The sequence below is a fragment of the Halichoerus grypus genome, chromosome 6, assembly GCF_964656455.1.
Source record: "Halichoerus grypus chromosome 6, mHalGry1.hap1.1, whole genome shotgun sequence".
NCBI lineage: Eukaryota > Metazoa > Chordata > Mammalia > Carnivora > Phocidae > Halichoerus > Halichoerus grypus.
This window is the reverse complement of record NC_135717.1, coordinates 105059081-106212513: the sequence shown is the minus strand read 5'-3', so window position 1 is coordinate 106212513 and position 1153433 is coordinate 105059081. Positions and strand designations below refer to the sequence as shown.

At 36.1% G+C, this 1153433-nt stretch overlaps 3 protein-coding genes, 2 long non-coding RNA genes, 4 other non-coding genes and 1 pseudogene across 13 annotated transcripts; 5 read left to right on the top strand and 5 right to left on the bottom strand.

Annotated features, from left to right (window-relative positions):
- Positions 1-215244: 215244 nt before the first annotated feature.
- On the bottom strand, positions 215245-215365 carry LOC118529587 (U6atac minor spliceosomal RNA). The gene has a single exon (XR_004914198.1). It is a non-coding gene; the product is annotated as a U6atac minor spliceosomal RNA (small nuclear RNA).
- Positions 215366-225018: 9653 nt separating this feature from the next.
- On the bottom strand, positions 225019-227675 carry LOC144382127 (uncharacterized). The gene is made up of 3 exons (XR_013448541.1): positions 227600-227675; positions 225286-225674; positions 225019-225184 (listed from the first exon to the last, which is right to left on the bottom strand). It is a non-coding gene; the product is annotated as an uncharacterized LOC144382127 (long non-coding RNA).
- Positions 227676-245366: 17691 nt separating this feature from the next.
- On the bottom strand, positions 245367-256650 carry LOC118529580 (dol-P-Glc:Glc(2)Man(9)GlcNAc(2)-PP-Dol alpha-1,2-glucosyltransferase). The gene is made up of 3 exons (XM_036082450.2): positions 256327-256650; positions 254915-255112; positions 245367-253251 (listed from the first exon to the last, which is right to left on the bottom strand). The coding sequence occupies exons 1-3, from the start codon at positions 256507-256509 to the stop codon at positions 252196-252198; spliced, it is 1437 nt and encodes a 478-aa protein (XP_035938343.1). The 5' UTR covers positions 256510-256650; the 3' UTR covers positions 245367-252195.
- A 4219-nt stretch (positions 256651-260869) lies between these two features.
- On the bottom strand, positions 260870-740538 carry LOC118529579 (uncharacterized). 2 transcript variants are annotated; one of them, XR_013449142.1, is made up of 4 exons: positions 739420-740538; positions 370099-370178; positions 359827-359892; positions 260870-260939 (listed from the first exon to the last, which is right to left on the bottom strand). It is a non-coding gene; the product is annotated as an uncharacterized LOC118529579 (long non-coding RNA). The 2 variants fall into 2 exon arrangements; XR_013449141.1 differs by lacking the exon at positions 260870-260939 and adding an exon at positions 338990-339115.
- LOC118539818 (nucleosome assembly protein 1-like 1 pseudogene) lies at positions 509997-511579 on the top strand (annotated as a pseudogene).
- On the top strand, positions 738883-805940 carry SYT10 (synaptotagmin 10). 4 transcript variants are annotated; one of them, XR_013449139.1, is made up of 9 exons: positions 738883-739331; positions 756972-757329; positions 771089-771656; positions 793451-793571; positions 796489-796660; positions 799256-799385; positions 801474-801706; positions 802086-802230; positions 802383-805940. XR_013449139.1 is itself a non-coding variant. In XM_036091828.2 (7 exons), exons 1-7 carry the CDS (start codon positions 739181-739183, stop codon positions 802452-802454), a joined length of 1572 nt encoding a protein of 523 aa, XP_035947721.1. In that variant the 5' UTR covers positions 738885-739180; the 3' UTR covers positions 802455-805940. The 4 variants fall into 4 exon arrangements, 1 of the variants encoding a protein (XP_035947721.1); XR_013449138.1 differs by having other exon boundaries at positions 801474-802230; XR_013449140.1 differs by lacking the exon at positions 801474-801706 and having other exon boundaries at positions 738884-739331.
- Positions 805941-816604: 10664 nt separating this feature from the next.
- On the top strand, positions 816605-816677 carry LOC118535508 (small nucleolar RNA SNORD112). The gene has a single exon (XR_004917212.1). It is a non-coding gene; the product is annotated as a small nucleolar RNA SNORD112 (small nucleolar RNA).
- A 148394-nt stretch (positions 816678-965071) lies between these two features.
- On the top strand, positions 965072-965178 carry LOC118530815 (U6 spliceosomal RNA). Its single transcript, XR_004914820.1, has one exon. It is a non-coding gene; the product is annotated as a U6 spliceosomal RNA (small nuclear RNA).
- A 1437-nt stretch (positions 965179-966615) lies between these two features.
- Positions 966616-966722, bottom strand: LOC118530814 (U6 spliceosomal RNA). Its single transcript, XR_004914819.1, has one exon. It is a non-coding gene; the product is annotated as a U6 spliceosomal RNA (small nuclear RNA).
- A 48772-nt stretch (positions 966723-1015494) lies between these two features.
- On the top strand, positions 1015495-1015819 carry LOC118530812 (NADH dehydrogenase [ubiquinone] 1 beta subcomplex subunit 1). The gene has a single exon (XM_036084483.2). The coding sequence runs from the start codon at positions 1015559-1015561 to the stop codon at positions 1015730-1015732; it is 174 nt and encodes a 57-aa protein (XP_035940376.1). The 5' UTR covers positions 1015495-1015558; the 3' UTR covers positions 1015733-1015819.
- Positions 1015820-1153433: the final 137614 nt, after the last annotated feature.

Sequence of the window (1153433 nt, the reverse complement as noted above, 5' to 3'; positions counted from 1 at the left end):
GCAATAAGGAATTTTTAAAAGTCTGTACCTAAACTGAATTAGATTAAGAGTTGGAGACTCATAATCTATAATTAGAAGTTTATGTTTTGGATGGTTTTTCTTTTTGATAAAGTTTTTTCTGTGCTATTCCATTTTCCTGGATTCAGATGGATGGTGGATGGTGGTTGTAGCAACATGGGAATGTAAGTGGGTGCTGAAGTTAATAGTATTTAGCTGGGATTGACTGTCTGTGTTTGTGTGTGTGTGTATGTGTGTATAAAGTATGAGGCGTTGCAGCAGGTGCAGGGAGAAGTCAAATAGAAGTCCAGATGGCTGCCCCATTAAAAAAAGTCTTAAAAAGAGGGAGAATCTGCATATAAGTCATCAGATGAAAGCAAGAAATCTAAACAAGATCAAAGATGAAAATGGAGTGTTGGTGATGAAATAGGCATAATTTTTCCTGGGTAGCTGGCATGACTTTTTACAAGGAAACATTAAAGACATGGACACTTTCCTGGTACTGATCTGAAGTGCCTAATTTCTACTCTGCCATTCTGCTACCTATCAACTCAAACTCTACCCATCTTTGATAGGTTGGGTTTAGTTATACTTCCTCAACAAAGTATTCAGAAATGAAAAAAGTCGTGGTTCTTAATAATGGCTGCACAATAGAATCATTGATGAGGTTTTTATGTTTGTTTTGTTTTTAATTCCCATGTCCATACGTAACCCCAAACAAATCATATCAAGCTCTCAGGAGGTGGGTTCTGGGTTTTTTCGTAGTAGGAGTATTTTCAGAATTTTCTCAAATGCAGTAGGGGGTAAAATTAGATGTCTGTGATCTGCTTCTTCGAATTCCTACAACTAAGAGTACATACCATAGAATCTGATGATAAAGTACATTTTCTTCAAGTTTCCTTTAATAATTGTGTAGTTCTCTTATACTATTAATCAAATTGTAAGTTACTTTGTTCTGAGTCAGTGTTTGTCTTTTTAAATTTTCTTTTAAATAACATAGCATAAGGTTGGATGTGAATAATACTGATTAATTGGCTGAAAGAATGAATGGCCCAAGTAAGGAACAACTATTAGCCTATGTTTGATGATCTTGATCCAGTAATCTTTTCAAAAGAAAGAGTGCATTTTAAATCATATACACTTAGTTTAATGGTCTTAGAATATGCAGTAGAGATGGCTATCTGAATCTTAGCATCCATTTTTCTCCTTTTGCTATGATAGTAGAATCTCTGATTTTTAGCTGAAGATATGGCTCCCCCCTAAGCAAAAGTTGATATGTCCCATCTTTTCTTCTAGCTTTGTATAATCATGTAACCAAGATCTGGCAAAAGGTACATAGGCAAAAATGTGAAGATATATGCTCTTAAGAGACCATAGCATGTTTTCTTTGCCTCTTCTTTTGGAATCATCCTGTATTTTGTTCCCTGGAATATAGATTTGTGAGATTGAAGCTATGTATGTAAGTGTAACTTGAGAGTAAGATATCTGTGACATCTTGAGGAGCCCTATTAGTCTTAGATCACTGTCCAGGCATTTTATGTAGGAGAGAAATAAACTATGTTATGTATGTTCAATGTTATTTTGATTTTTATTTGTCACATGTAGATAACCTTAATTCAAAAAAAAAAAACCCAACAAACTCAAACTTCAAAGTGGGGTGCGGCACACAACAGAGTCTAAAATATTTGACATTGTCAGGTATTAAGCAGAAAAGGTACAGACTTTGCAGATTGGAAAGCTGGCAAAAATAATGTAGTTAAACTGTTGCCATTAATGTCTTGAAAGGCAGTCTACATATCCACTGAAAAATAATAGGAAAAATTTAATATGTCATCTATGTTGGATTCTTCTTGTCTCAACAAAGTAGGGATGAAAGAAAATACAGCTATGCTAAAACAGGCATTTTCTATCTATGACCTGCATTTAAATTGAGGGAGAGCCTGTAACTTGAGGCTGTGTCTGGTTAAAAAAGCCAAGTACTTTGTATTCTAAATTGAAACAGTTATATGAGTGGTGGTGGAAAATGTTTAAGAGGTGATGAAGACTGAAACAGCTTTTTAAAGTAGCTTCCTTTAATTCTTTGCCAAAAATGGAAGAAGCAAAAAGTGAATTAAAGATTTCACCACCCTGCTCAAATCTGTGGTTTCAGATGGTCTCAAGATATGTTCAATTTAAGTGAGAGAGAAGGGACTGGGCAGAACCCAGTGGTCAATAAGTAAGAGGCTAGAGTTTCCAGGCTAAAAAAATGATGTCTAATGAGATCTTTGGAATTAGTTACTCGCACATGGAACAAAGAACTCAGTTGTTTACTATATTTTTGAGAGAATTATTTTGCTAAAGAAATCCAGCTTTGGTCTAGCCTGTTAACTCCTAAAGCAATCCCTTAATCCTCAACCATCTGACACCACTAGGTGATGAAAGTGTGCAGGTCTCAAAGAAACTTTCTAGAGGCAGGTCAAAGGACTGTGGGAGTCAATGGAGAAACAAGGAACATCACCCCGGAGCATAAGCCAGAAGCTACAGATGGGCGGCTCTCCAAGGAACTTATTCCTCTTAGAAGGAAGTCTTTGTGATGCCTGCCGATAGAACGTTGATAATGTTAATTAAGAATCAGTGACCGCATGCTTTCCCCATTCTCCTCTTTTCCATATGCAATTTTTTATTGCCCTTTTCTGTACTGCTTTAATATATTAAGTAAAAGGCTAAGTTTAACTTAAAGGATGGTCAGAAAGAGACAGTATTGAATTAAATGGAGAGGAATATACATCAGCCCAAATCCTGGGTTTGGGGCTGGAAGCAGTGAGAAGATGAGACATTGCGATGTTATTCTGTTATGTAAGGAGGGAGTACTGCTGAGTACTTTGGAGTCCAAGGAGGCTGATTGTTTCAGAATCTAACATTTGTCCCTCAATATTCATTATCTAACTTTTTGTTCCTAGAATGTCTGATTTTTAGCTGAGGTTTCTTGAATTAAAGACTATGTTTCTTAGGTTCCCTTCTGCCTAGGTATTGGCATGCAGCCAGTGACGCACAGGCTTAAGTGTTTTCCCTAAGGAAGAACCCACTGTTCTTTGTTCTTTCTCCCTCCTATTTCCTGGATTACTGATGTTGCTTCGTGGTCCATGAAGTCAAGCCTATGCACAGAGTTTTAACAACATAAAAGATAATGGGTCCTTGAAACTATAACCTATTTGGATCAAATTTTGGGATGTTTATGTGAGATAAAAATAATCTTCAATGTTGCTTAAACCATTGTTATTTAGGATATATGTCAATAACTACTGAATCTGATGCTAATTAATGTAGAAGACATCCAATTCAATCATAGTCAACCCACTAGGAGTTTAACTTCAGAGAGAAAAGACTTTGATTTATGTCTTGATTTATCCCCAACACTTAGTACTCAATAAACTTAATTGAATGAATAAATGAATGCATAAATTAATGAAGAGACTTTACACTTAATACTAGAAGTCCTTCTATTATATAAGTAACAAGGAGGAATACAAATGAGGTACAGTGTTCAAGCTGTCATAATCCTGGGGACCTCTTTCAGAAATTTCTATAATATTGCTGAATTGATGTTGCTTAAAGGATGGTGTGTAGCCTTGAATTCAGTTCTCTAGGTGTGATTAAACTAAGTCTACAATTAATCTATGACATTGTTATAGACCTACACTTTATATCCTTATTCGTACATTTTAAGAGATTGTGAAGTTTTCAGGATAATGGCAAAGTATTTCATTCCAGACAGCGTGGAATCTCAAACTTCAGAAAACATTAGAGCAAATTAATATGTTTATTAAAAAGTCACTATTCAGTCTCTGAGACTCCAGTCTTCGAGACTCTCATTCTGTTGATTTGGTATGTGGTCCAGGATTCATCATTTTAACTAGTATGCAAGGTAATTCGGTTAGAACATGCTTAGAGATATAATTCTATACAGAACAATTTTTATGGGATAAATGTTTAAAATGTAGCATAGATATTTTAAGTATTTCAATAGACTGAAAATAATAAATTATTTTTTGAGAGAGAGAGAGCACATGCGCATGAGCAGGGGAGAGGGGGCAGAGGGAGAGAGAGAGAATCCACGCTGGGCAGGGAGCTGGTCATGGAGCTCTATCTCACAACCCTGAGATCGTGACCTGAGCCAAAACTAAGGGTCAGACACTCAACTGACTGAGTCACCCAGGCATACTAGGACCTGCTGATTTTTAGAGTTTCTGGTTTTAGCCCTGCTGATTATAAGAACTTGTGAAACTCTGTCCCTCAGGTTTTCAATGCCAAATGTTATGGGGATTCATCTTCGGTGTGTGGGCTCCTTGTGCCTGGGGTGCCTCGTGTGCGGGTCAGTTTCCCCTCTCTGTACCTGCAGGGTCCTTCTCTCCCTCAGATAGTTCAGTGGGTCCATTTAGCTCCTCGCCTGTCTCTATCCTTTCTGCCCCCCTCAATGTGGCCTCTTTTCTACATTTATGTGTGGAGTCTATTCTGCCAGTCCTTGGGTCATTTTATGGGTTACTTACACTTTTTTGCTGTTATCTAGTGTATTCATGGGACCAAGCGAGCTTAGAGTCCTCCACCATCTTCCTCAGAAGTATAGAATCAATAGGAAATTAACACCTCTCCTATACAGTTCCAGTAATATTTACAAATTTCTACCATGCTTTTTCCAGATATTCCCATTGAAGAGCTCTATCTAATATTTAGTACCCAACGCTTTTTATACAATTTAAGATTATGCAAAGATACATCTCAAATACACACATATTTTATAGATTGAAAGATTGTTCTTGTCTCTTATGTTCTGCTATTTTTCTGTGTTTAGGCAAAAGTGCTTCTTTTCCCTGCATATTATACTTAAAAAATTCTTGATTTTGAAGAAGTGTTAAATTTTAGTTCTTCCTTTTAGGATGGTCTGCTTTCCCTTTAAAATTATATTCTCTAATATATCAAAATTTGTCAGGATTTATCTCCCACATGAAGACTTTCCTGAATAACCTAGGAGAACAGTCTACAGTCTTGACTGTCACTGAAGCAACTTAAACTATCTGAGCTCTATTGACCAAATCACAAGTTATAAGACTCAGTTCTGCTTGGTTTGATTGTATATGTACCCTGGATTAAGCACTGCTGCATTCCATGTAACCCTAAGAGGCACATAATTAAACTTGAAGGTAAGTAGGAAAAATATTTTGTGGGACTATCGGACAATCAAACTGGTTAATCAATTGATAGCTGAAGGCAGTTTAGCTTTCCATTATCTGTGGGAGTAAAAATAAGACCTTCAAATAAAAAATAAGATACATTATCTGCAACTTAAAATATATTAAAATATCTGCTCTCCATAAATCACAATGGAGCAAAAGGAAAATGCTATTAAAAAGTAGAGCAAAAAACAATGCTATAAAAAGTAGGACCCCCCCCCAAAATAGGGTCTACTATCAGCTTATGAAAAAAAACTTTGATTATCAAGATGATAGAATTGGTTTCTAATGAATATCATTGACCTTTTTGCTAGGAAAATTAGCATTAGGAATCTAATTGTTCCCCTCATTTGTCTCTTTTTGCAATTTCTGTATTGAAAGTTGTATATTATTGTTAGGTTTTATGTGTTGTGTTCTTCCTTGCAGTTAGTTTGTTGTTTTATTTTATTTTTTAAAAAATATTTTTTTCTGCTCTGCAACTTTTTAGCTATATCTTTCTGCCTATTCAGTCTAATGGAAATAGATTGCTTCTGAGATGGAAGAGTTCTGGAAGCTTTAAAGAATGCTAGACTGCCTCAACTTTGATAAGCAACTGTAGCTTTTATGGTATTAGGAGCACTTTGGATTAGCTCCAACAAGCTTACCATAGTTTCAGCTGAGGTGACCTAATCACAGTTACTACCCCTTTTTAAGACTGATAAGGTGTTGTTTTTCAGGGTGCAACATGTTACCATCCACTAGACACCTCAAAAAAGGAAAATGGCAGCAAGTAAAAGAGAAAGTGATGTCTGTTCCAATCACATTAATGTTTTTCTGAGAGCATAGAGGTCCTATTGAAGATACAGTGCCAGCAAAGAAATTTGGTTCTGGCTCATCACCAGATTTTTTCATTTTCTGGGACATTCATAGCTGTCAAAACCAAACCAAAAACCTATTTCCAGAAAAAAAAAAAAAAAAAAAAACAAGCAAACCCTTTTGATATAGCTAAAACATTACTACAGAGAAAGGAAAATTTTGGTACTCTCACATTTACTAACTCTTTACTTGACTATTGTTAGTTACTAACTAGAACCTTCTGCTCTTTTTGGCTTTGTCATTATTTTATGTATATCCTTTGATTTTTTTTCCACTAAGTGCATAAAAATTATATAATGCAATATTTTTTATAAGAAAATGATTATGAGAGGGGCACTTGAGTGGCTTAGTCGGTTAAGCATCTGACTCTTGATCTCAGCTCAGGTCTTGATCTCAGGGTTGTGAGTTTGAGCCCTGCACTGGGTGTGGAGCTTACTTTAAAAAAAGAGAAAAGAAAATGTTTATGAGAGAGAAAAAAAATGGAAAAAAGCAAAATGTCCAACAATAAGGATTCAGTTGCATAAATTAGGACACATAAGTATAGTTAAATAGTCTTGAGCCAGCAAAAATGATGCAGTAGAAAGTCAATGACATATAAATATTCTAATTATAGAGTGAATAAAGGAGTTATATGTGGGAAACCTAGTTGATGCTATTCTGCTCTGTACTGTTAAAAAGAAAAACAAAAAAACTCCTCCTACAAATCCAGTACTTCTACAGGAAAAGTACTGAATTCAAAGAGAAAAATACATTAGGAAATTACATGGCCAAACTCACCAGGAAGAAAGAAATGGGATTTTCTTATTGCTATAAATGAAGGAGAAACATAACAGCAGAGCATTAGGGTGTTACTGAAGTAGCTCAGAGGTATGGGAGCTGGGATAAAGTTGACAGATTGGAGTATTGTTGCTCACATTGGAAGAGGAGCTGTGGTTTTGGCTTCATGTAAGGTAGTTGATTGGAATCAAACCCTCTGCAAAGTTAAAAAAAAAACAAAACACACATGCACACACAAAAGCTGGATGCCTTTATTGGCTACAATGTCCGTGGAAATTGGATTAGAAAAACCACAGATTCAAGAAACATGCCAATTACTCAGATCCATAAATGGAAAAAAGTAATTGTAGAGAAATGAAAATCCCAATCCCAAATCACATGCTCTGATGTTTGAGTGTTTACTACTCATGAGGTAGGAAGCCAAAAGTTAATAAATTAACACTGGTCTCAACAAAGGCTACTGCCCACAATATATGAGACTCCCACAAAGAAAATTTACCTTTACTGAAGATGACATACAATAATTCAAACTATGCACGAAAATTATAGTGCAAGAAGAGTCAACAAATGCAAAAAATGTAAAAATTAATATCTAAAAGGCTAAAGATAAAAACAATATAAATGTAACTATCAAATATTAGTGTTTAAAGTTATTAAAGAGATACAAAAAGGAATAAAGCCCACAATGAGAGCAGTATAGAAATAAAAAATAAAAAAAACCTAAATGGGCAAGAGAGCCAAATCAAATCTCTAAAAATGACAAATACAATTAGCAAAATTAAGAACACAATGGACATATTATATGGAACATTAAATTCAATGGAATAGGGATAGTAAATTTGAAAATAGATTTAGCAGTTTATGTAGAATGAAGTACGATGAGATAAAGAGAAAAAATACTTATGGACATGAAAAATAGTGCATGAAAATCTAACATCCAGTAATAGGAATTCCAAAATTAGTAATAAAGAGAAGGTTGGAAATACAATAGTCCGAGACAAGGTAATGGCTGATGCCTTTCTAATACTGAATAGTGTTACTAGTTTTCAGATTGAAGAAGCTCAAAAAGAGGGTCAAAACAGATTCATTCTTATGCATCTCCTCATGAAGGATAAAAACCACATGATAATATCAATTAATGCAGAAGAGGCATTTTACAAAATTTAAAGTCTGTTTCATAATAAAAGCACTCAGTGAAACTAGGGGTAGAGAATTAACCTTAAAATAGCAAAAGCCACTTATGAAAAACCCAGAGAGAACATCAGACTCAATGATAAAAGACTGAAAGCTTTTCTTCCAAGATTAGACACAAGGTAAGAATCCTCACCTTCACCACTCAATCTCCTTACTAGATGTAGGTCTATTCAGATTTTCTGTTTCTTCATGATTTCTTCTTCGTAGGTGTTGTATTTCTAGGAATTTGTTCATTTCATTTATGTTATCCAATTTGTTGATGTACAATTGTTTATAGTACTTACTTACAATCATCTTTTTTTCTGGAGAAAGAGTAGTAATGTCCCCACATACATTTCTGATCTTAATTATTTGAGTATTCTCTCTTTTTTTTAGACCATCTAGCTAAAGATTTGTCAATTTTATTAATCTTCAAGAAGAATCAACTTTCGGTTTTATTGATTTTCTTTATTTTTCTATTCTCTGTAAAATCTATCACTGTTCTAATCTTTATTATTTCTTTCCTTGAATAGCTTTGGATTTAGTTCATTCTTCTTTTTCTAGTTCCTTCAGTTGTAAATTTATGTTGTTGATTTGATATCTTTCTTCCTTTTTCATGTAAGCATTTATAGCTGTAAATTTTTCCTTTAACACTGCTTTCACTGTGTCACATAAATTTTGATATGTTGTGGTTTTGTTTTCATTATCTCTAAGTATTTTCTTATTTTCCTTGTAATTTCTTCTTTGATCCATTGGCTGTTTAGGAGTATGTTGTTTAATTTCCATAAATTTATGAATTTTCCTGTGTCCCTTATTGATTTCTTTTATTATTATTATTTTCTTTATGTTCAATTAGCCAACATACTATGTTCAATTAACCACCATTAGTTTTTGATATAGTGTTCAACAATTCATTAGTTCTGTATAACACCCAGTGCTCATCACCACACATGCCCTCCTTAATACCCATCACCTGATTTCTCATCCCCCCATCCCCCTCCCTTCTGTAACCCTCAGTTTGGTTCCCTGAGTCCAGAATCTCTCATGGCTTGTCTCCCTCTCTGATTTCTTCCCATTCAGGTTTCCCTCCCTTCCCCTGTTGTCCTCCGTGTTATTCCTTACGTCCCACATATGAGTGAAACCATACGGTAACTGTGTTTCTCTGCTTGACTTATTTCACTCAGCATAGTCTCCTCCAGTTCCATCCACGTCAGTGCAAATGGTGGGTATTCATCCTTTCTGATGGCTGGGTAATATTCCATTGTATATATGAACCACATCTTCTTTATCCATTCATCTGTTGAAGGGCATCTCAGCTCCTTCCACAGTTTGGCTATTGTGGTCATTGCTGCTATGAATATTAGGGTGCATGTGCTCCTTCTTTTCACTATATCTGTATCTTTGGGGTAAATAACTAGTAGTGCAATTGCTGGGTCATAGAGTAGCTCTATTTTTTTTTCTATTTGAACTTTATTTTTATTTTTTTTCTTTATATTAACATATAATGTATTATTTGTTTCAGGGGTACAGATCTGTGATTCATCAGTCTTACACAATTCACAGCACTCACCATAGCACATATTTTCCCCAATGCCCATCACCCAGCCACCCCATCCCTCCCACCCCTCTCCACTCCACCAACCCTCAGTTTGTTTCCTGAGATTAAGAGTCTCTTATGGTTTGTCTCACTGATATGTGGAATTTGAGAAACAAGGCAGAGGATCATAGGGGAAGGGAGGGAAAAATGAAACAAGAGTAGCTTTACTTTTAATGTCTTGAGGAAACTCCATACTGTTTTTCAGTGGTTGTACCAGCTTGCATTCCCACCAACAGTGTAAGAGGGTTCCCCTTTCTCAACATCCTCACCAACACTTGATAAAAAGCTTTCGCACAGCAAAGGCAACAGTCAACAAAACTAAGAGGCAACCCACGGAATGGGAGAAGATATTTGCAAATGACATTACAGATAAAGGGCTGGTATCCAAGATCTGTAAAGAACTTTTCAAACTCAACCCCCCAAAAAACAAATAATCCAGTCAAGAAATGGGCAGAAGAAATGAACAGACACTTGCTAACAGACACATGAAAAAATGTTCAACATCACTAGCCATCAGGGAAAAACAAATCAAAAGCACAATGAGATACCACCTTACACCAGTTAGAATGGCAAAAATTAACAAGACAGGAAACAACAAGCATTGTTATTGATTTCTGATTTCATCCTGTTGTAATCAGAGAACTATTTTTCTATGATACTTCTTTTTAAATGTATTGAAACTTAATTTGTGCCCATATTAGTCTACACTGGAGAATATCCCATGTGCACTTGAGAAGAATGTGTGTTCTGATGTTGGGTAGCATTAGATTTGCTTGTTTTTTTTTCTTCTAATCCTCTATTTCCTTACTTATCTTGTTTGTCCTATCCATTATTGAGAGTGATGTATTAAAGTATCCAACTACCAATGCAAAACTATTCCTCCCTTCAATTGTGTCAGTTTTTGCTTCTTATATTTTGATAGTTTGTTATTGGTGTGCAAATATTTATAATTATATCTTCTTGTTGCATTGAACCTTTAATATATAATGTTCTTGTTCTCTTGTACATTTTTTAAATTTTAAAGTCTATTTTGTTTGATATTTGTATATTCATCCCTGCTCTCTTTTGGTTACTATTTGAATAGAATATCTTTTTTCCACCCTTTCACTTTCAGTCTTTTGGTGTCTTTCAATCTAAAGTGAGTCTCTTGTAGACAATATATAGTTGGATTATGTTTTTGGTGTGTTCTTTTTTTTTTAATCTATTCTGCCAAGCTCTGTCTTTTGGAGAGTTTAATCCATTTATAGTTAAAGTAATTACTGATAAGAAGAAATTTACTTCTGTCATTTTGCTATTTGTTTTCCATATACTTTATAGTGGTATTTTGTCCCTCATTTTCTGCATTTCTGTCTTCTTTTGTGTTTAGCTGAATTTTTGTAATGTTTTTATTCTTTTCTCACTTCCTTTTATGTATATATTATAGCTATTTTCTTTGTGGTTACCATGGAAATTATATTTAACATTCTAAAGTAGAACACTCTAATTTGAATTTAAACCAGCTTAACTTTGATAACATGCAAAAACCTTGTTCTTATATATCTCTAGTCCCACCCCCATTCAGTTATTGAAATGACATCTTTAGGGGCGCCTGGGTGGCTCAGTCTGTTAGGTGGTTACATTCAGCTCAGGTCATGATCCTAGGGTCCTGGGATCAAGCCCCGCATCAGGCTCTCTGTTCACTGGGGAGCCTGCTTCTCCGTCTCCCTCTGTCTGCTGCTTCCCCTCTTGTGCTCTCTCTCTCTCTATGTCAAATAAATAAATAAAATCTTTTTTTTAAAAGAAATTACATCTTTATATATTGTGTCCAAAACATAGATTATATATAGTTTTCTTATGCTTCAGTCTCAAATAAAACAAAATATTTTTTGTAGAAAACAAGAAGTGAAGTTACAAACCAATTTTACAATATTAATAGCTTTCAGATAAATAATTTTTAATGTATTGATCCCTTAAATAATGTAGAAAGCTAAAAATAGAGTTATAAACCAAAGTTACAATAATGCTAGCTTTTATGATTGCCCATCTATTTGCCTTTACCAAGTCTTAATTTCTTTATATGACTTCAAAGGCCTCTATAGCATCTTTTTATTGCAACCTACAGGACTTCCTTTAGCACTTCTTGCAGGACAAGTCCAGTGGTAGTGAACTCTCTCATCTTTTGTTTTTCTGGGAATGTCTTAATTTCTCCCTCACTTTTTAAGGATAATTTTACTAGATAGAGGATTCTATTTACTCTTGTGATGCTTATAAAGAGACTATGAAAACTAATAGATCTGCATTAAAAAGTATAGTGTTGTTATGGATAAATGATGCTAGTACATTTGAATTTTTGTTAGCTTCTAAAATGAGTTCTTCAATAATAGGGATTTCAGAGACTTTCTATGCCAGGCTTTTTATTTATTTATTTATTTATTTATTTATTTATTTATTTTTTTTTTTTTTTTTAAGATTTTATTTATTTATTTGAGAGAGAGAGAATGAGAGACAGAGAGCATGAGAGGGAGGAGGGTCAGAGGGAGAAGCAGACTCCCTGCCGAGCAGGGAGCCCGATGCGGGACTCGATCCCGGGACTCCAGGATCATGACCTGAGCCGAAGGCAGTCGCTTAACCAACTGAGCCACCCAGGCGCCCTATGCCAGGCTTTTTAAATGATGGGGTGAGTCAAGTCATAACTATATCTACAGATCATGTCAATGAACCCTGCTATGTCTCATCAGTAATGTGTTCCAAGCAAAGAGCTGAGCCCCAGATTTTCACTGATCCCTAACTGAGTCGGGATTCTTAGTTTGACCAAATGTGTGTAAACCAAGCAAGATCTAGAACAAGTCACAGTTCATCTTACCCCAAATATTCCACTGCCCTTTTAGTCTGACTTGGTGGGATACCCAACAAATCGCTGGCTGAGAGCCAAAGTAAGCACTATGAAAAGGCAAACATTATTTTTTTAACCCTGAGGCATTTATCTTTAGTGATTATTTCCACCTGGCAGAACACAAACCTCTGTGAAAGAAATAATCCTGCTGCTGCTAAGACCAGTTAACTATGACACTTGTCAAAGATCACAACAGCATGCAGAGAGATTTCTTTATTTCTTACTTTATTATAGAGGAATGTGGATCTCACATTCTTCAGAAGACATTATTTTAAAGATTAAGAGGCTATAGTTTTCAACTCAGACTTTAATACAGTGCAGGAGAATATATTTAGAAAATTCCTCTGTTTATGGAATCCAACACACACACACATAAAATCAAAGCACAAATTCAATGACATTTTCCTCTAATGTGACAAGTCTATGTTGCATAAATTACCAGAGGGAAAAATTCCAAATCTATGAATAGCATAATAGGCTTTCATCTCTCTTTTCTTTCAGTAAGAATCTTCTTGTGAACAAAAAGAAGTGAACAGTAATTCCTGTGAAAATAAGAAACTTTATAATCTCTTCAACCTGTTCACAATTGGAAAGATTGCATGATAGGTTAAAGGACAGGAAATTATTACACCCCCCCATATCTTCTTAATATATTCCAGGGAACCACAGAATTGTTTATAATTTGTGAAAATGACTATAGTGCAAAAAACATAATCATCTGTAGTATTCTTCTTGTTTTAAGAGTGTAATAGAGCTAATGGTCATGTACTTTATATTCAAGCAAAATTTCATTATTAATGAGTGTTGGTGAAAATAACAATTATTTATTGAGTACTGCTTGGAGCTCAGCACTTTCTATACATTCTCTCTAATCCTCACAGAACCTTGTAATGTGTTATGGTCAGCATTTTACAGTGAAGAAACCGATTTCTTCGATGTCATATAATTAGTGTCATAGTGTATCAAGCAGTGTTACATGTGGGAAATAGAAAAATTCCAATCAGAAATAGATTCAATATAGAAAGTAAAGGTGTGTATAAAATTGTTGAAAGAGTAGGAGAAATGCAAGTCTAGGTGCTAACCTAGGACAGCTGGTTTTCAGATCACAGTGCTGCAGCTGTGATCAGAGAGGAGAAAGCTGTGATTGGTACTTCTGCCATTCTGGCGGACATCATAACTGCCTCACATCCTGTCACATACTTTGTGCAGTTAGAACACCTTTGTTAGCTATCACAGCCACTGTAAAATGGTCTCCATCTCATTCCTACTTTCTAAAACCTATGTGAATAAATCTCATTGGCAAAACCAAGAGTACATGTAGAAGTCTAGCTGTAAGGGAAAAGTACTTTAACCTAACACTCCCTGCAACACAGAGGGAAATATAGGACAAAGGGTGAACAAATGTGCTCCTGCTTCATAGTACAGTGAACTCCTCTGTTTGCTTAGCATTCATACATATGTTTTTGTCAATAAAGTTTTCAATGCCAACAGTAACAAATTAAAATAAATAAACACTCTTAACTGACAGAATACTACTCTCCCATGTAACTTACACTATCCTCAATAGGCAAAACAAAAATTCCTTCTGTCACTGTGTTTTTCTTAGAGTTGATGTTCATTCTTACTCTATCTCTATGACCATTACACCTTGATATTCTATAATCTGAGGGTTAAATTAAAAATTTTACCATTCCTGGCTTTCTTCTGTATAAATTAGTAAGGAAAATGGAGAGGGGAAATACGTTTGTGATTATATACATAAAACAAGAAATAAACTATGAGTAGCTCTTACGATCCTTGATTTCACAACGGAGCACTACAGGAAATTAAACTACTAAAAATAGAGCACCCAATGTAATATAGATATGGAGCCACATCAGGCTTCTTGGCAATGGCAATGGCAATGCTATGCCTTGGAGACACCATGAGTAGCTGTCTTACATAGACCAGAAAGCTGAGGGGGAGAGAAAGATAGATTCCCCCAGGCCTATTTCTAGAAGATATTCCTGGCTTCTGATCTCAGTGTATTCACCTTATAACATCAGGAACTGAGTCAAATATATCTTCTATGCATGCTGGCAGGTCCAAAAGAAAAGAATGATGGACAGAATTCTGTATGTTCAGTTCTCCAGTTCCAAAGGCTCCCTTCCTTTAGGGAGGAGCAAATTGGAAAGAATGATGGAAACTCTCCATTTAGTTCAAAGAGTGGAGCTTCCTACTTCAGGATACAAATGAGGCATTAGTGCAGATGAGGAGAAAATGATTCTTGTATATCAACTGTAAAAGCAAAATTTCACATGCAAATTTTAAAGACAAATTATCTGCTAATATCAGTAGTGCCATTAGTAATCTGCTGAAGGAACACAGAGACTATGACTTGGTGACTTTCCTGTATAGTAAAGAAAAATGGTGACTTAACTGGCGTTAAGACCGCAGGATGAATGTTATATTTTTAATTAATTAGCAAGGCAAGATTGATAATTGTATTACATAGGGGATACTTTAAGAGTACTGATTACTATAAGATTTTTTTTTTCAAATAAATTTGCAAAATGTGCTACGGTTCTTAAAAACCTACCATAGGCCTACATCTCTTTTTCTTAATAGTTCTTTGGGGTTTAGATTCTTTGTATCTCTAAACCAATGCTTATGAAATAGCTCTCAGTCTTCAGTTTATCATAAAAATTTCTAAACAATTATACTAGCTGGAATTCTGCCAACTCTTATCTTGAAAAAGCTTTTTCCCCCCATTCCATTTCCCATGAGCGTAGGCTGGCATACTCTTGGATACTTTATTTTTTCACTTATGACTTGGGACATCCTGTCCCCATCCTCCTTGACATATATTCAAAGAATCAGTGCAAATTCTTGCCACCAGTTTTAGTACCTTTAATACCTACATTGATAACATCTGTAACCCTCTGTCTACAGACTAAGATCAGTCATCTTCATTCTTTAGCACTGAGATAGATGCTTTATAATCTGAAATTATAACATCTGGGTGTAAGTAACAGTGTATTTATTATTTATTTTAAATGAACTAGATATGAGCAGAGAAATAATGGAGAAAGAGGCTTTCAGCTCTTGCTTGCGAATTTCAAGAAAAATGAAGTCATACTGTGAAGCCATGATTTCTACCACCAATTACACACATTTTGTTGCAAATAAAAAGAGATATGAAATCTACGGATAATAATGGAGATCAATCAATTTCTTTATACAGCTCAAAGTAGGAAATATTGTAAATTGATGCCTCTCATCAAGGAACTGTTCTGGTACTGATGAGATATTCATATATTTCCCTATCAGATTTACATGCACTGCTTTGGCTTTATCAAAGGCATTTACTTGACTAGTTCCAAGGACACTATACAGCAACAGAGAGGCTCTAACTGTCTCCACACAATTTCAAAATTCTGTTGATTAATCCTGTGTGTCAAGCAACTATAACACTCCCAAACAGTTCTAATGTTTCTAAAGCCCTTACCTTCATTCTAAGCAACTTTCTAGCCATTCATTCCTAGCCATTCGTAACAACAACAAATCTTAAAAATGTACTGCCCAGAAAAAGCAGGAAGCAGTGATATATTTTAAAAGAATGAATAGATAGTTGGCTAGCTTGATAACTAGATGGATGTATAGGTAAGTAGATAAATAAGTTTGATAGGGAAATAAGTAGACAGATAGATGATAGGTAGGTACATACATACATAGATTAGATTTACTGGAGAAACTTTCACTCACCAAAATGTAATGGAGGATGTCATTAAATTTTTCTTGAGAAAAAGATTAGTGAATTATTTTGGGTGGATGGTGACATGGTAAGAGTGAGTTAATTTTCCCCAGATATCCATTTCTTCCTTCTTTCTTGATAATAGAACCCTCAGGTTTTTTACTGGACTGATAGTTGTCCTAAAAATTTTCCAGGTTCCCTTGAAGCCATTGTGTGACCAGATAAGAAATATTGGAAAATGGAATTAAGCATAAGTATTACACGCAATTTCATGGGAAAAGTCTTAAAGAGAGTTGGGAAAGGTCATTCCTTTCTTTTGTCTTTTTCTCCACTGTGTTGATTAGAATACAGATGTCTGGAGTTTGGGCAGTCATCTTGAAACATAGACTAGGAGTCAGGCACTGCCAATGGCTTAGCAACAAGGTTTGGGAATTTTGATCACTGTCACCATGGTGTATCATACCAGCCTGAGACTAAAATAAGAGATTTCTCTTATGGAGAAGGAAATAAACTTATATCTTCTTTAAGATCTCGCTATTGTGTGTCCTCCATTACAGGCAGAATAATGAAAGCCTGACTAATATTGTGGGTTGCTGTAAACATATTCAAATAGCAAAATATGATCATAAACTGTCTTCTAAGTGTGGATTTCTGACACTTGGAATATCCTTTCCAAAAGTGCACAGTGCTGGGTGTGGGTCTATAAGTTTTGAGTCAGAAGCCAAAAGAGCTTGAATTCTTTGCATAATCAAGAAAAGAAAACTTTTAAGTTTTGGAGGAAAACAGAGGGGTGGAGTAAAGAGATGGAGAGAAAGAGAAATAACCTTTATAAATAAATCCAAAGAAATAAAAACAAATGACAACACAAAAACATAAAGCTTATGTGGCCAGACAATTTTGAGATTTTACAAAACAAAGAGATTTTACAAAACAAAACTGTATAATAAAGACTTTTAATAGATTTTAAAAAACAAAACTTTATAATAAAGACTTCTAATATGTTTGTTTTGGCTGTGCTATAAATCTTCCTATTTTTCCTCACAATCATCTGTGAAATCTAGATAGCTCACTAAGATGCGTGTGTGTGTGTGTGTGTGTGTGTGTGTGTGTGTGTATGTGTGTAGTCTTTTTCCTTTTGAGTTGAAAGCATAATGAGTCTGAGCAAGATGGAATCTGTATGTAAGGCGACAATAGACAATGATTTAGTTGAGTCACTAATACCGGAAAAACTCTTCATTTTCTTTTCCTTCCTATGCCACTCAACTATGAAGTTCTTGAAGAGAGGAACTAGGTTTTGTTTAATCTCTATACATATCACACATAGCGAGTATTGATAGAGAAGCTGTCCAAGTACTATGGTCTATAAGCTCTTAATGTAAGGGAGATGAGGAAAATCAACAGAAGCAAGAGAGGACTGGTCAATCCAGTGTAAGGAGAACCAAGTGAAGTTTGTGTGCCGGAGGCAATGGTGAAGAAAATGTTTTACAGGAAAAATGGCCAGTAATGGGAAATGCTGCTGATAAGGCAAATAAGATGAAAACTGGAATTAACCCTATAAATTTGGCAAGTTGGAGATCACTGGGGACCCTCACAAGCACAGTTTCAGTGAAATGGAAAATAGTTGGACTGGACAGCAAGAAAGAATGAGAAAAGAATGAGAGATAATGAATATAGACAATCTTTTGGAAGAATTTTGCTATAAATGGGAGCATAGATATTGGACTATAGCTGGAAGGGGACCTGGGATCAAGGGAATATTTGCTTTTTTAAGATGTGAAGAATGATAGCATCTTTTAATACTCATGGGAATAATCAAATGGAGAGGGAGGAAGTAATGAGTAGGGAGAGAAAAGGGAGACTTGTGTTAATAGCGACCTTGAGGTGGGAGTGGAATCCAGTGCGCAACTTGAAGACTTAGTCCCAATAGGAGCATGGGTCACTGACGCACAGCAACGGGGGGGGGGGGGGGGGGAGGGTATAAAGATACAAACGCAGATGGTTCGATTGCAGCAGCATGTGAAAATAGCACATATTACATTTGAAATTATTTTAGAGCTATCTCTTCCATTAGATTTCAAGCTTTCTCTTAGTTTAGAAAATATGTGCCTAATCCATCACTGTATTCTCAGCATAAAGAATAGTAGCCAACATTCAATAAGTGCCCGATAATGGCTGAGTGAATGAGTAATGCCTACACCTCTCCCCCACATACACACTTCATTTATATCATGCTTCTACCCGGTTAGGATGTGAATATTACGTTGTAAAGGTCATCATTCTAGGAATTCTAAAATTCTAGGCTATTGCATTTCCCAAATTCCACAGAATATTCATTATATATGAGCAAGATAAAGCTTTCTGATTCCCTGCCATGTTTACAACTCTCTGTTAGGAAAAAAAAAGGCCACAGATGTTTCCTCTCACATTTGTACCACACGAATCCACTTCCTGGTCACAGTGAATGGGCATTGGCTCTGCAAGAGCTCTCATCTGTATTGATGAGAAGAGGGCATCTGTATTGGATGTAGCTACCAAGTACTCAGGTTCTCTTCCTCTTGAAGTACATGAATGAAAGACACAGAAAAATAAGGCCAAAGCCAAAATACCAACAGAGAAGGCACTAAGAAGAAGCCATGAAATAGCAGTGTAGGTAAAATAGGTAGAGAGCACCTGGGTCACGGTAATGTTGGTGGCACTAGAGTAAGGAGCAAGGGATGTCTTCTGAGGAGCTTGCTGGGTTCGGAGGATTCCTACAGTCACTACCGCAATCTGAATGATAGTTCAATGTTTTACATCTAGCTGTGCAACTCCTTGCTCTTCCTTCTTGCAATAGCACCCTTTGAATTAAGTTAGTAAGAGCGTGACTCTGTCGGTCTTAAATATACTATTACATATTATTTATGCTGAATTCTGTTTTTCATGGTACATTACCTTTGGTGACATTATTTAGCTTTATATTTTTGTTATGAATATCTAAATTATGGTCAGATCATTCAAATCATAAAGTTTGTGAAGATAGAGCCGGTGTCCAGTTAATTCGAAACATGGAGTATATGGTAGAGCTATATAGGATAGTTATAGATTTACTAAATATGTGGGCATTTTTGTTATTTAAAGTAAGCATTTTTATTCTTAGATAGCTGTTACTAAATGTATAGATTTGTATGAATAATACATTTCAACTAGAAGATAACTATTATTTTAGTTAAGTAGCATTTAATTTTTAATTAAAAATTTATTTACTTGTGAAATCATATTTCTAGTTCCTGACTGCTTATCAGAACACACAGATTAATTGCTCATCTACATCTTCCTTTTTTCTTTAGGACTTCCTGCTCTATGTTTATCTACTTTAATTTTATCCAACCAAGATCAAACATGGCCTGCTGTCTTGAGCTTTCAGCTACTATATATTAACTCTATCATGAATCCTCCAAAGAACTCTCTTTATGTCTGCATTATGGCTTTTAATAGTCCTTTTCAAATATGGGATTCAATTTCAATTTAATTTTGAAGACCTTGTTAATCCTCTGTTGTTTCTCTCCAAAGACTAGGATTCTCTTTCCTCCCCCCTTTGATCTTTCAAGAACAATTGAATATAGTAGAGTAGATTTTTAACAAAAATTAATAATAGTTTTGACATTATTTTTGATATTGATAATGACTTTATATAACTTCGCTGCCAAGAAGCTGGCAAATATACTTGCAATTGCTTGTTCCCAGCTTGGCCAGGAACACCTTGCAAGTCTATTTCTAGATCAGTTAAGTCAACAGTGAAAATCTTTTTATAATATTTTGTTGGGTTCACTTCAAAACATACTATGAAAATTCTGAAAAGTATTCTTTGGTAGTATATATTTTAGAAAGAGGTGGCCAGGGTAAGATAAAAATGGTTTGATAGGAGCATTTCCTTTATGTGCCAAATATGAAGAAGAGGAATTTGGTAACTGTTTAACTTATACTTAAATCTGTAGATCTTGACTGGAAGGGGACTTTCTTAACGTCATTGGATACCTCAAATCCTGGCCTCCTTTAAGCCATATGTTGTTTACAAGTGGGGCTAAAAAAGTTTCCATTACCAGGTATGTGAAGCAGAATAATGGCCCTGCAAAGTCCACATCCTAAACCTTGGAACCGATGAATATATTAGGTTACATGGCAAAAGAGACTTAAGGTTGCAGAAAAAATAGGTTTTCTTATCAGCTGACTCTAAAATAGGGAGATTATCCTGGATTATTCAGAGTGGACACAATATAACACAACGGTCCTTAAAAGCAAAGGAAGGAGGCAGAAGAGAAAGTCAGAGAAAGAGATGTGAGAATGGAAACAGGGTTAGAGACTTGCTGTGTTGCTGGCTTTAAAGGGAGTGGAAGGCGGCCATGAGCCAAGAAATATGGGTGGCCTCTAGAACCTAGGAGAGAAAGCAAAGAAATAGATTTCCCCTTAGCGCCTTCAGAAGGAATGCAGCTCTGTTAACACTTTAACCTTATGAGGCCTGTGTTGTACAAAACTGGCAATAATAAATTGGTGTTGTTTTAAGCCCCTAAGTGGTGATTTGTTATGGCTGTATATATAGGAGCCCAACACACCAGATGTAGCAGGAAAGTAGTAATTCTTTGTTACTAGAGTATTTATATGGTGTGTTGGCTGGCTATCTTCACGTTAGTGGAGAAAACTTTGAGTCCTGGGTCGCTCAAATATTAAAATTCAAAAAATTCAAAATTCCCAATTAGCATCAAGAAAGGATGGTTTTAAGTGGAAATACAAAGGCACAAGAAATATGACAAACTAATCACAGTGGTTTGGTACGCACATTCCCCCATGTGCAGTTACCACATGAATTTCCAGCACTCCAAACATACCAGTTTATCTGGTTTATGCCAACTTTGGCTCTCTTGCACTGCTTTTAACTGCACAAACTGTTTTTCTAGTTTTTCACACTAATCACCATTATTTTGAGGGAAGATATTTATGATTTGAAAATCTACATTGTCCACAGGCTCTCTTCTCTTTGAATTTCAGGGTCTTGAACTGTTCTCAAGTTAGTCCCATTGGGGCCATGCGTCTGCCTCCCTGAGATCTTTTTATTTGAAAAGTAAATCTTGTGCTTTTATCAGATACAAGGTCTCTCCTTATCATTAATTCCTGGATTTTGTATCAGAATTATATGAGTTACATTGGAAAGTAAGGCCATTTTAAACCGTAAAATAATATGACAAACATTTATTGACTACTACCTCTGAAGCACAGTACTAAGTCCTGAAGAAACGAGAATAAATATGATATGATACATTCTGTCAAGGAGCTCAAAATCTAATGATGAGGCATGCAAATTATTTAAACAAGTATAGAAGTGGGTTAATTGGGACGTGCATAAAGTGTTATGAGAAAACAGAAAATGAAATAGGAAGAATTAGTAGGAGTTCTTCCATTGGATCAAGAGAAGGGGCATTCGAAGCTAAAGAAAGCACATATATCATGGTATTGGACGCTTGTGAGGCCATGGAAGGTTTGCAGAGTCATACCTAGCAATAGGGTTTGTAGTGGAGAAGAAGAAAGAAAACACCCTCTCCTTCCTACCCCCCAAAAAAAGAAAAAAAAGAAAACACCCAGATAAGATTCTGAATAATTTTATCTCTTTCTTAGCTTGAATATTCTGTGAAGTAATCCTCCCTCTGAAATTCTGTTGGCCACAGATGTTCCACCCCTATGTTCAAAACTTAACTGAGAAGCCCTAAATATCTCATGCTAATTTCTAAAAGGAATGAAGTGAGTCATCATGTTGACACCATTCTCTCTGTGCTTGTGTCTTAAAGAACTACTGCTTTTTCAAAGAAATCACTGCAGAATAATCCAGGTTATTTAAAATGAGGATACTCATGATAGTGTCCCTAGAAATTAAGCAAGTTAATGAACATGTAATATCCTTTTATGAGCCCCTCTCCATGATAGAAGATAATTATTTTTAATTCTTCTGTGAAAAGATAATCTTCTCCTCAACTGAGAAAGTGGAGCAGGTCTATTAGGTAATGTATTTATTAAGAATAATATTTGCCTCCAAATTATTTAAGATATCAGAAAGTGATGAGTTAGGTTTGATGTGCTTTAAGAACATTTAACACTGTGAGTCTGTATTACTTTTTATTTTATTTTATTTTATTTTTTTAAAGATTTTATTTATTTTTTTTGACAGAGAGAGAGAGAGCACAGGGGGAGCAGCAGGCAGAGGGAGAGGGAAAAGGAGGCTCCCCGCTGAGCAGGGAGCCCGATGCAGGGCTTGATCCCAGGACCCTGGGGTCACAACCTGGGCTAAAGGCAGACGCTTAACCAACTGAGCCACCTAGATGCCCCTGTATTATTTTTTATAGATCATTTTTTAATTGAACCAAAGGAGAGGGCTCTCAGGTATTTTGAAAATCCACAGATTAAAGTTTAAGTTGACATTCAAGATTTTTGGCTAACTTGATACCATTTGTTGACCATGTACCACATACATTCAATGTTTGTGGTTTGCCATGTATTACAATATTTAAACCTCACTGGAACTGAATCAGTTTGGTATTATTCTTCCAGTTTTAGATTAATATACCAAAGCAATATAAATATCTTCTTATCAGTAGAACCAAAACTTGAACACGTGCTTTTGTGTAATTGAAAATGCTTTCTACTGCTCTGCAGTCTCATTACAAATAAAGTTATAAGTCTTTGGCCTTAGAAATCCTTATTACTTATTTTTTTCTTGTTCTTAAACTATGGATGAAAATACCTAATTTCTTTTTTTTTTAAAGATTTATTTGTTTATTTGAAAGAGAGAGCATGGGTGCGCAAGTAGGGGGAGGCGCAAAGGGAGAGGAAGAGAGAATCTCTAGATTCCCTTCTGAGTGCAGAACCTGATGCGGGGCTTGATCTCACGACCCTGAGATCATGATCCAAGCCGAAATCAAGAGTTGGATCCTTAACTGATTGAGCCACCCCAGTGGCCCTCCAATTTATTTCTTAAAAAAGATTTGGCTTTGTATTTTCCCAACATCTTGAGAAAGTATAAAAGTCACATACATGTACATATTCAAATAGCAATTCTGAAGTTTACAATGTACTTCACACTCATTTTCTGACTTGAGGGAGACAGAGAATGTGTCCTCATGCCCATTTTAAACCCAAGGTAATTGAAACTCCAAGACATTAAGGGGTGAATTCAGGTTAAGGAGCCAGTCTTCTGCTTTTTCAATCACCTGACAGTATCTTCATGGTAACATTCACTTTGGAAATGAAAATAAATCAGTCACACCTCCTCTTGGTTGTAATGTGAGCTCCCTGCTCTCTGTCAACTATCTGGCTGTTGTACTTGAAATCTTAAATGCATTTTTATCAAGGTTAACAATGAATCTGGGTTGATATGGAAAAGTCTATTTTCCCTTCTATTACTTGCATTCTGGTGCTGGTGGGGTATATATTTATTTATATTTATATATAAAATTAGAGTTTAACTCTTGTTTATGAGGCATCCTTAGTAAATTTGAGTTCCTTCTATTTTCCTCATATGAACTGAAGACACAAAACAAAAGCCAGCCCGACTGCAAGCTAACACATAGATGGTTTCCTTGGTAACACGTATGTGAAAGACTACAAAATCTCCCCAATTTCCATTCCTCCTTTCACAGAGGCTGTTCAGACTGCTAATATGGGTGTGTCTGTGTGACAGCAAGCCATTTTATGTGAGAGTAAGTGCTTGTAACAAACAGGGTGAGGGCAAGGGAAAAACAATATTTAGCCAAAAGCAAGTACATAAGAGAAATCAACTCTCAACAGTGAGTATGAAGAGGGGGAAACATGAAGCCAAGAGATCCAATTTTGAGTTCTTGTAATGTGATGAAAAAACACTTAAATGACTGTAACAGTACATGAAAGAAAATGATGTTGTTCCTAAAATGAAGGTCACAACCCAAATCTATTTGTGTTCTATTATTTGCCATGTTAAACAGCGGTGTGTTCTGGGGCTTACTGTGCCTAAGATTTTCTGTACATTATTTCAATTAATTCACAGTTATCTCAAGAGGAAGATGATCCATTCTTCAGGCTGGATAACTGAGCATTAGAGAGGGTAAGGAATTCATCTAAGATCACTCCACCAGGATATGGTGAGGCCAAGACTTCAACCCAAGTGTCTGACTCCACGGCCAAACTCTTTTTATTTATTTATTTATTTGAGAGAGAGAGAGAAACAGCATGAGAGGGGAGAGGGTCAGAGGGAGAAGCAGGCTCCCCGCTGAGCCTGGAGCCCGATGTGGGACTTGATCCCGGGACTCCAGGACCATGACCTGAGCCGAAGGCAGTCGCTTAACCAACTGAGCCACCCAGGCGCCCTCCATGGCCAAACTCTTAACCATGAAGTAACGTTCTTGCCCCAGAGCTCTGACTGTGGTGACGCCAACAGAAGAAGACAGTGTCCTTGAGGTCTGTCTGTGAGATCGTCACCTGCTTCATTCTTTCAGGGTAGTTCTAAGATCTTATTAAATATTTGAACAAATTTTTAAAAACCTCCTTTTCTATGATTATGAGGCCATAACGTCATCATTAAGCATGTTCTTGGTAAGCTACAGCAGGTGGAGGACAAATGCAATTCATTAGGATGAGAATGAAATAAATTATCTGTTCAGGTGTTTGAAAGGACAGGACAAGATAGAGTCTAACTCATATATATGATATGAGTTATATATTATATATATATATATTTAAGTTGACATTCAAGATTTTTGGCTAACTTGATACCATTTGTTGACCATGTACTACATACATTCAATGTTTCTGGTTTGCCATATATTACAATATTTAAACCTCACTGGAACTGAATCAATTTGGTATTATTCTTCCAGTTTTAGATTAATATACCTAGGCAATATAAATATCTTCTTATCAGTAGAACCAAAATTTGAACAAAACTTGAACACATGCTTTTGTGTAATTTCAAATGCTTTCTACTCAAATATATATATATATATATATATATATATATATATATATATATATGACAGAAAGAAGATCTAGGAAGTCAGGTGGAACACTACTAGCTGGAATGACTCTAGATCTGAGCAAGAAAGATGCTATTTTGTTCTGGTTTTGAGAACAGAAGTAGAGATGGCTACTCACTGATTAGTTCCCCTTTTCTAATTTTACATATAGGCATTTTTCAAGTAATCTCATGTAGAAGTTCTTGTCACAATGAACAAACAGGTATTCTGTAAAATCACCTGTTAAAAATAACAGCTTATAAAGAAAAATGAGATTAGATTAGACCACTCAAAGCTTATGCAATTATAACCAGTGAGCTAACCAAATTAATAACTCTCCCAATATAAGATTAAAAGTTAAAAGAACATTCATTAATAAGGATACTTTTAAGTTAATAAATACAAAAATATTACAGCAGTTACTTGACAAATAATGTAAGTGAAAAAAATAAGATAACTTAATGGAAGATTGTATAAGATAGGATTGCTGCTGTTGAATTATAGAAACAAAAGTGAAAAGCAGAGATATTGGTATTTCTTATTTTTTTTCAGTGTTCTCTCTTGGAAAATATTTCATAAAAACTAAAAAATAAATACAAATTAAAAAGGAAGTATAAATAAAAGTAATTTTGTTGGAAAAATATATGAAAATAAGTATATACCCCTTACCACAGATTTAATCAGAACACCTTTGCCATCATCTTTCTAGAGATGTTGCAAATTTATTTAAACCATCCTCCATATTAAGAAAAAAAAGGTAAAAAACCAAAATAAACCAGAGAAAGGCAAGAAAAAATGGTAGCTCCTTTGTTTCCCTAAAACTTCCCTGATCTTTCTCAGGAGCCACTGCCAACTTTCTAAGTAGAAGCAAACATACACACACATACAATTAGTTGAACCAGTTTCAGAATTTCATCCAATCTAACGATATAAATGACGATTCTGGTTAGCATCATTGCTCTGGATTGATTGGTCAGCTGACAGAGAGCTCCCATCTCCCCGTGCTCCTTTCTTAAATGACATTGCTCCATAGGGGGAGGGAAATACATGATATCAAGGCATTCAGTGGATGCTTTGGTTCTGTGCTGATATGTAATTGAGCTCTTGCTGGCATCTTCTGAGGTACACTTGGGCTGATTGAGTACCTGGTGTGATATTGTCATTTATAAAAAGAAATACATATTTGTTCGTCATCCCCACTTCTAGCACAGAGCTTCTAAAACCCTTGAAGAAATTCCAAGGTGTCTTTGGTTTTGTTAATGAGGTGACTTTTGGAATGCCCCTAAATCACCTAAGGATAAAGGCTATTTGCTAGGAGAACCAAGCCTGTGATTAGAGGGTTGGAACTTTCAGTCCCATATCCTTGACCTTCCAGGAGAGAAGAGGGGTTAGAGGTTGAATCAGTTGCCAATGGTCAATGCTTTAATTAATCGTGCCTATGAAATGAAGTTTCCCTAAAAATCTGAAAGGACAGGGTTCATAGAGCTTTTAGGTTGGTGAATATGGGGAGATTCTGGGATAATGGTTCTCTAAGAGAGAGCCTGGAACCTCTACACCCATTCCCCACACCTTGTCTTATGCATCTCAGCCCTCTGGATGTTCATCTGTTGCTTTATCATATCCTTTTATAATAAACTGGTAATTAAGTGAGTGAATATGTTTCCTGAGTTCTGTGAGCTACTCTAGCAAATTAACTGAACCCAAGGAAAGGGTCATGGAAACCTCTGATTTATAGCCAATTGGTCAGAAACATAGGTGACAACCTGGACTTGAGATTAGCATCTGAAGTAGGGGGGCAGTCTCGTAGGACTGACCCTTTACCCTGTGGGATTTGACACTATTTCCAGATGGATAGTGTCAGAATTAAGTTAAATGGTAGTATATCCAGAGTGCCTGGGTTGCTCAGTCGGTTAAGTGTCTAACCCTTGATCTCAGCTCAGCTCTTGATCTGCGGGTCCTGATTTCAAGCCCCATGTGGGGCCCCATACTGGGCATGGAGCCTACATTTGAAAAAAAAATGTTAGTATACCCAACTGGTGAACTGGTGCTAGACCATTGCTTGTATGTGTGGGGAACTTCCCCCCCACCCAACACAATGGAATTGAGTCCAGAATCCTATTACATGGGTATTCTCTTTGCATGGCTACTGAAGTCTGTGGTTGAGAAAATAGTGGTACTTTTTTTTTTTCTTGTCTCAGCCATAATTCAGGAGACTTACCCTGCTGACTCCCCATCCTTTCTCTTCCTTTTGCCCTGAAGATGCCTCGGAGTATCCACCGTATATTTAATGAAGCCCCTGAGCTGCGGTGTCAGTGCCATAGTCTCTGTGGATAGTACTGTGCTTTCCCCCACTGTGAACTCTGGCAGGCCAGCTGGCTCTTAATTCAACATGCAGACTTGCAGGAAATTGAAGAAGAAGCAACTGGGCAAGAGACACCCTCTCTCTGCCTAAGTGTCCTGAAGTTGCCTCATTTCCATGGAGGACTTCCTGGTACAGATAGTACCTTTCCTTCCAGAATCATACATCCAATTTCAGGGGAAAGTACCTGCCTTGGGCATCTCCCTAACATACTGAACAGCCCTCCACCTCTCTAGGCTGAAATCTGCCAAAGCAATGCACCCCAGGTTTTCCTGTCTCTCATCCCTGTCTCCTCTCATTGCATAAAAAACCCCTTGGCCAGAAGCATCAGCCTTCTTCTTCCTCTCTGGTCAGGACTGACTTCTACATTATTTTGCTCTCCTTGTTGAGGTGGCAGGTGTCCCCTCTGCCTTCTCTTAAACTCTGATGAAAGAGTAAATCAAAACCTGCTCATGGATAAGGAAATACTATTTGAAATATATATTGAAAATAGCTGCAGGGCGAAAGTAGCCATTTCACATTTTTGCTTCCATCTAAACCTTTGTTTGAAGAAAGACTTGGTTTTGCAGTTTAAAATTTTGATAAAGAGACAGATGAATGGAACTAGGGAGTGTTGAGGGAGAGCAAATACTAGGGGAAAGAATGATTTTTAGCAACATATGTAAACAACATAGTAGCCTTGTGAAAATACAAATGAATGATTCAGACAAGGGTAGTCAGGAGTTACAATTTAGATTGCAGAGAGAAGCATAAATATGGTTAATACCAGGAAATAGAGTTTCAGAGAGAACTTTAAAGCACTGATGTCCAGAAAGATTCTCTGTGTATTAGAGGCTGGATGACAGTGGGAGGTGTAATAAAGAGAATGAATAATAAAGATTTGTAATTAAATGTTTGGCATAAGAATGTAGTGATAGAGAAATCTAATCATCTTTATAAAATATTAAATTATTATATTCATCTAGTATTTGTTAAAAATGAATAAACACTTAGGTAAGATAGCCAATTGTGAGATGTACATTTCATTTGTGAGTGCTTAGAATACAATGTAAGATGTAAAAAAAAATGTAAAAAATGTAAAAAAAAGAAGAAGAAGAAGAAGAAGAAGAAAAGAAAAGCCGGATTCCTGCTATATAATCAGGGTTTCTTCTTCACAGACAGGGATAGCATGCTGCATTGGAAAGATAATGTTAATAGGTGACGGAGACAAAGCAGGACCTCTCTGTTCCTGTTTTGCCTCTGCTTTTTTTCTAGCAAAGAAATTAGACTAAAATGGAAAGAATAGGAAAACATTTAAAGAATAGGACAAATGTTGTAGAACAGAACTTGAAATCCAAATTAGCCAAAGAATGGAGAAGTAACCCCTTTCAAGGAATTAAAATATCTGGTTCATGTAAGAGACTCTTAATCTCAGGCAACAAACTGAGGGTTGCTGGAGTGGTGGGGGGTTGGAGGGATGGGGTGGCTGGGTGATGGACATTGGGGAGGGTATGTGCTATGGTGAGCGCTGTGAATTGTGTAAGACTGATGAATCACAGACATGTACCCCTGAAATAAATAATACATTATATGTTAATAAAAAAATTAAAAAATTTAAATTTAAAAAAATCTGGTTCTGATATATAAACGAATTTGCTGAATGAATTAGCAAAGCTCATTGTTCAGAGTCACCACAGCAAGTTGGGAAATCACCAAAAATGAAAAGGACACCAGAAAACGATAAATAAAGGCAAACTCATCGTCAAGGCCAGGAAAATGCCTGGTATCACTGTAACAAAACCATTATAGGGTGGGTTATAAAAGCAGTATTTTTGATCTCCTGTATGAATATGTGACAAAATGTCAGCATTTTATCATTGTCTTCCTGGAAATTATTCATAAGCAACAAAGAGATGTGAAACAAAAATATAAAAATCTATTTTAGGGGGAAAAACTAAGAGTCAACTAAAACTCTGGATTCATAAACAGTTGATGAAGGGAAGCAGAATTTGCCACCCTAAAATATGTCTCTGGCATAACGATTATCTTGAGCTGGTTATTTTTAAGAAATTACACACAGGAGAAGCTCTGAAAACTGAATAAAAGTTACACTTTTGTAAGAGACATTTACATTTATAAGTGAAGCCTCCATTTGTAAGGGTGTCTCTCTCTCTGTACCAGAAAGAGGAGGATGTCCAAATCTCTAGAAACTGTTATCAGTGGATAAGAAACCTACCCAAGTCTATGTAACACCATACCCTTGTTTACTGTACTTTTTGTGATAGCCTCCCACAACGGGTCTCCATCCCCCTCCCCAACATCTTTCTTTTGTCTTTAGCCGGAGATAGTATTTAAGGTAGTGATTTGGGCCATTATGGACAGTTACTCTATTTTCCTGAGTCTCTCCCATATATAGAGGAGGTAGACATATTATGAAACTTCTATTTGTTTTTTTCCCCTCTGTTAATCTGTCTTTTATTATTGGGAGGGGCATCTTAGCCAAGGACCTGGAAGGGTAAAGGGAAATTATTTTTCCTCCCCTATACTGGAATAATGTCCAAGAGAAAAGAAATAAAATAGGTCAGCACATGAAAGAAAGTGGAGAAAAAAGACTTGATTGGGAGGAGGTGGTGGCTATAGATTTTAGGAAGAACAAAAAAAATCCCCTTACTGAAATTGCGAAGCATACTGAGGTGTGAAGCCCAAATCCATAGTAAATGACATCAAGAACAAGAGTAACAGAAAGGAGTCTTCATATTAGAGGGTAAGAAATCCATGGCTACTTATCCTTGTTGGCTATATAGGAGAATGGCTAAAAATTCTTGTGCAAACAATAGTCATAGGATATGGCTCATTGCCCACATGAAACTTCTGAAAATAGCTGAGTGAGAAAGAAAGAAAGAAAGAAAGAGAAAAGAAAGAAAGAAAGAAAGAAAGAAAGAAAGAAAGAAAGAAAGAAAGAAGAAAAGAAAGAAAGAAAGAAAGAAAGAAAAGAAAGAAAGAAAGAAAAGAAAGAAAAAGAAAGTCCTTAAAAGAAGAATAATAAGGAAAATGGTGGGGGATGCCGAACAAGAAAAGAAAATGTCAGATGAAGGATATTGTGGCGGTGGTTGCCCCTAAAACCTTACCCCCCCCACCAAAATCTAATCCCACCTATTTTTTAGCAAAAGAATTCTAATTTATAATGACACATGGTCACCCAGCTGAAAAACTGCAAAGCCCAGTTTCCCTTGGCCCCTAGACTGAGTTTGGTGAAAGAGATATTAGCAGAACTACTAGGTGGGACTTTTAAATGTTTAATTCAAAGGAAAGTGGTATCTTTTCCTCTCATCCTCCTGGTTGAAGTTCTGCTCAGGATGAGGTGCAGTGAGTTAGAAGGACCCTGGGTAACTACTAGTTTTGTGGATCCTCACCAGCTGCAGGCTGTTTACCACCAACCTTTTTTCACATAAGTGAGGAAAATTTTTATTTGAGGCCACTGTCATTTGGGGTTTTCCTGCTACATGCAACTAGAAACAAATTCACAGCAGAACAAATGTTCTGATGGAACAGATTAAAAAATTGCCAGGACTTTGTTTATTATTTAAATACAAAAAATAAACTGAATTAAGCAATCACCTCTACGAAATCAGTGTATAAAGCAAAAGTGTAAATTCTCAAGGGAAAAAAAAGTGATATGACAGCAGGAGATGAAAGGAGTTGGCATAACTCAAGAAAAAAGTAAAAAACAGCAATGAAGCCATCCCAAAATAGGGACAAATTTTGAGGATCACAATGAGAATATGCATTTCAGAAAAAAGTTAAAAACAGAGGACAATATAAAATGAAAATAATAAGAGTTAAAAAGAATTAGAGGAAAGGCAATAGATACGAAGATCAGTGAGATTAAAAAGTACTCATAATTGATGTTCAGTGAAGTTAACTAAATAATTGAAAAGAACAAATATTTGAAGACCTAACTTCTAAAATAAAAGAGGATATGAATCACATATTGGAAGTACCGTGTCCCGTAAAAATTTACCTGAAAATTAACAAAGACACACCCTGGTAAATATAGTATGCTTCAGAGATAATGGTGTCATCCTCCAAGCAGCCAGGTAAAGAGATAAAGTCACTTATAAGTAGAAAAGGGCCAGGCTAGTTTCAATCTTCTCCATGACACCATTAAACACGAAGGCAAGTAGAGGAATACCTTTGAAATTTCCTAGAAAAGAAGGCATGAGCCAAAGATTTTATAAAAAATCTAATTGTTTTTCAAGTAAGGAATGTTATGGATCAACGATGTGATCATCTAAGAACCAGGTAAAAAGTTGTTTTTATGGGCCTTTCTTAAAAGAATGAGCTTCGGGCGCCTGGGTGGCTCAGTTGGTTAAGCGACTGCCTTCGGCTCAGGTCATGATCCTGGAGTCCCTGGATCGAGTCCCACATCGGGCTCCCTGCTCCGCGGGGAGCCTGCTTCTCCCTCTGACCCTCCCCCCTCTCATGTGCTCTCTCTCTCTCTCATTCTCTCTGTCTCAAATAAATAAATAAAATCTTAAAAAAAAAAAAAAAAAAAGAATGAGCTTCATCCAATCAATAGATGATTGAGTAACTCTGTCTACAATGGAGATATAAATACATATGTATTTTGGGAGAGTGGGACATGATATTGCTAATGGTACGAAACAGAGGAAACGCATTCTATAAAGCTTTAGGTATAAAGGTAATATTAGAATAAAAATTGAAAGCTTAAGATAGATACACCGCCACCCAAGCAATGGGAACATAGTAAAAGATTTTATTAAATCTATACAATGTATTTTAAAAATATGCTACAAAGAATATTTACAAGTACAATAGAGTAGCACAACATTGTGAGTATGCTAAATGTCATTGAGTTGTTCATTTAAAATGGTTAATTTTGTGTTATGTGAAGATAGTAGAAATTTTGAAAAAGTACAAGAGAATGGAGACCAAACATTTCTGTCCTATTATTTAACATAAACAAGCTACGTTTACTTATTGAAAGAAAAAAAAATCTAGATGGATCAAAAATAAAACCTAACTCTAATAAACAAAAAGACACTCTAAGGTAAAGTGTGTCAAAATGATTGACAGATGTGTACTAGAAAACTGAAGACAAGGAATCATGGTTTTCATATCAAGTAAAGTTTAATTGAGAGCAAAATGCATTACATGAGGCAAAGTAGAAAGCTTTATAATAACAAATGTTGTTAACATATTTTCACGAAATAGCATGCCATCAACATTCATAAAGGAAAAATCTCTGAGATATAATGAAAAATAAAACAAGGATATTAATAATAGAAATTTTTGGCTCTTCTCTTAGTCCATGACAGTCCAGGTAGACAAAGAAAAAAGGAAAAAATGAATGCAGATATATGTGATTTATTACATAAATAAAATAGTCAGCATAGTTGATATATATTGAACTCTGAACCCTGACAATTCCACTATTCAAAGAAATTTGAGATTAATTTAAAAACTAGGAAATGAAGACATGGAAAGCTGAAAGTTTTTAAAACTTTCTCTTAGACAATTATTTAAAGTGAGAATCTAAACTGAAATTTCAGAATATTAGAATATTATAATTATTATTAAATATTATAATAATGAAAATATTATACATCCAATATATGGAATCTAGTAAGGCTGTCCTCAAAGGAAAATTTGTAGTTTAAGGTTTAAATGTAGCTTTTAGTAATTACAAAAAGAAAGAAAATAAATGAATTATGCCTCTAACTTAATGAAATTTGGGGGAAAATAATGAAAAAATGAAATAAAAGCAAAAAATAAAAGGATGAATTAATAAATTGCAAAAGAGAAAATTATACCACACATAAATCCGAAAATTGTTTCTTAAAGAAAAATAAAATAAAGCAATAATAAACAAATTCTAAATGTAGAAGTAACAAATACACAAAAGAAGTGATAAGGATAACCATAACCATATCAAGAGTCAAGAGATTGATATACTCTCTTTATGCAAATACATTTTATAAGAAAAATGTCAAAATTTAAATGAGAAAAAAGATCAAGAATGATTATGTTTATTATAATATGTTTATTATAAGTTGAGAAATTTGTTAAAACGCCTTGTCCCATGCCTTTCCCAAGCACCACGGGCCCAAACTGTGGCACATTGACTTAAACAAAACTTTTGAAGAACAAATAATTCCAAAGTTATTTAAAATCATCTCTAACAACAAAAAAATTTAAAAACTAAAAAAATAAAATACCTCTAAAACAGAAAAAAAGAAAATCTTTCAAATTCTTTTCACAAAGCCAAAATAATTTCAATGTCAAAACATAAAATAATTCAACAATAATAACTTCACATGTAAATACAAGTGCTAAGATCCTAAATATAGTATTAGTAAACTAAAACATGTTTCAAGATTCTGTAGGGGCATTCAAAAATTCAATATTTTTAAAATTAAATAAAATAGAGTAGATGAACTTAACATGAAAAAGTATATTAATCTCAGATTAAAAGCCAACATCACTCTTAAAGTGAAAACACTAGAAACATTCCAATTAACATCAGGAGGAAAAGTAGAATATTTTTTGCCACTCTTGTTCCTTATCATTGTACTGGAGGTATTAATCAAATGGATTAGAAATATAAATAAAGTATTGTTATAAAATTTTGAAAAAAGGATGTGAGATTTTTACTAATCTTCAAATGATTTATTTATATTACAAGAAAATCACAAGGGAATGAAAACAACTTTCACTTTTGTTTCCAAAAATGAAACAATTATAAAAATGTAAGAGAATTAAGAAATCATGAATAATATAAATGAATTAATAGCTTACATATATATAATTGTGAGTTAGAAGAAATAATGGAAGACCTTACACAATAACAGCTAAAAGATAAAATGCTTAAATATAAAAAGGATTGTACATGATTTACAGACAAAAACTAATAAGCTCCTAAAAGAATATTAAAAAACAGAAAGCACCCATGTTCTTGGATAGGTAGATAAGCATATAGTTATGTCTAAATTAATGTGTACATTTGATACAATTCTGTTTCAGTTCCAAATGTGTCTTCATTTGCTATAGATAAGCAGATCTTGCTTTAATATGGAAAATAAACAAGTAACAATAGGCAGAAAAATTCTGACAAAAATGAGAAAAAAAATGAAGGAGTTTAGTCCAAGTATTAAATAATAGTTTAAATTCTGAAAAATTAAAACATTGTAGTACATGCACAAATTGATAGCACAATGGAACAGTGGGGAAAAAGTAGAGTATATATGCATTGAATTTAGTATATGAAAATAGTAGTGTGTCAAAGCATAAGAGGAAAATGGGTTACTCAGTGAATGATGTTGTGACAAATTGCCGCTAGAAAACAAGCAGGAAGTTGGATCTATATCCAGTTCTTTTCTTGAGGAATATTTCAAATGGGCCTGTGATTAAATTGTACAAAATATAACCATTAAAATACTAGAAGAATCCATAAGAGATTTCTTTTATAATCTTGAAGTAGAGAATCTCTTTCTATGACATAAAACTGAAGCCTTGAAAGAAACATGTGGTAAATTTGAATACATACAAATAAAAACTTTTATGTGAAATCTGGGAAAATCTTTGCAGGTCATATAACTGATAAACATCTAATTTTTTGAAAATACAAAAAGTTGGTGGAACTTACTAAAAAAAAAAAAAAAAGACCAAAGGCAAAGACTATGGGCATAAAACACCCAGAGAAAGATACACAAATGGTTCCTTAACACCTCTAGAGCTATTCAACAAGTTTTTAAATAAGAAAGATGCAAATTAAAGCTATACAGACATATAATATTTTACCTAAAAGAATGGGAAAGATTAAAAAAATGTAATAAGCTCTTGTGATCATAAGGGTGTAGGGAAACAGAAATTCTCTTGCATTGTTGGTGGGATTATAGATTGGCTGGGGGGAAGTTTGGCTATAGCTATCAAAATGACAAATGTACAACTTAGGACAAAGCAATTCTATTTCAAATTTCTACAGATATACATATGCAAAATGGTGCTTGTGTAATGTTTTTTCCTGAAGCATTGTTGATGATGGTAAAATATTAGACAAAACAGAAATGTCGTTAACATAAAAGAGGTTAAATAAGTTATGATACATTTAACCAATAACTTAGTATTTAGGAGGAAAAATGAGTATGGAAAATCTTCAAATAAGGATATACAAAGTTCTCCTATATATAGTTCAGTAAAAAAGCAAGATGTGATTGTGTGTGTTTAATTTCTATAGAAGAATAGGAAGAACACACACAAATTAGTCACACTGGTTTTTCATGAGGAGGGAAACAATTTGCTATATATATCCTTTATCTTTTCTGAATTTTGAACCATGTGCATATATAGGCTAATACCACCCCCCCAAAAAAAATTATAAAACAATTCACAATTTATAATTACACAATTTAGAAAAGAAGGCAGTGAAAACAAGGACTTACTAGCACACTAAGGACAATTCATATCAGACTAACCACATTTCTTTTAATACATTAATTGACATTTTATGGGACTTTTATAGATATGTTGTAGTAGGACTCCATCTCTCTTTTTTTTTTTTTTAACAAATCACTCATGACATCTTTAGGCATAAATTAAACATATGCAGTACATGGCACTTGAGTAGATTCATAACCGGCTACAAACCCTACAGTCAATGACAAAAAGTTTCACCCCTGTGGTGATTGATACTAACCACAAGAGAGTTGTGAAGATCCTTTCCCTTAACAGCTTGAGCTAACATGAAGATTGCTAAAATGGCATCTGTCAAAATCATCTTAATAGATTGGAATAATGTAATGTTTTAGTTTGTGTCCTCAAGAAGCAGACACCAGGAAGGAGGGGCCTAGATGTACAAGGCTCTTGGTGGGGGGTGGGGAGGCCTATAAAAGGTAAACAGGGGGAAGGGAAGAGTAAGCAGTTAGCAGCCTCAGAACTTGATGCAGGTCTGAGAGCGGTGAGCAGAGAGGGGGTAGGAAGGAGGACTGGGCAGGAAGTCTCAGATAGCAGTGTGAGCCCAGAAAAGCTTCAGCCAGGACTGTGGCCCTCCAACCAAAGTCATCTGCTAGAACAGTCCTGCATTACACAGGAACAGGCCTGAGCCAGTGTTTCTCACTGTGTCCAGTTCTTGGGTGGAAGCAGCCTGGAGGAAGTCCAGCCTTTCTGAGAAGTGGTGTTGGGTTCAGAGAAGTGGCAGTTACTTCCCACAAGGAAGAAGTGAACGGTGCATTTTCATTGCCACCGCGACCCACTCCTTGTCAAATTTACTTCTCCGTGCACATTCAAAGGCAGCCGCTCCACGATTCCTGGGGGCCTCTGTTTGTGAGGGGGACTCCAAAGCAGGTTATTGGGGTGAATCAGAGCTCTGACACTGCACATGTTTCTTACCCTCAGCTCTGACTATAGCAGGTGCTGTGACCTCCACTCCATTCCCGAGAGATCTAACACATTGATAATCATGCCATTTTCAGAATGGGATTTCTGCATGTGACTTTTTACAGTTAACATTGCCCCAGGGATCACCTGGGTTCTATCTGTATTCTCTCCTGTACCCATTGTGAAAATGTGGCCTTTCCTCTGCCTACTGAACGAAATCAAGCAGCCAGGGCAAGAGGATGACATTCCTTCTTACCCGCTGGTCACTGGCAAGGCATCCAAAGTGTCCTGGCAGTAGCAACAGATGGTGGTTCAATAAGGACATCTTCTGTGTCACTTGGCAAGTGTGCATTCCCTTTGGGGGTCAAGACTTGCACCCCTGCAGAGCTCAGAGCTGTAGAAATGGGAAACACAAAGTCCTCCAGTGGATCACTGCGAGCAATGGAGAATGGGCCGCTTCTACTTCCACCCCTCTGGGCCTAGATCCAGGTTTTCTGCTGACTAGGGGCACAAAGCCAGACACAGGTTTCTGGTTTAATGCCTATCCTTCATCCTGTGGGATAACCCAAGGCTTGCATGCTCATGGGCCCACCCCTGCACCTCCGTCACTGTGGAGTGACTCTTTTGATGCCATATTGTATGGGATTCCAGGTCTGTGTATTAGGCATTCCTTGAGCTCCTTCATAAGTGGTGTTGGATGATGTGCTTTGGTCAAGAAAGGCAATCCGTACATGCAATAAATATCTATTCCTATGAAGATAAACCTCTGCTCCTTCCAGGTCATAAGGGCCCCAATGCAGTCAAATTGCCACCAAATGACTGGTGCTTGAGTAATAATGTCATATTAGAGGCTTAGCATTGGTCTCTGTTGCTGATAGGATGGCATTTCAGAGAGACAGCGGTGGTGAGATCCATAGTGAGAGTCCAAACTGTGGGGCTTCTTTATCTCTTCTTTCTCTATCACTGTGGCCACTCCACTTCAGTCCTGTTCCTTTCAGGCCCTTGATCAGAGAGTCATACCATTGGCTGCTGCCTAGGAATCTATATTCTCACTCAAGTCACTTCTTCCAGAGAAAGTAGATGACCAAGTACTTGTAGCTCTGATTTTCTCTCTCTTCATTATTTTTATTTTTTTAAAGATTTATTTATTTTAGAGATTAGTGAATTAACAGAGATATAATAGGGATGACCATCTCTGTATTTTTGTCTTTTTGATGATGGCATTAATATCTGCCATTCCTCGTAAGGTGCAATATTGTTTTTAATTTGTTAGGCTACAGGTGTTGGGGAGAATTTTAGAGATTTCCTCTTGGTCTTCTCCACTATGATAACATTTATCCCACAGGCCAAGGACCCAATGGGTTGTTCCAACTCCCTAGTACATCAGTCCCAATTGTATACTCAGACACTGGAAAAATGACTGCTGTGTAGCTTCATAGTTACAATGGACCCAATATGAACTGGAAATAAATGTCACAATGATGCTTTTGGACTCTAGATACTAACGTCAACTCAGGCCTTGTATACAATCGTCCTCTAAATGTCTGGGGAGTCCCCTTTCTACAGGATGCAGTTACTCAAATAAAAAGCTGTAGGTTCATATGGCAGAAGGACCAAGGGGGTCATTACCATATATACTTTATTGCGATATATACACAGGGTTGCAGGGTCCTTCCTCCTAACAACCAAGCTACCTCTTCCATCAATGGGAAAGAGTTCTTGGAGGGGGGTTGCCAACTGTTGCCTTGTCGGGGGTGGGGGTGGAAGCTCTGTAGCATCATCTAGCTTGGAGAAAAGCTAGCTCTTACTCAAGAGGAGTTAGTCACCTCTGCAGGCCCTGGAGATTTTGCAGGCCATTTCTGCAGGACCATTGGTTTTTTTGGAGTCAATAACCCTAGAGGCAATCATCAAGATGTCAGGACATCAGATCAGGGCTCTGACCTTGGCATAAGAGATTTATCTTGGCTGAGAAGCCTTGGAGCTTGGCATCTCTATCAAATCCAGAGTGTACTTCTTGGCTGTAGTCCCTCTTCCTCACTTCGTGGTGTTCCCCTCAGCTGGGATGTTTTCCCAGGTCACCATCCGTGAAATCTTCGGGAATTAGGCTGTGACTTTGAGCCAGGAACTAGCCACATTCCTTACCACTAAGGATGGCTTCCTCTTTGCCCACAGGGTGGCAAGTGAGCCTGGTTTCCAAATCCCATCTTACTGCCTGGTTTCGAGTCCTGTGAGAAGCAGATACCAAAATAGAATTGGGTTGCAAGAGCGTTATTCAGAGGAAACAGCTGTTAACAATAAAAGGGAAGCAGCATGCTTAGGCAGGGAGAGCTTTCTGATCACAAGGCAAATCTGACAACTGCCAAAGGAGAGGAGCAGGAAGGATTAGATAGGAAATATCTCAAGACTACAGCAAAGTTCTAAGAAAATTTTGGCCAGAGAAGGAGGAGTTCTCAAGCTAGAGTCACTTGCTCTCCAAGAGTCACTTGTACCCCAATCATTTATTAGTACCCTAGTCATTTACTCAGAGCAGCGATAACATGACCTCTGTGCAAATGCATTGGTGGATCCAGATGGTAGAGGCTGGAGCTGTCCCAATCCACTTTGCTCCCCACAGCAAAATACCATCGTGGCACATTTTCATGACTGCCACATGCACCAAGTGTAACCAAGTGATATTTAACTGGGGTAATAGAAAATCTTAAAATTTGGTTAAAAAATGAATTCTATTATTACTAGGGGACAGAGTTGTGATAGAAACGTAGATAAAAAGGTCTGAAGATTCCAGCCCCTCATGTGTTACATGGCAAAACAGTAATAGAAAGTACTCCCTTAAGGGGAATTGGCACCTTACCCTGCACTTGTTGGAATACTGCATCTGATTCCCAAAGAATAATAGCCCTATTGTTTCTCATACTCTCAAGATCCCATCATGGTTTGTGGTAAGTTTTCAGTGACAATTAGACTATATACAGAAGAGAACAACATGAAAATTTTGTCCAAAAAAAAAAAAAAAAAACAGTTGAAGGAAGTGAAATAGTTAGCTAATAGAGAAAATAATACTTTCAAATATTTGAAGGCTGTCTTATAGAAGAGAAGTGTGCTTTGTTTTACTTCAAGGAGCAGAATTAATAACAACGAGAGGTAATTACAGGAAGGCAGATTACGGTTCAGTCAAAGAAGAATCTCTGTAACAAATAGAGTTATCCAGCCTTTGAATAAACACTTCAGTTAAATACTAAGCTCCCCATCACTGGCTGGATGACCACTTTTCAGGTGTTCCATTTGATTCTTGCATTTGGAAAAGACTGGGTGTGGTCTATAAGTTCCATAGAAACCCAAAGATTTTATGATTCAGCAGTTTAAATGTACAGGAAATCACAAAGCTTTACTTGAGTTTTCCTATTTGGTTCACCGTAATCTTAGGAAACTTCTGTAATAGAAGAGCTTGAAATATTAAATGCACAAAAACTATAGAATTAAAACTTTCCTTCATTGTGTGAACAATTCACATACACTTATTACTATTGGAATATTGGCCTTTTGTGTTTTATTTTATTATTTATTTATTTATTTATTATTTATTTTAAAGATTTTATTTATTTATTTGAGAGAGAGAGAGAGAGAGAGAACAAGCAGGGAGAGGAAGAGGGAGAAGCAGACTCCCAGCTGAGCAGGGAGCCCGATGCAGGGATCGATCCCATGACCATGGGATCATAACCTGAGCTGAAGGCAGAGGCTTAACCAAATGAGCCACCCAGGTGCCCTGGCCTTTTGTATTTTAATAGCATTTTTCCAGAACATATTTTTAAAATTGTTTAGTACATTTTATAAATGAGAAAATAAGCTCTGACTTGATTACATTCACCCATCAATTTAGGAGTGGAGCTGGGTCTATATGCTGACATAAGATTTCAAATCTAAGTGAATGTGTTCCCACAACATTGCTATTACTTTCATCTTTCTCAGGATCAAAGTTCTTATTTGGATAGACTATAATGGAGCCAAAAATAATAAATAATTCATTCACTTGAAAGTAATGAATAATTGATTCCTTATTAGTTTAACCTAATTCAGTATGTATTAAATCAGCACCAATTTTGTGACCAAACATTATTCTCAGTACTATAGGGGGGGGACACATTTTTTTCCTTTTGCCCTTCAAGTGCTTACAGTTTTTTGCTAGAGAGATGAAACTTACATACAGAAACATTTAGAAAAAGAAATTACTATACTTCTTAATTTTATTAAACTTGTTAAATAAATTTTTAAGTACTATGACAGATTTTAAAAATTATTTTCTCGTGCAGGTTAAAAGCAAACATACATGTACTGGGCCTTTTGTTCATTTATTATTTTTAGTCCAAACCTTTATTTTTCTTGCAATTGCCATTCCCTCTCCCTTCTGTCTTGCATCTATCTAGTTTCATAGCAGCAGCCATTTTTAAAGGTGGTCTTTCCTCTGGCCATTTGATTTGTCTAGCAATTGCCATCTAATCCATGCATACCAAGCAGATAGCTTTCCTGGAAATGTTGGTGTTAGGGATGAAAGAGTTAAATTAGACCCTCTCCCATTGGTTGAAGCTGGAACTGGAAAACGCAAAGCTGAGCCAGGCTGTTTTCCACCATGCAGAAGGAATAGCACAGAGAAGAATGAGAAGGAAACACAGAGAGAAGCAAGGATAACAGATGGAGAATAGCCCTCAGCACTCCGGTTCCAAATTCCAATTGTTCTAGAGGTTGGATTGCAACAGGTTCCCTCCTCCTCTGGTAGTTTGGTTGTTCAATTATTTCTTGGATTTTGTAAAATGCTTCCCCTCTCCCACATTCTGCCAATAAATTTTCCTTTTCACTGAAACTAGTTCAAGTGGGGTTTCTGAAATTCACAACAGGAAGAGTCTGAACATATAAAATATGAATGAGAAGACAAAGCTGGCCCAATATATGCCACATACACAAGTAGAGACACTGGATTGTTGTGGAAAGATTGCTGACTGAGAGTGAAAAGGCCTAGGTAATGGCCCCAAGTCTGCACTGACTAGGTAGGCTTTGATCCACCATTAACTTCCTCTGTTGTCTTCTGTGTGAAGTCAAAAGATTGGACTTTTAAAACTCTCTTGAAAAACTTTCAGGGTGCCTGGGGGGCCCCGTCATTTAAGCGACTGCTTGGGTCATGATCTCAGGGTTGTGAGATTGAGCCCTGAGTGGTGTGAGGAATCCACACTCAATGGGGAGTCCAAGTGACATTCTTTCCCCCTCCATCTCCCTCTGCCCCCCCCCACTTGTGTGCTCTCTCACTCTCTCTAAAATAAGTAAATAAATACAATCTTTAAAAAAAAGAAAAGAAAAACTTTCTTCAAATGAAATTGTAAGGGAGGAGGAGCAAGATGCAGAGGAGTAGGAGACCTAAATTTCGTCTGGTCCCAGGAATTCAGCTAGATAGAAATCGAACCATTCTGAACACCTACGAACTCAACAGGAGATCGAAGAAAAGAATAGCAGCAACTCTCTGAACAGAAAAGTGACCACTTTCTGGAAGGTAGGACGTGCAGAGAAGTGAATCCGAGGCAATATTTGGGAAGATAGATGGTGAGGGAGGGGGCCTCCATCAGCCGCTTCCGGCAAGTGATAGAGCAGCGGAGCACAAAATCGGAAATTTTAGAAGTCGGCTCTGTTGAGGGACATCGTTCCAGTGGCTAAGCAGGGGGTGGAACCCTCACTGGGACAGTGTGGTCTTAGGACCCTAGGTCACAGAAAGACCTGGCGTGCCTGAGTGCGGCAGAGCTCCCAGGTATCCGAGCAGGGAAGCCAGCTGCAGAGATGGAGCCGAGGAGTGGGCTCTCAGCTCGGGGTTGCCATAAACCATGATCCGTGGCACAGTCAGGCCACTGCTCTTCCAGCAGGGACCCAACAAGCGGCAGATTCGGGGATACTCCCCTTCCTCCCCCCAGGAGGAGCAGTGTGGGAGTGCACCGCAGGGATCTGCTGGGTTTGGAGACTCCAAACGGGGTCAGGTGCCAGAGATAGAAATGCTCAGTCACAGGCCAGGTGAGCACAGAGTGCCACTGGAAACCAGGGAGACAGGGATGATTGACTGCTTTTCTCTGGGGGCGCACTGAGGAGTGGGGTCCTGAGTGCTCGCCTCCTCCGGGCGGAGATTGGGAGGCCACCATTTTCACTCTCATCCTCCAAAGATGTACGGAAAGCATGCAGGGAACAAAAGCTCCCAAGAGCAAACCTGAGCAGATTACTTAGCCCGACCGGGCAAGTGCAGGGCAATTCCACCTCCGGCAAAGACATTTGAGAACCACAGCAACAGGCCCCTCCCCCAGAAGATCAGCAAGAACAGCCAGCCAAGACCAAGTTTACCGATCAATGAGAATGGCAGAACTCCAGCACTAGGGGAATACAGCACATAGAATTCATGGCTATTTTCCCCATGATTCTTTAGTCTTTCAAAGTTAATTTTTTAAATTTTCTTTATTTTTTTCTTTTTCGATTTTTTAAATTTTTCTTTTCCCTTTTTTAACCAACATCTTATCAATTCCTTTTTTTTAAATCTTTTTTAATTTTCATTTTTAGAGTCATATTCTATCCCTTCGTTGTAGTTAACCTTATTTTCTGTATATATATATATATATATATATATATATATATATATATATATATATAACTTTTTCTCTCTTTAAAATTTTGGGATACCGTTTCTTCTAACAGACCAAAATATACCCTAAATCTCTAGTGTATGGTTTTGTTCTAGTCTCCTGCCTGATCACATTCTCTTTCTTTTTTTTTTTAGTTTCTCTTCTTTCTTTTTCCAACCAACTTCTTATCAATTCCGTTTATAAAATCTTTTATAATTTTCATCTTTACAGGCATATTCTATCCCTTCATTGTATTTAACCTTATTTTGTACATATATAAGTTTTTCTTTCTTTAAAATTTTGGGAGGCAGTTTCTTCTAACAAACCAAAATACACCCAAAATCTAGTGTGTTGCTCTGATCTATTCAGCAGCCTGATCATTATCTTTTTTCTTTTCTTTCCCTTTCTTATCACCCCAGTTTCAGGTCTCTTCTGATTTGTTTAGTGTATATTTTTCTGGGGTCATTGTTACCCATTTAGCATTTTGTTCTCTTATGGATCTATTCTCCTCTGGACAAAATGACAAGACAGAAAAACTCACCTCAAAAAAAAGAACGAGAGTCAGTACCGACTGCCAGGGACCTAATCAATATGGACATTAGGAAGATGTCAGAACTAGAGTTCAGAATGACGATTATAAAGATACTAGCTGGGCTTGAAAAAAGCATGGAAGATACTAGAGAATCCCTTCCTGGAGAAATAAAAGAACTAAAATCTAACCAAGTTGAAATCAAAAAGGCTATTAATGAGCTGCAATAAAAAATGGAGGCTTTAACTGCTAGGATAAATGAGGCAGAAGAAAGAATCAGTGAGATAGAAGACCAAATGATGGAGAATAAAGAAGCTGAGAAAAAGAAAGATAAACAACTACTGGATTACGAGGGCAGAATTCGAAAGATAAGTGATACCATAAGATGAAACAATATTAGAATAACTGGATCCCAGAAGAAGAAGAAAGAGAAAGAGGGGCAGAAGGTATATTGGAGCAAATTATAGCAGAGAACTTCCCTAATTTGGGGAGGGAAACAGGCATCAAAATCCAGGAGGCACAGAGAACCCCCTCAAAATCAATAAAAATAGGTCAACACTCTGACATCTAATAGTAAAACTCACATGTCTCAGAGACAAAGAGAAAATCCTGAAAGCAACTCGGGACAGGTGTGTAACCTACAACGGTAGAAACATTAGATTGGCAGCAGACCTATCCACAGAGACCTGGCAGGCCAAAAAGGACTGGCATGATATATTCAGAGCACTAAATGAGAAAAATATGCAGCCAAGAATACTATATGCAGCTAGGCTGTCATTGAAAATAGAAGGAGAGAGAAAAAGCTTCCAGGACAAACAAAGACTAAAAGAATTTGCAAACATGAAACCAGCCCTACAACAAATATTGAAAGGGGTCCTCTAAGCAAAGAGAGAGCCTAAAAGTAACATAGACCAGAAAAGAATAGAGACAATATACAGTAGCAGTCACCTTACAGGCAGTACAATGGCACTAAATTCATATCTTTCAATAGTTACCCTGAATGTAAATGGGCTAAAAGCCCCAATCAAAAGATACAGGGTATCAGATTGGATTAAAAAACAAGACCCATCGATATGTTGTCTGCAAGAGACTCATTTTAGACCCAAAGACACCCCCAGATTGAAAATGAGGGGGTGGAAAACCATTTACCATGCTAATGGACATCAAAAGAAAACTGGGGTGGCAATCCTTATATCAGACAAATTAGATTTTAAACCAAAGACTATAATAAGAGATGAGGAAGGACACTATATCCTACTTAAAGGGTCTATCCAAGAAGAAGGTCTAACAATTGTAAATATCTATGCCCCTAACATGGGAGCAGCCAATTATATAAGCCAATTAATAAAAAAATCAAAGAAACACATTGACAACAATACAATAATAGTAGGGGACTTTAATACCCCCCTCACGGAAATGGACAGATCATCTAAGCACAAGATCAACAAGGAAATAAAGGCTTTAAATTACACACTGGACCAGATGGACTTCACAGATATATTCAGAACATTCCATCCCAAAGCAACAGAATACACATTCTTCTCTAGTGCCCATGGAACATTCTCCAGAATAGATCACATCCTAGGTCACAAATCAGGTCTCAACCGGTACCAAAAGATTGGGATTATTCCCTGCATATTTTCAGACCACAATGCTTTGAAACTAGAACTCAATCACAAGAGGAAAGTTGGAAAGAACTCAAATACATGGAGGCTAAAGAGCATCCTACTAAAGAATGAATGGGTCAACCAGGAAATTAAAGAAGAATTAAAAAAAATTCATGGAAACCAATGAAAATGAAAACACAACTGTTCAAAATCTTTGGGATGCAGCAAAGGTGGTCCTAAGAGGAAAGTATATAGGAATACAAGCCTCTCTCAACAAATTAGAAAAATCTCAAATATACAACCTAACCTTACATCTAAAAGAGGTGGAGAGAGAACAGCAAATAAAGTGTAAACCCAGCAGGAGAAGAGAAATAATAAAGATCAGAGCAGAAATCAATAAAATAGAAACCAAAAGAACAATAGAACAGATCAACAAAACTAGGAGCTGGTTCTTTGAAAGAATTAAGATTGATAAACCCTGGCTAGACTTATCAAAAAGAAAAGAGAAAGGACCCAATAAATAAAATCATGAATGAAAGAGGAGAGATCTCAACCAACACCAAAGAAATACAAACAATTATAAGAACATAAGCAAATATATGCCAGCAAATTAGACAATCTGGAAGAAATGGATGCATTCCTAGAGAAGTATAAACTACCAAAACTGAACCAGGAAGAAATAGAAACCCTTAACAGACCTATAACCAGTATGAAAATTGAAACAGTAATCAAAAATCTCCCAACAAATAAGAGTCCAGGGCCAGATGGCTTCCCAGGGGAATTCTACCAAACATTTCAAGAAGAATTAATACCTATTCTTCTGAAACTGTTCCAAAAAATAGAAATGGAAGGAAACCTTCCAAACTTGTTTTATGAGGCCACCATTACCTTGATCCCAAAACCAGACAAAGACCTCATCAAAAAGGAGAATTACAGACCAATATCCTTGATGAACATGGATGCAAAAATTCTCACCAAAATACTAGCCAATAGGATCCAACAGTACATTAAAAGGATTATTCACCACGACCAAGTGGGATTTATCCCTGGGCTGCCAGGTTGGTTCAACACCTGCAAATCAATCAATGTTATACAATACATTCATAAAAGAAAGAACAAGAACCATATGATCCTCTCAGTAGGTGCAAAAAAAAGCATTTGACAAAGTACAGCATCCTTTCTTGATTAAAACTCTTCAGACTGTAGGGATAGAGGGTACATACTCAATAACATAAAAGCCATCTATGAAAAACCCACAGTGAATATCATTCTCAGTGGGGAAAAACTGAGAACTTTCTTCCTAAGGTCAGGAACATGGCAGGGATGTCCACTATCACCACTGCTATTCAACATAGTACTAGAAGTCCTATCCTCAGCAATCAGACAGCAAAAGGAAATAAAAAGCATCTGAATCAGCAAAGAAGGAGTCATACTCTCACTGTTTGCAGATGATATGATACTTTATGTGGAAAACTCAAAAGACTCCACCCCAAAACTGCTAGAACTCATACAGGAATTCAGTCAAGTGGCAGGATATAAAATCAATGCACAGAAATCAGTGGCATTCCTATACACCAACAACAACACAGAAGCAAGAGAAATTAAGGAGTCGATCCCATTTAAAATTGCACCCAAAACCATAAGATACCTAGGCATAAATCTAACCAAAGAGGCAAAGGATCTGTACTCAGAAAACTATAAAACATTCATGAAAAAAATTGAGGAAGACACAAAGAAATGGAAAAACATTCCATGCTCATGGATTGGAAGAACAAATATTGTGAAAATGTCTATGCTACCTAGAGCAATCTACACATTCAATGCAATCCCTATCAAAATACCATCCACTTTTTTCAAAGAAATGGAACAAATAATCCTAAAATTTGTATGGAACCAGAAAAGACCCCAAATAGACAGAGGAATGTTGAAAAAGAAAAGCAAAGCTGGTGGTATCACAATTTCAGACTTCAAGCTCTATTACAAAGCTGTCATCATCAAGTATGGTACTGGCACAAAAACAGACACATAAATCAATGGAACAGAATAGAGAGCCCAGAAATGGACCCTCAACTATATGGTCAACTCATCTTTGACAAAGCAGGAAAGAATGTCCAATGGAAAAAAGACCGTCTCTTCAACAAATGGTGTTGGGAAAATTGGACAGCCACATGCAGAAGAATGAAACTGGACCATTTCCTTACACCACACACAAAAATAGACTCAAAATGGATGAAAGACCTAAATGTGAGACAGGAATCCATCAAAATCCTAGAGGAGAACACAGGTAGCAACCTCGTCGACCTCAGCCGCAGCAACTTCTTCCTAGAAACATCACCAAAGGCAAGGGAAGCAAGGGTAAAAATGAACTATTGGGACTTCATCAAGATAAAAAGCTTTTGCACAACAAAGGAAACAGTCAACAAAACCAAAAGACAACCGACAGAATGGGAGAAGATATTTGCAAATGACATATCAGATAAAGGGCTAGTATCCAAAATCTATAAAGAACTTATCAAACTCAACACCCAAAGAACAAATGATCCAATCAAGAAATGGGCAGAATACACGAACAGACATTTCTGCAAAGAAAACATACAAGTGGCCAACAGACACATGAAAAAGTGTTCAACATCACTCGGCATCAAGGAAATACAAATCAAAACCTCAATGAGATACCACCTCACACCAGTCAGATTGGCTAAAATTAACAAGTCAGGAAATGACAGATGTTGGCGAGGATGCGGAGAAAGGGGAACCCTCCTACACTGTTGGTGGGAATGCAAGCTGGTGCAGCCACTCTGGAAAACAGTATGGAGGTTCCTCAAAAAGTTGAAAATAGAGCTACTCCACGACCCAGCAATTGCACTACTGGGTATTTACCCCAAAGATAAAAATGTAGGGATCCGAAGGGGTACGTGCAGAAGAAGATAGTAGGAAGGGAAAAATGAAGTAGGTGAAATCGGATGGGGAGACGAACCATGAGAGACTATGGACTCTGAGAAACAAACTGAGGGTTTTAGAGGGGAGGAGGCTGGGGGGATGGGTTAGCTCAGTGATAGGTATTAAGGAGGGCACATATTGCATGGAGCACTGGGTGTTATATGCAAACAATGAATCATGGAACACTACATCAAAAACTAATGATGTAATATATGGTTACTAACATAACATAATAAAATAAAATTAAAAAAAATGAAATCATAAGGATAAAGTAACACATTAAGCAGATGGAGGAGAGGGGCGATGAGGCAGTGGCAGATCATCTCTGTTACCCCAAAGGGCCCCATGGAGCCATTAGAACAAAGAGCAATATGATGTCTAAGTCCTAACTTGTCTCTAATATCCTGTTGTTTTTGTTTTTTTCTAATATCCTGTGGTTTAAAGAATAAAACACATAAAGCAGTTTTAGTTAGACAAGAAAAACTATCGGTTACATTCAAAGAGGGAAAAGCAGAAGAAAAATTCTAGGGTGGAACCAGCAGCTGATTATACTCAAATGCTGCTTTCGAGAAGTAAGAGTTCTGGGGGGAGTGAGTCCGGTTCTCCACTGATGGCCTATTAGTCTTCCCTTTACAGATCTGCTGAGCTTTTTCCCCCACCCACCAACTGTGAAGAAAAAATTTCTGATAATGTAGAAATGGGATCATCTCTGTGAGAAGCAAATGATTATTATTATGCTAATTCCCCTATCAAAACTGAGAAGGAATTCTGAGGATGAAAATCAGTTAAAAGGATAAAAGAATACAGTCAAAACTGAAAATCAACCTTTGGATCACAGAAGAAAAACCAATTGGTATTCTCCTGCTGATATTCTCTAATCGAATTTATCTGACCATAAGTGCACATTGATTTTCTCTCACTGATAGGAAGAGTGCCACATATGTTATTTTGAAAATTATATACAGAAAAGTGGTTTTAGTTCTCAGTTTGTAAAAGCAAACATTCTTCAGAGTAAATAGGTCTGCAAAGCTTCACATCCTGACAGATTAATTTCCCTACGTGAGAGATGCTGTATCTAATTTTATTCTGTGTGAAAGGTAATCTGATCCTTACTTTTCAGTCGATTCCACAAGTGCCCAAGCATATTTGGTTCCATTCAGGTAGCCTGGAAACTTCAGTAGAATAGTTTCTTTCATGAGCTTTCAAATCATCTGTGCCTCACTGTTGAACTGGGATAGTAATACCTTGTGTTTTCAATTTTTCCAACATCTTTTCTCACCAATGTTACCAGTTGGTAGGTTTGTTGTCAGGTATGCTGAAGGTAGTGGAAAGTTTTAATAACCTTTTCGAAGCAATATCCATAAGGCATCAACAGTCCTTTTTAAAAGATGGTAAAAACTGCTGCAGAAGGAGATTGAGTATAATGCCTAAGGTTCAACGACAAAATCTGGGCATGGTTTAGGTTTTTAATTTTTGCCTTTGAATTTCCACTTGATTATATTTGACCTTCAGTTAATTTTTGGAAAAGTGAAGCTGTGTTAGAATTTTGACGCTTGAGACTTACTTTTTTCATATTCTGTATCATGGTCGATGTGCCAAGAGTCTGTCAGGTCAATAAGTCAGTCAGTATTTATAATACTGTTGACAATCTCTGAACTTGGTGCTCAGGGGCATAAAAATGAACTTATTTGTAAATAGCATATAAATGTAAGGTGTTCATATTACATACATGCAGTAAGTGTATTTCTTTTATTCCAAGATGCACACATTTTCTAGAATGTTTCAAACAGTTCCAAAATTGGGAGATGCTTAAGACTGATGGTGTTAGAAAGTTGCTGTTAGTCAGATAGCAGTTACAATACCTCAGTGATTGAGTCCAGGTGGAGAGTGTTCATAAGCTTCCATTGTAGTATTCTTTGAATGTCTCTGTATGTTTCAATTTTTTAATAATAAATACTTCGGGAAAATCTATTTAATTAAATTGAACAACCTTGTTGTGCAATTTAACTAAATATATCTTTTTAATGAAGATATTTTTGGCCAGGGGACAATGTTTTAAAAAGGTGGATATCAATAGCTCTCAGTATTTTAAGAAAATTTGGATTCTAGATGTAAAGAAATTCTAGAACTACATTAACCATGTTTTTGTTTCTATGGTATGTAAGACATAATTTTAAAAGTCTAAAAGAGTTCTTTTGAAAAACATAAAATAACAACTCTCAGTGATAAGAAAAAATTGTGTCAAAGGTTAGTTGGCAGTGATTTTAATTTTTAAGATTTATTTATTTATTTTAGAGAGAGAGAGAGAGAGTTGGCAGAGAGACAGGGAGAGAGAATCCCAAGCAGACTCTTCGCAGAGCATGGAGCCCAACACAGGGCTCAACCCCACAACCCTAAGATCAAGACCTGAGCAGAAACCAGGAGTTGGGTGCTTAACTGACCACGCCACCCAGTGGCCCCCTCTTTTTTTTTTTTTTTAATTTCTTAGTGGTACTGAAATTAATGGTGAATTGCACAATCAAGCATACCTTAAATTTGATAAAATATGCTTAGTAATACTTCCAAAGCTACATGTCAATAAATAATTTACAGCTTTAACTTTGTATGAGTGCTAAATAAATATACTAGCTAACATTTAGTGAACATCTAGAATGTGCTAAGGACTCCACGTGTCATTTTATTGAGTTCTCAAAATAAAACCTCTGTGTATTATTTTCTCCATTTTACAGATAAGTCAACTGAGACTCAGAGAGACTGGTGACTTGCTGATTGTTCTATAGCTAAGGATGTAATAGAGCCATCATTCAAACTCAGGCATATGTGTTTGGAAATCCTATCCCCCACTAAATAATAGAGACTTTCCTGCAGTGAGGGGAACAGAAAAAAATAAAAACCAAAAGTACAAAAACAATAAAAGTGTTTAAAATCTCCCAAATAATTAAACTTGTGCTGTGGATAGAAGGCAGAACCATCTTCAAGAAAAACTATGTGGGTAAATAACGCTTTATACTTTATTTATTTATTTTTTTAAGCTTCAACTTTAAAAGTCACCTCTAGGACAGTAAGCAGTTTGCAAAACTGGGCATACATTAGATTTATCTTGTGTGCTCTTTAAAATTACAGACTTCTGAGTCTGACTCCTGTAAACTCTGATTCAGTAACTTTGTAAAGGCGCTCCAGGGACTTTGTCTATTTGAAAGTTTCAAAGGTAAATTTGGCACATAGTCAGGTTTGAGAACCTCTGCTCTGAACAGAAGACATTACATGAATGTTAAGAGAGCTTGGATTCACATTCCAGCTCTACCATGTTCTAGCTGGGAAGCCTTTGGCAAGTTACCTTGTCACTCTGTGTTCTGGTATTTCCATCTCTAAAATGGGGCTAATAATAGTACATACTTTATAGGGTAGTTGTGAGGATTAAATGCATTCATGTATGTGATGTTCTTAAAACTGTCTGGACATTGATTAACAACGTAATAGTTGTTGGCTACTGTTAGGTGGTTAGCATTGATTATCTTCTTTTTTTAAGATTTTATTTATTTATTTGAAAGAATGAGAAAACAAGCAGTGGGGAGGGAGAGAAAGAGAGGGAAGCAGACTCCCCGCTGAGCAGGAAGCTTGATGAGGGGCTCGATCCCAGGACCTGGAGATCATGACTTGAGCTGAATGCTGGCGCTTAACCAATTGAGCCACCCAGGTGCCCTGCATTGATTATCTTCTTTATGTACCCACAGATTACTGGAAAGAAACCAATGTAAAACAACAAAATAAAATAAATACTGAGGGATTTCTACTTCCAATTAAGATGGAGTAATGGAAACTGTATTTACCCTCCTATCTGAAATGAACAACAACAACAAAAAAGCCCAGATAAAATATATGAAACAATGGTTTTCAAGGTATTGAACAGAAAATAAAGGACAGCAATCCCTGATTGATGGAAGAAAATGAAGTGAGACCCATGATTGCCCCAGCTTACCGACTGAAAGAGTTTTCTTGCCATGGTGCAACCTGGTGGATTCTCCAAATTTTACAGACAAGGCTGAGAGTCTAGGAAAAAAAGGTGACTAGAATTAGTAAGACAGGATACCGAAGAGAAGAGAACTGTACAGAGAGAGAACTCCAGAGATCAACAGATGGTCTATCTCAAGTCTTCAACCAACGACTAGTCAGCATGTATGTTTAGGAAGTTACCTGAGGACCAGGAAAGAATAACCACAAAAGATTAGAGGTAATGGTTCCTAGTTCCCAAACAGGATCAAAAATAGCATATGCTCTCACCCAGCAGAGAAGGAAAAAAATGCATGATTCATGCAGGCTTGGTAGAGTACCAAATAAATCTTAAAACAAACCCTAAAGGATAAAACTTTTCCAAGTATCTTATCTGCTTCCCAGATCAAAGCACATGAATATTTATAGGAATAAAAAATATCAAGGAGACAGCAAGATTAAATTGATAATGTCTATTATACATTGAAAAGTTAGGAGATGTGATAGTTAATTTTATGTATCAAATTGACTAAGCCAAGGGTGCCCAAATATTTGGTAAAGATTATTCTGGGTGTGTCTATGAGAATGTTTTGGGGTGAGTTCATCATTTAAATTAATAGACTAAATAAGCATTCTAGAGAGATTGCCCTTTCTAATATGGGTGGGCCTCGTCCAATCAGTTGAAGGCCTGAATGGACCAAAAAGGCGGATCTTCCCTCTGAATAAGAGGAAATGGGACATTTTTTTTTCTGCCTTCAGATTTATACTAAAAACTTGGCTCTTTTTGGTTTTGAGCTTGTTGGTCTTCAGACTAGAACTACACCATCTGCTCTCCTAGGTCTCCAGATTGCTGACTGGAGATCTTGGGACTTGTCAGCCTCTATAATCACATGAACAAATTCTTTATAGTAACTCTCTTTGCTATATATATATAGTAATATATATAAAGGTATACATATACATCCTATTGATTCCATTTCCCTGGAGAACCCTGACTATACATATTTGGTACTGAGAATGGTTCTAGAGGAACAGAATTTTAAAGATGAGTTTTCTGAATTGGTTCTGAGTTTCTGGATTTGGTTTTCTAATCTGATTAAATTTAAATATATGAATGACTACATTTCTGGTAGTAAAGAGAGCACTGATCATCCTAATTTCCAAATGCATAATTGGAAAGGGCATGCTCAGCACCTGGGATAATCCCCATATTGGTTCGCTGACCTGTGGAGTGAGCGCTACTAGGTAGGAAAGGTCAAGTGGAAGCCACTAGAACTGCTTCTATCTAGGAAAATAGTAAACAAAAACAATAGCACATGCTGGAGGGATTATAGAGATTAATGCCACCACCAAGGACTTGAAAGTTGCAGCAGTGGTAATCCCCACTCCATTCTCATTCATCTTGCCTATTTGGGCTGTGCAAAAGACAGATAGATCTTGGAGAATGACAGTGGATTATTGCAAGTTTACTCAGGTAGTGACTCCATGGCCCAAATGCCCATGGTCCCTTCTCTTGCTATACTGTTCTCTTTCCCCTTTCCTGCTATACCCTGCACCCATGGCCCCATTCCTATGATCAGTTGAAAGAGGAAGAGAAGACTCTCTGAGCCTGGTTTACAAATGGTTCTGCATGATATGCAGGTACTACCCAAAAGTAGACAGCTGCAGCATTACAGCCCTTTTCTGGGAAAACTTGGAAGGACAGTGGTAAAGGGAAATCCTCCCGGTGGGCAGAACTTGTAGCAGTGCACTTGGTTGTTCACTTTGCTTAGAAGAACAAACGGCCAGATGTGCCATTATATACTGATTCATTGGCTATGGCCAGTGGTTTGGCTGGATGGTCAGGGACTTCGAAAAAATATGAATGAAAAATTGGTGACAAGGAAATTTGGGTAAGAGGTATGTGGATACACTTCTCTGAATGGGAAAAAATTGTGAAGAAATTTTTGTCCCATGTGAATGCTCACCAATGGGTGGTTTCAGTAGAGGAGGATTTTAATAGTCAAGTGGATAGGATGACCTTTCTTGTGTATGTACTAGGAAACCTCTTTCCCCAGCCACCTCTGTTATCATCCAATTGGCTCATGAGCAAAGTGATGATGTGGCCAGAATGAAAGTTATTCATGGGCTCAACAACATACTCTATTCACCAAGGCTGACCTGGCTATGGCCATTGCTGAGTGCCCAACCTGCCAATCGCAGAGACCAATACTGAGCCCTCAGTATGACACCATTTCCCAGGCTGATTAGTCACCTACCTTGTGACAGCCTGATTACATTGGACCACTTCCATCTTAGAAGGGGAAAAATTTTGCCCTTAATGAAATAGGCAAATATGTACTCTGGATACAGATTTACTATCCCTACATGCAAAATTTCTGCCTAAACTACCATCTATGGATTTACAGAATGCCTTATCTGTTATCATGGTATTCTATACAGCCTTGCTTCTGATCAAAAAAACTCACCCCATAGCAAACAAAGTGAGGCAATGAGCTCATGTTCATGGAATTCACTGGTATTACTATGCCCCCACCCCCATCCTGAAGCCGCTGGCTTGATAGAATGGTGGAATGGCCTTTCAAAGACTCAGGCACAGTGCCAGCAATACCTTGCAGCCCTGGGCCAATGTTCTCCAGAAGGCTGTATAGGCTATGAATCAGCATCCAATATGGAACCATTTCTCCTAGAGTCAGGATGTACAGGTCCAGGAATTTAGGGGTGGACATGGAAGTGGCATCACTATTACCTCTAGTGATCTACGAGCAAAACTTCTGCTTCTTATTCTTGTGACTTATGCTCTGCTGGCCTAGAGGTCTTAGTTCCAAAGGGAGATGGTTCTACTAGGGGATACAACAATGATTCCATTGAATTGGAAGTCAAGATTGCCACTCCACCACTTTGGGATCCTTATGCTTCTGAATCAAAGGGCAAAGTAGGAAGTCACTGTGCTGGCTGGGGACGGTGATCCTCAATAAAAAGGGAATATTGGACTGCTACTCCACAATGGAGGTAAGGATGAATATGTGTAGAATACAGGAGACTCCTTAAGAAATGTCTTAGTATCACCATGCCCAGTGATTAAGGTCAAAGGAAAACTATAGCAACCCATCTAGACAGAACTAGTAGTGGCCCAGATCCTTCAGGAATGAAGGTTTGGATCAATTCACCAAGTAAAGAACCGTGACTAGCTGAAGAGTTTGCTAAAGACAAAGGGAATTTAAAATGAGTGGTGGAAGAAGGTAGTCATAAATATCAGCTATGACTACATGACCAGTTAGAAAATGAGGACTGTAAGTGTCATATTTCCTCCTAATTTTGTTATAAATATGTTTGTGTGTATGTAGACACATATATGGCAATATCTTTGTTTTCTTCACTATCTTATTCCCTTATGATATAAGTGTATTGACTTAACAGTAGTTAACTATTGTTAACCTTACAAAATAGTATTTAAGTTACAGTATATCAAGGAGAAGGGTAAACATCACTCAAGGACCTTACATGGGGACCCTTCTCATGGGGAAGGAGTTAGTGTATTTTGATTGCTCTCAGGATAGTTGTATCATGTTAGGTGGAATTATGGCTTTATTACTATCTTTGTTTGGAGACTAAGTATGGTTTAAGATGTGTATGGGTGTCAAGTTGACAAGATGTGGACTTGTGATGATTACTTTTGTGTGTCAACTTGATGGGGCCACAGGATGCACAAATATTTGGTCAAAGATTATTCTGCACAAGGGTGTTATTGGATGAGTTTAACATTTAAATTCATAGACTTGGGGTGCCTGGGTGGCTCCGCTGGTTAAGTGTCTGCCTTTGGCTCAGGTCATGATCCCTGGGTCCTGGGATTGAACCCCACACTGGGCTCCCAGCTCAGCAGTGACCCTGCTTCTCCCTCTCCCTCTGCCACTCTCTCTCTCTCTCGAGCTTTCAAATAAATAAATCCTTTTTAAAAAATTAATTCATTAATTGACTGAGTAAAGCCGATTGCTGTCCCTAATGTAGGTGGTTCTCATCCAGTCAGTTGAAGACCTGAATGTAACAAAAAAGGTGATCCTCCCCTGAATAAGAAGAAATTTCCTCCTGTTTCACTGTCTTCAAGATGACACACCATTTTTTCCCCTGCTTTTGGGCTTAAACTGAAACACCAGCTCTCCCTGGGTCTCAAGCTTGCTGACTTTCCACCATTGACTCTCTTGGGTCTCAGGTTTTTGGACTTGGACTGAAACTCTACCATTGGCTTACTGGGTCTCCAGCTTGTTAACTGTAGATCTGAGGACTTGTCAGCCTCCATAGTATGTAAGCCAATTCCTTATAATATATTATATATGTGGGATATATATCTGTGTGACATATATACACTTACATATATGTATGCTATTTGTTCTGTTTCTCTAGAGAAAACTGATTAATACATCAGTCATACAAAGAAACAGGAAATTATGATTCATAATTAGGATAAAACTTAATCAACTGAAACTGACCCAGAAAAGGACATTAAAATGGCTATTATAACTACTCTATATACTCAAAAATTAAGTAGCAAAAGACATAGAAGATATAAAAAATTCAAACTGAACTTCTAAATTGTGACATGGAAAATGTATTGGATGCAATTAGTGACAGATTAGATGATGTGGAACAAATGCAGAAAAAGAGTTTCTAATGCAGAGCAATAGAAACTATCCAAAATGAAACATATAGAGGAAAGAGATCTAAAACTAAGTGAACAGAACATCAGTGAACAGGAGGACAATTTCAAGCAAACTCATATAAATGTAATTTGAGTTTCTAAAGAAGAGAGAAAAGTGAGCATGGAAGAATATTTGACAAAATCTTGGTTAAAATTTTTCTGAATTTAATGAAAACCGTAAACTCAATAATTCAAAAAGCACCCTGAAAACCAAGACTAGGAAACATGAAAAAAAAAAGAAGACTATATTAAGACACATCATAACCAAATGGTTCAAACACTGTGATAAGAGGTTTTAAAAGCAGCTGAGTCTGGAGGGTGGGGGCAGGGGACACACAGAGAAGAACAAAGGCTGATAGCAGATTTCCCATAAAAAACACCCCCAGCAAGAAGACGGGGAGCAATAACTTTAAAGCACTAAAAGTAAAAACACTTTCAACCTAGAATTCTATACCCAGTGAAAATTCTCCACAAAAAATATGAGTAGAAAGGAAGTTCTTTAACTTGATAAAGGGCATCTATGGAAAACCTAATGTAAATATCATACTTAATGGGGAGAGACTGAGTGCTTTTCCTTCAAGATCAGGAACTCACCGTTTCTGTTCAACATTGTACTGGAGGCATTATAATGGAGGTTCCCAGTGTTGCAACAAGCAAAACCAAAAAAAAAAAAAAGCATCCAGATCAGAAAGGAAGAAGTAAAGCTGTTATTACAGATAACGTGATTGGCCATATAGCAAATTTGATAGAATCTATAAAAAAAACTACTAGAACATACATTTCAAGATAGAAGACAAATATGCAAATATATTAATATTTCTATAGACAATGAAACAAAACAAATCATCAAATATTGAATTAAAACATCATTACAATAACATAAAAATATGAAATGCTAAGAGAAAAATCTAACAAAAGATATGAAAGACCAAGACACTGAATATTACAAATATTTCTTAGAGAAATTAAAGAAGAGATATACTGTGTTCTGGGTGGAAAAACAATATCATTAAGAGCTCAGGTCTCTCTAAATGATCTAGAGATTCAACTATCTCAATACAAAGATCAGTAAGGTTTTTCTTGTTTTTTGTTTTTTTTTGTTTTTTGGGTTTTTTTGTGGAAATTGACACAAAATTGCAAAACTTGCTTGGAGATGTAAATGACTAAGAATGGCCCAAACAACTTTGAAAAAGAAGAACAAAACTGGAGGACTAATTCTACTTGATTTCAAGACTTATTATAAAGTTTTAGTAACCGAGACAGTGTGTTTGTAGTCATAATAGAAAACTATTATCAGTGGAACAGAATAGACACTCCAGATATACACTCACACATGTAAAGACGATTTTTGGCAGAGATGCAGAGGCAACTCAGTGGCTAAAAGATTATCTTTTCAACAAAATGTGCTGGAAAAACTGCATTGACAAAAATAAAACAAAAACAAAAGATCTTTACCTTGCGACATATATCAAAATTGAATAAAAACGGATAATAGATGAAAATCTGCAAGCTAAAAACTATAAGAAATATAAAGAAAACATAGAAAAAAACCTTTGTGACCTTGAGTTGGGCAATAATTTTTTAGATAGAATACCAAAAGCATGATCCATAGAGAAAAAAATGATAAATGAGACTTCAATTAACAATTTGTTGCCATTGTTTGGAAGACACTGCTAAAAGCATGAAAAAAAAAGCCACACACTAGAATAAAATATTTGCAAACACATATCTGATAAAGATTTTGAATCTAAAATACATAAAGCCTTCTGAAACAGTAATAAGAAAGCAAACAATCTAATAAGAAATGAAAAAAAATTGACCAAAAAATTCATCAAAGAAGATATACAAATGATAAACACATGAAAAGATGTTCAACACCATTAGTCTTTAGGGAAGAATAAAATAATTACACTCTTTTTAAAAAATATTTTATTTATTCATTTGAGAGAGAGAGAGAGAGCAGGAGGAGAGGCAGAGGGAGAAACAGATTCCCACCAAGCCTGGAGCCTGACTTGGGGCTCGATCCGAGGACCCCGGGAATCATGACCTGAGCCGAAGCCAGATGCTTAACTATCTGAGCCGCCGAGGTGCTCTTCATTACACTCTTATTAGAATGTCTAAAATTGAAGGGACTTGGCCATAGCAAGTGTTGGCAAGACTGGAATGGAAAGTTGCTGGGATCTTTGTACATTTCTGGTGACAATGTAAAATGATGCAGTCACTTTGGAAAATAATTGATCAGTTTGTTAAAAGTCAAACATAATACTTACCATATGATCTAGCTGTTCCATTCCTAGACATTTATGCAAAATATATGAAGGCATATAGCCATAAAAAGACTTGTGCAGGAATGATCATGACAGCTTTATTTGTAACAGCCCCAAACTGTAAACAACAGGAATGTCCACCCACAGCTGAAGGTTTAAACAGTTGTATTTATACATTGTAATACAGTGTATTCAATATATACAATGGAATCTTATTCTGCAATAAAAAATTATTACACTATTGTTAGAGGCAATGGCATGGATACCTCTTGAAATAATTATATTGAATTAAAGAAGACAGACAAAAAGAGCAAATATTGTGTGACTCCATTTACGTAAAATTCTAGAAAATGTAAAATAATATATAGTGATAAAATATTTCATAATTTGTCTAGAGGATGAGAGGGAGGGATGTAAAGTGGGAGGAGGGAATATAAAAGGGCATAAGGATGGGGTGCCTGGGAGGCTGTTGGTTAAGCGTCTGACTCTTGATCTCAACTCAGGTCTTGATTTCAGGGTCATTAGTTCAAGCCCTGAATTGGGCTCCATGCTGGTTGTGGAGCCTACTTAAAAAAAAAAAGATGTGAGGAAAAATCATAATAGCCACTGAAAGTTCATACTGAAACCAACATGAACATCTTGTAAATAGGCTGATTGAAAACACACAAATCTAATTTTCTCCATCCCAAAATGCCATTTTAAGCACAGAAATTGTTTTGTTTTGTTTTTTTCCTTAGTAAATCAATAGATAATGGGAGAATAGGAAAAGAGAAAACAGCAGAAAAAAATTTCGGAAGCTGGAAAACAATGGGCAAATGGTAACTGACTAGCACATCTAAGAAAGGACTTAATAGAAATTTCTAAGGCCAAGATTCAATTAGTTTATAGCAAGAATCCCCTAAGGACTGAAAAAAAAAAAAAATAGTGACACTGGTTTCCACTGAAAGAGGAAATAATGGAGGAGGTAGATAAGGTGCACTAGTTAACAATTTAAGAAAGAATTGAACAATCAGATCTCTTCCCTACCTTCCACACAGCCAGGAGATTTCTCACACTGAATAGTTTCTTTCTTTGGAAGATAGAGGATTTTTGTTTGTTATTTGTTTTTGGACTTGGTGACACCAAGCACAATTGATGTCTTATGTTCTGTACTATGAACAAAGGGGTTTAGGAAAATGTGTGCAGACTAGATTCAGAGACCCACAGACTACTTTTTCAACTCAGCTCCAGATCATTGGTAGATATGTTTATGCCTGCTTGACAGAACATTTGGAAAAGTCATTTTTAGGGAATATAATCATTCCAATGGATGACTTAAAAATATTTACATCAAGATTTCATAAATAAATAAGCCAGTCTAATCTTCCTACAGTGAAACACATAGTTGACAAGGCTCCAACACAGAGCCTTCCAAACAGCACTTTTTTGTCCCACATTCTTAAATATGAGCATATAAAAAGGAATTGTCCAACGTTTGAGGAAGGCATTAATATGAAAGAGATGGACCAAAACAAATAAGTAGAAACAAACAACAAAGACACAAGCAAGCTTGAGAGATGTGAGAGAACTTGTAACTGTGAAACAAACAAAAAGATGAAAATCAGGAACATTAGTTATTTTGGAGAGAGGATCTGGGGATTTAATGGGTTCTTAAATTTTCAACCAGTTTTCTTTATTGTAGTTTCTTCTGTTTTCACATGTTAAGAAAACCAGGTGCTGCTGATTCCTAAGATTTGGAAGGAATTATTCAGTATAAATTGGGTTGGACTTGCCTTTTATAAATTCTTATTAATTATTAGCCTTCTCAAGCATCATAAACCAATTACTATTTGTCCATCAGCTTTCTATTGTCTTTTCTTTTTTTCTTTTTTCTTTTCTCCTCTCCTCTTTTTGTTGTTTCAATTTAAAAATATGAATCCAGAAATGAAAATGTCAGTAGAAGTAAATTATAGAATTGACTCAGGATACCCAATATTTGAGAAACCTAGGGGAAGATACCACCTATGAAAGAATTTAAGAACAAATTGCAAACCATAAGGGCATGATTTTTTAGACTCAAAGGGTCTAGCAACACACGGTGAAAATAGACTTACACCAATACACATAACAGGAAGACTTTAGAATTCTGGGGACAAATAGATGATGCTACAGGTTTCCAAAGATGGGAGAGGGTAGTTAACATAAAAGGTAATTTGGAATCAGGGTGATTTTGCAATTCTTAATTGTAATGGTGGAAACTAGGAGAAAATTAATCATTGCTTATATAATTCAGAAAACAATTTAATCTAGAATTTTATATGCAGGCAAACCACCCATCAAGTGTGAATGCAGAAAAAAGCTATTTTCATGTGTACAATATTACAAAAAATATTACCTCTTATCCATCTTTTTCGTGAAGCACTATCAATATGCTCCTGTAAAATGAAAGAATAAACCAAGAATGAGAAAGACATGGTAAACAGAATATCCATGACAAGAAGTGGATGAAGATGTATAATTGAAAAATGGTGAAATCACAAGATGATGGCTATACATCAGACTCAAAGAATAATCAGTCAAGATTATAACTGGACCATAGTATTGTTCAAGAGAAATGTTCCCTGCCCCCCCAAAATAGAAGTGATAAGATTACCTCATGCCTTTTATTTTATTGTCATGAATGGATAGCTAAGAATTACTAGAGATTTGAGAAAAGTCCAGAAATACAGAAGCTAAAAGTAACAAATAAGAAAAAAATCTCAGAAAGAGAGTGCATCCACAAAACCAAACATCATTTTATTTCTTAAGAAAAATAGTAAGAGAAGTGACAAAGATTAAGACAAAGTTCTTAGAGAATAATCCAATTTAAAAATGGGCAGAAGACACGAATAGACATTTTTCCAAAGAAGACATACTGATGGCCTACAGACACATGAAAAGAAGCTCCAACATCGCTCATCATCAGGGCAATACAAATCAAAACTACAAGATATCACCTCACACCAGTCAGAATGGCTAAAATTAACAAGTCAGGAAACGACAGATGTTGGCGAGGATGAGGAGAAGGGGGAACCTTCCTACACTGTTGGTGGGAATGCAAACTGGTGCAGCCACTCTGGAAAACAGTATGGAGTTTCCTCAAAAAGTTAAAAATATAAGTACCTTATGATCCAGCAATTGCACTACTAGGTATTTACCCCAAGAATACAAAAATACTAATTCAAAGGGATAAATGCATTATCTACAATAGCCAAATTATGGAAACAGCCCAAGTGCTCATCAACTGATGAATGAATAAAGAAGAGGTGGCACACACACACACACACACACACACACACACACACTAGAATATTACTCAGCCCTAAAAAAGAATGAAATCTTGCCATTTGCAATGACATGGACTGAGCTAGAGAGTATTATGCTAAGCAAAATAAGTCAGAGAAAGACAAAGACTATATGATTTCACTCATATGTGGAATTTAAGAACCAAAACAAATGAGCAAAAGGAAAAAGAGAGAGAGAGGCAAACAAACAAACCAAAATAGACCCTTAACTATAGAGAACAAATTGATGGTTACCAGGAGGGAGGTAGATGTGGGGGGGGCACTTAAGGAGTGCAATTGTTGTGATGAGCACAGGGTGATATGGAAGTGCAAATCACGATTTTGTACACTTGAAACTACTATTACACTGTATGTTAACTAACTGGAATTTAAATAAAAACTTAAAAAAGGACAAAGTTCCTAGAAATTTTTAAAAGAACTAATTTTTTTTATCTAAAAAAGGACTTGATAAATCTGCCAAAGAATTTTCACAGAAAAGAGACAAAAAAGACCAAGACATTTATTATAGAAAAAAATAATAACTAGGGAAGGATTCTAGGCAATCCAAAATCAGAATAACAAAGGTAAGAAAAATTATCAAAGAATAATACAAGAAAAATTTCTGTAACTGAAGGATGTGTTTCTAGATCACAAAGTGGCCAACACAATAAACAAAATATGCACATATACTTCCTACCCAGAACTCTGGAGGATATAGAGAAGTTTCTAAAATGCCTTCAAAGAGAATAACAACAACAACAAAATCAAAACAAGAAAAATAAAAATCCCCCTACAAACCAAACAAATAAAAACCAAAAAAACAGAAATCAGATTGACCTCAGAATTTTAGTAGAGAGTATTGCAAACCCATTGGGTCAGCTGTGAATAGTACACACACAGAGACGCATACATTCGCATGCAATAACTATCTGTATGTTTTTAAATTTTATTTTATTTTATTATGTTATGTTAATCACCATACATTACTCATTAGTTTTTGATGTAGTGTTCCATTATTCATTGTTTGCGTATAACACCCAGTGCTCCATGCAGTACGTGCCCTCCTTAATACCCACCACCGGGCTAACCCATCCTCCCACCCCCTCCCCTCTAAAACCCTCAGTTTGTTTCTCGGAGTCCATAGTCTCTCATGATTCGTCTCCCCCTCTGATTTTCCCCCTTCATTTTCCCCTTCCTTTCCCTAATGTCCTCCATGCTATTCCTTATGAATAGCTATCTGTATTACAAATAAATACTATATGGTCATAATGTGCTAACCCAGATGGGTCAGCTGTGGAAAATAGTTACGTGACATGGTGATTTGTATGCTGGTTATTGAAATAACAAAAACTTGTAAAATAATTTGGAAAATAGGGGAGAGAAAATATGGATAGGATGGAACAGTGCTGAGTATTTCTCTTCTCTGGTAGACTACCAATGAATTATGTCTAGAATTGAAAAAAAAAGTATTAGTTCATTTTGGAAAATGAATGTAAATATCAGGAGGTTAAAAAATGATTTCCTCTGGATAGTGGGGCTCAAGAATAGAGAAAGGTGCTTATTAGGAGTTATTAGAAGCTTTGTAGTAATATTAATAAAACAAATTAAATTGATTTGAAGATAGGCATAACAAGCATTATTCATAATAACCCCAAAGTAGAAACAACCCACATGTCCATCAATTAGTGAATAAATAAAATGTGGTGTATCCTTACAATGCATATTATTCAGCCATAAAGAGAATGAAGGACTGATATGTGCTACAGCATGATACAGACACAGCTACAAATGAACCTGAAAATATGCTAAGTGAAAGAGGCTAGATACAAAAGGTTGTATTCCATTTATATGAAATGTTCACAATAGGCAAAATCCATAGAGATAGAAATAGATCAGGGGTTGAATAGAGGAGGAAAGGGAGAATAACTGCTAATTGGTATGGGGTTTCTTTTGGGGATGATGAAAATGCTCTGGAATGAAATAGTGATGATGGTTGCACAAGCTAATGAATACACTAACAGTCACTGAAGTGTACACATTGAAATGGTGAATTTTCTGCTATGTAAAATATATCTCAGGGAAAAAATAAGTATGACACAAAAAGGAAGGTTAAAGAACAATGATAGTCCAAGTTAAAGAGTGAGTCATGGGTCAGGAAAGTAAAGGGAAACTTTCTAGAAAGTTGGAGAGAAGAATTGCATATAAAATAATATGGACAAGAGCATGAGTCATGGAGAAATCCAATGTTCAAGAATCATGAGAAAGATACCAAGGGCTGTTCAAAGTTTGAGGATGATGGAAAGGAAAGGTGAGCAGATGAAGTTAGAGTTTCAGAGTTCACGTCTGAAAAATATTTAGTGCCTGACTGACAAAGGCTTCTTAGATCATTAGAAGGATTGGGATTTGAATTTATCAGGCACACAGCACAGGTGAGATGTCCACAAGGATGAGAATGGCTGGGGGCGAGCAGACTGATCAAAACCACTTTAAAGGTTCACTGATGAAATAAAGGGAGTTTGGATGCTGTGGAGGTGAAGCCATCACAGGGGACAAGGTTCAAAGTATGCCCTATTCCATGAGCAGGAGTAGTTAAACCTGAATTCATGAAACTAAAGTGGTATGGTTTGACTTGGGAGGTAGAGAGGGAGGAAGTACAAGATGACCGAGGTTTTTAACTAAGAACATTGGAGAAATATATTTTAGGAGATGTTAGTAGGCAGAGAAGGCTGAGACAGGTATAAAGATACCAAGTTTGTTTAGGAGATGAAGTTTGAGGTACTCTGGGTTTTCCAGTGATTTCTCCCTTACATCTTCAGTATATTTTGATTAACATGTTTCCTCTAACATGAGGGAGGCTTTTATTCAGCATAAGAGTGAATGGGTGTAAATGAAACAGAAAGAAGTGATTTTTTATTTCTGTGGAGTCTCCGTATTTTATCATTTAGGATGGAATTCTCTACATCTGTATTATACTGATGCACAGAGGATTACAGGATGTTAGTTTGCAGTTTTAAAAATTTAAAGTTCCTTCTGCAGCAAATCACCATTTAAAAATGATCTTGCATCTTATCTAGTACTTTGTCACTGTAGGTATTCCACTTTTGCAAGGAAGCTGAGGTCCTGAAAATTCAAAAGACTTTCTCAAGGTTACCCATTTAGTCAGGGGAGAACAAAGCCTCAGTACAAGTTGTTTTTTTGTTTTTTTTTTTTTTTTTTGGTTTTAATCTCCTAGACTAGTGATTTTCTTAGTATGCTACTCTGCCTCCCTAAAAAGACTAAATACATTGGGTAAAGAGCCATGACTGAGATGGCCCAGCTCTGGTAATGTGTGACTCTTGGCAACTGCCTCAGACACGCTGAGAATCAGTTTTCTTCCAATAAAATGAGAATATTTACTCAATCAATATTGAGAGGAAACTTTGAGATTCCTCTTAATAAGCTTTCTAATTAGAGATCTCTCTCAATTTTTATTTTGTTTCATTTTGCTTTGTTCTTGTTTTGCTAGCCATCCACACACACAAAAAAAAAATCAACTCATATAAAACAGATATTTGCCAGGTGTCTTTCTGACAGATGAGCATTATTATATGAAATCACATGGGTATGTGTATATAAAAATATGTCAGACACAGTCAAATCTCATTCCTCTCCTTAATTTTCTACCCTCTTTATTATTTGAATCTCTTTTTTCATCATTCTGGCACCTTTCTCTTTAGGACAAATTTTCTGAATTATAAGCAACAATTGCAGAATGTGGGCATATTTTTCACTTTGATGGGTCCATATAATTTATACCTTACAATATTAAGGCCCTATTGTATTTAAAAAGATTTCTATTCCTTGTGATATAGTCAAGAAGATATTCTGAAGCCATATGGTAGATCAGTTTGCCAACTGTGGGATGATATGCAAGCACTTTGGCACTTTCTTTAATAGCAATATTAACATCAATACCTGGAAAATGATTTTTAGCTGGATCCTCTTCTTCAATATTTAGAACGCTATGACAACACAAGGAGCCGAACTATCATTACAGCATCTCATTTCTCAGCTCTAAGATTTGGCATTTTCTTCTACACGAGGCAAGTGAAACATGAAATGAAAGTAGAACCCATATACAGATTGAAATAGAGAAATTGCCTCAAACCAAAGCAGAAGCAGATGGGAAGGCCCCAGAGGAGCTTTATCCTAAAGGGAAAGGTACAACCTGCCATTCCCACTTACTGTTGCACAATTGAACGCTAATTAGGATAGTCTATTTTTTGCAAAAGCTTTCAAAAAAAAATACCTGTGTTAAAAATATTGTTCTCTTCGATGGACTCTGAAAAACAAACTGAGGGTTCTAGAGGGGAGGGGGTGGGAGGATGGGTTAGCCTGGTGATGGGTATTAAAGAGGGCATGTTCTGCATGGAGCACTGGGTGTTATGCACAAACAATGAATCATGGAACACTACATCAAAAACTAATGATGTAATGTATGGTGATCAACATAACAATAAAAAATTTAAAAAATATATTGTTCTCTTGTCTTTTTTAGGAAATTTTTTTTTAAATACTGCTAAATTCACTTATGACCAAGTGAAAAGTATTTGGTCCCTCCAGACATGTTAATGATTATTGTTCTGATTCCTATACACTTTTATTTTATACCTTGGGAGATTAGGCAGATATATAAAAAGACATTGCTTCAACGTCTTTGACATCTTTGGGGGTCAAGTCTTCATAATTTATCCTCTATATCTTCTGATCTAGTCTCCCCATTATGTTTACACCTACCTCCTCCCAAATAGCCTTCTCTTTTGCCAGAATGATCTTTTTAAAAGCAAAATGTTTGTCAAGGACTTTTTCATGTCTTACTATTACAAATCATCCTACGTTCATTCAATGAACTAATACTTACCAAATGCTTCCAACTCTTAGGATCCAGCTGGGCGGTATAGAAGACAAAAAATTAGTAATACAGTATTTTATTTCAAAAGATACAACTTAGTAATAAAACTCAAACAGCTACCAACGTCAACATCAATTTGACATTGTATAGTACCTCATTACTAAAAAGGCCTCCTTTCTATTAGTCAGTCTGATTGTTACAGTCTGGTAGGAGGAGCAAACAGAGGCATTCATTCATTTATGCTCTCCATACATATCATTGAGCGCTCACCATATGTCAGGAATTGAAGTAGTTTCTTGGGATAGAAAAAGGACAGCATGCACATTCTTTAGGCGTTCAGAGATCAGCTGAGAGAAAGAAAAGGGCAGACATAACAATAGTGCACTGTGCCAAGGGCTCCATGGATGCACAGCAACCTGCATGAACTTGGAGGACAGGCTCACTCTGAGCTCTACTCCCCAGTAATCGCGGGACTTTGAGGAGGATATTTAACTGCCTCGAGCCTCAGTTTCACGTCGGTAAAATGCGTCTACTTCGTATAGCTTTTATGAGGACCAAATAAGGTTCATCTGACACATGAACCAGTAACTAGCTTGTCACAGCTCCAGGAACATGCCAATCTACTTGAACGATTTCTCTCTTTCCCCAGCTCCTTCTCTCTTTAAGTGGTTTGTCCCAGCTCTTAAAATGTCAGACATCTTGCAAGATGAACTGCGGCATGCAATGGGGTGGAGAAAGAGAAACAGCAGAAAGCAGAGTCGAAAGAGCCCAGGGAACCATCCATCACAAAGCCATCCTGCCTGAACGTGAAAAGCCCAATTCCCTGAGATTCCGGCAACACTCGTGACTGAACACCTTGCTTTTCTTAGCCAAGTAATAAATACGCACGCGCCCTGTTTATTCAACTGACAACAGCCAAATGAGAAACTCCAGATTGAGAAGAAATAAAAACCAGGAGCTCTCCTCTTTTGATTGAAACCATTATTAATAAACATTTGCGGGGCGCCTGGGTGGCTCAGTCCTTAAGCGTCTGCCTTCGGCTCAGGTCATGATCCCAGGGTCCTGGGATCGAGCCCCTCATCGGGCTCCCTGCTCCATGGGAAGCCTGCTTCTTCCTCCCCCACTCCCCCTGCTTGTGTTCCCTCTCTCGCTGTGTCTCTCTCTGTCAAATAAATAAATAAAATCTTAAAAAAAAGATAAAAAATAAAATAAACATTTGTGAAGACCCAGTTGCTCTCAAAAGATCAGAACGGGTATGATTCGGTGTAAGCAGCTTGCTAGAAAGATTGTTCTCTGAGCTTGCAAAACCAGCAATCAATGAAAGTAAGAGAGTTGAAGGAGGCAGAGATGATGAGTGAAAGGGTCAATTTGCTCAGGAGGGTAGGGGGTAAAAACCTGACGCTGCTAAAATTCCCAGTGACATAAAAATTGCCACCAAAAAAGAACAAAAGAATACTGAAGTAGCTTGTTTCTGATGTTACTGCCTGCTCAGCCTCTTAGAGGGAAAAGAAAAAAATGGATTTTTAAGATTAGATTTGCAGAAATGAGAAATAGAAAAAGGGATAAAAGTCTCTCTCTCTTTTTTTAAATGATTGTATCCTGTTTCTTGAACTTTGCTCTAAGTTCCTGGAGGACAGCGATCATAGATCTCCTTCCAGTTCTCTGCCGTGTCTGGAAGAGGCTGCCAGAGTAGGGGTTCGACTCTAAGTTCTGTGGCTAGCTGTACATAGAAGAGAAGCAGAGCGGAGGACCCCAAATGTTACTCTACTAGGAATTTACAACGGCGTTGCTTTTTCTATAGAAAAGGAATAACGACAAGAAACAGAAAAGAAGCTGCAATCTTGTTACTTCATTTCACGTAGCATAGAGCCTGGCCCCCAGTGAATGTTTAATAAATCAGTGGAGGGAGCCACTGCGAAAAACAACAGCACGGAGGTAAGTGGACAAGTGACACTGCGTTCCTGTTGCCTTGATAAAAAGAAGCATCTTCCTCGCACTTCAGCAGGCGTCCTGGCGGCGGCAGATGCACAGCAGAGGTGCGCGCGCAGCTGCGTTTTCTTCAACTAGGTCTGCGGAGCTGCAGGTTCCAAGCCGCGACCTCCTGAAGGGCGTGAGTCACCTGTTCTACCTCAGTGGCTAGCACCCCACGGGGACCTTGACAACACCTGCGGAGTTGACTGAGTCATTGTTTGTAGTTTTCCTGTTCTCGTCTCTTTCTTATTGCTCAGGTTCTCCAGGTTTGTTTACCTGAAAGCGCCTCCATTTACCCCAATCAAAGACCTCAAACAAAAAGTCCCACTTTATTGAGGTTATGTCTTTGTAGGATTTTTGCCTGCCTACCCTTCCTGGTTAGAACATGATCTTTTAGAGAGGAAGTATCCTGTGAGATATGAAACGTGGATTTGCCATCTACCTACAAAACCTCACATAGCAAAAGCCTTGAGTTTAAGATGCGTTCAGGCTAGATTTCAGGCCGGTCTGGGAGCCTCAGAAGGACTGTTCGGGAGATGTTATAGGGCAAAGATTCAGTTACACGAGGAATCAAGTCTTTTTGATCATAGAGTTTATTTGTTCAACCAATATTTATTGAGCACCAATTGTGTGCAGTGTTCCAAGCTTTGTGCAAGGCACAGAAGGCCATGATCTCTACCCCTAGATAGAGAAAATAGACAAGAGCAAATTAAGTAAGCTTTTCAAAGAATACTATGGAAGCATATTATGGGGGCGGGGGGGCGCTACCCTAGTTTAGAGAGGTAAATCAGAGAATACCTCCCTAGGACAATTAAATTTATGCTGAAACCTGATGAGTGCGTTGAGTTACACCAGTGTGGGTCAAAGAAAGGATAATGGTTAAGAGTGGAGGGGCGGTTTTGAGGGAAACATGATGTCTGTCTTATAGGTCATCTTCTGGATTAGCTTGTTTGGAGTAACATCTGAAACAAGTGCAATGTAAAAAAAGGGGGGGGAGCCGGGGGAGGGAATTGGGGGCTGCTAAAATCTAGAAAATGTGGAGCATCTGCATGTTGAAAAGAACCAATATCTATGGCTTACATGTTGAAAAGAAATTATTGCAGTGGCTTGTAGCTAAGGGACACGGTGTCATTTCTTTAGAATGACTAGACTTTATGTGGATACTAGTGAGCAGAAGGGCTCACATTTAGTAAGCAGACGTGGCATACAGTTACCACAGCAACAAGTCAAACAGGTACAAGGAAATAGATAAGAAGGTAATGTGATGACCTCTGTGGAATGTCCATGGATACTCCCAGAAAAAGCTGGGAGAAATGTGAGACTATCTAGAACTCCTATGTGGAAAAGAGTGGATAGTGTGATATCATGCATTATGATTCTTACACTAATTCTGTTGGCATAACTGAGGCAGACAGGTTTCCCTTATTACCCGTAGACTTTGGGCAGCTTGTCTTCATATTCTGTCACCAAAAAACCCCTCTTGGAACTTGTACATCATTGCGTTTTGGGAGTTAAGAGTTTGGACAGATGAGCTAAGTGAACCAACATGGAGAGTTCTCCTTTATTTGCTAGCATCTGGTTTTATTGGGGGAGTATTTAGTCCCTAAACTTTGTGGGAGGAGTATTTAGTCCCTAAACTTTGTGGGGTAAACCAGTTAGTCTCTGATTTTTCTACTACTCCCCCTACCAGATCCCAGTATATGGCTGGCCCTCTTATATAGGTTTTGCTGTCCTCACAAATGTGACCCTGCTGTGATAAGCAAAACACACTCAACAAGATGCTTCATGTAAAATGGCGGAGATGTTTTAGCAAGTAGAGAGTGTCTGTGAAGAAATGTATTAAATCTGTCATGCTCTAACTACACCTCTTATTGCTTCAGTCATTGTCATAAATATCATACTAATGAATATTTTAGACTTGGAAAGCCATGGAGCAAAGGGGATTTATGAGAAAAATAACAAAGTCAATGGTTGAAGCAGAATGCTGGCTAAGTGTCCTGGGCTTCATCTGAAATTTTGTATTGGCTCTGCCACATGAAATAGGATATACCTCAGTTATAGTATTTGTAGAAGGCCTAGATTACAGGTAAAAATCCCATTTTAATGAATGTCATCATAATATCCAGTTCTATATGTTTAGGTAATTTTTACATTTTGCTGGCAGCCTGCAATGCATATACCTAATTGGTGTGGGCCCAATGGCCATTTTTGATGTAAAAAATCTTCTTTAAGATGTATATTCACATGTTTCTGAATATTTTGAAATCATCTTTAATAAAATAATACTTGTATTTCACAACTTCATTAGAATACTTTTACTATGTTAAATGTTCCCTCTAAACATGGGGATTTTAAAGGTTCTTTTTGTCTCTCAGGCATAGTAATGAAAGTGGGGAAGGTATTTTATTTATTTTTAAAGATTTTATTTATTTATTCAGGTATTTGGAGCACAATCGGAAGAGGGGCAGGGGGAGAGAGGAGAGAATCTCAAGCAGACTCCACCCTGAGCAGGGAGCCCAACGAGGAGCTCAATCTCACAACCCGGAGATCATGACCTCAGCCAAAACCAAGAGTTGGATGCTTAACCAACTGAGCCACACAGGCTCCCCTAGAGAGTGGGGAAGGTATTTTAAAATTATTTTTATTTATTTTCTTACTTTGATGTTTGCCTTGGTGGAATTTATAAAATAATAGCTTCACATTTGGAACCAAACCATGAAGTGACTGATGCTTAAGTGCTTCTAGTCCATTGCAATCCCCATTGCCCAGAAATTGTATCCCCTTCATTGGTGAATTTCCTGTACCTAGCACAGAACAATTATTAATGTTAGTTGAATGATTTAACAAAAACGTGTAAGTCTAAATCTTCCAATGGGGGCACCTGGGTGGCTCAGTCAGTTAAGCATTTGCTTTTGGTTCAGGTCATGATCCCAGGGTCCTGGGATCGAGCCCCGCATCGGGCTAGGGAGCTAGCTCAGAGGGGAGCCTGCTTCTCTCTCTGCCTGCCACTCCCCCTGCTTGTGGACTCTCTCTCTCTGTCTCTCTGACAAATAAATAAATAAAATCTTTAAAAAAATAAATAAATCTTCCTATGGACAATAAGTTATTTGATGGCAGGAACTTGAAAAGAATCATTGCTTTCTGAAGTACTGTGTTGTGAGCTTGGCTTAGATTAGACATGGCATTAATAAAGCAACTGTGTTTTGTCTTCACACAAAATGACAGTAGCTCGTGATGTGATTTATTTTATCGATCCAAGGACAGATATACTTTGCCAATATGAAACAAGTTGTGTGTAAGTCTGTGGAATGCCACCAAGACAACATTTGGAAGTAGATATTAACACCAAGGCTAGAAAACCCCTTGCACTTTGCCAAGAAATCGTTCCTAATGTTTGAAAATAAATTGCACACTTAATCATTGTGGTTATCTTCTATAAACTATAGCTATAGACTCCTTTTCATAAATGGATATAATGTAACAACCTTTCTATGTCCTTGCAACCATCTCCAATTCTGGTTGAATTTACTTTGAAATAATTATTTCATGCAATCATCATTTCCCACCTGTATTAGCAGAGCTCTTGACTTCAAGGTGATCCTTCTTTTATACATGCTCTGTGATGTAGCCATTTTTACTTTTTAAAAACACAGTGCTTTCTCTCTCATTCTCTCTCTCTCAAATAAAGAAATAAAAAAAAAATCTTAAAAAAATAAAAAATAAAAAATAAAAAATAAAAAAAATAAAAACACAGTTACAATGATGTTGTCATCTACATGCTTAACACATTTTATTACCTTCTCTGGTTTTGCTCTAAGAATTAATTCCAAATATATAAACACACATTCATCTTTTATGATTTTTCCCTTACCTTTACACACACACACACACACACACACACACACACAGACACACACCATATTCCATTCACCCCAGCTCTTCAGGAGTAAAGGCACAAAGAAAGGCAAGAAGTACTCCCAAAAAGCAACCTTCAGACGAGGGGAAGAGGCTTTTTTCCCCTAACAGATTTATTTAGTAGGTCCATTTAAGAGAGGCACACTTGAAGAGTGTATTTCAGTTAACTTCTCAAAAAAGACATCTAACATATTTTATAGATGAATATGTATGTATATATGTATATATATGTTCATGATGAGGTCAAATTTATGACAAATAAAAGTTCTCTGAAAAACTGACAGGAGTTTGGGGATAACTCGGCAGAACTAGATGCCACTTTTAGAAAAATAACTAACATTACACCCATCTTTATATAAAGTAAACAAAGCTCTGGGCTTCCTCTCTCCAACATATCCAAGCAGGGCAGCTAGCAAGGATATAAATGAGATCAAGCTGGATGTGGGGAATGACAGTAAACTGTTATAAAAGTAGTTGAAATCAGATGTTTATTCAACAAATATATAGCAATCTCTTATTATGTGCCAGAAACCTGGTTATGATGAATAAGACACTGTCTTAGTCATCTGGGAGCTTATAGTGGTATGAGAGATATGGACAAGTAATCAGCCAATTACAGGGATGTAAGATAAGTATTCTGAGAAAGAGAAGTGCTGTGAAAGCAGGAAGGGGGACCACATTATCCAATCTTGGGAATATAGTAAAAGGATTTCTGAAGGAGATTTTAAAGAGCAAGTAGTTATTTGTTGAGCCTGATGTGAGGAGAGACAGAGAAGTACCCAACAGAAGAGGCGATAGATACAAAGGTCTGTCTGTAATCCCAGGAACCGAGAGAATGGCCAGCATACTTGGTTCGTTCAGCCTTAGCTGTTTTTTTTTCTGAATGTAAATTGCTCACAAGAAGCAAAATGGCTCCTAGGGAATATTTGCTCTGCAGGGACTGTCTTTGAGGCAGTAGTTGAGGAGCTGGCTTGGGTGAGGAAATTTGTGAAATTCTGAGATTTGGTGTTGGGAAGCCCATTTGGATGTCATGATAAGCTATCTTCCAACGTGGTCTTTACCAAGGTTACCCTTCAAGTTCCCATTTGCCGTTTGTTTTATTCCTCCATTTGTTCAATATCTGAGTGAAAAAAGACTTTCTCAGAGACCTCCAGTAAGTCCAAAATTTTTAAAAAGCACTTGGGAACTCCACTAATTCTGTGCCTAAGCTCTACTCTTCTTCACACAGTTACACGTGAACACCCTGGACTTGATTGGGAATTGATCCTGGGATCAATTCCAGCTTCAGCAGAAAGCAAAAATTTGGCTTATGGTGGAGACAAAGGGAGGGTTAAATTTTATTGACTCTAGGTTCTGCTGACTTGCTTAGTAGCAGACTCTCTGCCTTAACTGGGATTTCAATATTTGTGTGTATCAGTCACATGGACACTTGTCTGGGTTCTAACTCGCTGCCTTGCCTGTATTGCCAATCCCCTGGCATTTCTCAGGTTTGGACCACTTCCATATTTGCTCCAAACATTTGCTCCTAGTTTTTTCCTACTCCTCCTGAGACTGACTTCTGCATTCCATCACTCCCACACACCTGGCATAGTACAATTGGAGACATCAGCTGTTCTGTTGCTTCTTATAAAAGACAGTGTGGCAGAGAGGGAAATACCAGGGAGTTTACTGCCAGAAATATCTAGTTTGGAACATTTTACTAGTTCTATGACCTGAACAATACTAATGGCAGCTATAAATTACCGGGTGCCAACTATATGCTGGACATTTGCTAAGCTATGTTCTTCTTAATATTTGTTAACTGGATGTAACAGTATTGCAAAATAGGTATATAATCGCCATTCATAAGTGAGGAAGCCAAAGAGGCTATGAATTACACATGCATGCTTTACCATAGTTCCTGGCACATAATAGGTACTCAAAAAAAAAAAAAAAAAGATCGTTTGTCTTGACTTCCCATTTTATTTTAATTTTACAATCATTTTACATTTAAGAGATTCAAAATTATAATGATAAAAAATAAGTGCTCTTCTGACCCCATTTACCCCATCCCCCTTAATTCCCTGTACAAAATCATTTTTTTATTTCTTGTTTACCCTTACACTATATATTTATGCAAATATAAGCAATATATATGCATGCATACACACACATGCACACATAATTTTCCCACCTATTTTCATAAAATGTGGTATAATAGTCTCTGTAAAATTTCACTATGTCTTTCAGTTGCAAAAGCTTAACATCTTTGTGTCAACCTTGACTTCTCCGTAACTCTCAACATCTAATATTTTAAACCTAACTCTCAACAGCTAATATTTTAAACCTCTCATCTACCTTCAAAACATAAATATTATGACCACTTGTCACCTCCTCCACCCTGGTCCAAGCCACCATCACCTCTACCCTAGATTAACAGCAAGAGTCTCCTCCACTGGTCTCCATGCTTTTGTGCCCGACCCTCCACCATCTGTTTTTACATTTGTCAGAAAACTCTTTCAGATTCTAAATTAGATCATGTCTCTCTGCCACTAAATCTAACTAAACTGTGCCCCATCTAATTCTGAGCAAAATCTACAGTTATTATACTGGAGTGTCTGTTTTCTATTGCTGTGTAAGAAGCCACCCTCCAAAATCTATTGGCTTAAAAACAACAACCATATATTTACTCATGATTTTCTAAGTTGGGTTGGGTTCAGCTGGGAAGTTCTTCTGCTGGGCTTGCCTGAGGTCACTCATAGAGCACTTCTCCGGGATTGTTGGCTGGGATGCTTCAGTTCTTTTTCACATGGGCTCTCCAGGAGGATTCTCTGGACTTCTGTGCATGGCCCAGTCATTTCAAGGGTTCAGGAGAGCAGGTGTGAAAGTGACAAGGGATCTTTTTTGAGGCTAGCCTTTAGAACTCAGATCACATCAGTTTGCCACAGTCTAATGGTAAAAGCAAGTCCAAAACTACAACTTCGATTCAGGCTTAGCAGAAATATTCTTTTTAATGAAAAACTTCCATAGATGACATGTCAACATAAAAGACTTAATCCTATAAGTGGAGTTTCAAATTCTGTAGCAAATCAGCTGGGGCATTTTCTTTTCAAGGCATCCATTCCTTAGCACCGCTCCAATCTGACAGGTTGCTTGTACTCAGTCTACAAGGATAGTAGCCTTCTCTTTTCTTAGATAAGTATGGCTATAAGTAAGTCAAATGTGTTTTGAGTGCAATACAATCTACGGTATATTAGTATGTTCAAGTGCTTGCTACATATAAAGCACATGTGAAGTATAATTTACTCACCGCTGAAAGATGGCAGATCCAAGACTTGGATGTAGATGCTCTGATTCTGAACTTTCTGCCTGTAATACTTTTCAACCTGGAATAGCTAGTTCTCTCCAACTGATAAATTTTACTATGTTTTGCAGATTTTTTTTTATCAAAAGCTAATTGACTATCCAGATATCAGCATCTGCCTACTTTAAATCTTCTATTCCCAGTTAACAATTCAAATTGGTAGTAGAAAGATTAGAATTAAGTAAGATTTCTGAAATTACATGTGCATCCCTAGCTCTCAATCTGAAATTATTTCACTTACAACAGTTTTCACAATATAACTTTTAGAATATCTTTCCTTTAATTTGTGATATAGATTTAGAAAACCGAAGCAAAAGAGTCTTTTGGGGGGGTTGTGGTTCTATTTACGTTATAGAAGGAAGCTATATTTTCTTAAGTTTTTATTTAAATTCCACTTAGTTAACATACAGTGTTATATTAGTTTCAGGTATACAATTTAGTGATTCAACACTTCCATAAATCACCCGGTACTCATCACAGCAAGTGCACTCCTTAATCCCCATCCCCTATTTCCCCCATCCCCCCACCCACCTCCCCTCTGGTAACCAGCAGTTTGTTCTCTATAATTAAGATTCTGTTTCTTGGTTTGCCTCTCTCTCTTTTATTTCCTTAGCTCGTTTGTTTTGTTTCTTAAATTCCACATATTTTAAGAAAAGAAGACATCATTTTCCAAGTCTTTAGAAGTGCGTAAGTGCATATACTTCTGAATAAGCCAAGGAATCAATTTATATTGTGTAAATGATGTAGTTGAAAGCATTGTCTCCTGGAACTACTGGAACAGAGAACACACAATTCAAGCCAGAGGTGGATTCTAAAAGACACACCAGCCCCCTGAACATCTCACCTAAGGAGTGAGTTTACTCTCTTTCAAGATTCACAAGTGAAATGACTAATTAATTCATTCCAAGATTAAAAACAGTACTGTTGGTTTGTTTGTTCAAAATGAATGAACTTAATATAGCTAATACATTTTAGAGCTTTGGAAAGCTAGCTTCATTTTTAAAAAATTATTGTGCATAGTCTTTTTTTTTTCCTATTTCCTTAATGACTAAGATCAAGGGACATCAGACAAGACAAACTTAGAAAAACAAGTTGGTATCACACTGAGAGGCACCACTTTTTCCTGCACCTGTTCTACAGGTTTCTGGGAAATTAACTACAGCAATTTCTTAAAGCCATAAGCACAAAAATTTTCACAAGAACAACCATAAAGATATATGTTAAAGAAGAACGGAGTTAATAGGGCACACTATAGAAGACCTTTATGTTAAAGATTTCCTTTTGTGAATAAAAATGTATTGATTAACAAACAGGCTATGTTGGCCAAAAAGGTAATAGAGCTGAATGAGAGAAGAGGGTATGGCAAAAGCAGTTCAGAACAAATCTAGCAAAAGACATACAATGCATATAACTTGATAATCACACATACCTAGCATATGAGTTCAAATAGATATTATTACTTTCATACTTATTTTTTAAAAGATTTTATTTATTTATTTATTTATTTATTTATTTATTTATTTGAGAGAGAGAGAGAGAGAGAGAGAATGCAAGTGGGGAGGGGGGCAGCGGGGGAGGAAGAAGAAAGGCAGACTGGGGCTGAGCATGGAGCCCATAGATCCAGGACCTCAAGATCAGGACCCGAGCCAAAATCAAAAATCGCAGGCTCAACCGACTGAGCCACCCAGGCACCCCACTAAAAAATTTTTAACATTAAAAAAAAAAAACATTTTAAAACATATTTTTAAAAGCAACTGCTGCTGATATCTGGGATTACTTTAAATGAGATTCTGTCTTCTTTTAAGTTGAAAGGAAGATGTTTTATATAAAAGTAAATAAAACGGACGCCTGGGTGGCTCAGTTGGTTAAGCGGCTGCCTTTGGCTCAGGTCATGATCCCGGGGTCCTGGGATCGAGCCCCGCATCGGACTCCCTGCTCCACATGGAGCCTGCTTCTCCCTCTGCCTCTGCCTCTCCCCCTGCTCATGCTCTCTCTCTGTGTCAAATAAATAAATAAAACCTTTTTAAAAAGTAAATAAAGCACATAAAATATGAAAAACTACAGCTCACCATTTAGTAAATGTCAGAGAAATATATTATAGTATTGGAAATTTTTACCAGAATTATGATCTAACATGCCACTTGTTAGAATATGGATGTAAAGTACTCAAAAGAAATGAAGATATAAGAAATTGAAACAAAAAGAAGGTGGGAAATGGGCCTTTGAATTGAGTATTTGCAGATTGTTAAAGACAGGTTTATTTTAGTTGCTCAAACATGTATATAACCTAAATATTTTGTTGCAAAGATCAAGACTTTTTACACTCTGGCGACTCCTGCTTATAGAAATACATGTAATAACAAAACAGAGCATAATCAAATTGAAACATTAATATATTCCATGAATTAACAAACACATGTAGATTTTGGTTCACTATAATTTCAGGCCTTGTCATTACAAATTTCATCACAACCAATATTTTGAAAGAATAAGTCGCCTTTTGAAAGATAATGATTTTTCTGCACAACAATAAGGGGACCAAAGAACCTAAATAATCTTTCTTATTCAACAATTAATAGTTCATTGCTAATCCAGTGATAAATTCTCTCAGTTCCTCATCAATGAGCTAAATGTTTCGGTACTTTTAAAGGTGATCCTATTTTATAACTTCTCCCAGTTTGCTCTTGAGTTTGACCAACCATTCCCAGTCATATCCTTTCAATTCCTGACAAGTGGAGAGAGTTCTACAGTGAGACAGAGTGAAGACTACTTTGCCAACTCCACGGTACACAAAAGATTTGGATTATAGAATAAGGATATAGAGTCCAAAAGAGCCCACACACGTGAAATTTTGAGTATGTAGCCAGAGGAATATTACTACCATGTAGATGAGGTTTCAAAGCCAAGGGGTTTATTTTAAAGTTTTTTATGTACTTTTATATACTAGCAACCCTTGAATCTGCCTCTCTCTTTTTAGACAAATTTTAAAATTCAAAAGAAGCTAAAGCTGATCTTTATACAGAATATGTCTTGATTTTGAACTTATCCTTTACTTATGCAACTCATAAAAATAATTATGCTAAACATTTCATTATTTTGGAATGCTCAGATTGCGTTTGAGAATATAAAAAGGATTCTCAGTTCTGTTATCTGGGCCTGGATTTGTCAACCTTCCCACACAATCAGACAAATGAGTGCATAAACACATAAGTGTTGGGTTCTGTCAAAATAAAGTGGGAGGTTAGTTCCGGAGATAGAAATCCTCCTTAGGGAAATACTACTCTGACAGTATTGTGAAATCCAAATTTGGGTATGATAGAAGAGTGTTTGACGGACTTCAACTCTGAAAGTGTTACTGAGGCAGCAGAGTGATTTAACCAGTTACCAGCCCTGTGCACAAACACACAGAGGATTTAATAATGGAAGTGTATATCTCACATCACACTGAAATTACAAAATCAGTTTCTAAATGGAAAAAAAAAAGTGAAACAATCAACTTTGATTTAAATGTACTGGTGGCCAGGTAAGAAAAGGATATGCAATCCTGCTTTTCTGGAGTTTGAAGAACCTGTAGATTCAAGTAGATATACTTAGTTAAAGAGTACAAAATGTATCCAATGCAGTGATTAGCGGAGAGAGAGCCCCGAATAAGCTCTTTCTCCAACCACATGGCACTGTTCACCAGAATCCTCTCCAATCCCCAGTGACATTAGCTCTGTTTTTCAGACCTGGATTCCCTATCCCACTCTTCTTTTCGTTTACATTTCTCCAGGCTTCTGATTTTCAATAAAAAATTCCAGCCACTCCTAAGCATATCATTCTGGTCCCTCTGTGATCTCTCTCTCTTTAGAAACCCCAACATTGTACCAAAAAGAGAACTTGACGTTTAAAAGGCATTCAATAAATATTTTCTAAATAAAAGTATAAACAGGCACAGCACTGTACAAAGTGATCTTATACGTAAGTGTATTTTCGACACTGAGGGCAATCCCGCATGCAGGGGTAGGACAGATGTTATTCTTTCCTTTTACACTGGCTACCTGAGGCTCAGAGAACGTATGTTTTATCCTGGTTACACTAGAAAGAGCCAAGCCAGGGCTGGAATACAGATTTCGCAAACCTAGTGTAGTTCTTTCTTTCCTCCTCTCACTTGTCCTTCAGGCTGGATTATTCATATCCTAAAGTTGCAGTGACATATTCTTTCAAGAAGGTAGATATTCTGAGAGTCTTAATTTCACTGTTGAATTTTTAGGGGGCAATCAAGTGATTTAAATAGACATATTAGGGGAAATAATTCAAAATTTCCATGATTTCAAGAAAGGATACATGAAAGATTGACTCTGGACATGCTTTTAGTTTTTCTCTTCCTTTCTTCTCATCACCCCCCTCAACACACACACACACACACACACACACACACACACACACACACACAATTGAAGACATTATTTGGCCCAGAAAAGAACCCAGGAATTACATACAATAATAAAAATAACAAAAAAAAAAAAAAAAAAGGGAAATGAGAAAAAGGAACCCTAACTGCCTGACAGGGAATGATTTCTATTTGGGTGTAGGGTATCCTGGGAAAGACCCTGAGGTAACTCTAACTGCCACAAAAGAAAATAAAGATAAATAAGAAACAATAACAATAAACTAATGGAAACATGGTTGTGTGCCAAGTGAAATTAGCATAACAAAGCTTTCTTCATGTTAGTAGGGAGGCAGAGAAGGAAATGTCTGATCTTGCCTGTTTCAATCCCATGTTTGCAAAAGGGAAATCTGCTTTTTCACATAATCCACCTTTTTTATGAAATCCCAGTCAGTTTCCATTTAAAAAAGAGGACTATTTGAAAAATAGATCTACATAAATATAGAATAACCTTTTCAAACTATGTAAAATCATCCACCTGGTCTATTTATTAACATAAATATATACAAAGCATAGCCAACTTCAGGAAAAGCAAAAAACCCAAAAGAGCAGGACTAAGTGAACAAATAGACGACTGACAAGGTTTATTAAAAATAATGTTTCCTAGATTAAAAACAAGTCTAACAAACAGTATGACCATAATTGAAATGTAACTTATAATTTGAAAAATCTTAAAGAGCAGGAGGTCTAAGGAAAAGAAATAGAAAATACAAGAAAATGTTAAGAAAGGTAAAGGAGTAATTCAGGAAGTCAAAAGCCATCTACCAGTTTTAAAAGAACAAAAGAATTGAAGAAAATATATTAGAAAAATATTAATACTAGGAAATTTCCAGGAGTTAAGGAAAAGAATGAATCTTTAGAATTAAATTTTCGTTAGTTGTGAAACAGTATAAATAAAGGCTCACAACCACAAACCATGTTTAAATTTCAAAACTTTAAGGATACAAAGAAAATCTTAAAGCCCTTCGCACACGAGGGGGGCATCTTACCCACAAAGGGGCCAAAATCGAATTGTTATCATCAGTGTCACTTCTAAAATTGAACTACACTGGTTTCAATTCCAATTGTATCACTTCTTTGTCGTACAACAGTTAAAAACCACTTATCTTTTATAAGCCCCATTTTCCTTACTTGTAAAATAGATAGTAATAGAACATACTTTATTATATTGTATTTGTTTTAAAGAGTAAGTGATATCATCAATTAAAGAACTATGTATAGCAACCCTGCACTTTGTAAACTTTCAATAAATATTGTCATTATGGATAAGTCAGTGGGGAAATGTTTTTAAAAAAACTGAGGGAAAATACGGTATTGTTTATTTGAAAGTTGCTAAGAAAGTAGATTTTAAAAGTTCTTATGACAAGAAAAATAATTTTTAACCATGTGAGGTGATTAATGTTAACTAAACTTATTGTGGTAATCATTTAACAACATATACATACATCAAATCATTATATTGTACACCCTAAGTTAATACGATGTTATATGTCAACTCTATCTCAATAACACTGAAAAAAAAACAACAAAAGAAGGAAAATAATTTTGAAACTAAAATTTAATAAGCAGCCAAATTATTATTCAAATATGAGAAAAAGAAAATGATGATTTTAGTTATATAAATGCTCATATAGTTCAGCATTCACAGACTCTACCTGAAATAATTCCATAGAGATTAATGATCTCAAGATAAAAAATGAATCCAAAAGAGAAAAAGACATGGGATATGTAGGATACAATAAAGTAGCAAACTCAGAGTTGATATTTCCAAAGATAGAAGACAAAAAAATCAAACCTTGGAAGAAAGGAACCAAAAGGCCATTGAAGAAAGGACGATACACATGGAGGGTCTAAAATGGAAAGGCAGAATATAACCAATCGTCTCTAAGAAAAATATAGAACAATTGCAAAGAAAAAATAACCAAAGACTTAATGGAAAAAAATTTTTCCTAAATGAATGAAAATATTTCAAGTCACATGCTCCACCCGCTGAGCCAGCCAGGTGCCCCCCTATTAAGCTTTTCGATCTCTAGGTATCCATCCTAGAAAATATGCCACATACACAGAAAGACTTGTACAATAGTTCTCATTGCAGCATTCTTTATAGTTATGAAAAATTAAATATATTCCAGATGCTCATAAAAAGGAAATTGCTAAATAAACAACGATATATCTAATTTATGTAATACTCAAGCACTTTTACATGAGACATTTACATAAAAACAAAATAAAGCCACATATCTAGATATGTTATGCACACATAAAGAAATATAAGTGGCTGAAAAAAAACCAGGAAGGGCAAAGACCAAATTGTGAAGTGGTTACTTGAAAGGACAGTGGAAGGGTCAAGAAAGCCGAAGGGATGAGAGGTCTGGGAGAACTTCGACAATTTACTACCCATACAGCTACTTCCATATTATCTAAATTTTGTGCAAAGGGGACTTTTCAGACTTTATTGTGTGGTAGTCTTATGATTAAAAATAAAACCAAGCAAATTCTCTGTCATGAATATGTTCTGTAATGGATGATAAAAATTTTTATGATAATAATTGCTTTGCTCATATTGGTAATATTATTGTACATAATTATTATAATATATTTATTAACATTAGTCTAGTTTTTTGTTTGTGCTAAGGAATGTATATGTATTATTTCATTTAATCTGCAAAACCACTCTGGGATGATTGTCATCCTTGTTTATAGATGAGGATCCAGGGACTTGGAGAGGTTAAATAACTTGCCCAGAGTCCTACAGAAAGTATGTGGCAGAACAGGGCAAGGGTCACATGTCAAAATTCTTCTTTTCCAAAGTATTGCCTCCAGGCTCTTCTAGTTTTCAAAGTTTATTTGGAACCAAACCCAAATGTTACACAAAATTGTATTCCTACATATGTAGGAGAACTAAATAAATGTCTGTCACGTATGACTTGAAAAGTGCATAAGAACGCTTACCCTATTTTGCTGGATATATTCTACATAACATGATTAAATGCAGATCTTTTAGAGTGTCATAATTTTTCTCTATTTTAATAATGTCATTACAAAGATCAACAGTTACATCTACACAAAACTGAACTGCAGTTGGCTTTTCTCTCTAAAACTTGATAGTTTTAACCTGTGGGTTTCAGCAGTAAATTAAATGTACAAGCTTTAGAATTACACTGAATTTTTCTGATATTCTTAGATAAATAATGAGACTCAGAATTAATGCTTTCATTTTTCTAAGCTATTAGGTTTAGGTCTGTTATTTCTCATAATAATGCTTTGGTAATAAATTAGGTTCCAAACTCTTTATCTTACCTACACTTAGTTGCAATGTGTGGTATTTGTTTTGTTTTGTTTTTCTATTTTATACTTGTGCATTGCTTTAGAAGAGCAATAAAGAAATATTAAAAACATAAATTAAGGCAAACACAAGGCTCTGGAGGATTTTCCAATATTAGATTTGAACACATTTAAATGAAGACCATGTTTCAGTTTGGATAGAACCAAATGATGGAAAAGGAACAGCCAATTTATATTCACCCAGTGGCCTCAAGTTCAGGTTCAAATATCTGAGAAGACACTGAATATTGAGTCATCAATGAAACTTTTGATTACTAAATGCTTTCTTTCTCATGAATTTTTTCATGTTGCACAACAGAACCAGTGATTATTTCATAAGCATTAATTCAACGTGTTTTCCTTCCAGTACAATGCTTTTACAGAACTACAACATATGTATACATTGCTTTCTTGGTATTGATGATTGGTTTCTACTGTATTTGGGCATTTTGCTGAGCCCCATGACAAATCTGCTGGCTGGCTGGGATCAGGGTTTGCACCCGTAGTGACGGACAGCACAGAGCAAACCAGTTCCCAGAGATTTTCATGAATGACTTGGTCTCATTAGCTAGAAACTGAAAACGAATTGAATCACTTCCCAACAGTATGACTATTCTCACTAGGATAATTTCCTCCTTGAAAGGAGGGATGCTTTTTTTTTTTTTTACTTTCCCTTTTTCATTTTTCTATCTCATCCAGGTAAATGGAAAATATATTTACTATAGTACTCTTTAAACAAACCCTCCTTTTGCTCTTCTCTGATAAAATGGAGCATCATTTCCCCCAACATATTCTGAATTTATAAGACCCATAAAAGAATATTACATTAAATTTCAGTTTGACAAATGAACCAAAATTCCTAAGTTAGGTGTTGTGGGGGTGGAGGGGGAAAAAAATCAGACTTTTCTCCTCTTTTTTTCCCCCTCCTCTTTCACCTCACATTTCTTGGAATAAAAGATCTAAAAAAATTAAAAGTTACATTTTACAAATGAAGAAGAGAACTTAGGGTTTTAAAGTATGTGGAAGAGAGGAGAAAGAAAGAAAAAGAGGGTAACTTAAGGGGCCTGACCTAATACTACTAAGGATAACAATATTAACTCATTATTTTAGATTGCATTCCTTTGTTGTAAGAGTGTTTAGCTATGTGCCAAAAGCCTATTAGCCAACTGTGATATCGGTACTTTCTTCACATTGCTCTCTGCTCATAGGGAGTCTGCTTCTCCCTCTCCCTCGATCCCGCTCGTGCTCTCTCGCTCTCTCTTCACAAGTCCCAGAGACAGAAGAATAATATGAAAAACAGTCTTCTACAGGAACAGCAATGACAAATCTACAAATTTGTTTTCTGAAAACAAATTAATTTTTAAAAAATGATAGAAATTCATTAGTGTTTGATTTTCTAAATTTAGTATATAAATGGGGCCAAAAGAAGAAAGCAGAGTGTGTGTGTGTGTGTGTGTGTGTGTGTGTGTGTGTGGGTCAAGAGTGCATCTGTACCTGTGATGATGCTCTTCTGTGTCAGAACCGTGCTTGGAAATGGGGATAGGAAAACACAGAAAGTCCCTGCATTCAAGTCAGAATACAAAGTGGGTCATACATGTAAATAAGTGTTTGTAGCAAAGCGTATCCATGGCAAAACAGGTGCGCACATGTGGTTCATTAGGATTTTAAAGGAGAGAGTGATCTAAAAATGTTTACTTGGAGAATTAACATGTTAAGTCATTTTTAGTGAATTACATATTAACTTCCATTGTACAGCATTGCAAAAAACCTAATGAATCTTGGCAGGAGCTACAAATTATTTTTAGGAAATGAAGAGGTGAGTTTGGGTAAGTCAAAATCAAAATAAAAAATTATCTGCCGCCCCCAAAGTAATGCAATAAGAGGTTTCAGAAAGGTGTTACTGAATCGAGAAGATGAAAAGATTGCTTGCAACTGAGAAATAAGAAAGGACAATGCAGGGGGTGTCATTTTGCTCTGAATTTTAGAACTGATTTAGATTTGTAAAACTGAGAAAGACGACTTCCAGGCAGGGAGATGACCAGCAAAACATACAGAACTATAAATTACTGTGTATGAATGAACAATAAAATAGTCCATTTCATCAAATTAAAGGATACATAAAGTAGCATAGTAAGGAATACACTTGGAAAGGTTAAAGTGAAATTAAGTGGTTTCTGAATATTTTTTCTATTGTGGCACTTAGCATATACTCTGATTATAGTATTCGTTATATTTAATGTAATTATTTGTTTACATATTTTCTTTCTAAGCTGGAGAGTTCCTCAAGATTAGGGACTGACTCAGCATTATTAAAATAATATAACCCAGCTTAGTCCCATGAAAATTACTGACCACTTACTATAAGCCAGAGAGTGTTAAATGCACTAAAAAGGTAGGAGTGGGGGAAAAAATAGAAAAGAAGTCTGTATTTGAAGAATATAGGTAATGGAAAAAAATGATTAAAATACATTTCAGAGGTTGGAGAATTACAATTTTAAATAAGAAAGACTTCACTGTGAAGATGACATTTGGGCTAAAACTGAGGGAGCGAGATCCATGCAGCTATTAAACAGGCCACATAAAGGTGGGAGAGAGGACGGGGCTAGTAACTTCCCAGATATTTTTGAATAGTTTGAGGTAGGTGAAGAGGGATCTCCAGAATTTGAGGGTAAAAAGACACAATAGAGTTCCATACAAAAGATTTTGGAGAGAAAGACGGAAGGAGGAATACTAAGTAGAATAACACCTTTTCAGACAATAGCATCACATCCTAAATTAGTTGTGTCCACTGAAAAGTACTAGAAACAATAACTGATTTGGTAGCAAAGACCACTGCCGGTGCCCCAGTTATGATCTCTGTAGTTCATTTCCACTAAAAGGGAGCAGGGCTCTTGAGGAAATGGCTGATTTTGGGTCTGGAACAGGACGTGTACAACTTAAGCATGGAAACTTTGTCTTTCCAGAAATGGAAGAAGTTAAAATCTATTGGGCTTATGTCAAAATGGCTCAGGAACCAACTTCAAGAGGTTCCCACTGGGGCGCCTGGGTGGCTCAGTCGTTAAGCGTCTGCCTTCGGCTCAGGTCATGATCCCAGGACCCTGGGATCGAGCCCCACATCGGGCTCCCTGCTCCGCGGGAAGCCTGCTTCTCCCTCTCCTGCTCCCCCTGCTTGTGTTCCCTCTCTCGCTGTGTCTCTCTCTGTCAAATAAATAAAATCTTTAAAAAAAAAAAAAAAAAGAGGTTCCCACTGACAACTATGTGACAATTTGAGAATCCGTAAGAATAATAACTTCAATAAACTAAAACACAAGAAATATATTCATAACGATGAGCAAATTGAGTTCATATTGATTAAAAAAAACCTCATTGGCTACTTAGAGGTTGTTAGGAAGGCAAAGATTTTTAGGAAACATATTAGTTACATAGTAGTTGTTACCAAACGTCTGTAAATAAATGAAAGAACACTGTTTAACTTTCTTGTGCTTTTGTACCTCATGATACCAAGTAGTTGAGGAAAGAAATTTTCTTTATAGAAGTATTCCAGGTGAAAGATAAACAAGGAGTAATAAAATTCAAATATTACCACTTTGTAGACTCCTAATAAAATATGGATCTAGGCTATGATTACTACCGGCTTCTAAAGTCACAGCAAGAGAGATCAGTGAACACTTTATACCTCTGATAGGAAGTATACCACCACCTATGAAGTATTCTTGCCAAAATATAAAACCTTTATTATTTCACACCTCTACATCCAACTACCAATATAAAGGAAATTCTGGGCAGAAGAGCATGTTAAATCCCACCACAGGAATGCAAATGGAAAACTCCAAAATGTGGGAAACTCTATGGGACAGTGTACCTAGCTTCTTCAACAAAAATTGCAAGAAAATACAAAAAGAGAAGAGAAGAGAATCTAAAAATTAAAAGGAACTGAAAAGGCACATTAACTCAAGGGAATACGTAGACATTGTGTGAATCTTGATTTGAACCCTTATTCATTTATATTTGTATATATATATATATATATTTTTTAAAGATTTTATTTATTTATTTGAGAGAGAGAGAATGAGAGAGAGCGAGTACATGAGAGGGGGGAGGGTCAGAGGGAGAAGCAGACTCCCTGCTGAGCAGGGAGCCCGATGCAGGACTCGATCCAGGGACTCCAGGATCATGACCTGAGCCGAAGGCAGTCGCTTAACCAACTGAGCCACCCAGGCGCCCCTATATTTGTATATATATTTGTGTGTGTATAGATAAATACTTCACACATATTATATGTAATATACATCTCATATATGCATATACATAAGATATATGCATATAACACATATGTGCATAGATAAGATACACATATACATTCAAGACAATTGAGGAAATTTGTATATTGTTTGGATATTTAATGTTCTGAAGAAATTATTGTTACCAGTTTAGGTATGATTATGATATTGTGGCTATGCTTTAAAAAACACTCCTTAACCAGGAGAGAAATATGTTAAAATCTTTATAGATGAAATGACATGAAATGAGGATTTTGCTATAAAATAAACCAGGGGCTCAAGAGTGAGGAAGAGGGTAAGGATATACATGAAACGCATGTGGTCATTACTGAAGACCGCTGTCGCTGGGTGATGGGCATTTGGGGATTTCTCAAACTATTCTATTTTTGTGCATATAGTCTTTAGAATTTACTGATACATCTTTATACAAAATAAAGATATAATAATATCTTTAAAAGATCTATTAATATTAATATATTAATATAAAAATTAAAAATAAAAAGTATTTCCCCTGGCTATTGGGCCGAAAATATATTGGGGGATCAGAAGCAGGGAGTGAATTAATTAGGATGGTGACTAACACTGGTGGAGTAAGGGAAACTGGTTAGTCTGGATCTATTTTGAAAGAAAAATCAGCAGGGTGTGGTGATGTGAAGTATGAAAGAAAGGGAGTAGTCAAGAGTTTGGGGTCTGAAAGTGGAAAAATGTAGCTGCCATTTACCAAATTGGGAAAAGTCCAGGAGGAGGTCTCAGGTGTGAGAACGATGGAGAGTAAAGCCTTGGACACCACAGGTTTGTGATGCCTGTTGAACACCCAGGGAGGCAGCGGGCTATACGAGGCTGTTACTTCAAGGCAATCAAACGCAGCACTGTCTTTCAGGCCAGCCTTAATAACAAAGTTCTTAGGCTGAATTGTCTATATGTTGTAGGACCCAAATCTGTTATATGACCTGAATCTTCTTTGCACAGACTGCCATTCCCAGTAAGGGCAAGGTCTAGGATATGATCCACGGTATCATCTACACTTTTTTTGTATGCAGTTCTTGAGTAAATTCACTAACACTCAGCAGTTTGGGAATATTTGCCTCCAGGTATTTTGACTATAATAACAGGTTTTTGAATAGAAAAAGGAGTCAGAGAAGAGCAGAATGTTGGATCAGTCAGGAAATTCACATTTATCTCAAAGTGTCCGAAATTGCAACTATCTCCATTCCATATCTGGACACGCTCATATTTCTTAAAACTGTTTGTGCAAGTGCTGCATTAAGACCTTTAAAATAGCATTTAACAATGGTTGTAAATAATATATTTGCTGATTAGAGTGGTGCCTCACTTTGGGAACATTTAACCAAAACCCAAATTTATTAAATGTCTTACCTATGAAGTAAGTTATCTCACTTGTGAAGTGCTTACTACTTTATAAATTATTTATTCTTTTGTTGTTGTAAAAATTAAAAAGTAATATTAACATAATGGTAGCAGTAGAGGCTGTTTGAAAGATACATTTTCTGATGAAATAGCTTCATCTGGGAAAATGATTTTATTCTTTGCCTAATCACATATATATTTTTTCTTAGTTTCAGTCATAGCATGATATGCTTCTGTAACCCACATGTTCTTGTAATAATGTAAAATAAGCATACTTCTAAGATGCTATGTAATCTTCTTCATCATTATTTTTAACACAACATAACCTTGAATCAAGCAGATATTAGAAGAACTAATAGTTTTCCCGTTAGATATTTCTGCTATCATTTCCTCTAATATTAAAAACAATGCTACACACACACACACACACACACACATTCATGCAGGTTTTTAAAAGATTCTCTGGGATGATTTTCTTTAGTATATATTTTCCACGGTGCAAGTACTTAGCAGTTATAAAAGTGTTCATGGAATTATCAAATTATTTTCTAAAAGGTCATGACAATCTATACTGCTCGTAGCAATGCATGTCTGCCAATTTAACTATACCCTTATCAACCTCAAGTATATTGTTAAAATATGTTTTAGTAATTTTAGGTATTAACCCATTGTTTTTGTTGCATTTATATGCTTAATTGTGAGATATAACCTTTTATTATTGTTATTATTATGTTCCTCTTGTAAACATGATTTATCTCGCCCAGATTATCTATTGGAACTTTAGCATTATTTTTCAACAACTTGCATGACCCATTTATATCAATCTTTGTTTACACAATTGTTTATAAAGTATAATTGTTTTCCAAATTATAAAATTTTAATTTTAGCAAGGAACTAGTCATTGAACAAAGGAGTCATAATTTGCTTTCTTCATCATGTAAAACATGGCCCTACTAAAACACTATGTTCATACACAACTTTTATATTCCCAGCAATTGTAAAGTATTAAATATACCATTTACTCTATCATCTATTAGGTAAATTTAGCTCAACAATCACAATTATGATGATGATGGCTAAAACCGATGGAAGACTTAGTAAGTGTAAATCTCCTTCATGTAGTGAAACTCTATTTAATTCTCACACCAACCCTCCGAGTTAGGTATTCTTCCTACTAAACGGGTCAAGGTTCTCAGGAACCGAAGAGGTAGGTCAGTAGATTCTGTGCTTCAGTAAGCACTTACAGGATAATTAGATAATGCAAAAATCATTTTCTTCGGAGGAAAACGTTAAAAGGATTTTTATTCTGGCGGGTCAATCTTTCGTCCTTGAAGAAAGAAAGCAGAATTTGAACTGCAGGAATCTCGCTCTCTTCCGGTGAGGATTCACTCCCTGGCCGTGACAAAGCCTCACCCTCGCCCCCATTCCTGTGTTTCACTCGGCAATAGCTGTTCCTCCAGCGTCTTCATTTACAGACGCATCGCTTCGTTCTGCGGGATGTGCAGTCAGCAGAGAAGTTAGATATCATCTAAATCAGAGTCTCGGAAAGACTTTGAGGTCGGCCATTTACCATGTAAAACATCCTCATTGAGGTTCTTTAGTTTCTGTTTATAAACAAAGCTTGCAGGCGGAGACTGCTCACACTTCACAATTCTTTTCTCTGGCTTATCTGGAATGAAAAGTACTGACCTCAAAAATGAGTGCGACCGAGCACTGACAGGAAAAGAAAGAGAAAAAGAAGATTTGGATCTCTTGATGTCACCGGGAGTGAATGTGAAATGCACATGTTTAACTAGGACTTTGGCAAACTTGTCAGATAAGCGAACTCCTTTAAATAAAATAGCTCTCTGAGGCTCCAGCTACTTTACGTAGATAAAATAGCTTGAAGACCTCTTTTCATTTGTATGAGTTGCCAAATACTGTAATCCAAAGTCAGATATTTATAAAATATATTCTTTATTTGAGACTGAAGTTCATGCTCTTTTGTTTCTTTCCTTTGGCTGAGAGCATGCTGGATACTTTTGCAGTAAGTGGAATTAATTCTTTCTGATCCATTACTGTTGGCATATTCTGTGCTGTACACAACGTCAATGAGGAGGCACAGTTCTTGCCTGAATACCTTTCATTCTGTGTTAGACACAATGACGATATACTTTGTCCCGGTCCTGATGGTATTTTTATCCTACAGTGTGGCATGAGATTGTCATTTGATGTGGTTCACGCCCATGGTTTCCTTTGCTAGACAATTGCTAAGTGGTGTTCTGGGGACACACTGTGTGGAGAGTCCAGAAGAGTAAGAAGACCGTGTCTGAAGTTCACATGGGGAGCCACTAGGTCATAAGTGATGCAGCTGAGAATATGTGAGAAAAACAATTGGGCAAAATGAAAAGGAAGCATCACAGTGGAGTTGGAGCAAAAAGAAGGGGAGTTTTCCTACCAGATGATGAGGCAAGAAAAATCCGATTCAGAGGATATTATTTAGTTTTGAGCAAACCAAATGGCAAAATAATGCGAAAGTTTTTGGAAGTTCTGACTTTAGCAGAATTTCAGATGCAGTTGGTTAAACACTGTGTCCTGATGCTTGTACTTTTCCTAAGAAGTCCTGAGCAGCCATATGCTTCTGAGTTCCTTAAGCTCACTCACCTGCCTCACTCTCAACTTAATTACTTCTGCCCATTACATAAAATATCTCCATTCAAGAGTGCTAAGCATTTTTACACAGTTCTCATTATTTTTTAATATTTTAATTTCCATGATGGATATTGAAAAATTATTTTTTAAAATTTAATTATTTTGATCAAAACAATGTGTGCTGAGTTAGAAAGTCAAACAGAAGAAAAGCCTGCCTTGAAAATCAGAACTCCTGTGCCGCACTCCTCCTGTCACTAATGGCCACCCCCCCAGATGGTAAAGAATAATTTTCAAAAAGTAATAAAATCACACTCTCATCAGTTATAAAATGAACATAGATCGAAGATTCAATTTAACTCATTAACTAATGAGGAGACCAGTATAAAGAAGACTCCCCCAAAACAAATACACAAGACCATCAGAAATTATTTGCATTGCTATGTTTCCTACAAATTACTTCCACCTCTACAAGTAAAAGACAACAAAAGATACAAACCCTATAGGATCTTATAACCACAAATGATACGCTTTCAGCAGTGCAGAATTCTCTATTGAAGTCCCCTGGTGATTTTTGGCAATTTTTTTTTAAGATTTATTTATTTATCTTAGAGTGAGTGAGAGAGCACGAGCAGGGGGAGGAGCAAAGAGAGAGGGACAAGCAGACTCTGCACTGAGCCTGGAGCCCAACTCGGAACTCGATCTCATGACCCTGAGATCAGGACCTGAACCAAAACCGAGAGTCGGACACCTAACCCACTGCACCACCCCGGCACCCCTTTGGTCTATTTCAAAGTCTTTCGCAATATTCCCTTACAGAGACTAGCACTTCTTACTCTTAGCTATTCTAGTATCTACTTCCATATTTGAAAATAGCATAGTTAAATGGTTCTTCTGTAATGGCTCAAGTTTAGATACTCATTTTTGACTTCTTTCTATCGAAAACAAGGATTTCACTCTTCACACATGCTTTTATTAGCCTACCCCAATAATTACATTAAAGAGTTCACTCATTTTATTAAATTTATATTCATCAGGACAAGCAGGCACTGTTCATCGTGGAGCTGGGTAGTAGAATGTGACTGGATGCCGTGTCTTGTACTTTTGCTGTTGGCATGACCAGTAGTTTACTGTGGTTGCTGCTTCTCCTTCACTTCCTTTTGCCCCCTTCTCCTCCTCCTTCTTTCTTTCATTTGCTTAGCTTTCTTTGCTTATCTGGCTAAATCTTCCCAAATCTTCTAATAACTTATTACTTACTTTTAATTCCTAATTTTCCACCTGGTTAAACTTGCTAGGTAATCCAAGCATCCTTTGTATATATTTCTCCCCTCCTCCTCATTTTACTTCTTCTCTGATTATTCTTTTTTGTTCTGAATCCATTCCTCCTGGAGGCCTCCATCTTACTGCCAAATTTTGGCTGACAACTCTTTAGGCTGCTGTACCACTGGGTTTCTGGGACTTCTCTTTGCAGAATACTGAGGAATTCTCTTTACCTATTTCCTCTGCTACGTTCTCCATTTCTTGGGTTCCTTGACTTTCTCTATATTTATTTGCACCTTTGACTTGATGGAGTCCGTTCTCCATTCAGGTTCCATTTGAGACCTTGTACCACTGAAGACTATAGTCTCCCCTTATATTTGGTTGATAGTTTAGCCGAATATAGATGTCTAGGTTTTAAAATCATTTTCTTACTAATTTTAAGGCATTGCTCTAGTATCTTCTAGATGCATTATAGCTGTCAGGAGAATTGGTTCTATTCTTATTCTCTGTCCTTTATATGACCTCATTTTTCTATCTGGAAGCTTTGAAAAGTCTTCAATTTGTTTCAATATTTCACAAAATTGTGCCTTGGAATGGGTCTTTTTCTCATTTAATACTTGAGCACATAGTGTTCTTTTATTCTGCAAAAATATGCCCTTGGGTTCTAGGAGATAACCTTGCATTTTCACCCCTCTGTTTCTATTATTCTTGTTCTTTGGAATCGCTGCTCTTCAGATGCAAGATGTTATGGATGATGCTCTAAGTTTCTGATCTTCTCTCTGCTATTTTACATGTGTTCTTCAAATTACTTGCCAAATTTTATTTACCTTAAACAATTGTGTATAGTGATTTTAATCCAAGTGTTCTCTTCCTGGTTTTTCTTCAGTTTTTCTATATCATCCTCCTCTTTCCTTTTTATAAATGCAATAACATGCCTACCAAACAACATTAGTTATAATATCGACTCTTCCTTCTGTTATTTACTCTTTCTTTTTGGTGATTTGGTTGTGACTGTTATATTCCACCTCTTTTACGGTAGAAACTTTTTCTCAAATGTCTGGTGGCCCTGAGCTGAATTTCATACTTAGGACTAAGAGATGACAATCCTGATGGGAAACTCTGTGTGCATTGATTGAATGAATGAATATTGCTTCGGTTCCTTGAGATCAGAGATGGTGTGTTATTTCTAGAAACTCTACCACCTGGTACAGTGCCTGGTAAATGTTTGTCTCTGACATGAAGAGAAGAGTTCTCATTAGAGGGAAGAAAAAATAATAAAGGAAAAGAAAAACAAAGGACATATGGGCTCAGGTAGCTACCATGGTTTCTTTCTGGTTAGAAGAGAAAAGTGCTTTGAAACAAGTGGAAAGTGACTAAAAATAAAAACCTTAAATAAATTCTGCCAGCCAGGAATCCTGAAAATCACACATACATTTTGTTCACTATATATATATATATATATATATATATATATATATATATATATTTATATATGTAATTTCTTCTAACTTTCCAAGATTCCCTTCGTGTCATTTCTCACTTTGTAAGTCCTGCCATTGAGCCCATTATAGCTGTGTGACAGTCCTATGCCTTCCCTCTGCTCCTCAGGACTTTACTTCATGAAAGAGAGATTAATCTCTCATACCTTTGCATTTTGGTTTATCCATTTCTCTTAGGTTAGTTAAATTTTAATGTTTCTTCTGGAACTAGAGGCTTAGCTGTTAGCTGAAGAATTAAAAAGCTTTTAGGGGGGATGCCTGGGTGGCTCAGTCGGTTAAGCATCTGCCTTCAGCTCAGGTCATGATCCCAGGGTCCTGGGATCAAGCCCCACATTGGGCTCCTTGCTCTGCGGGCAGCCTGCTTCTCCCTCTCCCTTAGCTGCTCCCCTGCTTGTGCTCTCTCTTTCTCTCCGACAGATAAATAAATAAAATCTTTAAAAATATCTTAAAAAAACAAAAACAAGACTTTTAGGGAATTGGTGAGATAAACATTTGGAAGAATATGGGGTCCCTGACATCATCCTAGGTAATGTGCTTACTTTGCCTACATGTGAGACTGATGATACATGGAGACATAAACTCTCCATGGTGATCTCTGAGGCAGAAAGGAGCCAGTCCTGCCCATGCTGATAGTGCACCTCAGAACTGGTCATTAAAAAAATACTTTGCAAAATGTATTTTATTTTTTAAAGATGTTTTTATTTTATTTTATTTTATTTTATTTTACTTGAGAGAGAGAGAGTACAAATGGGGGGAGAAGCAGAGGGAGAGGGAGAAGCAGACTCCCCACTGAGCAGGGAGCCCAATGCGGGTTTTGACTCCAGGACCCTGAGATCATGATCCCAGCCGAAGGCAGCCGCTTAACCGAGTGAGCCACCCAGGCGCCCCAAAATGTATTTTAAATTGTCCCCCTCTCAACATCACATATCCATAAACTTCTTTGCCAGAAGATTTCAGAAAATAAATTTCAAAAATTAACACATAAAAGACTGGAAATGAGCTGGTCCTTTAGCCCAAGTAGTATAGAAATACAAATACTGAGCAGAACCGGTTTTTGGAAAAGGAAGATAGGAAGGTGCTTCACCTATTCATGACAGGGCCAAAGAGAATAAACGTAAGTAGATATAATCTTACAGGGGAATAATTAGGAAAGTCAAAAGAAAACTGAGCAGAACATATTTTTTCTGAAGATAACAAGCAAAATTTCTCAGGGAAATGGTAAAACGTCATGTGCTGAAAAAACGTAAAATTATTCTGAAGAATGCACTGGAAATTGTACAGTAAGAAGTAATATTATCTTGAAGATAAAATGAAACAAAATTTATTCACTCATTTTCCTCTTGTATTTATGATTTGATATCACAACTTGAGTGCTTTTGCCTGATAACCACTCTATCACTGTGCCTCTAGACCTTTCCCTTGGCTTAATTCCACCACATGAAGGATGAGAAGGGGAGCAGGGCATGGAGGAAGGACTGTGGTAAGTGGAACTAAGGAAACCTAACTTGTTTGGTAATTTCCCTCAACCACAGGTAATTCAAAATAGAAGAAATGTGTGTTTTTGCATTCAGAATCCCATCTGGCTTGCCCTTCATTTTATTATGAATACAAATCTGGGATGGCTAATGTGCAATTCCAAGCAAATATTTAGAAGTGGTTGAAGTTGTAGAACCATTGAAAGTATTTTGTTTTTCGGTAGAAGTCCCGACAAGTGTTAAAAAAGTCACCCTAGAGAACTCTCGGTAGTTTAATTGTTAAATTATTATCTATCAGACACTTAGCATCATGTCACAGATCTCCTAAAACTTGCCTTAAGGTCTCAATTGGCTCCTTCTTTACAAGTCGCAAATGCTGGAATCTTCTTCAGAAAACAAATCTCCTTCTGAAAAAAAAAAAATTGTTTTCCTTTTGCTCTTTCCCGGAAAGAGGAAGCTCTTTGGGTCTCCACAGCAGTGGCACTCCTCTTGTTTCACAAGCTCTTTTGCATGTGTCCTTGAGTTATTCTGTTCATTCTTCCTTTTAGCTTGGGGGAGAGCATGCAGCAGAGGTAGCAGAGGGAGGCAAGTGTTGTTGGCTGTCACTGGCTTGGCATCAGCTGCATTTCGTTGGAGATCAGTACAGGTCCCCATCCAAATATTTTACAGAAGGTCTATGAACCTCAAATTACACCAGGAGCAAGGGTTTTCTGTATGTTTGATATGACCGCTCATGCGGTGGCCCAAGCTGGGACACTCTCATCCATGCCGAAGGTGTCCATGGGCTCGAATGATGGACCCCAGCTTTATAATACTATTCTAGGAGTTTTATGATGCCTTAAATCACAGACTCAGTTATCACTGGGAAAGAGATAGGAATGAACCAGGATCCCAATGCTGGAGAGCCAGGATTCATTGAAAAAAAAAAAGGCACGAAATAGCTTGTGAAAGATGATGAGACATTGGCCAGGCAGGAAGCTTCGGCTGAGTCTATCCCGGGCAAGGGAAGTGGTGTGGGAAAAGCTGGGAGGAATGAGGCAGCAGGGCACACTGAAGGAGACGAAAGCAGTTTGATGAGGCTGGAGAGCAGAGTGGTGGAGGCAGCCGGCAAATAAAGAGGCTAAGTAACTGACACAGAGCTGCTGAATAAGTACAGCAATGGTAAGAGGCCGATCATGCAGATCGACATGGTCTTGGAGAACAATGGTATGTTAAAACACTGAAACGTTTCCAATTGACAAACACATATATATATTAAAATCACATAGCCTATATATGTAATTTGTATAGTTTCTAATATAGAATTTAGCTCATTTAGAAAATAAATTGGAACGTAAGCATTTTTTTTTTATTTTTATTGATTTATATGTTAACTGGTAGAACCATAAGATTTATTAAATATTTTTAATATCCCCCATGCCTAACCATACCAGGAGAAGGGTGGTGGAACCTCCACCATGCCATCTTTTTTTCTTTTAAACACAGTAATATATGTGCACTGGTAACCCCTCAAATCTTTTTTAGAATGGCTTGTAAGGAAAAGCAATACTCTTCACAGAACTTTCCTAACCCCCAGTCTCCTTTCCCATCCCCTAATCTGCTTCTTTATGACAAGCACATCTAACTGTTCTCAAGTGAGACAATAAATAGAAAGAGGGATTTATGCATAGATGTTAAAATATATAAAATTGTTTCATGTCTGAAAATCAGTGAGCTAAAACCTTTTGCTTCATCATATCAAAAATAATCACAACATGGGGGGAATGCACACAGAACCATCTAGTGTGGATGAATGTGCACGTGTTGGTATTTAGGACTAGTGGAAACCAATATGTTCCCTTGTTTCAGAGGGAACTAACATTTACTGAAGATCTATTGTGGACCAAGAACAACATGAGGCATTTTATATTTGATTTTTTTTTTCATACTTGTCATTATCACATAAACTGGACCTTGTCTGGACATATGGAGGTCGTAAAACCTGTTCATTATGTAGTGAGCCATTATTGGATTGTCAGTCTATCACCTAATTTCTTAGAATTGTTCCACCTTCCACCTTTATCCACATGGTCAAAGAATGTTTCCACAATTGGTTGATCTCATTCCTCTCCCTAGGACCCTCATCCCCCTCAAAGACTGCATGGCTTCCCCTCTGCCAGCCTTGTTCCCCCAGAGCTGGACCATTTCCCACAGCTGCCACGTGAATGGCAGGAGCCTGCTACATACAGGGGATCTTCTCACATTCTTCCCTCTTCTCTTGCATTATGAAGAGAAGTTGCACCTGGGACATCTCTTATCGACAATCTTCATTCACAAGATGGGACATCTGTATGTTGATCATGGCAAAACATGTCACCTGAGGAGCTTTCTATCACCCAGCTACCTTTTCTGGATCTAACCTCTGTAGCTGAGGTCCTTTCTTTTGATCTGTCCCGCATCCTCCACTTAATTTTGGCTTTTCCCAATGCCCTCTCAGCCTGCAGAGACTGACCTATAAGAATGCTTCACATTCAAACTCACCCAAGTCCCATCAAACAGAAGCTGCCACTTCTCAAATGCAAAATGTATTGTTTTACTTGTATTTTCTCACAATTAATGATCATGTTTATTGCTAGTTGTTGACTTTTCTCTTTTGAATGGCCTGGTCTTCTTTTCCTACATGTTATTCTGATTAACACATCAGAGTTTGTTGGTTGACACATTTCCACTAGGGTTTGTTAATCTGGAGGAAGGCTGCTGTCTTCATGTGGTATTTGTTTTAGGGTGTGTGTGTGTGCATGTGCCATGTTCCCTTCTTGATTTTAAGCTTCTGGAAGATAGGAGTTTTGTGCTTTAAATGATGCATAGCTTATATGATGATCCAAATGCACAGGATTAGTATTCTTACCATTGTTGTACTTATTTAGCAGCTGTGGGTTGGTTAGTGTGTCCCTGAACTGTCTTTGGCATAAGTTTCCTTATGTGTAAAATAAAGTGTCTTGTCCTCTAATTTCCCCCCCAGCCCAATCCTTTACCATAAAATTGTTTTGCCAAAAGACATTTATGAGCATCATCAAAGTCCAAGGTTTAACTACCAACTCAGAACGACAGTGGTTACATATTAGGCTTTTCTATTATTTACGTGTTTCTTTTAAAAGCACCTCATTTTCTGAGCTCAGGATTCGTCATCCGCCCCCCCCCCCCGCCCCCCACCCAGCCCCTTGCACACTGCACTTCAAGAAACATAGTTTCAGTTTTGCTGAGCTACTAAGTGGGTAACTTACAGGGTTTGGGCTAACTGATAAGCACGAAGTAAAGTTGCTGGTGTGAAAAAAGGAAAGAAAAAAAAAAAACCTGTTTCTCCTTGATTTCCTCTCATAATCCTCCTGAGAAAAATTTCAATCTCCAGACAGACTGGTATAAAGAACGAACTTTTGTGAAGACAAAAACACCTGCCTGAGACTAGCCAAACAGATTGTGCAGTTCTGCTCTGTGACTGCTGCGGGAAGGAGGCTTGGAAACTGCTCATTCAATCAAGAACTGTTTAATGCAGTTTGACAGATTTCCAATATAAATCAGGCTACGTTACTATTTGGAAAAAAAAAAGAGAAAATCCCCGGCACGGAGAGTCATAGTTTAAGAAGGAGTGACAAACTGAAAATCTTGCTGGAGCTGCTGATGAAACTGAGAGTTAATAGATCGAGTCTCCAACCGAAGCAAATCTATAATGAATTGGGAGAGAGTAATTACAAAAGTATCTGATGAGGAGAGCCAGGAACTGCCACTACATACAGAGGCAATTCATTTGATAAACTGAAAATTCCACCAAACTGGCCTACACTTGTCTCTTCTTCAGAGTTCCAGGCCCCAAACCAAAAAGTAAATGTTTGAGTTAGGAAATATAAGATTATAAAACCACTGGAGAAGTCATGACCCAGGACCAGGGATCAAGGAAGAATCATAAATGAAAAAGTAGACTTTTTCTAGACAAAAATGTAGTTGTATCTCAGACTTGAAGGTAGAAGAGCCAAAACTGAATTGTCTGTCTTCTGTTGATTAGCAAATACCTTAACTCAGAAACTGCAAATCCAAAGGTCAAATTGATATAAGTGAATGAAATGGGCCAAGTGTAGAGGTGATAGGGTCTGGGATGGACCTTATAGCACAAACCCTGTCTCAAAGGGGCAGCTGCTACTTGGTTCCAGCTAGCCATAGTTAAGGCTATCTCTGGCTCCAATATGCCAGCCCCTCTGAATTCGGAGAGAAACCAGGAACCCACTATTTTTAGGTGAAACATTCAAATTTTAGCTGTTGGCCTAAATTTAAAATAAAGCAAAAACACTTTTTGAGTCAAAGCAAGGATATCTGTGGCTCTCTAGTTAGTGACTGCTCCAACTTCCATGATCTTCATGGACCTTGTCCATGATAGGGATAGCACCTGCTTCACAGGGCTTTTTGCAGAAAGAAATTTCTAGATTTGAAATTGGTGCGTCAAAAATTTTCATGTTTTAATACTTTTGATGTTTATTGTCGTATTGCTTCAGAAGTTGTTAAAGAATATATATAGTCCCACCAGCAGCATATAAAGTAACCATTCTCCAGGGGCACCTGGGTGGCTCAGTCGGTTAAGTGTTCCACTCTTGATTTTGGCTTGGGTCATGATCTCAGGGTGGTGAGATCGAGCCCCATATGGAGCCTCCCCCTCGGGGCTCCATGCTCAGTGGGGAGTCTGCTTCTCTCTCTCTCTCTGCCCCTCCCCTTGCTCATGCTTTCTCTCTCTAAAACAAATAAATAAATCTTTAAAAATAAATAAATAAATATATATAATATTAAAATTACATTTCTCATGAGTTGGCTGTGTATTCTGGGTTCTTTTTTCTGTTGATTGATAAAAGTTCATTGCATATTTGTCAGATGTCCTGCAAATATGATTTTCTCCTAATTTAGAATTTGTCTTACAATTTTGTTAAGGATGTATTTTTTGCCATAAAGAAGTTTAAAAATCTTGTTTGTTTATTTTGTAAATGAAATTTATTTTGAAAGTTCCTGTGCTTTCTAGCTTTAGTGATATATTAGAAAGACCTTTCTCATCTAGGGGTGCCTGGGTGGCTCAGTTGGTTAAGCGGCTGACTCTTGATTTTGGCTCAGGTCATAATCTCTGAGTCGTGGAGGGTCATGAGATTGAGCCCTGTGTGTGGCTCCCACGCTCAACACAGAGTCTGCTTGCACCTATCTCTTTGCTCCTGCCCCTACTCGCGTGCACGCTCTCTAAAATAAAATTTTTTTAAAAAAAGAATTTCTCATCTAAATTCTATTTCTAAAACATATTTTCCTACAATTTTGGTTTTAGTTTTTACATTTAAGTTCATCGTTTTTTATATTTAAATTCTGTTCTGTTGCTTATCTAATTTATATCTCTTGCAGGACCACACTATTTTCATTGCTAAGATTATAAGCAAAGAGAGAAAGAACTAAACATTTCTCACTTCAAAATTTCCTGACTTCCCAGAAATATATACTTTTGGGTGAACTACACAAACACTTTCTTCAGTCAGAAAAAGTTCCTTTGCTATTTTCACTTAACAAATTAATTCAAAAAGTCATATCTTTATAGAGTTGAATCTTCCTTGCCAAGAATAAGTTATATTTCTCCATCGCAGAAATATTTATGCCCCTTAATAGATTTTCATACTTTTCTTCATAAGGCTTGTATATGTTTTCATATGCATTTTTAAATGAAGATTTTATTTTTGAGAGAGAGAGGGAGAGAGAGCCCAAGCAGGGGGAGTTGCAGGCAGAGGGAGAAGCAAGCTCCCTGCAGGGGAGCCGGATGTGGGGCTCGATCCCGGGACTCCAGGATCATGACCTGAGCCAAAGAAAGACATTTAACTGACTGAGCCACCCAGATGCCCCTCTTTCTGTATGCATTTGCTGAGTGAGTTGTTTTGCTTTTTTAATGGCATTTTTTTTTTTACAATTTCCATTAAAATTTTTTACTGGTTATTTTTAGTTAATAAAAAATAACTTATTTTTGAATATTAATTGTGATATTCATTACCTTATTAAATTATCCTAGATTTTCCAGGTATTCAATAATATCATACCATATGGATATAACGATAATTATGCTCCTTTCTACTATTTTTAAAACTTTAATTTTATGCTCATATTTTTTAGGAGAGAACTGTCAAGCACCTTGTTCTGAATCTTCATTTTAAATCATTCTTGCACAAATTGAATGGCTTCACATGCATATTCTTTTTTGGGCCTAAATTAATCAATGGATAGTATAATTGGTGTAACCATACAAATGTCTTCCAAATATATGGAAAGCGATTTCAATCATATGTTGACTACTTATATTAAAATTTTGTAAAATTAATTATATTTATCATTCATGATCCAGTAACTAAAGTTATTAATTAGTAAAAGAAAGGAAGAAAGATAGATGGAAAGGCATATTTTTATACATACCTACATATATACATATATATTGCCTATATACATACACATAGAGTCCCTTTGGTACTCAGTTTCTTAATAAATATCATTCAAATGGCTCTTCTTAGTCATGTAAGCGTAAAATGATAAAATTATCTTTGTTTAATAAAGAGGAAGTAGACAACTGCTTCCCTATCTCCTCCTCCTTAGGGTGTGTACTTGTGAAAATGATAGGCCCCCAAGAGGCTTGAACTTGTGATTTCACCATGCAAGGTCATGGGCCTTTCAGATCTTTGGAACTGTAAACACATGCTTCCAAAATTAATTCATTTTGTCATGAGCCTTACAGGAGACAACGCAAGGTGCATCTACTTATCTTACAAGGAGATAAAAGAAGTTTTTGTGGTTCTTTCTTCTGCTTTACCTTGTAAATCTGTGTGAAATTCTGCCCAGAGTTTAAACTCACTTTCATGCTAACTTACATGCATATAAAAATGACAATGCTTCCCAGTAATAAATTGTGCTCTTTGTGCTATGTAGGAATGGAGAATTTTTTTGTTTGTTTAACAATATTGTTTTATAGTCCCAACCATTGATAAGATATGAGTGCAGTGCCTTTAAATCAAACATCGTATATATGAGTAACTTATGGAATCAGAACATCAGATCCAATGAACATTATTTCAAATGGTTCTAATATAATAATCTAATAATATCTAATAATAAAATAATAATGTATATAAAATTAATTTTACTTTCTGATATTCATCTTTCTTTTATAATAATAATGATTCTTTATAATGTTATTATTGTGTAAATATGCACATATCTTCCTTTTAAATTTGTCATAAAAAAAGCATAAATATGGTCTGCCAGATTTTCTGTTCCAGGAAATATTATTAAAAGTTAATGATGTGTTTTCCCACAACACTAATTCAGTACTTTCACAAGCCAAGGCAACATCATTATTGCTGAAATCCGTATTTTATCTTCTCAACAGAATTCCTTTTTGCCCAGGAAAATGATTGAAACTTCCAAAGCGGTGCCAAATTCAGATGAACCCTGTGGATCACATAATAAAATTTTAATTTTATTCATTAAAATAAATGCTTGGGAGTACTCCAAAGAAAACCAAAACTATCTGGGTGAGCTTAAAACAAATGAGGAGAAAAATGGAATTACAGGAAGAATGATTAAGGATTAAAAGAAGCTAACTCTGCTCTTTTGATCACTTTGGGACTTTTGAGGTATCATCTTGAGATCATCTTGGAATATGGCTCCCATGGTGAATCTGATGGATTTAATACAGACAGTTGCAAATTTGCAGTAGTTTCTGAATGCCATCTCATTAAGTGATATCAAGCAGAAACATGTTTTTTCTCTGGATAGCACTTTTGTTTTCTTTTTGTTTCCACTCCTTTCTTTCATAATTGATGAAAATAAAGAATGCATCTCAGAATAAAACACTCTTAAGATACAAAGTCAGAGACTCACAATTGGGAAAAATAATTTCTTAAAATGGAGCTAACTAGAATTCGCTCATGCATGAGATTGATTAGCTGACCACCCATATCTCTCAAGAAATAACACTTGAAAATATGATTTATGTGTATACGATTAATGAGGTGAGTGTGTACCTCTCAATATTACCAGGCAATCAGGAAACTGTCAATTCAAATATAATGAGTAAAATTAGTATAAAGTAAGTTGAAATCCTGGAAATGACAACAAGCCTTGGAGACACATTAAAGTGATGGAGAGGATTTTTGTAATTAGAGAAGAGACACAGACTGTCGTGTACTAGAAGTGCTAAAATTGGGAACCCTGAGGAAAAAATGGTAATTTTGTATTCCCCCCTTGCTGTCTAGAAATTGTCTTCACTGAGTGGCTGGCTGACACTCGGATTCCTGTTTCCTTGTTAAGCAGCCCTTCAGGAAATGGTGGCCCAGGAGGTTACCATAACTTTGTAAAAATATTTCTTCAAGTCATCTGAGCATCTTTTTACTTACTGATACTTTTCCTCCATTGTTGGGGGAATGGTCTGGAAAAGAATTCTATACTTGCTGACATGTACTTTTGGTCCCTTTGGCAGCATTTACTTCAGAGAAAATAACCAAGTTGTTGTTTTTTTGGCTTATGAATAAAATTCATTTGGGTTTGTTGAACATGAATCAGTCTTTCAGGGTCCAATCATCCAAATCTTAATAAACTAGTACTGAGTAATGGAAGTACAAAATAGCAATGAAAGATCTACGTAGAACAGAGACCCCGCCTCTGCAACTCACCCCTCCCCCCTACACACACATAAAATAATGCCTAACACATATAACACTAATTGCTAGGTACTACTCTAAGCCCTTTTCTTAAAATAATTCATTTAAAATGTAAAGCAAGGGGCGCCTGGGTGGCTCAGTCATTGGGCGTCTGACTTTGGCTCGGGTCGTGGTCCCAGGGTCCTGGGATCGAGCCCCACATGGGGAGCCTGCCTCTCCTTCTCCCACTCCCCCTGCTTGTGTTCCCTCTCTCGCACGGTCTCTCTCTGTCAAATAAATAAATAAAATCTTAAAAAAAAAAATAAAACATAAAGCAACCTTGTAAGTTCCTTACTAAACTTATTATCATCCCCACCTCACACATGAAGAAACTGAGGCCAGTAAGTAGTGGAACAGAATTCACACGTGGCCAGCTTGCACACTCTGCACTAAACCAGAGGTTTTCTTAGTTCTACAGAGCAACCCTCAGTTGTGTAGAATTCTCCCTCTTTTCGTGGGTTTGCATCTGTGTTCTGCTTTGTCTCTTTGGGAGTCGCATAAGTTGTGGGACACCAAAACAATATTTGATAATAGTCTCCTCTCTGCTTCACAAAATAATCAAACCCTTTTTTTTGGTTATCTTTTTCATGACAGAAGCTGTGGACATAGAGCTCATATCAATCTTTATAGGTAACTCCCACCTTTCTTTTGAGAGCTTCCAAATCCTTGCAGTTCTGATTGCTCCTGGGACTTTCTGCAGTATAGAAACTGACGTGAAGTGTTGTAAGAATTATTTTCTATAAGGTGATCCCACTGACTCTACCTTTAAAATATATCCACAACCCAAACATTTATCACCACGCCCACTGCTATCCCTGGTCCAGGCCCCCATCACCTCTCCCCCCATCTGCTCTCATGGCTTTCTGGCTGGTCTTCTTGCATCTGCCCTCACGTGCTGGGGCCACGGCCGCAACACAACAGGCCCTGCGATCCTGTTAAAAACATCGGCCTGAAGGCATCATCCCTTCTCTCCAAACCCTCCAATTGCTCCTGAGTGCGGGTCTTTCCAGGGATTTACATGGTCTTAATGTGGTTTTATCTTCAATTCTCTCCCTGACTTCATCTCCTATCACTGTTCTCTCTGCTCTAGTCACATTGAGCTCTTGATTACTCCTGCATATGATTAGCACCTTCCTGCTTTAGGGTTTTCCCACTGGCTGTTTCCTCTATCTGGAACATTCTTTTTTTTTTTTTTTAAGATTTTATTTATTTATTTGACAGAGAGAGAGACAGCGAGAGCAGGAACACAAGCAGGGGGAGTGGGAGAGGGAGAAGCAGGCTTCCCGCTGAGCAGGGAGCCCGATGTGGGGCTCGATCCCAGGACCCCGGGATCATGACCTGAGCAGAAGGCAGACGCTTAAAGACTGAGCCACCCAGGCGCCCCTATCTGGAACATTCTTCTGATAAATATGCACATGGCTGACACCTTCTTTCAAACTGCAGGTATCTTCTCTATTAGGTTTACCCTCACTATTCTATATAATTTCTTAATCTCCCATTTCTGATCTCCAGCACTCCTGATAGCTAGCCCTCACCCTTCTCTACATTTTTCCCATGGCAATTATCATACTCTCTTTTTTATTATGCTTATTGATTATTGTTTGTCTCTCTCCTCCTCAAACTAGAATATAAACTCCATGAGAGCTAGAATCTTTGTCCATTGACTTTTATATCCCAAACCCTTAGAATAGCACCTTGCACATAGTGGGTGATCTATCAATTTGTTGAGTGAATGAATGATACTAATACAAAAGTAGTGATATTTTATTGGTGCTTACTTGTTCCTGAAGAGTTCTAAGCATTTTAACTCTGTTACTTCTTTAAATCTTCACAGCAAACCTGTGAAGTATTAGCATTACTCTTAGTTCATAGAGAATAAAATTGAGGCACAAATGTCTACCAATTAACAATTAAAATTAACTGGGGACGCCCGGGTGGCTCATTGGTTAAGCGTCTGCCTTCAGCGCAGGTCGTGATCCCAGAGTCCTGGGATCCTCCCGCACTGGGCTCCCTTCTCAACAGGGAACCTGCTCCTCCCTCTGCCTGCCACTTCCCCCTGCTTCTGCTCTCTCCCTCTCTCTCTCTCTCTCTGACAAATAAATAAATAAATAATTTTAAAAATAATGAAAATTAGCTGAATTTATGCTAAAGTGTTGATCACAGAAATAAAGAAAGAAAAAAAGATAATTATCACCCAAGATTTCTATATTTCTGGGTCCTGGGCCAGAAAAATGTTGATTTAAATAGTCTCTTTTGATTGATAAAATTTGACAATGATTTAAAAATATTGGAGTGAAGAATTACTATATATTAAAAACAGCCTTATTCTAATCTAGATCTTTGGCTTATTCCATAGACTTGACCAAGGAGTGCTCTAGCCAAAAACTTTCTGCTAACTTACATGAAGATAAAGGCACACAGTATTAAATAAAAAGGAGCTTTTTCATGCTATTGTGCAAATACAAAATGCTTCAATTGGCAGATGTAAATTCAACCTTTAATTTGTCTGTAGAAGTGAGGAGTTATGAACTATAGAAATAATAACGATATTATTATTATTTAAAAAGCAGCGTTCAGTTTACCAAGTACCTTCATATATGTTCTCTACTGTTTGTCCTTACAGTAAGTCCGTGAACAAGGTATTATAAACATGACTACTCCCATTTTACAGATCCAAAAGCACAGGCTCAAAAAACTGACATTGTTTTTCTAAGGTCACACAATTAGCAGAATCAGGATTCAAAATCAATGTTCTTTCCATGAATCAAGCTCACAAAGACTCTTAGAAAATAATCTGAAATACATAACTGTATTTCCTGCCCCAAGTTATAGGTGGAATATCTTAAAACTGGTAAGACTTTAAAATCCCAAAGCATAGATATCGACATATATTTATTGAAAGGAGGAAGCCAGGAAGTGAAGCCAGAGGCACCCGGAGAAGATGTAGGTAGCCCAGGTATTTTCTCAGTGGCGGAAGGGATGATGACAGTGATGGTGATGGTTTGTGTGGGAGGGGCAAGTGAAGGTTTAATTGTTGGGTGTCAGCGTGTTTGGCTCTGCCTAAAGAACTGACTAAGAACATTCCCAATCTGTCATTCTGACTATTTGCCAGGTGCAATTAGGGAAGGGAAGTTCTATTTCTTATTTGCATTCATAAATAGCATAGGACTCAGGAGAAACTGAGATTTCTGCTGCATGCATATAAGAAAATACTGCTTGTGCAGCATCAAAGATGTTATTTCAGAACACCTGGGAAAGGAACTTGTTCTCTGCAAAAGAAAGAAAAAATTCCTTTTCTTCAGAATACTGAATGCGTGAAAAATTTCTGTCCTACTTATCTAAGGTGTCTTTAGCACCTTGTCATCATCAAAGCATTGTACCTCTGACGCCACACTTGCAAAGGAGTGGTATGAAATAAACTTCTGAAAAGAGGAATAATATCTTGATCAAGACATATGCAGCATTATTATCCATATTCTGCATAATGCATGTTTTTGTCCATCAGAGCATCCCATTGGCAACAAAAGAGCTGTATCATTTTGTATGTGTTTGCTTTTTAACATCTAATATAATAAAGAGGGTTACTGAGGGACTTTCTAAGATCTTTCATTATAATTAAAGTACTGTTGAAAAAATCTTTATTATTCTGTATAATATGGGTTGGTTTGTTCCCTTCAAATGAAAACCATTACAAGTTAGAGTTTATAAAGTGAGCTGAAAAAAAGTAAGAATAAATGCCATAGGCTTCCTTTTTCCTTCCCTTGTGGAGTTGCGGGGAGCAGGAGGCATACTATCGTGGGGTCTCAGCTTGCGTGCAAGCTCAGTTGTGCCTGTGGAGATAAGAAAGAGTGAGCCCCTCCCCACCAGGATCTGAGGCAGTCCTTCCACAACCTGAGATCCAGAGGCAGGTCGTGAGTACAGCAACTCGAGGAGTCCCTCTCATCCCTGCTCCTCCCTCACTTCTAGTAGGATGACATGACATATATCAGAATGTACAAGTTGCTTTTCAGCAGCTCTGATTTCCCTTAAGGCTGTTTGTCTCCATGGCTCAAAGTATAGGTCATCATGATGACTCATTTTAATGTGTAGTCTGTGATCAGGCCTTGAAATATTTCCCACATGATTTTAAAAATATCATAGGCAACCTACTTTGTGGATTTCATCAGGAAAGCAGTGGGCCCTTTTAAGAAGCTTTCAGAATTCTTCGTTTACACAGTAGTATAAATTTTCCAATATCAGAAGCTCCCATGTCCCTACTTCAGAGCTTCCCATAAGAAGTGCTGGTGTGGGAAACTGGAAATGTGATTTCAGATTATGTGACCTCCAGCACCTTTCTTTTTCCAAATCTTTACAGAAAGCTCAGGTAAGGCCCACCTGCTGTGATGAAGAAAATTACATGGCCTTGAACAGAGGTTCTTAACCTGGGATTCCAGGACATCTAGGAGAGTCCTTGAATGAGCATCAAGAGGTCCACCAGCCCCTGAAATTGTGCATGCATTTGACCATGTGCATTTTTGTGACATCTAAAGCTTTAATTGAAATCTCAACGGGGACTGTGATTCCAAATATGCTAAAATCACTGCCTACACTCTATGTTTTGAGCAATATGCATTTCTAACTTCTTATTCTAGACAATTACAGATGAGAGAAATAACCGAGTATTAGTGAAGAACAAGAGCAGATGTTCTCATCCTGCCCTAGACATTTCCTCTTATTTTTTTATAGCCAAAATCAGTGAGGAATACAATTGAAATCTGCCAAGAGAAGACAGAGAAAAAGAGAAAAAAGAAAAGCAACTTCGATTCACTTATAAGAAAATGGCATGTTACTCAAGAAATGTAAATGCTTACTATTTCTAAGTAATTCAAGCTTAAGTGTGTGAACAAGAAAAATGAATCAGTTTCTGTTTCCTCCAATTTATTATTTATTCAGGGAAGGCAAAATGAGTGTTGTGATCATCACAACAGCAAAAAAGTCTGTGACTGCGTGTGGAGACAGATGTCAACTAGACTTACTGTGGTGATCACTTCACAGTGTATACAAATATGGAATCATTATGTTGTATACCTGAAACTAAAGGCATGTTAGATGTGGATTATACCTCAATTAAAAAGCAAAAACAAAAAACGAATCAGTGTTGCGAAACATTAACTGCAAATATAACAGAGTATCTGTGTAAGTCTGCTTGGGCTGCCATAACAAAGGACTGGGAGGCTTAAACAACAGGAATGTATTTCTCACAGTTCTGGAGACTGAAGGTCTGAGATCAAGGTTCTGGACTGTGTGGTTTCTATTGAGGCCTTTCTTCCTGGCACTCTGACAGCCACCTTCTCCCGACACCCTCACGTGGCCCTTCTGTAGTGCATGTGGAGAAAGCAAGCTCTCTGGTGCCTCTTCTCATGAGGCCACAATCCTATCAGACCAGGGCCCCACTCTTAGGACCTCATTTAACCTTAGTGACTTCCTGATGAGTTCCCTCTCCAAATATAGACACACTAGAGGGTTAAGATTTCAACATATGAATTTGGGGTGAATACAAACATTCAGTCCATAATAGATTTGTGATAAAAAAAAAAAAACATATATATATATATATATATATATATATATATATATATCTGGGTGAATACAAACATTCAGTCCATAATAGATTTGTGATAAAAAAAAAAAAACATATATATATATATATATATATATATATATATATATATATATCTGGAGCAAGCAACACAGGCTATTAAAATAGCTAGAGAAAATTTTCTGTGGAGGGGATGGTCTCCATTTGGGCTCTTAAGGGTGAGTTTATTTCAAAATATTCTTTTTATTTTACGTTTATGGTTTTCTTTCTAGAAATTTTGATATGTTTGAAAACCTTTCTTTAATAAGAACTCCTCAACAGTTTCCATAGAATACTTTTTTTTTTAAAGTGCCTCACTTTTTAGATAGAAGCCACATTAAAAGATTCAAATGTCTAAAAATACTGTTTGGCAGGGGAGATGAAATATATTAGGAATAAGCTCCCCATATTTCCAAAATTAGCTGTGTGTTTGTATGTGTGTGTAAACATGCACGTGTGTATATAAGCATGCAAATGCCATTTCGCTTATATTAGCTTTTAAAAAGTAGAAATCTTGGGGTGCCAAGGTGACTCAGTCGGTTGTGTCTGCCTTCAGCTCAGGTCATGATCTTAGGGTCCTGGGATAGAGCCCCACATCAGGTTCCCTGCTCAGAAGGGATCCTGCTTCTCCCTCTCCTTTTGCCCCTCCTCCCCGCTTGTATGCTCTCTCTCTCTCTCATTCTCTCTCACTCAAATAGATAAATAAAATCTTTTTTTAAAAAGTAGAAATCTTGTTGTATGCAAAATTTAATTTGTGCTGAGCTCAATTAGGATAATAATTTGTCCATTTATCCAATGTTCAAACTAGTCGTTACTATTATTATTATTAGTCGAGGACATATTATTTTATAAACAAAGAACAAAGTATGTAAGTGGATGAAACACAGTATAATTCATGAGTATAATGGTTGAAGCATGAATGCCATGAGGAGAGGACATAGAATATAAACCAAACATCTGATGACGTGGAAAGCCTGGTAGATGAGATGGCACTAAATCTGGTGTGAAGGGTGGGAAAGGGGGAGAAACAGCGCATTTCAAAGAGAGGAACACTTTGAAAAGCAAAGCCACAGTCATGAAAGTCAGCCTTGGGTAAGACATTTCATGCCTTCCAGCTGTAGAGAGCTTCATATTCTATGTATATGCCCCTAATTTACAACCATATGCAAAACAAAGATAAAGGCTAATATTATGACTCTTCCATACTTGTAGTTTGCAGTTAAATGAACTATCTACAAATCAAATGGCATAGGTTCAAATCATAGTCTTGATATTTAACCCCTCTGGGCCTATTTTTTTTAATCCTAATTAAAATGATGATTAAAAACTGGAACATACTTTGCCTTATTAAGAAAGTGAAATTTGAGCAAGAACTTAAAAAAAGTAGGTCATTTGACAAATGGATGTTTGAGGGAAGAGTGTTCCAGAAAGAGGGAATACTACAGCCAAGGCTGTGTCTTGTGTGTGCATGGTAAAATGCTAATGTGACTGGGGCCAGTAATCAGGAGAATAGTAGGGGGAAATGAGTGAGAGAGGTAACAGAAAACAGATCATATAGGGCCTGACAGACCATTGCAAGGACTTTGGTGTTTACTCTGAGTGAAATGGGGAGCCAGTGTAGAATATTGAGCACAGGAGAGACAAAGTCCGATTTAAGATTTAAAAGGATCACTGTGTTGAAAATAGATGGAGATAGAATTTGGGGGAATGAACAAAGTAGAAAATGGAGAACTCATTACTAGGCTATTACAGTAATCCAGGCAAGACATTTGGAGACTTGGACCAAGGTGATGGCAATGGAGGTGAAGAGTGGACAGGTTCTAGGTGCATTTTGAAGGCAGAGCCAATAGTAGTTCTTTATGGATCTGGATTTAGAGAAAAAGAATACAATCAAAAATTACTCGGGGGGCAGAGCAAGATGGCGGAGGAGTAGGAGACCTGGATTTCGTCTGGTCTCAGGAATTCAGCTGGATAGGGATCAAACCATTCTGAACACCTACGAACTCAACAGGAGATCGAAGAAAAGACTAGCAACAACTCTCTGAACAGAAAAGCGACCACTTTCTGGAAGGTTGGACGTGCGGAGAAGTGAATCTGAGGCAATATTCGGGAGGATGGATGTCGGGGGAGGGGCCTCCGTCGGCCGCTTCTGGCAAGTGATAGAGCTGCGGAGCACAAAATCGGAACTTTTAGAAGTCGGCTCCGCTGAGGGACGTCGTTCCAGTGGCTAAGCGGGGGGTGGAACCCTCGCGAGACAGTGTGGTCTCAGGACCCTCGGGGTCACAGAAAGCGCAGGGGTGCCTGAGTGCGGCAGAGCTCCCAGGTATCAGAGCGGGAAAGCCGGCTGCAGAGACAGAGCCGAGGCGCGGGCTCTCAGCTCGGGGTTGCCATAAACCATGATCCGCGGCACAGTCGGGCCACTGCTCTTCCAGCAGGGACCCAACAAGCGGCAGATCCGGGGAGACTCCCCTTCCTCCCCTGGGAGGAGTGGCGCAGAGCGCACCACAGGGATCTGCTGGGTTTGGAGACTCCACACAGGGTCGTGTGCCAGAGATAGAAATGCTCGGTCACAGGCCGGGTGAGCACGGAGTGCAGCCAGAGACCGGGGAGACGGGAGTGACTGGCTGCTTTTCTCTGGGGGCACACTGAGGAGCGGGGCCCCAAGTTGTTGGCTCCTCCGGGGTGGAGATTGGGAGGACGCCATTTCACTCTCGTCCTCCAAAGCCGAACAGAAAGCTTGCAGGGAACAAAAACTCCCGAGAACAAACCCGAGCAGATAACTGAGCCCGGACCGGCAAGGGCGGGACAATTCCGACTCCGGCAAAGACATTTGGGAACCACGGCAACAGGCCCCTCCCCCAGAAGATCAGCGAGAACAGCCAGCCAAGACCAAGTTTACCGATCAATGAGAACGGGAGAACTCCAGCACTAGGGGAATAATGCACATAGAATCCATGGCTTTTTTACCATGATTCTTTAGTCTTTCAAAGTTAATTTTTTTAACTGTCTTTTTTTTTTTTTTGAATTTTTCTTTTTCCCTTTTTCAACCAACATCTTATCAATCCCTTTTTTAAAAAACATTCTTATTTTTCATCTTTAGAGTCATATTCTATCCCTTCATAGTAGTTACCCTTATTTTTGGCATATATATATAAGTTGTTCTCTCTTTAAAATTTTGAGATAGTTTCTTCTAACAGATCAAAATATACCCTAAATCTCTAGTGTATGGTTTTGTTCTACTCTCCTGCCTGATCATATTCTCTCCCTTTTTTTTTCTTTTTTTTTAAATCCTCTTCTTTCTTTTTTCAAACAACTTCTTATCAATTCCTTTTATAAAATTTTTTATAATTTTCATCTTTACAGTCATATTCCATCCCTTCATCATATCAACCCTTATTTTTGTACATATATAAGTTTTTCTTTCTTTAAAATTTTGGGAGGCACTTTCTTCTAACAGACCAAAATACACCCAAAATCTAGTGTGTGGCATGGATCTATGCACCAGCCTGATCATATTTGATCATATTCTGGGTTTTTTTGTTTTGTTCTGTTTTTGTTTGTTTTTATCTTTTTCTTTTTTTTTCTTTCTTTTTTTTTCTTTTTCTTTTTTCTTTCTTTCCCTTTCTTTTCCCCCAGCTTCAGGTCTTTTCTGATTTGTTTAGAGTATATTTTCTGGGGACATTGTTAACCTGTTAGCATTTTGTTCTCTTAATAATCTATTCTCCTCTGGACAAAATGACAAGATGGAAAAAATCACCTCAACAAAAAGAACAAGAGGTAGTACCGACTGCCAGGGACCTACTCAATACAGACATTAGTACGATGTCGGATCTAGAGTTCAGAATCATCACTTTAAAGATACTAGCTGGGCTTGAAAAAAGCATGGAAGTTATTAGAGAAACTCTTTCTGGAGAAATAAAAGAACTAAAATCTAACCAAGTCAAAATCAAAAAGGCTATTAATGAGGTGCAATCAAAAATGGGGGCACTAACTGCTAGGATAAATGAGGCAGAAGAGTGAATCAGTGATATAGAAGACCAAATGATGGAAAATAAAGAAGTTGAGAAAAAGAGAGATAAACAACTACTGGATCACGAGGGCAGAATTTGAGAGATAAGCGATACCATAAGACGACAACATTAGAATAATTGGGATCCCAGAAGAAGAAGAAAGAGAGAGAGGGGCAGAAGGTATATTGGAGCAAATTATAGCAGAGAACTTCCCTAATTTGGGGAAGGAAACAGGCATCAAAATCCAGGAGGCACAGAGAACCCCTCTCAAAATCAATAAAAATAGGTCAACACCCCGACATCTAATAGTAAAACTTACGAGTCTCAGAGACAAAGAGAAAATCCTGAAAGCAGCTCGGGAGAAGAGATCTGTAGCCTACAATGGTAGAAACATTAGGTTGGCAACAGACCTATCCACAGAGACCTGGCAGGCCAGAAAGGACTGGCATGATATATTCAGAGCACTAAATGAGAAAAATATGCAGCCAAGAATACTATATGCAGCTAGGCTGTCATTGAAAATAGAAGGAGAGAGAAAAAGCTTCCAGGACAAACAAAAACTAAAGGAATTTGCAAACACGAAACCAGCCCAACAAGAAATCTTGAAAGGGGTCCTCTAAGCAAAGAGAGAGCCTAAAAGCAACACAGACCAGAAAGGAACACAGACAATATACAGTAACAGTCACCTTGGGCGCCTGGGTGGCTCAGTTGGTTAAGCGACTGCCTTCAGCTCAGGTCATGATCCTGGAGTCCCGGGATCGAGTCCCACATCAGGCTCCCTGCTCGGCGGGAAGTCTGCTTCTCCCTCTGACCCTCCCCCCTCATGCTCTCTCTCTCAAATAAATAAATAAAATCTTTAAAAATATATATATATATATATACAGTAACAGTCACCTTACAGGCAATACAATGGCACTAAATTCATATCTTTCAATAGTTACCCTGAATGTAAATGGGCTAAATGCCCCAATCAAAAGACACAGGCTATCAGATTGGATTAAAAAACAAGACCCATCGATATGTTGTCTGCAAGAGACTCATTTTAGACCCAAAGACACCCCCAGATTGAAAGTGAGGGGGTGGAAAACCATTTACCATGCTAATGGACATCAAAAGAAAGCTGGGATGGCAATCCTTAAGTCAGCAAATTAGATTTTAAACCAAAGACTGTAATAAGAGATGAGGAAGGACACTATATCCTACTTAAAGGGTCTATCCCACAAGAAGATCTAACAACTGTAAATATCTATGCCCCTAACATGGGAGCAGCCAATTATATAAGGCAATTAATAACAAAAACAAAGAAACAGATCAAAAACAATACAATAATAGTGGGGGACTTTAACACCCCCCTCACTGAAATGGAGAGATCATCTAAGCAAAAGATCAACAAGGAAATAAAGGCTTTAAATTACACACTGGACCAGATGGACTTCACAGATATATTCAGAACATTCCATCCCAAAGCAACAGAATACACATTCTTCTCTAGTGCCCATGGAACATTCTCCAGAATCAATCACATCCTAGGTCATAAATCAGGTCTCAACTGGTACCAAAAGATCATTCCCTGCATATTTTCAGACCACAATGCTTTGAAACTAGAACTCAATCACAAGAGGAAAGTCGGAAAGAACTCAAAGACATGGAGGCTAAAGAGCATCCTACTAAAGAATGAATGGGTCAACCAGGAAATTAAAGAAGAATTAAAAAAATTCATGGAAACCAATGAAAATGAAAACACAACTGTTCAAAATCTTTGGGATGCAGCAAAGGCAGTCCTAAGAGGAAAGTATATAGTAATACAAGCCTTTCTCAAGAAACAAGAAAGGTCTCAAGTACACAACCTAAACCTACACCTAAAGGAGCTGGAGAAAGAACAGCAAATAAAGCCTAAACTCAGCAGGAAAAGAGAAATAATAAAGATCAGAGCAGAAATCAATGAAATAGAAACCAAAAGAACAGTAGAACAGATCAACGAAACTAGGAGCTGGTTCTTTGAAAGAATTAACAAGATTGATAAACCCTTGGCCAGACTTATTAAAAAGAAAAGAGAAATGACCCAAATCAACAAAATCATGAATGAAAGAGGAGAGATCACAACCAACCCAAAGAAATACAAATAATTATAAGAACATATTATGAGCAACTCTATGCCAGCAAATTAGATAATCTGGAAGAAATGGATGCATTCCTACAGATGTATCAACTACCAAAACTGAACCAGGAAGAAATAGAAAACCTGAACAGACCTATAACCACTAAGGAAATTGAAGCAGTCATCAAAAATCTCCCAACAATCAAAAGCCCAGGGCCAGATGGCTTCCCAGGGGAATTCTACCAAACATTTGAAGAAGCATTAATACTTATTCTTCTGAAACTGTTCCAAAAAATAGAAATGGAAGGAAAACTTCCAAACTCATTTTATGAGGCCACCATTACCTTGATCCCAAAACCAGACAAAGACCCCATCAAAAAGGAGAATTAGAGACCAACAGCCTTGATGAACATGGATGCAAAAATTCTCACCAAAATACTAGCCAATAGGATCCAACAGTACATTAAAAGGACTATTCACCATGACCAAGTGGGATTTATTCCTGGGCTGAAGTTTGGTTCAACATCCGCAAATCAATCAACGTGATACAATACATTAACAAAAGAAAGAACAAGAATCATATGATCCTCTCAATAGATGCAGAAAAAGCATTTGACAAAGTACAGCATCCTTTCTTGATCAAAACTCTTCAGAGTATAGGGATAGAGGGTACATACCTCAATATCATAAAAGCCATCTATGAAAAACCTACAGCGAATATCATTCTCAATGGGGAAAAACTGAGAGCTTTCCCCCTAAGGTCAGGAACGCGGCAGGGATGTCCACTATCACCACTGCTATTCAACATAGTATTGGAAGTCCTAGCCACAGCAATCAGACAACAAAAAGAAATAAAAGGTATCCAAATCGGCAAAGAAGAAGTCAAACTCCCACTCTTTGCAGATGATATGATACTTTATGTGGAAAATCCCAAAGACTCCACCCCAAAACTGCAGGAACTCATACAGGAATTCAGTCAAGTGGCAGGATATAAAATCAATGCACAGAAGTCAGTGGCATTCCTATACACCAACAACAAGACAGAAGCAAGAGAAATTAAGGAGTCGATCCCATTTACAATCACACCCAAAACCATAAGGTACCTAGGAATAAATCTAACCAAAGAGGCAAAGGATCTGTACTCAGAAAACTATAAAATACTCATGAAAGACATTGAGGAAGACACAGAGAAATGGAAAAACGTTCCATGCTCATGGATTGGAAGAACAAGTATTGTGAAGATGTCAATGCTACCTAGAGCAATCTACACATTTAATGCAATCCCCATCAAAATACCATCCACTTTCTTCAAAGAAATGGAACAAATAATCCTAAAATTTGTATGGAACTAGAAAAGACCCCGAATAGCCAGAGGAATGTTGAAAAAGAAAAGCAAAGCTGGCGGCATCACAATTCCGGACTTCAAGCTCTATTACAAAGCTGTCATCATCAAGACAGTATGGTACTGGCACAAAAACAGACACATAGATCAATGGAACAGAATAGAGAGCCCAGAAATGGACCCTCAACTCTAGGGTCAACTAATCTTCAACAAAGCAGGAAAGAATGTCCAATGGAAAAAAGACAGACTCTTCAAGAAATGGTGTTGGGAAAATTGGACAGCCACATGCAGAAGAATGAAACTGGACCATTTTCTTACACCACACATAAAAATAGACTTAAAATGGTTGAAAGACCTAAATGTGAGACAGGAGTCCATCAAAATCCTAAAGGAGAACACAGGCAGCAACCTCTCTGACCTCAGCCGCAGCAGCTTCTTCCTAGAAACATCGTCAAAGGCAAGGGAAGCAAGGGCAAAAATGAACTATTGGGACTTCATCAAGATAAAAAGCTTTTGCACAGCAAAAGAAACAGTCAACAAAACCAAGAGACAACTGACAGAATAGGAGAAGATATTTGCAAATGACATATCAGATAAAGGGCTAGTATCTAAAATCTATAAAGAACTTTATCAAACTCAACACCCAAAGAACAAAGGATCCAATCAAGAAATGGGCAGAAGACATGAACAGACATTTCTGCAAAGAAGACATCCAAATGGCCAACAGACACATGAAAAAGTGCTCAACATCGCTCGGCATCAGGGAAATCCAAATCAAAACCTCAATGAGATATCACCTCACACCACCCAGAATGGCTAAAATTAACAAGTCAGGAAACAACAGATGTTGGCGAGGATGCGGAGAAAGGGCAACCCTCCTACGTTGTTGGTGGGAATGCAAGCTGGTGCAACCACTCTGGAAAACAGTATGGAGGTTCCTCAAAAAGTTGAAAATAGGGCTACCATATGATCCAGCAATTGCACTATTGAGTATTTATCCCAAAGATACAAATGTAGGGATCCGAAGGGGTATGTGCACACCGATGTTTACAGCAGCAATGTCCACAATAGCCAAACTGTGGAAAGAGCCAAGATGTCCATCGACAGATGAATGGATAAAGAGGAAGTGGTATATATATACAATGGAATATTATGCAGCCATCAAAAGGAATGAGATCTTGCCATTTGCAATGACGTGGATAGAACTGGAGGGTGTTATGCTGAGCAAAATAAGTCAATCAGAGAAAGACATGTATCATATGACCTCACTGATATGAGGAATTCTTAATCTCAGGAAACAAACTGAGGGTTGCTGGAGTGGGGGGGTGGTGGGAGGGATGGGGTGGCTGGGTGATAGACACTGGGGAGGGTATGTGCTATGCTGAGTGCTGTGAATTGTGCAAGACTGTTGAATTACAGATCTGTACCTCTGAGGCAAATAATGCAATATATGTTAAGAAAAAGAAAGAAAAAAGAAGAAGAAGATAGCAGGAGGGGAAGAATGAAGGGGGGGATATCGGAGGGGGAGACGAACCGTGAGAGACGTTGGACTCTGAAAAACAAACTGAGGGCTTAGAGGGGAGGGGAGTGGGAGGATGTGTTAGTCTGGTGATGGGTACTAAAGAGGGCACGTTCTGCATGGAGCACTGGGTGTTATGCACAAACAATGAATCATGGAACACTACATCAAAAACTAATGATGTAATGTATGGTGATTAACATAACAATAAAAAAATTTTAAAAAAATTACTCTTAAGTTTTTTGACCTAAGCAACCAGAGGACTAAAGTTGCCATATACTCATGTGTGTGTGCACATACACACATACATACTCATATATATGTTATATATGTATATACATTATACATAGTCTCCTTATATATACGTACATATATATATGTATGATCCACTGACTACTCATAAGGTGATTGCGACGACATTAAATGATTTGGCACATGTAAAGCCCTTAGAATAGTGTTGGCATATAACAAATATCCAATAAATATTAGCCATTTCTCTCCATGTTTGCCTAACTCTATGTCTCTTTAGGGTCAAGTTAGTTATTTTCTTGTGGGACTTTGACTCATGACTAGCTTCTGGATTAGACCAAAGTTACCATGTGACCTAGAAATTCATCCTCCTGAGTGGAAAAGAAACTGTAAAACTTTTCTTTAAGCTGTATTTCATGGCAAATCTCTCAGAAAGAGCAAAAATTCACCTTCAGTGAGAAAATACAGGTGCCTTCCAGATAATAGCTCATAGGCTGCTTCATCTATAGAACCCGAGTTTCACTGTCAACATCACAAAGGATTAGGAGAGAATGTGGGTGTTACTGTGGTCAGAAGGGAGGCCCTGACATGAGCCAAAAGATTAAACTGGAGCTGCAGGAAGTTTTGCAGCTTTTCACTTGAACAGAAAATTGAGAACTCAAAAAACTGAAAAACTCAAAATTTGAGGATCCAAATAAGCTGAGAAAAATGTCAGCTCCCAATCACAGACAACTAACATGGCCATTTGAGATCTCACCTGTATCTTAGGAATAAACGTATTTGTTTTTAATATGTATTTGTATTATTTATGTCAAATGAAGCCATGTTTTTCTCCCATGCCTAGAGAGAGGTAGCTGTTTTAAAATCTTACATGGGAAGGCTGTGAATAACTTGACAAAATGACACAATGCTTGGAAACTTCACACACACGGTGTTGGTTAGATAAACACTACCTCAAAGCTAGCAGGAAGGATCGGGGCACACTAGAAGGTTTTTATGAGGAATAGCTAGATCAAAACTAGTGTGTGCTTTCTATAAATTAATATAAAATCAGAAGTAAGAAACTGACCCCAATTTGAGCAATGTGGAAAAGGAGCTGCAAATCAACAGCCAGCTAAAATTCATCCCACAATAGACATGAAACATTATTAAGTTGCAGAAGAAACCCCCAAAACTCTCTAGTTTTCCAGTGATAGGTATATTAGCAGACCTGCCTCCTAGGCAGTTTCTCCAGACTGTATAACTCTGAATCACATGTTTTTCTCTTGACATTTTACTATCATGACAGGGGGTAAATTAAACTTGAACTACCTGCAATAGTAGATTTTTGTTCAGGTAATTAAAGATAACAGCTGGAGTTTTGACTTCTATTGACATGTGTAGGAAGAGAAAGAAAAATGATCCTTGACCAACATGCTAGAATCCCAGTGGGGGTAAAGTGGTTTCCACAGGTGTAATGATTAATCTGAGCTCAAAAGAGCTCTTGATTCTCTTACCTCTCTGTGGATTTGATAATTGTATGTTTCAAAATATTCAACTATGACTGAGTTTACAAATAACATGGTCTTGTAGCAAGTTTGATCATCATGATTTATTTTTTAAATTTTCTGTGTCCAAAGAATTTAGAATATTGGCTTTAATAACCAACCTGGATGACCCAAAGCACCAATCAATACTACCCATAAACCTCATAAGTAGGACTATGAATGTGTCTTTTTCTGCAGTTATAGAAAAGAAAAGAAATACAATGTTAACGTTAACAAGAATTTACTGTTCTCTTTCCTCCTTCTCCCTCTCACTCCTTTTGACATCTAGCATTTCAGTTTTATTTGTATAATTAATCAGATGGTAAAGAAAGTCAGAACACCAACCTGATTCAAATAGATGGTAGAACAGTGACACTGGAGTGAGGGCTGCCTTCTGGGTCATCGCCTTGCTGTCATCAAAAGCAGCCCATCGACCACTTCATTTTAATTACAGCTCTTTGGGACTATTTTGGTGCCAGGGAAGATCCTGCACTTGTTTTATGAGGAACATGATTAAAGTTGTCATTCCTCACACATCCAAGTGCATGAAAGCAGAAAAGAATTGGTTGCTTTAGTTTCCTATTTAATTGAGACCCCCCCCCCAAAAAAAAGATTAAATGTAAGTGAAGTCTATACAAATGTTTGACCTGCAAAATGTTAGGGATTCTTTGAGGTGAAAAGGGTTGTGTAAATGTAAGTTGTTATCATTGGTTTTCTCAACAAATGGAGAAAAATGTTTGGGAAACAGATGATGAAAAGGAGTGAGTGTTGCTGTGCTCTTGGTTGAATGTTCCCTTGACCCTGATGCTTCCCACGTCTTCAGCATTCCCATACAAAAGTCAGCCCATTGCCAGATTGACATGTGTATGACTGATGGAAATTATTTACGCTACGTTTTGCGGCCATTGTGGTTAGTCTGCTCTAAGGTCAGCTGTAACAATGGGAGTGTTGCGCACTTTTCAAGGGGAGCTGTGAAGGTCAAAGCTTCTGGTTTCCACCATAGAGAGATATTTTGAAATTTTTGTTTTATCATGCTTATTTCAAAAAGCACCAAGAAACTTAAATATCTCCAAATAAGAGAAAGATCATGGAAAAGGTAAAATCGTACTTGCTAAGAATATCAATATCCAAACAAAATGACAAGCAAAGGAAAATTATAAAGTATCATCATTCCGTAAATTTAAATTAAGCACTGACTAAATGTTATTTAGTTTTTAGACGCAGCAAACACAGATGAGTTAGACAAGGTCCTGGCCCGTGAGAATATAACTCTTTTGAAAGGTATGCATTTACGTTTTATAAAAGGAGAAAGAATTAAAATCCGAGTGGCTTGCGTTTAAGGTTATTTGTTGTTTTGACTAAGGCAGAGACTATCACTACAACTTTCCAATTACTGCTTTCCCACCAGGGGAGAAAAAGGCATGAAGAATGCATTTAAAAAAAAAAAAAATGACTCAGGAGGTAGAAGAGCCAAAATAAGAAAACCTAGGGTCAAAAATTCCTTTTCAACATGGGATTTGGTATTCTATGGTAAATAGGTCAAGAACTCTCAGCAAACAACTTCAGGGTCAATAAAACATTTCTCCTGGTCTACAGACTTTAAATGTACTGACTTCTTTTCATCGCTCTGTAAAAAAAAAAAAAAAAAAAAAAAAAGTGATGCTAGTTTCCGATTGAATAAAGGTATGTGGTAAAGATTCATAAATTACTGTTTCTCTTGGTACCAGCAAAAATGACACTGATAAATAAGGTTAGGACCAGTAAAAAACATTGCAGGCCAGAAAACATTTTGTTGGTGATGCAGTTAAAGAAAACTGATCTCAACAAGATCCAAGTAATTAGTCATCACTGTACCCTTGTGAGAGGTGTGACCTAAAAGTAGCATGCTCCTCATCTTTCTAAGTTCTTCACTGAATCCAAGCGGAGGTCAAATTTGAACTTACAACGTCTATTTTCCATACTGCTGCATTTGCTGAGGAATTCAGCTATGAATTTAATGGTCCACATATTCACACAAGTCAAGATTTGAACACTTTGTGCATTTACTCGCTTGGTTACTTTCAAGAACCCAGGTCAAAAGGATAGCCAAGCTCAGTTTCCTTCTTACTTCCAGCTGACATTAAAATGCAAGTCACCCAGTTCTTATGTTCTCCATGTTTACTAACTATATACATAGTTGGTTGGCTTAAATAAATAAACCCTTACTTGTACGTATAAATACATTTTAGGTACCCTCGTGGACCCAGGTAACTCAACAAGATCTCTCTCTCCATCAGCCAGTTTGACAGATCCAATAGTTAGATGCGAGATCAGAGTGCCTGCATTGTCTGCCTCGTATGCCTAAAATGCTGTCATCACATGGTAGGTGTTTTCTTATTGCCTATGATAAAATGAAGGTTTCCTCATTTCATTAAGTGGTTTGGAGACTGATCAGCATTTCTGGCAAGCTATTATTGAGGACGAAGGGCAGCTGAAAAGAAGGCCATGAAGGAAAATTACTACTCATACTATTATAACTACGACCACTACTGCTACGAACTAAGGGTAATCGAGTGCTTACTACCTTCTAAGTGTTGTACATATATTATCCTATTTAGTTCTTAAAATAACCTTACATGGTGGGTATGTATCATCCACTTTACAAATGTGGCAACTAAGGCACAGTGAAGCTAATGGCCTTGTCCTCGATTACAATAGAGCCACTAAATGATGGAGGTAAATTTTCAGACATAGGAGGTCTGGCTCCACGCTTAACCTTATTTTGCTTAAATCATTTGTAATCTATTTGATTTTGGCACCAAATATTAATAAGTATCCAGAACAATTGGTTTATGAAGAATAGAAACAGAGGACACCAGGTTTTTCTTCACATTTTTTCCCCTGGACTAGCCCGCATTTCATAGGGAAGGATATGTGTCAGGTAGGCAGTGCAGATTGCTCATCTCTAGGCTCCTACGATATTGCTCAGAGCAAAGGCAAAGCAATATTTGGGCTTTTTTTCTGGTACCAGAATCATGACAGGGAAGCTAAATACACTCTTTCTCATCATTTCCTTGGAAAAGCTACAAATAGTTCTGCCCAAAGCACATAAAATTGGGCTAACTGATCATTAAGTGATTGTTGGGGCCTCCTTCGATATGAGGGTAACGGAGACAAGACTCCACATGGTGAAGCTGTGAGAATAAAATACTTTAAGAGGAGGAACTACTACATTCTGTTTTTTTTTTTATTTTATTTTATTATGTTATGTTAACTATCATATATTACATCATTAGTTTTTGATGTAGTGTTCCATGATTCATTGTTTGCATATAACACCCAGGTTTTATACTCCAATTTCCAAAGTCAGTGAAACCAACGAAATGGCTTCCACATTTGTCAGATTCTGAAAATGAGGTCTCCATCGACTGACTTGCCCAAATTCACCGAGTTAGCTGGTGTTAAATCTGTGTTTAGACCCAGATTGGGACAATCCCCAATCAGCAATCTTTCATAAAACAATTTAAAAGATATATCTATTTATATCCTCTTGGGCACTTGGCATTATATATATATATATATATATATATATATGATTAATAAGATGGTAATGTGTTTATATATATATGATGAATAAGAGGTCAGAAGTGGGCCTTTATGTGTGGCACTCTGACACTTCTCTCTCCCTCTCCTCTCATACTGTGAAATTATTTGCTTTTGTAATGCTGATTCTACTTGTATCAAATACCAGAGTAACATACTGTCACTTCCCAAAACCTTCTAGCCAGAAAACTGGAGTCCAGGTAAACAAAAAAAACAACAAACCATCCTTAGTTTTCAGTTCCAAACAGAAATCAGATTGTTGACTTAAAATTACAAAGACAAAGACATATATCATAACAACCTGAAGTCCACAGTGGCATTAAGAATAAATGTTAGTACTAGATTGTAGGATGCAAAGTGAATGTTGGTCTCAGGGAGCTAAAAACCTAATGCAATTTAATTTTACAGCAGAAAATTCACAGCAGGCGCTGTAGGCAATTAAAGAAACAAGTTCCTAGGGAACCATCTCAGACACTGAACCTCACTCAGCCTATCAAGATAGGACATGAAATTACTTTGATTTGAAAAGTCATGATGGGGGGCGCCTGGGTGGCTCAGTCGGTTAAGCATCTGCCTTCGGCGCAGGTCAGGATCCTGGAGTCCTGGGATCGAGCCCCGCATCGGGCTCCCTGCTCGGCGGGAAGTCTGCTTCTCCCTCTCCCACTCCCCCTGCTTGTGTTCCCTCTCTCGCTGTGTCTCTCTCTGTCAAATAAATAAAATCTTAAAAAAAAAAAAAGAAAGAAATGTCATGATGGGAATAGGCACTTATTACAAGTCATGAAAGACTGGAATGTCTAATTCCAATTCTGACATTAAGATCCATTTAGATATGGCACTGCTTAATAATCTCGTCTCTAAAACCTGAAGAAGAGTTACTAATTACTCTGTACCTCAAACCATTATAGATTCATACAAGCATGGTGGTTTAATAATGGTAAAATATATTCAGAGAATGAGTCACTCTCCACTCATCTCATCTGTAGCTGGTGGCTCTGAAGAAATAGCGTTTAATAAAATGCAGGAGAAGAGAAAGTAGAAAAATATTCCTCTTAGTCACCATTGGTACTTCAGGATTATGGGCTTCTTATTCTTTTTTTTTTTAATTTTACTTTTTTTCATTCTCTCTCTTTTTTTTTTTATTCAATACGTGCCCTCTCGGGCTTCTTATTCTTAAAATATTTTGCCAAGGAACTATAGTCATCAACATTGATTCACTTCCAAATTCTCAGTAGCTAGTTCTACTTGGGCAATTTATGACCTTCTATTCTTCCACACAGCAAAAGAGAACCAAAAAAAAAAAAAAAAAGGAAAGAAAAACAGGTGATGTATACAGTTTTTAAATGGAGAAGGTAGATGTGGGAGGTAGAAGATTATTCTTAGAAGAAAAAAAAACAACTTTAGTTTCTCCTTATCAATACTTCATCTAAAGTTTATCCCATCATTCTTTCATTCTGAATCACAAGTCTATAATTTATTGTCTTCAAAACACTTAGGTCTATTCAAAATTATAATGATTTGTTTACATATTATCTTCTCTTTGTACTCACTTGAAAATTTGATCCTTGAGAGCCATGGACTTTTAATTTTTTTTTTTTACATTGTTTTTCCAGTTAATAATACCAAGAGTAGAAGCTCAAAAATGTATTGAGTGAACGAACAAACAACACATGAATATTTAATGCATTCAAGAGAAAAATTATGTCACAAATGAGGCTAATAGTTGCAAATAACCTCAGTCCTCAGTTTAAAAAAAAAAATTGAAGTTTTAGGATTATGGCCTCAGTTTCTTACAAACTAATACGTTGGTTTATCATGCATTGACCAACTAGAAAATATTTATATTTCAAATACAGTTAAATTTTATCATATCAACTCAATTGAATGTTATGATGCTTTTAAAGTGTTAAGGTGAAGCCTTATGCAGCTAAATGGAAATGTGTACATACTATATTGTTAAGTGAAATAACTACAGCGGAAAATTTTTGCCTATTCTATAAAATCATAGGAATGGAAAGGAAGAAAATTAAATTTAAGTGGTTACCTTTGTTTTAGATGGTGTTGCTCAGGATGATTTCCTGTTTTGTTTTGTTTTTTTAACTTGTTAGTTTTGCAATAAAGCTTATTTATAAGTCAATCAGAGAAAGACAATTATCATATGATCTCACTCATATGTGGAATTTAAGAAACGAAACAGCATAGAAGCATAGGGGAAGAGAGGAAAAAATAAAACAAGACGAAATCAGAGAAGGAGATAAACCATAAGAGACTCTTTTTTTTTTAAACCATAAGAGACTCTTAATCATAGGAAACAAACTGAGGGTTGCTGGAGGGGAGGGGGGTGGGGGGTGAGCTAACTGGGTGATGGGCAGTAAGGAGGGCATGTGATGTAATGAGCTCTGGTCTTATATAAGACTGTTGAATCACTGACCTCTACTTCTGAAACTAATGATACATTATATGTTAATTAATTGAATTTAAATTAAAAAATGCTTATTTATATTTTAAAATATTGGCATTAAAAAATTTTGGGGACCTGTCCCAGGCTAATTCAGCATTTGAGTTTGCCATATATCTAGGATTTTCTAAAATCTCCAAAATTGACTACTTTCCTATATATTTCTCTAAGCAAGATAACTGTTGCCTCTCATTTTGGTTGACTAACAACTGACATTTACTTACTGCTCTCAGTGTATTTTTCACACCATGATTAACTCCATGACTGCCTCTTTCCACTGATAACTCCCTCCCCATTCTTTCTTTGTCTTCTTCCAAGAATAGCTATCACAAACATTATCTCCTTAAAGTCAGCATGGAAATTATGTATGTGTGGGTTTATGTGTGTGAATGTCGAATAACAAGGGAAAATGTGAAGAGACACCTGCCCACAGAAATAGAGCAAACCCATATAATTCTTTCTCAAAGAACTGTTCTCAACTTCAAAAGACACATATTCTTTTAACAATCAAAGATTCACAAAAACGAAGATATTTTCTAGCTATGATAAAGATGTTACAAATACTGCACGTTTGGCATTATCATATCAAAAACAAATCTTTTTCACATATTATCTCCCTTTACAGAGAAGAAGAGAGAAGTAAAGCAAGTATTCATTAGTTTTTAAAAAAATGGTTTTACTAAATATATGCACAGGTTTTATATTGTTCCTGTTCCCTCTACCCCATGCCATTGAATTTCTTTTTCTTATAGATACTGTATAAATGCATTCCTCTAGTACTGACCTCTTTTTTATTCTTTAAAGCAAGATTAGTTAGAGCATGCTGTATTTCCATGATATTTTACAGTAAGCAGATTTTGAAATAAGTGGACATACATGATTTTATGAAGCACTTGATTTGCACTCTCAAGAAATCTTATTATAATTAATATCACTATGGATAATTTATCTTCAAGACGGTTTAGGGTGAAATATTAATGTTGCTGACTGAAAAATCAAGGATTAATCATTTTGAATGAAATTATTCTGAGACAGCTGAAAGGACTCTTGAACCCTTGATGTACTTCTGTGAAGGATGCCTTCAAATGAAGATGGGGTGAATTTGAGCTCACAAGGCTGCCCACTAGTTTAATTAGTGTTTATAGTTTTCTGAGAAGAAAATAATTGACATTCATACTTGCCAAAAGGAAAACTGAAACACCAAAGAATAAACTTGAAAGAAAGTCATAATTTGAATAAATCATGGCATTCTGTGGTTCTGTCCCTTAACCTATCAGCTTCTTGGGGGCAAGAACTATACTGACCTACTAAATAGCACCTAATATATGACTATGTATATCTTAGATCCCCAATGACTACCACTTATGATAAGGATGATGCTTCCTTCGTGGAACTATACCACCTAATCAGTTCTGTCATACTCTCCTTACATTTCCTCAGCCTCCTTTTCTTTGCTCTATACTCCTGGCAGGTAATATTAAATATCCTCCATCATTATACCATGTAGTGGGTTAAACGATGTCCCCCCCAAAACATATGTCCATGTGCTAATGTCCAGATCTTGTGAATGTCACTTTACTTGGAAAAAGGGTCATTGCAGATGTAAAATTAAGGATCTTCAGAAGAGATCATCCTGGATTACTCAGGTTGGGCCCTCATCCTATGACGAGTGTTACGAGACAGGAGAAGAGAAGACACAGACACAGAGGAGAAGGCCATGTGAAGATGAAGGCAGAGACTGGAGTTAAGTAGTCATAAGTGAAGGAATCCTGAAGCTACCAAAAGGTAGCTTCTAGAGCTTTTGAAGGGAGCCTGGTTCTACTGGTACCTTGGTTTCAGACTTCCAACCTCCAGAACTGGGAAAGCATAAATTTCTGTTGTAAACCACCTAGTTTGTGGTAATAGCCCTAGGAAACTAATACAAGCCACAATGATAAGTGATGGAGAAAAGGTTTCAAGAGCTAAAATAAGAAATATTTTAATTCTAAGCTCTAAGAATTTAATTTAGGCAATATTCCGAGAAAGAATAAAGGATGATATGTAACAATGTAAAAAAATAGAGCTACATTTTGATAAATTGATCTGTAAACAGAAGTAGATGACCACTTATTCAGTTGGTTAGTTTGTCTCTTCAACAGCTACTAAAGTACTAACAGGATACTTAGTGTATTCAAATAATGTTTTCTCATGCCTCAAGTTTCTCTGGTTCTATGTATACAAGACAAAGGTGTGACTATAGTGACTAGAATTCTCTTTTTGAACTGCAGGGGAGGAGTTATACACTTCTAGGTTCTTTGGCTGGCTTAAGAACTCAATTGACATAAGACAGGTTATTAGGAGAAAAAAAAAAAAACCTTAAGTTAAATACATACGCATGGAACCCCATAAAGATATGAGTCTCAGAGATGGCCAGATGACTGAGACTTAAATAACATCCTGAGATAAGGAAAAAAAAAAAGGAATGGGAATTTGGAGTTTCTGAAGGGTAGGGAAGGGGAAGTGATTAAGGAAAGGTGAGAGGAAAAAATATTTTTTAAACAAAAGTTACTCTGCCATGCAGAAAAATCTCTCAGGTGCAAAAATAATCTCTGGTAAAACTTAGCTCTGGACTGGCCCACTTTCTCACAGAATTTCTTTTATAAATGTAGATTTTCCCCCCAAATGAGGAAATACACTTTCTTTGGCAGTTAAGAGGAAGGGAAAGAACTTTTCCTTAGTCTACTGGTCTTTGCCTTCTGCTCAAAATATTTCTCATGCCTCAGTGGCATATTTTGGGGTAGCATGTTCGGAACCACTTCACTAGTGAAGAAATAAACATACTCAAATTTGCTTTGAGGTGGGAGGGTTCAGGGTTAGACTTGTGTAGAAAAGCTGGAGGTGAAGAAGTTGATTCTTTACTATGTAAAATGTGTATGGTTTAAGAAAATGGTCACTTGATGTTATGCCTAGAAAAAGGCATAGAGATAGATACCTATATATTTTAGAATATAAAGCCAAAAATTATACTTATTAAAATAAAGTGATTTCTCATTTACAGGAAGCTTTCTCATCACTAGGAAGTATTTTTTTTTTTACTATAATCATGATCTTTATTTATTTACAAAATAATAAACCCTTAACCAGCCACTCTAATGGAGGGAGTGAGTATACAGATAGTCCAAGCCAGTGGTTAATCAAAGAAACCATTGGCAATTTCTCTTGGCAACAATAATAGGCATAATGGTTGTAGCTTTGAGAGGCAAGAGACCCCAGCTGTATCTGTTTAAGCTTGATTAAAATCTCCCCATCAAGTATTAACTGTTCAAGTTGAGTCCAGAGACATTTCCCCAAAGGCTTCTCTGGCTATGATTTTCTTGCTGTGGTCATTTATCAGGAAACTCAATTTCTAACATTTTAGATCTCCCCTGCTCTGAATCCCGATGTTGAGAGTACAGCTGTGCAGGGCACCTGCTGATCATTTGCCATTTCATCTGCTTATTCACCAATTACCTCCATATCATAGTGGACTTTGCCACTGGATCTTGAACTCATTATTTAGTCCTCATTTTACTATGTTTTTGTGGCTTACTTTTGAAAAAAAAATTAAGATATTGTCTCTTTTACTTTTTACTTTAAAATGGCAAAAACTAACTCACAAGCAAAGATATTTGTCAAGACAGTCTATCCCTTAATCCCTGGGAGGTGCATACATTTTCCTCTAAATCTTACTCCCCGCCTCCCCCAGGACCCTATGCAACATTTCCCTATTCTATTCCTAGCAAAGTCTTTGATACATAAACTAGCCCTTAAGGAAAAGCTGACAACATTACTGGAAACAAACAAACAAATGAACCAGATAATTCAGAGGAACAAGAGGCCACATTTCCCCCTCAGGATAACAAGTTCAGCTCCAGTCATAGTTCAGCTGAATTACTGAAGGATATTATTTTTCTTAGAGCTCACATAGTGTGGTCTCTTAAAAATAAAATGAATGATTTAAAATCTGTACAACTCTTCAGAGTCTATTAGGTGTGACAGAAACACAGAGATTCCGCAGTGACTAATGTAGTACATAATTATAAATATTTCAGCAACTCCAAAAAGACTCCAACATGCAATGCACCAAGTTATTGAAGTTCCTCTTGTTGAAACACTCATGTTCTGCCAAAGTAGAATCAGAAGGCCTACCTTGAGATCTAGGTTGTCTCAATCTATTTTTTCTTAAAAAGAACAAAGGAGAAGATTTTGGAGACTGGGATTATGATTTGTATGGGTTTTAGACCAAATAACTGGAAGGAGTCCAGTATTGATTAGTTACTCCAACATAAAAAGAAGAAGAACCACATCAATCAAGACTTATCAAGACAAGTCAACCAAGACTTGATTGGATCCTATATTTTTTCAATAAGAAAGTAATTTCCTCATTTTCTGATAATGAACTTCAGTGTCTCAAAAGGAAATAATCTGTCTGAATCCAATTTTAGGAAGATTTTTCTATATCTTTTCTCAACTCAAAGGTAATTAGAATCCTTCTATGAGCATATTGAGTCCCTGTAAAACATTCCAAACCAACCTCTAGGATTTGGCTATTGTTAGATTAAGTTACATAGAATTACCTCATTTGGGTCAAAAATAGTAAAATATTGGCAATTTCACGTGATTACTTCTTATTCAAGTAAACTACAGTCCCCCTTCTTCATATAAGGGCCTAAATATTGTGCTCTCTGCCCATTTATGGAATGTAGATAAGTCTCAATTCTTTTAATGATTATTCCTCTTCAGATCTCTCTTCTACAGAGATCCTTCAGTTTTACTGTTTCCAACCACAATATATAGCAAAAGTCCAAACTGATATTACATATAATCTAATATCTATATAGTTGATTTAACAACTAGTCAAAGAAACAATTATCCCTCATGTGCTCTATGTTGAGAATTACTGGGGATAAATCCAACACTTGATCAGAAACTTCAGTTGCTCCTTTTTCATTTAAAATTTGTTGTTCCGCCATTGTTGGATATTTTTGTGTTTTATGGTATGATTTCTATAGAGTATACTTCTCAATTATTTATTAATTATTGGTTAATACCTAAGACCACTTTTTTTACATCAAATTCAATTATATTTTAACTTTATTGAAATATTATATGCATATTAAAAAATTCATATAATTGTACAACTCAATGCATTTTTAGGAATTGAACATATCCATTTAGCGGAAGGAGAGGAAAAAAATTTCTTTTCCTTCCTTTGAGGTTGTTTGGCTGCTCTAATAATTAAATTGACATAAAACAGATTAATGGGAGAAAAAGAAGCCCCACAAAGATATAACATTCAAAGATGGTCAGGTAATTGAGGCTTATTTTATACTATCTTGAGCTAAGGAAAAGCCTGGGGTTTCAAAGGGGAGGAAGACAATTTATAGGAAGATGAGAAGAGCAGATGGTTGGTAATCAGATGTTTGCCATACCATGCAGTTAAGTCTTTTAGATGTAAGAACTTATCTCTGGAAATAGCTCACTTTCTGGTACAGTTTCCCTCTATAAATTCTTTTAGACAGTTAAGAAGGAGATAAAATTCTCTTCCTGAGTCTGCTGGACCTTGATTGCCTTCAGTTCAAAATAATGCAAATGCCAAAGTGGCACATTCTGGGGTGGCCTTCTCTAACCTCCCACATAGCCAGCACCCAGATCAAGAAACAGAATATTACATTTGCATAAGAATAATACCAGCATTTCCCAAAGACCTTTACTATCACCCACCCTCAAGTGTCTTGCATCCTGACTTCAAAGCATAGATTGGTTTTGCAGATGTATGTACGTTGTATAAATGAAATCTTGGAGTATGTACTCTTGTGTATGGCTTCTTTTGCTGAACATTATATTTGTGGGATTCATTCATACTTGTATGTCTAGTTGTACTTTGTTCAAAAATGTTGCTAAATAGTGCTCCTTAATGTAAATATACCTAATTTGCTCATTCATTCAAGTGTTTATGAACAGTTAGGTAGTTTTCAGTGCAGGTATATAGTACTGCTGTGATAAATTCTGATATATATCGAAAAGTGAAATTGATAGTTCCTATAGTATGGGAATTTGCAGCTTTAATAGGTTTTTCCAACCAGTTTTCCAAAATTTTGGGTCAATTTATACACTCATGAAAAGTGTATTTGAATTCCAGTTTCTTTGTATCCTTGTAACATACAGGATTTTCTACGGTTTTTATTTAATCCAGTCCAGTGAGTATGTAGTGATATTTCATTGAAGACTCATAACTGATGATAAGTCCATTTTCATATGGTTATTGGCCATTTGGATACTCTGTTTTGTTTTTCTTCTGTCTGAAAATGCATTTATTTTATTTTTATTTTTAAAAATACTTTTATGGGGTATAGAATTCTGAATTGTCATTTATTTTCTTTCAGCATTTTGAAGAAATCATTTCACTTTCTTCCACTACTACTGCTGAGAAACCAAGTGCCAGTGATATCATTACTTCTATAAAGGTCATGGTTGTTTTTCTCTGTCACTTTTAAGATTTCCTATTTGTCTTTTGTTTTCAAAAGCTTGACAATGATATATCTAGGTATGATTTTCTTTGTCTTTATTATAATAGATTATGTATATTTCATGTCTTTAATGTTAAATCTGTAAGTTATATAAATGTTAAAAAATTTCAGCTATTATTTATTTTAATAAAACTTGTGCTCCATTTTCTTCCTTTTTCCTCCCTTCTGTTACTCTAACTTCATGCGTATAAGGACATTAGAGGGTTTTCCACATGTCACCTATGCCTGTATGTTTTTCCATTCAGTTTACATTATGTATTTTAATCTAAGTATTTTTTATTGATATGTCATTAACCCTGTCTTTTCCAGCACCACTGTTATTAAACCCCTGCACTTAGTTCTTAATTTTAGACATTATATTTTTTCCTTTCTAGAGTATTTATCTATTTGATTCTTTTCTACAGATTCCAATTTGCAGGTAAAATTTTCTGTTACTTTAAGGTCTTTTCCTTTTAATGAATGTTTACAAAGAAATGAGCACTCACTCAAATCAAGAAATAGAACGTTATCAGAAGCCCAGAAATTCCTTCTTGTCTATTTTCAGTCACTATCCCCCAAGACTGACCGCTAACACTGCAGGGTTTTTTGTTTTGTTTTCTTTTGCTTTGTTTTGCATATTTTTTAACTTATGCAAATGTAGTCTTAACAGCATGTATTCTTTTGTGTTTGTCTTCTTTGTCTCAACTGTGAGATTCGTATTGTTGTGAACTTGTAATTTCTTTGTTGTCATTACTGTGTAGTATTTCATATTTATCCATTCTACCAATGGATCTTGAGTCACTTTCAATTTAGGGCTCATCAAAATAGTACTTCTGTAGATATTTTTGTATATATTTTTTGGTATACATACGTTGGTGTAGAATTGCTGAATCATGAAGTGTGCATATTTTCAGCTTTAATAAATAATTTTCCAAAGTGGTTTTGCCAATTTTACATTCTCATGAGTAAAGTGTGAGTATTCTTGTTGTTCTTCATCAACTCTAGGTATTTTCTATATTTTTCCTTTTAGTCCTTTTAGTGGGTATTTGGTGGTATCATATTCTAGCTGAATTTGCATTTTCCTGATGACTAATGATATTGAAAATGTTTTTTACTTCTTTTGCCCATTTGGATATTATTTTTAATAAAGTTCTGTTATTTTGCCCATTTTTTCTATTTTTTGCCTTTTTCTTATTGACTTGTAAGAGTTCATTTTATTCTGGTTAGGAGCCCTCATTCAAATATTGCAAATATCTTCTCCCACTCTGTGTCTTGCCTTTTTGGTATCTTAATTTTTTGGATGAACAATAGTTCTTAATTTAGCTATGGTATAATAGATTTTTTTTTTGGTTGGTGTTGTTTATGCTCTATTTAAAAAGTATTTTGGGGCGCCTGGGTGGCTCAGTCTTTAAGCGTCTGCCTTCGGCTCAGGTCATGATCCCAGGGTCCTGGGATCGAGTCCCACATCCGGCTCCCTCCTCAAGGGGAAGCCTGCTTCTCCCTCTCCCACTCCCGCTGCTTGTGTTCCTGCTCTCGCTATCTCTGTCTCTGTCAAATAAATAAATAAAATCCTAAAAAAAAAAAAAAAAGTATTTTGCCTTCTCCAATGCCATAAAATTGAGGGAATGTTTTTTATTAATTGAAAATTTTATTAAGATAATTATAGATTCACATATAGTTATGAAAAATAATACAGTGATCTCTTGTACACTTTTCTAAGTTCTCTCCCAATGGTAACATATTATATAATATCACAAATAGTATATCACAAGTAGCACATTCATTAATATGATGCACCAGTGATAACAATCCACTGATCTTATTAAAATTTCTCATTTTACTTATACTCATTTGCATGAGCATATGAGTGTTTATTAAGTTCTATACAATTTTAGCACCTGAGTAGTTTCATGTATTCACCACTGAATAATCCCATAACCACAAGGATTCCTTGTGTTGCCTTTTTATAATCATACCTACCTGCTTTTTGCCCCTCCCATTATAAAATTAATTAATTATAATAATTTCATATAAGTGACTCTACATTCATTGTTTGCTTTCTTTTGGATATTGGCCATACCTGTTGTCATGTCTCATAATTCTTTATTATGTGCCAGCCATTGTGTATAGAACAAGTATAAAATTTCCAGATGATACTTTCCATCTGAGAGGATATCTCTTTTTTTTCATCAGGCAGATAGAATGAAGTTGCTGATCACATCAATCCAACCAAGGGTTGGCGTTGAGATGAAATTTTGGTAAGACTACTAAATTACCTCCAGATTACCCCTGTTCTTAGGCCATAGTGCCTCAAAATTTTATGTGGGAGCCTAGCAGATATGCAGCTCTGCTTTTCAGATGTTTTCAGCTTAACTCTGTAGCTTCATTACCTAAGCAGCTTCAATATTTAGCAAAAGTTTTAGGAGAAATACAAGCCATATTTTTGAGATCCCATGAGCTTCCTTTCCAATATTATCATGCTAGCCCCGCACAAAGTCTCTTCTGGTTTTTATATTCCATGGCAAAGCCTTCTGCTATTTACTGGGCCTGAGTTATTAGCCTTCAGCCATGCTGGTAATTAGTAACTGCCCATAGGTGAATAATGATTGTTTATCCCTGTCTTAATTCACCATTCCCTTTAGGTCAGTGGTTCTCAAAGTGTGGTTACCAGACCAGCAGCTGCACCATTACCTGGGAAATTGTTAGAAATGCAAATTCTCAGGGGACATCTCAAACCTACCAAATCAGAAACTCTGGTTTTGGGATTTAGCAATCTGTGTTTTAAAAAGCCCTCCAGGTGACTCTGATATACTCCAGAGTTTTTCAAAATTTATGATTCAGTAGGTTTGGGTGGGGCCTCAGAGATTTTGAGCAAACATTCAGATGATGTTGACACTGCTGGTCTGTAGCCAAACTTTGAAAACCATTGCAATAGAATTTCATAGCGTGTCTGATTTATTTTCAGACTCCCTCCCCAAGCTGGTCTTTGTTAGTTAGATGGAATGAGATTTTATTTGGCCTTTTAGATTTTGGTCTAGCTCTTTATGCTTTTGTACAGCCGCAGAATTCAGCAATGTCATTGGAGAGAAACCAATGTGTGTTTAAAACTCTTCCTCTCCAATGTTGTCATTCTAGTCTTGTCCAATTGCTTAAAGTTTTGCTCATTCTCTTTTCTTAGAAAGCTTCCTTCTGCCAGGCTCATAGCTAACCCACTCCCATAATTGGCAAAAGTTCTTAGGGAATAAAAGAGCTTCCTTGAGTCTTCAAATCATCCTTAATGTTTGTCCCCTCTGGGATTTTAGCCCATTGGTCTTTGTTGTTACCACAGCTCTCTGGTACTTTTTAAAAATAAGATTTTTATCATATATTCCATTTTTTCTAGCTGTTTTCAGCAGGAGTACTGCTCTGTCATGACCTACATGCTATCCAGAAAAGGAGTCAATTTTTTAAATTTCAAATTTATTATTGAGTAATGTGTTAAATGTATGTGATATAAATTTAAACAAAAACTATAGAAGGATATAAATTGGAAATAAAATCTTTCAAAATCCACAAGCCAGTTCTTTTTCCATGAAACAATACTGTTATTGATTTCTTATGCATTCTTCTCAAGATACCTTAATTATATACATTATGCATGCATGCACACATATATATGCATTTGTGTAGATACCTTTTCTCCCCTACATTGTTCATAGCATGTCCTGCATTTTGTTTTCCTTACTGAACAACATATTTTGCAGAACTTTCCATCCCAATGCCTCATTTTCAAGTCTTAGAATTTTCTATGACCTCAAAAATTTCCTTTGAGCCATTTGTAGTCAATCTCCACTCCTATCCCCATAGCCCTAGGCAACTTCTGATCTGCTTTATGTCTCTAAAAGTGTTCTTTTTCTGGGTATTTCATATAAATGGAATAATATACCATGAAGCCTTTTTTGTCTGGTTTCTTTCACTTAGCAAAATGTCTTTGAGGTTTATCCATGTTGTAGCATGTGTCAGTGGTTGGTACTTTTTCTTTCTAAATCATAATTTTATGGTCATACTGCATTTTATTTGTCCATTTACCAGTTGATGAGCATTTGAGCTGTTCATATGAATCTTCTCATACAAGTCTCTGGGTGGGTATAAGTTTTCCTTTCTCAGGTCACCTCTTGGTTTAATTATTTCTTTCCAGTTCTCCAGGCTTCTATTCAAGGACTAAGTGTTACAAGTTTGGTTCAGATTTACTGCCCACAAGGATTTTGCAGAAATGACAGTGCAGTGGGCAATTTGCATGGGCTTGGGATTATTGTGAAGGGTAAATTGCACATCTGTAAGTAAGGTAAATTCAGACATTTACAGAACTAGTCAAGGAAGAATTTGTAGGCGTGACAGATAAAGAAAAGAGATAATTGATAGCAACAACTGTTCTTACTATTTATGCTTTAGATTCAAGATTTTACAATTGCCATAGTAATCTCATGATACTGGTTAATTACCACTTTTAAAAATTATAAAACTAAGGATCATGACTACTAATAATTTGCTAAAGATACCATAGCTAATACATGAGAAAGTCAGGATTTAATACTAGTTCTGTCATGCCAAAATTTTCAAAGTCTTCTCAGAACTTTAATTCACTTATGAAAGAAGATTAATAAAGTATATCTTTAGTTGCAATATCTGTTGTTCAAAAAATAATTGTTAAATTAATGAATGCCCCAAAGCCTGAACAATAGCAAAAAAAAAAAAAAGAAAAGAAAAGAAAAGGAAAGAAAGTTAAATAAGATCCTGGGTCAAAATTATTACACAACTTCATGTTATATTAAATATTATACTTTAACAACTACAGAATTCTAGAGGGTTATGGGATTTTCTCATTTGCAAATGAGAAAACTGACATTCTTGAATAATAAGATCAGTACAAGATTACACATAACCTACAATAGAGCTGATATTAGAACCTAAAGTTCTAGAAACTCAGTCAAGTGCTGCCTGCAGTGTCCTGTCTCTGATAATAAATTCTTCATATGAGGTTCACCATGAACTCCAATTGTATTTGGAAGATAATTCGACATAAGAAAATTCTAGTTTAACAAAAATCTTGAGAAATGCTTTAACATTTAAAATATATGGCCAGAAATCCTAGGTATCTTAAGTATTTCATTTCTCTAACAATTTTTTTATAAGCCAAAGAAACCCATTTCCTATAAATTGAGGTGAGCAAGTTTTGCTTTAACAAAGTATCATCTGGGTTCTTATTAAGAAAGTCCTTGGAGAGCTAAGGTTCAGACTGTATCCTGAGGAGTTAATGCAGAGTATCAGGTTATTTCATTACAGTGTTTGAAACACTGAGAAATGCTAGGCCTTATTAGTCTTTAGGCAATGATCCTGCTTTGTTATGTTTTTATTTATTTATTTTTTAACCAGGAATGTCAGGAGATTCATTTGTGAAGGCATTGAAACAATCATCTGAAACTGAAAACACTGGTGTTTTTCTTTTACAAATGAGCAACCAGGGACATTTTCTTTGCTCTCCTCTTGAGCGGTGATTGAGGGACATCTGAGGAGGCCAGCATGCAGGAGTCTGCCTAACGGATCATTTGTTTCCAATTTTTGGAGCACTGAGACAATCACAGTGATTGTAGCTCTCAGAGTGCAGACTTTTCTGTTCTTGTGCAGTAATAATGCGGGCATGCATTAGTCATCTTCACCAGCTGATATCTTACTTGGTATTCCTGCCTTGACATCATTTTAATTAGCAGGACAACCACGAGCAGCAACTCTTCCTCCTGACCAGTCCAAAGAAAAGAGGGCAACGAACACTAAAACTCTTACAGTATCACCTCCACCAACAGAAATGAATGAAGTAGGGGTGGGGACATGCATGAATCTACAATGAAACAAAAAGGTAAAAAACACATCATATTTGATATCTTCAAGTAATAGGGGTTTAGAGGAATAAGCAGTTAATTAAGGATAAGGATAAGAAATAAGGATAATTTCAATAAGATTGTTCTCAGGGCAAACAAAGTTGTTTAAGTTTAGATTTCCTATGTATGGGGAGATGGATAGTTTAGCAATTTCAACTCAACTGAGCCATGAGAAGCATTCTTCGAGAAAGCATTCTCTCTTTGGTCAGTAAATACTCCCTGAGTATAAAGCCTAAATGAGAGGGATGGGAACCCAGTTTAAAGATTTTTTTTTTTTTTAATTTATTTGAGAGAGAGAGAATGAGAGAGAGCAAGCACATGAGAGGGGGGAGGGTCAGAGGGAGAAGCAGACTCCCTGCCGAGCAGGGAGCCTGATGCGGGACTCGATCCAGGGACTCCAGGATCATGACCTGAGCCGAAGGCAGTCGCTTAACCAACTGAGCCACCCAGGCGCCCGGGAACCCAGTTTAAAGTAAGTAAGAAATCTGAAGATAATTAGAGGAAATCTTTCAATTTTTAGAATTTTATGTAAGAAGACTATGTTAAGCTTCTTGAAATTGTAACTTTAGAATCTTAAGCTAAAGCCAAGCACTCCTCTAGTCAATGAAATTTCCCTTTTCTCCTTCCCCCTAGTAATGCTGTTGAGTTTTCTAATTTACCCACTTTCTTTTTCTTTTTTTTTCGTATTTTTTATTGTTCTCAGTGACATATATTGGCAATCAATAGATGAATCAATCACCATCAAATATTTATTGACAGGCACTGATGATAGGGAGGAAAATATGGTCTTTGGAGTCAAAAGTAGTGGATTAAAGTCCCTACTTGCCATTATCTGCTTGTGTGATTTCAGGTACTAATCTCTTTAAGTTCCTCATCTGTATGACCGTGAAGCCAAGGAAGAAGTTCGGCCTCTTATGGTTAATGTGAAAATCATATACAGCATAACAAGACATTTTAAATATAAAACTAAGTAATTAAGATCTATGATGCATATTATAAAATATACTTTTATGTTTCAGTTTGGCTAAGCTATCATGCCTAAATGATCAGACACTAGCCTACATGTTGCTATGTAGGTATTTCATGGTGTGATTAATGTTTTATAATCAGTAAACTTTACATTAAGTAGATTACTCTCCCTAATGTCAGTGAGCCTCATGTAATCGCTTGAATGTCTTAAGAATAAAAACTGAGGTTTCCTAAAGAAGGAATTCTGCCTCCAGTCTATAACATAAAAATCCTGCCTGAGTTTCCGGTCTACTGGCCAGCATTACAGATATTAGACTCAAGAGTACAATATCACCTCTTTCCTGAATTTCCAGCCAGCCTGCTGATCTGTCCTATAGGTTTTAGACTTGTCAAACCCTAACTGTGTGAGCAAATTCTTTAAAACGAATCTCTCTCTTATTCTCTCTCTCTCTCACACTCATATAATATGTATGTATATATATATATATATATATATATATATATCCATCCAGACATCTTTCCTTAGGACATACTGAAAACTAACAGAACCAAACCTATGTGATGTCATCAGCACTATTTATCTACAGGCCATGTAAAGAGAGTTGGGGGCTTCAAAGAATTAATTGAAGAAGGATGTACATGCAAAAAGGAAATACTGAAGGCTTTTGGGTTTGGCAACCTTGGTACTTACTACCTTCTATATGAGGAGGGTGTGGGAGAGCTTAATGAGTGTTTGCAGAAAATGGGGAGGGGTTATCCTTTGCTTCTCATCTGGAGATTCCGGAGGTAAACAGCTTTTCAAAATACCCCACACAATTAGGATGACAAAAGGCCGTAGTATAGACTACCTGAAGGCCATGTGTGGATGGATGGCCCTATGGCCCTTAGAGAGGGTACAAAAACAATTCTGGTGGTACTACATGTAGGAGAAAGGGGATTGAAAGAAGCAATGAAACCATAGGGCTGCCAAGATGGGTGACGGATTGTATTAATCAGAGTTCTTCAGAGAAACAGAAGGAGTAGGAAATCATATACCATCTATATCTATATCTTTAATCTATATATCTAGAGAAAGAGAGAAACACAGAAATCAACTGGTTTTGAGGAGCTGGCTCATGTGGTTATGGAGACTGAGAAGTCCCATGATCTGTTGTCTGCAAGCTGGAGACCCATGAAAGCTGGTGGTATAATTCAGCCAAAGTCTGAAGGGCTGAGAATGAGGGGAGCCCATGGTATAAATCCAAGCTTGAGGGCTAAAGAAGACGAGATGTCCCAGCTCAACAGTAAGGCAGGAAAAAAGGACAAGTTTCTCCTTCCTCCACGTTTCTGTTCAGGCCCTCAACAGATTGGATGATGCCTAGCCACACTGGGGAAGGCAATCTACTTTAGTGATCTACTGAACAAGCCCATAAAAACCCCTAGATTTAGAAATCTGGTGGCAACCCTCTCAGGTCCCTTCCCTCCTTGGGAGCTTTGTACTTTCACTTTGCTATCACTCAGTAAACCTTGCTTTGCTGTTCACCACTCTATCTGGTCTACCTCTTCATTCTTCAAAGAGGCTTGACCAAGAACTGCAGGCACTAATGGAGAAAAAATCCTGTAACAAAAGTAAGCACAGTCCTAACCAAACATACATGTAGGCACAAAGGACAAGTCACCAGCACCACACAGAGACAGTGAGCTAGGGAAGACCAGAGCCATCTACTAGCAGCAGTCTAAGACCAGCTCTCATCAGAGATAACTTGCTCCCAGTCTTACCCTGGCTCCATCCACTAAAGGAGTTAAACCTTGGAAAGGGAGTAGGGAAGAGATATCTTCTGGCTCCCCATCTTTTCCATGAAAGCAGTCAGTATCATCGCTCCAACCAGGTATTATAGAAGAACTATTACCAGTTTTAAAGGTAACTGGTACATTTCAGTAATGGAAGAGAATTGGGAAGTTTGGACTCTATCCATGATGTCTATACTTGCAACAAAGCTGAGTTGAAATCAAGTTTTAGAGAAAACTAAACTGACTTAACATTTATATTCTGAGTTGGGAATTCTTAATAAGCTACACAAGGTAAAAGATAATATATGCTACACTAAGTAACACCTTATCTGTATAGGTTTCTTTCCAGTTACATAGTACCTTCAATTATATCATCTCACAAGAATCCCATGAAATGTTATTTGTTTTTAAAGTTTTTTTGTTTTTTAAGATTTCATTTATTCATTTGAGAGAGAGAGAGAGAGCATGAGTGGGGGGGATGGGGAGAGGGAGAGGGACAAGCAGACTCCTGGCTGAGCAGGGAGCCCCATGTGGGTGTTCGATTCCAGGACCTGGAGATCATGACCTGAGCTGACGGCAGACACCTAACCGACTGAGCCATCCAGGTGTCCCGTTCCCTCTCTTTTAAGATGAGGAAATTGTCTCAGTGATTAACTGACTTGCCTAAGGTCCTAAAGTTGCAGATCTAGGACTAAATCTGGTCCTACCACAAGCTTTTTTCTGCTGCACCAGGTTTAATACCACATCAATTTTCTGAAATAATGGAGTCTATTGCTGAAAAAGACTAGTCCTACATTCCTCAGTACATTTGCCAGAAACCCAGAGTAACTATGACATTACTTGTTTCCAACCACAAGGGCACATTAAGAATGATCAGCATTTCTAATAACAACAGCTTTTCATTAAACCTTTATGTTGAATGCTTTGTATGCATCATCCCATCTAACCACATTAACATACTTAATGCCAAATTGTTGGATATGTGAGTTTTTCCTTGACCTCACCTTCCTGCCTCCTCCCTGTCATCCACAATCAAACGCCTCAGGTACATAATAGAAGATGAATATATGTGTTTTGAATATATTCATGAAGGATTAATGAAATAATAGCTATGAAATTGACAAGCAGAATATATTGACTTTCACCCTACCATTTAATCCATCAAGCAAGCCTTTACTTTTAAGTACTCAGCGAATATTTGTTGTAAGAATTTATAAATGAAACATGAATTACAAAAAGAAATCTATTCTAAGGATTGCCCAGAAGAAATCTACATTATTTTCATTTTCAGTATCAGAAGATCATATTTTTTTAAGTTGGTTTTATCCCCCTCTACTAATCTAAGACTTTAAATAATACAATTATCAAAGTCACCATAACTCATTCTATGATTCCATATTCATTCTTTGGGCAAGCGAACATATATTTTACTGAATATATGAAAAATATCATTATTCATGGAATAAATTCAGCACACTCTTGTACCAGCTTTTGCCAATCAAATTGTTTTTCTCTATGTATAACATGGTTTTTCTTCAAGTGACTTAAGCCATTTGATTTTGTTGCTCTTTGTTAAAATGAAGACTTCTTGGTAAGAACCATTTTTAATTCTCTAATTCAGACTAAATTATTTTTGTAGTTAGGCTAGGTTCGGCTTCAAGCAAAAGAAATTTAACTCTGGTATAAACAATGAGGAAATTCATTATTTCACAAGAGGCAACCAGAGGGAAGGCAAGTTTGCAGGTTGGTTGATTCAGCAGGTCAATATCTCATCAAAAACCCAGGTTTGTTTTGTTTTTTGTTTGTTTTTGTCTGTCCAGTCTGCTGGCCTCAGCCCAGACTCAATTCTAGATCAAGAGCTCCTCTGGTAATGGAAATTAAGGTTGCAGACTTTACAAAGGATACAATGTCTTTATGATGCTCTGCCAAGGCTTTGCCTCCCTGACCTCTTCTCACTGGACCGCCCCTTCCCCACCCTCTGTTCCAGGTACACTGATCTTTATGCTCTGCCTTTGCCTTGGGCCTTTACTCTGGCTGTTTTCCTCAGTTTAAAATACTTTTGCCTCACATCACACATCCTCTTGGCTAGTTCCATCAAATCCTTAAAGTCTTTGCACAAGTCTTACAGACTTATTTTAACCACTTTATTTAATTAGGTCAGCCTACCTCTGATCACTCTCATCCCCATGCTCTTTTGCTTTTATTTTATGTGGTATGCATCACTTTCTAATTTATTATATAGTTTAGCTATTTATTATATCAGTTGAGTATTGTCTGTCTCTTCTGAGTGAATGTAACCTCCACGAGGGCAATACTTTTTGGTTTATTCATTAGTGTATTGCAAGCACCTAGAACAGTCCTTAGGGAATAGTAGGTACTCAAGTATTAGCTGACTATTGTTGAGTGAATGTTTATAAAACAGCTGTCTGTAATGATGAAGTCTGGGCACTTTTTGTATATTTATAGGATGAAAATAGAACTGGCTTCTCCTGTTCTAAAGAGAACAAGGGAGCTTTTTTTTTTTTTTTTTAAGATTTTATTTATTTATTTGAGAGAGAGAGAGAGAGAGCACAAGAGGGGGGAGGGTCAGAGGAAGAAGCAGACTCCCTGCTAAGCAGGGAGCCTGATGTGGGACTCGATCCTGGGACTTCAGGATCATGACCTGAGCCGAAGGCAGTTGCTTAACAAACTGAGCCACCCAGATGCCCTACAAGGGAGCTTTTTAAAACAAGGGTATTTAGAACAAGAAAGCTATCTCCGAAAGGACAAGCAAGACTCAAGCTAAATGTCATTGGCTAGAAATTAGCTTACATACCTTTCCTGAACTACTCCCATTCAGGAAAAATAAGATTACTGAGATTGGTTTAAATTAATCTGCAGTTTGGAGATGGGTTAAACTCATTTTCACTAAATCACATGGGCTTTATGAGGAAGAGATGAATACCTGTACAAAATTCAGATTTTAGGTAGAGGAGAAATGATACCAGTGAGGTAACCACCTTTGCCCACTATGCCTCTGATTGGCACCCTTACTAGTTCCTTCTCTCTCATAGTTCTTATTTCTGTTATGGTCCCTTACACAAATACACCTTGGGATTATTTGTTGTTCCAGTTTTTCTCAACCTTGGCTACATATTACAGTCATCTGCAGAGTTTTCAAAACTCTCAGTACCTAGGCTGTACCTCAGACCAATTAAATTAGGATCTGGAGTGGTGAGACAAAGACATTTTTAAAGCTCCCCAGGTAATTCTGAAAAATTGAACTGGACCAGTTAAAATAGAGTAGGAACATTTTATTCAACACTTTCGCAATAGCGGGGAGAGATTGACCTCAACTCCGCGGAAGCAAAAACTGGGGATTGCCGAAGCACTAGAATGAGCTAATGGAAAATGACTGGAGGGTGTTTGGTGGGGCAGTTGGTCAGTTAGATTAGGCTACCAATGTTTGCTAATTGTTGCTTATTGAAGTTAGGTTCCTACTCTCCCAGAGACTGGGAGATGGCGGTGCCATCTTGTTGATGACACTTCAGAGGGATGGATCCCAAGTCCTTGAGAAAGGTATTACTAGACTGTAGAAGATTTACATCTCAAAGTGACAGAAAGAATTTACAATTGCAAGTTTTCTAAAGTAATCACTCTAAAAAATGGAGGGTCAGGGGCCTGTCATTAGGAAGAAACCTGTCTAAAGCTTAATCAAGCTGAGGGGGGCATTAAGTCATCTTGTCAGTTCCAACATGCAGCCATTTGAGAACCACTGCTCTCTTTTCTCTTCCTCAATAACCACATTCATTCGGTTGTTGAGTCCTCTTAATTTTATCCTCTGTAGGTAAAATTAGGTGGATGTAGTCTGATTCCTTCTTGCCATACACTTATGTCTGGGCTCCTGAAAAGGACCCCAAACTAATCTTCTTAATTTGGTTATTTCCCCCATCCAATTAAATGACAAATTACTGCAAGAATTATTTTACTAAAATATAAATCTCTTTAGTTATTTTCTTACTTAAAATCCTTCAGTGCTCCCCATTATCCTCAGGAGATCTTCATACCCTCCCAACATGATTCATGAGGATTTTATGAATCAAACTCTGTCTTCCACATTATCTTCTTCTCCAGATTCTTGAAAAGTCAGTATTTGCTTTATGTTTATATTCAATTCCAACTTCTTCAAGAAGTCTTTCCAGATCCTTTCCATACTCCCATAACATGTGTCATTATTAACAACAATGATCATCATCTGTCTTGCATCCTGTTTTCTATGTAATTGTTTGACTTTCTCCTAGGCTGTGAGTGCCTGTAAGGTAGGCACCTCTCACCCCCACCGTGCACCTGGTTTTTAATCTCCACACTCCCCTGCCTCCAAGACTGCTACATTTGTTAAAAATGAATGAAAGGTAATCTGCCATTGTACCATGTCCCCTACAAGTGATAGATCTGGAACTTGCACCCAAGAAGACTGCTGCCAGAAAGTGTATTTGTCACCCAAATCTGTATGGTTCAGGAGTGAAGAAGACATGAAACAAAGCCTAGGCCGACATATAATATGAATGAGTAATCAATCCTTGTTGTTGGGTCCATTTGTCATTGAAGTGTCACTTAACGTAAACTCATTGAGACAACTCTATTTTTTTTAGTTTGGGGGATGGGGGGTGGTCTATTTATTTATTTATTAAGTTTCATGGTGGTTTTGGCTTTTGTGTAAGTAGTAAATTCTTACTGCATTGTTATAAATGAACTTACAATTCATTTCATTAATGTATTTGTTTTATAAATAATAAATGAGAATGTTCCTATAAACTAGTTTTTATTTCTTTTATATAGAATTTTTAAAAATTTTAAAGCATCAAATCTTAGTAGTGACTAGCTCAGTTAAAGGGTGTTCCTGCTTTTAAAAAATTTCCAGGGTAGCCTACTTACCAACTGTCTGACTCTACCACTTTATAACTAGCTAATGGACTCACAACTATAAATGGTTCACTGGGGGGAAAGCAGTTTTTTATATATGAGAGTTTTAAAGTTATGTCAGAAAGTTCACACCTTTACTCTTGGATTGGCATTGAACTTGAAATTTTGCCTTCTCCAAACTCGAAGAGAAGCTGGCCTAAGTCAGAAAGGTAATTGCCATAGAATGTGCTAAAAGAGAATAGCCTCTTCAGCTTTTATCTGTGAGTTCACTGGTGGTGACTAATTCTATTCTGCTAATTGCTGTCAAAAAGAAATGCCCCTGTTCTTCTGCCAACCTGGGCAAGACTGACATATTTCTTGGCTCAGGCTCACAATAGACTTTGTAAGAAAACTTCCTGATCTCTCTTGAAATCAATCTGACATAGAAATATATGGTTTGTAGTTAGATGCTGTATCCTGCTATAGATACAGATCGTTCTCAAATACCACTAGTCTGTAGAAAGGTTTTTTTTTTTTTTTAACATTTATCGACATGTGAAAGTACCTATGGTATTTTGTTTACCTACTTTGTTGACTTCTTTCATTTTGACAATGAACATTTTCTTGGCTTAATTATTTCTTTTGTGAAAATCTGGTTCTCTCTGCTTCATTCTAAATGCTCTTTATTTCTAGGAGACAAAGGCTTTGAAATCAAAATCTTTAAATACTGTCCATGTGCTAGAAAGTATTTTTTTGAAAATTATTTTGCTTGATTTTAGTCTGAGTTGGAGGCCTCTACCCTGGTATAATTCAGCAGCTAGAAGAATAAAGTAATAGTTGGATGTTCACTTCTGTTAAAAATTTTCACTGTGATATTTTACTCTTCCATTTTATTGGACTTATGAATGATATATTCTCACTCAGAATTAAGTATAAAACATATCTGAAAAAAACATGAATTAATATTTTGAGTGGCCATCATTGTCTGTTATCTGTATGTCAGCTCCCTATTTGTTCAAGTAACTAAGAAGTGACTATACACATAGTATTTTCCCCAGAATTCCATCTCCTCTAATTAGCAATTCCCTCTCATTGTCTCCATTTTCTCTATGTGGAAGAAATCTATCAGGTGAACAACTATTAAATGAACTTTGTAATTTCCATATCTGTCTTCCATGTATCTTACCTTTTTTAAAAAAATTATTTTATTTCAGATCAATTATATACTATTCAGCTATGTCAGTTTTGCTATTGAACCATGAAAATTTATAGATTTAACTCCCAATCTCTAATGAGTCTCTTTTGTACATAATAGCCTTTTTGGCATAAATGGCATATTCTTCCTGTTCCTAAAAAAATTATAATGGGTATAAACTCTGTACTTATTGTTTAATTAACACTGTCCCTTCAGGTGTAAGTTCTTATATTAGTTAAGTTTGAAGTCTCTTTTATTCCTTATGTTAGTATTCTTCATGTAGTTGGTGATGCACTCATCATTTTAATTGATGTTGTATGTTAGGCTGTTTGTTGCTGTGTTTATGCAGCTTACTTTGTAAGGAGAGAGGGGCTCCAGTCTCACTTGTACCCTACACTATTCCAGGGATAGTGACTAATTGACTGCTGGGTGGTTTACTTCCATGGCTCATCTTCTGGTTTTTGGTTCTTTATGTTCTTCCCAAATATCATCAACCATCGGGATCTCTGCCCTGTGATTCATCCCTAAGCTCCCACATTTCTCATTCTTGTGTGGACAGCTAACCCATTACTGTCTGGTCCACTTGGAGTTAGGAATGTGTCAAAGAGAGATGCACAGCAGTTGGAAGCCTTGTGTATTTTCATGGCAGAATACCAATGAATCCCCTTTGATTACCTGAGTTTTCTCTTGCACTTTGCACCCACCATTTCTGTGGCAATATATATTTTTCCCTGCACATTCCAGCATTTTTCTCTTTCATATAATAATGTCTTTCAGTATTTCAATACCTTTGCAGGTTCAAGTTCCTGCAAATCGTCCTTCCTCTTGTTTTTGAGCTGCTCTGACTTTTTACAAAGGGGGAGATTACATCATGTGCCCATTTCACCATGCTACTTATTTTTTAGATTGTCATCAAAATGAAAAAAAAAAATCTCATATACAACTTTCTGACCCCTGAGGTCATGTCCTCTGATCTAGATTTTTAAAAACACTGCCCCTTACCACATGATTTGGGTTGAAATAGCACACTGTTGCTCTCCTGATATTGGATTCATTTTGGTACCGTTCTGACAAACATCTCAAAGCAAACCGGAAAATACTCTTCTTGTTCTTGAAAAATCTGCTTTGCCTGCATATCAACTTCTGAATCAGAGCAGGTGTGAAAAGCACAAAGCAGGCCAGTTTGCACAGATGGTATGGAGGTCACGTGGAAAAATATTACATTCCCCTGAGTTGACAGTTGTGGGGAGTGTGAAAACACCAGTTATAATACCTTGCTAATAATCGGTTTTGTATCATTTCTGTGTAGCCGGTACCTCTCCCAGTAACATTGTCCTTTAGACATCTAATAGCTAGCAACAATGCGTTACACAATATTAGAGCTTCTTATCATTATAGCCAGGGATAGTTGGCTAAAGAGACTACTTAAAAGGGTAGAAATAGTAGACCTAATTCAGTGAGTTATATGAAGGCATATAGTACAGTTTTTCATTACCAGACGAATAGCACTGCATTAATTATTAAGCTAGGATTCTTAAGGCAACTGCCAAACTGATGTATTGAGTTGCCAATACAAAAATGAGCCATTTATAATTAATTGTCCCTAAAGCAATCCTTTAAAAAATCCACACATTTTCTTGGATTTATTAACTGAGTTTATATAAAGTCTATCAATATTTTCATTTGGTAAAAACTGGACACAAAACATATTTTACTAGAAACATGACTCAAAAATTACATGGTACCAAACTACTGAAATTTTAAAAATGTAATTCTCATTTAAGAAATGACATCAGAGCTTCCCAGAATCATTTACAATTTACACACTTGCATTAGACTCTTCGTACTTTACTTTATGTACTTTCAGGTCACATGCTCTGAGGAGCGCTGCCTTTTTGGCTGAACATCATGGGTATTGTTAAGCATCACAAGAGTCCTTCAGTTTCAGAGCTATATTAAGCTCCAAAACCTACTTTTGGAGGCCATCTATGTATATTCTTGTTACAACCAACATTTACCCGTCACCAGAAATTATTCACTATGGGGGATAGAGGGGGGATAGATATCTCATCAAGTTTAAGTGGAACATAAATTAGTATAAAATCATTCGGGGCATAAAAGTAATCTTGGATTTCTATATGGTATGATAAGGGGCAATCACACAGTCTAGAAACTAGAATTCAAAAGGAAACCCAAAATACAAAATATTTTTACTACCAAGTATGGATAATACCTACCATTTGAAATTGGTACTTTCACTGGCCAGTCCATCCATCAACTCATACCCTTAAAGAAAATTTGTTATTACCACATCATTATCATTATTCATCCAACTGTATTTAGACCTAGAGATTTTGTGGCAAGCTCACAAAACCTGATAAAAAATACAATAGACACTTAAGTCCTACCTGGTGGCATCCCTGGTATCTATTACTGCTTATTTAGCTTTTCCCATGGAGGTCTGTTAAAGGTGCAAGACTATAAATGAGAGACAAATGTTTTGTCTTTTATTAAGAGAGGCTTACTAAGTTGTTCATCTGCTCAATTTTGAACCAGTCTTTAGTTCACTGAGCACATACTCTGTTCATTCAAAAGTGCTTTAATACCGGTTTCTTGGGAGAGAGAGAGACATTGCTGATACCTCCTGGCATTTTTTCTTAGATGACTTGGAAAAATTTGTAAACCTACCTAGTGTCAATTCCAAAATAATACTCCTAACATCAGGATAAATAGCAAACTTCTCAAATGGTCTCAATCACCTATCATTCTTCTGCATTTGGACAGCCTCTGAGAGCACAACCAAATGGAATGGAAATGGATACAGCAACTGGACCGATGTAAATTTTATCTTATTTCCACATCTTACTAGCTGTGTAACTTAGTACAAACTGCTTGGTCTTTCTGGGCCAGTTTCTAATTCTGAAAAAATTAAGTCAATACATACTTTTCAGGTATGTGTGTATGAGTTTTGGGGGTGGGGTGGGTAAAGTAATAGCTGCAAGAACTGTGCAGCTATTTATGAGCATTGTACACAAAATCTTTCTTGATGCTCACAATACTCAGAATACCCCATTTTACAATGAAGGAAACCAAATTCAGAGGACGAAGAACTTGCCATAAATCCATGAGCAAGGAATTGTTGAAGTTGGCATCTGTGTACAGTGCCCTCACAATTTACCTCTAATCTATCCTGTATGTTTGGGCCGTAACTCCCAGTGCAAAGAAGTTTAAACGGCCTCTGCTTTGAACTACATAAGAAGATTAAGACCACTGGATCTAAGTTCCAAGGGCCATAATAATACGTCCAAACTGACAGTGTTTGGAGCCAAGTAATAGAACTATATTTCCGCCAAATGAAACCTTGTAGCAACATCAGAGGACCTATGGGACTAAGAATTTCTCATGTCAGGGTCAGCAAATTATACAAGAATGTAATTTAAACACAAAGGCAGAAAGAGACTAAATGAAGTTTTGCACATAGATGTGCTGTTTGCTAGTAAAGAATGTGTGCCGTCTTTGTATCTGGACCTTCCTCAGGCTGGTTCTTTAAGACAACTTTAGGATTTAAGTAAAGTTATCCCATTTTAGAGATGAGGAAACCTAGAGTCAACAGTAACTTTCCCAAGGTCAGAGTGTGGTCAGTAATGGGACCAGGCTCTTTGCATTGAGCCATCAGGTACTAGATAAGAGCTCTGGTTTGTTTCAGCTCAGGACTAGCTACAGTCTTGGTCAGTAGCACCAGGGGTTAGCTTTTGCAAGGGCCTAGCAATCGTCTTGCATTTTCTGAAGGCACTTTAATTATATAGCAAGAAAATCTCTACTCACTTTGAACTCATCTTCAATCACCTTTATTGTTCCGACCAGAGGTTTATCTAACTATTCATGAATTTAGTTTTACCTGCATGTTTTCTGAGTGGTAGCACATTCCAGAACTTCTAATGCCGCCATGCAATGTTTTCTTTTTGGTTCTGAAAATTAATTTATGGTGCTGATGTGAAGGTAGGGTGGCAACTAGGACAAGAAAAAAATAATGAAATCAGGTGATAAGGGTTCTCTCCAGGATTTAGTCCTATTACGTATATTAGAAAATAGTATGAACTAAACCATTCCTAAGTTGGAGTCCTTGGAGATTTATTTGTCTGTGGAAGGACTCTAGAAGGTTTGCAATCCTCCTGACAGTAAAAATTATGTGTGCATTTACATATGTGCAGTTTATTAGGGCGATGTTTTGTGCCAGTCTCAGCCTATCAATAATCAATGTTGTGTCTGGACTCGCCCTTGTGGTTCTTATTATGGTTGCAAGATGCCTTTCAGCAATAACTATCAGGAGACTTGGGTGAAAAAGTGTTTATTACTTACAGGACCTAGAAATTACACAGCCCACCTGGGGTCACACAGCAAGGTTGTGAGTGAAAAAAGAGCACATGGGCCCAGGGTTCTGCTTTTATTGCAATGGAGGATGAGGGCCTAGGGTTTCACAGGCTCATTCTTTATTGGTCGATTTATAGCATAAGAGTGGGAATTTAAAGCACCAGAAGAGAAAAGACAAGTGACTCAAATGCTCAGCTATCAAACTCAACTAAAATCTCTATAACAAAGAGCCTCAATATGGGAGGTGGCCTGGCCCTTTATCTAGTCCTGTGGCTGGCCATGTGTTTATTTGAGATAGTCATCTTTGAAGTGAATGTCTCAGCAATCGTAGTTTAAGTCAGGTATTTGCATTACAAGAAATAATAAAATAAAATAAGTAAACACCTAAAACAACAGCAACAATAAAACAACTCTCAGGGCTTGCAGCACAGGTGAGGAACCAAACATAATGAGATTCTCAAAAGGACACAATTCTTTATTCACTGAATTGACACGTATTTGTTAGCTACAATATGAGCCAAGCACTGTGCTAGTTCCAGATTTATAGTGTTGACTTAAAGAACTCCAAAGCATCTGCGATTGTACTCCACTTGCTAGCTCACCAGCTAGCTTGCCGCAGATTCATGGATGCTGACAGAAGGTGTAAAACTCTTCAGCCAGAGGAAAAAGGCAATTTCTTAGCCACAGCAATATCATTAGCCAACCTGTAAGCATTTGTGCTGGTCTCTCAAGCCTGGCTTCCCGGTGGCTGCCGCAGAGAGCGTCAGACGGCAGGTGCACACACAGCCGAGTGTGTCACAGGAGAGGAACCCTGAGATTAGGGAGCCCAACTCTTTAATTGGGCAGGAAGCACGTCTAACCTTTGCTCTAGATGAAGACATCCATATCGTAGTGGATGGTAAGAAAATCATGATTCCTGCCTGGGGGAAACTATATCTTCCAAGGCTCATGGAGCAAAGGCAGTTGGTGTTCCTGCCATCAGGATGTTCAGGGACTTGAGACACTCATGGAAACTTGTCCCCCAAGAGTGACCAAAAAAGACATGCTGCCCGCCCTCATGGACCTTTTCTGTCTGGCTGTGTAAACAAATACAAAATAAAATATATAATTATAAATTGTGATAAGAATTGAGAAAGAAAAAGAACAGCGTGCTATTAGAAATAGAGGAGTCAATCAGAGAAAGACTCTGTATCATATGATCTCACTGATATGAGGAATTCTTAATCTCAGGAAACAAACTGAGGGTTGCTGGAGTGGTGGGGGGTGGGAGGGATGGAGTGGCTGGGTGATAGACATTGGGGAGGGTATGGCCTATGGTGAGCGCTGTGAATTGTGTAAGACTGCTGAATTACAGACCTGTACCCATGAAACAAATAATACATTATATGTTAAAAAAAAGAAGATAGTAGGAAGGGAAAAATGAAGGGGAGGAAATCAGAGGGGGAGACGAACCATGAAAGACTATGGAGTCTGAGAAACAAACTGAGGGTTCTAGAGGGGAGGGGGGTGGGGGGATGGGTTAGCCCAGTGATGGGTATTAAGGAGGGCACATACTGCATGGAGCACTGGGTGTTATACGCAAACAATGAATCATGGAACACTACATCAAAAACTAATGATGTAATGTATGGTGATTAGCATAACATAATTTAAAAAAAAAAGTGGGAGATGCAGCTGAAAGGTAGAGTCTATACTTGAAGAGCAGTAAGAAAGCCACTGAAGGGTTTAACTGAGGAGTCCAGTCATCTGATTTACATAGTAAAAGAAGGCTATGCTCCATATTGCATGCCTAGGAGGAGAAAATGGTGGGAGAGAGAAACCACAGGGGAAGCTGCTGGATGATAGTCGTTTGCCAAGGATGATGGCGGAAGCAATGGAGGTGAGTGATGCTCAGAGCTGTCTTCCTGCTTTAACCTCCTATTTTCAGCCTTTAAAAAAAAAGTTGAGCTTATTTTCATTTTTCCATTTCCTTCCCAGTTTTGCAGTTTACTACTGAAGAGACATAGTAAACCCTAAGAGAGGCTAACTCACACTAACGTGGGATCTGCATTGGGATGATTGTTAGAATGTTATTGTAGACCCAATTTGCTGAAAGCTATGCTGGGTTAGAGCCAATTGGTAGAGATTTTTGGCTTCCTGTGGCCAAAACTAAGTATTTTACATCATTATATCCCATTATGTAAATGAATTAATACATGAATGGATGAAGACATGAAGGACCTGTAGTCAGAGGATTTGATTTTCTTGTGAAAACTCCAAAGAAGCAGAATGATGGATCCCCAACCCCAGACTTGGTGCAGATATCAAGACTGATGATACAACACTCACATCACGAGGGCTTGAAAGATTTATTGGTCACATAATGAAGTTTTCTGGGCAGAGCAGGGCAGGCCTCTCAAGCTGGTCCAAAAATGTCTTGAGAGAACAGGGCAGAGAGACTGGCTTGGGGTTTTTACATGATTAGTGGGTGGCTGGAGTGAAGGTTCCTGGGCATGGAAGAAACACTGGGACTTTATTATCAGCTTGCCAGATGTGGAGCAGAAAAAGAAAAGGGAGGGCTGAGACTTAAAATCTGTCAGCAAACCTCAAAAAATGGAGTCAGGCTCTTTATTACACTTGTTTAGTAGAACAAAACTTGAAAGAAAGCAGGAAAATTATGTGTGTTTAATGGGGGATAGTAGTGTTCACTAAATATAAATATAATGTAGATATTTTTGTTATTAAATTTATGGTTACAGTTTATGTTGAGATCAAATATCATTCACAATACCTTTACAATAAATAACCATCTTGCATACTAAAGTTAATCTTGCTAGCTAGAGATTAGTTTATTAAAGACAAAATTATGGTCATTAATTTCTAAAACAAAATTATATTTGCGTTCAGTAAGGGGCCTGTATTACATGTCACTATCTTACTGCGGGCACTAAGGAGCACTGGCAGGACTTTCAACCTAAACACCAGCACATTGTACTCAGGAAATTTGGATAGAGGTTAAAAGAAGAAGAAGAAGAAGAAGAAGAAGAAGAAGAAGCTCTAGTGACATCTGTTCCCCAGAGCTTAATAATCAAAGCAGGCACATTTTAATAGTTCACCTTTTTCTGAGTAGTAAACAGATTTGGCAGGACTGGAACAAATTGGATGTGTCCATCATAATCAACTGAATAAAAGGCAACAATTGGAGGAAAACGCTCACAAAGAAGACAGTGTATAAAATTTTGGAGGAAAAATAAAAAATATTTAGGAATGGAACATATGCTCAATTACAGCCTAAAAATGGACAGAGAATAATTGGGTGGAACATTTCTTACAGCACATTTACATATTTGAAAAACAAGACCTGCATTTCTTTCGAGGACGAGGTTGTAATGGTCATTTGTATTCCTACAGCAGTGAGACCATCACAACCTGTGATTATTCAGGATCTGATTTTCTAGTTTGGGAGCTATCCACTCCCATTGCTTCTCTCTCTTTCTTTTTGCTTCCTGTCTTTTGGCTGCTTCCTTGCTCATTAACATTTATTTAGTGGCAAGTGTCTGGAAATGGAATAATAAAGGAAATGAAATTCAAATGAGTCTGTTGGCTACCTACTAAACATATCAGCTAATAGGATGAACTAGGGTAGAGGTGATTATACCCATCTGCTAAAATGATTTCACTTTTCTATGCTATCATCCATCAATTACCACAGATAATCAAGAACTAGCTGCATGTAACTGAACAGACTGTTGTCTGTTTATCAGGCAGCCTACAGACTTAGAAACACTCGTTTCAATGATTGTGTCATGTTGGAAGAAGCAAAAATACAAGTGCCTAATTGCAAATCTATCAGGTATTAAAGATACATATCTTTAGGGGTGCCTGGGTGGCTTAGTCTTTAAGCGTCTGCCTTCGGCTCAGGTCATGATCTCAGGGTCCTGGGATCGAGCCCCGTATTGGGCTTCCTGCTCAGCAGGAAGCCTGCTTCTCCCTCTCCCACTCCCCCTGCTTGTGTTCCCTCTCTCGTTATGTCTCCCTCTGTCAAATAAATAAATAAAATCTTTAAAAAAAAAAAGATACATATCTTTAAATAGATATAGTTATCATAGTAAATTGGAAATCTGGTGATTTTGTAAACTTTTATTTAGCATGAATAGTAAATGGTGCTTGTAAATATGTGTATGGAGAATACCTTTGCTAGAAGAAACACTATTTTCCTACTGGTATTTTATGCAAGATAATCAACACTTGAAGGTAAGATTAGGTACCTATCACTTGACTTCTTTTTTTTTTTTTTTAAGATTTTATTTATTTATTTGACAGAGAGAGACACAGCGAGAGAGGAAACACAAGCGGGGGAGTGGGAGAGGGAGAAGCAGACTTCCCGCAGATCAGGGACCCCGATGAGGGGCTCGATCCCAGGACCCTGGGATCATGACCTGAGCCGAAGGCAGACCCTTAACAACTGAGCCACCCAGGCACCCCCTATCACTTGACTTCTTAAATACCTAATAGATTTTTCCCACTATTGAGAGGCACTGAGAAGTAAAATTTTAAAGACTAGGAAAATATATCCTAAAAAAAATGGGTTCCACGAGATTCAGCAAACACGTTCCTTGGTATTTACCCAAAGGAGCTAAAAAGGTTTATCCTCTCAGAAACCTGCACACAGATGTTTATAGCAGCTTTATCATAATTGCCAAAACTTGGAAGCAACCAAGATGTTCCTCAGTAGGTGACTGGATAAATAAAATATGTTACATCTAGACAAGGGAACATTATTTACCACTAAAGAGAAGTGAGCAATTAAGCCATGAAAAGACATGGGAAAATCTTAAATGCATATTACTAATGAAGAAAAACAAACAAACAACAATCTGAAAAGGCTGCATATTGTTATGATTCCAAGCATATGTCATTCTGGAAAAAGGCAAAACTATGGAGACAGTAAAAAGATCAGTGGTTGCCAGGGCTGGGGGAGGAAGGGGAGAGAAAATTAGGCAGAGCACAGAGAATTTGGAGGGCAGCAGAAATACTCTGTATGATACTATAATGATGGATACATCTCATTACACATTTGTCCAAACCCATAGAAAGTACAACACCAAGAGTGAACTCTAAGGTGACTATAGATATTGGGTGAGGATGATGTGTCATTGTAAGTTCATTAGTTGTAACAAATGTACCACTCTGGTGGGGGACATTGCTAACGGGGGAGGCTATGCATGTATGCGGGCGGGAAATATATTGAAAATATATTGAAAAATCTTCTCAAACTTGCTGTGACCCTAATACTGCTCTAAAAAAATAAAGTCTTTTGATTTTTTTAAAGTCTTTTTAAAAAAGAAAGATTGTTATAAAATGGTGCCACTTGTTAAGCTTTTATATTTTAAATTTAATATTGTTTAATATTTTGACTTAAAAAGATGTATAAAAGAGTAATAGAAATTATGAACATGGTAAAATTTTTTCTTTTTATTATAGTCTCCGTCCTCTTCCACTTTACTTACCTATTTGAAAGATGTCATTCCCCTCCCTTTTTCTAAGTCTTCAGCATATGGCTCAGCTATTTATCTATTTATATGAAGAAATGAAATCCCACCTCTTTTCACTCCTCCAATACTTCTTCCAGTGGCAAAATCATTTTACTAAAGATTTTAGACACCCTTTTTGAATTTGGCTTGTATAGATTTTGAAATTAATTTACATGTAATATCCAGATTGATAATCTTATTTGATTTTTAATTCTTTTAGGGGCTACTAAACACCTTTTGGTTTCTTTAGCTTCTCTAATCTATTTGAACAATGTAGCTTGTCATTAATGCCGTAGACCAGCAGCATAAGAATAACCTGGGAGTTATTAGAAATGAAGATCTTGAGGTACCATAAGAGATGGAATGAATAAGACTCTGCATTTTTACAAGATCCCCTGGGGACTTATTTTCATTCTGAAGTTTGATAAGCATTAATTTATGCTGTACTTCTACCATGCTCCCAAAAACTATACCATAGTGATAATAAACACAAGATGTCAATCCAAATCATCAAACCAAATTCTGGTTTTACCACGTTTACTCCATGACCCTGGGAAAGTATTTTAATCATTTTGTGCCTCATTGTATTCATTCATAAAATGAATTAATAATTATGGCTGGTGTAAAGACTGAATGAGATAAGGCATATAGTGTATTAAACAGTCCTGGTACATAGTAAATAAATAAGAAATATTATAGTAATGCTAATATTCTCCTTCTGAATGATTCAATGTTCTCTTTCCCCAAATGCTCACAAGTCTCTTTTATCCAAAACAACTCCCAACAATGGATAGATTATCCAGACAGAAAAACAATAAGGAAACATTGAACTTAAACTACATATTGGATCAGATGGACTTAACAGATATTTATAGAGCATTCCATTCAGCAGCAGCAGAATACACATTCTCCTGACACGCACATGGAACACTCCTAGGAATAGATCATATGTTGAGCCACAGAATAAATCTCAATAAATTTGACAAGTTTGAAATCATAACATGTTTCTTTTCTAGCCCCAAAGATATGAAAAAAAAAATCAATTACAAAAAGAAAACTGGAAAATGCACACATATGTGGACATTAGACAAGATGCTCCTAAACAACCACTGAGTCAAAGAAAAAACAAAAAAGAAATAAAAAAATATCTTGAGACAAAGAAAAACAGAAATACAACATGCCAAAACTAATGGGATGCTGCAAAAGCAGTTATAAGAGGGAAGTTCATAGTGATAAATGTTTACATTCAGAAAAAGGAAGGATTTCAAATAAACAATCTAACTTTACACCTCAAGGAACTAAAAAAAGAAGATGAAACTAATCTCAAATTTAGTAGAAGGAGGAGAATAAAGATCTGAACAAAAATAAATGAAATGGGCACAAAAAAGATAATAGAAAAGAACAATGAAACTTAGAACTGGCTTTTTGAAAAGGTAAACAAAATTGACCATTATTTAGCTAGACTTACCAAGAGAAAAAGAGAGAGGACTAAAATCAATGAAAATATAAATGAAAAAGGGGACATTATAACTGACATTACAGAAATAGAAATGATCATAAGACACTACTAGGAACAATTATATGCCAACAAATTGGACAACCTAGAAGAAATGGATATATTCCTAGAAACATAAAAGCCTGTCAAAATCATGAAAATTCAAAATGTGAACAGACCAATTACCAACAAGGAGACTGAATTAGTAATCAAAAACCTCCCAAAAAAGAAAAGCTCAGGACCAAATGGTTTCACTGGTGAATTCTACCAAACATTTAAAGAAAAATTAATACCAATCCTTTTCAAACTCTTCCAAAAAACAGAAGGGGAGTGAAGACTTCCAAACTCATTTTATGAGGCCATCATTACCCTGATTCCAAAACCAGATAAGAACACTATAAGAAAAGAAAATTACAGACCAATATCCTGGAAAAACATTGATATAAAAATCCTCAACAAAATATTAGCAAATGGAGTTTAATAATAAATTAAAAGGATCATACACCATGACCAAGTGGGATTTATTTGAGGGAGGCAAGGATGATTCAACATCTGCAAATCAATAAAGGTGATACACCACTTTAACAAAAGGATAAAAGTCATATATTTATCTCAAAAGATACAGAAAAGAATTTGACAAAACTCAACATCCATTCATGATAAAAACTCTCAACAAAGTGGTTATAGAGGGAATGTACCTCAAAAGAATAAAGACCATGTATGACAAGTCTATAGGTAATATCATACTCAATGGGAAAAATCTGAAAGTTTTTCTCATAAGATTAGGAATAAGACAGGGATGCCCATTCTCTCACTGAGTCAACATACTACTTGTAGACCTAGCCAGAGAAAATAGGCACAGAAAAAGAAATAAAGGCATTTAAATCAGAAAGGAAGAAGTAAGACTGTATTTGCAGATGACATGATATTCTATAGAAAACTCTAAAGAATCTACCATAAACAGAACTAATAAATTAATTCAGTAAAGTTGTAAAATACAAAATAAGTATATAACAAGCAATTGTTTTTCTATACATTAATAACTGTCAGTAGAGAATATAAGAAAACAATCCCATTTACAATTGCATCAAAAAGAATAAAATATTTGGAATACATTTAACCTAAGATATGAAAGATCTGTACGTTGAAAACTCTAAGACATTGATGGAAGGAATTGACAAAGACACAAATAAATGGAAATATATTCTGTGCTCATGGAGAATGGGCATCATAGAAGTGTTGATAGCTGGTAAAAATTATTGTTTTAAGACATATTATTGACTATAGGTAAGAAACTACTGGAGAGAGAACTTAAAAATGTAGGCAAAGAAAGACTAGATGAAGAAAGAACCTAAAACAAAGAAGAAATTAAGGTCCAGGGCATAATTTTTAGTGAACAAGAAAGGAGTTAGATTTTCTTCTGATCTAATCCTTTTTTAAGTGTGGGGCTAGGAATTTGAATAAACCCATACCTGTTACTATTGATTTTCTTGAAGGACCATGAGTCAGTCATTTGCTAAGAAAGAGAGGGATAAAGGTGGGTTAGGAAGCTTTAAGGTGTGTTAAGTTTTTGGAATAGCCATTATTGAGAATTCAGGAAGGAGAGTACTAGGATCTAACCAAAAATCCACAAATGGGACTGTGGCCCAGCTGAATCTGGAAAACATATGATAGTGATGGTACCCCTCCATGTGTTTAAAGAAGTGAGCTTGCACAAAAGATAATTAATGGAAGGCATTTAGAATTTGCAAAGGAATGAAGTCTATGATACATTCTTGTATCTACAATGTGGTTATTCTGATCTGGAGGTTTGCTAAATTCTAACACACTTCTTAATTTCACATGCAACTCATTTGGACCCAGAGATGGTCTAGGAGCTGTGGTCATTCAGTCACCTTACATTCTTATTTGGAGAATAGTCTGTTGTTTTCTAATTGGTTTGATATTAAACTGAATTGAATGGGATCTCAAACCAAATCTGAGTTATCATTTTGCCAATATTCAAACCCAGAGGAGCCCCCTGTGACTTGGCTTAGTTTCAGTAGATAGGAATGGAAATCGAGACATGCAGAAAGGGTAGACTAAGAAGATGTGGGGTGACTAAGGGTTGGAAAATTCCATGAGGTACAAGAATGGGTATGGCCAAAATGAGGAAGGGAGAGATCCAGGAAAAGAGAAGTTGGTGGCCAGAATGTGAATTATAGTTTAATATTTTAAAAGTGACTTTAATTGACAAATACATAGAATTGAGCAGTTGAAGTGAAAAGAATATTAAAAAGTTACTGGAATTTAGAGGTCAAAAATCATAGAAACCAGAGCATTTTGGATAAGTTTACCACATGGATATTCACTCAGGATGATAGGACTTTCTTTGGTATTTAATTTCTTTTTCACTGTAGGCCAGATTTATCTTAAAACTTAAATAAATGAATAACCAAATATTGAATTTTTTTCTTTACCTAATTTCCTCTACTTTCTTTTCGGAAGCAGGAAGGTAGAAAGTGTTGTTTTCCAAGTCAAACATAGAAATCCTTTATTCTTGGCTAATGGAAACAACACAGCACACATCTGGAACTCCTAATCTTTACTCATCTGGAAGACGCTACTTCCACTTATTATATCTTCTTTATATCATCAGGTGTTCTCTAGATGGTACTATGCTTTTAAGTACTCCAAATCATTAATGTAAATCTCAAGGGACCTTTTCTAGACCAGCTTTATGACTGCGATGCTAATAAAGTCATTATTTGTACTTATTAGCTTTTTTACTTCAGATTAAAGAAAACGTCATTTTTATTTATGCAAACTATTGCTCATTGACTCACTTTTCATCTGACAATTTGCACCCAACTTTTAAAAATGTGAACATCTTATTACTCTCTCATGCCATGGATCTACGTAGGCCTATTTTTCTCACATTCTCTGTAGAGAGGCTGAGAGCAGTTTTGTCATTGTGTTTGCCATCTCCCTCACTGCCAGTTCGGCATTATTCATAGTGAACTATAGCACTGAAAGAAGTCAGGTCCAATACTCACACATGCTTTGATTGCATTTCATTTTCATTTTCTTTTTCTTTTTTCTTTCTTTCTTTATTCCTTTTTTTTTTTTTAAGATTTTATTTATCTATTTGACAGAGAGAGAGCCAGAGAGCACAAGCAGGCTGAGCAGCAGAGGGGGAGGGAGAAGCAGGCTCCCCGCTGAGCAGGGAGCATGACCAGGTGCTGGATCCCAGGACCCTGAGATCATGACCTGAGTCAAAGGCAAATGCTTCACGGACTGAACCACCCAGGCGCCCCTCTTTTTTCTTGGGGAGGTGGGGACAGAGGTAGAGGGAGAGGGAGAGAGTGAATCCCAAGTAGGATCCCTGCCCAACATGGAGCCTCATGCAAGACTCGATTTCATGACTCTGAGATCATGACCTGAGCCAAAATCAGGAGTCAGGTGCTTAACTGAGTCACTGAAGTGCTCCAAGAAGGACAAGTCTTCTAAAATGCCTATCTGAGAGCTTGTGAAGCAATAGCAGGGCTGTGAGGGAAGTCAGACGGAGAGTGGTGGGTTGTGGAGAAAGTAATTGATGTAACTCCATGATTCTGGAGTCAGGAGGATCACTCTGTAGGCCAGCAAGTGTGGGGTCAGTTGCTTTTAAACTGCTATACCCAGCTGATTTTGCAACTTTGACTTAAAATCTTGAAGCTATAAAGCTCATGACTGGGGCGCCTGGGTGGCTCAGTTGTTAAACATCTGCCTTCAGCTCAGGTCATGATCTCAGGGTCCTGGGATCAAGCCCCACATCGGGCTCCCCGCTCGGCGGGAGTCCTGCTTCTCCCTCTCCCACTCCCCCTGCTTGTTCCCGCTCTTGCTGTCTCTCTCTCTCTCCTGTCAATTAAATAAATAAATAAAATCTTTTAAAAAAATAAAAATAAAAAAAATAAAGCTCATGACTTAGAGCCTGGGATAAGAGCTGGAGTTTCAATCCAGTATCAACTAACTTATTAACTTTGGGGTCAGAATATCTTCTTCCTTTTTTTTTAGAGGTATAGTCGGAGAAGGGGCAAAGGGAGAGGGGGAGAGAGAGTCTTAAGCAGACTCCCTGCTGAGCAAGGAGCCAGATTCTGGGCTTGGGGGCTTGATCTCACAACCCTGAGATCATGACCTGAGCGGAAATCAAGAGTAGGAGGCTTAACCAACTGAGCCACCCAGGCGTCCCTTGATTGCATTTCATTTTCATATGGATCTCTGCCTATCAAAACAAAAACAAAAACAAAATCCTTTTTCCAAGAGCTAGATCAAATTCTCCCAACTACTTGAAGCCTTTGCTCTTTCCCATTGTCCCACATATTCTCCCCTTCCTTTGAGCTACTCTGTTTGTTTAGGTCTCTATTAACAATTGGATCATGTATTCAATAAACATTCACCACCTCTTACCTGCCAAACACGTGTTAAGGACTAGGGGTATAAAGAGGAAGATAACACAGATCCTCCCTCAAGGAGGTCTTAATTTATTAGGGTAGATCAATATGTAAACAAGTACTTGCAGCATATTTTAAATGCAGTTATTAAATCTATCATTATATTATAATTATTTATATAACTATATTATTTCTCCCAAGAGGTTATAAGCTCCTGAGGGCAGGGGTTCTGCCTACTCAAGTGGTATCTGAGAGTGGCTAGTATAGTCTCTGGCCAATGGTAGCTAATCAGTAAGTGTTCAAGATCTAATTTTACCCTTAATTAAATGAATTCATTGATATTTTTCCACATAAAACATCTTTTCTAACATGTTGAACTACCCAAAAAGCATTTTTTTATATCTTTATGATTCAGCGACTATACTCCTTGTTGGAATAACTACTATACAAGTTACTCTGCCTTCACGTCTTCAGCATTCTTGGTCTGTGTCTCCCCACCTTCTGTGCTCTGACCCAACTTACATGTTCCACTTACGGGTTTCACTTTCATCCAGGTCTCAAAGTGCAGATCATTCCCAGTCCTAATATCCTAGTCTACCAAAATCCTCTACCAATGGATCACAAGACCTCTAGTTCTGCGACAGCTCCCGTGATGGGAGACACAGTTGTTACCTCTCTGCTTCCATCCCCCCCGCCCATAGTCTATTCTATTCAGAGCTGCCAGGGAGCCCTGTATCTCCAATAATGAAAGCAATTTATGGCATATAGCAATTAAATGAAAGAATGAATTATAAGGCAGTCTTTTTTCATTTCTAGACAGTTCTAGTTGTTATTCAAGGTTATAAAATTATAGAGTAAGAATATACTTTAAAAATATTCAACTGGCTTTATTATAAAAGTACAATCTGCACATGGTAAAAAATTAAAATTAAAACAGGAAGGTATCAAATGACTGTAAGAGGGACTTTTCCTCACTCTTGGCCTAAGTCGGATTTCCCCTATGAGCAAATTATGATTCTATTTTCCCCTTTACTCACTCTACTCCTAAAGAAATATCATACTGGGAAATTCGGTAATATAGGCAAATTATCATCTTGGTAAATTTGACAGGAATGGATAGGCATGTTTGGGTTATTTCTACTCTCCTTTCTGCTCTGTGGATCTGTCCATCTTCAAGGAATAAGCTGTCCACTGTTTCTCCAGGGTGGATGCATCCGCAGGTCGTAAAAGACTGGGATGGGGAGACATGGGTAAATTTGTCTCTTTCTGATATTCAGTTAGCAGATCTATTTGAGTTTCACACTCCGCAATTTACTCCATTCTGACCCAAATCTGTATGAAAGTGAGGTAGTTTTTTCCTCCATTATTTTATTTCTCAAATGACTAATGGCTTTGGTGGGGAAGAAGAAATCTATTTATTAGAAATCTCTTTGGAGACTCTCAACAATGATAATAACTTACTCAATTCCAAACATGAGTCCTATTTCTGAGTTAAAAGCTAACATGTACTTGCATTCATTTCCAGAAAAACGTATATAAATGTATATACACACATTTATATTTATACCACTTTTTTATACAAGTAGGATCATTAAGGTCACATTATCTATTCGTTCATCATTATGATTTTACACTGAATATTATATCTTGGAGAGCTTTCCATAGTAGTCGATATAAATCTACTTTAATATTTTTTAGAGTCACATAGTGTCATAGTGGGTCATTATTGTATAATGGGCTCCAGTTAATTGACCCACTGGATAAAGCGTCCATTCCATTGCTTTCATTTTGAAAAGCCACAATCTAAATCATGATCTGATATATTTTACCACAGCAATGCCTGACCTGGTTTTTGTAAATTTATCCTTTCCAGCAATTGCTGGCAGTTCATGCTACAAAATCCTTCCCTACACAACTTCTTTTGTCTTACCCTATTGCATGTAGCTATTTATCTCCTCCAATTATCTTTTCCAAATACCTCCTTTAATCTCTCAAACTTTCTCTGAAGCTGTAAAAATATTATAATTAGAAAGATCCCCTCATCAAACTATTTTAATTCCTCCCCTCACAGTATCAGAGTAAACAAAGATCTTTTTTAAGGGTAAGATCCAGATCTTAAGCATTTTTGTATTTCTTATCATAGAGAGAAGAACATAATAGTTACTCATTTTCTTCAGAAGGAATATACAAATTCCATAACACAGTGTTTCCTCACCTCTTCTTTGCATTTTTAAAATAGCTATTAATATAGAAAATGTTAAAATTGCTAAAAGTATCAATGAACCTAATACAGTTGCATTTTATTAATTACAATATCTACGTACATTTAAAATAAATTGTGCCTACATCTGGGAGGTGTATACAGCTTACCTATCCCATGCTTTATATCCACAGAGTTATTATTTTAGATTGATATTATCCCCGGGAAAGTCCTGCAACTGGAATTGGGACTAAGGATTTACAACTTCATTCTTTAGTTTGTATAACTTTTCAGTAAGGGAATTTCAGTAAGGGGATTTTGAGACTATAAAAAAGGGTATATACAAGTAATAGCAATAATAATAGCAGACCTTCTTGAATGCCATTTTATAATTTTATTTAATCCTCACTATCAACCTAAGTGTTTTATACTAATACCCACTCTATGAGACAGGCTTTACTGTTCTCAGTTCTCTTTTACTGAAGAAGTAAATAAATCTTAGAGATGTTATTGATGCATTAGCAAGTGGCAAAATCAAGATTTGCACGTAGAGTCATTTGACTTTTAAAACCCATACTAGACGGGAGAAGAGAAAAATGAGCTCCCTGTTAAAAAATGTTTTTAAATATTTAAAGATGTGTTCAAAGAGCTCCATATCTAAAAAACAAAATAAAACATGTAAGAGGAAGAACTAGATAAAATTAGAAGTTCCTAGAATTTATGTGAAGTTCCATTTGTTTGGGCCCTAGCAAAGCATGTCATATAGTTAGGCATTTAAAGAGAGGTTTGAGGCTTTATCTATTCATGCTTAAATCATTTTTAGCAGCAAAAATTTAAATGCCATCAGTGTTTTTCCAAAAGGAGTTATCGATCAACAAATTTTAAGAACAAAATGTGTAAGGCACTTTGAATAATAGTCTGCATTTGGGAAGGGTCCCTTTAGTCAAAGAATTTTTAAATTGATTGAAAGGTTATGCTATACTTTTAGAAAGATTTCTGTTTTACAATTGAAGTGGGAGAGAAGCTCAGAAGAGGCTGTGGCCTTGAGAGACTCTTCCGTGGAACAAACGGGTTTTGAATTGAAACTTAGAAGGAGGCTGGGCATAAGCAAAGGCATGTAGTCAGATTAGGAGAAGCAAGGCGTATTTGAAGGATGATTTGAATAGGGCAGCAAGAACATTCTTGAGAGCAAGAGAAGAAAATATAAAGAGGTTGGTGTACATTTTTATCCCAGTTAGGATTATGTCTGCTGCTGAGCAGTCATCTTCAGCTTTCTCCTTCTCATTTGTCCTTGGTCCACGACCAGGAAATTTAAAGTGATTTTTGTATTAGGACGAGCAAAAAACCAGAAAGTTAGCTAACCTATAAAAAGTACAATGGAATATTACTCAGCCATAAAAAAGAATGAAATCTTGCCATCTGCAATGACATGGATGGAGCTAGAGAGTATTATGCTAAGCAATATAAGTCAGAGAAAGACAAATACCATGTGATTTCATATGTGGAATTTAAGAAACAAAACAAAGGAGCAAAGGGAAAAAAGAGAGAGAGAGGCAAACGGAAGAACAGACTCTTAACTATAGAGAACAAACTGATGGTTACCAGAGGGGGCTGGGTGCGGGCTGGGTTACATAGGTGATGGGGAGTAAGGAGTGCACTTGTGATGAGCACCAAGTGTTGTATGGAAGTGCTGAATCACTATATTATTGTACACTTGAAACTAATATTACACTGTAACTGAAATAACTGGAATTTAACTTTTAAAAAAGATTACCAAAATAAAAAAGAAAGAATTACACGGCTAACATAGGCATGTAAAAATTATATTCAGGAAAAAAAAGTTATATTCACCCAGGTCACCTAGACGGGCAGATACACTAATTAGATCACTTGGATGATTACTGTAATTTCCACATCTTTGAATTTATGTAGTGCAAGTTGTATAATCGAAGTGTATTTTGAGATTAAAAAAAATTCCATAACCCTTTCCAAACCTAACCACAAATGACTTTTGGATTTTATACTGTACTGCATTATCCATTCACCCTCTCCTATCTATAATGTAGATTTTGGAGATCTGCCTGCATATTGAAAATGAAAATGTTTCCCAAAAGGAAAAACAAATAGCTTTTTCCTAACAGCACCACTGTATTTTTATATCCTATCAAGCAACTCTTTTTTTAGCTTATAGTTTTGTGAAACATTTGCTTGCAGAATAGTTTCTTTTTGGCTTCCCATGTTGCAATAATTAGAAACAGTGGTCAGTTCAGGAGAGCCTGAGGTAATCATGGCTTTCTGGAAGCAAACTCAGAGGTACCATTATGCCTAGCAGGTGTCAAAACATGAGAGCCAAACTCAGGAGCCACAGAGGCACAACTCTTGGCTTTGTTTTCTTGGTTAATGGGGGCTACATGGGTGTGCATTGGGGGGTGTGTATCGGAATGGCAGTAGGTCTCGCTTAAAAAAACAAAACAACTACAAAACTATTTTTCTTTGTGGAGAGGAAGTTTTACTTCAGATTTCTGCTTATCTTGGCACAGGAAGCCAGGCCGGGTTTACCAGGGAATCATTCACAACACTGGCATTATGTACCCACCTGAGCTCACAAAGTGCATTTCAGAAGCCCAGATGGGCACTCTTAATCACCGGTGTGTGTAATCACCAGCATGTTCAGGGGATATATGGCACCATGCCTCACATTCCTTTCTTTTGTTGACATTTATTGACTTAGGCCTTTCAAATGTCCTCAGTCTCCAGCCCAAAAATCAGACTCCTATTTGTGTCATTGTCGAAGTATGGTTTTGAGTTGGAGAATCATGCACTTCTGCCCTTTCTTGCTTTTTTCCCCAGCATAAAAAATTTAAAAGTGTCACCCTATGAGGCATTCAACATTGTTGCTGTCAAAATAAATGTTGTATAATTCCTTTTCAGGATTATTTATTGAACTGACATTTCACTCTTTTCCTTCCTCTTTCAGAAATGATAAAAGAGTGTGACATGAAGACTCGGATAATACATGATACCATAAAATATACATTTATTGATCTATCCTATTAAATGCTGACAGGATGAATATGCAAATTGGACCATGTCCAGCCTACATGACAACAGAACTCTGACCCACAAGCTGCGCAGCAACCAGTCCAGAATCGTTAGGACATGGTCAGTAACTGCCAGTCTTCTTCATTTTTTTGCTCCTACTTCCGGCTCAGAACTAACTACAGAAAGCTAAATATGCTTCCCTAATCAATTACATAGAACACCCTACTGCTAGTGAGTGGGCCATCAGCTTCCCCAGGACAACCACCTACAACCACGTCCAGTTAAGTCATATTTGAAATCTTCCCTTTTTCATTATAAAGTTTTGCTACCCCGTAGCCTGCCTTTGAGTCTAGACCAAATTCAAATGATGGCTGACTCCCTTGTTATAGCAAACTCTGAGTAAATAGCCTCTGTATTTTCTCATTTGAATTGTTTTTGTTTATGTCTACAATGTTTTCCTCTCAAGGCCCTGATCATCTCAACATACGGTTGAACAACCCTATAGGTACCTTAAAACATGCATTAGTTTTTGAAACTTTCAGACACCAAACATACACCATCCTTGTCCTAGAAATAATCAGACCAAAGTAGTGAGAGACATAGTAGCTAAAATGTATCTTTATGACTCTGACTTGTGCTACTGGGTTCTACTGAAATGTTAGTATCAGATGTTTATTTTGGGTTATACCAAAAAAAAACAAAACCAAAAAACAAAACCCAACAATAACAAAGCAACCGCAACAACAAAACAAAAATTTAAAAATCTATCCTTTATTTTTTTTAAACTGTTCTTTTTTTAAAGATTTTTTTATTTATTTGACAGAGAGACACAGCGAGAGAGGGAACACAAGAAGGGGGAGTGGGAGAGGGAGAAGCAGGCTTCCCGCGGAGCAGGGAGCCCGATGGGAGGTTTGATCCCAGGTTTGATCCCAGGACCATGGGATCGTGACTTGAGCGGAAGGCAGACACTTAACGACTGAGCCATAAAAGTCAAAATCAGTATGTATGTCAGGAGCTGTGGTTTAATGCAGTGTATGGCTTCTTGAATACCTCTAATTCTATATTGCTGGAATTTTAATTAGACTACAATAAAAGGATGCTTCGTTAAAGGTTTGCTTATTCTTTTCTTCATGTTATTTCTTGATGTGGCATCTTTGTCCATTGGTCTTGCCCTATTTATAAAACTCTAGTATCCACAATATAACTCTCAAGTTTTATTAACAGATCGTGTTCATTCTCAGCAGGAATTGTACTCAATGAAATTTTGATATAGTTCAATTCTGTACTGTGGCACTCATGGTCTCTTCTGTGTCCTTTAACCTGCCCCGTCCTCATATTTTCTCTACTTCTATTTGAAAGCCTTCTCTTAAAAGATCTGATAGCTAAGTGACATTGCAGTATGACTGAAAAGGTTGATTATGGTAGACTTTAATATGTTGTTATATTTGATAAGAAAAAATATCTTTAGGGATTTTGTCTTTGTGTTTAGTAAGTACTCAATAAATATATTTTGAGTGTGCAAATGAATGAATATAACAACTTATATAAATATCTAACTATTGAGACTTTCACATTTTCATTGAATAGAAAGGAAAAGGTTTCTAGCACCCCATATATAATGTTATGTAATCTTCAAATTTGTTCAGGAATAAAATCAGATAAATTCTGATTCAGAAGACTCTTCTGTGACTCAGGGCATTTTATTTATTAGTGGATTTGTAAATTTTAGAAGTAACCCTCATTTGTAGATGATTATATCTATAGTGGGTCTTGACTAGTTATATTAATGAAAATAACCAATGTTTAAGAATAAATAAAAGTGTAAATGATTTTTAGATATTTATATTAGGCTTTCAGGTGCTTGCTAGTGTATTTTTAAATGAAGTTAAAATTGGGGCACCTGGGTGGCAGTCGGTTAAGCATCTAGCTCTTGGTTTTGACTCAGGTCATGATCTCAGGGTCCTGAGATCCAGCCGCACGCTGAGCCCCGCGTTGAGCCCCATGCTGAGCATGGAGTTTGCCTTCTCTGCCCCTCTCCCCCACGTGCTCTCTGCTTTCTCTCTCTCTCTCCCTCTAAAACAAATTAAATCTTTAAATGGAGTTAAAATTTATCAAGCTTAGAACTTTAACTCTTTGAAAATTTTAACCATGCTTTTCAGATTTTACTGTGTAGGTGAATCATCCTGACCCTGCCTTAGCTGCATCCATCATTTTCTTCAGAAACGCACTGTATCACTGCTGAGATGAGTGTAAAGAACCAAAGTATAAAACAGGCTCAAGCTCTTTCTTTCTCCTTGCCAATTTGGGGAAGTGATTGTATTAGCTTGAGAGCAACCTGTATTTATTGAATTACTAAATGAACAGGCTAATTGACTGTTGGTAAGGAATTGAAAAAATATTTTTTTCAGTAATAATATACTCAGGAGTTATAAAATTATAGAAGTCCAGACATGGAAACATTTGGAGATAATCTAATAGAGATCCTTCATTTCATGGTAAAGGAAGTAAAGAACAATTGAGAATTGATTGGACATTGAAAATTATCTGAGAGATAAAACATGGAGGAACCCGCATCCCCCCAGCTACCTCCCCTCCAGCAACCCTCAGTTTGTTTCCTACAGCTAAGAGTCTTTTATGGTTTTTCTCCCTTCTGATTTTGCCTAAGGATTTGAAATTTTTTGCAACCATCCATCAAGCTTATAGAGGACTTGCTTGGAAATAATGCTAACAAAAACATATTAGCATTAACACATTTTATTTTTTTAATTGAGATGTAATTGACATATAACATTATATTAGTTTCAGATGTACAACATAATGATTCAATATGTATATATATTGCGAAATGATCACCATAATAAGTCTAGTTAACATCCATCACCATACATAGTTAGAAAAATTTTTTTCTTGTGATGAGAACTTTTAAGATCTACTCTCTTAGCAACTTTCAAATATAAATACAGTATTATTTTAGTCACCATGCTGTATATTACATCCCCGGGACTTATTTATTTTATAACTGAGGTTTGTACCTTTTGACCTCTAAAAGAGGTCAAAAGGTACAAACCTCAGTTATAAAATAAATTTTATTTATTTTTTAAATGATAATTATTTTATTTATTTTTTAAATGATAATTATTTGATATAGAACTCCATGTCTGGAGTTCTATAATTTTGCCCTCCCCTACCCTCCCCCCATTTCTGACAACCACCAATCTGTTATCAGTATCCATGAGCTTAGGTTTTTTTGTCTGGTTTTGGGTTTTTTTTAGATTTCACATATAAGTGAGATCATACAGTATTTTTCTCTGACTAATCTCACTTGGCATAATGTCTTCGGGGTCCATCCCTGTTACAAATGCCAAGATTTCCTTCATTTTTGTGGCTGAATAATATTCCATTGTTTATGGATATCACATCTTCTTTATCCATTCATCCAGTGAGGAACACTTAGGTTGTTCCCATATCTTGGCTATTGTGAATAATGCTGCAGTGGACATGGGAGTGCCAATATCTCTTCAGGATCCTGTTTTCATTTCCTTTGAATACAGACCCATAAATAGGATTGCTGGATCATATGGTAGCTCATTTTAATTTTCCTGAGAAATCTCCATCCTATTTTCCATAGTAGCTGCACCAGTTTACATTCCCACTGACAGTGCACAGGATTCCCTTTTCTCCACATCCTCACCAGCATTTGTTATTTTCTGTCTTTTTGATAGTAACTGTTTTAACAGGTGTGAGGGAATATCTCATTGTGGTTTTGATTTTCATTTCCAGGACAATTAGTGATGTTGGGCACTATCTGCTTTGGAAAAATGTCTATTCAGGTCCTCTGCCCATGTTTTTTTCCATCAGTTTTGTGTGCGTGTGTGTAACACTTTTTTATATACTGAGACAAAGTAGTGATCTCTCTTAACCTCCTTTTCAATGTAAAAGAGAGAATGGATGTAGTAAAAAGGTCCTATCAACATCAGAGAGATGATAGGAAGAAATGTGAGCTCCTGAGAATAATAACTAGGTGAATTTAGGTCCAATGTCTAGTGTTTACAGGGCAGGGCATTCAAAGCTGTTTACTGAATAAAATGGGTGTTTAAAAAATAGTATTTTCACAATAAAAATATTTTGAACTCCTTCAAAATGAATGGAAATTTCTAGAGTGATGTTAGCCTTTCTACAATGATTGAATTGTAACATTGTCTCTCCTTTTCCTATGTCTCCCTAAGAAACCTGAAGTTGTCCCAAAGAAATTATATCAAACAACATTGTCAAGGAGATAGCTAAAACAAAGAAGGGGGGAAAAGGGGAAAGAGATCATTTAAAAATAAGTAAAGAAATTATTTAATCATTAATACTCTAGAATTAGATACATTCCAAAAGGGAGGAGGAGAGTTAGAGGGTAGGAGGGAAGGGGTATATTCTCTCTTGAAAAGACAAGTTGAAAATCTGTTTCCTGAAAATTTATCTTGGTTAATGTGCTATATACTTCTGTGCCATATTAATGTGCTATATATTGTGGAATTCTCTAAAATACCATACTCAAATATACTGAGTTGATAGGAGGAAAAGATAAGTAAACTGAACTTGGACTCGGGAGTAAAATTCAGAAGAGAAAAAAAAAAGAATTAATGGAAACTTATTGGCAATCACCAGAATGCTGCTCAAAACTTTCCTCCTTTCAGTCTAGATAAATGGAACACTTTCCTGGTTACCTAAAAGGAAAAAAATCAACTTCTATGGTTCCTTTTATACTTTTGTGCACAGAATGAACTTTTAAAAACATTCTTATTCATTTATGAGGTAGCTATTTTTCACCTCTCTTTTCCTACTATAGTCTTAAAGAATCCACCTTGGAGAAAAAAAAATCAGTTTTGTATGCCAGTGTTCCAATGTACTCAAATACATTTAAGAAATGTAATTTTTTACGGCTTGCTGCCCAGGACTGAGGGATATAGAGCAAAAGATTAAGACTGTATTGCCCTGATTTTCAGTTCTTTAGGTGTAAAGGATGATCTGAATGGATCAAAGGGCCCCTGTGGGAACCATGCAGGAGACAGACACATTATGTGAAATCCATCACTCATAAGCCAAGTGTCCATTGCAAGCATGGCTTATTCTAGGTGCCAAACGATCCAACCAGCCTTGGGAGGTGTTATCAGTTTTGATGACAGACTGATTAAATAAATTTAGAAAATCCAGCTTAGCACACAAGCTTCACATATTTCAGACTTTCACAAAGATTATGTCCTCCTGAGAAAGCTTTTTCACCCTTCTCTAATAAGAGAGGATAATACTACAAAGGTATTTTGACCTACTGAATTGCAAAATTATTAAGATCCTTAGATCTGAAATTTCTCACCATTGTAAAAAAAAAAAAGTATTTAGAAAGAGAGATTCACACTCAAAAATACTTGAAATAACTTTACAGCTAGGAAACAAACAAAAAGAATGCTTACCTAGATATATGTGACTTTATTATTATCCATAATAAAAATACAAATTCATATGAAGAAGTTCAAGAAGAGATAATAGTATATTATGGAAATATTTGATTCAAGTTCTATAATAGAAATATTGAATAAAAGAACATTTAGTTTACTGTTAAATATTCTGTGCAAAGAGAATAGCATGTACAAGAGCATAACAGAGAATAAGTTCACTGTATGGTTAGAAAGCTATGAATTATTTGATATAGACTGCAATAACTCCCACTAAGAAAAAAAAAAGCAAGATTGCATCTGCAGGACTCTGATATATCATGATAATTTTGGTCTTGGACAGAAAAAAGAAAAAGAGAGTCTTTAAAGAGAGAGGCACTAAGACTGATAAGAATTTTATTTATTTTTTTAAAGATTTATTTTTTTTTGAGAGAGAGAGAGTGTGTGTGTGAGCAGAGGGAGGAGCAAAGGCAGAGGAAGAGACATCCTCAAGCAGACTCCCCGTTGAGCATGGGGCCCTTCGTGGGGCTCAATCCCAGGACCCTGAGATCATGATCTAAGCTAAAATTAAGAGCTGGATTCTTAACTGACTGAGCCATCCTGGCACCCCTGACTGATATGAATTCTAGAAAAATCATTTAAGTGATAGAATAGATTAGAAGGAAATGAGACTGAAAGAGGGAGATTAGTGGAGAAATTTTTGCAATAAATATGTGGGTTGAATTATAAGGTCTTAAACTACAAGAATAGTAAAGAGATATAGGAAAGGTGCTGCATATAAGAGATGATAAAATGCAGGTCATAGGTCTTTCTGATTATTTGGTTGTAAGAGGTAAAAAGAAAGTGAGAAAACAAGAGTGACTCTAATGTTGTGCTTGAGGAACTGGGTGGATGGCCATACTTGAGAACGATGTTGATTTTCATTATGAAAATATAAAATTCACAGTGCCTGGGCTGTAGACATATCCAGTAGGTGATCAGAGATAAGAACTAAGGAAAAAAATCTGTGGTGGAGAATGAGTACTAACATATCTGTATTTGGGAAAAGCAATGGGCATGGATGAAACTATCCAGCAAGGGATTATAAAGTGAAAAGGAGTCACATCAGAGGAGTGGAAAGAGGACTTAATGGAAGAAAATTGGATGCAATAAAGAAAAACTAGAAAAAAGTAATGGGCCAATGCTTCACATAGGTCAAATAAAATAAAGTTGATATTTTCCCATTGGTTTCAAGAGGTAGAAGTTGGCAGGGACATTTTCACCAGAGATTGTGGAGGGCTAAAGTATGAAGGGAAAAGTCATATCATAAGTACCTAATTAAGAGAATTAAATGCACTGATACACACAGAATATTTAAATGCCTGATATATTGCCTACTCACTGAGCATTACGGATGTTACTGTTACTGAGTAACTTGGCTGAGAAGTGTGGAGCAGTTTAAGATGATAAAAGGAATAAAGAACAGAGTGTTTTGGCTTTTTTGTTGTTTTTCAGGGTTCTTTTTTTTTTTTTTTTTTTTGGTGTTGTTGCTGTTGCTTAAATTAGGAGGGACTTGATGTAAGAAAAAGTATTCAGGAGGAAGAAGGGGGTGGAGGTGGAGAAATGGTATAATTAATGAGGAAATTGAAGTTGGTGGAAAGGGATGGGATCCAGAGCTGAGTTCAAATTATTATCGTGAAAAAAAAATAGAATGTCTTTGCATTGAACTGCGGAGGAAGGAGAGACGGGTGAACAGAAAGAAATATGTTTGGGGCGCCTGGGTGGCTCAGTTGGTTAGGCGACTGCCTTCGGCTCGGGTCATGATCCTGGGGTCCCGGGATTGAGTCCCACATCGGGCTCCCAGCTCAGCGGCGAGCCTGCTTCTCCCTCTGACCTTCTCCCCTCTCATGCTGTTTCTCTCTCTCTCACTCTCTAATACATAAATAAATAAAATCTTAAAAAAAAAAAAAAAAAGAAAGAAATATGTTTGAATGTGGACATTACAGGAAACTGAAGTTCCTCTCCCATGGCGGCCTCCATCGTCTACGTGGGGTCACGAGTAAAACCAAGACAAAGAAGATATCACAGCAGCCAGAAGACTTTTAAATCTACTCACAAATGTTGGAGATCGAAATTAGCAGAGTATCTTTTGCCAGATGAAGAGTGCCTTAGCTAAGAGCCTTGGTTTTCTTTCCTCTGTCTGAGAGAACAGCGTGTGAGAGAGAAAATTCGTTTGTATAATCATTAGGGCAACTTCACATATCAAATGCACTGACCCATATACATGTGACAGCTATTTTCCAGTTGTTAAAAACCTCTCACTAAATGCTTCTCTGCCTTCATTTCAGACGTTTTGCCTGTGTTCTCTAAGCTTTATTTAATCATCATTATTATATCTCTTCCCAAAGTTGTCTATTATTTTTCTTTTTGCTTCTCATTATCTATTTTAGCAGAGATCTTTAAATCTTGTTTTTATTTTCCTGGTAGCTTATGGAATATCTGTCTTTTTTGGGAAAGGTGGTTGCTCCTTTGCTTATATTCTTCTCTAGTCAACCAGTAGATATTTTACAGCTATGTTTGAAGGAGACTGTTCTCCATGTATTATGCTTATTATGTACACTTTGCTCTCTTCAGGACAAGCATAAGGTTTTTAGTCTGAGGTTATATACAACCTGGATGTTGTTTCTAGGAAAAAGAGAAAGTTTGAGGCAGTACAAAAGAGATCCTCATTTTATCAGACATATTAATAACATACAGAAATTACTCTGGTTATCTTACCAAGTTGTACTATCCATTGCTAACTCAGTGAAGTCTTTGAAACAGAGAACATTACTTTTTGTCTGCTGATGTACCTTGAAAGGTAACTGAGGCAATTACTGTTTGAAGGCCTGAAAGGCCCTGTGAAGAGGTATGCCTTGGGATGCCTGGGTGGCTCAGTCAGGTAAGCGTCTCTTTGGCTCAGGTCATGATCCCAGGCTCCTGGGATCGAGTCCTGCATCGGGATCCTTGCTCTGGGGGGAGTCTGCTTCTCCCTCTGCCTGCCGCTCCCCCTGCTTATGCGCGCACACTCTCTCTCTCTGTGTGACAAATGAATAAATAAAATCTTACAAAAAAGAGCTATGCCTTCCTAGGCAAGAAACCACTTTTTAACAACATACTTTGATAGTGACTTCACAGAGGCACCTAAGGAAGATATAAAAGAAATATAAGATTAACAATCTAAACGGAAAAGAGACTATAAAAATTAGCTTATCTATACAAGGACATATATAAAAGACATTTTAGAGGTTATGTAACACAAGTTCTTGTAGTATCCCCAAAGTAGTAGTTAGAATTATTTCCTAAGGATGTAAAGTTTGAATACAGTATCAACTGAAGAAAAGAATAGCATGAATTCATAGAGAGTAAGTGACAAAGAAAGACAAAGACGCAAGAATAATAAACAAAAGAGAGAGAATAGATTTGCTTTTTTGATGTTATAATAGGTGACATGAGGACTCAAGAAAATAAAGTAGGGGGGTAGTTAAGAAGCTCAAGGGTGTGTACCAGGTAGACTGGGCAGTGAGAATCCACTGGTATGTCTAGTATGAGTGATCCAAATAGTATATGAGGAAAATGATTCTCACTTTAAGAATAGAATAAATTGAGGGCGCCTGGGTGGCTCAGTCGTTAAGCTTCTGCCTTCGGCTCAGGTCACGATCCCAGGGTCCCGGGATCGAGCCCCGCATCAGGCTCCCTGCTCAGCGGGAAGCCTGCTTCTCCCTCTCCCACTCCCCCTGCTTGTGTTCCCTCTCTCGCTGTGTCTCTCTCTCTGTCGAATAAATAAATAAAATCTTAAAAAAAAAAAAAAGAATAAATTGAAAAGATGATAAGTTGGAAGTTAAGAAAGTGAAACACTAGGTGGTGGATATCAAATGGCTGTCACAAATGTGAGGCAACTATTAGAAATGAAAAAGCATGGAGACCATTGTTATCTGATATTTGTGGAGGAAGGATATACAAGATGGATGATGAATGGAACATGGTGATAAAAGAGAAATTCACACAATCATTTCTTCCTTCCTCCATTCAATTACTTATTTCTTCATTTATCCAATCCTTAATTAACTAAGAAAATTTTAGATTACTACAAAGGGCAAAGGATTAGAGTAAGATGACAAAGACTGAGTACTGACTCCTGACTACATATAAGTCTCTCTTTTTAAAAAATTATTATTATGTTCTATTAACCAACATAACATATAAGTCCTTTAAAATAGTTTAATCTGAAGCTTGGTTTCTTTATCTATATTGTGTTAAAGATAAAATTTTTCAACCTCTGAGGATCAAATTAGATATTTGTAATAATTCACATATAGTCAAAATGCATTAATTCAACAAATGTAAATTCCAGTTTCCATATAAATATAAGATTTGTGAAAATATTTTGAAGAGCATAGACTCCCAAATAAAATTGGTGTATGTTATTCTTGTTATTTCATTACATACTCTGGGCACAGCATGACAGTAGGTGCTGAAGGGAAAGTAAAGTAGGATAAAATTTGTTCTCTGCTCTTAAGGGACCCAGGACAAATGTGTATAAAATAAGTGAGTAACAGTGCAAATCAGTATCTGATTAAGGGCAGCAAAGAGACATAAAGGCAATAGATGCTTAGAGTTTTAAGGTCTGCGTTCCCTGGAAAGGGCATATTAGCAGTCAGGACTTGAATTAGGGATTCAAGGACAGATAGAATTTAATTAGGTAGATCATTGTAAAGTATGATGATCTTGAAGATCTTCCTTAGATGCCTTCAGGAATGGGACTTGTTTACCTTTTTTAAAAATTTCATTTTCAAGACTAATCAAACAATGGATATTTACACCATCTCAGAAAGTGTAACCCAAACTATCATTAGGTGGGACTCACACCAAATATATCTACACTTTGTCAAGGACTTAAATCAGAAGAGAAAAAGGTCTCCTGGTCACCCAAGTTAAAGTCATTAACTGATACCATCTTATTCTTGTCCTGACAGAAGCATAAAGAAGAGCCTTTGTTAGAAATAGAATGCTAAATTCCAATAGAAATGTCACAATGAATTTTTCTAGCATGAGGCAAAGTGCACTTTAAATCATAAAACATTAGTAGAGACATGGTGTCATCACAGAAGTTTTACTGTAAGAAAATTAGTGTTCAACTTTTAATTAAGAATGGTTTCAAAAAACGCTTAGTGACTCAGTTAAAACAAGTTCGCTACTTACATCAATAGCATTGTTATCCAATGTACTATTTTGAAATTATGTAAGGACTCATCATGGGAGCTCAGTCTTATTGTGTTGCTGAGCAGCAACTTCCCTTGTCGTTCATCTGACAAGTTGGCAGGAAAACTTTAAGATTGAACTTCACTGTTTTTCATTTAAAAAGAATTTGGGAGACCAGCCAATTATTCTCTGTTCTCTACTGAGTTATTATTATAGTACATAGCTAGCTATTTTCTCTCTGTTGATACTGCAAGGAGACCATTTCTTCTTAGGAAATCATAACTAGAATTTAATATTTTAAAGTAACAGTATGTTTTGTTTGTTTAAAAATGCAGAAAATTTTTCTTCTAAAATAAGTCTATTGTGCTATAGTTCAAGGATATAGTGAATAACAAAATTCTTCTTAGCTAATAATAAACATGAACATTTATTTGGTACTTACGACATGCTGTGTTCAATATTAGGCACACTGGTTTTTATTAGTTCAGGTTTCTGCCTAAATATCACCATATCAGAGAGCTCTACCTTATTCACCTTAACTCCTCCACCCCTAACTCTTGATCTCCTTTCCTATTTTATTTTATTCATAAGACTTTTTTTTTGCCAACTAATATAGCATATGTAATTTGCTGAATTAATTACATATCATCTGTCCACTCCCTCTAGAGCTACCATAGGGAGCAACATGTGGCTGATTTTTACCACAGATTCTTCATAACAATAAAAGCAATTAGGTATATCATACCACACAATATTAGCTGAATGAATGCATGGTAGATAAACATTAGTTGCATTATATGACCCAGGTTAATTAACCAAGGTTATGGTTTCAGTATCCAGGTATGCCAATTAGTTCTGTAATTCATAACAGTTATAAAGTATATTCTTAAAGTTGTATCATAAAATTGTACCACTGACACAAAAACACAAAGAACATCAGCCAAATGTTATGAGGCAACATTAACCTCTTTTTATTGCATAAAAACTTCTAAAATTAACATTTTTTCGAATATTATAAGAATAATCTATTAATTATATTGATATAATAATATAATTATGAATTAGGATGGGTGGTTCTATTTTCTGCATTAATTCTCCTACAGGATGTTTTATTTGGGGGGACATTTGACTTTAGTGAGAAACAATTGAAGTAGTAATAAGGAACTGGCCCCCAAATAACCTCTACAAATATTATCCCATTTGTTTTAGACAACTAATAGATACTAGCTGTTAATTTGTTCTAACTGATCCTCAAGATCCACATATTTAATATTTGTACCATTTCTACTGCTCTTTTCAAACTTTTTTTAAAATTTTATTTACACATGTTCTCTTGAAGAGGAATACAGTATATGCTCCTTATCTACTAATATTTAGACGACGAAAAGAGGACAGAGATCACTTAAAACTGGCAAACCTTCCCTGACAGCATATCCTGCTCCTACTCTCTCTTCCTCACACTGTAGACAAGATCCTTTAATCGGAACTAGCAGTCAAGCGTTGTGAACAGTGACTGTCAAACATTAGATGAGCAGAGAGAGAAAGTGTCACCAAAGACCTGGGTCCCAGGAAAAGAAACTAGCCGACCAAAGAACTAATGCTGAGTAGAAAGAATAGAAAATAACACAAACCAAAAGTTAAATGAAGTATAACAGCTCTCCTAATGAGATTTTGAGTAGATATTAAATTCACGAAAATGAAATAACTAAAGATAAAGAAATTAAAATATTTTAAACGTCTCATTAGTTGTCCTTAATCACAAATACGGATATAGCTAAAGAAAGAAGTAGTCAGCTGGAAATGAACTTGAAGTTTTTTTTTCCCAGTACAAGGTGCAAATGTATAGATTGATAGTGTAAAACAAAATGTTATAAACATGAAAGACAGAATCAGAAGTTCCAAACCCCATATGAAAGTATATATAGAATTCAAAATAGAGAAGGCAGAGGAGTAAATAATAAAATAGAAAAAAAAATCTATGCACATTGAGAATGTAGCTATTTAAATAAAAATGCTCTTTAAATTATGTGAGCAGGAGTTGAAAAGAAAAGAGCAAGAAAGCAAGCAAGAAAGAAAAGACCTGGCTAGAATTTGCCTAGCTAGCCTGCACAATTGTGTAAACTAGTTCCATTCGGTAAAACTCTAAATATGTATCTCCCACTGTTTTTGTTTCCCTGGTTGACTACTGACTGGTACAGATTTTGGAACCAAAAGTAGTTATAGAGAGGAGACAGTGGTAGGCTGAATAATGACACCCACCTTCCACCAAGATGTCCATGTCCTAATTTCTATATTGATACAGAGAAAACTAAAAGATATTATGACACTATTTTGTGCACCCTCAAACAAGGAAATATAAAGCCTAAATGAAACACATAGTTTCTGAAGAAAATATAGATTTTAATTTGAAAATTTGAAAAAGCCTAACTCCACAGATGAAGTAGACAATTATATCAAGGATCCAGATAATGAAAAAATATAGTCCCAAACAGGTTCAAGGTAAATTCTAACCTTGAGGAAAGATACTTCAATTGTTAGATAAATTTTTTAGAACATAGGAAAAAGAGAAAACTTTCCAATCATTTTTATGTAGCAAACACAGTGTTGACATCTAAACCTCACAAAGATAGCTCAGAATTAAAATAAATTTATAGACCAATGTCACTTAAGAATATTGAGTCAAAAATCCTAAATAAAATATTAACTATTTGACTTCAACATCACATTAAGCAAACAAGTGTAATTTATACCATGAATCTAGGGATAATTCATTACTGTATATAATCATATTACTAAGACTAACAGGGAAAAAAACGTGATTATTTCTACAGACTATGAAAAACAACTTGACAAAGTTGAATAATAAAATCTCCCAAGGAAATGGAATGAATGGTTGTTTCCTCTACTTTTGGATATACATACCTAAAAATCCAGCATCTTTCCTAAGGTGATTTATAGGCAAAGATGTCCAATATATCTACCAGTATTTAACATTCTACTGGAGAAATTAGCCAGTACAATTAGATGAAAGAAAACAAATGAGAGCATGGTAAAACTGTACATATAGTTGTCAGTGACGTGATACTATGTCTGGAAACTCTTAGAACAACAATGATAAAATAGTAGCATCATATAAACAAAGAATAATCAGGCAGAAGATATAATGGAGGAGAAAACTTCTTTTAAAATGGAATGAAAACAGGTAAAAACCAAAAAGATTTTTAAACTTATAGAAGAAGGCAATAAAATATTTCCAAGAAAACCACAAAATTTGACTTCAGTAAGTGGAAAGACATTTTATCAATAGATTAAGGTTCTCTAATTTATAAATCCAATGTTTTCCCAATCAAATACTAATTAGTTTTGTCCTGGAGGTAGACAAATTGATATTAAACTTGACATAGGAAAAATAAAAATGCACAAATGACTAGAAAAATACTGAAAAAGAAAAGTCATAGGGGAAGAATTATCCCTACTGTATATTAAACATACTACAATGGCTCTATCATTAAAACAGTGTATCCTGGTACCATAAATGGACAGACCAATGAAACAAAATAGAAAGTTGACAAATAGACTCAGTATATGATATAATGGACTCAGAATGTACATATAGAGTTAAGACAAATCTCATATTCCTGTGGAAAAAGTGAGCTTTTAATAAATGATGTTAGGGCAATTGGTTAATCATATAAACAGGTCAAATTGATTCTTTCTCCAGTGCATACATAAGAATAAATTTCAAAGAAATCAGATATAGAAACACTAAAAAAATTAAAAGAAACAAATCAAGTATTAGGGAAAAAACATGGCTAAATTCCTCTATTAACTAAATATAAGATAGGTTTTCTAGGTTTCCTTTAACATGTAGTTTGATATATGAAAAAAAAAGGTATAGTTGAAAATTTAAAAAGAAAACATCAGGGGGCACCTGGGTGGCTCAGTCCGTTAATGGTCTGACTCTTAATTTCTGCTCAGGTTATGATCTCAGGGTCCTGGGATGGAGCCCTGTGTTGGGCTCCATGCTCAGTGGGGTCCCCTCTCCCTCTGCCCCTCACCCTGCTCGCTCTCTCACTCTCTCTTTCATGCAGGCATGTGCTCAAATAAATAAATAAATCTTTAAAAATTTAAAAAAAGGAAAAGAAAACATTAGGAGAAAATAGGGAGAACACTTTTATTATCTTGTGTAGAAGAATTTTTTTTTTAGCAAAACTTTATAACCATAAAGAAGAAACATACAACTTACATAATAAAAGTCATCATAATTAAGTTATGGAAATGCAATAAATTGAGAAAAATATTTATAACATGTATAACAAATAATTAATACCCAGAATATACAAAGGATTTATTTAAGTCAGTGAGAAAATCCAAGAGAGAAAATGGGCAAATGTTATGACTAGGCTTTTTACAGAAAAAGGAACAAGAAACATATAAAAATATTCAATTATGCTCATAATTAAAGAAATACAAATAAAATAAAATGAAATACTTTAACCTCCAAAAAAGATTAACAATATTTATATTGATGAAGTATGGCAAAATATACATACTCATGTTCTTTTGGTGGGATTATGGAAAGTAAAAGCCCTTTGTAATAATTTCAACAAAATTTAAATATGCATATGTCTTTCTATCTGAAGTTCCTTTCCTTGTTATCTAGAAGAAATTCAGTATTTCTGTGCACAAGTTTACTGTATATCCAAAGTGTTCACTCTAGTATTTTTGCAACTTCAAAATTCTTGAAATAACTCAAAGATGGTTACATTCTAGACATGCAGACTATAAAATACACAGCAGCTATTTAAAAATAAGGCATTTAATCTATATCAGTGATATGAAAATATCTCCATATATTGTGAAAAGTGAAAAAAGCGGGCCATAAAACAAGTAATATAGTGTATCACTTATGTAATAAAACGAACAATTGTATGTAAATAAGTATTTCCACTCATGTAAATGTATTTAAAACAATTTTAAGGATGCACAACAAATGACTCACAGCCACTACTTCAGGTAGGGTAGTAACTTGGGGTTTCCTGTTAGAGGCTGAAGAGGGATGTTCATATTCAACTCTACTTACATCTGCATTTTTCATGTTTTGGGATAATGATATATCATAAAGTTTAAAAAACCATGTAGTGTTTTTTTCAAATCTTCATATAGCTCTCTGATAGTGGTTAAGTTAGTCACTTTATCCTCCTGCCTGGTCAGAAGCACATCCAGTGATTTATTTACTACTTATTCATTCAATTTATTTTGAAATGTCACCACTTGTCACATTGCCCAAGCAGTGCTACTAACATTTCTGTGTGACTGGTTAGCCTAGTTGGCAGAAGTACAGTGCTGAAAATGTTAGATTCAATATTTGAATATACATTTTTATTTTAGCCTATTTTGTTTATGTTCGCCTATTCCAGAAAACAGGTTGTGCTGTTAAGTTCTAACTTCTTCAAAGATGAGATCCGCCCAGACCATACTCCCATTATGTGCTACTAGTCTCAGGGAAAAGCTACTTTAAAGGCCATGGCTGAGTAATAGAAATGGATTTAACTGATACAGAGAACAGGTGCTGGGATCTGGGTATGCAAAGTAGAGCAAAAGAGACCTGGCTCTTTCCCTCATAGTTTATAGTCCAAAGAGACAAATAATCAGATAAAGAATTATAGGAAAGTGTGACACATATGATGGCATGAAAAATACAGTATAATCTCGGAGTACTAACAGTCAAGGGGGTCAGGGAAGTCATCCCAGAGGAAGTCATATTTAAGGTGGGACAAGAAGAATGAGTGAGAGGTAGGTGTAGACTTGGGGATGGTCTATGCATCTCACGGTAACCATTTCCTACCAAATGTCAATAAAACCTCAAACACTTAGGTCTTTCTTTCTCTCTCTCTCTTTTTTTTTTTTTTAGGTTCAGGTGTAGAATTTACTGATTCAACATTTGCATACAACACCCAGTGCTCATCACAAGTGCCCTCCTTAATCCCCATCCCCTCTTTTACCCATCCCTGCCACCCACCTCCCCACCTCCTCGTAACCATCAGTTTGTTCTCTATAGTTAAGAGTCTGTTTCTTGGTTTTCCTTTTTTTTTTCTCCTATGTTTGCTTGTTTTGCTTCTTAAATTCCACACATGAGTGAAATCATACACTATTTGTCTTTCTCTGACTGACTTATTTCGCTTGGCATAGCTCCATCCACATTGTTGCAAATGGTAAGATTTAATTCTTTTCTATGGCTGAGTAATATTCCATTATGTGTGTGTGTGTGTGTGTGTGTGTATATATATACACACACACACCACATCTTCTTTATCTATTCATCAGTCGATGGACATTTGTGTTCTTTCCATAATTAGGATATTGTAGATAATGCTGCTATAAACATTGAGGTGCATGTATCCCTATTAATTAGTATTTTTCTGTCCTTTGGAACACTTAGGTTTTTAATATTGCCCCAGATATTGTCTTAGTCCATTTGGGCTGCTACAACAAAATATCATTAATGGGGTGGCTAATAAACAACAGAAATTTATTTGTTATTGTTCTGGAGGCTGAGAAGTTCAAAGATAAGATCAAGGTGCTGGTTGATTCCGTTTATGGTGTCATCTGCCTTCCTGGTTCATAGATCACGTCTTTTTGCTGTAACTTCACATGGCAGAAAAAGTGTGGGAGCTCTCTGGGGGTCTCTTTTATAAGGGCACTAATCCTGTTCGTGAGGTCACCCTTGTGACCTAATCACCTCCCAGAGGCCCCACCTTCAAGTACCACCACAGTAAAGATTAGGTTTTAACATATGAATTTAAGCAGGGCAGGAGACACAATTATTCAGTGTACAGCACCAATCAAATATTACATGACCAGCAAATGTATTGTAGTTTGGGTAATTTTGTGATAATTTACATTGTAAACTTTTTTAAAAAGTCTGCAAATCGTAGGGAATACATATTTGTTGAAATATGAGGAACTATCGGAATTATACTAATATAATAATTAGAAAAAGACTTCCAGAAAGAGGAAGAGATCCTTGATCACTGGCTTCTTATTAAGTATCAATGCTTGCTTGAAGAGTATGTGGACAGTGGGAGAGGAGATTGCCAAAGGCAGAATATCAGGTGCGGTGTTTTTGTTTTTGTTTTGTTTTGTTTTCAGATTTGTTTCATTTGATTGTCTTTTATTTCCACAGTGCTAAAATGTCTGTCCTCTTACCAAATACATCATAACATGCCACTGTGCTTTTGTGAACACTGTTTGTATTGTCAGAAATGCCATTTCTCTACTTTTCTAGTTGGAAACTCCTATTGATTTTTTTTAAGACTGAGCTCCTGTGGTGTGAAGCTTTCAGTCAAGGCAATACTATTTTCTTATGATGCTTTTTGGTGCCTCTATACTTAGGGTGCTTAAATGTCCCTGTTTTCTGCTAAATCGTAAGCCCTATGAGTAACGTCAGAATCTATGCCGCATTTACATTTCAATCTTTAGTGCCAAATGGCGCCTGGCAAGTAGTCAATCTATAAAGAAGAAAAGTAATTATATTTCAGGCTTATATTACTTAGGAATTAGATTAATCACTCATATCTAGAAGCTGTAAAACCTTGCTGGTATCTTGCCACTGCCATTGGGACTTCTGCAGTCACCCAAGGCTGTCTAGCTGAGGTAGGTATTTGCCTTGTATTTCCTAAGAAATTAGTCACCATAGGCTTTTAACTTTAGAAATATCACTGTCTGCTTTGTGAGACATGGCTTAGTCCAACACTGCAGGCCTTTACCATGCCTTTGAAACTCTCAAAAAACAAATTCAAAACATTATATTAAATACATTCTTTGTGTTTCTCTACCTACCTGATTAACCAGTTCATCTCTAAAGACAGGAAATGTCCTCGCAAGGAGTCTGCTATGCTATCTGAAAAGTTGCTAAAACATCCACACTGTATGGCCCACTTTTTTAAACTGTAAACCATATGCTTGAACTGTAAGCAACTGAATAGCTCTCTAGTCCACCAATTTTAAAACCGTGAATTTACAATAAATGCTTTTCTAATAAATGATTTATTACTATAGGAATATTCAGAAATGATATGAATGTTCAACTGCAGAAAATTAATTGAAGTATGCCATATGAAGGAATATGGTCCACTCATTTAAAAATAAGGTTATAGATCTCAAGGGGTGCCTGGGTGGGTCAGTCGTTAAGTGTCTGCCTTTGGCTCAGGTCATGATCCCAGGGTCCTGGGATCGAGTCCTGCATCGGGCTCTTTGCAAAGTGGGAAGTCTACTTCTCCCTCTCCCACTCCCCCTGCTTGTGTTCCCTCTCTTGCTGTGTCTCTCTCTGTCAAATAAATAAATAAAATCTTTAAAAAATAAAATAGATACATAAAAAATAAAAATAAGGTTGTAGATCTCTAACTTGTGACTGGAAATGTGCACCATAAAAATGACATAAATATTAAATGATGAGGTAGATAATTCTTTTGAAATTGACATTGCATTTTCAATGTTTTCTAATACAAATACTATATTTGTGCATTATAAGTAGAGTGATACAAAAAAATAAAGAAAAAATCTCAGAAGATAGAATTTGGGATAGAGAGATACATATGAATTTTATAAACATTGAGGTACTAGTACCAATAAGATCTAACATTTCTGGTGTTTTATTATGTATCACTAATTTTTCTAAACAATTTGCATGTATGTATTTAATCCTCACAACAAACCTGAGAGAGGTACTATTTTATGTCTTCTTATACAGAAAAGGAAGTTGAGGCATGGAAAGATTAAGAAAACAGCTTAGAGTTAGAATTTGAAACCAGAAACTCTTATTTCCAGAGCCTAAACTCTTTTATTTTTTTTAAAGATTTCATTTATTTATTTGACAGAGAGAGAGAGCACAAATAGGCAGAGCAGTAGACAGAGAGAGAGGGAGAAGCAGGGAGCCCGATGTGGGGCTTGATCCCAGGACCCTGGGATCATGACCCGAGCCAACGGCAGACGCTCAACCAACTGAGCCACCCAGACACCCGCAGAGCCTGGACTCTTAACCCCGAGTCTATGCTGTGTCAATTGTAACTAAAATGATGAGAGTTCAAGAAATCACTCAAAGAACTTAGGCAGTGGACTAAGGATAAAACTTTGGGGAAACATTACTAAAACAAAGGGAGAAAATGTGTAACCCACAAAATAATCAACAGCAACAAAAAAACTGTTATAGAAATACAAAGAAAACTAGATATGTGAAGCCAATGAATCCAGGGCAAAAAGGAATTTTTCTAGAAGAATCAACCTGTCCTATGCTGTTGAAAGGTTAAGATAGGGATAAAATTGCCCATGGATTATTCTCAGTTGGTAGGGTTTTCTTGTTTGTGTTTTGTTGGAGTCGTGATGAGAGAAGTCAGGCAGCTCTAGTTTGAGGAACACATGGGAAAAAAAGGAAATGAAAAATTAAAAATAATTTAATATTTTGCTAAATTAAAATAAAAAATAATAGATAATAAGGGACAGAAAATTGTGCCTATAAAGAACATGCTCAGGGCCAATTTTCTTCACTTTCTTTTTATTTCATTTTTTTGTGTGTGTGGTAAAAACACAACATAAGATCTACCCTCTTAAATATTTAAGTGCACAATACAGTATTATTAACAATAGGCACAATGTTGTACAACAGATGTCTAGAACTTACTCAACTTGCATTGCTGAAACTTTACACGCTTTGAAGAGCAACTCCTATTTCCACATTCCACCATGCCCCTGGCAACCACCACTCTATTCTAAGCTTCTCTGGTCTTGTTTTAAATATCTCATATAGGTGGAATCATGCAATATTATTCCTATTATCACTGGGTTATTTTACTTAGCATAATGTCCTCATAGTTCCTCCATGTTGTCTTGTATTACAGGATTTCCTTCCCTTTTAAAACTGTGTGTATATGCCACATTTTCTTTATCTATTTATCCATCAGTGGACATTTAAGCTGTTTCCACATCTTGGCTATAGAAAGTAGTGCTGCAATGAATATAGGAAGGCTAATATCACTTCAAGGTCTGGATTTCAATTCTGTTGGATACATTCCCAGAAGTGGGATTGCTGGGTCATATGGTAGTTCTATTTTTAATTTTTTTCAGGAACTCTCACACTGTGTAACATAGCAGCTGCACTATTTTACATCCTCACCAACAGTATACAAGGATTCCAGTTTCTCCATATTTTTGCCAACCCTTGTCTTTTGTCTTTTGATAATGGTCACTCTAACAGGTGTGAGATGATATTCCATGTGATCTTGATTTGCTTAGTGTCATTGAGCAACTTTTCATATACCTGTTGGCTATTTGTATGTCTTTTTTTTTTTTTTGGAGAAATGTCTATTTCAGTCTATCCCAGTCTTTTGTCCATTTGTGAATTGAGCTATTATTTTTGTTGTTGATGATGATGATGATGCTATTGAGTTGTAGGAGTTCCATATATATTTTGTAAATTAACCCCTTATCAGATATATATCTGATATATTACAATATTTGCAAATATTTGCTCTCATTCCATAGGTTGTCTTTTCACTCTGTTGTTTCCTTCCCTAGGCAGAAGCTTGTTAGTTTGGTGTGGTCCCACTTTTCTCTTCTTGCTTTTGTGGGCTGTGCTTTTGGTGTCATATCCAAGAAATCATTACCAAAATCAATGTCATGAAGATTTTCCTTTGTTTTTTACTAGGAGTTTTACAGTTTCAGGTCCTGTATATAAGTCTTTAATGCATTCTGAGTTAGTTTTGTGTTTGGTGTAGGATAAGAGTCCAATTTCATTCTTTTGCATGTGGGTAACCAGTTTTCCCAGCACCATTTGTTGAAGAGACTATCCTTTCCCGATTGTGTATTTTGGTACCCTTGTCAAAATCAGTTGGCCATATATGTATAGATGTACTTCTGGAGTCTCTATTTCGTTCTATTGGTCTATATGTCTATCTTTATGCTAGTACCCTACTCTTTTAATTGCAGTAGTTTTTAAATATATTTTGAAATCAGGAAGTGTGATGCCTTCAGCTTTGTTCTTCTTTTTCAAAATTGGTCTGGCTGTTTGAGGTTGTTTGCAGTTCCATATGAATTCTAGTACTATTTTTTTCTATGTCTGTTAAAAATGCCATCAAAATTTTAACAGGAATTACATTGAATCTGTAGATTACCTTGGATAGTATGGACATTGAAACAGTATTAATTATTCCAATCTGTGACCATGGGATGTCTTTCTATTTTTTAGTGTCTTCTTTAATTTCTTTCATCGATGCTTTGTAGTTTGCAGTGTACCAGTCTTTTGTCTCCCTAGTTAGGCTTAATCCTAAGTATTTTATTCTTTTTGATGTTATTGTAAATGGGATGTTTTCCTAATTTCCTTTTAACATAGTTCATTGTTACTATTGTTAGTGACTTTTATGTTGATTTTGTATCCTACAATTTTACTCAATTCATTTATGAGTTCTACTACTTTTTGTTACATCTATTACACTATTTTAATAATATACAAAAACTTTGCTCCAATATAGCTTTATTTTCTCCACCCTCCTTTTTAAGAGTATTATCATACAAATTACATCTTTATACATTATAAGCCCATGAACACAGTTTTATAATTATTGCTTTATGAAGTAGTCTTTTAAATCAGATAGGAGATGAGTTAAAAAGAAAATATACATTTATAGTGTCTTTATATTTATAACTTCATAGTTTCATTACTGGTGCTTTTTATTTCTTTGTGTGGACTCAAGCTATTGTTTAGTGTCTTTTCATTTCAGTCTGAAAGACTCACTTTTATTATTTCTTGTAGGACAGATCTGCTAGTGATAAATTCTCTCAGGTGTTTTTGCTAATCTAAGAAGTCTTGATTCTTCTTCCTTTTTGAAGGACGGTTTTGCTGGATATAGAATTCTTGGTTGGCAGTCTTTTTCTTTCAGCACTTTGAATATGTAGTCTCACTGCTTTCTGCTCTCCCTGGTTTCTGATGAGAATTCAACTGTCAATCTTCTTGACAATCCCTCAGACATGATAAACCCTTTTCGTCTTGCTGCTTTAAAGTTCTGTTTTTGTCCTTGGATTTTGACAATATGGCTATGATGACAAAGTCTCTGTTCAGCTAGCTTATTGGTCAGCTCATAATTGTTGGTGATGTCCTTACATTCTTTTAACAAATTAGTTTTCTGGCCTTTGCTGAAAACCTGTCTGTGTGTGTTGGAGTATACCTTCAATGCTCAGGTCATTTACATTAGTCTTCACTTCCTGCTTCTACAGGAACTCAAGTTTAACCAGAAGCAAGAGATTAAGACTCTGTTAGGTTGGGGCACCTGGGTGGCATTAAGCATCTGCCTTTGACTCAGGTCATGATCCCAGGGTCCTGGGATGGAGACCCGCATGGAGCGCCGCATGGAGCCCCGCATGGAGCCCTACATGGAGCCCCACATCAGGCTCCCTGCTTCTCAGGGAGCCTGCTTCCTCTTCTCCCACTCCCCCTGCTTCTGTTCCCTCTCTCACTGTGTCTCTCTCTGTCAAATAAATAAATAAAATCTTAAAAAAAAAAAAAAAACTCTGTTAGGTCTTTCCTGGCAAGTGCATAGCTCTACTCATGTGTGCAGTCTTCTAGATCCCCTGGAATATTATATTATTTATATTCAATTTATTTTATATTATAATAATATATTATAGATTATACTTATATATTTATTTTTATTTATTTATTTATTTAAATGATCAAAGGAAGCAACATGGAAAAGGGGATAATTCTAAAATGAAGGAAATCACCATGAGAGAAGTCTATCAGCCTGTGTGAGACTGAGAAATGTGATTATAATGGTGTTATGAATGTGATTTTAGGTATATTGGTAGTTATTTTTTATTCCTCTGACCTTGCCCAATTTCATCCCTAGAGCCTAAGCCCCCTGAGAAGAAAAAGAGCAGAGTACTCAGAATATTTAACAAAATTTTAACAAGTCCCTATTTGGAGGAATTTATGTTATCTCAAATAATTTAACATTATAGATAATGCTGAAATAAATTTTCTTGTATACACATAGTGTTCAATTTTCCTATTATTTTTCAAAGGTATGTTTTCAGATATAGAATTATTCAGTCAAAGTATATTCTTATGTTTTAAAGCTTTTGATAGAAGAAACCTTAAAGAATAGGATACCAACTGGAAAGAATACCAATAGCAATGTATGACATTATGTTTTCCAGAAATTAATGCCATATTGGGAATTACTATTATTTGCATTCTTTACAAATATAATAGATGAAGTATAGTATCACATTTTAAACTTCATTTCTCTGGTTAGTAGATGTGGATACACATCTTTTCAAATAATTTATTAGACTATTTGGGTTTCTTTTTTCCAAACACCCTAGATTTAAGTGTTCATCTTGTCCTAGATGTGATGTTTTTTCTTTCACTCTATGATCTCTTCACATATAAAAGATAATAAGACATTATAATATACACAAGAAGACATTATTAAATACATCACACATATTTCAGGTTTTTCTATATTTATAATTTGTCTTTTATTCTATTTTAAGATTGCTTTTATTTGTTATTTTTGTTTAAATGCATGGTGCCAGGGTAGATTCTTACAGAAACCCCCCACGTAAAGACTAAAATTATCTTTATGCTAGAACATGAAAACTTTTCCCTGTTTATGGGACTAGAGAATATTATAATTATTTTTTCTAGGTAATATTTGCCAAAAAGCATTGTTCCCCATGTTAACTTAGTTGCATGTTTGTGTTGAGAATCATGAGCAAAATATGTAAATTGGATGCCTTTGTTTAGATCTGTTTCGAGAGATGATTTGTTTAAAGAGAGGATTTGCTTACTTTCTAATAGGATTGCCTAGCTGGGAACTTTGCATAATATAATGGGATTAATCCCTGTGAAAGCTCTGAGTAGATTTTATTATCAGTCACAACCTCTGCCTTTCCACTGTATCTAAGAAAGGGATTAAGACAATTTCTGCAGTTGCATGAGAAGCTGCTTAGTTATAGGCTGCTGTCTGAATCCACATATGCCCATATACGCTCATATAGTGCAGACCTACACAACACACAACACTTCCTTGAGCTGTTGGTTACTCCAGATATGAGTAAGAAATAGGAATCCAGAAAATTAAAATTTTCTGCATTTGAGTAAACAGCAAAAGCAATGTAGGGATAGATAATTTTTGGGTTTTAAAATGAATAGAGATTAATGGAATATGTTAAACACTGATCAGTTAATGTCTTTTATATTATGTAATGTGTATTTCACTGTAACTAAAATGTGATTGAGGGGTGCCTAGGTGGCGCAGTCCGTTAAGTGTCCGACTCTTGATTTCGGCTAAGGTCATGATCTCAGGGTTGTGAGATCCAGCCCCATGTCGGGCTCTGTGCTGGCCGTGGAGTTTGCTTGAGATTCTCTCTCCCTCTGTCCCTCCCCCTGCCCTACTATCTCCCTCTCTCTCTCAAATAAATAAATAAATCTTTTTTAAAAAATGTGATTGAACCCAAAGAGTGAACACATCTTTATTTAGGACAGAGTCAAACTTCCATACTATGGTGGAAAAAAAATTCTACACAAAACAGAGGTGTATATGGTAAATTTTTTTTTTAAAGACTAGTCTTCTACTTTTTATTTGTCAAATACAAAAAAAAAAAAAAGCTTCATTCTGTATAGCACTTATTATGTACCAAGCATTATTCCAAGTGCATTAAACATATCAACTACTTTAATTCTCAAAACACCCTGTGAGGTAGGCAATATCGTTGTCCTTATCTTAAAGATAGGAAAAGTGAGGCACAGTTAAAAGTTCCAGCCCAAGGTCACAATGCAGGTAAGTTTATCAATGTTTTCCATTATGGTTTCTTCTTATGCTAGTGTTTTTAGAAGATGCATTCACTGCCGGATTACATACATACTCACCCATTTCTTCTATATCTTTTTGCTTTCATTATTACATTTAACTCTTCATTTCACTTAGAATTTATTCTCAGATGGTGTGAGGAAATTATCAACTGTATTTCATTAATTCTAAGATATACACTTGTCAAATTTTAACATCTCTGAAAGCAGAATTCCTTTTAAACCAGTGAGGTCTTACCATCACTGACAGGCCATAGTCTTGCTGGACTCTGTCTGGTAATATCAAGACAGTGTCAACATCACACTTGAGGATGAATGTCAGAGGCTTGGAAGAAAACATGAGAAACAATAGTTAGAACATGCTTTAAGAAATGCCATATCACCAAATATCTAGATTGAACAGAGAATACTACTGCATGAAAAAAAAAGAAAACCACATAGATAGGGGCACCTGGGTGGCTCAGTTGGTTAAGCGTCTGACTCTTGATTTTGACTGAGGTCGTGATCTCCGGGTGGTGAGATGGAGCACCCCCATCAGGCTCCACGCTGGGATTGGAGCTAGCTTAAGGTTCTCTCTCCTCCTCTCTCTTTGTCCCTCCCCCACACTTTAATATCAATAAATAAATAAATAAAAATAAAAGAGCTGGACTTTGGGAAAACACTTATTCATATCTTAACTGATTTATTGCATCTGTACTTAATTTTTGTATTTACAGACAAAAGTGATATATGATTAAAAGTCTATATCTAAGTCTAAAATAACTCAAAAAATATAGAGCATCAACAAACTTTTTTTTTTTAACAGATGGTAAATATTTTAGTCTTTGTGGGCCACACAGGTTCTTTTAAAAGTATTCAGTATTGCTATTGTAGTGCAAAAGCAGCATGGACAATATGTAAATGAACGGACCTGGCTGGGTTCAAGAATTTTTTTTTTTTTTTTTTTCAAAAACAGGCAGTGGCCCAATGTTGTCCAAGTAACAAGTCTATGTGATAGAAAAGCATTTTGTTTTAGTTTATCAGCTAACTTTTTTTTCTCTTAGTAATATATAAAATAATGGTGTATTCCACAGTATTGACTTCTTTTTCTCAGTTTTTAAAATGTAATCAGTAAGTTGACAAGTATTATTTATTTAATTACTCTACTTATTTGGGATGCCATCTTTACCAAAATCAGAATATAAAATCTCTTACATTCTAAGATTTATTGGGGGGCTTTCCTATTTGACCCATTGATATAATTCTCTATTCTTAGTGTAGGAATATACTATTTAAAATATTAAAATATTACAAGATTTTATTTTTTAGTGTCCTATAATATCTCTTCCTGATAGAAATTATCTTCTATATTATCAACTTATTCTTTCCAATGAACTTTAAAACACTTAAGTTGAAAAAAGGTCATTAGAACCATGTTTGATATTACATGAAACCAACTCAATTAGTGAGAAGACTTAAAATTTTTAGTGGTCAGTCTCTCTGTCCAGGAAATCAAGTATTTTTAAGACTCTGGTAAGAGATTATGCTTAATTCAAATAGGCCCTATATATTTTCTTATAAGGCAATTTCTAGATATTTAACATTTTGGGAATTATTAAGAATGGAATATTTTGTATTCCATTATATTTTCTAGCTTGATTCAGTTGCTATATAATAGAGCTACTAATTTTTGTACCATTTTTAATCAACATCTTTGTATTAATATCTCTAATTATTTTCTTTAATTTCTTCTTTTTAGTTTTCTAGGATTATTGCATTACAAGACAAAATCATAGTTTTGTCTCTCCTTCTTTTCTTCTCTCTCTCCCTCCGCCCTCCCTCCTTCCTTCCTATCTTTAATTGAGATATATTTAGTATACAACATTGTATAAGTTTAAAGTGTACAACATATTAATTTGATACATTTATACTGCAAAATGATTGTCATTGCGGTGTTAACTAACACCTCTATCACATCACATTATTATCACTTCCTCTAGTGTTGGGAACAACTGGAATTTAGTCTCTTAGCAAGTTTAATATTTATAATGTAGTTTTGTTATCTATAAGCACTATACTGTATATTAGGTTTCCAGGAATGATTTATCTACTAGTTGCAAGTATGTATCCTTAAACATTTCTCTCATACCCCCAGCCTTGAGGCCTTGGTAACCACAATTTTACTGTCCACATTTACAATTTTGTTTTTGTTTTTTACATTCCACATAGAGGAGATAATGTACAGTATTTGTATTTCTCTATCTTGAGTTATGTCATTTACCATAATGTCCATCCATGTTGTTGCAAATGCAAAATTTTATTTTTTCATAGCTGAATAGTATTCAGCTATATTTATATTTATATATATTTACATTATAAATTATATTATATATATCACAATCTTCTTTATCCATTTGTCCATTGACAGACACTTTGGTTGTTTCTGTATCTTGGCTATTGTGAATAATGTTGCAATTCTATATAGAATTATATATATATGATATATATTATATATATATATATGATAATCCCTTATGAAATATGTGGTTTATAAATATCTTCTCTCATTCCATAGATTGCCTTTTCATTTTGTTGATTATTAAGACTTTTAGTTTTAGGTATTCTCACTTGTTTATTTTTGCTTTTGTTGCATGGACTTTGGTGTCATAGCCATGGAATCATCGCCAAGACCAATGTTAAGGAGACTTTTCCTTATGTTTTCTTCCAGAAAGCTTATGGTTTCAGATCTTACATTTAAGTCTTTAATCCATTTTGAGTTCATTTTTATGAACACTAAGATAGAATACCTGTTTCATTCTTTTGAATATAAATATCCAGTTTTCCCAACATCACTTATTTAAGAGACTATGTTTTCTCCATTGAGTATTCTTGGTGCCCTTGTCAAATATTAATTGTTCATATAGGCATGGGTTTATTTTGGTTGTTAATTCAACACTGCTCAGGTTCCCTGGCTCTGTTTATTTTTATGCCAGCACCACACTATTTCAAATAACTTTGTAATACAGTTTGAAATCAGGAAGTATGATGCCTCTAGCTTTGTTTTTCTTTCTCAGGATTGTTTTGGTTTGGGTTTTTGTTGTTGCTGTTGTTCCATACAAATTTTAGGACTTTTTTTCTATTTCTGTGAAAAATGCTATTAGAATCTTGATAGGAATTGCATTCAATTTATAGATGGCTTGAAGTAGCATTTTAATACTAGGTCTTTCAACTCATGAACATGGGATATCTTTTCATTTTTGTGTCTTCTTCAGTTTCTTTCATCAATGTCTGACAGTTTTCAGTATACAGATCTTTCACCTTACTTGCTCTTCTCACTGGATAACTTCACATGGCCTGTCATCAAGTTCATTGATTCTCTTTCTACCTAGTCAAGTCTGTTTTGAATTTCTCTGTTGAATTTTTCAGTCATTTTATTCTTTAGCTGTAGGATTTCTGGTTTTATTTTTAATGGTTTCTATATCTTTGTTGAATTTCTCATTTTGTTCATGCATTGTTTTCCTAATTTAGTTTAGTTGTGTGTCATAGTGTTCTTGTATTTCATTGACTTTTAAGTGGATTTTTTCTGAATTCTTTTTCAGACAGTCCATCCATCTCTATTTTTTTAGTTCTGTTATTGGAGGTTTATTAGTTTCATTTGATGGTCATGTTCACCTGATTCTGCATGATTGTTGACTCTTTGCATTGCTCTGTGCATTTGAGGAGGCAATCTCCTCTTCCAGCCTTTAAAGGTTTGCTTTGGCATGAAAAGATCTTCATTGGATGGGTCATTTGGACAGGTGGAGCTTGCTATCGGAGTCCCTAGTTGGGTGAGGCTCATGAGTCCATGCTCTTTAGTCAGGGGGTTGCTGCTGGCTGGGTTGTGTGTTTGGTTGGGCCAGCTGGCTGGGTTCCACATTCGTGAAGGACTGCTGGATGGACTCTCTGATTGAGCATGACTACTGGTTATGCTCTGCAATCAGATGGGACTGTTAACTAGGATCTGCTATCACCTTTGGTCAGGCAAGGTTGTAGGCTGTGATCCCTGGCAAGGTGAGGCCACTGGTTGGACTTCATGATTGAGCAGTTCTGTGGACTGTGTTCTGCAATTGTTTCTGCTTGAGAGGGGTCTCAGACTATGCTCACTGACTGTATGGTGCCACCGACCGGACTCTATTCGAGCAGGACCAGAGGCAGTACTCCACTATTAGATGAGGCCTCAAGCTGTGCTCTGCAATCAGGCACTGCAATAGGCTGTGCGCTGTACTTGGGCTGGACCACTGGTTGTGATCTGCTTTTGAAAAAGATCACTGGGTGAGTTCTGTGGTTGAGGGGGACCTCCAGGTGTACCCTGCACTTGGGTGCAGCTAAAGACTGTGCTCTGCAGTCGGGTGGGGTCACTATCAGGACTCACTGTCTGCAGGCTGTGTTCAGCAACTGGGCAAGGCCTTAGGCTAGGTTCTGCCTCAGGGCGGGGCTATAGCCTTGGCTCTGCAGCTAGGTGGTACTGTAGGCTGTGCTCCAAGCTTGCCTAAGGTCCCTGTTCAGGTTCCCTCTTTATGGCAGACCAGAAGCCATTCTTAACAGTTGGGCAGGGCTGCTGGCTTGGCTCCCTGCCCAAGTAGGACTGTAGGATGGGCTCTGAAGCTGTCCAGGCTTCCTGGTTGTGTGCAACTGGAGCCTATACTCACAGTTGGGTAGGGCTGCAAATTTGCTTCCCTACTTAGCCAGGGTCATAGGACAGGCTTCATGGCTGTTATGACTTATTGGCTGGGAAGCCAAATCAGGCAGAACTGCCAACTGAGCTCCTTGGCCAGATGGGGCAACAAACTCAGTTCTGCAGGTGGGCAGATCCAGTGGCCATGATCACTGCTTGAGCTCCACTGCAAGCATAAATGTCATCCATCAAGACATGAGCACTGGTTGCTGTAAGCCCCATTCCTCTTCTCTGTCTCTATCTGATCCCAAGTGGTCAAGCCTCATAGATTCTCCCAATGATCTCCATGAGGAGAAACCTGAGTAGCCAGACTGGGAAGTGTCCTGCAATGGTCGGGGATCTGAATGTCCATCTTGGACTCTCATTTCCCTACAGGAGGAAAAGTAGGCCCAGGAGGGCCCTCTTGGTGCAGTGCTATACTAACCTGGGAGAGGGGCAAGGCAGTCAGAATGTAGTTGTTCTTCTTCCCTTTCTAATGCAGTCCTTCTTGGTCCCCGTGGTCCAGGTTCTGGGATTTTTCTGGTGTCTTACTTATAGGTAGTTGCTAGTTGGTCTTCTTATAAGAGAGACTGAAATCAGTAATGACTTTTGTCACCATCTTGGTAACATCACTCCACTGTCTTTTCACTTTCTTGATTATGTCCTTTGAAGCACAATTGTTTAAGTTTGATGTTGTCCAATTTTTCTAATTTATTTCTTTTGTTGCTTATACTTGTGTCATATTTAAGCAACCACTGCCTAATCCAAGGTCACAAAGATTGGTGCCTATATATTTCTATAAGAGTCTAGAAGTTTTAGCCCCTACATTTAGGCCTTTGATACATTTTGGATTAATTTTGCATATAATGCAATGTAAGGTTTCAAGTTCTTTCTTTGGCATGTTGCTTTCAGTTGTCTCAGCACAGATTTTGGAAAAGACCTTTCTTTTTCCATTGAATTGTCATGGCACCCTTATCAAAATCAATTGACCATAAATGTGAAGGTATATTTCTAAACTCGCAATTCGATATTTTTCAAGATTGTTTTGGCCCTTCTGGGTTCCTTTCATTTTCATATGAGTTTTAGGATCCTCTTGTCAATTTATTCAAATAATTCAACTGGGATTTTTATAGGAATTGTATTCAGTCATAGTTTGTTTTTTTTTAACCCTGATCCTCCATAGCATATGTAACCTTAACATACTTAACATACTTTGTTTTAGATTCTAGTTACTTATGAATATAGTTCTATGCTAACTAGTTGTGTTACCCCCTTACTAGATTGTAAACCCAATGGCAGCAGAAGCTATCTTTTATTCTTTAATTTCTTGAAATTTTTCAAATATCTTTGCAAAAGCAGATATTTTAAAATATTTAACCTGCATAAAAGTCTACTTAATATGATATTTTCAGTCTTCTTAAAGGTGGGCTTGATTAGATCAATAGCTAATTTGATCAGTTCCTGTCAAACAAGAACATGACCATTTTGGTTTTGCAATAGATATGCTGTAGACTTGGGAAATGTCATTCTTTATGCTCTGTCTCTATGCTTATAAATTTCACTTTGAGTACAAGCCTTGTTCAAAACTGCTCTTTTATTTCAGTTATTTAACTGCTTTTTACTTTATAGCCAAATTGGCTATAAAAAAAAAAATGGGCAACACACATATCACATTTTTTTCAGGAGTACAGAGAAATTTCAGTAAATGGATATAAGCATATTTTTAAATGGTTTTAAGATAGAAAAATGCAGGTGGTTGGGCATTGGTTATGATTCATGAACTATTCATAAACAGCAGGAAAATAATAGTTACTCTATATATGCCATCTCTGGCTAGGAAAGAAAAAAAAATGCAGTCTGTGTAATAATTCTCCAGCCAAAGAAAAATGGGTGTCACTTTTAGTTTTTAATTGCCACATCTGTTTTTTTTTTCCATTTAGTCATGGCATTATACACAATGGGACATGACTTAATGACCAGCAGACATAATATGAATTATTTTCAGCTCACAGAAATGTTGCCAAGAGACTCCCATGCATGGAGTAAATGTTCATAGAGTTTTTTAGACTGTAACCAGCTCTAGTTCATCTGTACCACTGTTAACACTGAATTACTTGACATGTCTCTAATTAAAACGACCACAGTGGTGTTTCTAGTCAAAAGCAACCACAATGTGATCGGTGTGAACACACTTTTGCCCAGTTTCTGATTATCAGATGGCAATGCAGACCCAGCTGGTGTAGAGGCCTTTATATCTGATCTTCTGACATTGAAAATGCCACACACTTCCTTTGAAATCAACATATGCCTGACTAGCTATCAACTGCAGTAATTATGCAATTTCAGGAATTTTTTTTAAACTTGTACATCTCGAACCACCTATTAAAAATTATTTTGTTAGTCAAACAATTCCTGTTGATGTGCATAATTTCATAACTTCTAAATTCATTTATCCACAAATTTCTTCTGTTCTTTTATATAGATATGTCTTTAGCTATTTGCAAGTAAAGGATTACTAATAAGAAAATAGATAAACCCACAGGTGTAGTTAAATATAAAATCTAACTCAAGTTGTAACCAATATACATTAAAAAGTTAGTCATTGCATATTTCTTGACTTCTTGATGGAGGATATTATTTTTTTTTACAGTGTTTACCACTTACTGCTATTCATTAGTATAGTCAAGGCTCACTAATATGTCAATATCCTCCCCAGCAAGCCCTAGCCTTGTGAATATACTCCAGTTTTCTTTCCTTTTGGATATTTGTCCATTCTCCACTGAGACAGATTAGTCAATTTCATTCACTTTACTTACATGATACCCTAGTACCCACGTGCAATTAAAACCTGGTAATTCTGTGATCCATTTTGGCTCCTCCCTGTTGCTGTGTGGCCTTAGGCAGCTAGGAATCTCATTGAGCACCCACTCCCTCTTCATTAAATTGAAGATAACATGAACTTACCTCATAAGGCTTCAAGATTTAAATGAAATTATGTAAATAAAAGAATTTTTGTATTACAATTGGTATTGTCTTTCCTTTATCAACTGTCTTTATTTCTCAAATTCTACTGGAAAGTAGTCTGTTAGTTATTACTCAGGCTCTCTCCCTGTTTTAAGTTCAAATGTATAGGTGCTTGAACCACTGCAATGACAGTTTTGACCCACTGACTGTCCTTAAGGAGCATTACACAACTGTACTGTATTTGCAAAAACATACGAGGCCAGGGCTGGATCTTAGTGTTTTCAAACTCAATAGTTGTTTTATCTGCTTAGACTAAATCAAACTTGGGGTTGTTTATTCACTATAACAAAGATTGCAGTGAACTACTGGATAATGATGATTTCATTTACATTGAGAAAAATAATTGCCAAAGGGGAACAGATACTCATTTCTCTGACCATCATATTCTTTCTCTGTAAGAAACTGCATGGGAAGTCAAATTATAATCACAAGACCTCTTAGAGATTCTGGAATCAGAGCAGAGGTTGCTGGTGCTTTGATTGCAGTGCCTAATGGCCTCCAGGTTTGACAGGTGGATGTGCTCATTTCCACAAGTGCACCTGCCTCCTAAACAGGACTGGTTTGTTCCTGCCCCAAGCAGTGACAGAGCTGCCATCTAGCATAATTTTAGCAAGTACCATTTACATGACAGTCTATATAAATGATGCGCCCTGGATTTGTGCAACAGTGGTCACGATAGAAACCCTTTTCCCTACATGGGATCTTAATGTGCACTGCCAATCTATTTTTCCTTGACCCTTTGTTAATGTTGTCACTGATGGCCAACTCCCTTTATGATAGACCCTTCATATTTCAGATTTTGCATTGCATTGCCTTTGTTAATTTATTAACTTTATCATGTTGCCGTCAGAAAAGCAACCTTCTAAAATGCTTTAAAATTATTTTTACAGAAAACATTTTATTTCATATGACATTTAAAATTTTTGATAAGCTGTGGAATTAGCCTGCAAAAGAAATAGTGCTGAAGCTATAAAGGTCTTAAAACTTTCTTGCACTCAATCATCTAAACTTCTCTTAGCCAAATCCACTTAAGCTGTTCGCCAGGAGAAAGACAAAAAGGTGCCTTTTGTCTTAAGGGGAATGGAGGACTGGTTGCCTTGATATTACTTTATATTTTCCCTTCTTTTGCTCCTGATTCTATAATGAGCTAAAAATGGGAAGCACTGTATTCTCTTCCCTGCCATCTTATAGTCTGGTGATGTATGTGAATAGCTTTGGAAATCCCTGCAGTAAGTAAACCTGCTTGCCTTTTTTTTTTTAATATAGCATTTCCCAAACTTTTATGACTTTTTCCCAAACTTAGGACTTTTTTAATAAGATCTATTAATATCCTTCAGCATGCACTTGAAAACTGGGACCTCTTTTCCATTCATTTCTACAGTGAATATTGCTGACATCAAAGTAAAGGGAATCACAGTTTTGAGAGACAAATTATTATATCTCTTATTAATGTATGTTATATCTTAACTTAAAAGGAGCAGTCTACCGCTACCCCAGGTTCTGTGCTGCATTTGACCCTTGTAGCTCTGTAGACTCTGTTCAGTCTCAGCTGGGATGGGTACTCTAGGAAGACTCTGACGAAGCTCCAGATACTGGATGCCAAAGGCTTAGGTTGCATCTCTTATCACTACACATCAAAAATCAACCCACTGCGAATTAACCGCCCTGATGGTGGGCATCTCCCGTTGATTTTCTCTCTATTGTGGAGCCCCTGTGGTTGACAACCAATAACCAAGAACTGATTAATTTCTTCTTTCTCAAGTCTCATTCTCTCTCCATAGACACGCTCAGGTGTGCGTGTGCGCACACACACACACACACACTTTCTCTCTTACGCTATAAAAGGACGACAGATTTTTTTTTTATAATTGGATTGGAAAGTATTATGACAAGAAAACTTTAGTAAATTTCTGTTACACACATTCACAGATTTTTCTGTCATGACAGTCTCATCTCCTTAGGAATTTTATGTCACTTTAAATAAAAATATCCCCAGAATATTTTATGACAGGGTTTTTCTGCATGAATACATTCACTCAAATATTTTAATTATTTGTTTACCAAGACAAGTTTTATAACTTTCAGGTTTCTAGTTTAACAATCCCAAGAATCTCATGGTATCAGTTTATCTAACCAGCCCAGATATTTATTTTTTCTAAAAATACAATGCATTTCCTCTATCTTGTAGCACAGGCCAGGAAAAAATACATATATATTTTTTTCTTTTCAGTCCCTCCCTTTCCTGAGTGAGAAGGATCAAGGACAAAGCAAAAAGCTATCATGTCAGAGATGAACTGCTACAGAATGCACAGAAAATTTTAAAAATGGAAGGACCTCTAGAGAAGGAACCATGCATCTCACAGCTTAAATGGCTCTCAGCCTTGCACCTCTGTGTAAAAATAGCACCCTTAATATCATGTAGAGGTCAAAGCCTTCCAGCATTTTTTCCCTTTTCTTTAATCAGCATAAGATCCCCTTGCAGTATAGTACATAGGTAATTAAAGCCATTTTTCCCTATGTGTAATGGAGCCTTATATTTGTTAAGGTAATTTGTAAAGTGGTGTTGTAATATGGTCTTTAAGAAGACCCCATAAAAGATGAAAATAAAATATTTGACAATTACAAATGATGAGATCGTCTAAATCAGGGTTCCAAAAATGGAGCTAAGCATCAAAACATCCCAAGAATTGTTCCAACATCCCAAAAACATCCTTTGCAAATCGAGATGATTGCTGCTGGATTCCTTACGTTTTCAGATGTAAAGCTTGGAAGGCACGTTTCCTGGATGTGCCTGTAATATCCTGTACTGTGCTTTATCCCCGACCTTACTAAAGTGATTTATGGAGACTGTCAGTTCCTTAAGAGCACAAACTATACAATAAGCACCTTTGTATCCTGATGCCAAACAAAATGTCCAGTATTCACAAAACGTTCTCTCAATTAATCAACTATGAAGTTCTGCCACCCTCACCATCACCACCTAAAGCAAAATAGGTGATGCTGCCTTTCTCCTTTCTTTTACCTTCCAGGACATTTCCTGGTTATTCATTCAAATCAGATTTAAGGTCATGGAGCTTGGGAAGACTTTGATAGAATGAATATTTATTGAGACTCTACCTAGCAGCCGTGCTTTACATGTGTATCCCACTTAATCCTTCCACATAACCTTATTTAAACAATGCAAGGGCTCATTTTATAGGTGATGAAACAGATTCAGAAAAGCTTAAATAGCTAACACTAGCAAAGCAGGGGTTTGAGTCAATCTGTTTAATTCTAAAGACTGGGCTTTCCTTAATACTGAACTGTATCCTTTTGAAATATTTCCTTTCATTTTATAGACAAAAGAATTGAGGATTAGAGATACTTATGGGCTGACTAAAGCCAGATGACTGATTAATGTTGTTCATTACTAGAATTCTGATTTACAAATTAACAACCCAATGGGATTTCCACTGGACACAACATGAGAATAATCACTACAAGCTCTGTCTCACATCCTGTTATGGTGCCTTATAATAGTGCCTGAAGACTGGAGTTCTAAGACTGAGATATGGTGTGGATGTTGGTTTTTCTTGTTTGTTTTTTTGTGGTAGAAGAGGTAGTGATGATGTTATTGGTGTTGGGGAGAGGAGGGGTTGGGAGGCAGTTATCCTTTGCTGCTCTCAAAGTAGCCTCTTCTTTCCCAGGATTTATGACTTTCTCTGATCTTCACCTTAGTTGACTGAGTTCCACAGGACTTTGATATTGATAGTCATTTCCAGTATGTACTGTTTGAGATGTTTGTCTGTGAGTATGTATACATCTTCTATAGGTGTACAGATAAGGAAAAGGGAGAAAGGGAGAGAAAGGGAATGAGATTGTATAAGGAAGAAAAGACCAGATGCATGGGAACCACCAGTGTTCTACAATGAAAAAGTCAAGACTTAAATTCAGCTAATGCCAATCATGTACGGTTTCATGATTTGTAGTGTTTTATTAAACAAAATCACCAATGAAGAGAAGTTTAGCTAAATCTATTATTTGAAATGCTAATGATTTTGATTTTCAGTGTTCAAAGGAGTCCCTCTAATCAGCCGAGAAAATTTGTTCTGTCCCTGTAAATAGTAGGTACAATGCTTATTGCTGCTCCTCTTATTATATAAAGATAAGCTGAAATTATTCTTTTAAAATAGGTCTATCACTTCTTGCTGGCCCTAGTTTTCTAACTATAGAATGAAGGAGCAAAGTTAAATGATGTCTGTAGCTCATTTTTGCTTTAAATTTGTATAGCTCTAAGTACAATATTTTTCAAACGTGAGGAGTATAGCAACATAGAGGTTAAGATTGTAGCTTTGGAGACAGACAGTCTCAGTACTGCCCCTTTCTAGCTGAGGGAGTTCGAGAAGTTACAGGCACACCTCTTTTTATTGCACTTCACTTTATTGAGCTTTGCATTTATTGCATTTTTCACAAATTGAAGGTTTGCAGCAACACTGCGTCCAGCAAGCCTAACAGTGTCATTTATCCAACAGCATTTGCTCACTTTACGTGTTTGTAACCCATTTTGTTAATGCTCGCAATATTTCAAACTTTTTCATTATTATTATGTTTGCTATGGTATCTGTGATCCATGACTATGACTCCCTGAAAGCTCAGATAATAGCTAGCATTTTTCAGCAATAAGGTATTTTAAAATTAGGGTATGTGCATTTTTTTAGACATGCTATTGCACACTTGATAGACTACAGGAGAGTGCAAACATAACTTTTATATGCATTGGGTAGCCAAAAACTTCTTCATTTGCCTTGCTTTATTACAGATTTCCTTTTTGAGGTGGTCTGGAACCAAACCCACGTATCTCTTGAGGTTAGCCTCTTTAGAGGTATAATCATCGTAACACCATTTAGGCAATTGCCCAAACTGGGAAATTTATTCTTAATATATATATTAAGATATATATATTTATATTTTATATTTATATCTTAATATATATATCCCTTAAACTTACCTTCTTCAACATTCACCCCATTCCCAAATCCTAGCAATTCTATACTCAACTTACATCTTGAATCCATTCTGTCTGTTTTTGCAAGGGCTGCCATAGCAAAGTACCACTGGGCAGGTGACTTACACAAGAGAAGTTAATTTTCTCACAATTCTGGAGGCTAAAAGCCCAAGACCAAGGTGTCAGTATGGTTAGTTTCATTCCATCTCCCTCCTTGGCTTGCAGATGGCCACCTTCTTTCTTTGTCTTCACACTTTCTTCCTTCCATGACTCTGAGTCTGAGGCTAATCTTCCTATAAGGACATCAGTCACATTGGATTAAGGCTCACCCATATGACCTCATTTTAACTCAGTTACCCCTTTAAAGGCCCTATCTGCAAATACAGTCACATCCTGAGATACTGGCGGTTAGGATTTCAGCATGTGAATCTTGGTGGGACACAGTTTACTCTCTAACACGTCTATTTGTCTCCATCCCACCGATGCCATCTCAGACTAAAGTGCCGTCGTCTCTACCAGTACTGCTGTGATACATTTCCAGCACATCATCTTATAGCCGCACATTTATTCTCCACACGGCAGCCACAGGGATGTATTTTTTTAAATTCTGTATCAGATCATGTCAACTGTTACGGCTTGGGTTCCATCAGCACAGGAGGAGTTCAAGTATTTAAAAAGATCTAAATAAAATAGCAATTCCTATTTAAAAAAAACCCTTAAAGTGCTTATTAAAAATGCTTCAGTATTTACTCTAAAATAATTTAAGATGCAGAAAGTATCTTGTGTGAAGAATCAGGGGTTTAGAGAAATGAAAGCATCCACTCTTAGTGCCAATGAACATTGATAAAAAACACTTCAGCGTGAGAACAGTTCAAAACCTCATTCCGAAAAATCTATAGGACATCATGCACCATAACTTCATTCATCTTGGTTGTTTTCTTTGTCTATTCTCTTTCTGCTGTCATTGTTAAGTGAGTGGCGTCCAAATATTCCCTACTGGTCTTCCCATCTTTCCAGAGCCCCAACAAACCATGGTAGAGATGCACTTGGTCTAACAAAACAAACCTATCATCCTCTTTGCCTCCGAAATTTGCTCCCTCCTACCACTTTCCCATTTTTTCAGTGGTGCTGCCTGGAATCAGTTTTTGATTTATTCTTCCCCAGTTGTCCATGATGTCTAATTGCCAAATACTGTTGCGTTTATATTTACTTATTTCTCCTCTAACATCACCATCTTTCTTCTCGTTCTGACCCTAGTTATCCCTCTTCAGGGTTTATGCATGGTTAAATCAATCCACATCCACCCGGGGCACCTGGGTGGCTCAGTTGGTTGAGCGACTGCCTTCAGCTCAGGTCATGATCCCAGAGTCCCAGGATCGAGTCCCACATTGGGCTCCCTGCTCAGCAAGGAGTCTGCTTCTCCCTCTGACCCTACCCCCTCTTGTGCTCCCTCTCTCTCACTCTCTCTCTCTCTCAAATAAATAAATAAATAATATTTTTTTTAAAAAAAATCAATCCACATCCACCCAATCTCTTTCTGTCTCAGTTTTTCACATCAAAACCTGTGCAACAACCATATTTAGCACATTTTTTTAGCCTATCCATCCTCTGGTGAAATGAAATTGTAGTAGAATACATAAATAAGTAATGGAGAAAACACAGGGCAGGACCCCACTCACTTGACTGCTCTAATGGACAGTATCTCCAGAGTGATTTTCCAGTTGGGATATTCCTGAAGAATGGGGCCAATTCTTAAAATTGATTGTTGCCCTTGTCTTTAGTTTTGTGGTTTTGTTTTTATCTCTCACAATAGCTAGGCAGTACTTTGGTCATAGTGGTGTTTTGAGGAGAAAGATATTAATCTATTAGTATCCACAGGCTCTTGCAACTCTGCACTCAGTAGGAAGGATCCGGTGTTGGCTACTAGGTTTAAATTATACACATTAAAGTAGACAGTGAAAAAGACTAATGAAGAGCCTATAGAGGCTATTTGCGTCTACCTGGCAAGAGATCCACAATTACTCACCAAGTAAAGAGATAAGAATTGTTATGGAAAAGAGGAAACTAGGAAGAGTTGAGGAAGATGAAGATATTTATGAACTGAGAGTGAAACAATTTTTAGAAACTTGAAGTAGAGAAGGAAAGAATCTTAATCCTTTGATAAAATGCCTGTGACATATTGGAGATAAAGGGAGAGAGAGAGAAAAGTTCTAAAAGTTTATTTGTATGCTATGAAGGCAACCACCATGATTTTTTAAAGGAAAGCAATAAAAATATAAAATTGCTTTCAATTATTTTGTTTGATGCTGGATTGATATTTCTTTGAATGTGACTCCAGGACAGGCTTGGGCATCAGACGGTTCTGGTGTCATTTTGAGTTACAATGATGATAATGTTCCAAACCCGTTGTTTGATTGCTGTAGCAATTGTTAAAATTCAGAAGCATGATTCCCAGTCTTTTTGCTACTTCTATGAAATTTAAATGCATTCAATTTTCCCTTTTATTACCTAAAAATACCATCTTATGCAGCCTCAGAATGTATAATTATAATAATGCATACATGAACTGCTTTTCCTAGGTTACAAAAACAGTGTGCATTCCTAACATCACTCATCCTGAAAATAATTAGGTAAAATATGTAGGATAGATATCATCTCTGTTTTACAAATTAGAAAACATAAACTATAAAGGCAAATAACCTTTCTCAAGTTCATGAAAATAGGTAGGTAGAAACTGGCAGAGTGAAAACTAAAATTTTGTCTTCAGATTCCAATTTCAGGGTTCCTTAGTGGCTTTATAATCCTTGTGTATATAGAGAGAAACACAGAGGTTTGTTTTTGTTTTTAGTTTTTTGTTGTTTTTTTTTTACATTTAGCTTATGCTTTTCCTTTTCATTTTTCTCTCTTTTTTAAATTTTCTAATTTTTAAAAAATTTATTTATTTGCTTGAGAGAGAGAGAGAGAGCATGCAAAGTGAGGGGAGGAGCAGAGGGAGAGGGAGAGAGAAACAGACTTCCCGCTGAGTGCGAGGCTTAATTCGGGGCTTGATCTCAGGAGCCTGGGAGAGTGACCTGAGCCGAAGTCAAAAGTCAGATGCTTAAGCAACTGAGCCACCCAGGGATCTCCAAATTTTCTAACTTGATAGAGGACTCAGTGGACAGTGGACTGTACGCACTAACCAGCTACGAGACTCGGAAGACACTCCCTGTTGGCTCTCTCCTGCTGCCTAGTACTCTTCTGAAAGGAGGCTACCCCTTTTGTAAATTTTGCTTAGTCACCTCATAGCTCTGCTGCTGGGACACTGTGCGGCCTTGGGCAAGTCACCAATGGAGTTGACGTCTCCAGGTATTTGTAAGGATCTAACGTGGTATCAAAGGATGTGACAGAATAAACATTCAAAATATGTAAGCAGGCAAGAGCATCTTTTTATTTCATTTCTTTCTCTAATCAGTCCACCCCAACCTGCCCATTCACCTTAGTCTTTCATTTTAATCCCAAAAGAGCAAGCTACAAAAAAGTACCAGCGTTTCCTTTTCCTTCTTCCTCTTCTAGTTCAACCAGTTAAATTTTGGCTCATTTGAAATCGTCCAAATTTCATACATACAGATAATTTGTCAAAATATTAGCTCAGTATGATCAAAGACATCAGTTCAACATTGTAAGACAGAACAACAGCAGTATAATGTAGCTAGCTAACTTAAGTGGCCTCAAATTCAGAGTAATGTAGAAATAAAGAGGCAGCTTCAGCTTTGGCATTTTAAAGCTACCTTTACTGCAAGTGTTTTTATATGATTGTGGTTTAAAAAATTATATATATCATTGTTTAGTTGCTTCTTTTTTTTAATAGCATGATGAATCAAGATAATTTTCTCTGCAGTTTCATTTTCTGGAAGAATGCAGAATGGAGCACCTTTTAAAGATTTTATTTATTTATTTGACAGAGAGAGACACAGCGAGAGAGGGAACACAAGCAGGGGGAGCAGGAGAGGGAGAAGCAGGCTTCCTGCGGAGCAGGGAGCCCGATGTGGGGCTCGATCCCAGGACCCTGGGATCATAACCTGAGCCGAAGGCAGACGCTTAACGACTGAGCCACCCAGGCGCCCCCACAACACCTTTTATATAAGGCAAATTGCCTAGTAAAATTCAATCACTTGATCCAAGATAATCTCATGATTGATAAACATAGAACAGCAGATATTATAAGTTATTGCAGGAAATTAATTTAAAAGCTTAGAGCAACCATTTTTACATTTTCTGATTCCATAAAGTTTAAGAGCATTTATTGATCACCCATTGTGTGCAAACTCTATGACTAAGTGAATTAAGTGTGGAAAGAGAAGTGACACAAACCTTCTATTATCTCACTGATGGTTAGAAAAAAAAAAGGGTAGGATAAGAAGAAGAAAAAAAAACATGGTAGAGATAATGCAGGCCATATGAGAAAGCATGCAATAATCATTAAGGGACTCTTAAAAAAAGGAGAGATCACATTCCAAAATTGGGAGGAAGGCAGTGACCAAGAACAGCTGGATGCAGACTAGATATTTGAATTGGAACCAGAAGAAAGCACAGTTTCAACAGAGAGGTTGGTAAAAACTTTTTCAAGAAGACTAGCATGAGGCCGGAAGGGCACAAAATCATATTTAGATTAATAGGAAATCTTCCTGTTTATTCTGTTTAAGCCAAAATGTGTGAGAAAGTTTTTGGAAGTAATGTATGGAGGCCTTGAAAGCCACATTAGGGAATTAAACTTAATGTCATAGTCAATAAGGAGCTGCGTGATCAAAGCTCTGCTTCTGAGAGACTAATATGTCAAGTGTAATTAAAATGAATTGAAAGGGAGAAAGGTGTAGAAAACTAATTTTGTTTACATGAAGGTAATAAGAGTCTGAGATAAAAAAGTGAACACTGGGGGCACCTGAGTGGCTCAGTAGGTTGAGCGTCTGACTCTTGATTTCCACTCAGGTCATGATCTCAGGGTCCTGGGATTGAGCCCCGCGTCAGGCTCCCTGCTCATGGGGAGGCTTCTTGAGTTTCTCTCTCTCCCTCTACTCCTCCCTCTACCCCTCCCTCCACTCAGCTCTCTCTAAAAAAAAAAAAAAAAAAAAAAAACACAAACAGGTGAACACTGAATGTTAAGGAAGTAACAAAGGTGAGAAATAGTAAAGTGGCAAAATTTACAGGACTTTGAAATATAGTATACATACTAAAAAGCATGCATATATTTTGTTTACTCTCAAGTGTACATAAACTATCATAATTTTCACAAACCAGCACCTATATCAAGGAAGAGAATATCCCCAGATTTCACTTTCTATCTCCACCTTTATCCATCTTACTGCTCTTTCACAGCATAGATTATTTTCAATTGCTTTCATGTTTTACATGAATACAATTACCCACAATATTCCTTTGTGTCTGGCTTCTTTAACTCAGCACCATGCTTGTGATATTTATCCACATTTTTGTATGTTGGCCCATTCTTATTGCTGTGCAGTGTTATATCACATATATGAACCGTAATTATTCACCCATTCAACTGCTGGTGGGCATTTGGGTAGTTTTTAGTTTGGAGTAATAACATATAATGCTGCTATGGACTTTTGTGTATATGCCTTTTGGTGAACATACATAAAATTTCCATTGGATGTATACCTATGAATGGAATCCCTGGGTCAGATGTATGTAGCTGTAATAGATAACACCAGTTTTCTGAGGTAGTTGCAGCAATTAATGCTCACTTAGCAGTGTATGAATTCCAGTTGCTCCGTACCCTTTCCAATACTTGGCATTTTCTATCTTTAATGTTATAGTCATTCTGGTGAGTATACAATAGCTTGTTCTCTTGGGTTTCATCTGTATTTCCTTAAAATAATTAGTAGAGTTATCATATATATTTTTTTCTCATTTGGATGTCCTATTTTGTGAAGTGATGAGTTTCTTATATATTCTCGATATAATTCCTTTGTCAGATATATGTATGGCAAATAAGTTCTCTTACTCTCTGGATTGCCTTTTGACTCTGTTAATTTTACCTTTTTTTTTTTTTAAGATTTTATTTATTTATTTGACAGAGAGAGACACAGCGAGAGAGGGAACACAAGCAGGGGGAGCAGGAGAGGGAGAAGCAGGCTTCCCGTGGCGCAGGGAGCCCGATGCGGGGCTCGATCCCAGGACCCTGGGATCATGACCTGAGCTGAAGGCAGACACTTAACGACTGAGACACCCAGGTGCCCCTTAATTTTACCTTTTGATGAAGAAAGGTGGTTATTTTTAATATGGTTTGATATACCAATTGTATCTCCAATAATTAGTGTAATACCATGGTTAGATGCCACAAAATGCATAGCAATATCTTAACCATAAATGTTTTGTATTAGTAATTAGGACCTTCCCATCCTTTTCAAGAGTTCTACCCTCTCCTTTCATACAACACCCATTTAACAGAATTTTGCCAGTAAGGGAGAAGACATAAGTGATTACTCCAAGTTGCGTACTCTGAGTGATCTTGAGGTTCTATTAACAGAATCAGGTAAGTCAGTAAGAGATGCCTTTTTATTTATTCATTTATTTAAAGATTTACTTATTTATTTGAGAGAGAAAGGGAGAGCTGCGCGTGCATGCAAGCACCGGGGGTTGCGGAGGGGGGACAGAGGGGGGAGGGGCAAAGAGAGTTTTAAGCAGCTCTATCTCAGGACCCTGAGATCATGATCTGAACCAAAACGAAGTCAGACACTTGACCGACTGCACCACCCAGGTGCCCCAAGAGATGCCTTTTTAAGGATAAAGTCAATTTTGGTTTGGGACACAGTGAGTTTGAGGTATTTATAAGACATTGAAGTAGAAATTTCCAGTAGGCCTTAGACTTTAAAAAGAGCATGCTAGTTGAAACTGTGGAATTGGTTGAAATTACCAAAAGGGAGACTATAGATACAAGAACATGAATGGGAGCAGAATCTTAATATATGCCTGCAGGTAGTGGTTAGAGGGGGATATTACAAAACTGTATCTCCAATTGTCTGCTAGATTTTTTTTTTTTAACCAGAAGTCTCATTGTCACCTCACACCCAATGCAATTAAAATAGAACTCATATTCTCCTTCTATTCCCCTGCTCTTTCCTCCCCTTCATTGGAGTTCACATTTCTGACAGGTTTAGCCCTGGTTCTTCTAGTCACTCAGACACTAAGCTTTAGAGTCAACAGTAACCCCTTGGTCTTTTTCGCCCCTTTGGTTAGTCGTTAAGGCCTATTACTCCTTTCATTCATTCCTTAATTCTATTTTCCTTGATGTTTCCTTAAACTATTTTATTGGTCTCTCAAATAGATTCTCAGACTTTGGCATCTTACCCACTTTTCTTTGTTTGCAAAGCATTTTTTTAAGTTTTTGATTATTGAGCCAAGCACCGTGCCAAGTGCGGTATATAAATATATCCTTTAATTTTCATACAATCCTATGAGAAAACTGGGGGCTTAAAGTGTTTAAGTAACTTTCTGACGGTCATACAGAGCCAGGGTTCCAACCTAGATACATGGAAACCTGAAGTCATCTGTTAACTTGTATCATTTTCTTCCTCCACACAACTACCACATTAATAGTCCTAAAACCTTTTTCACATTTTACCTCTTCTACATCCTTCTTTACCCATCTGATAAAGTGGTAAAGAGTTTTTGGCTGTATGCAAAGCCCTCTGTAAAGATGACTTCTACCCATTTCTCCAAACTTTCGTTAATCATCTGTTCTGGTAAAGCTGACATGATCACACCCCCTCTCCCACCCCTGTAATATGCAATGCGTTAGAATAGCATCTAATGTCACACTATAGCCCTAGAATGGTTACTCCCCATCCCATCCCTTGCAATTTAAAATAACTATGTTACATCTCTCTTATGTAAACTATAGCTACTTAAACCATTAATGCAGGGGTTTTTTGTTGTTGTTGTTCCTGTCATTAAAATTTTACTTTTTCCCTAAAGAATAAAATTATTTTTTTTAAGATTTTATTTATTTATTTTAGAGAGAGAGAGAGCGTGTGCACTCAGTGGAGGGTGGGAGGGACGAAGGGAGAGTGAGAGAGGGAATCTCAAGCAGACGCCCTGCTGACTGCAGAGCCCAGTGCAGGGCTCGGATCTCATGACCCTGCGATCATGACCTGAGCTGAAATCAAGAGTCTAACACTCAACTGACTGAGCCACGTAGGCACCCCAAGAAAAAAATGATTTTTCGTGGCAAGTTCCTTTATTATTCTTTGAATGCACAAAATTATAAGTTCTAAGTCCCTTTTACAAATGTTTAGTCTATAGTAATGACTGTAAGACATACTAACTACCCAGTGGTATCATATTCACTGTATTTTTTTTTATCATAAATGAAGACCATAAAAGTCTTTGTACCAGCCTAGCCACCTTTCAAAGTTGGATACATTTATAATTTTTGGATAAAGAATTTTCCAACTGACTTCAAGCCACTTGATGGTAACTATAGTTGCATGACAAATTCAATTCTAATTTTTAAAAATAATATTTTTAAATATACTAATGCCTTATATCTCATGTCCTCCTTTAGCCATTTACTTTCCAATTGATTGCTACAGATAAATTTTTGTCAAAACATATTTGGCAGTACTTTTTCTTGGTAAAACCACACTATTGTTCATGATTATAACAACTGAAATATCTATGAGCCTGCTATCCTAACAGTTATTCGTTGTTTGAATTACATTGCAAAGTTTGACACATGTTGAACGCTACATTTTCACTACCCTATTTTTTCCATTTAATCTTCAAGCATTCCAGTAACTTCTGTGTTTTTCAAAAATCTTAAAGATACATTATTTCTTTAAAATAATTGGTAGGTGTGCCTGGGTGGCTCAGTTGGTTAAGTGTCTGACTTCGGCTCAAGTCATGGTGTCAGGGTCCTGGGATCGAGACCCATGTGGGGAGCCTGCTTGTCCCTCTCCCTCTGCCCCTCCACCCTTCTCCACACCCTGCTCATGCTCGCTCTCTTTCTCTCTCTCAAATAAATAAAATCTTAAAAAAAATAAAATAAGATAAAATAATTGGTATGTATTTTTCTACTACTTTAGAATCTAAGAGTGGAAGATCCCTCATGAGATGAGAAAATGAAGACCTACCGTGGTGCTATGCTCAGAGTTTATAACTTGTTAGTTATAGAACTTGAGTTTCTTCAATTTTGGTCTAATTCTTTTTCTGTTAAACACACTACTTTTTGTTTTATATTCTTAACATATTTTTTAGAAAAATACAGTTTGAAAATTCAAAAGTTCCTGCAAGTCTTATTCTTCCTACAGTTGACAGCAGCCTCAGCACTGAGCCTTGATACTCAGAAGCAAGTGCTCTTAACCACACGAGCTCTTTCTTCTGTAGTCCCGTCTCTTGCTCTAATGCATGTAACTGCTTTCCCTTGATTTTTCAACTCAGATACATGGTCTGTAGAATTTTGCCTCACACAACACACACGTTCCTTAAGTCCCTAGCCTTTCAATACTTTTATGTCAGAATTTCTGTTAATATCATTATTTCCTGTTTATATGCAATTATTTTTCAGAGCTGGAATTTGTAGTTGTCCCTTTTTAAACTGGTTAGTTTGGTATATATCTTTCACTAATTCTTTCACTCAATTACTTTTGATAGTCAAACACATCAATTATAATCTCATTAATGGCCCTGTGGGGTTGTTTTGGGTACATGGGTCAAGAGTCTAGCTAAGCTACGCCATGGCGTTGCTGCCTGAGCATCCATTGTATTTGGTCAGGCAGCATTCAGTGACTTTAAACTGGCACTAGCCTCCTCACAAACCTGTGTGCCCTAACAGCAGCTATTGTGGCTCTCGTGAGCATTGCAGTTCAACAACACACCACAAGAGGAATTGAAATACAGATTATTACTCCCAGGTCCTGGAGAAAGTACTTTAACTACAGATTATTACTCCCAGGTCCTGGAAAAAGTACCTGAAAGACAGATTATTACTCCCATTTCCCGGAGGAAGTACCTGAAAGACAGATTATTACTCCCCGGTCCCGGAAGAAGTTCCTGAAAGACAAATTATTACTCCCAGGTCCCAGAAGAAGTACCTGAAAGACAGATTATTACTCCCAGGTCCCGGAAGAAGTACCTGAAAGACATATTATTACTCCCAGGTCCCGGAGGAAGCACCTGAAAGGCAGATTATTACTCCCAGGTCCCGGAGGAAGTACCTAAAGACAGATTATTACTCCCAGGTCCCGGAAGAAGTACCTGAAAGACAGATTTTTACTCCCAGGTCCTGGAAGAAGTACCTGAAAGACAGATTATTACTCCCAGGTCCAGAAGAAGTACCTGAAAGACATATTATTACTCCCAGGTCCCGGAGGAAGCACCTGAAAGGCAGATTATTACTCCCAGGTCCTGGAGGAAGCACCTGAAAGACAGATTATTACTCCCAGGTCCCGGAGGAAGTACCTAAAAGACAGACTATTACTCCCAGGTCCCATAAAAAGTACCTGAAAGACAGATTATTACTCCCAGGTCCCGGAGGAAGTACCTAAAGACAGATTATTACTCCCAGGTCCCGGAAGAAGTACCTGAAAGACAGATTTTTACTCCCAGGTCCTGGAAGAAGTACCTGAAAGACAGATTATTACTCCCAGGTCCCAGAAGAAGTACCTGAAAGACATATTATTACTCCCAGGTCCCGGAGGAAGCACCTGAAAGGCAGATTATTACTCCCAGGTCCTGGAGGAAGCACCTGAAAGACAGATTATTACTCCCAGGTCCCAGAGGAAGTACCTAAAAGACAGACTATTACTCCCAGGTCCCATAAAAAGTACCTGAAAGACAGATTATTACTCCCAGGTCCTGGAGGAAGTACCTAAAGACAGATTATTACTCCCAGGTCCCGGAAGAAGTACCTGAAAGACAGATTTTTACTCCCAGGTCCTGGAAGAAGTACCTGAAAGACAGATTATTACTCCCAGGTCCAGAAGGAGTACCTGAAAGACAGATTATTACTCCCAGGTCCCGGAGGAAGTACCCAGAACACCTCCAGTGGCTACAGGGGGAGGTCAAGGCTGAGTGCAGACGGAAAGAAAGGGTCAGGACCAGGTGCACTGTCTCTGTTAGGGTGAGTGAGTGGGTGGAGTGCTTTGAAGTTCCCAGGCTAAGGCCAGATTGGTCAACTGAAACCAAAAAGAGCAGGATTTTGGTAAACCACAGGGGGTCGTATCTAAGGAGTGCACAAAGGGAAGGCCTGGGATGTAGGGGAGAATGTCTCCCATGAGGGTGAAGGTGGTTGGAGTTGTCATACCAGATCTTAACACTTAACACTCTATAGGCTGTTATTTAGGGTATGGGCTCAAGCGAGGCATATTGTCAATTCAAGGCCCACACAGGCCACTTGGCCACAGGAAATGGATGCTAAGAGAAAAATATTATGGAATAATTTAGCTAAACTCTCCATAGCAGTGTACAGAGTCACAAGTAAATATAAATATAACTTCCCCAACAGAACTTGTGATCAACATTCTCTCCTGTCTCCCAGTGTCTTCCTCTTCCTCTTTGGTTTACCAAAACTCCACTCTTTTGGTTTGGATTAACCAATCTGGCTTTAGCCTGGGACCCCAAAGCACCCTACCCATAGACCCTATTAATGGCAGCACCCCAGAATCCTGACTTTCCGTCTGCACTCTGCCTTGACCTTCCCATGTGGCCCCTGGAAATATGCCAGGACTTCTTCCAGGCCCCGTGAGGAACCAACTTTTCCATTTCATTTCCTTTTGAGTCTGTTGTTGAGCCATGTCTCACCGTCTGGCATCCTGTGCACCACTTACTAAGTGTTAATTTGATAAATTCGTAACATAATTATTTAAGTAAACTTTTTTTATTTTAAAACAGTTTTAGATTAATAAAAAAATTGAGAAAATAATATAGAAAATTCCCAATACTCTATACCCATTTTCCCTATTATTTTATGTTACTATGGTAAATTTGTCACAATTAATGAATCAATACCAATACATTTATTCCTTACATAGTAAAGTCCACATTTTATTCGGTTTTTTTTTTTTAGTTTTCAGCTAATATCCTTTTTCTTTTCCAGGATCCCATCCAGGCTACCACCTTACATTTAGTTTTCATGTTTCTTGGCTCTAACAGTTTGGCAGATATTTATTGTTTTTGATGATCTTGACAATTTAGAGGAGTCCTAGTGAGATATTTTGTAGAATGCCTCTAAATTGGGATGTGTCTGATATTTTTCTCATGACCAGATTAGGGTTATGGATTTTGTGGAGGAAGTCCAAAGAGGGTAAGTGTCATTTTTATCACAGCGCAGCTAGGATACATACTATCAACATGACTAATCAGTATTGATGTTCACATTGATCACTGGGTTGAGCTAGTATTTGTCAGGTTACTCTACTGTAAATATGCTCTTTTTCCCCCTTTCTGTACTATACACTTTAGAAAGGATCCACTATTATCAGCCCACACTTAAGGAGTGGGGAGTTAAAAAAAAAAAGTGTGTGACTTTATAGTCTACTTCCTTGAGGGTGGAGTATCTACATAAATTATTTAGAATTCTCTAGACAGGAGATTTATCTATTTCCCTCCATTTATATATATTCCGTCATTTTTATCAGTATAGACTCATGGACATTTACTTTACACTTTGGGTTATAATCTAATATTACTTAATTTTGTCATTCAATTGTTTCAGCTTTAGCCATTGAGAGCTCTTTCAGCTGGCTCCTCTAACTCTTGGTTCTTTTCATTGGCAGATGGTATTAGAAACCAAGGACTGCTTATTGCTACTGGAGTCTCATTGCTTCTAGGTTTTCTCAGCTGACAGAGCAAGGAAGTATATGTGTGTATACTAATCTGTGTATACAGGTCATACTCTATACATAGCCATCTGTGCTTATGTTAAACTAAACATGAGTTCATACTGTTATCTCCAGTATGATCCCTCTAATTCATTATGACATGGATCATCCTAGCCTCCACTGTTTGCTTATTTAAGCCCTCCATAACAACAGTAAGAAAACTTATTCCCACCATCCACCATTTATTTACTATCTCAATTCCAGTATCCATGCATAGTGGTTTCAGAATTGCTAATCCATACGCCCCCGTGAGAAACTTTATCAAGTAGAATGCAATGCTAATGTTTTGCTGAGTCTTACAGACAATAGTTATTTCCAAATTCAGAACCTTTTTCCTCCACTCCCTTCAGTGAGGTTGTTTCATACACTTACAATATAGTTAGTCTTCTGTCAATTCTGTATTCCATCCTGAGATTCCTGACCTCCTAAAGGACTTTTTAAAATTTGCATACATCAAGGTTCACTTTTTGTGCTGCAAAAGTCTGTGGGCTTTGACAAATGCATAGGGTCCCTTTCCACCAATAGTGTCATACTCGAGAGAGTTTAACCACCCTAAAAAACCCCCGTGCTTCACTTATTCAAGGTTCCTCCTTCTTATGGCAACCAGTGATCTATTTTTCACGTCTGTAATTTTGCCACTTCCAAAATATCACCTAATTGGAATCATACAGCATGGAGACTTTTCAGACTGGCTTTTTTCACTTGCCAATAAGTATTTATGTTGCATATATGTCTTTTCATGGCTTGATAGAGCATTCCTTTTTCATTGCTGAACTGTGTTACATTATGTAGATATATTTCTGTTTTGTTTTTCTATTCAGCTATAGAAGAGCATCTTGGTTTTTTCCAGTTTGGGGCAAAATCTTCTATAAATATAAATACTTGTGTGCAGGTTTTTGCATGGTCATAAGTTTTAAAACTAGCTGGGTAAATAGTAGTGCAATTGCTAAATTGTATGACAAGATTATGTTTAACTTTGTAAGGAATTGCCAGTCTTCCAAAGTGGCTCTACCATTTTGTATTCTTACCGGCAATGAATGAGGTTTTGTGTTGCTACACATCCCTGTCATCAATTGGTACTGTCAGATTTTGGTATTACAGATATTTTAATAAGATGTAGTGAGATCTCATTGTTGTTTTAATTTGTATTTACCTACTGATAGATGGTGTTGAGTATCTATTTATACGGTTATTTGCCATCTGTATGTCATCTTTGATGACATGTCTGTTCCTAGTTGCCCATTTTTAAATTGGGTTGTTTTCTTGCTGACCTTTAAGAGTTATCTATATATTTTGGATACAAGTCCTTTATGTAATTTGCAGATATTCTCTTCCAGTCAATGCTTTTTATTTTCATCCTTTTAACAGTGTCTTTAGCAGAAATTTTTGTTAATTTTAGTAAAGTTCAACTTACCATTTTTTCTTTGCTTTTGATATTATATATAAAAACTCATTGACAAACCCAAGGTCAAGCAGATTTGCACCTAGGTTTTTTCTTCTAGGAAATTTAGAATTTTAAATTTAGGCATCTGAGCCATTTTGCATTAATTTTTATGAAAGGTGTATGATCTGTACGTAACTATTTTTGAAAAGTTTGCTTGTGTGGCTGGTTCATGTAGCAGCAATGAGTTCTTTTCAATCTCCTTAAGCAGTGAAAAAGTTTGGAGTTGAATTTTTCTCTCTGTAATTTAACCTTTAGCATGAAAGCATTTTCTTGGATGTAATATTCTTTGCCAGTCCAAATTTCTGTGTTAAAATTTAGAGGCACTAGACCCTTAAAAACTTTCTGTATCTTGAATTTTGTAGAAAATTTCTAGCTTTCTGCCACTAAGAAGAGGAGTGTTGCAGAAGATGAGAAGGACCTTTGAAATATCCTAGATCTTGTTTAGAAAGATGTTTCCTCGAACCAATTAACATATAATTATGAACTAATACCTATAATTATTTAAGTTTTAATAAAATAATTTATTGATCATAGTTATTTTGTAGTCAGCATTGTTAATGACAAATGAGATCTTTTTAGATTTACTTAAGATATTATTTTTACTTATTAAAAAAACATTGCTTTTGTCAGTTAAGTTACACAGATTTTTAACTAGAAAAAAATGTTTCGCTGAATATACATAAGGTAGTTGGTGTTTGGAACAGTAATTTTCTCCCCATTTTAGGAAAAACAAAATAAGTACTGTGGGTAAATTTATAAGTGAATTAGGAAAAAGCTCGGATTTCTAATTTCTACCATAGCATTTTCAAATAGGAAATCCTGCAGAAAATTGTTATGATATTGGCAGCATGGAGTAGGATTATGGGCAAGGGAAGAGAATAGTGTGTCTTTGATCAATCAAGAGGATGCCTCTGAAGGTTCCTAAGTAAGAATTTTCAGCAATCTCCCAGCCAGTAGCCAGAGCATATGCCTTTTGGTGCTGCGGTACCAAAGCAGCCTTTTGGTAGCTATTGAGCCTATACATGTTGAGTGGGGAAAGCAATCAGTATAGAGTCGGTATCCTTTGAGAATGCACACCTTTGCAAAAGGGTATCATTCCAACTTTGTGCAATGCTGTTTTAACTATTGGCATGTCTCTGAGTGCTAAGCATGCCAGGGACTGAATTCTGAAGATACAGTATCTCAATTTATTCAAACGTCACTGGATTGGAACTTGACCTGGATATAATTCTCTCCCTTTTACCAAAATTGAATTTAGATATAAATGATTTTCTTTTTCTTTTTTCTCCTTTTTCCACCACAGAATAGAAAACCTGATGTAGTTAGTGTCTGGCATCAGCGATGAGTTTAAGAAACATTCTCTTTGACAGAGACTTCATTAGTGCCTGTCCACTGAGAGAGAATATATGTAAGGGAGTACTTGCTTAGAAGATTCCAACTTGTGGTAAATCTGATAGGAAACAACTCAAGTATAAATCATTGCATTACAAGGAAAACAACTCTAATTACCATTTATACTTATGCTTAATTTTTCAGTATGTGAGACATACTAAAGTGTATGTATGAAAGTGTACCAGCTTGCTGGCAAAAAAATCAGTTTTCAGTCAATTTTTGAAAGAATCAACAAAAATAAGAAATTATTAAATTTTGACATAAGTGGGTCACCTTTAATGCATAAAAGGATGAAAAGTAAGATAGGCCAAGAAGAAGAAAAGAAGAAGAAAAAGTTGGAGGAGATCCAGGGAAACAAATGAGCTTGCCACGTGATAGTAATGGAAAAGTCACAGGCTTGAGAGCACAACTGTATATTGGTTTCAGCTCTGCTGCTAAATAGCTATTTGATTTTAGGCAAAGTGATCACTTTTCTTGGATTCAATTTCTCCTTTTGCTCCATGGAGGTCACAACATCCGAGATTTCTTCCGCTTTCATCTTCTATGAATTCATAAGATGAAATAACATAGGTGAAAACATTTTTATAAATACAAAACTCTATGCAAGGGCCAGGTGTTATTCTGACTGATGAAATTTCCTACCTGAAGCGGAGACCGGGGGCAGATTTCACAGCTGTTGCTGACAAGTGTGGAGAGTCTATGTGCAGCTCTAACATGTGCACACCCTGCTCCAGGCTGAACCTTGCAGGCATGAGGAGATTCACACTCAAGTGCTGCTGGACGCATGATGCCAGCCACGGCTGGATGCCTTCTCAGAAGCCTTCTCAGCGTTGCACACAGGGTGAGGACAGGCATGTTACAAACCTTGATTCTTGTAACCCTTTCTCGAAAGCAGACAATCTTCTTAGCAGAGTTTTACTTCCTTTAGCCTCTGAAAGGACTAAAGAGCTTCTAGGCATCCTCGCAGATCGGCTTTCTTCAACTGGCTTTTGTAGGTTTGCATCAGCAGCCCCATAGATTAGGACTACATCCTATAAGAAAAAATGATGGGCATGACCCAATCAGCTGTCATTTACCAGTGTTCACACACATAGCCTTCATCATCTGAGAATGCTAAGCTCATGACGCAGTTTAGGAAGGTTGGGAAAGTGACAAAATAAACACTTTTGAGGCAATTTTCTGTTTCACTTTGTTTCCCTAAGCTCTTCTTTTCTCCCCCATGGCTTTGTAAAAGATGCTTTTTAAGGACTTCTGGGAGAAGATGGTGGAGTAGGAGGACCCTAAACTCACCTTGCTGCATGGATACAGCTACACAACACCCACATAAGTGTAAATAACCCAGAAAAGGATGTAAAGTATGACACTATATACCTAAAACATGGGGGGAGTAAAAGTTTTTTCAGAATGAATTCAAACTTCAGTTACCATCAACTTAATATAGACTGTTATATGCACAAGATGTTGTATATAAACTTCATTATAACCACAAATAAAAAAAAACTGGTAATAGATATGCAAAAAATTTTTTAAAAAGTTATCTAAGTATATCACTAAAGAAAAGCAGGAAACCATGAGAGAACAGAGCAAGCAAAGAAAGGAACAAAGAAGAACTACAAAAGCAACCATAAAACAAGTAACAAAATGGCAATAAGTACATACCTATCAATAATTAATTTGAATGTAAATGGACTAAAGGCTCTAATCAAAAGATGTAGTGTGATAGAATGGATAAACAAGCCCCATCTCTATGCTGCCTACAAGAGACTCATTTTAGGCTTAAAGACACATGCAGATTGAAAGTGAAAGGATGGAAAAACATGTATCATGCAAATGGAAGTGAAAAAGCTGGAGTAGAAATACTTAGACAAAATAGACTTTAAAATAAAGACTATAATAAGAGACAAAGAAGGACAGTACATAATGATAAAGGGAACTATCCCAAAGTAAGATATAACGATTGTAAATATTTATGTACCCAACATGGGAGCACCCAAATACATAAAACAGCTAATAACCAAACATAAAGAAATCAATACTAATACAATAATAGTAGGAGACTTTAACACCCCACTTACATCAATGGATAGATCATATAAAAAGAAAATCAACAGGAAATAGTGCCTTTGAAGGACACATTGGACCAGATGTATGTAACAGATATATTCAGAACATTCCATCCTAAGACAGCAAAATACACATTCTTTTCAAGTGTACATGGAGCATTCTCCAGAATAGATCACACATTAAGCCACAAAACAAGTCTCAACAAATTCAAAAAGATTAGTCTTATACAATGAATCTTTCTGACCACAATGCTATGAAGCCAGAAATCATCCAAGAGAAAAAATCTGGACAGAACATAAATACATGGAGGTTAAATAACATGCTACTAAACAATGGATGAGTAAACCAAGAAATCAAAAGGAAATTAAAAAAAAATACGTGGAGACAAATGAAAATGAAAACACAATGGGCCAAAATCTATGGGATGCAGCAAAAGTGTTTCTAAGAGGGAAATTTATGGTAATGCAGGCCTACTTCAAGAAGAAGAAAAATCTCAAATAAACAACCTAACCTTACACCTACAGGAGCTAGAAGAAAAGAACAAATAAACGAAACCCCAAGCCAGTAGAAGGAAGGAGATAATAATAAGGATTAAAGCAGAAATAAACAAAATAGAAACTAAGAAGCAATAGAACAGATCAATAAAACCAGGAGCTGGTTCTTTGAAAAGATAAACAACACTGATAAACCTTTAGCCAGACTCATTAGGAAAAAAAAGCGAGGACTCAAATAAACAAAATCAGAAATGAAAGAGGAGAATAACAACTGACACCACAGAAATACAAAGGATTGTAAGAGAACATTATGAGAAATTATATGCTAACAAACTGAACAACCTAGAAGAAATAGATAAATTCCTAGAAGCATATAATACATTAAAAAAATCACTTACCAAGATCAAGTGGGATTTATTCCCAGGATGCAAGGATGGTTCAATATTGGCAAATCAATCAACATGATATATCACACTGACAAGAGAGAGGATAAAAACTATATGATTATTTCAATAGATGCAGAAAAAGCATTTGACAAAGTACAACATCCATTCACGATAAAAACTCTCAACAAACTAGGTTTAGAGGGCACATACTTCAACATAATAAAAGGCCATATATTTAAAAACCCACAGCTAATATCATACTTAATGGTGAAAAACTGAGAGCTTCTGCCCTAGAACAGGAACAAGACAAGGATGTCCACTCTCTCACTTTTATTCAACATAGTAATGGAAGTCCTAGCCACAGCAATCAGACAAGAAAAAGAAATAAAAGGCATCCAAATTGGTAAGGAAGAAGTAAAACTTTCACTATTTGCAGACGACATGATATTATATGTAGAAAACCCTACAGACTTCACCAAAAAACTACTAGAACTGATAAATGAATTCAGTAAAGTCACAGGATACAAAATCAATATATAGAAATCTGTTGCATTTCTATACACCAATAATGAAGCAGCAGAAAGAGAAATTAAGAAAACAATCCCATTTACAATTGCACCAAAATAATAAGGTACCTAGAAATAAACTTACCTGAAGAGGTGAAAGCCCTGTACACTGAAAACTGTAAAACACTGATGAAAGAAATTGAAAGATATTCCATGTACAAACTGGAAGAACAAATATTGTTAAAATGTCAATACTACCCAAAGCAATCTACAGATTTAATGCAATCCCTATCAAAATACCAATAGCATTTTTCACAGAACTAGGATAAATAATCCTAACATTTGTATGGAACCATAAAAGACACTGAATTAGCCAAAGCAATATTGAAAAGGAAGAACAAAACTGGAGGTGTCATAATCCCAGATTTCAAGATACACTACAAAGCTGTAGTAATGAAAACAGTATGGTACTGGCACAAAAATAGACACATAGATCAACAGAACAGAATAGAGAGCCCGGAAATAAACCCATGACTATTTAGTCAATTAATCTTTGACAAAGGAAGGAAGAATATGTAATGGCAAAAAGACAGTCTCTTCGATAAATGGTGTTGGGAAAACTGGACAGCTGGATGCAAAAGAATGAAACTCGGCCACCTTCATATACCATACACAAAAATTAACTCAAAATGCATTAAGGACTATAAAAATCCTAGAAGACGGTGCAGGCAGTAATTTCTTTGACATCAACTGTAGCAACATTTTTTTACACATAGCTCATGAGGCAAGGGAGACAAAGGAAATATAACTATTGGGACTATATCAAAATAAAAAGCTTCTGCACAGGGAAGGAAACTAGCAACAAAACAAAAAGACAACCTACTGAATGGGAGAAGATATTTGCAAATGATATATCCAAAAAGGGGCTAATAACCAAAATATGTTAAGAACATATACAACTCAACACCAAAAAACAAATAACCCAATTAAAAATGGGCAGAAGACATAAACAGACATTTCTCCAAAGCAGGCATATAGAGGGACAACAGACATGAGAAAAGACGCTTAACATCACTAATCATCAGAGAAATGCAAATCAAAACCACAATATCACCTCACACCTGCCCAAGGCTAAAATGAAAAACACAAGAAACAAGTGTTGGCCAGGATGTGGAGAAAAAGAACACTCATGCACTGTTGGTGGAAATGCAAACTGGTGCAGCCACTGTAAAAAACAGTGAGGAGGTTCCTCAAAAAATTAAAAATAGAATTACCGCATGACCCAGTAATTCCACTACTGGTTATACACCCAAAGACTACAAAAACACTAATTTGAAAAGATACATGTACCTTTATGTTTATTGCAGCATTAATTTACAATAGCCAAAATATGGAAGCAACCCAAGGGTCCATCCATTAGATGAAAGGAAAAAGAGTTGAAGATGAACGGGATAATACTCAGCCATAAAAAAGGATGAAATCTTGCCATTTGCAACAACATGGATGGACTTACAGGGTATAATGTAAAGTGAAATAAGTCAGTCAGAAAAAGACAAATACCATATGATTCCACACTAATGTGGGATGTAAGAAACAAAGCAAACAAAGAAAAAAAGAGACAAACAAAAAACCAGACTCTTAACTATGGAGAACGAATTGATGGTTACCAGAAGGGAGCTGGGTGGGGGGGATGGGTAAAATAGGTGATGAGGATTAAGAGTACATTTATTACAATGAGCACTGAATAATGTATAGAAATTTTTGAACTGTATTGTACAACTGAAACTAATACAATACTGTATGTTCATTATACTAGAATTAAACAAACATAAATAAAAATAAAAGATGCTTTTTACTTAGTGAAGAGGCAATAATTTTGAGGATAAATTATCAAAATGATATTTAAAGATCAATTAAAAGTTTACTCCTGTCTATCCAGTTTATCTCCTGCCCCTTATAGACAACAAGGAATTAGTTGCTTCCCTATGTATTCAGTGTTTCTTTGTATCCAAATGAGTGTATGTGTGAGTGTCTTATTTCTCCACTTCCTTACAGAAAATGTTGCAAACTAAATACACTTGGGTGCTTCTTGTTCCCCCAAACTTTTCTAACATAGTCTGCTATTTAGGCACTCTGTAATGTTCAGGTCACATGATCCCACTTACAGTAAGCAGAAAAAGCCAAGTCTGATTCATTGAAGAGGTTATTCTCCTTCTGAAGAGGAAATTAAATCCTATGTAGCAATTTTAATTTTAAAGTAAATTTTGGTGCTGTGGCATAGCCCTGACCCTAAGCAATAATCTCATCTCACTGTTCTGGAACATTCTGTTGGCATTTGATATCCTTAATATCCCAAATAATTCATCACATAAAAGTACTTCAAAAGTTTTTGTTGAATTCAGTTAAATTTAAGAAGAAACTTGGCTACTTTGCTTGTTCCTCTTTTACTTAATTTTTTAAAATGAGAAGATAAGAAAAGTAGCTTTGAACTTAAAACTAAGTAATAAACAGTTGGGGAGAGGACAGAAGTTGTAAAATTGAATGTCTGTTTTTCCATCTATCCATCTATCCATTCAGTCAACAAGAATTGTAGCTACTGCTATATATTCCAGCAATGACTCCAGGCCCTGTGGCTATAGCAATGAAAAAAACCAAGTTCATGCCAGTTTGAGGCCTATATTCTAGTCCCTGGCACATTCTGTCACCCCAATGTGTCACCTGACACATTGTGTCACATATCACATAATCTCATTCAGATTATTGCTGTGCCCTTTATCTCACATCCTTGCTTCTGTTCATCCCCCCATCTGCCTGTACTCAAAATAGTAGCCAGACTTATTCTATTAAAAACATAGCTTAGTTTGGCTATTGTGGACATCGCTGCTATAAACATCGGGGTGCACGTACCCCTTGGGATCACTACATTTGTATCTTTGGGGTAAATACCCAGTAGTGCAACTGCTGGGTCTTATGGTAGCTCTATTTTCAACTTTTTGAGGAACCTCCATACTATGGAAAGAGCCAAGGGTGCCTGGGTGGCTCAGTCGTTAAGCGTCTGCCTTCGGCTCAGGTCATGATCCCAGGGTCCTGGGATCGAGCCCCACATCGGGCTCCCTCCTCGGGGGGAAGCCTGCTTCTCCCTCTCCCACTCCCCCTGCTTGTGTTCCTGCTCTCGCTATCTCTGTCTCTGTCAAATAAATAAATAAAATCTTTAAAAAAAAAAAAAAAAAAAAGAAAGAGCCAAGATGTCCATCAACAGATGAATGGATAAAGAAGATGTGGTATATATATATATATATATATATATATATATATATATATATATACAATGGAATATTATGCAGCCATCAAAAGGAATGAAATCTTGCCATTTGCAACAACGTGGATGGAACTGAAGGGTATTATGCTGAGCGAAATAAGTCAATCAGAGAAAGACATGTATCATATGATCTCACTGATATGAGGAATTCTTAATCTCAGGAAACAAACTGAGGGTGGCTGGAGTGGTGGGGGGTGGGAGGGATGGGGTGGCTGCGTGATAGACATTGGGAAGGGTGTGTGTTATGGTGAGCGCTGTGAATTGTGTAAGACTGTTCAATCACAGACCTGTACCTCTGAAACAAATAATACATTATATGTTAAAAAAAAAAAAAAAGAAGAAGAAGAAGAAGATAGCAGGAAGGGAAAAATGAAAGGGGGGAAATCGGAGGGGGAGATGAACCATGAGAGGCTATGGACTCTGAGAAACAAACTGAGGGTTCTAGAGGGGAGGGGGGTGAGGGGGATGGGTTAGTCTGGTGATGGGCATTAAAGAGGGCACGTACCGAATGGAGCAGTGGGTGTTATACGCAAACAATGAATCATGGAACACTACATCAAAAACTAGTGATGTAATGTATGGTGATTAACATAACATAATAAAAAAAAGATAGGTCAGATCAGAGCATTCATGCTCGAAACTCTAATAGTTTCTCATGCCCTTCGAGTAAAAACTGAAGTCTTTATGATACCACAAGACCTACATGATCTAGCTCCTTTTCTTCTTTGTGAAACCACATAATACTAAATTAAAATAAAATATAATGATAGTAAAGACCATTAAAAAATTAAACAGAGTAATATGTGGCAGCATTTCTCTTTCCACTGAGCAATATTAAGTACTTAGTACACATAGATTACTGTTTAAACTTCAGGTATGAGAACAGTTATGATTGAACACTAAGTACAGGCATTGGCTTAAATAACCATAAATTTCCTTTCACAAGGGCATCTTTATATTTAAGGGAAATGAAAAGTTTTTGTTGTTTTTGCTGAACCATGCTTTTGTTGTTTTTGCTGAACCATTGTCCTACCTAGCCATTAGCCAGAATAAGCCAGAAATCACAGCAGAAAAAGAATTAATTGACAGTGGTAGTCCTAGACAGGCTGCATTGAAGATGTTTGAGTTGCTCCTCTGGCATTTCTCAGAATTCAGAGACAGCCTCAGTAATGAAATAATTAGATGTCTTATAAATCGTATATATATATCATAGCCTTATAAAATGCTATTTTGTTCTACAAACCAATGAAAAGATCCCAACTATACCTTTTTAATCATACCCGTAAGAAGGATAAAAAGGGGTTGGCTTCATTTGTTTACAAATACCGAGTCAGATATTAAATGCCAGAGACAAATTCCAGCCAACTGATGAGAAGACTTTCAGATTCTAATGATTTATTTTCTTCCATGTAACTTTTGGCAGAACAAATTATACTGCTAGAATTCCTAAATGATATATGAAAAAAAAAAAAAATTTGAAAACAAATTTCAAATTCTTGAAGGAAGTACTTCACACTACTCATCACAAATGTATTCCAAACTCTTTTTAACACATGCTATAGTCAAACTGTAGACACTCAAAAATATCTATTGAATGCATGAATCAAATGGACAAGTGTAAGTCCTTGTATATTTCTTAGTAGAAAGGAAATGAAGAGTCAGGACCACCTAGGATATTTTTAGCCCTATGTTTAGAACAGGAACCTTTTTTTTTTTTCCTTTGGAATTCCTTCCTGTTACATGTGTTTAGTCAGTGCTTTAGTCCCGATGAAGTAGCAGAAAGAGCAAGATAATCCTGAGCTCATATCATGGCATCATGCTTACTACTGAGTGAGAGACCTTACATAAGTTACTTCTGTGTATCTTTGCTGTCTGTAAAATTAGGCTAATATTATACTGTTCACAGAAACCTGGTGAGGATTGAAGGAGATAACGGCATATAAATCTCAGAGTCTTTGCCTTGCTGTTATTGGAATACTCTTCCTTTAGCTATTTCCTTCTTCACATTCAGGATTCAACACAAATATTTTCTTCTCCAAAATGCCCTTATCTGTTTCAAGTGTCCCCTTCTTTACCCCTCTCTGTCATATCACACTTTTAAATTTTTCTTCATAGCACTTAGTATTATCTCAAATTATCTTATTCGCTGATTGTGTTCTGCCTTTTCTATTAGAACATAATTTCCTTGATACCAGGGACATTGTCTCCCTAGTTCACTGCTCAGTTGCCTGCTCTGAAAATAAATGTATTGAATGAATGAATGACAATTTCTAGCCCAGAGATGTAAATCAAAACATGTTAATCTTCTCACTCTTCCTGAGGGCAGGGCCAATATTTGACATGGCTCAAAGCATATAGCACATGATCAATAAATAATTTGGGAAAAAATAGGAGAAATTTCGGTACTATTAGAACCTCTAGACACATGCCTACAAATATGTCCTTTAGTATCTTGTATTAATTTTGATTTGCACAAGCATGTATAGAGAACAAAAAATTGTTCTCTTCTTAAAGTGAACCCATCTGGCCTTCCCAACACCATCTCTATACAAAGTTGGGTAATAATGTCTCTTGAGGTTATAGACGAGTAATGTCTTCAGCCAAAAATTCACCTCAGATTATCAGAGTTTGCTTCTTTATCATTGTTTATGGTATCTTAAGAGCAATGACTAGTTTCTAAAGGGATTTTATTTTCTCTTTAACTAAGAACAGTGATTTAAGAAAAAAAAAAAGGCATCGCTCTTGGACTTGGTGAAAAAGCCCAAGAAGTGAGCGAGACAGCGTTGTTAACCCACACAACCTCTTTCTAGCCTCTTCATTGATAACAAGAGTTTTTATAATGAGGAGCTTGGGAGGTTCTCTGTGGCTCAAATAAAATAGAGAAGCTACATATCAGCTGACAAAAAAAAAAAATCAAAGATAAAAAGGAGTTGACAGGAAAATTAACTCCCTTGTTTATGGAAATTTAGCTTGCTCCACAATACCATATTTCAAAAGGTGCAAAATCCTGTTGCTCTATAATTCAAAGAATTTGCTCTACAATATGGAACTTTAATCTATAAATTACTATAAGTCATTTCACTACTTATGAATGTAGTACGAAGTACTTGTGCTGTTTCTTCTTAGAATCACAGTAAAATCAGTACCCTTTATAAAATTGATAATGCCCACACAAGGAACAAGAAATAACACAAAGCTCAAATAGGGCTAATTTTGATTATGAAGGTGAAATGAATCCATTGTAGTTTTTGACAGGTTTTTGCTTTACATGATCATTTACTCTCCAGTCTAAATTATATTTAGTCCTTTTATTCCCCAGCTATCCAGATAAACTTGAGGTTAATTGTTTTCTAATTCTGAGTCCTAAATTGCATGTTTAAAAAAAAAAAACTGATAAATGTATTTCAAATTCAGTCTTTTCAAAGAGGAACCCTTGTTGGTTATATAGAACTACAGAAGGGGTCTAGTAGAAATTTGGGAAACATCCAACCACTACTTGCCCAAAACATACAAACCATGGCAAACTGACTAGAGCATCACCCCTGGAGCAGCCTTCCTTATATTGAACTGTGGCTCTTCCACTTACTAGCTGTGCGAATTTGGAAGTTATTTAATCTTTTTGTTCTTCATTTCTTTCATCTGTAAAATGCACATAATGCAGAATTATACCTACTTCATATGATTGTCTCCAATAGTTCCTGTGAGAATTAAATTACTTAATCATGGAGAGCTCACAGAACAGTACCTGGCATGCAGTAAAATTCAATAATTTGTATTTAATGATGATGATAAGCTTCTCCAGCTCTGGAGCCAGAGTAATCAAAGGTAATGGATGGCAGAAACCTCAGTCCAAATCCTTCCTTCCCTGTGATCGCCAAGCTGATATGATATGAACACAGGAGTCCTGCTGGTCATTCTTCCTGCCTGAGTGGAGAAATTTGGCTGCAGCAGGAGAGAGTAAGTTAACAGGCAAAGAGAAATAGAGATGAGACCAAGATGAGGGAAAAGAAATTCTGAGGCCCAGTTCTAACCCTGAGGTTCTAGGAAGGGCTCAGATTCTTGACCTTCTTTCTTCGATCTTCCAATAAATTCCTTTTTGTTTTACTTTGTTTTTGCTTAAGTTGGGGTTGTTTTTGTTACTTACAGATGATAGCCTCTCATTGGAGCACGGGGCTAAGTAATGAAATGGATGAAGTGGGCAGAAAGATCACACACTTATGTAAGGCTTGCCAGACTTCAGTCTAGCTCCAGAGCCCGTTTCCACCAGGCCATTTCCTGAGGATCCTTTGACATTGGCTTCAGGGACAGAAGGGCCGCATTGAATGCCCTCAGGAAAGTAGAGGAGGAAAAAAAACCACAAAGAAAAACAAATAGGTAGTCTATGGCTCTATGATAAAGAAACATTTTCTGTTTTTGTTTTTGTTTTCCAAGTACGTGGCTTCAGAATTCTGAAAATAATTCCAAGAAAGGGAACTCCAAAATATTTAGAACACAGAACAATCATTTCAATAAAGGTAGACCCACAAGGGGACTATTTTTAGATAGTTACTTAGATATATACATATATAACATCAGCTATTCACTAAGGTCAGTGTAATGAATCTTTTAAAATATTCTAAGAGACGGGGCGCCAGGGTGGCTCAGTTGGTTAGGCGACTGCCTTTGGCTCAGGTCATGATCCTGGAGTCCCAGGATCAAGTCCCGCATCGGGCTCCCTGCTCGGCAGGGAGTCTGCTTCTCCCTCTGACCCTCCTCCCTCTCATGCTCTCTGTCTCTCATTCTCTCTCTCTCAAATAAAAAAAAAAAAAAAAATATTCTAAGAGAAAAATTTGGGGTTCTGTTGACAGTAGCAATCTACTCTTTTAGGACAAAGTTCAAGACTTACTGATGATATTATATATATATATTTGTACTTGAGAGATTGAGAATCATATAATTCAATGTTATATAGCATCATCTGAGCCTAATGTCTAAAAATGTCTAATTTCTCAATCCATGAACCAAAAAATATGAACTGATAATGAAATGTCTAGAATAAGTAAGTTTATATATTATAAAAATAAAGTATTTAATATCATGGAGCTGAGCTAAATTGCCAGATTTGGTAACATAAGAGAATAGAAACATTTGCAGTTTAATCTACCAACAAGTTGTTTAATATCAGTTGTAATTACGAACGAATTAATACTTTTAATTAATACTTTTAAAAAGACAGCAACAAACAGCAGCAAACATAAAACAAGCAGAGACTTGAAAATTGCTTGTGCATTGTGACTTGCCCTCTCTTGCTGCTCTTGGGAGCCCTGACAATGCTACTCTACGAAAGAGCACAAGCTAGCCTACTGGAGACATATGGCCCAGTCATCCCAACAACCCCAGTGAAGAGTTAGCTACCTTCCTTGTCAAAATAGTTCATCTGAACTTGTGAGTCAAGCTGAGACCAGCAGGAAATCACCCAGTTGAGTCCAGTCCACATTGCTGACTTAACCAGAATCATGAGCTATATAAATCGTTGTTGCTTTAACTATTTTGACTTTCTTGGATATTCCCTTTATGTTTTGATCTACAAGAGTGAATAAAAAGGTATTGATTATGAATGTAAAATTTTACAGAATTGCTTAATAAAGATTATAACTTCCTATTATATCAAATCATGCATGGGTTAAATTATTGTGATTTAAGTCACCTTTTTAGAAAGCACAAGAACATTCTCATTAATTATAAGAATTGTCTATTTAAATTGGCAAGGCAAGTAACATAAATGAAAAATTGTATACCCAAAGATGAGTGAACTGTTTTGCTTTGTTTTGTTTTTTGTTGGAACACAATTATGGGAAGATGGCATCCAATAACATCCCTATTTATTTATGTAAAAACAAAAAAAACAAACAAAAACCTTTTCTCCCGCAGCACCAGGAAATATAACAGCAAAAATATTACATTCACATTCAAGCAATAGAAGATCATTATGCATACAAATTAGAACAAAATTAATGCTGCATCATTACCATTATTTGACATGCCTTGATTTGAAAAGAGAAAAATTTAGGTATGATGGTCCACTATTTGAAAAGTATCAATGTAAAGAAAATATGTAATATTCAAACTAAACCTCAGTGACTCAGAGCTCCAACACATCTCCAGAGAGAGCTGTGAAATTGGCTATCTGAAGAATTTAGCAATGTAATTGAGTGACAAAGGATATTGTTTTAAAATGGGGTAATGACAAGAGAAACATGGGCTGCAAATACAACTGTTGATGTTGCAAAGGGCAGTGCTTTTTATCTTTAGTCTCAATGTCCTTTCTAGAAATGGTGCCTTGATTTTCTACTATACATTTACATGCAAGAGTATTTTAATTTTAAATAGTATTAGACAGACATTCACCGGGGATTTGGTCAAATGTTTTATATCATTGTGAATCGCCAAACTGATACTGTAATTCTAATAATCAAAAATACAGGATTTTCTTTTTATAGTTACTACACACACAACATACACATTTCTAAGTAAATGTTTATTTAGAACATTACTTATTTCCCAATAAGTGGTAGATATGTTTCTAAATAGTATATATGTAGATATATATTTCAAAATAAATATTTCAACAATTATATAAGAGGAATATTCTAGGTGTTAATAATATAAATATTGCTATAAATTGAATTTCTGTCACAGGATCTTATATGTCATTTTTATTTTAAACTAGGGAGGCATTCTACTAAAAAATATATTGGCCTCTAAGCATCAAGGTAGTTGAATGTCAGATAAAAGATCAGGAAAAGAAAATTCCATAGAATGTTGCTAGATTTAAATCTGATTAGAGTTCTATATTTAAAGAATATAAAGTTGTTCTAGTTTGGTATCCTTAGGCATCTAGTTATTCATATTTATTCAAGCAGTCAGTCAAAAACAATTTATTGCATATTTGCTGTATAAATGCTTGACATTTGTGAATACAACAGACACAGTCCTTGACTACATGAAGCTCATACTAGTCTGGTAAGGAATAAAGACAAGGGAGCTGTCAATTTCTATGCTGTGAAGACGACTATGAGAAAAATAGAAAAATATTCAGTTATGAAGGGAGCAATGTCATGGAAGGCTTCCTGAATATATCTTCTTATATCTTACTTTCTCATTTGATATTAAATTATACATACTTTTACAGCAATGAAGAGTTTCAGGTACTTAACAAATGACTATTGATTGATCCAGTAATTATATTTTTATGGGGCCCTAAGAAAAAACTTGGAAAATATAATCACACATACACATCTAAGTTTATTACCATAAAATGTTTCTGTTTGTTATAAAGAGTGGTATATTCCTATACTGGATGAATCCATGGATGTTCTTATGAGAGCAGCTCTAAGAGGACTGCTTCTGAATAAGGTTGGTGCAACATGTGACTTATGTTCTTAATGTATCCAACCCTGTTATGGAGGCCATAATTGACTGGACCAGTAATTGGTATTGAAGTCAAAGGAGATTATTTATGATCATATTGAGTTCTAGCATGGTTCAGAGCGAAAGCCTGCCTATTGGGTACATTGTGAGTGGGAGCAAAAGCAGACAGATCCAATTTGAACCGCTGTGGGTTTTGGTGTAGGGAAGGAGATAGAGGACCTGGAGAAAGTGGATATTTTGAACTCTGGTTTTATCTCCAGTGATGTTGAGCTGTTATCAAATGAGGTTTGCTATACACTCCTCCTTTATAAGCACTGGGACTTACAGTAACAGATGATATAGATGGAGAGACAATATCCTCTCCTAATTTATGTTTCTTTGTCCACTCTCAATGACTCCCCTTAGCTCTTCCTTACGTCATTAAAAATCTCAACTAATGTGGGGTGCCTGGGTGGCTCAGTCAGTTAAGCGTCTGCCTTTGGGTCAGGTCATGATCTCAGGGTCCTGGGATTGAGCCCCGCATCGGGCTCCCTGCTCTGCAGGAAGCCTGCTTCTCCCTCTCCCACTCCCGCTGCTTGTGTTCCCTCTCTCACTGTGTCTCTCTCTGTCAAATAAATAAATAAAATCTTAAAAAAAAAAATCTCAACTAATGTAATTTTCGTCTTACATGCTTGCCAGTTATTTGCCATAATGAGCTACTTTTCTTCCAAAAACTGCCATTTATTTCTATTTGATAAGAATTTGCTAATAAAGGAAAACTGGAGTAGGAAGAAAGTAAAATTATACTAATCCCTTATAGTATAATGATAAACATTTAACTGGGAATTTACTAAGAAAAATAACAGTACATCTGGAGTACCATAGAGCACATACTAATAAATTTATGATCTTCCAAACTGAATTATTTATCTCTTGAGACTGAGAAAATATCATTGGATGATAAATAGCCCATGGAAGTTTTCACGTATATCTATGGAAAAACTAACATAAAGAAAGAGCCACTATAATATCAAATATTAAAAAACACAGAAGACCCATAAATAGTCTATCAAGTCACATCATATATCACTGAAAACCATTTGGAGACTTGCAGAAACTTCCAAATTGCATTTATTTCATCTAAAATGAATGACTTTTTAAAGCATTCACTTCCTATGTTACTCATATAGCAATACAAATACAATTGCTTAGCTTTCTTCCCTTATCAAGGAACCAATTCTATAGAACAGCTGTCCGAGAATGGGGGACTTCTTGTCTAATGGCCAGATAGGAGGGAAACAAGAATTTCCAATCAACAAAAGCTTTTGGGAACTATTATGTAATCATATATATATATATATATATATATATATATATATAAATCACACACACATCACACACACACACACATATATATATATATATATATATATATAAAATTTCACAGGAATGAAAGCTGTGTTTATAAGGTCCAAGGTCCAGGTTTGATTGGTATTTAAAATGAAAAAAAAAGTAGAAAATATGATTTTTCACATATTCTTAATAATGGGGAATGAAATGCAGTTGTAATTACCTGATTCAAGCTTGCACTGGTCACATTTCCAAAATGCTCCCCAACAAAAATAAGCAAGTAATATTTGCCTAAAGCTAAACGTATTTAAAGAATGTCTTTCAAAAGTAATGAAAAAAATCATTAGTATTTGTAAATTGTGTAGGTATAGTTCCTGGTACACTAACAACTGGAAAGATGTCTAAGATTGCCACCTTCAGTGCAATTGCGGGTAATGCATTTTGAAAACAAGATTAACAAAAAGGGGATTAATAGTTGCCCAGTACAGTTATGCCCACTAAAGAACTAATATTACTCTGAATTTTGTGCAAGCAGAGATCAGTATGGCCTTTCAATCCAGATCCTATTATATTCTTCTTCCTTTTTATATCAGTATTCTTTATGCATTCCATAAGAAATGAGCCTCCTGAATAAAATATTTTAATAAAGAAATTCTCAACGTCAACAATATATGAAGAAATGTTTCTTCTCTGGACTACCCTTTCCTGGTAGCCCTTAATTTTTCTTCATCTTCCTACTTCACCTTCTTCCTTCTTTGCCTGGCAATGTTCCTGAAGTTCTCATGCTCATCATCCCCAGAAGTATTTGTATATATATGTAGGTGGGCAGTGAGGGGGGTGTGGGTGGGGGAGATGGTGATGGCTGGAGGCTTGGAGGGGACACACATAGATATTCTCATAGGATACTAAAATGTTAATGCTTGATTAGCCTTAATGTGTTATTTTCCCCTGTATTATTTCAAAAAGGGACAAAATCCTATGATCAAGGCATAGATTTCTAGATGGGTTAATTAACAATTGCTCTCCTAGATCAGAAAGGTCTCCCTTGCTTGTGGATCTCCCCAGTCCAAGGGCCTCCTTACACCTCTGCAACTTTGCAGTGTATTTGGTCATACAGTCATAAGACCAAACACATACACAGGCATCACTTAACGTTAACATTCCAGATCAGGCCAGGTTTCTTAATCTACATTTGGTTCTTTCACCATATTTTTAGAGACTGACAGATTGTAAAGGAAAGCACACTGACCAGTACTTACTGAGAAAGACTGATATAGTTCCTGCTCCCTCTCATGAAATGTTTCTCCTGAGAAGACTACATGTCTCCTCCTGGCTTCAAGACCTTTCAGGCCAAATGTTTTAGGGTGCCCCCCTCAACCTCATGTTCCTTATTAAGAATGCTCTTCTCCAATTAAGGAATTGACTCCATTTACAATAGCACCAAAAACTGTAAGATACTCAGGAATAAACCTAACAAGAGAGGTAAACGATCTATACTCTAGAAACTACAGAACACTTATTTTTTATTTTATTTTATTTATTTATTTGACAGAGCGAGAGAACACAAGTAGGCAGAGCAGCAGGCAGAGAGAGAGGGAGAAGTGGGTTCCCCGCTGAGCAGGGAGCCCGACACGGGGCTCGATCCCAGGACCCTAGAATCATAACCTGAGCGGAAGGCAGACGCTTAACCGACTGAGCCACCCAGGCACCCCACCTACAGAACACTTATGAAAGAAATTGAGGAAGACACAAAGAGATGGAAAAACATTCCATGTTCATGGATTGGAAGAATAAATCTTGTTAAAATGTCTATGCTACCCAGAGCAATCTACACTTTCAATGCAATCCCTGTCAAAGTACCATTGACATTTTTCACAGAGCTGGAACAAACAATCCTAAAATTTGTATGGAACCAGAAAAGACCCTGAATCACCAGGGGACTGTTGAAAAAGAAAACCAAAGCTGGGGGCATCACAATGCCTGACTTCAAGCTATATTACAAAGCTGTGATCATCAAGACAGCATGGTATCAGCACAAAAACAAATAGATCAATGGAACAGAATAGAGACCCCAGAAATGGACTGTCAACTCTATGGTCAACTGATCTTCAACAAATCAGGGAAGAATATCCAGTGGAAAAAAGACAGTCTCTCCAATAAATGGTGCTGGGAAAATTGCACAGCCACATGCAGAAGAATGAAGCTGAACCATTCCACACCATACACAAAGTTAACTCAAAATGGATGAAAGGCTTAAATATGAGACAGGAATCCATCAAAATCCTAGAGCAAAACATGGGCAGTAACCTCTTCAATATTGGCCACAGTGACTTCTTTCAAGACATGTTTCTAAAGGCAAGGGAAACAAAAGCAAAAATGAACTTTTGGGACTTTGTCAAGATAAAAAGCTTCTGCACAGCAAAGGAAACAGTCAACAAAACTAAGGGGCAACTCACGGAATGGGAGAAGATATTTGCAAATGACGCTACAGATAAAGGGCTGGTATCCAAGATCTATAAAGAATTTCTCAAACTCAACATCCAAAAAAAACAAATAATCCAGTCAAGAAATGGGAAGAAGATATGCACAGACACTTCTCCAAAGAAGACATACAAATGGCTAAAAGACACATGAAAAAATGTTCAACATCACTAGCCATCAGGGAAATACAAATCAAAACCACAATGAGATACCACCTTACACCAGTTAGAATGGCAAAAATTAACAAGACAGGAAACAACAAGTGTTGACAAGGATCCAGAGAAAGGGGAACCCTCCTACACTGTTGGTGGGAATGCAAGCTGGTGCAGCCACTCTAGAAAACAGTATGGAGGTTCCTTAGGACATTAAAAATAGAGCTATCCTATGACCCAGCAATTGCACCACTAGGTATTTACCCCAGAGATACAGATGTAGTGAGAAGAAGGGGTACGCACACCCCAATGTTCATAGCAGCAATGTCCACAATAGCCAAATTGTGGAAGGAGCTGAGATGCCCTTCAACAGATGAATGGATAAAGAAGATGTGGTTCATATATACAATGGAATATTACTCAGCCATCAGGAAGGATGAATACCCACCATTTGCATCGACATGGATGGAACTGGAGGGGATTATGCTAAGTGAAATAAGTCAAGCAGAGAAAGACAATTACCATATGGTTTCACTCATATGTGGAACATAAGGAATAGCTCGGAGGACCACAGGGGAAGGGAGGGAAAATGAAAGGGAAGAAATCAGAGAGGGAAACAAACCATGAGAGACTCTGGACTCTGGGAACCAAACTGAGGTTTACAGAAGGGAGGGGGGTGGGGGGGGATGAGGTAACCAGGTGATGGGTATCAGGGAGGGGACATGTGGTGATGAACACTGTTATACACAACTAATGAATCACTGAACACTACATCAAAAACTAATGATGTATTATATGTTGGCTAATTGAACATAATAAAAAAAGATGAATGCCCTTCTCCCTAGTCCCTGTACCATATATAACAGGATCTAAGGAGGTGCCACAGGGCAATCCCTTCATCTTCATCTTCTGGCTATCTTCTCTCAAATAAGAACTTTTTTCCTCCAGCCCCAGCCCCACTTACTATAGGGTCTGTTTGTAGGATGCGTGCTCTCTTTGCTCCTCATTGCATATAGCAAAACATTGTTTTCTACATAAAAATAATCTCAACTCCTTTGAAGCACAGGCCGTCATATTATACAGATTTAGAGAGATTCAGTATAGCACCCTGTGTAAAAGGGCAGGTGATCCTGGAGCCGCACTTCCAAGATATGCAAAGTTTCAATTCCCTGTACTTCAATTTCCTCATCAATAAAATGGGGATAATAGCATTTGCCTCAGTTATTATGAGGCTTTAATAAATTAGTCCATATTTAAGACTTAGACTAGTGCCTAGTGCATAGCAAGTGCTCCATTAATGTTGGTAACTATTGTCATCGCCTACTGCTCAAGTGGGATAATCTTACTGTGCAATTTCTGTCCATGCCTTTATTGTACCTGGAATGTTTTTCACAATGTCTTTACCCATGCCCATAAAATACAGTCTCAAATACGATTTTTCCCATGAAATACATTTGTCAGATGTAATTTCTATTTCCAAGTCAACTCCCTAGCTTTATACTCCACCTTAGTTATTATATTATACTTTGCATTAGTTAGCCCCCAATTAAAAGGTGAGCTACTCTTGTCTGGAATAGATTAGTCACTTTTGTGTTTTTGATACAATTCTTACATAAGGGACTTTCAAATAGCCGTCGGATTTAATTACAAATTTTATGACTTACTGTATCAGTGGACCATATTAGAAGTCTGTAACTTACTGTCCCCACCCAACTGTTTTTAGGAACTCTCCTTTTTAGTTCTTCAAAGCAGAAGTAACACCCCAACTTCCTTATCCATAAATAGACTATACATAATACATGACAACTGTAATCAAGACAGTTCCTGGGCAGGTAATGGCAGAGGAACTTTTATCATATTAACTCTTCTACAGATTGATGAACTTAAAAAGGAAAAAAAAAATCTATTTAAAAGCACTGAAGAGCAAACAAAAGCAGGCAGGAACTGGATAGGATTTGATCATTGGAAGATCCCACTGGGTGAGATCCATGCTTATATGACTTTTTCTGAGCCCAGGAAGCTGCACATCACTGGCTGGAAGTATGAGAGGATGGTGTTTAAGGTGGCTAAAAATTAAGGGAAATCCTGGAAAGGAGGGAGACATAGAGGAGGAACCCCCAAACCTGTATATAAGTTGTTGGCTGACATGTAAGTGGGGGAAACTCCAAGAAGCCCAGCAAAAAGAACTGGACATCTAACAGAGCAGGGATCTCTTCTCCTTGCCACAAGTGATCAAAATTTGGGGTTTGAGTCCTGCCAAGTTAAAGGTGTTTGGAAAGCATTCTGGGCTTTCTAAAGACCTACGCTAACAATGAAACCCAAACCTCTACAAGTTCAAGGTGATTGTCTAGTAGTTTAACTGCCTTCCATTACTATGAGTATAAAAGGAAGATTATATACTTATCCAAGCTAGTGATGGGCACTCATTACAGATGCTTACAAATATTATCCAGTTCTATTATTTTAAGACTAATAAAATGTAGGATTGCTGGGTAGTAGGCAAGGAAAAACGGCTAGTAGTACAGAGTGAATGAGCCACTGCCATCCAGTTTAGAATTAGAGAACATGTTAAACAGACCCAATTATTATAAAACATGGATTTATTTACAACAAAAATGAAACCATGATATCTGAACAAACTTTTTAAAAAGGAAAACAAAAGTCTGTCTTTTATTCTTGTAAATACATTTACTTAAAAATCAGTTTTAAATGACATAAACCCACAATATAATTGCAGAAGTCAAATAAACTTTTCCATTTTACAGCACGGTTATCTAAGAAAATATAAAACTTAAAAGCATCTACAACATGTATTTATAGGTTTTTTTAAAAAGATTAAGCTTTTCCAGTCAAAATTTTAAAAATTCCGAAATATGTCATGTTTGACTGACAATTTGCTTCCAAACGGGAGTGTCTTTGGAGAAACTAAGTAATAATTTTCAAACAACTATGTTCCTCTATTTGGTAGCTGGAATCATCTAATTAAAACAAAGGTCTTTATTTCAATGTAAATATGGCTAAGACTCCAGTCCTGAGGGGTTTTTTGTTTTTTCCCTCCCTTAAATTCATTAGTACATACATATTTCACTCTGAGACACCATCACCAAAACAGAAATGGAGGATAACATGGCAGATGGAAGATTATCTGCCTCTGGAATAGCCAAAATTAGTGTGGGCCTCATATTCCTGACTTATAAAAACAGGGAGTATAACCACATTCCCCATGCTTTTCTTTCTAAAATGTTATTATTTGAAGGTAGATTTGATTTTGAAGGTAGACTCGATGCCCTTCACCCTTCCCCCCATCAACTGATAGCAGTTAATGTGGATTCTGGAGTCAGCCTGCCTAGGTGTGAATCCCAGCTCAGCCAGTTATTTTGCAACCTTGGGCAAAGTATTTAATCTCCCTATATTCAGTATCTTCATGTGTAGAGTGAAAATATTAAAAACAGTACTGATCCCACAGGGTTGTTATAAACAATGTGGGTAAAGCACTTAAAACAGTGGCTAATACAATGATATAGTAGTTTTCAAATATGTCACCATCATCATTTACTGACTGTGGGAAAAGATCTCGTCTACACCATATGAAGTAAAGAATGCCATATGGGAAGATATATCAGGTTAAATCACCTATACGACAGGATTACAAAACACAAAAATGACTGTTTTTTACATTTACCTTAGCTTCATATAATTTAGAAAATATTGTGAATAAACATTATAATAAATAGACATGGAGACTATAAATTACTTTGTAATTCAAAACAAAACTATAAAAAAAAAGTTAACACAGATTAAGAAAGTTTAATTACCAGACACTCAGAAATGTAGTACAATATCACCACCTAGTGGATACTGCATTTAAAAACATTTTATAGATAGTGCTTGCCCTATTTATCTTGAGGAAAATCCTTTTCAAATAGAAGCACATTCTCTTCACTAATGTAAAGGGGATTTAAAAAAATAGAAAACAAATTTAAACTATATTAGCAGTACTCTTAAACACTATAGCTAAAAATACCTCCTACTAAGTTGTGTATCTCAAATTTATTTCTAAACAAGGTAGCAGTTAAAAGTACAATTTTTGTTCAGAAATTTAAAATATATTAAAGACAGCATGCAATTCACCAGAAATACTTCACCATGACTTACCAATAAATGCAAAAAATATTAGTTGTAACTAACTTAATGAATTTCAAATCACCGGATTGTGAGGCATCTTAAAACATTTTACTCTACTTACTATCTGAATCTCTTCTGAATCATTCCTGATAAACAGAAATCTTGCCAATGAGTGGGGAAACTTACTTTTTTTCTGGATCCATTCCCAGACAGAGACTAACAATTAGAGAATTTTTATCTGTTGAAATCTGTTGGCCCTTGATATAAACTTCGGGGAACAAAGACTAGTCCAATCCTTCTTCCAAATAATTATTCTTCAATTATGAGAGCTTATCAAGTTGTAGGATCCCTACTTCTCCAAGTTAAACATCCTATATATTCTTTTAAAAGCCCTTTCTCTTACAACTATCTGTTTGTGCTCCTTTAAACAGTTGCTAGCATTTTAAAAAATGACTACATACAATAAACAATAGGTCATGAATGTCCTGGCTAATGCAGAGTAAAGACAGATTACCACCTCTCTCTCCATATTTTACTTCTCTTAATGAAAAATTTTCTCACTGAGGCAGTCTCAGTTGAAAACTCACAGGCTTGGGAGTCAAGCCAGTCTATGTTCTTAAGTGACAGCGCGGACTTTGGGCTACTTGCCTGATCTGCCTTAACTTTAGTTTCTCCAGTAGTCAAAGAGAAATCAGTATCTGCTTCATCAAAATATGAGTAGGATCAAATGAGACAATGTTTTATAAATCAGCCAGTATAATGCCTAGAACACTGCAGGTGCTCAATAAATTATAGCAATTATTAGTTATCATTAGTTTTCTTCCCTTACTTCCTCATTTTGTATGTCCCCCCAACCCCAATGGTTCAACTGAACTGAATCATGGTAAAGTTCCAGTCAGTTTGAAAAAAATCAATACAACGCTTAATATTTAGCTCCTCGGAAAAATACCGAATCACTTTTTGTCTGATGGTGATACACTGGGCTCAAATTTAATTAACATTAAATTCATCAAATGCCCAATTTTTAACAAGCAAAATACAATATCATTGGATTTCTTCACTGTGGCAACACTTCTTACCCTAATTTCCAAATGTTAAAGAATTTAGTGTTAGATTCATGGGTAAGTGTTAAAAAATATATCATCTATCCATTTTTATTATAATTTTCTCAGCTATACAAGTTTTAATATATTGGAAATGTTTGTCATATTGTCCACATTTAAATACATAAAAAAGTACCCTAAATAAAAAATGACAGTTATCCCTAAAGTACTAAAATGCAGCCTAACTAAAATAACACAAATTATTCATAACTGGTTGAAATCTGTTCCCTTAAAAGTTTAATAAGCATCAGAAGTTTTACTGCTATTATATTTTAATGGTTGAAAGTTACTTCTTTTTCTTATTTTAAATAAACAGCAAAAATTTTGAAATCACATCCTATTATAAATAACAACATATAACATATTTACAAGTAGATACATGTGTAAGTTTTAAACACTACAGTAAATAAAAAAATTTAAAACTAGGTCAGAAAATTTAAGCAGAAAAAGTTTAGGATGGCTTTCATTATGAAGCATGTGATTTATTTCCTAAAATTAGCTTATGGTTATATAGTATGTTTTTTCTAAGACGTTCACTTCATTCTATACTAAAAACTTCATTCAGTACACATTTATTTGACATTTACTATATGATATATTTATGAACTTTATGGATATATGGCGGGGGCTGAATTATTTTTGAAATAAGGCTAGACACATGTCAGGCTAGAATAACCAGAGTCAGGACAAATCTGTTCTCATTTGAAATGAGGACAAAAGATTAAATCACTTGCTTTACTGAATCTAAAGCCACAAATACAGAAATCCTAACTTTCATGTTAGGTGCTTTTTCTACAAGCCCATGGTTCCTAAGTCATATTTAAATTTCCATTCAAAAAAGCTTTCTCATTATTTGCATGATACTTCTTTCTTGTTTCCCTTAAGGAAATTCTAATTGCCTCAAAGATAATAAATGCTCTCTAACCTAATCAACGTGAATTATTTTTCACATCAACATTTTACTTAAATGCTTATCTAAAATAAATGTCCACTATTTAGGGAGTATAATAAAAATGAGGATGTCTTTTCTTCTCCTCACTTGTCCTCAGACAATTATCAAAAAAAAAAAAAAAAAATGTCAAGCACAGTGGCAGTTAAATTCGAACTAGAAATATACTACATTAAGCTATTTACCTATTAGAAATAAACTGCATTAAAGCTACTTATATTAATGTACTTCATGATAGACTAAGCACGTTCCAGAAATAACTTTAAGAAGAGGAGGAAGAGGCCAGACAGCTCACATAATTTAAAAACATAGTTAGATACATTAAAAAAGTTTCTAGGTATATCCACTAGAAGAAAACATTAATAATATGTGAGGAAACACACAGCACACTGCAAGCTTACTAACGTCATATAAAGGAAATACTTTTTATCTATGGAATTTCATGTAAGGTAGAAAAAGTTCAAAAGGATTTATTACAAGGCTTAAAAATGTATGGACTAAATCTTTTTAGGACATTCTTTAAAATAATTCTACTTAAAGACTTTAACAGTAATTACAAGGCTCCACAGGCTCTTCAACTTACCGATAATTTTTTTTAAAATAATCTTTTAATCAAGAAATTCAATTACGTTTAATTTTTTTAAAAATTAATGTCAAAAATACATATTTGATAATTCTTGAAAAATATTCAAAAAGCAAATGCAACTTAGGATGTTTCTAAAAGCTACGCTCCACAGCACCTTTTAATTCACAGTATTCTTTTCTGAAATGTTAAGTACTATATTTTATATACTTTATGGAAAATGTGGAAGGTTAATGTTTCCCTCTGGGTGTGGATTTCCTCCAAACAATCTCTTAAAATAGCAGGAATTCAACACTTACAAATGAACTGGAACAGTGATTCCCCCAATCTATGGAGTGGAATGGTTTCCTCACGTTTGCCAGAATGGATTAGAGGGAAAGTTTGTGCGTCTCAGAAATATTCCTAATCACAAAAGCCTTGCATTAATAATAACAGATAAGAAAGTTATTTTGACATCCCGGAACTCAGATCTCCATTATAAAATAATTTCTTTGTGTTTTCTTATCTAATTACCAAAAAACAAAATGAGTAAAAACATCTGTCAACAATCACTGTTACAACTAGAGAGTCAATCTACTTTCTAAGTACTGAACAGAGTACAAGACTGCCCTGTACTTACTACTCAAGACTATACCTGTAATTTTCACCTGCACAATTTTATATTTGCAAATGAAGAATACTTTCCACATCTACCCACTGTTTAAAACCTAGAGAAAGCACAATCTAACACTGAAGACAAAGTTATTTGTTTACAGTTATTTTTAAGTTTACAAATGTAAAGTGAGATTAAAAGATAAATTGTATTCACAGTTCTAAGTTTGCATGTCAAAGTTAACATGTCCAAATAATACTTTTCTGTTAACAGAATGACAACCCAATGAATGTACATTGAACAGTAGACACAGAATCCAAAGACTCACACAAAAAATCCTATCCAATCGGCTGCTCCCTAATCTACAAAATAAGACTAGATCAAGGATTCCTTTTAATTCTAACTATTTTGGATAATGGAATCAAATACCAATTACCCTTTCTTTTGTAATTATGTTATCTCAGAATTACCTTTCAGTAAAGACATAATTTAAAATATCTCAGCAAAGAAATTATTTCCTACAAATTTTATGAGGTTTATCCTAAAATATCCTTTGGTAACTTCAGTGGGTGAAAAGTATCCCACAAAAAAGTTTACTCAGAACCTGTAAATGTGCCCTTATTTGGTAAAAGGGTCTTTGTAGATTTAATTAAAGATCTCGACATGAGACCATCCTGGATTAGGGTAAAACCTAACCCAATGACATCGTCCTTATAAGAGAAAGAAGACCACGTGAAGACAGAGGCAGAGATTGGAGTGCTGCATGTGTAAACCAAGGAACAGCAAGAACTGCAGACAGCCACCAGAAGCTAGATTCTCCCTCAGAACCTCCAGAAGTAACCAGCCCCGCCACCACCTTAATTTTAGACTTCCAGCCTCGAGAGCCATCGGAGACATTTTTTTAAGCTACCAAGTCAGTTGTTATCTGTTACAACAGCCATAAGAAACTATACAGTAATGTATTTCAGAAAGAAAATCCCTTTTAAAAGGTATTATCATCAACACAATTTATCTTTGGCCATCATACATTTCATACTAAGAATTAGTGAAAGGGGGGCGCTTGGCTGGCTCAGTCAATAGACTGTGCCACTCTTGATATTGGGGTCATGAGTATGAGCCTCACACTGGGTACAGAGACTACTTAAATAAATATTTAAAAAAAAGAATTAGTCGGGTGCTTGGGAGGCTCAGTGGGTTAAGCGCCCAATTCTTGATTTCAGTTCAGGTCATGATCTCAGGGTTGCGAGACTGAGCCCTGCATTGAGCTCTGCACTGGGCATGGAGTCTGCTTAAGATTCTCTCTCTCCCTCTCTTTCTGCCCTCCCCTCCCCACGCCCCTCCTCCAGCCGCTCATGTGTGCATTCTTTCTCTCAAAAAAAATAAAATAAAATAAAAATAAAAATTAGTGAAAGGGCTTGATCATTTTTAGACTTTTAACAAAAATCAACAACTTAATTACAAGATCAACCTAGATGAGCCTCTAATTTATAACATTTATTATCTATGTGAGTCTATTTTGCCTTATGATTAAAATTATATTTACTGAAATGTTTTCTATAACTTTTCATACAGAAAATGTTTTCTGTAACTTACTGAAACGTACTGTAACTTTTCAATCAAGAATATTACCTGATCATTTGTAAATTTTTTCAAACACTTTGTCTGCTATTGCTTTCTGAAGAAAATTAATAAAAATAAATAAGTTTCAGTACTATAAAGCTCAGTTTTCTCAAACTTGTACCTGTAAAATGTTTTCAAACTTTTTGAGTGGCCAGCAGTACCAAAGAGGTATCATGAAATAACCGTAAACAATTTCATTTTCCATTATTCAGGCTTCGGAGCAAGTCTTAAACACTTCTCAGTTCTTTACCACTTCCTTTGATTTATTATATATGTTTAAAACACATATATCTGATGTTTAAAACACAAAAAATCTGATGTGATCTGTGGATCACCACTGTGCCCAAAAGAAAGTCCATAATTTTTACCTGTTCAGTTGTTCACTGTGGAGATAGTCTAAACAGTCAGTCTATTTTTAGAATTCAAGATATCTCTGATGTTACCACATAAACCTCTGAATGTCCTGACTATTTGGCCACTGAAAAGTCTTGTTCAGGAAGACATAAAAAGTTAGGAAATTAACAACTGCATAGCAACCCAGTTCACAAACAAGCCTAGATATAGGTGGCAGAGGTATGTTAAGCCTATAAATAACATAAGGTAAAATGAAGTAACGAAATTCTAGCAGTTTCTGAGGTACTGTAACAGTAAACAAGCATATGAAAAACATTAAATTCCAGAAAACTGACTTTGATTTCAATGAATCAGCTATACTCCAACCAGCAAATATATATATTGGAACTAACAAGTATTTCACAATTTCGTATCTTTGAAAAACTCTTTTCCATACATAGAATGTATAATGTCTATTATCTGCGAGCAAGTATTTATGAGCATAAGTGAATTTCCAAACTAAAAACAGAGAGACTAAGGTAATCATAAAAAACTGAATTCTACGTTTCCAAACTAAGAAAAGAAAAGCCCTAATTTTGCTAGGAGACAGTAGGTGAGGAAACGAAAAAAAGAGAGTAAAAGAGAAAAAGTAGAAGAGCTGAGGAAAATGTAGACAGGCTTCATGACTACTTCGATCGCCAATAACAATCCCACCATTAACAACTACAAAAACACAAAACAGAAACATTAGAAGGAGGTAGGGCCAAGTCAAAAGGAAAAGCATACTCAAATTCTTCAAGGACATGGAATAAGCCAAAAGAAACTGAAAAATTTTCCTGAATTCTGAAAATGGTCCTTTAATGGGGGGAAGCCGCTCTTCCTTTTTCTTTTGTAGCTCTGTTTTCCAAGCTTCAGTTAATTTTTGTGCAATGAGGTTTCCTGCGCAGAAGACAGCCCAGATGATATTAGTTTGACGAAACATGAAGCCACAAAATCCAAGCAAAGCTGAAGTTTTATGATTTCCATAAAGACACATCAAATAGGCAAAAAGAGTAAAAAACATGGATCCTGCTTCTGTATAATAAAGGAAGTTAAAAAAATAGAGTGTGGGAAATACCGCTAATGTTAACGTTGACAAGATTCTCTGGACACCTGAGGCAGCCTAAGGGGAAGAGAAAACAATGTAAAATTATTTTCACAATAAAACAAATATGCCATTTCTACTGAGCTAACAAAGAGATTAATTAAAAAAAAACTATCTGAATCTTAAGTAAAATTATTCAATATTAATTTTATTTCTAGTTTTACAGAAACACAATATACAACTGTAAGGATGCTTTCTGATACCTTTTAGTTGTATCAATAGGTTTGGAAGCCATGAAGACAATACGTGTGTATGCCAAAGCTTCTATGTCCTGAAATACTTTGAGTCATTCAGCAAATAGTTAAGGAGTTACTGTGTGGAAGACACTGAACTAAATTCTGTAAGGAACATGTTGATGAACGGGACTGAACTTAAGTCTTAGTGCCGCCAATGAGCATTCATTTAGCCATCATCATCAATTTCTTATCAATTTCTTTTAAAGATACCCCTTCAAAAGTCTACTTGAGAGAGAATGTAAATATGTATATAGCATTTATACTACTATACCCAATGATCTTACTGTTTCATGATGAACTTACAGAGTTTTTCCTGAAAATAGTGGGCCCAGTCTAAAGTTAAATATCTTATTTTGGCATTTCTCACAGACTATTTCCCATTTTGAAAGCATTCTTATCTCCTGAAATTTTTATCCTCCACAGTATTTAAATCACCAAATCAGACCATGCCATTCTCTTGGTTAAAATTCAAGGCTAAAGTTCAAATCCTTTCCATCACATATAAGGACATTCATGACTTCACCCCTATCTACTTATCCAGCCTCACAACCTTATACTTTATAATCTTGTGATTCCAAATAGCAATTCTCTCTGCATCTAGTTGCTCAACTCCTTTCTACCTTTGCTTATGTTTTTTCTCCTGTCAGGATTCATTCCCCATCCTACAGTCCTGTCTGTTCATCAAGATTCAGCTCAGGTACCACCTTTTCTGTGAAGTCTTACCCAATGCCACCCATACATCTTCCTGCCAGTCAGGCTGCAAAATAAGTGCTCCTCTACTCCTCCTGTGTCCTCATAGCATCTTTTACCTATCTCCCTCTCACAATTTACACTATTGAAATCATTTAAGTTAAAAATAATTATTATAATTACTATTTATTGAGTCCTTACTATTCTATCGGGCATTGTTCTAAGCACCTTCCATTTATTAAGCTCCTGTAGACCTTACAGTCCTGTGATGCAGATTCTGTATCATTCCCATTTAATGGATGAAGACATGGAGTCACTAAGGGTAACCAGCTAAAAGTAACACAACCTGTAAATGGACAGAATTCAAAGCCAGGCAATCCACCTCAAAATTCCTGAGGTAAATACAGGTATTCCTCTGTCTTCCCTAGTGAAGATAAAAATTTGGTAAGAAAAAAAATGCCTTATTTATTTCTGTGGTCTTAGTGCCTAGCACACATAATAAGCACAATAAACATTTACTGAACTCATCTGATTCACAAATATTTACTTTAGGTTTTACAAATAAATAAGTTATTCAAGTATTTAAATATAAATTTCTTCTAAAATGGGGGTAGGGGGCTTGCTTTTTATCTTAACAAAATATACACATACACTAAGAGTTGAAGATACTTTTCACCCCATCTCATAAAACCAATTTACCAAAATTGTGGACCTGACCAAATATAAATTTGTAATAAATTATTTCGGAAACATACCTTGTGCCTGGGTTGTACCTTGCGGAAAAGCAAATAGAGTAAATAGAAGTTGCCTACACTGAAAAGAAGATTAACAAATCTGAGCATTCCGATGGAGCAGACAACATGTTCCGACCATCCAAAGATCCAACTGGCAGGTTTGACCACTCCAACTGACAGCAGGTATAAGCCAGGTAATGTAGTAATCATTGGATCCCACTTAAAAAGAAAAGGCCAACAATGAAACAAGAGCAAGATGAAATACTGACAGGACCGACACAAGGAGGTCAAGCTCAAAAACACATTCTGGGAAGTTATTCTGTGACACGCTGGTTAAATAAGTCCTCAGCAGATGAAATGTCTCCTGGAAAGAAAAGTTTTGCTTGTATTTTGCCTCTGTACCTGTTTTGTGCAGAGGTCTCTGTAACCAGTAGACAACACTAACTTGGTATCAGTTTCCATCTCCAAGACCTACCCTCAGAGACTCTGAAGAGTATTTTGGTGATTAAATTCCAAATGTTCCAGTTTTAAAGTGTGGAAGCATTGGCTGGAACTCTGATGCATCAATTTTGGAGAGAAAGAAGCATTTAAAGAGATCAAACCACATGCTCTATGATAGCTAACATGTACTGAGCCAAGAATTGTGCTAAATCCTCTGTATTTAATCCTGCAAAATGTCCTATAGTAGATCCTGCTATAACTGTCATTCTCAGATGAGTAACCTGAAACTCAAAAAATGTCCAAAGTCAGGTAACTAGTAAATAACAGCACAAAGATTTAAAATCAGGTCTTTAACTACAGACTTTTATTTTTAACCACTATTCTATATTGCTTTCCCAAAAGAGTAAGGATAATACATCTACTTTTTTAACTCTATATTTACATAGCCAATCGTATGTTCAAACATGATGCCACTTCACTGGGTGCCAGTTTATCCAGTTAACAAAAGGTTCTATAAACACCAAGGATGGAATTAATGGAACTTGCCATTTCTTGGTGGCTGAAAATTCCCCCCATTCCCCACGGTACCCCACAGTGAAGCTCCTGACAAGTGAACTAAAGTGAAGTTTTCTGACATTTCCAAGGGGCAGCCCGTTGCCTCTGATCTAGGGATTGGGGAAGAAAACCTGGGAGAGTTATTATCAGCTACTAAGAGGGAAACGTATCGTGTGTCCGGGTTGTACCCTGCGGTAAAGCAAATACATTAATCTCCCAGAACATTACTTCCTAGGACATAGATCTGCTTCTGTTCATTCATTAAACAAATACTTCACAGATCTCAGGGACAGGAACAAGAGATTACCCAGCTCCTATTTCGAAGCTGGAAGGGTAGATCGGTGGGACCAAAGGGATAAGGGTGGAAGAAAGTAGTGCGGGGGGTGGGCTGGCCCTCTCCGGCCTGTCCTAGGGTGGGGACAGGTTGGGAACCCCACCTGCGAGAGGGAGAAATGGCCCTCACAGTAGCGCTGCGCCTGCGGCAGGTGGAAGATCTCGTCCATGTAGGGCTCTCGCAGCGCCCGGCTGAAGGCGGAGAAGAGGAGACAGGACACCAAAAAGGTGCAGCTGAGGGCAGCCGAAAAGTAGTAACCCTCGAGCTGCGCCATTCCTGCCCCCATAGCCACAGCCCAAGAACCGAGTCCTGGAAAATCTGTTCCGGGTTCTCGAGCCTGCAAAGTCGAGCTGGAAACTCGGGCTCGAAATGGGCGCGCAAGGCGGGACTGGCCGGACAGGACTGAGCATAGCCGGAAAGCAAAGGATGCTGGGAGAGCGCGGACCCTGAGCTTCCGGAAGGATCCGGTCACTGTTTCCGGAGTGACGAGTTTAGGTAACGGACCGGGCTGTTGGCCTGTCAATCACGTTGCGCAGGGCTCACTGGAGTGGTCAGAGCCACCAGGAGGGGCGGTTTTCTGAGTCCACGGGCGCCGGAGATTCGCGGCTTGACTCTTTGAAACGAAAGCTGCAGCTGCTTAGCCCTCAAGTTGCATTTGGCTTTTTTCTTGCTCGTTCCCATCCCTTACCAGGAGATGGCGTCGCTCCCCCACGTTTGCAATCCCCAAGCCCTGAAAATTTGCACATTTCCCCCCAGTTTTTCTCTCATGCGATCTGAATTGAAACCTGTGATTCCAGGCATTTGATTTCATCAGATTTGGAGGGTGGAAGGAGAGCGTTGGTTATGGAAGCTAAGATTAAGACTTTCAGATTAAAACTTGAAGGTCCGAGAGGCCCTTCACTGCTGAATGAACTTCCTAATTAGAGGATTTTTTAGGTTAAAAAAGAACTCTTTCAGAATGTGGATACTCTCAAGGGGATTTAGTTAAATCGGCAATCATAGCGCACCCTGATAACCAGATTGCAGTACTGCATAGGAGTTGGGGAAAGCAATTATTTTAGGATTTGGGGTGTTTAGCCTTTTCTGTGCCTGCAAGTTTGATTGTTCTTGTTAATATCTCTATCACAGTATTTTATTTTTATTACTAAATAATAAGCATTGGCAGTTTGTATCACTTATATTTGTAGTCCCACTGTTAGGAGTTAGTTGGACAAGTAGGTAGTCAGGGCCAGGGTCCCCAAGAAGAAAATATGGAGTCCGGACAGCTAAAATAAAACAGCACTGACATCCTGTTTTGCAGTTTGGACACGATGGCACTAACATTTTGCTTTGCAGCCTTTGCAGAAATGACTTCTGCAAAACATCCTAAAGTAAGACAATTAACCACAAAGCATTTGTCAGTATCACGGCCAAGGGGCAGTTAAGACCTCAGCCCCCAGATGTCAGAAAAAAAAAAAAAAAAAGGACCATCAGCGCAGAGATACTAACCTAACAGGTAGACAGATACGTGACCAAAGCCCTGATTGGCACTACTCAGCACACCCTGATTGCTTAAGAAGTTCTGCAAAAGAGCTCATAAAAACCCCTAAACTTCGAAACTCTGAAGGCAACTCCCTCAGGCCCCCCTCCCTCTTGGGGAGCTTTATACTATTGCTCAATAAACTTTGCTTTGCTGCCCACCACTCTTCCTCTGGTCTACCTCTTCATTCTTTGAAGCAGCGTGAGTAAGTTTTGTCACTTACCCACTTTGGGATTACCACATTTCCAGTAACCTATAAATGCTTTTCCAAGGTCTGCCACTAAATCAAGACCTAATAAACTAGCTATCTCTGGGGATTTTGATGAAGTAAGTTATATTTTATTAGGCTTATCTTTAAAAACTGGATCACCATTCATATTCACCTTGTATTCTCTGTTCAGGATTTCAACCCCAATTTCCCAAAGATATTTATTTTGTGGAAAAGAGTTATCACCTTGAACATCAATTAAGTTCTCTATTTTGTGCTGTCTACTTGAATTATGATATAAAAAGTTAGGCAAAGGGCACCTGGGTGGCTCAGTCGGTTAAGCACCTGCCTTCGGCTCAGGTCATGATCCCAGAATCCTGGGATCGAGTCCTGAGTGGGGCTCCCTGCTCAGAGGGGAGTCTGCTTCTCCCTCTCCCTCTGCCCCTGCCCCCGCTGGTGCTCTCTTTCTCTCAAATAAATAAAATCTTTTTAAAAAGTTAGGCAAAAAAATGGGGGCAATCTCTGTTGGAGTTTAAGGATAGGTGGTGTGCACAAGAAATAAACATTTGTTGGTTTCAGCCATTCAGATTTCGCATTTATTACTGCCATAAAACTTAGCCCATCCTGATCAATTCTGACATTCCTGATTTGATGACTCACATAGTATTGTGCGTATGAACTCTGCGTGGAGCACTCATTCTCAGTGAGTTTTCCCAACGATTATAATTCTAATAGTTGAGAAATTTGTCTAAGTACCATCTTACTTTGAAGTGATAGTCCAAGTACCATTCTTCTTATTATTAAATGCTTTTCACTTGCTGCTGAACCAAAACACTGACCACCTGATAGTCATAGTCATGAGATGGCTTACTCAGTTCCAGGTGACAGCACTAGCTTCAGCAGGATACTGCACCTTGGGCCAAGATTATAGATGAGACATTCAAAAAGCAGCTCGAGCTTTTTTTAAAATTATTTTATTTAAATTCAATTAATTAACATAGTATCATTAGTTTCAGATGTAGAGTTCAGTTATTCATCAGTTGCATATTATACCCAGTGGTCATTACATCCTCATTACCCCACATGCCCTCCTTAATGCCCATCACCCATTGACCCCATCTCCTTCCCCCTCCCCTCCAGCAACCCTCAGTTTGTTTCCTATAATTAACAGTCTCTTAGGGTTTGTCTCCCTCTCTGATTTCATCTTATTTTATTTTTCCGTCCATTCCCCTATGATCCTTTGTTTCATTTCTTAAATTCTACATATGAGTGAAACCATATGATAATTGTCTTTCTCTGATTGACTTCTTTTGCTTGGCATAATCCCCTCCAGTTCCATCCATGTCATTGCAAATGGTAAGATTTCATCCTTTTTGATGGCTGAGGAATATTCCATATATATATATATCCCCCATCTTCTTTATTCATTCATCTGTCTGTGGACATCTGGGCTCTTTCCATGTTTGGCTATTGTGGACATTGCTGCTATAAACATTGGGATACAGGTGCCCCTTCCAATCACAACATTTGTATCCTTTGGATAAATACCTAGTAGTGCAATTGCTGTGTCATAGGGTAGTTCTATTTTTAACTTTTTGAGTAACCTCCATACTGTTTTCTAGAGTGGCTGCACCAGCTTGCATTCCCACCAACAGTAGGAGGGTTCTCCTTTCTCCGCATCCTTGCCAAATTTGTTGTTTCCTGACTTGTTAATTTTAGTCTTCTGACTAGTGTGAAGTAGTATCTCATTGTGGTTTTGATTTGTACTTCCCTAATGCCAAGTGATGTTGAACATTTTTTCATGTGTTTGTTGGCCATTTGTATGTCTTCTTTGGAGAAATGTCTATTCATGTCTTCTGACCATTTCTTGACTGGATTATTTATTTTTTGGGTGTTGAGTTTGATAAGTTCTTTATAGATCTTGGATATTAGCCCTTTATCTTTATAGATCTTGGATATTAGCAAATATCTTCTCCCATTCTGTAGGTTGTCTTTTGGTTTTGTCGACTGTTTCCTTTGCTATGCAAAAGCTTTTTATCTTGATGAAGTCCCAGTAGTTCATTTTTGCTTTTGTTTCCCTTGCCTTTGGAGACGTGTCTAGCAAGAAGTTGCTGTGGGCAACTTGAGCATTGAGGCCAATTTCAACATATTGATGAAAAACATAATTGTTTTATTTATTTATTTTTATTTATTTACTTATTTTCTTTTTTTGAGAGAGAGAGAGTACACAAGCAGGGGGAGGGGCAGAGGAAGAGAATCTTAAGCAGGCTCCATGCCCAGCATGGAGCCCAATGTGAAGCTCAATCTCAATGACCCTGAGATCATGACCTGAGCTGAAATCAAGAGTCAGATGCTTAATCAATTGAGCCACCTAGGCGCCCCCCAAAATAATTTTCATAATTAACCAATAAATTAATTAAAAAGAAAACATTTTGATATAAATGCATTAGCCAGTATTATAGCTCTTTACTGAAAATATCTTGAAGGTATGATGTAGGGTGACCGATCTTCTTGGTGTGTTGAAGACTTTCCAGTTGTAGCCTTGCAAGTTCCAGGAAATCCTCCAGTTCCAGACAAACAGAGATGGTTGGTCAGTTGGAAAGTTATATACAAAGCAAAGCAAAACTTCCTACATATCCTTTATAACAGTGGTTCTTAAAGTGTGGTCTCTGGACCAGCAGCATTAGCATCACCCAGGAACCTATTAAGCAATGCTTGAGACTTACTGAAACAGAAACTCTGGGGGTAGAGCCAAGGAATCTGTGTCTTAAACATTCATTTAAAAATCAATTATTATTTTCTTAAATTCTCAGGTGAACCTGATGCATGTCTAAGTTTGAGAACACTGCAGTCCTCTACATTACCTTTGCTCTTCTGGTCACTTGTGCTGCATTTTCACCTCTCTAGGATCTTTTCTTTGTATTTTTTCATCACTTTTTTTTTTTCCTCACAGAGAAGAATTTAGCTTATCCAATTCTTCATCTCCAGGCTGAAAAACACAAAGTTCATTGCCAAAAAATATAGAGATTCCTTCCTCCTCAGCAGGTGGAGAAGAGAATTTTAATACTTACAATTTAATATTTTTCTATCATGTATAGTCATACTCAGACACATCTAATTTTTCTTTTCAAAAATCTCTATGTAAAGAGGAACTGTTCTTTTTGGAAAAATGAGTAGCTAAATAGTCCTATAGTTATTGCTGCCAGTTAAATGAGAAACATTCCAGGGAAAAGAAACTTCACAAAGGCTTTTGCCTTTACACTATACAAAACTTAAGGAAACCATAAAGCAATTATTAAATGGATTGAGCTATTATATTGATGAAATCACAGTACCATTAAATCAGCCGAAGTGAAAAAGTTAAAAGGAAGACATTAACAATTTATAATTTTACATTTTTAATAAACACATATGACCTTACTAATTTAAAAATTTCAGAGTTTGGACTGAGATTTATAATACAGTTGTTATTACTGAAAAGACACTTATCCAAGTTAAGGTGAAATATTGAAGAGGTTTTCTGGGGCGCATGGCTGGCTCGGTTGGTGGAGCGTGTGACTCTTGATCTCAGGGTTGTGTATTAGAGCTCCACATTAGGTGCAGAGATAGCTTAAAGATAAAATCTTAAAAAAAATAATAAAAATAAAATAAATTGGAGATCCTGGAGCATTTTTTTTAAAATAAATATTGTAGAGGGTTTCAGTTTGCATGTTTCCCTTTTGGTTTTAGAGGCAGAAGTAGAAGAAGATGTGGGAGCACCCTTATGCTGATCATTTGGTGCCCTGCACCAATTGAAAGTTTGGCAGGCATTGAAAATATCGTTCTTTAATTATTTGTATGATATTAGTGTAGTGAGAACAGAGATAACTTGAATTTTCATTAATAAAATGTAAAGGCAGAAACCCTCATTTAGACTTGATTTTCACTGCACAAAGCAGAGATGTTGTGGGAGAGTTCCTGGTCTCTGGTCCCCCTTCTCCTTTTAAGTTTCCTTTTGGTCTTTTTTGTTTTGTATTGCTTTTCTGAATGACACAATAAATCATATTAAAGGAATTACAATGATTTAATACAATAAAGTGAAATAGTACATTGTTTATTACTGTCTCAAAGGTTTAGTTTCTGTAACTGCCAGGTTTTGATGACTGATGATGCATCTATGCAAAAATGGTTGAAATATATCCGCGTATTAAAGAAGTGGTTTTTCAAAAACTTATTTCCACTAGAGGGTGCTGACAACTTCAGCAGAATCAGGACCAATTTATTACCTTTTCTAGACTGATTCCAGTAGGGTTTTAGCTGTGTTTATTGATCAGCACTCAAAATCTGCCTAACAGGACTGCCCACCCAGGTTGGCTGCTTGTAGTTTTTAAAGCTCATTATTTTCGGTATGAGTAGTTCATTACCATTATTTTTTTGTATTGAGGTTCTTTAGCATATGTAGTTTGAGAAACATTCTAAGTAAGTGCAAATTTAACTCAAAAAAAAAATTAAAAAGATAAAAAAACCTTTGTGGTATGTCCAGAAGATGTAAAATGGGACTTACTTTTAACCTAGTAACTTAAGAAATATAATGTAATATATATCTAAGCATAATATTTCCTTTTGGCCAACATCATTTAATACAGTATTCACCACTCAATCTAAAATTTGCCCTCTCTGTTATTTTTGAGAATTCAGTGCTCTGTGAGTGAAAGGTTGTTATCAAGCTAGCCTAAACAAAGGCGGCTTTTGGGTAAATGGCAGATTTTGTGTTTTCTCTCCTGAACATGGGTACTCCGCAGTTGCAGAGAGAGGCTGGTGACAGTTCGGTTTCTCCCCCTCTGCAGCCTCTTGGTCAGATGGTTCATTGCAGTGAAAGCAAAAGCTGACCAAATTTCTCGGAAAGTGGGCGTGTGCTGGCTCCAACGAGGCAGGACCAGCTATCAAATCTGCTTGTAGGTGGAAAGCGCTCTTTTTCTCTGCCATTGGGTACGTCTCCCGGCCAGCGCCTTTACGCTTGTCCTGCTCCCGAGCAGATGCAGTGATATTCTTACAGTACAATTGACAAACCTTGTCACCAGCTCTGCGGGCAGAATGTTTTTTTTAAGTGGAGAGAAACTGAACTGTTCCTTCTGGACCTCGAATGCCATCGGTCCTATTATCACTGAAATAGCAATGATGCTGTCAGTCAAAAAGCTAAGTTTTATAAAACTTACATTAATTACTGCAATTTAAAATATGCAGATATAGGATCTTTTTAAAAGAAATAACTTGAAGAAATAAAACAAATTGGTTTTATTGAGATAGAACTTATACACAATAAAATGCACTTTTTTTCTTAATTTTTTTATTGTTATGTTAATCCCCATACATTACATCATTAGTTTTAGATGTAGTGTTCCATGATTCATTGTTTGTGCATAACACCCAGTGCTCCATGCAGAACGTAAAATGCACTTTTTTTTAAGTGAACAATTCTATGCCTAATCCTTCATAGGTACCAATACAAGTCTCCCAGAGAATCTCTTCATGTGCTAATTAGCCAAACTCAAATAGCTGAATCAAAGATAATTAATATGCTAAATAGTTGGTCAAAATATTTCGATTCAACTTAACCAATTCACAAGCATATCATTTCCCAATCTGATGTAAATATAACAGCTTTCCTAAAATATTATATGCTTTCCTTAATGTAGAATATTCAATTATCGTAAATGTGTTTGCACTAATTGCCTGCACAAGTTTGTAATCAACTTACATTCAATGCCACTGACCTAGGCAAGAAGCCCTGGAAATATAATTTCTGTGGAAGGATATTCTTTTTTCAACCTGTTTCTTCATGATTTCACTATTAATGTCTTTTTTTTTTTTTTGACACGTCTTCCATAAGTATAAGGCCAAGGTTGACAGACATTTTCTGGCAAGATCCGGATAGTAGCTATTTTCAGTGTTCTGGCCATATGGTCTCTGCTGCAACTACTTAACTCTGCTCCTATAGTGTGAAAACAGCCATAGACAGTCCATAAGCACAAAAGCATGGCTGTATTCCAATAAAAATTTATTTACGTAAGCAAGTAACAGGCAGGATTTGACTCACTGATTATAGTTTGCCAAGGCCCCCAGTAAACCTAATAGTTTCCAACTTACTTATTAAGATTAAAATGTCAAAACAATTCTGTAATGGGGATATTAGCAATAAATAATCAGGGCAGCATTCAAAAGCCTATATAGCCTATGAGCACCAACAGCATTATTTCAACTAAGATTAACTACTGTTTACAACCTGGGGTAATATAAACACGTATTCTTTCCTCCATCCCAGCCAGAGCTCTATGAATGTGCTACCTTAGGACAGTGAATCTATTGGGAAATAGTTTAAGGCCACCAATAATTCACCAATTCATTAAATCTTCAACTATACTTCTGCATTAGAGAAGAAGCTTATCTAGGTCATTGAATCTCTGAGTATTTCTCACTGAGAAAGAGGGGGCTGTTTTTCTAAAAAACAGAGATTTTGGGACCCCCTCCTGGCTTGTTGGGCTGTAGCAGTGGTTCTCTTACTGAGGATTCCTTGTTGAAAGGCACGTTAACTAGGGTCAGGAAAATAGTGAGCCCTGATCAGCTGGTGCTGTCTGAATCCTATGTTTCAAAAGGTGAAACAGCATGTAAAATGAACTTGCAAGTGAAGCAGGTTCTGCAGATCAGGAAGATGTGCATGAAATTTTTTTAAATACTTGCTAAGTGTTATACAGGAGAAGGTTATATGGAAGATCAGGTTTTCAAAGCTGGTGACATTGGCTTATTTTACAAAGATTTCAGCAAACATACTTATATAACTCAAATGGGATGGATTTTGGCTGACAAAAATGCTATGACCAGAGACTTGCAGGTCAGTATTTGTTAATTCAGTATTTGTGGTGACTTTGTAGAGCATAACTACCAGGAATAATGAGAATCAACTGTTTATCACTTTAAGCAGAAATATTAAAAGCCACTGCCCAATTAGCTTCTTGTTTTATTCCCTCTGCCATGAGAATGTCAGGACCTAAGTAGGGACTGTTTCTTAGGCCTGAGTTCTGAAATGGGAATGCACAGAGTAGAGTCACAGTAGCCAACCCCCAGCTAGCTACATGCAGTATGAATGAGAAATAAATGTTGCTTGAGGTTGCTGCTGCTTTAAAGCTACCTAATACAGTGTACTTATCATCTTGCCAAAATTATTTATCAGTGAAAAATTATTTATGTAAACACTTGATTAAAAAGTAACATGTTCTGTGTCTTACACAGTGTCAAACACACAGTAGCCCTCCATAATTATTGAATGAATGAATAAATGGATGAAATAAATAAAAGAGAACTAGGAGATATCATAGTATATAATATCACCCACATTTGTTTGGGAAGGATAAAAGTAGTTCAAGTGACTGGGGCTCTTTTTTCCTCCCCATTATGCAGTCATCCACACCTTCTTGTGCAATGCAGGCCACGTTCCTAAGACATGATGGAGAAGATTGGAACAAACTGATTTGACTACATTGGACTCGTGGTCATTAGGGCTGCTTTTGAGTCTGGCAGAGTGGATATTGTCTCTATTAGTGACCCCTTAATTGACGGCAACTTCATGGTCTACATGTTCCAGTCTGATTCCACTCATGGCAAGTTCAGTGGGTGGTCAAGGCTGAAACATGGAAGCTTGTCATTAATAGAAAGCTCATCTCCATCTTCCAGGAGCAAGATCCTGCCAAAATCAAATGGGATGATCCTGGTGGTGAATATGCTGTTGAGTCCACTGATGTCTTTACCAACTTGGAGAAGGCTAGGGCTCACTTGAAAGGTGGAAGAAAAAGGGTCATCTCTGCCTCTTCCACTGATACCCCCATGTTTGGAATGGGCATGAACCCTGAGAAGTATGACAACTTCCTCGAGATTGTCAGAAATTTCTTCTGCACTACCAAGTGCTTGGCCTTTTTGGCCAAGGTCATCCATGACAACTTTGACATGGTGGAAGGACTCATGGCCACAGTCCATGCCATCACTGGATGGCCCCTGATGGTCCCTCTGAGAAGCTGTACCTTCAATAAAGTACACTGTACCCAGTCACAGACAAACAAACAAAAACAAACAAAGTCTCTGGGGATTACTTGAGGATATGGGAATAGATTGGGTCCTGGAATCATCATGAAGCCATTTGTCCAACTCTGTGCAATACCATTTGCCCAAGAATCTGGTACTAATTCAGTCTAGAAAATAATTTGGTGAAGCTTGAGTGAGTGATGAGTCTTGCGCTTGATGTGCTTCCAGTAAATATTTAATAAATATTTGTTGATCATAATGCCATTTTAAATAACATTTCATGAAAAATGTATCCTGACTTATTAAAATAAGGAAATAAACTAGAACCCAGGGAATACCCCATCAAGATTATAATATATCTTTGATGAGCAGATGAGTGATTTAAAAATTCCATGTTACTAAATCAAGGCCACAGCAACACAAATTTACTTAGTTCATTTATTTTTAAGAATACATTTTAGCTTTGAATATTTATGACAGTTTTAAGTATGCTCACAATGTATTACCTTGTTTGGAAAGTATAATTAAATTTCTGCTTTGGGAGATATTGATATTATTAATGTGTCAGGATAAATCTGAAAGCACGGTGTGAAAATGGGAGCACTAATAGCTTAGTCCAAATCACTGCCTTTCTGTTTGAACAACTTTATTTTTTTTAAAGATTTTATTTATTTATTTGAGAGGGAGAGAGAGAGAGAGAGAGAGTGCACATGGGCGGGGGGAGGGGCAGAGGGAGAATCAGACTCCTCGCTGAGTAAAGAGCCCGATGTGGGGCTCGATCCCAGGACCACGGGCTCATGACCTGAGCCGAAGGTGGATGCTTAACCGACTGAGCCACCCAGGCGCCCCTCTTGGAGCAACTTTAAACATTATGTGTATATGATGAGTCACATATCCAGAAGAGTAAAAGTTGATGTAAAATCCACCTCCTTGGGACAACCACCATCGTCTCCTTTCTCGGTTTTGCAGGCAATACCTGCACTATGTCATTTATTTCACACCTGACATCTGGGAAGAATAGTAAAAAGTAGCATAACGTCTTTTATTTGTGTCTTAAAAGGTTTTCCTAGACACCGTAGTTGTTGCAAGCCCAGAAGACTTTGTCAGCCCAAACTGGACCAATTACTATTACTATAAGGAGAACTTATAACTGTATTTTTATCCCTTTTATGTTCTTTAAGTTTTACACTGACCTGTTAATTAAAACAATTCTAAAACGTTGTAGTATTTGCTTACTAAATCAATGAATTACTGCAAGTATAAAACAGAATCTGAGCTTTAACTATTTATTTTATTGCTAAAGAAAGTCCATTTGTAGAATTTTGTTAAAGGGAAAAAAAACTTCATGTGAATCTTTGAGAGACTTTGATACATAGTCATTCAATAAAACAGGTGATTAATATATTAACTATAGAAGATAAAACTATTTGACAAATTTTTGAGAAAACTAATGCAGCTGCAAAAATACTCATAAATCAGGTTCATTTATTCCCAGGATTAGAGAAGCCCTCCCAAAGATGCTCAGGCTTATAATAAAGAACAATAAAATTTAATTAGATATCAAAAAAAGGGGGGGAGGAAGGAGTGAGGGAGGAAGGAGAGCTATTGAGAGAGAGCAGCATGTGAAAAGGTAAAGATGTATAAAAACATGAAAAGTTTGAAGAAATTCATTCAAATTTGATTTTCAGGAGAAAACTATAGAGAAATAAAAACATTTTTAACATAGGCCATTTGAATCCCCGCCATGTGTGTTAATATATCACTTGGTGTGAGGACATCAACATTACTCCAGGTGCCAGGATAAGTGACAGCATACCAGCTCTTTAAGAGTTATTGGTTCTCAAAAGTATTTGGTTTGTTTTTTGTTTCTTGTTTTTTGTTTTTATTTTGTTTTGTTTTGTTTTTCTAGAGAGAGAAAGTGCAAGCAGGGAAGGGCAGAGGAAGAGGGAGAGGGAGAGAGAATCTTAAGCTCAACACGGGGCTCTATCTCTTAACCCTCAGATCATGACCTCAGCCAAAATCAAGAGTCAGACACTTAACCAACTGAGCCACCCAGGCACCCCAAAAGTATTTGTATTTTCCATGCTTTATTGTCCACAGTCATGCTCACTTTACTGATCTTTCAAGATAAATCAGATCAAACTTTGGCCAAAATTGATGTCGTTAAGAGAAGTATAGCTATTTCTTATATACTTTTCAGAAGTATATAAGTATTTTCTAAGGAAAATGGAATCTTTTAAAAGATGAGGACTGAGATTACCTCTAAGTCAACACTTTATCTGTTTTTGAAAGTAAATCTGTGCTAATGGAAAGCATCATTTTCCAGCATGAATTAAATTATTGTGCTCTATGTTTCCTGCTGGAGAGAGTAGGTTCCTGGCAATATGATGTTACATTTGCATGTTGATAACGCACAGTTTTAGGCTGTTCCTTTCAAATTCAGAGAAATACAAATATATTTTATCAAAGTATTCTTGAGATATATATATATAAATAGTCCGTTATATTTTGCGAAGCACATTTATGGAGCTTCCAATAAAATCTGTAATATTTATAAATCAAGCAGCCAAGTAACAAAATATCTTACATTTCATAAAGTAGGATACATGCATCTGGTTCATCATTGATAAGCTTATCTCATTTTCCCAGAAGGACATCAATAATCTATAAGAGTTGTTTCTATTACAGGAAGATTCTTAAATACCAGCATGTTGTATATAATAGGATACAGATGAAATGCTTAGATTCTTGTCAATATAGTCTTAGGAATATTTTGTTTGTTTGTTTTTAAAGCAAATTTACAACAAAAACAACACAGGGATAGTTTTTCAAATTATGTAATAATTTCATGTGTGAAAACAACACAATAACAAAAAAGAGTTAGGGTTCCTTTATAATCAAATACCCTAGTTTAATTAAAGAAGGATTCAAATTTTAAAATATCAATTTGTATATAACTTGCAGAAACAAATTTATTCAGTGAAGCTAGTAGATATGTAAAGACATCAGCATTAAAAACAAACATTCTTGGAACACTTGATGCTTCACTAAATTCTATGAAATTTTTATTGTGACAGTGTCCACTCAGTAAGAATACAAAAGTAATCTTAACCTAAAACTTGATGGCCATTATTCACAGCATACCAATAATTCTAATTTGATTTGCTTTCAAATTTACGTAGTGATTTCTTCCGTAGTCCCCTTTTAGCCATAATATGGGGTGTGATGTCTCAAATAAGGCGGTTTGAAGAAGTTAATGTAATTATGCAAGAGGGTAGACTTTATAACTTCAAGTCTATCATTATTTACAATAAACACGGTGGGAGAATAATGAGTTATGTGAGAAGTATTTACTGAAACTATATTAATGTAATGTTTACTAAAGAAAAGGCATATATATATCCAAATTCCTATTCCAAGGTGTCTACTCCACCACAAAACTTTTTAGTTTTGAGACATAACTTATATACCCAGCTTTATTTTAAAATAGGGAATTCTATCTTTCAATAAGTCTTTATTAAGCACTAAGATTAAGGGAAAAGCAGTTAACGAGATAGGAATGATTCCTTTACTCATGGCCTACCATCTATCATAGTGTCTTTCAATCCCTGATGGTTAGTGGATGTCTACTAAAGATATAGAATTCCTCATAAGAGTTTAAAATTTTTTTATTTTAATATAAAAAGAAATATATAAATGTAAGTATATTCTAAATAAGTGCCATCCAGGACTTTCTATGGTAATGAAAATGTTCGGTCGTATGCTGTTCAACATGGTGGCTACTAGCATGTGTGGCTATTAAGTATTGAAATGGGACTAGTGTGACTGATGAACTGAGACTTTTAGTTTTATTTAAAGTGATTTAAATTAAAATTTAAATATTCATATGTGTCTAGCAACTACTGTACTGGAAAGTGTAGTTTAGATGCTCTTGGAGGTGAAGAGTGCCATTTGAACTAAGCACTTCTGGGTTGGGTTTTTTGTTTGTTTGTTTATAATCAGGCTTAACCATGTGAAGCCCAAATAATATCATTGCCTCCCATCCTACTGATGAAGGTTTCCAAATATTTTAAATATTGAAAGATGGTGGGAGTTTTCAGGCATCACAAACTGGTAAATAAGAATGCTTACTCAAAAAGTCCAACGCATAGTAGCAAGTATGCAATTCAGGTTATAAGTAGTGATTTATGTCCATTAAAATAGCATTAACTCCCAAATTAAATTAGTATCAATAAATTGAAGCATGGACTTTTAAAATTGATTATTTAATTTGTAAACTTATTTTGTGTATGAAGATTTATTTATTTTAGAGAGAGAAAGAACACGTGCATACACACACACACACACACACACACACACACACACACACACGGGGGAGCAGAGGGAGAGAATCTCCAAGCAGACTCCCTGCTGAGTGCAGAGCCAGAAGTGGGACTCATGAGATCATGACCTGAGCGAAACCAAGAGTCGGATACTTAACCGACAGCCACCCCAGGCACCCCTACTTTGTGTATTTGTATAAGAGCTATAAGCCAAAGCGGTTTGCCTAGTTTTATGATTCACCTATTTAAATAACAATGTACTTTAAACAATTTATCAATACCGAAGAGACCATTTTTTTCCTTGAGAAGGTATCATTAATCACTCAAAGTTTAGGAGCACTAAAGAGTAGCAAATTATATGTCAGTCATTATCCAACCAGTTTTATGTATGTATGAAGCTTACAACTTAGGCAATTTATTTGAAATCCAGTAGTTGATGAATGATGGATTCAAGATATAAATACATATTCTTTTTTCTCCAGAATAGCATACTCAGTGTGATTGGTAAAATAATGGCTCCTCCAAGGGTATCCACTTCCTAACCCCTGGAACCTGTGAATACGTTACCTTACATGGAAAAGGGTAACTTGCAAATGTGATTAAGTTAGGGATTTTAAGACAGGAAGATTATCCCAGATTATATGGTATCCTGGATGCAATCACAAGGGTCCTTTTAGATGGAGGGGGAAGGTCAGAGTGAGAGAAGGAAATGTGACACTGGAAACAGAGGTCAGAGTGAAGTGAGAAAGAGACCACAAGCCAAAGAATGCAGGTGGGTACTAGAAACTGGGAAGGTTAAGGAAATAGATTCTTCCCTAAACTCTCTGGGAAGAATGAATTTCTGCTAACACCTTAATTTTAGCCCAGTGAAACCCATCTCAGACTTCTGACATTCAAAACTGTAGGATAATGCATTTTTGTTGTTGTTAAGCAATTAAGTTTCTAATAATTTGTTCCAGTGGCATAAGAAAACCAATACAACCAGCTTATTCAAACAATGCCTGCAGATAATAGCATCCTTAGAAGGTTGTTTAGGGTCCATTTTCATGTCCCTCAGCCCAACCCCTTCCTTCCAGCTTAAGTGGCAATAAGGGGGAATCTCATTCAACCACACTTAGGACACTCTCACAGAGAATTTCTGATAAATGCATTCTTCTCCCTATCATTCTATTTCCAGTGGTGTTTCATGGCTAATTAATTATAGATTGGATATATCTTTGAAAGCATTTAGCTTAACCACATCACAATCTGGCTCCACTTAAGTTTTTATCGGAAAACAGAACAGAATTAAATAGACGCTTTTGGTCTGGAAAAGAAGCTGGAAAATGTAGGATGTTGCAAAGAGGTTGTACAAATGGCCAACAAAGTGCTTGATATCACTAATCATCTGGGAAAAGCATATCAAGACCACAATGAGATTATCACCTCACACTTGTTAGACTGGTTATTATCAAAAGGAGAAAAGATAACTGTTAGTAAGGATGTGGAGAAAAAGGTGCCCTTGTACATCATTGGGAGAAACGTGACATTTTGCAGCTGCTATGGAAACAGTATTGAATGTCCTTCAAAAAGTTAAAAATGGAACTATCATCTGATCCAGGAATCCCACTTCTGGATATTTATCCAAAGGAAATAAAATTAGGATCTAAGGAGGTATTTCTACTCCCATGTTCATTGCAGCATTATTCACAATAGCCAAGATATGGGAACAACATAAGGGTCCACTGACAGATGAATGGATAAAGAAAATGTCATGTGCATATATACAAGGGACTATTTTGCAGTCTTTATAGAGAAAAATTCCTGACATTTGTGACAACATGAATGAACCTGAAGGACATTATGCTAAGTAAAATGAAGCAGACACAGAAAGACAAATATGCATGATTTCACCTATATGTGGAGTCTAAAAAAATTGAATTCATAACAGTAGAGAGTAGAATGTTGGTGCTATGGGATAAGGGATGGGAAAAATGAAAAGATGTTGGTCAAATGATTCAAAGGTTCAGTTATACAGGATGAATAAATTCTGGAGATCTAATATATATAGAATAGTGACTCCAGTTAACAATAGTGTATTTTATACTTGAAATGTGCTAAAAATAAATTGATCTTAGGGGCTCCTGGGTGGCTCAGTTGGTTAAGTGTCTGACTCTTGATTTTGGCTCAGGTCATGATCTCAGGGTCCTGGGATCAAGCTCAGTGTCAGGCTCTGTGCTCAGCAGGGAGTCTGCTTGAGATTCTCTCCCTCTGCCCCTCCCCTCCTCAAATAAATAAATAAATAAATAAATACATCTTTAAAAAATAAGAATTGATCTTAAATGTTCATAACCCTATGAGGTTATGGATGTGTCAATTAGCTTGATTGTGTTAATCATTTCACATATCATATATATATGTATATATATATATCAAAACATCACACTGTACACCTTAAAATAGACAATAAAAATATTAATACTTGTCATAGGTTGCTGAAGAATTTTAATGTTGATATAGGTATCACAGAAAATGACTTAATTATATATATATAATAGTTGACAAAATAAAATAAAATACCATTTAATACCTCTCCAATAATATTCTGTACATCAAATTTGCTGATTCATGTTTTACTGGGAGAGAGCAGCATCTTTTTCCTACCACATACACTTAGTTCAGTAAATGGTGTAATCGCCCTGCTAGTCTCATGATGGTGCTATTTCCTGTTTTTTCACATTCAAATTTTAATTTCTCTCTAATGTATAGTTTTTAAGAATAGGAAGGAAATCTGGATTTATTCATTATAAATATATATAATCAAAACTATTTTTACTTTATTTAAATGCATTCAAATAACTCTATTTGTAATAGGGAAATAACAAAATCACTTACATGTACAAAAGTCCCAAATTTACAAAGCTGATGAGTTTTTGATCTTTACATAAAACCTGCAAGATTGGCAAAACAGCTAGAGATTACCATTTTACAGCTGAAAAACATTTGCGTCTAGAAATGTCAACATGCTAAAGTCATGCAAATGATAAAGTGGTAAATCTGTGACTTAAGCCCAGTTCTTGGCATTTCCATCACCCAGATTGGTTTTTTGGCTCATTGGTGAGCCAGTTAGTAAAATGCGACAAGTGCTCCTGACACCTAGAAAATTAGAATTGTCCATTTGGAGAAACAGTTGGTTTCATTATAGAACTCTGGGTAGGATATTAGGGAAGGAAACTAGCAGTTGTGTTGGAACTTAGATATGAATTTCAAAAAGTTAGCAACTTGAGAAGTTCACCTTCCTTAGGTTTTATCTCCATCATTGAAAAATTTCTCATATTTGAACATTCTATATAACTTCTAACTGGCTATTCACTTGCATGTTCTGATGTCTTTCCTTGCAATTGCTGATGGATGTATCATCTATGTAATACTTAGTAATAGGTCCGTGGCATTTGAATATTATCAGATTTAGTCTTCATAACAACACTCTGAGTTACATATTATTTTTGGCCTAGAATCTGACACTCAAAGATCGAAAACCCTGCACAAGCTTCTACAAGAAGGTACCGGCCGCCTCACAGTCTTTCTTTCCACCGTAATATTGTCCACCACTAAATTTGAAGTGAGTTATTGACTTTTGATGATAGATCCCTGCAAATCAAGTAAAAGAAGATCCCTCGGAGAGGGCATGTATTGTTTCTTTTCTATAAAACGTTCCCTTCCTAAGTGACAGCTAGTGACTGATGTGAATGATCTCTCCATGTGATAAGAATAACAAGTAATAGAAGAGTGTTTTAAAGAACTGCCAGGGCTCCAGGAAAACCTTTAACCAAAGCCATAACAGTGGACAAAAGAAGGACTGAATGTAACCCCAGTAAAGATGACCACAGAGCCAGCCAATGAACAAGGAAGCGCTTACAAATAAGACAATGGCCCAAGTTAGACCCCCCCTTAAGCACTACTGGCATAGGGGAACTTTGCCCTGGAGGAGGGTACACATTACAGCATGACTCTCAACATGGCATTGACAGGAGATTGAGGAGCAGTATGGTTGAAACAGGTTTTCGGAGATAGAATCATACTTTGGAAGGCATCTCATTTACTTGATACATTTTGATTCCCAAAAGTAACCTATATGGATTCTTATTTCTGTGCATGGCTTGAAAGTAAAGGTCACAGTCACACAAAGTGTTGTCTGTTTTGTTCTCTGATGGATTCTGATCATACAGAATAGTTTGGGCACGTTGTAGCCTCTAAGTATACGTGTTGAATGAATGGATCAATAACTCACCGTATGTGAGCAGCCTCCAGTACCAGAAACAGGGCAGTGCATTTGTTTAACACGTGAATGTAACATCTACTTTCAGAACAAATCTAGAAAGCTGTAGAAATAATCTAACCTAATTTCCTCATTTGATAAATAAAAATGAGGTCCAGGGGCACCTGGGTGGCTAAGTTAGTTAAGCTTCCAACTCTTGGTTTCCGCTCAGGTCATGATCTCATGGGTTGTGGTATCAAGCCCTGTGTCAGGCTCCGTGCTCAGCAGGGACTCTGTTTGGAGATTCTCTCCCTCTGCCCACGCCCCCCACTCTCTCTCTCTTTTTCTCTCCCTCTCTCAAATAAATGAATAAATCTTAAAAAAAAAATGAGGTCCGGAGAAAGGACATGGTTTAACCAAGGTCACACAGAAGCCAGAAATCTAGGCAAAAATAGAGAAAATAATTCTCAGTTCCCAATTCAGGTTTTGGGTTTTTTGTTTGTTTGTTTGTTTGTTTTAACCCCTTCCTTTTTATTTATGACATAACTGGACAACATCTATAAATTGGTTAAAGGAGATTTCTAGAAAAGAAGCAGAAACTAATGCTTGTATAAACATCAAAAACTCAAGCCAATTTCTGGTTGCATCCCCCTTTTTTCCCCCAAAGCTTTCTCTCAATGATGGCTAGTATGCTTCTGTCTCTACTGCCTCATTTGTGTGTTATATATGGGGATGGCGTGAGATTATCCATATTTGTGTTTACTCTTCCCTCTTTGTAATGGAGTAGAACAATGTAGATTGTCTTGATTTCTGGAATAAAATTGGGATTTACAGGAGGTAGAACAAACATTTGAAGACTGCGTTTGCACAGTACATGACTTTCCGCTCACCTCTTTGTCTCAGATGTAGTCAGTTACTGTTGAATGGAGCTGTGGGATGTACATATGCCTGCATTGTCCTTCGCATGTTTGCCTGATGTTATTTGTAAAAACCTAGGCTCCTGAATGGAGGGTGACCAGGAGAACACTAATGACTATCTCTGCCATGTCACCCACAGTATACATTCAGGTTGATTGCAAAGTTTTAGTAAATCATACAGTTGTGGAACTAGAATAGCATAATTGGTAGGACTGTAGGTTTTGAACTTAAGACAAATCTGGCTTTGAAATAAGCTACCCATGGTGCTTATGGACATGTGAACAAATAACTGCATTATGATGTATGGTAAGTATTATAAGAAAGACTCATACATAACAAAACAGGAGACAAATGTTGGCGAGGATATGGAGAAAGGGGAGCCCTCTTACACTGTTGGTGGGAATGCAAACTGATACAGCCACTCTGGAAGACAGTATGGAGGTTCCTCAAAAAGTTGAAAATAGAGCTACCCTATGACCCAGCAATTGCACCACTAGGTATTTACCCCAAAGATACAAATGTAGTGAAAAGAAGGGGCACATGCACACCAGTGTTCATAGCAGCAATGTCTGCAATAGCCAAACTGTGGAAGGAGTCCAGATGTCCTTCAACAGATGAATGGATAAAGAAGATGTGGTTCATATATACAATGGAATATTACTCAGCCATCAGAAAGGATGAATACTCACCATTTGTATCAACATGGATGGAATTGGAGGGTATTATGCTAAGTGAAATAAGTCAAACAGAGAAAGACAATTATCATATGGTTTCACTCATATGTGGAATATAAGGAATAGCATGGAGGACCATAGGGGAAGGGAGGGAAATCTGAAGGGGGGAAAATCAGAGAGGAAGACAAATCATGAGCGACTATGGACCCCAGGAAACAAACTGAGGGTTTCAGAGGGGAGGGAGGTGGAGGATTGGGGTAGGCAGGTGTTGGGTATTAAGGAGGGCATGTGTTGTGATGAGCACTGGGTATTATATGCAACTAATGAATCACTGAACACTACATCAAACACTAATGATGTACTATACAGTGGCTAACCGAACATAATAAAAAAATAAATAAAATCACACACACGTAAAAAAAGAAAGACTCACACAAAGTATAACATTATGATCAAATATGAAGTGATTAATTCTGAGGAGAAGTAGTTATCAGGAGGAAGTGATATTTGAACTGGACTTTGAAGGATGAATAGGAATTCACTAGGAGAAAATTATGGAGCAAGATATTCCAGGCAGAGAAAATGGGTTGAACAAAAAGGACAGAGGTACAAAATTGTTTGAAACACTCAAGGAACAATGGATGGTTCAATATTGTTAGTATGCACAAAATGAGTTCTGATATGTCAACCAAGTTAGACTGCAAAGAGCCTTGTAATGGACTAAAAATACTGGTTTTCATTTTGTCATTTTCAGATAATTCAATTTTAGTGAGTATTATGCCTTTCAATACAAAACATGCTACACAGAGGCTCATGCATTGTTATAAATGTAGACTTTGTGACTATATATATATATATATATGCATGCAAATGAATATGCAGATAAAGATTTAGTGTCTTACACAGCCTTAAGATCTTGGTAAATATTTTTTTGAGTAGCTGAAAGGGCAGGAAATACATCTAGAAGACACTCTGGCTACTAGGTTAGCTCATGGCTTTTCTCCCAGGTCCTGTACCTGCCAGTAGTCTTTTGATTTTCCAGGAAGCTTTCTGGAAAGTCTTAACAAAGATATTTGGCATGTGTACCTATGCTTTAAAAAAAAATAGCAGGGCCTAGAATGTATTCATCTCTATAGTGACCTTTGTTTGACTGGGGCACAAACATTGAGGCTAATCTGTTTCACTGAAAATGAGGAGCTCAGAATGCCATTAGAAGAAAGAGCTCAGCCTCAGGCCACTCTGAGTACAGACGAAATGCCATCCAAGTACAACATGTTTCCTTGGGATCAGAATGTGTTAGACCTTGGGCAAAAATAGCCAACCCATCTGCTCTGGGGAGGCCTGAACCAGAAAATCGGAGAAACAGTATGTCAGACTTAAACCCAGGTCAGTGGATGGAAATCATTCCTGAAGCAAAATGATATCCTATGCCTACAGCTCAGACTCAGTAGACAGGAATTGTTTTGTTTTGTTTTTTTAAAGATTGTATTTATTTATTTTAGAAGAGACAGTGAGTGCGAGCAAGCAGGGGCAGGGGCAGAGGGAGTGAGAGAATCTCAAGCATACCCCCTGCTGAGCACAGAGCCCACCATGGAGCTCGATCTCAGGACCCCAAGATCGTGACCTGAGTCAAAGTCAAGAGTCAGTTGCATAACTGACTGAGCTACCCAGGCGCCCTGTTTTTTATATAGATAAAACATTGTAAGTGTTTTCTGTGCCAGATAGAAGCAGAAAACGGAAAGAATTCATCCATGTTTTAGGAAAAGCTCATCTTGGGCCACTGCAAAATAGACAATGTAGTTACTTTGTAAAACACTGTGTGCATTATTAATTGCATGAAAAGTGAATATGTGGGCATGTAACAATGTTCATGAAGTGATAGTGATGATGACTGTGAGGATGTTTGCCTTTGGTGTTCCTTGCCCAGCCTCCTGCTCCAAAGGGGCCTTGCCGTCCTATCACCTTGTTCCCTCAAATCAAAGTGTGCATACCTCATTAAATGGCCACTCTCATCCTTAGTGCCTGAACGGGTAAGCGATTCACCTCTAAACATGACATACTACGTCATCAGCTGCAGACGAGCTCTTGTACAGGATGTTCACAGAGGAATAATGGGAATTTCGAACACCATGCCACATCCAGCAGGAAGTGTGTTGTAACAGACCAGAATCTTGCTACGCAAATTGCGCTTTGTGGACCAGCACCAATAACATCGTTTGGGAACTCATAGAAAAGCCCCATCTCAGCCCCATCACAGATCACTAAAGGTGATTCATAAGCATATAAAAATTTGCAAAGTACTCCTTTAGACTTTATGCATTTAGAGTCCCTGGCCCATAGTAGGCACTTGATATGTGTTTATTTTTTGTCCTGACAGGTTTTGAAGACCTAAGCTTTTGAAATCCTAGTATCAGTTCTAGGGCTGAAGACATTAGCTGCTTTCTAATTAGGAAGAAAGGAAAAAGAAAAAAAAGAAAGACAGAAAAGAACTAACCCTTAGGAAGCCTCCATTTGTGGCAATGTGGAAACTAAAAGTTTTTGTAAGAAATCTTACAAGTGGGGGTGCCTGGGTGGCTCAATTGGTTAAGCCATCAACTCTTGGTTTTGGCTTGGGTCATGGTCTCAGGGTCGTGAGATGGAGCAGTGCATCAGGCTCTGTGCTGGGCATGGGGCCTGCTTAAGATTCTCTCTCCCTCTCCCTCTGCACTCCCGAACCATGCTCTCTCTCTCTAAAAATAAAAAAGAAAGAAAGAAAGAAAGAGAAAGAAAGAAAGAAAGACAGACAGAAAGACAGAAAGAAAGAAAGAAAAGAAAAGAAAAGAAAAGAAAAGAAAAGAAAAGAAAAGAAAAGAAAAGAAAAGAAATCTTACAAGTGATACGAATGATTCTGTTGCATCTGTTTAGTGCCCTATATTCCAGAAGGTAACAGGCCATTTACCCAAAAGCTATAAACTACACTTAATGTTCCTGGAAAAGCCTGGACAAGGCACAAAAGCATAACATAGCATGTTGTGTTTAGAACACTAGTGAGATGCAGTAAACCTCATGGGGAGAAGAAAATCAAGGCTAAGAAAAACGAAGGGACAGGACCATGAAAGGATGACTACACTATGTAGGATGTCTGGAATTTGGAGGATCCTGGTGGCAGGGCGTGTGCTTCAGGGGGTCAGGTGTCTTTTTGGAAACTATTCTGATAGTACTGTGGAGTATTATAGGAAGGTGAAACTAGAAACCAGGTCAGTTTGCAACATATTTTAATATTCAAGGTGAAATGTAGTTAATTACATCTGAGTTCTGGTAAAGTAATTACAATAGAAGGAAAGAGATGTTTAAAAATTTTTTTTAAAAAATTAAAAATAAAATAAGAGTGAGTAGAAAGTTATTAGTGACCATGGATACATGGTGTGGGGGAAAGAAGACTCCCAGGTTTCAGCCTTACATAAAAGAATGTTGCCATTTATTAAAATAAGGTCTAAGAGAGAAGAAAGTAGTTTTAGCTTTAAACAATTTGGGTTCAGCATACCTATGGCAAATCCATATAGGACAATCTAGTGGATAATTGAATGCATAAGTCCAGGTGCAATACAAAGATGTAGCTGATTATGTGGTATATGCTATAGGGTAAGTGACCTAAATCAATCCTTGGTCTTTCCTCTAAATTATCCGGCCGCTTCTTTATTCTGGCAGCATTTCATTACCTTCTCCAATGTTCTGCTTGCCAGGAGGATGTCAGAACATGTAAAGTGAGGCCCTGAGAGATAGGATAAATAACTCCGCTATTTCTTAGGTATTTGATTTTGGAATGATGATTTCAATTTTGAGGTCCAGGGTCTTCATCTTCAAAGGGCATTATGAGGATCAAATATAAATAAAGGGGCTCCTGGGTGGCTCAGTCTTTAAGTGTCTGCCTTCAGCTCAGGTCATGATCCCAGGGTCCTGGGATCGAGCCCCGCATCGGGCTCCCTGACTGGGGGGAAGCCTGCTTCTCCCTCTCCCACTCCCCCTGCTTGTGTTCCTGCTCTCACTATCTCTCTGTCAAATAAATAAATTAAAAATAAAATAAATAAATAAATACAGATCTTCTTTGACTTATGATGGGGTTTCATCCTGATAAACCTAACAAAAACCGAAAATATCGTTAGTTGAAAATGTATGTAATACACCTAACCTATGGAATATCACAGCTTAGCCTTGCCTACCTGAAACGTGCTCAGAACACTTACATTAGCCTAGAGTTGGGGAAAATCATCTCACACAAAGCCTATTTTATAATAAGGTGTTAAATATCTCATGTAATTTATTGAACACTATACTGAAAGTGAAAAACAGAATGTTTGTATGGGTGCAGAATGGTTGTAAATGTATCAGTTTCTACCCTTTGGGTCCTGTGGCTGCCTGTCAGCGGTGGCCGCTGCCCAGCACCACGAGAGAATATCATACGGCATATTGACAGCCCGAGAAAAAGATCCAAAATCAAAATGCAAAGTACGGTTTCTACTAAATGGAAATCACTTTCACACCATCATAAAGTCAAAAGTCATAAACTGAGCCATCATAAGGAGGGGGCCATCTATATGTGGGATAGAGTGTATAGAATAGTGTCTGAAAGTAACCGGTGCTCAAAAAAGCTGGTTTTCCTATACCACCCTTTTTCCCCCCATTAGTTGAGGTGAGTTAAGTAGCCTGTCAGGAAATGGTCACTGATCTGCTGCCTGATTACTCTCAGAAGAGCATTGAGTGAATTCTCTCTCCCAAACACATAGTGTATCCTGACACTTCAAAGAATATCTTTTTCAAGGAGGAATAATTTAGGTGGAATCCTAATGTACTAGAGAATAATACTCCATTTTATAACATTGGAGCCAGAGGTTTTTTCTGATTTCAGTTGTGCCCCCAACTAACTGAGTACTCTCAAACATCCCCCTTGGCTCTCAATTTCTTTTCTGAAAAAAAAAAAAAATGGCTGTGGAATGACTCCACATCGTTTGTCCATCTGAAATAATATGAGTAAAATGACATTCAGTTCCTGGTGTGTAATATAAAATGATAAACTTCAAACAATATCCATCTGATGAAACCTTTTGCTGTCCAGGTTCTAGAAGCTGTTGAGTCCCACATATCATTGACATGTTTTGCAATCGCGAGAACTAATTAGTGGATGAGATGTCTGAAAGAGTTTATTTGCCCGGGCTCCTAGTGGTGCTTTCTCAAGGGAAGCTTGATTGGTTTGAGCCTTGGATGATGAACAGACTTATTTCCTGCTGTGTTCTTCGGCATGGTCTGTTTCCTGTTCCAAATCCTACACACTAGATTGGTGGATCTCAAAGTCTAGCATCTGGGCTAGCAGTATCATGAAATTACCAGGGAATTTTTTAGATGAAAACTCTCAGGTACCAACTTAGAATTACTGAATCAGAGTAATTGCTGTCAAGTCCAGGAATCTGTGTTTTAAGAAGCCCTCCAGGTGAATATAATGCATGCTGAAGTTTGAAAACATTTACTTTGAATCTTCTTGGTCACATCCACCAGTGGCAGCATCGCTTGGAGCTTGTTCGAAATCTCAGGCCCACCCCAGACATGGTGAATCAGATCTGTAGTTTAAAAAGAGACCCCAGTGATTCATATGCACATTAAGGTAAAAAGATGCATGGGCCCAGAAAGAAGCATCATTACATGTAGACAAGCAGGTTATTATACAATAGTATAATAAGAGGGATTCTAAATGCTTACAGCTGTACTCTATTTAAATATTCTAAGATTATCCTCATACTGACCATACCAACTTACAGTTCCTACTCAAGCACTTTTTATTTTTTTAAGTTTTTATTTAAAGTACAGTTACGGTAATTTTATATTACAGTGTAATATTAGTTTCAGGTGTACAATTCAGTGGTTCACTTACAACACTGGGTGATCATCACAAGTGTGCTCCTTCATCTCCCTCACCTATTTAACCCATTCCCCCACGCACCTCCCCTCTGGTAACCATCAGTTTGTTCTCTATAGTTTTTAAAGGTGAGCCTTAGAAAATTCACTAAGATGGACTTGGAAGGACATTGCTGGCATTCTGGTCTTACACAATATAAGTCTGACCAATCATTAACCTTTACTAATAGAAATAGAGATAGTTATTTCAGTCTCATTGCTATGTATACTCAACTGTATACTGTATACTGTTGAAGTTGCTTCTCCCTACAAATACCATAAGTGAAACCTGTTGATCATACAAAGCTTTTTTCTAATTAACTTGTTAAGAGTTACTGTGTCATTGTTTGTCAAGGAAGAAGAGTGTTTTTTAATCATTGAAACATTTTATATTAAGAATTCTACTTATAACTGGGTGTTATATGCAAACGCATCATGGAACACTACATCAAAAACTAATGATGTAATATATGGTGATTAACATAACATAATAAAATAAAATTAAAAAAAGAATTCTACTTATGTATGAATATCATAGGAAAGATGACTTTCTCTTTTTGATTTGTCAGATTTTTCTTCCTTTTATCCTAAATTTGGTAAACAAAATATTTCTTATTATGGCTATGAGTTAATTAGAATTTGAGACTGTCAACAAATACATTTATTTCTTTATGCGTGATTGTTTTATCATCTGCATTTGATAATTTCAGTATCTGAAGTCTTTTTGGTTCTACTTGTCTTTCAGTTTTCTTCTGGTTTTAACTTAAAAACTCAAGTTTTCTGTGTTCTCCATTATTTTTGAATATACATTAAATATTGCATGTGAAAAAATGCAAGAGTGATTTGAAGTATATTATGAAGGTAGTTTCTTTCAGAGAACATATCCTTTGCTTCTGTCAGGTACCAGAGAGCATTACCAGTCTGCAACTACTTAAACCAAGTTTAAATTTGAGATTCCTTGATCCAAGAAAGTCAAATGTGTGCCCAAATTCCATGTAACAGCTCTCTCGCTTCTAGTTTTCCTTAATCTTGAAGGTACAGCATTTTGGAAGCCTCAGTTCATTGTGGAGATGGTCTGTTAAACTGGTTCTGAATTCTAACCAGGAAAACATATGTCCATGTTTCTTTATTTTAATATATGAATGTTCTTTCTTACTCAGAATGACCTCCCTCTACCGGCTGCATGAGATATGAATTGATGATTGTAACTCTAAAGTAAAATAGGCTTTATTGAAGCAATGGCAGAAAGGAGTTATAGCTATGGAAAGAATACAGCTCTGGAATTTAGAAATGTAAGTTGTAGTCTTAACTGTCACTAACTTGATGTGATCTGGACAAAGTATTTAATCCCCTAGGTCTTAGTTTCCCTTTTTTTATAGCTTGAAGTGGCTTGCTGAACTATTAGTAAACATTCTTGGAATAATAATGATACACAAACTTTATTGATATAATATGTGAAAAAACTCTGCAAAGTGCCATACAAGGATTATGTGTATTACATCATTTTAACCCTTTAAGAACCAGTAGAGTAAGCAGTCTTATTATTATTCATGTTTTACCAACGAAGAAACGAAAACTCAGAGATTATGTAATTTTCCAAATGTCATATAGTTAATATATGCCAGAGTGGGGTTTCAAATAAACTGTTTGACTCTGAAACCTTTGTATTTCACTCTCTTATACTCTTAGCAGGGTTAAAGGCCACCTCATTTTGGTGACCCAAAAGGGTGACCAAATAATACTGCTCACTATAATATCTCCTGAAAATAAAATGGTATTTATAGTAAAATGCTAATTATATGAGCAATGCAGAGGTATTCAGGAAATTCGTCAGTTTTCCTTTTCTTCCCAGTTCCTGTGAGTCATTGCTCTTCAAGTGAAATATAATGCCCTCAGGTGAAAAGCTAACTTTGTTAGAAAAACACCATCAGCCATGAGAAATTGTGACAATAAGGTCTCTCCTGTCAAGTAGTGCTTTTGAATTAGATACACAAGGCCTGGCCACTGTTGAGTACAAGGGAGTCCAGCTGCCTCCCTTCTTGCCCTAGACATGTAGCTCTGCATACTCACTGTTACTCACTGAAAGCCAATTAGTATTTGCAACCTGAAGCATCCTCTTCGGGAACGAATTGCAAACTGGATAATTGGCCAAAAGAACTCAATGTCATTCATAAATTTCATGCTGCTTGGTGTGACTAAGGAAGCTAAATGAATAACTGTAATTAACAACAAATTATTTTTTCCTAACCCATATCTTAAGCTTAAAAGTCCAAGAGCCTCTAAGAAATTAATACATTAACATTCTTTCTTGCCAATCTTCCTTCTCTTGGAAGCTGTGTGATATACAAAGAATGTACATACATTTCCTGGTGAAAGACAATCTGCACCCATGGGTGAGGGAAATGAAGAATTAAATAAAAAAAGAAGTCATTCTTCAAGGTAGAGGCAGAGAGTGACTAACAACAGAAAAGCCAAAAGTGGATAGTGATTCATTACCAAAAACGTCAGTAGGGTCGTGAATAATGACTGACTGCGTTTGAAAGTAAAGTCTTTAAGATCATTATTTGGGCCTAAAAACCAAGATTTTAGAATCTTTTATGACTCAAGATTGGTGGCTCAGTTGGTAATAAAATATACCATGAGGTCCTTTGTCAAGATGAAGCAAAATGGAGTGACCAGAGATAGGAAATGAGTTATCAATTGGAAAAGCACAGTAAGGAGTGCCTGGGTGGCTCAGCTGGTTAAGTGTCCAACTCTTGGTTTCAGCTCAGGTCTTGATCTCAAGGTGGTGGGTTCAAGTCCCATGTTGGGCTCTATGCTGCGCTTGGAGCCCACTTAAAAAAAAAAAAAGAGGGAGAGAGAGAGAAAAGTAATACCAAAGTATATTCAACTCTGTGCTTCTTTAAAACTAAGCACCAGTTAAAAACCACCAGCTGTTCCTCAAAAGACACATCTTGCTAATTTAAATGATCTTAGATCTTGTTGCTCAAATACAGTAATGATTAATTCTTCCCTGGTTTTTGAGGTGCTCCTTATAGTCTTCATATCCTGAGAGAGCTTGGTGATTATCAGGGAGGGCAGTATAACTGTTATCTCTTGCATTGTTGAAGTTTGTCATATTTTATCTCCAAGAAAACAATCTGTTGGTTTCTTGTAGTTTTCAAAAGGAGTAAATCTATGCAATTATGCAGAATTCAATGTAACTGGAAGGTCTTTTGGTCCTCCTCTCCCCCCACATTTACCTCAGGCTTATTAATACAGTACCATACTCAAAAAGTTCTGGGAAAAATGGCTGTAGGAAGTCTGAATAGTTACATCTTTTTGTTCCATTTTGGAATTGTTACTGTTGTTGCCTGTTTTGTGTATAAAGTTTTCATGGTGTTCAGCTGCTAATAGTTACTTCCACAGCAGCTCATGAATTTTTAAATGTGATGGGGATGATTTCCTGATTTTTTAGGACTCTGCCAAAAGTCCTTAGTGACTAAGTTAATCAGATGATAGGAGATCTGATCAGATGCTTGGGAGGGTCAATTACCAAACATAGCCTACTTGTACGTTGCAAAGCATTGACTCATGGGTAAAAAGACATAAAAATATATCCACAATTGGCCTTGTGGCTATATACATCACAAAGAATGATTTAAAATATTAGATAAATTATGAGATAAAAATCCCATGGATAGATATACTAGATTATAAACATTTATTTTTCTGCCAATCTACTTGTCATATAGGCAAAGAACTTTGTCCATTGAAAGTGAATGATTTGCCTGAGCAATGCATGGACAGATTATTATACTCTATCTTCTGTTTCCTTGCAAATATTAGGGCTATATATAACATCTTAAATATTATATTTTATCTAGATATTTGTAAATATTTTTAAAAAGTCATCCTTTTCCTATATCCTTCATTTAACAATTTGACCTATCTTTCCCAAAGTTTCTTCTTAACACAGTAAGATCTATGCCTTGGAAGATAGTGGAATTCACATTGTTTCGTATATGATTGTGACCACAGCAGAAGATTGTATAATGAGATAATGTTGTGTAGGATAGTGTGAAAAGGGCCAGACGGAGGAAAGGGGAATGAAGCACAAGATGAGGGAGAGACCATCACCTTTTGAAGAAAAACTGAACTTTTCCCAGACTCACATTATGGATGAACACTGGCGTGGAGAAGCACTCCGAGAGAGACTGCGTCACCGTGAAGATCGACTCAAGGCCCAGCTTCGACACTGTATGTCCAAGCAAGCAGAAGTGCTAATTAAGGGGAAGCGGCAGACAGAGGGCACGTCACACAGCTTGAGAAGACAAGTGGATGGTTCAGGGGAACTGGTCACCAGCACTTCTGGAGACTCCACATCGTCACCCGGTCTGTCTCTGTAGACAGAGTTTTCCGTGGCCGAGAATGCTCAGCTTGGACCAAGCCAGAGCTCCTTCCAAGTTCTACAGTGTCTGTCACCATTACTAGACAGTTACCGACACTCACGCCATCCCCAACTCCTGCTCGCGGGGAAAAGAACTGCTCGGCCGGATGAGGAAATCTCTGAGGAAACCCCTTCTCTACCACCTCACTGCAGAACTGGAGGCCGCTTGGTTTCGCTCCAGATGCGGTGAACTCCGACGCTGCACCTCGGCTGCAGCTCGGCTCACTGTGCTGTGAATGCCAGGGTTTCTGTAAATCACATGTACATAGGGGAAGAGTTGTATGCAGTGTAAACCTGGATGGCTGGGGGGTTTGTTTTTTTACTTTTGAAATGTGTTGCCGTAAAACCAGTGATTGGAATTGCAAATTTGAGGCTATAAATTGGTAAAATCTATAGCTACAAAGAAAAAAATGTACTCAAGCCCTTCTTCATTTATAGTGTCAAATTTTATTTTCGGATTTTATTTAAAATCTCTTCATATGAAAATAAAAGATAAAATAGTCTGTCAAAAAAAAAAAAAAAAACAAGATCAGTGTGGGAACAGCATAGTACAATTCTCAACGATATCATACCCATGAATGTCTTTATTATTAAATTAATAATTTGTTTTGATACTAAATCTATTCAAGAATTCTCAAAATGTTCAGATTTAAGTACTATGATACTTTCCTTAATTGATGCTGAGATATGAGAAATTTAAAATCCTTTTGTTATTTCTACATTTTTTTTTTCCTCTGAGATTCTGAGAGTCTAAGAAAGGTCAGCCCAGGAAATTGTTAATAAAGCACTTGAAGTTGACAAGCCAGTGTGATCAGTGCTCTTGGAAATAGCTGGTTAATTTGCATCTCAGTAGGTTTCAGAAGGTCTAAGTGATTTCTTTGCAATAGAGTGGTTGGGATCTATTATAACCTGGTCAATTCAAGTTTGAAGATAGGCATAGAAACCTTTGCTTTCAATTCAATTTAACTTGACCTTTCTCGGTATAAACAAGAGGGATTATTTTCAAAAAAGTTTTTTACAGAGAGAAATAAGTCTAATGGAGGCATTTTCTAAAATCAGAATACATTTAAATCAGTGAAGCTACATTGAAATAACAATTACAAAACAGATATTGACTTATTTCTGTGCTTCATTATCAAACTTTATTTTCAATCTAGTTTCACCAGGACATCTCTGAAGCTAGAATTTTCCTTCCTTCCTTCCTTCCTCCCTCCCTCCCTCCTTTCTTTTTCTTTCTTTCTTTCTTTCTTTCTTTCTTTCTTTCTTTCTTTCTTTCTTTCTTTCTTTCTTCTTTTTTCTTTCTTTCTCTCTCTCTCTCTTTCTTTCTTTCGTTCACAGCTTTATGGAATATAATTGAATATAATATGCTGCATATATATGAAAAGTACAATTTGACAAGTTTTGACATGTGTCTTATGACTCATGAAACCATGACCACAATCAAGATAATAAACATATCCATCATCTTCCAAATGTTTCCTCATGTCCCTTTAAAATACCTCCCTTCTCCCCACCTGCTCTTTCTCACATTTCCAGGCTACTATTATTCTGCTTTCTGTCACTATAGCTTGGTTTGCATTCTCTTTAATTTTATGTAAATGGAGTCATACAATATGTACTCTTGTGTGGCTTCTTTTACTCAGTGTGATTATTTTAAGATCCATCCTTTTTTTTTAATCAATGGTTCACTCTTTTCTTATTGCTGAGTAGTATTCCAGTGAATTGGTGTGCTTTTTTTTGTTATCATTCACCTCTTGACATATTAGTTATACTTTATTTTATTTTAATTTTAATAAAGCTGCTAGGAACATTTGTGTACAAGTCTTTCTGCAGACATATGTTTTCATTTTGTGGGAAGAGGTGGTAAATATCTAGGAGTAGGATGTCTGGATCATATGTTCAGTGTATATTTGACATTTTAAGAAATTGCCAAATTATTTTCCAAAGTGGTTGTATTATTTTACATTCCAACCGTAGTGGATAAAAATTTTAATTCCTCTACATTCTCACCACTGTTCACTTTCTGTGAGCAGCCTTCTTAATTTTAGCCATTCTAATATGTATGTACTGGTATACCATTATGCTTTTTATATACATTTACCTAATGAGCAATGGTGTTGAGCATCTTTTCATGTGTTCATGTACCATTCATATATCTTCTTTGATGAAGTGTCTTTTCACATCTTTTGAACTTTTTTATTGGTTTGCTTGTTTTCTTATTATTGAATGTAAGAGTTTTTGTATATTCTAGACACAATCGTTTGTCAAATATATGATTTGCAAGTGTTTTCTCCTATAATAGTGTTTTTTGAAGAGTTGAAGATTTTAATCTTGATGAAGTTCAATCAATCAATTTTTTCTTTTTTTTTTAATGGGAGAAGCGCAGTCTCTTTATTTTTTTAATTTTTTTAAAAAACTGAGTATAGTTGACACACAATGTTACATTAGTTTCAGGTGTACAACTGAGTCATTTGAGAAGTTGATCATACATTATGCTGTGTTCACCAATATCACTGACTATGTTCCTTATGCTCTACTTTTTATTTTTGTGACTTACTCATTCTATAACTGGAGACTTGTATCTCCCTCTCCCTTTCACCCATTTTGCCCAATCCCCCACCCCCTCCCCTCTGGCAACCACGAGGTTGTTTTCTGTATTTATAGCTCTGATTCTGCTTTTTGTTTATCCTTTTTTTTTTAGATTTCAATTATGGGTGGAATTATATGGTATTTGTTTTTCTCAGTCAGACTTATTTTGCTTAGCATAATGCCCTCTAGGTCCATCCTTGTTGTGTTAAATGGCAAAATCTTGTCCTTTTTTTTTTTTTGGACACTGTATTTATAAATATATAAATATAAATATTTTTATATATACATTGAAATAGAAAATCTGAACAGACCAGTCGATCTTTTCTTTTATGGATTATGATTTTTGTGCCATATCTAAGAAATCTTTGTCTAATTCAAGTTAACAAATATTTTCTCATATTTTCTTCCAGAAGTTTTTAAACTTTAGGTTTTACATTTAGATACATTTAGTTTTAGTTAATTTTTAATACAGTGTAAGGTATGTATTGAAGTTCTTTTTTTTTTTTTTTTGGTATGTGGATATTTAATTGCACATTATTTGTTGAAAAGACCACCCTTTTTCAGTTAATTGTATGTGTACCTTTGTGGAATACCAGTTGTTTACATGTGATGGGTTGTTTCTGAAATCTCCATTCTGTTCCATTGATGTATTGGTCTGTCTTTAGGCCAATGCCCCATTGTATTGATTACTCTAACTTTTAAGTGTTGAAACCAGGTAGATGTAATCTTCCAGCTTTGTTGCTTTTCAAAGATGTTTAGTTTCTTTTGAGCCTTTTGAATTTTATAGTCTAGCTACTTTGTTCTCCCTGGATTTTCAGCTTTGTCTGCTGGGATCTGCCTGGGTTCCCCTACTGTGTGTTGTATAATGGCTTTCATGCAGTATGCTTGGGGAAATCTTAGGCTCACCTTTTTTATTTTCCATATCTGAAGAATCACTGTCATTTTTGTCTTGTGTTCAGTGTCTTGAAACTGTTGTTCGAAGCATTATGTTCATTTTTGTCATTGTTGAGACGGGATAAATCTAGTTTTTGTTATTCCATCTTGGACAGGAGAGAAAGTCTAAAAGAATCCCTTGGGCCTCTTCTAAATAAAAATTTTTTTAGACTTCTTTTTGACTTGAATAAGGACTTACCTCTTTTATTTCTCAGAGAATTGAAGTGGAAATTAAGTCAGGTAGTTTTTATGTATAAAACTTTGCATTATATTGTCTAACACATAGCAAACCCTAGATCATGTTGACTACTACTATAGTTACTAATAATACTAATAGTAATAGTACTAATAGTACTAATGTGACTACTTTTTTTGCCATTGCTTCTTTTACCACTATTACCCTCAAAAGAAATCTGAGCTTAGATGTTCTGTTCTACTTTGTGAAGTAGGTTTCTTATTGCAGACTGACTCAAACCAGGTCAACCTGAGCCATCCTTCAACAGGGTCAGACTTAGACGTATTACTATAGCTTCTATTTTTTTCTGTGTTTTTTTTTTAAACAGAACTTAATAAAAGGCTAAGACTAACAACAAATATGGGCAATCCTTGCTTTTTCTTTCTACATTTTATCTCTCCAGTCATCTAACCATTCTTACAGTGTGTCTAAATGCTACTTTTCTCAACACATTCCTAAACCGATCCATAAAGATGAATTCAGGCTAAACAATGCATGCACATGCCGATAGATGATTCATTGTTTGAAATTCTATCTTCTACCAAATATTTGGGAACATTGGTAAAAATTTCAAATCTATACTGAAAGAATGTTATGGAACAATTGAAGTATAGGAAGTTTATTTGACACGAGACAATATTCAGCTTTTTGTTTTTAAGGAGGTAAAGCATGGTATAGCATAGTGATTTAAATTTTTTTTCATTTATTTATTTATTAAGATTTTATTTATTCATTTGACAGAGACACAGCAAGAGAGGGAACACAAGCAGGAGGACTGGGAGAGGGAGAAGCCGGCCTCCCGTGGAGCAGGGAGCCTGATGTGGGGCTCAATCCCAGGACCCTGGGATCATAACCCAAACCAAAGGCAGATGCCCAATGACTGAGCCACCCAGGCACCCCAAATTTTTTTTTCTTTTAAAACAAAAGCAAAAATGAACTATTGGGACTTCATCAAGATAAGAAGCTTCTGCACAGCAAAGGAAACAAGAAACAAAACCAAAAGGCAACCTTCAGAATAAGAGAAGATATTTGCAAATGGCATATTTAATAAAGGGTTAGTTTCCAAAATCTATAAAGAACTTATCAAACTCAACACCTCAAAAACAAAGAATCCAGTTAAGAAATGAGTGTAAGACATGAACAGACATTTCTCCAAAGAAGACATATAAATGGCTAACAGACACATGAAAAGATGCTCAACATCACTCACCATCAGAGAAATACAAAACAAAATCACAATGAGATATTACCTCACACCTGTCAGAATGACTAAAATTAATAACACAGGAAACAACAGATGTTGGTGAAGATGCAGAGAAAGTGGAACCCTCTTACACTGTTGGTGGGAATGCAAACTGGGGCAGCCATTCTGAAAAACAGTATGGAGATTCCTCAGAAAGTTAAAAATAGAACTACCTTACAATCCAGCAATTGCACTGCTAGGTATTTACCTGAAAGATACAAAAATACTAACTAAAAGGGATACAGGCACCCCAATGTTTATAGCAGCATTATCCACAATAGCTAAATTATGGAAAAATCCCAAATGTCCCTCAATGATTAAAGGATAAAATGTGGTGTGTGTGTGTGTGTGCACACACAGTGGGATATTACTCAGCCATAAAAAAGAATGAAATCCTTCCATTTGCAATGATGTGGATGGAGCTAGAGTGTATTACGCTAAGCAAAATAAGTCAGTCAGAGAAAGACAAATACCATATGATTTCACTTATATGTGGAATTAAGAAATGTAAGAGATGAACAGAGAAAAAAAAAGAGAGAGGGAAACCATAAAACAAACTCTTAACTATAGAGAACAAACTGATGGTTACTGGAGGGGAGGTGGGTAGGGGGATGGGTTAAATGGGTGATGGGGGTTAAGGAGGGTATTTGTGCTGAACACTGGGTGTTGTATGTAAGTCATGAATCACTAAGTTTTACCCCTGAAACTAATGCTACACTGTATGTTAACTAACTGGAGTTTAAATAAAAACTTGGAAGAAAGAAAAAGTCTATTCCTTTATTCAAATAAAATGTTATTCAGAATCTTTCTATATCATTATCTAGATCTATCTATCTATCATCTATCATCTACTATCTATCTATCATCATTAAAGTGGAGGTGCTTTAGTGGAAATAGGGTGGAAAGTTCAAGATGTGCCCTTTTACCCCCTTCTAACCAGCCCCCACTTCCTTACAAACTCACTCTTTTTCTTTCTTCTGCCCCTAAAGCACTCTATGGAGCACTCTAAAGATTTTTGATGTGTAATGTACACAAAGTTCAGGTGCAGTCAGAAGTGAGTTCATACTGGGACTACCTGCTACCTATATGTCTTGGGAAAAGTCACTAAACGTTTTCAACTTCAATTGCCTCATTCATAAAACAGGTGTAACAGTGTAAGGTTATTTAAAAGATTAGAGATAAATTATAAAAAGCAATGGCATATAATAGAGCTCATCTCACTAAGCTTTTTATTAGGTTATGATGAGAACAAAAGGGTGGATGAAACATTAATCTGAAAACTCTATACATTTCAGGATTTCTCTTTGACATGTCTCTTGGGCATGATGATGTGTCTGTCTTTCTCCTAAGGGTAACCCCAGATCGTCTTTGCTTAAAGGAGGTTTAGGAGAGTTGGATGTAAATACGTTTAAATTGTATGAAAGAGCTTTTGTGAAAAGACTTTTTTTTTTTTCCAATTCAACTTTTTGGATGAAATGTCCAATAAGGAATGACTGAAAAAAGATGAAGTTGTAGTTACCAAAATGGGACACTAAGAATTTGTAACAAGGTGGAGGCAAGCAAAACCCAGGGCACCTGGGGAGGGAACACTTTAGACTCCTGGAGTGACAGGGGCAGAGGCTTTAGGAATATTTGTCTTTCAGAAATGGCTCCTGGAGCTCTCCACAGGAGAGAACTGCCCGTGCAACTCTTCTAACCTGCTGCCTCATGTCGCTTTTCCCAGCTGCTGCAAGCACTTCGAATTCAAGCAAACCATCCCTCTCCTGAAGCCTTTCATGGTGAAAGAACATGGGATGGCCCAGCTCCCGCTCTTTCCACAAAGAACATTTCCGGATGTCAGTACCTTGAGGGACAGATGAATAAGCATCAGCAAGCAGGACTGCTGGAAACTGACTGCCCCCAGGCAATGCCTTTGACAACAATGGCTGAACTGAGCTTGAATTACTGGGACTAAGCTGGAAGACCAGAAGGAGGTCACATCAGGGGCCATATCAGGACACTTGGCCCCACTTGGGGAGGACTAAAAATTGCAAACTTTTTGTTTCCAACAGTTCCATGCGTGCCCTCCAGGACTGCTGTGTGAGGAAAAGACAAGCATTAACTTGCCTCTCTCTTGAAAACCCCACTATTTATACCTTGGTGTGGTTATCAGAAGTATTCCAGGAAAACACCTGGTAGCACACATACTCTTCAGACATGTACTCTGTGGGAATTTTGCCTATGGTGGGCATTATTCCATTAGAAAAGTTGTGTGAAATTTGTTCCTGACCTTTGCTGAAGTAACATTATACCTTATAGGTCAGAATTGTTTGGATAATAGAATTTGCCCCAAGATATTTACCCTACAGACAAGGGTGAAGTCTCTGCAACTTTTTAATACATCTGCTATACCTGGCTCTATGCCTTAGGCTAGATAAACAAGAAACTGAAAAACAAAGCCAAAATCACTATGTCAAGCCAAACATTTATTTTGATGATCTTGCTAAAATAGCTTAATGAAGCAAAAATAGCCAGGTGGGAAATCAGAAGACAGCCTTTAGTCCTATATGTGTTATTATTTGTGTGTTTGGATGACTTTAGCCAAACAATTGAATATCTCTGAGACTTAGTTTCTCCATCTGTTGAATAAGAGAATTGAGTTAAAATAATAAAATCTTTTCCTTCAGATAAGATGTTTTCTGATCCTCTGACTGTAATATGGCCAAAGTTGCAGAACCATATTATCAGTGAAGTTATCAATAGTCAGTCTTTTAGGAGGTGAAAATATTCTTGAAATAGTCTGTAGGGATGTCTCATCTCATCACTTCTCCAATTAGCCCATGTCAATATCTTACAGTGCACTCTATCCATCGGCATGACTGGAATTGCCTGACAAAATAAATTAAATATTTCTTAAAGTGAGGGATAAAGAATATAATGGAATAGAGAAGAGTTTGTCCAAGGTTTCTATGCAAGGCCTTTCAAAATGAAATTTGTTTCATTGAAATGAAATGAATAGAATGAACATAGTGGCAAAGAGGAATGATATTTCAGGAAAGTTCCCTATTTCTCTGGAATTGATTTAATTTGAGCAAAAACAGGTAATTAAAGAAGTCTGTACCTTATAAAATTTGGTATAAAGTTAACAAAATTTTACAATCCCTAAGGTTTATGGAAAGGTACAATTATTACTATTTTAGGTGTTAGCTAACATTAAGATTAAAGTAAATCCTAATTATTGAATGTTCAACTAAAAAACCTTGTTATTTAGCAACTTTCTGATCCGATATAGTCTTAATATGTACTGTTCATTTGGGAATAAGTGTCATAAAGGTAAATGCATTGTGTCATAGTGATTGCTATCTGGATGATGGTATATTGTAAAGTTAAATTGGAAATGCAAGAAGCAATTCAATCACTGCTCTATTTAAAGATTTGTTTTGTTTATGATGAATAAACAAAAAGCAGAAGTATTCCTATAAATACAGAGAACAAACGTGTTGGCCAGAGGGGAGGGGTGGAGGATGGGCAAAACGGGTGAAAGGGAGGTACAGGCTTCCAGTTATGGAATGAATAAGTCACAGGAATAAAAGGCACAGCATAAGGACTATAGTCAATGATATTGTAATAGCGTGGTTTGGTGACAGATGGCAGCTACACTGGTGGTGAGAACACATCATGTATAGAGAAGTTGAACCACTATGTTGTACACCTGAAACTAATGTAGCATTGTGTGTCAACTACACTAAAAAAGTTTTTTTAAATATTTTTTGTTTAAAAAATACCAATTTTGATTCAGTGTGGATTCATATGATTATAGTGACATCGTTTGTAATGACATTTTTAAAATGAAATTTATGTGTTTAGAGTTGAACTAACGATTTTACTTTTGACAGAAGGGAAAAAATGTTATCCATAGTAAGACAGCATTAAATTATAAATAAGCACTTGCAAAACAGATAATCCATGAAAATTTATTTTATTCAAACATTGTTATCCTATGGATGGTTTGCAATAAGAAACAATGTTCCAGGCTAAGAAATTGGTTTATTAAATGGGCAGGCCCACTCCAAACTCTGGAACTTCTGTTTATTTCCATTGCTCTATGTTCAATCCCTCAGTGCCAGGCCACCAAGTGACATAGTCACTTTCCTTAACAAAATGTCTCATTGCAATAAAGTCTATATTAGTTTCAGTCATTAAAATGAAGCAAAATATTGTTTAACCAGAGTCTATTTCAGAATCTTGTTTTATTTTATTTTTTTTTAAGATTTTATTTATTTGACAGAGAGAGAGACCACAAGCAGGGGGAGAGGGAGAAGCAGGCTCCCTGCTGAGCAAGGAGCCCTATGTGGGACTCGATCCCAGGAGCCTGGGATCATGACTGGAGCCAAAGGCAGACACCTAGCTGACCATCCAGGTGCCCCCAGAATTTTATTTTAATTTTCTTTGTTTAAGTGTTTGTTAAAATGAGAGTCAACTGTCAGATAGTGTTCCATCAATTTTCATTTTCACCTTCCAGTCACTTCCACATAATACTATCCTTATTGGTATCTTTATTCCCATTAGAAGGCAATAATAAATGCATTTTTCTAAAAATGACTTACACAGGCATACAAAAATGGGAAATTGATTCAAAAGTAGATTTTGCCAAATGTATCACACACGTATTCACCATCAGTGCCCTAAAAATCTTCCGGACTCTGGCCTCTATCCCACCTAACCTTCTCTCTCACTAATCTTTTTCACTGTCTCCATGGTTTTGTCTTTTCCAGAATGTCATGTAGCTGGAATTATAGCAGTATGCAGCCTTTCCAAATTGGTTTTTTTTCACTTTGTAATGTGAATTTAAGATTCCTTCGCGTCTTTTCATGGCTTGATAGCTCATTTCTTTTCAGTGCTGAATCATATTCCACTGTCTGGATGTACCACAGTTTATTTATCCATTCACCTACTAGAGGATATCTTGGTTGCTTCCAAGATTTAGCAATTATGAATAAAGTTACTATACACATCTGTGTGCACACTTTTATGTGGGAATATATTTTCAACTCTTTTGCGTAAATACCAAGGAGCATGATTGCCAGATCATATGATATGAGCATGTTTGGTTTTGTAAGAAACTGCCAAACTGTCTTCCAAAGCAGCTATACCATTTTGCATTCCCACCAGCGATGAATAAGAATTCCTATTGTTCTGCATATTTGTCAGCATTTGTTGTGGTCAGTGTTTCAGATTTTTATCATTTTAATAGGCATATAGTGGTATCTCATTGTTTTAATTTTCAATTTTCTAATGACATATGATGTGCATATTTCCATATGCTTATTTGCCATACGTATATCTTCTTCAATGAAGTGTCTGTCAAGTCTTTTGCTATTTTTTAATTAGGTTGTTTGTTTTCTTATTGTTTAGTTTGAAGTGTTCTTTTTATGTTTTGGATAACAGTTCCTTATCAGATATGTCTTTTGTAAATATTTTCTCCAAGTCTGTGATTTCTCTTTTCCTTGAAAATTTATGGTATTTTGACCAGGGGAAATAGATTTGTGCAGTGGAAATATCGACTACATTGATGAGTAGTGTCATTGAGGAAATTCACTTGGCATTATAGAATTAGCTATACTTATATTTTCATAAAGATATCTTCATTGTAAATCTCATTTTTAACTTTCAAATGATGGTGTTTGAAGTTTTTGAACACATCATTGGTCAGTGTATTTAGTGTGGAGACACAAAATCTTGTGCTTGTCCATTTCTTGGCACATCAGTTTGAAACATAAATGTATGTTTAATGGCTGTGATTTTTAAAGTCACAATTTGTATTCTTTCATTTTTCCCAATTTGTATTTTTGGTTCAATACTGAATCAAGATCAAGAGGCGTACTATTTACTACTATCAGTTCTTTGTAGCTAAAACTGTTACTGCATTGGCTTTCAGATACAGTGTTTCTTACTCTCTTAACAAAACTTCCACTGCTCTCCATGTTCATACAACCAATGCTCCATATACCAGCTCTTCCAAGGTACATCATAAATCTCAAAGTGATTGTTAATTGTCTTAATCAGCATGGGCTGCCATAACACAATACCATAGACTCAGTGGCTTAATAGAAGTTTATTTCCTCACAGTTCTGGAGGCTGGCAGTCTTGGATCAGGGTGCAGCATGATTGGGTTCCGGTGAGAGCTCTCTTCCTCTTGCAGATGGCTGCCTTCTCACTGCATGCATCCTCGTGTGGTGGAGAGAAAGAGAGAGACAGCTCTTTCTACCTCTTCTCATAAGGCCACAGTCTTATCAGATTAGGGTTCTACTCTACTCTTGTGACCTCATTTAACCTTAATCATCTCCTAAAGACCTTTTCTCTACATCTGGTCACATTGAGGGGGTTAAGGCTTCCACATAAATGAATTTTGTGAGGGACACAATTCAAGACATAGTACTAATCAAAAAAATTATCTTTCATTGTGTCATGGGCATGAGTTTTCATCGATAAATGACAAAACAGAGTGTTCGAGGGCTCCTTTCTCACATACACCAAAAACTGAGTTATCTAAACTCAACACATTTATTAAATTGGGCAGCTAATGCACAGACATGGAAGTAGGTGCTTCTCTTCATTGCTTGTCCTAGGGATTCTGCCACAACAAAGAGTATCTTTCATTACAGGAATTTTGCTGCATGTTTGATTTGCTTTTTCTTTGAGCACATTTGCCTTTAACTTTTTTTTTTTTGGCTGATTTGACATGCCTCTCAGAATTAGTACTAATTTTTGTACTGAAGACCACAACCTTGAAAGATGTCCTATACTTCAGGCTTTTTTCTGTTTTTAGTGACACATTTTATCAACTTTATAATGAAAAGAATTACCTTGCGCTTTATTGTGAAAATAAATTAGCTTATTAGAGAGGTCAGTGTACAGTGTTTGTTTGAAAATGACATGAAAACTTCAAGGGTTTCATGCCATTATCCACCTACAAATAATAGACGGGGAACTAGTAGTAAATGTACCATGAATTCAGTAACATTCAAATTTTAAGTGTTTATAATGGTACTTCCTCTTTGCCATTTCATTTTAGCTGTTTATACAAAATCATCAAATTTATAAATTCATTTGTCCTTAAACATCCGAATTCAGATCTGCATGTTATATTCATGGTGAAATTATGTTAATCTTTTACATGTATGATGGTTGACATAGTATTTTAATATTATTTTTAAATATATTTTTTTGAGATTTTATTTATTTACTTTACAGAGAGATAGAGAGCACAAGTAGGCAGAGCGGCAGGCAGAGGGAGAGGGAGAAGCAGGCTCTCTGCCGAGCAGGGAGCCCGACGTGGGGCTCGATCCCAGCACCCTGGGATCATGACCCAAGCTGAAGGCAGCTGCCTAACCAACTGAGCCACCCACGTACCCCGACATAGTATTTGATACAATATTCATTTTTAAGCTTCATGAGTTTGAATAAAATGTAAAATTACATGCACATAGTAAGTACAATGTAAAATTAATTTCACTTTCAATACAACATATGTTCTACTCATTTTTATTTTAATTCATAATCTATATGTGAAGACATAACATAACCCAATAAAAATAATTAAAATTCAATGTAACAAAACTAAAAAATTACATTAAAACATTGTGGAAATATTAGGTAAGATGAACCACACCCTGGGAAATTTATGTAGCCAAGACCAACAGACTGACACATCCTTGAAGTACGTGCCCATCTTTAAAAGTGTGACTATTTCTTAGAGAAAACAATGTGCTTTATTAAAAAGAAAATTATTTTTATATTTTAAAATTGTTAAACTTATGTAAACAAGGGGCACCTGGGTGACTTAGTTGGTTAAGCGGATGCCTTTGGCTCAGGTCATGATCTCAGCATCCTGGGATCGAGTCCCACATCTCCCTCTGCCTGCCACTTTCTGTGTTTGTGCTCTCTCTCTCTCTGACAAATAAATAAATAAAATCTTTTAAAAAATAACTTATGTAAACAAAGTGGTTTTATTTACCTGTTTGTCTGAAACTGCCAAACCACTCACTGCCAGTACAAATTGAATGTCAATCACTTTCACACTGAGTGTTAAAAACCAACAGTCAAGTAGGTTTGTTGGTAAGCTTGGAGAGGACTATAAGAATACAGCATCTTGAAGATATGGAAAACAAAAGCCACATCCCTCAAGTTCCGCCATTTCTGAGTTCGAGAAAAGGCAATTAAGAGGTGTGAAACTTAAAGGAGTTAGACAAAAGTGACGGTTGTACAATGATTTCATTTCTCAAGCTCTTTTTGTTTTGGAAACCCATCTACTTACCATGCCCCTCCCAAGAAATGCAAGTGATCTGAATGAGAAAATATTCAAAATGTTAATGGAATTTATGGGCATGAAAATAAATATGATAATAATAAAATGAATGAGAATGTTATAAAAAGTTTAAGCTAAAATCAATCATTAGCTATTCTCACTTTGCAATGTTAATCAGTAGAAGTCTCAGTCTAACCTAAGATGACATACCTTAGTTACATAACTTAGTATTTTCAATTCGCTGATTAAGGAGCCAGCTGCTTTAGCTAACCAAGACCTCCAGCAATATTTTCCCTGGTTTACTTACCTTTTAAATTAACCAATATGAGTTAAGTGATGCAATCCCAAGCAAGTTTATTTTGTTTCCCACTTTACTCATTTGGGCTAGTAATTTCCTTGCTCTTAGGTAGAAGTTTAAGCAACCATCATGACTTTTACGGCTTTGAGGGGATCAAAAAACAGTCTCAGTTTAATCATTAAAATATGCAATCTTGTGATTGTCTAAACTTTAATAAAGGCCTTTTCTCTTTTCCAACCCAAGCCACCTGGAGATGAGAATTCTGGAAGGTGTTAAACTCTAATCTTTATCTTGTGTGTCTATTGTGTGTATTGTAGAGATTTCCCTTATTATTGGGAGGCTTTCTTAGGTGGTTCTCTTCACCTGGAGGAATGCATTTCTTTTCTGGAGTGTTACTTTTCTCTTCCTCATCCTTCAAGACAAGTGGAAATGCACTTCAGCTTCTCTTTGCTGAGTTCTCTATGCCCTTCAGGAGGCCCTGTCGGCCAGGACCTAAGACCATCTCACTCAGGCTATGTCTCTTAATGGTGTCCTACCTTGTTCACAGAAGACACTCATGTTTTATTGATGTGACAAGCTCTAGTGGTACAGCCTGTCAAACTAAGTCACCTCTCCTTAATCTCATCCATCAGGTTCCAGCAGTCATTCTCTTACCATTTATATTTTTTATCTGGAGTGAGATATCAGTCTACTCAGGCCTCAAATGCAGGGGATACATATCAGGTTTACTGATTATTATGGTACCTAGAGCCTCCTGGCTTCCATTATTTAGAAACCTATGCATGTTAACTTTTTTTTTCATACTTTTAAGAGCCACCTCAGCAGTGAGTTTATCCTATTTCCTGGGGCCTTGCTAGGATGTTGAGTCCCATGTCCTGGGCAAGTGCTCCCAAATCAATGAATTCTTGTGTATCTAGTCTTAACATTCTGGCCCCCTTTCATAAAGAGTCTTCAAAATCAAATGCCAGAAGTTCTCCCTCATTATTTTTTGGTGAAAGCAAGCTAATTCTTATAATTCTTTAGGTGTATATTTTCTTTCCTTCTTATCAGGCTTAGCACATTTCTGGCTAGGTTATACTGGGATTTAATGTTTGTTATTAGTCTAGCAGCCAGAAGAGGATGTGGGAGCAGCTCCTGGGGGTGGGGCACCTGCTGCCTTGTGGGAAAGGGGCTCCACTAGAGAAGAGTGAGATACTTCTGCAAGCCCAGAGGGTCTAGGGTAGTTGCAGAATCAACATCCTTGAGACATGCATGCAGGTAAATCTGTCCCGTGTTCCAATATCCCAATCTTTCTTGACAAGTGATATGAACTTTGCATAACAGACCTGACTTGGTGAGCACTCAAACATCTTAGAAGCTCTAGAACTTTAACAATTAGGTCTTCAGTCTGTTGTGTAAGTATGTATGTTCTTGTACTGCCGGAGGTACCCTGTTTTTCATAGTTTGCCATAAAACTGATTGCTAAAAGCCCTCAGTCATTTTCCCTCTGCAGTGAGTCAATAGCAATAACCAGTCAACTCCACTACTTTTGTAGGCATTGTTCCCCCCACATTTGTTAAATGCTTGCATCACTAATTCTGAGAGATTTATGAAACTCTAGGTATAATATGAACCCAAATGGCAAAAGATGGCCCAGATTTAGGGAAGAGGCCATTCTACTTACCTTTGGGTAGAAATGACAAATGCATTGGGAGCATACATGAAAACCTCCCTTGGGATGGAGAGTATTCTTTGTCATCATGGGCAGTGACAGTGATAAAGCTTTCCAAGTGGTTTTACATAATATAAAAGTAGGATTATGGGTGTCATACTTGATGCATTTCAGTGACTATATCCAATAAATGATCTTGAGGTTCAGCTTAGGTATTCCCAGAAATAAAAGCCAAATTTTACATGGGATTAATTTCTGATATTCAAGATACTGAGCTTGACAGTGTGTATCAGTCAGACTCCAGAAAAAAACAGAAATCACTCTATGTATTCTGAGTATGAAGGATTTTAATACAAGAAATTGGAGGCTTATGTAAATGTTGGCTGGGATGAGGAATCAGAGGTCAGGGAATACAAATTCAATTTGAGCACCAAGCTGGGTGATTCTCAAGAGGTCACCTAGAAACAGCTGGGAATCTAAGAACCTCTGGGAACCTCCCACTGATTATCTCAATTTGCAGTACCAACTCAAGTGATTAGCAAGAATTTGCTACCGTCTGTCCCAACTACACTGCAGTGGGTGAGTTGCTGGAAACTGTCAGAAACTGCTGCAAATCACATAACTGCCATCTGCCTGCTTGTCTGCCTACAACTCTCTCTTTTGGTCCCACCTTTGGAATTTCATGAGAGGGCCTCTCATTGGCAGTTGCTAACTCAGAACTACATGGGGAAGAGGATTCAGGGAAATTCATTTAGAGACAATCCTGGCAGGGAAAGGAGGTGATGTTGAATTAACAGAAGACAGTCCCCTGCAGTATCATAATTGAGGCATAAACAAAAAGCATCACATCTTATTATTATAAACTGATGAGTTGTAGGACAGTTGATTTACAGTTATAGGCTCAATGAAAGAAAGGTGTTATGGTATTGGGAAGTCTGTATGGCTCTTCCATTTTCTAAATTGGAATCTTGGACTATTAATTGAGTTTCTTCATCTGCAAAATGAAGAGTTGGAACATGAATTCTCTAGGGTAACTTCTAGTTCTAAACTTCTGGGTAATGAACTCTAGTACAATCTTCAAATACTTTTGACCATTTATTTTGAGCCTTTTAAATGCCATGTCACAAACCGTGCTAATCTCACACTAATGATTATAGTCAAATTCTTTCCAGACCTTGGACTGTTAGGATCAATCACCAGTAGTCTGGCCTCATAAACACTTCACAATCCTGTTAACATCTCTTTGATAAGAACATCTCCTCCCTAAAGCACTTTATATGCATAACCCCTTTAGGACAAAGAAGATGATTCTGGAAATTCAGAGACCAACTGAATTGGCACAATACAGTTTGAAGTAACATAGTTATAGAGATGCTATCCCAGCATTGTATGAGTTGCAAACAATGCACTTTGTTTTCTTCAGATTCTACAAATCCTTAATCGCCTATTAACTTTATCTTCTGATTCCTCTATCATTTCCTTTAATATTAATTGAATTTTAATATATACTCTTTAGTGGTCATTAAAAGAAAATTTTTATGGTGTTTGGAGTGTTTATTTGTGGCTGGTCAAACACTATCATCTTCACACAACTTGACAACATGTTTATGAGTCAAAACTTTTTGCCAACGCACAAACTGGACTGTAAGAAAAAGGCCTTATAGGAGTAGACCACATACACACATTTCATGTAGAATAATGTGCTTCAGTAGTAACTGAGAGCTTTTTTGCAATCTGTACACAAATTCTTATTGTCTGAGAGAGTGCCATGGAGTTTGAGGTAATAGGAGGTAAGAGCATACAATTATACCTGGGCATGTATGTTTTGGTGTGTGTGTGCATATATATGTGTATAAAATACATAGGGTGACAGTAAATGTGTATACGTACTGTGAGAGCCTGCCTGAAATAGCCTACCATATTCTTTCATTTCCTTATATCTTCAATGGCTTGGCTACCCATCTTGACAGATACTTCCTACGACTGTACCCATATCTGGGGCCAAGGAGTTGGAGGACAGAAAGAGAAAAAAGGCAAGGGTGAGGCAAGGGTCTCTATGCTCTTGAGACCATAGTTCCTCTGATTAGAGAAGAAATTTCACTATCTCTGAGTGTTAAGTGTCAGTTGCCCCACTGCCAATTCTGTTACTGCTATAGCCATTGATTTAAAAGAAGTGATGTTTCTTTGACAGTACTTTTTTTTAAAAAAATGTATTTATTTATTTGAGAGAGAGAGATAGAGACAGAGAGCGGGAGAGCAACAGAGGCAGAGGGAGAAGCAGGCTTCCCGCTGAGCAGGGAGCCCAATGCGGGGCTCAATCCCAGGACCCTGGGATCACGACCTGAGCCGAAGGCAGATGCTTAACTGACTGAGCCACCCAGGTGTCCCTTGACAGTACTTATTTAAAGAACGATACTGTTGAAAATTTCCAATTTCTAGTACATTCACCATCTCTCATGAAATCTGACACTTGTGGAAGTTATGTTTTGATTTGGCACATGGCATGTTCAGTGATGGTTATTGGCTTTGTAGTACAACATATGGAGAAGAAACACTGGACACAGAGCAGATGACCCCTCCTTCTGTTTTGTAGCGTAGTCTAGTCTCATTTTCTGTGAATGTGGTTAGGTAGAGTTATTTGTGCTGTATTGGGCTTTGTTTTTGGTCTCATTTGGTGGGGTTGGGGTGGGCTAAAGCCATAGGAAGAAAAATGTGAGGTATGTGTCCAGTATGTGCTATTTTGTTTTTGTTTTGCAAGAAGAGTTGAACTCTTTTTGATAACAAGAGTAAATGGTGGAAAAGGGGGGAAAAAATCCCTATGGGGATTGCCTGGAGGCTGGAATCCTAGAAAACAGAGAAAACAAATGATGTTCCTGGGAAGTTGTCTAAGGTATCATACTTTGGCTCTTCCTCCATGTGGTCATCTTTTCTCTGAGAAGTTTCCATATCTCTGCCTAAATAAATTTAAGAATTACAGGGATGAGCCCAAGACTACATAAACAAATTCATAGAGTCACTCTCCCGGGCTCCCCTTCTGGCTTCTCCAAACAGAAAACTGAGTCTGTAGTTGCCCCTCTCTGCAACCTACTTCCTGCAACTGCACCCATGTCTGAGGCCATGGGATGAGAAGACAAAACGAGAAACAAAAGCCATGCATTTTGCCCATTATCTTGGGATCACGGTGCCTCCCTAAGTTATTCCAATTTCATTGGGCTGGTTATTTTCATTTGTGGCCTTGAATGATTAAACTCTGCTTTATTTTTATTCAGAGCATTTATTATGTTTATTAGATTATTGGTTTGAAATTTGAGACTCCTCTCCCCCAACTTCCCACTCTATAATGTGATCTCTCTGGCGACAGAAAGTGTATTCAATGCTGTATTCTTAGCATAAGGGACAGTACACAAATCTTAAAATGCTCAAAAAATATTCTTTAAAAATAATGAAGAAATTAATTCCCAGAGAGAATGAAAGAATTGCCCTGGACTTTTGCTCATGGCCCAGTTATGTCAAATATATAACTCTTCTCCTGAAAAGTGGTATCAAAGAATGTAGGAGGCCAGAGAAGTCCCTTCAAGCTATGGCTAAGCAAATAACTTTTCAATTATAAATTAATGAATGTTTAAATTTTAGATATGGAAAAAGATAGGTTGAGAAATTCCTTAACTCACACTGATAGAAATTTCACTACATGTATTAGTTATCTATTGTTGCTCTAACAAATTACCACAAATTTAGCAACTAAACCGAACAATTTTTTTTATCTCACAATTCATAAGTAGGTCGTAAGTCTGGCACTGTTTTCCCTGGGCTAAAATCCCAGTGGTAACAGGACTGTATTCCTTTCTGGGGGCTCTAGAGAAGCTCCACTTCCTTTGTCATTTGAGTTGTCAGAATTCAGTTTCTTTTAATTGTAAGACTAAGATTACCATTTCTTTTCTGGCTGTCAATTGAAGGCTGGGCCAGCTTCTAGAGACTACCACATTCCTTGGCTTGTGTTCTCCTTCCTCAATATTCAAAGCCAGCAATGGTGGGCAAAGTACTTCTTACACTTTGTATATCTTCTACTACTTCATCTTTCCAACCTAGGCAGAAAGTGCTTTCCACTTTGAAGGATTCATGTGAGTAGATTGGGTCCACCTTGATAATCAAACACGCAGTCTCAAAGTCCAGTTACCTCAATCACATCTTCAAAGTCCCTTTTGCCATGTGATGTAACATATTCATATTTCCTAAAGATCAGGGCATGACCATCTTTGGTGGGCCTTCATTCTGCTGATCACACTATAGACGTGGCTTTTTAAAAAGAAGGATGACAGAGTTAATAATTAAATTTAAATGTTCAGGTCATTAGTACTAACTGTGGATAACTTTTATTATGGGAAGTTGAAGCATTTATTCTTAAACAAGAAATTTGACATTCTGGAAAGAACTGTGTCTTGGAGCTCTGTGATTTGTGAAATTGAATTTTTTTTTTCCAAAACTGATTCTCAGACGAGAGAGTCTCTGAAACAATTTTCTATTCTTTCTGTTAGAAAACATGAATTCCAAGTGGAAATAAAAAGTACTTAATTGCTATATAAAACTTACATTGGTACAATACTGTGTGCTTCAGAAATCAATTCATCTAAAAGATACCATCTTGCTGGTCTGAAACTAATTGAAATAAAATAGAAGAGTGACAACATGCCTAAAACAATGATTATTAAAATGTTCTTTCTAAGGCTTGATATCTTGAAAAAGAATTTATACCTAATTATATTTAAATTTTACTTTAAAATCTTCACTTAAGGATATGGCTGTATTGGCTCTTGAGTTGAGTATGTTCCTAGAGAGCACCCCACTGACATTCTTTCCAAATCCATTAAAAAAACTAAAATTTAAAAAGCTGCTGGTACCAAGTTTTGGTGAGATTGCCATAGAGCATTTCCTTGGTGATTAATGAAGTAGATCATATTTTAATATGTTTTTACCTATTTAGGTATCCTTTTATAATCTTATACTACTTTTATACTATTATATGTAAGTAGTCCATTTTATACTACTACATGTAGTTTGCTTTAGTGATGACTAATCAAGATCACACAGATGATGTCTGCTTGGTATACATCAACCCCAACATTGTTGCCAGTGACCTATACTGTGGTCAAGCAAGTGGACATTGTCATTTGGATACCTATTTGGGGGTAATCACTTTATAAATAACCGTTTCAATCATGTCTGGTTTCAAGATGAACACGAGAACTCCAATAAATGTGACCCCTAATTGTGTAATCAGCAGGTTAATACATTCAGGTTTGGTTTGTTCTTCTTTTGCTAATTCTTGAGGTGTAAATTTAGGTTGTTTATTTGTGATCTTTCTTTTTTATTAATATAGGTGTTTATCACTATAAACTTCCCTCTTAGTACTGTTTTGAAACTATCTCAATCAAATGAAAATGAAGACACAACATGCCAAAACTTATAGGATGTAATAAAAACAGTACTAAGAGGGATTGATAATAGGCATGGATTCTTAGGTCAAGATGGCATATAGGCATCTCTCAGATCTAAGTCTCCTGTGATTATCTATAATACCATCATGGAAAAGTTATTTGCAGCTTTGTGGATTGAATCAAAATTCCTGCAGCCCTGTCTGCTACTATGAATGGGATGATGGAGGCAGAAAAGTCTCATAATGTGATAAAGAATTTGTCTTAATTATGAATGCTAACCAATTCTATACCATTATGGATATAATGGATCATCACAGAAGAACTATAGAAAGACCCAAATTTGTAATAAATCAGCCTTCCTTCTATCTACATTAACTATGAAACTTAGTAGAGGACTAAGTCTTAGGCAATATTAATCACAGTTGTACAAAAGACCAACTTCTGATGATATTCCTGTAAAGTTATGAAGGCAAGACTGTTCTGGATGTGATGCCTTACCTATTACTCAGTTGGTTGTGACAATATTGATGTCAATTAGATTTGTGGATTAAAAGGAGTGAAGACAATTTGGGGGTCAGGAAAAACATTTATGGCTAATGGGAAGTTCGTATTTTTAAAAATGTTTTAGGGCTATTGTGGAAAGTAAATGTGTAATTAGTCATCAAATACGAGTTAGTCACTACTAACTCATTGTCAGAATGATACAAGTCGTAAGAGTATTAAACTCAAGGCAATGGCCTTTTTAGGATTTTGGGAAGTGGATGCAGAGATACTTCTCAGGGATGCCTAGAAACTAGTAGAAACTGGCTCTAATTTCCCAAGAAGACAATGTGGCTTTGATGATGCAGTATTTGATTCAAGTTAAAATAGAGCCTGACATTTTAATTTTTATTTTATTTTTGTTTTTTTAAAGATTTTATTTATTTATTTGAGAAAGAGAGAGAGAAAGAGAGAGGGAGAGAGAGAACAAGCATGGGGAGAAGCAGAGGGAGAGGAAGAAGCAGACTCCCCACTGAGCAGGGAGCCCCATGCGATACGGGGCTCAATCCCAGTACCCTGAGATCATGACCTGAGCCGAGGGCCAACGCCACCCAGGCACCCAAAGCCTGACATTTTTAAGCATTCTATGGACAGAGTCTTTATGTGTAAACCCCTGTTAGGAATTTTGAGGACCAAAATATGCATGTGCATCTGTATGTTTGTGTGTGCATGTGTGTGTGCATGTGTACATGTGGTCTCTTACCACCAGTCCTCCCACCCTTGCTGAAAAGCTTTTCTCAATACAGGTCATAATTTTTAATTAATTTCAGTGGAGCATTTGATATTTAGTGTTTTCGTTTTTGCTGTTTTAGATAACAGTGAATAAGAGATAAAATTAAAATAAACCAATACAAAGGGAGAAACAGGGCTGAAAAATACTCAAAGTCTGAAATTTAAGCAGAGACAGCTATGGAAATCTACACTGTAGACAAGGTGAGTGAGTAAATAAGTTTATGGGAGAATGAATGGAAGAGGATGGTCCGTTAAAGCGTGTGTGGAGGAAATGAAGTGGTTCATGGAGTTGAGAAGAAAAGATAAGTGAAACAAGGCAATTAGCTAGAAGAGAATATGAACTCTGGACCAAAGACTGTGTGATCAGCAAAGGACCCTGAGGATGCCAGTTGTGTCCTGTTCTCTTTGAATGTATACCTTTACAGAGAAAAGGCTTGTTTTAAGTTTAAATTTTTGAAAGTAATTATAAAAAATACCTTTAAAATATGTCTGCATCTATTCAGCAGCCAAATAAAAATTAAGGTTGCTAAATTGAAGGAAAGAGGTAGGCATACCAATTGAGTGTAGATCTCCATTTCTGGAAGAACTTTGGAGTAACGATCAATAGGAGCTACTGTTCATTGAGCAACACCATTTATGCGGTGGGTGCTCTGATATATGATTTTAAATCTTTGAACAAACACTGACAGTGATGAAGTTAAAACCCTGAGAGCTAAAGCAATGTTATGAGTGTTTAATGTGTCAGCTCTGGTATTAGACTGGGTTTGAACCCTGCGTCTCACCATTACTTTGTATGTGGCACAGAGTGAGTTCCTGAATCTCTGTGTTTCAGTGTTCTTATCTACACGTGGAGATAATAATAGTCCCTAGATCAGGACTCCTATGAAGATGAAATCAGATAGTATTCGTAAAACATGCTTAGTACATTGTCTGGCATGGAATAAGTACTATATAAATGTTAGCTACCAATATTGCTGCTGCTGATGATGATGATGATGATGATTTAGAGAAAGAGGAAAACAGTCATCTAAGGTTACAATGTGACTTGGCAGGGAACCCGAACTCTTTCAATTGGTGCCTCCCTTATAAACACATGTTTCTGTGTCCTTTTTCCTACTGCTGTTGTGATAAAGTCCAAATTCCTTGATAATTAGTGAAGTTTACTTTTTTAATGAGGCTTCAACGATGTCCTTCAGTCACCATCACTCATCATGTCCTTACTCTGATCTACTTGATAATTCTCAAACATAAACTTCCCGTCTCTATATCTCCTGTCATTTTTGTCCTTTGTTGGAGTGTCCTGCCCTGTCCCTTTATATAATCTGGCCAATTGTTATTTATCCTTTAAGACATAACTGTCTTAGTCAGAGATTGTTTGGATGCAGTAATAGAGACTCCTTTAAGTTATATTTCATGAAAATTGTTAATTTTTTTAAAAGAATTTATTTCACGGGTGGGGGGTAGAGCACAAGCAGGGGGAGTGGCAGGCAAAGGGAGAGGGAGAAGCAGGCTCCCCGCTGAGCAGGGAGCCCGATGTGGGACTTGATCCCAGGACCCCAGGATCCTGACCTAAGGGAAAGGCAGATGCTCAACCATCTGAGCCACCCAGGTGCCCCTGAAAACTGTTAATTTATTGGGAAAACACATGATGCTATCAAACAGAACCTATGGGCAAGAAGTGTAGGGGGATCTGAGAAGGACTGGGGTCAGAAATTGGAAATGGCCTGGAATGGAAACTCTTCCCCTTTCTCTCTCTGTGAAGTTAAATGTCCATTTCCTTTCTTCCCTTCAATGTCTGCTTCATTCTTGCCTGTCTCAGAGATTGGGCTCTGTTTTTCTCATGTACATGGTAGATAATAGCTCCCACAGGCAACATATTCTCTCATTCAATTGATAACGATTACATTTCTATTTCCAAATTACAATCTCTTGGAAAGACAAACCAATTACTTGAACCGGGGCCAGGTTTCTACCCCTGTAGGACTGGGAGCGGCATGGTTCTTTACTCAAAAGTGTCTCCTTGATGTAAAGGAAAGTTTGCAGGGATGCAATGTGTATAGGTCTGGCAGGAAGCCTGCATTTATCTTTTCTTTAGTGAAATTGAGAGAAAGGAATTTCTAGTCCTGAGAAAAACATGAATGAAATTGTGAAAGTAGAAAAATCAAAAGCTGTATACATGGAAGTCTAAAGTAGGACTCTTTTTCAACATTCCCGTGGTGATTCAGGGTCTTTTCTGGATCCATACAAATTTTAGGATTGTTTGTTCCAACTCTGTGAAAAATGTCAATGGCATTTTGATAAGGATTGCATTGAAAGTGCAAATTGCTCTGGGAAGCATAGACATTTTAACAATGTTTATTCTTCCAATCCATGAGCATGGAATGTTTTCCCATCTCTTTGTGTCCTCCTCCATTTCTTTCATAAGTGTTCTGTAGTTTCCAGAGTACAGATCCTTTACCTCTTTGGTTAGGTTTATTCCTAGGTATCTTATGGTTTTTGGAGCTATTGTAAATGGAATTGATTCCTTAATTTCTCTTTCTTCAGTTATATTATTAGTGTATAGAAATGCAACTGATTTCTGTGCATTGATTTTGTATCCTGCCACATTGTTGAATTGCTGTATGAGTTCTAATAATTTGGGGTGGAGTCCTTTGGGTTTTCCACATAAAGTATCATGTCATCTGTGAAGAGAGAGAGTTTGACTTCTTCTTTGCCAATGTGAATGCCTTTTATTTCTTTTTGTTGTCTGATTGCTGAGGCTAGGACCTCTAGAGCTACCCTCTGACCCAGCAATTGCACTACTAGGTATTACATACATGTACAGATGTAGTGAAAAGGAAGATACAGATGTAGTGAAAAGATACAGATGTAGTGAAAAGGAAGGGAACATGCACCCCAATGTCCCTAGCAGCAATGTCCACAATAGCCAAACTATGGAAGGAGCCGAGATGCCCTTCAACAGATGAATGGATAAAGAAGATATGGTTCATATATAGAATGGAATATTACTCAGCCATCAGAAAGGATGAATACCTACCTTTTACATAGACATGGATGGAACTGGAGGGTGCTAAGTGAAATAAGTCAAGCAGAGAAAGACAATTATCATATGGTTTCACTCATATGTGGAACATAAGGAATAGCATGGAGGACCACAGGGGAAGGGAGGGAAAACTGAATGGGAAGAAATCAGAGAGGGAGACAAACCATGAGAGACTCTGGACTCTGAGAAACAAACTGAGGATTACAGAAGGGAGTGGAGTGGTGGGATGGGGTAGCTGGGTGATGGATATTAAGGAGGGCATGTGTTGTGATGAGCACTGGGTGTTATATGTAACTAATGAATCATTGAACACTACATCAAAAACTAATGATGTACTATATGTTGGCTAACTGAACATAATAAAAATTTAAAAATGAAGTGGGATTCAATAAAATTTTGTGATTACTTAGGGTCTGTAGAAGAAATAAATGAGAAATGAGGTGAAAAATGCAATTATATAAATTTTAAAAGCTTGCACTGAAACAAAAATATCTTGGTTTTTTTTGCAACATATTTTACAGGGACACATTCAAGTAAAAAGATACGTATTAAATACATTAACATGGCTCCTTCTGGAATAGGAAGGGGAATAAAAATGTAGTATGAGGATAATGGGAAATATTCAATACATTGTTGAGATGCTTCAAGTTATATTACATTGTTTTCCTTTTTGCCTAGAACATGATATATTTTATAATATGTCCTTTATAATAAAAGTTCACTAATGAATGACATTCAATGAATCATGAGATCAAACACTTGCATTTTCGTCTTATCTGTGTGGAAATAAACAAAGACTACCCAAATGAGAACAAGCCAAAGCTATTTATTCTGAGCTTGCTAATAGCAAGAGAGTCAGCCACCATCATGTGTGTTTGGTGGAGATTCAAAGGCAGGCAGGGGGAGAGAAAGACTTACATTGGATAAAGAGGAAGTCTTCAGATTTGCTCTGATTGAAGGGTATTAGTATGGGGAAGTTGTAGGCAATGTCCCTAGAAGTGGAGCATCCTATGTGATTGGTTTGGAGAACATATTTGGCTTTTACTGGTTGGCCCTAAGTTGGAAGTGGGGGCAAAAATTGAGGAAGCTGTCAGTTATTAATCAAGTCCTGGTTCTTTGATCTGTTATAGGGATTATTGTTAGGTTTCCTAGACCGTTTGCTAGAGATGGTGGTCTGATTTCCCAGAAGTCTGACTTGTAGAGAGCAGGTTGATTTCCTGGGCTGGTTACTGCATATTGTGGGTCAGAGTTCTATTTTTACATATGGTTGGGCCTTTGTGTATCTTCAGTCTCTCATTTGCAAGGGTAATTCTATATGCTTGAGGGTACAAAAGGGATCTCTTTTTTTCTACACAGGTCCTTTATAGAAGGCTACAAGGAACTCTTTTTTTTTTTTTTTTGAAGATTTTATTTAATTATTTGAGAGAGAGTGAGAGAGAGAGAGCACGAGAGCATGGTGGGAGGCAGAGGGAGAAGCAGACTCCTTGCTAAGCAGGGAGCCCGATGTGGCGCTCCATCCCAGGACCCCGGGATTATGACCTGAGCCGAAGGCAGATGCTCAACTGACTGAGCCACCCAGGCGCCCCTACAAACAACTCTTAGTTATCATAAGTATGTTGAACAAATTCAATATATAAGCAGTTGTAAATGAGAAAAACCCTATTTTAATAAACCCTATATTACCCCTAAATTTTCCTATGCCTAAAACTTTACAAGCATAAGAGTATCATGCTAGTAGTAACAATAATTATTTAATTATCTCCTGTCCTTATACTCTTGTAAAATATTTGTTATTGTTCTCTAAGTGTTATAATGTTAGAAGTTCCTGCTTGTTGACATTACTAATTATACTTTCCCTCAGCCAAACTCAAGGCCATTTTGTTTAATGGGTCAAGCTTTCTGAAAATTTCTAAAAAATCTTCTAAAATTTCTAAAAAAATCCTTCTCTATTTTTTAGTTGGCCATACCCAGGTAAGTGTGTGCCCCATTTTCTTCTGAAGCTGGAAATTGTGCTATATATAAATCAAACACTCATAACCAAGTCAGTGTGAATGAAATGGAATTATTCTGCCTTTGTTGCTGGATAATCATCTGCTAAGTGTGCTCACCTATGCCGTGCAACGTTTGATGCCTTTGATAACTCTCTTGAAATACTTTGATTTCCAGAATAAAATACCCTTTTACTTTCCTCTTAGGAATCTGTTTCATCACCACGAACAAACTGCCCATTCTTTGTTCTTTCCTTTGTCATCTGTGGTTCCCAAAGTTCTAACCTTAGAAGTCTGCTCCTCCTTAACCCTATTACCCTAAGTGATGGCTCTGTTCCTGTGGATTCAATAACTGCTTATTTGCCAGTCCCAAACATCTATGTCTTATAGACTGTACTCCTATATCTCCAGCTCCCCATTGGGTATATGTTTTTGATGTTGGAGTAATCTAATAACTGTCCTCCTTTTTAATTGTTTTCACCTGGGGGTTTGTGGGGGCGCAAGAGAAAAAAACTTAAGGACCCATGTGGAAATGAAAATACAACTCTTGAGTTTAGATTCAAGCTTTCTGGTAATTTCTAACTGGAGAATGTGGCAAAGTTCCCATTCTTTTTTTCTTCTGCTAGCCTTATCTTTTATACACACACAGATACACACACAGACACAGACACACACACACACACACATACACTTCCTGCCCTCAGGCTAGAAGAAAAAACCATGACCTGTCTCATATAACCTGTCTCATATTCCACGGAACAGAGGAGCAGAGAGAAAAGAGATAAATCTTCATTAAATTCTGATTTTTTTGCCCCATCCTATTAATTTAATCCAATGGATGTCAAACCCTCTCTAACTTGGCAAATGGATAAGTTGTTTCTTCACACACATGGAGAAATATTTCAGGAAGGAGAAGTGAAGAGACAGAATAGCATTGCTCTGGTACTAATCTATCTCTCAAGAAAACATGAAGAAAATTAGTTTTCTACCAGCACTCTTCAATTGGATCTTCTAAAGGAACTTCAAATTCAACAGACAAATTCTCAGCTTTTCAACATCTCACCTCAGCCTTCTCCTCCTCCAGATCTCACTGACTCTGTGAATACGATCACCCTCCAATTATGTAACTGAGAGTTAAGAAAGGACAGAAATAGGCAATTCCTCTTTTTCCTACATATATTGCAACATATATTAAAGTATTTAAAATAGAAAGGGAAACATAGACCTTCTTCTTGGCAACAATATACCTTTTGCAGAAGATGCTCTGCTATTTCATGATGCCAGTTGAACCTCATGGTTGTCATCAATCATTTGATGGCGGGGTAGTCACAAATTCGCACAGTGATGTCTGCTACTTGTTCCTCTATACCCTCCAGTCTCATTCCTGGCTGCCTATTTTTTAGAATTCCATTTTTCCATCTGACCAATAGTAACCTCTTTATATCAAATAGTTTACAATATACAAGAATGCTCAAAAGTATGTTTAGAACGCATACTTTTCTGTGAACTTTAGGAAATGGATGAATGACTTACAAGTCTACAAAGAGTAGAAGATTTACAAGCATCATTTCTACTTTAAATACCAGGTTCTTGTTGAAGACTGAATATGAAAATAGTTACTCTAAAGTTAATATGACCTCCTTACACATGCAAAAAATCATATTCTCTAGGAATTATAATTCTTAGAATTTCAAAGAACACAACAACATATTTCACAGAAATGCATTAGATTTTATCACTTATTTTACTTCTTATCTTGGGTAAAAATGTATTTCAAAATGTATCCATTTTAAGTATAAGCTCTTACTATTTGCTTCTGTACATATACAAAAGGTGGCTTCGACTTTTTCCATGAAAATCATTTTCTTTAACACTTCGCAACCATTATAAATTAAGAATTATAAGATCTGTAATAAGTTAGAACTTTTTATGAAAGCACCAATGAAAATTCTTGATTATAAAACAGTTTAAATGTACCAGCGTTCAAAGTATTGCTTTTTGTGCTAAAGGAATAAGAACTTTTCTTCACTCTTTTTTTTTTTTTTTTTTTTGCTGACTATAAGGGACTCAGAAAACAAAGAATATTTGTAGCGATAGTAGCTAATATATATTATGTACTTCATATGTGCCAAGCATTGCACTATGTACTTCACTCATAAATTCATTTAATCTGATAGGAGTAAGACGTACCAGCTGTGCAGTCCTTATCCTGAAATCCTTGGGGCCAAATGTGTTTTGAAAAATAGAGGTTTTCAAGTTTCACAAAGATAATACAGTGCATATATTGTAGATTATGCAATACCTAGAAGGGTTTGGGGCAGCACTCCATAATCAAACATATTAACATTCCAATAGAAAAACTTGTAAGTGTTCAAACGACATGGGAAGATGTAGCTGTAAATAACCAACATCAGCTCAGCTTTGTTCTTGCTGCCAAATGAGTTTGCTCCAAACTTAAAGTTTGCAGTTTTGAAAATTTTTGGATTTTAAAATTATGCATAAGGGATTGGTGACCTGCATTTTATAGATGAGGAGAATTGAGCTGCAGAGTTATTAGGTGGTTTTCCAAGGTCATAGGGAAAGCCAGAAATTGAACCCAGGCAGTCTGGCTCCAAAATCTTTTAGCCTCCATGGTCTACCACCATCCCCTGAGGCTGGACGACTTACCTTGTCATCATTGTCTCCTATTTAGAAATAAACCAAAGACTTCCTTTCAAGAAATTTGGATTTAAGTTTAAAAGGGTGAATATAAAAAGTCACTGTTAAAAAGGTGAAGTCACATTGTGTTTCATTTTGGATTCTCCCACTCCTTAAAAATCGGTTCCACAAGGTTAGGCAGAAGCTCGTGAAGTCACATTTGGTGGCATGATGAGGAGAACTGATTAAAGACATTTTCTACCTCAAATGTCCTTAGACCCATTTAATGTTTTTAGTCTCATGATTTGAAGTTTTCTTTTTTTAAATTTTATTATGTTATGTTAATCACCATACATTACATCATTAGTTTTTGATGTAGTGTTCCATGATTCATTGTTTGCATATAAACCCAGTGCTCCATTCAGTACGTGCCCTCTTTAATACCCATCACCAGGCTAACCCATCCTCCCACCCCCGTCCCCTCTAGAAGTTTTCAAAGGTATATTCTCCTTTTCTCTTTTCTAATCTTTCCAACTTGTATTGAAAAGACTGAATATTTTTTGAAAAAAATCAGAAGAACTTAGAAACGTCTTTTTTTCTTTTTCATTTCCTACAATTTATTTTCAGGGAAGCTAAACAGGGTTTATAGAATTATGTACAAGAAAGCCTCTTTTCATGTATGTTTTCTCTGATGCAAAAACCTATATGGTGAAGTAAGAGGATCTCTCATGAGGACAAAGGGCAAACCCCCAGCACAGCCAACCCTATCTGGAAGTGGTATAAATTCATGGATTAATGGGATATTTTGAGATTGAATAAAAGTCTTCTCCTGGGGCACCTGGGTGGCTCAGTCGTTAAGCGTCTGCCTTCGGCTCAGGTCATGATCCCAGGGTCTTGGGATTGAGCCTCATCAGGTTCTCTGCTCGGCGGGAAGCCTGCTTCTCCCTCTCCCACTCCCCCTGCTTGTGTTCCCTCTCTTGCTGTGTCTCTGTCAAATAAATAAATAAAATCTTTAAAAAAAAAGTCTTCTCCCCATACAAATTGTAATAATTCTGGTCTATCCCCAGTAATTTAATTTCTTACTGTTAAGTAATTTTATGACTTAGAAGGCAACATTATGACCTGAGAAGCAGCCCATTTAGAACTTTTATAACTTGGCATGGACTGGTTGTTCAGTTATCTCAGTTTGTCAAAAAATATGCCTTAGTTAAAAGAAAGACACCTTACCCAAGAAGGGTATTTTTTAAAAAGATTTTATTTATTTATTTGACAGAGAGAGACAGCGAGAGAGGGAACACAAGCAGGAGGAGAGGGAGAGGGAGAAGCAGGCTCCCCACTGAGCCGAGAGCCCGACATGGGACTTAATCCCAGGACCCTGGGATCATGACCTGAGCTGAAGGCAGACGCTTAACAACTGAGCCATCCAGGCACCCCAAGGAGGGTAGTTTTTAATGGGATGGAAAACATCTTGAACTGGAACTGCTACATGGGGGGCACAAGGAGGAAAACATTATGGATTTATATTCCTTCATAGGGCAGAACTAGAGTGTACCTGTTTTTCTAGGTTATTTTCTTCACCTGTCAAGGAACTTTCTTATTGAAAGGACTGCATTTTCTCTTGCACACATTATCAATACTCGGTAATCAACACTCAATTTCTTTATAAATAGACGTTCCTGTCCACTGGTTTCTACTGCCATTTATATAAAGAATGGAAAGTGGAGGGTGCTGGCTTTGGGCAAAAGATTCCTAAAAATTGAGGGGTTTTTTCTGGTTGATAATCCACTTTGAAATTCTCCTGCAGTTGTTTGAGTTAGTAGTTGTTTTTATATTAGGCTTCAAACCCAAGCTGGGTTAAGACTAATTTAATAGGTTCTTATTCTGTAGAGAAAAGTGCATACCTTGATTTTCCTTTCTGGATAGCAGAATCTTGATACAAAGTTGGTTAGAGTTTACTTAACTTAGTTATCTAGCTGACACCTAATGGGAAAAGGTTTTATAACTGAGGACTTTATGAAGACAGTAAAGGATATATGTAATGGTGACCAAATCTACATTATTGTATAGTCAGCTTGAATGTAACTGTATACAACAAACCACATAAGCATTATGTGGGTTCTGATAGGAATGATAATCTCTCTTCATTATAAATTATGAAATCTCGGGGCACCTGGGTGGCTCAGTCGGTTAAGCATCTGCCTTCAGCTCAGGTCATGATCCCGGGGTCCTGGGATTGAGTCCCACATCAGGCTTCCTGCTCAGTGGAGCCTGCTTCTGCTTTTCCCTCTGCATGCCGCTTCCCCTGCTTGTGCTCTCTCTCTCTCTCTCTGCCAAATAAATAAAATCTTAAAAAAAAAAGAAATTATGAAATTCCTTTGCCAAGGAGTAACTAAAGAAAGTGATTCTACTCTGATCCATTTTTATTTTTTCCTTTTCCTTTTTTTTTTTTAAACATCTAAGTTCTGTTTGTTCTTTTATATGTGATACACCCTAATGCCTTGCTGGTGACATTAAGAAAGATCACCTCTTTGATATTATCAACTACAAAGTGATCACATCTTTTTATGTAAATGAAATACAAAATTTTAAACACAGAATTGCATAAACTGGATTCATTTTAAAAATAAATCATTTTCCCCTTTGCTATGAAAGTAGCACATATTTGTTATAAAAATTCAGATAAACAAAGAGAAGATAAGAACCACCCATACTGTATGTATCTTTCAGATTTTTAGTGGATCTTCTTGTACATAAAATCTTGAAGCCACTCTGTATTCTGTTTCGTACCCCTTGTTTTTCACTTAATATATCACGAGTCTCCTTCCTTTTCAAAATACATAGTTCTATGACATCTTTAACAGGCGGATTGAAAGTCATTTAAATAACCACTATTTTCGAACATTTAGTTTGCTTTCTTTTTTTTCCTATTATAAATAACACTGTGGTAATTATCTCTGCAATTGAATATCTGGGCACATACGTAATGATTTCTGAGAAATGGATTTGCTAGATGAAAAGGAAAACATGTTTTAGGGCATATTTCACAGGCATTGCTATATTGTCAGCTGTTGTTCAAAAACACTGCCAGACGCTATTTTTCATTAGCTTCTGCAACTGCGTATTTTTGTATATGTGAAGGTTTTTAATCTAAGTATTCTGATCATAGCCATGGCATTCTTCACCTGCACTGCAGTGTGGGGCATTTTATGAACTTCTGTCTCCTCAGTTGGAAACAAGGAAATTTATTTAAAATATTACCCTCTGGATAGAGCAAGGACCCTGTTAACACTAGATGCCACAACCCAGAAAATGTGCTTTTAAATGCTTTACAACAATTCGTGTGGGCAAAGCTTGCACAATTCAGAATTCAGTTCAGGTTCTTCATCCCCCTAATTTCTTCAGACTCGAGGTGCAGGAGCTTCACATTCTCCTGGTCATTCTAAATCTAAGTCCCCATCTGCCTGAGTCTTTCCATCTCACTCATGCCTTTCTTGTAGGGCATTCTGTCTTCTCTCTTCCGCAAAGATCCAAATGTGGAACTCACCCCAGTTTTCATCTATTTAAATACTGAATCACTTATTTACTCATCCAGTAAATATTTCTTGAATGTCTAGCACGTGAAAACACCAGTTCTACGGTACTAGAAATATGGCCATCCCCCCCCCAAAAGAAACCCCTGTTCCATTGGAGCTTGTACCCTAGTGGAGAAAGATGGGAAATATGACAGAAAATAAGTGAAACACATAATGTATCAGGTACTGATAAGGACTATGTAGTAGTTTTCTAGGGCTGTCATAACACATGGCTCCAGTGTGTGCCTCTCTATTAACATGCCCTCCGCCCCCATCAGTACCTCAATTTTCCTTCTACCTTTCTTTTGTAAGAACAACTGGCATTGGATTTAGGACCCACCCTAAGATGATCTCATCTCAACATCGTTAAGTTAATTACATCTGCAAAGTACCTTTTCCCAAATAAGATCAAATTCACAGGTGCTGGGGGCCCGAGTGGCTCAGTTGGTTAAGACACAGAACTCTTTGATTTCAGGTCTGGTCAGGATCTCAGGGTCGTGAGATCAAGCTCTGTGTCGGGCTTCATGCTGGGCGTGGAGCCTCCTTAAGATTCTCTCTCTCCTTCTCTCTCTGCCTCTCCCCCATCTCTGAAAAGAAAAGAAAATTCACAGGTTCAGGAGAGACATAGCTTTTGGAGGGCTACCCTTTAACCCACTACAGGGGTCAAAAGAGTGTGTATGTATGGAGGAATTATTTTTTTAAGAAAATTTAATTCCAGTGTAGTTAATATACAGTGTTATCTTAGTTTCAGGTGTATAATATAGTGGTTCAACAATTCTATATGCTACTCAGTGCTCATTAAGGTAAGTGTACTCTTAAGTCCCTTCACCTATTTCACCCATCCTTCCCACCTCTTCTCTGGTAACCATCAGTTTATTCTCTATAGTTGAGTCCAGGTTTTTGTTTGTTTGTTTTTGGTTTGTCTCTTTTTTTCCCTCTGTACATTTCTTTCTTAAATTTATGGAGGAATCAATTTTAAATAAAGTGACAGAGGCCTCAATGAGAAGATAACGTTTGTTTAGAGACCACAAGAGGATGAAAAGCAAATTGCGTGGATGGATATCTTTGCATCCCTCACAGAGGAAATACCCAGAAGCTAAAGTGTTTTTGGTATGTTGAAAAGCCAGAAGGCCTGTGTAATGGTATCTTCTCTGTATTGTGGACTCCTAGATACTGAAATGATGATGATGCTAACAAATACATGTATACTGTTCCCCTTTTAACTGGCAGTATACCCCAACTTTCCCTACCTTTTACCTGAGACTTTTCAGCATCTTCATTTGCATGCCCAGAGCCTAAACCATACACCGGTTCTCTGGATCTCACCTTTTCTCCCCAACCAGTTTTTGTAAACAGAATAGAGTACTAGAGATTTGTTTCTCTGCTAACGTGAATTATGGTCTTTAACCAACAACAATTTGGTTTTAAACAAAATTTTTCCCTTTACATATAAATATTTTAAAATATTAAAAATTTTAAAAGTTTTCTGAACCCATTCTGTGTTGTCATGATGCATTTTTGCCTTTGCCTCCTCAGCTGCCTCAAAGTCTACTGTTCTTTAAGACATGTTTTCTTGATTCCAGATCTCTTTTGATTCCCTTGACTTAGTTGTCCAAAATCCAGTATAACACCCAGCCTCTGCCATCACCACTATTCACTCTATCCTACTTATTTCTCACCTCTTCTCATTGGTATTTATTTGAATCCCACTGTCACCTCACCTGTGCTAATTACTCCTGATTACAACCTTCACTCACACTTTGTTTCCCATCTTACAGGGCCATATTACCTCTATGGCATTGTAGGACTTCAGAAGAAAGTGATATTGTTTGGTTTCCCACCTGAAATCTCTTTAGGCTGAGCCTGGTTCCCTCCTTCCCCAAAGTCAAGTAGTCCTGGACTAGGAGATACATATGAACAGTAGGTCGTGGCCAAGCATTGAGAACTCCACTTGTAGTTCACATATCTTTGACCACGGTATCGAGAGGCCCTTGGTGAATTTGGTTCTTTTCCTGTATCCCAAATTTACAGTGACTGAGATTTTGCTTCATTTCTCTTGCTCCCGCTAACACTATTTCTGCCTGCTATCTCAATTCTGCTTAGTAGTCTTCAACTCAACTAGCCTCATTCTCATCCCTGACGACCTATGTCTCAGCTATAACTCTCTGCTAATGATAAGCTAGCCACCTAGAGTGCCCTTTGCTGATTTCCTATCACCTAGACTTTGGTCATCACACGCCCTACCCCTACTTGGCTAGACAGCTTGATTTTCATCTCCGTTCAGATCTTTTGTATTATTATTCCCTTGAGGTCTTTATTTATGGTTTTCTTAGATTCATCGCTCAGATAACAAAATCCTGTCCTTGCTGACATATGCAGAAGAGCCCTCTGTTCATTCTCTGGTGTGCCTTATCAGTACTCAATCCTTGGTGCAGAAATCTATTATATTGCTATATTCCATCTTTAAATTTCTTCAATATTCCTTATTTAAAGGACAGCACAAACACTCCATTCTTATGACTATTAAAAGCCTATTTTTCTAAAAGTCATTTTTGTTTTTGTTTCCCTTTGACAAGTGAATCACGAACATTCCTATTCACTGACTAATTTAGCAAGACAAGTCACTTTACTATTGTCTGCAAATTTCAACTGATTATTCAGTGTAATGGTGTTTTTTGACTTAAATGAATAAAATGTTATTCACTTCAAAAGCTTTTAGAAACATTTGTTTATTGTTATTTAAAAGACTGTAAGCTTGGGCTATAAATATGCTTATACTTTAGACATTTTTTCTTTAGGTTAGTTAATTTTGTTTTACCTTGGAGTATTCTTGTGACTGCAGTTATACCGAAAGTAGTATTGTGGAATACTTTTCTCTCTTTTTTTGTAAGCTGAGATGATAGCTCTTAATTTTACCAAATACAGTGCATTTTGAAAGCCACAACATTCTTTTAGTCTATTTGCACTAATAGGAAAATAATTGGTGGGCAAGGAGATGTCTAGGTTTTTCACCCAACCACTATCTTTTTAAACCCATAAATAAATGAATAGCAAGAGGTACAGGATTTGATTTATGTATCTAGTTATAAAAATTCAGTTGGATTTAATAGTCTTTAGTAATAATATCATAAAAGCCCATAAGATGGTATTTTATTTAGATTTAGATGCATGTAACAGAAACCCAACATGACAGTGGCTCAGACATGATGAAAGTTTATTTCTCTCTCTCATAAAAGTCTAAATTTTAGATAATTCAAGGCCATTATGGTGGCATAAGAGTATCTGGGTATCCAGACTACTCCTAGATTTCCCTGGTAGTATGGCCTTCACTGTAAAGTTTCAAAGTAGAGACAGCTCCAGGAATCACATCCTGGTTCCCAGCAGCAGCGTATGGAAACAGGTTGTCAGGAACACACCCCCCTTCCTGTTAAGGGCATGGTCTAGACATGTTATATGCCACTTCCAATCGCATTCTGTTAGTGACAGCTTGGTTATGTGACTATACCTATTTTCAAGATCTTTATTCTGGCTAGCCATGTACCTATGGATGCCCATCAGTTTATGACATAGTTGAAATGTTTTTATTAATACAATCTGTATGGATATAATTTTTATTGAAATGAAGCTCACTAAGACAGTGGTACCCAAACCTTTCTTCCAACCAAATGTGAAACCCAACATATGAACTAGAGAAAGCTGAACTGTCTGATTAAAATGGAGGGCACAGGAATGCCACCCATGTCACTCACATGCCCCTGCCCCTGTCTCCCCCATAAACACACTCTCACAAAAGAGCCTGAGGCTCTTAGGGCTTCATGGATCAGTATGTAAAGCACTATTTTAAAGTTTTAAATAGATATTGATGTGAAATAAAGAATATATTTTGAGTGTTGTTAAAAAAATCAATAGGCTTTGCTAAGAAGAATATAAATGATTTTATTGAGGGCAAGAAAAAACTTTAAATAAGATTGCTTCAACTTTTGGTTAAATACTTTATTTTCCAAAAGATATCCATATTACAATCACCTCCTTGGAGAGTCAAACAATATTTTTTATGAGCAAATGGCGACAATACTATCTCTGAATTGCAAAGCAATTATTAATTCATATTTATCAAATTCCTATTCTGAGGAATTTTGTAATTTATATTTGAAATAAAAGGATTTTGCAATTAAAGACATAACCGGGCATTTAATTAAGGGCTTTTCTGTGTCAGTTATTGTGCCCAACTTTAAGAAATATTTTCTATTTTATCCTTAAAACAAATCTGCAAGCATGCCAGGTAAATGAAGTGCTGCTAAGCCTAACTTCGAATCTGCAAATGCAATAAAGTCTTGCTTTTATGATTTTTTATAAGCAATTTTATTATAGGAGAGGAGACTGATTCTGTACTATAGCTTTGCTATACATCAACAGAGAATCATAATTATTGAACCACTTGTTGGGAAGGGACCTACGGTTCAAGTCCAATGACCCATCCAATGTTTACATATACTCTGATGGGGTCCAAGCCATTAATGAGTTCTTCCATGAGTGGAACTTGATTTAAAGAATAAATACATTATCACTGATGATGTGATTTTTCTTTTTGTGTTTCTTCACTATTTATTTATTTATTTACTTTCTGGAAGACCAAAATTATTATTGTTTCCTTAAAAACAGGTAGAGGTAAGACTTGAAGACAAAGAAAATATTAAGTTACCAAACTTGCTTATATTTGATTATGAAGAAAGTGCTGCTAATTATTTCATGATCTTAATCACAGATGGCCTGGGGGAAAATTGCTTGGGGATAAATTTAATTGTGGCTTGAAGTAGTCACAGGGAAGGTAGCCCAGTACTTGGATTTTTATAGATCCCTAGGAAGGTCTCCAGAAAACTTAGAAAAAAGTTTTACAAACTCATTTTAGCTATGGGGCTCCTTTTCTGTCAGTCTACTAGAACATTTTCTAGCAAATGAATCATGGGAACACCCTAGCAATATGACTAGGGTGGTAGAATACAGAGTTAATTTCTGACATTAGAGCAACCTGGGAGGGATAAAGTTTGTGTTAGTTTTCTATTGCTGCTGTAACAAATTCTCACAAACTTGGTGCCTTAAAATAACTCACATTAATTTTCTTATAGTTCCAGAGGTCAGGAGTCTGAAATCAGTTTCTCTGGGCTAAAGTCAAGGCATCAGTAGGGCTGTGCGCCCTTTGGAGGTTCTAGGAGAAAATTCATTTTTAGAGACCACTCACATTCCTCAGCTCATGGCTTCCTTCCTCCATCTTCAAAGTCAGAAACAGCAGGTTGAGTTTTTATCACATTACATTATATTTTCATTTCCTCCCTTTTCCACATGTAAGGACCCTGTGTTTGCATTGTGATCAAATGGATAATCTAGGAAAACCTCCCTGTCGTAAGGCCATCTGATTAGCAAACTTAATCACGTCTGCAACTTTAATTCCCTTTGAAATTTGCCATGTAATCTTACATATTCATAGATTAGGATGAGGATTAGGATGTGGATTAGGATGTGATATCTTTGGGGGGCCGTTATTCGGCCTACCACAAAGGTTTTTTGGCAATGTATTAGTTTGCCAGGACTGCCATAAGAAAGTATAACAAATTGGGCAGCCTAAGCAACAGAAATTTATCGTTTCACAGTTCTAGAGGCTAGAAGTCCAAATCAAAGGGTCAGCAGGGGTGGTTGCTTCTTGAGAGCTGTGAGGGAAGGGTGTGTTCCAGGCCTTTCTCCTTGGCCTAGAGATGGCTGTCTTCTTTGTAGGTCTCTTTACATTGTCTTCTTTCTATGTGTGTCTCTGTTTCCAAATTTCCCCTTTTCAGAAAGACATCAGTCATATTAGATTAGAATCCATCCTACTGACCTCATTTTAACTAGATTCCCTTCATAAAGACTCTCTCTCAAAATAAGGATGTATCCCGAAATACTGAGGGTTAGCACTTCAACATAAGAATTCTGAGGGGACATAATTCAACTGAGAATAGGCAGGATCTCTAAAACCTCACCCAAGAATGATACAAAGTTCTTAATCACATTATATGTTGGAACTGAGTTTTTTTTTTTTTAAGATTTTATTTATTTGAGAGAGAGAGTGAGAGAGAGAGAGTGCACGAGAGGGGGAGGGAGAGGGAGAAGCAGACTCCCACTAAGCAGGGAGCCCAACTCAGGGCTCGATACCAGGACCCTGGGATCATGACCTGAGCCCAAAGCAGACCCTTAACTGACTGAGCCACCCAGGCGCCCCAGGAATGGAGGTTTTAAGGAAGAAATGTTTTATTTTCTGATCAGATTTACTTAAATAAGGAGGGGGAGAAAGCACTGTTATTTTCAATACTTCTCCTCAGCCAACTTAAAACACTCTACTCACCTGTCCCTCTAACTTAATAAACAACAACATGGAGCCATAAAGTCAAATTAAGATCCCACTGTGCTAGAGTATTTGCAAGGAATTAGCAATAAAAATCTAGGTAGCAAATGTACAATTACTTAAAATATAGTAGAAATGTTGTCTACATAGTTAAGTGCCTGCAGTCAGTTCTGAAATGTTAATCGCTCTCATTAGCAATGTTCTTGTTTCCCTGGAAAAATGGTAGTGTTTACGCCCTCACATAATACATTAGCATCTGTTTTCTTTTCGTTTCTTTTTCAGCCCTCAAAGAAAAGAGAACTGTGTTAAAACTCTTTCCCCCTCTCTGCGAATCCATCAGTTGTCAACGGAGGAGGGCCTGTGCACTGCACAGTCAAGCACTATGTTCCATGAGCATGAAAACATTGTAAAAGAGCAATGAAACTTGTTGCTTGCCCTGAGAAATCAGCTAAAGGAGTGCGGTAAATTGGAACAATTGAAAGGAATATGGGATCCTTCCCACCATCACAATATAGTGCCCCCATATCTCTGCAGGAAAAGAAAAAGAAACTATATGCAATGTGGCACAAAGATGTATAAATCCAACCTCATTAATATATCTACTCTTCCCTTATTAGATTATGCCTCCTCCATCATGCTTTCAGGAGGAACAGATACTGTGGAGGAGGAGGAGGGAGAAGATAATGCTTGTAATCTAGCTTTTTATTAACGTGTGAACATCCAACACACAACCTGCCTGACGTGTTTCAATTAAAACAAAATTAAAATTCCTAATTAAATAGCTAGTACAAATGAACCTTAGTCCAATGGTGTGAAAGCCAAACTTTTAAGGAGAGTTGTGCAGCTAACTTCCAAAGGTTAGGTTAGCAGGTCTAGAACAGCTATTAATTGTAAAGAAAGCTGAACGTAATTAATTATAAATTAAAGTTGTTCAAGTTTAGCTTTATTAATAACGTGAAATAGGGCATCATGAGTGAAAATCAGTAGAAATAAATGCCTGGGGTTGGAGTTCTGTTCAACTTCCAAATAACAAATGAATTCCAACTCTTCTTACAATAGGTAATGTAGGATTCCTCTGTATGGTACCCCAAGCTGACAGAGTTCACCATGTAACAAAGTCAGACATCTCTGTTATAGGATAATACCATTAGCTAATTATGGCTGTACGAAGAAACTTGACTAAAATGGACTTACATTTTCAAGGGAGAAATAACTTGTTTCCCTGCCCTTGGCTTGGCACCATAAACACAATTCTATTTTTCTATTTTTCAGAAAGGATTCTTTGATCCTGGACATTGACATTTTGTTTGCCACTCTTACCAGATACTTAACAATTATATTTATAAACTCGACAAGAGATTTTAGAAACTGGCTGAGAGCCTATGATGGGGAAATTTACTTCATTCTTCTTGCTTTTGTTTTCTTTTCATAAGAAGGCGATTGTTCCTTGTAAATACCTTCCTTAACTGCGTATAGCCCCAGGGAGTCCATGTAGTCACCGTGACCTAGCTAGTTTGGATAATGGGGGCTCTGGTGTCAGGCAATATTCAGAGCAGCCAGGGCCCCATTGTCACCTCCTTTCACTTCTGCTTGCCATGGCTAGAAAATAAAGGGCAACAGTAATTACTTCTCAAAAGGTAGGCACCCGGGAAGGCATTTTTTGGTGATAGTGAAAGGAAGTTAAATTAATAAAGATATACCTACAGAAAAATAGAATAGAATTGGAAAGGCCAAAAGAAAGTTTATTTTAAAAGAAATAATACCTCTTTATTTTTTTGGTCCTGTTCAAGATTAACAGTTCTTTCTCCTGGTTTCTTAAGCGGAAACAAACCCTATTTCACTCTTATAAAATACCGCCCCATCTATAACTACAAACATTCAGTGAGACATAAATTATTGTAGGTACACTTGTGGCTACAACACATGATTTTTCTGTAGTTATTTGAGATATTATGATAGAAAGAAATACTCCCATTTGGGGTCATGATAATAATCCTAGGAGAATACCCATGGATGGGTCAGGCTTCTCCACCCTAGACTAGGTTCAGCCAAGAGCCTCTTCACTTTGTCAGCGGAGATTGTGCCAGTTCTCATGAGTCATGTGGAAACCACAAGGGTCCTCCTTGCAAGGGTTCAAGGAGCCTAATCTCCTCTCCTTATTATCAGAGGGTTGAGCTTACAGGGAAAGAATATAACATCATTTTTCTAAATTGTCTGTGCTTGTAAAAATACACAATCCTAAACTAACTCCAGTATTACAAAAGATTTTTAAAAAGTCTGAGTGTATATAGCTAGCAAAAGTGGCAAAATCAGGTCTGATGCTTCCCACTGAAATAACACGAAGGCATATTGTTTATCATCTACAATAACAGTTACTTTTATGTGTTTCATTTTTTCCTCAAACCACTCACAAGCACTGAGATAATACTATCTAAATATGGGTTCTAGAAAATAGTACTCTACTGAATGCAAAGCTTTGACATACCAGATCATAAATAAGAAAAATATGGAGTCTACCCAGCTGTGTAATAAAAAAATCTTATTAGAAATATATATATTACCCTCGTGTATTGCTCATGAATATGCACATTAATTTTTTATAGGATAAGTATTAACATGACCTAAATTTACATGTTTGTCTTACATCTGCCCCTGCGGTAGTTATGATGTGTCAAATGTGTTGACATTTGTGAAGGCTTTAAGAATGAGGTAAGCTGAAACTGTTATTAAACAGATATTCAAAATGTTAATTTGATTAATCGAAGGAGGAGGATCTAAGTAATTAAATATCATTACATTACATCTTTCCAGCTTTAGGTGTATTTAATCACCTGTAGGGAGCTTGCAGCCAACTCGTATTCTCTGTGGCAGTCTTATTTGTCAGGGTATACCTATCTTTTCTTAAGTCATTCGGTGGACTAATTTTCCTGGGGTGGGTGCATAAAGAGAAATGGGTCTTTGAGTAATTAGTCTTCAAAGTCACACATTTTCCTTGAATGCATGGCCAACATCATGCCTCTATGTGTTTGCTGTACCTAGTTCTGTGCCCTGATCAATAAATATTTTGTCAGCCATATTTTGTGATCCAAGTGATAAAGTTCAAAGAGCATGTTGCTCAGGCGCTATGTAAACAGTCACCTTATATTATTTAGATTCTATTAGAAGATTTTGTTTATGTGTTTCTTTCTTTCTTTTTTTGAAGATTTTTATTTATTTACTTGAGAGAAAGAGAGAGCAGAGAGGGAGAGGGAGAAGCAGACTTCCCACTGAGTAGAGCACCCAACACGGGGTTCTATCCCAGGATCCCGAGATCATGACCTGAGCCAAGGCAGACCCTTAACCGACTGAGCCACCCAGGTGCCCCTGCTTGTTTCTTTTTAATAAATCACAAAATGCTATTTATAATAGGGTTAGAGAATGTTAAGGCAGTTGGCAAATAATAAAGATAGGGCTTTGAAAATCATGGCCAACAAAACCCAGGGGTTGCACAAACCAAAGCTGAGTTGGAAACAAAAGTAAAATGCTGTTGTCGGTCACTTTAGCTTTAAAGGTGCAGTGACCATGTTATTGAAAATTCATCTATGGCTCATGGCTGGGGGTCATGTAAATGTATGAAAGCATATATTAATAAAAATATAAATAAGCCAAAGCAAGATTGCAGTTGCAGAGGCAGAACTGAAAACTCTTTTGCAAATGCTATCACATAAATAATGCCATTTTACAGATAAGACATTTCTTGTAAAAATCTCTTGACCCATGAAGTTTTTGAAATCAAGGATTAATTATTTTCTTTTTGCTCCCAGACACTTGTCAGTGTGACTGGTTGGGTTGGGTTGGTATAACTCAAAGGCATTATTGGTATTTAGCTTCTCTTACATTTCACTATGGAGCATTCTGGTTTGTGTCTTCTAAGACTCTGTACTTTCCCTTTCTTTCCTGTGTGCCAGGGAAGAGGAGGTGGGACCCAACCACAGAAATAAGAATGAGGAATTGTGAAAAACAGCTACCACCTAGTGAACACTATTAAGTGCAAGTCACTTGGCTAAGCAGTTTACATAAACAAACACATTTTGTCTTCAGGTATTGTGATCTATCTTTGACAGATGAAGAAATGGAAATAGAAGCCCAAAGAGTTCAAGCAACTTGCCACATAACAAATACCTTATAAATTATAGTCAGGATTTGAACTGACGCTGGTCAAATTCCAGAACATATACTCAACTGTTCCACCTTTCTCCTAATACAGATCTTGTTCCTCATTTTAGGCATTGACAAGCTAGAACAAAACGGTTCAGTGCAACCCTTCAAAGTGTGTACTTAGAGCACAAAAAATTATTCTGATCTAAGGAGGAATCCATACCTCCAGGCCCAGAAGAAAGTGCTTGAGGGACAATTAACAGCTCAAAACTTTTTTCTCTAATTCAAACTATGGGAGTCTGAAAAAATTTCATTACAGTAAGATTAACATTGGTGAGAGTTGTAGGTTACTAATGATCTGTAACACTGTTGCTCATATGAGAAGCTCCTGAAACTAAATTATAATTTTCTGCCAATGAATCGGGTAGCCTACAGGTCCGCTAATTTTGATTTAAATTTGGAAGGAATAAGATATATTCTTTAAGTTGCTTAGTAAATTTAAACAAGAGAATAAAAATTGAACTTTACCACTTGCTTAAAGTTACCATCACTGATGGGATTTGGTGTCTGCGTCTAAGGCTGTGAGCCCAAATCTCTTGTATTTCTTTCTTTCTTTTTTTTTTTTTTTAAAGATTTTATTCATTTGACAGAGAGATAGAGAGAGAGCACAAGTATGCAGAGAGGCAGGCAGAGGGAGAGGGAGAAGCAGGCTCCCCGCTGAGCAGGGAACCCGACCATGTGGGGCTCGATCCCAGGACCCTGGGATCATGACCTGAGCCGAAGGCAGACGCCCTCTTGTATTCATTTCTATTAGAGGTCCTACTGGAAGCTGCAGAACTATCAAGATAGGGATGCTTTAGTGCACAGTGAAAAGTATGAAAGGCTCTTTGCCTTTCAAGGATGTGTGGACATTTGGGAAGGTGATGCTTTATTCCTCCCCACCTTGAAAGTGTGGAATAAAGGAATAAAGACTATTAGCATTTTATTATATCTCATATACAAATGGAGATTTAATTCTTACAAGGAATTTTAGTTGAGTTAGACGCTTGAAAGCTTACCATGGGCATGGTGATAAAATTTACCAAGGTGGTGATAGACAAGGATGGGAATGCTGGCAATGACAGAAGCAGAATTCTCAAGCCAACGTATAGGGACTTTAAAATGTAGCTCAGTCCTCAGGATTATTGCTAAGGAAACATTAATATCACAGCTCTAAAGGTGTTAGAATCATTAAGATAGTGTTTCATAATAAAATACTAATAAATCATGGAGATCATTGTGACCAGAGTGACAGTATTAACCAACATCTAACATCTAACCCACTAATGACCTAGAAAATGATTATTTCTACAGTGATATTATTTTATTCCAGACCATATATTCAATTTCAATTTTCACTTTTTCCTTAGTACCCTGAGAATGCATTCAGGATCTAAAATTGATAATATTGCAGCTACTTTTTGTAAGGGAAAATAAAATAGTACCAGTTCGGATGTTAGTCCTTTTTGTCCATACTGTGTGATGTACTTTGACAGAAGTCATTGCCCATGATCAGTCTGGGCTATGTAATAAAACCCAAATGAGCAGGGTGAGCTGGGGATGGAGGCTGGGAAAACCAGAATCCAGCCCTTGTAGTAAAAGTCAGGATATGACCAGGGTCGAATACCAGATTAACATGTCAAGATTTATTAGCTCCAAGCAGGTCAAGTACAACTTGGAATGCAGCCATGGCACCGTAATTATGAATGACTGACTCTGGGCTCACTGAGAAGTTGGTCTCATGTCTCATATTTCACTGCCACTCCACCTCCACTCCCATGCCCTCTCACATCTTTGTATTTAGCCAAAAAGTTGGAAAGCATAACTTTAATCTGATCATCTTTCCTTAGTCTTATCTAGAGTCTTAATACCATGTGGGTTTGACCTAAGGTTAGAAACTTACAATGTGGTTCAAGTACATGATTTTATAACCACTGAAACTGAGGCCTAAAATTTATATTTCCAAAGCAATTAATTTATGATAAAGCTCTTTAATGTATATTTTCTTAGATTATTGTATAATAACTCTAAAAGATAAATACAGTAGATGTTATTACTCTGATAATATAGATATGCAGTTCAAAGTACTACGGGATTTTGTTTTATATTTTATAGATGATAAAAAACCAGGACTCAGATTTTGGTCTTTTGATTTCAAGCTTAGTGCCTTTCTATGATATTTTATTTTTTGATGTAATGGAACAGGCATTGGCCCAAGATTGGAGTGACCACGTCAGGACTCTGTTTCCCAGCTCAGCTCTATACCACATACACAATACCACACATCAGATCCGCAGCACAGCCTTGCTTGGGAACTTGTCTGAAATGAAAATTCTTGGGCCCCATGCAGGCCTACTGCATCAGAAATACTGGGAGAATACGTATTATCTGCATCTTAATAAACTTTCCAGGTGGTTCTGATGCATATTAAACTTAGAAAATTGACATTATATATTATAATGATTTTCTATCTTAGGTCTTTATAACAACAACAAAGTTTTTGTTTAAATCACTACATCCAATCTCTGGCAGAAGAATTGCATGTGTATACATTTTACCAGGCTATTAATCTATGCATGAATATTTATGAAATAATGATGATATTACACAGTACAGTTTTCATATTAGCATTGTTTCTCCTCAGTAAAGAATTTGTAGCTGCTCTTTGTATAGCTAAAGTCCAGTTTTAATTTTTCTTCTCTCAGTTTGCTGGTCCTCAATTGTTTATGCACAGTTTCCACTGGGATATCTGTTTGTTGCTTTAGTGCCTTTTTCTTTACAAAGAACATTTCTTAATCTTTGCTTAAATACCAAGTTTGCAACAATTGATTTCCATGGAGGATTTTGCTACTCCCCAAAGGACGATGCAAAATGCTGGCTATTTGCTTTTCTTAGCTAAAGAAGCCTTTCTTTCTCTTTCCTTCTCTCTCATTTCCAGCTTCTCGCTCTTATATGTATGTCAAAAACATATGTATGTTTTTATTTTATAAAATTAGGGTAATACTACATTTACTGCTCTATAACCAACATTTTAAAACTTCACACATTATATTCAATTCCATGTTCGTACGTGTTTTTATAAAGAAAAACTACATTCACATGATATTTTAGAGCATAGTTTTTTTTAAGATTTTGTTTACTTATTAGAGAGAGATCTCGAGAGAGCACGAGTGGGGAGGAGCAAAGGGAGAGGGAGCAGACTCCCTGCTGAGCCAGGCGCCCAATATGGGGCTCAATCTCAGGACCCTGGGATTATGACCTGAGCCCAAGGCAGATGCTTAACCAACGGAGCCACCCAGGTGCCCCAAAGCATATATATTGATAAGTATTAAGCATTACTCAGATGAGGTCATTTAGGTTATTTCTCAAGTTTTTGCTTAGAAGATAACAGTGATGAACAACTTGCTATGGAAATATTTAGGGATATTTCAGATTGTTTTCTTGAGATAAATTCCTAAATTCATGGAATGGATCCCCCCTGCTTGTGCTCTCTCTCTCCGTCAAATAAATAAATAAATAAAATCCTTTAAAAAAAAAGGAAATATGAACCATTTCATTTTACATTTAAATTGATTAAACTTTAATTTCATTTTAAAATTCAATTGCATATAGGCAAAAATGACTTTCTCATTTTCTATTTCATGGGAGGGGTTGAGAAAATTTTGGTAGTAAAAAAAATATGTATCTTGATACCTTCTCTGGTGTCACTTCACCCTGATCACAGATAAAATTTGATTCTTTGTTTACTGCCTGAGCCAAGCTAAAGCCAAATTATGAATAAAGCCATGGTATGGTTGCTGCATTCATACTGCTATGGCAGCTAACCGTCCACACATTATTTCACCCATGAGTCTCTCCAGAATCAGCTGATTTCAATATTTCTAAGAAAACCATGGTGGCACTTGATGAGGAATAATAAGAGGGAAGCCTAACAGCTGAAATCAATTGAAAAAACCAAGTATGCAATGCTTTGGAAAGAAAGTGAGAGGAGAGGGTGGGGTGCCTGGGTGGCTCCATTGGTTAAGCATCCAACTCTTGATTTTGGCTTAGGTCATGATCTCAGGGTCATGAGATTGGGCTCCAGCCTGCTTAAGATTATCCCTCTCCCTCTGCCCCTCCACCACCCGCCCCTCGCCCCTGCTCAAACACCCTCTTTCTCTCATAAAACAAAAACAAAAACAAACCAACCAACCAAGGAGATACGAGGAGGCTTTGGAGAAATGGCTGCTGGCCAGTAGAGCAAAATCGGGGGGGAGAAGGAAGGGAAGAGATGGGACTCCTGGAGCACGCCCAGAGAAAACTGACACTGCACTTAGCTCAGGAAGAATGTTTGGGTCCAGGTTGGGTGGGACAAAACTCTGACCCTTCAAGTCTGCAGTGAGAGTTAATGATTGACTTACCAAGAACTAACCTTAAAGTTGGGGGAGGAGAGTGTTTTTAGTGAGTTCAATGACATCTGCAAAATCCTTTGCCGTGTAACTTAACACAATCTTGGGAGTAATATCTCATCACATTCACAGGTTCTGCTCACATTCAAGACAAGAGGATCATACAAGGGTGAGAGGCATTGGGGGTCATCTTAGAATTCTGTCTCAGGTGGTTCCTAGGGCCATGCACCATTATATTACCTAATTTGATACCATCTGTGAGGTAGATATTAATATAAGTCCCTTGTTGCAGATGATAAAACTGGGGCTCAGGAAGGTTAAGTAACCTGCCCAAAGTCATTCAGTTTATTAGTGACAGACTTCAATCTGACAAATTCAATCTGTCAGATTCTAGATCCTGTATTGTAGAACTTCAAATACTGGCAAGTTCTCTAAAGTTCTGTTGGTGAATCAAAAAGTGTCTGAGGCCCTTGAAATGCTATGAATTAAATATGACCTATTTGTAATTCTACCTCTATCTAAAGATACCAATGTTATTAATTTCATAATTAATTCATCACATAAAAGTTTGACATACAGAGGGAACTGGGAAATATCTGTAGAGAAAAATGTTGATATGTCAAAGATATCAACTCCCTTAAAGTGACAATCAGGAATTAGAGCTGGAAAGAAGTTTCTTGGATCTTTTTACCTCTAACAATAAATAGGGTTCTTTATAAATGGACCCCGATATCATCCATTGTTTTCTAGAGTTCCTTTGCTATTTATTTTCTCTATAGGAAAATTATTTTAGCTTACTGATATTAATCCTGTATCCCTCCAGCTGTAACATCAATTTCCTTTGGATTTTTACCGTGGTAGAGAACAACTACATATGAATAAAAGTTTCTAAAGTGGGGCACCTGGCTGGTTCAGTTGGAAGAGCATGTGACTCTTGATCTCAGGGTCGAGAGTTTGAGTCCCATGTTGGGTGTGGAGATTACTTAAAAATAAATAAATAAACAAACTTAAAAAAAAAAAAAGACTGGCTATAATATTTTTAAAAAGTTTCTAATCAGAAATAAAATGGTTGTATAACACTGGTTATACTGATAATTCATTTGTAATTTGTATGTTTAAATCTTTCAAATCTTTTCATTAAAAATTAGAATGCAATTTTTTAATATTTTAGTGTAAATTGTAGCTATTTTAACAGAATACTGTACAATATACATTTCTGACAAAGACCCTCTTGTATATGTAAGTAACACATTCTAATTTAAAGAAAAGTTAAGACTATTTACTTTGGAGGGGCTTCTGGTCCTGAGAAGGCTGTGTAGTCCTTATAGGTAAGTTCTGTGCTAGGCTTTAGGAAGAAGTGTTCCCTTCCACGTCTTTCTTGAGTTTGCCATTCTTTGATTCCTCTTGCCATCCATGAAATAAAATATTGAGGATCAAGAGCAGGGATGTTGGGGGGAAGAAGGGTCCAAGGAGGACTAACTATGTATGGCCCAGCTCAAGATATCCTGTGAGCATTTGGGGGTCAAAAGAAGTTAATAATAAATGGTGACTTAATCTGGAACTTTCCCCTCTCTATCACCACTTAATCTATGTGTTATGAGTGACTAATTATTATTATTTATTTACTCATAACTTCATTTCTGTAGGTTAGGTACTCCTTGCTTTTTCTATTTGGCTTAGAAAAACACACATCGGTATATTTATCCGTAAAAGTGTACATGTTTTTCTGACAATAAATTGTAAGGTCCTTGGAGAAAGGGACTGTATCTTTCCTCAGTTTTCCCTACAAAATGTAGTTTAGTGTTTTATGTGTAATATTTACTGAGCAAAGATTTAATATTTGGTGGATTAGCGAATGATTGATTCCTCCTCTGGAATGTCACATCCCGTTTGCTTTATTTTCCAACAGCACGCTGACATGCAGGTGGAGCTCATCTTCTGACACTGCTAGAACTGAGTGAGAAGCTTTAGGACAGTGACTTGAGCCCAGAAAATGTCCTCTACACCTACATAGAGCAGGTAAGGGGCATGTGAGTGAAACTGTGATCGACAAAGCTTGAGAAGGGAAACTGCTTATCTAGATGAGGGAAACCTCAGCAATTCCTGGGGGTTCTAAATATAATGATCTGACTCTTACAAGAGTAGTACTTGGTATGAAGAGGTAGTTCACTGAAGAGGGAAAATGTTATTACATGCCTAGACATAAGATCTATGAAAGACGTTTTAAGGACTCAACTGGAGAAGGAAGAACAATACCTTAAGGAAAATCGACATTTTCCATAAAATATTTAATCTTAACAATGAATTTAGGTAAAGTAAAAGTTTGTCACATATTTAAAAATTTGGTAGATTATTTCTTAAATTTTTGAAAATGTTAATTATTTCCACTCGATTCCCTGACTAGTGATCAACTTAACCCCCAAGCAGTCAACTTGAAAATGTAAGCTGCAGTGCTAGAGAAGAGCCATGTTCAGAGTTTAGCTGTAGCAGAGTAAATGCATGAAACCCAAGACTAGAGCAGCTAAGAGGTAGGCTAGCAGCGATATCTTTTAGCTGATTAGACTACGTACTTGGAGGAGTCTGGGAAGATTGCCGTGTTTTCAAGATACAAGGCAAACTTCCAGAGGTAAAAGAAAAGGACAGATTAAAGGTACATTGCAGTGAGTGGAGCAATGCCTAGGAAGCCCTAGTTCCCACAGGAGAGTTGCCACATCCTGTGTCCCCCATTGGGCATTTCACTCAAACAGGGGTCTCTGCTGGATAATTTATAAGTTCTTGTGTGATAAATGAGAACTCTAGAGGGCATAAAATAGCTAACACCTTACCACTAATCAAGGCGGTGGCACCAAACTGTATTAGTGGTCATTGCATTCTTCGTAACAATACACTGGCAGGTTTTGTTTTTTTTTAATAATAACTTTTAATACAGAAGTCTTGACCACAGAGTCTCAGAAGGACTGATGCAAAGAAATAATTATGTGAGTGTTGAAAGAAAGAAATAAAGCAAAACAAAAGGGAAAAAGGGGGAACAATCTAAACATCTGTCAAGAGGGGTTTCATTATATAAATTGACATACTCGAGTAATAGAATAGTCTGGATTCACTTCAAAGGGTGAAATATTTCTATAAGTGCTGACATGGAAAGGTGTTCACGATATATTTTAAATTCAAAAGCACAGATTTGAGAACAGCATATGAAGTATAACAAACTTATTTTTATATATGCATATTAAATCTTACAAATGATTGGAAAATAAACTGATGGGTAGATTTAAGGAGGTAGATAATTGACTCAATATAAAATAAGTGATATTTGTAGATGTCAGAAATTAAAATGGGTCATCTTAGGATAAAGGAAGACATCGTTTATTGCTCAATGGGGATTTTTAGAGAGAATAGGGATGACCAGGTATGAGGGGTTTTTCAAGGCTTGACTGGATATCCTCTAGAACTCTAACCAAACTATAATTCTATGAAATGAAAAATTCACTATTCAAGAGGAAACTTGAGCCTGAATAGTTGGCCTTAGTAGTTGTTATTTGAACTTAATATGCTTGGAAATTCCAAGTCCTGCCTGCTTTTTGAAAGAAATGATTATTTTAGATTTATTGTATCATCCCTACTAAAAATTTAAAAAAAATTATAATAGGCATCGTTTGTGAGTGTTTTTTCCTAACTGGTAAATACAGTGCCATGAAACTCTCATATCAGTCATTCTCAATGTGATTTTTAAAACATATCTAGCTCCTTTTTTTTCCCTCTAGAAATGTACTAATTTTTAAAGTATGGTTTCTCTGTCTTTAATAATGGAGGCTTAGTACCTACACTGAGTCCCCAGGTATATTTAATAAACTTGTTGCCTCTCTTTGAAGGTGAATGTCTTCAATTTTTAGAAGCTTTTCTTATTTTGTACAATAAAAATATTTTCCTACATAACATACTTATTTTTTCCCAATATTTATTAGTATTTTAGATTATACTTCAGTGATAAGAAAGACAATGCAATATGGCCAATATTTGGGAGTCAGGAACCCCTGTTTTTAATATGCTACACCCACCATCAAATTTCACATCACCATCAAATTTCACCTTCAAAATAACATCAGTTTGAGATTTTAGCATGATTTAGAGCCTTGTGTGACAACACTGTACAGTTAATAATTCTACCATAGTTTTACAGGAGTCAGTGTTTTCTCATCAGGAAGCTATGAAGTCTAGTTTGACCATTCTAATTTACACTTCCCTGAACCCTTTTCCCCCTTTTCTTGACACCCCAACCCCAAGCTCATCCCTTTCTGTAAATCAAGATGTTATTATAAGATAAATGACCTTATTTACTAAAAGTATTTCTCTTACCCTCTCTCTCTTCTCCTCAGCTCATCCTCCCCTTCTCTGTTCCACAAATTGATTATGTGGTTAATGAACTCTTTTTCGGAAGCATTTTTGCAGATGGACTGGAAACCTTTCATGATCTATTGGAAGTTAATGCTGCGGAGAGGGCAAAAGCTCTAGTTATTTTTCAGAAACTTTGGTCCCTAGGGGATGACTTCTTTTTAAGTTTTGTGACCTAATATTTTAGAATGTCAATTATTTTTTTTTTAATGACTGGATAGAATGGTCCCTGGGGAGGTATTTGAAAACCTGTGCTTTGGCTTCAGTCCATTAGCATACTAGTCATTGACTTTTTATCATTTCCATGACCTATAAAATGAGAATGGGAATCTTACCTTTTTGTAAGAAATAAATAAGATGACAGACATGGGAACTGCCCTGAAAATAAAGGTATTCAAACAATACGACTATTACTGTCATTTTATAACTACTCTAGGATATATATCACTCTATACTCATATCTCATATATATAAAGAAGCACAATGTGGAGCACTAGTGTGATATTTTATTTATATAAGATTAAGTTTGTAATACTGTTTGGATGAAAAGAACATTTATAATAAAAAATTACCGAGAACAATTGCAATTTATCTCAGTTTTATCTCTTCTAAGTGTTCATCTATTTTGTTTGCAAAATATGAAGACAAATCTATATCCAGATCAATAATCATAAATGGTAATATTTAAAATTCGTTTTATACTGTCAGGAAACCCATCAATTAAACTAAGTTGACAAGAAAAGATTTAATTTGAATCAGACCCAACATGAGTTTATCCAGTATTAATGGACTTCTAATAGGTTCAATTTGCTATATCACATGTTGTGTGTGTGTGTGTGTGTGTGTTAAATTTTAAGAGCCAAGATGTCCATCGACAGATGAATGGATAAAGGAGATGTGGTATATATATACAATGGAATATTATGCAGCCATCAAAAGGAATGAAATCTTGCCATTTGCAACGACGTGGATCGAACTAAAGGGTATTATGCTGAGCGAAATAAGTCAATCAGAGAAAGACTTGTATCATATGACCTCACTGATACGAGGAATTCTTAAACTCAGGAAACAAACTGAGGGTTGCTGGAGTGGTGGGGGGTGGGAGGGAGGGGGTGGCTGGGTGATAGACACTGGGGAGGGTATGTGCTATGGTGAGCGTGGTGAATTGTGTAAGACTGTTGAATCACAGATCTGTACCTCTGAAACAAATAATACGTTATATGTTAAAAAAAAAAAGAAGAAGAAGATAGCAGGAGGGGAAGAATGAAGGGGGGGAAATCGCAGTGGGAGATGAACCATGAGAGACTATGGACTCTGAAAAACAAACTGAGGGTTCTAGAGGGGAGGGGGGTGGGGGGGATGGGTTAGCCTGGTGATGGGTATTAAAAACGGCATGTTCTGCATGGAACACTGGGTGTTATATGCAAACAATGAATCATGAAACACTACATCAAAAACTAATGATGTAATGTATGGTGATTAACATAACATAATAATAAAAAAATTTTTAAATATTGCTAGGTTAACTAAAAAAAAAAAAACCTTGAATCAGATTTCTGCAAGATGTACATGGCATTTCTATGGAACTACCAGATTCTGAATAAAACAAAATTTGGAGCTTCTAAGAAAGTTTACTATCCAACTTTTAGACAAAAACAAGTGGAGAATCGGTTCTAATTAGAACATCTGGTGAAGGCCTATTCCTGTCGTACATACCTGTCTTAGATTCAAATGTATCCCATCTATCTGTAAATCATTCAGAGAGGGAATTGAGAGTTTTCACTGAGCTCACTCTGGAGGCCACTCTTGGTAGTGAGACATTTGAGATGAGGGAAGGAAGCAATTGTTCTACAGATATGGGGACAGAAGCAATTGTTCTACAGATCTGGGGAAAAATGAAGTGATTGATTCTTGCTTAGACAATCTATTCAACCCAAACTGTTAACCCAACATTCATTAAGTGGATTCTCTCTTTCCTGTGGAAGCCCATGGTAAATAGCATAACATTTCTACCTCCTTGCTGAGATAGTCAGAGAGCTGGGTCTAGGGGAAGAGGAAATTTGCTAATCAATAAATACATTTCTGCTTCACTTCACCTGACTCAAGTTAAACTTCCAGGCAAGTTACAACCAAAGAGGTCTTCAGGAATATAAATAACTTCACTAGGTTGAAATATCCCAATACCTGGGTGTAAGGTACTGCCTCTTTGGGAGTCCTTAACTCAAGAATTTCAAGCATCAGAGAAAATAGTTTCTTTCCTATCTTAATACTGGCAGTGTGTTGGAGACAACCCAAATGTGGCATTCATGGGCCTGGTATTTATATGGGTCTAGATTTATATGGGTTTCAGATCAAAGGAAAACCATGAAATGAAGAGAGTGATTTTACCCTAGAGATTTGGGTCTTAAAAGAAGGAAGGTGTCTCTTCAGTTGAATAATCCCCTTGATTCATCAAGGAGAGATCTACTCCATGAACCATCTATTTGTAATATTTCCCAAATATTCTATGGCCTCTCAACATAATTATGTGTTTGCCTGTTGGTTTGTTTTAATTTAGATTGGCTGCCCTAGGGACACAAAAACTCCCCACTGACACTCTAGCAATACACAATGAGGATTCCCTTCAATGGGATTGTGTTAATAGGGTGATAGTTTTCTTCAGAGTCAGCTGCAATGGGGTCAGCACAGCTAATCAATGAGCCAAGTGTGGTGATGCAGCCATGGGTGGTTCTTTCTAAGTTTATAGCTTTTCTATTCTTCCCAAAAAGAAGATGTAAAGAAAGGGTTTTTTGTTTGTTTGTTTGTTTGTTTTTTGTGGGGGTTTTTTTTGTTGTGTGTGTGTGTGTGTGAATATTGACTGGTAATGGTTTTGTCTTTGAGAGTGTGGGCTTTAAACTAGAAACATCAAGTTTATCTTTGGAGCAATTATTGGCATTGCTACATGCAAGAAATTTCTACATGGATTTGTACCAGCTGTCTTACATGTAACAGTAAGGAGACTTGGTTACACCTCAAATAGAAAACATTCCATCCTCCAGTCAGGCACATCTAACCTGGGAAAATTATTTTCCGCTGTCTTCTTCTCTGTGATCATATTAAATGAGTACCATTCAATCTTGCTTGAACAAATGACTGTTTAACCACTTTGACATTCTTGAATTCTGTTGATTTTCATTTTATAAATTAATAAACTTTAATTTTTTAGAGCACTTTCAGGTTCACAGCAAATTGAATAGAAAATGCAGAGGGTTCCCATATATCTCCAAGTCCCTATACACCACAAGCTCCACTATGGTTGACATCCCATGTCATAGTGGTATATTTATTTTAATTGATGAATCTACATTGGTACAGCATTACCCAAAGTCCAGTTTACATTAGGGTTCACTCTTGGTGTTATACATTCTATGGGAATTGAAAAATGTATAATGATATGTAACCACCATTGTAGAATCATACTGAATAATTTTGCTCCCTCAAAAATCCTCTGTGTTTTGCCTGTTCATCTCTCCCTCCCCTCTAACCCATGGCATCGACTAAACTTTTTACTGTCTCCCTTTCCAGGATGTTATATAGTTGAAATCACACCATATGTAGCCCTTTTCAGATTGGCTTCTTTCACTTAGTAATGAGCACTTAAGTTTCCTCCAGGTCTTTTTATGGTTTAGTGGCTCATCTCTCTCTTTAGCACTGAGTAATATATATTTTTCTTTTTTCTTTTTTTTAACACTGAAAAATATTTCATTTTCTGGATGTGCCACAGTTTATTTATCCACTCATCTCCTGAAGGACATCTTGGACATACTTTGTAAGGGTTTCTTTTCCCCCTCCCCTGCCGGTAGCTCAAGAGGATTTTTCTCTGATTTTCACTGTGAGGACCTGGTAGAGCTCCTGGAAATAAACTCACAGAAGTGTGGATCCTTGTCTGATTGGGTCCTCCTGGAGTTTTTAATTCCCAGACTTGTCTACATGGAGCCCTCAGCAACTTGACAATTACAGTTCAGATTTTCCTATCCCAGCATTGATTCTTATGCAGGTTTCAGTTCATAGGTTTCTGCTTCAGTAAGCTATGATTCTCTGTACCTATCTATCTGTCTCCCAATTTTTCAGGTAGTAGTTTGCCCTATGACCTCACTTTTCTGACACATCTAAGAAGAGGCCTAAAGAAGGCCTGAATATTAATTCTCCATTTAAAAACCTGGGGAGGCTAATCTCGTCAGCTCAAGTGATTTTATGCCCTTTAACTCAGCCAACGCAATCACAGAACTGACTCTAGAGGACATTAAATATAGTTAAATGTCAGCCAGTTCCCTATTTCACATTCTTAACTAATTTTCAATAATTTTATCATCTCTCTGCTGAAATGACCCCTAGTACCATCATTGTATGAAGGCTGTTTAGGGCTGTTTGAAGGATAGTCTTTCCACCTTGAGTTTTAGAACTCAGGACAGTGGAATCAAGACAAAGGTCCTGATTTCACCAGCAGTAGTCGAGTCTGTAGCTTTCCTTTGTTGGTGTTTCTGTTTCTTCTTCTCTTCATTTCTGAGGCTGATACTGAGAATTGGCTCACTGAAGTACAAGCTTATGATCAGCCTTCCACCAAATGGTGTCTTTCTCTATGGTCCTGGAGTCTAAATATCTCTTAGAAGAATATGGGACCAGGTTTTCTAGCAATCGATAAGTACGATATCCATTATTGTCAAATTTACCAAAATATAAATCTAAGAATACCCCATACTGGCAGGAAGAATAAAACCTGGAATTAGTTCAGACTCTTTAGATCCTAGTCTAAGTCCCAAAAGAAGATTTATTCTAAAGAAATATTGTGTCCTTTGGAATACAAGAGGAGAGACAAATGCAACTGGAATTGAGGAAGGAACTAGAATAAGAAATTAAGAAGCTATTCATCAATGCTTATCAAGTCTGCGTCATCTCTTTTCCTGTAGGTTGCTTTTCTCTGCTTTCCAAGTCACCCTGCAGAGATTGCTTGGCAGTTAAGGCAGTTGGAAGGTGATAATTAATCACACCCCTTTCCCCGTATGGGTTCTGAACCAATTTTAGAGATGTAGGAATCAGACAGATGAAGACAAAAATATCAGCCTTATTCCTTGTAAGACTGGATTGGAGGATGTGGGTTGGATTTAAGGCCAAATGGACTTTCTGCTACGTTCCCTCCTGAATTAAATCCTCTCAGAAATACAGGTCTCACCCCTGCAGGGGCAGAGTCTCTCCAGGAAACGTACACCATGGAGGGAAAAACAAGGCAAACAAATCCTGGGGAGAGGAGCCATTTGTGTGCAAGGTTTTACTTCTACTAAAAAAATCAAAAACAAAAACAAAACACCCAAAAAACTAAGGAATGACAAAGGTCAGCGTGTCACTATGTAACCCATTCAGATAAATCAATTATGAGTAAGGTGCAGGGAGAGGGCCTGAATGACTCTGGGAAAAAGCAACTGCTGAGAACAAAAGGACATTCATTTCTTCTCAAATAAATCAATTAAAAATATCTGGTGAAAAAAATTATAGTGACTTAGTATAGGCCAGGTGTCTTCAGTATATTCAATCAGTGGTAACCAGAATAGAGGTTCTGTACAGGACAAACTGGGCAGCCAGAAATTCTCCCCATTGGACTTGGGGGCAGGACCCCAGAGAAAAGCAAAAGTTTGAGCTTGGCAGATACCTTAAAAATAATCATTTAATACATGCTTCCAGGAGCTACAAAGGAGTAAAGCATTTCTTTCGTAGCTTATTATTTTCATGTAATTTCCAACTTGCAAAGAAATTACAAGAATAGTACAAGGATCTCCCAGATTCATCGATGGTTTACATATTGTCTCAGTTGCTTTATTATTTTCTCTCTATATGTCCATCTTTCTGCATTTTTAACTTTGAGAGCAATTTGGAAATACCATGTACTTTTATCCCTAAATATCTTAGTGTGTTTTCCTTTAAAAAATTGACATTCTCTAAAATAACTAAAGTTATCATAATCAGGAAATTTAACAGCAATAATTTACTATTAACTAAACCAGAGTCCATGTTCAGTTTTGTTCAATTGTCCCAGTAGTGCTCTTTGTGGCATTTTTGTTTCTCCACAGAATTCCATTCAGGATCATAGATTACATGTAGTTATCAAATCTCTTCAGTCTACCTTGACGTGGAACAGTTCCTCAGCCTTTCTTTGTCTCTGTGACCTCAATATTTCTGAAGTATACAGGACATTGTGGCATGTCTCTGATCATTGTCTGATGTTTCCTTAGAATCAGATGATACTTTTTTTTTTTTTTTGGTCAGGAATATCACTGAAGTAAGGCTTAAGGTTCTTCTCTAGGCATCATATGCGGAGGATTCTGAAGTCAGTTTCTCCCAATCTGATTATATTAGTTTTGATTTCTTGGTGAAAATGCTTATTGTCAGGCTTCTCTATTATAAATTTCCTATATTTTCCCTTCTTATTAATAAATGATATGTGTGGAGATACTTTGAGATGATGCAAATTTCCTGTGTGTTATCAAATTTTCACTCACTAGTTTTATCATCCATTGATGATTTCCCAACTTTACTGTGTATTAGGTATTTATCAATATTCATTCCACTATAAAGAAGAGATCTCTCTTCCTCCTAGTTATTTACTTATTTACCTTATTTATATATATTTGGGTTAACTAATTCTTATTCGATGAAATGACTTATATTTTTGCAGTTATTATTTATTGTCATGCTCAAATTCCTCAGGATCTGGCCAGTAGGAATCCCTTCCATGTCCCTTTATGATGGCCTCATCATTTTTTGTGTGGTGTACTTCTCTACTTTCTGCTGCAACAGAATGTTCCAGGTTCAATTTATATTTCCCCTGCCTCAATCTTTCAAGTAATTTTGGTTCCTTTTAATAGAGAATGGTATTTAGAAACTAAATGGTATTTAAGTGTACTCAATGCAACTGGTATGTCATTTCTTCTAGATAGAACTAAGAAAAAGATAAATATAGAAAGTTGTTCTTTGTTGTCTGATTGCTGTGGCTAGGACTTCGAGTACTATGTTACATAACAGTGATAAGAGTGGCCATCCTTGTCTTATTCCTGATCATAGAGGAATGGTCTTTCAGTTTTTCTCCATTAGCTGTGGGTTTTTCATACATGGCCTTTATTATGTAGGGTATGTTCCCTCTAAACTTACTTTGTTAGAAGTTAGTATATATATACATATATATGTATATATATGCTTAGACATAAAAACTTACCTTGTTAGAAGTTAGAAGTTAGTAAGATATAGATAGATATAGATATAGATATAGATATAGATGATATAGATATATCTTAGCCACAAAAAAGAATGAAGTCTTGTCATCTTGTCATTTGCAACAACATGGTTGGAGCTAGAGAGTATTATGCTAAGTGAGATAAGTCGGTCAGAGAAAGACAAATATCATATGATTTCACTCATATGTGGAATTTAAGAAACAAAACAAATGAGCAAAGACAAAGAGAGAGGCAAACCAAGAAACAGACTCTTAACTATAGAGAACAAACTGACAGTTACCAGAGGGGAGGTGGGTGGGGGGATGGGTAAATAGGTGATGTGGATTAAGGAGTGCACTTGTTGTGGTGAGCCCTGGGTGTTGTATGGAAGTGTTGAGTCACTAAATTGTACACCTGAAACTAATATTACATTGTATGTTAACTAACCAGAATTTAAATAAAAACTAAAAAAAGGTGTTTTTCCATATATTTCTATAAATTATATATTTCTGTATTTGATATATTAAAATGATGACTACATACTGATACAATTCCAATCCCAAACCACAGAGTTTTGTATTTTAGTATTTGCCTTTCTATATTCGTGTAGAATACCACTATGAAAAATAAAACTTAAACTAGAGTTCAGTTTTTTACCAGTTCTTTTTTGTATGTGTGGTAATGTTCACATACAGTAAAATGCACAAATTTTATGTATCCAATTTGATTGGTTTTGACAAATGAGCACACTTATGTAACCCACATCCTATCAAGATATAGAATATTTTCTTTGCCTTAAAAAGTTTCCTTATACCCCTTTTTGATTTTTTTCTACTATATGTTAATTTTGCCTATTCTGGAACTTCATGTAGATGAAACTGCGGTCTGTACTCTTTGGATTTGAATTCTTTTTGCTCAATGTGTACATAAAATTTAATATTGTGTTTATATATATCAGGGTAGTAGTTCATTCTTTTTTATAGCTACAATATTCCATTGCATGAATATATCATATTTTTAAAATTCTTCCCAACAGTTGGGTAGTTTTCTGTAAGACTGGTATAAAGCATATGTTTTCATTTGTTAAGGGTGGGGATACACACTTAGAAGTAGAATTGCTGAGTCATATCTTTTTTAATTTATTAGAAATTGCCAAAATATTTTCTAAAATTATTTTACCATTTTACACTTCTACTGGCAGTGCATGAGAGTTGTTTTATAATCTCATTTCTTAATATTGTAAGTATTTTTAATTTTACCTCTTCCAGTGTGTGTTACAGCATTTCATAGTGGGGGTAATTTTTATTTCCCTGCTGATTGATGACCTTAAGTATTTTTATGTACATACTAAATTACATTCATGTATTTTCTTTTCTGAACTAGGTATTCCATTCTTCAGCTTAAAAAAAAAAAAACCTTTCCCATTATATATGTGTTCTAAATATAAGTCCTCTGTCAGATTTATGTAGTGTAAATATTTTCTCCCAGTCTATGCCTTGGCTATTTACATTCTTAATGGTATCCTTTGATAGGCAGATGTTTGTAATTTTGACAGTCTAATTTATTTATTGTTTTTATTTTATGGTTACTACTTTTTGTGTCCTGTCCAAAAAACCTTTGCTTATCTTCACATCATGAGGATAATGTCCTACATTTTATTCTAGAAGCTTTACATATTTGGCTTCATTTACACATATAAGTCATCCAGAATTAATGTTTGAACATACTGTGAGATAAGGATTGGGGGTCTTTTTATTCTATATTGTGAAAGTGTGCCAATACCATTTGCTGAAAGACTTTAATTTCCTCCATTGAATTGTTTTGGGGCCTTTGTTAAAAATCAATTGATTATATGTTGGTGGGTCTATTTCTGGGCTTTTTATTCTGTTCCTTTGATCTATTATCCTATGTCAGTACTGTACTGTCTTGATGAATGAAGCTTTATAGTAATTCTTAAAGTCAGGTAGTATAAATCTGATTATATTCTTTTTTTAAAAAAATATTATTTTGGCTGCTCTAAGTCCATTAATTTCAGTAAGAAAGTTTTAGAAATAGCTTGTTTATTTCTATATTTTAATATGTCTCTGGTTTGATGTTTGCAGGTGCAATGAATTTATAAATCAGTTTGGGGAGAAATGATATCTCAAAAATACTTATTCATTTGACAAATGGTGTAATTCCATTTGTCATTTTGTTTTGTTTTTTGAGTATAGTTGACACACAATGTTACATTAGTTTCAGGTGTAGTATGCTATATTCACAAGTGTAGCTACCATCTGTCACCATACAGCACTATTACAAAACAAATGAATAAATAAACAAAAAGCAGAAACAAAGCCATAAATACAGAGAAGAAACCAATGGCGGCTAGATGGGTGCGGAGTTGGGGGGGTGGGCAAAATGGGTGAAGGGCAGTGGGAGATACAGGGTTCCAGTTTCGGAATGAATAATCATGAGAATAAAAGGCACAGCATAGGGAATATGGTCTCCATATTTCTTTTTAAAAATTTCTGCAGTTGTAGTTTTCAACGAAGAGGTCTTTCACTTTTTCTTAAATGTATTCTTGTGTATTTTATACTTTTAGTGATATCATTAATGGGAATTTTTATAATTTCATTTTTATTTATTTTATTTTTTTTATTATGTTATGTTAATCACCATACATTACATCATTAGTTTTTGATGTAGTGATCCACGAATCATTGTTTGTGTATAACACCCGGTGCTCCACGCAGAACATGCCCTCTTTAATACCCATCACCAGGCTAACCCATCCCGCCATGCTCCTCCCTTCTAGAACCCTCAGTTTGTTTCTCAGAGTCCATAGTCTCTCATGGTTCATCTCCCCCTCCAATTCCCCCCCTTCATTCTTCCCCTCCTGCTATCTTCTTCTTTTTTTTTTTTAAACATATAATGTATTATTTGTTTCAGAGGTACAGATCTGTGATTCAACAGTCTTACACAATTCACAGCGCTCACCATAGCACATAACCTCCCCAGTGTCTATCACACAGCAACCCCATCCCTCCCACCCCCCACCACTCTAGCAACCCTCAGTTTGTTTCCTGAGTTTAAGAATTCCTCATATCAGTGAGGTCATATGATACAAGTCTTTCTCTGATTGACTTATCTCGCTCAGCATAATACCCTCCAGTTCCATTCACGTCATTGCAAATGGCAAGATTTCATTCCTTTTGATGGCTGCATAATACTCCATTGTATATATATATATATATATATATATATATATATATATATATATACCACATCTCCTTTATCCATTCATCTGTCGATGGACATCTTGGCTCTTTCCACAGTTTGGCTCTTGTGGACATTGCTGCTATCAACATTGGGGTGCACGTACACCTTCAGATCCCTACATTTGTATCTTTGGGGTAAATACCCAGTAGTGCAATTGCTGGGTTGTAGGGTAGCTCTATTTTCAACTTTTTGAGGAACCTGCATACTGTTTTCTAGAGTGGCTGCACCAGCTTGCATTCCCACCAACAGTGTAGGAGGGTTCCCCTTTCTCTGCATCCCCGCCAACATCTGTCGTTTCCTGACTTGTTAATTTTAGCCATTCTGACTGGTGTGAGGTGGTATCTCATTGAGGTTTTGATTTGGATTTTCCTGATGCCGATCGATGTTGAACGCTTTTTCATTTGGATGTCTTCTTTGGAAAAATGTCTGTTCATGTCTTCTGCCCATTTCTTGATTGGATCATTTGTTCTTTGGGTGTTGCGTTTGATAAGTTCTTTATACATTTTGGATACTGGCCCTTTATCTGATATGTCATTTGCAAATATCTTCTCCCATTCTGTCGGTTGTCTTTTGGTTTTGTTGACTGTTTCTTTTGCTGTGCAAAAGCTTTTTATCTTGATGAAGTCCCAATAGTTCATTTTTGCCCTTGCTTCCCTTGCCTTTGGCGATGTTTCTAGGAAGAAGTTGCTGTGGCTGAGGTCAAAGAGGTTGCTGCCTGTGTTCTCCTTTAGGATTTTGATGGACTCCTGTCTCACATTTAGGTCTTTCAACCATTTTGAGTCAATTTTTGTGTGTGGTGTAAGGAAATGGTCCAGTTTCATTCTTCTGCATGTAGCTGTCCAATTTTCCCAACACCATTTGTTGAAGAGACTGTCTTTTTTCCATTGGACATTTTTTCCTGCTTTGTCGAAGATGAGTTGACCCTAGAGTTGAGGGTCCATTTCTGGGCTCTCTATTCTGTTCCATTGATCTATGCATCTGTTTTTGTGCCAGTACCATACTGTCTTGATGATGACAGCTTTGTAATAGAGCTGGAAGTCTGGAATTGTGATGCCACCAGCTTTGCTTTTCTTTTTCAACATTCCTCTGGCTATTCGGGGTCTTTTCTGGTTCCAAACAAATTTTAGGAGTATTTGTTCCATTTCTTTGAAAAAAGTGGATGGTATTTTGATTGGGATTGCATTGAATGTGTAGATTGCTCTAGGTAGCATTGACATCTTCACAATACTTGTTCTTCCAATCCATGAGCATGGAACGTTTTTCCATTTCTTTGTGTCTTCCTCAATTTCTTTCATGAGTATTTTATAGTTTTCTGAGTACAGGTTCTTTGCCTCTTTGGTTAGATTTATTCCTAGGTATCTTATGGTTTTGGGTGTGATTGTAAATGGGATTGACTCCTTAATTTCTCTTTCTTCTGTCTTGTTGTTGGTGTATAGGAATGCCACTGATTTCTGTGCATTGATTTTACATCCTGCCACTTTACTGAATTCCTGTATGAGTTCTAGCAGTTTTGGGGTGGAGTCTTTTGGGTTTTCCACATAAAGTATCATATCATCTGCAAAGAGTGAGAGTTTGAGTTCTTCTTTGCTGATTTGGATGCCTTTTAATTCTTTTTGTTGTCTGATTTCATTTTTAGTTGTTTCCTGCTATCATACTGAAATACAATGAATTTTAATTCAATCTTGTAACCTGTAAACTTGATAAATGTACTTAGTAGATTTCATAGCTGCTTTGTAGATTTCTTAGATCAGGAGTTGGCAAAATATTGCATGTGGAACTAATCTGGCTCACTGCTTGTTTTTGTAAATAAAGTTTTATTGGAACACAGACATACTCATTCACTTACATATTTTCTACGTTGTCTACACAAGAGTTAAGTGCAATAGAGCCCATGAGGCCTGGACAACACACAATACTTACTATCTGGCTCTTTTTAGAAAATGTCTCCCAAACCATGTCCAAGATTTCTCTACATATTTAATAATAACTTTTTTAAACAGAGAAAATTTTACTTCTTCCTTTCGCAGTTTTGTGCCTCCTACTTATTTTAATTTTATTTTTTATTCTTTTTCCTAGTTGTATTCACTGACTATGACCCCCGCACCCCCACCCCAGCACAGTACTGAATATAAGTAGTGAAATGGTGATCTTTGCTTTGGCCCTGTTCTAAAAGCAATGTATCAAGTATTTCATCATTAATAATTAACTGTAGGTTTGTCATAAATATTTTTTATTTGGGGAATTTCCCTTTCATTTTAAATTTTCTGAGAATTTTTATAAAAATATATTTTGTTTTTGCTTTTTTACCAAATGTTTTTTCTTTAGCTGTTGATAATATCATGTCTATTTTTCTCCTTTATTCTGGTAATATAATATATTTCCTTAATTTAGTGTTTGGAAGTTAAAACAGTTTGAATTCGTCAAAAAATCCTAGTTGATAATAATATATTAACTTGATTGTTAATATTTTTCTGAGAATTTTTGCATTTATGCAAATGATATATTTTTTGATTTTTCTTTTCTTATAACACCTTTAGCTGTTTTTTGCACTTGAGTTATGTCTGTCATATAAAACAAGGCAGTGGTTTTCAATATCCATAATTCTGTGTTTTGTTTTTTTAATCCAGATTGATAATCTTTCCCTTATAATTGGAGTTTCAAATTCATTAGCATTTAATGTAATTATTGATTCATTTAGATTTAGAACTATTATTTTGTTGTTTACCTTTTATTTATTCCATCTGCTTAAACAAAAAAGGCATCTGTTCAATTTTTTTAATCATCTAGTCCTCCTCTTTTGTCATCTTATAAATTGAATATTAGTTAGTATTTCATTGTAATTTCTCTTTTGGATTTTCAACTTTACCTCTTGGTTTTATATTTTATTGGTTGCTCTAGGGATCATAATATGCATCTTTAACTTTTCATACTGTACTTAAGAGTTGATATTGTACCAGTTCACAAGAAATATAAGAATCAAGAAATTGTGTAGTTTGCCTTAACCCCTATAATTTGTGATATTGTCAAATATATGACCATATATATATATATTAGAAGCCCCATCATGATTGCTAGAATTTTTGTTTTATTTTTTTAAAGATTTTATTTATTTATTTAAGAAAGAGAGAGAGACAGTGAGAGAGGGAACACAAACAGGGGGAGTGGAAGAAGGAGAAGCAGACTCCCTGCTGAGCAGGGAGCCAGACATGGGGCTTGATCCTTGGACCCTGGGATCATGACCTGAGTCACAGGCAGATGCTTAACCGACTGAGCAACCCAAGCCCCCCAAATTTTTGTTTTAGATAGTCATCAGGCTTTTAAAGAGATTAAGAATAAAAATATAGTTTTTATATTTACTCATATATCCACTATTTCTGGTATTTTTTATTCCATCATGCACATCAAGTTTCCATAGAGTGTGTATCCACTTCATCAAAAATAACAGTCTTTAATACTTCTTTTACTGCAGGCCTATTAGCAAAAAATTCTTCCAATTTTTTATCTGAAAAATGTCTTAAATTTTCCTTCATAACGTAACGATATTTTCACTGCATATAAAATTCTAGTTGATAATACCCCTCTTCACATATCACTTTAATGATGACATTCCATTATCTTCTGACCTATATTATTTCTCATGAAAGATCTGCCACTTGCATGGTTTTTCCCCTGTATGCAATGTACCATTTCTCTGTTTTCAAAATTTTGCCTTTACCTTTGGGTTTTAGCAGTTTGACAATGGGTTTAGTAGTTGACAAAAATACCTAAGGGTATTTTTCTTTATATTTATACTTCTTAGATTTACAAGTTGGTATTTTTCTTAGTAAATTTGGGCAACTTTTCAGCCTACTTCAAGTATATTTTCTATCCCAATTATTTTTCCTGACTCTAACACATATGATAGACTGCATAATACTATCCTACATATTAATGATACTTTATTTTCAATGTTTTTTTTGTTTGGTTCTTCAGAGTGAGTAATGTCTATTGATCAGTCTTCAAGTTTAGTGACTCTTTTTTCTCCTGTATCTGATCTTAAGTATGGCTATTCAGTGAATTTTTCATTTCACATTTTTTATTTCTTGCTTATAGAATTCTTTTTTTAACATTGTTTGTTTGTTTGTTTATCTTTAGAGAGAGCAAGTGGGAGATGGGGAGAGAATCTTAAGCAGTCTTCATGCTGAGTGTGGAGCCTGATGTGGGGCTTAATCTCGTGATCCTGAGATCATGACCTGAGCCGAAATCAAGGGTCGGACACTTAAGTGACTGAGCCACCCAGGCGCCCCTAGAGTTCTTATTTGATTCTTTTTATAGGCTCTATTCTACTGCTAATATTCCCCTGTCTGTCCATCTGTCCACCCATTATGACCACTTTTTAACATCTCTGGACATATTTGTATTGGCTGATTTCAAATACTTGTCTGCTAATTCCAACATCTGGATCATTTCTCAGAGTTTGTTTTCACTGACTGCTCTCTTCCTCCAGGTATGTGTCATATATTCCTGCTTCTTTTCATATCTAGATTTTTAAAATTTATTGCGTGACATTGTAGATACTAGAATTGAGACTGAATTTAGCTGTTTTCCTTTAGAGAGAGTTAAGATAATTGAGGGGTGTTTTTTGTTTTTCATACTGGCATTTGATTTTCTGGTCAATTAATCTTAACCTTTCAAATTTTGTGTTTGAACTTTGTTAGAATTGTCCTTGAATAGCCATTATTATAGCAGTAAAAAAAAAAATTCTACTCCTAAGGCTTAGCTTTCCTTCAGTATCAACTGAGGAATATGTTGTTTAGCAAAGTATCTTTCCTCTAGATGTTCAGAAATCCTAATGCATCCAAGCATAGTGGGAACTTCAGGATCTCCTTTCAGCTCACAGATCTCCAGGAGCTATTTTATTCATGAAAGGACAATGCTACACTCCCAGATGTCCAACATCTAAAAACAATTGCTTCATATATCTCATCCATACACACACACACACACACACACACACAATTTCCAATTTCAAAGTATTTTTCCAATAGAAATCTATTTACCTAGTTTTAGATCTCTTCTCAGTACACTTCATGGTGTATCAACTAATACAATACCATAATATTAAAATATCCACCCATAAAGGACACTATAATTTCCTACTTCAGTCTTTGAAAGCCCTAACAGATTCTGTGCTCTACTTGGCAGAGTTACAATTCTTATTGATAAATCTAAACTCATCTGGCTTCTTCCAGTTCTCATGGATGGTTAAGTTGTTAGATAAAAGCTGTGACACTGGGTGAATTTATTTGTGTACATGTATGAGAGACTATTAGTTAGATTACTGAGATTTATTGTCCCCAAAGTAAAAAACATGACATGAATGTGAGAGCAGAGCCTCATGGTTATTCATATTGAATATTTATAGCTGGTGAGTAAATGTGGATTTGGGGGTAAAAATAAAAATAGTGGCATTGATTTACCAGAAGGAGAAGGAGAAGTACTGCATAAGTACTTTTTTTTTTTTTTTTAAGATTTCAGTTATTTATTTGAGAGAGAGAGAGAATAGCACGAGTGGGAAGGAAGAACAGAGGGAGAGGGAAAAACAGACTCCCTGCTGAGCAGGGAGCCCAATGTGGGGCTGAATCCCCTAGGACCCTGAGATCATGACCTGAGCCAAAGACAGAGGCTTAACGGATTAAGCCACCCAGGCACCCCCTGAATAAGAGAATCTTAAGAAAAGTAAAAGAGATTAAATGTGTTTTGAGAAAGGGGTATGGTTACTAGATACAGAGAAAGTTCAGGACCTCTGCCAAAAAACACACTGAGGTTATACTGTGATATTTGTATTTGCCTTAATATCTATGACATGTATTGTCAGTCAGTGAAGAAACTCTGGAAACAACATGTTGCTCTGAAGGTAAATGAAATTTCTTCCAGTAAGGGTTAGGGTTAGAGCTGTACTGATCACTCACTCAATGATATATGGGGTGAGCTGAACATGGATTGGTAAGCATTCATTGTCGAAATAAGGATGATCGCTGTTTCTCTTTTTGCCTCTGGTTTTTAGTAAACATGAATTTCTGGGAGATAGTGTAGCTTAGTACAAAGACCATTGCCTATGAAAATTACAACCAACAAATAATAACAACAAGAACGACAAAGAACATCCAAATCCTGAATCTGTTGCTGACTAGCAGTATAATTCTAGGTTAGTTTTACTTAGGCTTTTGAATATAAATTTCCTCTTCTATAGAATTTAGACAGCAATCCCTGTTTCACAGGATGGTTGTGAGAATTAAATAAAGAAATATAGCCAGAGCTAGAGATGTACATTATCGGGCACAATGCCTGACACATAATAGATCTACAATGAATAGTTATTCTTTCTTCATTCATGACTACAAATTGTCTAGACCAGGACTCAGCAATTTTTTTTCTATAAAGGGCCAGATACTGAATAATTTAAGCTTTGTGAGCAATACCATCTCTGTTATAGCTACTCTACTCTGCCTTTGTAGCCCCAAAGCAGCCACAGACAGTATGTAAAGGAATGAGCATATCTTTGTTCATTAAACTTTATATACAAATCTGGCAGCAAACCAGATTTGACCTGTAGGAATGGTAGTTTGCAAGACCTCTGGACTAGATTAAGAAGTATGGTGGGGTTTTTTTGTTTGTTTGTTTACATAGTCATTGGGTCTATGTTTTAGAATCCCCAGGATTTAGGGAGCCCTGGGTGGCCCAGCTGGCTAAGTGTCTGCCTTCGGCTCAGGTCATGATCCCAGGTTCCTGGAATAGAGTCCCGCATCGGGCTCCTTGCTCAGGGAGGAGCTTGCTTCTCCCTCTGCCTGCCGCTCCCCCTGCTTGTGCTCTCCTCTCTCTCTGTCTCCCTGACAAATAAATAAATAAAATCTTAAAAAAAAAAGAGAGAGAGAGAGAGATGATATCTTTAAAAAAAAAAAAAAATAGAATCCCCAGGCTTTAAAAAATACAGAAATAGCATGCTCCATCTCTTGTCTTCATGTTTCACATGTCTGATAAAGACAAAACTTCACTGTAACTTTTTCTGGTGTGTTTAAAATCTAACTTCCATGGTAAAAGTATGATTTCATTATACCACCTTCCACAATTTTATAGGGCAAAATTTTCTAAAGTAACAGGAAGCCTATTTTTCTTGTCTTACAAATAGTAATGTTTTGGTTGGATTCTTCTCTTTCTAGACTTGGTGTGAATTCATTGACAAATGGAAATCCCTGGGGTCGGATGTTATTCTCTGTTCTGCTGTATGTCCAGACTCCAACCTGGATTCTAGTGGGATTCTTTCTCCTTGGTAATAACTTTTCTTCTTTGTTCTTTAAATGCAGCCTAGTATGATATAAATGAACTATAACAGGGAAAATGTACTGGCTTAAAAATCAGAATTGTACTCTAACCCAGGATTTGTCACTACCTCAGTGTTATGTTAATTGAAACATTTAAGAATTAATATATTAAAATCTACCTTTTATGAGATTGCCATCATCTTTAACCTTTTTCTCCAAACCTGTTATCCTTCTGAATTTATTTTTTATCATTCTCAAAGTTACTATTTTTTGGTTATTCTTATTTCCCTCTTGTTTTCTATAGCCAGATAGTTCTAAATTCTTATTTTTGCAGCATTTGTTGGTTTATAGGTTTTTTGGTATGTATTATTTAATTTGATTTTCACAACCACTAATATGAAGACAAGGCTTTTAATCTTCTTTTATTTTATAATTGAGGAGTTAAGTGATAAAATAATTTAAAGAAATGAATTTAAGGTGACATGATTAGAAAATAGAATGAGGACTAAGACTATGCTCTCTCACTACTCACCCACTAGTTTTTCTGCAGGGGTTCTGAGGAGTCAGCGTGCTAGATTTCCAGGTGGTGTATCTTATACTTACCTTTATAATATTCTGAACTTCCCTGTGGGAGCTGTCACTGTTGATATAGTGACAGATGAAGATGAGGAGGGACTGAAACTATATCAAGGACACTACAGTGACTTCTGAGATAAGAAAGGTTTTTTAAGGATTTCTTTGCCTGGATGTTGGGGATGTTGCTATATTTTTCTAGTTTCTAAGAGAGATAAATTTAATGACCTTTACTTTTTCTCTCTGTTCTTAATGCCCTATTCAGCCACATTATCATAAATATTTGGCAAATGTGATAAGAAAATGCTATATTCTTTAACAATCAAATAAGGATTGAATCTAAAATATAACTTTTTTCTTTGTTTATTAGACAAAGAAGTACCTACTAACTTGTCTAGTATCATTAAAATTCCACATTTTGACCTTTTATAAAATAGAACTATTGGAGTTTTAGGACTCTGATCGGTTACTAAAACCTTTCTTCATAAGTCTTTTTAATTACACCTCATTTAAGATGCCTTTTCCTGTATTTTATGGAGTAGAACAATAGGTGAGCTTTCACAAAGCCATCACTATTGTTATGAACACCCTCCTTCTATTTCCTTCCTTAGCTTCATGACACATAATAGAACAGGGGTTTGGGTTCATTAATATTTAATCTTTCTTTATAATTTTCTGTATTAAGAATCTCCTGACCTACATATCTTTGAAGGTATTTTCAGAGATAAATTTCTGGATTTTAAACATTTTTAATAATAGGCTACTAGCTCTGGAAGTCATATAAAGTTGAGCCTAAGATTCATTAGTCAACATGTCTCTACTTCTTTTTTTTTTTTCTAAATTTTATTTATTTATTTGTCAGAGACAGAGAGAGAGAGAGCATGAGCAGGGAGAGGGGGAGAGGGCAAAGCACGCTCCCCTCTGAGCAAGGAGCCCGATGTGGGACTCGATCCCAGGACCCTGAGATCATGACCTGAGCCGAAGGCAGACGCTTAATCGACTGAGCCACCCAGATGTCCCAACATGTCTCTACTTCTAAGTAACAAAAAAATCAGCCGATTTTGACCTGTTGCCAAGTACCTAGAATCCAGTGAGAATTAAAGTCAAATAACTAATACCTCTTGCTTGGGAATCTGTCTTTCAGTCAAATATTAATCCCCAAAATATTTATCAGATTTCTCCTCGGTATTGAAAGGCATTTATATTTTATATAAATTTTATATAAAGATATGGTGATGGATAGATAGACATTGATACATATTGCAAACCCAAAGTATGCAAAATATTCCAGGTACTCTTCAAATTATCTTTCTTTAATTATCTTTCCATAGAATTTTCTGGGAAAATTCAAACTCCCTATGTTGCAGCTTATGTGGGATCTAGGCTTTATTTACTCTTATGGGTTGATTTGACTTTTGGGAGTGTGTGAATTAAATAAATGGTGAGTTAACATTAACTTAGTCTCTGCTTTCTAGAACTTTTGTGAAGAATAAGCATGAAGTCTGTCTTGACATTCTGTAAAAGAGCATAAATTTTTATTTTGACTCTTTCCTACTTTTAGTCACATACTGACTGAAGAAAGTAAGCTGCAGGATACTTAGGGAATAAATAAAGAAAATGTTTAAAGCTAAGCAATAGTGATTAGCAAAGAGAATGTACTACTGGTTGATATAAGTTGATGAATGAGAGTTAAAGATAAATAGATATAATAAACTTAATAACATGTAAAAATGTATAAATTTGTTTAAAAAACCACAGGGAAATGAACTTGGTGAAATTACACAAAAAGTGTGTCACTTGGCTCATTTAACCTGAAAGATAAAATGATCAAAAAGTGAGATGAAGAGAAAATCTGGAATACAAGCTAAGACTAAATAAGAGATGAAAAATATCACCATCTGGAAGATTTTAAAAACAAATTAAAGAAAATGTTATTTAATAAACATGATAAAACAGCAAGATAAAAACATGAATAAATTCAGTTTGGTAGTATTTTTAAAAGTTAAATGTAATAGGTAAAACTTTTAGGAAAATGTTTGAAAGATGAATAGTATATTAGAATAAGTTTGTAAAAGCCTAAAGTCAGTTAAAATTGCCTCCTACATTTAGAGGAGAGTAATTTTAAACAGTGGTATTCTTCAGAGTACAAAGCTTAACATTCCCTGGAAAAAGTATGCAGGGTCATTGAGTGGAAGGCAGTTGAAGCAACCTCTTGACCTTGTCATAGAGTTCCATTCACTGGACTAGAGCTCATTGCAAAGACATTTATGTTGGTTGAGGTCTCTTGTGACTGATTCTCAATGTAGCAATCCTGGGGTAGAGATAGTTCCTTCTTTAAACTCTTATCCCACAAGGAAGACCAAACAGGCAGATAATAAACTTAAGTCCCTACTAGGAGCTAAAGTACAAACTACAGCAACAGATGATGTACCTGAGATTATTTCAAGGCTTTTCATGTTCCATCTTTTTTGGGAAATCTCTTTTGAGTTATTTCTTTCTGTGGGGAAAAGGGAAAATAAGGCAAAGGTAAAGACATATCATAATTGAAGCATTAAATGTTTTTCAAATTTTAGAATCAATAAAGTCACTATAAATTGTGGCTAAAACCCAGTCCACTCTGTTCACATGCAGTAGAATCTAACGCATCCTAGAGAACAGTGCCAAGGCTCAAGGCAGGTAGCTGTGAAATCATGACCTTCGTCCCCTCCCAGACTATTGAAGGAAGAGTGGGACTTGCCACTGCAGTGCACTGTGTGGCTTTACTGTGGCAGGATGAGCTGTTTCTGCACCTGATAAAGGGGGTAAAGACTGTGACCTGAAAATGGAGAAGACACAGTGAATCTTAGGCCACCGAAGGACTGTCTTCCCCAAGCTGCGCAATACTGAGCTTTAAATGCAGCCCACTCTACCATACCCCTCAACCCTGAGAGACCATCTAATCATTTCTCTCCCCAGGTACTCAAGCTAAACATTTTAATTAATTATGATTAATATCTGCCAATGAGCTATGCAGTGGGCATTTTGTCCCTCACAACTCAAATCCCTTTCTAGTAAGGAAAACTTGGGCAACTTCCTTTAATTTTTTTGCCTTAGTTTCTGTGACTGTAAAGTAGGGGATAATAATATTTAGGGGTAACATTTATTAAATATTTATCATATACTGTAATTGTTCCAGGGGTTTATTTGAGATTAAATCTTCTAATTCCCAGGACAATATTTAAAAGAGTGTTTTATTTTTACCTGCATGTTTATAGGTGAGCATATTGAAACTAGAGAGGTTAAGGAGCTGTGCCTGTCTGCCTCATGGGGTGAGGATATAATATGACCAGGTACACAAAATGGCATCATAGCACACTGCCTTGCATGTGGTGTCATTAATAAACATTGCCTATTATTATTATTATTATTATTTAAGAATCTCTGTCTCTGCAGTTGGAATTTATCTCTCTTCTGTGGAAGCTTATCTCTAGTTTAAATGCTCAGGTATTTCCTGAAAGATTCATCCATGGCAAGAGCAGACATAGACTATACTAGGTCTATTTTAAACAGAGGAACTCATATCCTTATGTTCTTTAGCCTCATTTTGGGGCTACAGAATCAACTTAGAAAAAATTTAAAATTAACTTTTTAGCTATGAATGTTTTCAATGCTTCACATATTTTCTTCACACAGAAAAATCCAGAATGTATTACATTGTCAACTTGAACTGCCTACAGAGATTAGGTTTCACCTTTGAATCAATGCTCCTTAAACTGAACTAATGAGTGGGGAACACCAGGGAATGATAGTATAGGTCAGACACTCATATCATGGTTAAAATGAAATGCAAATTTGGTTAGTTATAATTATGTCCAGTATTGAGACACCTACTTATCATTTTGTAGAATCTTTCAAATGTTAAAAAAATTGTAATCAATGGCTTTGCAATATTTAATATCACATAAATTGTTGGAAAATATGAGCCAGAAACTTATCTCTTACAAGCAGTTTACTGACCAATTTCTTATCTGAGCTCTTTTCGTTGCAAAGAAATGAACCAAATCTCTGGGAGAGATGCAGCTCAAGTTTCTCTTTTTCTCCACATCCTTGCCCACCTCCAGCAATCCTGATTCTGTGGGATTGGAATCTACAATCACTTTTGGTTCCTTTGCTCTATGCTCTGTTCTTTAGAGTGCTGTTAGCAGAGGAAAGGAGCCATGTTTCTTGGAGTTCAACATCTGACATGGTGTAGACTATTTCAGAGGATATTCATTTGTTCACTCAGTCATTCATCGAATGCATATATTTATGGACTATGATGTGCACAGGTGAACAAAATAAGTAAAGACCTCATGCGCTGGGACCCCTGGGTGGCTCAGTCATTAAGCGTCTGCCTTTGGCTCAGGTCATGATCCTAGGATCCTTGCTCAGTGGGGAGCCTGCTTCTCCCTCTGCCTGCCACTCCCCCTGATTGTGCTCTCTCTCTGACAAATAAATAAATAAAATCTTAAAAAAAAAAGACCCCATGCGTTATTTGTTATTCTGTTTGTGTTTTTATGTTCGTGTTGTTATGTATGTGTATGTATTATGAAAGTATGTATCCTATGTGTCTATTTAACCTGTTGTGTTATACACACACGCATAAACACACACAGACACACACTATATGTATGCTTTCCAAGGTGTTACTAATAAATTAATCCTCTTAAATCATTGCTTTTGTCATGATACTTTCCTATTCAAGCCGTGACTGTCTTCCCCCTATTTAACTGTTGAGTCAAAGCTCCATAAACCAGGCCTCCAAAACCTAATTCCAAACTATCATTCCAGTCTTACTTTTTAACTGTGGTCAACACAGTCATTTCACTCCATTTAATCTGCTATAATTCTTCCTCCTAAATACAGCCTGAAATTTTTGGGAGCTAACTTCTACTTCTGGCCAAAATGGAATAACATGGACTAGACTAACCCTTCGAACTTAAATAACTAAAAAAAAAAACCAAAAAACAAAAACATGAAATAATGGTTTTCAGACATTGCACAAAATAATGGTTTTCAGGCAGTGCATAGAAATAATCGTATGAGAGAGGAAAATTCCCCACAATCATCCCCCTCTTCCTTTTCCCTTCTTGGAGCTTTCTTCTTAGAGGTATTTCTAGCCACAGCACTGGGAGAGGGCTCCAGAGAGGGCCTGGCGGTTTCCTAAGTTGGTGTGATGGAATTGGGTGTCCAGGTGGCTGGACTTCACAGGGCAGAATGCCACAGAAAGAAAATCAGCACAGGAAGAAAGCCACAGAGAACTGGAGAGGCCTCCCTTTGATTCCTCAGCTGAATACTGATCAGCATGTATTTGTGAGGAATTATCTAAGGTGGGGGAAAGAGCCTTTTAAGAAGAAAGCACAATAATCCCTGGAGCTTAATAGAGCCTGGAATTGTTTTTTTTCTCACTAGCAAGAGTAGAAAAAAATCAGAATACATGAAGCATCAGGTACTTAGAAGATTATTGCCTCAGTAGTGGGGTGTAATTAGCCGGAGACTAACAGCTGGTCTAGTCCACATAACAGTGTTTGAAACCAAGCCTTAAAAGGGTAAAACTGTTTCCAAGTAACTTCATTGCACCCCACTGCAAAATTTACAGGTATTTTTTAAACTCAAGAATATTCAGCACTTTTAAAAAATCCTCAATATGTGGCATCCAGATGAAAATTACCAGGTACACAAGAAGCATTGTTATCTGTCAATTTGAAAAAATGAGCCCTGACCAAAACAATTGGGTAAAACTTTTGGAACTATGTGAATCTCTTTACCTCTTTCATACACCCCACAAAAAGCTAATATAATTAAGGTGAGTTGATCCCAGTGCAGGAGATGAGCCATATGCATAGAAAGAAACATTGTGCACACAGGCTTTTTTCTAAGAAATAATAAATTAATGATTCCTAACTTGAATTCACAGAGGACACCACTATCTGTTTTCAGCCATTAGTTCTCAGCGCCATGGTGGAGATAGTGGAAAGCGAGCGTGTGCACCTTGACTAAGAACCCCCACATCATGTGCTGCATTGACCCCAGTGTCATCATTCCACTTCAGCTCTCTTCCTGTCTCCCCACTGAGAACTTCTGTTAATGGAAACATCATTACCTACTCCCAGAAGAGGGTGCCTCTCAACAATCTGGCTACATAGCCCTCCCTTACCTCCCCTAAATCATTGCCTGTTCCCTTCTCCTGCTTTAGAATTCTTCCTACACCTGTCTCTGACTGATATATTACACATTTATTATTTTATAGGTTTAATATCTGTCTCTATCACCAGATTATAAACTCCATGAAGCAAGGGATTTTGCTTGTTTACCTCTGAATCTTCTTAGTCCATAATAGTCACTTATAGGTATTTATTAAATGAATGAATAATTCTTAACATCATGCAATTATTTTTGTCAACCTGATTTTTTTTTGCAATATACTACAAGTGCAAGTCAGAGCTTTTGACATTATTTTCCCATAATAGGTGCCAAGCTAAATCAACTCAATTCCTAAATTTAGTAATGGATTAAATGAAAAGTAGATAATGAAGACTTTGATTAATCCACTTCTACGAGCCTTTAAATACATATGTACTGCTGGTAGGGATTCATAGCAAATACATTCTCATCCCCCCCCCCCACTATCGCCTAATCTTCTATCCCTTTTATGAAATTAAATTACTTTGATTGAAATTAATAAAATATTAACTGAATGTCTATCAGGTCCTGGGACTACAGCAGTGATTAAAATATTCTCATGGTTTCTGCCTTCATAGTTTGCAGTCTAAATACCTGAGAAGTAAATATTCTATTAACAAAATTATGTGCAATGGGAGAGAGAAATGTGAAAATTTAAGACAAATAGCTCTAAATTCTTGTAACAATTATTCTGGCTACTATTATGATGAACAACAAGAACATATGGCATATGAAATGAAAAAAATACAATGTTTGGAGTACTATCTGTATCCTTGCAAGAATATACTTTTGGATTGAGAAATAAATAAAAATAATGTAATTTAGGGGTGCCTGGGTGGCTCAGTCAGTTAAGCCTCCGACTCTTGATTTTGGCTCAGGTCATGATCTCAGGTTTGTGAGATGGAGCCCCAAGTCAGGCTCCACGTGCTCAGCATGGAGTCTGCTTGAAATTCTCTCTCTCCTTCTCCCTCTGTCCCCCTCCTGCTCTCTCTCTCTCTCTCTCTAAAAGAAATAAATAAAATCTTAAAAAAATAACATAAAAATAATGTAATTTAAACTTTTGTTTTGGAAAAGAAAGATCTCACCTCTTCATGTGTTGAAACTGCTTTAGAGAGAAGATTTAGCTTGATTCTCACCTCTGCTACTTACAAATTGTGTGACCTAGAACAAATCATGGGATTTTTCTGTCTCCATTTCCTTTGTGAAATTATAATAACTATTTTTCCTCTTTAAAAAGATTGTGGTCAGAATCAAATATGATTATGTTTTAGGAAATGCTTTGAAAACTACACTGTGGCTATAGCATAGAGTTTTAAGGATATTCAATAAACTATGTTTGCAAATTGCTCAGCATATTGTCATAAGCACTTAGTAAGTGGTCAGTACATACAATTATTAAACTAGAGATGAAAATTTAAAAGGTAAAGATTGCATATAGAAGAGTTTAAGAGCAAATTATATCTCCAAAGAAACACATTTTGAAATTGAGGACCAGAGGGCTTTTCTTTTCTATTTTTTTTCCTGAATTTTGATGTGGATATAATTAGAATGTAATATCAACAGTCTACCTACCAATGTGTGAAGCTAATGTTCACCTTCCTTCTCTTACTTCAATCCTTTCTCCAGTAATCCTTGGTGAGTCAGCGAAAGGTGAAAAGAAACCCCAAATGGTATTCACTAAATTGAGTATCAGGTTGAAATGTCTTCCATCATATTATTTTTATAAACACTGGCTTCTCTGATGCCCATTGGATCTATGCAAGAATCAGATCAGAGATCAGATTGCCTTCATGAATATTAAAGGCAGAATAGAAAGCATTTGATGTGATTGGAATTTTGGGGGATAAATCTTTCTTTTTACAAACTTGGAATCAGAACATAACATGAAAATGAATATTTAAAAATTTTGGAATCCTTTCCAAGAATTATTTATCAGAACGAAAAAGCAAAATGGGGAACTTTGAGCACACCATGAGCATTGAGAAGATCTTTTGTTACTTAGCAGAAGCAGCACACTCTTCTACTTGGATTCAGCTATAAACAATGTTCATTGTCTATTGAAACATTTCCCTTAAAATTTTCTTTTATTATTCTAGGTGAAGGAACCATTCAGGGCAATATCATTTGATGATGATGGTGATAATTATTATCATTATTTGAAAGAGAAAGAGAGGGAGCGTGCAAGAGCACACAAGCTGGGGAGGGGCAGAGGAAGAGGGAGAGAGAGAATCCCAAGCAGTTTCCACGTGGAGCACCAAGCCCATCACAGAGCTTTATCTCACGACTCTGAGATCATGACTTGAGCCAAAATCAAGAGTTGGATGCTTAACTGACTGAACCACCCAGGTGCCCCTCATTCCTTCATTATTATTAGCAGTGAAAGTCATCCTTGTCCTTATTAAAAATTATACCACTGATATACTTTTTTCCCCATCATTTTAAAAAGAACTAATGTTATTATTGTTTGTAACATGAACTAAGAACTATGAAAAATATATATTTTGTTTAATATAAAATATATCCTGGGAAATATAATTTACATAGACTTCAATGACAATGATACTCCTTAAGTTGTGCAATGAAATGGCTCTGCTATTCTCCGGGAGGCAGTACAGGATGGTGGTTAAATGCACAGACAGACAGCTAAGTGGCCTGAATTAAAATCCTCAATTGTCCTGCTAGTTTCACTAGCACTGTGCTTCACTTTCCACCACTACAAAATGCCCTGTGCCTATCACTTTATTACTAATTATATGGTATCCTATTCATTGTATCTATGACTTAGCATACATAGATGCTCAGTTATTTCTAAAATTCATTAAAAGCAAAAACAAGTACATGTATTTTTCATAAATTAATTAGCAAAGAAAACTAACATCAAGTATTTAGAAAAATAAACTTAAGATCTAGTTTGTGGTTTTGCTATTTAGACCTTTATCTGTAGTTATGAGACCCTAGGAAGATAAATGTTAAAGAATGTTAGCATTTAAAATGCTCTGGAAAATGAAATAAAACAATATTTTTCTTCTGCTATATGATTATTGGAAGTAGTATTTTCCTTTGCTTCAACTTCTCCACTTTGTCATTTACCTTTAGGCAAATTTACTGGACATATAAAATCAGTGAGGAGGAGGTAGAAAGTAAAATCTAAGAATCTCACAGGAGAAATTCCCATAAAATTTAAACCTGTTTCAATTAAGAGTTAAAAGATAAGTGAAGCATTTTTCATGAAGGGAAGCTGCCTCCATTATTAAAAATAAATCATCACAATCAAGCTCTAAATATATTAACTAGAAATATAGAATTTAAATATTTAAGAAACGAAACAGAGGGCTAAATGAAATCTTACATGGCAAAACTTTAGTGTTTTCCTAAACACCCCTTTTAACAAAGGTTCAAGCATGCTGGATTTATCCTCAATAATATTAAAAGCATTTAACACTTGCCACTTAACATACTGACTCCTTTATTACCAACAACTCTATGTTCTAGATACCATTATTATCTTCATATTACAAACGAGGAAGCAGAGACACAAAGATGAGTGACCAGGGTTAAATGACTATGTTGGGATTTGAAGCCAGGCATTCTGGCTTTGAAATCTGTGTTCTTAAGTACTACACTGCACTGTCCCTCAGAATCCCTACTTGAACTTCCTACTCTCACCACCACCTGTTTTCCTTCCAAGCTATCTGCTCTGCCACCCTGCCTACTCTCTGGCCACCTGTCTGCCTTATTAAGACCTCCACTAACCTGACTCTTCCTCTGTTTTTCCTACTCATTACATAAATTCATTTACTTCTTTATTCAGCTTCTAAGGTCTATCATAATCACCTCATTTTAAATCCTCGATTCCCTCCCCTCATTTTCTTTGTTACCCTCATCTAACTAAACTACAGTTCAAATTACACCCAATTATCTGCCTACTCTGTGCATATGCTGAGCAGCTGAGCATTGCAGAAGATAAGTTCAAAACTGCTTACCTATTGTTTTGTTTAAATTCATGATCATAGGGGCACATGGGCGTCTCAGTTGGTTAAGCATCTGCCTTCAGCTCAGGTCATAATCTCGGGGTCCTGGGATTGAGCCCCACATCAGGCTCCATGCACAGTGGGGAGTCTGCTTCTCCCTCTCCTTCTGTCCTTCCTCCCTGCTTGTGCTCTCTCTCTCAAATAAATAAATAAAATCTTTGAAAAAATTCATGATCATAAGCTTCAAGTGCACACTTTATTGAGTCACAAAATCCTACTACACCTCCCTAGTATGCTCTCCTTTCCACTCTCAAAAGGATCATTGCTATTTACCTATAAAGATGTTCACTGTTTCACTGTTTCTAATAGCAAAAGACTGGGAAAGAATCTAAATACCCAGAAGTGTTGGATTAATTGAATAATGTACATCAGCACAATGGAACACCCTTATTAATGATAGAAGGATAATTAGAAGGATAGGAGATACTTAATGGAAAGAGAAAACGGTCATTGTTACAGGAGGAGGCAGGTTACAAAAACCTTTGCACCATTCCATCATGTAAAACACATAGAAAGAAAAATGAAAATTAGTAGTGGTTTTCTCTGGATGGTTGGATTAGAAATAATTCTTTTATTCTTGTTGTTATTATCTATATATTTTCTACATTGAGGATGTGGTACCTTGTAGTAAAGTTATCTTTAAGAAGGCAATGATACTGGGGCGCCTGGGTGGCTCAGTCGTTAAGCGTCTGCCTTCTGCTCAGGTCATGATCCCAGGGTCCTGGGATCGAGCCCCGCATCGGGCTCCCTGCTCGGCGGGAAGCCTGCTTCTCCCTCTCCCACTCCCCCTGCTTGTGTTCCCTCTCTCGCTGTCTCTCTCTCTGTCAAATAAATAAATAAAATCTTTAAAAAAAAAAGAAGGCAATGATACTATGGCATTTTCTTCTACTCTCTTCTCCCTAACACATTACTCCCCATTCCTCTCCCTCTTCATTCATGACCTAAATTTGTATTTCATTGAAAAATAGATCAGAACTTCATATATATAAAGTATCTTTCCTATAAAGATGTACCATGAAAGAGAGATTCCATTATTGATTTATTTTTCAAAAAGATTTTACCATTGAAAGGGCTGAAAGATTGATCAATATGGTCATAGGGTTATATTACTCTCTTTCTTCCCTCTCTTCCATATCAATTATTTATTTTGTCAAGGTAGTCACATTATTTTACAATTAGTTTTGTACATATCTAAGTCTTTCATCAACCTAAGACCTTTTTCCAATGCAGGACCTTAGGATCACTTACCTTTGTGATTTTCTGCATCATGCTTGCTACGTAGTAACATGAAAAATATTTCTTGATTAAAGAAATAAAATAAACTTGGTATTATGCATACATTTTAGTTGCATTCCAAATAGTACATGGTATTGGTATAAGGAATAGAACATGAAAAATTTTATTAGAATGAATTTAAATTTCTTGTTCTAATTGTTATTAATTAAATGAATAACTGCTATTATAGCCTACTCACTGTTCACCCTACTTTGATTTTTGCTCTCCTCTTAAGCCTTTACTGACACATTGGCCATAGTAAGTTTCTTGAAAAGCAAATTTTACCATGTCACTCTCCTGCTTGAGTGCATCGTTGATACCTTGATAGAATCCTATTGTTCTTTGATTACAGTCCAAAAGCCTCAATAGGGCCTAGAAGGTCTTATATGCTAAGACTCCCTTCCTATGTCTACAGTTTCATCTCAAAGCCCTCTCCTCACTCCTGACTTGTCTCATTGGCTTTCTTTATGTTCATTGTCCTTCACTGTCATGGTCTTGGCTGCCTGCCTAAGGTTCCAGAGCTCTCTTCCTTTAGTCCTCTTGCCTTGTTAACTCGATGCACAGGTCAAGTGCCACTTCCTCAGAGAACTCTCCCTTCACCCCAGACTAGGTAGGTCCCACTCCTGTATGTCTTGTATGTCTCCTAACACCTGATCCTGTTCATAGACCTCATGCTGGTGCATTAATTTATTTAACTTCCTTCTTCCTTGGTTTTTAACCTCTAACTTAGGTGACTGAATGTATTGTACGGCCCCTTATAAGATGACAAATTCAGGTTAGGAAAAATGTGGCAATATATTAAGCATCCATGGTAATCCTGAGACATTTTTTTATGCATGGATTCTTATGTTCTTCCTTGACTTTGACTCCATTTGATTGAGGGTCATAAGCATAATTAATCTAGGGAGGCAAAAGAGAAAAAAGGTGCTACTTGCTTTATGTGTAATTTCAAAAATGTCCTCTGGATTGCTAGCATGCCCACTGTAAAGCTGCAAAGAACCTACATGAAAACACCTTTCTTTAACCATATCCTCCTTGCCCTCCAAAAGATGGGTCACCAGAAGGGGAAATCTTTGTCTTCCTGGAAAGAGAGAGATTTTTTTGACATGGAAACTATCCCTTTCCTTTTCTCCTCAGGAGTGAGAAAGAATGGCATTTGACTTCTTTCCCCTTCCAAGAAATTAGGGCTCTCTTACCTGTGCTAAATGAGAAAATTCAGGTTCATCTTCAATCAGAAAAGTGTGGGGTCAAAGAGCGGTGAACACTTTTGATGCTGCTGAAATGTAGAGACAATAGTAGAGATTTTAGTTAAATTAAGAGAAGTAGTGTCTGGGAATAACCTGCATTCCCACCACTTAGACTTTTCAAAGACAGTGGATCTCCAGTGACTGGAGAATATATCAGTTTAGGTGGTCAGGGTTATGCCATCGTGAAATATCCCTAGAAGGCTGCTTATTAGAACATAAGGAGCCTAGGAGAAAGAGACAACGGGATGGAGGTGGAGGGATGGATGACATACTGTGGGAAGTGTGGGGCAAGGCTATGCCTGGGCAAGAGACTGTACTTCCCTCCCCATCCCACCATGTAGTACCCAAAGAACATCAAGTGCCTCTCATAACAGAGCCAGGCGTTTGAACACCAGCAGCCCAGAGGAACAATGGTGGTCAGAATATTTTTGTTTTTGTTTTTTTTTGCAACAATAAGTTAAGAGAAAGGCCACAAACAACAGCAATGATGTACTGGAAATCGTACTGGTAATCTCCTACATCTCCCATCCCCCCAGTAGGAGCAGGGGCAGGTTCAAGAGATATAGATTAATAGGGGATAAAGAGAAGTTTCCCCCATGCCCACTCTCAAGGTCTCAGCTTACTGCAGGCATTCACAAAAACTCTGCCTGTGATCCTATAACAAAACCCTGGATACTGGCTGAGCATAGAAACATCTTAATGTGATGGAACGTATACCTGAAAGGAGACCGCTTTATTCCAAATGAAACTAAAATGATTTTGGATAGAACTGAACTCATTTGCAAGCATGTTAACTGGGCACTTTAAGTTAACCAATACTCAATCAACACCACTGTCAGAGGTGGACCTTGAAATGTAGAAAATAAACTACTGGATACCAAATAAGTAAAAAATATTCCAGGTATGTATACCACAGGGTTGTATTTGCTCATTACACAAATAACTCCAGTCTTAAGCAAATTAATTTCAAGTCCTGTGGATTTCCAAGGCAGATATTCTGAAAGCATTTGGACAAAAATAAGCCAGTGGCTAGAAAGAGAGCTAGATATATAGAGTCCGGTTGAACTTAACTTTGTCTGTCTGTCTCTCCCTTCTGTGTGTGTGTGTGTGTGTGTGTGTGTGTGTGTGTGTGTGTGCATGTGCGCATAGATGCAAAAAGCAGAGAACCAAGGGTCAAAACTTGGTAACACAGTGAGTCAAATAAATATTGGGCCATTGGGGTTCCTGTCAGACCAGACTATTACACCCTTACCCTGCTCCACACACAGACATGTTTTCATACATCTAATTCCAAGGCAACTTTAAGAATTAATGTGGAATATGCTTCTTTAGGTTTACGTTCATAAATTCCTATGTGATATAAACATTTTTAATATAAAAATTATACCTTGATCCAATACATAAACATAAAATACATTTTAAAATTTCACTTCAGTGCTTCATTTTCCAGGCATTCAAATCTATGTAAAAGGACTTAATTTTCAAGTAGCTGTTTTCTAATTCCAAGTGCAGGAAGCAGTAGAACTTACTCCTCCTTATTCACAAGTAGAGGCACCATCATGATGTTCCTTTTTCCAGACCTCCACAACTTTTCAAACGGAAAGGCTCTTTCTTATACTTTCTAAGGATAGTTCCTTGTGGGTTCCACAGCAGTACAATTTCCTTGTTTTTGAATTCTGATTTAGTGGGTTAGAAGTCAAACCTGGGAATAGATACCTTTCAAAAAGCCAGCCGGGGGATCAAAAATTAAAATAATTGACCTAGTTAAATATTAGGTTGAACTATATAAAAATTGCCATTTGTAGGTTTAAAAAAACTGTCAAGTATTGACACTTTCATATGGTTCAATTATGATGAATACAAGAAAATGCCAGCTCTTGGCTCTCTAATGGGAGGCCAATACTCAGAAATGTCGATTCAATAGGTACAGGATGGTAAGTGAACGTCTGCATTTTAAGAAGTTTCCTAGATGTTTGATAAACCCTTCCATATTTGGGGACCACTGAATTGTGTCACTGTTTTGGTTCCAGGTCAATTTCCCATTATTAGTTCATGTGTCTATGAAGATTTTTTAGAAAACCAAATTAAAACAAAAGAAAAATTTTCCAGAGATATCTATTAACATCTCCCCTTCTCTGTCTAACAAGAAGCTGCATTTCATTACCCCTGCTCCTGTCAACTTATTCAATGGGAAGCAAAGATTTCTTTCTGACATTTTTCTTGGGAGAAAGGTGAAGTAAGTGAAAGCTGTAGCACAGAAAGCTAATATACTCTTCCCTTCTTGCATCAGTGAAATAAAGGAGAGAACCTGTCTGCAAACCATGAGAAACTCATATCCACCAGCTGGAGACCTAACTTAATGGAAGAGTTGTGCTCACGTGATTATGTGCCAGTCTTCTCAGCAAGACTCATATGTGACTTTTTTTTTTTTTTTGACTTGATATGATTGAAACTGTCATTTTGGGATGTGCAGAAAGAAACACATATTGAATTAATTATTCAGAAGGGGAGGAGTGAGAAGACTGAAAGCATATATTATTGCTGTGCATTTTAATTAAATGTGTCTGAAAAAGAATACACTGAGGAAATAAAAGAAAGTAAATTGTTTTAGGTCTTTTATCATCCAACCATTGACAAACAGTGTCTTAAAGGACCTTCTAGGGTAAAGTTGATGATAAGTAATATTTATTAAATGTCTGCTACATCAGCTAATGTTCTAGGTATGTTTAATTTTTCTGATAACCCTCGACAAGTGAGGTGTATTATTCCATTTCTGCAGATGGAGAATCTGAAATTCAGAGGTGTTAAATAACATGTCCAAATTGCATAGTGATAAATGACAGAGCTGAAGTATGAACTGATTAAGTGGTGATTCAGTCAATGCTTGAACACTGTCAACTTAGAACCATAGAATTCCTGGTTACCCAGGCAATTAAAAAAGGAACATGATTTGTATTATATTCTTGATAAGCAAAGTTAGAAACTCAGAATGAATGTTTAGGCTTTTTCTGATTGCTTCTTCATAGCAAAATTATATCCAGTTAATGCTACAAGAATATGAGAATGCATTAGATAAATTTGACTTTAAACTTGCCATTTCAGATCATAAGTAGCAAATTTTCTTAAAGGTTACATTTCTGTGGCAGAGATTGCTGGCTGTTCACCAAAATCCATTCTCCTCTTCTTTCAGGACCCATGACCAGTCTATACTTCTAGCTACCCTTGAATTTAAGTATGACTGAAATTCTAGCTAACACAATGTGAGGACCTAAAATGTGTCTTCCCAGGCAAAGGCCTTTTAAAAATCCCTCCATGCATGCCCTCTTTCCTCTGTTGCCAGTAAATGAGATGATGATGAAGTCCTAGGGAATGGTTGAGCCACAAGATAAGGAGTCTGGATCTCTTAATTCCTGACCAGGGACACTTGCATTGAAGTCTCTCATGGGAAAGAAATAAACTTCTATTGCATTTGAGCCATTGAACAAACTTGGGACAATTTGTAGAACAACTTAGACTAACAAAATATTGGATGATTTAGAATTAAAAAAACAAACATTGCATTTGGATTTGGTGTTCCCCACCTACTGTAAGACCCTGGTGGATAAATAGACTTCTCTGAGCCTGTTTCTTCTGTGAAACTGAAATAACAATTTCCACTTCATAAAATTGTAAAAATTAAATTAAATCACAAATATGACATTGCTTTATAATCACTAAGCAAATGTGAAACTTGAAGAGTATCATTTTTAAGAGAATGAAGCATTCTCAGTCTTTTTTGTAACAGCTTTAATAAGAAAATTTATATACCATAAAGTTCATATATTTTAATGTAGAATTCAATGAATTTTAATTTTTATGTAAAGAGTTTTACAAACATTACCATATTGTAGTTCTGAAATCTTTTCATCACCCCACAAAGAGATCTCATACTCATACACAGTCATTCCCATTCCCATTCACAGTCCTAGAAAAATACTAATCTATTTTCTCTCCCTCTCTCTCTATATATATATTTGCCCTTTTCTGGACAGTCTATATAAATGGAATCATACAATTTGTGTTCTTTTCTGTCTGACTTCTTTCACTAAGCATAATGTTTTTGAGGCTCATCCATGTTTAGTATCCACAAATACTTTGTTCCTCTTTATTACCAAATAGTATTCCATTTTATAGATATTTAAATATTGTTTATCCAGTTGATGAACATTTGGGTTGTTTCCAAGTTTTAGCTATTTTAAATAATGTTGCTGCAAATACTCCCATACATTTATTTCTGTGGACCTACATTTTGCTGGGTCATATAGTAAATCTATATTTAACATTTTAAGAAACTACTAAATTGTTTTCCAAAGTGGCTGCACTCTTTACTTTCTCATAGCAATGTGTGAGAGTTCCAATTTTTCCATATTCTTACCAACTTTTGTTACCTGACTTTTTGATTATAGCTATCCTAGTTTGTGGGAAATGATATCTTATTGTGGGTTTTTAAAAATATTTTATTTATTTATTTGAGAGAGAGGGAGAGCATGAGCAGGGGGAGGGGTCGAGGGAGAGGGACAAGCAAACTTCCTGCTGAGTTGGGAGCCGGACACATGGCTCCATCTCAGGACTCTGAGATCAAGACCTGACCCAAGTCAGACCCTTAACTGACTGAGCCACCCAGGTGCCCCTTATTGTGGTTTTGATTTACATTTCCTGATTAATGATGGAGCATCTTTTCAAGTGCTTATTGGCCATTTGTGCATCTTATTTGGAGAGATATCTACTCAAAGATTTTGCCCATTTTTAAATTGGGTTATTTGCCTTGTTCAAATTTATCTTTTTATAAGTGGATAGCAAATTATTCCAGAACCAGTTTCTGAAAAGGCTATTTCTTTCCTGTTAAATTTTCTTAATAAGTTTGTTGAAAAATAATTGACCACAATGTGAGGCCTTACTTCTGGGCTTTCAGTTCTATTCCACTGTTCTCTATTTCTATCCTTATACCAGAACACACTGTCTTAATTATTGTAGCTTTATAATAAGCTTCAAAATTTAGAATTGTGAGTCATTCCAATTTGATCCTCTTTTAAAATATTGTTTGGGCTATTCTGGATTCCTTAATGTCCATATGAATTTTAGGTGTAGCTGTTCAATTTCTGTTAAAAAGTCAGCTGGAGTTTTGATAATTGCGTTTAACCTATAGACCAATTTGGTGAGTATTGCCACCTTAAAAAATTCTGTTTCAATCCACAGACATAGGATATCTTTCCATTCATTTAGCTTTTCTTTAATTTCTTATGATGTTTTATAATTTTTCAATGAGCATGACTTGCACTTCTTTTATACAATTTTTCCTCAGTGTTTTGTCCTTCTGGATGCTTTTGTAAATGGAATTGTTATCCTAATTTATTTTTGGATTTTCATTGCTAGTGAATGTCCCTTTCTTTTGATCTACATTGTCATGTTTCAGATGCTCCATACTGGTTTCACTTTTTCTCTCTCTCAAAGTGAATTCTATTCATGGCATTTGTTAACACAGTTGGTGAAAAGCCTTTTTCCCAACAGCCTGAACTCCTGATTATGACCAAACCCCTATTTCAGCAGAGCAGAAGGCAAATTGTTTGCCCAACATAAGAAAGACAGCAACTATATGTGAAATAATTTTTTTTAAATGATGCTAAACAACTCCCAATCCAGTTTATACTGGCAAGCATACATGCAAAAAAGGGACTTGACACATGGTTAAGGGACCAGAGACATTTAAATTCCCTAGCTTTTAGTTAATACACATGGGTTTGAAAAAAGTAAAAATTACTTAGAGTAAGGAGGAAGTCCCCTGTTCTGGATGCCTCTCAAAAGAGCACATTCTTGGTGCTACAGGTGGGTGGATGATGATGGGAATGTTATTTGGGAAAGCTTCCTCCTCTTCCTTCCTTCCTGTGAATGGACCTGAAGTGTTGCAGCTCAGGGTATCTCCTCCCCTCTTTCCTTATTCTGCCTCGGGGGAGAGCAAACGACTTGTCATAAAGTTAAATCTGGGAAGAGTAATTGGGCCCTCTTTCTTCAGCTGCACTCTCTTCTTCCTGTTGAAAGTGCTTTGGCTACAGAGAGCACAAATCCTCCCCCACGCCCTAAGTTTGTTCTGGTCGGCCTCACACGGAAGCTGCTGTGGGGTGGGGCCAGAGGGAATCAGCTGAATTCCACAGTTCAAGCCAAAAGCCAGTAAGAAAGGTAATATTTTGCCCTCTATATTTACTCTTTGTTTCATTTCTAATCCTTTTCATAATCTATGGATAAGAAATTCTGTTTGTGGCAGTCCCCCCAGAAATTCCAACAATAATAACAATAATGATAATAATAGCAGCTAATATTTATCAAATACTTCTTATATGTTTAAAATTTACAGATTAGTGGCATATTTGTAATATTTCTACTTCACAAGATTGCTATGATCCATTATACACATGGGGAAACATTTTTGAAGCACTGAAAGTTTAAGCAACTTGTTCACGGTGACAGAGCTAGTGATTACCAGAGCCAGGATATAAACCCAAGCAGTTTAGGTCAGCGCCTGTACCCTTAACACTGCTCATACTCCTAAATCTACAATTCTCAAGTTTGCCAATAAGGAAACTGAGACACAGAGACGTTAAGTAATCTGCCCAGGTTTACACAGGAAAGAAATGCTGGAGCTAATAATGAAACTAACAGCTCCCACTCAACCTCTGAGTTCTGGTAGGTTTAGATCTTAAGGTTCTGAGTCCCAGAATAGACAGTGGGGGAGGCGAACTCCCTGAGGCTCTTAAAATGGTGATACAGAGAAAGAAACGAAGGCTCACAGATATTCTGTGTAGGTTTGCCCAAAGGAAGGTTACTGAGTGAGGATTCTCACCCAAGGCTCTGAGGCACTGATCTTATTTCTGTGGTCTCAACACTACGTACTTTCACATTCTTTCTTTTTTATTATTATTATTATTATTATTATTATTATTATGTTATGTTAATCACCATACATTACATCATTAGTTTTTGATGTACTGTTCCATGATTCATTGTTTGCGTATAACACCCAGTGCTCCATTCAGTACGTGCCCTCTTTAATACCCATCACCAGGCTAACCCATCCTCCCACCCTCCTCCCCTCTAGAACCCTCAGTTTGTTTCTCAGAGGTATTTTCACATTCTTAAAGTGTATCCTCTGTGACAAAAGGCCAGTTTAAATGAGGTTTTGTTTTTGCATTTGTGGGTAACAAGGATGAGATAACATTTGGAAATGATTTATTTTTAGGTTTATGTTTGGACTCTGTTTCTGACCTTGAGACAGAATGACCAGACTACTGCCTGGTTGCGCCAGAGTATTTAAGGATGCTCCAAGGTAAGAGGTGCATTGGGGTCATTGGCAGACTTGTACATACGTCCAAGCCCAAGGAGGTTCAGAAAGACAATGCTTGCTAACAGACCCAGCTTATTATTGAAAAGTAGCCAGGTGCTCTTATACTTTAACTATTTGTATCTCTTGGCAGAGCCAAAGAAACATTTTCTGCTTTGGAAATCATCCAGAAATTGAAATGTCAAAGCAAAAAGATGAGAATGAAGACATTATTCAGAGTGAATTTTCTCCTTTTAAAATATGTATGTGTTGGGTATGTGAAAATATATGACGGCAAATGTGCAATTCTAAATGAAGTGCGATGCTAACAAAATTCTATGGAATGGTTGCTGTAGAATTTGACCAAAGATCTATGGCTATTTTTGAGGAAGTAAATGTTATTTTTGTTTCCAAACTTTTATCTGTTGTTTGACAGACGCTGTGAAATATTTCTTTTATAAGTAGAAAATGTTTAAGAAGATTCTGTATCATCCATTTCTTTCAGTCATGACATTCTGTGGCTTCTCCTTTTTCTTCCTCCGTAGTGATAAGTTTCTGACTAGCATGCCCTCTCCCAAATCATTTTGAAGAATACAGCTAAGTCAAAGAAACATTTCATTTTCGGAAAAAACTAACTTGGCACTCAGATCAGCAGGGGCTACTCAGTTTCATTAAGATAATGAAAGAAGAGTATCTTTCCTGAAATTAGGTTTTAGAAATACCTTTTCTGATGTTGCTGTGTTCTTCATCATGCCTTGTGGTTATGCAATCCTTATTTTAAAGTAACTCGATGTGCTTTGCAAACATTTCATTACTCCTCCTAGGGTTTTGGTATTGACTTATAAATGGTGTGCCTTGGAAAAATTTTAAGTTATAAGAATAGTTGTTTCTTTCTACAAATCAACTACATCATATTGCATTTTCATTTTCTTGTTTAGAAAGAGAGTCATTCACAGTCCCATTGTAGTTTCAACCTCTGTGCTAAATCGACCATCAAACCATTAGCATGGAAATGAGATCATGTCACCCAGATGTACACTCCTCCTTATTAAGTCACTTTGTGGTTGGCTGTTTTTTCTTTAAATTATGAGATCCTTGTGGGAAAAGATGATGTTTTGTGTGTCTTATTTTGGATGTGTGGGGACCGGTGGGGGGGGGGGGCGAGAATGGGCGATCACCTGGTAGATTAGAAGGGGCTGCACATAGTTGGTGTAAACTTCTTCTGTTTTATAGAATTTTAAATTTAATTTTGTAAACTAAACTTTACTTAAATAGCAATTGGCCAAATTTAGAACAAAAGTGAGGTTTTTTTAAATTATAGTAATTATTGTAGTAGTACATGATTATTGTATGTAGTATTTTACTAAGTACGATATGTATGTACGAATATGTAACAAGGCACAGCAGATAAATTGTTCTCCCCCAAAAAGTTTTTAATATATTTTCAAGAACAAACTCTAAATACAAAGTGACACAGAAATAATTGATAAAATTGTGTACTAACAAATGAAAAGTTTAGATCCAATTACACATATGTTTTAACACGTGGAAAATATTTTAGACACACACACACGCACATACACACTAAGGAGCCTAAATGATGTAGAAGTGGTTCAGAAGACTTCTCTGTAAAGATCTTCTGATTTGTGGGACTGATTGCATGTGGAAAATATAAAGCCTTTTTTATTTATTCACTTATTTAACTCATGAGCATCTACTCTGTATTAGCTTTGTCCTAAATGCTAGAAAACAAAGTCCCTCCCCTGAATTGTGGTGTGTTGCTGAAGATAGACATGCAGACAAGAAATTATGATATGCTATTATGAGTGTTCCTCTGAGAATAAAAAGGAAGGTCACTTAGGCCAGCATGCTCAGCTGGCCCTATGGAAAGATCCTTTGGTCTGTGGTGGTTAAAACTGGTTTGTGGAGCTTTTGAGAAGGAGGGGAGTTGGGGTTAAATTAGATACAGAGCAACTAAGTAGGAGGCCATTGCTGCTATTCAGGCAGTTGATGAATGAAGATTGTCTGATGTTAGGTAGTAACAGTAAAACCAAAAATTTCACAGATCCACCAGAGACAAAGAAATAGCCTATTGATGCCTACCATGGTACAATGAAAATATTGATAACCAAAGTAAAGCTCAGCTCTTCGTTAACCATAGATCCCAGAGGGTGGACTCATAACCTTGAAGACCCTTTCTGTGAGCTTCTGAAAGGTGTGAGAAGAAATGATTCCTTCTTTAAATACAAACAAACAGGTTCTATTATGTGCAGGCATTCTTTGTTTCTGGTAATCAAAATGCCACACCAGACACAATTCTAGACCTCCGTAAGTCTTTTGAGGGAGGAAGCGCTATAAAAAGAAATATGTCACATAAAATAATTAACCTGTCAAAATTATGTTAAGGAAAAATCACTACAAGAACACAGAGTTTGAAGTAATTAATGCTGATAGGGAAGAGGCTTGGGGATGGAGGTATAGCTACCAAGAGGTCTACGCTGGTATTGGTACTTAACAGCTCATCAGAGAGAGGTGTACCCAAACATGAGGCTGAGGTGAGAAGGAGTCTTGGTGGGTGGGTGATGAGAACAACTTTCCAGAATTCCTGAGAATTCCAGAGTGTAGTTCTGAAGTGATAACTAAATACTTGTCTATCCTTTACCATTCTTGGTTTATTATTTACATATTTGGGTCCACTGAAAGCAGAATTAGGTTTTATACCAATATTATAATTGTAGTTCACTTAATTTTTTTTTGGTTACTCGTGTTTCAGTGTAGGTATAAAATGTATACAACGAGGTACATATAGGGCACAGATCATCAGTGTCCTGCTTAATGATGTTTTACATACGTATACACCCTTAACGCAGTCACTCCCATTCAGATAGAGAAGATCTCCATCACCCAGAAGGTTTTCTCATTCTTGTTTGCATCAATACCACTCCAGCCCGACTGCACAGGAGGAGGTTTATCACCATACATTAGCTTTGCCAATTTTTGAACTCTCTAGAAATGGAACCAGAGAAGTAGTATTTACTTTCGTGCCTGGTTTATTTCACTCAACATAACATTTATGGGAGTTATCCATGATTTTATGTGTATTTCTTGTTTTGTAGTATTTCATTACTGGAATCTTGCTGATTCCAATGATTTTATTTGTCCACTCTCCTATTGGGCATTTAGGGTATTTTTGAATAATGTTGCTATAAACACTTACACATTTCTCCTGAGCCATTTGCTTTTAAATACTGCAGCATAGACATTGTGGTACTTAATACGTATTAATGGGTGTCAGGCAGTCTACATGTTAGGGGCTGTCAATTGCTGTAATCAGGGATTCACATCTCTGGCATTACCTCTGATCCTTTAATCAGAATGGCTCCATTTTAGAAGCACCTACTTCTGAAGTCCATGTACTGCATTACTTAAGGCATTGAACAATTGAATTCTTGATACAGGGATTTGCTGCTGAAATTAGTGGTTTGCCAGTTCACATAACGAATGTTAGAAATGGGATCTCATTGATGAAATCAGTGAAAATAAAGATAAGAAGATTAGCTCAAACCTTTTAGACACGCTGTCCACATTAATTGAGCAGGATATATGAATCTAGCAAACCGCGTGGCCTATGTGCTTGAGAGGGGTGCTGAAAACCTTGATTCTGAAAGAATCCTTTCTCCATCTATTGGCACGGAGGATTTTGGTTGGCTGATGATAATTATAAGCCACTTCTCAGTGTATAGAATATTGCATCTAGAATATAATTATATTTGCCTCAAGTCAACTGTTCATGCAATATCAGTTCAGTGCCTAAAAACAAAAAGAGAGAGAGAGAAGGAGATGGGCATCTATCAAACTGACAGAAGAGGTTATGTAAATTATTTTCTTCCTTCTTCTAAAGAATATTTATTCCATAAATGTTGGTATGTGGTAAAATTTGCTCTGAGATTTGTTTCATTATAACCTGCTAGTGTGTTGGTGGGAAGTAGATAATGTCACCTTCCTCTAATTTTCCATAACCCTGATTCACCAAAAGCTCCTTAAAATTGTGCATGACCAATTTGTTTTAGGTAGTATAGTAGATAGAGTATTGGCTTCATTTCTCCACTCTTCCAGGGATAGGAAGATACAGGGCAGAGTGGAGTTTCACTAGTTTGATCTCCTCTCCTTGATTTTGGGCTCTCCAAGTGTTTGATTTAGTCAGTGAGATGCTGGAAGACTTTATGAATGCAAAGCCTTTAAAATGCCAGCCCCATGAGAAGAATCACACCCCAGATAGCCCATTGGTCCCGAGAGAGAGCAGTAAGGAGCAGAACCCTCTTAGTAATATCAACTTGAGGCAAAACTTCCCTCATGACCTGCAGATCTATGAGAGTAAGGGATTGTAAGTAACTGAATTTTGTTCTTTTTTTAAAAAAAGAGTTTATTTATTAGAGAGCGAGCGAGAGAGAGAGCACAAGCAGGGGGAGGAGCAGAGGGAGAGGGAGGACCCAGGGGCCCCGAGTTCATGTTGTCACTTTATGGAGTCAGGATTATTAAGGTATAATATTGTTGCAGTAAGTAAATTCACCCTTTTGAAGTGTAGTGTTTATGGATTTTGAAAATGTACACAGTCACGTAATCACCATCACAATCAACATATAGAAAGAACATTTCTATCACCACAAAAAGCTCTCTCATGTTTAGACAATCATTTCCCTTCACTCTCAGTCCCGGCAACCATTGATTGGTTTTCTGTCCCTTGTGGTTTTGACTTTTCCAAACCGTCACTGCCATGAAAATGAAAGTACATAGTATGAGGACTTTTTTTTTTTAGTTTGGCTTTTTTACATTTAGTACAATGCATTGGAGATTCATCTATATTGTTGCATTTATTGGTGGTGTGTTCTTTTGGATTTCTGAGTAGAATCCTGTCGTATGCATTTATGAGTTTGTTTTTCCATTCAGCAGTTGATAGATATTTGAATTATTTCCATTTTTGGAATGTTAAGAATAAAACCAGTTAGAAATATTTACATGCAGGTTCTTGGGAGGACATACAATTTTATTTCTTTTGAGTAATATCTGGGAGCAGAATTACTGAGTTGTTTATTAAGTGTATGTTTAACTTTATAAGAAAACTCCTAAACTGTTTTCCATAGTGTTAGTACCATTTTTACATTCTACCAAAAATGTATGAAAGTTCCAGTTACTCTACACCTTCAGCAATTTTTGGTACTTTCAGGTTTGGATTTTTCTTTTTTTTTGGTTGTTTGTTCTTGTTTTGGTTTATTTAGCCATTGCTATAGGTGTGAAGAGGTATGTCACTGTGGTTTTAGTTTAGATTTCTCTAATTAGTGATGTTGAGCTTCTTTTCATGTATTTATTTGCCATCTATATTTAAAGTTTTAATCTTCTTTGGTGAAATATTTATTAAAGTCTTTTGCCTATTTTTTAATTGGGTTGTTTGTTTCCTTCTTGTTTTGTGAGTTCTTTATATATTCCAAATACCAGTCCATTATCAGATATATGTTTTACAAATATGGGCCAAAAAAAAAAAATAGGAAGATGTCATGTTGGGGGAATAAACAATAATATGATTACTGACTGGCAATTTATACCTCAGAATACACCAACATGTGGGAATCATCAATCGGCTGTTCTCTTGGAGCCATCTCCTGTATGATGGAAGGGTCCATATTTCATCCTCTTCCTTACCTTTTATTCAACTTTAAAAACATTAGCAGTGCAGAGCAGCATGACACACTTAACTGCAGATGATCACGAGGTTCAGTTTTTATGCATGTTAAATGACACTTAGCAACCGCTCTTTTGTCAGCTATTGCTTCAAAGAGATGGCTTTCTCCAACATCATTTTTTTCGCTGTTGCTTAGCAACACTGCTTATTTCACTAGCAAGTTACCTACGATGGATATTGACCTGAACAGAAACACATCCTCAAACAATAGAGGACACAAAAGGGGGAGACTTTGTTCTGGTTTCCTAGCTTGGTTTCAGGGCTAGCACATGGCCCTTACTGTTAATGATATTAACATAAAAGTTAACCATTTTGTTTCACTTTTGATAACATGTTTTTTTGTATTGATGCTGATTATTTTGCTCCAGCAGCTATATGCCAGCATCTAAATTTCTTATGAAGAACCTCTCTGTGGCTTTCTTCCAGCTGATTTTCAAACAGGAAAATAATCTATTATTTAAAGTATGTTGAAATAGTTTGGCTTTACTTGAAAACTCTTCTAATTGCAATCAAAATATTAGGAAAGAGTGTCATAAAATTGTGTCTGTACACTTGAAAAATTGAACATACTAACTTGAAATGATATGACATATTCAATAACATTTTGGAATGTGGTGCTATGCCCTGCTGGCTGCATACTCTGTAGTTATTCCTCCCATCCTCAGGATTTCTTTCTTGCTGACTTACCTCCCATTAGAGTAGCTAAAAATATTGAATAGTCACCTTGCTAGCTTCCATTGCAGTAGGACATCAGAACGTGACTCAGTCCTGGCCACAGGGATCTGAGGGAGAAGGATGACTCAGCCTCTGAGATATAATTTCTTCCTTAAAATAAACGCAGGAGGAAAACTTCCTCTGCCCTTGGACACTGTTACTCCACGTCCTTCCAGGAAATATGGCAACCATCTTGCAGCTATAAAGTGATAAGCCTAAAGGTTATCAACGGAAAAAAAGTTTAAGTGAATCAAATAGAGTTCAGAAACTTTATTCATCTGATAAGCATGAGGGAGTATCTGAGGAGTGGCTGACTCCCCAAGTCAAAGTGGGATTGTAGTTTTATGGGCTGAGAAGAAGAGGCATGGGTCCTGGTGGTTTGGGTCAGGTAGCTGTTTTCACTGGATTGATTGGAGACTTCTTCTTCTTCTCCTCCTCCTCCTCCTCCCCCTCCTCCTCCCCCTCCTCCTCCTCCCCTCCTCCTCCCCCTCCTCCTCCTCCCCTCCTCCTCCCCCTCCCCCTCCTCCTCCTCCTCTTCCTCTTCCTCTTTCTTGGGATCTTTGGTGAAATCCAAGAAGAGTGCTTTTGAGAGCTGTTTTTATAGGCTTTGTGGCTACTCTATTAGTTAACCTTCAGGAGAGAGAGGGAAGGAACTAACTAACTAACTAAATACATAAATAAAGAGTGAAAGAAAGAGAGGGAAAAAGCTAGGAGACTAATGAGGCAAGGGAAACTGAGTTTGCTCTATTGTGTCTTCTACTTTAATCCTCTTACAAGATCAAGCCAATATATCAAAGATGGTGAAGCAGAACAATGAGTCCTGGTGACATTGCATAACAACTGGACCAACATTGGAGCCAGAAAGAGCCTTAAAAGGATGCATCTGATTAGCCTCATTGAGGATAATCTCCCTATCTGAAAATTAACTGATTTGGGATGCAAATTACATCTACAAAATCCCTTCAAAGAGCAACTAGATTCCTGTTTTATTGAATAAATGGGAGAAGATGAGTGTATGTCAGGGGCTAGGAATCTTGAGGGTGATCTTATGATTCTGCCTATCATATAAAGCATTAAAATCTTAGAAGAAATTTTAGTGTATATATATAGCAACCTGGGTTGGTTGGAACAGCTAGCAACCTAGGTGTTCAGGATATAGTTTTATTATAAATATTTATTATGAAAATTTTCAAGCCTTTCAATGTTACAAGATTTTGCTAAACAGTCATATACTCACTACTTAGACCTACAATTAACAATTGTTATATCAACATCTATCCTTTACATAAATGATAAAACATTTGTTTTGTCAATATTTGTCTATCCATTCCTTTATTTATCCATTAATTCATTTTATATTTTCAGTGCATCTCAAAGGAACTTGAATACATCAACATAGCTCCTAAATATTTCAGCATGTAAATTGTTAATTAGAATTCCATATTTGCTAAGGTTTTCTTTTGATGTATCAAATTTGCATACAATGAATACACAAACCTTAATTGTACCATTTGCTAAGGATTTTTTTTCTAATATCCCTCCCCCAACTTTATGGAGGTATCATTACATATAAAATTTAGCCAGTTTAAGTGTATAGTTTGAGGAGTTTTGACAAATATACAAACTCATGTAAGCCTCACCGCAGCTAAGATAGAGAACATTCCATCATCCCCAAAGTTTCCTCTTGTTCATTTGCCCTCACCCTGGCCCCAGGCAATCACTCAAAAAATGTTTTAGCCAAAATAATGAATAATTGTTATATAGTAAAGATAATAAAAGTCCATAAACAATAGATTAAAAAAATATTAACAACAAAGACAGAAAAGCAGACCAGCCAAATAGAAGACAAATGGGCAGATATGAAATTTTCAAGAAACATCTAATTAAATGGCCCAAAGATACTCAGTCTTCTTAGTAGTCAGGAAAATACAAGTCCAAACAAAAATAAAGTTACTTTTTTACCTATCACAATGTAAGGGCATAAAATCAGCTGTATTTCTAATGTTGAGAAGGTGGGGAAATGATAAAATGTAAATCATTATAGACCTTTGACAAAATAATCAATCTGGTGATAGCCATTAGAATTAAATCTACCAGCTAAGATGGCCTTATGTTTCCCTCAGCTTGACTGAACTTTAGACAGCTTTCTTCCTGTCTCCTGGCTCCTGACCTCCTTTTCACTGTGGCCCTTACCAAATCCAGATGGCCTAATGGCTGAGGTCCCTATTCTCTTAGAGCATTTACTTTAGAAAACTTGTAACTGTAAATCTTTCTCTGTCCCTCTGAGGTGTAAATCTTTTCAAAAGTCTGGTCAGTTTTATAACCCAGGACTATCGTTCCCAAGGACCTGGGAGCCATACTTTTGAAATGTACTCATCTAGGAAGATAGTGCTCCTATCCCTTAATCTCTGTGTGATGGTAGGAACCTAATTTCATGAGTGCCTTGCTTCAAGTTGTAAAGCTATCTCCTCCCATGAAGATATGAGGACTGAGTACTTTTCCGTTGGGTAAAGCTAATGAGCAAACACAGATGGCCAATGATTCCTGTAGTCCCATCCCAGCTCTTGAGCACTCCTTTTATTTCAGCAGAATTGAGCTGACTTAGTTGTGTTCTCTCTCCCCTATTGCAACAGCCTTGAATAAGACTTGAATAAAGTCTTCACTGTCTGATTAACTTTGTCCAGTGCAGTTTTTGCTTTAACACTACACACACCCTTCAATCTGGCAATCCCACTGCTGGGAATCTGTCCCTTAAAAACAAAAGCATGGAATTTACTTAACACTGGTTACCTCGGAATGAATGGAACAAGATGATAGAAAATAAAACAAACAAACAAACTACAGAATCATGTCTTTACTGAAAGAGCATATATAATATGGTTCTCTTTATATAAACTTGTATGTATATGTATATAAATGCATAAAGAGATGCTGAAAAGAATGTTAAAAAATAAACTAAATGAGCATTAAAATTAAAATAATAAAATATACCTTGACACCCTTCCATGGGTTTTAAATGATTATTCCCTGCTTCTGTTTTTAAAGTGCTGTTTACTATAATTTATCATAGAGATTTTTATATTGAATAATATTAATTTACTTATGTGTCTATTTCCATCACTAGCATACAACACTCTTCTAAGCAGAGAGTCTGTCATTTATTTAACTATCTCAAGCAGTTAACATGATATATACAATCTGTTAAATGGTCAAAACATGATTGGATTTGAATGAAGTCGATACCAAAATAATTTTAGGATGACATGAGTGGAATAAGGAGATAAAATGAATCTTTAGAAAGTGGTGGGATTAGAGATTTTTCTCAACATATTAAAGTTGCCTGTACTATAAGGCATAATAATACTTTTTAGTCAGTTTAACAAACTTCAGATTTGGATGTGTGTGCCCTACTATTCATTGTCCAAGAGATCCAGCTGGATAAATTCAGGTCCTATTCTTGGGGAATTAATGCGCTCATAGGTATGCAAACATTGATGAAGTAGTATACAGCCTAATAAGTGCAACATTAGAAGTAGCTATCAGGATATTACAAGGTTAAAATGAAATATCTCATGTCAAAACACTCTACAAGATTCACAGAATTCTATGTGTTTTAGGCTTTTCACAGTATTATTATCATTTGTATATATTTCTAATCTCCTCTGTTAAAATATAAACTGGACTAGCCAGTCACAGTGTCTTAGTTCTGTTTCCTCTTCAGTGCCTTGCACAGTTTCTTGCTGCAGTGGGCATTCCAAAGTCCAGATGAATGCATAAATGAATTAATGAATGGTTGTCATTCATTCAGCAGTGGCTTTCAAACACTAATGTATATCAGGTAAGCCTGCAGAGATTTTGATTTAGTTGATCGGGTAGTAAGGGCCAGGAAATCTATGTTTAGCACTTAAGTTAATTCTGATGTATCTGATGTACAGACCACCCACTGAGAAATTCTAGCAAAGACTGTAAGGTTTTGGTCCACTTCATTATCTTGTCTGATTTTGAAAAGCAAAGATATTCAGGAATAAACACTGTGCCCGAGCTCTTCCACTCTTTTTCTCCAACTGGGGCACATCTACAATATATGCTGGTAAGCTCTATAAATCATGTGTAGTATATATTCTGAACATTAGAAAATAATTGATTCAAAAGCCTTCTAGATTATCAAAGACCTCAAAGGCTTAAACCATATTATAACAAAGGTTCTGGCACCACAGGTAAAAATTATTTTATGTTTTGAGGGGGGAGGAGCAAGACAGCAGAGGAGTAGGAGACCTAAATTTCGTCTGGTCCCAGGAATTCAGCTAGATAGGTATCAAACCATTCTGAACACCTACGAACTCAACAGGAGATTGAAAAAAAGAATAGCAGCAACTCTTTGAACAGAAAAGCGACCACTTTCTGGAAGGTGGGACGTGCGGAGAAGTGAATCCGAGGCGATATATGGGAAGATAGATGGAGGGAGGAGGGAGCCTCCATCAGCCGATACTGGCAAGTGATAGAGCCGCAGAGCACAAAATCGGAACTTTTAGAAGTCTGCTCCACTGAGGGACGTCGCTCCAGTGGCTAAGCGGGGGGTGGAACCCTCGATGGGACAGTGTGGTCTCAGGACCCTCGGGGTCACAGAAAGACCAGGGGTGCCTGAGTGCGGCAGAGCTCCCAGGTATCAGAGCAGGGAAGCTGGCTGCAGAGACGGAGCGGAGGCGCGGGTTCTCAGCTTGGGGTTGCCATAAACCGTGATCCACGGCACAGTCGGGCCACTGCTCCTCCAGCAGGGACCCAACAAGCGGCAGATCTGGGGAGACTCCCCTTCCTCCCCTGGGAGGAGCGGCATGGAAGCGCACCGCAGGGATCTGCTGGGTGTAGGGACTCCACACGGGGTTGTGTGCCAGAGATAGAAACGCTTGGTCACAGGCTGGGTGAGCACGGAGTGCGGCCAGAGACCAGGGAGACGGGAGTGACTGACTGCTTTTCTCTGGGGCCGCACTGAGGAGTGGGGCCCTGAGTTCTCAGCTCCTCTGGGGTGAAGATTGGGAGGCTGCCATTTTCACTCTCGGCCTCCAAAGCTGTACGGAAAGCTTGCAGGGAACAAAAGCTCCCGAGAACAAACCCGAGCAGATTACTTAGCCTACCCCTGGCAAGGGTGGGGCAATTCCACCTCCGGCAAAGACATTTGAGAACCACAGGCCCCTCCCCCAGGAGATCAGCAAGAACAGCCAGCCAAGACCAAGTTTATCGATCAATGAGAATGGCAGAACTCCAACACTAGGGGAATACTGCACATAGAATTCATGGCTTTTTTACCATGATTCTTTAGTCTTTCAAAGTTAATTTTTTAATTTTCTTTTTCTTTTTTTTTGGAATTTTTCTTTTTCCCTTTTTCAACCAACATCTTATCAATCCCTTTTTTAAAAATTTTTTTTATTTTTCACTTTTAGAGTCATATTCTATTCCTTCATAGTAGTCAATCTCATTTTTGGTATGTATATAAGTTGTTCTCTCTTTAAAATTTTGGGAAACAGTTTCTTCTAACAGACCAAAATATACCCTAAATCTCTAGTGTATGGCTTTGTTCTAGTCTCCTGCCTGATCACATTTTCTCCCCTTTTTTTTTAATTCCTCTTTTTTTTTTTTTTAAGATTATATTTATTTATTTGCCAGAGAGAGAGAGCATAAGCAGGGGGAGCGGCAGGCAGAGCAGGCAGAGGGAGAAGCAGACTCCCCGTGGAGCAAGGAGCCTGATATGGGACTCAATCCCAGGACCCTGGGATCATGACCTGAGCTGAAGGGAGCCGCTTAACTGACTGAGCCACCCAGGTGTCCCTCTTCTTTTTTTTTCAACCAACTTCTTATCTTATCAATTCCTTTTATAAAATCTTTTATAATTTTCATATTTACAGTCATGTTCCATCCCTTCATTGTATTTACCCTTATTTTTGTACATATATAAGTTTTTCTTTCTTTAAAATTTTGGGAGGCACTTTCTTCTAACAGACCAAATATGCCCAAAATGTAGTGTGTGGCACTGATCTATGCACCAGCCTGATCATATTTGATCATATTCCTTTTTTTTTTTAATCTTTTTCTTTTTCTTCTTTTTTCTTTTTCTTTCTTTCCCTTTCTTTTCCCCTGGTTTCAGGACTCTTCTGATTTGTTTAGTGTATATTTTTCTGGGGTCATTGTTACCCTGTTAGCATTTTGTTCCCTCATTCATCTATTCTCCTCTGGACAAAATGACAAGATAGAAAAACTCACCTCAAAAAAAAGAACAAGAGGCAGTACCAACTGCCAGGGACCTAATCAATACGGACATTAGTAAGATGTCGGAACTAGAGTTCAGAATGACGATTTTAAAGATACTAGCTGGGCTTGAAAAAAGCATGGAAGATATTAGAGAAACCCTTTCTGGAGAAATAAAAGTCGAAATCAAAAAGGCTATTAATGAGGTGCAATAAAAAATGGAGGCTCTAACTGCTAGGATAAATGAGGGAGAAGAAAGAATTAGTGATATAGAAGACCAAATGATGGAAAATAAAGAAACTGAGAAAAAGAGAGATAACTACTAGATCATGAGGACAGAATTCGAGAGATAAGTGACACCATAAGATGAAACAATATTAGAATAATTGGGATCCCAGAAGAAGAAAGAGAGAGAGGGGCAGAAGGTATACTGGAGCAAATTATAGCAGAGAACTTCCCTAATTTGGGGAAGGAAACAGGCATCAAAATCCAGGAGGCACAGAGAACCTCTCTCAAAATTAATAAAAATAGGTCAACACCCCGACATCTAATAGTAAAACTCACGAGTCTCAGAGACAAAGAAAAACTCCTGAAAGCAGCTTGTGAGAAGACATCTGTAACCTACAATGGTAGAAACATTAGATTGGCAACAGACCTATCCACAGAGACCTGGCAGGCCAGAAAGGACTGGCATGATACATTCAGAGCACTAAATGAGAAAAATATGCAGCCAAGAATACTATATCCAGCTAGGCTGTCATTGAAAATAGAAGGAAAGATAAAAAGCTTCTAGGACAAACAAAAACTAAAGGAATTTGCAAACACGAAACCAGCCCTACAAGAAATCTTGAAAGGGGTCCTCTAAGCAAAGAGAGAGCCTAAAAGTAACATAGACCAGAAAGGAACACAGACAATATACAGTAACAGTCACCTTACAGGAAATACAATGGCACTAAATTCATATCTTTTAATAGTTACCCTGAATGTAAATGGGCTAAATGCGCCAATCAAAAGACACAGGCTATCAGATTGGATAAAAAAACAAGACCCATCGATATGCTGTCTGCAAGAGACTAATTTTCAAGAGACTCATTTTAGACCCAAAGACCCCCCAGATTGAAAGTGAGGGGGTGGAAAACCATTTACCATGCTAATGGACATCAAAAGAAAGCTGGGGTGGCAATCCTTAAAACAGACAAATTAGATTTTAAACCAAAGACTATAATAAAAGATGAGGAAGGATACTATATCATACTTAAAGGGTCTATCCAACAAGAAGATCTAACAATTGTAAATATCTATGCCCCTAACTTGGGAGCAGTCACTTATATAAGGCAATTAATAACAAAAGCAAAGAAACACATCAACAACAATACAATAATAGTGGGGGACTTTAACACCACCCTCACTGAAATGGACAGATCATATAAGCAAAAGATCAACAAGGAAATAAAGACTTTAAGTGACACACTGGACCAAATGGACTTCACAGATATATTCAGAACATTCCATCCCAAAGCAAGAGAATACACATTCTTCTCTAGTGCCCATGGAACATTCTCCAGAATAGATCACATCCTAGGTCACAAATCGGGTCTCAACCAGTACAAAAAGATTGGGATCATTCTCTGCATGTTTTCAGACCACAGTGCTTTGAAACTAGAACTCAATCACAAGAGGAAAGTGGGAAAGAACTCAAAGACATGGAGGCTAAAGAGCATCCTACTAAAGAATGAATGGGTCAACCAGGAAATTAAAGAAGAATTTTAAAAATTCATGGAAACAAAAGAAAATGAAAACACAACTCTTCAAAATCTTTGGGATGCAGCAAAGGTGGTCCTAAGAGGAAAGTATATAGCAATACAAGCCTTTCTCAAGAAGTAAGAAAGGTCTCAAATACACAACCTAACCCTACACCTAAAGGAGCTGGAGAAAGAACACCAAATAAAGCGTCAACCCAGCAGGAGAAGAGAAATAATAAAGATCAGAGCAGAAATCAATGAAATAGAAACCAAAAGAACAGTAGAACAGATCAACGAACTAGGAGCTGGTTCTTTGAAAGAATTAACAAGATTGATAAACCCCTGGCCAGACTTATCAAAAAGAAAAGAGAAATGACCCAAATCAACAAAATCATGAATGAAAGAGGAGAGATCACAACCAACACCAAAGAAATACAAACAATTATAAGAACATATTATGAGCAACTCTATGCCAGCAAATTAGATAATCTGGAAGAAATGGATGCATTCCTACAGATGTATCAACTACCAAAACTGAACCAGGAAGAAATAGAAAACCTGAACAGACCTATAACCACTAAGGAAATTGAAGCAGTCATCAAAAATCTCCCAACAAACAAAAGCCCAGGGCCCGATGGCTTCCCAGGGGAATTCTACCAAACATTTCAAGAAGAATTAATACCTATTTTTCTGAAACTGTTCCAAAAAAATAGACATGGAAGGAAAACTTCCAAACTCGTTTTATGAGGCCACCATTACCTTGATCCCCAAACCAGACAAAGACCCCATCAAAAAGGAGAATTACAGACCAATATCCTTGATGAACATGATGCAAAAATTCTCAAAAATACTAGCCAATAGGATCCAACAGTACATTAAAAGGATTATTCACCACGACTAAGTGGGATTTATCCCTGGGCTGCAAGGTTGGTTCAACACCTGCAAATCAATCAACGTGATACAATACATTAATAAAAGAAAGAACAAGAATCATATGATCCTCTCAATAGATGCAGAAAAAGCATTTGACAAAGTACAGCATCCTTTCTTGATCAAAACTCTTCAGAGTATAGGGATAGACGGTACATACCTCAATATCATAAAAGCCATCTATGAAAAACCCACAGCGAATATCATTCTCAATGGGGAAAAACTGAGAGCTTTCCCCCTAAGGTCAGGAACGCGGCAGGGATGTCCACTATCACCACTGCTATTCAACATAGTATTAGAAGTCCTAGCCGCAGCAATCAGACAACAAAAAGAAATAAAAGGCATCCGAATCAGCAAAGAAGAAGTCAAACTCTCACTCTTTGCAGATGATATGATACTTTATGTGGAAAACCCAGAAGACTCCACCCCAAAACTGCTAGAACTCATACAGGAATTCAGTAAAGTGGCAGGATATAAAATCAATGCACAGAAATCAGTTGCATTCCTATACACCAACAAGAAGACAGAGAAAGAGAAATTAAGGAGTCGATCCCATTTACAATCGCACCCCAAACCATAAGATACCTAGGAATAAATCTAACCAAAGAGGCAAAGAATTGTACTCAGAAAACTATAAAATACTCATGAAAGAAATGGAGGAAGACACAAAGAAATGGAAAAATGTTCCATGCTCATGGATTGGAAGAACAAATATTGTGAAGATGTCAATGCTACCTAGAGCAATCTACACATTCAATGCAATTCCTATCAAAATACCATCCACTTTTTCAAAGAAATGGAACAAATACTCCTAAAATTTGTATGGCACCAGAAAAGACCCCAAATAGACAGAGGAATGTTGAAAAAGAAAAGCAAAGCTGGTGGCATCACAATTCCAGACTTCAAGCTCTATTACAAAGCTGTCATCATCAAGACAGTATGGTACTGGCACAAAAACAGATGCATAGATCAATGGAACAGAATAGAGAGCCCAGAAATGGACCCTCAACTCTATGGTCAACTCATCTTCGACAAAGCAGGAAAGAATGTCCAATGGAAAAAAGACAGTCTCTTCAACAAATGGTGTTGGCAAAATTGGACAGCCACATGCAGAAGAATGAAACTGGACCATTTCCTTACACCACACACAAAAATTGACTCAAAATGGTTGAAAGACCTAAATGTGAGACAGGAGTCCATCAAAATCCTAAAGGAGAACACAGGCAGCAACCTCTTTGACCTCAGCCGCAGCACTTCTTCCTAGAAACATCGCCAAAGGCAAGGGAAGCAAGGGCAAAAATGAACTATTGGGACTTCATCAAGATAAAAAGCTTTTGCACAGCAAAAGAAACAGTCAACAAAACCAAAAGACAAGTGACAGAATGGGAGAAGATATTTGCAAATGCCATATCAGATAAAGGGCTAGTCTCCAAAATGTATAAAGAACTTATCAAACTCAACACCCAAAGAACAAATGATCCAATCAAGAAATGGGCAGAAGACATGAACAGACATTTTTCCAAAGAAGACATCCAAATGGCCAACAGACACATAAAAAAGTGCTCAACATCGCTCAGCATCAGGGAAATCCAAATCAAAACCTCAATGAGATACCACCTTCACACCAGTCAGAATGGCTAAAATTAACAAGTCAGGAAATGACAGATGTTGGCGGGGATGCAGAGAAAGGGAAACCCTCCTACACTGTTGGTGGGAATGCAAGCTGGTGCAGCCACTCTGGAAAACAGTATGGAGGTTCCTCAAAAAGTTGAAAATAGAGCTACCCTACAACCCAGCAATTGCACTACTGGGTATTTACCCCAAAGATACAAATGTAGGGATCCGAAGGGGTACATGCACCCTGATGTTTATAGCAGCAATGGCCACAATAGCCAAACCATGGAATGGGCCAAGATGTCCATCAACAGATGAATGGATAAAGAAGAAGTGGTATATATATACAATGGAATATTATGCAGCCATCAAAACGGATGAAATCTTACCATTTGCAATGACGTGGATGGAACTGGAGGGTATTATGCTGAGCGATATAAGTCAATCAGAGAAAGACATGTATCATATGATCTCACTGATATGAGGAATTCTTAATCTCAGGAAACAAACTGAGGGTTGCTGGAGCGGTGGGGGAGTGGGAGGGATGGGGTGGCTGGGTGATAGACATTGGGGAGGGTATGTGCTATGGTAAGCACTGTGAATTGTGAAAGACTGTTGAATCTCAGACCTTTACCTCTGAAACAAATAATACATTATATGTTAAAAAAAAAAGAAGATCGTAGGAAGGGAAAATGAAGGGGGGTAATTTGGGGGGTGGAGACAAACATGAGAGACTATGGACTCTGAGAAACAAACCAAGGGTTCTAGAGGGGAGGGGGGTGGGGGGATGGGTTAGCCTGGTGATGGGTATTAAAGAGGGTACATATTGAATGGAGCACTGGGTGTTACACGCAATGAATCACGGAACACTACATCAAAAACTAATGATGTAATGTATGGTGATTAACATCACATAATAAAATAAAATAAAATTGGGCAAAAAAAATTATGTTTTACGGAGAGGAATGTAGGTTTTGATAGTTGTATTAGCTTTACTACCTTTGTAATACAGTTGTATTAGCTGTACTACCTTTTCTGGACATCAGTTTTTTTGGTTCTTGTTAAATAAAGGCTATCTAACTTGGTTTTGCCATCTTACCATTTAATATGGTTATTTGAGCATCTTTTCACTTATTTACTTGGGCTATACCACAAAGTTATTGAGAGCTGTGCCAGTTTCACACTGGGAGCCTTTGAAGAAACAAGCTAATTTGAACTTTACTTTTTATTTTTTTCAAGTGTTTATTTAAATTTCAGTTAGTTAACATATAGTGTAATATTAGTTTCAGGTGTAGAATTTAGCGATTCAGCCGTTCCATAGAATAGAAGGTACTCATCATAACAAGTGCCCTCCTTAATCCCCATTATGCATTTAACCCATCCCTTCACCCACCTACCCTCCTGCCACTCTCACTTTCTTCTCTATAGTTAAGAGTCTGTTTCTTAGTTTGCATTTCTTTTTTCCCCCACTATGTTTGCTTGTTTTGTTTATTAAATTATACATATGAGTGAAGTCATATTTGTCTTTCTCTGACTTATTTTGCTCAGCATTATACTCTTTAGATCCATCCACATTGTTGCAGATGACAAGATCTCATTCTTTTTTATTGGTGAGTAATATTCCATCTTCTTATCCACTCATCAGTCAATGGACATCTGGGCTCTTTCCATAATTTGGCTATTGTTGCTAATGTGGCTATAAACATAAGGGTACATGTAATCCTCTGAATTAGTATTTTTATATCCTTTGGGTAAACACCTAGTAGTGCAGTTGCTGCATCATAGGTTAGTTTTATTTTTAACTTTTTGAGGAACCTCCATACTATTTTCCAGAGTGACCACACCAGTTTGCATTCCCTCCAACAGTGTAAGAGGGTTCTCCTCTCTGTGCATCCTCGCCAACACGTATTATTTCCTGTGTTGTTAATTTTAGCCATTCTGACAGTATAAGGTGATATTTCACTGTAGTTTTGATTTGTATTTCCCTAATGACAGTGATGTTGAGCATTTTTTCATGTGTTTGTTGCCATCTGTATGTCTTCTTTGGAAAAATGTCGATTCATGTCTTTTGCCCATTTCTAAGTGGATTGTTTTTTGGGTGTTGAATTTGATAAGTTCTTTGTGGGTCTTGGATACTAACCCTTTATCATATATATCATTTCCTTTTTTTTTTTAATTTTTTTATTGTTATGTTAATCCCCATACATTACATCATTAGTTTTAGATTTAGTGTTCCATGATTCATTGTTTGTGCATAACACCCAGTGCTCCATGCAGAACATCATATATATCATTTCCAAATATCTTCTCCCATTCTGTAGGAGGCCTTTTAGTTTTTGTTGATTGTTTCCTTCACTGTGAAGAAACTTTTTATTTTGATGAAGTCCCAATAGTTTATTTTTGCTTTTGTTTTCCTTGCCTCGAGATATATCTAGTAAGAAGTTGCTACAGCCGATGTCAAAGAGGTTACTGCCTGTGTTCTCCTCTAGGATTTTTATGGTTTCCGGTCTCACATTTAGGCCGTTAACCCATTTTGAATTTATTTTTGTGTATGGTGTAAGACAGTGGCCCAGTTTCATTCTTCTGCATGTTGCTATCCAGTTTTCCCAGCACCACTTGTTGAAGAGACTATCTTTTTCCCATTGGGTCTTCTTTCCTGCTTTGTCAAAGACTAGTTAACTATATAGTTTTGGGTTTTTTTCTAGGTTTTCTATTCTGTTCCACTGATCTATGTGTCTATTTTTGTGTCAATGCCATACTGTCTTGATGACCATAGTTTTGTAATGTAATTTCAAGTCTGTAATTGTGATGCCTCCACCTCCACCTTAGTTTTTCTTTTTCAAGGTTCCTTTGGCTATTCAAAATCATTTATGGTTCCATACAAATTTTAGGACTGTTTGTTCTAGCTCTGTTAAAAAATGCTGGTGGCATTTTGATAGAGATTGTATTAAATGTGTAGATTGCTTTGGGTAATATAGACATTTTAACAATATTTGTTCTTCTAATCCATGAGCACGGAATGTTTTTCCATTTCTTTGTATCATCTTCAATTTCTTTCATCAGTGTTTTATAGTTTTCAGAGTATAGATCTTTTACATCTTTGGTTAGGTTTATTCCTAGGTATAGTATTGTTTCCGGTGCAATTGTAAATGGGATCAATTCCTTAATTTCTCTTTTCTGCTGCTTCATTATTGGTGTATAGAAATTCAACGGATTTCTGTACATTGATTTTGTATCCTGAGACTTTGCTAAATTCGTGTATCAGTTCTAGCAATTTTTTGGTGGGGTCTTTCAGATTTTCTATATAGAGTATCATGTCATCTGCAAATACTAAAAGTTTGACTTCTTTGCCAATTTGGATGCCTTTTGTTTCTTTGTGTTGTCTCATTGCTGTGGCTAGGACTTCCAGGACTACGCTAAATAACAATGGTAAGAGTAGACATCCCTGTCTTGCTCCTGACCACAAAGGAAAAGCTTTCAGTTTTTCCCCATTGAGGATGATATCAGCTTTTTCATATATGGTCTTTATTATGTTGAGGCATGTTCCCTCTAACCCTACTTTCTTGAGGGTTTTTTTTTTTTTTATCATGAATGGATGTTGTACTTTGTCAAATGCTTTTTCTGCATCTATTGAAAGGATCATATGGTTCTTATCCTTTCTTTTATTAATGTGCTGTATTGTGTTGATTGATTTGCAAATATTGAACCACCCTTGCAGCCCAGGAATAAATCCCACTTAATCACAGTGAATAATTCTTTTAATGTACTGTTGGATTCGATTTGCTAGTATCTTGTTGAGAATTTTTGCATCCATGTTCATCAGGGATATTAGCCTGTAGTTCTTTTTAGTGTAGTCTTCGTCTGGTTCTGGTATTAGGGTAATTTTGGCCCCATAGAATGAATTTGGAAGTTCTCCTTCCCTTTCTATTTTTTGGAATAGTTTGAGAAGAATAGGTATTAACTGTTCTTTAAATGTTTGGCATATTCACCTGTGAAGCCATCTGGCCCTGGATATTTGTTTTGGGAGATTTTTGATTACTGATTCAATTTATTTGCTGGTTATCAGGCTGTTCAAGTTTTCTATTTCTTCCTGTTTCAGTTTTGGTAGTCTATATGTTTCTAGGAATTTATCCATTTCTTCCAGGTTGTCCCATTTGTTGGCATATAGTTTTTCATAATATTTTCTTATAATTGTTTGTATTTCTGTGGTATTGGTTATTATTTCTCCTCTCTCATTTGTGATTTTATTTATTTGGGTCCTTTCTCTTTTCTTTTCTTTTTCTTTTAAGATTTTATTTTTAAGTAATCTCTGCATTCAACATGGGGCTTGAACTCACAATCCTGAGTTCAAGAGTCGAATGCTCCCCCGACTGAGCCAAACAGTCACCTCTTTTCTTTTTGATAAGTCTGGCTAGGGGTTTATCAATTTTTATTAATTTTTTCAAAGAACCAGCTCCTGGTTTCATTGATCTGTTCTATTTTTTTTTTAGTTTCTATATCATTTATTCCTGCCCTAATCTTTGTATTTTCCTTTTTCTGCTGGCTTTAGGCTTTATTTGTTGTTCTTTTTCTAGCTCCTTTAGGTATAAGTTTAAGTTGTTTACTTGACATTTTTCTTGCTTCTTAAGGTAGGCCTGTATTGTTATATACTTTCCTATTACTACCACTTTTGTTGCATCCCAAAGGTTTTGGATGACTATGTTTTCATTTTCCTGTGTTTCCATGTATTTTTTTTAATTTCTTCTTTGATTTCCTGGTTGACTGATTCATTGTTTAGCAGCATATTGTGTAACCTCCATGTATTTTTGGTCTTTCCCAATTTTTTCTTGTGCTTGACTTCAAGTTTCATAGCACTGTGGTCAGAAAAGTTGCATGGTATGATTTCAATCTTTTTTTACTTTCTGAGGCCTAATTTGTGACCTAGTATGTGATCTCTTCTGGATAATGTCCCATGTGCACTTGAAAAGAATGTGTATTCTGCTGCTTTAGGATGGAATGCTCTGAATATATCTGTTAAGTCCATCTGATCCATTGTCTCATTCAAAGCCATTGTTTCACTGTTCATTTTCTGCTTAGATGATCTGTCCATTGCTGTAAGTGGGGTGTTAAAGTCCCCTACTATTATTGAATTATTATCCATGAGTACCTTTATGTTTGTTATGAATTGTTTGGGTGTTCCCAAGTTGGGGGCATAAATATTCACAATTGTTAGATTTTCTTGTTGGATAGTCCCTTTTATTATGATATAGTGCCCTTCTTCATCTCTTGTTACACTCTTCGGTTTAAAATCTAGTCTGTTTGATATAAGTATTGCTACTCTGGCTTTCTTTTGACATCCATTTATGTGATAAATGTTTTTCCATCCCCTCACTTTCAATCTGCAGGTGTCTTTAGGTCTGAAGTGAGTCTCTTGTGGGTTGAACTTTACTTTTTATATCCTCCTGGAAATAGGTGAAAAATCTCAGCCTAGAGTCCAAAATAAGATGATCTCACTAAAAATCTGGAATCCTAAAGACCCCATTATGTAAGGGAATATCAATAATGAATATTCCCCGCCCATATCCCCACCTCTAAGAGACTGCTAGGTAAATCAACCTTCTTTTTAAAAAATTTTTTTTAGTTTAAAAAAAATTTTGTTGATAAATCAACCCTCTTGAACCTTACAGTTAATGCTTAGCAGAGATGAAATAAAAACTACTGAGAATCTGAAACATAAATCAATCTTCACATGAATTTGCAGCACAGATTCTCTTACTGATGTGATTCAAAATCCCAGGTTAAAAACTGAGAGTAAGCTGACGGTTACTTTGAGCATGGTCTTGCTAGAAGAAAAACCAGCTGTTCTCTGAAGGATGCAACCTTCATTTCAGGACGTCAAAAATTTCCCATGGACAATATTAAGAGGAATATTGAGTCATTTTTGTTCACTTTGGATAAATCAAGTGTGGAATGGCATTGAAGTTCAACCTAATGAACAACATTTTTCTTCCACTTGAATAAATAATGGTGATAATGTGTAATCTCAATTCACTTTCCATCATGACACCCAAAGTAACCATTAACTAAATGAAAAAAAAAAAACTTCTCTAGAAGGGATATTACTAATAAACAGGAAAAGATATCATGGACTTAACTCTTATGTAAGAGCCACACATGTTAAATAAACATTACATATTAAGGACTTCCCATCTACAAATTAAAATATCTGCTGGAAAATAATGAAATAATTTGATAATCCATGTCGAATGACTGATAACACTGAGATGCTATTTTATTATTTAATAAGGATATTTTGTGTGTGTGTGTGTGTGTGTGTTTTTTGCTTTGCCACGGGCTATTGTTATTATTTACTTTTTAGACTAGTTTTCAAGCTTCTTCCCATGAGTATAATTGGCTCATTTTTGCATAAAAATATAATTTTGATGTTCTTAGTTTGTATTGCTTCACTCAAAATTCATCCAATTTATACTAAAAATCAGTAATTTGAATTCTTCCTTAAAAAGTTAATTTCTGTCTAATGGCACATGAGCAAGTATAATGTGTAATTTTGGAGGTCATGTCCTTTAAATTAGGTTACTTTCCTCCCCACTCCCCTTCTTCCATCACACCTTGGGAGCCAGAATTGAGACGTGATGGTGATAAGTTAGTTTTCACCATGGGGATGAGGATGACAACTTAGGAAATGTTGAAGTTTTCCGGAGAGAAAGAACCTGGTCCCCAGATAACCTCATGCAGCAGAGCTTTCATACCTCCCTGGACCTCCTGCCAACTAAGAATTTTATAGAAGAAAGAAAAAAAACCTTTTAACCCTATTTAAGTCAATGTTATTTGTTTTCAATTAAAATAGCAGAGCCAATATCCTAACTAATATACAATTTGTCTATTTATGTTATTATTTTAACATTTTTATTTCTATGAACTACTCTCAAGCCATTAATCTATTATCTCCATTGAGGATATAACACAACACTTAATTATAAGAAAAAAATCAAATTTAACAAAATACTACAGAGGAGGCAAATGAGATTAAAAATACATACTTGCAGTTTTATACAAGGATATACTTGTTGTATTCATTAAAAGACACTGAAGATTCCAACTGTACTGGCTTTATTATGCATGAATAATATTTATTCATGAAAATCATATATAGAGGGTTTCCATAAAAGCCATAATTAATGCTATAGATTTCAAGTTTGTGACATGTATGTGAACACAATATCTGTAATAATATTCTTTCCTTTGCAAGCTGCCACTTTCTGCCAAACCCTTGACTGATGGTTAGGAACTAGTATAATTTGAGGACCACACTTTTAAAAACACTGGTCTATGATTTTTTATTTTAAGTAGGCCCCATCCCAGCATAGAACCCAATGTGGGGCTTGAACTCATGACTCTGAGATCAAGACCTGAGCTGAGGTCAGGAGTGAGACGCCCAACTGACTGAGCCACCTAGGCACCCTTGGTCTATGATTTTTATGTTAGGTTTCCATTTGTGAACTTCCACAGCATAATTGATTTACTTTATTCATACTTAGATAATGTATGATTATCAAATGTTTGTAGCAATTATGACATTTAAAAGCAAACTAAGCAAACATGTATTTGATAAAGGAAGGGAGATACTGGACAATTTCTTTATAATTTTCCATATTTAGTGAGGCTGCAAACTGACATCTGACAGCCATCTGACAACCAAATATACAATGCAGCTATTTATCTTCAGACAACAGAATTTAAAAGTTTTGAATTTCAGTGTCATTAGATAGGATCACATTCTTTTTTTCTGCTATGTGCTTATCTACTCTATATCCAGCTTGGATTCTCCATGATGTATATTACCACTCTGGCCCTTAAAGTCAGAATTTGGGATCCCTAGTTTCTATTTTGTGTATATATTATGTGTGAGTGTCAAAGTCTGGGATATAGTAATGAGTGTGTGTGTGTGTGTGTGTGTGTGTGTGTGTGTGTGTGTGTGTAGGGTTGAGGGGAGAGAGAAAGAGAAATGGAGAAAGAGACAGAAAGAGGCCAGAAATCACATAAGTGCCCACATCTGGCAGCCACCACACTCTGGAGGAAAATATTTGCTTTCTCTGTCATTTTCATGTTTAACACAGAGTTGCAAAAGTATCAAGCTGCCTCAAAACAATCTTTTTGTTGTTTCTTATTTCTACTCATAGATAGCAAAAGCAAATTGATGCAGTATGAATATAAATTGGTGAGGGCACATACCAATGGAGCTTTGTGGATCTGAGCACTATTTAATCTCTTTTAATTCTTTATTTTGGTGTCCTGTGAGAGTAGGGAGAATCTGATATTTAAGGTAGCCTCTTAAGGCAAGAGAGAACAATGAAAGTTTTGGTGAAGTATGACAATGGTTTTTGCTTTGGAAACTGGTGATAAGCAAAGCTGGTGTGTGTTCAGGACTTGCAGTGAGTTGGGCTCAGGTGGTGTAATCTAAAAAGCAACAGATATGCAAGAAATCGTTAATATGATCCATTACCAAGATTACAGAAAGAGAAACTGGCTTCCAAAGTACTTAGAGAACTAGTTTTCTGTCCAGACTTTTGTACAAGATGTGATGGCAGGGCCAAAGGATTTATCCAAAGGCATGCATAATAAGGTAAATAGGGCTCTATTCTCAATTCCTAATACTGGCATGAAGCCATTACTCCTCTACTGTAGTATAAATAATACTACTTCTCTTACATTTAGGTCATTTAGTCATACTTCTTATATCCTTCAACGTTGCTATCATTTACGAACCCACCACCAAAACTATCTACATCTGTTCATCAGTGACTTTGTAAGCACCTCGGTTCACACTGTTCACGTCTGTTCTCAGACTGTATCAGTAGTAGAGCAGTTAATTATCCATCCACACGCTAGGTTCAAGTTATGTGACTCCAAAAAAATTCACCTCCACTCTACCATAGTAGCTAATGCTCATAGACACACTCTGGGTCTTGTCATCACTAACAACTATTTTATATTTGAAAAGTGAAAAACTAACCTTCTGTTTATAGTCATATCACTTCCTTATTCCAAATTGACTCCGAGTCCTGTGATCGTCACTCTTCTATTGCCTTCTCAACACTTAGGTCCCTGCCCATTATTCTATCTAGCCTGGACTACACAGCCCACCACTCCAACTTGTCTAGTGCCAGTGCCCTGAGGGCCCTTGCCTCCTAGCTAAATCCCAGTCTTCCAGTCTGCCTCTGTTCTCCTCCACCCAGGCTTTCAAACAATACTGGAGAAAGATCAAGACTGGAAATGCTACAAATGATCTATTTCCCACTTAAGCTCAGCTTTGCCATTAGTATTGGTTTACAGTACGTTTACGTGTCCTTAAGAAGTTGCTTCTGCCACTTCTCAGAAAAATGTTTCAGATATTCACCATTCTCTTCAATTCCCTAATTCCAACATACTGCCTGTCTAATGTATCCAAAATGAATATATATCATTACTCTATAGTTACAAAACTATCCTAAAAAGGGATATTTGGGCATGTGGTATTTTCTCCAAAGTCTTTCATGCCAGCAAATATGTAGTTTTCATAAGGAAATACTTTTTGAATGTAGATGGGGAGTTAGCCATTATTTCCCTCATCTGAGATTTCCCTAGAGAAGAGTAACCTGTTTAGTCCTTTGGTATATTGAAGATTCAATTACATCCCGGCTCCAGAGAAATGTTTATCAAAGCATCTCAGGGTCTACCAGACCAAGTAGCTCACAGTTAACAATGTGTTATTGTCTTAGTTTGCCTTCTATTAATTGTTTCTTGTATATTCACTGTGCAAAGAGGGAGCCAATTTTCATCTATCACTTTAATAACCACAGTGCATAATAAATAAAAGATAACAAAATTAATCATACTTCCTTTCCTTGTCTGGGATCTTCTTTTGCAGCAAGAAAGAGAAACTTTTTAAGCAAAATTAAATAAAAGTAAAATTTTCTTTTTATTGGACACAGACATACAAAGGACTCAATTGTAAGAAGTTTAGTGAGAAATCAGGGGAAATAAGTTAACCAGATGACAATTCCCTCCAGTGTTTTTTTCTTCCTTGGGGGCTACTTATTATCTCATCTCTGCTAAATATCTGTTTCGGTTTCTAAGAAACAGAATGAGATGTATAATAGTATCATTTAGGTAAATTAAAGATACATGAACATAAAGTAGCAGCATTTTCCAAGAACATAATCACATAAAAAGATGGATATTAAAAAAAATTAAGATGATTGTCTATAGTGGTGAGAAGATTAAGCATGAAAAAAATGGAGATAGAAGAAAATCAAACAATCAGGCAAGAGAGGGAACTTTCCCTACCTAAAGATTAATATGTGCCATAAACCGAGGAGCATAATGAACTCAATTCTCCATTTGATGTCCAAATAAGCTAATGAACCAAAGTAGAAAAACAAGGAAGTGGAGGTATGACTTAACATGTGTTACTAAGCTATTTCCAGGACATTCATAGAACATACATATTTAGAGGCTTGCTTTGTGGTTCCTATGTTGCATTTTAGTGATCTATTTTCCCCGTTCTTTTTTCTTTCTGAGATGGAGAGACTCAAGCTTTTCGTTAATCCATGTTATTCTAAGCTAATTCCTTTGTCTTTGTCCTTACTTTCCTTCATTTATCACTTCTATTAAAACCTTCTAGTAAGTACAGCTAGTTCAATTAATCACCAAGTTTGAAATTTGAACCACCCATAGAACTGCAACTTCTAAATTTTGAAACACATTTGCCTCAAGAATTTTAGATAAAGCTATTATAGACCTATAACTTCTCAGTGACTTGAATCTTTTATCATTATGTAGTGACCTTTTTAATGTCTATCTTGTCTTAGGACTAATATAGCCACTCCAGATTTCTTTTACCATGTGTATCATTTTCTATTCCTTCAATCTTTCCAGTTTTTTTAACTGTATCTTTTGTAAACAAGATAGATCAGGATTTTTTTTATATCCAATCTGAAAATTTCATGTCATTTAACTGGTTAAAGTCTATTTACACATATTGTAATTTTAATTTTACTAATATTTTAATTACTGATTATATTTAATTTATTAATAACTAAGGTACTGTTATTTTGTGTTATTTATTATCATTGTTTAATTAAACCATTATTAATTTATTTAATTACTAAATTTTACTTCCGTTGCTTTAAAAAAATACTACTGTATTAGTCAGGGTCACTAAAAGAAAGAGGTGACAAACTTAACAAGGATCTTTGAAGGGACTTTAACAAAGAGGTTATGCAGAAAGGTGTGGGCAAAGTTAAGGGAACCAAAGGGAGATGTTAGGGCACTCAGGCTCTAGCACAGCTAGGTATCACCCCCACCCCTGGACCTGAAGGGGTTTGGGGAGGAAATGTTTTTGTCAGAGACAAGTTGACAGCTAGAAAAGGAAAATCCTTAGAAAAATAATAGCTAGCAAGGGAGGCAGCCACTTCCAAATCACACAACAGCAAGGAGGGCCAGAGGGGAAAAATACTTTGATGTTTCTCTTTTCCTCCTTGCCCCCATGGTAGACTAGTTCTTAAACTCCAGCTTCCTAGTGCAGAAGCAGCAGGAGACAGAAAGTGAGGGAAAGGGGAAGGGAGAAAATCACAGCTGACTTCAAGTTAAAGTTCTGACGTCTTCTCCTAATTGATTAATCTCTTTTTTAGCTAAATTGCTTGACAGGCCGCATATTACAAGAAAGTTCAGATCGCAAAGCATGATTTGAAAAGAGAGGGTAAATCAGAGCTATTCTGCTGTTCTAAAAAATTTGGGAACGAGAATGGAAAAGGAGGATGAGGAAGAACGAGGAAGAAGAGACATACTGGACACAGAATGTACTGGCATCTCACATGTCTGTTGAGTGGGCCACATTTTATTTAAGGTCAGGAGGAAAGGCCTAACTGCAGAGATAACCTTTACTTCAAGGAATGGGGAAGCTAGCCATCAAGGAATTGGAGGGAAGAACATTTCAGGTAGAGAAAACGGCAAATGGAAAGCCTGAGATGGGAATATGCTTGGGGTCTTCAGGAAACAACATGTAGGTCAGTGAATCTGGACTTGACAAATGATGGGATGAGGATTAGGAGGTTGTCACAGAGGTAACTGGGAATCAGATCACATAGAGGCTTATAGGCTGCGGGCTTTTATGCTTAGTGAGTTGAAAATCATCGGAGGATTTTGAGCAGAAAAGTGACAGGTTATGTTTAGACAGGATCCATCTGGCTGCTGGTTGAGAATAGACTGAAAGCAAAGGCCAGAAGAGGACTGGAAACAGAGTGGCAGAAGCAGTGTTTGGAAATGGACAAAGTTTGAATATATTCAGAAAGTAGAGTTCATAGGATTTGCTAATGGATCAAATGTGGGGTGTGAAAGAAGGAAAGGAGTTAAGATGAGCAACCTGAAAAACGGAGTTGGAATTTCCACACACAAAATCTCAAGCATTTTTTGAGTTCTGGAATGTTTACATGATCCACATCTGGGTTAATGTGGACAAGGCAGGACAGTGGCAGCACTGGAAGTTGAAATGAGCCTAAAAATTCTATGGGAGGGAAAACACAAGAGGTGGCCAAAAAAGGGAAAGCCTTGGGATTCACTGAAATACCATAGAGGATATGGGACTTCTCAAGGGATGTGAGATGAGAATTGTGAATTTAATTTATGGTAACAAAGAACACTGTGACTTCAGTTGACATTTACAGCTTATATAGTGAGAACTTTCCAGTAACAGCTTAGTAAATACATGGGCAACTTAAATCTGACTTTTTGTTTTTTGCCAAAGCGTGGATAAATATTTGTATTTTTATTTTTTTAGAAAAGAAAAATAAGTTGCAAATACCATACATAAGTCATCCATTACTGAATCCAAATACATATTCAATTTTTGCCTCAGACTTTCATCTTTTATACTCTGCAATCCTCTTCGTCCTGTCTTCTTAGGGCATGAATTACAATATGATTCTGCTACATCCTCCAGTTTATTAAACAAAATGCAAAAATAAGAATAGAAGTAATAATTTGAAACACAAATATAATATTTGCATCTATCAACAAATGCTTACTGAGATCTTACTGTGTTCTTCACCGAATGGAAAACAGTCCAATAAAAAAATTAGTCCAAGGATTTTAAAAGGAGTACAGTTCATAAAATTTTAATAGGCATTTCAACTGGTTAATTTAAAGTAAGGAGACAAATTATGAGTGAGAACAACTGAGTCCATTCTCCCCTCTCCTCCGCATCCCACCAAATAGGTTTGTTTTTATTAAACTGTTGGCACAATTTTACCCTAAGGCTCCTCTTCATGAAATCCTCCTTGGCCAGTTTCTTTTCTAAACAATCTGTTCTTTCTGTTATGATCACTAGAGAACCCCTTGTTGGGGTTGGCTAGAGATGTCATTCATTCTCACACAGAAGGTTGAATCGTCTCCTTCAGAAACACAGGGTGTCTCAAATCACAAAGTACCATATCTGGCTCCAAAAATTCATTTACCGTTTCTCAGCTCTTCAAAGCTCCACATCCCAGTGGCCTGAACTTGCTGGATACAGATTCATTTGGCAATGATATCACTTGCCAAATTGATTTTTTAAAATCTTAGTCTAAAGTATTCACTAACTTACTAATTACACTGAAAATACAAATTTTTCCAATCTTTAATAAACCACCAGACTCCTTATCTCAACGGCATATTTCCTTATTATCATCTGTTCCCTCTGCTTCCTCTGTTCCAACATGTAATCCCCGAACCTATCTCATCTCCACCCTCTATTATTCCTAAATTCCTAACGAAGTCTTCACTTCAGAAAAGGATTGGGGTTTGTGCTCAGGAGTACATGAAGCCTGGGGAGTCCTTCCTAGCACTCCAAAAATTCTGATTGCTATGTAGACCTGTATTGTTATTTGACTATGTCTTTCTTCTCTGTCTCTGTGCTCTAGAAGGACAGAGACAATGGTTTTGGTCACCACTGAATCTCCAGTACCTAGTACCAATGCCTGGCATATGCTAGGCACATAAAAATATATTAAGCAAAAAAATTAAATGAATAACAAAATGAACACAAGGCACCAACACCATTGTGGAAAAAAAAAATCTTTGAGAAATGCAAAGAGGGAAAAAGACCAAACATTATTCATTTCATGCTGTACTGCCTTCCTTCTTTGCTATCAGACTGGTGAGATGAACCAAGCTTTGCCTTCATCTTGAGGTGAAATCCAAGAAAGTGAGAAACTATGCTCTGGCTAGGTAAGTTAAGCTATGCTTTGGCCTTAAGGGAAAACTGTAAAAAGGGGTTTAATTGGTCCTTTATTTCCAGCATTTATTTTCTAAGAGCAGAAAGGTATCGTGAGTAGATATTTTAGCTAGGAATAAATAGCTGGCATTATGCAGGTCAAGTATTCCAGTGTACATTGGGAAACCTGAACATGTGATCAGATATCAGATGAAAGTAAAAATTCATTGTAGATAATGAAGAACTAACATCTTAAAACACCATAATGTTGTGCCTGATTGGCATTACATCCAACCTAATGTCTTCCTCAGCTAGCAACTTCTCTTGGTAGTTTTCCAATTTCATGTTATTCATTTAGGAATTCTAAGATTAAAGCCTTATTCCTATATGAGGATATATATTCCAATTAGCATCTTGCTATTGGTGTAATATATTGGTGTGGTTACAGAGTTTTATCTTTTCAAAACAAAACTCTTAGTTTTGTTGCTCTTTTCTATTTTTTTTTTTTTTGCAGTCTTTATTTCATTTATTTCTGCTATAATTTGTGTTTCCTTCCTTAAGCTAAATTTGGACTTAGTTTGTCCTACTTCTAGTTTCTCAAGGTGTAAAGTTAAACTGTTTATTTGAGACCTTTCTTCTTTTCTTAATGTAGAAATTGCTTTATTGCTATGAACTTTCCTCTTAGAACTGCCTTTGCTATATCCCATGTTTTATGTTATATAGTGTTCTTCAAATCTGCTATTTCCTTGTTGATTTTCTGTCTAGATGATCATTCAGTGTTGAAAGTGGGGTAATAGTCCTCTATTATTATTGTATTGCTCTCTATTTCTCCCTTCAGATCTATTAGTATTTGCTTTATATATTTAGGGCTGCAGTGTTGGGTGAATAGATACTTATAATTGTTACAGTCTTCTATTGGATTGACCCCTTTAACTCTTGTGACAAACCAAGCAGAAGATAAAGCATAATAAGGAATTTCAATTTTTTAAGATTAGACAAGTGTTTTTAGCTGAGAAATAACTGATGGAGTGCATTAAAAGTAACCAGATGGAGGCAAGTCAATTATAAAAGGTATCAAAGTATAATAATAAGTAAGTTAATGGTAAAGAAAAGAGGAAAAAAGAGGTTGTAAAGTCTATCTATAATCTTTCTGTAGAATTTTGTGCCAAAGGTATCCACTTTTGTTCTGTTACCTTGTGTGGAAGCTACCCACTTCTACGGTTATCAGTTCCTAAAGAATTCCTAAGAATCTTTGTTTGGGGTCTGTCAATGGAATGAGCATCTATTAGGAGAAAGTGATATATTTCTCTTTATTTGGAAAAAAATAATCTAAAGATCATCACTTTAAAACTTAACTGCTTTTTGTTGTTAATAATATAAATTATTTTCTATTGTGTATAAAAGGTAGTATTTATATGATGTCGTTTCCAGCATATCAAAACTTTAGGCTTCTCATCATGCAAGGGCTGGTTGGTGTGTGTTTTGAAAATATCAGCTTGTACCTGTTGGTATCATATAAGTCCCCTGAAGCAATCTGTTACAGCCAATTGTAATAGAAAAGAATCTAAGCATGGAAGTAACATTTCCAAACACAGAGTGTAGTCTGTTATTGACTCACAAGGAAATAATCTGTGGATCCCAGAGAGCTAGATCTTATTCACATCAGGAAAAATGGCAGTACTTTAGGGCATGGGAGTTTGAGGGTTTCTGAGAGCTTTGCTAATTCTGGTTATAGAATGTGTGTGTGTGTGTGTGTGTGTGTGTGTGTGTGTGTGTGTGTGTAACAAATGTTTTTACTTATTGAGTACTTTATAATATTACTTGATGACATAGCTCTAGCACAATAATAATACATAACCAAAGGGAGAGATATTGCACTCAGAATCCTAGAGTGCTAACATGACTAAATGGGTAAGCCTAAGAGAAATAAGCTTGGAAATTAGCAAAGATGGATGAATAGGAGAGAAATACAATTTATAGAATTTATTATTTCTGTTCACTTTTTCCCCTTGATGCTTATGGATGATTAAGGATACTGCCACTCCTGAGTAAATGGTAAAGGTTTAGAGATTTCTTTTAATTACAGTATTAGTGAAATATATACCTTTGTTACTGGAGAGAGAATTTCAGATTCCAAAGTTGAGAATATAAAATCAAATAATTTTTTCCACCATATAGCAATAGTAAGGAAATTCCTCTGCTCATCCTGAGAAAAAACCAATAACCAGAACATACTCAATAACACAGTTGCAGATTTTTAAAGGAGACTCATGCTTTCTATTCCCTATCTTTAGTCTTACTAAGACTATGTTGCTGACATGAATCAGGAATATCCTTAAGGATGCCCTTAAAATTACACCATCAGTACTGATTCAATATAATGGTCAATACATCTCTGCTATTGTGAGCAAAAATGCTCTTAGCCTTTCTTCTGCATGTATGTTAGATTAATATTTTCTCACAGGTCATTATTGCTTCTTTTTTCTCTTTTTTTCCCTCTGTATACTCTATTTTGGATAGATTCTATTGCAATGTCTCGAAGTTCTCTGATCTTTTCTTCCACAATAACTAATTAGCTGTTCCATCCCCTTTTCATTTCAGATATATTATTGTTTGTCTTGAGTAATTTTATTTGGTTATCTTCTTTATATCTTCCATTTTTCTCCTCATTATACTTTTGTTTTCCTTTACATGCTTGAGCCTTTAGACCATGTTCACAATAGTTGTTTTAATGACCTTACCTGCTGAACTTATCATCTCTGTTATTTCTATTTCTATTGATTGATATTTCCCCTGGTTATGACCCACATGTTCCTCTTTCTTTTTGTAGACATAGTAATATTTCTGACCCCAACATAGGAGCACTCAAATATATAAAGCAATTAATAACAAACTTAAAGGAACTCATGGATAATAATACATTAATAGTAGGGGACTTTAACAACTCACTTACATCAATGAACAGATCATCTAAACAGAAAACTAACAAGGAAACAATGGCTTTGAATGACACACTGGATCAGATAGACTTAACAGATATATTTAGAACACTCCATCCTAAAGCAGCAGAATACATATTCTTTTCAATTATACATGGAACATTCTCCAGAGTAGATCACATACTAGGCCTCAACAAATACAAAAAGATTGAAATTGTACCATGCACCTTTTGTGACCGCGTTATGAAACCAGAAGCCAACCACAAGAAAAAATTGGGAAAGACCAAAAATACATGGATATTACACAACATGCTATTAAACAATGAATGGGTCAAGCAGGAAATCAAAAAAGAAATAAAAAAAATAATACATGGAGACAAATGAAAATGAAAACATAATGGTCTAAAATGTTTGGGATGCAGCAAAAGTGGTAGTAAGAGGGAAGTATATAACAATACAGGCCTATCTCAAAATGCAAGAAAAATCTCAAATAAGTAACCTAACCTTACACCTAAAGGAGCTAGAAAAAGAACAACAAATGAAGCCTATAGCCAGCAGGAGGAAGGAAATAATAAAGATTAGAGCATAAATAAATTATATAGAAACTAAAAACAAAACAATAGAACAGATCAATGAAACCAGGAGCTAGTTCTTTGAAAAAATTAATAAAATTGATAAACCCCTAGCCAGACTTATCAAAAAGAGACCCAAATAAAATAAAATCATGAATGAGAGAGGAGAAATAACAACCAACACCTTTGGAGTTATTATAAGAGAATATTACAAGAGAATATTATGAAAAACTATATGCCAAGAAATTGGAAAACCTGAAAGAAATGGATAAATTCCTAGAAACATATAAACATATAAAAACATATAAACGGAAACAGGAAGAAATAGAAAACTTAAACAGACTGGTAACCAGCAAAGACATGGAATCAGTAATCAAAAATCTCCCAACAGGGGTGCCTGGGTGGCTCAGTCAGTTGAGTGGCTGACTCTTGATTTGGGTCATGATCTCAGAGTCGTGGGATGGAGCCCCTTGTGGGGCTGGGCACTCAGCGTGGAGTCTGCTTGTTCCTCTCCCTCTGTTCCTCCTAATGCTTGCACATGCTCTCTCTCTCTCAAATAAATAAATAAAATCTTAAAAAAAAAATCTCCCCACAAAAAATGTACAGGGCCAGATGGCTTCCCAGGGGAATTCTACTAAACATTTAAAGAAAATACCTATTCTTCTCAAACTATTCCAAAAAATAGAAAAGGAAGGAAAACTTCCAAATTCATTCTATGAGGCCAGCATTACCCTGATAACAAAACCAGATAAAGACTCCACTGAAAAAGAGAATTACAGTCCAATATTCTTGATTAACATGGATGCAAAAATCTCAATAAAATAGTAGCAAATTGAATCCAACAATACGTTAAAAAAAATCATTCACCATGATCAAGTGGGATTTATTCCTGGGTTGCATGGGTAGTTCAATATTCACAAATCAATCAACATGATACACCACATTAATAAAAAAAAAAGGATAAGAACCATATGATCATTTCAATAGATGCAGAAATAGCATTTGACAAAGTATAACATCCTTTCATGATAAAAACCCTCAACAAAGTAGATTACATACCCTACCATCCAGCAATTGCACTACTAGGCATTGACCCAAAGGACACCAAAATACTAATTCAAAAGGATACATGCACCCAGATGTCGATAGCAGCATTATCCACAACAGCCAAATTATACAAACAGCCCAAGTGTCCATAAACTGCTGAAGGGATAAAGAAGAGGTGGTATACACACACACACACACACACACACACACACACAGTAGAATATTACTCAGCCATAAAAAGAATGAAATTTGCCATTTCTAATAACATGGATGAAGCTAGAGAGTGTTATGCTAAGTGAAATAAATTGGTCAGAGAAAGACAAATGCCCTATGATTTCATTCATATATGGAATTTAAGAAACAAACAAACAAGCAAAGGGACAAAAAGAGAGAGGCAAACCAAGAAACAGACTCTTAACTATAGAGAACAAATGGATGGTTACCAAAGGGGAGGTGGGCAGGGGGATGGGTGAAATAAATGATGGGCATTAGGGAGTGCACTTGCTGTGATGAGCACCAGGTATTATATGGAAGTGTTGAATGACTATATTGTGCACCCAAAACTAATATTACCCTGTTAACTAACTGGAATTTAAATTAAGACTTAAAAAAATAAAAAACAAAAATAAATAACTTAAGATTACAAATTGAGGGAAAATAGAGGTAGAGTGGATGAGTATTTCCTTCAAAAAAATTTGGTTGTATATGTAAGCAGATATGATAATGAAACTAGAGAATAAGGATTTCAGTTAAGATTTAAAATGGTTTACCTATTGAACTCAGGGTATCATTTATTACAATGTTTCTGTGCTTATTGAAATGACCTAATAAAGATGAAGGGACTGGTGATACAGAAGAAAGATAATAGATAATTCTGTAGCTTGATAGTTTTGGTCTTTGATAGATGAAGAAACAGGTCATCAGCTGTAACCAGGAGAAAGAAGAAAAAATAGAAGTTAAAATTTTCTGAAGATTTAGTGAGGAATTGAGAGAGTTTTGGCTTATGGATTCTATTTCCTTTCCCTTTCCTTTATTAAATTTAAATTATTATTATAAAACAGTTCTACAATACTCATAAGAAATTGTCTTTCTTGAATAATTTTTTTCCATGCTTGGATTTCAAATTCTATGCTGGAAAATACTTTTCCTTCATTGTCATCTATTATCTGAATTTTCTACTGAGAATTCTAATTTCATTCTGACTTATGATCTTTCTTTATAAATTGTTATCCTTTTCTCCATACATAAACTTTTAGAATGTTTTGTGCATCTACAGATTTGAAATGTAATGATGATGTGCTTTTTTCAAGAATATTTTTTTAGCCATTAGGCAAGGCCCACTGTGGGCTGTATCAACCTGGAATATCGTGTTCTTTAGTTATAGGAAATATCCTTGAGTTTTTTTGGTTAATGTCCTTCTTTCAATTTTGTTCTCTTTTTATGGAACTGCATTCACAATAATATATTTGACTTTCCCTATTATTCCTCACATGTACTTCTCCTTTCTCTCTATTTTCACTTCGTATTCTATTTTCAAAGATATTTCCTCAAGTATCTCAGTACTTCTAAAATATTTTTATTTTGTTTATAGCATCTCTAATTTCCCTCAGCTCTTTTTTTAAACTTTCCCCTTTATTTGAGTATAGTTGACACACAACATTATATTAGCTCCAGGCATACAACACAGTGACTCAACAAGTTTATACATTATGCTGTGCTCACCACAAGTGTACCTACCATCTGTCACCATACAACACTATTACAATATCATTGATTATATTTCTTATTCTGTGCCTTTTATTCCCGTTCCCTTAGTTCTTTTTAAAAAGCATCTTGTCTTGTGTCATGGATGCAATATATCTTTTACTTCTATTATGATATTGATTATACATTTTAAATTTTTATCATTTGTGCATTTGCTTTATTTTCTCCATTTATTTTATTCTGTGTTTGTTCATCTTGTTTTTACTGGTAGTGTTTTAATCTCTGACACTTGTGTTTCTCAAAGTCTGGTGATACAGAGCTCTCAAAACAAAGTTGAAAATGTGGCAATGAAAAGTTACGTGGGAGCTTTAGGTTTGTGGGTTGCCTAGTTGACTGGTAGTTTTTCTGTATGATGGAGATCACATTCATTAGTGGACTTTCAAAGAGTACATCTAAAGTTCTTTTCTCTAAGACCATTTTACTTTCAGAGATTTTCTAAGTTTTCTGTCTGGGGGTTAAAACTTAGTGGCAAATGTTCTGGAAACAGAGTATAAGAATGGAGCTGGCAGTTTCACCATTCAATTTTTGGATTTTCATGGGATCCTCCTCTTTTATCATGGTACATTAATTTGTGTCTAGTGTTCTAATTTTATAATCTTGCTAATTTAAACCTCCTGTTTCCTACAAAGAGAGATCTTTGTAGAATATTTTGTGGCATCTGTGAATCCAAATGCTTCTTTATTGAATTTATTGAAATTCAACCAATTCTCCTGTTCTCTGACCACCCTAATTTCTCAACTTGCATGTAATTTCTGCTTCCAATTTATGAGTCTTTCTTGGGCTGAAAATGTGCTTTCTGCTTGTCATGTTCCTCTAAATGTTTTCTGTTGCAGAGAACTTTCTCTAAGTCACTTATTGCTCCATTATCCACTGTTTATCTTCCAAAATTGTAATCATCTCCGATGTTTTTTTTACACTGTTTATAAGCTTTATTTATGATTACCTTTCAATGGTTTTGAAAGGAGGAAGATATAAATAAATGCATTTAATTTGTCTTTTTGAAAATAAAATCTATTAAAATTATAGGCAAAGTCAGCTGAGAGAAAGACAGAGAGAACACTAGGTTTTAGAAGAAAGGAACATACAGGAAATACCTGTCCTGGTTTTTGGAATATCAAGCCTATTTCTGCAATGTGGTAGGCATTTACAAATGGTGATAATGAATTTATTGTGAAACCAGTCTGCTTGGTTGTGTGATTTTTTTTTTCTCCCCAGCAAAATTTAACCATTCAGATGTAGACAAGAGAAGGCAGGTGGTTGGGTTCCTTCAGGATTAGACTATGATCTGATATTTGTGGCAAGGGTAGATATATGCAAGGGAGTGAAAGTCATTTCCAAGAGACTGGTTTTAATGATAGACCATGGAGTCTAACCCTAGCAAAAGGGAAGTAAGTCAAAATGGTAATTGATGCATAGTGGGATCAATGGATTGAACATCACAAAGTGGAGAGAAATCAGCTGTAACACAAGGGCATGATCAAGTACTTTGGAGAGGTTGGAGATTATAGACATAAAGTGACATATTTTAATTCAGGATTTTAATTGTAGCATAGTTTCTCATGTTGAGAAGTTGTAGGATGTGGTCATAGAGCAGAGGCTGAGGTAGACTAGAAGCAAAGGTCATTGGCATTAAAGATGCACAGAAATGGAAAGGCCAAGTTGATCAGATGGCTAAGCTAGAGCATCTGTCTGACCATCTTATTTTTTTCATGAATTATTTGATATTTGAAAGTAAATTGTTGAATATTTGAAAGTGTTCTTTTATAGATTATCTTTTTTGTTTTATTATTCTTTTGGGTGGAGAACTTTGAAATAGAAATTTAATGAGATATTTATAATGGGATTATAGTATTAACATTATGAATCTAACTTTGGGAATTAAAAAGAACAATGAACATGGTCAAAGTTGCCTAGAGGAGGATAATTGGAGTAGGTGTCAGCTACCTTTGAGTTAAGTGGAGTCTTACACACACAAGTGTTTAAAAAAACTATAATTCCTTGTAGCATAACAGCAAAAGTAAGCACTTTTTTTTGCTACTCTTCAGTATGTATTATATATTATTGGACTGAAAAGCACCTATATTGAGAATAAATTCATTTGAATAAATATTTCTGAATTGGGAGATGGGCAATAGAGAAAATATTTCTAGCCAATCATTATGAACCTGAAAAAATATAGGAAAGCTTTGCTCCTTTTATATTTAAAGGTACCTCCCAGCACATGTGCTTGAGGAGATTTTTGAGAGGCTTTTATTTGAAATTAAAATTTTTTGCAAGCAAAGCCTACACTCCTGTGAATACATTCTACACATTAGTCTAATTAACATCTCAATCAGTACTGCGGTTGCTTAGACTCGTATCAACTAATAAGGGTCATGGTCATGTCTTCAGTTTGGAGCAAACCAATAGCTATATAGGCATGTGCATGTATGTGCCCCCAGCTATTTCTCTGTCTCTCCCTCTCTTCTTACATACCTTTCCAACTTTGAAGCCTGAGGTTAGGATGAACCTTTAATGATAACCTTAAGGGCAGGCTCTTTTCAAGGCAAAGGCCAGAAACTTTCATTTCAGGTCAATCCCCATGTGGCTGACTTTAAAGTTCATCTGAATTAACATTCAGTGATATTTGTGTCAGCTGTGACTGCAAGCAACATCATTACAGTGGAATAGTAATGCAAATAACTCTGCATAGCTCCATTAAATGCCACATTGTTCTATAATGGAAGTGACATTTCATTATTTCTCAAACATCAAATGCATCATGGCACTCATTGCCAGTTATACTTTAGGCACATTAATATTTGTGGCAGATGTGATAACTCCAGGAAAAGTAAAGAGAATAAGGATTCCTGATAGGGGAATAATAGTTACCAGATATGCTTATGAGGCTCAATAAAAATGAGCCATGAATAGAGTGTATAATTATCAGTGACCTTATCTACCCTACTGATAAAGCCAGTGAACCCATCATACTGGCATCCAGAAACACATATGTCCTGATTCCCTTAATCACCTAAGAGATATTGCAAGTGAGTTATCTTCTGTAGGATGCTTTGAGCTTCCTTGGGTACTTTAAAGAAGTTTCTTGCACAGCACAATGCAAGTGCTTTCCTTGACAAAAGTGTTCATTGAATTTTAAAATAGAATTGTCAAAATTGAAACCAAATGAAAAAATTTTAAGTGCCACTATAAACTCCTAGAAATGAGGTACAAAACCACGGTAACAAATGAAAGATTTAGAAATGTCAACCAGCAGGGTGAGAGCAGATAGTTTTGATACCATATTCAGTAAGGCAAGTTGGACTTAATCATTCCTAATTCTGATAACCAGTGAACTACCTATTAGATAAATACAGGCAAAGTTTAAGATGTAACTTTTCAAGACCCATAAGCCTGGTAAATAGACAGAAAATATGGATATTTATTGAGGGAAGGAACAGTGATCATAAATGGATTTTGGATACAGAAATTATAGGCACTAATAAAACTGATCCCACAATTCAGTCCAATTGTGGTGGATGCCAGGATTCTGTCCCAGGCAACCACCTGCTCTACTGGCTAATTTCAGGAAAAGGTGAAGAACTTTTAGATATAGTTTTCTGTTTCACTATAAGAGAGGATTATTTAGCAGGGAGGAAATTGTTCAAGTTAAAGGCTGGGTGACAGTCTCATGAAGTAGGGAGATCTCAAACTAGCTGAGTACGTTGCAACTGGAAGAATGTGATACAGAGGAGAAAGTGTAAGGGAATGCCTCCCCACTGGAGCTCCACAGCAGGTATGAAGTTAGCTCTGCCAGGATGGAATGGAGCTCTCAGAAAAAGACCTAGCCATGCTTCACTGAATTCATAGGTTCAAGAACTTTTGATAAGAAGAAATCCCAGACATGAAAATATTAACTTGATAATTAATTAAATTGAAAATACATTAAGTTTACTTGAAATTAATTATTAGAATTACCACATGATCCAGCAATCCCACTTCTGGGTATTTATTGAAAAGAACTGAAAACAGGATCTTGGGTAGATATTTGCACCTCTGTGTTTATTGTGGCATCATTCACAACAGCCAAGAGATAGAAGCCACCTAAATATCTGTTGGTGGATAAATGGATAAAGAAAATGTGGTATATGCATACAATGAATTATTATTCAGCTTAAAAAAGAAAGGAATCCTGTCATATTCTATAACATGGATGAACCTTGAGGACACTATAAGTGAAATAAACCAGACACAAAAAAACGAATACTGTATGATTTCACCTATATGAAGTACCAAGAGTAGTCAGATTTATAAAGACAGAAAGAATGATGGTGATTGCCAGGGGATGGAGGTTGGGGTAAATGAGGAGTTGCTGTTCAACAAATAGAGTTTCATTAATGCAAGCTGAAAAAGTTCTAGAGATATGCTGTACAACAAACTGCATATCGTTAACAATACTGTACTATACACTTAAAAATTTGTTAAGAGGGTAGATTTCATTTATGTGTTTTTTACCACAATAAAAAATAATCTTTAATAATTAAAATTTTAGATATTTATTAATTCATTCTTTCATTCATTTATTAAACATCTAATTGTAGCATTCACTGTGCCAACTTTAATAGATAATTCTGCTAACTAGAAATAAGACTACTCTCTTACCATGTAGAAGACAGCTCACATTTCACATATGTTTGAGAACACCCTGGCATAAAACACACTGCTTTGGCCATCATGTACGCTAGGTGGGGATATGCATAATGTAACACCATTTTAATTTAAATTGCCAACCAGTAGAGAGAAAGTAATCAATCTGATTGCAGCTGAAAATGGAAAGGTGAAAGCAAGGTAACTAAATGAACCAGCAGGAGGGACTGCCTGAGGGATGGGCCTTGGTCAAATCACAAGTCCCTGAGGCATAGCGGGCCTTATCTAAGATAGCTTGACTCTAAGACTGTTAATTTCAAGATGTACGCAAGGAGCAGAAGAAAGTACTTCTGGCAAACAGAGACTGTTAGTACCAGAAGGATAGCAGAATAGGATAATATAAAAAAACTGTGAAGGATCTGTGATTTTTACCCTATTTGCAAGTAAGCATGTTAGCCCGCCAGTTTTATAGATGCTGGCAGAAAATACAAGACACCTGCGTCAAAGACAAAGGCCTTCATTACTCAGTGCAGCAAAGAGCTTGAGCTTCATGTGTGCATCTGTTCCCTTTGTTACTAGGTCCCATGGGGGTGATGCAGAGCCACCCAGGTAGATATTGTACACATAGTGGGTTTATGTCGCAACTTGGGAATCCCAAGATTGGGAATTTAAATTCTTTATAATGGGTCACAAGTAAGCCTGTTCTGTCTTTATTTCAGAGGGAAATATTATGTTTATTATACTGAACATTAAACAAAACTACTCCTGCTCCTAAGAAGGATACTATCTCTTTCTTCCAAGCCTATTAGTTGCACAACTATTCTTGGAAAAAATAGTCCAGAACAAAGGCTTCCATTGTCTCTGTTACCTAGTCCTCACCCCTGAAGAAATGAAAGGGACCAGTGGAGAATCATCTCCTAATGGGTAGGATCCCATTTAGTTTGGGATGAGCCATTCCAGACTAGGAGAAAGTGGAACAGGGTTAGCAGGAACAATTAGTCTGGAATTCAGGGCTGTAATTAGAGTAGGTTACTAAAGTTCAAACCAAGAACCACATAAGTTTAGGCTAGATTTATATATAGCCAAATTCATACAGAGGGAGTCAGACTCAGGTGCTGCACTTGGCAGAGGGAAAAGAGTTTCTAAAATACATCTCGGCCTTGTCCTGAGGAGTTTAGTAGCTGAGGCTGCAGGTATCAGGTTTTCATCACTGACAGTAGTGTGGCCTGGCGGCCTCACAACTAGAGGCATATGATGCACACATTGAAGAGCCAACAAGGAAGTGTTTATGTGTCTACCAGTTATGTATTACCACTTTGACATTCTCAATGTGCATTTAATAGCTATAAAACCTTAATTTTTCCCCACTATATTCACTTGCTTGTTCTTCACTCTCAGTTGAAGATTTACACTTATCATTTAATAATCATTTTTTGTTTCTTTGTATTATCTCTTCCACTGGGGTGTAAGAAATTGGTGGGCCTGGAAGCACTTTATTTTTCTACTTGTAAATCTCCCCATCCTTCCCATAATGAGCATACAGTATGTCCTTAAACAATGCTAAATTTGTTTTTTGGTATAGACTGTAAGAACCTTCAGGTCTCTCTTTTCTGGGCCATTCTAGGATAATCTAAGGGAGTTCTGGGATTGTATAAACCCATGAAGTTTCTTTTGCCTGAACCTCACACTTTTTAGAGTATTGCTTTTATGCTACAAAATATAAATAAAAGCAAATTCAAATTTCATGACCAGAGTGCCTGAATTATCCTCATATGCTTTGAACTGTATTATACATTTGACAAAAAATGATCAGAGAAATTCTTGAGGAATCCAACTGAGCGAGTAACACAACTGTTTGGTTTGGGCCTCTGAGGCAAACTGTCTCTGGTAGGCGACACAATTTTTCCTTTGAGCCTTTGATAGGAGGGCAGTCAGGTGTTTCCCAGCCTAATTAACACAGACACTGGCCCAGGTGCTGGCTGAGAAGGTTGGAGTCACTCTTCCCCCAGTAAGGAAAGAAGGAAGCCCATTATGTACAAAATGCATGGTCATAAATTATATAAAACAAAGAGTTCAATATATTTATTGTAACATAAACAGTGTTGCTTATTCAGTACCTGCATTAAAAAAAATAAAGGCACAATGTTCAAAAATAATAATAATTTTTAAAAAGGCACCTAACTTAAGGGGAAACAAATTAACCAATGATTCACACAAATGTAAAATCACAACTGTGGGAATTACTGCAAAGGATAGAGCTATGATGCAATGAGAGTTTTGATGGAGGATTTGGCTGAATTAAAAGATAGAGGAATCTTGGAGGGCTTGTAGGAGACAGTGACAGTTGAGCTAGCTCTGGAAGAATGAGTAGACATTAACTGAGGAGAGAAGAGTGGTAATAGCCTTACAAACCCTGGGAACAGCCCTGTGCCAGGGCCTGTAATGGGAAGGCACAGGCAATCATGAGGGACTGAAGGGCTAATGTTGGGTGAGCAGGGACAGTGAGGACTGCCCCACTGGGGGGAAGGCCCTGCAAAGGTCTTGCACGCTTCTGTGTTTACTGTAAGATCGATGGGAAGCCTTTTAAGAACTGCAAACAGGTAAGTGAGTATCAGATTTGTTTTTCAAAAGAATAATTTTTGCCACAGTGTGGAGTATTTATTAGAAATCTGAGTAGAAGCAGGTAGATCAGTTAGATGCCTTTTTTAAAAATTTAAAATCCTAACAGGTTTAACAGCTAGGATATCTGATGTTCTCTAGCAGCAGTGAGGAAATTGGGAGTTCTGAATCCTCCTTCCCTAGAGTCTCAATGTGACCCCATCTGAGGGTACCCTGAGAGTTTACCTGGAGCTTAACGCTGATAACACATAATTTCCATAACATTGACAAGGAAAGTACTATAGATACACATGGGGCCAGATATGTCTTGGAGTTGAGAGTTTTGGGAATTTTAGAAAAGTAATAAAAGAACCTGTATCATATATTATGTAACACCTCCAGCAGGGTCTAGAGCAGAACTACCTAATAAAACACATTACTTTCTACAGTGAAATGTCTGCATATTAACACTAAGTGGTGTCGGTAAAGATTATAAATAGTCTCGTATCAGTTCATGTCAGGTTTTCGGGATGAATGGATTCCTGTTAGTTCATTTTCCAATAACTAAGTTACGAAATGCTTCTGTTCTTCAGAACATTTAACATTAGAATTTCGGAGAAGTGATTGTGGTTGTGTGCAGATTGTCCTTTTTATAGACAGAAAATTGAGACTAAAGATATTAGATTAACTAACCTACTCACATATCTCAGGCAGACAGATTTAAACTTAATCTCTTTGACTTTAAAACTCTGCCACATATCTTTAAACAAATAAAATGTGTATCCTTCATTTTTTCAAGAAAAGGGGGTGTGAGTGGGTGACTAAATTTAGGCACTAGAGTTGAGGCCAGATGCACAGTATCATATCACGTTAACGTATTGACTCTCTCACACAGCAAGGGCTCACTCAATTTTCAATATATGTAACTCAGAATTTAGCTCTTCAATATAAAACTTGGCTTCTATAAAACAAATATAATTTGATCTTTTGAAATAAATAAGATATTAAATCAAAAACTATAATGTGCAAATATTACAACTTGACATTTTGAAGAGACATTGGATAATTAGCAGACATGACTCAGTTAGAGCTTATCAGAAATTTTGATGAATGGAGCACCTAGGTGGTTCAGTCAATTGATGATCTGACTCTTGGTTTCTGCTCACATCATGATCTCGGGTCATGAGATCAAGCCCTACATGGGGCTCCATGCTCAGCGTGGAGTCTGCTTGGGATTCTCTCTCTTCCTCTCCCTCTGCTTCTCCCTGGCTTGTTCTCTCTCTCGCTTTTTCTCACTCTCAAATAAATAAATACATAAATAAAATCTTTCAAAAAAGGAAGAAATTTTGATGAACAATTCTTCTTAATATATCACATATGGTCCTTTCACATGGTTTTATATGTGTATATATATACACATGTACAAACATATATGTGCACATATATATGCACACATATATACACATATGTAAATATAAAATATGTGTATGTTTAAATATATATAATATATTCCATTTGATCTTTACAGCTCTAGATTTCGTGTGTTCCATTTGATCTTTACAACAACTCTCTGAAAAAGTTAGAGCAGAATTGTTCTACTATTCTACAGACAATTATGAATTGCAATCAACGACAGAATTAGATTTTACCAAAAATACTCACTGCAGTAAGTAGAGGAGTTGGTAGTAGACAAGACAATTTCAATCCCCTAGATATAGTATGAGCTTTTGTTCTGCAATTAAATTTTTTTTTTTTGATAGGGCGCCTGGGTGGCTCAGTTGTTAAGTGTCTGCCTTCAGCTCAGGTCATGGTCCCAGAGTCCTGCAATCGAGCCCCACATCTGGCTCCCTGCTTGGGGGGAAGCCTGCTTCTCCCTCTCCCACTCCCCCACTTGTGTTCCCTCTCTCGTTATGTTTCTGTCTGTCAAATAAATAAATAAAATCTTAAAAAAATTTTTTTTTACTCCTGAAGTGAAGGGATGAAACACTGAAAGCTGTTTATTTTAATTAGAGTTTTAGTGATTTCTTCTAAGGACCCATAGCTGTGGATATAGCACTTCACACATACCATCTTTTCATGGTTCCTACCAGTTGCTTGTTGCAACAGGTTCTCTTCTGGTGGGTTACTTGTGGTCTTGTATATTTTGCTCATATACACCATTACTTTACCTTCCCAGTAGGTTAAAAAAAAATTACCATTTAACTTCAGAAATATCTAGGCAAATAGTATGTCTGAAAATGTTTGCCATTTGTCTCAATTTTGTGAGTGAGGAAATAATTTTTCAGCCTTTATTTTAATGCTGTTACATCTTTTTTTTTTTTTTTTTAATGGTGGCTATCAATCGTTAGCAATTTTAGGAAGCTGGGCCAGGCACTTTAGCATTTGGGTGATCTTTTAAATCAAGAGGAAAATGCTTAATAAGTCACTAGGCAACACTCTATGCCTAGAATTATTCTAATTTCCTCACTGTCAAATGAGCTCCTCTCCCTAGATATTTCAAAGACCTTACTTTGCTCTTTGCAAGGACATTTTAAAGTTTCACACACTTGTAGAAGATTAATTTCTGTCCCTCTAGCAAAAGTTTTCACTTTCCTCCTTTGCTAATTAGAATCCTCCCTCCTGCATTTTAGGGGCTATTTAATCATTATTTAGGTCTACATTTTCACCTAATATGCTGGCATGTCATAACTTAATCAACTACCTTATTCATTAAATCAATGTTTACTAAACACATATTAAGCAATTACAGCAAATAGGAAAATCCCAGACAAAAAAATTCAAAGGTGTTAAAGTGCAACATGCTTTATTTTCCTATCTCAGTAGAATGTCCACCTTGAGGTTTGATTCCACCTGATGCTGAAAACGTTAACCTAGTCAATTATTGAAAATATCAACAATTTAATTAAAAAAATTAGTCTTTAAGATGAGGCAAATATTCCCTATTAATATTTACTTACTTTTAAATATTTATAATGTAATATTTGATACACACCAAAAATATGTAAAACATGTATATGCTAATAATTAAAGGAATGCTTAAATAATTTAATGCCCAGAATATTGCATCTTCTTGGGTACTCCTTTCCTTCCCTTGGTCATAACTCCAAGGTAACCACAATTTTGATATTTTTAATATTCTCCTTTTAAGATTTAGCTATTGTTTTATAAAATATTATGTATTCCTAAATTATGTATTGATTCTCTGTGCTTATTGAGCTTTAAACAAGTGATATCATATTGTGTGCAGTTTTCTAAAACTTACTATTTTTTGGCCATATTCTTTCTAAGACTCAACCATCTTAAAAAAAAAAAAGTCAAAATTACTTCATCAGTGAATTATCCCAATAGTTAAAAGGATATGAAATCAAGACTTCCAAAAAAGATGGCAGAGTAGGAGGAACTTAGGCTTGTCTCACCCCAGGAATACACCTAGCTAACATCCACATCAGTGTAACTAATCCAGAAAATGACCCGAAGTCTGTTCTGGCAGAACAGACTTTCCATGGGTAAACAAAAGGAAGAGGCCACATCGAAGAGGATAAGAAGGGTAGAAACACGGTTGGGAGTAGACCCCCAACCAGGTACCTCAGGCATGAGGTATTTGCACTGGGAAGATGAATCCCCATAATATTTGGCTTTGAAAACCAGAGGGGTTTACCTTCTTGAGTTAGTACAATCAGTGGAGCTTAATACTTAAAACTTTAGAAATCAGCAGGTGTGGCTCTGGGAGAGCCAGAGGGTGAGAGGAAACTGAATCCATGACCTTAAAGAGACAGCATAATAAACAGCACTGCTGAGATACAGCATAGAAGCAGCTGTTTGAAAAATGCCTGGGGTAAATAAGAGGGAGATTTGTTTACTAATCTCAGAACTTGTGCTGGAGGAATAGGGATCTTTGGGAGACTTCTCCAAGAACAAAAGAGCCAGCAGGTGCCATTCCCGTCCTATGCCCCCAGCCTAGATATAAGGACACCTACAGGAACCAGTGCAGCCCAAAACACTCCACCTAGCTTGCTAATAGTACACCCCAGCCCCCAACACTCTTTGGTGGACCCACCCCTGCAACCAGCCCTGGAAAAATATTCCAAAGGGGCTCCAGGTCTCCTCCCACAGTAGACCAGAACAATCTTTGCAAATTCTGCATGTCCCGCCATGGAACTCTCCTGGAGACTCACACCCTCCAACACACCCACAGCAGGAATCCAAAGCAGTACCACAAGCCTGGCAATGTGCAAGAAGCCCTGACGGGTCAGCACCATCCCAAATTGACTCCTGTCCCAGAGAGAGGGGAAGAAAACCACACACACCATTTTGACTGTGGCCTCAGTAGTGAGCTGGAGAGAGGCATCTGGTCTGACTCCAAGCCCCACCCACCAACAAAAACTTCTCAAAGGACATGGGGAGAGTACCTGCAGTTCAGTGATACTGCAGCTCTGGCAAATGCTTGGTCTGACCTAAATCAAGCCCAAGACAACCCCAGACTGGCCCACTAAAAATAGAGAAAAAACTCTGCCCACAATAGGCAAAGAGAGCCACTGCAGAGGACTGGACTGAAGTTAAACATGACTCAGCTGCAAGAATAGGATGCATGCAACACACACAGGAAGCACCAGGTTCTGGTAAACAGGGAACACTGCATTGCAAGGCACCACATGACCTCTTCTTCATAGGGCCACTACTTTCAAAAGCAGGAGATATAGCTGATTTCAGATAACACATAGAAACAGACACAGAGAGTTGGACAAAATTAAGAGACAGATGAATTGTCCCAGGTGAAAAAACAGGTCAAAATCACAGCAAGAGAGCTAAATGAAATGGAGATAAGTAATATGCCTAATAGAGAACTTACAATAATGGTCATAGATACTCACTGGACTTGAGAAAAGAGTGGAGGACCTCAGTGAGATAGAAAACATAAAAAAGATCAGAGATGAGGAACTCAATAACTGAAATTAAAAATACACTAGAGAGAATAAATAGTAGACTAGAGGAAGAAGAAGAATGAATCAGTGACCTGGAGGACAGAGTAATGGAAAGCAATCAAGCTGAACAGGATATAGAAAAATGAATAATAAAAAATTGGAATAGATTAAGGGAACTCAACAACATCATCAAGTGTAATAACATTCACATTATAGGGATCCCAGAGGGAGAAGGGGGCAGAAAATTTATATGAAGAAATAATAGCAGAAAACTTTCTGAATCTGGAGAAGGAAACAGAAATCCAGACCCAAGAGGCACAGAGAGCCCACAACTAAATTATCCCAAGGACCACAGCAAGACACAAAGTAATTAAAATGGCAAAATGTAGTGATAAAGAGAGAATTTTAAAAGCAGTAAGAGGAAAGAAAACATTTACATACAAGGGAAACCCTATAAAGTTATCAGCTAATTTTTCAGCAGAAACTTTGCAGGCCGAGAGAGTGGCATAATATATTCAAAATGCTGAAAAGAAAAAAAAAAAAAACACCTGCAACCAAGAATACTCTATCCAGCAAGGCTATCATTCAGAATGGAATGAGAGATAAAGAGTTTCTCAGATAAATAAAAGTTAAAGGAATTCACCATCACTAAATCAGCCCTACAAGAAATTTTAAAGGGGATTGTGAGTGGAAGAAAAGCCATAAGCAAGAGTAAGAAAAGTAGGAAGCACAAAAATATCTATAAAAGTCAGTCAAGGGATTCACAAAATAAAAGGGTATAAAGTATGACACCATATACCTAAAAGGGGGAGGTTGGTAAAAATTTACTGCTTTTAGAATGGATTCAAACTTAAGCAACTATCAACTTAAAATAGACTGCTACATGCAGAAGATGTTATATACAAACCTAATGGTAATCACAAACCAGAAACCAGTAATTGATACACAAAAAATAGAGAAAGGAATCCAAGTATATCACCAAAAAAAAAAAAAGCCAGCAAACCATGAGAGAAGAGTTCAAGAAAAGAAAGGAATAGAGAAGAACTACAAAAATAACCATAAAACAAGTAACAAAATGGTAATAAGTACACACCTATCAAAAATTACTTTGAATGTAAATGGACTTAATGCCCCAATCAAAAAACATAGGGTGATGGAATATATAAAAAAGCAGTACCCATCTATATGCTACCTACAAGAGCCTACATCTCATCTCATGTAAAGACACGTGCAGATTGAAAGTGAAGGAATGGAGATGGATTTATCATGTAAATGGAACTGAAAAGAAAGCTGGAGTAACAATACTTATATCAGACAAAATAGACTTTAAGACAGGAGATAAAGAAGGACACTACATAATCATAAAGGGAACAATCCAACAAGAAAATATAATAATTGTAAATATTTATGCACCCAACATGAGAGCACTCAAATATATAAAGCAGCTAATAACAAACATAGAAGAAGTAATTGATAGTAACACAATAATAGTAGGAAACTTAACATCCCACTTGCATAAATAGATCATCTAAATAGAAAATCAACAAGGAAACAATGGCTTTGAATGACCCTTGGACCAGATGGTCCTACAGATATATTCAGAACATTTCATCCTAAAACAGTGGAATAACATTCTTTTCAAATACACATGGAACGTTCTTTTCAAGTGCACATGGAACATTCTCCAGAATAGATCACATGTTAGACCACAAAACAAGTCACATGTTAGGCCACAACACTGAAACTAGAAACCAACCATAATAAAAAGTCAGAAAGAATAAAAATACATAGAGATTAAACAACATGGTTCTAAATGATGAATGGGTCAACCAAGATATCAAAGAGGAAAACGAAAAACACATGGAGACAAATGAAAATGAAAACACAATGGTCCAAAATCTTTGAGATACCACAAAAACTGGGAAGTTTATAGCAATACGGGCCTGCTTCAGGAAGAAAAAAAAATCTCAAATAATCAACCCAATCTTACACTTAAAGGAGAAAAAGAAGAACAAACAAAATCTAAAACCAGTAGAAGGGAGGAAATAATAAATATTAGAGCAGAAATAAATGAAATAGAAACTAAAAACAACAACAACAACAAAAACACAACACAAACCCAATAGAATAGATCAATGAAACAAGGAATTGGTTCTTTGAAAAGATCAAGAAAAATTGATAAACCTTTAGGCAGACTCATAAAAAAAAAAGAGGACTCGTATTAACAAAGTTAGAAATGAAAAAGGAGAAATAACAGACATCAGAAATACAAAGGATTATAAGAGAATTTTATGAAAAATTATATGCCAACTAATTGGACAACCCAGAAGAAATGGATAAATTCCTAGAAAAGCATAATCTCCCTCACTAAATCAGGAACAAATACAAAATTTGAACAGATTTTTTTAATTTTTAATTTTAATTTACAAATTTAACCAGCAATGAAATTAAATCCATAATAAAAAAAATTCCCAGAAAAACAAAAGCCCAGACCAGACAGATCATAGGTGAATTCTACCAAACATTTTTTTAAAAGATTTTATTTATTTATTTATTTGAGAGAGAGAATGAGATAGAGAGAGCATGAGATGGGGGAGGGTCAGAGGGAGAAGCAGACTCCCTGTTGAGCAGGGAGCCCGATGTGGGACTTGATCCCGGGACTCCAGGATCATGACCTGAGCCAAAGGCAGTTGCTTAACCAACTGAGCCACCCAGGCGCCCCTCTACCAAACATTTAAAGAAGAGTTAATACCTATTCTTCTCAAACTTTTCCAAAAAATAGAAGAGGAAGGGAAGCTTCTTAATTCATTCTTTGAGGCATGCATTGCCCTCATACCAAAACCAGATAAAAACACCACAAAAAAAGAACTATAGGCCAATATCTCTGATGAACATAGATATAAAAATCTTCAATAAAATATTAACAAACTGAATCCAATAATACATTAAAAATTTCATTCCCAAAGATCAAGTGTGATTTTATTTATTTATTTATTTATTTATTTATTTATTTATTTATTTAACAGAGAGAGAGAGAGAGAGCTTAAGCAGGGGGAATGGCAGAGGGAAAGGGAGAAGAAAGGTCCCTGTTGAGCAGGGAACGAGATGTGGGGCTCGATCCCAGGACCCTGGGATCATGACCTGACCTGAAGGCAGCCACTTACCCAACTGAGCCACCCAGGAGCCCCGATCAAGTGTGATTTATTCCAGGGATGCAAGTGTGGTTCAATATTCACAAATCAATCAATGTGATACATCACATCCACAAGAGAAAGGATAAAAACTGTGTGATCATTTCAATAGAAGCAGAAAACGCATTTGACAAAGTACAACATCCATTCATGATAAAAACCCTCAACAAAATAGTTTAGAGAGAATATACCTCAACATTATAAAGGCCATATATGAAAAACCCACAACTAATATAATACTCAATGGTGAAAAACTGAGAGCTTTTCCCGTAAGATTAGAAACAAAAAAACGTGTCCACTCTCACTGCTTTTATTCAATAGAGCACTGGAAGTCCTAGCCACAGCAATCAGACAAGAAAAAGAAAAGGCATAGAAACCTGTTAGGAAGAAGTAAAACTTTCACTATTTGAAGATGACACGATATCATTTATAGAAAACCCTAAGGACTACACCAAAAAACTACTAGAACTGACAAATACATTCAATAAGGTTTCAGGATACAAAGTCAATATACAGAAATCGGTTGCAATTCTATACAGTAATAATGAAGTAGCAGAAATTAAGAAAACAATCCCATTTACAATTGCACCAAAAATAATGAAATATCTAGGAATAAATTTATCCAAGGAGATAAAAGACCTATACTCCAAAAACTATAAAACATCGCTGAAAGAAATCGAAAATGACATAAACAAATGGAAAGATATCTGTGTTCATGGGTTGGAGAACAAATATTCTTACAATGCCCATACTACCCAAAGCAATCCTCAAATTTAATGCAATCCCTTTAAAAATACCAACAGCATTTTCCACAGAACTAGAACAAATGAACCTAAAATTTGTCTGGAGCCACAAAGACCCCGAATAGCCAAAGCAATCTTGAAAAAGAACGAAACTGGACTATCACAATCTCAGATTTCAAGATATGCTACAAAGCTGTAGTAATGAAAACAGTATGATACTGGCATAAAAACAGACACATGGACAAATGGAACAGAATAGAAAGCCCAGAAATAAACCCTCAATTATATGGTCAATTAATCTTTGACAGAAGAGACAAGAATATGCAATGGGAAAAAGACAGTCTCTTCAACAAATGGTGCTGGGAAAACTGGACAGCTACATGCAAAAGAATGAAACCAGACCATGTATACCACACAAAAAAATAAGCTCAAAATGGATTAAAGACCTAAATGTAAGACCTAAAACCATAAAAATCAGAGAAGAGAGCACAGATAGTAATTTCTTTGACATTGGCTGTACCAAAATTTTTCTAGATGTGTCTCCTAAACCAAGGGAAACAAAAGCAAAAAATAAACTATTGGGACTACATCAAAATAAAAGGCTTCTGCACAGGAAAGGAGTGGATCAACAAGACAACCTACTGAATGGGAGAAGTTATTTATAACTGACATCCGATAAAGGGTTAGTATCCAAAATATATAAAGAATTTATACAACTCAATATTCAAAAACCAAATAATCCAATTAAGAAGTGGACAGAAGATATGAACAGACATTTCTCCAAAGACACACAGATGGTCAACAGACACATGAAAGATCCTCAACATCACCCATTATTAGGGAAATGCAAATCAAAACCACAATGAGATATCATCTCACACCCGTCAGAATGGCAAAAATCAAAAACAGTAGAAATAGCAAGTGTTGGTGAGTATGTGGAGAAAAAGGAACCTTTGTGCACTGTTGGTGGGAATGCATACTGGTTTAGCCACTGTGGAAAACAGTATGGAGGTTCCTCAAAAAATTAAAAATGGAATTACTGTATGTTCTAGTAATTCCACTACTGGGTATTTACTCAAGGTACACAAAAACACCAATTCAAAAGGATGTATGCCCCCCTATGTTTATTGCAGCATCATTTACAATAGCCAAATTATGGAAGCAACCCAAGTGTCCATCACTAGATAAATGGATAAAGAAGAGGTGGTATATATATAATTGGATATTACTCAGCCATAAAAAAGAATGAAATCTTGCCATTTGCAACAACATGGATGGCTCTAGGGGTATAATGCTAAGTGAAATAAATCAGTCAGAAAAAGACAAATACCATATGATTTCACTCAAATGTGAAATTTAAGAAACAAAACAAAGAAAAAAGGAGACAACCAAAAAATCAGACTCTTAAATATAGAGAACAAATGTGGCTATACCAGAGGGCAGGTGGGTTGGGGGATGGGTGAAACAGGTGAAGGGGATTAAGAGTACAATTATCATGATGAGCACTGAGTAAGGTATAGAATTGTAGAATCACTGTATTGTGCACCTGATACTAATATAACACTGCATGTTAATTATATTGAAATTAAAATTAAAAAAGAAAGCCATTTAAAAAAAGATATGACATCAACCTTCCAGAGCATAAATTAAAAAATGACACTTTTTAGTCATCTAATAAGGCCAACTTAACTATGACATCAAAACAGGACAATGACATTAGAAGAAGGATAATTATAGGCAAATTTTACCAAAATCAGGGGAAAAAATTCCTAAACAAAATATGAGCAAATTAAATCCATACATATTTAAAAAAGATCATACCTGTTGATTAAGTTGATTTTGTTTCAGGTTTGAAGGTTTGGTTTAAAAAATATTTTTTGAATGAATGATCATTGTGGGAAATTACTCAGGACTCTTATTCTTTCATTATGCATGCATTAAATAAGCAAGGTTGTATATGTTTCAATAAATTTAGGAATGCAGGAATTTAAGTACTACTTATCGCTTTGCATATTATAAATAATAGCATTTTTTTCTCTCTGCTCTGGTACAGTGATGATGCAAAAATTTAAAAGATGGAAAGATAGAGATTACACAATGAGACCCACACATATATGGCCATTTGTATTAGTCAGTGGTTACACACAGAGCTTTGAGAAATGGGTAATTTTTCAACAAATCATTCTGAAGTATTCAAATATCCATGAAAGGAAAATAAATTTTGACCACTCAACCATGATAAAAAATCAGTTCCACGTAGATTAAATGTTAAAGGCAAAACAATAAAGCTTCAAGAGTATAATATAGTACACCTTTATCATTTTAGTAAGAATAAATACTCTTAAAAGAAGCCCTAATGAATTTTATGTTATGTATACTTTATCACAATAAAATTAAAAATATCTGCTATATTAAATAGGATCCCTAAGGCACAAACAAAAAAAAAAAAGAAAAAGAAAAAGCCCTAATGTAAGAAAATGATAAAATGATTACATTGAAATTGAAATTATGAATTACTATTCTTTGTATTCACCAGTAAAACTGTGAAAAGGCTTGCCACAGAATAAGAGGAATTGTTTTAAATGTCTGTTACTCACAAAAAGTTTGTTTTGTAGAACATATAAAAACTTTTTTTACAAGTCAATTTTTAAAAAATTAAGAAGACAGTCAACCTAAAAGAAAAATGAGCATGAGATTTTAACAGACCTTTCACCAAAGAGAAATTGGAATGACCAATAAACATATAAAAATTGTTTGTTCTCATTAGGAATCAGGAAAATGTATATTAAAGCTTCACGAGAGACCTCTGACTACTCGTAAGAAAGCTGAAAATTGAGAGCAAGTGTTGGTGAGTATATGAGCAAAAGGAACTCTTATGCACTGCTGTTGTCCACCATAAATGTATTGAAACATTTGAAAAAGAGTTTTTCAGTAGTTCCTAAAATTGAATATATACATACTTTATCACAAAGAAGCTGCAAAGTTGAATAAAGAAGTTATACACCAAAACATGTATAAACATAGGCACCAAGAGATATGTATAAAATTGTACAAGGCTGCATTATTCATAATAGTTCAAAGCTGGAAACAAATCAATTGTCCATGAATAAAATGATACACAATACATTCACAAAATGCAATAATACCTTTCAATGAAGTGAATTATTACCTGTGGTAATATAGATAAAACTCAGAAATATAAGGTTGAGTGGAAGATGCCAGACATAAAATGAGGCAATTTCCAGAAATGAAATAAAAGAAATCAGAGACTCTACATCCAACTAGGATATGTTTCAAGCATCAAACATACAGAAAAACAATTTTAAACATGCATGAACTGAAGGGATATTTTACCTATGAGCTCTTATTGAGATACCTAGTAGGCGATGCACTTCACCCAACAAACAGATAACTAGGAAACCAGCAAAAGAACTGATGCACTTAATATACTTAATTGTAGAACTAAAACGTTGTGGTAAGAGTGGAAGAATAATTATACGAATGTTACATGTTCTGAAAAATAATAAAGTAATAAAACTAATTTTGTCACATGTGTAGATTTGTGTGTCTACCACTACAATTACAATACAGAACAGCCCCATCACAAGGATCCCTTCTGCTGCACTTTTGTGGCCAGCTACCTTTTTCCCTTCCTCCACTCTGGCAACCCACTAACTGGATATTCTTAAAGCAATAATTAGAAAAAAATTATCACCTTAAAGACATTCATCCACATTTTTTAGTACAGTTAGAGAAGCTGATACTAAAACCCATACATAAAAATAAGTATGCAGGAATAGCTAGGAGTCTCTGAAAATGAAAATAAATGAGAAGGAACAGGCCTTCCAGATATGGAAATAGACTATAAGGTGTTTATGATTAAAAATGTTTGGTCTTGATACAAGAAAAGACAGACAGTCAAATGAAATAGGATAGTTCAGAATATGGAAATTGAGTACATATTAAAACTAGCGTTGCAAATCACTAGGGTAAACTTTTAAATAGATGGTGCTTGGATAACTGGATGGCCGTTTGTAAAATAAAAAAAAAAATAGATATATACACCTCACTCCATATATAAGAATAAACTCCAGATTGAAAAGTGATATAATTGGGAAAAAAAGGCTGAAAGCTAGTAGGAAGGGCAGGGGGAAAGGTAGGTGTAAAAGAGGCTAACTAGGGTTCAAAATCTGTTAGTAAAAGAAAAGTTCGTTTAACTACATTGAAAAAAAAAACAAAACACTTCTGCATGGCCAAAATACCATCGTAAGCAAAGTTGAAAAACAACTGACATACTGTAAGTAAATAAGTACAACACATAAAATAGATTGAGGAATATTAAAACTAATATAAAAGTACTCTTAAAAATTGAGAGGAAAAAGATCAGAAACTTGATAGAGAAATGGGCCAAAGGAAAAAAAAATCATGTAAAAGAATGATATAAAATGATATAAAAAGGGCCTTAAACATATAAGATGGGTTCACGTTCAGTCAGGTTTAGTGCAAATTAAACTACACTAAGATCCATTTCTCAACAATTACAGTGCCAAAAATTCAAGACCAGCAGGCAATACTCTGTTCGACAAGGCTTGGGAAAACAGGCACTCTCATACATTGCTGATAGGAGTGTAATTTGGTGCATCCCTTAAGGAAGGTAATTTGACATTATGTGACAAAACTGTATTTGGATTTACCTTTGAGCCAGCAACTGCACTTTTAGAAATTTAGACTTAGTGTATCTAGGTTAATGGTGTATGGGAGTTCTTTGTTTATTTTCTTCTATATCAAAATAAACTTTAACAAAACTATTCTATGGTGTTAACAATCAAATAGTATGTTTGGGAAGGACTGTTTGGGAGGGTAGATAAGGAGGTTCTGTAGTACTGACAGTATTCTATTCCTTAATTTGGGTGGCCACATAGGAATTCATTTTGTTACAATTCATTGGAGTGAATATTTATGTGTTGCACACTTTTCCATAAATATGATATATTTTAATAAGTTAACAGACTATATTCTAGTTGTAAGCCCCTTGTTTTTACTGAATAGAATGAACTATATTAATATTCCATTATGTGAAAAATACTAAATTGTGTACCTTTGATGATCATCATTTGGGTTTTTACCAGTTTGGAGTTATGAAGAACAATGTTTACATGGATTTTCTATAAGACTATCTCTAGGGGAAAAGAAAAAAAAAAGACTATCTCTAGGGATGTATTCTTGTAAGAGGACTAAGTCATAGGATGAATACATGTCCAACTTTATATGATAATGTCAATTGTTGTCCAAACTGTTCTTGCCAATTTACTCTTCTGGCAATGATTTATAGCAATTTCTCTTGATTCATAATCTCTTTACCAAAAAGTATTAGCAAACTTCTTAATTTGTGCCAGTTGATGGATGAGAAGTACTTGGAAATTGCTTCAGTTCCTATGTGCTCATCAATATCATAAAAAAAATGTGTTTGTGCCAGATATATACATATTTTTTAAACCAGAAGTGACAATCAGAGAAATGGTGTATTTTATTGTCAGACGGTCAAGACCAGTAATTTTTAGGATTTGCCCTCCTTGTCTCCTCATCTCCAAAGTCTTACATATGTTCTAAGAGACTTTTGTGGCAGCAACTGTGGGTAGGGTGTCTGTTTCATGACAGTCCTTTGTATTTATGTTGGTATCTCTTGAGCTTGACAGTCCCATCTGCTCCTTGGGCAAGGCTCTTTCTCTTCGTTGACACCCACTAGGTGTCTGTGTTCCCTCCCTGTCTCTGGCTGCTTGATCTATATTGCAGCAGCTCTCTCTTGTCATCGAGAAACCTCTTCAAGGTCCACAAATCTTTTCACCTCACTTTCATAACATTTTCAAGAGCACAGAGAAATTATGCTATTCTCCCGTATCACTTCAAGGTTGAAAAACTTGATGAGGCTGTCCTTGACCCCCCCTATACAGCCATCCCCGTCAGAATGGAAGCTTCTTCAAGGCTCCTACTCCCATGGGCTCAGACAAAAAGTCAAGCAAAAGTACTCTATTCTCATATATGCACACACTTCTGGAGATGCTACCATGGCCTCTCTTTCAGGACTGGGGCACAGAGATCCCTAGCTCCTACCAACATCTCACTCTCCTGCCACATCTCCAACCTTTTCCTTTGCACCTAAGAGAATGTTGTCTAAGTAGGGATGAGACAGAGTACATACTTCCAAATGTTTCCTGTCTTGCCCTTAGGCTTAAATATCAAGAGGACTCTGGTATCTTGTTTTCTGGTTCTGCTGTGAAAAGTTCTCTAAGGCCATGGTTACTTCTAATCTAGTAGTTCTAAGAGAGTGGTAGTTCTGGGATAGCCAAAGTGGGTGGCAGTTTATGGAAGTAAACGGAGAGTATTTTATAAAATAAATACTTAAAATAAATTGATTATTGCTTTGTGCAGTCCTGCCGTTTAAGCAAAGTGCAGAGGCAGGTGGAATATGCAGCTGTGTTGAACCTGTTAGCCTTAATACCTGGGCTAAGCTTCTTCAAAGTTTATGACAAAAAAATGCTGCTCCTTTTCTTAGGGCAGTTGCTCTCTGACTACACTCTTTCTCCTCCATGAGGAACAGGCCCTGAAAACCAGCAATGACAATAGCAGACATAGCACTGAATGTTCTATAAATAAGATTCTTTCTTTTTTCCATCATGTAGCAAGAATTAATACTGCCAAAAAGGAGAATGGAATAGAAGAGCTGATGCTGAGTAGCAGGACAAAGTGTGGATTTTCGCCTCCTCCCTTGATACTCTGGTGTGTTTACTTAACAGATTCTCCAGCTTCTAAGCAAAAACCCTTTCTCTTTGGATGCTTGAATACTGTGAAATGCTAGTTTTGAGGTTTTTTCTCTTAGGCTTCTTCTCAGAAGAGATTCCTGTGGGAGGGTGCCCCCTTCAAGTCCCTTTTGTGAAGTCATTAGTCATTTCTGTAGAGAAAGTTTATAGGTTCTTAACAGACCCTGTGTTGACGCCACTGTGATTCTAGATGTTTTGGGAAGTCCAATTGCCAAAGGGAAGTTTTGACCTGTTTGGAAACAACTTGGTTCTACGAGTAGGAACTTTTTCTTTCGGGGAAGTAAAGTTGGTAAACTTAAAGATCATCTGAGTTAGTATTTGCACATAATTATAAATAAAATATTGCCTTTGAGAAATTAACCATTAAGATTTCATTCTGTTAAGATTTAGTAAGATGAGATTCATACCAAAATGAAAACTACAAATATGTTGCCCAAGCATTCATTAATACATTTTTTGTTTGTTTTCAGCACCATACAAGACCCTGAGAAAATAAAAAGAATCAACCTGTGTGGTGGATTCATTGAGCATTATTTGGCTCTTAGTATGTTCAATAAAAAGATGGAATCAAAATAATAATAAGAAGAAGGTGAACCATAAATTTTGATGATAAATGGTTGAAAGTTCTAGAGCACTAGATTTTTCCAGATTATTTCAGGCCTATATGCATCATTCAATAAGCAGCCCAAAAACATTATGCTAAAATTTGGTTGTAGGGGCGCCTGGGTGGCTCAGTCGTTAAACAGCTGCCTTTGACTCAGGTCATGATCCCGGGGTCCTGGGATCGAGCCCCACATCGGGCTCCCTCCTCCGCGGGGAGCCTGCTTTTCCCTCTCCCTCTTCCACTCCCCCTGCTTGTGTTCCTGCTCTCGCTGTCTCTCCCTCTGTCAAATAAATAAAATCTTTAAAAATAAATAAATAAATAAAATTTGGTTGTAGTTTTAGGAAACAGAAGGAAAATGGGAAGACATTCAGAAATCTTTGCCTACTTTTGATGCTGTAATGCAAAAGGTCTCTTTTGTACTCTTCTTTTTTATGTCATTGGAAGTGCAAAAAGAACAAAATTTGTACATGCCAAATTTTTCAGAGATAAGGAAATTCCCTGTGTTGTTTCCACAGAGCTCTAACTAGTTATGATATTACTGGGATTAGAAACTCCATTGAACAATGAAGACACAATTGAAAATAATATGATTCTAAAGTCACTCTTCTAGGAAAATTGATGCATACATAATACCATATAGTTAGAAAAACAATGGAAGCAAGTTATCAAACCTTTCCTCCTGTCTTTTTGGTGTAATTTGTAAAGAAAATACTTTCCCAATTGACCATGATCTATACTTTTGAAAATATATTAAGGCAAACCTCTGTCATTGACCTTTTAGAGTTAAGGAAAGATTCAGTTAGGTCTGTGAACTGAACCATTGTAGAGTCAAGGGAACTCAGGAAATAGTTTCATAATTATGCACAGTAAAAGAGAGTGAAGAGGATTAACTGGGGTTAAAGTGCAAGATAAGATGTTCTCAAATGGTGTTTTTCCAGTTACCTCACTGTGAATTTTGTATTTCCTTAAGTGGCTCCAAAACAATCATTTTAAGAATTCTGCTAAAGATGTAATTCAGATGTAATTCAGAGTATTCAGCCTCTGATCACTTAACTGTGCTTTACAAAATAGTGAGACATAACTGACATACACAAAAATGCATATATTTTATAATTTGTATAATGACATTATTATGGAAAATAAAACCAATACTCTTGTACTCACACATTTAAAAATTAGAATACAAGTATTTTCATCCAGCTTATGGTCAAAATAAAAGTCTTTTTGTCAACCCTGGACAAAGGGATATTTTATCAGCTTATCTAATCTCCTTTCTTCCTATAACCATGTTTCAGTTGCCTTCCTTCCCTACAATCTACTGATAACATGGCGAATGGTCTCATTGCCTTTTCCCTCACATTGGAGCCTGGTAAAATCTAATTATTATTGTTAATTAAGAATAATGTATTTTATTTGGGGTAAGGAAATAAATTCATAACTTTTTTTGGCCATAAGACTAATTTAAATTTGATTCAGTTCAAACTGGGTAATTCCCCCAACACGAAGGCACCTGGAAAAAATTTAGATTCCTGGAATTGGTCTAATTCATACTTCCATTAAGTCGAGGAAACTTGACTGAAGAGCTATGGCTGAAATTGTGACTTGAATGACAAAGCTGTGGTGAATTCTCAAACACCTCATAAGATCCACACTTCTTTATTCCAATTTTTTCTTCTTTTAGCTTGAAAACCCCAAAGCTATTTTACACATATTCACCAAACAATGTTTGGATGTTGAAATCACCAATCAGCTACAGTCCTTGGCAGTCAGATAAGTTATCACAATAGTGATGAACTATAAATTTCACTTCGAGTTAAAAAGCATATGGTTGAAGATGAAAGAAAAAATGGTTGTTGTTTCCCTCCTCTGTGAAGCAAACACAAGCATATACAAAACTAATTTTTCTCATCTCTGGTCACTTTTGAGATCTGCACTTTTTTTATTTTTTTTTAAGATTTTTATTTATTTGTCAGGGAGAAAGAGAGCACAAGCAGCAGGAGCGGTAGGCAGAGGGAGAAGCAGGCTTCCCGCTGAGCAGGGAGCCCGGATGCAGGACTCCATCCCCAGGACCCTGGAATCATGACCTGAGCTGAAGGCAGACGCTTAACCGATTGAGCCACCCAGGTGCCCTGCATTTCTATTTTAACATAGGATAAAGAATGTGTTGGTTTGTGAGTGTTTTTTCTTAATCCAAGCACTTTATTAAAAAATGACCATTGTTTGCTCCTTAGGAATGGGGAAACCAAGTTTTGTAGCAGAAAGCCAATGTGACTAATATTGAAGTGGTTTGCCAGGTCCAGGAGAAGTAGCAGCTTTACTAGGTTTCAACCTCTAAGCACTATTTCCCTCTTTTTTATTTTACTATTTTAAATAATTCTTTTATGACTTATATATAATTGTTTTCATTGTTCAGGTGACATACTTTTTTGAGGTATAATTTACGTTCAATAAAGTTCATTCCATTAAATAAGTGTAGAGTTGTATGAAGTTTTTAACATCTTTACTGAAGCATAATTGACATATAATAAACAGCATGTGTTTAAAGTGTACAAACTGATAAGTTTTGATATTAATATATCATTTAAATCATCACCAAATTCAAGATAATGAACATGTACATCACTTCGAAAAGTTTAGTATGCCTCTTTGGCATCACTCTCTTGTCTCTCTCTGTTCCTACCCTTCCCATCTCCAGGAAACCACTGCTCTGTTTCCTGTTATAATTGGCACTTTCTAGAATTTTATATAAATGGAATCACATATTATGTGATTTTTTTGTTTGTTTGCTCTGGTTTCTTTTAGTCAGAATAACTATTTTGAAATTAATCCATGTTGTTGCAGTTATCAGTTGTTCTTCCTTCTAATTGCTGAGTGACATTCTGTGGTATGGATATTCTATGGTCTGTTCACCTGTTAATGAACATGAACATTTTTATAGAGCTGCCATGAACATTCACACTCGAGTCTTTTTACGGAAATATGCTTTCATTTATCTTGGTTAAATATACCTAGAAGTGAAATTCTTCTACCTCCTCACCAATGCTTGACATGGTCAGTCTTTTTAATTTTAGCCATTCTATTAAAGATACAATGTTCTCATTTTGTTATAATTTGAATTTTCCTATTGGTTAAGATGTTGAGCATCCTTTTATGTGTTTATTTGCTGTCTATGTATCTTCTTTGATGAAATATCTATTCACATCTTTAGCCATTTTTATATTGGGTTGTTTTCTTATAATTGAATTTTGGGAGTTCTCTATGTATTTCAGATACAAGTTCTTTATCAGATATAGGAAATACAAATATCTTCTGGTCCGTAACTTGTCTTTTCATTCTCCTAATAGTGTCTATCAAAGAGCAGAAGTTTTTAAATTTCAATAAAGTCCAATTCATGAATTACTTTTTATGGACATGTTTAATTTTGTCCTCTAAATATGATCACCCTCTTTTTTGATATTAGCACACTTTGTTTCAGTTAGAGTAGCCTAGATTATGTCATAAAAAAGAAACAATCTCCCAAGGATCAGGAGCTTATTAAATAAAAATTCATCTCTTGATGATATTACAGGATAAACATGAGTCAGCGGAAAGCTGTGTTCATAGCAATTATGCAGGGACCCAGGGCAATGAAGACATCATCTCAAAATGCAGTGGGAAGAAAATATGAAGAATTGAGTGGACCCTTGTCATTCATGAATAACATATGTCACTTCATCTCACTTTATATTAGGGAAGAAAGTCATAGAGAAATCCCATTCGGGCAATTAGAAGCCTTTCACTCTCCAATTCCTAAGTCAATGACCAGGCTTTAGAATCCACCCAAGGAAGCAGTGGGATGCTAAGACTGGGTACACCTTAACAGAGGAGTCTTTTCCAACATTTCCTCTCACAGGTAAACGTAGAGGACAACGGATAAGGTAGAGCTTAACAGGAGGCAAAACCTATGGCTGCCAGAAAGAGAAACCACAAGACTGTCTCCAGTGCCATTATTTCCTTCCATCATTCCCGTCCAATAGCACAGAAGGGATTTTATTAAGGATATTCTGTGAGGTTTGTCACTACTAATCATTGCAGATATCAGGGGTAGATAAATTGATCATTTTGTAATTGGTTGTAGTATGACCAGCTGGGTCTCAAGGAAAGGAAACTCTATCTTCCAAATATCCTAGTTATGCTTCTGGAAGCTATAATGGAATATGGTTTTTTTCTCATTGGAGAGGAGACTGGGTCGGCTTTCTTTTTGTATTCTTTTTTTAATATAAGAAAAGAAACTTCGTGGAATTATGTGAATGGAAAAAGAGTGGGCAACTAATGGGAGGAATGTAGTTACAGATTCCTGTTTTTATCTTCCCACTCTGTTTTGGCAACAGCTTACAACTTGATTTGTGGAAACTGTCCTTCCTCTCTGCAGATTTCACTCCTTAGTAATAGAAGATGGTTTGTGCATTTAGATTCTCCATTCTTCTGTCCACAGGGACTGGCCCAGAAATAAACCTGTGAAGCACAGAATTCACTCAGAGAGATCTCTGGAACTTTCTGTCAGGTGTTGGGAAAGAGATACTTTCTTTCCCCTAAGACTGCTAAATTTGATGGTTACATGTATCCTGTTATCTGTGGCTCCATTTTGTTCAAACTGCCTGGGGAAAGCCCACATATTGTGGGAAAGAATGCAGAAAACAGAAGAAAATAGATCTGAGAAATTTAGGGAGGAAATGAGGAATGGGAGCCAGAAAAGAGAAAGAGAAAAATCTGATGATATTATTTGAGTTCATGGAGTCTCGAGTCACTTTGTATCTTGAATGTCCTATTACTTGTTATAAAAGATGTCGTCATCTCCCACCTCCCCCAAATTGTATTGATTCTGGTTTCCATACTTTGTCACTGAGAGGGACTTGTCTAACACACTAAGGTTGTCACAAGACTAATAAAAGGCAATTTGTATATATAACTGCCCAACTTTCTTCTCAATAGAAAATAAGATGTACAGAAACAAGGAGAAAGGGAGGTCATTGTTTTGTATCTTGTGAATTTTATTTTCATTTTGAGTTGGGAAATTGTAAAATGACCCATGTAGCTGGTCTTAGAGTTTGGCAGACTGACTCCCTAAGATATCTGGGAAATCTTCCCTGTTCTGCATTCATACATTGCATCGGCTGTGCAGATGTAGTTTGTACAGAGCAGGCTGTCTTATTGTAAAGTCTTAATGTGCTCTTTATGCTGGAATGTACTGCATCTACAACCAAATTATTTATTTAATAACCAATCCTCGGACCTGACTGCACATGTTAGAACATAGCCTTTAACTTCCAAATGTGTTAAAGCACTGGCCAATAAACAAACAAATAAACAAAAGAGAGTGGCAGGTGACAACATCCTCGGTCTACTGTCACATTCCCATTAAAACACAAAGACAACCAAAGAATATAGTTCCTAGATCATTAGTTCTTCATTCATCCTGTTTACTTACTGTTCAGCATCTGCTTTATGCCTTGACCTATGTAGAAGGTAGACATCCCTTTTCTCAACAAGCTTTCATACTTCAACACAAAGACAGGAGATAGCTTTCCTTTTCTTTTTTTAAAATATTTTATTTATTTATTTGACAGAGAGAGAGAGAGAAAGCACAAGCAGGGGGAGCAGTAGGCAGAGAGAGAGGGAGAAGCAGGCTCCCCACTGAGCAGGGAGCCTGACACGGGACTCGATCCCAGGACCCTGGGATCATGACCTGAGCCAAAGGCAGACGCTTAATGACTGAGCCACCCAGGCGCCCCTATCTTTCTCTGATGAACTATAACTTAATCTCAGGATTAGAGTTTTTCTGACCTGCTTTGAAAAGAGAGGAAGACCTGTGAAATGTGACTTCAACTTTAATAAAATTCTGTATTGCATTTCTCCATCATTAATGATTAATATCAATATATAGTCATAATCTAGTGGTAGTATTATTTGGAAGAGGATTATTGTCAAATGTCATATTTACTCAAGACAGAGGAGAATCTATGCACTTATCTGTGACTAGGGATACAGTCAGGTTCTCATTTAAGCAAGCAGTAATTTTGAAAAACTTAAAGACATCAGAAGCTTTGTGGTGCCTGGGTGGTTCTGACTCTTGATTTCAGTTCAGGTCATGATCTCAGGGTTGTGGGATGGAGCCCCGCATCAGGCTCCATGCTCAGTGGGGAGTCTTCTTGAGATTCTCTCTCTTTCCCTCTTCCTCTGCCCCTTCCCCGCTCACGTGCTCTCTCTCTCAAATAAATACATAAATAAATCTTAAAAAATAAAAAGACATCAGAAGCTACAAAGTAGGCCCATGATGAAAAATGTTATGGTTTACTCTAGCCTATCTTAGATTTGCTTTTTGAATGGCTAGAATTGAATCTCTCAGATTTGGCCAAACATAAAATTTCATGACAATTCAATACCTTACTTTTACTGAATCAAATAATTTAACATCCAAATTTACCTCAACTACAAATAAGCAGATGATCATTACTTACAAAACATTTATACTAAAAAGATATTTAAAGTAGCAATCATGATTTTCCATTTATGAAATTATAATTGTTCAGAAAATCTTGTATTTTTTCGTATTTCTGGACTCAGCTCTATTTTATATATATTATATGTACATAATATATATAATAGGCAAACATATATTTCAGTGTACTAAAATCTGATGTTGAAAATATTAGTATTTATTCTTCAAAGGCAAATTCATTTTGAGAGAGATAAAAATTAATTATGGGAGTAAAATTCCCTTTAATATGGTTACTGATGTGCATTCCAGAGCACATTTACAGTTAAACAAAATAAATGGTTTATATCATCTTTCCTCAACTTTCCTCACTATTCAAGCACTTTATAAACCAAGTTTTCCTTTATTAGAGTATATTTTAATACAACCCTACCAGATTATTTCTGTTACATACAAGATATGATTACTTACTATCAAGAAGATATGGAAGAATCTGGCTCCTACAACTTGGAGCCTCTGGGTTCTCTAAGTTCTGCCACTTGTTAGCTACTTTGAATCTCGAGAGGAGATAAATCTTTCTATTGTACCAAACCCTTGAGAAAGAAGTTTGGAAATTATTTAGTCAAATTTCAGGTCCTCTGGGGTAAGCAAGTTCACTTTGCCTCCAGTGGCTATGTATATGGGTCTGGCCCTTGCTTCTGCTTATTTCTCAATAGCCAGAGAAGAGAAGTGTCCACAGCCTTTTGTTGCATGGGAGAAAACCAGGAGATAGCTTCTCATCCTTTTCTTTCCACTTTGGTGTAAGAGTGGCAACCTGCCTAGGGCCTGTTCCTTCAGAAAAAAAAAGAGAGAGAGAGTGAGAGTGAGATAGAATATCTTCTCTTTTCATTCTTTTCATGGAGAATGGCAAGATGCCAGAAAAGGGGACTGAGCTTAGGAGGGTGGAAAGAGGCTGCTTAAATCTGGAACTGGGCAACATAGTGCAGCTTATGTATACGGGTAGAATTCTCCAGGAATTAGAGTTAGAAGTAGAAAAGATTTATTCCATTTAACTTTTTTAAAATCCTAAATGCAACCCTTATTATTTTAACCCATGGCTTGAAAATGGTAACAATACTTTGAAATATTTTTTGAGTATGAGAATCTTTGTTAATACTTTAAAATATATTGGAGCTCTTTCTCTTTTTCTCCTTCCTCTTTTTCACCTTTTAATTTCCCCCTTCCCTTCACTTGCTTTCCTTCCCTCTCTCTTTCCTTTCTAAATAATTCATTCTTAAAATCATTATGGGGGACAATGCAAGGCAGACGTCTGCATGGGTTGAAGAAGGAGGAGAATCAAGGTTGCCCAGAGCAGAATGTCTGAGCCCAATCATAATGAAGAGGACCAGTTTAGGATAGTCCCTAGGACAGGAAGTCAAAGCTTTAGAGAGGCAAACAAAATCCAAGCAGGGTGAGTAGGATGTCTGCATATGAAGGCTGCTCAGAATGAAGTATCAGGGACCAAATTTATTGAGGACGGTGTTCACAAAGAGAGTGTTAGAGCAGTAGCTGATTGAAAAGGAAGCAACACAGGGGTTTCCCTAATGGGATGATATGGTGTCACTGTGATGAGTATGGCTTAGCAAGGCATGTGAGAGCCCAAGTGGAGAGAGGAGAGCATTCATGGACAGGGGAACGCAGTATGAGGGGTCAGAACTTAAGCAGGGTGGATAGAGAATCCATGCAGAGGGACAGCCTAGCCTGTTAAAGTCTGTGTGGGTTCATAAGGGCATATCCTCAGAGAGGCAGCTTTCATGGGGTCTCAGAGACTAAACATGGTGAGTAGAATATCTGCACAGTCCGGAATGGGGTAGTGGAATCTAGGCAGGGTAAGGAGAGCATCCATGCATGGGGGTAACCAAGTGCAGGATGTCAGACTCCAGACATGGTGAGGAAGGGGTCTGCACATGAGTGTAAAGACATAGGTGTTGAAACCTAAGTGGGGTGAGGAGGGCATCTGCATGGAGGAAAAGGCAATAATGAAGATGGGAGATCAGTTACCTACAAGGGAACTGGTTAAATAAGTATTACAAAGAATATATAAGCCAGGGTTCTCACTGTCAGAAAAGGGAATTTAAATATGAAATGGGAGAAAAATAGAGTGAACCCTTTAGTGGTGAATTGTAATTGAAGGAGTCAGTATAAACTCTTGGTTTTCACCAATACTGATGACAATAAAAACCACTATAAATGTAAATGTGTTTATGAATATATACATTCATAGATGTGTACATACATATATTTCCTAGCTTTCTCTATTTAACGGGCCTGGGAGTGATGACACCTAATAAATAACAATGTGCACACCTAGTACCCAGATTTGGGTTTCTGTATAGCATTCTTCATAAAAGGAAACAAGGCTCCTTAAATAAATGTCCAATTCCAGGACTGAGAAAGAGAAGTACAAGATGAACCAGGAATATCTGTCATAAAGCAAATGTGCTAAAGAACTACTGCTTTATATCAAAAGAGCAGACAAACTAGCTGGAATGGGCTCCCACTACCCATCAAGGATAAGTTTAACACCAAAATACATAATGATAGTAATGGATTATAAGTCATTAAATAAAATAGGAAACCACACAACCATATATTTATGAATAAGTAAAAGAATAAGTGGTAAGTTTGATGAGAAACAGGATTTTTGCTTAATTTCAAAGTTGTTGCCCAAAATAAAATTAATAATCTCAAAGAGAAAAAAAGAGTAATATTAAATAGAAAAGCCTGGTGGATGCCATCTTATTCAAGTGACCAAATGAACATCATCATTAATGGGGCAGAATTAAAATCATATGCACCTGACAGAATGCAATGAGAAGAGCATTGCATCACCCCTGTGATATTCCTGCCAAAGACTATATCTTATATCTAATAACTATAATAATTATATTGGCAACTTTCTCTCAAATGGTCTGAAAAAAATTGTTCTTCATACTGTACTTGTATTTTCTCCGTAAGAATGTGATTACTTGAACACACAAAAGTATTAAAATAAATTTTAAAATTAAATTTAAATGAAATAAAATGGCTAATGGAAGGATTTCTTGAGGTGTAGCACCATTTTCCCTCAAAGGTCCTTCCAAGTCTAGGTGTGACTAGGAACAAATCTGAAGTTTGGAACTAGTACTTATGGCCAAAATGGAAAGGATATCTTCAAAGGCAACAGATTCAGTTTATTCCAAAGGCCATTTTGGAGGGTAAGAGTAAGAAGGGTTTTTTCTGTGGGTGTGGCATATTCATCCATGGCAACCATATCCTTGCCACAGTATAACTGTAAAACTGAATTTTTGAATTAGATACGGGTTTGTATTTTCCTATACCTTGTGCTAGATATTTCATGTTGTACAAACCTCTCTAAACCTCAATTTTCTCATCTGTAAAATATGAATGGTAATTTTTATATCACAATACTGTGATAATTAGGTAGTTAGGGTGACAAACATAAGGTATATAAGACAGTGGTTGGCAGAAAAAAAGAAAAAAGAAAAGAAGGAAGGAAGGAAGGAAAAAAAAGAAAGAAAGAAAGAAAGAAAAAGAAAGAAAGAAAGAAAGAAAGAAAGAAAGAAAGGAGGGAGGAAGGGAGGGGGAGAAAGGAAAGAAAGGAAGAAAGAGAAAACAATGTAGAATCCCACATGATGAGTATTCAATTACTATGAAAATTATGTCAACTATTGGAATATAGAAACACTTTAAATGAATATTTATATTCATAACATTTTATTTTAATATAAACTCCATTATACTGTTTATCCAAATTCACCAATTGGACAATTTGGCACATTTGCTGTCTCATTCTTTCTATATATGTCTATAGATACATACATATAGAGAGGGTGTATTTATTTATTTACTTTCTGGACATTGTGTCCCAATAACCCTAAATAATTGAGTGTATTTCCTGAGGGAAAGGAACTATAGTGTAATTTCGAAATTAGGAAATTTAAAATGATACAGTATTATTTTTAATCCACATTCCATAATCAAATTTCACCAACTATTTATGACTATTTTTACGCATTGAATTTAGCTGTCATATTTCCTTAGTTTCATTTAATTAGAAAGTTTCTCTGCCTTTGTTTATCTTTCTTAACCTTAGTATTTTGCAGAGTATTGTTCAGTTGTTTTTGTAGAACTTTCCTCATGTTTCCATGTTTCCACATGATTAAATTCAGATTATACACTTTGGGGAGAAATATCAAAAAAGTGATATGTGTCCTTCTCAGACCATCACATTGACACATGCTTCTTTCAGTTAGTCCCAATATTCATGATATTAATTTTGATCACTTGGTTGAGGTAGTGTACACTAGGTCTCTCCACACTAAAGTAATTGCTTTCCTGTCTAACTAATAAATATCTAGTGGGAAAATACTTTGAGACTATATACATATCATACTCCTCATCAAACTTTCAACCTATTACTTTTAGCATCCATGATGATTTTCTAACTCCATCAATTCTTCTATATTTAAGTTTTCATTCTGTTTTATAGATTCCCTTCTGTTCCCTTTATTTATGATCTACATGACCCATGGAATCTTATTTCATTCAATATATTACAATCGATTATTATTATTATTATTATATATTTTAATATTCTAGTGAAAATTCCTTCAAACTGGCTCCTCTGTTCTTTTGCAATGGCCCCACCATCACTTATGCACATCCTAAATTTCTGCTATAAGACGTTCCAAGTTCGTCTTATATTTTCCCTACCACAACCCTGGAGTCAGCTATTTCTCTGCAGAGACCTGGCTCCTCTTATTACAAACTGGGTTTAAGAAACCAAGATCTGCCCTTTAAATTATTTCACTGTTACTGGTACAAAACATTTCTTAAGAATCCACACCTGTGAAAGGAAGGTGGGGGAATGTAAGTTTGAATAAAAGGAGAAGTCCAATTGTGATGCCTCTCAATGCCAGTCAACACAGAGAGGACCTCTGGAGCAAATACTGACTGTGAGAATTGTCCCCCATCAGGTCAAGACGATCAGCCTTCATACATCCACCTCTATCAGTCACTTAATATGGTCTACCTGGAAAAGGGAGTGACTTCAAGCAAGGTGGCTCTCTGCAGCTAAGGCTGTCTGCTGCTCACATCCATCATTTCTGGATAGCAAGTTTTTTCTTGAAGGGGTATCTAGGTGGTGTGTATCTGTCTGTCAGACCTCTGTCTATGTTCCTAACTATCTCCTCTGATAATGAAACTTGGCTCTTAATTAACCTCATTATGTTTTTGCATTTGCTCAAGCCCAGACAACATAGAAAATAGTTTCCAAGTTGTTAATTCCAAATTGTTAATCACTGCAAAATGAAAAGCTATTAACTGAAGTTCAATATTGTTTATAGTTCTTTTTTGAGGTATCAAGTTTCCATTTTGTGAAATGCACTAATATTAAGTGCACAACTGAATGACTTCAACAAATGTATGCACCCATGTAATCCATACTCATATAGACATATAGGATATTTTCGGCATTTCCCAGAAATTTTCCTCTGGCCTCACTCTCTCAAGGAGCAACACCTTTAATGATTTTTTCACCTTTGATTAGTATTTTCTTTTCTAGTACCTTATATAAATGCAGTCATCCAGTATGAATTATTATTTTTTTCAGTATGAATTATTTTATGTGTGGCTTCTGCTCAGCATTCTCCTTTTATCTCTTCTTTTGAATTAATCAAATTTTCATATTTGATTTTAATTCTTCTCTTGGTATTTTAGCCATACCCTTTTGCCTTACTTTTTGAATGGTTGCTCTACGGATTGCAATACATATGTATCTTTAACTTATCAGAGTCTATTTAGATTTGCTATTGTATTATTACACATCAAATGTAAGGATCAAATATAAGAATGTTGTGGCTATATAGTTCCATTTATCTCATCCCTTATTACCTGTGCTACTATTTTCATGTAAATTACAGCTACACATATTATAACCTCCAGAATACAGTGTTATAGTATTTTATTTGACAATTGATAGATATTTTAAATAAACTAATAGGAGAAAATTGGTATCTTCCATACTCAGACATCCAGAAGGAAGGAATGGCCGTTATCTAGGTCATGACTTCCTTGTGACAGAGGAAGAAAGACAAGAAGATTGGTGGCTTCTTGGAACTGGCATAGGTCAATTTATGCTTTCATTTTGTTGTTCAATAAATTGGGTGGAAAGTATAATCCTGCCACAGGAAGACACTGCGAGTGTCACACCAGTGAATGGAGATATGTAATCTTTCAAGAAGGAAGATTATATCAAATGCAAAATCTAAGATGGGAAGGCATCAGGGGGATCAGGATTTTGACCATATATGTTTGAGGTGTCTATTCAATATCTAAATGCATAGTAAATAGATATTACTTGTTTTGTATTATATAATTTGATGAAGTTCTTTAAAGTATTTATGTAGAGACTGGCTTTATAACTTAGAGACAAGACCTGCATTTTGCAGTCTAGGCTTCACATAATGTTCTTCTTTCAAATTTTACTTAATTTTCTAAATTTATTTTAGAGAGTGTGAGCAAGGGGAGGGGCAGAGGGAGAGGGAGACAAGCAGACTCCCTGCTGGGCGGGGAGCTTGACACTGGGCTTGACCCCACGAACCCTGAGCTGAAATCAAGAGTTGGATGCTTATCCAAGACACCTGGGTGCCCCAGCCTTCACATAATGTTCTAAGACAAACCCTAATTCAGATATTTGGACTTTCCTAAAGGACCATTTGATTTCCAGATTCTGAATAACAAATGTTGAAAATAATAAATATCAAATTAGTTATTGAGTTAATATGACATGGCCTCTTTCAGGCATCTTAGTGGATGCACCAAAAGATTTCATCATCATCCTTTGAACTTGAATATTTAGGTTGGTTCCTTCCATTAATGTGCCATTAGTGAACCTGTCAATTCCCTGATCCTCCTCAGAGGCTTTCAGTCTCATGATTGTAACATAATGTAAGTGGCCCCAATAGTTCATCATTTCATCCACGCTCATTACCAACACCTCTAGTTCTTTTATTCCCATATCTACCTATCCAGCTTCCTCAATACCAAATAAATGTGGACGTGCTTTCTGTAACTGAGCCCTTCTAGATGGTGAATTCTTGGGGGAAAATAAGGCATAACCCAACTAGTTCTGTTGTAAACTTGTGTTCTTCAAACTCAGCTGGGACTAGAGAAGATAGATTTTTTTTTTAAAAATTCCAGTTTTCCTTGTAAGCATTCTGAGCCCCTTAACTAAGGTGGGAAAACACAGTCATTGTTTAAGCAGCATGTTGTTTAGATTTTTTAACTTTCCCCAAAATATTTTGGAATATTGCCATCTGCTTGTTTGGTCTTCAAACATACAGATGAATTGTAAATTAAAAAGAAAACCTGCTTATATATCAAATAACAAATGTATTACTTTCTGACTCATAAAAATCCTGGAGGTCTGTTTTTAGAACATGAAAGCACATATTATTCTAGATATTCAGATTTTCACCCCTAGATTAAGCTGGACCATTAGAAACCTGAACATTTATAAATAGATTCTATTCCATAAATCTTACTCGTTGTTTTTATTGGCTTTTGACAAAGTGTCCTCAGCTCTCATAGCTTTATGAAACCCATAATAGTATATGTTTTAAGGATGCATTTGAGGATATACTCATCATTCTACTTTGGATCCCTATATATAAGCTTACATAAGAAATATCCAACAGAATGAAATGTTATGAGTTGCTGTACATGAGAAATGTGTAGGTTTTCTGCTCATGAACAATGAAATCATGAAAATGACCATTATAACTTTTTTATTTAGGTTATCAGGAGCTCATGGTCAAATTTTCAAATAAAATTGAGCAATTACATAAACTGTTTCATGATTTTGGTTTTTTAAAATTTCTATAGACAAGGTTCATCTTTTTTGTACAAATCTTATGTAGAAAGAGATAAGGTATGAAATTATTAATTCACTAAATTTAGTTGAGACCTCATTGCTGTTGGAGAATCCATCAGCTTTCACTCATCTATTCCCCACCCTTCCCCATCACTACTCTGGCATTCCAGTCTCTAACCTCATCTGCCCTCTAAATCTTAATAGATGACTTGTCTCCTCTCCTACAAATAAAAGCCATAAACAAAATCCCTCTACAAATAAAATCCATAAACAAAAATCTCCCTCAAGGTCACATGCAATTTTCCTCTGACTTTCTCTACATTTTTGCCCCATTTTTAAAAAGATTTTATTTATTTTTTTATTTATTTATTTTTATTTATTTATATTTATTTATTTGACAGAGAGAGTGTGTATGCCAGCTGAGCAGTGGGGGTGGGGGATGGAGAAGCAGAGGGAGAGGGAGAGAGAATCTGAAGCAAACACCCTGCTGCGGGCAGAGTCTGAGGTGGCGCTCCATCCTATGACTGTGAGATCATGACCTGAGTCAAAACCAAGAGTCAGACACAACTAACTGTAGCACCCAGGCGCCCCTTTTGCCCCAATATTTAAATTGTAATACTCATTCCTAATATCCATAGGTCTTTTTAAATTGAAGTGTAACATACATACAGAAAAGAGTAGAAGTCATACTTGTACAGCTCAGTAAGTTTTTACAAGATTAACACCCTTATATAACCAGCACAAAGGTTAAGAAGCAGAACATTCCCAGCATTTCAGAAATCCCCCTTTTCCTCCATTCCAGTTACTGCTCCTTTGTCAATGGTAATTACTATTCTGACTTCTAACAGCATAGATTTTTAAAATTTTTTTTTGCTTTTTAACTTTATACACATGGACTCATAGAGCATGCACTCTTGTGTTTGTTTTCTTTTACTCTACATGCCCATAGTTATTTTGACCCCAGATCTTTCTTGTTCCTTTGGAGCCCTGATGAATCAATAATCTCTTTTCTTTTTATCACATATTCTCATTCTCTACTGACTCTCTCTCCTTTACCCTGAAAGCTACTGCTTTTTCTCTTTTACCTCATCATCAAATTTCTAGAAGAAAGAGTCTTTCTAATTCCCTATTTGATCATCAACAAACCACCTCCAATAGTATTGGTTTTCTTCTCTTCTTGTCTCTTCTCTTCTTTCTCTCACTCTCTCTCTCTTTCTCTTTCCCTCTCTCAGAGAGATACCTACAAGTAAAATGCATACTCAAAGAGTAAGTATATGTGTACATTTTCTATGTATTGCCAAATTCCACTTCATAGGAATTGTGCCATCTTGCATTCCCATAAGCATTACATTAGAGAGCTTGTTTCACCAACAGGTTAAATATCAACCATTTAGATTCTTGAGAGTGTATGTTGAGAAATGGTATCTCAAATAGTTTTTCTTTTTTCAGTTTTTCTTTTTTTTTTTAAATCATGAGTGAGGTTTTAGATGTTCTTATATATTATAGACATCAACCATTTTCCATATGAGTTACAGATATATTTTCTTGGTTTGTCATTTATTGTTATATTTCTTATGGTGCTTTTCCATGAAATTTTTCAAAAATTTTGTCATGTTGAGTATAACTAAGAAGGTTATTAACCTCATTTTCTACATGTATAATAATAATAACAATAATATATACATACATACATGCCTCCTTAAATAATCATGAAGATTAAATGAGTTGAGGAAATTGTTCAGAATACTCGTGGGCACACAGTAAGCGTTAAAAAAATGTTAGTCATTATTATCTTATTAAATGAAGCATAAAATTTCCTTAGAATAAGAAATGTTTTTCTTCATGACAAATTCAAAAAAAGAATTCATTATGTGAGGTTTACAATGGGTATATGGAATGAAAAATATTTTTGTTTGTTTCTTTGAAGAACAATAGGGTGTAATGGTTAAGGTATGGGCTTAAGAGCACACAGTACTGAGCTTGCATTCTGATTCCCAGACTTACTATCTGTGTGACCTTGGGCAAATTAATACCAGCCTCAGTTTTTCATCTGTAAAATATGTTTAATAGTGATACCTATGTTAGGGAATATCAGAAAGTATTTGTCATAGTTTTTGGCATATGGCACTTGATAAATGACAAATATTATGAATTTCAATTTATTAAAGGTGATCTGGATAAGAGGATAAGATAGTAGTCTGGTATCTGACTTTATACTGACACAGAATTTCGACTGCCTCAAATATAAATAGCATGATCATTAAAAAATAACACTTAAATATAACTTTAATCAAGTGTGTTTTTGGTAGAATTTAGGTAGCAGATAATTTTACTTTTGAAAGACTTAAAACATTATTTTATATTTCTAATGGATTAATCAAATACTAAATTTGCCTTTTTTTAAATACCAGATTTTCACTTAAAAAGAGGTTGATGGGGCGCCTGGGTGGCTGAGTTGGTTAAGCGACTGCCTTCGGCTCAGGTCATGATCCTGGAGTCCCTGGATCGAGTCCCGCATCAGGCTCCCTGCTCGGCGGGGAGTCTGCTTCTCCCTCTGACCCTCCCCCCTCTCATGTGCTCTCTCTCATTCTCTCTCTCTCAAATAAATAAATAAAATCTTTAAAAAAAAAAAAAGAGGTTGATGTAACTAAATAAATACTGATCTGTACAATTAAAATTTTTTACATATCTCCTTTACTGACAGGATCAAAAATTGTTCAGCTACCAGAAACTAAGTTACGTTTTCCAACTCCACCAGCTGAGAAAAATGTTCCACAACTAAAATCTACAGAACTATGAGCAAAACTGCTATGGAAACCAGGGAAGACAAAACACAACCTTACAGGTAAGGCCATTTTTTATTTTGAAACAGAGAAGGAGACTGAGTCCAAGTCTCTTTGGGAGGTTAACTAACTTGCATAAAGTCATGCCAACTTGAGTTTAGGATAGAACAGGGTGGAGAAGCCTGCCTGCTCTGCTGATCGCTGCTAAGAGTGCTTTTCCATTAATATATGCTAATGCTAATCCTTCTGCTAAGAAGTCAAAGCAGTTAAGATTTTCTAAGGAAAGGAGTGTCACAAAATGACATAGTCTGGTTTTCCTAGCACTGATATTTTTTGGTTTTAACTACACACTTAAAACTATACAAATACATTTTCTCAATGGTATTTCATAAGCCGGTATTTCATAAGCTGGTTCACAATTTTTTTCTTGCCATAAAGAAAACAATTACTTTTCGTGGTCCTTCCTTATTATATGGTTTTTTGGTTGTTTGATAATAGATTTCTTGCAAAATTGTATGCAATGGAATGTATGCAAATGGTAAAACTCTTAGACAATTATTTTGTTAGTTTCTTAAATTACAGACATTTATTTAACTAAATTCCATGTTTTACTTCACATCTATTTGACAATGCTATATCCATCTCTATACCATAGATAATATCATTTAATATTGTTAGGACAATTTTTTCTCTCTTTCTTGATATTTCTGGATGTACTTTTTACTCTCTTGGAAGATACAGAGGGAGACAGTTAAACCTTTGCTGCCTGAAGGTATCAGAAGTAAAAGACAGTTATTAAGGTATTGTTTGTGGGCTTATATATTTTTGGAAATAATCCTGATGGGAATGCAAACTCTTTGTAAAACAGAGAAAGGTAAAAATAGTGGGCCAATTTCCTGGGTGCTTTGAAAGGCCTATTAAAATCACTGGCAATGTCATAATTTGACAGGGCTCAAAAAAAAAAAACCCTTTAATTTTGAAAATAGTATAATGTACAATATTCATTCTGTGCAATTGATCTCTAATGGTCAAATGTTATTTAGAAAATAGAATAGATGATCTTGCTTTTCACTATCTATGGGCCGGATCAGAAGTACACTGACCAGAGATTTCTTGAACTCTGACTTTATCATCTCTAACTGAGAAAAGTTAAAACTCTTATCCTCTACTCTAGTGGGACAATATTGACTTCTCCCTTGGTTCCACATGTATTCCCAGCAGTTATCCTGATACTCTGAATGTTGCCTTTATGTTCCATTTGCATCTGTCCACTATTTCTTACTTATCTGTGGAGGTACCCTCCATGCTACTTCACCATGCTGCCCATTCCTCCATCTGTCCATGACTTCCCATCTGTGGAGATGTTCTCCATGCCATTATACTATGTCATTTATTTCTATCTCTCTCATCCCTCCATCACTAGTTTCTCAAGCCAGTATTAGAACACCTTCTACAACTTTTTTTCCACTTTTTTTTTTTTTTGGAAGAAGGGAAGTGGGATTCCTCAACAAGATAACAGAATGCATTGTTGACCACTAATTGAGGTATTTCAGTTTTACTGCTCCAATAATATTGGATTGCTAATAGGGACAAACAGGATTTTTGTGAAGTTTTTCATATGTATATTGACACATTGAAATAGTTTGTACATTCTTTCTTGTTGATTCTAACCAGCAGCTCTCTCTGAGCACATAAATCCCTACAGGGGCTGAACTAGCATGATTTCAAATATAGCCTTGCTGTACTCACCACCACTCCACCTAGACCTTTGTCCTAATGAGAGTAACTCACTGAGTCAGACAAACTTCCATGTCCAGAAACCCAATACCATATTGGTTAAGGTATGATCTTTATACTCAGTAAGACCTGGATAAATTATTTCATCTCTTACAATTTCAACTTCTTTTTTTTGAAATCTGTAGAAGCTGGTTTATAGAGTTGTGGGAAAGTTCTTAAAAATGCATGAAAAATGCTTAATACACAGCCTGGCACAAAATAAGCACTCATTACATGTTAGCTATCATTTTGGTCATTTTCAATCAGGTACTCCTTTATACCTCTTGGCAGTCTTCTTTCATAGAATCATTCCCACTTCCCCACCATTTGTCTGCTGTGTCTGCATATGTATAGCTCCCCATTAATAGACAGACTTTCTTTCTTTTCGTTATGATTCTCAGGCCTCAGGAAAATCATAATAAAAGGCTAGATAACCATTTAAAAGAATATACGAATGAAATGTTTTCTAATATATATGTAATAAATTTCAGATAGTTTAATAATCTAAAAGTGGAACAAAAATCATGGCTTAACCAGGAAATAAATTAGATTATCCATAGTATCTCATGCTGGGGTCTTTCTTAAGCCAGGAACAAAACTTTGAGATCATAGAGAATAAGACTGATATTTGGCTATTCAAGTACACTCACAAAATACACACACACACACACACACACACACACACACAGTTGAATGATATTCACTACAAAGTAAGAGGTAAATAAGAGGAAGGGAGAAACTGCCAGTTTCTGATTTTAGTCATTATATATAATTTGATCTGAGCACAGATTTTAGCCATTATATATAATAACTCTATTATGTAATAATAGATAATTGGTCACTATTTTTTCTATTAAAAAACTTTTATAAATAAAAAATAGACAACCTGATAGAAAAACATGCAAATAACATAAATTATAATTCATATGGCCAATAAAATATGAAAAGATGATCAACCTGACTATAGTGAAAGAAATGTCAATTTAAACAAAATATAAAAGACTAATAACATCCGGTGTTTATTAGAATGTTAGAAAATGGGCAATTTATATAGTGATTATGGAAGAATTATTTGGTAATATTGTATTCAAATATTCAATATGCCTATCCTTTGAGCAATCAATTCCATATTTCAAAAAGAAGTCTACAGAAATTAGAACATGAATAGATTCAAATACAAATTAAGTTTGCTTAGTGAAACATTATAAATAAAAGTGGAATATTTGGAAACAATAAAATGCCCATCAATAGGGTCAGGTTTAAATTCAAAATGACATATCAATATATTGGAATACTTAGCAGCCACTTAAAAGAATGATGTATGTATATACACATATACATATATATATGTTTTTGATAAGCTGCTAGATAGAAAGAAGCAAGCTGCAGACTGATTCAAGTTTCATAAAAGAGAATATTTATTGTGTGTTTATATACGCATGGATATTTATATTTAAATGAGAGAAGTTGGGGGAAAATATGCACAACTTTCAAAAGCAATGATCTCTGGAGATGAGGGACAGAATGAGATAGAAGGGATTTTTATTTACTTAATATCAAATAGGCCAGATTATAGGACTTGTATTAATTCTGTTATTGTTTTATCTGTCTCAGAGAGTTAGGGGTGAAGAGTTTCCCTAAAAGGAAAAACATGAATTTCAGAATATATTCTGGAAAGATATCCTGGAGAGATGTTAGCCTGGGAGAGGAAATAAAGCTGGCCTTGGACTAAGAGGTGAGATAATGAGGCCAGGACTCTGAAGCATAAAGCTGCCTGCATGGGATTTTCTTCCTGGTGAGTATACATTCCTTCTGGCTACATAGAGACAGATTTGGGACTAGGCAGAAAGTGAGGATGAGATTTTGGCATCGTGTTTGCATCTATAGATGCTCAGTGCCATTGTTTCAGAGGGTTGTGATTTTGTTTCTGTGTGGTACCTCTGTTATCCCTAAGCCAAAGTCACTGCATGGTCAGTGACATGCCCTGCGGAGCTGAAGGGAGAGTGGGGTTTCAGGAGGGGCACCCCTACCCTTAGTCAGCTAAAGCAGAACAGTGATGGACAAGATGGATCCCAGGGCTTCCTCTCCAACCTTAGCAGACAACAGCTTAGGAAAGAAAGAACTGGAGGACACTTTCAGGAAGCTGTTTCAGCACCAAATGGGGGATTATGCCTAAGAAATTGGATACAGAGAGGGTACGTAATCTAATTTTATAGGCAAAAAATATGTTTCTTGAGAATTATATGCTACATACAGATTAGATTTGGTTACTCTTCATTTCTAGATGAATTACTATCTCCCCACTGCCCCAAAGAATAATGCAATGCTTCAGTATGACATCTAAAACATTTCTTAACCTAGTTATTAGCTAACATTAGCTTCTATCCCCACTTCCCAAATTTGGCTACTTAGCTACTCTAGTTCTCAACCTCTTCATGCTGTTTTCTTACACTTACTGCCTTTTTCTCACATATTATAACCCCTTTCCATGAGAAAGGAAATCTTCTATTAGGTTTTCCTTGTGTTTCCCTAATATATCACATAGTCTATAACATATTAATACATAAATGTGTTTGTACATTTGTCTTCCCTGGTAGGCTAAAAGCTTCTAGCTGGGAGAATGAGATCCTATTTATATCTCTATTCCTGATACATTCCCTAGATAATAGGAACTCCATAAATGCTATTAGGAAAAAATGAATTTTGAAATGAAGAAATGGAATTAACAACCTGGTACATTGGCTTTTGTTTACATATCTATCTTTCTAGAAGTAGAACTGATAAAATGGTACCATAATTCTTTTTAAAACAAGAATTGAAACTCTAATAATGGTGCCCTGGCTAAATAGCATCTATTATATATGTATATAAATGTGTGTTTTATATGTATGTATGTATGTACATATATATGTAATATTATGTATGTAATATTATGTGTGTAATACATATGTAATATATGTGTGTAATACTATGTATGTAATATTACATTGCCGGATATGGCCAGCACTCCCTGTACCCACTGATGAAAGATGACTCCAAACTTTGCTGTGAAAGAGAGAAGAAGGCAAGGGTGTCAACTCGCAGAGACAAGACCCTTTGCTCTTCTTTGCTCCCACTTTTATTGGTCCTTCAGGATAATCACAAATCCTTATCACTGTGTCTCAAGCATGTGATGTGTGACAAGGGGTCTTACTGGAACTAGGAGGAGCTGTTTACAGGAAAGATACGATATGCTAACCTGTGTGTTCTACAGAGTTCTGCTAATCATAGCCTAAGGGACAATGCATACATCTCTTAGATCACAGGGCGGCTGTTTGGGCTGAGAAAGCTTCAGGGAAAGCAACTCCCTGCGGCATTCCAATGGCAGAGTGCTCACGCGGGCCTCGGCATTCCAAAGGCCCACACCCTTCTCCGAAACCTTCCCTTGCCCCCAGTGGCCTCTGTGTTACATTTTAGCAAGCCAGGTACTATGGCTGATTTCATGCTCTACATTAACCCCAACATTACATATGTACATATATATGTACGTATATGTGTGTATTTAATATATAACATACCTGGTCATTTTATGTCAATACATTTATTACTATTTAAATTTATTTTTAAGGCATCTGTTAAATCTCTACTTAATAAGAAAAATCTATTATTTTTCTGTAAAGCTTCAGAACTTTCTCTGAAGCCAGTGTTTAAATGATAGGGGAAATAATGGACACACACACACACACACACACACACACACACACACACGAGCGTGCACACACGCTCCCCCCACACACACAAACACACACACATCCTTTGGGATGCATCTACAGCAAGACCTGAACTTCTCTGAACCTTATAATCTTTAGCAATCAAGTAACTGACACGTTTGCATCTGAGGAAAACAAAAGAACTGGCAGGAAAAAAAGCTATTTTATATAATTAAGAATAACAGCAGGAAGAGAAAGCTCATATGCCAAACGTGTGAGGAAAAAACACAAATGAATTGATGTTTAAAATGCAACTGAAAGCATTGCACATACAGTGCTACTGTATTAGAAATTATTTTGTGTAGAAGCATAAACTGTTATATTCCATAAAAGGAGTGCTTCAAAGAGATGGTAAGTTAGATGGTAGGAAGCCATAAACCATATGGAAATTACTAAACAGCTCCATGCAATAAAATATATCTTTATTACACACAGAGTATAATACCAAAAATGCTACCTGCCATTTCATATTCAACACTATATACTTGGTTAATTGACTATTAATGGCAAAGACAAATTGGAAAGCAGTTTACCTTATAATATAAAGGATTCTTATATTTTGTCATTTGTAAGGGAAATTGTATTTCCTTACTTTGGCTTTTTGTCCATAGTTTAGCATAATGTAATTTTAGTGAATGTGAATAGGTCAATTTGATTTAAAAACTTCTAGATATGATGCAAAAGAAAAAAATCTAATTTATCCTATTGAACCTGAAGAGCAAATCCTCAACTTTGCTTTCTCAAAGAATCACTGCTTCTTAAGGTTTCTCTGAGGAAACAGCATCCCCCAGGCAGTGATTTATGTTAGTACCGTATGACTTTGCCCCTTAGCCCATCAAATTAGAATTTTTTGGAAAAAAAAAAGATTCTAGCAGCTTTATTGGGATATAATTTATATACCACAAAATTCCCCACTGGAAGTACACAATTCAGTGAGTTTTAGAAAATGTATTGACTTGTGCAACCATCTGTACAATCCAGTTTTAGAACATTTCCATCAGTCAGACTCTTCTTTGTGTCATTTGCACTTAATCCACACTATTCCCAGCAGACCGAGGCAAGCACTGATTTGCTTCCTGTTTCTATAAATTTGCCTTTTCTGATCATTTCATATAAATGGAATCGTGCATTATGTAGTCTTTTGCATTTGTCTTCTTTCATAATACTTAGCATAATGCTGCCGCATGTATCAGTGGTTTATTCCTTTTTATTACGAAATACTCTTCTAGTGTATGGCTATACCACATTTGTTTATTCACTCACTGCTTGATGGACATTTGGATTGTTCCCAGTTTGGGAATAGTCTGAAAAATACTGCTATGAATGTTCCTATATCCATACATTTGGATTTGTTTTTATTTCTCTTGAACAAATTTCTAGAAGTTAAATTGTTGCATCATATGGTAGGTTTATGTTTAACTTTTTAATAAATTGCCAAACTCTTTTCCAAAGTGACTATATCATTTTACCTTCCTGGCAATCTTGAATAAAGGATGCAGTTTCTCCACATCCTAACCAACACTTGGTATTGCGTCTTTTTGATTATAGACATTTTGGTGGATGTGCAGTGGTATCTTGCTGCAATTTCAGTTTGCATTTCTGTAATTGCTAATGATGCTGAGTATTATTTAATTTGCTTATTAGCCACTCATACATCTTCTGTAGTAAAATCTCCCTTAGTTTGGCCATTTTGTTTGTCTTCTATTATATTTTGGGTGCATTGTCCTTTATCAGATATATCATTTGCAAATATTTTCTGCAATGTGTGGCCTGTCTTTTCATTTTCATAATGGTTGCTTTTGAAATGCAAAGGTTGTTAGTTTTGATAAAAGCAATTTATCTTTTTTTTCTTTTATGAATTATATTTTTGGTGTATTTAAGAAATTCATAAACTGTATATTTCTCTATTTAGTAAAGATTTGCTTAGCTTATGCACAAATATGACACAGTGCTTCAGAAAATTATCCACACAAGAAGAGTAGCATTATAAATTTGTAATATCAAAAACAACAGTTAAAGGGAAAATTCCTCTATTTAATGTTTACACGCTACACTGAATACTCTATACTCCTAATGTGTGGGTTTTTCCCCCCACACCAAGCAGTTCTCCAACTCTTTGGCAGACACTGGCTGAGTGTTCTACAATTTGACCAAATTCTGACCCTATCTACCTGGAGATAGCACCAATTCCCACAGGTTAAGGACTTAGACCCACAAGACTGTCCCCTTCTCCCCCACACTTCAGACAGCAATCTGTTCTTATCTGTGCTTCTAACCAACTAACTATAAATCAAAGGTTCCCACACTCCCTCCTTGGGTTCAATCCATTTGCTAGAAGGGCTCGAGAAAACTCAGGAAAATGGTTTACTTACTATTGCTGATTTATTACAAAGGATATTTCAAAGGATACAAATAAATTGTCATATGGAAGAGGCGCATAGGGCAAGGTATTTGGGAAGGGATATGGAATTTTCACACTCTCTCCAGGAATGCCACTCTTCCAGCACCTCATGTATTCAGCAACCTGGAAGCTCTCTGAATTCTGTCCTTTAAGGTTCTTTATGGAGGCTTCATTACATAGGCATGATGGATTAATCATCGGCCAATGGGGAATAATTCAACCTCCAGTCCCACTCCCCTCCCCAAAGAGGTAGGACTGAAAGTTCCAATCCTCTCATTACGTGGTTAGTTACCCTGGTACCCAACTCCCATTCTGTGCTTATCTAGAAGCTTTCCAAAAGTCACCTCATTAACATGAACTCAGATGTGGTTGAAAGGTGCTTACTAGGAATAAAAAATGAAACCATTATAGATACACTTATCACTTAGATAATTCCAAGGGTCTTAGGATCTGTGCCAGGATGAAGACCAAATATGTATCTTATTATTATAAATCAAAATATCACCAACAGTATGAAAGAAACTTGAAGATAAGTATGCATAAAACACTTTATAAAATAAAAGAAGACACGGAGGTGGGCTGACATACAGAATTGGATTGTCAAATCAGACTGATTAGCCAGTATCAAGCTTTAGTAAAGAAACACAGGCAATGAGGAAAAGAAACAGATAATGCAGAAAGACATCTGTCTCAGACATCTTGTATGACGCCCTAGGTCCTTTCATCCTGAATTGGACATAGACTCTCTGTCTTACAATCATAGAGGAGATCACCAAGTGAGGTTTAGAAGGTTTTCTCACAGCACAAAGTGCTTTTAAATAATGAAACATTACCAATTTTTATGCTCCAAGGGGTTCTATTCCATACTAACTTTCTCCAGGGAGTCATGATTCATAGATTCTGGGTTTATTTGCTACAAGTAATCCTTTAGCCAAGAACATTCTACTAAGGGCATTCAATAAATAAGGTCTCTCCCTTCTAGCAAATATCATTAGTCTACTTAGCAAAAGGTCCATTTGACAAGATTAGATTGGGTCATCTGCCTTCTTTTATTTCCTTTGTGAGCATTCGCTCAAGTAAAAAGAGTACATGGGTCTCAAACCAGCTGCTTTAACTCTTACATTCAAAGATGAATAAGTAGCTAAATAAGTAGATTTAACAAAAATCAATTAGAATTTCTAAAAATAAAAATAGATCCTTAAAAATTTTTTTAAATCTCAATAGTTAGGTTAAACAGAAGGTTGGATAGAGATGTAAATAAAAAATACCAAGGTATGTTGACATGTCTCAATGTAAATTTATGACTATAAATCTCAAGTGGGTTTATAATGCCACCCAGGAATTGTATTATATTTCTGACATCTATTTATCTCCATTCTCCTAGAATACTCTGGCATATCTACTTCTTTCTCCTTGAACTTCCAACAGCTTCACCCCCATCCTTACACTTAGTGATTAATCACTTTACTTTGACTTAATGACAGTACTGATAGAATTACAGGAGATCTATAAATTCCTCCTATCCACTTCTCAAGAGAATCCCAAGAACAATCTTCTATCTGATGCTGGCTGGGAGAATGGAATAGCAGCCACTGTGAAAGACATCTAGACCCATCTCCCTTTTCACCTGAGGACCCTAGTAGGAAGCCATTGCAGCTGGAGGAAGGGAACAGAAAACAAAGCAAGAAACAGAAACAACCACTATCCTCATTGGAGGGTCAGGAATATGTTCTGGGTACAGTGCTACAGTGGGAAGAGAAGCACCGTGAAGGCCACACCCTCAAGACTCAAGGACAAATTTTGCCTAAGAATGCCTAATCAAAACATCCCAAAATTCCACCCCTTTGCTTTTCCCTGCCACTAAAGTGAACCTTAAAAATGGATAAAATAGAAAATTTTACATTGTGTATAGTTTGCCAAAATAAAAATATTATATTTGACAACTATATTTGTCCTAGCAAGGGTATCAAATTTCAGACAAAAAAAAAAAAAGTGCATATGAAAGGACAAGAAGAAACACACTGTAAAGAGACAAAGCAACTATACAACCAGACTCAGATATGACAAGATTTGGGTGCTATCAGATTGGGAAATTGCAGTAACTATAATTAATGAAGTTTCTAATGAACAAGATAGAAAACACGCATGATCAGATGAGTAATACAAACACAGAGAAGTGAAAGTTGTAAGAAAGAATCTAGGAATACTAGAAAAAAACAAAATAAAACAAAACAAAACACAGCAACAAAGGTGAAGAATAGCTTTGATAGGTACATCAGCAGATTCAACACAGCCAAAGAATCAGTGAACTTGGAGATAGGATGACAGCTATCACCAGCTTGAAACACAAAAATAATAAAAAAGAAAAAGAGTAGGATATACAAAAGCTCTAGGACTATATCAATCAGTCTAACATCTGCATGATTGAAATCCCAGAAATGAGAATGGGATGGAAGAAATATTTAAATAAGTAATGGCAGAGAGATTTCCAAAATGAATGACAGGCACCAAAACTAAGGTCCAAGAAATTCAGAGTAAACTTTCTGTAAAACAACCAATTTCTCTGATCTCTTCCTTTTTTCTCTCTGGAATTCAGCTTTGCTGCAACCCTACCCAGCACTTCAAAGATAGTTACTGCTCAAAGCCTGTATATAGCAAGAAATTTTAAGACCATTAACTGTAAATCTATTAATGTGTACCTATGTATTCGTTCCCTTCTGTATTTCTGTGCCTACGGTTGAAATTTCTATGACAATATCAACATATATCAGAATGACATTGTGTGTAATAAGAGCCAAATGCAAACTGATTTAAATACTTATTAAAATCTTGAATTCCATTTGTTACTCAGTAGGTCTAACTCAGAAATTTAAAAGAGAAAGAGATATATTACAGAACAAAATTAGATCAATAATAAAAGTCTATGTCAAAGTGATTTATTTGTTCTTAGGGGAAGGCTAGATACTTAAGAGGAGACAAAGAATAAATGAAAAACTGCTTAACACATTTTAAAATATATGTAAAGTGCCACTATCTAATAGAAAGTAAATCTTTCAAATAAAAATGAGAAAACAGCTTATGTCAGCTATATTTATCTTGAAAAAAGTACAGATTATAAAAGTTGTTAAACTTTTATAAAAGTTGTGAAAAGACATTTCAAACTGTTACTAAAATTTTGGAGAGGTCTTCATCCATAGCTGTTGTTTTGTTTTTGTTTTAGATTTTATTTAAATTCAAGTTAGTTAACATATAGTGCTAGTTCTAGAGGTAGAATTTAGTGATTCATCAGTTGCATATAACACCCAGTGCTCATTATATCAAGTGCCCTTCTTAATGCCCATCACCCAGTTACCCCATCCCCCCCACCTCCCCTCCAGCAAGAGTCTGTTCTCTATAGTCAAGAGTCTCTTATGGTTTGCCTCCCTTTCTGATTTTATCTTATTTTATCTTTCCTTCCCTTCCCCTATCCATAGACTGTTTTTATAAGGCAGATTGCTTAACCTTTATAAATATATTCCACATTGCAGCCAGGGAATATGTTAGACTCATCCATTAAACATTTACTTAATGACTTTTCAAGGTTTTACAAGCCTTGTGATTCCAAAATACCTTATCATTTATTTTATATGAACATTTTGCAAATAATGCATTCCATATATTCTAAGAAACTCAACAGAGATCTAAGAACACCCCTTGTTTGGGGGATGGGCAGTATCTAAAATTTATGCCACCATGGGATAAGTTTTATAAGGGCCATCAAATTTTTCTGATTATGGCAAATCTGTGGTTTTAGAGTTAAAATAATAAATGTTGTTCTAGAAAAATCCTCAGCAGTATTTTTAGTACCTAGAACATGGTACGTGCTTAAGAAAATATGCAGAGGGAAGGAAGGAGGAAAAAAGGAAAGGAGGAAGGTGGAGCAGAGGGTGAGCATGAGGAGAGAAGGGAAAAGGAGAGGAATCATTTGCCTCCTTCAGCTGCATGGCTTAATCTGTGTGATTCAATATTTTAGATGTGGAGAGATAAAATAGCCTATGTTGAAATTAAAACTGGATTTCTCTTGCAAGTTTAGAGGCCGGAATTTATTCATTCATTCATTCATTCATTCACTCAACACATTATTTGACTGCCTACTTTTTGTTAGGCACTGAGCTTGGTGCTGGGATATAAAGATGTTTTCATGCACTGAGTCTGAGTAGCTTCTACTCTTATAAGAAATTAAGATATAAATAAATCAGTAGAGTACAATGCAGGAACAAGTAGCAAATTTTCACAAAGTGGGATGTAATCACCTTGGTTCATTAATTTAACGAAGGCTAAAAACTGAATGATAATTTTCTCATTTATTTAAAAAAACAAAAAATAAAAACAAATGAAGAGCATGCTAGGCAGAAGGATTCAAATGTATAAAAACTGGGATGTGTAACATAGCAGGACCCACTGGAGGAGCTGAAATTAGTCTAATATAGCTGGAGGATAGTTTGTGAAGGGAAATATCTTTGTATTGGTAGTATGAAATTCAAGGCTGGGACATGTCAGGAGACTATTGCAATGGTCCAGGCAGGAGATTGTGGATAGTGACAAGAGGACTGGAGAGCAGACAGCTGATTCTGGAGATTTTTTTTAAAAGAAAGAATAATCAGTAAATGGTATGTATTAAAAGATATTCATGGGAGAAAATGCAGAAATATCCCTAATATTATAGTTAAATATACAGTAGTACATTAATATGATAAAGAAAAGAGAAAGAGTAATACATTTGGGAAATACAAGGAATCGTATTCTATGCATTGCATTTGAAGTGTTTTTAATGTGGGACTTCTAAGAGAAGATGCCCATTCTGTGTTATATACAGGGATCTAAAGGACAAGAGAAGATATGAATAGTACATGATGATATAGAGAAACAAGCTTCCCAGAGGAATATGTGGGGCTTCTTTACCTTTCTCCTACCCTTAGAGGGTAGCTAAAGATAAAAATCATGCACTGGTGAAAGATTCTAATAATTTTTTTACAAAGAGAAAATGTGAATTATTTAACAAAACCTTAAAGCTTATGTGTTCTAAACTATATTAACATTTCTGAAATACATAGAGCTAGGTCACAAAAGTCAATTCAATGAAAATTGATAGCTGTGGATTATAAGCAATAATTTCTTAATAACAAGAATTTGTTGCTTAGCAAGAGCTGTCCCTATAACATACATAGACTATTCTGTCTTCTAGTTTACAAAAGAAAGAGTTTCCTCAAAATACAACTGGTGTAAACTAGAGATAGCAAAAATGAACCCATGTTCCTTGGCTTTTTATGAAACATTTCCTGGATTTGTTACAAGGCTAATTAAGTAACTGCACACTAATGAAATCACTGATGCAAAATCATTTTCAATAATTACATAAGCTCCAAGTAACATCTAACCAAATAACACCTATTATGTGTATGCTTTTAGTCTATCAACAAGTAGCCTAGGACAGTTCATCAATAAGTAGCACCAACAAGTAGCCTAAGACAGCTCTTGATCATGTGAATCTAGTATCTAATTAGAAATGCCTGATGAATGCACCCAACAATTAGGAATATAGTAACAAATCATCAGTTTTCTAACACTGGCAATTAAAGATATTTATTATAGCCCTGTGTAGTATAGTCAATAAGTATTAAAGGAGATAAATAACCAAGAGAGCATGACACAAGAACCCTAGTATTCATGAGGTACTGTTCTGAGCACTGAAGACACAGCAGTGAATAAGGCCAACATGGTCAGTGCCCATGGGGAGCTTGTATTTGATGGGAGAGAGACATAAAAAAACTATTTACATAAAAGTTCTATTTATGTGATAAGTTCTATTTATGGAATAAGTTCTATGAAGAAGGAGTGCACTACCACCAGGAAAACATCTGCATTTGAATAGATTGGGTTTAATAAACAGCAGCAAGGGATAACGCACACCATGAGGAACCTTGGGACATCTAAGAGCCTATTAAAGAAACTGGCTTTGATTGGGTCATTTTGGGGATAATCCAAGAAAGCAGAGTTTCACTCCACGTTGGGTACTGTCAAAAAGTGAGGACAATTCTATGATAGTGTCTCAGTGAATCAGGATTAGACAAAGCTATAATTGTAAATGGGAGGAAGCGATGATTAGTTACATTAGCTGGGAAGGGAGGTGTTTGGTATTTTGTGAGTTACATGAAGACTTTGTTTTTCTGCATGCTTAGAAAAAGATACAAAGTGGTCTTTTTTTTTGTCTCACCTTATGGCAGTCTCAGAGTGACTTTGTGTGATATTGGTGCTCTGTGAGATTGTTTCTGGCCAGAGGGGAATGATTTGGCCTGTGAGTGCCAGTCCAGTTGTTAACAATGCTACAGCTAAGCTGTAAATGTCAGAGCAGTTCTTAGGTGCTAGGACATTTTTTTCTCTTTCTCAGGAATAAAACCACATTTTCACTAGAAATTGGTCATTTTAGTTAGTGATATATCAGAAGGACTTCAGTTAAACATGCAAGTCTGAGATTTAGATGAAGAGAATTCTGAGCTGTAGGTATAAATCTAGGAATTATTGTATATACAGATCTCCTTTACATGTCTATGAGATCCCCCAGGCAGAAAGCTTAGAGTGTAGTTAATCTAAGATTTAAAGAACTTCAACATTAAGGACTGGATACGGGGGGGAAAAAAGTCAGCAAAGCAACTGAAAAATTACAGCAAGAGAAGATGGAGTAAAGTGAAGAAAGTCATCAAGGAAGTCTAGTGAAAATAGCCACTCCAGAAGAGTGGCCAACATTGCTAAATGCTTCTGAAAGGTCAGCTAGGAAAAAGACTAAAAATATTATTTATTTAGAGACATCAATGTCATAGCTGACCTTAGTGAGGATGAGATATTTAAATAATGGCAGCAATAAGGAGATGGGAGTGGGCTGAGCAGGGAGGTGGGGGAGAAGCACAGTGATTAGAGAGGAAAAGAAGAAAAGGGAAAAGGTCAGTTTAGGGAAAGGAAAGACTTGAGAATTTTAGCATGCTAATAGGAAACATCCAGATGTAGGAGAACTGAAGAATAATGACTGGTATGAAATTACTGAGACTGTAGGAGGGATGTGAGTGTGGGGAAACACTGACTTTTTCTTAACAGCACGAGGGGAAGTGAGGGTAGGTATGGATAATGGTGTTGAAGGTTGGCCCAGGATATTGAAAGGGTTCCATTCGGAGACCTCTAGCTTCTCTGTAAAATAGGAGGAGAAAAAGATGGGAAAGTGTTCATAGGGAGATTTAAAAAGGGATGGTTTTACTTGTCTTATGTTGTAATTTCAAACAGAAGGGAGAAAGTTCAATCTGGAGGATTATTGAAAGAAAAATTCTCTGCCCCTTGGCAGATATAACAAAACTTATCCATTTAAGATTTAGGCTCAAAGCACACAATGTTTTACAGGCTGCTTTTAATGCATCCCAAGGAAATCCTGAATCAATATTTTTATTCTTATCTGGTACAATTTCTCTTCCAAACCAGGATGGGGAGAAAAGACTGCTTAACAAAAGTGATACACTTAAAAATAATCCAATTTTGATCCATGTAAACTTATTGTGGTAGAAGAAATAATATAAAAATATTTGTTTCTTTTCAAATAACTAGTCAATATTCCCATACTTTGATATTGCATCTCCATGTTTCTCCCTATTCAGTTAAATGACACCTTTATCAGCTATTATATTCCATTATAAGCATGTTTCTATTTCTTCATGCTATTCTATTCCGTTCATCTGCATGACTATCCCTGCAATAGCACATTGTAAACAATTATAGTGTTTATTGGATTTGAGTATATAAACACGTCAGTGATAATAGACAAAGCACTCCACTAATATGTTTTTGAAATTATGAACATCAATTCTCATTAGCACCTTTTACATTTAGCTATTTGTTTTTAATTTTATTTAATAATTTTGTAAATAGCAAATTTTAAATGGCCTTCAGATATAATCTTACTACTGCAAATCACCACATAAAGTAAAGTAAACTTACTGTTTGTGTTTATGCCCTTAAAGCATTAAATCAGAATAGTACCTTCTAGTTGAGATTTCTATCTTCTTTTGAGATGAAACATTAGAAAAGTTTAGAGGACTAGAATTTTCTTCTCACTCATCCAAATGCAATTTTCTATCTTTAGGGAGAATGTTTCAGGCTTAGAGAGAACTAAAATGAAAGCATGGCATAGCTGTCCTCTATTTCTCTATACAGTTATCAATAAGACTAGAGAATATGTTTATATCAGAGGAAATTCATATGCAGCTGTTCAGGGACTACAGGTTTGAGGCAGCTCACAGCACAGTTTTTCTCTAGGCAGCTTCTTTTCCTAGCTCCATCCACCTAACCAACGATAGAAATCATCCAGCTGTCTTTCCTACTCTCAATTTCCTCCATCTCCACCCGCCTCCTTGCTTTACCTCCTGTGCCTTTCCGCTCCTGTCTGAATCTGCTGTTTGCAAGCTCCTGCATTAACGTTAATAGAGAACTGGCCTTGAAGTCCTCTTTGATTGCTTCAAGGTAAATATTTACCGGAATATTCCAGTAATAACCCTTATGCTTTTGTTTAGTTGGTTAGTTTTGTTTTTGCTTAAGTTAGTTAAAGATAATTTATGTTGCTTATAACAAAAGAACCTTAACCATTACTGAAATCAATTTGTAACACTTTCACTTTTACAATATGGGAAAACAAAGCTTCATTAGTTGCTCAGTGAATAAAGAATTGAATCTGTTTTGCTGAAAATGATGACGTTCTTGGAATAATTAGATTTAAGCCAGAAATACTGCTGGGATGCTTGCTAAATTAACTAAACAAATCAAAGGGTAAACAAACCACCCTAGGACCACTTCCTTGTAAATGTCTGCCCTTTGAGATTTATTTTCAAATTCTATTGGTTAGAAATTCTGGGTTGGTTTCACTGTAATATACTCCAACAATCTTCTCTGCTCTATTTTTTTTCTTTCTTCTCGCTCTCTCTCTCTCTCACACCCAGCCTCCCTCTCTTTCTTTCAGTAGCAGTTACCATAATTAAAATCTATTTTTTTTTATTATTTATTTATTTATTTGACAGAGAAAGACACGGAGAGAGAGGGAACACAAGCAGGGGGAGAAGGAGAGAGAGAAGCAGGTCTCCCGCTGAGCAGGGAGCCCAACGCGGGGCTCGATCCCAGGACCATGGGATCATGACCTGAGCCCAAGGCAGATGCTTAATGACTGAGCCACCCAGGCACCCCAACAATCTATTTTTTAATATCAGTCTTTTCCACTGGAAACTCCTCAAGGATTGAGACCCCCCCTTCCCCTCCCAGTATCCCCCGTACCTAACAGAATGACGGAAACATATTAGATGCTCAAGATAATTTTGCTAAGTGAATGCGTAAGCAAACCCAATGGGTTATTTAAAGAACAATTTTCTTATAATAGACAATGCTGGTCCCTTTGTGTTCACACTCCACATAGTCCTCATGATCCCTCCAGTTCAGAGGTCACTCCACCAGCCTTATTTTTCTCATTTTGTCATGCACAGTTGAAACGTGGTCTTGCACAGTCACCTGTTGGCTGACTGGTTTGGGAATCCCCATCTTGCTCCATCTAGGCAGCTCATTAGCATCATCTGGAGAGCTTTATAAACAAAAATACCAATGCCCAGCCCAATTCCAGACCAATAACATGAACTTTCTGGAGGTGAGGTCCAGACAGCTACATTTTTTTCTTCTCCCCATTTGATTGCCACTGGTAGCCAGAGTTGAGACAACACTGTGCCTAGCACCTCTAAAGTCCTTCAAGCTGTAAGATTCTGGAACATTTGTTTGGATCTTAGAAAGTCACACATCAGGAATTCTCTCCTTCTGTGAAACCTTAGCAGAGTTACTGTCACTGCTTCACTTGACCTCTGTCTATAAATTGGGAAATTAAAAATTTTGATTTTTTTAAAGATTTTATTTATTTATTTGAGAGAGAGAGAGCACGAGCAAGGGGGGGAGGGACAGAGGGAGAGGGAGAAGCAGGCTCCTCGCTGAGCTGAGCAGGGAGCCTGATGCGGGACTCGATCCCAGGACGCTGGGACCATGACCTGAGCCTAACCGACTGAGCCACCCAGGCGCCCCAAAACTTTTAGTTTCTAAATAACATTTGACATAAATATTTCTCATAACTGAAGATTTACATATTAAATCTTAGTTCTTAAATTTCCACATGTTCCAAATTCTTTGTTTCCACTTGATAAATAGCTTTGCCAAGAGCTCTCTTTGTAAGTTGTAATTTATTTCATTTGAATAATTTTGGCTTTAAACACCTCATCCCAACATTCGAAGGTAATTATTATCATAAAGCGTCTGTTTGAAATTGGAGGAAAAGCTTAAGTTAGAATTTAAATATTAACATTTTTTTCTAGTTCATACTGCTTAAAGTAAGGTCAGAGGTGAAAGAAAATCATTTTTCCCTATTGAATAAGTTGGATAGCAGTGTATATTTCAGAGCCAGGTTTCTTGTTTTTGAGTAAGACAGATGCTCTGTTTTCTGCAGGCAGGAGTTTGGAGGATTTATAAGACAATTTTAATTAATGGGCTCTTTCAACCATAAAATAATACATTTGTCTTGTAGTATAATAGAACATATCACAAGTCTGAGGATTATAATATGCTAATTCCTAGTTTTCTTTAAAGAAAATACTGTTCTTATGGGAAAACTGTACTTTTTTTTTTCCTGTGTATAGTTAATAGCAAAATGTTGGCAAAATTACATGATGGCTTTGAAATGCCAACAATTTTCAGGGAAAAAATAAGGGCAATGTTATCTTGACTGTGTTTACAATTAAAATTAAATCTAAACAAATCTAGGCCTCTAATTTTCTTGTGGTTAAAATTTTCTGTTGTTCTACTTTCAAAGCTTCCAAATAATTGATTTATAAATTTTATGTGTTTATGCTTCGATCGTACTTACATAGCAATTTGAAATTTAAGTCAACATTAAGGCAGTTTTTTTTTCCCTCAAAAAGTTTATGCCTCTTCCCTCAGATACCCACAATTTAAAGGGAAAAATGATAAAGAAAATTTTACTTTGCCTTGGTTATGAGCCCCACAAATGACAAGAACCTACAGGTATTGGCCTACTTATTTATTACATTTGTAAACAAGTAAGCAAATATTTCTTGGTTACTGTAACAAATCACAACTAATCAGCCTAATTAAATCTGTTGGCCAGGTGGAGAACAAAGTCCAAGAAAAATTACTTAGCACATATTTTCAGTCTGTGATGCTCAAACTTTTATGGCTATGACTCACAGATATATATTTCACTTCATGACTCACTAAACAGATATGTACACACTATATTTGTGTATAAAAATTTAAAGCTGTGGTATTTTCTAATCTAGTTTTTTAAATTATATTTAATTTGCTAAATTAATTTGATCACCTACTAGCAAGGTGCTGCCTCCAGTTTAGAAAACACTTCTTTAAGCTTTATTATAAGTCATTTGCTTCTTGGAAAATGACTTAGACCATATTAGTTTATCTTTTCAGAGAAATGCCTTCACAGTTCATAGATTCAATATTAACTTCTTGACTAAGATTTAAATCTGCCATTAGAAACAGATGCAAGCAGACTGCATATTAAAACTCTGTAAAATTAGGGGCGCCTGGGTGGCTCAGTCGTTAAGCATCTGCCTTCGGCTCGGGTCATGATCTCAGGGTCCTGGGATTGAGCCCCGCATCGGGCTCCCTGCTCAGCGGGAAGCCTGCTTCTCCCTCTCCCACTCCTTCTGCTTGTGTTCCCTCTCTCGCTCTCTCTCTCTCTGTCAAATAAATAAATAAAATCTTAAAAAAAAACTGTAAAATTGATGTAAAATATATTTCTATGGTTTTATTAGTATTGTTTTTATAATAGACATATAACTTCTGCATAGAGTTTATGGTTGTAATGTTTCCCTTTCACAAGATGCTATTACTGCTGAAACTGGAACTGGCACACAGCTCCCCAGACTGGGTTCCCAGGAGGAACTGAACTGGCATGCCCCTGGCCGTCATGCAGCTGTAGCAGCCCTAGGCCCTCCACTCAGTATCAACTCCAGAGTCCGAAGACCTGCATCTACTATACGTGAAGAACTTGGGAGTCAGAAGTGGCAGTTGACAGACACTTGCCGACTACCCCTCACTCACAATGCTGCTGTCCACAGCTTTGTGAGGTCCCCAATAACGCCCTGCATTTCAGGGGCCTAAGTCTCCCACTATCCTTGGCATGAATCCTCTGTTGTGTTCTGTATTTGCTCAAGATACCTTGGAAGCATGACCTGTGCCATCATGACTTCCCTTGTCCAGGGGACCTTTGGAAGTCCCATCTTCCACATTTCTTCCTATTTGATAGCTCCCATCTAAGCCACCCACACTAGGGTGGCTCCAAAAGACTGCATACAAGAATGATGACAGATAGTTTATCTTCCTTCTATACCCAGTCGGTCCTTGTCTTGATTGCTTTATCTCTTTCTTTCATTAACACACACATCAGGATGTACACAGAGGTCTGGAAGGATTGTCTTACCTGAAGACTGTGGAAACATTTCCTGATTGTGTAGAATATTCCTTTCATTGAGTGATGTTCAAACAGCAGATTGGTCTCTGCCTTCACAGATGTCTTCCCATTCCTTGGCTTCCAACCATTTTCTCTCTCAGACTTCTTGTACTTTCTTTCTTTCTTATTTTTTTTTAATTTAAATTCAATTAGCCAAGGTATATCTTGCACTTTCTTGAGCTCTGCTTCCAGTTTTGTTTTTGTTCCACCTACTTTGAAAACCAAGGTTTTGACTAACCGTCTAGCTAGGGTTTCTAAGTCTTAGGATGTTTCTTTTCTGGCTGAAGGAACTTAGTATAACCTGGCCTTGGCCTTGGATACTTCTTCAGCCCTGGGACAGGGACCAGATCGTTAGCATGTTATGTTTACTACCCAGAGTAGCTCTAGGAGGTGCTACTCCATAAATAATAACTCAGGTTTGGAGTAATGTACACGAATGAGGCAGGGAAAGAAAGGACATATCTGAGAAAATTAATCTCTTCCTGTGATTATGAGTCATTTTTTTTCCATAAAATTATGGGTAAAACTTTGAGAGACTAATAAAACAAAAACTTAAGGACCAATCTAAGAATATTAGGTTGACCATTTTCTTTCATGTGTTGCAATTTAATTTTTTTTAAAAAAAGGCTCATAACCTTCAATAAAAAATTCATCTATATTTGCATGTTGTGGTAGGGAGAATAAAATGACAAGATCGATTCGGGATAGGAGGCATTTCCCACCTCATATACTCACTGCTATAGTGGAATTTGGTATCAGTTGATTCTAGAGGGAACTAGAATTAGAATGAGGAACAATAGCCAGAGATTTAAGACTGTGGCTCCAAACTATGGAAAGAGCCAAGATGTCCACCGACAGATGAATGGATAAAGAAGGTGTGGTATATCTATCTATCTATCTATCTATCTATCTATCTATCTATATACAATGGAATATTATATATATACACACACACATATATATATATATATATATTCCATTGTGTGTATATATATATATATATATTGGAATGGAATGGAATATTATGCAGCCATCAAAAGGAATGAAAGCTTACCATTTGCAATGACGTGGATGGAACTGGAGGGTATTATGCTGAGCGAAGTAAGTCAATCAGAGAAAGACATGTATCATATGATCTCACTGATATGAGGAATTCTTAATCTCAGGAAACAAACTGAGGGTTGCTGGAGTGGTGGGGGTTGGGAGGGATGGGGTTGCTGGGTGATGGACATTGGGAAGGGTATGTGCTATGGTGAGCGCTGTGAATTGTGTAAGACTGATGAATCACAGACCTGTACCTCTGAAAAAATAATACATTATATGTTAAAAAAAAGAAGATGGTAGGAAGGGAAAAATGAAGGAGGGGAAATCAGAGGGGGAGACGAACGATGAGAGACTATGGACTCTGAGAAACAAACCAAGGGTTCTGGGGGGGGGGGCGATGGGTTAGCCTGGTGATGGGTACTAAGGAGGGCACGTATTGAATGGAGCACCGGGTGTTATAGCAAACAATGAATCATGGAACACTACATCAAAAACTAATGATGTAATGTATGGTGATTAACATAACATAATTAAAAAAAAAAAAGACTGTGGCTCCAAAGAGCTGAGATAAGGCTATAGGAGGGGAAAAGAAGCAGAACACATAGGAAGAAATCTGTAGAAAGAAAAGATTCAGAGAGTAAAAACCTTTTGCTCAGCTCTAGAGGCTTCTATCCTAAACAGAAATGAAGTCTGTGGCATCTGTTTTACACTATCAAAATAAAAAAGAACACACAGATTTTGACCTAGCTATTTCATTCCTAAGAATTTGTTTTATTTATATACTTGTGTAAGAAAACACACATATATATAAACATAAATGTTTATTGAAGTATTTCTTTTTTCTGCCTCTTTTTAAAATTGAAGTATAGTTGACACACAATGTCACATTAGTTTCAGGGGTACAACATATTGACTCAATGAGTGTATACATTATGTTGTGCTCACTTCAGATGTAGCTATCATGTCACCATACAGTACTATTACAATACCATTGACTATACCCCCTATGCTGTACCTTTTATCCCCCCAACTTATTCATCCCGTAACTGGAAGCGTATACCTTCCACTCCATTTTACCCATCTCCCACCCCTCCCCTCTGGCAACCATCAGTTAATTCTCTGCATCTATGGGTCCACTCCTATTGCAGTATTTTTTTTTTCAAGTTTTTCTTTAAATTCTATTTAGGTAACAGACAGTGTAATATTGCTTTCAGGAGTAGAATTTAGTGATTCATGACTTATATACAACACCCAGTGCCCATCATAAGAGCCCTCCTTAATACCCATCACCGATTTAGCTCATCCGCCACCTACCTCCCCTCAGTTTGTTCTCTAGAGTTAAGAGTCTCTTATGGTTTGCCTCCCTCTCTTTTTTTTTCCTCTTCCTTCCCCTATGTTCATCTCTTTTGCTTCTTAAATTCCATATATGAGTGAAATCATATGGTAGTTGTTTTTCTCTGACTTATTTTGTTTGGCATAATACACTCTAGCTCCATCCACATTATTATAAAGGCAAGATATCATTCTTTTTGATGACTGAATAATATTCTATTGTATATATACCACATCTTTATCCATTCATCTGTTCATGGACATCTGGGCTCTTTCCATACTTTGTCTATTCTTGATAATGCTACTATAAACATCAGGGTACATGTGCTGCTTCGAATCAGTATTTTTGTATCCTTTGGATAAGTACCTAGTGGTGCAATTGCTGTATCATAGGGCAGTTCTATTTTTAACTTTTTGAGGAACCTCCATACTGTTTTCCAGAGTGGCTGCACTAGTTTGCATTCCCACCAATGGTGTAAGAGGGTTCCTCTTTCTCTGCATCCTAGCCAACATCTGTTGTTTCCTGTGTTGTTAATTTTAGCCATTCTGACAGGTGTGAGGTGGTATCTCATCATGGCTTTGATTTGTATTTCTCTGATGATGAGTGATGTTGAGCATCTTTTCATGTGTCTGTTAGTTGTCTGTATATCTTCTTTGGAAAAATGTCTATTCATGTCTTCTACCCATTTCTTAACTGGATTATTTGTTTTTTGGGCATTGAGTTTGATAAGTTCTTTATAGATTTTGGTTGCAGTATTTGTTCCTGTAAGGCACTCTGGATATGAAATGTTGGGTAAAATAACTTAAAAAAATACATCTCTACAGGAAAGGATAAGATCATGCAGAACAAAATGCTTTTGCAAAATAATATGATGATAATAATAATAAGGCTGTGAATGATTCAATCATTAAGTGAAAATACTATGAAAAGTAAATTTGTTTTTTTTTAGTATTATCAAATATTAAAAACCTTCTATGAACAATTATTGGACCTACACTATTAGGCTTACATTTCTCAAAAGGTTAATAGATTTTTACAAAAGAATTGTAACAAGATCTTTTTATTCTAATAAGATGGTGGATTTATTTAAATTCCAGTTTCCTCTGGTAGATCACAAGAACTTGATGACCTGTACAGATCCACTAGACAGAGCCCAGGATCTGTCACATGATGACTGAAAATAATTATGTGACTAATTATTTATTCAAATAATCCAGTTCATCAAAATGTACATGTAGACTAAATTCTCTCCTTTGACTCCTTTTTAAAGAATGAAAAACTTTCAAGTCTTCTTGTACTTCCTCACTGACAGTTGAAGTGAACTTATTGAAAAGAGAGCAGTTTCATTTTGTTCCTGCTAGTTTTATAGAAAAATAACACAACAAATATAAGAACTGTCAACCCAATGTCTTGTACTTTCAATCTCCTTTCAAATAACAACAAGGCAATAAAATAATGCAACAAATATAGATGACATGTAATGAATTTTGAATCTGTGATTGTATATTCATAATTGAGATAAGCACATACAAAAACCCTATTGAAACTCTTTTAACATATTGATCTTCTCCCCCATTCAGAACCCATTATTAAAGTCATTGACCCTATGACAGTTTTTTTCTATTATATGTGTGTCTTCTCAAATGTTGCTGAAAATCAATAAAGAAGTCATCTAGTCTTTTTTCCAGAGGCTGACAAAACAATTTTTCAGAAAAACTGCCTTTCTTAAAAGTGTTTCAGGAAATAAGAAAATTAAATATTTTGGTATAATATTTTCCAAATTGTATGTCTTTTGTTAATTTTCTTTCCTTGATACAGGAGCTAAGGTCTCCAGAATAATATTGAATATAAGTAATGATATGGAGGTCATTCTTGTCTTTTTCTACTCTCCAAGGGAAATTTATAAAATTTTCACCTTAAAGCATAAAGTTTGCTGTCAATTTTCTGTCAGTGTGTGTGTGCATGTGTATAAAAGAGTACGTAAGTAAGGTAGGAAGAAAGCCTAAAATGTATACATAGAAATTCTTAGGATTAATTAAGGAATATGAAAAGAGATCTTAATACAAAACCGATATAAACAACCAGTTCATTTTCTATATATTTGTAACAAGTAGAAAGTAAACTTTTTAAATTTATAATTTACAATGGCATCAAAAATCTATCAAAAGAGGTATAAGGTTTAATAGAGAAAATCATAAGACTTTATGGAAAGATATTAATGAAGATATAAATATATAAATATGCTATCCCCATGGATTGAAAGATAATATTTCAAAGATAGCAAAACAACACAAATTAATTAAGATATTTGATGTAATCAAATCCTAATTCTAATATATTCTGGTGAGGAGGAGGGGAGTTTACAAATATTCTAAAATTTAAATGGAATGGAAAACATTCAAAAATACATATGACATTTTTTAAGGAAAAGAACAAGGTTGGAGGATTTGTCTTAAAGGGATCAAAATTTGTTTTAATGCTATAAATTTAAGTGAATTTAGTATAGGTGCAGGGTTAGGAAAATAAACCAATGTAACATAATCAAGAGCCCGTAAGTGGATCTAAATCTATAACAAATAAAGTAAAAGTATAAATGTTTCGATAATTGCTGTTGGGGCAATTGGGTATTCATATTTAAAAAAAAAAGAAAAATATTATATCCTTACCTCAGATAAAGGTAGACAGACCAGCGAAGTGAGAGTAATGTGGTACTCCCAAGAGAGAACAGACAGACTGACCATATTTTATCCATGTATGTGTCTCTGAGCTGACCTCCCCTTTCAGCTGCAATTTCATGGACATGGTTGTGGTCACTGCAAGAATTTGGAACCTCAGTGGGAGCAGCCACTACATTCTGCAGGTGCTAAAAAGTCATCCTGTCTCTACTGAGCCCTGCTCTCCGTGCTGGCACCTTACCTTCACAGCCCCACAAGCTGCTTTAGTACTGCTTGACCATGGAGACCTTGAAAGCCTCATGGATTCACTGAGAAAAAATATGATTACAGTGTGTGGGTGTGTGGGTCCCATCCATGGTTGTCCACACAGTTATAGCTAATAAACCAGTAGAATGAAATAAATATTCAATGTAAAAGAAAGTAAAAGAAAGGGGTGAAAAAGCAATAAAGAATAAATTGGACACATACAAAAGAAACATCAAGGTTTTAGATTTAAACCCAAGTATATCAACAATGACATTAAATGTAAATTGTCAAGATACCCTGCATAAATGAGAGATTATCAGTTTGGATTAAAAAATACACATTATCTAACTATATGCTGCCCAGAAGAAACACACTTTTAACATAAGGAATTAAATAGACTAAAACTTGAAGTATAGAAAAAGATATAGCATACCAGTTTAAAAAAAAAAAGCTGGAATGGTTATATTAATATCAAACTAAAAATCCAATTAAATCCAAACAGAATAAAGCAAAACAAACACACACACACACAAAAAAAACAAAAAACAAACAAAAAACAACAAAACACACATTAAGGCACATCATAATCAAAGTGTTGAAAAACAAATCATAAAGACAAAAATCTCACAAGAAGACAGAGAACAAAGACACATTGCTTATAGGCTAATAGTAATAAGACTGAATGCTCTTTAGAAATAATGCAAGCCAGAAGATAATTTCAAAAGGTCATTAATATACCATAGAGGAAAAATAAGAGTCAATCTGTAGTTTTATATTCAGCAAAATATATGTAAAAAATGAAGTAAAATAAAGATTTTTTTAAATAATAAAGAACTAAAATGATTTGTCATCAGTAGACTTGCACTGTAAGCAATATTAAAGAAAGTTCTTGAGGCTTAAGAAACATGATAACAAATGAAACCTCAGCTCTATAAAGAAAGAGAAAGGAAGTTTACAAAAAGGAAACTTTTGAGAGGGAGTTAAAAATAAATGACTGTAGAGCTAAATATAAAATTTGAAACTATCAAGCTTCTAGAAGTATTTGGGGGCATACAAAGATTCCTTATACAGCACAACAAATCACTAACTACAAAAAAAAAAGTTATATAAAATGTGCTTCATTAAAATAAAATAATAAAAAAAAAAAACTACTGCTCATCCAAGTACACCATAAGAAAATGAATAGGAAAACCATTAACTGGGAGAAAATTCTTGCATGTATGTATGTATGTCTGACAAAGGACTTGAAACCAGAATATATAAATAACAACACCCACAGCTCAGTAATAAAAAGATAAATAATGGAATAAAAATGGGCAAAAAATTTGAAAAGCTACTTTACAAAAAATAATATGAAAGACTAATAAACACATGGGAAAGACTAATAAACACATCCTTTCAATCATTAGTTATCAGGAAATTTAAATTAAGACACAATGAGATATCTACTACATATCCCTACAATGGATAAAATTAAAGAGACCAATGAGCTCACATGTTACAAAGGTGTGAAACAACCAGAGTGTTCAAATACTGGTTGTGGGAGTATAAAATATTGCAACTACATTGGACATTTATCTAAAATTTTCTCATGAAGTTAAATATTCATATGTTTTTGACCTAATTATTTCATGTCTAGGTATTTGCCAAAGAGAAGTAAAAATGTCTTCGCATTAAAGTATTTATATGAGAATATTCATAGCATCTCTATTTATAGTAGTTCCAAACCAGAAACAACACAATTATTCATCAACAGAAAATACAATGGAATACTTCTCCTTAATGGTACAACAATGTGTATGAACCTCAAAAACTTAATTCTGATCAAAATAAGTAAAACACAGAAGAATATATATCAGTATGTCATTTGGTTCTATACAGTGAATTTGTAGAACAAGAGAAAATAATATATGATGAGAGAAATCTGAAAGCAGTTGCTTTGTATGAGGCAAGTGGACTAGGGAAGGGATGATGAAAGTAATCTATATTTTTATAAAGATGTCTGTTATGGTTTTGTTAGTAATACCCATATGTGGCAAACTATACACTTAAGATATGTATATTTCTCTGTATGTATATTAATCCTGAGTAAATTAAAGAAAAACAGAGGTACATGCAAAGAAGATCAACATGATCAAAAACCAGAGAAAGAACATTAAATAGAAACAGAATCCTGGGAATTAATGCAATAGACTACATCTAAGTTTAAAACTTCTGTTCACTAAGAGACACCATTTAGAGTGTGAAAAGAAAGACTGTAAGAAGATAGTAGTAATGCATATAATTAACAAAAGGTTCATGTCTAGAATATGTAAAAAATTCTACATTTAAGGAAGAAAAGGACAAACAACCCCTCCCAATGGGTGATACATTCGAACAAGAATTTCACCAGAAAAAAAGTCTAAATAGATAATTGCCATATGAAATGTGGCCTGAAATGTTTACCCTATTCAGTAATTAAGAAAATGTAAATCAAAGCCACAATGAGATAATTACACAACCGCTAAAAGCTAAAAAATAAAAACAACCAAAATTGCCAAATGTTGGCAAGGATGTAGAGCAACAGAAACTTTTTGTACACTGCTGGTAGAATTATAAATTCTTATAACTACTTTTGAAATTAGATTGGAAGTATTTACTAAAGTGAAAATATTATACAGCAATCACATCTTTAAGTATATTTCCAGGATAATGCATGAATACTGTATTAGGATTCTCCAGAGAAACAGAACAAACAGGAGATTATTATATTATATTATTATATTATATTATATTATGTATTATATATATCTCATCTATAGATCATAAAATATTGCAACTAAATTGCATAAAATATATACCTAAATATATCTTACTTATATATGAAATTTATTAAAGGAAGTTAACAAACTGGCCCATGTGCCTCAGTTGGTTTAGCATCTGACTCTTGGTTTTGGCTCAGGTCATGATCTCAGGGTGGTAAGGTGAGCCCCACGTTGAGCTCAGTGGGGAGTCTGCTTGAGATTCTCTCTCTCTCCCTCTGTCCCTCCCCCCCCACTTTCCCATGCATGTGTGCTCTCTCTTTCTCTCTTAGATAGATGATAGATGATAGATAGATAGATAGATAGATAGATAGATAGATAGATAGATAGACAAATAGATGATAGATAGATGATAGATAGATGATAAATATAGACAGATGATAGATGATAGATAGATAGATGATAGATGATAGATATAGACAGATGATAGATAGATGATAGATGATAGATAGATAAATAGATAGATGATAGATAGATAGATAGATAGATGATAGATAGATGATAGATAGATAGATAGAAATTGGCCCACATGACTATGGAGACTGAGAAGTCCCAAAATACACAGCTGGTAAGCTGGAGACCCAGGAGAGTCATTCCAGTCTGAGTCTGAAAGCTTGAGAAACAGAAGAGCCAATGGTTTAAGTTTCGGTCCTAAAGCTGGTAGGCTCAAGACCTAAGAAGAGCTAAAGTTTCAGTTCTAGTCCAAAGGCGGGTTCCACCTCAGGCAGTCAGGCAAAAATTCCCTCTTAATCATAGAAAGGTCAGCCTTTTTGTTCTATTCAGGACTTCAATTTATTGGATGAGGATCACCTACATTAGGGAGGACAATGTGCTTTACTCAGTCTACTGGTTCAAATGTTTACCTCATCAAAAAACACCCTCACAGACACATCCAGAATAATGTTTGACCAAATATCTGGGCACTAAATGGCCCAATCAAGTTGGCACATAAAATTAACCATCATAAACATGTATACCAAATGACAAATATAAAAACGTCCAAACACAGTATAGGAAAAATTGAAAACTACATGCATGTATATCAACACTAGAATATATAATAAATTGTGTCTTATTCCTACAATGAAATATTACATAGCAAAAAAAAAAAAATAAGTAACAGTGACTAGTAGAACAGGGATAAAACACACAAACATAATTTTGAAAGAAAAAATGTATATAAGCTATGAGATATTGCATAATCCTGTTGTGCCTAGTAAAACTTAACTATAGATTGAGAGATCAGGTGCCTAGTAACGGGAGAGACAGAAGTGTGAGAAGGTTTATGGGGAGATGGCGGTTGAGTACTGGAAACAGTGTGGAAATAGTACTATTTCCAGATGTACTGGATGTTCTGGAAATAGTCTATTCTTCGACCTGAGAAAGTGTTTGATAGGTGTCCACTTTGTGATGATTTATTGAGAAATATGGTATGTTTTGTGTACTTTACTATAATTTTAATTAAAGAGCTAAAAAATTAACTTGTTCTTAATAGACAAGGAAGCTATGTAAATTAATAAAAAAAAGTGAGTGAATTGATTTGCCAGATATATATAAAACATAATAGTTATGACTGCTTTGATGTAAGAATAGAAAACAAGACTAATGGAAGAGTATTTTACCCAGAAAAAAATCACACCTGTAAGGATATTTCACATCTGATACATATGTTATTATTAATCAATAGGAAAATAGCTATGTTTTTAATAAATGATAGAAAATTCACTTATCTATATGAAAAAAACAAAACCATACCATCATCTAAAATAACTTTTAGACGCTTAAATAACCTGAATATGAGTGACAAAATTATAAAACTTTTAGAAAATAATATAGGATATTATACTCACAAATTCAAAGAAAGCATTTATTAATACAAAAAAAACCCAAGTAAAATATAAATTTAAGTATATTAAAATTAAGAAAGTCTTACCCAAAGTGATCTACAGATGCAATGCAATCTCTATCAAAATCCAATGACATTTATCACAGAAAGAGGAAACAATCCTAAAGTTCATATGGAACCACAAAAGACCCTGAATAACCAAAGCACCCTCAAACAAGAACAGAGCTGAAGGCATCCCATTTCCTGATTTTGAATTGTATTACAAGCTATAGTATTCAGAACAATACAGTACTCACATAAAAATAGACATATAGATCATTGGAACAGAATAGAAAGTCCATAAATAAACCACACATTATATGGTCAACTAATCTTTGACAGAGGCACCAAGAAGACAAATGGGAAAAAAATAGTCTCTTCAATTTGGTTCTAGGAAAACTGCATATGCATATGCAAAAGAATAAAATTGGACCCTTATTTCATACCAAACATAAAATTCAACTCACAATGAATTAAAGACTTAAACATAAATAAAACCATAAAACTCCTACAAGAAAACGTAGGGGAGAATACTCCTTGATATTGGTCTTGGCAATGATTTGTGACCATGACACCAAAGCACAGGCATGTGGCACTTGGCACATAACACCATGACAGGCAACCAAAGCAAAAATAAACAAGTGGGATTACTTCCAACTAGAAAGCTTTGGCCCAGTGAAGGAAACAATAAACAAAGTGAAAGACAACCTACAGAATGGGAGAAAATATCTGTAAGCCATGTGTCTGATAAGAGGTTAATATCCTAAATATATAAGGAACTCATACAACTCAATAGCAAATACAAAAAAATACCCTGATTAAAAAATGATCAGAGGAACTGAATAAACACTTTTCCAAAAAAGACATGTTAATGGACAACAAATGTGAAAAGGCACTCAACATCATTAATCGTCAAAGAAATGCAAATTAAAACCACAATGAGCTATCACCTCACATTTGTTAGGATAGGTGTTATTAAGAAGCCAAAATATATTGTTGAATTATAAACTCATTCCAACCCTGTATTCTAGCCTATTTACTATTTCATAGAACCTCAAATTCAACATCAGATTTATCATCTGTAAAATGGAGGTTATAATTTCAATACGTATTGAATCAAAACCAAAATATACTCTTGGTATATGGTTCATGGTTTCAAAAGTCTGTGAAACTGTGAACTACAATAAACTGCCACTAGGATAAAGCCCAGCATTTGTATCATGGTTTAGAATAATCTTCTCATACCACATATCACAATATATAAGCTATTTTATATTTCCTTCATTAAATTTTAAGCTTTATGGGGACAAGAAATATGTCTCTCTTGATCTCCACTGAATTATTACAATTAATTCAAATACAGGCAGTTATTTAGCACTCAGTAACATCCTTGAATATATAACCAATTAATAAAATGGGTAAAAAAATAATGGAGTCATTTGTAAAAAAAAATATGGTCATTTAATTTTAATTCAATAAATATATAAATTCAAATTAATATGAGATTTCATTTTCCCCTCTAAAAATAGCAATAAAGAAGAATAATATTGTTTTAGCAAAGATATTCTACATTTTTGGAACATAATGAAGGTAATTATATATCAAGATTTTAAAATACATATGCCCTTTAAACAATTCTACTTTTAGGAATTTTATATAAAAAATCAGACAAGTGTCCTAATAATAATAATACAACAAGAAGAAATAATACATGTGATCCAATATAATGTATTCATTAAATAAATTATTGCACATAAAAATGTTGAAAAACTTTATCCACTAAAAGTCTCACTCACAAATAGCATTTGAAGATATGGTAAATGTAAGTAATTTAATGGAAATAAAACAGCACAACAAAAACATGCACATATAACAAATACCAATGATGGTTATCACTGAATGATAAATAATGTGTTTTTCTTTTCTTACCTATATTTTCTAACATTTCCAAATTTCCTGCAGTACATATGTATTACTTAATGGTGTTAAATAAAAGTTATTAAATACCTCTTCTGTGAAGCTTTCCTTATTTCCCCTAGATATTACTTTGTCTATATGACTTTCTTATTTTGCCCAATTTCAAATTATTGTCCATTTCATATTACATTATATATATTTGTTACATATTTGTTTCCCTTCAAAATCTTTACAGAAGTAAATGATGACTTATTTATTGTTATATATCTTCTGTACCTAGTATAGAGACTGAAAAATACTAGGAACAACAACAAAAAGAATTCTATCCAATTTAGCCACTGGGAATGATAGTCATGAAGTGATTCAATTGTCCCCAAATTGTCCCTATAAGTTGCACAGAGGGCAATCACTACTATAGGTAGTATTGCCATTGTTTGTGATGTATAAAGCAAAAAATTTTTATTATCGATTTTATTCATTGTATAAGCCATTCACTCAAGACATTTTTGAGTATCTACTATGTAATTGTCTATGTTGTTAATAAAAACTGTTAGTTTTTCTATATAACTATAATTTTCCTATATAACTAGTAAAGATTATTTATAAGTGATTTGTCTAAAAGGAATCTTAAATGGAAATATAAGTGCTTACATGAAATACCTGAGTTTTTTCATTTGATTTGGAAAAATGCAATAAACTTTCAAAGCACAGATTGTATGAAACTAATCTGTGAGCACAATTTAAAAACTTATTTAGAATTACTTTTATAGAAAACATTGTAGCTAAGCAACATAAAGCCTTAGTTAATGCAATTGATTCAAAAGGCAAATAAATTAAACAGAAATATTCTTAATTATTAATGTTATCAATACCACACTAAAAACAAAATTTAATTTGTGGTACCCCATTAAGTTACCATGGACTAGTCTCATTTTGGATGCATGTTATAAACATATATATATAATGCTACCCCTTATCAGAAAACTATATATTTTAATTTAGCATTTTATATATAACAAATTCCACCAACTAAAGATAATAATAATCTTTGAACAAACATCTCGAATTTGTTTTCTACAGTGCAAATCTAATAATCTCCTTTGAAGATGTACCTCTTGTGATGTTATATTTTTGAAGAAGTGATAAATTTCCATCTTTGAAGGAAATCATACTAGTCTCAAAGCACCAGAAGAGAGAAAATCTCAACACAATCTTTTATCTTTCCTTTGATGTATGCACATAAAATTAATCAAAAGACATTAGAATTACTATATAGATAACATTATTATTTATTATTAATATTTTGCATATACATGGAATATTTTCTTCAAGGTACCCAGGATAGTTTTCTATGTCTGGATATTGTAGACTTTGCTGCTATAAACATTGGCGTGCATGGACTCCTTCAAATTCACTAGTTTTATATCCTTTGGGTAAATACCTAGTAATGCAACTGCTGCATCATAGGGTAGTTCTATTTTTAACTTTTTGAGGAACCTCCATATTGTTTTCCAGAGTGGCTGCACTAGTCTACATTCCCACCAATGGTGTAAGAGTGTTCCTCTTTCTCTGCATCTTCGCCAACATCTGTTGTTTCCTGTGCTGTTAATTTTAGGTATTCTGACCAGTGTGAGGTAGTATTTCATCGTGGTTTTCATTAGTATTTCCCTGATGCCAAGTGATGTTGAATATTTTTTCATGTGTCTGTTGGCCATTTGTATGTCTTCTTTGGAGAAATGTCTATTCATGTCTTCTGCCCATTTCTTGACTGGATTTTTTGTTTTTTGGGTGTTGAGCTTGATGAATTTTTTATAGATTTTGGATACTAGTCATTTATCTAATATGTCATTTGCAAATATCTTCTCCCTTCTGTAGGCTGTGTGATGGCTTTTATGAATTTGAGGTATGTTCCCTTTTTCCCTACACTGCAGAGAGTTTTAGTCAAGAAAGGATGCTCTATTTTGTCAAACGCTTTTTCTGCAACTACTGAGAGGATCATATGGCTCTTTTCCTTTCTTTTATTAGTGTGGTGTATCACATTGATTTGTGGATGTTGAACCACTCTTGCAGCCCAGGATTAAATCCCACTTGGTCGTGATGAGTAATCCTTTTAATGTACTGTTGGATCCTATTAACTAGTACATTGGTGAGAATTTTTGCATCCATGTTCATCAGGGTTATTAGTCTGTAATTCTCCTTTTTGGTGGGATCTTTGGTTTTGGGATCAAGGTAATGCTGGCCTCATAGAATGAGTATGGAAGTTTTTCTTCCATTTCTATTTTTTTGGAAGAGTTTCAGAAGAATAGGTATTAATTCTTCCTTAAATGTTTGGTAGATTTCCCCTGGGAAATCATCCAGCCCTGGACTCTTGTTTGTTGGGAAATTTCTGATTACTGATTCAATTTCTTTGCTGATTATGGGTCTGTTCAGCTTTTCTATTTCTTCCTGTTCCAGTTTTGGTAGTTTATATGTTTCTAGGAATTTATCCATTTTTTCCAAATTGCCTATTTTGTTGGCATATAGTTGCTCGTAATATTCTCTTATAATTGTATTTCTGTGGTATTGGTTGTGATCTTTTCTCTTTCATTCACAATTTTATTTATTTTGGTCCTTTCTCTTTTCTTTTTTATAAGTCTGGCTAGGGGGTTATCAATTTTGTTAATTCTTTCAAAGAATCAGCTCCTAGTTTTGTTGATCTGTTCAACTGCTTTTTTAATTTCTATATCATTGATTTTGATCTAATCGTTATTATTTCCCTTCTGCTGGATTTAGGCTTTATTTGCTGTTCTTTTTCAAGCTCCTTAAGGTGTAAGGTTAGGTTGTATATTTGAGACTTATCTTGCCTCCCGAAGAAGGCCTGTATTGCTATATACTTCCCTCTTAGAACCACCATTAATGGTGCATCCCAAAGATGGGTCCCCCTATTACTCCATCATGTTCTAAATAAAATTATTTATATGCTCCTTAAAATAGTTTTTGTTTCTATGTATTTCTTTTACACCATAATAGCTTTAACATCCTCTTTTAGGAACAGACTTTGTTAACATTGCTAGATTCTATACATTATCCCTAGATATTTTTAGAAAAATCTGAAATGGTTGAACTGGACCATTGTTCTCCCATGCATCTCTTCATACCTTGAATCACCAAGTTAAGGAAACAGTCAGATGTATCTGCATTGGAGGATAAAATATCCACATACGATCAACAATATGTTTGAAATGTCATGATTTTGTGGCTAGGCACACAATTAATTGGAGTGGAGAAATGATATTTAAGCAAAAATATCCATAATCCCGTCTGTCTATTGAGACAGAAACTGTCTAGTTTTCTTTCAATTGCCTAATACCTGTCTTTTAAATATATTCCAAGGAGGTCCTTTTCATGGTATTTCATATTGCCATTTCAGGTTGAAAATTGGAATTTGCTCTGCCACTTGTATCCCATATCCATTTATTTCATGTGTAGTTGTGAAAGGCAAGTCTAATTTTTGTCATGAGATTTGCATCTTCCACTCTTTAGTTCTTGTTGCACCCTGCATTCATTAAATCTACAGAACTGGGAGGCAGTGCTTCAATACTGGCTGATTTTGTAAAATTTAAGCACATTCAAAGATAGTAATTAGTGTCTCATAATGAAAGGCACACATGGGATGCCAATACTTTTTTACTGAAGGTAGATGGAAAGAAAGTTATGTAATCTACTAGTGTAAACTCAACTTTTTCATTAATACAACTTCTCTATAGGAATACTTAGAAAACAAAGGGAAAAAAAAACACATTGTTAAAATAAGATAATGATTTTTTTTTTTCTCCTCACAATTTTTCTAGTCTGGCAATAATTAAGCCTCAGTTGGACTTGGTTTCTAAAATGCCTGAAAGAAATGAGCAAAAAATTCTTACATATTTCTGACATTATCTTTTCTAGAATTTTTTTCTAAGATTTTATTTATTTATTTGACAGAGAGATAGAGAGCACAAGTAGGCAGAGAGGCAGGCAGAGGGAGAGGTAGAAGCAGGCTCTCTGCTGAGCAGGGCGCCCAATACAGGACTTGATCCCAGGACCCTGGGATCATGACCTGAGCTGAAGGCAGACGCTTAACCAACTGAGCCACCCAGGTGTCCCTCTTTTCTAGAATTTTTAAGAGCCATGATTGTTGCATGATTTCATCATGACATCTGATGATCAGTAATCCATGCCCTATCTTTGTTGAGGACAAAATACTTCTCTATGTTAACAAATTCAAGGTCACGACACTTTGATAATTTGCTTTTTTGTCATTATCCTGAAGGAAAGATTATTGCCAATAGTGAAAATGAGTACCTATTATAGATTTAAGGTTTTAGTCTATGTTGACATGAAGAATTTTGTAGAGATTAAAAACTGGAGGCAGGAAGTGTTTGTGACCTGTGCCACAGTAGTAACAACTTATGAAGTAGAGCAGCAGATTTAGAAAAATAAATAACCAAAGACTGTCTCCAAAAGGTGCCCAGATCAAATTAAATAACATAGAAAAATAATGATTTTTTCACTTTTAATACCAATTTCTGCTTTTCTTATTATTAAAGAAATGTATAAAATTAACTCAGATGGGTCCTCTGGAAATGGGTAATCTTGAATACGCATGTGATGATGAAGAGCAAGAAAGCATTGAACAAAATAAGCTACTCTGCTTAAGAAAATATGCAGAGAACCAGAGAAATTAAATCAGCAGGCTTGATAAAACGTAGAACATCTCTAAGGCAACCTCCCTCCACACATGCACACCAAACAAGTCACCAAAGCCTGCAGACTCTACTTCTAAAATTATACCTACGAATATTTCCCAGTCCAGTTCTCCTCTCCACCCACCACTGTGACCATGCTGTTCAATAGCAAGTGATTTCTTTCCTCAGTGGCCTCTTCTTGTCTCATCACGAGTCTCCTCTTTCTTCAAGCTAGTCCCTACAATGCTGGCAGCTTTGTATTCTGAAATAAGAGTCCTGATTTGCTAGGTGCCAAGCTTAATTAATTTCTGGTGGCTCCTAGCTGTGGTGAAGGATAGAATTTTAAATTTTGAACATGGTATACAAAATAATTCACAATCTGCAGTCACAATCGTCAATTCACCCATTAAAATCTACTTTTACATGTCTGATTACACCCATAGATAGTGGTGGAACGGAAATTATATTTTGCTCATCTCTTTATCCCTATTACCTTTCATAGTTCCTGACACCTAATTCATGTTCTACAATTACTCAATAATTATTTATGAATTAATTAATGACAAAGCAGAAATGTTAAGTTGACATATAGATATCGGGAGATTATCTATCATCTATCTAAACATTACTCTATTAAAGATTTTGAATCATAGTTTCTAAATCTGTATGGAGGCCGCATAGCATAAGAGAACGCTAGAGAGGCATTGTCTGGAAAAAATGGTATTTTTAGTTTCTACTAGGCTGAATGATAAAAGATAAGTTATTTAACATCCCTTACCCCATTCTGTTCATCTATGAGTAAAAAATATTACTCCTTACCCTATCTAATTCTTAGGGTTCTTATAAGGCTCAGATGAATTAATATATTTGAAGTGTTTAGTAGAAGGTTTATCTAAATTATCACTTTGCATTGTATGATTTAGATAAGGATTAATTCAGAGTTTAACTGTATCTCCCAACTACTATCTGTTAAATATAGCAAGCCTGAACACTTCAGAAGTGGCTATTTAGCGTTTGTTGGTATACTCTAGTGATTACGTGAAAGTCAAATGCTATAAATAGACTTGAAAAATTCCAGAGCACAAATTAATCAGGATTTTTTGAAGAAATGAAAATATTCCTATCTTGCAAGCTTGTATAGGAAAGCTTAGCAAGAGTGCTTTAACTGTTGCCATAAACTTCCATAAATAAGGAAAACATTGCTCTCTTTTAACACAACAATATCCTGTATTTACTCTGTATGTGTATGATTAATCTCTTTTTACTTCTGAATCCATAATAATTATGTGAGAATTTCTTTCGGTTATTTGAGGAGCAGCTTTTAGAGATTCACATGTTATTATAGAGAAGGCGGAGTGTAAAATGACTTTGGATAAACTTAATGCATGCATCAAAATGGATGTATTTGATGATACAACAATCATAATAACCTTAACTAATCTATTTTCCTTTTTTCCCTCCCATTCATATTTTGGGTTATATTGATAAAACCAGTTCAGTTAATCATCAGGAAATGTTATCTATGTGGATTTAGGTAATCAATATGACTATATTTTTAGATGAATTGACTAGATATTTTGGCATCCTTCAGTATCATCCGTCATGATTCATACTGATAGTCCGTTTATTTAAAGAGATAGTCAAGAAAGTGCCACTGGCAGGAAAAAAAAAAAACACACTATAAATGCAGTATTTTTTAAATTCCCCAGGAGTACATGTCTTCAACAGTAAGAGGAATATATAAAATTGGTGACATTTCCCTCTCAGTGTTGTCCAGATGAACCCCTAGGGCCCAATCTGTTTGTTCTTCATTTTCTGTGGCATGCTGTCAAGATCCAGTAGACAGTAAGACTCACTAGAAAGAAAATACTAAGGTGGCCCAGCTTCTATTTAGATCTGTAGCTGCTACTGGGTATTAGTGACTGTCACTGATTCAAAGGTTAACTTGGGGTTTCAGATCTTTCTGTAATCTACATATAGGAAGAAGTTGGAAACATCTTTATATGCAATGACCCAGATCTACTTCTCAAAAGATATTAAAATGATGTGGTTTTGCTCATTATTTATAAGTACTTTAAACCATATAATATACCACATAAATTCAATATTCAGATATATGCTATGATAACATACTGCCTAAATCTTGCTATACTTTGTAGTCCATCCATCCATGCTTTATGAATACCGGTAGAAACACATAAAAAATATCTGTTAAGTACTGCCTCCAATAATCTCGTTTACTCTCCCCAGCTTCATTGTTTTTCAGCTCCTAATCAACAGTGCTTATTCTTATTCTCGTTCTATCCAGAACCTGTTTTTCACTAGAGGATAGTGTCTGTTCTAAAACCAGTGAGAAAGCAGAGGATTGGAATACAAACAATCCTAACGCTACTGAATTAATAATGTCCTGGACTAGTCATGACTGCTCTCATAATGGGATTGTCCCCTCTCTCATCCAGAAAGAGTGCAAATGTTGGCCTGGTTCTCGCCACATGTTTCCGTACTATCCTCTGCCTTTAAATTTCATCTAACTGATTCAGAGTTAGTCTTTTGATCTATACCAGACCAAATTAGGTCAAGTCGTGTAGGGAGAGGAAAAACCTGAGAGTATTCTGGCCACATTTCTGTTCCTGTCCTTACTGTCTATCATCATCCTGGGAACCCTGGCTCTGAGCTTTGTTTTGCTCTGTTATGAGTTACATTTTCTCTGCTATGTTATTTTTCTTTTCTTGCATTTAAACTCTGTTTTATAGAAAAGTGATAGTTTGATGAGATATTTTGCTTCATTGCCCTGCCGTATATCTTGGTTAGGGCCAAGGTCATATTGTATTGAGCCATTGTTTTAAGTAATGCAGTAAAAGAGTTAGGCTAAAAGCTATTAGGTTAAAATTAATTGGGATATGTAAAGGGTTACATATTTTATGATCCTCTTACTACAAAATGTCCAGGAAAGGTAAACCTATAGAGACAGCAGATCAGCGTTTTCTTAGGTCTGGGGATTGACTATACACAGGTACAAAGGAATTTGGGTGGGGGGAATAATGAAAATATTTTAAAACTGCATTGTCATAATGGTTGCACAACTCTATATATTCACCAAAAGTAATAACTTAAAATGAGTACATTTTATGTCATGCAAATCATACCTCAACAAAGCTATAAAGATAAATAAATATCTAGCAACAAGGGGTTAAGAGACAGAAACAAAACAAAATTGCCAATATATTGATAATTGTTGAAGCTGGTTGATAGATAATAGGGTTTGATCTTAGTATTTACTATTTATGTGCTTTTTACACTTAAATGGGAAAATAAGAAAGGTAAAATTATAGCAGTCTATGTAATCACCGCAAAGACACTGAATATAAATCTGGGTATGTTTAATACTTATTTGTTCGCTAATGTGCTTTATATAGATTTGATATTAAAGGTAATTTTCAAGTAATATCCTGTTTCTCCCCCCATTATTTACAGCAGCCTATTAGTGTCTACTTCTAATCAAATTTTGGGTCTTTTATATTCCTAGTCTCACCAGTTGACCCATCCCTCCACTTATTTCCTTAGTGTTCCTTTTGCATGCTATTCTTTATTCTGACACCAAATAGCACTCTTTTGAATTTACGTTGAGAGCCCATGAGCATGGAAGCTTGCAATTAATGTATCCAATTAGGTTTTAATGTTGTTATTATGTTTATGCTGCCCAAAGACCCAAGGAAAGGATTTAGGATTCGTAGGGGAAAAAAAAAAATCAGAGCTATGAGCAGAGCAGAAAGCACTATAATGTATAATTTTTGTTTCAAAGTATACACAATTCAAATTTTGGTGTTGACAAGATAGGCTATATTCATATATACATATATACATGTCTAAGCTTATCTACATATATTTTGTGACTAAAAATGTATTGAAAATTTGTAGGATAAGATTATAGACTAAAGTAGATGAGTCGCTTCAGTAGATTTCCACAACCTTTGAACAAGTGAGTTTTACTTTTTATCTGTCATTTCCAGTTCTTGTCAGAGAGAGTTCTGATCTCCCACTGGCTGCTTCAGAAATTCTTTACCTATTAAAATATTCCCAGGGATGTTGGTAGGTACACGTCTATAGTTATTCCTTTTCTAGGTCATTTTTACAAACTTCTTCTTCTTCTTTTTTTTTTTTAGTAGTTAGGTGCTATTAAAGGCACATCAAGTTTAGAACAGGTGGTTGGAATATAATTCAATAATCAGATGATGATGGACAGGAACCACCAGTATAAAGTAATATTTAATTAAAAATTACTGCAATGTTCTTCCTTTTGTTTTGTTTCAATTATCTAGTTTAATGATATATCAGAGATTTTTTTTGCCTTTAAGAACATCAATTTATCTTTTAATAATAATCTTTATAAACAAATACACTGATGTGGTAAATAAACATTTAAATAGTTCAAAGGTATATGATAAAAATAAACTATTCTTCCTACTCTAGATCTCATCTTACTCCCCAGAAGTAATGACCCTTAACTGGCTCATTTTGGTATTTGCAAAAAAAAAAAAAATTAAGTATATCCTGTTACGTATTTAATCAGGGATTTTGCAGCTCTTTTATATCAGAACATTCAGATCAACATATTCTTCTGAATACCTGCCTCTGTCTATGGAAGTAACAATGAGTTTTTTTTAACAACTATTCCCTTATTATGGGCAGCTAGATTCCACTTTTCTTTCTCTCATTCTTTCTTTTTTTCCCCCATACAGAAATATTGCAATAAATATCTTGTACCTATGGATACGCCTGTGAGTGTTTCTTCAAGGTAAATTGTAATAGAGTTAATGAGTAAAGGACTTGTACATTTGTTGAATTCTGTTATCTTATGCAGAGTTGCCCTCCAAAATGTGTCAGTTGTATATTAGAGTCCTAATATTCCTGAACCCTTAACGGTGCTAAAAAAAAAAAAATGACATGTACATTTTACATACAAATTTAATATATTTAAGAATTTAGGGATTTTGGTGGCTGTTTTGGTTTCTGTTTGTTTTTGTTTTGTTTTGGAGAAAACATCCATATCTCTTTCAATTAATGGGGGGGGGGATTGTTTGTTTGAAGACGGTTATACCAGAACTTCTGTTCCTGTTTTGACTAGAGAGGGTCATGGCAGATCAAAGCTGCCTCTGAGAAAAATTAGAAAATCCAAATAAAATACAGAAATCATCCTTTTGGGACGATCGATAGCTGCTGAGACAATGAGAAATAATGGCAGACTCCAGAGAGGGAAAAAGCTCTGGAGTGGAGAGAACTCCTCAGCCTCTCTTATTCTGGGACATTTGCTGATTCTGGGCATGCGGAATAGAGAAAATACAAGGATGTTAGCTGAAAAACCTAAAAGGCTAGGGACTAACCAGAGGTGGACTGAACTGCTAAGAGTGGCATTTTTATAAGAACCATATTGTATTTAAATTTTGATTATGGGGAATTGAATGTTTACATCATTTAACTCTTACATTCTTCTCATATCTTTTGATAGAACTTTAAAATTCTTCCACATATGTATGATTTTTTAGTTTATTTCTGCATATTTTCTAGTGTTTACTGCTTGCAATTACAAATGACTTTTTTTTCATTACATTCATCTATTTACTTGTTTTTAATTTTGGTTTGAGGTATAGCATACATGAAGGAAAGTTCAAAAATCTTAAGTTTATATTTTTCAGCATAAGGTACTGGAGCAACCAGAGATCCATATGCAAAAAAATTAATCTAGATCCATACTTAGTACCACATAGAAAATTTAACACAAAATAGATCACAGACCTAAAAATGTAAAACATAAAACTTCTAGGAGACAACCTTTGTGACCTTGGATTAGGCAAAGATTTCTAAGACATGAGAACAGCACAATCCACAATCAGACTTCTTTAAAATTAAAAACTTCTGTTTTGAAAAGATACCATGAGAAGAATAAAAAGGTAATTCACAACAGAGAAAATATTTGCAAAGTACATATCTGATTAAAAAAGCTTGTATCCAAAATATATAAGAATTCTCAAAACTCAACAATAAGAAAACAAACAACGTAAATTTTAAAAGTGGACAAAAGATCTGAACAGATGTTTTACCAAAGGAGATATAGCAATAGTAAATAAGCACATGAAAAGATGCTCAGCATAATTAGTTATTAGGGAAATGAAAATTAAAACCACAATGATACCGCTACATACTTATTAGAATGGCTAAAATAAAAAGGTTTATTGTTCCATGTGTTGACAAGGCTTTGGAAGAATTTAAAATCTCACACACTGCTGATAGGTTTGTAAAATGGTACAACCACTGCATAAACAGTTTAGTAATACCTTAAAAAGTTAAACATACACCTACTATATGATCCATTCATTGCACTTCTAAGTATTTCTCTAAGATAAACGAAAACATGTATCCATATAAAGACTTGTACAGGAATCTTCATTCCAGATTTATTTGCCATAGCCTGAAACTGAAAATGCATCAACAGATTATTGATGAATAAACTGTGGTAAATTCGTAATGGAATACTACTTAACAATTAAAAAAAAAAAGAATGAACCATTAGTATATGCAATAACATGAATGAATCTCAAAATAATGATGCTGGATGAAAGAAGCGAGGCTAGAAAGAGTATGTACTGTATAATCACATTTTATAATTTACTAGAAAATGGAAACTGATCTACACTGACAGAAAGTAGATTGGTGGTTGCCTGGAGACATACAGGGAGAGAGGGCTATTAGAAAGAAGTACAAAGGCACATGAGAAAAGTTTTGGCGATGATTAAATACGTTCATTATCTTGGTTATGGTGATGATGCCATGGGTGTATATTTATGTCAAAAACTTATCAAATTATAATCTTTAATATATGAAGTTTATTGTATATGAATTATACCGTAATAGAGCTATTAAAAATTAAAATAATGAATTCCTGCTGCCCTATCTTAAGTTTATAGATTAATGAATTTTCACATATATACATATGTGTATAAAACCAGCTGGAAACATATAGACAATATCCAGCACCCCAGACGTTTGATCATGCTTTTTTTCCAGTCAACTCATCTGCCAGAGTCCTTTATTATTCAGACTTAGTTTACCTCTTCTTGAGCTTTATGCAAAGGGTACCATACAGTATAACTGTTTTGTAACTTCCTTCTTTATTTTACATGTATCAGTAGTTTGTTCTTTTTGTTGTATTTTGTTATATAAATACTATTTATCTTTTTTTTACTATAGATAGGCACTTGAATGGTTTTCAAATTTTTGGATATTATCAATAAGGCAGCTCTGAATATTCTTGTATATATCTTTTGGGGGACATAAAGACTCATTTCCTTGAGGTTCAACTACTGGGTTATAGACAAGATATTTGTTTAGTTTTAGTAAATATTGCATATAGTATTCTAGGGTGTAACTGTTTGCATGCCCAATAATTCTTGTTATTATATATCCTTTCCACCTCTTAGAGAACTTAAGTTTTTATTTTGATGGTATTGATTCTTATGGTATGCAGTTGTATTAAAATCTGTTTTTAATTCACATTTCCCTGTTAAATAATAGTGTTGAACACCTATTAATATGCTTATTGGCAACTTGGAGAGCTTCTTTTATGTGTTGCCTGTTATAGTATGTTGATATTTTTTAAATTGTGTTGTTTATCTTCTTCATAATTTAAAAATTTTATTGTGTATGTCAGTGGTTTGTTCATTTTTATACCTGAATCATATTCCATTGAATGAATATATCAGACTTTATCCAACGATATATTTTAACCATTGAATAAATGATAACACAATTCAACACTAATTTTATTATTTTGCTTCTATCTGTGGTTACTTCTCCATCTCACATCTACTGCTGTGCATTCATGTTTTCTCCTTTTTATTCTTGATATTTAACTAATAATCTCTTTGTTTCCTTAATTTTAATAATTGATCCCTGAAATATATTTCAATTCTATTTGACTGTTTACTGATTTAGTGTTTTCTAGTCTTATCTCAAACTTCTTAATTTTTCCTTGAGTTTATTTTATTTCTAATTGTGTAGTTTATTCATTCATTGATTCACTCACTCATTACCACATCCTGGTGACAGCTATGTACTAGGCCCTTTTTTGGAAGCTGGAAATACAGCATTGAACAAATAGACAAAACTCTATTTTTATGGAGTTTACATTTTTGTAAAATATTTTTAAGTAGAATGCTTATGAAATTTTTAAATAGATTTGAAAAATATTGACAATATCAATTTTCCTCTGAGCACTGAACTAACTGAACTCTTAAGTATCTGATACACAATGTTGTTATTTATACTGTTTTTTGGATATGTTATAAATTTAATTTTCATTTTTGTCTGTTACCTTAGAGAAATGGAAGACAGTTACCCTGGTTGTTTAATTTTCAGGGGGTATGGGATTTTGTTTATGTACTTATTATTAGTACCTATGTTTATTGCACAATAATCAGAATATGTCTACACTTTTTCTACACCATGGAATTTAAATTTTATTTGTGTTAAATTTTTAGCAAATATTCTTTTAGCACATTAAATAGAAAGACATTCTTTATTTTCAAGGAAATGTATTTTATATGTCTCTATTAGATTCTCAGGAATAATTATATTTTGCAGTCCTTAATATTATTTATATTTTTTGCTATTGTACCAAACTTTACCCAAAGATATGTTCCAATTATTTATTCTTTATTTAGTGCCATTTTCCATGAAAATGGTACATTAATTTTTCAAAAAATATTCAATTTAATTTTATTATTTAATGTGATAATTTCTTTATAAAATGTCTCTCTTGAATCATTAATGCTTTAAGTCTTCAATTAAAATTTGCTTAATATTAATCATGTGATTCATGAAAAATATTTATTTATACCTGATCTTTATAATATTTCTAAACTATTCATTTTTTCCTTGACTATTTATTTTCAACCTGAATCACTTGTTCTACACACATATCTTAATTATGCATTTTTAAAACATTTGTTTAAATCTAATCAAGATACTTTGACAGGGTAAATTTATTAACATTTATTCAACTGAGAGTCTTATCTTAATGCTATATTTTCGTGTTATATTTGTATTTTAAGTATTTTTTTAATTTTAATGTTTCTTTCACTGTATGGTTTATAGTATCTTTATGTCATTTTGTGTGTTTATGATTTCTTTCAGAAATAATTAGTTGTTTCTATAATCTATTTTTAGTCCTTATGGGTTCTTCCAATACCACTTTATTTAATTACCTTGCAACTTGATTTTTCTAGATTTAAACAAAATTTATTGTCCATGTATATTCCACTCTGAGATAAGAAAAAACATCATTCATAAACTTCTTATAAGCTCGTATCCTCATACTCTATATTTCAATTTTTGTTACCTATATTTTTAAGTTCTACAATATCAAGAGTTATAGATACTTTGCTCAATCAACATTTTCCAGTTAATTTCTCTTAGTTTTACATTTCAATAGATTCCACATTCACCACCAGTCCTTTACAATAACTCCTTTATTCATCTGTTTGTCAGTATAATTCCATCACTAGGTGGTTTTTCAAGAAGCCATGCATGTTATAGATATTTCTTTCTCATATTTGAAAATAATTGTCTTGGGGTGCCTGGGTGGCTCAGTCGGTTAAACATCTACCTTCGGCTCGGGTCATGACTCCAGGAACTGGGATTGAGTCCTGCATTGGGCTCCCTGCTCAGAGAGGTGCCTGCTTCTCCCTCTCACTCTGCTGTTCCCACTGCTTGTGCTCTCTTGCTCTCTCTCTCTCTCTCTCCCCCAAATAAATAAATAAATAAAATCTTAAAACAAGAAAGAAAGAAAGAAAAAGGAAGGAAGGAAGGAAGGAAGGAAGGAAGGAAGGATGGAAGGAAGGAAGGAAGAAAGGAAGAAAGGAAGAAAGAAAGAAAAAGAAAATAACTGTCTTATCACTTGAGCCGTATCTTTGCAGGTGATTGTATGGGGTAAAGATTGGGGAGATGCACCTTGGAATTAGGCACATTGGATTCAGTTCATAAACCACTTCTTAAATTTTATGCTGTGTATATTGCCCTGACTATATGTCTTTACTCATGATGATAAGAAAGCTGCTGGGTTACAAGGGAGATCTTTGTCTTTCATTTTCTTCTATGAGGTGATCTCTCACCTATTTATCTTTGTTTAATGAAATCAGTAGGTGCAGAGCTTCCTGCAAAGGTGTCATTTTATGTCTCTCCTTACTCTGTCCTGCCTGCACTCTGTGCTGTTTTAGTTTCAAGCCATGAGTCACATTCGTGACTTCCACATGTGTCACCAACTTGTGAGAACCCTGAATGCAGCTTGATCATCTGCTAGGGCATGTTGCTTTCATGCCCTCTCAGTATTTGCTCTGAATTTTATTTCTTACATTGAGTACTGGCAGTGTAGATGTTTTCCAATTATATCAAAAATTGAGTAGTCTATGTGGATCATTCTTTCTGTAGTTTTCAGTTGGTTTCAGGAGGGAGAGGGGTAAAAATGGCTTTCATTTGCCATTTTTATCTGAAAGTCTCCAGATTGTTTCTTAGCTGAGTCATATAACAAAAAGATAGTTGCTTGGGAACAATTTAATCACACACTTTATATAAACTAGTAACTGAATTTTCTTTGGAGTTAAGTTAAACATTATAATTAATTGAAAGTACAACATACCAATTTCAGTTTAGTGTTGATAACTTGAGCCTTTTCATACAGGGTAAGTTGTGTTTAGCCTAAGAAAACATGGTCTGCTTCTCAGTTCAGCTGTCTTGTTTCATTTTCAAATCCACTCTTGGCTGTAGTCGAGGAGCTGCTGAAGAAGCTATCTTTGACACTCACCCATAGACAAGAGAGCCTTTGTGGAAGCTAAGGTTTCCAGTGGAGTAGTTCCAGCAGACTGCTGGAGCAAGAAAACATGAGTTTGGATGCTTTGGAGTGGTTGAGAGGAACAGTTTGGCTTTGCCTATATAACCCCACCTCCAAGGTAGCACAGTGCAGTGACAAGAGAGATTTTCTCAGCTCCTGATTTCTCCCATGGGGGAAAGTGAGAGCATGTGAATGAGTGCCCAGTTTCCTCAACTCTATGGAATGTTGCCAAAGAGGCCCATTTCTTTATCACCCATTCATTGTACTGAGTCATGAGCTGCATGACTGGAGGGTAGGAAGAGGTTGGGAGAATGGCATATAGGACTCTTGGTAGGCACAAAAGGGATGTGGATCCTACTAACTGTGTCACAGATTCCACCAAGAAATCCAAAAATGAGCCGCTAGGAATGTCTCACCCACAGATTCCTCTAACTTTCCCAAGGGCATCCCCAGCATAGCCACCTCACCCGCCCACACTCCCATCCTATGGCCAGTTCTCTGTGCATAATACTGATGGTGGCAAGAGCAAGCTTCAACAGATATCTAGTGAATATATGCAGAAAGCTGGGTAAAATTTGCAAGCCAGGGATAAGCAACAGACTTGAGCTTCAGCTCCACCCTTGGGAAAGCAAAAGAGAGGCTTCTAGCACCCAGTCTGGTGCATTACAGGATTAAGACAAGGCATACAAGTTAACGAATTCTGCCTCAAAAGAAGAAGAGAAAGCAAGAAGCATGGAGTAGATGTGTCCCTAGACAATCTAAAAAAGTCTCAGACCCCTTAAAAGGGCTGACAGAAGGTGTTTCTCTCCAGTTAGTAAGACTGGAGGAGGTGACTACAACTTTAAATGCAGACAGCAATGCACTACTTCAAGGAGCATGAAAAATCAGGAAAACATGACACCACTAAGGGATCTCAATAATATTCCATTAACCAATCCCAAAGACATTATAGAGATATTTGTTTATTTAACATTTATATTTATTTTTTATTAATATAATAAAATATTAGTTTTATTTTTATTACATATTTATTTATCCTTGTAACACTGGAATAAGTCTATAGGATATATTTATCCTTATAACATTTAAGGATAAAGAATTTAAAATAGCTGTTTTAAGGAAGCTCAAAGAACAGGAAAACATATAAAGGCAATTCAACAAAATCAGAAAAACAGTACATAAATAAAATGAGAAGATTAACAAGGAGATATATCATAAAAAATAACCAAAAAGAAATTGTGGAGCTAAAGGATACACTGAATGAAATGAAAAATGCAATGGAGAACATCAATAACAGAATAATTGAAGCAGAAGAATCTGTGAGATAGAAGACAGGAGCTTGAAATTACCCAGTAAGAGGACTAGGAAGATAAAAGAATGAAAAATGGTGAAGAATGACAATAAAAGCATAAAAATAAATAATCTGTAAATTATTGGAGTTCTAAAAGAGAGGGAAAGGGGCATAAAGATTATTTTAAAAAATAATGGCTGAGAACATCCCAAATCTGTGGAGAGATTTGGATATCTAAGTTCATGGAGCCCACAGGTCACAAAATAAACTCAACTTAGAGAGATCTTCTCCAAGACACATTATAGTAAAACTGTCAAAAGTCAAAGAAAAAGAGATAATATTAAAAGTAGCAAAAGAAAAGAAGCTGTAACTTACAAGAGAATTTCATAAGTCTGTCAGTGGACAGATGGTTTCCCTGGTGAATTCTATCAAACATTTAAAGAAGAATTAACACTGATCCTTCTCTAATTCTTCCAAAAAATTGAAGAGAAGGGAGCATTCCTACACTCATTATACGAGACCAACATTACACTGATAGCAAAGCCAGATAAGAAAACTAAAAAAAGAATATTACAGGCTAACATTCCTACTGAATATAGATGCAAAATTTCCCAATGAAATATTAGCAAAATGAATTAAATTGCATATTAAAAGGATCATACACCATGATCAAATGGGATTCATCTCTGGGATGCAAGGATGGTTTAACACATGCAAATTAATAAATGTGATACACCACATTATGAAAGATAAAAATCACATGATCATCTCAAAAATGCAGCAAAAGCATCTATATGTAAAAACATATTTCCATTATAAAACTTCTCAACAAGTTGGGTTAAAAGAAATGTACCTAAAACATAATAAAGGCTATATATGACAAGCCCACAGCTAAACAATCCTGAGAAAGAACAAATCTGGAAGCATCTCATTTCATAATTTCAAACTATCCCACAAAGCTATAGTAATCAAAACAGTTTAAGATGGTATAAAAATAGGCACATAGACCAATAGAACAGAATTGAGACCCCAGAAATAAACCCTTGAATACATGGTCAGCTAATATTTGACAAGGGAGCCAAGAATACTCAGTGGGGGAAAGATAGCCTCTTCAGTAAGTGCTGACAGAAAACTAAATAACCACATGCAGAAGAATTAAATTGGACTCCTATCTTACAACACTCATAAAAATTAACTTGAAATGGGTTAAAAACTCAAAGGTAAAACTTGAAACCATAAAACTCGTAGAAGAAAATATATGGAAAAAGCTTTTTGACATTGGTCACAGCAATGATTTTTTAGTTATGACACCAAAAACACAAGCAACAAAAGCAAAACTGAATAAGGGGGGGGCTACATTAAACTAAAAAGCTTCTGCACAGCAATAGAAATAAATGACAAACTGAATGATAACAACCCACAGAATGGGATAAAATATTTGCAAATCATATAGCTGATAAGGAGTCAATATCCAAAATATATAGGGAACTCATCCAATCAATAGTAAAAAAACAAACAAACAAACAATCTAATTTTAAAATGGGCAGAGGAACTGAACAGACATTTCCCCAAAGAATATATACAAATGGCCAACAGGTCCACGAAAGGATACTCAACATCACTAATCAGGGAAATGCAAATTAAAACCACAGTAAGATACCACCTCAAACCTGTTAGAATGGCTAGTATCAAAACGACAAAACATAACAAGTGATGGTGAGGATATGGACAGAAGAGAACCCTTTTGCACTATTGGTAGAAATGTAAATTGGTGTAGTTATGTGAAACAGTACGTAGCTTCCTTAAGAAATTAAAGATAGAACTACTATATGACCCAGCAATCCCACTTTTGGGTATATATCCAAAGGAAATGAAATCAGAATCTCAAAGAGATATCTGTACTGCCATGTATATTACAACATTATTCATAATAGCCAAGATATGGAAACAACCTATAAGTCTGGCTATAGATGAATGGATAATGAAGACACAACACATTTATACATATGATAGAATATTATTTAGCCATGAGAAAGAAGGCAATCTTGCCATTTGTCACAATATGGATGGATCTTGAGGACATTATGCTAAGTGAAATAAGCCAGACAGAGAAAGACAAATACCATATGATATCACTTATATGTGGAATCTAAAAAAGTCAAAGTCATAGAAACAGAGATTAGAATGGTGTTTGGAAGGGGCTGGGGGAGCAGAGTAAATAGGGAGAGGTAGGTCAGAGGATACAAACTTCCAATTATAAAATGAATAAGTTCTGGGGATGTAACATAGAACATGGAGATTATGGTTAATAATATTTGATATGTACTTGAATGTTGTTAGAGAGTAAATCTTAAATGTTCCCACCACAAAAAAGAAATGGTAATTATGGGAAGTGATGGAACTGTTAACTAACCCTACTGTGGTCATCATTTCACAATTTATAAGTATATCAAATCCTGACAACATATAGCTTAAACTTACACAATGTTATATGACAATTATATTACAATAAGCTGGGACAAAATAAATGTTGGTTCAAATTATTTTTGAACATTATATAGAAAATAAAGCATATCTGTGGACCAGAAAATTGGTCTGAGGGTTCCTGTGTCTCCCTCTGATATAGTCATAGCTATTTTTGGCAAGTTTGTCTCCCCCCTCTGGAATATAGATATTTTTTTCTTCACATTTCATCATCTCTTTTGTAAATGCTCTCTCTCTAGCTGTTCATATCACTTCCTATGGTAAATAAATTTTACCTCTAAGCATTCAAAGAGATCTCGCACTATACACACTCTAAGAGCTGTTTTGTAGTTACTGCTCTTTGCTGAACTTATTATGCATATATTCAGATGTCGGAGGGCTCTGTCTGCTATTGCAGTAAAAATTGTATCCAAATGAGAAGATTTCATCCTTCCTCACTCACGTCATGAGGAACAAAGCTAGGTATTCCTACCAGGTAACACTGCCATTTGGCAAGAGACCTAACTAGTTTCTTTGAAATGCAACACTATGAGGATCATAGCACCAGGGGGACAGCAGGAATGTTCTACCATTACTTCTTGGAATTTCAGCTACAACTTCCTTAAAAAAAAAAAAAAAAAAAACTAAACAAATGTTTGTTCCGAGCTCCAAATATATTTAAAGTGGTTTTAAAATATCTAATGTTTGCAATATATGTTAAGATATATGTCACTTTCATTGTTAATTATTTATATAATGGAAATGTCTTGATTTGAGAGTTAGGTTTCCATTTATCCTCAGCAATCCTGGTTTTTGCATGCTTTCAACTTTGTGAATTATTTTAAAATAGCATATGTTTACTGAGGAAAATATGAGCCATTTAAATTGGAAATCCAGTCAATTACTCATAGAGTTATATTTCAAATTGTGATTACACAAATCTCTGAACAACAACAACAAAATTACAATACCAAATACTGACAAAAATATGGAATAACAGGAACACTCGTTCATTGCTGGTGGGAATGCAAAATAGTACAGCCACTTTGGAAAACAGTTTGGCAGTTTCTTACCAAGCTAAACATAGTCTTACTATACAATCCAGCATTCACACCCCTAGGCATTTACAGTTGAATTGAAAACTTGCATTCACACAAAAATCTGCACATGAATGTTTATAGGAGCTTAATTCATAATCCCTCAAAACTGAAAGTAATCATGATATCCTTCAGTAGATAAGTGGAGAAACTGGTACAATCATACAATGTAATATTATTCTGTGATTAAAAAGAAATGAGCTATCAGTCCATGAAAAGACATAAAGGAACCTTAAGTGAATATTGCTAAATGAAAGAAGTGAGTCTGAAAAGGGTATATACTGTATAATTTCAGCCACATGACTTTCTGGGAAAGGAAATACTATAGAGATAGTAAAAAGATCAATGGTTGACAGGGGTACCAGGGGGAGTGGGAGGGATGGTCAACAGGTGAAGCACAGGCAATTTATAGGGTAATGGAACTATTATATATTATAGTGTAATGGTAAATACATGACGCTAGGCATTTGTCAAAACCCATAGAACTGTAAAACACAGAGTGGACTTTGAAGTAAACTTCGAACTTTCCTTCATAATGTATCAGTATTCTTCTTTAACTGTGACAAAGGTACCACATTGAAGATATAATAATAGAAAAAACTGTGTGTGAGCAAGAGGGAGTATGTGGGAACTCTCTGTACTATCTGCTCAATTTTTCTAAGACATCTAAAACTGTTCTAAAAATTAAGTGGAAAAATGATCTTGTGTCAGATTTGTCTCTCTTATATAGTGTTTCTGATTTCAAGTAAATCTTATCACCTATTCAATTGCACAAGGTAGAAAATTAGGCATTACTCTTGACACCTCTCCCTCATGTTTTGATGCACTTTACTTCCTAAATATCTTGTAAACCCACATTCTTCTCTCCATGCCCAACTCCTGTGATATAATAACCTGTGGCCATGCTAGGATGCTAGGATAATCAAAATCGAGAGCCTCTACCTACATCCACTTTGCAACTTCTATCCTCTCTTTTATACAATGCCTATGGAGTAACCTTTCAAAATGCAAACCATGTCATTCTCTCTACTCAAAACCATTTAAGGATGCTCCTGTTACCTGGATAAATGCAAAGATTACACACATCTATGCATGCACTGGCCCCTACCTGCATCCCAGCCTCAACTCTTACTATACTACCTTGATTGCCCTTTAGCTATATTGATTTTCTTGTAGCCTTGCACTCTTTATTCCCTCTTCCACTATAGGAATATTACATATGTTGTTGACTCCAATATGACATTTTTTTCCTCTGCCATCTCCCTTGTTTGTTTCACGTTTTTACTTAAATTCTAGTTCATTGCTTTTTTTAGAGCCATCTGCTCATGACACCACCTCCTGCTCCTCCTGCTGCTGCTGCCGCCATCCTGAATCACTGCCTGCATAGCTCCAGCAGCCTGGCTTCCCATGCTAGCCACCGATATTTGGAGTTCTTACAACATGGCAGACATCAACGACAAAGAACAGTCTAAATTTGATCAAGATTTGGATGATGTTGAAGAAGTAGTAGAAGCTGGTAAAGAAACAATAATCAAAGCACATTATCTGACTGTTCAGATGATGCAAAATCCTCAGATTCTTACAGCCTTTCAAGAGAGACTTGATGTCTGGTAGAAACACCAACAGTATACATTGAAAGTTTGCTTGGGTAGTTAAAAGACAAGTGAATACTCTCAAAAACCTTCAAGTTAAATGTGCACAGATAGAAGCCAAATTCTATGAGGAAGCTCATGATCTTGAAATAAAGTATGTTGTTCTCTATCAGCCTCTATTTGATAAGTGATTTGAGATCATTAATGCAATTTATGAACCTAAGGAAGAAGAATGTGAATGGAACCCAGATGAGGAGGATGAAATTTCAGGGAATTACTGAATTTTGGTAGACTGTTTTTAAGAATGCTTATTTGTGGGGTGTCTGGGTGGCTCAGTTGGTTAAGCACTGGACTCTTGGTTTCAGCTCTGGTCATGATCTCAGGGTCGTGGAGTCCTGCATGGGGCTCACACTCAATGCAGAGTCTACTTGCCCCTCTCCCTCTGCTCCTCCTCACGCACACTCTCTCTATGTCTCTCTCTCTCTCATAAATAAATAAAATCTTAAAAAAAAAAAAAGAATGTTGACTTGCTCAGTGATATGGCTCAGGAGCATGATGAATCTATTCTGAAGCACTTCAGACATTTTAAAGTGAAGTTCTCAGATACTGGCCAGCCCATGAGTTTTGTCCTAGAACTTTCCTTTGAACCCAATAAATATTTCACAAATGAAGTGTTGACAAAGACATATAGGATGAGGTCAGAACCAAATGATTCTTAACCCTTTTCTTTTGATGGACCAGAAATTATGGGTTATACAGGGTGTCAGACAGATTGGAAAAAAGGAAAAAATGTCACTTTAAAAACCATTAAGAAGAAGCAGAAACACAAGGGATGTGGGACAGTTCATACTGTGACCAAAACAGTTTCCAATGACTCTTCCTTTAGTTTTTTGTTTTTTGGTTTTTTTTTTTTTGCCCTTCCTGAAGTTCCCAAGAGTGGAGATTTGGGTGATGATGCTGAAGCTATCCTTGCTGCAGACTCTGAAATTGGTCACTTTTTATTTAAGTGTTTAATCCCAAGGTCAGTGTTATACTTTACTGGAGAAGCTATTGAAGATGATGATGAAGAAGAAGAAAAAGAAGGAGGAGGAGGAGGAAGAAGAAGAGGAAGAGGAAGAAGAAGAGGAAGAGGAAGAAGAAGAAGAAGAAGAAGAAGAAGAAGAAGAGGAAGAGAAGAGAAGAAGGAGAAGAAAGAAGAAGCAGAAGAAGAACAACAGGGAGATGAGGAAAATGATCCAGACTATGACTCAAAGAAGGATCAAAACCCAGCAGAGTGCAAGCCAGCAGTGAAGCAGGATGGTCTACCTTCTGCTTCCCTGGAAAGGATAAATTTAGATCATTTGATAAGCCTATTTCAAGTTTTTATTGTTATTGTTTGTTTGCTTGTTTTCGTTTTTGCACCCTAAAATAAAAATATTAAATATAATTTTAGTTCTCTCACATACACACAAAATCTAGTTAACATATAATGTAGTATTAGTTTCAGGAGTAGAATATAGTGATTCATTACTTACATATTAACACCCAGTGCTCATCACAACAAGTGCCCTCCTTTTTTTAAAAAAAATATTTTACTTATTTATTTGTGAGAGATAGAGAGAGAGAGAGAGAGGGTGAGAGAGAGAGAGCATGAGCAGGGTGAGGGGCAGAGGGAGAAGCAGGCTCTCTGCTGAGCAGGGAGCCTGATGTGGGGCTCGATCCCAGAGCTGAAGGCAGATGCTTAATCCACTGAGGCACCCAGTCGCCCCTACAAGTTGCCCTCCTTAATGGCCATCACCCATGTAATTCCTCCCCACACCCACCTCCCCTTCAGCAACCCTCAGTTTGCTCTCTATAGTTAAGAGTCTATTTTATGGTTTGCCTTTCTCTATTTTTTTCTTTTCCCTATGTTCATCTGTTTTGTTTCTAAAATTCCACATTTGAGTGAAATTATATGGTATTTGTCTTTCACTGAATGACTTGTTTCACTTAGTATAATACTCTCTAGCTCCATCCACTTTGTTGGAAATGCCATTTCCCTTGTTAAATGTTCTGCACACATGCTATTTCTTTGGGAACTATACATCGGCTTAGTTGACATGATACAATTTTCCAATGGTCCACTTTAGCACTGTTTATTCTTCCTTGCAGCATTTGTCTCCATTTCTAATTTAAATTTGCTTTATGTGTTTATTTGAATATTTTCTGCTCTACCTCTACTCTGTAAGCTCTACAAGAGTGGGGATCAGCAACAATTTTTCCTTACTCTTCTATCTCATTATTTGCTATTATCTGACATAACGGTAAAAACTCAACACATATTCTATTGAATGAATAAAATAATGAACAAGTAAATGAAAGATTAAGTGAGTTTTCCAATGTGTTCTAAGAAAAAAACATAATATTGAGAAAGGAAGAATAGTAGACTGTAAGACAGAGGATCTAGGAATAAGTTTAACCAACGAAAAGAACCCCTTGTTTATTCTTTTCCTTTAGAATATAAAGCAGTCATATTTAGGTAACAGATCTATTTTCTCCTGAGCTATAACTCATTTCAAGGTATGTTGCCATTCAATGGAGTCCGCTATAGCTGTTGTCTTTGTTGTTAAAGAATTGTGTAGGCCGTGACAGTGCAGCTTCAAGGAAGACAGAGCGTTCAAGCTCTTCTTTTTGTAATCAGTCAGGGAAAGAATGTAGGGCCTAGATAGAACTAAGAGGGGTGAGGATCATCATGTGATACGGAGAAGTAGCATACAAAGCAACAACAAAGGACTAGTCCCCAGATAAGACCCCTCTTTCTCAAAACTACTAAAAGAAGGTGAACAATATGGGAGTGGTTAAATCTGGTTAACACAAATCTGGTTAAAGTCTTCAATAATTTTTGCTGAAAGTAAGTACCTTTCTTTTTCTCATTCTCAGCTAATCATCTTTCCCTTTAGCTTACTCAGAAAACGGAAGCACAATTTCATGGCTTTTGAGATGCATGAAGCCTTTAATGACTGAGGTCAGTCATTAAACACAGGAAATTATAGGTGATGTGGATTTAAATGTGTTAGAAATAAAGATGAAGCAGTCCTGCAATTACGTATAGAGAGTTGTCTGAGTGCCCTTGCTGCTATCCTGTTGCCATTACCATATGATGCGAGTCTACAACTGTTTATTTACTGTTTTCAAAGGATGCAATAAGCCCTTTTAGCAGCATGGCATTAAAAAAAACAAAACAGGTAAATTCTCAATGACAAATTAAACACTGAATTTTTGTGCATCAAGATGGTGAATGATAAATGTGTAACTTGCACTAAATGGTTATCTTAACCATTCACCTGGAGGCCATGGTTCTATCATTGACCGTATTAAGAGTACAACACAAAATTCAGCCAATGTAGCAAGCCCATCTACGTCAAATGCTATTTTTATATTAAGCAGATATTTAATATGCTAATTTAAACACATGCAATGTCAAAAGTTGTGTTTATATATTGCTCTATGAAGCAAGACGTTTTGTTCCAAACAAATGAACCTATTTTCTATTCTAAGTCTTTTTTGTGCATGCATGAGAAATGAGGTGATAGCTGTTACTGTGTTGGCGCCATTCATAGATTTTTCTCAAATAGTGAAATGGTACTAGTTTTATATCAATCAAGAGATGTTTCAGGGGTGCCTGGGTGGCTCAGTTGTTAAGCGTCCACCTTCGGCTCAGGTCATGATCCCAGGGTCCTGGGATCCAGCCCCGCATCAGGCTCCCTGCTCGGCAGGAAGCCTGCTTCTCCCTCTCCCACTCCCCCTGCTTGTGTTCCCTCTCTTGCTGTGTCTCTCTGTCAAATAAATAAATAAAATCTTAAAAAAAAAAAAAAAAGACGTTTCAAACAATAAATTCATTAAACTCTAACAAAACAGTTGGATTGATCTCATCCAATTTGGAAGCCCATTCTGTCAAAGATGAAATATCTAACATTAGCATTATTATAAATGTATATATCAGTTAGAAAAAAAATGACCCTGAAAATATTTTAGTTTTTGAAAGAACTAAATAAAATAGGGTGACAGTTTCTGAGGAGTAGAGGGGTGCCTGGCTGGCTCAGTCAGATAGTAGTGTATGCAACTCTTGATCTCCCGGGGTCGTGAGTTTGAGTCCCATGTTGGCCATAGAGATTCCTTAAAAAAATAAAAAAATAAAAAAATAAAAAATAAAAATAAAATTTCTAAAAAAAAAAAAAAGGAGTAGAAAGCACAATCCTATCACAGGTTCAGAAAGGAGAACCAATAAACAGTAGTGATAATTCAACTTTCTAATCACTGAATATTCACTTCACTTCCCTTTACCTGTGAAATACATTCACGAACTTCCCAAGAGAGAAAATCAAAATTCCATTTAGTTACAGCATCAAGCTCAAAGCTCAGGATCTCTGGGTAATAGATGAGTGGTAGTCTTTATATTAGGTCCTGCTATGACTCCTATTGTTAATTTATGAACTGCAAGGGCAAGTTACATATGTACCCCCAAACTCAATACACACTAGCATATCAGGGGTGAGATAATGCCATAAACACTTGTATTCAGAAAAGGAAAGATGAGTGCTAAGGAAGACCTGCTGAAATCAGCTGGGCAGATGCAAGCATGTTCTCTAGTTAAGCCCCTCTTCTGTGAGTGGGTCCTCTAGTCCATGGACTCTGCCCTTTGGGAGGTTCTTTCTTTCCTTTATGGTGCTTGGCTACATCTTTAATGAGCATTGGAGAATGTGCCCTCTTTAAGGTCCTAGAGAATGACTGGCCTAAAAGACATGGAAAAACTTTCAATGAAAGATCTCATTCCTAAATTGAGAATCTTCCTTAAAAACCTCAATGACCTCCATATCTATTTGCCTCCAGTGAGTTCCATGTACCAATTATTCTCCTTAGATTTCTCACCTCCCACTTCCCCTTTCTATTTTAACTTAAATGTGGATATTTTAATAAAATTTAAACCTTAAATCTCTTTTTACTGAGCCATTTTGTCCAGTTAAAATACTTTACTAAATGTCATACTCTTAGATGGCTCTTCACCATGAGACATTTTAATACTTTCACAGATTTTAACAATGATTGTGACAGCCATACTACTCCAATTGCCTTTGATATGTAACAAATTATCCCTAAATTAGTGGTATAAAACAATAACTATTTGATTATGTTCATGGATTCTACAGATCAGGAAGTCAGAAAAGGCACAGCAGACATGACCATTTTCTAAGGTATCTGGGGCCTCAGCTGGGACAACTGGAGCTGAAGGATGCACTTACAAGATAACTTCTCTACTTAGATGGCTGGTGATAGAAAGTAGAATGGTGGTTTTCAAGGGCTGGTGGGAGGGGAAAATGCAAAGTTACTGTTTCATGGGTACAGTTTCCATTTGAGAGGATGACAAATTTCTGGGGATGGATGGCACACAGTGAATACACATAATGCCACAGAACTGCACGCTTAAAAATGGTTTAGGTCAACTTTATGTAATGTAATTTTACCACATTTAAAAAAAAAAAGGCTACTGCTTGGGCTAAGATGACTGAAAAGCTTGCTTAGATGGAACTGTTTACTGGAGCATCTAACACCTGGCCTATGTGGTTTGGGCTTCTCATACTATATTGGCTGCAATCTGCAAGGGCCATTCCAAAAGGAAGCCTCCAGACAGTGAGCATTCTGACCTACTCTTGCAAGTCATAGAGCATACCTTCTGCCACACTGTATTGGTTGAAATGATCACAAACCCATCCAAATTGAAGAGGAGGGGTAGTAGCCCCTACCTTTCAATGGGAGGAATGGCAAGGAATTTGAGACTATGTTTTAAGAGTGCCACATGTACCCTTGACTTAACCCTTGTGACAAAGCTCAGTTTAAATTAGCCTTTGTCATTAAAGGTGTTCTCTGTTTCATTTTCTACTTAGATTTGTGAAGGAGTTTTATATTCCAGAACTGCAATTCACCAAATTTCTGAAAGTCCCTTTTCTTCTTTGGTTGCCAACCTTTTTATCCTTTCTTTTAATCCCTTTTTTATCCTTTTTAAAATTTTTTTATTTTTTTTAAAGATTTTTATTTATTTATTTGACAGAGAGAGACACAGTGAGAGAGGGAACGCAAGAAGGGGGAGTGGGAGAGGGAGAAGCAGGCTTCCCGTGGAGCAGGGAGCCCAATGCAGGGCTCGATCCCAGGACCCTGGGATCATGACCTGAGCTGAAGGCAGACGCTTAACGACTGAGCCACCCAGGCCCCCATTATCCTTTTTTTCAAAAAAGATTTTATTTATTTATTAGAGAGAGAGAGAGATAGAAAGAGAGAGCATGAGCAGGGGTGCAGGGTGGGCCAGAAAGGTGTGGGGAGAGGAGAAGTGGACCCCCCACTGAGCAGGAAGCCAGATGGATGCAGGGCTCCATCCCAGGACCCCAGGATCATGACGTGTGCCAAAGACAGAGGCTTAACCGACTGAGCCACCCAGGCACCCCCATTCTTTTTATCCTAAGCTACTATCTCTCATAGTCCCTTGCCCAAAGGCTACCAACAACTAAAACACAATACCAGCATTTATTTTTCCAACATCTTCTCATAGGCGTTATCCTTTCCAAACAAATAACTCAGAATTTTGCTAAATATGTTGCCACTACATATGGATTGTAATATTTTTTCTAGACTAAGAATATCAGTTTCCCCAATGCTCTTTCAACCCACTTATTAAGGCAACTCCCCATATTCTAAGCCACTTTGTGTATTAGTCAGGATAGGTATTATGTGTTATAGAAAATAACTTTAAAAATGCAGTGAAATTTTTTTTCCTAACATATCTCCTGTCCAACTCAGGTCATCAGGGAAGCTCTGCTAATGTTAGTCACTTCAGGAGGTAGGCTGATGGAGACCTCATTTCAATACATGTGGTGAATCAAGACCTGACTTTTAAAGCTTCTGCCTAAAAGTTATATGCCTCACTTCTGCTCACATTTAATTGGCTAAAGCAATTTACTTAGGCACACCTAACTTCATAGAGCAAAGATGTTCAATGTTACTATGTGTCCCATAAAGAGGAGAACTGGAAACATTTATGAACTGCACTAATGACTAGTAAAGGGTTCTAAATGATAAGGTCTACAATATCTAAATTCGGTTATTTGTATTTTGATGCCCTGTTAAGTAGATTCAATGGCACTGTAGTACTGGGAATAATTACAATTTTAATTTTATTCAAATGTAATACACTTATGTAGATTTTCTTAACTGTGGATATATAATTTTAAAAAAGAAAGTTAGGAAATAAAAATTAGAATTCCCCCAAACAAATAAAAAAGCATTTCCTGACAAATAGGATTCTTAAATGCTGGAAATTTTTTCTAAAGAAAATTATGTTTTTCTCCGAAGTATCTGCTATCAGAGAATGGGATGATTATGCACACTGAGCTTTCTGAAATAGTTTGCATGTAACATTAAGACTAAACTGGTATTACTGTTTAACCTTCTCAGATACTGCTCGTTGGATAGTAAATTGGTACAATCTTTCTTGAAACTAATTTGGCAATATGTATCAATAGACTTAAAATATTTATTTTACTTGACCTAGTTATTTCACTTGAATCTATATGAAAGAAATAATCAGAGGTTAAAGTCATAATTTTGAAGATTTCTTGTATTTTTATGCTTGTGTGCATATATATATCATATATGTACATGATATAATTTTGTATTAATACGCATATTCTATAGATACTCATATGAAGAGAGAATACATAAAAATACCATTAGTACTTATATATGTGTTTTAGATTCATGGTAACTTTGGGGTTTTTTTTTTATACTTTTGATGCTGTAAATTTTTTATAAAGTGCAATTTTTTCTTTTATAATTTAGAAAATCAATCCGTAGGGGCGCCTAGGTGGCTCAGTTGGTTAAGAGTCTGCCTTTGGCTCAGGTCATGATCCCAGATTCCTGGGAATCAAACCATGTCAGGCTCCCTGCTCAGTGGGGAGCCTGCTTCTCCCTCTCCTCCAGGCTTGTGCTCTCTCTTGCAATCTCTGTCGCTATCTCTGTCTCTCTCAAATAAACAAATAAAATCTTTAAAAAAATTGATCCCTAGTTAAATTAGTATCACTCTATTGAACTACCTATCCCTTTGAACCCATTATCTTTAATGGGTCTTTCTATATTATTTTAGCACTAAGTATGCAAATCAACTATTTGCCATTGTATTATCTGTCCAGGATGCAGGAAAAAATAAAAATATTTATTATTATATAATATCTTTTATCAGGATTATGTGTCATCATATCTATTAGAGACAATAAAAAGATAAATTGACCAACATTATTTTTGTTTGCTTGTTGGAGGAAGAACCCTAGATAAAATTTACAATGGAGTCTTCGGCAACTTGATTTAGGAGGTTCCCCCCATTAATGAAATTCCAGGTTTTTAGGCTTTAGCTTCAGTCTGTATAAAGTCCCACTTTAGTACTTTCCATGATTTTTCATTTTTATCTCTCAAAAAAAGCTATCTTCTAATAGAATTGGTTATGAAATACTCATTTTCTTTTGTCAGATTTTAGTCACCTGGTTTTAAAAGGTGCTGTTATATAATTAGTGGGGAAAAAATGGTGGTTCTGTTTTAATCAGTGAATGACAAAAGAGAAAAATTCAGGCCTCTTTTAATTTCAACAAAGTCCCACAAAGATATTATTTTCCCATTAATAAATAATTCTATTTATTTAGGTCTGTAAAAGCTGAGATTGACATGTATATTTTTCCATAAGAACAATAAGTTATAAAACTTAGAAATTAGTAAAAATTACATTTTTATTAGAATTGCTCTCTGCATAACGTGTTGCTTTTTATACAAAGAACCTTTAAATCAGTTACAATTATTCAAATTAGGTGAACAAAGGATAGTCCTTTTACCATTTTGTTTTCTTTGAAAAATATGTTACAGTAAATAATACATTTTAGCATGCACACAATAAAGAAAAACAGGAAACGTTTGGAGTATCCCTTTGTACGGCAGATAGCCATTACCCACAAAATAATTCTATTCCGTCCGGCATCAAATACGATTTGAGAGTAATAACATAATTGCATAATCATGATATAAAACTATTAGTATGCTACTTCTCTGAAAGAATCATTGCTTATTTAATATCTTCCTCCTGCTTTTACTTTAAAAAAATTTTATGTCCCTAATTGAAATGTGAATCTAGAAGCAGCTGTCAGCAATTCCTTTAATAGGTAAAATTATTTTTGGCATCTGCCACCTGAACTCTTGGCTCTATCACACCACCTCCTTCAGCCTGTCTTCACCTCCATTTCTGACTCCCACTCTCTGTTGACACCTTTGCCTTTACAATAAATTACCAGCGATCTCATTTTTCCCTTTTTACCCTTACACAAAACCTGTTCTTTAAACATGAGCCTCTGCAATATAGATTTCTAACTGTAGCCAGTGATAAGAATTACTGGAGTGACAAAATCAAGTGCTTATAGAGGCCAAAGCAGGTGTCTTTTAAAGGAGTGAAGTGGCCTGGTGAGATCAATAGTCGTGGCCAAAGAGGTAAATAAATGGGTGGGAGGGGCATGCAGAATCTGATAAAATAGTAAAGAATGAGTAGAAAATTAGCTACTTCACAACTAAGGAATGTTTAATAATCATTTTTTTCCAAATCAGGAAATAAAAAGTTGGAAAAAGGATAAAAATTGGGTAATGGTGATGTTCTTAAAAGTGCCCAGGAGGAGCGTGATGAACTGGTGTTATGATGTAAGAAATTTACAATTCCATTGCGGCCTAGAGGCCACAGTTGCCCTAATCAAGAATTCACACTCTGGGAGTGTCTGCTCTCCTGTAATCTAAAAGGCTGCCTCCAAAGGCAGCTCATACAGGTGTTTCAGTTATCTTGGTCTCCCATCAACACCTGAAGCTACACTAATTAACATAACGAAAGTTAGCATGCTGATCCATTGGTAAGACTTAGTGGTTTATCCACCAGTATAGAGGCCTTTAGAAAGGAACGTTCAGTGGCAAAATTGCTGTGCTTTTATTTAACTAAATTTGTGTACCTATTGCTGATTAGGAGGACCTGACTCCAATAACTGGCTACCAGAATCTTATTACCAGACCATTGTCATATTTGCCTCAGATAAACCTTTCATGCGAGGCTTTCCAATAATCCAGAAATGATGGAGAACTTGGTCCTCACTCAGTTTATTGCAAGATAGATTGTATAACTGTTGTTTGTTTGTTTGTTTCTGGCTACCTAACAAATACTGTGTGTCAGAGTTTATTCTGAGGCTTGTTCCCATTAGAAGCTAGTAGTGACAGTGTAAGGGAGAATAAAAAGGAAGAGGAAAGAGGAGGTAGAGAAGGAGAAGAGGTGGGAGAAGGGGGAAAAAGAGGCCTTAACAGTTATGTATTTCCTAACTGAATTAGGCTGGTTCACAAAAACTGTTTGCAAAAGTAAAAGCAAAATAGGCAGGAACTTAAGGATCCCCCGTGGACATGGCAGAATGTTCAATACAAACAAAAGACTCAGTAAACTTCTCACATTTTTTATGACAAGTGATAGTTTTGGAGCAAGTCCCCTAAAGTTAGGTGCTTACTCTCGGCACAGAAACTGGGAGATAGGATGCTATCTTCCTTGATGATTACATTTCAAAGAAATAGTTCAAGGAAAGACATTCCTGATCTTAAAGTTAGCAAGAAGCTTATTCAGCTTTTTAAAAAGATTGTATATATATTTAAAAGAGAGAAAGAACTTACAAGTTTTCTAAAGTAACTGCTCTTAGAGAAGGGTGGGGGAGAGAAGTCTCTTCCCTTACTTTGAACAAGGAGAATTAAGCCCCTTATTTTTATTTGTATATGCCCTTATACATCTCAATATTTCTTAAGCACACTAACATTTGAGAACACTGATTTAAGCCACTGCTTAAATATTGTTTTATTTCTGCGAATAAATTTTGGATTCATGGGGATAATCTCTGTGTTTATATAGATAGAGGAACCAGACAGATGTTATTGTTTATAGATAAGAATATATAAAAACTGTTTTCTGTTTTTGTTTTTTTTCCAGGGAAGGAGGGACAACAATTGAACCTCTCTAGGGCAGAACAGAATTTGCATGTCTATGGACAATTATCAGTCATTGCTATCAGTTACTATCTTAGTCTATTTGGGCTTCTTTAACAAATATACCATAAACTGGGTAGCTTATAAACAACAGAAATTTATTTTTCACAGTACTGGAGTCCAGAAAATCCGTATCAAGGCACCAGCTTCCCAGATCACCATTTTTTCTTTGTAACTTCACACTGTGGAAAGGCAAAGACACTTTGTCAGGCTGCTTTTATAAGGTCACTAATTCCATTCATGAGGTCTCTGCCCTCATGACCTAATCACCTCTTAAAGGCTCCACCTAGTAATACCATCACCTTTGGGTTAGGTTTCAACACATGAATGGGGGTGGGGGAACAGACACGACACACAAACATTCAGAGTATAGTAGTTATCTGCAATGTACAGCCTTTCAAAATAGCTCAAAGACAATGAAAGAGTTGATGATTCAGATAATCTGGAGGGGTGTCCTCCAGAGGTGCATAATTGAAGTATATTTTTTTTTCCTACAAGATTAGTGATTTCAATTTGAAATACATAATTGATTCGAGACATGATATTTTAATTTGTAAGGTATTAGATAATTTGATTATTGGTATGTAGTAGTTGAGTACTTTAAAACAAGCTGATTTATTCCATGTATATATTTGATTTATTAGATTTGTAAGAATTGCTCTGACAGCTTTAAAGATCCTTCAATTCTGCACACATTTTACAACTCTCAGAGCTGGAATTATAACTGAATACCCTTTCCACATTACCATTCAGGCCCTCCAAATTACACATAAGAATTAGAATGGTACTGTCTTTTGTCAGTTTCTGCAGGGATAACCTGGAGGATGACCACAAATTAGAGAGAGAGCTTCCAATAGTCCAGACATGTAGAATAGTGTTTCTCAGTCTTCATTCTCCTATAATTTTATGATTTTGCTGCCATAAATAAATACCACTTGTACTATTATTTATGTAGAATTATGTCATATTTATGTATTACTTATGAAGTTTAATTCAATATTAAAGTTACTAATTTTAAAATTTTTTATCATAAGCTGTGATGTCTTTGAAATCATGGACTCAATATACTTATTTTTTTCTAAAATTATTTTTTAAATATATAATCATTATAAGCATAAGTGAATATCAATAAACTGCCTGCCATTACCTTACATAGCACTGCATGTGTACATAATACATTCTGAGAAACACTGAGATGGAGAGGGAAGGCCTTCTATGGTGGGTAAAAATACATTCAAAAAAGCACAGAGGTTTCACATAATTGTCAGGTTCAGGGTCATTACTTTTTCAGTTACCATTTTCAACTGAGGATGGAATACAAGAAGGTTATAGCTCTAATGACCCCTGAAATTGAACAACCAACATGTAAAAACATTATCAAAATGAATTAACTTATTTGAATGCATTTTATAAATTACAAAATAGAAACAAAATAATTTAGAACATTGAAAAATATCACAGCAAGTCCTGCCATGGCTATAGGATAAGCAAAGATTTCTACAAATTTATAAATTATTAAGGAAGAATATATAATTTCTTAAAGTTTAGATGAAGTGGAGAGATAAGTCCTAAATTTAATGCATGCTTTGAATTAATGTCTTATGTCTTTACTTTTTGAATATAAAGTTGACATTTACAAACATTAAAAATTATAGCTCTTTTCAAAATGCATGAGTGTTGGGCCAACTCTCAGTTCCTCATTTGTTTTTTTTTGTTTTTTTTTTTTTTACTTCCTCACTTGTGATGAGGCTGCCAATCACAGGTCTGTGTGTTAATGATGTCTCATTACCTTATTGTAGTCATAGGCCCAGAATTACTCCTCTACATCCATAGAGTAAGTCTGGAAAGTTCATTCATAATTCAGAGCTGGAATTTTTCTCAAGAATGAATTTGAGGAAGACATGTAATGTTGTTTCATACAGTCTCTAATAGTTGAGATTCTTCACCTAAGTGATCTGCTTTGTATAAGATCCTACAAGTTTAGGGTTTTGTTGTTTTAAGTTTCAAGAATCAAATGTTGTGCCAACTACGTAAGATTGAAAATATTAATGTATCTGGATATTATAATTATAATCTTGAGACAATGTTGAGTGTTAAAATTATGCCTTCACTCATCCATTTTATGTAACATGGTGGGACCTTGAATTGATAAGGACAAAATAGACTGACATAACAGCGAGACAAAGAGAACATTTTCTAAAGTAGGTAGTACTAAAGTAAGGAGTATTATGACTACATGAAGTCTATGATAAATGAAACAACTATAAATGTTTGAAAAGTTGAGCAATTATTTTCAAATTCAGTTTTGTATTACTGCCAAAAATTTTAGATTCCTTTACTTTCTGGATTTGAACTCCTGGCTCTTAGTTTGCTTCCATCTTTCTCTCCTGGGAAAACTTGCTTTGCTTTATAGACTTTCTCCTGTGATATTTCCCATTACTGATTCCTCATTCTGTTACTTACCTGGAATTCAATTTCCAGAAAATGCTCAGTCTCTAGAGACAGAACAAGTCGACAGTTTGTTGTTTCCTACAAAAATGCACTTTGTGTCATTTCATTTAGGTATGACTTGCCCCCTAACTCCATAAATATTATATAACCAAGTATATGATTCAAAATCAAAAGTGAAACTCCTGCTAAAATTCCTTTAATTTCTCCTTTGAGCTATTTCCATATATAGAGAATTGCTTTACTTGCATATTTAAAAAACAGGAAAAGATTAAAAGGAAACCTTTTAACTTAGCCAAAGCAACTTTTTCACTGTATAGAAAATCATTATATATAACTATATGTTTATGAGCTGTTCCATTATACAGCATATCATTTTATTATTTCTTGCTACATAATTACTTTTTTGGGATTATAAATGAGGCAAATTTTAAAATATAATTAGTACTTATAATAACCCAAGGCAATTCAAACAATCTCTTTGATTCATTTATTTGTATTATTCTTATTTTCATGCTATTCCATATTAAGTTTAAATACAGTGAATTCAACAAACTGCTCCGTAGAAGTGTATACCTATGACATTAGTGGGGTGTATATCACTTTGTATTAGAAAAGTGTTTATTCTTATTCAGATGCTTAAGGCTGGAATCAAATCCTTTCCATGCAAATAATATCAACGTTAAACTTCAGGAAAAAAATTTAAAATTTAATAGTATAAGTTGTTTAAATAACAGTCAACAAGGGGTGCCTGGGTGGCTCAGTTGGTTCTTATTCAGATGCTTAAGGCTGGAATCAAATCCTTTCCATGCAAATAATATCAACGTTAAACTTCAGGAAAAAAATTTAAAATTTAATAGTATAAGTTGTTTAAATAACAGTCAACAAGGGGTGCCTGGGTGGCTCAGTTGGTTAAGCGTCTGCCTTCAGCTCAGCATTTGTTTTATGGTTGATAGGCTGAAACCTTAGAGCATTCACAGTTTATTTAAAGAAAGTGATGATATTTTATTCCTGGCATGAATTGGTATCATTTGCAGTCTATAATAACTCACATTTTTAGGACCAAAATGCTGCCTCTTCTCTAGGGAAAAATATTTACTGAGTGACTGGTTAAAACACTTTAAAAAAAGTAAAAACATGTTGCTCCAATATCGGAAGAATTTGGGAAATAAGGAACATTTAGAAAAGTACTGTCTGTGAGTTGGAATATTTTAAAATTAAAATCTTTACTCAAAATATCCTAAATGTTATACCCACACTCAAAAATAATAAGTGACTTGAGAAACCATTATAATTTATCATTAAAAAGAAGATTTCTAAAATATCATTCTTTCTACTCATGACTGAGGCTGAATTCACAAGGACATTTGAATTGAGATGCATAGAACAGTAACTATAAATACTTTTGGCCAATGAGTCACATTGCAGAGGCAGAAAAGTGTCCCACTATACTTTTCCTTTGCTTATTGCTGTAGAGGGAAAACTATCTCCCCTAGACTGGTTCATTTTGAATGACTGAGTCTCAACTTTTGGAGCCAGGCAAGTGTAAGTCTTCTTCTTTAATTATAAATAAAAAATAGAAAGATAATGAAAATCTAAATAGATAATATAGTTAAAAGAGCCAATATGAAGAGATAACAATAATAGTTAAACTATTTGAGGTAAGTTACAGTGTACTCTGTACTTTGTCAAATGCTTTTTCCACATCTATTGAAATGATCATGTGGTTCTTATCCTTTCTTTCATTAATGTTGTGTACCCCGTTCATTGATTCACAAATATTGAACCACCCATGAACCCCAGGAATAAATCACACTTGATCATGATGAATGATTTTTTTTTATGTATCGTTGAATTCAATTTGCTAGTATTTTATTGAGAATTTTTGCATCCATGTTCATCAGAGATATTGACCCATAGTTCTCCTTTTTAGTAGAGTCTATCTGGTTTTGGTATCAGGGTAATGCTGGCCTCATAGAATGAATTTGGAAGTTTTCCTTCCTTTTCTATTTTTTGGAGTAGTTTGAGAATAGGTTTTAACTTTTCTTTAAATGCTTGGTAGAATTCACCTCTGAAGCCATCTGGCCCTGGACATTTGTTTTTTGGGATTTTTTTGATTACTGATTCAGTTTATTTGCTGGTTATAAGTCTGTTCAAGTTTTCTATTTCTTCCTGTTTCAGTTTTGGTAGTTTATATGTTTGTAGGAATTTATCCATTTCTTCCAGGTGGTCCAATTTATTGGCATATAGTTTTTCATAATATTCTCTTGCAATTGTTTGTATTTCTGTGGTGTTGGTTGTTATTTCTCCTCTTTAATTCAAGATTTTATTTATTTGGGTCCTTTCTCTTTTCTTTTGGTAAGTCTGGCTAGAGGTTTATCAATTTTATTAATTCTTTCAAAGAACTAGCTCCTGGTTTCATTGATCTGTTCTATTTTTTTTTTCATTTCTATATCATTTATTTCTGCTCTAATCGTTATTATTTCCTTCCCTCTGCTGGCTCTAGGCATTGTTTGTTGTTCTTTTTCTAGATCCATTAGGTATAAGGTTAGGTTGTTTATTAGAGATTTTTCTTGACTCTTAAGGTAGGCCTGTATTACTATATACTTTCCTCTTAAGACCACTTTTGCTGAATCCAAAGGTTTTGGACCATTGAGTTTTCATTTTCATTTGTTTCTGTGTATTTTTTAAAATTTCTTCTTTGATTTCCTGGTTGACCCATTCATTGTTTAGTAGCATGTTGTTTAAACTCCAGGTATTTGTGTCTTTCCAAATTTTATCTTGTGGTTGGTTTCTAGTTTCTTTTCTTTTTAAAAAAGATTTTATTTATTTATTTGAAAGAGAGAAAAAGCACAGAGGTAGAGTGAGAGGGAGAAGCAGACTCCCCACTGAGCAGAGAGCCCAATGTGGGACTCTATCTCAGGACCCTGAGATCATGACCTGAGCTGAAAAGGCAGACACCTAACCAACTGAGCCACCCAGGTGCCCTGGCTTCTAGTTTCATAGCATGGTCAGAAAAGGTACATGGTATCATTTCAATCTTTCTGTATTTGTTGAGGCCTGTTGTATAACCTAATATGAGATCTCTTCTGGAGAATGTCCCATGTACACTTGAAAAGGGAATATGTATTCTGCTTTTTTATGATGGAATGTTCTTTTCTTTTTTTAAAGATTTTTTATTTATTTATTTGAGAGAGAGAGAATGAGAGACAGAGAGCACAAGAGGGGGGAGGGTCAGAGGGAGAAGCAGACTCCCCACTGAGCAGGGAGCCTGATGTGGGACTTGATCCCAGGACTCCAGGATCATGACCTGAGCCAAAGGCAGTTGCTTAACCAAATGAGCCACCCAGGTGCCCCTAGGATGGAATGTTCTGAATATGTCTGTTAAGTCTATCTGGTCTAGTGTGTCATTCAAAGCCATCATTCCCTTGTTTATTTTCTATTTAGATGATTTGTTCATTGATGTAAATGGGATGTTAAAGTACCTTACTATTATTGTCTTATTATGAATTAGTTCCTTTATGTCTGCTATTAATTGTTTTATATATTTGGGTGCTCCCATGTTGGGTGCATATATATTTACCATTGTTACATCTTCTTGTTGGATTGTCCCTTTTATCTTTATAAAAGGCCATATATGAAAAACCTGTAGGTAATATCATCCTCAGTGGGGAAAAACTGAGCTTTTCCCCTATGGTCAGGAACAAGAAGGGGATGTCTACTCTCACTGCTCTTATTTAACATAGTACTGTAAGTCCTGGCCACAACAATCAGAAAACACATAGAAATAAGGCTTCCAAATCAGCAAGGAAGAAGTAAAACTTTCACGATTTGCAAATGACATAATACTCCATATAGAAAACCCAAAACACTTCACCAAGAAACTGCTAGAATAAATAAATTCAGTAAATTTGCAGGATACAAAATCAACATACAGAAATCTGTTGCATTTCTATACACCAATAATGAAGCAGCAGAAAGAGAAATTAAGGAATCAACACCATTTATAATTATAGCAAAAACAATAAAATACCTCAGAATAAACCTAACCAAAGAGGTGAGGGACCTGTACTCTAAAAACTATAAAACACAGATGAAACAAATTGAAGATGACAGAAAGAAATGGAAAGACGTTCCATGTTTATTGATAGGAAGAACAAATATTGTTAAAATGTCTATACTAGACATTGTTAAAATGTCTATACTACCCAAAGCATCTACAAATTCAAACCAATCCCTATCAAAATACCAAAGCATTTTTCACAGAGCTAGAACAAACAATCCTAAAATTTGTATGGAACTGCAAAAAGCCCTGAATAGCCAAAGCAACCTTGAAAAAGAAAAGCAAAGCTGGAAGCATTAAAATTCCAGATCTCAAATTATATTACAAAGCTGTAGTGATCAAGACAGTCTGGTATTGGCACAAAAATAGACACATAGTCCAACAGAACAGAATAAAAAAACCCAGAAATGAACCCCTGACTGTATGGTCATTTAAGCTTTGACAAAGCAGGAAAAAATATCCAATAGAAAAAAAGACAGTCTCTTCAACAAATGGTGTTGGGAAAATTGGACAACCACATGCAAAAGAATGAAATTGGATGACTTTCTTTCACCATACACAAAAATAAATTCAAAATGGATTAAAGACCTAAATGTGAGACCTGAAACCATAAAAATTCTAAAGAAAACAGATAGTAATCTCTTTGACATTAGCCATAGCAACATTTTTCTAGATATGTCTCCTGAAGTGGGAAACAAAGGCAGAAATAAACTACTGGGACTTTATCAAAATAAAAAGCTTCTGCACAGTGAAGGAAACAATCAACACAACTAAAAGGTGACCTTCAGAATGGGAGAAGATATTTTCAAATGACATATCTGATAAAGGGTTAGTATTCAAAATATATAAAGAACTTGTAAAACTCAACACTCAAAAAAACAAATAATCCAATTAAAAAATGGGCAGAAGACATGAATAGACATTTTTCCAACAAAGACATACAGATGGTCAACAGACACATGAAAAGATGCTCAACATCACTTATCATCAGGGAAATACAAATTGAAACTACAATGAGATATCATCTCATACCTGTCAGAATGTCTAAAATCAACAACACAACATCAGGTGTGATGAGAATGTGAAAAAAGGGGAACCCTCTTGCACTATTGGTGGGAATGCAAACTGATGTAGCTTCTCTGGAAAACAGTTTGGTGGTTCCTCAAAAAGTTAAAATTAGAACTAGCCTACAATCCAGCAATTGTACTACTAGGTATTTACCCAAGGAATACAAACATTCTAATCAAAGGGATACATGCTCCCCGATGCTTATAGCAGCATTATCTACAATAGTCAAATTATAGAAACAGCCCAAGTGTCCATTGGCTGATGAATGAATAAAGAAGAGGTGAAATATAGATGATAGATAGATAGATAGATAGATAGATAGATAGATAGATAGATAGAGGATAGATAGATGAAATGGAATATGACTCAGCCATAAAAAAGAATGAAATCTTGCCATTTGCAATGACTTGGATGGAACTAGAGAGTATTATCCAAGTGAAATAAGTCAGTCAGAGAAAGACAAATACCACATGACTTCACTTATATGTGGAATTTAAGAAAAAAATGAGCAAAGAGAAAAAAGAGAGAGAGAGGCAAACCAAGAAAAAGACTCTTAACTATAGAGAATAAACTGATGGGGGGATGGGTTAAATAGGTGATGGGGATTTAGGAATGCATTTGTTGTGATGAGCACAGGGTGATGTTTGGAAGTTTTGAATTACTATATTGTACACCTGAAACTAATATTACACTGTGCTAATTGGATTTTAAATAGACACTTCAAAAAGAAAAACACAAAAATTATATGCTATCATTGACTCCTTGAAAAGAAGTGAAAACAAAAGATAAATAAGAAGGAAAAAAGGAGACAAGTTTAAATAATAATTTATATACTTAAAATTCAAGAAAACATTGCATTAACAAATCAAGGGTAGGTAATAATGAAGAGAGGAGAGGAAAATGCAAAATTCAAAACCATGTAGATGAAAAGCTTGATTTTAGTAATAATTACCACTGTGAAGTATATAAAAAATTGACCTATATAGCAGGAAATTGTTTAAAGGAGAACACAAGCTTCTGTAATTTTATAAAACTTATAAAGGAGAACACAAGCTTGTGTAATTTACAGAGAAGAAATAAAGAAGAAAAGTAAATGAACCATGAAACATAGTATTGAGAGAATCTATTTACAATGGGAGTTGAAAGACAGAGAGAGAGTGCATGCAAAGAATAAAAATAAATTCACTGAGACAGTTATTGAAGAAATACATATATTTCACTCAAATACATATTAGACACAGGAAATAAAATAGTGATAAAAAAATCCATGGCCACTGTCTTCATTTACCTTAATGACTACTGACAGAAAAAGACACTGATTTAATAATTGTTCAAAAGAAGGTACAAACTCATATGGAGTCAGTGCCATGGAAGATTCCTACATGCTAACACTAGCATGTCGTGTGGGACTCACCAAGACTGAGGGCAGGGAGGAAGCTGCACTGCTATTTGAATGGTCTTCATGGCAGAATTTTCTAGATGAGTAGTGGAGGACGGAGTGGGTGGAGAGTAAGTGTCACAAGCAGAGGAAAAGACAGAAGCAATACCTGAACTAAGGAAAGGCTTGAGTTGCAAATATGAAAGGTTCAATGAGAACCAGAGAAAAGTCATGAAAACTAATACCCGGACAAATGTTTGAATATGATAGCAGGTGAAGATGGGTTACCAACATCCAGGCTTCCAAAGCAGTTCATATTGAAAAAAAAAATGCCAGTATTTTGCTGGTCTCAGACATCTCCACACCTCCATATTGTTAGATGATAGTGTAATATTTATAAAGACTTGTGGGAAAATACATTATAACCCAGGCTCTCATTTATGTCACCTCTTATCCTATCCTGTGTTTCTTCATCAAAAGTAACCACACTCCTGGATCACCTATTCTAAACTTTCTCTTGGGTTTCTTGGTGTTTTACTTACTATATAAGTATGAACTTCTAATGAATACATTTTTAGTTTTTTTCTTGCTTTGGGACTTTATAAAAATATAGTACGGTGCCATATAGGTTTTTTGCAATTTTTATTTAAATTTCATTTCTAATATTCACCTGTGTTCACAGGTGTAACTGCAATTTATACATTTCTGATGATATCGAGTATTCTATTATTTAATAGTTCACAAGGTATTTATATCTTTTCCTGACAATATGTATCCGGGCTGTTTCCAGCTTGGAGTTACAAGCAAAGCTGCTATAAATGTTCTTGTACATGTATCCCAGGGCACAGTGTAAGAACTTCAGAATATCACAGTTGATGCTGAGCAAATGTTACTTATTCCATCCAGTGTTTTCAACTAAAAGATGAAGATGGTTTTGCTGAAATTGAAATAACATCTATTACCTGAGTTTCCTGGGTTTTTCCCTGTATTAGAGCTTTTAGAGCATATTGTCTTCCATTATGGTTCTTAACATTTGTGTAATTTCTCCTACAATATTGCAAGCAACTTGTTAGAATGCTGTTTCATTCTTCGTTTCCCACAGTGCAACATCTTGCACATTACAGCATAACGCTCAAAATTTCTTGAAATAAATTGAACATTTAAAACTGCATTTAATATATCAAGATTAATCATTTTTAGGTGAAAATGTTTGCTTTCCTACCAGAGGCAGAAGAGATGGCTATGTTGCTTTTTAATTTTTTTCTGACTTTTTAATGTAGCTTTAAACTCTAAGTCCCTTTGCCTGCGAAATCCATTTCAGAAGCCTCTTTTGCTACGCTCACCATCACTGTTAGTACAAATTTGTCTAATTGACACACTTTGCTTTAGAGCTGAGGGGAAAATATAGCTTAAGACTGTGTTTTTAACACCCATATTTAATGTAGTGAATAATTTTTAATGCATTTCTCATTTTTAGTCTGATTGTCCACTTTGTCCTTTTCTTGAGCATCAAGAAGCTTTCTTCTAATTTCTCTTAAAAATGTAAACCCACACTCTGGCCTTTCTACATAAATTCAAGAGGTTTTAATATGTATTTGCGTGGTTATGAGAGCCAAGAAAAAATCCAATAGACTGCTGCTATTTTCAGGGACAATTCTTGGATAGATTTATGATCTTTGTCTTAAAAGATTATGGGACATCAGGGATATCTGAGGACACACCATCTAAATAATTCCATGGAAACTTTCCCAATATAATGTGTTACATCTCATTGTTGAACCATCACAAGATTGTTTTAATATCAGTTTTCTTAACATGTAAAGTAAAACTTACTTGAGAACTGACTATGTGGTCTTTAAATTATATCACTTTGCCTAAGATTTGTCTACTTGAGCCCATGCTCTAGTTAAATTAACAAAATATTTAGTCAATTTATCATTATTTTGCCTAAAATAGAAAATACAGAATATTAAAACAGGAATGACTTGAATTTTTTTCCAATTGCTTCAATTTACAAATAAAAGTCAAAGATACAAAGAAGTAAAGTTATATAGCTAGTGGCAGAGTTAAAGCTAGAAGATCACCCTCTATTCAGTGATTTTTATACTGGTAAATAATTTCATCTTTGCTTCCCAATCAGTCACACCCCCTCTGCGCACATACACATACCACACACACATTAATATCACTACCAGATTCAGACTTAATTCCAAACAATGGATTCAGTTCAATTATGGCCCAAATTACCTGGGTACCTAATAATCAACTTTCTAGTAAGAAATAGAGAAGACTTTCAGATTGCTTGTAATTCATTTTGGCTTAATGGTTCACAAATATGTGAACATTTTACCTTGACATTTCCAAAAGGGAGATTATGGAATACTGATAATCATGAACATAGAGCTCACGAATAAAAGTAATTGTGGATTTCAAAGGATCCAGCTTTTCTGACAACATAGATAATATGACTTCAATTCTCAATTTCTTATGGCACTTTTTGAAAAAGTCTGTATCTTTCCAGGCAAATAAAAGATAATGTGTTGATCTTCAAAAATTGTTTTGAAGTTTTGTTGCTTTATTTTATTGTTATTGTTATTTTATTTTAGAGAAAGAGAATCAAAATTAGGGTGGTCATCATTGAGATGGATGCCAGTGATCAAGTTTCCATTGCTTTTACCTGTTTTGAATAATGTCTTCACAAGGGATGATCAAGAAAAGCAGCCCTATTTTCTTGCTGCTCTAAGGTAGAGCAAGGGATAACATTCATCTATCCTAGAAGTAGCTTTTCTGCCTTTTTCCCCTAAGTCTTATATACGTGCTGAAGGATAAGCAAGGATTGAATCCCAAGGGGGAGTATAAAGCACCAAGAAAAGAGGAGAGGTAACTTATGACCATATTTTCCTTAAATCTAGTTCCGTTTATGAGGGACCCTTTAGGAAGCTCTGGAAAGCCAGAAACTCTATGAAAGTGCATCGGTTCTCATTAAGCTCAAATTCCCCAAGATGAACACAAACAGGATTTGAATCATCAGAAAAAGTGCCATTCAGGTGAGTGCCATTTTTGAGAGGATGCAGCTATGTGCTATCAGTAACCAACACTCTCAGTAGCTGGGGATGAGTGCTTAAGATCTGATGTAGGAGTGTGGGTGGTGGGCCATGGCACTGACCACACACACTGGTCCTGACTCCTTTAAAAATGGCTTCCTTCTGCTCCAAAACAGATCCATCAAACAAACAAAAACTCATGTGATAGTTTAGACACTTTCTTTAGTTATCTCTTGCTGTATAACAACCTGCCCCAAAACTTAGACGTTTCAAAGAGGGAAGATCTATTATCTCACAGTTTTTGTAGGTCATTCATGTCACTAGTTCTGACATGCCTCTTAGTCAAGCAGTTATGAGACTATAGTCAAGCAGTTGGCCAAGACTATGATTTCATCTGAAGCCTCTCCTTGGGGAGGATCCACTTCCAATCTCACTCACATGACTGTTGGCAGGATTCAGTTCTTCACAGATTGTTGGACTGAGATTTCCTTGCCATGTGGGTCTTATTATATAGGCTGAATTGTGTCCTCTTCAAATCAATATGCTGAAACCCGGACCCACACTACCTCAGAATGTGACTGTATTTGGAGACAGGGCCTTTAAAGAGGTGATTAAGTTAAAATTAGACTGTTAGGGTAGGCCCTAAATCAATCTGTCTGGTGTCCTTCTAAGAAAAGGAACTTTGGACACAAAAAGAGACACCAGGGGACAACCATATGAAGACATAGCAAGGAGATACCTATCTTCAAGCCAAGGAGAAAGGCTACAGGGGAATCCAACCCTGCTGACACCCTGACCTTGGACTTGTGAGAAAACAAATTTCTGTTATTTAAACCACCCAGTCTATCTTATTTTGTTATGGCAGCCCTAGCAATTTAATGTAGGGCAGCTCACAAGATAGCAGCTGGCTTCCTTCCTTCAGAATTAGGGAACAAGTGAGTACACCCAAAATGAAAGCCACAGTTTTTTTTGTAATTCAAGCTCAAAAGTAATATCTAAATACTTCTGTTGTGTCCTATTCACTGGCAGTCCATAAGTTGAGCTCAAATACAAAGGGAGGGGATGGTATGAGGGCATGAAAACCATGAGGTTAGAACCATTATTAGGGGCCATCTGAGAGGCTGCCTGCCACAGACACATAACATCCATAACTTAGGGACTCTAACTTAGGTGAAGAAGAAAAAGCCATAGAGGATATTATATGATGAGTGGATTATGCAGGAGCTATGACAAACAGCCTTTATGAGTGTTTGGACAGGGTTTAAACTGGAGGAGAAATTTCCTACCCAGGACAGTTGTAACTGTTTTCATCCCATGGTGTTACATGAAAAGACTTAGGAGATCCCTAGCAATCATCACAGTTGATATTAGCACTCAATCCAATTTTGTTTCTTTATCATCACCTATATTTACTCTCTTGTCTGACAAGGAAGAATAAGAAGTAGAAGGGATTTTAATTAGGTGAGTGTCATCAACTGCTCTTGTATGGCTGTTTTGCATTTAGTTCTCCCTCCACCCCTTGCCAGTTTTCATGCTTGGCTTAGAAACACCTCTTCATGAGTAAAGTTTGCAGTCAATTATTATGTGACAGTACCAACTATTGCCCTAAATATATATTCAAATTAAGGGTTACATAGTGGGCATTTCTAAAGCAGTACATTCCTGTAAAACATACAAAAACCAAGCCAGCTGGAATGTTATTTTGGATGCACCACCCTACCTCAGGACCATTATTAGTTTCTCAGGACTTAACTCCAAAAATTCACTCAGAGGGAAAAAAAAAGGTAGACTTGATTATAAGCAAACACTAATTAAATATATTCTATTAAAGGTGAGAAGGAGTGCTAAGAATCCCAAACAATCTTTCTCTTAAGAAAAAAGAAGAAGCTCCATGTATTTTAAGAGGTAAAAAGACCAGCAGAGGCATATTTATGATTATTTCTTTCCATGGCCATTGTAACAAGATAAAGAGGAAGAAGGTCAGTTTGGAAAATTTTGGAGAAGACTATAATTTTTGGTCCAGGCACCCCATTTATTAAGTCAGTAGAACAAATCCATAAGTTTAAGTTCTGAATCACCTGGCCATTAAAGAATACACTCACATAAAAAGTATTTGTACTCTTGGCATAGGGCATACTTGGAATTATGACCCCTGGTGTTTAAAATTGGCCTTGGGGGGTTTAAAACTCCATTTCCAAAGCCTCCCAAGTGCTTCCACTCTCCATCTCCATCTTTTCCTGTGCCATTCTAAGTGGCACATGACAATGAGGAGTATGGAGCTTGGACTTAGACCGGCTGAGTCTGAATCCCTGCTCTATCCTTTGCTAGGTATAAGACAGTTCTGAGACTCAATTTCTTAATCTGTAGTGTGGAAATAATAATGGTAGTTATAGGGTTTCCGTGAGGAAGAAAGGTCACTTTTTATCCAGCCTGACTAATGGTAAGCATTCAAACCACATCTATCCATTAGTAAGCTAGTTATTCTGTCATATATGCCCTTCTTTAATTTGTTGACTTGCCAAGTGTATTTTCCTCCTTCAAGATACAACTCAAATATCTCCTGTTTTAGGATATCTCCGATAAGTCCTCCAAACTCCTTCTTCTGGGCTTTCATTGTTTTATTTTATCTCTGTGCACTTGTCACTTTCATCATGACTTTTTTTTGCCCCCTTTTTTACCCGACTCTCCATTTGACCAGAGCTCCTTGAGACTACTGGTCATAACTTATTCTTTTGTTCCCACATGGTGGATGCTCAACAAATGTTTATGAAATAAATGAATGGTCGCTCAGACACTAATATAATATCTTGTTAAAAAAGCGGATGTCCTGGGCTGCAAGGTTGATTCAACATCCACAAATCAATCAATGTGATACAATACATTAATAAAAGAAAGAACAAGAACCATATGATCCTCTCAATAGATGCAGAAAAAGCATTTGACAAAGTACAGCATCTTTTCTTGACCAAACTCTTCAGAGTATAGCGATAGAGGGTACATACCTCAATATCATTAAAGCCATCTATGAAAAACCTACAGCTAATATCATTCTCAATGGGGAAAAACTGAGAGCTCTCCCCCTAAGGTCAGGAACACGGCAGGGATGTCCACTATCACCACTGCTGTTCAACACAGTACTAGAAGTCCTTGCCACACAATCAGACAACAAAAAGAAATAAAAGGCATCTGAATTGGCAAAGAAGAAGTCAAACTCTCACCCTTTGCAGATGATATGATACTTTATGTGGAAAACCCAAAAGACTCCACCCCAAAACTCCTAGAACTCATACAGGAATTCAGTAAAGTGGCAGGATATAAAATCAATGCACAGAAATCAGTTGCATTTCTATACACCAACAACAAGACAGAAGAAAGAGAAATTAAGGAGTCGATCCCATTTACAATTGCACCCAAAACCATAAGATACCTGGGAATAAATCTAACCAAAGGGGCAAAGAATCTGTACTCAGAAAAATATAAAATACTCATGAAAGAAATTGAGGAAGACACAAAGAAATGGAAAAACGTTCCATGCTCATGGATTGGAAGAACAAATATTGTGAAGATGTCAATGCTACCTAGAGCCATCTACACATTCAATGCAATCCCTATCAAAATACCATCCACTTTTTCAAAGAAATGGAACAAATAATCCTAAAATTTGTATGGAAACAGAAAAGATCCCGAATAGCCAGAGGAATGTTGAAAAAGAAAAGCAAAGCTGGCGGCATCACAATTCCAGACTTCAAACTCTATTACAAAGCTGTCATCATCAAGGCAGTATGGTACTGGCACAAAAACAGATGCATAGATCAATGGAACAGAATAGAGAGCCCAGAAATGGACCCTCAACTATATGGTCAACTCATCTTCAACAAAGCAGGAAAGAATGTCCAATGGAAAAAAGACAGTCTCTTCAACAAAAGGTGTTGGCAAAATTGGACAGCCACATGCAGAAGAATGAGACTGGACCATTTCCTTACACCACACACAAAAATTGACTCAAAATGGTTGAAAAACCTAAATGTGAGACAGGAGTCCATCAAAACCCTAAAGGAGAACACAGGCAGCAACCTCTTTGACCTCAGCTGCAGCAATTTCTTCCTAGAAACATCACCAAAGGCAAGAGAAGGAAGGGCAAAAATGAACTATTGGGACCTCATCAAGATAAAATCTTTTGCACAGCAAAAGAAACAATCAACAAAACCAAAAGACAACCGACAGAATGGGAGAAGATATTTGCAAATGACGTATCAGACAAAGGGCTAGTATCCAAAATCTATAAAGAACTTATCAAACTCAACACCCAAAGAACAAATGATCCAATCAAGAAATAGGCAGAAGACATGAACAGACATTTTTCCAAAGAAGACATCCAAATGGTCAACAGACACATGAAAAAATGCTCAACATCGCTCAGCATCAGGGAAATCCAAATCAAAACCTCAATGAGATACCACCTCACACCAGTCAGAATGGCTAAAATTAACAAGTCAGGAAATGACAGATGTTGGCGGGGATGTGGAGAAAGGGCAACCTCCTACACTGTTGGTGGGAATGCAAGCTGGTGCAGCCACTCTGGAAAACAGTATGGAGGTTCCTCAAAAAGTTGAAAGTAGAGCTACCATACGACCCAGCAATTGCACTATTGGGTATTTACCTCAAACATACAAATGTAGTGATCCGAAGGGGTACGTGCACCCCGATGTTTATAGCAGCAATGTCCACAATAGCCAAACTGTGGAAAGAGCCAAGATGTCCATCAACAGATGAATGGATAAAGAAGATGTGGTATATATATACAATGGAATATTATGCAGCCATCAAAAGGAATGAAATCTTGGTATTTGCAACGATGTGGATGGAACTGGAGGGTATTATGCTGAGCGAAATAAGTCAATCAGAGAAAGACATGTATCATATGATCTCACTGATATGAGGAATTCTTAATCTCAGGAAACAAACTGAGGGTTGCTGGAGTGGTGGGGGGTGGGAGGGATGGGGTGGCTGGGTGATAGACATTGGGGATGGTATGTGCTATGGTGAGCACTGTGAATTGTGTAAGACTGTTGAATCACAGACTGTACCTCTGAAATAAATAATACATTATATGTTAAAAAAAAAAAAAAGAAGAAGAAGATAGTAGGAAGGGAAAAATGAAGGGGGGAAATTGGAGGGGGAGATGAACCATGAGAGACTATGGACTCTGAGAAACAAACTGAGGGTTCTAGAGGGGAGGGAGGTGAGGGGATGGGTTAGCCTGGTGATGGGTATTAGAGAGGGCGCGTACTGCGTGGAGCACTGGGTGTTATATGCAAACAATGAATCATGGAACACTACATCAAAAATTAATTATGTAATGGATGGTGATTAACATAACGTAATAAAATAAAATTAAAAAAAAAAGTGGATGTCAGGGTAGAGTAAGTTATGTTAATGAGCATCTTTGAAAGGAGGATTAAGGAAAATACTTCATTCTAAAAATGTCTTGAATCAATATATTCTATACAAAACAAAAAGTACTCATTAACATTTTGGCATGATGGACATTTTGAACAGGGAATATATTTAAAATACATGATGCTCATGCTACTGAAATCACTTATAAAAAAAATACGTGCATAAGGGTTCATTGTAACTTGTCAGGTAGCATTTGCATTTGGCATTTCAAACCATTTACTGAAGTAGTATATTATGGATTCAAATAAAAATGGTATATATTAAGAACGTTAGTCAGTGATTAAAAGATTTTGAAAACTGATATTTGAGGGACTAGTCAAAGCAACTACTCAGCCTCTAAATTTAATGACAATCAGTACTTAACATTACAGTTACTGATATCCATCCTGATGCTTGATGATAGGGCAATTTCCATTCATTCATATCTTAGTTCAAATAAATCATTACTCTGTGCTTCCACATCTTTCATCTAAATATCAAAATGTTAAAGCTTTACTTTCTAACTTGACCTTTAATGATATGTTTTCTAATTAACTTTGTGTATCATTACCAATTCTTCAGTACTCGGTTTGAAATCCTAAGTAATTAAGCACATTTTCAAATCAGCATTATTTCACAATGTAAACAAGATCCTCATTTGAATGAAAGATTTTAAATTTTAAAAATAATGTAATTTAAATCTCTGGAAGTGTTTTTGTTAGCATTACAAGTATCAGTGTATATCACAGTATAAATATTCAACTTTCATTTATTAATGCACCTAAAAAACTTTTTAGTGGCTAATATTACCAAAAAATAGTCTTATTACATGTCATTCACATAATTGGATATCAAAGGATTTGGGATTTAATTATACTGAAAACATTGAAATAATACATTTTGAATTAACTCTCCAAACTTACTGCAGATGTCCTTAAGATTGTCTGTAGTTCCTTTAGTGGGGCTTACAAGAGAAAATCAGAGTACACTCAAAAAGAACCTAAATTCTTAAAGCTCATGCCTCAAATAAGGATTCATTTCATATTTCTCAATTTCCTCACCCACTTGGCTTTTACTTTTAATGCATTATAGAATGCTGTCGCTGCCATATCCAAATTATACTAAAACTCTTTCTTTCTTCACTGCCACCATCACAGACTATTTTTTGACTGACTACTGGCAATCACTTGCTAACAGGTAACACTAATGCTTGCCCCCTTCTACTGTTTTTTCAAAGGTGAACATATTTTGACATTCAGTCAAATGTCTCATCAGACATTTTTTAAATATTCTAGAAACAGTACTAACATTCCCCAGTTTAGAGGAATGGGGCTGGTATAAGTGTGCTGGTTTATGAGCTCACTGCAAAGACTCCCTCACCTGATGCCTCTCTTCCTATCTTAGGTCAATAGGCCACTAAAGCTGAAGGGATGAAGCTACAAAGGCTTAATCTCAGCCTGACACCTACATCATTATATATTTATTTTTTCATCAGATGGAGAAAAAAAATGACAGATAAAAAGAGAAATAGGCAAATCTTCAATTATAGTTGGAGACTCTAATAATACAGCTATCTCCAACAACATAAATAAGCAGATATGAAAGTCAGTAAACATAAAGATCTGTGTAGCACAATTTAACCAACTTAATCTAATTTATACCAACAACTGCAGAATACATAATTTTTCAAGTTTTTATGGAACATTTACTAAGGTTGTCTACTATCACCACATTTACTCAATAATGTATTGGAAGTCCTAACTGGTACAATAAGGTAAAAAAGGAGAAATAAAAATTAAAGAGATTGGAAAGGAAGAGTAATGATTTTGCATCTTAAAAATCAAAATGAATCTTTAAACAGGCTACTAGGAGTAATGAGTATAGCAAGATCCTAGACTAGAATATTGATGTAAAAAATCGAATTGTATTTATATATAAAAGAAAAAATAGAAAAGGAAAACAAAAATATAAATGTTTACAATAGTATAAAAAAGCAATAATCTTATAGCATAATTCTGTAGTTAAGAATAAATCTAAAAAATATGCAATACTTCTGCATTTAAAACTACAAAAGATGAAATACTTTCTAAAGGAACCTAAATAATTGAGAAGTATAACATTCCAATGGATTGGAAGACTCACTAATGTTGATATCAATTTTCCCCAATTTGATCTATAGATATAGATCATGCAATTCCACTCAAAATCCAAGTTGGATTTTGTTTTATCATGTTAATTTATTTTGTTTTTAAATTTAATATTTATTTGTCTATTTATTTATGTAATTGCCAAGCTGATACTAAAATAATTATGGAAATAGTCAAGAATAGTAGAGAAAATCTTGAGGAGGAAGTTGGAGAATCATGCTACCAAATACCGAAACTTACCGTGAAATTGCAGTTGTTAAACCAGTGTGATATTGCTGTAAGATTATTCCAATATACTAATGGAATGGCATAGTGTTGGAAAAGACCAACACAAATCCATTTTCCTTTTTTTTTAAGATTTTATTCATTTATTTGAGAGAGAGAGAGCAAGAGAGTGAGAGAGAGCACGAGCAAGGAGGAGGGGTAGAGGGAGATGGAGAAGCAGACTCCCCTGCTGAGTAGGGAGCCCGATGCGTGTCTCGATCCCAGGACCCTGGGATCATGACCTGAGCCAAAGGCAGACGCTTAACCAACTGAGCCACCCAGGCACCCCAGATACATTTTCCTAATTTACAAGAAGATGCCACTATAGTTCAGTGATGAAAAAGTTGTTTTGGGGTGTTTTTTGTTTGTTTGTTTTTTGTTTTTTATAAATGGTGCAGGAACAATTGGATAACCATATGAAAAAACTGATACTAGACCTCCTCCTTATATTACACATTAAAAATTAACTCAAGAGGCATAATATATGTAAACACAAATGATAAGATATTAAAAGTTCTAGAAGAAAACATAGGAACATATCTTCACAAACATAAGATTTTCTTTTTTTAAAAGATTTTATTTATTTATTTGACAGAGAGTGAGAGAACACAAGCAGGGGGAGTGGCAGGCAGAGGGAGAGGGAGAAGCAGGTTCCCCACAGAGCAGGAAATCCGATGCGGGGCTCGATCCCAGGACCCTGGGATCATGACCTGAGCTGAAGGCAGATGTTTAACTGACTGAGCCACCCAGGCATCCCAAACATAAGGTTTTCTTAAATAGAATATGAAAAAGAACTAACCATAAAAAAAAAAAAGACTGGTAAACTACATTTCATAAAAATCAAGATAGCAAAAAGATAAGCAAAAAATGAGAGAAGAGATTCACAGCACAAATCAATCCAGTTTAAAATTTGGCAGAAAACTTGAACAGGCATTTCATGAAAAACTCTACCAAAATGGTCAGTCGATATATACACAGATAGTATACAACATTAGTCATCAAAAAAATGAAACTCAAACTACAGTGTGATACCACCATGCACCCATCAGAATTACTAAAATTAAAAAAGACATAATATCAAGTGTTGTCAAAGAGTTGGAAAAATTGGAAGTCTTTGTCAATAGCAGTGCAAGCTGAATTAACCCATATTAAAAACTCTTTGATATTATCTACCACAACTAAACATACATATGCTCTCTACTCAGCAACTGCACTGCTGAGTTTATAATCCCCAAAGTAAGTAATGATGTTGACCAGAAGGCATGGTCAATACACTCATAGCAATTTTGTTTGCAATCGCCTCATAATGTAATAAACCCAAGTTCCCCTCAACATAGAAAAGGTAAATAAACTACAGAATAATATCCATACAGTGAAATACTACACAGCATAAAAAAGAATGAACTACTATGTGTACTATAAGAGCATGAGCTCAGCAACAATGTTGAATCTTACAGACATAGGTTTAGTGCAAGGCTTCAGGCACAGAAGAGTACATACTGTATGATTCCATTTATATAAAGTTCAAAAATCGGCAAAATCAATATTTAGTGATAGAAATCAGAATAATCGTTATGCTTACTGGGTTGATTTGGTATTGACTGGTTGGGGCCATAGCACAATAAATGTCCAGGTGATGACATTTTCTCTATCTTGATAGAGAAAATACATTTTAAATGTAAAAACATATATTTAATATAACTCCATGTAAGTTGAATTTCAATAAAATAAATTAAATATCACCAAAAACAAGAACAAAAACAAAGTAAATTCTGGGTGCATAACAGTAACTACCCTATGAGACTGTTTTGGGGGCTCAATGGACATTCATTAATAAAAGTGCATTTACTATAATACCTGTCACATATTATCACATATTAAGCATCAATGAATACTGGATGAACAATACCAAGTTTTGTTGATGATATGCAGCAACTAGAAATCTGATATACTGCTGCTGGGAGCAGACATTTGGGAAACAGTTTGGCGGTATCTACTAAGGTGAAACATACTTCTAGCCTGTAAGTTCCTCTCTTAGGTATCGAACTAAAAGATATGAGTACCTGTGCTTCCCCCCAAAAAATATGCATAGTAATATTATTTTCAGCTTTATTCATAATAGCCAAACATTGAAAACAATTCAAATACCTATCAACTCTAGAGTAGATTAATAAATTGTACATTGTATAAGTGAAATACCATTTAGTAATGTATCAGAAAAAACTATGACCAAAGGCAACAACAAAGGTAAATGTTAAACAAAGGAAGCAAGGCCAAAATAAAAAGACTACATAGTATACAATTTAGATTTTAAAAAGAAGATGCTGTATGGTTCTCTTTATAAGAAGCTCAAGAGTAGGCTAAATTAAACTACAGTAACAGAAATCACAGTGAGCTACTTCTTTGCAGGAGAGGTGGTAGTTATTATCTGAAAAGGGGCATGAAAAACCTCCTGGGATACTGGAAATTTTCTACATGCTGATATGGAGGATGGTTACACATTGTATGCATATTTAAAAATTGTATAAAGCTATATGTTCATAATTTGTGTACTTCATATATACATTATACCTCAATACAAAAATTTTAATAAGTATTTTAAAAGAGGATATAAAATAACTAAAAAAACCAAAAAGTTTACCTAGTTGTACCATGATTTTTTAAAAAATCAGAAATAGTACTGTCAATACATTTTATAAACACATTACCATAACATTTGTATTAGCAAGGGTCATTTTTGGATAAAGAAGAACAGTAACATTAATATGTTCACAATATTTAGAAAGGACATAATTCCATGAGCATATTAATTTAATAATTTATGAGATATACGGATTGCTGAAAGGAAAGATAAAAACTTACAATTACTATATAAAAACAAATAAACTAAACTAACATAACCTATAAGATTATAAAAAAAGAACATCAGTCTTCTTCCTCAATCTCAAATAAAAATACAGAAAACAGAAGGAACAAATTAACATGAAAAATTCATGAACTAGAAAAATATAAAAATTGATTTAGACAAATCTAAGAACTGGTACCGTGGAAATATCAATAAAAGAGATTGTTTACTTCTAGCTTAACCTAGAAAAAGTAGAAAAAAGACAATTAAATTAAGAATAGAATATTATATTAGCAAAGATATAAAAGATTACTTTAAATTTGTTATTTCCAGGCTAATCTAGAATCTAGATGACATGGCTCATTTTTTTTTTTTTAAGATTTTATTTATTTGACAGAGAGAGACACAGCGAGAGAAAGAACACAAGCAGGGGGAGTGGGAGAGGGAGAAGCAGGCTTCCCGCTGAGCAGGGAGCCCAAGGCAGGGCTCAATCCCAGGACCCCGGGATCATGACCTGAACCGAAGGCAGACGCTTAACGACTGAGCCACCCAGGTGCCCCTACATGGCTGATTTTTAAGGAAAATATAAATTAACAAAGTTAAGAACAAAATGGAGGGCGCCTGGGTGGCTCAGTTGGTTAAGCGACTGCCTTCGGCTCAGGTCATGATCCTGGAGTCCCTGGATGGAGTCCCACATCGGGCTCCCTGCTCGGCGGGGAGTCTGCTTCTCCCTCTGACCCTCCCAACCCTCCCCCCTCGCATGTGCCCTCTCTCTCAGTCTCTCTCTCTCAAATAAATAAATAAAATCTAAAAAAAAAAAAAAAAGAACAAAATGGATTATCAAAAAGCCAATGAGAACAATTTTAAAAATGGAGAATGCTACCAAATAACTCCTCCTCAGAAAAAGAAAACACCATCCTCTGCCAATTTTCTTCTTTTGTTTCAGCAATGATTTCATATCTTCAAGGAGCATACATAACTTGGCATAATTTTGCAAAATTAATTTGGAGACTCATGATAAAATAAATTAACCTCTATTCTATTTATAAAAATAGCAAATATTGATAATAAAACTTGAAAAAAAGGCCCTTCTAAGACCACACACAAATTTTACTGCTAAATATAAATTAAAATCTATAAGTGAAACATTTATAGGTGTATTTTTCAAGCTAATTGGTATTGTGGTGGTTTTGCACTATTAATTTAATTGAATGGGAACTACACTTCCCCTAATTCACTCCCTTGTATGGTTCTGGGCCAGGACTGGATACAAGAAAAATTTGCATGAAATTTAGGAAGCAGAAGTAAAGCAGCAGTCATTACCCTCTGAAAGTGAGAGTAGGGATCTAGGTGCTGCTGCATCCCACATGTCATCTGCTGCTTTATTTTTCTGCCAAGAAGCTGCAGCTGGGCCTGCAGCGACCTAGTTCCAACCAAATCTCCTGCAGATTCTGCATCCTGGGCCAGATGCAGCTATTTTACCAACTCACTTCATAGTCAGGGTTAAAGATGAATGAAAGATTTGACTTGTACTCGTGGATGGCAATTTGTCCCAACTCTTGTCTGATTTTCTTCCAGGCCATCAAGCGTGCCAATATACAGAGTTTTCTGGCCCATCATCAGACACAGAAGAGCCTCCTGTGGATTGCTCTTTTAAGCTCTCTCTGTTAAGATCTCTGATTCGTAACTTCTATCTGATCCTTCCAGACCTCTAGTTCTTCAGTTCTCCCTTACGAATTCCTTATAACAATTCCCTTATTCTTTGTCATTCATAATTGTTCTGCTTCCCTGATCAAACACTGACTGGTCAAGTGGCATTAATTCCAAGAATGTAAGGATTGTTTCCATAAGAAAATCTATCAATATAGTTCAAATATTTCCTCATATTAATATGTCCAAATATCGCCTTTCAAAAAAAACAAAAACAAAAACAAAAACAAACCTTGCAGTGTCAGAAAGCTTCCAGTAAATTCTATAAAACGTTCAGTCTTGGGGCGCCTGGGTGGCTCAGTTGGTTAAGTGTCTGCCTTGCGCTCAGGTCATGATCCCAGGGTCCTGGGATCCAGCCCCATGTCGGGCTCCCAGCTCAGAGCGGAGTCTGCTTTTCCCTCTCCCTCTGCTGCTCCCCCTGCTTGTGCTCTCTCTGTCTCTCTCTCTCAAATGAATAAATAAAATCTTAAAAAAACAAAAACAAAAACAAACGAACAAAAAAAATTCAGTCTTACATCATCTCTTTCAAAACGGGAAACAGTCTCCAATTCATTATATGATCTAGCTTAACCTTGATATTAAAATACAGCAAGGACAATATGAGAGTGAAAATATATTTTCCTCATTAACATAAACACAAGTCTTTTTTTTTTTTTTAGATTTTATTTATTTGAGAGAGAGAGAGTGGATGAGAGAGAGAGAGAAAAAGAGAGAGTGAGCATAAGCAGGAGCAGGTGAGGAACAGAGGAAGAGGGAGAAGCAGACTCCCCACTGAGCAGAGAGCCAGATGCAGGACTCAATCCCAGGACTCCAGGATCATGACCTGAGCCAAAGGCAGACACTTTACTGACTGAGCCACCCAGGTGCCCCAATACAAAAGTCTTAAACAGAATTTTAGCATACCAAATCCATTAATTTGTGTGGATATATGTAAATATAACCACGTTAGATTTTAGTCCAGAAAGACAAAGTTGGTATAATTTCGAAAATCAAATAATATAATTTCCCATATTAGCCAATAGAAAAACCATTTGACAACTTCAACAAATGTAGAAAAAGCATACAATAAAATATATAAGTATTCATTTAAAAAAACATAAAAATAGAAATGAAGGAAAGTCTCTAAAAAACCTTCAGTAAATATCATACAAATGTTGAAAAATGTTCTTTTGAGATTAGGAATAAGACAATGAAGGAGCTTCTGGGGTGGTGAACACATAGAGGTGCTGGGAGGTTAGCCCACCTGCAAAGAATATAAAATCTCTGTGCCCCTTCCCACATACCTTGCCCTACGCATCTTTTCCATCTGGCTGTTCCTGAGTTACAGTCTTATAAAATAAACTGTTAATCAGTCAGTATAGTGTTTTCCTGAGTTTTGTGAACATCTCTAGAAACAAAGAAGAATCTGAGGAGTATGATGATGATATAGGCTTTGGTCTTTCTGACAAAACTTATTTTGTAACATGTTCAAGAAAAAGCTGAACTTCCAAAAAGAAAGAAAGAAAGCCCCCTATTACCATTACTATTTAATATTGGATATACAATGAAGTTAGAAAAACTGTAAGTAATATAAGGATAGAAAAGGAATAAATAAGCCTGCCATTATTTGAAGATAATTGTATAGGAATATCCTGGAGTATCTATAGGTAAGTTAATAGAATGAATAACAGAGCTTAGCAAAATACAAAAAAAAAAATCTATCTACAAAACAATCTATGACTATATACTATTGACAATTTTAGAAAGTGATATTTAGAAATACAATGTTTATAAAAGTAACAAATAATGTGAAGACAAAATATCTCAAAAATTATAAAATTTTAAGAATTATTTAAAAAGGAAGTATTCACATGGAGAGATATATTATGACCATAGTTTCAAAGATTCAATATTTTTAAAATGTTAATTCTCGATAAATTAATATACATAAGCAGGCTTTTCTATTTGTAATTCAAAATTTACATGGAAATGCCAAGGGCCAAGAATAATCAAGACACAATAAACAAAAAGAACATGTGGAAAGAGTTACTCTACCAGTTATCAAAACTAATATAAGCCTCTAATAATTGAGCCTGTGTGCATTGGCACAGGGATAAATAAAGAGATCAGGGGAGCCCAAATAGGGAGACCCAGGAAAAAAACCAAACTCAGGAATATATGAGCAGTTGTTACATGTCAGAGTTAAAGTAGATAAGAAGGAGAGAGTTTTCAAGAAATGATGCTAAAATCATTGGATATTTATATACCAAAAAAAAAAAAATTAGATCCCTACTTTATAGGAAAATCAATTAAAATGAATCAAAGATCAAAAATGAAAGGCAAAAGTATTCAGGTTTTAGAAAATAATATAGAATTTGAGGTTAGGAACATTTCCTTAACAAAGTACAAAACTTATCTCTTCCTTCCATAAAGCAAATGACTGATAAATTGAATCATGTTAAAATTAAAAATTTTTCTTCAATATGACATGAATAAAAGAGAAGAAAGGTAAGGCATACAGTAGGACAAGATATTTGCAATTCATATTATTAACAAAGGCTTAGTATAAGAATATTAAAAGAATCCCTACTAACTAATATGAAAAGAAAAAAATAAAAATGGGCTAAGTTTTTTGAATAAGTACTTCCTGAAAATGAAAATCCTAAATGGCCAATAAAAATATGAAACACTGCTCAACCTCACTAACAATAAAGGAAATGAAAATACAAACCAAAATGAGATATCATTGCATACCCCCAATGGCAGAAATTTAGAAGGCTGATAATATCAAATCTTGGCGAGGATATACGGCAAAGGAAATTCACATAAATTGCTGGTTGATTCCAAATTGACTTATAAGACAGTTTGGTTTTATGCATTTAAAAGGAAAATCACTATAACCCATTAAGCAGGAATTAAATTCATAGGTATATACCCTTCGAAAAGCTCTTACATATATGTATAAGATACCTATATGAGAATGTTTATAGCAGCATTGTTTAAAAAGCCAAAACATGGTAAGAACAAAAGCCCACCAACTGTAGAATTCATAAATAGATTGTTATAATCTTTAATGAAAATTAATAGACTATAGTTACTTGCAATATGGGATGAATCTCAGAAACACAAGGCTGAATGAAAGACAAAAGACAATTAGATAGTTAAGCTATGTAGTAGAGTATAAAATTAACAACCGAAATCAATGTATTTCTTATATAAGAATAATAACAACCTGGGAAAATATAATTGAAATCGATTGATGATTGAATAAAATATAAAATATATAACAATAAATATATCATGACATGCTAGTGATGTCTATGAAACATTACCCTCTAATGCTGTAAGTTTAAAATACCTGAATAAATGTAAAGACTTCTTATCATTGGAAGAAAAAACTTCAAGTAATAGAAAAATAAGTTTTGAACAAGCACTAATGAGTGATTAATGAATAAATAAGTTCATTCAGTGAACTTACGTTCAATGAGTAAGTTTTAATGTTATCCCAATCAGTACGCCAAAGGTGTTTGAAAATAATCCTAAATTAATCTATAAAAATTAACATAGGAAAGTACCTAGGATAAATATAATCAAGAAAATTAAACAGAAGTGACTCACCATATAAGATTTTTAAATTAAAGCAATACTTTTGAAAGGATGACACCATCCTCAGAATAAACAACTTCATGCAGAATGCAGCTACTGAGTGACTTTCCTATGAGACATTATTAGTATATGATATACAGTGGCATTTCAAATAAATGGGGAGACATGAAATAATCAAAAACTGTGTTAGGACAATGATTAACAATGAGGGAAATTAAAAGTTAAGTCCCCATTTCACTTTTTAAATCAAGTACCTATGATTCAAACTGAAGTAAAGAACATTATTATGATGCAGTGTAAACCTGGACAGTAAGCTTTGGTTGTGAGGCATCCATTTCAAAGAGGCACCCACTTCGAAGAGCGCCATCTCCAATGAACACATTGCCAGCCACAAGACTAGATAAAGAGCAGGCCATCTACCCCCCTCTAAGTTTCCTTTGTTTTAGAAACCTTGGTTGATTTCAATAACTTACCATGTGGACCACTTGCCTTTCTTTTCTCTTCTCTGCACTTTAAATTCCTACTCTAATGTTATAAATTCACCAGTAGAGTGAGCTCAAGAAATCCTCAACTAAAAGCAGAATCTCCAGAGCATGTGTGCTGTCCTCCACCCCCCAACCTTATTCTGTGGTCCCAAGTGTACTGTGTGATTTCCAGGTCTTGTAAGTTATAAACGTTTATATTTTCAGTTTTCTGATTGTTGCTGAAGGGCGTCGTGCAATCATAATAAGAACCACAAGGGGTGGTCCAGTCATAGCATTGGTTTGGAAAGGGGAGATTGTGGGGAGCTCACTGGGGCCAGGTGAGTGCCCCCAGGCATTTATAGACCATACATTATTATGCACATGCTGGGACCAGGACAAAATAGGCACTCTGACTTCCCCTTCTGCTTACTTGCTTTTACTAAATGATGTCTTTTGTGCCCTCTTTCATTCTTCAGATAGTATCTTTCCTCCATCACAAAATATACTCAAAACTCTATTTCATTTTCTTCTTTCTTTTCAGTTCTCAGATTCTTTGTTAATAAAAATTTCCCAACTCACTGTCAAATTTGTGAGAAATTTTCAAAGGAGTTCACATTTTCAGTTTAAGTTTGTTTGGTTACACATTGCAGTATTTTTGTTTATCTTCTCATTTCTCCCTGTAACTCCCGCTGTTAATACTAGAATCTGTTTTCATTTACACACAATCTGTGCCAGGTACGCAGTGAGCACTAAACTCATCTGTGTTGATGAGAATAAATGGAGAAATAAAGAATGCTTCAACACTGGAGAGGAAACCAAGCCACTCCTCTGCTATCATAACTTGCTTTCTTCCAGCCTAGAGCAATGACACAGAGCTTTCACCAAGTGGAAACATTCCCTCCAATTAACTTAATTTGTGTCAAAATATCCGTTTTGCAATTGAACAGTATAGTAATGGTGGTGTAGCTATAACCTTACAAATGTGAAAAGCCTAGTTAATGTTCAATGAATTGTTTTCCTTAGATAACAAGTATTGAATGAATTTTAGCAGAGCCATTTTCAAGTTTTGACAGAGTCTGTTTCAAGGACTGTGAAAACTGCAGATTATCCAGCCCTACCCACAGAGATTCTGATTTAGAAATTCATAGATGAGGCTCAGTGATCAATATTTTTGACAGGCAGCACAACTCATTCAACAAATATTTTTGAGTGCCTGTTATTAATATTTTGTTTTGTATATAGCTGTGAACAAAACAGATCAAAATTCTTGCTTTTGCAGAGCTTACAATTCAGTGAGAAATCCTGGCATAAAGGTTTGTAGTATTTGACAGCAGTCTTTAATATTAAACAAGCTTTCTAAATATTGTTGTTTTATATTAGGCTATTTAATACCTCACTGTGTTTGGTATGATATTTTGATAAGGAAATATTTTAAGAAAGTATAGCATGTAATGCTGATGATACCATGGTTTCCTATCTATATGCTATTTCTTAATTTTCTCTCTAATTTTCAAAGCCAAGTACCTGATCTATATTTTATTTTTACTATAGAATTGGTTCTTTCAGATAAAACCATTGATGAGATATGTGATGAAATAAAATGGGAGAGGTTTTCAAATCTATAAAAGAGCATTTAAATCTCTCAACTATAAATAACTAATTTTTAAAGTGAAGTGATGGCACTGGTGTCAATTAGAAAAAGAACATTCAATTTTGCCTTAATATCAGTATATTAAAGAGAGGAATGTTTTTTGGAATTCTGAACACCTTAATGAGGTCCTTCCCCTCCCTTCCCCTTTCCCCCACCCCTCCCTGCAGAAAAAGTCCTGTTATACAAGCTGTAGAATTTTAGCAAGTGTTAATACACCAATAGTCATATCAGGCTCAACAGCTGGAAATGGAAGACAGGTTCTGATGCATAAGCATCTCACCCCAGGAAAATTCACACTTTTAGGCAGAGGGGATGAGATGGTGCTCTCCACAGCAGGGAAATTGCCCCCAAAGCCAAGAAACTATAGTTGGTCCAAGCAGATATGACAGAATAAAGTGAGGGTGTACACTATTTAAAATGTTTAATTCAAATACAACCTCAGTGTCCATCAGTAGAAGCTTTCTTAGGCTGACTGAAAGGAAAGAAATTTTGGGGAAGCTGGCAAAAAGACTTGAAGCTAATTATTCTGGGTATAATGAAAGACTTGAACTGCTGTTTAACACCATTTTCTAAAGAAACAACTGCCATTGCTACTGAGCATAGACACTGTGGTTTTCACTACTATTGCTTTGTGCCAGGAGCTCAAGTCAGCACACTTTCTGCCTCTTTGTGCCCCCAACTCCTGAGAATAACTCTGATGAGGGTGCACTGGATTGGTAGAATCTGTTATACTCCTCTGCCTTAGCTGCAAGGGATCCTGGAAAAGAACTTGGCACTTTTAGCTTTAAAGAGGAGACTTTCCCCTACCAACACTAATAAAACCAAGCAATTCCTTGACTGTTAGTTCAGATGGACTAACTGAACAATAAAGGACAATTACAGCCCCATCTTTCTAACTTATTTTTATTTTCTGTATCTTTCCACTTTTGAGAAATGTGCTATGAGCACTTGGAGAACTCTGCTATGGAGGTCAGGTCTCCATACTCTGCAACAATTTCTAGAAGAAATGAATGCACTTTTTTCTTTTAGGGGACGAGAGAGAAAGAGATTGATGATTTCCTTCCCAGTGAATCACTTGCCAAAGGAGTGATCCTGAGTTACATCTGAACGGAATGAAATGTGACCATTGAAATGCAATTCTTCCTGCAGCATCGACACGAATAATTCAGATGATTCTAAATTTGATAGAAGAGAAGGAAGTTTTTCAGTGGGATTTAATACTGCTTGACTGTTCTTCCCATGGCAATTGTTAGTTTTCTAAGAATTCTCTTAGACTTCTCTTTAGCCTTTCTGTTTTCTAAGCTGAAGTACAAATTTTTAAATAATTTTTAAAATTCATATCATACCTCCTCTAATAGATTTAAATGTACCCCTGGCTAGAGAGCAAATTAAAATCAGAGACTGAAATCTCAAATTTTAAGATGCATGCCAATTGCCTGAGTTTATAAAAAGATACAGATTCTGCTTCCAAATGTGTGGGTGGGGACTGAGATTTGCATCTCTAACAAGCTCCCAGGTGATACCAGCTGCTAGCCCACAGACCACACTTAGAATAACAAGGATTTCATGCTTTTTAAAGCAATGGTTAATAAAGAATCCTGCACACCTGTTCTCACAGGTGCTTTGAGGAGTTAAGGCCCTGAGCTAGCCATTCCCATCTACTTAAATTTGATAACAGGTTTGGGGCTCTTTTGAAGAAAATTGCTTTAAAAAGACAAAGAATAGAAATCTTAATTTTGGGGGGCGGAGCAAGATGGCGGAGGAGTAGGAGACCTGGATTTCGTCTGGTCTCAGGAATTCAGCTGGATAGGGATCAAACCATTCTGAACACCTACAAACTCAACAGGAGATCGAAGAAAAAAATAGCAACAACTCTCTGAACAGAAAAGTGACCACTTTCTGGAAGGTAGGACGTGCACAGAAGTGAATCCGAGGCAATATTCGGAAGGATAGATGGCGGGGGAGGGGGCCTCCCTCGGCTGCTTCTGGCAAGTGATAGAGCAGCGGAGCACAAAATTGGAACTTTTAGAAGTCTGCTCCACTGAGGGACGTCACTCCAGTGGTTAAGTGAGGGGTGGAACCCTCGCCAGGACAGTGTGGTCTCAGGACCCTCAGGGTCAGGGGGTGCCTGAGTGCGGCAGAGCTCCCAGGTATGGGAGTGGGGAAGCCAGCTGCAGAGACGGAGCAGAGGAGCAGGCTCTCAGCTCGGGGTTGCCATAAACCGTGACCCACAGCACAGTCGGGCCACTGCTCCTCCAGCAGGGACCCAACAAGCGGCAGATCCAGGGAGACTCCCCTTCCTCCCCCAGGAGGAGCGGTGCAGGAGCGCACCACAGGGATCTGCTGGGTTTGGAGACTCCACACGGAGTCGGGTGCCAGAGATAGAAATGCTCGGTCACAGGCAGATGAGCACAGAGTGTGGCCAGAGACCGGGGAGACGGAAGTGATTGACTGCTTTTCACTGGGGGTGCACTGAGGAGCGAGGCCCCGAGTTCTCGGCTCCTCTAGGGCAGAGATTGGGAGGCCGCCATTTTCACTCTCGGCCTCCAAAGCTGTACGGAAAGCTTGCAGGGAACAAAAGCTCCCGAGAGCAATCCCAAGCAGATTACTGGCAGCACAACTCATTCAACAAATATTTTTGGCAATTCTGCCTCCGGCAAAGACATTTGGGAACCACGGCAACAGGCCCCTCCCCCAGAAGATCAGCAAGAACAGCCAGCCAAGACCAAGTTTACCGATCAATGAGAACGGCAGAACTCCAGCGCTAGGGGAATAATGCACATAGAATCCACGGCTTTTTTACCATGATCCTTTAGCCTTTCAAAGTTAATTTTTTTTTAACTGTTTTTTTTTTTTTGAATTTTTCTTTTTCCCTTTTTCAACCAACATCTTATCAATCCCTTTTTTAAAAAACATTTTTATTTTTCATTTTTAGAGTCATATTCTATCCCTTCATGGTAGTTACTCTTATTTTTGGCATATATATATAAGTTGTTCTCTCTTTAAAACTTTGAGATAGTTTCTTCTAACAGATCAAAACATACCCTAAATCTCTAGTGTATGGTTTTGTTCTGCTCTCCTGCCTGATCACATTCTCTCCCTTTTTTTTTTAATCCTCTTCTTTCTTTTTTCAAACAACTTCTTATCAATTACTTTTATAAAATTTTTTATAATTTTCATCTTTACAGTCATATTGCATCCCTTGATCATATCAACCTTTATTTTTGTACATATATAAGTTTTTCTTTCTTTAAAATTTTGGGAGGCACTTTCTTCTAACAGACCAAAATACACCCAAAATCTAGTGTGTGGCACTGATCTATGCACCAGCATGATCATATTTGATCATATTCTGGTTTTTTTTGTTTTGTTCTGTTTTTGTTTGTTTTTATCTTTTTTTTTCTTTTTTCTTTCTTTCCCTTTCTTTTCCCCCGGCTTCAGGTCTTTTCTGATTTGTTTAGAGTATATTTTCTGGGGATGTTGTTACCCTGTTAGCATTTTGTTCTCTCATTCATCTGTTCTCCTCTGGACAAAATGACAAGACAGAAAAAATCACCTCAAATAAAGAATAAGAGGTAGTACCGACTGCCAGGGACCTACTCAATACGGACATTAGTACGATGTTGGATCTAGAGTTCAGAATCATCACTTTAAAGATACTAGCTGGGCTTGAAAAAAGCATGGAAGTTATTAGAGAATCCCTTTCTGGAGAAATAAAAGAACTAAAATCTAACCAAGTCGAAATCAAAAAGGCTATTAATGAGGTGCAATAAAAAATGGGGGCACTAACTGCTAGGATAAATGAGGCAGAAGAAAGAATCAGTGAGATAGAAGACCAAATGATGGAAAATAAAGAAGCTGAGAAAAAGAGAGATAAACAACTACTGGATCACGAGGGCAGAATTCGAGAGATAAACGATACCATAAGATGAAACAACATTAGAATAATTGGGATCCCAGAAGAAGAAGAAAGAGAGAGAGGGGCAGAAGGTATATTGGAGCAAATTATAGCAGAGAACTTCCCTAATTTGGGGAAGGAAACAGGCATCAAAACCCAGGAAGCATAGAGAACCCCTCTCAAAATCAATAAAAATAGGTCAACACCCCAACATCTAATTGTAAAACTTACGAGTCTCAGAGACAAAGAGAAAATCCTGAAAGCAGCTCAGGAGAAGAGATCTGTAACCTACAATGGTAGAAACATTAGATTGGCAACAGACCTATCCACAGAGACCTGGCAGGCCAGAAAGGACTGGCATGATATATTCAGAGCACTAAATGAGAAAAATATGCAGCCAAGAATACTATATCCAGCTAGGCTGTCATTGAAAATAGAAGGAGAGATAAAAAGCTTCTAGGACAAACAAAAACTAAAGGAATTTGCAAACATGAAATCAGCCCTACAAGAAATCTTGAAAGGGGTCCTCTAAGCAAAGAGAGAGCCTAAAAGTAACATAGACCAGAAAGGAACACAGACAATATACAGTCACCTTACAGGCAATACAATGGCACTAAATTCATATCTTTCAATAGTTATCCTGAATGTAAATGGGCTAAATGCCCCAATCAAAAGACACAGGGTATCAGATTGGATAAAAAAACAAGACCCATCGATATGCTGTCTGCAAGAGACTCATTTTAGATCCAAAGACACACCCAGATTGAAAGTGAGGGGGTGGAAAACCATTTACCATGCTAATGGACACCAAAAGAAAGCTAGGGTGGCAATCCTTATATCAGACAAATTAGATTTTAAACCAAAGACTGTAATAAGAGATGAGGAAGGACATTATATCCTACTTAAAGGGTCTATCCAACAAGAAGATCTAACAATTTTAAATATCTATGCCCCTAACATGGGAGCAGCCAATTATATAAGGCAATTTATAACAAAAGCAAAGAAACACATTGACAACAATACAATAATAGTGGGGGATTTTAACACCCCCTGCACTGAAATGGACAGATCATCTAAGCAAAAGATCAACAAGGAAATAAAGACTTTAAATGACACACTAGACCAAATGGACTTCACAGACATATTCAGAACATTCCATCCGAAGCAACAGCATACACATTCTTCTCTAGTGCCCATGGAACATTCTCCAGAATCGATCACATCCTAGGTCATAAATCAGGTCTCAACTGGTACCAAAAGATTGGGATCATTCCCTGCCTATTTTCAGACCACAATGCTTTGAAACTAGAACTCAATCACAAGAGGAAAGTTGGAAAGAACTCAAATACATGGAGGCTAAAGAGCATCCTACTAAAGAATGAATGGGTCAACCAGGAAATTAAAGAAGAATTAAAAAAATTCATGGAAACCAATGAAAATGAAAACACAACTGTTCAAAATCTTTGGGATGCAGCAAGGGCAGTCCTAAGAGGAAAGTATATAGCAATACAAGCCTTTCTCAAGAAACAAGAAAGGTCTCAAGTACACACCCTAAACCTACACCTAAAGGAGCTGGAGAAAGAACAGCAAATAAAGCCTAAACCCAGCAGGAGAAGAGAAATAATAAAGATCAGAGCAGAAATCAATGAAATAGAAACCAAAAGAACAGTAGAATAGATCAACGAAACTAGGACCTGGTTCTTTGAAAGAATTAACAAGATTGATAAACCCCTGGCCAGACTTATCAAAAAGAAAAGAGAAATGACCCAAATCAACAAAATCATGAATGAAAGAGGAAAGATCACAACCAACATGAAAGAAATACAAACAATTATAAGAACATATTTTGAGCAACTATATGCCAGCAAATTAGATAACCTGGAAGAAATGGATGCATTCCTAGAGATGTATCAACTACCAAAACTGAACCAGGAAGAAATAGAAAACCTGAACAGATCTATAACCACTAAGGAAATTGAAGCAGTCGTCAAAAACCTCCCAACAAACAAAAGCCCAGGGCCCGATGGCTTCCCAGGGGAATTCTACCAAACATTTAAAGAAGAATTAATACCTATTCTTCTGAAACTGTTCCAAAAAATAGACATGGAAGGAAAACTTCCAAACTCGTTTTATGAGGCCACCATTACCTTGATCCCAAAACCAGAGAAAGACCCCATCAAAGAGAATTACAGACCAATATCCTTGATGAACATGGATGCAAAAATTCTCACCAAAATATTAGCCAATAGGATCCAACAGTACATTAAAAGGGTTATTCACCACGACCAAGTGGGATTTATCCCTGGGCTGCAAGGTTGGTTCAACATCCGCAAATCAATCAACGTGATACAATACATTAATAAAAGAAAGAACAAGAATCATATGATCCTCTCAATAGATGCAGAAAAAGCATTTGACAAAGTATAGCATCCTTTCTTTTTTAAACATTATTTTTTTTAAGATTTATTTATTTATTTGAGAGAGCGAGAATGAAAGAGAGAGAATGTACATGAGAGGGGGGAGGGTCAGAGGGAGAAGCAGACTCCCCGCTGAGCAGGGAGCCTGATGCAGGACTCGATCCCGGGACTCCAGGATCATGACCTGAGCCGAAGGCAGTCGCCTAACCAACTGAGCCACCCAGGCGCCCAGCATCTTTCTTGATCAAAACTCTTCAGAGTATGGGGATAGAGGGTACATACCTCAATATCATAAAAGCCATCTATGAAAACCCTACAGCAAATATCATTCTCAATGGGGAAAAACTGAGAGCTTTCCCCCTAAGGTTAGGAACGCAACAGGGATGTCCACTATCACCACTGCTATTCAACATAGTATTAGAAGTCCTAGCCACAGCAATCAGACAACAAAAAGAAATAAAAGGCATCCTAATTGGCAAAGAAGAAGTCAAACTCTCACTCTTTGCAGATGATATGATACTTTATGTGGAAAACCCAAAAGACTCCACCCCAAAACTGCTAGAACTCATACAGGAATTCAGTAAAGTGGCAGGATATAAAATCAATGCACAGAAATCAGTGGCATTCCTATACACCAACAACAACACAGAAGCAAGAGAAATTAAGGAGTTGATCCCATTTACAATTGCACCCAAACCATAAGATACCTAGGAATAAATCTAACCAAAGGGGCAAAGAATCTGTACTCAGAAAAATATAAAATACTCATGAAAGAAATTGAGGAAGACACAAAGAAATGGAAAAACGTTCCATGCTCATGGATTGGAAGAACAAATATTGTGAAGATGTCAATGCTACCTAGAGCCATCTACACATTCAATGCAATCCCCATCAAAATACCATCCACTTTTTCAAAGAAATGGAATAATCCTAAAATTTGTTTGGAACCAGAAAAGACCCCGAATAGCCAGAGGAATGTTGAAAAAGAAAAGCAAAGATGGCGGCATCACAATTCCAGACTTCAAGCTCTATTACAAAGCTGTCATCATCAAGACAGTATGGTATTGGCACAAAAACAGACACAGAGATCAATGGAACAGAATAGAGAGCCCAGAAATGGACCCTCAACTCTATGGTCAATTAATCTTCGACAAAGCAGGAAAGAATGTCCAATGGAAAAAAGACAGTCTCTTCAACAAATGGTGTTGGCGAAATTGGACAGCCACATGCAGAAGAATGAAACTGGACCATTTCCTTACACCACACACAAAAATTGACTCAAAATGGTTGAAAGACCTAAATGTGAGACAGGAGTCCATCAAAATCCTAAAGGAGAACACAAGCAGCAACCTCTTTGACCTCAGCCGCAAGCAACTTCTTTCTAAAAACATCGCCAAAGGTAAGGGAAGCAAGGGCAAAAATGAACTATTGGGACTTCATCAAGATAAAAAGCTTTTGCACAGCCAAAGAAACAGTCAACAAAACCAAAAGACAACTGACAGAATGGGAGAAGATATTTGCAAATGACATATCAGATAAAGGGCTAGTCTCCAAAATCTATAAAGAACTTATCAAACTCAACATCCAAAGAACAAAGAACCCAATCAAGAAATGGGCAGAAGACATGAACAGACATTTTTCCAAAGAAGACATCCAAATGGCCAACAGACACATGAAAAAATGCTCAACATCGCTCAGCATCAGGGAAATCCAAATCAAAACCTCAATGAGATACCACCTCACACCAGTCAGAATGGCTAAAATTAACAAGTCAGGAAATGACAGATGTTGGCGGGGATGTGGAGAAAGGGGAACCCTCCTACACTGTTGGTGGGAATGCAAGCTGGTGCAACCACTCTGGAAAACAGTATGGAGGTTCCTCAAAAAGTTGAAAATAGAGCTACCCTACAACCCAGCAATTGCACTACTGGGTATTTACCCCAAAGATACAAATGTAGGGATCCAAAGGGGTACATGCACCCCGATGTTTATAGCAGCAATGTCCACAATAGCCAAACTGTGGAAAGAGCCAAGATGTCCATTGACAGATGAATGGATAAAGAAGATGTAGTATATATATATATATATATATATATATATATATATATATACACAATGGAATATTATGCAGCCATCAAAAGGAATGAGATCTTGCCATTTGCAACAATGTGGATGGAACTGGAGGGTGTTATGCTGAGTGACAGAAGTCAATCAGAGAAAGACATGTATCATATGACCTCACTGATATGAGGAATTCTTAATCTCAGGAAACAAACTGAGGGTTGCTGGAGTGCGGGGTGGGGTGGGAGGGATGGGGTGGCTGGGTGATAGACACTGGGGAGGGTATGTGCTATGGTGAGAGCTGTGAATTGTGCAAGACTGTTGAATCACAGATCTGTACCTCTGAAACAAATAATGCAATATATGTTAAGAAAAAAAAAAGAGAAGAAGATAGCAGGAGGGGAAGAATAAAGGGGGGGAATCAGAGGGGGAGACGAACCATGAGAGACGATGGACTCTGAAAAACAAACTGAGGGTTCTAGAGGGGAGGGGGATGGGAGGATGGGTTGGCCTGGTGATTGGTATTAAAGAGGGCACCTTTTGGGTGCCTGGGTGGCTCAGATGGTTAAACGTCTGCCTTTGGCTCAGGTCATGATCCCAGGGTCCTGGGATCGAGTCCCGCATCGGGCTCCCTGCTCCTTGGGAGCCTGCTTCTCCCTCTGCCTCTCTCTCTCTATGTCTCTCATGAATAAATAAATAAAATCTTAAAATAAAAAATAAAAATAAATAAATAAAGAGGGCACCTTTTGCATGGAGCACTGGGTGTTATGCACAAACAGTGAATCATGGAACACTACATCAAAAACTAATGATGTAATGTATGGTGTTAACATAACAATAAAAAAATTTTTTAAAAAAGAAATCTTAATTTCTATTGGGGTGAAGATTTTTTCCTGTTCAATTTACACTTATTTTGTGTCTTGTGACCATGAAAGGATCATGACTGTTTTGCTGATAGTTCTCTTGAACTTATGTTCTGTAAATTATAACCCACTATCTCTGACTTTTTTTTTTTAAGATTTATTTATTTATTCAGAGAGAGACAGAGAAAAAGAGAGAAAATGCGAGTGGGGGTAGGGGCAGAGGGAGAAGAAGAGAGAGCATCTTAAGGGGACTCTGCCCTGAGGGCAGAGCCCAACGTGGGGCTTGATCTCATGACCCCGAGATCATGACCTGAGCCAAAACCAGGAGTTGGATGCTTAACCGACTCAGCCACCCAGGCTCCCCACTATCTCTGACTTCTTAAAGCTTATTCTAAAATATCTCTGGGAGACAAGAGGCTTAAATTCATACATTAATAAAGTTCAAGTACTTTTGTCTCAATTTGTTCATCAGGCCTGACTATAATAAAAGCTATGACTAACAGATTTTTTTTCTCTTGAACTAAAATAAATATTCAGTTTTCCTCTGGTTTACTGAGTTATGATGTTACTAAAATACAGCTAATGTACAAAACAATTTTGCCAGGGGATGGGTAGAAACAATTACCTGTCCAAGTTTACTACTGTGTAGTGGATTTCTACAATCAGCGAGGTAGCATAACACAATGGCGAGAGCTCAGGCTCTGGAGCAGGCAGAACAAAGCTTGTACCCAAGCTCTGACTTTCCTTAGTCATGTAGTCTTGGACAAGTCACTACACCCCTCCAAATCTGTTTCCTCATCTATTAAATGAAGTCATTAACAGCAAGCTTGACACAATGCCTGCAAAATGCCCATTATTTTTATTATTAATTATATAATACCTTAAAGAAAAATAGTTACATTAAAGTAATGGATGCTTGATAAAATTTCATTAAGCTGACTAGAGGAAGAATGGTGATGTATGTGAAATAATGAGAAGCATTTTCTCTTATACATTGTAAAAATAGATGTTTGTGAAATAGGGGTGACATATTCTTAGAAAACTGATGTAGATGACATCTTATTCGTAGCTATATCTTGGTCTTGTTCTTCACAGGCATGAAAACTTGATATTTTCTATTCATGTCTCTTAGGCATGAACAAAATTTGCCAATTACATAAAGGTCAGTTCTATTTAAAATACTGCAAATGCATTAATTCACAATGATAAATTTAGTGGCTGAGAAGAGATACTCAAATCCTCTAGTCAGTATATTTTTTACCTATAAAGAAATCTACTTTGGAATTCAAGCTTTAATCTGAGGGTAGTTTAGAGGTCATAGAATCAAGAAGGTTGAACAGGTAAGTAAATACCAGCTTAATTAATATAGTTATTAGAAGCAGAAACTGGTTTTCAGAGAGGTTAAATAACCGCCTAACCTGGTATAGGTATTAAGTAACTAAGACAAGATTCAAATCTAGTTAAGATGTTTCTCAAAAGTCTTACCTTCTAAATTCAGTTTAGTATCATTGGAGTAGTATAATCCTTGCCATATGTGTGTTGTACTTGGCTGCACTGCTCTTGTCTTTCTGACTTTCTTATGCTCTAAATATGACCAACCCTACTCTAACCTGGGCGCCATTTTAGCTATGCTTATTTGTCCTTCGACCCACTGTGGCATTCTTTGTCATAAAAGTCTTACAGAGAGTATCAGTTTCCCATTGCTTCTGTAACAAATCACCAGAAACTTAATAACTTAATAACTTAAGTGACATAAATTTATTCTCTTTTACTTCTGGAGGTCAGAAAGAGTCTAACTTCAAGTTTTAGCAGTTCTGTGTGCCCTTTAGAGGCTCTAAGGAAGAATCTGTTTTCTGATCTTTTCCAAATTCTAGAGGGCATCTACCTTGGCTCATGGTTCTTTTCTCCAGCTTGAAAGCCAGCATCTTGAAAGTAGCATCTTCTTTCCTCTCTGACCTCTGCTTCCAACCTTACATCTTCTCTGTATATAAAAACTCTTCCTCCTGCCCCCCTTATAAGAACCCTTGTGATTACACTGGCTCTACCTAGATATTCCAGGCTAATCTCCCAATCTCAAGATCCTTTACTGAACCATATCTGTAAAGGCCCTTTTACCGTGAGGTAACATATTTACAGGTTCCTGAAATGAGGGCATGGTCATCATTGGGAGGCTATTATTTAGTCTAGCTTTGAGAGCAAATGAAATTCCAAATTCTTAGGGAGGAGTTGCCTAATGGCTTCACTAATGTATTGTTTACAAGTGAAGAAAAATAAATTAAAGAAGTTGAATAGATTGTTTTTCTACTATAAACTTTACAATAAAATTCAACTCCTAATGAAAAGAATAAATGAAGGGCGCCTGGGTGGCTCAGTCAGTTGGATGTCTGCCTTTGGCTCAGGTCATGATCCCAGGGTCCTGGGATCCAGTCCCGCATCGGGCTCCCTGCTCAGTGGGAAACCTGCTTCTCCCTCTCCCTCTCTCCCTGCTTGTGCTCTCTCTCTTTCTCCCTGTCAAATAAAATCTTGAAGAAAAAAAAAGAAAAGAATAAGTGAAAGACATTTAAGAATAAAAGTATGAAGAGATTATAGAATCTATGTCATGGGAAATGTACTAATTTTGCATCTGTGGAGGATACTATGCTATACCATTTGATTACATAAATTTGTATAGCAGTACTTTCACCTTGATATAATAATAAATAAAGAGCAAGAATGTTATCTGCTATGTACTAAATCAGTACTTTTATGAGAACTGTAGCAACAAAACAAAGGTAGTTCCTCCCATAAATAAGTTATACTAGACAATTTTAAATTTTTAAGAAAAATTTAAATGGAGCACATATTTCCTTAATTAGGTGTTTAGATTGGTTATTGAAACCCATTAAGTTAGGGACACCTGGGTGGCTCAGTGGGTTAAGTGTCTGCCTTCGGCTGAGGTCATGATCCTGGGGTCCTGGGATCTAGCCCCACATTGGGCTCCCTGCTCAGGGGGGAGCCTGCTTCTCCCTCTACCTCTGCCTGCCACTCCCCCTGCTTGTGCTCCCTCTCTCTCTCTCTGTCAAATAAATTAATAAAATCTTTAAAAAAAAAAAGAAACCCATTAGGTTAAATCTTAAGATCTGACAGTTACTGCCGTGTTCTAAGAAGCACTGAGGCTTGAGTCCTCAATGTATATGGTCTTGAGGTTCAAAGTAGAACAGAAAAATATTTCTAAGAGTTCACCTAACTCATTTCTGGAATGGCTACAAAATTAAAAGTATTTAAGTTTTTGGAAATACTATTCTTAGGAGGGAAAGTTAAACCTATTTGAGTTAGATGAGTCCATTGAACCTCTTTTTAATTTTACTGAATTTTTTGTTTTTAATTTTTATTTCTACTTTTATTAATGATTTCACCATTTCCCAAAGAATTCAAGATGCTTAAAAAGCTTAGCTCTACATATCTTCTTTCTGTGGTATTATTTTCATATATATATTATTCTTATATATGTGTATATATATGTATATTCTTATATATGTATAAATCATATATATCATATAAATTTCATATAAATCATACAAGAATTCATACTACTGTTTTGCTTTAAATAATCATTTTAAATTTATATTTATATTTATTGTACTCTTTATTGCTATCTGCAGTTTTGTGTTTTCATCTGAGATTACTTTGCTTTAGTATGATGAAATTTAGTGTTTCTTTTAGTGCAAGTCTGCTTACAATGAATTAATTCAGAGATTTTGTTTGTTTCATACAAAGAGGTTGTTATCATACCTTCATATTTGAAAAATACTTTCATTGGGTGTAAAATTCTTGGATGGCAGGTTTTCTTTCAGCACATTCTATTGTATTCCACCTATCATATTTGCTATTAAAAAAAGTTAACTGTAATTCTATTAATGCTCCTTCAAAAGCAATACATCATTTGTTTACTGCTTTTAAGATTTTCTCATTGCTTATTTTCTATCAGAGGTTTGACCATAATAATGTGCCAAGGTGTAGCTTTCTTCATATTTATCCTGCTAAGAGTTTATGACTATTTGAATTTGTGGGTTGTCATTCTTTCATTAAATCTGGAAAATTCTTGGCCATTATTTCTTCAAAGAGTGCTATTGTTCTAGTTTTCTCCTACTTTTCTGGTTCTCCAAGAACATGTATGGTAGACATTTAGAGTAGTTCCCTGATGTCTCTTATTCAGTGTTACATTTGTTTTCATCAATCTTATTCTCTGTGCTTCATTTTAAGAACTTTGTACTTATCTGCTTTTGCCTTTACTATTCACTTTTTCTGTTATATCCATTTTTCTATTAACCTTGTTCAATAAGTTCTTAATTGCAGATATTTTATTTTACAGTTCTAGAATAACCATTTAATTATTTTATTAATTCTAATCCTCTGTTGACATTTTCCATTTCTTTATTCATTATGCCCACTTTATTATCTGTTTTCTTTAACCTATTAATCATAGGAATTGTGAAATCCTTACCTGGTAATAATAATATTTGGATCATTTTTCTTTCTGCTTCTATTGACCACTTTTATCTCTTTGCCATTGGTCACTCTTTCTCCTAATTATTTGCATTTCTACTAATTTGTTTTATCCTCTGCCATATATTGTTGAAGATACATTGCAGAGGCTCTGGGGTTTGACTTCTTTCACTAAAAAGTGTTGAATGTTGTTTTTGTAGGCAGTTGAATTATCAGAAAATTACCTTGATCATTTTGAAGCTTGAATTTTATGGTGAGCATATTCTATTTGGTCTTGCCTAAAACGCTGGGATATTTACCAAGATATTGCCACTCAAACTTGGACGTAATTCCAATATTTCCATAGCACTGTGCAGCATCTAAAATCTCATCTCTCCAGCCCCCCAGCATCTTATAGGCTGCCTGGAGTCTACCTGGGCATGTACAGCATAAAAGACATTCAAAGATACTTGTTACTATCCTAGAACTCCAATTTCCATTTGCAGTGCCCAGCAAGATCTTTGTCCTATACTTGGACTCTATTTTAATATGTTACAATTTGGAAAATATCCTCAGAGGAGAACCAGGATGAGTATGGAGCTCTCCTCTTTGTGACTTTCTTTCAAGAATTTTATCCCTGAATTGGTTTCCATTCAATGACAGGAAACAAATGTTTTATAAATTTTGTAAGTTTGATACCACTCATTCAGTCAAGACTGGGATAGGAAGTCTGATTGCAAAACTCAATTTAACTGTAACTCACTTTAACTGATCAGTAACAGTAGTTTGAACACTCAATAAACCCTACTATTCTGGGTAAACCATCAAACCAGCCAACAGTAAAAGAGACATCTTTCTACTTAGTATTGCTTTTATAAGGTAACATATATATATATATATATATATACACACACATATTTATATATACACACACACATATATACATATACATCTATATACACACATATACATACACACACAAATATATATTCATATACACCTTTTCATATATATTTATATATAGTAATTTTATTTCATTTATATTTTAATAAAACTAAAGGATTAGTGAGGACATATAATTCATATCCATTTGATAGCAGTTTTATGAAGCAGTTACTAAAGAAAATCTGAACAGATATTTAACTTCAGTTTTTAAAAGATGATGGCAGATATAGAAATAATTGTCCTTGGAATTCAAATTAGAATTTCAATGAACCCCCTTTCATGTGCATGAATAGTACATATACTCAGGGTTAATAAATTATTTTCCCATCTAAAATTGTTACTGCCTATTTTACATTGGCTCTGGTAGTCTGAAACCTGCCAGTTAGAACAAGATATCACAAAATGATCAACAAATACTGTCTGCCAAAAGTTGAGATGTGAAATTATGTTTCCCATTCCATTTGTTTAATGAAACTAAAATCTAATTGTTTCCAAAGTGAATATTAAAAAACACAACAACCCACCTCTGAACTGATATTGTTCGAGCTCCCAAATAATGATCAAAACACAAAACAATATTTCTTGTCAGTTCCACTGCCATAACTTTAATTATTCTATTATTATTTACCAGTAGTTTTAAGTAATACACTATTTTATTGGTCCATATAATCCATATTCTCAAATTAACTTAAAGGTCATTAAAATAGCTTGAAAATTATTATTTTTTATTATATACTCTAAATTGGAAAAATATTATGATAGAAATTCATTGAGTAGAAATGAAAGGTTCATGTTTAAAATATTAAATTTTGAGAGAAGGGATAATAACCCAGATTTCTAGAGAAGATACTTATTTAACATCAGAAAATGACACATCTAAAATGTAAGTTTAAAAATGAAATGAATACAACTTTCATTGGATATTTAGTGTGTACTAAACACTCAGAGTAGAACCTCACATATATAGCATCATTTAACCTCTATAACCATCCTATAGTGGTTATTTGAGCCTTCTATTATAGATGAGGATATAAGGCTCAGAGTAGCCACTTAAACTGATCAATATCATATAGTTAATAGTGGCAGAGTTGGGATGCAAACGAAAGTCAGCCAGACTCCAAATTCTGTGCTTTTGGCAAACAGAGTGAATTGGAAATTTTACTCTGGAGGAGATAGTAGAGAATAACCATTTCTTGCTTGTAAAGTACCTGAGTCTCCTAATTTACAGCTGAAGGAAACAATACTGTTTGCCTTCACCGGCACCTTGTGTTCTCCACTCAGTTCTCATTCAGGCTAAATGTACTTGTGATTCACTTCACTGCTTCTATTCCCCCCCCTCCTCTGGCAATTAGGCACCAGCTCAATTTGTCATCATTATAGTGTCAAATGTGGCAGGTTTACTGTGCCCATTATGACACAAACTCTTCAGCTGAAGATGTACCATTAGCCCAATACAAAATAAGTAAATAGGTTTAAAATGAATGACTTCTGGGGATCTAATGTACAACATGGTGCCTAAACTTCATAATAGTGTATTTTATACTGAAAATTTGCTAGGAAAGCAGATCTTAAGTGTTCTTACTACACACACACACACACACACACACACACACAGAAACAACTATGTGAGGAGATTGATGTGTTAGTTAACTTGATTATGGAAATCATTTCACAATATATGTATACATCAAATCATTACATTGTATACTTCAAATATATAATTTTTATTTGTTAATTATAGCTCAAGAAGTCTGGAAAAAATAAGTAAATAGTGTTTCATTTCACCTTTACCCATTACGTATATGATAAATTTTTAAATTATAAAAAAAGTATGCTTAATTCCTTTTAAAAAGTGGTTCATATCTTGAAACAATAATTTTTTTAATAGTGTGATTCACCAGCTTCACTGTCATAAAATAACGAAACACAGATGGCCAGTACACAATAGCAAGAGAAATAGGATAATTTCAGGATAATTTTATCACCTCCCATTATATATTAAGCATGTTCTTGTTACCATAGTCTCAATAAACCTCATTGTTAATGGCTTGAGATTCCATTGAGTCAATGTGCCATAGATCATAAAGCATTTCTCTATCTTTGGATGTTTAGATTGTTCAAAATTTTCCCTATCAAAAATCAAGATAATGCTAGACAACAGAAACAAAAAGAAACCAAGTGAGACTACATCAAACTAAAAACTTCTGCACACCAAAGAAAACCATCAACAAAATGAAAAGGCAACCTACTGAATGGGAGAAAATATTTGCAAATCATATATCTGATAAGGGGCTAATACCCAAAATATATAAAGAACTCATACAACTCAATAGCAAAACAAACATACAAACAATCTGATTTAAAAATGGGCCAAGTATCTAAATAGACATTTTTACAAAGAAGACATACAGAGGGCCAAAAGGTACATGAAAAAGTGCTCGACATCACTAATCAGCACGGAAGTGCAAATCAAAATCACAATGAATATCACCTGATACCTGTTAGAATAGCTATTATCAAAAAGACAAGCGATAACAAGTGTTGGCAAGGATGTAGAGAAAAGGAAACCCTCATGCTCTGTTGATGGGAATATAAATTGGTGCAGCCACTATGGAAAGAGTATGAAGGTTCCTCAAAATATTAAAAATATAACTAGCAATTCCACTTCTCAGTATTTATCTGAAGAAAATGAAAACACTAATTTGAAAAGATATATGCACCTCCATTTTCATTGTGGAACTATTTACAATAACCAAGATATGAAAACAACCTAAGTGTCCACTGATGGATGAATCAATAAAGAAAATGTGTTTCCATATATACAATGGAATATAAGTCAGCCATAAAAAGAAAGAAATCTTGTGACAACATGGGTGAAACTTGAGAACATTATGCTAAGTTAAATAATTCAGACAGAGAAAGACAATACCATATGATCTCACTTAGACATGGAATCTTGAAGAAGAAAAAAAAGAAGGAGGGGAAGAAGAAGGAGAGCAGGAAGAGGAGGAGAAGGAGAAAGAGGAGAGGAAGAAGAACTCACAGAAACAGAGAACAGGTTAGTGGTTGCCAAAAGTGAGGGGTAAAGAGTGGACAAACTTCCTACTATTCCTCTAATTCATGGAAATAAGAGGAAAGTTCTCCATACTCTGCTCTTGGATCAATGTCTTGCCATTGTCACTCAATGATCTTTTACTTACTATTCTTTTGAAAGCTCTAATTATCTGCTTATTTTTCTATTATTTTCATCTTTCTATTATAACCTTCCCCTTTCCTTTATATAAATTTCTAGGCACTCTGCTTCCTTTCTCCAACTTTAGCATCTTTTTACTTTATCCTTTGACATCATCTCTGATTATTTCTGTGTCTAAAGGAGAAATAGACAAATCCACAATTACAGTTAGAGATTTCAGCACTCTTTTCTCCATAATTGATAGAACAAGTACAGATCTTCATTGACTTACAATGGGGTTATGTTCCTATAAACCCATCATAAGTTGAAAATACCCTAAGTCAAAAAGCATTTAATACACCTAACCTACTAAATATCATAGCTTAGCCTAGCCTATGTTAAACATGCTCAGAACATTTACATTAGCCTAGAGCTGGACAAAATCATCTAATACAAAGCCCATTTCATAATAAAGTGTTGAATACAGTACTGAAAGTGAAAAATAAAATAGTCATATGGGTACAGAGTGGTTGTATAAGTGTATCAGTTGTCTACCCTCATGATCGCATGGCTGAATGGAAGCTGTGGCTGTTGCTATCCAGTTATCATGGGAAAGTATCGTAATGTGTATCACGAGCCCAGGAAAAGATCAAAATTTAAAACTTGAAGTGTGGTTTCTACTGGATACGTATCACTTTTGCACCATCATAAAGTAAGAAAAAAAAAATCACAAGTTGAAACATCATAAATCGGGGACCACCTATAATAGAAATTCAGTAGGATATAGGAGACTTGAACAACATTATCAACCAACTTAACCTAACATATAAAACTTTGGGATCAACAACAGCAGACTACATATTCCTTTAGGTACACACTGAAAAATAACCAAAATGTACCATATTCTGGGCCATAAAACAAGACTCAATAAATTTAAGAGCATTAAACTAATACAAAGTATTTTCCCTGACCACAATAGTACTGAACTATAAATGAATATCAGAAAGATATCTGGAAAACCCCAAAAATGTTTGAAATATAAGCAATACACTTCTCAATAACCTATAAATCAAAGAAGAAATTACAAGTGAAATTATTTTGAATTGAATAAAAATAAAAACACAGCACACCAAAATTTTTGGGAAGCTCCTCATGTAGTTCTTAGAGAGAAGTTAACAGCATTAAAATCTTATATTAGAACAAAGAAAACTCAAATTAACGATCAAACCTGTACCTTAAGATGCTAAAGAAAGGCCAATTAAACCGAATGTAAAACATAGAAAAAACACAATAAGGTTAAACACAGAAACTAATGAAATAGAAAATAAACAGAGAAAAAGAAAATAAAACCAAAATTATTTGTATTGAAAGATTAATAAAATTAGTAAATTTCTAGACAGATTGATAAAAAGAATAAAAGACACAAACGTATTAAAAACATTAAAAACACGCTGAAAACTTGGTAGGCAACTAAAACATGTTAGTTTATGAACAACTTCCCTAAGGACACAAAATACCAGAAAAAAATATATATGAAAACAATTACTTGCTTCACATTTAACTACTTTCTTGACACCAACTGTACCCAGTATGACAAAATGAAATTTCACATGACAAACAAAATTTCACCCAGCATGTTCAGACTGAGTTGTGTTAGAAGTCTGCAATGTGCCAATGGCATTTCTGTGCCATTTTTTACCTCCTTCAAAAAACAATTTAAGTGTTAAACACAATACTAAATGTCTGTGTGGAAAATGCCTCCGCCCAGAAAGTTCTGCTAATGTTAATTGGCTAAATACTCCTTACAAGAATGTTGAGGAACCTCTCATGCTGAGGCATTTCTTTACTTCTGGATAAGAAGTTGCTTAAAATAAATCTAGGTGCCAAAATAACAGATTAATTAATTAAAACTTATTTTAATTAAACTTGTGCTCTAAACCATGTATTACTTACTCAATAATTTCAGTAGATAAACCATTATATCTAACAATTAAGATAAAAGCTAACATTTATATTGCATTTATTATGTACCAGGTACTGTTCTAAGCACTTCACATGTATCACCCCATTTAATCTTCATATTTACCCTGTGCAGTAAATACTAGTATCCCTATTTTACAGATGGGGAAATGGAATCACTGAGAGGTTAAGTAACAAGCCCAAGGTAACACAAATAGTAAGTGATAAGGTTGGGTTCCTAAACACTCTAGGGTCTCTCATGAAGTCTACATCTCTGCATGTAGTATTCCTGGATTACTTAAACATATTTTATTGCCTTTCTTTTCTTATTCCAGAGTGGAATTTGCCCTGCTTCTGTGTTTGTCTCCACTTAGTGATGTCTTTATCTTGCTCTCCTGAAAAGATGTGCCTTTGTTGATTTGCATTTAATGTCAAGGTGTTCTTCTACTGCTTATATTTACTGCTATTCATATCTTCAAGTCAATTTACGTTATTTAAACTTAAAATTTTAAAGGGTTACAATTTAAAATACTGTACCAAGTTATGTTCAGACAGATAGTTAATAAATGTCTTTTGATGACAAAAAAAAAAAGCTCAGTGTCGTATGCTGCTTAATTTAACTTTTTTAAATAAGGAGTGAGCTAAAGCAATTATAAACCTCTCAAAATCAAGGCCTATCTGGATTGACAAGAAAAGGCACAAATTATCTACTGTGGCAAAACGATACAAAAACAAAACAAAACAAAAATAACAACAACCAGGAAAATATTATAATGGCACCCAGGGGATGAAAATCCAAGTAAATGACATCTCATCTTTGTTACCATGATGAATTTCCCTTATTACTTCCTTATTACTTCCTTTCTAAAACTGGCTCGTTATTGTACAAAATCTCAATAGAAAAATTATGATAGAGAGATTTGATGAAATGTGTGAAAAGAAGCATAGTATTATGTTTTGAGTAAAAGATTCTTATTTATTATACTACTTTTAGTCCATATATTTTATTTTATTTTATTTTATTTTAAAGATTTTATTTATTTATTTGAGACAGAGAGAGAGCACAAGAGGGGGGAGCGAGAGAGGGAGAAGCAGACTCCCTGCTGAGCAGGGAGCCCGATGCGGGACTCGATCCCGGGACTCCAGGATCATGACCTGAGCCGAAGGCAGTTGCTTAACCAACTGAGCCACCCAGGCGCCCTAGTCCATATATTTTAAATTAGAGAGAAAATGTCCAAGCACATCTATTTCTGTGTTTATTATAGTGCCTTGTACATTGTAGGTCCTCCATTAATAATAGTTGAATGACTGGTATGCAGAAAGATGTATACCTTTTCTTTCCTTATATATCCCTGTAATTGGCCTTGATATCAGATATTAGAAAAATTGCACTATTAGCCCTGAGAGGTCATATTTCAATAAGACTTTTACCAATATTCATAGATACAAATGCTGAAAGTGTGATATTAAGTGTGACATCATATACAAATTGAATAAGTAGAAGCTGGATATTTTCCTCAAATAACTTTTTTCTTTTTTTTCCAAACATCTTTTTCTTAAAAGTGTAGTTAGTAGAATCCAAATTACTAAAATTTGGAAAGTGAAGTTTTAAAATTAAAAATATTTCTGAATATATATAAATCACTGCTAAATAAAATACTGAAAACAACCTACAAGGGTAAACATATAAAACAAATGGGATCAAATGATTATTAAATTGAATACCATCAAGTTTTGATTTAATATGCAATGGCATTTTATTTTTGTTTTGTCTTTAAGAATAAGGTTTCATCAAATCAAACACATTGAAAACAGCTATCAGACAGAAGGCACTGGAATAAATGTCCTCCTCCTAGAAGCAGATAACTGAACCAGCAAAAGACAGACTGATTTTTAACTATGAACTGTGGAGTCGTAAAGGCTAAAAGAGAAGGTCTAAAATTATCAGACCTCAACTTGAGGTTGAATTAAGCTCCTGGTAGATTGCCTAGTGATAGAAGACTTTGGTTTACTCCAATTTACTGAGTGCAGTCTTTTAAAATTGCTACTCTGACCTGGATCATTCCTCCCATCAAAGTTTCTTCACAGCTTCTGAATTAAATCATTTGGAGTAGAAGAAAAAAAAATAAAGGAAATATAAGGCTATTAAATTATGTTCTCTGGAACAATGGTTAAAAAAAAAAAAAACCTAATAGTCAGAGATAAAAAATGTTTTAATAAATGAATTACATGACCCAGGTCTTAAAACCTGATTTTCAACTTCCACAACCGCTGTTAACCCAGAGAGAGAATGTAATAACCTAACTTTATTGCAACTCAATGGACTCAAGCAAGTTATTTCCTCAAATGATAGTTCTCTCATGTTTATTTTTTTTTCTTATGTTCACTTTGTTTCTGAATGGGAAAAACCACAAAGCTTCTTTTTGAAGAAAGTATTGAGAGAAAGAGAGCCACGTTTCTTCAAAGAACCACTTTGAAAAATTAACATTGTATTTTTTCCTGATTTAAAAAAATATTTTTTTAAATTATTGTTTAAAAGAAATGAAAATAAACTGAGAACTTGTTCATTCTTGAGTGTTCTGACTTTTAAAATTATAATTAATTGAAAATCCTGCTCCTTAAATTTTCACTTAAAAAGATACATCACATTTATTTACACATTATACCGGGCACCATGGAAAACAGATGAATATGACACTGGTAATAGTAAAAAAAATACAGTCATGTAAAATATTTACTCAAATGATATTCATCCAAAGTTAGGAAAGTCTTATAAAGCTTTGTAGAATTATTAACTAATTGTGAATATCTAAGAGGTTCTCCCATATAATAGACACTCTATGAATCCGTGTTGCATTAAATTGAAGAAAATTTGGTAAGCAAGATCACCTCTTTTCTTTCTTTATTCAAATGCTGACTTATGTTTGTAATTTAATACTTCTTCTAAGTATACTTTAATTTCTATATAACTACAGCTTCATCTTTAAAATTCAGTATATTTCTAGAACCTTCATTAGAATATGTTTCTACAAAATTTGGCATGGGCTCAAATTTAGGTTCTTTCATCTACCAACTGCCAACTTCTTTAAATCTTCATTTTCTCATCCGTAAATGAGGATTATTACAAAAGGACTGAGCATTAAGTAATATATTAGTGAAAATGGTTTGTGCATAAGAAAGTGATACATGTTTTAGCTGAACTAAATGTATTTCAATAACATTTTATACTCTGTGAAATTATTTTTTAAGCATTCATTATGCTATATCCTGAAGGTTTTTTTTTTTTTTTTCAAAATACCCAGGAAATTAACTTAATAAATGATGGTATAAATCAATTACTTCACTGTTCATTGTTTCATTATTTGATAAAACAAAAGTTTTAGCAAATGATTTAAATTACATAGGTTGTATTTCAATGACTCATTCTTTTAGAGGATTTATTTCATTTAGGAGTTCACTTATTTTTAGAACAAAGTGGAAGGATCATGATTATGGCTTCTTGTACAAAGTTTGGGGGAAAAAAAGAAACAGTTATTTAGCACTTACTATATTAGGTACTGATCTAAACATTTCACAAGAATTACTTCATTGACTCTCTGGTCAGTTTCCTGAGGGAGGTATTATTGTCACTATACTAAATATGGGGAAACTGACGCTCAGGGAGGTTAAATAAATTGCCAATGTGCACATTTAGTAAGTGGGAGACAGGAACAGGAAGAAGATTCTGGTTTCTAGTTTATTATTTAATATTTTGGAGTTCTTCAAATATCATTTCTCTTTTTTTTATTGAAGTATAGTTGACACACATATTAGTTTCATGTGTGCAACATAGTCATTCAAGAATTCTACACATTACTCAAGTCTCACCATGTAAGTGTATTCACCATCTGTCACCATGTATTATTACCATATTATTATTATTATTACTTTAGAGAGAGAGAGAGCAGGAACAGGGGGGTAGAAGCAGAGAAAGAGAATCTTAAGTAGGCTCCACGCCCAGCACAGAGCCCAACACGGGGCTTGATCTCATGATCCTGAGATCATAACATGAGCTGAAATCAAGAGTTGGACACCTAACCAACAGAGCCACCCTGGTGCCCCTATTACAATATTATTGACTATTTTCCCTATGCTGCACTTTTCATCTCCATGACTGAGTTATATTATAACTGCAAGTTTGTACCTCTTAATTTTCTTTGCTTATTGTGTCAGATATCATTTCTTATCACTTTTTGATAAAGACATTTTAAACATGCAATGATACATTTAAGCTAAACATAATTTTAATAACTTTTGTTTGTATTTAGTGGACTAAGATTAACTGAATCTTTAGGGCTCTCCTTATTTCCATAATCCATATGGTTCTTAGGACATAAATGTACCCTAACCTATTAAAGTAAGAGCTTATTTAAATAAGATCATTAAGATATCTTTATTATGATTAACTAATACATCATAAATGGTAACCACTACCACATCATCCACAAAGCACTCTAGAACACTATATGTTTGACTGAATATTCTTTTTAAAGTTTTTATTTAAATTCCAGTTAGTTAACATACAGTGTGATATTAGTTTCAGGTATGCAATATAGTGATTCAACAATTCCATATATCATCAGGTGCTCATCATAACAAGGGCACTCCTTATGTCATTCTTTCTTGAATTACATTTTGTCCAGTAATCATACTAATATTGTATGAAACCATAATCTTGTAAGAAATCATAAATGTCAACCATACTGTTGAATTATATTTTGTCCAGTAAAAATACTAATATTGTATGAAATCATAATCTTGTAAGAGATCATAAATGCCAACCATACTGTTTCTACTTTTATTGTAAGATTGTAAAACTAATGTAAACAATATAGAACATTTAGAAAATAAGTATAGAGATAAACAGAAAATTAATAATGATTCTCAGAGCCACTATTCAAAAATGATCAATTTTTACACGTTGATGTATATTTCCATTCTTAATTCTATCTACATATTTTTGTATGGTAATGATAATTATGTGTGTGAAAGTCAGTTCTGTGCCTTGTATACTATATATTTTAAACAGTTTTCATATCTTATACTTTCATTAACATTCTTAGTGACATAATAATATTCCACCAAGTATAAATTCCACAGATTTCTAAATCATTGCCTTCTTTCTAGATTTTCATATCTAATTTTTCAAAATGATATATAATATAAAAGGTAATATTTTACAGGTATAATTATTGCATTAAAGTATACTTCCAGTAACAACATTATTGATGAAGGTCATGAATTCCTACTGTCATCTAATTCAGTTGCAAAGCTATCTGCAGCATTATTTTTCTCCTTGAAAATATAAAACGTATGAGAGTGCCCACTACATCTCTTTGCATCATAATTAAATTTTATAAACATTGTTGTCAATTTGATAGGCAATAGGAAGAGGAAACAATGACAGAGAAGTCAAAAAGGTAGAAAGAAATTCAAAGGTGCATTGTATGAAAACCAAGGGAGAAGAAGGATTGAATATGTGAAGTATGGTCTTTAAAGACCAGTGCTGCAAAGAATCAATTAACTGTATTAACAAAAATGTCTTTGTGACTTTCAAAGAGTAATTAAAGTGAAGTGTGAGGGCAGAAATTAGACTAGCAGAGGTTAACAAGATTATTTGGGATTAGAAATTGGAGGAAATGTGTGTACATATAATATTCTTTCAAGGCTTAAGAGAGGGTAGAGAGTGGAAGTTTAGGGAGAAAGGGAAGCATATTTTTGAGATTTGAAAGTTGAGCTTATTTTTAGATGAATAAACAAGGGGCAGACCAGAAGGTAATGAGGATGAGAAAGAACAGACTTTAACAAAAGGTCCTGTGAATAGTTAAGTAGAATTCTGCAAATACAATTAAACCATTCATTTCTCTTTAAAAAATATTTTGGAAGAAAATATATATAAACATATGTTTTGAACAAAACCTTTGATTTCTCCTGTGCTTTCATGTTTATTTGTTTATATTTTGAATGTTCTTAATTTTAGCACTTCTGTGTTTCCACAATTAATTGCACTGTCATCCTTGATAGATTATATTTTCTTTTTTTTTTTTTTAAAGATTTTTATTTATTTGAGAGAGAGAGAATGAGAGAGAGAGAACACATGAGAGGGGATAGGGTCAGAGGGCAAAGCAGACTCCCTGCTGAGCAGGGAGCCCGATGCGGGACTCGATCCAGGGACTCCAGGATCATGACCTGAGCCGAAGGCAGTCGCTTAACCAACTGAGCCACCCAGGCGCCCGATAGATTATATTTTCAACTAAATATATTTGGGCTCAGACACCTTAAAAGATGGATTTTTCTAAAGCATTGTATTTTAATAAAAATTCTAGGAATATTTTGGTTCTTGACATATGATGGAGTATTATATGATATTTCAAAAGTCAACAATCATTTCCCAATATACACTGAAAAGAAATATGAAATGGGATTTTGAGTTTTACCTAGTGATTTAAGTCAGTGAGGGCAGCAAACATGACCATTCAGGCCTAAACTCATTTTGCTTCAATAAAAATGTGTTTGAAACTACTTATCTGACAGTTGTTTAAGTTCATCACCTGATTTTTCTAGTGGAAGATAGAAACTTTGACAATTTCTAAATCAATTCAAGTTGAGAACCATGTATTGAATCTGATTCCTCCCTCTGCCTGAGTACAAATAAAAATCACTAAGCAAAATAAATCGGGCAGAGAAAGACAAATATCACATGATTTCACTTATATGTGGAATCTTAAAAACAAAACAAAACAAACAAACAGAAACAGACTAATCAATATATAGAACAAACCAGTGGTTGCCAGAAGAGAGATGCATGGTGGGATGGGTGAAATAGGTGAAGGGGATAAAGAAGTACAAACTTCCAGTTATAAGATAAGTAAGTCACAAGAGATGAAATGTATAGCATAGGAAATATAGTCAATAATATTGTAATAATGGTGTATGGGTGACAAATGGTGACTCCACTTGTGGTGAGCATTGAAAACTAATATAATGTTGTACATCAACTATACTTCAATAATAACAATAAATATATTAAGTCACTGTGCCTGAATAAAATGTGAAACACAATTCAGTCAGCCTCTACTGTACCTTTTCTGCATAATAGCAGATATGTGACTATAAAAGCATCTAGTTTGATTATAGAATTCTTTACCAATCAATTTATTGCTTGACATGTAGGAAAAACATTTTCCATTATCACAGATAATCATGAATTTGTTTAATTAAATTATAGTTTTACTTAAAATTATGAACAAAATAAAACACCAAAACAGGAGAGAGGCTTCTATGAAATGTAAATTATATGATAGTTAAACACTGTGCATTAACACAGTTGTTGTGATATAGGCAAAGCAACTGGTTATAAGAGAATCTGATTAATAAGAGAAACTGATCAAGAAGAGAAAACAGTACTCTGATTCATTTACTAGCATCTTTCTGAAAGTTCATTTGAACCTTTGTTTAGGACAAAGGCATACTCAAATGTCTCTACTGAAAGCAGTTAAGTACCTAGATGGATGCATTCTCTCCCTTCTAAGCCACAAAGAAACCAAGCATGGCCCTACTGCTTCCTACTCACTGGACAGTACATTTTGCTTCACATAATTGGAAGTCGGCTTGACAAATCTTTTGCAAATTCAATCCCATTATAAATAAATGTGTGCAATTTGCTATTTAAAGGTTTCCATAACTGGACTATTTTGCAATTTAAAAATTCTATAACCACTTTTTAATCTGTTCATATTGTTATTGAAGCAAATCTAGATTTTTCACAAGCTTTAATAAAAGCACATTATTACAATTTCAGTACTCTTGTGCACAAATATGAAAATATCATGCCAGTTCCTGCTAAGAGCTACACTTATATATGAAATATATATATATGTATAATATATATTGCTGTATTCCTGTTTACATATATATATATGTATACATATACACATGGGAATGCCTTGCTAATATTGCTGATAATGGAATCCTCTGTGCCCAAAATACATATTGGTTTGTAGACTAGCCTTCTGTGCCTTTAACTCTTTGGAATAAAATACTCCAGTCTTCAATTCCTAAACAGAGATAAAGTTCTGGGAATAAATCTGGTGCCCCAAACTAATCCAGTTAAACACTGTTTAAATATAGTTCTATTTTCATGTGTAAATATTTGGGGGTAAAGAAGATCTTCCTATTAGATTTAGGAAAATTTTTATTGCTATGAAATTTGTTTATTGAACAAGGTGAACTCTAAAATATGATCAGCATTTTTTCCCACATTTGCTCTCAAATATGCTATGTCAAATCTCCATTTCTTGATTGCTTCTAGATGATATCTCTTCCAAATCCATATCTTTCTGATCATTTTGAGATATTAGAACTATTACATTTTCAGCTATTAAAAAGTCAAGTCCAGTTTAAATCATAACTACAATGTCTTAGCCTGTTCAAAATTTCTCCACAATCCCTTTTCTCTAGTTAACTCTTATCCTTCAGATCTCAGCTTAATCATCTCTGAGGCAGAAAGAGTTATTTGACATTTTTTACTAGATCATACTAAAAGAAACCTCAGAGACTAATATGAATATTAGTAAAAGCATTTTGACTTGTAATGCTTGTAAGAGAGTTTAACCATTGGGAGAACTGGACTTCATAAAAAATAATATAGCAAGTATTTAGAGAAAAAAGTCTTAGTTCATTAATTACCCCTATTGTTCCCCAAAGATCAGTTTCCTCACATAATAACATCTGCAAGGGGCAACACTTACATATATGGTGAAAATGACAATGAAATGAATGAAAAGGACAGTGATTAAGTTGTTTTTATTAAGAAGTAAGCAACTTACTGCAAAGGGGACCAAGGCTTTGTTTACTTGGGGGACTAGTATTAGATAGGCATTCTGTGTGTGCATGTGCGTGTGCATATGCGTGTGTGTGTGGTTTATTTTGAAATGCAGAGTCTTCCCTTATTATATCTGTAATTAGTCATAATGGCATAAGGAAGGATCAGTTTTGCTTTCTCCATCACAGCTCTCATCAACATACACTTTCCTATTACCATCTGCCTCTCTTTCAAAGCACCTACTCAATTTCCACTCAGTCGTCACTTATAAATCTCAAATTAACCTGTCCCAAACTGAACCTACTAGCTTTTCCTTCAAAACTGTTCATTCCTCACTCTCTTATACCTCAGTAATTGGCATCCCCACCTACCTTCACCACCACCTATAATACAAGATGGAAATCTAGATATCCTACCATATTTTTGTTTTCCATCAACTTCCAAATTCAATCCTTCACCAAAGATTATAATTACCAAATCATTCTTTACTTCTGCCTGATCTGGCCATTCTATCCATCTTTGATGTAGCTCCCTTGATTCAGGGGATCATCAGCTCCTCCTGGTTCACTATAATGGCCTAACAGTTCCCCTTCATGCTAATCTAGAGCACTCCCCAAACCATTCCCAATCAATTCTTGGTGTAATTAGAATGGTCTTTCCAAAGTGCAAATGTGATCATACTATTCCCCTTCCACATGTCTCCTACTTTCCTCATAGCCTCATCTGCTCCAACTTTCCAACTTGCACTTTCTGTTTCAACTCTACTGACCTATTAGCAGGTCCACAAAACTCACTGCTTTGTCTTACCTCTCAGCCTTCAGACAGGTAAATACAGCTGCCCCATATGTCCTTTCTTTCACTTCTTGCTTGTCCTTCACCAGCTACCTCCTACACATTCTTCAGAACTCAGTTTTGGCATGACTTTCCTCAGAAAGCCTTACCTGACTCTCCACACAATGTTCCTTCTGTGAGCTTCTTCATAATTCCAGACCAGATGTATGTGACTACTACCTATATTTCATATTCACTTCCCTTACCACTTGGTGAGTTACATAAGTGCAGATCTTTACTTTTCTACTCTATTCCCAGTTCTTGGCACAGATGAGCACTAGGTAACTAAATGAATAAATAAACTAAAGCCTTGTAGTATGGTTAGAGTGAAAGCTAGATAAGAAAATAATTACACTATATTTTGCTTTAAAAGACATATAGGAGGCATCATTATGTAATGACTAAGTGGAGTCACACTGCTTGTGTCTGAATCCCATTATCACTGGAAATTTGAGCAATTGACAACTTATTTGTTGCTTAGCTCCCTTGTAAAATAAGGCTAATAAAATAAAATATGTAAAGTTCTCAACACAGTACATTGCACACACACAAAAAAAGTGCCCAATAAACATGGTTTGTATTTTTAACATGCTATTGGGAGCACGGGGAATAGAAGGACTAGGTCAAGAAATGCAAGTAAGTAAAGATGTGAGTGAAGTGATTTTTGAGCAAACTATCTGCATATTTTGAATCAGGAGTAGAATCTTTACGAGTGGAAAATGTGGCATTCCCAAGCAAGTTGTCCTCAATCTGTAAATAATTCCCTTGTACATGAGAATGAGTTGGTTGCTAAATTCATTTTTTTTAATTTATCTTTTCAAGTGATGTATTTCAGACAGTATAAATTTATTTATTTGTTTGAAATAAAGTTATATAACACTGTATTATTTTTTTTCTTTCACTCTATATGATTTTACAGCATACACAACTTCCTAAATAATACATAACAGAAGGTAATTTGCAGATTAGTACAGAAAACAAGGTAGGGTGCATCTAGAATTTTATGAACTTATCAAGGAAAATGTTTTGTTTAATCTTTTTTTTTTCTTTCTCCTTTATGAATTGTATAGAAGTGACATTAAGTGCAGAGTTTAACTAGATTACACTAAGTGATATTGCATAGAGGTGACATTAAATGAAGGTTTAAAATACACCACAAAGTGTTGCCTAGAATTACACATGATAACAATGGATCTCACCTTTCTTAAATTTCCTTTTCCTCATGCCAGTCATGAAAAACTGAAGTAAGCAAATTGTTGCTTATCAATGTGATTTTTAAACCTGTTTTCTTTTTTTTTTTTAACCCTTTTTTTCTAATTCCAGTAGAAGTTAGAAATAAAATGTAGGTGTGTGTTTTCTTGGAGTGGGTTGTGAAATAACGTTAAGTGCAATGCTTCCACTTAAGTCCCATAAAATTAAAGTTAATCTTGAAATAAAATGCAGAGGGTCTTCAGAATTAAGTCATTATGATTTCTTTCTGACCCTTAAATAAAAAATTTCTCCTTGAAACAACATAAATTTTTACTTTAAATAGCTTCAGCATTATAAATTCAACCTAAAGACAGATATCCTAAGTTCATGGTGTAACTACTCTTTTCCTTTTTATCTTTCTTCTTTTTTTCTTTGTGTGTGTGTTGGGGGGTATCTTTTCAATGAAAATAAAAAGTACAACCCAAGTTTTATATAGTATGACCAGTCAAAAAGAGTATTCCATTTCAAGGTTTGGAAGTGGGATTTATAAAGCATTTATTTGGACTTTCACCTTAAAAAAACAGCAAAATCTATCACATGGGATGAATAAGAAGACTCAGATTTACAGGTCTTCCTGGTGCTGAACTATGGCATGAACCTTATAGATTGTAAAATAGATACAGTTGAAACTAATGTACAGAACTAAATTTTTTAAAAATTGTATTTGCTGTTAAATTCTGTGAAGCTTTAGTTACCTAAAATAAACATACACAAATATGAAAAAATAAAATAAACACGTAACAATTTGTTAAAAAGTTAAGAGCAATTATATATTGGAAAATTTAAAATCATTCTTATTTAGGGGCTATAAATTGCTTCAGTATTCTTGATCTACTAATATTACAGCCCTTTGATTTCTCTTTAAAGAAAAAATTTTAAAAAACTAGGGAAGGCAATGCTTATTTAGAATCATTTATCTCACCTTTTATGCATAAATCCATAGCCTTATTTGATCTGACTATAAATGAACCTGTTACATTTAAGACAATTCCAGGTTCATCATGCGGTAACAAATAAGCATTTGTTAAGTTTCTTAAACAATTGGAAAATATAGTAAAGTTATTCTTTTTATACTCAATATTGCATTATTCTATTCCTCTGTATCGACTTTCCTTTTATATACTACTGATATGGAAAAATGTAATATTCAGCCAGTCCCATTTCTTCTCACCCCTCCATACACCAAGGCAGCAAGCCTATCATAAATGTAGTAGGTTGAAAGATGGGATACCTATCACCCACAGGGTACGAACTCTTGTCCCTATCTTCACCCAGAACACCTTTCCATAATTAACATCCCACACAACTTCAGGCACATTAATTTCCAACAATATTAAAGGTTTCCACCTCTTCTGTGTGATTTCATGCCTCAGTACATTTTCATACACCACTAACTTCCTCACTTGGTAAACTCAGTCTTTAACATCAGCTTCATACTGCCATTTCAAAGCCTTCACTGACTTCCCCAAGAAGACTAATTTGCTTCCTAATTTTTGTTTCCCATAGTGCTTTGTTTATATCCCCCTTCAGCACTCCACATATTGTATTGTAATTTTTGGTTGACATGTTAGTTTTCCTTAATAGACTGAGGACGGAGACTATGTCTTGTTCATCTACTTATCGTCACCACGAGCGTAGCATCTAGGACCTTATATGCAACCAATAAATATTTAAATTTTAATACTTAGTATTTAAGTATTTAAATTAGAATTTAAATAAGTTATTAGAATAAACACAACTATAGTGTCCGATATAGCAGTACAAACTACATATACACCTGGCAAAAGACATGCCCAGAATCATGGGCAGGTGGGAGGAGGGGATGATAATAAAGATCTGAGCCAATGTAGTGAATTTTCTTAAATTTCTAAATTTTCTGAATTTTCTTAAATCTTTAGGATATTGTAACTTGGCATTTGGAGCTATATGAAACAATTCCAAATTATAGTCTTTCATACACATAAAAACCAATATATCACTGTAAATTCTTCTATCCTTTCTGCTAAAAATCCCCATTTCTTTCAACCAATCAATCCCATTACATGATTTTCAGTCACTTAGCCATTATCTTGCTGTCCTCCAAAATGGACTTTAGTTTTATTTATTTAAGTACAGCAGTGAGCACTTACTGCAATATTTTAGATATAGTCTGACAGTGAAACGTAACACATGTTTCCATCTTGACCTAGAGCTATGGGTTACAAACTCCAGGAAGAGCTGGGATTCCATGGAAAGGCTTCAGGGGCTGTTTTGGGGTAGGTTCAGAGAGGCAGACAAGAGGACTGCCAACTTGTTCCACTTTAATAAAACGGATTCTTTTTTGTTGTTTTATAGGCTTGGAATTTGCATAAGAATTTGTTTGGAAAATATTTCTTCAGTCAAACTTTGAAAATAGGTATTTTGACAAATTTTTTTTTGTGATGTGGTCTAATATCATATTTTTTAAAAATTTTAATTTAAATTTAAAAAATTTGTAGTCATATCACATTTTTTCTCACTAAGCTGAATTTAAAATAGATATTTTTCCCAGTTGTAGTGGTTTTATCAATATGTCCTTAATGTATAACTTTCTTTTAAGATATTCATATTTTTCATTAACAAAATGGTTATCCATAAAAAATATATTTAATGCATAAAATTCAGAATATACCAGTAGGGAATATTCAGAGGGCTAAATTTTTGTTTCCTCAAGAATAAGATCATATCATGAAGATAGCTCTATTCTCAGCCAATCTTTAAAGATAGACATATCTGCTGATATGCCATTCATTAAATATCTTCTCATAAGCAGATCTACCATAATAGTGCTCATATACCTTTTTCTTTTTCATGATATAAGTAAAAAATAAGAAAGAATTGGTTTGGACAAGATTTACTAATATATAGAAATGTAGAAAAGAATAGGTTTTAAAACATCTTTTTTAAAATGCATCAGTCAAATTTTGAAATGTCTAGGATATACTCTATGCTATATAATTGTAAAATACTCTTTTTTCACTATTTAGTTTGATATTCAGTTGTAATCTAGTTGTCAATATGGATATCATCATTCAGATACATAACTTAGTTTCAGTAACTCAAATTTCAGAACTTTTAGAAATGCGTTTAGGACAGCATAATAAAGAATAGTAAATGGTACATACAAACTTTTCGAAGTGGCACGTAAATTCTTACTTTCATTTCAACATTGCACTTAAGATAGTTTAAAAAGAAGAGAAATCAAAAAGATTTAGACATGATGTTCCTTTTCCCCTAAACACATCAGTGTAAATTTCCTAAAACCAAGGACTTTCTTCTACAAGTCACAGTACAACAATCAAAATCATGGCAGTTAGCTTTGATACAATATCTGAACTACAGACCTTGCTCAATTTTTGCCAATTGTCCAACGACCTTATATACCATTCTTTTTGGTCCAAGATTGCATATTATATTAATGCCATGTCTTTTTAGTTTCCTTAAATCTGGAACATTCCTAAGTCACTTTCATTTCATGATCTGAAGACCATATATTTTTTTTGTGTATGTTTTTCTGATGCCCATACTTTATAAGATTTATGTTTTGCATTATCTTTTCAAGGATACCACAGAAGTAGTACTGTTTCCTTCTTAGTGCATCATATCAGGTGGCATATGCCATCTTTTAGTCTCATGACTTGTGATGTTGACCTTATCACTTGGTTAAGGTGGTGTGGTTCTACATGTCTTCATTGTAAAGTCATGTTCTTTACCTTTGTGATTAATAAGCATCCTAAAGGGAATATTTTTATGCTATGTAAGATCTTGTTTCTCATTAAACTATAACATCCATTTATTATTTTGATTTGAAAGAATTATTGCTATGGTTGTTGCAAATAGTGATTTTCTAATTCCATGCTTCCTTCAAGATTTATTAGTTAGCATTCAACTGTGAAGAATAGATTTGCCCTCTCCCTTATTTATACATTTAAATATCGTATGGACTTATGGATTTTTTAAAATTATTTTTTAAACAGTTTTACAAAGGGAAAACTGGCATATCATAAACTATATGTTTTACATTGAAAATTTAAAAAGTTTGACATATGCATATACATATGAAACATCACCAAAATCAAGATAATTAATGTATCCATTACCCCCAAAGTTCCTGTTATCTCATTGTTAATCCTATATTCTTCTCATAAGAAGGAAAAATCATAATATAACCAGGTCAGAAATTTTCAAGGTCCATGATAGAATTTCCCAGAAGGTCTCCCTTGGTTATATACTTGTTTATACGCATTCCCTCAATTTTTTTAAGTTGCTCCCTCCAGATATTCTTATCTTCAAATTCTCTTACATACCCTCTAAGTTAAAACTTAACTCCACAATCCACCATCCTTCTTGGAGCTTCCAATAAGTGATGCAATTCACATTAACTTCTCATTCTCTTGAATTGAATGAGTACTAAACATTTCCTCACTGATTTTTGTCATTCAGCTAGAAATATATTAATGTGGTTTATTATTTACTATCTCTTTCATTTTTAGGAATGGGGCAATGCTTTTTATTTCTGTGTTTTTCACAATAATTTACATAGCTTAGGCTGAGTTGATTCAAAACATAACAAATAGTTAACTTTTAAGTTATCTTTAGATAAATATTTGTTATTCAAGTGGAAAATACTAAAGATATTTATACATGGAACACATATTTTTGACACACTTTAAAAGATTATGTCTCAATAAACACTAACATTAAACTACACTGGTGATTCTCAATTTTTAAGGTCCGTGAGAATCACCTAGACACCTTGAAAATTTCAGATTCTCAGATGTTACTATTAGTTTGTGATTCATTTACTCACTTTCCTACATTAAGAAATACTGACCTAGATTTTGCCTTAGTTTAAAATGAACTAGGATATTTGCCTTCATGCCACAAGGTATAAAAATGTATCAGCAGCTGAGTACCAAAATAAAACTGATTTCAATTTACAATCATCATAGTAAGTAATATTTTTAAATGAAAAGGATGATGAATAAGTTTGTTTATTATACACATTCTTTGGTGAATAAAGTAAAAATATGGAATAAACTGCTGTCTTAATATAAGTTATTTGTAAATCCTTACCTAGAGGTTTTAAGTAGATGTCAAGCCACAAATAAATTTTGTCTTTAAAGAAAAAATACTGTATCTACAAAAGGCATATTTTATTCTTTCAAACTAAACTCAGATATTTGAGAAAAACAATTTTAGGACTCAGTATAATAAACAGGCAATAAATACAGTAATATAATTTAAATAGGCAAAATGTCACAAACTAGAGTTGGTTCTCTGATCTCTCCTGACTAGGGGCAAAGTAATAGAAGCAAAAACTATTAACAGCACTGTGCGCTGTAGCTTTGCAGACCTGACAGGGCAGATCTGAGCTTCTGTCATACTCATGGCATAAAGTGATAAATTGAACAATTATTTGGTCAATTTGACCTTGACACAGAATTACTATAATTCCAACTGCATAAATGACTTTCTACAGAACATGAGATTTTTAATATCTCTTCTGTAAAGCCTTCCATGTCTGCCCCCCCAGACTTAAGTGCAACTGATATGACAGAATGATACTTTGTACATATCAACGTACTTCACAGAGGAGATTAAAACAACTAGTCTGTAAATTAATTAAGGTTAAGAATATTTTTTAAATATACCTTGTGCTTTGCATGTTGCTTGAATTATTTTATTTTATTATTATTTTTTTAAGTAGGCTCTATGCCCAGCATGGAGCCCAATGTGAGACTTGAACTCACAACCCTGAAATCGAGACCTGAGCTAAAATCAAGAGTCAGAGACTTAACCAACTGAGCCACCCAGGCACCCTTGCTTGAATTATTCTTCACTCATATATATGAATGAATGATTTCAAATACCTACTTTGCATGCAAAAATACAGCTTTATTGTGCAGATGAATGTGATTATACATGTAACTTATATAAAGGATCATTTATGTCAATAATTTAAAATAAAAAGACCTGTACCCCTGAAACAAATAATACATTCTATGTTAATAAAAAAAAATTAAAAAATAAATAAATAAAAAGAAAGTATTTTTAGCTTTCTCATTTGTGTGCTCTGGTAGAGATTTTATTTCCTGCATTTATATGGCAAATTATATGAATATTCAAATGTCAGTAATACTAATAAAAGAACTAATAGTTGTTTTGTTTTTAAAATCTGTACTTGTATCTACTCAATAAAATCCAAAGATCCCCCTTCTTAATTTTTTTCTTCATCTGAATTGGTCAGTGGTAAGAGTGTATAAGGGTAAGTTGAGCTTATTCCTCAAAGGTTGGCATTTTACTATGTCAATGGTAAATATAGATATTTCTAATCAAATAAGATCCAAAGATTGTTAATAAAGACTAGAAATTTTAAAATACATGTAATTATTTCTGAATAGATAGAAACCATCTTGGGAATCTCTATATTGGTTCTTTCAGGGCACTCTTGATATTTATTTTGAGGGGTTTTTTATTGCTTTTTTCAATCAAGTGTTTAATAAAGAGAAAAGATGAAAGGATACTAATGACGCAAATAGGGAAGTGTAGGGGCGCCTGGGTGGCTCAGTTAAGTGTCTGCCTTTGGCTCAGGTCATGATCCCTGGGTCCTAGGATCGAGGCCTGCATCAGGCTCCCTGCTCAGCAGGGAGTCTGCTTCTCTTTCTGCCTCTCACCCTGCTCATGCTTTTTCTCTCTTGCTCTGTCTCTCTGTCAAATAAACAAATAAAATCTTAAAAAAAAAATAGGGAAGTATAAATTAATAAGATTATAAACCAAGCCAGTGGAAAGTGATTTATAGAAAATCATTTTTCAGATTTGAACAATAAAACTTTTCACCAGGAAGAACTAGATACCATCCCCCTAACTATTCAAGGAACGGGGTTCATGAATTTTTAAGCTAAACCCTTTTCCATTTAGTGATCTAAATGATGTTTTATGTTTTACCTCTGACGAATTACTTCATATTATATTTTTACATATTTTGTCATATTTTCTATATCTCTCACTACATAGTTTTTGCTCTGTGGGTCTGATTTTTACCGGTATTTAGAAAGCTTTGCATTTTCATTCTACTGGTTGTGTTTATATTATATAATACCTCTCATTTCCCCTTTCTTACATGTGCCTCCTCGACTTGGTTTGTCACATTTAAATGATATCCTTACTCCCAAATATTACCCATGTTGTGATCCAAGACTTTATTCTACTTTCCTTTCTCTTGCTTTCTTTGCCTACCATTGTTTAAACAAGGTTGGATTATATCTAATTTATTAGGACATCTAATGTTTTACTAATCATTCTTTCCCTGTTATCTCCAACATACTATTAGCCTTAAATTTACATTAAAATGTCTTCAATTCTTACCAACTGTCTTTTTGCCTGTATTTCCTTCATCTGATCTTAGTTGGAAGAAGTTTACCATATATAGCATATCGCAATGCAATGAATTGTGAATACTATATCCTCTGATTTCTTGCATAGTCAACATGTTTTCTCTATAACCTTGATATTTAAAGATAGCTTGGCTAGGTAAAAAATTCCACGGCTCACACTTTGTTTCAGTGAGTTTCTTGAAAATTTTTTTCCACTTATAACCTCTTTTGTATTTGTTGTTGAGATAACTAACACCAACCTCATTTTCTTTCCTTGTTCAACTTCTACTACTCTCGTTGAAATTCACTCAGCTCTAGCCACACTGGCTTTTTGTGGTTCCAGTATCCCTTCCTGTCTCAAGGCCTTTCCATTCCCCCTCCTCTCTAGAGTACTCTCTTCCTTAATCTTTGCAAATTATTCTCACATCATTCAGGTTTCTGCTCAAATGTCACCCCTCAAAGAAACCTCCTCTGAGTACCCTATTTGCATTCCTCCCCATTGTTCTATATTTCTTATCTTGATTTTTTATCTTAGCAGTAATCATAACCTGAGCCTGGCTTTATATATATATATAAAACTATATATATATATATATATATATATATATATATATATATATATATAAAACTATATATAGTTATATATATAATATTTTATATTATATATAGAACTATATATATTATATAGTATAAATGTCAAATTGTCTTCTCAACAATTTGACTAGAATACAGTGCACTTAATGGTGATATTGTGTCCTGAAATGATGAAGGGATTATTCTGTGAATAATGTACAAGTCATCCTTACTAACCTTCTTTGCTTAGAAATCTTAGAAATCATAACCTGAGCCTGGCTTTATATTTTATATATACATAATATAATATATATATAATATATATAAATAATATATAATATATATATGATATAGACCTTTAACAATGTGGGGGTTAGAGGTGCCAGCCTCCACACAGTCGAAAATCCATTTATAACTTTTGATTCCCCAAAAACTTAACCACTAATAGCCTACTGTGACCAGAAGCCTTACAGATAACATAAACAGTCAATTAACAAATATTTTGTGAGCTATATGTATTATATGCTGTATTTTTACAATAAAGTTAGCTAGAGAAAAGAAAATATTATTAAGAAAATCATAGGGAAGAGAAAATACATTTATAATACTGTACAGTACCCAAAAAATTGTGTATAAGTGAACACATGTTTATATGGTAGTTTTAGTCCTACTAAATCCTTAGTGTCTGGGACACTATATGGCATAGAATGGGTTCTCAACAAATATTAATTGAATGGATAATTAAGAATTACAAGATAGACAAGGTATAAATATTCCTTTCAGGAAAAGCATTATTAACAAAGATCATGGTGTGTGTTGGGTCAGGGGATGGGCAGGAGGCAGAAGGAGGCAGCTGGATCACAGTTGCTGTGGGAATTATAGCATTTTCCTATGACTAGAACCTAAGATCATCAATGAAGGGAAAAAAAGAAAAAAATAAGAATGAAAGAAAGAAAGAAAAGAAAGAAAAAGAAGGAAGGAAGGAAGGAAGGAAAGAAAAAAAGAAAAGAAAGAAAGAAAGAAAGACCAGCTAAGACCAAGCCACTGAGGGCTCTTTGTCTCCTGATAAAGAGTCTGACCTAGAGAGGCAATGTAAAAGTAATGCACTCAGATTTGCCTTTGAGAACTCTCACTGTGCTACTTGTATGGGAGACAGATTACAGACAGGCAAACCTAGCGACTGGGAGACCAGTTAGAAGAATATTCAAGTAGTCAGAAGAGAACCTGAATTTAACCAGTAGGAAACATGCACAAAAATAAAAACAGAAAGCAAACAAAAAGGAAGCTTACTACAAGAACCTTCCCAATTCATGTTCTCATATAACAGTACTGTTCATACATTACAGAAAGGTCATGTCCTGTCACATTTTTATTTTAACTGATAAGTTGTAAAGAATCCCTTATAAAAGAAAAAAGTATAAGTGTCAAATTGTCTTCTCAACAGTTTGACTAGAATACAGTGCACTTAATGGTGATATTATGTCCTGAAATGATGAAGAGATTATTCTGTGAATAATGTACAAGTCATCCTTACTAATCTTCTTTGCTTCGAAATCTTATAGGATTGCATACATATTTAATAATAGTATAATATATCATAGGAGAGTTGAATGACCTTTTAGTAACTTGAGGTGAACATTTCACAAAAGAACAATATCCCACCACAAGTCAATGTTTCAGATGTGTAATTGCATTTATTTATTTTTGTAAAATGCTTAGCGTGAGTGTTTAGGTAAAAGGAAGTCATTTCTGAATAAATAGTTAGCAAGCATGGACAGTTTGCCTTGAGTATAAAAGCCTGCTGATACTGAAGAAAAAAATTTGTATATGATTTAAAATTTCTTCCACTGACATTACACCAACCCCACTTGACTGATTTCCTTTGAGAACCTTTTTTCTCAAAAAGCACAAAAAGCAGGTACTTCTTAAACTTCCTGCTACTCACTACCTGCCACTGTCCGCCCCCCTCGAAACACACACTGCTGTTGAGAGGCTGGAAACCTGAAAGGTTATTTGCTACTCCTTGCTCTTGGTAGGTCCAGGTTTCTCTCTCTGACTATTGTATGCAGCAGTTCTGTGCTCTAGGACCTAATGTAATATTTGCAAAATTTGAAACAACTTAGCAAATATTAGTGAAAATTTATGAGTATGGAAAATCTATAATGGGCCAGAGACTAGGAATATAGTTTCTCTCTGAAGAAAAAAAAAAATTTAACACTGCAGTTCTGAGATAACTGTGCAAATGTATAAAATAACTGTAACAGCCTTAATAAAGGTATTTCCAAACTGTTGTGAATATGAGAAAAGGCTTCACCCAGCCCTGACTTCAGCAAGACCATTTTAAGGCTTTTATAGGCCCTGGGTACTCTCCATTTTTGGAAGCCCCAATTCAAATCCAATCCAATACGTTAAAAATGTAACCACAGCCCACTATGCTTTTAGTAGGCCTTTGGAAACCTCTATGTCTTTGGCACTGTACCCACAAAACTTAATAAACAAAGCAAACCAACCTGGAGGAGAATGAGAAGCCTGCATGTAGAAAAGCATAGTTGAGCCAATATTTTAAAAGGCATAAATTTTTGTAGAGCTTAGGGAAGATAAAGGTACAGTTTAGAAAATGGGGCAGCATTTGCAAAGGCCTAGAGGTAAGAAAACTAGTGCTGAGTATAGATAGAGTGGTAGGGTAGCAAGAGTTGAAAAGTTATCAGATGATTCCTGAAGGCCTCTAATTTATCTAATGATTGAGGAAGCATCATTAAAGTGTTGGTAAATAGCTAAAGAATATAATCATCTTTTTTTTTTTCCTTAGAAGGTCCACTTGGGAACAATGAAGAGAATATTTTTAATTGGGATGTGGGGCAAAACTAGAGATAGGGAGTCTAGTGACATGTAAGAAATACTGCCCCAAAGACCCTTCGTTCCTGGAGTCCAACATACCATTATTGGAACCATCTGGAATCTGTAATTCTGGTTCAAAGTAGGTAGTAGAGCATTCCCTACATGATCCTGTGAAGGGAACAGAGATCTGGGCTGTGCTTCAGGCAGCAGAGAATTGATACAGACAGATCTTCCTCTCCATTTCCCTCTAGAAGTTCACCTCATACCAGCTCCGACCCTGAAAAATTCCACTGGACCATTGTCCTGAAGACCACAAAATCCCAGTCTCTACTTTGTAAAGAAGCAACTCTTCTGCTTTTACTCCAACACCATTTGAAGCGAAAAACTTTCCTCCCCGCTATTTCACAAAGCCAGCAAAAAGCCCATGTGGTTGATTTTCAGCAGAGGGATAATTCTGGTGTTGGGGAAGTATCCCCCTGAGCTACAACTCTGTGTCTCTCTGTCACCTGAGGTTGCAGCATTTACTGTTTGTTCTGATTAGCCTTTGACTCTGTGAAATGCATGTGGGGTACTTCATAATTCAAACTCTAGCAGCAATCAGTATTTCTAATCAAATAGCTCTCTACCCAGGACTTCCTGCTGCTTGTTACCTTGAGCTTGCTGCATTATCCCTGTTCCGTAGTCAAAGTATGCAAAGCTAAAACTCATTGGCTTGAAAGTCTGCCTTGAATTTGAGTTCTGACTTTGACATCAATGGAGTGTGTGCATTGCTTTTTTAGGCCTCAGTTTTCTCATCTACAAAACGGCAAGAAAATAGGTTAAATGATGCCCAGGTTTATTATTGTAGTAGGAACATTTTGTTCAATGTTGAACCTAACAGGCATACCCCTTGAGAAAAGATATCTACTGTTGAGATCACTTGTAGAAAATAAATATGGTAAATTTGTGGGTTCAATAATAACCATTTGTGGTTTCTTAAAATGCTGTGGATAGGACTCTTGCTTGTAAAATTCTAGTTATCTCCCAAAAGATGTGCAAGTGCTTTGTATTGTATTAGCTATTGCTCTAATTCTTAATATTAATGGTGTTACTCACTAGATAACACTCGCTGACATATCTGGGAGGAAATATCTCCCTTCACCTCTTTTTTTCCCCACTTCTCACCGCTATAAGCTTGTACTCAGCTAACTCAGATAATGACCTTGACTGCAGCTGTGCCTCTGGTTGTCCAATGACTGGGAAAGAAGTCCAAAGAAGTCCAAAGAGCATGAGCTTTCAGAAGCTTCTATTTTGCCTTGTTTCCAAATTTGTTGAATCTTTTATTTATAAGAAATTTTTAAAAATATTCCGCTAAAACAGGATATAAATAAATATCGTAGTTCATCTTTATGCTAATCAAAACATCACTTATTTGTGGTACTAATACAAGGGGATTTTGTCTTGGGTGATACAGTTCACAAAGCAGGACCCACTTCACAGTCACTGTCAATTCATAATCTCATAGTATAAGTTAGAACAACCACACAGAGGCTAAAGTATCTCCAAGTAAAATACAATACAGAGGAAGTGAGTCAAACAAATGTTTAGATTTTATGTCAATTTGCTCTACAAACTATCTTTTGAAGCTTGAAAACAACCGAAGAAGGTTCTTGATATACGCTAATTCCAAAAGCACTTCAACTTTGTTTATGCTTGAAACTGATATTTTAAGTAATCAAATTTTGTAATTTTAATTATAATCACATAATAATGCAACTGCTGAAGGTGCACCTTTTTCACTTTGCATATTTACCCTGTGAGAATTTTATTTCTGAAGATTTGAAGGCCTTTGTTGATTCACTGGATTGCAAAGCTTTTCTTAAAAGCAGGTAGAGTGGGAGGTTGGAAGACTGCCTCTAGGACATGTCACATATTATAAGGACCACCATGAAGGGGCCATTCCTCTCAGTCTCCCTCTTACCATTCATTCATCAGTGACTGTATATTGCTCTGGTCTTGAGATTTACTTTGTGATGTATAATGTATAAATATCTGGCTTACTGTACTCTAAATGTGAATGACTCTGATATGATGGAAGATGTCTATGGGCAAGAAGGTTGAGATTGCAGAAAATGGAGCAGAAGATGGGAGGCAGAGCAACACTGAAGTCATATAAGACAGAGAGAAGGACAAATATATTAAGGCATGCTTTCTAAGGAGGAAGAGTTCTTTGATACTTGGCACCTACAGGACATGAGCTTTTATTGAGTTTTTCTGAAAGGTTAAACAAGAAAGGCAAAACTCTTTTCCCTATTGAATTAAAGGATTCAATGGGCACAGGCAGAGTGAAGGAAAATGTTTCAGGCATTTTAAAGAGAATAATGGGGAGAAAGATGAGAGTTATGTAAGTAGCTGCTATGGAGATTTTGTGGAAATAGATGTATAGACAGTTTTTACAGTATTTTGCTGTTGTAATAAACACTGTTTCTTTGATTAAGAGCCTAGTTGTTATGAGATTAAACATATTTTACCAGCTTTTAGTTTTTCTAGTGTCCTTCCTGTTATGCTCTGACATATAATTGGTTTTCTTCTACAGGACAGAATAAAGTTCACATGTAAAAATGGAAACACTACTTCAAAATTTTTGTCATTTGAACAGGAAAACTGATTAAGAGCAGGAAATGGGGTTAAGAAATGCCTCTATTTCAGTGCAAATCAATTACTGAGATATAAACTATAGCAGGTAAAGCATATTAAGGCCTTTTTAAAGAGGACAATGAGAAGGAAAAGGAAAAGAAGACAAAAGGAAGAATTATAAAGACATATATATGTTTAAGTATACACATTTTAAAAACTAATGAACATCTCAATGCCCATGCTACTTCCAAAATAAAGTCCACTTAGATTATCATAAAACATAGAATGGATTTTTATCAAAACAAAAACAAATAAAAAACTGAGTCAGGATGAAACAATTTATGAGCAATAATAAATGTAAAATTGAGAGAAAAGTGAAAATAATGTATGTGAGTACGATTTTAAGTTAAATGTTAATTAGTTCATAACACAAACCTCACAAAATGAAACTCAACTTTCCCCATAATACACTATTAGATGAGAAACTTTTCTGTTCTGGTTTTAATTTCTTTTATATTCAAAGTAGAATGGAAATTAAGAAGTACAAACTTCTAGTTATAAAATAAATAAGTTATGGGGATGAAAAGTACAGCAAAAATGAAGAAAGAAGAAGAACAACAACAACAACAGAAAGGGGAAGAAGAAGAGGAAGGAGAAGAAGAAAGGGGAGAAGGAGGAAGGAGAGGGGGATGAGACGGGAGAAGGGGAGAAGAAGGAGAGGAGGAGAAAAAAAGGAGGAGAAGTAGAAGGAGGAGGAGGAGGGGAAGGAGAAGAAGAGGAGGAGAAGAAGAACGGATGACGGCTAAGTGAGTTGGCATTTATGTCATCACAAATAGCTGGGAAATAAAATAGTCCAGGAACATTTTAAGTTATCACAGATTCTAAGGTATGTCAACTGTCTCATTTTGGCTTTAAATGTATAGAAAGGGAAAGCTGAGCTGAATGAATATTTATATATATATTTTTTCAAAGAATCCCATAAAAATATTAAATGAGGAATATTTAAATCAAAGAATCCCATAAAAATCAAAGAATCAAAGAATCCCATAAAAATATCAAATGATATTTGGTATTTGATATCAAAGAATCCCATAAAAATATCAAATGAGGAATATTTCAATCAAAGTAAATACAATTGCTATTTTCCTCATGATTGAAATGTACTTGGCATGTTCTGTGAATAATAAAAAGGCATGTGTGGATATATAACAGCAGATAAAGTGAAAGAGAGATAGGAATTAAGGTTTGTGGATATTCAGGACAAGGATCTATAGGGCCTCATAGGAAGACCATGATAAGGTACTTGAAGTTCATCCTTAATGTGGTGGGAAATGATTGGAATTATTCTGAACTACTAACTAATGTTATCACCTTTAGATATTATGGCATCAACATTTTCACTGAGAGACAGACTCCCCCAGAAAATATCAGAGACAGGCCACATTATTAGCTATATTAAGTATGAGGTCCAAAGTCAATATGTGACCCTGAGACACCCTTGGAAAAACAAATCAAATTACTTTGTCTTGGGGAAGATTCTTGTGCTAGGAGGTTAGGGATAAAAGGCATTTTGTTGTTGCTCTTGCTGTTATTCTTTTTCCTATCAATAACAAGGATATTTCAACTCTATGCTTTGCCATCTCCACTTGTGGTACATCCTTCCTTCCTTCCTTCCTTCCTTTCTTCCTTCCTTCCTTCCTTCCTTCCACTCTTCAAAAGCATTTATCCTGTGCCAGATGCTGAACTATAGACTAGATATATAGCGCTGATCAAAATAAGTTTGGTGTCTGATGCCAATAAACAAGTCTAATAGTGGCCCTTAAAATCTAGGAACTATTTGCAAGCTTCACAATGGTCAGTATCTGCCACCATCTGCTAGGAGACAATCCTGAGCATCAAGTTTATTTCAATAGTTTATGGTTTTACTGACAAGGATAATCACATTTTCAGATGTCAAAGTAAAATGTTACTAATGGAGAAATGCTAAGCTCAGTGAAAATAAAAATTACATCATAGCTGGAAGATTTTATATTCAGAAACAAAGCTTTGAGGAATAGAATGTATGGCACACCATAACAGACTAACCTATATTTGAATTGCTAACTTGTCTCATTAAGAACATTATTTTCACAACATAGGACAAAAAGGATTACTCAGGTGGGATTTGCACTGTCAGACTTGTGCAGGGTCTCCTCTCTCAGGAGTTATGTAAAATAGGCCATGCCATTTTATTCCATTACTATCATTGTTTATATCATTATTTATTTTAAGAGGTTCATTAAAGATATAACTGATATACAATAAACTACAAGTATTTAAAATGTACAAATTGTTAAGTTTTGACATATACGTGTATTCATGAAACCATCAACATAATCAAGATAATAGAGATGTCCTCCACATTCCCCCCAGAAAAGTCTCCTATGTAATCCCTGCTTTCTGTCCATTCCTGCCCCTACCCCTTCTCACATGGAAACCACTGACCTGCTTTCTGTCAGCAGATTAACCTTTTGCCTTTTCTAGAAATTTGTATGAGTAGAATCATAGAATTTATACTCATTTTTGTCTGGCTTGTTTTATTCAGCACAATTATTTTGAGATCTACACATGTGCATATCAATAGTTCATTCTATTTATTTCTGAATCACATTTCAGTTTATGGATATTTCACAACTTGTTTATCCATTCATCCTCTAAATATTTTTTAGCTGCATCCCACAATACTTAATATTTTGGTTTTCATTTTTATTCAGTTCAAATTATTTTTAGATTTCCTTTTAGATTTATTCTTTGATCTATGGGTTATTTAGAAATATATTATTTAATTTTCAAACATTTGGGGCTTTTCTAGATACCTTTCTGTTATTGATTTCAAATTTAATTTCACTGTGATATGACAGCATACATTATATGACTTGAATCCATTTAAATTTATTGAACCTGGTTTTATGGCTCACATATGGTCTATGTTGGTAAATGCTCTATGCAAACTTGAGAAAAAGAATGTTCATGCTGCTGTTGTCAAGTGAAGGGTTTTATAAATGTCAGCTAGTCAATTTGGTTGCTATGTTCTTTATGGCTTCAATATTCTTACTGATGTTTTTTGTCTACTTATTTTGTCAAATATTGAGGCTCTGTCTCTCCTACAGTTCTGTTTTTGTTTCATATGTTATAAAGCTCTGGCTTCAGGTGCACAAACATTTAATACTGACATGTTTTCTTAATGAATGGGCTCCTTTATCATTATGAAATGATGTTTTACAGTCCTGGGAATATCCTTTGCTCTGAAATCTACTTTGTCTGATTTTAATATAGACATAATAGTTTCGTTTTGGTTAGTGTTAGCATGGTATACCTCTTTCGTCATTATACTTTTAATCTTAATACACGTACTTGGCTGTCTCAATGTCAACTCACACCCAACATGAGCCAAATACATGGTATAATCGGTATAATCCTTAAACCTAATCCTATCAAATGATAAGCAGTTCCATCCACTCTGTTCTAGAAGCCAGTAAGCTGGCTCTAGTCTGTCCTTCAACCTCCACCAACCTACCTTGTTGATAATTAATATCACCAAGTCATCAAACTGACTTTGGCAATATCTGCTATCTCTCTTCATTTCTATGACCTCATGTTATCCATGCTTACATTATGACCATCCCTGTTTGATCAGATATATTTTTTATCTCCAATCTGTTCCCCACACCTTAGAGCAATATTTTCAAAAACAAAATTTAATGTGTTGCAGCCCCACATTCACCATTTTGTTAAAACAGTTCAGCCTCTGTTGATTTTTGGATAAAAAACAAAATACTTTCCATGGCCTACAAAACCCGGCTAAGACTCTGCTTCTAACATTTGACTTTTATTTTTTTTTAAGATTTATTCATTTATTTTTAGAGAAAGAGAGGGGTGGGGGAGAGGCAGGGGGAGAGGAAGAATCTCAAGAAGACTCCCCGCTAACTCAGGGCTCGATCTCACAACCTGAACCAAAATCAATAGTCGGATGCTTAACCCACTGAGCCACCCAACCGCCCCTAACATTCTACTTTTGGTATGCTCAAGCCACACTGAAGTTCCCTTATTTCTCAAATTGGTCTTTCACAAACCTTTAAATGTGCTACTCCTCTCCCATAATCCTTTTTTCCAATGACTAATCTCCCTTCCATATTATTAATTTTAATTCCTACTCATTCTCAGACCTCAATTCAGTATCATTTTCTTAAGAAAGCATTCCTTTCTCCTCTAAATTGGTCTAGGCCTTGGTATTTTTTTTCTTTTCCACATCAGCCTGTATTTTTTCTTCACTTTATTTAAAACAATTATAAATTTTACAACTATTTGTGTTATTATTTAGGTTCTCTTATTTCCCAAATGAGCATGTAAGCTTCAAGGGGAAGGAGATTATGCAGCCAGTGGGAATGAAAGGCAATCCAGCAGCAACTTTCATGGACTGATGAATGAGAACCAGTGGGAATGAAGAAACATGACTGGATGCTCTGTAGACATATACCCTAGGGAACAGATAGTCCACCACCAGCGCTCACTGGTCTGCTACTCCTGAAGCTGCGGCCTAAACCCAGACACAGTCCTGGGAAATTGCCAAGAAAGTCCTGAATTGACTGAGATTAAGTTTTCTGTACCTAGTGAAACAGGGCTTTTGAAAAGAAATTAAGTTGATTTATGGAAAAAGTTGAGAGATTTTTTACAAACTTTAATTTATAAAGCCTGAAATGTCCTTCTATTGTTCCTTCATTATAAACAGTAATAAAAACAGAAACAACAATGAAACTTTCAATCATTCAAGTTACAAAGAAAATATAAAGTAAGGTACCAAGTTTTACATTTCTTCTCCTTCTTTCCTTCTACCCCTTTCCTTTTTTAAATCCCTGGTGGGGAAGGGAGAGAATGGTGGTCTCCTTAGTCATGAAAGCTTACTAGAGTTGGCAAATAATACTTTATCATCTTGTAACTGGGGTTTCACTAATTCCTGGTTAGGGAAATGGCAAACACAGACATTCAGCTCTGAATCCCTCTTATGCCATTTAATGAGGTCCCTGCTGTATTTAGTTATGTAAATACTGTTATTGCAAAGTCTGTTGAAGATTGTGGCTGTGTTTTCATAAATGCAAACACAATATCTTTATACCAACAAATATCCTCAGGGTATTGCAGTTTGTTCCTTGTTGGTATGTTTCTGTTATTTATGTAAAACAAAATTAGAGGAGGGAGGAAGGGAATCTTTTAAAATATCAAATTCACAGGGCACCAGAGTGGCTCAGTCAGTTAAGCATCTGCCTTCAGTTCAGGTCATGATCTCAGGGTACTGGGATCAAGCCCCAAATTGGGCTCCCTGCTCAGCGGGGAGTCTGCTTCTCTCTCTCCCTCTGTCCCCCACGCCCCCGCCCCGCTTGTGCTTTCTCTCTCTCAAATAAATAGATAAAATCTTTAAAAAAATAAAATAATAAAATAAAATATCAAATTCACAGTAGTTTTTGCACTTTCAAGCCAAGAAAAACACATGTAAACAAATTCAGAATTCCTTCCGGATACAGATCTATTAGATACAGGTAAGATCCATTGGGGTCATTTATTCCTCCAGTGACATTTCAGAGAAGGACACTACTGTTCTAAATTTTCCCCAACTACCATTACCTTTTGCCTATTAAAATTATAGGGAAAGTTGTAGCTACCTTATTTAGATCAATTTTGATGACTACTATTTCAGGTATGACCATTCTTAGCATTCATTAGTTTAATAAATATTTATAGAACACCTATTCTGCATCAGACATTGGACTACATCCTGAGGCTAAAATAATGAGAAGAATGAAGCTCACAATAGAAAGGAAGGTTTATATAAAGGGAAAGTCCTGTGTCTTGCATATCTGTGTTACTGGCCTGATTTTTTTTTTCTCCTACAAAGTATATGTGAATTTGGGATTGTAAGGAACTCTTTTCTCTCTATGTCTTCAACATGAACTGTTTAAAACTATAGACTCAAACCAAGTGATCTTTAGGAAACAGCTAAAATCCATGGAAGAAATGATGACAAGTACAGAGATAACAAGAAGCTTTAAAAGTTACTGATGATTTTGGAGATACCAGTAGACTGAGATGAGACTGACTTTAAAAGGGTAGTACAGAATACTCCTCATTCCCTCAAGCAAATGGCCTTATTCGAGCTTGAGGGCTAGATTTGAATTCTAATTTCCAGGAGAATAGCTAAAAAGGGAACAACATGGAAGGTGATTTTTAAGGTCTCTGTCTTGGATTTTAAATTTCTGGGGGAAAAAAAGGCCTTATACTTAAAAAGGAGTAAGTAATTATAATAGTTCTTGTATTAGCTCTACTCTCCAAGGAAGAGAAAAACCTTGACAATCTTCAAATGGGCCCAACTCTTATCTGTGAAAAATGTGGTGGCCTGAGCATTTTTGAGCTTGGAGGTGGAGGCTATTTTCTAGAGTGAGATAGGAAAAAGCCCTGTCAACCCTGGCATAGTAATGTTCTAATTTAGCCTAACAGAGTTTAAAGGTACGAAATGGTCTTAGGTTGGCTTTGCTTATCATGAAATGAGGAAGTTGAAGATTACATATTAGACTGTATCTGCGAAAAGAACTTACAGCCAGTCACGTAGAAATTAAGAGTGGTTTGGTATGTTTTTGGCAACCAGAAAGGGGCCCAAAAATAAAACTATGATTGTCATAATACCATAAAAGTAAAGATCTTATTTACATCCATTTCCCTCTTTGCTAATAGTTGCAAAGGCTACATAGTAATTATATAGAGAAGGAAGTTATGGCAAGAGTTTAAGAAGGGAAAGTGCCAACATCATTTGCTGCCTTTAAACAAAGACACTCATTCAAACACACATGCAACTATACTTTTATTCAGGGTCTACCAGTTCATCTTAGTTCTCTGACCCTGAAGTCCAGGGAAAAAGACAGAAGGAAAGTATGAATGGGCAGTCTTTTTGTGGGAAATGGAAACTTACCTATTATTCACATTTATTTGTCAAATTACAAGTTGGACACCAAATCCTTTTCCTCCTTCTTCATGGATATTTATTTAGCTGGCCAGGTTACATTCCCACCTTCCCTTTGCTCTTTCTAGTCATGTAACTAAGTATGAGTTGAATGGCATGTGTAAAACTTCTTCACCAGCTAATTAGGAAATTGTTTCCTATAATTCTTTCTATATCCCTTTCCCCTGACCTTGAGTATGATGAGCCCACAACTCAGCTTTAATCAGGAAAGTAAGAGAATACAAAGGATGGTACACATTAAGGAGAAAGGCACTTGAATCTATGAATGGCCATTGGGAGCAGAGCAACCTCCTAACCCAAGAAAACCTGAAATTTTCAACTTACAACTATTACAGGAGAGAAAGAGAATTTCTGTCATTTTTAAATTACTATATTTTGGAGGGTTATTTATTTTAGCTATTTAGTGTTTACCCTAACTAATTCATTTACGTATCTGGCCTTTGGGAGCCTAGGAAATAAACTATTTACTTAGCCACGTGTTTTTCTGTCATGAATTTTACAATTTTGGCTGAGATCTAGGACTCTTACAGTTGAGGGGGAGGGCAGAGATAACAATTATGGTTTTGTCATTACTGGTTGCTGCTGCTGTTGTTTTCAAAAACAAAAGATTTACTAGTATATTAGTTATTAAGATACTGTCTTACCAAACCAAGCCCACCCTTTTATACTCTAATTTTCTTGTTAGCTCTCTGCAAGTCACGTTTCTCTTTTGCCAGCTGGCTCCATGTCAGGCCCTCACAAAGGAGTCACAGGAAGACTGGAAGGCCAGAGAAGGGACCAGACACTGACCTTTCCTTTTTCTGCTTGGCTTTCTGTTATTGTACCATCCTAGAAATTCTTCTTTTTCATTTGGCAGTATCTGTTTGTTCCATTGGTAACTGCTGTATTTAGTATGCAGATTGTCCAAAACTTGTAACCAAATTTACCCCTCCCCAATCGGAGACATCAGCACAGAGACCTGGCAGCCCCTCCTCCAAGGTCTGTTCCCAGTCCTAGGGGACCTCTCCTCTGAGCTCAGACACGAGCACTAGCTGAGGAGTCCCTCCTCCTCAGAGGTTTGGGTTTCAGAGACTTTCTTTTACACCTCTAGTATTAATAATTCCAGATCATTCCAACCTCTTTTCTCTTCCCCCCAGCATATGAACAATTAACTACTTCCTGTAGCTGCTAAGTTTATGATATTTTAGGATACACTCTTAGCCTGTATAATTTTATAATACTTGATTAACAGTTTTTCATATTAAATTCTCTCTGAAAATAACTGGTGTAATTTCTGTCTCCTTATTATAACCTAATTGATGCAAGTAAGAAGAAAATGAAGATCTTATAACAGTATTGATATCTCATGCCATGACTTTCCCTCTTAGTTCCTCTTCCCCCTTGACTCTTCTTCTAATTCAGCAATTTATTATGGCCAATAATTATTGGCTTAGAAAATAGATTTCATAACAGAAAGCAGAGAAGAGGAGCAAATAATCTAATCAGCATTTATGAGACAAACAGAAAGACATACATGACTATTATGGAGAACACCTTATGAATAACAGTTAATCTACTAGTCAAAATTAAACACAGGAGTAAAATGGGATCACAATCTCAAATGTCTACACAGTTCTGGCAGTTAAGATAAATGAGTGAAACAGACTAGCTGTAAGGGAAAAAACAGCAGAAAAAAGACAAGTGATGGCAACTGGCATATATGCTCAGCATCGGGGAGCCAATAGAAAGTGGAAGCAAGGATGAATAACTGGACAATGTCAACCCATCAAAACAACAACAGCAACTGCTTGTGTTTGGGCAGTTATTACCATGTGGGAACAAAGACCTCTTGATTCCAAAACTTTGGATATTGCAAAAGAAGCAAAAATTTTGAATGTTTATCTGAAAACTTATTTGTTAATGTTGTCACTTATTCAACTTTTGGGAAAGCACTCTGAAGGCCAAACAAAACATGAATTTGGGACCTAGAAATATCTAGAATCTGACCTAGAAATATCAGCTTGGGACTAATGGAGAAGATATTTGTATCCTCTGAAATGGAGACCTTGTCAAGTCATATCAAGTGTAGGTAAACAACAGAAATTCTTGGGAAACTTGTGGAGTTGGAGGCAGAGATTCCTATTCCTTACTCCCTGAGAAAATTTAAAGGAGGTTTCAAGACCCCAGAGTAGAAATGTCTGGGTAGTGTGCTTAGGTAGAAGAAACTTAGGAAGAATCAGAGAGCTTCCTATAGGAAAATAGAGTGGCTTCTGTACCCCCCTTAAAGTAACTCAAGTTACTAACTCAAGTAACAAGTAAGAAAGAACTTTAGAGAATCCCAGCTTTTTGAGTCCTTGTGTGGCAGGAAACAGAAGAATCATCTGTATACAAGTAAACTTAAGAATCTGAGGGAAATTCAGAAAATCCAATAGACCTTAATATCATGAATGATGAACAATGCAACAGTAAACAACATGGACAAAAGAATAAAAACAAAACAGGAATAGAGATGCATTACTGGATACCAGCAGGGATGATGGAAAACACCAAGATCTGAAAGCTTTCCACCCATGACAACCTGATTACATAGACCTCAGAAAATCAGATACTACTCTGTGGAAGATAGGGTCTCTGAATTGACTGAAATAAAGTTTCTGCTACCTTATAGAAAGTTAACTGTTTAAAATTGAATGGAGGTAGAAAACTAAAGGTAATTATAATATTGCATACCTGAGTTTGCAGAGTCATATATGCTACAAACTGCTTAAAAGTAAAAACTTGGCTTTCTAAATATGTACTGAAAAGAAAGGAGATATATTTTTAGAAAATTTTTATGCTGCTGACTTTCAAATTTATATCATTAGGCTGACTTCTCCCTTGGACTCATGATTGTTAGCTCTAATCACTTTATTTGATATCTTGACTTATTTGTCAAATAGCTCAGTCCCTTTATGACCAAAACCAAACTCTTCATTCTGCAGCCTATCCCAAACCTATTCCTCCCTCAGTACTTTCTCCTTCAGGAGTGGAACAAACATATAATAGGTGTTCAAGTCAAAAACTTAGGAGACATTCTTTATCCTTTCCTTTTTTCCCCCATGTAATCCTTACCAATTCTTTCCAATGGTGATTACTATGGATTTTACCCCCAAATATATCCTGCATCCATCCACACTTCCCTCTGTCCCCACTATGATCACCCTAATTCAACCTCCATCATTTCTTTTTTTTTTTTTTTTTTTTTTTAAAGATTTTATTTATTTATTTGAGACAGAGAGAATGAGAGAGAGAGAGCACATGAGAGGGGGGAGGGTCAGAGGGAGAAGCAGGCTTCTGATGGGAGCCTGATGCGGGACTCGATCCAGGGTCTCCAGGATCATGACCTGAGCCGAAGGCAGTCGCTTAACCAACTGAGCCACCCAGGCGCCCAACCTCCATCATTTCTTGATTGGACATCTTCATTAGCCTCTTAACCAGTGGTGTGCTGAGTCAGCCTGTACCAACTCATGAGAATGAACTAAATTGTCAGGAGTCTTGCAAGCCAGTATGTATCATGTTGATACCTTAAAATCAGTTGATTTTAAGTATTTACACCATGAAAATCAGCAAACAAATCATGGCTTTTCTTCCCCTCTGGAAAGGCAAGTTATTAACATTTATCAATATCTATCACTGTTCCCATTTCCACATTTGCACACCGATAATCCACTTAAGTCACAACAGCCTACAAAATCTTTTAAACAGATAAAGCATATCTTGTGTCTTCCCTGGTTAAGATCCTCTAATAGTTTCCCACTGGATCTCCAATTATCCAAAATTCTTACTAAGGCTCAAGAAACTCTACATAATCTACTTTTTCTCTACCTCTCTGACTCCAACTCCTACTGCTCCCTGCCTCATTTCCTCCCCTTCAGACATGTTGGCCTTCACTTTTGTTTCTCTGGAACATCAAACTGTTTCTGATTTGTGGTCTGTACACTTGTTGTTCTCCCTTCCTGGAACAGGCTTCACTCATATCTTCATGGGGTTGGTTCCCCCTAGTCACTCAGGTCTTAGTTAAAATGTCATTTATTCAGCAAGGACACTCTGAATGGTCCAACCTATCTCCACCTAAATCCTGCTTTATCACACCTTTCTGTGTTTTATTCATAGCTTTCATCATTACTTGGGAGTTATTTATTGGTTTGCTATTTGTCTCTCTCATTAGAAAATAAGTTCTATGAGAGCAGGTGACATTTTTCCCCACTGCTCTCTCCTCAGGACCTAACAAACAATTGGAAGTCAATGAAATTTTTGAGCATCATGAAAATATTCTTAACCAGAATTCCACTATTGATTGAAAGTTATTTTTGCTGTTTTGGTTTTATTGTTTGTATGTTTGTAACCCCATAAAGGTTAATTTGGGAAAATCAATTAACAATGTTTTTCCTCCACATGTATAAAAACTCACTGAAAAGTACTCTGTTAGTAAAATCCCAAGTCCTAGAAAATCAGAGGTTTGCCATACTGAGTCCCTACACAAATCCAACATAGGTTAAAAGGCTGACAGAAGCTTTGAAACATAAACTTGGCATTTGCCACTTTGGACTATAATCTATCTGTTTACTTTTCCTGTTTCTGCATTAGACCCAGCTTCCTCCAGGGCAGGGTCATGTTTTTACACATTTTGTATCCCCAGTACCGATTCAATGCGTTCACATAATAGAGCTTCCCACATGTTTGAGGAATTAAATTTTGTTTGATGATTAAAGATGTTTGTGGGATATATTGGAGGCAAAAATAATAAAGCATTTTGTCTTATTTTGGAAATGAATCTACAATTGAGAAGCAGAACAAACAATGAATAAGATCAAATAGGTAGAAGAGGAATGATTTGATCTAAGAGATAGTTACATTATACAAACAATGTATTTATTACAAGTGAGATGGAAAAACTGAATTTATAAAAATCCCTTTTAGGAGGTATTCTATTTTTTCTGGAATCAAAGACCTAAGATCATAATCAGTAATGAAAGATGTTCACAAAAACGTCTTCTAAGTTGGTAGGATTGACAGAAAGACCTTGTTTGCAGAGTACTGATGTGTTCATTGGGTCTAGGGACTGGGGATGAATTGAAGGATGTAGGAGGCAGCCAGTCCTGGTGTTTTGCAGGGGAAAAGAAGAAAAGGAAACAAAGATCCTAAAAACAGGGAGCCTGCAGAGGGACTGGCAAAAGATCTAAGAAGGATTTCTAGTTGCTTGCTGTGCAAAATGAGATGAAAATCCTGCCCTTCAGCAATCCCATAGAATTATCAATATATTCCCATTTCTTCATTAATGCTTTTGAGATCATAGATTCTTTAGGGAAGGTAATGTCTAGGTTTTATTGGTCTATATTGATTCAGTAACTAGGAAGACTTCTTTACCTAAAGTCTAGGCAGTAACCGGTAATATTTTCCCCCCAACTCCCACTCACTTTTCTATCCTCTTCTATTATAGCACTGACATAGATTTGTGAAGGACAGCAATAACCTCTTGTCTCCAAATCCACAGATATTTTTCAGGACTCTTTCATTTGATGCTGTTGATTGCTCTCATCTGTCTTAACACTATCTTCTCCCAGTTTCTTTACTTTACACATGCCCACCTATATATGCATTTCTTCCTACAATCCTAGGTCTCTATTTTTCAGGTGTTTTTGTTTGTTTGTTTGTTTGTTTGTTTGTTTGTTTGCAAAAAGTTTCCTGTTTAAAGAACATACATATTTCCCATTGCTCTTAGAATAAAAATCAAAATCCTTAATAGAGCCTACTAAGCCCTTGCTAATCTGACCCATGACTATCTCTGAAGGCTGATTTTGCCTTACTTTCCACTTGCTTTCTGCCCTCTGCCATACTGGCCTTTCAAATCCTTCAAATATCCCCATGTTACTTCTTGTCCCAAGGGTCTTTACCTACACAATTTCTTCTTCCTGGAATTCTGTTCTGCCCACCCTTCACCTCCACCTACTTGTCCTCTATTCATTCTTCAATCTCAGCTCAAGAATTCATTCAGCATGGAAGCTTTCCCTGACCCTACAGTCTAGAGCAACTTCCTTTAATATAAGACTATGTTTATCTCTTTAGAGCATGTGCCTCAGTTTATAACTGTTTACTTATTAGTATTCAATTTAGTTAATATCTGCCTACTCCACTAGGTTGTAAACTTCCTGAGAGAAGTTTTGTCAGTTTGGAATCATTGTTTTATCTCTTCACCTCATTAAGTGACTGGCACATAGGAGGTACCCAATAATATAAAATGTCTAATTCTTCTACATCCTTGACCTCTCATTCTTTGTCTCTTTAGCAGGTTCATTTTCCTCTCCCTGATCATTAAATGTTTTAGTTCCTCAAGATTTGGTCCTTGGTTTTCTTTTCTTCTCATTCATTTCATTTCTTCTCATTAACTGTTCCTAAAAGGATTTTATTAAGTTTAATGGATTCAATTATCACTGATACAAAAATCATGCTCAAATGTATCTGTCTTCTTCTGTAAGCCATAAATCTGTTAAGTCAACAACTAACTTCACCTTCCAGACTGAATAGCTTAATGATAAATCAAACTTAACATGTCTAAGACTGACCTGATGACTTTTCCACTGTAAACCTATTATTTCTCCAGAATTTCTAATTGTACTAGCCAAAAATATAGTAGTTATGCTTGTGGAAATAACTGTAAATATCTTTAGTTCTTTCTTGATTGAAATTATAGCTGATAATCAGAGAATGGGATGGAAATTGTTGACACAATTACTTTTGAATGCACAAAGCACTGGCGGGCCATTATCTATTGACTTAGCCGGGTAAGAGGGTCAATAAGTATGTTTCAGTTGTAGTTCTCATTGATTGTACATATTTTTAATATATTTTGATACTAATCATTTGTCAATTGTATATATTATACATAAGACTTGCTATTTGTCAGATTCACTGAACAATAACTTGTCAGTTTATAAGATTGCTGATGAGAGTTCCATATAAATATTAAATAAGGGTTAATCATAATCAGGAGGTATATTTATATATATTCCTCAGGTAGTTTTATATGTAGCACAATTACCCTCAATTTCTCTGGATAATAAAGCATTAGATTACTAAAAACAGTCACTTATCCAAGATGAATGTTTATGGTAGATGAATTACATATTTGTTTTTAGTTTACAACTTGGATTCCTCTTAGGAGAAAGTGGGTGGGAAATACACCCCCACACACACCTTGTAAGAATGAGATCATTGTACATGATCAGATCCCTCAAAGAGAACAAGGGAAATGAGAAGCAGAAAGAGACTGCAGTTCAAAGACACCTGCGTCTCTTGGCTACATGCCACCTCATTCTTTATTGCAAAGTGGAAAAGGGAAGGCTTATGTACATGTCTAGGTGTATTTCCTGCCCTTTTCAATAAATCAAGAGGAATAAATCCACTTGGTTACAAATTTGTGAGCTCTTGAACTTTCATCTGTTTAGCTTATTGTGCTTTGAAAAAAGAGGCATGTTCTGCCCTTTGCCAGGTCCATGTAAGTGCCATGGAGTTCTTGTTAATCATCATTACAAAGTTTGCCCTGCCTTGTGGAAAAAAATATTGAATTGAAAAACCTCAAGAGTGTCAAAAATAAATTATAAATGTGATCATGGTTGTTTCAAAGTTTCTGAACATTTTCAAGACCATAGTATAAAAGCACCCTAAGGCCATCAGATTAAAATTAATCAAAGCCCTTACAAAGCTTAGTGTTCTACAGACACAAGGAGAAGCAGTTTCCAATGTTAATCCACAGGCTTCTAGGAGTGTGACAGGAAGAAATGGAGCCCAATATAACTAGGTCTGCCTCCTGACATTCTTTGGCAGAGAGGGAGCAGATGTTCTTTGTGTGGATCCTTTGCAGGGAGGGCCCATTAGTGATGGCAAAAATGAACATGGCTGGTATAAGCTGACATATAAAAAACAGGAACTACAAAAATTTTCACAGTTCCAAATGGGATCCATTATCTGAACGCTCGTTTTACTCTAATGAATCATTATACCACTTAAACAGTATTACCACTCACTTGGTTTGCCTCCTACTTCACATATTGTTCCTTGACCATTTCCTTTCCTGGTTCATCCTTTTCTTCCTGACTTTATAATATTGGAGTAGGCCAGAGCTCTGTCTTTGATGTTTTTTTAAAGACTTATTTATTTGAGAAAGAGAGAGTGTGGGGGTGGGTGAGGCAGAGGGAGAGAGTCTTAAGCAGACTCGGTGCTGAGTGTGGAGCCCAATGCCGGGCTCGATCTCATGACGCTGAGATCATGACCTGAAACCAAACCAAGACTCAGACACTAAACTAATTGTGCCACCCAAGTGCCCCTGATTTTTTTTTTTCTCTTCTCTGTGGCCACTCTCTGGGGAACTTTATTCAGTCTTATGGGTTTAAATGCCATTTACTTGAATCTCCTGCCCAAAACTCTCCCCAACACTTGAGATTTGTTTACTAAACTGCCCAGTAGAACCTCCACTTGGGTGTCAAATATAACTCAAACTCAGCAAAATCAAAATTGAACTCCTGATGCTTCCCCACTCCCTGCTCCCCTCCCCCAACCTGGCCTCTCAAGCATCCTAGATCCCTAACTGATGGCCACTCTGTTCTTCCATTTGTTTAGGACAAAAATGTTGAGTCCTCTTTTCCTTATGACCTACATCCAGTCTGCTAGAAAATCCTGGGTTTTTTCTCCTTAAAATGTATTTAGAATTGGATTATTTCCCATAATGTCTATTGTTACTACCCTGCTCCGACCCAATGAATGATTACCATAGGTCCCTAATAGTATTTCTTGTTTATATGCCTAAACCTACTAAGTCAAGTCAGAGCATAGCAGACAGAAGGTCTTTTTACTTTGTAGGTTAGACTACAGCACTCATATCATGTTTGTATTTCACTCAAAACTCTCCAGTGCCTCCCTACATATGGCCTACTAAGGACTACATCATCTGTCCCCACTTCACCTCTCTGACATTATTTGACCCTCACTTCACCTTAGATGACCAATATCCTCTTGTTTACCCTACTCCAACACAGTGACCTCTTTGCTGTTTCTCAAATATTCAAGCAAACACCCACTACACAGCTTTTGCACTGTTTGCTCTGCCTGGAATGTTCTTCCCCCAGATAGTCACATAACTAACTCCTTACATCTTTCTCAAATGTCATTTTCCCAATAAGGTATACTATGGTTCCTACTGAAGAGTTCCTCACCCCCCACTAGCCCACCACTCTCACTCATTCCCAATCCCTCTCATCTTTCTTTAGTTTTTCTTCCCCCATAGCATATACCAACTTCTAGCATACAGTACATTTTATTTTCTTCATTTTCTACCCCCATTCCCATAATAGAGTAGAACCTCTATGAAGGAAAAAGTCTTTGTCACTTTTTTAGATGATATAGTCCAAGCACATAAAATAAAGATTGACTCAGAGCAGGTGCTCAACAAATATTTGCTGAAATATTGAGTTAAAATTTTACATATTTACACAAATTACTTAGATTCAGTTATACCACTTACCATTTAATTCTCACCTAAACTGAAGACTCAATAAAAGCAAGTATTATGCCTATCCTGTTCACCATTATGCCCTAATACTAAGTATACAATTTAGCATATAATAAGACACTCAAATAGTAAATACTTGTATGAATGAAACAAATCGAGCCATGGCAGATCCTTTATAAATTACTCAAAAACTACACAAAAAAATCTACATGTGTTTTAGTCATGACTGATCCTCAATTCTGAACTCTCTCAGCAAGCATATTTCCATGGCATGTTATATTATTCCCCAAAGGATCATAAAAGCAGCCATGCTATATGTCTGCCCTATAGCTTACACATTAATAAATTAATCAGTGCATCAACCAACCTTCCTGAGAACCTTGGACAGACCTTGTTAACTTTCAGAGCTCCTGGTCTTGATTCATGGAAATATTAAAACCCTGATCCTTGAGCCTAATACCTACATCACTAATTTGGCAATTAACCTGGAATATTATTGTAATAATTCTAATAATCTTTTTTTATTTTTTGTTGTAATTCAATTTGTGTTCTTTTTTAACTTATGTGTTCATGTATCTGTTACATTTCTCACTGACCAGTCCAAAAGTGACTTGAGATTAAGCCCTACATCATATTTCTTTGAATCCTAAGTATATAGTATTTTTGCTTCTTGGGTTAGGACAGCATGGTGATAGATTCAGCAGTAACTTAGATGTCTAAAATTCCTATCCCAAGCTGATCCTAAATATCCTGAAAAACAATTATGTCACTACTTGAGTTTCAAAATATTCCAATTACCTCAGAGGGCCCTAGAAAGAAGCAGATAACATTGTTCTATATCACTATTACCAGAGTTATGAAACAGCCCAAGAGTAGGAAACATTTCCAAAGACAACAATATAGAGGGATAGCCTTGGATAAGTCTAGAAGGACTACATATATAGAGGCCAAAGAAAACAAAAATCCATCAAAAGGACCTGTGGTTTCAGCAAAACACAGAAATTAGGCAAAAACAAGGGGGACAGCAGAACTTAGCTATGTTAAGCTTAAGAACTTCCTTGAATATTTGAGTTTCAAATGGTAGAACTCTTGAGGATGTACTTCTAAAATGTTTTGTGTTAAATTTAAATCTCCAAGAATGTCGGCCAATAAGGCTCAAATTCATTAAGGGAAAGGTGATAGGTTTTAAAATTCAACCATGAGCATCATTCATTCTCATTTTTTTTTCTTTCTGAAGAAACTAAGAAAAAACATTGGCTTTGAGAGAAAATTGAAGCTGTGAAGGGATATTGCATGGAAGACTCATTTTACAAAGACCTGAATTGCCTGCAGGTTACTGCTGATCTAATTTGAAGTAATAATTTAAGGGTGAAAAACTATCTGTCTCATTATCTGTAAATTTTCATCAAATTATTCTTGAAGATGCTATAATTACTTTCTATTATGTACTTTGTAAATTAATGTTTAAGTACCACCAAGAAAAGGGTGGTATTTCAGACTGAAATTTTATTGGATTTGTTCATCTTCAATTATTGAACTTGTGTGATAGAAATGATAATAGAATGTTCTCTTCTTCCAACTTGTAGTATTAATGAACCATTTACTGTCTCCTTTCAAACAGGGAGCTGTCTCCTTCTGTGCCCTGCTCAGATTGAGTCTGTCTTCTCTCTAGTTCTAGCAGAGAACAACTCTTACATAGCCAAGGTACAGAAAAGAGGACCACAAAAACTTAGGGTAAGCTTGCTATATAATTCTAAAATGCGGGAGTCTGCTTCTCCCTCTCCCTCTGCCTCTCCCCACTGCTCCTACTCTCTCTCTCTCTCTGTATCTCTCTGTCTCAAATGAATAAATTTAAAAAAAAAATTCTATAAAAAAAAAAAAAAAGAGGGGCGCCTGGGTGGCTCAGTCGTTAAGCGTCTGCCTTCGGCTCAGGTCATGATCTCCAGGTCCTGGGATCGAGCCCTGCATCAGGCTCCCTGCTCAGCGGGGATTCTGCTTCTCCCTCTCCCTCTGCCTCTCCCCACTGCTCCTACTCTCTCTCTCTTTCTGTATCTCTCTGTCTCAAATGAATAAATTAAAAAAAAAATTCTATAAAATGCTCCATAACATTTAAGAATGGCAATACCTGCCCCTTTCTTCTTCCAGATCATTATCTAGGTCTTAAAGTAATATAAGGTCAAATAGTTATATATTGGAAGGGATATTTAGCTGGAGAGATCTTCATTCTGTTTGCCAGGGTGGTGGTGGAGGGATGGAAATGACAGCCTGTTTTAATCTAGAAAAGCAAAGGGTATCCCACACAGGTCTCAGCATTTTTACTATATGAAACCTCTTACATTCTATCTTATTTCTATGTGATATACACACCCACCTCAAATACAGACTTCATCCCACATAGCCCCTTATATGTCATGACAGTTTTATTGCTAACACAGGAAAACCACAAACCACAGGTTGGTTGATTGAATCATAAAAGGCAGCTGTTGTCATTAAAAAAAATAGCTATAGATTCAAGTTAGTTTTCCATTCTGAAACAGCAGGTAAAATACAACAATTTATATAGACATAGGTTCAACCATCCTCACGAGACAAGCAGTTATTCATTCACCTGTGTCACACTGACCCACAATTACAGACTAGCCACAATTATACTCCTAGCTTAAGTTGATAGAACTTGCAATGTCCGCCGAAGTCACTTACTAAAGGCTCGAGTTAAAATAAAAGCAATTCTGGAAAATGGCAAGCCATGACTTTATTACCAATACATTTTCATAAAAGGTATCAAATCAACCAATGGATCATCTTATAGTACTTTGTGAGAATGAGAAAATGAAGTGGGTAAGCAAGTTTTTCAAGACAGCCAGGTCAAAATATGCCCAGTCGTTAGTCTGCAATCTGAGAAGACAAGGAAGTAGCATGAAGGCACTTGGATACGTGGTGTTGAAAGAAGAAGGCATCAAAACAGGAGAATTTTCTTAAACAGGCAGTGGAACTATATCTAAGATAGATTTCACTGTTTTATTCAGCATTTGTCTAATACCTTGGAGTTTGTAATGTGTTCTTATATACAATGTATCTTATCATACTCACAGTCAGATTGTAAGAAATGTAGGCAATATCATTTGCTCCTTCAAACAGGAGAGGTCATCATTCCAAATTATTAATGAAGAGATTAAGAGGATTTTTTTCTTGTATATTCACTAAAAAATCATTTTTGAAAACATGGTACTGTGAGAATAGAGGCTAAGCAAGATAGCTATGATTTATTCTCCCATAGAAATGATATTCTAGTGGCAGATTCAGATAATAATTAGACACATAAATAAATATAATTGGTCTCAACTACAATAAATGCTACATAGAAAACAAACAATATATGATAGCAAGCAACTTCAGATATGTTTGAGGAAAAACCTTTTTTTTTTTTTTTTTTGAAGATTTTATTTATTTGACAGAGAGAGACACAGCGAGAGAGGGAACACAAGCAGGGGGAGTGGGAGAGGGAGAAGCAGGCTTCCCGCAGAGCAGAGAGCCCGACGCGGGGCTCGATCCCAGGACCCTGGGATCATGACCTGAGCCGAAGGCAGACGCTTAACAACTGAGCCACCCAGGCACACCTGAGGAAAAACCTTTTTAAAGAGATGATATATCATTCAGACCAGAAGGATGACAAATCATTAACCACTCAAACTATGGGAAAAGATTGTTATAGGAAGGTGGAAAAGCATATGCAAAGGCTCTGTGGCAAAAAAAAAAAAAAAAGAGGTTAGGATGTTCAGGAAATAGAAACTATGCAATCATGGGAGTCAAACCCAGGCCCTTTCCAACTATTCCTCCAAGCTTTATTATATTTTAATTTTGCAACAACCAACTCTGAGGTAAATGCAATACAATCCAAAAATTTCCCAATGGGGTGATTACAAGAGGCCTTACTTATACTTGGAGGTCACCAGTGGTTACCATGGGTCATGTTAATGATCAGTTTCTAACCTAACTAGCCATTAAATTGGCTAAAGTAACTTTACTGAAAATGCCACAATCAGATTTTATAGTCAAAGGGGATTACTAATGAGATTTTCTGGAACCCAGAAAAGTTAAGATAGCATAGTGATCAAGAGAAGACAAGAGACCAAGATTTGAATGCCAGTTCTGTTACTTACTGGTTATATAATCTGAGGAAAGTTACATGGTCTTACTGAGTTTTACTTTCCATAAAATAGTTCTCTACTACTATCATGCAGGATTGAAGTAGGGATGGAATGAGAGAAGGCATGTAACACACCTTAATATAGAACTTTTCAAAGGAAAAAAATCTCTGTCTGATCTAACATGAATTCTTTCTCTTTCATTGAATATGTCTGTTCCTCTCCTAAATTTCCTAGACCATTCTTGCCCCAACACAGCTGCTTCTGAGAAATCATTTTCTTCTAACATGAATCTTATTCTCAGTCTTTGGATATACACTTGTTGAGTTTAATTTTCTAACTTTTCTACACAGAACCACATAGGGAATTGGGTTGGTTAGGTAGCTGCCTACAGAAACAATTCTAATTAGTCTTTATCTAGGGAGTACATATCTTCACCAATTTAGTTTATTATCATATGAAAACTTATGTTTTGATAGTATTTTAAGTAAGGATTTTTGAAGAGGAGTGTCCTTGTTGAGAATGCTTCATAAGCAAAGTAAAATATATCATTGCTATCACTCTTAAGATTTGTATATATAATACACATTTTAAATTATTAAAGGTAATTTTAATAAATTTAATAGCAAAGAAAGAATTATAAATTTTAGTGATGAAAGAATGAGAAATAGAAAAGCACAATGAATAGGATTCTTGTTACACTGTGTATGGTGTACAAATGGCATCAAGCATGTCAGTAGTTGGCATTTATTTCATTGATCCATAGTATTTCTCAAATTTGGTAACATTTAACATTCCAAATATGATATTAGTTATCACTAAGTAAGTACAAGATTTTATGAAAAACACTGAAAATTTCTATAATACTTAAAGCAATTATAACCACATTTTGCATAGCTCTCACTAAACCATAATGTTATAATATAAACTAAGGTCGTAAGTCTGAGAAAGAAAGCATGTAGCCCATAATCCACAATTCACATATAATTTGAAACACATTAAATCAAGTATATCATTGCAGGTACCAAGTTTAAAGTTATTTATCCACTGATGCAATAAAGAGCTTAGCAGGGTTCAAAAGCTATACAATGCAGTTTATTATATAGGAGAATTTATAAATTATATTAACTTTCAACTTTAGTTCTTTAAGATGCAATAGGTCACCTAACATTTGTTTTGTTTTCCATATTTGTAAAACTAATTTAGTAATATGAAAACTCTCTTCAGGGTGCCTGGGTGGCTCAGTCGGTTAGGTTAAGCATCTGCCTTCGGCTCAGGTCATGATCCTAGGGTCCTGGGATTGAGCCCCATGTCAGGCTCCCTGCTGTGGGGGAGACTGTTTCTCCCTCTCCCTCTGCTTCTCCTTCTGCTTGTGCTCTCTCACTCACTCTCTCTTTCTCTCTCTCAAATAAACAAATAAAATCTTAAAAAAAAAAAACACCTCCCTTTAATTTGCAGTGTATAGAGACTTTTGGTGGTACATGGTATGAAGAGCTTAAATAATACTTTTGATCTACCACTAGGGGTGGGAGAAGTTTTGTTTCATGATGTTACATAGGAAATGTTTTGGTGGCTATATTTCTGCTCAATCAGAAAGGAATCCTGGTGATAAAAGGAGTATAGTAAACCACTTCTGTCACCACAACATGTGTAGAAATCAGCACACCAACATAGGATCCAGAATATGCAGATTAAAACAAGAGCTGGGCACAGTCATTTTAAGACAATAGCTAAAGCAGACAATAAGCATTTTACAGAGTATTGTAGAAGGTTTTCTTAGCTGGACATACTTGTAAATTGCCCTGCATATTCCAATCAGTTGGTCCAACCAACTATTTACACATTCAATTTTCATTTATTAGGTAAGTGAGGGAAAAACAAATTTCTGTTAATAAAAGTTTGCACTTATTGCTCAAAATAAGAACAGATATAACTGTTATATAATATTTTATCTCGTTTGAATTTTTTCTTAAGATTTTAGAGTTATAGTATTATTCACAAATGAACAGTTTTTATCACTCAGAATTCACCAATATCTCTAGATGGTTTCCTTATCTCAACTTGCTTAGCTCTTGCTTGTCATTTACAGGTTGGGCAAATGCCATCCATGTAGTGGCATAAATAAATAGAATAGGTTAGATCACCTGCTTTCAGAATGTCCAAAAACCAGAAGTAGAGTCAATTATTCACACTGAATTAGGAATCTTAAGGTCAGGAGGCCACAATGGAGACACTGTCAAATTATGCTCTTTCTGATGTAGTTCCCTTTGACGGTTCCCAACAATTATAAACAAAACTTTCTTTCCAGGGGCACCATGTTCACCCCTGGGACTTACTTCTTATATGGAAGTCAAGCATTAATTTCCTTTCCAAAAACACTGTGAATTGCACTGTAGGAGTGGTCATAAGAAATATCCAAGTGTTTAAGAAAACACCACTAATAAATTGTATAATCCTCAGATGTGTGGGAACCTCTCACAAATGACCTACAATTGGTTAATTGCAGGAGTGACCTGGAGGGATAAAAGACTTGCTATTTATGCAAACTGTATGGGCAGTTATCCCTACATTTGGTCACGTAATTAGAGAAGGTGGTATGAAATTTGTTCCTGACTTTAGCTGAGGTAGTCAATGACACAACTCAGTCCTGGAGGTCATCAGATTAGCTCAATTCACTGGTCAGGTTTGTCATGGATAGACAGATGCAGACCAAGGCAAGGTCTTGTGCAATTGTTTATATACCCTGCTCTACCTGGATTAATGCCTCAGGCCAACTAAAGAGGTTATTACAGAAACTGAATGAGAAAGATACCTGACTTCCCAAGATAGACACTAATGTTGCATGAGTTGTTCTGTTCTACTGGTTGAATCTGGGACCTTGGGAGGCATGGTTTCTTTCGACAAAGAAAGTCAAAATCTTCTGTTTGGAATCCTTTGGTAGTAGCCTTAATTAAATGTTTTAGGAGATTAATTAACAGATTTGGTCCCACCTTTTGTCAGATTAATCACAGTCACCAAACAGAGAGGCATACTCAGAAAATTTCCCAGAAGCCAACACAGTGTAGAAAAGAAGGTTGTATATTTTTGGAAACAACTCCCTACTTATCTTTCACATTGCCACATAGCTTGCTAGTGACGTACTGCTTTTCCATTTTCCTAGTCTATCTTTTTAAGGATGTTTGTAACATGAACAGCCTTGGAAGCTAGTGCCACCCTACATAGCAAAAACCAGGGTTGCTTACAGCTTTGGAAGATAGTTGTCTTTCTAGAGCAAAGAGTAAGCATGCTTATTCTCTAGCAAAATAAAGAGAATTTTCCCCTCGCAGGTAAAATGACAGACTTTTTTAATGCTCATTATAAAAGATTTGGTTTTCCTGAGTTTTGAGTCTTTCTCCTATAACAGAACCCACTGTTTGTCCATCCAGAATCCACCTGGGTCCATGTGTGTTGGTCCTCTGAAACGTGGGGGCATAGAGGACTGATGAGAATATGCAAATCTTACACTATCCACTGTGATATAGTAATAAACTCCTTTCCCTGCAACTCAGGAGTCTTCTATCTTTTGCCAACATCCATGAAATTATGGCAGGCTAATGAGTTAACACGGGTGTAGGGTGATGTATCAGACACTTTACAGTTCTTGACATCCAGTAGAGACAATCCTCCAAAGACAGGGTCTTATCATAATATATAACATAATCCAGCTTTATATCTAATTTAGAAATCTTATTTCAGCATCAACCATCTGTTATTCTGCTGGTTATTGCCTTAATTGTTACAATAAAAATGTGACATGTACTCATTATGCATATAAGAATATTTTTAACAGTTAGAAGGTTTTGTTTTTACAATAGCATAAGCTCACTAAGGATAGGTCCCATGACTCCTACTTCTTTCCTATTTCCCCCAGAATACTTTGCAAAAACTGATATTTCATAATTGAATTTTAAATGAATGAACATGACATTTTATATTTTACTTGGATTTTTTTAATGTCCTAAAGTCTTTCCAAAGAAATTCGGTGTTTCGAACCAAAGAATAAATTTATATAGATAAAACACCAAGGATGTAGAAAGAAAAAGAAAAAGAAATCTAAGCAACTTACATAATCATTGTTATTATTCTCCAAATGGATAAATGAATGATTGACTAATTTATGAATGATTGATTTAGCTTTGTGACATAACTAACTAGAATTAGAGATTTAATCACTGGTTATTCACCATCCTCATATAATTCTAGTTTTTCTGAGAGTTAAAATCATGACCTTATTGTTTATGCCTCCAGTGTTGTTTTTATAGTAAAGCTAACCAAACTCCAAAATATATAGTTTGCATGATAAAATATTATTGCTTTAAATTTAACTGATGCTTTCTAGGTGATCATAGATCATAGTGATATGTTCTTCTAAACATAGGAAAGTATCTATCTATCTACATATTTATTTCTAAATATAGGTATATACACACATATATATGTACACACACACACAAAGAACAAAAAGCGTACATGATTTAATTCTTCCTTTACCTACTAAAAGCCCATAGTCACTCCATTTGTACATCACAGGACTTTTCAGTATCCCAGTATCATTCTCAATCTATTCTAGAAGAAATTCAGTATACAGACAAGCAAACGTGCTATGTTCTTCTAAACCTAATTACCCAAATCTTCATTAATACAAGTAAAGTAACACAAAGGGAGCGGCAATATTCAATTAAAATAATTATGAAGCTACAGCTCCCCCTGATAGAGCACAAATAATTATGTTTACAGGTTTTCTGTCCCATATAAACTAATATCCTATAGCAAATCTGAGTCATAAATCTAGGCATAATTATCTAACCTGAACTGATGTAAGCAGTTTTGAAGCTCTGTACATTTTAGAATGTTTCTTAGCAGTGATGGCTCTGTGGCATCTACTTTTCAATAGCAAGACTATGAGATTGTATTTGCATAACAGTTTAAGTAACATTGAAAACTAAGGCTTACACAACAAAGAATGGAGAATAAAGCTGACTGAGAAAGCAGCACTGTCTCACTGTGAGCTACACTTTGGTGCCCACTATTTCTTTCTTTTCTTTTTTTCAAAGCCACAGTTGGAGAACCTTAAAGCAGCTGATGCAAATCTGGATTTCACTGGGTTCAACAGTAATTTTAGAAAGATTTGTTTTCCAATAAACTTTATGACTTAAATAATAGGCCTGACTCTCCTCTCCCTTACTTTTCAGAAAGAATAAAAGACTTTAAATGGAAATAGAACAAAGAAAAAATAAAAGTGTCACTTTTTTCCTCCATAATTTCTCCCTAATGAAGCATTAGTAGTCCTTCATCTCCATTGCAAGAGTGAAGGATATTGAGCATCTTGGAGAGATTTTCCTCTGTTTCAGCAGATGCAAACAGATATTCAAGTAAAAATACTTCATCAGCTCTTCTCTCCTTTTTGGACATAATTATAATAAACTATGAAAACTATGACTTTTCCTTTGGCTACAGCTCTCATATACCTCCAGACTATGGATTCTAAAACAGAAAGCAATAAGGAATAAGCCAAGATGGTGCTGATATTTGTTGAGCTCCAGTCACTGTTACAAATGACTTATGAGTGTTATCTCATTTATTATCCAAACAATTTTGAGATTCAGTAATACTTTTTAGAACAAAGTAAAAGATTTTCTGATAAGAAACTGAGTCTCACGAATTATAAACAACTTGATCAAGGTCACACAAACAGAAAATGGCTGAGTTCAAATTTGCACACAGTTCTATCCTATTCTAAACTTTAGATTTTTTAATTGCAAAATGTAGCATAAAAACTTTAAATTAATATCGTGCAAGAGTAACTACTACCAGACTTGTCCTCTTGCTGAAAACAACTATGAAACTGGACAAAATATATGAGGCAACCATTTTCAGGCACTGGACAATCAGCAGCATAGGAAAAGAAAGAAAAGAAAGCTTATGATGAATCCAAAGATCACTCTCTCTTTTTGCATGGGAGTCATTTCTAAAGTGGTAGAGGGAGGCATAGCCCAAGCAGAACAGCAGTATTACTGGGCTCAGAAGGAACAGATCAGAGTTCAGGGCTTCTAAACAGTTAGAATATTCAGAGCAAGGCAATGGAGAAGAGAAAGCTGTTCAAATGGGAGTAACAAGAAGTATGCATGGGAATTCACCAGAGTTCTCTGGCTGAGGGCTAAGTGGCAGATGCACAAGCTGAGACTCCATGATGCCTAACAGAGATCACCTACCCTAAGGCTGAGAATTGAACAGTGATAATAAAGACAGCAGAGTGATGGGAGATGTTGAAGATCCAACCCAGCAAGAATGTAAATCTTAGTTTAGATTCCAGAAAGTCTAAAACTTAGGAGTAAAGACCACAGTACAGAGCAATGGCCAAGGCCTACAGCTAAATCCAAAACCTGACTATACTGCTTAACAAAGAAAAACACAGTCTACCAGGAAAATTTAACTGTTAAGCCAGAACTAAACTCAACACCATTAAAAGAAGACAACACAATCCACATTCCCTATGACATATTACCTATATTGTCTTGGATACCAAACTAATAAACAAATAAAAAGACATGTGAAGAAGCAAGATATTATCCTAATCAAGAAACAAATGTTCAATAGAAACTGACCCCAAAATGACCCAGATGTTGGAAATCAGTAAATAAGAGCTTTTCAGCAGATATAATGCATATTTTAAAAGACTTAAAAAAAAAACAAGATAGTTATGTGGTGCCCGGGTGGCTCAGATGGTTAAGCATCTGCCTTCGCTCAGGTCATGATCCCAGGGTCCTGGCATGGAGTCCCGCATCGGGCTCCTGGCTCAGCCGGAAGCCTGCTTCTCCCTCTCCTTCTGCCTCTCCCCCTACTCATGTTCTCTCTCTCTTTCTGTATCTCTGGGTCTCAAATGAATAAATAAAATCTTTAAGGAAAAAAAAGATAGTTATAATGGGAACTCTATTGTACCCTCTAGTGTATAGAATAGTACTGCTCAAAGTCCTTAGTAAATATTTGTTGAATGAATAAATGAATGGCACAGGAAATTGAAGAATTAAAAATGTTTACTGGACTGATGACTAACAAAATATCTGGTGACCTCTACCAGACCTGAGTTGAATGATGGTGGGATGGAAGCTTGACTACAGTGTGTGTACAAGTAAATATGAGATGAGAAAGTAAAGGTGGAGATTATACTTTACAAGGTAATGACAGTGAAAAGGATGACAGGGATTAGCAAGTGGCAGGCATAATGTCCAAGAAAATACACTTGTTTAAAATGGGAAAGACATGATCATGTTTATAAGATATAGAGAGGAAGGCACAATAATGAAGCTTTAATATCATAAAAAAAATTATAGCCAGATGAGACAGGAAGAATTAAATCAAGAGCACATGTGGAAATAGTAACTTTGTACAAGGAAAAATACTTTTTCCCTTGTGATTTAATAGGAGTTGGTAAAAACACAGAAATTGGTATTTGAGGATAAGTCTGGCAAGAAATTTAAATAGCTTTTTAAAAATTCTCCCTTTTTTCTCTATGAAGTAGAAATGAAGATATTTACTAAAAAAATGAAGAGGGAAATGGAACTTGAGGAAAGTGTCAACACTTGTAATAATCAAGGGCATGAATTAGAGGGGAAGTTTAGAAAAAGTGAAAAAAAAGCAATTCTATATGAAGATAGATACTAGAGTCTTTTTTTTTTCCAAAAGGTAAGGACATTTTCAAATGTTTTGGCACCAAAACAGGAGAAACAAGATTACAAAAATTAAAAATTAAAAATCATTCTGGCCTCAGAAACCTTAATCATCAAAACCAATGAAGGAATATGTATAGAGCTTTGAGTAGAAAAATATCCCAAGTCATGTTTTTAAATCATGAGGAAGCAAAAGAAAGAATGGTTTATTTAAAGTCTCAATGTACTCTTCTTTAAAGTTATAAAGCTCAAAAATATAATACCACCCACTGATGATTAAGGAATTTTTTTAAAATATCAAAAATGGGGACTTTCTCTTTGATAAGGCTGGCTAGAGGTTTATCAATTTTATTAATTTTTCAAAGAACCAGTTGTTGTTCATTGATCTGTTCTATTGTTTGTTTGTTTGTTTTAGTTATTTCTGCTTTATTCTTTATCGTTTCCTTCCTTCTGCTAGCTTTAGGCTTCATCTGTTGTTCTTTTTCTAGCTCCTTTAGGTATAGGGTTAGGTTGCTTATTTGAGATTTTTCTTGCTTCTTAAGGTAGGCCTATATTGCCATAAACTTCCCTCTTAGGACCACTTTTGCTGTATTTCTTTCCAAATTTTTTCTTGTGATTGAATTCAAGTTTCACAGTGTTGTGGTCAGAAAAGACGCATGGTATGATTTCAATCTTTTTGTATTTGTTGAAGCCTGATTTGTGATCTAATATGTGATCTATTCTGGAGAATGTCCCATGTACACTTGAAAAGAATGTGTATTCTGCTGTTTTAGGATGGGATGTTCTGAAAATATCTGGTAAGTCCATCTGATTCAATGTGTCATTCAAAGCCATTGTTTCCTTGTTTATTTTCTGTTTAGATGATCTGTTCATTGATGTAAGTGGGGTGTTAAAGTCCCCTACTATTATTGTGTTATTACTGTTGTATTATTATGAATCAGTTCCTTTATGTTTGTTATTAATTGTTTTATATACTTGGGTGCTCCCATGTTTGGTGCATAAATATTTATAACTGTTATATCTTCCTGATTGTCCCCTTTATGATTATATAATGACCTTCTTTGTCTCTTGATACAGTCTATATTTTAAAGTCCAGTTTATCCAATATATGTATTGCTACTCTGGCTTTCTTTTGACATCCTTTTGTGTGATAAATGTTTCTCCATCCCTTCACTTTCAATCTGCAGGTGCCTTTAGGTCTGAAATGAATCTCTTGTAGGCAACATATAGATGAGTCTCATTTTTTTATCTATTCTGACACCTTGTCTTTTGATTGGAGCCTTTAGTCTATTTACATTCAAAGTAATTATTGATAGATATGTATTTATTGCCATTTTATTACTTGTTTTGTTGTTGTTTCTGGAGATTTTCTCTGATCCTTTCTTGTCTTTGTCAGTTTTGGTCTCACTCACACCCTCACACCTCACACCTGTCAGAATGGCTAAAATCAATAAGAAACAACAGGTGCTAGCAAGGATGTGGAAAAAGTGAAACCCTCTTGCACTGTTGGTGGGAATGCAAACTGGTACAGCCACTCTGGGAAACAGTATGGAGGTTCCTCAGAAAGTTAAAAATAGAACTGCCCTATGATCCAGCAATTGCACTAGTAGGTATTTATCCAAAGAATACAAAAATACTAATTCAAAGGGATACAAGCACCCCAATGTTTATAGCAGCATTATCCACAATAGCCAAACTATGGAAACAGCCCATATATCCATTGGACTGATGAATAGATAAAGAAGAGGTTATATATTATAATACATATTTATATAAATATAATACATATTTATATTATATTTATGTTGATATTTGCAATATGTTTGTGTTATATATATATATATATACATATAATGGAATATTACTCAGCCATAAAAAGAATGAAATCTTGCCATTTGCAACAATGTGAATGGAGCTAGAGAGTATTATGCTAAGTGAAATAAGTCAGTCAGAGAAAGACACCATATGATTTCATGCATATGTGGAATTTAAGGAACAAAACAAATGAGCAAAAGGGAAAAGAGAGAGAGAGAGAGAGGGAAACCAAGAAAGATTCTTAACTATAGAGAACAAATTGATGGTTACTAGAGGGGAGGTGTGTTGGGAGATGGGTTAAATATGTGATAGAGATTAAGGATGGCACTTGTTATGATGAGCATTGGGTGATGTATGGAAGTGTTGAATCACTATATTGTACACTTGAAACTAATATTACACTGCATGCTAGCTAACTGGAATTTAAATTAAAACTTTTAAAAATAGGGAAATTGTAGAAAAAGACTGTTAGTAAATTGGAAGAGCGGAACTGATTAGAGAGGGAATTCAGAGGGGAACTGAACTACAATAGAGGGAGAAAGACATAAATAAAGTAAGGAAGAAGAAACAAATTATGTGAAGCTTTAAACTTGGGAAGTCTGAAAATATGCAAGTCTCTCAGAACTTTTGGAGAAACAGAAAATACAGATTAAGATCTTCAGACTATTTACATTTTTGAAACCATCAAAGTGAGGTGAAACAAAAACAAGTTTCAAATTCTAACAAATTCAAGAGACCAGCAGCAGGATGCTTGGTTGGTGTGTTTGGAAAACAGCAAGGAAGCCAATGTGGTGGAAACAGAGCAATGAGATACTCTTGAGAGATGAAGTCATAGACACAATAGGGGGTCGAATCCTGAGAGTTTTGCCAGTCTTTGCTAAGATTTTGACCTTGCTCTGAGATGGGTTTTAGCAGAGAAATTATTCTATCCAACTTAAATTGACTGTTTTGTGGAGACAAAAACATAAAAGGACAAGGTAGACGGAAAGACAAGAATAAAAATGTTATTGCAATAAAACAGTTGAGAACTAATGGTTGCTTTGGACCAGAGTAGTAGAAGTATAGATGGTGAAAATTGGTTTGATTCTGAAGGTAAAGCCAAAAAGATCAGCTGGGAGACTGGATATGGAGTCTGAAGGAGAGAGAGAAGCCAAGGGTGACACCAAGTTACTTAGGCTAAGTAGCTAGTATGAAGAGTTAACCTTTACTGAGGTAGAGAAGGACGGGAAAGAACGACGTTTTCGGAAAAGAAATGAATCGAGAATTCATTTAGGGGCACGTTAAGTCTGAAATGCTTACTAAACGTTGAAGAAGAGAGGTTAAGCAGTTCATGGGGGGATTTTAGGCTGAGGAGATAAATGTGTCATTGGCACATTAACATTATTTAGAAACATGGGATAGTATAAGAATATAGAGAGAAGGAGACTGGAGAGAAAAGTAAAGAATTTCAAAAACTAAGGTCTTGGACATCCCAATGTTTACAAGTGAGATTGGTGAAAAAGTACAGAAAAGTTCTTCATTGCCTGTCCCAATGAGATAACCCAGGTCTTAAGTAAAATGTCTTAGGCAGGACTGGGGCTTTTTTTTTTTTTTTAAATTCCAGGCCCTCTAGAAACATACACAATTTTGTGTCTCCTCATTGTCAAGGACTTTTCTAAAAATCAGATTTGAAGATAGGTAACTTAAAATTATTTTATATGACTTGTGGTTTTCTCTCTATTCACTTAAAAATTACAGAACTATCAATCTTTTCTAAGGAATTTCTTTAGGAAATAGTACCAAACTTATAATCACTTTGTCTTATTCCTGAATTTTCTGCCAAACACTGTGTATAGCTACTAACCAGGGATTTTCGGAGAATATATGATAATTTCAAAACTAATCTTACCAATCCTTCATTGTTCTCCAAATAAATGATGGGATTTGAAAGTCCATATTCTGTATGCCAATTACCCAAAAAAAAGCACAAACATTACCTCAAAATCAATCTGTTCTGTAGACATCCAGCTTCTGCTTATGGCAAAGTACCTTATATCAGACCAACATTCCCACCAATAGTAATTATAAAATAATCTATCTATCTATCTATCTATCTATCTATCTATCTATCTATCATCTATCTATCTAAAAAATACACACACACACACACACACACACACACACACACAAGTTCTGTTTATAGGCACTGGAGAACAACCAATAGAAGGTAGAAGCTAGAGGAAAATATGACCATTGAAAAAGAACCACACTGTGTGAGATCTACATTTACCCACCTTTTCCCCTGAGGACACACCAAGAGTGCTGTTAATGAATAATAAAGCTCCAACAAAAAGCACCAGATTTACTGAGCTGATGATGTTCCTTTGGGACTGCCAAAAAGATTGGAGAGTGAAGGGAAATTGCAGAAAGGGAAACAGAGAGAACAAGAATCTGGGTACTAATGTGCCTTTAAATCCTTGGCAGACTCAAACTATACATGTGTGGCATAAGATTCCAAGAATTCCAGCAGAAAGAAATAATGGGAAGACTAAAAGAATTGAACAGATATTTCAGCAGCTGATAAAGTTTTAGTTCAATTCCTGCAAAGGTATAGGGGATAGGCTAACAACTCAGATTTTCACTGAAATCTGGAAGGGCCACACCCATGTCCAAGTACCAGAAGTAATGGCTATGTAAGAGAATTAAAGAAGAAAAAAAAAAAAAAAAAGACCTGAACTAAACTAAAAGTCAAAATCCAAGGCTTCACATGAGTAAGATGATTTGCCAGTAACTTAATAACTTGCTAAGTGTATCTGAATGTATTTTCCAATATCCATATATAATTTAAAAATTGATGAGCATGTGGAGAAACAGGAAAAGTGTGACCTATATAGTTAAGGGAAAGTATTGTCAATAGTAGCATACTGAAAATGACCAAGGGCTTTAAAATAACTATGATAAATGCATTGAGTCTTTAGGAAAAGATAAATATAATGCATTAAGACATGGGAAATTTTTTAAAAAATAGAATTTATTTTTATAGCAATTTAAGTCACAACAAAAGTGAATGGAACATAAAGTTGCCAAATACCTCTTACCCCAGATACATACAGCCTTTTCCACTATCAAAATCCCACACCAGAGTGGTACATTTGTTACAATGAACCTACAATGAACCTACAATCCATGAACCTACTTTGACACATCATAATCATCCAAAATCCATAGCTTACATTCGGGTTCACTCTTGGTACTGTACATTCTATGGGTTTGACAAACTTATAATGATACGTATCCATCATTATAGCATTGTATAGAGTAGTTTCATGCCCTAAAAATCCTCTGTGCTCCACTGTTTATTTCTCCATACACCCAAACTCCTGTCAACCACTGATCTTTTCTGTCTCCAAAATTTTGCCTTTTCCAGAATGTCATAATGTTGAAATCATACAATATATTGTCTTTTTAGATTGGCTTCTTTCACTTAGTATATGCAATTATGTTTCCTCCATGTTTTTTAAAGATTTATTTGTTTATCTGAGAGAGAGAGAGAGAGAGCACACATGAGAGGGGGGAGGGGCAGAGGAAGAGAGAGAATCCTCAGGCAGACTCTCTGCTAAGCATGAAGCCTGACATGGTACTCGATCCTTGGATGCTGAGATCATGACCTGAGCCAAAATCAAGAGTCAGATGCTTAACCAACTGAACCACCCAGGCACCCCACCTCCATGCTTTTTTTATGGCTTGGTAGCTCATTTCTTTTTAGCACCAAATAATATGCCATTGTCTGGAATTATAGTTTATTTATCCATTCACCCACTGAAGGAAATCTTGGTTGCTTTCAAGTTTTGCTAATTATGAATAAAGCTGCACACACATATGTGTGCAGGTTGTGTGGACATAAGCTTTTGACTACTCTGAGTAAATACCAAAGAATACAATTAGTGGATCACATGGTAAAGAGTACGTTTATCTTTGTCAGAAACTGCTAAACTATCTTCTAAAGTGGCTGTACCATTTTGCATTCCCACCAGCAATGAATAAGACTTCCTGTTCCACATACTTGTCAGCATTTGGTTTTGTTACTGTGTTGGATTTTGGCCATTTTAATAAGTATGCAGTGAAGAAACTTAAAAAAAAAAAAAGACCAAATGGACAAATGAAAATGCTAGAAATGAACACCAACAATAAAAAACCAATATCTGAAATTCAAAAATTAGATTAACTAAGGTAATGGTAGACTGGTTTGGTTGGAGTTATCCTCTCACAAAATACAGTTATAAGATGTGGACAAAATACACAAAATTAAATGACTATTTGAAAACAATGAAAAATGAACAAAAACAGGTAAAACTTGGACACTGTGATGGCTAATTTTATGTGTCAACTTGACTGAGCTAAGGAATGCCCAGATAGCTGGGAAAACATTTCTTAGTACGTCCTTGAGGGTATTTCTAGAAGAGATTAGCACTGACTCTGTAGACTAAGTAAGATCACCCTCACCAATGTGGGTGGACATCATCAAATCCATTAAGGACCTGAACTGAACAAAAAGGTAAATTAATCGCCAACATACTCTTTTTCCTTGATCAGCAACACCCATCTTCTCCTACCCTGGGACATGAATGTTGCTACTTCGCAGACCTTCAGATTGACCTTATGGAAAAGACACATATAGTTTACAGTAGAAGGATGGTAAAAATATACCAATATGCCAGCTTTTTAAGAAAGCTTCATGGCTATATTAATATGAGGCAAAGTAGATTTGCAGACAAGGAGTACAAACAGAGAAAGAGAGGTATCAGGTTCAATACTGGCAAAATACAAAAATATTAACACATGTATGCATATACAGTGATAACTGAGTTTCAAAATACATGAAGCAAAAACCGACAGAATTAAAGGGGGAAAAGGAGACATATACAAACCTAATTGGTGACTTTAATATCTTCTTTTAGTAACTGAGAGAAAAACAGGACAAATCAGTAGGAATAGAAAAGATCTAAATGACACTCTCAATCAACTTGATCAATCCATATTTTTAGAACATTATACTCACTAACTGCTGAATGCACAGTCTGTTTAGATGCATATAAAAATGTCTATAAGATATATTTTCATGATTCATATTTGATAACCATCTAAACAAAATTTGAAAATTTGAAATAAATGAGTGAAACTACCTACGATTCCCCTTAAATTAACCAGTGACAGGAATATTACTGCAGGAAAGGAAAATTAAGTTTTATATCTTAAAAAAAGCAAATATAAAGTTTTGATAAGACATGTTGAATATGTATGTATTTTAACTGTAATACCAAACAAGTCATTTTGGCAAAGAAAGGGAAGCTTTGAAAAAAAAAAGTTTTAAAAGCATTATTTTAAATTTTTCCATTACTAAAGCAATAAAAATACATTTTAAAATTTTAAATATTTGAAAAAAAGACTGTCATTTTCTTACCATCCTGAAAAAACCATAGATAGCTGATTGATTCCTTTCCTTTTAGGGTTTTAACATTAATAATTATTTACATAATGGTTACTACACTGTGCATAAAAGTGTTTCATATTTTTATTACATCATAAATGCAAAAGAAATTATGTAAAGACCTTTAAAAAAACAATTTAAGGAAGCATATGAATGTACAAAGAAATATATTAACTTATTTATTGGTTCGTTTAAGCAATCATAGCACACTTGGAAAGGGAACATTCATATAAAAACATACTCTGAGTAATGACCAAATATGTAAACCATTTTAAAATACAATAGATGTTTTAGATAAACCTGAGATTTAACCTAGCCAGAGGTTGTCTTTATTTTCATTCTTCAATTTCAGTTAACTAAAATCATAGAGACTGCTTTTGTTACCAGCTGAGCTACAGAATTAGTGTTTGAACAGCCTTCAGATTTCATTAAACTTGGTTTAAAATCCTTAATTACTTCAGTAGGAAAAATAATTCTATATAATTTTACTTTTGACAATCAACCACTTTTGCTCTCTGGAAATTTGAAAATTTGAATGATCAGTACTGAAAAAATGACTGCAGGTATAGGCCCTATGTTAGGCAGAATTGCAAGATGGCCCGCAAATTTCCCCACCCCTGGTGTACGCACGCCTTCCCCGAGTTATTGAATCAAACACTAATATAAGTACTGTTATGAAGGTGTTTTGCAGATGTAATTAAGGTCTGAAATCAGTTGACATTAAGATAAGGGGATTAACTGGGTGAGCCCAACCTAATCAAATAAGGTTTTTTAAAAGCAGAGAGTTTTCATCAGTTGATCACAGAATAGGAAATTAGACAGATATGCTAAGGCTGGTCTAGAAGAACACAAACATCCATGCCATGAACTGCTTATAGGGCCACACGGCCAGGAAGTATGGGCAGCCTCTATAAACTGAGAGAGGTTCCAGGCTGACAGCAAGAAAACAGAGACCTCAGGCATACAACTATAAGGAATTGATTTCTGCCTATAACCAGTGAACCCAGAAGAGGATCCCAAGCTCCAAATGAGACAGTATAGTATACCCAACACTGATTTCAACTTTGTGGAACTTGGAACAGAAAACCAAGCCACACCATGCCTAGACTTCTGCCTTATGTGAGCTAATAAAACGTTGTTGTTGTTGTTGTTGTTGTTTTTTAAGATGTTAAGTTTGTAGTAATTTGTTGAGCAATAATAGGAAACTAACGTGCATCAAATACAGGTTATTATTAATAAAAATTAAGTCAAATATACAAAAATTACAATTTTTCTTGAACCTACCAAATTTTGTGCAAATTTTGTTTCAATTTTAACAAAAGATACCCTTGTCATGCTTCTTTTCTTCCATTCATTCAATATCATACATGTAAAGCACCTGGCAACCTCCAAGTGATCAGGAAGTAATAATTGTGCCGATAAAGTGTGTCTGGTACTATATTAGGTTTTCCAAACAAATCTGACTAAAATACATCTTCTCTTCACCTATCACCACACACATGTCCCAAATTTTTTGAACATTTTTAATAAACCTACTCTTGCCTTTCTTAAGTGGCTCTCCTCAGGCTGCTAAAATCCTGGAATGCCATTTATCATCCATTTCATTTCACTTATAAAGAAGTCGTATTATTCCTTCCTAGCTATAAAATTAGATGAGGTGTCCATAACTGTAAAGTTAGCTGAGATGATTTTTATGTCATTTCTAATTCTGAATTCTGAGTGAAAATCTATTTTTAAAAATTACTTTGTTAAAAAAAAAACAAACAGTTGGCTGCCCATTTGATTGGAATGTTGTAAGCAATGTGTACAATTGACTTATTTTCCTGTGAAAAATTCCCAGGTGATTGAATGATTTCCTCTTTGAATTTTTATTCCCTAGATGGCTGACAGAGTACGGAGAAGTTAACATATAATTTTGCTACCTCTTGCCACCATTTACAGAAGTCACTCTGTAACTATTGTGTAAGTGCATAAGTAGAAGCAGTCTTAGTATATAACAAGTATATGGCTTAGAATGATAAGCATCTATAAATTTTTTCCAAACCAAGGTAAGGGGAAAAGAGTGAACAGTCATAACTGTTCACATGCTCATAAAATATAGAGGTTAGTTAAGAGTTAAGGATCTTGGAGCACCTGGGATCGAGTCCCGCATCGGGCTCCCTGCTCCACCGGAAGCCTGCTTCTCCATCTCCCACTCCCTCTGCTTGTGTTCCCTCTCTTGCTGTGTCTCTCTCTGTCAAATAAATAAATAAAATCTTAAAAAAAAAAAAAAAAGAGTTAAGGATCTAGTTAGAAAGACCTGCATTAAATTCCTTGCTTTATCTTTCCCTAGCTGGGTTACTTTTGACAAGTAACTTACCTTCACAAAACCTGTTTCTTGATCTATAAAATGGACATATTTCTCATACCTATTTCATCACGTGGTGACAAAAAAAAAAAATCTGAGGCTTGGATCCTTCCAAAAACAATAGAAGACACATTCTTTCAAGTGCATATGGAACATATTCCAGAACAGATCACAGATTAGGGCCATAAAACAAGACCTCAATAAATTTAAGAAGATTGAAATCATACCATGTGTCTTTTCTGACCACAATGGTATAAAACTAGAAATAAATCACAAGAAAAAAACTGGAGAAAACACAAAAACGTGGATACTAAACAACATGATACTACATAACTAAAGGGTCAATGAAGCAATCAAAGAAATAGAAAAATACATGGAGACAAATGAAAAGGAAAACACAATGATCCAAAAATCTCTAGGACACAGCAAAAGCAGTTGTAGGACAAGTATAAAACCATAGAAGCCTACCTTAAGAAACAAGAAAAAACTCAAATACATAATCTAACCTTACACCTAAAGGAATTAGAAAAAGAAGAAAAAACCCAAGGTGAGTAGAAGGAAGGATATAATAAAGATCAGAGTAAAAATAAATAATATAGAGACAAAAAAGAAAAAATCAGTGAAACCAAGAGCTCGTTTTTTGACAAGATAAATAAAACTGATAAACAGCCAGACTCATCAAGAAAAAAAAGAGAAATGACCCAAATAAAATCAGAAACAAAAGGAGAAGTAACAACTGGCACCACAGAAATACAAAGGATTATAAGAGAATACTATGAAAAATGATATGCCAAAAAAAAATGAACAACCTGGAAGAAATGGATAAATTCCTAGAAACATACAATCTTCCAAAACTGAATCAGGAAGAAATAGAAAATCTGAACAGACCAATAGCAACAAAATTAAATTAATAATAAAACCCTACCAAAAAATAAAAGCCCAAGATAAGACAGATTCACAGGTGAATTCTACCAAATATTTAAGGAAGATTTAATACCTATTCTCCTCAAACTATTCCAAAAAAAATAGAAAAGGAATGAAAGCCTCTAATACATTCTACAAGGACGGCATTACCTTGATACCAAAACCAGACAAAGATACTACACAAAAAGAAAACTATAGGCCAATGTTCCTAATAAATGATGAAAAATCCTCAATAAAATATCAGCAATCCAAATTCAACAATACATTAAATGGATTATTAACCACCTTGATCAAGTAATATTTATTCCAGGGATGCAAGGATGATTCAATATTTGCAAATCGGTCAACATGATACACCACATCAACAAAGGCAAAGATAAAAAAATCCTATGATTATCTCAATAGATGTAGAAAAGGCATTTGACAAAATTCAGCATCCATTCATGATAAAAACTCTCAACAAAGTGGGTTTAGAGGGAACATATCTCAACACAATAAAGGCCATATGTGAAAACCCCATGCTAACATTATATTCAATGGTGAAAAACTGAGAGGTTTTCCTTTAAGATCAGGAACAAGACAAGGATATCCACTCTCACCACATTTATTCAACATAGTATTGGAAGTCCTAGCCACAGAAATCAGACAGGAAAAAGAAATAAAAGGCATCCAAACTGGTAAAGAAGTATAACTTTCATTATTTGCAGATGACATGATACTATGCATAGAAAATCCTAAAGACTCCACCAAAAAACTAATAGCAGTAATAAATAAATTCAGTAAAGTTGCAGATACAAAAATTAATGCACAGAAATTGGCAACGTTTCTATATACTAATAACAAAGTAGCAGAAAGAGTTATTAAGAAAACAATTCCATTTACAATTGCACCAAAAAGAATTAAATATGTACAAATAAACTTAAGCAAAGAGATGAAAGACCTCTACTCTGAAAACTATAAAACACCAATGAAAATAATTAAAGATGACAAAAATAAAAAGATATTCCATGCCCATGGATTGCAAGAATTAATATTGTTAAAATGTTCATACTACCCAAAGCATTCTACAGGTTCAGCGCAATCCTATCAAAATATCAACAGCATTTTTTCACAAAACTAGAACAAATAATAAGATCCCAAATAGCCAAAGCAATCTTGAGAAAGAAGAACAAAGCTGGAGGTATCATAATTCCAGATATCAAATTATAATTCAAAGCTACAGTAATCAAAACAGTATGGTATTAAAACCAAAACAGACACACAGATCAGTGGAACAGAATAGAGACAAAAATAAATCCCAGCTTATATGGTCAATTAATCTATGAGGAAAGGAGGCAAGAGTATACAATGGGGAAAAGACAATCTTTTCAATAAACGGTATTGGGAAAACTGGACAGCTACATGTAAAAGAATGAAACTGGACCACTTTCTCACACCATACACCAAAATAAACTCAAAATGGATTAAAGACCTAAATGTGGGATCTGAAAGCAAAAAATCCTAGAAAAGAACATGGACAGTAATTTCTCTGACATCAGGTGTAGCAACATTTAAATAAACTCTTGTAATTACATCAAAATAAAAAGTTTTTGCACAGGGAAAGAAACCATCAACAAAACAAAAAGGCAATCTACTGAATGATAGAAGATATTTGCAAATGATATAACTGATAAGGGGTTAATATCCAAAATATATAAAGAACTGATACAACCCAACACTAAAAAAAAAATCTGATTAAAAAATGGGGCAGAAGACCTGAATAAACATTTTTCCAAAGAAGACATACAAATGGCTGACAGACACATGAAAAGATGCTCAACATTACTAATCATCAGGGAAATCCAAGTCAAAACCACAATGAGATATCACCTTACACTTGTCAGAATGGCTAAAATAAAAAACACAAGAAATAAGTTTTGACAAGGATGTGGAGAAAACAACACCCTCATATACTATTGGTGGGAATGTAAATTGGCACAGCCACTGTGGAAAACAGTATGGGGGTTTCTCAAAAAATTAAAATAGAATTACCATATGATCCAGTAATTTCACTACTGGGTATTTACCTTAAAAATGAAAACACTAGGAGCACCTGTCTGGGTAGAGCATGTGACTCTTGATCTCAGGGTCTTGAGTTCGAGTCCCATATTGGGAGTTGAGTTTACTTAAAAAAAAGATTTTAAAAAAATGAAGAAATGAAAACACTAATTCAAAAAGATATATGCACCCCTAAGTTTATTGCAGCATTATTTAGAATAGCCAAGATACGGAAGCAACCCAAGTGTCCATTGATAGGCAAATGGATAAGGAAGATGCAGTATGTATATTTATATATATACTTGAATATTAGTCATAAAAAAGAAAGAAATCTTGCCTAGAAAGTATTATACTATGTAAAGTAAGTCAGACTGAGAAAATACCATATGATTTCACTCATATGCAGAATGTAAAACAACCAAATGAATAAACAAACAAAAAATAAACAACCATCAGAGAACTGATGGTTGCCAGAGGAGATGGGGGTGGGGAGGATGGGCAAAATGGGTGAAGGGTAGTGTGAAGTACAGTTTTCCATTTATGGAATGAGTAAGTCACAACGATAAAAGGTACAGCACAGGGAATATAGTCAATGATATTGTAATAACGCTGTATGGTGACAGACGGTAGCTACACCTATGGTGAGCATAGTATAATATATAATCTTATCGAATCACTATGTTGTACGCCTGAAACTAATGTAACCTTGTATGTCAACTATAATCAAATAAAAAATTAAAAAAACAAAACAAAACTGAGGCTTGGAGAAGTGTAGGGAATAACAAGATTATGTAACTAAAAAGTAGAACTGGTACTAATACTCTGGTCTCACTCAAACTTAAAGCCCATGTCTTTTTTTCCTGTTATAATAAATAATCCATTTTACTTTTATATTCATAATAAAAAATATTATTAAATTAATTAAAACAATAAATAATTTATTAATGACTATTAATGTCATATAAGCTCTAGGGTCATGATTGAAGTGTTAGGAGTTTGCATTATTTCTTCTATGGGTAGGCAGTCATCTGACCAATGAAGAGCTATAGCAGAGTAGAGATGACTTTACTCCTTGGTCCTAGGGTCAAGTGTAGGTAAAGACTAGGACAGGGGCGCCTGGGTGGCTCAGTCATTAAGCGTCTGCCTTAGGCTCAGGTCATGATCCCAGGGCCCTGGAATCGAGCCCGGCATCGAGCCCCACAGCAGGCTCCCTGCTCAGCAGGAAGCCTGCTTCTCTTTCTCCCACTTCCCCTGCTTGTGTTCCCTCTCTTGCTGTGTCTCTCTCTGTCAAATAAATAAATAAAATCTTACAAAAAAAAAAAAAAAGACTAGGACAAATAAATTATATCTATGTCTCTACTAATGAAGAGACCTGGAGCTTTAAACATTGTAGGATTCCAGAAATGCACCTTGCAAAAGGTAACTTCAATAAATGGGGTTTTCAGAAAAAAAATTAGTTTTACTAGAATGTATTTTTATTCATTAATCAGAAGAGATTGCCTAAAACATTAGAAAATGGCTGTGAAAATCATGTATGTTATAAATGGGAAAAACACTCTAAAGAAATTTAGATAAGCAGTAGGTAAGTTTTTTAATATTGTTTGGGTCAAAATTCCCTTTAGAGATCCTTCTGAAAATTTTCCATGAAAGGAAACACTACCTGAGGAAACAATTCATTAATCATTCATAATATTCTAAGAATTTTACATACATTATTTCATTCAGTATTCACAGAAACCACAAAGACTTGCCTTATTTTCCTCAAGTTTTCAGATAAGGGACTAGGAAATGCAGTACTACAGGAAATGTTACACACCTGATAAGTGTCAGAATGGAGTTTTCAATCCAGTTCAATCTGACTTCAAAGTCCATGCTCTTTCCACTTCACCAAGTTTTCAAAATAACCATGCCTTTTCAGATACAAAACAGTGCAGCCCTGAAATAAACTTAGCACAGTGACAACTAAAGCCTGTCTTCCGAGGAATGTTTTAAATAGAAGGACATCTAAGAGGAAAATTGAATTTCAATAAAATAGAATATATTCCTCCTGAATTTACTTTCCAATTTTCAAGTTTTGATCTCAAACACAGACATTTTAAGTACAAAACAAGGCAGTTTCTGACCATCAAATGTCATAGGAAACATAATAAAGAATTAGCATTTGACTCAGCCACAAGACTAGTATGTCTGTGCTATTTTTTTATAAGACAATGTAAATATAATTGTGAATTTATATTTCATATATGGAAGTAAGCAATTTACTGTCTCTAATTTTGCCTACTAAAAGTCAAAATTATTCTACTCACCTACTGTGCAATTTTTCTTTTCTTACCATTACAGATCAGAGAAAGTAGGTCTTTTTTTAGGTTCTCGCTACTGATCAGTAACTCCTTCACTCCTGTTAAGTATTAATTCCTTAAATGAGCCATAAATTCCTATAGTATTATTGCATTTCACAAAAAGAACATTACCTAAATACCCCTTCCTCACCCATGGTAAAAAAACTTAATTATTCCTAACTCCTTTGGTTAACTAAGTTAACTCCTTAGGCTAACTACATTTAACATTTAATTCATCCTGGCAGGCTCCTCAGTAGGCTGTTCAGGGTAGAATCAGACACTCCACAGGGGCATTACTTAGGCTTATATTTTCATGGTGATGGCAGGTTACATGCAGCACCTTCCCTGATCATTATTCTAAGACATCACAAAATCTGATGTATTCTGAGGGTTATAATTTTGAAATCTCAATCAATTGTCCAGCTATTGAAGTAGGTCCAGAGCTCCTCTGTGAACAGAATCTTATTTTTTGCCTACCTTACTAAGGAAGCACACTGCTATATGCAGGTGAAATCCATCAGAAAACATGACCTAGGCTGCTTAGCCCTCATACTGGGGAATCAGCACTGCCCATGGTCATGTGGTCCCCACCAAATAACAATGTTTCCTAAATCAGCAACATAGAATGTAAACAGTCAGAAAATAAAATCCCATGTCTACTTTTTAATATCTAACAAAAACCTAACTAAAAGTAATAATATTTAGAAATAAAATTTAGAAAAGCTGTAGTTCTAAAACGAGTTGATTTTCAGACCCATCTGGCAAGCTCTTAAAAAGACAGGTTTCTGGGCCTCACTCATCATCTACAGCATTACAATCTCTCAGTGATGGACCTGCGAATCTCTTTTCTTTAATGTTCCCCCAGGTGATGCTGATGATGAATCAGATTTGAGAGCATCCCTTTAGGAACTCTAGAGGATATCAATCTCTAGATATAATAAACTCTAGATTGAGTTAGTTTTTGCACGTGGAACACATCAGCCTAGCTCTTTACAACATCCCCTTTTCTGTCATATCATGTCTTCAACTTTAATGAAATTATCCCTTAAGAACAATCTTTTGAAATCAACTTCTACACTCACAGTAAAACAACCCATTATGCCATTCAGTGTCCATAATATAAAGTCTTGAGTGAGAATTTTTTTAGAATATGATATCAAAACTAATTATTTTTCTTCTGATAAACTGGCATGCTTCTACCTTTTGTATAATGAGGATGACTGATTATAATGCATCTTGGTTGCTTTTTGTTTGAGTTGTCAGGAATCTCAGAGTTAATATTTATTCTGAGACACAGCATTTTGTTCTCTCATGGTATTTTGCTTCCTCCTTTTTCCCCATTCCTGAATTCCTCATTTACACCAACGTTCATTAACCTTATTATACAAAACACCTATTTAACAACTCTAATCTTTTAGAGTCCCTATTATATATCATCAGTAACTATACTAAATGCTTTATATAAAATATTTCATTCCCATAACATCTTCATCTGTTTGGGCTGCTATAACTAAATTCCATAGACTGTGTAGCTTATAAACAATACAGATTTATTTCTCATAGTTCTGGAGGCTGAGAAATCCAAAATCAAAGTGCCAGCAGATTCAGTGTCTGGTGAGAGCCCATTTCCTCGTTCATAGATGGTCTTCCTCATAGAGTGAAAGAGGGCAAAGGGGTTCTCTGGTCTTTTAGAGCATTAATGCTATTCATGACGCTCATGACTTAATCACCTCCCAAAGACCCACTCCAAATATATCATACTGGAGATTAGGTTTCAGCCTATGAGTTTTGGGAGGATACAAACATTGCCTATAACATATAATAAACCAGAAAGATGAATATTATCATCAACCCACTTCCCAAATGAGAAAACTGGCTTAAATAAAGAAATTAAATTTCTTTCCCAGTGTCATGCTCTTAGATGGCACATACACAATTTGAATACAGAACCAATTATTTTGTCTGCTGTGGTATCTGCCCTTTAAGATGATTCTTTTTTGCGTTTTAAATAATTTTGGGAGAAAGAAGGGAAAGGAAAAGACAAGGCAGAAAAAAGAAAGAGCTATTCAACAAGAGATGCTATGTATATGATTGTTAATAATTTTATGATGTTATTAGGCTCTAACTTAATTTAACCTATTCTCTAAATCTGAAATACCCAAATGTAGAAAATAAGCAGTAAAAAAAATTCAGAGTTCTCACCTTCTTTAGAAAACAATCTCCATGGGAGACATGAATATTCTCTCTACATTCAAGACAGTAAACAAAACAGACTATTTGCATATTATGCAATTCAATGGATCCTTCATTATCATTTCCAAATACCATGTTTCTATTAAAGTAGAAACTAGATTTTCTATAATAAAGCCTGAAATGCATAAGAAATATAAATAGTACTTACTAAATGATGCAAAAATATATTCAAATGTTTACTGAAAACCTCAGTGGTTTATAATCTAAACACCACTAATTATAAATTTATACCTGATGTAATGTTATTTTTGGTATTGATTAAATTATTTCTCAACACATATTAAAGATAATCTAAGCTGCTTAAATCTTGTTCCAAACATGGGGCAATTATGTAATTATATGGCCAATATGATGGCTTCAAATTATTGTGATAGGCCAGGGGATAGACATTCCAGACTGTCCTTAGAGATTTTTTTGGTTTTGGCATCACAGTGGCTCAAACATCTGTACTTAGTACTGAACATGGAACTGCAAAAAGAAATGCATCCAGCATCAGCACAGAAAATGAGCCAAAAGAGAAAATTTTCCAAAAATAAAAGCAATTCACATTTTTAATTTTTTATTTTTATTCTGTGACTTAAAAAAATGAAAGAAAATTCCTTATAGTCTCATTTTATGCTCCATTCTCCATTTCCAGGACAAACTACCCTGTTGTTCTTGATTTCTGAAGGGAATTCCCTGTGAAGCATGTCCTACTCTAGTGTCTCATATTGCTCTGTCTGAAGCATTTCACTTGGCATCACTTTGGGTTTGAGTTAGTGGCTCATACAGTATTCCATGTTTGAATGTGAAAGAGCAATAAGATTAAATTAAGGAAAATGAAATCAAGGAAATTAAATAATCACAGACATTAAGGCTGGACCATCTATTAGGTAACAATCTGTTTCCTTACAAAACAGTATTGGTTCTGATTACACAAAACACTCACTGTAAGTACTTCATACAGGTCTAGTATGAACAGAATTCCACGCAAAATTATGCCTATTTTAAAAATCCTGAAAATTATGATAGAATAAAACAATTTCTTTTTAATCATTATTTAATCACCATCTTTGTCACATAGAGAGACACTTGAGTTCCTGTTATAATAACACAAAATTTATGAAAACTCAGCAATTCCAGGTCTTTGAACTATAAGGCATCATCTAGTCCAATTTAAGACTTGCAATCATCAGGAAACATTGAAGTATTGGCATTATTTTTTAAAAATATTTTATTTATTTATTTGACAGAGACAGCAAGAGAGCACAAGCAGGAGGAACAGCAGAGGGAGAGGGAGAAGCAGGCTCCCTGCTAAGCAGGGAGCCTGATGTTAGGCTCGATCCCAGGACTCCAGGATCATGACCGGAGCCAAAGGCAGACACTTAACCATCTGAACCGCCCAGGCGCCCCAGCATTGGCATTATTTATATTAAATTGTTCCTGTCATACTACCTGAGATTTGACATCATCTATTGTTCCATAAAACAGAAGTCTAACTTTAAATCCTTTCCTAGAATATTCACTATTCTGTATTTCTTATATTCAAAGGTCGCTTAAATTTTCTTTCATTACTCTTTTGAGAAAAGGTATACTAAAAAGAAAGACAGTTTCTCCACTCCTAAATATATTGCAACAGATAACTATATTTGAACTAGTTAGCAGATTAGATAAGCATTAGCTCAGAATTAAAGAAAGGTATGCTTAAAACATATAAGTAAAACAAACAAGAACGTGACCCTCAAAATAAATCAGATTATCACTTTCTTTTCTTCCATCTCTTTTACAGTATAACAGAATTTGAAAAAAAATCGTTTGTGGTGCATAGGTAAGAAAGAGGGATGACAATTTGAAATAAATCAATATTTTTTCTCAATTTTTTAAATTTTCTAATCAATATATCTTAGAAAATCAAATCTAAAATTATAGTAAGAATAATAATGACTAACTGGAGTGGAGTATATTCCATTGCCATGTTGGTTTAATTTTCAAATTAATTAAATAATTCACCCTATTAACAGAGTAAAAAAGAAAAAACATATAAACAGATGATGAATTCAAACTCCATTTCAGCAAAATTCAAACTTCATTTGAAAAACTCCAAATTCATTTCTGATAAAAACTCTCAGTAAACTGGAAACAGAAAGTTCCTATACCTGATAAAGGGCACCTATGAAAAATCTACAGTGAACATCATATTTCATGATGAAAAACTGATGACTTCCCTCTATGTTTGGGAACAAGGCAAGAATGACTGATCTCACCACTTCTATTTAACATTATACTGGAGATTCTAGCTAGTGAGATAAGGCAATAAAATGAAATAAAAGACATCAAGACTGGAAAGTAAAGAATAAAAACCATCTTTATTTGTTCTAAATATGATTATCTATGTAGAAAGACTTTCAGAATCTACAAAAAGCTACTAAGACCAAGAGGTGAGTTTAGCAAATTTGCAGGTCAATATAGAAAAGAAGTGGTATTTCTGTGTACCTGCAGTTAAGAATTATAATTTGCAACTAATGAAAAAGATTTCCAATATCATAAAATACACAAAACATTTACTGGTAAATTTAATGAAAAATGTGGGAGGCCTGTACACTGAAAGCTACAAACCACCACTGAAATTAAACAAGGTTAAATAAATGGAGAGATATATCACATTCATGGATCAGAAGACTCACTATCATTAAGACTGTCAGTTATGCCCAAATTTTTCTGCAGATTCAATGTAATCTAAATAGAAATCCAATGGGCTCATATATGTTATTTTTTAATTTTTTAATTTAAATTCAATTTAGTTAACATATAGTGTATTATTAGTTTCAGGGATAGAATCTAGTGATTCATCAGTTGCATATAACACCCAGTGATCATTCCATCAAGTGTCCTCCTTAATGCCCATCACCCAGGTACCCCATTCCTCCCACCCACCACCCCTCCAGCAACCCTCAGTTTGTTCCCTATAGTTAAGGCTCTTATGGTTTGCCTCCCTCTCTGTTTTTATCTTATTTTATTTTTCCTTCCCTTCCCCTATGTTCATCTGTATTTTTAATTAGCATACTGACTTTACAATGTATACGATAACATAAAGTACCTAGCATAGCTAAAACAACTTTGAAAAAAAAAGACATAATTTTGAAGAACTTACACTATCTAATTTCAAGAATGATTGTAAAACTTCACTAATACAGCAGAGGAAGGGTTAACATGGCAGAGAAGTAGGGGGACCCTGGGCTTTCATCCCTCAAACACAGCTGTATTAAGGTCAGATCACTTGGAACAACCAGGAAATCGATCTGAGGATTGGAAGAAGGAACTCCACAGTTGGAGGGAGACAGTGTGGTAGGTGCAAGGCGTATGGAAATAAATTGGGGGAGAGAAAAACACCATGCCATGGAGGGGAGGGAGCCCTTTCCATGGGGAGAGAAAAGAGAAAGAAAAAGAGGGATTAAGAGAGTGCAGCATTGGTTCTGCACAAGAAGAAAACCTCTCTGGACCACGGACTGGGAAGCGAGGTGAACTGAGTGTCACAGGTTTTTGTTTTGTTTTGTTTTGTTTTGTTTTACAAACAGTTTGTGGAACTCAAACTCTGAGGTTTCAGGAAGTGCATGATTTTCCCCAAAGCAGAGCTTTGGGGTACTCTCCTGGGGAGAAGGAGGGCTCGCTGGTCAGAGAGTGCACAGAGTGGTGTAGGGATCTCCTGGGTCACACTGTGAGATAAAGTTCCCCTTCCTGTAATACATTTGGAAGAGAGTATATTGCCTCTCCAAGGACAAAACCCTGAAGGCCCCAGCAAATGGCCTTTCACTGGCAGGGGACAGAGGCACACACAAAGGGTGGATAACCTGGTCACTGCTTTTCTGGGTGCTACACCATAGATTCCATGCACTATTTCTGTCTTTCTTTTTTTTCTTTTTTCTTTTTGACAAGCTTTTTTTTTTCTTCCAGGCTTATTTTAAGATGCAAATCAAAGCACACCTAGTTAAAGGTCCAAACACTCTCCACTCAAGCAAGGAGGAATTCTGCATAAGACTTACCGGTGGGAAAGAGCAGCCAAAACACAACAGCAGAGTGTACACAGCATACACCAGAAACTTTCTGAAGTGCCAGGCCCTGGACAGAGAATGACCCCTTTTTAATATAGCATTACTCCCAGGTGCAGGAAACATAACAAGCTTTCATAACATGACAGGAACTTAGCCAAAATGACCAGATGGAAGAATTCCCCAAAGAAAGTTCAAAAAGAAATCACAGCCAGGGACCTGCTCAAAAGACACATTAAGCAATATATCTTGACAAGAATTTTTTTTTAAGATTTTATGTATTCATTTATTTATTTGAGAGAAAGAGTGAGAGAGAGAGAGAGCACAAGCAGGGGGAGGGGCAGAGAGAGAGAGAACCAGACTCTGGGCTGAGCAGGGACTCTGATGTAGGGCTTGATCCTGGGACCCTGGGATCATGACCTGAGCTGAAGACAGATTCTTAACCAACTGAGCCACCCAGGCACCCCTGAACAAGAATTTAGAACAACAGTCATAAGACTACTAGCTGGTTTTGAACAAAGCATAGAAGACACCAGAGAAACCATTGCTGCAGAGATAAAGGACCTAAAACTAGTCAGGCTGAAATAAAAAATACTATAACTGAGATGCAAAATTGACTGGATATAATCACAATGAGGACTGAAGAAGCAGAGGAGAGAATAGGTGATATAGGAGATAAAATTATGGAAAATAATGAAACTAAAAAGAAGGAAAGAAAAATATTAGATCACGAAAGTAGACTTAGGGAACTCAGTGATGCCATAAAGGGAAATAATCTCTGTATCATAGAAATCCCAGAAGAAAAAGAGTGGGAAAAAGGAGCAGAAGGTTTATTTGAACAAATTAATTTCCATCAAAAACAGGTCAACACAATGACAATATCATAGTGAAACTTGCAAAATACAAAGATAGAGAATTCTGAAAGCAGTTAGGGAACCTTGGAGGTTCATTAACCTACAAAGGTAGACACATAAGTTTAGCACCAGACCTGTCCACAAAGACCTGGTCAGCCAAAAAAGGAGTAGAAGGAAGTATTCCATGTGCTAAATGGGAAAAATATGCAGCCAAGAATACATTATCCAGCAAGGCTGTCATTCAGGATAGAAGGAGAGATAGTTTCCAAGATAAGCAAAAACTAAAGGAGTTCATGAACACTAACCCAGCTCTGCAAGAAATATTAAGGGGGACACTTTGAGCGGGAAAGAGAGACCAAAAGTAACATACTAGAAAGGAAAAGAGTCAATCTACAGCAATAGCAACTTTACAGGTAATACAATGGCACTAAATTCATATCTTTCAATAATTACTCAGAATGAAAATGGACTAAATGCTTTAATCAAAAGACATAGGGTATCAGAATGGATAAAAAAAACAAGACTGATATATATGCTGCTTACAAGAGAATCATTTTAGACCCAAAACACCTCCAGATTGAAAGTGAGGGGGTGAACAATCTATCATGCTAATAGGCATCAAATGAAACCTGGAGTAGCCATCCTTATATCAGACAAACTAGATTTTAAACCAAAGATTGTAACAAGAGATGAAGAAGGACACTATATCATAAGAAAGAGGTCTATCTAACAATAAGATCTAACAACTGTAAATATTTATGCCCCTAACTTGGGAGCAGCCAAAAATATAAATCAATCAATAACAAGCTTAAAGACACTCATTGATAATAATACAATAATAGTAGGGGACATTAACACCCCACTCACAGCAATGGGCAGATCATCTAAGCAGAAGATCAACAAGGAAACAGGGCTTTGAATGACACAATGGACCAGATGGACTTAACAGATATATTCAGAGCATTTCATCCTAAAGCAGCAGAATACACATTCTTTGCAAGTGCACATGGAACATTCTCCAAAATAGATCACATCCAGGTCATAAATCAGGCCTCAACCATTAAAAAGATTGAGATCATACCATGCATATTTTCTGACCACAATGCTATGAAACTTGAAGTCATCCACAAAAAAAAAAAAAAAAAAAAGAATTTGGGAAAAACCACAAATACATGGAGGTTAAAGAACATCCTACAAAGAATGGGTTAATCAGGAAATTAAAGAAGAATTTAAAAACTAAATGGAAGTAAGTGAAAATGAACACACGACAGTCCAAAACCTTTGAGATGCAGCAAAGGTAGTCCTAAGAGGGAAGTTTATAGCAATACAAGCCTTCCTCAAGAAGAAAGAAAATCTCAAATACACAACCTAACCTTACACCTAAAGGAGCTTGAAAAAGAACAGCAAATAAAGCCTAAATCCAGCAGGACAGATACACAAATTCAGCAAAGTTGCAGAATATAAAATCACTGCACAGAAGTCTGTTGCATTTCTATATACCAATAATGAAGCAGCAGAAAGAGAAATCAAGGAATCAATCCCATTTACAATTGCACCAAAAACCATAAGATACCTAGGAATAAACATAACCAAAGAGGTAAAAGACCTGTATTCTGAAAACTATGGAACACTTATGAAAGAAATTGAGGAAGACAAAGAAAAGGAAAATATTCCATGCTCATGGTTTACAAGAAGAAATATTGTTAAAATGTCTATACCTCTCAAAGCAACCTACACATTCAATGAAATTCTTATCAAAATAACACCAGCATTTTCCACAGAGCTAGAACAAACAATTATAAAATTTGTATGGAACCACAAAAGACCCCAAATAGCCAAAGTAATGTTGAAAAAGAAAAGCAAAACATGAGACATCACAATTCCAGACTTCAAACTGTATTACAAAGCTCTAATCATTAAGACAGTATGGAACTGGCTCAAAAACAGACATATAGATCAATGCAAGAGAATAGAGAACCCAGATATGGACCCACAACTGTATGGTCAACTAATCTTCAACAAAGCAGGAGAGAATATCCAATGGAAAAAACACAGTCTCTTCAACAAATGGTGTTAGGAAAATTGGACAGCCATATGCAGAAGAATAAAACTGGACCATTTTCTTACACCATACACAAAAATAAATTCAAAATGGATGAAAGACCTAAATGTGAGACAGGAATCCATCAAAATCCTAAAGGAGATCACAGGCAGCAACCTTTCTGACCTCAGCTGCAGCAACTTCTTACTAGACACATCTCCAAAGGCAAGGAAAACAAAAGCAAAAATGAACTATTGGGACTTCATCAAAATAAAAAGATTCTGCACAGAAAAGGAAACAATCAACAAAACTAAATGGCAACCTACGGAATGGGATAAGATATTTGCAAATGACATCAAATAAAGAGCTAGTACCCAAAATCTATAGAGAACTTATAAACTCAACACCCCAAAAATAAAAATTCCAGTTAAGAAATGGGCAAAAAACATAAACATTTTTTTCCAAAGAAGACATACAGATGGTTAACAAACACATGAAAAAATGCTCAACATCACTCATCATCAGAGAAATACAAATCAAAACCACAATGAGATACCACCTCACACCTGTCAGAATGATTAACATTAACAACTCAGGAAACAACAGATGTTGGTGAGTATGCGGAAAAAGGGGAACCTTCTTACACTGTTGGTGGGAATGCAAACTGGTGCAGCCACTCTGGGAAACAGTATGGAGGTTCCTCAAAAATTTAATAACAGAATTACCATACAACCCAGCAATTGCACTACTAGATATTTACCCAAGGGATACAAAAATTGTGATTCTAAAGGGCACATGCACCCCAATGTTTATAGCAGCACTATCCACAATAGTGAAATTATGGAAAGAGCCCAAATGTCCATCAACAGATGAATGGATAAAGAAGATGGGGCATACATGTACAATGGAATATTACTAAGCCATCAAAAAGAATGAAATCTTGCCATTTGCAACCACGTGGATGGAACTAGAGTGTATTTTGGTAAGCAAAATAAGTCAGAAAGACAAGTACAATATGATTTCATTCATATGTGGAATTTAAGAAACAAAACATGAATATAGGAGAAAGGAAGGAAAAATAAAATAAAATAAAATAATAAGATAGAGAGGGAGTCAAACCATAAGAGACTCTTAACTATAGGGAAAAAACAGGGTTGTGAAGGGGAGGTGGATAAAGGAATGGGGTAATTGGGTGATGGGCATTTTGGAGGCCACTTGATGTAATGAGCACTGGGTGTTATATGCAACTGATGAATCACTAAATTATACCCCTGAAACTAATAATATAGTGAACTACCCTGAATTTAAATAAAATATAGAAAGAAAACGAATAAACAAAAAATAACCCTTCAGTAATACAGATAGTGTAGCAATGGTGTGAAAGTAGAGAAATAGAACAAAATAGAGTCTAGAAGGATACCTGCACATATGTGATCAACTGTTTGAACAAAGTGCAAAGGCAATTTAATGGTAAAAGATAGTCTTTTCAACAAATGATGCTAGGACAATTGGATTTATATGCAAAAAAAAAAACCTCTATCCACATCAAACACCATACTTATAAAGTTAATAAAAATGGACCATAGATCTAAATGTAAAATCTGAAGCTATATAACCTCTGGAGGAAAATAGACAAGGAATCTTTGTAACTTTGTATTAGTAAAAGATTTCCTAGATATGACAAGAAACCTCAACTGTACAAGAAGTGATGAACTGTACCTCATCAAAATAAAGCATTTTAATCTTCAAAAGATAGGGTTAAGAGAATGAAAATAAAAGCCGAAGGCTCATAGAACACATCTGTAAGTCATATTGATACATATTGAAGTATCCAGCATAAACACTAAAAATGAAATAATAATAAGACAAAAAAATTTAAAAGCAATTTTAAATTAGCAATTTTAAAAAAGCAATTGATTTAAACCAACACTTCACCAAAGAAGACATACAAATAGTAAATAGGCCATACTAAATGCTCAACAGGATTAGTAATTAGGAAAATGAAAATTAAAACTACAAGGAGAACTGATGGTTACCAGAGAGGAGGTGGGCAAGGGTGTGGGTGAAATAGGTAATGGGAATTATGGAGTACACTCACTGTGATGAGCACCAGGTGATGTATGCAAGTGTTTGATCGCTATATTGTACAGGTGAAACTAATATTACACTCTATTAACTAACTGGAATTTTAATTTTAAAAAACCACACAATGAAATACCATCGTACACCTATTAGAACAGTTAAAATGGAAAAAATTGACTATACCACAGCTTGATGAGGATGTAGAGCTACTGGTACACTCACTCACTGCTGCTAAGAAATAAAAGAGTATAGAAAATTTAGAAAATAACTTGTCATTTTCTTAAAATTTGAACATACATTATTTAACTCCTAGATATTTACATAAGAGGAATGAGAGCAGGGCACCTATACACAAAAATACTTGAATATGGACGTCTGTAACAGTACTATATTAGCCAAAACTACCCAAGTATTCATCAAAAGAAGAACAGATCAACAACACATGTTGGTACACTATGATCTTAGCTGAGGCTGCTATAACAAAGTACCATAGGATAGATAGGTGGCTTATAAGCAACAGAAGTTGATTTCTCACAGTTCTGGAGGCTGGAAGTCTGAGGTCAGGGTGCCAATGTGGTCAAGGTCTGGTAAAAGGCCTTTTCTGAGTTGCAGACAGCCATCTTCTTATTATGTTCTTGTGTCACAGAAGGTAGAGAGAGTAGGCAAATTCTCTCCTGACTTTTTTTTTTTAGTTTTATTTATTTGTATTTGCTAGAGAGAGAGTGCATGTGTGTGATAGAGAGTGAGCAAAAGCACAAGCAGGGGGAGCAGCAGGCAGAGGGAGAAACAGGCTCCCCGCTGAGCAGGGAGCCTGATGTGGGACTCGTTCCCAGGACCCTGGGATCATGACCCAAGCGGAAGGCAGACGCCTAACCGACTGAGCCACCCAGGCATCCCTCTCCTGACTCTTATAAGGGCACTAATCCCATTCATGAGAGCTCTACCCTCGTGATTTCCACTAATCCTAATAACCTCCTAAGGTCCCCACCTCCTAATACCACCACACTGGCAGGGCTGGGGGCAGTGTTTCAATGCACAAATGGAGGGTGAGAGAGCACATCAGTTCCTAACAGTCATATGAGAGAATATTATTCAGCAATAAAAGGCAAAAAACTATTAATACACACAACACAACAACATGGATGAATTTCTAAATAATTATACTAAATGAAAGAAGTCAATCAATATATATACATACATATATAATTCCATGTAAATAAAATTCTATAGTATGCAAACTAAAACATAGTGATGAAAAGCAGATCCATGTTTGCCTGAGGTTGAGATGAAAGGATGAATGGCTAGGGGAATTACAGAGGAATATGAAGGAACTTTTGAGGGTGATAGATATATTCATTATGTTCATATGTTCATTGTGATAATTTCACAGGCATATACATATATTAAAACACATAACTGAGCACTTGAATATATGCAATTTATTGTATGCTATTTATACCTAAATAAAATCATTTAAAAACCACTAATTATAATAAGTAAAATATGTCAGGCTATTCTAATAAAAAATAATTTAAAAAATTGAAATGCTTTCTGTAGGAAATTATAAACAACTATTAAAGTATAGATGTTGCAGAGGTAGTAACATGAAAAATCATAACACATGGTAGATCTAGCCTTCCCATTAGCCAATGTAAAGTTATAATCCAGTCACTATTTTATTTATATTGTTAAATTTTTTTGGCCATTTGTGGGGAGTGGGAATGATAATGATAATTAGGGAAAAAGATAAGTTGAGCAAAGCAACTAAAGTATTTGGGACATTTAAAATCACAAAAATGGAGCAGATAGTCCCCTAAAATTACAGGTAAAGGGCATTAACTTATGTGGTAATCAAGGGGCTAAAAGATGTGTGTCAAGGATGGCAGTGAGGGGAAAGACACTGTAAGTGCATGAATAGAAAGAAAGAAAATGAATTTAACCCAGATATGTCATTTGGTATTTCTGCTAGCGCTATCCCAAGATGCACTGAATTAACAATATTACTAGATATTACCTGATATAAATCTAATTTAAAATTTGTTTTCAGGAGGAGGAGCAAGATGGTGGAGGAGTAGGAGACCTAAATTTCCTCTGATGCCAGGAATTCAGCTAGATAGGGATCAAACCATTCTGAACACCTACAAACTCAATAGGAGATAGAAGAAAAGAATAGCAGCAACTCTATGAGCAGAAAAGCGACCACTTTCTGGAAGGTAGGACATGAGAGAGAAGTGACTCTGAGGCGATATTTGGGAAAATAGACCACGTGGGGAGGGGGCCTCCTCAGCCAGCTACCAGCAAGTGATAGAGCAACGGGGCACAAAATCGGAACTTTTAGAAGTCTGCTCCGCTGAGGGACGTCGCTCCAGTGGCTAACCGGGGGGGGTGGAACCCTCACTGAGACAGTGTGGTCTCAGGACCCTCGGGGTCACAGAAAGACGGGGGGTACCTGAGTGCAGCAGAGCTCCCAGGTATCAGAGCGGGGAAGCCAGCTGCAAAGATGGAGCCAAGGAGTGGGCTCTCAGCTCAGGGTTGCCATAAACTGTGATCCAGGGCACAGTCGGGCCACTACTCTTCCAGCAGGGACCCAACAAGCAGCAGATCCAGGGAGACTCCCCTTCCTCCCCTGGGAGGAGTGGTGCGGGAGCACACTGCAGGAATATGCTGGGTTTGGAGACTCTAAATGGGGTCATGAGCCAGAGATAGAAATGCTCAGTTACAGGCCAGGTGAGCTCAGAAGGCCAGAGACCAGGAAGACAGGAGTGATTGACTGTTTTTCTCTGGGTGCCCACTGAAGAGTGGGGCGCCAAGTTCTCAGCTCCTCTGGGGCAGAGATTGGGAGGCCGCCATTTTCACTCTCATCCTCCAAAACTGTATGGAAAGCTTTGAGGGAACAAAAGCTACTGAGAGCAAACCTGAGCAGATTACCTAGCCGGGCCCCTGACAAAGGCGGTGCAATTCCGCCTGCCTCCGGCAAAGACATTTGAGAATCACTGAGACAGGCCACTCCCCCAGAAGATCAGCAAGAATAGCCAGCCAAGACCAAGTTTACCAATCAATGAGAATGGCAGAACTCCAGCACTAGGGGAATATAGCACATAGAATTCATGGCTTTTTTCCCCACGATTCTTTAGTATTTCAAAGTCAATTTTTTTTAACTTTTTTTTTCTTTTTCTATTATTTTTTGAATTTTTCATTTCCCCATTTTCAACCAACATCTTATCAATTCCTTTTTTTAAAATCTTTTTTAATTTTCATTTTTAGAGTCATATTCTATCCCTTCATTGTAGTTAACCTTATTTGTGTGTGTGTGTGTGTGTGTGTGTGTGTGTGTGTATATAAAGTTTTTCTCTCTTTAAAATTTTGGGATACATTTTCTCCTAACAGACCAAAATATACCCTAAATATCTAGTGTATGGCTTTGTTCTAGTCTCCTGCCTGATCATATTCTCTCCCTTTTTTGTTTTTGTTTTTTTTTTAATTTTTCTTCTTTCTTTTTTCAACCAAATTCTTATCAATTCCTTTTATAAAACCTTTTATATTTTTCAACTTTACAGTCATATTCCATCTCTTCATCGTATTTACCCTTATTTTTGTATATATATAAGTTTTTCTTTCTTTAAAATTTTGGGAGGCAGTTTTTTCTAAAAGACCAAAATACACACAAAATCTAGTGTGTGGCTCTTATCTATTCACCAGTTTGATCATATTCTTTCTTTTTTCCTTTCTTTCCCTTTCTTTCCCCCAGTTTTGGGTCTCTTCTGATTTGTTTAGTGTGTATTTTTCTGGGGTTATTGTTACCCTGTTAGCATTTTGTTCTCTCATTCATCTATTCTCCTCTGGACAAAATAACAAGATGGAAAAGCTCACCTCGAAAAAAAAGAACAAGAGGCTGTACCGACTGCCAGGGACCTAATCAATACAGACATTAGTAAGATGACGGAACTAGATACAGACATTAGTAAGATGACAGAACTAGAGTTCAGAATGATTATTATAAAGATACTAGCTGGGCTTGAAAAAAGTATGCAAGATATTACAGAAACCCTTTCTGGAGAAATAAAAGAACTAAAATCTAACCAAGTTGAAATAAAAAAGACTATAAACGAGGTGCAATAAAAAATGGAGGCTCTAACTGCTAGGATAAATGAGGCAGAAGACAGAATTAGTGATATAAAAGACCAAATGATAGAGAATAAAGAAGCTGAGAAAAAAGAGAGATAAACAACTATTGGAGGGCAGAATTCGAGACGTAGTGATACCATAAGATGAAACAATATTAGAATAATTGGGATCCCAAAAGAAGAAGAAAGAGAGAGTGGGGCAGAAGGCATATTGGAGCAAATTATAGCAGAGAACTTCCCTAATTTGGGGAAGGAAACAGGCATCAAAATCCAGGAGGCACAGAGAACCCCCCTCAAAATCAATAAAAATAGGTCAACACCCCAACATCTAATTGTAAAACTTACAAGTCTCAGAGACAAAGAGAAAATCCTGAAAGCATCTCGGGACAAGAGATCTGTAACCTACAATGGTAGAACATTAGGTTGGCAACAGACCTATCCACAGAGACCTGGCAGGCCAGAAAGGACTGGCATGATATATTCAGAGAACTAAACAAGAAAAGTATGCAGCCAAGAATACTATATCCAGCTAGGCTGTCATTGAAATTAGAAGGAGAGATAAAAACCTTCCAGGAAAAACAAAAACTAAAAGAATTTGTAAACAAGAAACCAGACCTACAAGAAATATTGAAAGGGGTCCTCTAAGAAAAGAGAGAGCCTATAAGTAATATAGACCAGAAAGGAATAGACAATATACAGTAACAGTCACCTTACAGGCAGTACAATGGCACTAAATTCATATCTTTCCATAGTTACCCTGAATGTAAATGGGCTAAATGCCCCAATCAAAAGACACAGGGTATCAGATTGGATTAATATAACAAGATACATCGATATGCTGCCTGCAAGAGACTGATTTGAGACCCAAAGACAACTCCAGATTGAAAGTGAGGGGGTGGAAAACCATTTACCATGCAAAGGGACATCAAAAGAAAGCTGGGATGGCAATCCTTATATCAGACAAATTAGATTTAAACCAAAGACTATCATAAGAGATGAGGAAGGACACTATATCATACTTAAAGGGTCTATCCAACAAGAAGATCTAACAATTGTAAATATCTATGCCCCTAACATGGGAGCAGCCAATTATATAAGCCAATTAATAACAAAATCAAAGAAACGCATCGACAACAATACAATAATAGTAGGGGACTTTAACACCCCCCTCACTGAAATGGACAGTTCATCTAAGCAAAATATCAACAAGGAAATAAAGACTTTAAATGACACACTGGACCAAATGGACTTCACAGATATATTCAGAACATTCCATCCCAAGCAACAGCATACACATTCTTCTCTAGCGCCCATGGAACATTCTCCAGAATAGATCACATCATACGTCACAAATCAGGTCTCAACCGGTACCAAAGATTGGGATCATTCCCTGCATATTTTCAGACCACAATGCTTTGAAACTAGAACTCAATCACAAGAGGAAAGTTGGAAAGAACTCAAATACATGGAGGCTAAAGAGCATCCTACTAAAGAATGAATGGGTCAATCTGGAAATTAAAGAAGAAATTTAAAAATGATGGAAATAAATGAAAATGAAAACACAACCGTTCAAAATCTCTGGTATGCAGCAAAGGCAGTCCTAAGAGGAAAGTATATAGCAATACAAGCCTTTTTCAAGAAACAAGAAAGGTCTCAAATACACAACCTAACCCTACACCTAAAGGAGCTGGAGAAAAAACAGCAAATAAAGCGTAAACCCAGCAGAAGAAGAGAAATAATAAAGATCAGAGTAGAAATGAATGAAATTGAAACCAAAAAACAGTAGAACAGATCAACAAAACTAGGAGCTGGTTCTTTGAAAGAATTAACAAGATTGATAAACCCCTGGCCAGACTTATCAAAAAGAAAAGAGAAATGACCCAAATCAACAAAATCATGAATGAAAGAGGAGAGATCACAACCAACACCAAAGAAATACAAACAATTATAAGAACATATTATGAGCAACTCTATGCCAGCAAATTAGACAATCTGGAAGAAATGGATGCATTCCTAGAGAAGTATAAACTACCCAGACTGAACCAGGAAGAAATACAAAACCTGAACAGACCCGTAACCAGTAAGGAAATTGAAGCAGTAATCAAAAATCTCCCAACAAACAAGAGTCCAGGGCCAGATGGCTTCCCAGGGGAATTGTACAAAACATTTTAAGAAGAATTAATACCTATTCTTCTGAAACTGTTCCAAAAAATACAAATGGAAGGAAAACTTCCAAACTCATTTTATGACACCAGCATTACCTTGATCCCAAAATCAGACAAAGACCCCATCAAAAAGGTGAATTACAAACCAATATCCCTGATGAACATGGATGCAAAAATGCTCACCAAAATACTAGCCAATAGGATCCAATAGTATATTAAAAGGATTATTCACCATGACCAAGTGGGATTTATTCCTGGGCTGCAAGGTTGGTTCAACATCTGCAAATCAATCAATGTGATACAATACATTAATAAAAGAAAGAACAAGAAACATATGATCCTCTCAATAGATGCAGAAAAAGCATCTGACAAAGTACAGCATCCTTTCTTTTTTAAAACTCTTCACAGTGTAATGACAGAGGGTACATACCTTAATATCATAAAAGCCATCTATGAAAGGCCCACAGAGAATATCATTCTCAATGGGGAAAAACTGAGAGCTTTTCCCTTAAGGTCAGGAACACGGCAGGGATGTCCACTATCACCACTGCTATTCAACATAGTACTAGAAGTCCTAGCCTCAGGAATCAGATGACAAAAAGAAATAAAAGGCATCTGAATCAGCAAAGAAGAAGTCAAACTCTCACTCTTTGCAGATGATATGATACTTTATGTGGAAAACCCAAAACACTCCACCCCAAAACTGCTAGACCTCATACAGGAATTCAGTGAAGTCACAGGATATAAAATCAATCTACAGAATTCAGTGGCATTTCTATACACCAACAACAAGACAGAAGAAAGAGAAATTAAGGAGTCGATCCCATTTACAATTGCACCCAAAACCATAAGATGCCTAGGAATAAATCTAACCAAAGAGGCAAAGAATCTGTACTCAGAAAATTATAGAATACTTATGAAAGAAATTGAGGAAGACACAAAGAAATGGAAAAACGTTCCATGCTCATGGATTGGAAGAACAAATATTGTGAAAATGTCTATGCTACCTATAGCAATCTACACATTTAATGGAATCCCCATCAAAATACCATCCATTTTTTTCAAAGAAATGGAACAAATACTCCTAAAATTTGTATGGAACCAGAAAAGACCCCGAATAGCCAGAGGAATGTTGAAAAAGAAAAGCAAAGATGGCGGCATCACAATTCCAGACTTCCAGCTCTATTACAAAGCTGTCATCATCAAGACAGTATGGTACTGGCACAAAAACAGACACATAGATCAATGGAACAGAATAGAGAGCCCAGAAATGGACCCTCAACTCTATGGTCAACTCATCTTCGACAAAGCAGGAAAGAATGTCCAATGGAAAAAAGACAGACTCTTCAACAAATGGTGTTGGCAAAATTGGACAGCCACATGCAGAAGAATGAAACTGGACCATTTCCTTACACCACACACAAAAACAAACTCAAAATGGATGAAAGACCTAAATGTAAGACAGGAATCCATCAAAATCCTTGAGGAGAACACAGGCAGCAACCTCTTTGACAGCCGCAGCAACCTCCTCCTAGACACATCGCCAAAGACAAGGGAAACAAGGGCAAAAATGAACTATTGGGACTTCATCAAGATAAAAAGCCTTTGCACACCAAAGGAAACAGTCAACAAAACCAAAAGACAACCGACAGAATGGGAGAAGATATTTGCAAATGACGTATCAGACAAAGGGCTAGTATCCAAAATCTATAAAGAACTTATCAAACTCAACACCCAAAGAACAAATGATCCAATCAAGAAATAGGCAGAAGACATGAACAGACATTTCTGCAAAGAACATCAAAATGGCCAACAGACACATGAAAAATTGCTCAACATCATTTGGCATCAGGGAAATCTAAATCAAAATCTCAATGAGATACCACCTCACACCAGTCAGAATGGCTAAAATTAACAAGTCAGGAAACGACAGATGTTGGCAAGGATGCAGAGAAGGGGGAACCCTCCTACACTGTTGGTGGGAATGCAAGCTGGTGCAGCCACTCTGGAAAACAGTATGGAGGTTCCTCAAAAAGTTGAAAATAGAGCTACCCTATGACCCAGCAATTGCACTACTAGGTATTTACCACAAAGATACAAATGTATTGATCCGAAGGGGCACGTGCACCCCGATGTTTATAGCAGCAATGTCCACAATAGCCAAACTATGGAAAGAGCCAAGATGTCCATCAGCAGATGAATGGGTAAAGAAGATGTAGTATATATATATACAATGGAATATTATGCAGCCATCAAAAACAAAAACAAAAACAAATGAAATCTTGCCATTTGCACTGACGTGGATGGAACTAGAGGGTATTATGCTAAGTGAAATAAGTCAATCAAAGAAAGACAAGTATCATGTGATCTCACTGATATGAGGAATTTGAGAAACAAGACAGAGGATCATAGGGGAAGGGAGGAAAAAATGAAACAAGATGAAACCAGAGAGGGAGACAAAGCATAAGAGACTCTTAATCTCAGGAAACAAACTGAGGGTTGCTGGAGTGGTGGGGGGTGGGAGGGATGGGGTGGCTGGGTGATGGACATTTGGGAGGGTATGTGTTGTGGTGAGTGCTGTGAATTGTGTAAGACTGATGAATCACAGACCTGTACCTCTGAAACAAATAACACATTATATGGTAAAAAAAAAAAAAGAAGAAGAAGATAGTAGGAAGGGAACAATGAAGGGGGGGAAATCGGAGGGGGAGACGAACCATGAGAGACTATGGACTCTGAGAAACAAACTGAGGGTTCTAGAGGGGAGGGGGGTGGGGGGATGTGTTAGCCCGGTGATGGGTATTAAGGAGGGCACGTACTGAATGGAGCACTGGGTGTTATATGCAAAAAATGAATCATGGAACACTACATCAAAAACTAATGATGTAATGTGTGGTGACTGACATAACATAATAAAATAAAATTTAAAAAAATATTTGTTTTCAGAAAGCCTTGAAAACTGAAAGGAAATTGTGCATATGTATGTATGTGTGTGTGTATGTGTATGTGTGTGTAGCCCTCCGTTTATTTAACGACTTTTGCTTTCACATACCTACCTATTATCAAGATACAATTTTATGAAAACTTGGCATTTTCTTCTATATTCAGCAGATTCAGATATAATGCACAGAGTTATAAGCTAGTACTTGAATTCAGAATTGTTTTTTTATTAAAGATTTTATTCACTTATTTGACACAGAGAGAGAGGGTACAAGCAGGGGGGATAGCAGAGGGGGAGGGAGAAGCAGGCTTCCCGCTGAGCAGGGAGCCTGATGCGGGGCTCGATTCTAGGACCCTGGCATCATGACCTGAGCCGAAGGCAGACGTTTAACCCACTGAGCCACCCAGGTGCCCCTTCAGAATTGGTTTGCATTTCCTATAAGAGTCCTATACTTTACTGTGGCATATACACTGCATAGAAACTGCCAAAATTTTAATACATACCTATAATTTATAGCCTGCTGGTTTCCAAAATGGAGCAGAGGCAACTCATTCTAAGAAGTATCATTTTAATTGAATAAATTAATAGGAAAAGGAAGAAGAAAACATGACTAGATTGAATTATTGAAAGTAAAATTCACCTCTGTTTTCTGACAATCAAAATCACAAAGAATAGGACAATTTTATTCTCATTACGTAATGAATGTAAGCATCAAATTTAAGAGAGAGAAACATTAACAGTGCAAATTTCTGAATTCTTCACATGCAATAGAGCAATAGGTGGCATTGATACCACTGGTATCTACTTTTTCCAATGGTTTTATGGAGTATATATATATTTTTTTTAGTTGTGTCTCTTCTAAGACCCCAAAACTAAATTTTAAGATTTGTTCTTCCAAAAGCATTTTGCTAAGCTCTCAGTAAACACAGCCTGTTTTGCTTCTTATTGATAAAAGACCTCATGAAATGCTAGGATATTCATATGCCCTGATTTCCCCAGGATGGTTCCAATTTCTGCCTGTTGCCCCAGATTACTGATTCATAGCAACCTTTTCACTTTCAAGAGTGTGTCAGTTAGTATGATAAATTATATGGTCAACATAAAAATGGCTCACTTATAAAATTCAGCAGCAAATCTCACTAGACCCATGGGAGTATAATAGCTCGATAGTCAGAACTGTCAAATGTTAGGCCCTTTAAAATAATTGTGTTTACTTTCTTTTAACTGATAACAAGTATAGATAAAAATATTAATATGAACTAAAAAGGCATGTGAAAAATACTGGAAAATCCAAATTATGTTGTCTGCATTTCTCTTTAGGGGAGTACTCTTTCTCTGCCACTTTTTTCCCCTCTCTCCTAAAGAAGCATTGTTCTTTAGGACATCTGTCATTGTTATGAGTAAATTTCCTTGCATTTAAATATATAAATATAGTCCTGGCACAGTGACTACTGATAAGAATGATGGCTAAAGTTTTCCATGTCATTCACAAGAACATTGACAGTAAATAGGCCTTTCTTCACATATGACAAGGCTATCATTTCATTGCCTCATTTGGAGTTTTATTTTTAGTGGCTAAGACTCTTAGTCAGAACCGTAGTGAGAGAGAGGTAATTGGTGCCCTGGCAGAAGACAGGAAGTTCATGTAACACAGTAGGAAGGCTGTTGGCAACGGAAGACAGCAGGAGCAACAGAATTCTCACATCTATCAAAATTTATGAGATCAGCAAACAGTGGAACTGTGTTTGTTTACCTGACCTTTTATTTCTGTGTGTGTAAGTAAAAAGACAAAAATACTAATTCCTTTTCTAAAACTGTGTTAGTGTAATAAGCACATATTTTCCATTTCCCACAAACATAGTCTACCTACAAATTAGGGTAGGCTTTAAAAGGATTTGATTTCCTAGTCCAAGACATGTGGATGGACAAGAACTGAAGTGTTTCCCTATGCATGGGCCATGTTCTGATGCAGTTACCAGGGTTCAGGCTGTGGAGGTGAGATATTTATCCAAGGCCACTGTTGGTGGGATGACCAGGGGAGGCCAAGAAAGAGAGCTGGTGCTGAATGCTGGGACCAAATATGATTTGAAGTTCTAAGGGAAAACTGTGCTCAAGACAGGGGAAAATAAGTAAGAATTAAAATCACTATGTAGAGTAAAATATGATTAAGAGTAAAAATAGGAGAAATTCCTGGGCATTAAAGTTCAATCTTTATGTGATTGGGAATGAACTCTGATGATTCTAAAATGCTGAAAAGGGCCATATATTTAAGGCAACAAAGACTTATTTTCCAAAAATTGTTTTTTCATCAGAATAAGATTCATTAAGGACCTCAGTGTTTGAATTAAACAACGTGATTATTCAACTTATTTAATAAGGAAAATTAAGTATTTTGTTTTTCTTCCTTTGCTACATGCTGTCCATGAAAGGCACATAGTCTTTGTCTACCAACTGCAACTAGGATCATTTCTAAAACAGCATCCATTATTTGTGGAATATGTACCATGTGCCAGGCACTCTTCTAGGAAATAGAGATAAAGAAAAACAAAATAGAAAAGACATATTTAGGGTGCCTGGCTGGCTCAGTCAGTAGAGCATGGACTCTTGATCTTGGGGTTGTGAGTTCGAGTCCCATGTTGTGTGTAGAGATTATTTAAAAATAAAATCTTACACACAAAAAAGGACATCTATTATGGAGCATATGTTGTATAGAGAAAGACAATAAATAAGGTTAATGTATACATGCTATATAATGATGATGATCAAGAAAAACATACAAAACAGGGAAAGGGATGGTCACCGACATTTTAGATTGGATAAGGAAGGCCTCACTGAAGATGGGACATGTGAGTAAAGGCAGGAAGGAGTTGAGGAACAAAGTCAAGGAATATCTGAGAAAAGAGTATTCAGGCCTGAGGGCACAGATGGTGCAAAGACCCCAGGCGAGAGGTGTTTGAACTATTAGAGACACATTTGTGTTGGATGCACAAGAATAGAAGAGATCAAAGAGGTTATTTGGGTACCATTGTGCGGGAGATCATGACTCTTGCAAGGTAAAGACACGACTTGGCTTTTATTCTGAGTTAGATGAATAACAACCACAGTGTTTTGAGCAGGGGTGTGGTGTGGTATGACTTATGTTTTAATAAGATATCTCAGGCTGCTCTATTGATAAGAGATGAAATTGGGGGGAATAGTAAAAGCAGAAAAACCAGTTAGAAGCCTGTTATATGACCAAAGCAAGAGTTGAGAGTGGCTTATACCAGGATGGTCATCTAGGAGGTGGTAAGAAGTAATCAAAGTCTGAATATATTTTAAATCAGAGCTGTATTTGCTAATGTGAATGAGTGTAAGAGAAACAGAGAAGTCAACATAAATCCACCATTTCTGGCCTGAAAGATAAAATTTCCATTAGTAAGGATTGGGAAAATTTGGAAAGAATAACAGTAACTCAGTTTGACACACCCATTAATCATCGGAATGATCACTGCCGGTTTCAGAGCTAGAGAAGCTAGAGAAGTCTTACTTCATCTGCATCAGAGCTCAGCTATTGTCTATGAAGCAAGATGCATACTTTGGATGATACACATCTTACTATTCTGTGTGGATATAATGGTCCAAGATACCCATAAGCCTTAAGTGGGAGTGTGTTTGGGAAGCTCCTGAATGTGTGCTGGAAGCAAGAGTGTGTTGTGTAGAAGCATAACTGGAGTAATGGTTGGTGATACTAATTGTATTCACTGCAGTGCCCCATGACAGTGTGATGATTAGCTAAGATAATAAATCATCACTACCTAGTTAGTATTTTAAATTTATTAACTTATTTATCCCATTTCCCAACATATACTAGCAGGCAGGCTCTTAGAAAGCATAGTCCTTATCTATCTTGTATCAAATATCAAGTCATTTGAATAAATGAATCAGTTATGTGTTCACATGATTCAGTTATGGGTTCACATTTACTAGAAACCTGTAGTTTAGAGAATTATGATTTTACATAAAGTTTGCATCTGCCAAGTTTTAGAGAATGCAAAGTATATCATAAGCATGTAGTTTTTTTTTTCAAAATTCAATTTTTTAAAAATACTTAGCACACTTATAAGGCTGCAATTATTTAATTTTACCTATTAAATATATTTTTTCATTAGAATTAGTTTTAAAGCTTTAAAGTTTAACTGGAGGGAAAAAACAACTAGAATTTTTAGGAGAAGAAATGGTGTCTAGGTAGAGGTAAAGAAACTGGAAAAATTAAGAAGCAGGGAAAACCCGGAGAGGACAAAATAAGCAGGAGTAGTAAAAAGAAGGATGTACAGTAAGGAATATTATCAAAATGGGCTAAATTCTAGTTCCATCTAAGGTTCTGTGAGCTGCACCATGTACAAGATGCCCCGGTTCCTTTGGATGACATTTGAAGCTATTACCTGGTTTCTATCATGATAATTTGCTTCACTCCCCACCTCACTCCTTTGGGAAAACAGGGCATGTTTTCTTGTCTTTATGTTTTTATGCACCAACTCTCTTCCCTCTGACACATTTATCCAGCTAAAGCTCACTCTCTAGATACTACTACTCATGAATTGACTACTTTATGGGGTCCTTTCCCACCCCACATGCCAGGCTAAATGTTTACCTCTGGGCTACCAAATCCACACACAGAGAAAAATGCCAAATTGATCAATTACTGAAACTCCACAATGTCCCAAAGGCCTAGATTTTTCTTTCAGGTTCATCTGGGACTTTACGTATAACACTCACTAAAGCTCCTTAAGTTTCAGTGTCTTCATTTGTATTTTAGGAATAAAAAACACCCACTTTCATAGAGTTAAAAAGAATGAGATGAAGCCCCAAAGTTGCTATTATTATTATCATTATCATCATTAATAGGTATCCATTTTCCCATTCCACTATAAGGTCTCATTGAGATGAACACTTACTAGGTTTTCAATAAATAGTTGTTGACTGGAGCTCCTCTTTTCTGCATATCTAACATTATTTTTAGTTAAAATGAAAGAAACTAGATGTCAAATAGTAGAAGATAAGAAACTCAAATTTATCCTTATGTCGGTTCCTCTCAGAGTTTAATTTTCTCCAGGTATTAATCTAGATATGTTTAAATATATTTACATATTTTCATTCAAATTGCCTTGAATAATAACTGTTAGAAGCAGATTAGTGAAATTTATTATCGTTAGAATATTGCTCTTCTCCAGGATAATTAAGTTGTTAAATTTGTTGTCTCCTGGAAAATCAATTTGTTTTAAATCTTTAAAAACTATCATGCTTTCATTTTATGTAACCAAGAAGAAAAATTAAGTGTCTAAATTCAAACAAACAAACAAACAAAATGGATGGAAAAACTGAGATTTACTCAGCTGTTTTCTACTAACAGCTATGAGTAATAGATCTTGATATTCCTCTTTAATCTTTTTACTCATCACCAGCTTCTTCCTATTCTGTCCTAATAACTTATCACCTTCCCATGCCACAGATTCCAGGCCACTCCTACCCTCCTCACTCTCAGCAGATGATTTTACTTCATGCTTACCTGAGGAAATAAATACCATAATACTCTACACTTTCCACCCCACCTTGACTTCCAAATAGTCCTCCTGCCTACTAAAGTGACCCTCTTTCCGTGCTCCTGACCCCACTCCCCACCTCCCAACTCTGGTCCCCACCTCTACCTCAAGGATTTTTCTTCATCAATTGCCCCTTTCTTCTGCATCTTTGATCTTTCTTGCCACAATTTCTTAAATTCCATTTACCAGAATATTCAAGTCCTCATAGTCCTTAAATACCTTTCTCTTGATCCTCTTTCCTTCTCCATTTCCGGCCCCGGTTCTCCTCATTCATCTTTCTACACTGTTAGAAAGATAAATCTATATTCTGTTTGGAATTTTAAATTCTCACTCATTTCCAAATCGTACCACACATATGGTTTCTACTCTCATGTCAATGAATTAATTATTCATCTCCTCACCACTGGCATTCTATTTTCCAACTGCTATTTACAATGGTTTCTCTTTATCACACAGCCTATTTCAGCTCTCTGTAATATCTAATTCATCTTCTGAAATTTTATCTCCTTGTTTTCTATGACACTATTCTCTTCTAACTTTTCTAATTTCCATCCTCTTTTTCACTTTCTTCCACTCTCTAAATAATAGTGTTCCCAAGTATCTGTCTCAAGTTCTTTCCTGCCTAAGATCTACCTAACCTGACTCATGGCTTCACATTTCATCCATTCACCAATTACTTTTAAATCTGTACCTCCAGTTCTCTTTTATTTTCTCCAGCTTAGAATTTTTTTAAGCTACAGATCTACATTTCCAAATACCTAATAAGCATCTCTAGATAGGCCTTCTGCATGCATTATAAACTCAACATTCTTAAAATTGAAATCACCTTCTTCTAAACCTGCCTATTCTCCAGTTTCCCGGCTCTGTTAAGGTCACCACCATCTTACCAATATATAGGAGCTAAATTCTGAGAGCCAAGTTAGGTCTTTCTTTTTCTACTCTCCAATTTATTTATTCAACAATTTTTGTGGATCATCTTTATAATATGAGATAACATATTATATATATATATAATAAATATATATATTATAAAAAAATAAAATATATATATATGCTTTTCCTATTATTTTATTAGTTTTAATATTTGCTACAAATGCCTCCAACCTTATTTTATCTGCCTCCATTCTCTACTCTTTGAACTTACTCATAGCTACCAGATTAATATTTCTAAGATATAAAATAAATGAAGTTATTCTACATCCACTTTATTTGTCTATATACTCAATGCCTATAGAATAATGTCCAAAGTTATTACCAGCCATTCAAAGTTCTTCAAGATTGCATTAAATTTAGTGATTTTCCAGACCATACCCCATAAATCTCCACAATACTCATTTTCTTTCTCCCATGTGTCCTCTTGTGCTATGCCTTACTGCATATTGTTTCCATATAAAATATGTATTTTTCCAAAGTCCTCTGGGTGACATCCTATATTCAAGCTTCAAAGCCAAGTCAAATTTAAAATTTGTGGCACTATCCCCCTTTGCCAGGTAGACTAATCACACTTTGATCTATGTTCCCATATTATCCTTATTGCATTAGAAATAAAAAATGGAAAAAGTCACTGAAACTAAGAACTTTTCAGTAAAGGGCAATTAGGATTTTTTTAAAGGCTTATTTTGTTACCATATAATTATTCCATATAACTAAATTGTCAGTAAAATGTACAGTAGTTTTAAAGGAATTTCTGAACAGAAGAAATAGCCAATTTAAGGAAATTCTAATATCAGAATGGGAGGACCACAATGAACATTAAACTAAATTGAAATCTAAGGGCAAACATTGTTTAAAAGCTAGAATAAGGTGATATATTCGTCCAAATATTGGCCCCTGAACTTGAGAACCTAAAACTAAAATTGTAAGCCATGTTAAATAATTAAATCACATATCAAAATTAGCAAAATGAGGTTAAAGAAATATCTAAGGAGAATGAATAGCCTTTAACACACTAGAAGAGCCAAAAAGAAATGAGCTACCACATAACTGAAAAATCTAGTAAAATGACCACAGAATATATCTAAAAGACATTAGGAGAAAAATAGGTAATAAGGATAATATCAAATACTACAGAAATAGAAAGATATTCAAAAGGTAACATAAATGCCAAAAAAATAAATAAATAAAAGGTAACATAAACACATCCAGAGGTCACTCTTAGAAAATGTTAACAAAATAAAACTGCAGCAAGGGCGCCTGGGTGGCTCAGTTGGTTAAGCAACTGCCTTCGGCTCAGGTCATGATCCCGGAGTCCTGGGATCGAGTCCCACATCGGGCTCCCGGCTCAGCGGGGAGCCTGCTTCTCCCTCTGACCCTATCCCCTCTCATGCTGTTTCTCTCTCTCTCTCTCTCAAATAAATAAATAAATAAATAAATAAATAAATAAAATCTTTAAAAAAATAAATAAATAAAACTGCAGCAAAACTAAACTAGACAAAAGAGAGAATGTATTAATATGAATTACTAGAAATAAAAACTTGTGGCAAATTTTGAAAAGAGAATAAAAATAATAAAATCACATCTATGCCAATATATTTGAAATCTCAGATTAAATGGACATATTCTTTAAAAAATGTTACCAAAACTATCTCAAGAAGAAATAGAAAAACAAATAATCCTTATCGGACCAAAATAAAAATCCACAAAGAAAACATTAAGTACAAGTGTTTTTAATAGATGATTTCTACCTGTTTCAAGAATTAATCATTTAAGTCTTGTACATACTGTTCCAGAAAAAAGAGAAAACAAAAGATACTCACCAACTCACCCAATAAATTGTCATCAAAACCATAATAGGGTTGTGCATAAAAGGAAAATTACAGATCAATCTCACTTATGAATATAAATGGAAAGACCAAATAAAATTTTTAGAAAAATAATAAAACAAATTATATCATAGTTAAATTGAATTTATGCCAGGAATGCACAATTTGCCTTATATGAGAAATATAGAAAAAGTAAGTATCTCAATAGCTGTAATAACAATTTCAATTAAACTTCAACAATCATTAATAGATTTTTTAAAGAAATTTGAAGAGAATTCTCAGAGAACTAATAGATTTAAATGTCTTTCTCAATAAGTGTAATCTATAACTACAAAAAATATTTTTATAAACCATTGAGAAACATTCAACTACAATCCAGGAAAAAAAGCAAAGAAGCCCACTGCCATCCCTCTTTTTAAAATTTTTTAAAGATTCTATTTATTTGAGAGAGAAAGAGCAAGCAGCGGGGTGGGGCACAGAGAGAGAGGGAGAAGCAGACTCCCAGGTCAACAGGGAGATGCAGGGCTCCACTCAGGGCTCAACCCCAGGACCCCGGGTTCATGACCTGAGCCAAAGGCAGATGCTGAACCAACTGAGCCACTCAGGTGCCCCCCACTGTCATCCCTCTTATTCAACATTATATTGTAGTGCCTAGTCACTGCAGTAAGGAAAAATAAAAGTTGTGTGAACTAGAAATAAACAAAAGTATAATTTTTAAATGATATAAAAATGATCATTTAATGATATTTAAATGATTAAAACACCAAGTATTTTTATGCATCATTAGAATTATTCAAAGCATTTCAAAAACTGTCTAAATATAGGATCATTGTTCAAAACTATACTTATTTTTATTTTATCTTTTTAGAGAGAGAGAGTGCGTACACATGAAGGGGGGAGGGGAGGGAGGGGCAGAGGGAGAGGGAGAGAGAAAATCCTAAGCAGACTCTACACCCAGCATGGAGCCCCACGTAGGGCTCCATCTTACCACCTAGAGATCACGAACTGAGCCAAAATCAAGAGTCGGTTGCTCAAACAACTGAACCAACTAAATGATACTTATATTTTATATAAAGGTAAATGCAGCTAGAAAAATAACTTTAAATATAATATGCCTAAGAATATTACTAAGAATATTACAAAAGATGTTTAAATCTTTACAGATTAAGTTATAAAATACATTTAAAACTTTAAATCCTAAATAAATGGAAATTTTTACTATACTCATACAAAGGGAAATATCATAAGGATGTCAATTTTCTAAGTTTACCTATAAATTAAATACCTCAAGATTCTAAATTACAAGAGTTTTGTGAAGACTTTTACATACAAAGTTAAAAATGTATATGGAAAAGTAAATCTCGAGCACAGCCATGATTCCATAAAAATAAATAAAAATAAAAAGATGGGGACACTTTCCTTACTAGAAACTAAGCCTTAAAATAAAGCTATAAACATTAATTTAGTATGACACTGACTCGGGAATAGATAGATCCAGAGAATAGTTTTGAGAGCCCAAAAACATAACCACCCATGCATGGAAACTTGGCAGATGATATATTGTTGTGTTGGGTATCATTGAGGAATGGAAAGACTGGGCAATGAAAGGTGCTGACACAATTGTCTATCTATATTGGGGGAGAAAAAGGACTTATAACCTACACGGAATAGGCAAAAGACATAAATAGTGATTCAAGAGAAGAATAAATAAGAATGCTTAACTTCAATGATCTGCTGGAGAAATGGAATTTCAGACCATAATGATGTAAAATTTTAAGCCCATTACTTACACAGAAATTAAGTCTGTCAGTGCTAAGTATTAGCCAGAATGTTGAATCATACAACACTTAAACATTGCTGCTGGGAATATAAACTGGCACCATTATTTTAAAGAAATTCTTGTAAATATAGATATGAATTTATCTAAGAACCCAATAATTTCATAAGAGTTAAATGAGACGTGCACAGAATGTTCACAGCAACACTTATTTTTCTTACCTCAAATTATTAGAAATAACCCAGATATCCATACATCAAGAAAAGGACAGACACATGAGTTGTTTAAATTTATTAAATGAGATATAACAGTGATAATGAATGAGAACAAATATGTACAGCAATATATAAAAGTCTTAGAAACATGTTGAATAAGGAAAGCAAGTCCCAGAAGGCTACTTGCACTATAAAACAATTTTATAAAATTTGGAAACAAACCTTAAATATATTGTTCAAACATATATGCATATATTCTAAAATTAATTTTTACCTCTTTTTTGTATATGACAAATATAAAATTCAATAGATTCTTTGACTGGAAGGCAGGGGAGGAGCACAAAACAACATCAACAGACTTGGTAATGATCTAGCTCACATAGAGTGCATATATGTATATACAGTGTTTTTTAACTACCAAATGAAAAATTAGAAAGAAATGAAATTATGCTGCCTCCAATGAGCTCTCAATTTATTAAAGTATAAATAGCAGCATTAATATTTTTAAATAGTAGCCTGAATTCTCACCTCCATTCCCCCTTTAGATCATATGTCATATATAGCTCACAAACTGAGTCTTTTCCTCATATAACTTATGCCAGTTAAATACTGAATGTAAAAACTATTTGAATCAATTTGTAAATGAAATTTAGAAAAAAACAAAATATAGTAAGTTTAAAATATAGGTCTAAAGAGGCACAGAATACAGTAACTGTCATGACCTGTATTTCTGTTCACTGATCCTGAGCAATTCACCTCATAAGACCTTAATACGGTCTTTGTAAAAAACAAAAACAAAAAAATTGGAATAAAAACTAGTTCTTCACTTAAATGTTGAAATAATCTTTTTTATGCAATTTAGGAAACAAAATGATAGACATTTGGAAAATAAAAAGAGTACAGGCGTGGTTACATTGTTAAAGAATAAAGCATTTGTCAAATTATATCTTCATTTCATTATAGTTGCTGGCTTCAATTAAACTATTACACTTTAATTTGAATTTTGGTGACAGGAAGTTCTATTGAAGTGAAAAAATATGGCCACTGAGAAACATTACCTGGGTTTCGGCAATTGACTAAAAACAAAATGCTCTCCCTCTGAACTGTGTCAGCGTCTCAATTTATATTTCATAATTTCATGAGTTCCTCATAAATAGCTTGAAATTCTACATGGTGAAGATTGTTTTCTTGTGTAAGAAAGCAGCAAGAGGTATGTTGAGTCCCTGTAATAGGTCATTTAAGTGAGTGGCAAGGGAAATGGGGTATGTCTTGATTACTTCAATTTCAGTCTTTTAAATGAAGTATGATAGAACACAATCCTCTTTTGTGTGGTTGCTCTAACTTAAAATGCTACAATGGAACAAAGAAATGTCCAGATGTTTTAGTACTCTGAGTGAAGAACAGTCTGGATCAAATTTAAAGAAGAAAATCAATTACAGTGTCTTATATAAATATGTTGACTTCTCAAAAATGCCTATGGCTGAAAACATCATTCACTAGACATCAGGGATTCTCAATCTTGGCACTACAGACATTTTGACCTGGATAACTGTTTGTTGTTGGGGGCTGCCCTGTGCTTTGTAGGATGTGTAGCACCATTCCTAGCATCTACCCATTAGATACTAAGAGCACCCTACCCCTAGCTGTGGCTATCAAAAATTCTCCTGAAATTGTCAAATGTCCTCCGAAGGATAATTATGGCTGGTTAAGAATCACTTTCCTACCAAATGCTGTTCAGTTTCCAACAACAATAACAATAATAATAATAATAATTAATAACAAATCTTAAAAGAATGGAAGAGATCAAAGTATTCAAAATAAATTAGCTATGTCCCCCAAAATCAGGAAATTAATCGGAATACAAAAATATCCAGCACCCAACAGGGTAAAATTTAAAATGTCTGACATCAATAAAAAACTATGAAGCACACAAAAGTAAAATATGCAACCCAGAAGGAAAAAAAAAACAACAGAACCCAACTCAGAACTAACAAAGATGATAGAATTAACAGATAATCAACAAAATGAAAAGGAATGGGAAAAAATGTTTGCTAACAGTATATCTAATAAAGGGTTAATATCCAAAATATAGATTCCCCAAACTTGATGAAAAATATGAACCACAGATCCAAGAAGCTCAGTGAACTCCAAATACAAGAAACATGAAGAAAACTATATCAAGGCACAAGATATTCAAATTGTTCAGATTGTTTAAATCAATATATAACAGGTCTTGTTTCTCAGCAATCCATGAAAATAGACATGTCACATACAAGTGGGACAAAGGTAAAGATGACAACATATTTTTCATCAGAAATATGCAAATAGCAAGACTTCACTGATATTTATAGAATTATCTAGGCAAGAACAACATAATAAACTTTATTGTCATGTGTACATGGAACATTTACTAACCTAATATTTGCTAACCATATTTTAGACATAAAATGAATATTAAAAAATCTCAAGGCTAACTTATGTTCTCTAACTACAGTGGAATTAAAATATAAGTCAATTACAAAAAGGTATTTGGAAAATCCCCCAATATCAAAGACTAAATAGTACACTTCTAAGTAGTCCATGGGTGAAAAAAGAAATCAAAAGGAAAATTATAACATATTTCAAACTGAATGAAACTGAAGTAACAGTATATTAAACTTTGTGTTATAAAGCTAAAATAGTACTTAGAGTAAAATTTATTGCACTAAATAGGGAACGCCTGGGTGGCTCAGTTGGTTGAGCCTCTGACTCTTGGTTTCAGTTAAGGTCATAGTCTCAGCGCCCTGAGATTGAGTCCTGTATCTGGCTCTGTGCTCAGTAGAGAATCTGCTTCTCTCCCTTTCCCTCTGCCCCTTCCCCTGTTTGTGTGCCTCCTCTCTCTCTCTCTCTCTCTCTCTCAAATAAATAAATAATTAAATCTGAAAAAACAAAAAAAAGAAAAAAAAAGGCCTCAGTTTCAACCTTGAGAAGCCTAGAAAAAAGAAGTGCAAATTAAATGCAAAGGAAGCAAATGAGATTGAGAACAGACAAAGAGGGAATATAAATGAAACTAAAACTGATTCTTCGAGAAGATCAAGATTATTAAACTTCTAGTCAAAGTGATCAGGAAAAAAGAGAAGAAATAAATTAATAATATCAGAGATGCAAGAGGTAGCATCACTATGAACTTCACAAATATAAAAAGAATAATAAAGGAATGTTACAAATAACATGGTGCAAAGCAATTCAACAACCTAGATGAAATAAACAATTCCCTTGAAAGACACAAACTACCAAAGTTCACTATTGTAGAAAAGATAGCCTGGGTAGGCCTGTATCTATTAAGGAATTACTTCTGTAGTTAAAAACCTTACCACAAAGAAAACTCCAGGCCAAAATGGTAAATTTTAATGAATATTAAAGGAAGAAATAATATAAAATCTACATGAATACTTCTAGAAAGTTGAAGAGGGATAAATACTTTTATACTCATTCTATAAGACCTGTAGCATCCTAATGTTAAACCAAGCACAGACATCACGAAAGTGAACAAGCCAACAACCCTCATTAGCATAAGTGCAAAAACCAATAACAAAATTTTACTAAGTCAAATGAAAATTATATAAAACTTGTAATATATCCTGACTAATTATGGCTTCTATTTTGAATGCCAAATTGGTTTAATGTTTGAAAATCACTAAATGCAATTCACCATATTCGCAAACTAAAAAAAGAGAAAAACATATATATTTTTTTTTCCCCTGAAAAACACAACATCCATTCCTGAAAATACAGGAAAGTATCTTTGTAATCTTGGGTTAGGCAAAAATACCATAAATACAACACCAAAAATATGACACATAGAAGTAAGAAATTGATAAACTGAACTTCATCAAAATTAAAAACTTCTTTGAAAGGCACTGTTAAGAGAATGAAAAGGTAAGCAACAAATTTAAAGAAAATATTTATAAATCATACATCTGGTAAGATTTTATCCAAACCTATTCTTAAATCTCAATAAGAAAACAACCCAATTTTTAAAATAGGTAAAATATTTGAACAGACACTTCACCAAAGAAGACATATGGATGGCAAAAAAGCACATGAAAAGATGTCAATTATCTCTACCCATTAGGGAAATGCAAATCAAAACCACAATTAGATACCACTACATATCTATAAGAATGGCTAAAAGTAAAAAGGCTGAACATATGAAACCTTGTCAAAAAAACTCAATCAGTATTTATGAGAATATAAAATAGTGAAATCACTTTGAAAAGCAGTTTTTCAAAAGCTAAATATATATCATCATAGGATCCAACCATTATTTATCCAAAATAAATGAAGGCATAGTTCCATATAAAGTTATATAGAAATTTTCATACTAGCTTTATTTGTAAAAGCCAACAATAGGAAGCAACCCATATGAGTTGATAAAAAAATAGATTATTATATCCATACAATGGCATAATTCTGAATATAAATAAATGGACTATTGGTACACACAATAATTATTGATACACACAATTATAAGGATTGAACTATTAACACACAATAACATAGATGAATCTCAAAGTAATTATGCAAAGTGAAGGCAGCCATACAAAAAGAGTACATACTGTATGATCCTGTTTATATTAAATTCTAGTAAATGCAAAGTAAGCTAAGATAACAGAAATAAATCAGTGGTTACCTGGGAACAGGGTGGGGTTCAGGAAAGGATGGGAAAAGGGAATTAAAAGAAGAGAATAAATTTTCCAGGTGATAGATATCTTCATGCTATTACTGGCATATGCGTATAACACAAGTTATCAAATTATATGCTTAAATATTCATAGTTAACTGTCAATTATTCCTCAATAAAGCTATTTAAAAATAAAATAAAATATAACAAATGATGCAAAAAAAGCTATTTAAAAATAAAATATAACAAATGATGCAAAAAAAGCTATTTAAAAATAAAATAAAACAAATGATGCAAAAACAATCATTAATTTCTTTCAGAAACATGTTTATTTCTCCCTTTAGAAGTAGAACATGCCATTATAGTTGCACATAGGGGCTCTAGAGCCACATTGTGTGCGGTCAAATCCTGGCTTCCTTGAATCAAGGAAGAAAGGCCTCACTCAAACGAGGAGAGGTGAACAATTTTGTTCTAAGATGAGATATGCCCTTTGCTATTGGGTGTGCTCACCTGTATCTGTGCTAGTGAAGGAGGAGGAACACCACTGGAGACACGGCCAGGGGAAAGGTGACAGAAGCTGCTCCACCAGGTTTTTACCAATTGGTTCAGAAAATGGGCTCTTATTTGACTGAGGTCCTGGAGCTGGAAAATTGTTTCCATATAGGCCAGATGTGGGCTGACAGGATTTGCAGCATGCTCCATGGACAAGAGGGCCAAACAAGGCAAACTGACCAAAGACTCAACAGCAACTTCACTGTGGACAACCATATATGGAGACATATGCCTCTCTTCCCTCTTCTGTGCCCGAACACTAGGTCAGTATGTGCCAGAAAGAGGGACGGGGTTGGGGGTGGGGGGCACGTGAAGCAGATCCCTTCACCAGCCCCTCCGCACACCCCCTACCACACATTCAGCCACAAATGTTATGTTGCCTAAGCTTTGCTTGGGGAAAAAAAAAACAAAAAACAGCCAACTGGAGATTGGAGTTTTAAATGTACACAATTAAAAGTGAGATCATTTTAATAGTAGAAAATATGTGAAATGTCCCGGAATCAGACTGACATGCTACTGAGAGAGCGCTCTGTCCAGATGGAGAGCAGGTTTGATAAGGCACCATCAGCAGAAATTTCTAGGGAAAAGAAAACTTTCTTATGTTTACCCTCATGATTTGTGACTGTATTAAATTGGCTAATGCTCTATTAAAATACATGTTACCTGAAAATATATACCACATGAAGCATTTAGGTCATTAAAACTTGATGTAACATGGTGCTCTCAAAGCTTCAACAACGTGGTTTTGGGTGGGAGCAGGGAGTCAGGAAGGTGAGAGAGGTGGCCAGTCCCGTTTCTAGTTAGCATGTGAAGAATTCTGCTTCCAGTAAATAAGGTGGGAAGCTCTGTTTTAAGGAGAGGTTCAAATGGAATTGAGTAAATCTGTGAACCTGACAAATCTAGAGTGAAAAAATGTATATGTTAGGGCGTTTTTGAGGAGAGAATCCACAGTTTTTATAAGATGCTTTCAGGATTCCATGATCCCCAGTTCTAACTTGCAAGCATAGTCCTAGGTAGTGGCAGAACCAGCCTCTGGGAAAATGGGCCAGCAGACAGATAAGGATTAAAGATGAGTAGAAGAAACTAGTGAGACATGGGCAAACAATGATTGCCTTGGGACAGGGATGGAAGGGCACAGAAGGGAGAGAAAATAGTGCTTAAGGGGGAACTAGAAAGGCACAAAGGCAAAAGTGCCATTAGGAAAGTGTGCCTAGAGTCAGAACAGCATATTTTAATGCAGTACATTTAAATATGAGCATGAAGTGCCTGCCCCTTATAATTTGTTTCTGCAGACAACATTAAAGAACCAAATAATTAGTTACCAAGGCAGCATTTAAATATTGCTGACACCAAACATATGTTAAGGTTTGAAAGGAAACACCCAGCAAGAAACTAATGTATTTAAATTTTGTGTAAATAATCTCTGTTCTCTAAATTATAGGAAATAAGCCAAATATAAATACATATAATTTAATGGGTTACCACTCAATCCACTTAGTCTTACTCTTGCTGTTTGGTGCACTTAGTTTGGAGATTTTTTTTTTTTTTAAGATTTTATTTATTTATTTGATAGAGAGAGACAGCGAGAGAGGGAACACAAGCAGGGGGAGTGGGAGAGGGAGAAGCAGGCTCCCCGCTGAGCAGGGAGCCCAAAGTGGGGCTGGATCCCAGGACCCTGGGACCATGACCTGAGCCGAAGGCAGCCACTTAACGACTGAGCCACCCAGGCGCCCCTGGAGACTTTTTTTAATCCAACTACCCTAAAGTATTTATGGAAACAATATAATAAAATAGACTATCTCCACTTTAATACTCATTGCCTTATTCTGGGGGTGGGGAGTTATGATTATGGATTTTTTTGTTTTTCCCATTAGACTTGAAGCTCCTTGAAGCAAACAATTTAAACTTATTCCTGTCTGTGTCTTCAAGGTTTACCAAAGAGTTCTTTACACACAAGGTCTTAAATATCATAAATGTTCAGTGCATGTTGCTGAGAAATAAATACAACATGGAAAGTTACAAGGAATAAGTTCTTAAATATTTAGGAAAGTGATAACTCACTGTAGGCTCTATAGAGAAAGGTTTATAGAACAGGAGGAAACGAATTGGATTACAAGAGATAGGTAAGATTTTATATCAGGGTTTATTTATATTTGATAAAATACTAAGTGAAAACTATAGAGAAATTTTAGTTAAAATAATGAGCCATGAAATATGATTTGTCAAAATGTTTCCAAGCAGACTTTTAGCATTCCACAGCTAAGAGGATATCACACTAATAAGTCGTACCTTGAGGCAAACTTGAGATCAGGAATACACTGCAGAAAAGCAAAAAAGATTATCCACTATCAAACCACACATAAACAGAAAAGCTTGAAAAGCCTTTTGGCTCTTACATCTAAATGCTTTGAAAATAGAAATGCTTGGTGGGATTCAGTCAAAGTTCCACCTGAAGTTGCTTACCATCTTACTATAATCAGAGCAGTAAATTCCAAATTATATTTCTTGTGATGGCATAAAATTTATATATATGTTTGGCACGAGAATTCCCCCTATCTCAGCTCAATTCTCTCTTCAGTTCCTCTCCCAGGAAAGTCATTTGTCACACCTGAAGTGAACTTTTATGTACCCAAAACAAAACAAAAACAAGAACAAAAACAAAAATGTAAAGAAACAGATCAGAAAACGCAGAAGGAGGGAAGCAATTTTTTCTTTTTTTTTTTTTCCTCTAGGTAAGTAATTTTTCAAAAGTCAATCCTTGTACTAAAGTCCTCAGAATATTATAAGGTATTTGGAAGGATTTGAGAAAAGGGTGCTAGTGACTAAGATGTCCTGAAGTGGGGTTCTCCAGAACGAGGCATGAGAAATGTTGCTAGCCTGAGGTTATAAATATTAATATTCCTTATAATATTCTGCATACCAAGAAGTAAAAAAGCAAATCCCTCATCAGATTGCTTTATGCTTATTTGGATTATGTGTCTTCAAATGCTACACCTTGTCAGGCCTGAACTCCATGAAGCCAGACTCAATGACGTATACAGTAACTATGAATTAATATATTAAAAGAATTCATATTTTGCTGATTTGTTCTAAGTTCTCCTGCACAAAGTTTCACTTGTCCCAAAATAGCACTTTGGTTTTGATTTGGCAGCTGATGGTCTTCTCCTGGTCCTCAGAATAGAAGCAGTGCAGTAATCTTTGGAGAGGGTAGCACAATTGTTTTTACCTTATAAATTTCGTATCAGGAAGGGCATCTTTGTGGTCAGGACTAAACATGAGCCTTGGTATACTTCCCTGAAGACTTAATCCATGGAAAAGTACTGACTGTGGTAAAGTAGATGTGGCTGAATAAACGAAAGAGAGAAATAAATTAGAGAAGAAAGGAAAGAGGAGAGAGACTATGGTAGGGTCTGGCTCATTCAGGCTCTCCCATTAAAATGGTCATTTCCCTGATGTGTGCACCAAAAGAAATCCTTTTACCCAAGAAATTATCATGAACCCCGAACTTTCTGACATGGCTTTAAAATGTGAAATACTTCAAAATCATACACAGTGCAAAATTTAAAATGTTTTTTTTCTACATTCACTGTCCACGTCACATTTGCTTTTTCCTTTCTGTGTCAGCTTATTAGTAGCTTCCCATGATAGTTTTATCTCCAGGAAGAAAAGAGACACTAGGAAGCAACTATTTACACCAAGGATGAAGAAAACTCATTCAGAAAATACCTGAAGAAAACTCATTCAGAAAATACCTGCAGTTAAGGTATTAAACAGGCTGTGCAGATAGATCCTGACCCACCTTACACAGGGGACAAAAGTTATCTGTATCAGGCTGTGTTCATGTCTCTTATTTCCCCCAGCCTGCATGCATCAACATCAGACCAATTTCAGTCCTTGGATATTTGATAGAATTGAGGTGGGCATTAGCCAAGGGCTAATAAAGAGCCAACCCCTGGCATAGAAATATGAAATTAATACAGTTTAATATGATAGCATCAAATGAGTATACTGGGAAACTCTTGCTTCATGATTCGGAGTCCTCTAATATTTTTCTTAGAAATATGGCAATGAGAGAGTAAAGTTGAAACACATTTTTCATTGAGTAAATGATCAGTCTTTTTCATAAGAAGTAATAAGAATTTGATCCTGAATTCAATAAATGATATTAAATCTATTTCTGCCTTCTTAAACACATGAAACTAATTTGACTAAAAGCTCACTTGGGCAAACTTCTTTTGACTGCTGGAGGCTGAATGCCCTTGATTAGCTCTGGTTCAAACACCAAAACTATAGTTCTTTAGCTCATTGAGGTCGTAAGTTATACGGCTGTTCCCCTTATCCACAGGGGATATGTTTCAAGACTTCCAGTGGATGCCTGAACTATGGATAATATCAAACCCTATGTATATACTATGTTTTTTTCCTACATACACATAGATATGATAAAATTTAATTTATAAATTAGGCACAGTAGAAGATTAATGACAATAGCTAATAATAAAATAGAACAATTAGAACAATATACTATAAAAAAAGTTATGTGAATGTGGTCTCCCTCTCTCAAAATATCTTATAGTACTGTACTCACCCTTCTTGTATGAGGGTGAGTGAGGCGAATGACAATGTTAGGCTACTATTGACCTTCTGATGTGTCATCAGAAGGAGGATCATCCGCTTCCAGACCAGTTGACCACGAGTAACTGAAACTGGGGAAAGGGATATGTTGGATAAGTGGGGTCTACTGTATTTGCTATTCTCACACCTGTGTGTTCAGAAAAGTTTGCGCATTTCCAGACTTTCATTTGTAACCCTGCCAGGGCTGAGAAAAGCCTTCTGGAAGTGTTGGCTATTCTTATTAATTACAGAGACCCAAATTCCCACTTGATATTGCTCATAGGGATGTCTGTTAGGACTAAGCACTCCCCACCTCCTCTGCCTTTGTGTACCTTATGAAACAGTGATTCATTTCCCTCTTATTAGAGAATGCTTGCCAAGCAGTTTTCTATAAAGTTACTGACCTTCGGGCTCATTCATTTAAAACTTACGTTATGTGCAGTAAATTTAGTTCTGAGAAAAGGACCCTCAAGCAGTCCACTGAGATTCTTAGAAGCCATACTGCCTAATGGCAAGTATCTGTAAGGCATGCCCTTACACCTGCCCGAGCTCTTAACAAAGGGTTTTACAATCACATTCATCAGTCTTTGGGCTCATCTCTATCGGGAAAACATGCTTTCCTGATAGCACCCTGGATTACTCATTGTCCCGATGCTTATCTTACTTTTAGAATCTTCTGCTAGAAGAGACAGGGAATAAAACATAATTTTAGGGGCGCCTGGGTGGCTCAGTCGTTAAGCGTCTGCCTTCTGCTCAGGTCATGGTCCCAGGGTCCTGAGATTGAGCCCCACATCGGGCTCCCTGCTCGGCGGGAAGGCTGCTTCTCCGTCTCCCACTTCCCCTGCTTGTGTTCCCTCTCTCGCTGTGTCTCTCTCTGTCAAATAAATAAATAAAATCTTTTAAAAAATAATAAATAAATTTAAAAAAACATAATTTTATTTTCTAACTCAGCAAGTCCTGGCTCCTTTAAACTATCTTTAAATTCCTTGAATGAGTAAATAATTACTTCATTACATCATCTGTCTCCATCTGTATTATATGATTATCAACTAAAAGAAACCAGTTGTCATTTTTGACATTATGTCTTGAAATTTCCTTAGCCAGATCCATCAATTGAGTGGGTGAATTTCCTATTTTTCATGTTACCTTAGGTGACAGGTTTGCTGTACTTTCTACCACCACATAATAAAGAATGTCTAAAATACCTTCTTCACTCACATGTTATCACCTGGGCCAGGCTGGATGGAATAGCGGAGGCTAGATGAGCATCTGCCCTCTCTTCATGTCTTTTCCACATGAGAGCCTGGGCTTCCCCATAACACAGTAGTCTCAGGATAATCAGACTTCTTGTGTGGCAGCTGTCTTCTCCAGAGAGAATATTCCAAGAGACAGAAATTGGAGGCTACCGTTTTCTTAAGGCTTGGATCTGGAAACTACCATGGAATCATTTCCAGCATATTTTACTTGTCAAAATAGAGAGTCCATCCAGACTAAACAGGAGAGAAAATAGACCTCTTAAAGGTGCAAGTGTCAAAGAATGTTTGGCTGTCTATGATCTACCACGTTTAATCTATGCTCTCCCCTCTACATTTCACTAAGTTTTAGAGGCCTAAACTTTTAGTATCCATGCATGTAATTGGCAGCTCCATGTGAATGTCACAAAAGTATCCCACCACATCAAAAATTAAACTGACTCCTCTGGTGTTTCCAGAAGCAGTCAAGGGCTCTGTCACTTACCAAAACCCTTGAGGTCATCTTTGACATTTCTCCCACATACTTTATGTAATGCATCACCAAGTCCTGATGCTTTTACCTTATAAATATCACTATTTGCTATTTTTAATCTATTAAGCATCCATTCTAGAGCTCAGATTTCTTGAGAATAATTTATCATTCAGATATAAAAAGAATGGTGAAAAATTAACATCACCCCTCTCAGAATTGCCTATTTCTTGTTTACAAATCCTAAGCCAGCAAGGATCTACATATCCCTCCCCCTCCATTTTAATTAAAAGCTGCATAACTTTAATTAATGTCTTACAAACCATATGAATAAAAAAATTGTAGGAGGAAGAAAAGATGGTGTTTTTCTATAAAAGAATAAATTACCACTTGTCATCCTTTTGACAATGAAAGTATACTCTGTAATACAGTTTACAGAAATCTTTAAGATACAGGACTGCCAATTTCAGGAAGCTGAAATTGTACCATTATGTAATTTTAAAGCATGACCTCAATTTTAGAACTTCATTTAGAACTTATGTAATTTTAAGGCGTGACCTCAATTTTAGTCTTCATTTAGATGATTTTGTTTTTCTATTATATTGTTATGCAGCTTATTGTTTTTTTCTTTTGGTCTTAGGAATGCACTGAACTAGACTTACCTCTGGGATGGAGGGGACATGAGCCATCCCACACTTTAATCTCTCTTTCTTCTCCCAATACATTTCTTACATGTTGAGGTCTAGGATTTTTTTTCCTTTTTTAAAATATTTTATTTATTTATTTGTCAGAGAGAGAGAGAGAGCACAAGCAGGGGGAGTGGCAGGCAGAGGGAAAAGCAGGCTCCTCGTTGAGCAAGGAGCCAGGTGGGACTCCATCCCAGGACACTGGGATCTTGACCTGAGCTGAAGGCAGATGCTTAACCAACTGAGGTACCCAGGCGTACTGAGGTTTAGTTATTGATCTCTGGCCTAGGTTTTCCTCTATGATGGATATACTGCCTTCTAACTCTTAAGGAGCAGGAGTATCTCAACTGCTATTAGGTTTGTCAAATCCCTAATATACCAGTCCACAAAAGGAAATTTTTAAGTTTGAAAGAAATTAATACTAAGGGTGTGTGCGTGTGTATACATAATAAAATTTAGCTTATTACATAATAAAATCTCTTTATTTGTTTAAATTTATGAATTTATACTTTCATCACAAAAATAACAATTACTACTATTAAATGCTTATCTTGTGTCTAGAACTCACACAATATTGCAACATCTTCATTATGCTGCCATTTTTACAAATGGAAAAACATAGTCTTATTTGAGGGAGGAAAATTGTAACTCCACTCAGCTCATTTTAGAAGGGCCAAAACTGCCCAGATATCATTTTGCCTGACCCAAGAATTTCCAATGCAATTGTGAATTTTAAGAACATCTCATTCTATGAGGCCAGCATTACCTTAAGACCAAAACCAGACAAAGATATTACAAGAAAATTACAGATCAATATCTCATGAATACAGATACAAAAATCTTCAACAAGATGTTAGCAGATTGAATCCAATAATGTATAAAAAGAATTATGTACCACAACCAAGTGGGATTTATCCTAGGTATACAAGACAGGTTCAACATTCAAAAATCAATTACTGTAATCCATCACATAAACAGACTAAAAAAAATACACATTATCATATCAACAAAAAGCATTTGACAAAATTCAACACCTATTCATGGTAAGAACTCATAGTGAAATAGGAATACAGAGAAACTTTCTCAATTTGATAAAGACTATTCACAAAAAATCCTATAGCAAACATCATACTTTCTGCTGAGAAATGTGAAGCTTTCCTACTAACATCAGAAACAAGAAAAAGATGTCCTCTCTCATCACTTGTTTTCAACATTGTACTGTAAATCCTTGCTAATTGCAATAAAACAAGAAAAGAAAATAAAAGGCATACAGATTGAGAAGAAGGACATAAAACTGCCTTGGTTCACAGGTGACATGATTACCTATGAGGCAAATCTGAAAGAATCAACAAAAAAACTCCTGGAATTAATAAGCAATTAGAAGAAATTTGCAAATATGTTAACCAAATGAATTTAAAATAAGTTAATAAAAAAAGAAGTTTGCAAGACACAAGTTTAAGTTACAAAAGTAAATTGCTTTCCTATACACTAACAATGAACAAGAAAATTAGATATTAAAAACACAATACCATCTACATTAGCACCCAAAAAATTAAATACTAAGGTATAAATCTAACAAAATACATACCATACAAAATTTATATGAGGAAAACTACAAAACTCAAATGAAACCAAGAACCAAATAAACAGAGAAATATTACATGTTCATTGATAGGAAGACTCAATATTGTCAAGATGTCAGTTCTTCCCAACTTGGTTTATAGATCCAAAGCAATCATGAACAAAATCCCAGCAAGTTATTTTATGGATATCAACAAATTGATTCTCAATGTTATATGAAGAGGCATAAGACCTAGAATAGCTAGCACAATATTAAAGGAGAATAATAAAGTTGGCATTACCTGACACAAGACTTAAAATCAATTTACAGTAATCAAGACAAAAGAGCCCAAATATATATATATTTTTTTTTCTCCTATGTTATATTCTAGGAGACTAGAATATAGATCTCAACTGATCTTTGAGAAAGGAGCAAAGGCAATACAATGGAGCAAAGACAGTCTCTTCAACAAATGGTGCTGGATCAACTGGACATCCATAGGCAAAAAGTAAATCTAGACAGACCTTACACCTATCACAAAAATTGACTCAGAATGAATCACAGACCTAAATGTAAAATATACTATAAAACTCCTAGAATATAACATAGGAGAAAACCTACATGACCTTGGACTCAGTGATGTCCTTTTAGATATAACACCAAAGGCTCAATCCATGAAAGAAATAATTGATAAGATGGACATCATTAAAATTAAAAACTTCTGCTCTGTGAAAGACAATATCAACAGAATTATAAAACAAGTCACAGACTGAAAGAAAATATTTTCAAATGATGTATCTGATAAAGCACTGTTATCCAAAATATACAGCTCTTAAAACTCAACAATAAGAAGACAAACAGCACAATTAAAAAAATGGGCCAAAGGCTCCAACAGACATCTCACCAAAGAAGATACCAGATGGCAAATAAGCAAATGAAAAGATACTCCATATCACATGTATCAGAAAAATGAAAAAAATGAGATACCATTACACACCTATTAGAGTGGCCAAAATCCAGAACACTGACAACATCAATGCTGGTGAGGATGTGGAGCAACAGGAAATCTCACACATGGCTGCTGAAAATGCAAAATTCTACAGCTACTCTTGAAAACAGTGTGGTAGTTTATTACAAAACTAAACATATTCTTACCATACAATCTAGCAGTAGCACTCCTTGGAATTTACCCAAAGAAGCCGAAACCTTATGTCCACACAAAAACTTGCACACAGATGTTTATACCAGCTATATTCATAATTGCCAAGACTTGGAAGCAACCCAGATGTTCTTCAGTAGGTGAAAGGATAAACAAACTGGAGTGCATCCAAACAGTGGAATATTATCCAGAACTAAAGAGAAATGTGTTATCAAGCCATGAAAAGACATGAAGGAACATAAAGATAAAGCTTCTTTACTTCACTGTACTTAGTAGGGATAGCAAGACTTCTAATGGCTCAAATAACGAGCTTTTGTGAGTATTCAATAAAGAAGGTAAACTTTTCTTTTTAGGAAGGCAGTTGTAATGGTTACATAGTATTATAAATTGAGACTAAAGTTATTTTAACTCTTCAGCTTCAGATTAAGATAAAATGGGTGATTATAAAAAAAGACAACCAAAATAAGAATATGGAATAATTATTGTAAATTTCTTCCCTTTACAATGAACATATTTTAAATGAAAGCAACTGTATCATTATTTTATTTAATTTTTGTATTGGTCTGTAGTGGAGGTAAGAGTTAGTGATCTTGCAAAATGATAATCTATAGGAAAACTTTAGTATACATTTGTCTAACCCCATAGACTATACAAAATCAAGAGTGAACCTTAAGATAAACTAAGGACTTTGGGTGACAATGATGTACAAATGTAGGTTCATCCTTGATAAAAAAAATGTGCCATTCTGGTTAGCTATGTTAGCAATAGTGATGGCTATGCATGTGTGGGGGCAGGGGATATATGGGAAATCTCTGTATCTCTCAATTCTGTTGTAAACCTAAAAACTACTCAAAAAGCAAAGTCATTTAAAAGAAAATCTTTGACTCTCTTTCCACAGTACATCAAAGTGCCAAAAAACATCTTATCCAGCCTTATCAGATTATGATTATAAATATTTTTATCATTGTAATTATAACAATTATAACAACTGTAACAATTTGTAAATGTATTTATTTTGTATTGATATTGGCTAGTATTTTAAAAAAATTTTTTACTCTCTGCTCTGGCTGTTCTATTTGCTCTCCAGACAGCAATTTGTTCCCCAGGAGTAAGGTAAAAAATATGTGAACCCCCTGGTTTAGTATTATAATTTGTTCTATTTTGATCATAGTACATCCATTATGCAACTTGTTGCCATATACATTTTCCTGCTGTACAATTTGCATAAATTGGATCATTTTTTTCAATACAGAGATTTCTCTGCTTGAGTTTTAAATATGTAAAGAACTTTGATTTAATTAAATGTATGACTCATCATTCTGAATTTATAAATGCCCACTTTTTCAAACAACAAGAACATCAAAGATGTTCTCTCTACACTGAAGGACAATAAATTATAAAATGTACAATGATGTTACAGCCTAAATAAAAATTAGAATTCAAGTATCATTTCATCAGTAGAATCATGAGAATGGATAGAAAACTATACTAAAATTTCTACTATAAACTATCATTTTGCAAGATCACTAATTCTTACCTCCACTACAGACCAATACAAAAATTAAATAAAATAATGGTACAGTTGCTTTCATTTAAAATATGTTCATTGTAAGGATGCCTGGGTGGCTCATTTGGTTAAGCGGTTGCCTTTGGCTCAGGTCATGATCCCCGGGTTCTGGGATCGAGTCCTGCATGGGGCTCCTTGCTCAGGGGGGAGTCTGCTTCTCCCTCTGCCTGCTGCTCCCCTGGCTTGTGCTCTCTCTCTCTCTCTCTCTGACAAATAAATAAAATCTTTTAAAAAAATATGTTCATTGTAAAGGGAAGAAATTTACAGTAATTATTCTGTATTCTTATTTTGGTTGTCTTTTTTTATAATCACCCATTTTGTCTTAATCTGAAGCTGAAGTGTTCAAAACAACTTTAGTCTCAATTTTATAATACTATGTAACCATTACAACTGCCTTCCTAAAAAGAAAAGGTTACCTTCTTTACTGAATACTCATAAAAGCTCATTATTTGAGCCATTAGAAGTCTTGCTATCTCTACTAAACACAATGAAATAAAGGAGCTTTATCTTTATCATCTGGCTTATGGCAGAAACCAAGCTAGAATGCTTCCATATCATACATATTTTAATGAACTTGTACAGAACAAAAAAGAGTGTCAGTTTCTGAGACCTGATAAATCCATTTATTATGTCAAAGACAGAAAGATTTAGTTTATTAAAGAGCTGTGAAATTTTTTATCATAGCTAGATACCTAATCCATATAAATAAGCAAGCTACATTGTCGCCAAATTACAATAGGTTACTTGCATTGTGCTATGAAAGAACAAAGTAGGCATTTTGAAAATTGCAATAGAAACTGAAGTTTTCACAAATTCATTATCGTGTAAAATACTGACTTAAAAAAATGTTGATAAGTTTATCAGTTGCTTATGTCTAATTGTCTTATGTGAAATGCTGGACATTTTTAAAACTGTTTTCTATGTGTTGAGTACGTCTTTCCATTAGATTATTTTTGTTGTTGTTGTTCCATGATGTGTTCCAGTGCCCTCTGCTGAAAACTAAGATGAAGTTGCTATTTAATAGATAATGGTAAAATTCAGTAGAAATACTATAAATTATAACTTATATGAAGTTGATTATTCTAAGGTGTTGTATGCGTAATACACAGATATGCTGGTGACTTAAAGAATTTTATTAGGAAAGAGGTGGCATTCATCATACAAGAAACACCTGTCACTATTTAATATAGATGTCTTATTTACTTTATTACCTTTCTCTCAAGAAGAGTTTAGTCTCTTGTGATTCTATGTATTGTTACTCATCTGCACAAAATTCTCAACTATATACATTTATCATAAAATGCAAAACTACAAATTATCTTTAAATTAATCTTGCTAATAGAGAGTTGTCCTCCCAAGCTATTACAATTTTAGTCTAGTCTGTGAATCCACTCATATATTTCTTTTTTACTTATTTCAGTTTTTTCTAGCTTTTTTAAAACTTTGGGGTATTTTTATACATAATTTTCAGGTGTACAACATTACAATTTGCCATCTATATACACTACAAAGTGATTACACCCAAAAGTCTATTGCTATCCATCACCCTACAATTGACCCTGTTCACCCCTTTCTGCTCACTGCCCAACCCCTTTCCCCTCTGGTAACTACTGATCTGTTCTCCACATCTATGAGTTCGTTTTTGTTTTGTTTTTTGTTTCTTTGTTTTGTTTTTGTAGTTTTGTAGACATAACGGAAACCATATGGTATTTGTCTTTATCTTTCTGATTTATTTCATTTAGTGTAATACCCTTGAGGCCCATCCATGTTGTTGCAAATGACAAGATTTCATTCTTTTTTATGGTGAGTAATATTCCATTGTATATAATAATATACCAGACTTCTTTATCCATTCATCCACTGATGGATTTTTAGGTTATTTCCATATGTTGGCTATTGTAACTAATGCAATGAACATAGTGGTGCCTGTATCTTTTCAAATTAGTGTTTTTGTCTTCTTTACACAAAATACCAGAAGTGGAATTGCTGAATTATAGTAGTTCTATATTAAAATTTTTGAAGAATCTCCAGTTTCCTGTAATAGCTGCACCAATTTACAACCCCACTAACAGTGTACAGAGTTCCATTTTCTTCACATCCTCATTAACACTCATTATTTCCTGTCTTTTTTTTTTTTTTTTAAGATTTTATTTATTTTTTTGACAGAGAGAGACATAGCGAGAGAAGGAACACAAGCAAGGGGAGTGGGAGAGGGAGAAGCAGACTCCCAGCTGAGCAGGGAGCCCGATGTGGGACTCGATCCCAGGACCCTGGGATCAGGACCTGAGCCGAAGGCAGACGCTTAACGACTGAGCCACCCAGGCGCCCTCCTGTCTTTTTGATAATAGCCATTCTCAGGTGTGAGGTGATATCTCACTGTGGTTTTGATTTGCATTTCCCTAATAATTAGTGATACGGAACATCTTTTCATGTGCCTATTGGTCATCTGTATTTGTTCTTTGAAAAAAATATCTATTCAGATCCTCTGCTCATTTTTTTATTAGGTTGTTTGTTTTTTTGTTGTATGAGTTCCTTATATGATTTGGATATTAACCCCTTATCAGACATATGATTTTAAATATCTTCTCCCATTCTCCTATTCAGTAGTTTGCCTTTTCATTTTGACAATGGTTGCCTTTGCTGTGCAGAAGTATTTTTTAGTTTGATATTGTCTCATTTGTTTATTTTTGCTTTTGTTTCCCTTGCCTTCAGAGTCTGACCCACAAAAGCATTGCTAAGACTGATGTCAAGGAGTTTACTGCCTATGTTTTCTTCTAGGAATTTTATAGTTTCAGGTATTACATTCAAGTCTTTAATCTACTTTGAGTTAATTTTTGTGCATGGTGTAACATAGTACTCTAGTTTCATTCTCTGGCATGTGGCTGATGAATTTTCCCAACACCATTTATTGAAGAGACTACCCTTTCTTTATTGTATGTTCTTGGCTCCTTTGTCATCCATATGTGTGTGGGTTTACTTCTGGGCTCTCTATTTGGTTCCATTGATCTGTCTGTGTATCTGTTTTTGTGCCAGTACCATACTGTTTTGATTACTATAGCTTTGCCATATACTTTGAAATCAGGAGGCGTGATACCTTCAAGTTTATTCTTCTTTCTCAAGATTGCTTTGGTTCTCAAGATGTCCATCAACAGATGAATGGATAAAGAAGATGTGGTATATATATATAATGGAATATTATGCAGCCATCAAAAGGCATGAGATCTTGCCATTTGCAACGACGTGGATGGAACTGGAGGGTGTTATGCTAAGCGAAATAAGTCAATCAGAGAAAGACATGTATCATATGACCTCACTGATATGAGGAATTCTTAATCTCAGGAAACAAACTGAGGGTTGCTGGAGTGGGGGGTGGGGTGGGAGGGATGGGGTGGCTGGGTGATTGACACTGGGGAGGGTATGTGCTATGGTGAGCACTGTGAATTGTGCAAGACTGTGGAATCACAGATCTGTACCTCTGAAACAAATAATGCAATATATGTTAAGAAAAAAAAAAGAAGGTAGCAGGAGGGGAAGAATGAAGGGGGGGGAAATCGGAGGGGGAGATGAACCATGAGAGACTATGGACTCTAAGAAACAAACTGAGGGTTCTAGAGGGGAGGGGGGTGGGAGGATGGGTTAGCCTGGTGATGGGTATTAAAGAGGGCACGTTCTGCATGGAGCACTGGGTGTTATGCACAATGAATCATGGAACACTACAACAAAAACTAATGATGTAATGTATGGTGATTAACATAACAATTAAAAAAAGATTGCTTTGGCTCTTTGGGATCTTTTCTGGTTCAGTACAAATTCTAGAATTATTTGTTCAAGTTTAGTGAAAAATGCTATGGGTATTTGGGTAGAGATTGCATTGAATCTGTAGACTGCTTTGGGTAGTACAGACATTTTAACAATATTAGTTTTTCTAATCTATGAGCACTGAATATCATTCTATTTATTTTTGTCTTCTTGGATTTCTTTCATCAGTGTCATCATTTTCAGCGTGAGATTCTTTCACTCCCTTGGTTAAATTTATTCCTAGGTATTTTACTCCTTTAGACGAAATTGCAATAGGATTATTTTCTTAATTTCTCTCTCTGATAGTCTGTTATTAATGTATAGGAACAACACAGATTTCTGTATATAGATTTTGTATCCCGTGACTTTACTAAATTCATTTATTAGTTCTAACAGATTTTTTTAGTGGAGTTTTTAGGATTTTTCTATATATAGTATTAGTGACAGTTTTACTTCTTCCTTTCCAATTTGGATGCCTCCCCCCCCACACTTTTTTCTTGACTAATTACTGTGGCTAGGATTTCCAGTACTATGTTGGAATAAAAGTAGTGAGAGTTGCCATCCTTGTTATGAGTTATGAATTCATTGCTTTTTCAAATAGTTCTATACTAAGTATTTTTATTTTAGTATTTATTTAAAACTCTGTTGTTTATACAGAAAATAGACATGGCATGAATGTTTTTAGTTCTGCACCTAACTAGAAAATGTCTCCAATATCTTATACCACAAAGCAAAGAACACAGTTCATGAATACCTACCACAGAAGGCTCTTGGGGGAAAAATAAGACAAAAATTAAATCCTCTCACAAATTATACCCTAAAACTACAGTATGATGGATAATATAATCCATTTCCCTTGAAAGAGGTAATTCTATATTGTTTTGGATAGCTATCATGGACACCAATTGTTTTCAGGCATATTACATTTGTACTGGACACAAAGCAAAGAAAACAGAAAATGTACTGATCACATTTGAATGATCCAGTTATTTTCTACATGAATCCTAAATAGCCATGCACAGAAAAGAAATAATAAAATAGTTGTCATTGAAATCTCCCATATGAAAAATATCAAACTTACTTTGATCTATTTAACATAACATTTAAATGTAATGTCTAAATTAGAATATTTAAAACATTATCAAATTATTTCCCTAAATGCTAGTCTTAGAAACAGTATTCTTAATTGTAGTCCATCTCTTAAACAACCTCTTATTGTTCTTTTAAAAGCAGAATAATAAGCAATATGGTATTCATTTTTTATTAATAAGACACCACCTATACCTCTTGGCTGCATATCATAATAAGAAGTACTAAATTTTTCAAGTTACAATCAGGTTCCAAGATAAACTTTCACCTTCTGAATTTCATCTACTTCCACAGATAATAGATATAAAAAAAAATGTAGATAGATACAGATATAGGTAAGATAGAGATGATAAAGAGAGAGATAGAGAGATAGAGCTGAGAGAGAATGAGAGAGACAGAGACAAAGGCTGGAAAAAATTTCCCCATATTTCTAATTTAGTGATCCAAGGGCTAATGTGACTACATTCCAATTTCCCATTTAATCTATGACTATTAGAGCCATATCATTAAAATAGTTAAGATGAAGTTTAGATGCAGTTGGGTCCAGCCAGGAAAATGGAAAACATTTACATAGTTCCACAAAAGAACTTTAATACAGAAAATTGGTTACATAAGCTTTGGAGTGATGAATGAATGAAAGGGAGATGTTTAATAACTCAGAGATAATAACGGTAACAATCAGCTACCATTTCCAAAACTGGTGGCATAAAAGAATACATTGGGGATCTCAAAAATTAGGAGTTCAGAGGTGAGGCTTTGTGAAATAGGTGCTCAGATTTTTAAAGGAGAGAAGTGTCCTGGGTGCTACTAGCACCTTAAGAACTTTGAGAGGTAGAGGCATCACTGAGCTTTTGCTGATATCCTTAAGTGGATACAAAATTGTGATTCTGGAAATGCCTGAAAGAGGCTGAAAACAGGAGCCAGCTTCCCCGGCTGAGGATGTCAGCTGCTCAGGTGTCAGTGAAGGAAGATCAAAGCAGGAGGAAATACCTTGTCTCTGACTACTGTCCTATAGCATTATCATTCTTAGTCTTAGCTTCTCATGAGAATCACTTAATCTTAAAAAGCCTGACACCCAGTCCTCACCAGCAAATAATGAAATCTGAAATTGTGGACATGGAAGTTAGGTGCTAATAGTCTTCAAAGTTCCCCAGGTGATCCCGACATGCACCCAACATTGAGAACCACTGCCCTGGTGCCTCCTATTGGCAGAGGTGTTCTAAGAAATGAGTCTGGGTAATAAGTTTGCAGTTCCTGCTCTAGAACCACAGAAAAGAGTATATAAAGGTAGATTTGGAGCAGAGAGATAATAACAAATTAGCAACAATGTGACCAATGTTTCTTGGCAACTAAACCCAAATAAATTTGCAGTAATAGTAATACTGGAAAATTGTCACAATGTGTACCAATGTGTTTAACATATTGTACAGGATCTGTCATAATGACTCAATTTAAAACTCATATAGTCCAGACTATATCATTTGGAAATATATTTTATTACCTAATGAATGAAACCTACACAATATAATCAATAAATATTTTTAAATTATAGAAACAAAGTCTTTAATATATAATAAATGTGACTGTAATATCTTGATTATCTTAGTTTCCATCACATATTTCTACAATTGGATCATCTTCATACAAATCAAGTTTTTAAAATCTAAAATATTGGCACTTTTCATAATAGAAGAGGACATAGATCAATGCCTCAAACAGTAACAATACAGAAATAATCAAAATAATAATTATCTTAACATTGAACTTTAAAAAGTTTCAAAAATGAGGGCGCCTGGGTGGCTCAGTTGGTTAAGCGACTGCCTTCGGCTCAGGTCATGATCCTGGAGTCCCTGGATCGAGTCCCACATCGGGCTCCCTGCTCGGCAGGGAGTCTGCTTCTCCCTCTGACCCTCCCCCCTCTCATGTACTCGCTCTCTCTCATTCTCTCTCTCTCAAATAAATAAATTAATTAAAAAAAAAGTTTCAAAAATGACATTATCACTTTCCAATAGATTCTGTGTACTAAACAAGTAAAAAAAAAAAACCCATCCCACCCCAAGTCCTTGGATATAAGTGACTAATATTGCCTTTAATAAGACATGCTCTAAATTCCACACATACTGAATTAAAGCTAGGCAAAAAGTTATAAAGACACCCAAAAGATTTGACTGTTCCTTAGTTGAATGTATTGGTAAATCTTAAGAAGTAATGCATCATTCTAAATGGAGGTTGGTGAGACGGGAGTCTAGATAACCAGTCAGCAGGGTAGTTAAAGTTGGCACTTGCAAATGTCTTAAATTACTATCAGACTATCTGATCTCATTGACTTGGTTGCATAGACCCTAGAACCTTATACTATTAAACATAAAATCCTATTTGTAGCTCCCATTGCTTGGAGCCTATGTGAATCTCCTGAAAGAAAATCCCACTGATAGTTTAGCTTCCCAAGTAGTTTTTCTGGTGTAAAGAATACACTGCCCAAGATGATTCACTGGAAATCATTTGTGTCATTGGAAATTAAAATAAATAAACAAATTGGCGTTCTACATTACACATTAAATGTCTTGTGATTTTGGTTAGAGTGAGTCATTGGGACACTCAAGATCAAGATTGTTGGCTTGAAAGACCATTAGATCTTCCCCAAGATTCCTGAACTTATTGACAGCCTCTGCATTCGAACACCTTTACTAATAAAATGAATTGTTTTAAGTTTTGAGTAACACTTTTTTAAGCTATTTGCGGGTGTCCTAACATAATATGTCATTTTCTTACCTCCTTAGTATGTCGTAAATGACAACATCTGTATTGTACAAATTTGTAACATATATGGAATCACAGAACAAGGGACCTCAGAGATTTCCAAAGTCAAATTCTCTCTCCTTTATGAATGAAGTGGTAATCTCTCTGATGTCATCTGTTAAGGTAAAACTTGAATGCAGGTCTTTAATTCTACTGGTCATTTATCAAAGTAAATATATCTTTTACCAGATGATATATAAATTCTTGTTGAGAAAATGAGTGAATGCATGAATAAAGATATCAATAAAATAATAAATGAATAAGATATAACATTTTAAATTCAGGCAAATACAGAAATTCAATTCCCATAGAGACAAGATTTGTTTAACAAGCTCCTGAACAGTATCATTCATGACCCTGTCAGCAGTTACTGTTTAATCATGCATCAATTTACTTTAAAATACATAGCATAGATTATTCATTCTGAATACCAGCGTGATCCTACCAGTTTCGGATAACGCAGTATTTCTTGAGCTTGATATAAAATATCAGACTTTGGAATTCTATAATCTTTTAGTCTGCCTGCCTCCTTGTTAACCTGAGAAAGTCTACTGCATATGTTAAGGACAAAGGAAATAGTGCTGCTTCCACTCCAAATACATTATACCCTTATTCTTTGATGCATTATTAAAATAATATTACTGTTAAAACTGTTAAATTTTTGGTATAATTATAGGTGCATGGGTGTTTAAAAACTTTAGGTCCTCTTTTGAAGGGGAACCATTCTACCAACATTCAGCTCATAGTAACACAGTAGATAATAACAATTCACAAAATTTCAGCCCAAGTTTTTACATTTCATTGCAAGACACTTGGCAAGATATGCTAGTGAAAGAGATATTTTCTGTCATATTTCTATATATTACAGGTGCTCAATATACCTTAGTTATAAAAAAGATAATGTTGATTCTTCCAATTGTTCTTATTAATATTATATATAGTATTTTTTAGAAAGTAGGTTATATTTTTACACACAAAGACAGCAATTTAATAAGTGTTATGTTAATGGAATAAATACTTTAAAATCGTAAGAGATAATCCAAACTTGTTTATCAGTGATGAGCTAATTTATATAGACAATCTTCTCAGAAAAACAACAAAATACTTCATAAAACATTGTTAAGACTCCTTTAAAAATTAATGAGCTAACAGAATAATAGAGAACCACCAGACCAACATTTAAGAAAATTTAGGACCTGAGAGCAAAAACTGAAATTGCAGAGCACCAAAGCTGAAATTGACCACAATCTTTTTTTTTTTCTTTCAGTGCTATAGATTGTAATAACTAACATGATGTGGGAATTCAGAGGAAATTGTGATTCATTGCTATGGGTAGAGGGCAGGAAATAGCAAAATATTAAAACAGATGGCTTTTATGTGGGCTTTCAAGAATGGGCAAATCTTTAAAACTATTATGTCTTATTTATTCATATTCATAGAAAAATTACAAAATGTTGATCAGCAAAGAGCCTTACTTAGTCCCATTAAAAATTTTGATAATCTTACTACTTAGGAAAAAATACCATTTTTCTAGTTTTATTGAGAAATAATGATGTATAATAGTGTACTAGCTTAAAATATACAGCATAGTGATTTGATAGATGTATATATATGGCCAAATGATTACCAAAATAAGTTTAGTTAACATCTATCACACATAGCTACAAATTTTATTTTTTGTGATAAGAACTTTTAAGATTTATTCTCTTAGCAATTTTCAAATATATAATATAGTATTGTTAAGTTTAGTCATCATGTTGCATATTCCATCCCAAGAATTTATTTATCTTATAACTGAAAGTTTGTACATTGTGACCATCTTCACCAATTTCTTCCACTGGCCACCCTCCATATCTGGCAAAAACCAATCTGTTCTCTGTATTTATGCATTCAGATTATTTTTTTTTTTTTGGTTCCACATATAAGTCAAATCATACAGTATTTATCTTTCTTTGTCTGACTTATTTTACTTAGCATAACACTGTCAGAGTTCATCCTTTTGTCACAAATGGCAGGATTTCCTTGTTTCTGATGGCTATATATAAAATATTTTCTTTGGCCGTTCTTCCATCAATGACACTTAGGTTGCTTTCATGTCTTGGCTATTGTAAATAACTGCAATGAACATGTGGATATAATTTAGAGATTGTAATATTGTTCCTTCAAATATATACCTGAAAGTGAAATTGCTGAATCATATGGTAGTTCTATTTTTAATTTTTGAGGAATCTCCACAGTAGATGCACCAATTTAAATTCCAACCAACAGTGTGCAAGGATTCCCTATTGGCTACATCCCCACCAATAGTTGTTACCTATTATCTTTTTGAAGATAGCCATTGTAACAGTGTGAGGTGATATCTCATTGTGATTTTTTTTTTCATTTCTCTGATAATTAAGTGACGTTGAGCACTTTTTCATGTACCTATTGCCTATTTGTATGTCTTCTTTGGAAGAATGTCTATTCTAATCCTCTGCCCATATTTTATTCAGATTGTTATTTGCTGTTGTTGTATGAGTTCTTTATATATTTTAGATACTAGGCACTTATCAGATTTATGATTTGCAAATATTTTCTCCCACACATAGGTGACCTTTTCACTTTGTTGAGGGTTTCCTTTGCTGTGCAGAAGCTTTTTAGTTTAACGTAGACCACCATTTACTTTTGCTTTGTTGCCTTTGCTTTGGGCATCAAATCAAAACAAAAGTCTTTACCAAAACTGATGTCAAGGAGTTTACTCTCTCTGTTTTCTTCTGGGGTTGTTATGGTTTCAGGTGTTATGCTGAAGTCTTTCAAGTTGATTTTTGTTTATGGTGTAAGATAAAGATCCAGTTTCATTCTTTTGCATGTAGCTGATCAGTTTTCCCAGCACCATTTATCAAAGAGACTATCCTTTCCTCATTGTGTATTCTTTGTTCCTTAGTTGTAAATTAGTTGACCTATATGCATGGGTATATCTGTACTCTCTTTTTTTTTAAATTTAAATTCAGTTAGCCTACATATAGTACATAATTAGTTTCAGATGTTGTGTTCAATAGTTCATTAGTTGCATATAACACCCAGTGCTCATCACATCAAGTGCCCTCCTTAAAGCCCATCACCCAGTTGCTGCATCCCCCCACTCCCCTCCCCTTCAGCAACCCTCAGTTTGTTTCCCAGAGTCAAGAGTCTCTCATGGTTTATTTCCCTCTTTGATTTCTTCCCATTCAGTTTTCCCTCTTTTCCCCTATGATCCTCTGCACTATTTCTTACATTCCACATATGACTGAAACTATATGATAATTGTCTTTCTCTGACTGACTTATTTCACTTAGCATAGTACCCTCCAGTTCCAGCCATGTCGATGTGAATGGTGGGTATTCATCCTTTCTGATGGCTGAGTAATATTCCATTGTATATATGAACCACATCTTCTTTATCCATTCATCTGTTGAAGGGCATCTCGGCTCCTTCTATAGTTTGGCTATTGTGGACATTGCTGCTATGAACATTGGGGTGCAGGTGCCCTTCATTTCACTACATCTGTATCTTTGGGGTAAATACCCAGTAGTGCAATTACTGGGTCATAGGGTAGTTCTATTTTTAAACTTCTTGAGGAACTTCCATACTGTTTTCCAGAGTGTCTATACCAGCTTGCATTCCCACCAACAGTGTAGGAGGGTTCCCCTTTCTCCGCATCCTCACCCACATTTGTTGTTTACTGTCTTGTTAATTTTTGCCATTCTAACTGGTGTAAGGTCGTATCTCATTGAGGTTTTGATTTGTATCTCCCTGATGCTGAGTGATGTTGAGCACTTTCATGTGTCTGTTGGCCATTTGGATATCTTCTTTGGAGAAATATCTGTTCATGTCTTCTGCCCATTTCTGGACTGGATTATTTGTTTTTTGTATGTTGAGTTTGATAAGTTCTTTATAGATCTTGGATACTAGCCCTTTATCTGATATGTCATTTGCAAATATCTTCTCCCATTTCATAGGTTGACTTTTAGTTTTGTTGACTGTTTCCTTTGCTGTGCAAAAGCTTTTATCTTAATGAAATCCCAATAGTTCATTTTTGCTTTTGTTTCCCTTGCCTTTAGAGATGTGTCTTGCAAGAAGTTGCCATGGCAGAGGTTGAAGAGGTTGCCGCCTATGTTCTCTAGGATTTTGATGGATTCCTGTCTCACACTTAGGTCTTTCATCCATTTTGAGTTTATCTTTATGTATGGTTTAAGAGAATGGTCCAGTTTCATTCTTCTGCATGTGGCTGTCCAATTTTCCCAGCACCATTTGTTGAAGAGACTGTCTTTTTTCCATTGGATATTCTTTCCTGCTTTGTCGAAGATCAGTTAGTCATAGCATTGAGGGTTGATTTCTGGGTTCCCTATTCTGTTCCATTGATCTATGTGTCTGGTTTTGTACCAGTACAATGCTGTCTTGATGATCAAAGCTTTATAATATAGCTTGAAGTCAGGCATTGTGATGCCCCCAGCTTTGGTTTTCTTTTTCAACATTCCTCTAGTTATTTGGGGTCTTTACTGGTTCCATACAAATTTCAGGATTCTTTGTTGCATCTCTGTAAAAATGTCGATGGTATTTTCATAGGGATTGCATTGAACGTGTAGATTACTCTGGGTAGCATAGACATTTTAACAATATTTATTCTTCCAATCCGTAAGCATAGAATATTTTTCCATCTCTTTGTGTCTTCCTCAATTTCTTTCATAAGTGTTCTGTAGTTTTTAGAGTACAGATCCTTTACCTCTTTGGTTAGGTTTATTCCTAGGTACCTTATGGTTTTTGGTGCTATTGTAAATGGAATCGATTCCTTAATTTCTCTTTCTTCAGTCACATTGTCAGTGTATAGAAATGAAACTGATTTCTGTGCATTGATTTTTTATCTTGCCACATTGCTGAATTTCTGTATGAGTTTTAGCAATTTTGAGGTGGAGTCTTTTGGGTTTTCCATATAAAGTGTCATGTTATCTACGAAGAGTGAGAGTTTGACTTCTTCTTTGCCAATCTGAATGCTTTTTATCTCTTTTTGTTGATTGCTGAGGCTACGACTTCTAACACGATGTGAAACAACAGTGGTGAGAGTGGGCACCCTATCGTGTTCCTGACCTTAGGGGAAAAGCTCTGAGTTTTTCCCCATTGACATTGATTTTCACTGTGGGTTTTTTGTAGATGGCTTTTATGATATTGAGGTATATTCCCTCTATCCCTACACTTTTTAATTAAGAAAAGATGCTGTATTTTGTCAAATGCTTTTTTCTGCATCAATTGAGAGGATAATATGGTTCTTGTCTTCTTTTATTAATGTGATGTATAACGATGATTGATTTGCAAATATTGAACCACCCTTTCATCCCAGGAATAAATTCCACTTGGTCCTGGTGAATAATCCTTTTAATGTACTGTTGGATTCTATTGTCTAGTATCTTGGTGAGAATGTTGGCATCCATGTTCATCAGGGATATTGGTCTGTATTTCTCCTTTTTGATGGGGTCTTTGTCTGGTTTGGGGATCAAAGTAATGCTGGTAAGAAGGATGTGGAAGTTTTCCTTCCATTTCTATTTTCTGAAATAGTTTCAGTAGAATAGATATCATTTCTTCTTTAAATATTTGGTAGAATTCCCCTGGGAAGCCATCTGGTCCTGAACTCTTGTTTTTTGGGAGGTTTTTGATTACTTCTTCAATTTCCTTGCTGGTTATTGGTCTGTTCAGATTGTCTATTTCTTCTATTTCAGTTTTGGTAGTTTATAAGTTTCCAGGAGTGCATCCATTTCTTCCAGATTGCCTAAGTTGTTTCTCTTTCCTTTTTGATAAGTCTGGCTAGAGGTTTATTGATCTTATTGTTTCAAAGAACCAGCTTCTAGTTTCATTTATCTGTTCTACTGTTCTGGCTTCTATTTCATTGATTTCTGCTCTAATCTTTATTATTTCTCTTCTCCTGCTTGGTTTAGGCTTTATTTGCTGTTCTTTCTCCAGTTCCTTTAGGTGTAAGGTTAGCTTGTGTATTTGAGATTTTTCTAATTTGTTGAGAGACGCTTGTATTGCAATGTACTTCCCTCTTAGGACCACCTTTTCTGTATCCCAAAGGTTTTGAACAGATGTGTTTTCATTCTCATCTGTTTTCATGAATTATTAAAATTCTTCCTTAATTTCCTGGTTGACCTATTCATTCTTTAGTAGAATGCTCTTTAACCTCCAAGTGTTTGAGTTCCTTCCAAATTTCCTCTTGTGATTGAGTTCTAGTTTCAAAGCATTGTGGTCCAAAATATGCAGGGAATGATCCCAATCTTTTGGTACTGGTTGAGACCTGATTTGTGACCCAGGATGTGATCTCTTCTGGAGAATGTTCCATGTGCACTCAAGAAGAATGAGTATTCTGTTGTTTTAGGATGGAATGCTCTAAATATATCTGTGAAGTCCATCTGGCCCAGCGTGTCACTGAAAGCCCTCATTTCTTTGTTGATCTTCTGCTTAGATGATCTGTCCATTGCTATGAATGGGGTGTTGATGTCCCCTACTATTAATGTATTATTATCAATGTGTTTCTTTACTTTGGTTGCTAACTGGTTTATCTAATTGGTTGCTCCCATATTGGGGGCATAAATATTTACAATTGTTAGATCTTCTTGTTGGATACACCCTTTAAGTATGATATAGCATCACTCTTCATCTCTTACTACAGTCCTCGGTTTAAAATCTAACTTGTCTGATATGTGGATTGCTATCCCAGATTTCTTTTGATGTCCATTAGCATGGTAAATGGTGCTCCACCCCCTCACTTTCAGTCTGGAGCTGTCTTTAGGTCTAAAATGAGTCTCTTGCAGACAGCATATGGATGGGTCTTGCTTTTCCATACAATCTGATAACTTGTGTCTTTTGATTGGAGCATTTGGTCCATTTAGATTCATAGTAACTATTGAAAGATATGAGTTTAGTGACATTGTATCACCTGTAAAGTCCCTGTTTCTGTAGATTGTCTCTGTTTTTTTCTGGTATATGTTACTCTTGGGATCTCTCTTCGCTTATAGGATCCCCCTTAATATTTCTTACAGGGCTGGCTTGGTGGTCACATTCTTTCAGTGTCTGTCTGTCCTAGAAGCTCTTTATCCCTCCTTCCATTCTGAATGACAGCCTTGCTGGATAAAGTATTCTTGGCTACATGTTCTTCTCATTTAGTACCCTGAATATATCATGCCAGCCCTTTCTGGCTTGCCAGGTCTCTGTAGATAGGTCTGATGGTCTGATGTTAGTCTGATGTTTCTCCCTCTGTAAGTAAGGAGCCTCTTGTCTCAAGCTGCTTTCAGGATTTTCTCTAAAATTTGTAAGCTTCACTATTACATGTCAGGGTGTTGATCTATTTTTATTGATTTGGGGAGAGGTCCTCTCTACCTCTTGGACATGAATGCTTGTTTCCTTCCCCAGATTAGGGAAGTTCTTAGCTATGATTTCCTCAAATATACCTTCTGGCCCTCTCTCTTTCTTCACCCTCTGAGAGATTATAATCTCACAGGGTGGACAAAACAGGGGGATCCATGTGTTCCTGAGTGAATTTTGCTCTGTGTGTTAGAAGACACTAAATCCCAAAATTGCAAAGAAAGCGAAACTTTTATATATACAAAAATAAAATTGGATAGAGTGAAAAAAGGCCAAAAATGAAGCATATATGTATAAAATGTAGATGTAAAAAATAAAAGTTAAAAAGTGACTTAAAAACAAAGAGTTGATAAAATAAGAAACTAGTTCAAAAGGGAAAAAAGTAAAAAATGGAAAATTTTAAACTGAAAGATAAATGAATCATGAGAAAAAAACCTCAAGTTCTATATACTATTTTCCCCTAGAGATGGAGTTTTAGTCTTGTGGGATCCTTGTGCACCTGTTCTTCCCATTGGTCTTCTGGGGGAGGGGCCTGCTGTGCTGCTTCTTAGATGTCTTTGCCTGGATGGAGTTGCACCACCCCTTGCCAGGGGGCTGGGCTCAGGGTAAGCTGGTCCTCTATGTGGCTTTTGTTCCCTGAAGGCTTTCTGTGTCTCTTTAGAAGATCAAAATAAAAATGGCCTTGCCCTGATCTCCAGCCCCAGAGCTGAAAGATCACAGTCCCTCATCTTCAGTACACCCTCTGGGACAGTCTTCACTTTTGTGTGTGCCAAACTCTGCAGACTCCTGTGGTGCGTGCCAACAGCGATTCTCCCAGGGGGGGTCTGAGGGTCAACCGTTACTGCCCTTTGTAGGACCCTGGCACTGCCAGTGGTTGAGGGATCATGCGCATACCTGCTCCACCATCCCAGGGGATGATGGATGGTCTCTGTGTTCCAGTCCATTGCAGGGTGCCCAATCCAGGTGGAAAGATGTCACCCAATCTGGCCAGCTCAGGGTTTATGGTGACCTGAGCTGAGAGTCCCCTCTTGGGCTTGCTGCCCATAACTAGTTTCCCTGTTCTACTGCTTGGGAACTCTACTGGCTCAGGCACCCCTGTCAGTTCTGTGACTCTTGGGATTCTGAGACTACACTGACCCACCCAGAATTCTGCCTGTTTCATCCCCTGAGCCCCTTTCAGACAGGGATGTCTCTCACTGGAGCAGATTTCTAAGGGTTCCAGTTTTGTCCTCTGGGGCTATATCACTTTCCAGTAGATATCTTATGGAGGATCTCTCCCCCCTCATTTTATCTTCCAATATCTCCTCTCAGATTCACTTCTCCACACCTCCTTCCTTGCAAAAAGCAGTCGCTTTTCTACTTGTAGAGTTCCAGGTATTTTTTTCTTACATCTCAGACTGAATTCATGGGTGTTCAGAATGGTTTGATAGTTACCTAGCTAAATTCAAGGGACCAGATGAAACGAGGTCCCCTACTCTTCCACCATCTTGCCTCCTCCTGGACGCTCTATTCTGTCCCATTAATTTACATGTCTACTTTTCTGCTAATACCATACAGTTTCAATTACTAAAGCTTTGTAATATAGTTTGGAAACAGAAAGTGCAATACTTCCAGCTCTGTTGTACTTTCTCAAGGTTACTTTGGCTATTTGGGATTTTTTCTGGTTCTACACAAATTTTAGGATTTCTTTTTTCTGTGAAAAATGCCATTGATATTTTATTAGGGATTACCTTGAATATCTAGATTGCTTTGGATAGGATGGGCATTTTAACAATATTAATTCTTCCAATCATAAACAAAATATTTTTCCATGTGTCATGTTTAATTTCTTTCATCAGTGTCACAGTTTTCAGTGTACAAGTTTTTCACCTCCTTGGCTAAATTCATTCCTAGGTATTTTATTATTTTCAATGCAATTGTAAATGGGACCATTTTCTTAATCTCTTCTTTTTCTTTTTTTTTTTTTTTAATGATTTTTTTTTTAAAGATTTTATTTATTTATTTGAGAGAGAGAGAATGAGAGACAGAGAGCATGAGAGGGAGGAGGGTCAGAGGGAGAAGCAGACTCCCTGCCGAGCAGGAAGCCCGATGCGGGACTCGATCCTGGGACTCCAGGATCATGACCTGAGCCGAAGGCAGTTGCTTAACCAACTGAGCCACCCAGGCGCCCAATCTCTTCTTTTTTATACTCCATTGTTACCATACAGGAAATGCAACTGATTTTTGTACATTAATTTTGTATTCTGTATCTTCACTGAATTCATTTTTTAGTTCTAACAATTTTTTTTCTTTTGTGGAGTCTTTAGGGTCATGTCATCTGCAAATAGAGGTACTTTTCTATTCCTTTCTGATTTTGATGTCTTTTACTTCTTTTTCTTGCCAGTTACTCTGTCTAGGACTTCCAGTATTATGTTTAATAAAAGTGATAAGAATGGGCATCCTTGCCTTGTTCCTGATCTTAGAGGAAAAGCACTCATCATTTTACTTTTGAGAATGATGTTAGCTGTGGGTTTATCACAAATGGCTTTTATTATGTTGAGATACTTTCCCTCTATACCCAGTGTTTTGAGAGTTTTTGTTATGCATGGATATTGAATTTTGTCAAATGCTTTTTCTGCACCTTAAAATGAACATGATTTTTATCCTTCATTTTGTTCATGTGGTATATCACACTGATTGATTTGTAAGTGATGAATTATTCTTGCATACCTGCAATAAATCTCACTTGATCACAGCATATGATCCTTTAATACATTGTTAAATTTGGTTGCTAATATTTTGTTGAAGATTTTTGCATCTGTGCTCATCAGGGATATGGTCTGTAGTTTTTGTTTGTGTGTTTGTTTTCTTATAATGTCCTTGTCTGGTTTTGTACCAGGATAACAGTAGACTAATAAAATTAATTTGGAAATAATCAAAAGACAAATCAAAAATATCTTGAGACAAAAGGAAATTAAAATACAACATACCAAAACTTATGAAATGCAGCAAAAGCAGTTCTAGGAGGGAAGTTCATAGCAATAAACAAGAAAAAAAGCTGAAATTTTTTAAAAAGCTAACTTTATACCTCAAGGAGTTCGAAAAAGAAGAACAAATGAAGATCAAAGTTAGTAGAAAGAGGGAAAGATTATAGTGGAAATAAATGAAATAGAGACTAAAAAGATAATAGAAAAAATCAATAAAACTAAGAGCTGGTTGTTTGAAAAGATAAACAAAATTGACAAACCTTTAGTTAGACTTACCAAGAGAAGAAAGAGGATTCAAATAAATAAATTAAAGAAGTGCCCTGGGTGCTATTAGAAATGAAAGAGGAGACATTACAACTGATAATACACAAATAAAAAATCATAAGAGACTACTCTGAACAATTACAGTGCCTACAAATTGGACAACCTATAAGAAATGAAAAATTCCTAAAAACATACAAGCTACCAAGACTGAATCATGAAGAAATAGAAAATCTGATCAGATCAATTACCAGTAAGGAGATTGAATCAGTAATAAAAAACCTCATAACAAAGAAAATCCAGGATCAGATGGATTTACTGGTGAGTTCTACCACATTTAGGAAATAATACCAACCAATTTGCAATTCTGACTGCATTTGATGATGCAGGATTAAGAACAGATCTTTCAACCTTAAGAAAATGTGGGCTTTAGTGTTGGTGAAGAGAAGAATGTAGATTCTGATTTCAACTCTTATTATAAAGCTATAAATCAAGGTAAAGGGATAGATCAGTAAAACACAACTGAAATACAATAATAAATCCACAGGTGTATGTCAATTAATTTTAGACAAAGAACAAAGCTATTTCAACAGAGAATTTATAATCCTTTTTTTAAAGTGCTAAAACAATTGGATATACATATGAAATAAATAAATATGTAAATTGGGTCTCAATTCATACCTCTCTGCATATATAAAAATTAACTCAAAATGGATCATAGACATATGTATAAAACCAGAACTATAAATAATCTAGAAGAAGACATAAGACAGATCTTGCAGACTTTAGATTAGGCAAACATTTCTTAGCTTTCTTGGCACCAAGGGCACAACCCATTCAAAAAATAAATAAATTGAATTTCTTCTATTAAAAATCCTCTATTCTTTGGAAGACACCATTAAGAAAATAAAATTATGCTAAGCAAAATAAGTCAGTCAGAGAAAGACAAATACCGTATGATTTCACTCATGTGGAATTTAATAAACAAAACAGATGAACGCAGGGGAAGGGAAGGAAAAATAAAATAAGATAAAAACAGAGAGGGAGGCAAACCATAAGAGACTCGTAACTCTAGGAAACAAACTGAGGGTTGCTAGAGGGTGGGGGAATGGGGTAATTGGGTGATGGGCATTAAGGAGAGCACTTGATGTAATGAGCACTGGGTGTTATATGCAACTGATGAATCACTAAATTCTACCTCTGAAACTAATAATACAGTATATGTTAACTAAATTGAATTTAAATAAAAAATTTTTTAAAAAGAAAGGAAAGAAAATGTCAAGCCACAGATTGAGAGGAAATACTTGCAAAACACATTGGACAAAGGATTTTATCCAAAATATATAAGGAATTCAAAATTCAATAATAGGAAAACAACCAACCAATTAAAAAATAGGTTTGAGTATATACATCACCAAAGAAGATATATGCATTGAAAACAAACACATGTAATAATGCTAAATATTATTAGTGATCAGGGAAAGGCAAATTATAATCAATGAGATACCATCATACATCTATTAAAATGGTTGAAATAATAAAGATGCCAAACATCTGGAAGTTTCATGAATTGTGGGTGATAATGCAAAATGATACAGTCAAATGGAAGTATTTGGCAATTCCCTGTAAAGTTAAGCATATCATTACAATATGATCTTACAATACTATTCTTAGGTATTTGTTCAAGTAAAATGAAATTTATGTACATGTAAAAAACTATATGTGAATGTTTATAGCTATTATATTCATAATTGCCAAAAATTATAAACAACCCAATGTACTTCGACTACTGAATGGTTAAACAAACTGTGGTACCTCATTCAATGGAACACTAGTCAGCAGTAAAAAGGAATGAAGTATATTCAACAGCATGATGGATCACAAATGCATTAAGCTAGGTGAAAGAAGCCAAATTCAAAAGATCTGCATACTATCATTCCAGAAAAGACAAAACTATAGGAACAGAAAACAGATCATTCCAGGGCCTGGAGCTAAGAGAGGAACTGACTAAAAAGTGACAAGAGGGAATTCTTTGAGGTGTTGGCAATGTTTCATATCTTAATCTTGTTGGTGGTAATATGGCAGCATGTGTTTATGAAAAGTCATGGAACTCCACACAAAAAAGAATGAGTTTCACAGTTTAGTGACTATACCTCAAGAAAAATCAAGCCATAAGAGTTTTCCAACATAACAATTTGCCACCACCAAAGGACTGACCAAAACAAATTCTTAAGAGTTTACTACAGGCAGAAACAAAGGGCTAACAGAAAAGTCTGAGCTGCAAAAAAAAAATAATGATTCAGAAAGTTATATATATGTAAGTAAAATTAAATGAACATTGGCTGTATAACACAATATTTTGTGGGATTAAAAATATCTAATTAAGATGCATACCAACAATAATATGACATTTGAGAGGAGAGTTCATGGAATAATTAACTTGATCCTCTCAGTGGAGGGTAAAGGAGAAACTTTAGACTTTAACAAGCATATATGTTTTAACTTCTATTATAGTTAAGAAAATAATAACAAGAAAATGTGTAACTTCAAAACTGGTTAGAGAATAAAAATGACAAGAAAAAAATTACACAATCAGTTCAAAAGGGAAAAAAATAGAGAAGCAATCCATAGAAGCAGAAGTTTTACTTTTAGCAAAATATAGGATAAGACAAACCATTGTTCCCACTGTAACAAATAATGATAGGTTTTTTTTTTTTAGAAAAACAAAACAAAAAAACATTATAAACAAAGAAATCTAAAGAAACTTTATTAAAAAGAGACACAAGCCCTTCCTAAATGACTAGAATTTAGCAGCTATACCTTTCACCAGGAACATTTGCCTAATAATATGGAGAGCAGAGAATTGATGTTCCCGCAAGCTGAGATACTCTACTGAATTAAGGAATTACTAGCAGAGTTTTTAATGACAGTATGAGTTGGTGGGATGAACTGGAATTTGTACAAACTGAAAATACACAGCTAGTTCCAACTGATTCTCCCCAATAGACTTTTGCTAAGAGTGTGGGAAAAGTTTAATGGAAACAAAGAATTAGATGGTAATAAGAAGTAAATACTATTTTCCTGATTTTATACAGGTGTATTGTGTTTTTGTAGGGGAATGTCCTTTTATAGAAAACACATACTAAAGTATTGGGGCATGATAGGGCATCATGTGGGCAACATACTCTACAATAAGTCTTTTTTAAGTCCATTATTCTGTTCTTACCATTTTTTGTAAGCTTTAGATTGTATTAAAATAAAATTTAATATGTTTAATTCACTGGATGAGTTAAGAGTTGAATAAGGACCAGTAAACTCTAAGATAGTTCAATAAAAATTATCCAAAATGAAACACAAAGAGAAAAAAAGAATGAAAACCTAGAACACCAGAGATCAGTGGAATGATATCCAATAGTGTGATATAAATATAATTAGAGATCTAGAAGAAAAAAATTGAGGGAGAATGAAACAGAAGAAATACTGGAAGAAATAAAACAGAGTATTTTCCAAAACTGGTGAAAGATATCAAGCTCCAAAACTTCAAGAAATTCAGCAAACCTGCTACAGGATTAAGAAAACACATATTCAGGCATGCCTGGATGGCTCAGTCGATTAAGCCTCCAACTCTTAATTTTGGTTCAGGTCATGATCTCAGGATCATGAGATTGAACCCCACAGTGGATACCATGCTCTGAGCAGAGTCTGCTTGAAATTCTCTTTCTCCCTCTGCCCCTCCCCCAGCTTGCACACACTTTCTCTAATTAATTTTTTAAAAATTTTTAAATAAAAATTTTTTTAAATTAAAAAACAAATATTGAAAAAACACATGTGGTCATCATCATAAAACTGCTAAAAAGCCAAAGATAAAGTGAAACAAGAAAAGACATTACATTCAGAAAAGCAAAGATTAACAGTAAAAACAGTGGGAGGCAAGACAACATTATGAAAGTGCTAGGGGAAAAAATGCCCATGCCAAAATTTAATATCCAATAAAAATATAATTTTTAAATCAAGTGAAAAAACATAATGATGGTGATATGTCAAAAGGACATAGGAACCAAATGAAACAGTACCCAGTGGCCAAAGCTGGAATAATTTCAGCAAAAAAATAAATAAAATAGTTTGGGGTTATAACAGTATAAAATAAGTCCCCATGAATCCATACTGATATAAATAAATGATTCAATAGGTACATGGAAGAGAAAAGACAAATCTACCATTCAGAAGTATTCTCCCATACAGAAGATTCCAAATAATTTGGAAAATAGCAGATATTCTGCCTTTGGTGAGGTAAGACAAAACTCCCTACTCGTTCACGTTCCTTTGGGGCTCTTGCCCAGATAGAAAACTTAGAAGAGGGAGGTTATAAGAATGAACTATGATTATTGTAGTTAATTCTGGAGATGTAACTCACACTCATCCTCTCCCACTGCCATTCAAATTTTCCTCCCCTTAGCTATTACATGGCAGTTTTGGCTGGCTTATCTGGAGGTATGAGGCAAGCTTTAATTCTCACAGGGTCTGAATCCTTGTAATCACATGCTTCCCTGGCCTAGGTTGTTACATGGGTTTGGTCACACTGACGATGGGGCAAGGTAGTACCAGAGGCACTCAAGTAAATCATCCAAGTAAATGCACATGAATGTTATTATTACTATAAATTATATCATTGTATGTCATCTTCAACTTGCTTTTTTTTTACTCTATATTAGTGGTATGGTTCATTCCTCTGCAATGCAGTTTACTGTTCAGTTAACCATATTGCAATATATTTGTGTTGTTCATCTGGTAGATATTTATTCTATTTCCATTTGTCGAGATTACAAATGCTGATGCTTTGAACATTCTTAAACACATCTGTGTTTGAACAGTGCAAGAGTCTTTCTGTGGTATATGTCTAAGACAGTGCTTCCTATGTCAAAGGGTATGTGCATTTTCAATATCAGTCTTTGCCAAATTTAGAGTTCAAATTTATACCAGGAGTGTATAAAAATTTTTGTTGCTCCATGTTTTCAACAACACTTGGTATTGACAGACTTTTTACCTGTAGCTAACCTGATGAGTCTGAAATGTAAACCGTTGTGGTTTAAATTTGCATTTCTCTGATTAGTATGGTAGAGGGCATTTTTTCACATTTTTGGCAACTTATGTATTTCCTTTAGTGACATATCTGTTCAAAACTTTAGTTATTTTTTCATATTTTAATATTGTAATATTTTATATAATACATAAAAAAATTTTCATATGTGTTGAAAGCAATTTGCTTTCCAGTATAGATTTTTGTTTACTTCTTAACAATGTCTTTTGATGAGTCCGTTTTTTTAATGTAATAAAATTTATCAAATATTTATTTAAGGTTTTGTGCCTTTGTGTGATGTCCTTTCTCTATTCCAAGGCCATGAAGATAATTTCTTACATTTTCTTATACAAGTTAAAAAGCTTTGTCACACTTAAATTTTAATCCAGTAAACACTGATTTTTTTCTCAAATATTATCCCAATAATATTTACAGAAATATTCACCCTTTGTGCACCATGTGCAATGCTACCTCTGTCATATATTAAATTTCCATATCTGCATAGGTCTGTTACTAGGCTATCCTGTGTTATTGGATTGTCTGTAACTGTACGAATAATATTCCTATATGTTTGAAACAAGTCCTTAAATCTTTGGAACAAATCCCATTTTCCTTGTCTCCCTGTCTTGTTCTTTACTTTTCTATTAGAATCATCATTAGAATGATTCATCATTAGAAATTTGACCACACGCACACACAAAAGAACTTGTCTGGATTTTAACTGAAACTGGTTAAAATTTTTAGTTCCTTTTGGGCAAATTTGATATTTTAAATGGGCTTCAAGTCATGAACATGATATATTCTTACATTTAATTAAGTTTCCTTGACTATCTTCCAATAAGTTTTTAAATTAACTCATTAAATGTTTTACAAATTTTGTTAGGGTTATTCCTAAATATCTTATATTTTCCATGCTTATTGTTAATGGTGTATTTTAAATTTTAAATTTTTAGCTCTTACTTCTTTAATGTAGTAATGCCATGGATCTCTTACACTGCTTTTACAATAATAAAAATAACATTTATATAATGCCTATTACATGCAGATACAATTCTATATTCTTTACTCAAATCTTTTAAGTCTCAGTGAGATTTATATCATTATTATCTACCTTTTTTTTAGTTTTTATTTAAATTCCAGTTACTTTACAGTGTACTACTAGTTTCAGGTGTATGATTTGGTGATTCAGCACACATACATCACTGGTGCTCATCACAACAAGGGGGCACTCCTTAATCCCCATCATCTATTTAATCCATCCCCCCACCCACCTCCACTCTGGTAGCCATCAGTTTGTTCTCTATAGATAAGAGTCTGTTTCTTGGTTTTCTTCTCTTTTTCCCCCCCTATGTTTCTCTGTTTTGTTTCTTAAATTCCACATATGAGTGAAAACATATGGTATTGGTCTTTCTCTGACTGACTTATTTTGCTTAGCATAATACTTTCTAGCTCCATCCATGTCATTGCAAATGGCAAGATTTCATTCTTTTTTATGGCTGAGTAATATTCTAGTGTGTGTGTGTGTGTGTGTGTGTGTGTGTGTGTGTTGTGTGTGTGTACCACATCTTCTTTATCCATTCATCAGGCAATGGACAAATCCAAGAATACATTAAAAAAATCATTCACCACGATCAAGTGGGATTTATTCCTGGGTTGCAAGGGTGGTTCAATATTCACAAATCAATCAACATGATACACCACATTAATAAAAGAAAGGATAAGAACTATATGGTTACTTCAATATCCTTCTGAATATGTTATCATGTGCATTAGAAATTCTTCTTTGCAATGCAAGGCTTTTGATATATATTATCTTTAACATATGAACTTTTGATTAACTAAATTATAGTCAGAACACATCTATATGATTACCAATTATTTGAAAATTTTGAGGCTTCATTTATGTCATGTTAATTGTTCAATTCGGTAAATATTTCATGAATGGTTAAGAAAGATATGAGTTGTTCATGGGGCTCCTGGGTGGCTTAGTCAGTTAAGTGTTCAACTCTTAATTTCAGCTCAGGTCATGATCTCACAGTCCTGGGACTGAGCCCCACACAGGGCTCCCCATTCAGCGGGGAGTCTGCTTGAGATTCTCTCTCTCCCTCTCCCTACACCCCTCCCCTCCCTCCGCCCCGGTGAGCAGACGCATGTGTACCCTCTCTAAAAAAAAAAAACATGTTTTAAGAATGATATGAGTCGTTCAAATTTCAATTATGTTGTATCCACTTTATCAAGCTTACTAATTTTATCCTATATCCTTATTAATGTGTGCTTGATTCATCAATTATTTGATAGGTATATTGAAATCTCACAAGATGATGGTTAATTTGCCCACAAATGTTTATAGTTATTTGAATTTTTTCTCATATAACCTGAGATTATACTATTACAAACTTGATGTTCAGAAGTAAATTATGTTCATGGAGGCCTGAACCTATTGAAATTATATTTTGACCTTTCTTTAATAGCTTTTGCTATAAAATATATTTTGTATTGACTTAATGATACAAATATTATTTTAGCAATTAAAAACACATAATATTAAGTAGTATTAACTTATTCTCACCTATTCACCAGTTTAAGCCTTATATAAAGCCTAATTAGGAGAGACTATGCCTATGTTTTATTTAATAGTAGAAAAGAGATTATTTTCCCACTGTAAATATTATATTCTCAAATGTCAGACTCTTGTATCTTCCATCTTGGTATTGAACCAAAAAATATATATCAGGAAATGACAGAAACAGATACAAACCCAGTAAGACACGCATATACACACCATTAAAAATTCTCCAAAAAGCAAAAAAGGATCTATTCATATTTTGGTTAAATATCAGAAAATGTCATGTTTCTGGTCAAATATCCAGTAGATTTGTATGTATTTGGTTACTTTCAATAGCTCCCATGATCTGTTGATTTTTTTGCCATATGTCAGGCAACTATGCATTGTACATGTATAATATCAGGGTGTACACTTAAGCAGGTTATTTGGTTTTACCTTCGCCCCAGTTTCAGCATCTTTAAAAAAACCACAATAATATCAATTTATTTTTTGCGTTGCTTTTTGGTGTTATAAATTTATTAGAAATACCCTCTTCTATGAGTTTTCCTGAGGGGTAGAAGATAAGCCTCTGTAAGTTAACTTACAGATAAGCCTCTGTAAGTTAAAAAACAAAAAACCTAAGCTTGGAATACCGTACTGAAGGCATGTGAATCGATAAGGGTGAAAAGTAAGCCTTCAATAGGTAGCTTTTTTCTTAAAAAAATAATAATGCACACACATGTACACAAACATACACATACACAAAGAACTAACAATTTTCTCTTTAAAAATGTTTACAAGTAAAACAGTATGGAGTTTCCTCAAAAAGTTGAAAATAGAGCTACCCTATGACCCAGCAATTGCACTCCTGGGTATTTACCACAAAGATACAAATGTAGGGATCCGAAGGGGTACGTGCACCCCAATATTTATAGCAGCAATGTCCACAATAGCCAAACTATGGAAAGAGCCAAGATGTCCATCAACAGATGAATGGATAAAGAAGATGTGGTATATATATACAATGGAATATTATGCAGCCATCAAAAAAAAAACACACAAAATCTTGCCATTTGCAATGACATGGATGGAACTAGAGGGTATTATGCTAAGTGAAATAAGTCAATCAGAGAAAGACAAGTATCATATGATCTCACTGATATGAGGAATTCTTAATCTCAGGAAACAAACAGGGTTGCTGGAGTGGTAGGGGTGGGAGGGATGGGGTTGCTGGGTGATGGACATTGGGGACGGTATGTGCTACAGTGAGTGCTGTGAATTGTGTAAGACTGATGAATCACAGACCTGTACCTCTGAAACAAATAATACATTATATGTTAAAAAAAAAAAAAAAGAAGATAGTAGGAAGGGAAAAATGAAGGGGGGGAATCAGAGGGGGAGATGAACCATGAGAGACTACGGACTATGAGAAACAAACTGAGGGTTTTAGAGGGGAGGGGGTGGGGGGATGGGTTAGCCTGGTGATGGGTATTAAGGAGGGCACGTATTGAATGGAGCATTGGGTGTTATATGCAAACAATGAATCATGGAACACTACATCAAAAACTAATGATGTAATGTATGGTGACTAACATAACATAATAAAATAAAATTTTAAAACAATTTTAAAAAATTAAAATTAAAATTAAAATAAATAAAAGAGAAAAATGTTTCCAAGTAATGAGCACACTGATAAAAGGGCAATTTAATAATAACAGTAACTGATAGGCTTATTGCCAGAATTTTATTGATCTACTTGTCTACAAGAATAAATCTCTTTTCACACTACTCATCTGTTTATGTTTTATGACTGTGCTTACAAAATTTTTCTCCTTTGCTAAATGTTTTTGTATATCAATAATTAAATGTTCTCCTTTAGTTTTCAGATTTAAAATATCCATGCAGCTCATATGAACACTTTATAATATTAGAAAAAGGTAAGAACATAGTCCCTATTAAGTATAAAATTATTTATTAAGCTATACTGTTTTTCATTTTCTGTATTTTATGATTGTGCAAAGTATAACCTTTGTCTGAGTTTCACTTTTAATTAAGCTTTGTATATTTTTCAGACTCAATGAGGATAGAAAGAGCAATCATACAACTGGTAAGAGCCAGCATATACAGCACACCAGGCTTGAAATTAGTGGTGGCAAAGATAATTAACAGATAATGTCAATGCAATGAAGTATTGTCACAAGATAATGGTCTCCTGCTGCTATATAAATGTTGAAATGGAACCCATTTTTCAAAAAAAATGTCAAAGCTGAGACAGGAATTTTTATCTCATAAAATAATAACCTTTAAACAATGTTGTATTGCAATAATTTATTTTGGATACATTATACCTTGCTCTAAAAAATGTTAGAAAAGTAAATATTTTATAATAGAGATGCTATAATTGTGTCCTGACAGTTATTTGTTATTATATTCAATGTTATGGTTATTCAGATTGATCAAAATCTGGCTTCTTTATTTTTAACAATTTAGAAATGTTTAGTGTATTTTCCAGCATAGCTACTTATCATTTTACTTCTTACACAGGTACCCTGGAAAAACTCTACTTGAAAATGATGATTAGCCTCTGAGAGACTAAATGGAAAAATTATGTGCTAATTTATTATCAATAAGCCTGACTTACTGATGTTTTTAAATTCATTGTTATATTTTTATCTAATACCTTCAATTGAATATTATAGTTTAATATGCCTATTTTTTTAACTTACATTTTTTTCTAAGGAGTATATCTTTCCAGCTCGCAGATGATTGGAAGTAATATCACAAACCCAAATGACAAGTAAGTAATCACATATGAATTATTACATGACTCATGAATTAATATTGGAGGCTATTGCCAAGATACCTTTGTGTAACTTATTTGATCTAAAACTTACTTTGTTAAAATAATTTTGTGCCAGTTAAAGATTGTTTCTCTGCTGAAAACCCTCTTTTCCCTCCTGCTATGCAATAGTGGAAATAATAATGTAAGCTTGTAAACATTTTCCTTTGCCAGTTGGTACATGTTAAGCTTTGTTAGAGCAGAGTGCTGCAGGAACTCAGCAGCAGGAAGGGTCTTTTCTTGGTTTCAGGATGCTCCTCTGGGTAAACTGCAGTGCACAACAGCCAACAGCACTCCTTCCCCCAGCAGGCAGTTTCCCAATTCACATCCTTGCAGGAGGATTACCAGCAAGTCCCCAGCCCTGGACCTCAGTGAACATTTTCACCATTGTATGAGGTACTGCTATACCCTCTCTAACCAGGTCTAGGTCTCAGCCTCGGGAAGAAGGTTCTTCCATATTTGTTCCTTCTTTCAGTGCTCTGTCTCAGCCAAAAAGGTAGGGGCTCTTCCTTGTATCTGCTCTTCTTGTATTCTTTATTTTAGTAGGTAATCCATTATAATTCTTTATATTAAACCTTCCCTGCTAAAATTACTATGTAGTTTCTCTGTCTTGACTGGACTCTGACTAGCACAACTTTTTCCCATCATTTAAAAGCAAACAAAAAAAAGTTACCAGAATGTAATGGGTTCCTTATTTTCTTATTGAGGTGTAATGTATTTAATACATAATTAACCATTTAAAAGTATGTAACTCAGTGCATTTAATACATTCACAATGTTACTCAACCACCACATACCTCTATCTAGTTCCAAGATTTTTTTTTTTTTGGTCCAAACATATATAAGAATTTTATTACAATTATAGTTTAAAAACAATAGAAAATAATTATTTTAAATGTGGAACTGAGACTATTGGTTAGCAATATGAAAATGAACAAATTGGATCAATATCTTTCTATGAAAAGCAAAATCATTTCCATATGGAGTAAAAATTTAAATATAAAAAAATCAATCGTAAAATAAGCATACTATAATGTGCTATTAGTCTTTTTTAAAATTTTTTATTGTTATGTTAATCACCACACATTACATCATTAGTTTTTGATGTAGTGTTCCATGAGTCATTGTTTGTGCATAACACCCAGTGCTCCATGCAGAATGTGCCCTCTTTAATACCCATCACCAGGCTAACCCATCCTCCCACCCCCCTCCCCTCTAGAACCCTCAGTTTGTTTTTCAGAGTCCATTGTCTCTCATGGTTCGTCTCCCCTTCTAGTTCCAAGATATTTTTATCACCTCAAAAGAACACCCTATTCTCATTAAATGGTCACTCCCCATTCACCTTTGCCTCATTCCTAGAAATCACCAATCTGCTTTCTGTCTTTATAGCTTTACCTATGTTGATTATTTCATATAAATGGAATATATGTGAACTTTTCTACCTGGCTTCATTCACATAATGCTTTCAAGCTTCATGGAGGCATGTATCAGTACTTCATTACTTCATGGATACATGGAGGCATGTATCAGTACTTCATTACTTTTTAAGGTAACATTTCATTCTATGTATATACCACGTTTGCTTATCCATACATCTATTGAAAGACATTTGAGTTATTTGTACCTTTTAGCTATTTTAAGTAGTGTGCTATGAATATTCATATACAAGAATTGGTATGCATCTCTGTTTTTAATTCTTTGGAGTAAATACTTATGAGTGCAAATACTAGCCATATGATAATTCTGTTTAAACTTTTTGATGAACCACCAAACTGTTTTCCATGGTAGCTGCACCATTTTATATTCCCTCCAGCAATGTACAATAGTTCCAGTTTCTCCACATTCTTACCATTTGTTGTTTTTCATTTTTTTTTTAATTTATAGCCATCCTCCTGGGTGTGAAGCAGTATCTCATTGTGGCTCTAATTTGGATTTCCCTAATGATGTTGAGCATCTTATGTTTGTTGGCCATTATATATCTGCTCTGGAGAAATGTCTATTCAAGTCCTTTGCCCATTTTTAAGATAGGTTGGATGTCATTTTGTTGAGTTGAAAAAATTCTTTACATATTCTGGATAATAGACTTTTACCAGATATATGATTTACAAATATTTTCTCCTATTATTTGGGTTGTCTTCTTACTTTCTTGATAATGTCCTTTGGTGAACAAAAGTTTTAAAATTTTACGTAGTCCAATATATCTACTTTTTCTTGTGTTGCTTGTTCTTCAGTGTTACATTGAAGAATCCATTGCCAAATCCAACATCATGAAGATGTATCACTATGGTTTCTTGTAAGAGTTTTATAGCTTTAGCTCTTATATTTACATAACTGATCCAGTTTGAGTTAACTTTTTTGCACCAGGTGAAGCAAGCATAACTTCATTCTTTTGTAGTGGATATCCAGTTGTGCCATCACCATTTGTTGAAAAAACTACTATTTCCTCATTGAATGGACTTGTCACCCTTGTCAAAAATCAGTTGCACATAGGGGTGCCTGGTTGGCTCTGTCAGTAGAGTTTGCAACCCTTGATCTCAGGGTCATGAGTTCAAGCCCCATGTTGGTATAGAGCTTACTTTAAAAATCAATTGCACACAAACATATGGATTTAATTCAGGACTTTCGATTGTATTCCACCTAGCTGTATGTCTATTCTTATACTAGTACCACACTGTTTTGACAACTGCAGCTTTTATATCATGTATCCTGGACAATGTTCCATGTGCACTTGGAAGAATGTGTATTCTGATGTTTTTGGATACAGTGTCCTATATATGTCTGTTAAGTCCAGTTACTTTATAACGCCGTTCAAGTCTTCTACTTCCTTATTAGTCTTCCATCTAAATGTTCTATCCATTACTGAAAGTGGGGTATTGAAATTTCCAAAGATTATTATACAACTGTTTATTTCTCCTTTCAATTCTGTCAGTGTTTGCTTCAAATATTTTAAGGCTTTGTTGTTTGGTATATGTTTATAATTTTTATATCTTCTTGATTAATTTTGACTTAAACTCTCCTTTTCTCATATTATAATAGCTACCTTAGCTCTCTTGTTGTTTCTATTTGCATCTTTTTTCCATCCCTTCTCTTTGAACCTATTTGTATCTCTGGATCTAAAGTGAGTTTCCTGGGTCATGTTTTGGGTTTTTACATCTATTGTGCCAATCTCTGTCTTGAATTGGTGAGTTTAATCCATTTACACTTAAAGTGATTAATGATAAGTAAGGACTTCTCTATTTTGAAATTTGTTTTCTGTATGTTCTTAACTTTTATTGTTCTTCAATTTCTCTAATACTACTTTATTTTCTGCTTGGTTATTTCCAGTGTATCATTTTGACTTCTCATTTTTTTTCTGTATACTTTCAGTAATTTTCTTAGTAATTTCCCTAGGGATTACAATTAGCAACATAAATTTAGAACAGTCTATTCTTAATTGATACCTACTTAAATTCAATAGCATTCACAAACTCTGTTTCTATATAGCTCCATGACCCCTTTATGTTTTTATTGTCAAAAATTACATCTTTGTACATTGTGTTTCTGCTGAGGTTTTTATAATAATTGTTTTATACATTTATTTTTCAAATCATATATGAAAAGAAAGAGATGTTACAGACCAAGAATACAATAATACCTACTTTATATTTACCTGTGTAGTTACCTTTCCTAGAGTACTTTATTTCTGTGTATACCTTCAAGTTACTTTCTAGTCTTTTCATTTCACCATAAAGGGCTACCTTCAACATTTCTTATAGGGCGAGTCTACAGCTTTTATTTTTATATTAATATCTTAATTTCTTTTTCATTTTTGAAAGATAGTTGGCCCAGATATAAACTTCTTGGTTAACAGCTTTTTTTTCTTTCAGCAACTTAAATATGTCATGAACTGTCTGCTGGTCTGTATGATTTCTAACGGTAATTAGTTATTAATCTTATTCAGGATCAATGGTTGATGATGACTCATTTCTCTCTTACTATTTTCAAGATCTTCATCCTTGGTTTTTCAGTTTTATTATGTGTCTCAGTGTTAATCTTTGAGTTCATGCTACTGAAGTTTGATGAACTTCTTGGATTTGTAGATTCACTTCTTTCATCAAGTTTGTGAGTTTTTAGCCATTATTTCTTTATATACTGTTTTTCCTCTTTAACGCTTTGTTTTGGAGCTCCCATAATGCTATGCTAGTCCACTTGATAGTGCCCAAAAGATTCCTTAAGCCCAGTTCATTTTACATCATTTTTTTTTCTTTCTATTCCTCAGAGTGGATAATTTCAATTGTCCTCTATTTGGGTTTATTGATTCTTTCTTCTGCCTACTCAAATATACTACAATATATTGCATTTTTTTCAGCTCCAAAATTTCTATCTGATTTCTATTTTATAATTTGTATGTCCTTACTGATATTCTCTATTTCATGAGACATCAGTCTCCTGGTTTCTTTTAATTCCTTCAATGGCTTCTTTTAGCTCTTTGAGAAAATTAAGACAGTTGATTTAAAATGTTGTCTATTAAATCCAATGTCTAGGCTTTTTCAGTTATGGTTTCTGTCCTTTTTTTTTTTTTTTTTCTGGGAGTGGGCCATACTTTCCTGCTTCTTTTTATGCTCTTTTTTTTTTCTTTTTTTCTTTTTTTTTGCTGCAAAGTTGATATTTTGAATATTATAATGTGGGAACTCCAGAAATCAGACTCTTCTCCTCTCCCCCCCCCCCTCAGGTTTGCTATTGTTGCTTGTTGCGGGCTGCACTTATCCATTCATTTAGTGATTTCTCCAAGCTATTTTAGCAAAATTTGTTTTCCATATTGTATGTAGTCACTCATTCTCTGTTCCATTGTCTCAAGATTTAGCCAGTGACCCAACTGACATTTCTTTAAATGCTAAAACTTAGCAACTATTTCTTTCATTAAGTACTTCCCTGGTTGCTATAAATTTTTCATAAGATTCTAGAGTTCTAAGAAGTTTTTGCCACCTTAATGATAATTTCAGTGGAGTGAGTTCCCTACTCTATTTTCCATATCATCACTGTTAAAGTGTATTTTTTAAATGTTTTATACCAAAAAAGTGACAAATTATTGACAGAATCTTGAATTACAAATGGAAAGAACTATCTTACTTGAATTCATAACTTACTTTGAACATATTCTCTATATAGGACCTAGATGATTGACAAGCTTTGCTAAATCTTTGAATCCTATAAATCAAATTATTTTTCCATGCTTTACCCATTATGTTTTCTAGAGATCTTTTCAGTAGAATTCAAAAGTAGTAAAATTTCTTAAGCAGGTATCTTTTTAAGGGATCTTATTCCACATATTGTAGTACATTTTATCAAATTCAAGGATACAGTATTATATAAAATTTATAAAAATTGCAATTATATAAAATTGCAAGAACATTTTAAAGACATTTACCATTTTCTGTTCTTTTAATATAATGATGACTGTAAGTTTTCAGCTGGTATGACCAAGATGAAATATCTTTAAAAAGGGGTCTATGATTGTAAAAATCTAAATTCTCCCCTAAAGAATCATGCTGCACCCCAGATATGAGAAACCCACTTACAGAATAATAATATCACACTGCAAAGACTAGCATACCAGATAATTTTTCCCTCTACATTTCATTTCAATTCAAATGAGAAATAAGCTCAGGAAGAGAACTTATTTTATAATAAAAAGATTTTTTTAATCTTAATTCCATTTTTGTTCATACTGCTACTCAAATATCAATAAGAAAATTGCCCATAGACAGCAAAGAAAATTTTGTCCATTTACCAACATTAACATTACAAAAAAAAGAGAGAGACGTGTTACCCATTTGAATTTTATTATAGACAACAAAATAAAAAGGCAATGCAAAAATAATTATATATATGTTTAAAATGAGAACATTCAGAATGGGTGTGCTTCTTCAATCTGGTGGCTTTGCACAGCTGATTTCTCAATGCTCTTCCAGAATTCAGCTAATGGAAAATAAGTCATTTGTATTTGTTCTCAAAATGTTGTTGTTTCTTTCCTCCAAGAAAGCAAGCAAATTAGTTCAAGGAAACAATCTAGATACTAACCCATTTGTATACGTATATATATATGAATGAAAACTCAATTAAAATAATTTTTTCAAAGAATATATTCACCAAACCAGAACTGATATATGCCAGGGCTTTACAAGTCCTTAAACAAAACAAGAAGACAGAATTAAAGAAAATATTCCTGTCAGCCCAGGAGGGTGGAATTAAATAGAAAGTCCAAAATTAAAGTGGTAGCAAAGTGAATCTAATAAAAATGAACAGGAATGTGTGTGTAGGATGGGAAATTGGGCTCATAAAGAGGGAGCAGGGTAGAAAAATAATTGATTCAATTAACTTGCAAATTTTAAAGTTTCTCTTTTCTGACCTTTGTATTTTTCAACACTGGCTATGAATCAAAGCCACCTGTGGCACTTTGTAAAAATGCAGGTTTCTGGCATCTCCCCTTCTGGGAATCTTATTCATGAGTCTACCGTATAATCCAAGCATGAGTATTTTAGGAAGCCCTGTAGGTAATTCTGATGAATATCCAGAAGAGCAAATTGCTAATTTATTTGCATAGATGTTTAATGAATATATATATACATTTAATATTTTTTTACTTTTATATATCTGTGCCCATTTTACTGGCAAAATTTTAATCTCTACCCTTTTTTTAAGATTTTATTTACTTATTTGAGAGGGTGCACACACGTGCACTGGTGTGCGTGAGCAGGGGGAGGGGTAGAGGGAGAGAGACTATGAAGCAGACTCCACACTGAGCACAGAGACCACTGAGCATGGAGATCGAGACCAAACCCAATGTGAGGCTCGATCTCACAACCGCAAGACCATGACTTGAGTCAAAACCAAGAGTCAGATGCTTAACTGATTGAGCCACCCACGTGCCCCCTAATCTCTATTCTTTGAAACTCCACAATGGTAATAGATGCATGAATTTAAATAAATTTATTTTGTGGTCAACTTAAATTTTATTTAATGATCAAATAAAAAGTAGAAACTGAGAGATATTTTAGTCTTACTATACTATAAAGAATAAGATGCAAGAATAAATGCAAGGCCTAAAATTCAGTAACTACTCAATGTAAACTACCAAGTTTGCTCTATACTCAGAGTCTTTGCCTAGAAAGTCAAATAAAACTTGAAGTATATTTAATTCATTTCTTATTATGTCTTACATGGAAGCAAGAATGTCTGTTATGTCCTTTTTCATGGCCTGCTATGGCCCCTTGGTACAATGTCATTACAATCACCAGGATTTTTGTTTCTTCTGATAACAAATAAGATTATAAATGCGACAGAAAAATTGAGTTTTGACTCTGTTAACAGCTTGAGTGTAGCCACTCTGGGTAAAAGGGTGACCTTAATTCTAGAAAGTCTGAAAGGACATTAGGGTGATAGTGAAGTAACACCCATTCTTTCTTGGCAGATTGTGACTGTGAGTCTTAGGCTTTCTCACCCAAAAATAAATTTCCAAGGAAAGGCTACATCTATCACTCTTAGAAGACTGAACTATTGTTCATGCAGTGGAAACTTCACAGATTTTAGTCTGAATAAACTATATTTATATTCTAGCCCCAGTATGTTCTAGTTGGGTAAGTATGTGGAGTATCCAATGGCAATATTTTGCATTTCTCTATACCCACATCATGCCATGGGTTACCAGTGTTCTCTTTACCACTCAAGATAGAGTCATTAAAGCTTTTAAATCTAATGAGATTAGAGAATCAGTTCCAGAACACCCAGAACCAATTTTAAAAATTTACCCTAAAATTCCCTTTTTCTAGAACCATTCTGGGTACCGAAATCTCTATTAGTCAGGATTCTAACAGAGCAATAGTACTAGTAAGATAGATAGATAGATGATAGATGATAGATAGATAGATATAGATATAGATATAGATAGATAGATAAATCTTTTTTAACAAAAAAGATTTGTTTCAAAGAATTAGCTTACACAGTTGTGGGGGCTAGCAAGTCTAAATTTAATTAATTAAATTAAAAACTAAATAAATAAATAATTTAATTTAAAAACTGGGTACTACAGCCCAGTCATGTTGACATGTAAAACTAACCACAGCAGACCCCTCTGCTTGGAAATGACAATAGCAACTTCTGAATAAATGAGTAATCAATTTGGATGTCTTTATGTGACCCATGTCTTCCTTACAACGTATTATTATGTAATTTGTTGCATATAATTATCATTCCGTTGAAATCACCTCTTATGTTACATCTAATGTATAATTAATATGTAAATCGTTGTTTTCACAGTTAAATTTTTATAAAAATCACTATTGGTTGTTCACTTTATTCCAAAATTAAAACCGTGGGACAATATCAGCAGGTACATTGATATTTCAATATGAGGACAGGCACAGAGTGATATTAATTTCTGTCACTTCCTAAAATTTTCTGTAGGTCATGGCTATCTTCCATGAAATTCTGATGTAAAATTATAGGAAAATATGCTTCTACAAGCTCCTAAGATGTGTTGATTCATCCTAAATTTAAGAAGTATGTTCCATCTCTTTAGTGACACCTTCCGTCATGCTACAATTCCTCACATAATATGGTAGGAAGAAGAATCCTAGACCTTCTATATGAGAGTACTCCAACCATAACACCCACTAATAATTTCATTTAGTTAAACTTTGTTCAAATATAGAGCAAAAATAGAGCATTGTTCAAATATAGTTCAAATATAGTTTTTCAATTTCAATAGCATATATTAAAAAATTATTAACTCTGAATGCAGATTTATACTTTTTGACGCCTGCAGTATCCCCAGATCCTGAGACCTTACCTGGCATAAAGAGGATTCACAATTAATTTTTTAGTTTTTTAAATATAAAAATGAGCTTTATGAGATATAATTCACACACCATAATATTCACCCTTTTAAAGGTGTATAATTCAGTGTTTTTTAGTATAACCACATAGTTGTGCAAACATCACCACTATATAATTTTAGAACATTTTTATCACCCCAAAAAGAAACCCCATATCCATGAGAAATCATTTCCCATTCCCTCATTTTTGTCTAAGACTCTGAGAGCTGGTAATCTAATTTCTATCTCTATGGATTTGTGTACTCTGAACCTTTCCTATAAATAGAATCATACAATATGTGGTTTTTGTGACGGGCTTCTTTCACTTAGCACAATATTACAGGTTCATCCATGTTGTGTTATATATCAATACTTCATTTTTATTGCCCAATGTGTGTCACTATAAGGATATACCACATTTGTTTATCCATTCATGAGTTGATGGATGTTATCACTTTTTGGCTATTAGGAATAAAAATTCCATGAATATTAATGTACAATTATTTTGTGTGTGAACATGTTTTCAATTCTTTTGGGTAGATTCCTAGAAGTGGAATTTCTGGTCATATTGGGAACCCTATATTAAACATTTTGAGGAACTTCCAAACTGTTTTCCAAAATGGCTGCACCATTTACATCCCTTACTTATTTTGTTCACTGCTGTATCTCCACCACTTAGAAAATTGCCCAGTAGGTCTCATTCCTATATATATTGAATGAATGAGCTGATTGAATGAATAAATAAATAGAGTTTTCCTACTTATTAACAAGTTCTCACTATAACAAATTATTGCCAAGCACTTATTTAAAAGAAGTTGTAAGGAGGCATTCCTAATCTCATTGTCACTAGTTAAAGCAGAAAGGAATTTCAAATAGTTTCCTACAACTCGGGAGCACATTAGCTCAAGGAATAATCTCCTGAACATCATTTTTGTCAAGAACACAGGAATTACACATTCAAAGTAACTGACAGATATATATCAGGATTTATTCATAATTAAAACAGCAGATCAGTTCAGTTAATTAGTGTATATGCCAATAAAACCAAGATGATAAATGTGAACCCCATGAAAGGTGGTTTTCTATCTGTTTATGCACTGGCTACATACTGCATTCCTTTCCATTAGCAACTTAACATTGCCAAAGAATAAGTTAAATGCAATTACATCAGCAGAAACCATTTAGCTTTACTAGATGAAGTGCTTTGAGTTTGTTGACAGTTTCAAGAGATCTATCTGTAATCATACAATATTCAGGTGTAAATATTCAATATTCAAGGGTAATATTTACCCTGTGTACTCTGGATACTTGTGTTAAAAACAAATCAGAAGCATATTCTTATTTTAAATTCCTAGTAAATTCATTGTGTGCCCTCATTTACTATTAACTCTACTAAGAGCTATGCATGTAGATCCACAAAGCATGGACCCCTTAATTATCAGACATTGATGTGTTGCTGTATTTTGAACAACAGGCTGGCACTTATTTCAATTTGAAACAATCACTGTGCTGAAAGAATACTAAAATCACTTAAATATAAACTAGAGTTTGTTTTCTTAAGTAATGTCAAGTATAAAATACAAACTCACATGGAGAAATAACTTTCATTTAATATTTTCATGAGATTAGGACATTTATCTAAATTTATTTTGGGGTAAAGAATATAATAAAATGCAGTTCAAAGCAAAGCATTTAAGAAAGATATGCATGGATATTCTCATGATCAAGATGGAGAAATGTGAGCTCTATGAAAGTTTAAGGAGACTGCAAGGTTGCCATTTATTGAATTCCTATAAAATATTCAGCACTGTGATCTCAGCCTTACATACATTATCTCATTTAATCTTCACACCATAAATAAAGTGTTCTAATCCTCAATTTATATCAAATAATTCTGAGGTTTTAGAAGTGTTATTGCTTAAGAATGCTACAGGAGGAAGCTGGGATTTAAGCCTACATGTCTCCAGAGCCCAACTCTTAACTACCAAACTACAATACTTTCTTCCAAAAGCTATAATCTTAAAAGAAGCCCCTTTGTAAATTCAGATTTATTCTAAACAATATTATTATTATATAAATTTTTATATTATAATAGTAATATATAGTTGTTGAAAATGTATGTAATATATATAAGCTAAAGAATGAAAATAAAAATAATCCAATTGTATCCATGTTCAGAGTCCAACTGCAGAGAACCAAATCCTTTCTCCCAGTGTAAACCAAAAGAAATTTTACTGCTAAATGGCTTACAGAATTATTGTAAAGGGTGAAGAGAAAAATTCTAGGTTGTGCTTTCAGAAATGAATTCTACTGCCATACCACAGTTAACTACTGATTCTTCAAGATTAGAAGTTATGATGCAAAATCATAACCTCACTGCCAGGACTAGGCACAAGGTCTACAATCTCTTCTGTGCCTGCCATATTACACAACAGCAACATGGATGTCCTACGGATGTCCCAAGACATTAGGGTGATAGTGAAGTAACAGCCATTCTTTCTTGGTAGATCGTGACTGTGAGTCTTAGGCTTTCTCACCCAAGAACAGATTTCCAAGAAAAGACTACAAGTATCTATCTCTCTTAGAAAACTTAACCATTGCTTCTTAGCAATCATATTATAAGTGGGACCCCTGATAATGCCGCAACAAAAAAAAAAAAAAAATCAAATGCTTCTCCAACTCTGTTTAGAAAATGGCAAGAGTATAATAGCTTTTGTTTCACCTGCAACTTGGAAATCTCCTGCAATGACATGGTGTTCATGGACGTTAATTAGATACAGAACCCAAGCTGTAGTGGAGTTTAAGAAATGGAATTTCTATTTTTCTAGTCTCTACAGTATAGGAAAGCCTCTGGGAAGAGGCTGGAAGAGATGTTGAGTTTCAGCCATGACAGCCACCAAGCCAAGCCCAACATCTGACATAACCACTGTGAGCATTTTGTTACTTTTTTTGTTACTTTTTCTTACTATTTATAAATCAATCTTTGTTCCTACTTCTCTATAATCTGATTATTTTTTATTGAATAGCTGAACGGTGTTCAATTTTATGGATATACACAAGTGATGTAATAAATCCCCCATTTTGGACATGCAGATTGTTACAACAATATAAAATGTTTTAATATTACAATGTTTCAATAAATATTTTTGTGGCTAAATCAATGAACTCATTTGTGGTATCTTCCTTAGGATACACTGTTAGAAGGAAATTTCTCAGTAAAGTATGCAAAACTGTAATGCTGTTAAATAATTTAGAGAAATATGGTTTCAATTTGTCTTACCAGCAGTGCATACGATTACCCAGTTTCACCCCAAATCTGGCCTACATTGTACCTTACCATTTCTAAAAAGATTGTCATATTGATAAACTTTGTAGTTATTTGACTATTAATAAAGTTATTTTTACATGTTAATTTGTCATGTGTACAGCTTCTTAAATTCATGTTTCCTACTTCATTAAAATTGAGCTTTTGTTTTAATTGATTTGTAAGAGATGTCTTATTATTAATATACTATTATTGTCATTAGCCTTTTTATTGCATATATGCCACACATATTTTTCTCAATTTTTATGGTGCTTTTTCAGTATATTTTTGTCCTGTATGTTATGGTCTCAATTTTTATAATTCAAAATTCTCTAAAAGGAATTTTCATTTCATAATTAATTTTAAATATTTAAGGCATTCAAAATTAAATAAACTCCATGGTGACAAATCAGCATTTTACAAAATACAACAGCTTTGGTGAGATCTAATTCCCATACCAGAATAGTCACACTTTAATGTATATAACTCAGTGGGTCTTAGTATATTCATAGAGTTGTACAAACACTACCACTATATAATTTGGGAATATTTTCAAATGAAAATGGAGAAACCCCATCTCTATTAGCAGCCACTCTCCATTCTCTAGTTCTCTCCACCCACCCAGACCCTAAAAGCCACTAATTTACTTTCTGTCTCTATGTATTTTGTATTCTAGACTTTCATATGAATGGTTATCATATAATATGTCCTCTTTGGTGACTGGCTTCTTAAAACAATCTTTTTAAGGTTCATCCATGCTGTAGAATGTATCAATAATGTATTCCTTTTTATTGCCAAGTAATATTCCATTGTATAGATACACCACATATATTTCTAGCTACTAGAAATAATGCTGCTTGAACAGCACTGTACATGTTTTTATGTGAACATGTTTCCAATTTTCTTGAGTAGATACTAAGTAGTGAATTAGTAGATACCTAATAGAACATTCCACACTGTTTTCCAAAGTGGCTGCACCAATTATATTCCTACCAGAAATGTATGAGAGTTCTAATTAGTCCATTCTCTCCAACGTATGCTTGTCTTTTTAGTAATAATTATCTTACTTACTTTAAAGTGGTATATTATTGTGGTTTTAATTTGTGTTTCCCTAGTGGCTAATGAGTTGAGCATCTTTTCATAAGCTTATTGATGTTTTGTATATTTTCCTTGGAGGAATATCTATCCAAGTACGTTGCCTATTTTTTAATTGGGTTATCTTTTTATTGTTGACTTGTAAAAGTTCATTATATACCCATCACCTGGTTTCCTAGAGCCCAGAATCTCTCATGGTTTGTCTCCCTCTCTGATTTCTTCCCATTCAGTTTTCCCTCTGTGCTATTCCTTATATTCCACATATGAGTGAAACCATATAATTGTCTTCCTCTGCTTGACTTATTTCACTTAGCATACTACCCTCCAGTTCCATCCATGTTGATGCAAATGGTAGGTATTCATCCTTTCTGATGGCTAAGTAATATTCCATTGTATATATGGACCACATCTTCTTTATCCATTCATCTGTTGATGAGTACTGGGTGTTATATGCAACTAATGAATCGTTCAACACTACATCAAAAACTAATGATGTACTATATGTCGGCTAACAGAACATAATAAAAAAAAAAGAGTTCATTATATTTTCTAGATAAAAATCCCTTATTATATATGTTTTGCAATATTTTCTCCAAACATACAGATTGCCTTTTCACTATCTTGATAATTTCCTTTGAAGCATAAGTTTTAATTTTCATTAAGTTCAATTTTTTTGTTGTTGTTGATTGAGGTTTTGGTGTCCTATCTAAAAAATCATTGTCTAACCTAAGGTCACAAAAATATACTCCTATGTTTTCTTCTAAAAGGTTTATAATGTTAGCTCCTACATTTAGGCCTATGATCCACTATGAGTTAATTATTGTGTATGATGTGTAAAAAGGGTCCATCTTCATCCTTTCACATGTGGATACCAGTTGTCCCAGCCCATTTGTTGACAAGATTATTCTTTCCCCACTGGGGCTCTCAATTATATTCCATTGATCAATACAAGTACCTCATTGTCTGAATTGCTATAGAGCTTTTAGTAGGTTTGAAAATGGAAAGTGCGAATCCCCCAACTTTCTTCTTTTTCAAGATTGTTTTGGTAATTCTGAGTGTATTACATTTCCATATAAATTTTAAGATCATTCCATCAACTTCTGCAAAAAAAGCAGCTGTGGTTTTTATATGGATAGCATTAAATCTGCAGGTCAATTTTTTGACTCATAAACACAGGATACTTTTCATTTATTAAAGTCTTCTTTAAATTCTTTCAACAATGTTTTGCAGTTTTCAGGGTTCAAATTTTGTGCTTATGTTAACTTCATTCTTAAATATTTTATTCTTTTGATGCTATTATAAATGAAACTGCTTATTTAATTTCATTTTGGAGCATTCATTGCTAGTGTATAGCAATACAGTCTTTTAAAATATTGGTCTTGTATCTTATAACCTTGTAGAACTCACTTATTAGCTGTGATAGTTATGATACAGACGCCTTAGAATTTTCTATATAGAAGATCATGTCCTCTGTAAATAGAGAGAGTTTTATTTCCCCCTTTTCAATCTGGATGCCTTTTATTTCATTTTCTTGCCTAATTTCCCTGGCTAGAACCTCCAGTACAACGTTGAATAGATATGGCAAGAGTGGACATCCTTATAGTTTCCTGCTCTTAGGAGGAAAGCTTTCAGTCTTTCACTGTTAAGTATGGTGTTAACTGGGGTTTTTCATGTTTTATATTTTTTTTATCAGCTTGAGTAAGTCCTCTTTTATTCCTAGTTTGTTGAATGTTTTTATCATGGAAGAATCTTGGATTCTTTTTTTTTTTTAAGTTGACATTAAGCAGCCAGTATTCAACATTGATAAAACATTTAATCAAATTACACCACTACAATTTAGGTTTTAAAAAATGGTGTTATCCTGGAGTTCTCTGGTTTTCTTGGTAGCATGTGAATTGATTTTGAAGTCAGTCCAAAAAGAAGCAATCCCAAAGTATTGAGTAAATGTAACACTCTGAAAACTAGTGATAATCCTAAAAAAAAATGACTATTCAGAAAAACAGTATGCTCCTTATTTCATAAGCACATTCTATGTTCTAGCACTAACTCTTTAATGTTTGGAGCCAAGAATGCTACAAATGCTTCTGCAGAAAACTTATTCAACAAATTAAAATTGAAATATTATGAGAATAATCATCATCAGAAAGTTGTTTCTAATATTCAGCCAAAGTTATCTTCCTAGAATTTACACCATTTAACCTAGTTCTTCTTCCAAGAGTAGACACAACAACTTTATCATTTTTCATTTTTTTCTGCTGGGAAAAGTGTACCTCATATTAGGAGAATTGGTTCTAGTGTACCAAACTAGAATTGTTTTTTTCTAGGTGAGCTTTCTTCCAAGAATATGTCTTGGAATTAAAAAGTTCCTAAAAACTTACAAACTGTTAATTTAATCATATATAAATTGCATGAGTATTTGTTCAATGAATGCATAAACTGTAATCATGTTGATTTATAAAACATTTGATCACTATATCCTTCCTCTGGAACTTCCCAAAATAACCAGTAAAGTTTCAGCTTTCTGATGTTTAAGAATTGGCTAAGTGAAATAAGTCAAGTTGAGAAAATCAATTATCATATGGTTTCACTTATTTGTGGAACATAAGGAATAGCATGGAGGACATTAGGAGAAGGAAGGGAAAAATGAAGGGGGGGGAGAATTGGAGGGGGAGACGAACCATAAGAGACTATGGACTCTGAGAAACAAACTGAGGGTTCTAGAGGGGAGGGGGTGGGAGGATGGGTTAGCCTGGTGATGGGTATTAAAGAGGGCACATTCTGAATGGAGCACTGGGTGTTATATGCAAACAATGAATCATGGAACACTACATCAGAAACTAATGATGTAATGTATGGTGATTAACATAACATAATAAAAAAAAAAAAGAATTGGCATAGCGCATCCTAAGTGACTATTTCAAACCTGTCAGTCCCAGATAAAACCTACTTATAAGCTGTGGTACAGTTTCATTTAGTCCCTAAAAAGCTACATTGTTTCACTGCTACTATGCCCATCATTGTCCTCAGTTCTGGGGAGGTAGTGGGTGAAAAAAGTCAGAGAGATCTAGCTCTCATGGACTGTGGACTCTAGTATGGGGAAGATAGATTGTGAACACATAAACAGTCAAGATAATTTCAGAGAGGGGCTATTGCTACAGAGATGATAGAATATTCTAATATGATGTGGAACAACTGGGACCTCCTCGATGAGTGGAAAGTGGAGGACAGCACTGTCTAAAGAGAAATTTAGGGAAGTTAAGGGTGCGCTTGTGAGGTAATATTATCACTTATCTCTTGACAAAGATGTATTGTTACTTTTTAAGGCTTTTGTGGGTCTCCGTTGTTTTATTTATGAATGAGATGTCAGTTTGAAAAAAGCCTTGACAAGGAATGATAAATTGTAACTTGTATGGTTTACATAACAAGTAATCCTAATCCAAAGAATGATGATGATAACTTGTATATGCATAGTATTTGATAACTTTTTTTTTTTTTAGCATTTTCACATTTGTTGCCTCTGTTGAGCCTCACGACAATCCTTTGATAGAAAATAAAACAGAATATTATTCTAAGGTTTAAAAAAGAAAAACTAGGGGTGCCTGGGAGGCTCAGTCATTGGGCGACTGCCTTCGGCTCAGATCATGATCCCAGGGTCCTGGGATAGAGCCCCGCATTCGGCTCCCTGCTCCGCAGGAAGCCTGCTTCTCCCTCTCCCATTCCCCCTGCTTGTGTTTCCTCTCTCGCTGTGTCTCTCTCTGTCAAATAAATAAATAAAATCTTTAAAAAAAAAAAAGAAAAACTAAGTTCAAAGAGTAAGCTATATATCACACGGTCGGCAAATGATGGAATTTAGACCAAAACTAAGGTTTTCTACCTAATTTAACTAACACCTTCAATCTTCTGTTATTTTAGATTGGTTATTTTGAACTGACCAGGTATGATTATTGGGGAACTTACTTCTGGTGTAAACTCTTAGGAATACTTCTTGATTTATTTTGATTGTTTTTAAAGATTTTTTTTATTTATTTATGAGAGTGAGAGAGAGAGAGAGATAACAAGCAGGAGAGCAGCAAAAGGAGAGATAGAAGCAGGCTCCCCACTGAGCAGGGAGCCTGATGTGGGGCTCAATCCCAGGATCCCTGGATCATGACCTGGGCCGAAGGCAGACACTTAACGACTGAGCCACCCAGGAGCCCCTACTTCTTGATTTTAAAGAGGCTCTATAGAACAGTGATTTTCAATGTGTGGTCCCTGGACAAGCAGCATTATCACCTGGGAACTTGGAAAAGCAAATCCTCAGACCCCCACCTCAGACCTACTGAATCAGAAACTCTGGGAATGGGGCTCAACGATTTGTGGTTTAGCAAGCCTTCCAGGTGATTTTGAGGCATGCTATGGTTTGAAATTACTAATTTAAAAGATAAGTAATGGCTATCCCCATATTCTTGCTTTTTTAATTGAAAATAAATGTTTAAACTTTAATTTTAACTTCATTTATATATAGATAAAATTATTATATAGATAAAATTTACAAAAATGTATAAATATGACCATTTAATTCATGCTTTTTAGTGAAGTCTGAAAAAAAGTCACACAAAATAGTGGCAAGAATTCATAACATCTATTTTGTTAAGCAAGAGGTAAGAAAAAAATAATATTGTATATATTCCTGGTAGAAATGTGATTTTAAATGTGATTTCATATATCAGAATTCTCTTCCTTGGGACTCTAGATCAAATAAATAAAATTCATAGTACGTAAGTAAATGTTACAAGGAGGTTTACTGCAACATGGACTGTACACTACAACATACATTACTACTCCACAGAGAGATCCACAGTGGTAAATAACTGAAAGCAATGTGAATTCCTATCAGTGGGGCGTTGGTTGAATAAATTATGGTATATCATCATGTTGAATAATTTATAGCCATTTAAAATAATTAGTTAAAGCTACCCAGGGAGACTAGAGATACTGTCATTACAGTCAGGCAAAAACCGCACCTTTTTGGAAAATAAACAGTGACAGAACACCTATGTATACACACGTCCACCAGTACATTTATTTAATTATATGAGAGAGAAGAAGAATATGACAAAATGCATTCTAAGTTCTTAAATGGCATAACCATTGGGGCAGGGACTGACTGCTAATGTCAAGTAGATAAAGGTCATAATTGTATCATTATACACTTTTACCAATTATAGCTGTCTGGTTGAGTAGCCCTTTAATCTCATCCCGCCCATCCTATAAGCATGCCATAAGGATAGATAAGAAGCAGCATACTACAATAGTTAAGACCTAATTTCTGCAACCTTAATGCATTAGTCTGAATCCAGGCTCTACTACCAATGGCTATGTAACCTAAGAAAGGCTACTTAACCTCTCTGTGGCTCAGTTTTCTTACCTGTAAAATGAGAACATAATAGGCCCTATCTCACAAGCTTGTTGAAAGAATTAAGTTAATATAGGGGCACCTGCGTGGCTCAGTCAGTTAAGCATCCGACTCTTGATTTCAGCTCAGGTCATGATCTCGAGGTCATGAGATCAGGCCCCGCGTCTGGCTCCTCGCTGGGCGTGGAGCCTACTTAAGATTCTCTCTCTCCCTCTACCTCTGCCCCTCCCCCCAACTCTAAAAAAAAAAAGTAAAGAATTAAGTAAGTTAATATATGTACAAAGGCTAGTACTATACCTATCACTGTTCTATACGAGTCAATAGAAGAGTTACTGTAACAATTAGCTTACAAAGTATTAAGTTTTATATAGCTTACATATCAAACAAAAACTATCATCATTATTATTAAACCACGTATAGAATATACATAACAGACCTGGTACAAAGCAGGTATTCAAAAGTTAGTGTCCGTTCCTAAGATACAAATGACCATCTTCTTCCTTCTCAAAGGACATAGTCCACTACTATCACTCACTCTTCCTTCTCATCCCTCTCCTCTCAACTTCCCTGGGAATAGAACAGTTCATCAGTTTCTACTATACCCTGGTACTTCTTAAACAAGTAAATAAAGGCTTTTATTTCTGATAACTAGAGGGAACGAGGATTAACAAAAGACATACATTAATTTATTTGGCAAATATTATTGAGTGACTATTACTGTTGGCACAGTGAAGGCTCAGGGAAATGAGCAGGGACGAGGGAGGAAAGGTTCTCTACCTACTAGTTTATATCAAATTAATTATTTAATGTAAATTATGTTATGCGCTACAAAGGAGAAATAGACATGAAAAGAAAGCACAAGTCAAAGAATTCAGAAAAGAACAAAGAAACTAGGCAGAGGCCAGGGCACCTAGGGCTTCACAGGCCCCATTCAAGGTATTGGATGTAACTAAAGCACAAGGGGAAGGCACTGAAAGTGACATAAATCAGAATTGCCTTTTTAAACAGTTAAACATGATGGATTGAAAATGTACGTGTGTTCCTGACTGTCCTGAAAAGACACTGAGATGACAATAGAGCAATAAAAAGCTATAAACTCAAAAGGACAGAAAGAATAGAAAGGACACAGGAGATGACGTAAGGACAGAAGCTGTCAATGGTTTACAAGATGGAAGCAGTGAAGGAGTAGTGACCGCCTTACTGAGCAGAGGGAGCTGAAACCTCCAGAGCAGAAGCAATGACAAGCTCGTGCTTCACCCCACAGAGTCTCAGAAAACCTCGGACATGGAGGCACCTCGTACTGACTCCGCAGAGGATGGCAGTAGAGGGAAAGGCTAAAAACGCAGGGACTGTCACTCTGAAGGTGTCCGGAGGCTCAAGTCTCCATCCATACAGCTCCTCTGGTCAGGTGATGACCCTTCCCCAAACGTGCAAGTAAAACAGTGTCCCCCTGGAGATACTGAACTAGAAAAGCTCCAGACCTAAGGCACCAGAACTATAAGAGGCCAGAACCATGACAGGCTCCGGATTGGAAAATAAAAGCAGGGAGACTTGAATTATTGCCCCATATCCCTAACAAAAGATTAGATAGTCCCTCTCTGATCTTTGGGGGTGCTCCAATTCAAAATACCCTGACTCACCTTGCAATGAAGCCCCTGGTTATAAGCCTTACTAGTATACTTAGGCCTTCAACTCCATATCTTAGTGGTGAGTATTTATACTTCATTATTTAATAGAGGATCAAACAGCTGACAAAATTTTACAACAAGAAGAACAACAACAAAACAAAACAAAGTTATATAGAGGAAAAAGACACAAGTTAGAAGCGGGGCGGGGGGGTGGGTAGTTAAAAATATATAATTAATATGGTCAAATAAATAAGCACAGACTATATATCCAAGAAATAAGTAACCAAAACAATCAATAAACAAAAAAGTATGTATATCTTAGAACTATAATAGCTGAAATTGTAGTGATTTGATAGAAGGCTCAGAAAAGAAAGCCAAGGAAGTCTCCCAAAACTTAGAGCACAAGGAGTAGGGGGTGATAGAGATGGAAAATAGAAGAGAAATGAAAATTAGAGATTCCATCCTAGCAGTCAAAAATTCAACATAAAGGAGTTCCAGAGAGGAACTACACAGAAAAAAAGAAGGCAGAGAATTAATGAAGGAATAAATCATTAGAATTTCTCAAAATTGAAGGATTCAAAACTGAGTCTGTTTGAAGTGCTTACTGAGTATCCATCAGGATGAATGAACAAAATGAACACACTGAAAAGAGAGAAGACACCAAACCTTCCAGAATGATGAATCAGGCTGATCAAAGGATCTGGAGTCAGAATAGAAATGGATTTTTCAATAGCAATACCCATCCATGCAAACCAGAAATCTGGTCATCTTACCAGCTGGGAGTGAGTGGTGATGCCACCCTCCAAATTAAGGAATATAGGAGCAGGCTCACTTATGTACAGGCAATTAGAATTGGGCTCATATGAATCTGAGCTGTAGAACATAGAAAAGGTAGGAAAGTTTTAAGTAAGTTACAATTTAATACTTGTCTCTGATCTTCATTCAGACTGAGCTCAGCTATTCTGAGATTTCCTCATTTACCCACCTTCTTAGTGCCTGATATGGGGGTCAAGTAATATTTGAAATTATAGTCTCAGGAATGATTCCCAAATTCCCCTTACCTTAGGGAGATCTCTACCTAAGAAGATAACTGCCTCCCCTCCAGATTTTGAAAGAGCCATGGAAAGGGGAAAGAGAAAGAATTGAGAGAGGATTAAACAAGCAGGGAAATCGTAGTGTTGACCATTTAAAATTACCTCTCAAGAGGGTGGCTTAGCTTATAGGGATGGGAATGAGTGCTCCTGGGATCTTCAACTCCATACCAATTCCTCCTCTACTTAATGCAGAGATCATTCAGAAGAAAGCTGTGTCAGAGACCTACCTGTATATTTTGACTATCAATGCCTCATATATCACTTAGTATAGCAATTGTGCTTAGTAAAATCAGTCTAACCTGCTCTCCCCTCCTTTACTGTTTCAGCAACTCCTTCAGAGTATGGGTGGGGAAGTAAATGCAAATCTGTATTGCTTGGATACTTGATGGGTAGGCTCTTGTTAACTGAAATAGTTCGCCAACATTTTTTAAAAGATTGTAAATTTAAATTCTTGTCAGCTTATCCTTCAGCATTGAAAATAGTGACCTCGAATGCAGTTTCTACATTTCCCACACCTCTTACCTGAGCTGTTAATAAGTGACAAGAAAAAACTGATTTGATTCACCTGCTAATGAGCTGTATGAGATGGTCTAAAGAACAAAGGGGAAAAAATCAAAACCTTAGGGTATTAATTTTAGATTAAAGCAAAAATATTTCAGACAAATTCAGAAAAATGAATATACAACTGATATTAACTCTGCTTGTTGGGGAAACACAGGTAAGAGTAACAACAGGCCAGGAACAGCATAAACAAATACCAGGAAAGTTATTTTCAGAATTTATTTACCTAATAATATTTAACACCAAAATCAAACATAAGAGGGTCATGAGAGAGACCTGCATTACTCCACTTAAGCAATTAGTGTCTGAAAGTAGTATAGAGATAAATTACTCATTTGGACTCCCACATAACGGTTTGCTCATATAGTAAATATGAAAGAACAGAATTGCATTTCAGGTTATCTTATGGGTCTGTCTAGACTGGAGGACTGGAAAGCAAGGACAATTGGAAAGGGCCCTATTAAAGTGTGTTACTTTACTTCAAAGATACAGTAGATATTTAATATTTTTTGACAGTGAAATCATTTCAAAAGTCAATCTTATCTAAAAACCATCCAAATCAATGTGCATAAAAACAAAAAGCGAATGAAGCCTGCAGATTTTAGTTTGCCTTGATTCATGATAAAAATAGTCCTAGTTATACCAATTGTCCTATGAATCAGGTCAAAATGATTCAACTAATGAATGCTTAGCTACTGGGATGCCATACCTAGTATTTATAGTAAATTTACCATAGTGTCCTTACACAGGAAATAATTTATCATAAACTGCCTAGTAGTTTAAAATAAGATTACTTACTCTCCTAGTATAAATATGCTAACAAGGTCCTGATATTCCACTTCATAAATAAAGATCCCCACCTAATAAAGGCTAAATCAATCTTCAGGTTATAAGAGGGTATCAAACTCTGTCTCAAAACAATTTAAAAACAATGTAAATCCATTTACTGTAACTTTGTGGCACACACTTATTAACATTATTTTGTAGTTGTAGCTCCATGAGTGATTTTCACCCATTTGCATTAAAGAATTATAAGAACAGGAGAGTCCCAGCCCTTCATTTTACAGATTGAAAGAAGGACCTGAAAGCAATTTCATCAAGTTAAGCACAGATGTGTGTGTGTGACAGATTTGAACTTCACTCCCCTCCCCTTTAACACTCATGCCCTGCTGTCTTCAGTATTTAAGTGCAAAAGTGATAAAGAAGACAAATTGTGCATTCTCAAATTGTCTCAAAGAAGACAAATTGTGCACAAATTGTGCATTGCCAATTACGGATTAATCGACAGTGAATATTAATACAAATAACATTTCGTTTTGCGCAATACCTAAGTGAGTTTAAAAAAAGAAAAATCAAAGGCAATAAATTAAAATCTGACTAATCATAGTATTTATGCATAAAGAAGAACTGAACTGGGTAAATAGGAAACGTACCTTACGGTGAATTTCAGTGATAGCAATAAAAAGAACTCTCGGGTTAAATTTTGCCTCTAAACCATCATCATTAGAAATCATTTTAAACATGCTTTCCAGGCCCATCTTTCTTTTCTGTATAGACGTCTGTCTTGATTATTCATCTATTCATTTTTTAAATTTAACTTTTTCAGTTTGTGTTCAGTTGAAATGACTTTTCAGGAAAGTAAAATCGGAGAAACCAGAGAGAGCAGCACACATGTGTCGTAAAGGTGGAGGGGCAGAGGACTGAGGCTGGGAAAAGTACGGAGAAAACGGAGATTTCTCTAACCCCCGCCCCGCACCCCCAGCCAGCCCCAGCTGCCCCAGCAGGGGCGCGGGGCCGCCCCTCCTCCCGGGCGAACTCCATCCCCAGCTCAGCGGGGAGGGGGCGCTGCGGGTACCGCCCCGGGTCGTCCAGGCCCGCGCCGGGCTGCGATTGGACGCGCCGCCGTCAGGCACCGGCCAGAAACACAAACGCGCTGGGAAGATGAGGGGGGCGTTCTAGCGAGCCGAGGGCTTAGGCTTTTTTTACGTCTCCCCCCCCAACCCCAACCCCTCCGCACTCCATGCCGGGTCTCTCTCTCCGGCTCGCCTCGACTGGCTGGCACGGCGGGAGAGTTGGCGCAAACCTCGCCGCCGCCGCCGCCTCGCGCGGGTTCCCGCCCCGGCCTCTCCGCCTTCCCCTGCGCCCTCCACTCCTGCCATGGGGCTAACTTGTGGCTCCTAAGAGTTGCCGCTTCTGAGCAGCGCACTCTCCCGCCCATTTCCCCGCGGGCGGGCGATGGCTTAGGGCGCCCGAGGGGCCAGCCTAGAGGTAACGGGAAGGGGAAAGGACGGCTATCTGGGGAGTAAGAGGCCAAACGATGAGTTTCCACAAGGAGGACGGAGTGAGCAGCCTATGCCAGAAGGCGCTGCACATCGTCACCGAGCTGTGCTTCGCGGGCCAGGTGGAGTGGGAGAAGTGCTCGGGCATCTTCCCCCGGGACAGGGGCAACCAGGGCGGAAGCAGCACAGGTAACCGGGGCGGGCTCCTCTCGCTTCCGCGCGCCCAGCCGGGACCCCGCGAGGCGCCAGGCGTCTGTGGGATGCCTCGCCTTCCTACCTTGCTCCTTGTTTCCGCTCAGCTCCTGGAGACTTCGAGCGTCGGCTGTTCGGGTTTTGTGTCCTCGTCTCCACCTGCCCGGCTTCTTCCACTTCCCTGGTCTGCTCCTTGCCCGCCGCGCCGTCCCCCGCTCCCCGGCTCCCGCACCCCCACTCCGCCGCTCTCCCACGCCTGCGGGCTCCCTTCCGCGGCGGCGAGGCGAGCGCGGGCGGCTGCGCCCAGCCCGCTTACCCAGCGCTGCCCGCGGGAGCCGCTCGCCCGCGGGACTCGCGCTGCCCTCTCTCGTCTCTGGTCTCGCGGGTCGCGAGCCTGGGGAAGGGGTCGGACCTGAGAAAAACCCTGCTTGGAAGCGAAGAACCGCCTTGCAAATGGGGCTGCCTTGGATTCCAGGAGCAGAAAGGTTCCCAGGAGGGGTAACTAGCGGCTGCAACCTGTCGAGCTTTTGACAGTGTCCAAGTCCCTTTATTAAATATGATTTTGTAGGGCTTCTTGACAACGTTGGCAAAACAGCAGGGCTTATTGGTCCTATTTTTTTTGAGGCGACAACGAAGGCTCAGGTCACATATAAAGATCTTATAAATCCTTTCCACACACATGTTCTCATACACACCCCAACACACGGGCATCCTCCCTCTCCGTTCAGGAAACTTGTGAAGAAATGGGGTGGGATGGTGAAGGACATCGACCGTCAGAAATCTGGAGGTGGAAAGAAGCCTCAGGAGACAGATTTTTCTCGGGGAATGGGGGGAACCGTATCAGGACTACTGTTTGGTCACGCTTGGGTAGGGTTTTAACCACCTGCGCAATGTTTGGTTTGTGCAGCCTGTTTGCTGTTCACACGAACGAGAGGGACTCCAGAGTTGCGGGCCGCGTGGTTTCAAGAGTCCTTTGTGAGGGTCACTTGTTGCTTTGGGAGACAAACACTGGTTTCGGGATTTTCGGCATCGGGCTGGAAGATTGCCATTCCTGCCCTAGGTCTCGTTTCTCTCCCTTTGCTTTCGTGTCATTGGGCTCTCCTGGCGGGGCTTCGTGGGTTGAGGGTAGCCAGGGCAACAAGTGAGAGCTGGACCGCTCAACTCGAGTGGAGCACGACTGCAGAAAGCCTGGGAAGCTGGGAAGGAGGTCAGGAGGGCACACTTAGTGAATCTCTCCTGCCCACCACCACCACCAAAGAAAAGGGAGAGGAAATGGGGTGGGGAGGGGGAGGATTAGATGTGGTTTAGCTTTTACATACCATTTTGTAAATGGAATATCTTCGGGGTTTTCAAATTCTCTGATCATGGCAACAGGAACCAAGAGAGGCTTCTTTCTGTCTGCAGTTGGCAGAACCTGCGGAGATGCTGCTACTTGGACCCGGAGCAGAATGATACATAATTGGTGCTGTCCACATGCTGGAAATTTAGACATTTTGCGAATATACAAACACAAGTCTTTATCTCTTGTTCAGTGGGTGTTAATTCCTAGGAATGTATGAAACAACTATTAGTGGAAAGGACTGGTGAATACTGTGTATATGTGCATCATGTGTGTGGTTGCTAAGCATGAGATAAACACTCAAAATAGTGTGACCTTAAAAGTCCTTTGTGGTGCTATTGGATAAAGTCTTCTGAACTGTCTTTAGCGATAGACATGCTAAAGATAAGACTCAGAGAAGGGGGGCATAGTGGAAGAAATTAGAGTATTTAAAGTTAAAGACCTATAATTTGGTCATTTAACAGTTGATGCTGTAATCCAACTGGTTTGTGATCACACACCAAGTAGTGGTTTCCTGGGTCTCAGATGGGTTGGTAATGAGAATAATTTGTGAAGGTTGGAAACCAATTACTAGCTTATAAATCTTTCTAAGTACACAACCATATAAACTTAAGGTAAAACACAGTACATGAATTGCAGAAAGGGTTTGGACTTGTTCTAAGCACTACAAGAAGTAGTTGTAGTCCTCATTCCTTTTGGACTTTCCCTTGGAAAGAAGAAAGTGGGGAAAACCTAGTCTAAAACAATTACATGGATATTTTTCTTCTGTTAAGGGAAATATGTATACTATCCAAATGGGGTATTTGATTTAATATATGAATATATTTTGAGTGGCCACCACTAAAGAAGACATTCTATTAGGTTGTATATGAGATATAAAGATGCATAAGATTACATATTCTATTTGTAAATCTGTGCAACAATTAGAAATAAAATACTTTAATCCACAGATAAATTCCCAACACCAATAGATACCTTTGAAATGGATTCAAATATTATTTACTGAACCTTTGTATTAATTAGCCACTCAGCTTCACATTGTTCATTTTCTTATAACTTATGCACATGTGCCCTTTATTACAGGACCCTAAATAAAAACATTTCTAGTAGGTGATCCTTCTACTCACTGTTTGTTTAGTGGGAAACACATTATTTGTAGGAGGACATTGACATTGAATGGTACAGTGGTTATTTACTTTGTTAATCAGCACTGCCCATATGGTGTCAGTTATTCAAAGGTTGCAGTGACAATTTCAAGCTTCCAGATTGTGTATATTTTTAGATTCCTTCACATAGGAGTAGAAGGAGAGAAATTCCGGTAATCCCAATTAAAGTCATTCTACATTAAAGAACTAATGAATCATATATATAAATAAGATATTCTACTGGTTTTTTTAAATGCCAATAAAAACCATCCTCTTTACTATAGCAGCAATAGCAGAAATAGCAGCAGTGTTATTGGCATTAAGGATCTACTGATCAAGTTGACCAATCCCATGTTTTCATAAAATTTGTGAAGACGTAGATCGCGTCTGCCAACACTAGTTTACTTTCTTGGCATAGTTTATTAGAGATATTATTGATGTCAACATTACTCATACAGTAGAAAGTTCATCATGTGCAATTTTTAGAAAATCAAATTTTTGCCTTCTTTTTACCACTAATACTCCCCCCTCCCCATAGACATGTCACCCACTAAGTTCATCTTCATGCATAATATGATTAATACTAGAATGCTTAGGGAAAATACAAAACAATATATCCACCTATAATGTTATTTTTCAGATATACTGTAACTAAGATACGTAATAGTTTTTGAACTGCATTTGGGTTCATTGCTGGTCAGTCTTTAATTGCTGCTCCATATCCAAATGCTTATGAGGTTTCAGGAAACTATGTTGCTTAAAAGGCAGACCTCATAAATCATAACTAATCAAACCCACTGAAGTACACAGTCACATCATAATTGTATAGACCTGACCTTAATTTAAATATTTAAATAAACATTTAATTCATCATTGTTTTAATTTTGCATTTTATACTTTTAATTTGGGACTAAAATTCTAAAATAAAAGTTTAAATGAATTTTTCTAAATTCATACATATGTTCCTCAATTTCTTAGATGTGGGGATAAGTAGGTCTATCAAAGAATTTCCTTGAAGTCACTTGACTAATAAAAGAGATGGCTAAGTAAAATTTTAAAATTATATCATGATTTTTCCTCTGAGATTAAAGCATTTTAAGTCTATGATAAGGGCTTAACATGAATAAGGATGTTTCATAGGTTTTCTCTACAGACACAAAGCAAATGACTACTCAATCAATTTATAATTCTTGTATCACTACACCACTGAGTTTTACACATTCTAATGGTTGTATAAAGAGTTACAATTTAGAAATATAGAGGAAATGTTTCCTCAAGACTTGTAGGTCTGAGAAAGAGTAATTGAACCATAATGAATTCAGATAGGCCCATATGAAGAAGGATGTATGAGAGGATTTTTTTTCCTTCCTCCCACTGTCATTCCAATAAAGAATGGCCACCTGCTATTTCTAGTCTCATTTTTACAGGATCATCAATACATATTGTGCTTGGTCTCATTTACTCCAAAGGGAAATGAACAACTACCTTCAAAGGCCAAACCAGTCTCAGCAAACATCTGTTTTTCTTAATTCTGAGATATCAATATTTTGGCAATATTGACAGGACCTTTTTTGCTATAATCTTTTTTTTTCTTGAAACAAATCAACATCTATATTTTCTCTTTATATGAGCTGTAAATCTCTGAAATCTGATTCTTACAGGAATGATTTCTTATACAAGATCTATAGCTGCCCATTTCATTCAAGTCTCATTTTCTTTAAAAGTTAATCATCATTGTTATTTTGTTTTATGCAAAAAACAAATGGAATGCACTTGCATTTACTTATAAGATTTCTTTTTTACAAAATGCTGGTGGGAGATAAACTATCACAAATGTTTATTGGAATCTCTAATGACAATTAAAATTATCCATATTTTGAAAACATAATTGTGTGCTTCCTGCTGTGTACATTAAGTCAATAGAATATAAGCTCTTTGAGAGCAGTGGTTTGTTTACTGTCTTACCCTCAGTACCTAGAAAAATCTGTGGCTCCTACTAGAGTCTCAATAAATATTTGTCAAACAAATGAAAGAATGAATAAATGAATATATCCTCAAGAACCCAGTTTCCTTATTTGTAAAATGATGGGTGCTATTTAATAATTTTCAAATTCCTCTGAAACTATATTATATATACTTGTGTCTTTGTGTCTCCAGTGTCCAATACAGGATCCTAGGTAGATAGGCATGCAAAATATGTAGTTTATGATAATGGCTGAAATTAGAGCATTTGAGGCATTTAAAACCTAGAACATGAGCAAGATACTAATGAAAAAGCAACTGAACCCCATATGGACATCCAGTGACTTTCCCCAGAGTGTGTTCAGGAAAGGCTAAGATCCAGTGGCTAAATGTGAAAGTGTTGCATAATAAACCTATTGACTTTATTGAAGTTCTAGAAAAGTGGGAATATCTATTTAAAATATCAATTTATAATAGTAAAAGAAAGCCTGTTTGCTGAAGTAGAAAATAGCATGGGAAAAATAATCATATCATTATTCAAACACCTATTAGTCATACCACTTAGAACTAGAAATTATTTTGCAGTGGTGAAAATGAAGGCAGGAAAAGTTAGCAACTTCCCCTCAAATCACAGCCAGTTAATGATGCAACTAGGATAAGAACCAGGGCTCCTTAGATCCTATCCTAGGTTCGGCAAAAAGTAGGAATAGGAAGATTTCCTGGGGAGAGCATTCTTGGTGCTATAGACACTGGAACAGCTCGTAAAGATAGGCTCATAACTATTATAATACTATTGGCTATAATTAGTGGCATATTGGAAGGTAATTTTATTTATTTATTTTAGAGAGAGAGTGAGTCCACATAGCATAAGCAGGGCGGAGGGGCAGAGGGAAAAGGAGAGAGGGAGAGAAGCAGACTCCCGCTGAGCGCAGAGCCTGATGCTGGACTCCATCCCACAACCCTGGGATCATGACATGAGCCGAAATCAAGAGTGGAAATCAAAAGTCAGATGCTTAACTGAGTCACCCAGGTGCCATATTAGTAAGATTTCTCAGTGTGTAATTATGACCCAAATCCCCAAATTTCTTTTTATTGGATATATTGTCATGCAAATATAAGACACAACATTCTTCATTTTTCTTACTTGAGTACATGAATGCATTTGCAATTAAATGTACATGAGTGTTTATTCATGAATTCTTAGCTAAATATAACTGATTTATTTGAACGGTAAAATCATATAAAAGATTTTAGTGTGTCAAAATGCACAACTTTGAACTCCTATAATTATAAATATAGCTCCTTTTGTATGTCCATAAATAAGCCTATAATGAAAACAGATATGAAATTGTCAATTAAATTATTTTTATTACTTTGTCGTTAGAAGAATAATACATTAAAACATTTTCTGCTTTATTTTCCTGCCATATTTTGGGTATGTAATGTATGTTATCAACCATCTATATATATCATTATTAACAGTGCTATGATGCCAAAGAAAACTAGACCTCCTAATAGGAAGTGTTATTATTAAAGGTCAGTAATTATTTTGCTTGTTTCTAATTTGTACAATACCAATTTTCTCTGTTGGTGGAATAGCCAACACTGGCAAAGTTTAGAAACAGAATCCCTGACTGAAGAGATGGCTTCTTGTTATTATACATTAAACTTGTTTTCTTTTTCCTTATAATGTTAAATATCTTAAATGACCACTGAAGCTGTAAGAGCTGACATTAACGTGGCTTAGGTAGACTATCAGAAAATAAAACTCTGTAGGTATATATATATATATATATATATATATATATATATATATATACACACACACACACACACACACATGTGTGTATGTATGTGTGTGTGTGTGTGTGTGTGTGTGTAGATATCACATGACTATATAATCATGAAATTGTGCTGTGATGCCTCAGAGCTGGAAGGGTAGAATGACAGAGGTGGGGGGACCGATATTAACTTTTTTTTCATCCATCCAGGTGGATTCTGAGGTGTGTTAGGATCTATTCTTTCACATCTATTTTGAATAGAGACAACATTACAGTCAATTGAAAAAACCTTGTAAATGTCAATTTGTTCATCCTGCAGAATTATTTCAGTCAAACAATGAGGACTACTGTTTACGGTCTTTATTATTCCTTTAATTCTGTTTCAGTAGTCATAGATTTATAGGAATAATGGACAAAACAATATCAAGAAGCATATTATCATTTCTAATATGTTACAGTATGAGTTGTTACTGTATCCAAGAGGTGGTTTTAGCATTATGCGTCTATTCAACAAATACTTATTGAACACTAGGTGAAAGCCACTGTGCCAGACATTAAAATATACTCATACCATTAACTAAACACCATGCATAGTTCAAGTTATTGTAAATGTAGAATAGATAATCACAGATTATAAATTATTTACTCAATTACGAACATATGTAAAGAATTTTTATGCATTTGGATACTTTTATACTATATGTAGTTCCATATTTGATTGAATCTAAGATGCTATTGATAAGATGCACCAGTATTTTATATGGTACCAAAAAGGAAAAAGAAATGTTGTTAAATTGTGGCTTAATGCCTTCTTATCACATAGAATTTTTATTTCATACTTATGTAAAGACTTTTAAAACTGACGTAAATTTTTAAAATCATATCACTCTTGTACAAACATAAAAAGGAAAACATAAAAGACATAAATGGGTTAAATAATTTTAAATTAAAATTGAGTATGGTTCTTCTGAATGGCTTTTTGATTCAGAATTGGTGATACCTTTGTTTTGCACTCATTATTGGGCCCCATGCCATCAAGAATGCCTTAAAAGAATTCATAAAAGATATAAAGACCACTTATGTGCAATGTTAGCAATGTTGGCAAACTCACTTGACTCACTGCCTTCTCCACCTATCCCCAATAAAAGTTTGGCTTATAAGGTTTAGGGCTGAGCTTCACTATTTTCTCCACTGTTTTCTTTCAAGCCACTTAGACTTGACTTTCTATGACTTTCAATGTGGATGCTTTTGCTTTAGCACATACTCAGACAGAATAAATTATGACACACTTACTTACTGGCTATTAGTGATTGTAACAAGCCATTGATACTAAAATATATTCTGATTTCAGAAAATGAAAATGTTTTAAAATACACATTTTACAATCAAGTATATTATTAACATAAAGTTGTTTATCATTTACTGAAATTCAAGAAAAAGGCAAAAGTCAATACAGTTAAGTGGAAATTAAAGAAGCATTGTTGCAAGGATGATATGTTGATTGATTATGTATTGGATTGATAGATGAAGAAGAGACTGCTAGTTGTTTCCTAGTATTAATTTCCCCCCTTTCATTTCACAGTATCAGAATCCTTGATTTTTAGTTATGTATGTGGCAGCATTAAAATAAATTTAAAAATTTTTTTAATTTAAAAATGACAACTTTTCTGAGCTTTCTTTTTGGTTTGGTGCAGCCATGTGACTAAATGTAACCATCAAGGGGTGCCTGGGTGGCTTAGTTGGTTAAGCATCTGCCTTTGATTCAGGTCATGATCCCAGGATCCTGGGATCCAGCCCCATGTCGGGCTCCTTGCTCAGCAGGGAGCCTGCTTCTCCCTCTGCCTGCCGCTCCCCATGCTTCCTCTCTCTCTCTCTCTCTCTCTCTCTCACAAATAAGTAAAATCTTTAAAAATCAATCAATCTGACCACTAGCATGCTAGCAGCAGTGATGTGTGCTACTTCCAGACTGTGCCCTTAAAATGAAAGGACATACTCTCACCTTCCCTTTCCCTTATTATTCTGCCACCCAACTGCCTAGAATGTGGACATGGTAACTTGCCATCTTGGACTTTAAGGAGAAGGCAAAAACCTTTGAATAGCAAAACAAAAGTATAGAAGAAACCAGGATTCTAGACACCTTGAAGATGATGTGTATGCTCTGGCCTGCTTATGCTAGGACAGTTAATTACACAAGAGAGAAATAAACTTCTCCCTTGCATAAGTCACTGTTAATTTGGCCCCTTGTTATAGAAATCAGAATTATGGCCTTTTATAATATTAGAGCTGATCCTTGAACAACACAGGATTCAACTGTGTGGATCCACTTATATGTGGATTTTTTATAGTACAGTTAAGTACTCTAAATGTATTTTCCTTTTTATGATTTATTTAATAACATTGTATTTTCTCTAGATTACTTTATTCTAAAAATATAGTATATAATACATATAACATACAAAATATGTGTTAATCAAGTGTTAATGTTATTGGCAAGGCTTCTGGTCAGCAGTAGGCTATTAATAGTTAAGTTTTTGGGACACTTGGGTGGCTCAGTCAGTTAGGCGTCTGACTCTTGATCTCAGCTCAGATCTTGATCTCAGGGTCCTGAGTTTAGGCCCCATGTTGGGCTTCACGCTGGTCATGGAGCCTACTTAAAAAAAAAAACAGGGGCAACTGGGTGGCTCAGTTGGTTAAGCATCTGACTTTGCGTCAGATCATGATCTCGGGGCCTGGGGGCTCCACACTCAGCAGGGAGTCTGTTTATCCCTCTCTGTCTTCCCCTTTCCCCACTTGTGTTCCCTCTCTCTAATATAAATAAATAAAATTTTTTAAAAAAATTAAAAATAAATAAATAAAGGTAAACTTTTAGGGAGTCAAAAGTTATATGGAGATTTTCAACTGGGGGGTAGTGCCCCTAATCCCCTCCTTATTTAAGGGTCAACTGTAATACCATATGAATAGGATAAATAGGTTAACTTCAAAGATAATTCCAAATTTTTATCCTAGACACAGTTTTCCTCAGCTTTCTTTGAATAAGAGTTGCTGATTTGAGTTTTATTCCCCCTTTCTCTATGGAATGATGCCATAAATATGGTTTATGTTCTGGCAATAATGGGAAGCAACCAAAGAAACAAAAGGCTTGGAAAATCAGTGAACTAAATTATAATTTTTGATTAATTACAAGAAATCACATGTGCATACATTTTGAAAACTAAGGAACTAGAATTTTTAAATTAAAAAAATGATACAGAAATACACAGATGAGAATATCAATTAAGGCAGTGATGATGGAAATTGAGAGCATGTCAATTGGTCTGTGCTTTTCTGTGCGATCATTTCCATCTGCATAGGTAGTAGGCAATTAGATCTAACACTTTTTACAGGTCTCAGTGAATGCAAATGTTATGGTCTGGTTGTATAGACTTTAGCAAAGTTCTGCTTCACTAAGTTTCTGAAGAATCACATTTTTTGGCTTACTCTGTTTTCTGATGAGAGTTGTCTTTTCTCAGTTTTTTTAGAAATGGCTCACTTTATTTTGAGATATTAAGACACGATAAAAGAGTAAGATCTCTATAGCAAAAGTGAGTCAGAGATACCTAGTCAGACAGACAGATAAGTAGATAGATAGTGGTAAAATAATGGTTATGCATATATATGTAATCAAACCAGAGTTTGAGAAATTTTAAACCTGATTATCTTGGCACCTAATCTAGTATCTGTATATTTCATTAACTCTTAGTCTTACCAAAATATAATAAGATGAATATCATATAATGGATTCTTTTTAACTATCCAGAGACATTAAAAATTTGAGATAGATCCTACTCATCAAGTTTGCCCATTGCAATGGGTAACTTCAGAAGCCCTACAGAGAAGGCAACCCACTTATATTCATCACCCTGGCCTCCCAGTGTTGACCCCTTTTCTCCAGTGATCTTCTTTTCTCTACCTTACCTCACCAGTCCCCAACCAAAAGTTCCTATGCTTTCACCATTTCTCATTTGGAAACTCTAGTCCATTCACCTTTCTACTTCTCTGAATTCTCTGTCAATAAATATGGCACCATACTTAATGATGCATCATTTCAGTCACTTTCTCCTTTGAAGTGTGCTGTGGGGAAGAGGGACCTCATTCATGGATAAATTAATCTTCTTCTCTATCCCTACACTGGAGCAACTGAATATTTAGGAGATTTTAAAACCAGGCAGGCTAGTGTCACTCTATTAGCCTCCCATTTCAAAAGAAGCCTCAATTTTGAACAGAAATCCTGTGTTTTCCTATTTAATTTTCTCCTGTTCTCTATAATTCCTATTTTCAAACTTCCCAAATGTGTTTAAATATTCCAAACTATTCCCCAAATATCACAAAATAACTGGCAGTTGACCCTAACTCCTACTTAGGAGAGAAAATACTAATTATAAACAAAAATTCACTTGACTTTCTGCCCAAAGACCTATAAACTTACCTGGTTCCAGAAGCATCCTCTTTTTCTTGTAAAGGAAAAAATGAGGCAGTCCTTTCACCTTTGTTTCAGACCCCATCCATCCATTGTCTCCTCTCTTGGGATTTCAACATCAATTATTCATTCTCCTTAACTGTCTATGTACTCTTATCTACTGATTCCTTCCCTTAATTTTTAAAACATGCTTGAGTATCACACATCCTAATAAAATACCTACATCAACTCCATGTGCTACTCTAGTTACTGCTTTCTCTCTCCTTTCCTACATCCAGTTTCCTGAAGGAATTATCTACTCTCATAGAATCCACTTCCTCACTCCTATCATTTATTTAACCATATTAAACTAGTTAATACAGCCTCTGCTTCACTAATTGCATTGAATTCACCAAAGACCTACTTGTTGATGTTAGTTACTTGTTCTAATTGAACTTACTTTAACTTTTTTTACATGGTTGATCACTTCTTAAAATATTTTTCTCCAAACTCTTTGAAAACACATTGACCTGACTTTTTCCCCATACCTCTCTACTATTTCTTAGTCTTCTATGCACACAGGCTCTTTGTTCCTTTAAGTTCTTTTTTCTTTAAATATTGATGTACTCAGGGGCAACTGGGTGGCTCAGTCGTTAAGAATCTGCCTTCGGCTCAGGTCCTGATCCCGGGGTCCTGGGATCGGGCCCCGCGTCGGGCTCCCTGCTCAGCGGGAAGCCTGCTTCTCCCTCTCACACTCCCCCTGCTTGTGTTCCCTCTCTCGCTGTGTCTCTCTCTGTCAAATAAATAAATAAATAAAATCTTAAAAAAAAAAAAATATTGATGTACTCAGGTTTCTATGGAACTTCTGTCTTCTCTTTCCTGGATCCAGATTCCACTATTTAAGGAATGTTTTAGGGAATATTAAGGAATATTAAGGAAGTCCTTTAATTTTATCTGTAGTCGCAGTCATGTATGACCAGTAGCTTCCTCAAATTTCTACTTGCCTGACCACAAGTACTTCAAAATCAATATGACCAAACCTGAAGTCATGATCTTCCTGACTTCATTCCTGTTTGTCTCCCACTAACTCACATTCTTGTCCAGTCTTCACACTCCTTAACTAGAGTTTTAACTTCCCAATGATCTCCTGAATCTGCTCTTTTCCCCATTTCAGCAAACCTCTTTCAGATCCACTGTAATCCCTCTGTGGATGACTATCGTAATCTGTTTACTACTTTTGCCTCTTCTAGTCTGACTTCCACTCTTATCTTCTCCCTAGCTAGAGTGTTACTTCTGAAATGTGTATCTTGATGTATGGTCAAGACTGAGACTACTAATTTTTCTTTGAACTAAGTCCAGACTCATAACGTTTTTCATGCCATGGTTAATTGTTGACTCATAATCATAAAAAAAATCATTTAAAATATTTTGATGACTTTGTAAATTCTCCCAGATCCTTCCTTAATCTTTTTATAGTCAGATTTTTTTTATTTTGCTAAACAAATTTTGTTGAAAAAAATTACAAAGACCTAAGTATTAAATAGTTGGTTTTGTTTTTTAATACTTATAATTTACTTATAATTACAATAGCAGGCAATGTAAAAATATATAAAATAAAATAAGCTTATTTTTATAACTTCAGTTTTATTTTGCAGGATAAAATTCTAATTATCCCAACTTGTTTCACTTTCTGCTGTTGAGAACAAATGCCTTTTCCCCTTTGCTCTATGTTTTTGGATCAGAGGAGCTACAAGATAGGAATAATGGAATCTTGGCCCACCCCCGTCTCTGAGAAATGAGTTACCTATTTCTCCTTTCTTTGAGGTGTAAGCTTCATATCCTCAGGAAACAAATATTCCCTCCTCCTCTGTGTAGTAAATTTTACAGGGTCCAGTCCTCATGGGGAATACCTGTGGTGGTCCAGCCAGGCTGTCCCTGTATGGACAAGTCTAATTAAATTAAGGTAGCATATTATCAACTACTTTCTGATAGACTTAAGCGGAGAGCTGCTAGTATTTTAATTGCTACCTCTTTGAACACTGTGTATGTCTCTCAGTTGTTCTGAGCACATATGTGTAGAAAAATGGGATGTTATTTGTTAGCTTCCTGAAACATTAGTATTTACCTAGAAATGATGGTGTTCATTTTAAACAAATTCACGCCTTTCAGTACCAGATATCGTCAGATAAGTCTCTCCTCTTCTTACTAATTTGTGAATCACCATTCAATCCATATCCAATCTATAACTATGCCTCTTTTTCCCTCAGTACTCTTGTTTAAAGGAAAGTAAATAGTTGATAGCAACCCATCACTGTACATATTATGCAAATTACAATGCTAAATACTTTATATACATTTATTTAAACCTCACAACATCCTATGAAATAAATATAAATACCCCTTTTTTCTGAGACTCTTAAAACCTAACCAACTTGCCCAAAGTCACAGGGGTGGAGTTGACATTTGAACCCAGATCTATAAGCTATTATAAGCTAAATTATAAGCTATATTATACTATCTTCCTAGTACAAGAATTTCTGCATATTTCCTCCAAATTACTCAATTTTTTTCATCCAGCCACCTTGAAATCCACAGACATTTGAGTTCCTTGTCAGATAACTCCCAAAATATGTATGCAGTAGCTCCATAAACATTTTTTGACCATGTAATAAATACCAGACACTAAAATAGGTGAATACATTTGATTTCTGCTCGGAAGGATCGAGGAATGAGAGTATTTGTAGCATGGGAACATTTGGAAAAACAAAATAAGTACAGATCCACAATCTCTTATCCACAATTATGAAACCTCAAAACCCTGAAAACTGCAAAGTATTTTGTAAATTGTAGCACTTTGGCATCAACATCTTACCTGAATTGGCATTAAGCTATTTAAAATCTTCAGTGATCCCACTCAGTGTGACTAATTCATACATTTCATTATAGACGTATTGGTGTGTTTGATTACTGGATGTTGTGCCAGATAATGTGCGTCATGTTGCCTTTCTAACATCCAAAAGAAAATAATTTTTGAAACACATTGTCATGTCTCAGAGTTTGAGGTAAAGGATTAGAAGCCAGTCAGTTATTATAATAGTAGTGTTACAGTGGTGGAGGTGCTCTCAAAGCCCTTAGGAATAGAAGAGGCAGAGAGTGTCAAGAAAGAGGTACTATTGGATCTGATTGTTGAATACAAATTTGCCCAGCAGCCAGAGAGAAAAGAATGCACTGGAGCTACGTCAAACAGGCTGAACAAAATCATAACACAGTAATGTGTGGTCGGGGGAAGGAGTTTAGGTGGGAAAGTGGCAGAAGAATAAAGCTGATCAATACTGAGCGGTCAAATCACAAAGATGCTGGGGAATGCCTTACAAAGTTTGGATTTGTCTCAGATGGTTAAGAGGTGACCTGGAAGGATGTTAGGCAAAGAGAGGTAAGGCGACCATATGTCTCAGTTGCCAGGACAGGACTTGATTTCTTCCAGCTACCCTCATTACTGATAGCACAACTTTTCACTTTCACGAGTAACTTAGTATGGATGAAATATTTTATGGTCCCCTAAATGGTAGAACCAGATGCTGATTTTAGAAAGAAAATTGTCAGCAGTAGGGAAAATGGAATTAAGGTCAGAGATTTCCACAGGACTTTTTCCTAAGATGAGAACAACCTTGTGAATGCCAAAGCCCATCACTTAGGAACAGTGGCGTAAACAAATGTCATCAAATTTTTGTGCATAGAGTATAAGTTCTCTAATGTCCATAAGTAAGAAGGGAGGCATTTTCAGTTGTGGGCTGAAAACTACTTCCATCCTTGCCCCTACCCCACATTGTCCTGCAGTTTCCTTATTTCTTGGCTTTTGGCTCCAGCTGGGTAGAAATTAGCAGATTGAAGAAATTAATTGAGTTTAAATATCCATAAAATATAATGTAAATGGAGCCAAATATACATAAAGATTATGAATCCATAATTGTAGTATTTATTCCTCCATTTAAAACCAAAGTTAATAATCAGGAAGCACATTTTATGTATTTTTTTCTTTTTTTCAAGTTATGGGGCTAATGAACAATTAAAAAGTAAAAATAAACTACAAAATATAAAGTATCACATTCCTCATCAATGGAATATAAATGGGAAATATATTCAATGGATGCTTTAATAAGTAACTGGAAAATGAGATAAAATATTAATATCTATGTATAACAGCATGTCAAATTAATTTTTATTCTTATAATTAAGTAGCATTAAAAACTTGGAATTATTTCAATTTCTGAATAGGTTTACATTAGCTACAAATTAGGAGTTTAAACAGAACCATTTTATCTTACTAATCAGGAAAATGTAAATTAAAGCAAGGTATCATTTCCCAATCGTATCAGTGAAAAGTAAAGTACATCAGCATTTCTCTGAGACTGTAGGAACTGGTAAACTCATATCATGTTTTTGTTATAGTCACTCTGAGGTTCTTTTGGAAATATCTAGTAACATTAAATATGTGCATAATCCATGACTTTGCAATTCTATTTTTAGATATTTACCTTAGAGAGACACTCACAAATATGCACAAGAAGGGTGCAAGGACACTCACTGTAGCTCTGTTGTAACAGCACAACACTGGGCATAATCTAAATATCTGTCCTGAGGAAGTATTATGGAACACTATGTGAGATGAAGTTAGACCTCAAGGATCATTGAATAAAAAAATAAAGCAAATTGAAGAAATATGCAATAAGCTATTTATGTTTTTTAAAAAGTATATTAAGCAATTCTGTGTTTTTGTGGTTTTTTAAAGAAATATCTTTGTTTATTAGTGCTTGGGCTGGCCAGATACACACCAAACTGGGATCAAAGGTTGCTTCTAAGGAGGGGTGGGAAATCCTGGATTTACAGTAGTGGTTAAAGGAAATTAGATTTGTTCTTTATTAGATTGCTAGGACTTTCATAACAAAGTACCACAGACTGGTGGCTTAAACAACAGAAACTTATTTCTTCACAGTTGTGGAAACCAGAAGTCTGAGATGAAGGTGTCAGGAGGGTTAGTTTTTTTTTTCTGAGGCCTCTCCCCTTTGGCTTGTAGGTGGCCTTCTCCCTGTGTCTTCACATGGTCTTTCTGAGTATCTTTGTCCTAATCTCCTCTTCTTATAAGGACACCAGTCACTGGAATAGTGCCTATTCAGATGACCTCATTTTGCCTTAATTACTAATTTAAAGGCCCTGTCTCCAAATACAGTCACATTCTGAGGCTCTAGGGCATTAGGACTTCAATATAAGAAAGTGGAAGGGATGAAGGGACAGACATAATTCAGCCTCTAACATATTCCTAACATTTTTATTTTAAACAAATAAAAGATATTGGATTCATATTTTACACTGAGGCTAAGCAAAGTTGTAAAAGAAAACTACATGGTTATTTACATCTAGAAAAACCTCCCTTTACAGGAACTCTATTTGGTTTTGAAGAGTACTGTTACACCAGATTGCTAGTATTGGTCATCTTAGGAGGCTGAAAATGGAAGTGGGTAGTGGGATATCATTAACTTTTTTAAAAACAGACTTTACTGTTTAGAGCAGTTTTAGATTTACATAATTTACATAGATTTACATAAAAATTGGGGGAAATAGTCCAGAGGTCCCATATACCCCATACCCAGTTTCTCCTATTATTAACATTTTACATTAATATGGGACATTTGTTATAATTAATGAACTAGTATTGATACATTGTTAATTTAAGTCCATACTTTATTTATATTTCCTTAGTTTTTATCTAATATCCTTTTTCTATTCCAGGACTCTGTTTAGGATGCCACATTATATTTAGTTGTCATGCCTCTGTAATCTCCTCTTGTCTGTGATAGTTTCTCAGACTCTCTCTTTATCTGAGAACCTTGGCAGTCTTGAAGAGTACTGGTCAGATATTTTATCGAGTGCCCTCCTACTGGAATCTGTCTTATATATTTCTAATGTTTAGACTCAGGTTACAGGTTTGGGGAAGAAGACCACAGAGGTAGAGTGCCATATTCATCACTTATCAGGGGTGCATACTATCAACATGATTCATTATTGTCGATATTCACCTTGATCACCAGGTGAGGTTTCTCCACTGTAGAGTTACCCTTTATTTATTTGTTTGTTTTTACCTTTTTCCATACTCTCCTTTTTGAAAGGAAGTCACTATGTGCAGCCACACTTAAGGAGTGGGAAGCTGTGCTCCACCTCCTTGAGAGCAGAGTATCTACGTAAATTGTTTGGAATTCTTCTGCACAGGAGATTTGTTTCTTCTCCCCCATTCATTTATTTACTCAATCTTACTAACTTTTTTTACTATATTTCTTTAAGTTATTTTGCATAATGAGCATGTATTAAGTTTGTGAGTATTTTGAAGTAAGAATATTTTAGAGATACTTAAGTAACACATCACTAATTTGGGACTTTAGAAAGTAGGAACATGCAAGGTTATCAGAAAGGACCTGGGGAGTTTAAAAATACAGCTACTAGTATACCCATTCTCTGTTAGTAACATGTTACCCTTACGTAGACTATAGAAAGTGGTTTATGCAAATATTTAACATTATTCCCTGCTTCAAGAGTGAGAAGTTTACATCTTTAGTTAAAAGATGAAGCCAACAGAGGTCTTTCCTGTTGTGTGCATTTCCCGAGTTTCTTAAGATTCATAACTTCAAGGCAGGTTGCAAGTTGCCACCCTTCAGTTTGCAAACTCTTGGACCCTTTGTAGTGTTCTTGGAAGTGATATGCTTTTTCTGTGTACAATTCGAAATTTTCATATATCTCTTTTGAGAATTTCCAGGCGCAATTATTAATCTTTCCTCCCTACAAAGATAACTTAAAAGTAAATTTTGAAACTCTCAATCAGAAAGCTATTAATAATAATCATAATGTAAATTATCTCACCATTGCTGTTCTTTTATCTATACTACCAATGAATTAATATTTCTTTACATTGTAATTTTTTTCCAGACATTTCGGTCAGCTTGTTGGCGGTGGTTGTCAGCTTCTGTGGCCTGGCCTTGTTGGTTGTTTCACTTTTTGTCTTCTGGAAGTTGTGCTGGCCTTGCTGGAAAAGCAAACCAGTGACTTCCAACATCAGTACCCTTCCACAGAGCATTTCAAGTGCTCCTACTGAAGTTTTTGAGACTGAAGAGAAAAAAGAAGTTAAAGAAAATGAAAAGCAAGCTCTAAAAGTTACTGAACCTGCTATAAAAATCAGCCACACTTCCCCTGATATCCCAGCAGAAGTCCAAACTGCTTTAAAAGAGCATTTAATTAAACATGCACGTGTGCAAAGACAAACTACTGAGCCTACATCTTCATCCCGGTAAGGAAGATCAAATACATAAAACTGGGTACGTGCGTGCACGCATGCGTGTGTCTGTGTGTGTGTTTGTGTGCGTGTGTGTGTGTGATTTTGTAAGAGAAAAAAACTGAGGTGGGAAAGGAGAAAAGAAAAGACAAACAGGAGAAATGAGAAGGACATAGGAAACAGATAACTGAATAAAAAGGAAAAGGGTAGAGTAAGCAAGGATGAGAGAAACTGAGGAAAAAGGATCCAAACAGGGAGCAGTACCAAGAAAGGAGTTTAGTAGATTTTGAGGTCTCAGTAAAATCATGTAACTACAGACTATTATTTATTAACTCTTTCCCTTGAAATGTCATGGCTTGATAGTTGCTACTTGCAGTCTTTCAATTTAGTTTAAGTCAACCAATAAATATTGAGAAAACAGCCATTTGCAATGTCTGTCATGAAATCATCTAGAACTTCACAATCAAAATTGAGTAACAGAGACTAAAGTTTAGTCTGCAGTTGTTTAGCAACTACACCGTCAACATGGAACCACTGGAAACTGTTATTTGAACCCACATAGACCAAACTCTTACACTGGGCAGAGTGTGATAAGCTCTGCCAGAGTTTTGGTGAATATCATGAGCATACTAAAGATTGTACACAAAAAGAGGGAAAAGGGAGGCCTCTTTGTGGAGATACATTTTAACTCCGCTTGGAAAAATCAGCAAAAGATTGCTTGAATGAAAATAATTTGCTATAATGTATTTCCGATTGCGTTAACTATAAAAGAAAAATAGATTTTTGTGAAGAGTAAAGCCTTAAAGAGACTCAGAAATTTTAGGGTAAAAACGTTCAATTAATTTATAAAACATTTTTTAAATATTAGCAGCAACTATGTACATCAGTGAGCTTATTAGCATTCAGAATTATTCAGCTCTTTTAACTGATAAGTGCACCCTACATAAGGACACTTTTTCTTTCAATCTTAAAAAAACATAAAGATTGAATTATACGTATCTCATATTTTCTAAGAGAAAAAGTGGAATACAAATTCAGAGTTTTGCTAGAACTTTGGTATCATTTCATCTGCCTCTTTGAATTTCCTTGTTTATATGAGTGGCTAGGAAAGGAAGAAAGAAAGAATTATTTTTGAGCACTTACAATTTAGCCATATGCCAGGCACCCTTCCTGATAATCCTCTGCCAATCTGCATGAAGTAAGTATTATTAATTGTTCCCATTACTTGTGAGTTAACTCAAGCCCAGAGAGATTTAAAAATTTGCCTAAAGTCATGCAGCTGGCGAAAGTTAGAATTCAAATTTATCCAGATTGATGGTTTCACATTTTAAGCATTAAAGCCAAGGGGGATATAGTTTTCTGAAATCAAGATGTTGGTTACAAAGTCTGCTGAGGACAGATAGTTTGGAGATTGAAAAATAAGGGTATCTTCCTGCTCAATTTACTCAGAAATCTAAAATCGTAAGTGGTTATTATGAATGACCAGAGTCATGATTTTAATCTCTTTGGTGTTGGGATGAATTCCTTTTAAAAAACTTGATTACACTTAGTTCTCAAAACCCCTCATCTACATTAATTATTTCATCATACCAGAAATTACCTTATGTAGAAGGAGGAGGAAATTGCTGAGTTCATTATGCAGCCCACTTGGACACAGAGATCAAAGGTACATTATCATAAATTAGATTATTCTGCTCAAATCATAACTTCACTAAAATTTAGCAAAATCAAACCACACATATACATGCACACATTCATACACACACATAATTAATTTAACTTTAATGCTTGATTTCATCACCTTATTAGGCTATGTCAACTCCAGTCTGCTGTTGGGACTCCCTTTGACTTGGCTCAGACAGTAGATGACAAACATCTTACCCTTTCAAGCTTTATTTGTCTCTATAATTAACATTTTGATTGGTCCGAACTTAACAGCATTAGTGGAAACTGGCACATTTTCCAAGTTCTCATCTTCCTTTACAAGTGCCTGGCCATTTGGCCCCATCAGCCTGCCAGAGGCCAAACAGCCAGGAGGCATCCATGTAGTTCTTCATTACTAACATTCTTCTAGCCTGTATCTTGATTGATTGTTCATTCATCCAGTAGTCTTATTCAAGTAGATATTTACTAATGGGTATCATCAGGTATTATGTACACTCCGTCCACTCTGCAAATCCAAGGGAGCTGGAAAAAAATTTATAACATAATGCAAAGATAAGACATATAAGACCAACTTCAGTATAAGGAATTACAAGTGCAAACTGTGGTGGAGAATGTGGAATTCTGAGAACAGAAAAGTTATTTCCAGCATGAGGCTGAGAGAAGGGAGATTAAGCAGAGGCTAAAGGAAACCAAGAATTCACATGAATGGCAATTGGGAGAAGGTGTGCATCCCAGATGGAAACATTTTATGCAAAAAGACATAGAATAGGAAATGTTGCCATGAAAACAGCAGGTAAAATACCTTGATCAGAAAACAGAGTTTAGTGGAGGAGTAAAGGAAGAAGAGAAAGTTGGCTGGAATCAAAGTATAAGAGGCCTTGAAATCATGGCCAGGATGTTCAAGTTCTGTCCTATCAAAAAATATTTGCCACAGAAGAGTCCCTTGTTAAAGCCCTTGATAAAGAGCTAGGTTTTAGAAAAATTAATTTGGCAATAGCTTATAGGACAGACTAAAGAAAAAGACATCTATTTGGAAACTAATATAATAGTTAAGGCATGATAAAAATCAGGAAAGAGCAAACAACAACCAAAAGACAAAAGCCTGGGAGAAGTTGTAAGGGAAGAATCTAAGATCCCTTATAAAAAGCACTGTGACACTTCAAATCATTACAAGTATAGCCTAAACCTTTGCAAAGCCTGCCATTTGAACTATTATAATCTGATGATACCAAGCTGCCATTCAAGCATTTTAATTCCATATTCCCCCACACATATAGCTCTGTGTTGCTTTCTTAGGCAGCAAATCTGCCCAAGATTGCTCTTGGTATTGCTCTTGACACCTAGACAAAGTACTGTAGGAACTCAGGCTGTATTTGTTGGTTTAAAAAAAAATGAATTTGATGACCCCATCTATCTATCCAAATAGGTATTTTATGATTGCCACGAGAGGAATGCTTGGTCTTTTTACTATCCTCCTGTAGACCTTACCTCTATCTCTGTGCTATTGCTTATATTGCTTCCCACATCTAGAATGGTGACCTCTTTTTTATCTACTATAAGCTGTTTAAGGAAAATGTATCTGAGAGTCTATTTTCTCTGCCCAATTATAAATTATTTAATTTATTATTTAAAGCCATAGTTACAATCTAGCAATTATTTATTGTCCTAATATTGAGGTGTAGCTACTTGCCAAACTCAATGCTAAGTTCTCAGAGAACAAGACTGTGTAGCCTACTTTTATGCATTCCTAATTTCTGTCACTGTGTAGGTACATAATAAGCATCAAGTGACACTTTTGATTGATTGGTCATCTCTCCACTTCACTTTGCTCCTTTAAATAACAGCATCAGGTGGTGAGATAAACTGTCCATATTAGAAAGAGGTTAATGATGGTATACTCCCAGGATGAGTATGAGGACCAATTTTCTGTGCATTCATTAAGGGTGCCCAGAAAAGTTGAATAATAAATGGCAAAATAATTTGTTGAGGATGAGGAATTATGTAGGTTAGCCACTGTTAGAGAGGATTCTAAGTACCTACTGAAAAATAATTAGGAAACCTAATGGCAGAGCCAATTGAACTTATGAACAAAAGCAAGAAAATGTTCATGGGAAGAAATCACTGACTTACATGTGCTCATGGATTTACAATAAGCTATGGTTGCTTAGAAAAGTAATTTTTAAGATCATCACATAAGAGAAATGAAAGCATTATGTAAAAATACATAAAATTGGATTGTATAGTTTAAGAGATTTTTTTTAATTAAATTCCTCTGAAAAGATAGCAAAAATTGCAATTATTCATCCAGGGCACTGTAAGGAATGGAAAGCAAGATGTTACACAAAAGGAAAGTTTAAAAGATATATACCTAGCTAGGATAGCAAGAAGCAACACTTACCCAAAACTGTGAGGACCTGAGATCTATCTCTTTGAATTAAATTTCATGAAAAATGCTGTACAGATGCTTGAGATGGTTAAATAAGCTTTTTCATGAAACATGTATTCAATAAATACAACAACTTCTTTTCTGAAATGGGATGGCTGTTTGTACCAAGGTCAGAGACAAAACCTTATAAAATAAAATCAGACTTGGAGAGTTTGTTTTCTGGCACTGATAAATATCATCTCCTCTTTACAAACACTAATTATAAATTGATTGGGCCCTCCTTTATAATATAAATCATTCTTGGGGTATTTGATTTCATTAGTCACAGGAGTATTAGGGTAAATGATTTTTTTAAAAGATTTTATTTATTTGAAAGAGAGAGCGCTCCAGAGAGAGAGCACAACCACAGGGGAAGGGCAGGGGGAGAGGGAAAAGCAGACTCCCTGCTGAGCAAGGAGCCCCACAGGGGACTCAATCCCAGGGCCCTGGGATCATGACCTAAGCCAAAGGCAAACGCTTAACTGACTGAGCCACCCAGGTGCCTGGTAAATGATTTTTTAAAAAGATTTATTTATTTGAGAGAGAGAGAGAGAGAGAGCACGAGTGGGAGGGGCAGAGGGAGAGGGAGAGAGAATCTCAAGCAGGCTCCACACTCAGTGCTGAGCCCTGACAAGGGGCTTGATTTCAGGACCCTAAGCTCATGCCCTGAACCAAATCCTAAAGTCCAACACTTAACGGACAGTGCCACCCAGGTGCCCCCAGGGTAAATTATTTTAATACAAACTCCAACAAACATTTCCTGAATCCCAGTATATGTTAGTATGAAATTCATGAAAAGATGAATAATACATAGTCTCTGCCATTATAAAGACCACCGTCTAGCAAAAGTGTTGAGGAATGGAAGACTGATGTGAAAACAAGTAATTTCAAAACACTGTTTGCAGACATCAGGAACAGCATAGTAGACTTAGAAAGTAGAGACTAAAAGTAGTCTCTTATTTACAATAGACAATTTACAATTTACAATTTACAATTTACAATTTACAATTTACTTTACTAAAAGTAGGAGAAAAGCCAGGAGGGTTTGGGAGCCAAGTGAAGAGTGTATGTAAACAACCGGGAGAGATTAAATGTTAATTGGCTCCAGTAAGGCTGGCTGGGATAAAGACTGTGAATTGCCCTGTGAGTTTAGCAATGTGCGGAAGTCATTGTTCACATTTTCAAGAGTGGTTATGGTGGAGTTGAGCATGTGTAAAGCTAGTTAGAGTATGTTTAAATAGAATAGAAAGAAACAAATTGGACAGTGAACGGACTGTCTCAACTCTTTCAAGGAGTTTTGCTACAAATGTGTCAGAGAAACAGAGTAGTACAGAGAGAGGAAGTGGTATGAGGTTTTCTTTAAGATAGGAGAAACAACAGTGTGCTTTTATGCTGACAGTAGTGATCCAATGGAGAGGGAGGATTAATAATGCAAGAATCAGAGGGAATATTCTTGAAGGTGACATGAGAGAAAATGGGATTATCTTTAAGGCAAAATATATGGGTTACAGATGCTGCTGAGAGGGTTGATGAGGTGGTGTCTGTGGAAGGTTCTGCTCTTTGCTTCAATTTTTCTGAGTGAAGTGGAAAACTAGGTCATTAATTGAGCCTTAGCATGAGGAAGAAGGGTGATGGAGGTTTGTAGAAAGGTGAGAAGGTGTGAAATGGTCTTCTTGCAAATCTAGGAGATTGAGAGGGAGAAGGAATTGCTGTGCTACATTTGGGTTTACATGAGAAATGTCATGAATTTAAAGTGGAGCAGTGAGAGTTATTTTATGTTTTTCTCCAATTGCATTCACTTGCACGTGGGCAGGTGTAGAGATGATGGAGGCTTGAATTCAACCAGAGCTGCAGTTATTTTTGTTGTTGTTGTCCTGCAACTAAGAAGGTAGAGAGCAATAGGGAATTGGGGATGTGTCCCTGAGAGTGACTCTAATGATTAGCCATGGAATTAAAACTGGATAATAAGAGGGAAATGGTATCAGGGACGGAGGGATTATGAAATGGTGGTACAGTCACAGACTGGAGGTTCTCGTCATTTGGAAAGGTTGTCTGAGGGGTATAAGAGGGTCTGAGCTAGAAAGATAAGAGGTGTTGATCAGAGAGAGGTATGCATGACATTGGGGTTGTGGAGAGTTTGTAGCTAATGATGACAAAATCTATGTACATGGTAGTAATTTCAGTAAGTAAAGGGCATCATTGCAGGAGGGGAGTTCGAAGAACCTAGAGGCCACAAGGTAGAAAGAAACATGTGCATTGCTAGAAATTAGAACAAAAACATTGTCAAAGAGAGTGTTAGTGAACCATGAAATGAAAATAATGAAGACTTTAAAGGGAGTGATTTATTAATCAATAGACGGTTAACAATAAGTAATAATGGGGATGTGACTTGCTGACTTGAGCTTCAGGGCTGGTAGAGGTGGATGGAGGGAGAATGGTGTCAAAGTGACAATGGGGAACAAGAGGAATGCAGGACTGCCCCACCTCCAGGCTAGTGGAACAAGGACTGTGGGGAACATATCAGCCGCCGCATGAGAGGGGCACAGAGGAAACCATGTCCTAAAGAAAAGCCATGTTTCTACTGAGCAATAAGGTGAGAAGAACATTCAAAGAAGAGATTAAGGCTATAGAGGATTTTGATGATGTCCAATATTTATTTTTAAAACTTCATTGTGACATACAACTTAGTCTGCCTTCATGTATGTAGTGCCTTGCCTTGGTTAAGCGTGGCACTATGTATGTTTGTTGGTTTGTGGGTGGGTTTTTTTGCTGAGATTTTTGTGTATTGAGTGAATCACTCCTGTTCTTGTTTCAAAATGAATAGAGGAAAACAGGAAACAAAGATGAAAACTTAGTTTACCACACACTTGATTTAGTCTTAACTATTCAAGCCTTCTTAACTGTGAAATGGGGCTATAGCTTTTAATATATGCTCATAGTTTCTGATAAAAAGTTCAGTACTAACAAAAACAAGGAGAGATGAGTTCCTTACAAACATATTGAATAAATCAATAAAATGCTGCTAAATATATTTCTGCTTTTCCTCTCTGAATTCTCAAGCAATATCTAAGGTAAACTTAACAGATGATAAAGACACTGCAGTTAAGGGCGCCTGGGTGGCTCAGTCAGTTAAGCATCTGCCTTTGGCTCAGATCATGATCCCAGGGTCCTGGGATGGAGCCCTGCATCAGGCTCCCTGCTCAGCTGGGAGCCTGCTTCTCCTTCTCCCTCTGCCGGCCTCTCTGCCTACTTGTGCGCTCTCTCTCTCTCTCAATCTCTCTGTCAAATAAATAAATAAATAAAATCTTAAAAAAAAAAAGACACTGCAGCTGAGAATAGGAGGATAAAAGTCTCCCATTTAAGGGAAAGAGAACTGCTAGGTGCTAAGAAGTGAGTGAATTAGAGAGCCCTGTTATCCAGGGCTGTGGCCCAGGACGTGCTCACACAGGAATGACTTTGTTCCACCTCTGCAGCCCCAAACAGCAACCCTAGGCTTGCGATCATCAGAACCAGAGAATTCATTATGGTATTTGCACTTCAGCTGAATTCTAATGATAATAACTGTTAATCGAGTACAAGAAGTTATAGTTTTCAAAGTCGTCTTATCTAATATCTCATTCGGTCTTCACACTGTGAAAGGACTATTTTATAGATAAGGAGAGTAAAACTCAAACAAGTTAAGTGACTTGCCCAAGGGAAGCTGGGAGCACACTGTCTGATTCCAGGCCAGCACTTTTCCCATCTCCTCTCAGTGTTACGATCTTCAAGCACCTTCTTCTGGGTAGTAGGGAAAAGCTGGCTTGGTTTCCAGTGAGATTCCAAGACTCCACCCACACAATAACCGGAGCAGCTCTGTCTTTACATACTCAACTTCTGGCTTCTGATTTTGTTTGAAGGAAAGGATCTGTTGGTAATAAGTATTTGAAAATCACCATGTTAATGCATGTTATTCCTATGGCATCAAGTAATTTTGACTCCAGCTACTGTCAGATGTTCCAGGTAAGGTAGGGAAAGTTTTTCCTTCCCTACCTGGAAAAATACTTGGGTGGTGCTGTTCTAGGTTTGAAGGCTAAGAATGAGATCAGTAACAGTCAAGTGGCCTATACTTTGATTGGTTGTATATTTGTGTGAGACTAGCCACTTATGTCATTCCAAAAGAGAAAAAGAAAAGGGGCCGGTGGGCTGGGGAGAGAGCAAGAAAAAAAGATCTGTTTTGTCATGGCAATAGTTTAGCATTGTAATAATTAAAGCTTCTCTTAACTGACTAGCTAAACTATGACTTAGAATATACACTATTTGCCTTAATTATAGGGCATTACTACTCTTTGATTCCTGCTGGAGGGGCTTTACAGCTGTACAATTATATTCAGAGACATAAGAAAGAAATTACTGATTTTTAGGGAGAGGATAGAAGATTAAAATTTTATGATATTGAAAAGTATAAGTGAGTGTGAATGGAATCAATCTATAAAAAATAAAGAATTAGGGGCGCCTGGGTGGCTCAGATGGTTAAGTGTCTGCCTTTGGCTCAGGTCATGATCTCAGGGTCCTGGGATTGAGCCCCGCATCGGGCTCCCTGCTTGGCGGGGAGCCTGCTTCTCCCTCTCGCTCTACTGTTCCCCCTGCTTGTGCTCTCTCGCTCTCTCTGTCAAATAAATAAATAAAATCTTTAAAAAAATTTTTTTTTTAAAAATAAAGAATTTACCTTTGGGGGTATTTTGTTTACAAAATTTTTTTTTAAATCATTATATAAGTAAAAGTGATTTGGGCAGAAATATTAAATTATTTAACAAAATATCCTAATCTCTTAGGTACACTGAATATAGAACTAAGTTATACTAGACTTCTTTCATAATACAGAACATATACTACTTGTATTCCTTTATTATTTTTTTTAATTTATATCATTATTTTTCATGCATCATTTCACATAATTTGCACCACACATTATGGTGTGGGTAATACCATTACACCCATTTTTCAGACTGAAGCCCTGAGAGGCCCTGCCCAGAGTCATGCAACTGGCAAGTGAAGGGAGTGAGATTTGTACTATTGTTGGTCTGAACTTGTATTCCTTTTAAAATTCTTTTTACTTTCCTAAATACTCTCTAATGGTTGCCTGTCCCTAATTTAAGCCCCTAATCCTGTGTATCAAGGATAGATATACAGGCTTAAAGAAATAAATGGTATTCCATTATCAGATTAGTGCTAAAGAATATCAAGAATTAGAATGGGGGGGGCGCCTGGGTGGTTCAGTTGTTGGGCATCTGCCTTAGGCTCGGGTCATGATCCCAGGCTCCTGGGATCGAGCCCCGCATCAGGCTCCCTGCTCGGTGGGAAGCCTGCTTCTCCCTCTCACGCTCCGCCTGCTTCTGTTCCCTCTCTAGCTGTGTCTCTCTCTGTCAAATAAATAAATAAAATCTTTAAAAAAAAAAAAAGAATTAGAATGGGATTAGCTGTACCATTTCTATGGTATTTAAATAGTTGTGTAGTGTCCTAGCCTCAGCAATCAGACAACAAAAAGAAAAGGTATCCAAATCAGCAGGGAAGAAGTCAAACTTTGACTATTCACAGACAACATGATACTTTACGTAGAAAACCCAAAAGCCTCCCCCCAAAAATTGCTAGGCCTGATACACGAATTCAGAAAAGTCACATGATACAAAATCAATGTACAAAAATCTGTTGCATTTCTATACACCAATAATGAAGCAGCAGAAAGAGAAATCAAGGAATCGATCCCATTTACAATTGCACCAAAAACCGTAAGACCCTAGAAATAAACCTAACCAAAGAGGTAAAGGATCTGTACTCTGAAAACTAGAACACTTATGAAAGAAATTGAAGAGGACACAAAGAAATGGAAAAATATTCCATGCTCATATTTAACAAATATTGTTAAAATGTCTATACTACCCAAAGCGATCTACACATTTAATGCAATCCCTAACAAAATACCACCAGCATTCTCCACAGAACTAGAATAAACAATCCTAAAATTCATATTGAACCACAAAAGACCCTGAATAGCCAAAACAATCTGGAAAAAGAAAAGCAAAGTGGGAGGCATCAAATTCCAGACTTCAAGCTCTATTACAAACCTGTAGTGATCAAGGCAGCACCGGCACAAAAACAGACACATAGATCAGTAGAACAGAAAAGAAACCCAGAAATGGACCCTCAACTGTCTGGTCAACTAATCTTTGACAGAGCAGAAAAGAATATCTGATTGAAAAAAAGACAGTCTCTTCAACAAATGGCTTTGGGAAAACTGGACAGTAACATGCAGAAGAATGAAACTGGACCACTTCCTTACACCACACACAAAAATAAATTCAAAACGGATGAAAGACCTAAATGTGAAAAGAAATCATCAAAATCCTAGATTAAAACACAGACAGCAACCTCTTTGACATCAGCCATAGCAAATTCTTGCTAGATATATCTCTGGAGGCAAGGAAAACAAAGGCAAAAATGAACTATTGGGACTTCACCAAGATAAAGATTCTACACAGCAAAGGAAAAAATCAACAAAATTAAAAGGCAACCTTCAGAATGGGAGAAGATATTTGCAAATGACATATCTAATAAAGGGTTAGTATCCAAAATCTATAAAGAACTTCTCAAACTCAACACCCCAAAAAAACAAATAATCCAGTTAAGAAATGGGCAAAAGATATGAATAGTCATTTTTCCAAAGAAGACATACAGATGGCTAACAGACACATGAAAAGATGCTCAACATCACTCATCATCAGGGACATACAAATCAAAACCACAATGAGATACCACCTCACACCTGTCAGAATGGCTAAAATGAACAACTCAGGAAACAACAATGTTGGTGAGGATATGGAGAAAGGGGAGCCCTCTTACACGGTTGGTGGGAATGCAAGCTGGTGCAGCCACTCTGAAAACAGTATGGAGGTTCCTCAAAAAGTTGAAAATAGAACTATCCTATGACCCAGCAATTACACTACTAAGTATTTATCCAAAGGACACAAAAATATTGATTCAAAGGGGCACATGCACCCCAAAGTTTATAGCAGCATTATCAACAATAGCCAAATTATGGAAAGAGCTCAAATGACCATCAATTGATAAATGGGTAAAGAAGATGTGGTATACACACACACTGGAATGTTACTCAGCCATGAAAAAGAATGAAATCTTGCCATTTGCAATGACGTGGACAGAGCTAGAGTGTATTATGCTAAGAGAAATAAGTCAGTCAGAGAAAGACAAATACCATATGATTTCACTCATATGTGGAATTTAAGAAACAAAACAGATGAACATAGGGGAAGGAAGAAAAAAGAAAGAGAGGGAGGCAAACCATAAAATGGACTCTTAATGATAGAGAACAAACTGAGGGTTGCTGGAGGGGAGGTGGGTGGGCAGATGGGCTAAATGGGTGATGGGCATTAAGGTGGGCACTTGTGCTGAGCACTAGGGGTTATATGTAAGTGATGAATAACCAAATTCTCCTGAAACCAATATTGCCCTGTATGTTAACTAACTAGAATATAAAATACTTCAAACAACAACACAAAAAGGAAATATGGAAAATGCCACACACAAAAAAGATAGTTGTTTAGTATTTCAGTCCCATTAATAGAAAATAAGCTAATTCATTGTAAGAGAATGAATTTGGGACACCTCAGATTATAATTCTGATTTTACATAATTTACAATTTGCATAATAAAATTCTATTTTATTAATACACATAATAATGATATCTTGAATAAAATTATTGAAGAGTCACAGAATGATAGAGAATCATAGAAATTAAGGGTTAGAAAACACTTAGAAGTCTAGCATCTCACCTGAGGCAGAAACCTTTTCCTTCAACATCTGACCTTTGTTTCTATACATTGTGTTTGTGGAAGTTCATTACTTCACCATTTTGTACAGCTCTAGATATTTTTAAATGTTCCCTTATATCAAGCTGAAGTCTATCTTTACCTGTAACTTCCACTGATTCTTATTAATTCTGCCATGACAGTCCTTCGGATATTAGAAGTCAGATTCCTGTCCTTTCTAGGTTCAATATCCTCAGCTCTTCGAGCTATTTCTCAAATGGTATCTTGGCTAGGTATCTTACTTCTGATTATCACTACTTTTTTATCCCTCTTAAATCAGTCCTTATGTGTGCATCAATGAATCAAGTATTAATTAAGCAATAGCCTCAGTATTACTTAGCGCTTGCTGTAAAAAATAATGTAGACCTGATGTAATAAACAACAGAAGTGAGTAGAGGATTTTGAAGTAAGTGCTAGATAGATATTAAGTATAAAAGAGTGCTGAAAGAAGGAAAATCAGCCAAAGGCTAGTATAGAAAGCCAAATATAGGGTGATGAGGATCTGGACTGAGTTGCAATGGAAATGAAACAGAATGGACAAGTATATGGGATGTTTCAAAGCAAACATCAACAAGATTTAGAAAATTGAGTAAATCTCATGAATAAAGGAAAGGTGATCCAAAGCATAATGCAGGCTCCCAAGCATATGTGGCTGATAATGTTAGAGCTATTTTTTAAGATTGTGGAAGGGAGCACCAGTTTGGGAGTAAAAGGCAGAAAATAATGAATTTGCTTGAGTTTGGAGCAAAATTAAGATAACCATTTAGAAATCTCCCTTAGAGATATAGAAATATGGAACTAGAAGTTTATATATCTGAGATATATGCAAGGAACCATCAGATTTAAGATGACAGTTATAGTCTGAGAAATGATTAGACTGATGGAGAGACCAAGGAGAATAAAGAACAAAATACCTGGGACTGAGCATTGAGTAGTCACATAAGTTGATATGGTTCCTGCCAGAAATCACAGAGGAAGTAGAAGAGAAGCAGATCTTAGTGCAGGTCACATTTACAAGGCGCTAGTTAGTTGATACAGCCAGTGTTCTGGAAATGTTGACTAGAGTAGTAGTAACAGTGATAATAGGAAAGTCAGTTTGAATTCTAAAACACTCTATTATGTTGGCCCCAAATTCTAAAATTCTACATTTTTTAATCCTCAGGATTTCTGAAGCCCACTCCATGTTGAAAAAAGAAAAATGTACTAATTTTGGCTGTCACCACTATATATTCTCTTTACAAGTAAATACTCATTTAATTATCTTAAGTATTAGAAATAATTAACACAGTGTAAGAATAGGTGGACTTATGTTTTTTATTGTAATGGGGGGTAGTCAGTAAGACAGGAGATTCATGAGACTCAAATATGTAGATATAAAGAAACCAGCCATCTGAATGATTGGTCTGCATAAGAGTGACAGCTAGATATAACCAGATGATTGATGATTCACAGTATTTTGTGGAATACTAAACTTTGTTGGTAATCATGTTTTTTTACAACAGTATGTAATTTATGTAATTATATGCTTGTGATTGATGGTACAAAATTCCAAAAGCTCATAAAAAATGTACATTTGAGTGTTTCAGGTGCTTCTATCATTTTAGAAGCCTTTTCCTTTGAATATTGCATTTCTCCCATTTTTCAAAAGTAGCTCTTTGTGTGTGTGTGTGTGTGTGTGTGTGTGTCTGTCTGTCTGTCTGTCTGTCTATTGATACAAATGCAATGCTTTCATTATCCTGGGGATGGGGGAAAGTTTATATGCCACCATATAATGTTGTCATCAAATGATCTTCCTAAATTATTTTGTGTGTGTGTGTACAGCCACAATTCCTTCCGGAGACACCTACCAAGGCAAATGCAGGTTTCCAGTGTTGATTTTAGCATGGGCACAGAACCCGTTTTACAAAGAGGAGAAACAACAACCAGCATTGGGAGGATAAAACCAGAGCTCTACAAACAGAAATCAGTTGACTCTGAGGGCAACAGGCAAGAAGATATCAAAACCTGTGGGAAACTTAACTTCACCCTCCAGTATGACTATGAAAATGAACTTCTAGTTGTTAAAATTATCAAAGCCTTAGATCTCCCTGCTAAAGACTTCACAGGCACTTCTGACCCTTATGTGAAGATGTATCTTCTTCCAGACAGGAAGAAGAAATTTCAGACCCGTGTGCACAGAAAGACTTTAAATCCTCTATTTGATGAAACTTTTCAATTTCCTGTAGTATATGATCAACTAAGCAACCGAAAACTACATTTCAGTGTATATGATTTTGACAGATTTTCTAGACATGACATGATTGGGGAAGTGATTCTTGATAATTTGTTTGAAGTCTCTGATCTCTCCAGGGAAGCCACAGTGTGGAAAGATATTCATTGTGCTACCACGGTAAGTAAGAATTCCACCAATATATTGGTTTTTATTTGACCAGCAGTGGTATATAAAACTAATTATCACCAGCTTATTGTAGTAAGCTTACAAAGTTATAGAATTTATATGCTAAGAACCTGCAAAGGTAGGATTTGATTACATATATAATAATAATTCAGCCACCTAACACAATATTAGTAATTATGTAAATAAAAAAATAGCTCTTTAAGTTACCAAAAATAGTGGTTGTTTTCTCTCATAAAATGTTTATTTAACCTGTGTCTTCGTAGTTAATATTGACTTTCATTATTTAAGAAGATTTTGTTCCTCAGATCAAACCTAAAATGTACTTTGATGCTATTTTGAAAAGCCCTTGGGTGAGTTTAAAACAGCCCATTCCTACAGAGGCTTTCATGAAATAGACATGATTACAGAATTTGAAATGTTGAATGATGATCATAAGTGATCGTTTATATTAGAATTTTTCTTTTCCATTACAAAATGCTTTCTCTGAATATAAAATAGTAACTTTAATAATGAAAATTTGGAAAACAGTAAAAAACAGTACAAAATTAAAATATTCTATAATGCTACCAATTATATGTAATATTATGGCATATTGCTTTCTAAATTTTTTCTATACATGTTTTAAAATTATTGAGATCAAACTATGTTTAAAAATTTCCACACTGATTTTCTTTCATGCTACATTTGTTTTAGTGCGTGGTGTTTAAATATACGATCTATTTACCTAACCATTCTCTTATTGTTGGATATTTGAGTTAGGCATAAATTTTGTTATACTAAAAAATGTTGTGTTCTTTGTTACATAAATCTGTTTTATCTGAGATTATGTGTCTAGGACAGAATTATGGAATTGGAACTAGAGAACTGGTCACTTAGGTTAGACTGCAGAATTGTTTTGTTTTGGGGTTTTTTTTTTGTTTTGTTTTAAGAGAGAGACAGAGCTGGCCCGGGGGCGGGGGGGAGGGGCAAAGGGAGAGGGAGAAAGAGACTCTTAAACAGGCTCCACACTCAGCACAGAGCCCAACATGGGGCTTGATCTCATGACCCCGAGATCATGACCTGAGCAGAAATCAAGAGTGGGATGCTTAGCCAACTGAGCCACCCAGGTGCTCCTGATTTTGGGGGTTTTCAATGGAGCCATTTAATTTTTTACCACCAGGTTAGGTTGTCTTTATGAATTTACCATCTTTTGTCCAAATTTTACCAAAATTTATAAGCTTAAAATTTGGAGTTTTTAATAGAGGTAAGGGATTATTTTAAAAATAAGGAAATTATATTTTAATTCAGAGTAATTCCTTTTTTATTTTTCTCCCATCAGTGTTTTACTAATTAAAATCAGTATTTGGGGTCATTATGTTTTCACTATAATTATTATACGGATAAGGTAACTTAAAATTTTATACTTCCAATTTGTTGCATTGCATCATCATAACATTTTCAATTGTTAGGTTTTTATTCCACGGGAACAAAGAAGAAATTTTCAAACTGGATCATATTTCAAAGGTACATTGGGGCTCTTTCGATTTCATGGTGTTTTTCACTTTATTACCTATATTCCTACAGGGAAAAAAATGGTGAGCAGTGATTTTTACTGTTTTAAAAAGTATGACACCTTCTAGAATTCTACAAATACAGATAATAATTAATTGTTACGTTCTTTCTTTCTTGATTCCCCAATATTATATTATTCCTTCTTTTATTCATTCAACAAATATTTGCTAAGTGCCTACTATGGGTTTGGCATGTTCTAAGTAATAGGGATGCAAAAAATTGTTCCGAAACATGTTCTTGGGCCCACGTGGGTAATCTAGGATAACTTCCCCATCTTAAAGTTCATAATAATCTTAATCACATCGGCAAAATCCCTTTTGCCATGTAGGTAACATATTCACAGATTCTAGAAATTAGGATGTGGCCATCTTTGGGAGTGTATTTATTCTGAGTACAACATCTATCAACATTTTCATTTCAATATTCTGGATACAAAAAGAAGTAGGTAGATAATAAAATATATTATTAAATTATTCTAGCCAAATGACATTTCTCTGTAACTGGAACATTGAGCCACTCATTGTTCTAGATACTGCTTATGGCTTTTCTGTTGGGAAGATAGTAATGAAACCTAAATTTCTTGACTATGACACCAAATATTTACTAGTATCATCTTTATGGTTAGTGTAATATACACTAGTATCATCTTTATGGTTAGTGTAATGTTTAAGTAAAGCTTCTCTTCAGCTTTTGAAAAATCAGTAAACAATTTTATATTTCAGATTAATAAAGTGAAAAAATGTGAGTTGAAGTTTGCTTAAGAAATCTTTTCTTACACATTTTAACTTTAAATAATTTCATACAGAAATACAGAGTTTTCTACAGAGAAGAAGAAAGAAAGGAAAGAAATAAAAAGAAATGTAGTCATATACCTTCACTTATCCAAGTTTTGTAGAAACCTGCAAAGGTGATCCAACTATGTAAACACAGATTTTATGTAACAGATAAATCTCTTTATATCAGGAGACACTAATGACAAATACACATAAATAACTAGTTAAACATAGATCTTAAGCCACTCTTATAATTTAAGGTTCTTATTTGAAATAATCACGTATGAGTTTTTTAAAAGAGTAACTTTATATCCTGCAAACCTCCAACTTAAAAATTCTAAAATTTAGTCAAAAAATTTTGTTACCAACTTGAAATAGTTGATATATTTTTAATGTTTAATGAATCTCTTTAGTATCATTAAGTCCTACTTTACTATCATATTGATATAAATGCCATGGATCTCTTTTTACTTTTTCAGGCCAATGATATGATTATTAAAAGTAGAACTCTATGGAAATCAGAGTTGCTGCTTTTTTGCGATTGTTGTTTTTAATTATTTTGTTTCTCATTCCAACAAATTTTTATCATAGAGTCTCGGTCAGTTTTTTCCCCATGTATCCAAAGACCTGTCCAGGGGCGCCTGGGTGGCTCAGTCAGTTAAGCGGCTGCCTTTGGCTCAGGTCATGATCCCAGGGTCCTGGGATCAAGCCCCACATCAGGCTCCCTGCTCGGCAGAGAGCCTGCTTCTCCCTCTCCCTCTGCCTGCCTCTCTGCCTACTTGTGCTCTCTCTCTTTCTGTCAAATAAATAAATAAATAATAAATAATAAATCTTTAAAGAAAAAAAAAGACCCATCCAAGGCCTTATTCAAAAAATCTTCCTAGGCCAGTTCACTAAACGAAATTGATTTTTTTTTTCTACAGCATTGGATTCAAATAACTTCAATTTGATTACATAAGTATTTACTGAGAAACTTCTATGTACAAAGCTTATACTTCGTTCTAAAGTGGAAATAAAGACTAGTAAAATACAAGTTTTGGTCAAGAACTTTAGTCTAATAGAAGAAACAAGTAAACAAAGAAGTAAAGTATATGCTAATATATAATTAATAACTATGTAATATCTTCCTGATAACCTCCACAAATGTGGTCTTGTTCACACACACACATTCACACACTCTCGCTCTCTCTCATACAGATTATGTCTAATATGAATATAGTGTAAAAGATCACCATATGAGGATGACAGAATTCTGAAAAAAAGAAAGGGATGTTTCTTGAAGAGAAAACAGCATGAGGAAAAAGAAAGCAAGTTCTAGGACATTTTCAGGGGGAAAACAGTAGGCTTGTGAGTTTGGGAATATGAGATGAAGAAGGGACCAAAGGGAACCAAAACTAGAATGTTCTATTTAAACTACACTCAGTAAGCCCTTTATTGCTGTAGAGGTTTATATTTATTTTGTGAAGAGTGAAACTATTAGAGCTGTTACCCTCTATGGCATTGTGTGTACGCTGGGTAGGAGTGAGGGCATATGAAATGTAGGGGGCCAGGTAGGAGTCTAACATGGCAGTCTAGATTAGAAGAAATAAAGACTGGCTGAGACTGGTAGTAATGGAAATGGAAAGAAGCTAGCATCGGCCATGGAAGTGCCATCTGAGGCATGTATTTAAACATTTTCCAAGTAGATGTCTTACGTCTTCCCCTTGCCTCTAAGCTGGAAGACAGAAATCATCTTGTACATCTCTTGTATTCTTTACAGCATATATGAGCACTTTGTAATTAATCAGTAAATACTTGTTGAATAAATTAATGTAGCAAATTCTCATAGTAGGTCAAGTTTAAGAATGTATATAAGTATAAATCTGCCACTACCAGAGGGCAAAAACAATGCAGTCTTGTACCCTGTTGTTTACAAATTAATAAATATATGCTTAGTTCTATTTGTTAACATCAACTACTTTCTGTAACAAAAAATTAAAAATTTATTCAGTGTGTGACATAAATTCATATGCAAAATAAAGCAGGAATATTTTATTGTCAAAAATCCTTTCAGGTTGAAACAAAAGTCACATATTTTGTATTCATAATTTCATTACTAATTATTTCTATACAAGAAAGATTAATATTTTTATCAGGAATTAGCAAGGTTTTTAAAATTTAAGATTGGGAATAAAAAGGAAGTTTGAGGAATAAGGAAATAAAAAGGTATGTCTTTATTCTTTACAAAAAATTAATTTTCACTTGAAGGATCATCCCACTATATACAGAAATATGGCAAGCCAGTCATCGCTTGCACTAATATAGAAATATCTCCCAACATAGGGAAAAATCACATTGAAGAACAGTGTGTACCCTATGCCACTATTTTGGTAATGAGAAAGAAATATATATTCATATTTGGTTATATATATATTAGTAAAGCCTATTTAAGGACACACAAGAATCTAATAGTTACCTATTGGCAAAAGTGGTAGAAACTAGTTGAACATAGAAAAGGAATGATTTGCAACATATTGCTCCATATACATTAATTTTTAAGCTATGTAAGTATATTTTTCAAATTTTTAATTAACTTTTTTCAAGAAGTCACTCATTATAAAGACTAATTTAAATGTAGTGATCTCATGCACACTCAAGAAGCCATTGAAAGTATAGGTAGCTAAAGAAAAGCTTTTCTTTTTTTGAATAGAACTAGCTCTATTTTACATATTTATTTACTCATCTAATCAATGAACATTTTTTTCAGCACCAATGATGTTCAGACACTGAGGAATTCTCACAGGAAAAGAGAGTGTATGCACATAACCACAATGACCTGGTTTACAGCTATAAAGTACTTTAATCTATTATCTTTTAACCAAGGATCTGTCAAGTTTGAAAGAGTAGACCTTGACATGCCAAATACAAACTATTGTGTTTGTTGTACCAACCAGAGTGCTGAATGTACTAGCTGAGCTTGAGTTTGAAGTTATGTATTTTAATACCCAGTACCAAAATATCTTTAAATGTTTAAAAGTTTTTTTTATTTGTTTTCTTGCTTCTAGTGACATATTTTTAATTTTTCCCGTGAGCATCCTGAATCTATTCCAGGATCAAAATAATACTGTTTTTTATTTTGTTTTGGTTTTTTGCATTTAGCTATCAATTCTCTCTTAAATTTTGTTAACTCTGGAATAATTTGTTATCCAATAACATTTTAAAGAGTGGCAAAATTCCAACTTCATTCTAAAGGAAAAAGTGTGGTGGAAGGCAAGGCAGTAGAGAGTAAATTTTTTGGTTAGGGGCCATCTAGCTCAACCTTTGGGGTGCAGCAAGCAATATTACAGTCATAGGCCTGCAGATTGGGACAATGAACCCGGATCTACTCCTCCTTAGGCATTCCTAATTTTCTCTTTCATCTCTGCCATAAACCCTGTCCTGGAGTGTCACAGATACCACATCTGCTAATGGGCCACCATTAATTGACTATTAACTCAAATGATGCAGATAAATTCTATGAACCTATCTATAATGTCTTTTAGTCATTTTGCAAGAATTTATAGCAAGTACCTATGTTGTAATATAAAATCAAATTAAAATTAAGTTCAAAATAACAAAGTCTATCATAGACTATCAAAAGATTATGAAAGTTCCCAAAGTGTGGTTCTTCTTGGCTTTAACACCTGTTCAACTCAGGAAGACTGTTAAGGGACTTTGTCTCCACAAAACAAACAAACAAAGCAGGAACACACCCGTAAAAACACCAGACAAACTAGTGGTTGCTGGAGGGGAAGCGAGTAGAGGGATGGGCAAATGGGGGAAAAGGGAAAAAAAAAATAAGGAACTTTGTCTCATGAATATTTGGTATTCAATAAATCACCATAGTTTTTTATATTATTTTGAAAGTTAAACCTCATCTATGTACATTTAGAGAACAAGGACTTCAGTGTTCTGTCTGTTTTGACTGCCTTTGCATTTCACATGAAAGATTGCAGGCAAATTAGCTTTAAAATAGCCCACAACAATTAAATTAGCCTTTATTATCAGTTTAAGCAGTAGATCCCTGTAATATCGGTTACAGCATTTTGTTTCACAAAACAAAGAAAGTTAATGCATATCTAACACTTAAATTGGTGCCACCAGTTTTAGTCTTTTTTTTTTTTTAAGATTTTATTTATTTATTTGACTGAGAGACACAGCGAGAGAGGGAACACAAGCAGGGAGAGTGGGAGAGGGAGAAGCAGGCTTCCCGCCGAGCGGGGAGCCCAATGCGTGATGCAGGGCTCAATGTGGGGCTCAATGTGGGGCTCAATCCCAGGACCCTGGGATCATGACCTGAGCCGAAGGCAGACGCTTAACGACTGAGCCACCTAGGCGCCCCACCAGTTTTAGTCTTAATTCAACACTGATGCCACACTTTTTAAATAAATAGAGAATTGTTGGGTAAGCACAGTAAGACATTTTGAATCATTGAAAAAACATCAGTCAAAAATTGGTAGCTAACTATATTTTAGTCATAATATTTGGGGTTGTTCAAAAAGCAAGATGATTTTTTTTTTTTTTGCCTAAATTCATTGCATCCACATAGTTTCTAATTTAAATTCCTACCTTGCTCAACTTGTAAAGATTTATAACTAACTTCTCTATCACCCTTGGGTCTCTCCCTCTCCCCCCTTCCCCATTGCCTACCCTCATCCCTCTACCCTCTCCCTATCTGGCTATTGTTGAAAGCCCTGTAGCCTAATCACTGAAGAACTTAGCCTTTGGGACAAACTAACAAGCTTTGCATCCCTGCTGTGTCACTTCCCTCTATGGTTTTGAGCAAGTTACAAAATCTCTCTAAACTTTAATTACCTTATCTGTAAAACAGGGATTATGGGAAGGCAAACCATAGTTTGTTGAATAGAGTAAATAAGATAAATGCTTAGCAGAGCTAGGCATTTGTCAATGTTTACTGTATGTTAGCTGCCAAGAAGTTTTACAGATGCTATCATCAGGCTGTGGTTTTGGTTGTTGTTATGTAGCTTACATATTAAACAGGAATAAAGATCTTGGTGCTAAAAAGTGGTTATGTCCTATTATTATGGTAGGAGGTAGTTTTAGGTGGTATGCTTATCTATGTAGGGTGGAAAGTTTTGTCTAAGAGTTTATTTAAATCTTTTTAGTGACTGTGTACTGTGATTCAGTGAGTATATAATTTTTTTATGAAGTATATACTCATAATGTCACATTGCATGCCCCTCATCTGCAACCTGACTCTTCCTTTAACACCGGGCACTTCTCCTCTTTGTTCCTTTACCAACCTGTACGTGCGCTTATTGAGCGCATCTTATAAAACTTCAGGAGCTAAAGTTGCTAGATGTACTCCGTGTGTTCCTTCAGGTTCACTCTATCATCCTCTACACTGTTCAGTAGCTCAGGGGGCTGGACTGTTAGGTCCACAGACACTGTTCTCTGGGTTCTGGCAAGAGATGTTAGGGCAGGAGGAGAATGTCATTTGGATATGTATTCTCTCATCTTGCTCTGAGAGATTGCCTCAGTCTGACTGTGTCCTTCACCTGAGGGCACAGTTCCTCTCAAAGCAGCCTTTTCTTTTCACCACTTTTTCCTTCTGAGTCCAGGTAGCTGTCCCCCTTCCCTTGTCCTTTCAGACCTAGGGGTCATCACAGCCCCCCCCCACCCACCCATTACCAGTGCCCGGTGCTGTACCCTCTTTTGTGGTTTTCTGACCCCTGCTCACATCTCTGTAGATAGTCCATTCGTTAAGCCCTCTGGAATTAGCCTAGTTTATGTGTGCCATCTATTTCCTCCTGGATCCCTGACTGATAGGCCAAAGGGGAAAAAAAGAACAACAACAAAGAATTCCTGACTACAAACAGTTTAATTTCCTATAACCTTCTTGGACTTTGCCATGTGTCTGAGATATTCTGTGTGTTCATTACCTTTAGTCCTTTAAACGCTTGATTGTAAGACAAGGCCTTCAACCACAGAAAGTGAGAAAGAACCATGGCCATGCTAAAATCCTCTAGTCTTTATACACAGAGAATTTCAAAGGAACTCCTTAAAATGGAATCTCACATTTCACCACAATTGAAAAAGTCAGAATTTCTGCCTCTTAAAAATCAAGATTTCAAACAAGAATAATACATCATTTATTTAGAGTCATCTAGAAAAGTGTATGTTAATATTATAGGTTTCAAAACATGTCTATGTGCCCAATTTCTTACTTTAAAAATTTAAAATAGAAACACTTATAAAACACTATGCATGTCCCTGTTTTTTAAGTAAAATGTACTGAATAATTTGACCTTTTCTGAAGAGAGGTGATCTTTATGACCATTAGTTATAATAAATTTAAAAAGCAGATTTTTATTTCTGTCAATTGCTCTTCTATTACACTATTTTGTCCCCATTATAAGTATACATGCTTCCTGCATTCCTTACCTCTCCAATTTGTTGCTTTTAAAATACCTAAGTTGGGAGAATTGTATACAAATAAAATCAATACATTTTAAATATTGACCAGTGATCTTTTACTCAGAGTAAAGTGCATGAGACTTGTAATAGGTCAGAAGTCTTTTCATATTAATTTTAAAATTCTAGAGTATTTTGGAGTAGGATTTTGAGAACACTCACGTCTAGATCATGTGGTCGTATTATTTTAGAATTGCTAGAGAGTTCAAGTATAATCCTTTAATTTTATAGTTTAGAAAATGAAGGCTTGGAATATTTTTTAAAAATTACTTATGCTCACCCAGCTGATTAATAGAAGATCCAGAACTAGATTTTAAATCTTTAACTCTTAGTTCAGTGTTCCTTGTCTTGAATTATCTTGGAGTGTTACCATGTTTGGAATATACTAAAAAGAAATTAAAAGAATTGAATTTTTTTAACATGGAAGTTCAACTTTTGGCTTACAGGGTTGAAATCTCAAAATACTTACATAATTTGAATTAAATAATTTTTTAATATGATACTTATGATAAAAATATGTGTTTAAGGCCTTTAAAATGTCTAATCCTATCAAATCTATCTTGTTCACAACTTGTATCAAAATACATGGAGAACTAAATAATGACTCTCTTGGTCTTTTTAAAAGAACAGTTGGAATCAATGTTATTTCAGGAAATTTCTAGGCAAGTTTTCCTCTCAGATGTAATTAGTGAAAAATCTGTATGTGGGGTATAATTGAATTTTATCATTTGTGTCCTGCTGTATTTTAATGTTTGGAAGTTGCAGGAGATAAGGAGAAGCTCTTCAGCCCCATGACATGCTAGCAACATGCCTGTATCTGTTGCAGGTTTTAGGAATTCAGTATAGTTCTAAAGGTACCATGAGTTAAAGTTGTTCCTTTCTTGTGCTTACCTAGTTTATTATTAACATGCTCTTATATAGTGAAGGGAATATGCAGTTGACTTTTAAATGTGAATGTTCAAAATATTCTCCTCCTTCTCTCTAATAGACTGCATTAAAGTTTCCTATAAATCAGGTAACTGATTTTCTAATTTCTAAAGCATTTTTTCAAAGAAATATAGTACTTCAACTGCTACTTCAACTGCTAGCTTTGAAATCTAAGGCCATGAAAACAATTTAAAGTTTGTTGTCCTGGCTAGTAAAATTTGAAGCACTGTTTCTGCTGGGGAAAGTCACAGAGGGAAGCAGAAATCTACAGGAACTAAGTGAGTGTAGTTTCATTGGAAAACTGGCTCTGCTCCCTTCTGCCTCCATTACTTTGGATAAGTTGCTTCACATTTTTGCACTTGTTTCCTCATCCACAAAAAAAAAAAAAGTTTTATAATAATATCAACCCCACAGGAATATTTTGAAAATCACACGAGATAATAAATGTGAACTTCCTGTAAAAGTTGCCCAGTGTCATTTATCACCAACATGCTACACTCTTGCACACAGCTATTTGTTATCTACTTGATTGCTAATATCCCAGTGTCTTCCATGTTTTAAATTTCTTACCCTAATAATTAAATTTCCTAAATGAATCACCTTCATGTTTTTTAAAAAAATGAATGAGATACTTTTTCTTGATCCTTTTCTTCAATCTTGAATAAAATATGACAATGTTATAAGAGACTATGCCATGGCTTATATCACATTCAGTCTTTCTATAAATTTAATTCACTAAACCAGAGATCTTACTGACTGAATATCAATTTTATTCATGTCTTTGGAGTGCTTTTAAATTTTTAAATGCTCTATGCACAATCCCACACCCCATGGTAAGCAAAGGGATGCTTTACAAGTACAGGCACTTATCAAATGCCAGTCTACAAAAGAGCTGATAATCAGAAGCAGAAAATTATGCCCAATCAGGCTTTGGTCAAAGAAAATAGGCTGCAAATATGTAACTTACAGTCTAGTTATGTATGAGTAGCAAGTGTGATATACTGGCCATCCAGAGAAAATAATGGATAGAAAAACATTTTGTAGGGGCGCCTGGGTGGCTCAGTCGGTTCAGTGTCCAGCTCTCGGTTTAGGCTCAGGTCAAGATCTCATGGGTTGTGGGATCAAGCCCCCACAGGGCTCCACACTCAGCAGGGAGTCGGCTGGATTCTCTCTCTGACCCTCCCCCAACTTACACGTCTACACACGCTCTCTAAATAAATCTTTTAAAAAAAAGAACATTTTGTAATGGAGGCTAGTTACCTGCTCTGCTCACTTACAGAATAGGGATCTTAAATCCATCAATTCAACCAACTCTATTTCTCCTATTTACCAGGCATTCTTCTGGATGTTTTAGAGCATAATCTGTCCCCAGTGTATAAGGCCTACTTTCTAGAAAAGGGAGGCAGGTAATAAGGAAGGAAATAGGTAGTGTGTCCAATGAATGAACTGCTATGTGAAACAGAGGCAGGGTAAAAGGACAGGAAGTGGCAGTGGAGCGGGGCCACTCTAGATAGAGTGGTCAGAAAGGGAGCTCTCTGATGACACTGTTAGGAGATGAGATCAAAGACAGCTCAAGGTCAGATCTTTTGGAGCCCTCGAGCCATGGAAAGAGCTTTTAGTTTTAGTCCGAGTGACTTGTGAGACCATTGGTGGCTTTTGATCAGAAGTGAGCCATGGTGTCACTTAGCATCGATAAGATCTCTGACGACTATGTGGAGAATAGACACTGGGGAACAGAGGTTGTTTGGTTTGCATCAAATCATGCTCAGAGACTAGATTGTCTTTGCCAGTAATTTGTTTAACATGGGTTCACCATAGGAATTATAATGTATAATAATATTTCACAAACCAATAGCATACGGGATAACGTCTCTTAGTATGCCAATAAAGAGATACCAAGCCAATAATAGATTAATTACACTCTTGTTCCAGGCCAAGAGGAAATGAATGAAATAAAGTCCACATTTTGTTGAGGTACTCCTTTTAGCAGGTTTGTTCTCGGTAGAGTCGGTCTTTCCAACTGAACTGTGGGTATCAGCTGCTGGCCTTGCAGGAGCTAGGAGGATGTAGCTAGCAGGCGGCCGCACCGCATGCAGAGAAGATGGGCTGCCCGGAAGGTTACTACCCGAGGGACACAGCTTGCCTCACTACCTGGCCTGAGTAGCCTGGCCAAGGCAGGAACACGTGTCCCTTCTCTTCCTGACACTGCTGCACAGTTTCCCAGCACTGCCAACCAAGAGTAGCCTGGCCATGGCAGGTGCGGTGGTCTCAAAATCGACAGACAGCCATTCAGATTAGCAAAGAGGAGCCTTGCCCAGACCAAACACTCAAGTTACTGGTCAAATCTTGGTTTTTAAAGTTTTAAGGTCCATCACATGATGGACACCCCTGCCATTACTCTGGTATCAATGAGGTAATGATCCTCTCCTTTTCATGTGCAAGAATTTGGTAAGAAAATTTTAATATCTAACTGCAGAACAACTTCATTGAGACAAGGCATTCAAAACAAGTCCAAACCACAAACAGTGTTGTCCAAAACAAGCTTTCAAAACATGGGTTTGAAATCATAATGAGTCAGTACACAATAGGGGTGAAACTATATAAACTAATTTAAGGTAGACCCTAAAATAGGGAAGCCAGGTTCATCCAGTCCAAGTGTCTTTGTACAACTGTACTGAAAGGGATGTCTCTAATGAGGAATTTAGGTATTTAAAAGCTTCAAATAGGGGCGCCTGGGTGGCTCAGGCGTTAAGCGTCTGCCTTCGGCTCCAGTAATGGTCCCAGGGTCCTGGGATCGAGCCCCACATCGGGCTCTCTGCTCAGCAGGAAGGCTGCTTATCCCTCTCCCATTCCCCCTGCTTGTGTTCCCTCTCTCGCTGTGTCTCTCTCTGTCAAATAAATAAAATCTTTTTAAAAAACAATAAATTAAAAAAATAAAACTTTCAAATACTCCAAGGAGAGCTGCATAGTGTACTGTGCAAGTTTCTATGCCACTATCTATAAGCAGTGATTAAGGTTTGAGAATAAGTCTCCAGTTCCTCTCACCAAAAAGTTTAAGGTATCTCTTAATCAGTATTATAAAGGGAAAAGTTCTTATTAAAGTTGGATCTTCTTGTGCCCCAAGTTGCTCTTGTCCCAGTGTCTACATTGGGCTATCCCCTCTGCTTCAGGCTGCTCATTATACCAGTAGTTATGAAATTTGATTTGTTAAGTCTGTGAAAGACCTCAGCTCTTCCAAGGCCTCAGCTCTTCTCTACAGCCTCAGCATTTTGTCCCTCCTAGTGGCTAAGTCTGAGGCTGTGTTGGATAGGATAAAAGCTAAACCATTTGGCAGGCAAAATTATTTCCCGCTGGGATTGGGAGCGGAAAATGGTTCTCCCACTGAGCAGAAACACGGCACTATTAAATAGCATCGCTGACAATAGTAGCTCTGGGTCGTGACTATTGATCACTTAATGCTCAGTGGGGTTTGTAATCATCCCATTTCTAACACTGCCATGTTCTCTGCCCCCTTTCTGCCCTGACTTCAGCAAAGTTTCACCTGGACTTTGTGCCATGGCCAAGCACAACACTTAATATTACACACTTACTGAAAAGTGTGTTCTTTCCTTCCTGCAGAAATACAAGCAAGTCCTGCTAAAGGACACCTACTGAGCATTTTCTGTCTTCAAGTGGAGATGGTGGGGAAGAATCAATAATGCAAATGTATGTAAAAGTCCAGGAGTCTAAATAGGTGCTGTGACAGAACCTTCCTTTGCCTCCCCCATCCTCGTTGACCATGGTGAGATCTGGTTTAATCACAATCACTAGGAGAAGGAGGAAGGGCAGGAAGGAAGTGTTGTGCGAAAATTGTGGTTCTTTGAAAGAAAAGGAAGGAAGTGGGCTAGAAACTGGAGAAGATTTTAATGTTAATTACATTTTTTAATTGTATTCTTTTTTTTTAAGATTTTATTTATTTATTTGACAGAGAGATATAGCGAGAGAGGGAACACAAGCAGGGGGAGTGGAAGAGGGAGAAACAGGCTTCCTGCTGAGCAGGGAGCCCGATGCAGGGCTCCATCCCAGGACCCTGGGATCATGACCTGAGCTGAAGGCAGACACACTGAACCGACTGAGCCACCCAGGCGCCCCTTCTAATTGTATTCTATTAAACAGCTTCCTCCTCCTTCTTTGCCTCCCAGAGTCACGAGACTGCCTGTTTGGTGGAAATGCCCAGATGTGCAAGGAAAAAATGCAATTTATACACCTTAAGGATACATTTGATTCTGAAATTCCAATGCACTATAGAATTACAGCAAACATAATTCCAGATCACACTAGAGTAGAGAGATCTATGAAAAATAAAGTTTAGTAAAAACCAATAGATAAGTATCCTCTAAGTTAAGCTCCCCAAACCTTTAGCATATCTTTACATGGCTCAAAACTCTTAACGACTATTATACTCCCAGGTCTACCTTTAGCGTATCTTTACATGGGTCAAAACTCTTAACGACTATTATACTCCCAGGTCTACTATTATACTCCCAGGTCTACCATACACATGCCCTTGCACAGTTCCAGGGGGCTCCACTCAGAGCCTGCACACAACATCCATAAACAGTGTCTTTGCTAACTTGTTCTCTGGTTACTGAGTAGCCTTCAGTCCTTCAAACAGTAGATGTCCTTACTGCCACTGAAGTCATGACCTGGCCTGATGCTTTTATGATTTATTCATTCAATACGTTTTTTTTTTTTATTGAGCATCAACCTTATGCCAGTCACTGATCCTAGAAAAATTGTTGTAAACAAGGAAAGATATATTATTTTTTTTTTAAAGATTTTATTTATTTATTTGACAGACAGAGACACAGCGAGAGAGGGAACACAAGCAGGGGGAGTGGGAGAGGGAGAAGCAGGCTTCCCGCGGAGCAGGGAGCCCGATGCGGGGCTCGATCCCAGGACTCTGGGATCATGACCTGAGCCGAAGGCAGACGCTTAACGACTGAGCCACCCAGGCACCCCAAAGATATATTATTTTCGTTCAACATCTACTGTGTGTCAGACTGGGCCCATAACATATATTAGCTTTGTATATCATCAATTTATAATTTAAATGCAACCCTTCTGGGTAATTGTCATAACCATGAAAATGGATCTCATCCTGACTATGATAAAAATCAGGGTTGATCTACGTATTCCTGAGGAGGGGTCATTTTTTTTTTTTTAATTAGAGAGAGAGCACAAGCAGGGTGGAGGGTCAGAGGGAGAGGGAGAAGCAGACTCCCCACTAAGCAGGGAGCCCGATGTGGGGCTCGATCCCAGGACCCTGAGATCATGACCTGAGCAGAAGCCAGACACGTTGAACCGACTGAGCCACGCAGGCACCACAAGGAAGGGTCATTTAGAATAAGGCCAGTGTGTTGCCATTTAAATTATCCTATGTCCTTGCCAGAGCCAGTGGTCTCTGTTTACCTTTTAGTCATGGTTGGACCCCCTTCTCTGCATCTCAAGCCTCTTTATATGCTGCTCCCTCTGTTTTTAATTCTCTTTACCTTTAGTCATTCTTCAAAATTCAGATTAAAAGTCACCTACCTCTGAAGTCCTCCTAGATTTCATGAAAAGAATCAGGTATGTTCATTATCCAGTATGGTCTTTCCCCATGTATCCCCAACCAGATCAACCCTGACCCTGTTCTTGAATTTGAAATTGAGCTATTAGCACTAGTTGATCCTTTGTGGTTTTTCTAATGAAGCTCTGCTGGGTCTATAGCAAACAAGGGCTAAAGGGGCCTATTCATACATTCCTGAACATGCTTGAACTATATATACTATTTAGTACTCATTTTACCAGTGCTTAAAGTTACAAAATTTTAGAGCTGGAAAATAAATTAGTTCATCTCTTTGAACACCCTCATGTTATACCAAAGAAACTGAGGTCGAGTGAGGCTAAGTGGATTGCCCAAGGTTAAATTCCATGATTTTCTCAGGTGGATGGATGATGTGAGTCAGAGAGAAATAAATATTTTATAGTAGTTTGAATGCAGTAGACCCACTCTGGGTCTGCATTGCACAGTAGCTTCATTTTGTGAGCAGACGAATGAAAAACTAGTAATTTAATGAAGTTGCTCATTTGATCTAACACATTGTTTAACAGTGTGAGGAAAACCATCCATTTTCTTACCATCCAGGAAATGTGGAAGGCAGGCAGCATTTAGGGTGCTAAGTGGATGTGAGGACTACTGTCACCATGGCAACCAGTTGTTTTTTTTTTCAATAAGTCTTAATGATCTTACTTTCTAATATATCTCTGAATTCAAACCTTTCCTCAGCCAACCTTCACATACCTGTTTATTTTAATGGCCCCTCTCCCTTTTTAAAAAATATTTATTTATTTGAGAGAAAGAGTTGGGGGTTTGTAGAAGGAGAGAGAGTCTTAAGCAGACTCCATGCTGAGTGTAGAGCCCGATGCGGGGTTCGATCTAATGACACTGAGATCACGACCTGAGCTGAAACCAAGAGTCCGACACTCAACCAACTATGTCACCTAGGCGCCCCACCCCTCTCTTTTTTTCATCCTAATCTAGCCTACTCAAAACAAAGAAATTTTTTCCAAATATTATTTTCATTACCAACTAGTACATGGGAGATGTAGGATTTTAACTCTGGCTTTCCTGATCTGGGAACCTATATGCCCTTTTCATTCTGCCAAGCTCCCACTCTTTCATATTACCAACACCTTTGGATCCCTTTTATCCCTATTATCCATAGGAGTCACAGAATAAACTACATAGAGCCTTAAACCTCCTCCGACATGTCACCAAACTCCTTATTTCTCAACATAAACTGCCCGTTCTTATTTGTAAATATTAATCATCGTACTCACATACAACATTCTTCCTCTTCTTCTGTCTTTAGGTTCTCAAACCCTAATGTGCTGTTTACTTCCCTCCAGGGGTGATTCCCTTGGTTAGAACATGCTGTAGTTATCAAGCCTTGAATCTGCTTCCCCTCCATCTCTGTACTCAGTTGCTATAGTTTAATCTTACTATTAGCTCAGTCCTGAAATAAGATGTGCAATGCAACTATTTGTATATCAACTTACCTTTCCAATGACTTTTATTTCTATCTTGGAGAGATGGTACATGGAAAAATCTTTATAACTGTGACTGGGTTTATGAGGTTAACTTTAGCCAATTATTAGAAAATGATCTTTATCTACCCAGCTCTATGTCTGTGGAACCAGGATGAAGAAATCAAATGTAAGTCCCTGACCCAGCCTCAGTGTTAGCCTTTTTCACAATACAGTCAGAAGATTGTCACTGTGAATGTTCCAACAAATACATTAGTGTGTATGAGAATGGTCTTCTTACTTGAAAGAAATTTTATGGAACACTATATGCTAGACTTAAAGCAGGGTTTCAAATGATTATTTGCCCAAAGATACAATGGTTTTTCCAAGGTTAATATGGGAAGTTCGTGTTTATATAGAATTGAAATAAATGAGGTTATCCATAATTAAACTTTTCAGAAACCCAAAGCCTTTCTCATTTTAAGAAACTAAAACCCAAAATTACCAGTTCAAATATTTTAAGGATTTTGGATAAAAATAACTCCAAAGTAGTGTATGCTTCTCTACTTTCTTAAACAGAACATATAGAATATTTTTTCTAAGCTTAGTGACTCAAAAACCATCATTTTCAATATTAATTACTGTTGAAATCTATAATAAAATGATGTTTTTAAGTTAGTGAGGCATTATTAGTGTCAGTTCCCCTTGATACAAAATGATTCCAGATTGTTATCCTTTTTCAAATGTTTCCTTCTTTCTTGTATGAGTAGTGTCTTTCCAGCTATCATTTATTGCTGCCTTCACCAGACCGACAGCTGTTAGTTTCCCCATCTCCACATTCCACCTGTGAGTTTTGACCTGCTGTAGATTAATATACCAAAGTAAACATTCTTGTTAGAATTTTGTCAAAAATAATAGTAAATGGGTAAATGAATAAGTAAATAGTAAATGAATAAGAAATGAGGTAGTCTCATTTAAAAGAATTTCACCATATAACTTTGTTCTATTTATGCTATATGTTCAGAGAACTTTCAACTTATTTTCTGGGTCTTTGTGGTGCAGGAGGGGGTTCAGACTGTTGGGACTGAGTATGGCCTTATAAATTGCAATGATCTTGAGCAGAGAAGAAGTGGCAATTAAAACTCAACCCGCTCTCTGGAGCTGGGCCATCGACACAGAGACAGACTCAGTGGGGTTACCAACAATTAGTGCACACTAGCTCATAGGACTGTAGCCAAAATCTGGAGTTCTGCTGTTACATTTGTTACAGGACCTTTTTAAAGGTTATACAGCCATTTACCTTCATTAAGTTCATTTCTCATAATTATCTCTTAGATTGCTTCCAGATTTAAAAAGTTGTAGAATATTGGTATTTACCTTAGAGAGTATTCTGCCCTTTTCAGTGTGTATGCAATTTCAGTTCTTTCACATTCATACTTCCTGAAGGAAATATCTAGTCTAATGAAAAATCTAACTTTTGTGCAGTTATTATGCGTGCATACTATACATTAATCTTTACCACCAGTTCATTCCAGTTTCATTAAAACTCCTGACCTCATGGAGTTTAAATATTTAAGGAGACTTCTTACTACTACAGTAGGCAAAAAGCCAGCTAGCCTGTCATACAGAGCTGCCTGGGAATGTTCTTTAATCATGCTCTTTGCTTTCAATTTATTTAGGCTAGTGCTTTGGTCAGCTCCTCAGTTTAACTTCTTTATGTTTACCACTACCTGTTAATAACAGACAGTCAAAATCATGTTGCAGCTGGATAGAAAGGACCTTTGAGAGATGGAACCAAATACAGTAAACTTTCTTTGTTCCAACCAGTAAGCATGTGATATATCTAGAGAAGTAGAAAAATTACTTCCACAGATTGTTTCCTGTGTGAAAGTAAAACCATATCAATCATACACATAAAAATATGTTTTATTTACTAATCCCTTTAGATGTCTCTGTCTGTGTACTTTTGTCTGTTTGTATGTGGTACGTTCCCTCTTGGACTGTAATCACTTCATCTCTGAGATCATGTCCCCTATTTCCTCCCTAGTTTCTCCATTGCCATCCCCACCATGTTTCTTGGTAGAACTTAATACTTGCTCTCACATTCATAAAGGGATCCCTTAATTTTTTTACCAGCTGGTGACAAAATATGCCTACTTTTATAGATAGTTCCTGGAAGGAGAAATACAGAGTGAGAGAAAGGGAGGGGTGGTGGCTGCCAGACAGAAAACTTCAGAGAAAACTCTATTGACTCAGCCTAAAGAAACACTGGAAAAGAGATAGAAAGAGAAACAGGAAGATAATCATCAGATAAAATAAGATCCAGACTTATTTTCTTAGCCTTTTAGAGCCTACTCTTTTCCTTCTCAACTGAGATTTTCAAGGACAGACTCATGCCAAATCTATCTTGGTATGTATGGCACCTACCAGCACACCTATCAAATAATACTCAGTAATTGCCTGGTGGTGAAAAGAATGAATCCTTAGTAGGAGGTTGTACTCTTTCTGTTTTTTTCTCAGGCCTCTCCCGTTGGATCTTGCTCACTATTTTGGGTTTGCAGCATTCCAACAGCCCAGAAGAGACCCAGTTGGATATATCTTTGCTTTAAAATATTTTTTTACTGAAGTTCTTAAAAAGTAATAACTGCTTTCCTTAATTAATTTTTTCTCTAGCTCTGATCTGTGTAAGGTACTGCTCCATGTGATGGCAATACAGCCATGAATAAAACAACATCCTTTATTGTATTTCAGACACTGTGTTAAATGCCGTAGACTTTACTTACATTACTTACATGTAATGTCAGTACTTTACTTACATTATCTCATTTAATGATTAAAACCATGGTTGAGTGGGTATTTTCCTCAATTTGAAAATGAAGTTTCAGAGATTCAAAGCTTAATTAAATTTCCTAGGATCTCACAGCTAGGAAGTAGAAAACAGAAGTCAAACACAAGTTTAAATGACTCTAGGTTTATGCTCTTAATTAGCAGGCTCTACTACTTCTAGACCATGAATAAAGAAACAGGAATTACATAAATCAGAACCTAAGCTGTAAGAGTAAGTCCAACAAAGGTTAATAGTTTGTCATGAAGAATTTTTAAGAACCGGGGCGCCTGGGTGGCTCAGTCGTTAAGCGTCTGCCTTCGGCTCAGGTCATGATCCCAGGGTCCTGGGATTGAGTCCCACATCGGGCTCCCTGCTTGGCAGGAAGCCTGCTTCTCCCTCTCCCTCTCCCCCTGCTTGTGTTCCCTCTCTCTCTGTGTCTCTCTCTGTCAAATAAATAAATAAAATCTTAAAAAAAAAAAAAAAGAATTTTTAGGAACCTAGTTCTATGGGCCTGGGTGCATAGCAGCTTATTTCCTGCCAAATTAAATCTCCCACATATTGTCTTACCAGGAATGATCTGATTAAATCCTGTAAACAGCTTTTTGACAAGCATCCTAAATATGCATTGTTCACACTCATTTTCGTTTGTCCACCATCTGTGCAGCTATGGAGAGGAAATATATATCAGGGTACTGTGGACAGTTCAAATTCATATTTGATACAAAGCGGGTCAGTTTTTGTCCATCTGAACTATAATCTTTTCATTCCTTCAAAAAGATGCACTGAGAGCCAGCTATGTACCAGGCACTTCAGGAGGATGTAGCAATAAAAAGACAAGAATTCTGCTGTCCTAGACCTTATATATGGGAATTGGGGAAACAAAAGATGAATTTAAAAGATAATTTCTGATGATTATAAGTGCTATGAAAAAAAAAACGTGAAGGATCTGTGAGTAGGTGAGCATAGGATAGGAAGGGGGAAGGTCTTACCGAGGAGATGCCGTTTGAGCTGAGTCCTGCATAGTTAGGAGTCATCCATAGAAAGATACATGAGAAAAAAAGAAAATGCACCAGGCAAAAGCAGGAACAAACTGCATTTGTTTGAATAACAGAAAAAAAAAAAAAAAGGCTTTTGAGTCTGTATCAGAATAAGCTGAGAAGAGAGGCGAGAAATAAAGTTAGAAAGATGGGTAGGGGGCGTCTGGGTGGCTCAGTCGTTAAGCATCTGCCTTCAGCTCAGGGCATGATCCCAGGTTCCTGGGATCAAGTCCCACATCGGGCTCCCTGCTTGGCGGGAAGCCTGCTTCTCCCTCTCCCACTCCCCCTGCTTGTGTTTCCTCTCTCACTGTGTCTCTCTCTCTCAAATAAATAAATAAAATCTTTAAGGAAAAAAAAAGAAAAGACAGACAGGATCCCAATCACACAGGGCCTTATATTTGTGACCTTGTGATGCACTGTCCAAACCAAAGACATATTCAAGAATTGAAGGGGATGTTCCTACTAATTATACCAGGACAATGGGTATAAACCCAGAATTTCTCATAAATACCAAGATTTATAGTTACCCCGCTAATATGCCAGGAGTTTGAATTTTATTCCAGTATAATTGCGAGCCCTTAGATGGTTTTAAGCAGGAGAATGAAATAACTTGATTTGCATTTCATAAGTAATCACTTTGGCTGCTTCTGAGATGGATCAACTTTAGAGACTCATAATGTAATCCTGAGAAGTGATATTGGCTTGAATGGTATTAATACAGCTGAAAAGGAAGTCACTAATTTGGGATCTATTTTGTAGACAGTGTAGACAAGACATGGGTTGGATGTGTAAGGGTGAGGGAAAGAGAAGAATAAAAGCACCTGCTGGGCTCTGGCTCCTGCCTCTGGTGAATGAAGACATCCTTTACTGGGTTTTGGAAGGACTGACAGAGGGATTGGTTTCGGAAGATGGGAGTGAGTGGAATGAGAAGTCTGATTTTGAACATATTAAGTTTGAGATTCCAGTTAAAAACACAAGTGGAGCTGGAATATACTTTCTTTTCTTACTCTGTTTAGAACAGCTTTCTTGCAATATTATCTGTATCCTTAATAAATTTAGAATGACATTCAAATATTCTATTGAAGTGATTTTTCACTTAGCCTCTTCAATTATATCTTGTTTTCACTATCTGGTGTTTGAAATTACTAACATTACCAATTGCCTTTCTAGGAAAGTATAGATCTGGGTGAAATCATGTTCTCCCTTTGTTATTTGCCAACTGCTGGACGTATGACATTGACGGTCATCAAGTGCAGAAATCTGAAGGCTATGGACATCACTGGCTCATCAGGTATGTACACAGTTGGCTAGTGGGTCAAGGGTACATTCCAAATAAAACATTTCCTGTATCCAAAATTATATATGGCTATTGAATTTGAGTTCATTTGTTTATAGTGGGGTATTAATATCAAAGTAGAAAAAGAAATTACCAAAGTACTTCAAATCACCTCTTGTGTTTACATTATCATTACAAAATTTTTAAAAGATGTTATCAAATAGATTGACTATGAACTTGGATTTTTATTTCTTTCTCTACCGATTTTGTTCTCAAAAATTCATAATTTACCAATCACTGCCCTACTTCTAACTAGTCAGTTGCTTATAAAAAAACATCCTTGACCTCAAGTTTGCATTACCCTACAAGTATGGAAACACACGTAGACTGAATTTATCTCCCTCACCTGATCTGCAGAGAAATAACAAGTTTCCAAGGCCATCATTTGCATTTGCATTCTTACCACCTTTCAAAATAAAAATTTGGGCAAGTGTAGGGACTGAAAGAAATAATAAAGTAAAGGAATGCTTCTTGAAGTTTCTTAAAGATGTTCTTGGAGGAAATTTCTCTTTCTGTGCTAATTTTGATGAAAAGGTAAAGCCACATCATGCTCTTTTACCCTTTCATTTATATCACTACAGTCTGGAGGGGTGTGTGTTAACTTAACATGTGAACTCTGGCACAGCTCTATAGAAGAAAAAATGATCAGGACAGAGGATGGAGGTCAGTAAGCATTTGTCAAATTAAACAAATAAGAAATGGTAGTGGAGATACAGGAAAGGATGACATGGGGAAAGGAATCTCTAACTTTGTGGTTCTTCAGAACAAAGAAATAAACTAAATTTGCGTTACAAAAAGCATGAGGGAACTCTAAGTTCTAGTGTAGAAAGGGCTCCAAGATATACTAAGTGAATAAAAGAAAGTGAGGTACAAAAATAAATATGGGTATCATGCTCCTTTCTGTGTAAGAATGGGGAGTGTTACAATATATATTTATGTTGTTACTATTTGCAAAAAGAAATAGCAGAGTGACACAGGAAAACTAGGGGTGGAGAGAGACATGTGGGAACAGATGGGTGGGAGCCTCCTCATTGTAGGTCGTTCTGTATCATCTTCACTTTCGAACTGTTTTGTGAATAATTTTTTCATTTTTCAAAATTTGCAACACGTCATTGATATATAAATGTAGAAAGAAAGTAAATTCCACATTTATTTTGGTGAAAACGTCCTGGGTCAGTAAATGTTGAAGAATTTAAGCAGTGTGCTCTGCAAATTATCGTTTATCCTACTCTTTCCACCATATATCAAAAGAGATCAAATTTTGAGACAAGCAGACAGCATCAAAGTTGTAATTAAGTGCAAGATTACTTTTTGTTTATATGAAGCTTTTCATGGGAGGAGTGCCTGCTCTGAGAACAGCATCTCATTAATTCTCACAAGAGGTTTGTTAATCAACTAAGGAACCAGTAAATTATCCTTGTCACTGGTGGAGAAATGTCGTCAGAGATATGATGGGGGTGGCAGGGAATAAAGCATGCCTTGTTCCCATTGTTAATGAGAGGTCTAGGCCTGGGGCCTCATACACAAAAGAGTATCACAGAAGTGAGTTTCTTCCTTAGAACATACTGCCTATTATTAAAAAATTGAGAAGTAAATGGGAAACAGCCATTGAACATTGCCATTTTACTTTGTTTTCCTTTACATACCCTATTTCTAGCCAGAAAATATATTTTTGCTCCTTGATGGAAATGCTTATGCAATATACAGATACATTTTTCTAGAGCTTAAAAGGCATAAATTCAAGTAAATTTATACTGCCATGATTTTGGCTTATTCTAAGGAAATGAGACTTATTACTACATTGGTGGAAAGAGGCAGAAAGATGTGGTGGTGCTACTGTTGGAGGGCCACCAGAATAAATGGGGGAAAATAAATGAATGTAGAGCAGACCCTGATTGTTTTAACCAGCTAGCGTTCTCACCCCAGTGCCAACACCCCCTCCCAAAGCCATGCCTCCTTCTTGTAAAAAGGTACAAAGGTAAGGCTTTTATAGAAACTTCCGTATAATACTGCGTAATTTTCTGTAATACTGTAACAGTTTTCCTACTCAAGGTGGGAGAAGTAAAAATAGAGATCAGTCAACTGGGGCAGAACTTGTTAAACATTTATTTGACCCCTTTGGCCCATAAAAATATACCCCTACTAATTTTTTCCCTTTCAAGTCGGCATCATATAGACAATGTCATATCAAGAACCTTCCTTGAGAACATCTTTAAACCAAATATTACCTTTTTTATTGTATACTATTGTTTATAATTAAACACAATGTATTTAATATATTTGTAGTGATCATTTCTTCAGCCTGAGCCCCTTATCAAGCACCAACACTATGACTGTAAAATGAAACTTCTTATTTTAGTACCTTTCCAACAACTGAGGAAATTCTAACTTCTACTCATTGTGGTCACACACACACACACACACACACACATATGCACTAGATACAATGTTACTCTTTCACAAATTTTAGTCTTCTTATCCTAAATCATTTTGAAGGAAATTAACTTTAAGGCAATTATACTTACTTGTTAGGATTACATTCCCTAGAAATCACTTTTAACAAAATGTGTCTTCAAATAGCTGTGACTAGAAGACATTATTACAGTTCTGCACTGGCTCTTGATAGACTAGGTTTTCTCTGTTGTATTAAAAACAGATAAAGTTAGTGCTTTTTTGGTTCATTCAAGATAAATTCTTACATTTAAAAGAAAGTGTTAGTCTACTGCCCCTAAATAAGTCATTTTGAATTTAAAACTGATAACACTAAAAGGCTTAATATACCACCTTTCTTATTTAGTAGCAGTTAAATACAGTTTTATTTATACTATGTACTATTACTTTCATTTTAATGAAATTACCTTACCATTCCTAGATCCTTATGTCAAAGTGTCTCTGATGTGTGAGGGTCGAAGATTAAAAAAGAGGAAAACAACTACAAAGAAAAATACTCTAAACCCTGTGTACAATGAGGCCATTATTTTCGATATCCCTCCAGAAAATGTGGACCAGGTCAGCCTCTCCATTGCGGTCATGGATTACGATAGGTATGTACATGTATTTCTCACTCACTGAAGAACAGCCATGTTTAGTCATATGCAGAGCAAATTCAACTTTCCAGGTTATTTACTGCTCTAACAGTTTTAATTTAAAATGGAAGAGGAAAAAATTGTTCATTCAAAATTCATTTTTCCCATGTTATAATATTTCTTTTTTCTTTTCCAAAAGAAGTCATTCTTAAGTTGAAGAACAGGACACCTGGGGCTGGTGAAAGAGTAGTGCAGAAGTAATATGGAACCCATTACAGAAAGCACTATAGTGACGTCTTTTTACAGTAACAACAGAAATCACAATCAATGGAGTTTGTTTTCCCAACTGGGCTGGAATATGAATATCATAATTCTTACCCAAGGGCATAATTCTTACACCTTATGTAATCTCTTTGGGATTCACTTTTCCCATTTGTAAGACATTAGCATAATACAGAACCATTAACAGTGAGTATTAAGGGTGGAAGGTGAATAATGGCCATAGGGACACAGCCTTGATGCCTTCACATCAATCTTAAAATGTGCTTTGTAGGTAATTCTTTCAGCTCACACCTTTTGAGTCAATTCTTTCATAAAATAAATTGCAAACTCCCAATTGCAGCTCTGACGTTTCTTCCTGCTTCAGCTCCAGCTTTACTCTCCCACTCTTGCCTTGTCTGAAACGTCACCCTGCTCTGTGATCTCATCCCACCCAGGCTTCACAACCCTGCTCAAGTCACCCCTTCTGTGTCTTTCTCAGCTAACCAACCTCTTCTTCCTCTGAACTCTTGTCCCACTAAAGGTTCAGATCTCTTATTTGGCCCTTGTTATATACTTCTTTGTATTGTTTTACCTTTTATATTTATAAACCTTTTGGAAAGGTATACTGTTATGTTTAACCTACAAAATTACCAGCATATAGACAGTGTTCTACTATGTTTATTTTGTTCTAATGTATTCAAAAGGAGTGCTCCATTTTATAGTATCATGAAAATAGTAGTAACCAGGACCCTATAACCTAGAGAAATTAATATGCTATTCTCTGGCTCAGAGCTAGAAAATGAAGCACTAAAAAAGTAAAATGATTTATACCATCTATTTGCAATTAATTAATATCACAGTTTGGAAAAAAAAAACTGTCACTATTTAGAGAGAGAAAAGTCTTGCATTAGTTAAAATTTCAAACTAAAAATGTTGCAGTGTTTTCATCAGAAGCCCTTGTTCTGCTTTCCAAAAAAGTATTCCTATTGATTTTTCACAGTGATTGCAGGTAGATAGAACAGAGCGTTTGTCATGCAGACAATTTCAGGGAAATGGATCTTGACAATATACACAAAAGAAAGATTTAAAAAATTATTCCTAAAAATATGCTTGTTTGGGGGTGCCTGGGTGGGTCAGTCAGTTAAGCATCTGCCTTCGGCTCAGGTCATGATCCCAGGGTCCTGGGATCGAGCCCCGCATCGGGCTCCCTGCTCAGCGGGGAGCCTGCTTCTCCTTCTCCTCCCTGCTCCTGCTCTCTCTTGCTATCTCTGTCTCTCTCTCAAATAAATAACAAATAAAATCTTTAAAAATATATGCTTGTTTGGGAAACTTCATATGGAAGAAACAACTAACTAAACATTCATATCTATATCAATGACAGGAAGAAAGTAATGAAAGGTCCTAAAATCATCTCAAAAGTCTCCTTAGAGAAGTCTGTCAAAAGAACGCTGCAGAAATGCCTTTAAATTACATTCCATTCTTGAGAAGCAACTTAGCACATGCACACTTGAGTCAACTGTCTTGATTCAAATCCTGTCTCTGCCTCTTACTGTGTAGAGGTGGGTCCCTTAACTTCTGGGTGTTTAGTTTCTTTATCCGTAAAATGAGGTGATGATAATGATACTCATGGTCATGGTGTGAGAAGTAAGTGATTCAGTACATTTACATTACTTATAACAGTGTCTGGCACATAATAAGCTCTCAAAATTATTAAGGATCATTGTTATTTTGATTTGTTGCTGTGAAAACAGGACAGGAATAGAAAATAGCAATGATGTGGAGTATGCTCTGGTGCTGTGCAGTAATAAATCAAATCCATAGTACTGAAGATAGCCATACCCTGTTTAATTGTAGTACAAGTAGTGACATATGCTGACATGTCACGGAGAGGCAATTAAATACGGTCATTTGTACAAGAATTGGGTATTGAGCTCTTGGTAAGAAATCTAAGCATCATTATAAAACATTAAGCCTTGTGGAAAAAAACAAGATCTGATTTATATCACTTAAAGTTAATAGTAGTGCTGCTAAAAAGGAAACTCAACAATATAGATAAGGAGCAGCCGGCATTTCTCATTCAGTTTTTTTGTAAAATGTGCTCAAGTTACAGAGAACTAAAATGGTTTGTGTGTGCTCCTTTTACAAATTCATATTTGAATTGATATCCTGTGTAGGAAATTTTGTTTACTTAAGATTTTTAATTTGACCTACAGTAGTTTAACCTGCAGGATCATTTGGAACCTATCATAAAATCTAGTGTTTAAATCACATGTTTAAAATTCTGCTAAGCTGTGTGAAACTCCATTTATCTTTGAATGTTGGAGTGAAAGTGTAATATTCTCCAAATTATAGGGTAGGACACAATGAGGTCATAGGAGTGTGTAGAACAGGACTGGACGCTGAAGGTCTTGGGCGAGACCACTGGAATGAAATGCTGGCCTATCACCGAAAACCAATAACACATTGGCACCCCTTGCTGGAGGTATGCTGTGGTTCCCGGGCATCTACTCTCTTTTTTTTTTATCTCTTTTGCCTTATATATTATTTATCTGCTAACATTTGTCTGTCATTTTATATATTCATCTATTTTTTTTTAAACATTGCTCTTACTTCCATCCCACGTACTCTTTCATCCAGTATTCAAAGTTCTGTGTGCCTTGTAGGATTTTAGAAACCACTAAATTTTCTGGGTTTGATATTCCTTTGGACAGTAAGCTCATAAAAATTGCAAGTCTGTCATTTTCTTTGTATAGCCTGAAAACTTGTATCGATGAGTGATAGAGCAGTCAAGTAAATTCATTACTAACTGGAAACTGAATTTTGCTGCTTCTCTTTTGTGAAAACAGCCACCTCACCTAAACTTTCCTAGAATCCCTAAATAGAAGTACTATCTTCTAATACAACTCCTCTATGTAAAGGAACAGGTATATCTCCCAATACTCTGGGCAGTAAGTAAAAGTGCTCACAGATTTTTAAAATACTGAGGCATCAGCTTGCCCAAGTTCAAAGCCTGGCTCTGCTGTGTGACTACATATTGGAGAACTTTGGGCAAGTTCCTGTAACTTCTCTACACTTCTGCTGTTAGTTTGTAATAGTAGCAAACTCAAAGAGTAAAACTAAATAAAATGCCAAATTTTAAGTGCTTAGCACAGAGTTTGACATAATGTTACTCTGATTATAACTACTATTAATAGTTATATTAACCAGAAGTATCAACACCAGTTTCTGTCAGGATTTTTAGCCTTTAAGTTAGTGGTCAGTCTACTTGATACACGGAATGTTGCTAGATGGAATGACTTTCTTTCCCAAAGATAATTGCTGGAGACTCTTGAAAAGTCACAAAGTAAGTCTTTTATGTGACCTGATTGAGAAGTAATGCAGGTTGACAAAAGGACGTGGGGTAGATGATGGAATTTCTGCAATTCGATTAAAAGAACAGTTATGATGGTAGGGCGCCTGGGTGGCTCAGTTGGTTAAGCAACTGCCTTCGGCTCAGGTCATGATCCTGGAGTCCCGGGATCGAGTCCCGCATCGGGCTCCCCGCTCAGTGGAGAGTCTGCTTCTCCCTCTGACCCTCCTCCCTCTCATGCTCTCTGTCTCTCATTCTCTCTCTCGCAAATAAATAAATAAATTAAATTAAATTAAATAAAAGAACAGTTATGATGGCCACATAGTAAGTGAAGAATGCACTGCCACCTGTTCATGTTCTCCTTCTTGTTCTGGCTTTAAGCACTGGCTTACATGCAGGAGGCAGCACAGTGTAATTAACTAAATGTCAGTGGACCCAGGTTCTTTTCAGCTTAGTCACAAAAATGTGACCTTGGCTGTGTTACCCAGGACATTATAGGGAAAATTTGATGAACACTGTATGAACACTGCATGCTCAGTCAAGAGAGGTCAGATATTCTCATGGATAAGATATCTGCTTATATATATTAATGTTCTGAATCTTTATCTCACTTCGTTTAATGTAAATCATAAAAGACACACATACACAAACATGAATGCCCATTCACACAGCACTTTCCCCTAGAGTGCTTCAGAAGTACAAATAGATGTATTCAGCAAGTCTTGGGAAAGCTGGGTTTCATGTCAACGGTGTGTATTGTCTAAAGTATAAAGTATACTCTCCTTCTTATTATACAATCACTATCCTTTTCCTGCTTCTCATCTTGCTTTCCATTAAAGTTTGAAAAGCGAATATTAATTCTAAGAATCTAGACATGAGAGTAAAGTTTGCTGGGCAGAGAACCACACTGAAAAGTGATGTGGGATCTAATCCTTGCTCCTCTGGCTGTCTAATCCTGAGCAGATCACTTGTTCTGTCTACAGCTGGATTTCTCCATATTTAATGCAAATAGAAATGCGTGCCCTTACAGACTTCACAGGAATTATGTAAGGAGAAAAGAGATAATGTGAGCAAGAACTTTTCACTAATGAAAAGACAGGGGTGGTATATCATATTATAAATACTTATGACTGTTACATAAGCAGCTATACATTTATCTGGTGAAGGGGAGCTCTGGAATAGGCATATGTTTGTGTCTCAGGACATGTGAACACTTTTCAGTCATTGTAGGACATACAGGATGAACAAGCTACATATGGGCATCAGAAGAAGATCCCAGATATTTTTCTAGCAGCTGAGTAGCAGAGGACAAATGGGACTAAAAGACTATGTAAATGTACTTTCTCCAGCAAGTAACTCCTTTTTTCCAACTCCTGCACCTACATTCATTGGTCAAACAGAATATATGGACTAGAGACCTAAGAACTGGCTGGATTTTGCATTTTGGGAAAGTGGTGAGTGTATAATCATATGTTTTATTGCCAAAGAAGGGATTAAAATGAGAAGGGAACAATTATTTGAAAACCGGATAAGTTGGTGGGACAGAGACTAAAGCATCATTTAGAACATCTTGTTACTTGTACCTAGTCAAAAGTTTATCCCATTGTAACTGAACTCTTTAAATACGCATAATATTTAGGGACCATGAGAAATTATTCATCAACACTCATAACTCCCATTAGCCAAAGTCAGTCCCTCTTGTCTCATCATTCGCCCCTGGAAAAATCACCTCCTGCCTTAGAGCAAGTGCAGTGCGGTCTCTTGTACCTTGAGCCTTCTTGCTCTTACCTAGCAGTCACCCCCCACTACCACAAACCATTAATTATTTGACAGTAAGAATTAAAAGCCTATCATCGAATGTGAAAGGAGTCTGCATCATGAATAGTTGTGTGTACAGTGCTGCTGTGCTTGCCAGTTTGCATCATGCTCTGCCTACATCTCCATGAGACGCCTGTGCCCCATCACGCTGCCTGAGAAGGTGAGTTCTAGAGGGCGGGGGGAATTATGTCCATCTTCTCTTCAGAAACACGCATAGCATGGGTGAATATGCACTAGTAAAAGGTAGCAGCAACTACCCACTTTATTATTTTTTTGCACTAGATCATGCATTATGAAATTATTGTCTTTCAGTTACCTGGCCGAGCAACCAGTTTTGATAGTCAAGGATCCTGTCCATCACCCAAACCACCTTCCACACCATAATGCCTCCAAAATAAAGAACATTATAATAAGGAACCAGGACCCTGTGCTCATCAGATCAGAAAAAGAGTGGAAGGTTTGATTTCCTCATTTAAAATATATCTTGATAATGAACAAACTTGACATATAATTTTTCATTTACTTTTTTTGTCTGTTCATTAACTTTGGACATCTTGATATATTTTACTTGAATACAAATATCCCTTACTTGCATAAGGCATTTTATTCTTCATGTCATATGCCTATTAGCACAAAGAGTGTTTTCATTAAGTTGCAATTCTTTGCATAAGTAAAGAAATGCATTCCTTTAAAAGAATTTGTATTTATCTAAAATTATAGTTTATGCTGCTATTGTATAAAGTAGCACATGTCACGTATGTATGGTTTTGATCTTGTTACAACAATGTTAATCTCTAGTTGTGCAGATGGTTCCATATAAACTTTAATGGAAATTTTGAACTTAACTTACACAGCATTAAATCCTTGTGCAAATTAATGTTACTTATCTGATAATATATTCTTTCATTCTCAGCAAATTACGTCCTCAGTGAGGTTTGGCTCTGCTAAACTCAGAACTTTGTCTCTCAAGCTCATTCTTTAAAACATACAGATAATGTTATAATTTAAAGAACAATTTTGAGTTAAATTTAAGAAGTAATACTTAGCATCTGGAAAATGGAGGTTGAACCATTTGGGCTACCATTTTATACTGTCTTAATGTTACATTAGTTCAAACATCTGTTGAACTGTTTAACTGATACTTTAAAAATTCTAATACTCTTTATCTCAAATGTAGCATTAGTATTCCTAATGAATAGAATCAGAAATTGTTCATTTTTTAAGTATTTGTAAGGTTCTCAAGTACTCTGACATGTATATTTTGTGACATGAAACTATCATGTAGATGCATATTTCTGACAGAACATACTAACAGACACCAAAGGGACAATAAATGTCTGTGCTCATTGTCAATTAGATTGTACATAGTAATAGTGACTTCTAAGCCCAATCAGAAACTAATCACTAGAATTGGGTATTTTCCTAAAGAAGGGATGACTTATTTTTCAGAAAATTATATAAATATACCATAAATAACATAACCTCCACATTTAATAAAAATAAAAATAATTCTAAAGGCCAAGACACATAGTCCTTTCATGAAAGGATCAAGGATCAGGCCAGGAGTTGTAAAAACTATGCAAATGTTTTTACGTGACAGGACTTTCTTTTAAATCAGGTCAACTTTTTATTGTCTCATGTCTGGGCCCTATCAGAAGGTATCCATATTGAATGACCCCAATCTTATTTTTGAGATATATACTATGGATAGTGCATATTTCAAGATTATCCCAAGATAGAAGGTTAAAAGAACAAAAAAAAAAAAGAGCAAGAAAATCTGTACTTAGAATATAAAAACATATTCATCAGAATGAGAAAATTTTATCAGCAGTTATAAAATTTTGATTTTAGTAAAATCTCTTATTTCTAAATATTAAAAATTTAAAAGCTGTGAAATTTTGTTTGTGGCATCTCTCATATGATGGCATTACTGCTAATTCAGATGTAAATATTTTACACTTTAACATTTTAAAGGCAAACACAATCCCCTAAAATTTTTCAAGAATGCCTGTATCATCCTAGTAAAAGCAAGTATTTCTAGCTAGCATTAGCTGACAGAAAATAATAGAAGGAAACTGTTTGAAAATACCTATCTACCTTATGAAGCTTAAAAGAACCATTTGTTATAGACAGTCTGACTGAAGATGACACTTCCATTTTGGAATTCTTTGTTTTACTAGGAAATAAAAATTGTCAAATGGGAAGACAAGTTATACTCTTAATAAAATGACATTTTTGCAGACAGGTGTTTTATTAGTAGATATAGCTGCAGCTTTCAATTAGGTAGCAACTATATTTCCTGAGCATAATAATTATTTTCATCTGAAAAGATATTTTAAGGACTTTGTATGCATTCTTAGAAACTCTTGCTTTTCTTTGCCTCCTATGGAGAAAAAGCCAATGCTTGTGATGAAAAAACACAAACAACCAGCCAAACAGGAGACTTTACTGTGGGGATTATGGATTAAAATATGAATATGTTTTTAAGGTAATTTTTAAAAACTGTTTCATAGGGACTAGAATAAGCTCATCATGCCCAATATTTGTTGATCCTGTTAGGGAGATGAAGGAGAAACAACCACAACTTTCTCATGCAATGCATGAGGGAGGTGTACCCTCCTATCCATAAATTGTGATCATTTTAGAGGATATTTTATGTTATAAAGACATAATCTTAGCACTTTCAATACAACACACCCTCACTCTCTACACAGACACATCCATGCAAACCTGTATTATCCTCCTCCTGCGTGTGATTGAAGAAGGATGTTTTTAATTTCAGTATTTAAAATAAATTTTGATGTTATAGATATCCACCACTAATTTGTGTGGGACACCACATTTTGATGATAGCACTGACCCATTCTGAAGTCGAAGTTTAGGTATATAATGAACACCTAATTTCAGGGACTATTCAGGGACTTGTCAAACCTAAGTCTAGGGAAGGGGAGCAAGTCTTGATTCATTATGTAACAATACTAATGTTCTTTTCGGTTTTTAAATTTTATTTATTTATTTATTTATTTATTTATTTGTGTATTTTACCCAATTCGCTAAGTAATCAGAGGAATGAGGAAATTTAATATGAAAAGTATGCTAATGTTTGAGGAGTGTACAATCTTCTCAGAAAAATCTGAATGGATGCTTTTTTTTTTTACAGTGGTTTCTTAATAATATGTTTCTTGACAGTTTTAATTTTCTTTGTTAGGCTAGCCATTCTGGAATTTTGTTTCACATGTAAAAACTCATGATATTAATATATTCACAGTTCAGTAAAAAATATCATTATAATTATGCCAGGGAACTAGAGACAGGAATGCAGAGCCAAGCATCCACTTTCTTATGCAGTTTTGGGGAGTGTGTGCATGTTCTAGTTACTGCAGGGAGATCACAACTGATCAATACTGACTCAGGTTTTAGATAAAAGCAAATATATTTGAACTTATTTGATTGTGATATTTAATTGGCATTTCCACCCGTGTTTATTCTCATATAATGTTTATTATTTTAAAATTTTGCAGACTCAATAAGGAACTATCAATCTCATAAGACTTTAACTTAATAATTGCTTTAAAAATGAAAAAGCCAAACTTTCACTCCCTTCTCAGCTTTTGTTATCCATAAAACAGAATATAACTTATTTCAGAATGAGTTCTCAAAAGAGCCAAAGGCTATTAATAATAAAGAGACACAAAATCTTAACTTTGAACACATAGTCATTTCTTTACCTCTTTAAAAAGAGTACTTGATGTTAACTAAGTAGATATATTTTCATGGAATGCAGTTCCATCTGATTATTTCTTGCCACCTTAGTTGTGATTATTACCATGTAATTTAATTACCTGATAAGTGAAACAAAACAAAACAAAAAAAGAAAAAGAACCTCTACTAAATCTAAAGAAAATGTGGAGATCTGTTTTCTTCACAACTTTTCTTGAAGCAGCTCTGGTTGTTCTGATCTACTTTAATTGATCTAAACTTCTATAGTTTTTAGGCTAAGAATGTATTGCTGCCAGTAAGAGATGATGCAAAAGCACAGAAAGTAAATAATTTAAAGTGAAAGTCTACATAACTAGATGGTAGTTAAACACAGATTTTAAAGCACATAGAAATAAAGATTTTGAATGCGAAATCGAAATCTCCTTTGTGCCACCTTTAACTTCTAGTGTAAGGTAAATCCTCTAATACTGCTTAAAAAAACTCATGACACAGAATTTTAATAGTTCCTCAGTGACATGGCTCAGGATATGATTCATCTGAACCTACTAAGACTCATTCTTTAAAAGAAAATAGTGAGTTTATATTTTACATAGGAAACAGCTGATTAAACGAAATTCTGTTTCCAATGTATTACTTAGCGATGCTCTTTAAGGTAAGAATTTTCTATTTCATTAAAAGACTTTTCCTATATTTACTCATTTTTATGTTAATTAGCGTGAATGGTAATTTAATAAAAGTTGCATTGGCGGGGCGCCTGGGTGGCTCAGTTGTTAAGCGTCTGCCTTCTGCTCAGGTCATGATCCCAGGGTCCTGGGATTGAGCCCTGCGTCGGGCTCTCTGCTCAGCGGGAAGCCTGCTTCTCCCTCTCCCTCTGCCCCTGCTTGTGTTCCCTCTCTTGCTGTCTCTCTCTCTGTGTCAAATAAATAAATAAAATATTTTTTTTAAAAAAGATGCATTGGTAATACTTGTCATCTTCCATTAACAGTTAACCAAAAAGATGTCTATTTGAACAGTGGCAGTAAATTAATATTCAGTTCAAGTGTTTTCTTATCAAAGTAAAAAGGCGTTTTCATTTCACCCTGTTCATCAGGAAGGTGGGTAACCAGGGTTGGATTTGATGGCATGACAATATCATGCTATAGATACTTAACAAGAAAGAGCTAAATTAAGGGCTGAAGTGAGGTTTAAGGATTTATTGAATGCAAACATTTTGAATACTAGAAATGGTGATTTAAAAACCAAGTAGGTGTTTAAGAGAAAAGATAGGCTTCTTTATGCTTGAAATGATTTAAATACACTCCTACAAGGAGGAATTGATTAGAATAATTCTATTTTTATCTACACTGAAACACTGGAAATGACTTGCTATTGATAGATCTAGAGGTACAGATAGTATTTATATGGAAATGTTTTCATCTCCAACTGACAATTAATCTCTTCTGAGCTCACCTGGGTCATAAGAACCCTCTCCAAAGAGCAAACTATGCCTGATCTTATGAAAGGGTAAAAATAGGTCATTTTCTTCAGAAATTTTGTTGCGATTTACATGTGCTGTGCATAGAATCCCTATTTACTGTACAGGGTGGTGGATTTCAATTATTCAATTTCATATTTTTGTTCCCTCAAAAACAATTTAATGCATAACGAGGCATATTATAGAAATGAATGAAAAATTGTTAAGAGAAGTAAGTCTCAATGTTGGATGGTTAATGCATTGGATTTTTGTTTTTGTTATCTATTTCAAAACTTTTTTTTTTCCCCCAGTCTGACCATCAATACACAGAATTATGTTTGGCAATAATTTTGCTGTAGAATAAAGTTTGTGAACCAAAAACAACAACAAAAACACTATAATCCTTAAGGCTATGGACAAGCTAGCCACAGAATCGGTCTCTATAAATATTGCATGATTTACTCTATTTGTACTATCTGTATTTACTCTATATAGATCATTTTGTGGGTTTTATTTTTTTCCTTAAAAAGACCCTTTAAGCTTTCCATTTTAAAAGACAGTAATCCCCAGTATGAATAGCTTCATAAATTCTATCACTGTATAAGGAAGAAGTAGGTGAACCAACTTTAATATAAAAAACATTTGCATTTATAGTTTTTTATAAGGAGTCCAACCCAAGTTCATGTCATTTGCATTGACTTTCTATTGACCCTTCCAACTGAGAGAAGTGATGGGGTTCATCGGCAGTATATGGGTAAGTTATGGAACACAGTGAAGTGTGAGACCTTCTTTCAGAATGAAGAATCGATGTCAAAATAGAAAAGAGCTGCCTCACATTGTAAATGTGATGATTCAACCAACAAATAGTCCATGATACTTGCCAATTATCTAAACTGCCAGAAAACACAAACATTTTTCATTCACACATGATATTGAATAATTTAGATCCATCATATTTGATCTTTTTTGGTATCCTTCAGTCATTGTTCATAAGGTGACTTTTTAACTGGTTTGTGATGTAATACGTAGCCATTGTTCAAATCAATATCTTTGACTTCCGCATTATAGAGCAGAAATTTTAAAATCTTTTGAAATTCGTGTTTCGGGTTTTTGTACATGGTAACCAGCCATTTGTGAAACTTGACCACATATAATTGTATTACTTAGAACAAATGTTTTGCAACCACCTTTAAAAGATGTTATACATTTCAGTATTTTTACAATGTCTTCTTTAGAATGTGTGGGAACATATTTGTCAGGTTCAGATGAATTATGTAACAATGAAACCTCAAAGCTGTTATGAAGTGTACAGTTTATGATTACTTTTGTAAAAGAAAATGGAAAAGCACTTGAAATATAATTTTACGGTTTCATATGTATTTTGAAAAATAAATAAAGTGATTATAAATTATTTTTGTCTTTGAAGAAAATACCTTTTTAAGATTTAATTTTGAGACCTTTGCATTGCTAAGTTTTACTTTAGTAGTCATTGTCTTTGCCACTCATTAGAGAGCTGTGTGATGCATCTATCAATAATTCACTAACACGAGCAACTGAATGTATCTTAAAAATCTCATTTAATACACACATTTTTTTTGCAAAACTTAATTTAAGGTCCTGGATTATTTCCATCAAGGAATAATGAAACAATCATTAATCAAATGTAAATACTACCTACGCATGTTAGCTACGTTTTTTTCATCTGCAAAAAGTCCCTATAAATAGCAAGTGATCCAGTAGCTGGAGTATACCAGTTATTTTGTTCATTTGCTTCTGTTTTTCTTCAGATTTTCAAAATGATTTTCATAAGGAACACTGGTGTCACAACTAGTCTTAGGCGGTCAACACAGCACGTGACTCAAAGGAAATCATGATCATTGATAAACCAGATGTGCTATACTAGAATCATCACTTTAAAAAAAAAAAAAACAGCTTATAAGAAGAAGCAAGTAAATAAATCTGGATAGAATGCAAGATAGAGGGGCGCCTGGGTGGCTCAGTCGTTAAGCGTCTGCCTTCGGCTCAGGTCATGATCCTGGGGTCCTGGGATCGAGCCCCGCATCGGGCTCCCTGCTCAGCGGGAAGCCTGCTTCTCCCTCTCCCACTCCCCCTGCTTGTGTTCCCTCTCTCGCTGTGTCTCTCTGTCAAATAAATAAATAAAATCTTAAAAAAAAAAAAAAAAGAATGCAAGATAGAATGCAAGATAAAGAGTTAGTGATCTGACCTGTCTGGCCTTACTTAAGTTTCTACACCCAAATGGTGTGTAGAAACCTAAATGAGGTGTGCAGCACCTAAATGTAATCCAAGTTGCTTCTGAAAAAAGCAATTAAATGTCTACTTTTAAAGATTGTTTTTGTTAGTATTTCCAAATATCTCAACAAACGTTTATATTTCTATCCACACTGATTTAAAATTTACACTTCCACTAACAATATAGGATAGTTTCTAAGTACCCTGGTCAGTACTTGGTAGTGTTATTATTCAAATCTTTGCCAATTTGAACATGACAAAGATGATATCTCTTCAATGTTTTAATTTTTATTTCTTTTTTTCTAGTGTTATTGATCACTTTTCATATGTATTGATTGGAAATTTGGATTTCATTGTTTAAGACTTTTCCCATTCTTCTATTAAATTTCTTCCTTACTGATTTTTAGAGGTTGTTATCCCATTTTTTTAATGCATACAAATTCTTCATATGATCACATCTTAAACATAGCTCCATTCTGCTAACCAGAAGGCATAATAATTAGATTATGATCATATAGGCAACTTATACAATATATATGATGAAAAATATACATTAAAAAATATATGTGAGAAATATAAAGCAAACTGCAATCAAAATTTATCATCTCTTGAAAAGCATGAGTTGTTATCTTGACAATTTGGGCTGTCACCACCAATGTATCTGACAAATTGAAAGCATCCAATTCATGGGTAAGCTATTTAAAATTCCTTTGTGTGCGAGATTTGAACAGTTTTGATTCTATCCACTCTTATAAAATAATACAATACAATAGGAATATATATCCATTAATGTCTACAGAGAATAAAACCAAAAATCTGAATAGTAACCACAAATAGGACACTTGACAGTTTCTGGTTTTTTAACCCACTTTTCCTCCAAATGGAAAAAATCATCCAAAGTTCCAAATACGAGTATGAATTATGTGAACAGAATCAATTCCCACTTTGAATGCACTTAGTGAGTTTAATTGTTAGCTTATATGCATTTTCATGAGCAATTTTTTTTGTGTGAATTTCAGAACGAATAAGACTGAACATTTTATCTTAAATGGGAAGCTACACCTGAGTCAGAGATGGGAAATCAAATCAGAACATAAAGGAACTAACATGTAAGAATCATATTGAGAACACAAAACACAAACAGGCCACCAAATTGCACAATTCCTGAGGGTACTGATCACACTGTAGTGTATGTAAATGGTGCCTCCAGGAGCACACAAATCTAACCAACTTAAATTAGTGAACAACAATGGAGAAGCAGTACTAAAAGCCATAGAGTTACCTCAACCAGAAGCTATAACTGAAAGCGAGGGTGAAGAATTAAAGGAGAGTTTTTTTGTTGTGTTTTGTTTCAAATTGGGCATATTGCCTAAAACACACAGCTCATGTACTATGCACCAAGCACTGTGCTCACTGCATACCTTATCCCTATTTATACAAAATCCCTATGAAGTATTATTATGACCTTTTTTAAATGGAGAAATTGAGGTTCAGATCAATTAAGTGGATATACATAATATTTAATGGTAGAGCACAGCTTTGAACAAATGGTTAAGCCATTCCAAAGTCTGGGCTTTTATTCTCTACATGTCATGAAATATAAAAGCTAATATTTATGCAATTTAAAAATTTTTTCATGGATGCTATTTTTTTTTCTTTTTTCACACATGCTGTTTCTTGGTCCTTACCACAAAGCGTGTGAGTTTTATCACTCCCATTTCCCAGAGATGGTGTTTGTGATTGAGAGAGGTTAAATGAAAGCTCGAAGTCATGAAGTAGATGGTGGGACCAGGCCTCAAATCTAAGTCTTTGGCCCTCAAACTGCATGCACAATTTATTAGCTGATGCTTTCCCAGAACACAACACTAAACATGCTATGAAACAAAGGAGAATTTATTGGCTTTTTTTGCCTCTGTAGGTAAATCACAAAGATGAAAGATATATAAACTTCATTGACTTTTATTTTACCCATCTATAAACTGAGATCAATTTTGTCTGCTTGACCTACTGATTAGTTAATGTATATGTCATTTTTATAATGTGTAAACCATTATGCAAATAGTAGGTACTGGTTTTTGTCACCAATACCATTCCTATCATTAATGCCTAATGTCTATGGATGGGATAGATATTTGTAAGAGCCATAAACTGGGTGTACATGCAGATCAAGTTGCTAAAAAGAAGGGAGGAGATACCAAATTGACCCTGACCTTACAGAAAAGGGCAAAGAAGGGAAGAGAAAGAGCATGGTAAAAAGCTTAGGTCCTATAAGATCCTGCTAATCATATCTCATTTTTAAATTATTTTTCCATTGCCACTATTCTAGTTCAAGCCATGAAACCTCTTTTCTGAGTTTTATAAATCTTGCTAATTGTTTTAAAAACCTCCAGATTCTCATAGAAGTCACTCTCTACTGCCCAGTGCCACCTCTAGGAAATATATCTTTGTACATCCCATATCCTTACACAAGAACCCTAAATGAATCTTAAAGCAAAAAAGAATGGTATTGGAACATCTGGAAATTCAGTTTAAAAATAATAATTTGAAAACCTACTTCATATCATACATAAAGTTAATTTCAGACATATTGGACCTAATTGTAAGTCTTAAGCCTATAAAGCTTCTGAAAGACCAAGCAGTATATCTTCATGACCTTGGGGTAGGCACACTTGGCTAAAACTTTCTAGTTTCTTAGAAATAGCCCAAGGCAATTATGGAATGTCTTAAAAATGGAAAGATTTAAATTCCCTCCAAATTGATAAGCAACTCAAAGTTTCAAAGCCACTCTAATCAGAACCCAAATGAGGTTTTTTTATTTTAATAGAACTTGATGTAAATGTGTTTAGAAAAGTAAAGGTCTATGAACAGTCATATTGCTGAAATAGAAGGAGGAAGAGCTGAGACTTTAAAAATATCATGGCTTATTCTGAAGGTATAGTTATTAAAACAGTGTAACAATAGTGCAAGGTTAGACAAATTGGCAAAACAAATTGAGCAAAAACATGTCAAGTAGATGTGGAAATTAGATATGTGACAAAGGACATACTAGATTGTGGGAAGAATGGAGCTATTTATTTAATAATTACACTTGTAAGAATGGTTATTCATAGGGAAAAATAGAGTCCACGTACTAAATTCAACTTCAAATGGCATTAAATGTCAAAAACTTTCAAAATTTTATTGTAGAGTATAAATTTTTTAGAGACAGAAATGGTTTCTTAAGCTAAAAAATATGCTTGACATTTTTTAAAAAGACCAATAAATCATATTACATTTAATGATTTGATACCAAAAGCAAAGACAACAAAAGCAAAAATAAATGGGACTACACTAACTAAAAATTTCTGCACAGCCAAGAAAACCACCAACAAAATGAAAAGGCAACCAACTGAATGAGAGAAAATATTTGCAAGTCATAAATCTGATAAGGGGTCAATATCCAAAATATATAAAGAACTCTTCTGACTCAATAACTGTAGAGCAATCTAATTAAAAATTGGGCAGAGGAACTGAACAGATTTTCCAAAAAGGACATTAAAATAACCAACAGGCACATGAAAAGATACTCATCACTACTCATCAGGGAAATGCAAATCAAAACCACAATGAGCTGTCACCTTACACTATTAGAATAGCTATTATCAAAAAGATAAGAAATAACAAGTGTTGGCAAGGATGTGGAGAAAAGGGAACTCTCCAGCACCATTGGTGGGAATGTAAATTGGGATAGCCACTATGGAAAACAGTCTGAAGGTTTCTCAAATATTAAAAATAGAACTACCAGCAGCTCCTGGGTGGCTCGGTCAACTGAGCGTCTGATTTGGTTTTGGCTCAGGTTGTGATCATATGGGTTGTGGGATCGAGCCCTGCATCAGGCTCCCTGCTCAGGGCGGAATCTGCTTGAGATTCTCTGCCCTGCCTCACTGCCGCATTCGTGTGAGCTATCTCTCAAATAAATAAATCTTAAAAAAAAAAAAAATAGGACTACCATATGATGCGGCATTTCCACTTCTGGGAATATATGCAAAGAAAATGAAAACACTAACTTGCAAAGGTATCTGCACTCACCCCCCTCCATGTTCATTTCAGCATTATTTACAATAGCCAAGATATGGAAAGAACCTAAGTGTCCATCAATAGATGAATGGATAAAGAAAATGTGAAATATATATGCAATGGAATATTAGTCATTAAAAAGAATGAAATCTTGCCATTTACTGTAACAACATGGATGGACCTCGAGGGCATTATGTGAAGTGAAATAAGTCAGACCAAGAAAGACAAACACCATATGATCTCATTATGTGTGGAATCTTAAAAAAAAAAAAAAACCAACTACTAAGCTCATAGATACAAAGAACAGATTGGTGGCTGCCAGAGGTGGTGGGGGGGGGGGGGTGGCGGGTAGGAGGAGTTGGGGGAGGGGGTTGTGGTGTGAAATTGGTGAAGAGAGGCAAAAGATACAAACTTCCACTTATAAAATAAGTAAGTCATGGGTTTGTAATGTACATCATGGCAACTATAGTTAATAATACTGTATTGAATATTTGAAAGTTCTCAAGAGTACAGATTTTAAAAGTTCTCATAACAAGAACAAAAAATGCTGTAACAATGTATGGTGAAAGATGTTAACTAGACTTACTGTGGTGATCATTTCACAAATATCAAGTCATTATGTTGTACACCTGAAACTAATAAAATGTCAATTATACCTCAATTTTTAAAAAAACTTAATTTGTCATTATCAAAAACACCTTTAAAAAGTGAGAAGGCAGCTCAAATTGGGGATAAGATATTTACAACACTTATGATTACCAAAGGGTTAGTAGCAAGTTATATGAAAAAAATCTTACCAATCAGTAAGAGCTTAAATAACCTAATTTAAAATTTAAAACATGAAAACCATGAAAGGTATTTTAAGGAGGAGGAGAAAATGCATAGGGCAATAAACATATAAAGAGATATTCCATCTTATTAATCAAGGAAATACAAATCAACAATTTTAACTGACAAACTCACAAAGTCTAACAATACCAACTCTAAAAAGGTGGTGACTAATAGGATTCCTAATACATTTTGTATAGGGGAGTAATATTTGGAAATATCTATTAAACACCCACATACCCAGGATGGAGCAATTCCACCCCTGAGTGTACACCCAGAGAAACCTTTACTCATGTGGATTTAGTAGAGAGGTACAAGAATTTTCATAGAAACACTGTACAAATAGGAGGCATAAAAGCAAGAAATGACCCATATGCCTATAGAAAGGGTGCTGGATAAAGAAAGTATGGTATATTCAATAACAAAATATTACAGAGCAGTGAAATCACTAAATTATTTCTACCTATGACATGGATAAATTTTAGTAAAAAATGTTGACTAAAAACACTAAACTCTGAAGAAGTTATGTATACACCTTTGTATAATTTTTTAATCTCTAAAGAATATTGTATCATTGCAAACAAAAACTACTCACAAACTAACTTAAGAGGGCAACAGAATAAAAACTGTGATAATTGAGTAAGAATATACTATAAATCAGTGGCATGAAATTTAGGTTCCAGAAATAAACCCTCATATTTATGATCAATTTTTGACAAGTATGCAAAAATAATTCAATGAGGAAACAATTTTCAACAAATACTCCTAGGACAATTGGATATCCACATCCAAATGAATGAAGTGGGACCACACAATATACAAAAACTAACTCAAAATGGATCAAATACCTACATGTAAGAGCAAAAATGATAAAATTCTTAGAAGAAAACATAAGCATAAATTTCCATGACCTTGGATATAGCAATGATTTTTTTAAGTGTGAAAACAAGAGCACTAGCAATCAGAGAAATAAATAAAATGAATTTCATCAAAATTAAAAACTCATGCTTCAAAGGATACCATCAAGAAAGTAAAAAGACAAACTAATGAATAGGAGAAAATATATGCAACTTATATATCTTATAAAAGACTTGTGTCTAGATATATAAAGAACTCTTATAACTCAGTAATAAAAAGACAAAGAACCCAATTTAAAAATGGGTGAGGGACCTGAAAAGACATTTCCCCCAAAAGACATACATATGGCCAATGAGCACTAAAGATGTTCAGCATCATCAGTTATCAGGGAAATGGAAATCAAAACCACAATGAGATACCATTTAACACCCACTAAAGTGTCTATAATTTTAAAAGATAATAACAAGAATTGACAAAATTGTAAAAAATTAAATGGAACCCTCATTGATGGTTAATAGAAATGTAAAATGGTGTAGCCAGTTTAGAAAATTATCTGGCAGTTCCTCAAAATTGTACACATAAAGTTATCATATGACCCAGCAATTCTACTTCCTAAATATATCCCCAAGAGAAATATAAACACATGTCTGCAAAAACACTTGTACATGGATGTTCATAGCACCATTATTCATAATAGCAAAAAAAGAGGAAACAATCCAAATGCCCATCAACTGGTGAATAGAAAAATAAAATGTGGTATAACCACACAGTGGAATATTATTTGGCAATAAATAAGAATGAAACACTAGTACATGCTACAACATTGTGAGCCTTGGAACATTATGCTGAGTTAAAGAAGCCAGTGACAAAAGTCATTATCAACATGATGATTCCATTTAAGTGAAATGGTAGCATAGAAATATATATAGAAACAGAAAGTAGATTTGTGGATGCCTGGAGCTGCAGGAGATGAGGAGCATGGGGAGAACTGCAAAGGGCACAGGATTAGTTTGGGGATGATGAAAATATTCTAAAATTGATTGTAGTGATGATTGTACCAGTATGTGAATACACTAAAAAAAATTAATTATATGCTTTAAGTGGATGCATTTTTTGGTATATGAATTGTATCCCAATAAAGCTGTTGCTACAAAGAAAGAGAGAGAGAAAATGAATGACAAAAAATCCAGGGTAGTGTTTACTTGGAAGTGGGAGCTAGAAGAACAGAATAAGGATGAATAAATGTATAGGTATAAATAACTAGAAATAGTCTAGTTCTTGATTAAGTTGTGAGTTTATGGATGTTCTTTATATTAATAATACACATATGTACCATACCTACAAACATAAAATAAAAGAGGACCTTGCATGGACCAATGAAGATAATTTATCTACAAACCAAGCATTATGATTAACACAATTCTGTGCAACTAAGGTCCATTTAAAAATTAATTAATTAACATCTATCCTGTTAAATCCTATAAATCACATCCCCAGTTCAGAAAACTGGGTTAGTGGATCAATATGCTTAGTGGAATCTGTTAAACAGAGATAAAAATTTAATTTTATGACCTAAAATAATAAATGCAAGAATGAACAGGCACTGATCTCTTTCAATCTCTCTTCCACCAGGATCAATAATTACATCTGTGTTCATTCCCCCCACTGTCCCCATTTCCTCCATACCCATATTCCCTTTTGAATAAATTTGTTTCATTGTATTTACCACCACAGTCTCAGTGGTTGTATAGACTATGGAGAAATGAAAGAAAGAGTAAGAATAGTAGCAGTGCTGGCCGAAGGGCTGCCATATAAAACTGGCAATGGAATAGAGATTGGGGAGAGTGCTCTTATATTATAAAACATGGTTTATAGGGGTGCACAGGTGGCTCAGTCGTTAAGCGGCTGCCTTCGGCTTAGGTCATGATCCCAGGGTCCTGGGATTGAGCCCCTCATCGGGCTCCCTGCTCCACGGGAAGCCTGCTTCTCCCTCTCCCACTCCCCCTGCCTGTGTTCCCTCTCTCGTTGTGTCTCTCTGTCAAATAATAAAACCTTTAAAAAAAAAAGGTTCATAACTAGTCTCACAAAATGTTTAATCTAAAAATGTTTGTTTTATTATTTATAACTTTGAAATATTAGTTTTGATGTTTGCTTTTTTGTTTGGTTTGGGGATTTTTGCTTTTACATAATTCCTCTTTACCCTCCTCCATGGTTTAGTTTCTAGTCAATGCTCCTACTTTTGAACAGGAAGTGGGGAATAGCTAGCTATACTCTTACTTTGGCACCCTTAAAGCAAAAGCCCCAGCTCTTAACATACAATGCAGAAGTTTCAAGGAAAAGATAACATGTGAATCTGAAAGCAAGTTTCAGCAAATCACTCCAATTATTAGCCGAGTTACACTTTTGAAACATTATTTCATATAACCCATGATGATATACAATTCAATGTGTTTTCAACAAACAATATCATTTCTTACATGCTACATCTTTGCCTTCTTCACACAAATTTTGGGAAACAAAATGCCCGAATTTCAAATGCTTAGTGTCAGATAATTTTTTTTTTAATTCAGAGTATTTTGGAATTCTCTTATTCCTTACAAAGCCTTATCATTGTTCAATCCAAAAGGTGGGTTTTCTAAATCACCATTAAAATTCAAATTTATGTAGATACCATAAATATTAGCACAGATCTTATTTAAATTAACTTTGATTTATTTGACATTCATTATAACTTCTTTGAATTTTTCCATTTGTCTCTTCAACAACAATAAAATTTAAGAAGTTTGTTTTAAACAAATTTTGGCATTTAATCCAGCTATCTTGCATGAACTGACAGCTGTCATTTATTTGTACATCAATATTTCCACCAGAAACAACTAAATAAGCCCAAAAGAATCTAGCTACCAATGTCATACAGCATTCCAGTCTTTATAATTCTATTTTAAATTTGCACAATTTTATAGGAATATTATCTTAAGAACTAAAACACTGAAATAAAGCTCATTTTATGGTCAAGAAATAAATGTCACCTGGGGCGCCTGGGTGGCTCAGTTGGTTGAGCGGCTGCCTTCGGCTCAGGTCATGATCCTGGAGTCCCGGGATCGAGTCCCGCATCGGGCTCCCTGCTCGGCGGGGAGTCTGCTTCTCCCTCTGACCCTCCCCCCTCTCATGTGCTCTCTCTCTCATTCTCTCTCTCTCAAATAAATAAAATCTTTAAAAAAAAAAAAAAAAAAAGACACCATAAATCATTTTAAAAAAAAAAAAAAAAAAAAAAAAAAAAAAAAAGAAATAAATGTCACCTGACCACAGCTGAGATTTAGGAGATTTTAATGTGTCTTACGTGATAACATTGTACAGTGTCATCATAAACAAGCAAGTATGCTTAAACAGGCATGTAGGCAGGACATACGCAGGACAGAGAAGGTGAGATAGAAGTACCAGAATCAGTTGTGTTATTTTCATTTTCTTTCTGGCTAAAAATATTCCAGTGTTCACTTTGCCACATAGCAGACAAAAACATGATTTATCTCTTTACATCCCTTTCTACCTGTATTTTTGAAAATTTTACCACATTTTAACAGTGGCACATTCTTCCCCCTCCAAATTGTGGGTATGATACAGGACATATGTATCCCCAAACTTCACTGAACTTATTCTTAAGATCAGAAAGTAGAACAATATTCTCTGAGTTTTGCAGAGAGAATAATGTGATAAAATAATCTGTACAAGACTAAATTTGCATTCAACTATGAGGACAAAAAAAGATATTTTTAGATGTTCAAGCAACCAGAAAGTATAGTATAACACGTACACTTAATACAAAATATTTGAAGAAGTAATTCAACAAAATGAGAAAAGAACAAAAAACAAAGAACTTGAGAACAGAGAAGTCATAGTACGAACAAAAACTAGAAATGAAATTAGGAAAATATGGAAGAAGAAAGGCCAGTTGAATTTATCATGATATATGGAGGTTGTTAATACATGCTTAAACACATATATTCAAGGAAAATAATAGTTATATTATAGTTACCTAAAAACCAGTATTACTAAAATAAAAAAGTTTATGCCTTCTAAATTGAGAGAAGAAAGCAAAGTAGTCCATATAGCAAAAGACAAAAAAAAAAAAAGAAGGAAAACAATAAGAAACCATTAAAAACAATAAATTACATAACAAGATAACATAAGATCAGATATTAGTTGAGATAAAGCAAATAGAAAACCTCCCCTGTTTATATCAAACACTGTCAGGTTAAGTAAATAGATACACGTCCAACAGTAGGACTTCGGTAAAATAAATTATGCCACATACTGCATTAAAAAATATCACACTTAGAAAAATACTTGATATCAGAAAATTATTTTTATAAATTTTAAAGAGAAATTGCAAGCAAAAGATTTTATAAAACCAGGGGATAGGGCGCCTGGGTGGCTCAGTCTGTTAAGCATCTGCCTTCAGTTCAGGTCATGATCTCAGGGTCCTGGTATCGAGCCCCATGTCTGGGCTCTCTGCTCAGCAGGGAGTCTGCTTCTCCTTCTCACTCTGTCCCTCCCCCCTGCTTATGCTCTCTCTCACTATCTCTCTCTCTCTCTCTCAAATAAATAAATAAAATCTTTAAAAAAACAAAAACAAAAAACTATTTACCTTCTGAAGAGCATGAACACATAGCAGTGCAGGAGAGGAGAGGTGAGGTGGTCTTGGCCACCATCTCAGTTACATGCAGATGCACAGATTTAAAAGTAGATAAACTGTGACTGCTTCAGGACAATGCTTTTTGCTGTGATTGTTTTTTTTCTTTTTCTTTTTTTTTTTTAAAGATTTTATTTATTTACTTGACAGAGAGAGACACAATGAGAGAGGGAACACAAGCAGGGGGAGTGGGAGAGGAAGAAGTAGGTCTCCCGTGGAGTAGGGAGCCCAATGCGGGACTCAATCCCAGGACCCGGGATCTTGACCTGAGCTGAAGACAGACACTTAACGACTGAGCCACCCAGGCACCGCTGACTGGTTTTTTTCTTTAATGAAATTGTCTTTTGCTAATCTTTTCCTTGGATTTTGATATATCAGTTTCAACAGAAAGAGGCAGAGCTAAATTGTTTTGCAAAATTAAGGAAAGAAGAACTTGAACTTAACCAGAGGCAAGCAAGAGGTTGGAGCCAACAAGACTGGGAACTATAGGGGAAAGTGTCAGAAAGAAACTTCTGGTGACAACAAACCTAGAAGGAGCATCAGAGAATAGACATATCTAATGAGATTTTAAGATTCTGCTATGACCCCCTTAACATTCTTCCTTCTGTAAAGCCCTCATTGTTCGCATTGACATCTGTGTGAGCAGATGTGTAAGGGGACTTGTACAGGTGCTGAGTTCCACGCCAGGGTGATGCTGGCAGGAGGAAAGAAAGCACACAGCAGCCCAGGAGAGGAGGGGTGGGGTGCTCTCAGCTGCCATCTCAGTTACATATTGATGCATAGAAAGAAAATTAAAAGTAGATAAAACTGTCACTGTTTCAGGACAATGCATTTTGCTGTGATTGGTTTTTTTTTCTTTATACATATATTGTAATATTTCAAATATAGTGAACATAATTTACTATAAATGCCAAAGATTTTCTAACAAGGAAAAAAATCCTTTAGTCATTAGTTCAATCCATATCTACCGAGCTGCTACTCTATGTCAGCCATTTTCTGAAGACTTAAAATTCATCAGTGATCAAAAATACAAAAATAATCAAAATTCATTATCTTATGGTGATCAAATTCTACTGAGAGTCAGACCATGAACTATACATAGTAAATAGATGAAATATGTAAGGCAGAATCGAATAATGGCATTAAATAAAGAGAATAAATTAAGAGGAACCACTGGCGCTAGGAAGGGTAGGTTGTCATTTTAAATAGGGTAGTAGAATAAAAAATTAAATAGGGTAAGCCTTTGAGAGGTCAAATTTAAGCAAAGACTTGAAGCAAGGAAAGAGTTAAACATAAAGCTATCTAGAAAGAAGAATGTCCCAGGCAAAGAGAATAACCAGTGAAAGAACCTAAAATAGAGAATACTTAAATGTTCAAAGAAAAGCAAGCTGGCTACTGGGCTGCAATAGAGTGAGTGAGGAAGAGAGGAACCAGAGATGAATAAGTCAGAGCACAAGTGCATGCAGATCATGTAGGATTTTTTGGGTTATTGTAAGGAATTTTACTTCCTTCCAAATTAGGAAGCCATTATGAGGGTTTCAGAACATGAGTGACAAAATCCAACTGTTTGACCAAAAATCAGCCCAGCTACTATGTCAGATATAGACTACATTATAGGGAGGCAGAGAGAGACCAGTGAAAACTAGGTGAAGGATGAATGGCCACTCACCAGTGTAACAGTAGTTAGAGATGGAGAGAATTGATTGTTTTTTAACATAATTGAAAGTTTGAACCAAGATTTACTGGCAGATTCAAAAATGGCTAAAAGTCTGTTGGCCTAAACAGCTGGAAGGACTAAGCTGCCCTCAACTGAAATGGGAACACATAGAAAGAGTGGATTTGGAAGCAGAAGAACAGAAGTTTAGTTTGGGATAAGTTTAAGCTTGAAATACTTGTAGGCCTGGAGTGGGCAGTTGTATATATGAGAGAAGTCCACACCGATAACATGAATTTGAAAGTAAACTGCATATAATTAGGAGTGCCTGGGTGGTGTAGTCGGTTAACCAGCCGACTCTTGGTTTTGGCTCAGGTCATGATCTCAGGGTGGTGAGATCAACCCCCTGTTGGGCTCCTCACTCAGTGCAGAGTCTGCTTAAAGACTCTCTCTCTCCCTCTCCCTCTGTCCCCCCTACATGCGCTCTCTCTCTCTCTTTCTCTCTCTCAAAATAAATAAATAAATCTTTAAAAAAATTAAACTGTATATAATTGGAATTTAAAGCCACGGTATTATCAAGGGAGTGAATATAGGCAAATAAGGACTGAGCCCCAGGGCATTGATTCCCACATTGAGGCATGGATCCTGTAGAGGGAGCAGTAAAGCAGACTAAGAAGGCACAGCAGAGGTGGTAGAGGAAAATCAGGAGGGTGCAGATTTCTACAAGTCAGGTGAGGAAAGTATATTAAGGAGAAGGATATAATCAACTGAGTCAAATGTTTCAAAAAGATGAAGCAAGATGAGGACTGAGAATTGGCCAACAGATTTAGTAAGTGACTTGGGACCTTAATACACACAGTTCCAACGGAAGGATGAAGCCAAAGTCTGGCTGGGAAGGAGAGAACAAATAATAATACAAGAGAAAACATAATAATACCAGAGAGAGAGGCAGAATCTGTGGAGCAATGTCTTTATATGAGAGGAGCCAAGGTCTAACGCACCCGTGGAAGGATTGAATGAAGGGCACAGACAGTTCATTTATCAATGGCTGCCAGAGCTTTTAGCTACAGGCGTTGTTGGTATGTTGGTCAATATGATGCTGGAATCTGAGGAAGTTCTCCTTTGAACACTTCAGGATTCTCAGCAGAGAAGGAAGCAAAGGTGTCACCTGAAAGGGAAGGCCACAGGGGAAGTATTCAAAGTCTGAGAGAGGAAGAGGTGAGAAAATCTTACAGAAGAGTGGTGGGTAAGCAGCCCAGGGAAATGTACTATGATTGCAGAGCAGAATTCAGGGTCTACTTTCAGGTTCATGGCCCTGAATTTGAAGTAGGAGCAGTCAATGTGGTTGCACATTTTTCTCCAGTCATGCTCAGCTTCAGGAGTATAGGCATAAAATTTTGATAGAATAGGAATAATTTAGGGGATGAGCTGGAAAGATAGGAGATAGCAATCCAAGAAAAGAGTGCATGTTAGTGAGATAATAGGATTCCAGTTACTTGTCTTCTTTGAGGAAAGAAAATCATACCACTGTAAGTCACAATAAATTTACTTTGTAAAATATAGTAAGCAGATTGATTTAAAGTCATTCATTCACTTTGTTCCATGGATGTTATTGAGAATCTCTATGAGTGAAGAAAATGGACCTAGCCCCTATCATTATGGAGCTTAATTTGAGGGCAGGAAAGGCCTATTAATCAATAATTCTAATTGACACATGCGAACTTTTTATACTATATAGCAGGAAGACCTAACCTACTCTGTTGGAAAGCTTGGTTGATGGAAACTTCACTGGAAGAAGGGATACTTTAGTTGTGACATGAAAAATGGGCAGTTGTGAGTGTGGTAGAAAACAGAGAAAAATGCCTATACCAAGACCCTGAGCATATTAGAAGAAAAGAAAGATGCTGATTATGGGTAGAACAAAAAGGTTGGCCAAGTGAGGAGCAGTACAAGGTGAAGCTAGGTAGGAACCAGCCCATGAAGTAGTATGACTACTAATCATCTGGACTTTCTTTTTTTTTAAGATTTATTTATTTGACACAGAGAGAGAGCACAAACAGGGGGAGCAGCAGGCAGATGGAGGGGGAGAAACTGGCTCACCACGGAGCAGGGAGCCCAATGTGGGGTTCGATGTGGTGCTCAATCCCAGGACCCTGGGATCATGACCTGAGTGAGCCAAAGGCAGATGCTTAACAGACTGACCCACCCAGGCACCCCTGGACTTTCTAATAGTGGAATGGTTGCTCATAGACAGTAAAGTTTCAGGTTTACATTTTTTTAATATTGAGGGAATAAATTGGAGGTGTGCAAGAGTGAAACAAAGATAAAGAACACTGAAGGCAGGACATTTCTGATGGAGGAGGAGGATTCAAAAATATTTTTCCACATACTGAATTTGAGGTGACTGCAATGTCTAAACATCTCTGTCAAGTAATCCAAAACATTTGCTGATGGTAAGAAGGAAGCAAGGTCTTTAAGGATAGAGAGGAAAATTCTGAAATAGTTATTGGAGAGCAAGAGAAAGCTACATAAGTCAATGTTGATGCTGAAGGGTTGAAGCATAAAAATAAAAAAAACTATGCCACAACATACCTTGAGGGCATTATGCTAAGTGAAATAAGTCAGACAGAGAAAGACAAATAGTATATGATCTCAGTTATATGTGGAATCTAAAAACAGTGAACTCACAGAACAATTAGTAGATTGGTGGCTGCCAGGGGAAGATGGGGAGATGTTGGTCAAAATGTACAAACTGAGATGAATGAGTTCCTGGGATCTAATGTGCAGCATGGTGACTATAGTTAACAATACCATATCGTATACTGGAAATTTGCCGTAAGAGTAGAGCTTTAATGGTCTCACCATAACAACAACAACAAAATGATAATTAAATGAGGTAAAATATGTGTTAACTAATCTTATTGTGGTAAACATTTTGCAATATATATATATACATATATAAATCATCACATTGTACACCTTAAATTTACACAATGTTACATGTCAATTATATCTCAATTAAGCAGGAAAAAGTTAATTAAGCCAAAAGGTTATAAAAACTGACAAGTATAAGAGGTTGTGGCCTTACAGTGGGATGTCTGAATTGGTGACTTTAAGTTGGAGCAGTTTGGGGTAGCCAAAGATATAGGATGTACACATGGAAGTGAGAATCTCAGATGGTTGGGAGAATATCATTTCAGGCAGGTGACTAAGGTATTAGTAGCCTAAGTGTTTCATTATGATCTAACCCAGAGATGAGTGTGGTATGAGCAGGTGAACAACTGCTGCTTGAGAACTGCTACAGGAGGAAGTTAGGTTAAAGCAAACATGTGGATGACACAGGCTTTATAAGAGTTTGCTGATCACAGATAAGGAATAGCAAATGGCACAGTCAGAGGGTTTAGGTGAGTCTAAAGGGATGAGAGACCAGATCAGTGCAGAGGAGCCCCAGAAGCATTAGGAGAATGTGAACTTTGGAGTGGTGGGATGATAGAGTGTCTGAGGACAGTAGGAACACGAAACAGCAGATTTCACTTCAGCAGTCCCTGGAAGGTGGTGGGCTCTCAGCTTCCCAGGGTCGCTGAAGTCTGGAAAAGATGCCCCTTGTCTTGTGATGGGGTAGAGGGTAAGCTCTCTTGATCTCTTTGGTGATAGCTCCTAGAGAATGTTTCCTCTGTTAAATTGCATTATTCAACACCCAACTTTTACTTCAATTCTCTGAAAAAGTTAACAGTTTTCCCAAAAAGAAGAAAGATTAATAGCTTTTAGTGAGGGTTGGGAGCATGAGTCACTTCATCCCCAAGGGCCACCTCCGTGCCCTGTAGGATGATCTAGAAAACAAGCTCTCAAATGTAAAGTATGTATTCTCATTTTCTGCTGCTTGATGGCACCTCACTTTAGACGAAGTGGTTTGTACTTCTACCATAAATGGAGACTCTTCAGCTGAGGTATCACATAGTCTGCAATTAATGGATTCTCTTATTCTAAGTCATTTTTGACAAAAGTCAACTTATGCAACCCATTTTGGCTAAATGAATCATTCGCATGCTTTTATAAATTGTATCTATATCATGAAAGCAATGACTAAAGCACTTCAAAATCTCTTTACATAATGTGATTTGTTCACTCTGGGTAAGAAAAGTTTTATGAGTTCAGGCTGTTCACTGCCATGTGTGTGGAGGGTGCTACACACAGGCTCTATTTGGACTCCCTCAATGGAAATAGCACCAAAAGAAAGTTTCAAACAAATGTTTATCACTTAAACTGCTGCCCTGAATCTCTGTCTCATTAGTACCTTAGTGAATAGTTTGGAATAATTTGGGAATAAAAAAGAGGTTTGCTTAAGCTCTCTTCCTCCAAAATTGATGAGCAGGCCCTTGGAAGACAAATGACACTTCTCTATCATTGTTTCTCATTCCCTAGAATTCAAAACTCATCTCGAATAGCAGGTATTCCCTTCATTAATTGGGAGAAAGACTGAGAGCAAGAGCCCATCAAAACCCCAACCTGAAAAGGCACATCTAAAATTTCAAATGACCATGAAACTTCCTTTGCGTTGGAAGGAATTTGGTAATCCCATTTCTGCTCTTAAGAAAGCTATTCCTATTAGTAATTCTAACAGACATTGAATGCTTATTCAGAACCATTTATCAGTAACTGGCTATGTTCTTGGTAGGTGCATTTACAACATTAGTTTACTGACAGATGAGAAACTGAGTCATGGAAGCTCTCAATAGCCTCTTCTGAATCACACAATTTGTAAATGGTAGGGCCAGTTTTTTATTCAGGAAGCCAAACTCAGACTTATATCTTGAAAATTGCACTCTACCACCTTAAGGAGGCTGAAAGGGAGGCGGATAGAAATGGCAGTCAGCTACCTTTCCACCTAGAGTGTAAGATTTTATTCTATTGTTTCTCAATTTCTATGTTCAATACAGTGATTCTAAACCCTAGCAGATCTGATGCTTTTTTAAACAAAAGTTTTGTAATACTTCCTTTCATGTTCTGAAATAAAATTCATAGCATGCTATGGAGGATTAATTCAACAGGCCTGGGTTGTCCAAACTCTACTCATTCCAAACAAAGTTTGGCCCTTGACTAGCTCCTAAAAGGTAATCTCTAAGTTCTAGAAATATCCTGCATGAAAAGAGTGCCTTTGTTTACCTGGGATATGGGGCCATAACAAGTAGATTTGGCCCCAAGATCAATCTGATCTTGGAGGAACTGGAGACTGCGTAAGGTCAGCCATGTGGGCACTCCGTAATTACATGACTGCCCCCCTAATTAAAACCCTGGACAACATGGCTTAAGTGAACTTCCCTGGCTGGCAATACTTTATACATGTTGTCACATATTGTTGCTGGGAGAATGAAGCACTGTCCATGTGACTCCCCTGGGAGAAGACAACTGACAGCCTGTGCCTGATCTCTCCCAATGCTACCCTATTCATACAAGACATTTACTATAATGCAAAAGAATACATGGAAGAAAAATTATTTGTAATAAAACAATAGATATTTAAATATGAAATTGTTTGAGCATGACTATAATATGTAATGTAGTTAGATGCTTGGACTTAGGTCTAAAGCCAACTGGCAGCATGTATCATTGGAGGCACAATTTTTCCAAATAGTTAACAACACTTGGTAAATTTCCAGAGTAAAGTACAATCTTCCCTCAATAGCACTATTCCTGAAAAATTAAATATATTTCAACACTATGCAAAAAATACTTTGCGTTTACATGTAAAACAGAGGTAAGTTTAGGTTCAGATAATTATGAGTAGATTTTCATCTAGCTGGATGTTCTGTGTGGATCAATTAAAAGTCATGCAGGATGCTAAACAATTCTTTCTTTTGGAAGGTTGCCCTGAATATTGCAGGACATCTAACATCTCTGATCCTTTCTTATTAAATGAAACAGAACTGTGACACCCAGAAACACCTCCCTGGGAGCAGTGTCATTCCTATTGATAAGTACTGATCTAATGATATTACTTCTTTCTCCATGGCTTAAGTCTGTGTGATATTTCTCAACTCATTCCTATTGGTCACTGGTTCCCTGAATTCCTTCTTAAGGCAGGAGAAAGTGGGGGACTTATAGCAGTTTATATGCATATATGCATACAGCTATGGTGTAACAAGCACAGCAGGATAATATTTCTAGATATTTACCAATGTTGTTGCTTTTTTCTTTTTTCCTCCTTGGAACTTTTTTCCATGCCTTTCTTCTGCTGCTTTCCAGCAGCTAGATTTTCCATGATCAGTTTTTCAGGGGAGAAATGTGACAGGGGGAAAAAAAGAGTTTCTTCCTGGCTCTTTTTGTTTCAAAAGCCTCTGCTCACTGGGACATAGAGAAGACTTAGTCAAACTGAAGCAGAACTTTCTTCCACTTCAACCTGTCTGAGAACAAGAACAGGTTTCTGTGGACTGGGTGGTGGGGAGCTGAGCCAAGATGAGAAGGCCCAACATGAGTGAATCATAGGAACAGGAATGAAGGATTTTAAAGCAAAGGATCAGTCTGAGGGAACATTTTATTCAAGAACCTGGCAGCTGGGGGGAAGCTGACCTTACTCAGTTCCACCAGAGGGAGTAGTGTCCAGCATCCATTCCCCATGGTTAAGCTTACTACTAGTGAGACAGCTTCCCTTGAAGGACAGTCACCTCTAAACTGAGCACCACCTACCTGGGAGTGCTGTCTGCCTATGCTATAATGCTTCTTGGACATTTTCTGATGTATTCCAACTACCACTGACTCACTTGGATCTCTTGGCAATGTCTCAGGATAGAAGAAGGGGTGGAGATTAGATTTGTTATAAAATTGAATTTAGGGAAAGTCACTGTAATTGTTTTTGGGTGGGGTTGCTGCTCAAGATCTTCCTGAGCTGATGTATGGCCTAATACATATCCATTACGCTAACAAAATTGGAGCCAACTCAAGTGTGGTGTCACTTCAAACTCAGATAAAAACAAATATGCTCACCTCATTTCTCCTTATAGCAGAGAAAATGGTTTGGCTATTCAAGGACAAGAGTTTGTTTGTTTGCTGGGCATGAGAAGGTAAGGAGTACAGGAAGAAGATTGGATTTTTGTTTTAACTTTGTATTTGTTGTTTAGGTTGGCTTAGGGTGCACACCAATATTGGGCAACTGGATTACATGGGTGTAACAGAACAAGATTGGGGCATAGAGAGGACTTAGTCAAACTGAGGCAGAGCTTTCCTCTACTTCAACTTATATTAATAACTTAATATATCTTGGGGTAACTTTTTACTAATAATATGTTTGTAATTTTAAAATTCTTCTAAGGCTTAGTCATATTGACCTGTCTAATGCAATGATGGTATCACATTAAGGAAAACAAACAAGATTTTTGTAGGTATATCAACACTTGGAAATTAGCAAGTCTGGCTGCTGACCCCAATGTTGTTAGTGCCCCACCCCAGCTAGATGCTGGTACTGTCTAGATCTCAGATTAGTACTTTGTCGTCTGTGTCTTCTAGCCTCATGACTCAGACAAGGTAGACTCAGGTAACCTAGGATTCCAAATTACACGTGTGTAATGCAGAGTTTTTGGTTTGGGGTTTTGTTTTGGGAAGAGAGGCAAATGGTAATGTTTTGTATTCAAATTTTATGCTCATCCAGCAGGCATAAGCAAAAGTATACAAATGTAATTGAGGAGGCACCTCCAGCTGATTCTGTGCTTTGCTTCCCAGACTGAAACTCTTGAGGTGTATCTGAGTATATACAGAGAAAAAAAAGGGGTGCAACTGCCGATCTCCAGGCTATGCCCCCATCCTCTCTTACTAACTATTGTTTGCCCCCTTTGTGCCTCTCATGGGTATTGTTTCCCATTATGGACACTGCTCCCAGATCTGCCAAGCATACTGCTTCTCTACTGGCATACTGAGTGTATTAGTCTGTTCTGGTTGCCATAATAAAATATAGTGGACTGGGTGGCTTAAACAACAAACATTTATTTTCTCATAGTTCTGGAGGCTGGGAGTCTAAGATTAAGGTGCCAGCAAGGTTGGTTTCTGGTTAGATCTCTCTTCCTGGCTTGAAAATGGATGGCCACTTTCTCAGGGTGTTCCTATATGGCCTTTATGCACGCACTGAGAGAGAGAGAGAGAGAGAGAGATTTCTGGTGTCTCTTCCTCATAAGGACAACAGTCCTCTTGGATTAGGGCCCCATGCTTTGACCTCACTTTAACCTTAATTACCTCCTTAAAGGCCCGATCTCCAGGCATACTGGGAATCAGGACTTCAACATAAGAATTCTGGGGGGACACAATTCAGTTTATAACACTGAGTATTAGGTTAAAGGAGGGAGCTGATAACCCATATTCTATTCATCATCTAGTCTCTGTGCCTTGGCCTTATTCTCTCTTGGTTTCTCTCTGTTTCTACTTCTCTTTCTCTCTATAGCAGTATTCTCTTTGTACTTCTCCATTTCTGTTTTTCCATTTATTTTGTATCAGCATGCTAACAGTGGAAAGGATCTATAGCTCCTGAATTTTGGTAAAAAGAGAACAAATTCCAGGTTGAGTAAAGTCTGAAACCATTTTTCCTAACTGCCCTGAAGTTATGGAATCTTTAATATTTCCACTCAATATTAAAATCCCCTCCTCCTCTTTGCAAGCTACTTAAAATCTGATGCCTATTATATGCAGATACCATTAGTATCACATGTTAATTCCTGTCTGTCACATATTCCACCAAATTATTTTGTTGTTTTTCTCTAACATAAAAATACATTTCAGATTCCAGTAACTGAGAACAATCTCGGTCACATGTCCAACTGTATTTTATTATCTGGCTCAGAACATTTTGTTTTTCTATTCTGAATCACAAAGTGACCTTATCAATTAACCTCTTGTTATTAAAATAAAATCTAAATAACTTCCAAAGTGATAGCTGTCTCTAAACACATGTGGCAAAAGTGAGTAACACTGAATTTGTTCTAATTCACTTGGTGTAAACCACCTCAACAAGCCCATCCCTGTGAACAGCTAGAAACCTGGAAATCCCACAGTTCTAAAGAAAATACTACACATATTGTGGAGAGTTGGTCCAATGAAATTAGGAATTAGACAAAAATTTACTGCCCTACAGGAAGATTACACATCCTTTTGTAGAAACTGACCTTTCCTCCTCACCCATCCATGAATTTAATTCCTACATTCTGTTTAAGGGCAATCAAAATTCTACACTCCTCAATCTTAAGATGCCAACATGGAGATTTTTTTTTTACTCTCTCGTCTTTTATGCTATAAAACCAGAACTTGATAACATATATATTGCATTTCTCTTTCTACTTATTTCCTCATCAAAAGGATGAGGAAATCTACTTGTTTCCTCACTATAAAATCTGCAGCAACAAAGCCCATGTATTCCTTTACAGTACATAACATAGAACTAGGCACATAACAGGATTTTAAGAAATGTTTTTTGCTTTGATTTGATGTAGCCAATTCATGATTCAGTTAAAAATACCACCCTCCCCCAAATTCTTAATTACACAAAAAATCCCTGGCTTATTAAAAAATTTTTTAAAAAAACATATTTGAGGAACATGACTGTATTAGCACTATCAATATACCATATAGTATATTGTTGTTTTAATCGTCTGAATTGTTGCATTTTCTCTTTGGTCTTGAAAATAAAATTCCAGATGAAAAAAATCATCTTGTATATATCAAAGATATTATTTTATTATTATAAATATAAATTGTCAAATTGGATTCTTGCTCTGTAGCTTATTACCATTACTCTATTTCTCCTGGAGAGAGCTAATGAAAGAGCATTCCCTTGAATTTGTAATGGTAAATTTATGCAACAACAGAAAATGTTATGCTGTATTTTTGTTTCCTCCAGAGAATATTCAATGTTCTCTCTAGCAAAGAATTTAGATGTAAGAAACCATGAAATTTTAATCACAGAAATAACCCTCTCAGCTTGATAGTCAGCACTATCATAGGGAATAGAGATTTACTAAAACTAGAAATCAAAAGTAACTGGTAATGAACTGAAGGTAGATAGTTTGAGATAAGATACTACTGGTGTTTGGTCTGATTTTAGATGAGATCCCCTCTGGAACTTGTATTGGACAATGCTGTGAGTATAAATAAGGATAGTACTGACATTTCTGCAGACCTAAGAAAATTAGAACCAAGAGGGCTAAGTCAGTAAGAGGTGAGATGACTATGATATAAATCACCAAGAGAACCGTAATCAAAATAAAGACACTTGAAAACTTCAATGTTCTATTTCTAAATGAGACTCAAAGTTCAAAGTGAATTATACAAATGTAATGACATCTAGTATTTTTCATTTTGGGTTATTTGTAGGAGAAATTCAATGCATGATATATGCATTTGTAAGAGAAATTCAATGCATGACTAAACACATGTGAAGCACAATAAAAGTGGACCGATGCAGAAAACCAATCTTTCTTATAACCTGGCCACATGTCCAAATGGGGATAGAATAAGTTGAACATTAATACAAACTGGAGTGAAAACAAAGATCTAGAACCGGGAGGGGGAAGGCAACTGATAAAGGGTCTAAAAAAACAAAAGACAGCCAAGAAGGGGCCTGCCTGACTGTGTATGTTTGGTTCCCTGACCTTAGGGCAGCAAATCTCACCACTACAGTTGGGGATCTCAGGTTATATTAGAAGCAGCAACAGCTGGTTCAGTACTGAGTGGATATGCGCTGGCATAGATTTCTAAGTTTCTCTTTCCTTTGCCTCTGACTACACTTAAATATGGAGTATGCCTGCAATCACAGAGAATGTTGAATAATCTCAGATTTAGTGCTTAGAGAAATGTAAAGGTGAGAGTTCCAAGAGCTATTACATTCTCTAAAAGTCAAATTGGCTAGGTTTTTTAAGAAAATAAATTTGATGTATGAGAATTATAGAATAAAAAATGCCAGTGAAAACATTTCCCTGGCTATTATAATCTCAAAGTGTCCTCTGAGAAATAATTTGTTATATATTAAAACCTATTTGATAATCATATTGTTCAGTAAATCAGTAATCACACTTCTCAAATAAATATGCTTCAGTTAAATTGCCTTGACACAATCTTCTCCACAAAGTTTGCCCTCATGTTATCAAACTTATCACCTTCAAAAGGAATCACAGAAGAAGACCATTAGAAATAGGAGTATATATCACTGATGATTCATATTTAAAGAAAATTAAATAATTATTTTAATTAGAGTAAATTGTACTCTTCTTCAACACTTTGGTACTCTCAGTTTAGTTTACATATATAATGAAAATAATTAAAATATTGTGCTTCAGTAATATAATTTGGTCCTAAACACTGGAGGCAGAAATAACAAAGTAACAAAAGACAGTCAACATATGGTACACATTTTTTTATTCTATTATCTTTGAGCCAGACACTGCTTGGTGCTAGGAATATATCAATAAAAAGACACACATGGTCTGTGTGGTCATAGAGTTCATATACATGTCTGAGGTAGAGAGATGGGCAATACAAAAAAAAAAAAAGATACTGCTAGATTGTAATAAATGCTAACATAAAACTAAATAAGGTAACATAATGAAGAGTACATGAGTGAGCCTACTTTGAACAAGATAATCAAAGAAGCCTTTCAGAAGATGGCACATTTAAGCTGAAACCTAAAAGATGAGAAAAGAACAAGTCAAGAGATGAGCTAAGACAATGCAAACATTCAGTAAATGCCAATCTCCTGGGCAACAAAGAGACTGATATGCAGGGAAAACCTAAAGGACATGATTTGGGTTCTACATCCTTTCAGGGCAAACTATTACCTTGAAATGGTCTGAAATGGGCTGCCTTTAATATTCCAAGTCTTTCAGATAGATGTCCAAGACCTGAAGGAGACCCATAGGTGTGTGTGAAGTGAAGCAAATGTGATAGAGTAATATAAGATTATACTGGAGCTACAATGAGGGAAGGCAGAGAGCAGTGAGAACACCTAATAAGGAGTTTAGATATTACGCAAGTGCAATAGAAATCCAAAGAATGGTATTAATCAAGATCATGACATGAAGCCATTTATATTTTTGATCAGTCATAATGGCCCCCATGTTTCTTCCTTACCCCTAGTGGCCCCACTCCCAATCCAATAGCAGTGAGAAGATGGAAGCACTGCCAGTTGAGTACACGCTATAGGTCCAGAGTGTGCCTTTGGCCCTGGCCTCTTGGGTGAACCATGCCTGGGTGAGAGAACTTCCTCCTCTGCCATAGCCATTAGTCCCTAGGGCTGAAAGGATCGCAAACTTCACACTAGCACTGCTGAGTTTTCAGAAGTTTATAAAATTAAGGTATCACAGTGATTGAGAAATTCAGTCAGTCAATCAGTCATTTTTCAGCAAAAGTTCACCACACAGCAGGGAACAAAGTGAAAGAGCTGGGTTCTCTGTGTCCTTTGAAGGTAATTATCACCTTGACAAGGCTCTGTTCTTCATCTCCTGCAACAGGCTGCTTCTAAGCCTCTCATACGGATGCCAGAAACTCAAATGTCTACAGAAGTCAGGCAGGAAATATAAATGATTGAAATGGATGTGGTGGGGACTTGGTAAACTCCAATTCATATACCCCATCTGAGGAGATCAGCAGCTACTTAGCTACAGCAGATTGTTGCCTTAGAAATCCATATTTTAAAGAGAATCATCCTGAAAGAGAAGCCAGAATTTCTATGTAAAATGCTGGTAACTAATTAAAAATTGGTTCAATCACTATATGGGTCAAATTTTTTAAAAAATAAAAAAGAATTTGCAGTCCTGCCACTTACATGTGACGTGTCAATTACAAGTTTGCAATTTCTCCCTTTAGTTACTTTTGGAAGCTCACACCAATTTAAATCTGTCCAGACGTCCTACTGTTTCCTGCACCACCAACAGAGTCTACTAAAATTTAGGAAACTTCTCGGAAGATCCAGCAAACCACATATTGGGGGACGCAGGAATATTAACATTAAGCATTTTTCTTGAGGACTGCAGGAAGCATAAAAAAGGAAAATTAAAGAGAATGAGAGAGAGTCAAAATTAGAACTGAAATGAAAAATAAAGTGAGGGGAGTAAGCAACAAGATCTGGAAAGTAGAAATATATAAAAATATAATGTAACATAATATATTCATAACATAAATAAAAAATATGATTGAAATTAATTCATGAGAAATGTAGGGGGGACAGAACTCACATAAGGTCCTAATGACCCATGTAGGAGAAGGAGAAGGAAGTGAAAGGAGAATTCCCATTGACTCAATGATCTTACCTGTGAAACTGAAAAGCAGAATACAATAAGGGTGCCAAATGGAGGAAGTGGCACGTGTGAGGAAGTGAATACAATGGTAATCACTTGATGTGAATAGCTAAATGAGGCTATATGTCTGCTAGAAGGACTTGAGACTGGAAGGGAACCACTGTTCCTGTTGATGCTGTTCTAGAAAAATGTTTTGCAAACTATCTTCATAGTCTTCTCACAAGTAGTACATCTGAAAGAATATGATGAACATGAGAGTGTGACTGTGGAACAGTAAGGAGGGAGCTCACAGGCGTGTGCTCACTGTACAGTTTTGTAGTAATCACCAGGGGTCATATCAGTATGAGAAAAGACATGATTAATGAACAGTTCTCAGGAAAACAATAGCAACAGCCCGATTCTGAATCTCCCCACACCCTCTCTAAAAACCCACACAATCAAGAGAGTAAATAAAATATTGTGATTTTCTATTTTAACAGAATAGACATTAAAATATTTTGGAGTAAAGGGCCATGATGTATGCAACTAGCCCTTAAATTGCGCAGAGGAGAAAAACTTTCTGGTCTTCCAAATGTGGTCATTTATTCATGCATTCATTGTTCATTCACTCAACAAGCATCATCTGTTACAGATGCCTTATTCAACATTACCTCTCCAAATACAAATACAGTGCCTGCTATTTGATATGTGCTTAATAGGTACAGCACACATAAAATGAGGGTTCTTATTACATTTACAAGATATAGAAGCCCAGCTCCATGAAACATTGAGAATATTGAAAGCCTTTATTGCAGTTCACTTGAAAATGTATTAGAATTACTTTCCACATTAGAGAGTAAAACTTCCCAAACTCCCCCTAAATTTCACTTTAAATAGCAGTTACTCACATCTCTTAAGTCATTCCTATTTCCAAAATTTAACAAGGCCCCTTTCTTCTTGCTTGTTCTTTCCCTGTTTGGCCAAGCTCTTCTCTGACTTTCTTTCTGCCATTTCTGGTATCAGTGATCATCAGACCCTCTCAATTTCTTCCGGCACCTACTCTTAACCTCCACCAATTTTAGGTTCTATAGGAATGCCAGAGACTTGCAGCTGACCAAACTACAAGGCATTCTTCCTCCTCAAAAACCTAGGGCACAGCAGAGAAGGAGTTTGAAGAGGAGACAGAAGTGAAAAGGAGGGGCACCTGGGTGGCTCAGTTGGTTAAACCTCTGCCTTCAGCTCAGGTCATGATGCTGGGGTCCTGGGATTGAGCCCTGAGATGCGCACCCTGCTCAGCGGGGAGTCTGTTTCTCCCTCTCCCTCTGCCCATCCCCCCACCCCCCATCCCCTGCTCATGAGCGCTCTCTCTCTCTCAGATAAATAAAATCTTAAAAAAAAAAAAGTGAAAAGGAAGTGGAAACTCTTACAATTATATTTCTCCATTATTCCTAATATGTATATGGAATAAATAAAACAGACTATTCTGCTATTTCTTCAAAATGAAATAAAGATAGTTTCTTTCCCTAAGAAACTCCCAATCTGATATCCAGTCTAGACTCTAGACAAGAAAACAAGCAAAATAAATCATCATCATCATCATCATCATCATCATTATCATGAGTCATAAAGTAACAGAACCAAGTATAATATAAGAATTTCTCTTGATGTGGGACCGTAGATTCCCTGAGACAGTACTGGTTTATGACTGCAATCCCTGTGTGTTTATTAACAGTGTGCCCTCTACTCTTCAATTGTCTCAGTTTGGATGTAAAATTGCATTTGCCATATCCATTAGCAAAGAGGGATGAGCTCTAACTTTAATATGAGAAAAGTTCCTTTTCAAAGACAGAGTTGGCCTCTACCCATAGGAACTCATACTTAATGCTATTAAAAGGAGCTTCCTTTAAATTGTAATTGTTAGGGCTCCCAAGAAAACTGCAGATACCCTAACCTGCTCAAACACCAAAATCCTCCATTACTCTGAGTTTTAGAACAATCAGTTGCAGAGAGTGTTCCATGCTGGGCCTTTCCTGACCCTTAGGAAACTGGATGACATCCTTTCCAACTTTGAGAATTTTGATAATTACAATGATGTCAAATCGTTATCTTAATAGAATGGTCAAACAAATCAATGGTCAATTCTGAAGGGAAATTAAGAAAGACTTCACAGGTATCTAGAGATTGGTACACACCGAATCTTTTGAAAACAAAGATTCCAAATCAGAAAAAAAACATATTCTAACCCATTTAATCGAACAAGTGGGCATTTAAAAAATTTTTTTATAGAACTGAATTTTGGTAGCTTTTAGAAATGGGGAATAAATAGAATAAAAATAAAGTGATTTTTAGAACTTCCTTCACTCTCCTTCCATCTCTGGCTAACAGGTTTCCTGCCTCAGACATCGGCTTTAGGCAACCAATTGAATGAGTAAACATTTCTCTTTGAGAATCCAAAAACCTCAATTATCTGACTGTTTGGAATGCGTAGTTTAGCTTCTTAGCTATCCTTTCCTTTGAATGTATAAACCTAAGGTGATCACTGCCAAAATCTGCATACAAAGAACACAGGCCTTTTAAACACATATGGTCTTTAGGGCCTCTTTACTCAATTTTTTTCGAAAAGCCCCCAAGAGGTGGTTCTTTACCCTTTCAAAGCAAACACAATCTGAAAACAGCTAGGTACCACATAGCACCTGCACATGCTGCCATACTGTGCTGATCCTGTTAAATCCCCTAATGAAGTTTGAAGCACTACTTCAAAGAGTTCCATATCTTCTTAATTCACCATCACCTTAATCTTCAAAATAAGTCATTTTGATAAAATAAGTCCCATCCAAATGTGAATATTTTATAAATAAATTTATCCAGGGGAGAGATCATTCAAATTCAATAAACAGTTTTTGAGCACTTATTATGTACCAAGTAGTGTTAGGTACAAAGATGAAAGTGACCCAAGTTAGTCCTCCAGAAACTCATAATATAGTGAAGGAGAAAAACATAAACAAACCATGCAAGACAGACTACATAAGGCACATAACAAAATGAAGTTTCACCCGAAAAGAGTTTACAATTTCCTGGCAGAGATGAACATTCTACCAGTGCTGATACTAAGAGTAGAATGTCCTAGGAGGTTTGTTAGAAGTACAAAGTGCAATCATTTCAGGTACAAACATTTTAAAAGCTTCCATTATTTGCCAGTCTCTATGTATGACTCTGTTGTATTCACTAGTTCATTTAAAGAAAGGGGACATTAATTCTGAGGGGGAAATTAAGGGACATTTCACGGTTACCTAGAGCCTTACCGGTACAGATCAAGCAAAAGCAAAAGTTTATAACTCTGGCTACCAAACTGGTTTGGCAGAGCCTTTCTGGGCTGTAGTACCTCTGCATCTCTTGGTAATGCAATTGCATAGGTTGCTTGGGCAACAGCCATCACCTGGTACATTGTTGACTATCTCAACCTATCAACCCGAGAAAGATGGGAATAAGATTACTAAGAAGGGACAGCTAAGCAAAACATTTGTGACCTCAAAAATATTTTCCAGCTCTGAGGCACCTGGGTGGCTCAGAGAGTTAAGCATCCAGACTATTGATTTTGGATCAGGTCATGATCTCAGGACTGTGAAATCAAGTCCCGCATCAGGCTCTGCACTGGGCATGGAGCCTGCTTATGATTCTCTCTCTCTCTCTCTCCCCCTCTTTCCCTCTTGCTCTCTCTCTAAAAAGCAGATATTTTCCAGTTCTAAAACATTAATTATTCTGTTTGTTGTCTTGCATAAGGGAAGGTTCATGGCAAATGTCTTAACATTTGGCTTTAATTGGTCATACTTGTTTTTTCTTTAGCTTGTTACCCAATATAAAACAATGAAAAATATATACCTTAGTAACTAAGGATGAGAAGTTCAAAGAGCAAAGAGGAGGTATATTTTAAAAACTCTTGACTCATATTTGTTGCAGTATTAGTGTCCTGTTAATAAAATTTACTTATGAAGAAAATATAGTAATTGAATTCTAATGATTTGTAATTTGTGACTTATCACTTAAGATACTGACAACGCCTTATACCCATATTACATAGCCAAAATTTACTTTGACAAGCATATTCTATGTATCACTCATTTATTCATCTGTGGAATAAATTTCCCAGGAGAGAATGAATTGATTCTCTGTGATTTTTTTTAATGGAAACTTAAGAGAAAAATGTTCATATTATACTGATCATTAAATATTTTGTCTATAATTGTGTCAGTCTTCTCTTCATAAATTTTTAACTCAAAAAACTATAAATGTCATTCTAGTGGGAAGATATATAACTGAGCAATCTTTATTTATGGTAAAGTACACATTATTTCTAAAACAATTGCTAAAAATCAAGGCTGGCTATGTGTAAACAGTGATAGCAGAATCAAAATGTAACCAAAAATTGGTTCATTAAAAATTGATGTTGTGGGTGTATATACACATATAGTATACAATCCCTACAAATTGACAGGGGTGAATTTGTCAGGGTAGAGGAGAAAAAGATAATTTTTTCCATCTACTCTCCTAAGTTCTTGCCTGGGGCCCCTGTAACAGAAAAACAGACTAACAAAAAAATTTGTATTAGCTTGTGCATTGCACTTACAGATGGGAGCACCCAGAGATGATTAACTCCAAGGGGTGGTTAGAACTTGGATTTATATGCCATTTTAGGTAAAACAAAAGAAAAGGGATTGGGGCTTCAGTGTGGAAGAGACAAATTATGAGAAGGTGATCAGGAAAAGTATGGTAAATAAGGATTGTTTTAGTAAAGTTTATTATGCAGAATTAAGTCAGTGTGTTTTCCACTGATAAGAGTTAAGAGTCCTCCTCTTCCGGTACTGGAGAGGGAGACAGCTCTTCAAATGGAAATTTTCTTTATAAATGTAAATTTCCTTTACAAAAGGAAAATTTGCACCCTGTTTTTAGAGCTTTTCCTGCATCTGCTGGTTCTCAATGGCCTTTAACTAAAAATAATCAATATGCCAAAGAAACCTACTTTGGGGGTGACACGTTCTGGTACCTCTTCATTGATCTTTGAAACTGCACACTCTAGTACCTATAACTGCTCCTTTTTCTGTATAATGTCAGAGTGATCCTATACTGAAGTTGATGGCTACCTTATTGCTTGTACTTCAATCTTTTTCAGTCTGCAGGCTTTGCATATAACTTTTATGAAAATTACAAAATGTTATCGATTTACTTACCAAGAATTTCACTGAAGATCTATTCATTTAGTTTTATTAGGCTTATGGGTATTCCTCAGATTCCTGCCTTGGTCTCTTGGCACTTTGAGTTTAATTGCCTGGTATAACAGTATTATTCTTTCCATCTTCTAGTTAAGGAGATTTGTTTTAAGAAGATAAACTACTCCAACTGCCAAAGATTTTCTCAAATTTGTTAACCCATAAACTGTTACCATATAATTAAATATAATTACAGCTAATGTTGCCTTATTCAATGTTCTTAAATATATTTAGACTTCTCCAGTCTGCAGTTTGGTATCCCAAAAACAATTAATTTTTTTCCTGACATTAATTCATTATCAGTTATCTGGTAAAATATCAATTTTTTTATAAGAATACTGTAGGAAATGTTGATTTATGTTGTGAAATGCCTCTATCCATTTTTTAAATTCTTAATAAATCCTTTCTGTATCAAATTTTATACAGGCTTAATACACAATGTTTGATGAGAGTTGAATTAGTCATGAAAAGCTAGGCTATACTTTGTAAAAAGAAAAAAAAAAGAGGGGCACCTGGATGGCTCAGTCATTAAGCGTCTGCCTTCGGCTCAGGTCATGATCCCAGGGTCCTGGGATAGAGCCCCACATCAGGCTCCCTGCTCCTTGGTCCTGGGATGAAGCCCAGCATCAGGGTCCCTGCTCTGGGGGAAGCCTGCTTCTCCCTCTCCCACTCCCCCTGCTTGCGTTCCCTGTCACAGTGTCTCTCTCTGTTGAATAAATAAAATCTTAAAAAAAAAAAAACCTGAAATCTTAAATTGTTTAATCTAATAAAGATTATTTCTTGCTCGCACCAAGGCCAACGTGAGTTGGCCACCCTTACAGCTATCTCTGTAATGTATGGTTTCCAAAATGCCCACCTCAGAAAAAGAGAGAGAATTATTATTACAAGAGCCATTTTTAAGACACAGGCTTGAGTGCTACCTACTTTGGCAATTAGTTTAGGACCCAGTCATTTGACCCCAATTTAATTGCAAGGGAGCTTGGGAAATGTTGTATTCCTGTGCGCTTAGGAAGAAAACGAAATGAGATTTGATAAATGTATAGCATTATCCTTGCCATGCAAAATCTTCAAGAAGAGTGCCAAGAAGGCTGGAGAAAACAAGAAAGCATTTTTTTTAACAAAGTGTAATTTTGATGTTTATTGCTAGAGTGAACTGTCATTTTAAGTCATAGAGACAATGAACTTCATTGTGAAAGTATAAACTAAAAATTAACTCCTTGGTTTTAAAACAAATCAAAAACACCATATGTGTTTTCGTGGAAGATACAGTTTATTATTTAAAATGTGACACTAAATTGCTGTAATTCAAAAGCAAAAAGAAAACAAATTAAAACAAAAACAAAATACAACAACCAAAAAGATAGATAAGCTGATTTAAAAATGGGAAAGGACTTGGATAGACATTTTTTCTAAAATACACAAATGGCCAATGGGTATATGAAAAGATGTTCAACATTGCTAATCATTAGGGAAATGCAAGTCAAAATCACAATAAGATGTTACTTCACACTAGTGGATGGCTATTATAAAAAAAAAAAAAAGATACCAAGAGTTAGCAGGGTTGTAGAGAAATTGGAACCTTTGTACACCGTTGGTGGGAATGCAAAATGGTGCGGCTGCTATGGAAAACAGTATGGGGGTACCTCAAAAAATTAAAAATAGAAATACCAGATTGTAGGGGAGGAAAAATAATTTCCCTGTAACTTTCTGACTTCTTGGCTGAGACCCCTATAATAAAAGACAGATTAACAAGAGAAAAACAAACCGAAGTTACTAATATGTATACCTCATGTATACATGGGAGATACCCAGGGAAAATGAGTAATTCAGAGAGGTGATTTAGAACTCCAGCTTAAATACCATTTTCAACTAAAGACAAAAGAAGAAAGGTGTGTGGGTGAGGGTGGTCAGTGACCAGGAGGTAACCAGAGAAAGCTTGGTAATCAAGGGTAAGATTTGTTGTGTAGATTTTAATTGTATCCTTCTCCATTGATAAAACTCTCTTGTGATTTAGTCATCCTTCTCTTCCTGGAACAGACAAGGAGACACTATTACAAATGGAGCTTTCCTTTATAGATGTAAATTTTCCTTATAAAAGGGTAACTTCTACTCTGTTCCCAGAACTGCTTCAGTATCTGCTATTTCTCAAAATAATGAGCTCAAAATAATCCTTATCCCCAAAAGGCATATTTGAAGGAGGCATATTCTGCTACCCTCCACCTACATAATATGAGAAAGAGTAAAGAAAATTTCATTGTTTACTGGTAGATTGATTTTTTCAACCAATCATTTATACACTGTAAATCTATTATTAATATCAAAGAGCAATTTTCTTGTGACTGTAAGTTCTCCTTTCCTTGATATTTCTGATATAAACATTCTAATTTATTAAGAAAATTTAAAAATGAGAGACAATATTTAACAGAATTTATAAACATATGCTTTATTTTCTGTGGAGGTTAAAACCATGGAGGTTAAAACTTGACCTATGCATTTTGTAGGGGAGAGAAAATATATTTTCCTTCTACCTTTCTAAATTCTTGGCTGGGTCTCTGTAACAAAAGACAGATTAACAAGAGAAAAGCATACAACCTTATTTAATATAAGTTTTATGTGTCAAGGGAGCATTCATAAGGAAATGAAGACCTGAGTAAAGGCCAAACATTTTTTTAAAAGATTTTATTTATTCATTTGACAGAGAGAGACACGGCGAGAGAGGGAACACAAGTAAGGGGAATGGGAGAGGGAGAAGCAGACTTCCCGCCAAGCAGGGAGCCCAATGTGGGGCTCCATCCCAGGGTCCTGGGCTCATGACCTGAGCCAAAGGCAGACGCCTAACAACTAAGCCACCTAGGTGCCCCCAAACCTGAACATTTTTATACTAGGCTTGATTAAGAGTAGAAAGTCATGGAAATGTGATAGGACAAAGGGTATGAACCAAGTGCAGTAAACTGGGGAAAATTTAGCAAGGCCTTTTTGTTCAGATTCCTCTTGATGTGACTCCATCTTCAGAGATAAGGATGCTCCTTTCTTTTGGGAGTAGGAAGGGCATCCCTCACATGACCTGCTTCAAGGGAAAGTCAGAAAGTCTCCTGCACATACCATTACTCAAATTCCTTCATTTTAAAATATTTAGTATGTCAATGTACCATATTTTGGGGTAGTGTGTCCTAAATTTTTCACCTTATTACCATGCAGATAATCAAGGGATAACCCAAGGTAGTAATAAATTTATTGGTTTAAGACAATGACTCTTTCCAATGGATTTTAACTGATATTTCTGTTATTGTCACATGAGTACAAGACAATGTCTGAAATTCCATTGTCTTCAATGAATAAAACTATTGAAAAAAATTATGAATGGCTGTAGGTATAGGCTCTATTTCTTCCATATGACATGGAAAATATGTTTACATGTTTCATTTTAGGCAAATACGTGTCACTTTAATAATGTCTTTGGTCTTTGTTGTAGGAGCACAGTAGACACTGAAATAGAATTCTAAGAGCTCAAACATCAGCAAAAATAACAGATAAGGGAAAGAGGGGCCATAATTTTTTAAATGTGTATGACACAGAAATTAGGGTTCTTGCTTCTTGAGATCTAAATAAAATTAACTCAGACTCTCAATTCATTACATATAGGAGTCCAGAAATCTTCCCCAAATTCCTGCAGTTTCTTAGAGGGCTTATATCTTCAAGATTATATCTTTTCCTAAGCTCTTCTTCTATTTAATCTGTTCAGGTTATGAACTATTTCACTGCACACATGAATAGTGCTTATCCCACATTTCTCTGCCAAGTGATGAAACTCAAGTCTATGCCTCAATTTCCACATTTATATAAAGTTGTGAATGTGTATATTTTTGAAGACTTTTTTTGATTGAGGGAATCGAAGAAGGGGTATATATTATAGCATTCATGGAAACTCAAATTAAATAGTTGGTATCTCTATTCAAAATATCTTTAGTTCACCACTCGGCTACAGCAGATATTTTTCACTGATGACTTACCCAATGGACTGCTTCAGTCTTATATCACTCTATTTTCCTTTCCCTTTATCTCAAACCTCCACTTCATTCCTTCTCTCTGGGATCACCTTGGAATTTATACCACTTCTCACTCTTTTTTTTACAGAGTAATTTAGTTCTCTACAGCACACTGTCAAAACTAGCATCAGGCCGTCCTTCCCATATCCAAACCCATCAGGGCAGTCAGCATACCAGAGTTCTTTATTTTATATGACTCACCTTTCTTAGCAGGCAGTGGTCATTTTATTCTCCATTGTAAGTGAACACAGAAAACCTCTTCTAGATATTTTGTAGCAATATATGGTCATAATCCAGGCAGAGATTAACTCCATTTAAACTCCTTCTAAATTTCTCTGATAATTTTTGTTCATAAAATGTCTACAAAGATAAGACAAGTTTTAAAAAACTCTACTTGAATCCAGCAATACTGTATTTATTAAGCATGTCATATTTTGTCATCATCTCTGCTATATATGGATCTAAAGAAGCATTAGATTTGAAATAAATGCCTTTACCAATTCTAGTCACTGGTCTGATAGAAAAAAATTAAAAGGTCCCTCTAAGGGTTAACCAAATCCAAATTACAAGAGCTAAAAAAACAATGGGAAAAGAAAGAAACATGGCTGAATCATAGATAACGAGAGGAAAGATATTAAGAAGGCTGGCACAAAAAATGTAGTGGGGGTACAGGAAAGATTTCCTATCACTTGCCAGCCTCCAAACATGCTTCTGGGTTAATCATAAGAATATTACATTGGTTCACAGAATAAGTGGAATTGGACAAAAAGGAAGTCTGACCCACATGGTGCCATAGAACATTCAGGTTTCTGGTCTCCTTATCAGTAGGACAGAAGACACCCACCTTGCTTAGGTTTCTGAGTATGTGCAGGACAAGATGCAGAAAGTTGGAGATGATATGAGCAAATTTTCAAGGCTAAACCTAGAATAGAAGCTAATAATACTGGGGGGAAAGATTGTGCCTAAAGGGGTTTGTAAATATTCACTTTTGTGCAAACTGATTAAATGTAGTCAGGATACATGATGACTGCTTCAGTTCACATACATGCAGATCACCTGTGACCAAGAACAATCCTGAAACCTAACTTGAAAAAGGATGAGGTGCCCTGTATTAGTCAGCATTCTCCAGAGAAACAGAACCAAAGGAACAATATATAAAGAGAATTATTATAAGGAATTGACTCATGTGATTATGCAGGCTGGCAGGCCCCAAGGTCTACAGTGTAAGTTGGCAAGCTGGAGACCCAGAACAGCTGATGGTATAGTTCCAATCCAAAAGCCACTAGAGCCCCAGGAAGAGCCAATGTTTCAGTCCAAGTCTGAAGGCAAGAAAAAAGTTGACAACCCAGTTCAAAGGCTGTCAGGGGAAAAAAATCTCTTTGACTCAAGGGAGGCTCAACCTTTTTTTTTCTGTACAGGCCTTCAGCTATCTAGATGAGGCCAATCCACATTAGGAAGGGCAATCCGCTCTACTCAGTCTACCAATGGAAATGTTAATTTTATCCAAAAACACCTTCACAAAAAGACTTAAAATGTGTGACCAAGTGCCTGCTTGCCCTGTGTTCTAATCAAGTTGACACAGAAAATTAACCATCACATTCCTCTTTCTCAACTCTTCTCACAGCAAAGTTGCCGTAAGAAAGTTTTTAAGTATTTCAAATTCAAGATCTTTACATTTTAAAATCATGTTTTATGAAACAAAAGAACCTACGTCTTTTAATTACTTTGCTGACACATTTCTAAAATAAAGTATTGCACGTATTTATTCAAATTGAGTCAATCAAAAACTGACAAAACAAGATGAGCAATGACATGTCATCCAGAAAAATACAAAATTTTTAAAAGACTAAGTTTTACTAAGATAGACTTTTTTGATAGACTGATTTTATTCCCATTTTTCTGTAAGATCTCCAAATATTTCATAGAAATTCACCATAAACTTTCTCATATATTATTATTAACCACATTTTATTGAGCCTTACTATATGCCAAGCACTTTGCAAAGTGTTTGGGGTGGGGGAGCTTTGAGGAAGATACTATTATTATACCCATCTGTCAGATGAGAAAGCAGAGGCTCAGGGAAGTTAGTTACAAGAGGTCACAAGCTAATAAACTACAGGGTCAGGACTCAAGCCCAGGTTTATTTGTTTGGAAATCCAGCACTCTAAACCACTATACTGTACAACAACACAGTTAGGACTTTGCCAAGTTAATTGGGAAAGTCAGATCTTTCCAGACAAATAGAAAAGCATGTGTCAAGTCTTGGAGTATAGAAAAGTCCTGGCTTGTCCAGGGAATGCCAAGAAATCCAGCATCACTCCCTACTTCCAGTTTGTTATATATTTTTAGTTGGTCACTCTACATTGTCTTGGTTTCCAATTATTTAAACCAAGGTGTCCTAACTAATACACTCAAAATATCTCACTCAGAAAGCTGTGACCTAAAACCACATATTCCTGGCCATTCTCAGGTTTTTTTTTCTTATACTTATTCCTTGTTATGCCCTTAGCTTAACTTGAGGGGTGGTGTTAGAGCTTGCTGTGTGAGACAGATAATTCTACCTACTGTTTAATCGTATTTAACTTTGCAATGAATTACATCACTTTGTGCCTCCCATGTAAGTATTCCCAAAGATAATTTATTTTCAGAGAGGAAAATATTTTGCTTCTCCTGAAATGCCAGCATTCTCCTTTTGAAGACAATGCAAATCATATAATGATTCTGGGTTTGTTTTTTGGCTTTGGGGTTTGGGGTTTTTTTGCTTTGGCAACTGGAAAGATCAGAGACATACTCATAATTCTATCATAATAATTATTCTTGCTTCCCCCCCAACCCTGCTATATCTCATCTTTACTCTCCAATTCTAGTTTTTAAATTTTCTTATTTTTATAGTAATTCTATTTTTGATTGATATTCTTAAGAATCACTTCAAATCCTTTGTGTAGCAAAGCAGGGAGTAAGTGAATGAATAAATGAATGAATATATGAGAGAATAAATCAATTAATGAATGAACAAACAAATAAGCAAGCCACTTCCCCTGGCTCTGCATTTGCCAGAAAATTTTTGGAAACTGGTTGAAGACATTGAGCATCTTTACCTGTTCTTATTTATTATCTAGTCAAAAATTTTAAAAAGTAAAGAGAGCTAAGGCAAGTTACTCCCAAATGTGTAGATAACATTTCTATATTATCAGAGCTATGACAGAGCTAAGAAACCAGTAAAAAAATTGGTAAAACCATTCTAAGGTATTCTGCTGGCTAAGGTGTTCTGAAGGACACTGGCATAAATTTTATTTGATAGGCTATTTAAACCTGTTTTGGGATTTAATTAAATTACTCCTGAGTATATGGGGAGTATACTATCTTAATTAAATTCAGCTGAGTGGTTTGAATTAAGTAATTCAAAGCCTACAATTACTCTGCTTCTCTAAGACAAGCTCCAAGCATCTCTTGATGCTACAACATGCTGAGATTATCCATGTCTTTTCAAAAGTGATAGAAACATCAAAATGTGCCTTTTTATCTACATTAATTGTCATTTTTTGGAACACTGGATTTTCCTTTATGAGTTTAATATTAAAAATGAAACTTGATATTCATTTTTTAAAATATGACTTAAGTAAAGGAGCATTTGCAGGACATGAGCTATATAGACCAAGCATCCTTCTCACACAGTAAAAATTGTTAATATCTCCATTGAAATTTCTTTTTTTTATAACCTTTGTTGGGCTCTGTGCCTACAAAGATACTAATATGGAAGCATGAGAAGCAGTTAACCTGCCAATAAAGGTGGCTGCTTCAAAAACTCAGAGGTGTCAACTAAGGTTCAGTCTTCTCACATAGACAGGTGTGTGTCTCTCCACACACCACAAGATGCATGAAACTTAAGACTGGGGGCACTAAAATACTTAAATCTTCACTCTCTCTAAATCAGTATTTATTATAGTATTAATTTTGAGATGTGTTTATATTTTCATTCTTTTTAACACAAAGGTCTAAGACTGAAGTGAATGTTAAAGTGAGAAAGCTCTATATTATAGCTACTTCCAGTGATGACCATCTCACTGCCCATCACCTAGCTATTATGTGTCAGGTATGCCATACACTTCCTTGAATTTGTTGTACGAAATGTGTTTTGGTTGAGCAGTCATTCTTTAGTCAAATACAGTGTGCACATGTGTTCTTTCTCTAGCTTTTGGCAGCTTAACTGCAACACTGTCAGAAAGATCACAGCAAAAAGTCTATTCATTTCTCATCGTTCTCATTCAAATCTGTCTTGCGTAGTGTGTTTGAATTTGTTAAGTAGGAGAAAGATGTAAAATGTATATTTTCAAAGTATGAATAATATGCATATTTGTTTTTATTAAAGTCAAAAATAAGAGCACTGTGTGGACAGAATAAAACATTTAAACTCTCATAAATACTGTGAGTATTCAAATGATTAACAAAATACTCATTGTTAAGTCAGTTGGCAACATATATCCCTCCCCAAAATGAGTTCTGAATAGTATACATTTCTTCTCCATTTACCTCTCAAAAATATTTTGCTGTTGAGTGTAACTTCTGACAGAAATTCAAACCATTATTTAAAGTCAAATTGAACTTATATTATGAAATACATTAAATACTAGATAACTTTCAGTCATATAGAAATTCCTTAGACCTCCTTTTACTTACTATTGTTTTATTGTCTCTTCTCTTCAAGTAGGTCACCAGGAAGAAGTGGTAATGCCTTAGTTAAGTTGGGTCAGTTTAACAGCTGGGAAGATATTATAACTAATGGCAAAAATAAGGGATGATGTATCAGTGTTATCTGCCCCATAAATCTACCCAAGGTCATTGTTAAATAGAATAGCCTTTCATTTCCTCTATAAAGATCTTATTTAATAGACCATGTCATCTATGGGCCATATCACCTTAGACCATTTTAGTCAGATCTTGGAGACAGATTCAAAATGACAGCAATATTATCTATCAGTGAGAATGGGGTTTAGCTGCATGTAACAACAGAAATAATAGAATTCAGCATTAATACTGGATAAATGTATATGAAATTATTTGTCTCTCAGGTAAAAGAAGTCCTAAAACAGAGCCCAGGGTTAATATTGCTGTTTCTTATTCATTAGTGGTTGTTTCTATTCAATCATCCTAAGTGCATAACTTTTATCCTCAAGGTTACCTCATGTCCCAACATGGATGTTGGAATAATGGTCATCACTAAAAATATTCCAGGAAGGAAGTAGCAGGAAAAGCGGCCACAAAGGGAAAAAAAAATCAATCAATATAGTCTCAATAACTCTTGAATTTGGGGAATTTATATTTTGTGTGTGTGTTCTACAATTTAAATCATTATTTAAACTATATAAAATATTTATAATTATTCCATTACCATCTGAAAAGGGTCATATTCTCTATCTATTGTTGGGGAGGAAGAAATTTTCTGTCATTCAAGTTCTTCTAGCTGGACTAAGAATTAAATTGACATGTGAGATTAATAGGAAAACATCAAATTTAATTTTGTATGTATGAAGAATCCACACAGACATTAAATTCCAAAGACAGTCAGGCAAAATGAGGTATATATGCCATCCTGAAATAAGGAGAAGTGGGTAGGGGTCTGGACTTCAAAGAGAAGGAATGCAATTTACAGGAAGATGAAAAAGAGCAAATGTTTGATAAACAAATGTTTGCTGGGCCATTTAGTAACAATAAGACATAGAGGGGACTTTGATCAAACAGGCCTTGCTAGTATAGTAGGCACTCATTAAATATTGAATAAACACTGTATACTTCTGGACCTGGCTGTAAACCATATCTGGTGTCATAATAAAATAAATTCTATCAGTTTTCAACATCTAATGCTAACCTGTGGGCAATGTGCATACCCTTGGTTAGGGTTGTAGAGCAGAATATGAATATTGGGAGCCTTTGCAATATACAAGTGAAAGTATAACTACCAGAAGCTAAAAACTGAAGGAAGATGTCCAAAAGCACAGATTTGATAATTCTCATTTTATATCAAATTGAGGCATGATACTGGGAAATGTTGATTAAACACAAGGTAGGGTACATTCATTATATAAAATTACAGAAGTAGAGGCACCTGGTGGCTCAGTCGGTTAAGCATCTGCCTTCGGCTCAGGTCATGATCCCAGGGTCTTGGGATGGAGACCCACGTTGGACTCCCAGCTCAGCGGGGAGTCTGCTTCACCCTCTCGTCCCCACTTGTGCTCTCTCTCACTGTCTCTGTCTCTCTCTCTCAAGTAAGTAAATAAAATCTTTTAAAAAAAATTAGAGAAGTAGCTAAAAGAAAAACCCAAACAGTAATATAATAAACAGTTGAGAGGGGGAAAGGGAGATCATATAGGTGAGATACATTCTCCTTTTCATAGCTCATAGCAGGAAGTTAGTAAGGATTGTCTAGACTTGACAAATAAATAGATATATGAGCATATTATTTCAATTTAGCATTTGGGGCTGTTATATGACTAAGTATGCAGGAGTCCATTGTCATATGTTATGATCTATATGGGTTTTGCAGGGGTCAGACCAATGAATTGAAAAGAGACGTAATGGAGACTGCCATTCATCATCACTCAAGTTTTTGATGATGTCACTTAAACTCTCTGCCATTTCTTCTAGGATGTTTTTATGTTGACCTGGGAAAGTGGCCTGAGTTTCAAAGGCTTCCACTTGGCCTCTCCTATTATAAATCAGCTCTTACTCCGCAGGTTAAGAAACCAATGTGAGCACTTTGCCAACTTCTAAGTATGTCCATTGCAATTATAAGTTTAGGAATTATGGAAATGACAACTGGGTATATCTGAGGACCTATTAGGTCCACTGTGAGATGTGTCTCATTTATAATCTGACCCCCATAAGCCTCTGCTCTAACAGAGGGATCATATGGTAATTCGTTTCCCATGCCTCTGCATTAATTTGTCCACATGGTCTCTAATTCACCATCAGGCACTGGCAGGGATAACTGATCTTGATCATTGTGACCAAAGGCTGCTGCTACAAACAGGGGTAGGTAGGAAAATATTTAGCCCTTAAGTAATCTACTAGGTTGTCCTTCCATTACTTATATTACAGTTTTAATTATATCTCAGCAATTTCAGTAACCATAGACTAACAAATTTGTAGTAACCACAACACAAAACCATCAGAAATGAGGGTTTTCAGTACCAAACAAGGTCAGCCACCTAGGCCTACAGAAATATTAGAATGAAGAGGAAGAAAAACCCTCTTGCCCTGGAGGTTACATTTCACCTCACCTTAAGTACACCTGAAGTGCAGAAATCTGGCCCCTTGTCTTAATGTGGGGCCAAATAAGTAGTATACTCTGTCCTCCAGAGCTCCCCACTAACTCAGGTTGAAGTTAGTTTCCAGCTGAGCCAATCCTTTGATTAGCTCTTTTTCTCATGTTATATCCTTAATATTAACCTCACTCTCTTTCTCCTGAGAGCACTTCTCAACAACCACACACCCCTCGGATTCACTGTCTCTGGATCCGCTTCTAGGGATTCTGATCTAAAATGAACATTTTCTTGCCTCTTGTTTGGAGATTTTTTTTTTTCTGTTCATGAAGGAAAGTCAGGATATTATAAATTAAATCTTAGATGTAAGTCTTTGTTTCATCACTGAGGTTTTTCTTTTTTTCTCCATTTTTACTCTGAGAAGTTGGGAGAGACTATATACACAGTATATGTATAAATTGTGATACCAATTTATAGCTAAATACATTTTAGTGCAGCTACATAATGGACTATAGATCAAATGCTACTTTCTTCATAAACAGTGTTAGTAACACAGTACAGCCTCTGCCCTTTACATTCTTATGTAAAAAAATAGAGAGAGAGAATAAAATCTATAAAAGTTTTGAGATCAACATTTTTAAAATGTGGACAGAAATAATAGCTCTTTGGAGATAGACAAGATCTGTTTCCCACGTTTTCTAAATCACAGTATATATTTTTATAATAACTGATTTTAAAAATAATTCTGGCTAATTTTTTCTGCATGTTTTATATATTCTATGTTTAGACCTTTTGATCAGTTCTTCCTACATTTTAATACATAATAGCATTTCAAAATTTTTGCAATACATATAATGTTAATTCTTAAGGTTATAATTTTTTATAAGATGTGTAGAACTTTATACACAGGAGTGATTATTTTCACCTCTTTTGCCTATCTTTCCTTATTATATTTTAATATATTTTCATCCCTATTAATATTTTAATAATATATTTAAAACTTAAGAGACCAAGTCTTACAAAAAATTCCTCCTTCTCCTTGAATTTATATTCTTTCTCTCTCCTTTTGAGTACTGAATTCCTACTCACTCACAATTAGTCATCTCAAATGTTACCTTCTCTGAGAACTTCCCGACTTTCACTTATGTCACAGTAGTTAAGTACTCTATCTTCCATAGCACTACAGGTCTTTGAACAAACCTCTTCTGTAGCATTTATAAATTACCTTATCACTAAATATTATTGTGTTTATCTTTTTCATAGCAGCCACTCTCCAAAATGCCCATGTGAATTCTTGCCTCCTATTATCAGGTCTCTGTGTAGTCCTTTCCCACACTGAATAGAAGTGACCCATGTGACCAATAGAATATTGCAAAAATAATAGAGTGGGGCTTTGAGACTAGGTTATAAAAGACACTGTAGCTTCTACCTTACTCTTTTCCATCACTTGCTTTGTGGGAAGCCAGCTTCCATTTTATGAAGACAATCAGTTGTACAGAGAAGACCATGTGGCAATAAACTAAGGTCCTCTGCTGGCAGTGTGATTTGCCAGCCATATGAGTGGCCCTAATTGGATGGAAGTGTATTCTGCACCCTTAGTCAAACCTTCAGATGACTGTTGCACTGACCAATGTCTTGACTGCAGCCTCATGAGAAACCCCAAGCTAGAACAGCCACTCCCAAATTCCTAACCCATAAGAAGTACCCATTGTTGTTTCATTGTTTTCAGGTAATTTGCTATGCAACAATGGAAAATTAATACAGATTTTGGTACCCAGACATAGGGTCCTGCTACAAGAAAAACTTAAAATGTGGGAGTGGCTTTGGAATCAGTGAGTGGAAGAAATTTGAAGAAATTATTAGGACATGTTTGATAGACTTTAAGGAGGCTATGGGTAAGGGTTTAAAGTAATGTGAGGAAATGTTACTGAAAATTGGAGGAAAGATTTTTGCTATGGTAAGAAGTTTAGGAACACCATCACTTTCTGTAATAGAAATGTGCCCAAATAAATGGGATGATCAAAATAAGTAGATTTCCAGGTAGATTGTTGAAGGTGTCACCTGGTTTCTTCTTGCTGCTTATAGTAAGATGTGAGAGGAGAACAATAAGATAAAAGAAGGGCTGTTAAACACAAAGAAGCAAGGACTTGCTGGTTATAAAATTTCCCAGCCTTTCCAGGTGGTAAATGATGATAAGGTTTAAAAATGGCTTCTAGGCAAAGATCAAAACCAAATACTACCAGAAAAATTTGGTCTAAAGTTGAAGTTCAGCCTTTGTTGAACTGTAATATAAGCCAGAAATAAGTATTTGTCATGTTCAGCCACTGAAATTTGGGCTTTTAATCATTATTGCAAAATAGTATAGTGTAATCTAACCAATATAAAGAAAAAAGCCAGCAATACAGCTTAGAAGGAAATAGACCATATGTGAGGGTCTCTAACAAAGCAGTGTGTCAGGGTTATCTTCAGACATGTTGCTAAAATTCTCATATCTGCTTCTCCTCCCTACCCCCACCTTTAAAGAATTTCTTTTTTTATATAAGTGGTCCACAGTGAATAGAATAGCAAGGAATGGATATCTGTAGATGAAATAACAAGGAAGTAATTGGACAACTAGAGTGGTATTACATCCTAAATTACTGAAATAATTCTTCTTCTTCTCCTTCTCCTCCTCCTCCTCCTCTTGCTCCTCCTCCTTCTTCTTCTTTTTAAGAGAAGAGGGGGCAGAGCGAGTGGGGAGAGAGAGAATCTTAAGCCGGCTTCACTCCCAGTGCAGATCCCTATCTCATGACCCTGAGATCATGACCTGAGCTGAAATCAAGAGTCAAACACTTAAATGACTGAGCCGCACAGGCGCCCCAAATTACTTAAATTTTTCTTGAAATTATTCTACAATTCAGAGGCATGTGCCTACTGATTAAAGGAAGCTAAAAGCTTTGTGTGCTTTGAAGCCAGGCCACGTCAGTAGAAATCCCAGCCTGTTAGATAATTTTCCTCACCTTTCTGTGGCTCTGAGAAGTTGCATCTACCTCCTGAGCTTGTTGTAAGATTTATACCCATTTATACATAAAAAATGCTTAGAACAGAGCCTGTTATGTTAGCCTGAGACAAAGGTTTTCTACATACAAAAAGTCTCAAAGACTTGATATCTTAAAGATTAAGAACATTGACACAGGAGGTTTGAATCCCAGCTCTACCACTTACTTATTCTGTGATCTTTCATTTAATTTTTCCATCCCTCAATATCCTCATTTGTAAAATGGATAAAATAGGAGTTCTTACCTCTTAAGTTTGATAGAAAGAATTGAGTTAATATTTGTGGATTAAATGAGTTGATTTGTGATTGAATAAATTAGTTTGTAATTAAATGAGTCAATATTTTGGAAGTGCATGGCTCACAGTATTATAAATTTAATTTTAAATAAATTTAAAAGCATTATGTAAGTAAGGCCTCATGGAGATTATAGATTTTCAAAATTAATGTGGCTCTTGCTCTTCACCTCTTTATGCCCTTTTGGCTTGACAATAAGACATATTCAAGAATTCTGGGGTTTTTTTTTCCCCTGCCTTGTCTATTAGGTTATCTCAATTTTTCCTTCAATTGAAGTTGAAGTTCATCCTATCAATGAAAGTTAAACATTTCTCTTGTTAGTCACCTGGAAGTTTTTGACAGATCATTGATTGGCATCTGAGTGATACAGTTTTTTATGACACACTAATCAGTCACTCCAACCTCTCCTAGGTTTGAAAAATTCTATGTTCTATTCTGAGAGATCTGGTAATTTCTTCTGTCTTTAAATTACTTGGCTTGTGACAGGTAATCTTCTGTACACAATGTAACTTTACATTTCAATGCTGCATCACAATGCAATCTTTTCAAAGACATTTTAAGCAAAAATTAGGAATCCAGAATTAACTTAAAATTCAATTGCCCATGGAGTTATCAATATAAGTACTTCTATTGAGGTGACAATCAAAAGAACCTCTATAAAAAGCGAAGTTCTCACAAGCAAAGGCAATGAAAACTTACTCCTTGCCCTGATGGCCAGCAAGTTTCTTTAACATTTCTAAGATGCACCCCAATTTCAGAAAGAAGGTAGAGAAAAATGTGCAATTTGGAAGAGGAAAGAACAAATTATTGAATGCCTTGCACAGACTCTGGGCTACTTATTTTAAGCATTTTATCTCTATTCTTCATAAAATGAAAGATTGCAATTTTTATTTTTCTCTTTTTCCAGGTGAAAAAAGTATAACCTCAAAACAATTAAACTAGCCATAGGCACATAGTGAGACACTCATATATACCTAAAATATGGCAGAAGTGGGAGTTGAAGCCAGGCATGTCAAAGCACAAAAACTATTCCATTATATTACCTTACCTATCAAAATAATATGTGCTATTATGTAGTGATTAATGAATTATATAAAATCTTCTAATTGTCCATTAACATATGTGGCATACTATGACCTTAACTAGAAAATCAAAATTTATTGAAATGAAAGCATTTCAGTAATCTAAATATAAATATTCCCTGTATCTCCTCCTTAAATCCATTTTCCTTACATTCCCATGGAATCATTTGTTTTTATCTATTTTGATTTGTTTTGATCTATTATATATATATATATATTGATCTATTATATATTGATATATCTTGGTTGCTCATGATTTGAGCTAGTTTTGTCTACCTCTAAAAAAACAACCTTGGATAAAATCTTGTTATCATACTAATTTTTTTAATATCATCTCTTTCCCTTTTCTAAGGTATCATTGTTGTTACTGTTTTATTTTTGTTCTCCTGTCAACATTTTTATAGTTTCATATTTTTACTACATTTTAATTGCACCCAGAAGTAGTCCTAGGCAATCATCAAAGATTGCATCTATGGGGAAAGTATATTGAGTCTTTCTTGACCTGCTATTTTCATAACTTTAAACCTATCTACAAAATTACTCTGTTGTTTGTGATTTTGCTATTTTTGTCTCAATCTCTTCACTGTTAGTTTTTCAGTCCATAATTTAATTGAGCTTATAGAGAAGAATCTCAATTTTTGCTCTTGAAACCTCACATTTTTCCCTTTTCTTGAGAACTTTCTTCATTTGCTATTTTTTTTTTAAAGATTTTATTTATTTGACAGAGAGAGCGAGAGAGCACAAGCAGGGGGAACAGTAGAGGTAGAGGGAGAAGCAGGCTCCCTGCCAAGCAGGGAGCCCAACACGGGGCTCGATCCCAGGACCCTGAGATCATGACCTGAGCTGAAGGCAGACGCTTAACCATCTGAGCCACCTAGGCGCCCCTTCATTTGCTATTTTTTAAGTCTCATCACTTTCTGACCTCTTGAAAAGAAAATAAGACTTCCTTCTTGTAATTAAATTGACCTATATTTCATTTTTTCCTATTCCCACAAGAATTTTCTAATCTTCCATATACTCTGCATAATTAATGATTTTACTATTTCCAGAGCATTTAAAAATACAGTGCATACCACAATGTACATTCATATATGTATCTTGATCCTACTGCCCTACTTCATTTTATCTCTCAACTAGACAATTCACTTATAAAGTTAAACATACTTAGTATTCTAGTCTTTAAAATATATTGTAAATGCTGTTTCAGAGGTTATCGTACTGTTATTTACATCTGTTATCCCAAAATAGAGCCAAATTTCCCAACCCAGAAAGACTCTAAATTCTCAATTTTCCCTTTTACTTCCTCTTTGCAGACTCTATATGTTAATAGTTACAGATTTGACCCATTGCATTCCTTAGCTCATCTCCATGATTATACATCTGCAACCCAGGACTCACGTATTTTGAACATCTGTGCTACATGAACCAAGCAGTTTTTGAAGTATTAATTTAATGAATACGTACTAATTACCATCAATGTTCCAAGCCCTGTATTGTGGTCTGACCATATGGTAAAAGTGCACCACTACTCCAAGCACTTCCTGTATATTAGCTCATGTCAATGCCCTCTAGCTAAAGACTACCAGGAACCAATTCCTGACATCCACAGACACACGGAGTTGGCCCCTTTGGTGGAAAGAGTGAGCAACCCATACTCAGAGGAGATGGCAGCATGTTTCTGCTTCCTCTCAGTCTCTTTTTAAGGTCTTGCCTTTTCTTTCTAACAGTCACAAAAGAATTCGAGGCATGTATTTAGGTAGAGGTTACCAACACATTCTTTCTTTTCCCCTTCCTTGAAACAGGAGCAGGTATAGCTGTCTCCTTTTTGATAAACCGTATCTTCATTTACCACGAGACCTCTTTTATGCAGGAAACTCTGTTGTCTTTCTTCTCTATATACAAGTGTTTTCCTGATTACACATTTCACTAGGTGAATATCAGAGTCACATTTGTAGCAACCTCCCTTTTTGTCCCGAAAAGAAAAAAATAAAAGAACCTAGTATAGTGTTAGGTTATTAAATCCTTGTGGTTTAGAAATGCTTTAAGAGAAAATCCCTGAGCTGTTGTTAACGGTGTTGTGGAATCCATACTATTCCCAGTGCAGGGGAAGAGGAGTGAGGTAGTTGGCTATAGAAAAAGAATTCTGGAATCACCATATCTAGAGCCCCAAAGCACCTCCTGCTGATGTATTTTTCATTTTATGTCCATTTATTTGGTGCCTACACCGTCATCTCATTCTCTCTTCCTTTCTCTTATTTTCAACAGAAGCTGAGAAAGTCTCTGTAGCAAGCAGAATTCTAGTTTTCATAATACTAAGTTATGTTGGAACATAAAATATGTATATAATACACTATGGAAACTCACCTTAAAATATGTATATACTAAGCTCTCAAATAATGTGACTTTGGACAGACACCTAAAAAGAAAATGAATTAGAAAAGTTGATTATCTGATACATTTTCCAAACCCTAGATCATAGGACCACCTTTGCCACCTCGGTTACGTAGCAGTCTATGCTATCAGTATTCTAGAATGCTTCAAGTTATTGCCTTTTCATAATCAATGGTCCCTATAGAAAAGGGATTCATCACCTGCTGTCTTGACAGTGCAAGTACTTCGTGACAGCACCATGCTTCATTTGCTTTGCTCTGACTGCTAAAGCAGGCACAGAATTTCAGGGTCTGAAGCCTCAGATAGGAGTGGAGCTAAGGGAGGCCAAAAGCCTGTTAAGGCACCAACCCATTTTTAGATTATAGATTACATGAAATATTAACTAAACTCACATGTGTTATTTGTAAAAATAAGAATTTTAGCAGTCCTTGGAGGGTGACTGAGACCCAGCTTTCATTTGCATTCCATACCTTTACTTTGGATGCCTATTTTGTAGCAATTAACCAAATGAAGAAGTCATGAAATCATATTCCATAAGATTTAAACTCTACTGTGTTCCTGCTGACTGTAATCTTGGAGATGGGCTGGGAGGAATCAAGTTGCATCCCCACCAGGCTGACCCTCCTGGAGCTTACTGCAAAGACACACAGAAGTCTATAGCCTACTGCTCAAATACCAAGTGTACAGATTTCTTGGATGTTACCACCTGAAGGAAATGTGCACATTTGGCATCTGACTTTCTGTGATGACAGGGAAAGACATTTCCTCTACACTATTTGATAAATGTCAGGTGCCTGAGAATGAAGAAAAAGCACTGAGATATTTACAAGATAGAGTCTCATTACAGAATATTTTATGCTTAGTGCCAAGGTGGGAATAAAGGAGTCTGGAAAGTAAGGATGAGATGTTCTTAAGCCTGTGTAATGCCAAAGGGAGAGATAATGGTAACTTAATGGATGACTTAAATCAAGGATAGCAAGATAATAAACCTCTAGGCAAGAATGAGAATGTCCTTCCTTGTAGCTTTCTACTATGTCAATTCTGTGCTTTACTCTTTCTCCTGAAACCAGTGGCAGTCTTGTTCAGTAAAGACCCATCCTATGGTGCCTCTCCAGCTTGCTGTATTCCTCATTCCTTCCAACCCAACTCTTCCTACTTCCAAATTTATAAATACAATGACTAACTCTCCCACGGTTCAGCTTTCTGCTGACTGGAAATGTGTAGGTAATGCCAATCCTGAGAACTGGATCTACTACATTTTATTCCCAACTCAAAGGTACTGACATTCTATCCTCTTCTGCACATAAGGACCTAGTCTGAATAGACTAGAGCCCCCTCTGAAACATTCTCATAATGTCACAGAGCTGTCTGGTACTATATTGTCTTTACTTACACATTTAAACCTTTATTTTCCTTTTTTGAGCTCATTTTTAATATTCAGGTTGTAGAAATACTGTTGACAATCATTTTCCACTGTCTAAAAGAGCAGGCTATCCAAAATGGATCAAACTAATAATTGAAAATGTAGTTAGGTATGGGAAAAATCTTAAATATGCATCATCTAAAAATATTTAAACTACTTCAAAGAAAAAATCTTATGAGAATTTTATAGGATACTAACAGATGGGACAGTGCTTTTGATACGAACAATTTTTCAATTTTCAGTAGTGTAAAACAATATGATCATATGTTTAAAATAAAATTATAATAATCTGTTGTCTCAGCTTTTCTGTGATTGTACTGATAAAAGCAATTTGGCTGTGAAATTCTAAACCATCATACTCTCATTTATTTTGAGTCCTTTCAAATTAATTAGGTTATTTAATTGATAGAAAATGAATTTGGTAGGAAATGTAAACAGTATAAAGGCATACTCTGAAAACCACGTCTTTTTCTTTTCTTTTTTTTAAAATTTTATTATGTTATGTTAGTCACCATACAATACATCATTAGTTTTTGATGTGGTGATCCACGATCCACTGTTTTCGTATAACACCCAGTGCTCCATGCAGTACGTGCCCTCCTTAATACCCATCACCGGGCTAACCAATCCCCCCTCCCCCCTCCCCTCTAAAACCCTGTTTGTTTCTCAGAGTCCATAGTCTCTCATGGTTCATTTCTCCCTCCAAATCCCCCCCCTCATTTTTCCCTTCCTTCTCCTAGTGTCCTCCATGCTATCCCTTATGTTCCACAAATAAGTGAAACCATATGATAATTGACTTTCTCTGCTTGACTTATTTCACTTAGCATAATCTCCTCCAGTCCCATCCATGTTGATGTAAAAGTTGGGTATTCATCCTTTCTGATGGCTGCGTAATATTCCATTGTATATATGGACCACATCTTCTTTATCCATTCATCTGCTGAAGGGCATCTTGGCTCTTTCCACAGTTTGGCTATTGCGGACATTGCTGCTATGAACATTGGGGTGCATATGGCCCTTCTTTTCACTACATCTGTGTCTTTGGGGTAAATACCCAGAAGTGCAATTACTGGGTCATAGGGGAGCTCTATTTTTAAATTTTTGAGGAACCTCCACACTGTTTTCCGAAGTGGCTGTACCAACTTGCATTCCCACCAACAGTGTAAGAGGGGTCCCCTTTCTCCACAACCTCTCCAACATTTGTTGTTTTTTCTCTGTCCATTTTTGCCATTCTAACTGGTGTAAGGTGGTATCTCAGGGTGGTTTTGATTTGAATTTCCCTGATGGCTAATGATGATGAACATTTTTTCATGTGTCTGTTAGCCATTTGTATGTCTTCTTCAGAGAAGTGTCTTTTCGTATCTTCTGCCCACTTTTTGACTTGATTATTTGTTTTTTGGTGTTGAATTTGAGAAGTTCTTTATAGATCTTGGATACCAGCCCTTTATCTGTAGTGTCATTTGCAAATATCTTCTCCCATTCTGAAACCACGTCTTTTTCTCAACATAGATATCCACTCTCATTCCCACCTCCCAGAGTCAGTAACTATTACCAAATTTCTTATGTGAACATATAGATATATGCTATGCAAATATACATGCCCAGTACTGTCCTGATTATCTGATATAGTCTGACATAGATTTATGCATCAAGTCCTCATAGCGACCAATAAGTACATATTCTTTAAAAAAAAGAATCATACACATTTTCAGACAAGGAAATTGAGGTGCACAAAATTAAGAAACTCATTCACAGTCCTATGTTTTATAAGCAGTGGAACCAAAATTATAGCACAGAACCCCAGTTCCAGATAATATGCACTTAACCACAAAGCCCTACTGCCTCTCTGTAACTCTTGTCATTTCATGTTGGATACCATTACACACATCTCTCTCTTCATTTTACATTCAACAAGTGCAATAGATGAGTAACCAAATTAATTTTGCACATTTGCATGAGAATACTTGCATATGTTTTTCAGAACCTGTTCTCTGTGTCTGCAAAGGTAAGCTAGGAATGCAAAAAAAAAAAAAAAAAACTCTTTTGTGTGTGAGGTTGACATTTAGCCTTTTGTAAAGTTCTATTTTATGCCTTATCTTAGAGAGAGAATATAATATTAGAATTGAGTTTCTTTCTTTGCTAGTTTTCAATTATACTTTTATCCCACCCCTGTAGAGGTGTGCTTGCTCCTAAATGCAAACAAGAATCTCACTAGACACTATATGTTAACTAACTGGAATTTAAATAAAAACGAAAAAGAAAAAAGAAAAAAAGAATCTCATTAGAAAACAAAGAGCACTGGGTGTTATATTGAACTAATGAATCACTGAACATCATAGCAAAAACCAATGATGTACTACTATACCTTAGCTAACTGAATTTAAATAAAATAAATTAAAAAAAGAAAACAAAGAGTAGCAAACAATGTTATCATCTATAATCAGAAAAGTTATTAATATTTGCCTAAAAAGAAAAAAATAGGATAGGGAAAAGGGGAAGAATTTATTACAATATCACTACATTAATATTCTCTTATTTTGAAATGGCATGGAGGTATAAAATGCAAGGAATATCCAAAGAATTACAAATAGTTTAAAATTGAGAGAGAGCACAGCATAACACAACAGGATTATCTTGTGAATATAGATAAGACACATAAATACAAGCATGACACAGAAAGTTGCACTGATAGCAAAGACTATGGAAGTGATGATTAAATAAAGCTGAACACAAAAGAAAGGATCCTCAGAAGGAGGCACAGACTTCCCAGGCCTTAGGTACTCACAGGGCAATAGAGTTTTAAATGTTCACACCTGTGTAGAGTGACTAAGTGCTAATTCTGTGCCGTTCTCTTGGGTCCTCCAACCTGCTCCCCTTCCAAAATGTTCCACACAACTCCCCAACTTCTCCAAGATTCCAGAACCATGTCTGCCTGCTACCAGGTATAGTTTTTTTTGTTTTTTGTTTTTTTTCTGGTGAGAAATAAGTCTGTGACTTTCCTGAATTGTTACTGTAAGTGAGTGAAGTCAAGGTCAGTCTCCAGGCAAATATCATTCAGCAATCCAGAATTCAGACTTTACTGATCTATTCCTAATCCTTCTCTAATATAAAATTCCATACACTCACAATAACAATTCAGCCCATGGGACATAATTTACGTATCAGGTAAATTTAAACAAATACTGCACTAACCAAAGAGGAGAGGATTATATCTGCCCAATAAAGCAAAGTGTATCACCCTCAACAATTGAGTAATTTGGCTTTTTCAGCCTTGTAAAGAATCATTCAGCAATCAATGTACTCACATTTTCAGGTTCGGTTTTGTTAGGGGACAATTCTCTATGACATTTTTGCATGTCCTGTATGAGCTTGTGATCAGAAGTATCCTGTAATAATACTGCCTCTGGGGCAGAAGACAGATTTGTTTCCTGATCAAGATAATTAAGGTAATGTGTCCTTCTGAGGGAAAGTTGTGTGGGTTTGCTAGCAGCCCCTTTAAGAATCAGGGTTTCCTAATCTCATTTTTCCTTACCTATGGCACAAATACCCTGTGGGTGTAACATCCACTTGGGCCTGCATCTGCATTTGCTCCCATGGGGTTTGGGGAACAAGGGTAATGAATTCAAATATGAAAATCACACTGCCTGCTGTGCCATTCGTAACAGAGTCCTTTGTCTCTGGCCTAGGAGTCTCTGTCCTCTGCCAGCTTGTGTGAAACTGTGGCAGGCTAACTTGTTAGCCTGCAGAAGGAATTAAATCTCAGACTTCAGAGCTCCTGACAGGCTTTTCTCTAAAACAATTAATATTTCTCTGCTTTACCTATCATCATGGACATTTTACAGGCAAAACAAGTTTTAATTTAATCACTGTTTTCTTTTTGATGTTCAGTCTGTCACTACCTACCTTCTAGCAGTCTCTCCTCAGATTTGTATTTTTATCCCTTCAAACAATTATGAAAGCATCCTTATTTTTGACAATGATAAGATGTTGTAGGCCTATGTTGAATATTCCTATCTTAACTATAGAATCATCTATTCTCTAAAAAGCTCTGATTCTATTTAAAGAAGAGTACTGAAGAGCAAAATCTATACAACAAAGTAGGTATGACGATGGTGTGTAGCAAAAAAAAAAAAAAAAAGATATTCACTTCTTTATCCAAATCTCATGAATTCATGCTTGCAAAATTTCTTTACACCTTGCTCTGAAATAAGAGTTTGTTAATTCAATTTTTTTTCTCTTCCCACTTGTTTTGATGCTATATATTGTCATGATATAGCATGTATTCAACTATATTATGCCTGCCTCCACCTCTTTGGAAGTTTCTATTTTCCTCTTCCTTTAAGGTCTTTGGATCGATTTCTAAGTGCACAGATCCAGATCACACCTATAATGGTATCTATCTCTAAGAGTGAAAGAAACTCTCAATTTCCCTATGTCATCCAGAGTTCCATTTCAAAAAATACAAGGCCTTTTGCTATTAAAAAAACGAAAGAAAATATGTGCTTCTAAAATTTTCTTAATAGGTGGAAGAACAGATTCTAGGATGGGTTTCCAAGAACAGTTCTGTCCAGGGAACTGCTCTTCAAGAACAGCAGGGGGCTAAGGAAAGGGGAAACCTTGATTCACAATCACACTACCTTAGCTGTGATCTAGAGAGCAGGAAGCCACAGAGAGGGCTATTTTCTAATGGGAGAAATGGCCTGAACTAGAATAAACGGATCAGGAAGAAATCAGCAGAACTGTTGGCTCCTATAATATGCTGCCTTAGCTGCAGTCTGGGAATCAAAAAGCCATTGCCACAGATGATGTCTCCAGAACAGTACAGCACCTGCTCAATCTGCAATGGACATCTGTGGTGACACAGCCTCCCTATCTAATACAGTATACTGTTCCAAATTCAGTCTTCACAGAAATGCATCTGATTGGCACAAACTAAACTGCATTCAAAAACAGAGAAGTATACATTTCAGTCTTTTAACATTCAAAAAGTGCAACAGAATGTAATTGGAAAGATGTTGAGTCAGTCACTCTATGGTATCCACCATGGTCCATTCTGGCAACCTCAATAGGTATCATTCTTCCCAATATCTCTGAACAACAGCAACAGACCCTCTCTTAAAAACCTCTCTTACTCTCTAATTCAAATACAAATTCATCAGAGACTAACAAGTGGCAATCTAGCTCCCTTTTAATTCTTTGAACTAGTTTTATTGCATCAGCACCCCCCCACCACTGCCCCATTTTTTTTCCAGCCATGCTAGCCTCCTAGTAGTTCCTTTAATATGTCAGGCACACTCCCACCTCAGAGTCTTGCTGCTCCCCCTGCCTGGAATGTCTTCTGATATTTGCAGGCCTCCTTCCTTGACACCTTTCAGCATCTGGCACTTCAGATGCCACCAAATCAGTGAGCTCTTTCCTGATCAACTTACTTAAATTGCATCTCCCTCATTTTTCTCTCCTTAAAATTCCCAACCCTTTTCTACACTTAGCATTATTCTAGCACACTACACATGTCCCTTATTTATGGTGGTTATTATCTTCTCTCCCTACTAAAATGTAGAGCCCTGAGTGCAGAAATTATATTAGTTAACTTTGATATCTACAGTCCCTACAACTGTATCTGGCATATAGTAAGTCATCAGTAAAAAAATTAACAAATTAGTAAATAAAGGAATAAACAATAATCTGCTCCCATATAACATAATGTATCAACTATCCCTTGTATAAAAAAATGGAAACATCCTCTCTTTTGGGGGCGTGTAGTATCTTGTGAATCACTACATTCTTCTCTGAGAGCTGTTCTTTGCTCCTCTCTATATATACCTCCTCTACTTCAGTCACGATTTTACTTTGATATATTTTGAGTTTGTTATTAACTAAATAACAAATTTGATTACCACCAATGCACCTTATATAAAATATGGGAAAAGATAATGAAAAAAGGGAAACTGGCTACTACTAATAAAAAACATAAGTCAAGGAAAATAGGTATCTTATAAAGTCTGTGTTTCTGCAACTAGACACAGACTGTAATGAGTATTTATAACTTCATTATTCTGCTTCTTACTTGATATTTCCTTTGACCTCAGTCAGTACACTGGCTGATCAAGGTTTGTTACTTGGTATATGATCCCACCCTTCATTCCTGAGGTATTCAACTCTTAAAGGTCTTACTGCCATGAGGTTGCTACAGCTTTCAATACATTTTACCACTACCCTACTTCAGGTTCTGAGAGGACTGCCTGGATTTTAGACATACACTTCTATGTTCTTTATGTAGTAGTCATTCTATGTCCCCTTGATAATCAGGATTAATCACCCTATCAATAGAGTATCAATATATTATTTTAATATTGGATTAATTTGAGAGGAGACCAAAACAAACAAGTGGCGATCTCAAATTCCAAGCTCAGCAGAATCTCTGTTGCTCCCTCTGATGAAAGTATTCTTCCCTTAGGAACTGAGACCCCTAAAACAAAAAAGTGGGGAGCAAATATTTTTCATGTGAGTAATTTGATATAATAGTGAAAGGTGCCACTTTCACTTCCACCCCTTGATTCCCAGATCCATCTATTATGGTTTTAGAAGAATAAGTACTATATATTTGTCATAGGTCACAGAATATATCATATTTCTGGAAGACTTTAACTTTGCAAAGTATTTTTTTAATAGACCTCAATGTCTTCAATAGGCTAATCCACCACTCTTTAAGATCATGATTGGTACATGGTAAGATGAATTAATATTACGGAAATCAGCCCATTATCTCTCTTTTATTTTTTCCTGTGCAATGGTTTTCTTAAAACACAAGTGAGACTGTGTGGGATATCATAATGGTGAATAAGGCATTCATTAAGTTCAATGATGTTGCTGGAAGAAACATGGCAGGCAGGAATAGCAAATCCTTATCATGATGTATCTTCCTCCATCACATGCTCATAGGGAATTTTCCTTGGAGTGCCTATTGAGGAGAAGTGACAGTGCAAAAGAAATGGGTGTCTTGAAAATGTGGATGAGTTTATCATGCAACTTATTTGTACTTTCAGGACCACCTAGAGCCCAATCTCATTTGTACTGCTACCACTTGATGATGGAAATTTGTTGGTACCTCCAATTCTGTAGCTTGATAAACTATATAAAATTTAGTTCATTTGAGGAAACTCATGTCAGATGGTCATTTGGTGTTCTCTAGTAGATATTCAAAGCAAGCCAAATCTGACTGACAAAAGCAAAATAGTTACTTGCCAAAGAGATCACAGCTTTGCTTCCAAATCTTAAAAGACTGTTCACTAATTCTCCTACAGAAGTTTGGTAGGAGCTCCATACAGCATTCTAACTAGTCACAGACACTTTGAGTACCATTAGATATGCTGGCTTCTCAGAGCCAAGAGATTGAGACAAATTTTTATGGGGTGTATCTCTTATCCTCTGCCATATCAGTATCTTAACAAGCATCTAGGTACTTAATTAATTAAGTCCTAGAAGCATGATGTCATCAGTGTGGTGAACCAGAGTGATGCCCTTTTGAATGACTAGTGAGATGAATGAGTTTCCCCATGACTGAACTATAGCATAGAGCCAGATTTGATGTAAACCTGAACCAAGATAGTAAAAGTATATTGCTGTTCCTGCCTGGTGAAAGCGTGCTGTTCTGAAATTCTCAGTTTATTGGTAGAGAGAAAAATAATATATTTTAATAGCTGCCTATCAGGTACCAGAATCAATATTTATTTTCTCCAGTAATAAGACCATTATCTGGAACAGCAGCTGCCACTGGAGTTATCAGTCACTAAACTTAAAATAACCTACTGGATATGCTAAACTAATAAATTAAATATGCATTTAATTATTACCTATGAATAAATTACACAAACTGGAAAAATATATTTATGTTCTTATAAGTCAGGGTAATGGTTACCTTTAAGAAGATAATGACTAGAATGGAAAGAGGACACTTTTGATGAGCATATTTTAAAACTGCAATCTTCTCATCCCCCATTCCACTCTCTATGGCTCTTCTAATCCCTTTACTCTGTTTCAGATACTATGTTATTATGTGAACTCATCCCACTTACCCATTGTTAAGTTCTACAAAGGCAGGGATCTTCGTGTGTTTGAGCACAAATTATCCTAAAAACCTAGAAAATTCCTAGTCTGTAATAAACACTCTATAAACCTTTGTTAAATAAATGCCTAATTTCATTTCTGTGAAAATGATATACTTTTTCCCTATGGAATTTTTTAAAGATTTTCTTGTCATTTTTAATGTGCCCAATTTTGAAGTTTTTTTTCTTAATTCTATTCTGCTTCACACTCTGAAATGTCTTTCTTTAGTTCTAAAAAATGCTTTAACATTATTATTCACATATTACCTGTCCTCCAAATTAGTGTTTTTATTTTGACAACATATTTTCGTGTCTAATATTTCCAGTTAATTCTTCTTCATAACTACCTGTTCTTATTTTTTTGTTGTTGTAGTTGCCCTTATTTCTTAGATGATGTATTATTATTTTAGTCTCCTTCATTGTGTCTCTTCCATTAGGAGTGCTTCCTTTGGCATGTTATTTCTTTGTTGTGTTTTTCTAATAGTACTTCTACAGAGCTCATGATTTTTTACTGTGAGCTCCTAGAGTTTAGTAAGTGTCACCCCTTGGGATATCTACAGTTTTGTACCAGTTTTTAGTGTGACCCTATATATATATATATTTTTTTTTTATCTGCCTTTTTATGTGTTTCTCACAACTTTCAGGGTTTTATATGGGGAAAGAAGCCAGCACCCTATGCTTATTTCTCTCTTTTCATGGGGACTAAAACTAGTTTCCCAAGCTATTTCTTCCTTCTGGAAAACTATTTGTTTCTTGTTTATACAGGTAACCAGGTACCCTCCAAATACCCATCACCAAAAGCAATAAATATTTTTGTACATGTCTCCATATGGAACTATGTGGGAATTTTCTTGGGTTTATATGCAAAAACAGTATGTTAACTTAATGTGTATATCTATACTGTATTCACTTTGATAACATATTACCAGATTACTCTCTGATTTGGGGCCTCTACACTACCTCTTGCAGTGCATGAGAGTTCTTACGTCTGTATATCCCCCCAATATTTGGCACTAACCAGACATTTCTAAACTTTGCCTGTCTAATGGTTATATAGTGGTAATTCTTATTTTATTTTTTAATTATTTGATTAGTAGTGATTCTGAGCATCTTTAATATGCCTATAGCCTTCCAGTTTCCTTATATTTTCAAACTGCATATCCAACAAAGGACTAGTATCCAGAATATATAAAGAACACTGAAAATTCAACAGTAAAAAAAAATCAATTAGAAAAATGGACCAAAGACATGAATAGACATTTCACTGAAGAGGATATAGAAGGAAATAAGCACGGGAAAAGATGTTTAATTTTACTACTCATTGGGGAAATGCAAATTAAACCCACAATGACACAGCCCAACATACCTGCCAGAATAGATAAAGTTAAAAATAGTGACAACATCATGCTGCCAAGGATGCAGAGGAACTGGATCATACTTTGCTGGTGAGAATGTAAGTGGTACAGTCATTCTGAAAAAAACAGTTTGGCAGTTTCTTACAAAACTAAAAATACTTACCATACTCAGCAGTCACACTCTGGGGTATTTATTCCAGAGAAATAAAAACTTACATTCACATAAAAACCTGTACATAAATATTCATAGTATCTTTATTCATAATAGCTAAAAACTAGAAACAACCAAATGCCCTTAAACAGATGAATGGGTAAATAAAATTGTGGTACATCCATAACATAGAATACTACTCAGCAATAGAAAGGAACAAATATTGACACATGCAACAACTTGGATGAATCTCAAAAGAATTATAATGAATGAAAAAAAAATACAGAAGGTCACATACTATATGATTTCATTTATATAATATTCTTTTGAAATGACAAAATTAAGAAAATCAAAACATTAGTGGTTGCCAGGGATCAGGGATGAGGGAGGGGGTGTGGAAGGAGGTGAGTGTGGCTACAAAAGGGTCATGAAGGATCCTTCTAGTGATGAAACTCTTCTGTATCTTGACCCTATCAATGTTGATATCTTAATTTTGATATTGTACTATAGTTTGGCAAGGTTACATTAGGAGAAAATGAGTAAATGATACATGGGACCTCTTCGCACTATTTCTTACAACAGTATATGAGTCTACAATTACCTGAAAAAAGGTTTGATTAATAAAATAAAATAAATAATCTGAAGATAGTGAGAAATTAAAACATCAATGTGCTGGATCATAAAAAGCTGGGAAGTCAAGATTAGAAAGTGAGGGAGTTAAAAAAAAAACAGCAAGTGGTAATCACAGATGGGGATTAATGTAATTTAAGTGGGTACAGGTGGCACAGGCCTGTCGGTCAGGGTGATAATGGGTATGCCAGGGAGTGACTATGGAAAGTAAAGACAATGAACTTCAGCAGGCCAAATATTTGGCATCGGTATGTTGGATAATTGATGCACACTACACAGAAATTGTCTAATATTTGATAAAATATACAGTAAGAAAGGGAAGACTATGAATCATGTGGGGAGAATGTAAGGAATGTCCAGATATTCAAGAGGTCAGTAAAAAGTTACTGACAGCAGCTATGGAAGACATAGGGGGTAGAGGCAGCTAACATAAGCTTCCAAAGCAGGAGGAAGTTTTATATAAAGTAGAGAATCCATGATTCAGGATTGGAATTGAGAAGGTAGGGGAATGCTGGCTCTGCCCTCAACCCTGAAGCAAAGAGAATTTGGAGAACATGCAGCTTCAGCTCAAGGGCTAAAAAGAAGCATCTGTGAAGAAAATCAGGTTTCTGAAGGAAAAGGGAGCATTTCATGACTAAAAGGGTCTAGGGAATTTATTTGCTGTAGGCATTCCAAAGAACTGAGCAAGAAGTTTCAGGAGAGAGGACAGAACTGGTAGGAAGACTTAGAGAAAGAAGCACACAACATTGGAGAGCAGTTGAGGGATTTATATTTTCTTTGAATCCCCAAAGATCAGAGGGTTGGCATGTGAGGTATGATGAAAATAATATATTTATTTTATATATGTTTGGGGTACTTTTCTTTTATATTCATCTAAAGATCTTAATTTTCTTTCCCTTTGGCACCCCAGTACTAAATTAAGTGGAACATGTGAGAAGGAATGTTCAGCCTGGTGTCATATTGACTATTTTTATATTGCTAAAAAATTATATCTTGTTATCACAATCCCAGATTTCAAGATATACAACAAAGCTATACTAATCAAAACAGTATGATACTGGCACAAAAAATAGACACATGGATCAACAGAACAGGATGGAGGGCCCAGAAATAAACCCACCTGTATATGGTTGATTAATCTACAACAAAGGAGGCAAGAATATACAATGGGGAAAACACAGTCTCTTGGCATTGGAAAACTGGACAGCTACATGCAAATGAAAGAAACCAGAGCACTTTCTTATACCATATACAAAAATAAATTCAAAATGAGTTAACAACCTAAATGTAAGACCTGAAACTGTAAAACTCTTAAAAGAAACAAAATCAGTAAACTCACTGCTGTAGCAATACTCGTCTGGATCTGTCTCCCCAGGCAACAGAAACAAAAGCAAAAATAAACAATTGAGGCTACATCAAACTAAAGTTTTCGCACAGTGAAGGAAATCATCAACAAAATGAAAAGGCAGCCTACTGAATGGGAGAACATATTTGCAAAATATATATCCAATAAAGGGTTAATATCCAAAATACATAAAGAATTTATACAGCTCAACACCAAAAAGACAAATAATGTAACTGAAAAATGGACAGAGGAACTGAATAGCCATTTTTCCAAAGAAAACTTACAGATGGCCAACAGACACATGAAAAGATACTCAACAACCCTAATAACTAGAGAAATGTAAATCAAAACTACAATGAGATATCACTTTACAACTTTATACCTAAAAATGGCTAGAATCAAAAAGATAAGAAATAACAAGTATTGGTGAGGATGTGGAGAAGAGGGAACCCCTGTGCACTGTTGGGAATTTAAATTGTTGCAGCCAGTGTGGAAAAAACAGTTTGGAGAGTCCTCAAAAAATTAAAAATAGAAATACCATATGATCCAGTAATCCTACTTCTAGGTATTTATCCAAAAAAAAACCCATTAATTTAAAAAAATATATGCACCCCTATGTTTATTGCAGCATTATTTACAATAGCCCAGATATGGCAGCAACCTGTCTATCAGTAGATAAATGTATAAAGAAGATGCGGTGTATACTTAGACAGCAGAATATTACTTAACCGTAACAAAGAATGAGATCTTGCCATTTGTAACAACAGAGATCAACCTAGAGGGTATTACACTAAGTGAAATAAGTCAGACAGAGAAAGACAAATACCACCAATTGCACTTATATGTATAATCTAAAAAACCAAACAAACATACCAAACCAGAAGAGACTCATGAATACAGAGAACGAACTAATGATTGCCAGAGGGAAGAGATGGTGGGAGATTGGAGAAATAGGTTAAGAAAATTAAGAGGTGCAAATTTCCAGTTATAAAATAAATAAGTTATGGGGATGAAAAGTGCAGCATAGGGAATATATATATATATATACAGTCAATAATATTGTAATAACATATGGTGACAGATGGTAATTATTTAATGTGTTGAGTGTTGCATAATATATAGAATTGTCTAGTAGTTGTGTTATATACCTGAAACTAATATAACATTGTATGTCAACTCATCTTCAATTTTAAAAACAATTATAAAATAAAAAAAATAATTATGTCTTACTAAAGAACTGCTTGCATCAAAGAAACTTGCCTCCTTGGAAAGAATTCTCCAAGTAGAGCCAATTTGAATTGTCTACTGGCAGTGTTTTTGGGCCTGAGGACAAGTACATGAATCCAGGCAGCAGCTCCACAAGTTCCTCCTTGGCGCTGAAACAGAATGGAATTTGGGGCAGCAGATCAAATGTTGCCTACCCAGGACTGGCAGCTGCTACTTAGTATGCTTTGTTGTATGGTATACTCAGAAACTCAGTTATGTTGCATGTGAAAAACAGTCAATGTTTCTCTACCCTCAAATACCAAGTTTAAATAAAGTTTCTCTTTTCCACATAATCATTTCCTTGTTTCAGCTTCTCCTTCTTAAACACACCTCTGAGGCCCACCAGCATCATTTCCACAGACCGGCACATATGGACTAAGGACAGCTGCTCAAGCTACAGCAGGATGCATGCTATCTACCTTCATCTGTGCAACCAAACTACTCTTTGGCTCAGGCTACTGGTGTGGTTCGCCTGCCCTTAGTGAAGGCTACTACTCCCACAACTTTGCTGAGGTCCTTGCTTCTTGATTCAGACCTTGTGAGGCCTTCCTTCTATGGAAATAATCAATTATGAACAAAGGTACCAAATTATGAAGACCTCATGGTCCAACGCTTGCCCTGGCCATGATAGTTAAAAGTCAACTGTATTTCCTCTGCGTGGTTCACTATAAGCCTCTAAAAGATAAGATAATAATGTTCCATATATTACAAGGCAAGGTTCTAAACATACCACCCTGTACAAATTTTCCCTTATTATTTTGTTCCCCAAATTCTAACTATTTTGCTTATTTCTCAAAAATTCCAGGCCAATAAGAGCCCTGAATTGAATCTATTCCTTAAGTTGGGGTTGCAAATTTTATTTCTGTAAAGAATCAGATAGTGAATACTTTAGGCTTTGTAAGACAAGAAGCAAAATCAAGGATATTATATAAATACTTATATAACTTTTAAAATATTATCATTTAAAACTGTAAAAGCTATTCTAAGCTCATGAGCTGCACAAAAACAGGCAATAAGCTGGATTTGGCCTTCAGACTATAGTTTTCTGTCACCTGCCATAAAATACAACATCCCTATTATCTAAAATTCCATTGACAGATATTTTTTAAACCCAATCAAAAATATGTTAAATACTTTTAATGTTCTCAGTTATCATTTGTTTTTTCTAGCTTCCGTTATCTATTCTAATCACATTATTTCTCCTACCTTAATTTAGTCACAGATTTAAATTACAAATGAGACCTTTCAATTCAAAGTTCTATCTTCTTTTCTCTGTGATACCTTTAGCAAAAGCACTTTTAGTGAGAAGTCCAACCATGTGGATAGTAAACAATCCATTAGAAAACCTGCAATGAGTAATTAATTAGTAAATTAAGTCATAGGAAATTTGTAACATATGAAAAAGCACCTTAATTTAAATAATAGGGCATATTTTAAAATAGTGTAGTAAAATTAAGAGATAAGTATATAATAATATAAAAACTCTTTTTAATGTAGGAAAAGATTTTTATATGTTCAAATTTTATCTCTTCAGTCTGAAACACCAAGCCCTCTGCCATAATGACTACTATCCAAGTGCTCCAGGTTTTTTCTAGGGGCTACCATTTTACGTTATGACGTTTTCTTCTTCATAGTACAGTCTCAGATTTATTATCTTAAATGCAAAAAGTTTTTAACATTAAGCTTATACAATTTAGGAGACAGATTTTATTATATTATAGTCTGACTCCATGTTTGATTTCAAGTCCCACCCTCTCTGTTCTTCCATTGTCCTATATCTGAGTAAAGAGCACTTCCACTTCCATGAGTAGTAAAGTCATTTATCTCTGACCCATGAGTGTCATGTCTTCTGCTAGCAACCTCGAAACTATGGTAAGCTGTTACCAAGTAGAGTAAAGTCTTAGATACTTCACAGATGACAATGACATCCCAGCTTAAAACATTTCAAAGATTTCCTATTTCTCTTAAAATTTAACTGAAACTCTTATCATGCCCTGCAAGGCCCATATCATCTAGTGCCTATCTACCTCTCTAAATGCCACTTATGTTCTATCCACAACTTTCCCTACCCCTTTAATGACTCAACAAGATTTTCCTAAATGTCACCATTCACTATTTTATATATAACATGTATATTATATATACATATAATATATACATACACATATACATATATATGTATATACATATATATCACCATTCTATATACACATTGTGTATATATATAATATATATAATCTTTGTTTTTAAGGTTATCTTAACATCTGGGGTTATGGGAGGCATTGACTCTAGAAGGAGGGGGGAAAGGCAATACATAACAGAAATATAAGACAAAATTTTAGAAAGATATCGCCTCAGACCCTACAGCTCATTCTTAGAGAACTGTAGTCGGGAAATCAGACCAAGAGACTGTATTAGGTTTTATTGCTCATATAGCAAATGTTTGCAAACTTTGTGACTTAAAACAACATGAATTTATCATCTTTTAGGTTTATAAGTCACAAGTCTGACATAGGTCTCACTGGGCTGAAATCCAGGTTAAAGCAGAGCTACGTTTCAGTCTGGAAGCTCCAGGAGAGACTCTATTTCCTTATCTTTTCCAGCTCCTAGAGGCCACCCACATTCCTTGACTCATGGACTCCTTCCTCCGTCTTCAAAGTCAGACATTACATCTCTTTTTCCATTATTCCATAGCCAGCTGGGATGCCAGCTGGGATGCCTCTTCTGAAGACCTAAGTCTCTTGATTTTGAAGTCCTAAATTAATCACTCAAGCGAAGTTCCTTTTTACCATGTAAGGTGACATATTGACAGGTTCCAGGGATTACAATCAACATCTTTGAGAGGGGCCATTTTTCTGTTTACCATAGATACCTAAAATGATGGTTACATTGATATGGACAGGTTAGAGAATATTATAAATGAAAGCCAGTAAGTACAGAGTACATTTTACTTAAGTAGGACATACGGGACATATGGCCTGGTGTTGTGATGCTATGCAGTGCTCACGCCACTGGTTTGTTTCTTAATATTGCAGTTTCAGAATATAAGAACCACCCCCAAGACCCCAAAGATATCAACCTTAGACCAACCACCTTTCCATCAGAGATGGCTGATCTATTAAATATGGGGAAGACAGAGTTACAGAGCAGCTAGAGGTAAAAAAAAAAAAAAAAAAAAAAATCATTAATTTAACACTACCAATAAGTATTATTCACAGTATCTCTTATATGAAAACTCCACCCAAATTCTTATTATTTGGATAGATTTGTAGCTGTGTCTTTAGCAGGGGAGATACCTGGGTATATGACAATACAGAGTTATGGTAGTGGGAATGGAGCTAAGCCAGTAATAATAATTTAATGCAAGGTTGTGACAGTCAAGAGCCCTGAAACTGGAGGATAACTCAGTATGATGGCTTCTGAGGGCTGTTTAAACCTTCTAAACCCAGCTTTTGGCCCTCACAGATAGCCAGCATGATGGCTCTTTGTTATGTGAGAATAAGTGAAAAGAAACAGCAGGCTAAACCGTCCTCATTATTTGCATAAAATAATAGTTACTCTTGAATTCTTCTCATCCTTCTCAGCGTTAGACTGGGCAGTCAACATTTCCATCAAAACTCACCTAGTCAACAAGAGTTGTTTCAAAGAGGCACATGTTTTACAAAGTCCCAGCCTTCTTTCCTACAAGAATAATCACTTTGAGGTCCACATCAGTTTGTTCATAGGGGTTTTCTTGCTGCAAACAACTTCTTATGAATTCTGCCAAGGGGAAGTCACTCTGCCAAGCCAACCATCTGATGCTCTCCCACCACCACACACATTTATCTTAGAATCATATAGAAAAGGTTTCAAGGAGCCACAGCACCCATCCAATTCAGGCACCTACATTTTAGATCATACTGTGCTTCTGAATTCCTCAGTAAACGAGAAATGAGTCAATCACAATGTTTAAAGTACAGTCTTCATTTCTTGAGCTTGTAAACCCTCTTGGCACCACACCAGTTACAATGTTCTGAGCCCAGTAGGTGCTCAGTATTCTTGTAGGGCTACTGTCAGTGACTTTCATAAATGCATATTCCCTATTGGGAATGCTTTTTTACTCCACTTAAGTCCAGAGAAATAACTTTAAAGTTATAAATTAATTCATAATCATATACTATTATTATTCCCACATTGCAATAGAGCAAACAGATGGAGATATCAAGAGATTTTAATATTATACAGGTAGCCAGTGATGAATCTAGGACATGAATCCAAGTTCTTATGATTTTCCATTATAATTTGACAGGTTAGCTGTGTGTGTGTGTGTGTGTGTGTGTGTGTGTGTGAGATTTTGAGTCAAAAACCATACTTGCTAATGGTGGTAAAAAAGAAAATTTTATTTATAGCACTAAAAATATTAGAGTCAAGAAGCCCAGTAAGAGAAAGCCTCAATAACTGAATCTTGTATCTTAATATTTCAGAAGAAATCAGATATTCTATCAAAGCTATTGAAAAGGAAGAATTCTGGATTTCTTTCTGGAGAGAAAGAAGCTTAGGAATGTATTGTGTTTGATGTTACTCACCAAAAAGTGACTTAAAAATTAATTCAATTCCTTACTTTCACCTGAACCAGCATTATTTCTTCTAAAACCTCCAAGCTTCAATTCTAATTGCAGAGGAAAGTAGTGAAAGAGGCATACAGGAATACTAGTAGCCATAAGAAACAACACCCATGGGAACATAGCAGTCAGTGAAGTTTCTGAGATCATTTCAAAAGCGATAATAGGGTAAACCCTATGAAATTGCTGATATTCAAGCAATTTTATTTTGATTTTTGAAAACAGAATTCTTTATTGAAACCAATATGAAGCAGTTGGATTTCTAAAATATGAAGATGAAGAAAGTGACAGAAAATTTACTTCTGAAATGAATTCTTAAAATTGACTGTACGTGTTAACTGCATCTACAAATACCTTCAAGGCAACGCTTAGATTAGTGTTTGTTTAAATAATTAGGTACTATATCCTAGCCAAGTTGACACCTAAAATTAACCATCACAATGCCTTTATTGTTTAATTCCTGGCTCCCGTAATAACTATCTGTCTGATTTTACACAAGTCACTTAACCTCTCTGTGCCTATTACTGGGGAAACTGAACAATCTTGACTACAGAAAAGTCCCCTGTAGCAGTATAGAAGAGAGTATGAGAGAGAGTATTGGTGAGTATTCATTACAAATTTACATGCATTAAAGGCTGGCATAAAACTGTCCACAAAGTCTGAAGAGAATTTCACACAAATGTATACAGGAAAGTAGAAGATAGAACAATTAAACTTTTTTTATCTCCTTGAGAGACAAGATAGGCTCACCTTATGATTGTCTCCTGTATACCTCATGAAGGACTTCTAAGTTAATCTTGGAATTAACTCAGAAGAATTAACTTAGAGGGAGGTGATCACAGTTCCAAGTTCATTATGCCTGGTGAATTCAAAAGGTCTGGCCTCTTCTTAGGGCTATTATATTTATAAATAAACACACTAAGGAGGATAAAATTGACCATAGTTACTCCCTCCAATTTGTTAAAGAAAGCATAATGATCTTACCCTTACACTATTTTCTCTGTAAAATCATATAATATTATAAGTATAAAAGTATAATAAGGTTGTTGAAGGGATTAATTAAATGAATTCAAGGAAAGAACTTGAAACTCTGCCCAGCCTCAAAGCAATGGCAGGTACTATTATTCTACTTATGTTCTGCTTTGTCTTTGTTGGATGAATGCTGCCCTGGTCTCTTTAGAAACAAAAATGTACAATTAATACTATTAAGTTTGTGCTTTTATTATCACTTACCTAGACTTTTTCAACAGTTTCTTTATGTCTCCCTGCCTCTCACTTTGCCTCCTCTAAATTTATCCTCCACACAGTACCTGCTTGAACTCCCTGCAATTTGTATATCCACCACCAAACACCATTTCTATAATAACACTTCAGTAACTTGCCATCAACTAGGATAAATTCAGTTTTCTTAGCATAACCAATAATGTCACTAGCCTGATTGTGCCTTCCAGTGCTGTCAAGTCTCTCAGTTCCCCTTGTTGCAATCTTCATAGTTCACTAACACTCAACTCCCTTGAAAGCTAACACCTCCATAGACTAGCTCACACGGCACTCCCCTTCTTTCTCTCCCTGTGTTCTCTGGCCAACCTCATCTCATCATCTCATGCTACTCTTTCCCCTCATTCAACACTTTCCAGCCACACTGGCCTTTGTGGACTCTCTAGGCCACAAGGCCTCTAACCACATGATTCCCTCTGTTCCAAGACTCTTCTTGCCACCCCATCTTTTCCTCTGAGGATCCAATTCCTATATAAATATCTTTCTCAGAAGGCATTTGAACTTTTAATCCAAATTTGGCAGCTCTGTTGCCTTCTTATAATGATCATTATTTTTCCATCAGATCACATATCCTAAGGTGTATTTTATATTTATTTTGGGGTTTGTTTTTAATGTATAGCTCTCCTACTAATTCTAGTAGCTTCTACCAAGCTCTGTGAAGGAAGAGGCAACGCCTGTGTTGTTTACCACCAAATGCACCATACCTAAAGAGAATGCCTGGCATAAATTAGGCCCTCAATAAAGACTTGCTAGCTGAATGAATAAATACATGAAGAATGAGATGGTTCTATTATGAGCCCCAAGCGGTAGGCCTATCCAATATCCATTCTGTACTTTTCCTTACAAACAGAATCCCAATTGTAGTTCAGACACCATTATGGTAAAAATCTCTATTTCCCTGTCTTTGCCTTTTTCCTTTTTTCTTTCCCCTTCACCGTGTTGGGGATGTTGCACTTATAAGGATGTTGGTAGATAAAACTAGAAGGAGACGGAGTCGTTGACGATATTGTGGAGGCTACCATGACATGCATACATCATGGAGTCACATAATTTGAAGTATAGAGCCCAAGAGGACATGAGAAACAATCCCTTTATAAATGAGGAGAGTGAGGTCCAGAAAGGTTAGTTGTTAGAAGTCTTTTCTGTAGTAAGGAGTAGATGTAGGATTATAATAAAGCTTCCTTACTCTTAGGCCAGGACTGAGTTATAACTTCTCTTAGCATCTATGGTTTGTTGCTGTTGTTTTTTCTCATGTAGAACTGTTGAAATTTCTGCATAGCATTTTCTAGGAAGGTGACAAATAGGAGGGAACCATCTTGTCAGTAAAGGGAGTAAGACATAGAGGACAAAGTTGACTTAATAAGATGGAAGGATGTGGAGACAAAGTGAAAATTATGATGTCTTGAGAGACAGACTTTTTTTTAAGAATTCAAGAATATAGTCAAGTTTGATTTAAAGGAAAATTTTCTTTTGAAGGAAGAGAGAACAGTATTGAGTTGCGTTAGTTTTGAAAGGAAATAAAGAAAATTCCCTACTATATTTAAAATGACTTAAAATGAACTGCTTCTAATACAAGCTACCACTTTCCAAAGTCATAACATCATTCCAATGATGCAACAGCAGTGCTGGTAGATTTCTACCACAAAATATTGTTATTTCAAACCCATGAGGAATGTTGGTAATTTTTCTGAAAAAAGTTTCTAATACACCCACGAATTTAGCTAATTTGACATTACATGTGAAATTACATCAGTCTTATGGCCCATCAGAGAGAATAAGGACATAAAATATGTGTAATAATATAGTTGAACTCAAAGAAAAGAAGAGAGAAAATATCTTCTCTCATACAGAAATACAGAATGTTTCCACATAAAGTGAGGTTCACAGTGATCTTAACAATTGTATGGGATAATGGAGAAAGCTATGCTGGCGTTACATTTATGATATAATCCAGAACACCCTGAAATCAAGCACACACACACACACACCCCTAAAATATCATACATGATTACATTATGGCCTAAAATAATTTCTGGTATGGGGTGCCTTTTTAATAAATATTGTTGAATAAATAGTTTCTTACATAATCAGGAGTGTATAGTCTCTTCATTAGGAATGAATATACCACATTTATCTAGCTGCTTTTTAAAATTCTAAGTAACCTTCAAGTTACTACGTGTAATACTGTATTAGTTAGGATTTAGCTAGGAAAACAGACACCATTCCAGGTATTTCAATGCAAGGTGGCAGACTTACTCACATGGCATTCAGTTACATAAATTTTTGAGGACTACAGGATTAGAAATGGGAGGGGGGTACAGGAGGGATGTTCTACAGAAATCAGGAAATATAGGAGGATACTACCATCACTGCAGATGAGTGTATTTATATGACTACCATTGCCTTACAGCCATACAGAAACCTGTTTTTATCATCTGCTGCTGCAGGGGTGCACTCCAAAGGAGACTGCTCTGGTCAGCTGCCTCCACAGCTGCAAAAGCCCGGAAAAATTCTAAGACCATTTCACCTCCAGGTCTCAAACAGGATGCCTCCCATTGGTAGAACCTAAACCTGAACCCTGCTAGCAATGGAATTTGGGTTCCAACAACTGTGGAGGTCATTTATCTACATGTGCTACACAAGTTTTTAGGTACATAATAGGACAATAGACATAGTTCTAAAACTGTTACGAAAAACTCATTGCCTATGGGAAAAAAGATAATTACAAAAACATTAAACTTAAGCTTATATATATCATATACTTTATATATAATAAATGTAGTATCTGTATATTAAACATGTAATATCTGTATATTGTATGTATAGTATATTTAAAATAATACATACTTAATTAATATGTAATACATATTAGGCGGCAAGCACCATTCTAAATCCTTTAAGACTTTTAACTATTTGAATTTTCATAAAATCCAGATGGGATAAGCGCTATCATCATTTCCATTTTACAGATAAGGAAACTGAAGCACAGAGAAGTTAAATAAAATCTGCCCAAGTTCACACAGCTAGTATTGGCAAAACTGAGATCTGAACTCAGGCAGTCTGGTTCAAGTCCATGTCCTTAACATGCTGCTATCTACACCTCTACTACCCAGTACTAGGACAGGAGGAATGAGGTGCTACAGCAGCACATGGAGATAAAAAAAAAAAGCCTAATCTAATCTAGAGACTTTAGGGAAGGCTTCTAGGAGAATGTGATATTCCAGTGAAGACCCTGAGTAGAAGTCAGCTAGGTGAAAAGGAGGAGGATGGCATATCCTGGAAGAGATAATATAACCTGAGGCCAGAAAAGGCTTGAGTATACATACAAAACTGAGTGAAAGCCAGTGTGGCTGGAGCAGAGACAGTGCAGAGGAAAATGTCAAGAAATGAGCCTGTAAATGAATCTGGATCCCCTTCCCATGAGCCAGACATTGCACTAGGCACTTAACATACACTAGCTCCAACCCAGAGTGTCTGGGGGGCTAGTGATTATAGCTAAAAGATGAATATCCTGATGCATACCACCCCCATATAACCTTGTTCCAATGTAAACTTCAGCAGTGTGCAGACCAGGTTTTATGGATAGACTAATAGGTTATAAAATATTTTTCAAGAGATGCCCTAAATCTTACCACTAGAGATTGACTACTCAGGATTATCACTATTACTTTTTCCAACACCATTGAGCTATATTAATATATAGAAAGTTGCACATATTTAATGTATACATTTTGATGAGTTTGGACATAGGCATATACTCATACCATCACCACAAGTAATAAATATGTCCATTACTTCCGAAAGATTTATGTCCCTTTGCTTTTGTGTTTGTGTGGTAAGAACACTTAACATGAGATTGACCTTCCTAACAAATTTATAATAGCACCATGTTGTATAGCAGATCTCTAGAATTTATTCATCTTGTATAAGTATATACCCATTAAACAAATTCAAATAGATTTGAGAAAGTTAAATCATTAAATTATTAGTTCTTTGTTATTTTATGTGAATTAAAAGATAATTGTTTTTTTCCACTGACAATTAGCTATTACCACAGGAATGGAAGAATAGAAACATCAATGGAAAAAGAAAAAACCTGGACACTTTTGAGCCTAAAGCAATGCCAAAAGTGATGTGAAGGCATTGGGTGCATGAGGAGGTGGACTGTTGTATAGGAAGAAGCCTCAGAAGAGGAGTTAGGAAAGGCTGAAAATGAATTTAATCTGTAACTATACCAGTAGCAACATCTGAGTCCAGTTTTCAAAACCTACATTTTTTAACAGATACAAATAAATGGTTCCTTGTAGTTTGTTTTTTTCTGCTCCACAGATGTTCACCGAGAAACCCACTGTGTGCTAAAAACAATGCAAAGCTCTAAAGATAAAAAAAAAAAAATGAATGACACAGCCTTGCACTCAGGGAGAGAGAGGATTACAAAAAGTGCTAAGTTTCCTAAGCACAGAGGGTTAGGAGAGCTCACACCTAACCCATCCAGAGGAGAAAGGAGGTCAGGGAGGCCTGCCTTGAGTTTGCAAAGCAGAAGAATTATTAGAGGGAACAGGAGATATGATTAAAGACAGAGGTCTTGGGGCGCCTGGGTGGCTCAGTCGTTGAGCGTCTGCCTTCAGCTCAGGTCATGATCCCAGAGTCCTGGGATCGAGCCCCACATCAGGCTCCCTGCTCAGCGGGAAGCCTGCTTCTCCCTCTCCCACTCCCCCTGCTTGTGTTCCTTCTCTCGCTGTGTCTCTCTCTGTCAAATAAATAAATAAAATCTTAAAAAATAAATAAATAAATAAATAAAGACAGAGGTCTCATCTCTGAGAAGTTCATAGTCTTAAAGAGGTTGCCAGGAGGGAATTCAAAAGTTTGTACGTGTTAGTAACATGACTAATAGACGCACTTGCTACAGGGGGCACACAAATGAGAGCAGATGTGTGATGGATTGAGATGGTTGCAAAAGACAAAGCTGATGGTAAACAGGCCATTGGCAAAACACCAGAAAGAAATGTGGAGTTAGTTCTAAACTACAGCACATCTGGGATAAAAGACAAGAACAAAATGTTTGGTGACATATCAAAACTGGTATCAGAATAAATCAAATAACTTGATCTTAAATCTGTTTGCCAATTATGATTTTCAACAAAATACTTGCCAGGAAGTAATTTTACTAAAAACTCTTATAGAAGTAACTAAAGATTGAGAGAATTAAAATATATTTTCTTTCTACTAATGCCATTAGCTCACAGCTAATGAGATTAAAAGAGTATAATATAATAAAGCTATTCTTAAGCATACTGAATATGCATTCTGTAATGTAACTTCCAAAACGATGTTTCAGTGTTTTTACTTTGACTAACCCACTGTGGCCTCTCTCCACACAATTAAGAAATTTGTTTGTCCAGTCCAGAAAGCCAAACTTTTCTGTTCTCCCTTACTCAAGAGTTTTATTTAACTCAATCTGTTGACCACAGACCCTATAAATACATGTAAAAGGTCTACTCTCAGGTTTTCACTGGCAGAACCTGAGATAAAATCCATGGGGGCAAATGTAGGCAGCACTATTTCTGTGGCAGTTTCTGCTCCCTTGCTGTAAAGTTTGTTTCTGCATGGCTTCTGTTTCTCTCACTTAAAGGCTGTACATTTATTTGTTTTATTTTGCTTGGCTTTGCTTTGATTTTGCTGTGTGTGTGTGTGTGTGTGTGTGTGTGTTTTGTTTTTGCTAAAGGTCAGCACAAATGCTTTTTTATTAGCACAGTTTCAGCACCATGCTGGCATAAACAACTAAGATGTATAATTTCATGAATTTGATTATGACAATGGAGAGAAATTGGAAGGAAGAGATAAATGGTGAGCAGTCAGTTCAGGCATCGGGAAACTTTCCAAATGGCAGGGAGGCCAAATGTGAAAGAACACAGAGAGGAAAGAGAAAGAAATATAGAATAATCTGGGCTGAGCAATAAAGACCTCTTAAAAGTCCATGCCCTTAACCTTACATATTTATTTCCTATTAAAAGCAGAACATCTTCTTGGACACTTCTAGTGGAAACATGAATGCATTTTCACTCTGCTCCCTCCAAACCTGACCCCTCTGCTGCCTTCCTATGCAAGGGGATGGGATCACCATTCTCCCATAGCTACCCTGCCTGCTTAGAAACCATGAAGACCTCACTAACAATTCCTTCAAGAGATTACCATATCCTAGTATGCATCTTATTCTCTTATTCTGTCCTATATTTTTCCCCTTTCCATTCCCCAAACCAATACTTGAACTTAAGACTTTAGTCTCTCTCACCAAATTTTAACTAATCTCCCAGATTCTGAAATCTTCCTATTAATCCATTCTAAAGAATGTTAATATATGATTTTTCACAAATCACCACATTGATCGTGTCACTCTCTTCTTCAAAACCTTTAGCCATTTTCCTCCTGCCTCACCTATCAAATGTCAATTTCTCTGCTTGTATTTATAGCTTTACAAATGGCTCAGAATCATCCTTTTAGGCTTTATTCTGACCACTCCCTTCTGTGTACTCAACGGCTCATCCAAATGAAATAACTCACCATTCACTCTTGCCAAAATGTCCCTCCCCTCTACCTTTCTCTCTCAAAATCCTTCCCATCAGCCAAGGTGCACGAAGACAACATCCCCATGGCTTTTCCCCTCTTCTGAGCCCTACTGGCACTTTGTATGTGGCACTTACCCCATTCCATCTTATTTTTTCATTTATTTTTATGTCTATCACTTTTCCTACTGGATTTTATTTGATGAAACGGTGAGGATATGATTTAATCTTCTGCTCCTTTATCCCTATGTGACCTAGGGCAATTATTAGACTTTTTAAAGGTGGTTTCCTCATATGTAAAATGGAGGTGATAACAGTGTTTTTCTCATACAATTATTGTGAAGATTAAATAAATTAATATATGTGAAATACTTGGAAGAGTCCCTGGTAATAAGCACTAAAAGTGCTTAATCATTTTTAGTATTTTTTATCTTTTTTTTTTTTTTAAGATTTTATTTATTTATTTGAGAGAGAGAGAATGAGAAACAGAGAGCATGAGAGGGAGGAGGGTCAGAGGGAGAAGCAGACTCCCTGCTGAGCAGGGAGCCCGATGCGGGACTCGATCCCGGGACTCCAGGATCATGACCTGAGCCGAAGGCAGTCGCTTAACCAACTGAGCCACCCAGGCGCCCTAGTATTTTTTATCTTTATGACTCTTATAACACAGAGTGTAGTCTTGTATGTAGTAAGGCAAATATTAAATATACATTGTAGGAAGAATGGGACAAATGGAATCATTGAACTAATGAAATGAGAAGGAAGGAAAGAAGGAAGGGAGGAAGGGAAAAGATTAAAGTGAAGAAAAAAGAAGTTACATTAAAGGTTTTGTTAATGCTAAATATGGACAAATACATTTCTACTGCAAAAAGGGGCTTCTAGCCATACAGCTTCATTGTGTCCAAGTCCTGAAGTACTTTTTCACTATAATAAAAAGAAATAGTGTTTCACCTTAATAAGAAGCATTATTTACACTAACGGCATTCATACGCATTATTTCATATATAGGACAGAAAGCATTTAAGCACAAACTCAGGAGAAAGCCATGTACTGACATTTCTCTGAGGCTCTTCATTACTTCACTTGGAAAGTCCACTGAAAATACACACACACACACACACACACACACACAAAGAATCACAAATGAACACAATCTAGCTGTCCAACCCCACAAAACCTCCCATCTACTTCATTGTAATGTTCTGAGGTTGTGTTAGTCAATGATGGTTCACAGCTCTATAAATGAAAACAACATGCTAATACATCCTGAACAGATAAAATTTGTATTATTCAAAAAGCCTTTGAACAATTTGAGGTTTATGTAAATAAACGAATGACATTCTCAAAGACAGCTTTCACAGTGTGTGGTTGTAGCAGTGTGTAAAATTTCTGCTTCCAATCAGTGTTTAAAATGGCAAGAGTAAACAAGAATTACTGGAACTGCTGGGGTCAAGCAACAATTTGGAAAGTTAACATTATGTATGCTGAAGAAATTGAACATGACTGTTATCAAAGGGAACAAGAATACAACCAGAAAATTCTGAAAGACAAAGAAATCAAAACAATGGAGAAAAACAAAAGAATTTTTTCAATTTTGCTTGAGACCAAAAGAATAAGTCTAGGGGAAAATTATCTCTTTAGAACTTTTCTGTGAAATATGATTAAACTAATCATTATGTAATACATGAGCTTTGGAATTTGACCCATTGTATATCTAATCAGGCTATTTCTTTCTACCATATGAATGTTTAGAGAGATGCAAAATACCCAAAAGTAAACTAATTATCAGCCTCTTCCTTGCCCCAGACCAGCTCTGTTCCACCTTCCACAAGTGGAACGCCCAGTCCAGCTGTCTCCGAACCACCCTATCTACCATCGTGTACCTAGAAATTCCTTCTCCCTCTCAAGACTTTAATCAAGATACAGGACTTCCCTCACTACCCCCAAACACATTCACTCCTTACCCTGCAAACCTATAGCACTTTTCAAGAAATCAGAAGTTTCTTGAAACTATTATCACATTTTGTGACAATTTTTCTATCTGCCTTATAAGCCTATGGCAGAGGCTTTGTCAAGTTTTCTTTATCCCCCTCAAAGCCAGTTCCCAGCAGCACCCCGTGGCCACCTTCTGGATCTATCTAAATCCTGATCTTCAATTTCAGTTCCAAATGTGTGGCTCCCAAGGAGCCTTCCCTGAATCTCTGGCCTGATTCAGATGTCACTCCTCAGTGCAATATAGATCTCTACCATAGCACTACACATTGTTCTGAAATGACTGATTTGCTTATAATCATTGGATTATAGTCACATTTCTCCATGCCCACAACTGGATCACATTCCACTTCATAACTGCAGCGTCTAACCTAGCATATAGCCTATAGTCTGTTGAGTAAATGGGTAAATGAATTCTTTGTCTCTCTGCCATAATCAATTCACTGTACTATCTTTCTTTGGGGGAGAGGCAGAAGATAAGAAAAACTGTCGATTCCACATGGTTATTCTCTTTGCAATGGCAACTGCCTTTTGTTAATCATCTCTGCTCTCTTTGCACATAATAATAGAAATTATTTTATAACTGAAAATAGCCTCAAAAATCAAGAACAAAGAATGAAGGTAACATGTCAGTGACTCAGGGACATGGAAAACTCTACACGTCCAAAACCAGACGTTTTTTCTTCTAATGCACTTAACAGTTTCTTATGTAGCTGTTGTATTAGACAAGTTTTGGAGTACCTGCCTGTAATGGTTAGTTTTACGTGTCAGTTTGGCTAGGCTACCGTCCCACTGTTACTCAAACATTAATCTAAGTATTGCTGTGAAGATGTTTTATAGATGTAATTAACATGTGTCATCAATTGGCTTTTTTAAAAAAGATTTTCCTTGGAAAGGTAAGTGGGTGTCATCTATTCAATTAAAATGCCTGAAGAACAAACTGAGGCTTCTCTCTGAAAAAAAAGAAATTCCTCTTGTAGACTTGCAGCATCCACTCCTGCCCAAGAGTTTCTAGTCTGCCTTTCCTGATGGCCTGTCCTATGGATTTCAGACTTGCCAGCCAGTACCCACAATAACATGATCAATTCCTTGTGATGGATGCATGGATGGATGGATGGACAGATGAAAGAAAGAAACAAAGAACAAAGGAGGGAGGAAGAAAGGGAGGGATGGAAGGAAGGTGGGGAAGGAAGGAAGGAAGAAAGGAAGAAAGGAAGGAAGGAAAGAAGGAAGGAGAGAGAGAAAGAAAGAAAGAAGAAAGAAAGAAAAGAAAGAAAGAAAGAAAGAAAGAAAGAAAGAAAGAAAGAAAGAAAGAAAGAAAGAAAGAAAGAAAGAAGATCCTACAGGATTCTTCAAAAGGCACAATCAAAAGCATAGAAGTAAAATTCGGCCTCTCACCATTAAAAAAATTCTCTGAAGGCTGAGGAAAACACTGCTTAGAAGAGCATGTTTGCCCTTATAAAAGTAACTCCATATAAAAGAACACCAGCAATTGGTGGAGGGACTCTAATATCCATATGCAAATGCCCCAGAAGAGAGTCAAGTTTAAGTACAATCAAGATCCAAGAAGGTCAAAACCATCTTACAATAGTACCATCAACTAAGTAAGATTTTTCTCTCTTCTTACCCCTATATCTTTAATCCACTCTCCAACTCCTGAAGAGTTTGTAATTTCAGCTAGTAAGTAGGAATGGCATGAACTGAAAAATAAAGATTTCTGTACCCTATTCTCCTAAAGGAAAATGGCAACCTGCAAGAGATTCCAGATTGGGGAAAGAATGAAAAGTTTTACTACTGAATAAGATTGGAAGCCTAAATTACTATGAGTATTGAATGAAGATTGTTTTTGCAGCTTAAAGTGTAGAATTTTCTATGCCCTTGCTTCAGACAAATACTATAACCATATGGGAGGGAGAGGAGAAAGTAGGAATTAATTCAAGTAATTTATGAATACAGTATTTCACTGATACTCTCAGTCTTAAGTGTAATGAGTACATAATAAAGTGTAAGCATGCACATAATAAAATGAAAGCATGTACATAATAAATCTAAGGGAAAACTTTGATGAACAGCAAGATATTTGCATGATCTTAGTATATCCCACAGATGGCTTGTAAATTACAAGTGAAAAACAGCAACTATACAATAGAAAAACTGGACACACCCTCACTGGATGATCAAAATTGACATTACAAGTGAGGGCCAGATTGACAATGTGCACCTCCAGAGGGATACTCTGAGGACACATTATTTATGCAGAATTCTGGCTTAGAACACATGATCAGAATATATTCAGGAAGAAACATCAGATAAACCCAAACTGAGAAACATTCTATTGTTTTTTTTTAAGACTGTATTTTTTAAAATGCCAATGGCAGAAGGCATCTGGGTGGTGCAGCTGGTTAAGCATCGGACTCTTGGTTTCGTCTCAGGTCGTGATCTCAGGGTTGTGAGAGAGAGCCCCATGTTGGCGCAGAGTCTGACTGAGATTCTCTCTCTCCCTCTCCCCTTCCCCCAGCCCCTGCCCATGCACTCTCTCTCTCTCCCTCCCTCTCTCAAATAATAAATCTCAAAAAAAAAAAAAACAAAACAGGTAAGTCTGAGTAAGTAAATTGTATGTAGGTGTTCTTAGTACTGTTGCAATTCTTGCAATTTTTCTATAACCTTAGAAATTTTCCCAAATTAAATTTTTTAAAAGCTTCTTTATTACTTCTTCAATAAAGCTTTCAGAATGTAGCATTTGATGTGACCATCATGCTATTAAAGTAAGCCTGAGCCTAAGAATTTAAGTTAAAGTCAAATGTCCTGATTTGGAAACTCTCTGGTCTTCTCTATCAGAATAATCATCCAACCAAATGAAAGAATCATGTGGGGGCACTGGTGGTTGTGGGGATGCTACTTAGCTAGTTATTGAAACATGTCTTCCCACTTGTGTGCATTTACTCTATCAAAAGAAAATAAAAATACAACTATGTTCAAGTGAGGTACCTATAAAAGGCAGTCTATTCCAGGTTAACATTACACTAACTAAATATACATAATTAAATTCAAATTCTATTTCTAAAGTGTTATCTAGGGAAGCTGTGAAGTCTCAATCTACCTGCATCAATTTTCTCATTTGTAAAAATGAGGTTGAATAAGATCATTAAGGTCCTTTAAATTAAATGCCTGAAGCAATATAAGTGAGACCAGAATGGGAGAGGAAGGGGAGAATGGAGTGGACAAAATCATATTCACCCTCATGAAAAAGACCAAAAGAAAAATACATCCTTGGGAAAATCAAGCAACTACCTAAAAATATGTAGTTCTACTTTTTCTTCCTTCTTTTGCTTATATTTATGGAAAGTTCAATAGTCTGAGCATGAAGAGCTATTTGTACCTTTTAGTTGAGTTTTCTGGGGATTGTGGTATTCGGGAAACTTGGGAAGCAATCAGTAACCTAAATAGGTATACAAGGAACAGCACGAATTTTAGAAAAGACTTTTACTTTAATAGCTTGGAAACTGATCCTAAGTCTGTGATGACAAATTGCTAATGTGTTTTGTTTTCCCATGACTATAAGAATACAATAATAGGGTATTGTATTCTTATAGTCAGTCAGTTAAGCGTCTGCCTTCAGCCCAGATCATGATCCCAGCATCCTGGGATCAACCCCCACGTCCCATGTCAGACTCTCTGCTCAGCGGGGAGCCTGCTTCTCCCTCTCCCTCTGCCATTCCCCCCACCTGTGCTCTCCTCTGGCTCTACCTCTCTGTCAAATAAATAAATAAAATCTTAAAAATTTTTAAAAAAGAATACAATTATAGTTATTTGTATTTTAGAGACACAAAAACAAGAGGTCTCAACTCCAGACCTGATAAACTGAAAGAAGATGAAGTTTAAAAATAATTAATTCAAGGAAATTACTCAAGAAATGTATTGAGGTGTGCCTGGGTGGCTCAGTTGGTTAACCATCCAACTTTTGATTTTGATTCAGTTCTTGATTTCAGGGTAGTGAGATCAAGCTGTGTGTTGGGCTCTGAGCTCAGTGGGGAGTTGAGATTCTCTCTCCCTCTGCCCCTCCCCCTGCTCTTAAATAAATAAATAAATAGATAAATAAATAAATATCTTTTTTTAAAAAATGTACTGAAAGGCACCACAAAGTACCCTGAACAATGAATGTAAAACACTCATATCAAGTTATATCAGTATGAAATTTTAGAATGCTAGGAACAAATATTGGATATAACCCTTCCAGAGAGAAGAAAACAAAAAAGAAACAACTACATATGATGGAATGGAAATCAGAATGGTGTCAGGCAAGATGAAAACGGACACTGAAGAAAATGCAGCAATGCCTTTAAATATTCTTAGTGAAATGATATCCATATTAATACCCAATCTACTTAACCCAACCAATCAGTTATATCTGAGCAAAGAATGAAAATATCTTCAAATATGAAAGATCTCAAAAATTTTACCTCCTGTGCACCAGGAAACAGAGAACCCAATATACAAGATTCCTAGAATGATGGAGAAGGAAGACATTATGATGCCAGTAGTACAGCATTATTTTTAAAGATTTTTTTTTATTTATTTGAGAGAGAGAGAGAGAAAGCAGGGGGAGGGACAGAGGGAGAAGCAGACTCCCCATTGAGCGGAGAGCCTGACGTGGGGCTCGATCACAGGACCCTGGGATCATGACCTGAGCTGAAGGCAAATGCTTAACCGACTGAGCCCCAGGCACCCAGTAGTACAGCAGTTTTTGAGAACAGTCTATATGGGAACTGATAACAGATAAACAGATGATGGATATTTGAAACTAGAGATTATCTGACATTTTGAATATCAGGTACATATTTCTGGTGGATAAATTAGGGATGTATTATTAGTGGTAAGTATAGAGTTAATTAAGTGAATGCTAAAAAAGAATAATTATTAATTCCTAAAAAAAAAAAATTGTCCAAAAGTAGAAATATATCATAAAGATCATTATATGGTTCAGTTAAGATTAATATTTATTTCGAATATCTATTACCTTTTTTTAAATGTGCAAATGATCAGGGGGAAGAGGTCTAAATCCTCATCTTCCTTACTGAGAAATCAATGAGTAATTTCTCAAACTAGAAAATTCAAGAAATAGTGACATTTTGTATATTATTTAGAAATTAGAAGATGAATACCAGAAGAAATAACTAAAAGCTATGAAGTAATTGCTGATGAAGAGGCAGAGTGAGAGGTTGACAAGGCTGAACCAGAGGCCTTCTTACTCCGGTATAAGCCCAGACTATTCAAAACTATGTATACACACATACTTAACAAAAAAAAGTTGGATAAAAAGAAAAATGAGAAATGGCTTTTACATATTTAGTAGGACTTTAAAATTCATTTTATTTTATTAAGCATGATTGTTATCTACCTATATTTGAACATTTACATATAATTTACATACATACATTATCAGCAATGTATGTACATACTGGATTTCCAAAACTCTGGCAATAACACTGCAGGGTCCCAGGAATCCAGAGCTCACTAGTTTGGAAGCATTATTTTAAATCTTAAATTTTAACTCAGTGGGGTCTAACTGTAAAGGAGCTATAGTGATTGCTCACAGGAAAACAGGTTATGAAACACACAGTTTTTAATTTTTTGTGATTAATGAAATATATTGTAAAAATGGTACTTCCTGGGGAGAGAGTAATATAACAAAATCTATGATAATGAAGGTGATGATTTTCAGTGTTTCTGTGTGAAAGACATAAAGCCCTAAAATCAACCCAATCGTTTTCCATCCCACTTGCAAGAATAAAGGAGGGTAGTTCAGAAACAAACCAAAAAATACACCCAGAGGTGTTTTTTTATTTATGCAAAGAACAAACCTGAAAGATTACCTGCTCTGTAGAGTAGCTAATTATCTGTCGTGCTGCTAAGACATTTAATAGCTCAGATTATGCAACATCATGTTAGCTAATCTCCTTGAGGAAACAAGTACAAACAGTTTATGACCAACCTTCACCTTCTTCTTTTTCAAACTTACTATAAAGATACCCATTCAAATGAAAAAAACAAAACATTTGATTCTGCCATGCCTGTCAGAGACTATTGCTAAAGATATCAAGCCCAGAAAATACAAATGCATTTTATATTGAGAAGACATGTTCCCAGAATTTTTTTGCTTTGACAATTGCCCTATAATTGGACTAGAGGTATGAATGTCTAAAATTATATTTCTCAGGTGTCAGAAAACTTTTTTTCACATTTTCTACCGCCCTGTTAAAAAGTTACCATTAAACAAGCATTTATTTAACACCCTGTAACATGCCAACTATTGTGGCCAAGCCTATGTCAATTCTGCAATGATAAACAAGAGTTTTCTTCAGCCTTAAAAAGCCTTCAGTCTAATAAGGAAGAAAAATGCAAACCCATAATTGAAAGGTGTGGTATATTCATACAATGGAATACTACTGCAATTAACTGAATCAATTGTGCCTACACATAACAACATGAATAAACCTCAGAAACATAATATTAAGAGAAAAAAAAAGTTGCAGAAGATTAGCACAATATGATTCCACTTATATAAGACTCTAAAATATACAAAATGGAAACAGCTATTCTTTAGAGATACAAACATAAGTAAAAAAAAAAAACTATAAAGGAAAGTAAAAATGATATGCATAAAATTCAGAAGTGATTTCCTCTGCACACAGCCAAAACCTCTCTCAACTATCTTTTCTCCTGCTCAACAATCTACCACAGCTCCCCACTGAATCTAACAGATTTTTTCTTCAGCCAGAGAAGTCCTCACTACCTCAGATGTAATAGCAATTTTCTCCTTTTTAAGCTGGATGGAGGATATGATGACATGCAATGGTGTTTGGTTCATTTTCTTTACATCTTTCAAATATTTTATAAATATTCTATAAATAATTTAAAAATTAGTGGTTTAAAAAACTGAAAGCATCATGAAATAATCAGGAAATTATGAGCAATCTGGAATCAAGAGACACTGCTACTTCCTCTTCTGCGGGCAACATTTTCTTTCCCAGGAGAAAAGTTTGAACCTATTGACTTTTTTGCATCCTGTCCTTAGTGCTCAAAGATCCTTCTCTCCCCTCCTGCTTTGCCACAGGATGTCCTTCGAACCACTGATCACTCTTGGGATTCCAAGTTGTTGCCCATTTAAACAGGTTAGTGCCCCTTCTTAAGTGGATAAAATTTCTCTGGAAATGTTGTCACCACTTTGAGTTCCTAAAAAAGGATAATCAGTTCTCTTAATTAAACCTAAACTATGTGATGCACCAAATGAAAGCAAAAAAATTCTCAGGTAGTACAGATTCAACCTGTAATGATTAAAACTAACTTTGCAATATAATCCTTCCCATTGATAAGTGTTGGCAATTAAGTTTAATGTAAAATATGGGTTTGAAAGTAGCTTCTCAATTTGATTTAGGCTTCCTGGTGCTTTTATCTGTCACTTGAGCATAACTTGCCTCCATTTACCAGGATTAAAAAATGAAATGATAAATGACTCCCTAAAAGTTCTGCTGAATGAAATTAATATTCATGAAAAGTACTATTAAATGCCAATCTTGTTCTTATCCTGGGGTCCCAACACCTGCTAAAGTCCTACAACTCTCATAGGTAAGCTCTCTGCAATTAATACTTTCTGGCACTAAAATCCTTCCTCGAATCAAAGCTGTTTTATAGCAAAATGATTCCAAAGAAACCCAAGAGAGAAGTTTTAGAGCAAGTCAGACCTCCTGAATGGAATGCAGGGCAAGTAATGGATTTCCTACATTAATTTGTTGGTTGCTAATTTGACCATATCAAAACACAAACACAGGCAGGAACACACCTGTACCAGAGAAAACCAAACTAAGAGCCACTCTGCTGCACACACATTCTGTATACAATATACGAGGCTGTGGCTTAAGAATGAAACTGGTTCTTCATCATGAAGAGAACTGGGTGGATGTCTAAAGTCTCAGGTTCTCAAAACATCGGAAACAATTACATAGAACTTTTTATTAGGTAACTAGATTATTTACTAGGTAGCCAGATTATGTGGGGGGGAGGGGTGCTTAAATGATCCTTTTGTAAAAAGTTTGCTAGAGCAACAAAATCAGCTGAAAATTCGGGCAGGTTTTGTTGCACTGTTGAGTATGTCTGTGGTAAGGCAACAGTGACAGCCCCGTGCCTTCCCATCCTGTATTTTTCCTAGGGAAAGAAGTGCAAAGTTGACATAGGTTAGAGGGTGGGTACAGAAGGGAGGTTCTGCACTGGAACACCATTTGGGTTATCTTCTGGTGCAGTGCACAGGGACTCTGTGCCAGGGTAAATGAATGAGCTAGTGTAGAACAATTTTGCAGTCAAGGAACATCACAAGCCCACACTCTTCGTGGCTTAGTTAGTAAGTGTTGCCCAAGTGTCCCAAGGGCATGGGCCCCAAATCAGCATGCGGAGAAGAGAGTAGGGGCAGTACAGAATAGAGGCTACAATCTTCTCAATTTAGAGAATATCTCATAGCCTTTAATCCAACAGTGTGCTATTCAAGGTTCTCTCTGGCCTGACCATAGCCTAGATTGTCTGTCCTGGTAGATGTGCTATGTGGCCTACAGTCCCTTCTCATGAACTGTCACACTACACATGCCCACAGAGTCTGCACTATCACAACTTAATACAAAACAGAACTGAATCAGTATGAGTTCAATTATGTAAAACAGACATGTAGAATACAAACGATGAAAAGAATACATACTAAATACTAAAAAGTAGTCACTTTTTAGAGATTTTATGCTGGGTTTTTTTTTGCCAAATATTGTTAAATGAACATGCATTTTGTTTCCTTTGTGAGCAGAAACATTATTTCTAAGCCCTTCTCTGAACACAGAAACATATTTTTCTTTCTGTCCATATATTCAAGCATTTCTTATCTTTTTCTAACAAAGAGTAGAATATAACACAGAGAGCAAGCAACTGGGTATTCTATTTTCTGTTTCTTCATTTAACCATAATCATCTTTGTTATTTCTGACATACAAAATTATACAGCAATAATTTTATTTTCCTTTTCTTAGTGCAGACTGTGGTGATGGTGGCAGGGGTGGAGGTGGGAAAGAATCATCTCTTCATAGAAAAGTTCTCTGATTTCAGGTTTTTGGGGGTTTTTTTATTTGGTTGATTTTTTGCCTACTTCACTAAGAATTGAATCCGAGGTCACCTGGGTGGCCCAGCTGGTTAAGCGTCTGCCTTCGGCTCAGGTCATGATCCCAGGGTCTTGGGATCAAGTCCCGCATCGGGCTCCCTGCTCAGCGGAAAGTCTGCTTCTCCTTCTCCCCCTACCTCTACCCCTCCCCCCGCTTGTGCTCTCTCTCATAATCTCTCAAATAAATAAATAAAATATTAAAAAAAAAAAAAAAGAATTGAATCCGATCATCTCTAAGGCCCCTTCTGGCAGTAAAATTCTGTGATTCTAGGTTCATTTCTGTGTTCAATCTCAGTTACCAATTTCACTTGATACTTTGCATGTATTTGAATATTTCCACTTGCTTTCTGTCCTTGATTCAACTTTTTCATAAACCTTGCCCAAACTACTAGAATTGAATTAGTTTTTTTTTTTTAGATTTTATTATTATTTATTTATTTGACAGAGAAAGACACAGCAAGAGAGGGAACACAAGCAGGGGGAGTGGGAGAGGGAGAAGCAGGCATCCCGTGGAACAGGGAAACCGATGCGGGGTTCAATCCCAGGATCCTGGGATCATGACCTGAGCCGAAGGCAGATGCTTAATGATTGAGCCACCCAGGTGCCCCATGAATTAGTTCAACTTTTAAAACATGTGAAAAGTCAGCCAGTAAAACTGCTTGATGCTTAATAACATTATTTTTAGTGGCACAGAATATTAACTTACCCTCCACTCTGAAATTGTGCTATTCAATAATTCTTCCATTTCTCTAGAAACGTTACCTTGAAATCAGGAAATTTTGATGTGTCACAGGTTTTAGAGTTGTATGCCTTCATATTGTTCATTTTCTGACAAATTGATGAGAAGGCTGAATGTTGCTGGGGCAAATGCACAGCAGCATTACACTGGAAGATGTGAATACTATAGAATTCATAGCTTTGAGATAGCAATGTATTCACCCATGATGCATTTATTTAGAATTCATAAAAGGAAGAGAAATGAATATCTGAGACATAGTTTAACTTTTTCTTCAAAGTCTAATTAGATGACCACTAGGCTAAGAATGCAGGGGCAGCAGAACATTATAAAATGGACAGAACGTACATGGTCAGTCTGCCTCAGGCTGTGCTCCGTATCTATCTCTCACAGAAAATAAGCAACTACAAAGTATACTAATGCTTCCTAATTTTAAGAATGTATTTGTCTTTCACATCCAACTGATATATTTGCATAAAAAAATGAACAGAAATCATTTCAAAATTTGTTCATTATTATTTTTCTTAAGGTCAAGGAAAAAAAAGAAACACTACAAATGTAAATTCCACAAAGGACACACACTGTTGGACTCATGCTGCCTGGTATCCCCCATAATTAGCACAATTCCTGGGCATGGTTTGAAGTAAAAAATGAATGAATGAATAAATGAATGAATGAAAAAATAAACCAATCACAGAATTTTAGATCTAGAAGACATCTTAAAGGTCAAAATACTCATATAAAGTTTTAGGTAAATCACATGAATAAATAATGTTAAAGCCAGAATCAATACCTTTTCTTCTATGCTACACTGTTCTTGCCTGTTTCTTTTTGTTTTTAAAAAATATTTCTTTATTTATTTGAGAGTGACAGAGATGGGGAGAGAGAGAGAAACTATGAGCACTGGGGAGGGAGAGAGGGAGAAGCAGACCCCCTGATGAGCAGGGAGCCTGATGTGGGGCTCGATCCCAGGATCCTGAGATCATGACCTGACCTGAAAGCAGATGCTTAACCAACTGAGCCACCCAGGTCCTCCTTTTCTCTTTTTATTTTTAACTTTATCTCACATCCTGAGTATACACATAATGGATAAATAGTATGTTTGCTTTGGAACTCATAATACAAAGAAAAAGTACATTGAATCATTTAGTTGGATTTTTTTAAATTTAACATTTATTGAGTTCTATTTTGTACTGGGCACAGTACAAAAACAAGGGAGCCCTCTTTAAGGAGGTATGCATGATGTGTGTGTTTGTTTTTTCCCAACTACCATGCAATTCCATATCAGCTGGGTGTTCTACAGTTCAACACAATTCTGACACTATCTACCTGGAGATGGTATCAGGTCAGATGCCAATCAAGTCTACTCACCTGTGCTTCTAATCCATCAGTTGTATATTGGAGATTCCCACAATGCTCTCCTAAAATCTCTGGGGAAACAGCTGTGCGATGTAAAGGATTAAGAGAGCAATAGTTGGCAGGTAAAACCTTCAGATGGCAAAGCAGATCTGACACCTGTGAAAGGAGATGGGAAATGAAGGGGAAGACCTAGTAGGAAAAACCTCAGCTCTGGGAAGGCCTCTGTCAATCCACTGCGGCACTCAGCACAAAGACTGCTTTTAGAGGACACTGAACAGGTATGGTGGGTACCATCACTATGCTCACTCATCACCTGAGGGTTGAAGAAGCAGGAAATAAAGTGTGAAAATAGTGGATCAAGAAGTGCAAATAATTATCTATAAAACAAATTCAAACACATACATGTATCAAGGAAATCCAATATTTTTGCCACATGTGAATCTTAGAGATCAGATGTGTCATCTTGCTTCATTCAGGAGTTCATTTCATTTAAAAATATTAGTATTATTATTTTTTAGTCACTGATGCTTAAAATTTTAGAGTTCTCTTAAACTTTGTTTCATTGGAGATTAAGACTAAAACAAGAGTGAGGACACAGGTGGAAGAAAAATACGTAAATGTTACCTATGGAAAAACTGGAAAGAATGCAACTTTAGAAAATGGGAAAAAAAGGAGAAAGAAAAGGGAGAGTAAACACAAATCATGGTAATTGTATGGGTAATAGACTGGAGTCAAGATACACCATTTAAAACTGACAAACCAGAGAGTGAAAGATTAAGCTAAGTAAGTAGGATTCAGGGGACTATTATAGAAAGTTTAAATGCAGTCCTTATTAAATAACAAAAGAAAAATTCTTTTAAAGAGAGAAGACAACACTCTTCTTAGATAAGAAGTATTGTATATATAACATACTATATAAGGTAATTAAAACATAAAATAACATATAAAATGATAACATTTTGTAAGAGTTGATACCAAGCCTGTCAGTCACATTAGCAGGGGTTAAGCTTACCTTGACTCTTAAAAGATTTTTAAATTAATGAGTAGAATTCAACACTAGTCTATCAATAAAGATATACCTAAAACAGATTGATTCAAAAAGGCAAAATATAAAGGGATAGGCAAAGATGTACTATAACAGTAATAAAGCACAGATTATGATTTCAACATTGGACAATGTAAAATTCAGACCAAAAATCATTAACTGAGACTAAGAGGATTATTTTATAATGGCTAATAGTACCATTTATAATGAATATGAAGAAATTATGGATATCTACAGACACGTACAAAAAAACAGGAACCACCTATATAAAGCCAAAAATACAGGAGATGCAAGAAAAAAATAATATGATGCTAATGATAGAAGACTTTAGTAAATAAATAAATAAATAAACAGAAGAAACAATAAGGTTGACCTATGGAAAAATGTCAAACACCACAGTATGCTTCCTAATGTATATGAAAAATTGACAAAAATTATTTTATTAGCATTAAGTTTCCTGAATTGGACAGGTGTACTATGGTTATGAAAATGAATCACTACATCAAAAACTAATGATGTAATGTATGGTGATTAACATAACATAATAAAATAAAATTTAAAAAAAAGAAAATGAATCTTTGCTCATAGGAAATGTATGCTGAAGTATTAAGATCTAAAATGTTATGATAAAGAAATGTGGAAAACGAATAAAGGATATATGAGAGTTTATTACTCTTTCAACTTTCTTGTAATTTGACATTATTTAAAGAAAAAAGTTCAAAAATAATGGGCTGTTACTTTGACAGAGGCTTGCATTTACTTGGTGGCTTGCTGCAGGACCGATTCATTGCCCCACCTTCACCCAGGACCCAGCAGCCAGCACATCAGGACAGCCAGATGCATTCTTCTCAGACCACTGCACCAATACTGAGAGGCTAGAAGTGCATTCCATTGTGTTTTATGTTTTACGCTAAAACCTCTACTTCTGCCTTATGTTTCTGGGACTTAGAGGAGGTATCAGCAATAAACCCATTTACCCAGTATTCATTACTTTCCCTTAAAGTGATCTTGCATGCAAGAGCCAAATCTCAAGTTTTTAGTAACACGAAGAACCAAGCTTCTTTCTGGAAAGCACATTAAAGACTCTCATGGAGTGGAGAACACAGTAGGCATTTAATAAGTGCCTCTTAATAATATGGATGAGACTGTATGAAGCTTTCATGATGAATAAGAGCCTCTAATGATCAATAGGCAGATTGTAACCTTATGAGCATGCAGTAGCTGACGCCAGCTAAGGCTGACATTCCAGGGTCAGACTGCAGTCCTTGGAAAAGCAACTATCAAGACAAGAAGGAGGAGCAGCAAACTAAGCCAGATTTCAGTTTGAGAAACTGTCACACAGTAGGACTGGAAGGAGTACAGCTTGGGGAAATATAGGTGCACAGCCGCCCTAGGAGTTCTAGATTCAAAGCTTGAATGGGAAGAAAGGATGATTAAAGAAAGACAGGAGACAAAGGCTTCCTGAAGGACACTAGTACTGAACCTGAATCAAAGGAGCAACTTAAGCCTGCTTAAATACTTGCTGTTGGAAGGCCTGGCTGAATAGCTACCAGAGTCAGAGGCCAAGGAAATGAAATGTTATAGCATTTTCTCTAAATTTCTCTGATGAACCATTAATTTGAAAGGAAAATTGATTTCTGACAACATCTATACATCACCTATACCTTCTAAATTAGAATGTAATTGGGCATACTGTTCTCAATAGCTATTTAATTCAAGTTAGTCTTAATTCTCCAAAGATGTCTTATGCTTCCTTCTATGTCAATGTAGATGCTAGAAAAATACTGGAATAACAAGTCTTTATTGAAGAAGCAGCCTACAGATACAGTTCTCATTATATCCATAAACATATATAATGCGCAATACTTAGAGTGAATGAAAAATCTCTCTGTAAAATGTTCCTATTTTCTACTAGAGACAAAAAATAAACTTATGTTTCCCTTCCCTCTTAATAGCTTAATATTTATAGATTCCTTCCAGTCCTCCCAAACAGATGGCAAGTACCATTGTCAGAAATACTAAGCCGTGATCATACCTAGTATTTCATCTTGTCAGGTTACATAGAAACACATGCCCCTTTAGCACTAATAGTGACTCTCTCCTGGTAAACACATTGGGCATTATTAGAAAAACAGAAACAGCACTGTTTGTGGTATCAAAGAGCCACCTTCTTGACTTAACTGAATGACTTTACAAATATCTTTTCAATGTCTGTCTTTGGCTCCAGTGTCCTCATCTCTACAATAAGAAGGGAAAACAAATCTCTGAGGTATTTTTCACCTGCGACATTCTGAGACTCTTCCTAATGAGGAGAGATTAATGAACAGAAGCTTCAGACCACGAATGAGACACAGAGGCCACCGCAAATGGCTACAGCTGCAAAGCACAGGAAAAAACTCATTTGTGCTCCAGGTGAGAAGAGAGTACATCACAAATGACGCTTTTAGACTGTTGCCATTCACTCTAGGTCATAACCATGAGAGGCAGCAGTACATAAACTAGTCCTCCCAAAATAAAACTCACTATATTTCAAAATAAATTTGTCACTGATTTTTTTGATCATGTTTCCCATCAGTAAAAGCTTTTAAACATGCCCTCCAATGTATAAATGTTTATTTATACATTATTTGTATCATACATTCACTACTATCATAAAGCATACTTTCTTTTGAGACAAACATAAATATAAATAAAAGTTCTAACACTTTACCAGTCTCTCACTTTGGAGACCACTGTTAAGAATGACAGCAGTGACCTGCATTGGTTTGTCATCAGGAAACCTCAGATCAGCCTATAATTCCACTTTTAACCCTCAAACTACGCTCAGAAATGATCTTATCTCCTATATGGTTTTAGAAATTAGAAACAAAGAGAGATCCACTTTGGTAGGATAGATAGACCTGCACTCAATCAGACACTAAATGCAGAACAAACTTCCCTCAGTTTTCCAGTTAATTACATACTATCCAGTGAATTTTGTTGTATTTTAATCTTCTTTTACCTTCTTAGAATTAGGATGACTTCTGGCAGACAAGTTACAAAAGACAGAGTCAATCTTTCTAGACAAAGCTCCATGGACTATGGAGACAAATTTTGCAGATCTTCAAGAAAAAGCAATGGTCAGTCATAGAGCCCATTTTATCTCTGTAAATCCCTTAACTCATAGAAGCCCCTCATTTATATTAGATCATAAACTCCTGGAAGGCAGACACTGTCTTCTCCCTTCTTGCAACAACAGTCTGAGTTCAGTAATGTTTGCTGTCCTGATGAACAGACCAGCCTATGGCAAAACTATGATGGGAACAATTCTGTATTTAGCACTCTAGTAACCCTGCAGGCACCCATCCTCCACCACACACTAGTCTATTTTGGTGAATCTTCCCTTTTTCCTTTAAGTATTTACCATACTTCTCTTGGAAAACAAAACTTTTCTCTTCACAGGGAAATTTGCATTTTAAGCTTTATCTTTAATGAAGGAGTGTAGATGATGGGGAAGGGGGGCAGAATTCAATCAATACCAGAAAAAAAAGTGAATTATTATGGATGGACATGAAATTCTTTGATCTATGAAATTATACAAATAGATGGTCACTACATAATAAGCCAGCCCAGACTCAATGCAAGACAGCTGATGAACAGTGTTGACAAATGGCCAACAGACACATGAAAAAATGTTCCACATCACTTGGCATCAGAGAAATACAAGTCAAAACCACAATGAGATACCACATCACTCCAGTCAGAATGGCTAAAATTAATAACTCAAGAAAAAAACAGATATTGGTGAGGATGCAGAGAAAGGGGAACCCTCTTACACTGCTGGTGGGAATGCAAACTGGTGCAGCCACTCTGCAAAACAGTAAAGAGGTTCCTCAAAAAGTTAAAAATAGAACTATCCTATGACCCAGAAATTACACTATTAGGTATTATCTAAAGGATACAAACACAGTGATTTGAAGGGGCACATGCTCCCCAATGTTTATAGCAGCAATATCCACAATAGCCAAACTATGGAAAGAGTCCAGATGTCCATCAACAGATGAATGAATAAAGAAGATACACACACACACACACACACACACACACACACACACACACACAAAGATTGGAATATTATTCAGCCATCAAAAAGAATGAAATCTTGTCATTTTCAGTGACGTGGCTGGAACTAGTGGGTATTATGCTAAGCAAAGTAAGTTAGAGAAGGACAAATATCATGTGATTTCACTTACTGTGGAATTTAAGAAACAAAGTAGTGGAACATAGGGGAAGGGAAGGAGAAATAAGATGAAAACAGAGAGGAAGACAAACCATAAGAGACTCTTAACTATAGGAAACAAACAGGGTTGCTGGAGGGGAGGTGGGTGGGGATGGGGTAAATGGGTGATGGGCATTAAGGAAAGCACTTGATGGAATGAGCACTGAGTGTTATATACAGCTGATGAATCACTAAATTCTACCTCTGAAACTAATAATACACTATATGTTAATTAAATTGAATTTAAATGAGTAATAAATTTTTAAAAAGAAAGTGGATTCTACAACTTCCCAACATAAATCATTCTACTATTAAGCATCCTTAATTTTTAAAAAATGTCAATCTATATCTTAAAGCTCCCAGATAATTCTAATATGAGAATAGAAAACCTCTAGTTTAGAAAGGGGGTTTTCATACCATATTGTAAATTAGAATCATCAAAAAGAACTTGTTTTTAAAAATGTGATTATTTGGAAAAACACCCATAGATTTTTATTTGGTAGATCTATCTGGGTTAGGATCTAGTATTTGTTTGAATTTTGAATCAGTTCTGTGGATGACACTCATTTCTATAATTTGGGAACAAAAATTTAAACACACATCCAGAGAAATAAAAGTAAAAAAAAAAAAGTGTCATTGTGGAATACCAATAAAAATTTCAAAATATTCAATCTGAGCACATCCTAAGCTATTTTTCAGTGTGACTAGGTTCATTCTTGTTGGTTTGGTGACATGTGAATTGTGTATATAAACTAAGAGATTTTACAAAAAAAAGTAAATGAAATAGGAAAAACCATTAAAATTGTAATGGATCCTTTGTAAATATGTGAAACTTGGCATGAAATTTGTGGGATACAGATAGGGCTATTTATTTTGAAGGATATTTACATAACAATATTACAAGGTACTGCTATAAGAAATGCATATTTATGCTGTTGTTTGCTCTTTTATAGAATGCTCTAATGTTTGCTAATAGCTTCCTGGCAAAGAAAGTTTTACACATAATCTCTATATACATAAAGCTGTTCTAGCATGACTCTTCTGATGTCTAGCAAATATCAATATTCCTATCAAATATAGATTATTTTCAAAACTCAGATTTAACATGTCTTTTATATTTACCCACTTATTTACCATTTCTGGTTCTCTTTATTCCTTCATTTAGACATAAATTTCAATCTGTTATCATTTCTCTTTAACCTGAAGGTCATCCTTAGCAAATGGAATTGTTTTCAGTGCAGAATGACTTAAAAACTAAAATATAGCCATCTGAGAATAAACTCTTTGAGAGTTTATTTGAGAGAGGCCAAGTTACCCAACAATCACCTTGGTAGCTCCAGATATAGACAACTTAACAGAAATTTCCTATAAGCATTTCTACCAGTTTGTAGAATATTGTGTTTAGGCACAAATGACTGAAATTTTTCCACATACTGCTTTTTCGTTACATAAAAAAGTAGTATATTCAAGGCGCCCAGGTGGCTCAGTCAGTTAAGCATCAGACTCTTGATTTTGGCTCAGGTCATGATTTCAGTCAGGGTTGTGAGATCCAGCCCTGTGTCAGGATCCAGGTTCAACAGAGAGTTTGCTTCTACCCTCCCCCCACCTTTCTGTGCCCCTCCCCCCATTCACACGCTCTCTCACGCACTCTCTATATAAAAATAAATAAATCTTTTTTTTATAAGGCAGTACATTCAGGAGAAACTGTTTTTATTTTCTTGTTCTACAACATTATGCTGCAGGTGGTAGAAAATCAGTAAGAAAAAGAAAACAGGGAAGGTGAAAAAGACGTGAAGACTGCATGCAGAGCACTCAGCTTGGGCTGATGGCTATCTTTTTTTATTTACTGGTCCAGTTTTTCTGGCTTTGTGTGTGTTGCTGGGTAACAATTATATACTTTGTGTAATCAACATAAAATCAACTGGCTGAACAGGTTGTTCTCCATCAGTCAAAAAAAAAAAAAAAGGTTCATACTATTAGAATTGACATTTCTACTTAAGGAAGCTTGTTAGACTTCTTGTTTGAAAGACTTACCTTGATCATTAAAGGTCCTTGGGAAGATTGATTTAAGACAATTTCTCATTTCTTCATTGCAAAAGCAAACATAAATATTGCAAGAATAAAAGAATGGCCAACTAGCAGATAAAGCTATTTCTCACTAATTCTGTGTCATTAGGTTATAAAATGCAAATGTCAACCAGATATAAGTTAGATGTGGAAAAAAGAGAACCCTTGTATACTGTTGGTTGGAATATCAACTGTTATAGCCACTGTGAAAAACAGTATGGAGGCTCCTCAACAAAAATAAAACTACCATGTGATCTAGCAGTACCACTTCTGAGTACATAACTGAAGGAAATGAAGTCACTATATTGAAGAGATATCTGCACCCTAATATTCACAGCAGCATTATTTTACAATAGCCAAGACATGGAAACAACCTAGTGTTCATCAACAGATAAATAAGAAAATGTGATACTAACACTACTATATTGATAGTAGAATACCTTACAGCCATAAAAAATAAGAAAATCCTGCTATTTATGATAACATAGATGGAACCTGAGGGCATTATGTTAAATTAAATAAGTCAGAGAAAGACCAATACTATATGATTTCATTTATATGTAGAATCTAAAACAACCAAACTCATAGAAACAGAGATCAGATTTGCAGTTATCAGAGACAGGGGTGGACAAAATGAGTAGAAGTGGTCGAAAAGTACAAACATGGTTATAAGATAAGTAAGTACTAGGAATGTAACATACAACTTGAAGATTATAGTTAACAATACTGTATTTGTATATTTGAAAGATGCTAAGAATAGATCTTAAAAGTTCTCATCACAAGGAAAAATTTGTAACTATATGTAGTGATGGATGTTAACTTACTGTGGTGATCATTTTACAACATATACATATATCAAATCATTATGTTGTACACCTTAAACTTATACAATGTTATGTGTCAATTATACCTCAATAAAAATGGAAAAGTATTAATTTAAAAAAACGGCATTCTGGGTTTAATTTCCCTTTGAAAATTCTAGCCATCTGAAATTAGTCTATTTAAATTTTTTTCCTGAGCCTTTTTTGCTTATCTGCAAAATCTGAGAATCAAATTAAAAACAAATATCCAAACCTGGTCTTTTTGTCTATTCTTTACAAACTATTAGCTGCTAATATTATTATAAACTTGTATGAAAGCATCATGTTCAATAATAGTTAAATATTTTATAAATTTAAAAAAATAAAACAAAGACCTGCTGGAAGGAAGGAGGAAAACTAGAGACAGAAGGAAACTAATGTGAAACTGTTACTGAACAGAGGCTAAGCTAGGGTAGGCAGAGTAAACTTGCTGGATCTCACTAACATTTAGAGCATGAATCTAAAGACCATGAGTCTCTACAACTTAAATTCCAGCATTTTCTACTGGTAGGTTTTAGGGAGGGCAATGAAGGATGAAAAACATCTAAAGCCCTGACTGAGTCCCTGCCAAATCTGTCTACAGTTGGAAAGATAGATGGGGAAGTTATACATAAATGTTATATTCCTGAGGAGTGTATGCTACATGGGTCTTTGGTTTAGAAAGGGGTTTTGTTAAGATCAAGAGAGCCAGATTGCCCACTGTGGACTTCCCACCAATTTGGCCTCTGCAACATGTCATCGAAGCAATCACCGAAGTTACCACACTTAGAAGGCTATTTTAACACATTTTTAAGCAGCAGCTATGTCAAAAGTGTGTGCAAAAAAACACCCGGTGCCCCAGTGCATGGTGGCATCAGCAACACAGCAAAAGAGGACCATACTGTTTTAGAAGGCACCCAAACATCTAGAAAAAAGCATATGTTCCTTTTCATGGAGACAGTCAGGTCCTGGGCTTCTCTCACTTGTACCTCTTTCCACGTACATCTAGGGATGGTGATACCTGGAAAAATGGCAGTATGTAAGATTATGTATGAGACATGCTGTGCTACATGACAGCCTGGAATGTGCAGTCCCCATAAATAAAGAGTGGTACATGAGAACAAAGATGGAAGCCATCTGGTAGTAGTGAATACTGGAATTGTGGCATTTTGTGCATCCCATCTGTTCAGATAGTGGAGGGAGGAGATCATTTCATTTGAGGCCAGAAAAGCTAAAACAAATAAAAGACTACCAGATACTAAGCTAGGAACTAGCCCATTTATCTGCCTTCCAGCTGTGGAATGAGTAGCGAATTGATTCAGTCAAGTAGACAGAAAGGCACCCGAGGTAACTCATTGGCCCTCTCTGCAGAAACATCCTCCATTGGCAAATTCTCAGGCTCAATAGATTTGTTATTATTTGAGGATGAGTTAAATGAAAACATACCAAATGTTACAGACAGGGAAAAGAGAACCAAAAGAGGAAATGTATGTAGAAAACTTGAGAAAAATATCTGACATCTTCAATTTAATTATCAAATACATGGCCTCCTTGAAACAGGACCAGAAAGCCAAGAGGAAAGATGAAAATAATACAGCATTAGATCAATAAGAGACAGGTGAGATGCAGGGTTATAAATGGTGGAAATACTTTCTTTGGCTGAATTGTACTGTTTGTCATTACCGCTTTCTAATATGTGTAAAATACATAAGAAATATAAATAAGATACTATTTCTGACATCAGCTCATGAAATAGTTGAATCAGCTGAGGTTTTTCTCCACATTTTCTATGCAGACGTTTCTTATCATTTATTGGTTGTTTCAGGGAAATATCTATGTTTACAAATTTCTCTTTAATAAATGGTGTTGCACAGGGAAAACCAAGAGACAATGAGATCCTTTCCCAAGTCCTCATTCTGCTAATTTTGAAAGCAGTATAAAATCACCCTGCAGCACTTTGAGAAATGGTAGTGATCAGGGCTAGGAAAGGCTCACCAACCATATGCTCCTCCATGCAGGCCTGCATTTATTCCTCTGCTGTTGTCTTTGGGAGGTATAAATCAGCAAAATCAATGGACCTTGTTGGTGAATATATATCTTCACTACTACTAATTATATAACAGTTTGACAGTGTTTTTTTTTTTTTCTATTTTCTTTTGACTTACGGACTTGAAAGTTTTATATGTGGAGATGGATAAAGTAAAGGAGGGTAAATATTTACCAGTTTAAGCTAGAACTCATACAGGAATTCAGCAAAGTGGCAGGATATAAAATCAACGCACAGAAATCTGTTCATTTCTATACACTAACAATGAGACAGAAGAAAGAGAAATTAAGGAATAGATCCCATTTAAAATTGCACCAAAACCATAAGATACCTAGGGATAAACCTAACCAAAGAGGTAAAAGATCTGTACTGAAAACTATAGAACACTCATGAAAGAAATTGAGGAAGACACAGAAAAATGGGAATTCCATGCTCATGGATTGGAAGAATAAATATTGTTAAAATGTCTATGCTACCATGTCCACAATAGCCAAACTGTGGAAAGAGCCAAGATGTCCATCAACAGATGAATGGATAAAGAAGATGTGGTATATATATATACAATGGAATATTATGCAGCCATCAAAAGGAATGAAATCTTGCCATTTGCAATGACATGGATGGAACTGGAGGGTATTGTGCTGAGCGAAATAAGTCAATCAGAGAAAAGACTTGTATCATATGACCTCACTGATAGGAAGAATTCTTAATCTCAGGAAACAAACTGAGGGTTGCTGGAGTGGTGGAGGGTGGGAGGGATGGGGTGGCTGGGTGATAGACATTGGGGAGGGTATGTGCTATGGTGAGCACTATGAATTGTGCAAGACTGTTGAATCACAGATCTGTACCTCTGAAACAAATAATACATTATATGTTAAAAAAAGAAGATAGTAGGAAGGGAAAAATGAAGGGGGGTAAATCAGAGGGGGAGATGAACCATGCGAGACTATGGGCTCTGAGAAACAAACTGAGGGTCTAGAGTGGAGGGGGGTGGGAGGATGGGTTAGCCTGGTGATGGGTATTAAGGAGGGCACGTTCTGCATGGAGCACTAGGTGTTATACGCAAACAATGAATCATGGAACACTACATCAAAAACTAATGATATAATGTATGGTGATTAACATAACATAATAATAAAAAAAAAAAATGTCTATGTTATCCAGAGCAATCTACACATTCACTGCCACCGCTAACATAATACCATCAATATTTTTCACAGAGTTGGAACAAATAATCCTAAAATTTGTATGGAACCAGAAAAGACCCTGAATAGCCAAAGGAATGTTGAAAAAGGAAACCAAAGCTGGTGGCATCACAATGCCAGGCTTCAAACTATATTACAAAGCTGTAATCATCAAGACAGTATGGTACAGGCACAAAAACAGACACATAGATCAATGGAACAGAATAGAGAACCCAGAAATGGACCCTCAACTGTATGACCAACTAATCTTCGACAAAGCAGGAAAGAATATCCAATGGAAAAAAGACAGTCTCTTCAACAAATGGTGTTGGGAAAATTGGACAGCCACATGTAGAAGAATGAAACTGTACCATTTTCTTATGCCATACACAAAACTAAACTCAAAATGGATGAAAGGCCTAAATGTGAGACAGGAATCCATCAAAATCCTAGAGAAGAATATAGGCACAACCTCTTCGATCTCAGCCAAAGTAACTTCTTGCTAGACAGGTCTTCAAAGGCTAGGGAAACAAAAGCAAAAATGAACTATGGGGACTTAACATTAAGATAAAAAGCTTTTGCACAGCAAAAGAAACAGTCAACAAAACCAAAAGACAACCTACAGAATGGGAGAAGATATTTGCAAATGTTTTATCAGATAAAGGGCTAGTATCCAAAATCTATTAAGAATTATCAAACTCAATACCCAAATAATAAATAATCCAGTCAAGAAATGGGCAGAAAGGGGGCGGAGCAAGATGGCAGAGGAGTAGGAGACCTGGATTTCGTCTCCTCTCAGGAATTCAGCTGGATAGGGATCAAACCATTCTGAACACCTACAAACTCAACAGGAGATCGAAGAAAAGAATAGCAACAACTCTCTGAACAGAAAAGCGACCACTTTCTGGAAGGTAGGACGTGCGGAGAAGTGAATCCGAGGCGTTATTCGGGAGGATAGACGGCAGGGGAGGGGCCTCCATCGGCCGCTTCTGGCAAGTGATAGAGCCACGGAGCACAAAATCGGAACTTTTAGAAGTCTGCTCCGCTGAGGGACGTCACTCTGGTGGTGCAGTGGGGGGTGGAACCCTCGCGGGACAGTGTGGTCTCAGGACCCTCGGGGTCACAGAAAGACCGGGGGTGCCTGAGTGCGGCAGAGCTCCCAGGTATGGGAGCAGGGAAGCCGGCTGCAGAGACGGAGCCCAGGCGCGGGCTCTCAGCTCGGGGTTGTCATAAACCGTGATCCGCGGCACAGTCAGGCCACTGCTCCTCCAGCAGGGACCCAACAAGCGGCAGATCTGGGGAGACTCACCTTCTTCCCCCAGGAGGAGAGGTGCAGGAGCGCACCGCGGGGATCTGCTGGGTTTGGAGACTCCACCCGGGGTCGGGTGCCAGATAGAAAGGCGCGGTCACAGGCCGGGTGAGCGCGGAGTGTGGCTGAAGACCGGGGAGACGGGAGTGACTGACTGCTTTTCTCTGGGGGCTCGCTGAGGAGCGGGACCCCGAGTTCTCGGCTCCCCCGGGGCGGAGACTGGGAGGCCGCCATTTTCACTCTCCGCCTCCAAAGCTGCACGGAAAGCTTGCAGGGAACAAAAGCTCCGGAGAGCAAACCCGAGCAGATTACTTAGCCCGGACCGGCAAGGGCGGGGCAATTTTGCCTCCGGCAAAGACATTTGGGAACCACAGCAACAGGCCCCTCCCCCAGAAGATCAGCGAGAACAGCCAGCCAAGACCAAGTTTACCGATCAATGAGAACGGCAGAACTCCAGCGCTAGGGGAATACTGCACATAAAATTCATGGCTTTTTTACCATGATTCTTTAGTCTTTCAAAGTTAATTATTTTTTTTAACTGTCTTTTTCTTTTTTTCTTTTTTTTTGAATTTTTCTTTTTCCCTTTTTCAACCAACATCTTATCAATCCCTTTTTTAAAAAAAACATTTTTATTTTTCATTTTTAAAGTCATATTCTATCCCTTCATAGTAGTTACCCGTATTTTTGGCATATATATATAAGTTGTTCTCTCTTTAAAATCTTGAGATAGTTTCTTCTAACAGATCAAAATATACTCTAAATCTCTAGTGTATGGTTTTTTTCTACTCCCCTGCCTGATCACATTCTCTCCCTTTTTTCTTTCTTTTTTTTTTTAATCCTCTTCTTTCTTTTTTCAAACAACTTATCAAATCCTTTTATAAAATTTTTTGTAATATCCATCTTTACAGTCATATTCCATCCCTTCATCATATCAACCCTTATTTTTGTACATATATAAGTTTTTCTTTCTTTAAAATTTTGGGAGGGACTTTCTTTTAACAGACCAAAATACACCCAAAATCTAGTGTGTGGCACTGATCTATAAACCAGCCTGATCATATTTGATCACATTCTGTTTTTGTTTTGTTTTGTTTTGTTCTGCTTTTGTTTGTTTTTATCTTTATCTTTATCTTTTTCTTTTTTCTTTTTTTCTTTCTTTTTCTTTTTTCTCTCTTTCCCTTTCTTTACCCACTGCTTCAGGTCTTTTCTGATTTGTTTAGAGTATATTTTCTGGGGACGTTGTTACCCTGCTAGCATTTTGTTCTCTCATTAATCTATTCTCCTCTGCACAAAATGACAAGACGGAAAAAATCACCTCAACAAAAAGAACAAGAGGTAGTACCGACTGCCAGGGACCTACTCAATACGGACATTAGTACGATGTCAGATCTAGAGTTCAGAATCATCACTTTAAAGATACTAGCTGGGCTTGAAAAAAGCATGGAAGTTATTAGAGAAACCCTTTCTGGAGAAGTAAAAGAACTAAAATCTAACCAAGTAGAAATCAAAAAGGCTATTAATGAGGGGCAATCAAATATGGGGGCGCTAACTGCTAGGATAAATGAGGCAGAAGAAAGAATCAGTGAGATAGAAGACCAAATGATGGAAAATAAAGAAGCTGAGAAAAAGAGAGATAAACAACTACTGGATCACGAGGGCAGAATTCGAGAGATAAACGATACCATAAGACGAAACATTAGAATAATTGGGATCCCAGAAGAAGAAGAAAGAGAGAGAGGGGCAGATGGTATAATGGAGCAAATTATAGCAGAGAACTTCCCTAATTTGGGGAAGGAAACAGGCATCAAAATCCAGGAGGCACAGAGAACCCCTCTCAAAATCAATAAAAATAGGTCAACACCCCGACATCTAATAGTAAAACTTAGGAGTCTCAGAGACAAAGAGAAAATCCTGAAAGCAGCTCGGGAGAAGAGATATGTAACCTACAATGGTAGAAACATTAGACTGGCAACAGACTTATCCACAGAGACCTAGCAGGCCAGAAAGGACTGGCAGGACATATTCAGAGCACTAAATGAGAAAAATATGCAGCCAAGAATACTATATCCAGCTAGGCTGTCATTGAAAATTGAAGGAGAGATAAAAAGCTTCCAGGACAAACAAAAACTAAAGGAATTTGCAAACACGAAACCAGCCCTACAAGAAATCTTGAAAGGGGTCCTCTAAGCAAAGAGAGAACCTAAAAGCAACATAGACCAGAAAGGAACACAAACAATATACAGTAATAGTCACTTTACAGGCAATACAATGGCACTAAATTCCTATCTTTCAATAGTTACCCTGAATGTAAATGGGCTAAATGCCCCAATCAAAAGACACAGGCTATCAGATTGGATTAAAAAACAAGACCCATCGATATGCTGTCTGCAAGAGACTCATTTTAGACCCAAAGACACCCCCAGATTTAAAGTGAGGGGGTGGAAAACCATTTACCATGCTAATGGACACCAAAAGAAAGCTGGGGTGGCAATCCTTATATCAGACAAATTAGATTTTAAACCAAAGACTGTAATAAGAGATTAGGAAGGACACTATATCATACTTAAAGGGTCTATCCAACAAGAAGATCTAACAATTGTAAATATCTATGCCCCTAACATGGGAGCAGCCAATTATATAAGGCAATTAATAACAAAAGCAAAGAAACACATTGACAACAATACAATAATAGTGGGGGACTTTAACACCCCCCTCACTGAAATGGACAGATCGTCTAAGCAAAAGATCAACAAGGAAATAAAGACTTTAAATGACACACTAGACCAAATGGACTTCACAGACATATTCAGAACATTCCATCCGAAGCAACAGCATACACATTCTTCTCTAGTGCCCATGGAACATTCTCCAGAATCGATCACATCCTAGGTCATAAATCAGGTCTCAACCGGTACCAGAAGATTGGGATCATCCCCTGCATATTTTCAGACCACAATGCTTGAAACTAGAACTCAATCACAAGAGGAAAGTCGGAAAGAACTCAAATACATGGAGGCTAAAGAGCATCCTACTGAAGAATGAATGGGTCAACCAGGAAATTAAAGAAGAATTAAAAAAATTCATGGAAACCAATGAAAATGAAAACACAACTATTCAAAATCTTTGGGATACAGCAAAGGCAGTCCTAAGAGGAAAGTATATAGCAATACAAGCCTTTCTCAAGAAACAAGAAAGGTCTCAAGTACACAACCTAACCCTATACCTAAAGGAGCTGGAGAAAGAACAGCAAATAAAGCCTAAACCCAGCAGGAGAAGAGAAATAATAAAGATCAGAGCAGAAATCAATGAAATAGAAACCAAAAGAACAGTAGAACAGATCAACGAAACTAAGAGCTGGTTCTTTGAAAGAATTAACAAGATTGATAAGCCCCTGGCCAGACTTATCAAAAAGAAAAGAGAAATGACCCAAATCAACAAAATCATGAATGAAAGAGGAGAGATCACAACCAACACCAAAGAAATACAAACAATTATAAGAACATATTATGAGCAACTCTATGCCAGCAAATTAGATAACCTGGAAGTAATGGATGCATTCCTAGAGATGTATCAACTACCAAAACTGAACCAGGAAGAAATAGAAAACCTGAACAGACCTATAACCACTAAGGAAATAGAAGCAGTCATCAAAAATCTCCCAAAACACAAAAGCCCAGGACCAGATGGCTTCCCAGGGTAATTCTACCAAACATTTCAAGAAGAATTAATACCTATCCTTCTGAAACTGTTCCAAAAAATAGAAATGGAAGGAAAACTTCCAAACTCATTTTATGAGGCCACCATTACCTTGATCCCAAAACCAGACAAAGACCCCATCAAAAAGGAGAATTACAGACCAATATCCCTGATGAACATGGATGCAAAAATTCTCACCAAAATACTAGCCAATAGGATCCAACAGTACATTAAAAGGATTATTCACCACGACCAAGTCGGATTTATCCCTGGGCTGCAAGGTTGGTTCAACATCCGCAAATCAATCAACGTGATACAATACATTAACAAAAGAAAGAACAAGAATCATATGATCCTCTCAATAGATGCAGAAAAAGCATTTGACAAACTACAGCATCCTTTCCTGATCAAAACTCTTCAGAGTATAGGGATAGAGGGTACATACCTCAATATCATAAAAGCCATCTATGAAAAACCTACAGCGAATATCATTCTCAATGGGGAAAAACTGAGAGCTTTCCCCCTAAGGTCAGGAACGCGGCAGGGATGTCCACTATCACCACTGCTATTCAACATAGTATTGGAAGTCCTAGCCACAGCAATCAGACAACAAAAAGAAATCAAAGGCATCCAAATTGGCAAAGAAGAAGTCAAACTCTCACTCTTTGCAGATGATATGATACTTTATGTGGAAAATCCCAAAGACTCCACCCCAAAACTGCTAGAACTCATACAGGAATTCAGTCAAGTGGCAGGATATAAAATCAATGCACAGAAGTCAGTGGCATTCCTATACACCAACAACAAGTCAGAAGAAAGAGAAATTAAGGAGTCGATCCCATTTACAATTGCACCCAAAACCATAAGATACCTAGGAATAAATCTAACCAAAGAGGCAAAGGATCTGTACTCAGAAAACTATAAAATACTCATGAAAGAAATTGAGGAAGACACAAAAAATGGAAAAACGTTCCATGCTCATGGATTGGAAGAACAAATATTGTGAAGATGTCAATCCTACCTAGAGCAATCTACACATTCAATGCAATCCCCATCAAAATACCATCCACTTTCTTCGAAGAAATGGAACAAATAATCCTAAAATTTGTATGGAACCAGAAAAGACCCCAAATAGACAGAGGAATGTTGAAAAAGAAAAGCAAAGCTGGCGGCATCACAATTCCGGACTTCCAGCTCTACTACAAAGCTGTCATCATCAAGACAGTATGGTACTGGCACAAAAACAGACACATAGATCAATGGAACAGAATAGAGAGCCCAGAAATGGACCCTCAAGTCTATGGTCAACTCATCTTCGACAAAGCAGGAAAGAATGTCCAATGGAAAAAAGACAGTCTCTTCAACAAATGGTGTTGGCAAAATTGGACAGCCACATGCAGAAGAATGAAACTGGACCATTTCCTTACACCACACACAAAAATAGACTCAAAATGGTTGGAAGACCTAAATGTGAGACAGGAGTCCATCAAAATCCTTGAGGAGAACACAGGCAGCAACCTCTTCGACCTCAGCCACGGCAACTTCTTCCTAGAAACATCGCCAAAGGCAAGGGAAGCAAGGGCAAAAATGAACTATTGGGACTTCATCAAGATAAAAAGCTTTTGCAAAGCAAAGGAAACAGTCAACAAAACCAAAAGACAGCTGACAGAATGGGAGAAGATATTTGCAAATGACATATCAGATAAAGGGCTAGTATCCAAAATCTATAAAGAACTCATCAAACTCAACACCAAAAGAACAAAGAATCTAATCAAGAAATGGGCAGAAGACATGAACAGACATTTTTCCAAAGAAGACATCCAAACGGCCAACAGACACATGAAAAAGTGTTCAATATCGCTTGGCATCAGGGAAATCCAAATCAAAACCTCAATGAGATACCACCTCACACCACTCAGAAGGGCTAAAATTAACAAGTCAGGAAATGACAGATGTTGGCGGGGATGCGGAGAAAGGGGAACCCTCCTACACTGTTGGTGGGAATGCAAGCTGGTGCAGCCACTCTGGACAACAGTATGGAGGGTCCTCAAAAAGTTGAAAATAGAGCTACCATATGATCCAGCAATTGCACTCCTGGGTATTTACCCCAAAGATACAAAAGTAGGGACCCGAAAGGGTACGTGCACCCCGATGTTTATAGCAGCAATGTCCACAATAGCCAAACTGTGGAAAGAGCCAAGATGTCCATCAACAGATGAATGGATAAAGAAGATGTGGTATATATATACAATGGAATATTATGCAGCCATCAAAAGGAATGAGATCTTGCCATTTGCAACGACGTGGATGGAACTGGAGGGTATTATGCTGAGCGAAATAAGTCAAACAGAGAAAGACATGTATCATATGACTTCACTGATATGAGGAATTCTTAATCTCAGGAAACAAACTGAGGGTTGCTGGAGTGGGGGGTGGGGTGGGAGGGATGGGGTGACTGGGTGATGGACACTGGGGAGGGTATGTGTTCTGGTAAGCGCTGTGAATTGTGCAAGACTGTTGAATCTCAGATCTGTACCTCTGAAACAAATAATGCAATATATGTTAAGAAAGAAACAAAGAAGAAGAAGAATGTAGCAGGAGGGGAAGAATGAAGGGGGGGAAATCGGAGGGGGAGAAGAACCATGAGAGACGATGGACTCTGAAAAACAAACTGAGGGTTCTAGAGGGGAGGGGGGGTGGGAGGATGGGTTAGCCTGGTGACGGGTATTGAGGAGGGCACGTTCTGCATGGAGCACTGGGTGTTATACACAAACAATGAATCATGGAACACTATATCTAAAACTAATGAGGTAATGTATGGGGATTAACATAACAATAAAAAAATTAAAAAAAAAAAAAAAAGAAATGGGCAGAAGAGATGAACAGACATTTCCCCAAAGAAGACATCCAAATGGCAAACAGATATGTGAAAAAATGCTCCACATCACTTGGAATCAGGGAAATACAAATCAAAACCACAATGAGATACCATTTCACACCAGTGAGAATAGCTAAAATGAACAAGTCAGGAAACAACAAATGTTGGCGAGGATTCGGAGAAAGAGGAACCCTCTTACACTACTGGTGGGAATGCAAAATCGTACAGCCACTCTGAAAAACAGTATGGAGGTTCCTTAAAAAGTTAAAAATAGAGCTACCCTATGACCCAGCAATTACAGTACTAGGTATTTACAAATGTAGTGATCTGAAGGGGCACGTGCACCCCAATGTTTATAGCAGCAATGTGCACAATAACCAAACTATGGAAAGAACCCAGATGTCCATCGACAGATGAATGGATAAAGAAGACGTGGTATATATACATATATAATGGAATATTACTCACCCACCAAAAAGAATGAAATCTTGCCATTTGCAATGACGTGGATGGAACTAATGGGAATTATGCTAAGCAAAATAAATCAATCAGAGAAAGACAATTATTATATGATTTCACTCATATGTGGAATTTAAGAAACAAAACAGAGGGTCACAGGGGAAGGGAGAGAAAAATAAAACAAGACAAAATCAGAGAGGGAGACAAACCATAAGAGACTCTTAATCATAGGAAACAAACTGAGGGTTGCTAGGAGAGAGAGGTGGGAGGATGGGGTAACTGGGTGATGGACATTAAAGAGGACATGTTATGTAATGAGCAATGGGGGTTATGTACAACTGATGAATCATTGAACTCTAACTCCGAAACTAATAATACACTATATGTTAATTAATTTAATTAATAAAATAAAATAAGAAAAGAATATATGTTGATAAATCGAACTTGATCTTTACCCTAAATCCAGTTCTCTTGCAATCTTTTCTTGTCTTGGTAAACTACAACTCCATTTTTTTCTGGTTGTTCATATCAAACCTTGAGGCATTATTGACCCTTCACTAATTCTCATGCTCTATATCCAATCCTCCAATACCTTTTTGGTTCACCATCAACATATTTAATAGCCAAATACTTCTTATCACCTCTAAGCTACAACCCTAGTCAAGAGCCATAGAATTGGTCTCCTTGTCTTCATCTGTACCTTAAGTCTGATCTCACAGAGCAGACAAAGTGACCCTTTAAAAAGTTAACTAATTAAGTCTCTTCTCTGTTAAAACCCTCTAATGCTTCTCACCTCACTCAGAGTAAAAGCCTCACCACAGGGCCTTTGTATTTGCTGTTTATTCTGCTCAGAATGCTCTTGTTCCAGGCTTATACTTGGCTCACTCCCTCAACTTCGATTCTTTGCTCAAATATTAGTTTTTAAGTAAGGTTTCCCCTAGAGCCCTATGTAAAAATGTTATACTTTCCCCCATGCAATGTCCTTCTTCCTGTCTACTTTTTTTTCCCCTTAGCACTTATTACATCCTTTAAAACATGCATGTTACTCTTCTTTTACCTGTCTCTTCCCACTAGAATGAAAAGGGTATGCATTTCTCTCTGGTTTGTTAACTGCTGTAACTCCAGCACTGAGGAGAGTGCCAATAATAGATGCTTTATAAATATGTGTTGAAAGTAGTTTTTGGGATTGACTTCTTCTAATAGTCTGCATTTTTCAATTTTTGCACAATGGGTATGAATTACTTAATCAAAAAATGTTAAAAATCAGCATAATAAAACTCATGTAGGTACATATAATTATTTTCTTCAGCAGCATAAGAGGTAAAATTGAAAAATCTAGGAAAATGTTACCTGGTCTAGAGAATTTAATGTTTCAAGGTTTAGCACCTCAAACCATTCACTTGTTATCTTGAAATATACGAATGATTTTTCCCTCTTCTCTATAAAGGTATCTTTTTCAGATGTACATTTTGATAAGTAAAAATTTTTAAAGAAAACTAATATGATACTTGAAAAAAATATAAAAATTAAGGTCATTTTATTTGGAAAAGAATAAGGTAAGAATTCTACAACAAACACACCAGTGGCCCACCTTTAAGCCTCCATTTTTTTATTGACTGAAGAAGCTATAAATAATGTCAATTTTATAGTAGCAATAACCTACTGAGTGAAAGAGCTTTAGGATGGAAACAGCATAAAATTAAATTAGTTTCATTGGTATTTGATCTAAAATGAGATAACGCTGTTGACAGTGGAAGGTTTTTAATTTGTCTTTTCACCCACCCACTTGTCTTTCTTTAGCAAACATGACCCAGGGGCTGAGGCTGTCCTTAAATGTTAATTCATTTGGTTTTTCCTGGCCATCAGTCACATGTGCATGTGGTGAAAAAGCAAAAAAACATTGGGTTTTCATATAAATCAAAACAGGAAAATTGATTTTTTTTTTCATTTGCAGAACTCACTGAGGCACTGATTGCTTAGTGTGGGTTTAGGTAAATGTGTTCGTTATCTGATGCTCAGTAAATTAAAATTCTCCAGTGGGAACATACTGCCTCTCCCCTAGTTTTAGCCTCCAAAACCTGTTTTGTACTACTTGCCACTCTCTGGCCAGTTACTAAGCTCAGAGATGCCTCTGGCTAGGAAGCCCACTCCTTTCATCTCACCATGATGCCCCTCTGTCCACTTAATGGATCTGTTCCCCTGACTAAACCTGCAGGTGGGTAGTTATTCATGTTGGGGTTTCATGTGGCCTGATAAATATCAATTCTCTGCTCTGTCTGATTTATAAACAAATTGAAAATTAGACCCAAAACATTTAGGTATCCCCCTTGAATATGAACTGTGATTAGTGGCTTGTTTCCAATGATAACAGTAGGGAAGTTGGGGTGTGGGGGGTAAGGGGGGGAAGAGGAGCTTGAAGAGTAACTTTACAGTGGCTAAACCTGGAAAACACTACCTTGGCCATGCGACCAAGCTTTGTACCATCAGTGGCAAGTCATGTTGATAGCAGCCTTGATATGATGGGATGAGAAAGATATTTCACCTCTATGGCATTCTTCCTCAAATCTATAATTCCTGTCTAATAATGACAAAAACATTAGACACACTCAAATTGACCATTCTACAGAATACCTGACCATCTCAAAACTGTAAAGGCCATAAAAAACAAGGAATGTCTGAGAAACTGTTCTAGACCAATTGATGGTTAAATCAATCCTAGAATAATAAATGAGCACTAGAGAAAAAAGTAGTGAAATCTGAGTAAATTCTGGAATGTAGTTACCATGTATGTACCAATGTCTGTTTCTTAGTTGGGACAAAATTATCAAAGTAATGGAGGATATTAAAGTAGGGGAAACTGTGTCAGTTATATACAGGAACTATCTATACTACCTGTCGAATGCTTCCATAAATATAAAACAATTTGAAAATAAAATTTATCAAAAATAATAGTCAATCAGATGAAAATCAAAATATTCCTTTTATTACTGATAGAGCCTAGGTTGGATAAGACGGCTTAGGTGTGAACTGATACAGAATTTTTAATTACAAAACCAGAAATAGGCAGATTTCCCATAGATACAGAGTTACATGAGACCACTGCAGGCTTCCCAAGTTGGTGGGGCTTGACCGTTTAACTTGGGAGGTGGGGTGGAACAGAATGCGTACATTCTGTAGATAACTGGCTTCTGGGGTGTCTGGGTGGATCAGCTGGATAAGGGTCTGCCTTCAGCTCAGGTCATGATCTCAGGGTCCTGGGATTAAGCCCCTCGTCAGGCTCTCCACTCAGCAGGGAGTTTGCTTCTCCCTCTCCCTCTCCCTCTGTGATATCTCTCGCTCTCATTCTCTCTCAAATAAATAAAAATAGAATCTTAAAAAAAACCTGGCTTGTAAGAGGAGTAAAAGGGCTGAGCTATATATGCCTCATATGCCTATGTTTCTCTCCCAAACTCATCAAGGGTAAGTCATTGTTTCAGCCCTTGAGAAGAGTGAGAAGACAGAGATAAATCCAGAGTGTAAATCTAATTAGGCTGCCTGGAAGGGAATAGGAATGAGGGGGAATAAATGTTTCCTCCTAACATTTCCCCAGTTTTTGATCTCTAAGCCATTTGAGCTCAACAGTTAAGATGATGGTCATGCAAGGTATGGTTATCTCATTTTTGATGAGGAAATTAGAAGTTTGAACAATCCTGCTTTTATCTTCATGAGGCTACTGACTATGCAAACTTCTTCTATTGTTAGACAATATTGATTTTGCCCCCAAAATGCACTGAAATACTTCCAAACAACACCTCAATCAAAATAACTCTAAAGCCACTTACTCAAAGATTGAAAATCTTCCTATTCTATTTCCCATCCCATATTATGTCCATGTTAAATATAAAAGCCTATCAGAGGGACTCCAGTTTCAGCTCCAACATATAAAGAGTTTAGAAGTCATCACAACTGCCCATTCAACAAGAAAAAGCTGAATAAATTGAAAATCAGTGACTTTTCTTAGACCAATCAGAGGATTGGGGGTCACAGGGAAAATTGCAACTGTTATATCTGGAGAGACAGGTGAATCCAAGATTCACAGACAAGATATGCTTACCTGGAGCAGAATCACCAGAGTTACAAACTACTAGGAACACTTAGACGGCAATTCTAACAAATTGCTGGAGCTGAAGAGTGTAGATTAGCATGACAGAGACAAAGTCCTGGGGGCTTTACCACCGGGAATCCCACCAGGTACTCACAGTGAAGAGTAGAGAAATAGCCCTCCTGGATCTGGCTGGGAAGAAAAGATAATCATTTTAAAATAAACTCAGTCCATTCTCCCTAACAAAGGACAATTCTCCAAAGGGAAAAACTTTCCCACAGTCTTATTTCACCTGGAGGTAGGGCATTTTACCTCTCTAGCCCTCATTAGCCTTCCTGTCTCACCAAAGAGGAAGGAATAGCTATAAAATACCTGTGAAAACCCAGGGACACAATCCCACTAAAAACAGAGATTTAACCAAAAAATTATAAAATGCTTCTCTTCTTCTATTATTTTTTACCACACCTACAGAGTTCCAATAGAATAATAGTGGATTACAGATGAAAGAGCTGCAAGACACAGACTCTCTCTGAGGAGTGTGAGGGAAGCCCAGAGTCAACAGGGAAGACAAACAGGACACTAGAGGAATTTAAAGCCTCTGGCATGTACAGCCACAGCAAAAATTAAACATAGCCCAACTCCTAGACAGATTAACATAAAACCTCATACTAATGGCCTATTTGCCTCAGTTTGTATCACCCAATACATCATGTCTAGCTTCCAACAAAAAATTACAAGGCAGGCTAAAAGGCAAGAAAAAACATAGTCTACTACACTGTTGGTGGGAATGCAAGCTGGTGCAGCCACTCTGGAAAACAGTATGGAGGTTCCTCAAAAAGTTGAAAATAGAGCTACCTTACGACCCAACAATTGCACTACTAGGTATTTACCCCAAATACAAATGTAGTGATCTGAAGGGGCATAGGCACCCCAATCTTTATAGTAGCAATGTCCACAATAGCCAAACTATGGAAAGAGCCTAGATGTCCATCAACAGATGAATGGATAAAGAAGATGTGGCATATATATACAATGGAATATTATGCAGCCATCAAAAAATGAAATCTTGCCATTTGCAACGATGTGGATAGAACTAGAGGGTATTATGCTAAGTGAAATAAGTCAATCAGAGAAAGACAAGTATCATATGATCTCACTGATATGAGGAATTTGAGAAACAAGACAGAGGATCATAGGGGAAGGGAGGGAAAAATGAAACAAGAAGAAACCAGAGAGGGAGATAAACCATAAGAGACTCTTAATCTCAGTAAACAAACTGAGAGTTGCTGGAGTGGAGAGGGGTGGGAGGGATGGGGTGGCTGGGTGATGGACATTGGGGAGGGTATGTACTATGATGAGCGCTGTGAATTGTGTGAGACTGATGAATCATGGACCTGTACCCCTGAAACAAATAATACATTGTATGTTAACTTAAAAAAAACATAGTCTAAAGAAAAAGTGAACAGTAGAATTAGACTCAGGTATGATATCAATGTTTGAATTATTGGACAGAAAATTCAAAATAACTATGATTAATATGCAAAGGGCTCCAATGAAAAAGTAGACAGCATGCAAGAAGAGATGGTTAATGTAAGTAGAGAGATGGAAAGTCTAAGAAAGATTTAAAAGCAAATACTAGAAATCAAAAGCATTGTAATAAAAATGTAAAATGCCTTGGGTTCCTTTGTAGACTGGACAAGGCCAAGGAAAGAATCAGTAAGCTTGAAAATAATCAGTAGAAACTTCCCAAACTGAAGTATAAAGAAAACAAAGAATGAAAATGGAAAAAAAAAAAAAAAACCCTAAACAGAGCAAACAAAAACTGTGAGACAACTTCAAGAGGAATAACATAGGTGTGATTGGAATACCAGAAAGAGAAAGAAAAAAGCAGAAGAGATATTTGAAGTAACAATGAGAATTTTCAGAATTCCTGACAGACACAGATCCAGAAAAGTCAGAGAACACTGAGCAAGGTAAATATCAAAAAAATCTATACTGAGGCATTTCATATTAAAACTGCTGGGAACCAAAGATAAAGAAAAAATCTTGTAAGAAACCAGAACTTAAAAAAACGATCTATCAATCCATGATCCATGAAAAATACAATTGATAAGTCAGAGATTGTTAAAATTAAAAATCTCTGCCCTGTGAAAGACACCATCAAGAGAATGAGAAGACAAGACACAGATTGGGAGAAAATACTGGCCAAAAACATATATGATAAAGAACTGTTACTAGAATATACAAATGAATCTCAAAACTCAACCATAAGAAAACAAACAATCTAATTTAAAAATGGGCAAAAAATATGACCAGACACCTCACCAAAGAAGATATAAAATGGAAAATAAGCATAGAAAGGAATGCTAAACAAATGCTGGCAAGGATGTGGAGCAACAGGAACTCTCATTCACTGCTGGTGGGAATGCACAATGGTACAGCCACTTTGTAAGATAGCTTAGCAGTTTTTTACAACAGTAAACATACTCTTACCATATGATCCAGCAATCGCACTCTTTGGTATTTACCCAAATGAGTTGAAAACTTACGTCCACCCAAAAACGTGTACACAGAGATTTATAGAAGCTTTATTCATAATTGTCAAAATTGGAAGTAACTAAGATGTCCTTCAATAGGTAAATGGTTAAATTATCTACATCCAGATGATAGAATATTATTCAGCACTTTAAAAAAAGGAGCCATCAAGCCATGAAAAGACATGAAGAATTTTAAATACATATTACTATCTGAAATAAGTCAATCTGAAAAGGCTACGTTCTATATGATTGCAACTATCTGACATTCTGGAAAAGGCACAACTGTGGAGACAATGAAATCAGTGGAAAAGAGCAGGAAGGGATGAATGGGTAGAGCACAGAAGATTTTTAGGGCAGTGAAACTACTCTATATGATAATATAATGATGGACACATGTCATTATACATTTGTTCAAATCTATAGAAGGTACAAAGCCAAGCATGAACCCTAATGTAAACTATGGACTTCTGGTGATTAAGATATGTCAAAGAAGATTCATCAACTGTAACAAATGTACCACTTTGGTTGTGAATGTAAATAATAAGAAGAGGCTGTACATGGGCGGAGAGATGGGGTATGGAGGAAATCTGTATCTTTCAGTCAATTTTTGGCTGAACCTGAAACTGCTATAAAAAATAATCTATTTAAAAAATAAAAATAAAAAATAACATCTTTGTATTAAAAATATATTTTTTGTCCCTTTTCTAGATTCTTTAGTATAACACTACCTTTGTTAGAAAAGATTATTAGTTTATCCTGTCAGGTTGACAGCCAGTCTTCCAGATATCTGGAGTCTTTCAACTATAAGCTTAAACTTAATTAGAAAATTTTTCTATCGAAATAAGTAATGTGTGTTCACCATGTCTGAGGAGGGATCCACCTGTGCATACTTTCTGATAGTATCATCTGTGACTTGCCTGCCTTCTGAAAAAGTTTAGAAGTTTACAATAATGACATTCTGACGTGCCTAGTCTTATTTTAGATACCCGTTTTAATACCTAACATTGTTAAAGCCAACACTGTCACCCTGGGTACAGACACTCCACTCTGTGCCACAGTGGTTGCTGTCATTACTGCTTGCTTTGGAATTGCTTAAGCCTTCTGGGAAAGGTTTGCCCCTCATCCCTATTATTCTTTCAGCTGGGAATCACCCCCAGGAGGCTGCCAAACTGAAGCTGCTGTTGATGCTTATGAAGTGTGTGCTCTTGGGGCCTACTGAGGACTAATACCTCCCCCCAGACACATGGTTTCTGTACTTGGCAACATATCCAATTTGGAGCTTTTCATTCTGTTCCATCTTTTTCCACAGATGTCTGGGTTTCTTCTAGTCTTTCATTTCCCTCTGCTGGTCTCCTGTAGCAAATGAGGCTCAAATGTGTTTCTAATAATTTAACCTACTTTTGAAATTGATCCTCTCTACATGAAAGGCCAGCACTACTTCCTGGAATTCAATGCTTGCCTTCCTTTTACTTTCTATTTCAATTCTAGTTGGAATTTGTTTTCCTATGATACTCATCTAACTGGTCTTTAAGATGTTTCATAGTGAGAACTACAAAATCAGTAACCTCTGCATCTGTGAAAAGAACCCATTGCTCAAAAAGTCTTGTGTGCTTCCATTCTCCTGAGATGGATAATATCACCCATAAGGTAATCTCGTCCCTCTAATCTACTCCCTCCCCTGTTGCACTCACTTATTAAGGCTATAGGACTTACCTAGATCTACTGAGGCACTCTTGATGCCCCTATACATGCACCTGAGTAGTTCAAGCTGAAATGGCAACAACCTGCACACTAACACTTATTCAGCATGTCCTGAGACTTTTACTTTTTGCTTAAGGTACATTGTATTGAGGATTCACTACCCAATCCCCATTCTATATTTCTGTTAATTGGAGAAGTTGGAAAACCACAATCTAAATTCACCAAACTCCTTAAGCTAGGATTCTTGACACAAATTAGGTTCCACCAATTGTAAGAACTCTTGTGAGGCTGGGAAAATAAACATAAGGCAGAAGTCATCTTACTGTGGCTCTTAGCTGGTATTTCTTGCAAAAATGAGTTTGGAAATGGGAGGCTTCCTCAGGCAGAATTGCAGTGTCCATTTTCTAGTTTCTTTAGTATGAAAGACAATTGTGGTGGTGGCAGTAACTTCCTGCTTTAACAGTGTGATTTTAGAGGTAGTAACTTTCTCAGTGAAACAGCCCTCAGTGAATCTTTCAGGATGCCCAACTGAACACCTATTGAACTTCCAATAATCTTCAAAGCACCTATATATTTTATCAATTCTAATGTCTATTTTTTTCATATTTTTACCTTTCTTAATTTAGAGTACCATATGTAATCAATGGCTTTACTTCAATCATTGTTAACCATATAACATTCATGACACAAATTTTTGAAATCCTTCCATTGATGACTTCTATGAAGATCAAAACAGCACCAGCACACCTTAAAATAATTTCAAATATAAATCCCACTATACCTGAGTTTCGTATTCTGTGTTTTCCCCCACTAAACCACCACTGAAAGAGTGGGTGAGACTCATGTACCATATGCTCAAGGTCTCATGAATACTGCTCCATTTCTCTAACAGCCTTTTCTCAGCTAACAAGTACTCCTTGCTTGGGGAAAAAAAAAATCTTAAGTTACAGTAACTTGTCTGTGAAAATCTAGTATGGTGAGTGCTTAATTCTAAAATTGCCTGCCTAGACAACAAAGTAGGCAAAAATATGCAATGGGGAAAAGACAGTCTTTTCAATAAATGGTGCGGGGAAAACTGGACAGCAACATGCAGAAGAATGAAACTGGACCACTTTCTTACACCATACACAAAAATAAACTCAAAATGGATTAAAGACCTAGATGTAAGAACTGAAAACATAAAACTCCTAAAAGAAAACATAAGCAGTAATCTCTTGGACATCAATGTTAGCAATATTCTTCTGGATAAATGTCGTCAGGCAAAGGAAACAAAAGCAAAAATAAACTATTGGGACTACACCAAAATAAAAAGTTTCTGCAGAGTAAAGCAAACTGTCAACAAAACAAAAAGGCAACCCACTGAATAAGAGAAGATATTTGCAAATGATATATCCAATAAGGGGCAAATATCCAAACAATACAAAGAACTCACATAACACCAAATAATAATAATAATAATTATCTGATTAAAAAGTGAACAGAGGTCCTGAATAGACATATCTCCACAGAAGAAATACAGATGGCCAGTAGACACATGAGAAGAATTTCAACATCACTAGTTATGTAAAAGCAAATCAAACCCCCAATGAGATATTACTTTATACTAGTCAGGATAGCTATTACCAAAAAGGTAAGAAATAACAAGTGTTGGCAAGGATATGAAGAAAAAGGAACACTTGTGCACTGCTGGTGGGAATGCAAGTTGGTGCTGCCACTACAGAAAACAGTATGGAGGTTCTTCAAAAAATTAAAAATAGAAAGACTATATATACAAACCAGTTATTCCACTTCTGGAATTATTTACCTGAAGAAAATAAGAATACTAATTTGAAAAGATTTATACACCCTTATATTTATTGCAGCATTATTTACAATAGCCAAGATATGGAAGCAACCCAAGTGTCCATTGATAAATGAATGGATAAAGATGTAGCATAAATGTGCAATGGAATATTATTCAGCCATAAAAAAAGAATGAGATCTTGCCATTTCCAACAACATGGATGGACCTAGAGGGTATTATTCTAAATGAAATAAGTCAGGAAAAGACAAATACCATTTGCTTTCACTTAGATATGGAATCAAAAAAACAAAAAACAGGAGTAGTCTCATAAATATAGTGAACAAAGTGGTGATTGCTGGGGAGATGGGCAAAATAGGTAAAGGGGATTAACAGGTACAAACTTCCAGTTATAAAATAAATAAGTCATGGGGATGAAAAGTACAGTATCAGAATATAGTCAATAATATTGTAATAATTTTGTGTGGTGACAAATGATACCTACACTTACTGTGATGAACATTTTATAACAGTGAACAACTTCATAACTTCAAACATTGGGCTCTACCCTTTAAAAATGTAGCATAAAATGTGTTTTCTTCAGGCAGCAGTCTCCCAAGAGTAGGGAAGAAATATGGAGTAAGATTCATATGCCCATTTCCTCCCCAAATCTCAACAACATTCACAAAATAAGAAAGGAAGGAAAGAAGTGAATAAATGACAAGAACATCCTACAATATCAAAGAGCCTTTATTGGGGAAACTAATCTTCATAAGGACAGGGATTTGTCTATGTTGTTTAATGTTATATTCTTTGGCACCTAAACCACTTCCTGGCATTAGTGAATCTCAAAAATATTAGTTGAATGCTTATAACCAGAAAGTAAAAAAGGTTGATTCATGTTAGCCTGTTACTTTTTTCCTAAAAGTAGGCTAAAACTCAGAATAAGTAAGAAATTGTTTAGTCACATTATTTTTCCTAAGAAAAATATCACCACTGAATAGCATTATTTACCCAGAGAAGGTAGTCCTCAGCTCCTCTTCCATCCCTTACCTCTGCCTGCTGCCAGTAAGTGTCATCAAGCCAAAAGAACCCAAAGGATATTACATAACCTTCTTCTGATCCAAAAAACCTCCAAATGCTTCTGCCTGACCAATAGTCCCAGGTTCACTGTAGATTTAGCCACTTTGTCTGTTTATTTTTTTGAGGAGGGGCAAAGGGAGAGGGAAAGAGAGAATCTTTTTTTTATTGTTGTTATTTTTTTAATTTTATTATGTTATGTTAATCACCATACCTTACATCATTAGTTTTTGATGTAGTGTTCCATGATTCATTGTTTGCGTATAAGAGAGAATCTTAAGCAGGTTCCATGCCCAGCACAGAGCCTGATATGACCTGAGCCTAAAGGAAGAGTCGAACCCTTAACCAACTGAACCACCCAGGTGCCCCAATTCAGCCACTTTAAAAAGTATAAACAGATTTTTAATCTTTTATCTATTGATCACAAATGAGAATGAAAGCCATATGCAAATAGAAAGGAATTAGAAGGTCTTTCCTTGAACAGCTCTAAAGGAACTGAAGAAATCGTAATGACAAGCCCTTATATGTGTAAACTACATTACAAATCTCCTATTATTAGGCCTATCCTAAAAGGTAGATGATAATCCTCACTTTGCCAGCAAAGCTGTCAGGATATAATTAAACATTAAAGGTTTCTATACACAGCCCTGGGTGGGGAGGAGAGGTATCTTCCACTGGGAACTCTCAAGCAATGTGAACTCTTCTTTGAAAGCAGTTTGCCTATTGTCAGCTAAAATTTAATTAAAGTTCAAGATAACTTAATCTAAAAGGTTGTGCTATCATTTGCCCATGTAGATATGAAAATAAGGTGAAGGTAAAATGAAACTGGGAAAACATGATGTTGGGCTTTTTGCTTTGTTTTAGTTTTGTTTGTTTTGTTATTATTGTGACTGCTTGCAATAGATCTATTTAAATTCTGAAGTAATACCAGAGTAACTATGTAATAATATATCTTCTATCTATTATTATAATTAAGATTGGGATTCCACACATGAATGACATGATTACATTAGTAATAGTTGCTATCAAATGGCAACACATAACAATTTGGTTAATTAGTGGTATATCTAACATTCTCCTCATATTCTTTCATTTGGAACACACATCTCTATATTATTGTCTTACCTTTTTTTACTTGATATTAGACTGTAAAGTTCTAGAAGATTAGGTTATGTCTTTTTTGCTTATTTATATATATCACAAAATATAGTACCTGCATTTGGAGAATCTAATAAGTAGTATTTAAACTCTACAAATACTTCAAGGTAATTAAGAGTTTGAAAATGTTTAATCTTCTGCATAATTAAGTTTCTCAACTTGAAACATACTTCAGTTAATACATGAGAACTTCTTCATTGCCTATAAACATAAAAATCTATAAATCTTACTACATATCCAAAAAGTAGTACTAGCTTAGGTATATTTGAACTTAAATGGTAAAACTTCAGTTGTCTTTTAAAGGTCATCTAAGGACTTTATAACACTGTACTGGGTAGATGAATGTCTATTATTTAAAAGACAGCAAAATGACAGACGCCTGGGTGGCTCAGTCAGTTAAGTGGCTGCCTTCGGCCCAAGGTCCTGGGATGGAGCCCCACGTCCGGCTCCCTACTCAGTGGAGAGCCTGCTTCTCCCTCCGCCTGCCGCTCCCCCTGCTTGTGCTCTCTCTCTCTCTGTCAAATAAATAAATAAAATCTTAAAAAATAAATAAATAAAACACAGTAAAAATGAGTTCAAGATCTCCAAAATAGCAATTTAAGGTTCATGAGACATACAGAAAAGTGTACCTAAATATCTATCCAAGATAGACATCTTGAAGCCCTATATCTGCAATTGCCCTCTGGATCTCTCCCCAAACCAACATGTTTACAATGCTTACATTCAAAAATGGGCCCTTATAATTGAAAATCAATCTGGCTCCCAGAAACAAGATTAGGATAGAGTCATTGATGAAGATAAAGGCAAGGCCTCATTTAAGTAATTATCTACCCTCGTGTGGTTCATACTCACTTAGCTTAAACTCACTTAGCAGGGTCACAATACAAGACTTTTCAGGCTCTCTAATGCCCAGCCCAAAACTGACTTCACAATCCCCTTCTCGGTTCATGAGAAACTGAGCAGGACTTCGTACACACTTAGATCTGTCAATGGACATGTGGCAGCCTTTAGAATTTTCAGAAGATGCATCTATGTGCTGCCCAAACACCAGGATCTTTGCCTCCTTCTAATGGCTAATGTCTTAAGGTCACATATGGACTCAGGACAGCTCGGTAGTAGTGACATAGGAAAAGAAGTCTTCAAGCATTACATCAGGTGCAATTTACTACATATTATATTTCTGCTGCATCACATCTGATCTGAATAATCTTTTTTTAAAAATATTTTATTTATTTGAGACAGAAAGAGAGAAAGTGCACAAGTGCAGGGAGGGGCAGAGGGGGAGGGAGAAGCAGACTCCCCCCTGAGCAGGGAGCCCAGTGCGGGGCTCAAGCCCAGGACCCCGAGATCATGACCTGAACCAAAGGCAACCGCTTAACCAACTGAGCCACCCAGGCACAACTGATCTGAATAATCTTAATACATCTATGGCTTTTGTGATTGTGAGTTGATATTATTTTTGCCGTAAGCAGCACAGAAGGTGGGAAATTCAACTCATACCAACTGGTGGCTTAGGGTAAGCCTTTGAAAATAGGTCTCTCAAAGAGCAGTAGACCAGAACACCCCCCCCAAAACTCCCCAAAGTGCTTCTTTTCCTGTGCTCCCTAAATTGGTAAAGGACACCACCATTTAAGCTTCAAGGCATCCTAAATTACTACCTCTTCCTTCTGCATGTGATTAAGGATAAAAGTCCAATCAAGGGAACTTCCTAAAAAATCCAAAATCTGTTTACTCATTACTATTACATTACTACTACTATTATTTAATAACCTAGCTTCTGCCTAGTTCTCTAGTCTTATCTGTTACCCTTTTTCTCTTTGCATCCTTTCGTCATTCTAAGCTACTTGCATTTCCTCAAATATACCACACACACTCATTTGTTTAGATTAAACTATCCCACACTCCCTCTCTAACTTAAAATGCCTTTAAAACTTAAACTAAGATTAAACCTGCCAGCAAGACCGTCCAACATTTCTAACATCCTCCCAAACAAGCACACCCCAACACCAAATTTATGTATGATTCCCTCTTCAGACTTGCCACTCTTGCTTCTATCTCTTAACACGTCACTCTGTATCAATTATTTGTGTTTTCCATAGCTTATGAGTTCCTCGAAGACACAGTCTCATGTTTTCTAGCTCTATAACTAAGAATAGGCTCTGGCACATAGTAGACACTTAATAGATATTTGTTGAGTGAATGAATAAGAAAACAAAGCTTGAATTCAAATATAGATCCAAAGTCCATGATCCCTCCACTTTATCATAATCATTCAGCTATATATGAGTAGATGACCCAAAACAGACATTCAGAAAGAGTTATGACAGTGTTTACAGCCCCTTTTTGCCAGACTCTTCACATTTGTCAGAGGAAAAGAAAAAACTGTCTACTGAAAGTGCAGGTGGTACCTAGTGTTTCTCCACTGCTGCAGACAGATGGTCAGAACACCATAATAAGTATGAACAAAATGTGCCCAAAATAGGAATGGAAAATTCTACCTCCAAAATCTACAGAGAGTCCTTTGCCTATTGATGGAGGGATTATAATCATATCGGAGGCATTTTAGGTGAAGCAGAATCATCAATGTGAAGCACAGAACCAAGCTTCCTGCTTTGAGATTTATGGATTTATATAATGACAAATGAATATGGTTTATTTCTCAAGTACATAAGAAAAATAAAACTGCTGTGTAGAAATTTAAGTTCTAACTCAACTGGTCTAAAAACATTTTTAAAGTGTCACTGTGCCTTTTAAGAAACATCTAATACAATTCAAAGGAAAATTTCTAGGCATCCAAAATTTTCTTCCATAATACTTCTGAAAAAAAAACATGGTGTTCATTAAAATCACCTGGGAGGTTTTTTTCCTACAAAAATAGATGATAGATAGATAATAATTAACTGATCAATCTTGAGTCTCACTCAAGATCTATTAAATCAGAATCTCTTCAGGGTCAGGTATAGAACAATAGTTTCAAAGTTTTCTAAGACAATTCTGATGGACTGGCTTGCTTGTGTGAACTGGTGTGGTGATCTATTCCTCAGAAGTATTTTTTTTTAATCCTGACAGAGGCATTTACATACTGGATCATTCTAGATATGACATGGTAGTTGTACGATATTCTTATTTCTCAGACCATAATTTTCAAGCTGTAGATTAGGTTTTGAATATTACTTATTTTTATTTTAACTTATAAAAACAACTTACTTACTGAAGTGCAAGATTGAAGAATATGAGGTACAGTATATCACTGTATAAGAGTATATGTCTCCTGAAAGCTCACCAGGACCTTAAATCTATATGTAAAACAAAAGAAATATAACCACAAATCTATACTTCAGGAGTTGTTCATTTACTATCAAACCTTCATTATATGATTATCCCATAAGACTAGACAAGACATCACCAAAGTTGATGACACAGAATTATGCCTTCTTCCTCATCAGAACGCCAGGACTCACTTAGTATAGGAAATGAACATTATTCCAGGACCATCCCACACCTTCAGTGACAGAGTCATGGTTCAAAACGCTAGAGCTCTTCTTACCCACAAGTCTTTGCTTGGCCCAAGATGTACTAGAAGCTGATCGGTGTATTTTCCCATCTGTGAAAGTATCACCTCCACCCAGGCTGGGTCTCTCTCTGCCTCTATAACTTCTTCATGATTCTAGACTAATTCTTCTAGACTGACTCCCCTGACTCTAGATTACTTAACCTTCCAACTTCCCTGAAAAGTCTGCATGTGAACTCTATGGTTGTTTGGCAAATATTATATACACCATGTACTTACCTATATCCACAGTTGAACTATGAGCAATAAAGAAAAATTTGGTTTTGGCCTCCTCAGCCTTAAACTGTCTTCATATGCCCTTTTCATCTTCAGTTACCACTCCCAGGGACATTTATATTTTAATAGTATCCAGTACATAACAGGCAATCAAAGACAAATTCTGTATGATCTCACTTATATGTGGAATCTTAAATGAATAAATAAATAAATAAGCTCATAGATTCAGAGAGCAAATTGGTGGCTGGTGGTTGTCCATGTCAGGTGGGAGGTGAAATGGGTAAAGGTACTCAAAAGGTACAAACTTCCAGTTACAAAATAAATAAGCCTGCTGATATAATGTACAGCATGGCAACTATAGTTAATAATACTGTATTGTATATCTGAAAGTTGCTAAGGGAGTAGGTCTTAGAAGTCCTCATCACAAGAAAAGAATTTGTACCTATGTAAGGTAATGGATGTTAACTACACTTACTGTGATGATCATTTCTCAATATATACCAATATCAAATCATTATGTCATACATCTGAAACTAATATATAACGTTATATGTCAATTATACCTCAGTAAAAAAGAGAAATACAAATTTGAGTCATAAAATTAAAAAAAGAAGGAATAGGGATTTTCACATAGTTTAATTTTCACAACTATCCGTGAGGTGTTTATAATTATTTCCCAAATACAGAAAGAAACTTGAGAGTGTCACAAAAGTAGTAAGTGACAAGAGCCTGAATTCAACCCTCTGTCTTATAGAGTCCAGTGTTCTTTTTAAAGCATCACTGGCTCATATAAGTAGTAAATTCAATACACACAAAACTCAATTATAAGGCTATTTGATAGGTGAACTAAAAAAAAACAAACAAACAGATACTCCCATATAACAATAACCTCAGTTTCAAAGAAATCACTTGTGGGAGACCAACTTTATAAACAAAATTCAGCTCTAATATTCTGATGCTTGGTTATTTCTATACAATCTGGACAAAGGCCAAGGATGTAGCTAAATATACTCTACTAACAGGGAAGATATCCCCCCGCATGCACAAAAAAGAAGTATCTGGATAAAAAATGCCAATAGTGCCAAGGTTGAGAGACTCTTCCCTTACCAAAGCTTCACTCAGTATAAGATTTTTTAATTCAACTGAGTCTTTAACATTTCAATGTATTTCCACTTAGTTATTCCACTAATTTATCCTGAACAAATATACTTAGTATTTCTTGAGAGTCTTCCAGTTAATATCAATACAGTGATAAAAAGAGACACATGAATCCTAATCTCATGGAGCAAGGTAAGAATCTGTTCCATAACACAGGTGAAAGAACGATCATTGTTTTCCAAATCAAACTAAATATACTTTTGAGCCCATTTAACAAAGTGTGGAAAAATCTAATCCCAGTTATGTTTGGGGAGCCCAAGAATTTGGGAAGCTTTTATGATACCTAAAATGAAGACAAGTACTAAGTCTTGGTCTTTGGAGTCAATATGATTATTCTTTCTGCTACCAATGCTGCTGTTAGGTCACTCCCTCTGCCTTTGTTATGTCTGGTATTCCTTCACCTCCTAGTAGTCTTCTCTACTGACCCAAGATAGCAAAGCAACCCTGTCCCTCTTTCATCCAGGACACTGAGGCCTAGATCTGAGATGAAAATCTCTCAAATCTCTGGTCCCTTCCCTGTCCTGGGAACACTTACCCTTTCTCCCTGTATCAAGACACCTTTATTTATTTTTTATTATGTTCAGTTAGCTACTGTATAGTACATCATTAGTTTCTGATGTAGTGTTCAACGATTTATTAGTTGCGTATAACACCCAGTGCTCATCACAACACGTACCCTCCTTAATACCCATCACCCTGTTACCCCATCCCCCCATACCCCTCCCCTCTGAAACCCTCAGTTTGTTTCCTGGGGTCCATAGTCTCTCATGGTTCATCTCCTTCTCTGATTTCTCCCCCTTCAGATTTCCCTCCCTTCCCTTATGGTCCTCTGTGCTATTGCTTGTGCCTTTTTTCCCCTTGCTCTTTCCTCTCTCCTCTCTTCAGTGGTCCTTCTCTCCAAACAAAATCGAAGTAGGGACCATCTTCTAAAGGCCTAGCAAATGCGGGGCAAGAGAAAAATATGTCTGGTTCTCTTGATTCTTCTACAATAGTTAAAACAAAACAAAAGCAAATTTCCATAAGGACCCTCCACATAGAATGGCAGGTAACAGCCATTTGTTGAATACACACTATAGTCAAGCAAAGCACTACATACTTACCAGTGAAAAATCTGGAGCACTTGAGCCAAGTCACATAAAATGTCATTGGAAGTTTTCTCTTTTTCCCACTCAATTCTTAGAGTTGAAAGGACAAGAATTTTAGTCAATACATCCAAAGTATATCAGGCATAATTAAGTCACCTTCATTTTACTTAAGATTTGTTTTGGGGGGTACCTGGGTGACTCAGTCAGTTAAATGTCTGACTCTTGGTTTTGGCTCAGGTCATGATCTCAGGGTTGTGAGATTAAGCCCTGCATCAGGCTCCATGTTCAGCACAAAGTCTTGAGATTCCCTCTCTCCCTCTTCCTTCGCCCCTCCCCCACTTGTACTTTCTCTCTAAATAAATAAGAAAATAAAATCTTTTAAAAAAAAGATTTAATTTTAAATTGTTTTTCTACATTAACATTTTATTAGAAATTAATTAAGCACATTTGAGATTCTGATTTATTTAGAATTAATAACTTCCTTCAATGGCATGACACCTATATTTCATCTCAGTAGTCTGAGATACAAATGAAACCATTCTCTCTACAGTGAGAGAGCCAAGACATCCTCAGAGGAGCTGTCAATGCAGTTAGGATGTCCGTCTATCAGGAAGGAGATGACATTTGAGGTCAGCCATAGGCAAATATCCTAAGTAGGTGACATGTGCCATATAGCATTTTTAACTTCCCTGATTTAGATCTTTTTTTTTTCCCTTTTTAGTGTCCTTGTCTCTCTCTTCATGCACTCAAGATACTTTGCTTTATCCAATCTCCCTGCATAGCCTGTCAAAGCTCTCAGGAAATGTCTTAATAAATTCATCTACACTCAAGTATAAAGGATTGATGTTTAAATTGGAACTACTTCAGCAGTGCCTGCAGTTACTGACTTTCAGGCCTAACAGATAGATGGAGAAGGATTATTTTTGGGCAGGAGGACCATTCAACCCCTAAAAATTACACTGACATGTCCAGGACAAAACCAGTTCAAATAAAATGTCTATTTGTGTATGTTTTGGAAAAGGTCCAAGATGTCTCAGTATCCACTAAAAAGTCTCACCTAGAAAAACCACTGTCACTGTCAAATGAAATTATATATATAAAAACACTTTTTAAAGTTAATACTATTAAGTTACTTACTGATACCAAACCCTATTCTATTAGCTTTATCTGAATTTATGCTTTACAATAGCCTTTGAAGAGAAGTACTATTATCCTTATTTCACAAATGAGAAAATAGAGGCAATGGGAAGTTAGTTTTCCTGAGCTCAAAAACCCAGAAAATGGTCCTTTTTCTAACCTATAACCTTTCCTTATCATAATTATCAATGTTATTCTCAGAGCTTTGGGGTACAGGATGATGAATGAGAGCGAATGATGAACAGCCTACTTTGTATGTTCTGTTACTTATTTCAGGAAAAGTATAAGCAGCATAATTATAGTAGCTAATACTTGGTAAGCCTTTTCTATGGCCAAAGTAGGCTAATGAGAATGAATCTACATCATCTCATTTATTGATTCCAACAGTCCTGGAAGTAACTCCTATGAATACTCTTCATTGATAGATAAGAAAAACCAAGGGAAGTCTTAGAGAAGTGCAGTAGTTTATCCAAGGTCATACATATAGCAAGTTGTGTACCCAAGATATCATCCCAAGTAGCCAGCCATTTATTGCATACTCACTAAGTATGGCTTTCCATACTTTATCCCATTTAATCCTCACAATAGACTTATGAGGAACACTGTAGATTTATGGGAAACTGTGTTTCGGGGTTAGGGGATGCTTCCCACACAATACCAAGCAATTCTCAGACACCAACAGGGTGTCCATGAATTCAACTCAATTCTGACACTATCTACCTGGAGATAACATCAGATTCCACAGGTTGTGGGATCCATCCTACAAAACTGCCCCCCAACACTTCCATATACACTTCAGATGCCAGTCACAAGCCCAGGTTGTCACCTATGCTACTGACCAACAGGGTACAAATTGGAGGTTCAAAGGACCCCCTCCAACTCAGGATGCAATTGCAAATCCAGGTTGTTACCCATACTTCTGATCCAATGGCTTAAGTCAAAGGTTCCCACAACCTCCTTCTTGGGTTCAAGTGGCTCAAGCAGCTCACAGACTTCAGAGAAATATTTTATTTACTAGATTACCATAATAGCTAAATGGAAGAGTTGTATTGGGAAAAGTATGTGGAAAGGGCACAGAGCTTCCATGTTCTTTCCAGGCATACCACTTTCCCCACATCTTCATATATTCACCAACGTGGAAGCTCTCTGAACTTTGTCCTTTCAGGTTTTTATGGAGGCTTCTGTCTAGTCCTGATTGATTAGTTCACTGATTAATTCAACCTCCAGTCCTTCTACCCTCCCCAAAGACCACAGGTTGGGAATGAAAGTTTCAACACTCCAAACACATTATTGTTTCTATTGACAACCAGCCCCCATCTTTAGGGGTTTTCCAAAAGTCACCTCATTAACATAACAAAAGACATTTTATCATTCTCAACACTATGGAAATTCCAAGCTTTTGGGGAGCAGTGAGCCTGGAACTATGGACTAAGCCAAATACATATTTCTTATTAAGTTACAATATCACACCTGCTCATGACATAAATCATAGCAATTTATCCTTAGATTGTAAAATTTCCTAGGTAACTCGCCTCCTGTCCACCCAATGTTCCTACTACAGTAAGCCAAAGGTTCAAAAACAGATCTGTCAAATAATACAATATCTGTTTAAAAAAAAAAAAGAAGATAGCAGGAGGGGAAGAATGAAGCAGGGGAAATCAGAGGGGGAGATGAACCATGAGAGACGATGGACTCTGAAAAACAAACTGAGGGTTCTAGAGGGGAGGGGAGTGGGAGGATGGGTTAGCCTGGTGATGGGTATTAAAGAGGGCACGTTTTGCATGGAGCACTGGGTGTTATACACAAACAATGAATCATGGAACACTACATCAAAAACTAATGATGTATGGTAATTAACATAATAAAAAATTTTTTAAAAAACAGGTCTGTCTCCTCACTCAGACTTGATTCCACCTAGCTTCTTTGCATACCATAATCCAAATCAATCACATCCATGTATCTAAATCAATCCTTAGCCTGAGATTAGACCATCAGAGTAAAAGAGTTTGTTGATCATCCTGGCAGCAATATTTGCCATATTTACCAATTAGCCTAAAGAATTACAGTAGCCATAGGCATATTGAACTGACATGCAAGAATTTCACTCAACACTGGCTAGACAGAAAGGTATATAAACTATTATCCTGCTTTATTATTCTGAAAACTAATAATTCTAAAACATTTCTGATTATTTTTGTACCCCAAAATGACTTATCTACGGCACCTAGAAAAACATTAGATACAATGCAGATGCTCAGTAAATATTTGAAGCCTTGAATTATAACAATCATATTAATTTGTACAGGAATTTCAAACCTTATTATCCCTTAGAAATATTGATCTTGAGAGCAAACTATTGGTATTCCCTTAAGCTCAAAACTAGTATTAGATACCAGTAAATTATGTGCTGTTGGCAGGAATTCTTTTTGTGTGTGAGTGCACTAGCAGTATAGATTTTTAAATCTTTTCCTTTAAAGATAAAATACAGTTCATAAATTTTAAGTGTATAGCTCCATAAACATTTCAAATATAGATACATAATGTAGCCACCATCTACATTAAGGTATGGCAGAACATTATTAACATCCTTAGTCATTCCTCACACCCATTCTCAAATATCAGTCACTTCCACAAGAAAACCACTTAAAATTCTATCACCACAAATTAGTTTTGCCTTTTTAAAATTCATATGAATGGAATTACAGATTATGTACTACTCTGTGTCTAGCTTCTTTCATTATATGTTAGGTTGGTGAGATTCATCCATGTTGTTGCATGTAGCAGTAATTTATTCTTTTTCATTGCCAGGTAGTTTTACATTTATATATAAAATTATGATACATATAAATATTTAATTATAAATATATATTAATATGTTGATAAATAAATGATTGTATCTAGGTTGAGATTATTATGAGTAATGATGCCATGACCATTGTAGTAAATGTGTTTTTAGAAAAAATTTGTATACATTTCAGATAGGAATAGAATGTCTTTCTTTCTTAGAATTGCTGGGTCATAGAGTTTATAAATGTTTAGTATCAGTAGAGAAGCCAACAGTTTTCCAAAGTGGTTGGACCAATTTATACTCCTTCCAGCTGTGAATGAGAGATTTATTTGCCACACACCTTTGCCAATGCTTGATAATAATGTTTTTGTTCTTTTATTTTACTTTGTCATCCTAGCAGGTACATAGAGTATGTTATTATGTCTTCAACTTGCACTTCCACAATAACTAATGGCCTTTGACACATTTTCATATGCTTAAAAATCAACTTGCGTCACCTGGGTAGCTCAGTCAGTTGAGCGTCCAACTCTTTGTTTCGGGTCAGGTCATGATCTCATGGTGGAATCTGCTTTAGATTCTCTCTCTTTCTCCCCCTCTGCCTCTCACATGGTCTCTATCTCTCTCTAATAAATAAATAAAATCTTTTAAAAAATCAACTAGATATCCTCTTTAGTCAAGTGCCTATTCAAATGTTTTGCCCCTTCTTGTGTTGTCTAGTTTCGTATTAATTAATAGGAAATATTTATTCTATAATGAGTTCTTTGACAGATAGGGCATTGCAAGTATCTTCTTCCACTCAAATGCTTACCTGTTTACTCCCTTAATGGTGACAAACAGAAGTTTTTAATTTTAATAAAATCCAATTTCTAAACCTTTTCCTTTATTGTTAGTAACTTTTGTTTCTGTTTAAGAAATATTTCCCCTTCAACAAATGGTGATGGGAAAACTGGTCAGCTACATGCAAAAGAATGAAACCAGACCACTTTTTTACACCATAAACAAAAGTAAATTCAAAACAGACTAAAGACCTAAATGTGAGACCTGAAACCATAAAAATCATAGAAGAGAGCACAGGCAGTAAGGTCTCTGACATTGGCTGTAGCAACGTTTTTCTAGATATGTCTCCTGAGGCAAGGGAAATAAAAGCAAAAATAAATTATTGGGACTACCTCAAAATAAAAACCTCCTACACAGTGAAGAAAACAGTCAACAAAACTAAGAAGCAACCTACGGAATGGGAGAAGATATTTGTAAATGGCATATCCAATAAACGGCTAGTATTCAGAATATATAAAGGACTTATAAAATTCAACACCCCCCAAAATAATCCAATTAAAAATGGGCAGAAGAAATGAAATGATATTTCTCCAAAGAAGACTTCTACATGGCCAATAAACACATGAAAAGATGCTCAACATCACTCATCATCCAAGAAATGCAAATCAAAACCACAATGAGATATCACCTCACACCTGTCAGAATGGTTAAAATCAAAAACATAAGAAACAGTGTTGATGAGGATGTGGAGAAAAAAGAACCATCATGCACTGTTGGTGGGAATGCAAACTGGTGTGGCCACTGTGTAAAACAGTATGGAGTTTCCTCAAAAAGTTAAAAATAGAATTACCTTATGATCCAGTAACCAAACTACTGGGTATTTATCCCCAAAATACAAAAACACTAATTCAAAGGGATACATGCACCCTATGTTTATAACACCATTATTTACAGTAGCCAAATTATGGAAGCAGCCCAAGTGTCCACTGATAGATGAATGGATGAAGAAGACATATATATATATATATATATATATATAACAGAATACTATTCAGCCATAAAAAAGAATGAAATCTTGCCATTTGCAATGACATTGCTGGAGCTAGAGAGTATAATGCTAAGCGAAGTCAGTCAGTCAGAGAAAGACAAATACCACATGGTACGATTTCACTCATAGGTGGAATTTAAGAAACAAAACAGACAAGCAAAGGGGAAAAAGAGACAGAAGCAAACCAAGAAACAGACTCAACTATAGAGAACAAACTGATGGATACCAGAGATAAGGTGGGTAGGGGGATGGGTGAAATAGGTGATGGAGATTAAGGAGTGCACTTGCCATGATGAGCACTGGGTAATATATGCAACTGTTAAATCACTATGTTGTATACCTGGAACTCATATAACACTCCATGTTAACTATATTGGAAATAAAATCTTTTAAGAAGTGTCCAAAAAAAGCACAAAGAAATATTTCCCTACTCCAAATCCCAAAGACATTCTCCTATGTTGTTCCTCTAAAAATTTTATTTTATTGTTTTATATGAGATATGTGTAATCTATAACTCACCTCCAATTGATCATTTATACAAGTCAAGTCTAATCTGGGGGTCAAGTTTAATTTTTTGCTATGGATATCAAACTGGTCAATTACCATTTGTTAAAAAGTATGATCTTCCCCACTATCCATGTCCTAACCAAACTAATATTTTTTCTAAAAATAAAAAAATAAAAAGTAAATCAAATAGTAAATGGCAAAAATTCACTCTAAATATTAAATAAATAGTAATGAGAATTAGCATCTTTTAAGTTTCAGGTCTGTTGTAACACTGTCTGAAACTATTTGTAATTTATTTAAAAAATATTAAACATTTAGCTTAATGAACAATAATGATCCTGGATACAAATAAAGAAGAAATTTGAAGATATTACCAGAAGAGTTTATAAATCAAATCTATCTATAATTTAAATCTCTATTTCTCTCAAATCACAAAATCTTGGCATTTGTATTTCCCCAAAAGAGAATGAAGGTATTTGTTGTTCAGTTATATTTTTATTTTTAGGCCACTAGTCAAATGGCAAACCATAAAATAAACAGAATACAATTTCTAAAACAAGATTTTTTTACTGCCAAAGAATAGTGTTTTCTCTCCCTTAATAACCTACTATGTTGTTCTTTTCCAGCATTTAGGATGGGGGAGCGGAGTGAAGTATTAAAAAAAAAAAAACCTAACGCTCTATTATCCCAAATAAGAAATTATTAAAATAAAAACATGTTTTTTGTAAATAAAGATTATTGTAGATATGGTAGGATGGTAACCACTTAATTTATGTTGAATATACATCGATTATTAAGAATCATAGCAAACACTTTTATAGCATTTTCTATATACCCACCATTATACAAAACATTGTATGTATGCATTTCCATATTTTACAGAAGAGGAGACAGGCATAGAAAGATTAACTGTTTTACCAAGGTCACACAGGTAGTAGGTTGGTGGACCCAAGATGTAAATCTCCATAGTCTGGCTTTAATGGCTGTTTTGTTAACTCATATGCCAACCACTTTGTGACAGTTTGCAAGCATTTTAACAAAATGAGAAGTAAGGCTATTAAAAGATGTGTATGTATTTCAAATGCGTTTATTCTAATTTATTCTATCTCCTGTTTTTCTTGTTCTTCACCTATAAAATAGAATAGATAAAATAGTAACTTCTTCCTAAGGATGCTATGAGAATTAGATGGGTTAATACACACAGAACACTCAGAAGGATAGATCATATGGGTCATAGAGTAAAATAAACATAGCAGGCATCTATGACCATATAACAGCAATTAGTACCAAACCTCCTGACAGACCTAATATGTCCTTTGGGCAATACATGAGGACATCCCTACCTCTAGGGCAATCAAAGTCTTTAGTTAATACTTTGTGGTTATACTTTTAGATTTTATAAAAAGACTGTGTCTCATAAATAGTTTTACTATTTTACACAAAATATAGTTGCCATTACCCCTCATACTGCTCACTGATATTTTGTTATTTCCTTCAACTTTTCAATATATGATTATAGTGGGAACTAGCAGGTACTGTTTATTAGCACCTCATCTTTCCACTTACTCCTTCTTAGTGGAACCCTAATTTTGTTTAGATAGCCTACCTCACCCACTCATCCATGAGTTTCTAAGAAGTTAAACCACTCCCAATCCCTGGACTTGGACTGATTCTGTTTTGTCTAAATTTATGATCTAAAGATCTTCCCATGGTATATATTATTTATCCAAACATGGGTATGTGACAAAACTTGGTGGACTGATGTTTCAGAATTAGAAGAAGGTATATTTTTCTGACTCTCCCATACTGCACATGAAAAAAAGAGCAAATAGTCCAAAATGCTAAAGAAGCCATTTTACCACCATGAAGGAGGAATTAGCCTTAGGATAAAGCTGGTTCTGGAGACAGCTTAGCTGATCAACCAAAAAATCCTGGATGTCTGCTGACATCACTTGGTCATTAATCCATACTATGCTTGCAGTACTCCCTACTGGTGGATTGCCATATTATATATAATAATAAACTTACTCGTGCTTTAGACTAGTTTAATGCAAGTTTTTCTGTTATGTTCAGTTGAAAATTTCTTACCTAAAACTCATATAAATCTATAACCTGTTTAATTTGAAGTGAGGTCTGTGTCCATGAATATCTTTTAGATTTTCACTGCTTTCATTGACTGCACATTATCTGCTCTGGGGGTTGTACACTTTACAAGTCATTTCTTCAAAATACTTGATGTCTGCCATTCTAAAGAAAACTAAAAGAGAACTATATGCTAATTTCAGAAAACTATTCTACTTTTGCATCATATTGACTTCACTGAGTTGTAAACTTATTGAAAAATATATCAAGGCATAAAGTCCCATCTTGACGACATACATATAAAATTCATTTAAACAATTATGCATCAAACAAATATATTCTATTTTATTGTCATTATAAAAGAATACAGATTTTCATTCATGCCTTATTCTATTTCTAATAGGATAGCCAAACAATATACAACAATTAAGCTATTTTGTATATAACAGTATATAACAACTGAGCAATTTTAAATATTCCAAGTTGGAACTCAAATTATTTTTCACTACTTTCTCTAGCAAATTTATAAGAAAAGCTATTGAAAGAATATGGTCTGTGAAAGCAACAACAAGCATTAATTATTCACATTATCTTTGACAATTCTGTAATACTCAGTAAGTCACATTTTCTGAGAAGTGTTCAAAGGATTATTTAATTACAAATGAAAGTTTGCAAAGACATTGTAAATATAGAAAGATTACTTTTTAAAAAGTCTGTTAAGAGTTATAATGAAATAAGTTGGGGACAATTAGCATCCTCTAATTTACATAGGAAGACATCTATAGACAAAAGCATGAATTATCTAGGTGTTACATGGGCAAAGACATTGGCACTAACCAGACAAAAATTCTAAAAGAGCCAATGTGAGAATCAAAATAGTGATTGACCTTATCAACAATTAATGCCTAAAAACAAATTCATTGCTACTAGTCTATTATAAAATTGAATCGGGGTGCCTGGGTGGCTCAGTCGTTAAGTGTCTGCCTTCGGCTCAGGTCATAGTCCCAGGGTCCTGGGATCGAGCCCCACATCGGGCTCCCTGCTCTGTGGGAAGCCTGCTTCTCCCTCTCCCACTCCCCCTGCTTGTGTTCCCTCTCTAGCTGTGTCTCTCTCTGTCAAATAAATAAATAAAATCTTAAAAATAAATAAATAGAATCAATTTCTGATGTTGATTTATATGTAGTCTTGATTTACTAGACATGAATAAATAGGTATTCATTCCAAACTCCATATAGCATACCAGATTTCCAAAGATAACCATTAGCAGTGACCCATTATAGCTAATAAGATTTTAAATATATAAAGACACAATTAAAAATATTTGCCAAATAACTCCAGGATCGATGATCACTTGTGCATATTTACAATGGGGAAAAAATCACAATTATATATCATCTATGTATATTCACATATATACATATCATATATATTTTTGTATAGCCATATATTCATCATATATATTCATGCCATTCTATACATACATATTTATATCTTTTCTCTATGTTACATACACATACACAGAAATTATACACATTAAGAACTATTATAAAAAATTAGATTCTATTTCCCCCCTCAAATTAATTTAGATATCTGAAAAAAGCCTATAATGAAGCTACCATTTCTTTAAAGTAAAAGAAAGTTGGCTTAGAAAAATAGTATCTTTGAGTTGTAAAAATCCTTGAATCTATAAAGTTCAAGCATCTTTTTTTTAACTTTTTTTTAGATATTTATTTATTTATTTGACAGAGAGAGAGTGCACAAGCAAGGAAAACAGCAGAGGGAGAGAGAGAAGCAGACTCTCTGCTGAGCAGGAAGCCTGATGCAGGGCTCGATCCCAGGACCCAGGGATCATGACCTGAGCTGAAGGGAGACACTTAACTGACTGACCCACCCAGGTGCCCTTCAAGCATCTTCTAATACACCCATCACATTCAAGTGGGTGGCTCTGTTACGTTCTCCAGAGACTAAATTAGAGCGTTGGTTGAGAATGAGCACCCTCACACACAAAGCCCATTGAAGTTACAGTGTCTTATCATAAACATAAACAAACAGTGCTACTCTATAACAGCAGTATCTTTAACTTAAAATTTTAAATAAAGTAAAAAGTTTTTGCACAGCGAAGGAAACCATCAACAAAACAAAAAGGCAACCCACTTGGGGGGCGTCTGGGTGGCTCAGTCGTTAAGCATCTGCCTTCGGCTCAGGTCATGATCCCAGGGTCCTGGGATCGAGCCCCACATCGGGCTCCCTGCTCAGCAGGAAGCCTGCTTCTCCCTCTCCCACTCCCCCTGCTTGTGTTCCCTCTCTCGCTGTGTCTCTCTCTGTCAAATAAATAAAATCTTTAAAAAAAAAAAAAAAGGCAACCCACTTGAATGGGAGAAGATATTTGCAAATGATATATCTGATAAGGGATTAATATCCAGAATATATAAAGAACTCCTACAACTCAACACCAAAACAAAAACAAAAACAAAACAAACAAACAAACAAAAAAAACAACCCAAATAATCCAGTTAAAGATGGGCAGAGGACCTGAATAGACATTTTTCCAAAAAAGATATACAGATGGCCAACAGACATATGAAAAGATGTTCAACATCACTAATCATCAGGGAATTGCAAATCAAAACCACAATGTGATGTCACCTCACACCTATTAGAATGGCTATTATCAAAAAGATAAGAAATAGGGGCATCTGGGTGGCTCAGACCTGCCTTCGGCTCAGGTCATGATCCCAGGGTCCTGGGATCAAGTCCTGCATTGGGCTCCCTGCTCAGCGGGAAGCCTGCTTCTCCCTCTCCCACTCCCACTGCTTGTGTTCCTGCTCTTGCTGTCTCTCTCTCTATCAAATAAATAAATAAAATCTTTAAAAAAAAGATAAGAAATAACAAGTGTTGGCAAGGATGTGGAGAAAAGGGAAATCTCTGGCACTGTTGGTAGGAATGTAAATTGGTGCAGCCACTGTGGAAACAGTATGGAGTTTCCTCAAAAATGTAATAATAGATAATCCAGTAATTCCATTACTGACTACTTAACCCCCAAAAGAAAAAAACATTAATTTGAAAAGATATATGTTTATTGCAACATTATTTATAATAGCTAAGATATGGAAGCAATCCAAGTGTTCATTGGTAGATGAATGGATAAACAAGATGTGGTGTGTGTGTAGGGGTGTGTGTGTGTGTGTGTATACATATATACACACCCAAATTTTTTTTTTAAAGATTTTATTTATTTATTTGACAGAGAGACAGCGAGAGAGGGAACACAAGCAGGGGGAGTGGGAGAGGGAGAAGCAGGCTTCCCGCTGAGCAGGGAGCCCGATGCGGGGCTCGATCCCAGGACCCTGGGACCATGACCTGAGCCGAAGGCAGACGCTTAACGACTGAGCCACCCAGGCGCCCCACACACCCAAATTTTTAATGATATCACTTCATTTTGTTTGTTCCAAGTGTATAAATAGATTTCTATATCATGAAAAAGTATCTGGCAAACTTCCTAAACATTGTTATTAATTCTAATTATTTATCTATATATAATATTCCTTGTAAGTAGATAAATTTATCACTTTTCAAAATGTCACTTGTAGTCTTAGCTTTTTGTGAGTATTTTATATGAATGGATGTTGAATTTTACAAATGTTATTTTTTAATCTATTGAGATAATCATATAATATTTCTCCTTTAGTCTCTTACTTTGGAAATTTCAGTAATGGATTTTTTCAAGGTTAAACCCAGCTTGTCTTTTTGGAATACCTGCTCTCTTTTTCTACACACACACACACACACACTTACACATAACATACTACATACACACATAACTTGTTCTCTCTCTACAAATACATACACATCCCATGTACATTACTCTTGGATTTATTTTTTTGTTTATTTAGGATGTTTTCATTTACCTTCTTGTGTGAGATAGTCCTATAATTTTCCTTCTTTTATATTCTCATCAGGCTCTGATATCAAGATCATTCTGGTTTCATAAAATGTTTTGAGGAATATTTCTGCTTTTTCTATTCTCTGGAAGAGATTGTACAAGACTTTAAATATTTGGTAGATTTCATTGCTTAAGCTTTATCAACACTGAGTTTTAAGTATTGTGCTTATAGTTATGGATTATATTACAGATTTAGTTTCTTTAGCATTATGGTATTATTTAGATTTTTATTTCTTCTTTTATCAGTTTTGTTAGAATGCATTTTTAGGAATTGATCTATAGCATCAAAATTTTAAAATTTATATTTATAAAGTTGTTCTATTTCTAATATCCTCTTTTGCTCTTTTTAATGTCTGCAGGATCTGCAATGGTATCATTTTTGCATTCCTGATATTAGTTATTTATGCTTTATCCCTCTCTCAATAATCACATCACTTTGGGATTTATTAATACTCTTTATTATGGGGGTGCCTGGGTGGTTCAGTCGTTAAGTGTCTGCCTTCAGCTCAGGTCATGATCCCACGGTCCTGGGATCGAGTCCCGCATCGGGCTCCCTGCTCTGTGGGAAGCCTGCTTCTCCCTCTCCCACTCTGCCTGCTTGTGTTTCCTCTCTCACTGTCTCTCTCTCTCGGTGTGAAACAAAAAAAAAAAAATACTCTTTATTACATGCTCATTTTTTATTTAACTAATTTCTACTCTTTAGTCTTTTCTTCTCCTATAACCTTTGATGTAATTTATCATTCTTTTTCTTCTTTCACTCATTACTTATTGGCCTTACTTCTTTTCTAACATATTATTTTAAATCTATAATTTCCCTCTAAGTAATGCTTTCATTATACCTCACAAGTTTTATTAGGTACTATTTTATTATCATTTAGTTTCAAATGTTATCTTGTTCCCATTGTGATTCCTTTTTGGTCCTACCAATTATCTAGAAATATATTTCTTACTTTCCAAACATGGGGATTTCCTAATTGTCTTTTTGTTATTAATTTCTATCATAATGGCAATGTGACAATTAATACTAAGTATGATTTTAATTTTTTTTAAATTGGCTTTATGTCCTTGAGTTAACCAATACTTTTAAATATTCCATATTTTATTCTTTGTCTGATAGGTCCAAAAGCAGGAGTCCTTACCCATCTTTTTCTATTGTCCACCGTTTCTGTTTATTTTCTTTTGTGTTATCTTACCCTCTCAGTTTCCAAATTCTGTTTTATGGTGAATAAGCACCTTTTTTGTAAAATTGTGGAAATAATACTTTGAGGGCTAAGATGATGTTATTACCCTCTAGAAAGAATTTATCTTTGCTTCAGACAGATACCTGGGGCCGCTAGCAGCCTGGAGTCTCCTCAATCCAGTTTCCATGAATTAAGGTCAATCTAAGCTGAGCCATCTGACAGAACCATGGCTACTTCTTGGTCATCCTTACCGCTATTATGCAGTCCTTCTGGGGTCATTCAAAGCAAGAAGTTTTGCAACTCCTCTTTCTGGGGCCTCTGGACACCAGCTGCTCAGTGAGGCTACCACAGGTACTTATTTTCCTCTGACACATACCCTCCCTACCCCCCACCCCTACCCCCACCAACAAAGAACCCAGAAGAAAAGGGCCACAAATGCCTGCCTCACATTTCTGGGCCTCTTGTTTTTCTGTTTCTGACCTATTCATTCTGTGCTATCCCATTTGTTCTACAATGCCTTTAAATAGTTTTTTTAATTGAAATATATTTGACACATAACATTGCATAAGTTTAGGAAATACAATATATTGATTTGATATATTTATATTGCAATATGATTGCCCCTGTAGCATCAGCTAACACCTCTATCCTGTCACATAATTATCTGTGTGTGTGTGTGTGTGTGTGTGTAGGGAACAATTAAGATCTAGTCTCTTAGCAAGTTTGATGTTTTTAATACAATATTGTTATCTATAATCACTATGTTCCACCTTACATCTCCAGAACTTACTTATATACTAGTTGCAAGTTTGTACCCTTAAATAACATCTCTCCTATTCCCCCACACCTCAGCCTCTGATAACCAGCATTTTACTCTGTTTTTACAAGTTTGGCTTTTTTGGATTCCACACATAAATGATATCATACAGTATTTGACTTTATCTGACTTATCTCACTTAGTATAATGTCCCCAAGTTCCTTCCATGTTGTCACAAATGGCAGGATTTCCTTCTTTTTTTATTGAAGTATGATTGACATACAATATTATATTAGTTTCAGGTGTACAGCATAGTGATTTGACATTTATATACATTATGAAATGACCAACACAAGTCTAACTAATTACTATTTGTCACCATTTAAAGTTAATATAATATTATTGTCTATATACCCCATGTTGTACATTACCTCTCCATGCCTTAGTTATTTTATAACTCGAAGTTTGTACTCTTGATCCCTTTTACCCGTTTTGCTGCCCTCCCCCTTCTCTGGCAACCATCAATCAGTTCTCTGTAACTATGAGTCTGGTTTTATTTTGTTTGCTCATTTGTTTTGCTTTTTAGATTCCATATATAAGTGAAATTATATGGTATTTGCCTTTCTCTTATTTCACTTAGCACAAAACCTTTAAGATCCATCCGTGTTATCTCAAATGGCAAATTTCATTCTTTTTATGGCTGAGTAATATATCATTGTGTGTGTGTGTGACCTTCTTTCTAATGATGGACACTTAGGTGACTTCCATATCTTGGGTATTGTCAATAATGCTACAATGAACAGGGAGGGGCATATATCTTTTTGAATTGGCACTTTTATTTTCTTTGGATAAATATCTGGAAATGGAATTGCTGGACTGTATGGTAGTTCTATTTTTAATGTTTTGAGGAAACTCCACACAATTTTCCAAAGGGGCTGCAGCAATATACATTCCTACCCATGGTGCATGAGTGTTCCACTTTCTCCACATCCTCACCAACACCTATTTCTTATTTTTTTGATAACAGGCACTCTGTGTGAGGTGATATCTCATTGCAGTTTGATCTGCACTTCCCTGATGATTTGTAATGTTGAACGCCTTTTCATGTACCTGTTGGGCATCTGTATGTCTTCTTTAGAAAAATGTCTATGTAGGGGCGCCTGGGTGGCTCAGTCAGTTAAGCATCTGCCTCGGGCTCTGATCATGATTTCAGGGTCCTGGGATCCAGCCCCGTGTCCAGGCTCTCTGCTCAGCAGGGAGCCTGCTTCTCTCTCTCTCCCTCTGCCTGCCACTCCCTCTGCTTGTGCACTCTCTATCTCAAAATAAATAAAAACTTTGGAAAAAAAAAAAAAAGAAAAATGTCTATGTAGTTCCTCTGCCCATTTTTAAATCAGGTTGTTTGGGTTTTTGCTATAGTTGTTGTTGTTACTGAGTTGTATAAGTTCTTTATATATTTTGGATATTAACTCCTTATTCAGTGCGTGGTTTGCAAATATTTTCTCCCATTCTGTAAGTTGCCTTTCATTTTGTCAACAGTTTTCTCTGTTGTCCAGAAGCTTTTAAGTTTGATGTAGTCCTACTTGATTTTTGCTTGTGTTGTGCTTTTGGTGCTTTTGGTGTGTTGTGCTAATCATTGTTAAGACCAATGTCGAGCTTCTCCCATTTTCTTCTAGGAATTTTAGAGTAACAGGCCTTATATTTAAGTTGAAATAGTGCTGAAATAATTATTTTCTCCATATTTATTTGTTTTCATTGTGAGAGGACTGGTGTGAATTGTGACAGCTGCTACTACCAAAGGTAGTACTTAAATTCAGTCTTTATTTTTTTTTATTTTTACAGCTGAAAAGTTACTTGCCTCTTATCATTACCTTGTAAAAATAAAATGATGTTGCTGAAGGAAGGCATATGGAACTCACCATGAAGTCCACTATAATTCTAATGTAGCACTAAATGATTTAGTCTGGGTAGTATTCAGATGCTAAATATAATTTATGGCTGGGACATTGATACTGCTGAAGTTTTAGATCTCTTGTTCTTACTAAAAACCCAGCCTACCAAATGAGTAAAGATAATTCTGCTTTATAGATTTTGTACTGTAATTATTGTTAAGAACTATAATCATTAAGTATAATTAGCATCAAGTGGAGTTTTACACAACAATAAATGGTAGCATAATTATAGATTCAGGCTGTCTGCTACTACAAAATTAAGTTAAAAATTTCAAGCAATCTGTGTTGTAGTTAATACATATTCATAAGCATACAGTATATTGCTTATAAACCAAAGATTGTAAAGCTCACATAGGATATCCGAATCCAACTATTTTTATTTCCTCTGAGATATCAAACTCTTTTGAATTTCACTTTTTATGACTCACATTCAGCTTCTATAGACTCCATTAAATTTAAAGATGAAGACACCGAAAATAACAGTTTACCTCACAAATAACTTTATGTTTACAGTGTTGAATAAAAGGATTTTTATTTGTTCCTGTATCTTTCCCTCAAAACAACAAAAACCTCACCAAAAACAATAAAAAGAATGAAAAACAGAGAAAATAATCCATATTCAATAAAATAACTCTCTCAATTCCAAAGCTCACACAATGAAGTTCACCTGTCAAACACCATAGGCTCTGGACCAAGAAGAGAAGTGCTAAGAGTCAACTTGTGCCTACTGGAGCTCTACCAAGTACAAAATCCTCCCCCCCCCAAAACGAGTACCTCAATCTAGAAAAGTTTAAGCTATGACTCTGACTGGAACATTGAAATCTAAAGGATAGATGGGCAGCATAAGAGGTGGTGGTCCTGTAAAGATTTGATTCCTTTAAATATTCATACAACGTCATTAAACATTAGGGATTGAATCATGCTGCCACATTATTTCTATTATTTGTCCCCTAAATTCTCAGTAGAGCAAAGATCACCAGACATGAATTAGTAATTAGGAGGAAGAATGGGCAACAATAACCAGATTAAAATATAGCAAATCCATGCCCAAGGGACCTTGTTCTGAGCCATATCATCCTCCTAGAAAAACTGGTATGACCCAGATTTAAAAAAAAAAAAAAAAGGTAATAAAATGACAGATTTGATGAAAGTCTCTACAAGGCCACAAATGGTAAATGCATGCAGTCATAGATCTCCTCCTTCCCCATATCTCCTCTCTTGTTCTCATTCTGTTCTTCCAGACATTAAGCAATTTCATTTGAGGATTAGACATAATCAGAAAGAAACCAATATGGAACATGCATTAAACTGGAGGGAGGAATTAAAAGAGGCAGATGAAGAACACAAACCGAATGAAAATTTACCCATTGAAACACATGAAAAGTCAAAGAATTTCTACTCCCTCAAAGAAATTATAGCTCTGAACTCTTCCTTTTAAAAAAAGTTTTTTTAAAGATCAAGGAGCAGGTTTATGTTCAAAGAAGAGATTACTGAAAGAGGTGAAAAGGGAGCTATGAGCTCAGAACAGAAGAGTAAGAGGAAAAACAACACAATAGAGACAAAAGCTAGATTAGTACCCAAGCACGGGCGCGAGCACGCACGCACACACACACACACACACACACACACACAGAGTCAGGAATATAATGAATAGAATTCTGCAATTCACAGCAAACATGAAAAAGAACAATGATTTAAAATTGAATATAGATGATAATAGACATAGAACATAAGTAAAAAGATCTAACAAGTGCATTATTGATATGTTTTCCCGGAAAAAAAAAAGAGAACTGAACAATAGAAAAAAATACTCAAATCTAAAATAGGAAAAAACAATTCTGAAATGATGGCTTTAGTCTGCAGATCAAAGAAGTATATCATGTTCTAAGACAAATCAATACAGTAAAGTCAGCACTGAGATATAACCTCTGGAAATTAACTGACATATAAAGACCAAAGAAAGAATCATATAGACATCCAGGTAGGAAAACAAAAATTCACATGCTAGGTTGGCCTCAGTCTAGAAGCACTCTTGCTAGTAGATAGTGTACCAGTATAGGCAAATTTTGAAAGGAAGAAAGGATGACCCTAGAATTTTACACTGAGTATGTTTATATACCAAGTATTATTAACTAGTAAGTTTTAATCTATAGACCTAATTTGGATATCTCTAGTTGTTTCAATATTGTTCTTTCATTGCAAAAGAAAATCCCAAATCATGTTTTGTATTTCATTGCCATGTCTGTTGAGTCTCTTTAATCTAGCACAGTTCCACCCATCTGTTTTACATTTTTCACATTGATATTTTTTAAGAAAAATTCTCATAAATTGGTGTTAGTTCAAAAACTGTCCCCCAACCATGAAGGGCAAGGAGAGAACAAAGAGGCAGGCCACTTCAGGTTGGTAGGTGGCAGATTTAATAAGCAAGGGAACTTATATACATGGCTTGTCTTGGGCTGCAGCAAGATACTTTAACTTAAAAGTTTATACAGAGGCCTTAACTGGGTTCAGTCATCTATACCATCCATATGGTCTCAACAACACCTTACTCTCTCAAGGCCATGTCCTTGAAACAGCTCCTAGTGTAGGAATGGCAGGCAGAATGTACATTCTGAGGACAGGGAAGGGGGTGAGGAACATCCAATTGCCCAGGTCCAGCTTGAGGGACAACCAATGGTCATATCCTCTACATGAACTTTTCCAACAATTGGGGATGTTTCCTCAATATTATACTCAGGTTATGTATATTTGACAGGAATACCACAGACACCATCTTAAACAAGTGATCAAATTAAAATCACCAGTAATGGAACAAGTTGATATCATGTTCCTTTTCATATAATGAATGGAGAATAGTAAACCCAAATTTTTAAATCTTAGTGTATCTGATATAAAATATAAATACATACCTGGTTATACTTTTTTTAAAAAATAAAGCAGTATACATAGTGAATGTGGACTCCCTATCATACTATCATCCCAACCCTGAAGTTTATTTCTTTTCTCAAAGGAAAATGCTGATAATTGTTTGATGGATATTTGTCACACCTCATTCTGTGATTTTGCATATGTGTAAAATATATCCTTGTGTGGTTTTGGGGGGGTGAAATTATATAAACATAATCATACTGCATATTTGTCTTACACTTCACTTTGTTCATTTAATATATTTTAGAGTATTTTTATGACAGCTCACAGATACCTCATTTTTTTATTTTATGATTAATATGCTGTTGCATACATGAAGCATAATTTATTTCATTTTCCTTATATTGATGGACATTTAGGTTGTTTCCAACTTTTCTTAAGATTTTATTTATTTATTTTTGAGAGAGCAAGCAAGCACAAGTGAGGGGAGGGAGTGCAAGTAAGGGGAGGGGCAGAGGGGGAGGGAGAGAGAGAATCTCAAGCAGACTCCCCACTGAGTGCAGAGCCTGACATAGATAGGCTCCATCTCACAACCCTGAGATCATGACCTGAGCCGGAACCAAGAGTTGGACTCTTAACCGACTGAGCCACCCAGGCGCCCCAGGTTGTTTCCAACTTTTTTGTATTTCACACAATGCCGTAGTAAGCATTCTCACATATATCTTTTCATTTACATATACACACACTTCCATTAATAGATATCTAGGAATGAAAAACCTGAAAGGTATGACATTTTGATTTTTTGATAAATCATGCCAAATTATCCTCTAAATCGAGTCACCATTTTGTTTTTACTAACTATATAAGGAGAATGTGTTTCTTCCAGATCTTTGTCAACATTTCATATTAACAACAATTTTTAATATTTCCTAATCTATTGGAAAAAATCTTATTATTGATGGCCAGATAGGCCATCTTTTCATATATTTATTGGTCATTTTTATAATTCTTCTGTGAATTGTTTATTTGTATCCTTTGCATACTTTTATTGTGCATATTTTTTCTTATTTATTTGTAAGCTGCTTATGTTTCTTTGCATATTAATCATATATGATACTTAGGCTGCCAATATGTGTTCTCCCCATACAGTGTTGACTCTCTTTTATTCCATTGCACTTTACACTAAATCACTGAAAGAAACAAAAAATCAAAAGTCCTACTGTCTTGATCTTACCAAAGGGAAACCTAAGACCTACAGAGAGAGGCATATTAATTTACTATAAGTCAGACAACTAAGGCCTTAGTCTTATATGAGGATGCCAAAATAAGCATAAGATAGTGGGGAAAAAGTTTATAATTTATATTTTTGTCAAATGATCTGGGTTGCTGGGGCACCTGGGTGGCTCAGTCGTTAAACGTCTGCCTTCAGCTCAGGTCATGGTCCCATGGTCCTGGGATCAAGCCCTGCACCGGGTTCCCTGCTCTGTGGGAAACCTGCTTCTCCCTCTCCCACTCCCCCTGCTTGTGCTCCCTCTCTCACTCTGTCTCTCTCTGTCAAATGAATAAATAAAATCTTTAAAAAAAAAAAAAAAGACCTGGGTTAGAGCCCAATCTGATTTAATAATAGACTAATCTTGCATCTACTGTTGAGCAAGGACTTTAAACCCCCTGAAAGACAATTGAACTTGGAATCCAAAAGCATGTGTTCAAGCTTGGATCTCCTAATTATTAGCTCTATGCCCTTATTGCAAATCAAATTCCTCATTTGTAAAATAAGAATACAAATAGAGTCCCTATATATTTCAAATTGGTGATGTGAGAACCAATGTCATAAATATGAAAGAGATTTATGCCTTTAAAATATTACACAAATACAGGCAAACCCAGTGACTTTGGGTGATACAAGGTAATTCCTCACCTAAAAAATAAACCATTACCTATCACTCATTTACTAGTTCTAATGAGATAAAGAAAATAATGTTTTAATAATACACACAAGATGATAGAGATTTCTGTTGCACAGAGATTCTCATTCTTCCCTGTTATCAATATTCACAAATCCAACATTTGTTTTTCAACAGGCCACATACTCTTCAAGCTCCAGATTTCTACCATTTCTTATTATTTCCTTAAATTTAGTTTCAATTTACTTGGTTTAGAACTTGAAATTTAAGTACTCAAATCTATTTTTACTGCCTAAGATAGAAAAATGTTAAAGATAACATCATGGCATTGATAATTCAATTTTAAATCATCTCATGAAAAGAATTGCCTCAAATTATAAGAGTTAATCATTATTTTATATGAACCATAAACAACTACTGGCATATAGCAGATTGTCATGAAATCCATCATAAGACAGACACTTAAACTTACCACAGTAGGTGATATGAGTCCTTTTAAAAATATTTTTCAATCCAACCATTTCATCTTCTCAGAAAAAGACGTGAAAAGGAAATCTATTATTACCAAGTATATGCAAGGTCATCCAACACCTTGCTGCAGAAAAATTATAAGAGGAAAATAAGACCATTAATTGAGTATCCATCACTTTGATGAAACTATGGATTGAAATTCACTCTCACATATACCTATTTCTTCCAGCTTCAGAACAATGTGTATTAATAGAGGCTAGGGACTTCCTTATCAGCATTAACACAATTGCTGAAAATAATTCAAATGCAGAATATTCAGAAGAATTTTTTTTTAATGCAAGGGTTTCTTCTTTCATAATAGAAATATTCATTTCTTTTATACCTGGGATATTTTCATGCTAATATTTTACTGACAAATATGAATGGTAAAAGTGACAGCTTATTAATTGCAATTGGCCAACTATAAATAATCGAAATGTTCTCAATTTTAGTTTAACAATATTAAAATGATGAAAAGATTTGGTACAGCATACATGTCTAGGAAACTGTGTATTAGACTAAACAAGACAAGGAGCATGCACTGACTTAGTTAGAAACATATATAAAAGCTCCCATGGGTGCAAAAACTCTGCTTTCCTTATTAGAGATCTAATACCTCAGAAAAATATAAATTAAAAAATGTGTAAATTAAAACACTTAAGTCCTATAGTTTAATGATTCCCTTGATATATATTTGCTGATGTTTACTCTTTGATAATAACCTTCTATAATTTTACCATATCTATCCTTTTCACATAATTTAGAGAGACTGTAATCTGCCATAAGGATTTTTAAAAACTGAGTTAGTGATATTCATTCCATGTGGACCAAGACCTAGGCACCTGATCTATGAGATTATATGTGTCCCTCTGCCCCACATTCTTGCATGTTTAGATATGTTAAATGTTTAGAACAGTTAAAGTTGTGACAACAGAGCTGTTGGCAGTTAAAATTATGTCTTATTTTCATGTGTGTGTATGTCTGCATTCCAAGTCAAATTTTTAAATTTTATTTATATAATTAACAAAAATAGTAGCCATTATTTTAATCACAATTGCAAACAGAAAGTCTGTCTCAAGTCTTTATGAAAAATAAGTGTTGGAGGAAAAGATGCCCACATTCTTTTTCTTTTTAAGATTTATTTATTTGAGAGAGAGAGAGAAAGAACAGGGGGAAGGGCAGAGGGAGAGGGAAAGAAGACTCTCTGTTGAGCATGGAGCCCAATGTGGGGCTCAATCTCACGATCCTGAGATCATGACCTGAGCCAAAATCAAGAGTCAGAGGCTTAGCTGATTGAGCCACCCAGGTGCCCCAAGATGCCCACATTCTTAACAATTGAACCCAGGTTTAGGGTTGGTTTTGTTAACATATTACAATTAAGTTTACTGATTTTGGCCCATATCACCAGAGGAAGAGTGTTTCCCATATGCAAAAAAAGATTACTCATAATTTTGGGGGTGAGGGGTGGGGGTGTTTTTGTCTCTCCCAACAAGGTTAGGTTTGCTTCTCTAGAGCTTTCTTTCCACAGCTAGATTCCCTTTTCTCTAAGACTTTTTAAAGTAGCAGAACTAAATTTCACCTGAAGGCATACCTCTAGATTTTCATTGTACTTTCTGTTCTCCCTCCCTTTTCCCCTTTCTGAAGTCCTCAAAATGGCCTTTCTCATTTCTGATGTAGCTTGAACTCTGAACTGCAGAAGGTCACTCCATCAGTTACTGACTGCCAGTGACTGAAGAAGAAGCTGAGAGTCCAGATAAAAGGTGAAAGACTATTTTCTTTGGAGTATCAGTGAGGTGATTAACATGAATTGTGGAACTAGAGCACTCTAGCTTTTGAAGTCATTTGGGAAGTATAGGCCACGTTGCATTCAGCCATCCAGGTCTTTGGGTTGCATTACAGGATGAGAGGGAAACCTGACCCAAGAGTTATAGCATAGGACTGGCAAGGCAGGAACGTGCAATGACACCAAGTCACCACAGTGAAATGTCATTCACTGTCACCAAATAACATCACATTACTTGCACCCATGTAAGAAGGTTGTATTGTTACCAACATTTGGGCAAAGAATAATAACAACTTGCACAGTACAAGAGGGGGAAAGTCACATTAGGGGAAGGAGGGTTAGAGAGGAAAGAAAACTTAGACACCAAAACTAGAGCATATTCACCATTGACCACAATCAAGGGGAGACTCCTGCATTTGGGAGAGATGCACATGTAGGCAAAAACTAGGCACAAAAGCCAGGATAAATTCTCCTAAGGGGCATCTAGAAAGGAACTCCTTTTATTCTGATTTAGAAACAAGAGGTGAAGCAGAAACCCTGTTTTCCCCAAGAATGACCTTTTTCAGGTCCTTCGGGGGGTCTGAGTTTGTTCAGCTGAAATTTAACTCTGCCCCACAGAATTATCAGTTAGTTCTAAATACACATAGAGCAGTATTTTCTGAGATTGTTTCCACTGAACACCCTTCAGTTGTATATGATGTTCTCTGTGCCTGAATCCTCTTTACTTTGCATGGCTGACTCCCTCTCAGCCTTCACAGTTTATACACCATAAAGCTTATACCTCACTTCCTCACAGACATAGTCTGTGATCTTGTCCTTGATCTGCCAACATCTAAAGCATCTAAAGCAAGTTCCTTCCTGTGATTCAGAATCTCAGAATCTTATTTAGTTGCATTATAACACATATCACAAAACATAATTTCTTTTTGTTTCTTTTCTTCCTTCTCTACTGACAATCCACCGCACCCCACTCCCATCCCACTACATTGTTAGGGCTAGGAAACTGCAGAATGTGTTGGTCTGATTCACAAATGTGTCCCCTAGGTACCTTGAAAAGTGTCTGTCACACTCATTGTTCTACAGTTTTTTTTAAATAAATGTTCATGGGTGGGTCAATAAAAATTGTTCCAAGGTTAGATTCATTAGATGATTAAATTCATTAGATAGATATGAAGTAAGTGAAACAAATTCTTTATGGAAGGTTTCCTATAATCAATCGAGAGCCTCCAAGAGGAGTCTACACTTTTTTTTTTTTTCCACTTATTCCACTATGAAACTACTTTTTCATGGGCCATCTGTTATTGTCTGCTCTATCTGGGTTCCATCATCCCTTAACTAGAAATATCAATTGGCTAATGGACTGAGACAGCTCCCTAGACAAAAAGCCTTTAAAGTAATCCATTTAGGGGGTGCCTGGGTGGCTCAGTTGGTTAAGCGACTGCCTTCGGCTCAGGTCATGATCCTGGAGTCCCGGGATCAAGTCCCACATTGGGCTCCCTGCTCAGCAGGGAGTCTGCTTCTCCCTCTGACCCCCCCGCAATGTGCGCACACTCTCTCTCTCTCTCCCTCTCTCTCATTCTCTCTCTCTCAATTAAATAAATAAAATCTTTAAAAAGAAAAAAATAAATTAATAATCCATTTGGTTGCCATAACCCAGATAGACCTACCTTCATGAGCACCCAAAATCATTTTATGCCTTCATCATGCAATCTTCTAATTTATAATTTATATGAAACTCTCTTCTCGGCCACCAATGATTCTGATTTCTAGGTTAAAGATATATCACTTATAAATCAATAAATTAGAATTCTGATTTACAAATCCATCTCCTATAAATTCGACCAGCATGAAACTGAACCCTTCTGGATAAAATTATGACAGATCAATTCTCTGGTACTGGAAAACTGAGGAACAGCGCCTCAGTCAAAATATAACACCACTTCACAGCCTCCTGGCTGGCTATGACTTTATAATTTGAGAAAACCTGAAAGTAGCTTCATAAAATCATTACAGAACTTAAAAATATGTTACAGGACATTGCTACTGGTATCCTTGGAGATTTCTGCTGAGCATGGTCCATTGTCTGAATGAAAATACCAATCAGTGGTAAGTTAATTCATACATTTATTCTTTCATTTACCAAATATATATCAAATACTTTCTAATGTGTCACACCTGTTCTGGTGTTGGAACTACAGTGATAAGAGAGCACCTGCTCTCAAGTAGCTCAGAGACCAGAGAAGACAGACCGAAATATGAAATAAAATTAAATTAAGATTAAAATACCTCCATTACAAGGGTTATGATAAAATTTGTTTATGGTACTGTGGAACACAGAGAGAGACATATCCTGAATTCAAGGAGAATAGTATCTTGGAAGTACTAACCTTTGCTGGACCATGAATAGCAAGGATGAATATCATAATATCATTCAGTGTTGCGTAATGCATATTAACTATCTGCCAAATATAGGATTCCTCCCAAGTAATGGAAGAAAGTATAATCACTAGCCAGAATGCACTACTTTAAACTAACTGCTCTCAAGGGTGTACTGAAGCTCAGCTGAAAGCAGTGAAGTTTGAAAATGTGAGCTGTGTCCTGACTAATTTTTAGGTGTTCTGTGTGCTTTGTATTTATTAAATTCCATGTCGTGAAACAGCGGATTATGTTAGCATGCTTACTAGCAGAAAGGTGTTTGTGAAGTTACCATGTAATATCATTAGAAGATTCTCATTCTCACAGTGGAAATACGTTTTTACTTGGCATCCCTTATGTAAGAGACCCCCCAAAAATATTCTCCTAGACTTTAGTACTAAGAAAAAAATGACTTTCCAGACAAACTCATTTGAATTTTTATCATACAAAAATTATGATTCATCCCATGTTCCTTCCCTTTTGTAGTAAGGAAGAGAATCAAAAAATAGAGGGTTTAGTTGTTGTGACTATCTCCTCACAGATTCCAGTAAATATTTTTATTCTTCTAAATTATTTCTGATCATGCTTGTCATTTGCTTAAGTTATTTGTTCTTTTATATATATTCAAACACCACAAACTATTAAAAACCCTTTTGAAGTAAAAAGTATTCTAAAGTATCAATAAATAAATGAACAGATAGGTAGATGGTTTCAAGGATAGATGATATCTTTCATTCTCTTAAAAACAGATCTTCAAATATAGTCGATATTAATGCTGTATCATGGTTTTCTATATGTTTTTTATCAACAAAAATATTATTACTATAATAATTTTTAAAGTATATTTTATATCTAAGAATGTACTTAGTTTTTCATAATTTGTTCGTCACCAGAATATACATATTTACACTTTTAATCATAGCATTAATGAATTAATATTTTCTAATGCATGTAAAACAGTACCTGGCATAGAGAAAGTGCTACTCTAAAGGCTTATTTCATAAATTGTTCTAAAAATATTAAAAACAGTTGCTAAAACTTGAGAATTATCAAGAGGATTAATTTTAACAGTGTATGGTTAACTGAGGAAATACAAGTATCCCAAGAAAAAAAAATGGCAAATATTTTTTAATACTTCCTAAGACACTTCAAATAAAATTTTAACAAAGCATCAGTCTCTTTTGTGTTACAATATTAACATTTAAAACAAACATGCCTAAAAAAAAATAAAAAATAAAACAAACGTGCCTTAGGATGGAACTGACATCAAGAGAACAACACTCCCCAAGAAAAGTTGCAAAACCTCCTACTGAGTGTGAAATATTAAAAACTGGTTCATTCTGACCACCAGGGATATAGTACAGAGCCAGTACACAATGTACAACTGTATATAATGATGTTAATAATACATGAATAGATTCTCGATTCACCAAATATCAGGGCACTCTTGAAACTTGAAGAAGTAAACGTGGGACATGTGGAAAGAAGGCACAGTCTCTCAGGCTCTGGATATAATAGTGGCTATTATTAGGAGCTTAAGGGTGAACGAACAAAAGAATCAGGATTCTTTAGAGAGTATTCTTCAAATTCTTCCATCTTAGGGGACAGCTACAGGCATAATAACATTTGACTAAAGAAGAAATTAAAGAAGTGGCTTCATAAAAAATTGAAGTGTGATTTCTCAGAGGCTCATCTCCATGCAAGGGCAGAACCACTATCAAAGTTAGACTCAAAGGAGCTTTCTATAATTCATTACAAAGAAGCACCACCTTGGGATCTATTGGGCAGTGAAAACTCTAAGCTCCAGTTAGAAGCTAGAAGAGGCTAGAAATCCAATTGGTACCAAGTTTTATCCCAGAGGATCACAAAGATATTAACAATACCCTAGCCTACACACAAGAGCTAGATTATAACAATAAAGCATACAGCTGGGGCCCTTCCGTTTAGCCTCTGCAACAACTTCCAGGTCTAGGTAAGTTATTTAGCCTTGTATTTGAATCCAGTTTCATGTACATTACACGTTGCGGTGTGTATTACATATTTTGGTATACATAATGCACCTGGATAGTGCACACCTATGTAAAATGTTCTGTGCCTTTAAAACTGACAGTGATAATGAAGTCAACTTCAGGTGTCATATATGAAATGGAAAAGTTACTATCAAAGCAAAGGCAGAAGCAAATTCTTGAATGTGTGCTTCAAGCCTAACAACAACTTCTATCTTCTGTTTGAAAACTAGTCCTCCGTTTGAGCCAGAGTGAATAGATGGCTCCTCCACCACTGGTTAGCTATCATGGGACCTGCTTTCTCATCTATAACATGGGAATAATACTAATATCTGCCCCCCCATATGGGTAGTTTGTGGACTTAAAGGACAGTTAAAAGCTTCTATTACCATGCCCTAGAATAGTGCTATCCAATAGAAATGCAACATCTTTTATATCTGATGCATATTTTACGCTTAGAGTGTATCTCAATTTAGTTTAAGCCCCATTTCAAGTACTCAGTAGCAATATGTGACTAGTGACTACTATATTGAACAAGGCAGTCCTAGAATATAGTTAACGTTCATTAATACAGTAGTATTAATGTTTGTAGTAGTATTTTACTATTCCTTGGTATCACTGATATTGGTATTATTATTATTCTTACAAAAATCCTAAGCTATGCTTATAACTGTTCACAGAGTTATAAAATAATTTTAAATTCTTTGCTAATTTTCAGAATATACAAGCCTCCAGTGATGCTACAAAAGCTAATAAAAATGAAAGCATATATGCACCTTAATATGTTAGGAAAAATTACAAAGAAAATTGTCAAAGAGCACAGCAAACATTAAATGGGAAAAAAAATGTATGAACATGGGGGAAATTTTCAGATAGAGCATATATTTCAAGAAAAGGTTTTTAGAAGGCAGGAGTTAAGGCTAATAAATATAGGTCCAAATTTTGGCTTATAGCCAATATAGTAGGAATTATTAACTAAACCCTCTGCTTATTACCCAGAAAATCAAGATAAATTTAAAGGCCTTCGACAATTGAACAGAGGAGTAACATGGACAAACAGATGTATTAGGAAAATTTAGCAGTGCTCACTTTGGGAGAACATATACTAAAATTGGAACAATATAGAGGAGATTAGCATGGCCCCTGAACAAGGATGATACACAAAATCATGAAGTATTCCACACTTTTCAGCATAAGAAACATAGTCAATGATAACGTAATAGTGTTGTATGGTAACAGATGGTAGCTAGATTTGTGGTGAATATAGTATAACATAGAGATGTTGAATCACTATTTTGTACTCCTGAAGTGAATGTAACATTGTGGGTCAACCATACTCAAATAAAGAGATTTAAAAAAAGAGACAATTTAGATAATACAGTTTTGAATTAAGGAAAAATCAGAATTGTACAAGACCTTCTAAAACATAATTACTTTGTAAGTCAGGGAGCCTCTTTGGCGGGGGGGGGGGGGGGGAGGAAAAGCTTGAAGTTTTAAGAGATCTATGCCTAAAGGAATATGTAGGCCTTGTTATTAGATTCCAAGGGAGAAACTTCTCAGGACACTGAGCCTTCCTAGGTCTGGCCTAAGAGGCTCTTGTCCTGAATCCACAGAGCATTCTATCTCTTACCTGATCTCTTTCTGACAACCCCTAATCATGCTGCAGATATCAACTTAGCCTTCCCTTCCTTGGGAAGATTTTCCTGACTCTAAAAGACTCTGATAGATGTCTATGGCACATTCTTTTACCTTTATGGTAGTTCTTACCACAATGTATTTCAATTCCAAGAATACGTACCTATTTTTTTCTTCTTGAAACTCTTTTTTCTTGTTTACTTTCTATCCCTGAAGGATCTTGTAATTTCCTTTCAACCATCTACACATGTAACTTTTTTTTTAAAGATTTTATTTATTTATTTGACAGAGAGAGACACAGTGAGATAGGGAACACAAGCAGGGGGAGTGGGAGAAGCCGGCTTCCCGCGAAGCAGGGAGCCCGACGTGGGGCTTTATCCCAGGACCCTGGGATCATGACCTGAGCCGAAGGCAGATGCTTAACGAATGAGCCACTCAGGCGCCCCTATACATATAACTTTTAAATCTATGTCCAAAACCTGCTGGAATTCTCTACCTTGATATATACAAAACTAAAATTATCATCCTATTTTTTTTTCAAAATCTCATCCTCCTCCTCCTGACTCCTATTTAACAACCTCATTGTTCTCTTGGTCACAAAAAAAATCTTGAATTCATTCTTGGCTCTTCCTCTCACTGTGCCAGCCAGACAAAACATGGCCAGTCCTGTAGATAGCCCCACTGTCTACAGAATGCCTTTCCATTATTCTGACTCAGAGCCTCATTAGTTCCTACCTACATGAACACCTTTTGGCTGGCCCTCTGATTCAAGAGTCTCTCCTACCCCAGTCTGCTGACACATTCCTGCCAAATTTTCTCTTTTCTAAACCTTTTTATTTCAGTATAGTTGACCCACAATGTTACATTCACTTCAGGAGTACAAAATAGTGATTCAACATCTCTATGTTATACTATATTCACCACAAATCTAGCTACCATCTGTTACCATACAACACTACTACGTTATCATTGACTATGTTTCTAATGCTGAAACATATGGAATACTTCATGAATTTGTGTATCATCCTTGTTCAGGGGCCATGCTAATCTCCTCTGTATTGTTCCAATTTTAGTATATGTTCTGCCAAAGTGAGCACTGCTAAATTTTCCTAATACATCTGTTTGTCCATGCTGCTCCTCTGTTCAAATTCCTTTTCTTGTCTCAGCATATTAAATCTTAACCGCTAAGCCTGCTTTCTAAATCCCCCATAATATGACTCCAAACTATCCTTCCAGCCTTAGCATCTACAATATTCTCAGTTAATTAAGTGTTCCAACCAAATTCTCTGTTACTCAAAAAAAATCCTTATACTTTCTCAACTTCATTATTTTTTCATTTTCTTTGCATAGGAATACATCACTCACACAATCTGTACCTAAAAATACCTTTTATTAAAAAATGATCTTTCTCTCACTTCAATCCCAATCTGTATTTTGGGACAAAATTTATATTATTGAGTTCCATCTTTTTTTATAGCTTCTAGTCAATTTGAAGTTCCTTGAGAAAGGAATCATGTCTTGTTTTTCTTAGTATTATTTTCAATCCGTCACCCTAGAGAAAAGTAGTAAAAATATGAATGGAAGAAGAAAGCTCACCAAACAATATCCCTGCAAATGTCCCATAGTGAATTAGAAGCAAATTGGAAAAGTCTGGTTATGCTCTAGATAGAAGAAAGATCCACCTGAGGGGCGGAAACTTATTAGGTAAATAATGGAAAAATATTTGCATGTGTTTATTATTTAATCACTCAGTACTTACTAAATGCCTATTGACATCCTCAAAATATTTCAAAAGAAGTTCCAAAAATGATAAATTTACAGTATTCAAAGCCTCATTCTAAGTGACTATACTGTGGAGAAGTTTCACTTGAGAATAAAAGATCGGCAAAACCTCTTCACTTGTTCACAAAGCCACCTTTTAACTCAGAAGTTTCCTGGAGTTGAAAAGGTAGTAACTCAAAAAGCACTGAGCAGCTGAACTCAATTCAACTTTGAATATTTTTTTATTTTTAGCAGATTCTCTGTTTCTTTTAGGTACATAAAAAATGCAAACTAGATCTTAGTAGAGCAGAGGCTGTAGACTTGCAAATAATAAATAGGCTGTTTGATAATAAGAAAAGCAAAATGCAAGTAAAAGAGCAAATGAGATTACAAATAAATTCAAAATGTCAGCTATAAAAAGAACCATGACTCGAGATCATAACAGATGCAAGTGATTTTAATAATCTAAAAAGCAAGGCCAAAGATGGTGGGAAAGAAAACCAAAATAACAAATGGTACCTGAGCAAAATATTTAATTATTGTGGCTGTTTAAAGTTGTAATAAAATCTCTTTAGCTGATCAAAATGTTCTCAGGACATAGAATTTTATTCTTCTTTCATAAAATAAATATAAATTTCAAATATTCTAGATAATTTTCCTATTTTTTCTTATAAATACAGCAGGACAATCTCTGGTTTATGTGTTTTTTCTCAAATCACTCAAATCTTTGAAAGACCAAATTAAAATCATATGCTCCTACACATAAGCTGACTCTTCTTCAAGGGCACAAATTTCAAAAAATAATTTAGGGTCAAACTATCCCCACAGCATGAAGAAGACATTCTGTGTCTTTATATATATATATATATATATATATATATATATATATATATATATACTTGACATATAGTTAGTGTACAATATGCTATTATGAGAAAATAAATGAGGGCTAGGCATGATATGAGCCTTCCCTATTATTTCAGTCTCATTGTCTACTACTCCCTCCAAATATTCTTATAGTCTAAAAAAGAATGAAATCTTACCATTTGCAACAATGTGGATGGAGCTAGAGTATAATGCAAAGTGAAATAAGTCCGTCAGTGAAAGACAAATACCATATGATTTCATTCATATGTGGAATTTAAGAAACAAAACAAATGAGCAAAGAAAAAGAGAGAGAGAGAAACTAAGAAACAGACTCTTAGTGATAGAGAACAAACTGATGGTTACCAGAGGGGAGGTGGATAGACAGATGGGGGAATAGGTATGGGGATTAAAGAGTATACTTATCATGATGAAAATAAAACAATTAAAATATATATATATTCTTTTTTTAAATTACATTCAATTCTTAGTCTAGACACTTTTAAACCTCTCACATTCCTGTAACATCCCCAAGTTTTCCTATATAACTATGCCTCTGCTCCTGCTGATTTGTCTTTCTTGTATGGCATTTCCAATTTGTCTACATGGTAAGCTCCTACTCATCTTTAAGACAATTTTAGTATCATCTCCTCTCTAAAGCCTTCCTAATCCATTCCCAGTACTACTGGATACTTTATATGTAATCCACTGGTAATCATCATATTGTATTCCAATTATTTAGAACTCCCTGAGACCAGAAACTGTGCCTTATTTGTCATTGTGAGTTTTAATACATGACACCATGTCAGGATCCTGCTACATCATCAGGTGAATGTTGATCAAATCTATATGTCTATATGTTCCTTGAGGTTAAAGGCACTGTGCTATTTGTCCCAGTACACACAAACCTAACATAGTACCCACTCCAAGTTGGCTCTAAGTAGAATGTTTTAATGAATTACTTGCAATCAAGAAAGGACAAAGTTTAACAGGTAGGTACTAGACTTTAACCTGTCATTTTACAATAGTAGATTAATATAGATTCATGTATCTACACAGAAAAAAATATAGAATATACCAAAAATTGCTGAATTTATTGACATAAACTCCTTTTTGCAAATCATTCTGTCCTTGTTATTTCCTGGAAAAACTCAGAAACATCTGTTGTTTCTTTATAGAGGACTCTCTTCTGATAAAATGATAAAATTTACTTAATAAATTTTGAACATCACAGATAATGTTCATAATGTAACCAATACAGGAAACAAAAAAAAGAGTTGTTATTTTGAAACTTATTCTGATTTTAGGCAATGTGATATTATAGGAAAGTCAGTACACCTTAGTGCCAGGGTTAGATTCTCAGCCAACTCAAACACATCTGTGCTTGCAAACTTTAGCTGTTTATTTAACTACTCTGCGCCTCCATTTCCTCAGCTGTAAAGTGCGGAAGAAATAGTAGTGTTCGCTTCACAGCATCATTGTAAAGGTTAGGGTTGTTACAGCTTTTGTAACCACTGTGTCTGGAACATCATATGTTCTCAATAAAATGTAAATGATTATGCTGTTAATACATCAGATGGTCTTTAATAAACAGGAATGAAATTCTATTCTTCCCAGTATGAGAAGATAAAAGCTCCCTGATCCTCCCTCTACATGACCCAGCTAACCAAAGAAGTAAATTGCTGTAGTCTACTTATGAAACAAGCACATCTCAAAATTTTTTTTATTAGGCAGCGCCCCTGGAAGCCATGGAACTCTCTATGGAATAGGATGCCTTTTAGCAGAACAAATGGAATATGATTACATTAAATCTATCCTATATACAAAAAAAAAAAAAACTTGGCTAGCAGAAAATATTGTTATATTGTAGCACACATCACAAATGGGTGCTCTCAGAACAAAATATGTTGCTATTAGTTATTAATAACTATTCGTTTGGCATGTATTTGGTGTACTACCACCAATACTCACTATTAACGGTTAATAGTCCCTTTAACTAAAGAAAACCTGTATTAACATCTCACAGTTACTTTTTAAAATTTTTTCTATGCATAATTTTGAGTTAATCTGTTTACTTTGCATAGGTGTGATTATTCTGTGAAAACAAATTTATAACCCATTTTTCTCTTTCTCCTTATGATAGAGGTATTCATCCACATTAATGTAAACTTCTTCACTGTCAATATAAATTAATAATTTATAATTCATTAATAACAATAATTTAAATGTTACATAATATAATATATAGATATCATTTAGACATTTTCCTATTTTTGAACATTTAAGTTTTTATTTTTATTATGAGTAATGCTACCATGAATATTTTCATGCACACTTTGTTTTCCTGCTTTATCCTTATTTCTTTAGATTGAAGTCCCAGAAAAAGTTTACGGTAGTGAAGAATTTTAAGGTAGAAGAAAAATTCAAAGTAAAGAATTCAACACACTACTTTAGGATATGTTTCCTATAAACTGGGACTAAATTAACTGGCAGCAAAACATCTTGTGCTATCTTGAGGACCACTGATGTTCCATAATACATGTACATAATTAAGTTTTTTAAAACTATGTTCAAAAAAAAAGAAAAAAGGGATAAAATAGACTTGCTTGTTGGGGAAAATGATCTAAAGACAAGAGAAGAAAAGCAATATTTTTCATTTCACATCTTCTGGCATTAAAAAGAATTAATAAGAGTAAAACTAATATGATACTATATGTTCATTATACTTTAATTTAAATAAATAAATAAATAATTTTTTACAAGAGTAAAATGGAGTGCCAGAAATTATTATAAGTCATTTACATGTATTACCTCACTTGGCCTTCATAAGAATTCTGAGCCAGGTAGTTATTTCCTTTTTTTTTCAGTTATTTTTCATGAAAAAACAAAGTCACAGAGAGGTTAAGTAGCTTGCCAAACATCACATAGCTTATTACTGCTGGAACCAGACTTCAAACCAAGGCAGACTGACAAAGAACCTGTGCTCTTAGCCACCCCAACCATCTGCTTCCACAGAACAGGGAGATGAACCTCAAGTAAAGGAAGTAAATTTTTAAAAAGATCCAAAAAAGCCAATTTTAATAAATTTAAATCTATAGGACTAATTTCTCAATATTTTTATCCACAGTGTTGGTATTTATTTATAAAACATGTATATCAAATTTAAAGATGACAAATTTGGAAAGAATATGTTAGGATCAAAATTTAAATAAATTTCAGGATGAATAGAAGGATTTGGTTATTTCTTGAATTCTCATTCCAGTGATCCACAATATGGACACCAATAATGTAAAATTTCTCCTTGAAGTTTAGTTGAACTCAAATTCAATACATAGCCACAAAATTACTAACAAATAGAACCATGGACAGTATTATTCTTTAATTCAACATTGATAACTGATCAACTACTATGTGACAGAGGATCATGATCAAGGGAGATAATAATCCCATTGTCTCCCTATTGACCAGATGACATATGGAATGTTATAGCTAGCTCTGAGTCTCACTTCCACAAAGAGGCATCCAAAACAATGAGACCATCATGATAAAGGTCTGGAAATGAGAGGTAAAAAGAAAAAAAAAAAAATGACACTCAGATATCTGAAGGGTAGTCACTGGGAAAAAGAACAGAGTTTTTACTGCATTGTTTCAAGTATATAACACATTCAAGTAGCTAAAAATTTCAAAGAGACCACTTCAGAAAGTAAACCATTCTTCATAGTGGACAAGTTTAAACACAAAATTGAAAGCTATCTATCAGAAGTGGTAAAAACCTTACCAATACTGAGGAGAATACTGAACCAGAATGCCTATGCAGTTTCTTCCAGATATAATATTATGATGCTCTTAAAATCTGAAAACAAAAACAAATCATAAGATCTCTATAATTATAAAATCTAATTTCATTAAATTCCTATTAAAGGTTGTTACTTCCACTGAGGGGTATCTTAATGACATTGCACATAGGCAATTCTGCTGTAAAAACAAAATATGGCTTTTAGCTAGAGAAGAAAACAATACAGGCAGCCAAGTCTTCCATTGATTCCACTCTACTCAGAAATCCATTAAAGTAAATCTACCACATTGGGAATATCTTTAAAGCGGCACTCTGTGAAAATTGACTGAAAATTTGGCAAAATGAAGGAAAAAACCTGAGTTCTAATATATCCAATCCTTCCTGAAGAGAAAAATGGAGATCAAATGAGTTTATTAACAACTTTATAATACCCTAATGGAATTTTCATTGATGTACTAATCAATATTTCAGAAAATGGGCATTAAGTCTAACTTAACTTATCTATGCCAGAGTTAATGCTAAGATAACATTTCCATTGTGAAACTTGCTTTTAATTTAGCAACTTTATATCTTCTGAGAAAATTACCCTTAATGAATAATTTAACTGTTCCTATCCATAAGTGAATTTTAATATGGAAATGGCTCTTGAAAGCAACCAGAACTACTCTTATAAGGTAGAGTTTTGAAAGTCAAAGGAATTTTGCCTAATGAGTGGGTTCTTCCTTGCTGAGAACAATATGATTAATTTTTACAAATCCTTAATTAATATTAAATAATACATATTCATACAATTATATAAAAAGTAAGAACATAGATAATTATGATTTTTTTTTAATTTCCCAATAACAAGATTGGGATGGAAATGGCACTTTTTCAGCAGGATTTCAACCAGAAGGTATTAGAGAAATGGGGGATGAAGACTACTCCCAAAAGCAAATAAACATAAATTAAGCACAGGGCGGGAAAGGGCAGGAGATGGTCCAGCTTGGCCATATCTAGGAGAGAAAGACTGAAGTTATTTTGCAACCTTATTCTGAAGGAGTTTAACATAAAACTTTCAGCTTATTTGATTTTGGAAGAAGATATATGTGATCTTGGATTTACTATAAGTAATTTTTCTCCAAGAACTGGAGGAAATAGAAGATTGAAATGACACAGCTGGATAGGATTTGTGACAAACAGGAAAGTTTTAGAAGGCCTTTTACAATGAATGAACTGGAAGTTCATAAAATACAGATTACATGATGACCAGGAATCCTTGAGAGCTCATATAACATTAGAAAGCATCAGTCTGCCATTCCCACTTTATTTAAGAATACAGGATAAATTTTTAACAAAAATTTAGGTAAAATTAGGATAGTCTGTTAGGTAAAATTAGGATAGTCTGTCTTCACTACAAAATATGTGGCTCTTTTTAATGATCAGAAACTTAAATTTAAATATTTTCCTCAATTTACACTTTCTTACATTATTTTTAATTCTGAACTTTATGAATTTATTTGCCTAATTCAAACAGTTTAATTTATATTTTTTAATCAAAAATTATAAGTTAAATATAATCTTTTGCTTACATTTTATGGATTGAGAAAGAGGAACCTCTAAGTGTTCATTAATTTTTCAAAGTGGATGTTTTAGTTTGTTTCTTTGAATACATGTAAGAAATTATGCCAGTAAAAATACCATCATGAAAATGAAGAAATCTGGATTGCACAGTGTTGTACTCATGCTAGTTCCTACCACCTCAGGAAAGCCAACTGGACACACCTCTTCCCAACTCCATGATTCATTACATTATGTTAGTAACTTAAAATTGTCTATGATGGGAGTATCTATAACCAGAAATTTGCACACAGTACAAACTGAACTTTCATCTCTTTCTTTCAGAAAGCTAGTTGTTGGAAGGAAGGAAAGAAGGAAAGGAAAGGAAATGAAGAAAGGGAGAAAGGGAGAAAGAGAGAAAGAGAGAAAGAGAAAAAGAAAGAAAGAAAGAAAGAAAGAAAAGAAAGAAGAAAGAAAGAGAAAGAAAGAAAGAAAGAAAGAAAGAAAGAAAGAAAGAAAGAAAGAAAGAAAGTTATTAAATACTTACCATCACACCACTGGTTCCACATGAAAAAAAGATTTTAAAGAGGTTGGGAGGGACAGAAAGAGGAGGAGGAGGGAAGGAGGGAAGAAGGAAGTTGGTTAGTTTCAATTGCATGGAAAATAACTGCCAATCAACAAAATTCAGCTAATTCAAGAGCAAATGAGATTGACATATCATATACACAAAGAATCTTCAGTTCCCAGTCTAGAGAGGCCTGCCACTTTTTTTTTTCTTTTTTTTTAAGAGAGAGAGAGAGAATTTTAACCAGGCTCCGTGCTGGGCATGGAGCCTGTTGGGTTCCATCTCACGACCCTAATAATCATGACCCTGAGATCACGACTTAAACCAAAATCAAGAGTTGGATGCTTAACCTACTGAGCCACCTGAGGCCTGCTCTTTTTAAAACAGCCTGGACTGTTGCAAAAAAAACTGAGGAGTAATGGCACCCACGGGAATTGAAAGTCATCCTCAGAATGGCTGAAATTGAGACTTGAACTGGGTGGGCTCCTTAGCAGGGTGGTATAAATCCAGAGCCAAGGACTTGACAGGCCAGATGTGACAGACTATATGAATTCAAATAGCTTTAAAAAGACAAAACAAGCACCAATTTCAAATATGAATGCCAAATCAACCATGCTAACATGTATTCAGTGTCTGACATTTATTCCGTTGTTGATCTTTGAAGGAAGGTATATGCTGTTCAAATGGGCAGGTCATAATGGACCCAATTTCAGAGCTACTTGGATCTTTATAATGGAACATCTCTACTCTAGTTGTGAAATGTTTATCAGAGAACAACATCCAGAAGCCAGATAATTTAAAAATGACATCAGGGCCTTTCAATATATATTTCAATTGTGTATGGAAGGGAAGCAAAAGGTAATACGTTTCCCATGAACTACTAATTTTTTTAATCTTTTACGTTCCTAGCAATGACATTTCTACCATAACTGACATGGTCACAACTGCAAACTCTCCACGTTACAGGTTATGTGCCCCACATTACACATTACTTACAACTAAACTACCTCACTGGGGCTAAGTATGCTGGTCAGAGGAGTGCCTCCTCCAATTTTAACTCTAGTTCTAGCATTACTAAATGTGTGACAGTGGGCTCACTATTTAATCTCTTGGGGCTTTTATTTATTCATTGATAAAATGCCTCATAGATTTACCATGAGGGTAGATGAGTTTACATGTATAAAGAGCATAGAATGGTGTATGGCATATAACAAATGCTAAATAAATGATGATTTTTATTATTTTACCACCTCAACATTAATATTGGTTTCCATTAAGTGGTTTTTTAATGATGATTATCTGTTTTACCAAGCAACCCCAAGTATATAGTGAATAAGCATTATTTTATGGCTATCTTAATAACTCAGCTGCCCTGAATTGGAAAGAAATGACAAATTTTGCAGATATACTTTTGTCAAAAGTACTTAGTTCTAGCAATTCTAATCTGCAATAAATTTCTTTAGCATGTTATTAGACATTGTCATTGTTATGTGACTGTGTTCATTGACTATTTCTTTGATACCAAATTTTTCTTAGTCGAAGTAATAGTCACCTAATGCTGTTATGTTGTATTGACAACTCCAAAAATTCAAAGATTTTAAAAATAAGGTCTATTGTTTATTAAAGTTGCATGCCCACAATTGTTTTGCTGCAACTCTGCCTCCATCATTGCTTTTCCTGCAAGATCCAGACTTATAAAACTGTCCCTCTTTGGGTCTCATGGCTGACTATGAACTCACTTTTAAAACCTATGCACAAAGTGACACATGGCATTCCCACCCATTTCATTGGCCAATGCAAGTCACATGGCCACTCCTGAGTCAAACAGATAAAGGATGTATAATCCTCCCATGGAAAGAGGCAGGAAATATCTTGAAAAATATGATCTACCACCACCAGGTCTTAATGCTGCCAGGAATCAGGTGCTTTTTTTTTTTTTTTTTAAGGGGAAGAGTGTTGTTTTTTTAACTTGACTTTTTTCTGTGATTTTACTCTGTGCAGTGCTGGCTGTAGTTAATATTTTGTCATTTGTTTGTTTTTATTATTTCTCACCTGTACTATTTATTATGACTTAGAAAAGAAACTCCTATCTATATCCCAAAACCGAGAACATTTATGGCCCAATGGCACAGGATCTAAATGCGTGACGGCAGTCAAAACCTCCTCTTTCTTCTACACAATCTTTCTCTACCATTTTGCTCCACTACTTCTATGACTACTAGTTCCAATCATGTGTGTGCCCCTGGCAGGAGACTTTATGGCTGAATCATTATTAAAATTCTTAATAATTTTTGCTCAGAGGTGCAATAAATGGGACGATGACTAGATCTAGATGGAATTCTCTGACATAATCACCCATTTCCTTGGGGAATATTGTACTTTATTGATTCTAGGACTCATGCTTGTTTTCATATTTTAACATCTCATATTGGGATCCTTCCTTAAATTACCATTCGAAAGCATTATACAAAATGAATAAATTTTTTCTTTCTTGGTTATATATAAACTTAAGATGCATTTAAAAATACTTCACATCTTAAATTCAATGAAATATAGTTCTTATTAATATATATCTCAAGTTTGATCAGTACTAACATGTTGAGTGCCTCGTCCAATAAGTTATGATGCTGTGAACCACCCTTCCCTAGAGGCTGTTACCCCAGGTCCCTTACGACAATCAGTGGTACTGGTCTGTAAAGAAGCCATCCTAAGCATTCATAGACTGGCAATAATAACACCTGCTCTGCTAACAAGGTGAGCTTAATGAATGACAGAATTCGTTTCCTTTTTCCAATTGTTAGAAGTTTCAGATCTTCATAAAATTTGAAAGAACAGTACAAAAACACACATTTAACACTTCCAGACTTACCACATTTGCCTTCTGTATGTGTGATTTATTTTGCAAAACCACTTGAAAGTAAATTGTAGACTTAACACTTCATTCTGAAGACTTCAATATGCCTGTCTTACATAACTATAGACTATCATCACACCTAAAAAGTTAATAACTCATAATATCATCTAATATACTATCCATATTTAAATTTATGTAAGTGCCCTAAAATGCCAAATATTCAATGGAAGCCCTCTGAATTTCACTCCTCCAAACAACTTCAGCCCATCCAAACAACTTCATAAGCTCTAATTTCCTGCCATTTGCCTATGCTTAAAATTCTTAAGAGAACATTTTATTTCTTCACTGAACCCAAACTGAAAGAGGTATAAATATACAGATATTGAAAAGAAAACAACAAAAGTTTATACCACAATAGTCCCAAATATTTTATAGAGAGCTAAATTGTTTGGAGTTTCAATAAATGAGTTTGCATAAGTGGATATTTTGCAGAAATATGGAAATTAGATTGCAGATGAGATATAACAGCAATAATGATACTGCTCCTAAGCTGACTCTTTAGTCAGTTAGGACTCTTCATTGGGGAAAAAATGACCCTCCATCCCAAATACAATAAGCTAACCGTCATGCTTTTCTTTTAAAAATAATCTATAAGTTTTCTTGACATTATACTTCAGAGGCCACCATAAATGAGTGAACACCCAAGAGTAGTGTTACTCACCTTTTCTATAATGTCAGCAGAACTCTCATAGGGAAACGATGGATTAGCTCTTCTACAAACACAGTCCCCAGAGTTAAGCAAAATAATGCAGAACAGATTTTCAATTTAGCAGCTTTAGAAACATTCTGTGAAAGTTACCAAAAAAAATCCTTTCCCATGGTGCTCACTTGCCTAAATGGAAGCATCTGTTCTGAAGATTAGTGCATCCTGGAAAAGCTCAAGGGAAATTATGCCACTTTTCTTCTATGAAACCCAAGTATTAACCACCTGCATGTTCCCAAGTCTTCCAACATTTTAGAGTCATAACTTCCTCCTGTAGCGTCTCAACAAGTCTTCCTTCATATACTGCCTGGAGGGATGAAGAACCCCAACTTTTCCTTAGAGGATTATTAAAGAATTGCATTGTACCAATATGCCCCTTTTTCTGGATTCCTGCTTTACCTGAAGGTTCAGTTGCCCCCTCATAATGATTTGCCTCCCATGGAACCTATTCACTTCTTGCACAGCTTAGCCAGGCTAGACCTGCTCTCTTTTAGTTACTCCCAGGAGAACAGAGAATTTTGCTGAAATTGTTAGGTTAACAGAAAGGAAATTAAGCACAGAAAAAGCAACAATACAAAATTTAATATTAGCCATTTCTGTTTCTGAGGCCCCTCTTCATTGCTCTCTACAGGGAGTTTTTTTGTTTTTTTATGTGGGGGGGAGGGGAAGTGCCCTCACCCTCATGGTCTAGGCTTGCCACCATGTTGCCTTAAGATCCTTCTCCAGAGCTGGCCCTTCCCTGTATCCCTTCTTCTTTCTCATTCTCTAATCTCCTCACACATCCTCTTCTCACTCTTTTTTTTCTTATTTATGACAGAAAACAATTTTATTTTCATTGTTGCAGCCCTAATCCATCAATATGAAACTCTGGCTTCACATTCCCCAACCAAAAGACAGTTAAAGTATTCCCCAACACTTAAAAGTCATCTACTCTAGAGCGTCTTTCTAATGACATTAAGAGACTGTTACCAGTTAAGAACAGATCCTGCTTCATGTTAATGTCTTAACCACAATGAGGCAAAAGAGTAATATTTTTCCCCACAAAATGAGAAATGTAGGGATGATAATTTGACTCCAAAAGGCCCCAAGTGTCCTATCAGTTCCCTAAGCTCTTCTACCTTTTAGCAACACAACACTTTAAGCATGTGTCCCTTTCCCTCGTGTTCATAATATGGATGTTCCATATCCAGGCAGGAAGAGCAAATGTTTTTAAAAAGAAAAAGAAAGAGAGAAAATGAGAAAGCTAAAGGGACAAGCCAGCCAAGTCTACTTTTAAAAGAACTTTCTAGAAGCCCCATCCAAAGATATCTGCTTCTATTTCATTGGCTAGACCTGTTATACATCCACTACTCTACAAGGATATACATGAAATTAGGGTTCTATAAGTAAAAAAGAAGAGTATGAATAGTTGGTAGGTAATCAGAAATGTCCATGAGCTGAGCTAACACAGAGATCACACAAATTCAAATCTTACCAAGTAGCAAGCTCACTTACATGCTGTAAAGGATTCAAGCTAACAAAGTCTCAGAGGAAGAAGAGAGAGGGCTCAGATGTCAAGAGCAGATCCCCAGGTTATTTCTACCAGGCATTCCCTCTGGTTCAGAGCAGATGAGATCTCTATGTGAGATTCACAGAACCACTTCACACAGAGGGAGCATTTAAATTATGAAGCATGTCTACTTCACACCCCAGAGAGATTTATCACCTTCATCACATTCTGATTAGAACAGGTCACCTGCCTTCTCCCTGCCCCCTACCCAGGGTAATTTTCTCCACCAGGCTGCTTTCATTTCTTCCTCCCAGTCTGCAACCAGTTTCTCCTTCTTTGTGGATCAAGAGATGAAACCAGTTTCTTTTAGCTTTGATTTTTTTTTTAATTAGGTAGGATAAGTTTCTTGGGCTCTTTGCACAGAATCTTTTGTGTAAAACATAAAAAATATGTATTCTCTCCCCATCTTGGACATGTTCCCCTAGAGTCACAAGATTCTTTTTTTTTTTCCCTTATAGCTACAAAATAAGTCAACAAATTTATGGAGTCTGCAACTACCATTTATTGTTCAAGGCACTGGGAATCTAAAAATGGATGAGAATTTGTCCTTACTCTGGAGAAGCTCACTGTTTTGAGGATGAGATAAGTTCATAAATAGACTATCACAGAGAAGTGTGGAAAGTTCTATGATAGCCATATTCCTAGGGTATAAGGCATGCTGAATTTGGCAAATAATCAAGCCAGAAGGTAAAGGAGAAGTGTAGATCAGTACTCCTTTGCTGAATCTTAAAGGTGAATGGGAGGTTGAGACATTCCAAGCAGAAGTAAATACATGAATAAAATGGAAGAAACTTCTGGTATGTGTAGAGAACAATAATGCAATTTGTGGTTATTGGGACATAAACGGTGACGCAGCTAGCACTGAGATATGCACTTGGAGAGGGCTTAGGTCAGATCATGGAGGACCTCATATACCATCTTAAAAACCTTTAGCTTGATCCTACAATTCATGGTGAACTTTTGAAGACTTTTAGACTATAGAGTGGCAAGATAAGAATTACATTTCGATCTGGCTCTAGACTGAAACACAGATGAGAAATAGGGATAAGACCATAGTCAAGGAAACTGGATTGAAGGCTCCTATGACAACCCAGGCAAGAGATGATAAGAACTAAATGAAATATGATATAAGAGGGGAATATTATTAGAGAAATAATGTGTTTATTTAATGAATATTGATTGAACATGCACTGTGTTGCAGGCACTATTATGGATACAGGGTTATAACGGTGAGCAAAACAAACAGAAATCCCTACCCTCACAGAATTTACAAGGCAATGTGAAAGTTCTTCCAGGTCTGTTGAGTGATTGAGTATGTAACCAAAGGCTGACCATAAGACTTCTGGCCCAGGTTTAAAGATAGTCTTTGTCAAAAGAGAAAAGAAAAAACAGGAAGTTCATATCCTCATTCACATGGTCTCTAAACCTTGAAGGACTTGTTCTTGTAGAATATTAATTAAATGAAACCCACCTCATCAGTGTACCTTTCTGGTGAATATAAATAACTTCCACTGATCTCTGCAACATTTTAACATTTTCACCATTTGGAAATACAGCTGTTGCTACCCAGCTTGCTTTTTCTCCGCAGCTTTGATGGTGTGGTAATGTCAGGATGTGACATTATTGCTTACCCAGTCTGTGCACTGATGATTCCATTTTTTCATTCATAGTGAGGCTCTTAGTAACCTTTGGGGACCACTTTCAAATTCTTGTACATCCACAAAAACTGCAATTTGTGAGACATCTCTTACTCTCAGCCTCTAATTTTGAAGAAAACCTCTTCAGAATATATTTTTACTAACTCAAGAAGTTTTAATAAAGTTTTACAAATTTGCTTCATTGCTCTGCTAGCCTTAAATGGAGTATATATGTAAGCAATGAGAACCTGCAAGTACTTTATATTGTTAATTAAGGTTAAAGTACTTACAGGAGTAGACTGCCAGGGAATTATATATAATAGCAATTTTCCCTTCACTCAATACCTGGCAAAGGAAACTTTTTCTACATTTTCTATTCTGGTCAGGTAATCCATTTTTTTTCTAGCGCTTGCTCTACCACTAGCTTGCTAGATGACCATGATAAAGAAACCTGCATCACCTCTATGGATATATTTCCTAATTTGGAAATGGAGAGAATTGAATGACAAGACTTCCCCTAACAAGGCAATTCTAGATTTTATAATTAATAAGAACAATTTCAAAGCAGACATTGAATTCCAAATAGAAAAGAGACTACAGGTATCCCCCCCCACTCCGTTTTTCAAAAGTGCACAGTACACCACTTCACTTTTACAAAAGACCTACATTAGCAGTACCTGCTTTTGTTAACCAAAAGAAATTTGAAGAGAATTTTCACTTTTATGAAAAGAAAAAAAAACAAAAAGCAAAAACAGCATTCAGTGTTTGTTTTGCAGCAGAACTGTTACAGAGGCAGTGTGCACCAGAAATAGCATGAGTGGTCCTGCCAAGCACCTTCCCCAGGAACTACACTCAGCATGTCAGCCTCAAGCTGCCATAGCTTTGAACTGTGTGAGCATCTGTGTTTTATCTGGATTTATTTCATGCCTCTGTTAGCAAGATTTGTCCTAAGGTATCATAAAAGCCTAAGAGAGGTTATTTTGGGGGCCTGGGAATGCTCAAAAATTTTTCCATATAAATTAATAGTAATCGGTTTTTTACTTGACACCATTTTGGCTTACAAAAGTTTGCATAGCAATGCTCTACACTCAGCAGGGGAAAAATGTATTAATCAAAAATAAGTAAATAAATTTTTTAAACTAAAATATCTAAAACCGACAACACATATCCCAGAGTATTTGGACAATGTACAAATATAATCTCAGGATGGCTGGAAATAATTTTTTCAGTATTATAGATAATAAATACCGTTGTCAGAACACTGTAGACATGAAAAGTTCTTGCCTTCAAAAATAGATGGAAGAGGAGGAGAAAGATGGCAGAGGAGTAGGAGACCTAAATTTTGTCTGGTCTCGGGAATTCAGCTGGATAGGGATCAAACCATTCTGAACACCTACGAACTCAAAAGGAGATCGAAGAAAAGAATAGCAGCAACTCTCTGAACAGAAAAGCGACCACTTTCTGGAAGGCAGGACGTGCAGAGAAGTGAATCCGAGGCGATATTTGGGAAGATAGACGGCAGGGGAGGGGGCCTCCGTCGGCCACTTCTGCCAAGTGATAGAGCAGCGGGGCACAAAATTGGAACTTTTAGAAGTCGGCTCCGCTGAGGGACGTCACTCCAGTGGCTAAGCGGGGGGTGGAACCCTTGCGGGACAGTGTGGTCTCAGGACCCTTGGGGTCACAGAGAGACCGGGGGTGCCTGAGTGCAGCAGAGCTCCCAAGTATCAGAGCAGGGAAGCCGGCTGCAGAGACAGAGCCGAGGCGGGGGCTCTCAGCTCGGGGTTGCCATAAACCGTGATCCGTGGCACAGTCGGGCCACTGCTCTTCCAGCAAGGACCCAACAAGTGGCAGATCCGGGGAGACTCCCCTTCCTCCCCCGGGAGGAGCGGTGCAGGAGCGCACTGCAAGAATCTGCTGGGTTTGGAGACTCCAAAGGGGGTTGGGTGCCAGAGATAGAAATGCTCAGTCACAGGCCGGGTGAGCACAGAGTGCAGCCGGAGACCAGGGAGATGGGAATGATTGACTGCTTTTCTCTGGGGGCGCACTGAGGAGTGGGCCCCGAGTTCTTGGCTCCTCCAGGACCAGAGATTGGGAGGCTGCCATTTTCACTCTGGTCCTCCAAAGCTGTAGGGAAAGCTTGCAGGGAACAAAAGCTCCCGAGAGCAAACCTGAGCAGATTACTTAGCCCGCCCCAGCAAGAGTGGGGCAATTTCGCCTCGGGCAAAGACATTTGAGAACCACAGGCCCCTCCCCCAGAAGATAAGCAAGAACCCAGCCAACACCAAGTTTACCGATCAATGAGAATGGCAGAACCCCAGCACTAGGGTAATACAGCACATAGAGTTCATGGCTTTTTTCCCCGATTCTTTAGTCTTTCAAAGTTAATTTTTTTAATTTTCTTTTTTTTCTTTTTCTATTTTTTAATTTTTCTTTTTCCCTTTTTCAACCAACATATTGTCAATCCTTTTTTTAAAAATCTTTTTTATTTTTCATTTTTAGAGTCATATTCTATCCCTTCATAGTAGTTAACCTAATTTTTTGTATGTATATATAAATTGTTCTCTATTTAAAATTTTGGGATACAGTTTCTTCTAACAGATCAAAATATACCCTAAACCTCTAGTGTATGGCTTTGCTCTAGTCTCCTGCCTGATCACATTCTCTCCCTTTTTTTTTTTTAATTTCTCTTTTCTTTTTTCAACCAACTTCTTATCTTACCAATTCCTTTTATAAAATCTTTTATAATTTTCATCTTTACAGTCACATTCCATCCCTTCATCGTATTTACCCTTATTTTTGTACATATATAAGTTTTTCTTTCTTTAAAATTTTGGGAGGCAGTTTCTTCTAACAGACCAAAACACGCCCAAAATCTAGTGTGTGGCACTGACCCATTCAAGCCTGATCATATTTGATCATATTCTTTTTTTTTCCTTTTCTTTTTCTTTCTTCCCTTTCTTTTCCCCCAGTTTCAGGTCTCTTCTGATTTGTTTAGTGTATATTTTTCTGGGGTCGTTGTTACCCTGTTAGCATTTTGTTCTCTCATTCATCTATTCTCCACTGGACAAAATGACAAGATGGAAAAACTCACCTCAAAAAAAAGAACAAGAGGCAGTACCAACTGCCAGGGACCTAATCAATACGGACATTAGTAAGATGTAGGAAGTAAAGTTCAGAATGATGATTATAAAGATACTAGCTGGGCTTGAAAAAAGCATGGAAGATACTAGAGAAACCCTTTCTGGAGAAATAAAAGAACTAAAATCTAACCAAGTCGAAATCAAAAAGGCTATTAATGAGGTGCAATAAAAAATGGAGGCTCTAACTGCTAGGATAAATGAGGCAGAAGAGAGAATTAGTGATACAGAAGACCAAATGATGAGAATAAAGAAGCTGAGAAAAAAGAGAGATAAACAGCTCGTGGATCATGAGGCCGGAATTCGAGAGATAAGTGATACCATAAGACGAAACAATATTAGAATAATTGGGATGCCAAAAGAAGAAGAAAGAGAGATGGGCAGAAGGTATATTGGAGCAAATTATAGCAGAGAACTTCCCTAATTTGGGGAAGGAAACAGGCATCAAAACCCAGGAGGCACAGAGAACACCCCTCAAAATCAATAAAAATAGGTCAACACCCTGACATCTCTTAGTAAAACTTCAAGTCTCAGAGACAAAGAGAAAATCCTGAAAGCAACTTGGGATAAGAGGTCTGTAACCTACAATGGTAGAAACATTAGATTGGCAACAGACTTATCCACAGAGACCTGGCAGACCAGAAAGGACTGGCATGATATATTCAGAGCACTAAACGAGAAAAATATGCAGCCAAGAATACTATATCCAGCTAGGCTGTCACTGAAAATAGAAGGAGAGATTAAAACCTTCCAGGACAAACAAAAACTAAATCAATTTGCAAACACGAAACCAACCCTGCAAGAATTATTGTAAGGGGTCCTCTAAGTAAAGAGAGAGCCTAAAAATAGCATAGACCAGAAAGGAATAGAGACAATATACAGTAACAGTCACCTTATAGGCAATACAATGGCACTAAATTCATATCTTTCAATAGTTACCCTGAATGTAAATGGGTTAAATGCCCCAATCAAAAGACACAGGGTATCAAACTGGATAAAAAAAAAAAACAAGACCATCTATATGCTGTCTGCAAGAGACTCATTTTAGACCCAAAGACACCTCCAGATTGAAAGTGAGGGGGTGGAAAACAATTTAACATGCAAATGGACATCAAAAGAAAGCTGGGGTGGCAATCCTTATATCAGACAAATTAGATTTTACACCAAAAATTATAATAAGAGATGAGGAAGGATATCTATGCCCCTAACATGGGAGCAGCCAATTATATAAACCAATTAATAACAAAATCAAAGAAACACATCGACAACAACACAATAATAGTAGGGGACTTTAACATCACCCTCACTGAAATGGACAGAATACCTAAGCAGAAGATCAACAAGGAAATAAAGACTTTAAATGACACACTGGCCCAAAAGGACTTCGCAGATATATTCAGAACATTCCATCCCAAAGCAACAGAATATACATTCTTCTCTAGTGCCCATGGAACATTCTCCAGAATCGATCACATCCTAGGTCACAAATCAGGTCTCAACCGGTACCAAAAGACTGGATCATTCCCTGCATATTTTCGGACCACAATGCTTTGAAACTAAAACTCAATTACAAGAGAAAAGTCAGAAAGAACTCAAATACATGGAAGCTAAAGAGCATCCTACTAAAGAATGAATGGGTCAACCAGGAAATTAAAGAAGAATTAAAAAAATTCATGGAAACAAATGAAAATGAAAACACAACTGTTCAAAATCTTTGGAATGCAGCAAAGGCAGTCCTAAGAGGAAAGAACATAGCAATACAAGCCTTTCTCAAGAAACAAGAAAGGTCTCAAATACACAACCTAACCCTACACCTAAAGGAGCTGGAGAAAGAACAGCAAATAAAGCCCAAACCCAGCAGGAGAAGAGAAATAATAAAGATCAGAGTAGAAATCAATGAAACAGAAACCAAAAGAACAGTAGAACAGATCAATAAAACTAGGAGCTGGTTTTTGAAAGAATTAATAAGGTTGACAAACCCCTGGCCAGACTTATCAAAAAGAAAAGAGAAAGGACACAATTAAATAAAAACATGAATGAAAGAGGAGAGATCAAAACCAACACCAAAGAAATACAAACAATTATAAGAAGGTATTATGAGCAACTATATGCCAGCAAATTAGATAATCTGGAAGAAATGGATGCATTCCTAGAGATGTATCAACTACCAAAACTGAACCAGGAAGAAATAGAAAACCTGAACAGACCCAGAACCACTAAGCAATTGAAGCAGTAATCAAAAATCTCCCAACAAACAAGAGCCCAGGGCCAGCTGGCTTCCCAGGGGAATTCTACCAAACATTTAAAGAAGAATTAACACCTATTCTTCTGAAACTGTTCCAAAAAATAGAAATGGAAGGAAAACTTCCAAACTCATTTTATGAGGCCAGCATTATCTTGATCCCAAAACCAGACAAGGAGTCCATCAAAAAGGAGAATTACAGGCCAATATCCCTGATGAACATGGATGCAAAAATTCTCACCAAAATACTAGCCAATAGGATCCAACAGTACATTAAAAGGATTATTCACCACGACCAAGTGGGATTTATTCCTGGGCTGCAAGGTTGGTTCAACATCTGCAAATCAATCAATGTGATACAATACACTAATAAAAGAAAGAACAAGAACCAAATGATCCTGTCAACAGATGCAGAAAAAGCATTTCACAAAGTACAGCATCCTTTCTTGATTAAAACTCTTCAGAGTATAGGGAGAGAGAGAACCTACAGCGAATATCATTCTCAATGGGGAAAATCTGAGAGCTTTCCCCCCAAGGTCAGGAACATGGCAGGGATGTCCACTATCACCACTGCTATTCAACATAGTACTAGAAGTCCTAGCCTCAGCAATCAGACGACAAAAAGAAATAAAAGGCTTCCAAATCAGCAAAGAAGAAGTCAAACTCTCACTCTTTGCAGATGATATGATACTTTATGTGGAAAACCCAAAACACTCCACCCCAAAACTGCTAGAACTCATTCAGGAATTCAGTAAAGTGGCAGGATATAAAATCAATGCACAGAAATCAGTGGCATTTCTATACACGACCAACAAGACAGAAGAAAGAGAAATTAAGGAGTCGATCCCATTTACAATCGCACCCAAAACCATAAGATGCCTAGGAATAAATCTAACCAAAGAAACAAAGAATCTGTACTCAGAAAACTGTAAAATACTCATGAAAGAAACTGAGGAAGACACAAAGAAATGGAAAAACGTTCCATGCTCATGGATTGGAAGAACAAATATTGTGAAGATGTCAATGCTACCTAGAGCAATCTACACATTTAATGTAATCCCTATCAAAATACCATCCACTTTTTTCAAAGAAATGGAACAAATAATCCTAAAATTTGTATGGAACCAGAAAAGACCCCGAATAGCCAGAGGAATGTTGAAAAAGAAAAGCAAAGCTGGTGGCATCACAATTCTGGACTTCAAGCTCTATTACGAAGCTGTCATCATCAAGACAGTATGGTACCGGCACAAAAACAGACACATAGATCAGTGGAACAGAATAGAGAGCCCAGAAATGGACCCTCAAGTCTATGGTCAACTCATCTTCGACAAAGCAGGAAAGAATGTCCAATGGAAAAAAGACAGTCTCTTCAACAAATGGTGTTGGGAAAATTGTTCAGTCACATGCAGAAGAATGAAACTGGACCATTTCCTTACACCACACACAAAAACAGATTCAAAATCGTTGAAAGACCTAAATGTGAGACAGGAGTCCATCAAAATCCTAGAGGAGAACACAGGCAGCAACCTCTTCGACCTCAGCCGCAGCAACTTCTTCCTAGAAACATCGCCAAAGGCAAGGGAACTAGGGCAAAAATGAACTATTGGGACTTCATCAAGATAAAAAGCTTTTGCACAGCAAAGGAAACAGTCAACAAAACCAAAAGACAACCGACAGAATGGGAGAAGATATTTGCAAATGACACATCAGATCAAGGGCTAGTATCCAAAATCTATAAAGAACTTATCAAACTCAACACCCAAAGAACAAATAATCCAATCAAGAAATGGGCAGAAAACATGAACAGACATTTTTCCAAAGAAGACATCCAAATGGCCAAAAGCACATGAAAAAGTGCTCAACATCACTTGGCATCAGGGAAATCCAAATCAAAACCTCAATGAGATACCACCTCACACCAGTCAGAATGGCTAAAATTAACAAGTCAGAAAAAGACAGATGTTGACGAGGATGTGGAGAAAGGGGAACCCTCCTACACTGTTGGTGGGAATGCAAGCTGGCACAGCCACTCTGGAAAACAGTATGGAGGTTCCTCAAAAAGGTGAAAATAGAGCTACCATATGACCCAGCAATTGCATGGGTATTCACCCCAAAGACACAAATGTAGTGATCTGAAGGGGTATGTGCACCCCAATGTTTATAGCAGCAATGTCCACAATAGCCAAACTATGGAAAGAGCCAAGATGTCTATCAACAGATGAATGGATAAAGAAGATGTGGTATATATATATATATATATATACATATATATAATGGAATATTATGCAGCCATCAAAAAAAAGAAATCTTGCCATTTGCTACGATGTGGATGAAGTAGAGGGAATTATGCTAAGCGAAATAAGTCAATCAGAGAAAGACATGTATCATATGATCTCACTGATATGAAGAATTCTTAATCTCAGGAAACAAACTGAGGGTTGCTGGAGTGGTCAGCAGTGGGAGGGATGGGGTGGCTGGGTGATAGACATTGGGGAGGGTATGTGCTATGGTGAGCGCTCTGAATTGTGTAAGACTGATGAATCACAGACCTGTACCTCTGAAACAAATAATACATTATATGTTTAAAAAAAGAAGAAGAAGAAGATAGTAGGAAGGGAAAAATGAAGGGGGGGAAATCAGAGGGGGAGATGAACCATGAGATACTATGGACTCTGAGAAACAAACTGAGGGTTCTAGAGGGGAGGGGGGTGGGGGGATGGGCTAGCCTGATGATGGGTATTAAAGAGGACACGTACTGAATGGAGCACTGGGTGTTATATGCAAACAATGAATCATGGAACACTGCATCCAAAAAAAAAAAAAAAACATAAAATAGGAAAAAAAAACAAAAAACAAAAATGGAGACAAAGGTACTGATTCTTTGACAACTAATTTCCTTCATGCTTATTAGATGTTTATTTTTTTCTATCCCTTTAGGTATTAATTTGGGTAATATATTTTCTGGAAAATCATCCATTCAAGGAGCTTTTCATATTTATTAGCATAGATTTTTGAAAACTATTTTTTGTAGCTCTATTAATTATTTCTGTACTGGTGGTCGTTCCTTCTTATCACCCTTAAATCTATGTATTTGTGCTTTCATCTCTTCCCAGCTACACTTTGATGAAGGTAAGTAAAAAGTAATCCATTGGAATGGGTTTGGTACTATTGTTAAAACCTCCTTATATTGATTCTATTTTTTTTCTATTTCTAATTTATGCTTTAATTTATGCTTTTATCTTCATGAATTCACTTCCCTTTTTTGCTTTCCTTGGATGTATTTGTTCAATGTCCTACACTGAATGCTTAATTTTTTTTATTTTGTTTTCCTTAAGTTGTTGCATGTAGTATTTTTATTTTCTATTTGATTCACAGTTGGTTAAATAAAAGCTATTGTTTCATGTGTTTTCATTTTGCTAGGTATATCTGGTTTTACTACTTTACATTCAGAAATTCAGAGATTTACTAAATTTTTTACTTTCTACTTTCTGGAATTTATTGAGAGATACTGAGATTTTCTTTGTGGGCTCATGGGGACTATAAAAAAAGGTAGAGCCTCTATGGTATATAAATTTTTATGGCAACTCTATTTATTATATTACTAGAAATATTATACCCTGATTGGATTATGGGTTTCTCAATCTGGAAAGAATTGAGGATGAATTCTCATCCTTAGGATGAAAGAAATATTAAAAATCTCTGGCTAAGACTTATCAAGAAAAAAAAAAAAAGGACTCAAAATCACAAATGAGAGAGGCAAAATAACAAACAGTACAGAAATACAAACAATTATAAGCAAATATTATGAAAAACTATATGCCAACAAATTGGACAACCTAGAAGAAACGAATAAATTCCTAGAAACATATAAACTACCAAAACTGAAACAGGAAGAAATAGAAAGTTTGTATATACTGATAACCAAAAAAATTGAATCAGTAGTCAAAAAATTCCCAACAAACAGAATTCCAGAACCAGGTGGCTTAACAGGAAAGTTCTACCAAACATTTAAAGAAGTTAATATCTATTCTTCTCAAACTATTCAAAACATGGAAAAAGAAGGGAAACTTCCAAAATCATTCTACGAGGCAGGCATTATCCTAATACCAAAACCAGATAAAGACAATACACACACACAAAAAAAGAAAACTACATACCATTATCTCTGATGAACATAGACGTAAAAATCCTCAAAATACTAGCAAACCAAATCCAACAATATGTTTTAAAAAACTCATTCACCACGATCAAGTAGGATTTAGTCCTGGGTACAAGAGTGGTTTGATATTCACAAATCAATCAACATGATACATCACATTTATAAGGGAAAGGATAAGATCCATATGATCATTTCAATAGATGCAGAAAAGGCATTTGATAAAGTACAACATCCATCCATTCATGATAAAAACCCTCAACAAAGTAGGTTTAGAGGAAACATAACCTCTATTCTGTTGCCTCGACATGTTAATGACAACTGGGCTGGATGTACCCTCTGTGAGTGAAATCTATTCTCCCTCCAAATTCTGGAAATATTCCTTCCCTATTCTCTTGCATATAAAGTCTCTGAAATTAAACTAATTTTTCCTTAATTGATGAATTATTTCTTGTTTTTATATTTATATGATTCCTACTTTAACACTGAAATTCAATCATTTCACGGGGTGTGCCTTAGTCTTTTGTTATCTTTCTAGTGAATATAATGGATGCTTATTGTTTGCATCCCCAGGATCTGTCTCCTCTTTTTCTAACAATAATTAATTGATTTTTTCCTCCCACTCAATCTATATAGTTTACAGGGAGCTCAAACCTCAACCCAGAAGTAGAACATATAAACCAGTCTTAGGTCAAGTGATACATCATCACCTTGCCACAGTGATTAGTTGACTCATAGTAGAGCTAACCTCGCTGTGTAATTTCTCCTTAACTCCAGTTTCACCTGCCACAATGTATTAAAGAAATGTGTACTACTTAAAGCATTTTCCTGTACTTTGCATTGATTCTTCATCTTCCACATGAGGGAAATAACAGTCATTTGGAATTTCTTCCACTCACTATCTACAGAGCTGGAGATGTGGATCTTAGCTCCTGCTATCATCTTCAATTTAGTGGCAAATATATTGTCCTGCTTGCCATGATCTTTGGGTATTATATTTAGCTCTTTCCTAATTTTAGCACAAATCTTTCAGTTGCATTTTGTTCCTTTCTCTGAGTATTAGGGAGTTCTTTGCTTGTTTTGTTTTGTTCTGTAGGTGAAGAATTGTAAAAACATTTTATGGAGAAAAAAATCACTTTTCATTTCTGAATATTAAAAAAAATTGAGATAAACAAAACCATATCCTATTATGGAAAGCCCCATATTGGCTGTTACATTTTTCCTCGCCAAAAATGTTCAGTTACTCAAAGTTTAAGACAGATAATAGAATTAACATCCTGGGAGCCTGGGTGGCTCTGTTGGTTAAGCCTTTGGCTCAGGTCATGATCTTAGGGTCCTGGGATCGAGCCCCATGTGGGGCTCCACACTCAGAGGGAGTCTGTTTCTCCCTCTCCCTCTGCTCCTCCCCCGCAACTTGTGCTCTCTCTCTAAAATATTTTTTAAAAAAGAACTAACATCCTATTCTCAGGTTGCCATTTTTCCTTATAGAAAATGTTTTGGTGAACCTACTACTTCTCTCTTTCTTAAGAAAGATAATGTTTTTCTTTCCCCTGCAGTAAAAATGTGAAGTTCAATTCAAGAATGTATTTCCTCCTTTACTAGTTCTTTATTATTATTACCAAAATATCTGCTATTGATATTGTAATCTTAACCTGTATTTTCTTAGCAAAATGGGCACTTGTTGGCTTTTGACTGGATAGCACCTATTCACCATCATGTTGATGACATTGGCTAGTTTTCACTTGGGGATCCACTCCTCCCTATTTTCAGTCCTTTGACTATCCTGTTAGATCTAAATGTGATATATGACCTAGGATGGGCATGTGGTTATGTAGGAATGTGCCAGTGGCAATATAGGAATAGTGTTATGAGCTGAATTATGTCCTACCCCTGAACCCCAGCAAATTCATATGTGGAAATCCTAACTCCCAGTAACTCAGGATGTGACTGTATTTGGAAATAGGGCCTTTAAAGTAAATCAGGTTAAATGAGTTCATTAGGGTGCTCCCTATTCCAATATGACTAGTGTTCTTATAAGAAGAGAAGATTAGAACACAAACACACAGAGAGACAACCATGGGAAGACACAGAGAAAAAATGGCCAATTGCAAGTCAAAGAGAGAGGCCTCAGAAGAAGCCAAACCAGCTGACACCTTGAACTTGGACTTCTAGCTTCCAGAAATGTGAGAAAATAAATTCCTGTTGCTCAAGCCACCTAGTCTGCTACAGCAGCCCTACCAAACTAATACAAATGGGTATGTGACTCAATTCAGATCAATCAGAACCAGTAAGATTCAATTCCGGAAGTGAATATTTTTCATTTCTACATTTGAAACTAAGTAAATTCAAGGTGAGGGTTGCTGCATCCCTCTTGTCACCATGAGGCTAGACCTACCAGAGAATGTAACCAACAAAGAGGAAGTGGTACTAAAGGACAAAATAAATGAGAGAAGTAAAATGCTGTCATTTGATCCCCCAAGGTAAGGTAAACTTGAAGGCACATTACTCATGAACTTTTCAGATTTGTAAGTCAATAAAAATCCCTTTTTAACAATATAAATTGAATTTTCTTTCCTCACAGCCAAAAGAGTCCTAACTAATAAATTTAATATCCAAGAATTCTAAACCAAGACTTGTCCAAAGTTACAGATTGTTTTTGTTTTTTGTTTTGTTCCTAAACAGCAATTACTTTGAAATGATACAATCCTATGGGAAGATGTCATGGTCTGTTTTTATAGGAAAAAAATCAGATAAAATAGTAACAAAAAATTTTATAAGAAAATTCCTTGAAAGGTCCATCTATTCTAGAAGTCATTGCCTCTGGAAGTGTGATTGGCTTGGGGTAGAAAGATTTGAGAAAGTTTAAGCTTTCATTTTATATACTCCTTCACTGTTTTATTCTTCCTGTACCAAACATCCTTTTGATGTGGGAAACAAAGACAGAAGAAAAATTATTAAATTTCCTTACTACCCACAGTCCACTGACAAATCCTTGAAATAGGACTCAACATCGCTTGGCATCAGGGAAATCCAAATCAAAACCTCAATGAGATACCACCTCACACCAGTCAGAATGGCTAAAATTAACAAGTCAGGAAATGACAGATGTTGGTGGGGATGCGGAGGAAGGGGAACCCTCCTACACTGTTGGTGGGAATGCAAGCTGGTGCAGCCACTCTGGAAAACAGTATGGAGGTCCCTCAAAAAGTTGAAAATAGAGCTACCATACGACCCAGCAATTGCACTACTGGGTGTTTACCCCAAAGATACAAATGTAGGGATCCGAAGGGGTACGTGCACCCTGATGTTTATAGCAGCAATGTCCACAATAGCCAAACTATGGAAAGAGCCAAGATGTCCATCAACAGATGAATGGATAAAGAAGATGTGGTATATACATACAATGGAATATTATGCAGCCATCAAAAGGAATGAAATCTTGCCATTTGCAACGACGTGGATGGAACTGGAGGGTATTATGCTGAGCGAAATTAGTCAATCAGAGAAAGACATGTATCATATGACCTCACTGATATGAGGAATCCTTAATCTCAGGAAACAAACTGAGTGTTGCTGGAGTGGGGGCGAGTGGGAGGGATGGAGTGGCTGGGTGATAGACATTGGGGAGGGTATGTGCTATGGTGAGCGCTCTGAATTGTGTAAGACTGTTGAATCACAGACCTATACCTCTGAAACAAATAATACATTATGTTTAAAAAAAAAAGAAGAAGAAGATAGCAAGAAGGGAAGGATGAAGGGGGGGAAATCAGAGGGGGAGACGAACCATGAGAGACGATGGACTCTGAAAAACAAACTGAGGGTTCTAGAGGGGAGGGGGTGGGGGTATGGGTTAGCCTGGTGATGGGTATTAAAGAGGGCACGTACAGCATAGAGCACTGGGTGTTATACGCAAACAATGAATCATGGAACACTACATCAAAAACTAATGACGTAATGTATGGTGATTAACATAACATAATAATAAAAAAATAAAACTTCCGGGTTAAACAAAAAAAAAGGAAATAGGACTCAACTGCCTCTAGGGACTCAATTGCCTTTATGTTAATACTTTGCTAAGGGCAAAAGGCAACCTTAGGGGTGCCTGGGTGGCTCACTCGGTTAAGCGTCTGCCTTCAGCTCAGGTCATGGTCTCAGGGTCCTGGGATGGAACCCCACATTGGGCTCCCTGATCAGCAGGGAGCCTGCTTCTCACTCTCCCTCAGCTGCTCCCCCTGCTTGTGCTTGCTCTCTCTGTCAAATAAATAAGTGAAATCTTAAAAAAAAAAAAAAAAGGCAACCGTAGCCCGACCCCCAGGATCCTGTAAGTCTACCTTAACATATAAAAATTCCTTTAGAAATTTCCTTTATCTCTAAAACCCCCCAAGATATGGTTGGCAATCATCCCCCAAACATATGACGCACCAAAATACATCCTCAGGGTCTCATGACTAAGGTTTTATTAGACAGTAATAAACAACCTTTTCCCAACAATAGCTAGCCCCCTCAAAGTCCTGGAAACCTTGCTTCCAAAATTCCTCAAGGACTTATGCTATCACTAACCCCCTCCCAACTTGAAAGTATATAATGGGCTGCTCCTCATGACCCCGCTGCAGCTCTTTCTGTCCACGGGTTCTGTCCCCAGGTTTTAATAAAACGGGTCCTGTCCCCAGGTTTTAATAAAACCACCTTTTTGCACCAAAGATGTCTCAAGAATTCTTTCTTAGCCATCGGCTTCAAACCCTAATGTTCTTTCCTACATCAATTTGAAACATATTCTGAAATAATAAGAAGTAATATTTATAAAGAAAAATGAGGTAGTTCTGGAATTCTGAATGTTGGTTCCATGCTTATTTCACTTTCATAATTCAAGTATATCTGTGTATATACTTGTAAACCTGGGTATCTGCCTACACAGAAAACAGGTCAATATATTATATACCAAAGCATATGGGAAAATAATTAGACATAAAATTTTGTGTGCAAAGGACAGTGTTTAGGTGTCTGGATCCTAATGGAAGATGGCTTATTTACCCAAGCCAAGAGGGGTCACCCCCTCTTTACCACAGTCTCTGCAACACCTATTCAAGCAAGGTATCAGCCTGCATAGCCAATCAAGCAAGTAATATCCATACTGAAACCCTGTGTTGCTAATGCATTAACTTTCTCACTCCACACCACTCACTAAGCAGACTAGACAACAAAAGATAAGTCACCTCTACACCTGGTATGCGCCTGAAGGATAACAATTTTATTTTATTTTTTAAAGATTTTATTTATTTATTTGACAGAGAGAGACAGCGAGAGTGGAAACACAAGCAGGGGGAGTGAGAGAGGGAGAAGCAGGTTTCCCGCGGAGCAGGGAGCCCAATGCAGGGCTCGATCCCAGGACCTTGGGATCATGACCTGAGCCGAATGCAGACACTTAACGCCACCCAGGCGCCCAGGATAAAAACAATTTTAATTCCTGCATCAAGCAATCCTCAAAACAATACCTTGATAGGCTGAAAAAATCAGAATATTAGTCACCCACCTCTCAAGTCTCATTTGTAAAGAGTTTGGTGAAAGAAGTAAATATTCTTGTAGGAATTTATCAGTAAAAACGTTTTTCCTCAACAAGTTTGGCAATAAGTCACAATGATAATGTTATGTATGTTCCTATATTTCTGTCATCTGAGAAAATTATCTGTTCTATTTGATTCTTAAGTTGTAATGGTTGAAGAAACCTGGAGAATGATTGACAATATCTGTTTAAAAGGCTGTGAATTTCATGTAAAATTAAATTTCTTTATTGGAAAAATCAAAATTGTTAGAGTGGTATATTTAATGACAGAAAGTGACTATCTAAAACATGTGATACTTGCCCCTAATGTTAGAATAAAATTTGGCAATTATTGTGACTTAAGTTTTAGTTAGGCAATATTTATATTATTCTAGAAATTTCTATAATTGATCTAGGAACCAATAAGACTTGAGAAAATTTAGGTAAAAAAAATCATACAGTTTTCCAATTCCACAGTTATATATCCTTGGACAAGTAATTTAACCTCACTGTTCTTTATTTTCCCATTTGTAAATAAGAGTAATATACCTATTTTATGTATGATTATTATAATAATTAAGTAAAATAGTATGCATAAAGCACCATATTAAAAACTGAATATGAAAAGTATATGCAATGTATTTTTTGAAAATATTACTGATAATATTGCTATAGATATACCTAAATTAATATACAAAAATTAAATTTACAAAAGAGATAAAAGGATAATGTACATTATTTTTAAGTGCATTCCCTAAAATAGTCCCTAAGAGGACTATTTTACTACAAAAATCCTTTACTTTCGAGCCTTCCCACTCATTTGAAAGATGGCTAGATGTAAAAAAACTACAATTACACACAGTAGAGTGTAGCAGGAAAAGCAACGGCTTTGTTGTGAAAAAGATCCAGAGTGAACCCTTACCAACCTGTGATTTTAGGTAAGTTATCTAACTTACCTGAGTCACCATGTACTTAGTGGAAGAATAAAAGCATCATCATGTATTTGCCAAAGCTTGAGGGAAGACTGAAGTTCTGCCCTGTGGTATGTGCTTAATACATTCTTTAAATTTTAGAAACTCACTTACTTTATAAAGCAAGGTAAATGTTTGCAGTAGCACCACATGCAAGGAATTTAGGCTGAAAGTTATTTCTATTTGAAACACAATTATATTGTAAAAGGTTTAGCACAAATGTGGAATCCCATATGTATTCAATAAGAATACAGGAATATTCATTATTCAAAATATTTTTAAGCATTAATAATGTCTCCTTTTAATGTCTTTTTATGATTATTATTATTATGTTCAATTAGCCAACATATTTTTGAGCACCTCATCTACCGAGTCTGTGCTAGGTATTAGAAGCCAATATTTCTGACAAAGTCACAAATGAGGAGTAGTTGCCTAACATCCTTTATTTCCAACTCTGTCTTATACCATAAGAGGCTTAATTAACAAGAGCTAATGCCTCCAGGATATAGAGCTGTTTCAGAAAAAAAGAATTAATTAATTATTAATACAATAAAATACAACAGGAGCCCAACTGCCAGGTTTACTTATGCCAGCTCTCCTTGCCTGACTTCCCTCTGCAGATTCACTCTACTCTCCAACCTGCTGGTCAGAATGCCAGGTTCACTCTAATACTTTAAGTACAGTACAGCGCAATAAAGCAGGAAACATCATTCTACACAAAGCTCTAAGATTGACCTCCTTAAGACAACAGAAAAAACAATAATGAGACGGTCAGGAAAAAGTAAAAATTCCTCAAGGGCGAAATGTATTTTCTTAGATCCATGCAAGCAAACATGTTTACAGAATTCCATCTCAGGAACAAAATGTAATTGTGTTGACAATGAACACTATCTTTTTCCATATCAGGAATGCTAAAATGTGACTATACTTTTGAGAATTTGCTTTGACAGCTCAGATTTTTTAAATCAGTGTTTGTCATACCCAACTACCACTGCCTTAGGTGACCCTACTAAAATATTAACAACACTATGCTCTCTGCTATGTTAGGTAATAAATACTATGGATATTGTAGTATTTAATGTAAAGGATCTGAACTAAGCAAAAAGAAAATCAAAGCCCTTCCTCTAGACAATATTTATGGTGACACAGTCTCTCAGCACAATTTATGCTATTGATCCAAAAGTGCTACTCCAGGTCTATACATCTGAAGAAGTTTCAGACCAATATTGCAAACTCTACTACCAGTTCATTAGGGAACACTAATAACAGTTTTTGTTTCCCCACATAACCCATACCTGCAGAGGTCAGAGAATGAATATGCATCTGATTATTTTCTCCTACATATCATCCAAGTGTGATGTAGGAATTTGAGAGACTTAATTTCAAGTTCTTCTGTCTTGTGGTCACATAACTTCTCTGGATATCAATTTCTTCTTCATTAAAAATGCTGATAATAAAATCTATTTTATAGCATTGTCATGACAATAAAACTAAATAATTTATTCAAAGTCTTAGAACATAATAGACCCCCCTCCAAATAGTAGCTCTTATTACTGAGGAAAGGCCAGGTGAGGTATCAGTGCCTACCAGGAGAGGAGAGTAAGAAAGGGGCTATTCAATTCAGAGCATCCAGAATATCCAGGGTCCTCCCTGTGGACTGAGGCTTGAAACGTCACTAAGCTCAGCTGTGAAGGAGAAAAGCAAAACCGAGAAAACCAAGCGGACATAGACAAAAATATGACTTAATTGCAAGAGTTAACACCTTTTCTTTTTCTGAATTTTCTAATTGCATTTTAATATTCCCTTTTCCAGAACAGCCTGTCAGCCCTATCATCCCTCCAGGGGATAATAAAGATCTTTTTAATGATGCATAGCTATCTGCTGGTGATGCTCGGGTGTTGCTAAGAAAGACCACAAAATAATTTTTACTTTGTGCAAATATCCAAATATGTCCACAGATTAGCTCACTCATAACCCAAAAAATCATCACTCCATTGTCAGAACATTGAGGTAGCCCAGTACACATTAGAGAACTAAAAGGAGTAAAACAGCCAATCAAAACCTCATCCTTTGATTATAAAGAACTATATCAAAGGCCACTTCACAGCTTGATACAAGAGCTAAATTGGTTTGCTAATTGAACCCAGTGTTAGGCCGATTTACCTTATCCAGTCACAGGCATTGCTGGATAAGAGCAGATAAGACTTAAAGCACAGAGGAGCGGAAGAAAACCGCTCCATAAAGACAGCCTTATTATAAAAGAAAGGGAGCTGAACTGTGCATGCTCAATTGATCCTTCCCAAATTTACATGTTACAGTAGTCGCCCTTTATCTACGGGGGATCGTTCCAAGACCCTCAGTGGATGCCTGAAACTGCGGATAGTATGGCACCCTATATGCTATGGCTTTTTTTTCCCTATAAATACATACCGACGACAAAGTTCAATCTATAAATTAGGCGCAATAAGAGGTTAACACTAATAACTAGTAATAAAACAGAACAATTATAACAATATACTGTAATAAAAGTTACCTGAATGCGGGCTCTCTGAAAATGTTTCATGGGGCTGTACCCACCCTTGTGCTGATGCGAGACGATAAAACGCCTGCGTGACGGGATGACGTGAGGGGAATGACGCAGGCGTTGTGACGTAGCGTTAGGCTGCTACTAGCCCTCTGACGATTCGTCCCGTGGAGAGTCATCTTCCTTCAGACCCGCGTTGACCACAGGTGATTGAAACCTCGGATAACGAAACCGCTTTTCGGCGGGAACTTCTGTATTTCTGGGGCAGGGTAAAAGGGATGGAGAGAGGCCAGCATGGCCACCGAGTTCCCTACACTAGAAGAGTTCCCTAAACTGAGTTCTCTGAATTGGAAGACATTTTCAGGAATGAGGTAAGAAACATTCTCCCTTAGTATCTACAACCAGAAAAATGAACTGAAAGCCCTAAGAAATGTAAGGCCATATTACATTAATCTATTACCAAGTAGTGGGATCAATTCCTAAAAGGTGTCATGTTTTACAAAAGTTAAAATTCTATTTAAGCATAGCTTCAGGCATAATAATAAAAGTTCTGGAAGGCATCTGCATCCCAAGCAGAGCATATAACAACTGTCTCCAGTAGAACATCTCTCACTTGAGTCATAATCCAAATCATTCAGGGCATACTGTTGCCATGTTGTGTCTCTAAAGGGCTAGACAAATCTCTTCCCTTAATTAGTTTGAAACAAATTAAGGAATGCACACAGATGCCAGATAGGAATTAAAATACCTGCTTTTTTACTAGTAGAGATGGAATAGAGACCTATGGCTTGGAGCTGTGTTCAAAATTAAGCTTCCCACTCATTTTCTGCAAACTGAGTCTAGCCACCCCAAATTTCTTGTGTCCTCTGCACAGGAACAGAGCCTACCCAGGTAGGTGTCAGTTTGAAGGCAGAGAAGTGGCAAAAGAAAGAAAATTCCAGTGCTTTCACCAAGCAAGAAAAGGCAGGTCACATTGTTAGAGGGATGTTTAACTCTGTATTTTCACTTACAGAGGAAAATGAACACATGATGGCAAATCCTTGTCATCTCACCAAGAGATAAATCATTCCTCTTTACACAGGGAGGAGTTAGCAAAAAGTGCAACAGAGTATAGAAGCCCCATACTTTCAAAGTATAGAATGTGGGCAGAAGGAAAAAGTCATCTTCCTTACATATTACAGTGATCTGCAGAGGCAGATTCTGCTGTACGCATTGCCTTTGTGGTGGGTATGAATTTTAGTCCATATTTTCATGTGTGTGAGAAATCTAACTTGTTTAGTTTTTGTGTAACTCATCCTAATTCTTTTTGTAAGAAGAAAGTGACTATTTTCCCAATTTGCCCTGGTCAGTCGCACTTTACATATGCTAATCTGGGTGTAATTATCAAGAGTTCCCCTTTTCACCCTCAAAAGTGTCCATATTTGGGGGTGCCTGGCTGGTTCAGTCAGGAGAGCATGCGACTCTTGATCTCAGGGTCATGAGTTCAAGTCCCACACTGGGTGTAGAGATTACTTAAAATAAATACATACATTTTTTAAAAAGTGTCCCTTTTTGGACCATAAATGATATAGTCTTCATAATAGTAAGCTTATTTTAATGGTGGTAGAAACTTACTCCTAGTCAGTCCAGAGGGGATCTCTTTTACCCTGGTGGCATGGGACGGGGCCTTGGCTTCATAGGGCATTCAGAGAGGAAGATACCAGATCTGAGTGAGCAGCTACTCTGGCATTTGTATGGACCCCTATTCTTCTCTGAGCTCAGGTGTCAGCTGATCAGGCTGCAGCTTCTTAGGTTTCACTCCTGTCCAAAAGGTTCCCTAGGGTTGAGCTCTGTTACTTCGGGTGCAGGGGAGTCACCATGAAACTACCCACACCATACTGGCATAAGGGAAATTAGGAAGCTAATGCCCTCTGTCACTTTCACACTTCTCTCTGGCACATAGAAATCAGTCCTCTGCTCTTCTGTCACCCTGGCCCCACTATGGACCCAACTTCCTTGCTTGGGAATCACTCTACTATTTTTGCCTCTCACCAGGACACATGAAATTTTGTAAAACTCTCACCCAGGTCTTGCCATTTCCTCAGGCTCCATCAGGAGACAGGTATCACATACACTTGCTTCTCTCAGATCCCACGGAATCATCCAGGGCTTTGTACTAACTGCACCCACTTCCAGTATAGTTTGGCCCAAGAAGGAAGCACAGGATCTACTAGTAGGTAGTCAATAAGTATAGTTATTATCTTTATTAAGTCTCCACTTCATCATCTACAAAAAGGTATGATAAAATCTATTTTCTCGATTGTAGCGAAGTTCAAAGAGGTCAACATTTATCGAAAGCAAATTACGAAGTATATTTCAGTACTATTTTTCCCTTCTGTGGGTTCCTTGAAGGAAGTGACCATGTTTTAGTCTTCATTTTTATCCATACCATTCCACGCAGTAACTTCACACAATGAGCTCAAATAACATTTTCAGTAAAATGATCACATAAAACAAGTTTATAACATGTGTGAAAAATATTTATTTCCCATCAAAATAAGCAGGAATGATGTCATGTAGACATTTATAGCCCCCAGAATTGAATACACTGATAAATAATAACAAGAAAGTAATGAATATTTGTGGGGTGATTGATTCATTTTATCCCAATATGCTTATTTGGCCATCTATGGCTCTTGAAGCAAGACTGACTTTGAGAATGCCTAATTTGTCTTACAGAAACAATAAAAAAATTTAGTTCAAAAAAATCACTAATATTTTGGAAGTATTATTTCCAAATTTGGAAATATAGTAAGTTAAAACTATGTCAAGGAGACCCAAAAATACAGTGGCAAGGGAAAAAAAATACTCATTTCTCTATCACATTTTAGAAAAGTTAGGCTGGTGGTTTTGCTTTATACAGTCATTCAAGGACCCAGGTTCCTTCTATCTTGGTTCACAGGGTGGGGGGGGTCCCCTAGGATAATGTCTTCATGGGCATAGAAGAGGCTGAATGGCAGCTTGTCTGTGAGGGAGGGGATATGGCCCACACGTGGTCCCCTCATCTCTGTTCACATTCTATTGTCAAGAACTTAAGAAACTGGGAAGAAAGGGAGAACAGATTTTGGTGGGCAACTAGCACACCCAATTATAATAATAAAGACATTTTTTGTCTCAAATAGGTTAACACAGTTTAACTTACAAGCAAACTATAGCCAAAACAACACCTTTGCAGGCCAGAAAAGCAAAGGAGTTAATGTCCCTCTGCACCATTTATTTATATCTACCAATTATAATTTGTCAGATTTATATAGTATATAGTCAATAGACAGTGGGAATTTATTTTATAAGTAAGAAAAATAGAAGCTAGTCTATAGAAGCTAGAGGAGACTCTCTAAGAGTCTCATAGAACCAAAAGTCTTAATAAAGAATGTTTGACTTAGGTTTATATAAAACCTACTAAAAATGGGAGAAGAGAAGCAGTAACTGAAAATACCTTATTTTAGAATCCATCTTAGTTAGGATTCCTAAATTGAAGTAGTTTATAAAAATGAACACCAAAAGTACAAACAAAATGTCAATAATAAATAAAAATGACAAGGACCTAAGGCCTAATAACAAGAACCTTATTATTATTTAAAATAATAATACATTATCAATTCTTGTTTAACCTGCTAAACAAAGCAAGGAAAAACTAGCAAAAAGACAATAAAGTACAAAAATTTGTTAGGGGTTACCATTCCCTTTCATCCTATTCTCTGAACAAGATTAATAAGATGTTCAATGTCCATATTCTAAGCACAAGGATAACATTCAAAACAGATTGTCAATCCTTAAACAGTAGCCAAATGCTAGAATATGTTTCTTTAAACAATATCTTTTTTAAATTCAAAAGTAGAAGTAATAAGTATTTGAAATTTGGAAAATGAATCCCATAGAATGTTATTAGAAAAGCAATGATTCATAGATTTATAATAAGCTTTTATTTTTTAACATGTTAATTTACATTTAATAACATTTATAAATATGTCAAGTCACCACAAGCTTTGGGTTCTAAATTCTTTCTCCTTTGCTGTAGAATTTTTATGAGAATTTTTATGATCGTTTAATTGATAGAATTTTTTTTTAAGATTTTATTTATTTGACAGAGAGAGCGAGCCAGAGAGCACAAGTGGAGGGAATGGTAGAGGGAGAGGGAGAAGCAGGCTCCCAACTGAGCAGGGAGCCTGATGCGGGGATCGATCCCAGAACTCTGGGATCATGACCTGAGCCGAAGGCAGATGCTTAACCATCTGAGCCACCCAGGTGCCCCTAATTGATAGAACTTTTTAAATGACTAGGCATTCGTACATATTCAGGTTCTATACTGTAAAGAAGCCGCTTAAAACGTCTACTTAATTTGGGCTTCGTTGCAGTACCTACACCTGGCAGATGAGTCCACCTGATTCAGAGAACCCTCATTAACAGTGGTGAATACACACTTTAAACTCCAGACCAGTGCCTAGCACAAGGTAAGCACTCAATAAATGTAGCTATTATTCACAGTAGAGAACATGCCCTATTGATAAATAATTTCTCCTCACTGAAATATTTGTGAAACCCATAAAAAGTATCTTTTCTAGATCAGATCAGGGACATTTACCACTTTCACAGCCTTTATTCTTGTAATCCACTTTAGTCCACCTCAAGCTAACCTCTGTACAAAAACTGCCATTGTCTAAGTACTCTGAAAGTATTCTGTGTTCACAATTGCTCAAAGTTCTATAAAGAACAGAATTTTCCTCAACTATCATTCTACCTCTGAATCTTTTAACTATTGTACATACGTCAGCAGACATCAGATGAAATGGAGTCCTCTGTTGCTGCCCATTGCAAACATCTCTGCTCTGAGTTATTGGAAAGGGGGTTGTTTTTGTTTGGTTGTTTGGTTCTTTTTAATATACTTTATGTAACAAAAAAAAAAATAGCCTCCACTTTGCGCTGTGGGATAGAAATCTTAGTTCATAATCAGGTGTAAAAAATTATAAATTTAGTTTTTAACAATTTAATCTTTTGTGACATATCTTGACATGGGAAAAGAAACAGAAACTCCTCTATCTTCAGTTGCTCCTCACAAATCTTTGTGTTTTGCTTTTTAAATTGTGGACTCCTGCCCACTCCCATACAAGTGTGTGGACTTTTGGAACACATGTTATTTTGCATCTCCAGAAGTTCCCTGGGTGAAATTTGAAACTGCCCCCCTATACAGAAAATAAGGAGAGACCCAAGGAAGAGGCAGACCACCCCAGATTTGTAGGTGGCAGATTTAATAAGCAAGGGAGCTTACAAGGCTGGTAAGATGAGTAGATTACCACACCAGCCTGCCAGAATCTTGAAAGTTTATATAAAGGCCTTTACATGGTTCAGTCACATTATACTATCTACACGGTCTCAACAACACATTACTCTCTCAAGTCTGCATTGTTGAAGCTGCTTCGTGTGGAAATAGTAGGTGGAATATACATTCCAAGGACAGGGAGGGGATGAGGAGCCTCTGATTCCCCTGGTTCAGCTCAAGGGTCAACTGAAGGTCACATCCTCTCCATGACCTCCTCCAACAATATGAAAGCTAAGCTTTCATGGGATTCATTTTCCAAACTTCAGGTTCCTCAGGATACAGGTGATAAGATAGAAATGTGAAGAGTGCTCTCAGGAATAATGTCTGTTAAGGATCAGAGGGGAGCAGGATTGAGTAAAGGGTGAGTTCAACAGGATGCAGGTGCAACAGAGGCCACAGCTGATCTGATGGAAAGCTCAGAAGTAAGTGCATCTCTTCAGAGATGCCCAGATTAAAGTAAAAGCTGAGCTTCATGCCTGCTTACCAATAAATCACTGGATAAGAGAGGGACCTACCCTTGGACGAGGCTGCTCCTTTCAGTCACAGACAACTCCTAGAGCCATGGATAAGCTACATTCCTAGCAGCTGAGATAATAATAAGCATCTTGGTCCTAAAGAGAGATCTGCTTCATCCACTACACCAGGGGTTCTCAAACTTCAGCTGCATCAGAATCACCCAGAGGTGATTATTAAAACACAGATTGCAGGTGCAACCCCAGAGTCCAATTCATTAGGTCTGGGTTGAGGTTAGAGTGTCTGCATTTCAAACAAGTTTCTAAGTGTTGCTGCTGCTCTTTTGGGTCACTCTTTAAGAACGGCTACACTCCAGTATTCCAAGCTTACTCTATTTTCCACCAGCAGAGTGAAGAATACCTTGAACCAGGAAGTCCAAAGAAGATCAACAAAATAAGGGTGAATGGAGGATGAGAACTCACTGGGATTATGTATCTTCTACTCATTACAGTTGACCCTAGTCACAACCTTCAGAACTATCTTCTCCGCCATTCTCTGCTTCAAGGACAAGCCAACGCTGTTTTCTGAGCTGAGCTCCTTATTGTCAATCAACCATGAGCTCCCAGATTTGTCAGAATTATTCCCCCCACGTGGAGGCCGCTATCAACTGCCTGGTTAACACAGGTCTGTGGGCCCCTTACACTTACCTCTCTTTGGACTATAATAAGGGTGAGTCACAACTCACTGGATCATCTCCTCATTACAGTTGACCCTTGAACAACATGGGTTTGAACTGCACAGGTCCACTTATACACAGATTTTTTTTCCTACAAAAACTTTGTTTCCCCTTGGCCCACATGGGGAGAGGGCTCCAAGGTGGCTAAAAAGCTGCCTAGTGGCCACAAGGAGAGGATCAGGCAGAAGCCCTGGCACCAGGGGGAGGCCCGAGGGTCCTCAAAGTCTGCCAGGCTCCTAGCCATGCTTGAGGGTGAGCCTCTGGAAAAGATCTGCACCTAGTCTGCACAGGTGGGTCCAGCCTGCTGAGGTGAGTCACGTGGTCACCAAGGAAGCAGTTCTACAGGAAGCGAGGAGCTGGATGCCTATGTGGGTGGAACCTGAGGCCTGCAGCTCCAGAAGGGCCTGCTTCAGGCTGTTCTTCAGGACCATGGGGGCTCCCACAGCATCTGGGGTTCAGCCCCAAACATCTTGGGACAGCTTCTGCATGTTCTTGAAGAGGGCACAGCTTTATGCTAGTTTTACATCTTCAAAAGATGCTCAATACCTTCCTGTTTCTCCCCAGCCAACTCAGGAAGAAGTGGCCCACACCCTCCGGAGCCACATCATCACAGTCACAACAGAAGTCCAAAGAGAGGTAAGTGTAAGCGGCCCACAGACCTGTGTTAACCAGGCAGTTGATAGCGGCCTCCACCTGGGTGGAATAATTCTGACAAATCTGGGAGCTCATGGTTGATTGGCAATAAGGAGCTCAGCTCAGAAAACAGCGTTGGCTTGTCCTTGAAGCAGAGAGTGGCGGAGAAGATGGTTCTGAAGGTTGTGACTAGAAAATAAGTCAGAGGGTGGCCAGAGCCTGGCAGGGCGTCCCTGGGTCTGTTCTGTCTAAACACTGTTGAAACAAGACAAACTCACAGGACTGCTAGGAGCACTGCCTATGGGTAAATTTTTTACAGTACACTATTGTAAATGTATTTTCTCTTCCTTATGATTTTCTTAATAACATGTTCTTTTCTCTAGCTTACTTTATTATAAGAATGCAGTGTGTGATAATATAACATACAAAATATGTGTTAATTGACTATGTTATGGGTAAAGCTTCCAGTCAATAGTAGGTTATTAGTAGTTAAGTTTTGGGGGATTCAAAAGTTATACCCAGATTTATGACTGCACAGGGATTAGCACCTCCAACCCCTGTGTTGTTCAAGGGATAACTTTACTGTGGAGTTCTTTATATTTAGTTACTTTTTTCTTCTCTTAATGTTCTTTGCTATATGATTATTTGCAGCAGTCAACGTGCCCCCACCCTAGTAGCAGTAACTCAACATTACTCCATTCTAATCCACTTATTCATTCAGAAATTATTTACTCTGCCCATATGTTCATTTGTTATGTCTGAATTCACTGGTATGAAAAGTTTTATGCAATTTAACTATTAAATGAGTTATGGCTACACATATGGATAGGAAAAACCGTAAGCACAAACCTTGTGTGGGGGCTAGGTGACTGCAAGTATGGTTATAAATGACAGAATGATCCCTAAACAGAAAGATAATGAGGTTTGTAAACAAGTACAACACCATAGCACATAACATGGAGTGGAGTATAGGGGCCTGGACATATGTTTGTCATGCCACCCAGAATTGGTTGGGTTATGATCACACTGATAAGTAGCAAGTGGACTTCGTAGGGGGCTTGTCTTCATTTTCTGTACTAAAAATACCCAATTCAGTGAAACACATTTAGTACCTGAGGATCATGCCAGACAAGGCAAGGACTGTGAAAAGTCCTAGTTCCTTCCTTCCTACCCCAATTTCCTGCACACTCTTCTGCGTGAAATTGGTGTTTGTTTATGACATTTCACCTTACTTTAGCCTCTCATGACTGCCCCTTGTTATTCTTTTTAATATTGTTTCAGTGCATAAAATGGTAGCAAACTCATAAGTTTTCCTTTTTATTTCCCTCTGCAAAGGTCCAAATCCTCCAACTCTATACGTATAACCCTGCCCTCTAGGGGTATATATATTTTCCTGGGCATTATGGGTAATAAATGATGTATAAAATTTGGAAATGACTTATTCCTAATTAAGGAAGATGTTTAAAAAGCAGAAAAACAACATCTCCGAAGAAATATTAGAAAAACTAGGACTATTTAGAATGGGAAATACAGTTTAAGTATTAACAGTCTTCTTCAAAGACATAAAGGGCATCTAATTGAGGGAACAGAGAAAAGCAAGGATAAACCCTCAATTTCTGCTAAGAAATAAGGATAGTATAAACTAGATAGAAAGGCTTTTTACCTAGGAGACAATTCAACATTAACTGAGCACATGAAAAAATTGTATTATCTGTTTTCCTTGGGGGGGGGGGTGTTTGTCTTATCATATTTCAAAACAGGATTAGGTGTGGTCCTATCAGGATACGGGTTAGTAGAATAGATGACCTCCTAAGTTCCCTTCTCATCCTAAGATTTTTATCTTTTATGATAGAAGTCAGAGACATTGTGCTGAACAAAATTGATTTCTGGCAAAGGACATATCTCCAAAGAACCATTTTTCATGGCTTTGTATATAATTTTTATTGATGCCATAATCTTCAAAGAATGAAGAGATGGCTCCCATGTAACAAAAATCCTTAGGCTGCTCCAGCTGTTTGCTTGGAAGGATTTATATTTCTGTGATGTCTTAAAATTCTTAAGTCATTATGACTGTAGTCTAACACTTACATGCATCCTGGTTAACAATAAGAGTGTGAGACTACAATAACGTACATTTGGAACATAGCTCCACCAAAAAATATTTGAAAAATACTATCTTTATGACATAGAATTTTGTTTTTCTCATACTATTTTATTTTCATTCATAGGGTTTTATAAGGATCAGGTTTATCAGGTAGAGAAAAGCAACATGAGAAGCCTGGACTCACTCCAGGAAAAATTCGTAGGATATCATGTGTATACTTTGGCCATCCTAAAATATAGTCACCAATGCATGGGTACTAGAACAAGGGTAGAAAGTTGAAGTGAGAGAGACACCAAGGATATAAGTGCTCTCAGCCTGGAAATTCCCTTGAGTTCTTTTGTATGTAGCAAAGTTCCATTGTGTACCATTATTCCCCAGCTAATTTACCACCTTGTCTGGGAAGCCCATCACCATTTCTACAGTCTTATGGTAGAACCAGTCAGATAACCCTGAGTTTAAATCCTAATTTCAACAAACACTATCTATAAATACTTGGACATTTTACTTAACATCTCTTAATCTCAAAATAAAATTGGCTCACACATGTCTGTGAGAAAATCTAAGACAGTGTCAGACACATAATAGGTATTCATCAAACATTAGATCCCTCCTTCAAACTGTTATAATGGGTCATTTTTATATTTATGAAAGCAATTATTTCATTCTCTTTGGCAAAATCACTGTTGCTTATATGTCTATATCCCACGCCCATTAAGTATAATTTAAGACCAAGTACTGTGCCTTAGTTATAGTTACAAATCCTTGATGGTTAATGCAGTACTAACATACAATGAATGCCAAGAATGTAGAATATTAAACACATTTTTTAAATCTCTAAAGTTCAAAAACACTGAATTTCAATCATCTGAAAAGATACTAGAAATTGTTTTTAATAGTATAAAATGTTCATCATGATCTTAACCTCTGGCATAAATGAAAGTTCTAAGTAAACAAAAAATTATTTAAAAAACTGAAGACAATCTATGATTTTATAAAATTTACTGACATTCCATACCTGAGCTGATTTCTGGGAATTTGTGTCTCAAAGAGAAAAGTGCAATGGACTGAATGTTTGTGTCTCCCCAAAATTCATATGTTGAAACCCTAATCCCAATGTGATGACATTTGGAGGCTGGGCATTTGGGAGGTAATTAGGTCATGAGAGTGGAGCCCTCATGGATGGGATTAGGCCCCTTATAATAAGAGGTCAGAGGGTTCCCTTGCCGCTTCCAAGGTGTGGGACACAGAAAGAAGATCTCCTCCCCCCCGAAAGAGGGTATTCACCAAAAACCTGACCATGAGACTACAAGGTCTCCTCCTCATCTTGGACTTCTAGCCTGTGAGAACTGTGAGAAATAAATGTTTGTTGTTTAAGCCACCCAATCTGTGGTATTTTCTTACAGTGGCCTGAACTGCCTAAGACAAAAAGTACAGAATGTTAAAATTATGTGGATAGAAAAAATAATAATTCTGGCTATTTAGTATAATACCTTACATAAATAAGGTATGCATGATCAGAATTTTAAAATTAGGTCAATGTCAGAGGAAAAAAATAACACAAAGATTACCTTTACTAACTTGATAAATTTTCTTCCAGTATTTTCTATGTACTTTACCTATTTCTGACCATACTGTATAAATGATATTTGTCCTTTTAGCTTATTTTCCATAATATATAGTAAGAAATTTTCAACATTATTACATTTTCAAAACATCATTTTATTTGTTGTCAAAGATGCCTTCATGTGTATATAATTATATACTCATTCTTTTGTTTCTTAATTTCTAAATTTACATTTTATAAATACTCAAGTTTTAAAACAAGTCTACCATATTGAAACTTCAAAACAATTTACCATATTGAAGTTTAAAATAATAGAGCTGAGTTTAAATGATACCATCAAAACAGCTTAAAATATTATTGAATTACCTTACTTAATAAATTATCAAGAATTATTTTATCTACACACAATAGTTCACCAATTGTTTTACAATAAATTTATTGTTATTTTACAAATCTAAAACTAGAACCAAAAAAGTCAAACATTTATAAATTATACTTTCTTATTTTGTCCCAAACCATTACTCCTTCTTAGGGAAAGAATGGGGGAATCAGCATGGTGATCAAGGAAATGTGGAAACATATATCACTATTACAAGTCCTTTACTTTAAAAACTCCCTAAGGGGCTCCTGGGTGGCTCAGTCATTAAGCGTCTGCCTTTGGCTCAGGTCATGACCCCAGGGTCCTGGGATCCAGCCCCGCATTGGGCTCCCTGCTCCACAGGAAGCCTGCTTCTCCCTCTCCCACTCTGCCTGCTTGTGTTCCCTCTCTCACTGTGTCTCTCTCTGTCAAGAAATAAATTTTAAAAATCTTAAGTAAATAAATAAATATAAAAACTCCCTGATATGTACCATAACTGATAGCAACAAAGAATGAAGAATGATCCAATACTTAGTATGCTCAAACACCCTCCAAGTTTTCTTTGGTAACCAAGTTAAAAATGTATCCTTCTGCTTAGATTTCAAAGCCCTCAAATGTAGCCCCAGCCATCCTCTCCAGCCTTGTCCTCTATATCTGCCCTGCACTTACCCTTCACTCCCAACAAAAAAATTATTTGACATGTCCTAACAAGCGCCAGGTCTTTCCACTCTGCATCTCTACACGTTGAAACTTTACTCTTTCCATCCTTAAAGGCCCACTTCAGACATCCTTTCCTGCCTGAAGCACTTTCTAATAGCTCTCACTTAGATGTGGTTTGGTTTCCTTTTTACTTTCATGGTGCTTTTCTTCTCTCCTGTGGCACTTAGCTTGTTCCATACAGCCTTGTAGTATAAGTGAGTATATATTTATCATCTCCGATTGGATTGCAAGATCCTTAAGGGTAAAGACTTTGTTCAATATAATATTTCTTTTTTCATCTTCCCATTAGTTCTCATTCAACATTTAAAACATAATTCTTCAAAACCTATCATGTTATATGTTGCAGGCCCTATTCTGGGCCCTGAAGATGGAATATTAATTGAGCAGGAGGTGATCCCTGTCCTAACAGAGCTTATGCCAGCCAGCAGAGGATAAAGAAAAGTAAATAGGAAATCAAAATAACATGGAAGCATCCTGCTAAAGCAGGATGTGGCAAAAGTACCCACCAGTCTAGATTGGGGAAGATGAGATTTATTGTTCCAGAGAGAAGGAACAGAGTTAAGAAAGAACCTGGAGTTGAAGGTGCATGTGGTTTCAAAGAGCTGAAAAAAGTACAATATGGCAGCAGCATAAAACAGAGGCTGTGAAATGGACATACTACAAAGTCATGTCATCAAGGCCCTCATAAGCAAAGCTAAGGAGTTCAGACTTTATTCTGAGATCACTAGAAATTGTTAAGCAAAGACATGACTTGATCAGAATTGATACTGATACAGAAATATCCATATGCATTAGCTTATTTCCTAATAAGTGTGTATTTATTGTATACTCTGCCTCAGTTCTAAAAGGATTTGATGTAGTATATACAAATTAGCATATTTCTACTTTCAAGGACAGTTTTCAAAATACAAGAAAGACAGACATGTTGATACCAAAATCAAGGATGTAATATAACCTGGACACATTTCATGTCAAAAAACAAAACAAAAAACACGAGACAAATGGATGTATAACAATACTACATGATGATCTTTAAGCTCATTGGAGTTTTTTTTGTTTTTTTTTTTTTAATGAAGAAGGTACACTCTTTAACACTTTCTCTCAGGTTCTTCTATGACACCAGAATGCTCATTAAAATCCTTTAAGCAATAGACATAAGGGGAGATACATTATACATAAAAATAGATAAAAGTGTTTTACTTTCCAGAATTCCCCTTGAGGAGAAGGTTCATTTGGGATAAAAAAAAAAAATTACTTTAACAAATCATTGAGCCACCCCAAAAGCCTGAACAATTAATGAAAAATAATTAGTAAATGATGTATCGCAGAATGAAAGGGAAAGCACCTGGTTGCCCTAAGAAGAGAGGAGATAAGAAGACAAAGAAGGCAAGACAATTATGAGGAGAGATGAGGTATTGGCAAAAGCAGGTGATACATGACATGATTTCATACCATAACTTGTCTTCAGAAAAATAACTGACTTCCCAAAATCATGGTGTGAGTAGGTTTTTGTTTTATTCTTTTTTTTTTCTTTTGTAACCAAGGGGGAAGTTGAGTTTTATGCCCAAAATGGATGAGACAAAACAGGTATAATAAATACAGGTATATAAACCTGGGAGACAAGACTTCAGTTGACACTAAATTATATACAGTATTTTCCAGTAGGTCAAAATGTCAAGGGATTACTGTATTCAAAATAAAATCTTCTGGTTGCTAATAATGATAAGGTGAATAACGCTTTTAAAATTAAAAAAAAAATTAGTTCTTGTGTGTTGAGATTTTGAAATATACTTGTTGGAAAATTCCCAAAGATAAGAATCAGAAAGAAGGAGCTCTCACGGTGAGCCTCTAAGTAACTGAGTTTCTGGATAAATGAAACTATTAAAAGTAGTTCTTTCTACTTGCTACAATGGTGTCCAGAACTTAACAAACTTTAAAGAAGCTCCATGTTTATCTACTGATAATTTCTATATCAAGCTATTTTCAAGCTATCAAGATTCATAAATTTCAGGAGAATATACTATATCAAGCTCATAGAAAACCAAAATATCTATGCCAAAACTTGCCAAGAAGGGTAATGTAGCTTACTAATAAAAGGAGATACACAGGAAAAAAAATCTTTTCTTTCATTCAGTTTCTTTTTTTTAAAAGATTTTATTTATTTATTTGACAGGAAGAGAGAGAGCGAGAGTAGGAACACAAGCAAGGGGAGTGGGAGAGGGAGAAGCAGGCTCCCCGCTGAGTAGAGAGCCCAATGCGGGGCTTGATCCCAGGACCCTGGGATCATGACCTGAGCCAAAGGCAAAGGTTTAAAGACTGAGCCACCCAGGCACCCCTCATTCAGTCTCTTGATTAAATGTCATTTCCAGTTTAAATGGTAGGAGGGGAATTAGTCAGAAAATTCAATACAGGGGCACCTGGGTGGTTCAGCTGGTTGGGTGTCTGCCTTCAGCTCCGGTCCTGATCCTGGGATTGAGCCCTGCATTGGGCTCCCTATTCAGTGGGGAGCCTGCTTCTCCCTCTCCTCCCTGCTTATGCTTTCTCTAGCTATCTCTGTCGCTATCTGTGTCTCTCTCAAAATAAAAAATTAATATCTTTTTTAAAAAAAGACCACTACTCTCTTAAAAAAAAAAAAATTCAATACAGAAATAGCAAATTCAAATACCATACTTACCAGTATGCCATCTAAAAGAGAGCAGCAGTTGAAGTTGCAGACATATAGATGAAATTGTATCTGAACCTTGGAAGGGTCATTTCTCTCAATTTTCATCTTTACAATGTCCATCTGAGATAAACAGAGTCACATAAAATTTGTATTTATGAAGGTAAGTCTCATAGCACAAAGATGAGCTGAGAAACAGTAAATTTGGGGAATTAGGAGACTATTAAAATAGATCAAGCAGTTCTGCTTCTAGCCAAGATGGAGTCAGAGGTACCAGATTTACCTTCCCACCTAAAACAACTCAAAAACTAGATGAAATATATGAAACAACACATATGTAAGAGGAAATTATGTGAAGTCAGGAAGCAACTATCCATAATAATCAGAAAAGTTCCTGTTGTTCACATGAGGCTGAAACAGTGACTGTTCCAACTAGCCAAACTGGAGAAACTCATACTTCAAGGAATATTGGATAGAGTTCTCAGAAGGATACTGCTTTAGTTGTGGGGAATAATTAGCCCATGGTTAAATACTGCTCTGGTACTGCCTAACAAGTATTAATAGCACGACCCAAAAGGATCACACCATTTTCAAGTAACTGTGTCTCATAACAAAGCTCAAAAATATTTATGGGAACACAAAAATATCTAGCACAACACAAAATAAAATCAAAATGTCTATCATTTAATTAAAAAATACCAGGTACACCAGGAAACAGAAAAATAGAGCACATGATGACAAGAAAAATCAATTAAAACCAAACCAGACCACAATGGGATACCACTTCACACCTATCAGAATAGCTAGAATCAAAGAGTAGATGACAAGTGTGTTGACAAGGATGTGAAGATATTGGAACCCTCATACACTGTTGGAGAAAATGTAAAATGGTGCAGCCACTTTGGAAAACAGTTTGGCAGTTCATCAAATGATTAAACATAGAGTTACCATAGGACCCAGGAGTTCTACTCCTGGGTATATACCCAAGAGAAATCAAAGCAGATATCCGTGCAAAACTTTGGACATTAATGATTATAGCAGCTCTTATTCATAATAACCAAAAAGTGGAAACAACCAAATGTTCATCATTTGATGGGTGGATAAACAAAACGTGATAGATCCATAAAATGGAAAATTATTCAGCTATTAAAAAGGAATGAAATACTAATACATGTCACAACATGGATGAACCCTGAAAACATGCTAAGTGAAAGGTTACAAAAGACCATGTATTGTATGATTTCAGTAACATGAAAATCCAGAAGGGAAATCTATAGAGACAGAAAGTAGACTAGTGATTCCTTGAGGTTGAGAGGGGGATAGGGTGATAAGGAATGATAGCTAATGGGTCTGAGGTTTCTTTTTAAGGTGATTAAAAATGTTCTGGGGTTGGGTCATCGCTGCCCTTTGTTGTGGGGTCATTTTTGGCACCAAGGCCGCAGCACTCAGGATGAACGTAATTCAGATTGTTCGTGACCACTGGGTACATATACTTGTGCCCATGGGGTTTGTCCTTGGATGTTATCTAGACAGAAAGAATGATGAAAAGCTGACTGCCTTCCGGAACAAGAGTTTGTTGTTTAAAAGGGAATTGAGACCCAATGAAGAAGTCACCTGGAAGTAAAGGCCCCCGTGACTGAATTACAGAATGTTCACATTTTAAAAATTAGGAGAGAAATAAAAACACATTCATTATTTAAGAAAAAAAAAATGTTCTGAAGTTAACATGGCGATGCTTCTACATATCTAAATATACTAAAAACCATATAATTATACAATTAAATAGATAATTGTATGGTGTGTGAATTCTACCTCAATAAAGCTCTTTTTAAAAAACCAACCCAGAATGGGCACAAACATTACTAGGAAACAAGTGCATTAAAACAGTCATTATAAGAGGGTAGAAAGATGGCAGAGGAGTAGGGGACCCTAATTTTGTCTGGTCCCTGGAATTCAGCTAGAGAGTTATCAAATCGTTCTGAACACCTGCAAAACCAACCAGAGATCTGAGAAAAGAATCACTACAATTCTACAAATAAAAAACAACCACTGTTTGCAAGGTAGGAGGTGTGGAGATGTGAATCCAAGGTGATATACTGGCAGATAAACCATGGGGGGAGAGGGCTTCCATAAGCCAGGTACTGGAAAGTGTTATAACCAGTAGAGGGTAAAATCGGAACTTTTAGAAGTTTGCCTGAAAGGTGCTGAGGAGACAAAATAGGACAGAATCCCAGGTGGGACAGCATGGTCTCAGGATTTCAGGGTCACAAAAAAAAAAAGGTGCCTGAGTGTGGCAGAGTTCCCAAGCATTGGAGTTCAGGAAGCTGGTTGCAAACAGTGAGCCCAGGCACCAATTTTCTGCTTGGTGTTGCCATAAACCATGAACTACTGCATGCTCAGGCCACCGCTCTCTGAGCAGGGGCCCCAGCAAGAGGCAGAACTACAGCAATAACCCCCTTCCTGCCCTTGGAGGAGTGGCCCAGGTGCATACCCCAGGAATCCATAAATGTTGGAGACTTGAAGGGGGATCACATGCCTGAGATAAAAACACTAGTAACAGGCTGGGTGAACACAGAGTACGGACAGAAACCAGGAAGACAAGAGTGATTGACTGCTTTTCTGTGAAGGCTCAATGAAGACTGGGGCGGGAAGCGAGGGTGGGGGTGAACTTTCAGCTCCAGGGCTAGAGATCAGGGTGCTGCCATTTTCATCCCCACACCTGCCCCAGAGCTGCTTACACTGAGCCTGGCCCCCTGGCAAAGGGGTGCAATTCCACCTGGGCAAAGACACCTGAGAATCAGCACAACAGGACCCTCCCCCAGAAGACCAGCAGGAACTTCTGGCTAATACCAAGTTTAAATTTCATATAGAATTGCAAAACTCCAGCTCTTGGGGAAAGAGGTATATAGCATTTGTGGTTTTTTCCTTATTATTCTTTAGTCCTTCTGTTTTATATTTTATTTTCCTTTTCAGCTATTTTCTTTATCAATTATTTTTAAGTCTTCTTTAATTTTCATTTTTACACTTATGTGGTTTTTTTTTTTTCATTTTTGGCTTCCTTTCATTGTATTCAACTTCATTTTTGTATATATATGTTTTTCTTTCTTTCCTACTTTGGGATATAGTTTCTTCTAACAAACAGACCAAAATACACCCAGGATCTAGTTTATGGTTCTGTTCAACTTCTTATTTGATTTTATTCTCATTTTTTTTCTTTTCTTTCTGGTTTCTGTTCTCTTCTGATTTGTGTAGTATATATGTTTCTGGTGTCATTGTTGCTATTATAGTATTTTCCCTCTCTTTCATCTATTCTTTTCTGGACATAATGACAAGATGGAAGAACTAACCTCAAAAAAGAGAACAAGAGGCAGTATGCACTGCCAGGGATTTAATAAATATGGATATAAGTAAGATGTCAGAACTAGAATTCAAAACAGTGATCATAAAAATACTAGCTGGGCTTGAAAAAAACATAGAAGACACTGGAGAATTCCTTGCTGGAGAAATAAAAGAACTAAAATCTAATCAGATTGAAGTTAAAAAGGCTATTACTTAGATGCAATCAAAAATGGAGGCTCTAACTGCAGGTACAAACAAGGCAGAAGAGAGAGTCAGTGATATAGAAGACAAAATGATGGAGAATAAGGAAGCTGAAAAAGAGATAAACAACTACTGGATCACGAGGGGAGGATTTGAGACATCAGCAATACCATAAAGCAAAACAATATTAGAATTATTGGGATCCCAGGAAAAGAGGTAACAGAGAGAGAAGGGCAGAAGGTTTATTTGAACAAATAATAGCTGAGAACTTCCCTAATCTGGGGAAGGAAACAGGCATTCAAGTCCAGGAGGCACAGAGAACCCACCTCAAAATTAATAAAAATAAGTCAAAACCTCAACATACAATAGTGAAGCTTGCAAATTTCAGAAATAAAGAGAAAATCCTGAGAGCAGCTTGAGGCAAGAGCTCCTTAACCTACAAGGCTGGCAGCAGACCTGTCCACAGAGACCTGGCAGGTCAGAAAGGACTAATTGAGGTGCTAAATGAGAAAAATATGCAACCAAGAATACTTTATCCAGCAAGTCTGTCATTCAGAATAGGAGAGATAAAGAGCTTCCAGGACAAAAAAAAAAAAAACTAAAAGAATCTGTGATCACTAAACCAGCCCTGCAAGAAATATTAAAGGGAATCCTTTAAGTGAAGAGAGAGCCCAAAAGTAACAAAGACCAGAAAGGAACAGATAAAATATAGAGAAACAGTGACTTCACAGGTTAAACAATGATACCAAATTCACATTTATTGTGCTAATGGACATCAAAAGAAAGCTGAGGTAATAATCCTTATGTCAGACAGATTTCATTTTACTTTTTAATAAATTTTTTAAATTAATTAACATATAATGTATTATTGGTTTCAGAGGTACAGGCCTGTGATTCATCAGTCTTATATAATACCCAGTGCTCATTACATCATGTGTCCTCTTTAATGTCCATCACCCAGTTACCCCATCCCTCCACCCCTCTCCCCTCTAGCAACACCCCATTTGTTTCCATATGAGTCTCTTACGGTTTTTCTCCCTCTCTGATTTTGTCCCTCCCTTCCCCTGTGATCCTCTGTTTTCTTCTTAAATTCCACATATCTGTGAGATCATATGATAATTGTCTTTCTCTGACTGACTTATTTCACTTAGCATAATACCCTCTAGTCCCATCCACATTATTGCAAATGGCAAGATTTCAATTTTTTGATGGCTGTGTAATATTCCATTTTATATATATATATACACCACATCTTCTTTATCTATCTGTCGATGGACATTTGGGCTCTTTCCATAGTTTGGCTATTGTGGACATTGCTGACATAATCATTGGGGTGCAGGTGCCCCTTCAGAGCACTACATTTGTATCTTTGGGGTAAATACCCAGTAGAGCAATTACTGGGTTGTAGGGTAGCTCTACTTTCAACTTTTTTTTTTTTTAAGATTTTATTTATTTGACAGAGAGACAGCAAGAGTGGGAACACAAGCAGGAGGAGTAGGAGAGGGAGAAGTAGGCTTCCTGCCGAGCAGGGAGCTCAATGCAGGGTTTGATCCCAGGACGCTAGGATCATGACCTGAGCCGAAGGCAGACACTTAATGACTGAGCCACCCAGGCACCCTCTACTTTCAACTTTTTGAAGAACCTCCATACTATTTTCTGGAGTGGCTGTACCAGCTTGCATTCCCACCAACTGTAGGAGGGTTCCCCTTTCTCTGCATCCTCACCAACATCTATCATTTCCTGACTTGCTAATTTTAGCCATTCTGACTGGTATGAGATGGTATCTCATTGTGGTTTTGATTTGTATTTCCCTGATGCCAAGTGATGTTCAGCATTTTTTCATGTGTCTGTTGGCCACAGACAAATTAGATTTTTAAACCAAAGACTGTAATAAGAGATGAGGAGTGTTGCTATATCATAATTAAAGGGTCTATCCAACAAGAAGACCTAACCATTGTAAATATTTATGCCCTTAACTTGGGAGCAGTCAAATATATAAATCAATTAATAACAAAAAGAAACACATTGATAATAATACAATAATAGTAGGGTACTTTAACACCCGACTCACTGCAATGGACAGATCATCTAAGCAGAAGATCAACAAGGAAACAAGGGCTTTGAATGACACACTGGATTTCACAGATATATTCAGAGCATTTCATCCTAAAGTATTAGAATACAAATTCTTCTCAAGTGCACATGGAACATACTGGGTCACAAATCAGGTCTCAACTGGTAGCAAAAGACTGGGATTATTCCCTGCATATTCTCAGACCACAGTGCTTTAAAACTTGAACTCAATCACAAGAGAACATTGGAAGGAACACAAATACATGGAGGTTAAAGAGCATCATACTACAGAATGAATGGGTCAAAGAGGAAATTAAAGAAGGATTTAAAAATTCATGAAAGGAAATGAAAATGAAAATACAACAGTTCAGAACCTTTGGGATGCAGCAAAGGTGGTCCTAAGAGGGAAGTATATAGCAATATAAGCCTTTCTCAAGAAACAAGAAAAGTCTCAAATACACAACCTAACCTTACACCTAAAGCAGCTGGAGAAAGAACAGCAAACAAGGCCTAAACAGAGCAGGAGAAGAGAAATAATAAATAGTAGAGCAGAATTCAATGTAAGGAATTCAGCAAAGTGGCAGGATATAAAATCAATGCACATAAATCAGTTGCATTTCTATACACTAACAATGAGACAGAAGAAAGAGAAATTAAGGAATCAATCCCATTTACAGTTGCACCAAAAACTATAAGATACCTAGGGATAAACCTAACCAAGAGGTAAGGGATCTGTACTCTTAAAACTATAGAACACTCATGAAAGAAATTGAGGAAGACGCAAGGAAATGGAAAAATGTTCCATGCTCATGGATTGAAAGAATAAATATTGTTAAAATGTCTATGCTACCCAGAGCAATCTACACATTCAATGCAATCCCTATCAAAATACCATCAACATTTTTCACAGAGCTGCAAAAAATAATCCTAAAATTTGTATGGAACCAGAAAAGACCCCGAATAGACAGAGGAATGTTGAAAAAGAAAAGCAAAGCTGGTGGTATCACAATTCCAGACTTCAAGCTCTATTACAAAGCTGTCATCATCAAGACTGTATGGTACTGGCACAAAAACAGATGCATAGATCAATGGAACAGAATAGAGAGCCCAGAAATGGACCCTCAACTCTATGGTCAACTGGTCTTTGACAAAGCAGAAAAGAATATCCAATGGAAAAAGGACAGTCTCTTCAATAAATGTTGCTGGGAAAATTGGACAGCCACATGTAGAGAATGAAACTGGACCATTTCCTTACAACATACACAAAAATAAACTCAAAGTGGATGAAAGGCCTAAATGTGAGACAGGAATCCATCAAAATCCTAGAGGAGAACACAGACAGCAACCTCTTTGACCTTGGCCACAGCAACTTCTTGCTTTACATGTCTCCAAAGGCAAGGGAAACAAAAACAAAATGAACTACTGGGACTTCATCAAGATAAAAAGCTTTTGCACAGCAAAAGAAATAGTTGACAAAACCAGAAGACAACCTACAGAGTGGGAAAAGATATTTGCAAATGTCTTATCAGGTAAAGGGTTGGTATCCAACATCTGTAAAGAACTTATCAAACTCAACACTCAAAAAACAAAAAATCCAGTTAAGAAATGGGCAGAAGACATGAACAGACATTTCTCCAAAGAAGACATCCAAATGGCCAACAGACACATGAAAAAGTGCTCAACATCACTTGGCATTGGGAAATACAAATCAAAACCACAGTGAGATACCATCTCACACCAGTCAGAATGGCTAAAATTAGCAAGTCAAGAAACGATAGATGTTGGTCCAGATGCAGAGAAAAGGGAACCTTCCTACACTGTTGGTGGGAATGCAAGCTGGGGCAGCCACTCTGGAAAACAGTACGGAGGTTCCTCAAAAAGTTGAAAGTAGAGCTACCCTACAACCCAGCAATTGCACTACTGGGTATTTACCCCAAAGATACAAATGTAATGATCTGAAGGGGCACCCGCACTCCATTGATTATGGCAGCAATGTCCACAATAGCCAAACTATGGAAAGAGCCCAGATGTCCATCAACAGATAGATAAAGAAGATGTGGTGTATATGTATATATATATAATGGAATATTACACAGCCATCAAAAAATTGAAATCTTGCCATTTGCAATAATGTGGATGGGACTAGAGGGTATTATGCTAAGTGAAATAAGTCAGTCAGAGAAAGACAATTATCATATGATCTCACAGATATGTGGAATTTAAGAAACAAAACAGAGGATCATAGGGGAAGGGAGGGAAAAATAAAACGACAAAATCAGAGAGGGAGAAAAACCATAAGAGACTCTTAACTACAGGAAACAAATTGAGGGTTGCTGGAGGGGAGAGGGGTGGAGGGATGGGGTAACTGAGTGATGGACATTAAGGAGGGCACATGATATAATGAGCACTGGGTGTTATATGCAACTGATGAATCCCTGAACTCTACCTCAGAAACTAATAATACACTATATGTTAATTAATTGAATTTAAATAAAATAATTTTTTAAAAACAGTCATTATTGTGTATTCCATGTGTTTATAAAGTTACACAGAGAGATTGAAGATGTAAAAACCACCCAAATAAAACCTCTAGAGATTTTTTTTTAATGGATGTGATGAGCAGCTGGCTAGATTGAAGAAGAAAAAATAATGAACTTGAAGAAATAGCAACAGAAACTATCAAAAATAAAATATAGAGAAAAAAGGAATTAAAAAAAAAAACAGATCATCAGTGAGCTGAGGGACAATGTCAAGTGATTACATATACATGTAATTAGAATCCCCAAAGAAGTGGTGAGAGGGACAGAGAAAATATCAGACTAAATGGCCAAAACTTCCAAATTTGATAAAATTATAAATGCTTAGATGCAGGAAATTCAGTGAATCTCAAGCACAGGAAAAATAGAGAACTTAAGAACATCATAATCAAATTGCTCAAAATCAGTGATAAAGAGAAAATCTTAAAAGCAACAATGACAAAAAACACATTCCAACAAGATAAGGTTGATAAATTTCTTGTCAAAAACAATGCAAGTGAGAAAATGATAGATCACATTTTTCAAAGAACTAAAAGAACTGTCAAGCTTGAATGCAGTGCCCAGCAATAATATCTTTTGAGAACAAAGTCCTACAAAAACACATTTTTCTACTTCAGTGCCTTAATATGGTTAACAACTAATACCGTCAAAGCAATCTTGCATTTTTAAAATAAGTCCTACTTAGTCATGATGTAAAAACCTTGGTTGAGTTTGGCAATATTTTTTTTTAAGTATTTCAACCTTGTTCTTGAATATTTTACTTTCTTTTGCTGTCTCTGTCCCCATAATAAAAGGTAATACTAGCATCACAAGGAGAGTATTTCTTCTTTTTTAACACTCTGTAATAGTTTACTCAATATTCAAATTATTTTTTCTTGAACATATGGTAGAAATTTCCCGGAGGACATCTAAGCAGCATGTTTTGTTTTGGGGAAAATTTTCACTAAGAATGAATGTATTTAATGTTTTTTAAATTATTCAATTTTTCTCTTATCTGGAGACTATTTTGAAAAGTTTTATTTTTCTAGGAATTAGTACATTTTACCCAATTTTTAATTGGCATAAAATTATCCATAATATCCTCTGAATTTCCTCTTCATGTCTGCAATATCCGTAATTGTGTCCTTTTAAAAATTTCTTTTTATACTTTTGTCTTCTCATTTCTATTCTTATCTTAGTTTTACCAGAGTTTGTCTATTTTATTAGCACTTTTTTAAAATCAACTTGTTTAGTTGATATTCTCAGTTTGTTTTTAGTCTTAGTAATTACTGCTCTTATCTTTATTACTACCTTTATTGGACTTGTCTCCTTCCTACCATTGCTATTGATGAGAAGTAGCCATCTCACTGCAGCTCTTTTGTACATCAGTCTTTTCTCTGACTTTTTTGAGATCCTCTTTTTATCTTTGGGTTTCTTCAGCTTTGCTTTTACATATGTAAGTGTAAATCTGCTTTCCCTTTTGGGATTTGTTGATCTTTTTTTTTTTTCAATTTATTTATTTATTTTAGAGAGAGAGCACGAGCAGGGGAAGGGGCAGAGGGAGAGAATCTCAAGCACACTCCTTGCTGAATGCAGAGCCTGATGCAGGGCTCAATCTCACGACCCATGAGATCATGACCTGAGCCAAAACCAAGAGTCAGATGCTTAATCAACTGAGTCATCCAGGCACCCCAGGATTTGTTGAACTTTTTAAATCTATGGATTAATGTCTTTCACATTTGGGGGAAATTCTGAGTCAGTGTTTTTTAAAGTCTTTTATTTTACAATAGATTTATTTTTATAGAAAATTTGGGAAGATAGTACAGAGAGTTCCTATATCCAGTTCCACATCCAGCTCTCCCTATTACTAACATTTTTCATTATTATAGTACAATTTGTCACAAATAATGAACCAATATTGATAAACAAAACTGAAGTTTATAAACTTTGTAATAAAGTTATTGATTTGTAAATTAAAGTTTATTCAGATTTCCTTAGTTTTTACCTAATGTGCTTTTCTTGTTTTAGGATCCCATCCAGAATACTACATTGTTTTTAGTCCTTAGGCTCCTCTTCACTGTAACAGTTGCTCAGGTATATCTACTTTTGATGACCTTGATAGTTCTGAAGGGTACTGGTCAGGTATTTTGTAGAATTTCTTCAGTTGGGATTTATCTGATGTTTTTCTCATTAGGCCGGGGTTGTGATTCTTTAGGAGGGAAATCACAGAGGTAAATTACTATTTTCATCACATAATAACAAGGGTACATATTATCAACATGACTTGTCAATATTATTAATCTTGATCACCTGGCTGAAATAGTTTGTTAAGTTTCTCCATTGTTAAGTTATGGTTACTCTTTTTCCCTTTTTCAAACTTTGGAGGAAAATCACTGTGTACAGCCCACACTTAAGGACTGGGGAGTTATATTCTATACCCTTGAGGGCAAAGTAGTTAAATAAATTGTTTGGAGTTCTTCTGCATGGGAGATATATCTATTTTCCCCCATTTATTTATTTACTTGATCATTTATTCATATCAGTATGGATTCATGGATATTTATTTTATACTTTGCATTAGAATCTGCTATTACTTTGTTATTTTGCTGCTCAAATTGCCTTAGTTTTGACTATCAGGAGCTCTTTCAGTTGGCTTTCATGTCCCTTTGGCATACCAGATCATTGTGGTTTGCTTATGTGTTTTATCTTGCTTTTTTTGTTGTTACCATGTTTTATTTTCTGGTACCACAAGATAGGCCACACTCATCTTACATATTTCCTGCTCCAGTCTGAGAATCAGTAATTTCTCCAATGATCCTGCATTCCTTTCATTTGAGAACAGTATGAGAAACCAAGATCTAGGTGCTGGGCATACTCATTGCTACTGGAGTGGCATTGCTTTTTGTTCTATCTGTTGACAGATCAAGGAAATATATATATGTTATATATATATATATACCAGTTATTATATTTTATTGACAATCTTTATTTTTTAGAGCATCTTTATATTCACAGCAAAATTAAGCAGAAAATACAAAGATTTCTTGGGATGCCTGGGTGGCTCAGTCAGTTAAGCATCTGACTCGGTTTTGACTCGGGTCATGGTCTCAGGGTCATGGGATCGAGCCCTGCATCAGGCTCCCTGCTCAGTGGGGATTCTGCTTGAAATTCTATCCCTCACTCTTTCCCTCTGTTCCTCCCCCTGCTCACTTGTTCATTCTCGCTCTCTCTCTCTCTGTCACATAAATAAATAAATAAATAAATAAATAAATAAATAAATAAATAAATAAATATTTTTTTTAAAAAAAGAAAATACAGAGATTTCCCATATACCTCTGCCCCACATTTGCATAGCCTCCCTCATTATCAACATCTCCCACAAGAGTGGTACATTTGTTAAAATCAATGAGCCTACACTGACATATCATTATCACTCAAATTGCATAATTTACAATAGGGTTCACTCTTGTGTACATTCTAGGGGTTTGGACAAATGTATAATGACATGTATCCACCATTATAGTATCATACAGAATCGTTTCACTGCCCCCAAGTCCTCTGTGCTCTGCCTATTCATACATCCCTCCCCCAACTCCTGACAGCCATTGATCTTTTTACTGTTTCCATGGTTTTGCCTTTTCCTCAATGTCATATAGCTGGAATCATATACTATATAGTCTTTCAGATTTTACTTCTTTCACTTACTAGTAAACATTTAAGGTTCCTCCATGTCTTTTCATGGCTTGATAGCTTATTTCTTTTTAACACTGAATAATATTTTATGGTCTAGCTGTACCATAGCTTGTCCATTCACCTACCAAAGGACATCTTTATTAATTCCAAGTTTTGGCAATTGCAGACGAAGCTGCTATAAACATCTGTATGCCAGTTTTTGTGTGGACATAACCTTTCAACTCATTGAGGTAAATACCAGGGAACACAATTGCTGTATCATATGTTAAGAGTATGTTTAGTTTTGTAAGAAACTACTAAACTGTCTTCCAAAGTGGTTGTGTCATTCTGGATTCCCACTAGCAAATGAATGAGGGTTTCTGTTGCTCCACATATTTGCTGACATTTGATGATATCAGTGTTTTAGGTTTTTACCATTCTTATAGGTTTGTAGTGGCATCTTGTTTCAGTTTGCAATTCCCTGATGACATGTGATGTTGAGGAACTTTTCATATGTTTATTTGAGTATGTTCAAATCCTATTTTTCTGCCTATTTTTAAACTGATTTGTTTCTTTTTCTTATTGTTAAGTTTTAAGTGTTCTTTATATATTTTTGGAAAATAATCCTTTATCAGATAGGTCTTTTGCAAATATTTTCTTCCAATCCATGGCTTTTCTTATTCTCTTGACAGTATCTTTCACAGAGCAGTTTTTAATTTAATGAAGTTCAGCTTATCAATTATTTCTTTCGTGAGTCATGCCTTTATATTTTTAGATATTGCTTTTTGCTATTTATATTCTCATCTCCTTCTGGAATCCAAATAAATATATGTTCATCTTTTCATTCTCTTTTCCATGTCTTTTATGCTTTGTTCCACAAGAACTTTAATGGCTTTGTCTCTCTGTACTACATTTTATGTTGCCTTGTGTGTTTAGATATTTTAAACTGCAAGCTACTCATTTTCATTGGAATTTTATTTGTGGAAAATCTTTACATTCTCATATTTTCTTCTTAATACCTAGTGCTATCTAGAATGACTCTAAGTTCTCAAAATGAAGTTTTTTTAGACTACACAGGAACCACAAATTCAGGCTGAATACATGTGGATTGTAGTACCAAATTTTCAGTGTTGTTTCTTTTTCAGGCTTCTACTCAGCACCAAGTTCAAGACAGTAGGTTTTCCTTTCCACAGTAAAAGAAACAGGTGTTTAATTTATTTCTAGTTCATCCTTACACTGAGGATGTAGTCTTTAGAATCTCAGGCATATGGGAGAAAGGAATATATTCTGTTAAACTCACCAACCTGGTTGAGCTTTGGATTTTATCTCATATATCAGGTATCTAGTGAGGCCATAAAAAATAAAACTCAATTGTACAAACCTTAACAAGTGCTTTCAGTGTAAAAACAAGCTTCTGTGCTCCACTATCCTTTTTAAGTTTTTACTTTCACTAGGTTTTTTGGTACAAAAAAAAATTACGTCCTTGCAAGATCACCAATCCATTTATGATGTGTGAAGTTATTTTATCCATAATTTTGAGGGTTTTTCAACAAAAAGATCAATTTAGGGACCTAGTCTGTCACGTAAGTGGAAATACAAATCATCCAGTCCATTTTCCTTCTTTTCTCACTAGTAGCCAACCTAGCATCAAGAGCAAATTCTAAAGATATGCAATATACCTACCTTTCCAAAAGTAACAAAACAATAGCTTTGGTATCCAGAGAGTCCCATTAAGTCTTTCTAAAAGCTTTATGCTCCCACACTTTCCCCTGCGATTTACCCTGCCTTTTCACCCTAGAAAAAGTGATCAGCATCTCTGTAGTTTCACCATTTGATTCATGGTATCTATAATATTTTGTGTGGTTTTACAGAACCTATCATTTTAAAAAGCACTGGAACAGAACATAAAAATATTTCTTAACCCATATAAAATACTTTCTTTACAAGGCTAAAAACATTGCTGACAACTGATCTGGAAAACATAAACAGAAAGAATGATTGCTCAATCTTGATTTTTAAAGATACATTTAAAAAGAAAACCCAATATTTGTCATAGCATGATTTCTCCTGCTTATTTGCAATGACTGCAAAGGAAATCAGCATCATTCTTCTCATTTTTGTTTTGTTTTGCTTTAAAGGAAAGTAATCCCATGAATTCCAAAGTCCTTTTAGCAGGATTATTGATTATTTTACTTGTCAAACAAAAATCGACTTTAAAATCTTTAGGTTCTGCCTCTTAGAAAAAATATTTAGCACAATTATTATTTCTCAATAACTATCAACAATCCATGTGGAAATAGGCATACTGATGCAAAGAAACAATTAGGATATTGCCACTTTTGCTAAGCTGTATAAAAGTCAATAAATTTTGACAGATCAATCTAGGAAGCTAGATATGGTCATCATTCTATTACTCTAATAATAATGATTTCACAGACATCAGAAAATTGCTATTTCGATGTATCGATCCTCAGGCCAACCAACAAAAACAAAGTTAAAAGCCAGACCTTATAAAAATCATTTAATCACCCAAAAAAAACCACTTTCTTGATTTTATATAACATAAAACTTGAAGCCAAATTTGATAGACAACAAGCCATCCATCAAAGTTTATGCCCTTGCTTCCCTTGGCAAGAACTAATCAGGGTAGACAGGATGGGGAAGGATTAACAGAGATACAGGAAAACATCAGAGCAAAGAGCTTTTTGGTAATGCACGAAGGGGAAAGATAGGAAATAGTCGTAAATAAAATACTTCAAAGTAATAATAGCAGGACAGTGCTCTTGTTGTTAATTGACTTACCCTCCTTTTTTTCTCCTCTTGGGTTTTGCCTGCATCCAGCCAGCCAGGTGTGCTTTATCCTAGTAAAGCACAATAGGTGACAAAGCTAGTGAGATCCTCTTGGCATTTTTTATAAAAAAGCACACACCCTTGTGAGAGAGAACCTGTACCCTCTTGCTCAGAAGAGCTCTAGTAGCAAAGAGGCAGGGTCACATCTGAGGAAACAGGAACTTTGACACCCTTGCAAAGAATCTCATGGCCTCAAGTGTGACTGATGGAATGTGAAGAAATAGATTCCTGAAGAGGTTAGGTAGTAGAGGAAAAGACCTTAGGGACAATCTGTATGAATTGGTGGCCAATGATCAGAAGGATGACATACATCTCAGGAGATATCCTTGTAGGCACCTGGTATTGAAAGTCAGACACAACTCACCTTCTCCACACTCACTCTACCAGCCACTAAGGCTGGTCATGATGAATACTACCTTTCCATTGTATCTTTTTGTTACTTGGTAAAAAGAAAAGAATTCTACATTTATGAAAGCTAATTTTCTTTTCCCATGTCAATGGGGCATGAAATAAATTAAGTTTATTAAAACAAAATTATGGTTTTTTTCACAAATGAGTTAATAAGATTTATATCCCCACTGCATTAAAAGTAGATATTAATCCTTGTTAAGCCAAACATGAGAAGTTATATAATAAAACAATTTCATGCCAATAAGTCACTTCACAAAGGGTGATAACAACACCAATTCACCATTATTTTTAGCAGCACACTGGTATTTATTGTACCAAAAGGACCAGAAATAGAATGACAGCTGAGGAAGTCTCTCTTTGTGACAGAATTTTGAACAATTGTGAACATAGACTAATTTCAGAGTTCTTAGACGATGACAGTTATATAAAGAAAAAGTGGTTTGAGATGGAATAAAGTGGATCATCAGAATGAAGGCATGAAAGTGATAAATATCCCTGTCTGTATCTAGGATGGACATTTCCCTTGACAGTACTGTTTATGAGTTTAATATTTGAAAGAGAAAGGATTAGTTGTTACCATTAGAGTAGGTGATGTATTTATATGAAATATTGAGAATAATAGCAACTACATTTATTGTATAACTGCTATGCCTAGGACACTGGCCCCAAGTTAAAAGTGTGTTTCAACCATTGTTAAGATTCTCTGAATCACGTGGACTCTCCTGTCAGATGTAGTTACTACAACGGTGCCCAAACTAGGCTAACCTATAAATATCATCTTTACAGAATCAGTTCCAAACATACATATGGCGTATTTTCTAGTGTATATGTTTGAGCTATTGATTAGCTGAATGATATAGAATTTCTCCCACATAGGAGAAAGATGTTTAAAATACAAAATGTGTGTCCATTTCATGTGACTCAGAAATGTCATTAAAAATAAATTTAACTGGGGCACCTGGGTAGCTCAGTTTTTAAGTGTCTGCCTTCGGCTCAGGTCATGATCCCAGGGTCCTGGGATCAAGCCCCGCATCGGGCTCCCTACTCTGTGGGGAGCCTGCTTCTCCCTCTCCCACTCCCCCTGCTTGTGTTCCTTTTCTCGCTGTGTCTCTCTCTGTCAGATAAATAAATAAAATCTTTTTTAAAAAAAGTGAATTTAACTAATAAGTATGTTAAAAGGGAAATTTTAACGAATGCTTGCTATACATCAATAAATCATTGAATTTCCAATTATAATACTTTATGAGCTCCATTTCCACATTTCAAATATCATAGTTATTTTTACTTTTGAATTTTTAAAAGCTAATTATTAATGAAATAAATTTTCTAATATTTCCACTATTTAGGAATTGAAATCCACTTAAATATTGTCTTATTTTTTTTCTATTCTTCTTTCTCTTTTCCCTGCCCGTAATTTGGACTTTGAACATCTTATTAATCATATTAGGAATGTAAGATGAAAAGCCATAAAAGAAATTTTTAAACAATCCCTAAAATAATTTTTTAATAATTTAATACAGAAGTTAGTACATTGAAGTTTTACCTTAATAATCTAAAATATGTGGCTATTAGCTTTACACTGGAAATAGATAACACAAAGCAAGGAAATACATACCATAAACAGAAGTTATAATGTGTGATCCGTGATGTATGACAAAAATTGCTAATTTTTCATCTGCAATAATTTAGAAGGCAGACCATTTGCCAATTGAAGCTCAGGCTCTAGTGAAAGTGGATAGAAGGAACCAGAATGTGTGTTGGCTTTTATCTACTAATTTTAGCAGATAAGATTACAACTAGGCCTCAAACTTTGGTTCTCCAGATTTGTACCAGCAAGAAACCAACCTCATGAAGGATTTACTGATAGTGCCCATGTCAAGTGAAGACATAGGTGAGAGCAATAAATGCAATAGAGCCATAGAAAACAATGAATGAGGGAGTTCTTCTCTAAGGAGGTGTTGAGTCTGTTCAATATGTGGCAAAAATGTTCTGTGCAGATGTTTAGTGGTCTGAGGGGCATACTGAAGCAGAAAGGGTCACAACGAAATGTGTACTCCTCCTTCCATAGTACAGAGTTGCTGCCAGAGTTTGGCTGCCCAGCCAGGAAATATTTTCCAACACCACGCCATCCCCTGCATCCTGCTAGCATCTAGACATGGCCATTCGATTAGTTCTTGTCATTGCAGTGCTATGGAAGGTATGTGGGTCATTTCTGAGCCACAGATTTTTAAAAGGGTCAGTATTATCCATTTTTTTATCCTTTTCCACTGGCCAGGTAGAAAAAATTGCAAGGCCAGGAAAAATTGCATTTAGCATCCTGTTAGCATAAGACATGTGCCACACATGAAGAGCTAAGTGAATGTGAACTGTCATTATATTATTAGAAATTATTAGTAAAAACTTTTTAAAAATTGTTTACATGATTTAAAAATTACTGTTCTTGAAAACGCTTTTCAAACTCATGCATTAAGCTTCCTATTGCCCTTATCCACCCATCCAATTCAATTTCTACATTCAATACACACTAAAACTATAAAGAAAAAAGTCAGTAAAAATTCAAGCACATATGCACTGAGGAACTTTTTTCTGCGGGGAAAAAATGCTTGGAAATGTAGAAATTATCTGAGTAAATTACATTTGGGGAAAAATCAGTATCTGTATATATTTTTCCTGAGAAGTATGTATATCCTAATATTTCAGACATACAATTTGTATTTATAGTGGCCAATAATTAAGAAGTCAAAATAGGGGCACCTGGGTGGCTCAGTTGTTAAGCGTCTGCCTTTGGCTCAGGTCATGATCCCAGGGTCCTGGGATCGAGTTCCACATTGGGCTCCCTGCTCAGCGGAAAGCCTGCTTCTCCCTCTTCCACTCCCCTTGCTTGTGTTCCCTGTCCCGCTGTCTCTCTCTCTGTCAAATAAATAAATGAAATCTTTAAAAAAAAAGTCAAAATAGATGGTTTAGCTTTGAGCTGTGGAAGAAATAATATAATGAGTTAATTAGTATGAGGATGTTCAAAAAATGTGCACAGACAGCCCTTCTGGGTAATCCAAGTTCCAAGTTCGAGTAGCAGAGTCCCTCTACTTGATTCTAAGTCTAACTTACTTTTAAGGAAAAGAAAAAAGATGTGTATATTTTAAATATATACTGTACAAATATTTTATACATGTGTAAACATTTTACATGTATGTAAGCATTTTTTACATATATATATATATCTATGGTTTGGGGAGATAGAGAGGTAGATGTATAGATATATCTATCACACAGACATATAGATTGACCCCCCAAAAAAAAGGTAGGGAAATAAATTGACTACATATTATTATTTGATTGGACATTAGTCCGTTCTCTGCATTTGCACAAGGAGCATTCTGAATAATATGTTCCTGATTCTTCTGTGTTGGGAAAAGCAGTCTCATGCAGGCAGGCAGTCTTTTGGCCCCTATTCTACTGCATAAGAATGGAATTTGGGCCTGGAACACCTCTTTACCAAGAGATGGAGAGTCTTCACAGACTGTGCTGGACTTAGCATCTTGTGTGAGAATATATTGCCCTGTTTCAGATTCAATGTGTGTTCCTTTGTTCTTCTTAAGCATGTGCATTATATGGCACCTGGCCAACTCCACTGCTTTATCTGCCCCTTGTAGGGAGGGGAGATTGGATCCTTCATTCTTGGCCACAGTTGTCCTGTATTGACTTCCAGGGGAGATCTGCTGGCAGTAGGGGACCAATGCCCACTAGTGAAGCTCATCTTGCTCTGTCTCTTCTCTTTGTGAGTAAAGTGTCATTCCTTCCAGTGTTTGACTGTGTTGCGTTTTCCTTGGCAACTCCAATACCAAGATGCAGCGGATAGAAGTTTTTAGCCTTCTACTCCTGACAATAGGCAACAAAAACCACTTTCTCTGTATTCTGTACACACCCCAACAGCATTGCTCAGTATAGGCCTGAAGTTAAATACTTCTCTAATTCCAATTGGTTAATACATTAGCTTCAAATCCTGAGAGGACTTGTCCCTAAGCTGCCTTCCCAATGTCCTTATGACCAAAGAGATTATAAGTTACCCTTGAAAATTAAACACTGACCTATATATCCTAGGTCTAAAATAATGCTCAGGATTAAACTGTATACCTATTGATAAAGTGAAAAATATGCTTAGTTCATATTTGTGAATCTATTATTTCTTTTTCTTCCTAAAGCAACCCAATTTTTTTCATTTGGGAAGTATTTATTGAGTGCCTCCAAAGAACCAGGCACTGCCCTACCTGATGAGGATTAAACAGTGAACAGAACAAAGTTCCTGCCCCCTTGGAATTGTATACTAGTGATGTAGACAGCTAGCAAACAGATATAAAACCAGCTGATGATAAGGACTACTGGGAAAAGAAGCAAGGTAAATGAATAGAATGTTATGAGGATAGTATTTACATAGGGCAATCCAAAAGGATCTCTCTGTGGGGATGACCTTTGAGCAGAGATCTGAATAAATTGAAAGAGTAAGTCATATGAATATCTGCTAGACGAGCACTCCAAGGAGAATCAGTGAATCTTCTCTTGTTTTCTATTTAGACATCTTGTTTCACCCAAAAGATTACAATGTTCTTAAAGATGTCTTCTATTTATTTTTTTTTTATCTACCTTAGATAGGCAGTCTCAAATTGATCTGATTATCAGTATATACAAAGAGGAGTAGTGGGATTTTTATGGAGATAGATTATATATGTACTAATATTAAAAGTAATATTCTGTATCCTAAGAATACAGCATTCACTAAGTAACAGAGGGAAATAGCCACTGCAACTCGAAAAAGCACACTAAAAGTAGATCTTCATCAATGACAGAAGAGGTCCCAGGACATATGTGATCCACAGAAGTAAAATCTGAGGGCAGATTTTCACTGGAATCTGTGTCTTTCTGTGACGTGATTATGTGTCTCTCTATTACATGGATACTTATTTTCTTTGTAAGTAATACATTCAAAAAGCAGGATGAGGTTGAAGGACAAGAAAAAAGATAGCAAATGTGCATGAGTGAAATCCAATTTTGCCAGGAGAATTAAATTTTTAGAGCTCTAATATCCTTAAAAATTATTTCAAAGGTATATAACTACCATTCCCATTCTGAACATGTGAAGAAACTAATACGGGAAGGAAAGTTGGCCAACTTGAACTGCATTGTTTTGAAGTGGATGTATAATGCTAAGAAGTCATACAGATTTAACAGATTAATCCACTCAGAATCAACCCATTCTCTTGCACTTCAGATATCAAAAGTTTAAACCTTTCATAATACTCTAGTTCAAAATAGAACTTGTGCTTTAACACAGAGTTATGCTTATAAGCCTTAAAACTGCTCATATTTTATATTTTAGCTAAAAATTTTATATTCATTTGTTTAACTCTCTAAGGCAAATTTGTAAGAAAATAGATTTCCTAAAGTACCTGAAATCTAAATAGATTGACCCATCTTGATATCTGGAAATGTCAATTGGAAAAGATTTAGGAAAGAACAAAACAAGGTAATTCTTAGTCACAATTAAGAGTTCAGACTATAGGGTGCCTGGGTGGCTCAGTCTGTTAAGCGTCTGCCTATAGCTCAGGTCATGATCCCAGAGTCCTGGGATTGAGTCCCACATCAGGCTCCCTGCTCATCTTTCTGTTAATAGTAAAATGGCAGGGCTTCTAAGAAAATTAAATGAGAGGCACCTGGGTGGCTCGGTTGGTCGAGTGTCTGACTTCTGGTTTCTATGCGGGTCGTGATCTCAGGTTCAGTTTCGTGAGATCCAGCCCTCACATCGAGCCCTACATGGAGCCCCACATCTGGCTCTGCACTCAGCTGGGAGCCTGCTTCTCTCCCTCTGCCCCTTCCCACACTCTCTAAAATAAATAAATAAATGTTTAAAAAAAAAGGAAAAGAAAATTAAATGAGATAGTTGATGTAATATATATAAAGGACTCAGCATAGGGGCTAATACAAATGATAATTTTAAATTATCATTTTAAATTATCACCAACAAAACCCTGTCCCTAGCCTGTCATCTGGCAAATTCTGATATACAGACTAAGCAAAAGAAATGTTAATGGGTCCAGTGCAAGCCCATGAGCTCTCTGTATGGAACAGCTTACACCCAGATAAAAATAAACATTGTTAGGGCACGACATAGCAAAAAGTACCATATAGTCCATCTCTTTATTCTGGACACAAGATTGAAATAATTATTTAGAGACTACCTTTCTAAAATTATGCCTAAATTCAATTTCTTATATTTCTGGAAATTATAAAGACAGAGTGTTAATTGACAGTATTAGAAAATACACTATGAGCTATATAAGACTTTATAAACTGAGAATTTCCATATAAATATACATACAATAAATCTAGTTGTACATAATAGAATTCTGCTACTACTTTTCAAATCTTCTTCACTAAGGAATCAGAAACCCTTCATCAGACATAATGAAGGAAAATGTGTCTAACAGATCTTACCCAATTTCTCTCCTTTCTTCACATGAATTCTGAATTGTTGGCTAATCTCTTAGGTTCCTTCCTATTCTGGTCTCATGCCAGTGTAGAATAAGCACTTGGTTGTATGAGGGCTTTTTATACTGATTACAGACAATTCATGCTATTTCCATCTACAAGTATCCTTTAAGAAGAAGATTTCAGACCATGTTTCTATATCTCTAGCTATTAGTGTTCAAAACTACAAAGAATTTAAGCAGATTTCCCTGCTTTTAATGAAAGACACCGAATGTCTACCTTTAGACACTTATCACTGAGAAACAATTTCTTTCCATTTGCACAATGCCCAGCTTTCTCTCTGCCTTTCCACCCAGAGGATTCTATAATCTGTATTTGTCTCTCACTTGTTAATCCACACAACAAATATTTATTGAGTATTTACTACTATGCCCAAGAAATTCTCTAGGCCTGGGGAGATACAGTGCACAAGATATAACCCACTGCTTCAGGATTAACTGCATTTACAGAAGAGTAAATCCTGTCTAATTACTTAGATGAAAGAAATTTCATATTTAGTTATATGTGAGAAAAGTCTTGGTTTTTATGTTGTATTCAGAGTACTTTTATACCAAACATCCTTTTTAGAAACTGCAACCTCTTCTGAAAACTGTCATAACAGTATCACACTGTTAGTCCAGAGTATCATTTTCCTAAATAAGTAAACACTGCAATGTGGTAGATGGTATTGGCCACCATAACTGTGAGATGAACTCTGGTAAAGATAGAAAAGTCTTAAGACTGGAAAAGTCATAGGCTGTTAGATTGATTTCACATAATGTACCTCTAAGACTCATCCTTTTTATTTCAGAAGGGTTTAAAACAAAGCTTCTCCAGTTACAACTACATTAGCCTTATAAGTGAATTCATGAGAATAGATATCTCCTAAGATATTTCCACATTAGCTCAGTTACTTAATGAAACAATTATCTAAAGAATGTCAGAGTAAAATACAATACAAAGTGTGCATGAAAAAAGGGAAGAGATGCTTTAAAACAAAGACTAACATTACCAAAGAGAAGGAGCAATGAGAGAAGATTAGAATATCTCTTATCCTCTGATAACAACAAATATTTTTTGAGCTCCTAACATAAGTAAAGTACTGTGATAGGTGCTGAAAGTACAATGATTAATATTACTCAATTGATAATATTAAAATTATAGGGTCTTATTGCAGAATGGCAGTGACTCTATTTAACTTGTATTAAATGTATGGGACTACAAGATTTTTTAAAACTCTTATTTTTTAGTCTCAATTATTTGATGAAATCCCTAAATTTTCAATTTTGTATTTCTATTTCTGTATACGTATGTATATACATGCATATATATTTCTAAACATAAGTTCATATATGTGTATACACATATGTTTAATTTATTAATTAAAAGCACTCAGTAATTTTATCTTATTTAGGTTTTTTTTCTTGAATACATAAAATTATAGAAACAATTGAGATTAAGGATATAGTTAATAATGGAAACTGTAGATATAAACATTCCTAATTTGGATTTTTTTGGTTCAATTTATATGAAATCATTGAACATATTATTATTTATACATATGGAACACTTATCCTCAAAACACTATTAAAAATCCTATTCTCACAAGATTGTTATATTTAAGACAATTAATTGATTAGCAGCCTAGAACTAAAATGTTGTAAGTCTTATCAGTTTTTATTTCAGTGCATTTTTATCTAAGAACTAAGAAGTGCATTGTTTTAAGAACAATGGAATACATTCATGATATTAAAGAGAAAAAAAAAAGGCCCTACCCAAGAAGATCAGGATGATGCCAATTTGGGGATCCAATAACAATGACAACAGTTACTATGGAATACAGGCCCTTTCATGGCCTGACTCCTGCTTAACCTTTCCAGATTCTTCTTTTGTTATTTGCTGCCTTACACTTTATACTACAACAACATTAAATGGTGTGCTATGTCTTACACATATTTTGTTGTGTCTCATTTCACTGTCTCTGCTAATTCTTCCTCCTCTGTCTGGATTATTAGTATCACCCTCCTCCACGTTTTCTCTTATCTTATTCATGCACATTGTCCAAGTGTCAGCTCAGACATCTCAAATATCTTCCTCAATTACCACCCTCCTCTTCCAAGCTATTTTCTACTCTACTTCCAAATATTTCTATCACTATGCAAACCACATTGTATTAGTAGCATTAGATTGAACTAAATGAAATTGCCATTATTTGGTTGATGTTGACCTACAAAAATGGTGAATTATTTTCTACCACCAGGCTATAGAATTTTTTTAGGGTAGATCTTACTAATTAATCACTGTCTACTCCTTCCTTGTCTAAAATGGGCCAACATCTGTTTGTTTATCTGAATGAATGGGTAATTTATAAACAATCACAGAAATTTCAAGGATGCTCCTCAGACTGTCCTATGCCCTAAATTCAAGCCAATTGTGTCCACTCTTCACTCCAGGGGAATGAATGCATGGTTAAACCAAATATTTATGCTTGTATATTGTGTTTTTGAAAATGGAACAGGAGTCCATACAATGTTTTTTGCTGGCTGTTCTTGCGTGGCTTCTTTGTGAATATATCTTCAGTGGAGACCTGAGAAAATCTGTCCCCTAGCAACAGCTCTCTGTAAACTAACTCATAAATCAATACAAAGAGAGGGAGTGAGAGATGTGGGGTGAAGCATTTGTGGTTTCTTGGTTGAGCATAATTTTAACTTGACACAAGATTCAATTGATTTAAACTGATTATGGACTGAACTGTCTCTGTTCCTCCTTGGCTTCAGATCTGTATACTTCAGCTTCACACAAAAAGATCTTGCTTATAGCAGACTACATATGCCTTCCTGGGGCCATTCAATCATGCTTGGCAAATGGATTATGAATAAGAAGCCAACACATGATTTACCTCCTACCACTCATTACTCATCTACTCATATTTAGCAAGTGCCTGCTATGTTCTAGGAATTAAGATAGGATTACAAAGATGGGTAAAAAGGAATAACTCTTACACTCAAAGAGCTCAGAATTTAGTACAGGGAATGAGACATATAAATAAACAATGGCCAAATAGAAGGAAACCCATACTGAAGACATATACCAAGAACAATAGTAGTGAGAAAGAGTTTTCTGAAAAATACCTGTAGGATCTGACAATTAGGAGAATATTGGTGGCCTTGGTAAGAACAGTAATGTCTACTGGAAAAGGATTCCAGCCACTAATTGGTTAAGCTATGATTTAAGGATAAGGAAGTGGAGACTTCAATAGTGAAGACTATTGTTTCTATGTGTATACCTGATAGAAATTATAATATTAATACTGAAATAAATTTGAATTATGGAAAGCTAAAGAGATGAGTACCTAGAAATATCTATATATTCTCTTACTGACCCTATGGGTTAGCTATCTTCATTTTCTGCCTTTTACAGAGAAGGTAAGCAATAAACTGGACTTGAGCTACAAAAGTAAAGCCATCATTAGTTGGACTTTTTTTCATATTAAATCCATTTCCCCACATTGCATGTAGATTGAATCTTTCAAAGCAATTTCACATTTGATATTCTCAACCCTAACAGGTATTTAAATCAGAAAAATAAAGAAATTAGGCAAAGATTAATTGATTTGTTCAAGGTCACATTGTTACAAAACCTGCATCTTATCTAGGACTCTTCCACCCTAACAAAGAAAATAACTTTCCAACATTTGAATGGCTGTTTAGCCTACCTAAATGACATAACACCCAAAGTCTAAAAGAAGCTAATGTTCTTCTTATAATTGGTATCTATTGCACATCCTTTTCTCCTCTGTTCCCATTTGCTAACCAAGCTGAGGCCAAATAATGTAGAGATTAAGAGGCAAGAGGCAAGATTCTGTAGCCAGAATGGCTCTAGTCGAATCTAAACTTTGCCACTTACACTGTGACCTTAGCTAAGTAACTTAATTTTGCTGTGACATAGTTTGTTCATCTGTAAAATGGAGATGATAATTATTATACCTACAGCATAAAACTGTTTTGAGGCAAGCACTTTGAACAGTGTCTTGTATATATAGTCAGTACTATATATTTATTTGCTATCACTATTATTATTTCTTTGTTGTATAATAAGTAAGAAGATGACACAGATATCAGATGAGGGTAAATAGCCAGATCTATTCCTTCTAATTGCCACCACTTGTGAATCCAGCCATTCCATTGAGATGTTTAAAAAGAGAGACATTCTGAGAGAAATTATTGGTAAAAAATGTAATGAAAATGCTTAACTGAAACAAAATTTGAGGATGTTTTTACCCATGCCATCTCTTTTCTAATATTAGCCTTAGTATTGTAGAGTTACTTTGATGTTTAACTTACCCACTAACCTCAGAAAAATAATTTCCACTTTCTCCTTGCATTACAATAAACTTCAATTCTTTTCTGTTTATTTTCATGAAAATTCCCATGTTGAAGAAACATGCCTTTTCTTAATGTAAGAATTCAAGACAGGGAAAAGGAGGTATGGGGGTAAAGGTTACGGAACAGAAATAAGTGAGAGGTAGCTGAGAACAAATTTTGCAGACTGACTTCCATTTTCTCTGTTCTTATCTGATAGCTTCTTATTTCAGCCTTGTATCTCTTGAGGGAATATGCTGTGTCTTGCCATTTCATTGAATGGCTGCTCTAAGTTATTCCTCTCAAATCTGAATATGCTTCCAAGAGAGAGAAGTAGACCACACCCAATTTGCCATTATGTTTTTCAACTGGTTAGACCAAATTATGTTAGAAAGATAATATAAGTGTTTAAATAAGTAAAATGTAAAATTTGAAAGACTATAATGTTTATTAAGCATCATTATGTTCCTGGTCTCTAAGTTGACCCTTGAACAACACAGGTTTGAATTATATAGGTCCACGTATATGGGGATCTTTTAATGTAAATACAGTACAGTACTGTAAATGTATGTTCTCTTCCTTATGATTCTCTTAATAACATTGTCATTTCTCTAGCTTACTTCATTAAAGAATGCAGTATATAGGGGTACCTGACTGGTACAGTCAGTTGAGCATCCGACTCTTAGTTTCAGCTCAGGTCATGGTCTTGGGGTTGTAAGATTAAGCCCTGAGTCAGGCTCTGTGTTAAGCACCACACTCCATGGAGTCTGCTTGAGATTCTCTCTCTCCCTCTCCCTCTGCCCCTCCTACTCTCTCTCTCTCACTCTTGCTCTCACTCTAAAATAAATCTTAAAAAAAAAAAGAATGCAGTATATAATACATATAACATACAAAATATATATTAGTCAACTGTTAATCAGAAAGGCTTCAGGTCAATAATAGGCTATTAGTAATTAAGCTTTTGGGGAGTCATAAGTTATACACGGATTTTCAACTTCACAGTGGGAGAGGGGGTTGGCATCCCTAACCCCAAGTTGATCAAGGGTCAACTGCATTTTTATTATATTATTTAATCTCTATAATTATACTACAAAGTAAATATTAGCTTCATGTTACAGATAATGAAACTGAAGCTCAAAGAAGACAAATAACTTGCCCAAGACCACAGAGCTAATAAGTGCAAACCTCTTTGGAATTTAAATATGGATCTAATTTTATTCAGAGAATGAAGGGAAAAATAATATAAGCTCTTTCTAGATTGAGAACCAAAAAAAAAAAAAAAACCATAGTAGTTATTACCAAAGTCCCTGAGCAAAGAATATACATATAAATAGATTGAAACAAACAAATCAATTAACATTTGATTATCCTCTATCATAAGCGAACAAATTTTCTATGGTATGTATTTTCAGCTATTCAGTATAAAAAGGACATAAAGACTATTTTGTGAGATTTACATTTGAACATATAGTTATAACTATAATATGTACTCTCATCTCTATGTATCAGAGAACTGGTTGAAGACTTGAAACATGACTTTATGGGATATACTCTTGTTGTTCATGAAATATATAACTGTTACTTTCACTCGAAATGTAAATAATATTCCCAGTTATTGTAATGATTTCCTTTCCTTTCTTTGCTCCCAAAAATCTATTGTAAAGGCAGAATATGTTTTGGTTTTAAGATGAGTGGCATGATTCTTTATCTCCCTTTTGAAAAGTAAATGAGATAATCTGAGGAGGAGGCTGGAAGAGAGAGAAGAATTTAAAAGAAATTAAAGTGTATTTTAAAAATTATTTTTGAAGTGTCAGAATATAACATACAAAGTCAATTCATTGCCTCACTTTATATAAAAAGGAGAAATCAGGAATAATGAAGCCAAACTTTTTTCTCCATTCACTGGAGGATTACATTTTTATATCCACAAAGAGAAAAAAAGAGAGTTTTTGTTTCATTTTGTTTTGCCTTTTAAAGAGAAGTTTCTCTCAGTCTTATGATATCTTTTATGAAGGAATTAACCAGTCTCAATTTTGTACATCCCATGGGTAACCCCTTTGCTCTTAGATTTGGATTCTATTGCAATAGGACGCACCAAATATCATTATTATGTGTTTTACATAAGTTATTTGGAGCTAGATTCAGAAGATATCATAATATATTCAATTCAATTCAGAAAACACTGATTGAGCTTCCTGTAGGAAGAAAACACTGGAGTAAGCATTAATACAGTGATTAATAAAACACTCTCCCTGCCTTCCAGCATCACTCAGTCTAGCTCTTAAATAACTCTAATGCAGGACAAATTTATGACATGTTGTCACATGTCATAAATTCTATAACAAACATTCAGACAGAGTGTTATATTTGAGCTACCATCACAGTACTTATCCTAAATATGTCTTGTCTGTGTCCTAATCCTGAAGACTTCACTTATGATTGTCAACTAACCATAATATGGAAAGACCTCTTCTACCAAAACCAGTTGAGTTTGTTTCCAATACTCTAGTCCTTTAGACATTCATGTGTGCCAATACATCACATGCTGGCATATACTTCCATACCCTCCTCTCTCATGCCTGCTAAGCACTATGGCCTGTGGTCAGGCAGGGTTTTTTAGCAGTAGTAGCAGAAGAGACTCTGCTAGGTATACCCCATACTCTTGAAATTGTTACTTAGCAAGTCATCTAATAAGATGACTTGCTAAGTAACAATTAATTAATCCAAAAAGTAATCTGTGAGAGATGAATAATGAAACCATTTACCTCTGCTTCCTATGCCCTGCCAACTACCTCCTCTTCCAAACTGTATGGAAGCATTCTGAAAACCATTCCACCTGTTACCTCTCACCCCCCCACAAAACAAACAAACAAACAAACAAACAAACTTTTGATCATTGGATTGAGTTAAATAGGAAGATTATGTTGCTATAATAATTAATTAGGGAGATATTTGAGGGGACATGGAGTCTCACAATCTAATCATATTACATAAAAAAGCACCCAATAAGCATGTATATGGAACATATAAAAATATGGAACAAATACTAACCAGAGGAAAGATAGTAATAAATGAAGGACTCTTTTATCCCAGCTAAAAGCCTTTTCTTGGTAAATCCAATACCACTTTATATGTCCTCTTAAGGATTTTAACTTGATCCTTCCGTTAGAATAATTGTCAAGAACATTACCATTCCCTCTGGCTGAAAAACAACTACTGAGTTCTATTCTTGTGGAAAAAACATATATTCTGTTCCAATATAATTTTCAAGTCACATCTTAGAAAATCTAAAGAGCTAAATAATTTTCAAAGGGACACTGAAAGAAAGTTCCTCTTTTAATATGATTGTTTTTCACAGGCAGATATCTCATTGTGAAAAAGGAATTACTGCTTTGCAGTAGTTGGAAATTTTTCCTTGTTTTAATATTTGTTAAAAAATTCACATCAATTGATCACTTTTAAGCAGAAATTTTGCCTAAAATTAAGCTAGAATATAGAGACAGTTTGTTCTCAATTCTGCTGCAACGAGCCACATAAATATTTGATTGTGCATGTAAATATAGGTCCTGGTATTTGTTTTTGTAAAAAAAAAAAAATACTTCCTTTCAAAAAAAAAATTTCCTGCTCACAAAAAAGAATCAATGAAGACAAGAACTTTTATGTATTGCTATCTTAAAGACCCCAGGCAACTGAAACAGAATATCATAAAAGCATCTTCTGACTGAAAAAAAAAAAAGAAGGGGAGCAATTCTACAAAATCTAGGAAGACAGCTGTCAGGAAGCAGAAGTAAAGTCTCCTTTATTATTAGAATCGGAGGCCTGAAAGGTACTTGGATAGGTTATTTAACTTACTATTAATCTCACATCTAAATCACCTTGCAAAGAAGATGCCCCACTATTTTTGTTCCTCTCCCAAGCAGAGAAAGATTTCACAACATCCCAAGCAACATAAAACTGCTTAGAAAACTTTTGGAGGACATTCAATTTTGTATGTTATGTAAATCTTACCTCTATTCTTTAAATGTACTTATATCCTTAGTGGAGTGCAGTGGTTGTAACCTTAATATCATGACCTTTTCAGATTTTGGTGACTTTTGTTGTCTTTCTTAAGCTGTTCTTCCAAAAGCTAAATAAACACCTGTCTTTATATATGCCAAGTAGGTCATTGAATGTAATCTCTTAAGCATTGGAGTGACTTATCTCTGAACCCGGCCAAATTTTTACATCTCCATTTAGCTGGGGAACCCAGATGTCATCAAAATAATGAGTAGGGACACCTGGAGAGCTCAGTCGGTTAAGCATCCAACTCTTTGTTTTGGCTCAGGTCATGATCTCAGGGTGGTGAGATCGAGACCCCACATCAGGCTCTGCCCTCAGCACAAAATCTGCTTGAAATTCTCTCTCTCCCTCCACCACTACCCCCCCGCTCATGTGTTCTCTCTATACCTCTCTCTAAAAATAAATAAAATCTTTAAAAAATAATAATGAGTATAAAGGTTATCTTTCATCATCTATAAATAATGCAGTAATTACCTGAATGATGATTTTAGCTTTAATACTTTTAGTAGAGATTTATGAAGAAAATTATTTAGCCTATAATTTGACTCTCAAAACAAATAAAATTTCACAGTAGGTGCCATGGCTTTTGACTGATTAAGTGATAGCCTGATGTGTGCATTCAAAAATCCATCATGGCTTTCTCCCATAAGAGAGTAACTGGTACCTCATTAGCCCTTGTTGTAGAAAACAAGAGAACTATATATTCCATACATAGGACAACAGGCAGCATAGGATTATAATTCTGAGAGAAAGGAAACAAATGAGGTAGACTATACAATTGGCTGGGCTTTTTACCTGGAGGCACATTCTGGACTGCTGCCTAGAAAGTGGAACACAAACAGGTGATAGAGATATCACTGGCTTGAGGAGATAGGAGAGTTCCAAGATGAATGTTAGCTAGAATTTGGAGAAGAGAGGGAAAAAACATGTAAAAAAGAATTACAGAAATCGGCATAATATCCTCTTGAGTCTTTGAGTGATTACTAAACCATACATAAGTTTGGAGTGAGACATATGAGGCAAAATAAAGAACAACTACTAGGGAAAAACAAATGTCAGAGTTTACACAAGGCTGGGAGATACCCAAATTTTAGTCAACCAGAGGGAGAACCCTCACTGAACACCTGGGGCTTCAGGAGAAACTCCAGAAAGGCCACACCTTAGGAGTAAGGCTAACCTAGCCTTGGCATAAAAATAATTCTGGGTGCACCCTAACAAATCTCAGAAAGAAAACAAAAGCCCAAATTATCAAACCATTCTTCAAGAAATTATCTACTGCCATAACAAAGATCTTTTAATGTTGAATACAAAATCTAAACTACTCAACAACCAGACAAGTGAAACAGAAAAAGGTGAGCCAAAACCAGGAGGAAAATCAGTCAACAAAAACAAGACAGAAATAATAAAGATGATAGACAAGAGATAAGGAATTTTAAAACAGCTACTAAAAATATATTAAAATTTTAAAAGTATAAACAAAATGAGGGAAAAATGGAAAACAAGGCCAATTAGAATTCTTTGAGATGAAAAATGCAGTATCAGAAGTAAAAAATTCACTGAAATAAGAAATACACAAAAAGAAATTAATTTTACTGTGTGTAAATTATATTTCAATAAATTTGACTCCAAAAAAAATTGTACTTAATGGAATTAGGTACTTGCAGAGGAAAAGACCAAGAAACTGAAGACAAAGCAATAGAAAATATACAAACTGAAGGGAGAAGACAGGCATAAAAATAACAAAAAAATCCTTAAGACTTATAGGGCAGTATCAGAAGAGGTTCCAAGATGGAGGGGTAGTAGGTGGACCTTGAACTTACCTCCTCCTTTGAATACAACCAGATCAACCTTCAACTATTTTGAACAACTAGGAAGAGGATGAGAGGAGTAGGGAAACAATCACAGTTGGAGTGAAAGAATTTGGCAGAGGCAAGGTTCAGAGTCCTGAATTGGGGGATTGGTAAACCTCCAGGCCAGAAGGGGAGGAAGCCTGGTTCATGGAAAAAGTCAGGAAAAGGGAGAAATTTGGAGAGTGCAGCGGTTTGTGACTGCACAATAAGCCATGGTGAGTAGATCCTTGGGTTGTTCAGTGAGAGGTTGCTCCCCTTTCTAGAGGGCATTTGGAAGAGCATAATTTATCCTCTCCAAAGACAAAAAGACAGCTGGGGAGTCATTGAGTGGAGCTCAGCAGCAGAGTCAGAGGACCTTGCAGAGGTCCTTAACTTTTTGGTGTGAGCCACAATAGGCTTAAACCTCTGTGTGCTCACCTAGGGGCTGCCTTCCTGGGGCTGAACTGAGCAGAGCACAAAGACTGAAACGGACTGAGGATAACCTGGTCACTGCTTTTCCCTGTCTGCCCCTATAGGCTTAAACCTCTGTGTGCGTGGCAAACAGCCACTTTTCTGGGGCTGGAGCAGAGCACAGAGGCTGGAGCAGATCGCAGATAACCTGGCCACCACCGCTTTTTGCTGTCTGCCATAATAGATTCAAGCGTCTGCAATGGCCTTTCTGGGACAAAGGGAAGTAGAGTACTGAGTCGAGTGCAGATGGCTGATAACCTGGCTCCAGATTTTCGCTAAGTATTACAATAAACTCCAGCCTCTATACATACACATTGTGCAATGGCTTTTCGGGAACAGGATGATACTGGGCACGACACAAACTTCCCTGCTGGGGGATGGGAGTGGGTGCCCACATTACTAGGCCCTTGAAAACTTGGAGTTTTGAATCCCAGCTACTGGCCAGAGATAAAATGCAGGAGACCTGTGACTCTGGGCATGCTGACGACCTGGGCACAGACAAGATAGGGCAGGGAGCTGATGAGGGCCTGGGTCACAGGAGATTGCTCACTTTTCTAAGAGGGCCTCCTGAGAACAGCTCCTGGAAATTCTGATCCCCAGGGACAAGATGGCAAGATGATGCCATATTCTACCTCTTCTACCACCCCTCCCTCCTCCTGCCCACCAGCACAGACTCCAGAGAGAAACACAGCACCTCTGGTGGAGGCTGGAGTCCCCTACACTAAACCCTGCTGCCCTGACCTGGCAGGAGCACCTTTACTAGGGCAAGTCAGCTTGTGAGCCAGCACAGCAGCCCTCTCCCTCAAAAGATCAATACAAACCCTCACATCTACCAAGTCTACTGATTTAAAAAAGCTCCAAAATATCAGTTTCTGGCTAAACTACACAAATGAATCAAATCATACCTATATAAAGGAACAAAAACTCCCCCTCTGTAGGAGGAACTCTGTAGAGGAAAGACCAGTGGAAAAGAGCAGCCAAAACACAACAGCAGAGTGTACACAGCATAGACCAGAATCACTTCCTGAAGTTGTTGTTATTGGTGGTGGTAGTGGTAGTGGTATTATTATTGCTGTTTTTTCTGTTTTTTCCTTTTTTTTTTTCTTTCACATTTTTTTTGTCCTTTTCTGGACAAAATGACTAGAAGGAGAAATTCATAGCAAAGGAAACAGAAGTAGTACTTTGCCATTGATATAATCAATATGGATATAAGTAAGATGTCAGAACTAGAATTCAAAATGATTATAAAGATACTAGTTGGATTTGAAAAAAGCATAGAAGACATTAGAGAATCCCTTACTGCAGAAATAAAAGAACTAAAAACTAATCATGCTGAAATTAAAAAAGTTATTACTGAGATGCAGTCAAAAATGGAGGTTCTAACTGCTAAGGTAAATGAGACAGAAGAGAGAGACAGTGATATAGAAGAAAAAAATGATGGAAAGTAAGGAAGCTGAGGAAAAGAGAGAAAATCAACTACTGGATCTTGAGGGAAGACGTCGAGAAATCAGTGATACCATAAAGTGCAATAATATTAGAATAATAGGGGTCCCAGAAGAGGAGGAAAGAGAGAGAGGGGGTGGGGCAGAAGGTTTATTTCAACAAAAAATAGCTGAGAACTTCCCTAATCTGGAGAAGGAAACAGGCATTCAAGGCCAGGAGGCACAGAGAAATCCCCTCAAAATCAATAAAAATAAGTCAACACCCCGACATGTAATAGTGAAGATTGCAAATTTCAGAGATAAAGAGAAAATCCTGAAAGCAGCTTGAGGCAAGAGCTCCTTAACCTACAATTTAGAAACATAGGGCTGGCAGCAGACCTGTCCACAGAGACCTGGCAGGCCAGAAAGGACTGGCATGATATGTTCAAGGTGCTAAATGAGGAAAAATATGCAACCAAGAATACTTTATGCAGCAAGGCTGTCATTCAGAATAGAAGGAGAGATAAAAAGCTTCCAGGACAAAAAATAAACTAAAAAAATTTGTGATCACCAAACCAGTCCTGCAAGAAATACTAAAGAGGATTCTTTGAGGGAAGAGAGAGCCCAAAAATAACAAAGACCAGAAAGGAACAGAGACAATCTACAGAAACAGTAACTTTACAGGTAATATAATGGTACCAAATTCATAGCTTTCAATAATTAATCTGAATGTAAATGGATTAAATTCTCCAATCAAAAGATACAGGGTATCAGAGTGGATTAAAAAAAATAAAAAACCAGGGCGCCTGGGTGGCTCAGTCATTAAGCGTCTGCCTTTGGCTCGGGTCGTGATCCCAGAGTCCTGGGATCAAGCCCTGCATCCGGCTCCCCGCTCGGTGGGAAGCCTGCTTCTCCCTCTCCCACTCCCCCTGCTTGTGTTCCCACTCTCACTGTCTCTGTCTCTGTCAAATAAATAAATAAAATCTTTAAAAAAAAAAAAAACAGATCCATTGACATGTTGTCCCCAAGAGACTTATTTTAGACCCAAACATATCTCCAGATTGAAAATGAGGGGGTGGAGAAAAATTTACCATGCCAATGGACATCAAAAGAAAGCTGAGGTAGCTAGCAATCCTTATATCAGACAAATTAGATTTTAAACCAGAGACTGTTCATAAGAGATGAGGAGGGACACTATGTCATAATTAAAGGGTCTATCCAACAAGAAGATCTAACAATTATAAATATTTATGCCCCTAACTTGGGAGCAGCCAATTATATAAACCAATTAATAACAAAATTAAAGAAACACATTGATAATACAATAATAGTAGGGTACTTTAACACCCGACTCACTGCAAGGAAACAAGGGCTTTGAATAACACACTGGACAGATGGACTTCACAGATACATTCAGAGCATTTCATCCTAAAGCAACAGACTACACATTCTTTTGAGTGCACATGGAACATTATCCAGAATAGATCACATACTGGGTCACAAATCAGGTCTGAACTGGTACCAAAAGATTGGGATCATTTCCTGCATATTCTCAGACCACAATGCTGTAAAACCTGAACTCAATCACAAGAGAAAATTTGGAAGGAACACAAATACATGAAGGTTAAAGAGCATCCTACTAAAGAATGAATGGGTCAACCAGGAAATTAAAGAAGAATTTTAAAATTCATGGAAACAAATGAAAATGAAAACACAACTCTTCAAAACCTATAGGATACCGAAAAGGCCATCCTAAGAGGAAAGTATATAGCAATGCAAGCCTTTCTCAAGAAACTAGAAAAGTCTCAAATACACAAGCTCACCTTACACCTAAAGGAGCTGGAGAAAGAACAGCAAATATATGAAACCAAGCAGGAGAAGAGAAATAATAAAGATTACAACAGAAATAAATGAAATAGAAACCAAAAAAAAAAAAAAAAAAAACAGTAGAACAGATCAATGAAACTAGAAGCTGGTTCTTTGAAAGAATTAATAAGCTCAATAAACCCCTAGCTAGACTTATCAAAAAGAAGACAAAAGACCCAAATTAATAAAATCATGAATGAAAGAGGAGAGATCACAACCAACACCAAAGAAACACAAATAATTTTAAGAGCATAGTGAAGTGAAGTGAAATAAGTCAGTCAGAGAAAGACAATTATCATATGATCTCACAGATATGTGGAATTTAAGAAACAAAACAGAGGATCATAGGAGAAGGGAGGGAAAAATAAAACAAGACAAAATCAGAGAGGGAGACAAACCACAAGAGACTCTAAACCATAGGAAACAAACTGAGATTGCTGGATGGTAGGTGGGTGCGAGGATGGGGTAACCTGGTGATGGGCATTAAGGAGAGCATATGATGTAAGAGCACTGGGTGTTATAGGCAACTGATGAATCCCTGAACTCTACCTATGAAACTAATAATACACTCTATGTTAATTAATTGAATTTAAATAAAATTTGGGAAAAAAAACTTATGGGACAGTATCATACAGTCTAACACATGTGTAAGAGAGTTCCAAAAGGAATGGACAAATAAAATATTTAAATAAATAATAACTGAAAATTTTCCAGATTTGTCAAAAATTATTAATCTACAGAATCAAGAAACACAATGTACCCCAAGCAAGATGAGAACAAGAAAACTACATCAAGGTATAATATAAAAATAACATATTATATAATATATTAAAAATATAAAAACCAATAATAATGAAGAAGTCCTAGAAGTATTTGGGGAGGAGAAGGGAAATAAAAAGATGCTTGACATCATTAATCATTAGGGTAGAATAAATTTAAATTTAACCACAATGAGGTACCACTACATACTTGGTAGAAACCAGGCTGATCATTTCAAGTATAGAGCAATCAAACTTTTCATAACATACTATTTCACAAATGTAAAATTATATAAGCAATTTCTAAACATACATCTATAGTATGATACAGCAATTTCATGAATATGTATTTAATCAAAAGAAATAAAAATACATATCCATAGATTGACTTATTAAGGAATGTTCATAGCAATTTATTCCAACCAAAACATGAGAACATCCCAAACAAGAAAATAGATAAACATATCTATAGATATGTTTATATCTATAGATATACATGTTCATGCAACAGAATATTACTCAGCATAAAATTAACTACTAACACCAAAAATTTAAATGAAAATCCAAAACATTATGCTGCCCCCGCCAAAAGAAAGTGAGAGTAAACACTGTATGACTTTATTTACATGATGTTCTAGAATAGACAAAACTAATACATGGCTATAAAAAATATAGGTTGTTAGAATGGGGTGGGGAAAAGGAAGAATTGATTAAGCTTTCACTAAGGGTGGAGTATTAATAAATACCTAAAAATGTGGAAATGCCTTGGAATTAGGCAGTGGGTAGAGGTTGGAGAACTTTGAGAAGCAAATGGAAGAATAAAAGGATACGCTCCTGATATCTTTTGAACTGGAATGTTTATAACTCTTATCCTATGCCTATCCCACCACTATATTTTCAGAGGAGGTGACTTGTTTCTTGAGTTTCACAGATAAACAAATGGAGAGGAATTCTGTCCTAGGATGGATTATACCAATAGCCTCACCCATACTGAATACAGAAAATTTAGATAATGGGATTTACACTTTGGAGCTGATGATATTTTAGACTTTAAGTTGATGCTATAATTGGTTGAGACTTTGGAGGACCTTGTGATGGGGTGAGTGTATTTTGTATATGAGATGAACATGAGTTTTGGGGGGCTCTAAGGCAGCATGTGGTAGGCAGAATAATGGTCCCCCCAAAGATACTCATGTCCTCATTCTTTGACCTTGTGAATATGTTATCTTACATGGAAAAAGAGATTTTGCTGATGTGATTATTTTTCCACCTTTATTGAGGTATAATTGACAAATTAAAATTTTATACATTTAAAGCATACAACATGATGATTTGATGTACATATACATTGTTAAAGGATTACCACAATCAAGCTAATTAAGACGTCTATCACTTCAGATAGTTAATCATTTTTATGTGTGGTGAGAACACTTATTTACTCCCTTAGTGAATTTCAAGTATACAATACAGTATTATTATTATTTTTTAAAGATTTTATTTATTTATTTGGCAGAGACACAGCAAGAGAGGGAACACAAGCAGGGGGAGTGGGAGAGGGAGAAGCAGGCTTTCCACAGAGCAGAGAGCCTGATGCGGGCCTCGATCCCGGGACCCTGGGATCATGACCTGAACCGAAGGCAGACGCCCAACAACTGAGCCACCCAGGCGCCCCTACAATACAGTATTATTAACAGTAGTCACCATGTTATACATTAGATCCCCAGAACTTATTCATCTTAAAACTCAAATTTTGTACCTTTTAACCAACATCTCCCCATTTCTCCTATCACCAGCCCCTGGTAACTACCATTCTAATCTGTTTCTATGAGTTTGACTTTTTAGATTCCACATATAAATGAGATCATATGGTATTTGTCTTTCTGTATCTGGTTTATTTCATTTAGCAGAGTGTCCTCCAGGTCATCACAAATGGCATTATTACCATCTGTTTTATGAATGAATAATGTGTGTGTGTATATATAATGCACATATATATGTACAAATATATACATATATGCACACATATATATTGCATTTTCTTTATCCATTCACACATCAGTGAACAGTATGTCTTCTTTGGAAAAATGTCTATTCAGATCCTTTGCCCATTTTTGCCATTTTTTTGCTATTGAGTTGTATGAATTCTTTATAAATGTTTTGGATATTAACATATTTGTGGTTAGCAAATATTTTCTCCCATTCCACAGGTTGCCTTTTCATTACATTGATGGCTTCCTTTGCTGTGCAGAAGCCTTTTAGTTTGATATAGTCGCACTGTAGTTTTGCTTTTGTTGCCTGTCCTTGAGATGGAGAGATTATTCTGGATTACTAAAGAGGAAGGGGGGGTCAATCTAATCACATGAGTCTTTAAGAGCAGAAAACCTCTCCCAGCTATAGAAAGAGGATGATGTTACTGGCTTTAAAGATGCAGAAAGCAGGGAATGAGCCAAGGAACATGAGAAGCCTCTAGAAGCTGGGAAAAAAAAATTCTTCCCTAGAGCTTCCAGACAGGAACACCACCCTGCTGACACCTTGATTTTGGTCCAGTGAGAGGCAAGTTGGACTTTTAACCTACTAAACCGTAAGGTAATAATTTTTTGTTGTTTTAAGCCACAGGTTTGTAGCAAATTTTTACAATAACAAATGACTACAGGTCTTTGAACTCCAGTATTAACCAATAATACTTAATAATATGGTGCTTTACCTATGACTATCTAATCCTTATTTTAAGTGTAATTATAACAAATTTAATTAGTTCCATTGGCCAGGTATGGAATTGCCTGATACAATTATGTGTCTGGTTTATGTAAGAAAGTAAGAAATTCCGATCACAAATCCCTACGCAAGAAATAAGCCTTGGTCTTATCTGAAAATATTGGCCAACAGAAATATGTTTATGTTTTATTCAAGTGAAATACTTATTGTACTATATACCATTATTATAGATCCTACTTTTACCAGCATTTTCATTGAAGATAAACTGTAGTTCCCAATCACACTGAACAAAAAGAACTTCCATTGAATTATTAGAAACAGCTACACTGATAACAGCAAAAAATAAAGTTGAAGATCCATGGGTGGGTGAAAGGGTTATGGAAAAATCTTAATATGCTCAAAATAATAAATATACTCAAAGCATAGAAATCTGGCAATGGATTTTGGGAGCACCTGAGTATATTACTATTTTTCTATGTGATACAATAACTGACTTTTATAATGACAAATATGAGTTACCAAAAAAATTGAGCTAAGGCTTTCACATGTACCAAAGAAACAGAAACTTAAGAAATAAATTTTTAAGAGATTTTCATTAAAACTGCTAACGTTAAGTAAATGTTGATTCTTCAAAGAATATTTGATGATTGGAAAATTCCCTTAAGAATCCTAAAAACAGAAAACAACTAGAAAAACAACAACAACTAGAAAATATTTTCATCAGCTATTGGCAATACAAGCTAGTGCCAAAATAGGACTCTGCCTTCAAATTTGCAAGTGTAAGAGGTTTAGAACAAATTTAACCAATTTATGAGTTTATCATAATATTTAAAATGTTATATTAGTTTCCCATAGGCCTGCCCCCCAAATCTTCTACAAAAGAATATTCATATACTTGAGCTAACACATTTTTCAAACTCAAATATACATATAATATTTTCAAATACATGACAGACAGATAAAATGTTATATTTTACACTAAGAGGAAATTTAAATGAGTATTTATTAAGGAGCTTTAGTGACATTAATAATTATAAGAAAGGGCTTTTTTTCTTTTCAATTTGAATAGAAAGCTTTTAATGTCTCTGAAATATCAACTACATTGAAGTCATTTGTTATTCTGGGTTTTAATGCCATGTTTCTGGCAAATAATGGTTTTGTCATTTGTTACTTTTATGGCATTCTTTACTAAATCTGTACTGAGAGAAAGAGGACAGCAGGCTATCAGAGACAATAAAATAAATATTTTGAGAAATGAAATTTGCAGCCATTTACAAAAGAAAAAAGAAAACCCTAGACAAAAAGTTTAACAAACTGTCAGCTTGTACGAATTTCTAAGTCACCTTAATGACTTCAGTGCTGTTTATGCTACCTTTCATTTCTCTAAATAGATTACAAGGGAAGAAAGTAGAACAACAATCACAATTCCTTTTCAAAGAAAAATCCAACTAGAAGACTTGGGCAAGAATTTTCACCCCACCCATATGGCAGAGAAATAGAGACAGAGACACAGAGCAAGAGTGCCATGTCACTCTCAAGAATCTATTTTCCTGGGTCACCTCAGTGGCTCAGATGGTTAAGCGTCTGCCTTTGGCTCAGGTCATGATCTCAGGGTCCTGGGATGGAGTCCCGCATTGGGCTCCCTGCTCAGCAGGGAACCTGCTTCTCCCTCTGCCTACAGCTCCCCCTGCTTATGCTCTCTCTCTCTCTCCCTGACAAATAAATAAATAAAATCTTTTTTAAAAATCTTTAAAAAAAAAAAAAAAGAATCTATTTCCTGACACAGACGTTAAAAATTCATGCACTTATTCACTCATATTGCTGGTGATTAGAACCTGTTTTTGGGAATCAGTTCACAGCTGACTGCATCATTGGCAATTTTCTCCTGACATGGAAACCAACTCAAAACATTATACAAGAATAGATGCAGATGAACTCATAAGGTCATAAAGTATAATGTGAAAAAGATTGACTTTTGAATTGAATTAAACAGACCTGGGTTTGAATCCTAATCCCAATCCTTACTAGTTATGTGAACATAAACAAGGTCCTCTGTGAGACTCTCTGAATCTCTTTTTCTTTGTAAAAGAGCTCTAATAATATTTACTAGAAACTATAATAATATTTACTATTAATAATATTCACTAAAAGTATAATATTTATTAGAATATTTATTGTAGATAATATTTGCAGTTAGATTATTTGCAGGAAAACAGGTCTTGGTGAAATATGAACTGTATTTCCATCCCCTCAAATTTATTTCTTCTAAGTTCATAATCATAATCTGTGAGAATCATGTTCTACACAATATAAATGGTACCATGAAAAAAAGTACAACAGCCCAAAATTTCCAAAATGCTTAAATGTTTAACTTAATATAATGTTAAATATAGACAAATAATGCTTGAATGACTTCTTCAACTTAAACATCAAAAAATTGATCTACAATTCTTAAAAGTCTTATGATGCTTTTTTATAGCAAGAAAGCAAGAACTTCATTCAAAAGCCATGTTCAGTTTGAATCTCTCATATCTTAAGGTAATTGAAATAAATAACAACAGAAACCAGAGAAGTATAGGAAATTAGGAGCAATGAGGAAAGACAAGAAAATTCAGCATTATATAACCTAAAAAGTAAATGAGGGAAAGGTAATATGTAGGTATTCTCCACTATATTTCAATTCAAAACTGCTGTCTTTTATGGAGTACATTAACATTCTTTTCATTCATTTTCTTTTTCAACTTCCCATGAACTGCACAAGAAGATTTTTTAAATCTAAAGCAGTAACTTTATTCCCCCACTAAGGAGGATATGTAACTGTAAATACAGGGAGAAAAGACGTCTACCACTCAGAGAATGAGGCAACGGAGAATTCTTTTTTTTTTTTTAATTTTATTATGTTAATCACCATACATTACATCATTGGTTTTTGATGTAGTGTTCCATGATTCATTATTTGCATATAACACCCAGTGCTCCATGCAGTACGTGCCCTCTTTAATACCCATCACCAGGTTAACACATCCCCCCAACCCCCTCCCCTCTAGAACCCTCAGTTTGTTTCTCAGAGTCCAGTGTCTCATGATTTCGTCTCCCCCTCTGATTTCCACCCCTTCATTTTTCCCTTCCTACTATCTTCTTTTTTTTTTTTTTAACATATAATGTACTATTTGTTTCAGAGGTACAGATCTGTGCTTCAACAGTCTCACACAATTCACAGTGCTCACCATAGCACATATCCTCCCCAATGTCTATCACCCAGCCACCCCATCCCTCCCACCCCCCACCACTCCAGCAACCCTCAGTTTGTTTCCTGAGATTAAGAATTCCTCATATCCGTGAGATCATATGATACATGTCTTTCTCTGATTGACTTATTTCGCTCAGCATAATACCCTCTAGTTCCATCCACATCAGGCAACGGAGAATTCTAAGCCTGAGAGTTATGTAAGCAAAATTCCTAACCCTCTAATCTGGGGCAGTGGGACTTCATATTTCATTTAAAGTATTCTAGATTTTCTTATCAAAATCAACTTTAAGTAAAATACAAAATCATATTGCAAAAACAAGAGTTTTTTGGGGTGTAGAAGATTACATTATTTTGGATTACCTAAGGCACTGGTTCCCTGCAGTAGCATGGACAACTGAAAGCTGACTTACTACAACTGAAAATATAGTCTTATTATTGAATACATGCCTTTAATGATAGCAAGAAATATGGGAGTTACTTATAAAAAAGATTTTTCTGACCAGCATGCTCTTCCAAGTAGATTTTTAAAATTTTCCCTAGAATTCTTTAAGAAAATGAATTTCCTAGGATTCTTTAAGAAAATAATTTTCACTAAGAAAATAAAATGATAGGGATGCCTGGTGGATCAGTCAGTTAGGCGTCTGCCTTTGGCTCAGGTCGTGGTCCCGGGGTCCTGGGGTCAAGCCCCAAGTCGGGCTCCCTGCTCAATGGGGAGCCTGCTTCTCCTTTTCCCTTGCCATTCCTCCTGCTTGTGTGTTCTCTCCCCGACCTGTCTCTCTCAAATAAATAAGTAAAATATTTAAAAAAAAAAAAAGAAAAGAAAATGATAAAAATACTTTAAAAATTTCCCCTAGTGTTCTTTAAGACAATGATTTTAGATTTAAAGAATTTTTTAAGGAAACTATTCATTATGAAAATGAATTCTCTAGAATTCTTTAAGAAAAGAAAAATTTTTTAATTTTTTAAGAAAATTTCCCTAGAATTCTTTAAGAAAATTCTTTAGGAAAATAGGAACCATATTTTTTATTTATTTCATTTTAAGAGGCATGTGGACAAAATCTTTAAAAGATCTGCTTAGCTTATGATTTACAGATCTTAAGATGCCCAAAAAGTCTACTCCCTTATTTGATCTCCATATGAGAAAGAAATACCCTTCTGAAAGTTTCCCATCTGTAAAACATCTTCGTATTGATGGAACCTCATATTTTTTACTTTCATCATAGAAAAAAAACTGAGGACAGGGTAAAAGAAAAAAAAGAAAGAGAAAAAACAAATAAAGCATGGATAGAAGGAAGGGGAACAGAAGGTAGGCTCCAATTGTGTGCTTCCCTTGTTCAGCTGCCCTTATCCAAAGTGACCCTTTCATTCTTTGAAGATAAAAATTAGGGCCATGCCTCTCTTGCCTTCTTTTAGTAGACTAAATACCTAGAAAAACAATTCTTTTGGTCATGAATACTATTCCATTGTGTATTTTGTTAGGACCTCTTTTTTACCAAATGAAATTAGTCCTGACCCTTTTTCAGCAGTGAAGAAAGGCAGCCTAGCAAACATCTAGCTTTTCAGATTTGGTTTTTAGATCCATTGTTTACAGTGGTTGTTTAGCTTGATAGGGTCTACCACTTAAGGAGGTAAATTTTTTTTTTCCCTTTCAAGCATGCAGTAGAACATGAGCTTTGTGATAACTGTTGGTTTTTCCTTCAAAATAACAAAATTGTTTATAAAAAATGCTGTTTTTGACTCACTACAATCACCTAAGATATGATCCCCTGGTGTTTTTCTATTTTTCACCAACAGTTTTATTATATTTTATAATGGCATTGGAGCACAGCAGTTATTGCTTAACCCAGTTTTGTCTTAAACAAGACAGCAGAATTGTCAATTGCTTGCTTAACCTTAGCCCACATCTCTACCATCCTTTCATCCACATTCAAAGGAGTCTCATGTAATTGCATTTCAATTGAAGACATTGAAGCTTTCTTTTTAAGAGAACCCATGTTACAATGTTCCCATTAAATCTAAGGCCTTGGCCCACTACTCTTCACTATTCTATCTCCCTTTTCTCCTCTCCCTTGCTCCCTGTAGCCACAGTAACAGTCAGTGATAACAGTAATATGCACCCTTTGTTTCAGTTCATCCTTTTCAGAGCCTTTCAAGGTGTTACTTAATCAAGATTATGAGCTGCAATAAACAAAATCCACTTCCAATATGCATAAGCAAACAAGAAGAATTTATTGGAAAGGTGCTAGGGTATCCCACAAAATGAAAGGGCAGGAGATGAAGACTGGCCCCATAAAAGACAGGGACCAGGCAAAGTAATAACCCTGGTCACCACTCTATTTTTGCCTCTATTTTGTGTTTACTTCTTTTGTCTCTTCCTCTCTTCATACCTTACTTAACAGAGTCAGCCTGCACATTGTCCTCAGCTGCCTTGTCTCCAGTTCTTAAGAGCTACTAGTGCTTTTCAAATCAAATTCCAAATTCTGAGAAGTAAAAACCTGGTAGTTGTCCATCCCAGTCCATTGACTATAACCAAGGATTCAGAGTCACTAGTTCAAATGTGGCTATCAGGGTCCCATCTTGGGACACAGGTAAATGGGTTATCAAAGAAAAGAGGTATGTGCTGGAAAGAGCCCCAAAAATACTCCTACCACTAAAATACAGGTTCTGTCAAATTAGCCCCATTTTAAATATGTGAAAACTAATGCATGTGTTATATAATGGTCCAAGAAGCCTACAAAAGACACTCCCTATCATTCAGAAAATTCTAAGGAACCAGGATCAAAAACCAACTGAATTCTTTATTGTATAGCATTAACTCATTTAATTCTCAAAACAACCCTTTGAGGTAAGAATAAAAATTTTCAAAATTTTACTAGGCAGTTGAGTAACTTGCCCAAAGTCCACACAGCTAATGAATAGACAGAGAATCTGATTTAGATCCTGTTTTTTTATTTTTTATTATTTTTTATTATGTTATGTTAATCACCATACATTACATCATTAGTTTTTGATGTAGTGTTCCATGATTCATTGTTTGCGTGTAACACCCAATGCTCCATTCAGTACGTGCCATCTTTAATACCCATCACCTGATCCTGTGTTTTTAAATGATACATACCTTCTCCTTCAGTTATTTGGCCCTTGTTTAGAAATCTGATCAAGAAACTACATGCCCCCATCTGTCACCCTACAACACTTCACTTGTGATGAGCATAGCATAATGTATAGAGAGATTAAATCACTGTGTTGTACACCTAAAATTAATGTAGTATTGTGTCAACTACACTCAAGTAAAAACTTTTTTTAAAAAGATCTAAACAAAAATAATTACATGCCCCAAATTATAAATAATTCTTTGACTGACCATATAACACTTTCCAACTCAAAGATAACAACATTCTAGTCTTTTGTTTTCGAAAGAAAAAGGATTTTAAATCAGTGCTGTCTGTCATCTTCTTCCCTTTAAAACCACAGTTTTAACTAAGTTATAAATCTTTGCAAAATGTGGACACAATAGCTTCACAGCCACTATCTTTAAAGTGACTCCGTACAGAGAATGTGGTAGGCATCTTTATCCAACAGTGGTGCTGAATATGGCATTGGTCAGAATGATTAATTCTGGTCACTGCAATAAAACTGCCCCAAAATCTCAGTGGCTAACACAATACAGATTTCTTTTTCACTTGCATGAAGTCCAGTGAAGGTGGGGTAGCACTCCTCCAGCTGAAATTCAAGGATCGGGCTCCTTACCTCATGTGACCAAGCCATCCTGAAGTCCTTTACTTCCAAGCACACAAATGAAAGAGAGAGCAGTTGAGGAAGGTGAACCAGATGCTGAACCAGATACTTAACCAGATACTTAAGTGGCATGTGTCACTTCTGATCATATTCTATTGTCCAGAACTACTCAGATTGCCAATTTAATCACAAGGAGCTTGGAAAATGGAGATGCAACACATGAACATTGCTCAGCATTTTTAGTAGTCTCTGTCAGTCTGTACTTTAGTTACCAAATATCCATTTGATCCCTCCTTTTACCCCCCCACAAGTAGCCAATCCAAAGACCCAGCCCCCTTAAATACAGCATCCAGTGTTCTTTCACTAGCTGTGTGAGCATGTTACTTACCCACACTCTGCTCTGTAAAATTGGGAAAAATCATTGTTCATACCGTAAAAAAGTTGTTATGAGAATCCAGTCTCCAAATCCTATCCATCAGATCTAGGCACAGTATTCCAGGTTCTTCCTATGAAGTATACAATGGTAATACAGAGACAGGACAGTAGCACTGGATGCTCCTTCAGAAAACAGAAAGCAGTAACTCATCTACAGCAATTCTGAATTCTGAGGAAGAGACTGTGGAGTCTCTCTGCCCTTACAGGATAGAAACTTCTCTAGTATTGTTGCCGTCTGCCAAGAACTGCCTTGTCTGTGGTTCTCTGTGACCTATCCTAATACTCTTCTAGGAGCTATACAAAATTGTCAAAGTTACCTTCTATTTATAAAAGGCTGGGGTACAATGATGTTAAGTCTTGAACAGTAAAATGTTTTTTATTCCATGTTCTGAGTTCCTCTGGCAATATCATTCCTCCAGAAACCTAGTAGGCTTCTTGTTCTTATTGCAACTAGTTCTGTGTGCTAGTAGCCACACTCAAAGTTTATCTTAGATATAATTCTGAACCTGATTTATTTTTCTCTCTGCTGGTTCCTACCATATGTCTTCTAACAGTTTCACTGTGATTACCTGAGACTATCTAGCACAGTGGATGGGAAGACCACATCCTTAGTCTCCTCTGCACTGAGACACTTAATTCAACTGAAAAGTTTACAGAGGTTTTGCTTCTCCTATGGGGGCAGGAGGGCAGGAAGAAGAGGGATCTAGAAGCAATTAGTTTTCAAATCCTTGAAGGCCCTGAATTACTGGACTGTATTTGCCCTCCCTTTTTAAAATAGCTTTATTGATCCTTTACCTCTTTGGTTAGGTTTATTCCTAGGTATCCCATGGTTTTTGGTACTATTGTAAATGGAAGTGATTCCTTAATTTCTCTTTCTACAGTTACATTGTTAGTGTATAGAAAAACAACTGATTTCTTTTTTTTTTAAAGATTTTTATTTATTCATTTGAGACACAGAGATACAGAGAGAGAGAGAACATGAGCAGGGGGAGAGGCAGAGGGAGAAGCAGGCTCCCCGCTGAGCCAGGAGCCTGATGTGGGCCTCGATCCCAGGACCCTGGGATCCTGACCTGAACCGAAGGCAGACGCTTAACCAACTGAGCCACCCAGGCACCCCAGAGCAACTGATTTCTCTGCACTGATTTTGTATCCTGCCACATTGCTGAATTGCTATACGAGTTCTAGTAATTTGGGGGTGGAGTCTTTTGGGTTTTCCACATAAAGTATCATGTCATCTGCAAAGAGAGAGAGTTTGATTTCTTCTTTGCCAATTTGAATGCCTTTTATTTCTTTTTGTTGTCTGATTGCTGAGGCTAGGAATTCTAGTACTATGTTGAACAATAGTGGTGAGAGTAGGCATCCCTCTCATGTTCCTGACCTTTATAATGAATCCTAACAGTATTGCTTTGTATTTGAAAAAATATCAAATAGTACTCAGACTTGAATTATTTCTAAATTTGAAAAATAAAGTAAAAAATTGTATCATGCTAAGTACAAAATGCAGATTCTAGGAAAAAAATAAAAATAAAAACCAACAATTCCAAAAACAAATAATAATCACTCAATAATTCTAGTATCATCAAGGATAAGATATTTAAAGGATAATGGGAAAATTACTTATTTGGAAAGTATAAAATGATGGTATATATCTGGGGTCTCTACCATAATTTAAAAAAAAAAAAAACATAAATCCACCTCTGGGGCTCCTGGCTGGCTCAGTTGGAGGAGTATGCAACCCTTGATCTTGAGGTCATGACTTTGAGCCCCACACTGAGTGTAGAGATTACTTAATATAAATAAACTTTAAAAAAAAGATAAATAAAAAAATAAAACAGCCTTATTGAGGTATAATTGACCAACATTAACTGTACATATTTAAAATACATGATTTGATAATATTTGACATATTTATATACCCATTAAACTACCACAATAAATATAAAAGTTGGACTTCATCAAAATTAAAAGCTTCAAAACATACTGTTAAGAGAATGGAAATACAAGCCACAGACTGAGAGAAAATATTTGCAAATCACATTCCTCATTAAGGACTTGTATCCAAAATATATAAAGAACTCAAAACTCAATAACCACAAAGGAAAAACTCAGTTAATATAGAAATGGGCAAAAGTTTTGAACAGACATATCAAATAAGCACATAAAAAGATGCCAAACATCATTAGTCATTGGGGAAGTATGAATAAAAGCACAGTGAAATACAGCTATACTCCTATTAGAAGGGCAAAAAGTGAAGAAACTGACCATATTAAGTGTTAATGCAAGTGTGGAGCAACTAATACCTGAATACAAAGCCAATATTGCATACTTATAAAAACCTCCATGTCTAGTACCAATTTCTGTTTTGGTCAGCTCTTTAGCTGCTATCAAAAATAACCTCCAAATCTCAGTGGCTTACAACAAAAGTGTAGTTCTTGTTGATACAAAGTCCTTTACAGTCTAGTGCCTCGAAGTGTAGCCTGGTGTCTCTCCTCCACTACTGACTGGGAACCAGGGTTCCTTCAAGCATATGGTTTCATTCTCCCAGAATTCTTTCTTCCTGACCATATAGACAGGAGAGAGAGTGGGGCAGAAATACCAGTTAATGAACCATCTTGTCACACAAATCACTTTGGATTACATTCCATTCTCCAGAACAAATTACATGGCCAACCTATTGTTTTTTGCTACAGATAGTTAATAATTAATTGTCTGTTATATATTTTCCCTGCCTGTGCTCTGCAGTCTATCCCCTTCAGATTTCTGAGAACCTTTGTTCCAAGCTTCATTCTCTCCTTTTCTAATAACTTCAACTGTTGAATCATTTCCAATTTCCAGGTTATTGAAAACATTTGGGTTGGCTCCATTTTCCCTTAAAATCACCTTTCTCTTTTTAATCCCAGCATTTTACAGCTTCACATTAAATGAATGTTCTGTCTATACACTCTCACAGCCCGAAGCCTTACTCAGCACATTTAGATTGCTCTCGAACCACATAAGGGCCCTCTCATAAAATTCAACCATTCTTACTCCGTTCTCATCCTACTCAATGCCTACTGCACTTTTCAACTCCCTTTCCTAAGTGCGTATCTTTGTTTTCTGGTTCTCCCCTACCTCTTCTGGCATAATCTCACCATAATACATTCCTTCTCAGGACTCTTAACTGTGGCCCAGTGCTTGCCCCTTTACTCCTCTCTCTTCATGGTGTTAACTGTCATCTTAACTGATTTTTTTAAGTGTAATTAACACCAAAATAATTCAATGTATTTCTATAAATATTCTCTCATTGCTAGAGTTACGGTTCTGGAGGTTAGAAAGATTGTACTAGCTAAACATAGAGTCAGAGATGTGTTGGAGGTGGAAGGGATATTTTGACTACAACCTTTCATTTTTAAGGCAACAATTTCTGTGATTTGACCAAGATCATACCAGCTACCTCTCAGGAAAACTGAGACTAGAACCCTATTCCCCAATATCCTATCCATTAAACTAGGCTGATTCCCTGATTTTTATTAATTCTTCTCTGTTTGCTTCCACTGATTTTTCAATTTACTCAGAATAAATCCCAGATAGTTAAAGATATAAATCTTCTGCAGAATAAAGGCATCTGAATAAGGAACCAAATCAAAGTAAAGGCAAGTGTTGTTAATTATAAAACACTTGTGTTGTTTATTTTTATTCTAGGGAGAAACTAATTTATTTACCTCATTTAAAATTTTAATTTATAAGTTTTTGAAATTTTAGGAGTATGAAAGTTTGAAAAAACACTTTAATATTAGATGGCACCTTCTTCTGATAAGCAGGTTTAATCAGTTTTTTTAACATAATAATTCTCTTGAAGTGTTATTAATTGGAATTCGATTAGTTCATTTTATATTTAGCCTAATTTGTCTTGTTGATCTTTACTGTTTATTATGGCAAGTAGTGCCGTTCATTTCTTTTCTGAAAGGCAGCTATTCTAAAGAAGTGGCCAATTGGAAATCAACGATTCCAGTGGAGATTTTCCACATATGAACAAGCAGAGGCCCTATAAAGATAAGTTTCCAAGTTCCCAAAATATTAATTGCTTTGTATAAATGTCGGGGGTTGTCATGATCATGATACAATGTTGGTGTTTTTCTTCTTTTGAATTCAGCGGTTGTATTCTGGAGACACTCAAAATGTTGTTAATTTGAAGCAGTTTATTTGACAAGTTTTAGAGACTTCCTTATGCTATTTCTACCAAATATCTTTTGTCAACAGGGATGGGATCCTGTTGAACTAAAACCAAAAGTAAGAAACAGTTAGAAAGTATACACTTTAATGGATGCATACTGAAGGAATAAATAAATCAGAGGTACATGGGGGAACAGGTATGGAGAATAGGTTTAGCTATTAGGTTATGTACTAATATACCCTCAGCATCAGAATTGAAGTACAACCATTTGCTTTTTGGAGACTGAGGTTATAAGATTCCAGTTTCCCAAAATATTCTATTGGAAAAACTCAATTCACCCAGATTAAGGACAGCCTAACAAACCAAATACTTTATAATAAGACAGTTTATGGTCTTCCTTGTTCTGCCCAAGAAATTAGAAGAATATAATAAAAAAAATTAATTGAACACAACAAAATTATAATATTCTAAGACAAAAAGGGAAATTGGTAATAGTAAGTGTCCGTATGAAGGATGGGTAATTAACCAATAAATAATCTGAAGAAATTACTCTATAGACAGAGTGTAAAGAGAGAAAATTACACTGTATTCTCAAATTTTTAAGATTATCTTTAATTTAGGTTCTATGGATGGGGGAAGTTTCTTACATGGACAATTGGTCAAATAACAATGAGTTAAGGCTGAGTAAAGGAAACTGAAGAGAAAATGTGGTTATAAGTATGATTTCAAAATAAGGAAAATTAGAATTAACACTTTTGTTTGTTGCTTTCTACTTTGAAGTATAAGGTCCATCCTCCATCCTTAGGAAATTGTAGGAAAAGATTTGCTGCATCTTACATAGGGCTTCTAATACAAGAAGAGACCACATGGTGCAAGCTGGAGCTTAACCAATGGTGCTGATTGTCTATCCTTCAGGGGCTCTGGATGGTCAAGTAAGGGATTAAAGAGCCCTCTATATTTTGGATCTGTGTCCATGTTCATTCTAAGGACTCTTTCCTGATATCCTTACACTTGCCAAATTCTCCCTAAGGTTCTTGGAGGAAGATAGTTAAGCAATATGGTACACAGAAAGAATCATTTTCTTACCACCTTGATTGGGAAATAGACCAATTTAATACATTTAAAAACTAGAAGTAGACTTGGGTGAGAAAATTGATTAGAACAGCCTCTAACTGTTCTCCCTGCTTCCTCCAATCTGTTCCCTACACTGGAGCCTGGGTTATCTTTTGAAAATGCAAGTTTTACCACATCCCTCTCTGCTATAAACTATCAGTGACGCTCCATTGCTCCCCAGCACAACCTCCCTTCATTGTCTAGCTCCTCCTTAACCCCTCAGCCTCACCTTTCACCGGCAGTCCTTCTCTAGCTTTCCTGATCCGTTGTGATGAATACCCTTCACTTCCCTGAGTGCCCCTGTTCTCTGACCCATGCCTTTGAATGTGCTGAGCTCTCTACCCAAAACACTCAGCTCAAACCTCATCAACCCCTGCTCCCCCTTCTCACCTGATAACACCCAGGCTCCAGAAAGCCTTCCCTGATCCTGAAACTAGATCTGGCCTCCCAGATTCCATAGCATTTTTGAGTAAGCTAAAACACTACCAAAACAGTTCAGTCTAAGACTAAAGTTCCAGTTAGGAGTTTCTGTTCAGAAAGCCATGGACAAAGTATTCTTGGAATCATGCCTCAGTTAGAGACAGGGATGTTACACTCTTTTATATAGAATTTGAGATGGAAGTTTCAGTCAAGATAATAAGATAATAGGGGAAACTGGGTAGCTTAGTTGGTTAAGTGTCTGACTCTTGATTTTGGCTCAGGACATGATCTCAGGGTCATGATCTCAGGGTTGTGAAATGGAGCTTTGCATCGGGCTCCATGCTAGGCACAGAGTCTGTTTGTCCCTTTCCCTCTCCCTCTGCCAATCCCCCCTCTCCTCTCCCCCACTGGTGCCATCTCTCTCTCTCTCAAATAAATAAAATATTTTTTTAAAAAGATTCTAAGATAATAGATAACAAATGCCAAACAGAACAAAAACACAGACCATTCTGCAGGAGCTTTCTGGCCCCCTTGCCTCTCCTTCCTTCCTTAGTACTGGCTGCAACCCGCTAGGGGTCAGAAATAGTAACTAGTGGTTCAGAGTTAAAGCAAAAAGAAAGAAGCTTCCAGCCACACCCCCTTCACTAGTTATAGATGTCAAGCCTACAGCACGACCTAAGTGATAAGAACTAGCATGGTCAAGCTTCAAGCCATGGTGGGTCCTATAATTGCACCAGGTTGTGGAGTCCACACTGACATGGAATTAATGGGTAGGTTGCACAGTTTAAACTGGATGCGTCAGGCAGAAAAATCCAGATTATACCATATTATGAGTTCACTAAATTGAGAAAGTTTTAAAAATTCTCCCCAAGTAATTTCCTAGAAATTGGTATTTAACTCAGCATATATGGACTTCTGATTTCTTGAGAAGTGAGAGTTCTTAGGAGCCTCTTGCAGCTATGGCATTGTCATGAGTTCTTTTGGACTTGCTTTTCTTCTCATTCATTAAAGTCTCTTTAGACAGTTTTATCCAAACCCACACCTTTATTTACCATCTAGACCATGATGGCTCCCAAATGTGTATTTCCCAGTCCAGACACTTCCTCTGACCTCCAGATTCATGATACGTTCAAGGGTGTGCAGTATGTAAAGTCATATAGGACTCTGTGCTTAGAAGAGCAACCCTTTGGTTTACTGCTTTACTGCTTTGCTGCGTGTTGAAATAATTAATCTTTTTTTTAATAAAAGGCTCCCCATATTCATTTAGCACCAGACCCTGAAAATTATATAGCCAGTCCTGCTCATAGCCTTCATTCCAACTCCGTAGGAAAACCTAAATACAGCATAAATACCCCTCAAGCTGATCTAATTATCTTCCCCTCAAATCTGAGCAAGGTTTCTGGTGCAGTGGTGGCAGCAACATCTATCTTGTTGAACCCCCAGAAATCTCAGAGCCATCCTTGATCCCGCCTCTATCTTACCTCTCATGTCGTAAAGGCCTGTTGACTTTCTTTCTATATCTCTTTTTAATCTTCTGCCTTCTCTCATTATCACTGCTTCCACCATCATCCAAGCTGCCATCCTTTCTCAGCTAGGTAATTATAAAAGCTTCATAGCTAGCCTGCCTTCATCCACCCAAATCCTTTGTAATCCCTTCTCCCTGTAGTATCAAGAATGGTTATTTTAATATAGATCTTATCATGTCACACATATACACTATCAAACACACACACACCCTCACAATGCTTAAACCCTTTCAAAGCCTTCCCATTACTCCTAGGTGACATTGGACCCCATGGTCTGGTCTCTTACTACTAGTATTTTTTAATATGTTTACTTAATAGTCATTCTTCTCTTTCTCCAACCCCACCTACATCCTAAATGTCATGATTGTAAAAACTGTATTTTGTTTTGCTTATCACTGTATGCCAGGACAAGCATGACACAAAGTAAGTATTCACTGAGAAGCTGATTAATAAATGAATGACTAAAAAAATGCAAGAAAGAAAAAGAAGGGAGGCAAGGAAAACTGGAGAGAAGGAAGAGTATAAAGAAGGAAGGAGGGACGCCTGGGTGGCTCAGTCGTTAAGTGTCTGCCTTCTGCTCAGGTCATGATCCCAGCGTCCTGGGATCGAGTCCCGCATCAGGCTTCTTGCTCTGCGGGAAGCCTGCTTCTCCCTCTCCCAATCCCCCTGCTTGTGTTCCCTCTCTCGCTGTGTCTCTCTCTCTCAAATTAATAAATAAAATCTTTAAATAAATAAATAAATAAATTATAAGAAGATGAGTAAGTCTGGATTTATATGTTGGACTTATAATCAAGAATCAGCAAGAAGGAAAGAAATGTTCTTCTACGATATGTTCAAATGAGAGCCAACTACCTGGAATTGTGAAGTACAGCTTGGAAAATCTGGCACACTTGCACCAAATTTGTGGAAATGATTTAAAAGACTGAAACTTACTGAGCTTTGAGGGCTCCCTAAATGCTCACTATTGGTTAAGCTAATGAAAACTAAAAATCATAGAGATCCTGAGTAAAAGAGTACCACAGGTATACCTCATTATCTTGAAATTGAACCCATGAGAGGAAAGATATCAGTGGACAGGGATAAACCAGTTTATCAATTCCAGCTAAGGGAATTGGCAGTTTCCCTATCCCTTGAATCAATGTAGGGCTCAGCTTGGAAACAGGATCCCCTGATCTACTTCAAGTATGGCAATGTTGATCATGTTTTTTAGTACCCAGATATGTCTCCAGTCATTTCATAGTCTCCAGCAGGGGCGGGGATAGCTGTACACTGGCCATAGTTGTGACAGAAAGACATTTAGTGGCAATCTGAATCTTGAAGATTTTAACCCTAATTATAGAAGTAGAACCCCTAAAGGAGGCAAAAATTAAATCTTAGAATGAATGTATTGGCTCCCCGACATGCCAGTAAAAACTGATTGGTATAACCATACTAAGCCTGGTAATATCTTCAGATGAAACAGAAAAGTCTCATTCACCTCAGGGAAGGAGAAAAAAGGGATATTGGACTGTGAATGGGAGGGGACCCTACGAGGCAAAATAGTATGCTGTATACTTCTCTATGGAGCACTACCAAGATTTTTGCTAAGGGAAAAATGTAATGAGGTGGTGAATTGTATGCAACAGAATTTCAGAGGGTTTAGGGGGCCTGATTAAAACAGGACAGCAAGTGATAAACCATGATTGCCAGGGAGCTATTGGATGGAAAAGAACAATTATCAGGGGCATGGGGAGAATAAGGAAAGGAAGAGAGGCAAAAGCAGCAAAATAGTGAGAAGGCTGCAGAGGGGCAGAGGGAAAAACTTTTAGCAGCTGCCCTGAGTGGGAAACTTTGGGCAGGGTGAGCAATATCTGAAGATGTTTTTAAGAAGACTTTTAAGTGCTAAGCTATATAAAATTACTATCTTGCTGCTTTGAACAGATCAGCCATAAATGTCTATGCTGTTCTTTAATTTTTTAACGTTTTGTAAAGACTTTTTAAGACTAAAATTCGTAATGAGGGTGTTGGGTTGGGGGAGCTGAAATGGCAGGCAGGTGAAGAGGCAGACCGAGCAACCCACTTACAATCAGGGTACATTTGAGAGGCCTATTTAGGATCAACATTTACTTAAATAGCACACTTCAAAGTGAAATCTCCAATTCATCTATGGTAGTACTGGAATTTAAAATACGTATTTTGGGGGGCACCTGGGTGGCTCAGTCATTAACGTCTGCCTTCAGCTCAGGTCATGATCTCAGGGTCCTGGGATCGAGTCCCGCATTGGGCTCCCTGCTCAGCAGGAAGCCTGCTTCTCCCTCTCCCACTCCCCCTGCTTGTGTTCCCTCTCGCTGTGTCTCTCTCTGTCAAATAAATAAATAAATAAAATCTTTAAAAATAAATAAATAAAAATAAAATATGTATTTTGGAAAGTGTATGAGGAGGAGGATCAAAATCTCTGAAGGCTTGGAGATATTCCCTCCTAGCGCACATCAGGCAGGATTTCTCTGTGGCATGCGATGCTGTGTGTGTCATTATGGCAAGCCACCCAGGGCAACATTGCCCACAAGCACTGGAAATACTTACCAAGGAGGGATTTTGATGTCTACTTATTTAGAGAGGCATTCGCTTTGCAAGAAGTCTCAGTTTGCAAACTAACAAAGTTTGACATGTTTGTTCAGTGCTCCTGGGTATAATTGATTTTGGATTATCCTGATTAAAACAAGTCTAATTTTCAAACTGTTGTTATATCAAAAGTCCCTGTTGAAAAGAATCCTTGTGAGGAGCTTCTGACAGTTTTGGCTTAATTACTTTCCTGAAAATCTCCCTGAAGTAGAAGAAAAGAACAGAGGATATTCAAGCTTATGAATGAATGTTTTAATAGTCTGACCCACGTGACAATGGGGAAAGCTTGATATAGCAAATGATAATTTACAAAATGTATTTTCCTCTTTTCCTATTACTAAGTGGAAATAAAATATGGATTATTACTGTTACTTAGGGAAAGAATTTGAACCCCTTGATCTGATTATAGACAACTATCTGGGGGACAAAAATGATATGGGTGATGCTTTAGGAAGAAAATTACTTTTGAGATGAGTACTTCACAATAATTATTATCATTAGGATAGTTGCATCATGCAACTTGACCACTGTATTCTTCTAAAGGAGACACACTGCTATTTCCAGACTCCTTTATTTATAGATTGATTCATATCCTGTTTTTTGGAATCTAATTTATCAATTATTAATCCCACTTTGACACAGTAAATGGAATCATAAAAGCTTGAAAGAGTTAAAACATCGCTTCAAAAGTGTAAAAAGCAACCCAAAAATACCTCAGGAATTAAAACAGTGCTCAACTGTGGCTGCACATTAGATCAATTGAAGTGCTTTACACTTGGTCTTAGCCAAAAGGCTGAGAAGTGATGAAGAAGTGCTTTAAAACAAAGAATACCAATGCCCTAGGCTCTCTCCCCAGAGTCTGGGGTCTGGGGTAGGAATCCACATTATTTTATATAAGCTCACCAAATGAGGCTGATGTACAGCCACATTTGGAAACCACTGAATCAAGAAATAATTACTATTTTAAAAATCAGTGAGCAATCAACAACTGGCATTTATTATGAGTTTTAATATATTAAATGTGATTCAAAAGATTAACTCAACACCAAAGGATGTTCACCTAGTAACTGACAACTCTCTGAAGGGATAGTAGCATAATATGTAAGTCCTACCAGTGCCGTAATCTAGAACTCTGCATAAAACTGCCTAGATGTTCCAAAATTGGGAATTGCTGTTTTGCATGATGCATGAATATAAGAGAATGTATTATTATTTCAGCTTATCAGTTATTCATATCAAACTATGAAAAAATACCTCAATCATCAATATAAAAGGACATTTTCACATATACAGGCATACCTCAAAGATATTGTGGGTTCAGTTCCAGACCACCACAATAAAGCAAATATCACAATACAGTGAGCCAAATGAATTTGTGGTGATTGAGGTACTTTCAAATGAATTTTTTATTTTCCAGTGTACATAAAAGTTATGTTTACACTATTATGTAGTCTATTAAGTGCACAATTGCATTACATCTTTAAAAATGTACAGTTTAATTAAAAAATACTTTATTACTAAAAATTCCAACCATCATCTGAGCTTTCGGCAAATCACAAACACTTTGCTGGTGGAACGTGTTACCTCAAAGTTGATGGCTACTAACTGCTCAGGGTGGTGGTTGCTGAAGGTTGGGTGTCTATGGCAGTTTCTTAAAAATAAGACAACAATGAAGTCTCCCACATTGATTGACTCCCCCTTTCATGAATGATTTCTCTGTGGCATACAATGCTGTTTCATAACACTATACCCACAGAACTTTCAAAATTGGAATCATTCTTCTTAAACCCTACCACTGCTGTATCAACTAAGTTGATGTAATATTCTAAATCATTTGTTGCCATTTCAACAATTTTTATAGCATCTTCACCAGGACTAGTTTCCATCTCAAAAAAACACTTTCTCTGCTCATCCATAAGAAGCAACTTCTCTTCTGTTAAAGTTTTATCATGAAATTGTAGCATTCAGTCACATCTTCAGGCTCCACTTCTAAATTCTAGTTCTCTTGATATTTCCACTACATCTGCACTTCCTCCCCTGAAGTTTTAAACCCCTCAAAGTCATCCATGAGGGTTGCAATCAACTTGTCCCAAACTCCTATTAATGCTGATATTTTTTACCTCTTCCCATGAATCACAAATGTTAATGGCATTTAGAATGGTGAATCCTTTCCAGAAGGCTTTCAATTTGCTTTGCCCAGATTCATCAGAGGAATCACTACCTATGGCAGCTATAACCTTACACAATGTATTTCTTAGATAATAACACTTGAAATTCAAATTTACTCCTTGATTCATGGGCTGCAGAATGGATATTATGTTGACAGGCATGAAAACAACATTAATCTCATTGCACATCTCCATCTGAGCTCTTGAGTGGCCAGGTGCTTGGTTAATGAGCAGTAATATTTTTAAAGGAATCCTCTTTTTCTAACCAGTAGGGTTAAAATATTTAGTAAACCATGTTGTAAATAGATGTGTCATCATCCAGGCTTTGTTGTCTACTGATAGAGCACAGATAGTGTAGATTTAGCATAATTCTTATGGGTCCTAGAATTTGGGGAATAGTCAATGAGCATTGGCTTCAACTTAAAGTCACCAGCTGCATTAACTTCTAACAAGAGACTCAACCTGTCCTTTGAAGCCTTGAAGCCAGGCATTGACTTCTCTAGCCGTGAAAGTCCTAGATGGCATCTTTCAATGTAAGGCTGATTCATCTACATTGAAAATATGTTTAGTGTAGCCACATTTATTAATGATCTTAGCTAGATCTTCTGGATAACTTGCTGCAGCTTCTACATCAGCACCTGCTGTTTCACCTTGCACTTTTATATTATGGAGACAGTGTCTTTCCTTAAACCTCATGAATCAACCTCTGCTAGCTTCATACTTTTCTTCTACAGCTTCCTCACCTCTATTTTGTTGTCTTGATTTAGTCATATTTCTCATCTTTAAATGAGTGATTGGACTGGTTGTTATTTAGATTCCCATATAGCTCTAATTCTACATTTTAATATAAATATAGCTATATTATAGATACATTGTAATAAAAATTGGTTAGGGAGTAGGGTTGGGGAGAGTGGGAAAATATCACAAGAAAAAGAAAATATGGCACCCAACCTGAAGATCTTTTGTAACCCAGTACATACAAGCATATTTTTATTCAGGCCTAATGAGAATTTCCAATGACTGAGTACACAGCTATGAAGTTTCACATTCTTGTCTTTTGAATCATTGATCTGACTGAAATAAATTGCATTTTCTATATTTTAATTTACACCTATTTTATAAATTTGTGTTACTCAGAAAGTCTACACAACTGCATATTGAAATCTGGGAAAAACAGAGTCAGTTGATTTCACTTCATATTTTTCAATGTAGTGCATTCCTAGTATGCATATGATTAAATAATTCAGAGCAGTTTTGCTTTGGATGTAATCAAGACAACATAAAACTCCTCAGCAGTAGATGAACTGGAAAAACTGGCTGGCTGTGGCAGACCCCTGGGAGAGATCAGTGTTTTATTTTGTCATGTTTGGTATGCAGCTTCATTTTGATTTTTATTACATTAGGCTTTTCTTTTTGACTTCTTTTACTCCAGCTCCTTTGTGAAGGCAATATTACAGGGTCTTTAAAAATAGCATATTGAGGGCACCTGGGTGGCTCAGTTGGTTGGGCGACTGCCTTCGGCTCAGGTCATGATCCTGGAGTCCCGGGATCGAGTCCCACATCGGGCTCCCTGCTCGGCAGGGAGTCTGCTTCTCCCTCTGACCCTCCTCCCTCTCATGCTCTCTGTCTCTCATTCTCTCTCTCTCTCAAATAAATAAATAAAATCTTTAAAAAAAATAAAAAAATAAAAATAAAAATAAATTAAAAAAAATAAAAATAGCATATTGAATAAAGGGAAAGGAATAAGGCACCACTGTGGGATGGTGATTTGGCTATAAAAATCTTCTTTGAGCCAGATGATCGGTTTATGACTAACTTTATTCAGATTTAATCATTTAATATTGACACAATTTCAATTAAAAAATGTTTCTCTCTTTCAAAGGATACTGTTAATTTATAATATGCTTAAGAATTGCCAGTGAGTTTGAGGACAAAATTATATAGGGTATTTCAATGTGTCTATCCATCCTCTGAGATGGAATGGGCTGTGGAAGTCCAGACTCTTCTTTATGCAGGGTACAGAAAGCTATTGGATATCATCTTGGACAACTATGCAGACTCTAGAGCCATTATAGTTTCAGTAAGGATGCTTAAATAAGGAGTGGGGGACAGAGAAGGATGCTGGGGGATATGAGTATTCTTTCTGCACTTTTGCATTCAGGTACCCAGGAAATCCTCTAAGACAGATACATTTATGCAGTACCTTCCGTGTGTCAAAGCACTGTGCCATATACCCCATTGTTATCTAGTCCTTCCCATAGGCCATTGAGCCCTTACAGAGCTCTCTCTGTAATCAGAATTGCCCCCAAGTCTTACCTGTCTGAGGGTACAGATGAGGTTCTGTTAACACTAACACCTAAACTGCAATGGCACTTAGTCCTCCCTGTGTGACAGCCAACCTTACAGGCTCTCCCTATGGGTGTCTCATGTGGCTTGAGAGCAAGGCTACTTCCATTCCTCCGCTCTGATTCCCACATTGATGGGACCAGCACCAATTCTTTTGGGAATGCTCTCTCCAAGCTTTCCTGCCAGACAGAGCTACCCTGGGTTGGCAGCTACCCTTGGATCCCTCAGCACAAATCTGAATTTGGGATCAGTGGTACCATGAGGTGCTGTGAGAGGGTTATAGGAATTCAGGGTAAAGGATGGCTTTATACCCATCTCTGTGCAGCACTTCACCTGGACCTGAAGTTGCACTCATTGTACCATTATTATGCACACACACCCACCTCCCACCTCACTGATTATTGCTTCATCAACTTCTGTTCTTCACTCCTCTTTCCACTGGGCCTCAAGACAAATCCCCAGGCCATGTGAAGAGACAGAGAGACCATGCCCCTTCATTCTTTTCATATTCCCCATCCCTTCCTTCTTTCAGGTATCACAGCACACTCCTCCCCACCCATCCCTCTTTCTTTAGAAACCCTTACACATATCAGTTCATGACAGTAGACATCTAAAGGGATCATGTATCCACCCATTCTACACACAGATGGCCAGACTCTGAAACCCATTTTGGAATCAGCTGGAGCAACTAGCTAAAAGTCCCTGTGTGGCACCTGAAACACAGGGAAGTAGGATTCCAAAGGGTTGTGTTCTTCAAACATTATACTGCTTCCCAACACACAGGCCTAGAATTTGCCTTGTTTCTGACTCAGTGTGCTTTAGAAGACTTGTCACCAAACATCATTCTCAATAGCTAACATAATGATTTTGAGGGAAAGAAAATAAGAAGTGTAGAGACTATATTCTGAATTTTACTACTTAAAAAGTTCATGTTATGGGACACCTGGGTGGCTCAGTCAGTTAAGTGTCTGCCTTTAGCTCAGGTCATGATCCCAGGGTCCTGGGATCGAGTCCCACAGTGGGCTCCTTTGCTGAGTAGGGAGCCTGCTTCTCCCTCTGCCTGCTCTGCCTGCCACTCCCCCTGCTTGTACTCTCTCTTTCTCTGACAAATAAATAAAATCTTTAAAAAAAAAGTTCATGTTATTTGAAAGATAATCATATGCAGGGGTACTAAAAGGCATAATACCAAAGAAAATTGAATCTGTCAGGGGAAGCTTCCCATTTCCATGACATTTTGAAGGAAGTAGTGATTTATTATTTTCAGATGTATGATTGTTTTTAATGTTTTTAATTGTACTTTTTTTCTGTACTGAACAATGCACATTAATCTGCATATTTTAGTTTGCTAGAATTCCTGAGCTTGCCTCACAACTCAACTCTCCCAAGTTTCATGAAGAACACTGTGGGCTGCCCTGATCTCTGGCCAAAGCTGTGATCAGTGCTGTACTCTGAAGCTCATGACTGAGGTTCCAAATGCATTTGTGGTAGAGAGACCAACAGTAGCTATAACTTCCTTCTCTTCACTCCTTGGAAAATGTTTGCATTGCAACTGTCACTCTTCCTCCCACTGTGCTTAATGTCCCTGTTAAAACATTAAGGCACCAGAAATCCCACTGTTTAATAATAATACAGATTGTAATATTTTATTCTGCTTTTAACTTTTTAAAGCATTTTGCTCACACAATCATATTTTATGCTGATAACAATCTTTTCAGAGGGCTGGAGCTGAAGTCACTAGCTAGCTTATACATGTGACAGAGAGCAAATTGTTGAGAGGTATGCCCAGGATTATCCACTTTGTGGATGTCTTAACTCTTTCATTGGCGTCTGTTGACTTTAACACATATGATCAGAGGCCTTGATGTAATGACTCTGGTTATGTTTTGATGATTTTGAAAAGCCATTAACATTAATAAAAATTTAAAGTGAATTTTTATTCATTCACTTTTACATTCATCCATTAAAAATATTTATAGGGGCGCCTGGGTGGCTCAGTCATTAAGCGTCTGCCTTCGGCTCAGGTCATGATCCCGGGGTCCTGGGATCAAGCCCCGCAACGGGCTCCCTGCTCCGGCGGGAAGCCTGCTTCTCTCTCTCCCACCCGCTCTGCTTGTCTTCCCTTTCTCGCTGTGTCTCTGTGTGTCAAATAAATAAATAAAATCTTAAAAAAAAATAAAAATATTTATAAACACCTATTCATGCCTATGGATCTAGCTAGGGAAAAAATAATAAAAAAAACACAAGCCAGGTCTTATAGCTGGACTCCTCAGAAAACCAGGTTTCTCTGTATCCAAAGACTGCTTTCCTTTTAGCCCCCAGATTGGGTTGTGAATAAAAATAGTTCTTGTCCTTTTATTTAAAAAAACAAAAAAACTCCACTCTCATGGGGTTTATATTCTAGGAAGCAGGGAGTCCATAAATAAAACAAATAAGTAGGCTATGTATTGTGTAACATGGTGATAAGTGCTAAAGAGACAAAGCAAGAAGGAGTTGGCAGTGGGCTGCATTTCAGACAAGGTACCCACAAATGGCCTCACTGGGAAGATGACATTTGTGTAAAGACCCAAAGGAGAAACACACTAAGGAAATTAGGTTCATATAGTTTATTTTATAGCCCACAGCTTTTGAATTGCTTTCATATTTATAATGTCATTTCAACCTCACCAGGGAGAATATTACAGATGAGGAAAATGAACCTCAAGGATTTGCCCAAAGTCATGCAACCAGTCAGATTTTAAGATGTACCCAGAACTTAAAAAAAAAAAAAAAGATCTCTAGTCACTGTTGTTTCCACTGTACAAACTCTCCCTCTGGAAATGAAGACTGAACATCTTTTTCAGGTCCATGGAAAAATGGGTTTAATAGTGGATTTTAAAATTTTATTGTAAAACTATTTTAATTTGAAATGCAGAAGTGAAAGTTTTTAAGATCTTTTATCACACTGCAATCATATTCAATTACTCATATTTGGTACAACTAATTGCTTTAACAACTTTTCATTTTGTCTACTTAAATTCAATTAAATAAATTTTATTAAGTACCAACTATGTGTGCAAGAAAGTGTTCTGTTTTGTGCATTAAAAAGCCTGAATAGTCAAATGAGCCATCAAGGAATTCATTCAACTATTTTTTGTGCTTGTGACAAAGGTCCTAGTTCTTGGATGGAGCTGTTTCTGGCGATGGCATATAGGACACATAATTCATATTCCATATCCTTTAGTAGGTATAAGTCCTCATGAGGTGGATCCTCAGTTCTGATTTGCAAAAATCTCAGAAATATGGGTGGCTAATTGTTTCTATTAAATTTTTCTTAAAATAACTGGAAAACAAATGCACAAAGATGCTCCCAATCTCTCAGACCCAGAGGACAAATAATGATACTTTGGGTAAATAAAAAGTCTCATTGATTGCTCTTCTCATTCTTAGGATGGAAAAGAATGAGAAATGTAGTTATAGGTTTCTTTCCACGACACTGAGCATTTAATGCAGATAGCATTTAACACAGATTTTCTTTTTTAAAGCTAAGTGAATGGCCACGTTCTACTGGACTTGCTTTACATTGCTCAGAATTTTATGATACCCAATAGGCAGCAACTAAGGAATAGTGTGCTAAATTTCAGGGTGGTGTTGTTTTCACCCTGCCTCATCACCAGTCCTTTGGGGTAACCACCAGTAAACACAGGGGGTAATATTAAACTCCTATGTTGTAGTCACAGTAGCTGCAAATTGCATTTTCCCAGGCCCCTTTGAAAACGACCACTTCATTAAGCAATGGACATGCTCATCAACATCATCTCTGCCTCCTATAGTTCTCAAGCTCTCTTGGCTTGCCTCTCTCCCTCATAATAAAATAAGCAATTTTCTCTAACTGTGCTCACTGTTGTCCCTGTTTACTGAATTAGAGTTTCCAGGTTTGGTAATTGGTCTCCTGCAAATGTTGCAGCCACAAGTGGTTTCCATCACTCAACTGCTGCTGTTCCCATGGAAACTGATGTGTTTACATTCACAGTGTTATTCAACTTTATTTTTCCACCTCTGCAATTCAGTAAGAAGAAATGTGAAAAGGAAAGATATTGCCATAAAAAGGGACAGGAAAGGAAAAGGACTTTTAATTATAGGAATTAATAAAAATTCAATACCTACATGTGTATTTGAATATCTTATTAATATTCAAAGAAAAGCATGTTTGCTTTTAGAGGAAAGTAATGAAGGCAGGGACTGGTGGCTTTGTGAGAAGCACTAAAATATTTTAAAATCAGAAATAAATATACATCTTATTTCAGGCTTGGTTGTAGAGAAAATTATATTTACTATGAAGGTAAGAAATGAAAGTTATATGTGAAGACAATGGTTTTCACAACTTCCTGTAGTTTTTTCTCCCTAATCTTAAGATCTTTTGGGCCTATTGTGGACTGAATGTTTGTGTTCCCCCAGATGTCATGTGTTGAAACCCTGACCCCCTTTGTAACGATATTTGGAGTTAGGGCCTTTGGGAGGTAATTAGGTTTTGATACGCTTATGAGGCTGGGGCTCCCCATGACGGAATTATTGCTTTTATAATGAAGAGGAAAAGACTCCAGAGCTTTCTCTTTTTTTTTTTTTTTAAGATTTTATTAATTTATTTGAGAGAGAGTGCAAGCACAAGCAGGGAAGAGAGGGAGAAGGAGAAGCAGATTCCACACTGAGCAGGGAGCCCAACATGGGGCTTGATCCCAGGACCCCGGGATCATGACCTGAGCCAAAGGCAGATGCTTAACCAACTGAGCCACCCAGGCACCCCCAGAGCTTTCTTTCTTTACATACATTCACCAAGGAAAGGCCGTGTAAGCATACATCAAGGAGGTGTCTACAATCTAAGATGGGTTTCTCACCGGAACCCAACCATACTGGCACCTGATTTCAGACTTCCAGCCTCCGGGAATTTGAGACAATAAATGTGTTCAATCCTCTCATATATGGTATGTTGTGATAGCAGCCCCAGCAGATTAAGACAAGGCCCTATCATTGAGCCTGCAGGAATGCATTGTTCAAGACTGATGCTTCATACATTGTAAAGCAGAATGAATCCTATTTCTCTGTGAAACATGTCCTGTCGATATGTTCTGTGTGTCCCCATAATTTACTCTAAGGTGAGATAAGTTGCAGTTTGAGGAAAGCCCTGGTCATACTTTGGGTCTGAAGTCTTTCTGCTCAGTTAAACCTGGAAATGGAAGCTGAAACCCATTTTTATCCCTGTAAGTGTCATATAGCTGACATGTAGGAAAGTTGCAGGCAAGACAGTGTCATAAATCATTCCATGCAACTGGCCAGGAGCTAAATAATTTTAAATATAAATAAACTTTTAACCTCCACTTGATTTATTTTCTAAGGAAGTAGGATCTGGGGAGGATTCCTTGGTTTTATTGAGTGAGGTGGTGAAAGGGAAAAGCAAAGACAAGGGGTAGAGTGCTAGGTTATAGACCTACCAAGAAGAATAAGGTCCAAGGAAAGTAGCAAGGAAGAAGACACATAGTGGAGGAATAAAAAGAAAGGTAGGCTGAGAGCAGTTTGGGGGCATTTATAAAGGGAAAGAGGGAAGTGATTTGAATATTGCCACATGTAATGAAACTTTGGGGGGAATGCAGGAAGTATCTAAAGAGGGCTGTAAAATTATTGTGTTTACTATGTCATATAATCCCTCCCCCTTTGCTGACTCATCAAATGGCCTTGGTGAAGACCTAGATTATTTTTGTTTTCTAAGTTGAACTTGGAGTTTTTTAGTTATGACATGATAAACTTTAAGTTTTACTTGTCTATATTAACTGCCAAAACTTCTTGGCATCCTGCATCATGGGACTTAAATGACTCAATTACCCACCTTAGATGTAGGTATTTCAAAATCAACATGTCAGGCCTGGATTTTACACGGTACTCTTTCCGTCTTAATCTTAGTCTACTGCCTCTCTGTCTCCTCCTGCTCCATTTCTGAAATCTCAGAACCATCCTTGAACCGTCTGCCTAACCCCTACCTATCCATGTATCTTCTCCATTTCATTAAAAGGATTTAACATCCACCTGATAGTTGAATTCCCATCCCAAATCATCAGTTTTGTGGTAGAAAACCAATGTCTGTAAATTCTTTGGAGCGCTTCCCATCAGAAGGTGAAATCTACTTTCCAAGTCCTGGCATCTGTACTGGCTCTGTGATACTCTGCCTAGTGGAAAGCAGTGGGAAATAGTGTTGTATGACTTCCAAGCCTAGGCCTCAAGAAACCTTCATCTTCCACTCACCGACTCACAGTGTTTCTCAACTTCAGCACTACTGACATTTTGGACCAGATAGATCATTCTTTGTTGCTGGCACCGTCCTGTACAATGTAAGATGTTTATCAGCATCCCTGGCTTCTACCACTAGATGCCAATAGCAAGCATCCCCACTTGCCACCTCACAGCCTTCACCCTGGCTAAATAAACTTATTAATCTTAATATTAATTTTAGAATCTTTTAATTTTTAACATATATAACCATAAATGTACAAATAGTCTTCATAACGTATTTCTTTTTATTGCCTTACTTCACTGACTGGGAACTTAGTACTTTTTTCCAATCTCCAAGAGAATGTTTTAAAACATATTATCAAGTATGATATTTGGTATTGGTTTCTTATAGATATATTTTAACTGATTTCTTATAGATATGCTTTAACAGATTAAGGAAATTATCTTTGATTCCTAGTTTAGTAATAAGCTTTAAAATATTTTTTGAATGTATGTTAAATTACTAGATCTTTTCTTTTTCTAAGCAGGGGAGGGGCAGAGGGAGAAGGAGAGATAGAATCTTAAGCAGGCTCCACGCCCATCAGGGACCTGCTGCAGGGCTCGATCTCACCACCCTGAGATCATGACCTGAGCCGAAATCAAGAGTCAGATGCCTAACCAACTGAGCCACCCAGGCACCTCTGAATTTTTAAATCTTGTCTGCATTAATTGAGCTAATTATATGATTTTTCTCATTTGCTCTGTTAATGTGGTGGATAACATTGATTTATTTTATTTTATTTTTTTTAGAGGGGGGAGAGGGGAGAGTCAGAGGGAGAAGGAAAGAGAGAATCTTAAGCAGGTTCCATGCCCAGTGCAGAGCCTGACATGGGGCTCAATCTTACAACCCTGAGATCAGACCTGAGTGGAAATCAAGAGTCAGACGTTTAACTGACTGAGGCACTCAGGCACCCCTGATTTATTTTTAAATATTAATTTTGCTTTCTTGAAATAGGCTCAATTTATCTGGTTTTATTATCCTTTTCATATATTACTAGATTTAATTTCCTAGTAATTTTAGGGTTTTTTTAATCTATGTTTATGAGTATGGATGGTTTGTAATTTTTCTTTATTGAAATATCCTTATTAAGTCTTATTACCAAAGTTATGCTGGCCTTATAATATGAATTTGAGAGATGTTATGATTCTTTTTTCATTTGCCCCCTCTGATCCTTCCTTTGACCTTTTATATATTCAAAAAGTTTGACTGCTAAGAACAAAGTCACCCAGGCTATCCTGCTCTCTGCCTCTTATTTGCATTTGGGTATGGGAGACAAGGATTTGAAAACAGATGACAGGAGGAGGAGGTGATTAGAGTATTTATTCTTCCCACTATCTCCAGCTTTATTTGTGGCTACTTTTCTTTTAAACTACAGATTCTGGGGCGCCTGGGTGGCTCAGTTGTTAACCATCTGCCTTCGGCTCAGGTCATGATTCCAGGGTCCTGGGATCAAACCCTGCGTGTTAACCCTGTTAACATTTAACCCTGCTCCACAGGAAACCTGCTTCTCCCTCTCCCATTCCCCCTGCACATGTTCCCTCTCTCGCTGTGTCTCTCTCTGTCAAATAAATAAAAAAATAAAATCTTAAAAAAAAATAAACTACAGATTCTGCTAGGAACCCTTCCTTGTGTGGCTCTACCTCTCATGGCCCTTTGATAGCTAGATTCACCTTTCTTGCTCCTTTAGATCTGGTGGCAGTAGAGGCTCCCCACTGTTGCAAGTCCAGGAATGCCTTACCATCTTTTGTTTGTACTCTTAACCATTGTCCACACCTCTGTAAACAGTTCACTCCTTAAATTCCCTTCAGTTAAACCTTTTTATGTGTGCCATCTTTCTACCAGGATTTTGACTGAAAATAAGGTAGTTTAAGAACTGGACCAGTGTTGGGGCGCCTGGGTGGCTCAGTCGTTAAGCGTCTGCCTTCGGCTCAGGTCATGATCCCAGGGTCCTGGGATCGAGCCCCGCATCGGGCTCCCTGCTCCGCGGGAAGCCTGCTTCTCCCTCTCCCACTCCCCCTGCTTGTGTTCCCTCTCTCACTGTGTCTCTCTCTGTCAAATAAATAAATAAAATCTTTAAAAAAAAAAAAAAAAGAACTGGACCAGTGTTAAGAAGTAAAGTGTCAAAATAGGGTTCTGAGTTTCGGTTGTTCACATGCTTAATGAACCCATTGATAATCTTGCTGGAGAAAATGTGGCACAAATATTCCATGGCATATAGCAGCTTCACAGTTATTTAAATTATCACTGGTAGTGGCATGGGATAGAATACTAGAAGAGGGCAAGGTAATGGGATAGTGGCTCTGGGATTTAGTTGCTATGGTGACAGTGTTGATTGCAAAGATATTGAGGTAGGCTAGTCATTTATGAGTACACTGGAGAGCTTACAAAGATAAAAGCACAAAATTAAAATTAAAATTAAGGCTTTGGATTTCCAAGTAATGTCATGAATGAAGAATCACAAAGCTTTCATGATAATCTTAAAGAATTTCCTTATCTTATGTGGCCACAAGGTAGACATTGCTGATCATTAGACCACACATCTGATTTTAAGGTTTACAGAGTTGTAAAGCATGTTAACCTTCTAAGTCCTCTATGCTAGGGAAACTGATTGGAAGGAATGGCACACTACTTGAAGGGGAAAATTTGGGCAGATAAAGACAAGGGTGAGAAATCTGGAACTCATATTATCTTGAAATTCTTTTGCTCTTGGAAGGGCTACTCCATCTCACTTTGTGCAAACAATTACTCCCTTGCATGAAACACCTTCAGTGAGTTCAGGTGGGACAGGTACTTTGCAGGAAATTCCCACACATCTGTCATTGTCTTGAGGCTTGTAATGAGAGTTAATGTCCAGCCTAGCCCAGATGGGGAAGTGTAAAGTCTATTCTTAGGAAGAGATAACATATATACTAAAGGAATTACAAGATCTTGCCAATTTGACTCTATAGGAGCTTAGAGAATAGGCACGGAAATGGATTCTAGATTTCTTAGTTCCTTCTTCATTTATTCTCAGCCATAAAAGTAGTTCTGCATCCTGTGTTTGTTCTTCCTGTATTATTTAGAGTGCTTTTTTTTTAATAGTTCCCCACCTTTTAAAGTTAATGATGCTGTTAATTAAGTTCTCTCTGTTAAAATTATTAGAGTGGTTTCTGTCTCCTGATTAGACCCTTGACAGACAGTTTTGTAGAGCCTGCAGTAATATCATTTGAGCCTGGTCTTTATTTATGGAAGATTTTAAACGACTAGTTCAATTTACTTAACAATTATGTTCAATGCATCTTTCCAATTTTTTCTTACATTATTATATTTTCTTGCATTATTATATTTAGTAATAATAATAATGGTACCTACCTTGTAGGTCACTATTATTTTCCTTTTACTTGATATATATATTTTCGAAATTCCTTTGTACCAGGTCTATAGTTACTGTTTAGTCCAAACTGTCATCATTGCTTACTTTACTCTTCATTCATCACTGGACCATGGCACTAACCTTCTAACTAGACTTCTTGCCTTCCTTAAACTTATCCTTTAACTACCAGAGTTATTTTTTTACAAATATATGCATCAGATCATATCACTTGCTTGCTAAAAATAAATAAATAAATAAAACCTGAAAGATATCGAAATTCATTGTCCAGAGGAGAGTTAAGATGGCAGAGTAGCAGGAGGACCCTATGCTTGCTTCATCCCTTGAACACAGCTAGTTAAATATCAAATCATTCTGAGCACCCAAGAAATCGATCTGAGGACTGAGAGAACAAACTGCACAACTAGAGGGAGAGAAGAGGCCATATTGTAGAAGATGGGAGGTGCAGAGACATGATTTGGGGGAGAAAGAGATTGCAGGTGCTGCAGAGGGAGGGAGCCCTGATCACAGAGAGAGGAGAGAGAGCGAGCAAGCAGCATACAGGGATCACACAAGGAAAACACTTCCCCAAAGCCATTGCCTGGGAAAATGAGAGGGGCTGCTTATTGTGAGTTTTTACAACCAGCAGAGCTCAAAGTCTGAAGTTTTAGAAGTCCATGTTATGGCTGGTGTTGAGCCTGGTGGGCACTGCAGTGCTCCTGTGGAGAAGGAAGGCAGAGGCCCTGGGAGTGGACAGCATGATCTGAGGATCCTCTAGGATGCACTGGGAGAGAGAGTTCCCCCTTCTTGGAGTGCATATTGGAGAGGTGGCATTGCCTCTCAATGGACAAAAGTAGGCATCATTGCACTCCCCCCACTCCTTAAGCATAGGGGCAGAGACACCAGGTGAGGGTAACCAACCTGGATTCAGGCTTTTTGCTGTGCTTTACTCTAAATTCTAGGCTCCCATGTGTTGGTGCAACTGCTCTTCTGGGACAAACTGGCACCAGCCTCAGCATGGCAAGACCCTCACCCAGAGGACCAGTGTGAGTCTGCACTGAGCCGGGTCCCTAAAATTTGGAGTTTTGAAACTCAGCCAGCATGCCTGAGATAAAACACAGGTGCACTGTACTGCCAGGCAGGTAGAGGGCCCTTACACAGACAGGATGAAGGCAAGGATCTAAGGGATGCCTGGGACACATGAGGGGAGATTGTTCACTCTTCTGTGAGGGCTTCCCAGAGTTTGTGCAGCAGGCACAAACTCCCCTCTCTAGGGATGCGGGAGAGGGCTGGCACTATTTTTCTACACTACCATCAGCATGGACTGACTTCAGTGAGCAGACAATGCTCACACTGGAAGCCCGAGCTGCTTACACCAAGCCCTGCCCCCCTGCACTCTGCAGGTGCTTCCTTACTAGGGCAAGTGTGCCTCAGAACCAAAGCAGTGGGCCCTCCCTCAGAAGACCATCACAACCCCCCCCCCCCCCCGCAACACACACACCAAGTCTACTGACCATAGAGTGCTACAAAACTTCATCTCTGGTGAAAATAGCATCAGGCCTCTTTTAACAAGCAGACCAGAGCACATCTAGTTAAAACTCACCATACTCTGGGCGAGGTCCAAACACTCCCCACTGCAGACAAGGAAAAACTCTGAAGAGGACTGACCTGAGGGAAAGAGCAGCCAAAACACAATAGCAGAGTGCACACAGATTACACAAGAAACATTTCCTGAAGCACCAGGCCCTGAACAGTATATGAGCTCTTCTTCATAAAGCCATTACTCTCAGGAGCAGGAAACATAACAGACTTTCCCAACACACAGAAGAGACCTAAACAAAAATGCCAAGATGGAGGAATTCATACGAGAAGAAGGAACAAGAAAAGGTCATGGCAGGGGATCTAACTGAAACAGATATAAGTAATATGCCTGAACCAGAATTTAAAACAACAATCATAAGGATACTTGCTGGGCTTGAGAGAAGCATAGAAGATACCAGGGAGTCCCTTACTGCAGAGCTAAAAGACCTAAAAACAAGTCAGGCTGAAATAAAAAATTCTATAACTGAGATGTGAAACCAACTGGATGTAATGACCATAAGGATGGAAAAAGCAGAGGAATGAATAAGTGATATAGAAGATAAAATTATGGAAGATAATGAAACTGAAAAGAAGAGGGAAAGAAAAATATTGGATCACAAATGTAGACTTAGGGAACTCAGCAACTCCATAAAGCATAACAACATTCATATCAGAGGAGTCCCAGAAGAAGAAGAAATGGAAAAAAGGGCAGAAGGTTTATTTGAGCAAATTATACCTAAAAACTTCCCTAATGTGGGGAAGGAAGGAGACACCCAAATCCATGAAGCACAGAGAACTCCTATCAAAATCAACAAGAGCAGGCCAACACCAAGACATATCATAGTAAAATTTGCAAAATATAGAAATAAGGAAAAAATCCTAAAGGCAGCAAGGGAAAAGAAATCCTTAACTTACAAGGGAAGACAAATAAGGTTAGCAGCAGATCTATCCACAGAAACTTAGCAGGCCAGAAGAAAGTGGCATGATATAGTCAACATGCTGAATGGGAAGAATATGCAGCCAAGAATACTCTATCCAGCAAGGCTGTCATTCAGAATAGGAAAGATAATGTTTCCCAGATAAATAAAAATTAAAGCAGTTTATGACCACTAAACCAGCCCTGCAAGAATTATTAAAGAGGACCCTGAGTGGGAAAGAAAGACCAAAAGCGACAAAGACTAGAAAGGAACAGAGAAAATCTCCAGAAACAACAACTTAACAAGTAATACAAGGGCACTAAATTCATATCTATCAATAATGACTCTGAATGTAAGTGGACTAAATGCTCCAATAAATAGACATAGAGTGTCAGAATGGATTAAAAAAAAAAAAAAAAAAAGACCCATCAGAGCACCTGGGTGGCTCAGTCAGTTAAGCATCCAACTCCTGGTTTCAGCTCAGGTCATGATCTCAGGGTCCTGGAATCCAGCCCCACATTGGAATCCCTGCTCAACGGGGAGTCTTTTTGTCTCCCTCTCCCTTTGCCCCTTCCCATGCTCAGGCTCTCTCTCTCACTCACTGTCTCTTAAATAAATAAATCTTAAAAAAATAAGACCCATCTATATGCTGCCTACAAGAGATTCATTTTAGACCTAAAGACAACTGCAGATTGAAAGTGAGGGGATTGAGAATGATTTATCATGCCAAAGAATGTCAAAAGAAAGCTGGAGTAGCCATACTTATATCAAACAAACTAGATTTTAAACCAAAGACTGTAACAAGAGAAGGGTACTATATCATAGTAAAGGGGTCTATCCAACCAGAAGATCTCACAATTGTAAATATTTATGCCCTCAACTTGGGAACATCCAAATATATAAAACAATTAATAACAAACATAAAGAAACTCACTGATAATAATACAATAACAGTAGGGGACTTTAGCAACCCACTTGCAACAGTGGATAGATCATCTAAGCAGAAAATCAATAATAAAACAATGGCTTTGAATGACACACTGGATCTAGTGGACTTAACGGATATATTCAGAACATTTCATCCTAAAGCAGCAGAATACACATTCTTTTTGAATTCACATGGAACATTCTTCAGAATAGACAGATCACATGCTGTGATCACAGGCCTGTGAATCAGGCCTCAAAAAGTACAAAAAGATTGAGATCATATCATCCATATTTTCCAACCACAGTGCTATGAAATTTTGAAGTCAACCACAAGAAAAAATTTGGAAAGACCACAAATACATGGAGATTAGAGAACATCCTACTAAATAATAAATGGGTCAACAAGGAAATTAAAGAAGAAATTTAAAAAATACATGGAAACAAATGAAAATGAAAACACAATGGTCCAAAACCTTTGGGATACAGGAAAGCAGTCCTAAGAGGGAAGTATATAGCAATTCAGGCCCACTTCAAGAAGCAAGAAAAATCTCAAATGCACAACCTAACCTTACACCTACAGGAGCTCGAAAAAGGACAGCAAATGAAGCCTAAAGCCAGCATAAAGGAAATAATAAAGATTAGAGCAGAAATAAATAATATAGAATTTTTAAAAATAGTAAAACAGATCAATGAAACTAGGAGCTGGTTCTTTGAAAGAATTAATAAAAGTGATAAACCCCTAACCAGACTTATTAAAAAGAAAAGAGAAAGGACCCAAATAAAATCACAAATGAAAGAGGAGGGATAACAACCAACACCACAGAAATTATAAGAGAATATAGTGAAAAATTACATGCCAACAAATCAGACAATCTGGAAGAAATGGATAAATTCCTAAAACATATAAATTACCAAAACTGAAACAAGAAGAAATAGAAATTTTGAACAGACCCATAACCAGCAAAGAAATTGAATAAGTAATCAAAAATCTCACAACAGGGGCGCCTGGGTGGCTCAGTTGGTTAAGCATCTGCCTGCAGCTCAGGTTGTGATCCTAGGTTCCTGGGATAGAGCCCCATGTCAGGCTCCTTGCTCAGCAGGGAGCCTGCTTCTCCCTCTCCCTCTGTCTGTTACTCTCCCTGCTTGTGCTCTCTCTGTCAAATAAATAAATAAAATCTTTAAAAAAAAAATCTCCCAACAAAAGTCCAGAATCACATGGTTTCTCAGCGGAACTCTACCAAACATTTAAAGAAGAGTTAATACATCTTCTTCTCAAACTGTTCCAAAAAATAGAAATGAAAGGAAAACTTCCAAACTCATGCTACAACACCAGCATTACCTTGATTCCAAAACCAAAGAACCCACGAAAAAAAGAGAATTATAGTCCAATATCCCTGATGAACATGGATGCAAAAATTCTCAACAAAATACTAGCAAATGGAATCCAACAGTACATTAAAAGAATCATTTACCACAATCAAGTAGGATTTATTCCTGGGCTGCAAGGGTGGTTCAGTATTTGCAAATCAATCAACATGATATACCACATCAATAAAAGAAAGGATAAGAACCATATGATCCTCTCAATAGATGCAGAAAAAGCATTTGACCACATCCATTCTTGAGAAAAACGCTCAACAAAGTAGGTTTAGAGGGTACAGAGAGTCCTCTTTAATATTTCTTGCAGGGCTGGTTTAGTGGTCATGAACTCCTTTAGTTTTTGTCTATCTAGGAAACTCTTTATCTTTCCTATTCTGAATGACAGCCTTGCTGGATAGAGTATAACACGCCACTTTCTTCTGGCCTGCTAAGTTTCTGTGGATAGATCTGCTGCTAACCTTATTTGTCTTCCCTTGTAAGTTAAGGATTTCTTTTCCCTTGCTGCCTTTAGGATTTTTTTCCTTATTTCTATATTTTGCAAATTTTACTACAGTATGTCTTGATATGGATCTGATTTTGTTGATTTTGTTTAGGGGTCTCTGTGCCTCCTGGATCTGGAAATCTGTGTCCTTCCTCAGATTAGGGAAATTTTCAGCTATTATTTTATGCCCCCCTTTTCTCTCTCTTCTTCTTCTGGGACTCCTATAATATGAATGTTAATACATTTGATGGAGCACTGAATTCCCTAAGTCTATTCTCATTTTGCATAATTCTTTTTTCTCTCTTTCATTCAGCTTGATTACTTTCCATTACTCTTTGTTTCTCTGCTTCTTCCAGCCTGCTGTTCCTTCTGTCAAGCATGTTTCTCATTTATCTCTGCTATGTTATTCCTTATCTGTGTTAATGGTCTCACTGATGTCCTCCACTCTTTTCTCAAGTCTGGTGAGTATCCTTATGATCATTGCTTTAAATTCTCCTGCAGGCATGTTACTTCTATCTGTTTCACTTAGATATCTGGCCATATCTGTCCTGTTCTTTCATTTGGGACAAATTCTTCTGTCTTTCTCATTTTGTCTAAATCTCTGTGCCTGTTTCTGTGTGTCAGGAAAGTCAGCTGTATCTTCTGTTCTTGAAGGTAATGGACTTATGAAGAAGAGGTCCTGTAGTGCCCTGCAGTGTAGTGTTCCCTCTTCCCCAGGGTCTGGCGCTTCTGGGAGCATCCTTAACGTGTGCTGCATGCACTCAGCTGTTGTGTCCTGGCCACTTTATCCTTTTGGCCAGTCATGGGCGGAGGCTCGCTTGTGTGGCAGTGTTCGGTCCCTAGCTTGAATGGGGTGTGTTTCAACTAGATGTGCTCTGGTGAAATGAGACCTGTTGCTGCCTCCACTGGAGGGAGAGGTGGTGTTGGTAGGAGTTTGGGCTGGTATTCTGGGAAAGAGGGACACCATACTGGGACTGGGGCAAGCATGACTGGGAAGGGCAGTTCTTCCAGAAACATTGGGGGTTGGGGTGGTAGGGGATAGAGGATGGGGCTTAGTGTAAGCATATTAGGCAGCCAGTGTCAGTGATGCACTGTTCACACAGGTGCTTATGCCGAGAGGCAGGGGAGGGAAATGGGGCCTGTCAGTTCCTTCATTCCCACAGGATTCCTTCTGTGAAGGCTGCCTCTCTGGGACACACTAACCTCCCCATTGCATGCCCCAGGAACTCTACAGATCACTCTTTCCATGTTATATGTCTGTGGGCTGTTTGCCCTGCCTTCTCTCCAAGAGCAGCCCCAATACCCTCCAAGCTATCCCTGAGCCAAGCACACTGACCTTTATAAGTCCAGGCTTTCTACATATTATATGATTTCATTTATACAAATGTCTGGAATGGGCAAATCTAGAGAGACAGAAAGGGAATGGAGATGATTGCTGATGGGTATGGCATTTCTTTTGAGGGTGATTAAATGTTCTGGAATTAGTGGTGGTGATGGCACTACCTTGTGATTGTACCAAAACCACTGAACCTATACTTTAGTATAGTGAATTTGTAGTATGCAAATTATATCTCAATAAATCTTTTATAAATCAATCAATGAATTAATCTCCAGGCTGTAAGCCCTGCTGGTTGCAAGAACTCACAAAATTCGAGCCCTCTCAATTTCCAAGCCCATTGCTATTAGGATTCGTTTTCCCCAGGTGCTCCCCTGAGTGTTAGTCTGTCTCTCACCCTTCTCCACAACCGCAGCTTTCTCCCCACTGCAGCAGCCATGATCCCTTTCTCTCCCAAGCCATGTCTTTGCCACTTCCTACCTTCTTCAATATGGCCTCTTCTTTACCTTCAGTTGTGGAGTTTGTTTGCCAGTCTTCAGATTGATTTCTGGGGTATTATGGATGATTTGATAGTTATCTAGTTGTATTTATGGGATGTAGCAAACCAAGGGTCCTCCTATTCTGCCACCTTCTCCCCCTCCTACTTAAATGCTCTTTAAAAAGTATTATTTGAACTAAAGAGGAGAGGTGTTCTATATAGGAGGAGCATTGTTAAGGAAAGCCACTTTTCCTCGGCCCTCTTAGGTTTAGTGACAAGGTCTTTGAATTTATAATAACAAAAGACTGATTAATAGGACAAAAGGCACACAATTTTTATTAATATTTATGTGCACAGGAGTTTATAAAAAAGAAGTGAAAGTCAAAGAAGTAGTTAGACTCACGGTTTACCATTTTAACAAAAAAAAAAAAAAAGAGGGAGTTTGGCCTTCCAGGAATGATAAGTTATGGGGAAGTGACTAGAAAATATATGGAGAAGGGGGCACCTGGGTGGCTCAGTCCGTTAAGCATCTGCCTTCAGCTCAGGTCATGATCTCAGGGTCCTGAGATCGAGCCCTGCGTCAGGCTCCCTGCTCGGCGGGAAGCCTGCTTCTCCCTCTCCCACTCCCCCTGCTTGTGTTCCCTCTCTCATTGTGTCTCTCTCTGTCAAATAAATAAATAAAATCTTTTAAAAAAAAGAAAATATATGGAGAATCATGGAAGATAAAAATTTAGTTATTCAGACTTATCTTGATTCTGCCTCTCTGTCTTGAGTGATGAGTTGCTCTCTTCTTCCCATGACAGGAGAGGGGGACACCTTCACAAAAGAAATTTATGCCCTGCTTGTCGGTGGGTAAGGGGAAGGCAGAGAACCATTCCTGCATCTGTGGATTCTCAATTGCCTTCAGCTCAAAATAATCCTTATGCTAAAGTTGCATATCTAGGTTAGCATACCCTGATCTCCTCCACAGTAGTTCAAGTCAATTTTGAATCTGTGTCACTTTGCTTCTCATTTAGTTTAGCCCTTTCAGATATGTTTGTGTGTGCTTGATGAAGTAAAGTATAATTAGTTATATTGTTAGCTGTAATAACAGAACAATATTGGGATTAAAAAAAAAACAGGCTGGTAATCAAGCCAACAAAGGAACTCTTCAATGACATTCCATCATGCTCAGTTTGTAACTGGGATAGAGTGTTCTGCTGTCCTGGCTCAAAGGGCATTTCAAACTGGTTTTGCCTTATCTCCTGGATGTCAGGGAATGAGACTTTCCTTTTAAGTCAACACCATTGCATTAAGTATCTGAGTCCTCCACTTTGTTCTGGACAACTATGGGTTTCCAGAATTATTGGATGGTAGATCATCCCCTCAGTATATCAGAGGTATGTGGGTGTTTATTCCAAAAAGCACAGGGTTTGTGCATCCATTCCTTGCTCTCTTGTTCATGTGATTATTCCTCCAGCTCCTTCTCCTCTCTTGTTCTCAGTTCACTGCCCTTTATATAATCACCCCTGGACAGACAACTTCACTCTGCATATGTGCATTGGAATTTTTCCATGTTGGGAAGGCTTTCTTCTTTTCCTCAGCAAATGATTTGATGTAGGTTTGGAGGGGAGAGAGTGAGAGGCCTTTGGAGTGATTTAAAGAATTTCATGACTACATAAGGCACCTGGGTGGCTCAGTCAGTTAAGAGTATGACTCTTGCTTTCTGCTCAGGTCTTGATCTCAGGGTCATGAGTTCAAGCCCCACATTGGGCCCCAAGCTGGGCGTGGAGCCTATAAAAAAAAAAAAAAAAAAAGAATTTCATGACTGCAAGTATTGGGGGATGGGAAGGTGCTGGTTGAGGGAAAAACAAATAAATTAGCTATATCCTTCTATGTCTAAAAATTAAGTTCCTTCCCCTAACCTGCAGGACACTCTGACCTGGCTCTAGCCCACCTCTTTACACATCAGACTTTGTACTTTCTCTTACTTCCCTGGAATAGGCTTCTCCTAGATCTTTGCATGACTGACTCCTTAGTGTCATTTAGTCTCAATTCCAGTGATATCTACTCATAGAGGTCTCTCCTCAAAATCTAATCGAAAGCAGCCCTGCAAGTCATTATCACATCATAGTACTTTTGTTTACTTCATGGCACTTGTCACCGGCAGAAGTTGCTTCATTCACATTTGTTTACCTGTATATTGTCTAACTCCACTGGAACATAAACTCTAGGAAAACAAAGACTAGGTATCTCCCTTATTTACTGCCCTATCCCCAGTACCTATAATGTTGCCTAACAGTAAGTCCTAAATAAATATTTGTGTGCTCAGTGATTGTCTGAGTAAGAGAATAATTTGTTGAAGTATGTGAAAGGTAAGGAGTTCACTTAGCGCAGCTGTTTACAGATTTTTTTCTCCAGGATCCCATCCCACTCAAAATTATTAAGGATGACCAAATAACTGTTACTTATGTGTTGTATATATGATACTTAATGTATTAGCAATTAAAATTTAAAAATTATGTATCAATACATTTATAAATAACAATAATAAGTCCATTACATGTTAACATTAAAAAAACACCCTTTTAAAATAGAAAGTATTTTCCAAAACAAAATAATGAGAAAAGTGGCATTGTTTTACATTTCACTAATCTATTTAACATCTGGCTTAGTAGAAGGCATCTGGACTTTCACATCTGCTCTACAATCAAAAGGTGTGATACGTTATTTTGGTTAAAGTATATAAAGAAAATCCAAGCTCATCTAGTTGTGCAATTGGTAAAAGGAGGGATATTTTAATAGCTTTTTTAGATAATTGTGGCTATTCTTCTCTGCTACTAACAAAGCTTGATAAGTGATACTTTCTTAAGGTTAATTGCTATGTGGAATCTGAAACTATATCAATGAACTTTTTGTACTCTGTTGAATTAAAATTTTATTGGTCTATCTTATACTTTGAATGGGTGTGTCTTTACCCATGTGTGATTTTGTAGTGTATTTTATTGGCCATTTGCAAAATATTAATTGAGTTATGCATATATTCCAAATGTTGACACATTTTATTATGTAACCTATAAAAAAATCACATTTGTTAATAATACACCTGATATTTCCAAAGAGTCTTTAAGTATTGAGAAGCTGTCAAGTTAATGGTGGCAGATATAAGTTTTCAAATTTAATTTTTGCTTAAAAACTTGAATTCTGTCATTGGCAACAAGTACTTGCAGTGATTTTTCTTGAATTGATGAGCACACTTTATTCATTTTTCAAAAAACTCATGTCAAATACCCAAGATTGGGTGATCATAGTTTGTCATTCTTTTAAATAAGAATCATTTTTATGGGGAAAAAAAGTGACTAGTTCAGCTTGTAACTCAAGTGATTGCAAAAAATGTTTTTTCTTGAGACAACATCTTACCTCAGTATGCAGCAAAAATGTTTATGTGTAGCTATAGCAAAAGATATTTAAAAGATGTGCACTCAAATGTTGAGATTTAGTAAAATTTTTTAGTAAAATTCTACTGCCTCATCAATCTTTTAATCACTGTTAATTGTAACAGGTGACGTTTTTTTTTCTGTGAATGTATGGCAATAAAGAGTACCATGAATACTAGAACTGTATGGTGACACTGCCTTGTTTCACGCTGGCTGGGACACCTGTAGTTTCCCCCACCATTGTTTCTGTACTATTAGTACAAATTTTAATTCTTTGTAAAAGAGCAAAAAAAAAATTAGTATTATCATCAAAATAAATGTTGACTTAATCTACCCCTTGAAAGAGGACCTTCCCACCCTCCCCCAAAGATGTTCTGGGGCCATACTCTAAAAAGTACTACTTTAGTTCATGGTTGCTGTAGGCCAGAGATAAAATATAGAAGAATAGTTGACATACCTTCTCAACCCAAACTTCAATCCAATTGAATTTGCAAATACTAAGTTCAAATAATGTTTTCTTCCTACATTCCCTTATCTAGAAATATCTACCCAGAAATGAGCACAAAGAACAAGGTAGCAAGTGTGAGGTATCTTATACAGCTAAAGACTGCAATTATGGAGGCTCATTGCTCTATTATTATCTAGGCATTGCTGATCTTCTACATAGGAGACAGGTCTTACATTTGTGCTCTATGTCTTAGAAACATTTCTACCATTTTCTACCTATGGATGGGTAGAGTATGAAGAGAGTGAAAAAGGTTATAGGTAATAACCCATAAGTTTTAAAGCTGTCTCCCTAAAAGTGTTCTGCAGTAATACTGGCCAAACTTCTCAAAGAAATTAGAATGACCAATTCTGATGACAGGCCATTATTTAGAAACTTGAAGATTCTTTTTACCCTATGAGAGATTGCTTAGGCCACTTGCTTGCACAGATGGCCATGTAAAAGTCTTAATTTTATTCTGCTTTGGGCATGCTTTGTATTTCCACACGCTTGCTATTATATTGCAAGTCTATAAGCAAAGCTCTTTTATCCATACTTATGGGCATCCAGGAAATGCTGGGAATTCAGCACAAGGAACAACCCTCAGCAACAAGGGTAGGAAATGAATACCGAACTTCCTTGTCCTTCAGTAAGATAATTCTAAGTTCCTGAGAGCATCCCCAGCTGGACTGAACCCCATTGTCTACATAGGTAACCCATCTCATTTCGTGCACCCTTTAGTGGCTCCTTTCCCTGTCTCACCTCAACTTCACTCGTGCATCCTGGGATCCGCTAGATAAACTACCTACACCCAAGTCCTCTTTTTTCAGGATTGGCTTTTGAGAGATCAAACAAAGACAAAACCTTCCTTCAAAGTCAGTGGTAATGAACAAATCTCAGATAGTGGGCTTAGTTGGGAGGCAGAGAAGGGAGGAGGGAAGTAGTGTCACCTTTTACTTAACAGCTGAAATGTGTTCTAGTTATATGTCATTTACATACCATTATGTTAAGAAAATTTCATACAGGACATACTCTCCATTTTCAAACCATGGAGGCATGCCTGGGTGGCTCAGTAGGTTAAGCATCCAACTCTTGATTTGGGCTCAGGTCATGACCTCAGGGTTGTGGAATTGAGCCCCATATTGAGCTCACAGGGATATTTTCAGGCATGGTTTCTGGAGCTGTATCTCCACCAACATATTTTTCTCATGATACTTGATTTTCAGAGTCACTAAATTTGTCTGTGGACTCTACTCTTTGTTATCTGGCAAAGCTTATAGATTTACAAGTCATATTTCTATATTGCTTTCCCTTTTACTTTCTTTAGCTACTATCAGTCTGGCTTATAATAACTGTTAATATATGAGTGAATACAGAAGGAAGGACTGGAGGAAGGGAAGGAGGTAGGGAGAGATAAAGGAAGGACAACTGAATTTTAAAATGCATTTGGTGCTATGCCATTCCGTTCTAAAGGGCAGGTTTGATTTATTCTGCATATCTAAATAACAGTATTTGCAAATTACTTGGTTATCTGTAATTCTTAACAATAAGCTCAGGTACTCCTTAATGTCAAGTGAGAAAATAAGTTTCACATATCAGAAACTCAGGAAAAGCACTGAGATCTGGGAAGCATTCTTCAAAGGAAATTAAAGTCTAAACACCAAGGCAGAGTTCAGTAGAGGGAGTCAAAACAAGACATCCCAAGTTCTTAGCAGAATGGTTTAGTTCAAGGATATTTTACTCCATTCTAAAGAAGAACAAATAATTCAGAAATCAAACACACATAAAGGAAAACAAGGTGCATGAAGTTCTGGGTCCTTAAAAGCATAATACAAATTTATCTACATGAAGATGTAGTGAATGATGAGACATCTTCTGAAAATTAAAGTAGTGACACTCTTACCACGCAATTGCACTGCTTGTTATTTACCCAACAGAGTTGAAAACTTATGTCCACACAAAAACCTGCACACAAATGTTTATAGCAGCTTTATTCATAATTGCCAAAACTTGGAAACAACCAAGATGTCCTTCAGCATATCAATGGATAAATAAACTGTGGTCCATCCAGACAATGGAATATTATTCAGACCTAAAAAGAAATGAACTACCAAGCCATGAAAAGACATGAAGAAACCTTAAATGCTATTACTAAATGAAAGAAGCCAATCTGAGAAGGCTACACACTGTATGATTCCAACTATATGACATTCTGGAAATGGCAAAACTATGGAAACAGTAAAAAGATCAGTAGTTGCTGGGGGGAGGGAGAGATAAATATGTGGAACACAGAGGATTTTTAGGGCAGTGAAACTACTCTGTATGATGCTATAATGGTGGATACATGCCTGTATACATTTGTCCAAACCCCTAGAATGTATACCGAGAATGAACCCTATTATAAACTATGGACTTTGGGTGATAATGTGTCATTGTAGGCTCATCAGTTGTAACAAATAAACCACTCTGGTGGGAGATGTTGATAATGGGAGAGCCTATGCATGTACAAAGGGCGGGCAGTTTCCTGTACCTTCTGTTCAGTTTTGTTGTGGACCTGAAACTGCTCTAAAAAATATTCTTTAAATATTTTTTAAAAATATTAAAGTAGTGTATAATTTATTCTCACCAGCAATTATCTATGTTGAACTGACACATTCAAGATTGTTCTTAAGAAGTTATTTCTTTTGGGATGCCTGGGTGGCATAGTCAGTTAAGTGGCCTGATTAGTTCTGATCTCAGGATCATGAGATAGAGCCCCACATCGGGCTCCGTGCTCAGCACTGAGTCTGCTTCAGATCCTCCCTTCCTCTGCCCTTCCTGCTCATGTTTTTTTTTTCCTCTCTCTCTCTCAAATAAATAAATAAATCTTTTTCAAAAAGATTTTAAAGAAGTTCTTTCTTTCTCTATCCCCCTCAAAATGAAATCAAAATAAAGAGAAAAATAATCAATCTTGAAATGCTTATGACTTTTTATTTTCTCTGCACCACTCTCTCCAAATCATATTTTTACAAAGGGCCTGACTGTGCAAAAATGTTTATAAAAATATTTTCTGTAAATTCCAGTCCAACCACCTTAATGTGTGTGATCTTTTACTTCTACTTCAAGAATTAGTCTTCCTGATTTTCTTTCCAAGACAAGCAGGCTTTAGTTCAGTTGAGGAAATACAATAAGTAATTCATCCAGGTTATAATTTCAAACTGTTGAGCTTCTGGCAACTTGCCCCCCCTCACCATTCTTTAGATCTTCCTCCCCTCCTCCCTTTCTCCTCTTCACTCCCACGCACCCACAGCCCCTTGATATCCTCCATGGAAGCAACATGTTTGCAAATTGGAATGATGGGAAGGCTTTGAAGTCGCTCAGGCATAATAATTTGCTCTCTATTTTTAAAAACAGATCTACTGGTAAAATAAATCAAGTGTCAGGCAAAGTGGTATAATCAAATGTTGTGTTTTGTGCCTCTTTCTGAAGAACAAATAAAATTTTCCCTCCATAGGGATGAGAAATGATTTAGAGAGTTGGAATAAACTTCACCTCTCTGTCCCCAAATTCTTGATCTTCAAATATTGACTATCTTGATGAGAAATGCAGATGATCCCCAGCAGGTCCAACTCAGAGAGAGTGCCAGGAAGCTTAATATGTGGCTGCTCAGTAATTGAAACAGCAGTACCTCTAGGTTCTTTTCAATTTCAAGCCACAAACTTGATCCCTTGTGGTATGTATTATATTCACAAGTTATAGTTCACAATTATATAATATAGTCCTTTGCTTCTCTGCCTGGTTGGAAAGGAGGGATAGGAATTGATAAATACCAAAGTAAATCCAAGCTAGTAGCAGGAAAAGAAATACTGTTTTATTATATATTTATAAATGTATACCCCAATGCTGCTCATCCCACTTTCCTGTTTATCTTAAAGATGGGGCCACACTGATCCCCTTGTAGTCATTTTCAGAAAAGTTTAATGCTAAAGTCAAACTCCATGCAACACAACTTATGGGGATTAAATACCATTCCCACAGTAATTTCAGCAAAATCCCATGATCTCAGGTGTATCAGTGATGAAGACCCTCTTCTTGACCAACTCTAAAAGCATAGCTTCTAATAGCTTAAAGATGTGTCCCAACGATGGCATCCACCCCCTTAAAATGCTTCCTGAAAAAGCTTACAATTATAAATCTTTTCTCTGCTTCTTTGAGATATAAATTTTCTACCACCCAAAACTGGCTCTTCAAGGACCTAGGAGCTATCTCTTTGAAATAAAACACTGAAGGAGATACCTATCCCTCTGGTTCCCTGACCCTGTGTTAGGAAGGGCCTAACTTCAGTGGACACCAGCTTGCACAAACACTCCCAGTCATAAATACACTAGAAGTTTCTTCCTCCTCTGGGTAATCAACAATTAGCCAGATGGCCTAGTTACAGGGACCAAACACCTCCTTCACACTCTGCATTGACTTTCTTTTGGCACACCTCAGTATTTTAAAAGTCTTCTTTTGTCAGGAACCTTTTCCTAGAGAAGAAAACTATATATAAGAAACAAAGGAATCAGGACAAAGGCAAAAGCACCACAGAGTTAGATAAGTTGCCACCTGCACCTGTCCAGACACAAAAGATCAAGAGCAGGTGTGGAAGAGAGAGGCCTCAGGTCCCCTGACTCAGGGGGGAGGAGAAAATAAAAAAAAAAAAAATGAACCCAAAGAAAAAAAAACAAAAAGGCATGATTTGGCCAAGGAAGGAAAAGGCCGTAGAGAGCCAAAGGGATTAAAGACATTTAAGGAAATCAGAAATGCATTTGATTTACTTAAATTAACTCCAGAAGAAAAAAATTATTTTCCTGAGAATAATCGGAAAAAAGAAAAAATACTAGATTGTAAAATCACAGAAGATCACAAAACCAAGGAAAACAAGCAGTTACTTAAAGGAGAAATACAAGAGATGAAACTGATACTTGGGCATATATAGCTGCAGAAGGTGATCAAGAGGTTCTAGACAGTATGTGCCAAGCAGATGAGAATTCTGGTATGTGTGTAGTCATTTTGCAGTATTTTTTCAGGGTAAATGCACCATATTATTTCACTCTCCTTACTCTTCTCTCCCAGTATAATTCTGATCAGAAAATAATGGAGTAGATTTTAGCGATCTCCTGACATTTTTTAATACATTTTTATATTGAAGACTTAAGTCATTCTGTGATTTCTAAATTCATTAAACAAATATTTTCTGAGTTCCTATACTGCGCTCAACACATTTAGAAATTATAAAGATTTTGGTTTTCTACATTACCTTCTCTTGCCAAGCAGTCTGTTTCTATATCTTACTAGATTTCTTTCAGAAAATTATCAAACAGGCTTATTTGTATTCTGCCCTTTTAATTTTGCAGTAACACTTGATAAATAAGATTATATTATAAATGCTGTCCTGGGTATGTTGGAATGGGCTGCCAAGGAGGGGAGAATCATGTGTAGAATACAGAGTACAATAGCTGTAGGGAAGAGTAATAAAAAGAGTGGTGTGTGTGTGTGTATAAAACTAGGACAGAATAGGGCGCCTGGGTGGCTCAGTTGGTTAAGCGACTGCCTTCGGCTCAGGTCATGATCCTGGAGTCCCTGGATCGAGTCCCGCATCGGGCTCCCTGCTCGGCGGGGAGCCTGCTTCTCCCTATGACCCTCACCCCTCTCATGTGCTCTCTCTCTCTCTCTCATTCTCTCTGTCTCAAATAAATAAATAAAATCTTTAAAAAAAAAATTATAAAAACTAGGACAGAATAAACAAGAGGTTAACCGGAAAAAAAAAAAAGAAAAGTCTTCTTTTGTTTCAGCAGAGTTGAGCTCAGTGTTCTCTTCCCTATTGCAATAGTTATTACTGAATAAAATGTCTTTATCACTGTTAACTAGTGTCCAACTTTATCTTTGACATCAGTCCCAGTTCAATGAAGGAAACAGTAATCACTCTAGGCATTTCAAACAGAAGAAATTTAAAGAAAAGTAGTTAGGTATTTACAAAATCTTATTGGAAGAATTGAAGAATTGGAAGTGCGGTTACTACATTTACTATCTAAATTAGGAGAGATTTTTAGAATGAGGTGGGTTCTATTAATAATTACACTGGCGTGATGGGTATAAATCAGGACTGTTCTAAGCATACAGATATATAATCAACCTAAAGTCAGGTGGTCACTACCATGTCAAAGTCACACCAGTTAGCTTCTATTCAGAGTTTTGAAGCTTCTGCCCCTACTGTTGCTGTCACAACACTGAAAGGCTCACACCCACAAATCTAGAGGCTAGAAAGGAAAAGGCTGAGGTGAGTCCCCACCAAACTTCAACCTGAGTGTGCTTGTCAGGAAAACAGTCTTCTCCTGAGCTCCTCTAATCAGCAGAACCTGATTCACATCTGGACCCCTCCCTGCAACTGAGTCTGGAAAAGTCATTGATAGTTTTCCAATCTCTCCACAAAGGAGGAGGATGAAATGCAGGTTCAGAGAACCAATAAAAGCATCTACCATAGTCTATCATACCAGACAGACTATTTGGCCATGATATCAAATTGAAAAATAAGTCTCTGCCATGTCAGAGCTCTAAAACTCTGAAGTATTAAGATATCCAAGTCCTCGGGGCACCTGGGTGGCTCAGTCATTAAGCATCTGTCTTCGGCTCGGGTCATGATCCCAGGGTCCTGGGATCGAGCCTCGCATCGGGCTCTCCGCTCAGCGGGCTCTCCGCTCAGCGGGAAGCCTGCTTCTCTGTCTCCCACTCCCCCTGCTTGTGTTCCCTCTCACACTGTGTCTCTAACAAATAAATAAATAAAATATTAAAAAAAAAAGATATCCAAGTCCTCTCAAGGTTGCCTGAATGAACTCTGAACAACCTGACTTAGGACCATTCATTTGTTTTACCCATTGTTAAGTGCTCATCCTAATTCTACCTACTGTGAGAAGGAGGCAAAGATGAGGAAGAAGTGTTTTTGCCCTGGATCTCTGTTAATAAGTTATTGATACATTAATACTTTTTCAAGGCAGCAGACACAGTTGTTTTCTACGAGTATAATGAAAAGAGCATAAGGGATCTGTGTGGTCAAGAAGAGGGCTTCCTGAGGAGTTATAAAGACAGTGATACTTTGATTGGGTTTATGTTCCAGCTGCTGAGTGTTTTGCGGAATACTTAATAAAAATCAGTTACTTGGTTTGTCCTTTGGGTGTTGCTATGATAGATACTGAGGAATGTCAGATAGCATCTACTGAGTAAGGGATAGAAGAGGGGGAGAAAAACAGAGAAAGTGACCAAGAGTCAGTAACAGAAAAGACCCAGAGAGAGACAAAAAGACCCAGAGAGACATGGAGAGACAAAGGCAGACACGTGGCACGGTACAGGGGTGCACGCGTGTACATAGGCACACATGCACAGCCTAACAATAAGGGAGTGGGGCAGATGAGAGAAGAGACGGAGAAATGAGTACACAAAAGCAAAATAAAGAACAAAAGTAAAACCAAGAAGATAAGAATATAAAGATTGAGAAAAGTCTTTATAATGCTGAAGCTATGCAGAGAATCGGTACAACACAGGAACACATTTTAGAGATTTGGGGTTTATTATTTATTTTGTTTCTGCATTAGTTTTGATATTTTTGTTTTGTTGCTAATGAAGAATGTCACATGAACATACGTTCTGATTATGAAACTAGCTTTCATCCAGAATTAAATTGGTGAGATACAAATTTAAGAGATACTGAGAGGAAATATTTTTTGAAGTTTTCAAATTTGTCATCCATGCTTCCTTCATCCCATATTTCTACTATGTAGATAATGTGAGCACCTGCTTTGCTGTAATAATTTTGATGTTGAATCATATAAGTATTCTCCTTTAGTGTGGTTGAAATCCCAACATATCTCCCTGATTCTGTTATTTGAGTCATTATCTAAAGTATTATTGCTGATTTTGTACACACTCATTATTTTTTCTTGCACTTCACTATTTCCTCCAAATTAAAAGAAAATATTTTAATGAAGAGTATTTTTCAAACAGATTAGTTGGTGAACCATCAAAGACAATTTTATTATTATCAGGAATTACACAGGTTTGTCCACTGTCACCATATTGTTCAACATTGTTTTGAGGTTCAAGGTCATTTAGCAAAACAAGAAAAAGAAATAAACTGCATAAATATTGGGAAAAAAGAGACAAAATTATCATTATTCTATGTAATCTGATTTAACTGCCCCAAAATATAAAAGATTCAACTAAAATATATATTTAGAATTAAATTAGATTCCTGGAGACAAGAAAGATTTTAAAAATCAATAGCTTTTCTATATGTTAAAATAACCAGTTAGACATCAAAATAGAACAATGTTTTATTCATAACTGTGGTAAAAACTACTAAATATCTAGACATAAATCTAGTAAGGAAGGCATAAGAGCTCTGTGAAAAAAATTGTATTACAGGACATAATGGAAGACCTAAGTGAGTAAAAAGAACATCCACTATTCACAGTGAGAAGACAGAATGTCTTAAAATGCTAATCCCACCTGAATAGATCCATAAACATAGTGAAATCCAAATTAGAATATCAAAGCAGGATTCTGAAACTAAGAAAAGTCCAAATATCAAAATAAATACGAAGAAATTACTGACAAATGTTTGATAAAAAAGAATCACAAATAGATACATGTCCCACCAAATATAAAAAATATAAAAGCTACTATTAATCGAAACACTGTGGTATTAGTACAGAAGTAGATAGACCTAGGCATATATAGAAATGCAATATATGATGAAGCTGACATTACAAATAATTTGGGAAAAGATGAGCCATATAATAAATTGTATCAGTACAACTAATTGTGATTTGGGAGAATTTTAAGTGAATTCATAATCTCTCAACATATATAAAAATATTAAATATTAAAATGCTAATGAGGGGGCGCCTGGGTGGCTCAGTTGTTAAGTGTCTGCCTTCGGCTCAGGTCAAGATCCCGGGGTCCTGGGATCGAGTCCCACATCGGGCTCCCTGCTCCGCAGGAGGCCTGTTTCTCCCTCTCCCACTCCCCCTGTTTGTGTTCCCTCTCTCCCTGTGTCTCTCTCTGTCAAATAAATAAATAAAATCTTTAAAAAAAAAAAATACTAATGTTAGCAATATATCTCTTAAAATGTTAATACATACAGATAAAACAATATTCTGCAACTTTTTGATGGGTGACTTGGGGAGCATTTCTAAACTCAGAATTAATAAAGGAAAATCGGACAGACTTGACTATATAAAAAGTTCAAACTTTTATATCATGAAAGACTTCATTAAGAAAGTTACCTAAGGGGCACCTGGGTGGCTCAATCGGTCAAGTGTCATGATCTCAGGGTCCTGGGATCGAGCCCCATGTCAGTCTCCTTGCTCAGCAGGAAGCCTGCTTCTCCCTCTGCCTGCCACTCCCCCTGCTTGTGCTCTCTCTCACTCACTCTCTCTCTCTCTCTGTGTCAAATAAATAAATAAAATCTTAAAAAAAAAAAAAGCAAGTTACCTAATGTTAGGCAAGGAGAAAAACACTGTATTACATATTAACAGACAAAAGGCTAATATGCCTAATGTATAAATAATGGCAATAATTTAATAAGAAAAAGACAAGCCAATGGAAAAGTGGGCAAAAAATACTAACAGAAGAACAAGTACAAATGGCTTATAAACCTAAGGAGGCTACAATTGAAATAAAAATAAGAGAACAATTTTTAAGAAGATAGCAACCAACATTAGCAAGAGTGTTGAGCAACTGGATTTCTCATAATATAAATTAATATAATTTATGGGAAAGTAATTTGTCCAAGAAATTGTAAAGTATGTATTCCCTTTAACCTAACATTTCTTTTCTGGGACTCTAGCCCACAGATCTAATATGAATTGCAAAGCAATTATCATAGCATGATGCCATTTTTGCAAAGTTATTTGTGCAGTTCTATGTGTGTGTCTGTACGTTATGTATGTATCTATAGCTGGTTCTATATAAAATTAGGACAAGGGCGCCTGGGTGGCTCAGTCGTTAAGCGTCTGTCTTCGGCTCAGGTCATGATCTCAGGGTCCTGGGATCGAGTCCCACATCGGGCTCCCTGCTCAGTGGGAAGCCTGCTCCTCCCTCTCCCACTCCCCCTGCTTGTGTTCCCTCTCTCACTTTCTCTCTCTCTGTCAAATAAATAAATAAATAAAATCTTTAAAAAAATAAATAAAATTAGGACAAGTTTGGGATAAATAGGCACAAATAGGTACTTTGGAAAATATAGTCAAATCAGAGGAAAAGAAGATTTTCATTTCTTCATAAATTTTCATTTTTAAAAGTAGTGCTTGTAAACAGACAAATGGATAAGGAAAATGTGGCATGTATAAACAATTAAATATTACTCCACCTTTAAAAAAAGAAAAGAAGGAAATCATATCATTTGTGGCAACATAGATGAAACTGGAGGACACATGGCTAAGTGAAATAAGCCAAACACAGAAAGACAACTACTACATGATCTCACTTAAACATGTGGAAACTAAAAAAAATGTGAAATATTTGGTAAACAGGCTAGAATGGTGGTTACCAGGAGTTGGGGGTGGGGGGAAAGGGGAGATACTGATCAAAGGAAACAAATTTTCAGTTATAAGACGAATAAGTTCTGGAGACCTAATGTACAGCATGGAGACTATAGTTAATAATAATGTATACTTAAAATTCACTGAGACAGTAGACATCAAGTGTTCTCACCACACACATAAAAATGGTAACTATAGAGGTGATAGAGATCTTAATTACTTTGATTCTGGTAACCATTTTACCATGTATATATTCAACAAAACATCACATTGTACACCTTAAATATATACAATTTTTATTTGTCAAAAATACATTTAAAATTTGTTAAAGCAGTAAATTTTAGAATAAACAGAATGGTAATTTTAGGTACATCTATGTGGCTCTTATTTGTAAACTGAATAAAGTATTTGACTTTAGGGCGCCTGGGTGGCTCAGTCATTAAGCGTCTGCCTTCAGGTCAGGTCATGATCCCAGGGTCCTGGGATGGAGCCCCACATCGGGCTCCCTGCTTGGCAGAGAGCCTACTTCTCCCTCTCCCACTCCCCCTGCTTGTGTTCCCTCTCCCACTCCCCCTGCTTTGTTCCTTCTCTCACTGTCTCTCTCTCTCTCTGTCAAATAAATAAATAAAATCTTTAAAAAAAAAAAAATAGTATTTGACTTTAAATTATCTCTATTTCTTTCTGTAACAGATGTGATTTTATTCAGTTCTCCCACAATATTCTTCAGTTTTCAGCTCTATTTGTCACATCAGTCACTCATTAAATATTTGCTGAACAAATGAATTAATAGCCAGACATTCTCCACCCTTTATCTGTCTGTGGACCTCTTTTTCCTTCTTAAATGCAATAGCTAGTTTTGATTTCTATTGAGCTGATTTAGCACTAATTATTCATCAGATTTTTCAGTATTATTTTTTTTAATTGCTTTCATCTTCTTAGGGTTTTAGTTACCTCTCAATTCCTATGTCCCTTCCACCTCCCACTTCTCCTCCACTCTCGAAGTAGAAAGCATGCACTTGTTGGCATATTCTATCCATGTGCTCATTTTTTCTTTAAGATTTTTTTTTTAGAGAGAGAGAGAGAGATCAGGGGGAGGGAGAGGGAGGATCTCAAGCAGACTCCGCGCTCAGTGGAGCCTGATGCCAGGCTGGATCCCAAAATCCTGAGGTCATGACCTGAGCCGAAACCAAGAGTAGGATATGATATTTAAGTGACTGAGCCATCCAGGTACCCCCATGTGCTCATTTTTAATCATTGATTTAGATATCATATAAGAAATGAATACATTTTTAAAATTAAAAGACAATTATGTGAAACTATTTGAAGAATTGTTTCTTCCATTTGAAGAATAAATTACTGGGCTCAATCATATGTTTTATTATTCTAGATAAAAAGAAAATAATTCCCCAATTAACCAGAAGGGGAAGGATTAATTTAATTGTGAAAATAAAGAAATATATTCCCATAATAAAAGCAAAATGTGTTGGATCAGTTCAGATTTTCTACAGTGATAATCAAAATATTCTTTGTTCACAGTCTACATGAAGTCCCTGATTCTCAAATCTGAAATCGGTTTAGGATGAGGCCCCAGTCAAACTGATAATAAAGACTGTTAATGCTTCTCTTGAAGGTCTGGCTGCCTTTATCTAAGTGACCTGCAGGGAGAAAGATTTCATAGGTGTAGTTATGTTGTCATTATTATTGTTTATTGTTTCTGATTACTCTCCCTAAATCATCTAAGGCTAAAAGGAAAAATTAAATAATATTTATTAAGTCCTTTGGAGGTATGAGCTACTTGGTAAATGCTACCTCATTTAATTCTGAAAACATATAATTAAACAGCCATTTTTATACCCATTTTAAAGATTAGGAAACAAACTTAGGGTTATAACTTGACCAAGATCTCACAGTTAGAAATGTTAAATCAGGACCCAAACTCAGGTCTATCCAACTCTAGAGTTTGTGCTTCTTACACCAAAGCCACACCCATGAAGTCTTAAATATTGCTCTCAATCAGAACATTATTACATGAATCTTCAAGTAAGTGTTGCTTTTCCCATTTCATATTTCATAATGATCAAATTTCAAAATGATAATTTTAAATACGAGATTCATTGTTATTTAAAATGTAAATTGGAATCTTAATTACTTCTCTTTTAAGTAGACTTTATTTCTGTGTATAGAAATTCTCTGCCTGTTGGAAAAAGATGCATTAAGAAGTGACCAATGTTCTGATATAATTATGTTCATTTGTCTCTGGGGTTTTTCTTAGCATTTTAAAATGAGCTAATAGTGCAAACCAATTAACAAACAAAATGAGATTACATTCAAAATCTGCAAAGCCAAACACATTCCTAGTAAATACAAATATTAATAATTAGGGTTTTAATTAGAATAAACTTTAAACCAAAGGAGGTATGAAAATAAACATAGTAAGTCAACATCGTAACAAGCAACAATTCTGGCAGAAAATATATAAGTATGCAAGTAAGCTCTATAAAGTCTTATTACCCTCCCCTCAATCTTACCATCCTTTTAAAAATCTTTGTTTCCAATTTTGGATACAGACATTAAATATCAAAGTTTTCAAACTGAGCCAGCATTGGTTCACACTCAACTTTGCAAACAGTTGTTACAACCACTCCAGGTCTTTGCTAACAACCATAATGAAGAGGAAACAGAAAATAATGAAGTCAACTGCCTGGAAGTGTTTTCTTCATGTAGAAACATCTTGAGTTTTCTCTGGCAAGACTTAGGTCTCCTTGCCCTATTTCAGGGAATAAGTACTATAACCTTAAAACCCTCAAAAGACACATTCTGGACCTGACATTAAAAAAAAAGTAAAAAGATTGCAACATAAAATAAATCAGCAACATAAAATAAATCACATAATTAAGAGAGTGATTATGAATAGTATTGATACTTACATGCTCAAACCAGTGATGGAGTCCCTGTCGTGTAAAGTCTAGTCAATGAGAAATTAAGGGAGACAATGTGTTATCCTAACAAGAAGTCTAATTTGAGACTGAGTATACAGCAATAGGAAAGCCAAACTAAGTATCTTGTCCATGGTGCTATAATAGACAGTTAGGTTTTTAAAAATGTATAGGATCAATAGGGCACTAGGAAGGAAAGTCCATACAATGTAAAACTATGCAGGCGTAAAAGACTAATGAGGGAGCTCTTTATGACTGATATAGAAAGATGTCAAGATAACAATATTAAAAAGAAGAAATAGGATAAAGCAATGTGTAAAGTATGTAATCATCTCCTTTAAAAAAATTTTTTTAAACTTTAAGAGGGGAAAGATTGAATATATTTGGATTGTTTTTATATAAAACATCTCTGAGGGGTGCCTGGGTGGCTCAGTTGGTTAAGCGGCTGCCTTTAGCTCAGGTCACAATCCCGGGGTCCTGGGATTGAGCCCCACATCAGGCTCCCCGCTCAGCAGGGAGCCTGCTTCTTCCCTCTCCCTCTGCAGCTTCCCCTGCTTGTGTTCCCTCTCTCTGTGTGTCAAATAAATAAATAAATCTTAAAAAAAAAAATCTCTGAAAGGATAACATTGGATAGCTGGGAGGAGAAATGGATAGCTGGGTGTGGGACAGAGATTTTTTCATTGTATATTTGTTCATTCATTTTAATAAGCATGTACTGTGACCCAGGAACTGTCTAGCTAAAAATTTTCTCTATGGATATAAATATATTCCAAAATACAAATTCAAAACAATATTCACTATAGCAACATTATTAATAGGAAAAAACTTGAAAAAACCTAAAACTGCATCAATGGTTGATTGCTTATGTAAATTGTTGTAGATCACCAATCTACTGAGTATAATTAGCAAGGAAAGAATACCTGTGTACTCTGAATAAAACTGCCCCTCTGTCATCGCAGAAGCCTAGCTCCTATTTGCTACCCTCAGGTGAATCTTAGGGAGCCTCTATGATAGTATATTTGGTCATTTGGGGTTTAGAAAGAAAAAAATCCAAGAGAAATACTACACTAGCATGTCAAGAACTTCAAAGGTTCCTACATTTTACCCTACCGGCAAGCTAACAAACTAGTTTGTTTGCCACAGTTTTAAGGATGTTTGCAGAAGACACAAGACTCCAGAAATAGAGCAGTTTACTATTCACAGAATGCTAGTAGCCAGAGTTGCAGCTTTTTCTTATGCTTGTCCCTGAGCTCCAACTCCAAAAGGGTAACACAAAAGGTCCAGGTGACACCTGCACACACAGTGGGTTGTATTACAGGAGAGGAACTTAGAGCTCAGAGGACGCAAATCTCTTATAATGGCCAGTAAGCATGCCTGCCCTTTACTCCAGAGGGAGACACTGTCTCTGGATTCTAAGACTGTACTTTGCTCTAGAGGGAGATATTATCTCTGTCTTACAAGATTATTTACCACACTCAAATCCTTGAAAAGACAGTTTATAACAAAGGTAATCATTGTCTCTGTTGAGAAGATGTGCAGAACGACAAGAGACCCAAAGAGAATTGTCTCCCGACAATATCTACCTCTCATTTCTACACTCTAGTGGATTCTAGTGAATTTTCCAATGAATATACCACCACATCAACCACTCTGATTTGGCAAACAGAGGCTAGGACCTAATCCAGTCAAATTTTCTCATCCAGTAATAGCCTTAACTAAGACTATCAACAAGACTCTAAGCCCCAGTATAAGGCCAATCTTCAGGATTGACCCCAGTCATGCCTGGCTGGGTCCAGGACTTAACCAGCTAAATAAATACCATAAACCATCAGCCTCTACATTAGAAATCCAGATGGACTTTGCCTTACGCTTCAGTATTGACCTCTCTGCTTGGCTGGAGACATAAATTCAGGTAGAAAAAAATATATTTGCACTTTTTTATTCTCCACCTCAGGCCCCCACAGCAGAAGTCTTAGGCAATTCTCTTATCTATAAGAATGCTTTCTAGTGAGTTGAAACTATTCTGAATGCCTGTTAGCACTGAGTTGGTACCATTGATCAGTTTGGTGAAAATGAAAAACATATTTCATACCACTTTTTCTAGTTGAAGGACCATCTCATTGTAGGGATAGCTATCTACAAAGTGAACATAAATAACAAGTTAGTTATCCTTCTGGGAAGCTCCTCAAAGTAACCAGGAGTAACTTCAGTTTGGAGGGATAACTATAGTCAACTATGGGCAACAGAAATAACTGAAGTTTTTCTTTAAATCCTTGAAAGTGTCTTATGACCATCTCTAAGATGCAAATCACTATTTGTGGGATGGAAGCAAATTAATGCCTGGCTTCCACACAAGAAGTACATTTCCAGGGGTGCATTTGGTGCCCTTGGAAAAAAAAGTATATTTTACATTTTGGGGTTCCCCAAGAGGAGCTTACCTCAGGCTAGGTACCCAGGTTGACAGTGTCTCCAAAGTGCCTGTCAGCCAGCTAGTGAGGCTTAACATTCCCAGTTCAGTTCAAATAATTGAATCTGGTTCTTGTTTCCGGAATGGCTGTTCAAGGAAGGTAGTCTAAGCTGTCCTGTTTGTCTAGGCCACCAACCAGGATGGCCCCTATTTCTGAACCTCTCACACAGAAATCATCTGTCAGTATCTCTGGATGTTTGATCACCCTCATTCTCATACCTGTTGCCCAGTCATTTCACTGGATAGACAAATGCCACCTGATTGTTGTGTTAGAAGGTTTGGGTTTCACTTGTTCCACCGAAAATTATCGGGAGGAAGAATAGTAAACTCTAAGAGCACAGACTCTGGAGCTAGGATGCCTAGATATGGATCCTGATTCTGCCACACGTTTGTTAATATTACCACTGATCTTACCAGAAAAAAAATCTTTAAGTACTAGGAAGCTGTCAAGCTCACAGTACCACATATGAGTTTCCAAACTCTATAAAGTTTGAAAGTTCAAATTTTATCATTGGCAACAAATAGTGTCAGTTGTGTTCCTTGAAGCAACAGGCTCACTTTGTTCATTTGAGAAAATGTCTGCCAAATTACCAAATCTAAATAACTATAGTTTGTCAGCCAATCATTTTTTCAAGTAAAAATGTTCCATGAAAAAGCAGTTAGTTCAACTCACAAATCAAGCAATCACACAAGGGCTTCTTTCAAGACAACAATCATACTACCATATATAGCAGAAGGGCTTGATGAATACTTCCAGCTTTGTCATATAGAATATTAAAATGATGTGTACACAAAAGTTGATATTTAGTCAAATTAATCGTTTGTACTCCTTTATCAAAGACAATCTTAAGTGAAACTCATTTGGTGATTGACAGGGTTTAGAACACACTGGGCCTAACATGTGGCACTTTGGCATACTGAATATTTTAAACTGAAGGGATCTGAGAAACAACAGGTGCAAGAAGGACTCTTTCACATCCCCCTTCTACCCTAAAATAGGTCATAAGACCATCAAGTGAGAAGTGCCCTCCCAATACCTGGAGGAAAGGAGTATCCTTATCTCCAAAGATGGAGGGATATCCAGAGGAATCCAAACAAATAGGCCTTGCTAAATTTTTTACAATTTACCCCCCAGATCATATCCCTTTTTGTCCTGTCATGTTTTTCTACAACTTTCCATTATTCATCAAACCTATTATAAAAATGCTCAGGCTTAGCTACTTCCTCAGGTCTTTATTTCTTTATAAAGACTCCCATATCACATAAAACTAATAAATTTGTATACTTTTCTCCTGTTAATTTCTTTTGTCATTCCAGCTTATAAAGCTCCAGTCAGAGAGCCTAAGATGAATAGATGAAGAAATTTTTCTCCCTTACTCATTGAAAAACAAAATAGCTATTAGTACGGTTTGGTGCTATAGACCTAATTTGTGCTCAGGACCAGCATTTTTACCTACCATTGTTATACACCATTAGTGCAAATGTCAACATAGTGGAAAAGACAAATAACTTCCTAGTACTATTGTAAAACTAGGTTGATCTCATGGGAACTTTAAAGTGTTTTGGAGATCCAGGGATTTGCAGACCACATTTTGAAACTGCTGGTCTCTGTGAACATGGTAAACTCCTAAACTAGGGCAAGTACAGTAGAAATGGAAAAGCAGGGCTGTGTAGGAAAGAAATTTTTGAGTAGAACACACAGGATTTAGTGACAAAGTATATGTGAGACGTATAAAAGAAGGGGTCAATCTTGATGAAAATTGACTGACTACCTGATATTAACATAAGAAACAAAAGAAAGTTGCAGGAAGATCAAGCAATGGGTCTATTTATATGAGTTTTTTGAAACGAATTTTTCCTATGACCGAAGAAATCCAAGGGGAAATATTTTGTTTAGAGACAGTGATCCCAAGTATAGATGAGTTAATGACTGAAGTTATCATCTAAGCCAGCCACCAGTGGAACTATGACGACTAGGTTGAAAGAATTATAATTATAAATCTAGAAATAACTAAAAGAGGTGTTTCACTGAATTCCCATGTAGGCATCAATAATAGAAGATTCTAGCTACATTGGAAGTTGGGACTACAAGAACAAAAGATGACACCTTTAGTGCAAACACAGGGTCCTTGACATCAGATGGCAAACTTGGCTAAGACATTAGTGAATCTCAACAAACAAGGGGCATCTTAACAAGGATATGTGGTATCACTCATTGTCCCTGGAGCAAACATCAGCAGTCTCAACATTGGACACCATACTCCTTGGAATAAGCTTCAAGGATCATCAGTAACGTTGGCAGTAAAGCATTCAGTGGCCATCAGCAACAGAGCTACATATGGGGTTTGCAGCAAGAGAATCTCAATCTGAGCCAGAGTAGGAAGAGTGGGGTACATGATAATCAAAGAGCTAGTTCGTGGAGAACATGAGAGACTCATTGGAGAAAACTCCCAAAGCTCTTTGTGAGGAATTTACAGCAGGACCTGTGTTCCCGCGGGAATGTAGGAAAAGCCAGAAAAATATTGTTCTGAGGTATTATTTTTCCTCCCTCAGTGATAAAACCTAGCAAATGATTGATGATTGGGCACAAACAAAACTTTGACACATGAAAATTAATTTTCTGGTTATTCTTATCTTCCACAGTTATTGGCTTGATCCAAGATTCTATTTTAACAAAGACCTATTTTCTCCAAGAAATGTTGATTTAATTATAAATCAGAAAGTGGAGAAGTTTCCCTTTTTAATAAAAAGTCATTTGCTATGGTTTTATTTTATCCTCAAAGACTCCATCTGTGTCTGATCATTAGTGATAACCACATAATCATTACAGAGCCTGGAATTTTTAATATCTATTTTCCACTCTATGTAATACTAGTCTTTGGAGACTTTAAGTTGCTTCATCATATTTTATGATGGTTAACCTACCCAAAGAATTCCTCTGTTTTACAAAAAATGTAATACATATACACTGGAAAGGTCAGTAACCTGACCACAGCTGAAATACAGTATTTTACTGTACAGAGCTTTTAAATGAAGATTTATTAAATACATTATTTACTATAAGTTACAAAACCTAAGAAGATAATTAAAGAATTATGAACACAAATTATACTGAGTACTTATAAAATGTTGGTTATCTTCTATTATCCAACAAAAATAAGCCATGAATAGAACTTACCCACCACTCTCCCGCTCACCACTAATGTCCAACCACATTGGCTTTTTTGCCATTCATTAAACATGCCAAACTTGTTCCTGCTCAAAAGATTTTGTGCTTGTTATTTCCTTTTGTACTAGTTATGTATTTCTGTGTAACAAAATACCTCAAAACTTCATGACGTAAAACAATAAGCATTTATTATACCACAGTTTCTGTGGGTCAGAATCTCAGGAGGGGCTTAGGTGGGTGCTCTGGCTCAAGGTCTCCTATGAGATTTCTGTAAGGTGTCAGCTGGGGCTGTCATTCGAAGCTTAACTGGGAGCTGGAGGGTCCACTTCCACTACAGTTCCTTCTCCTGGCTGGCAAGTTGGTACTGGGTGGGTGTTGGCAGGAGACCTTAGTTCCTTACCATGTGGCCCCACTCCCTATAGTTGCTTGAGCATCCTCGTGGTATGGCAGCTGGCTTTCCCTGTAAATGTTCCAGGAGATCAAGCTGGAAACGGAAATGTCTTTTATGTCCTGAACTCAGAATTTGCATACCATCCCTTCCACTGTAGAATCTGATCACATAGACCAATCCCAATATATGTGAGTGGGACTACACACGGGCATGAATACCAGGAGGCAAGGATCATTGGGGGTCATCTTGGAGCCTGACTACCACACTCCTTCTCTCCGGTCTTTTTATTTTTTCCTTAGCTCACCTAATTCAGGTGTCTGCTAAAATGTGAACTCCTCAAAAAGATCTTTCTACGTGTCTAAAATAGATTCCCCTTGCCCTATTACCTTCTATCCTATTATCCTACATTACTTTTATGGCCCTTACCAATGCCTGAAATTATATTATTTATTTCCTTGTGTGTTTATTTTTTTAATCATCTATCCCCCAAGCTTCATGACAGGAGAAACTTTGTCTATTCTTGTTCTTAATGCAGACCAATTGTGGAGTACAGTGTCTAACACAGAGTAGGCACACAATAAATATTGTTTGAATGAATGAATGATTTTTGAAGCAATGGTAATGAATTTACACTCAGCTCTTCATGCTCTTTTACCCCATTTTGGAACTGTACAGAGAGAAACACTAGCAGAAACCTGAAGGATGACAAATCACAGGACTAGAGCTCCATAATATTTCTTTTCAGTGAATTATAGTGTTTGTTAGCAATTTTTTCATTATTCAATATGAATGATTTTTACCTTTCTAAGTGAAATTACCAGGATCTATGAAATATTTTAATTATTATATATATTATGATAAAAGGTAAATGATTTTAAATATTGAAGTATAATAAACAGTAAACTATCAGGAGAGAGTATTTGGAAATAACTGTAGATGAAAGGAAGATATTAATTCTGGAAGGGGCTTAATTTCATTAAACAATATTACTTAAGTATTTAATACTTCTGGTTCTGATTCATGGAGCTTTTTATTATCTCAATACCTAATGTACCTCTATATCATCATTTTGTCACTGAACTGAGTGAAAAGAAGTGTGCATGTTTTAAACTGACAAGGGAGAATTCTCTGCACTGACCCTGTTCTCCTACCTGCAACTCTCCAGGAGGCAAATTGCAATTTACTCCTTCCATGCTAGTAGGAATATAATCAAAGTTAAAATCCAATGCTTAAGTTTCATCTAAGATGCTGTATTTTATACTCTGAACCACACACGCACACACACAAAAAAATGATTAGAAATGTTCTGTCAAATACTCATTTATGCAAAGTCATTTACACCTATGCAATTAGATTATCATGCAATAATCTGTTCAGACTAATAGCTCTCATTGCAAATGCAATTATTCCAGCCTTAATCCATTATAACTGAGTAGGAGAGCAGAAATGGGAGGTCAGTCAGTAAATGAACCTCTGACTCTAAGATCAAAATAAACAAAAGGATGTTCATTCTAAAGTGTATTGCTAAATAATTTCTGGCATATGATAATGGAATCATAAAAATGGAGAGAATATTAGAAATTATCTAAGCACCCTCCCCAGCCACAGCAGGAGTTTCCCCCACAATATCCAAGCTCTATTTGAACTTCTGCCAGTGTTGAAGGTCTATCATCTCAAAGTATTTTTAGAAAATCCAGAGTTCAAATGTCGAGCCAAAGTAACTCTCTGAAGTTTCCACATTTAGAACCTAGCTCTATTCCATGAAACATGACAAAATAAGGCTAATCCTTTTGCCATTGGTCAGTCCTTTAAATTAGTGATTCTCAAACTTGCGTGCACATTGGAGTCATCTAGGAAGCTTAACTGCTAATGCCTAGATCCCATCAGCAAAATTCTGATTCATCTTGTTGGGTGTGAATTGGGGATCTAAAGTTTCAGAAGCTTCCCATGTGATTCTAATGTGCAGGCAGGTTTGAGAACCACTGTATTTGCAAAGAGCTGTCTCATTTCCAACACTTTTAGTCTTCTCTTCCCAAAACTAATTCTTCCCTTTTCCTTCAGTTATTTTTCACATGACCTAATTTTCAGATTGCCTCATCATCTTAGTCCACTGAATATGCTCTACTTCACTGGAGTCAATCCTCACACACAGAACCTAGCAGTTCTCCAGTGGTCTGCCCAGCACAGAATAAAGTTGCCATGGTGATTTCTTACTCTTTGCAGAATGAATGGCATTTGTGTTTGAATAACTATGTGACCCTGGCAGCACATAGTGAGCCTACAGTCAACTAAAACTCTTAATTCCTTTTCATGTGAACTGACACTAAACCATGAATCCCCAACCCAAATGTCAAAAGGTGAACTCCTGAATTTCCAATTTATTTTTATCATTTTGTAAGTTTATTTTCATTTGTCCTACCTTATTAATTTTTAAATGAATCATTATTCAACAAGCCCAGGGCAGAGATTAGGGTAAGGCAAGTACAGCATTCATCTCAAGGACAAAATTTAAGGGGCACCAAAACTCTCAGAAATCGAGACAAATTTTTTTCAGCTTTATTGAAGTATAACTGACAAAATAGTAAGGGATTCCCACAATAGAGTTAATTATCACATATTTACCTCCTTTTTGGTGAGAACGCTTAAGTTCTCCTCTCTTAGTAAATTTCAATTATACAATATAGTAGGATCAGCTATAGTCACCATGTTCTACATTAGATCCTCAGATCTTATTTGCCTTTTAACTGAAAGTTTGCACTCTTTTACCATCTTCCCCCACGTCCCCCATCTCCTAGCTCCGGCAAACACCGTTCTACTGCTTCTGAGTTCAATATTTTTTTAGAGTCCATATATAAGTGATATCATGCAATATTTGTCTTCCTCTATTTCACTTAGTATAATGCCTTTCAGGTTCATTCATTTTGCCACAAATGGCAGGATTTTCTTCTTTCTCTTGGATGAATAATATTCCCGTGTGTGTGTGTGTGTTTATATATATATATACACCACATTTTCTTGATCCATTCATCCACCGATGAGCACTTAGATTGTTTCCATGACTGGGTTACTGTAAATAATGCTGCAATGCAAGTGCGAGTACAGATATCTCTTTGAAATAAATAATATTTTAATGTAACATTTTAAAAAACCAATATCATAATATGGGAGGATATTTTGACAAGTGTATATAGAGGCCCACATTTTTCTTTTCATCCCAGGCTCCACAGCACTGCAATAACTATTGACCTCTGCCCCCAGACTTATATCTGTAATTTAATAAACATGACTTTTGTATTTTTGTCTAAGACATTGATAAATATATTATTGAGAAGAAATGCAAGTATGAACCTTAGCTCTCTGGTTGAGAAAGCTTGCTCTAATTTAAAAATTGTTCAGGGGCGCCTGGGTGGCTCAGTCGGTTAAGCGGCTGCCTTCGGCTCAGGTCATGATCCTGGGGTCCTGGGATCGAGCCCCACATCCGGCTCCCTGCTCAGCGGAGAGCCTGCTTCTCCCTCTCCCTCTGCCTGCCACTCTGCCTACTTGTGCTCTCTATCTATCTGTCAAATAAATAAATAAAATCTTTAAAAAAAAAAAATTGTTCAAACAACTAAAAATTAGTTTACCTGTAGTCATTTGTTCCACAATTCCCCATCTTCATATTCCTGTACCTAAGAGATGCTCATTATTTACTAAATTGAATTATACTCTTAGTATTTGATAAATTAGAATACCTCATTTTACATATAGGCAAAACTCCCAGAAAACTTACGGTGTTTTATTTAAAATGCATTGTAATTTTTATTGTCTATACTTTTTCTACACAGAGAAGAATCACTAATTCTTTCATTTGATTTACTTAGAACAATTACCTGATAAATGTTTTTTTTCTTCAAATAGCAGAATAAAGAGGTGGAAGTTATGGAACATCACATTTTTATGAAGTACTAGAAAGAATTTTCTAACACCCGGAAATGTTCAAACTTAAATGTGAGCTAGTGATTCCCTTGTCACTAGCAGGCTTTAAGCATAAGATGAACACCACTTACTGTGCATGTCATAGCAAGAAATCAAAAGTGTAAGATGAGGAGCTTCAATTACTCCGGAGGTCCTTTCCAGCTCTAGAGCTCCGTGATAAGACCCCACAAATAAGAAGTGTTATAGGGCTCCATATAAGTAAAATTTGATTGTTCTTGAAGCTTGATATCGTATGTGACCATGAGTCAAAAAGATATTTGGAAAAGAGCAATGTAATTATTTTCATGATTTCAAACCCAAGGGCTAAATAGGCATTCTGAATAGTCCCAATTTCCTTCTTAACAATCTATCACACACCATTTTGTCTACACTCTGTGGAATCCATCCTACTTTTCTGCCTGCATTACCATTCTGAACAGCACATTCTGTGGATTTACCACTTACTTTAAAGTAAAACATCATGTTATTCTATTTATTCTAAAATTGCTTCTTTCTTACCTCTAAGGGAAAATTAAAAGTCATTTCCTTTGTCTCCATACTCCTTTGCACAAACTGAATTGAAAGGTACTAACAATATTTTGATGACATATTTTATAAAAATATGTTTACAGTGGCCCAATGAAAGGATAAATTTTTTATTCCATTAAAAATGATGAAATACATGTATTTGGCTTCTCTACATGAGCAGTTCTCAACCTGGCTATTCACTAGAATTACCTGGAAAGTTTAAAATACTGATGGCCAGGGGCGCCTGGGTGGCTCAGTCGTTAAGCGTCTGCCTTCGGCTCAGGTCATGGTCCCAGGGTCCTGGGATCGAACCCCGCATCGGGCTCCCTGCTCGGCAGGAAGCCTGCTTCTCCCTTTCCCACTCCCCCTGCTTGTGTTCGCTCTCTCGCTGTGTCTCTCTCTGTCAAATGAATAAATAAATCTTTAAACAATAAAATAAAATAAAATAAAATAAAATAAAATAAAATAAAATAAAATAAAATACTGATGGCCAGGTCCTACCTCAGGCCAATTAAATCAGAATCTCCTGAGGGAAAAGGAGCCTGGGTAAGAGATTCATTAAAGTGTCTCAGTTGTTTTTAATCTGCACCAAGAGTGGAGATCCACTGTTATATTTGTGTATTGTACTCTCTCTCTCTGTTTCTCTGGCACAGGTGGAACTTAAAAACAAAAACAAAAACAGCGAGTGGTTCTCTGCATGTAACTGACTCCACACCAGTAACTGAGACACAGGTGCAATCAGAACATTTTAAGTGCCCAAAGAGGACAGACAGAGTGGCAAACACTGATTTCCAAGAGGCGTTTTCCTCCCTGTTTTTAAAACTAGATTGAAAATAAAATATCCTAATTCATTACTTAGGGTTTTTTTTGTTTTGTTTTGTTTTTACTATAAAACACAATTGAGAAATAAGTAGACCATAATTTGGGACACTTCTAGTATATCACGGTGCCCTGACTGATTGCTGGTAGGTTATATCCTAGCACCAATACTGTTTAGTAATAAAAACTAGTAGCAATAATGCTTTTTAAAGTCTCAGATTATTTTATTTTTAAAAACTCGGGTATGGGTCAATCATTCAGATCATTTATTTTAAAATAAGCATTCGATCAAATCTATAGAAGAAACAGATCATAACATATTTAAAACAGATTTAAAAAAATGAAGATCTACTAAAAGTAGACTATTGCATGAAGTACTGGGTGTTATACAAAAACAGTGAATCATGGAACACTACATCAAAAACTAATGATGTACTGTATGGTGACTAACATAACATAATAAAAATAAAACTTAAAAAAGAGGTGGACTGTTTCAAAGACAGACAAAATGAGATATATATGTCATCCTGAACTAAGGAGAAGGGAGTAGGGCTCTGGGACTTCAATGGGAAGGAAAGCAATTCATAGGAAGTTGAAAAGGAGTAAATGTTTGGTAAACATGTTTGCTGGGCCATACAGAAACAGTGGGACATGCAGAAGAATTTTATCAATTTATGTGGCTTGAATAACTCCAATTTTTCTTTTTTTTTTTAAGATTTATTTATCTGTTGGGGCACCTAGGTGGCTCAGTCGTTAAGCGTCTGCCTTCGGCTCAGGTCATGATCCCAGGGGTCCTGGGATGGAGCCCCACATCGGGCTCCCTGCTCGACGGGAAGCCTGCTTCTCCCTCCTCTACTCCCCCTGCTTGTGTTCCCTCTCTCACTGTGTCTGTCAAATAAATAAATAAAATCTTAAAAAAAAAAAAAAGATTTATTTATCTGCGAGAAAGAGAGAGCACGAGCATGAGGGACAGAGGGAGAGAGAGAATCTTAAGCAGGCTCCACACCCAGCATGGACCCACCATAGGTCTCAATCTCATGACCCTAAGATCATGAGCAGAAACCAAGAGTCTGACACAACCAAGTGCGCCACCCAGGTGCCCCTCACCAATTCTTCTTATGCTGTGGTTGAGATCCAGAAACCTGCTACCATAGATTACTTTCAAAGACACAGCAAAGCAAAGCTGTTTTAAATCAAATATCCAAGTTTCTCCCTTATCCTATTTCTTCTGTCTTTCCCTCCTTCTTTTCAGGAATGAGAGTTTACATCATTTTTTAGACAACACAAATATTTTGTTGGATTATAAGAAATGAGAGTGACAGTATAGAAATGTCAGGATCATGTTTAGGTATAGTCTATAATTCTATATATCCTATATATTCATCTCAAGTAATCACTAAGATAATTGGGGAAAGAGTGATTTGGGGGAAGAGGAGAGAGAAATACTGTTTGTAGTCCAATTCAACCTCTTGATATTTTAGGCTATTCTTTAAAACTAGTCCAAATCTCATCTACTATTGAAGACTTTCAACATATTCACTAATCTTTCTCTCCTCTGAATTCTTATATTGTCTATACAACGCATTTAGATCAACATTGAGTTACATTGTTATGTCACTTTTCATGTGTGTAAAACTGCCTTTTATAATGAGAAGACAAGCAAATTAAGGGCAAGAGTACATCCTATATGAACCCAACACAACCTTATACACACAACTATTCAATACCTACTTTTCACATTCATTGGTGAAATGGTGTCTTCATGGTGGACTTGCTCAATTGCACTCAGATTGTGAGAGATCTAAGTCTCTAAAAATATACAGGCACCTGAAGTTAAATCAGTAATCTGTCACAGTTAAATCAATGATCTGTCACAGAAGATTATGCCATAGCATGTTTGACAACAATTCCAAATTGTATAATTCATTGTTGTTTATAATAACTATCTCTTCATCTGATCATATGCACATTGCTTAATTAAACAAGAAATGCTTTACCTTTGTAGTCCAGATAGCAGACAAATTTTTTTTCAAAGGATGAATTTGAGGGAGGTCTTCCCAAAGTTTGCTTGGGATACATGAGAACATTAAAATACTCCAAAAAATTTATGGTAAAATAAAAATGAAAAATGCTGCATATTTGGGGTGCCAGTTGATAGAGTATGTAACCTTTGATCTCAGGGTTGAGAGCTCAAGCCCCAAGTTGGGTGTAGAGCTTACTTTAAAAAAAAAAAAGAGGGGCACCTGGGTGGCTCAGTCGTTGAGTGTCTGCCTTCAAGCTCAGGTCATGATCCCAGGGTTCTGGGATTGAGCCCCACGTGGGGCTCCCTGCTCAGCAGGGAGTCTGCTTCTCCCTCAACCACTCCCCCTGCTTGTGTTCCCTCTCTCGCTGTCTCTCTCTCTCTCTGTCAAATAAATAAATAAAAATCTTAAAAAATTAAAAAAAGAAAGAAAAGAAAACAACTAGATATCTTTATGGGGAAAAAAACAGTATATGCGAAATTAACTCCAAAAGGACATGTTTAAACAAAAACTAAAAAAAAAAAAATGCTGCATACTTTATCCAACTCTTAGAAATTCACACTGTACATTAATATACTAAGGCTCCTGTGAATTCTCAAAGTGAGTAAACCTGTTTAATTTTGTTTAACCCAGCATTTCCCAGTGAAATCATTTTTTGTATAACATTCAATAACATCTTGCAGAACATACTCTGGGAACCACTGATTCTAAGATTCAGAATTTCATTTCCTCTTTCTTAAAGGTCATACCCAAATAGCACACTTTTTCATTGAGCTATCAATATTAAAGGTTATTAGGGTTAATTAAGAAGGATCTTAACATCATAAGCCTTTGTTGTGTCCAAACTGCTCCTTAAAGATTTGTCTTTCACTGTCTGGAGAACCAAATAAACAATCCATATATTTTAAGGTTCTGAGAAACAAGGATGATCATTTTATTTATCAGTTAGTCTCCCCAGTGCATAGGAAGGCTGTTAACTTTCTGTTCACTAATACATTTTCTCAGAGGTTCCTTCTTTTTCTCTGGATCAGCTGTTAGATCACAATGGTAATATTTAAAAATATTCTATCTGGGAATGAATCTATTAACACCAAAGGAAGCTTTAGATTATGCACAATGAGACTGCTTGACAAAAAAGAACAATGGAAAAGAACATCAATCCTGATAGAGAATAAAGCCTTCTAGCTATGCTTAAAATATTAAAATCTGGTTTGCTGCAGCTTCTGTCCCTCTGTGAAAACAGAGAAAGATGGTGAAAGCATAGAGCTGGAATAGGGTTCTGGATGCCATAGTAACGGCATCTTCAGTGATGACATTATGTACCACCTGGTGCTCTCCTGACTAAATTGCAATATTATGTCTCGTATTCACCAAGGTGGGAAAAAGCCCAGGCATAAAACAGAACAATCACATTAAAGCAACAATTCACCTACAGGTTGGAGTAGGATGCATCAATCTTTTTTATATTCCTAATAATGTCCTTTGTGCTACCAGGTGTTAGCTCCACAGCAAGATTTGTGAGCAAAGCCAAAATTCAAAGTAAAAGTAAAACAGAGAACTATAAATGTGTTAATCACAAACATGCATAGAACACCCCACTGAAATCTAATATTTCAATTAAAAAATCTTGCCAAACTTTTAGTCTGTTTAATCAACAGAGGTTCTAAGATAGAGGCTGAATGACCACTTTGGGGGAAAATGAAGGAGGGCTGGATAAGACCTTGGATTAGATGATCTATCAGGACCTTCACTACATTAAAATGCAAAGCTTCTGTGATTCAGTCACAGTGTCCCACAACATTAGAACTGAACAACCTACTTGACTTGAGAAAACTCCCACTTTTCCACCTGAGTAGGGTAAAACCCAGTTCTCCTCCTGTGTGTCTCCTTTACTCTCACATGACTACCATACCCCTGACATGTCTAACACCAGATGTATGGGGGCTTTCCCCCAGAAAGCAACTTTCTGCAACACCAGCTGGGTGTCCTACAATTTAATTCAATTCTGACACTACCTACCTGGACATAGCATCGGGTCCCAAAGGTTAAGGGCTCAGTCCCACAAGATTCCCCACACACATACACTTCAGATGTCAATCGCAAGTCCAGTTTGTCACCTGTGCTTCTGATATGGAATGGCTATAAATCAGAGGCTCCCATGACCCCCTTCTCAGATTCAATTAATTTGCTAGAGCAACTCACAGAAGTTAGAAAACCAGTTATTTATGTTTAACAGTTTATTAAAGGATACAGATGAACAGTCAGATGAAGAGATACATAGGGTGAAGTCTGGGAGGGTCCTGAGCACAGGACCTTCTGTTCCCATGGAGTTGGGGTACATCACCCTCCTGGTCCTTGGATGTGTTCACAAACCTGAAAGCTCTCTGAACCCCATACTGCTGGGATTTTTATGGAGGCTTCATTACATGGGTATGATGGATTATTAACTCCATTTCCAGCCCTTCTCCCTTCTCAGGAGAATGGGAGCAGAGCTGAAAATTCCAAGCTTCTATTCATGGCACAGACTTTCTGGTGACCAGCCCTCATCTACAAGCCATTAAGGAGCCCACTCAAAGTTGCCTCATTAAAAGATATTCCAACCACCCAGGGAATTATAAAGGTTACAGGAGCCCTGTGTCAGGAACCAGGGTCAAAGACTAAACAAAAAATGCTCCTAGTACTCTTATCACTTAGGAAATTACAAGGGTTTTAGGAGCTTTATGCCAGGAACTGGGGGTAGAGACCAATATATGCATTTTCTATTATCTCACACTACTAAATAAAGGTAATGATAATTTTCCATTTTTTCATGAAAGAGAAATCCTTTATGGTTTTTAAACCTAGTCAAAAAAAAGTTTTATCTACCTGTGGGCACTAATTCCTTCCCAGACATGTCAATATTTATTCAGTAAGCATCTATCCATTGAGAATTTGTTCCATGTGTAGCATTATAAGTGCTATAAAGGATATGTCATCATTGCTGTTCACCAAATATTTCTGGCTCTCTCCTTTCAGAATACATGGTGATTGCACTTTCTGCCTCTTTATGAAATTAAGTTTGAATGTGTAATTTGTTCGGGCCAATGGCATGTTTAATATGTAATTTGTTTAGGCCAGTGGCATACTACTTCCAAGCAGAAGTTTTAAGATCCAGTGCATTTGTCATGTTCTCTCGATACCACTTCCATGATTCTGGAAACACATATCAAAATGAAGTCTCCATTATCCTAGGTCCTTGAGTCACTCCACGGAACAGAGCACCACTGCTGACCCATGTTGGACATGAAATCCAAGAGAGAAATAAACTTCTGTGTTACATGACTGAGATTTAAATTATTTGTTACCACAGTGTAACCAACCTCTTCTATCTGGTAAAAAATAATAACAATAATCACTTTTAAGGGCAGTTACTATTTACATAGCACATTATATATTATTGCATTTATTCCTCACCACAATCCCATGATGAAAGTATCTTTACTTTCATTAACAGAGAATAAAGCATGTATCAGAGGGAGTAAGTAACTTGCCCAAGATCAAACAGCTGAAAAATGGCAGAGCTACAGATCAAACCAGGTTCTGAATCCATGGTCTTTCTACCACCCATACAGCCTGCTCTTGCAATAACTAAATTCTAATCAGACTAAATTTTTTGAAAGATGAAACACAATAATTCTGAGACAAAACAAGTGTGTGATGTATGTACAGACAATGTGGAAAAAAAATCTTTGCAGAAATATAAATAGAAAAAGATCAATTTAGACCAAATTCAATCATTAATAGTGATATAGACATGTCCTGAGCCAAATTTATAAGATTTAGTAAAATGTTGATGAGTAGAAAGAATGGGGATAGCAGTAGAGGCTGAAGGCACTGCACAAGCAAACATGGACAGGAAGGAGACTATTAGACCAGTGCAGCAGAGGATTTCTCAAAGAATGAAAAAGAGGTAATAAGTGGGTTATGAATGATATTTTATGGGTTTTCTTCCTATGGAACTAATTTTAAAGTATAGCGGTAAGCCATGAAATTCCAATCAGCTCTAGAGGAACACATTGAGAAACACATTTAGGAAAATTGTAAACTTCTTTGAAAATATTACGATCAAATTTAGATCCTGCAAAAGCATAATGCTTTACCTTAGGTTTAAAATACACCATTCTGTCACATCTTAAATTTAATTATTAATTTTCCTCAGTAAAGTCCATATCAAGGGACCTCTCTAGACCAATCAGATAGAAAGGGGTAACTATAAAGGCAGCAAAACCAATAAATAGTTCCATCCTGAAATGGGTGCAGGTGTCACTATCAGAGCTCCTTCTCAGTCAACCCTAACCCCAGAATTGAAATCTCACAATGTATAGACTATTCAGAATAAATAGTAAGAAACTAAATTATTTGAAATGGAAGAAGTATGAGTTGGCATATTTGAAGAAAAAAGAATTGATGAGGCGCCTGGGTGGCTCAGTTGGTTAAGCGTCTGCCTTCAGCTCAGGTCATGATCCCAGCGTCCTGGGATCGAGCCCCACATGGGGCTCCATGCTCAGCAGGGAGCCTGCTTCTCCCTCTCCCTTTGCCTGACTGTCTGCCTACTTATGATCTCTCTCTCTCTCTGTGTCAAATAAATAAATAAAATCTTAAAAAAAAAAAAAGATTTGGTTCATAAGAGTGCCTTAATGGATGATAGGTTTTGAATAAATGGACTTCAAGTTATCTGAAACTCCATAGGCAGGGAAGAAATGATGTACAGGCATGTTTCAATTGCAGCAAAAATTATAAAATGTAAGAGTAGAAGAGAAAATAGGAAGTACCTGGCAAATTTATGTTTGTGAAAAGAATCAACCAAATAACAATCAATAAATTAATGTGTGAGAATTGGAGTTAGATTGTGGATGGGTTTACAGCTGAAGAAGATGCCCCAAAGGTATGGGAAGGCACCAGAGACTTTTGAACAGAGCAGTAATATGATTTAATTAAGTTATTTTTATTTGTTAAATTGCATAGTGACTTGTTTCCTTTTATATTCCCCACAGTGCTAGAAATTGGTGAAAATACTGAGAAGCAACTGTCTTGAGGTCTTTTTTTAAATTTTATAAAACCTTTATTTAAACAGCACTAAAATGTTTTCAATGGAAATAGTTTTTGTTATAAATGTACTACAACAGCATTTTCATATTAAGTTTAGAAAATGTAATTTTAAGAAAGGTCCCATTCATAATAGTTAATAATAATAGCTATATAATGCTGTAGGGCAGCAAATTTTGACACTCCAAGATACACTTCTTTGGCATATTGATTATTTTAAGCTGGTTATATTTTTTTTTAAGATTTTACTTATTTATTTGAGAGAGAGAGAGAGCATGAGTGAAGGGAAGGAGTAGAGGGAGAGAGAGAGAGAAGCAGACTCCCTACTGAGATGATGACCTGAGCCAAAGGCAGACACTTAACTAATTGAGCCACCCAGGCACCCCTAAGCTGGTTATTTTTAAGAAACTACAGACAAGAGAAGCTCTGAAAACCTAGTAGAAGTTATCCTTTGGTAAGATATTTACATTTACAAGGGAAATCTACATTTGTAAGGGTGTCTCCCTCTCTGTACCAGGAAGAGGGGGATGACTCAATTTCTAGAAACTGTTTATCAGTGGTGATAACCAGACTTAAATCTGCAGAGCAACCTACTCTTGTTTACTGTGTCTTGCCTGGTAACCTCCCATAACTGATTCCCCACCCCCAACATCTTTTTTTCTTTAGCTGAAGATTGTATTTAAGGTGATGGTTTGGAACATGTCAGGGAGTTACTCAGTTTTCCTGAGTCTCTCCAATTTCTATAGGAGATACACACATTATTAAACTTCTGTTTGACTTTCTCTTGTTAATCTTCTCATGTCAATTTGACTCCTAAACCAGCCAGAAGAAGCTTGAGAGGTAAAGAAAAATTTTTCTTCCCCAACAATACCTCTGATTAAACCTAACAAAAGACATTTGAAATTAACACAGATATGTGAATTATATCTCAATAAAGCTTTTACCAAAAGAAAACAAATAACACAAAAAATACATAGATGCAGAAATAATGTAACATTTTAATATATGTCCTTTGAGATGCTTTTAAAGAAAATGGAATTATACAGTGTATGCTATTATGAAACCTCCTTTTTTGGTTTGACATTATATTAAGACTATTTTTCCAAATCAATGAGCATTAAAAATCATATTAATGTTTAAATAGTATTTCTTTATATGGATATACCATAATTTCTCAAATCTACTGCTTGATTATTATAGCATTTTCAAATTTTGATGTTAAAAGCAATGATGTCAGAATATTGTCAGATTATTTCTATTGGGTGCAAGTTTAGAAAAAAATTATGAATCAAAGGAAATATACATGTTTTAATGAACATGTTACTGAAAAAGCTACAGCAATTTAAATTCTGAGAATTCTCCTATTCACATAGGAAATTTTCATTTTATATCTTTGCCAAGTAAAAATTACTGTATTATGGTTATCTGAACTTGCATTTCCTTAATTATTAGTGCATTTCAACAATTTTTTATACATAAAGTCACAAAATGAATTTTTAAATTGACCATTCATATCCTTTGCCCACCTTTCTATTGATATGTTTGTTAAAGTGTTTTTGAAAGGTAAATCTAGTTAGAACATGATACATAGATTGAGACATGTGTGTTGCCTGAATGTAACTGAGGGGAGATAAGATTTCAGAATCATAAATCTTCATTTCATTTGAATTGCAATAAAACTGTGGCTTCTTTTATTTAGCGCAGAGTGATATTGTGGTCAAAAGAACAATATACCAAAGTAATTACAATTTTTAAACCCAAGCCCTTTACTCCTATTTCTCAAACACTGTGAAGGAAAATGCATACATAGGGTGACTAATAATGTTTGTTAAAAATTCTCTTTTTCCTCTCCCATCCATGCTCTCACTTCAGTGCCTTTTGAGCCTATTTCTCTTCAAACCTGCCTAAAAACTCCTCTTCTCCAATCCAAGCAACCTCTGTTCCTATCCCCTCCTTCTCTCTCTACTACTATTTATCATGTGTTATACAAATATAATTAGAAACAAAATTTCCTGGGGGGCCTGGGTGGCTCAGTCAGTTAAGCATCCAACTCTTTTTTTTTAAGATTTTATTTATTTATTTGAGAAAGAGAGAGTGATCGAGAGAGCACAAGTAGGGGGAGTGGCAGAGGGAGTGGCAGAGGGAGAGGGACAAGCAAGCTCCCCACTGGGCAGGGAGCCCAACCCAGGGCTCAATCCCAGGACCCTGGGATCATGACCTGAGCCAAAGGCAGATGCCTAACCAACTGAGCCACCCAGGTGCCCCTAAGCATCGGACTTTGGCTCAGGTCATGATCTCAGGGTCGTGAGATCTAGCCCCAGGTCAGGCTCCATGCCAGGCATGGAACCTTCTTAAGATTTCTCTTTCCCTCTCCCTCTGCCCCTCCCAACCTGTTTGCGTGTGCTTGCACGCACATGTGCACGCGCGATCTCTCTCTCTCTCTCTCTGTCTCCTGCCACCTCAGATAACCTCTCCATAAAGGTAGAAGAGAAAGAAAATGGTTTTATTAATGAATAAGCATTAAACCAGAATGTGACACACATCACAGGAAATCCCCTAAGAGATTTCAAAGACAGAAAAAATATCTCACTCTTTTATATAGCCAGGCATATTCAGCCCATTGCATACATATTCTCAAATGGAATGATAACTAGTCCTCAAGTAAGATAACTTGAGAGCACCATGTGTCACACATAGTCCATCCTAGATTCACTTGGTAATTGGGGTGGCTATCCGTGTTTAATCCGTGGATAATCACCTTTATCCAGGAGAGAAACAAACGTCTCTTATCTTTATGGCAGGACACAGTTTTGGAGTGCGGCACCCAGGCTCCTACCCGCCCACAGAGACTGGGATATAGGAACACTATTTTCCTTAATGATTACATTTCAAAGAAATTGCTCCCAGGTCCTTGGGGAAGACACTCCAGGGTTGTAATGCAGGCAAGAGGCTTATTTGGGTTTTAAAAAGGTTTATATACATCCCAAAAGCGCAATTACAAATTTTCTAAAGAAAATGCTCTGAAAGAAAAGAAATGGGGTGGGGGTGGGGGGGTGGTCAGCTATGTTCCTTTTTGCACCAGGGAAAATAAAATTGTTTGTTCTTTTTTATTTTGTATCTGTCCTTACATATGCAAATAGGTTTAACCTCTTCCAGCTTGGCAACACTAAACTTTTCTACTGAGGGCAGGAAAGTGTAGGCCAGAGTCCTCTATAGGGAGAGGGCAGAGCTGAGAGATGCTTCACTGTCCCTGAGGACATGTTCCTCAGGTGATTAAAACACATCTAGACCATGAGAGGGGGGATAGGGTAATTGAGTGATGGGCAGTAAGAAGGGAACTTGATGAAATGAGCACTGGGTGTTAAATAAAAAATTTTTTTAAATAAAAATAAATAAATAAAATAAAACACATCTAAACCAGCAATCAGGGTTCTCAAGTTCCAATCCTACTTCTGCAATTAATTTGCTGAGTGCTTTGAGTGCTCTAACTTCTACAGATCTGTTTCTTCATCAGAAAATTGAGAGGATATAATTCATTCCAACTATAAAATTCAGTTTTTCATGAACTGCATGTACACAGAAAATAAATGGCAATGGACTCTTCAAACAGATGTCCTGGTAAAAGCTGTAATGGATAGATTTCCAGAAAATAGAAACATCACTTCAAATAATGGAGAGAAGCAGCTGAGAAGGTAGAGAAGCAGAAGGACCAGGATTCCTCATCCAGAATAACATGGAACAATTCACATCAAACCACCAACAGCCAGGAAGCAATGGACACAAGACTTTACCAGGGAAATGATTACCAAATCTCTGTGTACTGAGTTCTGCTGTTACATCTCTGACCTTCCAGCTATATCCTGATAAATCATCATCAATTCAATCATCTGGGCATATGATAATAATGATATCTAAATTATAAAACAATCTATTTATTTATTTATTTTTAAAGATTTTATTTTTAAGTAATCTCTACCCCCAGTGTGGAGCTTGAATTCACAACCTTGAGATTAAGAGTTGCATGTTCTACCAACTGAGCCAGCCAGGTGCCCCATAAAACAATTTTAAATGCGAAAACATATAATGCTCAGATCTTACAGATATGGGATGTTCTGCTCTTTATTCCCTAATCTGTCAATAAATCTAAATAATGTATATATTAAATAAATGTAAGTAGGTGTATCATTTATCTATTGTGCAAAAATGCTGCATAGCACACAACCCCAGTGGCATTCAACAACAGACATTTATTTAACTCACAAGTCTGTGGATTTCTGCTGACCTGACGAAGCTCATGCATGGGTGCATGGTCCACTAAGGATCAGCTAATGTAGGACTCTTCAGCTGGGAGAACTGGGAGAACACTGTTCTGCTCCAGGTGTCTCTCATCATCCAGCAGTCGAACCTAAGCATACTCCTCAAGATGAAGCAAGAGTGGCAAGTGAAGGCTCCTTTCCATCCTCTGCTTGGTCAGTTTGCCAAGTCTTAAGATGACCAACTGGTTTGCCTGGTCTATCCCACATGCAGGAAGCCCCCTCAGCTCCAGGGAAACAAGGGCAGTTAGTCACCCTACAACATCCCATTGGACAAAGCAAGTAACATGGCCCAGCCCAAAGTCAGAGTAGGAAGGCCCTACCAAGTTGCCCTACAGGGCAAAGAACATGGAGAAAGAAGTCATTAATGCAATCAATCTACCACACAAGGTTTTTAATTTCTTCCTACCTATGTGTTCTATTCTTGGGTTTCCAATAAAACAACCCATGGGGATAGTCTCATGTCTCAAGTCTGTGATTCCACCTCAGTTCCTAGATAGGTCCTTGACAAACAGCTCCTCAAGGTTGACTTCTTAGATGCCAAAGTTGTGACTTCTGAAGTGCAAAACCAGGGAAGTACAAATCTCTTAACACTAAAATGGTTTCCAACCTAGGGGATTCAACCTACAGAGATAGGATCTTTGACAATTTCTCCTCAACAACACAGATCAAATATGCCCTGGATTAACCGATTAATAATTTTCTCATTAAAAAGAGAACTGCTAGAGCTCTACAGTATACTTCCAAACTGAAGAACTTTACATTTGACCTAATCTATAGAACTAAGTAACAAAGGTATATATGAGACCCTCCATCCTCCAAAAAACCAAAACAAAACAAGGTTACTCCACTATTATGGTCAAAGCACATGAATTTTCACATGAACTGTATAGCATTAAGCACATATTCCTTGTTAGTGTTAGAGCAAAAAGAACATTCCATTTTTTAAAAATTCAACTATAATATACATTTTTTATCTACCTAGTGGCTATTTCATCAAATGGAAAGAAAACTGCTCAGCTCCATATTCAAACAATTTTTTTCTTTTCTATATTCTTACTAAAGTCTCTGTTTCCTAGAAGGATTTCATAGAAACTTTTTTAGGGAAGATAATATCATTAGTCATCTAATTTGGGCTGGTATCTCATTTAATCCTCATAATAATTTCACACAATTTACTATTATCCATCTTTCACATTTTTTTTCTATTTCATTAACTTGAGACTGAGAAAATTGTAATTTTGCTCCCCAGGATTATTCTGATTCTGCCTCCAACTGTCCTTAAATATTTAATGGGTATGTCTCCAGGAAAGAGATTAATGTGTTCTCTGGAATAATTCTCAATGACTATGTTTCTCAAAGACAAGCAAGACCTACCCGAGATACCAGTTAGAGTTGATGAGGAAACTGTGCAAGCCCCTCCTCAGCTCAGGAAGTTCATCACCACATATTCCCTGGTCATCTCCCATAATCCTCAAGCTCCTACAGCAATAAAAACTAGCTCCTCATTAGTCTGTCAATTCATATAATATTGGCACTAAGTATATTGTTCACTTACCTAACCATCTCCATATTCAATATTGACAGTATTTATTAAATTGCCTACCCATTGGAATGCCTGGGTGGCTCAGTCAGTTAAGCATCTGTCTTTGGCTGGGGTCATGATCCCAGAGTCCTGGGATCAAGCCCACATCGGGCTCCTTGCTCAGCAGGGAGCCTGCTTCTCCCTCTCTGGCTCCCCCTGCTTGTGCTCTCTCTCCCTCTCTCTCTCTGACAAATAAATAAAATCTTTTTTAAAAAATAAAATAAAATAAGTAAATTGCCTACCCATTTGTTCCAAAGAAAAAAGTAATATATTTGATCCGTTCTATAATAAAACATCAAAAAAATAGACAATCTGTTTAATATAATAAAACTATAGAAACAGATATACATATTACCTTATATATTATATACATAAATATATTTTACATATTTTACTATATATAGTATATTATATATTTTACTATATTTTATTGCATTATATATAATTATGAATTATATTATTATTTTATTATACAATTATATGAAAATCATAACAAATTTGACACCTTAAATCAGTGGGAAAAGGATAGATAAGTTAATAAATGGTATTAGAAAACTAACCTTATACAAAAGTAAATTCTAGAACGATTAAAGATTCCAATGTCAGTATGAAAGACTAGCAGTACTAGGTGAAAATATAGGAAAATGTCTATAAATATCAGGGCAGGGAAGGAGTTTATAATATAAAATCATAACACAGAAACCATATGAAATAGGCAAGAAAAGCAACAATGCTGTTTCCAAAAAGGTTTTGTTTAAATAAATGTTACCAGCAATAAAGGAGGGCTCTGGATGTTTTACCAAATCATCCCCCTTGCCTCCAGTACACTGGCATAGCTCTCTAACTATGTGGTGACGAGGGGAAAGGTCAGGATAGATTCATCCATACATATGAGATTACTGATCATGTTCTAGGCACCAGGCCAGGCTCTAGGGATGTTGATACGATCCATTCTGTGATGGAAGAACGAAGAGTCTTGTGAATCAGATAGATTCCTGTTCATAATACAGCAGGCATGGTAGCAATAAGTTCCAGAGAGGCAGGGAGCCTCAGAAAGTACCGGGTTTTACCGCAGGGAGAAGGGTATGTATCGGTGATTCTGGAAGTGATGAGAGCAAGAATAATGATGTAAAAACAGATCTGCTTAGATTTTACCCCACTCGTGTGTGCTAGAGATATTCCTGTGATCCTGATAAATGACTTGTTTTCCCTTAACCTCAGCTGCCTCATTTATAAAGTAAAGGTCTCAAAATAAATGTCTCAACCAAGCTAATCCCTAAGGTCACTTCTTGTTGCGGTATTAACCAGCCTCTCAAGCAGCTTCAAAATCGTAAGACAGATATCTAGGCCACAGATCACATTATGACCTATGTATGTGTGTATGAATCATATGTATTCGAACTGCTTTAGATCTGCTCTGTAAGTTGTTCCTAAGATGAAATGTTTCTAGAACAGACTCTATCTCTCACCTTCCTGGGGTCTAGAAACTCATGGAAAAGTCTCATAAGGTTCCATGGATCTTTTATGCTGCAGCTTTTACATTCTTTTTTTTTTTTTTAAGATTTTATTTATTTATTTGACAGATAGAGACACAGCGAGAGAGGGAACACAAGCAGGGGGAGTGGGAGAGGGAGAAGCAGGCCTCCAGCAGAGCAGGGAGCCCGATGCAGGGCTCGGTCCCAGGACTCTGGGATCATGACCTGAGCCGAAGGCAGACGCTTAACGACTGAGCCACCCAGGTGCCCCTGCTTTTACATTCTTATAAGAGAATTGCCTTCTTGTATGAACTCCTTAAAAAATTTTATTTTACAGTTAAGTATAAAGTTTCTCAAAGACTCTTGGTTAAGGAAACTAGGCATTTGCTTTCTTAAGTGCATATGCGGTGTATAATGGAAAGAACATTCTCCTGAGAGGAAAGAGGGCTGGATTCTTGCTTCAGCAAAGTTATACATCATTAGTATCTTACACATAGCAGACAGCAAATGCTTGTGGAACCGAATTGGAAATGCTAAGCCATTACTGTGAAGGATTTTTGATGTTGTAACACTACCACCTAGTGGGAAATCTGATCAGAAAAAAAAAATCAAGGTATTCCTAAGCGTTCTTTTGAACACCTTTGAATCAAATATCAAAGGTCTATTTATAAACAACAAACCAAATGTTAAGGCAAAATTTCTTGATCATTGGAGTCACAATATGAGAGTAGGTAATACATGAAAAAAGACATTTGTGGTCAAGTAATTTTGGATAATTCAGAGTAAAACAAAAATAAGCTTTTTTAAATGTGAGGCTTCTCAAAGCATTTAATATGCTAATTTGCATTTTGACTCTCTAAGAAAGAGGATATTCAATATATTCTTAATTTTGTGGTACACTTTTATTCACCTTAGAATGTTTTTGGAGTCAGAATTGGACTTATGATTGGTGTGTATATTTAATTTAGCTATAGACTTTTCTCCAAAAGTTATTAAATCAATGGCCAAGACTTACAATTACAATTACACTTTTATTGAAGATAAAGATAGTAATATGCAGATTTCACAACCTTTATTTGAATATTGGTCTTTTTTTGGAGAATTTCATAGGAATATGTTTGACATAATATATTCCTATCATGGATCAAATTTAAAATGTTGATCTAATAATATTGGAATGGTTATCATGATACATTGGTACATTGTACATTGACTTTGGCATGTTTACTATGCAAATCAGTTTCACCTTTGTGCTCTATTCCATGGCTTAAAGTCCAGCAATTAGAGCAGCTGGATAAAGTAAAATCTGGCTAAAAATACTAAATTTAGTAGGAACGTGGAAATATGTTCTATAGAAGAGCAATGAGGATATAGGGACCTAACATAATTCTTTTTACCTCAAATTGAGTGCCAGGGCATGCCAGGGCACTGCAGGAAACTCACAGGGCTACTGAAAGATATTTTAAGTTTTCAAGTGAAACATACCTTGACATCTGTCAGATACTGCATTACTGATTAGCCCAAAGTAGTTCACTTTCACCATTAACTCACTCTACATTCCTTTCATTGATGTCATACCTTTGTAAAGCTGACTTTTTTTACTGTGATTTTTTTAAGTGCTCTTTGAAAATCAATGAAAGGGTTGATTTTTGTTTTCTTTCTTTTTTCTTCTTTTTTTGCCTAGAGGTGTCAAAAATTTCTGAGGCCCAAAGAGCACTATGAGCCAAGAAAGTGTGATAACCTCTGAAGTAATACATTCAACAGTTAACAAATGTTTGAGAACTTATTAGATACCAGGCATTTTTTGGAGTGCTGGCAATAACAGCAATAAAACAAAACAAAGTCCCTACCGTTTAGAGAAGAAAGACACAGAATAATGAATACCCCTATCTTGGTATGAAGAGCAATTCAGTGCTGCCCAATTCTGCTTTGATTTCATTAACCCTGTTTAAAAACCTTTGTTGGATTCCTATGACCTGTAAAAGAAAATTTAAAATCCTTTGTCTAGCTTTCAAGTTCCTCCACAATATTCCCAATAATTTAATGGCTATAATTTCTTCCCATGAGATTCCTTGATATAGAGGTTGTTATGTACTACTTTACAGATGGTCCCCATGTGAATGGATCATCTTTCAAGATATACCTATTTGAGGGAAGGGATAGAATATCATTCAATTTTGTATTCCTTTCAGGACTAGCACAGTTCCTTATCTACAGAAATTACTCAATAAATAATTGTTGAATAACTGAAAGATACTAGAGAATAACATTGTGCAACAAACAAGACCGTTTCGATTCCCAACCTCACTAGAGAATACTCATCTGCATAAATTTCTCGAAGATTAATACAAACTTCTCCACTCAATCAGTAGATATCCAAAACTGCATTCTTACATACCCACTCCTTCAGTTTAAGACTTCCTTTACAATGAGAATATAGCTGGGAAAGATAGCATGTGATCTTCTTAGCCTTTTTTGCCTTGCTAGAAATTAACTTCCTTAAATCTAATCTGAGATTAGATTTTAGTAAGTACTTGTGGGTTGGATAAGTAAACGACTGAATTAATAAATAGACAAATAAGAGTAAGGTTGATTATGCCAACCCAAAGATTATAGTTTACACTATGATGGTGAAATAGGAAAATAATTTTGCTGACTTGACAAATGAATAAATAGTGGAACAAAGATGTTGAGATTTGATCACGAGTTAAATCATAATAGGACTTGGGAGCCCAGGACTGAACCTAGTACTCCATTACTGATACGTCATCTAACAATCTTAATGTATGCCACATTTCAGGTTTAAACTTGTAGCGTCAATTCAATCCTGCCATGTTTGAGACTCTGTCTGGAGTTACTCCACTTGAGCATCTCTAAAGTATTCCTAGTCAGGTTTACTTCAGGCAGCAGAAATGAACCATCACTATCCACTCTGACCCTGGGCCCATTTCCTGCATCACACCATTAATACTGGCTCACCTTGCCTATTTCATCTCCGTATCCCCAGGCCCCAAAGTAGTGTCTTTGGGATATTCCTTCTTTAACATTTTATGTCAAAGTTAGCATTTGTTATAAACAAAGGGTCACTGTAATAAATTGGAAGAAAGATGAAGAGGTCAGACATAATTAAATCATTTAAACATAAATAATTACTGAAAACATTTAAATAATTACTCAAAGCATTCAAGTGACCAATTCGAGGGATGTCTTGGTTTGCCTGAGACTGAGGGTTTTCCCAGGATGCAGGATTTCCAGTGATAAAACCAGAAATGTCCCAGGCAAAGTGGGATGGTTGGTCACCTAAAATTGGTACACTAGCTTGAGGAGATCACATGAGAAATGTCATTAAGCAAATTTTCTGTTTGAGAAAGTTAGTTCATCTCTTTGGGCCTCACTTCACTTAATAGGGCTGATAAATGTGCCTACCTTCTATGGTGGTTGTGAAGATTCAACAAACTGAAGTGCTTAGAAATTACTCAATAAGTTCCAGTTCCTACCATTATTATCTTTGCTATCATTTTATGAGGTACTCATAAATGTGTACTTCATGAAAATGTAATGAGACAACTACAACAAATTCTATGATTTTTTTGTTCTAAAAATACATACTCACCATAATTTTAACTATTCAAGTCTTAGCTGTCCATTACTTTCCACTGGACATGGACATATTTTTAAGAAAATCTCCTGATTGTGATTATTAAAGATAAAATAAAATCTAACCATTGAAAAATTAAGTACTCTGTGGCCTGTAGACTATCATTTAATATAGACCCTAGCTAAGTCTCTACTGCCAGACTACAAATTTAAAGAATTAAAGGGCCCAATGATAGTCCATCTTAAGATTAAATGAATGGAAAAGTAATTACTCCCAGAAAGAGACTTTGAGGGAGAGGGGAAATAACTTACCTAGTACCAATTTGGAAACCATCATAAGGCCAACATCCTGCCAATGCCTGAGTCTAGAAAATGCCATTCGTTTTTGATGATTCCTACACAGGGATTCTGAGCATAGATAGCATGATAGATCATGTTTATGTATTGGTTGATTACTATCAATCCCTAGAATATAAAATATAAGTCAGGGGCCCTGTCTATCTTATTCTCCATTGTGTTATTGTGTCTATAATCATTCCTACCCCATAGTAAGTACTCAATGAAAGAAGATACCAATGTGGGGTGCCTGGGCGGCTCAGTCATTAAACGTCTGCCTTCAGCTCAGGTCATGATCCCAGGGTCCTGGGATCGAGCCCCACATCGGGCTCCCTGCTCAGCGGGAAGCCTGCTTCTCCCTCTCCCACTCCCCTTGCTTGTGTTCCCTCTCTGGCTGTCTTTCTCTCTGTCAAATAAATAAAACCTTTAAAAAAAAAAAGATACCAATGTAAGCTTGGTTTAACACCAGATTTTTTTTCAAAGCCAAAACACATATTAAAAAGAACAATATCAGCCAAAAAAAAAAAGACATTGAATAAACTTTTATAACATCTCTACTACAGATGCCAGGTTTTAACATCAATTTCTCATTTTAATAAGACATTTTTTAAAGTGCTTTAAATTCCCTAAAGGCAAGTTCAAAACAAGTAAAATTCAAGCATTTTCTTTTCAAAACAATTTTAACTTCAGAAGTATATATTTGACTTTATTCAACAGATGAGATCTTCCTCCTCAACATTGTCCCTCCATGCTTAATTGGGGATACTTTTCCAGTGTGTAGACATGGACACTAGCAGGAATTTGGATTTATATATCAATGGAATCATCTTATACTACTGTTCTGTAATTTTTTTCTTTATGCTTATAATGATATATATCATGAACATTCTTCACTTTTAGTACATGTTGATCTTTCTTATTTTTGCCAAGCATTTTCTGAATAAGGGAAATGACAGATCTTGGACAGATCATGACATTGTTGATGAAAATTTGAGAACTCCGTTTGCAACTACCCAACCTCTCATGCCCAACCCTCTACAAAAAGGAAAAGGTATACCTCTCTAGAGACAATAAATGTCAATTTTGATAGAATCTCCCATTCTTTCTCAAAGCAGCCATTTGAGACCTTATATTAGTTTAGTAGGGCTACCAAAGCAATTACCACAAACTGTGTGGCTTAAACAATAGAAATTTATTTCCACACAGTTCTGAAGTCTAGAAATTCAAGATCAGGGTATTAGCAGGGTTGTTTCTTCTGACACCTCTCTCCCTGGCTTGCAGATGGACATCCTTTCCCTGTAACTTCACATCATCTTTCCTCTGTGCATGTCCATGTCCTAATCTCCTCTTCTTTTTTTAAGTCTTTTTTTTATTATTATTATTTTAGAGAGGCTGAGGGAGAGAGAAAGAGAGAGAGAGAGAAGCAGAGGGAGAATCCCAAGCAGCCTCCATGCTCCCAGCACAGAGCCCAGTGAGGGCCCAATCCCACAACCCTGATATCATGACCTGAGCAGAAATCAAGAATCAGATGTCTAACCGACTGAGCTACTCCGGTGACCCCTCATCTCCTCTTCTTATAAGGATACCAGTCACATTGGATTAGGATCCACCTTAATGACCTCATTTTACCATTTTAAAGATCCTATATTCAGGGGCCCCTGGGTGACTCAGTTGGTTAAGTGTCTGCCTTCGGCTCAGGTCATGATCCCGGGGTCCTGGGATCGAGTCCCGCGTCGGGCTCCCTGCTCAACAGGTAGTCTGCTTGTCCCTCTTCCTCTGCACCACCCCCCATGCTCTGTTGCACTCACTATCTCTCTCAAATAAATAGAATCTTAAAAAAAAAAAGATCCTATATTCAAATACAATCACATCTAAGGAACTGGAGGTTAAGACTTTAATACATGAATTTTGGGGGACACAGTTCAGCCTGTAACAGACCTTTGTTTAAGAGTATATTCATGTTTCCATAACATATACATTCAAACAGTAATTTTAGCAATAGAAACTATGAGACTACAGTATTTTATCAAAATTGTAAATTAAGTAGTATGTACAAGGAAACGACAACTTTGACTAGAGATTCCAGTTATTGGCAGGAATAGAGATGGTTTTGCTACTTATTTTACCACTTTTTTCATTTGGATTTGCTGCTCAGCTATGCTTTTATTTATCAGAATGGATGCTTACTGGAAAACTTATCTTTCATGTGAAATCATCGTCAGAAAATAATGGCATCAATGGCAGCCAGTTGCAGTTGGGAGACATGATTGTCTAGCTTACTGCACTTGGTAAAAATGAAGTCTTTAAAATGCTTAATACAGTCACTTATCATTCTGTCATCCAGGTATTTCCATTTCCCAGTGAGACCTAAGCCTCAATTTCATCTTAAATTTATGCAGTATCTATTACCAATGCCATTTGATATGGTACAACCTTTTCACAAAGTACCTGCTGGGGAGTAATTTCTTCTTGCATAATTTCTACGTTGATTTCCAAGACACCAATGGCCTGAATAAAAAGGTGCATATTAATCTCCTGCTTACTTGAATTATTTTATTCAGGAATTATTTTCATGTATTAACCTTGGTGTGAACAATTTTCAGCACCTAACCCACAAAAAGCAATTACAGAGTCAGAGCTCACAGGCAGGTTTGAGCTGGCAGGAACCTCACTCATTTAAGGTCACAATGGGGTCAATGGCCCTCTTGTTTCAACCTTTACATTTGCGCTCAAAGAAAAAGTAGAGGTCCTCTACTCACCTAGCTTAGAAATAGATAGACTCTCACCTTTGATAAGGGAGCTACAATGCTCTAGTCTATGGTTATTGTTTTTTAATTTTCTGTATGTATGTGTGACAAACAAAACTGAGGCTTAGAGTACAGAATATACTGGAAGAAAAAGTCCTGAGAAAATTTCTTTTTGAGATCAGAAGTGGTAGTCTGCACAGAGAAAGATTTTATTTCTTAATTTATTTTAGAGAGAGAGAGAGCACAAGAGATGGGAGGGGTAATGGGGGAGGGAGAGGGACAAGCAGACTTCACATGAGCAACCCTGAGATCATGACCTGAGCCGAAATCAAGAGTTGGACACTTAACCAACTGAGCCACCCAGGCACCCCACCATCTGTCTTTTATCACATTGATTCAAGACTTCCAGTCCTTGAACCTAAGATAGTAGAGTAAAAAAGATTTTTCCTCCCCTTCAACATCCAGACATACCTATATACATTCAGACACATACACACGCAAACACCACTCAAGTAGAGACAAATATATATAAGCAGACATAGACATACAAACACGGGGGAACATACCCAGATTTACACAAAGATACATATATACAGTAAAATCCTTACAAACAGACTTACCAAATTTTTTAAATCTATACAAAATGGCTACACATTATATTCTCTCTTAGAGATGCATAACTTGCTTTAAGGGATTTTATATAAAGAAACTAGATTAAATTTGCTTTCCAAAGCACTTTCCAAAATTATTTGAACAGAACTTTCTCACACTGCTATAAGCATCTTAAGGAACAGTCTTCTGTAGGACACTGGCTTGGGAAATACTTAGCAGATCATCTGATGAAATAGGTACATCAGATTATTTTAGCCTAGGGAGTATCCATATCACTTGGAGAGATTTTTCAAAATTCAGAATCTCAGAATCCATCCCAGATGTATTAAATTGAATCTATGCTCTAATCCATTATGTGTTGATCTCAGCACTAAAGTTTCAGAAAACAATGCACTTCTCTCATTTCCAATTTCTTAGCTGGCATCTCACTATTAATCCCACATACATACAAAACTCTCTGGAATTTCTTTCACGTGATGCCCAGCTATCTGGTTCTGAGCTCAGATGTCACCATCCCTCTGAATCCCTTACCAGCCTGTACAGCTGGTTAATCTGATTCCTCTTGCCCATGATGTGGCGTCACTACCTTGTAATTTTTCTTCTAGCCCTATGCCTGCTATCCTCCATCATAATTATTTGTTTACATGTTTCTTTTATCAGACTGCTGTTCTTTACAGATAAGCACCGAAAGTCATTTTTGAACATTAACAAAATACTCAATAATTTTGTTGTTGTTGGTTTGGTTTGTTTAAATTAAAGTGAATTGAAATCTACTCATTTTATTCTATTTTGATGTAGTTCTGAGTTCTCAGTTATTCACACATAACATATTGAATCCTTTATGTAGCACATACCCCACTTAACATATATATGTCTCATAGTCATCAGCATGTGTTAGGGACACATTGTTACTGGCCCAGCCTACACAATTGTGTCAAAATGTGTACAGAGATATGACCCCAAAGATAATGTTGAATAAGATGTCCACAGTAAGTAAGCATTCAGAACACTAGTGTTAGTATTAGAATCAGATCTGAGACTCCCAGCTCACTGACCTGCCAATGGCTACCCCATCCTGAGATATGTTAGCCATTAGAAAGTTAAGAAGAGTCCAGGTACCAAAAAGGCAACACCAAAGGTTAAAATAATAATAATACAATAATATAAAAAGACTACAATAATAATAATAATAGTAATAACTATCACTTATCAACTGCTTACTACTTGGTTGAATGCTCTACGTATATTAATCTCTCATTAATCCTATAACCATAAGGTTATCTCATAACCTTATGAGATAGTTATTAGTGTCAGGGAAGAAGAATTCCCTCTGCCATTCAAAGGTCCTTCAAGCTGGAAGAAGAATCGGCATGAGACAGAGTTACTAGAGGAAATCAAATTTAATAGTATATGTATGGGGAATCCACACAAACATGGAAATTCCAAAGACAGTCAGGCAACATGATGCTTATATGAGCTAAGGATGGGGGAGGGGTCTGAGGATACAAAGGGGAGAGGGTGAAAGGAGATGTTTGGAAAACAAAGGTTGCCCTATTACATAGATGAGTTTCTCAGGTAAAGAGGAATCTCTGTTAATAGTTCTCTTCCTGATACAATCAGGCAGTTGAGGGGGAGGTAAAGAACTTTTCCTGAATCTGCTGGGTATTAATTGCTTTTAACTCAAAATAATGTTCATGCTGGGGCGCCTGTGTGACCCAGTCAGTTAAGCATCCGACTCTTGATTTCAGCTGAGGTCATGATCTCAGGGTCCTGGGATCAAGCCCTGCATCAGGCTTCGTACTCTGCATGGAGTCTGCTTGAGATTCTCTCTCTCCCTCTCCTTCTGTTCCTCCCCCTGCTCACAAATAAAATTTTTAAAAATAATAATAATAATGTTCATGCCAAAGTGGCCCATCTTGGGGTGGCCTGACTTGGCCCCTACATTAGCTTCTTCTTTTTACAGATGAGAAAATCAAAGCTTAAAGAGTGTTATGGACCGAATGTTTTCATTCCTCAAATTTCATATGTTGAAGCCCTAACCTCCAATGTGAAGGTATTTGGAGGTAGGGCCTTTGGAAGGTAATTAAGTTTGGGTGAACTTGCGAGAGTGGGGCCCACATGATGGGATTACTATCCCTGTAAGGAGATTCCTTAAAATACATTTCATCCTGATCTTTATCCTCCTGGTCTCTGACTTTCCTTACCCTTATCACATATGCTACATTTGACAATGAGCACCATCCTTTATGCAACATTTAATAAGTATTTATTCTGATCTTCCATTCCAGAAATTGACTGGATTTGGGGGGCATTCTCTATATCTCCTTACTCTCAGCCCCCAATAATTATTCTTTCTCCAGATGTACTATTTTACACTTTCCTTAGCAAACAACCTCCCTGAATTGATTCAGCTTTAGAACTTTCTCCCACCTAGCTACACTGCCCTCATGGTCAGGGCTTCTATCAGACCTTCTACTAGGATGCTTTCAGATACACATATGAATAACAAGAACAAAACTGATTAATGGAGGCTTAAACCAAAAAGATATAACTCACAGTCAACAAAAAGTCTAGGTGTAAGCGGATCCAAGCAGTTTAATGACTTAAAGTTATCAGCGTTCCAGGTTAGAATCTCTGAGATTTTCTTGGCTTTTATGGTAAGGTCACAAGATGGCTAGTACTGTTTCAGTTAGTACTTCCTCCCACTGGTATGCTGAGCAAGATAGACCCTAGTAACTTCCCATCAAGTAGTCTCTCTGTTACCAAGGAAGAACATGTTTCTCACATATTTTCAGATGGTTTCCCTTATAGTCCTTTGCCTTAACTAGAACTAAGCCCATCTTCCCACTAGCAAAGAAGAATGAGATTAATGAGATTGGCTTAGTGAGTTATGGTTCACCTCTTGTACCGATGGATGGGCCTCATTTCCCTGAGCTCATTGCTGCCTGTCCAATACCTCAACAAAAGCAAGGTTCAATTAGCAGGAAGGAAGAGAGGCAACAATTGTTGGGGAGATGAACAGCTGCATTGGCCACAAAGCCACCCAAGCCTCGGGAGCAGGAACCAGCAGCAGGGCAGCCAGAATCATATCGACCTCACTTTGTATCCATCGCTTCATCCCTCTGGGTACTCAGTAATATTTTGAGTGGATGAAAGGCTTAGGAATGACTTGAAGAGGATAACAAAAAACAAGAATGATATTTCACTACCTGTATATGGGGGGGGGGGTGTGGCAAGAGGTATTAGGGTGGGATACAAGAAACATGAGTCACACTGATTTCTGAAAGACTGAATTTTTAAAAATTGAACATATACAAAAGTATATAACAATACTTATAGCTTTAAAAATCACATATGAATACAGAGTAGTATATGATGTGATGATTATTTTTAGGAAGAACTTCCAAAGAAAATGAATTTTCTAAGTCCAAAGGAAGGAAAAAACAAATAAGGAAATGAGTGAGAAGAGCATCCAGGGAAGAGACTGAACCAGAAATGCCAGTAAAGACTGTGTTTTTACCCCTTTTTATTTTTTTTTCCTTAATGTCATTATTTTCCTTTCCTAGCAACCTCTTGTCATTCTCTGCCAAACTTCTTTTATAAAGAGTCCCCCACACTGCTCCACTCCTCACCTCCTAGTAATTGTTCAACTCTGGGCAATTTAGCTTTTACCATCATTGCTGTGGTATGCAAGAATAGAAAAGAAACACTCTCATTACCTGGTCTAAACCCATCTCTCCTCCTCCTACTCATATACCCCAAGACATGGAGACTTCTGCCAGTGATGAGATGCACAGAAGAGCCTTCCTCTGGATAAAAGTAGGTACTGGAAGAAATTCTGAGTTTTCCTTTAAAAAATGTAGAAGATCCTTAGTATATCCCATGCTGTCAGTAACGTTCTTCATCCCCAGTGCCAGTTTTACTTACCAAAATTCACCCATTAGCCTTGTTAAATGGAAGTAATTAGGAAAGAATATTAGCTCAGAAGATTCTTAAAGGAAAACCATCATAAAGATAGAAGAATACAGGACATAAGTCCAAGACCAAAAGAAATGTGGAGTATTAGATAGCACTCCAAGAGATTGAGTAAATCCCTCAAATTCTTGGGTCTCAGTCTTGCCACATTTAAAACTGGAAGGGAAAAGGAGTTAAATAGATCTCTATAGGATTTTTCAGCCCAAAGGTTTATAATTGTATCAAAGTTCTATCTCAAAAAATCATCAATAACCCTTTTAACTGTTAAATCTAGTATTCTTTGATCTTTTTTTAATTTTGTTTTTCCTCTGCAGCACTTGGCACTCTTGACCACATTTTCTTCTTTCTTTTGACGTAAATGAAAGGTTGTGATTTCCTTAAGAACAAGCAACAATTAAGAGCACTGCATATGGTTGGGTAGGATGGTTATTGCCCAACCCATTACATCCAACGAGCATTATTCCAATCAAAGACATCACAGCTATGCATCTTGTCAAAAAATACCACTGTATTATGACAATTTTTCTTTAAAGATAACCTTTTCTAATTCATGCAAAGGGTCTCATAGGCTGGCAGGACACTGGCAGCAATGCCTGTGTTAATGGAACAGAATGAGTTCAGTCTTAGCCCAGCTATTAGGACTTGAAACTTTACTGTCATCTTTGACTACTTCTTTTCCTCAACAAATAGCTAGCATATATTCAATTAACTTTTTTTTGAGCATTCACTCTTTTTAAATTAAAAAAAAAATAGTAGTTCACACAAGCCAACCCTATTAATTCTACCCTCCTCTCCATTTCTCCAGCCACGGTATTTGTCTGTCTCCCTGCCTTTGGTCTCATCCTCCATGGATACGTCTTCCATACCACTACCAGTTATATCTCCCCAAGACACAGACCTGATCATGTCTTTTATTTTCTTGACAATATCCACTTATTGATGAAGAAAAGGAAGAGTCATTCATGTTCTGGCCCTGCTCTACTCTTCCAGCTTTATTTCATGCTTAGTGGGTCCTTAATATATCCTCATCGGGGGGAAAAAAGTATGGAATGAATTGGGAAAAGGACAATTATTATTGACTACAATGTAAGTGTTTATGCTATGTCTGTGGCCTAAACAGACACAGTTTTGCTCAATCCATTTTAACATCCAATTGGATAAAATAAGTGAAAACTCAATCCTCTCAACTGGAGCCTTTAGATAATTTCACTGAGATTTATAAAGTTCCCAGTATTTCAATCCGGGGACATGCTCTGTTTAAAGCAAAGCAACCTATTCTTCCTCATTTTGGAATTGTTTATTACTGAGAGGCTAAAGAAAACTACTCATCAATCTCTCCCTATTATTCACCTACGAATGGCGAATGTAGCAGATGCCTCATCACTTAGTCATTCACAGATTTTAGAACATTTAGCTCAAAAATAGGTGATAACTCATACAAGTTCTCTCCCTGTTTGTTATTTCTTTTTTTTTTTTTTTTTAAAGATTTTATTTATTTATTTGACAGAGAGAGAGACAGCGAGAGAGAGAACACAAGCAGGGGGAGCGGGAGAGGGAGAAGCAGGCTCCCTGCTGAGCAGGGAGCCCGATGCGGGGCTTGATCCCAGGACCCTGGGATCATGACCTGAGCCGAAGGCAGACGCTTAACGACTGAGCCACCCAGGCACCCCCCTGTTTGTTATTTCTGATCATTAAATTGTCTGTGGCAACAAATCCATGATCCACCATATCAGCTGACAGTTGTTTTGTTTTCATATAAATTTTCCCTCTGCCAATTGTCTAAATATATCAGCTTTCTACTTATGACTTAAAATGAGTAAGCGTCAAGGAGCTAAACTGAGGACCAGTTTTTGCTCCTACTTAGAAGGTAGCTAAATCTAGAATTTGAAAATGCAACATATTTCCTTTTATTTTCACAATTTAAAAGCATAGGCTAGACATAATGAATAGAAAATAAGAAAAATGACATCTGAGAGCACAGGAAGAAAAGTAAAGAGCACTTTCCTGTGACTGGTGACTTTGTTGTGCAGTTCTCACCTCAGCATGGGTGACCTGAGAATCGTGGCCAATCTAGCTGCACACAGATGGTCTTCAACCACAGCAGTTGGCTTCACATTCAAAAAGATGGTCCCTGGGACCAAGGGTAATCCTATTTTTTCTATTTTTCTTTCTTTGCAATTAAGTGTTCTTCTTCTACCTGTTAAAGCACCACAGTCCAAGTAACTAAATACACTTCTCTTGTCCACATGCCAATTAATTGCCCAACTTCCTCTTCTTTTGTTTGTAATTTGGGTGTGTCTCATTCTGCTTAGCAAATGCATTTCTTTAAACTGTGTATATCAAATTTTTATAAACCCAGTCATAGTATAAATATACTGGTGAGGCCACTGTTTAAAGAAAATCTTTGATGAATGCTACTATTTGGTAAAAATCCTGAGAGCCATCTCTTAATTTCTCTACTATAAAATCTGATTTCCACTTAATTGAGTTGCATAAAGTGGGATAGATCAATAAACATTTTTGGTCTTTAGAGTAAGAAAGCTTTCCAAATCTACTTTTACTTTGTTGTTTTTAATCAAGACATTTTGAATGTTGTTATCCTTTGGATACCTAAGTGTCAGCTCACCGCTGATGTTTATGAAAGGAGCTTTGACCTTCATCTTAGTCTCATGAGTTTACTTGGCATGCACCCAAAGTATTCTCACTTTAGTCAAGTTTATAGTGGTTCCTCGTTTCATGAGTCACATTGTTTTAAGACATTCTGTTTTTGTTTTTGTTTTTGTTTTAAGATTTTATTTATTTTTGTGTGAGAGAGAGAGAGAGGACAGGAGCAGAGTGGGAGGGGCAGAGGCAGAATAAGACTCCCTGCTGAGCAGGGAGCCTAACGCAACACACAGGACTTGATCCCAGGACCTTGGGATCATGACCTGAGCTGAAAGCAAACACCCAACTGACTGGGCCACCCAGGCGCCCCGAGTCACATTGTTCTAAATATGCTGATAGTTTCATCAGCATTATCATAGCTTCTGCATGTAGAGTTTAGTTTAGGCTTTTTTTCACTTCACTGAAACCACCTAATTCTAGAAACAACTAAACAAAGGTGTATATATTGGATAGCACTCAAAGGATCACATGTCAGGGTCAGATTTTGTTTGTTGTTTTTTCATTCTTTCAGCATTTCTGGTGAATGAGGTATGCAGAAACTAAAGAACACATTCTCTAACTGGTGAGGTGGGGGGGAGGGAGTAAGAAAACAACACCTTGTTTAAGTTAATTCTCTTAAATATCAAAGTCCCAAATAAAAAGGGAGATACCCTATAACAACCACTTGATGTCACTGCTGTAGCTTATCTCCAGCTTTGGAGGAGACTAGAAGTTGGCTCCTTTGTAAGTCACCAGAAAAGAAAAATGATGGCTTAGTTGTTAGGTGTCTGCCTTTGGCTCAGGTCATGATCCCAGGGTCCTGGGATCCAGCCCCCGCATCGGGCTCCCTGTTCAGTGGGAGGCGGGCTTCTCCCTTTCCCACTCCCCATGCTTGTGTTCCCTCTCTTGCTGTGTCTCTCTCTGTCAAATAAATAAATAAAGTCTTTAAAAAAAAAAAAAGTCAAATGGACTTTTGATCTTTTTTCATGGACATTTTTTAAAAGCTAATGATTGTTTCAGTTTTATTTTATTTTTTTTTTTTTAAAGATTTTATTTATTTATTTGAGAGAGAGAGAACGAGAGACGAGAGCATGAGAGGGAGGAGGGTCAGAGGGAGAAGCAGACTCCCCGCTGAGCAGGGAGCCTGATGTGGGACTCGATCCCGGGACTCCAGGACCATGACCCGAGCCGAAGGCAGTCGCTTAACCAACTGAGCCACCCAGGCGCCCTGTTTCAGTTTTAAATGGGGTTATTCCACCATGCTTTTTTTCTTGCTCTGCAGAGAGAAGGGATTTCTGTGTAGGGACTGAGCAAATATTACTGGACAAAGACAAATATTTCATTCCCATGTCTACTGTTCTCAAATTAGCCATGTATCAAAATTCATCTGGGGATCTTTTTAAAAACACAGGTCACTGGACTCTACCCAAGAATTATAGGATCAGAAACTCTGGAGTGAAGCATAGGCAATTTACATTTTTATAAGTCTCTCAAAGTGATCTGAGTATCAGCAAGGTTTGGAAATCTCTGTTCCACTTTGTGCTACACTTCTGATTTATAACATTAGGGAATGTAAGCTGACCTGGTTTTCTATGTAACTAAATAATTTTACATTTTCACATCCTCATATGTCACTTAGAACAAACTTTTGGGATGCACCCTATCCCTCATTCAGAACTTTCTTTCATCTCTTTACCTTGATATTGCCTCTTTATTTTTCTCTCTTCCTTAAGTATTACACAGTATACATTCTTGTAATTGCAATAATTATATATTTTGCTTTATTTACATGTCTATTTTTCAACTGAAGGCAAGCTGAGCTATCTTCCTTTGCTGTTTAGTCCTCCCTTTTATGACAAGCATTAAACTAGTTCCAGCATTATTCCTAGTAATAAAAACAAACTCCCTTACTAAATTTACACATTGTTATATGTCAAATGTATTTTTTAGAAAAATAACTCCCTTTCCTAGCCAATATATGCCTAATCCCATATAAGACATTTCACACACGTTTGTACATTCTCTCATAAAAGCCTATATGACCAGTACCATTAACGGATCTTTACAAATGAGGAAATTGAAGCCAGAATTTTGCCTCCTCCACCCACACACCCCAAACTTAAAGTCAGAAATTCTAATGCAAATACCTTCTTTGGTTTTTGCTCTTTTTTTTTTTTTTTTAAGATTTTATTTATTTATGTGAAAGATAGAGTGAGAGAGAGAGAGAGCACAAGCAGGGGGCATGGCAGAGGGAGAGGGAGAAGCAGGCTCCCCTCCGAGCAGGGAGCACCATGTGGGGCTCAATCCCAGGACCCTGAGATCATGACCTGAGCCAAAGGCAGACACTTAACCATCTGAGCCACCCAGGCGCCCTGGTTTTTGCTCTCTTGTAGATGCTGTTTTATCTTATCAGAAATATGTTTACTATACTACTGACCAATGTATTAAGTACACATGGTGTCAACTTCAAGGAAAATTAGACTACAAGTTAAATATAAGAGCTCTGCATAATGACATAATATGCAATCTTCTTGATGAGTCATATCATTTCTAGTTACTAGGAAAGAAGAGTCGATGGCAAACCCCAGAACTGTGAGTCAACTGCTGTGTGACAATCCAACACATTTAGGACATTTCCTAAAATTTTGCAGAGTGAGGGACAGAAAAACCCACACCTTGGACAAAGAACACAGTTAGTGGCCCTGCTGTTAGCTGATAAATTGATGATTGTGATGCCTTCTTGTGTTCTTTCCACAAGTCCGTGCCTTTCAGCTCTTCTGTAGAACATGTCAACAATCTCAAGTTTTTTGTTTGCTTTTGGACTTCAAAGGAGATTTGTGACTGAAAACAGATCATTTATGTAAGAAATACTGATTCAATTTTAGCATACTGCCTAATTCTGCCTTTTTCCTGACATAACAACTGGGAAGAATATCAAAGCAAAAATTGCATTGCTAAGTCTGTGAATAGCCAAAACAATGATTATACTAGCACCAGATACTTGAAACACCGCCAACAGAAAGAAAACAGATATCATTCATTTTGCTAACTTGACTAAAATTGAAAAAGAAATTCTGAATCTATGCTAGATACCAGATCACCCAGATGTGATTTTTTTTTAATTAAAGTGAAAGTCACATAACAAAATTAACTGATTTAAAGTGAATAATTCAGTGGCATAAATTACATTCACAATATTGTACAAGCACCACTTCTAACTAAATTTCAAAGCCTTTTTTTTTTTTTAGTCTCAATATTTTTATCACTCCAAAGGGAAACCTAGTACTCATTAAGAAGATACTCTTCTTACCCATCTCCTAGCTCCTGGCAACCACCAATCTGCTTTCTGTCTCTATGGATTTACATATTCCAGATATTTCATACAAATGGAATCATACAATACATGACATTTTGTGCCTGGCTCCTTTCAGTGAGCATAATGGTTTCAAGGTCCGTCCAGGTTGTAGCATATATCAGTACTTCATTCCTCTTTATGGCTGAATAACATTTTATTATATGTATACAACATGATTTGTTGTATGTTGTATGTTGATGGCCATTTGGGGTATTTCCATCTTTGGCTAATTTGAATAGTGCTGCTATGAACATGTATGTACATGTATTTGAATAGCAGGGTTTTCTTTTTCTTTCTTTCTTTTTTTTTTTTTTTTGAAGTGTAGTTGACACACAATGTTACATTAGTTTCAGGTGTACAACATAGTGATTCAACTTCTCTATACGTTATGCTATGCTCATAACAAGTGTAGCTACCACCTGTCACTATAGAACACTATTATAATGACATTGACTATATTCCCCATGCTGTATGTTTAGTCCCCATGACTTATTCACTCCATTGAGCAGCAGTTTTCTTTTTGGTATACCTAAAAGTGGAATTGCTGGATCGCATGGTAATTTTATGTTTAACTTTTTGAGGAACAACCATGATACTATTTGTAGCACATCTCTTCTCCTGCCATCAGCTTTCATTTAGATAGAAACCTATAGAAGTAGGTGGGACAATGTCAATTAAAGCAGCAGTTCTCAACCTTTTTGGCCTCCATAACTCTTTACACTCTCAAACATTTTTAAAGAACCCAAAGTGCTTTTGATTGTGCTGGCCATGTCTATCACTATTTATTGTATTAGAAATTAAAACTGAGAATTTTTAAAAATTATATATTATATATAATTATATATTAGCATAAATGGAACCATTATATATTAGCATAAGTGGCATATTTCTTGGAAAAATAACTGTATTTTCCAAAATGAAAAAATTTAGTGACAAGAGTGAAATTTTCATAAATTTGAAACTAATGTAAGACAGCTAGATTCTCTGGGTCCCTGACTGGCTCAGTCAGTAGAGTATGCAACTCTTGATCTCAGGGTTGTGAGTTCAGGCCCCATGCTGGGTGTAGAGATTACTTTAATAAAAAGCAATAATAATAATAATACAGCTGGATTCTAATATCTGCTTCTACAGTCAATCTGTTGTGATAAGTTGTTTTATTGAAGTGTAGGAAAAAAATCAGCCTCACACAGATATGTAGTTGGAAAAGGATGGAGTGGTTTAGTAGCCTTTCGGGATATTTATGAACATTTTATTTGATACTACATGAAAAGTTAAATGGTAGAATCTTAAAGCTTAGTTGTGA

What these genes read in the sequence shown, in the direction of transcription:
- LOC118529580 (XM_036082450.2), bottom strand. Translation starts at nt 256,509, where the DNA reads ATGGGGGCAGGAATGGCGCAGCTCGAGGGTTACTACTTTTCGGCTGCC. An exon ending in GCCATTTCTCCCTCTCGCAG is followed by an intron (nt 255,113 to 256,326) that starts GTGGGGTTCCCA and finishes TTTCTTTTTAAG; the next exon opens with TGGGATCCAATGATTACTAC. An exon ending in AGGTACAACCCAGGCACAAG is followed by an intron (nt 253,252 to 254,914) that starts GTATGTTTCCGA and finishes TCTTCCCCTTAG; the next exon opens with GCTGCCTCAGGTGTCCAGAG.
- SYT10 (XM_036091828.2), top strand. Translation starts at nt 739,181, where the DNA reads ATGAGTTTCCACAAGGAGGACGGAGTGAGCAGCCTATGCCAGAAGGCG. An exon ending in ATATTCATTGTGCTACCACG is followed by an intron (nt 771,657 to 793,450) that starts GTAAGTAAGAAT and finishes TTGCCTTTCTAG; the next exon opens with GAAAGTATAGATCTGGGTGA. An exon ending in GCGGTCATGGATTACGATAG is followed by an intron (nt 796,661 to 799,255) that starts GTATGTACATGT and finishes TCCAAATTATAG; the next exon opens with GGTAGGACACAATGAGGTCA.
- LOC118530812 (XM_036084483.2), top strand. Translation starts at nt 1,015,559, where the DNA reads ATGAACGTAATTCAGATTGTTCGTGACCACTGGGTACATATACTTGTG.